The sequence below is a fragment of the Ambystoma mexicanum genome, chromosome 9 (genome assembly GCF_040938575.1).
Source record: "Ambystoma mexicanum isolate Mex_15411 chromosome 9, UKY_AmexF1_1, whole genome shotgun sequence".
In the NCBI taxonomy this organism is placed as follows: Eukaryota; Metazoa; Chordata; class Amphibia; order Caudata; family Ambystomatidae; genus Ambystoma; species Ambystoma mexicanum.
Window position 1 is genome coordinate 1298365042 of NC_090931.1, and position 1153433 is coordinate 1299518474.

Genomic DNA, 1153433 nt, shown 5'->3' on the forward strand with positions numbered 1-1153433 from the left:
GGTGGGTGCCTCTGCACTGCTGGGGGGTGGGGGGTGGTGGGAGACATGGGGGGGCTGGTGGAGGCTGCCCCTGCACTGCTGGGGGGTGGGGGTGGTGGGGAACATGGGTTGGACATGGGTGGGGGCCTGCTGGCAGATGCCCCACAGTGCTGGGGGGTGGGGGTGGTGGGGAACATGGGTTGGACATGGGTGGGGGCCTGCTGGCAGGTGCCCCACAGTGCTGGGGGGTGGGGGTGGTGGGAGACATGGGTGGGGGCCTGGTGGAGGCTGCCCCTGGTGGCTGGGGGATGGGGGTGGTGTGAGACATGGGTGGGGGCCTGGTGGAGGCTGCCCCTGGTGGCTGGGGGGTGGGGGTGGTGTGAGACATGGGTGGGGGCCTGGTGGAGGCTGCCCCTGGTGGCTAGGGGGTGGGGGTGGTGGGAGACATGGGTGGGGGCCTGGTGGTGGGTGCCCCTGCACTGCTGGAGGGGTGGGGGTGGTGTGAGACATGGGTGGGTGCCTGGTGGAGGCTGCCCCTGGTGGCTGGGGGGTGGGGTGGTGGGGAACATGAGTTGGACATGGGTGGGGGCCTGCTGGCAGGTGCCCCACAGTGCTGGTGGGTGGGGGTGGTGGGGAACATGAGATGGGCATGGGTGGGGGCCTGCTGGCAGGTGCCCCTGGTGACTGGGGGGTGGGGGTGGTGGGAGACATGGGTGGGGGCCTGGTGGAGGCTGCCCCTGGTGGCTGAGGGTGCAGGGGGACATGCGTTGGGGGGGGAGTAGTGCAAGTTGACATGTGGGTTGGCTGGTGGGCATGGGCATGGTGGGTGGGGTGCCTGCATGACATGTGCTGGGTAGGCCCCTGTGGTGTGAGCCACCTGCAGGGGCCATGGAGGGTGTAGAGGGAACACCTGGGAGGACCCACACGTGCAATTCACGTGTGCTGCTCCCCGCGCACCCCTGTAATACACATACCCTGTTGATATCGCACACACCTGTAATACACGTACCCTGATGGAATTGCGTGTGTAACTTCCCGCGCACCCCCGAAATACACGTACCCCGCTCAATCGCGTGTGTAACTTCCCGCGCACCCCCGAAATACACGTACCCCGCTCAATCGCGTGTGTCACTTCCCGCGCGCCCTCGAAATACGCGTAGCCCGCTCCCCCAGGCCCGATCACGTGTAAATGTTCACGCAAACCCCTGAAATACACGTAGCCCGCTCCCCCAGGCCCGATCGCGTGAAGAAGTTCACGCGAACCCCTGAAATACACGTAGCCCACTCCCCCAGGCCCGATCGCGTGTAGAAGTTCACGCAAACCCCTGTAATACACGTAGCCCGCTCCCCCAGGCCCGATCGCGTGAAAATGTTCACGCGAACCCCTGAAATACAAGTAGCCCGCTCCCCCAGGCCAGATCGCGTGTGTGACTTCCCACGAACCCCCGGAATACACGTACCCCGCTCAATCGCGTGTGTAACTTCCCGCGCAACCCCGAAATACACGTGCCCCGCTCGCACAATTGCGGTATGTTGCCACTTTTGTAATGCGCAGGGACGCTACCGCCTGCATTCGTGTGGCGGACGTGTATCGGCTTGTGCGTGTCTTTCGCTGTGCGTGGCTTTGCCCTATTCGATTCCATGAATACGTGTGGTTCGGGTGCGTGTGGGCGTTCCGTCTGCTTCCCTGCAGTACATCCCCAGTTACGCAGTTGTTTTCGCGAGTTGTTCCCCATTCCGCGCGTTACGCCCCATGTTCCGCCCACTTTCTAGTGTATGCGCCGAGGTTGTGCGCTTTCACTGTGCGCGTCGCGCACGTCTTTCGGGATGTTGCAGTGACGTGTGCGCCATGCACGGGTTTGGCGCACATCCCGAGGTAAACACGCGCAGGGACTTCCATTAATCGCACGCGTGCGCGTGCGCCTGTTTTTTTCCGCTTGCGCCTGCTTGCGCGAAGATTTTCGGCGCACGTTTGTTCCATGAATCGGCCCCTTAGTCACCTATGGTTACCCCTACATGTGGTTTCCGTTCGGGTCAGGTGTAACAGGTAGGATTGAACACATCAAGTCTGTCTGTGGACTGTCCTATAGGTGGTATAAAGTCATCCCTGTCGCCATGAAAGGATTCCCTCCCACTATGGCCACTTTCCTTTGTCTCTGTGTGGGAGTCTGCATTGCGGTGTCTGCATGTCTCATGGCTACAGCGTTCTTCTGTGCGGGTTCTTGTGATACTGCTTGTGATGGCTGTGTGTACACCCAAGCCTGCAATTTATAGGTCATAGGTTGTTGTGGCTGGGCCAGTGCATGCTTTGCTAGTGCCATTTGTGGCCCATATGTCAGTGTCTGCATGTGATCTTGGGCATAGTAGATGGGTTGCTCAGTATTGTGTGCTGGCGGGTATGTCGCCTCCCCACCCTGCTGGATTCCCTCTCTGTTTCTACACACTAGGGATAATTGGCCTATCTTCCTGCATGTCCAACACTGTGGTGAACCTCCAATGGGTCTGGACTGTCCCCCGTTAAACCTGACTCATCACTGCTGCACTGGGTGCCCTGCTACTGTCCCACTGGGCATGCCTCCTTTTCCCCGTGGCCAATAGTTAGTGTTCCCCCTTCCTGTAAAGCTTCCCCCTGCCATTGGCTGCTGATACTGAGTGTACTGGGTAGCCACTCAGTCTCCGCTTGTCAACATCGCCAATTCCATTGTATAGTTTGAACGTTTTTTCTGAACTAACTTTCCTTCTTCCTGTTTTCTTTCCTCACGTTTCTTTCTCGTGTTCTCCTTCATTAGTCGACAATAATGTACTATAGTCAACTGAATTTCTGACCATGGGTTTGCCTCCATCCCCACTAATTCTTTACAATTGCTTCTGTATCTGTTCTGGTAATCCTTGGCTTAGTATGTGGTAAAATAAACCCACAGTATTGTCCCACGGGTCACGCGTCTCAAGATGCCAACGTTCTTGTATCTCCTGAATTTATTGGAACGGGTCTTCATCCTCACGCATTATGCATGCCATGATTGTGCTTATGTCAGATGTGTCTGGGTACTGTAAGGAACTCACAGTGGAATCAGTAAAGACAGATGCAAGTGATCACAGTTCAAGGGTGTTTATTAAACTGTACAAATGGGTGAGAAAAATGCCTAACCTAAATCTAAGATGGGAGCAAGCTACAACCATAAAATAAAAACAAGGCAGTCCTAGAGGAGTCTTGTCAAAATAAAAGGGCCTATACTAAAAAACCTATTGCCAATCCTTACCGCTGTTATAAAACAGTTTGGGATAGTGTTCATAAGAAAAGAAAGAAGTGTTCACAAAATCATAAATCAGGATGTTATGGAATGGGGTCTCCCTTCCCCACGTTTTCTAGCACAGGACAAAGGCGGGACTCTCAAACACAGCACACTCCTGGGTTTCTTCTGTACGAGGTTACAGTTCCTTTTTAACAGTACCAGGGACCTCCTGTGTCCAAGACTCTTTCAAGCAAAGTCTCTTACTTCAGAGGGCCTGATGTATCAAAAACACCAAAACAAATGTTCCTTCAGTTTCTCTTCACGTTGGGCGATTACTCTTTTTCCTTGGATGCCCCTCAGCAGGGCTCTGATCTGTTTCTCAGGGTTAGTCTCCCTCAGTCGGTCTCAAACCAACCAATTGCATTGTGGACATCCTTCAGTCGAGTTCACGTTTGTCCCTTTTATTCAATGGGGAATTCACTTCCCTTAGCTTTTCCAGTCCCCAGTCAGGCTTTCTCTTAGCACCCAGTCAGGCTTCACGCAGTTCACACAGCATTTCCCTCACCTGGGTGCAAGCGTCTATTACACAATTCTTTGTATTTTAACAATGGGCCAAGGACTTTTGATTGTACAAGGGATTTGGCTGGAACCTTCTATGACCACCTTGACACCTCCCGTCGGCCTTCCCTATGGCCTCTTGGTAGTCGTAGTTTTAATCTTTTTTCTTGTTGCCACTGCAACTTTAAACTTAACACAGTCCGGCGCTTATCAGGTTCCCTCCCGACTCACCGGCTGTGCTGAACGGTATTTTTTTTGACCCTGGAGTGAAGAATGCTACCATGATGGTAACCTCCTCTCCCCGCCCCTGGCTATGAGTGAAGTGTGGTTCCATGTACTATTAACATCCATCACACCATCTGCCAGCTGAGATTCCCGGTCTTACGTTTCTTTGTTTAGAGGTTTTGCAGGTCTGGGTTGAAAAGTGCAAGGGCAATTCCCTCCTTGATGCCCTTTCAGAATGCACGGCCTTTCTCCTCCGTTTGAACTGCCATCCTGAAATCACTGCTTCCTCGTACATTCCGCCTTGCTCAGAGTGTGCTACTGTGTTCTGCCTTTTATCCCTATGGGTAAGGGAAAGGGAAGTCAGGTGTGTGAAATAAGTGGCAATTGCCTGACTCTGCCTGACCCTTGAATTGGAACATGTCAGGTGCACAGCTCTGGTGTTAGTCTGTTGTCTTTCAGGGTAATCAGTCTGTGAGAAAGTGTTTGTGTTAGGAAAGGGGGTTTGAGGTTTTAAGTATCCTACGGAGTAGGATGGGGAAAAGGGTTTTGTAAAGAAGGGGATACTGCATCACACTCGTCGGTGTCCCACTTCCACTTCCTGAGGACCCCCCAGCCAGAAGATCCTCCCGCACTGCTTCACACCCAGGAAATGGATCCAATGGCAATGGCCGTGTCCTGGTCACCTGGATGACAGATCCCCAGGGACTAGTCAGTGAGACACCTTCAGGTTTCTCACATACCTTCCTCCATGTGATGTAGCCGCATTTGTGTCACAGGGGAACCAGGAAAGGAAATCTACATTTCCCTGATCTTTCCCTTTTCGGTGTTCCACAGTGAAATAATAGGGTTGTAGGTCTAGAAACCGTTGCATGACCCAAGGGTTGGAGTCTTTGTATTGGCTAATCCAAACTAGCAGCGAGTGGTCTGTAATGAGTGTAACTTTTCTTCCTAATAGTAGTACCTAAAATGGATAATGGCCCACTTGAGGGCCAAGGCTTCTAGTTCCACCAGAGTATTTTTTTCATGTAGGAAAAGTTTGCAACTAGCAAATAAGATGGGGTGTTCTAATCCAATGCATTTCGGGGACAGGACTGCTCCTAACCCTGTAAGGGAGGCATCCGTCTGTAATATGAACTCTTTAGAGAAGTCGACTACCCTCAGGATTGGGTTTTGGCACAGTCTGTTTTAAGGTTTTATAGCATATATCATTCTCGTCATTCCAATGAAATTTCTGTGGTTCGGCATTCTTAAGTTTATCTGTTAGCCTAGCATTTTTGTCCGAAAAGTTGGGGATAAACCTACGGTAGTATCCTATTAACCTATGAAAAGTTTTAAGATCTCTTTCGACTTTAGGGGTTGGTGTATCCAAGATGGTTTTCATTTTCTCATGTTGAGGCTGTACATTCCAATTCCCTATAACGAAGCCGAGGTATTTTACGGCTGACTGGGCCAGCTGCATTTAGCTGGGTTAGCAGTTAGGCCAGCCCCTCTGAGGACTTTCATGGTGGTATAAAGATGGAAGAGATGGTCCTTTCAGGTTTTACTATAAATGCCGATATTGTGAATGTATGCTTGACAGAAATCGGAATAGTGTTGCAAGATTTTATCCATGATACGCTGGAAAGTGGCTGGCGTGCTGTGTAAGTCAAAAGGGGGGACTTTGAATTGGAATAGTCTTAGCAGCATTGAAAATGTGTTTTTTTTCTTATCTGGCCCATATACGGCAACTTGCCAGTACCCTTTTGTTAAGTCTAGGGTGGCTAGAAAGGCAGCTGCTCTGAGTTTATCCATTAGGTCATCGATGTGTGGCATGAGATAGGCATCGAAGTCCAAAATAGCATTAACTTGTTGGAAGTCTATGCAGAATCTCCAGGAATGGCCCGGTTTAGTGACCAACATGATAGGAGAGGACCATGGACTTGAAGAAGGCTCAATGATATTAGCTTTGAACATTTTGTTGACTTCCTTGATCACTATCTGTTTACAGGCTTCTGGGAGTCCATATGGTTTTAAATGAACCACTTTACCCGTAGGTGTTCTAATATAGTGGTATGTGCCTATAACTCTTCCTAGTTCTTTTGAAAAAACATCTGGAAATGAGGTAACTACACCTTTTAGATCATCTTGTTGTTGGGTAGATTGCTCCGGAGGAATTAATGAATTAATATCTATCTCTCCTGGAACTAGACCGGCTAATACTTGGGATGGGTGGCTGATGGGCTCTTTCCATTCTTTCAAGAGATTTATGTGATACAATTGGACTTTCCGTTTTCTGTCCGGTTGGGCTACTTTATAAGTAGAGGCTCCCATTAGTTTTACTATCTCATAGGATCTGTGCCACTTGGATACAAGTTTGTTTTCTGAGGTGGGTCATAGGACCAGAACTTTCAGTCCTATGGACCATGATCTTAAGCTCACTTTTGTGTCGTCAGTAGATTTCTGTTGGCATGGGCCTTTTTCAAATAAGTACAAACTAGATCTCAAACCAATTTCATATGTTCTTGCATTCTGAGGCCGTTTGCGAGATGGAAATGGGTGCCTCTTCTCGTTCTTCCCAGGTTTACCAGGGCATGTCCAGGACATTTCTAGGCTCTCTGCCATAGAGCAGTTCAAAAGGAGAAAAACCTGTGTAGGCCTGAGGGTTTTTATTGACTGCAAGTAGTGCCCACAGGATCATTCGATCCGAGTTTTTAGCGTCCTGATCTACCAATTTCCGTAAAATGAACTTCAGAGTTTTATTGAATCTTTCTAGCAAGCCATTGGTTTGCAGATTTTACACAGGAGTTTGCAGTGTGGTAATGTGGAGTAGCTCTTTGACTTCTGCCATATGCTTTCTCATAAAGTTTGAAACCCTGGTCTGTAAGTATTTCCTTGGGAAAGCCAACCCTGGAGAAATATGGTCGAAGATATTTAAGGATCTGCTGTGTCGTATTATTTCGCATTTGGAATGCTTCAGGATATGGGGGTCACATAATCCACCATTACAAGGACATATTTGTTGCCTAGCCTGAATGTTTGTAGTGGTCCAACTATGGCCATTTGGATTCTTGAAAAAGAGACTTGATCGGTAATGTGTTCACAGGGGCAGGTAATGGGATGTGTGTGCTGTTCTTTTGACATATTTCGCACGTTTGGATAAAGGTCTTTATATCGGCGTGGAGACCTGGCAAGTAAAACTTCCCACTAATGTGTGCCTGGGTTTTAGATTGCCCTAAGTGCCCCCCCCGCCCCAGTAAAATGGGAATGCACAATCTCCAGCACAACCTTTCAATGGCTTTTGGGTATTACCAATTGTGTTTCTACTAAGCCTTCCATAGATGTCTCTCATCTATAAAGTGAACCTTGTTTTAAGATGAAAAAAGCGCTCCCTTTCTCAAAGCCTTCTCCCTCCGGAATAGCTTGTAGAAAAGCTTCAGCAAGAGCTGGATCATTTAGTTTGGCGAAGGCTAGGTCAGGGTAGATGGTAACACTTCTCCCTTCCTTTCTTCAATCTTAAAAGGTTTATCAGCTCCCCCAAAGCCTGAGGTACCTCTTTCTGTTTCATTTGCTTTCTGTAAACTGGGGAAATAGAACCCTTTCCAAAATTCCCTGGAATGTTTCCCCCTGACGTATTTCAAAAGGAATCTCACCATGATTCTGTAAGAGAACTTTCACATCTCGCCATAAATCGGGATAGATGACACCTGATTAAACGTCTATCCCGAATTACCATGCTAGGCCAGATTTTGGGGCTGTTCTTATATAGCACCCTAGCGGGGATATAATGACCAGATCTGTAAGAAACATTCTTCTTTTCCAAGATGGAATAATAGCTTCCCTAATGCTACAGATATAAAAACCTATTGATTCCTTGGTGGCCACAGAGGGGTTGGAAGCTCTCTGACTAGGTTTTTGAAATTGTAGTGTTCCCCAATTAGTTTCAATTGAGTCACATCCCAATCCTGACACCACATGTAAGGAACTCATGGTGGCAAAAGTAAAGACAGACACAAGTGATCACAGTTCAAGTGTGTTTTTTAAACTGTATAAATGGGTGAGAAAAATGCCTAACCTAAACCTAAATCTAAGATGGGAGCAAGCTAAAACCATAAAATAAAAATAAGGCAAATTCTAGTGGCGTCTTGTGAAAATAGAAGGGCCTATACTAAAAAAAATGATTGCCACTCCTTACCGCTAATTTATAAAACAGTGTGGGATAGTGTTCATGAGAAAAGAAAGAAGTGTTCACAAAATGATAAGTCAGAATGTTCTGGCCGGGGTCTCCCTTCACTACATTTTCTAGCATTGGACAAAGGCAGGACTCTCAAACACAGCACCCTCCTGGACTTCTCCTGTATGAGGTTTCAGTTCCTTTTTAACAGTATCTGAGATCTTCTGTTTCCAAGACTGTCTCAAGCAAGTCTCTTACTTCAGAGGGCCTGGTGTAACAAACAATGACAAAATAAAAGTTCCTTCAGTTTCTCTTCATGTTGGGCGATTACTCTTCCCCCGTGGATCCCCCTCAGCCAGGCTCTGATCCGTCAATGTTAGTCTCCCTCAGTCAGACTCAGTCCAACCAATAGCATTGCGGACATCCCTCAGTTGGGTTCATGTTTGTCCCTTTTTCACAATGGGGAATTTACTTCCCTTAGCTTTTCCAACCCCCCAGTCAGGCTTTCGCTTAGCCACCAGTCAGGCTTTCTCTTAGGCCCCAGTCAGGCTTCACGCAGTTCACACAGTGTTCCCCTCAGCCGGGTGCAAGCGCCTATTTCACAATTCTTTGTATTTTAACAATGGGCCAAGGACTTTCGATTGTACAAGGGATTTGGCTGGACCATTGTATGACCACCTTGACAACTCCCGTTGGCCTTCCCTATGGCCTCTTGGTAGTCATAGTTTTAATCTTCTTTCTTGTTGCCACTGCAACTTTAAACTTAACACAGTCCGGCGCTTATCAATTTCCCTCCCGGCTCACCGGCTGTGCTGAACGGCGTTGCTTTTGCCGCTGGAGTGAAGGATGATACCACGATGAAAACGTCATCTCCCCACCCTGGCTATCAGTGCAGTATGGTTCCATGTCCTATTGACATCCATCACACCATCTGCCAGCTGAGATTCCCGGTTTTACGTTTCTTTGTTTAGAGGTTTTGCAGGTCTGGGTTGAAAAGGGCAAAGGCAATTCTCTCCTTGACATCCTTTCAGATTGCATCGCCTTTCTCCTCTGTTTGAACTGCCATCCTGGAATCACTGCTTCCTCATACGTTCCGCCTTGCACACAGTGTGCTCCAGTTCTCTGCCTTTTATTCCTATGGGAAAGGGAAAGGGCAATCAGGTGTGAGAAATTAGTGGCAATTGTCTGACTCTGCCTGACCCTTGCGTTGAGATATTTCAGGTACATGTCTCTGGTATTAGTCCATTGTCTTTCAGGGTAATCCGTCTGTAAGAAAGTGTTTGTGTTAGGAAAGGGGGCGGGGGTTACAGTTTTCAGTATCCTATGGAGTTGGATGGGGAAAAGGTATTGTAAAGAAGGGGATACCGCTTCTCACCCATCGGTGTCCCACTTCCACTTTCCGCTTTCTGGGTCTTCCCCTTCGCCTCTCCCGCTCTAGACTTCCTCCCTCTAAGGGGCATTGTAGCCTCTTCTCTTCGTCACCATCAATCTCCCCTAGTTCTTCGTCTGACCCCATTGTCCCTAAGCTATCATCACTGCCTTCGCCTACATTGTCCTCAAAATTGAGCCTTCTCAACATGTTCTTCTCTTGTCGTCTCCCCACTGCTCTGTTCAGTGAGTCACTTCCCCCAGCCCCTCTGTGGGGATAACGCAATGCTTCTGCTTGCCTTAGGGGCAGGATCGCTATCTCCTCTGCTCCTATACAATATCCCAATTCTCCTCCTTATTCCCTCTTCCTCATCGTCATTACATGTTTAGGTCCTGTCACTATGTACTCTACCTCTTTGAGGCGTCTCTCTCTACTTTTCTTTCTTTCCCACTCCTGTCTTCTGTCTCTCTCCTCTTCCTCTCTATGTTGCTGTTCTTTAACAAGTCTTTCAATTGCCATTTTCCTTTTTTGCCTTCTTAATTGCTTCTGCCTTCTTTTCTCCTCTTCCGCCTTTCTTTTCACCTTCTCTAGTTCTTTTTTCTTCTGCTCTTTTCTCTTTCCTCTCTCTCTCTTTCCCTTCTACTTTCTCTGCCTCCTTTCTCAGCTGTTCCTGTTCCTTCCTCTTCTTTCTTTCTCCTCTGCTCCTTTCCTCCATTCTCTCTCCTCTTCCTCTTTTTCCCTTTGTTTCCTAGCTTCCTCCTCAATGTCTCTGGGCTTTGTTACACTCCTTCCGTCCAGTTTAAACAATATCTGTCCACCCACCGACTTCTTTGGTGGAATTGTCGCCTCTTGGTCCCCGTTGTGTCCCTTAGTCACCTCATCGTGCCCAGTCAACTACACTTTCAGATCGCTGCGCTCCTTGCATTCACCAATCATAGTGCCTATTTTCTTATTCGCCAGCTTAGCGCCACTAAATGAGTCTTCGCTACTATATGCAGGAGGTGCATACATGGGGTTAGTGTATCCTGCCACTGCTTTTAGCTCCTTCAGGGGGTAAAATCCCTGGCCTCGTTTGAAAGGGTCAATGGTTTGAGGAGGAGGAGCCGTGGGCGCTTTGCCCCCTGTGTCATGCTGGCTAAGCAACCAATCCCTCTTGGGTGGGTCCACTTCCTTGTCTTCAAACATCTTCCATAGCTCCTATATTGCTAATCTGCTGCTTAAATTCTTTCCCTTATACGCAGCATGTAGATACATGGTCATTTGTTGCAGCACAGATTTTGAAAGAGAGCCTTACCTTGGCCATGGCTTTGCCATTTTGCCCTCAGTATTGCGAGTCCATTCCGTGCTATATTTGCATATTTTGTCCTGATACCACGGAAGGGACTTGCACAAGTGTTTAAGGGTTGTATCCCCCATTATGTTGCATCACTCTCGGATTGCCGATGCTTACTTGACTTCAACAATGCCAAATTCAGTGTCGCAATTATTGTCAACAATTTATCAATTTCTCCACAACACAGCCTCCAATTTGTTCCACCAACCCCTCCGGCTCACTGACTACCAGCAAAGGTGTGTTCCGCACACTGACCACACTCTACTCTCTGCCATCAAAGGCCAAGCCACTGTTCTTCCATTCACTTCTCAAGCCACATGGTACTATGATTCTCTAGGTTTCTGAAGCTTCAACACCACCTCTTCCAGTTATAAACCACTAGCTTTTTCATGTTTTTTTTTCCAACAGTTCAGTGTCCTACTGAGGGCCTTCACTCATGCGTCAATGCTTTATGACATCACCAGCCCTTATGCAAAAGCAATACTTCGAGTGCACTCTCAAACCCCACAATACACCAAGACACCACAATACAAATACCCCACGGCTGTCATCCTGCTTTTTAAAATCACAGGGGAAACCATCTCTCGAAAATGCGTGGCCCATCTTCTAAACCACGGCATAGGATTACATCCATACAGATTCACTAAAGTGACACCTTTCCGTGACCTAAGCTAGCACCTAGACACAGGGATCCATCTCGTCATCTGTAAGCTAAGCTAACTGCCTAGAAACAGGTATACATCTTATCATCTGTAAACTAAGCTAGCGCTTAGAAACAGGTATACTTCTCTTCATCCGTAAACTAAGCTAACACCTGTAAAAACAGGTATCCATACATAATTCATCCGTAACCTAGCTAATAACTGGAAACAGGTGTACTCTCATAAATAAAACAAAAATAAATCACAAGACACCAATTTCCCTCCCCAATATTTGTTAAATTGTTGGATTTATACTCACACTCTGTGGATACGCTGAAGCCATCAGACACCTTTACTTCCACAACTGCCACTCTACCTTCCGGTCTGCTTGGCATTCCATTGGGAGCGGGCAGGAAATTTACCAGGGAAGCTTCTAACGACCTTCTCAGTTTCCAAGTGTGCTCATTAGTCCAGTCCTTGTGCATTGCGACGCATGGAAAAAACGTTATTTGCTCGGGGTCTTAGCGACAGTTCACTACTACCACCTGAATTAAGGTGAGGGATTTGTTAATCTCCCTGATCACAAGCAAGAGGAACTGGGTCAAGGAAATACCCCGCACTCAAAAAACGGAAGAGTCCAACAATGTGACAAAGGTTTACTGTTTATTCAAAAGCCTTCATAACAGCAATCAAGACATGGACAATGGTGCATTCTCCAATACTTTCTCATCGATCTCAGGCCTGTCATCCTGTTTTAAGATGTGTGATGTCACAAAATAACTATACATTGCCAAAAACCTAAGGTGGAATGGGATTGGCTAATAAATTAGACTACATAAAATGTAGGGATAAGTACATGAATTGGTTCAACCATATCTGGTGGCTCCTCCTGTGACCACCTCCTAAATGTTGCAATTACAACTATTTGAAGGAGTGTGCTGTGATTGGGTTGTGCAACAAAATGTGAGCTTAGTGTGGAAGGTGGATAGGGATTGGTCAAAGAGGGTCTTCTTAGCCTTGGGGCTTTGGAAAGATTCCAGGCCAAGTGCAACCATTCAAGGTGGTGAGAAAGGACCAAACGTGCTGCTTGTCCTCAGCATCCTCTTTTCCTTGAGACAGAATATTAAACATGATATTACTTTTATATCATCCTGTTTCCAGTTGGATGGGAACAACTACCTAAGCCTTGCTAGAATGAACAGGCTTTGTTTCCCAGGTTCAGATCATTCATGTGCAGGGACCACAAACTTGATTTTTCCTGCTTGCATTTGTGAGGATTTTGAGCTTTTACACACGCAGCTGTCCTATCTCATCTTGCTAATATGAAACTTTCTCCCTCTGTGTCCTTGGCGTGAGTATGCACAGGGATCATGCTATGGTGGTGGGAGCACTCACAAATGCCCACCTACACTATTGTAATAGCCAATTGGTGCGCGTGCAGAATGCAGGGGTCAGGTTGGTTTGTGGGTTAAATAAAACTTCCCATGTATCACCTTCACGCCGTTTGCTCCACTGGTTATCGGTTGAGGACTGCATTAATTTAAAATAGCTTGTCTCGTATTCAAGTGTCTGAATAACTTAGCACCGGGGTACTTGAAGGACAAAATTGAGCAGTATCAACCGTCCAGATGTCTACATTCAAGGGACCAGGCTCTCTTAGTTATCCCCTCATCTACATTTGTGTCGAGAGGGGATTAGAAGATTTTCAGTGTTTGGACCTAGACTCTGGAACAGCCTACCCAGGGAAATTAGAGCTCTGGATTCTCTGTGTCAATTTCGTAAAGCCCTGAAAACGTTCCTGTTAAAATAAAGTTTAACTAGTTCTGTCACAAGTTTTATGCTCTTGGATGCAATTGTGCTACACCTATGGATGGAACGTGATACTACTAAAATTCTGGATATCTGCTTCAGCAAAAGTCATCTGCACCACTATACGGTTTCTTCTGTCCTGAACGCGTTATACATTCTCAAAATCAAAATCAATCAATGTAGCTGTGGCTTCCATCTTGATTTACATGGCTGCCCATGTTAGTTGTGTTTAGCATCAGCAAGCAGTTAATTTGTATTCTTGTGCAACTTGCAGTTACTGTATAGCAAGAGTGTATCCGGTTCTATATAAGTGGGTAACAAGCATGTTCTTTGTGTCTACAAGCAATTTAATCTAAGTGTCTGTGTAGCTTCATGCACAGATGTATATGTGCTTCATGTCTAATGCAACCATGTCATAGTCTCAGTCATGCCGTAATCAGCTTCTGCATGGTCGCAGTCAGTCTGCCTGCTCCATTGACTGCAAACTTATATCTTCATTGACGTCATCAGGATAGGGTCTAAATGGCTGTCTGGGTGAATAACGTTTCTCACACCTGCAGTACATTGACGATTGAGATAAGGGACCCAGGAACAATGTACACCTTTAATTTCTCTACCGCCGGAACGGGAGTGGGATCAGGAGAACGAGGACCACATTTAGGTATCCCTCTTCACATCGATATCCAGTAGCATCCAGCTTCGCTGACCTCCACACATAAGTCAGGGGTTAATGTCTGTCCTCACCATGAAAGCTGCTTTGTAGAGGTAATGCTTGAACCTCTGTTACAGCCCACCTCAATGCCTGAATTCCAACTTGTGGACTGGGTAGTTATTTTCGAGAACCAGTCTCATCTCACTATTGGACTCCCTCTAAAAGATTGCTCCCAATCCCTAGGAAAGGCGCCTTTGTGCAATATCTACAGCAACTGCATATTTGAGTAGTACAGCACTGGTGCTGTGGTAAAGGTTGGCTTGAGCTCTTTGAAGGCCTGCTGGCAACAGTCAGTCCACCTCTCATCTAAGGGCTCCCGTGGATGGTACAGGTGTGCCTGTCTTCGGCTCCTCCGGGCAGGTGTATCCTTTGGTGAAATCCACAAGTGGTTGGGCGATAATGCCATGTCCCGTAACAAGCCGGCAGGAGTAGTTGCAGAATTCAAGGAAACTCTGCAACTCCTTAAGGGTCTGACGTCATGGCTAGGTGAGGAGGGAGTCCATCTTTTCCAGATCAAGGGTGATGCCATCTGCAGAAACGATGTGTCCGATGAATTTGACACTCGTCTGGCAAAAACTGCCCCTGGTCCACATTGACTAGATAAGAGTTTTTGCAGATTGCTGAATAAGAAATTGACACATTTTCCAAATGTTCAGAATGTTTATAAGAGCGCCGAGGCAGTGGAAGTGATGAATTGTGGCAGTCAGAGGTTTCTATCAAACCCAAAGGTTCCAGGTCTTGGGTGAGGGAGTCAAAAGGACAAGCTGGAAGGAGATAAAAGATAGAAGGGGAGGTATGGCATTAGAATCCAAAAGAAAGATGAACTCAGAATGAATTCAGCATGAGGGAAGGAGATAGAAGTTAGAAGCGGAGGTATGGCATTAGAAGCCAAAAGAAAGATTAATTCAGCATGAGGCAGTGGAGAGTCAACTAGTGACGGATTGCAGTGAGACAGTTGGTCATCTGTTCTGAGATGGCTGAAGTTAAGGAGGGAAAGGAGAAAAAGATTTGAGTGTAATCAGTAAAGAGGTGATAGTGAGAGCCAAAGGATGAGAGATGTCTTTCTAGGGCAGCCGTATATTGGGTTAAGAGCAGTGGTATAATGACTGGTCCTTAAGAGATGCCAATGGGAGAGGATGGGGTTAGAGGTTTGCAAGTTCCAAGAGATTTTAACGGAGCGACCATCCAGGTAGGTGACAATCCAGGCTAGAGGACATTTTTAAAACCCAAGGTTCTGAAGAGTGAGGGGGATAGAGGAATGATCAGCAGTGTTGCAAGAGATAGAGTGGTGCAAAATGATAAGTATAGAAATGAGTTTGGAGTGGTTTGCATCAGTGGAAAGATACATGAGTGCAGTTACAGTGGAGTGTTTACTATGGAAGCCATATTGAAGATTATCCCACAGAGTGATACTCAATTTATCGATCTCGAAAGGATGAAAGGCTGAATTCACCCTGCCAGGATTCAAACCTGCCACAGCAGGATGCACACAGATATCAGGGGCGAGTGCTTAGCTCGCTATGCTATCTGACCGGAATGCCATAGATTCCCCATCTTAGATTCTTCATAGGCAGTGGCAGCTGGCACCAGAAAATGTTTTACTAGCAGGGGGGCAAGTGTGCCTATTCATTGACCGTCTTAGATCATTCACTTGATGGCCCATAATGATGGCGTCCAGTTCATGTACAGGAAATGCCTCCTCTCTTCTGCACGCTCAGGACAATGCACCGGGAGGACTCTTGTCAGTGGTTTTCACATTCATTGGAAAATAAAACATGCTTGTTTAGCTCATGCCTCAGTATTTTAGTGTTGCAGGGACTACAAATCTTAGATATGCGTAACTGTTGCCCATGCCATTGGTATATGCTATTTGGGGGCCAACCACGACCTCTCAGACTGCCGGTTCTGCCAAGCCACAAATTCAAAGGTGATCAGTTAGCATACACTGAAAGTGGCTCTACACCACCAAGCTGCAAATTCATAGGAAACCCCCTCCAAAAGTGTTCATCATGGAAGAGGGAAGTGCATCAGAACAAGCCATGCCTAAGAAAGAGGGAGGGCTAAAAACAAAACTATAAAAAGCACTGCTAGAGGTCTTACTCACAGAGTGACTTACCACTCATCTAACCTCTTGATGAACAAACACAAGATGAACCATTGGTCATGTCGGGATTAGGATGAGGAAAATGTAACCGACTCATCAGACAAAAATGGGAAGTGCCCCATGGCCTATTCTTCAGTGGAGAAGGGAAAATCCTTCCGGCAGGAAATGTTAGAAATATTCTCCCAGGCATCGGCATTGATGGCTTCGGCCTTGGCAATGGTCAAAACGGAAGGTTTCACTGTGCCATCAAAAGCCAGCAGGGTTCCATCAAAATTAGTTTTCCATACCCCAGAAGGCTTGCATCTGGTGTTGAAGAAAAAAGCAAGATTTGGCACTCTTCAACACCGAAGTTGAGTACTTTGCCCTCAAATTCTGCACTTCTGGCAACCTCAACACAGCACAGTGGGAATGTCCTCCCACTCACTGAAAGATGCCAATTTGTATGCTCCTGCCTTGAGGGAATGTTATTTTGGGACTATACAGGAGGTGTACAATGCAGAAGCGGACACCATCCCTTTTGGATTGGAGTCCTTGCAACCAGTTCAGGAGCAAAGCCCCAAGGAGCTGATTACGCAAGAAGCTGACCTTACAGATCTGGCAGCTGATCTTAAGGTCTCCAGTGGTCTCGACACCTCCCCGGACTTGGACATAATGGAGGCTTCCTCTTATACCCACTCAATCATAGTCTTCTGTCACACAAAAGAAAAGGTGGTGAAGGAGATGGGTCTGGTAGACTCATCAGCCTCATCCGGCAATATGAGCTAACAGACATTCTTGACAAAAGACCACAAAAGGAGCCACTTCTATCTTTTAATCATATGGCCACTGATCCAGTGCTGGAGTTGTGGCAAACTCCTTGTTCTACTGCCAGGGTTGACAAGGAGCTGGCTAGGAATTACTGCAGCCTCTCCAAACTAGCCATATTTTTTGAAGCACATCACACCATGAGAGTGGTCAAGATCTCTATGCAGGGTATGAAATCTATGACCTTCCCCTCAGTCCTTCACGTCTAAGCATAAAACACCTGATGCCTTTGGGAAAAAGATTTTATGCGGAGGGTGAGTAATACTCAAGGCAGTTAACACAGCTTGTGCTTTATCAAAATATATGCACGCCCTCTGGAAGTCATCTGTGAGGCAGCCCGAGAAGTTTCTAGAGGGAGAGGTGAGAGAACGATTCAACGCCATCATGAAGAATGGCAAACAGGATGCATGCCAGGTGCTCTAAGTGGCACTGGATGTGGTTGACTGCATGGCCAGAGCTATGGGGACTGAGTCCATTGTCGGGATGCACTCATGGATGCACACATCAGGTTTTTCACCTGATGTGCAAGCAAAACCTTTACATATGCCCTTGTATTGCATCCAGTGGGACTAAGAAGGTGAGTTCTTTGAGATAGCTGCAATACAATCACTAGCAGTCCAACAGACTTCGATATCCTAAATTGCAACTTCTTTGGTGGGCTTTGTAGAGGGAAGAGCCGTTTTGCAGCTATGAAACATACCCAGTGACGTTCCATCTGACTGGGTAGAGAGCAGCACCATGGGAATTGTACTGCAGTTCATTTATTTTTCTGGGTGGCTAGCTCTCTGTTATGTCACCCACCCTTGGAATCCTGCCTCCATAATCCTGCACAACAAAATACAGTTAAATGTCCTACGGGGAAAGGGTTTCAGTGTTTTGAGGGTGTAGGTGGGTGGGGGTGGGTGGGTAATGCAGAGGCCCTGGAGCACAGAAAATTAAAATACAGGGTTCCTCATTGCCCTATCAGAGGCCACATAAAAAAACGCTTTAAAGTTTCCTCGGCACACTCGACACCAGTAGGAGGAAATATTCAGCATTCTTCAGTGAGTGGGATGTCACAACCACATACACACAAGTTTTACAAGTAGCTGTCCAGTGATATCGCCTTCCATTCATCAAGCATCCCCCAAGACGATCCCCTATCTCGGGGAGTATCTCCTCCATATCCCCTCCTGTGAGATAAAATGTGTGCCTGCTTACTGAAAGAAGCCATTGAATCAGTTCCTGCAGAGGAGCAGTGAGGGAATTGGTATTCTCCTTAATTTTGGGTGACCAAAGAAGAGAGACTGCTCACGCTATCTTGGACCTGCCAATACAAAACAGGTTCAAGATGGTGATCCTTGCCCAGATATTTCAGGCTCTTGAATTCCAGGATTGGCTGGTGTCATTGGACCTTCGGGACACTTATTTGAAAGCCCCTATCCATCCAAAGCACAGGAATTACCTGAGGTTCATGATAGGCAGCGAACATCACCAATTTTGTGTGTTGCCTTTCAGATGGACCATGACCCCAAAACTGATATTGGCAGTAGCAGCTTGCCCCAGTAGGGAAAAGATTCAAGTCTTTCCCTAACTGGACAATGGACACATCAGTAGAGACAATCCAAATGTGTGGGGCAAAATTGTCTGCAGCAAATGCAGATTTACTTTCAGCATAGACTTTCAAAGTTCTCCACAGATTTTAGAAATCATCTGTACTTTCTGAAATGTTTGGACAGTTCAAGCAGATATCCCTCTCTCTAAATATGGAATTTCCAACACCCCAGAAATATGACAAATATTTCTGCAGCTTTTCACAAAGTTTTCCATAGAGTTGTACGGTCTTTATGCATCAGAGATGCCTCTATTTTCTCCTCTCCCTTCTTTGCCACACTTGCCACCTACAGCAAAGTCTGGGCTTCTCCTTAAACTTCAAGAAGTCACAAGTGACACCTTCTTGTGAACTCCAGTGCATTGGACGAGTCCTGGAAACTCACTCAGGAAAATCCTTCCCGCTCAAGGGCAGAATCACAAACATTTCTCAGATGGTCGAAAGGTTGCAGAGCTCCAACTTTGTTAGCTTTTGCTTCTATTCTCCTCCTGGGTCTCATGGCATTCTGCATTTTTCTGGTGCCAGAAACCCAGCTGAGGATGAGGACACTCTAATGGCATCTTTTTTCTTAGTGGTCCTCATTATTGGGCAACATGTCAGATCTACTTTGGGTCTTCGTTAGGCAGGATCGGTTGTGGTGGGACCAACAAGACAATCTAAAGGCAGGGAAACCATTCTGGCAACCTCGACTGAATGCTACCATAGTCAGAGATTGCTGAAAGGAGCACCCATCTGGAGGATTCCAGTGTGAGTGAGATTTGGTGCTTGACAGAGACTATGTTGCATATCAATCATTTAGAGATGTTTTGGCATTGAGCTTGCCCTGAAAGCCTTCCTTCGATTTGGGGAGAAGTGTCCTGTTCTAAAGACAGCACAGTGGCCATGCATTACCACAACCAGTGAGGGGGTGTGGGATCACTGCCTCTGCACCTGGAAGCAATGCAACTTGGCTCTGAGATTACATTTGTTCCATCTACCTGGGAAGGATAATTTGATGTCAGAGTCCCTGAGCAGTTAGGGCTCAGTCTCTCATGCACGGGAGATAATCCAGGACAGGAGGTTCTTGTAGAAATCTTTGACCTTTGGGAAAACTTGTTGGGTGGATCTGTGCACTTGCAGTATCAACAGGAAATGCAAGCTGGAATGTCCCCTGATGGGAGGACTGGGAGATGGAATTCTGGTGGATTGCGATTTTTAGCTTGTCTATGTCTTCGCATCAATCCTCATCATTCTGCAGATTCTCAGGAGGTTAGGGAGCTTTGGGACCACAAATATCCTTATTGTCCTGGATTGTGCTTTGAGAACAAGGTACCATATCTCCTCGATATGACAAACTGTCCTCCATGCTTCAGAGGGTGAAGAACTTCTCTTCCTTTTGGCAGAGCAAGTCCTCCATCCCAGCCTCTGCACTCTGAATTTGCAAGTACTTCAAATGTTGCATGCCTGGTTACTGAGAGGCTGAGTTAAATGGGTTGCTACTTGTCAAACATAGTCCTGGAGGTTCTCATCTCTGCACATTGACTGGCTTCCATGGCCATCTACAACTGCTATTGGAAGATGTTTTGTATTTGGTGTGGGGAGCAGAATCTGGATCCTCACACTTCTTCTGTGGTCCTCCAATTTCGTATGTCCCTAGCCAGGGTGAGACAGCAAATCGGCACAGCGAAGAGTTACTTGGCTGCAATTTCTGTATTTGAGAGGATACCAGACGAGTGGTCCTACTTTGGCATACCTACTGTGGTCCAGTTTTTGAGCAGATTGGTGCACATGTTTCCCACAAAACAATTTGTGGTCCCTTCCTAGATCTTTACTTAGCCCTTCTCTTTCTCATGCCACTGCAGTCTTGTTTGTTTGGAGGCTATTACATCGGCCAGAAGAATGAGTAAATATCAGGTGTTATCGGTGAAGCCATCTTATCTGATTTTTTCCAGTGAGACACTTACACTGTAGGTGCAACCCTTGCGTTTGCCCAAGATGGTGTCCAAATATCTCCAGAGTGAAAATATAAATTTGACAGTGTTTTACCCACCTCCTCATCCTTCAAAAAAAGAGGAGAAATGTCATTTACTGAAGCCTAATAGAGCGTAATCTTTTATGTGGTCAGTTATAAGGATTGAAGGAAATACATCTAACTCTTCGTGGTCTTTGTGGAACCCAGACCGGGTTCTGTTGTCACCAAACAATCCATCTCCCAATGCATCGTTCTCTGCATTTACAAACGCAACACATGCTACAAATTAGTAGGAGAGGCTACACCACCAGGCATCCAAGTCCACACTGCCAGCGGTCTTGTGATCACTTCAGAGTTGCAACAGGGAGTTCTGGTTTCATACATCTGTCAAGCGGCAATGTCGGCATCGCTCTAAACATTTTCAAAACATTAATGCCTCGGCTCCACTGTGGCAGAGTGATCCAATAAAATGTGTTATTTTTCTTTGATTTTTAAATTTGCTTTCAGGGTTTGTTAGGAAGTGAGAAAGGCCCTAAACGGTCTGATTATAAATCTTCTTAAGCACCGTACTATCAAGTTCAAAGAAGCGATTCATTTATCCTTCATTGATAATGAGCTAGCCTTCGATAGTGTAGATCGCGGTCGGCTGTGGGGTAAGCTCAGAAGAAGGAATAACCCAACGTACTGCTTGAACATCATTATGGAATTGTATAGCAACACCTCGCTAAAGTTCGGCTCAATCAGCAAGGAGACTTGTCTAGAAAGATCTTAATTTATCAGGGACTTAAGCAATGGTTTAGACCCGCTCCTTTGCTATTTAATGTGTTTATTCTTGACCTGGGAATGAAGTTGAAGCAGGTAAACACCTTTCCACCGCTTTTTAGGGGTTCCCCAGTCGGATGGCTGTTATACTCTGATGATTTGGTCCTTTTGGACCAAACACCTATAGGTCTTCAAAGGCAAATGACTAATCTCCAAGAGTATGCCAAAGAAAACGGCCTAAAAATACATTTTCCAAAATCCAATATCTTAATAATGAAGGCGGGAAAGCTAGGGAAGGCAAACTTGGCTAGGTGGAAATTGTATGAGTCTAATTTGTCCGTAGTCAATGTTTATCGTTACCTTGGCTTTCATGTAAATAGTTACCCTAAAAGTGCACCTAAGGAAGCGGTTTTGAGATTAAAAGTTGAGGCATTAGCTACTCAAGCATTAGCCTTGAATTATGAATTTGGGCATTTCACCATCTTACCAATAGTGCACTTTTATGAAACTTAAGTTGTCTTGATCCTGACGTATGGGGCAGAGGTCTCCCTTTGTAACGTGAGAGTGTTCTGGAATCAGCTAGAAGGTACATTTTGGGAGCGAGTTCTGGTGCTGCCAGTTTGTGTCCCGATACAGGATCTGACTTGAATTGGGCCTGCTGTTGCTAGACGCTTTAGTGGACCGGAAAATGCTTTTGTTGCCATGTTGGAATAAAGAATAGAATTCAGTCTTTCTTTGAACTTCAGAATTAGGCACATGCGACCACTCCTTGATATAGTTTTCACAAGTTAAAGATTGTAACTCTTTTATTGCTAAAGTCAGGTATCCGGTAATGGTCCTAGCAGCGATCACTCCTCTTAATTGAGGACACGAGACCACTACTTAAGTAATAACAGTATTGTAATTGTAAAACAATGGATTTCGTCACGTTAGCTTCTCACGCGAATAAAAGAGTTTTACCGTTACATGCGAGTGATACATTTCCATTGTTCAGAGTATTTTAGATGCAACAAACAACTTCTACTCGCTAAAAGGATTATGCGAGTTAAAAGGGATCTGGATATTGGATATTATTAACCGGAAAAGGCTTGCGCAATGTGTTAGCATGCCATGCTTCACTCACTGGCTTCTTAGACACTTGCTCTGAGGGTTGCACTGATTTCCGACTTCAGCCATAACTTCAAATGCTTCTGTCTCACTGGGGACGCACACCCTTCTCTTGAAAGGTGTCTCCAGTCCGGCCACACATTTTGGGAGTTCCTTTCACTCCCGGAACCCGCGGCTTGATAATTATTTCTTGCCTCGGTCTCCTGCACGTCCGCAGCTCGGCAGCCATGGCAATCAGGCTCACATGGGGAAATACCTCTCTCCTGCATGTACTCCGCTGCGCAGCCTCTGCAATTCAGAGTTTGGGGGAACAGGACCCTCTCAGAACACGCAGAATCTGCTGTCTCCACATTCCTCTTGTCCTCCTACTTCTGCTTAGTTTGCCAGCCTTGTGCCTTCTTCCTTCGGCTACTACTGCTACAGCTTGCCTCCCAGTCACAGTTCCAGCTCCTTCCACTCTTTCTAACTGCCTGCACCTCAGGGGCCTTTGTATGCCTCCCAGGTTCCTTCAGGTGTGGGCTGTTAGGCTTGATTACCTGCCTACTACAACTGCATGCCTCTTCATCCCTCTTCCTCGTCCCAGTACTTCTGAGATTATGGGATGTGTAGTCAGTCTCCTGCAACAAAGTTAGTTTTCTTTCCACAATTGAGCTTTTGTTAAGGGTAGCTTTATTCCCCTTCAATTCAGTATAAGATGGACTTTTAGGATTGGGTGTTAAAGAGGAGTAAATTATATTTACGGCATTTTCTCTAGATCCTATTAGATTATACCTTAGGGATTAAGGAGTATATTTATTCTTGAAAGATCTTTCTATTAATAAGGGTGACTCAGATTTGACAGAGTTCGTACCCCAGGCCATAGATCTTGTATGTGGATCATAGACATTATAATGGCAATATGCCATTACCTGTTTTTGCAACCCAGAAAGGCACCTCTTTTCAGAGGACAAATACCATGTCTCATCTCATGGGATTTCCTCAATACCTCAGGCCATTTCTCCACCCAGGTGATCCTCCCGCAGTACACCACCCCCAAGATCAGGATCGGGATGCATCTGCCTTTCCCTGTCCACCTGGGAGGAGACTCTAGGCAGGGTTTTAGTGGGGGATCTGTAGGATCTTCACATTACACTGTTGAAAAATCCTATGAGACCAAAAGAGAAAATATGGGCCATGGACTAGAAAAATACCCAGCAGAAATGGGCCAGGTATAGAGTATTTGAGTACATACAAATAATGTCTAAGGCTTTCAACCAGATGCCAAATTACCTCAGTAGATTTTAAAATGTTAAGATAAGGAATATCTTTTTAAGACTACGTTTGAATTTACTCCCTACGAATGAGGAATTAATATGTTGGAATTTGATATGCATAGAGGATGGTGGTTGCAGATTGGGCTGTTCCCAGGGCATCTTTGAGACTGTAAAGCACCTGTTGTTGGAATGCCCCAAATTAGCCGAGTAAAGAGAGAGGCATTTAGGCAAATTCTTAATGTAGTTTAGAGCAATTTCAGTGGAGGAATCGTGGGCTATTTTAATATGAGGCTACCCAATTAGTTTCGTGTTTTCAGTAGTTAGAAATATTAATTATACTTTTTATGACTTAAGTCGACCTATTCAAGAATAATATTTTAGAATCTATGGTGCTAAAAATTGACAACCTATTACTACTTGAATGAATTGTGAATTTTATTGTGTGAGGATGTTTGACTCGTGAGATGAGTCTTGTTAGGAATACAGTTTTACCCTTTTTTATGTGTTTAAGAGTGTATAAAATGAAGACTATTGAATCATGATTGCGGTATATTATACATGTTGTGTATACCAAAAGGTTTGTAATTTCAAGCCAATGCTTAATACATAAAATAATAAACAATATACTTGCTTTCTCCCTACTTCTGGATCTAACTTACTGCTGTATGAGAATATCTAAGATGGGAAATCTGTAGGCGGATGCAATTCATTAGAAGAGCAAATTACATACCCCTGCTAATGTTCTTTCGGATTGAATATCCTCCCACAAATTTCTCATCACCCTCCCAATCTACCCCTCTTAAAGAGAAAGATTAGAAGACAAATCAATAGAAAGAGCATGTCTTGTGTTTTATCATGTTAGTCAAGTTGCCTCAGCCGGTAAATCGGTGAGGATACTAAAGAGTTTCTGAAGACTCTAAAGTACGCCATAGTATCTTCTCCTACTTATATCCATTATTTTTCTGATTCAAGGTCCATACATTCGTGTTCTGAAGAATTTGAAGAAAGCATTAAGTTAACACGCTTCATGAGGAACCTGCATGTGGAAAATGTTGAAAGATATTATCGTTGTGCCCACATAAACAAACTTGAAAATGCATTTGATGGCACACTCCACCTGGTAGCAATAGGTATAGCATGTGTTGGGTATGTAAAGATTAATCCAGCTGTTCGAAAACAACTATTTATTTTAATAATGGAAGAGATTTAAAATGATGTGTACAAAAAGTAGGTTTTCCTTCCAAATGCTGAGACGTGAAAAGGCACATTGGTGTGACATGGTTCCTGAGCGCCCATGTGACACATGTTCACCAGAACCTGCACTCTCTTTCCCCCATTCTCCCAAAGCACTGGGGTTATTCTGAACCCTATGTACTACGATATAAATAATGTAACATTATGCCAGGTGTAGGGCAGACCACCAGACAACCAGAATCAAAACAATCCTCTAAGGAAAAAGGCTAGGTGCACCTCTTACAAGGATTACAACGTTTTTATTCCTCATACAGAAGGGAAAGGCGACTGTCATCGAGCGTATTGGTTTGCTCAAAGCAATACAATACTTTTAAAAGGATATTTTCGTCACCTCCGACGAGAACAGTATACAGTACTGGCTCCCCATTCTCATTGGCTGTCCCCTATGTACATAGCACCCACTCCCTATGGGATACTGGAGGATTGGTTGCGGTTTCTGTGTGCCAATCCCCTTCTATGTGGTCTTTGGCCTCGCCACCTTAGGTTCTAGAGACTTGATTGGCGGTCCGCTTGGGACTGTTACTCTCCCAGAAAAACCTCACGTGATGTGCACCTGTTAATTTGACATGAGCTCAGTGGATACTCTCGAGGTCAAATTGTCCCTCTGAAATGAGAGGCACTTCTTTGGATGCCAGACATGCAGGCACCCCCGCCATGCCTCCCTGGCACTGACCTAGATTAGTTAGCCTCACCCTGTGTACCTTGTAATACAAATCACAAGACATCCGTCTCTGCCCTTGACGACTGCCCCCTCCCAGGACCCTCACCTGGGCTCCTCCAAGACCGCACTCATCAGTTGAATATTGAAGGATTTAAGAGTTTTAGTGTTGGGCATGTGGCAGTTCAAATAGAGTGACCATTGTCTTGGATTGCGCTAGTGCCTTAAATCTGGGTTGTGCTGTTTTGGCAGCTTAGAACCTCTCCCTGGCTCCCAGGAAATCACTGTTCCTGGACAGGCGCAGCCCAACCTACGCTTGGCAATTCGCATTCCTTTCTGATTGCATAGGCCTTGAACGTGAGACAACGGATGGTTGGATATGCTTGGTATGAAAGCCTTTTCGTCTGATGCCTGATCCGGGAATGCGGATGGGATAAGTGTATTGATGCTGAACGCCAAGATCTGCTAATGCTGGTACCGGGGCATGGCCTTCCTAGAACTCAATTTTAATATGGCGGCAGTTCAGTGCTGTCTGCCGCGAGATGGGGTGGCTGTTATATGGTTCTTACTGCTATATTTCCTCACCCCACAGGTACACCCCCCTTCCCTCGGCCTTCTCAGACACCTAACACACTACTCCTTAGCCCCCTCCCCATCCGTGTCACCTACTGTTCCCCCTACAGCTGTATTTCTTGGTTTCTTTATACTCTTAATATATCTCCCCCAAGTGGAATCGTTTGGAGGGTGGCGGCAGGGGGCTTGGACATGCATCCCAACACAGGGTACACGTTTGCAGCATAAATGGAAAAATCACAAGTAAGCGAATAAAATATACTTCCTCCTCTTTAATCTGCAAGAATTCCTATATGTTGAATAATCTCGCTTTCTCTAACGTTTGTAACTGTTCTTTCTCTATAATTGTCATTTTCTTTCTGCATAATTGTCATTGGAGGAGAAATTACGGAATACTGGCAGCGGACAATAAATGCTAGATATATTATGTAACAGTTTCCAATTAAACACATCTTTAAACATCCATCTTCTTACTAGCACCCTACACATTCACATGGAGATCCTTGTCATGCACACAACGCTTTAGAAAGATATTCTGTATTAAAATGTTTAGATTGTACATATCTGAATGTTGTTGAATTTATAGATCAGACTCACAAAAGACGATGTAATACACAATTTAGATAAGATAAGAAAGGTACATCCTATACAAAACCATATAACAAAATAAAGCATAGATAAGATGCAGAACAGAGACATGAGACAAAGTGCTCTAACTTTTAGGACCAATATGTGAAGAACATTGAAAGCAAAAAAGTGCAGAAATACATCCTGGGTAGCAGCCTGATGAACAAGATGCCTGGAAGATAGAAACAAGAGAGGAGGGAAATGGCTAGAGCTAAACCATGACAACAAAAAAGAATTTGCAGATACGCAAATGCAAGCACATTTCATGTGGACTTGCTTGACTCCGAAAACTATGCTATGTGGCACGTACAAGTTATCTACTCCATCCACTTGATCTCTATTTTCACTCATTTGCTTGAGTGCGGAGGACAGCAGCCAATCTACAACTGACTCATTATCCAATTGGTAATTGATTGGCGATTTTACTTTAGGAATGATGAATGCAGGGAACAAGACTTCCATAGGACAATGGCAGTAGAATAATGCTGGTAGTGCTTTTGAAGTAGGGTTAAAGCATTACAGCATGAAAGGTTCCCTTAGCACTCACTTCTCTCCCATAAAATGGATTTTTGAAAATCAATATAAATGTGGGTAATATAATATCAAATCTGTTTTATTGAAATAACTAGACTGCCTTTACAATAAGTTGTAACCATTTTTTTTTCACATTCAACACAGCGTGTGCACCTGACTGTACAGCGGAAAAGTCAAAGGAATGTGTCCTCATTGAAGACAAAAAACACAAAAAAGGCCTTGTTCCAGACTGTCAATGCATGGCCGGCTTCACATTTGACAAAGAAGAAATTAATTGTGTGGCGTAAGTATCGGCATTTCAACTTGGGCTTACAGTTATAATATTGATGGGAGAAGAAATGATAAATGTTTTTTTTTAAGTCGCAAGCAAAACTCCTTTCTCTTGAATTACTTCATGAATTAGATGATAGGTTATTTGATAATGTGACTGTGGCTGATAAAACGCACAGCCATGTGTGCATTCGCCTAATACTCTGTCCAGGTCCCCTTAAAGAAGTAGCAAACTCGGGTAAAGTACAGTAGTTATGATGCCTCCCTTGCATGAGTGGGTAAGACAGAAAGGATGGGGTTTTCAGCAAAAAGAATGTATGAAATGACATGCTCCCATTTCATCTAGTCCAGACACACTCAGTTATGCCGGTTACTTTGAACAAAATATGTTTAGCCTGGCCCTCACCAGTAATCTGAGTGTGCAATCAGAACCGTCCATATTCAGGTCTATGGAATGGAGGTATGGGGGGGAAATCTGTCACTTTCCACCAAAAATCAGCGGATTTACAATCCAGTAATTCCACCGGTGGTAAATGCACCAAAACTAGCTAAGGAGTGCTATGGACTCCAAACATGGGGAATTGTACTGCCCCTAAAACCATTTGTTATCCTGTGATAATTCCACCGGACCAAGCGTCAGTAACAGTAATCGAGTTTGGCGGTGATTCAGTGGATTTACTGCCGAATTTCCGTCAAACTCGTCATTAGTAACCTAGAATTTGCAGTGCAGGAAAAACAGTGGTAATTCCATTACCACCAAAAAAAAGTGGCAGGAACAGAACGACTGCCATTTTTTCCTGTACTGCCAAACTTCTTAAGAGGCCACAAAAATCAATTACTATATCCCCGACTTGGTCCCGCTGACATACGCGAGATTACAAGTGGTGGCATGGCGGTGCCAGTTCCCATTTTCGGCGTCCATAGGACTCCATGGGGATTTTGGAGGAACTGAAATGTGGTGGTAGGGTGGCAGATTTACCTCCAGCTTTTTGCTGTTCGTAAATCCTACACCCACCGCCACACCCGTAGTATGGAGGGGCGGGAATGCGGCAGTAACGGAATTACCGCCACATAGCCACTGTTGTTGCCTGCACCGCCAGGCTCGTAATGAGGCCCACTATAAAATCGATCAGACCAGAGAAACAACTGTAATGTTCTCCATCAATGGATCAATGGCTATAAGAACTATCTACGGGGAACACTGATAGCAAGCTCATCAGTGATGACCTCAGTCTACAATAATGAAACCAGGTGGGTCTCTGCTTGAACTCCCTCCCTAGCACCAGCTCTCTACAGAATTGGCAGCAGTTGCTTACTGTACTCCTGCATTCTCCTTAACCTACTTCACTACATCTCAGATGTACATGGAGAGAGCAATACGAGGTGCCTGGTGTTTCTTACAGTACATTAGGGTGATGCTGATCTTAATGAAAAGGTGTGCATCTTTTACTAGAAAGCTGGATCAAAGGACATGTGTGTTCGTCAAAACTTACAAATCCGTTCCCTGGCTTCCAGTTAGGGTGCTGCAATGTGCTTGGTGCACATGGTACAAAGAGTCGACGTCCACTCTCGACACGCAGGGCAGATAAGACGGACCAATCCTACAGATGTGGGAATTTACTTCTGGGGCTGTGCAATGGATAAAGGCAGGCATGTGATTCTTCTAAATGCTACAAGGAGTGATGTATCGGTTCCCGTGTTTATAGCTAGGAGAGAGATGACACGAGGAGGGGCACAGAGCATGTGGGCGCGTGTTGGCTATTTACCTACCCATTGCTGCCCATGGCCATGCTAATACCTTTGGCTATTCCCATCCATTTCCTGCCCATCCGTTCACAAAGCACATCCTCTTGGGATCTCGGTGAGGTAGCTTTATCAAGAAGTAGCATTACACTTTAGCCTGCCAGTGTTATTTCTAAGTGCAATTCTGAAAACTACTTGCTTAATTGCAGCATTAAATGTGCCACTGGTATACAAAAAAAGTCCTAATCAAGTGTGCCTTCACTTGTTTTATAAATGTTTCCTGAACTGAAGTCCTGTTAAAACAAGCACTGACAAAATCAACAGTGTTGGTTTCTGTATAGATATTCGATATTAAATAGGCATTTGCCAGGCATTGCTACTGTATTCCAGGTATTCACACCTTTTTCTGTTTTCATCTTTTGGGCAGGTACTGCCATACTGGCAGTGCTTGATAAATGCCTAGCCCATGCCTACACAAAAGCCCAAAATCACTTAGCTTATGTGGAGATTGTATCGAGGTTAAAGTGAACAGTGAGACAGAGGTTGAACATCAGCGTCCAGAGCCTTTAGTTAGAGCTGTATTTTCTCAGTGGCAGAAAGAGGAATTATGTTTAAACCCCTGTTATAAGTGATTAGTACATATTATGTTTATTTTCTTCATTACACATTGAGATGATGTGTGTGCTGGATTCATAAAACTCCTTTTCTACTCAATCCACTCACTTTGTCCAATATTTGCTGGACTGGCTTTCTAGTTACCATTTATTTGATGTAAAAAGCACATTTTCACACCTGTCACCTATAATGCGTGAAATGGGCAGTGCAGAAAGGAGTGCACTTGGACGGGTGATATAATGAGGCGTCCTTTGCTACGCCAGGTGTGTGATATTATGTTATGTTATTTGGTATTTATATAGCACTCTATATATCATTGGTATGACCTCAAAGCGCTGGTAGGTTGAACGCCCTCGGGAACCATAGTCCAGGTCAGTTGAGAGATTAAGGTGTCATAAGGTGCTTGGGTGCACCAATTATGTGGGCAGCCGAAGCAATTGCCTGATGGTAGCTGCATCCTAGCATTAGGTGTGGTGGTATTTGATATCAGTTGAATGTGTGCAGTCTGGCGGGTGGACACCAAGACTGGGTTCTGGCTGCGTTAGGCCTGTAGGACGCGTATGTGTCCAGCTATGCCGGTTTTCGTGGGGTGTAGCTGCATTTTATTAGAATGATGAGGTGTTTATGGAGTAATGTTTGTATGTCAGCAGCTAGGCCGAATTGATCGAGGGGTGTAGCTACGTTCTAACTGTGTGTTGGTGTAGAATAGAGAGTAAGCATAGTGATATGGTAGTGTTTGGGTGGAGATATGATCTAAGGCACTCGCTATTCCGGATTTCAAGCGGGCGTATGCTTTATAGTGACTTATTAAGCGTATTCAGTGGCGTCATTGCTTGGGATCTCATTGAGCATTTGTCATTGGGTTGCAAGGTCTTATACCCCTCAGATGGTCGTAGTCGCCATTAAGGAAAGAGCCACGTTTTAAGACCTTTGTCGAAAGTCATATAGTCTTGGGTATGTCGAATATGTGGGGAGAGTGAGTTCCACTGAGTAGGGGCCAAGGTTGAGAAGGCGTATCCTCTGATCCTGACAGAGTTAGAGGTTGGAATCACTAGAAAGAAGGCAGTGCTTGATCTTAGGGTGTGAGATGGGAGGTAGGGATTTATCTTCTCTTGCAGGTACGTTGGGCCGGTCTTGTGCACTGCTCGGTGAGTGATGCATAGGGTCTTGAAGGTGGCCCTTCGTCCGACTGGGAGCCAGTGGAGGGTTCGGAGAGTGGGTGAGATGTGCTCTCTGTGTCCCAGCGCGAGGAGCAGTTTTGCACCATTGTTTTGGGCTCTTTGGAGTTTGTTGAGTTGGTAGGTCAGTGCTACAAGGTATATGGAGTTGGCACAGGCCAGTCTCGACATCACAATAGACATAACTGTGGCAAGTCTGTTACGGTAGGAGAGGTTGGGAAAAATGCATCAGAGAAGTTTGAGGTGGTAGTGACAGCATTTTGACATGTTGTTGATCTGACGGGAGAGGGTTAGGCCTGAGTCCATAGTGCAGTCTAGGTTTTTGACTATATTGGAGGGGGAATCTGAGGGAGGAGGGCCATGGGAGCGGATGTGGGAGAAGGGCAGTATTGCCGCACGCCATGATCTGAGCTTTATCAGGGTTCAAAAGGAGGTGGTTATTTGTCATCCATCGGTCAATATCACAGAGACATGCTTCAAGGTCGGGACAAGGGTTGGTGTCTGTCCTGGGGAGAGGTTGTGCGTGCGGATGATCCCTGGAAGAGTGGTCAGATAGAGGTTGAACAGGAGAGCAGATAGGCATGCGCCTTGGGGTACTCCAGTGTTCACTGAGGGAGCAGTTGAGACAAAAGGGGAGAGGAAGGTTATTTGTTTCCTTTTGCTGAGGAAGGAGGCAATCCATTTGAGAGCAGTGCCTCAGATTCCTAGGGAGTGGAGGTGGTCGAGGAGTATTGAATGGTTAACCATGTCAAAGGCTGCAGAGAGATCAGCGCTACACAGCCCTCAGAGTCTGCAGTGACTTAGGGAGAATTCTCAAAATGTGCTAATTCCTCTCTACCTTAGTGACCCCCAGCTCTTTTGCTAAACTTTGGGACTCTGTACTTTTTCATTTTGTTTGTTTTATGTGTTTATTTTCTTTAGTTATGGAGTTTTAACCAACTCCATAGGCATCATCTTTTTTATTTGTGTCACAAAGCACCCTCAGTACAGTGACACAGGGATGTCTTTTAGACTTCCCCAAGGTTTAAATACCTTCACTGGGATACACTACTGTTTCCCACAGAATGTAAAGTGAAATTGACTTTATTAGTCTTTTTAAATTCATAGAACCAGGACACACTATCTTCCTATAGAGTGCTGGAGGGGTTACTTAGTATCCCCTAGGTCTAAACGCTCTTGTAGCTGTCAAAAGCGATCCTTTCCTATTGAAATGGCTGGTGGCAGTGGTTTTATAATGAACTACCATGATTTTTCCCGACTACGAACACCGGCAGCTAAAAATCGGGGACGCCATGTTTTTCAAAATGGCGCCCCAGACCCCTCTGTAAAAACAGACTCTGGTCATCTTTTTTCATTGTTTATTTGTGGAAAGGTCCTTCTGGTGTTTAACTCTGCGCGCCAAACCATGTTTCGTCTCTTTGCTCGTGAGCCTTTGGTGGGCTTCAGGACTGAGGTCCGCTCTTGGCGTCTGAGTATCTGGGGTGGGCAGGAAGTGAGGGAGGTGCCCGAAACTCCCTGTGCTCTGTCTCCTAGGAGACCCAAATGCACCCTGGCGTGATTGGCTGGCTGACTGTCCGGCAAGGACAGCCACCCTGCTGGGTGAGTGGCAGCTAGGCTGGAATGAATCGGAGAAAACTGTTTAAAATGCGAGTCTCCAGGACTGGAAGGCAGAGTCGACCACTGGAACAAAAGAAGCGAAGACGAGCTTCAAGAGGATGGCTGCTGCAACCACTGGACCGTTGGTTTGCCCGGTGAAGCCCTGCTGCAAATCCGAATTGCCAGAACTCCATTCGACAGAGAAGCTCCTTCAAGGACGGCTTCTTCCTTTGAGTTGGTGGGACCAATCAGCTCAGAAGACAGCTGGATACCATTCTCAATGCTGGTTAAGGTTTAGCCAGGGAGAGGGAAACCAGTTTGTGTCTTGAAGCAACGGCTACTTGAACCAAAGTGACTGAATTTTGTTCTCTCCGACGACGATCCCATGCAGTTTAGGAGTCCCCGAAGTTCTCCCTCTTGTCCCCACGACTGAGGCTCAGGAATAGCCAGATCTGCAGAAACTGCCAGGAAACAACCTCTTCAGCTGCATCTTTTTGCTTCACATTAAGGTACTGTGCCATCCGGTTGAGAGAACCTCACTTTCGCAGTGAAAGTTTGTGAAACTTTCGCAACTTGCAGGCCTAATCAGCTTGTGACCCAGCATATCATTCTTTTTTGTCTAAACTATTTCTGAGAACTTTTACAAAGACTGTTCTGTTTGTTACCAGAACTGATCCGTCCTATCCAAGAACACTAGACGATTGACTTTGGCCTGGCCTATTGAATTGAACCGACCCTCCTGGTACACTGAACCTTTGCATTGCCTAACAGAAGTGTTTTCTATCCCCTTGTACATACTTATATCTTTCTATTCCCCTTGAAAGTAATTGACGTGTCGTTTGGCTCCTTTTTCAGGGGAGCACAAACTGTCCCTACAACTTAGGGCCTCATTACCGGGTAGGAGGTAGCCATGGTGCTATTAGCACCATGGCTACTCCCTTACCGCATTCCGGGTCCTGGTTCCCGAAATAGGGACTCACCGGGTCATTCCAACCTTGGAGGACCCGGTAAGTCTCCATTCCGGGAACCATTCCCCATTCCCATTCGAGTCCCCATAGGGCTCAATGGGAATGGGGATGGAGCTAATAATGGTACCGCAATTTTCGGTACCGTTATTAGCTCTGAAGTCCCTTAACGGGTCCCTTCGATAACGCCTGGTAAAACCAGGCGTTAAGGAAGGGACCCGCTAAGGAACCTCGGAATAGGGTGGTACGGGATTACCGGCACCGGTGTCCTTACCGGTGCCGGTAATCCCTTACCACCTACCTCGTAATGAGGCCCTTAGAGTTTGTTACTGTAGTGTATTGGTGTTTCATATTAAGTTGATTTCTACTAGTGAATGTTTTCTAAATGAATGTGTAAATAAATGTATAAGTATTTTTTACCAAGAAACCTTGAGTGTAAGTGTCTACTTGAACCACTGTGATTGTGATACTTCTCTGTAACTTCAACTGCTGCTCACATTCCCTCTTGGGATAAGCATGGCTGCTCAGCTCGCTACCAAAAAGTGTGTGGTACAGACTTATACCAAAGGCTGTTTTTTTCTTACACCTGTAGTCCTAATTGTATGTGGTGTTCCCAGTGGGTACTGCATGCAATTCTGCCTAACAGTGACCTTGAGATCATCCCAGATCGAGATCAGAGTGGTTTCAGTTCCATGTCGCGGTCTGAAGCCTTATTATGCGGGGTTGAGGAGATTGTTGGATTCAACACAGGAGTTGAGCTGGTAGTATGCAGTTCAGTTAATGAGTTTTGCGAGAAGTCTGATGTTGGAGATTGGCCTTTAATTCTTGGGGTCAAGCGGGTAAAGGGATACCTTTTTTTAGTAGTTGCTTGACATGCACTATTTTGAAGGCTTCTGGGAAGATGCCAGAGGTGAGGGAGTAGTTTAGTATTGCTCTTGCATGTTCTCCTACACAGGTAGAGGAGAATATTTATTTCAGGAAAGAGGCGGGGCAGGAGTCGAGGAGCGACCCGAAGGGTTTGCTGGCTGATTGTAGGTCAAGGAACTGGTCTCTGGAGATGGGTTTGAAGGAGTCGAAAGTAGGTAAGCTGTGCATTGGGACAATGGGAGCAGGAGGGGTTGGAGCAAGGACAGTTTGGTGTTACGGGTTGCCATCCTGTCAAGTGCAGTATTGTAGAAATGTAGGGAGAGGGAGTAGCAGAGTGATTATGTGGGGGTGGATTCGGCAGAGGTGCATGTAGGTTTAATACATTCTGATATGATCATGTGGAGTTCTTTGCTGCGGTTGCCACAGTTGAGAATTTGTTTATTGTAATACGCTTTTTTGGCCTTTCAATTTTCGGATTTGTAATTACGTTGGTGCAGGGCGAACATGGATATGCTGAGATCGGTTTTAGATGTTCGCCATTTGCGTTCAAGAGAGTTATTATGTGTTTTGGTATTCCTCAGGTGGGGCGGGAACCATTTGGGAGACGGTCCTTTGTGTGAGGGTGCGGGGCGCAAGGGGTTGAAAGGAATAAGGGAGTCATTATGCCAGGAGGCGAAGCAATCAATGGTTAAGGGTCTATCGTGGGGCTGTGTTGCAGGGGGTGGAGAAGTAGGGCTTTGGCTAAGTCGCAGAGGACCTTGACTTTGTTCCAGAATTTGAGATCAGAGGTGTGGGGGCAGGGGGAGCTGTAAGAGGAGGGGCAGGTGTGTGGATAGAGAAAGGGATGGCAAAGTGGTCAGTCTAGATGAGTGGTTTGGGACTGGATATATAAACCAGGTCATGGAAGCTGAAAATTGCATCAAGGGTGTGCCCACCTGATTGGGTTTGACCAGTGGTATGATGGGAGAGGTTGAGTGCATCAAGATTGTCAACCAGCGGATGAGTCATGGGATTGTTGGGCATATCAAACCAGATATTTAAATCTCACAGGAGTGTAAGGGAAGGAAGGGTGATTTACCTGAATGGTAGCTATTGAGTCACAGAGTTGTTGGCAAAAATGTCTGTCGTATCCAGGGGGTCTGTAGAAGAGTAGGAAGCTGTGGGTGAAAGTTGATGGCAGCGAGAGTTTTAACAGAAGGGATTCACAGGAGGCATTGCATGTCATGGATTCGACGAGTGAGACAGAGAAATGGGCTATGAAGACGATTGCCACTCCGCCACCTCTGGAGGGTCTACTGTGGGCGATAAGCGAGTAGCCAAGGGGAAGACTTTGGCCCTCATTACGACCCTGGCGTTGGACCATGGTGCCAATAGCACCATGGTCCATGCCGGTAACTTACCGACTCCGCCATGGCGGAATGGGGAATTACCGCCCCATTCCGAGGTTGGCGGGGCGGTAATTCCCCATGCCGCCATGGCCCTTCCCCATTCCCATTTTTGCCCCGTAGGGCTCAATGGGAATGGGGAAGGCGCTAAGTGCGGACCCTTTGCAGGTTGGATTTTTAACGCCTGCAAAAACCAGGCGTTAAAATCGCCAACCCGCAAAGGGACCTCGTAATCAGGTGTTAAGGGGTTAACGGCGCCGCCACCTTTTACGGCGCCGTTAACCCCTTAACCCCAGGGTTGTAATGAGGGCCTTTGTGTGCTACTGGGGCAAAGTTTTCGGAGAACCAGGTTTCGGTGATAAAAACGAGGTCAGGATTGTCAGAGGATAGGAAGTCAAAAATGCTGTGTCTGTTTTTAGCTAGGAAGCGTGTATTAAAACGGATGTATGAGACTTTGTGAGGGGAGGTGGTTTTGATGATGTAAGTGGCAGGAGGAGCTCGGCGGACATGGGAGCCGGATGGGGAGGTGGGTGTGGTAGGATCATTCAGGGTGGTTGAGACCGGTTGAGGTGGGTTAGGCGGGGGCTGGATGCATGTGGACTTTGAGTGTTGGGAGGGAGGGTTACCTTGATGGGGGGTGGGAAGAGTAGGCGGGCGGGGTAGGAATGTGAGAGACGAAGGGTGGGTCAGCGGGTGATGGGGGATGGTGGCTGGATAAATCGAGGGGTGAGGGTTTAGGCGGGATGTTTTTGGATTGAGTCTGGAGGGTGCTGTGGGTACTGGGTGAGAAGCCAAGAGCAAGGGGGTGGAAACTGGGAGAGGGGAGTGTCTGAGGGTAGGGGGGGAAAAGGCAGGGAGGTTGGACTGAAGCAGAAGTGGTGAGATGTGGACGGTCAAGGGAGAGGACCATGCACTTTTCCAGCATGTTGTGGGTTTTGGTGCCATAGGAGTGTGAGAGAGGGTGGGAAGGTCATAGGGGGGGAGATGAGGCTACTGTTCTAGCAAGGGCAAGAGGAGCTACTTTCAGAGAAGGGAATGGATAAGAAGGGGGGTCTGTCGGCGGGTGTCGAGTAGGGGTTAATGGGGTGGGAGAGGGCGGCATGGGAGGAAGGTTGAGAGGGTGGGGAGTTCCTCATTGGGCACAAGGATGGTGTGGTAGTGGAGCTGAATTTGCACTATTTGGAGCTCCATAGAGCTCCTCTGGCTTGTGAGTTCGATAGAGGGTGAGGTGTATGGGTGGGGAGTATGATGTTGTTCTCAATACATGTCAGAGGGAAAGTGGACGTTGATGTGTTTGGGCGGTACGAAGTGGGGGATGAGCATTTGAGAAGGCAGGTGTTAGGCATGCCAGAGTGCTCCTCTGATCTTACAGTTGGAAGAGGGATGATGGTAGGAGGGTGGTCGGGTGGCGTCCGGGTGTATTGTTGTACGGGGAGGGGTCGTGGTTTGCGACCCGATGGGGGATAAAGGGAGGGGTCGTGAAGTTGGGTGAGTGCAGGATATGCGCTGCAGGGTGCGAGCGATAGGGGGGAGTACAGTGCAGGTAGGCTGGGGTTCAGGATGCGTCGGAGAGGAGGTCTCTGCTGAGCTCGGATCTCCATATTGGAGGGGGGGGCTCAAGGGCAACACCCAGAGACTGATGCACTTGAAACAGTAGATGCAGTAGCCTTAGATGTAGAACCTGCATCTAGATTCTGGACACCAGGACAGTGGGAGAGGGCCAAGAGGGGCAGCAGTAGAATGGAAGTCTAGATGCAGCAGCACTACATTTTAAGTGGGCGGCACGAGCATATGAAGCAGACTGCTATCTCAGTGGGAACCCTCTAGGTGTGAATCAATGCGGCACGAGCAGTTTCCAAGTGTGCAGCGCATGCAAATAAATCACAGTACTATCACAGTGGGCGCTTTCTAGATGAGAATAAAGCTAATAAGAACTTTCTAGATGAGAATCAATGTACCAAGAACAAATTCTAAGAGAGCAGCACAGGCAAGTAAGTCACAGTAATATCTCATTGGGCACTTTCTATATGTGAATCAATGCAGCACAAGCAGTTTCAAAGTCTGCGGCGCAGGCAAATAAATCACAGTAATATCACAATGGGTATCCTCTAGATGGGAATCAATGCAACAAGAACAGTCCTAAGTGTGCGGCTCAGGCAAATAAATCACAGTACTATCTCAGTGGGCGCTTTCTAGATGAGAATCAGGCTAACAAGAACTTTCTAGATGTGAATCAATGTACCAAGAACAAATACTAAGTGAGCGGCAAAGGCAAGTAAGTCACAGTAATATCTCAGTGGGCACTTTCTAGATGTGAATCAATGCAACAACAACACATTCTAAGTGAGCGGCACAAGCAAGTAAGTCACAGTAATATCTCAGTGGGCACTTTCTAGATGTGAATCAATGTGACAAGAACAATTTCTAAGTGAGCGGCCCAGGCAAATAAGTCACAGTAATATCTCAGTGGGCACTTTCTAGATGTGAATCAATGCAACAACAACAAATTCTAAGTGAGCGGCACAAGCAAGTAAGTCACAGTAATATCTCAGTGGATCTTTCTAGATGTGAATCAATGTGACAAGAACAATTTCTAAGTGAGCGTCACAGGCAAGTAAGTCACAGTAATATCTCAGTGGGCACTTTCTAGATGTGAATCAATGCAACAACAACAAATTCTAAGTGAGCGGCACAAGCAAGTAAGTCACAGTAATATCTCAGTGGGACTTTCTAGATGTGAATCAATGTGACAAGAACAATTTCTAAGTGAGCGTCACAGGCAAGTAAGTCACAGTAATATCTCAGTGGGACTTTCTAGATGTGAATCAATGCAACAAGAACAGTCCTAAGTGTGCGGCACAAGCAAGTAAGTCACAGTAATATCTCAGTGGGTGCTTTCTAGATGAGAATCAGGCTAACAAGAACTTTCTAGATGTGAATCAATGTACCAAGAACAAAACTAAGTGAGCGGCAAAGGCAAGTAAGTCACAGTAATATCTCATTGGGTTCTTTCTAGATGTAAATCAATGTGACAAGAACAATTTCGAGGTGTGCAGCACAGGCAAGTAAATCACACTAATATCTCAGTGAAACTTCTATATGTGAATCAATGTAGCAGGAGCAGTTTCTAAGTGTGCGGCATAGGCAAGTAAATTACTGTACTATCTCAATGGGTGCATTCTAGATGTGAATCAATCTAACAAGAACAATTTCTGAGTGTGCGGCGCAGTTCTAGATGTGAATCAAGGGAGTACTAACATTACTTTGATGTTGTGGCGCTAGTGTGTTCAGAAGGTAGGTAGAGTGGCCGGGCTTCAGAGTAGAGTGATTGCTCTGCTCCCCGCCCAGGCCACAAAGAAGTGATGACTCTTTCATAGCAAATACAGAGCACATCTGGTGCTTAACTGAACAGAACATATATTTTCAGATCTTGGATGAGTGGGTAAGTGCTCTTACCATAACATGTGGTCCCGCCTGCACTTCAAAGGAAACAGAAGACGCTGGTAGTGTTAGTTCACATTTGGTAATAGAAAATGCAGGTGTTGATGAGTACCTCGGGTGCATTGCACTATTTGAAGCTCAATGTTGACAAATTGATATACCAAAAGATATTCAAAATCAAATCTGTAAATTAACACCCGACTCAGCGTCAGATTCAAAAATGAACACGTGTTTTAGCCAGTCAGATAGCACAGCGAGCAGAGCGCTGGGTTTGACATCCATGCAGAGCATGCTGACGCAGTTTGGAAACCTGGCAGGCCAAACTCAGCCTTTCATCCTTCGGGGTCGATAAATGAGCCCCACACACTGTGGGTAATAATAAGCAGCGCTCAGATGCCTGAGGGTTCGTAGTGCTATATAATTGCAAATTATTATTATAAAGCACCTTCAAGTGCATAGTATCTCTGCATGCGAAAAATGGCTTTCAGAACAGATCAAAAACGGTTAAAGCACAATGGGCCTGATTCATGGAATTTTTTGCGGGGAGAATCGGGACATTGCAGGGCATTCTGCGTGCAACCCCCCCCTCGTCGATTCATCGAATGAACTTTGCAGGATTTCGTTTGTACACCTATGCGAGCGGTCGAACGCCGTGGGCGAGATTCCTTGAAGAGTCTGAGTTGGGCCTATGCAGAGATCTAAATAGGAGGCGGAACATGCTGAATGAGGAATAACAAAGGAAAAAGTGGGCGTATCAAGGGATGTCCTGTGCGAGGAAAGCACACACAGACAACTGCACACAACCAAGCCTATTAATGGATCAGATCACGCAACGTCACGCCAGGGATATCAGCACGCAAAGCATGCCATCTCACTGCCACCTGAAAGCATGCATAAAGTCCCATTCACATAGGAATCCCTGCTCAAAGGTAAGGTCTGTTTAGGAATTTAGGGGTGCATTCACGCAGTAGAGATGTGCATGTTGTCAGGGTGCTGTTTACAGTTACGGGAGACCCCATGTAGTGTTGCAAGGGTGCTGGCTTGCTTGCGACGGTCCCTACGCGGATTACTGGGGTGCATGTGTTTGCGGCCGATGAGCCCGCAAAAGGTAGGTGTTTGTGGCTGGGATCGCTTTGCATGGGTGCGTGTCGTGGGCGTTCTGGCTGCTACTTTTACTTTGCGGGAAACATTCCAACATTCCAAAACATTTGCGGAGTGCGCAAAACATCCTACGCGCACAGGGACGCGCAGAGCAGTTCTTTGCCTGGGCACTTTGTGGGATCTATGTACACTTTTCCAATATGTTGCCATGTTATCTCAACTTTACAAGGGCTTTATTGTCTAGACTGAATTAGATTGCAAAACAGCACTAGGGTGCAGACACAAACCAACCAGAACTAACAGATTCAACAGTTATTTGTTCTTTTTTGAAGAGATAGGTCTTTTTCCAGACACAGCCATATTGTTGCTACCTTCACTTAAAATGACAACAGTTGGAAGTGGTGTGATTACTTGGTAAAAGGATAGCAGTGCCTCAACAAAACCTATCTAACAACTATACAAAAGCCCAAACTGTTGGCTTTGTCAATGTTTGCTTTTAACAGGACTTCATTCAAGGAAAGCTAAAAATCAAGAGGCCAAAGGCATACTTGGTAGATATGTGTACTATTACCAGTAACGCATTTACAGATGCAATTAAACAATTTATTCTCAGCACACTGCTTAGAAATAGCACTGGTTGGCCAAAGTTTCATGTTACCGATTGATAGAGCTAGCTCAATGAGATGCCATGAGGAAGTATTTTAGACGGGGAGGGGCAGATAGTGTGTTGGAATTGGAATAGGGTTTAGCATGGTCAGGGCACTGGTAGGTAAATAACCAAGCAACACCCCTAAACTGTCTACCCCTCTTAATATATAATTTCCATCCTATCTCTACTCCAATACAATAGTTTCGGCCTATAGAGAGCCTGGAGCCCTACCTAATAGCCAAAATCAAAAATGTATCCCTACTGGTGATATCCCCACACCACTAGTCCTGAAACAAAAGTGGGTCCTTGATGGAAAGCAGGAAATGTCTTGATGCTTGCTGATCGGATGGTGGGACCACACTTGTTGAAAGTGAGAACTTCACACTGATGAGCAGGTGGAGAAAGAGGCACAAGTGCGTGGAAGACCTGTGGGCTGACAAAGGGGGTGACGGGAAAGCACCAGAGCTTTGGAACGCTGTGGCATAGCGGAAAAGAAGGACACACCTGTGAGAAACCAAAGGGTGTCTCACCCGCTAGTCCTCGGGGACTTCCAGGTGGCCAGGACACAGCCATTGCTTTTGGATCCAGTTCCTGGGGGTGGAGCAGTGTGTGAGGATCACCTGGGTGAGGGGTCTTCGACTAGTGGGGATGAGGCAGCTGATGGTGAGACGCAGTATTCCAGATCCCAACTTCCCACCCCTTTTTACACAAACACTGGGTGGTGGAAGTGGGTGACTGAGAGTAACAAGACTAACTCTCATACATCGTACTGGACATGTCCCGTTAATCGGGTCAGGCGAAGTCAGACGAAGTCAGGCGAAGTCAGGCACTTAACTTCAAGTGCATACACCTGATATACCTGATACCAATTAGCTCTCCTCACACGGATAAAAGGCAGCACCTAAAGATACACTCTGAGAAAGGCGGAACACGAGTGCGAGCAGGACTTCCTGGCTAAAGGCAAACCAAGGGGCGAGAGTAGCGGGTCAGAAACCACAAGAGTTCCCTACTGGAGATTGTTGCCTCCATCAGGCCTCGAAAGACACGTGGAGGAGGCCAGATCCTGCAAGTGAAACCTGCATTGTGTTTCAAGGACACCAGTGACCCTTCTGGGTGAACGGCAGAGTTGGGGAGGTGAGGCCACGCCTGTAGTTCTAACGCTAAATCATAAAACCAACAGAGAAATGCACACAGCCAGTGCATTGGCAAGCGACCTGAGAGACCGGTGTGTGTTAAAGAAAGTTTGAATTGGCAACATTGTATTGCAAGTGAAGGCTGCACACGTGTGGACGGGATGCGAAGAAAGGCAGATCTGTGAATGAACTTTTGAAGTAAGGATAGCTGTAAAATCAGCGATACTGAGTAACTGAGTGGTATGGCGAAAGGAAGTAGCACACTCGAAAGTTTCCATGAAAGGTGCATTGGTTGCAGCAATAAAAGTGAATGAACTGCAAAAGCGAAATAAGGAAAATTAACCCTGCGAGAGTGGGAAAGTAAAAATCAGAAAAGTGAACTTTGAGTTGAAGGGTCCTGTGGAGGTCTGTAAAGAAAGGTGCGCACATTTGAAAGTCTTCGACATCCAAAAGCAATCTGAGCCTGATTGAGGGAGACCCAAAGTGTAAAAGCGTGGGGAAGGGAGCAGCCCATGCCAGTTTTGTTGAACTTTGTTGTGAAAGGTCTGAGCCAGACAGAGGGGGACCTATGTGAACTGTATTTGTGAAAGGTCTGAGCCCACAGAGGGGGGATCTACATGAATTGTGTTTGTAAAAGGTCTGAGTCTGATAGAAGGGATCCTACGTAACTGTGCATTTGAAAGGTCTGAGCCCGACAGAGGGGGGCCCATGTGAGCTGTGTTATGAAGAGGTCGGAGCCCGACAGAGGGGGACCTATGTGAACGTTTTGTTCAAACATTATATGGGAGTGGAAAGAGAGACTTGAAAGTCGAAGGCCAGGCAGGCCTTGATCCATGTTTTGGAACTGTTTATGGTACTGAGAACCTGAGTCAGAGTGTGTCATCCTGTCTACAAGGACCGCCTTACTCTGTGTTGTCTAACGTAGGGAGGAGAGCTGATGCTACCTTAATTATTTTGAACACTGATTCTTCCTTTGCATACGTTTCCCTTCATACACTTTTTTGTACAAGAGATAGGGCAGGCATTAGGTTTTGTTAGCATAGACCATTTTTATTTGACAAATTCTACTAGGACTATTTTGTTTATCGTTTTATGGTCGAGACTACTCCTATCTTAGTTGTAGGACAAAATAGGAGTTTTCAACCCCAGAAACTTCAGTAAAGGTTTTTACAAATTGTACCTATAGTGTCAGTGTCATACTGGTGATGCCATGTCTTCCCTACACACCCCAATGACTGCTGATTGACTGGCTGCACCAATCTATCCAAGAGTTATGCACCCCTTATGCAGGCTTTCTTCAATTGTATCAGATATCAGTTTTCATAATATTATTTCTGCCTGTGGGAGATTTGGTGCAATTCCAGCCTTTACACTGCCAAAGCGGCGTGGAGGAGCAAAATGGTGGAATATGTTGTATGATGATTACATACTCAAATATGATGACCAGAGGCACTGGCAGGGCTACTACATATTCAGAAGAAGGGTTTGGCGGTAACCCGCCAGTGCTACTGGCTGGTTACCTCCAAACTCGTAACACTGTTCTGCTGCTTGATATCCCGGTGCCACCCGGACATAAGTCCCGGAAGCCCGGGATATCAGGCGGCGGAAAGTGTAAGTCCCTATTCCCATGGAGTCCAATAGGACTCCATGGGAATGGGGACATGTCCGCAATGGCACCATTACTAAGGGTGCCAGTGCTTCCGTGACAACTCCGCCTACCGGGGACACTGCGCCCAGCAGGTCAGACCTGCTGGGCGCCATGACCCAGGAAGGCAGAGTTGGAGTGTGGCGGCCCAGAAAGGGTGCTGGTACGGTACGACCAGCAACCTTATTTCCAGACCACCACACTCAGAATGAGGCACAATGTGTTACATATTGGAGGAGCCGGCAGAAAGAGTACAGATGCCAGTGACTGCTACCTGCATGATTTCCATAAGAGCAAGCTTCAAACCACAGCACTTGAAACAAGAATGATATTGAGAGAACTCCACTATGAACAATACACGGCGGTTTCAGTAGTAATCAATATTTAAATCGCATTTGATTGCTAATATAATGTAACTCACGGGTAGAGGGACAGGGTCAGCGGCACTGTGGTTAGAACTCAAACTTTGATGATCATTTACATATTAAATATGTCAGCATGACAACCTCTGCCAGCAACAAATTGCTATGCACTAGGTATGCTGTGCTGTTGTAGGGCACTCCGATGACTGCGAAAGAAATAGTTATGATGTCTTGCTTATCTAGGGCCCATACCAACATAAATTATTACTGGGGGCTCAAGGGGATCCAGAGGCGACCGCCTCGACAATGTGGAAGGGGGGAGGTGGTAAAGGCAGGGGAATGGTAGGGATCAGGTAAATACATAGAAGGAAGGCATGGCATTTGGGACACGCAAGATGAAAAGTCAAGTCTTCGGCACTTCCATTGACTGGCGCTGGGAAGGTGCTTGTTAAATTCAGACTGGAAGAATGTCTGGTGTTTTAGGCAAAAGCTTGAACCATCAACCTCTGCCAATGGATCTTATGTTGCAGGCAGCATCTCAAAACCTTTGCTCACTGCTGCCAGTGTACGTGACAAAAGGATATTGAGAAGCGTCTAGCCAGCAGAACCTAGGACATTTATTTAAAAGCTTACATCCTAATTCAGAAGTTACATTGCAGAAGTGTGCCATTTTATTTGTGTATATATTTGTTGGGGGTGTGCAGAAAGTTCATGCAGACCATGAGAGGTCTCGGAGCACAAGTCCAATGGAAAGTTGGTGATTAGAGAAAGTCCTGGAAGGCAACAGTACTAGGGTTAGGGAGCGTGAATGTGAGCGAATTAGGCTAGGAGGACAGAGAGAAAAGCGAGATATGGACCCTACTCGTTGGAATGAATGAAAGTGAGTCCAGAATGAGCGGTTTCAGGATTAGTAGTAAAGCATGATACCTTTAATCATCAAACTAGGCTTGACAGGTTTCCACGCCGCTTTGGACTGGATATCTGGCCCCTATAACGTCTCTTCCGGCCCGTGGCCTCATAGGGGGTGCCCCGGAAGTTCCGCCTGGGTGAAAATCCCAACCTGGAAGTGATGCAGGTGTGTTTAACAAGAACTTGGTGCCTACCAGGGGTGTCCCACTGGATGTGACATCATGGGGGCGAGCGAGAAGGTCCCCCAAAGCCTGGAGTTTATTCTATTGGGTGGGGGTTTGTACTGCTTTGGTATAAGATATCTCAGAAGAGCAGTTGAAACTTACATTTTGCTTTATTCTTTGCTTTCTAGGTGTTCGATTGGGTATTCAGGGGAAAACTGTGAAGACAGTAAGTAGAACTTTTACTTGCATGTATCTTAATAGGCATGGAACCTGGAGGTGTGAAAACCCTCATCAAGCTCCTTGTCAAAGGCTGATAAACAGAGGGGGTGTCCATTGTGGGGTGATTTGTTTGACGATGGGGTGCTAGGGTAACGTCTGGATGTGAATACCACACTATGATGATGTCACCGTTTCTCACCTATGCAGGATTAACAGACAAAGGCCAGGATATCCTAACAAACCCACCAAGACCAGCCCACTCATGATCCCATACATGCAATGTGATATTCCTTAAGCGAAGAGGAGAATTAATCTCCACTTCATATTTGCAGTTGTGTTGCTGGGTGTCATGCACACGAAGGACACTAGTGCTAGAGAGCTATGGGGTGATGATTTAGATCAAGTAGGGCATCATGTTCAGCACACCAGGGTGTGCTTCCATGTTAAAATGGTTTCAGATTGCCAGGTTCAAATTAATTCCATGGGCCTCATTACAAGTATGGCAGTAAGTGTTAAAATTGGCAGTAACTGCATTACTGTCAATTTCATCACTTTGCCGAATTTTGAGCTCGGGCGTGGAGTGGGGGATTTACCTCCAGGAAAATCCTGGAGGAATAGTCTGCCATTCACTGCTGAAAAATCTGCAGAATCATCACAATTACTGCAGCGGAAATGATTCTGTCAAAAAAGCCCCATTGAATCCAACAGACTGAAAAAAATGGGGAATTACACCACCACCGCCACTTGTAATCCAACGGTAATTCCGCCGGACCAATTGGCAGTAATGGTAATTCAAATGGGCGGCATTCTGGCGGATTTACCCCCGGGATACCGCCCAACTCATAATGAGGCCCAATGTCCTGCATAGTACATATGCTTCATGCGGTTGGGACTGCACAAGATTAAACATGCTATACTGGTGTATTCCTTTCTATTAATTTTTTATATTGCGTCACATACCCGAAGGCCTCAGAGCACTCTCAAAAACTCACAGACACATAATACAAAAAGGAGACGAAATGGACTGAGACACACTTTTGTCAGCACTGTTACCCCAAGAGCTACCGTTAAGCATATGCTGGGGGATGCGTCCTCTAAAAGCATAGCCCTGTACCTGATGCGCAAATCTGAGAAAGAGACTAACAGATTTATAGGGCCTTATTACGACTTTGGAGGTAGCGATGGCACAATTAGCGTCATGGCTGCCTCCAAAATCGTGTCCGGGTCCGGTCTGGTGGAGTGGGGACTTACCGGGACATTCTGCCTTAGTCCCCATTCCAAATGCCATTCCCCATTCCCATTTGAGGCCCCATAGGGCTCAATGAGAATGGGGAAGTAGCTAATAACGGTACCGCAATTTGCGGTACCGTTATTAGCGCCCTGGTCCCTTAGCGGGATCCAAAAAGGACATGTAGTCAGGCCACATGTTCTTTGAGGCTCCCGCTAAGGGACCTAGGAATTGGGCGGTAAGGGATTACCGGCACCGGTCTCCTTACCGGTGTCCGGTATCCCTTACCGCCCAACTTGTAATGTCCCCCATAGACTTGTCTTAGGTGCTGGCAAAGTGCAGCATAGGCATGGTATCCAAGAGGCCTGTCTGGCCCACTGATCTCCAAAAGGTTGGTTGATCTGTGGCGGTGGGCAGGGCCTGTATGGAGTGTGAGGGTTATCTCGCTAAATGACTCCAGGATGGAAGTGTGATGGTGAACAGACTGCTCTAACTCTCCGAGGGCAGACCTCTCTGTCGGGTTAGATAAACAATGCATGCAATACCGTGCAGCATATGTTGGACACCCTCATGCCCCAGATAGAGTCCACCACTAGACTAATTTGTCCTCCATATTGGTGCCCAGCTATTGCTTGGCAGTCTGACCTGTGTTCTGCAAGGGAGCCATTAAACTGGTCAAACGGTTTGGTTGTGGTTGAGCTGGGAGATTAAGGGACAGGAAATGTAGTTGCAGAGTGATGCTTTGAAGACGGGCCTTGTGGTGGTTATTGGGTTGAAGATGGGTTTTGACTGAAATGCATTGCATGCCATGCTCAGTTCCCTTTTTGCGTGGATGGACATCATCGAGGACCTTTGATAACGTCCTCGTCAGATAAGCTAATGAAAATATTTTAACAAAAGGAACAGCTTTACTTGATGACGATGGCCATTATTATAGAGTATGTGTTAATGGTAAGACAGGCGGTACACGTGAAGACTGTGGCCCTCATTAGGACCCTGGCGGATTTTTTCCGCCGTCGGCGGACTTTTCCGCCATGGCGCAAAGTCCCTTTACGCCATGGCGGATGGCGGACTTACCGCCCCATTCCGAGGTCGGCGGGGCGGTAAGTCCCCATTGACCCATTTACCCTTCCCCATTCCCATTTCGGCCCCATAGGGCTCAATGGGAGTGGGGAAGGTGTTAATTACGCCACCGTACACTACGGTGGCGTAATTAACACCGAGGTCCCATAGCGCCATGGATTTTTACGCCCGCAAAAAGCGGGCGGAAAAATGACCATGGCGCTATGGGAACTCGTAGTTGGCGGTAAGGGGTCGGCGCAGCTAACGCTGGCGCAAACCCCTTACCGCCAGGGTCCTAATGAGGGCCTGTATGTTTTACTGCTATGCCTGATTATAGGGTTAGTAACGATTACATGAAAACTCTCCTGAATTTACAAGAAGGTAATAGCGCCATGAAAAGTGAGGGTAACAGATCAGGCAGAATAAATGCATGCATCTATTGTATCAAGGGCCGGGAGGATAGTTCAGGGGCAACGCACTGGCCTTGGAAGCAAGATGACACAGACCAACACAGGTTCGATCCCTGGGTCCGAGTTATAAATGTACAATTACCTATCCCCAATTGATGCACGTGGGTCTCCATAATGGGGAATAAGTGAAACCCTAATAGTGTTGGTGCCTCACTGTTACTGCAAGAAATCCCTGAATTTTAGTTTTGGGGTATCAGGACTGCTAATATTGTCAAACCTGTAATGAGGCACTTTTCATTTTCCCAAAAATTAATCTACATATGTAATCACCCACTCTGTAAGATTGTGTAGATCAGGTGAGCACGGTTTTCTTACTTCTACCTGTAGCTTGTTCAACTTTCACCAATACCCTCACTGCATAAAAGTTAGTTAATAAGGATAGCAGTTGATTTTAAAGCTCTGTTTCAGAATTAATTACCATTTTAAACATTCAGATCAGTATTTACTTTAGATGAAATTGAATTAGTATTAGTCACTTCCAAATCTGCCAAACTAAATGCTGCAGGTTCAAATGCATAAAGCAGTAAGATATGACATAAGGTGCAATTAGGCATCAAAAATAAATCACAAAGGATGAAGGCTTATTCTTAATGCGCTCACTCTCACTGCAGCCTCTCACACTGACAAAGTCATTGCAAGAAAGTTGACAGTTAAATCACGTCCATCAAAGCCGAAAAATTAAACCATATTTTCTTTAACATCCAGCTAGAGAAACAGGCAGGTAGATAGATAGATAGATAGATAGATAGATAGATAGATAGATAGATAGATAGATAGATAGATAGATAGATAGATAGGCAAGATAGATAGATAGATAAGCAAACTCATTCATATCCAGGTATGGGGGAAGAGTGGATGAATGGAGGCATGGTGGTATGAAGGAATACATGTAGAGAGGGATGCATACAAGGAAAGGCATAAACACAGACAAATATATATGTGTGTAATATTTGGGAAGATTTCGATGGAAAGCTTTAAAAGACACACAATGCAGCAGCTTTACAAAAGCGGGTTACGTACCTCACCTCATTAACGATACACATGTTACATGACAATTCTGTTTCCCTGGGCATCATATCAGGAGGTTGAGTAATCCTTACAGAACTGCCACATCTGTGCTAGAAAGTGAGTGGAGCGTTAAAGCGCAGGAGGGGGAAACATAGAAGGAGATAAGAGTATGGAGCAGTGACGGAGATAGAGTGAGAGTGCATGGATAGCCAGTGACAGGGCTTTTTCCATTTCTTGGGGTCGCTAAACCGTGAGACTATGCAATGACCAGCCAGAATTTCTGGGGAGAGTCGTCCAAGAGAGACATGTTGTGGCTGAGCCTCTAGAAGGATTTGGGCATCCACCAGCAGCCACAAAGTAAGAGCAGACTGAGGTCTGAAGGCAGCCTGAGAAAGCTCCTCTATTGTGAGCCATTTTCATAGGTGATGGTGGCACTAAATATACCAACTAATTTTTCTGTTGCAGGCGGAGTTACAAGGGCGGTCCCGGGGAAGGAGGCACGCTGTGGTCTGGGCCGTGAGCAACAACCACTGGCTGCTTCAGGCAGGATGGGTTGACACAAGCACTGATTCCACTATGATATGGCATTTATAACGCGCCTATACACAAGTGTTTCAAGGTGCGATGAGGCAAGGGAGGGGAAACAGAGGGAAGACAGAAACAACAATCCTACTAAGCCAGGTGACAATGAGATTGCGCAAGTGCAGGGGAAGGAGGGAGGGGAGAATTGCAGGTGGAAGTGGGAGCGGGCAGTGCAGTAGATAGGATAACAGAAAGATAAATAAGACAATAATGACAATAAATAAGGACAATAATAAAAGTGCAGCCAGCTGGTGGCAAGTACAAGGGTAGGTGCAGACATCAGGTGTCAAGTGCTGGTTGGGACTGTAGGGATACAGAAATAGTCTGAGTGCAAAGGTTGCAAGGGGGCAGTGCAGTTATGCAACTGGTGGGGAGCGGACCTGGGCTCGAGATCATAAGGTAGCCAGGTATCCAGTGCAGCTTCAGAAACAGCCAGGAGATCAGCAGGGGAGAGGAGGAGAGAAAGCAGAAGTAAAGAGGAAGGTTTTGAGCTGCTTGCAGAACCGGAGATGGTTCTCCTTAAGTTTCAGAGAGGCAGGGAAGCTGTTCCAGAGGGAGGCCCCAGCAGAAGAAAGAGATCTACCACCAACTCGCTGCCTGGAGAAGCGACTAACCCTGAGGGAGTTGGAGCTGGATGAGCGAAGAGCTCGAGAAGGAAGATATTTAGGAAGAGAGAGTTGAAGGTATTGAGGTGCCAGGCCCCAAAAGGCCTTGTGGACAATGTAGAGGGTTTCAAACGTAATCCTTGCCGCCACTGGGAGGCAGTGCAGAGATTTCAGTCCTGGAGAGCAATGATCCCTGGGCTTGAGACCAAGGACAAGTCTCGCAGACCTGTTTTGGATGAGGGGCAGAGAGTAGAGGCAGGCAGATTTAGAAAGAGGCAGTAATGGTGCATAATGATGGATAGAAGAAAATAGGCAAGCGAGGACAATGAAGAAAGGATGCAGGCCAAGAGAGAAAGCGGGTAGGTGGGTGAGCGGTAAGGGAATAGGTGGATTGATGGCTGAAAATAAGCAGGTGTAAGTGCTGAGTTTGGCTAGAATGAGGCTATAAGTAGCCACAACTCAGTTCATAGCCCAAAACAGGAATCTCCCTCAGTCCTGTGAGGTAACAAACTCTGAGGTGAAGGTATAGTGATTGGATGAAAGGATCACCATACATGGAAGCAGGAGTCAGGTAAAGGGTGAGCTCAGAGAAGTCTAGGATTCAGGAGCTGTTTCGGCCCAACGCCTTTTCCAGCCCCAGCAGGCCCAAACAGGGGGTTACACTTTCCTGCTTTTGTCTTTTGGCTACAAACACCCAGGCCGGATGCCCAGAGGAGACTGAATAAGGGCTGTCAAGTGACACATTACCATCTGAGAACCAATCACAGTGTTTCAGGTCGCTTCCATACTGGCCTAAAAAAACGATTGGAAACAAACCTCCAGGCAGTTCTATGACCCTCTAGGAGCCACCCCCTGTGTTCCAAATGGTTTCCAAACTTTTAGAAAATGTCCTGGTTGTTGTAGGCGCAGGCAGATTCGTTTTGCAGGCAGGACCGTCAGATGGTGCACAGGGTCCTCTAACAAAGCAGGATGTCCGGCGCTGTTGTTACCTCGCCGCAACATTCTGAGTATGCTCGCGAGTGCCGCTCTGGAATGCCTGGTCAGACCAGGCGTGCAGAGCGGCACCCGCAAGCAGTACCGGGTGGCAGCAATGGCCCCGTTATTAACAGGGCAGCTGTTGCCATCCTCTCCATTCCCATTGAGCCCTATGGGGCTCAATGGGAATGGGGACGTACCGGGTCCACGTCCCGCGAAAGGGAATTCGCGGGGCCTCCAAGGTCGGAATTGCCCGGTAAGTTCCCTTTTGCGGGACCCGTACCCGGACCCGAGTTTGGGGGTAGCCATGCCCTTATTAAGGACATGGCTGCCCCCAAACTCTCAATGAGGCCCATAGGCATAATGTGACATTCTCATTCAAGCGTTCAAGTACAGGAATGCTCAGAGCTTGCAAAGATTGCTTATGTAATTTCGGATGAACATGCACCCTGTTAGCCCATTCGAAGAAAGACAACAAGCTCTCCGAAAATATCAGCAGTTCCAGATTGTTGTTGCACCACTGTGAATTCAAAACTCTGATGAAGTTGTGATGTTTTGAGGGTAATGGATTGGCTAATACCAAGCAATGCAAATTTCAGAGTGATATGTGGTCTAATGTCAATATATAACGATACTGTAGAGTAGGAACGGGACAGCGTGTGCGCGCATCTAAAATCACCCCACCTCTACCTGACTTTACTGGGAGTCAAAGCAGAGGGAGAGTTTTAACAAATGAGAAGATTATTTGATACTGATTTTCAGATGTTAATCAACTGCCCTCCTCCCACAGAGGTTCTCATCCATGAATCATTAATATGCTATGTTTCTTGTTCCAGATTTCCTGTTTATCCTCATCATCGTGGGCTCGATCAGTGGTGCTCTTGTCCTGGCATTACTGGGCGGAGTCATTGGACTTTCATTGAAGTATGTTGTCCTTCAGAGCTGAAATGATCTTGTGTTTATGTGGAGTGATTGCAATTAGCCAGGAGTCTTCCCTGGTCTTATAAACAGGGTGAACCCATTTAGCATCCAAGACTTAAATTACATGTTTTAACTTGATGTACTGACATGCATCATGTTTTAAAAGGGTCAGCTATATCCCAGTAAAAACACTCTTCATTATTTGAGAAGCTTGTGGCAGGCAAAGATGGCTACATGAAAGTTGGGACAGGCAACAATGGCTATACGTGCACTGGCTATTTGCAAACACTGGTTTGCATTTAAATGCAGAATGCAATATGTCTGATTATCTGTGGTGTAATTATCTCGATATCCTTCATACCGGTGACAATGCGAGAGCAGTGAAACAGATATTCCAAGTCAGCTGCCATAACCTCTTACGTGATTATTTAGCATCTCTGATATATAAATCGCATATTACAAAAAGTAATTATATTGTACTTACCGTGGGGAACGCCAACGCCATATCGGCTCTGATACAGCCAGATGTAATGACATCACAGATTATATAAAAGAAGCTCATTATCATCCAGGATGCTCATTAATTACACAATTACACGGTACATTAAATTGCACCCACTGGAATTCATGGAACAATAAGAAACTGATCAACATTGAAACCATCAAATGGAAACAAGAAGGAAATATTCTTGTGGAAACCGATGCGCAACATAAGGTAACCTGTTACACAGAACAAGTCTCATCAAGACACACCCCATGCAAGAGACAAGAGACAAGATACTTTTGAGGCCTAGAAAAAGACATGGGGGGTTCAAACATGTTTTTGGCTGTTGTTTGATATCATTTCTGCCAAGGAAGATTTTAACCAAACATGTCTATATCAAACTTCCTTACTCAGTATTAGAGTAAGGTGGTCTTTTTGCTTATACACAATATAATTTACTGAATGAGCGGGACAGTGCCAGGTCAAATGTGTAACATATTGTACATTTTTACAGTGCCTACTATGTGATGAACTGTCTACAGGCTACCAAATCTTATTGTTTTTCTGTCTATGGTCCACACCTGTGGAACACTATTCCATTCTCCTAGAAAAAGTACACCTTTCATCCCATTTAGGAAAGCTCTTAAAACACATCTGTTTAATGAATCACTTGCATTTGCACCCCTATCCCAAGTATATTGTAGCTTGCTTGGTCTTCCACACATTTGCAACATCTGTGCCTAGATGCAGATTGTTCTTCCCAAAGCGCATTATAAGTTCCTCAAATCAATCTTCACTAAGTGGCTCTTCTATTTGTCCTCTCGCCAGTTTTTGACAGCAGGGCAAGTTCTCAACATCATCCTAATCTTGAGGAAGCAGGTTCCGGCAATCTGCTTACCAGATGGTTGGAACTACAACAACCATGGCCCATAACCATTCACTGTGCTGATTAGGGCTAATGGGAGTTATAGGAGTACCAAAGGTTGCAGACTAGTGCTCTAGACGTCCACCTACACATTGGGTCTCATTATAAATTTGGCGGTAAGGTAACAGCCGTGCTGGTAGTGCTACCGGCACCGTTGCTACTGTACCGCCATAATACGAGCTGTGCTCGCGGGTGCCTGTCACGCCCGCCAGGTCTGACCTGGCGGGCAGAGGGGCACCCGCGAGCACAGCAGGTTGGATGCACCGGCACCTTTGTAAACGGTGCCGGTGCATCCGACGTCCCCATTCCCTTTGAGCCCTATGGAGCTCAAATGGGAATGGGGATGTACCAGCTCTGGCGCCCCTCGAAAGGGCAATTATCGGGTCTGGCAGGTCCAGAATATCCCGGTAATTGCCCATTCGTGGGTGCCGGATCCGGATGCGAGTTTGGGGGTAGCCTTGTGGATTTTACCGGCAAGGCAACCTCTAGCCTCGTAATGATGTCCATTCACAACACATTTTTCAACAGTTGCATGTAACGACACAGCTTTACCTCTACGTGCAGTCTTTTTTGAGAACGTCTAAAGAGTTGTTAGGCAGAGGGGCACCCGCGAGCACAGCAGGTTGGATGCACCGGCACCTTTGTAAACGGTGCCGGTGCATCCGACGTCCCCATTCCCTTTGAGCCCTATGGAGCTCAAATGGGAATGGGGATGTACCAGCTCTGGCGCCCCTCGAAAGGGCAATTATCGGGTCTGGCAGGTCCGGAATATCCCGGTAATTGCCCATTCGTGGGTGCCGGATCCGGATGCGAGTTTGGGGGTAGCCTTGTGGATTTTACCGGCAAGGCAACCTCTAGCCTCGTAATGATGTCCATTCACAACACATTTTTCAACAGTTGCATGTAACGACACAGCTTTACCTCTACGTGCAGTCTTTTTTGAGAACGTCTAAAGAGTTGTTAGTTGGCCTCTACAATTCATATTGTACATTTTCTGACCTAGACACCTAACCCACACCATTATATTCCAGTTCCCACATATATGCAGAACACTTAAATCTAAAGCTGTCCAGCAGTGACCTTTCTCTCAATAATACAAGCCTGAGCATAGATCTCCACCTGGTTCCATATTATGCAAATGAACGATCTATTGAAACAAAAGCAATCAGGGTTCTTTTACCTAATACCTGTATAATTAACCACCACCAACAACAATGAATACAGAAGGTGCCTTTGATGCCTGGTTGGGTATTGTGACCAATTCTGGACAATCCCTGTATTGGGGCTAGATAGTGAACAGGAATACAGTGCTTCTGGCTCTCTTTCGTCATACCTATATCAACCGCAATTGTCAACAAATTCAGAATGATACTTTGTTTGATGATGGCTGATTGCTACTGTGACATATGGCCTCATTACACGGATGGCGGTAAGGATTTACCAGTACCGGTAAAATACTGGTACCGGTAAATCCTTACCGCCTTACTACGAGGTCCCTTTGCGGGTTGGGGGATTTAACGCCTGCTTTTTGCAGGCGTTAAAAACCAACCCGCAAAGGGACCCAGGGAGCTAATTACGGTACCGTAATTAGCGCCTTCCCCATTCCCATTGAGCCCTATGGGGAAGGGCAATGGTGGAAGGGGGAATTACCGCCCCGCCAACCTTGGAATGGGACGGTAATTCCCCTTTCCGCCAAGGCGGTGCCAGTATTTTACCGGCATGAACCATGGCGCTAATAGCGCCATGGTTCTCCGCCATCCGTGTAATGAGGCCCATAATATGCTAAATAGTGCCTGACATTTTGCCCTTGTTAGTCTGCACCTCACAGGGGACCAATGCACCCAGGTGGACCATGGTCAAAGTTCTCCAACTAACTCAAACGAAGGATTATGGTTCCTTGCATCTGATCCCATGTTAAATGAAGCAGATTTAACACAGAACGTCTCAGAGCTTGCTTGTCTGAAGATATCCTCCAGTTTGCAGCTATCTGTCATTTTGTGTGTAGCGCATGCTGACAGCATGCTATTTGTCTAAAATGACTCATCTAGCGGATGAGATGACTTCTTTGTAGCAGTGATATGATATGGTATTTATAACCCGCCTATACACAAGTGTTTCAAGGAGTGACAAGGCAAGGGATGGGAAACAGAGGGAAGACAGAGACAACGGTCCTACTAGGCCAGGTGACATTGAGATTGCGCAAGTGCAGGGGAGGGGGAAGGGGAAATGTGCAGGGGGGAAAGGGGAGGTGAAAGTGCAGTACATAGGATAACAGTAAGTAAATAAAGACAAATAAAAGTGTGGGCAGCTGGTGGCCAGTGCAAGGGTAAGTGCAGACATCAGGTGTCAAGTGCTAGATGGGGCTGCAGGGATACAGAAACAGTCCCCGAGTGCAGGGATTGACAGGGGGGCAAAGCAGGTGTGCAACTGGCAAGGAGAGGACTGGGGCCCGAGATCAGAGGGTAGCCAGGTAACCAGTGCAAGTTCAGATTCAGCCAGGAGATCAGCAGGGGAGGGGAGGAGAGAAAGCAGAAGCAAAGAGGAAGGTTTTGAGGTTCTTCCGGAACCAAAGATGGTTCTCCTCAAGTTTCAGAGAGGCAGGGAGGCTGTTCCAGAGGGAGGCCCCAGCAGAAGAAAGAGATCTACCACCAACTCGCTGTTTGGAGAAGAGACTAACCCTGAGGGAGTTGGAGCTGGATGAGCGAAGAGCTCGAGAAGGAAGATATTTAGGAAGAGAGAGTTGAAGGTATTGAGGTCCCAGGCCCCAGAAGGCTCCGTGGACAATGCAGAGGGTTTTGAACTTAATCCTCGCCGCCACCGGGAGCCAGTGCAGATATTTCAGTCCTGGAGAGATACGATTCCTGGGCTTGAGGGCAAGGACAAGTCTCACAGTCCTGTTTTTGATAAGTTGCAGAGGGCAGAAAGTAGAGGCAGGAAGATTTAGAAAGAGGCTGTTGCAGTAGTCCAGCCTAGAGAGAACCAGAGCTCTGGAGACAGTGAGCTTCTGGGGGAAGGAGAGGAAGGGAAGAATACCTCTGAGGAGGTGCAGCTGGAGGAGGTGCAATGGTGTGATGGAGCAGAGCACATTTTGCCCACATGAACTGCCCCTAGTCAGTCCACCTGCCACTGTTTTCCTTCATGCTCTCCCTCACAATGCTGGACAATCCCTGGACCTCCAATGCCTCAACATACATTGTTATTCCTAGTCCACTCCCAGCTCTTACCCACAAGGATCTGCTATGTTTCAAAGCCAGGGAAATTCCTCTGATGAAACCACACCCAAACCTTAGAATCTGTCATATTGGGAAGTCGATAATCAGTCACATGGGGAAGTCGAGAATCTGACCATCTTCCAACTCCAACCAATGGCTCTTTTCTAGTCACCTTTTCTCACTAAGCATGCACATTGTTACACATCACCAAATCTTCATTCATTCATTCATTTATTCATTCAACTTTCATTCATTCTACTGCATCACTCGTCACAACACTCTGTACTCACCTACTCGCTTATAAAGTCCACAACTCTGAGGTCCATTCATTGACAGGTCCTGTAATTTTCTTCCCCTCCAACATTATCCACTCTGCAACTGTGGTCAGCTCACTTTGTCAAATCGTTGATCCACCCCATCATGCCTTCATTGATGCTGTACCTCAGCTATATGAGGCCTGACTAGACCTTTCCCATCTTTGGATCCTCGTTGTGAGAAACCTGAAGGTCTCTCACCCGCTAGTCCCCAGGGATCTGTCATCCCAGTGGCCAGGACACAGCCATCTCTTTTGGATCCAGTTCCTGGGGGTGGACCTGTGTGGGAGCTCTCCTGGACGAGGGGTCTTTGGGGAGCGGAAGTGGGATGCTGGAAGATAGGACACAGTGTGCCCTTCCTTGTAACACGTTTTCCCCATCCTGCCAGGTAGGATAACTAGAAACTCAAACTCCCCCCCCCCTTTGCCGACACAAACACTTTCACATGGACAGTTCACCGTGAGTGACAACAGACTAACACCAGAGTCGTATACCTGACATGAGTCAACACCATGGTCAGGCAAGGTCAGGCAATTACAGATCATTACACACACTTTACTTACCATCACACTTCCCCACATGGATAAAAGGAGGAGCAAGAAAGCACACTCTGAGTGAGGCCAAACACCCGAGGAAACAGCAGTTCCAAGATGGTAGTTTTTTGTTTTGTTTTTTTAAATGTTTTTTATTTTATTCGGTTTAAATTAAACCTTTACCAATTTATATTTAAAAAAAAACAAATAAAATTAACAAATTACAATATCCAAGAACATGCTACAAACAAATTATGAAAAAAACATCAAGCCTTCATATGGTTAGGTACAAAATCACAAACGCTCAAATAAAATGTACAATCCATTATTTTGCCTTGAGTCTTTTCCAGAGATTGAGCATTCAGAGGAATTAAAACTTAGACAATGCTTTATCAAACAAAATAAATATCTTTATTCCAATAAAACTGTTCACCAGGTAAGTCATCTAAAAAAAAAGAAAAATAATAACAGATGAGTGCTCCATCAGCTTTTCAAAATAGCGAGGCCAAACACACGAGGAAACAGCAGCTCCAAGATGGCAGTTTTAAAAAAAAATGTTTTATTGTATTCGGTTTAAATTAAACCTTTTCAAATTTATATTAAAAACCCCCACATAAAATTAACAAATTACAGTAAACAAGAACATGCTACAAACAAATTACGAAAAAAAAACGTCAAGCCTTCAGACGGTTAAGTACAAAATCACAAACTCTCAAATAAAATGTACAATATATCATTTGACCTTGAGTCTTTTCCAGAGATTGAGCATTCAGAGGAATTAAAATTTAGACAATGATTTAGCAAACTAAATAAATATCTTTATTCCAGTAAAACTGTTCAACCGGTTAGTCATCTCAAGATAAAAAGAAAAATAATAACATATGAGTGCTCCATCAGCTTTTCAAAATGTTAAGGCTTTTAATAAAGCCTGATAAAGCCCAGCCCTCATGTGCGTTTTGAATATTAATGCATCATTTCCATATAGTGTCTTCACTGCAACCTGCACAGTAATTTAACAGAGGCAATATGTATTTTATCCTCAGTTCAGTTAATGTATCACACTCAAGGATTAGATGTTTTATTGTTTCCAATTTAAGATTGCAAAATCTACATCTGACCTCCTCGTCTGCTATTTGTCTTCTCCTGAGCAGTATTTCCTTTGTCTGAAGTAGGTTCCAACGTAACCTGAGTAGCAGCCCTCAATAGTATCGATTTGGGAATTGAATCAGAACAGCAGAAAGAATTCCTCAGCGTTTGTGCTCATGGCACAGATGGCACATGGATTCATAGGAGTGGAATGCATCCATTGTTAGTGTCCAATCAAAATCAAACAGAGACCTTTTGGTTTTCAAGGGATTCATAATTAAGGTCTCCAGATCCGAACCAATACTAGACAAGATCGCTTCACATCTTGTCCTAAAGTCGATCAGAGCAATACAAGAATTCACATTATCACCTAACATCTGGTATAGAGAGTCAGATGTAGGAGCCATAAGCTTGGCAAATAGTGACAGAAGACACCACTTCACCCGGGCCCATAGTGAAATTGCCCGAGTTCATACCTAATAGCTGCCAATGGTAATGCATTTGGGATGCCAAGGATCCTTCTCCACAGCCTGCTTTCAATTCTATGCAATATCTTTGATATTATATCGCTCTGCAGGTCAAGGCCATATATTATTTTAGGGATAATTTTCCCTTCAAAGAACAAAATAGCCGGCTTAAGTGAATATCTGCCGGATTTACGGTCAATTTTTAGCATCTCCGATTGTAACTGTACTGCCTTTTGTATCAGGGCATCAAAATGCCCTGGTTTTAAAAATGAGTACGCCCCAAAATAGAATCCCAGGTATACAACGCCCAAGATGTTCTTAACAGACGTCCCTTCAATATTGCACATTGTGTGTTTGCTCTTCTTGCCTGACCTTTTAGGATTGATAATAAGTCTGTTATCTTTAGCATATCCAGCTAAAATATTTGTTAGCCTCTGCAATCCGACCCTTCTTGATCGAAGATCAAAAAGTCATCTACAAAGGCCAACCATGCAATTTTCGACTGACCAATCTTGGGGGAGATCAACCCTCCCTTGGCCAGATGGATCACAATGTCAGACAAGTATTGATTAAAGAACCAGGGAGCTAGCACACATCACTGTCTGATCCCCCGGTATGAGCAAATTCTTTGGGTGATATCACCTTTTTAACTTAGTCGTACCTGGATATGACAGTTTTGATATAACCCATTGATAAGCCTCAGCAGACCAGCCAGCATTCCCCATGAAGCCAATTTGGCATAGTCTACACAATCAAATGCGGCCAATAGATCAATTGTGGCCATATAGGTGCAGCCTTTGGACATCCTCCATGAGTATTCCTGAATACACTTGACCACAAGCCAATTGATGTTAGTGGAGTGGCCCTTCCAAAAGCCTATCTGCAGTTTGTTTAGGGGATGTACTGTTGAGGCTCGATGTTCCAGATTAATAAGTAGGAAGGCCGAAAAGATCTTGCTGTCGGCATCTATTAAGGAGATAGGCCAATAGTTCTTAGGATCGGATCTACTTCCACACTTAAAAATCCACCAAATGAGCCGTACGACAGGAGGATGGTGTAATTCCTGTCTAAATAATGTCTTTGAATTCAAAATACAATAAGTTGGCCCAAGTAGTTAGATAAGCCCTGAAAGTGTTGTTAGTTAGGCTGTTAGGGCCAGGGGCATGGGACTTTTTGCATATTTTTAGCAAAGTATGGATAGTAGAGTTCTCTAGATCAGGTTTCCATTTAGTGTTGTCCATGATCCCAATAGTAACCTGTTCCATCATGGGATCCTTCGCAGGAGAACCAAATCTACATTGGAAGAAAGAGGTCCACTCCGACTCTGGGATCACATTTAGTTGGATAACAGCATTATTAGGGTCCTGACCATTAACTAGTGACCAGAAGGCACTCACTCAGGAATTGATTAATAACCCTAGTATGGTCTCATCGTCCCACTGCAACAAACTGTTCTTTATTGATTTGCAGTCGTTTTTAAACTTCTGCTTAATTTTTTTAATAAGATCAAGGAAGGTGACATCATCTAAGTTCAAGCCCAGAATATGTCTAGTCTCCCTCCTCATTCTTGTTTTTTTAGTAGCTAAATCACTGTGATAACAGTGTCCGTGTCTAGCTGGTCTACTCCCTTTAATTCCCAGCCTGGAGCGCACCCCAGAAATTAAATTGCCAATAAGCCTCTGGATCTCAATTACATTAATATATATTAAAGCTGTTGATTGTCCACTCTAAGGTGGTTGTATTCATAATTGACCTTAGATTTGGATTCAAGATGTTGATATTTGAGTCAGACCAGCGAATTATGTTACCTGCCGCATTAGTAGTTACATGTGGCTGGCATCTATATTCTCTATTAATTAGAACCATGTTGAAGACTGCTATCAGTATGCAGTGGTCGCTCCATGCGTTCTTCAATACAGAAAAAGAAAGACAACACTTTGTCATATAGTCATCAGCATATATGTAATCTAATAAGGAGGAGCTATTCCCTCCATGCCAGGTATGCCAGTCTGATTCGTTAGGTTGAGTACTCTGGCTCCCCACCAAAGGCTGTAACCCGAGCACCCCTGATCCCAAGTACCACGTTCTTCCAGCTTGGCATTTGGAGGTAACATTTATATTCTCAATAGGCGAGTCACACAATTCCCATGCAGTATTTTTAAATCGACAATCGGCATTCAGATCTCCCACAAGTATTATTCTGTCATTTGGATGTCTGGCTGACCATTCATCAATAGAATCACACACTTTCTCAACAAAACAATTAATATCGGATATACCCTTGTGTCAATAGATGTTAACAATCAAAATCTTCAAGATGCCATCTGGGGAGGATAAATCCACCCCCATGGCACTAAAAGGTAGATTTTCAAGGGCAGACCCAATAAGACCCAAGGCATTTTCCACCGCAATGAGCAAACCCCCTGATGGCCTCCCTCCAGCACTTGCTTTAACCAATTGGAAAAACATTTGAAAACCATCCAAAATGGGTACAGAGGTCAGCCAAGTCTCTTGCAAACATATGCAATTTGCCTCTCTTAAATTAGCCAGACAGTTAGGATTGGTAAAGAGATGACTACTCCAACAAGTATTCCAAGATTTGAGACCCAGGGATATCGCTCTCTGCTCCTTGCCTACAAATTTTACTTGGTTAAGGGACTGGTTTCTGCCACAAAGAGAAGCTTGCCCACAAAGTTGACGTAACGGCAGCCCAAGCTATTTTGGTTTCATACATTTGGTCATCCTCCGTTCCCACTGTTTCACTCACATTTTCCCCTGGTCGAACCACAATTCTCAAGTTTTCTCTTTGGCCCAATGAACCCCCCTCCTCTATATTCTCTTCTTTGCTGAGAGAGGATGAGCTCTTTTACTAGACAAGAGTTAAGATAGATAATGCTGTTATCTGGTTGATTCTTATCAAGAAATGATTATTAGATGGTTTCAATTGTTTCCCTTGGTTTAGCTTATTAGGGGGTGGCTCAACAGAAACCTCTATAGGAGCTGACAAAGCATCCCCCAGAATAGGAGAAGTTTGCCCGAGTACACACTAATCATTCGTCAAGTCAATTCTTGAAGTGTTGCTGACATTGCCTTTCATGGGTGAGCTGGCTGGTACAGACCCCTGCTTCATCCTGGGTAGTACACAATTAGTTACATTTTGGTCTATTCCCACAGGTATATTAGATTTGGAGATTTCAATTATTTCCATAAGGTCTTCAACAACAGCAGATTTCGTCTGTAGCCCCCTAAAAGTGGCCACCAAATCGGTTGAGCCGGGGCCTATTGGGCAAAAGCGCAGCTCAGAACCAATACAATCAAGTTTGTTGTTCACATCGGCCATCACTGAGTTTGTTGACTTTAGTTCAGCCCAGATATTATCATAGAGCGAGACAAACGAGCGCAGGACCATATTAAGAGCAGAAATTGCTGGATGGATTAGGCAGATTCTTTCATTAATTTCCCTAAGGGTATGATGCATCGCAGGAGTATCGTGCTGTTCATCAGATTCTGCAGTGCAGTCTGATTGTACCTGAACATGCCCCTCTGGGTTGTTGCTAATTGCATACCTGTTGATTATATTAGTAAGATCAGATGGGGAGCCATGAAACAAAGCATTGCATGTTTGTTGGACCACGCTGTCAGCATTATCAAAAACCGTTGATCTAGATTGATATCCTGATACAGCCTGGTCGGCAAATTCTATGATGCTGATATCTGTAAGATCTTTAAGACACCAACATTTTCCTGCACCGACATCACAGAATGGTCCAGCATAGCTTTGTCTCTTGCCGCTGGGAGTGATTTCATTTCAGTACTTGTTGTAGCTGACTTAACAAAATAATGGTCCATAAAGCATTGGCCAGAGATAGGCGGCGGCAAAGAATTAGATTGCTGCATTTTGAACAAAGCAGAAGGATTGTTAAATGAAGTCAAGACAGATACTTTCCGAGCAATCGCTGGGAGAGCGGAGTTCAAAGTAGATATGGTAGGTAGCGTTTCCGGGTTAAACTGATCATCCATGTTTAATGTCAGTTGAGGACTAAGGGAGCATCATTATTATCAACAGCAACTGCCAAACAAGGCATCTCCCCCCTACAATTTGGAGGGGAGAACCTGAAAAGGGAAGTAGATACAAGCGGGAGAGCCGGGTTATTACTGCCCCGCACCGGAATGCCCTCAATCATATCTGCTGGTTTGAGAGTGTTTGCAGATCCCGGTTGGAGTTCTTGGCCAGTTTGACTGCGTAGGCCTGATGGCATGCTTGCTGTGAGATCTTATGAGGTCTTCTCAGTATAGCTGACATGACTGGCCCAAGAGAACAAAGTCGCAACTTCCTATCATCAAGAGTAGCTTTAAAGCCCAGCAAGTACAGTTTGAAGTTGGAGCAATAAGAAATACGGCAAACGAAAGTCCAAGATCCTGATAGTTAAGTTCAACTATGTTGCCTTAAACGATCCAGGAGGAATCAGCAGTCAGGAATCAGCAACGAACCCAAAGCAGGGGCCCAATACAAATAGGAAAAGGTTTCCCCACCGTCTCCCGAAGTACGCTGAACATATACAAAGGAAACTGCAGAGGGTCAGACACAGTGTGCTTGACTCGATCCACGAAGAATCAGCAATTAGCCCAAAGTGGCAAGGCCGTGAGGATAAGTAGGAGTATCCCAGTCATCTCCGAAAGTGCACTAAGGCTGGCAAAGAGCACTGGGAAGGGCCAGCCACAGTGTGTTTAACATTTCGTAGTTCAGGACACATGCCAGAAAGAAAAAGCCCCAATTCCAGATCAAAGGGAAAACTAGTAACTAGTAACCCTGCAGTCTCTGGGAAAACGGGTTTTCACAGATCTTCACAGATCTGCAGAGTTGGTTAATGAAAGTTCACATCACCGATAGGAAAGCAACCAGGCAGGCGTGATTTAAAGTGATGCTGCCATTTTCCATTTTAACACAGACACCCGACCCATGCTAAATAGGTTGTAGAGCGTGTCTGAGTAACAAGTAATGGCTACGCCTCGGCCTTCATACTCCCGCTTTTCAGGAGAAGGTAGTTTTTTAAAGCTGGTTGTTGGTAACGCCTTCCACCAGTAGAAAGTAGAGAAACACTGCACAATTCAGTATCCTCTGCAAACACCGCAGACTGCCACGTATTTTCTCCACTTTGGAGCCCACTTCATGGCAGAAGGTAGTTTTGTAAAGTTGGTTGTTCGTAACGCCTTCCACCAGTAGAGAGCAAAGAAACACTGAACAATTCGGTATTCTGCCACTTAGCTTCTCCACTTTGCGGAGTGCCAAGTTGGCAGTTTAATACAAGGTGAAAGACGGCGAGGCCAGAAAAGGTCCTGAGGACGGAAGCCCCCTTGACCTGCAAAGACAGTTACTTTTGGAAGCCATTGATAACCAAGGCGGGGAGGAGCGATTGCTGCTGTGGCACTGTCCTTGGCTCCTACAACAAAGCAGCACCAGAAAACAAAGTACAGCCAGAACGTCGCAAAGACTGATACTAAACCAGCTTGTGTTTTGAACCAAGGTTGCAAGCGGCAACATTGTATAAAGAGAACAGTATGTGAAGCATCTGGGATGAGCGACTCAAATATAATTGGAAGCCAAAGAAAGTAGTTGAACTTTATAATTGAACTTTGGGAGGCCGAGAAAAGATACCACAGACAGAGTTGTCCGGTGCCACGTCGGTGCTCATTCGAAACTCTCTGTTAAGTATCCAACTGATGCTGAGTGTGAAAGAAAGAAATATGGAGATCGAAGTGGTCATGCAATGGGTCAAGCTAAACCCTATGCACATTTGAAAATCTTTGTTCATTTAATGTAGATCCCAATTGGTCTGAGCCCGGCTGAGGGAGACTAATTGAACACAAGAAAGGGATCTGAGCATTGAAGAGGGGGATCCAGCTTGAACCGTGAGTCACTCAAAAAATAATTATATGAGCATAGTTGGAAAGGGGGGATCCAACGTTGAACTTTGTTTTTGAAAAGGGTCTGAGCCCGGCTTAGGGGGATCCAGGTTGAACACCCAAATTGAATACTGGAAAAGGAAAAGAATGTTTTCGTTGTTTTTGTATACCAGGCCCTCTGAGTCAAGAGACTTGCAAGAAGTAAAGAGGCTTGGACGCAGAAGGTCCTGAACTATGAAAATGGAACTGTATCCTCCTCCCGTAGAAGCCAGAGTGTGTGCTTTGCTCGAGGAACTGCCTTGTGCCGTGCTGAAAATTTGGGGAAGGGAGGCCAACGGCCCGGATATCCCGACTGCTCATTTTGTGAATACTTCTTTCTTTTCCATGAACATTACCCCACATTATTTGTAAATTAGTGGTAAGGATTGGCAAATGTTTTCTTTTAGTATAGGCCCTTTTTATTTGACAAGACTGCACTAGGACTGCATTATTATTATTTGATGGTTGTAGCTTGCTCCCATCTGTAGATTTAGGTTTAAATAGGAATTTATCACACCCTTGTGCAAGTTCAATAAACACCCTTGCACTGTGGTTGCTTGTCTGTCTTACTGTTGATACCATGGCCCTCATTACGACCCTGGTGGTAGAGTGATAACGGTGCCAGTAGTGCTGCCGGCACCGTTAACAGTCTACTGCCACATTACGAGTTCTGCTCGTGGGGCCACTCTGTACGCCTGGTCAGAACAGACGTGCAGAACGGGACCCACTAGCAGAACCGGATGGTAGCAGCGGTCCCGTCATTAACGGTTCGTTGTTACCATCCTCCCCATTCCCATTGAGCCCTATGTGGGCTTAAATGGGAATTGGGGTGTACCGGGTCCCGCGAATGGGAATTACCTGGCCCGCAAAGGTCGGAATGGCCCGGCAATTCCCATTTTTCGGGACCCAGGTTTGGGGATAGCCATGCCGGTAAAAACGGCATGGCTACCTCCAAACTCATAATGAGGCCCATGCCTTCCTTGCATCGTTCATTGTCTTTGAATAATTTCTCGAAAATCAAAATGCCTACCTACTGTTGTGTTCACCCTTCAGCCCAAACTCGTGATTCAACACAACCGCATCCCCACCCTGTGTAAGACTTAACAGTAAGCATGCCAATGGCCGCAGCATCATATCAGGTGAACTGTGTGTGTCATTGAAATCATATCCTTATTATTCAGGATTTGAAAGCTGGACTCCATCCTCCAAATATCTCTGGATGACAATATAGTTTGCAACATATTATTTTCTTAACGTTCACAGTATTCTTTCATAAATAACGTTACAGTGCTTTGTCTCAAACTAGGTGGACAGGAGAAGATATCCAGTGCTTCAACAGTAATCACAGTATTAGTAATCATAAATGAACTAATAATTATTGCTGACTAAAATGCAATATTTTCTCATAGGTAAAAAGTGCATTCTGTTTATTTATCTTAGAGCAAAGAAGAACAAGAAGTTCCCGGACCGGGAGAAATTGCTACAGCATGGAGAGAATCCTGTTTTTTCTACTGCTGCGTCAACGAATGACTCCCACTTTCCTAGAGTCCAAGTCAAGCCTACTGTGAATACGAATAATGCAACATCGTATCCGTACATTGCTAATAAACCGTTTCCGAGAACTTTGCCCAGCCGAGACTATGATGATGATAACGTAAGTTTCTATATTGCACAACTTTATGAAAGGATGCACACAACTCTAAAAGTGGAGTAACACTTTATTGTAACTGTTTAGGAGTGGGCAGCATTCAACAGCATATGTTGGTATTGAATATACAATCACCACATTATTTTCGGAGACGACAATATATATTTTTTTAAAACAACATTTCCAGTTATTATCCTCGAAAACATCATTGCCAGCCGATGAGCGGGTACTTACATCAATCCCAAAGATAATGCCTGTTTGCATTAAAGTGTCAGGTTACATCATGCACAGTCAGCAGTGGCCAGATTCCATTATGCCAAGTAACAACAGCAGTGCTTGAATTAATTATGCCCATTTAGGAATGCAGTGTCAGTGTCCATCATGGCCAGGTCACAAGCCCTCACAAGATCCCAAAATGCCCAATTATACCTGGTTCTATTATGGCCAGCACAGTAGAGGCAGATTTCCAAAAAACACAGCATACACAATATCCACAGCAGTGCAAAATTCCATTGTCCCATGTGAGAAAAGCAATGGCAGATTTAAGTATGCCCCTTTACAGTAGCACAACAGTGGCAGGTTACATTATAGCCAAAATCTGAGTGAATGTGGTTAAAGGAATGGTTCGGTCAAAAGTTTTTATTGCCCCTACGGGTCGGCCATGTGTTTTTAAGCCTAAATCGCTCGATTTTAGAAAAATTTCCTATGGACCTTACCCGAGTTTTCGTCCATTAAATGCAGGCGAAAACAGGCATCAGGGAGCTGCCATTTTGTGATAATCCTATCATTTCCCCCATCGCCCTGGCTGACCTGCTTTTGCGGCACTAAATCATATCCCCTGCCCCTGAGCCTGACATTATCAAAACATTCATATTCCCCGCCTCTCTCCGTGACGTTTCTGTGCTGCGTAGGCAAACGCGCCGAGTCGTCTTCTATGCGACTTCACACAGAACCTGGAAACCAACACAGATCAACTCACAACACAGCGTGCCACAATTCGGAATATGAAACTGTACTTTAAAAATCAAACAGCAACACGGTACATTTGGTAAAGTACATTTATTTGACATTAAATGTTTATAGAATATTCAGCAATTGCCATATGAACTCCGAAAGCCATTTATTTTCTTTTATCTCTATCCGCAAATCCGTAAAAGTTTATCGTGAGTCACACGCTGTTCCTTTATGGTACGCAGGGTGTTGGTTTTCGTTAAAAGAAGCACTTTTGTCGCATGTTGAACCGCAAGGCTGTTCCATCAAGCAGGCACTAGGCCAGCGTAAAGGTTGATATGTTGCTTCTAGCCGCTAGTACCAGGTAAGGGCATATGGGCCCTTGGCGATCGTCCCATAAAATCATCAGAATTGTGCAGTTGTTTACATTAAACTGCAGCTGGCGGTTAAAAAAACCATCTGCCGGTGTCTGAAACTGGTGGCAGTAGCAAAAGGGAAGGATATACCTGTTTTGAAAACATAAAATGTATAATTAGTCTCGCCAGCCGATCTTTATTAATATTATTCATTTTATTTATTACGGCCGAGCTGAAACTATTTGCTTTCAAGTATAGTGCAATGGAGTATGTTCGGCTCTAAAATCAATGCGAAAAGTAACGAAATAAATCGAGGTTAGTACACAATGAGAAACGACTTTTTGTCTACATGCGTGTGGAATGTGGACCTGCACGCCCATGTGCCCGCTACAAGGACGATCCAACAAACGTTTTCCAAGCTCTTCATTCATTCATTTATTCATGCATCCATTCATTAATTCTTCATTCCAGTATAAAAGCGTCTAAAGAGTTACTTACATTATATTTGCAATTTCCATTGTGTCTCTGCGTAATGCAGTCCGTAAATCCCACTGTGCTCTTGACAATGATTTTTCGTATACTGAACTAACATGAAACTCGGTCTAGTTTCAGAATGTTCTGCCTTATCGTCTCTTACGTTATTGCATCCCCTACGCCCCTTCAAATGAAGTTCTTTCGGCATGGTCCCTGTCTCTCAAGGTCAAAAAACAATAGAACCTTATACTGCCAGTGCGAGTTGTGGGCCTCTTCAGGACGCGAGCTGAAAATCAAAGCCACTGACCTTCACTAGAAATGAGCATACATTCTTTCTTTGCAACATCCCGTAGTAAAGCCATCTGTGAGAACTTGAAGTTTCGAATCCATCTATGTACTGCGCCTCAATGTGCAAATGCGAACTGGCTTCTCTCCCATCTGCAACAGCTCGCTTGGCGTGTTCTAACGCCCCCAATTTTGTCCTCGTTGTCTGCGAGCTTTGAAGCCCCAAAGAACCATAACTATTGAGACTTTTAATTTTTTGGGGAAGGTCAGAGAAAGTATAAAGTACCTGAGGAGTTGATTTGAAAGTGAGATTTATTGTTTGTTTGTTTTATTATTTGCAATACACAAGCCTCCCCTCGGTTAACAGTGCGCAGCATTTACAAGAGATTGCGAAAATTAGTTACATCAACAAAAGAATGTACATACACATAGAGACAAGGTCAGCAATATGAGGTGAATAGAGAGAGAATTCAAAGATGACACCCAGGTTGTTCGGCACCCAGGATGGTGAAGGTAGGGGTTAGGGTTAGCGTACTTTGTATGCACACTGTACAATAACATTTATTTACAAAAAGACAATCGTATTACAATAATTTAAACCGGGATTTGTACTTCACAACCAGCTCTCCTTTGCGTGGACATGGCACAGTGGCAATGTTGGGTGGTAATGAATCAGTGCTCTGCAAAGAAACGTTCAAAATTCCATATCTGTGCTTCTCTAATACAGCAACAATAAGGCTTTTGACAAAGTCGAACTCCATTTCCTCATAGACTGGTTTGATCACCCATTGCTTACTTCTTTTTGAAAAGGCCTTAGTGTAGCGAGGCATCCTTACATTACCCGTAGTCGTAGATTGTTCACGGCCGAGATTCTCGTTATGGGCCAAGACCGCTAGTAGAGTCCTATGTCTCATGCCCTGTATGCTGAAATGCAAGCGCTTTGGCCTGTACTTTAGGCACATATTGTGGAACACCTCCAAACCTCCTGTGTGACAGAATTCTGTCAGTCCCCTCAAATCTCTTGATAGAGTTTTATCGAAAACAATCTTCTCAATGGCTTTGTGTGTCGGTGAAGATGAATTCAACCACTTCTTCTTCCGTGCCTCCACTGGGGACAAAGGGCCATGTTCACATTGGTGGAAATGTAGGTTTTCTGACCAGCGGTGCATGTTGGTACAGTGGTGCATCAGTGACCGCCATTTTTCAAGTAGTATTTCCACTGACCCTTCACAAGTTTTGGAGCTCCACCAAAGATGGTTGCTGATAGACTGGGACCACTCTGAAATACTTTCCAAACCATTTTTTTCCCTGCAGCCGAGATTTTCTTATTGATTGATTTAGCAAGATGCCATACGTCAAATTGATGTTTAATATGTGGGAACTGCTCTCTCATTGTCTTGGCAATTGAAACGTGTCTGTCCGTGGCTATGAGGTCGATGTGCATTCCCCTCGATTGCAGATATTCCACTGATTATATAAATCCTAGTTTCTCCATGGCCACTGAGGATGTACATTGTGTTACCTGCACGACCACCGAACTCACAATTTTCTTACTATCCATGTCCTGAAAGTGGTAGGTGCAGTACTTGGCAGAAAATCCAGGGCTGTCGCACTGTCCATCGCCGGCTAGCCTGAATCGTTTGCCTTCGAATGTACTTGCTAGAGAAAATTGTTCCATTTTCCAAGCATCACTAATGGCTGGAAACAGATAATCACGTTGGTATTTGTAGTACTGCATTTTTTAAATGAAATGGAGTCCCACAAACTGAAAGAAAGACTCTAACTTTCTAAAACTGGAGCCACTAAAATGTAATGCAGCTGCACACAGTAGATAGCCTGCTGGCAGTTTCCCCAGCATCGGTTGTGCAGACCATGAGAACGTATGATTTAATCTACAGGCGGCATGTATTGTGACGTTACTGCCTTGTTTTTGACGAGTCACATGAATCAATGGCTTCCCACAGTCTTTCCCTCTGACGGAATGCCCACATTTCAGCATACTTATAATATCCATCAAACAACTGTCGAATACTATGTATTTGCCCTCTTTCATTAGACTGTCATCGTGCATCAAAGTTGTTTCGGCCTGTGACGTTGAGGACATATCACCACATCTGAAAGAAATATCGCTGCTATCAAGTTCTGATGCGTCGGTGAATGCTGCTACTGGTTCATTCTCTGTCATTTCAACATCTGCTACTTCAACATTGATGGGAGAACACAACTATGTCGGCAGCTTTTTTGGTGGCAATTTTTTGGTGGGTGTAGATTGTGTGAATTGATCTGCGACTACTTCAGAGCTATCTTCAATACATCCAGTATCATGTTGTTGCGGTGGTGCGGTCGTACTGTAGCAATGGTCCAATACAACTTTGCTGGATTCTCCGGACACATTAATTTCATTTTCTGTCCATTGGACATGAGCATCCCGAGTCTCAAAACGCCGCGTCTGAATTAATAGTTCCTCCATAGCCTCCATAGTGTAAATGGTCTGGCAAGCAACATCTCTCATTCGCTTCACTGTCTGTGTATGTATAGTACGTAGACCCATGGGTAACTAGAGGACAGATTGGAAAAGGGATGTTCAGTTTAAACACAAGATAAAGTATAGTACAATTGACTGGAAAAAAACATAAAATAGTCCCCAGCACAAAAAAAATTCTAAAGTTATGAACTGTTTGTAACTGACCTTATTTTTGTTTCTTTTCTTTGCAACTTTTTTGACTCGACCTTCAACATCTGCACGCTGTCGCTCTGATTCGTATCCGCATGTCTCCCCTTCCTCTTGCGCTGCAACAACTATATTTTCTGTATCCGCATAGACAGTACGGAATGAGGCTCCATCGACTCCCTGAAACATAGTATTTTCATTACTGTGTATCAAAATATTGTTAGCATAAAACACACGTGAGGACGAACACACATGTACATCTCAAAAGCCAAACACGATTTATACATTGTGTGGAACATTCAAACGACAAGTATTCGAGCTCTGATGACCTAGTTCGGTGGAGCTGTCAGTATCCATACCTCTGGCTCTGCATGGACTGCTATGAATGATTGTATTGAAGAGGAGGCATCAGAAACTCCCTGAAACACAGTACTTGCCTTAGTATGGTTTTCAATATTGTAAACATAACACACACTTGGGGTCGACGGCACAGGTACATATAAAGAGATAACCACAAATGTTGCATTGTCTAAAAGAATCAAGGAATATTTAAGTATGATCAGATTTAATCGACTTATTTCTCCGATTTCTTTACATCTGCATCATCTAAATGGGATCTTGTGATTGTAGTGGAAGCTCCCTCGTCTCCCTGAAACACAGTAGTTGCGTTAATAGGGAAGAAAGTATAGCAAATGGGATCACGTTATATGATCACGCTCGATGGAGCTGTCAGTATCCATACCTCGTGCTGCTGAAGAATATCTAGGGCTGTTGTCAATGTGGTGCGCACTTCCGAAAGCTGTTGCGCCGATTCGTATCCGCATGGTCCCGCTTCCCCTGGAATTACTTGAATGTCAGGCTCCGCATCAAGTGCGTGGGTTGACGCTTCAACAACTGCCTGAAACATAGTATTTGCATTAGTAAGGATTACAATATTGAAAACACAACACACACTTGGGGTCGACCGCACAGGTACATATCAATGGCTAACCACAAATGAAACATGATGTAGAACAATCAAACGACAAGTGTTCCAGTCCTGATGATCACGGTCGATGGAGCTGTCAGTATCCATACCTCTTGCTGCTGAAGAACATCTAGGGCTGTTGTCAATGTGGTGGACGCTTCAGCATCTCCCTGAAAGACAGTACTTGCATTAGTATGAATAACACTAATTATAACTGAAAACAAACACCAGGGGACGACAACTAAGGTGTATATCAATTGCACTAACCAAACAATTGGTAAAATAATCACCCGATACATAAAAACTATTACTTGACATGCATAAAACAAGTCTGTAGCGGAATAGCCAAGTATGATTACCTGATACGCGCTAGAAGTGGTCGATAACTGCGAGCACATCACGGAAGTAGAATGTTCTTGCTTCAGATTCAAGGGATAGTCAAGAAGTTGTAAAGGTAAATTATTGTTTGATAATGAAATGCCAATATTTAAAATTGCCATGTGAGGAGACAGAATACTTGAGTAATGCGCAATATAGCACAGTTCCCTGTGCCCATATATAGATTTCGTTTGTGGGTTATGAAATCTAAAAATAATATATACCGATAAATGTCATTATTCAAAAAGCTACACACTCATATCAATGGCGAAGGTATTACAAACTGGAAACAACACCTAAAATATCAATGAATCCATTCAGCTACCTAGACACTACCACAAGGCCTAAAGCTAAAAACGGACACTTGACTCACCAGTGGCGGAATGTGGACGAATAGAGTGGGAATAGCGTTTGCGAGCAATTTTCGTGTCGATCGCCGTTTATTCTTCTTTGTTACCCAAGATGTGGTGTACATGTTCGAGGGAAAGTGCTGGCTGCAGATGCGGTATCGATCACCCCTCTTGTCCTCAAAGACTTGTTGGACTCTACTTTCCAGCTCATCCAGTGGATATCCGCAATGTCTGACCCATTCTCTTATTCGATCAACAGTTTTCGGGAATACATGCATTGTAGTGCCTTCAGATTTAGCATGGGTCTTCGAAGGGCAACCGCTAATCGAACAGGCAGGCATTGTTGAAAATTCTGAAAAGTAAATATCAAGATTATTATAAAACCTTGATGAATAAAAATGTCATAAAAAAGTAAATGAACCATACCATGCTCAATGCAAAGTTTATTTTGGTCGCCGGAACTATACCAGTTTATCATGTGCGGCTTAGTATTTGCATAAATTACAGAAATGTTTTTAATTATGTGTCTAAACTCTGAACACGTGACTCATCCTTTGGATGTTCTGTCTTGCACGAAAAGGAAACATGCTTATATTATAGACTGGACCTCCGAAGGATGCAATTCGATGACAATTGACGCAGATGAAAATAAATAGATCTATTGATAGCATAACTATTGAAACTCAAGTCAATAGCAATGAGACCAATGACCATAGCTCTATTGGGTACCGTAATCGCAAATAGATAGAAATGTAAAATTGACCGAAATATGACTAGGATACATGGCCTTACCTTGACCAACAAACAGTTGGATTCAGCAGGCCGAGCAGTATGTTTCAGGAGAACAGGTAGATGGCCACAGGTAGCACACTGACGAGTTTGCTCGAAGCGGTCACAGATAGCACGACGATGAGCAGATTAGCATAGATGTCAGTGCTTCTCAGGTAGAAGGTTCAGGAGTTGACTTGCAAAGCACAAAGATGTTCTCATGAGACATATCAAGTGGTTTATAAAGTATTAGAAACAGGGGTGTGTTTGTGAATGAATGACGTGTGTATGTCGTGGTATTATGTGGTTTGCAGGGGGGCGGCCTGCCTCAGGGGAGGCCTGCCTGGAGACACGGGGTCTGAGGAGGCCATGTGAGCGATGGCCCCTGGGCATGGGATACCTTTTGAAGTGTACATGCTGTTTGGCACCTTGGCCGTTTGCGCCCGTGACAGCCCCCCATGCCAGCGCTCATCCCCTGGTGCGAACCGCCTTTGATAGAGGGGGTGGGATGGATGGGCCTGGGGCATACAGGAAGACTGCTGAATGGAGACACACTTATGTGGATTGCAGGGGGGCGGCCTGCCTGGAGACACAGGGTCTAAGGAGGCCATGTGAGGGATGGCCCCTGGGCGTGGGATACCTTTTGAAGTGTACATGCTGTTTGGCACCTTGGCCGTTTGCGCCCATGACAGCCTCCCGTGCCAGCGCTTATCCCCGGGTGTGAACCGCCTTTGATAGAGGGGAGTGGGATGGATGGGCCTGGGGCGTGCAGGCAAGTGTGTGGGAGCGAGGGGCCATCAGGCCCCTCTCATCCTTTACTTCTCAGTAGAAACTCGTACCAAGTGCCTCCAGTAGTGGGTTCGCCCCTTGCCCTTATGTGATGTTAACTTTGGATGACATTCACATAGATGGGACCACTGAGCAGGACACGGGGCATCCATTTTTGTACCCCCTTTCCACTCCATCTTGGTGACCAGGCCTCACTGCGCAGAGCACATGGCCCCCACCCTCATTCCCACTCTGACTGGAAAACTCCAGAGGTATTTGCAACAGCTAATAAATGTAACACATCACTCTTCCTCTGAGATCACGATCCTGCATGTGAACCAGCCTGAACTAAGCACATAGCTCGTTCATCTCCACAAACGTGTCCTTGCCCACGCACCCTTGCCAGTGGAAATTTACGGCCATTCTGACCCTGTGTCCCTGCAAGGTATTCTCTTCATGTGCCAGACCACTGACCACGCCATGATGCCCACCTAGCAGATCCCAAACTAACATTAGACCCCTACTGCAGTATATCGTTGTCTATCAATAACAAATGCCACATACCGGAGATTCTTGTGAGCACAGACCCACACTTCAAACAGTGTATTATAGTGGTCAAGACCCTTAACCTAAGGCCTGTATAATCTAATGTTAATTGATAGTATAGATATATGTGTGACTTTTATAGAGATATAACCGACTGAAAGACTTTGAACAAGTGTTATTTAGTGCATGCGTTATTGAGAATATATTATGTTAGCTTAGATAGTGACCACCCTGCTTCACAGCGACCTGACCTTCACCCATTCCGAGCACAGATGTCTGACGTCCATCCTTGAATGGAAACACACTTGATTCATTTAAAAAATCGAAACAACCGTTGTTAAAATATATGTGGTGTTTTATTTTGTATCTTATTTTGATGAAACAAAAATACAAGACTTTAAACATTGTACAGGTCAGGTTGCAGCACAGCGAGAGAAAATCCCTTGTACTGACCGCTGTCACTCGGGAACGTTTCTCTTATGGCACGAATGGCACAGGCGGTTATCACTCTTCGAACGCGGTGTCCAAGCCTCCTGTGAAGCCACCATGTAAAGGAACGATAGGTCACCAGCCTGTACCACCTGTGAAAAGGAATGAAACAAACTGTTTTTAAATGACCAAGATAAGTTTAATAAACGTTTGTTGTCAATGACAATTCTTGTAACTAATGGCATTCTGCTCGGACAAATGCTATCTAGACACTGCACACTATTGAACGACTTTCATGCATCACAATGATATGTATATGTAATTTTGGATATAGTAGAAGACCATGAAATAGGAGTGGCATGACAAGCAGAGTATACTTACTCGTTACTCGGATTACGAGGATGAACAGTTGCGCGAAGTTCGTGCATAAGCACCATCATTATCCTCAACACGGACCGTGTGAGGCAGGCTGCCCTGATGTCTGGCAGCTCGGTGATGCATTCCGGTCATGGCTCGCCTTCCGAAATGTAGGCCACGCAGCCCGAGTTTTCACAGCATCAGCAGTTCTAGTCCTTGGTTGGCATTAGCTCGCACCGATTGCATGTGCACGAGGTGGAAACACCGTCCATGCGACTAGGTCCAGGCTCTTCAGCTGTTGAATCGTCCTCCCAACTGCCGTCTGAAGACCCATCGTTTTCGCGTGTTTCCCTTTCCAGAAGTTCCTCCTCGGTATACTCGGGCTTGTACATGTAGGGCATTATTGTAGCCATTGTGTGTTAAACAAACTAAAATAATTTATAGCGGTGGTACTGGTATCTGTTCACACGGGCTACAAGCACCGAAGGCAGCTAACCAGAGCACAGAAACGAGCCACAGAATACTCAAAGTAACACAGAGAGAGGAATGGAATCGAAAATCTACTGCTGTGTGTTGTGAAACGGTCTGTTAATACTTATTGAGGAAAGAGGCATCCTGCCATTTCCATGGCGACACATCATTAGCTGAAGCGCAGCGAAGGTTGACGGGAGACATGCTTTGGCGTTGTGAAACGGGCGGTACGCGTCTGCTGATGACAGGCTCAGGGGTGGGGGATATGATTTAGTGCCGCAAAAGCAGGTCAGCCAGGGCGACGGGGGAAATGATAGGAGTATCACAAAATGGCAGCTCCCTGATGCCTGTTTTCGCGTGCGTTTAATGGACGAAAACTCAGGCAAGGTCCATAGGAAATATTTCTAAAATTGAGTGACTTAGGCTTAAAAACACATGGCCAACCCGTAGGGGCAATAAAAAATGTTTTGACCAAACCATTCCTTTAAATCCAGATAGCACTGCAGGGCCATATTCCATTATGTCACTTAGCAAAATAAAGGTAGATTCCATTGCTCCCATTTAGTACAGTAAAACCACTTGCTAGTATGCCCATTCAACACAGTGTTGATAAATTCTACCATGACCAGTTAGCATACTTCAGTAAGACTGGACTACATTATGCCCACTTGCATAGTGAAGACAGGAACTGGCAGCAGAAGGGAAAATACATTTGTGTGCACTTCCTGTGGCCTCACTGCTGTAATTGACATTGTGAGTGTGGGGTGGATGTAAAAATGTAAGATACATGGAGGGTGGTGTCCTTGTGCTTCTCTAGGCACCTACAGCTCCCAAGCTACACAACATCATGGGTTTCCAGCGACGGTGTAGCATTCTGTTTGTGTGTTCTACGTGCCCAACTCATTTCCCCACCTCTGCAGCCTTCCATCAGGTGATAACAGGGATCCTGTGCCCTTCTGCAAATGTGTTCAATGGGAGAAGGCACGGCATGGATCTCCTGCTCTCTCCCTGACTGGTTGTGTTTGCCTACTTTTTTTTTAACTTTAACTTTATTATGCAAAATTGGTTAATTAAAACCTTATACACACAGTTTATTACAACAGTTAAGAAAATAAACATATTGACATAAATTAATCAAAAAAACAATCATCAAGCAGTATTACATAACATTTTCTTCCATATATAAAAGGCAGCACCAATGTATAGCTGAGATGTAGCAGCATAGATTGCAGCCTAAAATTGGTCGGAGGTTATCGAGGCCATGTCAATTACTAATTCCGTATAACCCCTTGAATAGAAACTAAATTGTAAACAGCCCGTGAGTAAGTGCCTCGCTGTTTCTACTTCGTTTCCACAAAAACAGCATTTCTTAAACTCATACGGAACTGAATTCCACCCAATCCGTATATTCTTCACAAGGGAGTATGTTAAAACATAATAACATTATAAGTCTTTTAAAATCATGTTTACCATATTTCAATAAATAGCCGCACAGTTTACCATTTTTAAAACCTTGCAAAATGTAATAGGCATATCTCTTTTTGGTACTAAGATGCTCCAAAGATTTGATCATATCCCATTCTATAGCCTTCTTCCTCAATAATGAATTAAACAGGGATCCTCAATGCCATGTTCAATATTATTAAGATTGATACCAAGGAGAAAATAATTCAGATACAATTTTAACATGTTAAAATAAGTGTTAATGTTTCCAGATCTAGCAGTTTTAGATATGAGACCAAAAAGGCTAGCTTGTTCTTCAGGTCTCATGACCTTATTTTATAGTTTAACACATCAAATTTTCCTCAACGTAGAAAGAGAAACAATGCCAGGCTCACATCTATTGGCTTTAATTGGAACAGCACCATGAAGCCTAAGCACAGGTTTCCAAATCCAACCCTGTAATGTGTCTAACCATAAGACACATTTTTCATCAAGTGCCTCTAATCCATACAGAACTCCAGGAACAATACTACCTTTATAGATTCTATAAACCCCTAAATCGAATACCCACCATTTGCTCACAATTATTTCCTCATGACATTCCACCAATTAATCATCCTACTTGACAAAAATGTTTCAAAATTTGAGATCAAGGGGTTACTAACAAAGGGTGTTCCTAGATATGAATAAACATCCACAATCTCCATTGCTTCATTATTCATTTTCCAAACAGAAGATCTTTTTTTCTTTTTCTTAAATTGGGCTCCAATTATCATTACTTTCGAGTTAAGAGTATTAATAACAAGGTCATTATCACTGGCTTACACACCCACTGCATCCAACCATCTGTGGAGGCCAATTGCAGTCTTATCCACAGTATCGTCCACATAATATAACCATATTATGCCAACTTCCCCTATTTTAGGAGGGGAAAAGTTAAGACCTGACAAACTGAGATCCATGTCTGCGACGTACCAATTGTACAATTCTGGCGACATCACACATCCCTGTTTTAAGCCCTTATTGGTCTCAATCTTTCATGAATACCAGGTATGTAGTTGGGGCAAGCTGGGTGAAGGCTTGGCAGGCCTGGCATAGACACACAAACACTCATAGCTGGTAGAGTTCAGGCTGGGATTGTACACGCACAAACACCCCTAGTTGGTAAACTTCCTCTAGTTAGCTTAGCATGGTTATTTACTGTTATTTTCAGTCACTTCCTATTCATTGTTACCACTTTCTGTTGCCAAAAAGGAAGTGTATGGGAATTCATGTGCTCTCTAGTGTTTGGGCGTGGCTGGCTATATAAGCCACGCCCCAGGTTCCTCCAGTGCTTTGTGTTGCTTTCTGTAAGCTGCATCAGCAACACACTCACCGTGCTCCTGATCTGGCCGCGTGCTTCAGCTTCTGGCTCACCTGCTCTGGAACTTCCACCGTGCATTCGTCGAGCAGCAATCTTCGTCCGGACACAGGGTTACACCTGCATCGGCATCTGCAAAGAAAGAGAGAATATTATTTAGAGCTCAAACCAGCAATTCTGCGCATACTCACTGGACCTTCGAGGTTCATCCCGCTGCGCATGCATCCCAGCTCGTAGCGCGAGCATCCATCAGCCTGCTCCTGCAAAAGAAAGGAAGAACATTATGCGGTGCACATAAACCAGTAACGCTGCGCACACTCTCCGGACCTTCAAACCAGCAATGCTGCGCATACTCACCGGATCTTCAAAGGTCATCCCGCTGCACATACTTGCCTAAGGTACCTTTGGTATTTCTACGCTTGGCAGCATCTGAAAGACAAATGAGAACAGAATCATAACCTGTGCTATCTCGAATCCTAGCGCTACGTCACCTGCAAGGCACACTTACCTGAGTCCGTTTGGAAACTCCCTGCTAGTGAAGCAACTGGCACTTTGAACTGTACAGTACTCGCTGTGAAGCCAAAAAAGCGTGGCATCTGAACGTTGGCAAAACAGACATTGGCCATCGAACCTACGTGAGTAGGACTACGGATTCCTCCCAATAGAACCGCGCCCCTGCGGAGAGCAGGATGGAGTGTGCACCCAACTAAACTCTAAGGTGAGCCTTTTGGGGAACATCTCAGCACATTCCTAGGGAGAAGGGATGGAGCTCAAGAGGTCATGTTAACCCAGATCTTAGTGTGTATCTCTTTATTTGACAGGCATCTTTTCCAGGCTGAATCAAGGGAAGTGAGTACACAGGGTCAAGGGGGGTGTACCATCGCTCCTGCAGAGACACAGGTGAGTGTGCCACAATTAGAGTGTGCGGGAACCTCTTCCATCCATGCAAACAGTCACCATTGTGGAAGTATTCATTGCCCTAACAAAGTGCAAAACTATCAGGCAAATACCTCATATCCATAACTTTAGGCAGAGTCTTTCAAGATTAACACAATCAAATGCCCCACTGTGATCTATGAAGCACACATTAAGACTACTCTCAGGGCATTTTAAAATATCAGAAATTAGGTAGATGAGTGTAAATATGTTATTTAGAGTACTATGCCCCTTCCTAAAACCAGTTTTCTGGTAGTGGATAATGTTCTTCTGATCCTCTATCCATTTGTTAATAATCTTCAGTAGTAAGGTGCTTAAGATTTTACAGCAGGTATCTGACATGGGTTCTATAATTGGATAGCATATATCTAGAACCCTTTTTGAAAATAGGGATCAGGATCGACTTCCTCCAACTTTTAGGTATTTCACCTGTTTCCCAAATTAATGTAAATAATTTAAGTAGCAGAGTAGCCCGTTCCTGAGCATTGCGTTTAATTACGACATTTGCAAGACCATCAGGCCCTGGAGCCCTATATGCTTTAAATTTCATGATGACTGTGACAATATCATCCCTATCAAAAGAAAAAGATCCAACATCTCGCTACCACTAATGAGTGTATAATTTCAGTACGGTCATCAAAATAGTAACTATTTACATATCCAATCTATTCATCAATGCTCAAAGCATTCACTTCTTTATGGATATCTTCTGCTAAATAATACCTATACAGATAGCAAAACCGTTTGGAGTCATTAGTGTGCAATATTCAAAAAATCATTTTCCAATTGGAGTTTCTAATATCGCTTTAAAAAAAATGCAACCAGTTCTGAAATGGTGTGCCTAACTTACTCTTCACATTCTTTTTGTCCAAATTGCTCATAATTTGGTTTGGATTTACTTTATGAATGTGTGCCTTCAATAATGTTTTCCTTTCATAAATCACGCGGCCATTCTTAGTCTTATTTTTTTTCACCAAGTGTAAGACATTCTGGTTTTTATATAAAAATGAGGAGATCTCACAAATCCTTTCCAAACATGCCCCTATGAAAGATTAAACTGTCAGAGACCTACCTAACCGCCACACATGGTTTTCTCCAGCTTTGGCTGAGCTTAGGACCAGTAAAAGTCAGGCTGAACATATTTGGTGCAAGGACAACTCCACAATGAACTTGTTGGCCTAGAAATCTAAAGAGAAGGAGTATAAGATTAAGATCATTGAGGCAAACAAAACCTTCTATAATGATCAAATTAGCTTGGCCGGGGGCCAGACGAAAGGACTTTTTCGTCTTTTTAGATCATGGGAAAAACCTATTGTTTCTAGCCCCTCAATTAGCCCTACAGTCGAAGACTGCAATGGAGTACCGAAGGCAGTTGCGGATAAATTACCAAAAGCACATGAAAAAATTAACAATGAAGCCTTGGCATTCAAACCACCAATCCTGACATCTAATCAAAACCCAATTCAGACAAGAAATCTGTGCCAATTCACTAAAAACCCAAATAAATCAGAAATCTGAAACTGTAACCTTACCAGATCTGCCCACAGGATTCAGATTTAAGGAATCTACTACTGCCAAAATGCTTAGTATACTTAAAACTATGCACCCTACAAATTGTCCGGGAGAATTGCTTGCGTCAAAATATATATTAGAATACAAGGATTTTTCTGCACCCTTCCTTTGAAGATTTGCAAATTCCTCCTTTCGGACTAGTGTCATCCCCAGTCAATAAAGAGTGTAACAGTCACACCATTGCTAAATAAAAAGTGGGACTGGAACCCGCTGATGCAGCTATTCTAAAACCCATTACTAACAACTTATGTTTTCTTAAGCTTATTGATAGAGGAGCCACTATACAGTTGCAGTCTTATGTCCAGACTGCTGTCATATTACATGCAAAACAGTCAGGGTTCAGGAGCCATCATGACACTGAGAGTGCACCTCTGGACCTACAGACGCACATGCTCTCGAGGTTGGAGCATAGAAAGCCAGGGCTACTGTTGTTGTTAGATTTATCGGCAGCCTTTGACTTGTTAGATCATAAAATACTACTTGATCAGATGCAAACTGTCGAGGGCCTCTCTCTGGATGCTATTATTTGACTGAGATCTTTTCTGGAGAGTCGCCAGTCACAAGTGCATTGGGATGACAGTGCTTCTGAGTTACAAACCATAACATGTGGAGTGCCCCAGGGGGCATGTCTTTCCCCCTTGCTGTTTAATATTGACATCTTCCCCCTTTGTGGTGACCTAGATTTACTCCAGTAATTCTTTTTTAATTATGTCGATGATTTCCAGTTGGTCCTAGATATTACTGATGATCATGAGAAAGATCAACGTATGCTGGACGCGGTATACCATATGATAAAATGCTGGATGTCTACAAATTGGCTGTGTCTAAATGCAGCTAAGACTGAACTTATGCTATTTGGCCCTCGGCAAGCCCAAATCAAACTAGGTCAGGAGTATACTAGCTTCATTATAGACGGTAGCCAATTCAATGTAGTACAGAAGGTAAAGACACTAGGTACATACATAGATTGTGAAGCCCATGTAACAGCCATTACCACCAGTACTAATTATCACCTAAAAGTACTCAGGCAAGTAGCAGCATTGGTCTCAATAGAAAATCGCACTAAACTCGTGAGAGCAGTGATCCTCCCACGTGTAGATAATTGTAATGCACTTCTAGGAGGTGCTAATAAGGCTGATGTCCAACAACTGCAGAAAATCCAGAATACAGCCATATGCATCATCTTTCAGATGAAGCGCTTGAAGCCAACAACTGCAGCAAGAAAAAAGCTACAATGGCTCCCAGTAGGAGCAAGAATCCAGTTTAAATTGTTATCCATATGCCATAAGTGCATTTTTGGTAACACTCCAGCCTACTTGAAGGACAAAGTAAATATCTATCAACCTAAGAGAAATCTGAGATCAGCAGAAGGCTCCCTACTGGTACGACATCGGGTAAAACAAACCCGTGGTTTTGGCTGGGCTTTCCATGTTCAGGGAGACAAGGTATGGAATGCCTTACGCTTACAGTTGCGTAAAATAGAAAACCATCTTGATTTTCGGAAGCAGTTGAAAACGTTTCTCTTTAACTAGTATGAACACCCTATGAGTAGTCCCTTTTTTGACCTATCTGTCTCTCAGCGCCTGGATGCCTACGGGCTTTGGCACAGTATAAGCATAATAACATAACATAACATAACATAACATATAGGGACTCAATGATGGACTGCAACATCCTATCAATGTCAATACTGGTCAATGTACCAAGACACTGAAACTCTGTGTCCCATGTTTAAGGAACTCATGGTGTCAGCAAGTAAGACGGACACAAGTGATCATAGTTCAAGGGTGTTTATTGAACAATGAATGCTATATGCAGGTTGGAAAAAACGCCTAATCTAAACCTAAATCTAAGATGGGAACGAGCGTCAACCATCAAATGAAAAATAGGGCAGTCCTAGTGGCGTTGTGTCAAATAATATGGGTCTATACTAAGAAACCCATTGCCAAACCTTGCTCTAATACAAAAAGTGTGTGGTATAGCTCTCAGGAAAAGAAAGAGGTGTTCACAAATTATGTCAGGATTGCAGTAGCATGCGTCTCCCTTCCCCACGTTTTGATCATGGGGTAAAGTGGGATCTTGAAGCATAGCACACAAACAAGTTCTCCCCAGCATGAGTTGACAGTTCCGCTCTAGTTTATCAGGTGTCTCGAAGTCTCTTGTGCAAAAAGTCTCTTGTCTTCACTGGCTTTCTCTCAGCAGTGTGTACATCAAAGACTTTCGATTGTACAGAGATTTTGCTTGACCCTTAGTATGACCACTCTGACGTATTTTTGTGGCCCTCCTTTAGCCTTCTGGTATCTGCCGTTTCTATCTGATGGGGACGACCAGAGTCCCTTCCATTAGCACCCACGTGGTGCCGGTTTCCCTCTTTAGCTGGTATTCCCATAACACTTTTTACAGATCTTTCAAAGTTCATTGAACATGGCTCAAACTTGCCACTTTGCGATTCTCACTCAACACAGCCGGGTTCTTATCGGTTCTCCCCTCGACTCAGCGGCTGTGATTAACCGATTGGCTTTTCTCTCTTTGGTATCAAGGTTGGTAACACGGGCGTAGGAGCTTCCCTCGCTCCTGCTTATTGACGTAGGCTTGCCCCGTGTACTGTTGACATCTGCTGCAAGACACCTGTGCTATTGTTCACAGTCTTAGGCTCTCTTCCATGAAGTTTCCGTGGGGCTGGGATGAAAAGGGCAAGTTTGTTTCTCACCTTGCCACTCTCTTGATTCCTGCCGCCTTTCTATTTCTCTTGAACTGCCACGCCTGACTAGCCATCTCATCATGCTGTCTGCCGTGCTCGCCTTGATTCTCTGGTGCTCTCTTACTCCACCCTTTATCCCTGTGGGGAAAAGGAAGGGCCATTAGGTGTGTGTAATTTAAGTCAATTGGCTGACTTTGCCTGACCCTTGTGTCAGGACATATCAGGTAAACAGTCTTATTATAAGTCTGTTGTTTTCTACATCGGGTAAAAGTGTTGGTGTCGGAAAAGGGGAAAGGTAGAGTTTCTATATGTTCTGCATGGTAGGATAGGGATAAGGTGTTATTGGAAATTATAGTTTTCGTCTTGGAAAGGGGAGGGTTAGGAGGGTCAGAGTATCCTACAGAATTGAATAGGGAAGATCTGTGAAATGAACCCAAATGTCCGGATGGAGAACAGAACATAGAGGATTGTGGGAATAGTAGTTTTCTGGTATAGTAGATTGAGTGTTCGGGACAAAATACCGAGAGGAATGCAGAAAAGAATGTCCGTTAAGGGAGATTCAATGGGTGAAAGTGATGATGATGGGGAATAGCTTATAAAAGCTTCAGGGAGTTCACCATCCTCTCTTTGGTGGTACTGCGTCTCACGTGGGGTAGGCCCCCAACAATAACACTGGGTTCCCTTACCCAGGTGATCATCCCCCACTGGTCAACCACCAGGAATTGTATCAAACAGTGATGGCCATGTCCTGGCCACCTGAATAAGATATTCTCGAGGTCTTAATGGCAGAGTACGCTCAGGTTTCCTACACACATCAGAAATTCTCAAAATGACAAATATTGAGTTCTGACCAGACAATCCTATTACCATCGGCATTCATTTGAAAGGCCATATTCTTATGTCTTAGAGGAAGTCCTAAGCTACCATTCAAGTGGAATTTCAGTATAACATGGGAACTCAGGCAAGTATACACATGGTCCATACTAATTCAGTCAGATCCTTACAAAAATATAATCCACTCTTGATGAAACCAAGCCATTTGTCCATGTCTCCAAGTTGTCCCCCTCATTAGGTGTATCTGGGTTAACCAATGCTAACCCAATCTCATTAAAAGCCTCCAACCACTTCATACCATTCTTTAATTGGGTCGAGTATTTATGGTTTTTGGTAACCGCCATATGGCACATAAACCATACGGTTAGCAAGCTTCACCCCACTCATCCAACACTGTCTTAGCCATATTACAATAGGAGTTAAAATCACCCATCACAATCAGTTGGGATTTGGAGAACACCTCAGTCAATCCGTCCATTATAATACTAACTAGTTGTAAAATGGATTTAACCTGCATGTCTCCAAGGGGTGAAAACACGTTGATTAGAAGGCAATCCCCAAGTACGCCCAACCCTGAGATAACTTCACAGAGGCCGAAAGGGGAACTAGCATATTTACAGAATTCACTAATTGTCAGCTTATTAGAAACTGGAATACATAAACCTTCAGAGGGCCGCCCTACCCCGGTATAAGTAGCAGGCTTAGCCAATACACTAAAATCATCCAGTATTATATTTCCACGAACCCAAGTTTCCTGGAGGGCAAAAATATCACAATTAAAAATTGCTCGGCATACCTCGGGGCTCAGGAAAGAGCAATAACCTCTTGTATTCCATGACAACAAGGAGATCATATTCTTTACCAATACATTTCAATGAGCTCCATAATACAAGCATTCTGTGTGCCAGGATAGAGTTTTATTGTTTTCACCAGATACTAATTGCTGACTAGACTGCACTCTCAGTTGGCCCATTTTATCTGATGAGTGATGCCAATTCGCAACAGAAGGTTAAGTCAAGGGTTGGGGCAAGTAACCTAAGTTAGCATTCAGATATTGTTTGCAAATAATAACTTCAAATCTCTACACAGTAATTGGGTCACATAATGCCTTATCTTTTTGACAATTATTGAAGAGACCAATTGTATGATGCCCCAATTGTCACAGCAATACAAGTCATGTAGGACAATGCACCCCATATCGCTCAAATTGATCATAGATAATTTAGGAATTGATTGAAAGAAACCTAGTACTTTAATTCCGATTAAGAAATGGACTATCAGCCAAAGACAAAATCTCAACCAATTTTATGGAATTACCCAATAAATAATTACCATCTACATTCCAAGAACTATACCCATTGGGAGAGTGACTATTATCAACCTCTTTACAATCACCCATATCACTGTTATCTTCCATGTATGTATACATTTCCTTTGCAACCCTCCTGTCCTCCAGAGCAGACACCTTACAATCTAATGGTAGAGAGGTGGAATACATAGTCTCACCTTCTCTGCCTACAGTAGGCTCAACAATGGTTAACTCAGGAGTGTCCCGAGTCCTTATAATCCATATGTCCATTGGTCTTGTAGCCTTCACCCCTGTGGTAATCTTTTTAGCAGGGTTACCATTAAGTGAGATCACATCATATGAATTATTACTTCTGATGCACGCAGCATTATTGGTACCACTATGGGCCAATGAGATGCAATTCTGTTTGGGGCAATTTACAGGCAATAACTTACAGTTACCTTTATTAGTTTTAGCCTTCTTTTTATGGTTCTTATGTCGTGACCACCTTCTTTATCCCAACTTGTGGGATACCATACCTGCTTCATCATTCCGATCTGGTGAAGTAGGCGCAACCTCCTCATTCCAATGAATGAGTATTTCATCACCTCCATCTCCTCCAACAAACAAACCCTCCTCAATAACAACACACAAGACTTCAATCATCTTCCGTGATTTAACCTCCTGACCCACGTTAGACCCCTCATCAGAGGTACAGTTGTTGTTATTCAATATGAAACTACAATCTTAGCCACTATGTAGTTGCAATTCCAATGATCCTTCATTATTATGGAGCATAGGCCAAAAACCGCCTGTATTGTTGCTACAATCTCATCCAACCTTTTAGAGGGGCAAACAGAAGCATCATTGTCATATTGAATAGAGGCATGTACCAAATCTTGAGACAAAATTGCACTATCAAGCGATACACTTCTTTCAGAAGCGAGGGAGCTAAACGATTCAGCAAAGCTTGTTAAATTGGGACTTGCCGACAAGTTAGTACCTATAATGTTGTCACATGGTTCCCCCGAACTCGGGAGAATATTAAAACCAATGACATTTTGACTTCCATCCATACTGTATGTTGTATCGTATTCCCTCCAGGCACAGGGGGAGCCCTCAGGGATTGGCATTTCAAATCATAAGCTAATTTGAGTTAGGAGTTATCATCAACCACGAAATTCGATGAATTATCAGTTAATGATATAGGGTCAAGTAGTTCCAAGTCATTAATTATGATCCTGGGTTCCAAAGGCATAACACTTGGCATTAAGAATTCCGCGATTTTGGACTGGTCCATAGGGGGATTCCCCTTGACATTCTTGCCATCGATTACCAATTTGGGTACCTGTTGACCTTTAGCCATTTTTGTAGTCCGGACATCGACAATGGAAGAATGAAAGTCTCTGGTAGCATGACTGTAAGAGCGATTAGTGCCTTGCAACTTATATGATCGAAGTTTAATGGTATTTTATGAAACTGCCTCAGGCCTGCCCATATGCACACCCGCTGTGAGGAAAATATTTAAATTCTAAGGGGCCTTAGGCTGGCTGAGCCCTCGGCGCCCAAGCCCAACAAAGTGAGAAAATAAAAGTAGTCTATAGGTCACTCGCCACCATACTGCAGAGAGAGGGAAATCAGAGGCTAATCAACCGGAGTTATTAACCATGTGGATGTCAACTCACCACCACGTTACACCAGCCTCTCCCTCCCCCCCCCAGACCTTCTCTTAAAAAACACCAGAAGAGAGGCTAAACCAAACCGCACGCCCCTGCCCAAGAAAGCATCCTCAGTGCAGCTAATCCAACCTCTCCAGACTACAAAACGGGGCACACATAGGACACTTCCCTTCACTGGGCAAGACTTCCTAACCTCCAGGGCATTAAGAGGAGTACATTAATAAGGACAATGACCAGTTTCTGGCTCACACAGCACAGACCACAGGGAGCATGTCCTTTTGCTCCCGTATTGTGCAGTAATAAGTAGATATACCACACTCCCTTTTGCTGCGCCAACACTTCACAGCCCTCTTTCACTCCCACTCCCACGTGGTTGAAAGGGAAACAATCCCCCGCAGAAACTACAGTTTGGTAGTATAATGAGGAACAGGGGAGTGGGGAGTGAGGGAAGTACTTGATGGTAGACTAGAGGGTTGTACTTCTCGACATGCTCTCAGCCGATCATCAAGGTGCGCTGTGCTGACACTCGCACCTCACTCACTAGCGGCCGCTTCCGACCATCCGTTGAAACAACCACAAACCCCTACTCTCCTCCCATCCCTCACCTTGCTGCTTGTGAGTTCAAGGCCACGGAAGCTAGCTGGGCACAAAAAGCCCCAAAAGGCTGCGTATACATGCTGTTTCGAGCGTGAATGTGCTTGGCATTCATAAGCTTCAGCTGCTCTCTTGTTTACCTTTGACAGCAAGGATGCGGGTGAGGCTAGAACTGTAGGGAGGAGTACTGACTGTGCATCTCTCATGCTGCCTTTAGTGGGAGAGGGGAGTATCTTCCCTGCTCTCCCTCTCCAAACTGCTAATACCAAAGCAACTCTAAAGGAAGCAGCCACAGAGTTCAAACTATTTGGTAGTAGCCAGACGAAGTTGACAGGACGACAGGTAATTGGATGAATGCATAAAGATACTTGGATTAATGATACAATAGACAGAAGCAAACAAGTGAGAGAAGTGATAGAGTGGGCACCGCTAAGTACACGCAACTTAAATTCTCAATGTATGGTGAATGCTTATATAGTTTCAAATAATTCTTTGGTCCTGTTGCCAGACAAACTCCACTTGCACAATGCAGTGCAAATTGTAGCTAGGAATGTTGTCTGGGTTGGGTGTCACAGTCAAAACCATGCTCTTGTGAAATACTTTATGTACAATTATAAAGTGATGAAGCACGAATTATCTATGTAACTTGATATACCACTAATACATCTTAATATGTATATGTAAGAAACAAGTGATTTTGTCACACAGGTCCTTCCAGACGTCTGGGACACCCAACACAGACAACATTCCTAGAAACAATAGAAAGAAGCAGCAACACAAATTACTGTATCCTTACACAAATATTTTGACAGTTCTCACCCAAATCTAATAAATGGAAAAACAACCCACAGCTTACGCAGTGAGTCTTGGTGGGAGTTAATTTAAATCGACTAGTAGAAGCCCAGGCATTTGTGGAAATATGTGCACACATGTATGCACCGTGCAAATGGACTCATTTGTGATTCCCAGAAGGCCTTGCTCCCGGCTTCTGCAGATTCACTAGCCTTCCCGGGCCATATGGTGCATGAATGGTGGCTTCTGGAGACAATAGGCACACTTCCCTGGAGCTTATAAAGGGGCTATGCATTGTTATGGTCATATGTACTTTCTTCTTTAATAGGGACACATACATGTAAGAGCGACAGGTTGAAGATGGTGATGAGATAGGAAGGAACTGACTAAAAGCGGGTTAAGTATGGTGCAATTGTGAGCAAATATTACGGCAGCACCAAATCCAGCAGGTTAGCAATGTGCTTTTATTCAGGTACAACAGGCAGTGTTGTAATGTACGTTAAGTACAGAGGTACAGAATACCACACAACCGATGAGAGGAAGGCAATTATGGGGCGCAGCATTACTCATTCCACTCAAGCCTAAGCAACTGTTTTAACAGTATGAAACTATGTACACGATGCACTGGCACCGACAATTGCCACACATCGTCCCCCTTAATCCACACAGCAAACAGGAAGATGATGCAGGAATTAAGCAATATTACCCGAGCAAGGGGTGGGCATTACCGGGCCAGGTGGAAGCCCAACCAAAGCGATGGATTTACTGTTAGCCTGGGGCATTACCAGACCTGCTAATGTCACCCCCTCCCCTGTGAGGGTAGTATTGTTATTAGTATCCGACACGATTTACCGGATACTAATCGTTTTTTTTTTTGTTAAGTTGAGAAAGGATGCAGTCGTTTCTCAACTTGAAAGAAAAAAAAAGAAAAAAAAAGAAAGATGGTCGCCATGGATCCAGAGAAGGGACTATATAGTCCCTTCTCCCTTTCCATGATGTTCATTTGCAGGGACGCGCCTGAAACACTACACTTCCCGTCATCGACATCTGCGAAGGACCAAGCAGCACAAGGTAAGTGGGGTGAGGATACAAAGGGGGAAATATACAGAAAAAGGGGGTGGGGGAGAATGGGACGCAGGGCATCACTTACCTGAGCACCTGTTGGGGGAAGAGGGCGACCGCGATGGGGATGCTCAGACAGCGGCATTAACCATGTGGTAATGCCACCATTTTGAGCCTCATAATTGGCTGGGAGGTTGACACACCCCTCACTGGGTACTAATGAGAAATTGCACATCTAGGGCACAGTGCAAATCTCAAGTAAAGCTGCAAAAGGGTGCACAGCGCTGGAGAAGTATGTGAAAGAGTTCATAGTCAGTTGCTGAAACACTGCATTGGAATTTCAACAGCAGGAAGGCGCCAAGACACTCAATCACCCAACCCTCTGGATATCTTCACATGTCTATACTTATTCCACAGCTGCCCATTCTCCATTTCCAAGGGCGTAGTTTCTATCCCTAGCAACTGTAACATGTCAGAGCACAAAAGGTGTGCCATAGCAACACAAACAGGATTGTTCAATCTTATCATATCACACTTGCAATATCTCACCGTGGGAGATCAGACACACAATTTTTGTGATATACTCTCACACAGAGTCGTTTTTGGCCCATCCTCACAGGTGTGCATCATCGCAAGCATGCTGGGCACATGTTCTTTATGGCTTTCCTGCACCATAGTAGCTTGAAGGGTACTTTCCCTGTAGTCGCATGTGGACAGAATTGCACATGAACTGCAGCCTTACTCTCTAAATGCTTTAGTATTTGTGTTGCTTCGGAGGTTATGACCCTTGGAACATGCATCTGTTGCTGGATGGGAATACACCAGAATAGAGTCAAAATAACCGGAGAAACTCAAAGAGGTGGAAAGTTACTGTTTTATTAACAATTATCTAAAACAGGGAGGTTACAACGAACATCAAGGGATGTAGGCTGAGTCTCTCAATGATTTCCACAAAAAATACAATTTATATACTTCATTATGCATCAGTGTGACGTCATACTATGTGGCAATAGTGAAAAACCTATCAAGGGACGGGATTGGTTAAAGGAGACATCTAAATATACAATCGTACAGGAGATAGGATTGTTATTGGCTGTCCTTTCTCAGGTGAACAACTTATGCCTACGTCTTCATACGTGTCATTTTAAGACAAACTAGTTACACCATGTTTCATTGATCTTCTAAGCTATAAGGTCCTTTGTTATATGGACTAATACAAGTGGTTGGCATATTTGGTTCATTTAGCAGCATGTAAGCCAAGACCCAGGTGCAGGGAGATAGGATATGAAGCTACCTTACCATCCAATTAGCCCAGCATCTCTCATCACCCATGCCTTCTGCCATGAAGATTGTCTTTGTACTTGGCCTTGCAGAGTATTCTCGCCCTGAGAATACACAGGAGTGAGGGCACTCGGTATCGTATCTGGAACTCCAAGTTCAAACTGTTTTTCCATCCCTAACTCGTGTGACCAGAGACCACGATTTGGTTCTTTCTGCAGCTTTTAAATGCTTTAAAATGATAAAAACTTGGCATCCTTCGTGTTCTTTCTTACACCTTAACCTGAGGGTATTCATCCTCCACACACTTGTCCTTTTTCAGAGTAGATAGCTGACCTCGATTTCTAGAATCTTGACTTCAGGCCAGACAGCCTCATCACGTAGCTTCAGAAACCTGATATTCTGCTGTGACGCAGCTTTTAATTCCCCTTTCATGGTTTTGGCTTATTTATTTCATGATACCAATGTCCTGTTTCTATACAATGGTGGCTTTGCCTGCATTCTACCCACTACTTATAGCTAGCCTATACGGGGACTTGTTCTATGTTGTGTTTCAGCATCTGTACATTCATGAAACTTCTGTTTTCTGCCGTACGTTTTATTGTGCAATCTTCTTCGTTTACACTTGAGAAATTACTTGATTCTTTACTTCCAGTGGCAGCGAGGATTAAGTTCAAAACCCTCTGCATTGTCCACAAGGCCTTCTGGGGCCTGGGAGCTCAATACCTTCAACTCTCTCTTGCTAAATATCTTCCTTCGCGATCTCTTCGCTCATCCGCCTCCAACTGCCTCAGGGTCAGTCGCTTCTCCAAGCAGCGAGTTGGTGGAAGATCTCTTTCTTCTGCGGGGGCCTCCCTCTGGAACAGTCTCCCTGCCTCTCTGAAACTTGAGGAGAACCATCTCTGGTTCCGGAAGCACCTCAAGACCTTCCCCTTTGTTTCTGCTTTCTCTCTTCCTCTCCCCTGCTGAACTCCTGGCTGAACCTGAATTGTCACTGGTTACCTGGATACCCTCTGATCTCAGGCCCAGATCCCCTCCCCACCAGTTGCACACCTGCACTGCCCCCTGGCAACCCTTGCACTTGGGACTGTTTCTGTATCTCTTCAGCCCCTACCAGCACTGACCCCTGAAGTCCGCTCTTACCCCTGCACTTGCCACCAGCTGGCCGCGCTTTTATTTATTGTCTTTATTTATTTTACTGTTATCCTATGTACTGTACTGCCCCCTACCTTTTCCCCCTGCTCTTTTCCCCTTTCTCCTTCCCCTGCACTTGCGCAATCTCAATGTCACCTGGCCTAGTAGGATCTCTGTCTGTCTTCCCTGTTCATTCAGTATCTCGGGATGTCGTACACACTTTCTTGTGACATCATCAGCCTGTCTCCTTTGTTCGTTCTCATATTTCGTCAGGGATCTCTTCCTGCAGGCCGTCATCAACTCGAGGGTACATTCAATACAGTTTTCTCAAAGGATATCTCCTTCCAAATACTCGCTGCAGTATTGGTACGATAGCTGGTGTCAAACAAGGCACGGTCTCATGTCTCCAATACCTGCGGATGTATACATCTACTCCTCTACACTTCAGTTATGGACTTATTTGCCCTCTTAATGCACCATTTGACTCAGGACAATAAACAGAAATGTGTTTGTGTAATTCCAGACCTTTCCCAGGATTATTGCAATATTAGCTACAGAACTGCAGACCGGTGTCAGTTGTGAGAAATCTGGGGGGACCCACTTTATCCAATGCAGCTTCCAAAACCTTCATTAGAAGTAGTTGCCTCACTCACATTTTTCTATTCTACAATTTTGAGACGTTTGGTAGTGTCAGTGGTAGACTTGTTCACTCCACCCCACAGTTTTGTCTCTTGCTTGGAGTGTCACTAACAGTGATTTTGTTCTAGTGTTGACCACTATTATTGCGCCAGTAGATGTGGGCAGGGCTATTTTAGATCTAAGCCTCTTCACGCAGAGCGCTGCGTGATTCACCCAGTGCCTCCGCACCCCGCCGGGCACCCTCGGTTGGCAGATGAGTCCTCTGTGTTTGATGGGTCTTCGGAGCCTCCCTCTATGCGCTCCATGGCCTAATATGTTGCACATTGAGTTTACAGGCGGCGCCTCCTTGATACGCTTGTTCTCGAGAGTCACGCTTCAGTCTGCGGCCATCTTGGCGTTCCTACCTCAATTTCTTCCATGGGTTGTATCTTGCTGGCGGATCTGATATTTTATTCAGTTTTTTGCCCAACTGTTCTCCACTTGTTTGACGCTCCACAGCGACGGTTTCCCCTTCAGAGTTTGCAAGAATAGCAGGCTATTTTACAGTATGTTTGTCGGCGGTTGAGAGAGCTCGGAGACTCACGTCTTCATCTCTCTGCTGCTAGCCACAACCCTCCCATTCAGACAATACTTGAGTGAAGCTGATGGACAGCATTCGCTGCGTGTGAGTACGCCTTTCCTAGTCCTTGGCATCTGCCCTCATTTACATTTTGAAGGTATCGCTAGCCGCACTCCCACGGGAGCAGCGACTCCCTTCCCATTAACACTCTGCATATTCTACCTGGATATCTCCTCACAACCGGGACGTTGCCGGTCTCTCATTGCCTGCCAAACTACAGACACATGGATGCGTTATAGCTGCTCATGACACTTTCTCTTGCTACCGCATGCTCGTTGTGTTTGTTCTTAACTCTGCACTTGTCTACGTAATGCTGGCACTGCGTGTCCCTCCCTCCCTATGATACTCTAACTACATACATGACTGCTTATTGTCCCTGTTACTGGTTATTGTCCTGCAGTACCTATGTGCTCACATATCACTGCATGCTTACGGATTTAGCACTTGGCATTATCACCATTTTACGCAGCCTCTGATCCATAACCCAACTGCAAAGCACACTGCCTCGCAATGCCACAGCATGTGGCCATGCCATACCATGGCGTTTACTATCTGCTCAAAAGGTAATCAGCCTCATATCTGCCTCTACAGCATGAGACTGATAGCTTAGCAAAACTGAATCAGATTATGCCCACTCATCCTCGTCACGCTTATTACCCCTTAGTAAAAAGAGTGCTGCCATCTGCATGTACTTCAGCTTATTGTTAGCAAAATCGAACTAGTTTATGATAGCAGACTGTGTTGTTTCACCCCTTGGGTTGCAAATTCGAACTAGCCTATGAGAGCAGACTGTGTTGTTTCACCCGATTGGTGGCAAATTCGAGCTAGCCTATGAGAGCAGACTGTGTTGTTTCATCCCTTGGGTTGCAAATTCGAACTAGCCTATGATAGCAGACTGTGTTGTTTCACCCCATTTGTGGCAAATTCGAACTAGCTTATGATGGTAGACTGCGTTGTTTCACCCCATTGGTGGAAAATTCGAACTAGCATATGATAGACTGTTGTTTCACCCCATTGGTGGCAAATTCGTACTAGTCTACTAGCACAGACAGCTAGGATTACCATTGCCTGTTTAATCAGATCTGTATTGTTTACCCAGTACCCCACCCACAACGAAATGAGCCTGTCCTCTCCTGCTTTTCACCCACTGCCAGCAAATTTGATCTGCCTCCTGCACCCACACCTCCACCATACTACGCCTGGTACGTCTATACTACATATGTCACCTACCTCTCACCAGTACACACTGCCTGCCTGTAAATAACCTACAGCATCTGACTTCAAGTGCATTATGTTTGCGACTGGCATATACACAGTCCTGCTGCGAGCCATACTAGCACTGAGATCAGTGACCAGCATCATAGGCCCATACACCCTCTCTGCACCTAACCTAACATCAAGAGTCAATCCATCAGTACTCATGGATGCCCCACCGACCTTTCTGGCACCAAGCAACCAGAATCCAAGTCCAACTGCTAACTCTTGACGTTTGCACTCTGGGTCTACCCAAAACTAACAGACCATAGAGCACCCCCTTTAGAAACTACCGACTCCGCTCTAGACTTCTGAAACTATTCGAACCTCTCGCCAGGTCGATGACCAATACGAATACCAGGATAAAATGCCCACTAATCAAACAAACCAACATAAATATAGACACTAACTATCTCACACCTTCATCACCATTGAAGGAGAATTACCAACAGAATAAACCTTTGTTACTTGATGACGAATCAAAGAACCAGACGCCACCTAAACCACTGACAGGTAATAATGCTCTGCCCCTCAAGGAGGCTTTAATAAATGCCCGATCATTAGTGGCTCATGCCACAGAGATAGCTGATCTTATACAGGCAGGAAGGCTTGACTTTCTAGATATTACTGAATCCTGGTTGCATACTGCAGCCGGCTCCGCCCTCATGCTTGCAGTTCCTGACGAGTACACTATACTCGGAGCAGACAGAACTGAGGCTCGCGGAGGAGGCATAGCTCTCATAGCTAAAGCCAACCTCGCCATGAGACTAGCCCTGTCACCCTATGTTAAATCATGCAAATCCCTGACTGCTAAATTACCTATAGCTGGATCCCAAATGCTATCAATTTAATATATAGACCATCAGGCCCCATCGGCTAATTTGAGGAGGACTTAACCACCATTCTATCCGATAACCTAAAAAAACTCCTAACAAGTACTCCTGCTAGGGGTCTTCAACATGGGGTTTAAAGACTGAAAAGACCAGCAAGCAGCAATAATCGTTGACGCTCTCACTGAACTTGGCTTTACATAACAAAGGAAGAACTCTTGATTGGGTGGCTGATTATAATTGCAGTGCTTCCATCACGTCTATTACCACTCAGTTATGGACAGACCACCACCTCCTAGCATTCTCATTAGCAGCAAAAACGCTCACAATTAAAAACAACTCTGCGGCCCCCTCCATTGCTACTAGGAACAAAAAAACATCACAGTAGATAAACTACTACCTCTAGCACTACCAACACTCAACTCTCTGCCAGAGTCTACTGATCCCACCAACCTAGTCAATGAATACAACAAAATAATGACCAAAGCTTTAGACTCCATTGCCCCACTAAAAACGAGAAACAGCAAACCCAAATTGCATCTGAATACCTTGTTCACCCCACACCTCAAAACCCTGAGAAAGGAAAAAAGAAAATGGGAACCTACATGGAGGCAACTACCCTCAGATGACAACAGATCTAACGTTAGTAAGGTATCGGCCCGCTAGAAGAAAGAAATACTTCTTGCCAAACAAGATACCTACAACAAGAGAATCCTGCAGGCTAATTCAAGCATAGAGGAAATCTTTGTAATCCTAAAGGAACTCAAAACACTGATCCCTGTGCCAGATAACTGTACGAAGGATAAGAATTGGTATACCAACATACAAAAAGCTCTATCAAAAAAAGTAGTATCTCTCCAGGATAAGATTGCTAATAAAAAAGCAAACCTCCCCAATACGATCCCACACCCCAGCAATCCCACGCCCTCACACAAACCTTCACACCACTTTAGCTTCTCTAAAGTTTCAATCCTCGACGTTGAGAAAATCATCCTCACCCTCAAACCCTCAAACTGCCAGAGCGACAATTGCCCACCCCAAATCATTAAAGATGCCGCCAGAGACCTCTCACCATTCATATCAAAGCTAATTATCGCTTCCTTTTCCACTGGCACCATCCCCAGTAATCTAAAGGAGTCCTGGGTACTCCCTCTGTTTAAAAAACAATCACTAGATCCAACAATACCTACCAACTACATGCCGATTAGCACAGTACCATTCCTGCTCAAAATCTTAGCTAGGGAAGCATACCTCCAAATACAGGAGTACTTAGAACAGAACCAACTAGTAGGAGTCCGCCAATCAGGCTTTAGGTCCCAACACAGGATTGAAACAGTGCTGATAGACCTTAAGGCCCAAATCGACGCACTTTACGACAATGGAAAAACTGCATTGCTACTTCTACTTGATCTCTCGGCTGCGTTCAATTTGGTGGACCACAACGTCCTCTGCAACCACTTTTACTCAGCTGCGCACTTCTTTCAAGAGGCCATAGGCTGGATACAGTCCTTCTTGAATAATAGGACTATGCGAGTCTTCTCACTGTCATTATCTGCCGATCCCATTCCAATCACTTTTGGGGTGCCACAGGGCTCCTGTGTCTCACCCACAATGTATAACATATTCACTAAGCCCCTTTTCGAAGATCTGGACTGTCTTGGTATCACCTACACTAATTATGCCGATGATACCCAGACCGTCATACACCTTACGGGAGATTATGACAAGGATTTGGCCTTAGTGAATAGAGTTTACATCATCATCCAGGCATGGATGGCTGCCCACGGTCTATGCCTGAATGATGATAAAACTGAGCTCATCATCCTTGGCACCACCCCAATTCTAAATAAACTTGGACACAAAAACGCCACCTTTAACATCGATTGCAACACCATCAAAGTTGCCAAAGAGGTTAAAACATTGGGTTTTACGCCTCCCTCACCTTTACCAAACAGGTAAACTCTATGGCCTCAGCTACTGTTTACACTTGTAAGCTTAGTAGAGCTGCTTAGCCATTCCTTTCCACAGACAGTTGCATCATTTTGGTCAGAGCTCTAATTCTATCCAAATTGGAGTATTGCAACTCACTATACCTGGGGTTCAATAAGTATATCATTAACAAAATTCAGATCCTCCAAAACAATGCCCTTAGAGCAGCGTTGGGTATGACAAAAAAAGAACATATCTCAGAGATAAAGAATAACTGGCTCACCACAAATTATAAAATCCTGCTAAAGACTGCCTCATTAACACATAAGTGCCTAAACAACGCCGCTCCACGCTACCTTTCAGAAAGGTTCAACAGAAAATCATCCATTCGGCCAACAAGAACGGCCCACTCCAATTTCCTGATGGTTCCAAGGTTCAAACTCTCCAAAGTGGGAGGGTGCAGCTTCCCAGTTAAAGCTGCACAGCTCTGGAACTCCCCACCCCACCCTCCCTGAGGGCAGACCAAACATACCTGCACTTCAGACACAATATCGTCAATTGGATTAAAGAAAATGACCGCTAAACGCGCAGGGCGTCTGACCGCCTGTTCACCCCAATACCCTGCATTGTATATAGCTCTGCGCTTTGCAATTTCTTGTTGTTTGCCTGCCCTTAATCTCCCTGTATATAATACCTAAGTTTTTTGTACCACTCGTTTGTATAGAATATGTTTACTGTATCCTGTTGTGTATATATATCTTGCTGTGTATATAGCTGTACATTTCTGTAACCCAAGCCAAAAATGTTCCTATTTCTTCTGTGCCCTGATATCCTCGGGTCTGGTGCGCATTACAAATAATAAAACAAACAAACAAACAGCACTGGTTCTCCTAATATTGCTAACACATAAATGTAACTGCTGTAATTAAACTGCGCAAGTACTTGACCACAAAATGTTTTTAGGAAACTGCTGTGCTTTATACACGAGCATTGAATAAAGTGTTAACATTTTGCTTAGCCTTTACCAGTTTACGATCAGTAAAACGTGTATATTGAGACCCCCATAGAAATGTGCACAAATTGACCCAGAAACAGGAAAGAGCTTCCTTTTCTATTGCTGAATATATTGTCTCTGGCCCTGTGAAGCAGGCGCTACAGTGACAATTGTCCTAACATGTTCTTGTAATCACTGGTATCTGTTGTTAGGAACGTAGGCACTCTAGTTTTCAATGTGTTTGGACATATCAATTTCTGAAAATTCCTTTTGGCACTCTTCAGGTCACACAAAACAAACTATACCTTTTCTTTTGAATAGTTCACACATTCTTTAAATCTTTCTTACGAAATTGGGTACAGATTTCTGGTCGTGTTCTACCATTCCGAGAAAAGAGCTCATGTTGTCATATTTTGAGGGCATAAACAAAACTACTTCTTTACTGTTTTGTAATGTGCCATCTGTGAATGCAGTCACTTTGTAGCTCCCTCGGTGCAGAAGGGTAAAAGGGAGGGTGCGGAGTAACTCAACCATAAAAAAGCTTTGGAACAACAAAGAGCAGTTACGTGCAAGGGATGTGGTGTGGACTAGTGCAACAACAAGAGTGTGAAGTGCAAGTGCAATTAAACGATGTGCAACAATGTAGTTATTTCATGAATAGCATCCTCAGATACTCCATGAGTGTTGGTCTCAGTGGATCCATTGGCCCAACAACCAATGATCAAGTGTCAAAGAAGAGTTTGAAGAGATGGGTTTCCCTAAACCTCTTTTTCCTAAAGTGAGCTACACTAAGGAAGTAGGTGTCGGCCAACCTCACGGATCTCGGTGGGCAGTGTTTGGTGATTAAAAATACCATGGTCCTGCTCGCCATCTGGCAAAATGCATGGCACAAAAGGAAGCCAATGCAGGGAACAAAGAACTGGTATGATGTGCTCTCTAGGGTTCAGGCTACGAATTAGCCTTGCCCAGAGACGTTGCTAAAGGCTTGGGGGCTAAAGGGTATTTTGGTTATAGCCCTAGATAGAAGCTCAGGGGCTACAACCAAAAGGCTAGCTAGCCCCAAGTCATGACAGTCCCGACATTTGCATAGCCCCAGATCTTTTCTAGACCTGGCAACATGCCTGGCCTTGCCACTTCGTTGTGGAAGGTTTGTCATTCATCCACCAAGCCTTTGGAGACCCACATGATGGATATGCAATGCGTGAGTGGACCCAGGCCCATAACACCTCCATTTCGTATGCCATATTCATCAGTGCAAGATGTGTTTCAGCACCTGGAGGAGAAGTGTGATTTCCTTGTGATGTCCTGTATGTGGGGTACTAAGGAAAGTGAGAATCAAAGGTCATGGCCAAGTATTTTGTAGGTGATACAAGAGTGGGGGCAAATCTGAGAGGAGTTAGCGAAGCAAAGGGCACAACAGTAAGGATGTGGGAAGCACAGTAGATAATCTCTGTTTTATATGGGTTGCAGCAGAGGAAATTGTCATTAATCCAGTCTGTATTGCTTGTGAGTCATGCATCCATAGAAGCAGTTTGATCTATGTGGTTGCACAGAACAAATGCAGTCTGGGTATTGTCTGCATATGTATGGAAGGCTGACCAGCAGGGAACAGCAATTTCTTCCAGTGGATTAAGGTAAAAACGAACAAGCCCCCTAGTGCACACCACAGGTCATGGTGGTTGATTTCGAGAGGAAAGGACAGGATTCTACTAGTGATTCCCTATCCTGAAAGTAGGAAGTAATTTCAGGCTAGAGCATGACCTGGGATGACACAAGAATCTTTGAGGCATCTCAGTGAGGTGGTGTGATTTACAGAATCAAATGCAGTGGACAATTCAAGGAGGATGAGGATAGCCACAGTGCTATTTTCCATGCTGTGCACCAGCTCATTTTGATTGACGTATAGGCCAGATGCAGTTCTCTTTGCTAGCCGGAACCCTGATTGATGATCATGCAGTAGGTGTTAGGGAGAATTCTCTCTTTAGGCTGAATTTCCTAACCTAGTGAGTACCCCAGCAGCTTTGCTGGATTTCTGGAGTTTGTTTTTTTCCTCCTGCCAAGAAGGAGACTCTTTTTCTCCCACTCTTGGACATGATTTATGGTGTTCCTTTGACTGGTAATGTGTTTTATGGGTTATGGGGTCCTTTACTCTATAGGGTCTCATGTGTTTTTACTATGTGTGTTACACAGCACCCTCCGTGCAGTAACACAGGGGTGTCATAGTGACACCCCATCATAGACTCCATACCCTGGGACTGACTACTGTCTCCCAGGGCATGTAAAGTCACCATTGGCTTTACTAGTCCCAAATTATTAACCGAAACCACCATAAACCATCATATTGTGGACGTACTGGTTGGGGCAATTCAAATGCCCCGGGGTCTGTTAGTCGAGGAGGCACGTCTCCGTCCCCCCTGATCGAGTTTTGGCTGGTGGCAGTGGAAACTACTTTTTATATTCGACCGCAAATATTTTCCTATGGGATTTTCCCATTGTTCGGGGCTACCAACTTTAATTATTTAATTCTCATAGCCTCGAACATACCGCTGGTTTATTTAATTAATATTAATTCGCCGGTTGGTATTTTTTGCCAGGACTCGATTCTAAAATGGCGTTTGTTTTCTCTTCTGTGACTCCAACCCAAGTCGAGCCCTTTGTTCCACTTTTTGGCGGGCTTCTCCACAGAAGCCTCCAAAAGTGGTGCCACGCTGTCTGGGTACCACAGAGGGTGTGGGAGGGGGTTTAGGCACCCTGGACTGAGTTACCTTGGTAACTCAAGTCGCACTCTTGTGTGATTGGCCCAAGTGGTGAGCCGGCCGGCTCACCACTTAGCATGTTTGAGTGACAGCTAGGCTGAGTGAATGGGGGTATGCTGCATAAAAGCAGGGCTTTGGGGACTGGAACTTCAGAAGTCGCCACAGGACCTGAGAATCCGATGAGGGAGAAGCTGAGCCGACCTACCACGACAACACCACCGGTGGAGCCCTGCGGAACCGACTCACCACTTCCCGACGACAGAGAAGATCTCCCGGCTGGAGAGGCTTCTTCCCCTGACTGGTGGGCACAACCAGTTTTACCTTCCTTCTTCGCACCCCAGACCGGTTTGTGGTCGAACTGCCCGTGCCAAGCACCCCGGCGGCCGGATAGCCACTCACCACTGAACCGCGAATCAACGGACCGCTCCTTGTACCTGAGAAACTCCGCGGCTCGTTTCTTCCCTGGCAGTGCAACGGACTCCTGTCTTCCTCCACGACGAGATCCTCTCTTCCCCCGGACGAAGCACCAACTTGCATCCGCTGCCAGGAACAACTGCCCCCGCTGGAGTGATCTCACCACTTTAAGGTACCGCGTCCACCAGGCCTCCCTTCCTAAAGATTGCTACAAGGTAATAATAACCCCTTAACCTTCTGGACTGGGCTGGCCGCCTTGACCCTCTAAATGGTCCCTTTGGTCCAACTCCTTTTTGAACCGTTACAAGACTTTTGTGCACTGCAACCGTGTGACCTTGGATACATTTCGTTTGATCCTCTTAAAGTGAATCCGGCCTATTGAACTCTGCCTTCACGGTTTTACTTTGCCTTCCTCTCTTGTTATGTTCTTGTAAAAGTGTTGGGATCTGTTTCAACTTGTTCTCTGCTTTTCTCTCCCTTTTAAAAACAAACTTTTAGAGTGCCATCTACGTTAAGCACTCACCGCTGTCTGAAAATAAGTGGGGCTTTACTTAAGACTTGTCTAATATTTTTTTAAGGGAATGTATATCTTTTAGTGACCGTGTTTTTGAATTGCTTACTATTAGTGCCTGTGTGTTTTTCTATATGTTGTTTTAAAATAAATAATTATATCTCTTTTACACCAAGCCCTGGTCAGCGTTTACTTGTTCTATTGTGTTCTCTTGACCTATTGTGAATACTCTGTATACTGCCTAACTCTTCTTGAGGGAAGTCTGACTGCTCAGCCACAGCTACCAAGTGAATCTGTGTGGTACAGACTGCTACCAAGTGGGTTTACTGCCAAACACCTGTAGTCTTAAATCTTTTGCAGTGGTCCCAGAGGGAACTGCACATGTTTCTGCCTAACAGTAGGTTATTTGCCTCTGTGTAACATAATACTTCTTTGGTGGATAATTTCTGAACAATATATCCCCCAGAGAAGGGATTTTGGTGATTGGTCTGTAGTTGGAGTGTTTTAGAGTCATATCTGATGGTTTCTTCAGCAGTAGGGTGATGAAGGTTTTCTTGAGGGCATTGGGGAATCAGAAGGAGCGGTTGACTAGCAAAGTCAAGCGAGACACCAAGATTTCAATAATTTTGAGAGTAGTTACTGAACATGGGAGGAGGTGTTCAGATCAGGCCCTCATTCTTTCCATTAATTTGATGGTGTCAGTAGGTGAGACAAATTCAAATCTGGCGAAAGGTGCATCTGGGGGGTCAGTGAAGTTGTGCTGACTTGTATGGCCAATACAGCCTCCAGGAATATGATGGATAAGTTATTGGCCAGATTTTGTGATGAAAGAGCATTTAGGACGGTGAGTCAATTCTTTACATAGTTTAAACAGTTCTGCCAGCTGACTGGAAGTCTGCAAGATTTATTTTCTTCTTCCTTCTAATGGGATTATGGTAGCCTCTGTAAAATCTTAAGTAGTGTAATGTGCCTCCTAGAACCAGGTTTTCTTCCAGGTCTACATAATTCTCCTCAGGAGTACTAGTTCTGGGTTCAACCAATTGCTCATTTTGTAAAGAGGATTTTTAGATCAACTCAGCCTTTCATCAGTACCCCTTTGTGGGATGATAATGACTTCTGTTATTTTCAGCACTCTGAGACCTATGGGTGTGTAGCGCTATATATGAATACATGTTTTTTATTATTTTTTTCTTATGGGTCAAGGGTCCCAGGAGGTCCAGGGTCCTGGTTTTCTTATGGAGCCAGGTCAATACCTCATCTGGGTTGTCGGAGAGAGCAACTTCAAAGGGGTCAGTGAAGAGAGTGGTAATCACACATACCATAGGTCTAACTTGGATAAAATACTTGCCTGGAATTAGTTAGGGGCTTTCCCCACTGTTGTGAACTTTGTGGTGAAAAGTTGGAGGTCAGACTAAAGCAGTGGGGTGATGCAGATGTTTTCCAGTGGATGATGCCCCCCAAGTGAGAAACGCATGCAGGGTATGCCCACCTGAATATGTTAGGGCAGCACACAAAATGTAGATGTTCCTGCAGTCTAATGCTTGATATTTGATGCCCCAAATAATGTATTTGTGCCATGCCAAACTTGCACTCGTCTTAATGAGCTGCCAGTCCCCATCGCAGATCACACTGAACATATACTACAAACTGTCATTGTGTTGTTTCATAGACGAGTCCGTGATCCATATGTCATGTTGAAAGCATGACCGTTTTTTGTCAGCAAACAACTTGCACGTGTTATTATGATACACTGATGACATTGACAGGCTTGTACTGGCCCGTAGGGCAATAGGCAAATGCCCAAAGGACTGGCCCAACTTTCTGGTCAGAGACAATTTTTGCGGGCCCATTTTCCTTTAGCCAAATTAAGCCAGTTTACTGCACTAGGTTTATAAAACGTTAATAATCAAATGTGTCTTAAAAGGCACTATTTGCATGACCTTTTATCACAAACTCCCCATTGACCAGTACTCAAACCATCTTCCAGAAAAGTAATGAATTCCAGTGTGGGATTGTGGCTCAATTTGTCATTGGTGTCCTAGACAGTTTTACATCCCAGTCTGACCTTGAAGATTGACTAATCCAAAAGACGTGCTTAAAATGAAAAACACCATCATGTGTTATAAACACTATAAGATTCCTGGAGGTCAAGTGATGGAAAAACTGGTGGATGATATGCTGAGTTCAAGCCAAGCCTTATGAAAATCATACTGTCCCCTATAACACATATTCAACAATATAGTCCCTGTAGTCTTTGAGATAGTGAACTTTGACCTTCTTTTGGGGCAATTTCCTTTGGCCTTTTAAGGAGGGGCATGTCCCACTTATTCTCAAAAGACCGACCCTGGATTTGAGAGACCCTGGTATCTTGAGGCATTTAGCATGTTTGCTATACCTGGCTTCACACATTAAGAAAGCTTTTACTAGTCATGTCCAGGGCTTGATCAAGGCTTTATGGTTTCTTGATGGACAGCAGGTGGTGTTTCACCTGGGGAGAGGTAGAGAGTCCATCCAATCCCATCTCTGTACTTGATGATTTGTGGCTGGAGACTTTTGACACAGTCAAACATGAATTGCTGCATCCAGGGGCTTTGACAGAGTCGGAATTCATGGTTTGGCCTATACTGGAGGTGGTCTGTTCTTTTCTGTTGGCTGGAATCTGTACTGCTCTCCCCACTAACAAATAATTCCCATTACACGATCCACCATGTCGCATTTTCTTTTCAACATTTATGTTCAGCAACTTTCTAGGCATTGGGTTCTTTTTCTACTTGGGTGGCATTCAGATTGTCATTTGATTAGCTCATCAATATAACATACCAATATCAGACAATGGATAGTGCAGTTCTCATTCTCTCAGGATGACAGTGCTCCCATTTCCCACCAATCCCCAAAACATTGGCATAGTTGGGAGCAAAATTGGTGCCCATAGCAGTTCCTTCTTTATGTGAAAAAGATCAACTATCCTTGTACTAGCTCACCCAACTCAACGACCTGCTCTATGGACATCCTAATTCGCTTTTGAATAGTGGCTGAGATGAGAGTATTGGAAACAAAAATCAAAGCATTTCATTTACCTTAAGTGCCATTCCCTACAACATAAAGTTCTACCTGAAGATCGCCTCCAGCATCACAAAACTCATGATACCATCCATCTACAAGTACAACTGTTGACTTGCATATAATATTTTATAACTTTGCATCTACCTGCTAAAAAACACAACGTTTTTCATCCAGATGATAGGAAATCACCATCCCATCTCTTAACTCACGTATCATAAGAAAACCTTAAAAACCAAACTATTTTGGGACTGTGGAGTAAATGGAAATGGATAATCAACTGTGCAAGCCTCAATCAGGTTTTCTATCGACACAGGTTTTATGTTTTAAAATCAGTCCAGTTTCATATAGATGAAGACAGGGGGGAACAGGAAGGTTTAGGAAGGCTTTGATATACTTCATGCATGTCATTGTCAGAACTTAAGCCATATAAGCACTTTAAGGACAAAGGATGCCCACCGGCCACCAGACCCATTCAGCTCATTAATGAGCACATCCCATATGGAAATGCAGCATTAAATGGCAAACGTGGGCTCAGGCGCTGCTGCGTGGTCTTTTTTTTAAACAACTTTATTTTCAATTTTTACTGAAACAATAACTGGTCATTGGTTACAACTTGCATTATGAAACATTACTACCCTCATTATACCCCTGTTCACTGTGCTTAAATCCTTTTGCATTATCTCCAGTGATTGTCTTCTTTAACTTTCCCTTATCTTATTTTCTTTATCATCCCCTTGCCCCCTCTCCCACCCTACCCACCCTCCCTTGTTGTCTTTACCAAAAGACCTTGGTTCATGACCAGTTCAGTTCCGTGAGCCAAACCACATGCTGTAGTCCCTTCTGTCTTTTTATCTGATATGAATGTTTCTGAGTATACGTGGTTTGAAATAGAGAGCCTCTCTTTCTCCCACTTAGTCCTGGAGGGGTTCCTATGTAACCAGGAATTTCAGATAGCTCCCCGATTTCGTGGCACAGATCTTTTCCATTGCCATGACTCCCCACACTTTGACCCACCACCACGGTGCCTGCGTGCTCTTTTAGCTCATCTGCTCACTGGGCAAAGTGGGACATCTACATGTTTGCATCATAATGATCCAAATGCCCCTTTGTGATTGCTTCCTTCTCTCTGCATCATTTTCCAGTTGCTTGTGTACCAGTGTCCATGTAAATGGAAGCATCTGCTCCGTGACTTGCTCGCATTCTTTTTTCATTTATTGCAGTGATGCACGTCTACTTGTCTACATCAAATTGAAAATATGCTTCTCTGATAGTATTTTTGAGTTCAATCAAAAAGAGGAAAATTGCCTGCGAGAGGAACACATTAAGAAATAAAAGTTACTTACTTTTGGCAGTAGAGGATCCAGCATCCATTATCATTAAATTAACTTTGTGTTGGGTAACATTGGCACATTGGAATTGAGACAAACACTACTTCGGACAGCTGTATACAGAGAAAGAAGTTGCTAATGCCAAGCAGGATGGTTGATTGAGCTCATAGGTGCCATGGACATTCCATAATCAAGATTGCTTTCAAGCATTTGTTATATATGAACTAATGAGAATACATTCCCAAAACAGGGCAGTTGTTGTTCAGACATTTAACAAACAGGAAAGGCCAAGAAGTACACCTGTATTCTTACATATTTGTATTATTCTCTCTTCAAGGATTCCTGGTTTGCGATGTCTCAAAAGCAGAATAGACTTGGAAATAATTCCAAATACTGAGACACAAAGAGCAAGAGTTTTCTGTACGCGCCTGGTATCGAAAACATGGAAATCTGGTTGAAAATCATTGGAGGATTTCAAATTCAGGAAACAACGTTTGTTGCAGACAAAAGAATGAAGATTCCATATTTCCTTGATTGAAACTGTAAATGTTTGATGGAAGAATAATGTGGCGATCTTGTGTCATGTGCTTTGCTTTGACGAGTGCCTCTAGACTTGATCCTTGAGCAACCTCTTTGGTCAGACAATGCTGCAATAGCACTTTTAATCACAGTTTGATTACAGTCAGTGCCTTAAGTGGCACTACAAATCGAGCCGGGGCTCATCGAGGGGGCGTGGCCTAACAGTGGGGGTTTTCATGGCCCGTTAGGCCACGCCCCCTTGACTAGCCCCGGCTCAATGGGCTACTGGCACCCCTGCCAGGCAGCCTTTTGTAGAGATTAGCACCCTCTCCCCATTGGGGGAGAGGGTGCTGATCTCTGCATTTATTTTGTATAGGCTTGCCTGGCAGGGGACAGCGCCTCGCCTATTCAGCCTTAATGGTGGTGCTGCCCCTCGCCAGCTGGGGAGGAGCAGCGTCACCATTATGGCTGAAAGGGTGAGGCCACTGGAAGCAGAGGCCTTTTTCCTAAAGACTGAAACTCCCGCGAATCCGCGGGAGCTTCAGTATTTAGAAAGCAAAGCCTCTGCTTCCAGCGGCCTCACGTTTTCTCCATAATGGTGGCGCCGGCCCACCTGCATCACTTGATTAAAGGGTGCGGCGCCACCATTATGGCTAAAAGGCATTTTTTTCTGAAGCCTGAAGCTATCGCTCACGAGCGAGAGCTTTAGGCTGTAGAAAACAATGCCTTTTCGTGTAGTGGCCGGGGCTGCCAGGGGAGATTAGTGGGCCCCGGCAGGGCCCCGCCTCAAAACGAAATTTCAGAGCCTGCCGGGGCCCAGCCCCGGCAGGCCCCGGCCCACTTAAAGCCAGTGTGTCTTCAAAGAAGCGTCTGCAAAACATCAGGCTGATCAAAGATCACTTAAGAGACATGCTTTGATTTGTTGTTTCTTGTAAGATTTGATATTCCTGTATTTATGGGCTAATACACCTGTAACCAAACTGCTGATGCTCTTTTACTGTATCATTTGAGTTGGAAATTGTACAAATTGGAAATCTGAATTCTGCAAAATGATTGCTTTACAGATTAAATTATGTATATGCATTGGTATACGTTAAGTAGGGTAAACACTTAATCTACACAAAGTTGGCATGTGTAGTATAATAGTGTGTAGTATAAATCATGCAATGCTGGGCTGGAAGAGCCATTCTGAAATGTCAAGTTCAACTGATCGATTGCTCAGTAAGAATGCACTCCCTGCACCTGCAATCCATAAAATGTGTTTGCAGGCATCACACTGTGGTGTATGTGTGCTCTTTCTGGCATTTGTAGCCCTAATTTATTGAGTTGCTATTTCCCACACTAACTTAGCATTATTGCCTTGACCTGGAAACAGTATGGGATATTATGAGCCCAGATGCTCAACGTATGGGTCCCAGCGAAGCCAGGACTTTTAAGGAGGGCTAGGGGAACTTAAGATCCTGTGGTGTCTGCATTTATAAGGAATAATGGTTTTAGTTCCCGGCAGGGGGCAAGTCCTAAAAAAAAGTTGCGGGACACATTAACATACCAATTGAATGTGGTGTCACCAGAAATTAGCATATCAAGGTGCCCTCTGAAAAAAAGTGGGGGGACTTCTGAAAAAAGTGGGGGACTCTGTCCACCTGTGTGTACCCTCGACTTGAGCCTTAGTAGCCGGCCCCAGTCCCAGATGCATGCTGACAACCCGCGATTTCAGCGTTAAAAGCAAATAATACTTCAGATGCAATGTGGCTGCCAAGCACAGGATGCTCGGCGACTCTAGCGGGAGACTTCCATTCTTGATTATAGGAGTGCTCACAAGACGGGCACAGCAGAGTGTGGCCTTTGGGAACTGGGGTAGTTGTGGAACAGGAGGCAGGGGCAGAGAGAGGCCGTGTCAGGAAACGCAAGCAAGCAGCAGTAACGATTGGTGGCCTGTAGAGACTGTGTGAGACACAAGAGGTGAGGGTGGAGACAGGCAGTGACAGCATGAATATGGAGGTTGCAGGTACAAGGAGAATGACTGAATTGGGAAACAGGCCTAATGGAGGCCATGACAGGCAAAGAGTTAAAGTCGCAGGTAGAAGCGGGACAGAAGGAGGATGTGGCAATTAAACAAGACAAGTAGTAGAGAACCCGAGTAGTACATAGAATCCTGTGAGCCATCAGGATACATGACCATACCACAAACCACACTGTCTTCATCCTGATTGGTTGATAGCATTCTAAAGTTATACTCTGGATATCAGCTGTTTGAAAACAATTATGTTAACTGATTATGGTGCACTGCTGGCAGGGGACAGGCCAGCACACATTTGCATGTTCTCAAGCCTTTGGCCCCAGGCAGCCAGCTTTAAAAGCATCTTAATATAAACGTCTTGAAACATTTACTTGCATCAAGTTGGCCTTCTCCATCCATGCAGCAGTGATCTCAGTTGTGTTCATTGCTGCGCACAAAACATATCTTTCCTCAGAGTGTATCATCAAATATTGAAGGAGGGAGGGCATGAGGGTGTCCATGTATTTATCAGAAAAAATAAAGTACCTCTAAATCATATGCAAAAAGACCCCCCTTCCCACAGTGTTGCATAACCTTAGAAAGGAACTATGCTCATTTTAATTAAGACAGTCCCCTTTGGTAATATGTAACCCCATTATTGAAGGGTCTCGGTCACTTTATCCATCCTTGGAAATGTATTTTCCACCATATCAGTGGCAGGAATATTACAGCTGATTGAGGTTTGGGACTAGATTTACATTTGGTGATGTAGTCAAATAAAAAGCTGAAGGAACTTAACTGTCGCCTTAAACATGAAAGCTTACTTGAAGCCTTTAAGTGGGCTTGTTTTTAAATCGATCAGTCCCTCCAGAGAGCCAGCGGCTCAAGAATAGGACTTTTACATTTTGATTGGTTCATCGCTGCTGCGTTTAAATTGTCCAAGAGGTAGAACAATAGAAACATCAATGATTTGTTTATGAAAAATGTGTTTACAAAAAAATCAAATTTTTGAAAAATTAAGTAAAATGTGATGAAAAAAATAAACAAATTGTAACTTTTATATTATTTTTAAAAATATTTGTGTGATACCGTTAACCTCTATTGCATTCAAACTGTCCAAAATGTAGAACAATAGAAACATGCATTCTTAATGTTTTTTAAAATCAGTTTGCAAAATAATAATGAGTTGGAAAATTCAATCAAAATTTGATACACAAATTAAGATTATTTAACAAATTGCACTTTTTATATAAATGTGTGTGTTCTATTTGTAACATAAATTACCTGATTTTTGATAAAATATGTATTGACATTTTTGTCCAGGAAGAACATTTACATTCAATAAAAATGTTTATTATTTATGTTCTGAATGTCATTGCATTGTGTAGCAAATTTTCTTTTGATTAGGACCATCATGCACACCTGGCATGTCCTCTTGTATAACAGAAGGTCATTTCCTGTGAAATCACTGCTTGGTTGGAAAGCTTCACAGGGTCAATTCAATAAGGAATTTGGGAGCAGAATGTGAGGAGCTACTTCAGGGACAACGGATCTGTCCCTCCATCCATTATTAACACCTAGGTTAGATCCCTGCATGGGTGGGGATCTGGGTAGTGGTGACTGGTGAATTCTTGAACTGGTGGGTAAATGTTTGTACCTTATATGCCTGAGAGACAGAGCACAGCAAGTGTGCCCAAACTAAACCAGGAGTTTGGGGAGGTTATAGAACCTTGATTGGATATTCCCTTTGTTTTGTACTGTGTTGTTTGGGTCACTATGGGTTCACATTCACATCCCCCTTAAGAGCATAGCTTTCCCTCAGCCCACATTACCACAAAAGGTGAAGGAGGTATATCTCTTAATTGTGACTGTTTTAGCCTTTTGATTTGGATCATTCTTGGTTTGTAGCAGTTTGAGGGGGGAGTATGCACTACTCGCCCTTTTACACCAGCAGGGCAGAAGTCATGTTGTCAAACTCATCTTTGCAATATCATATGCTACACCAGGTACAGGAATGAAATCAATGGTAATGACCTCTATTGCAGACCTCTCACCACCATTAGCAAGTCACCATGCCTAGCCCTGTCCACGCTGTCACCTCAGAAAATGTTGCTGCTCTTGTTCCATAGCTTTAGTGGCTAACTGCAGTGGGGCTCATTGGCTAGTTATAGATGCCATTAGTGTTTGTGCTACTACTGTTATGTTCTGGAGTCCTTCTTCTGTTATTCTACAACCACACTAATACATAAAGAGCCACTTATCAACAATATACAGAGTAGTACCTCAGGCAATTGTTTTAATTTCCCCTTGTGATTTGAGAGCTGCAAAACTGAGCAGTGTTTTTCCTCCATTCCTGGTAGTCATGAGAGGACATCAACCAGAAACAGATGATCCAATCATCAACTGTAATAGTTTTCATTTGTGTATTTTTATATTCTACAAACGGCATTTGCTGATTTCATGAGATTTTCTAAAAATACGAACATTTAAACAGTTGCTAAACACATCATCAGCCCCAGGCCATCATGTCAACCGATGGCATATTTGCAGAAGTAAACAATTATGATGTTCAAGAAAACGTATGAGCCTGTCTAACTAGTGAGTTATGTAATATCACCTGACATCCTCTTTAAAGTCTTAAAGTTTTGGCTTCTAGATTATTCTGATGCAGTAATACATTAAATTCAGTGTGGCTTTGGTGTTTTCCATATTTCTCCACCATGTTAAATATCCAATATCCTTTCTTCCATCAAGGACAGAAGATTGAATAACCAAGGGGCTCATTCCTAACTGACTATTTTTTACTTGCTGCAGATAATAAAGTCACATATGTACAGCACGAGCCGGTGGAACATGCTTTGTTGGATTTTGGCCATCTGAGAATTTTGCGGCAGTCAGAAATTTAAGTTTGCAGATCCCAATCATTTGGGCCAACCTTTGGTCCTTTAAGTGTATTCCACACGAGATTAGCTCCTTTTACACCAATTTACTCCTTGACATCTTTCTCAACTTTCCTCTCTGCCTTTCAACTCTGCAGTCAGAGGCGCAACAATGAAACTTTGCAACTCAAAGTAACCATCTTGCACACTTGGCGAGGCACTCCAGCAGTGTTTCAGGACTACACTCCTGCCTCTTCAGACAATCACTCCATCTACCCTTTCTTTGCCCTCTATTCCGATGCCCACCCAATCACCTGCAAAACGGTAGTGTGGTGCTGGTGCACGTTCCACTCCAGAGCGTCCACCACTGCCAGGTAGTACAACAACCCATGACTGATGCTAATCTGGCAATAAAGGCAGTGTGTACCAGTGTGACCCATCATTCAGTCTCTTTCTGCCTGCTGAAAAGGTGGTGCAACCATTGGACTAATGACAACAAACAACTGTGGTGGTGATAGCAAGTTTCCAGAGATGGATGGTGCCACTGGTGCAGTATGAAAGGAAGGCCTTAGTGCTTGGGTAGCTTGTGAAATATGGGGTGGCTGAGGGAAACTTGTACCAGTGTGTCTGGGACTGGTGGGACTGGTGATGGGCAATTATTACCTCCTATGAGAATGCTCCCTCGTTGCCGTCCCCACAGCTAGAGAGTGTGGTGGAAGAGGGGACACATGAAGTGGACCGCCAAGCATTAGGACTTGTGGTAAGTCATTGTGGTTTGTAACATAACTGTTTTATTGAAGTGCCAAAACCCTACACTAACCCTATCATTCTGGTACCTATGCTAAAAGAAGGAAAATAGTTCAGAAGGGTGCACATCAGGATGTCATACAAAATATTCTGTCTGCCGTCTAGAATCCTATCCTAGCCCGATTCCTGTCCCTACCACTAAAAAGGAAAAGAGTCTAATTTGAACACAAATATATCCTAAGGACTGTCTACACAAATTATATATTCATGGAAGAGGGAAGGGTATACCCTCAAGAGGGGTGAGAATGTGATTCAGTAGCAACCCTAACAGCAATAGTACATAGCTGATGGAAAATCTCCTTAAGATGGCCCATTCCAGAGGAGACTGAATGCATATGCCTGACCCAAGACAGACCTCGATTGCACATATATATATATATATATATAACATATTATTGGTTATTTATAACGCGCTTAATAACCAGAGGATTCTTAGCGCATACCCGGGGATCGAACGTGTGCTGCTCCACATCATCTTGCTTCCAAGGCGAGCGCATTGCCCCTGAGCTATCCTCTCGAGACGCATTCGATAGATTTTGGGAGCAGGTGGACAGACTGAAAGGAAGAGCCTATTCTGCTGCTTACAATGCGGTAGTGCATCTTCCTCACTTCAATATTTGTTCTCAGTTCCCCGTTGAGGAACGCTGCCTTTTGAAAGTAAGTGCTAAACTCAAACATCAGAGTCACCTCTGGAGTTTTTCAAAAAAATAAGAATATCAAGAAATTAGGTTACACAATGAGCATCTTAACACAGTATTAGACATTAAGGAACAAAATATATGGGAAAATGAGTTTCATATTCGATCACAGGCGCTCAGAAAGGTTTTAAACTAGACCGGTACAAGAATCTATATTTAGTGCACCGCTAAATGGCCATTGAATTCTTACCATTATCAGGAGAACAGATTGCAATATAAATGATCACTGTGAAAAGAAAATGTAATAGATTCCTTCTGGATGGTTCAATGTGATTTTAGTATTACTTTTTCGTTGATCACATTGGCCGAGCTCCAGAAACCATTTTTCTCAGAGGCTAACACTTGTCCTCAACTCATATGCCCTTCCCCTCCGTCCCATTCTACCCCTTTCCGGCCAATCAGCCACACCTTCCTAATTTTCAATTCCGGACTTAAAAAATTGTCAAGTGTGGGTTGAGTGTCTGGTGCTGGTGTGCTGAAGACTCTTGCCATAACGTTTTTTGGCTTGCTGCCTGTACTGCTATTACTACTTTCCCGGCTGCATTGAAGCACTCTGTGCTTCACAGACTTGCTGATCTGTGAAGTCTGTCTACTTGATTCACTGTCTGGACACTCGTCCCCTAGCTTCACTCTCCCTCAAAACCAAACAGTGGAGCGGAGCGGGGCGGAGTGTGGGTTGAGTTTCTGGTGTTTAGCGTCCCGGAGTACCGATGGGCAAAAGCAGGATTTTGCACAGCTCTAAATCTCATAAGGACAGGAGGTGCCTAGCCCAGTTGTGAAACCAAAGAACATGGCAACCGAGATTTGGATAGCCTTCTTCAGCCTGCAAAATGTCACGGAAACTCCTACTACACTAACAAACGTGGAAACTTCCCCGCCAGGGAAGGGGCCAGTACACGGATTAAAAGAAACTGTGCCCTCATTCAAACTTGGCAAACAAACCTCAAGTCGCTGCCCAAAAAAGTTTCCTAATGACAAACATTCTGAAGAACAACACCCAAAAACTACAACAAAACTGCGTGTATATCACAAAATCACTACAAAAGCACCCCGACCGCATCCCCTTATACCATCTATTTTTGTAGCAAAACAAACCATCGAGAGCAAGTCTTTAAATAGGGACCCCACGGATGCCGAACTGCTGGAGTTTGTAGAGCCTTGTGGAAAGCAAGGAAAGACAAGTTTGGAAAATCAAAAGACCAAATCAATCACTTCTTACAACTTTGTGCCTTTTATAACATCACCTCATCCCTCAAACTCGCTATTCACAAACAAGACTCTTCATACGAGTCCGAAAAACCACCCATCAACATTAAGATATATGACATTTGGATGCACCAATCAAAATCAAGAAGAAACCTTAAAAGTAGTGACTGATACCTCTGCCTCCCCTCAAGCTGGTATCGGGGGAAGTAAACCCCCTGTTACCTCATGGAACAAAAAACCAAATGAAATACGTCACAAGGACTCAGGCGAGAGGATTTTATTATCTATGGCGGCAGCCTCTCCAGAAACCCCACTCCCCTCATCAGATCTCATCTTGGAACAAGGGCGAGAGGGGCCCACTTCTCATTTACCAGAAAAAACTTCCGGAGCAGTCACGTTTCCCACCAGGTAAATCAAAAACCACTACAAGTCAAAGAACTTCCAGGAACAGCCTTGATTATACGCTCTTAAATTACACACGAAATGAACAGCCTCTTGCTTCACCGAAACCTGGACTGCAAAATAGGCGAGACAAACCAGATCTTTTTACTATAATGTCCACCATGACAATTGCCCTCGCTCCGTTCATGAAGCTTTATGAACATCTAAACAACTTGCTAAAAGACCACACAACACTTTTAGCTATGCTACACACCAAACTGATTTTTTGGCAGGGGTTTGTCACAGCAAAAATAACAGTTTCCAGAAAACATAAACTTGACTGATAAGGCGCGGGAGGCTCGCGGTTTAGACAGTCCTGCAAATGGGGTAGCAAAATCAAACCAAACAACAATTTGTCGCATATGGCTGGGGTAAAAACAACTCAGCCCGAGTCACGTAAAAACTATGTATCAAACTCAACTCAAACCTCTTACGATGATAAAAAATGTAACCAGGCAACAAGCAGAGGAAGAAATCCTTGAAGAAGACCAAACAACTCCGCTAAACCCAGCCTATGCAATCTTTGCTCAAAAAAGTGAAGGTGCAAATGGTGGTCAGGGGGCAAAAAGAAATACAAAGTAGTTCATCCCCTGAAACAAGGTCTCTTGGAACTGAACAAATGAACGATCAGTTAAAAAAGAGACCAGCGCCTAAACCAGCACCTAGGTGGGCAAAGGGGACTACAAACATGTCCCAGTGCGTACCCTCTCATGGAACTTTATCAGAAGTGGAAAAAACATCCTCACTCCAGGAGGGTGGAAAAAGGGGGGGGGGGGGACGTCTTTTGAATCTCTAATGAATCTGTCGATATACTCAACAGATGAAGTTGGCACAAATCCCCCAAATGAAAGCAGAACATCGATTGTACTACAGCCTTCAGCTCAGGAAGGTGCCTTTGACTGCAGGAGGAGCTCTACCTACTCGCTCCCCTTCCTAACAATGGCTGAAAAAAGGAAAGAATTCAACGATCCTCACAATGCGAAAGTGTCCATAGGCCTAACAACCTAAACAAATTCAATACATGAAAAGGACAACGTTTGTGGGAAAACGACTGATCATCCTGAGGGACTACATCAAGGTGAGCAAATGTTCTCACCATACTGACAACACGATTTAAAATCTCAGCGCCATGAGAAACCTGGTACGCGACCGAAGGATGATTTCGTCCATTCAAACCACACAAGTGGAAGAATTCCGGTCGGCAAATTCAGCGGTCGACAAACACCAGGGACGAAACCGAATTCGCAAAACCGGTCAATTAAAAATGAAAGAATTTTTGACAAAGACGATAAACTGATCCTAAATCGCCGAACATTGATGGATCTGCTCTTTTGCATGCCAACATTAAGGCATTTGACAACAGAGGATTTCCAAATAATCGAATTTGAGAGTGAAAAAAGGATGGATAAAATGTTCCTTCACATCGCTTCGCTTGTGATCAAAACCATGCTACTAGACGAAGCCAAAAAGTTCCAGATGTTGGGTTTTGATTTGACAGCTGTGTCACATGCGCGTTTCAAATCAACACAAACATTGTCATCTTCAAATACAAAGGAAACTCTTAAACCCTTGAAAGCTCAGGATAGTAAAACAGCAACACAATTATCATATGGTTCAACCAGCTATCTGGATCCTCAAGAAGTGGGTAGGAAGCCAGTGGGACCGGGACTAAATCACAGGATTATTAGTAAACCTGGATCCTTCCACCGACACATCAGCAACTCGACTACCCTCTCAAGAATAAATGAGAAAGATATTGAGGCACAAGACTGGTCTTGGATGCCAAGAGCTCTGGCCTCCCAGAATAAACTGTAGCCAACCCCTCGACAAACCGATGAGTTAAACAAACCTCCATAGGGGAAAGTTTTAAACCATGCCTCGACCAGTCTGATACTAACCACTTGGAATACTAGAGGTTTTAACCATCTCACAAAACCCAGTGATGTCAACCTGGGAGCTTTTGACTTGGGCAGGCTTGCAAGAGACATGGCTGAGGCAGACTCCTATTATGGACGGTTTCAAAATGTTGGCCAGTCTGGCCCCAAAGAAGGACGTCCTTATGCCGGCCTTTTACCAGCAGTAAAATCTGGAGGCCCTCTAACTATGCAAAAAACTAGAAACATTGCATAACTCAGTACAGTCAACGACACAATGTAATATATAGTTTTCCTCCCACAATAGAAAACATTGACTGAAATAATATAAATTTTCTCCGTAAACTTCAAGTAAAATAGAATTAGGCAATGAAAATGGCCGCTACGTAGCACGTAATTGGCGTAAAGATGACATCACGCTCACGGAAACGTGTACGCGATGAGGTCATACACTAAAATAGACGTATAAAAACGAGCATGATCAGAAAACAGATCGCGCCAAAACAAGGAGCCAGGGAAAACCACCCGGATTGCTTAGAAAACCACAAGGTAAGCGCTTCAACCCCTGATTCCCTGATTATTGTAGCTTCAATCTCTGCAATTAATAGCAGAACATAGCGAAGAGTAACCATTATCAAATGGTAACTCTGCCAAATTCTGTCTATTCTAGACAGGGTAACCACTAGAAAAGATATCCGTATAGCAGTTACAAAGAAATGGAGTGAAACAGAAAAATCTTAATGACAAAACACTAAAATCGAATTAACGTAACTTGGTGAGTGTCATTTTAAAATGCTAATGTAATAAAAAATCAACTTATGAAATGTTCTTGAAATAGATCCCATTAACAAACAATTCATGCCTTTGTTGCACGATCCCATACAATGTATGGTTGTGAATATTTTTCTTTCTTTTTCTCTCTTTCTTGTTTTTTCTAAAAAAAGTATGACAATACTCTCCTGAAGATCCCCTATGGGTTGAAACATGTGTAGAGAGTGATGAGAATGACAATAATAGTATGAATTTGCATTAATAAAATGAAGATCATTTAAAAGTGACTGTCAAGACCTTCTCTTCTTTACACAACTAGAATTGGCACATACTAAAATTGACACTGGATTGTCGCAAGTGGAAATGTAAATAATTGAATATCTATGCAAAAAACTATTTTGTCTAGTCCTCTGTTCCAGGAGATTTTTATTGGTTGGGGCAAGGACACTAAAAATGTTGTAACCAAATCTCCATTTAGGATTGTACTGATAAATGTATACTGGAACACAGCGCTCATCACTGACAACATCTTTATCAACCAAATAACCTCACTAATCGATGACGCCTACATGAACCATCAAACACAAAATGTCGTGCTATGTGGCAATCTTAACATTCCAGGCCTGGTTGATCACTCTTCTGACTCAAGAAATCTAAACCAGAATGCTGGCTATACCAGAGGACAACTGTAGAATATACTGATGGACGAGAAAGATAATCACATGCTAAACGTAAACACACCTGGCGATATTCCATCATCTCCAACGTGGGAAAACATGGGTCGCTCGTCAACAATTGACTACATTTTCATATCAAAGGACATTTTACCTTTGGTTGACACCTTCAAGGTTATTAGAACACTAAATAGTGATCACCATTTGCTACTCCTGGAATGTTTGCTTCATACACCTCAGACCCGTCTGACAATGCAGGAAACATTGGACGTCTGCAATGGTTGATCACGGTTTAAAATCCGAAATAACAACATAAAGAACTTACGACGAGAATTTGAACGAGGAGTGAAACTAGTTGACTATACCCCATTGCTAGAGCCATATCGAAGCAACATCAAAAAGTTTGAAACGTTCTCAAAAAAACATAATCATACGTTTAACAAAGAACTCGTTCTCAAAAGAAGAGTGGTCAGAAAACTTCAACGACAGGCTAAGAAAACTTCCTCAATCGAAGTAAATGAACTTCTAAGTGTAGAGAAATTAAAATATAAAAACTGGTTACACTCTGAAAGACACCTAATGTATCAGGTAGACTCTGAAGTTATGCTCAAGTCACTTATATTGAAAGAAAACAGAAGCTGCCGGTCCCTGATTAAATCAATTGGCTCAGACCATACAATCGATCAAACAAATCCGGTGGGTGAGGAGGATTGGATAAATCACTTCAAGAAGCTGTCGCCAAGCCTGATGCCACCAAAAGTACCATGTGTACAAAATGTCTAGAGCCCTGGGCCTAGGGAAATGAAATTGAGGATATCAAAAGACGCATCTTGAGACTAAATGGTTCTCGAGCACCTGGCCCAGACGGCTTCACAAATTTGATGCTGAAAGAAGGCATTGTTGAGTGGGCAAGTTTTATCCACGAATTACTAACCGAGGTGCTTTATCCCATCAATTACCTGGATCATGGAGGAGGGCAATATTTGTCCCGATCTTCATAAAGGGAGATTGACAGGAGCCAAAAAACTATCGACCTATCGCCCTCCTCGATGTGATTGGTAAACTTCATGGTACAATACTCCTAGACCACCTGAGAAAATGGAGTGCAGCAAAGAGATGTGATGACCCACTGCAGATGGGTTTTGTAAAAGGTCTAGGAACATGAGTAAATATTCTTTTACTGAACACCCTAAAGACCCGAACACAAACCAGCAACACTAAGATTTTTTTGGTGTTCGTGGACTTGGCCCAAGCCTTTCACCGTATAGATCGCCAAAAACTTTGGACAAAACTAGAGGCCAAAAACTGCCCAGCATCCATACTAGAACCCATCAAGGAAATGCATCAGGAAACTACACTAAGAGTGAGGCTAAACAAAGCCAGTTTGCTGTCTGAGGTAATCATTACAAAGAACAGAGTAAAGCAGGGTTGCCCGATGACACCTGCACTATTCTGCTTTTTCCTTGCAGACATGGTCGAAATGGAAGATCTCACTAGAACTTTTCCACCAAAAGTAGGGGGGGTATTCTCACACATCTCCTGTACGGAGACAACATGGTTTTGATTGATCAGACCCCGGTGGGCCTTCAACGTTAACTCGACACATTAAGTATATACATCAAAACAAATGGTTTGGAGATAAATAAGACAAAGACAAAAATCCTAAATATGGGAAATTCAAATCGAGGGAAAAACAGTTTCTCATGGTTCCTCGACAGTGAGCGCGTTGACCAAGTTTCATCCTTTAAATATCTGGGTGTTCGGCACAGTGACAGAAAAACAGAGGCACCAATGATGACAGAACTGCGAATAAAAGCCAAAAATGTGCCCACTCAGGCCTGTGCAGTAAATCGGAAAATACTGCAGTTTTTCAATATAACCAAGAGTTCCGTTTTACAAAGCGAAGGTTACACCGGCCCTTACATATGGAGCAGAGGGAATGCAGAATAATCCTACAAACACCTGGGCACAGCTGGAGGGATTTTTTGGAGGGAGGTGCTGTGTCTCCCTCCTTCAACACCAATTCCTGTTGTACGTCGAGAATTGGGGCTAAATTCTCTGAAATCAACTGAAGAACGGAACAGCATGGCTCTATATAGGAAAATGTTTCTTCAAATATGTCCCAAACCTTTAGAAATGCTGATAAAGGAAACTCTGCTAGCGAAAAATCTTTTGCTGACTAACTGGCATCTGAAGATATCCTCACGACTAGAAGAGATCGGTGCATCCTTGGATTTGCTGTTGGAAAATCCTACCAGGGTGAAAAAAAAATTAAGAGAGTGGGATTGGATTGTTACTTTGGAAGCAGCAGTGGGATACAAACTTACTGCACATTTGCCTGCAGTTTTGTGGAAATTGGACACTGTTTGCAAATACTTTAATCAATTCCCTGATAGGAGCTACAGGAACCTCTTCCTGCAGATTCACCTAAACATTCTTCCCACAACTGAAGTCAGAGAAATCGGTGGAGTATCAGACTCAAACAAATGCTGATAATGCAAGGATAACAAAACGGATGAAACATTAAAACATCTGATTATGCTGTGCCTAGCACTATCGGAGAAACGCACAGCCCATTTTTGTTCACTGCAAGGTGTCCCCAGTTTATCGCATGCAGAACTATGGTGGGAACAGCAGATTAAAGGAAGGAGGACAGGTTTTGTTATTTTGGTTGTAAAATTCTGTGTCATACTTTTTGACGATTTTTAACAGATAATTGTTATTGTTATTGTTATTTTGCTTGTACCGCGCCAAAGCCCGTAGGCATCCAGGCGCCGTGAGACAGAAACAGTGACAGAAAGCTACCTGCAGGAGTTCATACTAATTGAAAAGGTGCGTTTTCAATTGTTTCCAGAACGCAAGAAGGTCCTTTGTCTTACGCAGAGGTGCAGGCAGAGCATTCCACGCCTTGGCTCCTACAGTGTGAAAGGCCCTGCCGAGCCCACAAGATCGTTTCACCCGGTGCTGTACCAGTAATGAGTCTTCAGCTGACCTAAGATTTCTTTTGGGCTTGTAGATTCTAACAACGTCCTTCACGTAAGCTGGTACATTCCCAAAGATGCATTTATGGCAGATAGCAAATTCTGGCTTCCAGCCAATGTAGTTTTTTTTCTAACTGCGGTAGTAGGTTCTAAACACTTTATATGAAAGATGATGCGGATGGCTTTATTCTGTATTTTCTGTAGTTCTTGGATATCAGCTTTGCTTGCCCCACCTACGAGTGCATTACAGTAATCCCACGTGGCATAATAACGGCTCTAACGAGTTTAGTACGATTTTCGACTGAGACAAATGGAGCAACCTGCCTAAGCACTTTGAGATGATAGTTAGTGCTCATAGTGATGACTGCAACATGGGCTTCACAATATAGGGTGTTTTCCATAAATGTGCCCAAGGTTTTTACTTTCTGCACAACCTTGATATAGCTGCCATCTATCCTGAAGCCTGAATACTCCTGGCCAAGCTTAGTTTGTGCCTGACGGGGCCAAATAGCATAAGTTCAGTCTTTGAGGCATTCAGGCATAGCCAATTTGTGGACATCCACTGCTTTATCAGTTGGTACACCGTTTCCAATATGCGTTGGTCAGCATCGTGATCACCAGTGATATCGAGAACCAGCTGAAAATCATCAGCGCAGTTACAAAAAAATGGTCTGAAAGAGTTCTCATTCGTTTCAGAGAGGGAGAATGTAAATGTTAAATAATAGTGGGGAAAGACATGCTCCCTGGGGTACTTCACAGGTTATAATTTGTGATTTAGAGGCACTATCCCCCCAATGCACCTGTGCCCGTCGACCCTCGTAGAACGATCTCAACCAGGCTATGGCATTGACGGAGAGGCGCCAACAGTCTGCATTCTATCAAGTAGAATTTTGTGATCAAGCAAGTCGAATGCTGCTAATAAGTCCAACAGCATCAGCAGCCCTGACTTACTTTCTTCTAATTTAGAGAACATAAATGTCTGCAGGTCCAGAAGAGCACTCTCTGTTCCATGGTGACTTCTGAACCCCGACTGTTTGGCGTGTAGTATGCCAGCCATCTGTACATGAGCCTGTAGTTGGATAGTTGCTACCTTATCTATGAGTTTAAGAAAGAACAGGGTATTGGTAATAGGTCTTAAATTAGCTGCATCGGTAGGATCTAGTCCTGCTTTTATTAGTAGGGGCGAGACTGCAACATTCTTTATCGACTGGGGGATAACACCTGTCCGAAAAGAGGCATTTGCGAATCTACAGAGGAAGGGCGCAAAATAAGTTTGGATGGGAGCAGTTCACCAGGGCAATAAGTAGGATGCATCAATTTAAGAATATTCATAATTTCGGCTGCAGTAGATTCCTTATATATATAAAGCCTGTTGCTAATCCAGATGTGGCAGCAATTTCAGATATAAAATCTGGCTGAATATTAGACAGATTTATGCCTATATGAGATGTCTCAGTAAGCACTGAAGTGGATGTTACTATGGGCAATGAGGATGCCGATGCTTCTTGCTTGATTTTATCTTGAGCTTTTGATAATTTGTCTGCGAAAGCCTTCTGTACCCGATCACAGTCTTCGGCTGTGGGTTTTATGGGAGGACTGCAAGCAGTGGGTAGAGGAGTAGTTTTCTGATTGAACTGAACTGACAAATCAGCATCTGGACCACTGTTGGCAAATTTTGTGTTTGATTGCATCTTCTGTTTGTTTTTGTTTGTTTGTCTTTTTCTTATTTTTGCTAAAAAAAATGTTTTTTCAATTGCTTGCAAGTAAAATAAATTTTAAAAAAAATACAAAAAATAAAAAATTGTCAACTCAGCTTTTGCTGGTTGATATTTTTGGGCGTCCGATTTCAAGGCCAAGCTATGTCCCAGTTTAAGCTTTCAGGGAAATTAAGTAATCTCTTCTTCCATGGATTCGGGGCGTCTACATGATATTTACCTGGAGGGCCACTAGATGTCCTGAACTACTGATACAGTATTGTTCCAGCAGTTATTGTGGGCGAGGAAAGAGAAGGACACAGGTTCATAAAGCTCTCTTGCTTTTAAAATGTTTTTATTTATTGGGGGTTGTGAGCGTTTAGAGACACTTTCATCCATTTTTGTTCAGGATAGTTAGAAGCAGAATAGTCTACTTTTCATTTCTTCTCGCATGCCTATGTTGTGTCATCTCCCGACACAGCATTTATGTCTGGGGGAGACCGCACACGTGAGCACCAGTGGGGAGACCATGCTAGTTTAGCCTTCCGCCTGCATTTTACTCTTTTTACTTTATTTACATTTTTGGATTTGAATACTTTGTCAAGTGAATTGCTTTGCACTACAATATAGAACGTTTTACTTTCTTGGGGGATGCAAGTGTTTAGAGACCCTCTCCTTAATTTTGCCTTTGGATAGTTAGAAGCAGAATAGTGTGCTTTTCATTTCTACTCACACCCCTACAGCGCATCATCTCCCGAAACAGCATTTATGTGCCGGGGAGAGCACCCGTGCAGTGCCCATCCGGGATGTGGATGGGCCCTGGGCTTCGGCGGCTCGGCAATGGATAGGCTGTAGCTCCCTACAAGTACAAAAATCAAATGTGCGTAAAAGAATGCATTATGCTCGGGCAGATCTGCTGGCCCTTGGTCTCGATGGGACTAGGTTGACGGCAGGCTTTGAGTTTGAGAAGGTTTTACCTGTAGTAATAGGCTCAGTAGGAGAAAGAAATAAACAGGTGCAATGATTTTTACTCAGGTAATACTAGGAACACTCAGATATCTACCCTTACAGGCTTCTTAATTAATACCAGGTCAGGAGTTGCCCACATGGATGATATATTCTCACTCTTAGAGGAGTTCTCTCCTGATTGCTGTTCATAACTGAGACTTGGGTCACCTCTTTTCTGAACCTGATATTGTCCAGATGCTTCCTTTGAAGTGTAAAATACTTTGCTCTGATAGAGCCCCCCCAACCCCGCGGTTAGGTGGTGGCTTAGCCTTGATTAATTTAGCATCCTTAACATGTACTTCACTAGTTTTGAATCTTAATCTTCCATGTAAACTTCTGTTAACTCGGCTTCAACGGTCACCCAACACGTCTGTTCAAATTGTGGTGGTTTACAGGCCTCCTTCCTTATCTTTGGTTAATTTTGCTTATAAATTTGCACTATTTGTTCCTGATCTGGCTTTGTCTCATCCAAATCTACTCATTATGGGTGACTTCAATGTTAAACTGAATAATCCTTCTGATGTTCATGCTAAAAATCGGATTAGTACACTGGCCGACATGGGTCACGATTTGTGTAATCATCTTCCCATGCACAGAAGGGGAAATGTACTTAATTTAATTTTTTTTTAAAAAGATCAACTAGCAGTATTCGATCCACTGCCAGTGCTCTGGTCTGATCCCTTTGTCCTTCCTTATTTTATTTCCTACCCGGTGCATACTCGTCATTTGCCTAACACTTGTCTACAACGGCGGCATTGGGATAAGGTCTCTTCGGTTGCAGTAGCTAAATACCTTGTGACCAGCACAAATCATTTTATTGCTAAGGGGAAGCAAGACCCTTGTAATGCCTTGCTAAAGGCCATGACAGAGGCAGTAAATGCTTTTGCATCAAGTAAGGCTAGTAAAATCTGGGCTAAGCCATCGGCTCCTTGGTTTAATGCTGAGTTAAGGACTCACAAGCTAGTGTGTCGCCAATTTTAGTTTAAATTTAGACTTGAATGTGATTTGTCCTCTAAATTTATTTACAAAACAGTCTGTTGTTCGCTATCAGAAGGCTACTAGGGTGGTTAAGTCTCAGCATTTTGTGAGCTGGTTTTATCAGCCTCCTGCTCAGCACAGGAACTCTTTAAAGTAGCAAAGGAGCTTTTAACTCTTACTCCTCCGATTGATCCACTGTGTTCACAAGTTCAGCGTAATCTAATCAGCACCTTCTTCGATGAAGATCCAGAACATTCTCAAATCCATCTCTGGCAACGGGATTGGGTGCTGTGAGAAATCTGACGGTGTTCTCCCACCTTCTCCCCCAGGATCCTCCAGTCAGGTGGTCAGGGAAAGGCCATCGCTTTTGGATCCCGGCCTTGGGGGGTGGACAAGCAAGGGAGGATCACCTGAGTGCAGGGACATGGGGGATTGGGAAGAGAGCACCCAAGGGTCAGACATGGTATTCCACCTCTCCCCATTGACCATCAGCCTTTATGGGATATTTCCATTCCCATTCCATATTCCCCTCCCGATTTTCAACAAATACTGGGATGAAGAAGAGGCAACCGGGAGTAGTGAGGATTACCTATGGAAAAACCATTGAGAAACAGGAGAAAGACTACTACCAACTACCATTGAATTGTCCCACTAATAGAGTCAGACACTCTACTATAATCATTTACACCCGACTCCACCTGACTCCACTGAGGACTATAAAAGGTGTGGTTCTGGACAGGGGAAAGAGCAAGCTGGAGTGGCTGACGGGACAAGAAAACCCAGGAGCAGGGAGCTGCAGTAGGCAAAGCCTGGAGAGACTGGAGGAGAGTGGCATGCAGAGACGCTGGCCTGCCGTGTTTGAGACGTTGCAGCGTGGCTAGGGAGCCTTGTTTTCAGAGAGCCTGGGTGAGGCAGACTGCGACCTGCTGGCCGAGTCCAGAGAGATGCTTGTTCCCTTGAGATGTGTTGCGGTCCAAAGTGTGTTTGAGGGGCAGATGGTGAGGCCCTGACCTCGACCCAGTGTATTCTGAGGAGGCAACTCACCAGTGCCGCGCTACCCGGTGAGTTTCAATAAAGTGAAGAGAGAAACTCAGGAGTGTGTGGGTGGCTGGAGCAGGAGTGGAAACAGACAAGATTTACAAGCAATAGAAAGGTAAAGAAAGCAGAAAGCAAAAGAGAAAGTAAAGAGAGAGGAAAGCAAGAGAGAAAGCATAAAGAAAGATAGCGTTGTGGAAGTAAAGAGAGATAAGAGGAAAGTGAACTTTAAAGAATATGAGGAAAAGGAAAGAGTGCAAGGTACCCGAAAGCAAGAGAGGGTTCGAGGGACCCAAAAGCAAGAAAGGGGTGCAAGCAACTCAAAAGCAAAACGGGAAAGGTGCAAGTGTGCACGACAGTGAGAAGTGTGCAAAATGCGCAACCAGAAGAAAGCAAAGCAAGAGGAAGGTGCAAGTGTGCACGAGAAAAGAGAAAGAGTGTAAAAGAAATACAGATGAAGTAAAAGCAGTGCAAGCGGCACCTGCAAGGAGGAGCTAAGAGGAAGACAAGTCCAGGAAAGAAGGGGAGGGGTTGAGGGATCAGAGTGGTCGCGCCTCAGAGGAGCAAACAACCTGGCATTTTTGAAAGTCTTTGATTCTGCCCCATGAAAGAACTATATGTAAGAGAAAGGCACATTCTTACAAATTAAACATTTATTGGAAACTGGAGAGGCCTAAGCTTTGGGGAAGGGATCCGTGAGTAACCTAAAAGGAACTGTGTTATATTTTGTTTTGTTTGAAAATTGAAAGGGATTGAAATTTGGAACTCTCTCCCAGATTATCTCCGGAATGTGAACGATTATCTGGGCTTCCAGAAAGCCTTGACGACGCATCTTTTTTAGTTTTATTTCTGTTCTTCTGTTTTTAGAGTGGTTCTCTCTTATGTGCCGTTTCTAGCACCTAGATGCCTTGGGGCCATAGTCTTGTGCTTTATAAATATGAATGCATTACATTACTTTATAAGATTGTGCCCATAATATTCTCATAGAAATATTCCAGTACTGAAGCTGGGAGTACTCAAATGTTCTGCTCATGGGCAGATCACCTACAATACCCAGGAATTCCTCTCATAGCAAAATGTGGTGTATTTTGCATTCTTCTAATTGTCAGAGAGGCTGCCTAGCAGTAGTGGAAAGTTTGGTTATCCAAAATCCATAAATTGTTTTGGCATATCTAGTTGGCAAAATACAAACAATCTGAAAAGAAATCATGAGATAGAACATCACAGGACACAATCCCACACTTTGCACATGTAATGGTGTGTCAACCCGCCACATACAAAATAGACAAAAAAGTCCACGGCTCCTGGATTCCAATACGTTACTTCGTCTGATGTTCTGGGTGGTAAAATACACCTTACAGCTCCAACAATGTGTTATTTCGGCCACAGAAACAGGAAACTAGAGACGGATCTCACCAGTCATGTTACACGGCTCTGAAGCACTTCCTGCTACGTCATTTCTGCTACCATGGCTTCAGCAGGTGGATGGGGAGCAGCAGGTAGCATTCAACCCATTTCAATTCTCAGGTTACAATGGGACAGTGATACAATGGTGCTCTCTTGGGCATAAGAGTTACAAGGGAGGCCCCATCTAACGGCCTAATGGTCAAATATTAACTTAAAACAGACTCTAGTGCATTTATGATGTCATTACATTGTCGCCCCTGTATTATCTAATTGAATACCTAATAAGTGACATGTATACTTTTTTGTAAGAACAGGGGAAATAGGTCACATATTTGGTGGCCTTGTCCAGTGATCCAAGTATTCTGGAAAAACATCGTGGCTCAAATAAAAGGATTACTAGGACGGACGGACCTTCCTACCAACCCTCTTATAATGCCTATGTGTGATGCAGACAAGGGTGTTAGCTACGTTTTTGGCTACCCAAGACGTACGCCCATTACCCATCTTTTGGTGGATCTGAGACAGCTTGGGGTCCAGTTTTAGATGTCTTCAGAACTTCAACATATCATAGCTTGGTGGGCCATTAAATGACAAGCAATTTCAAAACATTAAATGTTACATCAATGCTTGATAGGCACTGTGACGGATAACACGCTTTTGTCCATCCGACCCCAAATGTTGAGTGTGAGTTTGTTTGGGTGATGTGAGAGGCTAGCAATGCTTATCACCTATCGATAATTGACTGCTGTCCTGTATGTAGTCTTGACAAAATGGCTCATTAAACAAAATGGCTCTTATATAGAATCAATGCACTTGTGTATACATGTGAACCTGTGAACTAATCTATTTGTATGTGTATCTGTAATATTTAACTTGCTGAACAATCCTGAATGCCATCTTGTATGGTGCCTCCTTGTAACATTTTGGACCTACCTCCAGTGTCACGGTTAGCAGAGCAACATATGCCCGCTTGTCAACACCGTAGAGCTCCTTCTATGCTCCACCTAGCTAATGACCCCTACTTTTCGGATGTAGGACACAATCCATTATATATTACTCCTAACAAACATCTAAATGACGACTGTGACGCTTCCCCTAGTGTTGTCACCAATCAAGTTGTAGAACATGTTGATGCTATGAAGCCCCCTGCTGACAATTTCACTGTCACTTCCATCATAACAGGCACATCAGGTGAGGCAGTTGCCCCACAGGATGCTTGTTTAGGCAGTAGCACCAATAATCCATCATCTGTAAAAGGTGCTATTGACAGCTATACTAATAAAATCTCTATTTTGAATACTAGGTCCTTGAATAAGCATACTATCGATATCCACGATTATGTTGTAGAAAATAGCATAGACATTCTAAGTCTAGTAAAAACTTGGCTTAAGGACTCTAGTGGACCTTTAATTGATCTTTAGGCTATGATTTTGTTTGCAGAACCGGGTGCATGGGAATGGAGGGGGGTTCGCCATTATAGCAAGGATGGAACTGCACCTTTTTGAAGTGCCCTGCCCTTGTAGTGGCTTTGAAATTTTACATCTTAAATTAAACCCCAACCATAACATCTGCATAAATCTCATTCTTCTTTATGGTCCCCCAGAGGACATGCCCAGTTTTAATGATGACATCATTCAGTTACTATGTGTATTAAATAAACCCAGTTGTGCAACCGTATTCCAGGGAGATTTACATCGATGGCAAGGAGATATTGTTGACAAGGAACAAGGAAGCATCGTCCCTGGAATTAAACTTAAATACATTGAGTTTACAGTCCACAATAACAAACCTAGTCATGTTAAAGGTAATATCTTGGACTGGGTAGCATCACGCAATCGCAGCATTAATATTACCAATACCAAATCATGTATCTGGTCTGATCACTCTTTTGTGGAATTCTATATTAAGCTTCCAGAGACACCTACGTGGAAAAAGAATGTATCTAAAAATAATTCTCAGCAGGAATTATAAGAAAATCTAAATATGTGATCTTTCAGGGCGTATCAATGACATCATGAAGTCCACCTTGGACTCAGACCCTCTGTGCACTCTTGCTGTGTCATATAGAAGCACTATGACTTATATGTTGGACCGTGCAGCTCCCATGTGGATGAGTAAGAGACGGCCCCCGATCATAACAACCGGGTTACCCCAGATTTAGAAGAGCTTAACAAGAAAAAGAAACATGCTGAACATTCTTGGTAGAAATCTAAAACAGATGCACACAAAGTAATATGGAAAACCCATGGCAAAATGTACAAGTCAGTTATTTATAAAACCAAGAAACATTACGTTAATGAACAGATACACATTGCAGAGAATGATACCAAAACACGTTTTAACATACTAAAAATTTTAGAAAGCCCTAATGCTCAAGCGCATCCATTTCTCTCCTCTGCTATGCACTGTATTAAAACACAACAGGTCTTTTCTAATAAAAATACCATCGCTCGTTAACCTTAGACAAATTATCAGTTCACACTTTCTACTAAACGTTGTAGACAAGATAGCACAGTTCCAGGAGCATCAGGACTCTGCCTCTATCCTGCATATAAATCAATCGGTTTTCCGTCCTCATCAAGGCACGGAGAGACCTGATGGCGTACTCACATCTACTTCCCTTGGGTTCTCTTCTCAGGTGGTCAGGGAAAGACCATCGCTGTTAGATCCTGACCCTGGGTAGGGGGTCTTTGGGGATTGGGGATGAGATGTCCTCAGGTGAGAGGCAGAATTCTGCATTTCCATTTCAAGATCCCGGAGGCAGTTATGGTGTATTGCAACCCGTTGTCTCATTGACCAAGAAAATGCCTGTAAATATTACCAATCTAGAAGTACTAGAAAGAGGGTAAAGAAGAGATGGTCTAAGGGTAGCACAGATGAAACACGGTATCCCCCTTTTACAATTAAAAACCAATGTAACCCTCTCCCGGCCTGTATAGGCTAATATAAAACATCTCCCTTCATTTTCCCATATTTTATCTAGGACAGTACTGGGACGAGGAAGAGATGGCTAGGAGTAGTGAACACCAGTAAATCATTTCACCAATCTAGCACTGGGATGAGGAAGATGCCTGCAGAGTCCAGTTAAGGTCAGGCTTGTCCCTCTGATGACAGTCAGGCAATTAAACCTACTGACACCTATGGACCTTTAACACTCCTAGAGAGTATAAAAGGTGGGGCTGAACACTATGGAGGAGAGCAAGGGAACTGAACAGACTGGAGAGAAGGATGTCGGAGAAACCAGGATTGGGATTTGTGAGAGTCCGGAGAATGAGAGACACTGCCCAGCTGAGTGTGGGCCACGAGAGGGTCTAACGGTCTGGCTGAGCTCAGGTTTCCACCAACCACAGCGGGAAGCTGTGCTCTTCCCCAAGGCCGCAGCTGCCATGGCAAGTGGGAGAGCAAGGGAAGCTCTCAGTGGCAGCCACAAGAGAGGCAAAGCTCGAGCATCCAGGAGGATTTAACAGAAACCGCCAAAGAAGTAGAGATCGGTCGCGCACAACCGGTGAGCGTAATCCAGGGAACACGTTGTTCGAGGCGCTCCACTAAAACTGGCAAGTATCTGATAATGCCGAAAGAACAGAAATAAGGAATATGGGAATGGCGAGAGATCTGAAAGTAATTGGACAAAGTCCTAAATACAAGCAAATAATGAATACTAAATGGAATGTGAAGGAAATATTGAATACTGAATTAATTAAAACTTTGTGGGCCAAGCTATGAGCTGATGAAAAATGTAAAGTGAAAGTGCCCATTTGAAAGCAGACATACAAAATAAGAGTGCATGTGTAAAAGAACATGACAGAAAGGGGGAGAATAAATAAGGCCATTACAAAGTGAACTTTCTGATTGAATACAGTGTGGAAATACCAAGCACTGGCATATGATATGTGACCCATTGTGGCAGGAAAAAGCCAGGAGAGTGTGAATCTGCACAAAAAGCCAGAGGCTGGCAAGGTGACGCTCAGTGAAAATGATTCTATACACAGGAGCAAATAGAGAAGAACCTTTGTGGGCTGAAGAGCCTAGGGTTCCTGGTTGCTCAACCTGTGATGGGTGGCCCGTTTCGTCAGACAACTGCGCCTAGACCAGGGAAGCCTTCATTGTGAATGCCAAAGCATTGTGAAACAAACCAAGAAGGAGCACTTTAAGTGAACTGTTAATGCAATCCAGAAGGAGCTGACCTGGAGTTATGTTGGTATACCGTCGTTTCATCGACAGTTGTTTTTATGACTGTTTTTTTTTTTACGAGTAAATTTTGCTGAAAAAAATTACCTACATTTTTGGGGGGTGGGAAAGGGCAGATAAGGGGTTGGAGTGTCAGGAATTGTTAAAAATAGGTCGGGGAGGAGGGGTTTGGGAAGAACCCCTTCTAAAATAAAAAGTAAAAATGTTTTTTTGGCAAAATCTCTTCATCAAAACAACAGTCGTAAAACTAACTGTCATGACATACCACCGTTGTGTTGAACACTGGAAACTTGAAACCAGGTGTATGTTGATACATTGGAGTCTTGGGGAAGGTAACCCTGAGGCTTGAGGAACTGCAATGCTGTCTTGAGGATGGAGCCCTCAAGACCCCTTTTCTTTGGAAGTATATTGCCTTGACTTGAACTTGGGGTAGGGAACCCAGAGGATTGTGTGGAACTATGTGGCCTTGAACTTGGGGAAGCGAACTTCAAGGATGTGTTTAATTGTTTGAACCTGGGAAAGGTAATCTCAATACTTTTTTGGGAACTTTCTTGAACTTGGGGGAGGGGAGCTGAAAAGGAAGCTTAGAGCTGGAAGAAGCTCAGAACTGTGTTTTGATCACCATTTCCGGTATTGTTGGCATCCCTGTTAAGATGGATTTCTGAACTCTGTCCTGGAGGGGCAGAGGTTCAGAAGGCCAGCCTAGTTTCTTGGAACAGGGTAACCTCTGGACAAGCCAGACCAATCAAGGTAGCGATCGCGGCGGTCAAGACTAGGTCTCAAGAGGGGTGAGGGTGACTGAAAGTCCGCAATGAGCACACAGAGCAAGGACGCTTACAAATTACTCCAAGCAGGTGTTATACTAAAAATATAGACACATTTATTACAAGGCCTTTGTAATATTGACCATAGCAAAGAATCCCGATAAAACTCAAGTAAACCAACACATCACAATCAAATACAATATATATACAATTACCGAAGGGTCTAAAGAGGTAGAAGCACGAAATATGCAGACCACCTAGATGGGGAGGAAAACAGGCAGTGCAAGTAATCGTTTAGACCCAGTTCGCCTTCAGAGGCCACCTAACTAGAAGGAAGTTCAGGCCCTACGAAGAGTGGAGCCTTGTGCTCAAAAGTACCTGCACACGCTAGTGCCAAGGGGAGTCTCTTCAAGGAAGTCAGGCAGTTCGGAGTGGTGAACAAAGGAGGGCGAACAGATCTCCGCTACTCAAGTGCAGCCTCCACTTGTGGGCAGAAGCAGAGCGCGAGTGCGAAAAAGGTGTGCTGTTTAACACAGGGAGGAAAAGCTACGGGCTACTGCAGGAGGGCGACCAGTTCCTAGCGTTGCTACTCACCGGTCCCCGATGCAGGCAGACCCAGGCTTCTCCGTGTCAGTTTCAGTGCTGGCAGGTTCAGATACGAGCAGGGGACGTCTCGGCGTCATGTAGATTCTGCGGCAGCAGAAGTTAGAGTTGAGGATGTCCCAAATGCAGTGAACCCGCACAGTTTGTTACCACAGCAGGGCAACGGAGCGGCCGTGAGTATTTCAGCCCAATGTACACTTCTCACTTCAGACCAGGGAATGCCAAGTGTACGAATCGTGTGAGAGTGCTAAGGGCGCGGAATACAACAAAACCTGACGGCGGTAACAGAGCAAGACTCCTCTGTAGGCTGGTCAGTCCACTGGATGGCCCAGAGACGCTTCCGAAGGCTTACGTGAAGGAGATGATGAAGATGCCGAGAATAGTTGTTCCCACTATTCCAAAGGGTCAAAGTACCAGTACAGGCCTTCTCGTTCGATCAGAGGCAGAATGGTTTCACAGAGCGACAGCAGTGCAGAGGAGCAGTCCTTCAGCGGGTCACCAGCGATTCCTCAGTTCAGCCTCGTAGTTGCAGGATACTTGGCTCCTGCATCTGTCGTTCGTGAGAACTCAGGAGATCGACATGGTAGTGGTGTTTCCAGCCTCCTCTTATCCAGAGTTCCCTTTGCGCCAAAACGGAGGGGACCCAATGGGAGATCTGCTCACAAAACACTCACACCATACGTGGACCTATCACGGACCACAGTGGTCCCAGGCATTCAAGACACACTAGAATCTCTGGCACCCAGGATGTGTATTGGGACCAGACATCCCAGCCCACATCCTGGAGACACACACAAGGCCTGTAGAAGCCTGCGAAAAGTCTGTGTTTCGCGGGAAAGTACATGCCCAAATAGGGAAGGCCCCGGGTCGGCTTGACCTGGCGAAGGTGAAGGGGGCAAGATGGTCAGCGGGCAGGACAAAGAGCCTCGTGGTCTGGCCATTTTGGAAGCCAGGCCACCATTTTGGGCTAAGCGCGAGAAACGCGCTTAAACAGCCAAAAGGAGCTCAAAACACAAAGAAACGATCGCTGCCACCAGTCCCGTCCGTGATTCACTTGCACCATTCATTAACAATCCAAAGAGAGTGTCTAGGGCCTGTAGAGTGACTAGAGACCCAAGAGAGCAGTAACTTAGCTCACAGTGCCCTCTTGTGTCATGTTGCGCGAAAGCTGCAACATGATAAAAGAACTACGGAAAACAACGTTTCCCGGTACTGACTGTCTTAAGGGCATGTCAGTTTCCCCGTAAGAATGGAGCGAAAGCCCAGAGGAGTGCGGCAGAAGGCTGCACTTCTCTGGCAAAGTCTAGATCATGGTGAAAAACAACAGCAAAAAGTTTAGGGGTTGCCACATGGAAGGAAAATTACCTACAATTAAGAAATTTTTCCTAACAATCCCTACAAATTGTTTAGCTTTAATTGTGGGGGCAAGGATAGGTTTTGGACAAATACAGACTATTAAGTTTAACTTTCTGACTCAGACTTTTCTTAGTTTCGTTCAGGTAGGGAAATCCCACTGTATAGGGCAAGTTAGGCCTGTCTGTCTCCGGCGCCATTTAATATTTACATCAAGCCGCTCTGCTGCTTACTTTCTAGCATGGTTGTGCATTTTACAAACTACGCTGACACACAACTCTTGTTTGAACTGGATGGTACTTGCCAGATGGATGCAGACAAACTGAGTTAACTTTACCAGACCATCAAGCAATGGATGTCTTCTCATTGAACGTGTCTCAACAGTTCCGAAACTGAGTTACTGATCTCCTCAATCCAGGATCAAACTTCACTCTAGGTACTCAACCTTCACTACTGAGGATTGTACCATATTGGTCCTGAATAAAGTGAAGACGCTTTGTGTTTTTTCTGGAAGCATCATTGGGTGCAGATGCCCACGTTAATAATGAAGAGGAACAGGCTCATGCCTCTCCACCTGTATGTTGGAGGCTTGAGATTGTGCCATACTTGACACCAGCAGTTGTGACCATTCTGCAGCAAATCTTTGAGAAAAGTTATCCACCAAGAAAACCCTAACAGATGTACTCCCGAATAGATGACAATCTCATGGAGGAAATCTCTGAAGGAATATGAAAAAGAGCAAGAAGAGAAGCTGGTGACGTCACAAGAAATGAGTGTGACGCACTGAGAAGACTGGCTGAAGAAGATGCATGAGCCATATAGAAACTAATGACGAAATAAAGACTCAAGTAAACTTTCATATGCGAAAGAAGATTGCACGTGTGAAGAGCACTGCATAAAAAACAAGTCGATCAATAACTGTACAGATGCTGTAATGCAAGTTGATCAAGTAATCTTAGAAGATGGCAATGAGTAGTGAATAGGCTGCAGGCGAAGCCGCCATTGTATAGAAACTGGATATCGATAGCTTTAACTGGAGAAAAGAGCCCAGAGCTGTGTCGCAGCAAAGAATTAGACGAGATCATGGAGGAGTCTGGAGGGCTGTCTGGCCTGGTGTCAAGGCTGAAACAGCCAACACTGGTTATCTATTCTTGAAGGCAGTAAAAGTGAGATGCTGAATCATCCCTTGTCAAGGTGGAAAGAAAGAATGTGGAATCAGAAAAATACAATATTAAGGCTTTTACACCATGCAAAAGGAAAATACACCGACACAGGCTTGTAAAGATTCCCAGAATCTTTATTACAAAACTGAACAGTTACAAAACAAAGTACACAAATAGCTATTTGGCCATCAGTACATCACAGAGACCACCAGCAGGGTTCGATGTGAGCAGTGAACAGGATTTGCTAGCTGGACATCGGCGTATTTATAAATTTTCGTTATAACGATGTCCAGCCTCTTTCAAGTTAATCATGTACTGGGCTAGGGTCACGCCAGGTTCGTTCCTAATTTACATATCTCGTGCATGCAGTTTACTTTTTAATACATTTACTAACAGACATTATTATTCTCTAAGTTTAAAGTTACACTCTTTATACATTGCTTTAATACAGATCAAACAAATGTTTTGCATGTCGTATTTGGATAGCGTTATTGTTCTTGTATACTTGTAGGTTAACATCGCTGATTCAAGTAATCCCCTGATCCCGAGGTCAACAAAGGACAAGGTCTACATGACCCTAACATGTAGACTGAAGGCAGGTTGGACATTAACTCTCCTCCAGAGGTTGAAGAGGTTAAAGCAAGAACAAGAGAACACGAGACGGCCATTTTAGGCCACATGGTGACTTTGTACAATAAACTAAAATGGCGGCTCTAACCTAAAATGGAGGCTTGATTCACTTAAGGTCACGACCATGTAATACGAATTTCCTCGCAAAGCAACTGGGCATAGGCCAACATATACAATGAGGACCAAACAATATTATATCAGTTCTAACAAGAACACCATGGGTGCCAGGTTCAATTCATTTAAGACAATTAAATACTGTAAAATAGACCACATTGTGGTCTCCTGTCAAGTAAAGCAAGGATGGAAAAAGAAGCAGGTGAGGAGTTTGAGAACAACAATAGTGCATGCTTGCACCCCCATATATTCCCATAGACAAGTATACACTGCAAGGCCAAGTTCAAAGACAATCTTCATGGCAGAAGGCATGAGTGGTGAGAGATGTTGGGCTAATTGGGTGAGAAGGTACAGTGAAGTCCACCGCCTGGCAAATGGGGTTTGAGCTTATGTGCTGCTAGTGAGTCGAATGCTCCAGACTGGCAAGAGCATGTCAACCAATTGTAGAGGGCCGTATAATGAAGGGCCTTATAGTTTGAGAGCAAATCATGTACCGTGTACATAATAATGATGAAGATGACTTGCACTAGAGGTAGGCACAAGATGTCCACCTGACAGTAAAGACCCAATCACAACCCAACCTGTTATAGAAAGCATACTTAGATGTTCCCCTTGAGCGTATCACAATCTCCCGTAGGTTTGTCTTATTTGCCACGCAGTATTAATGTCCCGTAGGACACATTTTTACTGTATGCCGAGAGCTTGTGCAATGTCCGTTGTAACTCCCTGTTTTAGACAATTGATCTTAAGACAGAAACCTTTGCCTTACGTTCATGTGGTAGCAGTGTCGGATGGTTTAAAGATCCAAACAATTTCAGCTCCTGAGTTTGGGATAATCGGGCATCCTCTGCCATTAAGTTGGAAGATTGCAGGGTTTCCTGTGGAGAGCGGCCGAATAGACATCTTTCAAAAAGAACTGAGATGGTGGGCAGGTCCCCTTTGATGAAATCCCTGCCCAGTTTCTGCTGCGGGCACTCTGCGGACGAAAGGTGAAGTAGTTGGTTGGAGGAGGAGACGATACCAAAGGCCTTGAGTCGATTAATGAATGAATGGTGAGTAGACTAAGGGGATTGGCAAATTGAGGGGACAGGGTTGTGATACATTTTGAGTAACTGGAATTATTGTGTGAAGATAGTGCCTAGAGCAGGGGTCTCCAACCTTTACATTAGCTAGAGCTGCTTGTAGTGGAGGCCAACAGTGGAGAGCTACTAGTGGGCGATATCGGGGTGGGGATGTCTATAAACCTCAGAATTTTTACCAATATTTTTTGGGCCCGGTTATTTCCCCTCTATAAATAGATGCCTTCACGATTCTATTAAGAACTTCAAAAACCTCTTTCTTGCATTATTATTTATTATTAGCAGTCTCATAAAAGGACAGATATTTGTTGGACTACCACACAAATATCCTGTAATTTATGTGCCCCTTATGCAGGCTCTCTGCATGATGGGCACAATATGGTTTTCCCAATGTGCATTTCATACTTCCATAAAAAAACAAAAGTAATTTCCAAACTGAAAAATGCTGCTTGCGTTCACTAGTTTTCTCCTAAATGTTTTTTTTTTGTCAGACACCACACATACTCTTTTGTGTGCCCCTCTGTGTTTCAGCACAGGTTATATTTATAAAGATTTTATATGCTTGTCAAACTGGTTAATCACAAATAAATACTACTTTTTTAAAAAAAATGTTTTATAGTTCATTACAAACTTTTAAAATATTGCATACTCTATGTAAAGCACTTGAAAAGTCAAGAGAAAAACATCTACATGTTATTAGAATTCTAAAACAATTCATCATGGGGTCACAGTTGTGGATAATAACATTTCATCTTCATCATTTCTGCACTTCCATCATGATATTAGTCAATGGTATTTTTAAACCAAAATATACTAGGTCATTATTCAGTCCACCATAATACTTTCTAATTTCTCTAAAAAGAAAGTTAATGCAAAAATGTATTTGAAATCAGGGCCTTCTGAAATTATGTTCCACCAATCTTCACCTTGTCAGTACGGTCTCTTTAAAAGTTCTGGTCCCAAATGTACCGTTCTTAGGTGCCTTAATTTTTTGCAGTATAACACTAGATGTTTTAGCGTTTCTTTCTTTTCTTTTACAGAATCTGCAGTCCTCAGCTAGATCTTTCACTTTACTTCTTATCTTCATGGTTGTATTGGTTTTGAACAGGTTCATCCGAAATTTAAGATAGATATTTCTCTTTTTAATACATGGGAAGGTTTGGGGATATTTAGGCAGTGTGTTGAATGCTCGTGCTTCGGTAGCATTTTCTTCCATACATCTGTGCGCAGATCTTTGGTCTTGATTTTCGCACCAATCCAGTTCCCATAATTTTTTCTTTACAGCATTCGGATTCTGTAACAGTAACACAGGATCTGTTTGTAATTGTTTTAGGGTGTTCATACAAGTTTGTTTCCACATTCGCAGTACTGATGCTTGGGAATTGTTATCCTCATTCCAGTGAATCCGATATTGGGGCAGATCGTCGGCTCCCTAAACTTTCCTGTATACTGACAGCATGTTCCACATCACCTTTGCATTAATTGGGGTCAATCCAAGCTCGTATTGAATACAGGCAGTTGGAGTCCCTCTGGGCAATGATAGAACTTTTCCCCAGAATGTGTTTTCGCACCAAGACCATGTCCCAGCCGGACAGCCAAACATAGCCTCAGCACCGAAAATCATTGCTGGGATGACCTTCTCTTTGTAGATTTCGATGGTCAGTTTTAAGCTGAATTTACCATACTTTTTTATTCAAGACGACACCTTGAGCTGCTAAGGCTTTACATTTCCGATGAATTTTCGCCACCATATTTAATGGAGTTTATTATTACTCCTAAGTACTGGGTTTCCATCGTAAGACGTATTGCTTTGTTCTCTAGTTTACAATTCAATTTATGCTGGTTGTTTGCTCCAACTAAGTTTTGAAGTATTAATATCTCAGTTTTTGCTGGATTAATCACAAGTTCATTAGCATCTGTATATTCATTTAAAGCTGTTAATTTTATTTGTAATCCAATTGGAGTTACGTCCCTTAGTACGATGTTGTCAGCATAAAGTATATAGTCAATTCGATTTCTGTTTATTTTAGGAGCAAAGGATCTAGTTGTTTCAAATGCTCTTTCTATGTCAGAAATAAAGGCACTAAACAGGGTGGCTCCTAAGGGGCACCCCTGTTTAACACCTCTTGATGATTCAATAGGAGCTGAGAGGGTTTTTTGCAAATCCAGTCTTACTTTTATGGTGGTGCCAGAATAAAGTTGTTTGATCGCAGCAAGCAAGCTCCTTGGGCAGCCCTCTTTATCAAGTTTGGTCCACAAAAGCTCACGGTCGATACTATCGAATGCGTGAGCCAAGTCCATGAAGGCTAATTAAACTTTTGATTTTGTCCTTATGGCGTCCATTTTCACTAGATTAATAAGCATAAGGTTTAGTCCGCATCCAACACCTTTTACAAAACCAGTTTGGCGATGGTCAGCCATGCCTGCCTCTCTAATCCACTTTGTCAGTTGTATTAACAGTTGGGTTGCAAAGATTTTTCCCACAACATCCAGAAGGGCAATTGGTCTATAATTTTTTGGGTCTGTTCTTAATCCCTTCTTGAACACTGGCACGATTATGGCGCTTTTCCATGAATTTGGAATTCTTTTTTCATCAATGATGTTTTTAAATAGGACAAAACAAAAGTCGGCCCATGCCTCAGGGTGTAATTTCAATGTCTGGTTTGTTAGGCCGTCCGGACCAGGTGCTCGAGACGAACTAAGCCTTTTAATGTTTTCCAGGATGTCTAGCTTATCAATGGTAATATCCCAAGTTACAACTGAATTTTCTTCGCTGTAGCTGCTGTCAGTTTTTTTGGTAAATAAGTTCTCAAAGTGCTCAGTCCATATCGTTTCCGTCACCATAGTGGTTTGAACCACCTGTTGAGGTGCTGCCAAGTTGTTTATCACTTCCCAGAACTGGCGCCCATTTTTTGATGATAGAATTCACAGCATTTTTTCCGCATCATTTGGACCATCATGTTCTTATGCATCTGCAACCAGTTTTTGCACTTCTTTTTTATGTTTCAGGTAATCCTTGCTGGGATTTTTTTTGCAGGCTCCTAATTATTTATCTCAGGTCATGTTTTTTGGAGACTACCTCACTATCATAAACATGGATTTTCTTAAAATTATTTTGGTCATTGCTTTGGAAGGTTTCGGTATAAGCTTGTAATAATACAGGAAATTCTATTTGATCCATCTTGTGTTTTAGTTTCTCTCCTGTTATCAGATTTGTCATTGATATAATGTGTTGCTCTTTTAATTTTAGTTGATTTCTTCCTGGAGTACTGGTGACGTCATGGTTCCATTTTTGCTGGTTATTTGTTTTTGGACCTTGTATGGTAATTTTTATCAGATCATGGTCACTATTTTGCATGCTAATTACATTTAGGACTTCAATATCTGATATTAGATTATCTGAGACATAGAAATAATCGAGGATAGATTGTGAATTGTTATTTTTCCACGTAGCTTTGGGGGGGATATCCCCTTTCGTACATCTGTTTAACATCATGATTCCCCGCACCTCCATCTCTTCTTCCCAGGCAACGAGCAACCGTTTTTTTCATATTTTTTTAATTTGTCTTTGGTGAGTCTGTTCCTTTTTCTAATTTAAGACATTCCATATTGAGGTCGCCACAGAGTATAATTTTAGCGTTCTTCTCGTTTAACAATATAAGGTCAATTACTTCTCCTATTGCATCAAGATAAACCCATTCATCCGTGGCGTTGTGCTGCCAATATAGATTGATTATATGAATTTTCACTTTGTCCTCCTCTTTCTCATTCTTTATTGCAACAGTCACATATTGAATGTATGGGGTCACGTTAACAGAATTTATTATTCTTAATCCATGATTTAGTTTTACCAGTGTCAATAACCATCCACCAGAGGCTGATTGATAAGCCAAGTGTCTTGGAGACAAATAATATGTAAAGGTTCAATGCCTCCAAGACTATCGTTGAAAAGGAGCATGAAGCCTCTTGTGTTCCATGCACCAATCTGTAAGGCCATTGATGTTTTTTTCGGTTGGCATTATTTGCTTTCTTGACGGTTTAATGATCTTACGACCCAATTCCAACGTGTTTCATGATCATTTTTCTCTTGTTTATTATTGGTCATTCTTTGCGACAGGGCTTCTTCCTCATTACAGGCATATGTGATTTTGATTAGTTTTTTTGGTTCACTTCTATCTCTTGCACGAGGAGACGTGTCTCCATCTTCCTCTGGGTTCTTCAGACCTCTTTCGAACGTGACTTTTTGATGCAAGTTTTTTTTTGTTGTGAATTTTACACTTCAGCTCTTTTTGAGTGTTCTTTTTGCGGGATCTTTATTTTTGTATGAGGGGCATCACCCCATGGTTCTGATATTCCAAAACCCAAATCCTCAAAGTCAGCAGTATGTTCGACAATTATGTCTCTAATAGCTCGAGAGTAGATGTGAAGCAATACACGATGAGTTGTTTTGTTGTGTATAAATTCAACTGTTTTTATGTCATTCGTTGTAATTGAACACAACTGTGAGAGATGGTTCAAAAGTTTCAACACATTATACCTATTCAGAATCAGGCCATCGTTTGATGAAACGTTTCTTTCTAAAAGAAGGCAGAAGTTGGACATTATGGTCTGCTGTTTTTTAGTCGACATCTTTTGTCTGTCGAATGGTAATCTTTTGTCATCTCCGCAGTCTTCTTTAACCTTGCCATTTATTGTCGTGTCTCTTTCTTTATTATTTAGGGCCGTTTTTCCTCCCATTGCTTCTCCATGTCTCTCTTCTCTGAGCTTAAATTCATTTTGGGATTTATTCTGAGTGCATTTGAGGTTCTCAGTAGATTTAAAGTTATTGGGTGCCCATCTTTCATCAAGTGTCAGGCATCTTTTTAGGATTTTTGTGTTTTCTTCTGGTACTTGAAATTGAATACTCCTTTTTTTTTTTCCTGGTGTAACTTCAATTGTACAGATTCTCAACCGGTGTGCTTTCTCATTTTGCCTTATCATCAATTCACTGCTACTGTGTGAGTTTGACATCAGATTTTGATCATTTTCTTCTTCTTCATCCATTATTATATCTTCATCATTTCAATCATACGTGGATAGGTATGCTAGTTCCTCTATCATAAGCTTGTCATCTTCATCATCACTTTCATGTGCAGTCACTTGCTTTTCCTCATCTGCCCCTGGAGTCTCTACTTTTTCAGTCCGTATTTCCGACTCTTTTGCATGAGAACTTGGTGTTGTCTTGTTCGGAGCAGTTTGAATCGTAACATTTAATGATTCAATGTTTCTTAGGAACTTAAAAGAATTTTAGTTGTTTGCTTTCTTTTTATTTGGCATATTTTTTGTTTTCTTTATTTGTTTCGTTGGTATTTTGTTTATGGCTCCTTCTTTGATTGCACTTTCTCTTTTGTTTTTATCAAAAATTGCAAACGTTTCATTTTTACTGTTTTTTTCCAGAGTTTGTTGTAAGTTGGGTTCCAGATTACTTGTCTCAAGGCCAATTTGACCCTCAGCGGTTACCAAGGTTGACGGCCGGCTAACTTCAATCTCATCGTCAATAATTTCCAGGACCTTTCCCCTGTGTCTCAACAAGTTTGTGTCAGACACACCATCTTTGTGATTCCTGTGTGAGTTTTCCAGTGTGCTTGTTACAACACCCATGGACGTTGGCGAATCCCCAATTATTATTTCAGGATTTTTTTTTTGTTTCACCAACTATCTCAGAGCTATTCAGAGTTTTGTCCTGTCTTCTTTGCTCTTTATCAATCACTTTCTCAACTCTTGTACCACAGGGGAAAACAGCCGCAGCTGCTATCCATTGGGGTTGATTTTCATCATTAATCGTTTGCTGTTTTTTAAGGATCCTTAATGCTTCTCGTGCAACCTCGGCTAAGAGTCTTTTGTCCTCTGCATTATTTTTTAGTTGATCCTTTATTTGTGCAACAAAGGCTTCATTATTTCTCAAGTTGTTAACTATTTGGTTTCCCATTTTTTGTTAATCATGCTCCACGTTTATTAATTTAGCATTTACTGAAGCCATGAGAGTAATTTGATCTTTGAGGCTCTCAATCAGATGTTCATATAGTTTTATCAATGGGGCTACTGTTATCGTCAGCGCAGAGATGATATTGGGTCTCAGCTAGTTTATAACTTGTTCTACTAGTTCGTAGCAGTCAGTTTGTGGCCCCCTCCAACCATACATGTTGTCCAATTTTCTCTTGTAGGTTTGATGCATCGCTTTAGTAGAACCTCTAAAGGTTCTAGCATCTTCTGAGTCAGATAAACTATCTACGCTTGTATCAGTACAGTCAGAAACGAGGTGTCTCCTTTCAATGTTCTCTTGCTTTTTTTACCTCTTTCGCTTTGGTGTATGCAGGATTTTGTATCTTTTGTGTGGAGTTACTGCGTCTTTTCCGGGTTTGTGAGCAAGATATGGTCACAGGACTGCAACTCGACGCAATTCGTCTTCTCTTATTGGGGCGGTATGGATTCTGTTGTAGTCATTGATGATCCGCACTTTTTTCCATTTGATTTCTATTTGTGGGTGCGTTTGTTTCATTTGCATGCTCAGGAGATTTTTTGCTTTTCTCGTTTTCAGCGATTATTGCTTTGTTATGCAGTATTGGCGAGAGGGTGAACTTTGCGTTAATGTTTTTAAGATCTTCATTTAACTTTCATTCAGTGGTTTACTCTTGGAATTCGATCCTGCACTCAGTCGGTCAGTGTCCTGAAATGTGTGTTCAATTGGTGCTGCAAAGGCTTCTACCTCTGGTGTTAGAGTGTGGTTTCCATATCCATCTATTATTGTCTCCAGTCTTGTATAGTCGGTTTCATCACTAGTTAGGCATACTTCGTCAAAGTTAGTGAAATTATCTTTTTTTTGAAGTTTTTGATTTTTTTTCCTTAACTATTTGTTCCACCTTTCCGTTATTTTCAGAGTTGTGTGCTTCATTAGACTCTTGGGTTACTTGCCATGCAAGTACTCTCAAAGCTGGGGGGTGGGGGGCTGTTAAAGGGCCAGTCTCGAGTGAACCCATTTGCTGTTCCATATCAACATTTGAATTTGGGGATGTATTTGATTGTGTTTGCCTAGTTGTCTGGACATTCACCTCCCAGACATGCTCCGGGTAGGCCCCATGGATCAACTGTACGCCGTCAACCTGCACTCTCACTCCCCCTCCCCCGCCTCCCTCCTCCGGGGATCTCACTGCGTCGGCAGACACAGCTGAGCCACCCGGCTCGCAGCCCGAATGACCGGCGGCGCACGCGCATGCGCCCCCAGCAACAGCTCCTCCCTCCCCCAGGCAGCCCACTGCCACCACGGCCCGGACACCAGCCACCCCCAAAACAAAACGGCAGCTTCCAGGTGCGCCGCGATCGCGGTAAGTTCAGGGGAGGGTTGGGGGGGCTGCCTTGTGTTTCGGCGTTCCGATACTGCTGTGTCAACATCGGGTGCACAATCCGCTTGAGCTTGTGTAAAGGGGGAGGTATTTTGCCCTAATACCACCGACAAATGTGTGCTAGCAAGCACAGCCGGTCTAGTACCGGAGAATTGATCAGACTTTTTCCACCCCTTTAATCCACATACCGTTTGATCCTTTGATGTTGATGTCGTGGTGCAGTAGGTTTTTGCAGGGGCAGAGTGCAGACGCCGTAACCTTGCCCGTAGCAGTGGTGTCCGAGGTAGAGGACAGAGAGTGAGCGGAGTGGTAAAATCCATTGTCTAGTACCCACCACTGCACACTCCCAAACACTCCGCGATGCTCCCCCTGAGTAGGGAGGTTTTATCAGGTTACTCCTCCTTCCACTAGTAGAGGTATTCCACACACCACAGCAGTCCAGCAGGGTTCCAGCCACAAAGAACACTCCCAAACACTACGCTTCTTTTGTGCTGACAGCAGTTTTTAGGAAATTAAACTGTGAGTTCATGAGCGCCAACATTTTTTCACTACAGGGGCAGAAATATCTCTACCTCCGCCCTGAATATAAGCAAGCAACCAGCCCAACCCATCGCCTGGCCAACCACCACTGGCCATTTGCCCTTAATGTGTTCAAAAAAGTGAATAATGGGGGGGGGAGATGAGTCATAGTTGTGTTTAGGAGATAGTGGAGGCAGCGGGATGCCTGGTATGTAGCAAAGTTTGGGAGGCACGATGAAATGTTATCTTTATTTTATACTTAATGAATGCAAATGTAATACATTTCTATATATCAAAGTGCAGAAAAAACTTCACAAAAAAAGATAGTGTGCAGGCAGAAATGTCCTTTTCTTTTGCCACATCATTCTCAAATCCATGCTGCAATATCCTGCCAGTTCTGGTTCAGGTTCAGGCTATGATCGCTCTCCCTAAATGAGCTACAGTGGGGAGAGTAATTACTGAGATGCTATTCACCAGGGCTGCTTGTAATTGGAAGACTAGTTACCACTCAAAATAATTCTGCCAGAAAAGAGGCCCTGGTTTCGATTGGCTTTGCACTGCAGAAATGACACAATTTAAACTTCCATTGCTATTTCAATTACGTGATATCTTGTTTCCTCACCAAAGAAGGGTGTGAGGCAAGACCAATAGTGCGATGTATGCGTAATGGGGTCTCCCTCACAATCTTCGCAAGTGTAAGAATAATATCTTGAATAGCATGTACACTACAAGCAATGGTGCCAAAAATTAAGTCTCTTTTTATGAAAATGCCTTTGCTTTGTGATGTCCTATTATTTAAATGTATTGAACGGGTAATAAAGGTATGAAGGAACAAGGGAAGATACATGAAATGAACTGATGAGGAGTGAAGGATTGGGTTGGACAAGAAGCCTAACAGTCATGCACTTTTTCAAAAGCGTATATAAGGAAAAGATAGCGTAGGAGTTATCTACACAAATATAGCGATCAATACAAATCGGAGAATTGATTGTGGTGAGAGAAGTTATGTAGCTAGCAATCCCAGCTAGCAATCCTCAAAGGTCAAAAGACTTCAGGGGGCAATGAAAAGTATGCAAAGATGACAACGTGCTTGAACGAGGTACGGGAGGACTATTCTCAACATCAGCAGTAACTATGGGTGAAATGGTGTTCAGAGCCGCACCAAAGGCAGTAACAGTGTCATCTGCACAAAATAGATGACTGACATGCTAATGAGCTTCCCTCCGCTCACCATAACCTCGTGGACTGCAGTGATTTGCAGTCCCTCTGCCGTGCAAGCAAAAAAGCAATGTTTACAGTGTTTGTTTGCCAGCAGGCTTTCTGATTCCTGGCTGTGTCGTGGGGGCGCACAAAGCCATCTGTGGTACTACAGGTGGCCACAGAAGCAGAATGTGATACTGACATCAGTCCGTGTATTTACAAGCAGCTCCACGTGGCACAGCAGCCAAGACCAGGGTTCTCGGATCCTGATCACGAAGTAGCAGCAAAACACACCAGTAAATAATTTCACCTCAGAAAGTGTTTCTTTTTCAGTAATTCCAGGGCGGTCTACTGAAGAGGCTCAGGTGAGCTGCTGGTAGCTCGCGATCGACCTTTTGGTGACCTCTGGCCTAGAGAGTAATGGCTCAAGAGAGCTTCAGAAGGAGACATTGCAAACTCCAACAGGAGTAGAGAAGAAATATATATCGTGCAAACAGGTTTGCATAAGGTGATGTCTCAAACCCTGTATAGGGTATTTAAATAAAGGCGAGAGGGAAAAAGGTGATCACGGGGTGTTTTTATTTTATGTGTAAAGTCAACTAGTCTGTATATTGTGTATTGAGTAAAGGTGTCCAAGAGGGATAAAAGTTGTGAAGGAATTGAGACGAATTCAAGGAGCTATAGTGACTATCTAGTGAAGTGGTTGGTACCAATACAGAGGTAGACATAGCAAATTGAAAAAGTAGAGGCTTGAGCGGCGATTGTTGGTGCGCTCTCATATTTGTTTTAAAAGTAGTGAAAACGTGTTGAGAGTATTTTATAAATTCTGGTAAGTATTGACAGTCGATGAGACTTGTCACCATGGGAGATACTGCACTGATGCACCTATGCAAGACACTGCAAAAACACATGCCCAAGCTGAAACAGTATAGTGCGGAGTGGGTAAAAGGCATGGCAGATAGGATGTTCATGCCATGGCCACAAGGGGGATCACTGTCAAATGTGGTATTTCAAAACATGACCACATACTTGCACGCTGCGTACACGGTGAAGAAATTAGAGAAAAGACTAGCGATGCTAGAGCGCTGGAAAATGTACCAGGAAGAGAGGGAAGATCCACGACCTGACGAGTGGATGCTTAGTCAGTGTAAGGAGGAAAGTGTTGAGCCTTCAGCTCCCCTTACCTCGCCTGAAGTGAAAGACACTAGTGCAGAAGAAGTAGGGTTGTATCCTTTAAAGGAACTGAAAGCGGCGACTGGGTATAGTAATCCGATATATGAACTGCCCGCTTATAGTAGCGATGAAGCCCTGAGGAAAAGAGGAGATCTTGAAGATCATACAAGACAAAGAAGAGAAGAGTGAGCGATTGAATGTATCAGCAGAAATAGAAAGAGAGATTAAGAGATGGAAGTGAGAAAAGGATAAAGCTGACGAGGTAACGCTTGTGCAGAACGAATGGATGGGAAGACAGATATTAATCAAGCTAGATGAGAAAAGCATCGAGGAAGTTAGGCAAAGGGAAGACAAGGATGAACAGGATAGAAAATATCGGGAGCGAGAAAAGAGATTGAAGATAGATGAGCATTGAAGAAAGAGCAGGGAGCGACGAGAACAGATGCATCAGGAAGAGCAAGAGTAAAAAAGAGGAGTGGGCAGAAGAGCAAAGAAAGTATGACAATAGGCAGAGAGCAATAGAAGAGAGGGATACAAGAGAAAGGAAGAGAGAGGAGGAGGAGGAAACAGAAATGAAGGGACAAAAGAATACTTAGGCAAAGAGAGGAGGAAGAAGGAGGACAAGAGTAAGGCGAGAAGAACAAAGCAAGACATAGGCAGAATTAGAAGGGAGGCAAGAAAATAAAGGGAATTGAATGAAGAGCTAAAACAAAGAAGGAGACAGCAGGATCTTGATATTAGCCTTAGTCATAAGGAGCCAGTGGTGCCAAGCCCAGGAATACGATGGGATAGAACAGAAGAGTTCCTTCCTATAAAGGAAGCAACATCAGGGGCATCTAGAATAGTATTAGAAGAAGAAAACTTTGATGTAGGTAGCATCAATAAGGCCTATCAAGAATTAAAGGCAGGTAGCAACTCCCAGAATTCCAATCACCAAGCAAAGAAGAAAATCTGTTCAGTCTCGAGCATAGAGCCTTGTCCTTAAGCAGACTGAACTAAGACAAGAGTGAAGGGGATGATAGTCACACTTTGAGGGGATCAGAAATGTCAGACAAAGAAAGAGAATCCTTCCTTGGGGAAGAGGGAGGAAGTGCATGTGCCCCCGAAGGTAGCCTGCAGATAGACAAGGAAGTAAGATGGTCTGACCTAGAACAATCTAAGGATAGGACGCCGGATCCCATAGCTTATCCAGAATGTCCCCCATGTTGATCGTATAGTGAAAAGGGAGAATCGCGGCCATATGTGAGCAGATTAAGGTCGCTACCATCAAAGATTGGAAAAATGGGGAGCAAGGCCACAGTATATTCCATGGCCGCGGAGGGATACAGGCAATTTAAGGTGCAAGCTCCCGAGCTTGACTTTGGGTACTGGGAAATGGATATACAAGTTAGAGAAAATGACAGTAGGAAACACATTGGCCATAGGGGACATAAAGGGTCTCCTGGCAGCTATTCTTGGAGAAAGGGCTGATGACATATGGAGGAGAGCAGGGTATTCAAGTGTGACAGCACAAAACGCAGCACCTGTTGAAGCGCCATTTAATAATTGCAAAGCCGATTTATGGAGGGCTCTTAGGGTACAGTATCCCGATACATCAGATATGGGTGAAATCATGACATGTAAGGTGTGTTAAGGATTTCAATCAGGTGACACACACCTTGGTCTCGGCCTAGTATGCAGCACACGACTGAAATGCTTATCATTTTATGTTAGATTCAATATTGAGATGGTACACCACTCATATCACACCTCCTTTTCAAATACCCCGGGTCAAAATGGACCATGTACCAGGCTGGTTGATAAAATGTAATATTTATTTATTTATTTGAAAATTAAAAGAAATCCTACAATGTTTAATATGGGGCAGCGATAACCAATCGAGTGATAACAATCGGAATGTAAGCAATGCGCTTAGTTTAACCTTCTATTGACACATCTACAAAACAACAGGAAATAGGATCACTTCTTGATTTCAGGACAGATAGCACTCAAGTTTCCCTCAAACAACAAATAATCAATTCTGAGTGGATAAACAGAAGCAGCAGGTAAACAGGAATGACAAATAGGAAACAGAATTGAAATCTGACCTTCCCTCCCCAAATAAGAGAGAAAAACGGATTTCAAACCCCTTGGCAATGTTGTAAAATGACACTCGGAAATGGACAATTAAATAATGAATGTGTGTGAAAAACCTTGAAGCAAATATAATTCTTCAGTAAAGCAACAATGTGAATGTGCAAACAATCACAAGCACTGGATTAGCAAGAGCATACAGTTCCAAAAATGAGTGGAAGATTTAAAACAGTTTTCAATCAAAATGACACGTTGGAAACTTTGCAACCTTTGCAATTCCAACCAGAAATTTACCCAAACGGTTTTTAGCTGGTAAATTGAATGAGTTATGCAAGATCTTGAAAGGTGCGTTTTGAGAAAGGAAGCAGTGAAAAAGGAAAGGAAATCAGTTTTGACAAGAACAGTTTTACTCTACACTAGAGCATTCAGGCTAGGCTACCAAAGAGGGACACAGTAAGCTCCAGGGTTGATTTGTGAGTTCAACCCTAGCACCTCAGCGCCCAACCCTAGCGGAACCAGTCGGGATCACTCGAAATATGACTAAGGGCTTAGGATTTACACAAGGCAGAATTACTAAAGAGATGGTGCGAGCACTATAAATCAAAGGCAGGGTTGCAAGAATGATTCTGACGGTATTACAAGTTATCAGGGTAAGGATAGGATGACTTAGAGAGGGGAACTATGGACACGGCAAGGCAAGGTATACTCTGGTTTTCTTTGGTTCTTATTGATACTCATAGTCCACTTTAGTTTAGGATTTTGGGACAGTCAGCATTCTGGTCACCACACGGATCTGGTCTAACAAAGGACAGCCGGACAAAATCAGCGGGACATGATCAGCTGGGCAGGGACTGGATACCAAAGGATAGTTCTGGTCACCGGATGGCACAGGTACCTCTGGATGCAGTTATTGGGCAGCAATTGGTGGGCCACAAGCCAGGCTGGTGTCAGGAGGCTTCCCACAAAAATAACACTGCTTCTTCCCTTTAAGTATTGGGATTTTAAAATTGAGGTCTTGCTGGAATGGTCAGCAATGCTTGGCCTGGTAGTTGGATCTGGAATCTGGATCAGTGCAAGATGAAGGAAACAGGAACAGGACACAGCGCAGGAAATCAGGAAGAGAGTGCGTATCTGGAGTCCTGTCAGGGACCCTTGATATAGAACATAGTGACATCATTGACTATATTGCTGCGCCGGCTTAGCTAAGCACGCCTTTAAACAACTGGATTGGACAATCAATGTTGGTTGCCTCCCCTGGGTTGTACCCAGTTTATGAGGTTGCATTTTATGATGGAAAAATACTTCCCACAGACCTCTTTGCCAAAAATCTGTCATATCAATATTTACACTTTTGTACAATGGTGGCACCTTAAAAATTGCATAATAAGGTCATATATTTTTATTTAAAGGACAGCCGTCCAATCCTGCAATCTGTGAGACATTATTTTGGATGGCTACTACTTTTTGATCATTTTAAGCATGAAAAGTTTGGCCTGAAATTCCATAACTTTATACATATGTGGCGTTGATCATAAGGTATGTAAGTATAAAAATTTAGATTTGGGACATGTATACTTTTCTGGTAATCTGCAATATTTTGTTACTTTTGTTCCCTATGCAGCAATGAAACCTATGACGTCTTAAAAGAAAGCCATAAAATTACTTCTAAGCAGTGAAATATTTACATTTTTCCAAAGTCCTGCTGCAGAGATAAAAAGTCTTTAAAGTTTATTCCTGAAATAGTGTTTGTGAACAAATGGCAGTTCCTTTGTTGGGGCATTTTTTTTTCTTTAACTTCAACTGCTGCCAACTGTCATTTCCTTCAGCATGGTGGGGGTTTCTCAGCTTAATTAAAGGTTTTATTGACCCTTCACACTTCACAGGTTAGTGTCCCAGGACTTCTATTGTCCCAACCTGGAGCACAGACGAATGTCGACGAGCGTGTGAACTTTCCTTGTCCTGGCCCATTCAAAGTTTTTCAAGCTGGCAATTATCACTTTTGTGTCCTGGAAGTTTATCGTGTGCCTCCCTTCCTAGGGGGAAGTTTCAGGGTTGGCACTTGAATAACTGTTTTTTTTGGAACTTGCAAACTCAGCCCATGTGTCTTTATCTGTCATGGTCATGAAGTCAGGGGCACAGGCATGCAGGGGCCGCATACACATGAGACCTGGGTGGACTCTGTCCTGACACCTTTGGCGCCAGGCATATTGAACAAAAGTAAACAAGAACATCCATTTAACACCAAAAAGCTTTTTTTATGGACATAGCACTTCAGATGCATTAACCTTGAACATTCCATCCATTAAGCAGGATGCATTAACCTTGAACATTCCATCCATTAAGCAGTCCCATGTGTATTCTTGGGTGTGACTGCTAATGGAATGCCTTTGCACATGCTCACTCTATAGGAGTGGCAGGGTGTGGCTGGTAAGCCGGCCCTAATGGGCGTGCCCACGATCTCAGCTATATAAGCTGCCCCGATCCTCAAGACAGACGCTTCGCGTTATTCTGCACTTGGAAGCACCGTGACGCTCACCGTCGCCTGAGGTCAGACTTAACTTTGAAGATCGTGCTTCCTGGAAATCCTGCTTCCTGCCAGCATACTTACCAACTGGGGGAAGCTGTTCTTACCTGTACATCTCTTTGGCGAACCAAGTATTCATCTTTACACTTTCTGGAATGCCGAAATCTTCATCTTGGCACCGCAGCACGACATGCTCCATCGTCGACAGCAGCACCTGCGAGGAAAAACAGAAGACAAGGTTAGACATCGAAAAAACAATCAGTTTAAGGTTGCGCTTCTCCATGCTTCGGGATTATCGTTAAACCATCACTTACCTGCTATCGAACATTGCGGTAGCATCCATCTTCCATCCGGCCGCATCCCGCATCTCACAGCTGCATTGAGGCCGCATTTCCATCTAAGGGAAGAAAACAGAAGAGAGACATTATTGCGGGCATGAATAGGAGCAACATATAAAGACATTAAACAGAACAAACAGCATCACAAGAGCTCAAGAAAGACTTACCAATCATAAGGAGAAGCATAATCGCAGCTGGACTGGACTAATCCTTATCAGGGATCAGTGAAGGAACTAGATCCCATTCAATGCGCCCCTACCAGAAGTAGCAGGACGGAGAGCTTATCTTCCATAATTCACAGGTGAGCTTTATGGGTCGGTGTATGCTCACAGAAACCGTACTTTGGGGTGAAGGGTTCGAGAGGTACAACAATCAAAGATTGGCGCACTCACACACTCTTATGTCCACGCAGGAGTAGTATCACCACGCACCACCGCTCACAGCTTTTCTACTGAGGGAGAGGCCTGAAGGGGGTGATTCAAGTTCAGGGAGGGCTGCAACCGTGCCCCAGTGCCTCCGCAGAGACCAGGTAAGCGTAACAATCTTTATTTTCTTATTTTGAGTCTTGAATTAAAACAAACCTGTGGAATAAAAATCGCCTATGTGTGTATTATCACCAGCCACAAACCCCTTGACATTGCTAGGTAATCGCAGGCTTTCCTTCAACAGTTTACTTTTTAAATAGGCTATTTTTTTTCTTCAGTCAGCAAAGCCCATTTTTACACATGTTGAAAACTGCTTGCATTTCTTCCTTTAAATTCGGTTTGGCGTCTGTCTTTCCAATATGGTTTACACAACAGTCTGTCACTAAAAGGCACAGGTGTTGTATCTTGACTGTCGTGTAGTCAAGAGAGTCCTCTGTCCACAAGTGCCACACAGGGAGGAACAAAATACACTCCCTGTGCAACCCTTGAGGCCACAGGTGGGAGATCTTCTTCCTCCGGAACCGCAGACCCTCCGAACCCCGGACCATTGCAAAGAAAGCACCGGTTAAGTTATGTGCCTAACAACAACCACTAGCCAAACACAAACAACTGGAACGGTCTTACCCACTGGAGCGGTGAGGTACTCCTTTATACCTATGGGGGTTTTTGGGATTCTCCAAGGGCCCTCCTTACTCCAAGGGAAGTGCCGGAAGGCCAGATGTGGGTTTAATGGGCCGGGCCCACCCGTTGTCAGAGTCCTGAACAAGAACCAAGTAAACGTAGTGCCAAGGGATAGAGCAAGCGGGAGTCCAAGAAGCAGTCCGTGATCCGTGATAGGCAATGAAGAAGACAAAAAACCAGGGAGATCCAAAACCAGTCCGTGAGGCAGTCCAAGGTCGATATCCAGATGATCAAGAAATCAGGTACGTAGCGCCAAACAGTGTACAAAATTAAACAGCTGTGAAGCATCGGTTGGACCGATGCGGCCGTTTAAATACTGGCACTTCTCTTCCCTTTCGGACATGTGATCCGCAGGTTCCTGTCACGTGTTCTGCGGGTACAGCACATGTGCGTATCTTTTGGGTCACGTGAACCGCAGCCATGTTATGAGAGCGGGAAGCATTCCTGGTATGCGGAAGTGCAACGGCACGAAGCCGATCCTTCAATCGCCATGGGAGTCGCCACCGAAATGGGCGTTGCAGCGAGCGGGTAGCAGCACGCTGGAGTCCATGTGATGGCAAAGTAAGCGAGAAGAGCACTGGTGAATCCTGGAACCGGGCATGGGGTCGGGAGGGACTATAAACAATGGCGGGGGAACTGGGGGGACAGGGAACCTTGCTAGCCATCGTGACAGAGCCCCCACCAAAGGCCCACGACCCCGTGGGCAAGAAGGATTGTCCCGGTGGAACCGAGCCACCAGACGGTGGCGTGGACGTCCACGGCGGGAACCCAAGACCGCTCCTCGGGCCCATAGCCCGACCAGTCCACCAGATACTGCAGGGCACCCCTAAAAACCCGGGAGCCCAGGACCGCAGAGACCTTGAACACATCAGGGGAGACCAGGGACACCCGGGGCCGCAGGGGTACGAAGCCGTGTAGGACCAGGACAGGGTTTGGCCAGTGAGACGTGGAACACGGGTGGATCCGCCAAGACCCCGGGAGAGCCAGCTTATAGGCCATGGGATTGACAACCCTGGACACCAGATAGGGACCAACAAACCGAGGCAAGAGTTTCTTACCCCCCACCAGTCGCAGATGCCTAGTAGACAACCGGACGCGAGACCCCACGGCATACGATGGGGCCAACACCCGCCATCTGTCGGCCTGCGCCTTCATGGATGCCTGACCCTCGAGGAGGTGGGTCGAGGTCTGAGCATGGATGGAGGCCAGATCCCTAACACAGGCAGCCGCGGCCGGATTGACAGTGGAGGACAGATCAGGGATCGGCAACACACGGGGATGCTGCCCGTACAGGACATAGAAGGGGGAGAACCCAGTGGAAGAGTGGACAGCATTGTTATACACAAATTCAGCAAGATGCACCACTCGCAACCACGATGCTTGTTGTTGCATGGTCAGACAGCACAGGTACTGCTCTGGGGTTTGGTTAAGCCTCTCGGTCTGACCGTCCGTCTCAGGGTGGTATGCCGACGAGAAACGGACGTCTATACCGAGCAGTCTGGTCAACGCACGCCAAAAGCGTGACGTGAACTGTGAACCCCTATCCGAGATGATGACTGAAGGGAGCCCTTAGAGACAGAAGATATGTACAAAAAAGAGCTTGGCCATGGCAGGAGCGGTAAGTATACCTTTACAGGGAATAAAGCGGGCCATTTTTGAAAACGAATCGACAACCACCCACAGGGTGTCAAAGCCCTGGACTTGCGGTAGCTCAGTGACGAAGTCCATGGTTACGGTGTCCCAGGATCTGGGGGGAACAGGCAAGGGGAGAAGGAGACCCACAGAGCGATCCCTACGGTGTTTTCATCGTGCGCAAATGGCGCAGGTGTTAACGTAACACTCCACGTCTTTTCTCATGGAAGGCCACCAGCACCATCGTTTCAGTAACGCCAAGGTACGTGATTGACCGGGATGTCCGTGTACAGGGGCGTCATGGGACCATTCGAGAGCCATGTTGCGAGTATCCGTAGTGGGTTAGAACAATCTGTCTGATACAAAGGGTAGGCCGTCACGGTACATGGGATCCCATTCGGATAGCTGATCGTGGTGTATGGCAACCCTCTTCCGTATTGCTTCGAGCAAAGGCAGGGACGGGGTGCACAGACAAAAAACCTTGCCACAGTCTAGTAGAGTGTCAGGGTACACCGGCAAGGCCACACCCCCAGGGGATCAAGACAGGGCGTTGGCTTTTCCGTGGGCTGAGCCTGAACGATGCTTGATGACAAATTCAAAAGCAACAAAAAACAAATGCCACCGGACCTGCCTGCTGTTGATACATTTCAAGGAGGCCAAGTCTTGCAGGTTCTGGTGGTCGGAGTACACAGTGACCCGGTGTTTTGCTCCCAAAAGATGATGCCGCTAAACATGAAATGCGTCCATGACTGCTAACAATTCTTTTTCAGTCACAGCATAGTCTGATTCGGCGTCAGTGAATTTGCGAGAGTGAAAAGCCACAGGGTAAAGACGGCCAGTGGTGGGGCATATCTGTGACAACACCGCGCCCAAAGCAAAGGAGGAGGCATCGGCCTCCACGACGAAGGGTAGTTTCGGGTCCGGGTGTTGCAGGACGGGTGTGGTAGTAAATGCTAGTTTCAGGGCCTCAAAGGCCTGTTGTTGTGTATCCGTCCACAAGAAAGAACTACGAGGGCTGGTCAGGGAAGTGAGCGGTGCCACCAGGGAAGAGAACCCAGAGATAAAGCGTCTGTAAAAGTTAGAGAAGCCGAGGAAAGATTGCAGAGCCTTCAGGGTCTTGGGAACAGGGCAGTCTAATACAGCCCGTACCTTGGAAGCGTTCATGGCCAGCCCCCCAGGAGTGATAGAAAAACCAAGAAACTCCACAGAATCAGCATGGAACAGACACTTCTCTGGCTTGGCGAATAGGGAGTGTAACTGCAAATGGGAAAGCACTTCGCGTACGTGTTGTACGTGCTCATTTAGGTTTCGGGAGAAGATCAGTATGTCATCCAGATATACCACAACGAACACGTCCAGGATATCGGAGAAGATGTCGTTCATGAATCTCTGGAACGTGGCCGGAGCGTTGCATAAACCGAAGGGCATTACTGTATACTCATACAGCCCGTAGCGAGTGCAAAAAGCAGTTTTCCATTCATTGCCAGGGCGTACATGAACCAGATTGTAAGCCCCGCGCAGGTCCAATTTAGTGAAGATGGAGGCATGAGAGAGACGGTCGAGTAGGGGCGTAATCAAGGGAATGGGGTACCGGTTCTTTACTATGATAGCATTGATCCAGCGGTAATCTACGCATGGGCGCAGGTCACCTTCTTTTTTGGGGACAAAGAAAATGGGACTAGCCACTGAAGAAGTGGAAGGGCGGATGTGGCCTAAGCGGAGGGACTTCTGGATATACTCCTTCAGAACCAGGTCTTCAGCTGGGGAAAGGGAATAGACCCGACCGGTGGGAATGATACTGTCGGGTAGTAAGTCTATCGGGCAGTCGTATGGGCGGTGTGGTGGAAGCGGTTCTGACGAACCCTGATCAAACACCCCTGCGTAATCCGGGTATTGGGCCGGTACGTGCATGGAGACCAAGCCCACTGTATGGTGTTCTATCGGGGAACTCGGAGCAGTGGTGTCCCTGATGGTCAGATGTGCAATGGATCCCAAAGCCTGAGCAGGCGTGGTGTCCCTGGTGTTTGCGGGAAGGCAGTAGTGTTGGCAAAGGTCATACTCGAAGTGTACGGAACCGGCCTTCCAGTCTATCAACGGGTTATGCTCCTGGAGCCAGGGGATTTCTAATATGAGGCCGAACTGGGGCATAGCAATGAGGTCAAAGCTCAGGGTTTCGGTGTGAGTTGACTGGATTGTCAAGAGCATCGGGCCGTTTGCTGTTTAATAGGCCCGGATATCAGCGAAGTGCCATCAACCGCGTGTACTGGTTCGGGCAAGGTCTTGGTCAAAAAGGGGTAGGTTCGGGGACTGTGCAAGTGTGATGTCGATGTAATTACCCGTAGCCCTGGAGTCTATGATGATCGTAACCTGGTGTGTGATTCCGGGCGTGGGCTGGATAACTGCTTGCACATGGATCGGCCTGATGCGACCAAAAGCGGGTATGGGATTCGGGGTAAGACAAGAGGTGCTCGACCCACTCCCCGTTTCTAGGGTCGAGCAGTCCGAAAACACTGAGATCTTGTGTTTCGGCCTGCGGGGGCATTCTTTGACATAATGACCTGTTAATCCGCAATAGAAGCAAGCGTTGTCCGTTCTCCTACGCTCGCACTCTACTGGCGTGATAGGACTTCGTATGCCCCCGATCTGCATAGGTTCATGAGCGGAGTCAGGGGTAGCCGAAGCACCAGGCAGCGTTGGAAAACCAGGCTCAGCCCTGCGTTCCGAACGCCGGGCGTCTACCTGCAATGCTAGGTCTACTATGTCTTGGAATGTGGTTGGCAAAGAGGGAACAACGGCAAGGACATCATTCATGGCATTGCTTAGGCCCCTGCAGAACACGACAGACCTCTTGCTTTCAGGCCAAGACGTCTCTGCTATCAGCTGATTGAATCTGGTAATGTACTTGATCAAAGAACCCTTCCCTTGCCCTAGGTCCAGGAGTTCTAAATCACGGGACTGTACTTTATGGCGTGTATCGAATACCTGTGACATTTCTGCAACTAGCAGATCGAAGTCATAAAGGGCAGGGTTGTCGTTCTCCAGGAGGGGATTGACCCAAGCGGCTGCTGTACCAGCTAGATGGGAGAGTGTAAAGACTGCCTTAGTGGTAGAGTCTGGAAAAGCTCGGGGCCTGCACAAGAAATGCAATTTACACTTGTTCAAGAAGGTCCTGAATTTACTGGGGTCCCCATGGTATCTCTCGGGGCCAGCCAATGGGAAGGGGGATGGAAGTATCACCAGTATGGGACCCTGGGGGGTTGGTACAGGAGGCGGAGTGGGCTAGGAACCTGATGGGGTATCCCCGAATTCGGCATCGGGAGGCAAGGGATGTCTAGTGCTTTGGATGTTGTCCAAGCGTTGATGTAAGGCAGTGTTAGCTGCGGCTATATCAGCATGAAACACGGTTATGGCTTGTACCATAGCAGCCAAGGGTTCATCTGCGGCCCCGTCCATGACTACACGACAGGTTGGCTTCACAGTCTGTTGTATCTTGACTGTCGTGTAGTCAGGAGAGTCCTCTGTCCACAAGTGCCACACAGGGAGGAACAAAATACACTCCCTGTGCAACCCTTGAGGCCACAGGTGGGAGATCTTCCTTCGGAACCGCAGACCCTCCGAACCCCGGACCACTGCAAAGAAAGCACCGGTTAAGTTATGTGCCTAACAACAACCACTAGCCAAACACAAACAACTGGAACGGTCTTACCCACTGGAGCGGTGAGGTACTCCTGTATACCTATGGGGGTTTCCGGGATTCTCCAAGGGCCCTCCTTACTCCGAGGGAAGTGCCGGAAGGCCAGATGTGGGTTTAATGGGCCGGGCCCACCCGTTGTCAGGGTCCTGAACAAGAACCAAGTAAACGTAGTGCCAAGGGATAAAGCAAGCTGGAGTCCAAGAAGCAGTCCGTGATCCATGATAGGCAATGCAGAAGATAAAAAACCAGGGAGATCCAAAACCAGTCCGTGAGGCAGTCCAAGGTCGATATCCAGATGATCAAGAAATCAGGTACGTAGCGCTGAACAGTGTCCAAAATTAAACAGCTGTGAAGCATCGGTTGGACCGACGCGGCCGTTTAAATACTGGCGCTTCTCTTCCCTTTCGGACACGTGATCCGCAGGTTCCAGTCACGTGATCTGCGGGTACAGCACATGTGCGTATCTTTTGGGTCACGTGAACCGCAGCCATGTTATGAGAGCGGGAAGCATTCCTGGTATGCGGAAGTGCGACGGCACGAAGCCGATCCTTCAATCGCCATGGGAGTCGCCACCAAAACGGGAGTTGCAGCGAGCGGGTAGCAGCACGCTGGAGTCCAGGTGATGGCAAAGTAAGCGAGGAGGGCACAGGTGAATCCCGGAACCAGGCATGGGGTCGGGAAGGACTAGAAACAATGGCGGGGGAACTGGGGGACAGGGAACCTTGCTAGCTAGCCGTCGTGACAACAGGAGACCCCACTCTCTAGATCGGGGTATTACAGTAATAATTCATCTCAGAAAGAAAATCCAGAGGAAACAATTTGCACAAAAAAAAACGTATTAAGGATTTTATTGTACCTAATACATTTTTCTCTGTGAATTTAATCACGAATGAATCTGCACTCTAGCGATTTTTTATTTTACATAGCAGGAATATTTTAAAAAACATCAAAATTTGATAAAAATCATCCTATTAAATCATTCATACATTTATCCGCATCCATACAACATCCATCAAAATACTCATAAAACTCATCAATAAGTACAAGATAAAAACATATAACAAATATAACAATTCATCCACAATTTCATAGTTATACAAAAAGTTTTTTGTGCAAAACAACACACAATGCATGGCCACAGTAGATTTTAGAAGAGGTGGTCAGCAATCGGGATAGGCCAAAAAGAGACTTCACAAGTGGCCTTGTCCTAGGTTTCTCTCTACCGGTTTCGACGTGTAAACGATGGTTTGGTACGTCTTCATCAGGAGATTAAAGGTAGTTGTCTACAAGCAAAACAAATATATGGGCCCATCATGGTCCCTATCCATAACTAAGATCAAGTGAAAAAGAGAGGCCAAGTGAAGGGAGGGGAGAAGAAAGTGCAAGTACATGACTTCACAAAGCTAAATTGCAGGCATAAAATGTTCTGCTGTTGTCCTGCTAGAAATCCCCCAATATCTACATATATTGGGGTTAAACTCAGGGCGTCATGCAAGGAGTGCTACCATAAGGAATCAGTGTCCCTAGACCAGGCTGGTGCAGATCATAAATGTGGCAAAGAGTGATGGAAAAATTAGATACACACCAAATAGAAAGAAATCAGAGCCCACATGCAATTGTTTAGAAAAACCTTTTGAAGGGACAACTTGCAAACCAACCTTGGCAAACTGTAACAGGAATCAATCCGTTGTATAAATTTTGTATGAAACAGAAAACACTGTCATGCAAATTGGCAATGTTCTGGTTAACGATCCTGCATGGCAGATGGTTGAATTTTAGGCTCCAATCTGTGAGGGTTTCAAAAGAAATTATATCAGAAACCCTAGCCAGAATTATGTCAAGGTGACTCGTACCGTATTGGTACATAGATGTCTTTTACAATGTCCATATGACAGAAGAGGTCTGAGCCTCTACACAATACCCAGAAGTAAAAATCGAAAGTAGATTTCCACGGGAGACTAAAACCTAAATGGCATGGGTAAAGGTCATTATGTGCAAGGGTTTTCTAATTATTTGACAATTAGAGAAATCTAATTTAAATTAATATTGGTCACTATCTGAGGTGTCTAGTCTTAAATGAAAGAATAGAAAGAATCTCGTTATAAAGACCCAAACGCTTCATTTGACAAGGACGGGCAAAATGCCTTATAAATTATTTTGTAGTTGGCTCCAAAGAGCTACTTACCTGCGGATAGCATCCCACTAAGATCGTAGCCGCTGCTAGAACGGGAACTAAAGTTCACGGGATCAGCTGCTTGCTCCGGTCATCTACGACTTGTTCGAATGTGTGGGAGACGCGCATCTAAACTACGTCTACTTACCCACGCGTTAAGAGCAACTGGCTACCTATCACGTGGTTCCAGTATGCCGCGTTGATAGGATAATACATGACCTGAAGGGACACGTGATTGTTGGTCCACGTAGCGCGTGCATCCGTCAATCGTAAATACTGAATGACGTATTCACATTGAGCCGCGTAAATGGAAAAAATGATCAGCTAGAAATGACACGTGATCGTTGGTCCACGTAGCGCGTGCAACAGTCAACCGTAAATACTAGGTAATGTAACTTACGCGCAAACACCAAACGTTACCACGGCAACCATATGCTCGAACTGAATTGAGTAGTTTATCTTAAAATGCCAAGACACAGGCCAGACCCAGGTAAATGTGCATTTTTTAGCATTCAGATGGACCCTCCCCGCAACTACGTGATGCCTGCACACATGGCCCACATGATTATCGTGGAACAGCAGTTCGCAGCAACACAAGTTGCCATGACAACAAAACAGCTCTAGTGTGTACCGGCATCTGACTCAATGTATGAGTACAAAATAAATTTAGGAGTGGATCAATAAGGAATGCTATGTGCCTACATGCCTACATGCCAGGGTTCCAAAGTATTTAACCCCTGGGACCCAGGGTAACGTTTGGTGTTTGTGCGTAAGTTACGTTACCTAGTATTTACGGATGACTGTTGCACGCGCTCACAGATTGGAGCCTAAAATTCAACCATCTGCCATGCAGGATCGTTAACCAGAACATTGCCAATTTGCATGAGAGTGTTTTCTGTTTCATACAAAATTTATACAACGGATTGATTCCTGATTTCTTTCTATTTGGTGTGTATCTCATTTTTCCATCAGTCTTTGCCACATTTATGATCTGCACCAGCCTGGTCTAGGGACACTGATTCCTTATGGTAGCACTCGAATGCATGACGCCCGCTTCCCTTCACTTGGCCTCTCTTTTTCACTTGATCTTAGTTTTGGATAGGGAACCGATGGGCCCATATATTTGTTTTGCTTGTAGACAACTACCCTTAATCTCCTGATGAAGACGTACCAAACCATCGTTTACACGTCGAAAGCGGTAGAGAGAAACCTAGGACAAGGCCACTTGTGAAGTCTCTTTTTGGCCTATCCCGATTGCTGACCACCTCTTCTAAAATCTACTGTGGCCATGCATTGTGTATTGTTGTTGCTGATCACTTAAAAAACCTATTGTGGCCCTGCACTATGTGTTGTTTTGCACAAAAAACTTTTTGTATAACTATGAAATTGTGGATGAATTGTTATATTTGTTATATGTTTTTATCTTGTACTTATTGATGAGTTGTATGAGTATTTTGATGGATGTTGTATGGATGTGGATAAATGTATGAATGATTTAATAGGATGATTTTTATCAAATTTTGATGTTTTTTAAAATATTCCTGCTATGTAAAATAAAAAATCGCTAGAGTGCAGATTAATTTGTGATTAAATTCACAGAGAAAAATGTATTAGGTACAATAAAATCCTTAATACGCTTTTTTTTGTGCAAATTGTTTCCTCTGGATTTTCTTTCTGAGATGAATTACACAACAGTCTGGACAAGGCAAATGTCTCCATAAAATTGACATGTGTACATACAGCTCTGATTCCTTTTCAAACAGTGATTTTGACACTTTTTAGCAAACGTTAAGCGCTTTTCCGTGTTTGATGCAGTACAGCTTTTGTTGGTTTTCAGGTTTTGGCTGGCACAGCCTGCCATTCTGGAATAAGGCTTGGTTTTGCTGAGGGACAGTGGGGATGTGCATGGGCATGGTAGGGCCTTATTAATCACAGTGGTTGGAGGAAGAACAGATGTAAATAGTGTCAAAGCAGCATTTTTAAACGTGAAAAAGGGTTTCTTTTCAATGGATATTTTGGCTTTTGCAGCAAATCAACACTGCTTTTCCACTTTCTTCCTTTTGTTTATGTGGGAACCCACTGGCAATCTCCTTTACTGTGCCCCCTGGTGCCACCCTGCCTGATGTGTGGTTGGCAGGATGGTGCAGCCATTTTTGTTGTTGTTGCAAAACACGGTTTTGAGCCATGGTGCTCACAGGAGCCAGCGCAACCCTTTTGTGGTTGTTTCTGTGCAAATGCAGCTTAGTGATGTGGGGCAATGTAATTGAGTGGGTCAATATATCCCACAGGTGAAGGAAGATGAAGACCCTATTGCTTACATTCAGGATATTCAAGAGCAATATCAAATTGAAACGTGCAAGCCGTCGGAAGAAACAGTGGCATTATTTTACCACATTTTATGTTAGGGATTGCCTGAGCCAGTACAGAGGCAAATGAAGAAACAAGTGGGAATGGAAGCAAAACCATGGGATGAGATACAACTGCCAATAGTGCATCACTGTCGGTTGTTGCAAGAGAAAAATAGGAAGAAAGATGAGAATAGGAAAATGGAGGAAGCCAAGATTGTTCGGAAGAAATTGTCAAAGTTTGCCATGGAGGGGGCGGTATTGTCAAGCGGAGAAGGACTGGGAATGCAGGAAGCAGTGGGTACATCAAAGGCAAATAATCAGCGCAGGATGGACCAAGGAGGGTAGGGGTTTGTACGAGGAGGTAGAGGTCCGGGCTATAGAGGAAGGGGTTGATTCCAAAATAATCAAGGTGGGTTTCAGAATGCACAGAATGAGAATCAGAATACCCAGGGAGGATTTAACCAAGGGGGACTTGTCAGACAAGAACCCCTAGTATGTTGGACCTGCGGGATGACAGAGCACATTGCGCGTATATGTGGGATCCAAGGAAATGTACAGAATGGCCAATTCACAAGAGGGGGAACAGCTTATCCTCCACCATAAAGCACAGAGATGAGAGAAGGGTTTGCCCAAGATGAGACATTGTATCAGACACAAGTGCAGCGAGTGCAGCAGGTACAGCAACCAAAGGAAGTGCAAATGCATCCACTGCAAGGCCAGTCACAACAGGCCTCCACCCAGACACAGCAGTATGCAAACACAAGACAAGTGTGGACACCCAGAATAGGAGGTGTCACTGTGGTAGGAGGAAATCCTTTCATAGGAACAGGGATGAGCCTGTGCCCACAATAGGACAGAACACAGGGTGACTTGATGTGTTCAGTATTATCAGTGACACCAGACCCCCAAGAGGAACCAAGGGTCGATGTGATGATAGGAGGCCAATCTTTTTTTTTCTAGTAGACACTAGGGCTACTCGTTCATGTATACGAGAGAGAAAATATCCAATATCGGGAATTGCCATGAATGCTCAAGGGTTATCTGGAGCTACAAGTCCAGTTCCTTTTACTGATGAATTACCAGTCTCTATAGGAGAGTGTGACATGTATATTGCTTTGTTGTATTCATGGCAGAAACCAGTTAACATTTTGGGAAGAGATTTAATGACAAAACTAAACATGACGATTTAGCGATCAAGGGATATTGTGTTCCACTCCAGGAATACACTATTTAAACATGGGCAAATGTATTCTGCCATTCACAGGGCAAGTGGTTCTGCAAGGCGTCCCAGAAGAGCCAGAGGTTTTCCTATATGGGGTGAGCATTCTATTGACATGGCTACCTGGCTTAGTGGGAAAAATTGGGAGGATACCTGATGAGTTTCTTTTTAGACCAAAGATACCTATGACCGAAGAGGGGGCGACAGACGATACCTAATGGATTGGAAGCACCCATAGAATGAAGGGACAAGGTGATGTTCAAATGAATGGATGATTAGGGAGACCTTGGAGGACAGTAATAGCTCTTAAAGATGGATATAGATTGACTGATATAACTGATGATGACATGTTCAGGGAAGACCAAACAGAGGATGAAGAGTGGTTCATGAGCATCACATAATGGATAAGAATAGAGAAGAGGGAAGTCCCACAGCAAATGGCAATAATGCAGCAGCATCGAGCATTTTTTTAGGAAGACTTAGAGAAGGTGCCCAGCATCCTTTGGTCTACAGGCCCTTATGACGTAGGGTTGTTTCTCGAGAGGCTGATGAGTGCATATTTAAGACCATTTCAGCACTGATGGGTATTCTGGTGCCATTGGAATCATCATGCAATACTGCGGTGTATCCAATCAAAAAATCAGAAGAAGGGTCGTGGAGATATATACAAGATATGAGATTGATTAACCAGATTGTAGAGGCAGAATTTCCTTTAGTTCATAATCCGGTGACAATACTATGCAGTATCCCAGTAGAAGCTTGTTATTTCTTGACTTGACTTCATTTACGATTCGCCAAACTCGACTGAAACATACTCATTTGCCCCAGAGGTACTGTGAGTCTCCACATGCATGACCCTTATTGAAACTGATGAAATAAAGAATTGAGTAAACTTTCATATGTGAAAAAATATTGCACATGTGAATAGCACTGCAGAAAATGCAAGCCATTCAATATCTGTACAGATGCTGTAATGCAAGTAGGTCAAATAATCTTAGAAGATGGCTATGAGTAGTGAATAGAATGCAGGCGAAGCCGCCATTGTATAGAAACTGGACATTGCTGTCATAACTTTAGTAAGCTTAAGCCCATGGAGAGAAGAGCGGGAAGCTGTGTTGCAGCAAAGAATTAGCCGAGATCATGGAGAAGTCTGGAAGGCCTGTCTGGCCTGGTATCAAGGTTGAAGAAGCCAAGAGTGGTATCTATTCTTGAAGGCAGTGAATGTGAGATGCTGAATCATCGCTTGTTAAGGTGCAAAGAAAGAACACCATGGGTGCCAAGTTTTATTCATTTAAGACAATTAAAGACTGAAAAATAGACCAGAATTCGGTCTCCTGTCACGTGAACCAAGTGTACAGGAGGGCGGAGTGACCTCTGACGGGCCCATGAGATCAGAGCTCACCTTCAAATACTTTAAGACGAGATAGCTGCACCTTGAGGAGGATGGGGTGCAGGATTCTCTTACTCCAACACCAATCAATAAGGACAAGTCAATGGTTTGGCAAAGGGAAGTCCGTTTAATGACAAGTACAAAAAACGGGTAAACAAATGGAAATCAACAGTGATGCGATCGCCCGTCTCGCTTCAACTTCCAATTTCTTCATTCAGACAGCAACAGTTATAGCATATTTTCGTCATCATTGACGTGTAACACTCAAAAGTTTGTCATGCAATTCTATTGGTCGGAAAAGGTAACTTAAGTATAGGTGCTATATCTGTATATGGTAACAGAGTGTGGGGATTGGATAATTCTTATCGGGTGGGCGTCCACGCCCATCCCTCTACATCACTCGTGATAGACATCACTACAAGTACGACGTCTCATTGGTTCTACTAGCTATAGGACCCTAGATTATTTGGTCCATTTTGATTGGGTAGGTTACACCCCTAGACATAAATCTCCACTTTAATTAGCAGCATGCAGGATGGACACCCAGATGCGGAGTGCCCCAAGATTCACCCTGCCTCCCTTACATCAATCAGTACTTTAGGGCTATGTGTCAATTAGTTGGCTGAGGATGGCCTCGAAACTGTAGCTTTTTATCAGGAAAGGTTATGGCTTCCTCGGGTTCTGGGTGACATCAGACGTTGGTACTTCTTCGCGCTTGGCTGGTCACGTGTTAGTTCACCGTGAATCTGCTTCATTTTCCTTCTTTTTGTGTATTTGATTCCCCTTCAGCCTTGCCACCTGCCTGGGCCTCCTTATCCCGACCTTCATGGGGCTGGCTGCTACGCTCTTAAGTTTCGATTCATTCGAAGTTGCCGCTCTCCTCCCTTCCTGGAGTTGACCTCGAATTCCCAGGCCTGAGCTGCCTCTGCTAAGTTTCGATTTCACCGTTTCTTCTAGTATGGCTGGGGTATGAATCTTGGCCTGTTTGATCCCTACCATCCTAGGCTTAATTCTGCTTTTGTAAAAAATGGAGTCACACTTGTATAATGTGCTTCTTTGAGATAGATATGTAGTTGGCGCTTGACGCTCTATTCTTCTACTAAGCATTGCAAGCCGTACCGTTTTCTTAGCTTCTTGCGTTCCAAGCCTATTTACAGGCATTTAGCCAGTTGCATATTTCAATCCTGCTTTGTGGTTACGTCTCTTTACATTTCAATATTGTCTCTTCTTCTATGTCCATTACATCATTATTCGTAACATTTTGTCTTTGTTTATCACCTTTTTGGTTGTCGTTTCTTTCATCTGTGAGTCTGTCCGGGCATTTGTGTCGTCACCCTTCGCCTTCGATTAGGGTCTTTTGGGTCTCTTCAGGGACCGTTTGTAAGTAGTCGTCATTTTGCGACAGCTGCTAGTACGGTTGTCTCAATGGGTACCGTGCAGCCCATGGTTGTATGGTTATTGGCGCTTCAATAGGTATTTATTTTTTTTTTTATTTATTTTGGTAGCAAAAATTAATCTACACCTTTACAAATATTACATCATAAAATCGAGTATACAAATGTTAAAAGAGATCAGTGTTATCTGGATTTACCACAAAACAACCATATTCACACATACAAAACACATGAGAGCCTGAAAAAGACTCAACAGCAGTCAAAATCACCTCCAACTCTAAGGGGTAACAGAAAATACTAACAAGGTAATTCAGAGGATCCACCAGGGGGCGCAGAGATGGACTGACGCATCTCGGCTCGTCTCCCCAGCAGGGCACTGATCGAGGGACCTGAGCCCCCCCCCCGACACCCCCGGAGTGAAGAGCCGACACCACCCCCGCCAGTACGAAGGTGCCGGGCACCCCTGGTTCAAATTTGAGCCTCCGACGTGGTGCGGAGCCAGAGATCGGAACCCTCGAGTTTCGAAGGATAGAATCCCCTCCCCCCTGCGGCCCCGCGGCTCCGCGGAGATCTAAGGCGAGCCCGGGCCCGAGTGAGGCCTGTAGAGGGCCCTGGCGACCCCCGGCCGGCAGTTCCCACCCCGGCCCTGAACCACCTGGCGGCGGCGGCGCGACCCTGGGGGCAGACGCGGGTGACCCGGGTGCGGGAGGTGGACGCACCGGAAAAGCGGAGGACCTCGCTAAAAAAAAAGAAAGGAGAAAGGAGCGAGCGGATCCCGGCGAGCCCGTGAAGGGTGAATATAAGATCCAGGCGGCGGCGCAGGAGACAGGCGGTGCCTCTCGCAGGCCAGAACGTGCCACATGCGAACTCCCACAGGGAGGTAAGGAGGTCCGGTCCGGGGCTAGGCAACCTCCGGGAGAGTGAGACTACCAAAGGGGGAAGCAGGAGAAAGGCGGGGGTGAGTCCCCGGCGTGCAGGCGAACCCCGAAGGGGCCTGGGGCAACGAGGCTTCCCCCGTGCAGCACACTCCCCAGCCGTGCTCAAGGGGCATACGAGGCCCGGCTGAAAGAGAGCACCCCCAGTAGGCCACGCGAAAGGACAGGCTAAGGACCCTGAGACTTCTCCTTCACGCGAACACCCCCGGGGGCAACAAACACTGTCACGGCTTCGAAGGGAGGGAAGTCGAACCATTTGAGGATCGAGAGGTGTGGGGGGATCCCTGTGGAGACGAAACTTCCGGGGCTGCGTCCCTGCCCTTTTGCCCCAAGGCAGACAGGGCCCCCCCCCCACGAGGGTGATAAGCAGGCCGCATCGCCCACAAACATCTGGGGGTAGCCCCCGGGGAACAGAGGAACCCAGGGAGAGCCTATGACCTGGAGAGAATCCTTACAGAAGTTTCGCCGCCCGCCTCCCGAGCCCCTGACAGCCCCTGAAATGGCGGCCCAAACGCAACAGGAATCCGCGGATGCAAGCACGGTCACCAGGGGTATGGCGGCCCTATTGGAGGAAATCAGAGGCTTCAGGGCAGATATTACCCTAAGACTGGACACCCTAGACAAAAAGGTGGACAATATCGATGACAGGGTCCAGGCATTGGAGAACACTACAGCCTCGAGCGACATCTTCGAGACACAATTTGACATGCGCCTGTCCGAGCTCGAGAGAAGAGAAGAGAAATGTTCCTTAAAAAATGACGACTTGGAGAATAGGGAACGCCGCTGGTACTTGCGCTTCCTAGGCTTCCCGGAACACGACAGTGAAACGCAAGCAGACATTATCAAGGCCGTTAACGAGGTAATAAGAGTGCTATTTGAGGGGGCCAACACCAACGAACCTACCATCGACAGGGCCCACAGAGCGGGGGCATCCTCCAGAGGCCCCAGATCTGTCTTAGTCCGCTTTCACTACTTCTCTGAAAAAAGCAGGATCCTCGAACTGGCTCGCAAAAAGGGCCCAGTGGAATGGGAAGGGGCCCAGATCTCGGTGTATCAAGACCTGTCGGCCTTCACCCTTGCAAGACGTCGCCTTTGCTCCCCGCTGACAAAAATGCTCCAATCCAAGGGAGTCCGATACAGGTGGGGGTACCCATTTTCGCTCTCTTTCGAGTTCGAGGGCTATAAATACGCCTTGATCACTGAAGGTGATGTTTCAATTCATGAATCGCATTGACCCTGGGGGTGGGGGGGGGGGCTCGAGTTGTTGTTTATGTAGAGTTAATGAGCCCGGAGGGGGGAGACATTGGTGGCCTGGTCGGGGTTTCTGGACGATGCCACGACACAACCAGGCGATTAGGGGGAAGGGGCGAGGGGGGGCGGAGGAGAGGGAGTTAGGTTGTTGGGGGAACAGTTATGGTGCGCCAAGTTTTAGGGATTCTCTTGCACCCCAGGGGCTGTCTCGAGCCGTCTATGGGTTGCTAAAGCATTGGGGGAGTAATAACGCTTGCTGTGTTGAAAATGGAGGTATGAGCCTCGATCCGCATTTTAATGGATGATTCACTCCAATCCTTGACAGTGGGGACACTGAATGTCCGTGGACTTAACTCGCCTACAAAGAGGTCATTACTTATAAGGGAATTTGTGAGGATGAGGCTACACTTCCTCTTCGTGCAGGAGACTCATTGGGTTCGGGGGAAGGAGCCTAAGCTCAAGGCTAAAACAATAGATCAGGTGTATATGGCTTCTACCCAGGCAAAGAAAAGAGGAGTACCTCTACTGGTGTCCCCCGGGGCCCATTTTGTGTTTAAAGCCTCAAAGACAGACCCTGAGGGGCGGTATCTCATGGTAAAGGGAGATGTACGAGGCCGTTTGTTCACCTTGGTTTGCATGTACGCCCCAAATGAAGCGCAGGACACCTTCTGGGAGAGTATGAAAGGGAAAATAATGGCATTCGCTGAGGGTACCCTTCTGGTGGGGGGGGGATTTCAATATGGTGCTTTGTCCCGAGAGGGATAGGAAATCCGTGAATCCTTGCCCTAACATCTGTCACTACAAAAAGCTGGCGCTGACCTTTCTGGAAGTGAATGGGGAACTGGGTTTATGTGATACTTGTACACCTAAGAAAGGTCGGCACCCTGGTTACACATTCTATTCAAAGCCACATGCTGTTTTTTCACGTATAGACTACATCCTGGTAGATTCCTCGCTGCAGGGAGAGGTCTCGAGCTCAGGAGTAGAGACCGTCCCTTGGACGGACCATGATATGGTAAAGATTAGGATTGGCCTTCCCCCTCCCCCGGCAGCCGGATCCAGGTGGAGCTGTAACGACCTTCTCCTACAGGACAGGGAGATACGCCAAACCCTCCTAACAGCCATAGAAGACTACTTTACCCTTAACGACAACGGGGAGGTTGGCACCATGGGAGTATGGGAGGCATTTAAGGCAACTATTAGAGGCACCCTTATAGGCATTGGGGCGGGGAGAAAGAGGGAGAGGGACCGCGAAGAGAAGGTGCTTTAGGACAAGATAGAGGCTATTCAACCGGGAGGGAAGTTGAAAACACAGATGTTTCCTGGGCAGTGGGAGGAATTGCAGGGGCTGCGAGACAGGTTGGCCGACCTTCAGGTGGGACCAATGGAAAGGAAGCTCTCATTTTTGAAACAAAAGTACATGGAAAAGGGGGAAAAGGCCGATAAGATATTGGCCTGGAGACTCCGTGAACTTAGGAAAAGCAGGAGGGTGAATTCAATCCACACCCCGGAAGGGGACTCAACCGCGAGGGACTCCAAAATAGCAGAACAATTCAGGCTATATTATGAAAAACTATATTGCACAGAATATTCGGGGGATGGGAGGGACATTGACAGATTCTTGGATTCCCTCCCGGTACCGGGCCTCCTCCCCGACAAAGCCGAGGCGCTAGAAATACCCATTTCCCCTGAAGAAGTAATAGATACTATAACTTCTTTAAAGAGCGGCACTGCCCCGGGAGATGATGGCTTCACAGTCAAGTTTTACAAGACCTATAGGTCTACACTTGCCCCATTCTTGGCTAAGATGTTCAATGCTGCACTGGACCAAGGTACTCTCCCACCCACGATGATGACAGCTTTAATTGTAGTCCTACCTAAAGAGGGCAAGGATCCCACTTATTGCCAATCGTATCGCCCCATATCACTCCTTAATACCGACGTTAAAATACTGGCCAAACTCCTGGCGAATAGACTAGCAAAGCACCTCCCAACCCTAGTACATGGGGATCAAGTGGGCTTCATCCCGGTGCGCCAGGGGTCAGATAATATAAGGAAAACCCTCGACCTTATGCACGAGGCATCTAGACAGGGAGTGGAGGGGTACCTCCTCTCGCTAGACTCAGAAAAGGCCTTCGACCGTGTCGAGTGGCCTTACATGGGCAAGGTTCTCCGGAAGATGGGTCTGGGAGAAAACTTTTGTGGGTGGGTCGCGACACTATACAACTCGCCCTCGGCGAGAGTGTTGGTTAACGGGGGTACCTCAGAGCCCTTTTCCCTTTCCAGAGGCACCCGGCAAGGCTGTCCCCTGTCACCTCTATTGTATGCCCTGGCAATGGAGCCCCTGGCCATAGCGGTCAGGAACGACTCGGAAATCACGGGAATACAGTGCGGTGAGTGTGACTTTAAACTTTCCCTATTTGCAGACGACATACTGAGTTATTTAACCAATATTCCAAAATCCCTACCGCGGTTGTTTGATCTCATACATTATTTTGGCTCCTTCTCTGGGCTGAGAATAAACACATCTAAATCAAGTATCATGCCTATGGGCGCGGGGGACCAAGACATCGGGAGCAAAGAGGATATTCTGGGGGTCAAAACTGAACGAAAATCCACTAGATACCTGGGCACCACCATCCCCAGAGATTTATCACAACTATACCAGTGCAACTTCCCGGGGATCCTCGCCCAGGTCAGTAGCGATCTTAAAAGATGGGCACCCCTCACGCTTTCTTGGCTGGGGCGCATTGTCACGGTGAAGATGAATATCCTGCCACGCCTACTCTATCTTTTCAAAGCTCTTCCCGCTGTGATACCCGAGACCTTTTTCGAGGTGCTCCAATCCCGTATCCTCCATTTTATTTGGAACGGTAAAAGGCCAAGGGTTAAAACATCCACCCTGACCCTCCCAAAGACTCATGGTGGCTTTGGACTCCCCGACTTCAGGATATATTACAAAGCAGCGCAGCTCAGGGTGATGTTGGAGCATATGCGGGACGACATGCGAACGTATTGGACATATGTCGAAGACATTCACGCTCACCCGAGAAAGGTTAGGGATTTTTTTTGGACCGCTCCTAGGGCTATCCCCTTACAGCTCAGAAGGCATCCTACCCTATCAGCCCTGTGGGCGCTATGGAAACCCAGTAAAGCTAATAAACTATTGTCTACTTGGCCTTCGCCGCTTTCTTCGCTCTGGGGCCCTCCCATTGACCTGGGCACAAAGGGTTTCCGTGACACTCAGGCCTGGTCTGATATGGGGTTGGAAAGAGTCTCCCAACTCTCACGTGAAGAGGGCTTCAAAGAGTACGACAACTTGGCCGAGGCTCTGGTGGATAGGCCCCCCACGGTCTTCGAATACTTGCGGTTGAAAGGGATTTTGTCCCAACCCCGGTGGACCGAACAGCTTAGTCGCCCCCTCACCCCATTTGAACTCATAATGGCTAAAAGTACATCTCGAAAGGGCTCGCTGTCCAAGCTTTATAGTGTACTGATAACATAAGATCTAGAGGGTAGACAACCCTTCAAACGGATATGGGAAGAGAGGTTGGGGATGACACTGGATGATCACACTTGGAGGGCGGTTTTTAAATGCATCTTTACGGGTTCCCTGTACACGGCTGTCATGGAACACAGCTTTAAAATCCTCCACTCTTGGCATCGCCCCCCGGCCCTGTTGTCCAGGATGTTTCGGGATGTGTCCCCCTTCTGCCCTAGGGGATGTCACCAAAGGGGAACCTGGTTTCATATGTGGTGGAGCTGCCCGGTTATACAGGTTTACTGGACGGAATTACTTAGCTGGATCAAAGATATTGAGGGGTTTGGTCCGTCTCTGCACCCGCTGGAAAGCCTACTGGGCATCCCCATGCCGGTGTCGGAAGTAAATGTTTACCCCAAGGTCATCGGTGCCATGCTGCGAGCAGGGAGGTTGGCGCTAGCCCAAAAATGGAAGAGTGTCTCGGCCCCCTCCAAAGAGGAATGGCTCTGCAAACTCAGGGTGATTTTTACATATGAAAAACTCACTGCAATAGCAAATGATACCATGTCTGATTTTGCACAAGAATGGACTGCAGTTCTACTGCATGAGGACTGTGTTTCCATGCGCCTGTAAATGGGAGATTGAACGGGAGAGAACATGGCACATTCCTTCATACCCCTCAAAGTCCCGGTCTGGACCTTGCCCAACGGTTTCCCGGTTGTACCCCACTGTTTCAAGGAATGCTCTTAACAACCATGTGGTACGCAAGCGTCCTCCCCTATGTTATAACTATTAGCAACACCTCTAAACTTGGCATGTTAATCGTTTAGGGGGGTGGGACGGGAGGGGGGAAATGGGGAAGGGAGTTAAGGTAATGAAAAAGAAAATGTTACTGACAATGTGGTTCATTTTGCTGTTTTTGCCGGTTGGGTCGGCCGTTAGGCCCAACCTAATTTGTCAATTGTCAATAAAAACAAATTAAAAAAAAAAAAACAAGGTAATTCATGAAAATACGCACAAAAGTGTCGCACGCGGCTGGCGCACAGCGTGCCCGTGCGAATGTCTGCGCCAGCCGCGTGCGATAAAATCAATTTCCGCGCACAGCGTATTCATGGATTCTCGCCTCCAAAAGCAGACGTGGCGCAGCGACCCTGCAGCAGCGCCAGTTACGCCCCCAAGAACGCCCTTGCGCAAGGAAAAGCCATCAAGATCGCAAAACCATCGTAAAGGGCTGCGCCAACCCTGTACCAGTTTACCGGACTGGCAAACAGCAAACGCAAAGCGGGGAATTCGTATTACGGGTTTCGGGAACACGCGTGCGTGAGAAGTTTCACACGCGATCTGGCCTGGGGGAGCGTGTGCGTGTATTTCAGGGGTGCGTGAGAAGTCTCACACGCGATCGGGCCTGGGGGAGCGTGTGCGTGTATTTCAGGGGTGCGCGAGAAGTTTTACACGCGAATGGCCTGGGTGCGTGTATTTCAGGGGTGCGCGAGAAGTTCCACACGCGAATGGCCTGGGCGCGTGTATTTCAGGGGTGCGCGAGAAGTTCTACACGCGATCGTGCTGGGCGTGTGTATTTCAGGGGTGCGCGTGAAGTTCCACATGCGATCTGGCCTGGGGGAGCGTGTGCGTGTATTTCAGGGGTGCGCGAGAAGTCTCACACACGATCGGGCCTGGGGGAGCGTGTGCGTGTATTTCAGGGGTGCACGAGAAGTTCCACACACGATTGGCCTGGGCGCGTGTATTCCAGGGGTGCGCGAGAAGTTCTACACGCGATCGTGCTGGGCGCGTGTATTTTGGGGGTGCGCGTGAAGTTCCACACGCGATCTGGCCCGGGGGAGCGTGTGCGTGTATTTCAGGGGTGCGTGAGAAGTCTCACACACGATCGGGCCTGGGGGAGCGTGTGCGTGTATTTCAGAGGTGCGCTAGAAGTTTCACACGCGAACGGGCTGGGTGCGTGTATTTCAGGGGTGCGCGAGAAATTTCACGCGCGATCGTGCTGGGCGCGTGTATTTCGGGGGTGCGCATGAAGTTCCACACGCGATCTGGCCTGGGGGAGCGTGTGCGTGTATTTCAGGGGTGCGCGAGAAGTCTCACACGGGATCTGGCCTGGGGGAGCGTGTGCGTGTATTTCAGGGGTGCGTGAGAAGTCTCACACGCGATCGGGCCTGGGGGAGCGTGTGCGTGTATTTCAGAGGTGCGCGGGAAGTTTCACACGCGATTGGGCTAGGCGCGTGTATTTCAGGGGTGCGCGAGAAGTCTCACATGCGATCTGGCCTGGGGGAGCGTGTGCGTGTATTTCAGGGGTGCGCGAGAAGTCTCACACGCGATCGGGCCTGGGGGAGCGTGTGCGTGTATTTCAGAGGTGCGTGGGAAGTTTCACACGTGATTGGGCTCGGTGCGGGTATTTCAGGGGTGCGCGGGAAGTCTCACACGCGATTGGGCTGGGCGTGTGTATTTCAGGGGTGCGCGTGAAGTTCCACACGCGATTTCAGCAGGGTACGTGTATTTCAGGGGTGCGCGAGAATTTTCACACGCGATTTCAGCAGGGTACGTGTATTTCAGGGGTGCGCGAGAAGTTCCACACGCGATTGGGCTGGGCGCGTGTATTTCAGGGGTGCGTGAGAATTTTCACACGCGATTTCAGCAGGGTACGTGTATTTCAGGGGTGCGCGAGAAGTTTCACACGCGATTTCAGCAGGGTACGTGTTTTTCAGGGGTGCGCAAGAAGTTTCACACGCGATTTCAGCAGGGTATGTGTATTTCAGGGGTGCGCGAGAAGTTTCACACGCGATTTCAGCAGGGTATGTGTATTTCAGGGGTGCGCGAGAAGTTTCACACGCGATTTCAGCAGGGTACGTGTATTTCAGGGGTGCCGGGAGTCCTACATGTGATTTGGCAGTGTGGGTCCTCTCAGGTGTTCCCTGTACACCCTCCACGGCCCCTGCAGGCAGCCCACACCACAGGGGACTACCCTGCATCCCTGGTCATGTCCCGCAGGCAGCCCACCCAACATGGGCATGCCCCCCAGCAAAGGCACATGTCTCCTTGCACTACTGATCACCAACTCATGTCCCCTTGCACCCCCACCCCCAGCATTGCGGGGCACCAGCCAGCAGGCCCCCACTCATGTCCCACTCATGTCCCCCTGCACCCCCACCCCCCAGCATTGCGGGGCACCTGCCAGCAGGCCCCCACTCATGTCCCACTCATGTCCCCCTGCACCCCCACCCCCCAGCATTGCGGGGCACCTGCCAGCAGGCCCCCACTCATGTCCCACTCATGTCCCCCTGCACCCTCACCCCCCAGCATTGCGGGGCACCTGCCAGCAGGCCCCCACTCATGTCCCACTCATGTCCCCCTGCACCCCCACCCCCCAGCATTGCGGGGCACCTGCCAGCAGGCCCCCACACATGTCCCCCAGCCAACATGTCATCACAATCTAGATCTCTGGCCCTTATGGTCAGCCTCAAAATGCCAAACACCCACCCGAGTATTGCATCCACCCACTTAGAAAAGGCAATGACAGGATAGAGCCCCAATTGCAAGTTTGGAAATTAACACATGTCCCTCACATACACCCAATGGGTGTCAGTGAATCTCAAAACCCATATCATGATATGCATGATACCAATGAGATGATACTACATATTGAAGATTGATGAACAAAATGTATTAAAAACAGCATAAATGGAATTAAAAATAAACAAATGACAATGCGAATCAAAAACCAAAAGCAGCATGTCCGTGAAATAATGAAAAACGACAAATCATAATCCAAAGGAAAGGTGTCCAAAGTCACAGTTCAAGAAAGTAAATCCAAGGTAAAAACAAAACCGAAAACCATTGCTCCATGGGTAAATCCAAAAAAAAAACTAAAATCCAACAGTCAACTATATACAGATAAACAATCCAGGGTCCATGATCCCAACTGAAGAAATGAAACCTATATAAAAATACTACCTAATAAAAAAAACTATATACAAAAATGTGATCCATTGTCCAAAAGGTCCAAAATAAATAAAAAAGCAAAGGAAACCTAACACCAACTACATAACTATTTACAAGGGCAGCGGGCTAGTCCGACGGCTCACTGGTTGTTGTCATGGACCAGGGCAGATGGAGGATGTGACGGCATCATCGGGCAGGGCACGTGCACGACGGCGTCGGTGGATTCCATCAGCCTGGATGCCGTCGTGCTGGCACAGGCAGTTGCGTCGGAGGCAGCGGCAGGCTCGACGTGGGAGGCATCATGGCTCGGGACCATCAACATCAGGGGTGCAGGCATCGGCCGGAGGGCAGGAGAACCCTGGAATGGGAGTGGCTTCCGTGTGGGAGCTGTTGGGCCAGCAGATAGGTGCGTAGTGGCAGCGGGCAGAGGAGGAACGGCTCACAATGGTCAGGGCGGAGAACTCCATGCGGAGGGCGCTGAGGCGGGCTGAGTGCCTCGAGGGTCTTCGCAGGGAGTTGGAGCTGGACACTGCATTATCCCTGCGAGACCTCGGGGCCAGGGAACATGCCCGCCTCCAAGCCATTGAACAGGAGTTCGATGATGCCCTGGTCCATGACAACAACCAGTGACGGCATCCAGGCTGGTGTGTCCACCCCTGCTGGACCTCCGACTCCCGACTGTGGCAGGGATGGGATCCCCACCAAGGTGGCTGCATTGGTCGGGGCAGGTCCACAGGGGGCCCTGGTGGCATCTGGGCCGGAAGACGGCATGGAGTACGACTGGCGCATAGCCTCCACAGAGGAGGAGAGGGTCACCAGAGTGCCCGACACATGTACGAGACCCCCGACCATGACCGCTCCCAACTGGGCCACGTTGGCACGGTGCTCTTCGTGATGACGTGCGTCCTCCCCCCCGGGAAGCACGCACCTCATCACGAATGACAGCCGTGCGCAGCGCGACACCAATCAGGACCTTCTCCATACGGCCAGGGGTCCCCTCGTCCGCAGGTGGAGGGGAGTCAGATGACATGGACATCCCCCCTACCTGCGGATGGGCCTGGGATGGGGCATCCCTGCTGGTGCATGGTGGTGCAGTCACAGTGTCAGGGACAGTGACATGCAAAGGCACCTCCACAGTGAACTGTGCTGCCTCCTGCCCCTGTCCCTGGACTGCACCACTTGCACCAGCAGGGATGCCCCCACCAGGCCCCATGTGCGGCTCAGTAGCGGCCTCCTCCTCCTCTGTGGAAACCACCAACCTGGATGGCTCCACACCGTCTTCCGCCATTGCAAGCCCCTGTGGGGGCTCACCCACCCCTTCCGCTGCAGCCGTGGGGGCATCCCTGCCGCTTAGCTCCACAGCGCCGTCTCCGCCCTCTTCTTCACTTTGCGCTGTGTAGAGGGAGACATAGAACACAAGCATCAGGGTACTGTACAATGGTCCCCTAGACAGGAAGCAATAGCAGATGAGTGGCACTGTCAACGATCACTTCCATCATGTCCCTCCACAACACATGGGTCAGTGCAGGCAAAACACATGCGGTAACAGGCATGGTGCATGCTATGGACATAAGCAAACATGTCCAAGGGACTCTTGAAGCATACAATGTTGTTTTTGGACTCACATGCATCATGGGTCATGCCTATCACATGCACACACTTCAACGTACTTTCATCCATCTGGACTCGTACACCCCAGACACAGTGGATGCAAGGATAACTAGGCTGCATCAGTGATTCTGAACATTGTCACAGACATGTGTCAAGCATCCATGGCATTCACAAGTCACAGACACGCAGGTCAGAAACACAGACATGGACACCATACATGTACATGGCATCAGCACCCATACCTCACCCCCACCCATGTCCAGGAACAGACACTGGCATGCTCTCATGTGTCCATTCCGCATAGGGCTCCCCATGTTGCATTTAAACACATACATCAACCGTGTGCTTCACACATTACTGGTCTCACATGCATGACCATGATGTCCCTGCACACACACACGTGTACATGGCCTATGTCACACATACAGGCAAGTATCAGACAACCAGCACACTGCAACATGCCCTGTCTCACACAGCAATGCTTGGCCTCTTACCGCTCGACTCCAGACGGGTCTGCCTCTCAAGGATCTGGGCATGGAGCGCTGGGCGTACGTGTTCCACGACCCTCAGCTGGATGGTACTCATGCTGCCCTGGCTCCCCTCCACGAGGCGCCGGGCCTTTATGAGGGTCCTGGACCTGAGTCCTCCCAGCGCTTCTTGACTTGCTTGATGTTGTGGGTTGCCACCCCCTCCGCGTTGATGGCAACCACAAAGTCGTCCCAGATCCTGTCCCGTCCTTCCTTGTCGGCGCGTGGTGATCCAAAGAGGGCATCATAATGCCCCAGGACAAGCTCCACCAGGACACCAACTTCCTTCTGACTGAAGCTGGTGGCCCTCTGCCCCTCTGGCCAGTGGTCTCGGATGGTGTTTGCCCCGACATGGCGACCTCCGAGGCAGGCGTGGGTGGGCAACTGGGTCCTGGGGTTGGGCTGTGGAGCGATGGTATCCCAGTCGGGAGTGTTCTGTTCCAGCAGGGGTGGACACAGCAACTGGACCCCTGCAGATGGCTGATGTGCAGGCACCAAATGGCAGGGCACAGTGGCAGCAGGCAGGCAGCAGCAGATGGCTCGTGGGAGGCTGCTCGGGGCTCTGGGGGGCAGTAATTCGGCCTTTTGGGCAGGAGCGTGGTCTTCCGTGTGCTTACGCGTGGCCAGCTTGATACGGAGTGATTTGGCACGTGAACATTCTGCACGTCAGCGTGTAATTCGAGGAAAGGCACTTAGCGCGTAAGCGCACCAGCACACATACGCGATTCCATTGGACCAAAGGCCCTTAGCGCGTATGCGCGTCTGTGACCTATCGCGCATGGGCGTTGCTTTTCGTGGGGTGCGGTGCGTGTGTTTTGCAGGCGTTGGGGTTCACACGCTATTACTTCACAGCGGGTGGGTGTTGGCTACGCGTTCTTCTACATGCAAGACAGACGGTGAGTGGTACCCTGCTCCCCCAGGCCCGATTGCCTGTAAAACCACCCGCGAGACCCTGAAATACACGTACCCCGCTCGCCCAGGCCCGATCGCGTGTAAAACCACCCGCGAGCCCCTGAAATACACGTACCCCGCTCCCCCAGGCCCGATCGCGTGTGAAACTTCTCGCGCACCCCTGAAATACACGCACACGCTCCCCCAGGCCCGATCGCGTGTGGAACTTCTCGCGCACCTCTGAAATACACGCGCTCAGGCCAATCGCGTGTGCAACTTCTTGCGCACCCCTGAAATACACGCGCCCAGGACAATCGCGTGTGGAACTTCTCGCGCACCCCTGAAATACACGCACACAGGCCAATCGCGTGTGAACCTTCTCGCGCACCTCTGAAATACACGCGCCCAGGCCAATCGTGTGTGGAACTTCTCGCGCACCCCTGAAATAAACACACCCAGGCCAATCGCATGTGGAACTTCTCGCGCACCTCTGAAATACACCCGCCCAGGCCAATCGCATGTGGAACTTCTCGCGCACCCCTGAAATACACGCACCCAGGCCATTCGCGTGTGAAACTTCTCGCGCACCTCTGAAATACACGCACACGCTCCCCCAGGCCCGATCGCGTGTGGAACTTCTCGCGCGTGTAGAACTTTGGCGCACATTTTTTGCCTGCGCAGGGACGCTACCGCCTGCTTTCGTGTGGCGGACATGTATGGGCCTGTGCGCGTCTTTGGCCGTGCGCTGTTTTTCCCTATTCCATTCCATGAATACGTGTTTTAGGCGAGCGTGTGGGCATTCCGCGCACTTGCCTCCTGTACTTCCCCCGTGACGCCCACATTTTCACGAGTTGTTCCCCATTCTGCGTGTAACACCCCGTGTTACGCCTACTTTTGTTATGTGCGCCGCGCTGTGTGCGAATTCGCTGTGGCCTTATCGCACGGCGTTCGATGACCTGTGCGCCAGCGTGCGCCGCGCACTTTTTCAGCGTACATCCAATATTTTTCTTGCGCACAGACTTCCATGAATCGATGTGCGCTGGTTTCCCTGCGATTTTCGCACTTGCACTGCGATTTTCGCTCTTTCACTGCGAATCGCACGTTTTCGCACGCTTGCACCGAACTTTTCGGCGCACATTAATTCCATGAATCGGCCTGTAAGTTTAAAAATTTACACAATCACATAATCAAACCCATGAGAACCATTTAGAGTCCTTTTAACCAAAAAGAAAACAAACACCAAGCATCTTGCAGCTTTCTTTGTTCCTACATGAAGTGAGAGAGCATTTTACACTTAAAACTTTGTAGAACAGCTTCTTAAATGGACACCTCTTCTAAGAAGAACAAAATGATAACGATCACACCAGCACCTACTGTTGAAAAACATTTGGCTATTTCATAAATGCTACACAAAAACTTGGCCAGAATCCAGGCAACTCCTCAGAATCCTACCCACTCCGTAAGGCCAAGTTACGTTGTAGCAGCTGTTCTTCAATGATCAGAACAAGTCTGACTGTTGCTAGTATAATTGAGGTGGTATTACCCTGCATGCAACAAAGCCAAACTAAATGACGTTCAAAGGTGGAGTACGAATTCAAAAAGGCACCCAAACAACGACGCCTATGAATATCAAAGAAGTTACAATACATAAAAAGATGTTCCAGGGTTTCGCTCTCGGCATGCTTAAGACAGAATCTACACACTTCCCACTGTACCTGGGCCTTATAAACGGACCAATTCCTGATCCGATAGGCCGTATGGATTAGGTCTAAGCGGAAGCGCATGTAGGTTCTTCTTGCCGCTTTGTCAGGGCAGCATAATAAATATGGTAGTCTAGGGGAAACCGCCTGCCTAAATGTGGCATAGGTAGAAAAAGAGGGATATCCCCCAATCAGGTCAGAGTTGTGGGCCCATTAATTAAAAAAAAAATGCTTTTTGACCTTATGCGGATGATCTGTTAGGTCTTGCTGCGACATGTTCAATGAGTTTAAAATGGCCTGTATTCGGACGTTAAACTCACACATAGAAGTTGGATATTTCTGAACTAACATTGTCTGAAAATCCTCAATTTGGAAACGGTATGAGCATTTTACAAAAGGTATTTACCATACGCCACTGATATTTGTCTGCTAAAGGGTAAAGGCCCAATTCATGTAGAATGATAGAATTGGGAAGGTAACCTGGCAAACCCAGGATAGTTTTCCACAGCTTACCTTGGAGCAAATTTAATATAGGCCCCAAGTTCACAAGACATACATCAATTGCATAGAGCAGAATAGGTTCTACCTACAGGGTATAGTATTGGAACAAGGGGCTAAGGGAAAATCTACAGTATCTTCGAAAAATAATTCTCATTTGGGCCAGCAAGGGAGCCAGCTTAGAATTCAACACTGTGCGCCAGGCACCGACAGACATTCCATTCGACAGGTGATAACCTAAGTAAGTTATCTCTTCTTTTTTCGTAATAGGAAGATCATTGATCACAAAGGAAAATTTTGGTATTTTTTTTTGGCTGTAAAAACCATTATATGAGATTTTGCTGAATTGATGGTCATATTGTTTAAAGTACAATACTCATAGAAGATATTTAATTTATTTTGGAGACCAAATGGGACCCTGTCGAATAGGATTACATCGTCGGCGAAAGCCAACCAGTGTAGCAGAAGTTTACCCAAAGCTACCGGAAAGGAATTGGTACCTAGCCATATCTGCTCGATTTCAGCCAGATAGAGATTAAATAAAACCGCGGCCAATTTACACCCCTGTTTCACACCTATACGCGTAGGGATGATATCCGACAGAAGCCCCTCAGAATTAATGCGGACCCTGTAGGACGTGTTTTGAAGTAATGCTGCAATTATTGGTACTAATGCAGCAGGAATACCATATGCTAGCATCTTCTGCCAGAGACGATTTCGTAAAACGTTGTCAAAGGCAGCTGAGAGGTCTAATGCTGCCATATAAATGGTAGCATTAGTCTTGGAGTGCGCAGCGTGAAGAAGATGGGCAAGAGTCAAGGCATTTAACTGGGTGCCCATTTCTTTCCGAAAGCCGACTTGACCTTTTGCCAGAATGGGAGAGGCACAAAGACAGGATTCCAACTCGCAGAGAACCAGCTTTGCAAAATTTTTTGCTGATGTGTCGATTAAGGCGATAGGTCTAAAATTTGTCGGGTTGCTTAAGGCACCCTTTTTGTGAATAGGAATCACTGTAGCCATTAACCATGATTTGGGAATTCTGCCGGATTCATAAACTAGCTGGAAGCGTGGCAACAAGTACCTGGGCCAAAAATTCGGATCGTCCTTGAACACGCAAGGAGGTAGCCCATCAGGCCCAGCCGCTTTCGAAAATTTCAGTTGGCCAATTTCCCATATGATATCTTTGAGAACCCACGGACAGACACGTGGGAAGGGCAGATGCATTGTCAGAGATTTCGACGAGAGGTGTATTTCAGGCACTGCATATTTTTGACGAAAGAATTGCTCCCATTCCATGCCTGTGATGGAAGCATCCATTCGCGTGTCCACTTTTCCCGCTGGATTTCTTAAGATAGCACATACATCGCGAGTTGTTTTTTTTGCATAGCAACTCAATCATATTTTGGTTGGCTAGAGTGAAAGCAGCCTGTCGAAGAGATTTTAATTGCATTTTAAATCGAGCAACAATGAAGTTCTTTTCTCTGTTATAGCTGGAAATGTGCAACGGCATCTGTTTTAACTTGTGCAGCTCGCTGTTTTTTTGCCTTTTTAGTAATGCAACTGCGTCGACATTAACGTGGAAGTCTCGCAAGTTGCTTTTTTCACGCAAGTCTTTCACAAGATTGGCTAGGTGCCCCTGAATCATTGATAAATTTATCTCATTGATTTTTTCCGTGTTACCAACAGAGAGAAAATCATCATGGGACACCAACAGGTCCCTGTTGACCAGGAACACCAGTTTCCGGCACACCGACGGGTGCCAATTTACAGAGATAGTGGCCTATTGCCTTTGACCAGACAAACCGGGGCAGAAATCTCATAGGCCACACTCTCAATATGTAGGCGCGAAGTCAACATATGGTGATCGCTCAGACCCACATCCCGAATAAGGATAGGGTCGAGCAGCCCAGTGCACGCACTTGAGGCCAGCAAATAGTCAATGAGAGATGCAGCTTGGCTACGCCTCCAAGAAGATCTACTTGAGTGATTCGCAAGTTGTATAGGATAGATCCCCCTTTCCTTAAAAAAAAGTGCCAAGTTGTCACCTCTACAGCGGGCTTGTTGGGCATAAGCGGAAGAGGTGGCAGTGGGCAATGCAAGATTGTCAAGGGGCAGATAAGAATTCAAATCACCTCCAATGACAATTTCGTGGTTGGGACACGTGACCGCAGCATGACCCAACATACGATCCAAATCTTCTAAAAGCAAATTCAACGATACCACCTTTGGATTCCAATACATTGACAAAAGAAAGAGTTGAGATAGAACAGTGCTCAAACGAGGCCTTAACCAATAGACATGAGTCAGAAGTATCCATAAGGGCTAACACTGCCTTCAAGCCATTATTAATTAATACAGCAATTCCCCCTGCAGGGCGGCCTAATTGTTGTCGACAGGCAGGGACCGAGAAGCAAGTGTAGCCATCCAGGCAGAGTTCGCACATGGCCATTGTTTCCTGCAGAAATAAAATATCAGGTTTTTGATCAGGCCCAACCCGTCTATGCCAAGCCCCGAGATTGCTTAAAACACAGCAATTCCACAAGGCGACAGAAAGACTATGCAGTTATGATTCAGAAGAAGGCCCTTTTATGACTGCAGCCACTTTTAACAAGGGCTCCAACCACGATAGCCCACTAAGTGTTTGGTTAAGCGAGGCCAGTTGGACAGCTAGTTGGTTAGCATGAGCTTCAAAAAGGACCGCAGCGGGTTCCGCGGGGCATTCTTTTGGCGGCGCAGGTACCCAATCGAGAAAGTCCCAGGCACTCTCCATATCCAAAAACAGACGCGGAACAAGCCCAATTAAATAAAAATCATCTGCGAACTCCAAGAGCATTTTGGATATAATCTGGGATTGCACTCTGCAGAGCACTCTATGGTTGTTATGGGTCGCCAGTTTAACCCAATCCAGGTCCTTGGCTGATAGGTTTCTTAAAGCTGGAATCTGAAAGAAAGAATTCATCAGGAAGGACCTATTGATCCGAGCAGGGCCATTAATCTCAGGGTTACTAGACCACCCAATGATTAATTTCATGTCCTTGGGCGTTTGTGCAAAGGACAAAGCCTCGTTGACGGACTCTGCTGCCAGGGCTGGGCACTTCTGCAGCTTCCCAACTACACCATGCCGGATCAAATCCGACGGCAACTGGGCAGACTTGGGATGCTGAGCCGAGTCTTCTTGTGCTTCCCTATCAGTGGCAGCCTCTGCCAGAATTGCATCGTCAACCTCATGACCTCCAGCTGATAGTTTCGGAGGCACATCGAGACATGCTAAGCTTGCCGCAGCAGATGCTGGCAGGACAACCGAGTCACTCGCCTGAACACCACGAGGAGGTTCGGTGGGCCCTAGGGCAGATACGGGGCTTGCAACCGGAGGCACCATGGTGCCAGCTGGCTGTCTAGTGAGGAATTTTCTCGATTCGATATTTGGAAAGAAACAGTGCAGCAGCGGTTGCGTTTTTGCCGTTGGTGTTTTAGGAGCAGCACCAGCGGCGATCTGCACATTCCCGCTTTTTAGGGCTGCAATCTGCAGGTGTTTCCTGCTTTCCTCGTTAAGGTCACCCAAGTCTAAACCCAAATCGTCGTTATTGCTCAGATTGTTCACAATGGTTAGTAAGCAGGGCTCAAGGGGCACCTGCACTTTCCTACCTGGGGGTGCATTGAGGGCTACTTTTCTCTGCATGGCCTTTGTCTGATTGAGGCGTTTTTGGGCTCGTAAAAAAGACTACCTTGCCTTGCGAAAGATGAAATGCCTTCCTTCATGTTCCACCGGCCCCTCTTCGACTTCCAGCGTCACAATAGGTACGGCAATAGAGTTTGTGACCTGGGGATCAATAAGCGCCGTCAACACCGAAGGACTGTCCGGAGGAACGACACTCTCCTCCACAACTTCAGGACTCGCGCTTAAAGAAGCGAGACCGTCCTGGAGAGGTGGGGTCCCATCCATCTTGTACAGGAGTTGTTCCACCTGCAGTAGCCGATCATGCTGTAATTTGGCTAGTTCAAAAAGGTCAATAGCCTCAGAGTCCCCATAATCCAAGGTGACTCTCTTGTCGCCCTGCACTACTTGTGAGTAAGATCTTTGAGGCATGAAAGCAAGATGAATTCCAAAGTCAGTTTGGGAACCTTGTGAGCAAGTCGAAATATGATCTCGGGAGGGTCGCAAGGTGGAATTAACATTTGCCAGAATCTTTTCGAATTGGGCCAGATAGAATGCTTTGGATTGGTTGTCTGCTAAGATATAGCCTTCCAATTTTGACATCTTGTCTTTCATGGATCCTAGCGAACCCTGCATCTCCCTTATTGAACAATGGGTGAGCTCATGCCCCTTGTCCAACAAGTTAAGTATGCGGGAGATGACGGGAAAATTGAAAGATTCATGTCGAGGGGTAATGGAAGAAGAATCTTCCGGAGTAGAGGCCGATCTAGCTTCCACTTTTGGAGCAGACAGGTCAACATCCTCATTTCCAAGAGAAAAAGGGTTGATTCTAGATGGATGAAACATCCCTGTTGGCAAGCCCTCATCAACCTGAAAGTTGTCATAATGAGGCACAGGCAACCCTTGCATACCTTTTGCCATCGTCATTGCAGACTCGTCTCTATGCTTGCCACCTTTATCTATGCTTCTTTCGGTTGGAAGGTGGAAATGGACTTGTTCCCGGAACGGGAACGAGCACGAGGCTGGAGAAGAGGGGCCAAGAGAGAGGCGCACTCTTTTTACTAATTCACTAATGACAGTAGGTGCCATCATTGAGGTGTCTAAATTGTAAGGGAGACCTCCTTGTTCATGGGTCAGGGCACAGTTTGGGTCCTGTGAAAACACATCTACATCACCCACCACCCCATCCATGTCATTAGCATCCTGGACAGTGAATGCTGGCTGAGCCAGGGAATTGGGAAGCCCAGGGGAAGGAATAGAATTATCTAACAAAGGAACTACAACATTACAAACTGAAACTTCGTCCGGAACCACCCTAGCAGTACTCTCCACTTGAGAGTTGGACATTTTTGCAGAGGATTTTTTAGTACCAGTTGGCGAAGGGCCGGAATTACTAAGGGTTCTATTCCCCGCGTTATTCTTGTTAGTCTTCGCAGTGGAACCTGTTTTGCAACCACTTCTAAGAATTGGGCTCATACTAGAAAGCTAGACGCACCTCAGGTACAAATAGTAGCACCCCACCCGTTTGTATATACACCGTATAAACTGAGGGGTCAACAAAACAACACCTTCCTCAGTAGTGACAGGAAATACTTAGGTTAACGGCACTAGCCAATACAACAACTACGAGCAAAAAGAAGTGGTATACAGCGCTAGATCGAGTGTCAAACTTTACTCTGCACCGTATAGCAGGAGAATCGTCCCTATTTGGTGCTATCGGGACAACAAAATTGCATGTGACATCAAGCGGCAACCATGCGTAAACAGGATGCACGTAACTGTGCACTTAAAGCAGTAAACACACAATACTTCAAAATGATAGTGCGTACACCCCTAACCCACAGGATCAAAGGCTTATAGCCCACAGTCTCCTGACAGCAGGGAGGAACCAAGGAACGTAGGGGAAGTATAAAGTGACCCCTCAGTGCTTCTACTCTAGACAAACACTTTCCCTGGTGACACACAAATGAGCATTTCAAAACTACTAGTACGATTTACTGGCGTACCTCAAAAAGCCCCTTAGCGAGGTTCGCCCTCAGCCCTTCATAAGGTGCGACAAGCACAGCACCTCAGCCTCAAAGCGCCCCGCGACCCGCGAACAGCCAACAGTACTTTGCAAGTACTTTGCGGTGCGCGGCGCGGGTGCGCCAGAGGCTGCTTGATAAAGAGGCTCGGAGGGGAGGGGGACTTCACAGGGGGTGGGCCCACCTCCAACAGGAACTCCTTCAAGAGAAAAAAAAAAAAAGAGAAGAAAACAGGCTGATTAGGGGTCTATGGCAGGATGCTCAGATCCGTGGGACCACCCACAAGAACACGACTACCAATGGCGACACACCACCAGTAAGACCACCCAACCCAGGAAGTGTAGGAGGGCACACAGCCCGTTAGGCCACCCAACCCAGCAAGTGTAAGTGGGCACACAGACCGTTAGGCACACCACGTGATAATTGCTCCAGGTTGAAGTTTCAAGTTTATGGGCAAACAGTCACCTTGGGTCAGACACTCTGGTGCAACCAAAAAAGACGTCATCCGGTCGAGGGCTCGATGTGTGGGAATCCAGCCGTGCTCCAAGTGGTGAGTCAAGGCAAAGTCCCAAGTTCCAAATCCATGCAAGGTCCACACTGCAGGGCAAAGCGACGACACGGCCGGCAGCCAACAGTACTTTGCAAGTACTTCGCGGTGCGAGACGCGGGTGCGCCAGAGGCTGCTTGATAAAGAGGCTCAGAGGGGAGGGGGACTTCATAGGGGGTGGGCCTGCCTCCAACAGGAACTCCTTGGGTCAGGCGCTCTGGTGCAACCAAAAAAGACGTCATCCGGTCGAGGGCTCGATGTGTGGGAATCCAGCCGTGCTCCAAGTGGTGAGTCAAGGCAAAGTCCCAAGTCCCAAATCCATGCAAGGTCCACACTGCAGGGCAAAGCGACGACGCAGCCGGCAGCCAACAGTACTTTGCAAGTACTTCGCGGTGTTGGTATTGCTCTTCTGAGGGGCACTAGGAAGAGCCCTAGCACTGCTCTCTGTTGGTTTATTTGCTCCTCATACATCACATATTTTGGCAAGTATATTCCTGGTATCTCCAAATGGGTGCCTGGAGTGCAGGCCATATCTGGGACCTCCTCTACACTCCCCCCTCTGGTCGGTTCATCGACTACTTTTGCTTCCTCATTTGGATTAGTCCTACTTGGTTCTTCTGAATCCACTTCTTAATCTTCTGGGTTTGTACATGATGGTGTGAACGTGTGTTTCTTTGGAGTGTAATTTTTTATCACTCCTTTCAGACTTCCTGCTGTTTTTACATGTTCATCTTTGTTCGAGGTCATAAGCTGACACTGTCCATTTGGGCTGCAATAGATCCATTTTCCTTCATACTTTCTTCGTTTTCTGGGATACACAAACTTTGTTCCTTCTTGCGCAAATTTGCTAGCCTTCACAAAGTTTCTTATTTCTTCATCGGTCAGGTCTCTGGGCTTCCATCCTGGTTTGACATTGATCATGATCTTCATCCCAATGGCTTTCTTCGCCGTTTTTTGGCATTGTGTAATGATTATCTTGATAACACAAAATCCTAGTAGTATCATCAATAGCAGGGCTCCCAGAAACTTGAATATGCCTGCCATCCATTGTGGGACCCATAAGAATAGAGTTCCGAACCAGCTGTCATGCTCCACTTCATCAGTTTCATCGATCATCTGGTTCTGTAGGTTTGTCAGCATACTTATGACTTCTGTTAAAGTTCCATTTTCCTCGTCATGTGATGGTATAAATGTGCAACATGATTCTCCGATTTTTGCGCAAACACCTCCATCCATCTCTGTGATCATGTCAAGTACATATCTGTTCTGTAGAGTCATCAATCGGATTGCTCTTAGTTCCTCTTTAATTGCGTTGAATCCTTTTATGGTGGTTTTGATGGTCTGTAATAATTCCCATCTGGTTATTTGCAACCATTTAATGTTTGCTCCAACCTGGAATCTTGGCATGATGATTGTTGTGAATACTGATGAGGTGAGGCTGAACAGCCTGTGTTCATATGGGATTGCATTGAATGCTTCCTCAGATTTGGCAGAAAAGTAATTTTCTCTCTTCATTCGGGATACCAGCTCCACTGATCTCCTTTTCCTCAGGTGGGCATCTGCTTTCGGGAAACTGTCAATTTTCAGGTCATTTCTCGGGATCACCAGCGCAGGAAAGTGGACATTCACTATTGTGCATATGCCTCCCCAGTTTCTCAGCAGTCTTATGTATGCTTTGGATCCACACGCCGAGTAGTGATCCATAATTACTGCAGTTCCATGAGTCATTCCTGGGTCTTCGAAGATTCGTCCGCAGTTCTGATTTTCTCCCATCTTCCTCGTGCCATTGTTCCTCAAGCACAATTTTGACCTTTCCAGTGGCACCATCTGCAAGGGTCCTCCTCTGTCTTTGACCCATGTTAGTAACTTTACCAACTTCGGCCATAGAGATTTGCACAACCTCTGTGAGTTTTCTATTGCTTCCTTGCAGGCTCCGAGGACCATCCAGGCTTGGCATATCGCTACTCCTTCTTCCCAATCCGTCTGGCGAAAGCACTGTTCCCCAAATCTGCAGTTGGCCTCTGTTCTTCCAAATTTGGGATTCGTCTTGAGTTTTTACTTGGACGTTCAGTCTCGGGTTAATTTCCCATCTTGTTCCTGCTCCTTTGACTTCTGACTTTTCATACCTGATCACATGATTCCTAGTATGAGCTCTGTTTCTTGTCTTAATGTCCTGGACATAATCATCTTCATCGGGATATTCTGTTTCAGTTGCCCTTATCAGTGAGGCATCCTTTCCCATAAACTGTCCTCTGGTGTTGCACATTGCTACGTGTGACAAACAGTGTGCTGTCGGGACGTCGATTTTTAAAGCCATGAAGATTTTGGATTTTCCCATGCGGTACGGTAGGAGTGCACAGACGAAGCAGTCTCCTTCTGATTTCCTTCTCCCAACTTCTTTCATGTGTTGGTACCAAATGTTGTTTCCTAGATGTGCTTTGCTGTCCAGGTAATCGTTTAGTTCATTGTTATCTTCATGTGGGCTTCTCTTGATTCTTAGTGTCTTTCTGTAGTTAGCTATGACTACATCTTTAAACGCATCTGTGTGACTTTTCCTTGCTGGGGTTCTCTCGGGCATGCTGGTCAGTGGAGCAGGTTTCTTTATCTGCATTGATGTGATAGGTGGTGGTTTTCCAAATCTCTTCCTCTCCTCTTGCATTCTTTTCCTGCCCTCTATAAGTGCCTTTACCCACCACCAGCCTGTCATCGGCCCAGAGTATGGCTGCATCGTGGGCCTGGTACTTGTTCCTCATGTTGGAACTTTTGTGCTTGTCCATACAGTCTCTGCGGGTTTATTTTCCAGTTCCTCATGTAGTTTCTTCGCTATAGCTTTGTACGGGAATAAATGATCTATTAACATTTGTGTCCTTGCAGTGAATTTTCTCGTAGCCGCTTCTGTCTTCTCGAGGGCCTTTGCTATGTTTGCATTAGTAAACCTCTAACTTGATTCCTTTTGGTCTCTCTCATTGTTTTCTGGGACTGATTGTTTGGTAGGCAGTCTCACACTCTCTGTTGTCTTTGCTTGAGGTTCCGTGGCAATTGACACATGCCCTAGTTCGTGTGCTTTCAGTGTGTGGGTGCGTGTAGTGGTCAGTGCTACATTTTCATTCATTCCATGCTGACCCGGTCTCCAGCTTTTCTCTTCATTCGTTAGCTCAAGTGTGTATGTATCACTGCTAATTACATTCATTTTTAGTTCATTTACCTTACCATCAGATTTTCTCAGGACTGGAATAACTATATAGGGTCTGGGTGCTTTTGTGAGACCTATGTGTACATCATCCGGTGGGTGCACGGAAATTGGAACGCTTCGTGCACTAATAAAGAATGCAGTTCTGATTGTTAGTGACAGAAAGACAATGATAATCACTATGCATATACACCTGCGGTACGAAAGGTGGCAGCATTTCCTTCCAGAGAAGTGGGGGCGCCCCTCTGCTTGTGGGAGGACCAGGTTACTGTCCTGGGCCCCTATCTTAATCATAACAAATGTCACTGTTTTATTCTTTTCACTTACTCCATCATTGTTTCTCAGAAAGTTTGTATCATAAAGTGTCTGGTGTTTGGCAAGTGTCCCCTCTCTTGCGGGTGACGATAGTCTCTGGATACGGGCTACAGTTCCCTTGCTAGACTATGGAAAATAGATTAGACTAACACCTTTGGTGAGTCATATTCATTGTGCATATTCATAATAGGTGAGTTCCCAGTCCACCCCCCCAATCTGCTTCAGTCCTGAGGACATGCTGGAACCTGTATAATGTGAAAAATGGAAAAAATGGCAATTAATCAAAATAAAACATTGAAAATGTGAAGTTCTTGTCTCTGCTCCCTTGATCTGTCCCTCGGCGGAAAGTTTCATTGGAATCTCCTCATATAATCTCTCTGAAAGTTGGACAGCTCCGCTTGCAGCATTATTCCATGGAGGAGCGTTCCCATACGAGCAACATTAGCTGGATCTCTGATGAAGGTGATGACGTCAACCTCGATAGGTCTCCCCACCATTCCTGGAAAGTCAGTGACTAGGTGAAACGGGACGTTATGCGCCAGTCGGCTATCCTCGGGTGACAGGGACATTTGTCCTGCCTTGTTGGGTTCTGGATCACAAGCCCTTCCCTTGGCATGAACAGTCTTTGCACTTTCCTGCTGCGTGGATTGCCACTAAGTAGCTTAGTTTAGTCCACAGCTGGCTCAAATGTTCAGAGTTTGCTGGATCTCTAATAAAAGTGAGAGTGTCAGTGGTTCTCCCAACGATTGCTGGGCACTCCTCTATGATGCGAAAGAAAAGCGTATTGGTGAGTTCATCTACTATCGCCTGTGGTGGAAGCATTTGTGTCCTTATCGCTGTATTCTGGTAACACAATGAAGGGTTCCGCGATGACAGTAAGCAGTTGCCGGATTACTTTCTTGTTGGCAGGATCTTGGATAAAGTCTGTGACACTGGTGACTCTACCTACAAGTGATGGATATGAAAGTAGTACTAGCTGGAAGTAGGTTAGCACATCCCTTGTGATATTTCTGCTGGAGACACCATAAATGCTGTAAAGCGACGTCTTGATCTTTGATGATTCAGAATGCTGTGTTTAGCTCCTTCGGGCAAAAGTCCTTGATCACAGTCTATTTGAGTCTTGTTTCTCGACAACGCTTTAGTTTGATTTGACCTACAGGTTCGTGTCAACAGACATGTTGTGGCTTAGATACGCAATTTTCTTCTTCACCCTGCAACTGGGATGCACAGACTGTCTGTTATGTCCTTATCCCCTTTTTTGCTTAGAGGAAATGTCCAGTTTAAGCCACAACTTGTAACCGGGTTCTTTTGTCTTGGCGTTGCTGCTCATGCATCCTTCTTCCTTGTCATGGATCTCATCTGCACGTGCTGAGGTTCTTCCCTGTTGTCTGTAATTTCTTCATGGTGGGGTGCAGCTTGTGGGCTTTCTCCAATATACGGCTTAATGTCATTGAGAAAGAGCCATGCTCTTCTGCCTTGCAGTCTGACAGCTGAAGGGGTGCAATCCTCCACGATGAAGGGACCATTGAATCTTGGCTCGTCCCACCTTTTTCTCGTGTGGTTTTTCACCAACAGAGCGTCTCCAGGGAAGATGGGTGGAACACATAGACTTTGAACTGCGTCTGTTTCAGCGTCTCCTGCTGTGTTTTGTGCTGCGCTGCCCCCTTTTTGTCGTCGCTGTAGTTGGTCTGAAATTACAGTAAGGCTGGATGTCATGCAGTTCATGCAGTTCAGATATTCTTGTAACTCAGTTCCCAGGACCTCTCGGGTTAAGTGGGCTTCACATCTAGCTCTGTCTCAGGGGATAAGGGGGGTACTCATTCTTCTTCCTGTGACTATCTCGTGCGTAGTAAGATGATGGTCGGAGCCTGGTTGGTTCTGAAGAGCATACAATGCCAGTGGAAGGCAGCGCAACTATCCCCTCTTTAGAGTAAGCTTCAACTTGGCTATCCTTTCCTTTAACAAGCCGTTGAGCCTCTCACAGATACCATTACCTTCCGGATGATATGCCGACGTGAACTTGTGCTTTATACCAAGCAGCAAGCTGATCTGCTCAAAGACTGAGTTAACAAAATGAGCTCCGTTGTCTCATCACCTCACACACCCCCATCTAGGGAACACTTCCCTCACCAGGAGTGTGTACAAGGACCTGCTTCTATCCATCTAGAGAATGGAAACACCACTACAATTAAGTACCTGTACCCGTTACACACTTGAATCATGTTGACGTAGTCGATATGTAAGTGCTGAAAAGGCCCATTTGGCTGAAGGGATGATTCCTCTCACTACTTTTACTGTGTGCCCAGCGGTGAATTTCTGGCAGATTATGCAGTTCACCATAAAGAATGCAACATGCTCTGCTAAATTCGGTATAAACCAGTCTTCTGCGAGCATTGCTGCTAGATTGTCTTTCAACATGTGAAATGGGTAATGCAATTGCTCCAATGCTATCTTCAATAGGGCTATAGGCAATACTGGTTTACCAGGGCTGTCTTGCTGCCACAATCCGTCAGAGGGGTTTAAGGAAAACCCTCAACGTTTCCAAAGGTTATTTTCGTCCTGTGGTGCCTCCCCTTGAAGCTCCATCAGTTGTGTCTGTCCCATATTGCTATAGGCTTCTGGTGTGGCTCGTGCTATCATCATCCGTTCATGGGTGCATGCCACTTCTACTTCCATGACCGGTTTACCTTTGGATGCCATACGCTTGGCTTCCGTGTCTGCTGCATGGTTTCCGTGTGACACGAAATCTGTCCTTTTGGGATGGGCAGCACATTTCACGACTGCTATGCCCACTGGGAGCTGTAGTGCCTTGATCAGCCTGTCCAATAAGGCTGCATGTTGCACTGGCGTGCCGTCTGCTCGGAGGTAGCCCCTCCTTTTCCAGCGTGCTAGGCCTGTGTGCACTGTAGATGTCACATAGGCGGAGTCACTGTAAACTGTAACTTCCTGGTCTGCATGATTCTCAATGGCGAGTATCAACGCCAATAATTCTGCAGCCTGTGCCGAATAATGATATGGTATTTGTGCACTGACGAGTACTTGAAATTCTCTGTTTGCTATGCGTTTCATTATGGCAACGCCTGTATATCTTTGTCCATCTTCTTGGTCGATTCTCAAAGAACCGTCAATTAAAATGATTTCTCCTACCGCCAGGGCATTTTCTTTCACCCTGGGGATTTCATCATATAATTCTTCATAGTTTGCACAGTCATGTATTGGCTCTCCTTCAGTGACTGGCTCAGCTATGAACATAGCTGGGTTTACTGTTTTACATCGAACTATTTTGATCGATGGATTAGATATGATCACTTCATAGGCGGAAGCTCTTTGAGATGTCAACGTACCCTTTGGTTTCTCTAAGATGTCAAACAATGAGTGCTCGACATATAACGTCATGGAACATCCCATTACAATGGTTTTCGCCTTCTCTATGGCGAACGCTGCAGCAGCTAAGCTTTGTTCGCATGGGAAGTGCCCTCTCATGACTGGGTCCAGGCTCCCACTGTAATACGCCAGGGGCTTGTACCCAACGAGGTTCTTTGAGCGAGCACTGCCGTCATAACGCTGCCATCTGTGTGTGAAAATAGGTAGAATTCCTCTGCATAATTATGAATCCTGAGAACTGGAGCCGTACAAATCGCTCTCTTGAGTTCTGTAAACCCCTTTTCCATTGCCTCGGTCCATTCAATCTTTTCCTTTGTCACCTGGACCTTCTTTAACACTTGGAGCAATGGCTTGGTATACAAGCTGTAATCGAAGACCCATGCTCTAACATAATTGCACAGGCCTAAAAAGCTCTGCATTTGCTTTATCGTGAGTGGCTTTACCGTGTTCATGATAGCTTCAGCCCTTTCTGGGGTCACCTTTTTTCCCTCATGCAAGATGAGCTGGCCTATGTACAGCACTTCCTCTTGACAATACTGTAGCTTTTCCTTGTCAACCTTATATCCTTTCTCAGCCAATATAGTGAGTAACTTAACAGAATTGCGCCTGCATTGCTCTTCAGTGGTGCTGCAGATTAGGATGTCATCCACATACTGCAAGTGACACTATCTAATGCAATATTGCTTAGGTCCATCTGTAGAACTCTGTCAAATATGAACGGGAACTCACAGTACCTCTGTGGCAACCTTTTGCTTTTCAGACGCATTTGTCTGACTGTAAATGACGTCAGATCTTGAGAGTCAAGGTGCAATGGGATTGAGAAAAAGGCCTTTTTCAGGTCAATCACCGTGAAATATTTTGGCTCAATGGGTATGTTACATAGGATTGTGGATGGATTAGGGACTAGAGGGAAATCGGCTTCAACAATATCGTTTAATGCTCTTAAATCTTGGATTAAACGCCAAGGCCCTCCTTTTGATTTCTTGATGGGATAGATCACCGTATTACAGGGTGACTCTGACGTCACTAGGATGCCCTGATCCATCATGGCGGAAATTGCCTTCGCAATCCGATCATCCGCCTCTCTGGACATGGGATATTGTCGCTCTCTTGGTAAAATTGCTCCTGGTTTCAGTTTAATTTTCACTTCTCCCACCCCCTTCAGGAGGCCTACGTCATAGGGTCCTGTAGTCCATACTGAGACAGGCGCCTGGGCCATGTCGTCATCAAAGTATTCCGGACGCACCAGTGCCAACATCATTCTCTGAGGTACTTCTCTTTTAATCATCTTTACCAAAAATATGAGACTCACTTCCACCCTTGTCTCTTCTGAGTCTGGTTGCTCTTCTAGCAGATCATCATCGGTGATGTCAGTCATCCGATACCCTTCTTTAATGGCGATAATCGCACACGATTGCCTGCCGTCATCATCGTATCCTTCGACCAATGCTACTTTCCCTCGTACTGCTGCAGCATGTATCATCAAGGGAAATACTTGTCCGTCCTCTTCATGCATAGGTATTCTAGCTCTGAATAGAAACTCATCAGGGGTTCTCATAGTTCTATCTGTGAGGCCTAGCAGTCCTGCCATAAGCACACGCATGCCATATGCGAACATTTCTAGTTCTAATGGTATAGCTCTCATGGCTATGGCCCTCATTACGACCCTGGCGGAATTCGAAAAACGATGGCGGAAATGGAATACCGCCATCGAATACCGCCCGTTGCGATTATGACCCGTCACCGTAAAGTACGATGCCATCAGCGACACCGTAGTGAACGCCAACGCTAACTGCACCAAGTACGCGCACGCGCGCCCTGCAAAACCGTAAATTCCGCCATGGCGCAACGGTACGCGAATGCCGACCCCAGCGGACATCCACATAACGCCATCAAGCATGGCGGAAAGTACCATTCCGCCATGGCGAGAACTACGGCATCGCGAACCAACCGTAAATGGCCCTACTGAGTGCCTGTACTCCACTACCTGGCCACATAGCACAACTCCCCGTAGGCGCAATGTAGTCACACCATGCAACCAGTGGAATGAACAAGTCCCCCATCGCATGCCACCAGTGTAAATCATCATGCAAAGCAGTAACCTGAGGGAGACCGCACCAGCCCTGTACACATGCCAGTTGCCAAACCAACCATCAGCACAAGCACGTACCACACAACTGTACCCAGAAGCCGGAACCCAATGCAGATCACCTCACAATACATCGCGCCACAAATCGGGATATGCCACATTACCAGCAAAGAATAACGCCACACGGGCAATATCTGAATAAAAATTTAATGCACATCAAAATCACCAAGCCCATACAGCCATACGAACATAAACTCCCAACTGATTATCATTACTGTGGGCTGCATCCGCAATAAATGACCAGCTGCCCCTTGTGTGACGCCCTGTACCCTCATGGCACACAGGGGCTACATCAACGTCCAAAAAGGCAACATGGAAGCGGCCAGGACCGCAGGGCCGTCCCATGAAGTAGGCACTAGTCCAGCTGGAAGGTAGGTATGCTGCTCCTAGCCACTAGTACTGCGTAAGGACATGTGGCCCATTGGCGATCGTCCCATAAGACCGTAATGGAGCTCCACTGATTAACCCGAAGCTGCAGGTGTCGACTGAAGAAGCCATCTGCAGGAGTGGCGTACAGATGGCAGCGGCAGAAGGGGAGGAGATACCTGTCACCCGAATGAAAAAGAAAATGGCATGGGCATCCGAACTCCCTACGAATGACTCACTACATGCAACACACTAAACATACAACCATATGCATGCTAGCCCACCCAAACGGACCAATTCCACCCGAAAATCACTTGCGAAATACAACGACATTAATCGAGGTGAATACACTATCACAAACGAGTGTCTGTGTGCATGCGCCTGTCAGAACAGGATCCATCAGATGGGATTATCAACGTGCACAGACACAAGTGATTGAAGGCGCGTCGAGACAGGGAGGGTTCAACAAGGGCAGACAGACGATGGTCCCACTATGGCAGCTTTGCATCACATAGCGCAGGGGAAGGGGACAGATTCCAAATAGCCATGTACATGGCAGACTCCCAATTAAATCATCTGTCCATGCATCCATCCATGCATCATTCCCTCATCCCGGTATGAAAACGCCAGAATATCCACTCACATGACATTAGAAATTTCCATTGAGTCTGTGCGTAATGCAGCCTGCAAAATCCACTGTGCTCCTGCCCGGATTCCCAGTGTAGTGAAGTTACATGTATTTGGGAACGACCTGCCTAATCGTCCACTACGCTATTGCGCATCCCACAAAATTCATATCAATCATTGCATACCCGTCATGGGCCCTGTCCCAAGGACATTCAACAATAGAACGTTATATTTCCAGTCAGACCTGTGGGCGTCTCCACGCCGCTAGTTGAGACCCGAAAGCGCCGTCCTTCGAATTCCTAATTTGCAACATCACGTCGATAAGGCACCTGTGTACGCTTAAATTCACAAATTCATCTATGCAGTGCGGCTGTGTGTGAAAATGGCAACTGGCCTCAATCAGTAATGGTACTCCCCTCCCGTCGGTGCACGTCGGTACAGTGCTGCATGAGGGTCCACCGTTGATCGAGTACTACATTCCACTGACCCTTCACAAGTCTGCTCGCGAATGCTAATATAGTATGTGGAACAATGGGACCATAGCAGAATCAACAAATAAACCAATATGCCACTGCCATCCGGATTGAAAACATGAATGTAAATGCAAGATGCCATGCGTCGGATTGCAGCGTTGTGTGCGGGACGTGCTCGCACGAAAGGCATCGCAGCTGACACAGGTGGAATGAATCACCACAGGTGAAGGCTATACAGCCTGAACACACATAAGTTGCACACCCAACCCCCTCCCCCAACCACACCCACTCCAGAATGCTACCGGCAGGACTAGCGATGTTGGGCCTGGGGGACCTGATTGCACTGCAAGTACTCCAACTGCAGGAAGAAGACGAACGCCAACTACTCCAACAACCGGCCGCACAGAGGAGACGCAGGAGGAGGAGGAGGCGGAGGAGGGCAAGGCAGGGCCAGCAAGCCCCACCAGCACCACGCAGGCAGCCCGCAATCCCACGCCTCCGAGCTAATCCGTTCAACCTCACAGCTGAGCAGATCCACACCCTCTACCGCTTGGACCGGGACACCATAGCCGCCATTGTCAACATGACACACGCCGACCTTGTCAGCATGATAGATAGCCCAACCGCCATCCCACCCCTACTGAAGGTGGTGTCTGTACTCCACTTCCTGGCCACAGGCACCTACCAGCACACAGTCGGACAGTTGCATGGCATCTCACAGCCACTATTTTCACGGACACTATTCCAAGTGCTTGATGCCCTCCTGAAGCACTCAGACGACTACATCACTTTACCACGCTCGGAGCAGGAGATTACAAACGCCAAAGTGGGATTCCATGCACTTGGCGGCATACCGGGTTGCATTGGTGCCATCGACTGCACCCATGTGGAATTGGTTGTCCCACATGCCATGGAGGTCCAGTACCGCAACCGGAAACAATATCATTCTATCAATGTACAAATGGTGTGTGACTCCAACAGGATCTTTACACATTGTTGTGCACGATTTCCAGGATCAACCCATGATTCTATGATCTTGCGGAACTCTAGGATACCACGCTACATGGAGCGACACGCAGGGCACCGATCCTGGCTACTCGGTGAGTCTCATTTCATGCATGAGTATGTGGGGTAGGTGATGCGTGAAGACCTGGCAGGAAGGGGGGGGGATGCGTACGTAGCAATGACATTCCACAAACATCCTTTGTTGTCCACATACAGGTGATGCCGGGTATCCACTGAAGAGATGGCTCCTTACACCAGTCCGGAACCCACAGAACCAGCATGAGGAGGACTACAACCATGCCCACTCACGTACCCGTGTGGTCATAGAACAGGCATTCGGCCTACTGAAGGCTTGTTTCCGCTGCCTCAGCAGGTCTGGCGGGGCACTCCTGTACCGCCATGAGAAGGTTGCAAAGATGGTCATGGCATGTGTCATGCTACACAACATGTGCGTACGTAGGAATGTGGCCATGCCCCCCGACGCAGAACTGCAAGCACCTGAAGATGGTCATGATGAGGGCGGGGATGTGGCAGCACCTCAAGGAGGCCGCGAGGCACAGGAGGCCCGTGAGATTCATCAGAGTATCATAGATGCATGATTCTAGCACTCACGCCTGGTGGCTGTTACATGGACACGGGACCTGTGGCACTGTGTGTGTCTGGGACATGCACATTGTGGACTGTACGCATAGATAGGCCTCGTACACAAAGATCAATGTCCACACATCTCATTGGATGATTGTGAAGGATTGTATTGCATTTGTGAAATGACATTACACACCCAATCGACCCGCCACCCAATGAAGCCCAACACACCCCCTACACCCTCCCACCTCCCCCCCGAACACCAGTGTCCAGAGATGCTCATTGTCAGTGGGCAGATGCTATTGCAAGCCCCCTCTCCGGGTATCAGGGGCACCCCTGCCTGTAGAGCGCCGGGTCCTCCCAGATCTACGTTGGGGGCTGCCCTGGACGGAACTTGCAACGGATGATGTCTCTGCCTGCTCACGTCCATGCATGTCCCTAAGGGTTTGTGAGAGCTCAGTGAGCACACGGCGCACAGCGGCAAGTTCACCACATACGTCTTTGGACGTCGCATGCAGTTCCCCCCTCAGGCTCTCGGTGCTTCTCTCCATCTGTTCCCTCAGGCTCTCGGTGCTTCTCTCCATCTGTCCCCTCAGGCTCTCGGTGCTTCTCTCCATCTGTTCCCTCAGGCTCTCGGTGCTTCTCTCCATCTGTTCCCTCAGGCCCTCGGTACTTCGCTCCATTTCTGCCCTGAGTGTCTCAGTAGATGTTTCAATGGCTGCCTTAGAACCCCCACATTCAGCAGCATGCTCCTTGAGGAGCGTGGCCAGTTGCTGCTGTTGCACGATCATGTGCTCGAGGGACTGTTGCCTCTGCTGGGCCATGCCCATTTGCGGTGGTGTCACAGAGGGGCTGGACGCCTCATGTTGCCTTGCCACAGGACTTGGGGGGGTTGGCCAGTCGTCGTCTTGTGGGTGCCCCTGCGTGGTTTCCTCATGGTGTACGGGATCATACAAACAGGGGGATTGTGACAGGTCATGGATGGGTCCTACGTCGACAGCACCGTTTTCTGTGTCGGAGCATGCTGGCATGACTGCAGTGTCACCCATGGTGCTGCTGCCACCAGAGGCAGTGCCTTCTGTGGCATCCGTTGGGGGGACCTGTGGTGCTGCTGTTGTGGACATGCTGGCTGCTGGGGTGCCTGTTGGAGTCCCCTCCAGTGTGCTGCCACTTGATTTGTGCTGCTGCCGTGTCTTGATCCGTGCAGCTGAGGTGGAGGGTCTTTGGCCGTTGGTCTTGGCCCTCTTTGCAGGTGTGCTGGTAGGGGTATCCTGGAGCTCGTCGTTTGAATCGGACCCTGTGGTGGAGTAGAGGAGGGCGAGCGTTATTCATGGGTCTGTGGTAATTGTAATGGCATTGTATCACATGCATTGGGGTGGTACCTGAGGGTGATTTGGGTCAGGGCCTTGGAGGTGGTCTCATTTTAGTGTGGATTGGGGATGCAGTTATTTTGCAGCCTGCAGTTAGGGTGTGCATGCTGCACATGTAGGGTGTGTTTTTGGGGTTTTTAATTATTTATGTATTTATTCTGACTTTTAAAGGGCGCTGTCATGGCGATGTATGTGGTCGTTCTCCTGGACATGTGTTCCTATTGCACTATGGGGACACAGGTACTTCACATGGTTGGTAATTGTGGATTTAGCATAGTTTTAATTGGGCCACCTACCTGATTCTTCGGATGTCTGCACTCCTTTCTCCATCCCTCCGACTCCCTCTATGCTCTCCATTCCAATGGTGGAGGCACAGATTTCTTCCCAGGGGGTCAACTTGATGGGTGATTCCGATCCTCCCCCGGTGGCTGTGGCAATGTTCCGGTTGGCAGAGAGTATGCTCCGGACGCGTATCCGCAAGTCGTCCCATCGCTTTCTGCATTGCTGTGGGTTGCGGGGTGCGGTCCCCACCGCACTTACCCGCTGTGCCACCAGGGCCCATATGGCCTTCTTGTTCGCAAGGGCCGTCCTCGTCATTTGCGTCGAGAAGACGACGGCAGCATGCTCCTGGAGGGTCTCCGTGAGCACGGTGAGTTCCTCATGGGAGAAGTGGACCTGCCGCTTGCGGTCGCACGCTTTTTTAGCTACTTTTCCCATATTTGTTTTTTAATCTGGGCTGGCTGACGGGTTGGGATGTGTCTCGGGGTCGGAGTTTTAATGGTTGTGTGGGGGTTCTGTTTTATGGGTGTACGGTGTGCTGTTTCCCGTTCCGGCCCCATGTATTTGCTTCCGTTTCCGTATATTTACGGTGACCGTAGTTTGCGCCGGCCGCTCATTCCGGTGACCGCTGAGATGGGTGGCGGTATTGCACCTAGGGCGGCGTACGACGGCGGTAAGGGGCGTTTTGGGGTCATTTCCGCCGTCGCGGAATTTGCACTTCCGCCATGGCGTAATGCTCGTGCCCGATGGGTCGGAATCAGCCGCACTTTACTCCTTCGTGCAGTGGCGGAAACGCTGTTTGCGCTATGGCGGTCATGTCAGTTACTTTCCGCCAGGGTCGTAATGAGGGCCTATGTGTCCTGAGTATGCCCTGATCATATCGCACACGTTCGAGTAATGCATTCCTGGAGTGGAGCATACTATGCCTTCCTCCGTGAACAAAATCGTCATGTTCAATTTCGTCATTAAGACTCGGCCCAAAATGTTTACTGGGGTCTGATGTGAATATAACAAAGGTGCATTCATCTCGCACTCCCCTACGGAGACTGGAAGTGCGTCTGTAAATGGTACTCAACTGTGAGCTCCTGTAAACTCTATGGCCTCGCCGGACAAGGAAAACTTGCCTTCTCGTATGCACGAGCGTGTTGCACCTGTATCAACTAAGAAGGAATAATCTTTACCCCCTAGGACGACATTCACCCTTGGTTCCCTGTTAGGGTCTGGTGTCACTGATAGGATAGAGCACATCAGGGTTCCCAGTGAGCTGTCCTAGTTCATATATAAGGTGGGCACTATATACTTGTGGATTCTCTCCATTTCCAGGGTTGCCTCCCCTTCCGGAGTTTGTGCCCTGAGAAGTTTGCGGTGGTGCCTGTTGGAATTGCCCTTGCGGCAGGTTCCCCACGTTAGGGGGTTGAACCCCTTGTTGCAAACCTTGCTGCATGCCTGGTGCTCGCGGCTGCACTGTGTGATTCTGTGCACCGCCCTGTTGGGAGATTGCAGGTGGATTCACCATGCCTGCTCCCATTCCTTGGCCATTTTGCCACGTGCCTTGGCTTCTACACGAGCATGCCAGATGCCCTGTCAATCCACACAGCCAACACACTGGCGGTGGTCGGGCTATTTGTCCATTTGATATATCTGGACTGCCCATCTGCATGTTTTGAAAGCCTCCTTGATTACTCTGGAAACCTCCCTGATTACTCTGCCAACCTCGTCCTCTAAATCCCCTTCCCCTCGTGTACAATCCTACGTTACCCTGGTTGTTCTGCTGTGGGTTACCCACCTGTTGTACGTTCTGTTCAGCTGGGCTAGTCAGCATGGCTCCTTCAAGAGCATACTTTGATAATTTCTTTTGCACCAGCTTCGCTTCCTCACCCTTTCGAGTTGTCTCCTTTTTTTGATTCTTTTCTTGCAACAAATTACAGTAATGTGCAATAGTCAACTGTATTTCGGCCCAAGGTTTAGCCTCAACTCCTACAAATTTCTTAAGCTATTTTTGTACTGGCTCTGGTAACCCCTGGCACAATATGTGATAAAATACAGGTATCGATTTCGTCTAAGATTCATGCATTTCGAGCAGCCACACGTCTTGGAAATTCTGTATATAAATCAACGGATCTTCTGCCTCCTTCATTTTTTGAGTCATTATAGCTCCCATATCTGAAGTGTCTGGGTAAAGCACTCGCAGCGCTTTCCATACTGCTGCTCTGCAATTATTAAATGGCGCTCTGTCCTGTGTAGTGTTAATAATCGTTACACCAGGGTACCCTGCCCTTTTCCACACATCGTCTGCTCTCTCACCAAGTATGGCGATCAGGAGACCTTTAAAGTCCCCTATAGCTAATGTGACAGCCCCTGTCATTTTTTCTAACTCGTGTATCCACTTCCCGGCTCCCGATGTCAGCATTGGAAGCTTGTTTTTCAGGTTTTCCCAATCCATGTGTGGCCATGGAATATATTGCGGTCTTGCTCCCCCTTTTCTAGCAGTGGAAATTGGAATGCGCAGCCTTCTTTCTCATTCCCCATAGCTCTTCTGTCTATCGCCGGGGTAACATTCCTGCATCGCCGTCTTCCTGGCAATGTCCTCAACCTGTTTACATAGGCGGGTTCTGACACCCCCCTCTGACCATGGGGTGTTCCTTCATGCTGGGCAGACTGCGTGACAGACTCTGATGCCCTCGGTGCAGACTCGCTAGCATCTGACCATCGTACCCCTTTGTCCCTTGGGAGCCGCTTTTTGAGCCGTCTCCCTTCTTCATTTGTCTCTCACTCCGTCTCCTCCCCGGAGTCGGACATTGATTGTTCCAAATTCACGCAACTCCTTGCGTCATCGTTGTTCTTACTGATTTCTAGCCTACCCAGGGACAGTTTTCTGCTCCCACTACTTCGGGTGACATCCTCAGTGTCATACAGCTGGGTGCTTTCCAAGCGCTTGTCTTCCCCATGGGATATTGGTTCTAGCCCCATTTCATCATATATTTTATCGATCGTTTCCCCGATGCTTCTAGTGTTGAAGTCATCTTCAATATTTGCCCCACTCGTGCCTGGTTCTGAGTCGTACGCAGGAAAGAATTCTTCAATGTCTTCCCATTCTACAACAGGATCGGGTTTTTTAACTTCCCGCTCCAGATATTCGAGATTGCGTGCCCTATGTCTACGCTTACGTTCAATATCATCATCAAATTCCTTGCGCTTCCTCGCTTCTTCTCTGACCTTATCTTCTTCCCTTCTCCTTTCATTTCTACGTTCATTTTCCCTTCGAACTTCCTCATCTTCTCGTCTCTTTATTCTTTTTTCACATACTCTTTGCTCTTATTCCAACTTTAGTTGTTTCTGTCTGTACTGGCTTTCTGTTTGCGATCGAGCAGCTTTTCTTGCTCGCCTCAGCCTATCTTTCCTTCTTATCCTTTCATCCCTTACCTCCCTTTCCTTCTCCTTCTCCCTTCTCTCTGCCTCATCAGACTTCTCTCTCGGTCTCACATCATCACTTCCTTTTCCATCGAGTTTCAACAATATCTGTCCTCCCATCCATTCCTCTTTTTTGCGAATGCTATCTCATCAGTCCTGTCTTCACTTCCTTTCCATTTCTTTCCCTCTCTCTCTTTATCGAGAGGTACACTTGTCTGTGCCTGATCCTTCCTCTCATCATCGCGTCTCTCCTTGTCCCTCGGGACTGCGGAGGTAAGATTATTATCCTGATCCTTCCCCTTATTGTCATCACTACTTTACGTAGGTGACTCATATGCGGGGTTGCTGTACCCCGTAGCTGTCTTAAACTCTCTTAATGGGTAGAGTCCCTCTGACTTACTTCCCTTGGTTTCTGTTTCAGGCGGGGCAGGTGGTGCAGTAGGCTTCTCACCCCTCTCTGTGCATACTTTTAATATCCAGTCAGCAGGTGGCTCTTCTTCCTTCGACTGTTCGAACATTTTCCAAAGTTCTAGAACAGCGAGGCATTTCTCTAGCTTCTCGCCTGTATATGTGGCATGCAAGTAAGTCATCCTGTGTTGTAAGACGGCTTTAGATAGGGACCCATTCTGTGGCCACGGCATAAACATCTTGTGGGTGGTACCCTTAACCCACTCAGTACTGTATTTCTTAAGCCTGGGTGCATGTATAGGCAGTTGTTTACATAAGTGTGCTAATGGAGTAATGTCTTCCATGCTTAACCCTGTTTCTAACAATACTTTCTGTAACTTCACCACTCCCAATAGTATGAGCGAACACCAATACCGCAAGCTCCAATCCAATCTTTTCCCGCCAAATTTATTTTTTATATCACCAATTTACTCAAGAACATCAGTTCATGTGCGATTCCCTCTCAACTATAGAATCGCGTAAAACCCCTAATCAATTTCAAACAACAAGGAGACAAATTTCCTTACGTGTGACATCAACAGAACATGTACGACAAACATTAAACAGACTAGAAAGACACCAGCTGGACACAGATATCTCTGCCTTCTAATCAATACCCCGACATGGAGTTTAAACAAACTCCTTTTACGACGTCTTTAATCGTTGTAGTATCCTAGTCTTTCCCTATTATGTGGGACTATGAGTTCACGTTTCTTCTGACCGCTATATTAAAGTGCAGGAAAAAGGCGTATCCTCTCTCTTCTCGGGTGTCTACCCCGTTATTCTCTTTCCTTATCTCAGGTGTCCACCCCGGTATCCTCTCTCTTCTCGGGTGTCCACCCCGGTATTCACTATTTATTCAGTTACTCTTGAGTCATTATCCCCTTATATTTATACAGTCTTCTCTACTTCTGACTATTTTGTTTTTCTCCACCTCCCTCCGTTACCTTTTCCCTTACTTGTTCTATTGCCTAAAGACATTTGCCAAAGCATCAATTTTTTGTTTCACTCACCGCTCGCATCGTTCCTCTCTGGACCCTCGTGATCACTGCTTCCTTTACCGCCTCCTTTAGTCTTTCGCCTGATCCACTGCCCATAGGAAAGGAAGGTTTTATATTTGTAAAACGGGTCCCTTCAAAAACACTGCAGTATTTTGGACAAGTTTAAGCTATCATTGTCCACGAGAAGCTTCACAGTCTACACGGCCAAATGGTGAAGGACTCGTGATATTGCCGAAGACCTAGAGTTACTTCATGTCGACGGTCAATAGGTGTCTAATCAATAATCAATATTCAGTAGTTGTGAACGCTCACTTGGTATCCACAGGGACGTCACTCAGCTGGTCCTGGCCTCTTACGACCTCAAACCCTTCCCTGGAGGCTATTCGACTGGCGCCTGTGCCTGAAACACAGGATTGGTAGAGTTTAACTCCCTATTGTCTCTGTGTGCTTGAACCCCTTCCTCCCCGGCGTCCAACCCTTGCCTTTGATCCACAGCTCACCTTGTTTTCTTGGATGGTGTGCTCTCCGTCCTGCTTTCAACGAAGGGGCGCGTTGATTGATGCGGGCTCATTGATGCCTAGTTACTTCACTGGCAAGAGTCTGACTGGTAAGTATAATGAGTCTTTGAACAGTTCTCTAACTTCGTTCCTTTCCTTCTTAGATGATGGCCGGCGTCAGAGGATGCCAGCGTGCTGCCGAGATGAGTGGCACTGAAGGTGAGTGAGAGCGCGATGCACCCTTTTCGTATTTGTATTGAACTGAGTGCTTTTTCTATGTCTTTTAGGTGCTGCGACGTTGTCAGTGTGGATGCCGGTTATGAAGAACAAATGCGGTGAGTAAGCGCGGTATGTGGCGCCTCTAGATGTTTCCACGCTAACCTGGAGTGTCTTTTTCCCCATCGCAGATGGATGAGAAGTTCCGGAGACACAGTTCCCACAGAGCTGCTGGGATTCAGGTAAGCGTTTGAAGCTCGTACTGTATTTGAAAAGAAATAAGCAAAGAGCTGTAAAATGCTTACTAATGCCTTTTCTCTGTTCTTTTCCTCTTCATTAGGAAGCGGCGTGCCGGGATGGGAATGACACCGCCGAAGATGCCCGCAGAACAGAAGGAGCGTTGAATGATGGGCAGAAGGGCTGCAAGGTAAGGCTGTTCCTAACGGTGTTCTTGTTCTTGCAGGAGCTGAGCGAAGAAGAAAGATGCAGGCCCACTGGAGACCGATCCAAACACAGTGAGTGTCACGCTGCAGGTGCAGAAAATGCAAAGCATGCTTTTCAGCCTGGGTGTGGCTTAAATAGTCTCTGGGTATCCAGGTGCCTCTGGGCTGAACCACACCCAAAAGACTAGACCGCACATGCAGTTCTGGGAACCGAAATATGTGGGGGCATCCATCTTGTCCCCATCAATGCTTTACAAGTCCAATCCCCAATGTTATGCGCCAAGTCTGACTCCAAGTGAGTCTTTGGAGGGCTGGGGACAAGAGGGGCAGGAATCATGACAGTTGATGGTCAAAACCATCCTCTCCGCTACCAAGTGTACAGGAGGGCGGAGCGACCTCTGATGGGCCCATGGGATCAGAGCTCACCCTCAAGTACTTTAAGACGAGATAGCTGTACCTTGAGGAAGATGGGGTGCAGGATTCTCTTACTCCAACACCAATCAATAAGGACAAGTCAATGGTTTGGCAAAGGGAAGTCTGTTTATTGACAAGTACAAAAAACGGGGAAACAAATGGAAATCAACAGTGATGCAATCGCCCGTCTCGCTTCAACTTTCAATTTCTTCATTCAGACAGCAACAGTTATAGCAGATTTTCGTCATCATTGACGTGTAACCCTCAAAAGTTTGTCATGCAATTCTATTGGTAGGAAAAGGTAACTTAAGTATAGGTGCTATATCTGTATATGGTAACAGAGTGTGGGGATTGGATAATTCTTATCGGGTGGGCATCTACGCCCATCCCTCTACATCACTCATGATAGACGTCACTAAAAGTACGACGTCTCATTGGTTCTACTAGCTATAGGACCCTAGATTATTTGGTCCATTGTGATTGGGTAGGTTACACCCCTAGACATAAATCTCCACTTTAATTAGCAGCATGCAGAATGGACACCCAGTTGCGGAGTGCCCCAATATTCACCCTGCCTCCTTTCCATCAATCAGTACTTTAGGGCTATGTGTCAATTAGTTGGCTGAGGATGGCCTCGAAACTGTAGCTTCTTATCAGGAAAAGTTATGGCATCCTCGGTTTCTGGGAGACATCAGACGTTGGTACCTCTTTGCGCTTGGCTGGTCACGTGTTAGTTCACAGTGAATCTGCTCCATTTTCCTTCTTTCTGTGTATTTGATTCCCCTTCGGCCTTGCCACCTGCCTGGGCCTCCTTATCTCGACCTTCACGGGGCAGGCTGCTACGTTCTTAGGTTTCGAATCTTCGAAGTTGCCGCTCTCCTCCCTTCCTGGAGTTGACCTTGAATTCCCAGGCCTGAGCTGCCTCTGCTAAGTTTCGATTTTGCTGTTTCTTCTAGTCTTTCTGGGGTATGAATCTTGGCCTGTTTGGTCCCTACCATCCTGGGCTTAATTCTGCTTTTGTAAAAAATTGAGTCGCACTTGTATAATGTGTTTCTTTGAGGTAGATATGTAGTTGGCGCTTGTCGCTCTATTCTTGTACTAAGCATTGCAAGCCGTACCGTTTTCTTAGCTTCTTGCATTCCAACCCTATTTACAGGCATTTAGCCAGTTGCATATTTCAATCCTGCTTTGTGGTTACGTCTCTTTACATTTCAATATGTCTCTTCTTCTATGTCCATTACATCATTATTCGTAACATTTCGTCTTTGTTTATCACCTTTTTGGTTGTCGTTTCTTTCATCTGTGAGTCTGTCCAGGCCTTTGTGTCGTCGCCATTCGCCTTCTAATAGGATCTTTTGGGTCTCTTCAGGGACCGGTTGTAAGTAGTCATCATTTTGTGATAGCTCATGGTACGGTTGTCTCAATGGGTACCATGCAGCCCATGGTTGTATGGTTATTGGCACTTCAATAGGTATTGCTCTTCTGAGGGGCACTGGGCAGAGCCCTAGCGCTGCTCTCTGTTGGTTTATTTGCTCCTCATAAGTCACATATCTTGGTGATTATATTCCTGGTATCTCCAAATGGGTGCCTGGAGTGCAGGCCATATCTGGGACCTCCTCTACACAAGCATGGAAATAGAAGTGATTGAGAAGTTCCAGAACAACGATAGTGCATGCTTGCACTCCCTTATATCCCAGTGACAAGAATACACTGCAAGGCCAAGTTCAAAGACAATCTTCATGGCAGAAGGCATAGGTGATGAGAGATGTTGGGCTAATTGGGTGTGGAGGTATAGTCAAGTTCACCTCCTGGCACCTGGAGTTTGAGCTTACATACTGCTAGTGAGCTGAATGTTCCAGACTGGCACGAGCATGCCAACCAATTGTAGAGGGCCGTATAAAGAAGGGCCTTATAGTTAGAGAGCCAATTATGTACCGTGCACATAATAATGATGAAGATGACTTGCACTAGAGGTAGGCACAAGATGTCCACCTGACAGTAGAGAACCAATCACAACCCAATCCCTTATAGAAAGTATACTTGGATGTTCCCCTTGAGCGTATCACAATCCCCCATAGGTTTCTCTTATTTACCACGTAGTATAACGTCACGTATGACAAATATTTACTATATAACTGTGATTTTTTGTAGGACGAGTCGAGAGCTTGTGCGATGTCTGTTGATGTCCATTATTAACTCCCTGTTTTAGACAATTGATATTAAAAAAAATAAACCGTTGCCATCTTCCTGAGTTGGTTCCGTTACTCTGCTTCCCATCCACTGCATAACACACTACACAAAGGGCCTTACGTTCAATAACATCATAAAACAATTCTCAATGTCATTGAAGACTTCTCAGGCAGATTAAGCCATTCCTCACTGGGCACAACTGTGTTGCACTAGCTCAGGCCACTACACTCAAGAATTAAGTAGTGCAATTCCCTGTTGGGGAGTGCTAATAAAGGCTGTATCCAGAAGATGCAAGTAGTTCAAAACAATGCAATTTGCACAGCGAAAGGTCTCTTCTGAAAAGCCCATACATCAGAAATCAGGAAAGGGCTATACTGGCTAATCATGGCTGCCAGAGTGCAGTTTAAGATAATCATCCTGACACATAAATGTGTTCATGGTAATGGTCCCGTATACCTTAGGGATAGAATAACTAGATAGGAGTCCTAAAGCTTACCATTACCAGCCTCCTTTTTTGTCCCAGAATTAGACTGGTCAATGAAAATGGCAGATATTTCCCAGTACTGGCCACTTCTGCCTGGAACTCTTTGGCCTTGAACCTCTGCCAGGAAAGCAATTTGTTTTCATTTCAGAAGCTTTTGAAAATGTATTTGTTCAAATAATTATTTTGATTTAAGCAGTCTTCTCTATGGGCACTGTGTGGTACATTTATCAGCCCAGCACAACTTCCCCTACATCACCAAACTGCATTTTCAGGAGTTACAAGAAGAATGGCTGCCCTGGCTCTGTGGAGCACTAATCCCTTTCATTAAAACTGCGCTTTGTAGTTTCAAATATAATGGCTGCGCTAGCTCTGTCGAGCACATATGGGGCGAGATGGAACCTGGAACACCCTGAGAATGGCTGCAAGTGATTTCTTCATGTGCACCAAAGAAAAGAATTCAAAATCAGCACTGCTATGCTGCCAGATCAAAACCTCCCACTGAAAAAGAAAATATTCTGTGTTTACAATTAACTGCACATTGATGCCATTTTCATTTTTTTTCCACATTATACAGTTTGGTTCCAGTAAGACAAATCTATGTTCATCCATTATCAGGTTGTACACCAGCAAAGGAGGGCAGTCCTTCTTGAAAGGCATTATGTGTCAAGTAAAATCTGGCAAAGAAAGTCACTTCAGGCCATATGGCAAGCGTTTTCCTTTTTGCAACAGAATAACACAGGCAAACTCTTCACAAGAAGTTCTCTCTCTCTCTCTCTCTCTCTGCTTATGTCAGTTTCAAAGACCCCTTGTGTTGAACAGATTCCTGTGTATTAGAAATTGACTAGGGCTATGGAAATGTTCAGAATAAATATGCGAGGAAGAACCGCATTTGTAAAGTGACATCCAAGAAAAATTTATCCACGTCTAAAATGGTGCTTTTGCCAAGCAGGAAAATGCCTTTTGAATGTGAAATATTAAAATGATGCCCTGTGCTTGCACAGAAATGTGATGAAAGATGGGGGTTTGCTCTAAAATATACATGATGTGTACTCCCAAATAGACTTGGTTTCTGTTTAAAGAAAAAAAAAAGAAATTACTTTGAGACCAGCAGAACAGGTTTGGCAGGCACTGGATTCAAAGGGCCCTGCCTCCCTTGGGAACAGAATAAACTTCCCCAAGAGGACCAGCCCCTGGGCACATGAAAGGGGCCAAGGTGTGGGATGTGGCAACCTCGTCAGACTTCCTGGCATTTCTCCAGCCAAGAACAATGGATCAGGGGAACTGGCCTTGTCACGGGCAAGTGTAAATTCCTGGAGACACCTCTCTTCAGCTGCATCTCCCAGAATGAAAGGTTGCTTTGGTAGCCCTGCTGCCCAGAGCTGACAGAGGTGGGGTAGGATGACTGGGGAAATCTTAAGGGCCGCCCTCCAGTGACAGATGCCATCCATTTGATTTAAAGGATCTTTTGATATGAAAGTATTTATTTCAGTAACCTAAAGAAACAGTATTGTGAAATTATGACTGTTTAAATGTCATTTTTGCGCCATGAAAATAAGACATTGTGTATTGTCCTAGCATTTGGGGGATGCGAACGGCATTAAAGTGTCATTTCTGGGACCAGCGCACATGTTACAGTTCTAAAACGTAAATGCAAATATGCCCAACGCTTTTAGGCTCATGTATATCGATTTGTAAGATGTTTAATGAAGTATTTTGCATAGAAATCACAAATGAATGCCAGAACAAAGCCATATCGCACAAACTTGGCGTTTGGATGGAAATGTTCCTTGCGAAATATGGTATTTGCCAATCTAATTTTTATAAGAGAGTGTTTTGTCCCATAACTGAAGTAACTTTGGTAGAACAAAGCACATTGTAAAAAACACACACACAAAAAATTGAGTCACTTCCTTCACTCCAATCTGCTGACAGGGAGGAAGCAACGTCGACAGGCTGACCTATTCAATTCTTAGAGGTAGTTGTAGCTTAGTTCTGCCCACATCGTAAAAATCCTCTGATGTCTTCCGGCCTTTATAAGGAGGAAGCTTAGTGAGAGTCAGGACAGTCAAAAATCCAAGATTCAAGAAAATCCAGCATTCATAAATCAACTTCCAGGGATTCAGACATTCCACATTCACCCTGCAAGATTCCAAATTCCATTGCCAGCCCAGGGGTAGCTGAGAGCAGATCCCGGCAGAACCTCGTACCCAGGCTGAACCTCTGATCCAGAATTAAACCCTACAAAGATCCCAATAATTCAGGGAAAAGGGGGAAAGGCAGTGGAACCCTTTTTGGGATTGTCCAGTGACCAGACCGGCTTTTGCCCCGCTACCTGTTTTGCCCAGTTGATGCACCTCGCTGTTTACAGTGACCAGACTAGGCCCAGCTGTCCCCTCCAGGAGAGTCTGCTGCTGCGCAGGACCAGATCTCGGCTCACTGTCCAGAAACCTGGTAACCAAAAAGCTGCATCCCTTGCTCTGTTACCTTGCCATTTGTCAAAACCCTATAAGAAATCCCATAAATACCCTAGTAAATTCTTAAATTGTTAGAATCCTCTGTGTATCCTGTCTTTAGGAAAATCTGTGTTGTTCTCCATGTGTTAGCGCCATTCTTTCCTAATCATTTCAGTCCATTGTATAAGTCCCTAGTACTATTTTGAATAATGTAATTAATTCCCATATAGAGCTGAATGCAGCATGGATAGGATGCCATTGCAAGTAACCTCCTCACATACCGTGTCTTTCTTTAACAATCTAGTCACTAAAATATAGTTTCAGTAAAAGAAAATCACATTACTAACAATACCGAGTTGTCCCGTGAAATTGTTCCCGTTTAAAAAACAAGTTTCCTTTCCCTTTTAGAATTCCATACTGTCATCCATCCAGAGTTATCCTTTCTCTTTCATATTATTTCTGTTATGTGCCTTTGTACTTTAGCATTAAAACCGCATTCCGATTTTGTCTGCTTAGCTCATTTTCCAAGCCATTTTGCTATTTAAACCTGTGAAACGTAGAACTTGCTATTTTGCCATGTGTGATTCTTTCTGCACTCTCTTTCATTCCAAAGTCGATTTTCTAAACTGTATGCTGGTAATACATTGCCTTGTAACTTGTGAATTCTCTTGCCTCATTAGTACAGCCACACACATTCTTGCCTCATTCATTGAACCGCACATTTAAAACAACTGTTTAGTAATTCCGAGTGCCATTTTACTCATTTTTCAATTTTTCAATTCAGGGGTGGTAGGTCGGATTTTCTATCTGATGTTTGCATAGTATACCTGACTCCTTGCTACTCCTCTCCACCCACACAAAATATGGTTAACAGAGGTCTGAGGGGTTGTTGCAGGGGGAATGCTTACCTGTGATGCCATTTAAAAGAACTACCCCAAAATTAATTTTGCTTTCTTTCAATTGTGCATTGTGTCTCCTGTTCTGGAAGGTTAAACTAAGCGTATTCTATAATTTTCCTGTGTAATTATCACCACACTGGTGATTGCTGCCCTATATTGAATGTGTTTGATTTTTATTCAAAATTAAAATAAATAAATATTTCATTATTACACCCCGGCCTGGTTCATGGTCCATTGCGACACGGGGTGTACGTTAAGGGGGGGTGTGAGACGGGTTCGCTGCCTTCTCAAAGCTGAATCCAAATTCATAAATGTAAAAGCATTTTGATTGTGTGCTGCATCCCTGGCCAGTATAAAGAGCCCTGGTCTGGAGTATGACGCCTCGTTAAAAACCTTAACACAGTGGGGACTTGTTGCCGGGATTGAGATAAGTGTTTCCACACATGACAGTTTAACACAGCAGGCTAACAGTAGAGGTAGTGATACCATTGTGGTTAGAAAACTATGTTACACTGTAAAAGCGCGTTCTCAAAACTTAGACCCTAGGTATCAGGCCTGTGTGTAAAAATAAAGTCAAATCAACCCAGAACTAGACAAAAAGCAACAGAATACAGGTTTACCATTATATAAATAATTTAATAGAGAAATACCACTCTTCATAATGACCACAGTGGAGATGAACATGGCTAGGCAGCACCTTATGCACAAATTATTTGTCAGAGGGGAATGGGCACAACAAGATGCGGAGGCCTGGCTAGGAGAAATGATGCAACAGGTCACCGCCATGAACATGGATGTGTGGCAAGACGGTGGCCTGTTACATCAAGCCTTGAGCAAGTTGTATATGACTCCGAAAATTAAAGAAGAGCAGATTAAAATGGTCAGAATCGCACCCTACATATATCTCCACATGGGAGTTAAGGAGGAAAAATATGAAGAAAATAGAACCCTTGCGCAAAACCAGTCTGAGCTCTTAACCCAAATCCAGACTGAACTAAAACTAGTAGGAGAGAAATTGCAAGAGAGGCAAGATTCTGAGGTAGGATTGGTAAATGACATTAAACAGCTAAAACAGGACTTGGCTCTACAACTACAAAATAATTCAGAGGAAGAGGCCAAATTAGATAAATTAAAAGTGGAGTGTCAGGAAAAGATTGACTCTCTGAAAAAGAGTCAACGAAAACAGAATCAACAACTAAAAATAACAGGGCCTGCTCAGAACAAATAATCATGTTACAAAATCAGATCAAAGTGCTGGAAGAGGAAAATAATAAATTTATCAGTAAAGAATTCCACCTCCAGACAGAATTTAACCAAGAACGCCAGACATTATATATGATCAAACAACAGCGGGATGACCTGGCTGAACAGAAGGGCACCCTGTATCAAGAAAAAGATGCCCTATATCTGGAAGTGTTCCAATTAAAAACCGATCTGGAGAGAAGGGAGTCAGACCTGACTGACATAAAAGAAGAATACGAAAAATTAATGAGACAAAGGGAACTTGATTTAGAGCATGCCGTAGAGGCTCAAAATATGCAGAGAAAGGAGGTTCACCTCCTGCAACAGAAATTGTCTCACTGTTCCCAGGCCATACAGGCAGCACAAAAAGATAATGAGGCCCTCTGTGAGGAGACCAATGTACTCCACACGCAGGTGGCAGCTCAAAAGCAGGTAACAGGGGCCAGTCAAGCCCTGATAGCAGAGCAAAAGGCTCAGACCTTTGCCTACTATCAAGAGGTAGGGGCTGAGAAGGAGAAACTAGGGAGGTTAGTAAAAGAGTGTGCTAGATTAAATCAAAACTCGAGGGACCCCAAACAAGTAGAGAGGGACAGGGCCACACCTGATACCCTCTGTACTAAGGGCTTCAAACCCATTGACCCCCTTGTATACTCAAGACACTGCTCACTTCACATTTACAGGTTCATATTGTTAAGAATTTCAATCAGGCACACACCAGGGTCTCGCCTAGCATGTGATGCACAGATGAAATACTTATTTATTATGTCTATAGGTTCAATATTCTGAGTGATATACCACTCATATCACACCCGTCTCAAAATACCCCCCCCCCTCAGGTCACAGTGGACCAGGAATCAGGCTGGTTGGTAAAGGTAAATATTTATTTATTTATTTAAAATTCAAGTCAACACAAATTTTAATCAAGAGGAAAACTGCCATCAAAGATGGAACAGTTTAGCCCGCACTCCAGACCATGAAATAAAAAACCAGAGAGGCCCGTTCATTTAAACAAGTGAGCCAAAACTCAAAGTAGGAATACTTAAAAGTTTATTGTATACAAAAATATGTATAGTTTAAAAGCCACCATTAACAGAAACAACGGAGGTAGGACACCAAAAGAACAGTCCACGATGGACACGTTTCCCACAGCGCTTGCTCACCAATGGGGGGGAGTGGTTAAACATGGTATAAATAGCAATATAAGTCCCTTGATAGTGTCTATGACCCAGTAGAGGTATATGTCTAAAGGTAAGGCTGATGGCAGACATCTTGTAAAGTAAAACCACATACCTGCATCATGCTGAAAACCTAACATGCATCAGAAAATGCAGCATAGAGCAGCCAGAGTTAATTCAGAAAAGGGGCAATAAAATAAGCCACAATATTAATCATGAAAAAAACAGCATGTCCGTCCATATAGACCAATAAAAATATGAATGACAGTCTGAATGCTGATGCTAGATAGCAACATTAGGGCATGCATGGTGCAATGGATGAAAATACAACATAATAAAAGATGTAACAATGAGCCAGCGTTTCCATCCAATTGCAACAGTTGCGGTGTTAACATCACAAATTCAAAGCAAAATGCAGGATTTTTAAGAAACAGTAAAATATTGGCAAAGTGCAAAGGCATTATTTAATAGCATAATAGTCGCAATAAAGTGCAAGTGCATATCAATGACTGAGTGAAAATACATTAGTCAAATATTGAGGAATAGCTAGATATTGGCAAAGTGCAAAGATATTGTGTAGCAGTTTTTAAAATCAGAATAAAGTGCAAGTGCACATGACTGAGTAAAAATACATCAGAAGAACTAGCAGCAAAATAGCAGCACAATGCAGATACTGAAATACAAAGCTAAAACACAATATAAAGATGGGTAAAAATACACGACTAATAAAAACATCTGAAGCGCTCCAAAAGTGCAAATGCGAGTACAACACGACTAAACAGATTGTGGCAAAGGATGATAACAATGATGCCCAATGGTAGAATACTAACATTTACCAGCCAACATAATAACTAAACATTATGTTGAGACAGACCAGAGGAAGAACACTGAATGCTTAAAACAAGAAAGCATAACAATGAAAATACACCATGAAAGACCCCCATTGAGCCAAAGAAAGTAAAAAAGCAGCAACCAATGTAAAAAAAACAAAGGTATGTATGAGGAAAACTAAACCCTCATACTAGCAGTATTGAGATCTAGACCAACTGCCTGAACAATGTGAGCATAAAACATAGAAAAAAATATATATGTAACATTCCAAGTACATGAAAAAAATCAAAGAAGCATAGAAATGAATTGAGGCAAGAAAAACATAAAAAAAGAAGGATCCCGTATAACAGACAATCTAGACTCCGAAAAAGGTATACAGCTCCTCGTCAATGTGGTGGCCGTTGGGTATCTTAGTGTCAAAATCTAGAATGTACTTGGTTTCAAGCTGTCGTAATTTTAAGACTCGGTCGCCACCTCTGGGTTCTCACTCACATGTGCCACTGCAAAGAAGCTGAGCAAGCCATAGGTCATTATCATGTTTGTCCTTAAAATGCTTAGCCATAGGGTACGCTGGGTTCAAATTTTTTATCGCCCTCAGATGTTGCAATGCTCTAAGCTTCAATTTTCATGTGGTGCTACCCACATACCATTTCTGGCAGGGGCAGCACAAGACAAACCACAAATGCAGTCTCACAGGTCATAAGAGGCTTAATGTCGTGATGAATGGAAGTCACAGGATGAATGAAAAATTTCTGTATAACAGCATGTGTGCAAACTTTACATTTAGAACATTTTGTGAACCCCAGAGCAGGAGTAGCAAGCCAATTGGCAGCCTTAGAAACATTAGGTAAAGGAGACAAAATGCTGGATACAAGGTTTTCTTTAAGAGACAAAGCTCTTTTGTATCTTAGAGTAGGTTGTGTAGGTAGTACAGAAAGAAGGTCCTTGTCCAGCCGTAAAAACCGGCAATGATTTTGAATGATTTTCCTAACATGAACAGATGAATTGTCATAGGTGATAAATAAGGCGTGGATCGTCATTGGAGGCAGACTTAATGGGTCTATTACCATGGAGCAATGTATCCCTAGACAGGGCACGTGCCTTGTTGTAGGCAGTTTCAATGACAGTTTTGGCATATCCCTGTTTAAAATAATCTACCGCTGCTAACTCACAAAAATGATCAAATTGCCCCACCTCAGTGCAGTTCCGACGGTAGCGGATGAACACCCCATATGGGATACTTTTCTTGCAGCTTGGTGGATGGCTGCTACTGGCATGAAAGGGTAAACCGGTGTTAGAAGATTTTTTATAAAGGGAAGTGTGAATACCAGAGATGTCTAGACTGACCTTGACATCTAGGTACACAATTTCAGTCACACTGTGTGCTTCAGTAAAAATCAAATTCACCTGATTAATATTAATGTGTCTAACAAATGATAACCAGTCATGTTCAGTGCCCTTCCAAATAACAAAAACATTGTCGATATACCTCCACCATGCAATAATCTATGTGGGGAAGTGAGCAAAAATCAAATCAGACAGTGATGTGGCCTCCCACCATCCCATCATGAGATTGGCATACAGGGGCGCAAATGTGCTGCCCATCGCAGTGCCTCTCATCTGATGGAAAAAAGAACCCTCAAACAAAAAAACATTATTGGTCACACAGAAAAATAACATTTCCAAAATCATAGTACTCAATAAGTTTAAAGAACGTGAATCCAAGAAATGCTTGCAGGCCCTCAACCCTATGTCATGATCGATGGAGGTATATAATGAAACAACATCTAAAGTGGCTTAAATAAGACCCTCTTCCCATGGAATGTCACTAATATGTTGCAAAAAATCCTTGGTATCATGTAAATAAGATGGTAAAACTGAAACAAACAAAATCATATATATATATGGGGCAACAATCACCAATTGTCATGATCTCTGCTTCCAAAAGGTCAGGGTTTTCCCAACTCCCTTGGAAGCAGATCCATAACCCAGGTTCCGAGTGCCAACCAGTCCCAATTGGGACCTTTTGGACCCAGTCCTGGCGCCAGTGGCACCAGGCTCATAAATATGCCCAGTCCCAGCGCTGGAAGCGCCGGGCTCATAATGCTTGGGTGGACTTACCTACAGCAGACCATGCTGCTTACTTGCCTGCCAGTTGAGTCTCTGATCCTCTTCTGTTTGGAACTACTTTTCCTGTTGGGTGGGGCAGGAGCCACTCCCTAGATTCAGAACACTGGAACTCTTCTGGAAAGCAGGAACTCTTTTCTTAGGCGTGGCTGTGGAAGGAGACACCTAAGCACTACAGGAGGCTATTTAAACCACACCCGATGGATGAATCTTGCTTTGCGTTATTCTGCATCCTCAGCAGCAGAACGCTCATCGTGTCTTCTGCATCTGATCCTGGGCCTAAGGAAAAAGGCTTACCAGTCTGAATCCAGTCTTCAGCAACACCTATAAAGACAAGAAAGAACAGGTTAGCATTACGGTCTTCAGTGACAGCTCTTCACTTACCTGGTCCATCGGCTGTCACCAACGCCTCACGCTGCATTCCGGCATCTGAAAGACAAAGGCTTACCAACTCTTCGCACGCTCCGGAGGCCTTCGGCGCTGCATCCCGCATCTGAAAGACAAAACAAGGTGCGCTTAAAGACATTGGGGAACTTTAATACTCACGTGCCATTACTCCTTTCCACATCTAACCCAGTGGGTATTCCGGCACCCTGCAGCCGCCCCGAACTTGTACCTGCAAAATAAAAAGACAGTGAGAGCGCATCGTGAAGCAGGCAACAAGCGCTTCCAGACGCTTCTATTCATCACACGGGCTCCATCTTCAACTCCATCTTCAACTCACTTCAGCCCGCCATCCGCCATCGCCGGAACCCTGCAAAACAAGAGACATCATTACTAAAGACTTTAAAGACATTAGAATTACTCGAAACTTACCGTTCGTGCAGTAAACGACGGACAGCAGTCCTCTGAAGTCAAGAGGCCTGCTCCCCTTATCCAGTGAAGAAACTGGTTACAGCACCCTGCCTCGAGGCAGATGGAGAGCACGGCGTTCACTTACCTAAGGTGAGAGCGTTAACCTTTGGGGTTCTACAGGAGAAGAGAAAGGGAAGAAGAGAGAGACATTCAATAACCCAGTTCATTAATCCCACATTTTCTATCTGCAGACATCTTACCCTTGAGCCAGACATACAGTGCACAGAGGTCCAGCCCAAAGAGCCAGCTGTGTGTTACACATCACCTTTGAAAATACGGTATACGCCCAGTCAAGACCGGCGCCTCTACGGGAATCAGGTGAGCGTTACAGAACGCAAAGCCTACCACAAAACTCCCGTCCAGGCGCTATGGAAACCTCGGATACCGACCAGCTAGCCCAGTTACTTGGGGAACTAAGGGCAGAAGTGCATGCAGCCCGTCAGGAAACGAACGCTCTAAGAAGGGAACTGATTATTTCCAAGGAGCGAACAGATGATCTCGCTAGACAATTGCTACAGTCACAAGCCGGACAGACCCCGTTACCCGCATCTGGGGGAAATCTTCCTTCTACATCCTCTATGAATCCAGTGCAGATCAACCTACCTGGGAATGTACCTCTGGCTCCGCCCGAACGATTTTCTGGTGACCCAAAGAGGTTTGCAGTATTTATCAATCAGTGCCGGTTGCATTTCTTATGCCGGCCAGCAGCCTTTCCAAATGATGAAGCTAAAGTAGCTTTCGTGCTTTCGTACCTTAGTGGCAATGCGGCAGACTGGTCGATCCCTCTAGTAAATCAAGATGATCCGGTCCTCCATGATTTTCAAGCTTTTCAGCTCAGTATGGAAAAACTGTTCGCAAGACATTCACAGGGGCAGGCCTTGGACAATGAGCTTCTTTCGTTGCGACAAGGTAATCAAGACCTTTTGGCTTATATTGCGTCTTTCAACAGACTGATAGTGGAAACTCACTGGCCTGAGGACAAAAGGATTACGCTGTTTCATAGAGGTCTACGCGGAGAGCTCAAAGATGTTTTAGCCCAAGTAGTGAATCCCCCACAAGATTGTTCGGACTATATAGACTTAGTCGTTCAAATAGATCACAGACTGCAGAACAGGAAGGCCGATCGTTCCAAGTTTGATGCTCGAGTATTTTCCAAACCGCCAACTCCTTCCAAAGGAGTAGACTCCGGGGAACCCATGCAAAAAGGGGGTCTGAAAGGTCCTCTAACACAAAAGGAGCGGGAAAGGAGAAAACAGTTGCAATTATGCCTCTATTGCGGAAACTCAGGGCACTTTCTTCGAGACTGTCCGGTGAAACCTGCCAAGAAGGCAGTAGGAGCTGCAGTTACCAAAGTTACAAACTCTGAGCAGGGAAACGACCTTGCCCGACAAGAATAGAGGTCCTCTTGCCGAGCGTGAAAACCAGTTCCGTGACCTCGCATTTCGTGATACCTATGGTCCTCATTAGCCCTGATAATCCGGATCGATTACATGCAATTGAAGCTTATGTCGACAGCGGTGCCATCGGCAATTATGTGGATCATGAAATGGTTTTGAGGATGAATCTAACTCTTTGTCCCAAGGCTGTAAAGGACGTCATTACTACGGTGGATGGAACGGAGATAGCCTACGGACCAGTAACGCATACCACTCAAGAAGTGACGCTAGTAAGTCAAGATGGACACCATGAGAAGATCGTGTTCGATGTGATCAAGGCTCCTCAGTTTCAGATTATTCTAGGAATACCTTGGTTAGAGAAACACAATCCTCTGATCGATTGGCGAGCAAGAACGGTCCAGTTTCCAGAATGTGTCTCTACTTGTCACCCTCCACCTGGTGTTGCACTGGCAGCAATTTCTTCAGAGACTCCCCAGTTACCTCCCGAATACCTAGAATACCAAGATGTTTTCCGGAAGGATCAGGCTAACTCTCTACCTCCTCATAGGTCTTATGACTGCCAGATCGACCTGATACCTGGATCTACTCCTCCTTGTAGTAGAATTTATGCCCTCACCGAGCCTGAGAACCTTCACCTTCGACAATACCTGGATCAATACCTGGCAAATGGGTTTATTCGTCCTTCCAAGTCCCCTGCTTCTTCAGCTTTGTTCTTCGTTCCAAAAAAGGAAGGAGACCTTAGAACTTGTATAGATTATCGCTCCCTGAACCAGATCACCGTTAAGAATAGATATCCGTTACCTTTGATCCCTGAACTCCTGGACCAAGTCAGAAAAGCATGCATATATAAAAAGCTGGATCTTAGAGGAGCTTACCACTTGGTACGAGTAAAAGAGGGCGATGAATGGAAGACGGCCTTCCGCACCAAGTATGGGCTATTTGAATATCAGGTCATGCCATTCGGACTTTGTAAAGCCCCGGCCGCCTTTCAATATTTTATGAACGATGTCCTCAGAGAGCTCATAGATGTGTGTGTTGTTGTTTACATTGACGACATCCTCGTTTATTCTTCATCGGAATCTGAACATCGGAAACACGTGAAAATGGTCCTCGAAAGATTGCGTCAACACAAACTTTTCGCTAAGTTGGAAAAATGTGTTTTCAACGTGACTGAAGTTGAATTCTTGGGATTCATATTATCACCTGGCGGAGTGCGTATGGATTCAAAGAAGGTCGATGCAGTTCTCAAATGGCCATCACCATCCTCCGTAAAAGGTGTGCAAAGCATGTTAGGCTTCACTAACTTTTACCGCAGGTTTATCCCCGAATTCTCTCGAATAGTCCAGCCCATCACTGCCTTGTTAAAGAAAAACAAACGTTTTGAATGGTCTACCGAGGCGGAACAAGCTTTCCAGGATTTGAAGACTAAATTTATCTCTGCACCAATCTTAAAACACCCTCGCCCCGAACTCCCCTACATCGTGGAAACTGATGCTTCAAGCCTTGCCATGGGGGCAGTTCTATCACAAAAGGACCCGGTAACCAATCAGTTGCATCCCGTGGCATTTTGGTCCCGCAAATTCTCGCCTCCTGAAATCAATTACACGATTACTGACAAGGAACTTCTGGCTATCAAGTCTGCCTTTAAGGCTTGGCGGCATTATCTGCTGGGGGCCCGACACACCGTTACTGTGATTACGGATCACCGAAACCTGCAATATTTGAAAACCGCAAAAGCCCAATCCTCTAGACAACTCCGTTGGGCATTATTCTTTGCCGAGTTTGACTTCATAATTACCTATCGACCTGGTACAAAAAACGGTAAAGCTGATGCCCTTTCTCGGATGGGAGTGGAAGAACACTTGATCAACCCTAAACCTGTACCAATCATTCCCGAACAAAGAATTCTGGGTGTAATCGCCACAGAATCCATAGAGGAAGTTAAGGATAAAGCCAGGCAACTTGCAACTCCAGCAGACATACAGAATTGGCATCTGCAGGGAAAGGACTTTGCAGTAAAGGACAACTTATTGTATTTCCAAGAACGATTATACCTACCCAGCACAGATTTACAGAAAAAAGTAATCTCTTGTTATCACGATTCTTTAATGGAAGGACATCCCGGTATAGCCAAGACCTCAGAAAAGATCAAGCGCTACTTCTGGTGGCCGTCTTGGAAAAAAGATATCAGAGACTTTATAATGTCCTGTGGAGTATGCGCCCAAAACAAGAGTCAAAAGGAAAGACCAGCAGGCCTCTTACGCCCTATTGACATCCCACCTCGCCCTTGGCATACGCTTTCTATGGACTTCATCACCGATCTACCTCCATGCTCCGGATACAATACGATTCTAGTAATCGTGGACTTATTCTCCAAGATGGCTCATTTCATTCCGCTCAAAGGCTTGCCAACAGCAGCAACTCTGGCCCGAGAATTTCTCGAAAACATCGTCCGACTGTACGGTTTTCCTTCAGTTCTAATTTCGGATCGAGGTAGTCAATTTATTTCTCATTTTTGGCGAAGTTGCTGTCGGTCGGCTCAAATTGATGTGAGACTATCGACCAGTCACCACCCTCAGACCGACGGACAAACCGAGAGGACCAATCAAACTCTGGAACAGTATTTACGCTGCATGCTGCAACAAACTGAAAAAACTTGGAAAGACATCCTTTGGATAGCCGAATATGCCTACAATAACTCTGTCCATTCGGGAACTGGGAAAACCCCGTTTTTTCTTTTGTACGGCAGTCACCCTCGAACCTCGGAGTTGGATCCCCTCCAAGATCTTGAAACACCAGCAGTAGACTACCTGCATTCTACAATCACCCAAGCCTTTAAGGAAGCTGTTTCTCACCTTCAAAGGGCTAAAGAACAATACAAGAAAGGAGCATATCAACATCGGAAGGAAGCCCCTCAATATCAAGTAGGGGATCAAGTCTGGTTATCCACCAAATATCTACCTCTAAAAGGGCCACGCACATTCAACCCAAGATACCTTGGTCCCTATTCCATCACTACCATAGTAAACCCAGTAGCGGTCAAGTTGGACTTGCCCCCGCACATGAAGATACATCCGGTCTTCCACGTCTCTCTATTAAAACCCGTGCAACCTCAAATCCGACTAACCAAATCTCCAAAACCTATCCTAGTTGATGGAGAACTCGAGTTTGAAGTCAAAAGCATTCTGGACTCCAAGATCTCCAAATCTAAACTATTCTACCTAATTGACTGGAAAGGCTACGGCCCCCAAGAGAGATCCTGGGAACCTGCTGAATATGTCCACGCTCCTCGCCTAATCAAAAGATTTCACCGAACATTTCCTGACAAGCCAAAACCCCCGGAGAAGCCCGGTTTGGGAGGTGCCTTGAGGGGGGGTACTGTCATGATCTCTGCTTCCAAAAGGTCAGGGTTTTCCCAACTCCCTTGGAAGCAGATCCATAACCCAGGTTCCGAGTGCCAACCAGTCCCAATTGGGACCTTTTGGACCCAGTCCTGGCGCCAGTGGCACCAGGCTCATAAATATGCCCAGTCCCAGCGCTGGAAGCGCCGGGCTCATAATGCTTGGGTGGACTTACCTGCAGCAGACCATGCTGCTTACTTGCCTGCCAGTTGAGTCTCTGATCCTCTTCTGTTTGGAACTACTTTTCCTGTTGGGTGGGGCAGGAGCCACTCCCTAGATTCAGAACACTGGAACTCTTCTGGAAAGCAGGAACTCTTTTCTTAGGCGTGGCTGTGGAAGGAGACACCTAAGCACTACAGGAGGCTATTTAAACCACACCCGATGGATGAATCTTGCTTTGCGTTATTCTGCATCCTCAGCAGCAGAACGCTCATCGTGTCTTCTGCATCTTATCCTGGGCCTAAGGAAAAAGGCTTACCATTCTGAATCCAGTCTTCAGCAACACCTATAAAGACAAGAAAGAACAGGTTAGCATTACGGTCTTCAGTGACAGCTCTTCACTTACCTGGTCCATCGGCTGTCACCAACGCCTCGCGCTGCATTCCGGCATCTGAAAGACAAAGGCTTACCTACTCTTTGTGCGCTCCGGAGGTCTTCACACTGCATTCCGGCATCTGAAAGACAAAAGCTTACCAACTCTTCGCACGCTCCGGAGGCCTTCGGCGCTGCATCCCGCATCTGAAAGACAAAACAAGGTGCGTTTAAAGACATTGGGGAACTTTAATACTCACGTGCCATTACTCCTTTCCACATCTAACCCAGTGGGTATTCCGGCACCCTGCAGCCGCCCCGAACTTGTACCTGCAAAATAAAAAGACAGTGAGAGCACATCGTGAAGCAGGCAACAAGCGCTTACTTACGTGCTTCCAGACGCTTCTATTCATCACACGGGCTCCATCTTCAACTCACTTCAGCACGCCATCCGCCATCGCCGGAACCCTGCAAAACAAGAGACATCATTACTAAAGACTTTAAAGACATTAGAATTACTCGAAACTTACCGTTCGTGCAGTAAACGACGGACAGCAGTCCTCTGAAGTCAAGAGGCCTGCTCCCCTTATCCAGTGAAGAAACTGGTTACAGCACCCTGCCTCGAGGCAGATGGAGAGCACAGCGTTCACTTACCTAAGGTGAGAGCGTTAACCTTTGGGGTTCTACAGGAGAAGAGAAAGGGAAGAAGAGAGAGACATTCAATAACCCAGTTCATTAATCCCACATTTTCTATCTGCAGACATCTTACCCTTGAGCCAGACATACAGTGCACAGAGGTCCAGCCCAAAGAGCCAGCCGTGTGTTACACATCACCTTTGAAGATACGGTATACGCCCAGTCAAGACCGGCGCCTCTACGGGAATCAGGTGAGCGTTACACCAATGTTGTGACAAAACAATTCAGAAAGTAAGTAAAGCAATTGAATTCACTTATAGTAATACAGAAGATAAAACACAGGAAAAAGAACAGTTTTGGTTGGTAAAAGATAGTGTTTAAGTTAAGATTTCCCCCTGTAAAGTTCTCAATTCACAAATGAGCAATTCTACACAGATGTAAGTAAGTAGCAGGTATTTAGGAATAAAAGAATAGAGTGCACTGTTTGAATGCAGTCTTCCCTCCCCAAACAAGAGAGAAAAGCGCTTTTGGAAAATTTACACTTTTTAAAATGACAGTTGAAAATGGCCTTGTGAAACGAGGAAAAGTGTGCAAAAATCCTTAAATTGATAGAAGTTCCTATGGGAGCAACACTGAACAGGTTCTAACCAACATAAGCTACAATATCATCAACAGTACACTTTAGATCAGAATGGAAATTAAGAAACACCTTGAATGGGAAAAGACAAGTGTAAAACTTTGCAAAAATGTGAATTTGCGTCTAAATTTCACTATGCTATTTTTATTTTGGTTGTGGATGTAGCTACAGGTCTTACGTTTCTAGCTATAAAACTGAGGAAGTTATGTAAGTTTTAATGAGAGGCATTTTTGAAAAAATAGAACAGAGAAAAGCAGAAATTCAGTTTTAAAAATGACAGATTGGTTTGATTTAAACTATATTAACGACTAAGAACAATAGAATGCTGCCCGGGAACATCCACAGTTATGCACGGCCGCTTGTAACTCTTCACGTGGCGGATGCTACGTTTTCTGTATGGGAATTACTTTATTTAATCCAAATCATTAATGGTGTATGCTCTAATGAAACAAAGGAGAAAATCAGCGCTACGCTATGGATTACAAACAAAGTTGCAAGAATAGTTCTGACAATATTGGAGGTTCTGAAGTTAAAGATGGGATAGGTTGAGATTGGGATAGGACAAGGCAAATATACTATGGGTTACTATGATTCCTGTTTATACTCATAGTCCACTATAAATTCAGATTGGACCGTCAAGTTCTGCTCATCACAGGTCAGGTCTACCGGCAGCAGGTCACCTCCGGCAGGATGGTCAGCTGGGTGGTTCTGGTCAATTGTACTGCACCTCAGATTAGATTGGATTGGCCCTTCTAGTCACTGGACACTGTAGATTAGCGGGAGGGCACGTTTTAGCAGGCAAGCCTTAATGGTAGCAAGCCAAACTGGATCAGAATTAATTTCCCTTAAGTTTGGGATGGTTCAAGATTTGGGGCTAGCTGAAAAGAGTTGAGCCAATGCTGAGGACTGGGTTTTGCAAAGAAATCTGGAACAGGAACAAGATGAAGAATTCTGGAACAAAGTGCTGCGTGGAAATCAGGATGAAGTCAGGAATCAGTGTGTCTGTGTGTGGTGAAGTTCCTATATTTATCATGCCAAGTGACATCACAAAGTTTATGGTAGGGGCAGAATTTCAAAACAAACCCCCATGGCTGTGATAGGTCAAAGGCACTTGCCTTTTTCTGGTTGGAAGTCAGAAAGAGCTGTCATCTTTTATGACGTGATTTGGGAACTCCCACATTGATTTGAACCACAATTTAACTTTCCCACAAATGCACATTTCTATAATTATGCCCTCTAATAAAATCGGACACATGCATTACATATTTGATGGGTTATTTTTACATTCAATTCCCATCTCAGTGAGAGCTGTATTTTCTTAATTTTAATCATAAAGGTTTGGCCTAACAATTCCTAATTCAGTACATATCTGTGCAATCCCCACTAGAATATGGGTATACAATATTAGACTTGTAGCATTAATAGTTTTGCCACAATTTAACTTTTAGTGTAACTTTGGTTTCTTATGCAGTACAGGGTTCACTCACATCTTCAAAGAAAGGGCATACAATTAGATTTACAACAATAAACATTTAAACACCAAAAGTTCTTGCCAGTTTTTTTTACTTTCATTCAACTGGCAACAGCTGTGAAATTCCTTTGATCAGGGCGGGGTGTCCTCTTCCTTGAGAGGGAAGCTCCCGGCCCCTCCCCTGTAGGGATCAGTAGGCAGCCTGCCATTGTCCTTGTCTGGGCCCCAGATGAATGTCTAATCAGTTCATAGTTGTCAATATGTGAGAACCTACCAGCAGCAATTAAGCCTTCCTGTAGCAGCAAGGTGTTACCTATTCTCAGGCTGCAGCTGTCAGCTCAGAATTAAATATTTGATTAACTCAAGCCTGGGTTTGGACTTTAAAGAATTACCCACAGCTTTCATTGCAACATATAACTTGAACACAGTTTATAGGTAGATTTTGACATTCAAAGAATTAGGCCTTTCCACAAAAACATACTTTTAAAGCAGGCGATTTTGCACTTTCTTCAGGGAAAAACACCTTTAAACTGAGTCTTTTACATCCAATTTTCTTATGCAGCACACACACATTTAACTCAGCATTATTCTGTCCTTGAGTGCTGGGATTTGTCTGCAATCTGGATGTACGTATCCAGCCTTTGCTTGGAGTACTCTCTGCACATCTGAATTTATTACATGTTGCCATTTTTAGCTGCATTTTCCCTGTGGAACTGAAAGAAATGTTGCTGGTCTGCCTTTTTCTTGAGATACATTTCTTAGCTGCTGTCAGTCAATGAGGCCTGGCTTCTCTGGCCACACTGGATGATCTGTAATTCTTTTGCTCTCAATGATTCACTGAAAAATGAATGGATCTAGCGCCACAACAGCACTTTGAAGGTTGCAAAGCTTCATTTTTAAAAGGGCATTTCCATTTTTTAGCCCAATTCTGTGGGCTTGCTCATGTGAAATGTAACAACACCCACTGGCATTCTCCTGCAGTGAGAAGTCTGTTGTCACCCCCACTTTGACTGTGTGTCAGGGGTGTGCAGCCTTTGGCGAGTGTGACCCATGCCCAGTTTTGCAGCTTTATGGGTGCACAGGGGTTCGCGCATCCATTTTTGGCTGTTTCTTTCCCCATTTGTAAATTGAGGCAGTGGGGCACATTTGGATGGATTAAAATATCCCACAAAAGGAGCCAGAAACCGTGAGGCAGTCAGAATTAAATAGGCCTAGCATGACTGAACAGGCAGGCCACCGGCCATCAGAGATTGATGGACGGGCATCCCTGTACCGATTCAAATATATTATGGCTGCTGTCTCTGACCAGGAAGCCTCCTATGAGGAGAAACTCAGGGAGTTAGACCTGCAGAAGCATCATCTCCAAAGGGTGCATTTGGTTCACTTTGAAGAACAAAAAGAGCGTGAATTGAGGCCTCAAAAGAGCATTTTAAAAACCTCCACCCAATCAGACCCTCCACTAATCCTGGAAGCAGAGAGGAGTCAGAAGACTACTCTCAAGTGCGCCACAGGGGAGAAGAAACTCGGCCCCACCATTCTGAGAGCTACTTACCAGCTCAAAAAATCAGGAAGTGCCTAGAAGATAACGAGGGGACCTCAACGAGTAGCAGCTGTGAGTCTGAGGGAGAATGGACTCAGGTGAGGCGGCAAAAGAAGGTCAATAAACAAAAGAGAGCTCTAGTGAAAGATCCCATTAGGCAGATCAAGGCTATTAGGAATTTCATGACCCTATACCATAAAAATTCAAAATATTCTGTCTGGGAGCATATGGAGCTATATGAGCAGATGAACTCTTAACATTAAAAAAATAGCCAGAATTGCATAGACCATGCCAAATGGATGTTCTCTCCGGAGTACTCCAGCTTCTTCGCTGGACTGGAAGACCAAAACCATTCAACGTGGTCCACCTATAAGGCGACCATCTTGAAGCCCTTTTGCGCTCACAGAAACCCCCAGGAGGCTCGCAAAGCAGCCTACAATCTGCAGTGAGCAGACGATCAGGCCCCAAGAGAATTTGTGCAGGAGCTAAAACGCGCCTTTGTGCAAACTACCAGGCGGTTGCGCATGAATAGTAGAGAATTTATAACCACCTATTTTCATGCCCTGCCACCTGGACTGGGTAGTAGAGCAGGCTACCCGAATCTATGAGGTCCAAAAACCTGCAGAAAGTAAAAATCAAACAAAATAACCCAAACAAACCAACACTCCCGATGCTGCTAAAATGGCAGAGGTGAAAGTCCAACCAGGTGAGTACTGCCCCAGGAAACTTCCATCCCAGCTTCCCTCAGGAGGGCAGTAATCCTCCAAATCCTGGGTTAAGTTTCTTTCCCCGGAACCTTCTTGCCCGGAACCTTCCAAACCACAACCTGCAGGACAACCTTCCTTTCTTTGCCCACTATCAGGAGTCCAGAGCACCCAATCATGGAGAGGGGAGGCCAAAGGTGGAGGGTTACCAAGGGAATCCCCATTACCCAGGGTACTCCGGGAGAAGGGATAGTTACCCTTCCTGAGAACAACCTAGGTTTGAGCAAAGTCCCCCGTACCAGCCGGAGCGGGTGTCCCAACTGGAGCGTCAGGTCCAGAACCTCACTCAGGATCTGGGTCGCATGTTGAGCAGAACCCTCAGATGAACATGGCAGCTCAGAACCCCTCAAACCAAGGGTCTGACACCCCAGAACAATGACGGGAAGAGAACCCTGACAACCCACCAGTTCCAGAGAAGGCAGTTCTGGAGGAAGGGGGGGTGCAAAGCCCTAGAGGAAGCTTCTTCTTCACCCGTAAAAAAAGGCCCCTGGACACCCTGGAACTAAAATCTCTTACCCCCGAAAATCTGCAACCCAGGGAACAAAGGGGGGGTAGGAGAAACCAAGAAATTAAAAGACCCATTTGTGGAGGAAGTCATTGCCCTCCAGTTTGAAGGGGAAGAATCCTTGGAGGAATCTGGCAAGAACATCTTCTCCTTCAGGGAGGAGGGAATTCCTCCCAAAGAAAAATGGGTCCCGAGAGACCAGAACTTGGACTGGGTAGGAGTGGGGACAGATTCAGAATCGCCCATTCCTGAAACCCAGAATTGTCATCCAGAAAACAAAATATTGATGGAGGGAACCTCCCCACAAACTGGTTCTAGTGACTGCCACCAGGTAAGAGAGGGACAGCACAGAGCTAAGGGTAAACAGGGATTCCACATATTTCAGGATGCCAAATTTTTGTTACAGATTCCCAGAGTCCGGCACAGAATATTGTCCAAAACTCCACTGTGTCGGAGTCCAAAATAAAGAAATTAACCACCCGGCTTGCCCAAAATGCCCATTACCTTCTATGCCCCGTCCGAGTCCAAGGGCAATGTGCATTTTCAGAACTGGTGACACTGGATCCCAAGCCACTCTTCTGCCAAAAAGGGCCTTTGAGCAGCTAAATTCAGGAAGGGGGAGAGATACCATATCCCTCTCACCCCTCTTCCTGGACAACTCTAGAACTTCAACGGGAATGAAATTCCCATTGAGGGGACTGCGGATCTGGAAATTAAAATTGGGCGACATAAGGTAAAGCACCCAGTCATAGTCGTACCTCCAGAGGGGACACCATGTCTATTAGGTAATGACCTCCTCCAGAGGTTGTCTCCCCTGATAGACTGTGTAAATAAGGTCCTCTGCACTAGGACTAACCGAGCAATAAAATTAAAACAAAGCGTCAACCATGTTAGTTTAAATGGCACATGCCACATGGTTGAACAAAAATCTGATCAAATTGAGTTTTATTTCCAAAATAATCTAATACCTGACATCATAGCAATTGCTGTAGGTCAATAAACTGGTGATGGGAACTCCTCTGCATTCTTGAAAATGAACCTTCCTTACAGTTTCAAGTGGAATTCCACACTGGAAGGAAATACCTTGAAATTTTATACCAATTCCCAATATGAAAATCCAAAATCTAGTCAAAAGTGATGAAAAACCAGCTCAAAGCTTAGCTGACATTCAGAAAATAAGACAACAGATGTTCTTCCCTATTCAATTAAATGAGGGGAAGGAGTCTGTTCTCGTCCGAGTGTGCTTGAACAACGGAAAGAGCTTCATCAGCGAAGCCATGTTCAGAAAAACTCCCAAAAGATCCAACCATTCCCACATTTAAATTGATTGATAAGTGGGAAATGGGCCCAGAAACTCCCAATTCCAAACATCTCCTGCCTAGCAGGTGTCTGCTAAAATTTTCTATAGGCGACAAAAGCATAGTGCATAATTGTTGGGTCATGCGAGATGTCCCTGCTGCATTCTATTTAGGCAGTGACGTTCTCAATCGTTTTGCAATTAATGTGGACCTCATGAATTAAAAGGCGTGGTCCCGACTGGGGGGCAATCCCATGGGCTTTGATGATTCAGAAAAGGCATTTCGGTCAGCTCAGTTGCTGCCGTATGCGGTTGAAGTTCAAATTGGAGAGGAGGTCCCCATCCTGGGACGGACCTGACAATTCCCACTTGACTTAAAAATTAAAAGAGGACAGAAACTACAAAATCCAGACGCATATGTACACCTCAATGCCCATCTCCAACAGCAGGGTTTGGGGTTAAACCCAACACCATTAGTCAATGTAGAACACAACCCCATTCCAATAGTGGTGGATAACAGCGAACTCAGGAGTATCACTCTGAGCGCAGGCAGCATTATTGGAATGGCAGCTGATGACCATGGATCTAGGAAATGAACTGATAGGACCAATCACCAATGACTGCTATGACAATGACGATGACATACCACCAGAAAGAATTTTCACCCGGCAAGGGGGGAATTTCCTGGTGTACTCTTCTTGCCCTTATGGAGGAGTAGAGGTGACCTGTGACATCAGGAAGGATGAGGTGATCTTCCAGGTCAACACCGACTGCCTTTCCTACCTGAAACCCTCTGTCCAAGTCAACACTTTAACCAGAGACCTCGCAACCCTTCTGGAGGAGGCCGCTGAGATCGCGAAACCCAAATCTTTCCAGGCTTCAGGCAAATGGTTGAAGAGCGGGTCAACCTCGCTGATGCCTGTGAGGCTGAGGAGCATAAGCAAAAGTTGAAACAGGTGTTCTTAGATTTCCAAGATATCTTTGCTGTGGACTCGTATGACTGTGGTCGCACCGAGATACATCTTACCTCAATTCTCACGGACCCTGGAATGCCTCTCGAATCTATGGAGTCCCTGATGGAAATAATCAAAAACCTAGAGTCCCGTGGGATAATTCGTCCAGTCCACAGCACCTTTAATAATCCTGTGCTGGGGAATTTAAAACCAAATGGCCAATGGAGACTTTGCGCAGACCTTAGGGAGCTGAACAAACGGGTCCACATGTCCCGATGGCCTATTCCCTACATTGACCAGGGGCTGGCCCAGATCCAGGGGTCAAAGGTGTACACCGCCATTGACCTGACCAATGGATACTGGACCATGCCTGTCCGTAGGGAGGAACAGTACAAGCTGGCCTTTGCCTTCAGGGGGCAGCAGTGCACATGGACCCGCACTCCATTCGGATACATAAACTCCGGCAACAAGTTCAACATCTTTTTACACAAGGCCATGCCCGACTTGTTTGAAATGGGTAACCTGGTCTATGTGGATGATGCCCTGATTAAAAGCTCAACTGTGGAGGAACACATAGGGCCTCATTACGTCCCTGGCGCTAATGGGTTAACAGTGCCGTAAAAGGCTGCAGCGCCGTTAACCCATTAGCGCCTGATTACGAGGTTCCTTTGCGGGACCCGACCTTAACAGCTGGTCTACACCAGCCGTTAAAGTAGGGACCCGCTAAGGGACCTTGGTGCTAAGTACGGTACCGCAATTTGCGGTACCGTACTTAGCGCCTTCCCCATTCCCATTGAGCCCTATGGGGCGAAAATGGGAATGGGGAAGGGCCATGGTTCAATGGAGAATTACCGCCCTGCCAACCTTGGAATGGGGTGGTAATTCCCCATTGAACCCTGGCGGACCCGTTACAACACCGGCACCAACCATGGTGCCAATAGCGCCATGGTTTAGCGCCGGTGTTGTAATGAGGACAATAGCTATGTTCTCACCCAGTTGAGGGTTGTCGGAGCAACACTGTCCTTCCAGAAGGCACAGTGGTGCAGGAACTGTGTCAACTACTTGGAGACAGGGTTCTCGAATACATGCTTGAGAGCAGTATTACACCAAAAGCATTACTTTATCATTTGTGGAGGAAAAAAATCAACAATTGTGAGAAGGTACTCCTGGCAACAGTGTGGGCATGGAAAAATGATTGCCCATTTATCCAGGAGAGCACATCATACTGGAGACTCAACACCAGCCTTTGCAAGACTTCCAAAGGGACAGAATCCATGCAGGAAATGTAAGTAATTCTCGAATTACCTCCTGGATTCTGTCCATGCAAGGCTTTCCTGTGGAGGTCGGATATGGCCAAAACAAGAAGAGTCCCCTCGCGCAAGGTCTGGCTGACTTGCATGATTGTGCCAGACAAAACTGTCTCGAGGACGAAATCAGGACAACATGGAGGCGTACCTGAATTCCCAACACAAAATCTATGAAGAAGACAAGTGCAAGGGGATGCCCACAGTTTATGTGGACAGGTGCTTCTACCATGTTGACAACAGGGAAAAGGAACTGGTGGCCGGCGTTGGGAATGCCTGTGTGAATGAGGCCCCGGAACCCTCAGCTGGGTACAAAATCGGTCCCCGAAGCAGTCAGGTGGTGGAGTTGATGGCAGTCCATCAGGCCATCCTCACTGCCATGCAACACTGACTCTACGAACTGGTCATAATCACGGATTCAAATTATGTCCAGAACGGGTTCGTGGAGCACCTGATCAATTAGAGAACCAGAGGCATGCTGTTTGCTAATAACAAACCACTTACACATGGCAAGCTCATACAAAATATTGATGATCTGGTCACCTCTAATGGGATAACCATCTATTGGAAGAAGATTAAGGGTCATTCCAGAATAGAGGGGCCAGTCAAAACTGGAAACAAGCTTGCTGATCAGCTGGCCAAAAGGGGATCCATCCAGGGGGATCTCCTTGAGATCAAGTCCCTGTTGGGGGAAATCCAGGTCCCAGACAAATGGTCATAATGAACTCTCGACTGCCCAGTGGAGTAAGGAGACCCAAGATGCTGATTTAATCACAGCACAAAAAGGGGATTTGATTATTGGGAAATTGTACCAACACATTGAGTACCCTGAGAACTTTCCTCTGACGAAAACAGATTACATTGGGAAAGAAGACCTCAGGGTGTTGATGAAGTGCCCCAAAATGTTCTGAATCCAAGACGGTTTGTTGGTAAGGAGATCCATCTATGCATGCGACCAGTGGGTGGTTCCTACCTCATTCCGAAGAATGATGCTAAATCACACCCATGATGCGGCCACAGCTGGTCATCAGTGGTTTCATACTACTCTGGAAATCTTGCGGGTGGTTGCATACTGGCCACACATTGTGCAGGACTTTGACCAATATTTGAAGGAGTGTCTTGTGTATGCACCATTTCAGCCAAGTTCACTCACACACCAAGCTCCCCTCCAGAAGAGCGGTATGACCCTGCCTTGGTCAGATTTACAAGTAGATTTCATCAGGCCCGTGATCCGCTCCTCTAGGGGTAGCAAGTACATGTTAACAGTAACATGCTTGTTCACCAAATGGGTGGAATGTCTCCCGGCCCCCAAATTGCAAGGCAGAAACATCAGCTGCCCTGATGATCAACCACATATTCTTGCGTTTTGGCCTACCCCAAAGGATCGAGTCAGGCCGGGAAAGTCACTTTACCAGCAAAGTGATGAAAAAGATGTGGGAGATACTTGGGGTAAAAAGGACGCTTCATATTGCACACCACCCATCCTGTAGTGGGGGGATTGAGAGGTACAATAAAACCATTGTGAGCATTCTAAACTTGTTTGTGGCAGATTCTGGGCCAAGTTGGGACATCTGATTACTGCTTGTCCTGATGGCCATCAGATCTACCCCATCTTCATGCGATTAAAATTTCTCCATTTGAGCTAATGACTGGACGAAACATTGTGCTACTTCAGCATCTGCTCTATAGAACACAAGAGAAGAAACTGATAAACGTCTCCACAACTCATGAATATTTTGAGAATCTAAGAAAATATCTCCAGCATGCTTTTGCGTACGCTCAGCAGAATCTGGAGAAATCGGCAGAAGGGATGAAAACTCAATATGATTTAAAAACAACCAAAAAGGAATACCAAGTAGGAGACAGGGTCTACTTGTACAATTTATTTTCAGAGGAAACAGACTAAGCAGAGAAAATGTCTCCCCTCCTGGCGCGGTCCCTTTGAAATTGTAGACAAAATATCACCCGTCACCTACAGAATCCGTATCCCCAAAGGAGAGCTGTCAGAAGAGAAATGGGTCCACGTTAAGCAGTTAAAAAGTTGTCACCGCAGACACACTTTGCAGCTGATGGAGGAGCCCAAGGAAAGTCAAATAGAGGAGACACCTGGAGAATAAGAAGAAAGAAGAAGAAAAAGCAGAAGTGCATAGGTAGGTCCATAGGTACATCTATGTAACAGGGAGTACTTTTCATTATTGTTATTGATCATGAAACTATGGTGTAAAAGTTCAATCATGTCTTTGCATTGTTATGTAATTTGTTTGCTGATATTATTCATTTACTTTAGGAAATGTAAATATATGTTTTGTTCCACTGATATCAACCTTCCAGGAACACTGTCAGTGAAAGATTCTAAAACCTGTTTTATCTATCTCCTATTATAGTGCTGATTCCATTCCCTCTTAGATCGATGAGGACCTCCCCGGGGCCTGCAAAGGGAAGGAAGGAAATGGGGTGTCGCTCCACACTCTCCAACAAAAGACCAAAGGAAGATCTGGGCATGTCGCTCACAGATGAAAAAGAACTCCACTAGATGAACCCCACTTTGCCCTACTCTCCCTCAACAAGAAGTCTCGGGAAAGCAGGGGGGAATATGTGGGGTACATGTACCATCCCAGCAGAACTTCCCCCTACACCACCAAACTGCATTTTCAGCAATTACAAGAAGAATGGCTGTGCTGGGTCTGTAGTGCACTATTCCCTTGCATTAAAACTGTGCTTTGCAGTTACAAAAATAATGGCTGTGCTGGCTCCGTTGCGCACATATGGGGTGAGATGGAACCTGGAACACCCCGAGAATGGCTGAAAGTGTTTTCTTCATGTGCACCAAGAAAATAATTCAAAGGCAGTGCTGCGATGCTACCAGCTCAAAACTTCCCACTGAAAAAGAAAACATTCTGTGTTTAAAATGACTGCGCACTGATGCCATTTCCATTTTTTTCAACATTACACAGTTTGGTTCCAGTAAGACACATCTATGTTCATCCATATTCAGGTTATACACCAGCAAAGGAGGGCAGTCCTCCCTGAAAGGCATTATGTGTCAAGTAAAATCTGGGAAATAGCAGAAAAAGTCACTTCAGGCCGTATGCCAAGCGTTTTCCTTTTTGCAACAAAATGACACGGGCAAACTCTTCACAAGAAGCTCTCTCTCTCTCTCTCTTTACTTATGTGAGTTTCAAAGAACCCTTGTGTTGAACAGATGCCTGTGTATTAGAAATTGACTAGTGCTATGGAAATATTCAGAATAAAGATGTGAGGAAGAACAGCATTTGCAAAGTGACATCCAAGAAAAATTAACCCACATGTAAAATGGTGCTTTGCCAAGCAGGAAAATGCCTTTTGAAATTGAAATGTTAAAATGATGCCCTGTTTTTTGCGCCATAAAAATAAGACATTATGGATTGTCCTAGCATTTGGGGGACACAAACAGCATTAAAGTGTCATTTCTGGGGGAAGCACACATGCTACAGTTATAAAACTTAAATGCAAATATGCCCACCACTGTGAGGCTCATGTATCTCAATTTGTAGGATGTTTGATAAAGTATTTTTCATAGAAATCACGAAAAATGCCAGGAGAACAAAGCCATATTGCACAAACTTGGCGTTTGGACAGAAATGTTCCTTGCAAAATATGGTATTTGCCCATCTAATTTTTATAAGGGTGACGTTTATAAAAATGAGTGTATTGCTCCATAACTCATTTTGGCAAAAGTAACATTGGTAGAACAAAGCACATTATAAAAAACGCATACAATAAAAATGTAGTCACTTCCTGCAGTCCAATCTGCTGACAGGGAGGCAGCGACATCCACAGGCTGACCTATCTGATTCTTAGAGGTAGGTTTAGCTTAGTTCTGCCCACATCGTGAAAATCCTCTGATGTCATCCGGCCTTTATAAGGAGGAAGTCTAGGGGGAGTCGGGACATTCAAAAATTCAAAGTTCAAGAAAATCCAGCATTCATAAATTAACATCCAGGGATCCAGACATTCCACATTCACCCTGCAAGATTCCAGATTCCAGTGCCAGCCCAGGGGTAGCTGAGAGCAGATCCAGGCAGACCCTCTTACCCAGGCTGAATCTCTAATGCAGAATTAAACCCTACAAAAACCCCAATAATTCGGGGAGAAAGGGGGAAAGGCGGTGGAACCCTTTTTGGGATTATCTAGTGACCAGACCGGCTTTTGCCCTGCTACCTGTTTTTCCCAGCTGATGCACCTCGCTGTCTACAGGGACCAGACTAGGCCCAGCTGTCCCCACCAGAAGAGCCTGCTGCTGTGCAGGACCAGATCTTGCCTCGCTCCAGAAACCTGGTTCGCTGTCTAAACTACCCCAATCAAGGCTCTTTGTAAGTATTTCCCTTCCCCAGTAACCAAAAGGCTGCATCCCTTGCTCTGTTAGCTTGCCATTTGTCAAACTCTATAAGAAACGTTATAAGAAATCCCATAAATACCCTAGTAAATTCTTAAATTGTCAGAATCCTCTGTGTATCCTGTCCGTAGGAAATTCTGTGTTGATCGCCATGTGTTAGCGCCATTCTTTCCTAATCATTTCAGGCCGTTGTATAAGTCCCTAGTACTATTTTGGTGTGGATAGGTTACCATTGCAAATAACCTCCTCACATACCGTGTCTTTCTTTAACAATCTAGTCACAATCTCGTCACTAAAATATTGTTTCAGTAAAAGAAATCACATTACTAACAAAACCGAGTTGTCCCGTGAAATTGTTCCCGTTTAAAAAACGAGTTCCTTTCCCTTTAAGAATTCCATACCGTCATCCATCCAGAGTTATCCTTTCTCTTTCATATCATATCTGTTTTGTGCCTTTGTACCTTAGCATTAAAACCGCATTCAGATTTTGTCCGCTTAGCTCATTTTCCAAGGCGTTTTGCTCTTAAAGCCTGTGAAACGTAGACATTGCAATTTTGCCAGATGTGATCCTTGCAGCACTGTCTTTCATTCCAAAGTTGATTTTCTAAACTGTATGCCTCTTGTTAGTACATTGCCTTGTAGCTTGTGAATTTTCTTGCCTCGTTAGTGCAGCCACACACATTCTTGCCTCATTCATTCAACCGCACATGTAAAAACAACTGTTTAGTAATGCAGAGTGCCATTTTACTCATTTTTCAAGGGATCTCAATCTGATTTTTGCCACTCATTCAAGGGTGGTATGTCGGATTTTCAATCCGATTTTTTATAGTATACCCGACTCCTTGCTACGCCTCTCCACACACACACAATTTGGTTAACAGGGATTTGAGGGGGGTGTTGCCGGGGGAATGCTTAACTGTGGTGCCATTTAAAAGCACTACACCAAAAGTAATTTTGCTTTCTTTCAATTGTGCATCGTGCCTCCTGTGCTAGAAGGTTAAACTAAGTACATTCTATCATTTTCCTGTGTAATTCTCACCACTGGTGATTTCTGCCCTATATTGAATGTGTTTGATTTTCATTCAAAATTAAAATAAATAAATATTTCATTATTACACACCGGCCTGGTTCATGGTTCTATGCGTCATGGGGCGTATGTTAAGGGGGTGTGAGACGGGTTGGCTGCCTTCTCAAAGCTGAATCCAAATTCATACATTTAAAAGCATTTTGATTGTGCTGTGCATCCCTGTCCAGTATAAAGAGTCCTGGTCTGGAGTGTGACGACCCTTTAAAATCCTCCCATCTTTGGTGTTTTGTCTCAAGTGTTTTTGTTCACCCTGATGCCTGCTGGTTTTTGCCGCCTAACAAATAAATAAAAATAAAATAAATGCACAGTACCAAGACTATGTGCTGCTTAATAACTGTGTATTGAAAGATGTGTTGACATTATACATTTGTATTAATAAAAATATACTTAAAAAAGGAAATCACCACAGTAGATTCAGAAACATTAAAGCACATAATTATATCCTCCCTTGGTTATCCAGTCAAAATATCTGAAACATAACAGAGTGCTACATTTCAGAATGGACAAAAACGCTGAAAAACACAGTGACCATTAATTAAATAAAAGGTAGTGGGGTAAAGGGGTTAAAATGGGTCGGGATGGGGTTGCATTTTAAGGGTTAAAATGGGGGTTGAGGGAAGACCTCCCCCCAAAATTAAAAAAACCCAAAGAAAATCTGTACTTTTTCCATGATGAAATGTACCACACTGCAATTGTGGTCAGCAAGATCACATATAACCCCCACTTGAGTCATTTTGATGAGCAGCATGTCCCAACGCCTGTAGAAGTAGACCTCAAAGCCATATTTTTCCCCCAGCTCCTGCGTAAATGAACACAAGGATCGACCATATCATAGTCGGGATAATATAGGGTTTGATGATGGAAAAACTGAACAAACCTTTTCTTGATTCGCTGGGCTGCACATTCCAGTATCAATGAGGTATTGCTTGTTGGGCCTGTTCGAGGCCAGCGCTTACTCCGCCTCTCCCCTTGCCACTTCCGATTTTCCCCTTGGGATTGATACTGCCTAAACGAATGATTGAATGGCATGGAAGGAGTCTGGGGGCCCCCCTTCTGAGATGCTGGCTGTGTGATCTTAGTAAATGTGTCAAAACCGAGAGGAATTTTGGGGATAAGATGGGTGGGGGAGACCCAGCAGCAGAACGCCATTGTGCTCGGCATGAGGTACCGGACCTTTCACGCAAATTCGGACTATTGTGGAGCAGTGATTCTCATGAGAAAGGGGGAATGAGGTTTTAGTTGCTTATTGCCATAAAGTGTGGGGAGGGGGGATGGGGAAATGAGCTGAGCTCTGCTCTGCAGATCAGGAATGACAATGAGAGGAACACTGCCAAATGTGATATGGCTATCAAGCTGTTGCTGATTCCATACTTGTGAATTCAATATGTGGGATATTGTGTCCGTTTACCACTTGGAAATCAATAAGAATAAGTTCACAATAACATACACCAATGTATATTCAGGAGACCCTTATTAAAACGGGCATGTGCAAAATCCTTGATGCCCAAGCCTGACCTTTTTTCAACTTTGCTTTTCATGATCGAATGGGCAGAAGTACAAGTTTCTAGTTATGAACAGTATAATGGTTTCTGGTTGTGCTTGCAATATCTTCTGGAGGGGGGTTTACTTATTTTGTCCCTGGTGTTTTGTAAAGAAATAAAATCACTAACCATGCATAGGCACTTCAGAGTACGTTGAAAGAAACTGGCACATGGGTAGGGGAAATAGAAAAAGCAAAAAGAGAGAAAGAGAGAGTAAAAGAGAAAAATAGAGATAGAAAGAAAGAAACAAAGAAAAAGAGGAAGACATAAGAGAAAGCGAGAATGAGGGAGAGAATGAAAGAACGGGGAATCATTCTCAATCATGGCAACATGGGTTCCAGGACCTATGTGCCATAGAAGCACCAAAAGCTAAAAACAATTAAAATTGTGGCATCTCAATTAACAAGCATTGGCAAAGCCAATAGTTTTGCCTTTTACTGCTGTTCTTTGCATTTCGCATTTATAGGCACCGGCGTGCAAGAAGGAGAGTGCAAAGTTTCAAGTGAGTATGTGATAAAGGGCACAGGTGTGCAAGAGAATGAGAAGGAAGAAAACGACAGAAAGGGTGCCATCAATGATGAGCAAGAGAAAATATGAGCAAGAAAGGTTTAAAGTGAGAGCATAAGAAAGAAAAAAAGGGAGTGTGTGAGAGGACAGATGAGAGGGGTAGAGAGAGCAGGGTAGGGTGGGTGCTGTAGAGAGACTAGAGAGCTAGAGAGGGTTAGGGTGGGTGGGGTAAAGAGAGCAGGGTTAGTGTGGAGGTAGCATGGGCCGAGATAGAGAGGCTGGGGTAGAATGGGTGGGTGGCAGTCGACAGGCTGGGAAGGGTAGAGAGAGGATTGGGTGGGCGGGGCTAGCAACAAAGGGGGTAAGGTGAGAGGGTTGGGGGAAGGGTGGGTGGGGTTATAGAGAGTGGAAGTAGGGTGGTGGGTGATGACAGTTGGTTGAGGGCAAAATACAAAGAACAAAGCAGCCTCGGGAGGGCTTGTCAAAAGTAGCCCAAAATAGCCCAAAAAAAACACAACCAGCACATGCAATTGGGGTGGGCAGGGTGGAGGGAGAGAGAGTGGGTGTCTGGTGGCTGTGGGTAGTGAAAGTGATGTTAGGGGATAGAGAGTGTGGGCATTTGTATAAATGCAGCCTCAGGAGGACAAAAACAGATTGCTGTTAAAAATAACCCAAAAATAGCCATGTTTTTCTGTAAAAAAAAGAGGCCAAAAGGGGGCGTGGCCAGCGCGTGGACGATGCGGACGTGAGCTGAGTGAGCTCCCGCTGGCGCCAAAATAATCCTGCATTTTCATCCTGATTCCTGGGGATTTTGTGCGAACTAAACACTGCGACCGAGCCCATAAAGCTGCGGGCTCGGATTGACGGAGGTGGTGGCACCTGCCTGCCCAGACGACGGAGATAAACCCACATTTTGCCGAGGCCTGGCAGCGGAGCTACGCGACCAAGATGGCCGCCGGTGTCTGGGGACAGACTTCTCCCGCCTGATCGAGAGGCCCGAGACGACCTGACACGGCGGGGCACGAGACAGAGCGTGAGGCGGACACCCGGGACCTCTCTTCCTCCACCGCCGAACCCGAGATTATTCACCGGCTGAGCCTCGCTGACACCCAGAGGATGCCCGAATGGATCTGTCCGCGAGAGAGGTGCGGGGGAAAATGGCGGCCCTTCTGAGGTCCCGTTGGTGTGCGGCTCCTGCCTCCTGACTCATATCTACCTTGGGACACCACGCCGCGACTGCAGCCGCGTCAGAAGTAAGTGACCGGGCCCGCTGAGGACTGTACCGTACCAGCGAAGGGGGGACCGGCACCCGCTTGCAGGTCCATGCGTATTATGGAGGCCCACTAAAGGGCGCTGGGCCTTAGAGTACTCTCGTCACATAAGCCCCAGGCCCTGGTGGAGAAGGCTTTTGGAACTCATACCCCCTCACTTGACTCGCTGCTCGGCCACCATCCCATATATCGGGGGGGTACGACCACTCCAACGACGTTCATACAATAATTCCAGCACCGTCGTAGCAGACACCCTACTACTCCTGAGAACATGGGGAAGGACAGGCAGAAGAAACCATCTACACAGAGCAGCATGGACCAGTTTGCCGTTGCTACCACCCCGGCCCCGGCGGACCCTGCAACGTGACCAAACTCCCCCACGGGAGATAAATCCCTCTCCTTACGGGACATAATGGCGGCCATCGCCAACTCTCGCTCCTCCATGGAGACTAAAATAGACAGCATGGCGGCGGATGTCTCCTTCCTACGCCACGATCTGCAGAAGCTGACTTCCAGAACAGGAATCGTGGAACACTGCATGTCCGAAGCGGAGGACAGCATCGGCGGGATCAACCGTCAGCTGCCCCAAGCCTTAAACCGCCTGAAAGCCTTGGAGGTGAGAGTGGATGATGGAGAGGGAAGGTCCCGCCGCAACAACGTTCGCATCCTGGGCCTGCCGGAGGGGGAAGAGGGACAATGCACGGAATTGTTCCTGGAGCAGTGGCTCGTGGACATCTTCGAACCCCAATCCTTCTCAAAATTCTTTTCAGTGGAGAGGGCTCATAGAATACCTTCGGGCAAACCGCTCCCGGGCGCTCCGCCCCGGACTATCATCGCTCGCTTGCTCAACTACCGCGACAGGGATGCCCTTCTGCAATTTTCACGCTCGCAGGGGACGATCACCCATAACGGCTCCCGAATCGCCTTCTTCCCGGACTATACCCGAGAAGTGCAGAGGGCACGACAATCCTTTGAACCACTCAAGAAACAACTTGCTCAGATGAACGTGAAATACGGCCTGCTCTTCCCAGCCCAATTTAAGATCTATCATAAAGGCACTACTGTCCACTTCACCGACCCACAAGACGCCTGGAAGTGGGCAGAGGCTGACATAGAGGGCGATTGGACTGCCAGACCAAGGAGACCGAGAGGACGACCCCGACCCGGGCTGAGGCGGGCCTCCCCGAGGAGACACCCAGAACGGGGAGGACAGGAGATCCCGGAGCCACAGGCACAACAAGAAGAGGAATGAACTAACTATAGTCCCCTATGAGGACCTTAGAACACTGCTGGGACACACGAGGGTGTACCGACCGTGCCTCAGATACCGACGCGCAATTTACCCACCATGGAAGAAGGCGACGATGGGCGCAAGGTGGGAACTCTGGGGAAAGGTCTGCACTCTCCCCTGGTTGGACCTCTCACAACCCCCCCTCTCTTTTTCTTGTTGGTTTCGACCCTATCTAAGGGTCTGGTTTTTGAGCTGACACCTTAAGTTGAAGGATCAGCATGTTTGGGCGACAGGAACTTCGTGTTGGGGTGGAGTATGGGGTCGGGGTGTGTTGGGAAAGTTTTAAAATTGTTTGTTGGTTTCTTCAGGACTGCCACTTGCTCATGGGCCGAACTACTCACTGTCCCCTGTTAGGGGCGTCTTGCACTGCTCCACGAAGCAACCCTGCTTCCTTAGTACAGGCGAAGATAACACCGCCATCTCTTATGAATCGCTATATCCCAAATATCCCCATCATACGTAGTAAATATCCTCTACGCAAACTCACATACCCTCATGCAGCACACTAAGTCCTTGAAACTCCTTACTTGGAATGTGAATGGGATGGGGTCAGGAATTAAACGGCGCCTTATCATGCAATTCCTAAATAGACATTCCCCTGATGTGGCCCTCCTTACGGAAACCCACTTGGCTGGGGTAAACTGTGCCTTCTTCCAAAGAACTAACTATCGCCTTGCCCTTCATGCGGGATACACAATGGGCTCCAGGGGCACCCTTATTCTGATACACAAACGTATACCATTTATTCAGCATACCGTAGAACAAGACCCCAGGGGCCGATACGTGTTCATTCTGGGAACGATTTGGGGTCAAAAGGTGGCAATTGTCTTGATCTATTCTCCACCGGGTCTGGGACAGGAATTACTGGATGACCTCACCACCCTTATAGGTAAACATCACCCTGATATATACATCCTAGGGGGGGATTTCAATGACACCATGAACAACAACACTGACCGCTCCCACCTCCGAAATCGTAACCCAGATACCCCTACCAAATTAGCCAACTTTACATCTGCCCTTGGGTTCCGGGATGTTTGGAGGGAGCTACACCCCGATGTTAGGGAATATTCATTCCACTCTGGTGCCCACGGTTCTATGTCCAGACTGGATTATTTTCTTCTATCGCACACTGACCTCTATAGGGCAATGTCCGCAGAACTGCTCCCTCGGGGCATCTCGGACCATTCACTGCTTTCGATGGAAATATGTATGCAGGGCGCCCTCCCCCCCAGAACATGGAGACTTAATAGCTACTACCTGGGGTTCCCGGAGCTGATAGATCGCCTAGAGGAAATATCCACCGAATACTTCGAAATTAATGAAGGATCGGTAGATAACCCCGTGACTGTATGGGAGGCATACAAAGCAGTGCTTAGGGGCGAAATCCTCTCCTGGAAGACACATAAAAGGAACACCCGGCTCCAAAAGATACTAGAGGCCGAGAAGGAAGTGAGCGACAGGGAGGCTAAACATATTTCCGACCCCACGCCTGACACCCATCGTTCCCTCCAACGCGCCCAAGAGCGTCTTCGGAACAGAGCGATGGATGACGCTAAGCAGGCCCACTGGCAGGCTAAAGCGAGAATATACGAACTAGGGGACAAAGCGGGCAAAATGCTCGCCTGGCTGCAGAAGAGAGACGAAGGACAACGCCATGTCCGGGAAATAGTCACACCACAGGGCGACAGCTATCACTCTGACGCTGAGATTGCTGAGGCCTTCTCGATGTTCTACACAGACTTGTACCGAGCCCCGGCCTCTCCACTAGACCCAGCCCTCTTAGCCGAGCTATCGTTGCCAACGCTCTCCGTGCAGCAGAGGGAGCATCTGGACTCCGCCGTATCAGAGGCCGAGATTTCAGAGGCACTATCTCAGCTCCAGTCGGGGAAAACACCGGGCCCGAACGGATTCCCCGTTGAAACCTGGCAAAAGCTAGGAGCAGACAAGATGGCGGCCCCCCTGCGCAGAATGTTCCTTGCCGCCCGGGAACAAGGGACCCTCCCACCAGACCTATGTAGAGCGACCATCGTGGTCATACCCAAACCTGACAAACCCCCACACAAATGTGCTTCCTACAGACCTATATCATTGATTAATGGAGAGGCCAAGTGCCTCGCAAAACTCCTGGCGAACCGGTTACAACTGGTTACATCCACCCTGATTCACCCAAACCAATGTGGATTTCTGCCCCACAAATCGACCCGGATGAATCTACGCCGTCTCCATTTGGCAATGGAGAGATCTCCGATCATAATCGGACCTTTGGCCCTGCTGGCAATTGGTTTTGAAAAAGCGTTCGATTCAATTCGATGGGATAGCCTTTGGGAGATTATGCACCGTATGGGATTCGGGGAAGTCTTTATAGGATGGGTACAATTACTTTATACTAACATCCAAGCGGAGGTAAAGGTAAATGGATGGTCCTCTCGATCCTTCCCCTTGGGCCGAGGTACGCGGCAAGGATAACCGCTCTCCCCCCTTCTGTTTGCCCTTGCAATCGAACCACTCGCTATTTGGCTTCGCCAAAACACAGCCTGGACGGGGTTTAGTTGGCCAGAGGGCTATGAGGACCGTACATCTCTTTACGCAGACGACCTCCTTATATACCTGGGAGACCTGCCTCGATCCTGTCCCATCGTAACACAGCTGCTCATCCGCTTTGGTAAATTTTGCAGACTCAGAATCAATTGGGATAAATTAGTTTTCTTCCCTGTGAAGGGTGGAGAGCAGGCCATCGCCCAGGAATGCCCGTATCGAGTTGAACGACAAGGCTTTCGATACCTGGAAATCTGGATATCCGGGGACCTGACAAGCTATGTAGAACACAATCTCCAACCGATCACAGACCGGTTCATTATCGATGTCCAACACTGGAAACTTCTCCCCCTGACCCTTATGGGTAGAGCGGCACTCTTTAAAATGATGACCCTTCCCAGATACCTCTATGTCCTTCAAAATGCCCCACACAGAATTCCAGACTCAGAGTTTCACCTAGCAGAGACACTTCTTAGGGACCTTATATGGGGGGGAGGTCAACCACGAATAGCGTTAACCACTCTTCAGAGATCGATCTGGGAGGGGGGAGTGGGAGTCCCCCGTCTCCAAACCTACTATTGAGCATCACAATTGGCTGTGGTTAACGATCTGCTTCACGGGAATCGGGACCTACCTCACATACGCGCTGAGATGGCCACTATACAGAATGCAGACCCGCTGGCCATCCTTTATCAACCCCTCCCGAGAACCCCCCCACCCACAACTACAACGCACCTCACTATGGTCTGGAGACAGACACACCGGTTAGTTGGGTGGGATAATAAAGTCACCATCGCACAACCTCTCTGGCAAAATAATAATCTAGTTGCGTCCCGTGAACTAGAGCCATGGCCCAACTGGATAAAAGCAGGGGTCACGCGAGTGGGGGATATGCTCACAAGTGGGAAACTGGCCTCATTTGAAGATCTACAGGCACACTTCCAGATCCCAAATACGGAACGGTATCACTACATACAACTAGCCCACGCTTTAAGAACTCACTTAACAGCTGACACAAGGCTACCGGACTACACCCCCATAGAACGTAACATCCTACCAGCGTATATCCCCACCAAATGCACTTCCATCTTATATAACGCCATATCCTCCTTTGCTACCCCCGAACTGAATGAGCTCAAGGCGAAATGGGAAGCGGATGTGGGAGAGATAGATCCGGAGGACTGGATACAAGTCCTCATGCACCCTCGTGAAATTGCTATCTCCTCTAAGCTCCGACTGGTGCAGTTGAAGATACTGCACCGGGTATACTACCCTAGGACTCGACTATACGGCTGGAAAAGGGCCCCAAACCCAAACTGTCTCCGCTGCGGGGAGGAGGAGGGAACCTTCTTTCACATCTTGTGGGCATGTCCCCGAATACAAGCCTTTTGGAATGCATGCTGTGGGGAGCTCTCCAGGGTCCTGGGCCAGACCATACCACTGGACCCAAAAGCCCTACTCCTGGGAATACCTAATGAAATCGAAGCTAACAAGTGGGAGAGATTGCTCTTACACACGGCAGTGGGGCTGATCAAGCGTAATATAGCGCAGAAATGGGGAGCCCCTGACGCCCCGACGATGGATCAATGGAAACTGGATATGGACGTGTGCGCCATGATGGAGCATAGGATCTATTTGGCAAGGGGTTGTCCCAACAAAGCCTCGAAAATTTGGGATAGGTGGGAAGAAGAAGCGATCTAAGACTCCCTCCTGCATGCTGGGGAGCGTGCAATGGGTATTATGTACTACACGCCGATATATGTACTAAGGAAGACTCTTAACCACAGCTGATATGTGTACTGCCCTTGTTGATTGAGACTGACCATAATAGTCCTTATGTTGATTTGTTTTAGATTTTTGTGATTGTTGTAATACTATGATAATAATAAAATACTTTATTAAAAAAAAAAAAAAAAGAGGCCAAAATAACCCAATATTATCGGAGCAAATATTTTTAGAGAACTTCTCATTGGTTAGTACAGCAGAGGATTATGGAAAAATATTTTAGTGAGTTGCCAGTTTCATCCCACGACATTGCCCGTTACTATGCCAAATAGATATTCTCGGTTCAGAACCCCCATTACCCTCTCTCTCTCTCTCTCTCTCTCTCTCTCTTCCAGAACAATGGTTTCGGCAAATTTGCTTGCGCCAAAGAAATCCATCAAAACCAAACATTTGAAGGGTCTGAACACTTCGGGATCATCAAAAAGTCAAGGTATTAAAATATGTGAGGTCGAATTAATAAATGCAAGATGTTTGTGTCTTCAAAACCCAGCCAATAGGACAAGGCGCAGTTGCACTTGTTCTTCTGAATCAAGGTTGTTGCGGTGTTCCTTGCCTGGTTAGAATGCATTTTCACAATAACCTGACAATAGCAAAAGATGATGTGCTATCACACTTTTGTCAAGCTGTAGAGCTGTACATGCCAGGTGTTGCTATTCTCAAATGTAACATTACTGAATGGAAAGACCATGAGTGTGCCCTGCCAGGATTCCACCGTGTGATGTGCTCAGTGTACAGAGATTCCAGAAGCGATCATGGCATACCTGAGCTGGACAACAGGAAATATTGAAAATCTTTGAGAAGATGATCAGGATAAGGGGAGCCAGTGCAAGGATGTATGTTCTCTAAAGTGGAGTAACACGTTGGTGCCCCCCTAGCTTGAAACCAGATTAACTTGACCAGTTAATGGTGTACTGGTGTCTTGGTGTCATCGTGCAGGGTCTACTGAGGGAGACTCTGGCGGGCGGCCACGCTCTGCTGTCGAAACCTGACCTGGGGCTGTCTCTGAGTGGCAAGTGCTGCTCCAGGTCTGTCAACCTTACACTCAGAGCTTTGTGTACGTAAGACGGGCTGTACTTTTGCTCATCATTTACTGCTTATTGTGAATGTCTCGTTTCACCATTAACACTGACGATGCCCATGCGTCGCGCACCAACTGCTGCTACCGCTGTTACTCCTAAACATGCAGCATTCAAAAGGCGCCAACCAGTGTCTAATCTTTCACAGTCCACCAACCTGTTTCAAGACCTAATACTGGAGGGGGAGCTCCATATGCAAGGTACACTCAAGTTGCCTTTTGCTTCCCTCACTAAAGACAATCTCACTATGTCATCTATGGAAGTTCCGTTCATTAAGAAGTGTGTGAACAAAACACCATGCGGTTCCCGCAGAAGACGGTGATGCTTGGTGAACCAACGGGAGAAAATAAGTTGGTTAAGAATATGACCGACTTCTATCCGGTACAGGGCAATGTGAATAGGCACTTGATCTTTGCACTGATCTAGCGGGTGAGCTTAGGGTTTCTGTGCCTTGCTTAGGAACTAAGACTATCAAAATAGTTATTCAGGCACTTATTACACCTAATGTGTCCCGATACGCAGAGGTAATCTCTAGCTCGCCACTACTCAGCATGCCACCAATGCATTTTGCATCTAGCCCACTGACCACTGGGCGAGAGGGATATCCTACAATGTATGCTTTGGATCGACCACACGCATGGAGATACGTCTCTCTTGGAGGGCAATGTTGATAGCACAGACAACTTGTTTTCTAATGCAATTATTCAGGCCGGACATGTCTACTGTGGTTGGAGACCTAGCAGATAGAACAGAGCTACTGCACACAGGATCTTGAGGGCAGTAGTTCTTCAGTGGCCATGTTCTCTATTCTCGAAACCCTGCTCATACAATTGTTGACTAAAAGCAACGCTGCTCCTGCCAAACTGGAAGTCTTAAGTAGCAATTTTGACAAGCCCACCCACTTATTGAGCTCTTGAAGGCTTATTATCCGCTGGCTAGAGGCATGGACTCAATCAGTAAAAAAGTTGGAGTGCCATCTCTGTCCCACTATAATCTGAGTCTCAAAGGTATGATGCGCAAAAAGCTCGCATGTCTCGAACTGGAGCTAAGGCGGTCTCAGCTTATGACTCTACCAGTTGGTACTGACGGAAAAAAAGAGGGCTATGAGACGGGTGGTTATGTACAAAGATCTGTGGGGGGAAAAAAGGAAAACAAAGAAGGCACTGAAAGACAGGTCTACACAGTGTCACAAGTGCAGTTCCTATTGAGCTGGTTTTCCTGAAGGGGGCAAGCAAGACACAAGCACATGTAAGCCTGAACTCCTGTCGAATTGTGCAATGGCAATATCACTGGAGGGTGAGAGTATAGGGTAAAAAGTACTCGGCGGAGCTAAAGTTCTGAGTGAGCCAGACAGCCCATCCAAGGCCCAGAACAAATCGTCCTCTGAAAACGATAATGGTACTCAGGTGATAAGCCAAGGGACGAACTTGATTTCTTCGGCATACTGTGGCATCACAGGGACTGACGCTGTAGCAGTCTAACTCTCTAGCTCTACCTACATCCAAAATGGTTATGGACCAAAAAGAAGATCATTGTTATATCAATCCTGTTTCGACTCAGGTGGCTTTGGGCTGAACTGACCTTAATACCTTTGCTGTGAGCCCTGCCAATGTGTCTACAATAGCAGCTCGCACTGTTAAGGTTCTGTGAAGGCAATAGCCTCCATCTAAACCGCTCTTGCCTTTTGGATTTACTATATGCAGTAGTCCCGCTGCATCATATCAACAGCAGGGATATTAGGATAGTAGATATATGTGAGAATACCTATCAAGCCACCTTTATCATTCATTTTCATTCTGTGATATTCTTAATTATATCTTGGAACATTGCAAGCAATCTATAAACTGGGATATGAATGCTCTATGATTGAATTGGCAAACGTCAATGGACATAAATCCCCAGGCTCTGCCGGGAGGTGGGGGGGGCAGCAAACTTGTAACATTGTCCAGAGAGGAAGACAAGGGCACCCAACACTCTGGAGCACACAAGCCCACCAGACCTGTGAATGCTGTAACAGGCGAGGGGTCCCAGAGAGACGAGCCACACTGGGAATGGTTGGCGCACCTGGTTGAGATGAGGGGGGCTCGTCATCCCCAACCATGGTCCCACTTCACCATTTTTGACATCGAGTTGGAACACAAGGTGGCATGCTCATTTGTTTCACCAGGAGGGCCTAGTTGACTATGTTGACGGGTTCAACATTGTCATGTTCCAGGAAACTTGGCTAATGGACCCCTTGATTGTTGACAGATGGAACTTCATAACGGATGAGGCGGAGAAGGGTCCTAGAGGTCACCCCAAGGTGGATCGCACACTAGGGGTATGGAACTTGGTGGGACTTGCGGAGGTCTTCACTTCCTCTAGGAACATTGTAATGAACATAATATCTCTTCATCCACAATCTGCCTCAACTTGCCCTCGGGAGTTACTCCTCATTGATATTCACATTCCCCCGTATGAAGAGCGTTTCCACTTTGTTCAAGGAAATGGGGGGCATACTGAGCGATTTGAACTATGAGGGCCCGATCATTCTCTGTGGGGACTTTAATGTTATGATACCATTATATGGCAACTCATTGGAGGATGAAATCTTTGGCACACGGTTGTTAATGTTCAGTGGGGTTACTTTCGAGAGCTCATCGATGGGGGCCGAGATCGGCTTGTTTGTTGTCCAGGCATGGCTTTTCAATGATTATTGGTGCTTGTCACTCTGATATCCCGCCTAATTTCACCCGGGTGGGCAATGGAAAGAAAAGGATTTTGGATTACATGTTTGTCGCCAACTCACCTTCCATTGTGGTGGACATGTGTGTGTACCACTGCTCGGAGAGTGACCACTTTCCTATTATTATGCATTTAGATCTGCAGGTAATGGTTCAGGGTTTGAGGCCTACTGACCATTTAAGTATTAATTCTGGCATGAATCGCACTTCTAGGAGTGATCAGAATATGGCCAAGGCACTGTCAAGGCAAATTATGTTTTTTGATATGCAGATGAGGAAAATAAAAACTCAGTTGGGTGATAGATGGGAATACGTTAGAGGTGGCGCCCTCTTACAAGTACTTGGGCATGCATCTAGATAGTAAATTAAGTAGTACAACTCAATTGGACCAAATTAGACTAACGGCTATAGTGACCCTGAGAGGTATTCGTTCTTTAAACCAGAAGGGTGGGGGATTCTCGACTGGCATAGTGGTCCGGCTGTATCAGGCCCTCACTCTTTATTTTAGATGAGATGGCCAAGTTAGAAAGATGCTTGTTGAAGAGCGTCTTGCATCCTCCTCAACGCACTGCAATTAAGATGGCATTACTGGAGTACAACGTGGTGCACATTCAATGCAGAATTATTTTGAGCAGCCTAACTTCACCGTGGAAGCCGACTAATGCTCCAGCAGGCTCCCTTCAGGCCTTGATACTTGATGCCTATAAGTGCAGGTCCACTCTGATGCCGTCCAGTAATGTGCCGGAACTCTGCACTACTGCTAACAGATGGCTAACATTGGCCATGGGGAATTTGCTAGGTACTCCTCTTCCTTACTTTAAGAAAACCATGAAAGCTATTATGGTTAGTTATGACCAAAAGAACAGTCCGTAGTGAATCCCAGTACAAAACACTCTGCTACAGAGTTTGTGGCCTACATTTTGGCAAGGAGAGATATTCCCACATAGGATAATCTAAAACTAAAATGTAACACCACCAGAACAAGGGAAATCGAGTGGGCCTGGTACCAGGTACAAAGAGTCAGAAGGGAATGTCGTTTTTGTGGTGAGGGGGAACTGGAGCCCGTAAGCCACCTGCTATGTGAATGTGCCTCTGTGTCATCCTTAAGGGTGGGTGCATTACGTTCAGCGGTGCTTATGGTAACTTTACCTGGGACCTCGCTGTGAAAGGAGTTTATGAGCGGGAATAATCATGCTTGTATTATCTTTCTTACTCTTCTATGGAGGGAAATTGTCAATATTTTTTACATTTTAACCTGAGGGGATTGAACTGTGAGATAGCTGTGTCGGGAACTATGAGTCCAACCCCTATCCATTTTTACTATGTTTATTTATCTTATCTTGAAAGATTTTATTGTCATTTTGTATGTGAAAAGTTTAATAAAATATAACACAATAAAACATTTTTTTTTTAAAACTGGTGGGTCAATTGCTCTTCTTTTGATGGTGCCCTAGGCCTCATCGGGCTTTAGAACAAGTAATATGTGCAACCCTTTTTGGAGAATTAGTATTTAATTTAATCTTTAAAGGCATAAAGTCCTTTTCCCTAAAAGGAATCTAAAGAATTAGTGGAAGGTGTGGTACTCAGTATAGAGTGAATGGGAGAAATACAGGTAGCTCATTTATAAATAGCAGGCAGAAAAAACTACGATTCCATTATGAATAAAACAAGGGGGTGGAATGCAGTCCTGGCAGTGATGGGCAGGACATGGAGGCGTTAATAAAAGGTTTCCATCTTTTCATTGATTGCTGCCAGGATAGCATGTATCTTGGGGGTTTTCATGCTGCAGGTGCAGAGGATGCATGCAATCTAAGTTAAGCACTGTCTTTGGGAAAAATAAAAGAGACCATGGATCAGTTGGAGAGGTTTTTGGTTGTTGGCTTTAATTACTTAATGAAATTGGCAACTTACAAGGGGACGGGCCCGCGAGCCACGGCTGTACCGACCAATAGTATGCCTCAAATCCTAGGGAATACTGTGAATTGCAATACATTTTTAGCAAAGATAAAACATCAATTATTACGTTTTTGATTGTAAAATAGACTTTCAACAATACACATATAAACACTGTTAAATGAATAAAAGGTTTCATTTTCTTTTTTATTAAAAAAATGCAAAAAAATCATGTATCCTAATCGTACACAAAATATCTGCGACCATCTTTCCCGAAGCAAATAAATTCCCAATGCCCATGAAAGAGCCGCTTTGCCCCCCGAGTTCTTCCCCTGTACCGCCTCTACCATGATAAGTCAAAAGCTGTTGCAAGGTGCTTTGTCAATCACTTTTAAGTCTTTAGATGCTTGCGATAGACAGGCAGAAGATTAGGTACGCCGTGTCGTCCTTCGCCCAACATACCCACCGCCGCCATTTTCAGTAAGCGCAGGCATGGGAAGGTCGTCAGCATGGCTGCAATTCCAAGAGCCGCAGAGCAAGCGCTGCAGGGAAAACGTTCTCTACTGTGCAAATAGGAGAGCCCAGGTTCCGCTCAATGCTCGCTTGAGGTTATCCTCAATGGAAGAGTCCTTGCCTTCCGCAATTCAGGAGCAGTCATACAATCAAGTATTTCTCAGAAGGATTCCACTCTTCCGCGTGGCCACCGTCAGTCTATGGCCCCGTTGTAAGTCTTGTTGAGCATGTTATAGACCATGTCCACGTTATGTGTCGATATGGGTTGCCTGTAGAGTGGGTTGGTTGCCTGAAAAAAATTAAATGCAAAAGTATTGTTAAAAAGCAAGAAACTGAATTTGTTATAATTTCTCGATGTTTGCTTTATTACCACGAAACAGTGGACAGTGCATAAGAAATATTGATCGTGAATGGAGTGAGCAAAGGACATGCCTGAATTCTCAACAACATCGACCAATAGGCCTCTTAGTCACATTGGAGGGTCAATCGTCTTTTGGGGAAATTGTTTTTTAGTTTTTGTTTTCATCTAAAACTTGGTGAGATGAGGCTACGTTAAATCACCAGTATCTAAACCAATGTCTTATCGTGTCCTGATGGAAAGTAAGAGCTTGGACTAAACTGTTGTCAAGACAAGGCCCTTGAACAAGGAGCTTGCTAGCATCTAGCATCTGACCTAGAAATACTCAAAGACCATGCAACATTTAATAGGTGACAGTGAGTTTAGCAGCGCAGAAAACACTGGTGGGGCATAGAAGCTGCATGCTGCCCTGTCTGCGCATCAGCGTGCCACGTCCAGTGCGGCTCATTCCTGGATCCTTCTCAAGCAGCCAATATCCTGCGGTCCATGGTTTGGGGAATGAGGTTTGGAGTAGCCACAGTGGTGGTTGCTTGGCCCAGTGTGATGGCCACCATGGCCTGCCCCTACTTCAAGCTCGTTCATGGCCGTTCCCTCCTGTGAATCATCTGCTCTGAGGCTGCAGCAGCATTTCACCACAAACTTCTACAGCCTCTTAGCCACCTCTCCAGTCCTAGCCTGTGATTGGGGTTGGCCCAATCTGGACCTGGTGACAGATGAGTTCTTCCGATGCTGCAACCTTGAAAACTAGTGGCCATTGGTGTTGAGTTGCGTAGGCAATGAGCGGTCTTCAATTCACCTGTAAGTTCTACATTTACAGTAGTTTTTACGCATTTGTGCACAGAGCTGCTTGCGAGGGGCATGTTGGCCCTTCAAACCTTGGCGTTTTGTGCTCTGGCACCACAGTCATCCAAGGCATGTGTGCCCCTGGCACTGTGAGCACTTGTGTTGCACCTGTGATGAGGTTGCATGATCCCAGACACCTTGCACGTTTGCTCTGGTGGCAGAAGGTCTGGGGACCGGTGTGTGGGTACATGAATTTAGGCTCATTAGAACTTATTTTCATGCTACTTGTGGCAGCCTCTATCATGGCCTGTCTGGGTACCATGTGATTAGCTGGCACTATAACTTTGGGCTCTGGTTGCATTGCTTTGTAGTGCCACCTATTTATCTGTTGGTTTTCTTGGCTCCTCTTGGTTTTCCATCTGGTCCCTTGCAAGGGGAACTTCCAGACTGGTTATATGATATGATGGGATATATTTTATTAATATCGCGCCCATACACAAGTGTTTCAGAGCGCAACAAGGCAAGGGAGAGGTACAAGGGAGGACAAAACAACGATCTTACTAGGCCCAGTGACATTGAAAATGCGCAAGCGCAGGCGAGAGGGAAGGGGTAAAGGGCAAGGGGGAGGGGAGGAGTGGAAAGTGCTGAACAAGGGATCAAAACCACTACAGATAGTGCGGCCAGCGGTTCCCACTATCGTTTGGTTCTTGCTAGCAATGGCCACTTCTAGCAGCTACATTTGCTGGTTCCCACTATCGTTTGGTTCTTGCTAGCAATGGCCACTTCTAGCAGCTACATTTGCTGGTTCCCACTATCGTTTGGTTCTTGCTAGCAATGGCCACTTCTAGCAGCTACATTTGCTGGTTCCCACTATCGTTTGGTTCTTGCTAGCAATGGCCACTTCTAGCAGCTACATTTGCTGGTTCCCACTATCGTTTGGTTCTTGCTAGCAATGGCCACTTCTAGCAGCTACATTTGCTGGTTCCCACTATCGTTTGGTTCTTGCTAGCAATGGCCACTTCTAGCAGCTACATTTGCTGGTTCCCACTATCGTTTGGTTCTTGCTAGCAATGGCCACTTCTAGCAGCTACATTTGCTTTACCAACAACATTTGTGTCACCCTCTATTCGAGAGCCCTCCTGACTCCCTGCTTCACTCTCTTTTACCATCTAGTGCTCTTACTGTCTAGACCCCCTGGACACCCCTCCACCCCCAATCTTTGCCACTCAGCCTTTGGACTATGACCCCTCTACATGCCCGATGAACACTCTTAGCATGAATTCTTCTTCCAAAAGAGTTGCCTTTCCTGGGATGATGGCGGAGGGTAAGGGCAGTCCCATACATGTCTGTGTGTTAGGACTCCTCTTCCTGGTAAAGGACATTGCCACATTCTCATTTCTTTTTCCCAGTTTTCCTCATTAAAGCTATTTCCATAGTAGTCCCCCTGTGATATGTTCCCTTACTTTGCATGCTGCTTTAATCACTATGCTGTGAATGCAACCGCAGGATACAGCAACCTTCTGTCTCCCGTGTGATTTTCGCAATGGTACACGGGTAACAGAAACTGCAAGGGACCTACCACTGGAGTCTTCCGCCCTAGATGTGCAAAGGATGGCATGTTTTAAAAAATGTCTCCCGAATATAAATTGGGCAGCCAAAGAGTTTTTGGAAAAGGTGTCTATGTGCCAATTTACCGTCAGTAGGGATTGCTGTGGCCGGATTGTTGAATTCCTTGCCCCACTCGATACTAAGGAGAGTGTCGCGTGACAGATCCATTTTAAATCCTCCCTCTTTTTACTGAGCTTTGCATGATATTTGATTCTGGATGTTTTGTATATTTATATTAATGAGTATTAATTGAAGGACAGATTTTGAAGATGGTATTAATGCGATGTAAGATACGATCACATTTATGTAATTGTTTATTCTTAATGATGTGCATATATTTTATTTGTATTCCTTGTGATGGGTAATTTGATGAATTGTAAACATTTTAAAAAAACATAAATAAACAATAAAAATAAAAAAGTCTTGCCATTTTAGACTTTTCCCTATGGAAATGGCCTAATGTGAGGCACTTGTGGCTCCGCCTGGCAGGCAGATGGAGGTTTATGGGACCTGGGGAGTGGGGAAACCAGTGGATCGTCTCTAGAGCACCGGGAGACTCGGAGATTGAGGACATGCCTGAAGGTGAGAATCGGGGCGAAAAACATGAATGGAGGAAGGGTTCCAACAGTCAGTTATTTGGATTAGGAGGGATAACCCAAATAACTTGGGTAGACCGAGCCCTCACTTTATCCAGACTCATGTCATAACACAAGGATAGGACAGCTGCAACTAAATGATCTTACCCCCGCCAAGAGGCTATGATGGTATGGCCCTTAGAGAATAGTGAGTGCACCCTCTCCCTCTCCCAGCTTTCCTTTTCTGTGCTCAGCATTCACCTCTCACACAGCCTGTGCACCTCTGATAAATGGCCAGAGAGGCACTTCCTGGCTCCATCATACACCCATGCCTCACTCATTTCAAAAACACTTCTCTCCAAAGGTTCAGAAAACAGCCTTCATGGGAAAATACTTTTTCTCTACGAGGAATTCACATTTTATTTTTCCCTCGAGACTATATTTCCAACACAAAGCACATACATATGCATATAATGGTACTACCTCCTAAGCCATTCCCATCGTGCTCATCCCGTTGTGTTGCAATGTATGTTGCTCCATCATCATTCCCATTTCCATTGTTTTATCTTTTCTACTCTTCCTTACTCTAGGCTAAGGCCTGGGGCAGTATAAGAGACACCCAACATAACGTTGGCTAACAGATTCCAGCTTGTCTCATATCTCTTTTTGAGTCTCCGGGTTGTTCTTATTTCACAAATGTCTCAAATCTACTGTGACTGCCTCAATTCCTATTCTTTGTGGTTCTTCTTTCACCACACGCCCTTCATTGTCATAGTCAAAATCCCACACCCTTATCACTTCCCTCATTGCTTGCCCTTGCTGTCTCTTACGCTCTGTGGCAGGTGTGTTACTCTGATCCTTTCATGGCTTGAATTTTCAGTTTCTCTTGCAGTAACCGGATCTCCTTTCCAGTACTCCTTCCCTTGCTGCCCAGACTTCTTCTATTTCTCCATTTTATCCTGCTCCTCTTTCTTTTTCATTCCTCTTCCTTTCATGTACCTCTTATCTCTTTCCTATTTTTTCTGTTGAACACTATTTTGTTTCCTTGTTTAAGCCCTATCAGCTTTCTTTTCTTAATGTTCATGAAGCTGCCGGGCCTTGCGCTTCTTTCTATGAGGATATTGACTCCCTTGAGTCCTTTCTTCTTCCTTTGACTTTCTATCTTCTTGGTTATTTTAATCTGCACCTCTTGCCTTTTCATTCTTTTTCGCTCTATTGTTGACTTGTTTAATTCGTGGCATTTATGTACCCATCCTTCTCACATCGCTTTTTCCTCTCTTGATCTAGCTATAACTACTCACACTATTTGCGCTTCCATTTCTGCATTTTATTCTTTTTTTTGCTGCCCATATCGGTCTCTCCTTTACTTACACTCATATCTCCTCAATGTCCTCTTCCTGCTCTTACACTTCTTTTCTGTACCGCGGTCATTACTTTGGTGCTTCTTTCTTTTCTTCTCTTACTTATGTTTCTTGCCTTCATCCCGAGTCTGCCTCTTCTATCCTCATAGATGCAATATCTTCCACATTGTACTCTTTTACTCTTTTTTTATCCATCGTCTTCTTTTGTTCCTTCCCAAAATATTCCCCAAGCAAGGTTATCTTTACAATCCACCTGGAGACATTTACGTAAACTGGAACAGTCCTGGAAAAACTAAATCACCCCCTTTTCATCTTGCTGACCTGTCCTTCCTTCCTCCTTATTTGACTTGAATGCATTTCTTGCTAAATGTCCTTACTATAAATCTCTTATTTCTACTCTCTCTCCTCACTCTTATCTATTTTCCTTTTGAATGCTCTTCTGTCCTTGCATTCTCTTGATCCTTTGCTGAACTCTCCTCTTGCTGCTAAGGGCTGTCTCTCATTTTACCTCAGAAATGAACAATCTTTGCTCTTTTTTACCTTTATTCTCATTGTTTCCTTCTACTGTTTTATGTTCACTTTATACTCCTATTTCTGATAACTCATTCACCCTCTTGTTTTAGCGGGCTAACCATACTGTTGCTCCATTGAATTATATTTCTTCGGCTCTGGGTTGTGTTTGGGAGAATTCTCCAGAATGGCTAATTTCCCTTACCTGTTGAGTGTTTCTAGGATACATTGTTACACCTGGTAAGAGTGTGAGCCGTTTTTTCCCACTCTTACATGTGTTTTGCTGCGTGTTGTAAATGTTTATGTTCATGGATATGGAGTCTCACCAACTCCATAGGCATCATCTTTTTACTCTGCGTCACACAGCACCTTTAGTACAGTGACACAGGGTTGTCTTTTCAGACTTCCCACTCTAAACTCCATTTTCTGGGACCGACTACTGTCTCCCAGAACATGTAAAGTTGCCATTGGCTTTACTAGTCTTTTTAAATTTACAGACCCAGTACAACCTATCTTCCAATAGAGTACTGGAGGGGTTCATAGTTGTCCCCTTGTGTCTGATTCTCATGGAACATTAGTTTGTTCCTCTTTCTCTAAGATTTGGCAGTGGTATCTACCCTTTTTATTCTACCCCGAGCTATGAAAATAGCCTCGGTACTGTTAGAGGCTATGGTGGTAGCCTAAAACTCTAACCCGCTGGACCCATTTTATTTTTATATAGTTCTGGTCGGGTTTATTCACCATTTCTTTTTGTAAAGGTCTTTCTCGTGTTTTACTCTGCGTGCCAAACCAGGTTTGGTTCCTTTGCTCGCCGTCCTTTGGTGGGCTTCTGCACAGAAGCCCCCCTTAGGCGCCTGAGTGTCTGGGTGGGCAGGATGTGAGGGAGGGGTTTTAGGCCCCCTGCACAGGGTTGCACTCTAGTTTGATTGGCTAGGTGGCTGTCCTGCCAGGACAGCCACCCTGCTGTGTGACAGCCAGGCTGTGTGAATGGGGGATTTGGTGCATAAAAACCCAGTCTCTGGGACTGGAAGGCAGAGTCTCCACTGAATCGAGAGAACCGAAGAGAAGCTGAAGGAAGATGACTGCTGCAACTACTGGACATCCCGGTGAAGCCCTGCTGCAGGTCCGAATCGCCCGACACTTCAACGACAGAAGATCTGCAAGGAATCTTCTTCCCTTGAGCTTGGTGGGACCAACCAGCTCGCCAAACACCAAACGCCAGCCTCCCTCTCCTGGTCGAATTTGCTGTGTATCGCTGCAGTGAACCAGATAGCCAGGGAGAACGAGGCCTGTTTGGGTTTTAAGTAGCGCACCTTTTATTCGACATTTTTCTCCGCTGCTTGCTTCTTCCCTGGGCAGTGCAGGACCCTCCAGATGTCCTCCTTCTGGTCATCTTGACTGAAGCTTCAGGAACCGTGAACCTGCAGGAACTGCCAGGAACAACTGCCTCAGCTACAGCATTCTTCTCCATTTAAGGTACTGTGCAAATCTGGTTGTTCGTTCCGTCTGACCGCGGTGAAAGTGTTTGAAATCCTTCGCCTCTCCAAAGGTTTGTCCTTCTCTTCTCCTTTGAATAACTTTTCCTCTTACCAACTTCGTTTTGAACTCTTGGCAAAGACTTAACCGCAAACTACATTGAACTGTGCGATCGTCTGCAAAGACTCTGAACCATTAACATTGGTCGAGGCCTATTGATTTGAATCCTAGTTGTAGTAAGCCTTTTCTAGATTGCCCTGCCTATAACTTGTTGGTATTGTTGATTTTGAATAACCTTGTCTTTCCTCTCCTTTAAATTGCTGGAGTGCCATTTCGCTCACACTTCATTTTGAGCTTAACTTGTCCAGAATTGATTGAGGGTTGTTGAAGTGTATTAAGATTGTGATTTTCTGCTGCTTTATGATAGTGAACTGTTTTACACTGATGTTGTAAATAAATGTATATTCTTTTACTCAGAAACCTAGAATCAGTGTTTGTTTGAACCATAGTCATTTTTGTCCTTTGTGTAACTTCTTGTACTGCTCACTTTACTCTTGAGATAAGTCTGGCTGCTCAGCCATCACTACCACTTTACTGTGTAGTACAGGCGTGTACCAAAGGTGAAATAACACTGACACTTGTAGTCTTAATTGTGTGTGGTGTTCCCAAAGGGTGCGGCATATGATTCTGCCTAACAGGTTGACCTTTTATTTTGCCTTTCTTCACTTCTCTTTGCAATTCCTCTCTTTTTTTTCTGATATTATTACCCTTTTCCTCGAAACATGGCACTATTATTCCGGTTCTCAAAAACATCCTTGGTACAGCCAACCCCTAATTTGTCAATTCATATTTTATTGATATATCAGGCACGTTCTCAAGGGCTAGCTAATTTTGTAAATTATTTTTGGCAGTTTACTACGGGCCAAGCCCTCATTCATCCTAATATGGTTCTTATTGAGGATTTCAACATCCAACCCAATGAACCTCAGATTTGCATGCAAACAACCTGGTGGCTTGCTTGCAGGCTCCTGCCTGGATTTACGCAATCATCTTCCCACATACTGTAACGGATAATACGCTTCATTTAGTCTTTTCTTAAAAAACGCTCACCACCACTTTCAGCGCCTTCCAGTGCTATGGTCGGATAATTTTTGTTATCGTTCATCATCACCCTATCAATTTGCCACATTAAGCACTCTGCCTTCAAACAGGTCTTTTTCTGGAGCAAGGTGGACCACTGACATTGGCAGATCGTTTGGTGGCCACCACCAACTATTTTGTGGTGGGTGACGGTCAAGGGCTGTGTGCCGCCTTACTTAGCGCTCTGACAGAAGTACGCTCCAGTGTAAACGCGGTTTGGACAGTCTAAACTGTCCGCACGCTGGGTCACCACCAGTCTGTGAACCTGTAAACAAGTTTGTCATCGCCTACAGTGTAGGTGGCATGTAAATTACGACCAGGAAGCTTGAACAGTGTATAAACAAGCTGTGACACACTATCATAAGATGACTGGTGAGGCAAAATCATGGCTCTATGCTAACCGCATTACTGGTGCAGCATGCTCCACGCGGGAACTTTTTAAAGTTGCTGAATAATTGTCCTCTCTCCCTCCAGTGAAAGACAATAATTCCCGGTTCTCAGAAGCAATTAACGCTATTCCTATTTTCTTTTCTGAGCAGATTCACTTGATTCGCCAAGCTGTTGCTGATGAGAGTCCGATTTTAGCTGAGGATGATCAGAAGACAGGGCCCCCTCTCGTACCAGTCAAATAACTTCGACTGGGGCTATTTCAATTTGAACCAGTTGGTGACACAATTGGGCCCGATTCACGGAACCTTTTCTTATGGGATTGCACCATTATAAAACACTTCCATGAATCAGACCCAATTGTGTCTGGGGCTCTGAGCCAACTTGAATCAGCACCTCCGATGGACTCTGTTCCATTGTACATTCTTCAGGCACTTCCTTAGAAAGCTATTTCTGTGTTCACTTCATTACTCCATTTGATCAGGAGCGATTCCTGCCCTTTTTAAGCACGCAGTGGTTACTCCACTCCTGAAAAAGCCTCAACTTGATTCTTCCCTAGTGGGTAACTACCAGCCTAAATCTTTGTTGATGGTTTTAATAAAACCTATGGGAGGTCATAAATCCTCAAATATTAGGGAATACGCCTGCTCTTTTCCTGTTTTCTGGAAAGCAATACTTCTCTACATCTCTACCAATCGGGATTCAGGCCTTTGATTGGTACAGAATCTGTCATGATATCACTTTTAGATGATCTAGCCATGGACGGGGTCAGAGTGTTGATCCTTCTTGATCTCTCTGCGGCCTTTGATACAGTGGATCATGACAGTCTTCTGGGCTGCCTGGAGCAGGCAGGGATCTCTGGTGTCCCACTGGCGTGATTTGCTTCTTTCTTTGCAGAATGCACACACATTGTCTCCTTTCAGGCCTGTCACTCCGCCTCTTCCTCTATTCCTTGTGCCCCAAGGATCGGCTCTGTCGCCACTTAAGCAATACAACCCAAGGAGGGGAGCATTACCGATCTGGTAATGCCCTGCTTGAGTAATGCCCTGGGGCATCCGTTACAAGCCAGAGCAAAGCAAGGGCTTTACTGTACAACCCGAGGCATTACCAGCCAGCAATCCCCCCTTCTGTGGGTTCTATTGCTATTAGTACTCTGGCACATCGTACCGGGTACTTTTTGTCGATCAGAAAAAAACGGCATCAAAACCGTTCCTCGAGAAAAAATTTAAAATAAAAAAAATGGCTGCCAGGGATCAATCGGGCTGAAGGGACTACATGTAGTCCCTTCTCCCTTTCCATGGCGGCTAATCACGTGGTGGAGATGCGCCGGGAACAGTCCTGTTACTGGTGCCAGCGAGCGACAAAACTGCAGCAGGTAAATGAGGGCCCTAAATATGTGGAAAAGTGGGGTGGCGGTGGGGGAAAGGGGCCTGGGAGCGCACTTACCTGATTCCCGGCGAGGGGAGATGACAACCTCTCACTCTGAGGAGGCTTGGAGTGGGATCTTACTCTGTGTGGTAAAGGCCCTGTTCCAAGCCTCCTCGTTGGCCGGGAGGTGTCACACAATCCCCCCCCCCCAAAGGGGTGCTAATTCTATTTAATCTTTACTTGCATCTGCTGGCAGACCGCATCTCAGATTCTGGAGTTTCCTTTTATACATACACTGATGGCACACAACTTCTGTTCCATCTCGACTCCCTTACAACAGAGCCTCCATGTAAATTGAGAGACTGTTTGTCAACAATAGGGCGCTGGATGTCATCTAATTGGTTGAAGCACAATGGGGGAAAAACAGAAGTCCTTGTGTCTGGTTCCCAGATGGCGAATGCCGCCAGGAGCCCAACCCAAGCACTTATGCAAAATGTTTGGGCATAAGGCTTCTCCCCACTGGCTCCAGAGAAGCTCGGATATCGGCAGTCTGCAACACTGGTTTTGCAATATTAAAAGTGCTGAGAAAGATTCTTCCTTTTTTACCTGCCTGCTGTCATACAAAGGTAGTCACCTCAGCGATCATGGGATCGCTGGACTACTGTAATGGGGTCTACCTGGGACAGCCACAGTACCAGTTGCAGCGGCTGCCAGTGCTTCCAAAGTCTGCTGCACAGTTGGCTTTAGATGCCCCAAATCTCACTGCTTCTGTGGGTTTTCTGCAGCAACTTCACTCACTGTCTGCCTGTGAAAACCTGAGTTGAGTTTAAAGTTCCTATGCATCTCCCACCGGGCTGTTCATAATACTGGGGCAGCCTATTTGAACACTAAACTGGAGAGATATCAGCCCACTAGGTGCCTTGGTTCAGCTTCACAAGCGCTAGTAAAGGTTCTGCACTACCTGAGAGACAGGTTGGGGGGGGACTGCTCCTTTTCTGTCCTTGCCCCCTCCTTGTGGATCAAGCTACCTGCTCCGATGTGTGAAATGGGAGATTATCTTCAGTTTTGTAAGGTACTGAAGACTCGTCTTTTGTAACACTCACCATAACGTTGTAGCACACCTGGACTGTCCGTCTTTCTGAGCGCCTAGATGCCTTCGGGCATTACTCTGCGCTCTACATGTACGGCACACTACATTACATCCTCATGACCCATTTCTCTGTGCCAACTATCACCCTATTCTTCTCCTTCATGTTTCCATCTAAACTTCTGGAAAGAGTTGTTTGCCCTCAGTTTTCACTATACTCTGAACCCAGCTCCCATCTTCCTTTTCAACAATCATGCTTTTCCCCCGCTAACTCGACTGAAACAGCTCTGTTGCATGCAACTAATTTTCTTACTATAACAAGCAATCACCTCTTCTTATTTTTCTTGAATTATCACCCGTCTCCTTGGTATATCTGGTACTATCCTCTCCAGAGTCTCTATTTTACTTTCTAATGGCATATATTCAGTTTCCTGGGCTGGGATAGCTTGTTCTCCCTCTTTATGCTTTGTGGTTTTGCAAGTTCTGGTCCGCAGCCCCCGACTCTTCACTGTACACTGTTCCTCTCTTCCATTATTCATTCTTTTGGTTGGTTTTTCTATTTCTATGTTCAAGATTCTCAGATCTTCCTTAATTTTCATCTTTTTCCGACTCTTTCCACTCTTTCCTCTCTGTGTTTTGGCAGTCATTATCTGGATGCCTTCTCTAACTAAGATTCTATTTGCTTCCTGCCTCTTTTTCTTACGACTGTCCTGCCCAATCTTCTATCCTTTTCCCTCTGAATATCTGACCCTTTATCCATCTGCTTGCAATGTAAATCTCTCTTTCATATTTCTAGTTGTGTCCAATATGTTCACTATTAGCTCTACAATAGTCCTAAAATCCACCCTTTTCTTACTTTTCTGCAGCAACATCTCTATATCTGTTTTTTTTGTATCTTAATTATAGTGTAGCCCTTTCTGTGTGTTGACCTGCCTACTCCCTTACCCAGATTCAGTCAGGCTATCGCTTTCCTGTATCTGCTTTTCGCTTGCTCTGCTTACTTCTTCTGCACTTCCATCTTTCTCTGCACCTGGGCTCACTTCAATGGCTCGGTTCTGCATGTCTCCACTTTCATTTCCACTCTATTATTTTTCAACACATCCAAGATCTTGCCCCTTAATTGTCCTCTCTGCTTTCACTCTACGTACCCCCTCGTGCCCACCGCTCTTCATCTTTCATTCTACTGACTGTTCCTCCACTGCCTTGCGCTCAATCTCACTTTTGTTTCTTAACACTTCTGTCTCAAATATTGTGGAACGCCCTACCTTCTTCCATTCGCTCGGCTACCACTCATCTTTTTGCGCTTCCCTTAAAGCTCACCTTCTGCCGTCATCGTGAATGGAAGTTGCTCCTTATGGTGCCATTCTTGTACATCGCCATATTTCTGTATATGCTTATTTAATTATGTAACGAGCGTTCATCCAAATAAATGAATAAGTAAATAGAAGATACAGCAGCATCTTGAGCTTTGTCTCCTCTTGTGAATACCCCAACACCTACAATAATCACCTATTTGTGATTCTTTCTTCTTGGAACCAAAGAACAGTCCTAGGCGCTACTAATACTGCAGCACCATGACAGTCAAGTAGGTCTAGACCTGGGCCTACCTGTGTAAATTATATTTATCACTTAATCTGTACATGCAAACATTATATTCTGACCCGTTGGTTTCCCCTCCTTCGTGTTTGTTTTTACTTCCTTTCCTTTATCTGAAACCTTGAGCACCATTAAAGTGAGTTTTGTTTTTTCATGTCTGGTGCATTCTAGATCACCAATAAAAAAATACACATTAGTTAAGATCAATTGTACCTTGAATCACTGACATAAGAAAGGCATACTAAAAATGTTGACGGTATTGGGGACAAAAAAAAACAAATAGATGAAAAGCTTTCCACCAAAATAAAATTCGGCACCAGGAAAGAAAGCAGGCCCAGCCTGTTGGAATCGGAGCAATTTCTGACCACCCCCTATGTACACCGGCACAAGGCATGATCACCTGGCGCTCAGTGCCTGCATGCAGTAAAAGGCATGATAAGGCAGGGCACATTTTGGCTTTCCATGTTTTTCATCACACATGTGTAGTGATCCATCTCCCCAAAGTGTGAGGATGGATCAGAATTGCTGGGAAGTGGTGCTCTTACCATTGAAACGAATTGGTTGATGGAAATATGTCATTGTGTGTTCATAACATAGCCATGCTTTGCTCCAGCAGCACAGGACGGGCAGTGGGGAAAAGCCCTTCTTTGTTGCCTTGGCAGTATGATGGTATTCAATTATTGGCATCCCTCACCATGAGCATGGACAGTATGCAGTGCTCTCCATCCATGCCCTGCGCAGTACACTGGCTGGATTAATTTTCCAATACGAGGCCTGGGTATTAAACTGATAGCATGATGAATGCATCACCTCCATTCTTCATGAACGGCACAGCCATTAGACCATCTGTATCTTAGTTCCTTGGCGCATACTCACCATTTCATATCGGGCCCGTGTGCGCTCGTTCTGGAATCTTGCAAACTCCCGCCTGTCATGAATAGTGACCAGCAGCTTCCAGACAGCGAGGAGAGCCAGCCCAATCAATAGAATGCTGCCAACCACGGCCAACAAGACAATCAGTGCATCTGGGGCTGTGGCACATTCTGCAGGGAGAGAAAGAACGAGGCAAGTCACCAACCACAAACCGGCGCCTTCCAGCAGTGCAGCATGTCTGTCTGATTTACCTTCCATCAGTGACCCGGAGCAAGTCAAGCAGCCAACCACCACTCAACGACTTTGCTCTGTGTAATAATAATAATGACTCATGATGTGGCTCACCACAGTTAAATGTGATTTTAACACTGACGTTATATCTAAATCCATACATAACGAAAACTTAATTTACAAAACAATAATGGCATACCTTTTACATTGCGCATAACATATAAATGCAGTCTGTGACTGCCATCTAAGGGACTTTTTAATTATTCGTATCCTGGTTTTGTGGATATTAAAATGTATTTTCACAAACTAACATATTATTACTTTCCACCTACTTTTGCCTTGCAAATACCCTTTACACATTTACACCCCTACCCATACCCCCTTGATCACTTATACCTGTGTACCCTCTATTTCGTTGTCGCTTTTATACTAATTTTTACTGAAGTCTAATTGGACTTTTTTTGCCCACCTAAACTCAAAACTGCAACACTATATTATTGCCTATATTTCATTATTTTTTCATCCTGTCATTAGTTACCCTCTATTATTGTAATTTGTTAATTTTAGTTTATTGTCTCTATTTTTTCCTGCAATGTAATCACTGGTTACCTACCGCTCACCACCACATGGCACACCGGGTATGCCTATGCAGGAGCACCCACTACACAGGGTGCTTCATTAATGAGTGAGGAATAGGTGGCAGTGGCACAGCACGAAGAAGAAATCTGCTTGGTCCTTGACGTTAGCAACTGGCCCCACAGTGAACATCAGACAGGTTTGCTGTGTCTTACACAATAGGGTTATGGGCATTGTTATTACTTCTTGGAGTTATATTTAACCACTAAACCATATCTCCTGATAATTAAACACATGCACAGAGTCAGCAGCTGCGAGGCGATGCCGTTTGCATCTTAGAAACATGGCGTCAGACTTCCATAGATTGCCCTGTGTTTCAAATACCACTTCCATTTAATGAGATGCAGAAATACTGTTAAACATGATGCTGGTACCTGGATCTTCTGTTGCTGTGCTGCATCCACCCCTACAGCCAGTTTGCGACTTTTGCAGATCCAATTTCCACTTTACCTTCCATTTAGTTCCTAGACTTTAAAGACGGGAGACAGGAAAATTCTCCTTGTCTGAAAACCCAAGTATTGACGTCTACTTCATGTGTCATGGAGGTCACTTGCTCTGTACACTTAAGCAATGGAGGTTTCTGACTTGCAAAACACTGCATTGAGTGCCAAATAAACGTGAGTTACGACGGTATCTGAATGAGGAAGGACACACCGACAAAAGTCTAATTTTTATGATTGTGAGTGCGTTATATTTGTAAATGTGAAAGGTTAAAATTCTCAAAGCAAATCGCAATAAAAAAAAGTTATTTAAAGTGTGTACACAAAACTTCATCTTTTGTAAGAATATTAGTGACGTTTCAGATGAATGTTTAGGTGTTGGGAGCAAAAGTGCATGAAAGTGTACATACATGGGTCGGGTATGTGACTAAGTAGTGATATGTGGAGGAACAATATTTCAAAGTGAGCAAAAACAATTTAAAATATGTTTTTTATTTGCCTCCTTTTAGACATGTAGTAAGTTACAAAGGAACAAAGACCACCCATGTTTAATGTAAGTCAGACTTTTTTTTAGACTTATAGGTGTCAAATAACTACTGTTGGAAGTTACACTTGATTATTTTGGGCATACCATTCACAGGTGCAAGTTATGCCCAGATGTATGAGTAATGTTTTTAGATTTGTGAGTAATCTGTTACTGAACTCAATGTTTTCTACTTCTCAATGAAAAAATGCACTTTAGCTGTTATTGTTCCCTGGTATACAGACTTGATACTAAAGCTCGGTAAGCCATGGTGAGGCTTGGGCTGGCCCAAGCCTCACCTAGGGCTCTGGCTTGACCCCTCCACCTGTCAGTGCCTGCCTAAAGCAGGGGCCAGCCATGAACCCCACTTGATATTAGAGCTGGGCAAGCCTGATGGGGCTCGGGCCGGCCTGACCCTCCCTGTCTGTTCCTGCCCAAAGCAAGCAATGACCACGAGCCCCGCCGGGTGCCCATCCACTCCTCAGCTTTTTAAAATAAAAAAATTTAAAAGTTGTGCTCCTGGTGTGCCGACGGCACTTACAGGAGCACATCTGCCTGTCTTCCGGTCACGACCACCTGACTGATGCCTCTCCCCAGCCACTCAATGATTGGCTGGGACAGGACAGGAAGTCAAGCGGCCAGGACAGGAAGTCAGGCAGACGTGCTCCTGTAAGTGTTGAAGTGTTGCTGGCACACCAGGAGCACATGTTTTCTTTTGTCCCGCCCCAGCCACTCATTGATTGGCTGAGGCGGGAGTAGAACACTTCCTGATGGTTCTGTGAAGCAGCGACAAATTTGAAAAAGGTAAGTGAGCCCCTTTGTTGACCACTAGCTCCTTTTCTTGCCCCTCACAGTACTTTATAGTTATATTCCCATTTCTAATAATTCATTCACCCTTTTGTTTCACCGGGCTAACCATACTGTGGCTCCTTTGGATTATATTTCTTCGGCTCTGGGTTAACCTTTCATTTTGCCTTTCTTGACTTGTCTTTAAATTCCTCTCTTTTTTTCTAATATTATTTCCCTTTCCCTTTTCCTTTTCTTCTTCCTCTCAAAAGCATCCTCATGCCCCATTTCTCTGTGCTAACTGTCATCTTATTGTTTGGTCTTCAGTGTCCATTTAAACCTCTGGAAAGAGTTGACTTCCCTCAGTATTCAGGATACTCCGAGCCCAGCTCCCTACTTCCTTTTCAACAATCAGGCTTGTGTCCTGCTCAGGCGACTGAAACTACTATGTTGCATGTAACACATTTTCTTACTATGCGAAGCAATCTTTTCTTCTTATTTTTCCTGAATTATCACGCTTATGTTGCCCCAACCCCTTTCAGCTGCCCCATATGCATATTGCCCCTTTTCCTGACCCCCAGTCCAATTTAGCCCCTTTTGTTTCCCCTTCACCCTTTTAGCTGCCTCAGACTCATTTAGCCCCTGTTCTTGCCCCTTTTTACCCTTTTTATTGCTCCCAGCCCCTTAAGCCCCTTTTGATGACCCTGTATTTGTTAAACTCTTTTGTTGCCCCTATTCCCCTTTAACCTATTTTGTTGCCCCTAACACCTTAAACCCCTTTTGTTGTCCCAGCACCATTTCGCCCCTTTTCTTTCCACGAGCCCCCTTTAGGGCCCTTGTTGCCCCTCAACCCATTTCCCTGCACCTTTAGCCCATTTGTTGCCCCCAAACCCCTGACACACACCCCCAACCCCCTACCGTTTTCGTGTGGCAATGCCCCTGGCTCAGCTCCTATTTGGCCCTTAAAAGCCAGGCCAGACCCACCTGGCTTGGTCTTCCTATGAATTCCCTGGCTGTCCCAGGCCTACTATATTATAACACTGATGCTCTCTATGCATTTCGTGCAGCAAAGAGTGTGAAGCTAAAAGGTAGATTCGTGGGAGACTGCAGCATTCTAAAAGGCCTCTAGATGGCAGTGCTGTATCAAACATCTAATTATTATTGTACATGAAGAGACTTGTAGATTGTTGCAGGCTGCACATCTTAAAAGCCTGTTCAAAAAGTCCCTGGTGTGCATTATGGTTAAGACTTCCGGATTTATGGTATTTATTTGTTCACTATTTCGGTCTGAATTTATCGATATATTTTGGAGATTTTGTATAAAATAAGCTGTAGCCAGCATGTTTCCACATTTATGTACATGAAAAACACATTAGCACTGTTGCTTTGCGCACCCATTGACCTGCAATCCATGATTAACAACTAGAGACCTGCATTTCCGTTTTGTTTTTTTACTTTTTTTTTTTTTACAAAAAAGTACTAAAAGAAGACACTGATTTCTATCTGTATTCATGTGTAAACATCAGTAAAAACAGAAATGAGGGAGCCTTCATTGCAAGCACTTTCCATGATGTCATGGTGCCAACTGCTAGTTGTCAAAAGGTCCATTCGCGGAATCACATCTGCCTTTATCAAATCCTGGATTTTTTTCCAACAGCACTTTGCATTCTGGAACTTGTAGGCCGATAATTACAATGGGAAAAGCCTTCTATGAAGCTACAACACCACATGACCCAGAGTATGATACTTTTACGTTAGCATGGTTTGGTGCCACCCACCTGGTTCCTTCAGCGCAGTGAGCACCGACTTCCCGCTGGCGTCCTCGGAGTAGGTGAACCTCATGACGCAGTCTTTCTCGGTCTTGTAAACGCACTGGACGGCCTCCTGGTCATCGGTGTCTGCAAAGAGACGAGAACATTCCTGAGGCCCCGCTTCTGCAGTGTAATCGCGGGCAGACCACGACCCCTGATCAGAGGCCGCGCGCCCCACAGGGACAGCGTAATGCAAAACATTAAGACATTGCATTTTCGCACAATGACATCACTTTCTGGCTTGTTTCATTACTGCTCAGCTGTTTTTGACAGGGGGCGGGTACACCTTAATTGGAAAAGACATGGCATTTGAGCTGGGTATTTTCTGGAACTTTGCCCGCTGGGGAGTTAAAATTCCTGAAAATGCGCGAGGTTTTCCTGTCGGTGCACATGGAGCACATTAGCGAAGGGCTTGAATGTCTCAAATGGCAGAAAACATGAACATTAAACAACAGCTCGAAGCCAAGTCCCCTTTGCCCACCCTCCTCAAACATTTGGGAGGGAAGGAAATGTCTGCTTGTTTAGGCTCCCTAATGCCGGAGTGGGATGACCGCCTCTCTTTGGGCCAGAGCCCACTCTAAACCTTCTGTGATTTTATGCGCGTCTGCTTAAGTTTGTGGCAGGTTCCCGGAGCCCTGAACCTCGGAAAACAACCACAGGAGGCCTGCGAAGCTTGAAAACCCACACAGAAGTAGAGGGGGATGTTTCACATCTGCCAAAGAACATGGCTGATGTAATGCGTACACAAATAAGTGAAAAAGCACCACAGAGCAGTCCCAATGCACAACAAACTCTAATAATTAGATACAATAACATGATGTACAAACAATCACATTAAACAGATGCAATATTTTTCGGACTATAAATAATACACAAGCATTGGCAATGCCAACAGTCTGGGCTTTTGTGTAGGCATGGGAAAGGCACTTTCCAGGCACTGCTCTACTGGTATTAACTGGCCAATGATGGTAGCAAGTGCAAAATGTTATGAGTACCTGGGCAGCTAATAGCAGTACCTAGCAAATGGCTAATACATCTACAAAAGCCAAAACTGTTGGCTTTGCCAATGTTTGTTTGTAAGAGTACTTCAGTGAACGGCACACATAGTGTTTATAAATCGCGTGGCTTAAGGCAGACTTGGTTAAGACTTTTTTATTACACCAGTAGCAGGTTTATAGCTCAAATTAAGTCATTAAATCTTATTTTAATTTTATTTTTAACATTTGTAAAGCGCACTACAGCCCAAAGGCATTGAGGCGCTGTTTTCATGAAAGTGTAAGTAGACATGAGTACATTTAGGACATGCTGTTACTTGGTTACAACATAGGTGCTAGGTTACAGAGTACGAGTACAGCTGGTCATATGAGATGGTTTAAGAAAGTACAAAGTAAAAACAAGGACTGACATTTCATACAAATAGGCTGGTTTTGATGGCTTTGCGGAAGGCCAGGTGGGAGTCGATTACCCTAATGTGTGAGGGTAGTGCGTTCCAGTGGGTGGCAGCGATAGCTGGGAAGCTGGAGCCCCCTGCATGCACTCTGCAGGTTTTGGGCTTGGTGATCATGTTGGTGTAGGCTAGCCTAGAAGGTCTTGTAGAGGTGGGCAAGGCGATACGCTGGGCGAGGTAGGGGGGTGCCAGATCATGGAGGCATTTATGAGTGATGGAAAGGATTTTAAAGATGATTCTCTGTTTAACGGGAAGCCAGTGAACCTGTCTCCATAGGTCCCATATGCGGTCCTTTTTAGGGAACCCAGTGGCAGCCCTAATGGTATTGTTCTGGACAAGTTGGAGTTTGGCAATGCTTTTGTTGGACGTTCCTCCGAGGAGAGCATTACAGTAGTCCAGTCTTGAGCCGATGGTGGCTCTAGCGATGGTAAGGCAGTTCTGTGTGGTTAAGAAGGGTCTTACTGCGTTAAGCAGTTTTAAGTAGTATGCCGAAGAGGAGGCAATGGCGTTAACCTGTCTATTCATGGTGAGATTAGAGTCTAGGTAGACTCCCAGAGTTTTAACTGTATGGGACACAGCGATGGGTATATTGTCGATGGTAAAGGAGCGATAGTTCTTGTCGAGGTTGCCCAGGATGGTTGGTGACCCAATGAGCAGAAGCTCGATTTTGTCACTGTTTAGGCACAGTCAATTTTCAGCCATCCAGGCTTGGAGGGTGCAGTAGATGGAGTTAAGGGTAATCCTATCTGCCTCATAGTCACCTGTGAGGGGGATAAGCACCTGGGTGTCGTCAGCGTAGTTGGTATATGAGATACCCAGGGCGTCAAGAAGGTTGAAGAGGGGCCTAGTAAATAGGTTATAGAGGGTGGGCGCAATGCAGGAGCCCTGAGGCACCCCACATTTGATGTGACTAGGGGAGGATCATGCTGAGTTGGAGAAGACTTTCATGGCCCTATCATGTGGAAATGTGGTGATCCTTGCACAAGCTTTAGGGGAGAAGTTGGCTGCGATGGAGAGGTGGTGCCAGAGAGTATTGTGGTCCACGAGTTCAAACGTGGCCGACAGATCAAGGAGCAGAAGGAGCACTGGTTTGCCGGTGTCTCTGATGTTGTCCATTTGATTTTTTAAGTCGAGGAGGGCCGTTTCAGTGCCATGCCGTGGCCTGAAGCCAGACTGCCGAAGGCCCAGAAGGTGGTGCTCCTCCAGGAATTTCTGGACTTGCAGGTAAACTGCTTTGTCCAGAATTTTAAGCAGGAAGGGGATAGTGGTAATAGGCCTATAGTTCCCTGGTGCCACCGGGTCAAGGGAGGGCTTCTTGAGGAGTGGTCGAACCCAAGCCTCCTTGAGGTCAGATGGGACATGGCCAGACTGGGAGGAGGCATTGATGAATGCTGTCAGAAAGGGAGCAAGTGTCGCGCCACAGTCCTTAAATCTTAGAAGACTCCTTCGAAAAACACACTGGCAGGCACTTCAAGTGCAAGGTTTGATAGCAAGACTTGCTTAAAGATAGCTCACAGAGTTCCCATGAGGAGGTGTTCTAGGCGGGGGAACAGGAACTGTATCAAAATGGTCATCGGGAATAGCATGGCCGTGGGCAGTCAATGGGTGGGCAAATAACCAAACCACCTACAAGCTGTGTGTCCCTCCACATATGCCATTTCTCCCTACCTGTACTCAAATGCAATAGTTTTGTCTGATAGGTGGCACAAGAGCCACTTAATGGGCAAACTAAAAACTCTTTAAATTGGAGCAGTCCATTTTCTTCATTTTAGATATTCATATAGTGCTAACCTAACTTCAAAGCTCGCTTTACAGATATCAATTGTTGCAGAAACACCTGCAACAAGGGACAGTGGAATCCAAAAGAATGCTTTCCTTGAGTGACGTGTGGGGTCGGGTTTTGACCCAGGTTTACTCAATGGTGTGACAGATTTACAAAAACAAGCATTGGCAATGCCAACAGTTTTGCTTTTGTGTAGGCATGGGACAGACATTTGCCAGGCACTGCCATTAACTATACTACCTGATGAAACAGTTGGCTTTGTCAATGCTTGTTTTGAACAGGAATTCAGTGCAAGGAAGAGCTGTGGATGATGGTGCACATAGTTAAGTACACCAGTAGTGCATTTGCAGCTGCAGGTAAGCATTTAGCTCTCAGAAAACAACTTGGAACTAGCGCAAAGACCTACCAGGAGGATGTGTGCTGGGCGGGGAGGGGAGGAGCAATCTGTGCTGTGCCCTTCACCAAGTCCCCTCCTTTACTAAATAAGTACATCTCAGGAACTCCTTGCAGACCGTCTGAGTGCTGCGCACTGACACACTTTATTACATCGGTCACTAGATCACAGAACCTGGTGGGGAGCGCAAAAGGGACGGTGTAGCATGTCTCTGCAACAGTATGAGATGACACGCAGTACACATATTTACAAGTTGTGGTACATAGAAAGTGAAGTCCCCAGCTACCAAAACTCCAAAGTCAGCAACTAGACCACCGGACCATACAACACTAATTCTGCTCGAACACTCCTTTTTCTTTATTTTCTGTATTTCAACTCAAAAGAGTCTGTGAGGGGGCAGGGTGAACTTGCCTTTAAAACATGCTTCAAGGCCCCATTTGCAATATGCCATGTTTTCTAACTTACCCATCCCAATCTGCACTAGAAACAGAAACAAGCATTGGCAATGGCATAGTTTGGGCTTTTGTGTAAGCATGGGAAAGGCATTCTGCAGACACTGCCATAATGGTATTACCGGGATTCTAGAACTGGGGGTTGAAGTAATTGCAGCTTGAGGACTTCGCTCCTTCCCTGAAGATCCTGTTGATATAATATGGCAGATTCAGTCAACATGATGCCCCGCCCCGCATCTTCAAGAAGATCCAGATTGGGGGAGGAGATTGAAACTATGGAGGCCTTTGAAGGAGATGCTCAGCCATCTTAGGGAGTCAGAGAAGAAGAATTGGTTACCTCGTGTGCTGAGGGGCAATCTGCTGAGGACTATTTAACTGAAATTATGGATGGAGTTGTGCTATCTATTGGGAAGATCAAACAGACGGTACTGGAGATGAAAAAGGACCAGGCGCTGGTTAAGAAGTGCATTGAAGAGCTGGAAACTAGGGTCTCTAGTTCAGAAGATCAACTTCAAACCCTGGAGGAAAATGTGTCTCTCGGACGCTATTTCTGGAGCCTGCCCATAAAAAAATCTGAGCAGGAAAACTACTCTAGGTGATCTAATGTTATGATTACTGGTTTCCTGAAGGGAATAGAAAATGGTCGTCCATAAGACTTCCTGCAAAAAGTTCTGCCTAAACTGTTGGATCCCCTCACCCCCCCAAGAAAACTGCTGGAGTTTGAGAGACTTGTGAGAAACCTGGTGGTGTCTCCCTGGCTACTGCCCAGGGATCTGTCATCCAGGCGGCCAGGACCCAGCCATCGCTATTGGATCCAGTTTCTGGCGGTGGACTAGTGAGGGAGGATCACCTGGATGGGGGATCCTCGGGGATTAGGAGTGGGACACTGACGTGTGAGACACGTTATTCACCTTTTTTCAACAACTTTTCCCCATCCTACCACGTAGGACATTCCAAAACACTGCCTCCCCCCTTTTCCCCTCATGAACACTTTCGCACAACACAAAAGATAGACTAACACCAGAGCCATTTACCAGACATGTCCCAATACAAGAGTGAGGCAAAGTCAGGCAATTGACCAGAATCACACACACCCAATGGCCCTTTCCCTTCCCCACAGGGATTTGATTTCACGCCATGAAACACTTATGTATAGGCACGTTATAAATGCCATATCATATCATAAAAGATGGAGCACAAGAAGAGCAAGGTAGACCGCACAATGTGAGAGCTAACTCAGCACAACAGTTCAAGAGGAGGCAAAAGACGTTGAATACTGAGAAGGTGACAAGTAGAGAAGTGACCTTGCCCTTTCCGACCCAGGCCCATGAAACCTCTGCAGATGGAAAAATAAGACAGCAAACAAAGGCCAACGTATGTTGCAGCAGATGTCGATGGTATCCAAGACCCTCCTCCGCAGATAACCAAGCTGGGGAAGATTGCTGGTCTCGGTGGTACCAACCTTGGCTCCAAGGATAAGGAAAGGCAAGCGCTTCAGCATAGCTGGTGAGTCGAGGGAGAATCAATAAGAAATTGAACTATGTAGAAGGAAAAGTAGTCAACTGCTAATTTGAACTTTGAAAGGCTTAAAGATACGATTGAGGAAAGAGGGGGAAAACCAGCAACAGAGGAGGCTGGCATCACGTGGGTGCTCGGTCAGGAAACTCTGGGTGATTACCCAATGGTAGAAACTACCAGAACCAGAAGCCCATGGGAAGAGGTGAAAAGTGGTCAAAGTGGTCATATAAGGGTCTTGTAAAATCCTCTGCACCGTTGAAAGTGTTTGATCTACAGATGATTGTGAAGATAAGGGAAATTATTCCCACTTGGTGAAATGAGCGTATGAACAGTGTGTTAAAGTTGGCAAGAGTGAACCCACCGGATGGATGCTAACGAAAAGGGGCAAAGTCTAAAAGTCCCATGGTGAACTGTTTTGTAAAAGTTGGCCAGAGGGATGATAACGAAAAAGGGCGAGAACTGAAGTCCCTATGAACAGTGTGTTGACAGAAGTAAACCCAACCGAGCGGTGTCCACAGTGTACTGTCTGTAAAAGTTGGCCAGAGTGAACCCGGCAGAGAGAAGCTGACAAAAAGGGGCAAAGCCCGAAGAACTGTTTAAAAAGACATTAAGACTTGTGAAAGTAAGAGGTACTGGAAGACCAGCGGAAGTGAATTGTCCCTTGTCAAGTGGGTCCGAGCCCAGTCGAGGGAGATCCAGGGGTGAAAACCCATCACCAAATGTTCATTGAGAAAGGAACTGTTCAATTGATTGGTTAAATACAATACGTGAGGGGACGGTGCCCAGAAGAGGGGGACCCAGGGGTGAAGCCATCACCCAACGTGAACTGTGGAAAATAACTTTTTGCTTGTGTTTGTTTGTTGGATACATCAGGCCTCGAAGGCAAGAGACTTTTTAGTGAAAAGAGACTTTACCATCAAAGAACCCGATAGTTGAAACTGAACTGTCGGCTCATGCTGAGAAAGCTCGAGTGTGTGCTGTGCCCCAAGGTGCCACCTTGTCCCGTACTGAAAACGTGGTGAAGGGAGTCCACCGGCTATCACATCCAAATATTAAGTCAGGAACACTTCTTTTCTTTATTGAAACCCTATCCCACACTCTTTCTATAATTAGTTGTAAGGAATTGGCAATAGGTTTTTCTTTAGTATTGGCCTTTTTTATTTTGACACAATGCCACTAATAGTTCAATAAACACCCTTGAACTGTGATCACTTGTGTCTGTCTTTACTTTTGCCACCATTAGCTCCTTACGGAGCCTATCGCACACTAGCCCCAGAACTTATTGCTGGTCAAACTCTCCCTCTTCCCGTACCTTCTTAGTGAAGCTTTTGAGGTTCCCGGTGAAGGACTTAGTGAAGAGGAAAGCTAGAGATCTTGGTGAGCTGAAATGGGGTGGTAATTGCAAAATTGTGCTTTTTAATGATTACAGCAGAGAGTTAGTTGCACAAAGGAAACTATTTTCAGACATAAAAACGACTAGCGAGAGAAAATCATCTTTCCCACTGTATAGTTTATGCTGCAATACTTAAGATTGTTGTGGATATGGGATCACACACTTCTTCACAGATCATCTAAAAGCTCATTCAGTTTTGGAAGACTTACAATCTGCAGGCACAAACGATCCAAGCACTGAACTGTAACGTCTTGTAGTGATTTTGACCCACTTCCCTCCTAAGATTTTTTTCTCTTGGTATCTGTTTTTAATATTCCATTTTTATGTTTGTGAAATGTTTCTCAGGTAACCTTTAAAAGGAAAGAAAATGGAAGTGATTCTTTTTGAAGGTCTGTTTCCATTGCATTCATTCCGTTGCTTTAAGACACGTAGCGTATCATAACAAGAACTGAGTTTGGTGGATCTCCTTTTCTAATTCGGACTGATTCTATCTTCCCTCGTCACCGGACCGAAGATGGCATTGATGGAGAAGGAAGAAGATGGCGCCGTAGACTGGGCTGCGGACGTGCAGTCTTACGCTTTGAACGGGTGCAAGTCGTCACTTGTACACTCTTTGATAAGTCGACACTGGTAATATCTATATCTTCATTGCGCAAGCAGCCTGAAAGTTGTGTTTTGAAAAATGCTATCCTTCACTGTGGACTGCTGGGATGCTTGCTCTCTTGCGTTGGACTAGAGGACCATGTAGGAGAGATAAGCATGGATTAAGCCTGTGTTTAGGTTTACCCCCTACTTTCTGCCATCTGCGGCCACCTCGCTGTCTATGTTTATAACAATGCACAGATATACAGTTTGTTTATTTACGTTTTAATACTTTATTGCGGTAGTCTTACACACTGTCGAAGATGTGCCTTTGACTGGTTTGGGCCTTGTATGGTCTGGATTAGGTTGGGGTAGAGGAAGGTATATCCATCGATTTCCAGTTCTTTTTAAGTTTAGTACAGGCTACTTAATGGTGACCTTGATCTTCCCTACAGATGCTCCCCTTTTTTCCTTCAATGGCCTGTTGTCTCTTCATTCGGTCAAGGATACTTTAGTTATAGGGCCGCTGTTATTTCCTCTCTTATCATTCTTATACAATGTTCCATCTTGTGCTTTATTTTTATTGTACTTTTTTTTTTACTATTTGTTTTGTGATTCTTGGCTTTTGCGCAAAGTTATTAAGTGTAGTCTTTTTTTGTATTTTGTTTGTTGTTTTTAGGTCAACTATCCTCAGTGATGTGGGTGCTGCAATGGAAGGGCTCTATGCTTATGTATAACAACTGCTTGCCTTTAAGGGTTGTATGTTGATTGCTCTGTGTACTTTGGGTGATAATGTATTTGCTTCAGAATATTCATGATGACTAATTGCTTGCATCTTTTGAGTGGAAATGTGAAGGGCATTAACAGTCCTATCACAAGGACAAAAATACATTTTGAATAGATATAAAGCTAGGCATAGTCTTTCTGGAGAAAACTCACTGCAATTAGAACAGGGGGGTTATATATTAAATACAAACATATGTGAAAGAGTTTTCTAGTACTTTTGCTAGCAACTCCAGAGGTGTTCATTTTACTCAAGAAGGATTTAAGATGTACGGTAGACAGAGGGGAAGTGGATTCCGAAGGCAGATCCATTGCGAGTAAACGGCATGTGGAGAATAGGTGTCTAGCGCTTTGGAAAATCTATGCACCCAATGGGCCACAAAAAGATTTTTTTCTAAAAATAGACGAAGTGTGGAAAAATATGGGGGATTCAGAAATCATAATTGAGAGTGGCTAACTACACTGGATGTAGCAGTAGATCATTCAAGTAATTTAATTCCGATGTAGAAAAGGTCTTGTATAGCTTATGCATACGTGGGATCTAAATGGCTGGCGTGATTTAGCAGAAAAGTAGACATTATACTTTTCATTCAATTCCTCATGGGACTTCCTCACAAACTGATCTTTTTCAGGGGTATTTGGGGCGATGCATGTAGTGCTAGTATAGGCAACGTTGTAATCTCTGATTATGCTAGTATTGAACTGACTATAGACAGATTGGTGGGGGCCTGAAAGGGAGAAAGCAGTGGAGATTAAATGCACATTTATTGTTAGATTCAGACTTTGTTAAACATATTGAGAGCAAAAACTCGTTGTATTTGCAAGACAATCAAGGGTCGGTCAATCTAACTACTGTTTGGGATGCTTTAAAAGCTACCATACGAGGTAAAGTGATTACCTTTGCATCTTATCAGAGAAAGCAATGAGAGGAGGGACTCGTTGGGCTTGAGCATGCATGTAAAATAGTTGAGTAACAATATACCTCTTCCCCTTCTGTTATCAAAATGTCTTCTATGCTGGGTGCTAAGCGCTCTCTTCATTGCGAGTTGCATTCAAGAGTGGAAATGGATTTGTTTTCCACTAGACAGACTTTTTGGGACCAGGGTGAGAAATCAGGTATGAAAATTAAGGAGAAAGGGAGACAAGTGCTTTTTATTGTAAACTAGCTGGGGTACCGGGCGTTGCCCGTGTACTGATGAAGTAATGTCTCATATGCATATGCCCTGGAGGATGTGGCTCTTGTCCTCATGTCAGCAAGTATTTCTTCAGTTTGCTCTCTAGTCGGCAAGACATGCTGCTGCTGTTGGTTGTTGTGTTTCAGAAGCTCTTGCTATTGATTTTCGCTTTGCATCAGATAGAGCTTTTCCAAGTGATGTTCGTTTTTTGTGTGGCATGTTGCAGTCCCTTAATGGCTTTAGCACATTTGAGAAAATGTCCAAGAAAGATTGATTGATTGTGCTCTCTTCTCGTGAATGAAGTACACTGTAACCTTGCCATTTTCCATATTTGGAATGGTGTGATTAAAATAATATATATATATATATATATATAACTTTTTTTTTATTATTCCCTTTTAAAGAAATGCTTTTATAAACACGTTCGAACTGTATACAGTAGTAGTACATTTTAAAGGAATAACCAACATATTGAACATTTGGCTTTAAAATTTTTCAAAATGTTGCCTCCTTCTAGTGCCTACTGTAGTGAATCCGGGCGAGCGTCAGTAAATGAGGGTGTATACGGAGTACATTTTTTGCATCCAAACATAGACTACAATGTTGCCCCAGACAAATGAGGAATCCATGCAAAATTTGGTAGGAGTGGGTTCAACAGTGTGGATTTGTATAGCCAGACAAACATATACACAAACATATACACAAACACACACATAAATATATGTGTTCAGCTTTATATATAAAGATGAGGGGGAATCGATCTTGAGGAGAATTTAAGAAATGTGTGATACTTTTCAGAGATTTTATGCCTTTTTGTATAGTGATGATGGACTTATTAATGAACCATAAGTGTGTGAGTACTTGCATCACGTTGATGTTCCTAGCTTGGGTGAGCAAGACAAACCATCTTGATGTGGAAATATCCTCCCCAGAAGTTGTTGACTCTTTGGAGGTGATGTCTGGAAAATGCTTGGGACCAGATGGGTTCCCGATTGAATTCTATAAAACCTTTAGACACATTCCTGCCCCTTTCTTAGCGCAATTGTACACGGAAATGTTCAGAAATGAAGCAGTTACTGATTATATGCAATCCGCATTGATTACAGTAATTCCTAAGCTGGGGAAGGATCATTCTGATTGTAATAGCTTTCACCCGATATCGTTATTGAATGCGAATGTTAAGCTTTTAGTAAACCTTTATGCTAGGAGACTCAACGGTCTGCTGCCAAAACTGGTCCACAAAAATCAAACTGGGTTTGTGAACGGTAGAAATAGTTATGATAATTAAGAGAGCTGTTGAAAGTCGTTCACATTAAGAAATACTCTGTAGATGTTTGTGCGACTGTTCGCATTGATGCAGAAAAGATTTTTGATAGGGTTAAATGGGTGTACCTGCCTCAAGTTATGCTTAATGTGAACTATGGTCCATGATTCTTGCAGCTTTTCGGAGCTTTATGTAATGGTGCAAAGGCCGAAGTGTCTGTTAATGGCTACACATCAGAATCCTTTGTCATTCAAAGGGGAATGCATCTGGGTTGTCCTCTATGCCTTTGTTTGAATTATTTATAGAACCACTAGCTGTTGTGATTAGAACACATCCAGATATAAAAGGCATCTTGTTTGGTAATTGAACTTCAAAAGGTACTTCAAAGCATTCCTTTCGGGAGTTGATGTTGTCGTTGCAATTGTTTGGCGGAGTCTCTGAATACAAGATTAATGTCTCTAAAACATGTATCTTTCCAATCTGGTTTTCATGTCATAGGGGATTATTTGATGTGGAGCGTGAAGTATAGGCTGATGAAGGATTCCGATATTTGTTACTAGGGATGTTGACTTGCTTCTTGCTAGCAACATCAGGCTTAAACTTCTAGAAATAGATGGGCTGTGCTGCAAGTAGGAACAATTGAATTTAACACTCTAGGGTAAAATTAGGGCGATTAAAATGACTCTGCTCCCCAAATTGTTATATGTATTTAACATGCTCCCCCTTCTGCTTTCGGGTAAACTAGTATTGGAGATAAATAAATTGTTCAACAGATTTTTAGGGGTTAGGGTGAGAAATCAAAAATTGCAAAGGATATTCTCCTGAGACCATTACACTTGGGAGGTTTTAGTTGCCCTAGAAGAAGAAAGTATCACACTGCTTTCACACTGCGTAAATTACATCAGTAATGGATCATGTGATGGTCCGAATTGGATCCGAATTGAAAAAGTATCAGTCTTTCCGACTCCACTTAAAGGTTTACTCTGCATGGAAAAAAGGCTTCAGATTAACTTGACTCCACTGCCTGTAAAACACATCATAAAGGAAAGGAGAAAGAGCAATGAGGTGCGTGGAGAGAAGTATTTGCTCAGCGTGGATTCATATCTGTGGCAGAACCCGGCTGTGCAAATTGATAATTGCACTCTTTCTTGGATCGCATGGCAAAAAGCAGGCATTTGGAAACTGGGTCAAGTCCATGCTTGTGAATGTATGCTCTACTTTGAATCCTTGCATTTCAAGTACAATCTGTGGTTGACTGCGATCCGTCGCTACCTTGATTTGAGGAATCTTTTTCATACATACATATGTTGTGTCATACATTTAAAACCTTTACATGACCAATTAATACAACAACAATATCAAATCCATTACAGACAAGGAATAATAAACCAGAAAAATGTATTAAAATACATTTCAAATTTCCAAAATTAAAACAATGTATCACTATTTCTCCTATAAAGTTATTACCTTTACTCTAAATAAAAACTGAATCAGTGCACTGGATAAAGCGATCAAAGTGGATGCTACCAGGTGTCCCCATAATGACTCACATCGTGGTAGTTGCAGATCAACCACAATTTTCTCAAAATAAATTAAGGGAAGAGTCCTTCATCTTTTACAACTTAACAAAAGGTGTCTTAAGGTTTCTGTTTCAATAGAGCAAAAGCAGCTTAAGGGACTCTCACACCCTTGGAATTTCAAAAGATACAATTAGCTCTCGTATTAAGAAAGTTTAAACGAAACCTCATAATTGACCCTGCAAACCACCTAGAAAGGTATTTATCTAGGTGGGTTGCCAGATTTCCCAATTTCCTATGAGTTTGTGCAAGATCCTTTTACCTCTCATATACTCTCTCAAGGAGGCATATGTACCACACCAATCATGCTGCCATAAGTACTTTTTATTCACAATTAAGTCTGTTAAAAACTCTTTCAGTTCAAATCCCTGTTTCCTTAATTGAACTTCAAAATCGGCTACAAACGAATTTGTGATTCTAGCTTTCTCCGGGTTAAAACATCTGTATAATGGGCACGGGTGGAGGGTGGCTAGCAAAATGTTATACAAATGTGTAGGTGCCTATACAATGCTCGTACGTTTAATGAAACAATGCCTAATTCAAACCGAATTGCAGTCATAGAAGTTGTTTGAGGTAGGGCAAGAGTCCCTCTCCAAAGCCGGCCTTCAATAAATTCTAAATCAAGATCAATCAATTGATGGTATATTTAAAGTCCATCAATAATTGTTGGAATCATTTTCCCCTCATTAAACTTTAAGATAGGTGCCAATGAAAATGCTGTGGAGTACCTTTGAAAGTGCATCATTTGTGAGAGTGGGTATCTGGCTTTCTCTTTTAAAAGATGTATTAAAAATGTGTACCCTCGGTGTGTATATAGAAACCCAATTACTTAAGCTAATTTATGACGGTCAATTTCTGCCCCAAAACCCACCAATCCTGCTTCCCTGTCCTCTTGTATGCCTCAAATATCAGCACTTTCGTCTTTGCTGTATTTATACTAAGATCATTTGCCTTTGTGTAATCATCAAAGGCATTTAACAATCACGGCAAACCTACCCTGGGCCCTGTGAGTGGATTTGTTTTTCATTTTATTGTTGGTAACTTGATTCGCGCTCCGAGCGCGTTGTGAGCCTGCTCCTGCTGCCCCCCTCCCACTTCCTGGTCCTCCCCGCCCTCCCGCCTCCCTGCCCGCCCACCCCCCCTCTGATTGGTTGCCTGACTGTCCCCTTCTGGCCTACTCGACGGCCGTTCCCCCCGCCCGCTTTCTTAGCTCTGTGGTGCGTGGGAGAGCGGTCGCCGGTAGCCCAGAGGGAACAGCAGGCTAGGTAGCCCTGCCTGGGCCTTGTGAGTGGATTTGTTTTTAATTTTATTGTTGGTAACTTGATTTGCGCTCCGAGCGCGTTGTGAGCCTGCTCCTGCTGCCCCCCTCCCACTTCCTGGTCCTCCTCTCCCTCCCGCCTCCCTGCCCGCCCACCCCCCCTCTGATTGGTTGCCTGACTGTCCCCTTCTGGCCTACTCGACGGCCGTTCCCCCCGCCCGCTTTCTTAGCTCTGCGGTGCGTGGGAGAGCGGTCACCGGTAGCCCAGAGGGAACAGCAGGCTAGGGAGCCCTGCCTGGGCCCTGTGAGTGGATTTGTTTTTAATTTTATTGTTGGTAACTTGATTCGCGCTCCGAGCACGTTGTGAGCCTGCTCCTGCTGCCCCCCTCCCACTTCCTGGTCCTCCTCTCCCTCCCGCCTCCCTGCCCGCCCACACCCCCCCCTCCCCTTCCTCTCCCTCTGCCTATAACCTCCCCCCCTCCTGGGCAGCCCTCTGCCCGGCAGCCCCCTGCGGCTAAGGGCCCTAGGCCAAGGGCGACTCCTCAGCTGCGGCTCCCTGTGTGTCTGCAGGTGTCCGCAGGGGACGCCAGGCGCCAGCTCCTCTGCTCTCCGGCCCACCCCTCCTCACCTTGCCCACCTCATCCGCATGATGCCTCGCCCCCCTTTTCCAATTTACTGTTAAACTTGGATGCTTTTTTCTCCCCTCGCAGGATTCTCAAACTTAGGTTGCCCTGACCTACTACGCATTACTGTTTGCTCTGCATTGTGTTAAACTAGGGTGCTTTTTCTCCCCTCGCAGGATTCTCAAACTTAGGTGGCCCTGACCTACTACGCATTACTGTTTGCTCTGCATTGTGTTAAACTAGGGTGCTTTTTCTCCCCTCGCAAGATTCTCAAACTTAGGTTGCCCTGACCTACTACGCATTACTGTTTGCTCTGCATTGTGTTAAACTAGGGTGCTCTTTCTCCCCTCGCAAGATTCTCAAACTTAGGTGGCCCTGACCTACTACGCATTACTGTTTGCTCTGTATCGTGTTAAACTAGTGCCCTCCACTCAATTCCTGTCTGCATACTCGTGTCGTCCGCCTCCCCTCCTACTCCATGGTGCTCTCCATCTCGCCTATCTACTCTAACTGCTTCTCTATTGACTATCCTGCTCTCCTCACTAAATCCGGTAGGAAAAAGTTTAAAAAGGACATCTTGGTCTCCAACCCAGGCCTCCCTATCGCTGACACCTACACGAGCGCCTGCTCCAAGGAAACTCTCACTGACATTCTCTTTTTCATGCCTTCACCTGACCTATGGACCCTTCACATGGTCTCTGTGCTCTCTCCTTTCTCCTCCTCTCCCATTAATGGTGGCACCCGTTGGGATGTCCTCTTGGCCCCTTTCCACTCCTCTAAGGCCATCATTAATGTCTATGCTAACGGGACCGTCTTGGTCCAAGGCCCTCAGGCCAACCTTCACCTCTTTGATAGACGCCTCCCACGCCTCATCAACTTCCTCTCCGCTCCCGCTGTCCCCCTTCCTCTGTCCTCGGCTACCTTGCCTCTCCCCTCCCCCCCTGCCCCTTCTCTTGCTCCCTCTTCAACTCCTTCTCTAACACCTCCGCAGGGCATACCTCTGATCTGTACCCCTCCCCGGAAGTTTTTCAAAGGTGGCAACCTTCTCCACATTGCCACTCTAAATGCTCGCTCTGCCATCAAGCACTCCTCTGATATCTGTCGCCTTCTTGAGGAACTGGACCTCGACGTCCTCAGTCTCACTGAGACATGGTTCACAGCCAGCTCTGCCACCAGCTTCGACACACTCCTACCTGACGGTTACAAGATCCTCTCCGTGCCCAGGCCCAACCGTTCAGGGGGTGGTGTTGCCCTTATCTTCCCTGAGTGGATTCCTGCCTCTGTCACTCCTACGCAGACCTACTCCTCCTTTGAATGCCTTGTCTGCCGACTCTCTCTCTCTCCTAGCCATTCCCTTACCGTGGCTACTATCTATCGGCCACCTGGTCAAATTTCCTCCTTCCTCTCTGAATGGGCTAACCTCTCCTCCTCACTCCTGTCCTCAACCACCCAACTCCTCTTTCTCGGTGACTTCAACATCCACCTCGATGCCTCCTGTCCCCCCACTGGTCTCTTTCGCGAACTCTGTAACTCTCTCTCACTCTCTATTCTCCCGTCTGGACCTACTCACTCTGCAGGGCACACTCTTGATGCTCTGATCTCTTCTGACCTTCCCCTCTCCCTTCCTCTCTCCACTCCTCTCTCCTGGAGCGATCACTTTCTCCTATCCTCCCACCTCTCCCTCCCTACCCCACAGGCAAAGCCACCCTCTTCACTGCCACCCACCTTCTCGGTCATCCGACCCATGAAGCGCGTGTCAGTTGAGGCTTTCGCTGCTACCTTCTCACCCCCTCCTCCCCCCTCAGCTGACTCCCACCCTGACACAGCCCTCTCCATGCTCTATTCCTCTATATCTGATACTCTCGATATCCTTGCCCCCGTCATGCGAATCCGCCTGAAGCCCAAAGCCAAATGTAACTCCTGGTATGACTCGGATCTCATCACCCTAAAATGCAAGTGTAGGGTGGCAGAGAGGAAATGGCGTGGTTCATGTTCATCCTCTGACAAACTGGCCTGTCGCATGCTCCAAAGGCAATACCGGCTCTCCGTTCACACCAAGAAGAGAGCCCTTATCCAAGCCCGCATCTCTGAGGCATCTAACAACTCGGCCGAACTCTTTAAAATCTGCAAGGAGCTGGCCAACCCTGCTGCAGTCTCTACCTCTCCTGTCCCCTCCCAGGCCCTCTGCACTGCACTGGCCTCGCACTTCATCTCAAAAACTCAGGACATCCTGTCCTCGCTCTCCTCCTCTCTCCTCCCTCCCTCTCTTCCCGGCTCTTCCTCTTGCTCTCCTGCAGCCGCCCCTCCACCCTCCTTCTCTGCTTTTCCACCTTTTTCTGCTGATGAGGTTTCCAGACAAGTCCGATCTATGAAATCCTCGTCTAAACAGGTTCACCCCTGTTCCTCCAAAACCATCAAGGACCACATCGACTCCCTGGCTCCTGCCCTGGCTGACTTTTGCAACCACTCATTCGCCTCTGGAGTCTTCCCATCCCCCCCTCAAGCACTCCCTTGTGCACCCCCTCCTCAAGAAACCCTCTGCCGACCCCTCCTGCCCGGCCAATTATCGCCCAATCTCCATTACTCCCTTCCTGGGTAAGCTCCTGGAGAAACTGGCCATCTCCCAGCTTAACCTCCATGCTGAATCTGTTGGTAATCTTCATGACCATCAATCCGGCTTCAGAGCGGCCAGAAGCACGGAAACTGCTCTCCTGAACATCCATGAGGACCTGCTCCTGAACCTCGATTCCAACACTCCCTGTGTTCTCATTCTGCTCGATCTCTCCTCTGCCTTTGACACTGTCAACCATGCCATCCTGCTCAACTGTCTCCGTGATAACCTGGGTATCACTGGTCAGGCTCTGGCCTGGCTGACTTCTTTCCTCTCCGGTCGACCCTCCCAGGTCCAAATGGGCTCCTTCCTCTCTGACATCTTTTTCTCCACCTGTGGTGTCCCCCAGGGATCCAACCTCTCTCCCTGGCTTTTCAACCAGTATCTGGCACTCCTTGCTCACCGCATCGCCGCTCTCTGCCCCTACTTCCAGTGCTATGCAGACGATACCCAGCTCATTTTCAGGCTACCCTCGGCCTCCTCCTCTCCTTCCCTCATCTCCGACTGTCTGTCTGCTATCCAGGAATGGTGTGCCGCCAATGACCTCTGCCTCAACGCCAGTAAGACTGAGATTCTACTCATCGGCACACCCACTCCCTCCTTCCCTGCAGCTCTCTGGCCGGCCTCCCTTGGCCCCCTTCCTGCCCCTACCTGCAAGGCTAAAAACCTCGGGGTCATCTTCGACTCCACACTCTCCTTCTCTCCTCATATATCTGACGTCTCTAAGAAGTCACACTACCAGCTGCACCTCCTCAGAGGTATTCTTCCCTTCCTCTCCTTCCCCCAGAAGCTCACTGTCTCCCGAGCCCTGGTTCTCTCAAGGCTGGACTACTGTAACAGCCTCTATCTTAATCTGCCTGCCTCCACTCTCCGCCCTCTGTAACTTATTCAGAACAGAACTGCGAGACTTGTCCTTGGCCTCAAGCCCAGGGACCGTATCTCTCCAGGACTGAAATCTCTTCACTGGCTCCCAGTGGCTGCGAGGATTAAGTTCAAAACCCTCTGCATTGTCCACAAGGCCTTCTGGGGCCTGGGACCTAAATACCTTCAACTCTCTCTTCCTAAATATCTTCCTTCACGAGCCCTTCGCTCATCCGTCTCCAACTCCCTCATGGTCAGCCGCTTCTCGAAGCAACGAGCTGGGGGTAGATCTCTCTCCGCAGCAGGGGCCTCCCTCTGGAACAGCCTTCCTGCCTCCCTGAAACTTGAGGAGAACCATCTCCGGTTCCGGAAGCACCTCAAAACCTTCCTCTTCGCTTCTGCCTTCTCTCTCCCTCTCCCCTGCTAATCCTGCTTAACTCCCCACTGAATTCAGCACTAAACCTGCATCTGGGCCACTCTCAGCAACCTCGGTCCAGGGCCCAGCCACTCTCCACTTGCACTGCCTCCCTGGCTCCCCCTGCACTGTGGGACTGTCACTGTATCCCTACAGCCCCCTTCCCAGCACTTGCTCTGCACTTACCTCGCACTTGCCACCAGCTGGCCCTTTTTATTTATTATTTATTATTTTTGACGCTACTTACCTTGTACTGCACTTCCCCCCGACCTCCTCCCCCTGCACTTCCTCCTTTTCCCCTTACCTCTGCACTTGCGCGATCTGAATGACACCTGGCCTAGTAGGATCGTTTGTCTGTCTTCCCCTCGTTTCCCTCCCTCCCTGCCTCGTCGCGCCTTGAAACACTTGTGTATAGGCGCGTTACAAATACCATATCATATCATATCATACCCCGGTGCGGTCAAAAAGCATCATATAATCAGCGTACGTAATCCATGACAACTTTAGACCATATAACACTTTCACCAAGACCTCATCCACATCGTCAACATAGTAGTTGAAAAGAAAGGGCACCAAACTGACACAATCCATTAAAAGTATGGACCCCCTGAATGGTATTACCAAACAGATTAAGCCTCACTCTCAATACGTTATTTGGCATATGCAAGTGAAGAATATTTAGGAGATGACTCAAAATTCCCCACTTCCTTAGCTTCATCCATGAAATATTCCTGTTCACCCTGTCAAAATCTAAAGAGAGATCTATGCTTACTACATAGATCGTAGCTATCCATGTTTGCCAAGTTAACCTCTTCCCCTTGTTCAAAACCAAACCAGGCAGAGAGCTGCCCAGCCCAGCATGGAAATCTGTCTGATTCGGTTTGAGGATCACTTTTGCTGCCACCCATTGCTTTAATTCATGTAGAACCAAAGAAGCAAACACATTGTAATCAGCGTCTCTTAGAGATATAGGCCTATAGTTTAAGGGGTCACATGTACTCCCTTTTTGACAATATAGGCAGAGGTTCAAGGGGCTGGCATTGTTTTCCCTTTAAAATAAATCCCTCAATTGTTATCGAATAAAAAGCCCAATAGTTTCAGATCACCCTTAAATACCATGTTGCAGAGACTATTCGGGTCATCGTGACATATTACTTTCCTTGATTAAAATCTCTATGTCACCAGAGTAAAATTGTAAAGACCACATTCCCCCTGATTCATTACAAATATCCATATTCTTTGGAATAGCATACCAATTTTTAAAATGCTTTTCAAACTGATTCAGCTATGGGATTTTCCTGAAAATATAGCTGTAGATTTCTTACCGTATTAACTAATTTCCAATAGTTCAGATCGGATTTACTTGTAATGTACCTCAACATCTCTTCCCCTTCTTTTGGATACATAAGCGAGTGCTACGATGTGTCTTCATTCTTATACCTCTGCTTTTCCTTTTGAATTAACTCCTTCTTGCCAATCCAATCTTGGTAGTACTTATTTAACCTCCTAATATTAAATCCAGGCTCCCCTCTTGAGGTTCTGTATCACCTGAATGAATCTCCAGGGGCGCGTACGGTTATTATAGGGGGCAACATTTTAACAAATGAGAGAATTTTTTATGAAAACCAGGAAGGTTGCCGGGGCAAATATTTTCCATCGGTGATCTACACATATAGGACCTAGTAGATCCCTTACTTTGGTGTTGAAGCTAAGTACATTGGGGGTCCAAATAAGCCCGTTACTCCTGGTGACATTCACGGCTGGCAGCAAGCTCCCTTGAGCTGGGTTATCATATCCCACAAAGTGGGCAGTTAAAATATGGTGCTCGCTCAGGGCACCACAAACTTATCAAATGACGGATTTTTTTTAAAAAACAAAATCAATCCTTGACTGCTGTGTGCCTCTATGCCAAGTATGAATTCCATCCTGATCTCCTTCCACATTACCATTTAATGCTTTTAAATTCTGTTTTCTTTAAAACGTTGTCAAGCCAGATTCCATTCTCAGTGCGGCCGTTATCCTAGCTTCACTCCCACTCCACAAGCACTCACTATTGAAATCCCCTGCTATGATAATAGTTAAAACATTTCCTAGTTTCGCAAAAAACATTTCTTTACAGGATTCAAAGTAATTACAATAAACATCAATCACCAACAGTTCCACAGTCTCTACTTTTGTTCACACTGGTACAGCCAACAGGCAGGGAACAGAATCATCCAGAAACTTAACACCCCAAGCCCAAGTGGTGTCTACCACCACCAAGAAACCACCTATTGGTCTCCCCTTCAAACCCCTTGTTGCCCTTTAATTTAAAAGAAAACGTCCAAGGACAGCACGCAAGAATAAGGTTTCTTGCAACATAATAATCTCTGATTTACATAATTTTGCACAAAAATCTAGGGCCCTGTAAGAGGTGGGAAAAACCTCGAGAATTCCTAACAGCTGGACGTTTCACCATACCCTGGTGATCTGCTGCCGTTAACAATCCATCCACCCATGACCAATCTTCCGAGACAGAACACTGTTTCAGGACCGATTCCACCATTGTAACTTTCCGAGTTGGATGGAGCCCACGGTACATGAAATAATCAACGAAAGTGGTGATTTAAAACCTAAGTTCCTATGCTTTTGAGGAATTTGATCAGTTGATTGGCAAAGGTCAAAATCTCTTAGTGTTAGTTCATCTGTTGCTGCGAGAATGAAATTTTGTACTAATTGAGAAGGAATGGGAATGGCCATAATGTCAGTTCTCATACTCATATAAGTGTTAACTCCATCTAGGATGGGAACGGGAGATAAAATGGATGCAAAACACAAGAGGAAATGGTTCCCATCAGGCATTACTTCAAAGTCATTGGTTTAGTCAACTCTGCTGGGAAGAAGTAATAAATAAATCTTCACGTTACAAAATGAAAAACTAACAATGAAATAATATCAAAAATAGAGCTTAATTAACAAATGTTCAACGTTATTTTCTTTAGAACAGAGCTGCCTATACAAAAAATCAAAACACATGACCAAAGAAATAAAATAAGCCAAAAAGTGCAAGTGCAAGTCATAATAATTGTACATACAATCACAAAACACAAGATCAATTAATTGACCAAGTAAAACAATACATAAATGGTGGAAAAACATCCAGATGAGAAATATTGGATGTCTAAAGTCACCAATAAACTTAGATCCCTCCCCTAGTCACCTAAAGAGGCTGTTACTAATAGCTTGAGGGCATGGGCCACCTGATCTATTGCTATTTAGTGATGAGGGGAAAGAAAGGCAAATTCACATCAAAGGTCTACGTTCACTCATGTACCTTAACATCACATGGACAACTGGCTGTGAGGCATAATGGCGGGAAACAATAGTTTACAATCCACCCATAATAATGCATATACACAAAAAATCAAATAAGAGGTGCATTTTAATGTTTCGGCGGTTTTACTTATTTTCCGCCTTCATCAGGAACAGGAAAGTAGAGGACCCTGTAGATGTGAAGATCAAAATAAAAACAATTAAAATAACCTAAGTACCCAGCATTGGATGCAGGTTGCAACATCATAACCATCACCAGACATATGTCTCCATATGTGCACACCATAACCCAGGGGAATGCCAAGTCCCTTCACATTAGATACATGTCACCACTGATGAAAAAAAAAGAAATTACAGGTGGCTATATATTTATATAGGCACCAAGTTCTCAAACCATAAATAAAACCAGATAAAGACTGGAAGAGAACTAAAGTAAAAGTGGTACAAACTCACCAGGACAAATTTGCCTGGATACTTGGCAAATAGGTGAAAGGAGTCTGAAACTATCTTCAATGGATAGCTAGAAGGCCCCACTGCAATTCACCCAGGCGGGGGCCCATAGAGCAAAATTAGGTATGCTTTTTCCAACTTTGTTTGTTTGTTTGTTTGTTTATTTATTTACAGCGCGCGCCAGACCTGAGGGTATCCGGGCGCGTGTTCAAGAATACTTTAAGCTTACATGTTACAGTTACACATTTCAGGATGGTTACAGGGTGCATTAACAGTAAATGATGACAATATACATGGTTACATACACAGGTGATTGTACACAGGGGTGTATACCCAGTATACATTGAATGTTAAGGAGCAAGGTGGGTTAAGCGGGGGTGATGAGCGAGGTATGAGTTTTAGCTGCAGATTAACAGGTGGGTCAGACGTGAGTAGTCCTAGTCAGTTGTAAGTCATTTTCTTTGAGCCATTTAATGCAATTAGGTCTGAAATGTGGGTAAGATTGGTCAGACCTTAAGGATGATGGGAGGGAGTTCCATAGCTGGGCCACTTTGACAGGGAAGTTGGTGCCTCCGGCTGTGCACAATTTGAATGGGGGCACAGCTAGTTGGTTGGTGTACGCTTCTCTGGTAGGTCTGTTAGAGGTTCTTCTTTTGAATCTTTCTGTTAGGTATTTGGGGGCTAGGTCGTTAATACTTTTGAAAGTCAATGATACTGTTTTGAGTTTAATTTTGTCAGCTGTGGATAGCCAGTTAGATTGTCTTCTGGCGTCTGAGATATGCTCTCTTCTTGGGATTCCTAGGGTGGCTCGAAGGGCGTTGTTCTGCAGGGTTTGGATTTTTTGCAGTGTGTGTTTATTGGACCCTATGTATAGTGCATTGCAATAGTCCAATTTGGATAATACCAGGGCTCTTGATAGGGTGAGGCAGCTGGCGGTGGATAGATATGGTTTAGCTGCTCTAATCAGCTTACAGGTGTAAGCGGTGCTGGAGGCCATCGCATTTACCTGCTTTGTTAGAGAGAGGCATGAGTCGAGGTAAAAACCTAGTGTTTTTACTTCTTTCGCTACTTTAATGGTGTTGCCATCTATGATAAATGAAGAGTAGTCATAGTTCAGTTTTTTGATATTTTGTGTGTTCCCCAGTATGATGAGTTCCGTTTTGTCATCATTCAGGCATAGACCGTGACGGGCCATACATGCCTGGATGATGAGGTATATCCTGTTCACCAAGGCCAAATCCTGTTCATAATCCCCCGAAAGTGGGATGAGAATCTGAGTGTCATCTGCATAGTTTGTGTAGGTGACGCCCAGAAGGTCCAGATCATCGAACAGGGGCTTCGTGAAGATGTTATACATAGTCGGAGAGACACAGAATCCCTGGGGGACTCCACATGTGATAGGTACTGGGTCAGCCGCTGCGGAGGTGGAGAAAACCCTCATGGTTCTGCCGCTTAGGAACGACCTGATCCATGCAATGGCATGTGTGGAAAAGTGGGCCGCGGTTTCCAAGTGGGTACAGAGCACATCATGATCCACCAAGTCAAATGCCGCCGAGAGGTCCAGAAGGAGGAGTAGGGCGGTTTTCCCAAGATCTCTAAGCTCATCGACTTGGGTTTTGAGATCGATAAGCGCAGTTTCGGTACCATGTTGAGGCCTGAAGCCTGACTGTCTGGTGCCTAATAGTTGGTGCATTTCCAAATATTTTTGGATCTGTATGTAGGCCACTCTGTCTAGGATTTTTAACAGAAATGGTACCGTAGTGATTGGTCTGTAGTTAGTCGGGATGGCGGGGTCCAGGGTTTGCTTTTTAGGAGGGGGAGGACCCAGGATTGTTTAAGATTGTCTGGTATAGTGCCTGATGCAAAGGAAGCATTAATAAGTTTGGAGATAAATGGGGATAGGTCTCTGGCTGCGTCTTTTATCAGTTGGGCTGGGCATATGTCGCCTCGACAGTTGGTTGGTTTGAGTGAGAGTATTATTTTTTCAATCTCTAGGATGGTTACTTTGGTGAAGTTGAATTTGTGTTCTGGCTTGGTAGTGGTAGATGGTTTACCACTTTGATTGGATGAGGTGGGTATATGTTGTTTCTTTTTCTCAATTTTGGTTTGGAGTGTGGCAGTTTTGTTGTTTAGAGATTTTTGGATGTTGGAGCACCATGTTTTATTTTTGTCGCAGTTGTCTGGAGCAGGGATAGGGTTTTCCAGTTCCTTTAGTATAAGAAATAGCTCTTTGGTTCCAGATTTAGCCTGTGATATTCTGTTGTTAAAGTCTTCTTTTTTGGCCCTCCTTATTTCGTTTTTGTAGATCTTAGAGGCACTGATGAGAGCTACTTTGTTGGTCTCTGATGGAGTTAGTCGCCAGGCGGATTCGCAATTGCGTTTTTCAATTCTTAGGGATTTGAGGTGAGGGGTGAACCAAGTGTTTAAGTGCGCTCTGGGCTTGCTTTTCTCATTTTCAATGGGGCGATAGTGTCCAGGGCTGTGGCCATGGTTGAGTTGAATTCGTTCACTAGGGCTGTTGGGTTTAGTGATTCAGATAGGGAATTTAGAGTTGGGAGGATAAGTGGTAGCAGTTTGTCTGCAGTTATGTTTTTTTTTATTTCTGGTTGGTAGGGGGGGTGGGCAATACATTTACCTTGGGTTGGGTGGTGTTTTCATCTATGAGGAAGGTTATTAGTGCGTGATCTGTCCAGATTTGTGGGCAGACATCGGTGATTGTTACATTACAGTTGTGGTTTGCTACCCAGTGGAGTGTTCGACCTTTTTCGTGGGTGGGTTGTGAGATTCTTTGGGTAAATCCCAGTTCTGTGATGACATTGGCGATGTTAGTCGCTTACAAGTCTTTGTGGTCGTTGAAACCTAAGTTCATGTCTCCCAGGAGGATGGCTTGCGATGAGTTTTTTAGATTGTTTGAGAGGATCATAGAGATGTCCTCCTCAAATGTTCCAATGGGAGCTGGGGGCCTATAGATGAGGTGTATATTGATAGATTGAGAACGTGATGTTGAGAGTTTGGCGGTTAAGGATTCACAAGATTTGGTGATTGAGGGCGTTTCTATTTTTATGGTGAGGTTGTTTTTAGCGATGATGGCTAGGCCGCCTCCTCGAGAGTTGGTTCTGTCCTCTCTGAGAATGTTGTAGTTAGGGGGCAGGGCAAGCATCAAAGCGGGTCCTGCTGCTTGGTGAAGCCAGGTTTCCGTTATGGCTAGAAGGTCATAATCGTCTATTTGGATGAGATCGGCAATTTCGATGGCATGTGCTATTAATGATCTAGCGTTGATGAGGGCACCCTTCAGCGGTATGTTTGGTTTGGGTGTCGCAGGGGTGACATGGCTTTTCTTTTTGGTGGGTCTGTTGCTTGATTTGCGGTGGTTGTTAATGGGACTGTTAGCGTGGGAATCTCTTTTGGTGGGCGAGGTGAGTAGTTTGGAGGCATTGCGTTGGTGGTCTCTTGTATTGCTAGGTTTGGTGGCTAGTCTGGCTGGGGGTTCATAGATTTTGAAGACTAGAAGTAAGACTAAAAACCAAAAAAGTGGAAAAAGGCGCAATGTATTAATCCGACATAGAAGGAAAGAGAAGGGGGTTTGTGGGGTGCGTAGGAAAGCCAAGAATGGCCTGCCACGTGAAGAGGTAACTTACAAATAGGTACCTTGGTTCCCAATAAATGTAGAACCTGCGTCCAAACCAAATGGTCACCCAAATGTGGCGAAGAGGAAATTGCACGTGCATCCCAATGTTGCTGCAAAATATAAAGAAGTAGAAATAAATCCATGTGGAGAGGACTCTGAACAAAGCACTGACTCTAGGCTAGACTGGAATCCCCCTACCCCCCAATGATGTAAATGTGCACTGTAGCCGTAAGTAATGGAAGTTCAAAAATCAGTAGCAGAGGGATGTGTATGGTAGCACGGTCCACCCAGTTTTGCTGGCCGAATTATATAGAGCGAGGCGTAAAAGGTCCTACGTGTACTCGTTACGTTACTTCATCTAGAACTGGGCTCATTGTGAACATCGCGTATCGGGTTACCGCCAAGCTAATCAAGCAGTAAGTTTAACACTGGACAGAAGGATAGAGTTTGTCTGATGCATGATACTGTGGTAGAGCGTTAAAATACAATATAGAAAAAGATGCATCATCCCGAAAGAACGCTTACCTAAACCAAACTGTGTGTGCTCTTACCAACATCAGAGACAGAATGTCAACAGCCTCAGGGGAGGGGCCCCTGTGCCTTATGCTAAACTAGATAGAATCACGTGACGTGGATCATGTGAGAATAGTCCTCATTTCACCAGATATGTGGCTTATTGCCTTTTGGATATGCAATGTGAATGCCCTTGAGTAGTCAAATTGATCTGGCTTCAGGCCCCGGCTGAGCTTGGTCGGTTCTGACCCTCCCTGCTATCTAGCAATTACAAGCGACTGCGGGTTCCCTAGCACTAATGAGCATACTTCTCCATATTCAGACACGTTGAAAGAACTAATGACCACTGGGAACTACCTTGGGACCATTGTCCCACATTGTGCATGCAATTCCAAAATACCTTGCATATATGAGGGCGCACATTGGGTAAGGCCTCATATACAAATATACACCAGAAATGGGGTCAATCAATACATTTTTAGTAACAGGAATGTGTTGTTCGACATGCCTCTTGCAAAATTATGATAATATGCCAAAGCAGAATTGTAACAAGCAGCTTTTTATCATTTTTTTAAATCATTGTAATAGAATCTGTAAACACTTTCCATTTTTAACATAGTTCGGAGTTTGCAACTTGATGGTCTGTTTATTTCCACAACCATTATAGAGTCTTTCAGCACTTCATTTCAACGTTGAGCATAGTGAGCATACAAGATACCAAAATGTGTAGAATTCTAATATAGATAAATGCAGTCAATGTTTAACGAAGAGGAATCATTGAAAACTCTAGGCGACTCTTGGAAACTAAATTTAAAATAAAAAAGGAAAAGAATTATACTTAATAAATCATGGATCACAATATATCTGGCGAGCCAGAATACACATAGTCACTACCATTTAATTGTCTGACTCCTGCATCAGATTTTATACTCATACCCCTATGTGAATGACCAAATATGTAAGCCTGCGGCACTCCAGGAAGGGCTTTCTCTCATCTTACGCGCAGAGTATTTTCTCAATTGATTGTTTCAGTGCAAAGTTTATGGTACAGCAGATTTGGTTACTTCTGAGTGGGAAACTATAATTCTGCATATCCAAGCAGCACGCAGTCCCATGGGGGTGTGTATTACAGGATATGTGATTCAAAGTATTTTATGGGGATCTGGCTTTGGGCTGCGGAGGGCACAGTCTGGTTCACCCAAAATATTATGTAAAATGCATTATTTTAACAATGAAGTCTTTGCAAATTCCAGCACACGGAACTATGATGACACTAACTGTACAAGCTATGATGTTGCAACATTGAGAAGCATCTTGTTTTAATGAGAAGTTTGGCATTTACAGCCATGCCAAAACTAATCGTTAAATAACAATAGGGATAAGAACACGGACCCAAAGGTTCCCCTTTGTCCTAATATGAATTCTTTCTTTTCTTTACTGAATGTTGCTGTTGCATACATGGAATTCATGGAACTCTAACCAATGTTTTATTTATCTTTTGTCCCCCAGCCCCCTACCCACATATTTCCTTTTTTTTTTACTGATTGGCGTAATGTATCAATTATTTTTTAATGTTTATTATGTAATTCAATTGGTCTAATTGACTGTTTTTGCTAAACAATCTGTCATGATCCAATGTTTTGGTTAAATCAGACGAGCACCTTATCAAACTGCCTTGATAAAGACCACAAAGGTTGAAACATGTGTCAGCAAGGCAACAAAGGGAAAGACAATGTAGAATAAATTGTCAAATTAATTGCTTCACCGTTACTTTCTTGATTTCAGAATTGTTACAATTTAAGGAATTGCATCCTTTCAAGCGCATTGATCCTGGCACACCCACATTGCTTTCGCTAGGCAGGGGTTAGCCTAGCTGTGCCATCATCTTCAGCTGTCACGCACTTGCATAAGGGTGTCAACCCCTTACCCCCCCAACTGAGTACAGATAACATGATAGGCAGATCAATGATTCTATTATTGTAGAAATCAAGGTTATAGCTTCTTTATTTAAAGGTAAAAAGAGCATTAAAATGACCCAGGAAGTGAAGGGTGCTTTAAATATCACACATATATCATGAACATATAAAAATATATTATGAAAAAGAGAAACAAAGTGATAAATGCTTAAATAAATAATAACTAATGGCTCACGGAATGGTAGCACAGTGGCAGATATAGATATTTCAAAATGGTGTCTAGTGTGAAAGCCCCGACTCATGCTGATAAGCAACAGAGTCTTTGGCAGCATTACACAGTGAGATCATTGAGTCTGGAAGGTTGCATTTGAACTTGGCAGAAAAAGCAGACAAGATTCATGATGAGAAGACATAATGTGTTGATGCCAAATATGACTAATGTGAGCTTGGTGTGTATCAGATAAATCATCCAATCATAGGAAAGGGAGGGGTTTTTATCTGGCTAAAAGGACCTATTAGATATATGCTCCAACAAAGCAGCCATTTGCATGAGGGTGTTGCAATCAGGTTGAAGGCAAAATGTTGCAATGTGCTTTTCCAGAGTGTCTTGTGAACTCATCTAATAAAGACTGCTATGAAAACCACCGAGGGGCCTGTTCTTTTGTTCCTGTCCTTACCTCAAGGTGGATTCACAGATGCCAGAAAGCTTGATGAGCAGAAGACCCCTGTTCACACTGGTTTAAGGACAGTCTCTATCTAACTCTTGAGCCACAGCGCCCATACATGCCTGGTATACCCAGTTTCCTTCATATCAGACATATGACACATCACACGTTTGCTGAACCACCCTATCCAAGTTGTAACCCTCATTATGAATATGCTGATTCTCACATTAGTGCAGAATCAGCATATTCCATAATGCTTACATCGTTCAAATAGTTCATTTGGGAGTGGTCAATCGTAGCAATTCATCCAATAAGGACAATTGATCGTATCTCAGTAATAGTTCAATTTTTCTTTAGAAAAAAAAGTCCGCGATCTTCAGACCCGTATATGGGATGAAATTGCATGCACTTTTGATTTACTACAAGGAATTGGCCATTTGGAGAAGACTTTCCTTCCCCCTTTTAAAGGGGAATCACTTGATAAATTTACCAGATCCCAGTCAGATTTGGAAGACTCATCCAAGTCTTCAGTACAACTGGCTGTGTGAGGCCTGACACCCCCTAAATTATGCATTAGAACAGCTTCAATTTCTGCCTCTTGTCTTATAGAACCACGGTTTTTATCAACATTTGTAGTCGGGCAGGAACAATCTCTGCAGGTTGGTAATGCTCAGTTGCCTTGTGTCACAATTCTGAACTGGCTTCTTAGTTCTGAACGTGATGCCATAGTTAGCCCAATAAAAGGCATCATCGACTTGCTAAACGGCAGTTAAGCGGTCTGTGCCAGATGTAAACGGCTTTAATGACTTCAGTCGATGCCCGACTATAGTTCAGCTCAAGTTGATGGAATACTGCTGGCTCCCCAAAATGATTTACTCACCCAACTGTTGTGGCAAATTGTAGATCAAAGGGATAAAACCCTGTTGGGAAGGAGAGAGGGCCTTAGAAAAAGACCTAAATGTTAATTGAGCACATCCAAGGAGCAGGGGGGAGAGAGGTACACATAGAGGAGGGTGCGCCATCACCTTATTGCATGCATTACAAGCCATATGGCAGTTGTAGATGTGAATGGCATCTTGGTGAACAGCAGCCATGTTAGAATTTAGGCCCAAGCACAGAAAACAGCATTGTGTGTGTTAATATTCGGTTCCTTTGATGAGCGTGAACACCACCCCACCCCTGCCAAGTCTCACAGAGTCTAAAATATCCTCCATTGTCAAAGAGGTTACAGGCCCTCGCACCCTGGGAAGAATGTGCCCTGCAAGGTCATGTGAAGAGAGCAGAGTGCCTCTTGGCAGTACCATCCCACAAAACATATAGCAAGGCCCTCCTGCCCCCAATGATTCCCCACAAGAAATACAGCTTTGCAATACTTTCATCCTGAGACCCCTGCATGCCACAGGACAATCTAAATCCAATCCACCGACCATAAAGTTTTACACCACTTAATCGAACACTAAAACCAGAAGGCAAGGCTATCGCGCCTTCATAAATGGGTCATGTGATCTGTGCAGCGAGGTGCAGGGTGGAAACCAATTATAGCTAAAAACAAAAGGTGGAGGACCTTGGGAGTTGCTGAGCTGTCTGAGAGTGAGTGAAGCATGTGAGTTAGTGCGACATCGGGTCTCCCCACGAAACCATCCCTGTGTCTTCCAGGTGCTTGTTACAATGATAAAATTTCATTGTTTGTGTTAGTAGACAATTAAATGTTAGGCCAACTTCACCTCAGATGACGAGCCCAGCAGTGCCCACGTGGAAAGAGATGGACAGATGAAGATGGACCAATGGCCTGGTATCCCATATGGAGCAGGCCCTACACGTGTAGGCCCCCTCCAATCCGTATTGTAGAATTGTACTACATGTCATGACGTCATTAGTGACATATTTTGTGCTTATATCGTACTACACGGTCCTACGGAATGCAGAATGTTTGGCGGCAGCAGAATTCTTTGCTGATGCATTTCTATTTTGTAGAAATAAATACTTCTTATCCTTGCAAGCGTGCCTTGGGCCTTTTTCCCTAGCGGACTGTATTTTTTCTGGTGTGAGCGTGCAGGGGCATGCCTTCAACCCCACATTAGCTACAATAATGCCTAAGATGCACTGTAGAAGTTCGTGAAATAAGATGAGAAAAAAGACTCCACGTTGTAAAAACTGGGCTGTAGTAGCTTAGCAGGAATAAAGTAGAGTTAAATGGAGCCAGTGATATGGAAGGGGGGCTAGGAGGAGTACTCCAAGATTTCAGCGTTAGCAGGGGAGGCTAAAAATATCAAACAGCTTACATTGGAAGAACAAGCAACTTCCTGAGTATTTAATACTCGCAGCTCTTTCACAGATTCTCAAGGCTGAGCGGCTTCACCTCTCCCAGCCAAGCTCTTGCCCAAGAATCCCTTGATTCCCCCAGAGTTTTATTTTCGTTGAAATCTGCTGCTGATTCTGGACTCCCGGACTGCATACTTGTCTGCACACTTTGCGTCTGCTTCGTGGTATGACCCGGTAATGAGTAGCAGCTGAAAATAGTTCCGGGTTCCAGTTGGCAGAGAAAACTGACCAACAGAACAGCGCTGCAGACTGCACACTTGGCACTTTAAGTGTTCACTTGCAGGGGCACTGCTTCAAAGCACTGATGTTACATATGTAGAAAGAACAGGAATCATGGTCTGAGGTTACACATCCAAGTAGCCTGCTTACTTAGTCAGTATTCAATACTGGAGTTGACCACTGGGGTACGTAGCGTTGGCGACCCTTTTGCTAAGGCACTATTGGCTATGGGCATTCTTCTACTTGAACGCTATTCATATTACAAGCAACATAAAACTGCTGTGGCTGGTGCCTTTTTAGTTCTTGAGGCAGTGGAAATTGTCAGGAAAATTGCAATTGGGGTTTGAGACGCTTCACACTCACGCCAGGTATTATACTGATGGTGAGAGCATGTTCTCCCTACTAATGAATAAGAAGGTCATTGGTTTAAGGGTGCAAAAAGTGTTTAATTGTGTAGCCTGTGGAAATTTTCTGTGCGTGCTGCTGAAACTCTTCTGAGCTGCATAGAGCGGGAAGCAGGTCAAGCGCACGTGTGCATAGCTTAGAGGCAACATTGGGAAGGACCCCAATTCATGGAAACCCCATACTTAGCACAGAAAGAAAAGTAGGATTCCTTACTTCTACCTGCTACTGAGACAACCCTCTCCCCCACCTTTCACCATACATTTGCCATTATCAATCCACTGACACTCCATATCCCAAGTATAAACTGAAGTTCCTTATTACCATACCGGTCCCAGTCACCCTCTATGAATGCGGCTTAGAAAATGTAGAGAACTGCCCTACAGAACAGACATTTCATCAGAGCGTAGCCCACTAACATAACCAAACTTACTATCAATCTCAACAACAGGGGATTAGTCCTTTTCCAGGTTAACTACGGTAACATTGTTTAAAGATATTTTATTACATTCTCTCATCTCAAAAAAAAAATCAACCAGGATGTCCAGGTCCCAACTTCTGAGAGAACCCCATGTGATAGAACAGTGAGGAAAAACCCTCAAAGGAAACCAGCCAGAAAAAGCCTCCACCAATTACCAATGCTAATGATACTAGCAAACCCCTCAAACTGCGAGTCATCAATCGTAGAACCGCAAACAAGAAAGCAACTAATATTCATTACACGGGACAGGAAAGTACACTTGACCTACTGAGAGGTCACTGAGACACGATTCACCAACAACATTAACACACTATTAGACACTAATGCCAGCATGGTTTGGAAATCCTAGCCCACAACGGGGCAAATGAAAACCAGGGGCACACTAACTCTGGCAGCAATCTTGGGTGGAAGAAATATGCATGGAAACAGTTGAAACTAAACTCATATTTCCAGTAGGTAGGTGGTCAGGTTCGGCTTTCTGGGAAGTTCTGCCCAAACTCCCAGCAGGAAGGGGTTGGTGCATTGAATGCCTTTCTAGGATTGTGCAGGGGATCTGGGCTCACTAGCCTCACATTCAGCAGGAGTTCCGTGCAGGTATGTCTCACTTTGTGCTGGGATTCTGCCCAGCAGGCAATACTTTCCTTACCCCCTGATCTGCTCTGGGAGCCCGGATATAGTAGGAAGTGGTTTTGCAGCCTATCTGTGCTCCCCTCTCTCTGGGGACTTGGTGTCAGTGTCTGAATGGGCAGGGCATTGCATTCTTAGCATGTCCTTCAGTTCAGTGCAGTCTTGGACTCAGCATTCCAACCTGCAATGATTTCTCTGCGTTCTTTCTTTGCTTCGGTCTGGGATTGTAGAATCGTTGCACCAACATGCAGCGGTTTCCCAGCCCTTACTTTCTCCAGTTCGGTCAGAGAACTTAGACTCACTGTCCCGTTATGAAACTGTACCAGGGCACAGTTTCTCCGATTCACTCTGGGATCTTGGACTCCGTGTACCAGACTGCTGCGATATCTGAGGATGTGGTTTCTCCAGTTCTTTACACTTGGACTCAGTCTTCCCCTATATGATGGGCTCTTGGTGTATAGTTCCTTCAATTCACTTTTAGGATATTGAACTCAGTGTGTCATTGTGTAACTGGTTCTTAGTGTGTGTGTGTGCCATCTTCCCTTCTCTATGGACACATTGACTCACTGTCCCAGTAGGTGGTATATTATTCGTGTGAGATGTCTTCAGTTTTGCTCTGGACAGTGGGATTCTTGTCTCAGTATGCAAGACCTGTTGGCTTTGGCAATCTGTTATTGGGCGTTGCCATTAAAGAGAATGACCAATGCTTCCACTTTGCGTCTGCTTATTTTCCCAGCTCCACGGTTGCTATGGAGCCTTACTAGTTTTAATTTCTCAGACTAGCAATAACAGGGATGCTTCTGAAATCAGTGACATCTCATTTGCATACCCATGAATCCCTATTATTTGGATTCGAAACTATGGCATTCCTCCTGTAAATAATGTAAAGTATTTGCAAAGCATGAATTGGAAAGCGTGGGGTGGATAGAGCCGAGGGAATGGACAAGGGTGCAACGGTCACCCTAACCTTGGCTTCTTTTTGAAATACTGTTTTATGCACACTAGTCATGCTACTTTGTAAACACTTTCTCAATATAATACATTGACGCAAATGATGACATCCTGCTTGAATGAAAATATATAAAACGCTGCCTCCCCCAGGAGCATTTCGTAAAACATCATAGAAGCCATTTTTGCTCAAACCCCATCTGCAGGTGAAAATGTACACCTCAAAGCTGCCAAGCACAGGGGAAATGCACACACTGAACATGTTTGGGAGATATAATGGCAACGAATCATTCAATAATATGTATTGTTACAACCTGCAGCAGAAAGTTGTCACATGCAAGAAAAACTCACGCAAAATAAAACATTATTACAAAACTGACACTGACACACACACGTAAACAAGAACGTGATGTGTTTTCACAAGTGAAAGTGCTGCTTTAAGTAAGATGTGATGGTCCAAATAAAGGGATTTTATTTGTCACAGAAGATCTGATTTAGTGGGATTTTTTTACATTCTTTAAGCACATTTCAAATGTGCATAATGATGGGGGAAAATCCCTCAATGTACCAAGCAGCATAGAAGCAAAAAAAAGCTCTTAAAAACAATATTCCAATTTCTTGCTCAACAACAACGTGCATAGTTGTGCTAACATCTAACACATCAATATACTATACCAGAGCTTTCATTATGATACACTCTTTCTGCATGACGGAGCAGCTCATAGACTCTGGGGCTCCTCTATATACTACAGCAGGCGCTCTGCCAGAGCGCTAAACCTCTCTCCAGTCAAACAGAACCACAGTGCATTTCCAGTGCTCGTCGACCCGCTGATAGAAGAAGAATTGCTATGTGAGTTGCACAGGTCATGCACCAGATGAGGAAGCTAAAAAGTGGATATAATGTGTCAGTCCAGTGCCACACAAAAAAAAAAAATCAAATAGAAAAGCACCCATACTGACATGGAAGCAACATGCATGCATCTTTTGCATCAAGTTATCAATGTTTGCTGTTCCTAGGCAGTAGGAAGGGGAGGGGCTGAAGGGCTGAATGCAAGAGTCATGGCCAGTGGAGAAGGAAGCTATCACTAAAGAACCCAGACACTTGGTCGTCCTGGATACGTGGCAGTGATCATTAGATTGGCATTGATCAACTAAAATACCGCGCCTTGAAACACTTGTCCCGGGAGGATAGCTCAGCGACACAAAGCAACACAGGTTCGATCCCTGGGTCCGAGCTTAGAAACCTCTGGGTGTTTAAGCGCATTATAAATACACAACTGAGACAAAACAATTACGCAACTAAAGAACAAACAATTCCTGTAACAGCGCCTCGATGCCTGCGGGCTGTGTGAGCGCTTCAAAAATGCAAAAAAATAAATAGGTGTGTTATAAATGCCATATCATATCATATCAAGATGTTGACCTGTGCAGTAGAATAAGACTGCCAGCTTGTGTTTCACTTTCAATTGGAGCCAGGTAGAATCACCTGCACGGAACTAACTCCATCTTCTTAACTCCCGCCGAGTGAACAGGGACAAGGGAAATAGTACAGAGATGCTCTGAGGTCCTCTGCTTCAAAACCATCCAATAGAGACATTATTATGCCTCAATTATCTTTTTCGAATTGATACGAGTGTAAGGCAGGGTCACATGTGCCTATGAACATGCTGAACACAGACTAGAGTTGAGGATACAATTAAGTGCACAAGGTTCGCTAGTGAACGACAACTTCACAATCACGCGGAAGGGAGATACGCTGGAGAAGGTCAACAACGAACAAGTATGAGCCTGGAAAGAGGCCTAATCTTAATTCAGTTTCATGATGAATAAGGATCAACAACCATTGGACAAGTGAAATGGGGCCTATGAAGAAAACTGCAATCGTGGTCAGGGAAAAAAGAAGCAAGTCTCAATAAAGTTAAGAAAGGGAGAGGGAGATTTAAAGGAATTCCCTGGCTACATCCTGGAGGCATTTGTCAATTAAGGGTATAACTCCTGGAACACAAAAAAGGTAGATGAAGCTACAGGGCTGAATGAGGTTCAAAGCTCCTAAAGTTTCCGTTAACAGGGGCAATGCTTGCCCGTGATGTGTTGTGATGAGAGTAATAATCTAGTTATCACAATTACGACCATAGCCTAGAAATGCATACTGGGGCTCATATGATAAACTTTGTAATTCATTGTACATCGTATAGAATCTTTTCATTCAAAAAACAAAGGCTAGAATTGGTGACCATCTGCTAAATCTGGAAGGAGAATTGATTATTCACTGTCATAATAACTAATGTTGTACAATGAGAATGGCTTCACTTTATAGTAGTCTTCTGTACGGAGGTAGGACTTGCAATATCAGTCAGAATCCTTGAATCCTAGTGCCGAAGAGTGCTGATAGAGTCACCAGACTGATGGTCACTATGTTTCGATATAAACATTACGATGGGCTGATATATCGGAACTTCCAGGTGGAATGTTGTGTTCTGCGTCAGTAGATTCCAATGTACTGTAGCCTCCATGTAGTTGGGTTGCGGGGGAAGTGGGGAGCTGGATAGTTTGGTAAAGGGCGGTGGCAGAGGGATCAGACAGGAGAGACATGCAGTAAGTTCACAATATACTAGGGTTTTGTAGCGGATTATGTTCTGCTGGGACTTCATGATCTAGATGTTCGCATTTGCCAATAAGGATGGGACATGATGCTACTTCTGGGAGCGTGGCTGGGATATAAGTGTCTCGAAGGGGGAGGAATATGAGCACAGGATAATGTGTCTTTTAACTTATTATAATATGTGTATTCCATTGTCAAGATCTCAGGCCACCAAGCGGACATCTTGATAGGGCCAAGTAGAACCGGGAGTGAAGATCATCAAGGGGGATAGAACATAGCGAGTCAGTCAGAACGGAGGATCTGGCACCCCATATCCATTGGTGGAGCAGAAGAAGTGGTTCTTCTGTGCCCTTCTAAACTTCAGATAATCTGTTTCGAAGTGGAGCAGGAGGAGTAACAGAGTGAGGCGCATACATTTGAGCTGGGTATTGACCAGCAGGTGTGTCACTAAACCTGCATTGTGTAGCTATGGCTGGGACATCTGGGTCTAGTGCTATGATGGGCCCTTTATGGAGTAGGATTGCATTCTACATCTCAAGGATCTATACTGGGGGTAGGCCTGACACAATGGAGAGGACATTTCTCTGACCTCTATGTTCTGCATCCTAATATCACTAAGAGTGCTTTTTGGGCAGCAAATCAATCACACTGAGTCCCGCCAACAGGTCCATCAGGCTGGGGAAATCCTTGAGAAGTTAATACTGATATTTGGGAGATGGGTAGAACAGGACAACTACAAAAGCCAGTAATAGTTCAGCTCATAATCACTGAAAATAGATTTGTTTTGAAATCAGGGGTTCCAAAGCAGCCAGCAAGGGTTGCTACTTGTATCAAAAGGGTACCAGCTTCCACCACTTACTACCACAAAATGATGCTCATGTGTTTGGATACAAGATAAGATGTTCACATGTCTGCTTGGGTATACGCTACCAAGAACCGATTATCCACACATCCTTTTAAGGTTTAAAAGCAAATGTTTTCCTTATGAAAGGCTCCTTTGATCTGCCGTCTACACCCACACAATTTGAGGTATTGTCTTTAGTATTAAGCAGTGTAGTATTCAGACTCTGCCCTTTTGGTCATAATGGGTCCCTTAGAGCGGTACTCACCAAGGACTTCCACTGTCACAATCTCATCCTTGCAGAGCTTCTGGCAGGTGTGGTTGTCGGCCAGTCTCCCGGAGCTGAAGAGCCGGCACTCAATGCAGTCCCTAGAAGCCAGGAAAAGGCAGAATATATATACATGCCTAAGTCCATTACAGTTTACATAGAAGAGACACACCAAGAGCAATCGTCACCAGCAGTCTCTTGTTGTTGGTACCGGTCATCACTTTACATGGATAGGTCTGTCAGGGTGCACAACAATATAGCACAATGCCATGAATCCCATAATTGTGTGGCCTGCACTAGAAAGGGTTAAACCAACACCGTGGTCTGGGCAAACATCCACAAAAGTGACCCGCAAATATTCCTGGTCAAGCCTGCCATCCCTTGTAGGGCACTCGTTCTTATGTGTTTCACATGAATCTCCACAAATGTCAGAAATGGCTATAGTAACAAATAAACACCCCAAGATCCGATGATTCAGCAAGCCACCAAACCTGTTCCCCCAGAACTACTCGATCCACCTCCTCTGCACCATCACTGCGTGAGGACTCACACCCTGACCAATCACATTAAGGAGACTTACAAGTGCAGAAATGACAGCCCAATTTTAAGAGATAATCGATTTCACATTAGGACAAGAAATACAGAACAGGATTTCCAAACATGTAATCCTACCGTTCTTGATTTAGCAAGTACCTCATGGTATATCCCTCAGAACCTTGAGGGAGTAGGGTCGTTGCCTTATCCCAAATCAGTACATGGCAGTATAGCCATGAAATTCCCCGCTCCCTGAATGTTGCTACCATGGCATCTGCACCACAGCATGGCACTCGTCATCGCAGGAGCGCACCTGTGAGCACCGCTGCTGGCACCACACACCCATCTTCACCTGGGCTGCTCCTGACAGACATGCCTGGGACTACAATCATGACCTGTGCCGCCCTTTCACCCACGCTCTTCTGGCGGAAGTATATGAATGAACGTATCCTTCTGCCAGTGGTAAATACACAGGCATGGGGACACTGCTGCCACACCTGTGCATGGAAGAAAGTAGGCAGATATAGGGAGGAAGCCTGACCACCTATCTGCCTTCACGAGATCGAGAGCCCATGTCTTACCATATATGTACATGTCTTCACCAGTACATGTTTAATTTTCCAGTGCATTATTTTACTATTAAGTGTCTTGTGCAATTACAAAACATAATAAAGATGAAATGAAAATGAAATAATGTTGTTGTCTCAGCATAGCAAAAGTAAAGATGAACAGAAACGCGTATCCATTTTCCCAAAACATCTAAAAACAATTCTTGCATTGTAGAGCGTCTCACGAGTCAACACTTAGTCGCAGATCAACAGGGCGTTTTAGAAACGCACAACACGCATACCGTTTGGTGCCACAGGCATCAGGGCAAGTGGGGCACTTTTCGCAGGTCTCCCCAAAAGCTCCGGGCTCCACACATTGGCATTTTCCGCAGACGCAGTTCCCCCTGTCACTGCACATCTGCCCATCGATTGATACACAGCTGTCCGTTTCTGTTGTGCAGTTGCAGTTGTCACCAATATAGCCCACGTGGCACTTGCACTCGCCACAGTGGCAATCGCCATGACCTAGAGACGGGAACACAAAATGCAGTGTCAGCAAAATACCAGCACAGTGCATGAAACAGTACTGACGCAAAATCATTGCTCTGCATAGCGTGGGTATTCAATGCGAGTACGTATTTCATATGCCAAGTTATTTTCTGAGATTTTTTTATATCTACATAATTTGGAGTTAGGGTGCTTAAGAAAAATGAATTACTAAAGCAGGGTGACTAACTTGGAACAATAAACTGAAAAAGACATGTGGTACGTAAATGTTAGATGTTAAAGGTATTTGTACCGCGCACCATCACCAATGGAATTGGACCCCAAGCGCTCAGGTGGATCTGTAAACGAGAAGGCGGGCGGGCTAGTAAGGTGAAGAGGGAGTAGGATAGTGAGATAGAAGTGGTGTCCTGTTGGCAGCTTCAGTTCGGTTTTTACCGTGCGCTGAGCTTTGGTGTGAGTATTGGACCGTTGCGAGACCTTGTGCTGTTGGTGCGGTTTATGTGGTGTGTGTGCGGTTTGCTGGGCGAGAAGTGGTTGTGTGTCTTTTCGAGGCGGATTAGGTATGCAGAGATTTGAGCTTGGGTTAGCAGATTATATATACCAGTCCTTGCAGATCTTGTTGTATATATAACTAGCATTCCTGTAGGTAAGCCCTACGTCTGTGGGGTTTGTTTGCTACTGTAAATGTAATTACTTTAATTACTCGGAATAACAGTACCACTTCCGTGGCGATCCTCTGCAAGCCTTCCATGCAGTAAGAGGACATGGAAGTCAGTTCTATGTGATTTCATCGAGTTGAATTTGCCGAATACGAATTCAACAACATTTTGTTATCTTTAAATCCGTTTTCTCGTCTATATATGTGGCAGGAGACCCTCTGCCCCCCTTCTACGCACCACCTTTTTTATAACCCTTACCCACCCCTCTCCATATTTTGGCGATATTCGATTAAAATTCTTCGACGGATTCGTATTCGATGAACTCCCTTGAGTAGCAAACTCCCTATCCCATGGAAGACCCCATCCGAAGCAATTCTGCTTTAATTGAGGCTGCAGCAACACTTCTTCTGTTGTGGCCATACAATTCGGAAAGTCACAGTAACATTAAATTAATTTACCGTTCACCGCTGACCAGTATGCAAGTTGACAAGGATCCTGAAGCCAGCGTAGGACTCGTATCTGTGGAGTTAGACCGACAGCCCATTCTGGTAGCATTTAGCACCCTGGGTCTAACAATGATCACAGGTGGTTGAACAACTTGTGAAAAATGAATGACCTTCAGAGTTCGCACCACAGTTGGGCAACGCAACTCTGTTATGCTATGTTATTGTAATTTATACCACGCACCGCTGCCATTTTCATGGTCTCCCAGCACTCAATGTTTAGTCCCATCATATACTTGACGGATGGGGCTAAATGTCCTGAACATCTGTGCAATGATCATTAACATTGCATGTCAACAGTTCCATGGCAATTACTAGCCACGCCTTGGCATACTTTAGGTCCGCGAAACCAGAGTTTTCGACCAGAACCACCTTTGATCAGGAGGGGCATATATGGAAACGGGTATCCCTCACTTCTTTTTGTGTTTGAGCACTCTCTCTTTCTTTATCACACTCTCTCACTCGCGGTCTCCGTTGATGCAACACTACAATAACACCCTCCTGAAGTTATAGTAAAAAAAAAAAATCAGACTCCCAATTGAAGTTCATACCTATGATCACTTCATTCCTGTGGTATATCCTTACAAATTGGGACAACGCAAAAGCATGCGCATCAAACACACAGCGACACTGCCGGCAGCCTGCACCACCTCTAGCATAGATACGATCCACCTCATGATGCCTACTTGGGGCTCAGGTTACATCGCAGGAGCAACTCATCATGAGCACCATCCAGATGTGCCGATGTAGAGAGTGAAGGCATCTACTACCAGGTCATGTCCCATTAGGAATCAACCCTGGCCCCTTTCCCATTGCACTGTGCATGGCCACCTTACCAGACGGGAGGAGAAATCCAGGGGAATCATGCATGAGCAGTGATTTGACCCTCAGATTTAAGCAAAAGGGGTCACGTGCTTCACAGCTGCCCTTTTGAACACTGGCTCTAGGACACAGAGTCTAAAATGGAGATGTTGTAACTCATCATTCAGGAATAAGGAGGAAATGCCATGTGAAGAATTTCAAATGTTGTTTAACCACCCCGAAAAAAGTTCCCTATCTGAAGTTGATCCATCTTGGGTTTCAAAAAGCCAACTCTTTGTTGGTCTAAATAAGTATTGTGAATTTGAGAGTCCCCTGGTGAACTGATTGATTTAGGGCTGAGATCTATGCAACAGTCTATTATACTAGACTCGTGGTGAGACCCTACTGGAATTCTGGGTTGCCTGCACCGCCAAGCAGTTATGCAAGTCCCTCAGTCCTCATGCACAAGAACATAAGCAGTGATCAACCTCAGATGAGGCCCACCAGATGTGTTGGCCTACAATTTCCATCTACACTAGCCAACAGGGCCAATGGTGAAGAATTGTGGGATTTGTAGGCCAAAACATCTGAAGGTCTGTGGCTTGCCCAACACAGGCATATTACCGGTTGGAAGGGGTACAAGTCTGTGCATTTGATGGTGGGTACTTCCAGGTTGACTGTCTGGGATGTGCTAATTCCTGTAAGCCAGTGGACATGGATGTGAAAGTTTCTCAGCTTATCATGTGACCTATGATTAATGTGAGTGTGGATTGGGTATGGGTCTGTTTAGTCAGGGATGCAGGAACCGCCTCAAGAGGAGAGACTGCAGTCAATGGATGAAAACGCTAAGTACAGCATGAAGGAGCACCTGAAGAACAGAAGTGGAAGGAGGAGTGGCGTGGTGAGGATATAGGTTGAGCATGCATAAGATCCCTTCAACTATAAAGAAATCATGTCTCAGAAGTGAAGCACCCTTCACCCCCTACCTGAAGTGATTGACCTAGGTAAGGTGTGCAGCTGACTAAGAATCACAGGTCGCTGTAGCTCTCGTTCATGAACATGAGCCCAGACAAGAGAAATCGAGAATGTCACTATCCCCAGGACAACCCGAGTAGCGATCGGTTGCGCTTTACTCCTCCTGAGTACAGAGGGTGGGATGATAGATAACCTCCTGTGAATTAACACACTTTAAGGAGGGGTCTTTTCAGTGAGTCGTTTCCCGCTAGTGTGAGGGCAAGTCTAGACCTGGACTTTGAGGGGTCCCATTCCCCTGAAGACCCTTTTTGGAAGTACTTCCCCCCGTACTTTTTGAGCTGCCATATCATCAGTCCTGCTCAATTTGTATCTGCAGCCCATGACAAAAAACTGCTAAACTGCTATGGTATGCAGTTTTACACAGACGCGGATACCCACATTTTATTACACCTACGTCGTGCATCAAATACGAACAATGCCAATTTTTCCCTCGGCGTGTCCACAGTTACAGCCTGGATGGGTAAGAATGGACTAAAGTTTAATGCACACAAAAAAAAATTCTTTATGTGCTACCCCTCCCCCCAGAGGCCTGTAACCCCCTTTATCGGCCCTTTTAAACGCTTTCCCCTACCTGTGCCAGTTAAAGCAACTAACTCTTTCATCCCAAATAAAGAAACTAGTGGGATGCTTCTTTAATCCACATAAGCGGTTGTGAAAACTATCACATCTGCTATCTTCAAGGCATCCGGGTAAAATAGTGAATGCTTTTATATCATTTAGGTTGGGCTATTAAAACTAGCATCTAGGTCTACCAAAAGTTCAAATTCCACAGCTGCAAAGAGTCCAAAATGCACCAGATTGAACATTGTTAAAACGATCCCGATTTGCTCACACATCCTCTGCACTTGAGCAGTCACACTCGACGGGTCCAATTTAAATGACTGTTCATGGCACACAAAAGTGGACTACCTTCAAGGCCCTTTCTTCATTTCTTCTAAATCTATTAAGTATGTGCCTGCCAGGTCTCTTCGATAGGCCAACTAATTTTTTTGGCGTCCCCAAATATTGCCTCAACATTTGGGGCTAGTGTGCTTCGGTATCCAGTAATATTAACAAATACAAAATAACAAATAACATTTTTAACCGAAACCGTAATACCGAAAATCACTGAATTGTTTACTAAATATTTATATGAAGGTGGGGTAAGGGATTAAAAAGGTTGGGGAGCGCATTGGGGTTGGGTTATAATCATTGCAAAACAGGGGGCTTGGGAGGGGACCCCCCCCAAACCAAAAAACAAAAGGACCCCCCCCCCCAAACCAAAAAACAAAAGGAATTCGATATTTGAAGTTTTTGGTACACATTTTGTCGTTATTACATTTTTCGTTATCACGTGGAATCGCGTGCTTCCTTATCTCAAGGAGGCCTTTTCCGGAACTCTTTGCCTGCACCTCTCAGACAAGAAATCCATCATCAAAAATGTATTACACTACTAAAGCCCTACACCTCTTCCCAGGTTAATCTTTATAACCCCAAACAATATATATTTTGTTTTCCCAATGGAGTGCAAGATGCCTTTTTAGGACATCAGTTGAGCTTTATAAGATTAAAAAAAACGGAACTGTAAAGTACCTTTTTCAGAGGCCTAAATATTCCAGCTTAGCAACAAAAAACCAACAGAGCAAACTTATCATTATACCCTCATATCTGGGGAAATCAGGTCACAAGGTCCGCCATCAGGTACATTGTGCCACTCATCCTTGGGCAGAATACATTTTGTTCCAGAATCGGCCATCACTTCAAAGGCCTTTAATGTTCAAAGCGATTGTGGCAAATAGACTATTGCAGTCAGATCCTACACCCGATCCAACACTCAAAGCAATAACATCTTGTTCCCATCACTGCCTGAATCCCTAACATTGGAGATTGACTTTGAATTTGTAAAAAGGATTGCACCTCCCACATCTAAAATAAGCTCTGATTTTTCTTTTGCCTTTCTCTTGCCGGGTATCCTTATTCCCATACAGGGGTGAACTGGTAACCAAAAGTGGCACTGGAAATCATTTTCAAAGTGGGCCCATTTTCCAAATTTAGAGCAAACCCAAGCTTTTTCCTATAGGAAAATGTAGAAATAAAATAGGTTAACACACAAAAGAGGCCCAGAGTGCAGAGGCCTACTAGTTCCCTATAGGCCAGTCAACTCCTGTTCCCATATACTACTTTAAACATCCAATATGACCCATCCCCATTGACACTTTATAAGATCAACATAATTGGATGTGTCTCCTCTTGCGCTTTAAGCCAAACCAGAACAGCAAGAACACATTGAGACAAATCAACTTCCGGGGCACCAGTGGTCCAGGGATCAATATCGGTTTCTAAACCATGAATCCGCCACACACCTCTAGTACACCAGAAGGGATTCGAACAGATTGGAACACAAGTAAATTATAAACCTCCATGTCCAATTTCGGTAACGTGGACAGAACGGCAGGCTTATCTCCGCAAGGTCGTCGATCGTTGGTTAGTTGCAACACCACAAAAATACAATTATTACCCAACTATAAAAAGGGACTGTCCCATCAAGGTTGTATACAAATATCTATTTTATTATTATTACAACAGACAGTTCTAGCACACTACAAAATACAACACACGCTGTAAAGCTGTGGTACACAACATACGGCCATGGGCCATTTGCGGCCAACGGTATTGTACTTTGCGGCCCCCTAACGACAGGACTTTCATTATGAAGTACAGCCTACTTCAAGCAACAGAAAAGAAAGCGGCTGCGCTTCATTACGAAAGTCTTTGAATCTCGAGACATTGCTGGCATAGGCTCTCTAGAAGGGGGTAATTGCCCCCCTGATTGATGGCCTGCACCTCCCCCAGCAAAGAACTCTTTGCAGGGGACCTAAAGCTTCTTCTTTGCCTCACCCATCATTCACTCGTTAGCAGGTTCTATTTGCACAGCCTGTGTTCTTTCTTCTGGCCTGAAAGGGACACCACAGGAAGCAATGGGCCATGAATATCACTGGGGGCCTTCAGTGATTAAAGCAGGCTATCTACATGGTGGGCACACTTGTGTTTTCCCAATGTACAGCTTCCACCTGTCAAAAAAAAAAAAATAAAGATATTTCGAAACTGAAACATGCTTCTTGAACTTACATTGATTCGTTTTCTTTGAAGTAGATTTTTTTTTGTCAGACTGCCACACAAATACCCTGTGATTTGTTTTGTCCCTTCTTTTGTGTTTTTTCACAGGATACATTTCTAAAGCTGTTATATGCTTGCCAAACTGCTTAACCACAAATAAATGCTTTTATTGCACGGACAGCAGTTGTCAGGAAATTAAACTGTGGGTACATGGGTGCCAACCTTTGATTTTCATTATTTCGGCAGTAATTCCCCCATAGATTCCCCCACAGTAATATAAGCAAGCTACCAGTTCAACACAGTCCCTGGCCAAACAGATTTTATAGCACTTGTTTCTATAAGAAATTGCAAAAAGTTATAGGATTTGCAGCCACGTTTTAAATATATAGCATCTTAGCAACAGTCACTCAACCTGCTGAGCTATCCTGGTAGCTTTCTTCTGTAGGGCATGTCTATGAGTCCATTAATGTGTTCAAAATCACTGTATTACCAACAGTGCGGTTTGTGTACATGACTTCCCAGTCAACAGTATCTCCAGCCACACGCGCCCTGTGCATACATTCTTTGAAGGACCAGTGGCGCTTCTCCATAATGGGCAAGGTTGCACCGACACAGGGGCACCGTTGCCCATAATGGAGGAGCCAGCCCATTGTAAAGCACTCACTCAGTTGCTTTATGCGACTGAGGAATCCCTCCCCGTCTGGCTTGAACTGTCAAAGGGAAACACGGTTTACATTTAACAGTTCTGTTTCTCAGTGTCACATATTTATTTATTTATTGTGCATTTGTAAGGAACTAACACATCAAGTAAATTGTTTTTCAAAGCACCCGCAGGGCAAAGAGGGGGGAACACGGGAATGAAAGGCAAATAATAACATTGAAGAGAAAGAGAGGCGGTCCTACTGGGCCTTGTAAGCATTCAGAAAGTGCAAGTGCAGAAAGAGAGAAGGGATGAGCAAGGGGGTGAGTGCTAAGAGTTCCACGGAGTGAAGTGATAGGGAGTGAGTTGGAAGCAGCTGTTAAGTGCCTGCCAGAGATCACTTGGTAAGAGTGGTCAATTGCAAATAATAATTGCATGCCTGTGAGACAATACAGGCCAGTGGGTGCCCAAAGGCAAGTGCTGGGAGTGGGTGCAGGCTAAAGGCGATTGGGGGGGGTGGAAGGGCCAGGACACAGAAGGACACAAGGGCCCTGGTCACCAATCTCAGCGCTGTGGGGTTTAGCAGGAGAGGGAGAGGGGGAAGGAGGAGGTGAAAAGGGAAATCTTGAGGAGCTTCTGGAATTTGAGGAGATCCGGCTCAAGACGAAGAGAGGAATGGGGAGGCTGTTCCAGAAGAGGGAGCCAGCCGAGGAAAGAGATTGGCCACCATCTTGCTGTTTAGATAAGCATTCGACACACAGAGAGTTGGTGTCGGAGGAGCGTAGAGATCTGGAGGCAGAGTATTTGGTGAGAGCCAGTTGTAGATAGCGTGATCCCCGACCCCAGACAGCCTTATAGATGATGCATAGGGATTTGAATTTGATCATTGTAGCAACCGGGAGCCAGTGGAGAGATTTTAGGGATGGTGAGATGTGGTTCCTGGGCTTAAGGCCAATGATAAGTCTTGCAGCTCATTGGATTTTATCCAATGAGCCATGTAATGCCAGGGGCGTTTTGCTTCCTCAACCTTGCCTGGCCCATTAGGGATGCTGCCTGAGGAACTGCCTATTTGTAGGTGCAAGGGAGCGGCTCCTGTGCCTCCTACCACATACAAAAAGGAGCAGGGCTCTTCATCATCAGCGCTCGGGCACTTGCATGCATGTGCACGAACCAGGAAGTGCTCTTTGCTTCCTTTCCATGCTACGCAGGAGCTGTAGCACTGGGAGGAAACGTCAGGACAAGGGCAGAAGGTACTTTAATTTAAATATGTGTATGTCGGTGTGTATGCTTGCGTTTTAAAAACGTTCTTGGGAGGTGGGGAAGAAGCCCCCAACACCCCTTGATTGGTTCGGACTCCCTTGCTATGCTTTATTATAATGGCTTATTTGGGGGACATTTTTAAACCCCTCCAATTTAGTACACAATTATACCAACACCAGTGCTGTTAGCCATGGTAATAAGCAGTATAAGCAGTATAAAAAACAACCTATATCGATTATATTTTCTTTCCATGGCCTGTACACACCACCTTTGCATGATGCTTCAGAGCAAAGAATTGACAGTGGGTATTGAAGTGTTTTGTGACAGTACTTCCGAATGCAGAGGTGTTTGTGGTGGTGTGTGGAGGATGCAAATGTAAAGGTTTTTCTTTAAATGTGATGGTGTCCTACGATGCTGGTGGCCTCCCAGTCAGTTCATACTGCAATTTTCCAGAGGCAAAGCTTCCTCGTGTAGCCATTAATGTTGGAAGATCACTCGTTAGTCACATCTGCACATCTCTCTTTCACCTGTAGGACAGCTAGTATTTTTAGGTTATTGCTGCTGGAGGTGCAGGGATGATTTTGTTCTCACACTATTGATAACATGTTGAAGCCTGGGGAAAATCCGATTTTCTTCTGGCTTGCTAATAATGTGTACTGCAGAATTGAAAGCACAAATAGCAAAAAAGACAAGAAGTACACCTCAAAATGCCCGTTTGTTAGCCCACATGCTCCACCCGGCTACCCCACACAAACAATCCGGGCCCATCTAGACCCTAGTTGTGCAACGATAAACTAACACAAAGGACAGACAGTTTCGTGAAGAAAAGGGGTGCACTCTGGATAGTGACAGGAAGGTAGTAGGTAAAGCAATCAGTCTTAACTGTTCATGGTTATTTGGTTTCGGCACCAAGGGAGCAAGGGGTCGTAAATGTCACTTACGGGCCTTCAAAGAAGGACCAGGGGGACAGAACCACAATGTACCTGGTGATTGAGATGATCTTGATGCTCGTCAGCGTCGAGTCGGTTACAGGACGCTTTGCAGCTCATGCAACAGAGTGCAAGATGGCAGACAGGTGAGGTATCAGGCGGCAGGCAGTTCCGCAAGCAAGGCTGGATGGACGGCTGCAGGCTGGCCTACACAATGGCTAACGGTCAAGAATCATAGTCTCTTTGCTGGTTGGCAGATCTGGAACGCTGGTCGAGGCATCTCGGGCAGCTTTGATGACTGCAGCATGACAAAAGTCAGTGGTGCAGCCAGTCACGATTCGAGGGCTTGACTGCCTCAAAAAGGTCCTTAGAAAATGTACATTGGTTGATGTTTGTTGCTGCACTCCTCCTAGATGCTTTGCAGGGCTTGTGTGATCCTTTAAGGGGGACAGCTCAAAGCTGAGGAAAGTATTTGAATACAGTATTTCCCTCTGTTCACTGGGAGATTTTTAGGGTGAGGGATCTTGCTTCCCTTTTGGAAAATCTGGCCTTCCTTCACTGGCAGAAGCTGTAAGGCAGACTGTACCTTCAGCCAGGATCCAAATGAGTCCTCTTTCTCCTTTCAGAGTTGTCAGATGATCTGCTTAGTGAGGGGCTCAGGCCTCTTTTAAAGCCAAAGGGGCCCCAGTAATTGGTGCAGGGTAAGCCTACCTTAAGGAACCAATCATGGGTCCTTTGAGAAACCTGAAGGTGTCTCCCTAACTAGCCCCCGGGGATCTGTCATCCAGGTTGGCAGGACACATCCATCAATATTGGATCCAGTTCCTGGGGGTGGACTAGTGTGGGAGGATCACCTGGATGGGGGGCCCTTGAGGAGTGGGATCTGGAGTGGGACACAGAAGGGTAAAACGCGGTATCCCCCTTCTTTCAACACCTTTTCCCCATCTTACCACACAGGATATTTCAAAACACTGCACCCCTTCCCATGCGAACACTTTCACACAACACGAAAGGCAATAAACTAACACCAGAGCTGTTTACCTAACATGTCCCAACACAAGGATCAGGCAAAGTCAGGCAATTGACCAGAATCACACACACCTGACAGCCCTTTCCCTCCCCTACAGGGATAAAAGGTGGAGCACACAAGCACAAGACGAGCAAGGCAGACCGCACGACATAAGAGCTAACTCAGCACAGCAGTTCAAGAGGAGGAGAAAGACGACACAGACCAAGAGGGTGACAAGGAGAGAAGCGCACTTGCCCTTTCCGGCTAAGGCCCATGAAGCCTCTGCAGAAGGAAACATAAGTCTGCGAACAATAGCCAGCGTGTATTGCCACAGATGTCAATGGTACGCAGACCCTCCTCTGCTGATTATCAAGCCGGGGAGAGACCCTTGTCTCAGTGGTACCAACCTTGACTTCAGGGAGAAAGAAAGCAAAGTAGCTCATCACAGCTGATGAGTCAAGGGGCATATCGATAAGAAACCGAAAAGTGTTAAACTAAAGTAGCCAGCAGCTAATTTGAACTTTGAAAAGCAAAAGATACTGTTGGGAGACGAGGGGGAAACCAGCAACAGAGGAATCCGGCACCATGTGGGTGCTCACGTAGGAAACTCTGGGCGTTACCCGATGGTAGAGACTACCGTAACCAGAGGTTCTCGGGAAAAGGCGAGAAGAGGTCAAAGTTGTCATACAGGGGTCTTGTAAAATCATCTATCCCGTCGAAAGTCTGACCGACAGATGATGGAGAACCTAAGGGAAATGAATCCTGCTTAGTGATCGGTTTCATAAAGTTTGGCAAGAGTGAACCTGGTGGAGGGTTGCTAATAAGAAGGGGCAAAGTCTAAAGTCCCATGGAGAACTGTTTCATAAAGGTTGTCAAGAGTGAACCCGGCGGAGGGATGCTAACGAGAAGGGGGATACTAACGAGAAGGGGCGCAATCTAAAGTCCTATAAAGAACTGTTTTGTAAAGGCAGGCAGAGTAAACCCGGAAGAGGCAGGCCGACAAACTGGGGTGAACCCTGATGAACTGTTTAAAAAGACATTAAGATTTGTGAAAATAGGAAGTGTTGTGAGACAAAGAGCAGTGAATTGTCCCCCTTGTTGTATGGGATCTGAGCCCACTGAGGGAGATCCAGGGGTGAAAAGTAATCTCCCAAAGTGCATTGAGAAAGGAACTTTTTAATTGATTGTTGAATATGACTTGTGAGGGTCGACGTCCAGAAGAGAGGGACCCAGCGGTGAAGTCATCACCCAAAGAATTAATACTGTTTAATTGATTGTTGAATATGACTTGTGAGGGGTCGGCACCCAGAAGAGGGGAACACAGGGGTGAAGTCATCACCCAAATTATTTGTGGAACAAGAACAATTATGTTTGTTGAAAGCATCAGGCCCTCAAAGGCAAGAGAATTTTATTAAAAGAATCTGAACCATCGAAGTACCTGATAGCAGGCGCAGATCTGTTGGCATGCGCTGAGAAAGCTTGAGTGTTTGTTATGCTCAGGAATCCACCTTGTCCCGTGCTCAAAACATGGGGAAGGGACAACCCTGGCAATCACATCCCGAATTATTATTTGTGAACACTTTGTTCTTTTTTTTCTTTTTTCAAAACCCTATCCCACACTCTTTCTGTACAACAGTTGTAAGGATTTGGAAATAGGTTTTTCTTAGTATAGGCCTTTTATTTTGACAAGACGCCACAGGGACTGCCTTATTTTTCATTTGATGGTCGACGCTTACTCCCATCTTAGAATTAGGTTTAGCTTAGGCATTTTTCCACCTTGCATTTACAGTGTAATAAACACCCTTGAACTGTGATCTCTTGTGACTGTCTTTACTGTTGCCACCATGAGTCCCGTACAGTCCCCACCAACAATCTTCTGTTATGTGTGAGGTCAGGAACAGAGTGCTTTGCAACAGGAAAGGTAAGGGGTGAAAACATGTACTTCTAAGTCCCACCCATCTTCCTGTCTGTTTCAAAGTGTCTCTCTGGTTAACTGAGCCCTCTGTGACTCTTGATCAAAGCGCAGGTCTCCCTTTAAGTTTGTGGCGAGAGCAGACTTCCTGTCTTCCTTAAATCACATACTTCTTCCCTCTGAAAGAGGTCCTCTCTGAAGGGGTTGCCTGCGGTAAATAGTGAAAACCAGACATGCCATTCCCTGCCTTTAATACAAAGGGGTGGGAGCTAGCTTCAAGTTGACACATGGCATATCCAAGAGGTGTTATCCTGCCTCCCTTTTGTCTGTTCAAGGAACTCTTATCAGTACGCGCTGCCACCAGCAGATTTAGACAATAGAGAGACAGCTCCATGGAGCCATTAATATTTTATTTAGGCTGGCCATGGCCGGAGGAACGTGTCGCCTTCCCCCTCTGAGATGCTTTTGATGTACCCGTGGCTGTCACATTCCAGCTGAACATGACAGGGGAGGAAGGCATCTGTAGGTTGTGTCCTCCTTGAGTACACGCGACTATTGCTTTGTTGTGCGGTGAGCAGGGAGAATGTGTGTGGAATGACTCCACACATTTTCGAAAGGTTGATCTCCCACTATTAATTTTCATTTCCAAAATTCAAAAAAGCCCAGGCAAGCGCTCACTCCCTGTGCGGACGGTCGAATTCCTCACACACATCTTCATTCTTCATCTCTCGCCACCTTACACGACTCATACAATCAACCCCTGCGGAGAGCAGAAACTGTATGCAAGCACACCATACTAACTAAGCAACACCACCATTCATTTCTATACACCTAATACCAGCGGCTAAGTAGGCACTCACAGCGTTGACTCCAACTGATCGATCTTGGGCTCTCCCTTCTGGATGCAACTCAGCCAACCTTCTCTTGTCCACGACCCATCTAGATTCACACTGACACTTCGGGGTTGTGAACTTCTTGCCTGCTATAGGATTTGCATCTGCCTCTCCCTTTATCCTATGTGCAATCTCCACTGCCTCTATTCTTGCAGGGTCATGCAGAACCAGGCCACCAAAGTCGAAGGCATGTACAAGACGTGGCTGCTAACATTACATCAATTGCTGCAACAGATTATTCTTTATTTAAAAACGTCAGGATTAACCGGTCCACAGAGATGAATGCACCCGCCTCTGCCCCCCCCCCAGCGACACCAAGCTGGCCCAAACTGCCAGTCCAACATTATCATATGAACACTGAAAGCAGGAAAGTCATGGAAGCCTTAAGCATTGCATATTTAAAAAGCATGCTATGCATGCATGCGTCCCTACCAAGAAGCATGTGTACTAATACCATGCCAAAAAGAAAAATCACAATTTGCAATGGTACTTGCATTATTAACCCAGAATCTAAATTCAAGCCTCTTGGCAACTTTGATTACATCCTTACAATCCACATGCATTCCTGTTCGGTCATGGAAATAGGCGCTTCTGCAAAGTTGGGCTACTCTACCACTTTCTTAACTGTGCACACAAAAGGTTACACATAGGACCCACCAATAATGGCAGAGATTTGACATGGATGTTAGTGTAAAGGAAGTTCAAGATGCTCACATTGGGGTACACAGATTCGACACAATGGTAAACCTACATGGAAACATTCGGCCATACTCCTGGGTAGGCCACTTTCTGCTCATACGGCAATGAACCACATTTCTTCTTCACAGGCTTATAATGCGCCATAAACCAGCTCCTCCTTTTGGCTGGACCCACTGTTGTGGAACAGCCTCCTCTTTATGTGACAATTTGGTGGTCCCATTTGAAACCCAGGCAGGACGTAACTGCAATGAGATATTGTTAAATTCCACAGTAAGTGCTATATGATCAAAGCATGCGCCGGAACACAGAATACATTTAAGAGAATTACCTATGTAGAATACACATGTGACTCAAAGACTCACATGGAGCATATTCCATTCACCTTTAAATTACAATGGACTATATGGACTCTGACCTTGATATTTGATCGATGCTACAGTCATTTGTTTAATTTTGAGGTGTTTGAAAGTGTTTAGTTTATTACCCTAGGCACTAGTATACATGGATCCCTGGGCCCGAGCCCCACCAATAATTTTCCGTGGCTCCAGGCTGGGGCAACAAGCCTTGAAGCCTTTGTGGCATCACTTACTATAGGGATTTAAGTGTACAGTGGCTAGCCGTAGCCAAGCAAAAATCTTGTTCTGAGGTGGGGCCCTGCCGGGGCGCACTTATCTCCCCTGGCAGCGCCGCCTGCAACAGGACAAGGCTTTTTTTCAAAAGCTTGAATGTCTCACTCGTGTGAGAAAGCTTCAAGCTTCAGAAAAAAATGCATTTAAACCATAATGTTGGTGCCGTACACCCGCAAAGAATCCCTTCAAGCAAGAGATGCCAGTGGGCCGGTGCCGCCATTATCATTGTGGCAATCATACAAAAAGCGCTGCTGGATAAAACAGCGCTTCTTGAAGCCAAACTTGAAAGAAAAAAACGGAGTCTTGCATCTGACTCACACATACATGAAGACCAGAACTCTACTTCAAAACCCTGTAACCTATTCAAGTTCTCCCCTCTCACTATTAAGGAAGTAGAGGGTATAATAACTAGCCTTAAACCATCAAGATGCCAGGGGGACATCTGCCCGGCAACTATTATCAAAGAGACAGCAAGGGATCTCGCGCCCTTCATCACCACACTTATTATCTCATCCTTAGAATCTAGCACAGTCCCAACCAAATTAAAAGATACTTGGGTCCACCCAATATAAAATAAACCCTGCATTGACCCTAACATTCCCATGAACTGCAGCCTGAAAATGACACTACTATTCCTATTAAAAATCTTAGACAGGGCAGCATACCTACAGATACAGAAACATCTTGAAACCAATAATCTTCTCGGCCTGTGACAATCTGGCTTCAGACCGAGACATGGCACTGAAACAGCCTTGTTAGACTTAAAAACCCAGATGGACGATATAAAATATAAAGGTAATCTAGCCCTTGTTTTACTGGACCTACCGGCCACATTCGATTGAATCATAAAGTCTTATGCAAAAACCTTTCAACAGCAGTCAACTTTTCAGCCAAAGACGTTGCATGAATACAATCCTTCCTGGACAATAGAACCATGAGGGTTTTTGCACCGACTGCAGCGGCCGAACCCACTCCGTTCACGTGTGGAGTACCTCAGGGCTCATGCGTATCCCCAACGCTTTTCAACATATTTACAAAGCCCCTTTTTGATAACCTTGACTATTTGGGTGTCACCTACACAAACTATGCAGATGACACCCAAATCCTTATCACCATCACTGGGGACTATGACACTGACACGAAACTGCTCAACAAAATGTACTTAATCATTCAAGAATGGATGTGTCTTAATGATGACAAGACTGAGCTACTTCTCATTGGATCCCAATCTAGACTAAACAAACTAGACAGCCCGTTCAAAGCTCTTAACATAGATGGCATCATTATAAATGTTTCCAAGGAAGAAAAAACACTCTGAATCTATCTGGACTCCTCACTAACTCTGACTAGACAAGTCAATGCAACAGCCTCCGCCACAGCCTATACGTGCAAGCTAATCAACGCTTGCAGACCTTTGTCAACAGCCAGTTGCATGTCCTTGGCAAGGGCGCTCATTCTATCTAAACTAGATTATTGCAATGCCTTATATCTAGGAATAAACAAACAAAAATACAAATACTTCAAAATAACGCATTAAGAACTGCGTTTAACATCCCAAAAACTCATCACATCTCGGCGGCGAGACATCAGTCAAAGATAGAATCGCATTCAAAACCTTAGCACTCACCCACAAATGTCTTTCCAATTCAGCTCCTAAATATTTGGCTTCCAAATTTACAAGAAACTCATCTGACCGACCCAATCGGTCCTCACAACCACAATGCCCCAAGGTTCCTAGATTTAAGCTTGAAAAAGCAGGGGGCAGCAGCTTCCCTGTACTAGCAGAAAAATCGCATTACTTGCTGCCTGCAGCCTTTAGAGCAGAACCCTCCTACTACTACTTCAGGAACATTTTTCAAACTCGGCTCCTCTCTCGGGGCGCACTTTAAATGTCCACTCTCTTCACTTGCACGTGTAGATTTCTCCTTGTATTGTTATTTTATCTGTATGCTATGTAACAAAATGTTGTAACTTACGTAATGCACCGAGATACTGGAGTGTTAGGCGTGCTATATAAATAGATAAATAAAAATGATGGAAGAAAGGTGAGGCCGCTGGAATCAGAGGCCCTTTTCTCTAAATCCAGAAGCTGTGAGGTTTTGCTCGGCACCATAAACCGACATAGGACATATCACGCGGGAGCCGGGGTAACGGTAACCTGCTTTATTTTTAACATGGCAGTAACTGCCAGAACCCCGCAACCCCCCTCCCTCATCCCGCGTCACTTCCCTTGCTGCTGGAAGAAAGGACCGCAACGGCGGTCCACCCACACAACGATGTGGGCAGGCTGTAAGCCCGTGGGGGACGACCTGACATCTCCCCCCTTTTTAACGTGCAGGGTCTTTGCCTCTTCTCACTCCATCTCCTCTATGAGTCTGAGGTTTTATACGGCTTCTCTGTGACCTGCCTGAATTTCTCGGCCTCCGCCCCAACTCTTCATGTTGCATTAGGTTGTCTTCACTGTCAGAGGCCTCGCTGTCTCCTAGATAGGGGCCGTCCCGACTTCTGTCGTCGTCACTGTCCTCGACTCTATCCTGAGCATTTTGTGGGTGTGTCGTCCAGGGCTTGAAGTGCGATATGTTCCGAGTCACTGAGGATTGATCCGTTCTTTGTGCCGTGACCATTGTCCCTTTTCTCTGCATGACTGTCAGAGGTTCTTTTGCGAACGTGGCGTCCTCCTTTCTTTGCTTCGGTTGCCGCATCCACACTTGGTCCCCTGGTTCGATGTTCGACTCTTGTGCTCTCCTTTTGTGATCAGTTGTCTCTTCCATCCTAGCCTTTGCTGTGTCATCTTTGGCTCGGGCCTCCTGTTCTAACTGTGTGGCTTCTGCTGAGCAAGTGTCTTCCAGTAGCCTTGTTTGGATTGGCCTTCTGAACATCAGGTCAGCCGGGCATACTCCCGTCGTGCTATGAGGTGTGTGCCAATAGTCTCTGAGGAATTTGTAAAGTGCTTGTTCAAAAGGTTTATTGAGTATGGCTGCTATTTGTAGTGTTCTTTTAATGTTGGCCATGAATCTTTCAACCATTCCATTCGCCAGAGGCCACCTCGGTGACATTCTTCGGTGTTGGAACCCCATGTATTTTGAGAAGTTCTCAAAGTGCTGACTCATGAATGGCGCTCCGTTGTCCGACTTTATGATCTTGGGTATTCCATAAGTGGACAACATGTGGTCTAGTGCTGGGATGACGCTAGAGGCAGCGGTGCTGTCGATGATTTTAGCCTCTGGGAACCTTGAGTGTTCGTCTATTAGTATCAGTACATAAGAGCCGTCTCTCAGAGGTCCAAAGAAATCCACCGCTAATTCCTCCCACACGTGTCCTGGTAGGGGAGACATATGTAGTGGGTTTGGGTGTGGGGGTGGTGCTACTTGAGCACACGTCGGGCAGTTGCCCACTATGTCTTCCACCATTGCATCCAGCCTGGGGAACCACACTTTCTGCATTAGTAGCCGCTTGGTGGCGACCACCCCTCGGTGACTTTCATGCGCTCCTTGTATCGTCCTAGTGCGTAGCGATTTCGGGAGAAGTACTTTACAACCTTTTAGAACGACATGTTCATCAACTATCGAGAGTTCGTCTCTGACTTGGTCTATGTATTTGACATCTTCTTGAACGTCCTCAGATTCCTGTCTCACTTGTTGTCGCATGTGCGCTCTCCTCTCATTTTGTATGCAGTGACCTATGATCCGTAGCGCCTGGTCCTGTTCTGATTGCATGACTGTGTCTGCCCATCCTACAGGCAGGGGTTGCAAGTGATGGACAACATAGTTGAGATATTCATCTGCAATGGAGGGTTGAGGGCTTGCGGGTCCAGTTGGGTGGCGAGACAGATAGTCTGCCGGGTTGTCTTCTTTGCCTGGGTAGTGTTTGATGATACATTTATAGTCTTGTAGATGCAGGCCCCATCTGGCTATTCTTGGGGCATTCTTGATTTTGGATCCCCGTAGATTGTGAGTAGGGCTTGATTATCCGTTATTATGGTGAATTCCTTACAATATAGGAACAGGTGGAAGTACTCACATGCCCATACAACGGGCAGACTTTCCTTTTCCGCTTGGGAGTACGCCTGTTCTGTGGGGGTTAGGCTCCTGCTGGTGTATGCTACTATGTATACACTCGTGGGCACCTGAGGGTCTATTTGGGTTAATATGGCACCTAAGCCAACGGAACTGGCGTTGACAATTACTTCCGTGTATCGTTTGGCGTCAAAGTAGGCCATATCTTCCGCTTTTGCTATGGCGTCACGTATTGCTTCGAATGCCTTCTGATAGTCTGTGGACCATGTGTAGGGTTGGTCTTTGCGTGTTATTAGGCGTAGGGGGTTGCTAATTGTAGCATAGTCATTTGGGTATCTGGAGCAATAGCTGGCCAGTCCTAGGAACGACCTGAGCTCTGTCGCGGTTGTTGGGGGTGCGGCTGAGTTGAGGGCGGCCACTTTGTCTGGGTCTGGCCGCATTCCTTTGCTGGAGAATATGTGACCGAAAAACCGTAACGAGCCTTTGCCAAATTCACATTTGGCTTTATTTAGTGTTAATCCAGCCGCTTCCAGCGCTTCGCACACTCTGTGAAGAGCGGTGTTGTGCTCCTCCTTCGTCTTCCCGAAGACCAGAACATCATCCGAATAGTTTAGGCAGTTCGGCACATGTCTGATGACTCTGTGTATTTCTTCTTGAAAAATTTCGGCAGCAGAAGATATCCCAAAACTAAGTCTTTTGTATTGGAATAAGCCCAGGTGTGTGACGAATGTTGTTATGTACCTGGACTCGGGTGCAATCTCGATCTGGTGGTACCCTTTTTTGAGGTCCAATTTGGAGAAGACTTGTGCCCCATGAAGGAGGTGGATCATGTCAGTGATCCGGAGTGCTTGATGTCTCTCCCTTTCAATTGCTGCGTTGGCCCTCCTCGTGTCTACGCACATGCGTATTGATCCATCAGGTGACTTTTTGGGGACAGGGACGATGGGGGATACTTATGTAGTAAAACCCGAGACTGGTTCGATGACATTGAGTTTGATGAGCTTGTCTAGTTTTTGTTCAACTTGATGTTGTATGTTGACGGGTATCCAGCGATAGTGTTGGACAACTGGTGGTATGTCCGGGTTTATATGCAGCTGTACCTTCCTGTGTTTCAGCTTGCCCATACCTTTGAATAGGTTTGGGAACGTTTGTTCTATCGCATCGGGTCTGGTGAAGTATATGTGGGCCATGAGTTGATACAGAATGTGCACCAAACCCATTTCTACGGCCGTCTTGAAGCTGAGGATACACCCGCTGTTGGCTTCAGTTTTTAAAATGTGTAATGGAATCTTTGCAGCGTGTGATTTGTGCACGCACCATGCTGAGATAGTCCCTTTGCAGGGTAGTGGGGTGGTGGTGCTATACGGATAGCTGTCCACCATTGCTTTCTGGATTTGGCTGGTGAGCGAGTTGTATGCTTGTTCACTTATGATGTTGACTGTTGCCCCTGTATCAATAAGGAATTCGAGCGGGGTGTTGTTACCTTGTAATGTGAGCGTGGGACTGTGTTGGGTGGCCATGGTATTGTTGAGCGCCCACACGTACCCCTTCTTTCATTGGTCATCCTCTGACAACTGGGATTCACTGCCAGATGGAGATCGCATTTCGATGTAGCGGACAAACCTCCTCCTCTGAGACCGTCTGGATCTGTCTGATGACTTTCTGTCTTCCCTTGCGTATGCACTCCTCTGGGTCCTGTCCTCTCGTCTAGGTCCCGTCAGTTCATCTTCCCATCTCCCTGCGGGCGGGCTGAGCCGCAAGCTTCTCCTTCTTTCGTGTTGTCTCGGTCTGCTGGGTACTGGTCCCAGAGCGTTCTTGCATGCGGCTCTGTAGTGGTCCATTCCACCGCAGGCGGCGCATTTTTGTCCAATGGCCGGGCACTCACCCACGTGCGGATATTCGTAACCACATCGGTAGCATATGGCGTCTGTACGTTTTCTGCTTTGTGAGGGGGCTGCATAGAGTTTGTTGATGGTGTCCGAGTTGGATGACGGTTGTTGTAAAGTGACCTTGCCTAGATTGTCCAGCTGCGACTCCACTGCGGCTTCCATTCTGGCTAAGGCGAGGATTTCCTCAAGGGATCTTTGTTTTTGGACCAATTGTTTTCTGAATGGTTGTGATATGCAGCCAGCTATCACCTGGGATCTCAATGCTTCTTCGTTGGAATATTTGTGAAATTCACAGTATTTCAGCTTGATGCGCAAGCGCATCACAAAGTTGTCCAGCGATTCTCCTTTTTCCTGTCTAGTGATGTGGAACACGTGTCGCTCATAGTCAATATTGGTGTGGGGAGCGAAATATTCAGATAGCTTCCAATGAAGTTCTCCATAGGTGACAGTGTCTACATTCATCAGTTCCCCTGCTATGTCCATGACCGCTGGGCCTACTGTCATGAATAAGGTGTCTTGCGTCATCAATTAGGCCGATTGCCCCCACATAGAACTTAAAATCCCTTAGCCATATGACCCACCTGGGTCCCAGATTGGAAGTGTCTCTGACATCAAATGGACCGGGTATAGGCAGGTTTTGAGAGGTGTTACCTGATCCTTGGGCCTGCTGTGGATCATCCACCGTAGTTCCTGCTCCTCCTGATGAAGATGCCACTGGGCTTGCAGGGGATGACATGGTTCTGGGGGCTTATTTGGTTCACTCCAGTGACTGTGTGTTATTCAGGGCCCACCTCTGCTCTGCTGTGCCTTGTAGTACTGCTAGGCTGTGACCTAGATGTACGTGTTGCTTCTTCATAGAGCACGTGACCTTCACAAACCACGTGTAGTGTGAGGCTGTGATGTGTGTGCCTCCGTGTTGGTGTCCATGAAAGACTTTCCCCCTTCTTTGCGGGACTTCACGCTGTCCCCCTGTTCATTAACGCATGTTGCGGCGTGTGGTGGATGGGGGTGGGGTTGCCTCCTTCAACGTGCTCCGCGTGTGCTGGGGCCTCCTCGTGGCCTGCTGAGCACTCCCGTGCTGCGTGTTGGTTGTGGCCTGCATCTGCTTTACCTGCAGTGCTGATGGAGCCCCTCAGCAGGGGCCTCTGCCACAAGAGGAGCGCCCATGCACCTCGTCGCTCGACCGCGGTACTCTGCGTGCCTTCCAGGGCCTCCGGGCCTCAGGATTGGAGGTGCGCCGACGCGCTGTAAACTGCTCCACTGCGGGACTCCCTGGCACGGGTCGTCGCCAGATGTGAGGGTTTGCACGGCACCTCAAACCGACATAGGACATATCACGCGGGAGCCGGGGTAACGGTAACCTGCTTTACTCTTAACATGGCAGTAACTGCCAGAACCCCGGAACCCCCCTCCCTCATCCCGCGTCACTTCCCTTGCTGCCGGAAGAAAGGACCGCAACGGCGGTCCACCCACACAACGATGTGGGCAGGCTGTAAGCCCGTGGGGGACGACCTGACAGAAGCTCCCGCTCATTTGCGGGAGTTTCAGGTTTTAGGAAAATAGGCCTCGGCTTACAACGGCCTCACCTTTTCAGCCTTAATGGCGATGATGTTCCTCCCCTGCCTGGCGAGGGGCAGGGCCACCATTAAGGCTCTAGAGGAGAGGCCCTGTCCCTGCCAGGCAAGTCTTTAACAAATAAATGCAGACATCACCACTCTCCCCTCACGGGGGGTGAGGGTGCTGGTCTCTCCAAAAGGCTGCCTGGCAGGGTCCCTGTAGCCTATTGAGCGGGGGTCAAGGTTGCATGGCCGAATCAGCTGGCAGCCTACCCCCTCCCCACCCTCTGCCATTAGGATTAAGCCCCAGCCACTGATGAGCCCTGGCTCATTTTCCAGTGCCACTTAAGGCACAGGAAGGCAGCCACGTCACTGATAATACGGAAAAGGGTGCTTTTTTTATAGTGTAAATCAGAGAAGTTTGAATGCGGGGTTGCTGTTTTTGTTTGTGCCAAGGAGAAGGCGCTGATCAAGGGCTTTGGCAAAACGTTAAGGCAATGTAGAGGCAGACCTGCCCAGCATGTAGCTGCTCAACCCCCCCACCCCCCACACCCCACCAAACCCCGGCCCTGGGGGCCTGAGTCAGAGGTATGTGTCATAATGGAAAAGTGCGGTGTCTGAGTTCACAGGCACTTTTCCATGAAGACACGTATTCTGAAGTAATACGGAAGTGGTGGCAATAAACAAAGTCCGCCACTCCTGCAAAGTCATGATTTACGGCATGACAACAGCCTTGCCAACCACCTCACATGAGGGGCTGGTAAGGACTGTATTCAGAGACCAGAACAACCTTCTTGCACCAGCCAGAAGTGGCATTCATTAACAGTACCCTGAGAGGGGCCGTTAAACTACACAGCAGACTTATTCCTTTTTTAAGCATGGCATGTCTCAGATTGCAACATCACTTTTCTAGTTTAATGAAAGTTTATGTAAACTTTCAAGGGGCAGCCTTCTGGGAAATGCTCGCAATGCCACTCACTGCAGCACATATTTTTCCCACAACGTGTGATTTTAGCAGCTTTTGCTGCTGTAACGCTGCAATATTTCCACCCACCTAATGACGGTGCTGGAAACGGGAGGGGGGAATGTCGGCTTTCCACACTATAATTAGCACAAGCTCTGAATCAGGCGCCTGTAATATCTGAAGAGTGGACCTCCTCACGCATCCGCTCAGCCACCCTCATGCATACAAGGATACGCCGACACAGGAGCTGGGGTGCAACACCTCTTTACTTAGGGGATATCTATCTCGAACTGCCCTGTGGGCGGTAGCCCCGCCCTCATGCACACGTGGGTCGCAGCCCACTGATTATTAAACACAGAGGACTCATCCTCTAAACATGTAAATAGTGACGACACCACAGCGCCCAGTCTTGGTTTCTTTTAAACATCCCATTAGCATGGCTTTTATTTCAGGATGTGGGTGGAAGTGTGAAATGGCGAGTGGAAGCAGTGCACTCCGCTCTCGAGTTACAGCTCTTTAGGATGGGCCTATTAGCGTTTTAAAGACCAGCAATCTGCACCTACTCAAGGTAAATAGCTTTGCGCCATGAACCTTAGTTGTACAATTACCCAAGGAGACTGAGCTGTGTCTACCTGGGGGACGTGAAAACAATGTGTTCACCATTTCTCCAGAATTGCACATTTTATTCACATCCTGCAAAACTAGGAGGATAGCTCAGGGGGTATGCGCTCATTTAAGGAATAGGACAGATGCCGTGCAACATGAGTTCTAGTGCTTAGAAGAAGGAGGAATCTGGCACAAAGTGCTATGCAAATAATATGCGTGCCAGTGTGAAACAATGACTCAATGACACCTGTGTTGTCTAATGTCAGGTTGGAGACAGACAGCCTTGTCTGTCAGACTCGCATCATTTGCATTCTGCTACTAACTATGACTATGTAATGTGGAAAACTACAAATGTACAGGAATACTAAATGACAAACTACAAAAGAGAAAAAGGGCAGTCAGACTGAAATAATCATCATGGCTGAGAAAAGCGTCCTGTAGTTTCTCTGCATTACTAGCTTTATTGGGCTTTAGTATTTGTTTTAAAATACCGACGGACACCTCTTGGTGTCTTTTTTAGTCCCCCCCCCCGGGAGTAGCTCATGGCCAGAGCTTGCGGTGCAGCGAGAGTGGGAGATGGCCAGGGAAGCCAGGCAAACGGCTTAGTTTCCACTAAAAGGAATTGGCATACATGAATGTTTCCTTTGTAAGACCAAACAGAGACTACCGGGTGGCAACTTGCATTTTCAAACATTTGGGTATTGGAATGGACTTTATCGACTCCTTGGTTTTGCATATAAACTTTGTGCATGCAGGGAGTACAATGAGTAGAGAACAAGGAAAGAGTGCTTCCTACACAGCTACAAGGGGCCACTTGAGTGGCACCTCACCCCATCAGTCTGCTCCTTGTCCTTGCTGGAGTCATGCCCCCTTCCAAACACTGAATTGAGCAACACAAATCATGGAAGCATGGTGGTCTACAGAAAATGCATCAGGATTGCAGCTCTGGGGAGATCACCAAGGACAGCTGCCAACCTCTTCCATCCCCAAGCCTAAACTTTACCAGGCCTCAATGCACAGCTATTTGTCCTGCCTGCTGGCTTTGATTCAGATATGGATGAAATAAAGCTACACTCCATCTACTTTTGTTGAATATATTTCTAGAATGATTTATGTTTTGACAGGTTGATGTATTGTGTGATTAGTATTATTTTAAATATAGCCGTAGGATGCTAAACATGAACACATGTCAGTACCACCTAGAGATGGTTAGATATGTGGCCAAATGCCTAAATTGCAGGCTCCGATTAAATACCAGCTTCACCACAGTTTGGTGGCCTAGGACATTTTTTAATCACAATGGGCCTCATTAAACGTTTGGCGATACTTCAGCGATAAATCTTCTAAAATATCCCGAAACGGAATTAGAATTACTGCCAATTGATCCCGTGGATTTACTGCAGGATTACAAGTGATGGTAGGGCGGTGTAAGTCCCCATTGTTGGAGTCTATAGGACTCCATGGGGAGTTCAGCAGTAATTCCACTGATTACATTTCTGGCAGTAGGGTGGAGGATTTACTTCCAGCTTTTGAATGAAGGATTCTCCTCCACCTTACCATCAAATCTATAGAACAGCAATGTGGTAATGAGGTGGTAACGGAATTACCACCTGTTACCGTAATGTCTTACCTCACCTCCGTATAAGTAATGAGGCCCAAATTTGGCAGTTTGGTTTACAGTGTGCACTATTTAAAAAACAAAACTCACTCGTGGTTTATTAGACTATAGAGCAGCTTTGGCTAAGACAAAAATGATGGCTTGTTAAGAGAAAAAATAAGTTATTTCCTAGAACGTATTCACCATAGAAAGGATTATTTGTTGATTACAAACATGTGGGTCGCCCTGAGGATCTTGTTTACAGTTGCTGTGAGGAGATTCAGTAATTTAAAAATGAGGCGATGGGTTCTAAATATACTTTCAAATAATATCAAAACGACAGAAAAAATAGATAACACAACATCAATAAAGTCTGGCATCTGAAAAATCAAGAACGGAATTTAGACAATAATAATAATGTATTTCTTATATAGCACTACACACGCAGAGGTCTCAGAGTGCTCAAATAACAGAAGGCACTATTATCCCACAGAGTGGTTCTCATTTTATCGACCACAGAAGGATGAGGGGATTTGAACCTGCCACAGCCGGCAGCAAGCAGATATCAGGGGCGAGCACTTAGCCTACTGTGCTATCTGATTGGCTGTATGTGCACATACACATGAGATAATGAGAGTTCTTTTTTGCAACATTGTTTACTTTGCTATTACTACATATTACTGTGAAGTACTTTCATTAGTAATGTATAAAAACAGCTTCTTTGTATATTGCAGTAATTGTATATTTTGGGGCAGGTTGCAATGCTGCGTATAGGGTATAAATTGCATTCTAGAGTTTCACCATTGGTGCTCGAATTTTTAGAACTTGTCTGGAAGAAGGGTATTGTATGTTGAGGGCTTTACTGGAATGTAATGGTCCCCAACCCAAGTTATTAGCGTTATGGCTTTTAACGCCTCAAGGCAAACGCCAGGGGTGCCAACATTGGGCAACTTAGGTAAAACGCAGGCCGTTACAAGCTTGCGACCTGTCGATTCTGTTTATATGAATAAAGGCAACAGGGCCACCATTCACCTTGGATCCGGAATGGATCCCCCCCTCCCATTCCCATGGCATAGGCATCGAGGTTCTGGCAGATGCAAGACACATAAAGATGGGACCTGCAGAATGGGGCATGAGGTATTTGTAAGGTTGAGCTGGAACGGCATGGGAAGGGTTGGCGAGGTCTGAGGGCAGGCCGACAAATAGGGCACCAGCAGATGAGGTAGCAACCAGCAGCTCCGAACTGTGGTTTTACTTAGCCGACTGGCTGGCATGTGTTCCCGGTTACTTTTAACACATGACATCTCCTGACACTTACGTCCATTTTGATGATTTAAAGTCACTGCCTGGGCCCCACCAATACATTTGTAAAGTTGGCACCCATGTTCATTTCTACCCTGGCTGCTCTCTTGCCATCTTCCAATTCCAGGGGGCTAATATAGTTGTGCGATTTTTGGGGTCATCAGTGCGCAGTTGTAAGAACCCCCACGAGATGAAATAAAGCAAGGATCACAAGCATTGGAGATAGTAAGCAAGGGGCTTATTGGGTGTGGCGGCTCAGGACTGCCTTCAGGAGCAAGATCGTCATTCAATCGACTCAGACTTGTAAATATGTTAAGTGAGCCCTTCCATTTGATTAAAAGACCCTTTGCCTGCCACAAAGGCTGGGCTTGTATCGACAACTAAAGCAAAAGAAACAAGGTCTAGGAGCATTAAAGACAACTTTGAAAGCAGGAGAGCAGGGTTCTGACCCTAGCTTCACCACTTCAATAGACCGTGTGATCCTGGGCAAATTATCTCCTTGGGCCGCTGTCTCATTTTAAGCCAAAATGGGAGACATTATAAAGAGCGTAATTTCCAAGATTAATAGCTATGTCATTGATTGGCCATGACAAGTCTATCCCTGAATCCATAACTTCATGGGGATTCAGGAACATTCACCCACAATAAACTGTGCTTCAGATCTACACTTCGAGACTCGCCCTTGGGTTATCCCTGACGTCTGCATTTTAATCAACAGGAACCGGGCCTGCAGAAGCGCTGACTCATCAACTTGAGGGACAGAGCGTGCTCCCGCTGACCTAACATTAAACGAATGGCTTAAGGCAAATGTTAAACGATGGAAAAATAGCTCACATTGGCGATCAGGCAGAATATTGCGAAATCATTAAATGCTTTCTTCCTGGGAAAGGAAAGAAAAATAACATTTCGTGGCGGTGTCATCCGGAAGAGGGAGGAAAAGGGGTGGGGGGGAATATCATCTTAAAACGCTGATTGTGCAATTCTGCAAAGCAGCAGCTACCTCCGCGCGAGGGTGCAAGATGGCGGGATAAGGAACATCAACATTCCCGATTCAGAACAGATGGCAGGATGCAGCCTGATACCAGAGGCCGAGGCGAGCCTGGAATGCGGGAGCAGGAGTCATCCTTCAAAGGGGCGTGGTTCCCATTCCTGTATAGGGAGAGCAGACCTAAGGGCAGAGGTGCGCGCGGGAGGCATCCTGTGGCCACATGTGTGGCTCACCGAGACCTCTGCATCCACTGCAGTCCAGCATCCTGGCTGTACATGCCGATTATGAATGAGAGGCAAAAAAGAAGCCAGTTGGTGCAGAAGTGGTTACAGGCAGCTGTGCAGCAGTATCAACCATTGCATACGTTTAGTGCACTTTGTAAGAAGATTCAATTCAACACTACAGCTAAGTCAATGCCTAGTCTGGGATACTGAATGGAAACCCCTATTGATATATCTGTATGTCCAGTTCATGAGTTCTGGATGACTAGCCCTATATTACACCCCCCCTGACCCCACTGAGCCAAGAAGTAGTTCTGTTTTGCAAGTTTAAAGGTTTATTTGAGAATTTAAACAATATATATATATCACACTTTATAATAAATTAATATCTGATAGTACACTTAGACATATGATGTTGATCAACAGTGGGTAATCTGGCACTAGCACACTTCTTTACAATCAATGAGGAGTTAGTATAGGATGGATAAAGTAGCAAAACTACTTTTATGATTTCAAGGGAAAAGCAATGAGGAATAAATGCAGTACAGAAATACTTGAGATGATTTTAGCAAAAGATAATATAATCACTTTTTCTCTGGCAATTCACCCCCCTCCCTTATGCAATGTAAGACATGGAAGTAGCTGGAAAGAGGAGCACACAGTTCTCAGGAATGCAATCAAATACAACTCGAAATTCAGTTCCCCCCAGAAAGCTTAGAGAAAACCGGTATGAGTTTTAAAACACAGGCCCAAGTGCTTTGAATATGGTGGCAATGAAGTGAGAAATATGCTGAAAATGCTTTTAATTCCCTTTAGGGTGAGTGAGAGATACTTGGGATGAGCTCAGGCTCACTTTAGCAATGATTCAGGGATGGTTATTAAGAGGCAAACAAATTTTTAGCAGAGAAAGAAATGACTGCTGATGGTTACACGTGGCTGGATTTTTAACCAAATCGCAAATCGCGGTAAAATTCGTGAGTGCGTGAATCATGATTACGGCAAAAGTATAAGGAGTAGCAAGTCGGCAGAATTGACAAGTGACAGTGGTGCAGCTTTACAAATGACAGGTGACAGTTAGGAGGCAGTTCTACTTAGGTTAAATAGATTGAATTATATTACTTTAAACTAAGAGATTTGGTTTTTGCCCCGTCCTAGCTGTACTCACAATATATTTGGAAGGACTGGGTCTCGTCACGGATCTGATCAATCAGGCTAGCGGCACTTCACAGCGATCTGGTCTCTGGGTCTGCGGTTCTGCACGGTCTGTCTGGTCTGGTCTGGCACTGGTCTGGTCTGTCCGGATACAGCGGTCTCTGCACGGCTCCTGGATCTCTGCACTGGTCCTGGCAAAAGTTCTTGGCACGGGATTCAAGCAGCTCGCCCGGCTGTGAGTAGCTTGCAATGATTTGAGGCCTGCTGCAGAGAACTCAGCTTGTGGTTTTAGGCCCCTGATTTAGGTTCTAAAGTATAAGTTCTAGGTTCTGGAGTATGTAGCTGGAGTCAGTCTGGAACTGGTATCTTCTGGATGTTGTATGGTCTGGCAAAACGCTCCGCAGCAACTGGATTTGAATGTCTCTACCTGTCCCAGCAGTCTCTTTTTTTGTGTTTTGAAAATGGGTGTGTGCCTGGGCCTAGCTAAGCCTGCCCCTCTCTACTTGTCATTGGCCCAATTCTCCCCTCTCCCATGATTGGGGAAGGAAATGTGAGTCAGAGTGATGCTGTACGTTTTATGGGTCAGAGGATCCTCCCCTGGTCAGTTTGCCCACAAATCTATATTTGATTCAATACATATTGCACAGCTACACAGTTGTTTAAAATTACATGCACCCATCACATATCACATGAGGTATACTCTGTTCAAACTCTGCTCTTCCTGGGGGCTTGCATTCAGAAATGGCAACATTTTGCGCTTTTTAACTGGTTTTGCAATATCGGACATTTACCCAAATTTACACACATATGCGCAAGGAAAATGGACATTAATTGATGAAGTGTCAGATTTTTAACATGCAGACATTTGGAGTGAGACCCTATTTTCCGCTAGCAACCCCCCAGAATACACCACAGGGTCCTAACGCATCTCAAAATGTTCACAGAAAAATCACAAGAATTATGGTATCATTTAGATAATTTTGACAAGTCCTTCCCAGGTCACATGGTGGAGAAACCAGTCTGTCCACTTTCTTTAAGCTCAGCCTGTCCTCAGAGGGGCTGCCCCTCCCTGTTTCTGCCAAGAGGAAGCCACTTTTACGACGCCCCCAATATAACATTTGCCTGAGTCCAGGACAGGCCTTTGTTCAACTCCCTGTAGCTGCTCCACCCCTAATCTAATCAGAGAGGTGACAACTCCTTTTGGCAAGGGGAAGATTGGCTGAGCAGGTTTTAACTCCTGTGGGGGTAGATGTCAGGCAGAATTGGAATCTCTTTCAGCCAGTTTTTTAGCTACATGTCAATTTTTTGTTCCCAGTTTAAATCACTTACGATTTTTACATACACATTAAATAATTACTACCTTCAAGTCATTTCAGAATATAGTTTTACATTGTATCCACCTCTTAGCAAGTCTTTCCTTGGTCTGGTTTTGTTTCATTTCTTCAGTTTTACACAAAAGTCTGGTGGTTTTAAAACACCGGCTTTCTGATAGTGGTGAGTACTGGTAATGCAACCATTTTTGGGATTTAAGAAAATGAATTCCCCACAGTTCTAGATTGCTTTTAGCAATCAGCATTGCCATTCCCACTGGTTTAAGGCTACTGTGTGGGTAGCCCAATGGTGGTTTTAGGCAGTGCCCTCCTGTGCTCTCAACATAGGCAAAAATGGGTGGCAGCCTATTCTTCATGCATTTCCCTGTGCATTTTCTGGGAAGTTCTGGCCATCATGATGTTTTCCATGCCAGTACTGCACAGTTTTCCTATTCTGGCGTACATGTGGGCTTTTTGGCCATCTTGGATTTTCTAAGCCCACAGCACCAAATGTTGCAGCAGGATAGCTCAAACGTGGGTCAGGACACCCAACAAAGCCCCCCCACGTGACTGCACTTTGAATTTGAGTCGATGGGGAGTCGGGTGCACAGAAGGTTTTGACCCACGCACTGGTATGTCCGCATAATCTTCTTCCAATTCTGCAAATGGCACAGTTCAGCATCTTTTCCTCCATCCGGTACTGATCGATCGGTTCTCCTCGCCGGTCCTGATGGGAATATTGGGTGGTACCCTGGGCCACTTGGGTCTCTGCTCCCGGTCTCCAGATCGTCCTCCTTGGCCAGTCTCCAGGTTTTCTTTCTCCTAGGACGACAAAGGAAAAGCGGCAATACCTATTCATGGACATTTCTCCCCCACCATTGATATAGTGGGGTGGCATATATATTTTAGAACTCAACAGATATGAACATGCACATTTTTTTTAAATTAAGAGACAGGAACACATAAACTTGAGAAACACAGAATTTGATAGGCTATATGTAGGATATTTTAGGGTTGGAATTGAATTACTCTGGAGCGGTACCCTCTGGGATTGCAGAGGACTCCTCTGTTGCTGCAAAGTGTGCCTGGGATGGCAACACTTCAACTGGTTTATGTGGACCCACTTGTCTTCCCCCTCTGCCAAACCGCCTTTGGGGATGCTGATCTTGTAGGCCACAGGGGAGATCTTGTCTATAATCTCAAAGGGTCCCTTCCATGTAGGCAAAAAGTTTTGCTGTCTTGCCTGGTTTCTTTGGAAGTTGTATAAATAGACCCGGTCCCCCACCTGATATTCCTTCCTGGAAGTTTTCAGGTCATAGTGGGTCTTCATACTCTCAGCTGATCTTTCTAGATTCCGCTGAGCATAGGCAAAAGCATGTTGAAGGTGTTTCCTTAAATTCTCCACATACTCATGAGTTGTGGAGGCATTTATCAGTGTCTGCTCATGGGTTCTGTACAGCAAATGCTGGGGAAGCACCATCTTGCGTCCCATCATCAACTCAAATGGCGACATTTTGGTTGCAGATGAAGGGGTAGATCTGATGGCCATTAGGACCAGAGGTAATCGGATATCCCAACTTGGCCCAGAATCTGCCACAAACTTTTTTAAGATGCTCACAATGGTTCGGTTGTATCTCTCTACTGCCCCAGAAGAAGCTGGCCGGTAAGCAATATGTAGCTTTCTTTTGACCCCCAGTATCTCCCACATCTTTGTCATTACTTCACTGGTGAAGTGGCTACCTCTGTCTGACTCAATCCTTTGAGGTAGACCAAACGGGAAAAGATGTGGTTAATCATCGGGGCAGCTGCTGTTTCTGCCTTGCAGTTTGGGGCTGGGAGACATTCCACCCACTTGGCAAACAAGCATGTAACGGTCAACATGTACTTGTTTCCTCTAGACGAGCGAATCACAGGGCCTACAAAGTCGATTTGCAAATCTGACCATGGCAGTGTGATCCCCCTCTTTTGGAGAGGCGCACGGTGTGTGAGGGATGATGGCTGAAATTGTGCACACACAAGACACCCCTTCAAGTATTGGTCGAGGTGCTGCCCCATGTGTGGCCAGTATGCAACCTCTCTTAAGATTTCCAATGTTGTGTGAAAGCCCCTATGACCGGCGGTGGCCGCATCATGGGCGTGACTTAACATCAGGCTTCGGAATGAGGTAGGAACCACCCACTGATCGTGGCCAGCTTTGGATTTCCTTACCAGAAAACCGTCTTGGATTCGGAAGATTTTTGGACATTTCATCAACACTCTTAGGTCCTCTTTCCCAATGTAATCGGTATCCGTCAGGGGAAAGTTCTCAGGGTCCTCAAGGTGTTGTTAAAACTTACCAATAATTGGATCCCCCTTCTGAGCGGTAATTAAATCAGCATCAGGGGTCTCCTTACTCCATTGTGCAGTTGAAAGATCATTGTGAGCACTTGTCTGGGACCTAGTGATAGCAGTGACCTTGATTTCCCCCAGCAGGGACTCTATTTCGATTAGATCCCCCTGGTTTTGGCCAGCTGATCAGCTAAGTCATTTCCAGTTTTGTCTGGTCCCTCTACTTTGGAATGACCCTTGATCTTTTTACAGTAGATGGTCATCCCATTCGATGTGACCAGATCATCAATGTTTTGGATTAACTTCCCATGTTTCAAGGGTTTGTTATTAGCACATAACATGCCTCTGGTTTTCCAATTAACCAGGTGCTCCACGAACCCGTTCCGTACATAATACGAATCTGTGATTATGACCAGTTCGTGGAGTTGATGCTGGACAGCAGTGAGGATGGCCTGATGCACAGCCATCAATTCTGCCACCTGACTACTTCGGGGACCAATTTTGTATCCAGCGGAGGGTTCTGGAAACTCCTTCACCCAGGCATTCCCTACGCCGGCCACCAGTTCTTTCTCCCCGTCGTTGTCAGCATGGTACGAGCATCCATCCACATAGACAGTGGGCATTCCCTCACACTTGTCCTCTTCAAAGACTTTGTGTGGGGAATTAAGGTATGCCTCCATGTTGTCCTTGATTTTTAGACTTTTGTCCTCGAGACAGTTTTCTCTGGCACAATCATGCAAGTCAGCCAGACCTTGCGCGAGGGGTCTCTTCTTGTTTTGGCCATATCTGACCTCCACAGGAAAGCCTTGCATTGACGGAATCCAGGAAGTAATTCGGGAATTACTCACATTTCCGGCCCGGATTCTGTCACTTTGGAGATATTGCAGAGGCTGGTGTGGAGTCTCCACTATGATGTGTTCCCCATGGATAAACGGGCGGTAATTCTTCAATGCCCACACCGTTGCCAGGAGTGCCTTCTCACAATCGTTGAATTTTTCCTCCACAGAGGATAAAGTTTTGCTCGCATAGGAGATTACTTTATTGACCTTGTCATGCTTTTGGTATAATACTGCCGTCAAGCACGTATTAGAGAACCCCGTCTCCAGGAGGAACTCCTTGTTTCTGACAGGGTAAGCTAGACAAGGCGCTTGTGAGAGGCTTCTTTTGAGTTGTCTTACCGCCTCGGCTTGATCTGGACCCCATTTCCACTTGACCCCCCGCTTTAGGAGATGAATCTCTACGTAGCCCTCAATAAACTTTCTGCTGTAATTAGTCAGTCCAAGGAGGCTCCTTAGATCCCGCAGAGTTGTGGGGTCTTTCAGTTTCTGAAGTGCTTCCACTTTCTTTTCCTGGGGACAGAGACCCTGAGGAGTAATCTCATGCCCCAAGAAATTAACACGGGTTCTACACCACTGTGCTTTCTGAAAGGAAAGTTTTGCTCCGGCGGCCCTCAACTGGGTCAGAACATAACGGATCTCCGCTATGTGTTCCTCCACAGATGAACTTTTGATGAGGACATCATCTACATAAGACAGGTTACCCCTTGCACCCAGGTCGGGCATGACCTTGTGTAGGAAAATGTTGAATTCATTGCCGGAGTTGAGGTATCCGAAGGGAGTCCGGGTCCATGTGTACTGCTGGCCCCCAAAGGTAAAAGCCAGCTTGTATTGGTCCTCCCTACTGACAGGCACAGTCCAGTATCCATTGGTCAGGTCTATTGCAGTGAATACCTGTGACCGCTGGATCTGGGCCAGCCCTTGGTCAATGTAGGGCAGAGGCCATCGGGAAGTATGGACCCGTTTGTTGAGCTCCCTGAGGTCGGCGCAGAGTCTCCACTGGCCGTTTGGCTTCAATATTCCCAGCACCGGATTATTGAAGGTGCTGTGTATTGGACAAATTATTCCCCGGGACTCAAGGTTCTTAATTATTTCAGTAAGGGCTCCATGGATGCGAGAGGCAAACGATATTGCTTCACAAACACTGGAGTCATTCCAGGGTCCGTGGGAATTGTTGTGGTGTGGATGTCGGTGCGACCACAGACATATGAGTCTACCGCAAAGAGATCTTGGAAATCCAAGAAAACTTGTTTCAACTTTTGCTTTTGTTCCAGATTCACACAGGCATCAGCTAGGTTGACTCTCTCCTTCCACCATCTGCCTGAAGCCTGGAAAGACTTCTGGTTTGGCTACCTCAGCGGCCTCCTCCAGCTGGGCAGAGAAGTCCCTGGTCAGAGTGCTGATTTGGACTGGAGGCCTCAGGTGGGAAAGGCAACCCTCATGGACCTGGAAAATCACCTCATCCCTCCTGAAGTCACAAGTCACATCTTCCTTACCATAGGGGCAGGAAGTGTACACCAGGAAGTACCCCCCATGCCGGGTAAAAATCCTGTCTGGTGTTGTATTGTCATCACTGTCACTGTCAAAGCAGTCCTTGGGGATTGGTCCTAACAGTTCATTTCCTAAATCGATGGAAAAATGTCGGTCATCAACCGCCATTCCAATAATGGTGCCTGCGGCTAGAGTAATACTCTTTAAGACGCTGTTATCCACCTCTATTGCAATGTTGTCATGTTCTATGTTGACTAATGGAGTTGGGTTTACCCCCAACCCTTGCTGTTGGAGAGAAGCGTTTAGATGTATGTAAGCATCAGGGTTTTTCAAATGTTGTCCTCTTTTAACTTTCACTTCTAGGGAGAATTGTCGGGTCCTTTCTGGGATGGTGACTTCCTCTTTAATCTGAATTTCAACTGCATAAGGTAGCAATTGAGCTGACCTAAATGCTTTTTTTGGATCATCAAAGCCCATGGGATTATCCGCTAATCGGGACCAAGCTTTGAAGTTTATTAGGTCCAAACTAATGGCAAAGCGATTGAGAATGTCACTGCCTAAGTAAAAGGCGGCAGTGACGTCTCGCACGACCCAACAATTATGGACTATGCTCTTGTTGCCAATGGAGATTTTGAGCATACACCTGCTTGGCAGGAGCTGTTTGGAATTAGGTGCTTCTAGGTCCCTTTCCCATTTGTCTATCAGTTTGAATGTGGGAATGGCTGGATCTTTTGGGAGTTGGCGGAACATAGCTTCGCTGATGAAGCTCTTACCGTTGTTCACGCACACTCGAGCGAGAACAGAGTCCTTCCCATCATTTAACTGAACAGGGATGAAAAACTGCTCTCCAATTTGCTGAATATCAGCCAGGCTCTGAGCTGATTTCACATCTTTCTGGACTATAGGAGTGGGAGTTTCTGATTGTGGATTAGTAAAGAATTTCAGGGTGTTTCCTTCCAGTGTGGAATACCACCGTAAACTGGAAGGAAGGTTGATTTTCAGAAATAGAGAGGACCCCCCATCACCAGTCTGTTGTCCTACTGCTATTACTGTCACGTCTGAAGTTTGGTTGTTCCGGAAGTGAAATTCTACTTGGTCAGATTTTTATTCAACCATGTGGCAGGTGCCGTTTAAACTAACATGGTTGACACCCTGTTTTAATTTTATTGGTCGGCTAGTCTGGGTCCAGAGGACCTTGTTTACACAATCTATTAGGGGTGACAACCTTCTCAGGAGGTCATTCCCTATTAAACAAAGGGTGCCCTCTGGAATCACTACTATGACCGGGTGTTTCACCTTGTGTCGCCCAATTGTGATGTCCAAATCTGCAGTCCCCACGACAGGAATTTCCTTCCCGTCAAAGTTCTGCAGTTGTCCAGGAAGAGAGGTGAGAGGAATTCGGTAATTCTCCCCCCTTCCTGCATTTAGTTCCTCAAAGGCCCTTTTGGACAGAAGGGTAGCTTGGGATCCAGTGTCCACCAGTGCCAAAATTGTACTCTGGCCCTATACTTATACCGGGGCATAGTATCTTCCCTCCTTCTCCTCAAGGGGGCACAGATAATGCACATTTTTGGACAACTGGTGGGCTAACTTTCTGGTTTTGGACATTGCTAGAGAAGAGATTTGGGCAGAATTCTGTGGAGAACCTTGGGAATCTGAAAGAAAAAGTTGGCAACTGGAGATCAGACCCATTGTGGGTTCCCCTGGTTCCGGTTCTGGGCCGCCCCCCCTTTTTGGAGGCAGTCACCAGGATGGGTTTGAACCAGGGGATTTTGGTATTGTCAGTTCTGGGATGAGATGATGGGCGGCGGTAGCTCAGTCTCCACATCTCCTCAGTCTGAATTGGCATCCCTTGGGAACAATTTTTCCTTGGGAGGAGTTCCCCCATCTCTAAAGGAGAAGATCCTTTCCCCAGGATCCTCTGAGGATCCCTCTCCCTCAAATTGGAAGACCTGTACCTCCTCCACAAAGTGGGTCTGTTTGGGTCCTTTGTTTCTCCTACCCCCCTCTGCTCCTTGGGAGGCAGGCTTTCAGGGGTAGGAGATTTTGTTTCCGGTTCCTGGTTTTCCAGGGGCTGTTTACAATTTGGGAAGGAAGCTTCCTCCCAGGCTTTACACCCCTTCCCCTTGTGCCTCCTCCCTGGGAACCGGTGTGTTATCGGGGTGCTGCCCCAGTCATTGTTCTGGAGCACCAGGTCCAGAGTTTGGGGCATTCTGTGGTGGCATGCTCATCTGAGGGTTCTGTTGAGCCCTCAGTATATGACCCAGATCCCGTGCCATATTTTGGACCTGGCGCTCTAACTGGGAAACCCGCTCAGGCTGATACGGGGCTCTATTGTCTCCCCTGGGCTGATCCCGGGAAGGGTAGCTATCCCTTCTCTGGTAGTACCCCTGGTTGGGAAGATTTTGGTACCCCTACACCCTTGGCCTCCCCTCTCCCGGATTAGGTTGTCTGGGCTCAGGGAATTGGGGAAAGAAGGATGGATGATTTTGGGGCGGGAAATTGGGTGGATACCTGGGGAAAAAGTTCTGTCCAGGATTTGGAGAATGTCTGCCCTCCTGTGGGAAGTTGGGAGGGAAGTTCCCTGGGTTAGGTGCTTGGCTGGATCCCCCCCCTTGGGCTGGAGGAGTCCACACATAACCCAGGATTGGTCGGTTTCCCTTATAGCGGGGACTTACATAGTCAGGGGAGCGGGGGACCCCATTTGTGGGACTACCTCCTCGACTCCCTGTCTGTGAGTGGCTCGAGGGCCTTCTGGGCTGTGAATTATTTGGTGCAGGCAGGTTTTTAGGCCCCCCATCTCCAAATCTAAAACGGGGGCAACCTTTACCTCTGCCACCTTGGCAACAGCAGGGGTGCTGTTGGTTTTGGGGTTTTTCGGCGCGTTATTTTTATTTTCGATAGGCTTCTGCAACTCATAGATCCGGGTAGCCTGTTCAATGACCCAGTCTAAAGATCTTTTGTCATGAAAATCTCTCACGAGCTGGGTCATTATGTATTTGGGTAAGGCATGGTAAAACGTATTGATACATTCTCTGCTATCCGTGCGCACCCTTATGGTGGTCTGCGCAAAAGCACGTTTTAATTCTTGCACAAACTCTTGTGGGGCCTGATCCTCCCCACATTGCAAATTGTAGGCTGCCTTGCGAGCCTCTTGAGGATTTCTGTGAACAGAAAAATGTTTCAAGATGGCTGCCTATAGGTGGACCATCTTAAATGATTTTGGTCCTCCAGCCCCGCAAAGAAACTGGAGTATTCTGGGGAGAATGTCCATTTGACGTACTGGATGCAGCTACTGCTGTCCTTCAAATGGAAAGTCTCCATCATTTGCTCATAGAGCTCCAAGTGTTCCCAAACGGAATACTTGGCGTTCTTATGATAAGGCGTGATGACACTCCTCATTGCCTTTATTTGCTTCAATGGGTCCTTAAGCAAGGCCCTTTTTGCCTTATTGGCCTTTTTGGTTCGGGTAACCCTGGTCCATTCATCCTCTGACTCAGAGGCACTGCTCCCAGAGGTTCCTGTCTGCTCTTCCAGGTTTTCCCGGATTCTGCGAGCCTGGGAATGGCTGGCAGAATGTGGGAACCTGATTTCCTGTGTCCTGCGCCGTTCAGAGGAGTCTTCAGATTCCTCCTTGCTGCCAGGATTTGATGGGTACCCGCCCACTGACCTAACTGGGCAGACGTTTTCAGGATGCCCTTAATGGGCCTACTCTCCTGGGGTTCCCCACTAAATTGCACTGTGCTTGGGTGCCCATACCCGGATGCCCGCCCCTCCATTCCTGGGAGGCCTATGAGCCACATACTTCTAGCTGGATAGTAATCTGCCAACCCCGTGGCCCTGGGCTCATGTGCACGAGGGGACATGGGGGTGGCAGAGTCCAGGGACTGAGATATGAAGGCCTCTGGAACTAGGGCTCCTGAGGTTATGCTCAGGAGTCTCCCTCTCCCAGCGAACCTGGTCTCTATCCGCCCCTGCTCCCTGATGCAATGCAAGAGCCTGCGCTTTCAGTTCTTCAGTTAAGGCCTTACTAGACTCGATCAGTCTCTCCTGCATCGCTACCTGTTGTTGGAGCCTATCATTATGCTGACAGAGAGCCTCATTTTCTCTCTGTGCCTCCTGATTGGTCCTGGAGTACTGGGCCAGTCTTTGCTGCAGGAGGGTTACCTCCTGAGTCCCTTCCCTACTGGCCTGCTCCTTTCTTGCCAGAGCCTCCTCCACCCTCCTGGCGTGCTCTAACAAGTTCTGGTGTTCTTTTTGGAGGTCACCCAGTCCCTGGAGGGCCAGGTGATTTTCTTCCATTTTCCTTTTTAAATGGCAGACTTCCTGGCCTAAGGTGTCACTTTCCTGACTAAGTCTGCATCTCTGCCGCCAGGTCGTCCCTTTGCCTTTGGAAGGCACCAGCTCTCTGGTGCTCCTGATCAAACTCTGCCTGGGTATCCAGGTCTTTCAGAATCAATGTATTGCTTTCTGCCTTTTCCCTATCTAGGTGGCTTTGCAGGGTGACTACCTGCTCAGCACATACCCTATTGAAATCTAATTGTTGCTCCAGCTTTTTCTGGCTCTGTAGTAGAGAGTCCAAACCTTCTTGGTACTCCTTTTGCAAGGCCAGAAATCTGGTATCCTGGTCAGCCTTTTCCTGTTGCAGGATGTCCATATCCTCTTTTATTTTAATGATATACTGCCTACTATCATTTTCTAACTCCTGGCTCCTCTGCAGCCTCTGCTCAGAAGAGACCAGGTCAGATTGGACCTTCTCTAACGCCATCTGTCGCCTATTTGCCAGATCTTGGCTTTCAGTACATTTATCCTGCATGTCTCCCATATATAGGTACAGGTATGCCGCTATCCTGGCAATCTTATAGTGTTCATCTTGGGCTTTAGGAGCCATATATAGTTCACTCATGGCCACATGTAATGGACCCTGATTTCTCCATATGTCTGACCCTGTTTCAGTGACCTGTTGCGCGATGGCCTGCAACCAGACCGTTTGGTCCTGGTGAGTCCACTCACCTCTCACAAATATCTTATGTAAGAGGTGCTCCCTCGCTATTTTCTTCTAGAGATTGATCTCTGTCCTGACTTACAGAAATTAGTATTTTATTTTTGCAAAACAGACCTTTTCCTTAGAGTGTCCCTTTGAAGAGTGCTTTACAGCATAAAACAGCGTGGTGATCCGACGGGATGTATGTATCCCGTCAGTTAGCACACTGTATTAAGCTGCACAAGTGATAGATCTAACCCTTCCCGGACGAGCCCCCAATTTGTAAGAAGATTCAATTCAACACTACAGCTAAGTCAATGCCTAGTCTGGGATACTGAATGGAAACCCTTATTGATATATCTTTATGTCCAGTTCATGAGTTCTGGATGACTAGCCCTATATAACACCCCTCTCTTCGAATCCCCCTGACCCCACTGAGCCAAGAAGTAGTTCTGTTTTGCAAGTTTAAAAGGTTTATTTGAGAATTTAAACAATATATATATATCACACTTTATAATAAATTAATATCTGATAGTACACTTAGACATATGATGTTGATCAACAATGGGTAATCTGGCACTAGCACACTTCTTTACAATCAATGAGGAGCTAGTATAGGATGGATAAAGTAGCAAAACTACTTTTATGAATTCAAGGGAAAAGCAATGAGGAATAAATGCAGTACAGAAATACTTGAGATGATTTTAGCAAAAGATAATATAATCACTTTTTCTCTGGCAATTCACCCCCCTCCCCTATGCAATGTAAGACATGGAAGTAGATGGAAAGAGGAGCACACAGTTCTCAGGAATGCAATCAAATACAAATTCAGTTCCCCCCCAGCAAGCTTAGAGAAAACCGGTATGAGTTTTAAAACACAGGCCCAAGTGCTTTGAATGTGGTGGCAATGAAGTGAGAAATATGCTGAAAATGATTTTAATTACCTTTAGGAGGTTCAGGGTGAGTGAGAGATACTTGGGATGAGCTCAGGCTCACTTTAGAAATGATTCAGGGATGGTTATTAAGAGGCAAACACATTTTTAGCAGAGAAAGAAATGTCTGCTGATGGTTACACGTGGCTGGATTTTTAACCAAATCGCAAATCGCGGTAAAATTTGCGAGTGCGTGAATCGTGATTACGGCAAAAGTATAAGGAGTAGTTGGTTCTAGGTTAATTGGAAGGCTGCGGTTCTAAGCTTTCAGAGGAAAGTTAAACCAAGTTCCTAGCCCAAACGGTTCAAGAGATACGGACGATTTAATAAAGGTAGATTTTCGGATTTAAAGTAAAACTCAAAATGACAGGTGACAGCTTTGCAGCTGCAGAATTGACAAGTGACAGTGGTGCAGCTTTACAAATGACAGGTGACAGTTAGGAGGCAGTTCTACTTAGGTTAAATAGATTGAATAATATTACTTTAAACTAAGAAATTTGGTTTTTGCCCCGTCCTAGCTGTACTCACAATATATTTGGAAGGACTGGGTCTCGTCACGGATCTGATCAATCAGGCTAGCGGCACTTCACAGCGATCTGGTCTCTGGGTCTGCGGTTCTGCACGGTCTGGTCTGGTCTGGCACTGGTCTGGTCTGTCCGGATACAGCGGTCTCTGCACGGCTCCTGGATCTCTGCACTGGTCCTGGCAAAAGTTCTTCGCAAGGGATTCAAGCAGCTAGCCTGGCTGTGAGTAGCTTGCAATGATTTGAGGCCTGCTGCAGAGAACTCAGCTTGTGGTTTTGGGCCTCTGATTTAGGTTCTAAAGTATAAGTTCTAGGTTCTGGAGTATGTAGCTGGAGTCAGTCTGGAACAGGTATCTTCTGGATGTTGTGTGGTCCGGCAAAACGCTCCGCAGCAACTGGATTTGAATGTCTCTACCTGTCCCAGCAGTCTCTTTTTATGTGTTTTGAAAATGGGTGTGTGCCTGGGCCTAGCTAAGCCTGCCCCTCTCTACTTGTCATTGGCCCAATTCTCCCCTCTCCCTTGATTGGGGAAGGAAATGTGAGTCAGAGTGATGCTGTAGGTTTTATGGGTCAGAGGATCCTCCCCTGGTCAGTTTGCCCACAAATCTATATTTGATTCAAATACATATTGCACAGCTACACAGTTGTTTAAAATTACATGCACCCATCACATATAACATGAGGTATACTCTGTTCAAACTCTGCTCTTCCTGGGGGTTTGCATTCAGAAATGGCAACATTTTGCGCTTTTTAACTGGTTTTGCAATATCGGACATTTACCCAAATTTACAAACATGTGCGCAAGGAGTATGGACATTAATTGATGAAGTGTCAGAATTTAAACATGCAGACATTTGGAGTGAGACCCTATTTTCCGCTAGCAACCCCCCAGAATACACCACAGAGTCCTAACGCATCTCAAAATGTTCACAGAAAAATCACAAGAATTATGGTATTATTTAGATAATTTTGACAAGTCCGCACCATGAGTTATACATCTTTCTTAAAATCATATTCTGGCCAACAGGGGTGTGTCTTCCCAGGTCACATGGTGGAGAAACCAGTCTATCCACTTTCTTTAAGCTCAGCCTGTCCTCAGAGGGGCTGCCCCTCCCCGTTTCTGCCAAGAGGAAGCCACTTTTACAATTCCCCCAATATAACATTTGCCTGAGTCCAGGACAGGCCTTTGTTCAACTCCCTGTAGCTGCTCCACCCCTAATCTAATCAGAGAGGTGACAACTCCTGTTGACAAGGGGAAGAGTGGCTGAGCAGGTTTTAACTCCTGTGGGGGTAGATGTCAGGCAGACTTGGAATCTCTTTAAGCCCGTTTTTTAGCTACATGTCAATTTTTTTGTTCCCAGTTTAAATCACTTACGATTTTTACATACACATTAAATAATTACTTCCTTCAAGTCATTTCAGAATATAGTTTTACATTGTGTCCACCTCTTAGCAAGTCTTTCCTTGGTCTGGTTTTGTTTCATTTGTTCAGTTTTACACAAAAGTCTGGTGGTTTTAAAACGCCGGCTTTCTGATAGTGGTGAGTACTGGTAATGCAACCATTTTTGGGATTTAAGAAAATGAATTCCCCACAGTTCTAGGTTGCTTTTGGCAATCAGCATTGCCATTCCCAATGGTTTCAGGCTACTCTGTGGGTAGCCCAATGGTGGTTTTAGGCAGTGCCCTCCTGTGCTCACAACATAGGCAAAAATGGGTGGCAGCCTATTCTTCATGCATTTCCCTGTGCATTTTCTGGGAAGTTCTGGCCATCATGATGTTTTCCATGCCAGTACTGCACAGTTTTCCTATTCTGGCGTACATGTGGGCTTTTTGGCCATCTTGGATTTTCTAAGCCCACTGCACCAAATGTTGCAGCATGATAGCTCAAACGTGGGTCAGGACACCAACAACTTGTTAATACATCATATAGTATATGTAGAAATGTTAACAATTTTAATTACATTTAATGAGCAGACTCCACAAACTGAGTTGCCACTGTGAGAAACTTGAAGGTATTCTCCCAAGTGGAGCCCAGGGATCCCTTATCCAGGTGGCCAGGACACGGCCATCGCTGTTGGATCCAGTTCCTGGGGGTGGACCAGTGGGGGAGGATCACCTGGGTAGGGGAGACCGGGGTTATGCTTGGGAGTATATCAAAGGGGAGGCGCTGTACTGTACCGATGGGAAAGAAGAGGACCAGATCCCTGATGCCTTCATAGGTTACAATGCAACTGCCTCCCCCCATTAAATCTCGCCTATCCAGATCCAATAAACCCTCTGTGCAAGACCCATCCTCTAAGATCTCTAACCCGCTTGCATCTCACCCAAACAACCCTGGACATTCCTTTCCACATTACTCTAGTTATTCTGTCCCGAACACCCAACCTACTAGGACAGAGCACTACTATTCCCACAATCCCCTATGTTCTGTTTTCCATCCCGGTCATTCTCGTCCATTTCAAAAACCTTCCCTATCCCATCCCGTAGGATACACTGATGCTCCAAACCCTCCCCTTTCCAATACGAAGAGTATAATTCCAGATAACACCTTATCCCCATTCTACCACGCAGAACATGTAGAAACTCTACCGCTCCCCTTTTCCGACGCCAACATGTTTGCCTGATGTAGAAAACAACAGACTTGTAATAAGACTCTTTACCTGGCATGTACCGACACGAGGGTCAGGCAAAGTCAGGCAATTGACTTAAATCACACACACCTCACTTCCCTTTCCTTGACCCACAGGAATAAAAGGTGGAGCAAGAGAGCAAGGCCAGCACAGCCGACAACATGACAAGACGGCTAAGCAGGCACAGCAGTTCAAGAGACGGAGAAAGGCAGCAGGAATAAAGAGGGTGGTGAGGAAAGAAGTGATCTTGCCCTTTTCATCCAGGCCCACAGAACCTTCGTGGAAAAAAGCTAAGACCACGAACAATAGCACAAGTGTCTTGCAACAGATGTCAATGGTACACGGGGCAAGCCTACGCTGATAAGCAGGAGCGAGGGAAGCTTACGTGAACATGGTATTGGCTTTGTCTCCAATGAAGCCGAAAGCCAAGCAATTCAGCACAGCCATTGAGTCGAGAGGAGAACCGATAAGAACCGGGCTGTGTTGAATGAGAAGTGCAAAGTGGCAAGTTTGAACCAAGTTTAATGAACTGTGAAAAGAACTATAAAAAGTGTTATCGGAAGACCAGCTGCAGAGGGGAACTGGCACCACGTGGGTGCTAACTCAAGAGAATCTGGTCAATCCTCATCTGAGTGACAATACAGGTACCAGAAGGCCGAAGGAGAGTCACCAAAAGAGGTCAAAGTGGTCATACAGGAGGTCTAGTAAAATCCCCATACAATCGAAATACTTTGATCTACAAATTGTGTGAAAGCAAGGGAATTAAACTCCAGCAAATTCATGTGAATGTGAAGTTGGCAAGAGTGAGCCTGACCGAGGGAGGCTGACGAGAGGGGCAAAGTCTAAAGTCCTGAGAAACAGTGGGTTGACAGAGATGAACCCGTCCAAGGGATGTCCACTATGAACTGTTTGAAAAGACATTAAGAAACCAAGGGAAGTGAAACCTGCTAAAGAGAAGAGAAGGGTCCGAGCCCGAGCAAGGGCGATCCGGCTGAGATTGAGAAGGGTCAGTGGCCCAGAAGAGGGGGAACCCACTATCAGCCTATGTGAAACTATGGTAATTTATTTAGAAGGGTCAGCGCCCAGAAGAGGGGGACCCAGGGGTGAAACCATCTACCCTACATGAAACTGTGGTGAGCAAGTGAGAAGGGTCTGCTCCCAGAAGAGGGGGATCCAGAGGTGAATCCATCACCCAACGAACATTAGAAACAAACTTTTATTTGTTAAAGGAATTAAAGGAACTTTATATTGGAACTTGGGAGGCCTTTGAAAGTGAAAGAACATAGCTATCTCAGCTCTTGATATCATTAAGGAACCTATAGGGACCTGCGCCCAGAAGAGGGGAATCCCAAGGTGAAAGACTGAATACGTCAGGTCCTCAAAGGAAAGAGACCTGGCCATTGACGGTCCTGAGGGCTGCCATTAGAACTGTTGTCTCGTGCTGGAGAAGCCAGAGACTGTACTGTGCTCCAAGATCCCACCTTAGCCCGTGTTCAAAACATGGGGAAGGGGGACCCAGGCTACTGCATCCGGACATATGATTTGAGAACACTTCTTTATTTTCTTGGAAACCATCCTACACCCTTTTTGTATAGTTGTAAGGTTTGGCAATAGGTTTCTTAGTATAGGCCCTTTTTATTTGACACAATGCCACTAGGACTGCCTTCTTTTCATTTGATGGTTGACATTTGCTCCCATCTTAGATTTAGGTTTAGATTAAGCATTTGTCTAACCTGCATATAGCATTCATTGTTCAATAAACACCCTTGAACTGTGACTACTTGTGTCTGTCTTACTTGTTGCCACCATGAGTTCCTTACACCACTATGTGCTGATAACTGGCACTATAACCCAACTCAATAGTACACATATGTATTGACCTCTGAGGGGTAGGGTTTGAGTGCACCCACCTGGTTTAAAACCTGTGACCTTAAGGTAGCAAAGACATCTCTCAAGTGCATGCGTTAGACCAGTGAGATACTATACTGATGTTACCCCCTCCCCCTTTTTGGGGAAAAAAAGAAAAATGATCCACAGTGCAGCTGCTCGCGCTAGGGATCTTGTCAAACAACGAGCAACTTAGAGTAAAGGACACCTATGCACTGCGGGTGCCGGGGATCCTTTACTCTAAAAAGAAAGAAAAAAACGTCCTCAGCGAGAGTGTTGCGCCGTGAGATATAATAGTTTCAATCCTCACTGAAGAGGGTTGAACGGCACTCTGGTCATTGCTGCTGTCCCGGCTCTTGCCATGGTGGCACTCCCCAGACAAGCAGCTCTTCCTGGCACCGGCTCTGGGCCACGTTCTTCATAAACTGGGGAGCAAATATGGCAACTAAACATGTACAACCGCAACCACCCTGGCGGTGTTGCACTAATGAATGGCTGAGACTCTGGTTAGTGTTGGCAATAAAAGGCACTGCATTTTATTGCACGATACATTAGTAAATCATAAAACATGTTTGTAATTTTATTCATAAAATGTACTCATGTATAACAAAGTCTCATATCTGTTGTACCTTTAGGCACATGGGCCAGTTGTTGGCCCCTAGCCCGTGCCGCCATCCTCTTCCCACGACTGTGTGACAACGTGCCGTGTCTTGTCTTCTTCCCGTTGTATGATTATTTCTTCCTTAGTGGTGGGTAGGATCGGGTGAAGAAAAACAGTCTCCTGCGTTCACAGTATGACTTTGCTTACACTCCGTTCGGAGTGCTGATCCGGCTGGAGAGCAGCTCCCCTTGGCCCTACTTATATTCGCAACACATGGCCTGAGGCCATGCATATTGCCATAGCTTGGGAGACCATGCCAGCCGGCCGGCCGGCCGGCGCTGACAGTTATTCACACTCTATGTTTTTCCTTTTGCATCTTTTGCATCCCTTTCTTCTTTCGTTTGTTCTGATCTCCTTTTCCTTCCGGCCTGTTGTTAACTGCTAATCCCCCACTGCTCTGTGTTACCGCCCTTCCCACTTCCACTCTGGTGTGAACACTCTATTCTGGTCTGGGTGTTATGTTGCTGTCTGCTCTGTCTTCACACTATGTGAGCAGAGGTGGGCGATGGAAGGGAGAGGATTCCCTACCCCTTGCTTCCCTTGATTCTATGTCAAGACGGAGGCAAGCATTATGCTTCATCTTCTTATTTATTTGCTCTCCAGCAGTTTCAACACATCAAACAAAATGTCCATCTTTCCGATGGCCCAAACATTTTTTTTTTTTTTTTTTCAAAAACTTCATTTCCCATCAGCCTAGGCCCTGAACCCAGTGTCCTGGTCATGTGACCTAGTCCTTCCTCTTCCTGTAAAACCTCCTCTTCTTTTCCTGCTCTCCAAGAGATAAGTACCCTTCACTTAGCTGCGCATTTCTGTCAGCTTTTTGTATTGGGTTACCGGTTGTAGTGATATTTGATAGCGTTTCTCATGACCAGTCATTAGGACAGCGCGCAGGGATCGCGCAGCGTAGGGAGGATTTGACAATCCATTACTTTAATTTGTTTTAGCCAGAGCCCCATGCTGCAGTATCAGCACTTCAGGGGCCGGCCCGAGGCCGGGGCACCGCACTCGCGTCGACAGCGAGGGAGCGAGGCCCCCACCCTCGTGAAGGAGGAGCGAGAGACAGAGTTAGCGCCCAAACGCGATCGACGCTAGGGGGAGATACGCTTCTTTTCCCAGCCCCCACCCTCGCGGGGGCGGGGCTTAGCCGAAGAACTCGGCGCAAAGAGCGAGGGAGCGCGAGGCCCCCCTCCCTTGGGAAGGAGGGGCTAACCGCTGCGCGGGCATTGCGACCCGATCTCCCGGCAGAGTCAGATCAATATTCTTTACCGGAGACCGCTCATACGAGCGAATTGTGGACTCAGTGCCTACACTGAGGGATAAAGAAGCTGCTTGGCAGCCAGGTGCAGCCTCAAGAAAGAGGAGTGAGAAGTGGACGTGCCCTTACACCTGTTCAGGTACTATCAGGCACCTACCAGCACATAGCATGGCCGATTTTGAGTGGAGTGAGGAGGAGCAAGAAGCTACGCAATTGGAAGATCTGGCTCAGAGCTTCAAAGACGTGCTGGGTAATTCACTCAGAGGCAGTGGCTCTAGGAGTCAGACCCCTGCAGGACCACCTGCTAACAATTGAGACTTTCCTAAACCAAAAGGACAGAAGCACCGTACCGACGACAAGCACGTCCACCAGGGCCACGCCAGAGAGCCCTCAGGGGTGTATGAAGGCCCGGAAGAGCGCGAACTCTTCTGACCCCCCGGGCCAATTTGAAGGGGCGAATCCAAAGGCCCCGGAGGCATTCGACGCTTTCAATAGGCTCAGAGAAGCATTTATGGCCAAGTCGGAGGTGCCGAGCCTCATGACCCCCTACCCAGGGGAAGAGAATATGGGAGACACCGGAGAGGAGGTCCCTCAAGAGGAGGAACCCGTAGAATCTCCAACATCCTCGCAGGAGGATGAAGATAAGGACGGAGACGAAGGGAGTTTACCGCCTCCGAAAAAGAGACTGAGAAAACTGAACCATTTAGAGGAGGAAACCTCAGATATGTTCCAGCCCGAGGAGATTAGGAACCCAAGATCGTCAGAATGGGTGCCTTCCCCGAGAGTGGCACGATACATGACGCAGAGGCTGCGCAAGGCCTTAGAAAAGGAAGTGAGGCAAAGAATGAGGGCGGAATGCCCCAGGCCGGAACTCCCAGGAAAGGTAGCAGAAGTGCCAGAATTGGACCCTAAAATGTTGGCGTTCGTGGCGAAATCGAATAGAGACCCTAGGAAAGGGATCGATCGCTCCTGGAGGAGTTGCCAGGAGAAGGTCCTGGATCTGGCAGGTCCCCTGGCCAAGATCATGGACCTGGCAGAACGAGCGAAAGATACAGGAGAAGAAATTGACCCGGACGCATTAGCGAACTGGGCCCAAAGAGCCGTATGCCTGTTAGGTAACGTGAACTGCGCCATATCCTCAGAGCGCAGAAGAGGACTGCTATTGAAGATAGATCAAAAGCTAGGAGACCTGTCCTCCTACGAAGCAGGAGAGGCCGAGCAAGGATTGCTGTTCGGCGAGACTTTCGGAAAGGAGATGGGGAGGCTCGTAGGGACCTACACCTCTTTGGAGAAAGCGCAAGCCTCCATTAGGAAAATCTTCCCCAGAAGGGTTTTTGGAGGGACCGGTCGCTTCAGAGGCCGAGCGACCGGTCGCTATCAGGCAGCCAGAAGGCCTCAATCGAACAGAGCGCAATACTGGGAGGATAAGAAGCCAGACACCTTCTTCCAACCCAGAGGCCGTTTCCCCAGGGGAAAACGAGGCAGAGGACAGGGAAGAGGATAATACGTTCCCACAGGTGAGGCCATCTGCTTATCCTGCGGTAGGGGGGAGGACTGCGATGTACTGGGAGAACTGGCGCGCGCTTTCCTGCGACGCTTGGGTGCTTCAGTCAGTCAGGGGCCTACACATACAATTTACGCAGACCCCAATCCAGTACAAAACCCCCAGGTTGATAGTAACAGCGCGAGCAGAAGCAGACTTGTTGCGAACAGAACTGCAGAGTTTAGCGGAGAAACGGGCCATCGAGCCTTGCGTAGCTCCAAAATTTATAAGCAATATGTTCCTGGTGCACAGGAAAGAGAAAGTGAGGCCAGTGATAAATCTGAAAGGCCTGAACGAGTGGGTAGTCTACAACCACTTCAAGATGGAAGGGACTCACCAACTCAGAGATACGCTCAGGCAGGGCGACTGGCTCACAAGAATAGACCTGAAGGACGCGTATCTTACGATCCCAGTAGACCAGGAATACCGACCCTTCCTGGCTTTCAACTGGGACGGGCGATTATGGCAGTTTGCCACGATGCCGTTCGGACTAGCGTCCGCTCCCTGGGCATTCACGAAGATGATGAGACCAGTAGCAGCAGCAATCAGAGAGAAAGGTATTCGAATCATCATCTACCTAGACGATATCCTAATAATGGCGAGCAGCGAAGAGGCGCTGCGATATCAGACCAGATGGGTTGCGAACCTGCTGACCTCTCTGGGATTCCTAGTGAACAAAGAGAAATCGGAAACGGTACCAGTCAGGAGGATAGAATTCCTAGGTTTCATTATAGATACCAGGTCTGCGACCCTGGAGCTGCCGAACAGGAAGATCCGGGATATTCGAAGGGAAATAAGGACCTGCCTCGCCAGTCCGACCGCATCGCTGCGAACAATCGCAAGAATTGTGGGTCTGCTCGCAGCGTCAATTCAAGCGATATTCCCAGGGCCCCTACATTACCGAGCGCTCCAGAAGTTGAAAATCAGACACCTTCAGCAAGGGCTCGGCTATCACCAGCTAGTGCAGCTAGACCAAGAAGCCCGAACGGAGCTAGAGTGGTGGCTCCAGAACATGGAGGCATGGAACGGCAGAGCCATTTTCGGCGACCGCCCAGACATGGTAATAGAATCGGACGCCAGCAGAGCGGGCTGGGGTGCCCGATGCGGAGAACTCCAAACGGGAGGCAGATGGAGCTCGGAGGAGCTCAGGCTACATATAAACTGCCTGGAGCTCCTGGCCGGCTCTTTTGCTATCAAGGCCTTCACCAAGGACAAAGTGAACTCATGTATACTGCTGAAGATGGACAACATCTCAGCAGTCAAATACATAAATCATTTAGGTGGGACGAAGTCCAGATTGTTAGCGGAGATAGCCAAGGACTTCTGGCACTCTTGTCTGGAGTCGGGAACAGCAGTGACGGCAGAATATCTACCAGGCGCCCAGAACGTAGTGGCAGACTGGAACTCCAGACATCTCACAGACTCCAACGACTGGAAGCTGCACAGAGCGACCTTTCAGCGGATAGAGAAGCTCTGGGGACCGTTTCACGCAGATCTATTTGCGTCCAGACTGAACGCTCAAATGAGCAGGTTTTTCAGTTGGAGACTGGACCCAGCAGCAGCAGGGACAGATGCTTTTCTGCAAGATTGGAGAGGTCAGACGCTATATGCTTTTCCTCCTTTTATAATGATAAGCAGAGTGCTAACGAAAGTCCGCAAGGAGGCAGTGAATCTGATCATAGTAGTGCCGATATGGAAGTCCCAAGTCTGGTTTCCAGCATTGATGGAACTGTTGGCGGACTATCCACGAGTGTTGCCGCAAGAGAAAGGCCTCCTCACGGACCCAGTTGGGTCGTATCACCCTCTGAGAGTGAAGGGGACGATGCCGCTAATGGCGTGCAAGATAGCAGGAGACGTTGGAATCTCCCGGGAATTTCGCCACAAGCTGCGAGCCTCATCGCAGAATCATGGGCCCCCTCGACTAGAAGGAGCTACGATGCAGCTTGGAACAGATGGGCTAGATGGTGCAAGACAAGAGGTTTTCATCCCGTTTCTGCCCCTTTAGTAGAGATCGTGAACTTCCTACCGGAACTTCTGCAGCACGGTAAAACCTACCGCACGATAGGGGTATATAGATCCGCAATATCGACAGGCCATATGCCTATTGATGGAGTACCAGTGGTGAGAACGTGGCAGTAATTAGACTCCTGAAAGGGATAAGATGCAGGAAGCCACCGCAGCCGAGGTATAAATCTCTATGGGACGTGACAGTCGTGCTTCGACTATTAGCCGACTGGCCCAGTAATAGGTACCTATCGCTAGGAAGACTGTCGGAGAAATTAGCAATGCTTCTATGCATGATCTCATGCAGGAGAGTAGCAGACGTCAGAGCATTGGAGGTAGACAGAATGATATACGGGCCAGACGGAGTGACTTTTCATCTGGCCAGGAGAACAAAGACAGACTCCTCATCAATAATGTATCCATATATGCAAGATCATCCTAAATGGTGCGTAGCCGCATGCATTAGAGAATATATAAATAAGACGGCTGAGCTGAGACCGTCGGGGACGACGCAATTGCTGATAGCGCGCAGGAAACCGCATAAGGGCGTAGCAACAGCCACTATAGCGAGATGGGTTAGAGAAGTCATGAGCCTGGCAGGGATTGACATGGCGAAGTTTGGAGCACACTCCGTGCGAGGAGCAGGGGCATCCAAGGCACTCCGCCAAGGGGCGACATTGCAAGATATTCTGAAAGCAGCCGATTGGGCGAGTGATAGCACGTTTAGAATGTTTTATTTTAAGCCAATTAATACACTGGCAGAAGCTATGGTAAGAAGCTTTGAACAAGCATAATGCTCGCCTCCGCCTTGACATAGAATGAAGATTCCCCCTGCTAATAGCGCAGGGAGTTCTTGATTCTATTAAAGACAAGGAGGCGAGCATTAATTTCCCACCCGAGATACACGAGAAAATGATAAGAGATGACGTGATAATGTGCAGATATGTACGGAGTGAATAACAAGTTCGTTCTTTCCCAAGGATAGGGTGTGTATCCGCCGCCCTAACATGTACTGTTGTTTCCGTCTTAGGAGAAGATCAGAAGAACGGCTGAGTGAGCACGAGAGAGGATCTGAAAGCATGGATCGAGATCGCAAGTTTGGATGCGAGAGATCGTTCTCACAGTTCCACGGTGCAGAGACCTCCCGGATCGAGTTGTCAGTTCAGGAGATGTTTACGATAGCAGTTGTAATGCAATCAAAGAAGAGGAGGTTTTACAGGAAGAGGAAGGACTAGGTCACATGACCAGGACACTGGGTTCAGGGCCTAGGCTGATGGGAAATGAAGTTTTTGAAGAAAAAAAAAAAAAAGTTTGGGCCATCGGAAAGATGGACATTTTGTTTGATGTGTTGAAACTGCTGGAGAGCAAATAAATAAGAAGATGAAGCATAATGCTCGCCTCCTTGTCTTTAATAGAATATAGAGCTCCCTGCGCTATTAGCAGGGGGAATCTTCATTATATTCTATTTGACATGTACTGTGTTTGCCCCTTTTGCACCAGTTTATGGGCCCGTGACCTTGAGCTGCATTGAGTTCCCCATTCTGCAGCACTGGTCATAATTGCTGGTGCTCCCCCCCAGTGGGCATCCAACGGCACTGCCTCCCAGGCCATGCATAAAGACAAGAAGGGTCTGCCCCTGCCAGGCAGCCAAGAAGACTCCCCATGCCGATGCTGGCAATTGCGTCTGGTTGAGTGATGTTTGTGTGCCTCCCCACCCCCCACTGCTGCAGTCCATGCTGGACTGCATCTTGAATACGCAGCCTGACCAAAAACTTTAAAGGAACTCCTCCACACTGCGGGTGGCTGCTGTGCGGCCAAGCATAAGAGGCCCAGCCAAAAAATAATATTGGGGCTCCTACCCATGTGTTGCTGCTGCTGATCTGCCTGCAAAGCACCACCTGGAATAAACAACATCAAGAACTGCAGCAACAAGCACCTTGAGACAGCTCTGGCACACCTTGAGACAGCCCAGGCACACCGTGAGACAGCCCTGGCACACCTTGAGACAGCCCAGGCACACCTTGAGGCAGCCCAGGCACACCTTGAGGCAGCCCAGGCACACCTTGAGGCAGCCCTGGCAAGGCTGTCTCCCAAGTAAAGTGTTTATAAATAGTTTGTACAGTGCACTGTACAGAGACCTTTTGTATATATTTTCGAAGACGTTTCATTTTATTTTTAAAGAATTCTATATAGTTTTATATTTTTTAAATGCTTATTAGTTACGCAGCTGCTTAGTTTTATGCTGTAAATAGTGTCTTGTGATACCCACCTTTTAAACAAAACATCTAAAACCTTACTGGTGTACCGGAAGAAAGTATAAGTAGTCGTCAGAAGACGTCAAGACACCGGAAGCATGCATGCTGGGTCATTATCAGAAAAACGTGAAAGATAAACCAATGTACAAACTCAAAGAGTTGATGTATATAGTGACTAAGCGTAGCATAGTCATGGGATGGAAGGATACAAGAGAACCGAGTGTGATCAGATGGCGGAAAGAATTGGAAAAGTGGTGCACAGTGGAAACAGGGGTGTGGGAGAAGGCACTTAAGAGTGCAACATGCCGAGACTGGAATAGACATACAAAGATTGATATAGCTAATGGTAACACTGTTCGCTGACGTGGGAGAGAGGGGATGCGTGCAGCAAATAGAGGGTTTGGATGCAAGAAAGTAACGGAGTGATTAGTTAACACATAGTTAACACCCCCCATGCTGGGGGTGTTATATAGCAGGAACTGATGGGAATATATGTTTAAGTAAATGATGCATATTACATTAAGAGCCTGCTGCTCTTTGTGGTTGTTTATTGTTATGACTTATTCTCAATAAAGATTTTTTTTTCTGTAAGAACTAAAGGGACCATACATCAGCATTTTGTTGTCCGCCTTTCCTTTTGTGCACCACGTTATTGTAACACAGTGTTTTCTTCTGGAGGGCTTTTGGGAAATTCATCACATCCTAACCTTTGCCTTTCCATCCCTTGTCAACTTCCAAGCGAGGCCCACCATGTTGATCTTGAGCACAGGTAAGGGTATTACCCAAAATGTTCGTTTACAATTGTTCGAATGAACAATTGACTGATTTTAAAGGGTCACAATTGACCTTTTCACAATTGACTGTATATAAATAAGGGGTTTTGGGGGGTTTGTGCTGGGTCGGGACGTTGGGGTTTTCCCCCCGCATATATGTTACAATTGACCTTCACAATTCGGTCAATTGTGAAAAGGTCAATTGTAATTCGAACAATTGTAAAAAGAACAATTTGTATACATCCCAGGTAAGGGGGATGGAGACAGATAAGTGGCGGGTTCAAGAATTAATGTAAGTGATATACAAGTATATTGTTGTGCCCGCATACACTAGTCTCCCAATAAGTGTGTGGAACGATCCCCCTGCTACAATGAAGTGAAGTGACTTCTGCAAGAACGAGAACGAATAAATAAATCAGGAGGAAGAAATAAATCAGGAGTCTGTTTTCCTTATTCAGAATCAGCTGACCCAGGCTGTGTCAATGCTGCTTAGAAGACAGACTGCAGTACCAGTGAGTGGGCAATCTTGATGCAGCTGCACTGCGAGATGAAAGATCAGACCAGGGGCCGGAGGTAGCGGTCCCGCTAGTGTTGTAGACAGAGGAAGCAGTGAGGACGAGACAAGCACAGTAAGGAGGATTCGGAGGAGCAGACGCTGCAGCCAAGCACGAAGAGCAAGAAGGGACACTGGGAGCTGCAGTGACCAAGAGTGACACAGCAATGAAGGCAAGCAAGGTGGTGAACGCAACAAAGAGAGAAAGGGTTGAAGAGCAGCCACAAGAGGTAGAAAGAACCAGCAAGGAGGCCACAGGAAGGCGATGAGAGGCCCGTTGGGGCTGCATGCCAGATTGAGAATGCCTGAAAAGTGAGCCAGTGAGTATGCCATTTGTGAAAGGGATTACATACGTAGAACAGGGAGGCCAAGTTCCTAGAGCAATTTGTGAAAGGTAATAAAGAGAAGTGCTGGTGGCTGAAACCTTGAGACAAAGATCCTAGAGCAATTAGTGAAGAGCAATAAAAAGGGAAAAACTGCTGGCTAAAATCTGTAGTCGAAATTCAGAGATTTATTGAGAAACCGACTGAAAGGTGAACCACTATATGTTGGAATTTGAATGCAACATTCTTAGACCAATGGAAAGGAGAAATAATTCAGAATGGAACTTGAAGGCAAAGTTCCTAGAGCCAATTGAGAAACTATTTGAAGGGGAAAACATTGCATGGAAGAACTTGATTTCAGGATACTTAGACGAATGGTGGTGATTGGAAAGAGAAATGTTGCTTGCTGGAACTTGTAGTCAAAGTTCCTTCCTGTGTTTGATTTAGAGACAGAGTGAAAACACTGAATTCCTGAACTTGCAAAGCTCCTAAATGCTTTTGAATAAGGGACTAAAGAAAACCATGGAAACTTGGAACTTTGATTCAAGCTTCCACAGTAAAATTGGTAAGGAGACAAAGGAAAGCCAGTGAACCCTAGAATGTGTACACCAGGTTCCTATTGTTTGCCGAGATAAGGGTTAATAAGACTTAGGGAATGGCGAGACATGAAACCCAATCCTTGACGAGACTGAGGGGTGAAAGAAATAACTCTGGCTATTCATGAGCAAGACCGATTTCCCGACCACCTGACATGCCATATAACATGGGTCTGCAACCTATGGCACTCCAGATGTGTTGGACTGACTACCATTATCCGACAGTATTTTTTTTTTTTTATTAGCATGTTTATAGTTTACATTTAAACTTTTTTTATGCTATTTACTAAAACAAAACAAACTTTCATAAAATTGCTGACAGAGAAGAAAGAGAAAAAAAAAAGGAAACAAAAGTTGTGTAAAATCTCGTTAAAACAGAGGAATAGAAAAAAAAATAATAAATAACTTAATAGTGAAAGGGAGCGCCAGTTCCCATCCCAAAAGTCTAATATCGCTCCATAATCACCATTTTTTTTCCTCTCGTCTCAGTGAAGCTCTTTCCCCGTCTTCTTCTATCCTCAGTCTCTCAAAGATGTTTTTAACATAGGCCATCAGGGCTAAAATCTCTGTATTTCTTCTCCCTTGACACAAGCTGACCCAAAGTGAATTCGGAAGTGATGTTGTTGGCTTCTGAAGCAAATGTCCCAAATATGTTGTTCTTAAATCCTTCAGTGACTCGCTTTGAGTTATTAAATGTTCTAGGGTTTCGAGCGATCCCTTGAAGAGCCGGCACGTGTAGTTTCTGATTGAGGCTACTTTGCGTCTCTCGAGAACTTCTTTTGTAGGGAACAGGTTAAAGCGGAACCTCGTGAACTCCTGTCTGATAGTGGGAGAGGGAAACTTTGTCAGGTATATTGGAACTTGACCACATTTCCTAGCGTCTTTCGTTATCCCTCCACCACTTGTCATGCTCTGAATCTGTTCACCTATGTCTATCCAGTCCTGGTCGTAAAGTTTCTTCTTGACGTGGTCAGGATTTTTCAGTAAAATCTCTTCCCTCAGTGCAAGACTATGTAGTATCTCCACACATGTAGATCTCCATTCAGTTAGAGGCTTCTCCCTGTTTAAGGAGATGGCTTTTTGTAGGACTTTGTACCCTCCTTCACCTGGTGGTTGTAAACATTTCCTCCGTCAGTATTGACTATGCTGTGTACGGCTGATGGTAGTTGTAGTTCAAAACATCTATACATCCAAAGGCTGTAGACCCCCCTGCCTTACAAGATAATATTTCTGAATTATACTCTTATTTACCGCTTACATTTTCAGAAAATGCTGCACCAGCTAGGATCTATTATTTTGCACTCACAACCTGTTAAGGATCTTAAATAACTGGAAAATAATGACCACATATTTTCCATACAATTAAACCAGATTTAAGCAAAACTGTATGCCATTTCTATTCTTTCGCATATGTGTGGCTCATTTTGGAGAAATCTATTTAGGATTTAACATTGACATGATTCTGCTCAACTAACCTCACTTTTATAAAAACAAGAATGAAAGATGGAGGGATGGTTTTGGATCTGCTACTGTGTGAAAATAAATGTTTTAGGAAGGCCTCTCAGATGTGGACTTTAGATGAAAATGAACAATCTGTCTAGGCCATGGAACTCCTATGCATCCCCTCTGCTTCTGGTCTTGGAAGCGAGGCCTCGTGACGGCCATAATGGATATGGGCGCACTGTGTAATGTGGAAAGATGGGGCATTGTGAATGAGCATGGGGAAGACTATGTGTGTGGCACCATGGGGATTCTTAGAGTAGGAATAACCTCTTCAATGCTGAAAGATGGTCCCACCCAATCAGAGGACTCAACACTTGGATGAACATGAGTGGGAAGCCAGGCCTGGTCCAGTGCAGATCCTGGGTGTAGCACTCAAGGGACAGGAGCTTGAAGTATGGAAGTCAAAAACCACATAACTATCAGGGGGTCAGCTACTTAGATGGGAATGTTTCAAAGCGGTTACTTAAACGGAAGCATTAGGCACACAATAGTACTTTCTTAATCCGCACCAGTGACAGTGGTTGTGGGTGTGAGGCAGTGTAAGGTTGGAGGTGTCACGGGCTGTATATCAAGGTCTTTCTAACCAGTTCCCCCAAGTTTCCAAAGTGACCTCAGAATACCTCCCTACAGGCAACCCTGGCTTTGCATACAAGTCCGACTTTTCTTCTGCTGCATCTCAGCCGTCCTGGTGACATCTCTGGCGTTCCTGGCTAAACAGTCGCCATCCCCAGCAGCAGCTGCACCACCGGAGGTCAAGCAGTTGCTAGAATGGAAATTGGCAGTTGCAGACAAAAAAAACACACAGTGCCACTTCTCTTGGGTCTATGCCTAACACACACCTCTGCAGAGCAGGCTCACCCCCACCTTCTCCATGTCAGAGGGCTCCCAGGCCCACCGGTTCAAGGTAGCTCACTGAAGACTTTGCACAGGCCACCTTCACTATGCAGCTACTCCCCACTTTCCAGACTGTCCCCCTACTAAGCTCAATGTTCTCCTTTTTTCCATATGAAATTCTATGTTCCCTCCCACACACTTCAATATTCGTGCATGCTGACTCACCCCTTGCACCTTCACCCAAGTAAACACTCTTAATCACTCTTGCCCTCTATGTGCAGCACTATCCTGCCTCTTGAAGCAACATATATGATTTTAAAATAGATACACCAAATAAATACAAGGAATCTGCACTGCCCATCAAAAGAGAGTGGAGTAGGAGTCTTCTCTGAAGTAAAGATATTCCTTACTGCTATGTGTCTGCAGAGGACTACATTAAATGAGGGTTGGATATGTCCTGCAAGGTGACTGCAGCATCCTTCCTCTGAGCATGTCCACAGCCCTCTTGTGCACAACACTCTACCATCACTTCACCAAAAGGGCCCATACCCGTGTCTCCAACTTCCCCACCATTGCTCATCGCACCAAACTCTCCTCTATCCTCATCCTCCTTGGCCTCCAATCAGCCTTTGGTTCAGCTGATCACCCATCTCTCCTCTCTACCCTCTCCAGCCTTGGGGGTTCAGACCCAACACTCACTTTGATTGCCTTCTGTCATGCAGACTTGCCCTTTTCAATCTCTTGCAACAAGCAGCCCGTTGGCCCTCCCGCTCCAGCAACGGCTGGCTCCACCTTGCCCCATCCTTCACTTTGTACTCCTCCTTCTTAGGCAAGCCATTCTCCTCTTATGTGTTCTCCCATCACCTCGTTGACAACAACACCCTGACCTTATTCTCCTTTCCCTACTACACCCCCGAGTTGTCTAAAAGGGTATGTGACTCCCTCTAAGGCGTCCAACACTAGAATGCTCTTTACTGAGTCAGGATCAACTCATACAAGACAGAAGTAATCTGTTTCCTTACTCGCCATGATCTGCCCTTTGCCCTCAGCTACATCCTTCTCCCAGGACTTTTCCTTCCCCTTCCTTGACGCTGTAGCCTTGATATCCTCTGATGCCAACACTTCCAAAACCAAGTACACTGCAGCCAGACTCAACCTGTTGTACATCATAAAGTACCACCCACTCTGCACTATTTCCCAACTACAACTCACATCACTACTCTTGTACTCAATTCAACTGGACTACTCAAACCACCTACGAGGCCTCTGGCTCCACCACTCTTCTGCTCCATTTTACAAAATCCTCTGTTTTTCTATCCACAGTCTTTACAACCTTCTTTGCTCCTTCCTTCCCTCACCATCTTCATGCTGACTGGCTCTTCAGGCAAAACCACTATCTTCAAATTCCTACTTCTAACCTTTAAATCTATCTGTTGGCTAGACCCCCCTGTCCCATCAACTTCTATCCCTCGCTACTCCTCTACCCAAAACGTTTGCTCTAACAACTTCTCTGTTCCTTGCTCATAATGTGCAGCCTTCCACTTCCCATCCTTTAGCCTACCTGCCCTTTCATCACTGGACCGCACCGCCCCTGGTATAAAAAATATCACCGTCATCCAAACATTAAAATCTGCACTTGTACGTCATCACCTTCTCCTCGAAGAAGCACGCTTCCTCTCCCTCTCTACTTAACATTGCCTCAATTACTATTTACATCTTTGGCAGGGGAGGAATTAGGCTGGAACAAAATGTTTCTTGTCCGACTGCCAAGTTCCAAATCCCCTCCATGTTGTTGAGGCTCTCTGATCCTGACGGTCATTTCTCAAATGCGCAGTTCTCAGCCTCATGGGTAGGAAATATTCAAATGATTTACAAGCTACAATGACATCTTCACTTTGCTTACCAGAACTGCTGAAGAACACATGCTTAAGTGGTCCATGGGGGTATATATGGCTCGTGGTTTGCACACATTTTACTATTAGGGTGAGTATTGTGACTTATTAAAAGTGCACTACTCTGCCCGTGTGCATTACATGCGCATTACATGCTCAGAGCGATTGCCTGCGTGAATTACTATCCCAGACATATTTGACAAATAAGCGGTCAGTGTTATGTTCCCAAAATGCACTTTGATTTTATGGAAAGCAGCCAGCATGCGATGGTCACCTAACTCCACCCCTCAGCCTTACCCACATCACTGAGCAAAGCTCCCACTTATCCTCCATCCCCCTCCCACCAGCAAAGGGGTGATGGGTGCGTTCTTACAGTACATTCTGTCCATTTCCAGCACCAAACTTTGGTACGTGTTGTTGTCCGATGCACGTTGTTGCCAAATGAATAAATACACATAAAATAAATGCCTTGGTGTTGAGTTAAATAAAGACGAGTTCCAATAGACCAAACCATTATTGGAAACTCAAGTCGCTTTGTTAGACGTTCAGAGACTGATTTCACAAAGGGCGCACTCAGGTATGTTTTGATGTGGTACAATCCATCTGCAGCATGCTGGCTTCCCGGCTATTAAATCAAAAGGAAAGCTGAATGCCTGCCTGGGGGCGACACTCCCAGCTTCGCTTCCTCAGAGGCCGAATCTGCTTCAAGTGATGGCGCCCCACCCAGAGGCGCGAGCAGCTCGAAAGAAAATCGCCCTGTGCCTCCAGAAAACGGAGTCCTTCCGTGACCCACGCGGCTAAAAATGGCGCATCAACAAGTCGTGTATTTGTTTAAACCTGTGCCGCCAGCTTTTACATCACTACATCCTACCGAGAACTGCGCCAGGCCGCACCTAACAGAGAAACTCTTAGTGGCCAGCTTTCTCCCCGAATGCCCCTCCAAGTCGCCCACAGGGACGCATACAGGGCATGCGTGCATCTAATTTGAAGAGGAGATACGAATGCTCCTTAGAAAGAAAAAGACGACGTTCATTTATTGGTAGGGCGGGGCACCGTGCTCATCTTGGAAGCAAGACGACAGGAGCAACAAAGGTTGGGTCCGCACTCAGAAGCCTCTGGGTATTAAGCGCATTATAAATAACCAATCATATCATCATTTAGAGGACTATGAATTAGATTTTAAGGTGGTGGAGGAAAACACTGCAGATAAATGCAAACAATAGTGCAGTACCGAGTGTGCATGGGGTGTGAATGTTCCAGGGTTGTACAACCCGCGGCTCTGCGGATGCTTTGGACTGCAACTACCATCAGTCCTAGACAGCATAGTCAATGGTGAGGGATCATGGGAGACATCGTCCAAAACATCGTCCAAAACAATTTCCAAAACATCTGGAGAGCAGCAGGTTGCACATAACTTGCAGCCTCTTAATAGGACCTTTCAGGGGGTTCTAGGTATTGGTTAGTGGTCTTATCCAGCTGCTGATTGGTGCAGGGGAGGAAGCAAAGACTATTGTGGCGACTGAGATAGACCGCTCCACGCTCCCTGGTGCTGCCAATGCCTAAACCATATGTCTTCAAACTAGGGGTGCAGCCTGATGCTCGGCGGGGCTGGGCAGAGAGCACTTTGAGTGTTTGAATCTAGTCGAGGAATGGGGGGAGCGGGCCGGAGGTGACCTGATTATTGGATTCTTTCTGGAGCAGGGGATGGGGGGATGGGATTGTTTTTGGAGTGGTTGGAAGAGCACTGGGACTGTTTGTGGAGTGGGTGGGGCGCTGAGATTGTTTTTGGAGGGGGCCCTGGAATTATTTGGGGAGCGGAGTGGAGGAAGCCCTGAGAGTGTGTGGGGAGTGGGTCACTGGTAGACCTAGGTCTTTGTGGGGTGCAGGGGTTTTGGCACGAAACACAGACATTTCAGGGTTTGCAACAGTTAGGCTTCACATCAAAGCAGGTCTGGGTATATAGGAACATTATGTGCAAGACCACAGGCTACATCAGAGTTGCAGGTAAGCATAATACACACGTTAGGTATAGTGCAGGGCTGCAGAGTTAAAGCAGGTAGATTTAGACAAGTTAGGTAACAGTCCAGTAACAATGCAAGGCAGAATATTGGGCCCGTGGGAAGCATTGGTGGGCAAAACAGATAAGGTGGTATCAGCAGACTTACAACCTGGTGATGCACCTGATCCAACAACAGCACAGGGCATGGGACTGGAGGGGAGTGAAGCAGTATAGGGTAGCTCAGGTAACCTACAGATAACATCATTACAGTGCTCTGATACGAGCGGATCGGTAGCATTGCAAGGTAGGGCATTAGAAGCATGCAAGACCGCGATGGGCAGATCATGTGAGACACACACCAACAACAGCATTACAGTAAGCCGAAGCGCGTACTTCAATAACCTAGCACGGGAGGGTGTGTAGGGCCCGAGGAGCTGCTGTGAGCACGGCATACGGAAGGTAGGGCATTAGAAGCATGCAAGACCGCGATGGGCAGATCATGTGAGACACACACCAACAACAGCATTACAGTAAGCCGAAGCGCGTACTTCAATAACCTAGCACGGGAGGGCGTGTAGGGCCCGAGGAGCTGCTGTGAGCACGGCATACGGAATGCAGTCAGCAATAATACATGACACTGCAAAGTTTTGAGCAACATATGTCAAAGCTGCCGATGTCGTGTACAGGCAAATAAGGAGAGCTTGCATTGATGTATAGACAGTATAAATGTCCGAAATATGAAGCGGCGCCATAGCCCGTGGTGATCATCCACTCGGGGTGTGTAGCAGGCACGGGTAGCCTGTTAGTGGCGGTAGACGACATGAAGTGATGGGATGGACGTGCGGCAGACAGGGCAAGAGCACCAGACAGGGGCTGCCGCCTTGGGCCCAGGCCTTGGACTCCCGGCTCTGTCGAGCAACATAATAAACTGAGGACATTACCCAATCAGATCGTTGGATGCAGCCGAGGGCTTCTGCTGCTGTTTGCATGCTGGCAGGGTGGAGAGGCACAGCGGTGGCCATCTTGGAAGTGGGTCTCGATCCACTTGTAGTAAATTCAGGTCTTCATGCACAAGTGGGAGCTTTGATGTTCTCAGGCACATCTTGTGTCGATGTTGCACAGTGCACAGGGAAAGACGGCGGCGGCTCTGGAATGAGTGCAAGCATGGTTGAGGAGGAAAAGAGCAGGTAGAGGTAGACATGCCAGGGTATGGATGTTGCTCCGAAAGCTAGGTAAACAGTTGGGTGAGGGAGTGATAGGTAGTGCCAGTGTGATGTTTGGGTTGGAGGTGGCAGGGAAGGGGAGAGAGGTATGGTCGTTCAATACATTATAAGGGTCGACTACCTGGGGTGGACGAGATGACAGTGAATGTGTGTGACCCTGCACTGTCATTTTGGTCATAATTTTACAGAGCTGTATAATTCATGGCGCTTCCGACTTGCACGCCATTTGGCACTTGGAGGGAAGAGGGGTTCCCAGCCTGTCAAAAATGTGCTCCGGTGGGGGGGACTCGGTGTCAAAAATTCTGAAGACCACTGGCCTAAGCCGACAGGTTTGGTTAAGAATCAGATGCAAAACAGAATGCATCCTAAGGGTTTCCCTTGATCTTCTGTGGGGTGAGTGGCAGCTACAGTGTAATAGGTGGACCTTGGGACTTCTCATTAGGTGGAAAAAGAGAGCGAAATTAGTATTTTCATTTTCCAGTGTTTAATTTGATGTCACACAAACCATCCACTGTTAACCATGGAATTGCATTTGGCAAAGGCTGCCTGACCGGTACCAACCACAGAATGCTTCCTTGCTTCCACTTGCCAGACTATGGGTGGCCACAGCATGCCCAGAGCCCAAAGTATATTCCATGGGTATATTCCATGGGCAGATGCCAAGCTAGAGGCAATGCAGAGTTCTGTTAAATATCCGGGACCAAAGAGATCCAGAGGCCACTGTGGAGTCCCAAGTTCTCCTGTCGATGCTGGTCTTTAAGGAAAGATTCAATGTGTGCCAGGGGAAGGCCATTGCGTCCACGGATGCCAGTTACCAAAATAACATTGCATGGTCCAGGGAACCAGATAAAGAGAGCAAATATGAAAGGCAGTTACCCCACTATTGATTCAGCTTGTTGGCTAGTGCGCCATCTACTGCCTGAATACTTCACAAATTCTGTAAGCAGGTCATCTCCAAACTGCTCTGTGTCATTCAAAATAAGAGCATATTTTATTCAGCAATTAAACATATAGAAAAAATATATAATCTTAAAAAACATCATGGAATTTCTACATTACAGATGTTACACAATATGAAATAGACACACATTCATATACATCAGTATTGTCTATGAAGTGGGGCTAGTATGTGATCATGTGCTGTGTCCACCAAAGTGATTTCCTATTTTAGAGATTGCGGAACAGCTACATACATGTTCATGACTTTTCAATGGATTATATACAGTTCTGTTGTTGCACAGTCACGTAGTTTGTTATTACAGAGATCAACTATTATAGTCTCTGTTAGTCAGGCTGGAGTCTTTTAGCAGTCTTTGTTGCAATATGATTCTCCACTAAACAACTCCTTGTCATTAGAATGTTTCTGATTCGTTTTTATTTGTTTCTGTATTTTAGAGGGTGCTTAACTGTTGCTCAAAAGAAGGGGTATGTGACTGAAGCACAACATTAGAAAAGAAATGCTTTTGTCCTGAAGAGGACTATAATCCCGCAAAAGGCACTAGGGATAGTGCCTCATTAAAGGTATCACAGCCGAAACATATGTCGCCCATCTTGCAGGCCTAAAAGATTCCAGCCTGACTAACGGAGACTATACTTGTTGATCTCTGTAATAACAAACTATGTTACTGTGCAACAACAGAACTGTATATAATCCATTGAAAAGTCATGAACATGTATTTCGCTGTTCCGCAATCTCTAAAATAAAAAATCACTTTGGTGGACAAAGCACATGGTCACATACTAGCCCCACTTCTTAGACAATACTGATGTATATGAATTTGTGTCTATTTTTTATTATATAACATCTGTAATATAGCAATTCCATGATGTTTTTTAAGATTATATATTTTTCTATGAGTTTAATGGCTGAATAAAATATGCTCTTATTTTGAATGACACTGAGTAGTTTGGAGATGACCTGCTTACAGAATTTGTGAAGTATTCAGGCAGTAGATGGCGCACTAACCAACAAGCTGAATCGATAGTGGGGTAACTGCCTTTCATATTTGCTCTCTAACATTTCAGATAGTGCAAGTGCTAAGGAAGTGAGGGGGAGAGTGGGAAGGAAATGGAAACAGACAGGCGACTACCGTAATAGGCCTGACTATATTTCTGGTAGAGCCGGAGAAAAACAAAAGGTGAGGGAGAGGGGTGCAGAAAGGTAGGGGAGGAAAATAACAAGTGAATGACGACATTTCAGATAGTGCTGGGGGGCGGAACAACTAAGGAGAGGGGGGAGGAGACAGACAATGTTGCTATCATACTAGGTTCAGGGACAATTCTGATAGAGTAAGTGCATAGAAGAAAGTAAGAGGAGAAGGGGAGGAGAAAGGATAAAGGGAGAGGAGAGAACAGAGAGTAAGCAGTCAAAGAGTGGAGAAGTAAGAGCGAATACAATTGCAGAAGTTGGTAGTAACACAATGTTGCAAGCCAGGATACAAGATGAAGATGGGAACAGCATGATTCAGGGCTACCATGATTACAAGATGCAAAGGAAGTGCAGCATGAGAGTTGAGAAAGGGTGACGCACCGTGAAACAATGAAGTCCATAAAGGTCAAGTCCAGCATTGGCCACAAGACGGTGATGGTCAAACCAGAATGTATCAGGACAGACTAAGTAGGCTGGAGGGGGATGGAGGGGGAGCAGGGTAGTAGAATCAAGCAAAACAGGCAACACCTGTGTGCGGAAAGGGTGAGGGGCACAATAGAACATCATGGGGGGACCAGAGAGGGTGGGGATGGCCTGTGGGGACAAAGGGAGTAAACACATGTTGGTGCATGCTTACCTGCTGTCTGAGCAGGGGTGAGATAGGAATGGCGTACTCGCCATTAGGTTGTGGCAGCCTTAGACCCTTAAATGAAAGAACTCCTTCTGATGGTCAAAAAAGTTGGACTTTCTGTTCATCATGGGACTATACTATTGTGGTTTTGTGAACATTTGGCCCCGTGATGAGATAGTTGGTGGGCGAGTGATCCCACAACTAAAAAGCAATCAAGACCCTCTGATCATCCTCGTCAGAAGATTTGCAAATGATTTTCCGTAGTGCATGAGGACTTCCCATTAGAGGTAGAAGGGGCAAATAGTGCTTAAGAAAACATATGGGGTGCATTGCTGAGGAATAAGGGTTTTCCTGTGCTCTACGAAAGGACCATTCAATACCTAATATATACCTAGAGCTTATGATTCTTTCGTAACTGTCATGTACCCGTGTTTTTGGAGGCCAGAAGCGTTGAGGAAGTCGGTGCTTCTCCTCAACTCTGCAAGAGATAAGTCACTCATGCTTTGAGATTTTGAGATCAGGACTGTCAGGAGACCAATAGGAATCTCCTCAAAAATATAATTATAAAAAGCAGTTGTTTGCCTGGCATGGCAGGATCCACGGGAAGCTTTTTCCAAAAAAGATTAAAAAGCCTTCAGTGAACTATAGAATGGGGGCATTAAGGGTGTGCGACCTATAATGGCCCACATTGATTAAGCCAGCTGTGTGGGAAGAACACTTCAGAGGGTTGCATGCCTCGTCGAATGGGCCATTGGATGCACTGGAAAGTGGGAGCAAACTTTAATTGATTCTAGTAGGTCCAGGCCAGTCTTTCCTGGTAGGGGAAGCTATTGCGACATCAATTACCGCGTGGGCAGTGATTCAATTCATTTAGAGCTCTTTGCTTCTGACCTGGATATTTGCTATCCGGTTCTTTTGAAAGTCATGGAGGAGTTTCTTGCAGATAACTCTCTCCTGCATCATGGTGGGCTGGGCAGAGTGTGTCCCAGTCTGTTAAAAGGTGATGCCAACTCCCCCGCGAATTATAGACTGGCATTTCAGTTCAATTATATGGGAATTTTGATCCTAGTACGGTGCAAGGTTGGATGTGCAGCCAGGAGATTATTTGCCACTTTCAAGCAGTATTTAGGGAGGGGATCAGCAAAATTGAGCATTGTCTCCTTTCGACCTTGTTAAAATTAAATATGTGGACCTGAAGTGTATGGGGGACACCTGGTTGTTGTCTTCATTGATCTGAAGAAGGCATTGACATCAGTATCTAGCTGCCTGTTGTGGGATTGTTTGGTTCAACGCAGGATGCCGTTGACCCTTTGAAGTCTATCTGGTTGTTGCATGGACTATGCCACCATACTATAGCGCATGCAGAATTTCCCAGTGAAAGTGAGTGTCAGGGAAGGTTGTGGTGTTATGCAAGTAATCTTTTCCCTGTTATTGAACGACTTAGATGGTCGTTTGCAAGCTGCAGGTGCCAATATCCCTCAGAATTTTGGGACTTTCATCACAATATTGCTTTTTGCAGTCAATGCTATACTACTTTCCAAAAAACAAATTGCCCTTGGCTCTTGTCTGGCAGCCTTCAGGAAGTAGTGTAAGGAAACATGGGTGATAATGAATGTAGACTAGTGAGAAAATAGAGCAAAGTATGGGGTTGTGGGGTGAGAAGCTGGAGAGGGTCCCCATTTAGACTGTTTGGGAGCCAGATTTTGGTCTCACAGCTTTTGGACGATCACTTACCTAGGTGATCCCTTATATTTGCCCAGGCAGGGAGATGCAGCTTGAGATGTAATTTATGTTTCCCCTCCAGATCATTAGAGGCCCCGCCAGGAGTGTATTATGCAAAAGTGCTTTCTGCAGCGTTTTTACCGGGCTGAGCCGTGGGTTTTATTAGGTCACTTTTGCAAGTCAGTGGTGGCAGAGAGCACGTTTTTGAGACATTTGTTGCACTTGGGTCCTGGTTTCCCTATGCCATGCCATAGTCTGGAATTCGGTCACTAGAGGTCAATGGGCTTAAACGTTCAACACATTTGGTGAGGCTATGGGTGACTTGTTTGGTGCAAGCTTGCTTGAAGACTATGGTTGAACTCATATGTGAAGTTTCCCAGGAGCATGACACCGAGTGTAAAGCCCTACCTAGGGGCTAGAGACCTTCTCTGGTTTCGGCACCTGAGGGAGTGGTTTCCTCCCTTAGATGTGTCCTATACCTGGGAATACCCACAGGAGATTGGTACAAAGGAAGCCGTCTGTCACTACTGTCTAGGCCCGCACTTGGAGCATGCATCTGCCTCTGACATGGGCTTGGCCTATACTCTAAGAAAAACTGTCCTGGGAATGGAGTATTTGCACCTGGGTTTACAATTCCAGTTGAGGCGGTTGGACCTACAGTTAAGGCTGTGCTGTTCACAGATGTCCTCAGTAACATTTAAATGAGAAAGAAATAGTCAATCCAGTTCAGCTTGTTTTTGTGCATGTCTCTTGGGAGGCAGTGGCTTTAATCTCATGTGAGACAGCGGTGCATGTGTTTCTACTTTGCTTCTCTTATAAGGATTTACTTCAAGTCATTCTGAGGCCCGTTTTAATGGAGGAGTTCACACAGTCAAGGGGTCATTGCAGATAAACTTTTTGCCCACCTCTCAAGTCAAACTGCTGATAAATTACTTCCTGTGGAAACCAAAACTTAGAGGCAGGGCGTTAGGCAGCCCATAACGCAAAAAAAACCACAAGTGCCCCCTCTGTCTCAGATAACTGTAATAGAAACTCAGTTCGAGGACTTAACCAGTCCAAACTCTGGCTGTATCGTAAACCTGTCAAATTCGCCTAATTTATATCCGGATTCTCCTAACACATCATCTATTAAATCACCAACTTTGCCAATGTGCTATACAAAACCATTACCGCATCCATCGTTTGGTATTCCACAACAACCCCAATGTTTCTTGACTCAACGTTAATGGCAATCAATAATGGTTTATTTGCCTTGACGAAAGTCCATGAAATATTTGGAGAAAAAATCTAAAACAATTAATGTATGCTTAACTGATTAATGACAAAAACTGACCTCATAGCCACAACTCTACAAACATTTTAATGGAGTGTACGACTGCCGACAGAGTTTCCATAATGCCGAAAACTAAAACCATTGGTAACTGAAGTGGTGAGCTAAATGGAGCAATTATTCAACCTAATACACCACAATGTGAATTCGAGATTACTGAAGGCCTGATATGGAAAACCAACAAAGAAATGAACAAGAATCCCACACTGCGGTAATGATCTCTGAAGAGCAAACCATAAAATCCGACTCAATGAAAAACCATTGTTTGAACTTTTTAAAACTAAAAAGATAAAAAGAAGGGGAAGCAAAAAAAAGACAAGAAATGTTTCCATCAAAAAAACTAAAAACCAAGCCTTAAAAAAACAACAAAATAGGAGTAAAGTGAAGCAATTTATTAAAGTGATCTCAATGTCAGAGAAATATTTCTGAAACAAGGAAAAAGCAGGTACCTCGGAATGAGACTCAAAGGGAATCAGACATGGATGTATCAACGAGATATTCTTCTCGACCTTTCAACCTATTCAACCACTGCAACTAAAGAAAATAAAATCACATAATGAGAACGAGGACCTGCTAGAGGAAGCAATAGTGTTGGCACTGCATTTGCAGAACAAATGTAACGAATCACAATTTTTATCGAACAATTCAACAAAAAAGAGATTTTTTGACTAAACAACATTAGGTAACAAACATTAAAACGTTAGCAAGCACAAAATTCAAAAAGCCCCATGGAAAACATCAGAAGGGTTAGAGAATTCAGTAAAGAGATGAAACGAAAATCTGACCAAACTGCAACCCGATATCAATAGAGAAAAGAACAGAAATGGAGATACAATTCCGAAATAATGAAAAAACAGCAAAATTCAAATAATCAGACTCACTTAAACTATGAGGTTACAATTAAATTTGCATGGAGGAAAGAACAAGAAATGATCCTTATCCGAATAGGAACACTTAACTAACCATCATGGGACTCCTCCCAAATATGGCAAGAATACAATCAAGTGACATACCGGGAGTTCTCATGAATCGCTCGAGAAACATGAATGAAGCAAATGTTCTAATCAATTCACAAATGATCAAAGAAATGATATGATCTGAAAAATCAACCTTTGCTGAATTTGGATTAACCCTATCCTTAACCACTCCACATTACAAATTGAACATCAATCCGAACGATGCAACCCAAAAAGTATGAATGTACAGAGATCTGCATCCAAGGAAATATCTACAGTATTAAGCCCTGTAGAACCAGTGATTGTAAATTGTGTAGCCGTCGGAGACACCATCACTAGAAATGTCTATAGGGATAAACAAACAGCTTTAAATGCAAAACCATCGTGGTCCTGGTTAAAACAAGCAGTGATCCCAAGATCCTATGAAAAACAGAAGAGCCAGAGGAACACATTTCAACAAACCGTGAAAATAGCCATATTGAACACTAGAGGCCTTATACACCTAATGGATACAAAGTCGAGTAAACATCTGATGGCATATGACATGATACTTTTACAAGAAACTTGGTTAACACAGACTTCTATTTGGCCTTTTTACCAAACAATAAATATACCAGCAATTAATCAAACAAAAGGCCATCCAATGGCAGGGTTACTGATCGCGGCAAAACTAAATATGAAAGCCAAACTAACTACATGGGCAAACCCTCACCCATGTATACCATTAATAAAGTTGGAATTAAGGAGTAACATCTGCAAACAAAAAACGAATATGGCTATAAACAACCTCTACTGGAATTCAAGTTTAATCACTGATGAACAGTTTTTCAAATATATCACAAAAATGCTGGATTTAATTGCAATACAAACTAAACCTTACACAATATTAATTACAGTAAATCTAAATGTATCATGTTTTAAAGTGAATTTATTTATTTATTTTTATTTATTTTGCATTTTTAAAGTGCTCACACAGCCCGCGGCCATCGAGGCGCTGTTACAGGAATAGTTTTTATATTTTATTTTTTTTAGTCGTAATCGTTTTTTTTTCTTAGTTGTATATTTATAACGCGCTTAAATACCCAGAGGTTTCCAAGTGTGGACCCAGGGATCGAACCTGTGTTGCTTCATGTCATCTTGCTTCCAAGGTGAACACGTTGCCGCTGAGCTATTCTCCCGGGACCCTATCCAATCAAAAGCAATAAAATGGCTCAAGCTGATAAAACAACAAAATTTAACAATGTTAAATGTATCTTATGAATCTGATAATCCTCCAAAATCGACCTGGAAAAGAAGCAAAAGCTCATCAATTATTGATTATGCCTTTATATCAATATGCAACGTAATACGAATAAAAGATTTTAGCATTTCTTATAACAATCTGAGTGATCATAACATAATGACAATTGAATATCAACACATTAACCAACCTAACAACCAATTTTATATCTCACATTGTTCACTCACTGAATAATGCAATAGAATAAAATGTTCAGATTTTAAAATAAGTAAACTCTTCGAAAATGTCCATCAAACAAATAAGCAACATACACCTGTGCGAATATAATGTTGAAAGAAAGTAACACAATATAGTAAACCAATTTATAATAAACCGAAGCAGTTTGATTTGATAATCAAAGCTGCTAAGAACAAGATGAGGATCGAGATAAGGAAATTAAAGAAATCTTGAAGATCAAGAAACAAGGGATATACTTGCAAACAATCGAACCAGATATACCAACTTCGCAAAACATCACAAAGTGGCAAAAGAACAATCAAATAATAAACAAATGTTACAAGCTTTATTTTATAAATTGACTCACCAAATATGAAAGTTGTTAGACCATGCCAGAGACACAGGAGCGGCCACACTATTGTTAAATCCTATTTTGGAATCAGTGTGGCAAAAATATGTAACAAATGCACAATTTAACAAGTCTAATACGCAATTCAAGAAGCCCATTAGCAATCTGAATCTAGAACTGGCTGATAACACTGTCTTTAACAACTTAAAATGTGACTTTCTTGATATCTTGATGCTGATTAAAAAACGAAGTAATTCAAGAGCTCTGAGCCCTGATGGCCTGAGCAATTTAACTCTTAAAAGCACATCCAGAAAAATGGGCCCAAATCATAAGTGTTTTTATAGACTTTCCTCTAGCTTTTGATTCCTTAGCAAGAGAATTACTCTGGGAAGAACTAAAAGGAGACGACTGTCCAACGCATAGCCTGGCAGCAATATACCAACTTTATACATAACTGTGCAGGTGAGACTGACTGAAGACGGCCTGTTAACTAAACCCATAGTGACAGTGCATGGATTAAAGCATGACAGTGTACTTACCGCAACTATTTTCAACTATTACATCCGGAAATTGAACATCTCAATCTATGCAACAAGATCTTTTCCACCCAAGTTGAATCGCCAACCAATATCCCATTTATTATATGCGGATGATCTTGTGCTGATTGACAAGACCCCAATCGGGCTTCAAAGACAACTAACTGCTTTACGTCAGTTTGCAGAGGATAATCATCTGGGTATCAATATAAAAAAATCAAATATCTTACAGATTCACTCAGCACGAATAACAACAAAGAAGTCACAGCGATTTGAATGGCGGATTCACAGAGAAGTTGCACAAATAACAAAAGAATATAAATACTTGGGAATTAACATAAATAACCACAAAACCGAACAACCTTTTAAAATAATGGTAGAGGATAGAATGCAATCGCTTATTTCTCAAGCAAAAGCTATCCAAAATAAATATGGCAGATATACTTACTTACCACTCATAAAATATTACAAGCAGAAAGTGATCCCAACACTAACCTATAGAGCACAGACCAAAACATCAGAAGACCAGCCCGAGTGGAATCTAATTGAGGGAAGATTTTGGAACACGGTTCTCCCTGTACCAAAAAAACTTTCCAATTGCTATAATACGTTATGAATTATGACTAATTCTGATGGAAACAACAGTTAAGTGGAACAGCACAGCACTGTATGCTAAATGTACTAACCAAGAGGCAAGCATGGACACTATGATACCAGTTCTAGCGAAACTTCTTCAGTCAAAAATTCTAACCCCATTAACAACTTGGGAACAAAATTGAGTCAGGTTAATGAAAGAAATTGATATTGACCTAAATCTACTATGGATTTACTCCCCTAGAGCCAAATTGAAGTGCTGGCAGACTGCCTGGATAAAGAACTGGGAGGAATGTCAACAATATAAAACATTTTATAACAGACATTTTCAGAGGAAACAAATGAATACCTTACCAGAATATCTAAAGAAATGTCTTAGTAAGGAATACTGGGATAAACTAATGAGGCTAAGATTTAATCTTTGGCCTAGAAACTCATTGCTGGCTTCGAGACCAAAAGGATTGTGGAACAATGGTTGTAGATTCTGCAAACTACCAGAAGAGGTAGAAACCTTGGAACATCAACTAACACAATGTACAAATCTACAGTTATTACGGAAAGATCGATTTCAATTCTTTTTTGGAGGTGTACAGGTGTATAGATCAAAAGCAATTGTGGTCATTGATATTTAATGCCTCTAAAATATCAATAAACCCGTCAACAATAAGGTTTCCAACTGATTTGAAAATAGAATCCACAAGACCAACTGCCCCTGCGATAACCAAAAAGCAAAAAATAAAAGGCAAAACTCTTGAAAAGACCACAAAAGCTGATGAGAACTAAACAGAACGCAAACTACTGGACTAGGGGGGTGAGAAAATCTGATTAAATGAACCGGAAAAAAGTTAAACTTAAATCTCTTAATGAACTTTATTTAAGATAGATGCTTTTTCTTCTCAGTGGACATGTGAGAAATACATAATGTTTTAACCACTGTATTCTGAAAATGATATGTATAAGCCAAATGTCAATGATTTGATAACAGTAGCTGCAAGGTGTAAATATTTGCAATGATTTGGAAAGTGGTTTATCAACTAAAACAAAACTTTTTAATAAAAATAAATAACAATTTACTTCCTGTGGAAACCAAAACTTAGAGAGAGAGGCAGACAAAGAATGGGCTTTGATGAAGAACATGTATTCCCTCTGTTTGCTCTCCGTCAAGAGTAGTGCAAGAGGTTCTAGTATGTTCGGCCTGGCTAGTGTACCCATATACGTTGACGGGTCAATCGCCAGGGAGATGGGAATGGCTTTCAATTATGTCACTTGGGGTTGCAGACCCCTGGCCTGGCCTTTGATACTGCTACCATATTGCAAAAAACGGATGTAAATACGGAAGCTCAAAGCTTTAGTTTTTGTCTCCGATTTTTTCAATATAGGTGGCTTTCTGCCTGCACTGCTGCGGCGGATGCCACTGGGTCTCCTGCGTTCAAGAGATCTGTAATTGTTCTGTGGTTGCTTAGCAATAAAAAAATGTTAGAGGTCTTGAAATAACGGGGTGGGCAGGGCAAACATGTTACTATGATGCGCTGGCAGGCACAGGCCCACTGGATGCCCTGGAGCGTCATCCTTGGAGAAAGGAGGAACCTTAAACATCCCGGAATTTTGCATCCTGCAGATCGGACAATTGGTCTGGGATCAGCCTATAGTTTTGGTAGAGGGTAGCTCCCCCTTCTCTGCACCGGCCACTCCCTGTCTATCACATCCAAAGCCAGGGCAGTCTCCTGGATGATAGTGCGCGGGGCTCCCACCCCCTCCTCTGTTCCTTGTGTGTTGTTGTCCCTATGCCTGCCTTTTTGGAGGAGTGCCGGCAGCAGCCTACAGCCCAGCCCTGGGAGCTGGAACCTGACCGCAGTCTGTTGGTTAAGGAAATGGGGATCTGATAAGGGGGTGCTGGAATTTCACCCGATAAAGCTGCCCAGCGACCTTCACCTGCACGCCAGCACCAGGACCTGCTTCTGCTGGCCACACATTTCTGATGGGAATTGATATTGATATTTTATTTCTATCGCGCTCGTACACAGGTGTTTCAGAGTGCTCCAGGGAACCCTGGAGTGCCTGGCCCCCGGAGTTGCCCGTGCTTCGGCCATGCCGCAATGCTAATACTGTGGATTTTGGCACTTGGGCTGGTGGATCCCGGCTGGCAGGAGGTGGCTGCTTCTTCTCTTTGGACCAAGGGGAGACAGAGGGCTGCGAGGGCACCCTCTGCCAGGGGCTGTGATGCAACCCCCGGTTGTGTAGGGATGGCAGACGTTGCAGGGAGTGTGGAGCCCTGGGGGGGCGCCCCGAGGCGCAGGAAACTCTATTGTGCCACCGAGTATCCCCTGCAGATCCACCTCAATGGGAAGATCAATGGGAGCCTGCAGAAGAAAACCGTCTTCCCTGAGTACCTGGGACCTGCCCGGTGGCGGCTGTAACCATGTGTTACTTGTAGCGTGATGGGGGTTTAAGATAGTCCAATAGGTTAAATCATTGTTGCTCAGATCGACGGGCCCATTATAAAACTGATTGACGAGCCATCTACTTTTGACAAACCCCCAATTTTGTGGACCCTGTCTAGATCAGAACAATGTTTTAACAGCATAGCTATTAGCAGTACATCCTACTAGACACAGGTTCGAAGGAGCCGTTTACTCAGCCTTTCATCAGACTGAGATTGCTAATACGAGTGTTACCAACGTGGGTGAAAACGCATACTTTTCAGGACACTTCGAAGCAGTGAGCGCTATATGCAGAACCCTACATATGCAGGCAGGAGTGTGCACTCTATCTGACCCACCACAAAAAGCCTGGGTGCAACGAGTAGTGCATAAAGCACTTTGAAACAAATTGTTTTAATTCCATCTGATCATCTATATTCAATCACGCTAGTAACATATGGTGTACAGACTGTACATCTTGTCGGCTTGCCTTTGTAGAAATGACAGTGATACACTTAGTAGGAAACACGTATTTCTTTAGTAACTTGTGTTCTTGGTTATGAAAAGCAAAATGCAGAACAATCAGCAACCATATGTAAGGGTCAGGTGCATTGTCTAAAACATGACATGTCACACAGAGCGCTTATATGTCCTGCATTTGTGCGTGATTTATAGTAGACGAGCCAGCGCCCTACCAAAGACTGCAGCACGGCTTTAAACACCGACTGGCGCAGGTCTATCTCCCTTCTAACAAAATAAATCGGTGGGTTACTTACCCAGTAAGCAAAACAGAAAGGTGACGGTTGGAAGGTTTCAAATTATTCATAACCACTGGCACTACTCAGGGAAACCCTCCAGACCATTGTTTGCCTGGTTGGACTTGTGGTGGTCAGTTGCTGTTTCCAGCCTGTGGCCAGGCACTTGGCAGGCACTGGATGTCTGCGCTTTGGGGTTTAGGCCTCTTTGAGATGCTCTGTCTGTTTACAGTTTAGTCCGAGTGATGCAAAATAGTCCCGGTTGTTGCGTTGGACTCCTGCTTACAGTCACAGACAGTAATGTGGTAATGTGGGCCTATACACACTGATGTTAAAACTACATATGATCCATTCTTGTATGAAATGTATGTCACAATACAGTGATAGTGTAACCATATTTTTCTTAGTGTAGAGGAACAATGATATGTGATGCCACTTCCCGTTTTGTCAAGGGGTGAAAAGTTGTGTGCCACCACTTCCTGTGATGTCACTTCAGTCGGGGGTCAAATTATATCGCTTCCTGTGATGTCATCAGAGGTTAAGGGTTGCGTGATGCTTCTTCCGCTACCCCTGGCAATTTGGTGAACTGACGTCCCTGCCTGGTCTATTGGTGGAATCCTTTGGGAATTTAGAAGCGGGAGCGAGGCGATATCTACTCGGTGTTAACCCTGTTGAGTCTGTTTTGGAATGGGTTCTGCTAGCCTCTATACTGTCTTTATTATTATAATTTGTACCATTAACTATAGAGGAAACCAGTGGTCGATATAAGGCAGAGGTTTTAAAATGTAAATAGTAGTATTTATACATGTGTTTAAGCAATATCACTGATGGTGAAGTTCTTTTTGTGTCACATAAAGTCCAACTTTTGGAATTGTTGATGCCTTTTATTGGACTAACTGAAAATACTGTGCTACGATGGGTAGGCTTTAGTTTGGCAATTTTAGGTGGAAATATTTATTGGTTGGAAATCATTGAAGATTAGCTATAAAATAAAATGGAAATGCAACGTTTTGTATAGCACTTTTATGGAAATCTTTTTTATTTGCGAAATAAAGTTTAATTGACTGAAATTCCCTTTGTGGATGACTGTGCTGCGTTCCTCTGCATACTGCTGCTTGTGAGTTTGGGCGTAAGCCAGAGAGGGGTTTGTTAATTAAATTCAGCTGTGTTTTTTTTTTATATGTGCACAAATCACCACTGTCCTTCCTGCTGGGGAAGGTGCCTCGATTATTATAGGCTGTGTGGAAATGTTGCCCGAGTACTGAAGTGTTTTCAACTGTATTTTCCTCATCCAGTCTTCATTTTGTGATGTGGTGCAGACCTGCCCCAATATTATGGGGGCCAGGTGACTTCAGTCGTCGTGGAAAGAGAAGAGGGGTCATTTGACCATTAGCTGTGTGTGGATGTGTGGGCGAGCAGCTGGTGTACTGAGATATGTTTATTTTGTGAAACAGGAAATTATATGAACGTTAAGAAAATATCTCCCACTTTATTTAAAATTAACTCCAGGCAGCATGCCAAAACCTTTCAAACTCTTTCCCTTTCATGGCCTTAAGACCAGACCTCTTTACAGGGCTGAGGTCTTTGGGTATGACAGATGAAGGCCGGGGGGGGGGGCTCCACGGGGGCGGCTGGTGAACCAATAAGTGACAACGGAAGTAAAATTGTACATGTTCAATAATTTCAGGCCCTGTCAAATATTGAAAAGGGGAAATTAAAACAAAACCATTTTAGAAAATAAGGGAACAATATCTAAATACCGCGGCTGCTCATCTATGATACCTGCTACCTATTCTGGATGAGCTATTTCCCTTTGACAGTTAATGCTCCCCATTGTGTTTGCCCAATGGCCATGCAACGCCGCTGTCATTTTGCTTCCTCTGCTTTGCATGACCCATTGCCAGCTGCTCTGGGCATTCAATTCAGAGCACTCCAGCTCCACTGTGCATGATCAGAAACCAGGAATCTCTCAATCCTTCCTGTTGCATGAGAACCAGAGGACCTCAATGCCAGATGGTGCGACAACCGATGGGCAGAATCCGGACCAGGGCTTAAGGTAAGAAATCAAAAACTATGAATGTACGTGTGTATGCCTCTGTTTGTTTCTGTAATTGAATGTATGAATGAGAGATTAAATGGTGTATGAGTGGATGCAAAAGTGATTGAGTGAATTCATGCTGTATAAATTAATGTGCGTCTGGGGGGCACAGGTTTGGAGGGGAAGACTCATTTTGAAGCCAATTTGGCTACATTTTCGTACTGTGGCATGGCATTTATTACAGGGCATCAATGGTAAATCAAACATAAGTGTTATTACATGGCTAGACCGGCCTACTTTGTTCAGCTAGTCAGGCTGGATTTTCTTACTGTGTGTAATGGCATTTTTACTGGCATCAAGGATCAAATAAAAATGTGTAATTACATGGCTAGACCATCCTACTTTAGTGCAGCCAGTCTGGCTCAATTCTCTTCCAGTGGCATGACATTTTTTACAGGGTAACAAGTTAAAGCAAACATGGTACATGTTATTACATAGCTAGACTGGCCTACTTCGGTGCAGCCAGTTTGGCCAGACTTTCCTACTGTGACATGGCATTGTTTACTGGACACCAAGGGCAAAGAGTATGTTTTCATGTGGGGATACTGGCATATATTGGCAGAGACAGCATGGACATGTATTCTTACAGTATCATTATGAGCATTGTGCACAAAGCAAACACAAGTATGCTCTTATATCAGAATACTGGCATATATATGTGCAGACAGCATGGACATGTATGTACACAATCAGCATGACAATGTTTTAATAATGGCATATATTGAGGCAAAGGGCATCATAAATGTGTTGATAAATGCTCCTGTGCACTGTTTGTGACTTGCACGTATTTCATTTTTTTCCATGAGGTACCCTACACAACCATTTGCAAACTGTGGTCTTTAACCAACTTTTTACAGAAACTGTGCTATAAAATGCACCATTTTATCCTATTATTGAACAAGTTTCTCAGGGTACATGTTGCACCTTCCTTGGTTGGTTCAGGTGCCATTGCTACGCTCGGCCGCTCCTGCCTATTTGTGGGAACCATTTATGCCCCTCCAATTCACAAGCCAGAACTGTACAAAGATAAAGCTACAGATAAAAACACTTTCATATGCAGGTTTATAGCACTTTAAATATTAGGAACACTTTAAAATAGTTGAGAAACTTAGAAGGAACTTTGACTTGGTTGCCAAAAACTTCAAAGACGTGTATATGAGAGTAGAGTTCAAATGATGACAAAAAAAATACCCCAGGTTTAGAAAATAAACAGTTGAAGGTTGATCAACAGGAATGTGGGAAGAGTTTTGTCCATAGTCTAGCACAGACCATAGACTAGCCGTGTTATATAAGATGTAGTAACCAGGTCAAAGAATCACTGGGTATCCGCTTGGCATATGAAAACGTTTTAGGTCAACAGAAATTTAAAAAAAAGAACGTACCCCATTGTGACCAGACTATATAAAGGTAATCTCCTCTGGGCAGTTCCTCGATACCAAGATGAAAGCCTTTAACATAGGCTGTCAGCTAATGCTACTGGCTTCTTTATAACATGGGGACATTTGGGGCCCAGCTGTCCAGTGGGAAAAAAACGTTTTAAAATATCAGACCGCTGAACCGATGTAGAAATTTAGACACACATGTCACTATGTGAGACCAACTGGACATTAGTGGCACAGAGATGTACAGTTCAACACCTTTATTGGTCAGGGTCAAAGCTATTGGGTTGGATAAGCAACTCTGGTTCTGGGTTTATAGTTTCTGCAAACAGAACAGGGTGGCCTAACCAGCTTGCTGATGTTATAATTTAAGGAAGGGGCTAGACAGAAAAGTGCGGCGGTTACTGGTATACCTGGCTTTCAGCAGCCTTTTAAAGATCAATGTTCAGCCTTCTAGATATTTCTCCATTCTGTTCTATGGGGCCGATTTCTTGGGATGGGTGCACAGCATAAAAGGCCTATTTTTTTATAATAATTAAAATGGGGATCACTTTTACAAGGGGTGTTATCATCGAGTAAAAAACAAGCACAAGCACCTACTCCGAAAGATTGAATGTTCTCGATTCAGGATCCGTACTCTGATACACACAGTCGCAGGAATAGTACACACAGCACTCTCCGTGGCTCTCCATCCCAGGGACAGTGCACACAACACACTACCTGGCTGTCTCGGTCTCAGGGATAGAGCGCACAGCACACTTCTTGGCTCACCTAGTCTTATGGATAGATCACACAGCATCTCTCCTAGTATCACACCCCACAGCATGCTTCATGGGGTCACTTGGATTTCCTCTTGGCCCAGCTATAATTAATCTCTGACCCCATGTCATCATCTGAGGCTCCTTGGTGTAGAAAACACTTGCCAGCACGTACTTCTTAACCTCGCTTTTTGACAGATCATCTTACTGGCAAGAGCTTTGCCCCGCTACGCTATGTGTGTGCTTACTAATGCTAGCATAGCTCTTCCCCATTGCTAGGGTTGTTGTCAGACAGAATCTATTATCATCCACCAGCCAGGAGTTGCCCTCCTACGAGCTCTGGCTTTCTCCTTCTGGTCTCTGGCTCCTCGCAGGGAGGGACTGAGATAGAGACCTCATTAGGCTATTAGAAAGCTGTTCTCCTGCTTTCTGATCTTTGTCGGGGCAGAGATATAGTCCTCAGCAGAATCATGGTTTTCCTACTTCTGTGGGTGTTGGTTCTCCCGGGAAGCTGAGCGGCAGCCCTCAGCAGGCTCTGCTTTCTTCCCTCTGGCTCTCAGGTGTGGGTCGGGAACCAAAAGAGGTCCTGAAAATAAAAGTGGCTCCACATTCCACATTCTCAGCAAGCCGAACCATTTTCCTATGAGAACGTTTGGAAATAAAATAGGTTACCACACAAAAGCGGCCCATGGTGCAGAGGCCTCCGGGAAATCTCCAGAGTTCCCTACAGGCCAGTCCATCCCTGTCGTCACTGGTCGCCATCATGATTATCCAAAGTCCTGCACTATTCTGCTCATATCCATAGGTTGGTGATCTACTTGGATTGCGCAATAAACCCCAGGGATTGGGTCACTATTTTCTTTGTTGGTCCTGACCCGGTTTCCCCTCCACCCTCTCAGCTATTTTACTTCAATAAATAGTTACAGGTGTTGTCAATTTCCTTTAAACTTCTTCTAATTGTCCAGATGATTAGATGGCAAGACAGAGACCAGGGGCTGAGAGCTTCAGTCAGCCATTTTGGGGTTACGCACGAGTGGACTCTAGTGCTGTGCAGCTTTGTGTTCTGTTGCTGCCATTGGGAATGTTCTTGATTGCATGGATGACCACCTCCAAACTATAAACATGTGTAGGAATGCCTACGAGACCCAGGGACGCCCCGATAAAAGTTCTTCTGCAGCGCTACAACTGTGATTGACCATCTGTTTACAAATTCACCATGTACACCTGCTCGGATCCAGTGCCAGCGGGTAGCGGGGAAGACTGGGAAGTATTTATTCTCCATTTCAGAACTGCTCCACTTCTAAATGACAGGCGTTTGCTTTATAGGGTATAAAATCAGTCTCTATTCCTATCAGCAACTATGTGGGACATTATCTGCCAGAGGAAAGTCAGCAGGGAAGGCATCTCCTCCGGGTAGCTCTTCAGGGCGCTAGTGAGCATCTCTGGCCCCAGAGGTCCACTATCCTCCCTGGATGGCCCTTCAGAGGGGACTTCATCACACAGACGGCGCTACTGATGAAACTCAGACGTCCAGTATGAATCCCAATGCAGAGCAGCACCTCGCACACGCACATTCCGGAGCACAGTCACAGTTATCGAGGGCTGGGCCAGCCACGGCCAAAAGGCATCCCATAGGGCGTGGGCACCTGCCAAGTTATCAGGGGGCATGCAGACCCACGCCCCTTACCTAGGGCCTATTAGCAGGGGCGGGAAAGGGATTTGGGGCGATAGGCCCAGTACTAAAGGTTATAGAGAACCCAAAAGGATGCAGATATTGTTGTACTAGTCACAAGGACAAATCAAGAATAACCGTTTATCACTTATTATGCCGGCATGGTGGATCATTTCTTGAATGTAATTAGTTGGTTTTGGTGTGATTTGGTTGCAATGATCATGTAGGTTTTAACCTTTCCCACAATTAGTACCCGAGGGAAAAGTGTCAGCCAATCAGGTGGCTGGGAGTGGCCATGCTGGCTTCTGTCCCTCAGTCTTCCATCACAGTTACTCTGTTACAGCCTCAGCCCTGGCCTCTGGTGCCACCTGCCCACACACACCATCACCCTCACCCCACCTGCTCTCGTCCACCTCACTCCCCCTACCCTGCTTGTACTTCCCTCTTCTCATAGTCCTTCGTGATGGCCCACCATCTCTGCCAATGGAGCCAAGGCCATGGAACTGTGCATGGTGGACATCTTAGTTTCTAGATATAAAAAAAAAGAAGGAAATTCGGTACACACGATTTGTGCAATGCCGAATTCACTTTTTTAAAAATTCTATGAGCACCCTGGCTCGCTAGCAATATACACCTCAGGGCAGGTTAGAAAGGCCCCAAGGGTTGCATTAAGGCCCTCGGTTTGCTCACTCCTCTAACTTAGACCCAAGGGCACTTACCAGCCGGTAATGACCCCCTCCAGAGGCTATATTCCTGAAATATAGCATCGTTAAATAGAGAAGGAATGCATTGCTGCTAGTAAGTTACTAAACTTACAGAATTTAATCACGAACATTATACAATAAATAACGATTCTAAACTATTGGCTCATCGACACGAACGACAGAGGGCATGTATTTAGAAGTGCACACAGTTTGCACACACTCCAACGTGTATTCAGACACCACGAGCTGTTGCAATTAGACAGAGATGAAAGGACCACACGCTTACACATTGGCAAAGGCGTGCATACACTCACACCCAAAGGCAGAGGCCTCTAATTATGCGGCAGGAGGAAAACAACAGCTTAAGCCACAAAAACATCAATGGGAGAGCGGCAGAGACCACACCAGGGAAGTGATACAATTAAGCAGTGCGGATAAATGCAGCCTCTCGTGGAAAGGTAATTAAAGTGTATGCTGTCTTTTCACTGGTATACATGCTGCTAGATCCAGCAGGTCTGCTGCTAGCTGTGAACCTGCACCATGCCAACCCAAAACATGTGTGTGATCCAGGATTCTGAACTAGATCCAGCAGGTCTGCTGCTATCTGTGAACCTGCACCATGCCAAACCAAAACATGTGTGTGATCCAGGATTCTGAACTAGATCCAGCAGGTCTGCTGCTAGCTGTGAACCTGCACCATGCCAACCCAAAACAAGTGTGGGACCCAGGATTCTGAACCGCTGTGTCAACACAAAGCACTGAGCAAGCACAACAATGGGGCTTTGAACACTTAGCCCCTTAAGTGCCAAGGACGAGTATGCTCGTCCTTTTTGCATAGACTCGCATAATAGCCTGGCAGTTAGGTTCAGTCCTGCATGCGAGTGTGTTTTTACAAGTTTGAGTTTGGCAAGAGTGATGTTCCTGGTGCTAGCCTTAGAAAAGAGGGGCAAATGTGATTGAGCAGGCACTCTGCCCCTCCCTTAAGCTTCTAAATGAGCAGACAACTCTCTGGTGGACAGTGTGAATACTTCTCAGGAGAGTTGTAACACATTTAAAGGGTTAAAACAAGCAGCGTCCTGCTATACTTTTAATAGGAAAGTGCCAGAACATCATTGCAGGGTGCTCGTGTATATTGGGATAGTGTCAGCACTTCTTCAAACCTCCACTGGTGCAGTAGCACTTCTCTGCCAGAGGACTATACTTGTTAATGGGAAAGGGGCCACTTTCCCAGCAAGGCTTAAATGGAACAGTGCAGACACTTTCCCTTAAGGTCTCTACCCTTGCAATGGGCGTGTGCTGGAGCTTTCCAGAAAGGGAGCTATTCTTTTAATAGTTCCCTTGTGTCCACGTCTTGGCAGTTCATGGAAAGAAGCCCGGAGCATGCGCTCGCCTTTTACACATCTCAGTAGGTGTGAGGCCCCCAGCACATGCCATGAACTTTCCAAGTCCCTCCATTAGGACTGCCTCTGCCCCAGCCACACCGACCTTCAGACATATCCTTTAGGGAGAAGGTACGGCCATGCAGAATAATGCACCCCCATACACCTCAAATCATGCTGCAAAATAAATACACAACACATGTACACACACTCTGAGGCAAAGAAATACACAAGCTAGCTATGAGGGCTCCACAGGGCCTTGATCAGGTAGAAAGGAGTCCATGGACCAGAAGACGACCAGCAAAGGCACGGGCAGCAAAGGCACGGGCAGCAAAGGCACAGGCACTCGGAATTATGGGCTGCAGAGGCTACATTCATCTCGCCCCACTCCCCCCACCCCCCACCTGCCACTGAGGTTATCAACATGGAGACGTTTTGCGAGCGGTGGGTGACTGCGAGGAAGGGTAAGAGGAGCAGAGCACCAGGGCAACCACGCAGTATAGCCACATGGGGTTGGGGTCCCTGCAGGCCAGTCCACCCTGTAGGCCAGTCCACCCCCGAGCAACATCGGAATCACAAGAAGCTAACACACCTGTTTAAAGAAGTCTCTTCCAGGATACACTACGCGTGCAGATGGTTAACCCTTGATCACAGTGGGCCATGGGGGGTGTGTTCATTTTTTGTAATTTGTTTGAAGACCCCCTTGTAACACAGCAGTAGATAATAGAATAGGGGTCAGATTGGTAGCCTTGCTTTAAATAAATAAAGCCTACAGGTGTCCGACCGATTTGAAACCGCATCTTTCCGCACAAGGATAGACGGTTTAGTGCTAACCAAGCTCAGAAAAGGCACTGCCTTGAAGTAATTGGCAGAGGTATAACTGCGGCACAACTCGAGGCTGGCTGCCCATTATTTAATCAAAAGCAAGTCCTCGCAGGTGCGTTCGATTAAGTCCTTTCAAAGAGACGTAACTGGCTCCGAGAGAGCAGGTGCAAGTTGCTCTCAGATTCAGCCTGGCCATACTAGAGGGCGGACTACCTTCACACGGCAGCTTTTCTACATACATGAAGAAGGCGTGAAGACAATCAGGCTCTTTGCGCAAGTTATTTCCCTGTACTCTCCTTTGGTTATCTAGGCTGTAGGGCAGGTGTCTGCAACCTATGTCTCCCAGATGTTTTGGACTACAAGCCCCATGACCACTTACCATTTACTATACTAGCTAGGGCTGACGGGAGTTGTAGTCCAAAACATCTGGCGGGCCAAAGGTTGCAGGCTCCCCCCCACTCCCCCTTGAAGGTTATTAGCATCCCAAGCCACATGACACTGCTTTTTTCAATGCTTTTCAGCATGCTGCAGCCATTTACTGATCTGAGAGGCAGGGATTTTAGTCAATAGCATCATACAATGAATTTCGCTCCAAAGAATACATTTTGAAGCTATATATCGTTCTTTTATTTAAATTAGGAAATGGTACTCCGTGATTCGTGCCTGACTTTAGCAGCATCGTGGCACTGTGATCCTGGGCTCGTGCCTATTTGTATACCCTGTATGAATGGAGGCGTGCAGGAGGTCCACCTACACTATGCACCCTCCTAATTAAATAACACCCCACGTGCTTTTCACAGCTTAGCTTTGGAAAAGTCACTAAATAACTCGGTGAGCTTTTCAATAATGGGAAAATAATGCATGTATGGTGCACTCCGATCAGAGGTAGCCATTACAATTACACGTACCATGACTGCTCGACAGTGATTTCTCCACTGTGAATGCACCTGCCCTACAAAGGAGAGAACCTCGGAATCTGGGGAGACTCCCGTGTTGCTCATCCAGATGAGATCGGAGGCGTGAATTACAGACTGAATTGACCACAGACCAGCCAACTGCTTCTATACATCTGATCAAATAGGGGGTTTCTCCAATTTTAAATACATGAATTTATGAACACAGGTTTTTACAGGCTTCTAAAAAAATTGTTCGATTAATTCCACCAGTAAAAAAAAATGATGCCATACTATATTGTGGTTCATATTGAGAAGGTTTCTCTTAATAGCCGTGATATCGGCAGTGGCCCCTTGTATACAGAAGGGTGGAATGCAGTGGCGTAACACAAAATGTGGGGGCCCCCCTGCGAGCCATGCTGAGGGGGCCCCTGTTACGCCAGTGGTAGAATGCAGTGCTTAGTGACAACTATACAATCATTTCACATGAAATCCTTCGGGAATGACCTGTGTATATATAATGAACCTTCAAAAGATGCGTTTTAATACGTGATTTAAATATAATAAACCCATAACAATGGAATCAAATCAGACCAGGTCAATCCAGAGAGTATGATTCATGTGCATTAATGCATTTATTAAATAATTCTAATGTCATGAGTTAAATATATGTTGTAAAAAATAAAACGATGCACTGTATGTTCCCTCCAGAATGTTACAAAACAAATTTCCCTACAAATGCCTGAATTCGACGAGGTGGTTCCAGTGACGGTGACATCTATACGTGAAGAGCAGCATTTAACTTATCTGTTCATTGAACATTAAAACACGCAAATGAGGGCGCCACGGCAGAGCCGTGCAAATGGAAGCATCCATGTGTCACTTGTTTACTGTGGGTTTTCATTTTACCAAGGTATTGCGTGACTTTCATGTTTCCCAAATGTATTTTTCACCTTGCGCTGAATATGACTGTATATTCACTGCACTGTTTATGCTCGTTTATTCCCGTCAAGTGCTTGCATGTCCCCCTGTGTTTGTATTTTGTTTCTGGCACACTGGACATCGCCCATCATTGACATTGTGTCTTGTATGTGTCTCGTGTGTGTGTGTCTCGTGTGTGTGCGTGTGCGCTCTACTTTACCACCAGCAGAGCTCCTGGCCTCTCTGCCTTGCCCCCCTGTCTCTCTCTGGGTGCCTCTGTCCCAGTCATGGTCTCCCTGTGTCTCTGTGTCTGTCTCTCCCTGTGTCTGTCCCTCTAGCCCCGATTGTGTGTGTGTCTCTCTCTCCCAGTGTCTGTCTCTCTCTCTCCCTGTACCTCTGTTGCTCTCCCTGTATCTCTGTGACTGTTTCCCTCACCCTGTGTCTGTGCCCGTCGCCCTCTTCCTGCGTCTCTTTCTCCCTGTATCTGGGTATGTCTCCCTGTGTCTGTCTCTCTCTTCCTTTCTCTCTCTATCTCTCTCCCTTCCTTTTGCTCTTTTCCCCCTCACTGTCTCTGCCAGCCCCCTGCTCCAACTCCTTCTCCAATCCTTCTCTTTCTCCCTTGGGGTATGCCCGCCCCCTGCAGGCATGGGTACTTCCCAGGCCACGGGTTCTATGCCAGTGGGTGTGCCTAGCTAGTATGCCTGCCATCAATGCCCCACCTTGTGCCCGTTGCCCCAGCACATGCAATCACCTGTGTCCAGTGTGTCTAATGTCTCCTGCTGCCAATTAATTTACTCCTCTTCCTGCAATACATCTGATCCTAGTTTCTAAAAAGACTTTGATGCCTTCATTGTGTTCCCACTTTTCAGTGCAGCCTGCCTGTTACCAGAGGGGGGAACCCGTTCATCTGCATACACAAAGCACCCTCACCGGTCTGTTGACTCCCTAGCCCAAAACTGTGGCCCTGCCTGGGGTCTACATACAGCCTCCCCCATTTTGGCGTGCCTCCCACTTCCACAGAACCCTGGCTCACGAGCAATTTTAGGATATTGCCAGGGCTCAGCCCCTGTTAGCCCTGGCCAGCCTAAAGGCTGGCATATACATCTACACTCACCCCCCATTAGCTACACCTTCTGAGAGCCCTCTGATCTTTCTTGAACCACAGCACCCAGAGTCCCTTCATTGATTTTATGTTCTTTGCTGTGATGTGCTCCATGCCACAAGATGGCCAATCTGGATAATTATCACATGGACAAAATGGAGAATGAATGCACAGTGAAATAGAAGATTATGCTCAGTGATGATACCTAAAAACCCATAACCAACCTTCCGAGTGGTCTACTGCCTCTAGGTGTTGCCAGAGGGTATGAACCAGGGGGTGAGTAACAATCAAGAGACATGTGGCTCCTGAACGTCCCACATGCCATTCATTCAGGGCAATTCAAACCCATAAAGTAACGATGGCAGCAGGAGGCACCTTCAAAGCAATCAGATTCGTTGTCATTAAGGTAGGGAGGCTGCTTGGTCTTTCGGGGCCACTTTAGAAATCTTGGTGTATTTGGTTATTTTCTCCAGTGCATGTATTGTAGGTATGTATTGGGTTTATATAGCGCAAACTGAGCTGGGACTCAATGGATTGCTGTACAACAAGGGGATGTGGTAGTATTGGAAGGATAGACTATTATGAGTAAAGTCAGAAGTATATGGCGAGCGGGACACAGAGTTTCAATCGGGGGATAAAGGAAGCGAGGGAAACGTGGGCCCAGTCTGGGTCGGGACTTACCAAAGCTCTGTACTCGCTGAAGTTCTACTTCTGTGAGTTTGCAACAATTTCACCTTCATGACACTAAAGGTTTCTAGGTCTGCGCCAGCCATTCCTACCATTGCCGCCTTCTGCTGTGCCTACAGAACAACGATTTCAAAACATCAAAATGGCTGCACGATTTTGAAGTAAATTGCCAGAGGGCGTTTCATAAAGAACACATGTTCCTCGTGAAAAAAATGCAATCATTTTGCACAGCTCTGTGTTTCATGTCTCGTTTTCTGGTGGCTGTCATTTTCATTTAAGCAAACATATTCAATCCTGCATGCAGGCTGCAATAGGTAACAGTCCATCAGCCTGAGTTCACTTGGGACTTTCACAAGGGCTCGAGAGACATTACCAATCAGTACATGTTGCAGCCAAAAGTGTTACTGTGATTCGTACTTGCTGCAAAAAACTACTTTTTTGTATTGTTGCTAAAACAAATGGGTCTGAGTGTGTCTTCATAAATGAAACACAAAAACCCCACCAAAAATGGCCACTGAGAGAAGTAGAAAGGGAGCTCAAAAGAAAGAGCCCCTTTTCTATGTCCATGACTATCCTGGAGTGACACAGCAGCAGCAAGAAAACATAGGAAAGGTACACTTTTTTTTTTTTAATTCATTTGGTTTACAGCAGGGGCGAAGGAACAGGTGGGACCAGCCAAGGACTTGTATGGAAAGCAAGCTTATATCCGCAAAGGCTGCCCACGTTCCAAGCAAACTGAATCGCGAAGGCGCAGCACCCGGGTACTCATTTTTAATTACGCTCTGCATTATTGGATTGATATTTAGTCAAACATAGTACAGGGGACACTCAGCCCTTCTCTTAATTCATTGGTTGCCCTGTAAAGTATCTTCTTAGCACTAAACTAGGCTGCGTCACACAAGGAGGGGCAGCTATGCGAGAAGAGGCTAATACCAGGGTATTATAACTCTGTGCACCAACCGTGGTGCAGTGCCTACTGGAATGATGTGTGTATGAAAAAGCGTATCCATGTTGCTTCTTTGGTCAGTGACCCAAATAAAAGATGGCAGCCATGTCATGGACTTGGGAAGTCAGAAATTGCAGCACAAACCTAGACATATGAGGCATATACGACATATGCACTTCTCAGACAAAAAACATGGAAACCGAGAAAACAGGAAACGGCCTCTGGCCTCCCAATAAGCCTAGTGTTTATGCTTCGAAATGAGGAATGCAAAAAATGCATAGAAGATTAAGAAGATACTGTCTTGGGTGGCTTTCAAAATAAAGAAGCCTTTATGTAAACTGATCTGCTGTCAGCATAAACATTTGCGAGCCATGTGAGGATGGCGGCCTCCGATTACCTTGGCATTCAATTGTGTGTTTTCCCACTGAGCGCTCTATGGCGTGAACAACGCAGTGCTCCACACTCAGGGCTGTGGCTGCCGTCAAAGTGCACTTTTAAATTACTTCGCACGCAGTCATGTAACAAAGGGCGAATTATCAGCCAGGCTTGGTAACTAGTTAACTTAATTTAAAAAAAGTGTCCATTGTAAAGTGTATTCCGTGTACGGTGTGTTCAAATAGGTTTTCATCTCTGTGCGCCATTTCATGACATTCACAGTTCTCGGGGCTTGTTTCCACAGCCATCACATAATGCTCGGTTTCTCTTCATTATAATAATAAGTGTTCTTATGTAGCACTGCATTCCGAACTCTCCCCCCTTCTAAGCGCCTGTAACAACAGGCATTATTAGCACATGAAAGTTATTATTGACCTCCTCTCAAATAATGTGAATGTTGGAATGCAGTCTAATGGTGGGTGAATATTAATGCCAGGACTGATGGACGGGTGAGAGCGAGGGAGTTCATGTGAATGAATAATTATGAGAACAGTTGAACAGGTAAGGTACGGTGCTGGAGGCCGTGGGCACACATTTGATTTGCTACCTACTGGCCAGCCATCAAAACATCACTCGCCACCACCATGTTATTCATAAAAAACAGCACGCCATGTCTTACTCGCCAAGGGTCAAATATCACTGGCAAATATGCACCCTGCAAGAGCGATAAATGAAAGATTTTGATGTAGGGTTCGTGAAATTTTAAGGGCATATGATAGTGTGAGGATTTATGGACAGATAGCTACATACGTGTGATATGAATGAATGGATTGTTGAATAAGCATGTAGGGCTGGATACATGAGAAAACGGGTAAATCGATGGGAATGTGAGATTAAGTGAATGTGAGAACAGCAGTGCAAAGCCAACAACAAGGTCACATCAAGTGAGCACGCTGTTTACTGTGTAGCTGCAGGGAAGTGCCCACATGTGTAGCACAGTGTACCAGAGTACAAGAGGCATGGCACATGCGCTAACTGAACAAAAGCCGGCACCAGGGAAAGATACACAAAGGTCTTTTAGCAGCAGTCTGACATCCCCGTTTCTACAGTTTGAATGCGGGGGGAGGGTGAAGGGTGTGTTTGAACTCCTTAGCCTACCAGCCACCCTGCCCTAGGATACATGCCGTTGCCATGGTCGTGGCCTAATCACACACAGGTGGAGGCAACTTGTGGTGCCGGGTGAAGGGTGGCTTCTGAGGGGACTCTGGCATTCGTATTGGTTCATGCTCATTGGCAGCCAGTGTACATTTTCAGTGGTGGAACATTACTATTGCCCCTAAATTAGTGTGAGGTATAGAGTGTAGTTAGTGAGCCATGAACAATGTATGGGAGGTTTGGGGTGAGGGGTACTCGTCACCGAGAAACTTTTAGAAATAATTGGTTCAAATTGTATATTTTACAGAACCATTTCTGGTGAAAATGGGGCAACAAGCCATACACTTTACAAATAGTAAAGTAGGGTACAACATGAAAATATCCAATAGGCCCCTGGTCAAAAGCAACACCAAGGAGCATTTTACAACACTTTCATGATGCTGCACCCACAATATAGTCCAGTATTGATAATGTTAATCAGTAATAATGCTATGCCCACAGTACATGCCAGTTGCAAAACTTCCATGATGCTGTGCCCACAATATATTCCAGCATTCCCACTCTTTAATAATGTCCATGCCAACAAGATGCATCACCAGTAACACTAAAACGTACATGATGCTGCAGCGCAGCCCGCAATAGAAGTCAGACATGTTCTTACTGTACAGAAGGAAAGCACACACTTTCCCCTTCAGCACACATAACATACTGTGGTTTTAGGTGCATTCGAATAGGGCGAGGAAGCAGGCACCTTTGATGCCCACCCTCTCAACAACTTCCACATGGGATACATAGTCAGAATATACCCGTTTGTGCATTGAAAAATATACAGTAGTGGTATGGACCACTTCTATGCACGTTCCATTATCGCATGAATGTGAGGGTGGCAAAAATGATAGCAAGTGTTATTCCATGAATAATGATAGTGGTATTCCAGAAATACCACTACGGTTGCCACTGGGTCGGTGATATTGCTGCAATTTGGCAGATGTTTTTAAATACCTCTGGTGGTGCTGGTCCATGGTGCTGGCAGTATTTCACCCATGAAATCTACACAGACTGCAATAAGGCCCTAATAAAACATACATGAAGAAAGAGCGACTTTTTTCTGAATCCAAAGTGAATGTGCAGAATATTTTCTTTACAAAAAGTTAGTACTTTTTATCACTAAAACAATTACATAGGAATTACACGTCCAGTCCTCTCAAAGTGTCCCACAGCAGGTGTGGGTAGCCAATCCGTTCCCGTTTCTCTATTTGGATACTGGAACAATTATAAATAAAGCACTTCACAAAACCTATTCAATGCAAAAGCAAGAATTGAATGGGTCCATTCCTTTGACATGGAACAGTTTGAGAACACAGGAAATGCACAATACTCTGAAAGGAAGCAGTTAAGTCTAGAATCATGTTAATGTTCACAGTGCTGTATTCTGCTTGTGAAGAATTGCACATTCAAGCACGAAACCAGGAGAGCAACCCAAAAGCTTGCTGAGACCTGTACCTCAAACTGGGAGAGACCACAACAGGAAGAGCACGCTGTGGTCTATAGCCCTACAGTTGTTAGCAGAAGAAGTATGGTGCTGGCCCAGGAGAGGGTACCCTTGGCTGGGTGGTGGGAAGATCACAGCCTGAAAAAGCTCTTGGCAAGCTGAGGGGTTTACTTGCTGGTAGGGTGGGATAAAAGATAGTTCTCGTGGCCCAGGACGGCTGCCCATGGCTAAGGTGTGAGTTATCTAGACCTGCCATGTACCCTTAACAAGGGACTAGAAGTAATTGCAGGCCGGAGGAGATCGAATGAACAAAGAAGCAAGCAGAGCACTAAATCCCTAGAACCAAGACTGTAAATAACTGAGGGAGGCACTACATAAAGCTAGGACAGAGACTGCCAAGTTGTGGATGGGTGCTACATCCCTGAGATTGTGAGTGAGACGCACGCTGGGTGCTATATCCCTGGGATTATGATTGAGAAGCACCCTGGGTGCTATGGGTGCTATATCCCTGAGATTGTGAGTAAGACGCATGCTGCTTGCTATATTCCTGAGATTGTTATCTGGAGGTATGGCTCAATGACAACGATGTCTTTGGCATGTTTGATATAACTGCATTGTACGCTAATACCCCTATTATGACGGTCTTCCAGCACTAGCTAAACCTCTCAATTAATGACACCGTGCGCCAAAGTTCTTAACGACCTGGTATAACACATCCTTACGTGTTAAACTTCAGTGGAAAAACACAAAATGTCTAGGGTTGCGGGGGGAAAAGCCATGGCACTTCCATCAAACCAGGTTATGCCAGGGATGATCACAGATCATTAATCTGTCACCTCACTGAATTAATAGCCAGCAGAGCATTTAAAGATAAAACCTTTAGATCCAGTCTTCCCGGGGGAAATAGCATATCGAATACATTACACTAATACACCAGTTGTGTGGCTCAGATACTTTGATGAGATCTTCATGGTTTGGAAGGCAGGGAGAAAAACACTGGTAGAATGTACAACTTTTACCAAGAACATCCATCCTATTGAAGTGGGAGGTCCATGGACCCCGAGATCCCCCCTGTGCACTACGAAGTTCATGATGAGACGAAAGTTCAGAAACACCAGCAGCCACCCATCTTATTTTGGACAGATCCTGAGTGCACCAATGACTGACAAATAAACTGAAAGGTATCCTCTCAGCCAGCCATACAGACCGAATACAATGCAAATCTTTCCATGTGTGGGGATAGAACCTGTGATCGTGGACAGGGAAGCCTATATGGACAGCCTCGACTGAGCACCAAGAAGCCATGGTGCTGACGTCATTGGTGACAACATGACATAGCAGCGTTAGACATGAAGCACATGTGCAGTCTGCTCTGCACCACATAATCACACTTGTATACATGAGGAACATGAGCTCACAGTTCTATAGCTAGAGGACAGATGCATACTGTCAGGGCTTTTATTATTTTGTCATTAAGCCAAATGCAGTAAAGCAGAACCACAAGGCACAAGAGATCCTGACCAAGTTTACTGATGCTTAAGGCCAATAGTCGTGTGGACATACAGGAGTATATATGGAACCTGATCGACCCACGTATAGCTAAACCAAAGGGAACGTAGTATAACATGGACAGTGTAAAAACCGTATTAAAGGTTTCGGAAAATTACAGCTGGCCTCAAGCCACTGAGAATGAGACGCGCGGAGTGGATTCAGACTGCACAGAGAGCAAGACGCGTGAGACAGGCCCACAGCCAAGGTCAGAGATACGAAGACACATTCCAATCCCCAGATGACAAGGGAACCAGCTGCAGAGAAACTGAATTAATCCCCATAAATGTGAGCTGCAGAGCTCTAATTCATGGTCTCTAAACACATGATGCAGCCAGACGAGACAATGGACAGTCATTCACAGTGAGGAAGAGGAGGTGATCCAAGCAAATTAGATGGAGACCGCAACAAGTGTTGCAACAAAAGGAGAATATTCTCATAGGCAAAGATGGTGTACACAAGTTACAATACAGACACATAATCGTTCACATCACCTTAAAAGGTGCACAGCCAGCTGAAAACTTGATCGAGTCGCAGTCCTGGAGGGGTCATCTCTGACCAATCACAGTTTAGTATTCCAGGGGTGGATGCCAAAGGGCAAGAACCAATGGTAAGCCCACTACTCTGCAACAATGTAATAGTTATTGGGGTTGAGACAGGCCAGACAGCTAACATGCAAGGTACAGTAGAATAACACCTATAGGGTCCACTATAGGTAGTGGAGACTCTCGGTAGCCAATCCCTCATGGCGATAGGTTTTTATGGGAAAGGCCCAAGGGATGATCCAAGAATGAAACAAAACCTGCCTGTGTGCCATGGTGACTCGAGCTGTACCTAAATCTTGCTGTGCTCATTAACTGATCCCTTTTGGTTTTATTTGGAATAAACGACAGTTTGTACTTGACGTCTGACTGAGTCCTCTGTGTATTCTAGGGAGGGAGTTAGGCCCTCCGAGTCCGCCAACCCCCAGCATCGCTCTGGCATACCTGGGAGTCCTACCCAACACTATCATCAAATTCACCAGCAGCAATGCCACGGAAAACTCCCACGTGCCATTCCTGGATGCGTTAGTGTGAATTTATGAACACAAAATACTGATAGCTCTTCGCACTAAACAAACAGATGTTCACCGGTCTTTAAACTGGCCACCCTGCCCTCCACATCATACAAGACTCATCACTGCATAGTCACGCTCTCATAGTAACACATCTTCCTTCCTCTTCGCTTCAGCCTTTGCCCGTCTTCTCGCCTGCTGATCCGTTTTCTCTTGTGGCACCGTGCACCTGGACCCCTCTGACCTTTGAGTCCAGGTACCTGCTCATCCATCCTCCCTCCTGCACTGCCTCGGGGCCACCCCTTGCACTGGGATCTGTATCTGTACCCATACAGTCTCCCACTTTTCTTCTGCACTTATCAGATAAATCCTATCAGACTAATCATGCACTTGCCACCTGCACTACCACTTTTCATTGCCTGTATTTATTTATTTATTTCACTTATTATTATTATTTATTCTGCTCTCTCGTCTGTTCCGCACTTTCCACTTCTCCCCCTTCCTCGCACTTTCCCCCGTTTTCCCTTTTCCATGCACTTGCACGTTCTTAATGTCACTGGGCCTAGTAAGATGGTTGTTTTTGTTTCTCCCTTGTTCCCCTCCCTTTGCTTGGTGGCGCTCTGAAACACTTGTGTACGAGCGCGATATAAATAAAATATCATATCTACAGCAATTAAGACACTTGCAAAACACCCAGACAGGGGCGGGCTAACATCTTCCAATTGCATGGCTACCCCTTGCACATTACAAAGTAGCAGATTCAAAAATATTTTGAATTTCCATGCGAAGCACTTACTTGGGGCACCAAGAGCCTAGGCAAACGTGGCAGAATCCCATCTGTGGTGGCTCATCAGCCAGCAGCCACCAAAAACCAGCTGTTGGGAAACATCTTTGACATGAGCCAATTCAGAAATATTGCCATCAGCTTTTCTTCAAAGCACAGGTCAAATCCTGTCGCCGATGTCTGCATTCATATAAACAGGTCTGCTATAGTTGCATTGCAACAAATGGTAACAAAGACGGGAGTGGTGTGTTGTGATTACAAAAGATGCATCACTTGTGATTGTCTTGTATAACCTTCCATAGTCACCAGCTTTACTCTTGGAAGAACTCCATCCTACATGATGATCATTCAATGGAAGTGTATGTGATGCGGGTTCAATGCAAGGACTGTAAAGCAGCATGTAGGCCAAACCACCAATACTTGCTTCCATGCAAGGACTGTAAAGCAGCATGTAGGCCAAACCACCAATACTTGCTTCCATGCAAGGACTGTAAAGCAGCATGTAGGCCAAACCACCAATACTTGCTTCAGAAATCACAGCAAATGAGGCGCATTTGAAAGAGATGTTTTAAATTGATTTGTGAAGCTCTGAAGCTGTGTTTGCATTCTAGGTGCCCACCCAACTCACCATAGCAGTTTCATCGCATTTGATACAAGGGCATTATAATGCATTTATTGCAGTAGTTTTAAGGGGCTGGGGTAAGGGGATAGCTTTAAGGGCATTTTAAGGTTGGGATGTGGGGGGAGCATAAAAGGGGTTTATCGCGGCTTGCTCCCAATAAAGGTGCCTAAAATCTGTGCTGAGCTAGCCCTTGTGGTGAATTCTCCCTGATCTGTATTCTCAAAGAGAGAGAGGGAGGCTTTTCCAAATGTGTGCTCATCGAACCACACGTCTTGCCACAGGTTGGGTTAAGGTTGAACCTATGGGCTACCTAAAGGTGGGCATTCGCTGACCTCAGATAAACTCAAGCGCCCAGATGCCTGGGGGTTAGGTGCGCGATACAAATGCAATAAATAAATAAATATTATTAGACAGACCTGTGTGAGGGAGTGAAGCAATGTTGATGTCACTTCTTGCCTGCATTGTAAGCCAATGTCAGCTAAGTGCAATATGTTTAATTTATTTTTACATTTGTTATTATTTTATTGTTTAAAGTGCTGTCTTAGCTCGAGAGCAAAGAGCACTGTACAGAGTGTGGACAGCCAGCAGAGTTATTCCCCATTTTTTGAGAGTCCATTGGACTACGTGAGGCTTTTTTGTCAGAATTACCTCTGGCAGAAATACTGTTGCAGTAATTCCACCAATTTTACCGATTTTGGGGGAGAAAGTGAGAGGATTTACCACCATGCATGTTGCTGGAGATAAATCCCCCACTCCGGGGCCATATTCGTAGTATGGCAGTGCGGGAAAAGTGGCAGTAATTCCGTTACAGACAATTGTTTACCACACCGCCATACTTGGAATGTCTTATGCCCATAGAATCATTTTTTTTTTATCTGACTAGAAATGGATAACTGTTAGGCAGTGTACAGTGCAAAGCTAAAGGTGCATTTATTTCAGTCAACTCGGTCTGAAAGGTATTTGTTAGTTGAAGAAAAGTAACAAAATGTGACCCTTGAGCCTCTTTTCTGTTGTGCGCACGTTGCTCTCCTGATAACACCCTCTATTCTAATCTTCCCATCTTATCCTGAAAATATATTGGAACTTCCGTTTCACCTCCCACCTTTGCACTTTTGAACCTTGGAAATGCACTCCAAGACCTTGTGGGTAGGGCCAGCGCTTAACAGAAGTTCAAATAAAATAAAAGATGTGTTTGAAAGAAAAGCATCAAGTGGCGTCCTGCCTTGGCTTCTTGCAGTAAATACTTGCCTTTGCAGGATGAACTGCGTGTGTGCGTGAGCATGCGCCGCAAGAACCGCAGAAGGCGGCTTCTCGCGCGCTGCCAAGGAGACCTCTCGGGGCATGCTGACAGCCCCATGCAGAGGGGCACTACAGCCCTTTATTCGGTCATGTGTTGTTTACGGTCCATGCAACGTCCACACTGAGAACTGGGTCACCTCCTCATTCATCAAAACATATGCCAAGTTCAAAGTTCACACTCAGGGTCTCCGCCGCTGACCCGTTCGGCGCATCTTGGGGATAAGTTAAAGAGCGGCGGGTGCAGCAGGGTCTGAAATTAAACCCAGGCGAAGCTTGGAGCCCCGCGACCTGTCCTTGGCAGCAGACTCTGTCGCCTGTCCAAGAGAGCGAGAGCTGCGAGTTGGGCTGGACATGGCGCACGACGGCACAAGCAAACAACCCAGTATGTGTAGCTGGCCTCTGGTAGCTGCTGCACGGAAATAATAATAACAATGACAGCCAAGTGTTTGTCGTGTCTTAGATGAGGCGACCGCGTCCGTCGCACCACTGGTTCTCCCGTGGCACTTGACTTCCTCAGCAGGGCCTTCTCGCGTGCTCCAAAACACATGCTGGCTTTGTAAACATCTCTTCAGATACCAACATTATTTTAACGTCTAGACTTTTGTTTTAATGAGGCGAGAGCTATTTTGAGAGACGAAATCCACCCAGAAGGCAGTGGGCTGCCCAGACACAAGGTTATGTGTCTTAGACCCGACTGTTTATGCTCTTTGAATCACCCCTCCCCCCACCCAACACAAGGAAAGGCAGTTATGCCCTGAGAACTGGGCTTATGCCAGACTCTTGCCTTTGTATATTTAAAAAAAAAAACGAAAAAAACTAATAAGGACATACCCTGTAGCAATTTAAGTTAGACAAACATCATGTCACCGTTGTTTAAAAAAATTGAAAACATTTATTAAATCATTACACACAAAAATCCTTACAAAACACTATTCTTAAGAAAGAGGGCCTCATTACAACTCTGGCGGTAGCCGTGCCCTTATTAAGGGCACGGCTGCCGCCGGAGTTGCATTTTTTCCGGCACCCGCGAATGGGCAAGAACCGGTTAATGCCGAGCTCGGTGGATCCGGTATTTGCCCATTTTCAGGAGCCAGAATCAAGGGCGTCCCGATCCCCACTCTGCCCCATGGGGCTGAATGGGGATGGGGAAGTCGGATGCACCGGCACATTCGGAGTTGTGCCGGTGCATCCAACGTGCTCTGCTCACGGGTGTCGTTACACCCGCCAGGAAAAACCTGGTGGGTGAAACGGCACCCGCGAGCAGAGCACATAGTATGGCGGTCCGGGAACTATGGTACCGGCATGCTTACCCGTACCGTAGTTCCCAGACCGCCATGGTTGTAATGAGGCCCAGAGTCTCACAAAATCTTAAACGAAAACAATTGAGTCAGTTCAGCCATTCCTCTCCACACACACAGTGGACGTCATACCATTCATACACACCACACAACAAAAATAAACAGAACAATTAAATCACTTGTAACAATTTACTGGCGCTATTTTACAATAAACCCAAGATCATAAGTCTCTAATCTCTGGGTCCAAATTTAAATGTCTCTATTCTTTGCTCCCTGTAGTGTGCATCAAAAACACTGACACATAAAGATCAATGAATGTCAATCATCGGCTCCTTCAGCACACAGACACTGATGGAAGATTGTCTGTGTGGTTCTGATCGTTGACTCGAGTTTCGGCTAATGTGGTCTGCTGTAAACCAGCACGACCAGCCTCATCAGGACGAAAAAGCCAAGGTGGAATGGGGAGGGCCTCTGGACGCTGTGATGTAGAAAATGGAAAACTAAGCCCCCACACACTCGGGGTAAGGTACTGAGTACATCATAGTGCTCAATGACATGCTGACGTATGCAGTGTTTATACTGGGGTTACTAGAAAGCAAGGGTTACTAATGGGGAACAAGATACAGTGAGGATCCCCCCCACCAGGTCAGGTGGCCGCCGAGGTGTCAAATGGATAACAGAGGGGGAAGCCATCAGAAAGTGAAACACACACTTGGTAAATTAACATGCTGGCTGTGGGTAGCCCAAAGAAGGCGTTCCGCCAGGTCTCTAGTGCACTACCCGAGGCGAAAAGCAAGGTGCCGTGAGGCAGTGCTCATAGAGTCGCACGCAAATTAAGGAAGGAGGAGGGGGTGGCAAAACGTGTCCCCACACACTCCTACCTGGAGTGACAATCCTTGGTAGAGGAAGAAAACCTCAAGGGATGGCTGTAGCAGAGTGGCTGGAATCGAGGATGCCACAGTGAATGCAAGCCCTTTGGCGTTGTGCCGCCATGACAAAACGCACCTTTCTTTGGTACGAAGAGGAGAGGCAAAAAGCACAGCGAACAGAGAAGGAAACACTGTTAATGCTGCTGAACAGCCTCAAGGAGTCCCTCCGAGAACGGAGGAGGTGCAGGCCAGGTGTGCTGTGAAGAAAACACTAACACTGGTGTCAGCAAATGCCAATGCGACCCCTGGCAAGGGTGTTCCGACTAGGCACTCGTCCGGGCAGGGCAGGCAAGTCAATCAGATTCCGGTTCAGTGGCTGACGCAACCCAGCTAATCGATTGCGGCTGAAAAGCAGAAAAGCGATGGAAATAGAAAGGGGACTGAACCCCTAACATGCCGTGGAGGCTAGAGAGAGATAGAGCCTGGCTAAAGAGAAATTGATATGAGCAGCATCCATGTTCAATGAACCAACCCAAAGGGACTAGCTATCATTATTCCAGCAATGAGGCCCATTGTAATTCCTCATTAAGGCCATTCTTGTAGGTCTGTAGACGATGGATCCAGGTCTGCTCTTATTTGTGTAGTCTACCAACAATTGAAAAATTAAATCAATCTCCCCTATTTTGATCGATGATGATCCATTTGAAATCATCTGGGCTACGTCCCGCCTCTATATAGTGCTGGACAAGGGGTGCTGTCATGGTGTCCGTGTGTATGAGTGATCGGTGCTCATTAATGCGTTTTGCCACTTTCCTTGTGATCATCCCAATATATAATAATAAGTCACACTTTTGGTTTACTGTTTTAATGAGGCGAGAGCTATTTTGAGAGACGAAATCCACCCAGAAGGCAGTGGGCTGCCAAGACACAAAGTTATGCGTCTTAGACCCGACTGTTTAGGCTCTTTGAATCACCCCTCCCCCCTCCCCCCACCCAGCATGAGGAAAAACAGTTATGCCTTGAAAACTGGGTTTATGCCAGACTGGTGCCTTTGTATATTTATGCAGAGCACCACCTTCCCACACCACTAAAACAAAAGTGACATTGTGGTGTTATCTGCAGCCACATGTTTCTGTTAGTACCACACAAAAAGAGCAATAGTTAGGTAGAGGAAGACTTTCAATTAATGTACTATGGTAATGGCATGTGAGCCATCAGCAAAAACAAAGAGGTTATATTATGTTAAGCATATTTGTAGCATGCACGTTCGCCAGTGACATCTTGGTGTAAGGATGGAGCATAATAAGTCAACAGCCGATGGAGTTTAGAAAAGGATGGCCTTGAGAAGGCGACGAAAATGAAAGTTGTCACTAATACATCTCAAGCTAGCAGGAAGGGAGTTCCACAATTTGCCAGTCGTCACAGAAAAGGCCCAATCGCCAACCCTGCTTTGGCAAAATTTGGGAACGGTGACCAAGCAGTCGTTCCAAGACCAGAGATCCCTACCGGGGACCTAAGGTACACACTTGAAAGACAGCCCCATTCTTACAATAGGCCCGATAGACAATACAAAGAGATTTAAAAGATATTCTCTTCTCAACAGGAAGCCAGTGAAGTGATCTCAAAACTGGCCTGAAGTCAGAGCCATACTGGGTAGCCATAGCTACCCGAGCAGCCGGGTTCTGAAGTAACTGAAGACAATGAATGAGGCCTCTAGTTTGGGCTAGATACAAGGCATTGCAGTAGGCTAGCCGACTATTTACAAGAGAAGAGACAACAACAGGGTGAAGGTTGGTGGGTAAAAACAGCAAAACTCTACAGAGCACTTTTAGTATAAAGTTACCAGATTTTCATACTGCACTAACTTGTGGAACCATGGAGAGGGAGGAGGAAAAATACACCCCCAGGTTTTTAACATTGTAAGCGATATTCAATCAACACTACAGCTAAGTCAATGCCTAGTCTGGGATGCTGAGGAAAACCCTTATTGATGTATTTTTATATCCAGTTCAGTACTCTGGATGACAACCCTTGTATAACACCCCCCTCTTAGAATCCCCCTGGCCCCACTGAGCCAAGAAGTAGGTTTGTTTTGCAAATTAAAAAGGTTTATTTGGACAATTCAACAATATATATCTATCACACTTTTATAATGTATTAATATCTGATAGTACACTGAGACATATGGTGTGGATCCACAATGGGTAATGTTACAGTGGTACACTTGATTACTTATAGAGTAGTATAGAGGATGAGGTAGCTGAAAATGCTTTATGGTTTCAAGGAAATGCAATGAGGAATAAAATGCAGTACAGAAATACTTGATATGATTTTAGCAAAAGATAAGATAATCACTTTTTCTCTGGCAATTCACCCCCCTCCCCTATGCAATGTAAGAAATGGAAGGAGATGGAAAGAGGAGCACACAGTTCTCAGGAATGCAATAAAAAACAATACGAAATTCAGTTCCCCCCCAGCAAGCTTAGAGGAAACCGGTAGGAGTTTGAAACACAGGCCCAAAATGCTTTTTAAATGTGATGGCAGTGGATGGGAAAATGTGCCAACTGATTTTAATTCCCTCTAGAGATTCAGGGTGAGTGGGAGATGCGTGTTGGTATTAGTTCAGGCTCACTTTAGCAATGCTCTATGAGTTATTACCAAGTTGCAAACGGATTTTAACAAAAGAAAGAATGGAGCTGCTATTTTGACAAGTGGAGAAATTGAGCCAAAATCGCAAATCGCAGTAAATTTCGCGAGTGCGTAAATCGTGATTGCGGACAAAGTATGAGGAGTAGGCGGTTCCAGGTTCGTTGGAAAGCCTAGAATCACAGCTTTAAAATGAAAGTTAAACCACGTTCCTAGCCCAAACGGTTCGAGAGATACGGACGATTTAATAAAGGTAGATTTTCGGATTTAAAGTAAAACTCAAAATGACAGGTGACGGCTTGCAGCTGCAGAATTGACAGGTGACAGTTGTGCAGATTTAAAAATGACAGATGACACGATTTCTAGGAGGCTGTTCTACTTAGGTTAAAATAGTTTGGATTAGATTATTTTAACTAAGAGATTGGTTCTGCACAGTTCTGCTAGCCACTCACAATATCAATTTGAAATAGGCCTCGTCACGGATCTGGTCAGATTTTGGACTGGACTCCGGTTCTGATCTCGGCACTTCACAGCGATCTGGGTCAGCCCTCTGGATACAGTGGGTCAATCAGGCACCGGTTCTGCTCAAAATGGTCTGGTTTTTGGTTCTCTCGGGTTCCGGATACAGCACTGCTTTCTGGATACTGCTACAGGTTCTTGCAAAATTTCAGGGCTAAAATTCAAACAGCTCGCCCAGCTGTTGAATAGTTTGGTTGGTTTTGAGGCCTGCTGAAGAGGATTCAGCTGGTGGATTCAGGCCTCTCTGCTACAAATTCTGGAGTTAATTTCTGCTACAGGTTCTGGAGATTGATGGATTTGAAGTCTGGATCTCTGGATGTGAAGTCGTCGGTCAGCATGCTCCGCAGCAAATGAAATTGAATGTCTCTACCTGTCCCAGCAGTCTCTTTTTATGTGTTTTGAAAATGGGTGTGTGCCTGGGTCTAGCTAAGCCTGCCCCTCTCTACTTGTCATTGGCCCAATTCTCCCCTCTCCCATGATTGGGGGAAGGAAATGGATTGTCATCATGATGAGGTCTGTTTATGGGTCAGAGGATCCTCCCCTGTCAATTTGCACACAAATCTATTTCTGACCCAAATTCATATTTATCTATGTACTATTTTTCTCATATTATAGGTCCAGTTAACATATTTTCTGCAGCACCAAACCATCCGATCCCTGTCTTTGTACGATGTTGTGTCCACTGATGACAGAATTCTCCCCTTTTCATCCAGATAACGACCTCTAAACCTTTCCAGATTTTACACAAATGTGCACCAGGGATATGGTTTCAGATGATAAAGTGTCAGATTTTTAACATGCAGACATTTGGAGTAAGACCCTATTTTCCGCTAGCAGCCCCCCAGAATACACCACAGGGTCCTAACGCCTCTTAAAACGTGCACAGAAAAATCACAAGAACAATGATATTAATTATATAATTTTGACCAGTCCGCACTATGCGTTATCTATCTTTTTAAAATTATGCTCTGGTCAAAAAGGGGTGTGGCTTCCCACATCAAAGGGTGGAATAACTGGTTTATCCACTTCCCCCATGCTCAGCTGCTAGCATAGGCACTGCCCCTCCCAGTTTCCCGCAAGAGGGAGCCACTTTATGGCCCCCCAATATAACATTTGCCGGAGTCCAGGACAAGGCTTTGTTCAACCTCCTGCAGTCTGCAGGTCCCCTCCCTTAATTCAATCAGGGAGGTGTGAGCTCCTTTTGGCAGGGGCAACAGGATGCAGCCAGGCCTGGGAAGAGTGGCTGAGCAGGTTTCTCCTGTCGGGGGTAGTTGTCAGGCAGAATTCAGCTAAATGTCACTTTAGTTCCCAGTTTAAATCAAACTTACACTTTTTACATATACATTAAATAATTACTTCCTTCAAGTCATTTCAGAATATAGTTTTACATTGTATCCACCTCTTAGCAAGTCCTTGGCCTGGTTTCGGTTCATTTGTTCAGTTTTACACAAAAGTCTTGTGGTTTTAAAACGCCGGCTTTCTGATAGTGGTGAGTACAGGTATTGCAACCATTTTTGGGATTAAGAAAATGAATTCCCCACAGTTCTGAGTTGCTTTTTGGCAATCAGCATTGCCATTCCCAATGGTTTCAGGCTACTGTGTGTGTAGCCCAATGGTGGTTTTAGGCAGTGCCCTCCTGTGCTCACAACATAGGCAAAAATGGGTGGCAGCCTTCTTCATGTTTTCCCTGGGCACTCTCTGGGGAGTTCTGGCCATCATGATGTTTTCCATGCCAGTACTGCACCGTTTTATGGTAGGGCTTGGATGCATGGGTAAAACATCCCACAACATCCATCAATGGAACAGGGAGAGCATCTAGTGAGGAAGACCAAAAAGAAGAAGACCAAATATCAGAGCCCAAGGTAGGAGAAGAAGCACCCACCACATGGACCTCTGTCTTATCCCCATTAAATTTCAGCAAGTTTCCGCTCATCCAATCTCTCAAGGCAGCTGAGGCAGCCACATAGACAAGCCGACATCTCAGTCCGGTCGAGATCTAACCACACCAGGATCTGGGTGTCATCAGCGTATGAGTAGCACCTGACGCTGTGAGAGCAGATGAGCTCAACAGGGGGATGTCGAATAACTTAGGGCACAAGGTCGATCCCCGTGGAACACCACAAGAAAGAGGTAAACTAGGCAAGCAGGTTACTGGATAGGCCGGTGGAAGCAAAGCAGTTGAGGAGAATAGAGTGGTCCATGGTGTCAAAGGCGGCTGACGGATGTAACAGTATCAGGGCCCCAACACTGCCTCCATCGACCAGCCTTGCTAGATCATACCACTCTCTCAGTGCCCCTGCCAGGCCTAAAACCTGGCTGGAAGGGATCCAGCAGAGAAGAAGACTTAAGAAAAGAAGAAAGAAGAGGAGACAACAAAGCTTTAAGATGTTTCATAAAAAAAACAGAAGTAAAGAAATATGGCAGGAATTAAATAAGTCAGTTTAGTTCAGTGGGGGCTTTTTTATCAAAGAGATCACAATGCTCTGCTTGAGCATCTCAGGAATATAGCCTGATTGACAAGAAGAGTTGACCGCCTGAGTAAACAGCAGCATTAGCTCTGGCAAAAGGTCCTTGAGGAACTTGAGTGGCACTGGGTCGGAGGGAGCTGCTGACTATAGTATTTCAGCTGCTAAGAGGACCATGTCATCAGAAAAGATAGGAAAGTCAGACCAGCTGGTAGCAGAAGGTTGCCTCAATCGGCCAGCAAAATGTTACGACGAATATCCTCAATCTCAGTGCAAAAACAATTAGCCAGAGCATCACAGCGTAGCTGGGAAGGAGCTATGGTGGGTAGAAAGCGTGATGTGGAAAAGAAGGATTTGACCACCAAAAAAGCTCCTTGGAGCAGTTAAAGGCCATCATAACCTTGTGGGTGAAGAAGTTCTGTTTAGCTTGTCGAATTCTCACATGAAATTTCCTAGTTAGATTGGTATAAATAAGTATCACTAGTGTCATAGGATACACACCATTTCCGTTCGGCTTGCCGAAGTTCTGATCTTGCAAGTCCAAGTTCTTCTGAGAACCAGGGCTGAGGTGGGGGTTGACGCACTCGGGAAAACCTAAGCAGTGCCAGCTTATTATCTGGCACTAAATAAAGCATGCGATAGGACCTCAAATCAACGGGGACATCAGCAGGGCAATTAGATTTAACAACAGACGTCAAGTGGGCTGGGTCAACCGATCTCCAGTTCCTCATTAGTAGCATGCTCGGGTGCGAGGTGTCTATACTAGGAGCGCCAGTTAGTAAAAAAGAGACAAGATAGATAGTGGTCAGACCAAGGAACCTGCTGACCAAGGCACAGCACTGAAATATGAGGATCGGAAAAAAAGAGCAGATCCAAAATGCCTCCTTGCTGGTGCGTGGCTTCAACAACCAGTTGAGTAAGGCCAAAATCCAAGCAAGTATCAAAGAAGGAACGTAACAAAGGAGCAAGTGCAGGGTTAAACCTGATATTTAGATCACCAGTGACTATAAAATTACTGTATTTAACCTGGAGAGAGGCAACAAGCTCAAAATAAGGGGGCCAGAACGCAGTGTGGGAACCCGTAGGACGATGCATTTTAATAAAATAGATAGAATGGGAAGCGGAGGCCATCAAACGTACAAGAATAGCCTCCATTGTTAGTTCATGGACTAATCGTAGTCGAGAAAAATTAAGAGTGGATTTGAAAATTACCGCTATGCCCCCCACATGGTGCACCGAATTCCTGTCCTGATGGATAAATCTTATAACCATCCGGCAGGAGATGAGAAAATAGGGGGGGGGCGGCTAGAGGTCTCCCCTAGCCACGGTGAGGCATAGAAAATCAGTGCATTACTCTTACAGTTTGTGAATCTGTTCGGGAATGGTTTACCGCTGATCCAGTATTGAGTAAGCAGGCCCACAACATAGTAGAAGGAGAATCCACAAACCAGCACCCTATTCAGACAAGCACTCTCCAACGTTACTTTGAACTATAATCACAAGCCTTGCACATCCACTGTTGTAAAACCTGTTTTCACTGAATGCGTAGCCTTTGCTGAAATAAAGCACAGTGCAAGGTGCTGCAGCTCACTGATCAGGTAGCTTTGCTTTAAGAGCCATTCGAACATCCTCTACGGCTATGCCTGGTGAATATTCGCCCAGAAAGTTTGCATTTTCCCAGAGATACAGGACACGCTGCTGGAGGGAGAACCTTGGGCTCCTGCCAGAGTAGGACCGAGCGAAGAGGAGCAGGGCGAGAAGGCTGGAACTGAACTTCCTCACGGAAAGTCTCCTTCCGCGAAACCAGAGTCTAGCGCAGGCCTGAGCTAATTATTCCCTCTCTTGAGTCATCCTGCTCTGGGCGGCTGCCAAACGCCTGAGTCAGCAGAAGTGAAGCCTGCGAGCTCAAAGAAACAGGGCACACCCAGAAATCACCTGATGAGACATCACGTCAGGTGTGATTGGGAGGCCATTAATCCATCTGTGTATATCTAACGTGCCATGCCCACAAAGGTTACTTCGTGCAGTCAGAGTAAAACTAAAGTACACCAAAGTAAAATAAAAAGAATGGGGGAGGTGTGGGTGGAGGGGAGTCGAGCAAGGACCTCTACCCACCAGAGGCTGTATTACAGAAACGTCTAGACTAGCGCGAGTTCAATGTTGCACAGTCAGGCCCCAGTGCAACACAAGTATTGGTTCGATGCATTTTTGCGATAGCGCAAAGTTTGCAATAGTGCTAAAACGGTAGCGGTGTGAGCACTAAGGAAACCATTGCTCTGGTGCAAAAAACAATAAAAAGAATATTGGTCTCCCCGAGGGCAATGGCTGCCATAGTGGCAATGCCATGCAAATTCCACTTCCGCTGGGGCACAGTTTATATACCAAGCCACAGATATTCCACGACTGAGCAGGAACTGACTGAGCAGGCGTTGCTATGCATCAGCGTCTCGATAGTGTGGCGCGTCAGCGGCGAAGGCTATCCAGGGCGGTGCTCCCCGACACTCTGAAGGAGTATCCCCGTTCTTCCCAAACTGGGCTTCCCATTGCTTTTTCAATTAATTCATTGACATATTTTTTAATAACCTTCATACGCACCCAGCAAGTCAATCTACTGTGTTTTCTACCTGCTCAAGTGAACACGCACATATTTTCTTTAGACTATCTTAGTGTTTGACACGGTGCATATTGTCGGTAACAAATGTAATCATTTGTAACCACTGCGGCCCATTGCTGCATCAGTGTTTCCATCTTCACAGGTGCTCCATCATAACAATACATAGGGGTTGGCATTTACAGAGGACCCCCCCCCCAGGCTCAAGCTGAGTGTCTCTGTTGGATACTCTGGCCTTGGCATCCTCAGGAAGGGCCTGTGACTCCCATCTATTGTTGAACAATGCGCTGGGTGACTTGTGTTAGAAATGTTCCACCTGCCAACAGTGTTGGCCGGGCATGTTCTGTAATTTTCTGAATTACCAGATATTTGTGTTTTTTGTTTCTGCAAACTTTTAGAACATTTCTGAAGATTCATGCGGGAAAGATGGGGGCCACCAAGGGTTAACAATTAGATCCCTGCAAGAGAGGGCAGGCTCGCGTCACCTCAAAAAGTATCTCATAGTATTCCCCAAGTATGCCCCAGGGGCCTAATGGGGATGTTGAACGTTTTTTATTATTTTTTATTTTTTATTTCAAACGCTATAAGCTGTAAATAGGAAACAAAATATGATTTGGGTGCTGGGGTGGTGATGGAGGCTCTGGGGGACAGTAGATGGTCTTCTTCCAGAAAGGGACACTTTTAGGGGGTGCAGGAGGGCTGGCTTGCAACCCACAAGTGTCTTGTCTTCCAGCCTTATTAGCCAGTAACCGGTTCAAAGTTTTCTTTGAACGGATCCCAAATGTCCCAAATAGTTTTTTTATAAAATCCTGCTCCCTTTGACCAATGTTATGGGTCAAATGTGTCTAAATGCGCATGGGTGCAACCCCCAGCACCCCATTTCAAAATAACTCAATTGCTTAAAAGATCTTGTTTGCATACATTTGTTGATGTTCACTCATAGAAGCAGGGGCCAAGTCCTAAAATAAAGTGGGGGGATTTATTAACATACGCGATGGGATATGGTTGGTTATTTATAACACGCTTGATACCCAGAGGTTTCTAAGTGCTGACCTGGGGATCGAACCTGTGTTGCTCAGCGTCGTCCTGCTTCCAAGCTAAGCATGTTGCCCCTAAGCTATCCTCCCGAGACAAATCCTCCCAATGGGATGTCACCAGAAATGAGCACATCAAGGTGAATTGTGCAAATTTCATTCAATTAGCTTTGCATGACAATACAAACTGCACAGGAAAAAATTAGCATTTGCCTTTCATAAAAATCAACATACACAAAAATACCAAGAGGACATTTTCTTCTAATAGGGTTTCAAAATGTAAAAAAGTGGGCACGTTTTAAACCGCAAGAATCATTGGTAATGTTTCCCCTGGAGAGTGCAGTCCTGTAATGTGACATTTCAACTTTAGTGGTTTGCTCTTCTTCACCAGGTTATATGGTGTAGTGCACAACCTGGCGACCGCGGTTCGAATCCCCAGGTCGTGCTTAACATCATAATTTCGAAAAAGACAGTCATCGTGTCTTTTGTTATACACCCCTTTAAAATTCCCTGGAGGGCGGGTTCCGCCCTCTGAAAAAAGTGGGGAGGGGGGTCACCGTTCACCCGTGCGTACCCTTGATTTGAGCCCTGCATGGAAGGCTGAAGCTTTTTCTTCCTATGTTTTACACCATCACTGTGGCCATCGGCTCCACTCAAGAACTGTGCCGCAAAGCCCTTGAGAAAGGAAGCGAGTACCCCTGCAGCAGGGGACCCCACTTTCATGACCGAAGACCCAGCGATAACAAAAGATCCTGGCCAAGAGAATGAAGGGACGGAGGAGTGAGCAAGCTGCTGAGGTTGAAAGTAGGTCAGATGTTTTTCAGCATCACTGCTCCCACAGAATACTTTGACCTATTTGGAAGAGTAAACGACTACTAGTATCCAATGAGAACGAACAGCTTGGCGGCATCAGAGCGGCGAGAGCGCAGGACCCCAAGCGGGAGTGTGAGAAGCATCTCCCGCTCAGAGCCTGGAGGAACACTCCGCATTGATGGAAGGCTGATGGTCATTGCAGCCCAGCCAGTCACCCATAAGAGTTCACCACAAGGACATGAACATCTTCACAATAGGAGTTCACGGCTGAGCCTATGGCAGGAATGTATGCTGCTGGCTTTGGCCAATCATAAAGCATGTTCTTGGTACAATGTTGAGCAGCGCCCCACCTTAGAAAGCCATGTTTATAGGGCTCTGATTCGTACGGAATGTGTTCAGTAGCATAGGGAATCAATATATGAGATTAGGCGTGCGTTATATGGAGAATGTCAGATCATTTCAGTGTGTGCAACCCAGTGACCTCTGGTTCCCAGGCAGCAATCGGGTGAATAAACTCATTAGAATCGGATTGCAAGAAGTGTTTTGCATTGTGGCTCCATCGATGTGCGAGGGCCGAGTCCCGAAGGAGGGGCCTATTGTAGAGTCTGCCCCACACACGCCGCCATTTGAAGGCACACACATGAGCGATACAGCCCACTTTTAAACATAATCATTAGCAGTGCTCTGCATCAGATGTGCAAATAGCGCACATCTCGTCTACATGTCTAGTTGGGTCTGCTTATACGTCTTCTGGTTGTCCTGGTTCCCATTCAATGGTACCATTATTTTACCAACCCCTGCTGGATCTCACCTGACTTGGCCACCAGCCAAGCATTTTGCAAAGCATCCTTTATAACCGGGGTAGGCTCTGAACACTTATTTGCTTATGTGCTCTTCCAGTTACACATGAAATGCAAATGTACAAATAATACAAAAAAAAGATTTTTGTTTTCACTGGAGTTCATAAGCCGCCTTCCCCACAAGGCTGTGATTCGAAATATACTAAAGCAATAAAACAAGCTCAAAGTCTATTATCATCCCATTTCAAATGACAATGACACGTGATTCCTGGAAACAGAGGCGTCACTAGGGAGGGACCTGGGAGGGGCTATTACCCCCCCCCCCCGTCTATTAGTTGTAGCGCTGGATAGAAGCTGAGGGGCTACAACCAAAAGGCTAGCTAGCCCCCCGAGTCGTGACAGTCCTAGCATCAGCGCCGGATACTTTCCAGACCTAGCAACACCCCACCTGGAAATGTGGGCACATGGGCTTACTGAGAAAGAAGTGGAGACTCACTGGGTAGTTTAAGACTCTCCTGAACTCTGCTTCTAGCTGCAAAGGGTGCTCGTGGCTTCAGGGCACCATGCGAAGGGGGCTGGCCAGTCTGGGAAGCAAGCACTCATTTCTCGCTGTACACATAGTTACATACCAATGGCACTGCATGCAACGAATCCCCAGAATCCAATTGGATTCACATTTAACTGGCCACCAGATTCTGCATAATGAACACACGTGTAGTCCCCGTCTTCTTCAGTTGAGGGACACAACAGACAGATCACTTACTGATTGCAGAGGTATCTCCGGATCTCCAGTTGTTTGCATGTGCAACAAGGAATCAGAATCCTCACAGATTCCATATTGTACCAGATTCCTGACTTTACGTTTACCTTGTGTGACCGGTGCGGCATCAACAGAGCACCTGAGACACATGAATTGAAATCCAACACCTTTACTTAACACCAAATTCAGTCGGATGAAACCCTGCGAGGTTTCAACCAAACTCAAAAGTGATCCATGCATTCATTCAACAGTGTCGGGATGGTGGTGGGACAGAGACCATGTTCCAGGGCTTGCTGATGTCCAGGAGTAGTTCCCTTATGTACTATGCCCAGTTCTAGCGATGTAGCTCCACACTTGCTTCTGTCAATCACTCACAGTCGCGGCTTCTTTGCTTTTACGGGCTCTGGACTATAGCACCCATCATGCTTTGGGGCTGGTCTTCTCCGATTGCTCCCTGGCAGAGATGCCTTCAAGGCCTCCTATTAACCCCCCTTAGGTGGTATTAACCCCCCTTAGGTGGTACCTTCCCAGCCATTATTTCTCCCACCTTGCTCAGGCTACTGTTAGACTTTCTGCATTATTAACCTAAGCAATGCCCTTCTGAGCTTGAGCCCATAACCAGATCTGGATCGCCTTTTCTGGAGTCGGACTTCTGCAGAGGACTGAGATAAAGGCCCCAGTGGGTGCTCTTCCGGCTCTTCTTCCATGTTTTTGTTTCTGCCAGCGCCCGGCTTATAGTCCCCAGCAGTCTCTGTGCAGCGGGTTGCCCTCATGCACCAGCTTGGATCAGGGACCGAGCTGTACTTCTCAGCAAGCTGTGCCTTCTCTTTTTCCTACTCCCTCTGCGAATGCACCTTCTCTCTGGATCGCTGTCCCTCCCCTGAAAATCTGTTCCCTCTTCCACCCTTTTATAGGGCTTACACTGCTTCAATGAGCTAAGACTGTGGGGATTAGCTGAACAATAGGCTACCTGATTGGTCAGGTTTCCACTTCCTCTCAACCCAGTAAATACCTAATTGTTCTGACAGGGTTCAAGGGTTCACCATTTTGGGGTACAGGCAGAAATGTTATGGTGCCCGAGTCCTCATCTATCTGGGCCCCAACTGTGGCAGTGAGTGATTTCTAGACGCACTCCAGGGGAAGGGTGGGGGGGCAGAATCACGGGCCAAGCCGAGTACTAGCTTTACTAGACACTGACTGCCCCAAGAGAAGTGGGGCAGCGGAGAGCAATGCTGTGATATGATAGGTTATTCATAACGCGCTTAATACCCAGAGGCTTCTAAGCGTGGACCGTACCTGTGTTGCTCCGCGTCATCTTGCTTCCAAGGCAAGCACCTTGCAACCGAGCTATCCTCCCGCAAAGCAAAGTAAAGGGATATGGGAGGGCAAGCAGGAAGAGCCTGAATTGGAGCGGTATGTAAAGCGGGGGTGGGCATTGGGGGAGTGGATGCAAGGGGGTGAGGTAAGGATCCAGAAAACAGTGGTGGTGAAGGCTAGAGGAATCTGTACGCACTGTGAGGAAAAGGCACGGCAGCAGGGGCCAGCACTAATCGAGAAGCCCGGTCTGGCTAGGGGCCCTGTGTGTTGCAAGGGCCTTCATTTGTAAAATTGGCATTGGAGAGATGGAGTCCCAGGGTTTAAACATCACAGAATGGGCCAGAATGGCAGAACGCACAGCTCCCTTCTTAGCTCGGCACAGGGCATGAATGCATGCCTTAGTATAGCATATACGATTCCTACTACTTGTCCACACGTTTAGAAATAAAAATAATAAAAAAGAAAAAAATTCTAGAATGGCCCTTTACGCCCGGACAGCGATCCGTATTTTAAACGAAAAAGGACATTCTGCACCTTATGCCCTGTACAACAAAATGCAACCAGCAACCAGGCCCCAAATGACTTAAGAAATACCGGTCTCTGATCGCTCCATCAAGACAAAACCATTATTATTACTATCACTAAGAATGATATGATATATGATATGGCATTTGTAACGTGCCTATACACAAGGGTTTCAAGTGTTTCAAGGCGTGACGAGGCAGGGAGGGGGGAACAGGGGAAGACAGACAGCGATCCTACTGGGCCCGGTGTCATTCAGATCGCGCAGGGGTAGGGGGAAGGGAGAAAGTGCAAGGGGAGGGGAAGTGCAGTACAAGGTAAGTAGAATAAAATAAACAGGGCCAGTTGGTGGCTAGTGCAAGGTAAGTGCAGACAAGTGCTGGGAATGGGGGCTGTAGGGATACAGAGACAGTCCCGCAGTGCAGGGGTTGCCAGGGAGGCAGTGCAAGTGGAGAGTGGCTGGGCCCAGGACCGAGGTCGGCGAGAGTGGCCCAGTTGCAGATTCGGTGCAGATTCAGCGAAGAATTAGCAGGGGAGAGGGAGAGAGAAAGCAGAAGCAAAGAGGAAGGTTTTGAGGTGCTTCCGGAACCGTAGATGGTTCTCAAGTTTCAGGGAGGCAGGAAGGCTGTTCCAGAGGGAGGCCCCTGCCGCAGAGAGAGATCTACCCACAGCTCGTTGCTTCGAGAAGCGGCTGACCCTGAGGGAGTTGGAGACGGATGAGCGAAGGGCTCGGGAAGGAAGATATTTAGGAAGAGAGAGTTGAAGGTATTTAGGCCCCCGGCCCCAGAAGGCCTTGTGGACAATGCAGAGGGTTTTGAATAAGAACGATGATAAGACTATACCTTCCCTATAGAACCTAACGTACCCCTCGGGATTAAACGGGTCACAGAAATAGGAAACAAATTAAGTCATAAAGCTCAAATAACTTCTAACTGAGCTCTCCTTGCGCTTCTGCCAATGCAGAGATTCGGTAAATGTGAATGGCATTAGTACAAGGGCACACATGGCCCAAGTGCAAATATGTATTCTTGCAATAGATGTTTGCACCAGGATAAGGTTTTCCCTAGTGCCAATACCATGCCCTAACAGCACTTACTTGCACTGGTGCAGAAATGCAATGAAAGAACGCAGTGGGTGGGGATTGCCACCCAGAGGATCCCAGAATTTGATAAAGGGGGAAAGGGTGAAGGTAGAGGCAGGGAATCATCTTAAAAGCAGACAGGAGGGCTGGGGGGTGGGAGGAGGGGCTGCCATTAGATGGCAGACCCCATTCCTCTGGCTCACTATCCCCCAAAGCAACAACACTGCAATGCAACTAAACATTGCCTTTGGCCACCAAGTGAAGAGTTCTGGACTGCAAGCCGGAACCGCTCAGTGGTTGAATGCCCAGACCACAGAGATCCACGTGCGAGCTGCAGCTTGCAGACGCCATCCGCAGCGCGTGACTCATTATTCCCAAGCCAATAAAGCAGTAACCACCAAGATGAGCAACAGAAATATCTGTCAATTATAAAACTTTTAAAGTGAAAGAATGTTGATGCGTGTTTTGTGTCCAACAGGCGAGAACTATCATGTAGTTTGGAATCTCGTTAAACCTCGTTGACTTCAAGTCAAATGTCATTGAGAACATCCACAATAGTTCTCCAGTTAGCATGCATTCAAACACGGTTTAAATCTGGGGACCAAGATTTGAGCATTTCCATTTGGGCGGGAGAGTGACGTTTGACTCACAAATTCAAGACCTGTGATGTCACACTGTGCTTTGGCGTGTTAACCTTAGATCAGGAAAGTATTTCCAAGAGGAAACTACTATGGGATGCATAGAACCAACCTTGCACAATGTATTCTCCCTAGCATGCATCTGTGCGCGGTTCAAGTCCTACGTGAAATTAGACTATCATTGTCAATACCCCATTCATGTCAGAAGACGTAGGTGGCCATTTTGTCAATTTCAGGCGTGTTGGTGGTGACAGGATCCCCTTTACGGACACGTGTGCTACTCGTTTCCCTTTCAAGGAGGGGGGGAGGATTCCACTCCAGGACCAGGGAGGCTACAGGCCAACCAACATTATGTGGCCCTGTGCAAAGGGTCGTTTTGGTACCTCCCACCCCTTGAAATGAGGGTGTTTCAGGGCCAATATGGCACCCCTTCTGTTGCAACCGTGCTTGCTGCGTTCTAGTCAAGTGTTTCGAATTCCCGTAGCAAATGGCCCTGGTGCCGTGTGAAAGCAGGGAGAATTGCATGTCAACCAAAAAAAAAAAGCGTTGCACAAAAGGAAAATTAAAACAAAATACTCAAGTGCCTATTCCCGAAAACACAACCAAAAATGTCATAAGAAGTCATATTTTCAGCCTTTCACAATGTAAAATAGGGAAATGAGGCAGCCAACGGGTCTGGGTTTTTGGCCACGTGCTGGAATGTCATCGGTATTCACTACCAGTCTACCACTGTTCAAAATGTGGAACACAACATTTTTTGTTTCATCATCAGTTCAGTGACCACAGCTCTACCAATAAACTGTGCATGTCGTCAATTCTCAACTGCATGGGCTGTGTGGTCAACATAAAAGGGGGTGATGTTCAGGTAAGCAGTGTACCAGCTTCCTATGCTCCCTAAAACATACAAATGCTCCCAACATAAAACAGGAAACACATGTCAAATGGGATCCTGACCATTGAGGTTTCAGGAACAGTGTTGCCACCTTGGGGGCTGCGCCCTAATCAAATGCTTAGAATTCCCACGTTGTACCAATGGCCCTGGTTCCCTGTGAAAGTGGGTAGGATTGGGATGTCAAGCAAAAAAAACTGGCCCACAAAAAGAAAAACACTGAAGCAACTATTCTTGAAAACACTGGCTGAAATTTCATGAGTATTCAGATTTGTACTCTTTGGCAATGTAAAATAGGGAAATAAGGCAGACAGCATGCCTGGGTTTTCCCATCGGATAGATTTTCTTCATAGGATTTTCTCCATGGTCTCAGGAGGATAGTTCAGGGGCAACATGCTCGCCTTGGAGCAAGACGACACCGTGCACCACAGGTTCGATCCCCGGGTCTGCGCTTAGAAACCTCTGGCTATTAAGCGCGTTATAAATAACCTATCATATTATATCATAGTGAAGAGCTTTTGGCTAATGAACAAAATTGTTTATTATTCCCCGTCCTGAAACTGAGATAGTACAGTCCCAGTCTCACCAAGGAGGCCTACGTCAGGCATGCCCAACACCGACGACTTGCAAAGGGGGGCCTTTGGTTATTTAAAAGCCATTTGGGCCTGTTGGTTCTAGCGGAACGGGTTTGCAATCAGTCTTAGTACATTTGTATATCAGGAGTGCTGTTAATTCTGAAAAGCTAGGGATGAATGTTTGGTAGATCCTACTAGCCCTCGAAATACTTTGCTTGTAGATTGGGGAAAATTCTGTACGGCCTCCACCTTACTGTGATATGGTAACACCAACCCATTTCCAACCTGGAATACAAGATATTTTACAGGAGGATTGAGCCAAATGACACGTCACCGGGTTGGCCGTAGGGTAGGCTTTTCTCAGTTGATCAGAGACCGCTGCCAGGTCTCTTAGGTGATCCTCCCAAGTCTTACTTTACACCATGATGTGGTCTAGATATGCCACAATGAAGGTTTGACAGGAGGTCAGGAATGCGATCTAGAAGGCGCTGAACTGTAGAGGGAGACCGATGGAGGCCAAACCACAGGAACGTAAATTGGAAGAGTCATTCATGTGTTCAAAAGGCAGTCTTCCTAATACCTTTGTCTAGGGGCGCCTGCCAATACTCTGAGTTTGAGGGTTAAAATAAAGTGGGTGTCTTCCAGGCTTTCCACCAGTTAATCTATTCTGGGCATGGGGTAGCCATCAAACGACAGTCGATACAAAAATCACCAGCTATTAACAGGTTTCAGAACCAATACAATAGGGGAGGGCCACTTGCTGTAGGTCCAACATTTCCTTTAGCTCTTCCCCGATTTTCTTTGTTGCCTCAGGTAGACAGTATGGTTTCAATCCAATCAATCTTCCAGCCAGAGGGTGTCTGGATCTTGAGGACCACTCCTTGTACTGTACCTGGGTTTGGGGACAAGACATCAGGATAACTCTTTAGCATTGTTTCCAGTTCTTTGTGGCTGGATGTAGAAAGACCTATAGAGAAAGTGACTCCATGGTGTTTGGTTGACAAGGGAGTCTCTTGATTATTGCCAGGGGGTGTAGATTTCTTTCCTCGCACCATGCTTTCAACGTATTGATGTGGTAAAGCAAGAATGGGTTCCTTCGATCAGGCTGTTGCACTTAATATGTGAGGCAGGACACAACCTCTGCAATTACATATGGCACGTGGCTTCTCGACAATTTGGTCCAGGTGGCGGGGAGTGTCCCATTATTGTCTTCTACATGAAAAGTGCATAGCTTCTTTATTGTAAGTTTTCTCTGGATGGGCCTGGGCTGTTTGTAAATGTGTTTTTCCCAACTTCATACCTTCTACATGAATCCCAGGTATTTTGTCCCATGAAAAGATCAATGGTATGTCGACTCTCAGCCGACATACCAGTGCATCCCGGTCATCCACCAGCTCAACGTGGATGATTGCAGTGTATTCCTGACAGCAAACAGCGATTATGGGGTTAAATCATACCAGTTCTTTCCATTCTCAAAACCAGATTTTTTAAGGTGTGATTCAGTGTTTGCTTAGCAAAAAGGCCATCTGTTTGAGAACAATATACTGGCGTTCTAAGGGTCTCGATCCTCATATGAACCTTCAGCTCACCCATCAGCTTGGACATGAAACTGCTGCCTTGGTGTCTGCGGATTTCTGTTGGAATGCAGACTTCGGTGAAGAAGGGAATGAGCACCTGGAGTATATCTTTGGTATTGTTGCTACTCAGGGAAACAGCCTTTGGATTCCTGGTAGCGTAGTCTAGTATTATGAGGATGTACTCGTTCCCTCCTCTGTAGGGATCTAGATGCCCCACGATATTCATGCCAATTCAATCAAATGAAATATCTGCAATAGGTAATGTTTTGACGGGTTCTGGGCACCTCAAAGGGCGAGGTCTTCTGGCAGATTGGGCATGCAGCTTGGAACTATTTATTCTGGGAATACAAGCCAGGTCAGTATGCTCTTTTGCATTTTCTCTAGGCCCAGGTGTCCAGCTGCCACATTTAAATTCACTAATTCAATCACTGCCTTCTGGAATTGTTTCAGTGCCAAGCGCTGGTAATAGTTGGTGCCTTCCCCCCTTGGGTATACATCCACCTGATACAGAAGCCCCCTCCTGTCAAGGTGGTGGTCTTCAGGGTTTGTCCCTTGGTTTTGTAGAGCAAGGTCTTATGAGCCTGTTTCAGACGAGGATCCATTTTCTGGGCTTCTGTAAACTTAATGTATGTGGGACCTGGGCCTCCTAGAAATTGGGAGTCTTCTCTCTGAGCGTCTGCCATTTCCCCAAACCTGGCTTTGGCCCTTTCACCATCCTCAAGAGCTTCTACTTCTTTGATCCTGGAAATCAGTATCCTTTCACAGACCAGTTGGGCTATAGGCTAGCTTGATTTTATGACATAGTTAACATTTCACAGGTTAAAGAGGACTATCCTGGCCTTCCCTTAGTAGTCTCCATCAATGACTGCAGCTCAAATATACAGGGAATGATTATGGGCCAATTCAGTAAGAAGAAATCAAAGATGATAAGTAACCAGATGATTAATAAGTGTATATATGCACAAACACAAGGTAGATGAAACATACAGAAGCTTGCTGCAGTAGAAAACATAACATGGATAGAGCTGCCATGTTGGAAAAATGGACGCCGGCTCTCAATGATGGTAAGCGACGAGCTTGAAGGAGAGAGACCAGAGCTGCAGACCAGACAGAAGCTGGAAATACAAATGTGTGCATGAACAAAGAATAGCTGCTGGCCAGAGATCAAGGATGACACAGTGAGCTACTGACGGGTACAAAGGGAGTTACCAAGGATAAGCAATGTATGCATGACATATTTCTCTTAGATTAAGTAAATGAGCAAACATTTGCGGATGCCAAGTATTACCAATTAAAGATGAGGAAAAGCCTAAGTGAGACAGAACAACCAAGTCTCCAGAGGCTGAAGAGGCTAATGACACCTGAAATAACCAAATCAAATAGCACTAAGTAAAAGGCAAAATTGACAAAATTGTGGTCTCTTCACAAGTGGTGCAAGACCAGAAAACAAGGCCTATTCATAAGCCCTGGCTGAAGAGAACGATGTACCTTAACTCCCTTTAAAGTTCCCAAGAAGAGAACATCCAGCAAGGTCAAGAACAAAGGAAAATCCTTGGCTGAAGGCCTGGCTGATCGAGGGATGGTAGACTAATTGGACAAGTGGGCAGTGGTCTGACGTTGTTCTCTGCACCTACGTTTTGTTTTGCTTACGTACTGCTAGTGAACCGAGTGTCCAAAGTTGAAAGAGTGTGCCAACCTATCATGAGGGCCTATGTGACGATGAGTATACAATGTTGCATGGGCCAATCTGCTGTTATGCTGCTATAATCCGTATTGTACGTAGTTAGAGGGAAGTGTAAGGTTTGTCCCGCAAAACAAGGGGCAGCGACTAAAGTCACTAACACTTATAGCTTCCATAAGTACACATGTTCCCTTAACCGATCCCCTTGCCCGATAGGTTTTATTATTTGCCAAATAGTATGACGTCGTAGCCGACACACATTGGGTTATAAAACCTTTGTGTACATTTAATGTAACTGAGTGCCTGACCTACAATTCACTGTTTGCCAGATTGCCCTACTTTATTGAAGTGATAATAAAGTAGAACGTTGCCATATTCTTTGTCCAGGTATTGGGTCCAAGATTGTTTATTATGGTAATTCCATTATGCGCATAGATACTCCCAAAAAGTGCTACTGCACAGTCTCCTGGACTTCCCCTAAAGGAGGTTGCCCAGGAAATTCTGCCCAGATAAGACCGTTCCTCAAGAGGAGGGCCGGTGGAGCACATGGCGTGCAGTGCATGGAAGTGGAACAGGGGGGGTTGTGGGGATTGGGTGGTAGGATGTGGGACTGGGGTGTGGTGGTGGCAGCAACGTAGTCTGTAGGCTTCTGCAGGGTCAGAGAGGATGGCAAAGAGTCAAGGATCCCCAGAAGCGGCAACGTGGATGGTTGGGGTGCCGATAAGGGGGGAAAAGGGGGCTCAGTTGGTGGACTCCCCAATGGAGTCATAATCCCTCTCATTGGCGGCCTACAATGGGTGGGCAAATGATATAGAATCTTAAGTATGACCATAGCCCACTTATCTGCATAGCAAACAGATCAGGAGTGAATCCATCGGTTCGCATTTTTTCCAGGAATGCGGATTCCATGCTTGTGATTCTGTTTGTATTTTGCCCCTTACAACTCACCATTTAGAAAAAGTCAAAGCATTTCAGCAAAACGCCCCACCTTCAAAGCGAATCTGCTTCCCCGTGTATGTCTCTTGTCAGGCGCAGATCTACACGCTCTGATAGCGCTCATTATCCAGAGACAATCTGCGCAAACCTAATAATTAGCCCTGCAAGTCCTTACCGGCAGATTCATTTGTATTGGAAGCAGCTGCACCTAAAATCAATGCAGTAAAAATGCAGCGTGTCACGTGCTTGCCTCCTTCATGTTCACATAACACTGCCTTGGAATGGTGCATTCAAAACCTGGTATGCGCTTTCTCGGCCCCGATTACAATGTCTGGTTCCCACCAGGCCTCTCATTGGGGCCAAAAGATAAGACCCCTGGGGGAGGGGGGGGGTGATCACTATTCAGTGCTCTTCTGACCCACGCCTTGACCCCAGCGGCTCCAGCTCTGCACGTTACACATGTGGTAATATTAGTGTGTCTGGAAGAGACATGACGCACAGCCTTCGGGCGGGGGGGTGGGGGGGGGGATTGGCGTGTGGAGACAGTGACTGATGCTGCCCTGAGCACCCCCAACGTGGCACCGCGGAACAAAACACAACCAATGTGTTTCTCATTTCAGAATAATAGTTTTAAAAAAGAATGTGAAACGCCAGAAAAAGTGCTGTGCCCTCCTCAATGTATGAAGTTCAGCCATTTGAGAATCCTGCATCATTAAAACCCAAACCCCATGGCGGTCACGTGGCCACCTAGCAAGCCACTTTCACAAAGTACAAAGTATTGGTTTTTTAGTCAATGCCACTTGGTATAATATGGTTTTTAGACCCTTGTATGAGCATGTGCACGCATCGTGGGAACAGCAGAGTTGAAAGTCTTAGCTTGCAAAGTGCTGTTCCCCCAGTAGCAGAAGTGGGAGAATGGAACATGACACGTGGCCACTTTGACCAACATTTGCAAGTTCATAGCTCTCGAAAACTGCAGTTCCAGCTGTTCTGTGGGTCACACCCAATGGCCCTAATGCACGTGGCCCAACGATCACCACACGCTGTGCATAGCACGTGGATCATTGGGTTCACCACTTTCACCAGGGGCCTCGGGAGATGCCACATGATACCAATGACAAGTCACCAGAGGGACCTTCTGCTCAACCTCTTCACACGGCCACTATACCCCAAACTTAACGCTTTTCCCTGCCACAGGGCCCCTTTTCCTGGCACCCCCCTGTCACCACCATGGCCTCTCAGGGAAATCACCTGAGCTGCCGGAATTCCTCCACAACACGCATGTTCTGGCCAACTCTTGCCCCAAATAGGATCCCTTACTATGCTATTGTTACCTCGTGTATCAGTCAAGCGCACTGAAGCAGCCCGGCAATCCATATGGCACTATAGAGCCTAGATAATAAATATGATATTATTACTATTATTATTATTAATAATAATAAAAGCAACAGTACTGGTATTCATAAAAACCAACACGATCAAAGGCAAGAGCTCTGGCTTTGGCAAATAGAACGTCTTGAGCCGTACAGGCCTCCCCAAGATCCCAGAGAGGCGCTTAACCCACACAAGGAGCACAGTTAGAGGAGTCAGTGTCCAGGGGTGGACTGGGAACCAAAAAGAGGCCCTGGAAATAATTTTTAAATTGGTCCCATATTACACATTTTCAGCAAGCGCAACACTTATCCTATGGGAACTGTTGGAAATTAAATGCAAAAGAGGCCCCGGGTGCAGAGTTCCCTGCAGGCCAGCCCTCCCATGTCGGTGTCCTTTGTCTCCTGGTGCTCCGCCTACCGCCCCAGTGGCTTTTGGATATGCGCAGTCTGCAGCATTCCACGTCCACGTCTTTTTACCTGGCTGGTGACCACGTGGTTGGTCACCAGGCTCGAACAAGTGGCAGCATTTTCACCTGAAGCTTCCCGGTGGGTAGCCTCCTTTCTACTGAATCGGGTTAGTTGCGTTTGCTCGGATAGTGCCGAAGCAGCAACGGTTCCGATTGAATACGGTGTCCCTCAGGGAGCAAGCCTTTCGCCTGGCTTTTACAACATCTTCACTGTCCCCTTCTTTACGATGCTGGAGCAAGAAGACATCTGGTTTACTAATTTTGCGGATGATACGAATGCATCATCCCCTTGACTGGTGACCACACACAAGATGAAGACTGTATCAACAAAGCTTGTACATGCATTGAAAACTGGATGTTCCAGAATGGACTAGCAATGAACAGATCTAAAACCGAGCTTATGATTGTGGGGTCACCTAGCGAGATTTCCAAGCTAGGCTCTCGGTACAGCAATTTCCAGCTCGGTGAAGTCAAGATCGACACCCTTAAGAAGGTTAAGTCCCTTGGGGTGATTCTTGACCAGCACCTCTCTATGAAGGCCCATGTGGGGAGTGTGGTCTCTGGCGCGGCCTACCATTTAAAACTCTTTGCACACCTTCAACCTATGATCTGTCAGATTAACGCAGAAATGCTGGCAAGAGCCATTGTATTTATTTTTATTTTTTATTATTTATTTTTGCATTTTTAAAGCGCTCACAGCCCGGGGGCACTGAGGCGCTGTTACAGGAATATGACTTAGTTGGGTTTTATAACACGCTTAATACCCAGAGGTTTCTAAGCACAGACCCAGGGATCGAACCAGTGTTGCTCCGCCTTGTCTTGCTTCCAAGGCGAGCACGTTGCTGCTGAGCTATCCTCCCAGGACGTTGTGGGTTCTAAAATGGATTATTGCTGCAGTCTGCTGACTGGCATCAGCAAAACGGAGTTAAACCGACTCCAGGTTATTCAAAATGGAGCAGTGAGGGTGGTCACAGGTCTAGCTAGACAGGACCACGTTACGCCAGCCAGAAGATCCTTGCACTGGCTCCACGTAGAGGTGAGAATTTGCCATCGCCTCCTCTTGATTACCTTCAAGAGTCTTCTGGGCATTATGCCTCGTTACTTGAACAAACTTATGCTCAAGAACATCCCTCGATCACTTAGATCAAATGAGACAAAAATGTTCATGATCCCGAGAAGCAAATCCAAAAAAGCTGAAAAAGGAACTTTTGGTACAGCTGCTCCAGCGGCTTGGAATTGCCTGCCGCTGGACCTTAGGCTGGAAACCAAACTAGAGCCCTTCAAGAAAAAGCTCAAAACCTGGCTGTTTGATTAATTTTCCTGCCTCAGCTCATGGCTTCTCGCCGATTATTCTCAGATCTGTTTTTGTATTTTGTCCTGTCTGCACCATCATGCCCATGGGTCCATTGGTGCACATTATAAGTAAAGTAAATAACATCCTTGGCTCCCACCATTTGGAGCTAGAGGGACACCTAAAAAGCTGTGTCACGGAGGAGTGAACACTAACTGAGCCTTTGGGAGCCAAATGTTTTCAGTCTGACTGGCCGGTGACGACATCCACAAATGGGGGCATGAAGCCCACCAATGAGCCCAATCTATGAAGTCCCATTAGCACCAAATTGCCACATAAGCTAAAAACGAATGGTGGCGCTCAAGTGCCACCTATGAGCCCAAACTGTGGGCTGTGCTGAAGGGCCACCTTTAAGCTAAAACCAATATTAGCACTAAAGCCAACTCTGAACCACAACTAAATGGTACAAGGTAAGCGCCAAATGTGCCCAAATGAACAGTGGCAGCACAGTGTCACCTATGACGTAAAACTAATAGTGGCACTTGAGTGCCACCTATGAGCCACAAGCAATAGTGGTGGCAAAGGGCACCTATAAACCAAAACTACTAGTGTTGCCAACGCCCCATCTGAGCCAGAACTAGGCAGTTTAACATCACCTAGAAACGCGTGTGCTTCGACAATGCAATGTCTCCCATTACACTCCAGACCAATGTATCTCCATCATTAGCAAGAACTAAAACAACACAATAATTATAATAGGAAACATGTCAACAGAAATGCGAAATCATACTTGTAACTACACGTTTTTGATTTGTTTATGTTGACATAGTTCTAACAGGGTGGATTGTAATGCATACATCAAAGGGGACAGACTAAGCACGGGAGGAAGAGGAAACAAGATCATAGAACCACTGACCATGAATTCTCCAGCACCAGCTGTTCTGAGGGTTAAAGGGCAACGGTCTGATGGACGATGAGAGGGCTTTTAATGTAGCCGGGGAAGCAGCGGACCTTTGGCTCTCTCATTGGTAACTCCTCTCAGATCCACTTCCGTTCGCAGAGATCAGAGGAAACGCTCACCATCTGGAATCTCACTGAACATGGAGATCACTCCAAACAGAGTAAAAGGACCAAGGCAGGTCTTTGGAAGACAGAGAAAATGTTGTCACCCCTGGGCAGCTGAGAGCATTAATGGAACTATCTCAAACGACGAGGAGTGTCCTTTCTAAGCAGGCTGTTGTCTTCATGCAGAAGACATTGGCTATTGTGCTTCTGGGCCCTCGGGAGCCTGTGTGCAGCAGAAGATGAGCATGTGATGGTAGTAAGGGTCCTGACCACTTCCCAAAAAAGCAGGCCTATAAGCGTCCTCGGGCCAGAGAGCCACCAGCTACCTGGAGGCAGCAGAGGGTTGGATTCACAACGTTTCCATCCAAGTCCATGCCCCCTCAACGAGCCTGGGCAAACAGCCCCTCAAGACACTGGTAATACAGTGGCCCTGATCCCCCTTTGCCAAGTCCAGTGCCCCAGCTGTCCTGGGGGTCAGTGTCAGGGACCCCATTTCATGGAAAGGTAATCAGGCTGTAAGCACTCGCGACACTTGCAACCATGAAACCAGGGCCCCGCTACACAAACACAGAAGCCAGTCAAACTTTCACTACCCAGTGTCTACCTGCAATGAGTGGCCACGTCAGGCCAGCAGGGACCCTCGTGGAGAATCGCCCACTGAGTCTAGACCTCACAATGCCAACAAGGAAGAACACAGAGTGCCAACCTGTGCCAGGAGGGCCTATATGCCAGCTCGAAGCCAAGTGGAAGTGTGCTGAGTGGGCTGGGAGAGCCAGAGGTACTGGAGATGCAGAGGCGGAGTGAGCAGCTGGAGCTGGAAAGTTGCAAGGAGCCAGAGCGCGGCTCAGTGCGGGAAAGCAAGGTCCACCTGATCTCAAGATGGCCCCAGGGTTCATGAAGAGATGGAGAGCCACTGACAAAACGTGGGTGAGTTCAGTAAGGTGAGGAAGTGTTTGAACCTATCAAAGCAAACGTTATGTAACAGAACAGAGAACCAACCAACCTATCAAAGCAAACGTTATGTAACAGAAAGAGAACCAACCAATCAATTCCAGGCCTTTAAACACAGGCTGCCAGTGGAAAAGGCTGATAGACCCCCTGGGGAGATATGTTTGAAAGCAGAAGGCACTCGGGAGGATGAGGGAAGATCCGGGTAGAGAGCACTCAGAACAGGAGTCACATCCAGAGATGGGAATGCAACTTGGTCAAAACTGACTGGGTTACCTGAGGGACTGAGGGAGCTTGCCACCAAAGATCTGAGGGGCCAGAAAACCTTAGAATGCTACCAAGTGATCTGGGCACTATATCCCAGCTAGACGTGAGCTGGGTGCTATGTCCTTGAAAGAAGGGAGATGGCACGAGAACCCCAAAGAAGTGAGCTGAACTCTACTTGAGAGTCGAAGTAGTAAGCTGCCCACTTTTTCCAGGATCATTTACTGCCATATCCTTTATGCAGGTTCTCGTGTCGTGTAGCCTCTGACAACTGCTCCTTACAAAGACGAGATCACCGCCGTTTGCTCAGGAAGCGGCTTTGTGGTTTGCCTCTGAAAGCCATAACTCAATTCAAGATAGGTTGCCCGATGTATATTTAAAAGCCCTTATTGGGACCACTCCTTTGCAGGGAGGAAATAAAACATCGCTCTGCACTCACTTGCTCGCTCGGTTCAACTTCTAGTGGTCCCACGTTCTGCTCGAAAACAGAGTCACTGTGGGTTCCAGGTTCAGATCCCCCTCCTACCGAGCAATCCTCGGGTAACCCTCAGGGAAGAAACTAGTTTTACCGCGCTCTGAAACACCTGCGTGCGAGCGCAATATAAATAAAATATCATATCATACCGTAAAAAGCGGAAGGAGCCTTTGTTTGGCTCAGGCCCGACCCAGTGTTCTCTGGTTTCAGAGTTCGATTGAAATCTCAAGATGGCTCGTACCATAGGAGACAGCCTTAAATGTCTTCATTCAGTAATTCATTCATTTTATAAATAATGTATTATTTCTTCACTAGGGCCCCCTGAACACCTCTCAAGTCCATCACGCAACCAATCACCAACATCCTCTAGTACCATGCTTTGGAAGGTCTACAGTCTGCCTTCACAGTAAATATCTGCTTGAAACTGAGTCAGTTGACCCCTCCTCTCATGAATATGGATAACCAATCTCAGTAATGATTCATGCATCCCTACTTACTATCACAACCATATCACACACACCCTATTTCTAATTTTTCCTTCACATCCATTGTGTATTGTACTCTGCTTCATTCCTATCACCTCTCCTTCAGCTTTACCTTCTCCCATCAACTCCTTACCCAACCCTACTCCTCCATATCACAGGCTTCGGTCTGGCAACACCCATGCGGGTTTAACTTTCAGGCAGGCGCAGTATGAATAGTGGATAATAAAACATAATAGGTAGAATAATAACTATTGATATTAAATGTCTTATCCTCAAGAAACCCATTTGTCTTACCTTTGTAGATCTCGAAGCTACATTTGACACAGCTTCTCTCCGATGTTTGTGACGACTGGAGAATCTAGCTATACCCATCCCCTCATACATACCAACCGGCTACTGTATTACAATAATCATGCCTGGATAAGGGGCAATAAGGTCATGGGTCCCAGTGAAACCTTCAACATTAATATTGGGGGCAGTCAATGCTATGTTTTAGCACCCCTCCTTTTTTCACTGTTTATTAATGATCTTCTAAGCCAAAAAAGTGATGGGTGGAAGGTTTTGAATTAATCTGAACCACTGGCATTGCTCTGGGCAACCTTCCACACCACTGTTTTATAGCCCGTCTGTGCCATTGTAAAAGGGGTCCAGCCATATGCAAATCAGTCAGGTACTGCCACCAATGGTAGCAGCCCAGTCGAACTGCTAGGCCAGGTCCCCTCTGCACGGAAACATAAGCAACCCCAGACATGTTTCGGCCTTGTTGGGTCTCTGCAGCTTGGTTCCCTATGGCGCAGCGAGCAAGGGACCCACATCTGGGCGTACCCTCTCTCACATAGGGAGACAAACTAAACCAAAAAAGTGATGGGTGGAAGGTTTTCAATTAATCTAAACCACTGCCTGTTCCCCTTTTGTAATGGTGCAGACAGGCAAAATAAACGGCGGTGTGGAAGGTTGCCTAGAGCAGTGTCAGTGGTTCAGAATGATTCAAAACCTTTCACCCAGAACTTTTTTTGCTTCTATTAATAACTCTTAACAGCAGTTCTGGAGCTGCCGGCGAATGCCTCCAGATGAAAGAGCAATACAGCAATACATTGTGACACTCTTTACGCCAATGAGTCGATGCCTGAATTGGTAACCTTGCATGGGCATCTTGAGGACAAGGGGTTAAAACGTGACATATCCAAGACGACAAAATTCTGGCTTGTTACCGCCCCCCCCCCCCTTCCCCCCAAGATACAGAAAACACTCAAGTCTGACATTCAGTGTGGCTGGGAAAATAGATGGAGTCTGTGGAATGTCTGGATTGCTTTGGCATAAGGGTAGATACCACCCTGGCATAGAACCATCAGACAAGAAGAGTCAGTGGGACCTTGAGCCACAGAGGTGAAGTGGTGCTAACATTGTGGAAATGCGAGGACAGATTCATCTCGGTTGCCCTTCAAGGTTACTCAGCAAGCCTTTTCGGCTGCAATGTATGGAGCCATGGTTTGGAACCACATTGATACAAACCAAATACAAATCATTGAGAACAAAGTTGTTAAAAGGTGACTTTCACTGGCATTAAATACACCATCGGAATCCGACATTATTTGAGTTGGGCCTGAGGGCATCTTCTAAAGCCATTGACGTACTGGGTAAAGATCTGGACGCGCGATACTCTCAGGGACCATTTGTCGACTTTAATTACTCTCCTAGAGTCCCTAGGCGCCTGCATACTACCATGGTTCAAATATGTGAAAGGCATGCTATTCAAACTTCACCTTACAGATTAGTGGTCCAACCCCAACTGGCTGGGGCATCACTCTAAAACACCGTTTATTACGAGATTTGCGGTTGTTCGGCAAATAGAAGTTTGGCCTTGGGTTATCTACGCAAGAAAGAATAGAATGGGTTTGAGCCGTATTTAGATGCTAGGAGTCGACTATTCCTATTAAAATTATTTTTTGGTAAAGGATGTTGCAGGCATTCAGTACTTATCGGGGCGACACCCCCATCTATATTGTAAACCTGTCGCTTGTCATACAATTACTGCTCTTGAGTCTGGCGAAGAGTTAAGAGAATAGTACTGGAGATTCTACGGGTTGGCCATTTTGGTTCTAGATGGGGTCCCCGTGTACCAAAGAACTGCCCCTCTTGCAAAGCAACCGATGTGGCACTTCCTCTTCTGCCCTGTACACAAAGCTTAACAGTCTCGATGGTTGAAGCTGCTTTTGTTGCAATAAGTTGTAAGGAATGTGGGCAGTGCACTGGTCCTCTAAACAATCAAATGGCCACTGAAAGAGAGTTTCATGCTTACGTGAGATGTGCCTGCAAAAAGTGATCAACATTTTTAATGTCAAATATGTAATACATTTGTATTCATATCAAGCAGGTGTTTTATCTGTCTTGTAGGATGTAATTGTTGTTTTCCTGAATCAGATGCAATTGGGATGAATTAACTCTTTTATTATGAATGTGCAGCATATTGCAGAATTGTGTTAACGACTGTCGTCAGTTGTTACTGTGATTATGTGTGTTCACTTTTTTTTTACTCTTGATGTATACTTTTGTGCTTTTTATAGCGAAATAAAGTGAAAGAAGAAAATCATGTTAATAAGAATATTGATTATGATGATGGATATTGGTATTAGTAGTCGCAGTAGCATTGCATCTCAGTTGAAAGGTTAAGGGCCTCATTACACGGACGGCGGTGGACCAAGGTGCTATTAGCACCTTGGTCCATGCTGGTAAAGTACCGGCACCGCCTTGGTGGAAAGGGGAATTACCGCCCTATTCCAAGGTTGGTGGGGCGGTAATTCCCCCTTCCCCCATTGCCCTTCCCCATTCTCGCCCCATAGCGCATAATGGGAATGGGGAAGGTGCCAATTACGGCACTGCAAATTGCGGTACCGTAATTAGCTCCCTGGTCCCTTTGCGGGTTGGTTTTTAACGCCTGCAAAAAGCAGGCGTTAAAGTCTCCAACCCGCAAAGGGACCTCGTAGTAAGGCGGTAAGGGTTAACGGTCACCGGTACCATTAACCACCGTCCGTGTAATGAGGCCCACGTGTGTGGCTACTGTATGTGTGTGGAAGGATGGCAGCAAGTGCACATGGCACAGATGCATCATTTACCCCGGATGTAAGCAAGTCACGCTCAAGGCTGCCCAGTGACCCATCTTAGTGTTTGAGGAAAACTGGTGCCTGTGCCAAGTATACAGAGAGAGCCTACCGCACCCAGAAAGGCCATGCACCTTCAGTGCACCATCTGATCCTTCCACCAATGACACTCTATGCTTTAGACAGACATGTTGATTCCCCTTTGCACCTTTAACATACAAGTGTTCAATTCTTTGCACAGATGATGCAAAGCTGCTCCTTACAACGCATATGATGATTTTGCCCAGTAAAACCAGTAATACTACTGGAAATACTACACCCTGATAAAACCTTTGCTCATTAAGTCCAGCACCGCTTTGGTAAGTAACCACTCCTGATAACTTTGTCTAATAAGGCAACTGAAGCTACTGCAAATACACCCGTTTTTCTGATATTATTACATATATAGTTTAGGTGGCAATTTCCCTAGAGCAATAAGGAATTTTTCAACCTGTCCACCCACCGGATGAGCAGCTTGCAGTGCAGAATGCAGCAGCGTTCAGAAGCATGACCATATTTTGAGTGCATTCCAGGACCTGCACTGGTTGGTGGTTTCAGATTGCGTCCATTTCAAATCTATCTTCATGGTCCTCTACAAGGGCGGGGGACCGCAGTTCATGGTCCTCTACAGGGGCGGGGGACCGCAGTTCATGGTCCTCTACAAGGGCGGGGGACCGCAGTTCATGGTCCTCTACAAGGGCGGGGTACCGCAGTTCATGGTCCTCTACAGGGCCGGGGGACTGCAGTTCATGGTCCTCTACAGGGGCGGGGGACCGCAGTTCATCAGTGACAGTATCCATTACTATCTCCCAGGTCTCTGTCTGCAATCAGGCACCGGGTTTAAAGAAATGCAGAATGGGAGGTAGCGCCCCCTCTACGATGGCGGCCAGAATGCGGAACAAGCTTCCTCTTACGTTTAGAACAGAGATGACCACAGACAATTTAGGAAGCTGCTAAAAATTGACCTCTTTCCGCGCTAATTGTCTTTCTATCGAATTACTACCCAGATTTACTTTGAACCACCTAGAATTCTTCAGTGCCATGTTGCCACCTCGGTTGTCGCAGTCACGCTTTACAAGAACTGCAATATTCTAGGATACAAACAGAAGCTAAATATCTCCCAGAACTTGGGATCATCTATGCATCATTCATTGAATTACCTCATACATATGCACAGCACTTATCTCTCCTCTCGGGACAATGTTCCAAGGGAATAATGATGCAGTCATACGCTTGTAAATAAGCACATAATGATGTTTTTTTTTACTGGATCCAGTTATAATGGAACGTGTTTAAGATATAATCTGAACGACAATAGAAACACTTGCGGTGGAATTGTGGAAAGGATAAATGTCTATTGTTTCAGTTGGGGCTGGGTTACAGGGCCAGTACATTTCCCCATATTCTTCAGGTTGAACGTCCAAGTGCCCAATCTGCAACCAGTAGAAGTAACTTATAACTGGTGATCCTGAATTTACACCATGCCCAGAGCCTCTGAACCTCACTCCGGTTTACGGTTTACTATGGCAATGCTGATATGGCAGCCGTCTGCTGGGCTCCATGGCTATCTATCTACTCTGATTTGATAGCTCCGCTATTTAGGTCAAGGAGCAAAGGTCACGACCCTTCAGCAACTTCGAGACATCACTGTGGGCAAGCTTTGGTGTATGTGATCTAACCAATGGAATGGCCCCAAGTGGATTGCAAAGGTACACGAGCCGTGGTGGATTAGAAACCAAAAGAGGCCCTGGAAAACATGTTCAAAGTGGCCCCACATTAGACATTTTCAGCAAGCCCAACCCTTTTCCTATGGGAACATATGGAAACGCCCCACAAGAGTTCCCTATAGGCCAGTCCACCCCTGTAAACACGACGAGAGAACCGTGAAAATGCAAAGAAACTTCCCAGTATCCGCTAGAATAATCTTCACTATGCGACATAACTCCCTCTGGCCAATAGAAGCACACGAGTATACTTCAATTATAAATAAACCTACTAAGTGACCCTATAAGCAGCCCAAGAAAAAGCCCGCCAATGCCGATAAACTGTATTTCGGATGCGGGCAGGTGGTTGTGTGATGGGGATGAAGAATAAACATGTATAACAACAACAACAATACCGTTGATTCCATGTATTGATTAATTTAGTGTTCGAGCCTGGGGTGCTTACAAAAACAGTTCATAAGTGCTGCAATCCAAGTTACCAACCACCCTGTGGCAATGTCATACGGGTTAAGGGCGGTTAAATCCTAGAACTTCTGCCAGCGCAGCAGGGTCGCCTCGTCCATGTGGGCAAAAGGGTGCCTACCTGCTGTACATTATGAAGGGGCCCTCAAAAGCAAGGAACACGGGTTCCATTTAGATTTTCAGTTCCCCGGTGTGCTTGCCCAATGAGCTATGCAGAGTGTTTTGCTTCCCCCAACCTTGCACGGCCCAGTGGGAAGCAGGCTGCAGAACTGCAAGCCCAAATGTGAGTAGAGGGCACTTCTGCACCTCCCCGGCAGGTCTCCTGGAGCGGTGAGATGGAGGTGCGCTGGCTCCGGTGAGCATGGCAGCTTCTCCCTGCATCCTGGTTCCTGCTGCCTGGAGAGCACCTGAGAAGGCAGTATTGAGTATGGATGGAGCGAAGCAGGCAAGAAAAAAAGAACGCTTTTCTTTGTGCAAGGATGTGCATGTAGGTGTGGGGGTGTTTGTCTGTGTAAGTGAGCAAATGAATCAGGGTGCAGTGTGAATGGTGTGAATGAGAACGCAGTGTACATGTTCTGGGTGAATGTACGAATGTTTGAAAGAGAATGTGCGTGACTTCCTGTGTAAATGTCTGTGTGTGTCACTGTGCATGTGTATGTGAAGCTAGAGGGACATTGGTATAGGCTGCATGAGTGTTTTGGCACAGTCATTATGACAAAGCCAACTTGAGTGTTATTACATGGGGTAGGTGGCAGGGTGGAGGAAGGGAACTATTTTGCTGGTAGCCTCATGTTTTACTAGCATAATAATTATGGGAAAAGCAAACATGATCAGTGTTATTACATGGCTATACAGGCCTAAATTGGTGCAACCCGTCTAGACATATTTTCTACTGTGACATGCCATTTTTACTGACAGCAAGGGTAAACCGACATAATGAGCGCTCTTAGGAGGACATATTGGTCTATATAGTTGCAGTCAGTATTGACATGCTTTCTTACAGTCGCATGGTATTTTTTATTGGCATAATGGGCAAAGCAAATATGACTATTGTTCTTATGTGGGAGTTGGTGGGTGTATTGGGGTAGGCAGTATGGACGTGTTTTATTACAGTGCCATGACATTTATTACAGGCATCATGGATAAAACCATCTTGAGTGTTCTTACTTGGCCATTCTGGCGTACATTGGTGTATCCAGTCTGAACATGTTGTTTTACTCTGGCATGGCATTATGTTACTGGCATCAAGGGTAAAGCCAACATGAAGAGAGTTCTAACGCAGACATACTTCACAACAGTATGGTCCTGTTTTCTTAATGTGGCATGGCACATTTTACTGCCATTGAGGGTAAAGTCAATGTGGTAATTATTCTTATATGGCAAAACTGGACGGAAATGGTGCAGAGTGTCTGGGCATGTTTTCCTTTAGTGGTATGGCTTTACTTGTGAAGCCAACAGGATTTTACATAGGAGTACTGGCATATATTGGCAGAGTCACCAATGACACGTTCTCTAGTAGTGTCATTTCAGGCATTATGGGCAAAGAAAACATCAGTATGTTCTTATGGCATATATTAGTGCAGCCAGCATGAACATGTATGAGCTGAACCAGCAAGAAGCAAGAACATGTTTTTATATTGGCATATATTGTGTAGGTGACTTGGTAGCTATTGGATTTTATATGTGTTAACCTACAACACCGATAGCAAACTCTGGCTTTTTTTCCCCAATATTTCACAGAAAGTGCACTGTAAAATGCACCATTTAATACATTATTTTAACATTTTAAGCTAATTCCAAAGGATGTCTTAAAGGTCTTTATATTCTCAAGACAAAAGTATGGTTTTCTCTGGATTCTCACAGGGCAGCAAATAGTTCACAAAGGTAGTCCCTCTCTCTCTCTCAACCTCACATCAGGTCCCTTTACCCTAGCCCAGGCTTCCCTAATCCCAGAATGTATCTTTTAAGACTAATGATGAGCAAACCCTACTGTCAACAATATAGTCCACGTTTTAGTGAGGGCCTAAACGTTGTGGCCGTCTTTCACTGACTCCCTCAAGGACTTTCTAGAAACCTCCTGAAGATGATTTACAAAAGGGTGTTATATTGTGCCCACTCCAACCGCAGTGTTCCTTTCCATTTTGCACTCACTCCATTGTGTTCCTCTTCCAAATCTTCCTAATCCTGGCTCTCCCTCCTACCCTAGTTCTATACTCCCTCAATTCTCCACTCCATTGTTCCTATCCTCGCTCCTTTATCCTTCTCACCTCTCCTCTCCCATCCTCACTCTCCCAGACCCTATAATGTTCACTCTTGCCATCATTATTCCACTCATAGCTTCCCTCCTCTTAACTTGTTCCAACTCTCTCTCACAATCAAAACCTCACCTACAATAATGTCCAGCAACACCAAAACTCATCAACACTCCACTGCACCTTCCATCCTCCAGTTGGATTCTGGACCTCCTTCAACACCTTCTGACCTCACCTCCAATATCTTTCTCCATGCTGTGCTTCTGCAGATCTTTTAAACACACCTTTTGCTATTCTTCCGTCCCCCCGCTTCCATTGGTTCTACCCATCATCTTACTCTGGGGCATATAGCCTTTCCCTCTAGGTTGGGTTATCACATGGGGAATAATTAAAACCCCTGTTTATACCAGCCCCTTCCCACACCCAGAATTTTAATAAGTCACTGTTGCAGGCAGATGGTGCTTGCTTGGATTGCTGCTCGTCTGCTTTAGCTGTGGTGGGTGATATTTGTTTGGTAAGATGACAGAACTTTTGAGTGCGGGTGCTTCCCTGGTTGAATCTGAACCCTCCGTTTCTTTGTTGGTTTGTTTTGTGCTCACATGGCTGCAAAGCATTATGGCCCTTGGAGTTCTGAAAAGACAAACAATTCTGGCCAGCAAATTTGTTGGGAGGCACTGTGTGATTGAAAATGGTACAGAGGACTAATCAGACGCCACATGTGGAGGTCTCCCTACTCACTCACCCGACTCTGGGACAGGACTGGCTCTGGCATATGCCCCGGTACCCCTTATAACCAATTGAGGGAATGTGTCCCTTCTCACTCAAGGGGGAACCCCCCCTGTGACATTAGTGAGCCCACTCTGCAACACCCTCCGGAGGGGTCGAGGCAAGTGGGACCTCACCGTGGGAGAGACTCCTTCTTTGGGGACAAGGACTCCTGTTCCTGTGAGGAACTCCGTACACCAGAAAACATGATGGCATATATCGGACTGTCAAACCATAACATCTATCAAAACTGGGACGAAGAAGAAGCGAAAAGGCTCTATTATTTGGAAGGATAAGAAACTGTCTCTTTAAGCCAATCTACTATGACAAATGGATTGAAATATGAAGGCTCACCACACAGGAAGGGAGAAGAGGGATGAGAAGCGAGAGAAGATGTTGCCAAGCAGGGGAGGTCCCCCAGTTACGTGACGACGAGAGGATGCAGCTGAGCTCTGCAACGGGACACGGTGCCCGTGAGATGGAAACTTGCTGGGAGGCAGAAACGAGGGCACTGAGAAACCAGAGTAGCCGCAAGGCTGAGAAGGAACACGTCAAGTGGGGCTTATGAAGTTCAGAGCTTGAGAAGGTGCAAGCCGAGGGGGGCTTGAGACGAGGTGGTGATGTGACCACAGGAGAATTGTTGTGGGCAGCAGGCCCATACAACAGCGCTGATACTGCCGCTGGGAAGCCAGAGCAAGCTGCGCAGCTTACCATTACCATACAGAGTCACCAAGTGAACGAGCAAGGAGTTTAAGTGAGAGACGCAGAGGAAGCAGAGTGGCCGTGTGGTGGAGAAGCACAGCTGACATGAAGCCTGTAAGAAGCTCAGAGAGGTTTACTGATAAAGAGGAAGGTAACAGGAAACTGGGGAAGCACCGGAAGGTCCTGATTGAACATTATTTAAACTGGCTAATTGTTCTCAGTGATACCGAGAAAGCCGTGAGAGGAAGTTTATTGAAATTGAACTTCAACAGTCTGAGAAAGAAAATGACAATTCCCTGAAAGCGGGGTTAAGGGAAATGTGAATTCCTTGATAAACCTGAACTGTACTAATGTAAGGAAATGTGTGATAATGTATCCTGGAAAAGAGGAAACTGAAAGTGAGAAAAGCATAACATCAATATTCATGAATTGGAATAATCTGAATAAAAGCCAGAGATATAGAGACACTTGAGGGACTGAGTCATGGGAGTATGATAAGTCAGGGATGGGAGTAAGATAAGTGAGGGAAGCACCCAGCAGGAGGAGGTAGTCATTCCCCTGGCCTTTTGTTGAATTAGTGATGGGGTCAGATAGGTAGAGTCTGGACGGTGGACATATTCTTTTGGCCATTGCATTGAGATAGACGACTGACTAGTGCTTTACTTATTCCTTTAGGTAGGAATTCCCCCATAGCTATAGAGATAACTAGGACTTTACATTTACTATTTAATAAAACCTGAAGTAACAATGCCCTTAAAGAGTCTGCATCCTTCTTCTGATCCTTCACAGCCTGCTACCCCAGGCTGGGAGAGATCACTGTTCCTCCCCCGACACGGTCAAGCCCCCGACGCGGTCACACAGGGTTATTCTTCATGTGGGGATAATAGTCTCCCCCAGGTTCTCGACACACAACAATATCATGGACAAAGTTCCTTGTCACTTCTTGCTTCAGAATTGCAGTCATGGGAAGGATTGGGATAAATGTCAGTAGGGATTAGAGGTTTATCTACAACAGAACAGAACCGGTCTGAGTAACTTTCAGGATGTGGTAAATTATAATGCCAGGAATTCATGTCTCTTGGCAGGGATACTGGTCTCCCACAGGTTCTCTAAACACAACATGTGCTCACTGATGTAGCGTTCAACGATTCGATGATAGATGGTCACGGGTTGGGTTAATCAAATCCACTTTCCCAGCAGGTCTTTTTACCAATTGTGACCCTCTGTCATGGTCATTCACTGCTTCCCCAATCATTCCTCTTCTGTAGTGATTGTCAAGGGTTTTGACCCATGTTGAATCCTTAGACTGGGTAGATGTGGGGATGAGCTGTCGCCGCCCATTATTCTATCCCAGAACAAACTAAATCAATAGACTGGGTGGATGTGGGGATGAGCTGTCGGTGCCCACATTCACGCCAGAATCCAGGAGAACTGCGCAGTTGGCACAAGACCACTCCAAAGATACAACCTTCTTGTGGGGGGTTCCACATCACCACTCTACTGTAATGATGCCATCAAAACAATGTTAAGCAAGGGTCCTATACTATCAAGCAAAAGACCACTCTATTGAAATGCAGTAATTCAAGACAGATCCCAAAAATGGATTCAGCACCGACAAATTCCCCATGGCGGCGCTAGCGGTCTAAACTCTGACAGGGAAACTGTATTTAGGAGTTGCAAGAGGGGCAGGGACTTCAAAGCTTGTTGGTTAATTGAAAATCTTAGCCACATGCTGTTCCCAGAGGCCAAGAGGCTGAGAACTCTTAACACCCCAGAGACTCACAACAGGAGGCAGGATATCACATGGCCCTTCTGAGTGAGAGGGAGGGGGTTTCCCCTTCAGCCTGGAGGAGAGAAACAATAGCCCCTTTCAGTTGAATGGGGTATGTTAATTTTGAGTGTTTCCTGTCAACAGCCCTCTGCCTGCAAGGAGAGACATGTGATCACTGACCCACCCAGACTTCTAGAGGCGGACCCAAACACTTTGGGGAGTTGAATTGCAACAAATATGTATTTTATAGAAACAGTGATAACTTATTGTAACCAAATGACAGGAATGTACAACTTTGAGAGTCTTAGTATGGAAAATGCCCTCACGATTTGAGTCCAAACTCCGATTTGTACCATGTTCTGGGGCAAAAGCCCGCTAATTATGAATATTGTAGACACTGTATTTAAGCTAGAGACATGGAAAGTTACTGGGATATATGTGGAAGGGAAATGTACCTTTGTATAATTTTTGATGAAAAACCAATGTTGGAAAACCCACTAAAATCGAAAATAAGTTGCCATTTTTGAATGCAAGCTCCTAGAAACACCAGAGTCGGGACAGGGACTATCTTTAGTAATATCTGATGTGTGTATGTGATGTCAAACAACTGTGTACCTGGGAAATATGTATTTGGATCAGGAATAGAATTGTGTGCACATTGACCAGGGGAGTGTCATTTCTGCAGGTCATAAAAATGACATCACTTTGACACACTATCCCTTCCCAAATCAGGGACCAAAGAATCTATTGACCTATCAAATCAAGAGAGGGGCAGGCTTAGTGATGCTAGCCTCTCCACCCACTTTTGAAAACACATAAAAAGAGACTGCTGGGACAGGTAGAGACATTCAATTCCATTTGCTGCGGAGCGTGCTGACCGACGACTTCACATCCAGAGATCCAACACTAGACTTCCAAGCCAAACAGAGACTACAGAACTTTGAACCAAGAAGGCCCTCTGCAAGCAAAAGTATTTGTCAGCAGGCCTCAAAATCTTTTGCAAACTATTACACAGTCGGGCGAGCTGTCTGAATTCTTTGCCATGAACTTTTGCCAGTACCCAGAGAAAGCAGAACCCGATCCAGAGAACTTTGGCGAGTACCAGAGACCAGACCAGAGATCCAGAGAACCACAGGCCGCTGTATCCAGAGAGCTGACCCAGATCGCTGTGAAGTGCCGAGACCAGAACCGGAGTCCAGTCCAAAACCTGACCAGATCCGTGACGAGGCCCATTCATTTCAAAATTAGGAGTGAGTATCCGCCAGAACTGTGCAGAACCCAATCTCTTAGTTAAAATAATCTAATCCAAACTATTTTAACCTAAGTAGAACTGCCTCCTAGTAATCCTGTCATCTGTCATTCTAAAGCTGCGAGCTGTCATCTGTCATTCTAAAGCTGCAAACTGTCACCTGTCATTTTGAGTTTTACTTTAAATCTGAAAATCTACATTTATTAAATCGTCCGTATCTCTTGAACCGTTTGGGCTAGGAACGAAATTTAACTTTCATCTTAAAGCTGGGATTCTAGGCTTTCCAACGGACCTAGAAATGACTTGTACTCTACTCTTGATAGTGCCTCCGTAATCGCGAGACACGCACTTGCGAAATTTACCGCGATTTGCGATTTGGCCTGATTTCGTCATCTGTAAAAAGATAGCACCTTTTGCCTGAACTGCTAAAATTCGTTTGCAACCTAATAACCATCCCTGAACCATTGTTAGGGCTGACCTGAACTGATTTAAAGTGTCTACCACTCACTCTGAACCTCCTATAGGGAATTAAAAGCAATTTTAGCATTTTTCACTTCCTTGCCACCACATTACAAAGCACTCTTGCCCGTGTTTTAAAAAGCATACCTGTTGTCGAAGCTTGCTGGGGGGGGGGACTGAATTCCGTATTGTATTTGATTGTATTCCTGAAGACTGTGTGTGTTACTTCCATCTCCTTGCATTGCATATAAGGGGGGGTGAATTGCCACCAGGGGAAAAGTGAACATATTATCTCTTGTGAAACCATATCAGTTTATTTTCTGTACTGCATTTATTGCACCTTGCATTTCCTTGAAACCATAAAGCATTTCAGCTACCTCATCTTCTATACTACTTCTAAGTAACCAAATCAGTTTACCAGTAGAACATTATCCATTGTTGAGCACCGTCATATTTTAAGTGTGATATCCAATATTAATTTATTATAAAAGTGTGATAGATATATATTGTTATATTTCTCAAATAAACCTTTTAAATTTGCAAAACAGACCTACTTCTTGGCTCAGTGGGGCCAGGGGGATTCTAAGAGAGGGGTGTTATATAAGGGTTGTCATCCAGAGTACATGAACTGGACCTAAAAATATATCAATAAGGGTTTCCCTCAGCATCCCAGACTAGGCATTGACTTAGCTCTAGTGTTGAAGTGAAGCTGCTTAACAAAGTGGGGGCTCGTAGCCGGAGATTCTGGGTTAGATCTATCACTTGTGCAGATTAATACAGTGTGCTAACCGACAGGAGACATACATCCGGTCGGATCACCACGCTGTGTTACGCTGTAAAGTACTCCTCAAAGGAACGCTCTAAGAAAACGGTCTGTTTTGCAAAAATAAAATACAAACTTCTGTAAGTCAGGAAGGAACTCAAATTCCAGAATGACGACACTGGTAGACATCAAAATAGCCAGAGAGCACTTCTTACATAAGCTATTTGTGAGAGGTGAGTGCACTCATCAGGACCAAACGGTCTGGTTGCAGGCAATCGCGCAACAGGTCACTGAAACAGGGTCAGATATATGGAGAGATCAGGGTCCCCTACATGTGGCCCTGAGTGAACTATATATGGCCCCCAAAGCCAAAGATGAACATAATAAGATTGCCAGGATAGCGGCATATTTGTACCTATATATGGGAGCCATGCAGGACAAATGTACTGAAGGCCAAGATCTGGCAAATAGGCAACAGATGGCGTTAGAGAAGGCCCAATCTGATCTGGACTCTTCTGAGCAGAGGCGGCTCAGGAGCCAGGAGTCAGAAAAGGACAGCAGACAGTACATCACTAAAATAAAGGAGGATATGCATGTGCTGCAACAGGAAAAGGCGGACCAGGATACCAGATTTCTGGCCTTGCAGAAGAAGTACCAAGAAGGTTTGGACTCCCTACTGCAGAGCCAGAAAAAGCTGGAGCAACAGTTAGACTTCAATAGGGCATGTGCTGAGCAGGTAGTCACCCTGCAAAGCCACCTAGATAGGGAGAAGGCAGAGAGCAATAAACTGATTTTGAAAGACCTGGATACCCAGGCAGAGTTTGACCAGGAGCACCAGAAAGCTGGTACCTTCCAAAGGCAAAGGGACGACCTGGCGGCACAGATGCAGGCTCTTAGTCAGGAAAGGGATACCTTAGGCCAGGAAGTCTGCCACTTAAAAAGGAAAATGGAAGAAAATCACCTGGCCCTCCAGGGACTGGGTGACCTCCAAAAAGAACACCAGAACTTGTTAGAGCACACCAGGAGAGTGGAGGATGCTCTGGCAAGAAAGGAGCAGGCCAATAGGGACACAGCTCAGGAGGTAACCCTCCTGCAGCAAAGACTGACCCAGTACTCCAGGACCAATCAGGAGGCACAGAGAGCTAATGAGGCTCTCTGCCAGCACAATGATAGGCTCCAGCAACAGGTAGCGATGCAGGAGAGACTGATAGAGTCTAGTAGGGCCTTAACTGAGGAACTGAAAGCGCAGGCTCTTGCATTGCAACAGGGAACAGGGGCGGATAGAGATGAGGTTCGCTGGGAAAGAGAAACTCCTGAGCATAACCTCAGGAGCCCTAGTACCAGAGGCCTTCATCTCTCCCAGTCCCTGGACTCTGCCACCCCCATGTCCCCTCGTGCACATGAGCCCAGGGCCACGGGGATGGCAGATTACTATCCAGCTAGAAGTATGGGGCTCATAGGCCAGTACCTCCCAGGAATGGATGGGCGGGAATCCGGGTATGGGCACCCAAGCACAGTGCAATTTAGTGGGGAACCCCAGGAGAGTAGGCCCATTAAGGGCATCCTGAAAACCTCTGCCCAGTTAGGTCAGTGGGGGGGTACCCATCAAATCCTGGCAGCAAGGAGGGATCTGAAGACTCCTCTGAGCATTACAGGACACAGGAAACCAGGTCCCTACATTCTGCTAGCCATTCCAAGGCTCGCAGAATCCGGGTAAACCTGGAAGATCAGACGGGCACCTCTGGGAGCAGTGCTTCTGAGTCAGAGGATGAATGGATCAGGGTTACCCGAACCAAAAAGGCCAATAAGGCAAAAAAGGGCCTTGCTTAAGAACCCATTGAAACAAATAAAGGCAATAAGGAGTGTCATCACTCCTTATCATAAGAACGCCAAGTATTCTGTTTGGGAACACTTGGAGCTCTATGAGCAAATGATGGAGACTTTCCATTTGAAGGACAGCAGTAGCTGCATCCAGTACGTCAAATGGACATTCTCCCCAGAATACTCCAGTTTCTTTGCAGGGCTGGAGGACCAAAACCATTCAAGATGGTCCACATATAGGGCGGCCATATTGAAACATTTTTCTGTTCATAGAAATCCTCAAGAGGCTCCCAAGGCAGCCTACAGTTTGCAATGTGGGGAGGATCAGGCCCCACAAGAGTTTGTGCAAGAATTAAAGCGTGCTTTTGCGCAGACCACCAGAAGGGTGCGCACGGATAACAGAGAATTTATCAATACGTTTTTCCATGCCTTACCCAAATACATAATGACCCAGCTCGTGAGAGATTTTCATGAGAAAAGATCTTTAGACTGGGTCATTGAACAGGCTACCCGGATCTATGAGGTGCAGAAGCCCATCGAAAATAAAAATAATGCGCAGAAAAACCCCAAATCCAACAGCACCCCTGCTGCTGCCAAGGTGGCAGAGGTAAAGGTCACCCCCATTTTGGATTTGGAGATGGGGGGGCCTAAAAACCTACCTGCAACTAATAATGCCAAGCCCAGAAGGCCCTCGGGCCAGTCACAGACAGGGAGCCAAGGAGGTAGTCCCACAAATGGGGTCACTCACTCCCCTGATTATGTCAGTCCCCGCTACAAGGGAAACCGACCCATCCTGGGTTATGTGTGGACTCCTCCAGCCCAAGGGGGGGATCCAGCCAAGCGCCTAACCAGGGGAACTTCCCTCCTAACTTCCCCCAGGAGGGCAGAAACTCACCAAATCCTGGGCAGAACTTTTTCCCCAGGTATCCACCCAATTTCCAACCCCAAAACCATCCATCCTTCTTTCCCCAATTCCCTGAGCCCAGACCCCCTAATCCGGGAGAGGGGAGGCCAAAGGTGGAGGGGTACCCAAATCTTCCCAACCAGGGGTACTACCAGAGAAGGGATAGCTACCCTTCCCGGGATCAGCCCAGGGGAGAAAATAGAGCCCCGTATCAGCCTGAGCGGGTTTCACAACTTGAGCGCCAGGTCCAAAATATAGCACGGGATGTGGGTCACATACTGAGGGCTCAACAGAACCCTCAGATGAGCATGCCACCGCAGAATGCCCCAAACTCTGGACCTGGTGCTCCAGAACCATGACGGGGGCAGCATCCCGATAACCCACCGGTTCCCAGGGAGGAGACACAAGGGGAAGGGGGGTGTAAAGCCTTGGAGGAAGCTTCCTTCCCAACTTGTAAACAGCCCCTGGAAAACCAGGAACCGGAAACAAAATCTCCTGCCCCTGAAAGCCTGCCTCCCAAGGAACAGAAGGGGGGGGTAGGAGAAACAAAGGACTCAAACAGACCCACTTTGTGGAGGAGGTACAGGTCTTCCAATTTGAGGGAGAGGGATCCTCAGAAGATCCTGGGAAAAGGATCTTCTCCTTCAGAGATGGGGGAACTCCTCCCAAGGAAAAATGGGTCCCAAGGGATGCCAATTCAGACTGGGGAGATGTGGAGACTGAGCTACCGCCGCCCATCATCTCATGCCAGAACCGACAATACCAAAATCCCATGGGTCAAACCCATCCTGATGACTGCCTCCAAAAAGGGGGGGTGGCCAAGAACCCGAAACCATTTCCAGTTGCCAAATTTTCCTTTCAGATTCCCCAGGCTCTCCCCAGAATTCTGCCCAAATCTCTTCGCTAGCAATGTCCAAAACCAGAAAGTTAGCCCACCAGTTGTCCAAAAATGTGCATGATCTGTGCCCCCTTGAGGAGAAGGAGGTAAGATATTATGCCCCAGTACAAGTACAGGGGCAGGGTACAATTTTGGCACTGGTGGACACAGGATCCCAAGCTACCCTTCTGTCCAAAAAGGCCTTTGATGAACTAAATGCAGGAAGGGGGGAGAATTACCGTATTCCTCTCACCTCTCTTCCTGGACAACTGCAGAACCTTGACGGGAAGGAAATTCCTGTCGAGGGGACTGCAGACTTGGACATCAAAATTGGGCGACACAAGGTGAAACACCCGGTCATAGTAGTGACTCCAGAGGGCACCCCTTGTTTACTAGGGAATGACCTCCTGAGAAGGTTGTCACCCCTAATAGGTTGTGTAAACAAGGTCCTCTGGACCCAGACTAGCCGACCAATAAAATTAAAACAGAGTGTCAACCATGTTAGTTTAAACGGCACCTGCCACATGGTTGAACAAAAATCTGACCAAGTAGGATTTCACTTCCAGAACAACCAAATTCGAGACGTGACAGTAATAGCAGTAGGACAACAGACTGGTGATGGGGGGTCCTCTCTATTTCTGAAAATCAACCTTCCTTCCAGTTTAAGGTGGTATTCCACACTGGAAGGAAACACCCTGTAATTCTTTACTAATCCACAATCAGAAACTTCCACTCCTATAGTCCAGAAAGATGTGAAATCAGCTCAGAGCCTGGTTGATATTCAGCAAATTGGAGAGCAGTTGTTCATCCCTGTTCAGTTAAATGATGGGAAGGACTCTATTCTCGCCCGAATGTGTGTGAACAACGGTAAGAGCTTCATCAGCGAAGCCATGTTCCGCCAACTCTCAAAAGATTCAGCCATTCCAACATTCAAACTGATAGACAAATGGGAAATGGATCTGGAAACACCCAATTCCAAACATCTCCTGCCAAGCAGGTGTATGCTCAAAATCTCCATTGGCAACAAGAGCATAGTCCATAATTGTTGGGTCGTGCGAGACGTCACTGCCGCCTTTTACTTAGGCAGTGACATTCTCAATCGCTTTGGCATTAGTTTGGACCTAATAAACTTCAAAGCTTGGTCCCGATTAGCGGATAATCCCATGGGCTTTGATGATCCAGAAAAAGCATTTAGGTCAGCACAATTGCTGCCTTATGCAGTTGAAATTCAGATTAAAGAGGAAGTCCCCATCCCAGAAAGGACCCGACAATTCTCCCTGGAAGTGAAAGTTAAAAGAGGACAAAAATTGAAAAACCCTGATGCTTATATTCATCTAAATGCTTCTCTCCAACAGCAAGGGTTAGGGGTAAACCCAACACCATTAGTCAACATAGAACATGACACCATTCCAATAGAGGTGGATAACAGCGACTTACAGAGTATTACTCTAGCCGCAGTCACCATTATTGGAATGGCGGTTGATGACCGACATTTCTCCATTGATCTAGGAAATGAACTGTTAGGACCGATCCCCAAGGACTGTTTTGACAGTGACAGTGAGGACAATACAACCCCAGACAGGATTTTCACCTGGCATGGGGGGGGGACTTCCTGGTGTACACTTCTTGCCCTTATGGTAAGTAAGATGTGACTTGTGACTTCAGGAGGGATGAGGTGATTTTCCAGGTCCATGAGGGCTGCCCTTCCCACCTGAAGGCTCCAGTCCAAATCAGCACTCTGACCAGGGACTTCTCCACCCAGCTGGAGGAGGCCGCTGAGATAGCCAAACCAGAAGTCTTTCCCGGCTTCAGGCAGATGGTGGAAGAGAGAGTCAACCTAGCTGATGCCTGTGTGACTCTGGAACAGAAGCAAAAGTTGAAACAAGTTTTCTTGGATTTCCAAGATCTCTTTGCGGTAGACTCATATGACTGTGGTCGCACCGACATCCACACAACAACAATTCCCACGGACCCTGGCATGACTCCAGTGTTTGTGAAGCAATATCGTTTGCCTCTCGCATCCATGGAGACCCTTACAGAAATAATTAAGAACCTGGAGTCCCGGGGAATAATCCGTCCAGTCCCCAGCACTTTCAATAATCCGGTGCTAGGAATATTGAAGCCAAACGGCCAGTGGAGACTCTGCGCCGACCTTAGGGAGCTCAACAAACGGGTCCATACTTCCCGATGGCCTCTGCCCTACATTGACCAAGGGCTGGCCCAGATCCAGGGGTCACAGGTATTCACAGCAATAGACCTGACCAATGGATACTGGACCGTGCCTGTCAGTAGGGAGGACCAATACAAACTGGCTTTTACCTTTGGGGGCCAGCAGTACACATGGACCCGGACTCCCTTCGGATACCTAAACTCCGGCAATTAATTCAACATTTTCCTACATAAGGCCATGCCCGACCTGGGTGCGAGGGGTAACCTGGCTTATGTAGATGATGTCCTCATCAAAAGCTCATCTGTGGAGAAACACATAGCGGAGATCCATTATGTTCTGACACAGTTGAGGGCCGCCGGAGCAAAACTTTCCTTTCAGAAAGCACAGTAGAACCCGTGTTAATTTCTTGGGCCATGAGATTACTCCTCAGGGTCTCTGTCCCCAGGAAAAGAAAGTGGAAGCCCTCCAGAAACTGAAAGACCCCACAACTCTGCCGGAACTAAGGAGCCTCCTTGGACTGACTAATTACAGCAGAAAGTTCATTGAGGGCTACGGAGAGATCACCAGACCCCTGATTCATCTCTTGAAGGGGGGGTCAAGTGGGAATGGGGTCCAGAACAATCCGAGGCAGTAAGACAACTCAAAAGAAGCCTCTCACAAGCGCCTTGCCTAGCTTACCCTGTCAGAACAAGGAGTTCTTCCTGGAGACAGGGTTCTCTAATACGTGCTTGACGGCAGTATTATACCAAAAGCATGACAAGGTCAATAAAGTAATCTCCTATGCAAGCAAAACTTTATCCACTGTGGAGGAAGAATTCAACGATTGTTAGAAGGCACTCCTGGCAACGGTGTGGGCATTGAAGAATTACCGCCCGTTCATCCAGGGGGAACACATCATAGTGGAGACTCCACACCAGCCTCTGCAATATCTCCAAAGTGACAGAATCCGGGCCGGAAATGTGAGTAATTCCCGAATTACTTCCTGGATTCTGTCAATGCAAGGCTTTCCTGTGGAGGTCAGATATGGCCAAAACAGGAAGAGTCCCCTCGCGCAAGGTCTAGTTGACTTGCATGATTGTGCCAGAGAAAACAGTCTCGAGGACGAAAGTCTAAAAATCAAGGACAACATGGAGGCATACCTTAATTCCCCACACAAAGTCTTTGAAGAAGACAAGTGTGAGGGAATGCCCACTGTCTATGTGGATGGATGCTCTTACGATGTTGACAACAACGGGGAAAAAGAACTCGTGGCCGGCGTAGGGAACGCATGGGTGAAGGAGTTTCCAGAACCCTCCGCTGGATACAAAATTGGTCCCCGAAGTAGTCAGGTGGCAGAGTTGATGGCTGTGCATCAGGCCATCCTCACTGCTGTCCAACATCAACTTCACGAACTGGTCATAATCACAGATTCGGATTATGTACGGAACGGGTTTGTGGAGCACCTGGTTAATTGGATAACCAGAGGCATGTTATGTGCTAATAACAAACCCCTGAAACATGGGAAGTTAATCCAAAATATTGATGATCTGGTCACATCGAATGGGATGACCATCTACTGGAAAAAGATCAAGGGGCATTCCAAAGTAGATGGACCAGACAAAACTGGAAACCGGGGCCATCCAAGGGGATCTAATCGAAATAGAGTCCCTGTTGGGGGAAATCCAGGTCACTGCTATCACTAGGTCCCAGACAAATGCTCACAATGATCTTTCAACTGCACAATGGAGTAAGGAGACCCCTGATGCTGATTTAATTACAGCTCAGAAGGGGGATCCAATTATTGGTAAGTTTTACCAACACCTTGAGGACCCTGAGAACTTTCCCCTGACGGATACCGATTACATTGGGAAAGAGGACCTAAGAGTGTTGATGAAATGTCCAAAAATGTTCTGAATCCAAGACAGTTTGCTGGTAAGGAAATCCAAAGCTGGCCACGATCAGTGGGTGGTTCCTACCTCATTCCGAAGCCTGATGTTAAGTCACGCCCATGATGCGGCCACCGCCGGTCATAGGGGGTTTCACACAACACTGGAAATCTTGAGAGGTTGCATACTGGCCACACATGGGGCAGGACCTCGACCAATACTTGAAGGGGTGTCTTGTGTGTGCACAGTTTCAGCCGTCATCCCTCACACACCGTGCGCCTCTTCAAAAGAGGGGGATGACACTGCCATGGTCAGATTTGCAAATCGACTTTGTAGGCCCTGTAATTTGCTCGTCTAGAGGAAACAAGTACATGTTGACCGTTACATGCTTGTTTAACAAGTGGGTGGAATGTCTCCCAGCCCCAAACTGCAAGGCAGAAACAGCAGCTGCCCTGATGATTAACCACATCTTTTCCTGTTTTGGTCTACCTCAAAGGATTGAGTCAGACAGAGGTAGCCACTTCACCAGTGAAGTAATGACAAAGATGTGGGAGATACTGGGGGTTAAAAGGAAGCTACACATTGCTTACAGGCCAGCTTCTTCTGGAGCAGTGGAGAGATACAACCGAACCATTGTGAGCATATTAAAAAAGTTTGTGGCAGATTCTGGGCCAAGTTGGGATATCCGATTACCTCTGGTCCTAATGGCCATCAGATCTACCCCTTCATCTGCAACTAAAATGTCACCATTTGAGTTGATGACCGGAAGCAAGATGGTGCTTCCCCAGCATCTGCTCTACAGGACCCAAGAGCAGACACTGATAAATGCCTCCACAACTCATGAGTATGTGGAGAATTTAAGGAAACACCTTCAGCATGCTTTTGCCTATGCTCAGCGGAATCTAGAAAGATCAGCTGATAGCATGAAAACCCAATACGACCTGAAGACCACCAGGAAGGAATATACTGTGGGGGACCGTGTCTATCTAAACAAATTCCAAAGGAACCAGGCCAAACAGCGAAAATGTTTGCCTACATGGAAGGCACCGTTTGAAATTATAGACAAGATCTCCCCTGTAGCGTACAATATCCGCATCCCCAAAAGCAGTTCGGCAGAGGGAGAAGACAAGTGGGTACATATAAATCAGCTAAAGTAGTGCCATCCCAGGCACACCCTGCAGCAACTGGAGGAGTCCTCTGCAATACCAGAGGGGGCCGCTCCAGAGTAAGTCAGTTCAAACTCTAAAATATTCCACATATCAAAAATATAGTAACGTAATGCAAATGTTCCCTGTTATATATTGTTTTTAAAATCAGACTGCAAAATGCATTCGGATGTATAAAATGTACATGTTCGCCACACCATTAATAGTGGTGGAAAAATGTCTAGGAATGTGTATTGCCGCTTTTGCTTTATCATCCTAGGAGAGAGGAAACCATGGAGACTGACCAAGGAGGACGACCGGGGACCGGGAGCAGAGACCCGAGGGGCCCGGGGTAGCGCCCAATATTCCCATCAGGACCGGCGAGGAGAACCGATCGATCCAACTGGGTGGAGGAAAAGATGCTGAACTGTGCCATCTACAGAATTGGAAGAAGATAATGCGGACATACCAGCACAGGGCTCAAAGCATCCGTGGCAGCCGACTTCCCCTCGACTCGAATCAAAGCGCAGTCGGGCGGGGGGGGGGGTTTTGTCAAGGGTTTTGACCCATGTTGAATCCTTAGACTGGGTAGATGTGGGGATGAGCTGTCGCCGCCCATTATTCTATCCCAGAACAAACTAAATCAATAGACTGGGTGGATGTGGGGATGAGCTGTCGCCGCCCACATTCACGCCAGAATCCAGGAGAACTGCGCAGTTGGCACAAGACCACTCCAAAGATACAACCTTCTTGTGGGGGGTTCCACATCACCACTCTACTGTAAGGATGCCATCAAAACAATGTTAAGCAAGGGTCCTATACTATCAAGCAAAAGACCACTCTATTGAAATGCAGTAATTCAAGACAGAGCCCAAAAATGGATGTAGTACTGACAAATTCCCCAAGGCGGCGCTAGCGGTCTAAACTCTGACAGGGAAACTGTATTTAGGAGTTGTAAGAGGGGCAGGGAATTCACAGCTTGTTGGTTAATTGAAAATCTTAGCCACCTGCTGTTCCCAGAGGCCAAGAGGCTGAGAACTCTTAACACCCCAGAGACTCACAACAGGAGGCAGGATATCACATGGCCCTTCTGAGTGAGAGGGAGGGGGTTTCCCCTTCAGCCTGGAGGAGAGAGACAATAGCCCCTTTCAGTTGAATGGGGTATGTTAATTTTCGAGCGTTTCCTGTCAACAGCCCTCTGCCAGCAAGGAGAGACACGTGATCACTGACCCACCCAGACTTCTGGAGGCGGACCCAAACACTTTGGGGAGTTGAATTGCAACAAATATATATTTTATAGAAACTGTGATAACTTATTGTAACCAAATGACAGGAATGTACAACTTTGAGAGTCTTAGTATGGAAAATGCCCTCACGATTTGAGTCCAAACTCCGATTTGTACCATGTTCTGGGGCAAAAGCCCACTAATTATGAATATTGTAGACACTGTATTTAAGCTAGAGACATGGAAAGTTACTGGGATATATGTGGAAGGGAAATGTACCTTTGTATAATTTTTGATGAAAAACCAATGTTGCAAAAACCCACTCAAATCGAAAATAAGTTGCCATTTTTTAATGCAAGCTCCTAGAAACACCAGAGTCGGGACAGGGACTATCTTTAGTAATATACAATGTGTCTATGTGATGTCAAACAACTGTGTACCTGGGAAATATGTATTTGGATCAGGAATAGATTTGTGTGCACATTGACCAGGGGAGTGTCATTTCTGCAGGTCATAAAAATGACATCACTCTGACACACTCTGACACACTATCAAGGACCAAAGAATCTATTGACCTATCAAATCAAGAGAGGGGCAGGCTTAGTGATGCTAGCCTCTCCACCCACTTTTGAAAACACATAAAAAGAGACTGCTGGGACAGGTAGAGACATTCAATTCCATTTGCTGCGGAGCGTGCTGACCGACGACTTCACATCCAGAGATCCAACACTTAGACTTCCAAGCTAAACAGAGATTACAGAACTTTGAACCAAGAAGGCCCTCTGCAAGCAAAAGTATTTGTCAGCAGGCCTCAAAATCTTTTGTAAACTATTCCACAGCCGGGCGAGCTGTCTGAATTCTTTGCCAAGAACTTTTGCCAGTACCCAGAGAAAGCAGAACCCGATCCAGAGAACTTTGGCGAGTACCAGAGACCTGACCAGAGATCCAGAGAACCACAGGCCGCTGTATCCAGAGAGCTGACCCAGATCGCTGTGAAGTGCCGAGACCAGAACCGGAGTCCAGTCCAAAACCTGACCAGATCTGTGACGAGGCCCATTCATTTCAAAATTAGGAGTGAGTATCCGCTTAATACCCAGAGGTTTCTAAGTGCGGACCCGGGGATCGATCCTGTGTTGCTCCGCGTCGTCTTGCTTCCAAGGCGAGCGCATTGCCGCTGAGCTACCCTCCAGAGACAACAGGCTTCAATATGATGGGTGGATGCCTTTATCACCTGAGTTACCACTGTTGCCGAAGTACATAGCTCTATAGCTGAAGTCTATATTTCTTTGCATCTGCATACAACTACTGAGGAGTGGGTGTTGACCACATAATGTAGGGATAGCTTTGTCATATAAACCAGGCCATAACCCCGAAGATAGAATGGCTCAGTGCTGCAACCACTTTGCTTGGACTCCAGTAGCTCATGGTTGTGCCAATATTGCCCTGGCAGCCAGCTTTCCTGGGCTGCAGAGACTCCCCACGGGCCTTGGGATAAGGTTAGAGGCTGAACTTTGATACACACCATTGAGTTGTCTCCATTAAAGATGATGGCCAAACTATATCCGACATTATGAGTGAGCCCTCTAGCTGGTTGCATGAAGTGCATATATTTAAGGTTGTTAACAAGTATTTGGGCAGGCAGACAGTCAATATTCTCCTTTCAAATATTGAAGTCTCCTAAAATCTCTGTTTGTATAAACCAGTGGTAATTGGGAAGCATCTACGGTCGATATAACAGAAGAAAATGTGTGTTTTGTTTGTCTGGGGGTGGAGGGGCGTTTATGGAATTCAGCGCATGCTTCCAGTGGGGGCTCTGTTCACAAGATGTTAGCTTGGCTAGCAGTTGATTTGAGTTTATCACAGCAAGGCAACCGCATCTTCCGGTTTCTCTGTTAGTTGTAAGTATTTTGAAGCAGGGAGTCATTAAGTCATGGGCGAGAGGGCCACAGTCCTTTACTCTCCATGGCTCAGTGATACGTGCAGCACTAATGTGTTGATGAGATTTCACTGTGACCTTTGAGCGCTTAATGCAGGATATCGAATGCACGCTTCATAACAGATCTACCGCTTCCATCTGTCCCAAAAAAGCTGTGCAGATGTGGCTCCTTTTGGACTGATATGGGACAGGCTGTTGATAGTTTAACTGGGATCTGTTTGAGCAGGATTTCTAATGTCAATGGGCCTCATTCCAAGTCCAGCGGTCCGCCGCCTGACATCCCAAGTCCCGCCGGCCCTGCATATTAGGTGACGGAAAATGTTAAGAACAGTGCCGGTGCTTCTGTAACAACTGTGCCTACAGGGATCAATGCGCCCAGAAGGTCAGACCTGCCGGGCGCATCTGCTCCGGCAGGGAGACTTGAAGTCTGCCGATCTGGAACGGGAGCCGGTACGTTGCTACCAGCACCCTTTTTTCCAGACCGTCACACTCGTAATGAGGCCTAATTACTTCAAATGCTAAAGTGTGCACAGCACTGGGCTCCACACTTTCTGCAACTGACCCCCTGAGAAACGTGTTGCATTTGGGATTGGCAGCATTTTTGTCACCCTGAACCTACTGGTGGAAGCTATGGCAATGTCCCTGCCTGACCCTTGGGTTGTGTCGGGGTGACCATGCAGGGCCTTGTCCCACTCGCTGCTGCATGATGCAATGCCTGTGGTTGATACAGGGAGGACCCCATTGTCATCACCCCAACACCCGGGTCAGGGGACAGGGCCTCATCACATGGACCATAGTAAAGCAGCCAGCCATTTAAATCAGATAACAAATAACATGAAATACACAGCAGGTGACATCAGTGACACAGGTCCTTTATCGCAGGCCCCATGAAGAAAAAACCCATGTGTGCAGTGCCAGAGACATTCATTGCTCAGCAACGGTAACTCTGTGAACCAGCACAATGCAAGGAAGTATATGGCTCTATGGGCAGGCGACTCCTCTGCAGGAGCACAACCAGCTCAGCTGGACTGGTGCAAAGCTCCGGCATCCCTGTGCATTCACTGAAGACAAACGGAAAATGATGGTATGCACTACCTTCGATCCGGTGAATGAGGGAGACCTACATTCATCCATCAACAGCACCCAAACTAAAACACGTTTTCATATGTATCCACTTCCGCGTATTTAAAAGACGGTTCTATGTTGTGCGGAGGTCTGCGCTACTTGGAACCTGTGGGCATATGCCTACAGAGACCCTGCACTCAAACCGTAACCAGTGAAAGAAGAAGAGCCTTGAGAATACAGACCCGGACCGAGTGATGTTCAGAGAGACCTTTTCTTTGGCAGTCCGCGCTCTGTACACGTCTTGAAGGTACTTGCCATTCTGACCCAAAGCACTTCCGGTCTGAACACACGCCATTCCTGTCTCGTGAGGTTTGCTTCATGTAAATCACTTCGTAAAATTAAGATCATAGACATGCTGGCACTATTTTATGTTATTTCCCAAAATAAACCCTCGTTTAATCACGATACATGACTTTGTGAAAAACACTGCGCTTCGTGACATGGCACAGTTGAGCTGGCAAATTTAGCACTCCACTGGTGCACCAAGCAATCCCCCTGGACTCATTAAATAAGTCACTGAGAGCTGCTAAGGCAATGACCCCACAGTAACAAGAAAAGAAGTTCCATGAAATGACACGGATACACAAACGTGCCCTAGAATCCCTCCCAATCCTGGTAATGTAATGACTAGGAGAAGCAAATTCAATTCCTTAGGTAAATATGAAATCTGATCATCACATTTCATGCAGTGGGACCTGCGTTCTTACTCACCAGTCATTCAGCCCAGTGTGATGCCAAGAGACCAGTCAAGTGCAGCCTGATACGCAGGGTATCTGCATACCAACAGCTTCCAGGAGCTACTTTCGACCACCCGAGCCAATTGGTGCCATAGAAACCAATCTATGTGACATTTACACGGTCTGTGTTGGAATGTGGCTAAGGAAGCATTGGGAAATCGCTAATGGGCTTTTAAAGCATAGTGTGTGTTAGGCAGAAACCTGTGCAGTTCCCTCTGGGACCACTGCAAAAGATTTAAGACTACAGGTGTTTGGCAGTAAACCCACTTGGTAGCAGTCTGTACCACACAGATTCACTTGGTAGCTGTGGCTGAGCAGTCAGACTTCCCTCAAGAAGATTTAGGCAGTATACAGAGTATTCACAATAGGTCAAGAGAACACAGTAGGACAAGTAAACACTGACCAGGGCTTGGTGTAAAAGAGTTATAATTATTTATTTAAAACCACATCTAGAAAAACACACAGGCACTAATAGTAAGCAATTCAAAAACACGGTCACTAAAAGATATACACTCCCTTAGAAGAATATTAGACACGTCTTAAGTAAAGCCCCACTTATTTTCAGACAGCGGTGAGCGCTTAACGGAGATGGCACTCTAATAATTTGTTTTAAAAGGGTGAGAAAAGCAGAGAATAAATTGCAACAGATCCCAACACTTTTACAAGAACACAACAAGAGAGGAAGGCAAAGTAAAACCGTGAAGTTAGAGTTCAATAGGCCAGATCCACTTTAAGAGGATCAAACGGAATGTGTCCAAGGTCACACGGTTGCAGTGCACAAGAATCTTGCAAAGGTTCAAAAAAAGAGTTGGACCAAAAGAAAGGGACCAGTTAGAAGGTCAAGGCGGCCATCCCAGTCCAGAAGGTTAAGGGGTTATTATTAGCTTGTAGCAATCTTTAGAAAGGGAGGCTTGGCGGACACGGTACCTTAAAGTGGTGAGAACACTCCAGCGGGGGCAGTTGTTCCTGCCAGGGAAGAAACCAGCCGCGGAGTTCTCAGGTAAAAGGAGCGGTCCTTTAGTTCGCGGTCCAGTGGTAAGTGGCTGTCCAGTTGCCGGGGTGCTTGGCACGGGCAATTCGACCACAAGCCGGGCTGGGGTGCGAAGAGAAGAAGGTAAACTGTTTGTGCCCACCAGTCAGGGGAAGAAGCCTCTCCAGCCGGGATATCTTCTCTGTCGTAGGGAAGTGGTGAGTCGGTTCCGCAGGGCTCCACCGGCGGTGTCGTCGTGGTAGGTCGGCTCAGCTTCTCCCTCGTCGGATTCTCAGGTCCTGTGGCGACTTCTGAAGTTCCAGTCCCCAAAGCCCTCCTTTTATGCAGCATACCCCCATTCACTCAGCCTAGCTGTCAATCAAACATGCTAAGTGGTGAGCCGACCGGCTCACCACTTGGGCCAATCACACAAGAGTGCGACTTGAGTTACCAGGGTAACTCAGTCCAGGGTGCCTAAACCCCCTCCCAAACTCCCTGTGGTACCCAGACAGAGTGGCACCACCTTTGGAGGCTTCTGTGGAGAAGCCCCCCAAAGGTGGAACAAAGGGCTCGACTTGGGTTGGAGTCACAGAAGAGAACACAAATGCCATTTTAGAATCGAGTCCTGGCAAAAAATACCAACCGGCGAATTAATATTAATTCAATAAACCGGCGGTATGTTCGAGGCTATGATAATTAAATAATTAAAGTTGGTAGCCTCGAACAATGGGAAAATCCCATAGGGATATATTCACGATCAAATATAAAAAGTAGTATCCACTGCCACCAGCCAAAACTCGATCAGGGGGGACGGAGACGTGCCCCCTCGACTAACAGACCCCGGGGCAATCAAATTGCCCTGACCAGTACGTCCACAATATGATGGTTTGTACTGGTTTCTGTTAATAATTTGAGACTAGTAAAGCCAATGGTGACTTTACATGCCCTGGGAGACAGTAATCAGTCCCAGGGTATGGAGTGTATGAGGGTGCTGTGTAACACACATAGTAAAAACACATGAGACCCTATGGAGTAAAGGACCCAATAACCCATAAAACACATTAACAGTCAAAGCAACACCATAAATCATGTCCAAGAGTGGGAGAAAAAGAGTCTCACCTTTGGCAGGAGAAAAAAACAAACTCCAGAAATCCAGCAAAGCTGCTGGGGGACTCACTAGGTTAGGAAATTCAGCCTAAAGAGAGAATTCCCCCTAACAGTGTGCAAAATAGGTATGCAGCAGACTGTGCAATAGCACTCAATTCCCCAGAGGTAGATCCTCCGTATTGGGCGATGCCTGACCCCAAGGAGCAACTTGCAACTACTATTTCAAACCATGCAATTTTGCTTGTTTTTTGGAGAAATGCTCCTGTTTTTTGGGCGAAACATGTAATGCTTAATTGTGCTTGAATGTTAATTCCATCAAGATATTGCCTAACGGGCGAAGGTATAACCAAAACTAAAAATGTCTAATTGGAATGAAATCTTGCGATCATACACTTGAATTTGTAAGTGATCATATCCATGGACAGCTAGAAGAGCGCCCAATGGATGGAAAATGCATTAGTGAAATGGGGAGGAGGGGAGGAGTTCATAAGGGCCAGATGTGGTTCGCTTAGCTTCTCACGGTACTCCTACCCACAAGATATGGCCACGCCGTCCTTCGCCACTTCATCGACCCAGAGTAAAATAGCAGGGAGCCAAGTGCAAAAGGAAACTCTCTGCACTGTTGTCAGGGCACCATATAATGCAGGCTTGGTCACTGATGAGGACTGTACCTTCACAGGTGCCAGTGCCAGGAAGAGTAAACCTGCCAATGACAACAGGGAGCAGTCTGGCTGAAGTAACATCAGCCACAAGAAACATGGAGGGAACAAGGAAAATGCAGAAAAGGGAAGAGTAAAAAGCAAAGAAACAAAAACAGGAGGAACTGGAAAAAAGGAACACAGAATACCAGGGCTCTTAAAGATGGACCCAAAGTGTTGTGACGCGTAGAGTTATGAAATTGCTTGGCATTTGTAGCCCTCCTTGACCCGTATTCTGTATTCTGTAAACACTACAATACAAGAATTGCACGTTTGCCATCTTGGATTGGCTTGTGTATTTGAGTCAAAGTTACAGAAAGGGCCATATTGGCACAAGAGACAAACAAATGTTGGAGGAACCGACTTCAGAGTGCAAGAAGAGACCTCGGCCCAAGTCACCAAAGACATCAGGAGCCAAAGTGTGAACTTGCAACCTCACTACATAAGGGATGTGTGCAAACTAGGAACAGTAGAGGCCAAGAGATGTGGGCTAAGGAGACCCAGAACGGAACAGAGACAGAACGTAATGAGAGCGGGATATTAACAGAATTAGGACATGAGAAGCCGTACAACGCTATATATTGTAGGGGAGAGCAAGAGAAAACATTGAGTGGCAGTGGTTGGGAGAGTAAATTGAGTAACAACTATGGATTTGGCTGGTGTGCATGACACTGAAGGATGACGTTAATAGAATTGGGTTACGTTACCAGGGAGAAGGTATGAATATGGAGACCACAAGATGGACACAGTACGTCAGAAGGTGTAGTTAATATTAGAGTAACTGGAATCTTGTGCAACATGATGGTGTCCCGGAGAGGCCAAACACGGTTACAAGACAGAGCAAAGCACACAATTCTAGACAACTTAAAGGGTAAAGGACATAGTTGGGTCTGTAACCGTGTGGCTCAGGGCCTCTCTCAGGCGTTAATAGAACTTGACGTATCTAACATCTTTGCTATCGTTAAATGTTAAATCCCCCTTGTGTTTGAATAAATGTGCATCAGAGTGTTCTCAGAAGTACTGGAATGGGACCAGCAGTTTGACACGAAAGGACATCTTCGGATAGTCTGGGATAGAGACCTGCACTACCTACTCTCCCAGAAACGAAATCCTTTTAGATTTTTGTCTTCCCAAATTAACTTTTATAAATCCGGTGCCTAAGCCAAACTACTAGATTGCTGGCATTTTCTCAGTGTAACTATTCAAATAACGTTATATTGAACGCCCCTTCTTTATCCCGCCAACCTTTCCTTCTTCTCACCCAAAGGGTCTTATTTATGGTCATCTCACAATTTTTTTCAAAATCTCCCTGGGGTGTCCCTTTCCTTTCATTAGTCTTGGAATGATTCAGAAGGCAAAGAAGTGAGGAAAACATGTATTTTGTATGATTTTGAGCAAGTGGCTTGTTCTGGGAATGTCATGGTCAGACGCAGCCTTTACCCGCACTGGCGGCACAGCACTTACCATGGCTGTGGCATCCACCGGTTTCTCAACGACTGAACGTGCTGAAGCAAGGTGCCCACCCCAATATGGCACCCATGGTTTCTGGATACCGTCTTCTGGTTCGGCTCTCCATTTCCGGGTCATTGTGCCTTAGCGCCGTCAGCCAACATAAAAGCTTCTCGTTAGGATGATCCCTTGCGCCTTATTGTGTTTCTCCTGCCCCTCCTTGCTACCTCTCCTTGCCTTCACTCTTGGTCTTCCATTCCTTTGTTCTCAGTTCCCCGCTTCCTTGCTTTGGCTCCTGTTCCTGCTGATAGCCAGTTAATCCTTGGACTGGTTTCTTACCTGTCTACCTTCTGTATCCTGTGGACCTGCGTTGCAGTCTCCAGCTGCTCCATCAGCGTTTTTTCCCTGTGTCTGGTCCTTGCCTCTGGGGGTCTCCTGTCTGTTCTATTAGACAGCGTGGCTTCCTCAGACGGAAGACCTATATTCGCCAAATCAAAGTGCCAGTCAGCCCGGGACAGGGAAGCAACAGAATGTGCTACATTGGTTGGGTTGACCGGCATGCATTCGATGGTTGCAGGGGTGAACATTCCTCACAACATTTGTAGCACTTTCCAAGATTAGAATGAAATAACCTACTATAACATGTAACTGGCATTCGCATTGCATTTTTTACTGGTATGAAGGGTAAAGCTAGCATTATGAGTGTTATTACATTGCTAGACCGCCTTCTATCGGTGTAGGCAGTCGGTATCTACTTTCTTACTGTGACATGGCATTTTTTACTGGTATGAAGGGTAAAGCTAGAATTATGAGTGTTATTTCATTGCGAGACCGCCTTCTATCGGTGTAGTCAGTTGGCATCTACTTTCGTACTGTGACATGGCATTTGTTCCTGGGTATCAATGGTAAAGCAAAAAAGTGTTATTGCATGGCTAGACTGCCCTACATTAGTGCAGCCGGTCTGCACATGTTTTCTTAGTGGGCTTGTCATTTTTTACTGGCAAAGTCAACACTAGTAGGTTCTTGCAAAACAGGGGGGGGTCTGGGAAACTCTTTACCAGCACAAACACAGCCCATTGACTTGTTCTTGGGTGGATGGCCCCTGGGAGAGTCTCAACCAAGTGTTTAGCTCACTGTTCTTTTCACAGAGAAGAAATTTCCCCACATATCAGTCTTTGTCCTGCCCAGGGGCAGTCCTGCACCGGAATGCTAGTCAATTCTCCTCTGAACAAGAGTACCACAGCAACTAGTAAGTTCTTATATGGTAATATTGGCATATACTGGTGCATTCTGCATGGACATGTGTGGGCTCTGCTGGCAAAGGCATCATGAAAATGTGTTAGAAAATGCTCCTGTGCACTGTTGGTGACTTGCATCTGTTAACTATTTTCATGCGCTGCCATACAAAACCGACTGAAAAATGTGTGGCTTTTTACCAATTTTTCCACAGAAAGTGTCCTACAAAATGCACCATTTGAAAGACTTTCTCGGGGAGAATTCCCTTGAAACTCCCTGAGTTGGTTCGAGTTCCCTCGCTACGCTCGGTCTGTTCACGCATATTTGCAGGCAAACTTTTACACCCCTACACTTAAAGGAATTCACCAGCCGCTACTGATATTTGCATGGAAAACAATGCGTTCAGTGTGTGCAAAAGCAATGGCATAAACGCATATTAAAGCTTACAATTTCCTTATGATACAAACACCCTGCCATACGCTGCCACAAACATTAAATATTCTTCAACAACACCAACAGTTTTCACCAACAGTTTTAGCAATAAAGCCCCGAGTATGGAAGCTGACCTTCAAAAGTTGAAGGTCAGAACAGCTACCCACGAAGCAATCAACAACACAGCAGAGAGAGAGGCAGACTTGGCAGACATCTTAGCACGGAAATGCTGGCCTGTGTCCCAGACGAGGGAGTAAAGGTCGCTCTGCCTTCACTCACTTGGAACCCAATTCCTGCACTATATGCAGCATTCAGCCATTGCCAATTCTGTCAATGTATGCCATAGAACAGAATAAACACGAAGAAATTAGCTTTTATGACCTGCCCTGAGTTGGTATGTGTCCGTCAGTGGCTGTAAAGAGAAAAGAAAGACTAACACTCCCCTACAAATATTCACTAGATAATTGGGCGCAAGCGCTTGCGTTTCTCTGGAAGGGAATGGGGAAGGAGGAGTATAGGGTGTATGGTCAGACCGCACTTACTGTACAAGCAGAGGGTGTACTTTGAAAACTAGGAGCCGGTTACTGCAAAATGTACATTCACTACTTCTGACAAGCAAGATCACAGACATTGCTGGTATGGATAATCCATGTATTGATTTATTGACTAGGTTTTATAATGCACCCTGTGACAATAGCAACTCAGTCTGCACCAGAGAATAAGGTATGATATGATATGGAGCACGTTGCCCCCGAGTTATCCTCCAAAGCGGTATGGGGTTCAAGGTATGGGAAAGAGGGGCTAAGCCTGGAATACCAACCACTCGATGTAAACAAAGTTACATTCCTGGAACCCTTAATAATCGCATTTAGTATGCTAGTAAAGAAATATGTCATTCTGAGAGCTTTGCTGAGTGGTATTTTACAGCTGCCAAGTTAATAGGCCAGAGTAAGAGCATTAGCACATTGTTCACCCTGAAAAACGGGTAACATGGCGCAAACTCCCGGGGTGCTCAGTGCCAGTGTTTGGTGCAAAATAATGGTCTGCAGTGAGCGCACAGCCCATTTTATGTAAAAAAAAAGGCTCTTAAAATGGCTGCCATGGAAATAGAGACCAAGACATTACCCGAACCCCTCTTCAATGTCCATGGCATTAGAGTGTCTGGACAGCAAGATGGAGCAGGGCTGCCCAGGAAAGGGTGTCAGTGGTGAAGTGGAGGTAAGGGCAGGGTCAAGGGATCCAGAGCCGGAGAAGTTCAATGTGGGAGGAAAGGGGACTGTGGAGTCCAGCAGCATGACAAGCAAAATGCGTCAGAGGCCGAGGGTGTGTGAACAGGCAACAGATTGCTCAGAATGCAGGCTTTGATCAAGAGGTAAAGCCTGCGATTTGAGCAACTTGATTGGTTGCCACCCCTGCCCAGGATGACAACTATTTAATAATCCCAGGTTCTAAGGGTGTTCCAGGTGGCAACAGTCTGCAGCCCAAATGAATAGGCCAGAAAATAGCAAGGACCAATAACGAGGGATCTGGACCATTTTCACAGAGTTCAGCCCTTAGATCTCAGTATTACTTCTTATAGAAAAAAGGGTATACGCCCAGGGCGAGGAGGGATTTTTCAAATAAATATTCCATAGGCCTTAGCTAGCATGTGACCTGTGGACTCGTTTAAAAAATGGCTGCCATGGAAATCAAAGACAGGTCTCCACGTGGAGCCCCTCTTCCATTTCCATTGCATTTCTGATCATGGCAGCACTCAGAGGGTCTATGTCTACACAAAACAATAAAATAACATTTTTGTCAAAAAAGGAATGCAGCACATTTTTTATGTAGTTTGTAATATAAACAAATATGTAATTACTTTTATACACCAGCAAATTGAAGTATTGGTAAGAACCCCCTTTAAATCGTTTCTCTTGATGGAGAGGCAGGTATTGGAGTAAGGAGGCTACCCGTCTAAACTGGCTGGCGTTGGTTATTTTATGAGTTTAGGTTTCATATACTGAAGGTTTCTTTTCTTTTTTGAACTTATTGTTGATTTATTTTGTGAAAAATATATATACAAAATACATATGATTGTGTACAATAAAACACTTGTGATTTATCATTTTTTCTTTATTTTTAAAAACATTTGCTGAAAAACATTTTCACATTTAATTTGTATTGACATTTTTCAAGTCTAAAAATACTTTCCCTCGTTTCTGTTAGGAATAAAATTCCAAAACAGGGATTTGGGACATTTGTATTTAATCATATTGATTGTTTTTGAAGAATATAAAATAAGAAAACATATTTTGTATTAAGTAATCCCAGGGTAATGTATTTCTTGTTTTTTTGTTTAATGCTCCCCAAATTACCTTGGATTACAGCCACCCCCTATATAGAGTTTTGTAAAAATATATGCAAAGAGAAATCTGGGAAATGGATCTGCCAAGAAACATTAGGGAGTGGTCACCAACACAAAAACATGAACAGCTGTCCTTTCAGTAAACAAGTTGCCATGCCGGGTGCAAAATAAGAGGTGCCCCCGTTGGAATACAATACGATGGATGCCTGCATAGCGCAGTGCCAATCTTTGATATCAATGGTGTTATATAACACTATCCCATAGGCTTTGTTTTCCTTTCGCGGTCACTCTTCGTGATTTGAACCTTCACCTGGTTGTGTTCAGTTCCCCGGGACACCCTCAGGCTGTTCCTGATTTTTGTCAGCTCCTAGTTTTCTTCCGAATTCTGAAGCTTATACTGTGTTGTGTGGATTTCCTGTTTCCTTGCATTTCCAGTGTGAACAGACTATCAGATGCCAGTAAATTCTAATCCATAGGTCTGTCTTTATAGCGCTTCCAGAGACCATTTCAAGTTTATGTCCCTCAATTCCATTCCTATTCTTGGCTCTGTAGAACCTCTCATTCCAGACCCCGATTTTGGGAGAGATGTCCTGCTTCAGTCAAATAATGAATTATTTTTTATTTTTTTTGCCCCCCCGCCCCCAAGCTCGCCGTTTCCCTCGGTTTATAACCGCACCCAAAACCCTCCCCACCCGTTTTAACTCCTTACCCCTCCCCCAAATATTTTAAAATATTCGGTATTATTTTGGTAATAACGATTCGTTAAACATGTTTTTCGTTATTACCTATTGGGTAATATCACTGGATACCACAGAGAATGTCATACACAGTTGCCACTCATCGGAATTGGGTATATCCATGAGGTGATTGGCCTCCAAGCTGTGGGAGGCAGACATTCAGAGCAGCCTAGGGGGTGGTTTTCGGAATCTGGGCTCTTAAGAACAAGCACATTCATGCCAGTTCCTGACCCCAAGATCCATCGTAGCCCGCAGAACCTTATCAATGTGCATTGGGACCGCGCTCACACACAGAAAGAAGAGTGATAACACAGAGCCGGTGCCATCACCCCACTACAGCTGGGAGTGGACAGCAGCTAATTTACGGACACGGTCAAAGTATTGTGGAGGGATAGGAAACCAGAAGGACAGTCTTGAAGATGTCAATTCGTAAACGGAATTCATAGATTTGGAAGCTGAAAATAAGCTCAAACAGTACATTGTCGGGATGTTAAAGCACCACTGATGTGATGTGTCAACAATTGCCACGTAACCAAGGATTAGGGTACGGTCACCCAAAAATACTTGAAAGAAAACAATACTCGAAGTTACTTTGATGAAAGGCATGATGCAATCCTAACAGTCTGCAGAACATTTCATGTCACCCCAAGTTACAGATCCATTTATTCACCTGAACCTGGACATGGCCAATGTCGAAATGAGCTTCAACCGATGCCTTAGGCAATCCTTGCCTGGCTTTCCTAATTGGAAACACTGAGGGTTTAATTATTTAATTATTGCATGTGTTGATGAAAGCATCCTTTGTAGAAGGTGTAGAATGTCAACGTCTCAAAGACTTGTGAGTTATGCCACCCCCTCAATAAATGAATGTAAGCATAGTCCGTACCCTAGTTGTTCCCACACAATCACCACCTTACCCTTACCGTTGTTCATTATGATCCCGGAAATGGCTCTAACAGAATAACCTCCTAGCAGACCTTAGAATCAGACATTCTAGGTTCCCCACAGTCATGCGTCAACCCGGGCCACAGCTACAAGAGAGCTATTTACATTATGATTTACATTACCCCCCAGCAGCAGGAGGGGGCTGCATCACTTTTTATGACAAGTCAATACAATGATACAAAGTTCCTATGCAGTGCCATGCGTGCCTTGACTACATCTGTAGCTCACATTAGCATGCGCCTTCCCCTGGGTCTCTTGGTCTCTTCTTTTGTAATGCACTTTCTCGACTAGAGGGGGTGGCTCTTCTATATGAAAGAGGCTGTAGGACTGGGACTGCAAGAGCCTCTGTGTTCCAGCCCTATGCTCTATATCCCCAAGACTGATTGGACAAATTCAAGAAAACGAAGACCAGGCAAAGAAGCGCCTAAAATACATACAGGAGCTTAAACCAACACATTTTCTTGGCATGGCTCTAGCATGGCCTTACCAAATACACTATCTACCCCAATGCATGGTTTTGCAAAAAAGCGTGGGGCAACACTCAGGAGTCCAATTGACAGTATCAATGAGAGACAAGCTTTAGAAGCATGTGTCTTTTAAAAACCAGTAAAGTTGCCTTGGCCTTACATGTGGCAGCGTGGAGGGGGGGCGTTGGGGAGAAGAGTTGCATTCCTAGGAATACTTTCCTCAGTAGCACATCAAAATACAAGAGACAAACGAATAGGAGACCAAGTTTCTGGAAGCTTGTTATTGTTGGATAACACCAATGGTCAAAATTAAAATAATGTTTGCAAGGGCTCTGTTGGGTAACGCGTACAATTTACAGCCCTCATAACAAATACATTATGAAGGGTTCCATCAACATCCTAAAATGGATCTGGGTAAAAGAAAGCAGGAAGATTGATTCATTTAGAAGGCTGAAAAGGATCTTTTATTAGATCTAGAGACGAGTCACCATAAAAACATAATCAGTATGAAGAATGCTATTCTTCAGAGGAAAGACCTGATAACCTGTTGTCGTTTTTAACAATAATTAGAAAGTCTGTCTACCGGGTCATCAGTGATATACCACTAGATTAATCACCTTCTTTACTTCATAAGGTACAACACTGAGTAATTTGATTTGGTACTCAGACACGGTGGATTGCTTTCTGGTTATTGATATGGTGTCATGTTGTAAGAATAATTAGTGTCTCCTGGGATTAGTGACTTTTGACGAGTCAATCTAAAAAGCGATACAAGTAAATTCATTGCACTTCAAACAAGCTACCACCATTCTCATGATCTTGGGGAAAACATCCGGTACAGAACTCTGGGAACACTCTGTGATGATAGTGTTCAAAAACCCAGGCCTCTCACCCGACCATCAACCTATGGTACTTTCTCCAAGGTTCCCTCAAGTGCATCTCTTTAAAGTCTATCACAGAGCCAGTCCTCTCTTGAATGGAGCACGGGATATGTGCCACAGTCTTCATCATAAGGAAATTGAAGAGCCAGGCAGCCAATATAGTATTTAGGCTTCCTTTCCTCGGTCCACTGCATGGGGCCGGGTATGGAACCCTTGAATCCTCTCTACAAGGTGCATCTTCTCTATGCTCACAAGATCTTCGATCTTCCACGCTCCTAGCGGCAACTCCAGTAAGAATGGGTTTTGGGGAAGGGATGGGGAGATGGAGGAATCAGGGAGATGTAGAGCATGAATTGGTGCCTGATCACAGACAGAATTATGTATCCTTTCAGATACACTCACTGAAGGGAATGGGCCAATAATCCTTGATATTTACAAATGTTTGGTCTAGGGAGGAAGTGTTCCTGAAAGAGATACAGATTTAGTTACGCTACAAAGGTTTTAGCCTGGACACATATGTTCACATGGCACTCTTTCTGTTGCCTGCATAGGCAAGCATTTATATACCTGCGCTTAATTTAATCAAACAGAAGCAATTGCGCCACTCACCCGAACAGAGAATGCCCTTGTATCTTGCACAGGAGAAGTCATCACATTCACAAAATGGGCCGTAGATCTTTCCAAACTCGCTCTCGAAGCATAGACACTGGTTGCAGCTGCACTCCCCGCGGCCACTGCATATGGTTTTGCCTTCAGCTTCGCGGCACATGTTCTGGTACATGTTGCCATTTTCTCCTTCTCGACACTCACATTTGGCTCCCAAATGGCCAGCATTGCACCCACAGAGGCCACACTGGTAAGTCCCATTGCCGCTGCACTTCTCACTGTCTGACTCGATCTCCCTTGTACAGCCGCAGCTACAGTTATACGAGACCGCCACCTCCAAAGTGTCCCGGAATCCAACCGGTTTGATGGTGAAAGTGTGTCTTGTGTCGTCAGAAAGACAGTTTCTGGCCTCAACAGAAACATCAAATGAAACCTAGATGGAAATATCAACATATTAGAGCAAAACAATGGTTACAATCTTAAATACGTATAGAGTACTAGCCAGATAACTGAAAGCTTGCACTATTTTCAATTCTGTCCTACAGCACTTAGATGTGTTTTGGGGGAAGAGAACATGAAAAAGAGCCAAAACTGACCAATCATGAAAATTGATTTGTAATGGGAACTTTGACAACGCCTCTCTACCCAAAGGTTACATGGGTTTTGGGGGTAAGAGTGGGTGGGGGGGACTGAAGAAGGGCGCTGTAGGAGAAAGCACCATATAGACAAAAGGGAGGACTTTTAAAAGAATGATAAAAACAGAATTGTAAAAAATGTGAATCACAGGTTATTTTTTCATAGAACCACCCCCAGTGGCAAGAAAAGCAAAACGCAATGGATAGGATATGATATGACATGGCATTTGTAACGTGCCTATACACAAGTGTTTCAAGGCACGACGAAGCAAGGGAGGGGAGCAGAGGGAGGAAGGACACAACGATCTTACTAGGCCAAGTGACAATGAGATCGCGCAAGTGCTGGGGAGGCAGGAGGGGAAAAGTGCAGTGTGAAGGGGAGATGGCAGTGCAGTACATGGGATCAAAACAATAACAAGAAGTGCGGCCAGCAGGTGGCAGGTGCAAAGGTAAGTGCAGACAGCGGGTGTCCAAAAGTGCAGGCAAGGGAATTGTAGGGTTACAGATACAGACCCAAGTGCAAGGGTTGACGGGAGGCAATGCGGGTGTGCAACTGGGCGGGCAGGGACCTGGGCCCGAAATCAGAGGGTAGCCAGGTAATCAGTGCAGTATCAGACAGGAAATCAGCAGGGTAGAGGAAGGGAGAAGGCAGAAACAAAGAGAAAAGTCTTGAGGGGCTTCCGGAACCGGAGATGGTTCTCCTCAAGTTCAGAGAGGCAGGGAGGCTGTTCCAGAGGGAGGCCCCAGCCGAGAAAAGAGATCTACCACCAACTCGTTGCTTGGAGAAGCGACTGACCCTGAGGGTGTTGGAGGTGGAGAAGCAATGAGCTCGAGCAGGAAGGTATTTACGCAGAGAGAGTTGGAGGTATTGAGGACCCAGGCCGCAGAAGGCCTTGTGGACAATGCAGAGGGTCTAGAACTTAATCCTCGCAGCCACTGGGAGCCAGTGCAGAGATTTCAGTGCTGGAGAGATCTCAGATGCAAACAATTACCTGTTAAAAAAAATAATAAACATTATCTATCTTAAACTACTCTCCAAGTCCCTTGCCCAAATACGCCAATTAAAGAGAAGTCGGGTCCACTTGAATTATCCCACTGAATCAAACTACTAACTGTTAAATCATCTTAGCATAAAACATACGATATCCTTTCCCGAAATCGCCTGACGTACAGGAGTTACCCAAACGTCGACCTCCGCTTTGGCATACCAACCAAGTAGGTGCTCTTAGTATAAAGGTGAACCAAAGACACGTGCATCTTAGAAATGCAACCTGCTAGATGATTATGGAAAGCGTAGGATGCCAACATCTGGAGGCACTGGTGTACAGAAAGACCTGCTCTTTTGCGAGTTTACAGGCACCTATAGTGTCGAGCAAAGACAATGCTGGAGACAATGCAGCTAATGCGCCCTTTGTCTTTGATGGTTTTGCGATTTGGGGCATTCACTGAAATGTGACCATTCGAGTTGAAGTCAATATCAGCATGAAACGCGTGTGCCCCGTCACAATGCAGCTCGTTACAAAACCCCAATAAAAGGATGTAAAAATATATGTAGTGAGTGAGCATTATTAATGAACTGCGGACCTGGTCTAAGTAAACGTTCAAATAACATTGGTGGCTGCATAAGCCCTGCAGGAAGGTGTTCTTTTACTGGTGCATTTCATGCACTTATGCAACACATGGGCAGTTTGCACTCACATTCGCAGTAGCCAATGTTACTTTTCAAAGGCAGGCCCAGAACCCATTGGGCTGCATTTTGTACTCTACTCAAAAAGTCACACAATGGCGATTATTGGTAAGCAATCTAGGCACTGGGGTTGGCAACCCTTGTGATAGGCATTGCAACTGGGGCTTTCTGGTCCATTGCCCAACAGCTATGGTCCTCCGGCAAAACGATTTCCTTTTTATATCAGTGCTGGAAAGGGCAAATATTTACTCTGGGATCCTGGCTGCCAGCCAGGTGTCGTGGTGGGAGATTGGCCTTACCCTCCCTTTAGAAAAAAAAAAAAAACATTTGCCTTTCAGAATATTAATCGTGAAAGTATAAAAGGTACACACCTTTGAAATCTAAAAAGCTGTACTTAAATATGTTCTGCAGAGCACAATACCAACAAGCGATTTCAACGGGACCCGGACCAGAGGTCAGTTGGTCCTGTGAGGGGCTAGACCCGGATCCTAACAACGCGGGCTTGGCTTCGGCAACATTTAAACCAGTTCAAATCACAAAAACTGGAGGTAAAAATCAATTTTCCGCATCTGGTGAGACATTTCTGGCCGGATCCGGGAAAATCTGGCCCAATGCCCAGCGGTATTTTACATCAAGTGTCAACACTATGCATAACATTAATATAACACACTATCCTTGTTATTATAGTGTTTCTTCCGAAACGCCACAATATGAAAATAAAAATGGCAAATATTAAAGTTCAAAAGTACACCTTTCTGCATTATTTGCATTGCTACGGCTCTACATTTGATGCACTTGTTAATGTCGTGTTTGAAGTGATTTTCCGTTCACTCCCCACTGATATTTCCCTGTTCCGTGTTACCTCATAATATCTGCGCGCCTTCCCCCCCCCATGACTCTTTCCCAGAAACTTCTCCTTCCCTTTTTAACAACGCTCCCCTTTAAATACAAAAATTAGCTGACATCAACTGGCTCCTCCAGCCCCCACCACCGTAAAGCGCACCATTGCTTCCTGAAGTTAGGTGCGTAAACAACAAATTCCCTAATACCAATATATATATATTAAAAAATACTCAGCCCAGGGCACAGTTGGGAGTATTTTGTATATTTCCTACAGTTGAAAAACACAATGCAGAGACACGGGCGTTGGGTTACTGTACTCTCTGGGGTGTTAGAAGCCACATTAATGCATATATGATCATCTTTTGAACTGCACCCATCACAACCATTACAGCGCCATGGCCTATCCGGATAGTGGTGTGCTGTGCCCCAGTCGAGGGTAACTGGACCAAGGTGTGTGTGGGGGGGTCAGGAGTGGGCAAAGATGCCAGAGGATAGGTGTAGTGGGAGACCGGTGTGCAACCAATTGTTCTACTGTGAGTTTAATTCAAAAGCCTTGCTCCTTCCAGTGCCTGAAACTCATGGCTCTTAGCTCACATGTCAGCAGCAACAGTGTACACAATTCAACAACACCGATTGTGGTCACCTCGTTCTAGCGTCACTGGTCTTTCCTGCTTCCAGTACTCGCCCTGACCACTAACCACTGAATGTGATGATCAATACCACAGGTCACTTCAACGAAATGAGACCACAGAACACACAGGAAATAGGGGTTCACCCACACTCCAACTACTGGTTTGGAGGCAATTTGTTTATTTGTTTTAATTGCCACTCTTGTTTGTGTGGAAAGGAAGGCTGTGTTTTAACCCATTTTGGGTTCCGCTTTCTTCGAAATAAATTCCTCAAAAACGACCACAGAGGTATTGGTCTTCTCGGATGCAGAAGTTAAATGTAGACCTTTGAAAAATAGTGTCAATAAACAGAGCCATTGGTTTACAGTCATTAAGATGTCCACAGACCTTCTGAAGGGAAAGTGAGTACGAAGCCACAGCTATTTGGGGGTTCTCAATGGACGATCATGATTTGGTATAGGAGTGATGCTAGAACCCTGCAGGGGGTTCTTCACGCTGAAACAAGGAGCAGGACAGACAGAAGTTGGAGCGTGGTGGATCCCTCTAAATGTGCAGCACCTTGGCCTAAAAAGAGGGGAAGGGGGAATACAGAAGCCGCAGGATGGTGAAGAGCAGTATGTTGGCCATGACAGAAGGGGGTTTGGATGGGGGAGGGGGGGGATAGGATGAACTTTGTGGTAACAATGCAATTTAGAGTTTGCACTCTCTCCTGCTTCTTGCTATGTTAGGGTCTCAGGGAACATCCCTTACAAAAGTGGGTGCCAAACCTAACGATGGAACCAGGGCAAAAGCAGCACTGCTTTATTCATCAGATAGATTTTAAGGGCTGTACTTCCAAAGTGAGGAGGGGCAGGTAGGGATACCTACAAGGTGTGTGCTGTTTTCCACAGAGTCTCTCCTGGTCCAGGGGTAGGTACCACATCACGCACTAATAACTGTTTAGACTACAAAAGATATAGATATACATCATGGTATGCTAAGATAATTGCCTCAAAGTATTAGTCTATATGCCGCTGCCTATCAGCCTGACTGTCTATTGCATGCATTGAAGGTGAAGCATCTGATCACTGTACCCAAATCTATCAAACGGCCAGCACACTGTCTCAAATTGCCCCAATTGCTTTGCACATTATATCATTTGCCCTCAAAGTACTAGCCACTGTGCTGTTCATCCACAGCCTGCCTGACCCGTACCACTATGGCCACATTCCACAGAGTTACTCTTGCCATGGCCTCCTTCCTACCACTATTCCACTCCATCTCCCCTACTAATTTCCTACTACCAATCCAACCCAGTAATAAAAACATCTTAACAGATGGCTCCCTCACTAGGACTGTAGCCAGTCCTTTGCTCAGCCCTCTTGAACGGATACAGCGCTTCACAGCACCTCCCACTCCACTTATCCCATGTCCCATCCACATCAGAAACATGAGATTAGGCTCTCCCTTCCCTAACCACAAAGTTACTCTTAGGATGAGCACACAACGCACCCTGCCCACTCCAGAAAAGCAGATCCCAACCACCTGTTCAGCAGCAGCGCCCAAGCCCCTAATACCACCTACCCCCTCTACCATCACTACAATTCCACCACCTACTACTGACCCACCTTCCCCGACAAACCAGAGCACAGGAGGACCTATAGCCGCTCCTCTGCCACCCACCACCAAAGGAGCACTCATCAATTCTCGCTCACTAGTAGCTCACGCCAACAATATTGCCATCCTTATCACAGCTAACCGCCTGGACTTCTTGGCCATCACTGAAACTTGGCTCCACCAGGCAGCAGGCCCAGCAATCTCATTAGCCCTACCAGAGGGATATACTATCATCCGGTCTGACAGAAATTCGGGCAGAGGAGGAGGAGTGGCCTTCATTACAAAAACCCACCTGGGCCTCACAGTGACCTCTCAGACCAGCCTTCCTTCTGCTGAACTCCTCTCAGTTAAACTCGCACTCTCACCCACCCAAACTATACTTATGCACCTCATCTATCGCCCCCCTGGCCCAATCTCTTCCTTTGATGAAGATATTACTAACCTCCTATCCTCCAACACCAAGCTTGGATCCCAAACCATCCTCCTGGGGAACCTTAACCTAGGTCTACAGGACCCAAATGACTCACATGCCTTGGCTTTGGAAAATTCCATTGCCCAATTGGGTTTTAAACATAGAATCACAGAACCTCCACACAAAGGACTAATTCTGGACTGGGTGTCCGACCTTAAGTGCTCCATCACAATTCTCCAGAATTAACCAGTTGCCTGGTCTGACCACCATTTAATTTCGTTCTCAATCCAAGGATTCACATCCCTCAAGCACCCACCATCGCCCCCCCGACCCTATCCAGAAATTGCCATAACATCACAATCTCTAGTCTCGGGCCGCTTATCAATAACATCCTGGACGACTCCAAGTACAAGAATCTTGACCCGAATAAACTAGTCGACCTATATAATGCTACACTTGAGACAGCCTTAAACATCGTTGCACCTCTCAAACAAAGAAAAGCAAAACCAATCGCCCATCTCAACAAGTGGTTCATGCCGGAGTTAAAAATCCTAAGGCATTCCAAAAGGATGGCGTAAATCACCCACAAGTCATAACAAAATCTTGTTCACCACATCAGCTGCAACCTACAAAGTGGCCATCCTATTCACTAAAAAGAGGCATACAACACCAGAATCCACTACGCCAAATTAAGTTCCAAAGAGCTCTTTAGTACCTTTAAAGAAACTTGAATCCCCAGCACCTCCAACACAGGACTGCACTAAGGATGCAGCCGGGTGCCACAAAATCCAGCAAGCCTTAGCTGACAAAAATCGTCTTATTACAAAATAAGATGGAATCTAAAAAGAATAACCTCTCGAGCTGCCATCGCCCTAAACCCGCGCCAGAGAAAAAACTCCCGCAATGCACACCCTTCGCGTTTTCTCATGCAACACCTAAGGAAGTGGAAGACATTATTAAAAGTCTGAAACCTTCTCATTGTCAAGGCGACTATCTGTCCAGCATCCATTATCAAGGAAGGAGCTAAAGATTTGTCCCCCTTCATTGCCACACTGATAAACTCATCCTTTAAATCTAACTGAGTCCCTAACAATCTCAAGGAGGCCTCGGTCATGCCTCTTCTAAAAAAAAAAAAAATACAACCTAGACCCGAACACCCCAACCAATTACAGGCCCATCACCACTGTCCCTTCCTTTTAAAAATTCTGGATAGAGTTGCATATCTGCAAATTGAGAAGCACCTGAGGAAAACGACTTATGAGGCCTTAGAAAATCCGGCTTCAGTCCGAGACATGGAAAAGAGACGGCTTTCCTAGATCTGAAAATTCAAATGGACGAGGCGAAGGATAATGGCAAGCTAGCGATCCTTCTGCTCCTAGACTTGTCAGCGGCCTTTGACCTTGTCGACCACCAAATCCTAACTAGGCACCTCACCACAGCAGTAGCCTTCTCCACCAATGTGTGTGTCTGGGTCAACTCCTTTCTTTCCAATCGGACCACCAGATTTTTTCACCCTCAGCTTCAGAAGACCCGAGCCCTACACTTTGTGGAGTCCCCCACAGATTGTGCGTGTCACCCACGTTATATAACATTTTCATGAACCTCCTCTTCTATCGCCTGGACAACTTGGGTGTCATCTACACTAACTATGCAGATGACACCCAAGTCCTCATCCCGCTCACTGGTCGCAATGATGAGGACTCTAAGCTACTGAACGACATCTACCTAGAAAAGCAGGCCTGGATGGCCACCAACAGCTTGTGCCTTAACGATGATGACACCGATCTCCTGATTGTCGGCACGCTTGAATAAACTTGACCAAAGGTACACTTCCTTCAACATTGACAGGAACGTGATTAAAGTCGCCAAGGAAATAAAAACATTGGGGGTCTATCTTGACTCAACACTGTCCCTAAAAAAACAAGTCAGCTCTGTGGCGGCCTCCACAGCCTACACCAATAAGCTAATATACAGTTGTAAACCCTACCTATCTACCAGCATCTGCCGAACGCTCGCCATAGCATTAGCACTATCAAAAATTGATTATTGCAACACATTTTTCCTAGGCTCCTCTGAACTCAACCTAAACAGGCTTCTGGTCCTCCAAAATAATTTGCTGAGAGCGGCACTTAACCTACCTAGATCTTGCCACATTTCAACTCTTCGACGCAATGCCAATTGGCTGTCAGTTCGTGATAGAATCACTCTCCGCACCCTGGCAATCTGCAGAAACGCCTCACGAACACAGCCCCCAAATACTTGTCAGATAAATTCTGCAAGCACCATTCATCTCGTACCACCAGATCTGCACTATCCCACAGCCTTGCAGTACCTAGGTTCAACGTAAAAACTGCGGGAGGAGCCAGCTTCCCTGTCCAAGCAGCCAAACGCTGGAACACTATTCCTCTCCCCTACAGTCGTGAACCTTACATACTGACCTTCAAATCCGGAATAAAAAACTGGTTGAGCAACAAGCCTCTCCATTGAGGCGAGGCTCCCTTCGGCTATCTTCTGCTGCCGCCCTGATCATATGTCTTCCTAATTTGTTTGCGCTTCTTTATAAATGCTTCTTGACTTCAGACCTATCTGTAACCATTGGTCTTCCCCACTGTTATTGTACTTTTTCTCTATGTATGTAATTCTTAGGTTCTCGAGAGCCCAGTTACCTCAGGGTTCGGTGCGCAATACAAATAATAAAAAAATACAAAATACTGACCGTTTTTTTTTTTATACATGGCTTACTTTCCATAGTTCTGTTTACTAGCGCTGTAAATGGTATGTAGTACTAGTATTACCACATTTCACAGTACTTAATTGAACAACCTCAAATACAAAAGGCTTATTCAGCACTAATGGGATTTTAACCTTTGACCTGCAGATCCCAAAAAGAAAATGGGAAAGCATATCAAGAGTGGGAGAGAATTCCCCCATTTCCCCCATACAATGGAACCTTTTTCCCCAAAGCACTTTTTTTCCTCAAATTCTTTCCCAAATCGCAGCAATACATGTGTCTATCAAACTTGGAGCCAAAGGGGAATCCTTTCTGAGCGTGGAGCAATGACGTGGTTTCAGATTCTTGATTTAAGCCACCGTCAGATTTGAATTTAGCCTACAAGGCACTGATCCTATCTCGCCTGCATTTAAAGCACATCATTGTCTCCTGATTAAAGAGGGACTACAATTCAAGACCCTATGTCTTGTGCACAAGAACCTGCACGGACAAAATGCTTCCTGTCCTGTGCAAGTCTCCCAGCTATACCAGCAAACCTAAAGACTAAGGTCAACCTCAACATATACTTTTTGTAGCCAGGCTAAATGGATACAAGTGCTTGCATAGCTGAGCGCCTCATATGCAGGTTACATAACATTGGCACAGCCCTCCTACCATACATCTGACATCAACCAAACTTCCTAAAATTTCCAGAAACTAAACGCAATAGTCTGTTACCTCTGGCTCTCCAGATGGTTTGCACTGCACCTCCAATTAGACCTAGGTAGCATAGTATGGGCTTGGAGGATAGGTCAGGGGCAATGCGTTTGTCTTGGAAGCAAGAAAACGCAGAGAAAAACATGTTTCAAACCCGGTCTTGTGCTTAGAGACTAGTGCCCGGTATTAAACCAGTTATTAAAAAAATATATATATATTAATTGTCAATGATGAGGGATCATTGGAGTTGCAGTTCACAAGATCTCGAGAACAGCAGGATACAGACTCGGCTCTAAAAGAGTCTCCTTTCCCCCATTGCTTTTGAATAAGAAGTGACATAATCCAAAATCCACCAACTTTATCACTCCAAGTCTTACCAGCGGGCCAAATGAGTAACCTAGCCTCACTATCGGTGAAGTTCTTTTCTCATCTCTGCTAGACTTGTCCGTATAGACCCTCAACTGTGGTGCAAGGTCCTAGTGTAGGGTCACAAAATGCAGAGGGCTGTTTTCCCTGAAATCAATATGATTTATTGATAATGTTCTTGATTGTATGATCTTTAACCCCTCTACTGTGCCATCCCCCATGGCAGGTAGACAAGCACGATTGGCAGCATATAGGACCCTGCACAAATTCTGAAATGAACAAATTCCCTTCCACGCCCAGAGAATTTAGACAAACAATAGAATGGCTGCCGGCACATCTTTTGCTGCCCGCTGAAGCGATTGAGACCATATGTACCACAGTGGGAGTACGGACACTTTCATGCCAACTGTGAAACATGGACTGCTTCCGGGACCCTGATCTTGACACTTTAAACTCATGGTGTTATAGAGCAGGAAATGCAGATTGTAGTTGAATAAGACTAGTTTTACATTATCAAGTCCACAAAGCATCTCCCCCTCCCTAGCTGTTCTTCTGGAGAGCACACATTCCCACACTATGCCAACTCAACCCATTGTTGGTTGTTATAGCAATATCCAATCTAAGCCAATGCCAGTGGCTCAATCATCAACGGTGATGGTTTAAGTTTAATGCAGGGATCACTTTACAGGCACCGTCACATTCCTGTGAAAGAAACCTGGAAGGGACCTCATGGAATGATGTCATCCAGATGGGGAAAATGTGTCCTGTCAACAAAGTTTAACCCATCAACAATCACACAATGCTTCATTCAACACCTTACATTAGGGGAGTACTTAAATATGCACGTCATCACTCTTGCTTAGAAATCATCATCCAGTGTTATTCGGTAACCTTTTCCTGAGAAAGATGGCTATCACTAATCCACATGTTAGTAGTGATAAAACATATCATCAATTATGTTGTAGGAATAAGTACATGCCTTGGCAGTGGGTGAACTGTGCATGTCTTGCCAGTCCTTCCCTGAAGAAGGCATGTATCATGTATCCAAACAAAAGTCCAAGCTGCAACACAGGTCAACATAACCATAACTATGTGGAGCTTCTATATTCAAAGTAGCATTTTAACAGCTAAATTGTAATTCTTTCCAAATGTATTTTGGGATGTTCTGTTCATAGAGTGCGTGCATCAGAACATGCAGTGTGGCTTATGCCGTTCTATAGGGCCGGGAGGATAGCTCAGGAGCAACACGCTCGCTGTGGAAGCAAGATGACACAGAGCAACACAGTTTTGATCCCCGGGTCCGCGCTTTGAAACCTCTGGGTACTAAGCGCGTTATCAATACCCAATTACAATTTAAGGATCTTTAACTGGCTATTTATTATATTTACATGTCAACGCCCCTTCATTTCTTGCACTACCCTTTGGCATTTTGAACACATGCATGCATCAGAATTTAACATGTTTATAAAAAATATAATATTCATTAATAACAAGTTTCTTTTTTTTGTGGGGGGGCCAGTCAGATTCATGGGATTTTGTCCACTTCATAGCCGTTTCTAATATATAGATTTTGTATTATTAGTATCTATGTTTTATACTAAACCTTTAAACACATTTACATATTATCAATCCATCCGTATTTATAGTATCAAAATGATCACATGTATAGAAATATTATGATTACAAACCCTGATGAAAAGACTAAGGGAAGGCGTTTCACTCCTGCAACAGGATATGAAGTGCAGGAGCAGCCACAAGAAATGGCCCTTATTGACGATTTGAAGGAAAAACAATGAACTATATGGAGATCAAAAAGAATAAGGCAATGTGTGACATTATGATTATTAAGAAATCATTCTCATTTTTTCTTAGAATACTTGAAGGTAAGACGTGTGGGGGCTATTCACTGACATGTGCACAGCATTTTCATGTGGCTTGGAATGTGGGGTGAAATCCCCCACAGAGGGCTCCAGAGAGGCCATGTGTAGATTATCATGGAGAGTGTGTTGTTTACCAAACACATTACACAGGAAGCCGCATAGAGTTTGGGGTCATCTGTCTCGCAGCTGCTGGTAGTCATTCCTGAAAGTGCTATCTTGAAGCTGTGGAAAAGCAACATTTAAAGCCAAAAGCGCAAATCTCGACAGTTTCCATGATGCATTTTACTGCCAGAAAAAAACGGTAGAATCTAGGGGGACATTTTATCTCTTGCAATGAGGTCTTTTTAGGGATATATAGACAAACAGCATTTAAGTGTGTGGGAACTTCCTCATACTAAAAGGGAATTGAACTTTACAAAAAGTATACTTTTTTTGTTATTTCCAGCAATCCCTTATCTACACTATGTCAGTTATTCATGGTGCCTCCTTTACTGTCACCATAGATGCAGCAACAACTGAGCTCCCCAGCTCCCTCCGCTGCACTGGCCTGGCGGGGCCTGCAGCACCATTGAGCCCTTCCAGCCCCATCCTCGCACTTAGCATGTGGACCTTCCTTCCCCTGCTCTTCTGCATTCCCCTGGCACCAGTGCCGGCTGGTGACTTTGAAAGGTGGTGGGGCGTAAATTCCTGGGGTCCGAATTAGGGAGCGAGCGCACCCAACCCACACCAAGGGAGGTGCAGGGGTGGGGGGTTTCTCCCCCCTCTAGAAATTCTTTGGAAAATGGATTCCAAAACGTGCAATTTACGTTCCAAACCTACAGAAATATTACATAAAAAAGCATTAGGTTTTACATTCTTACGTGTGCAAGTGTGATGCTGTATTTTACAGTGGCTAGTATTTGAGAATAGCTGTATGATACAACATAGTACCAGCTATTCTCAAATACAAGCTTGTATGCATAAAGAAATTGATTATATAGATATCCAGCAAGAAAGGAAAAATATAATTTTGTCATGCTGTAACTGTTATTCATATGCGTTCATCCTCTTATTAAGGTGGGATTTTAGGCATTATCTGAAAGGGGAGAAACTAAGCTAAAGAATTTACTTGTTTATCACTTAATGAATGCAACATTTGTCCTACCTCTAATGGCTGTCTGCCTCGCAGAGTCGTTACTGATTCAGTTGCTCAAAGTTGAAACACGTGGAATGCACAGGTCACAGAAATAGCACATGGAGAAAAATAGAACAGAAATAGTTTACTAAGTTTATTATTTTCAGTGGGAAAATGAGAGGCTTGCGAGGAGTGGCATATGGGAGCTGGGTGGCTAGAGGCATGTAGAGTTCTAGGGAGAGATAGAAGCCTCAAGAAGCAAGAGTTTAGGGGTGCACTGTGTAGGGCGAGAGCAAGAGGAAGATGGATGCAGACTAGCAGCATTAGGTGTCTAAGCTTATATGATCACCACACATCACATAAGGTACCATGTGGAGGTAGGAGTCAGAAAAAGCACGTGGTGGGTGGTTAATGCGGCATGGCAGAGGAAACAACAGTGCCCACTGCCCAAGTATGCATCTCAGCGGTGGGATGGTGGCAGAAGTACTGCAGGAGTCCATTTTAAAAGGTGCATATAGATCATGGAGGCGCCATCCCAAAAATCACAACATGGGGAGCATGGATTTGGAGGCTAATTTCACACTTGTAAAAATAAAGACCACCTTTTCCAAAGGTTTGGCTAGTGGCAGATACCCTCGTCTCTCACAAATTAACCAACACCAGATAGACATTTATATGCCTAACTGAGCATTCCACATAAGAAGTCTCCCAAGTGACTGCCCTGGACTCCACGCCAGTCTCAGTAAAAAGCGTCGCTTTTACTGACGCTGGTCTGGTGAGCAAGCCCCCATCTGTTGGCCAGAGCTAATGCAGCTGTTGATTAACAACACATAATCCATCCCTCCCTTCAAATTCCATCTTAACATTGTGTTGCTGATCTCAAATGATGTCAACATTATTGATGTTGGCAATAGCCGGTCAAGTGGCACAGTGAGTAGAGCGCTCGCTTTGACATCCGTGCAGAGCCTGCTAACGCAGGTTCGAATCCCGGCAGGGCCAAACTCAGCCTTTCATCCTTCCTAGGTCGATAAATGAGCACCACACCCCGTGGGTAATAATAAGCAGCACTCAGATACCCGAGGGTTCGTAGCGCTATATAAATGCTAAATTATTATTATTAATGGCATCCGTCGAGAACAGTGAGGCTGTTAACAGCACTGCTGCTCTCCGTTATGCTTCCCTACTAGGCTAGGAGTGGCCAGGACAGAAGTTGTTAAACAGGACTCCTCCTGGCCCACCCCCCTCGATGTCTGACTCACACGGACCAGGCCCTTGATTATCTACTGTTGAGTGCCCGCCTTCGCATTTGTTATTTGCTATAACCATCGGCAGAATCTCGCCTTCCTTACTTGTTTTTCAAAATCATAAGCCAGAAAATCCCTAACAAGTCACAGGTTCGAATCCCAGCAAGGACAACTCAGAATTTTATTCGTCCAATGTCGATAAATGAGTACCAAAGTCTGTTGGGCTGACGATAATATATGTAAATACGTTATGTGCACAGCGCTTAGGCATAAGCCTATATAAATAACTGATATCGAATTAAAAACTAAGTGTGTGCCAGAGGTCAAATACATGCAAAATGACATGTCGACCATTTTCTGTCCCTGCCTCGAGACAGGTATGTCAACCGTGTGTCAGGTAGACACTTAGGTGCAGCAGCAAAAAACATATTGCCAACCACTCTCAGTGCCTGCTAAAAACCTACAATATTCTAAAGGCTCAAAGTTTGGTGAATTGCCCAGAGTATGCAAAACCGTTACCGTGGATGTTGCAAGAATGGCAATGTAGAGCCACATGGAATCATGCACTGATCACATGGATCAGGTGTTTCATCTTGTGGATTGAGATGCCAATAACAGAAAAGAGCCATTTTGCACAGCGTGTCTATGCCATTTCACTCTTTCAACTGGCTGATTTGGAATCTGGCTACACAATAATTTCAGCCGAAATACGTGACTCCTTGCGGGCACTAGCAGCAGGGGCGTTGCTAGGGGGGAGGCTGAGGGGGCTACAGCCCCTGATCTTTTGGTTGTAGCCCCGGATAGAATCTCAGGAGCTACAGCCAAAAGACTAGCTAGCCCCCAGTCCCAACAGTTCCGACATCAGCCTAGCCCCGGGTCTTTTCCAGACCTAGCAACTCCCCTGACTAGCAGTCTGACTGCCTACGGTGGCCTAAAGTAGCTGATATGTAAAGCGCGGTATAAGAGCTACTTTACTCAGTCAAAGTGAAGTGTGATAAGTGTCAGGGCGTTAAGTGTTCACTTGTTCACCTTCATCACAGTGTCGAAAACTGTGTCACGGCCGGTGGGATTTGGAAATATGTAGTGAAGTAACTTGTTTTCATGACCGTCAATACACATTTGTTCATTAATACAAAATAATATAAAGTGAAAAACATAAATATTTAAGAAATCCTGTTCACGTTAGATGAAGGCATTGCAAAGTGGGAACAACCATATATGTGGATGAACATGCATCACGTAACAGTGCCTGCCTGCAGAGAGGCCAAGAAATGAATGGGCAGGTCTGCCTGCAAGGGTCACACAGTGTTGTCATTCCTTCCTGCTCATGCATTCACTCATAGCATTATTATGGAAAGTAACTCCAACACAACCCCTCACATCCCCCCCCCCGCCCCTCCCAAGGGAGAAAGCGAAGCCTGCCCTGCATTCATAGCCACAGGATGAGCAGGAAAGGACAAACGGATCTCACTTTTTAAAAGGTTAGTTAACTGCAATCGAAAAAAAAAAAAAGGAGAGCCGTTTAATTCCTGCAGAAAACACATGATTAGAAAAAGGGTAGGCTCTACATCGCCGCAGACAACTAGGCCCTGCATTCCCCAGGGCAGGGCTCCAGGAGGATGGTCCTGCCGGAGCACTGTCCTGGGGAATGAAGGACCAGGGAAGTCACAAAGAAGTTAGTTTAATTTCACTTGCCTGGCAGAGTTGCTAGAAAGGTAGGCCATGCACGTGGTGGGCATGTTCTCTGGGCAGCTCATTGCAGTCCACACTCAGCAGCACCGTCCACGAAGTGAGAAGGTGGCACGCACCGTCACTACACATAAGTTGAATGCCCATCATCATCACCCACCCACACTCAAGCAGCCAATGACATTCAGTAAATATTTGTTGCTATGGGCCTAACTATATATCGCTCTGATCAGATCTGGTGTGCTGTTTGCGCACAGAGATTAATAATGGCAGGGCCACCCCTCTAGCGCCGCGCCAGCAGTCCAGATTGTGATGGGTTACGTAAAGTGCGTGGAGCTACGTTCTCCACGCACTTTACAGTAACAAAAGCTTCGTCAAATGGGACGCGCCCCTCTGTGGCAGCCGGCCCCGGGCCCAGCCACGAAGATACAGATCGGGAAGCTGAGAATTATTTTATTATAGTGAATACAATGCCACCACACCACGTAGCAGCTCACAATGATGCAGAATAGAACAGATTCAGGACTTCTGAATTTGTTCTGCAGAAGGGAACTTGTTCAACAATAATCTTGCACACTGGGGTAGAGATGGGGGGGTGGTGCCCCTACACCCTATGAAAGCAGCCGCCACTGCCTGGCACTTGTCCACCTGGCTTCCCCTTAGCACTCGCCTAGCCAAGGGGCCACCCTCCCATTCCTGACCCCTCATTCCTGACCCCTCTCTTGTCTTCTTGCTCCTTCAAACACCTTTTGCTTTATAGGTGCATTATAAATACCCAATAAATAAGTAAAAATAAACCAGAATCATATGGGCCATCACAGAAGAACCATTCTTTTTTGTATCTATTGAACATATATTGTGAAGCCACGAACCAGCCAAAACACCCTCACATGTCCTACTGTTTGGGGGCGTGGCTTGCCGCAGAGGAAGATGGACGCCAAGACGCGCAGCTCCGACCCACCAACTGTATATTCTACCTGTAATGCGCCCTTCAAAATATTCTCTGCATTTTTTGCACTCCATTGAGGTCTTGTTGGAGCCTGCCCGTTTCTCCTTTTGGAGTGATGTTCTAGCCACCGGGGCTGGGACCTCGGCGTCGCCTGGAACCCACTGCGGCTGCCCTCTCCGTGTCAATCCGCCTCTCATGTGGAGGCATCCGGCGACGTCTGTGAAGCAACCTGCAGGATTGGGCCTGCTCAGGCCTCTTCGCTTACACTCACCGCCACCTTGTGGCTATTTAATATATCAGCCAAAATCAAAGAAAAGGTAAGAATTGCCTACAAAGAAAAAGACACAAACATTCTGGTAACATTTTTATCAACCTTTATATATCAGGTCTAACCAAGAGCCTCCTCCTGGATATAGCTATTATCCGCTGTCTTGCCCTCATAATAATTGCTCAGCATGGCCTAAGGTAAATATAGCCAAAACTCTTTAACAGCTTCCAAGGATTTACAATCTCCTTTGGCCACACCTAAAAGATTTGAAAGTGAATCGGATCCGCTGCTACCCTCCACTGACCTTTTACTGAAACTACCAACAAAAAATTACAGCAGTTTGACGAACAATGGAATGTCTTTGAATACAGAATGAGTGAAATGGAAAGTAGAATAAGCTCTGCTGAAGATGTCTCATCAAGAATTACTCAGTTGGAAAAAGCAGTGAAGGACCTTCAAAAACATTACGAGGAGTTAGAGAACAGAAGTAGGTGCAATAACCTACGCATCTCTGGCTTACCAGAGAGCTGTGAGGGGAATGATTCTATTCTGTTCTCGCAAAATATGCTTTCGGCCTTGCTCCATATTCCAAAGGAAATCTCTCTCAACGTTCAATGTGCTCATCGCATCGGCCCCATGAGAGGCTCTCATATGTCATAACCTCCACAGCGTACTTTGATTTTCTACTTATTGGAGTACACCCAACTGTTGCTCATCAAGTCCAAGGCCAAAGAGAAGACTACCCTTGTCTGGCAGGGCTGCAGGATTCATGTTTCCCAGGATGTAGCAAAGAGGACCAGCCAACGCAGAAAGGAATTTCATCCTGTCCTGAAAAAACTTATCAGGTATGGTTTTCATCCATGTTCTTTTTAAGTGACATATGAAGGACGAACATCGAACTTTGATGATCTCTTGGATCTTAAAACTTTCATTCGGTCTATCAAGACTGAGAATATGGATGCGTCACTCCCCTCCAATTCTGTTGCTTCAGGCTCCTGACTCTCTGCCTCATAATGAGCATACCTCACCTACTCAGCACGTTACAGTCTTAAAAAAAGGATCCTCTCAATAATGGTGGGCTGGGTGCCATTTTGGTACTCCTCTTTATCCCGGACTGATTTCTTTTCTTCCTTTTTTGACCCGGCTGGTGTCATCTGCTCCTAGTTCTTACTTCCTTTTTTCTCCTACCTTTAGCTTGACCCTCTTCTCTTTCCAATTCTTCAATGTTATTTCATACCTTGTGCTATGACACTTTATTTTTCCACTTCCTAGTGCGTAGAATCTGATCAAGTTCCACCCTTCTCTCCCATTGTTCCTTCCCCTCGTATTCTCCCTTGGTTTTATGGGTACGTTTTCCACATCAATATGTTCCTACGCATTGTGATCTACTTTCTAAATATGTTTATAGTATTATATGCCATTGCCCTTCCCTGGTATTTTTATATTGTTTCTATTTGCTTTGCCTTACTGGTACAATGGTTTTTAAATGCATAACCTGGAACATTAAGGGTTGTAAGAGCTCTATCAAAATGTATAAAGTAATTTCCCATCTCAAAAACCTGCATCTGTCGGTTTCCTTTATTCAAGAACCCATCTCTCTCGCAGAAGCCATGACACTAAAATCCCTCTGGGTCAAGGATGTTATAGCTAGTACGGCAGCAGGTAAATAAAAGAAAACGGGATAGCCATATTAATCAGAAGAAAACTATCATACAAGATCCTCAGCCAAGATGTGGATACCAATGAGAGATGGGCATGTGTCGAACTGCTTATCAGTTCTGACACTGTCACTGTAATGAACATCTATGGTCCTACATTGCCTGGCCCATAATTCTGAAATTCCACTAAATAAATTATTCTTAAATCAAATTTCTCAAATGTAATTCTGTGTGGCGATGTTAACCATGTCTTCGATCCCTTTCTGGACAGGAAATCCAGGTGTATTTTCAAAAGTTCCAGGTCCGATAAAGCTTTTACCCATTGGTGACTGAAGCGGGGTTTCGCGAAACATGGAGACTCGCCCATGCGTTTGACTTGGAATACACATTCCATTCTCATCCCCATAACACACTCTCCCACCTTGATTATATCTTCACAACTAAATCCCTCACTAGCACTATCATTGACTCTACCGTTTCCAATATCATTTCAGATCACGCCCCGCCGTTACCACCTTTGATCTGTCCGATATTAAGAAGCCGTCTTCAGGATGGAATTTTAATAATAGTTTACTTCATGATCAAAAATGTATTCAGTCCTTCCAACAAAGTTTCTTTTCTGAAAATGTAGGTGGAGATACCTCAGTGGTCACTAATTGGGACGCATTTAAAGCCACCCTAAGAGGACACAATCTCATATTCTAGCATAAAAAAAGCAGCAATACAAAAAGGACCTTGATTCCCTATACCATCTGCTCGCTTTCCATGAGAAGCAATACCATCAATCGCTGCCAGATCTGAATCTTCATAATACTTTGTCCCTGCGTTTCCATATAAAAAAACTCACTGAACAAGTCACTGGTGCCATTTTAAAATATAAATTCAAGATATATCAAACATCTAACAAAGCCGGCAAATCCTTGGCTTCCTATCTTAAAGCCAAAAAAGAAAGAACACTTAACCCTCATATTAAAGATTCCTCTGGCCCTGTTATAGCGGAAACCTCTGGGATCTTGAAGGTCTTTAAGAACTTTTATAGCGATCTATATACCCCGGAGACTACTGTTCCGGAAGCTAGTCTTAAATCCTTTTTTGATAAATTAGCAGACGCTCTTACCCCACTTTAGATCTCAATTGCTTGGAATGAGACATCACCCAGGACATTACACTTGCCATACAAGGGCTAGGTAAAGGCAAGGTTCTGGGCCCAGATGGATTATCTACTGAGTTTCTCAATCAGTTCTCTGACCCCTTAACTTCAAGACTAAAGACTCTATACTCCTTTGTTTCCAGGGGATCCTCGTCTGGATCCTTCTCCAAAGCGCTCATCATTCTATTTCCTAAAGCTGAAAAAGATCCAGAGCTCCCCAAAAATTATAGACCAGTCTCCACTCTAGACCATAAATGTTGATAGCAAGATCTTTGCTAAACTGCTAGCCAACATAATGAAATCTTGCCTTCCCAAGTTAATAAAGTCAGACCAAGTGGGCTATGTCAAGGGCAGGAACATTGTGTCCAATGCTAGGCTCCTTTTAGATGCTCTCCATGTTATCTCAAAGGGCAAACATGAAAAAGTGGGTTATACTGCTATTGCATTGGACACCAAGAAACCCTTTGATCGGGTCAACTGGGATTAAATGTTTCAAGTCCTGCACTGGCATGGGTGTGGCGAGGGCTTTATATCCCTGATCAAACTCCTATACTCTGATCCTAAATCTTTGATCTGCATTAATGGCCGATCTTCACCCTTTTTTTCGCTTCAAAGGGGTACTAGACAGGATGCCCCTTGTCACCAATCCTTTATGTCTTGTCCCTAGAACCGCTACTAGGATACATAAGATATGATGGTAACAACCCACAGATTCCATGTGGCAATTTTGAAAGCAAAGTTGCTGCATATGCGGACGATATCCTCCTTTTGTTAAAAAAATCCCAAACAGAATATTCCATATTTATTAGCTAAACGAAAACATTTTCGTCTGTATCTGAGAATAAACATAATAAAGATAAATCAGAGCTATTACCACTCAAGTAATTCAGTTATAAACACGAATTAGATGTTTTTGGTTTGCAGTGGTTTGTTAACTCATTCAAATATTTCTGCTCACATTTTGGCTCTACGATAAGCGGCACCATCAAACTTAATGATATGATATGATATGGTATTTATAACGCGCCTATACACAAGTGTTTCAAGGCGTGGCACGGCAAGGGAGGGGTAAACAGAGGGAAGACAGAGAAATGATCCTACTAGGCCAAGTGTCATACAGATCGCGCAAGTGCAGAGGAAGGCGGAAGACGAAAAGTGTGAAATGGGAGGTAGGTGGGGACAGTGCAGCACATGGGGTAAAGCATAAATAAAACCATGAGAGATGTAGGGCCAGCTGGCGGCAAGTGCAAGGGTAAGTGCAGATCAGATGTCAAGTGCTGGTGGGGGACTGTAGGGATACAGAGAACAGTCCCCAAGTGCAGGGGTTGCCAGGGAGGCAGTGCAGGTGTGTAACTTGTGGGGAACCTGGGCCTGAGATCAGAGGGTGGCCAGGTAACCAGTACAGTTTCAGCCAGGAGGTCAGCAGAGGAGAGGAGGAGAAAAAGCAAAAGCAAAGAGGAAGGTTTTGAGGTGCTTCCAGAACTGCAGATGGTTCTCCTCATGTTTCAGGGAAGCTGTTCCAGAGGGAGGCCCCACCCGAAGAAAGAGATCTACCACCAACTCATTGCTTGGAGAAGCAACGGACTCTGAGGGAGTTGGACGCAGCTGAGCGAAGAACTCGAGAAGGAAGATATTTAGGAAGAGCCCCAGAAGGCCTTGTGAACAATGCAGAGGGTTTTGAACTTAATCCTTGCAGCCACTGGGAGCCAGTGCAGAGATTTCAGTCCCGGAGAGATACGATCCTTGGGCTTGAGGCCAAGGACAAGTTTCGCAGTAGAAGCAGGCACATTTAGAAAGAGGCTGTTGCAATAGTCCAGCCTAGAGACAACCCGAGCTCTGGAGACAGTGAGCTTCTGGGTGAAGGAGAGGAAAAGTGCTGGTGGGGCACTATAGCCTTTAAGACGAGGTAACAGTATCTGAGATGGATGGGGATGCAGATCTTATTCATACATCAATAATCAGAGCGATTCAGGAAGCTTTGCAAAAACACGACTGTTTTAATAATATTAGTTAAAACGGAGTACAATGGGCATCAATGGACACCGTACAGCATTCTCTCTCAAGAGGTCTCAAAGCATTTCATGAAAAAACACAACTTTATACAAAAATGTTGTCATAAGTGACGTCATACTATGTGGCAAAATAAGAAAACTTATGGGGGTTTATGATAGGCTTAAAGAGGACATCCAAGTATACTTTCTATAAGAGCGGGGATCGTGATTTGATCTATAAGGTCAGTCTGACAACTAAGCCCACCCTAAGTGCAAGTCATCTTCTGTGTCATGAAAATACACAACGTTCTATTGGCTTCTCAAACTATGGGGCTCCTTGCTATGTGGCTCTCTCTCATTGGTTGGTATGCTTGTACCCTTCTGGAATATTCAAGACTTTAGCAGCATGCAAGCTGGTACTCCAGGTGCTGGGGGGTTGGCCTGGTCATGTCTCCCACCCAATTAGCCCAACACCCATCACTCCTGTGGTCTGCCATTCAATTACTGTGTTTGAACTCGGCCTTGCAGGGCTCACTGTGCCTGAGAATATAAGGGAGTGAAGGCATGGCCTTATCTTCTGGCCTCAGTGTAACTCGCCCCAATGTCTATTTTCATCTGACAATGTGAATTGAGTCCACGTTTTGAGCTCCTTTTTTGTATTTAATACTATTAAATGAAGAAAATCTGGCAATTCCAATGTGTTTCCATTACACCTCAATCAGGAGCTCGGCCCGCTTCTCACGTTCATTGTATCACCTTGAATAGATAACCAGGCTCTTGGCGCCCCGACTCTTGACACTGGACCAGGCAAGACTTCTCGAATCTTCCTCCTCCATCAGCTGTTCTTATTCTGCTGTGCCACACTTCCAACCCTTTCATTGATGGGGTCCAAGTTTGATAAAAATGCGTTGTGGAACATCCAGATTTTCAAATCCATTTACTCAATCTTACTCAACTTACTTTGGGGGAATGGTAAAAGCAAGAGAATTACACTCAATAAGCTTAAGGCCCCCTTCGAGAAAGGAGGAGTCAAATATCCAGACTTCACAAATTATCATAATGCTTTCCTGCTTAAACAAACAAAATGTTGGCTTGCTCATTCTGGTTCTGCTAACATCCCTCCTGGTTTGTTCTTGAAAAACAACTAGTATTCCCGTGTAATATTGTTGACTTGTTATATATATTTGGCCACTCTTTTGCCTCAGTTTCCAACCCAGTAAATTGCTCTAGATCTGCCTTTAGAACCTTTCTCTTCCAATTAAACAATCCCCCTCCCGAGAGCTCACCCCCTATTTGTGGCATAATAGATCAATTATCAATGGCAGAGTCTTATGTCGCAAGTCCTGGCTAAACAAAGGCACCAGGTTCATCCAACAAATTGTCCAAAGGAACACCCTTCCTTCTTTTCAAGACCTCAGAAGCTCCATTTTCCTGAATATATCAAACTTTACTTTCTATAAAAATTTAGTTAACGCCTGTCTAGATGGACTTCAGATATATGCTAACAATATACTTATGCCTGATGCCTCTAGGCTGCTGCTTCTAGCCATGGCTAACGATATTAATGCTGCCAAGTTTTACAAAATATTGACCACTGATAACTCTTCTACCATCAGGTGGCTGGTTCAATCTCACTGACAGACTGATTGTGGTCTTATATTTGATGATGATATATGAACTCTACTTTGAGCTAGGATCAGGTGTGCCTCCACTAATGTTACACAACATGTTGTTTTCCTTCATGCACAGAGCTTTTATAACCCCCTTGAAATTGATGAAATCCAAGAATGGATCAGATGGGAAATGTTGGTTGTGTGGAGGCACCCCTGGATCTTATAACTATGACTGCCCATTTATATATACGTTTTGGTAACAGGTGTGGAAATATCAAAAAGCTATTTTTAAAAAGGGATATCCCTCTTTCCTTCACCAATGTCTTCTTGGGGAGCATTACCACTAGTGCAGCTAAATTAAGTTCCTCCTCCATCTTGTATGATCTGTTCACCACCATCTCCATCAAACTTATCACTGCCAACTGGAAGCATTTCCAAAATATTACTATTAAAGGCTGGAGGAACAGCATTTGCTATACACACCAGATTGACCATTGCATGGCTACGTATTGTGATTTGATATCCAAGTACAACATCAAATGGGCTTCTATCATAACATGTCTACACACGGTACAAGATTTGCCTCTCCTTTTACATCCTATTTCAACATGTTCACTGATGGAAAAATATACCATGTGCTTTTAATGCTGTTGATCCATGACAAAGCTTCTTTAATGTGCATCCTTCCCTATAGTGTCTTGTCTGTCCCCATGTATGACCCCTGTGAGTCAAGTACTCGTTCATTCTCCTCTCTTCTATCGATTATATTACATTGAGCGTTCATCTTATACATTTACAGTACTATTAGACTTATTGTATACATTTACAGTACTATTATACTTATTGTATACATTTACAGTACTATTAGAGTTATTGTACTCTTCTGTTCCTATTAAATTAGCTATACACCTATTTCAGTTTGTTACTATCATATTTGCTGTATACATTGTCTGTATTTTGTTCCCTGAATTTACATTGTTGTTATCTTTATAGGCTTTTGCTCTAATGCTTCACTGTTATAGGTAAACCATAATAAAAACATTATTAAACTAAAAATAAAAAAAATATTATTTTTAATACATTAAACCAATGACTTCATCGGATTTCATAAAAACAGGAAATCACCACAAGAGTGTGCACTAACGATGATAGCTACTTCCTTCAGCTTAAAAACCTTCTCATGTGAAATCTGTACTCCTGACCTCATTGCATGGACTTCCAGCTCGCCCTATGGAACGTGTTATTCCTTTCATGTACTTCGAAGAGTCAGGTGCTCCACCAAAACCTACACTCGAAGTTAAGATTCTCCTACACACAACCATTCCCCATGCGCGAACCTGTCTGAATAAAGTTGCTTCCTCTAGGGAAGGTGTGCACCCTTCCACCCCTTTCCTGTATCTACAAAGGTTGCTACACATGTTGTTGGTCATGTGGGACATCGTCCATTTCTCTAAACGCAGAGCAATGGCAGGAGTTCGTCTCAATGTGCTGTTGCTTTCCCAATACATTTGCAGAACCTCACCCCATGTACCGTTATGAATAAAATGGATTCCAAACAGCCTCCATTTTGAAGGTCGCATGCGGAAGTGCAGTGTTATTTTACCTTTCTCAGTTCTTTTTTCAATGTTCCTCCTTAATTCTACTGGCCTGATGATTTCCACCAGCCTTCAGGCACCGTTTCCCTCACGCACAAACACATCTCTGGTTTTCTGCCACACTGTGCAACATGCGCCAGTCAACCACACTTCGATACCGCAGCTCCTTTGGTGGTATTGCACTCTATCCACACAGAAGCTGTCTAGTGAACAGGGGCAGAAGGGCAAATCCAGGAATGAGTGCAGAGGATATTTTTCCCGTGGCGCTTCCTTTGTGTGCAATGCTGAAGAGTGCAGCCCGCGTTATGAATGGCCATTTGTTTAGAAATATAACACATGAAAGTTCGATGAGTACTGACTGCTTTTAGTTCAGTTCCACGTAAGCATTTTGTACGATACTCTCACTATACAAATAAAATGTGTTATTTTGAGTCACATTCGTGCTCCAACAGATATGCATATCAGAGGGCACTTTTAAAATGGTGTTAGTCACACCTGTTATTACAAAAAACATATCTCAAATATTCTGGCAGTCCTGATTTCAAGGCGAGGGTTGTCGCGGCTGAAGGATCATCAGACACCTGAGTACAGAGTATAACGTTTAAAAGGAGTTTATTTTACAAGGAATATGTTCCATGGGCCTAGGGGTGACTGAATAGGATTATGCAGAGTCAACGAGAATAGTGAGCAATTTCATCTTGCTTAAGAACCAGTCTGTCAGTCCATCTCTTCCTTCCCTTTGGCAGGTCCAGCGTGTGGTCAAGCAAAGTAACTGGCGATCTTTGGAGTTTGAACTGCCCGGCACTTCTTTCTCGTCTTTGGTTGCGCTTGTCAAGAAGTCTCCTTTCTTGGTAGCAGGTTCAATGACACTGGGGTGCATGGGTCATGGGCCAAGTCTCCAGACTTTGGATCAGACCATTCTGGGCCCGGGAATGGCAAAGCTGGACACTGTGGTGCCTGGTTCCACTGGCAGACTGACACGTTATATGCCAGCGGTGGGATGGGAGGCGTCCTACCAATCGGGTGTCCCAGGTCTTAATTTCCTCCTTCACTTGACCTCCCTTGCTCTTCCGCCTTTCCCTCGATCCACCTCAACACACATCATTCAGGCTCTGCTCACCAGCCCTCTTTGCTTTCTGATCGTCCGCATGGACCCGTTTTTATCCTTCATTCTTTTGTATTGCCTCCTTCCTCCACTCCAAGTACCTGTTCTCCTCTACCTCCCCTGGTAGTCTTCTTTTCACACCATCCATTCGCTTTTTCTACTCCAGCACCTACTTCTCCTCTTCCTGATGTTTTTTTCCACCAGCTCCTGGTCTTCTCCAACCACCTCTGTTCTCTTTCTCACCTCTTGCACCCCCTCCAAAAGTGAACATCAAAGTAGTGTTCATTTTCCAGATAATCGATGCATTGTTTAAAATAGTGGTTTACCCCTTCGTGATGTACCACAGCCAGAGGTTGGAGGCCTAAGCTGCTGTGAGAGGGCATAAATAAGACATGTGGACACTGCTGTGAATTCTGCTGCGCAATGTCCGCTTTCCGGCGTACGCGCCTTTTTTTTTCCCTTCAACTCCACGCCCTCCTCTTCCCGTCACGTGGGGTTTGGCTCCCCCTGCTCACACGTGGCCTGGAGAGTCAGGCACAACATCACATTCCTCCCAAACTTGCATTTTGAAAATAATGACAGGCTGTTTTTCACTATGGGCGCAACAGCACCAATATCACAACTTCTCCAGGTAGAGTGGATCATTGTATTTTTTTACGGTGGGACACCTTGGTGATGGTATACACCATCCAGTACGTAACCTCTCAGTCGGGATCAGGGTTGTGGTCGTTCTCTCAGTGTGTACTGTGTCCCTCTGGTTCTCTCTGCCACTCCTGCTGAGCTTGCCTCGCCACCGGAACGTTCTCGCGGGCTTCCTCAGTGGCAGCTACTCCCCTTGCACCTTCAGGGGTTTCACTTTATCTTTCGACCTCCACTGCCTGGGATATCTCTGTCCTGTTTTCCTCTGATGATTCTGCTGTCTTTGCCTTCCACATCTGTGGTGGCACTTTGTAGAGTGGGATATGTTGCAGATAAAGGTCTCTGTTGCCCTTGTTGCTGTCACCATACTATGGTTGGTTTTGACCACTGTCCACTGGCTTGTGTGGTAGGGTATTGTCATTTTCTTGAGGAGCGTTCTGTTTCTTACGAGCACATTGTCTCCGGATAGGAGCTCTCTGTGTTGGGCCCACTGGGCACGACTCTCTTTCTCATTGATTGTATAGTTGATGACTCTGTTCCACTTGTTCACCATCCACTTCAGGTGGTATCCAGTTGGGTTGTATTGGAAGTTCTGTCTGGATGAGCACTCCGAATCTTAGCGCTGCAGGCCTTACTTGCGTTGTCATGTGGGGGGTTTGGCGGTGCAACCGCAGAAACCAATATCCTGCTGGGAGCCATGGTTGCTACTGGTCTTTGGCGATCCATATTGTCTTCTTAAGGGACACCATTCACTTTTCTGTCTCTCCGTTGGCTTGATACCAACACAGGGTGATTCTTCGGTGATGCAGGTTTAGGTTCTCCAGTACGTTTAGCAGTTCTCTGCTTGTAAAAGGGGGCCTGTTGTCGCTTTTGAGACTTCTTGGAAGTCCATGAGTGGTGAAGATTTTCTTTAGGGTTGTTATATTTGAGCTTGTGTCATGGATCTGACGTGCTCTACCTCGGGGTATCTGCTGAAGTCGTCTATGACAACTAGGAGGTGCCCCTTGTTCGTGATGGTGCAGAAGTCCACACTCACAGACTCCCAACTCTGTTGGCTCCTTGGGGCACTGGCAATAGGTTCTGGTGCTGACTGACGCACCATGTTGAGTACTTTCTGTTGTATGCAGGGCATCCAGACTTGCCACTTCAGGTAGGCCTGAGTTTTCACCACACCCTTGTGTCCCTCATGAGCGAGTCGCAGACCTTGTTCTTCCAACGTAGCCGGCAGGACAATTTGGTGGCCTTTTAGAAGGATTCTGTTGTATATTGGTTATGTATAAATGTTTTGCTTGTTGCTGTGGTAACTGCTGCAGCCCATGTCAGTGCTTACATATGCCAGGAATGCTACTGTGTTATTCCAGAATGGATCTCTCTTACAGCATAAGTTCTGGAATGCTATTTCATCACTGTGTTGTTGCTTATCTTTTGTCAGTTAGATACTGGATGTTGCCTGGGTTGGGGGTCTCTTGGTATGTTACTTGTGATAATACAATAAAGCTGTATTCAACATACCTTATATCGTGACTTTCTTTACAATGGCGACGAGGATGGGATAAGTGTCTCAAAGCAGTTATATAATCTTCAACAGATTCTCCTTCATGTTGGCATCTCATGCCAAAATGGTATCGTTCTAACACCGTACTGGTTTTAGCTTCGAAATGCTTATCAAGTTTGATCAAAGCAAGGTCAAAATCATTAGCTCCCTCTTCCATATCCAATTCAGCAACATCAGGGAGTGTGTCATATATCCTCTGACCTTCATAACCCAGAAAGTGCATCAACATGGCCACTTTACGCTCTACAGACATCCCATTTCCACATGTGGCCTTAACATAATGTAGAAAACCCTTTTTCCAAGAGGCCCATTTAATTCTTGGTGGACCTGGTGAGGGCATGAACACTTGTGGACCGGGAACTCCAGACAGAGCCATGTTTCCTGTCCCAGATGTGGGTCTGGGCAACAATAATAACCTTCACCAGAAATAGGAATGCAGTACAAAAACAGTAGGCGATTGTGTCCACAGCTTGGGGTTGCCGTACTGTCAGGTCGCTTGTGTGACCTAGTAAGTTACTCCCAAATCGCAATAAATGTTTCTGTGAACTAACTGAAATATACTCCCACCGATTTATTACTAAAAAAAAAAAAAACAGTAAATCCGATCCAAAATCATCAAACCACGTGTCCTGGGTAAGGCTGTAACAGCACACTTCCTCACCTGTGATGCTCAATACCCACACTTGTCAAAGTTTGCCTTCCCGCAGGGGCCCTGGGCAAATCGTCGATTCGCTACTGCAAGTCAAAGTAGAATAACCATCCTGTGGAATGCAACGTGGCGCCACAGCTGGATTCAGGTCGCTGCGGGTCCTGAACTTGTTCGTTGCATAAACGAAAACAATTTCACATGACGTGTCATGTGATAAAGAGCCACAGCGCGTCGCGTGCACAACCTAAATGTCAGCCAGTCAGCTGTGGGCTTACCCTTTCCGCCGCCGCTCGACAACAAGATCGCCTCCAAGCGTCTCCCACTGGCGGACAGCTAGCGGCACTGTCTTCACTGCGGTAGCACTCCAGACCCAACCGGCAACCGTCTGCTTGGCTTGCAGAGGCAGACCCGCATGGAGGCGGCCCACAGCGCTCGACTCCAGACGCGCTGCAGACTCAACCTGCAACCTCCTGCGTGACCTGCGACACCAGTCCTGCTTCCAGGCAGCCCCCACCGCTCAATGCCGGTCGCGTTGCGATCCCCCTCACTGCAGCGCCGCCGAAATAAAAAGTGCACCAGCTCCGACGACGGCCAAATGCTGCGGGGTCACGGCTAAGCAACTCCCAACGGGGCTGCCTCCTGGATGTTCGATCCTTGGCCCACGAAGCACGATCTCCTGGCGCAGCGCGGTGGTCGGGGGTCTCGGTTCAACGTTGCTTTCATCGGGGATCACAAAGGCATCCCATCCTCGTCGCCATAGTAAACCGGCAATGTTCAATCCTTGTCCCAAAAAGGAGAGTTGTTGTACCGATTGGACAAGTTGGTAGTTCCAGGGTGTTTGAGAGGAAAACTAATAGGTTGTGCCCACCAAGGACATATAGGTGTATGTAAGACAAAAGAAGTAATTAAGGCTGATTACTGGTGGCCAGAGAGGGATCGGGAAATTGAGAACGCAGTGGGTGTGTGCGCTGACTGTATCAAGTCAGGGAAAAACCTGATTGCTGTGTCCCAACCAATGGGTAAAACTAACACCCCAGCGGGAGTGTGGCAAGACTTATCAATGGATGTTTTGGGACAACTTGACATGGGTGTAGGTAGAGGAAGGTTCATTCTCATACTGGTTGATACTTTTTCAAGATGGACTGAATTTAAGATCTTGAGGGAAGTTACGTGTCGATGCATAATAGAATTCCTGGAAAATGTGTTTGAGAGAAGGGGGTTAACCCAGGAGTATCCTCACTGATAATGGTCCACAATTCTTGGGGAAAATGTTTTTAGAGTAGCTTGATAAATGTGGAATTAAACATAAAAAAGAACGCCTTTATATTATCCCCAAGCAAATGGTATAGTCAAAAGGGTGAATCGATGCATTATGGAGGCTATTCGTGGAGCGAATGCGTGTGGTCTTGACAGAAGAGTGGCTGTGAGAGACAGGTTGTATGCATTGCGGATGGCCCCACGAATTGAGACAGGAATTAGTGCTTTCGAACTAATGAGAGGACGAAAAGCAAACACTTGTGTGGCACCAGCCTGGTTGGGCAGGGCAAGAGCAACAGATGTAGTTGTGGATGCTGTGAAGAGAAAGATGGATGCCCGCAAAGATAAGTGGGTGGAAAGTGTCAATGAAAAACATCCAAGAAGAAAAACAGTTGTTGAGGTTGGAGATTGGGTGCGAATAAGGAGAGCGGTTGTCTCCAGGGAAGGAGAGCCACTCTTCACAGAACCAGTTAGGGTTGCACGAATCTACAAAAATGCTGTTTGTGTGGAAAGTGGTCAAATCTGGAATTTATCCAGAGTTGCAAAGGTAAAAAGATAGACTTATACTTTCTAATGTGTTTATATCTGATAATAAAGACATTATTTTTTTTTAGGGGAGGGAGGTGTGTTGTATATTGGTTATGTATAAAGGTTTTGCTTGTTGCTGTGGTAACTGCTGCAGCCCATGTCAGTGCTTACATATGCCAGGAATGCTACTGTGTTATTCCAGAATGGATCTCTCTTACAGCATAAGTTCTGGAATGCTATTTCATCACTGTGTTGTTGCTTAACTTTTGTCAGTTAGATCCTGGATGTTGCCTGGGTTGGGGTCTCTTGGTATGTTACTAGTGATAATACAATAAAGCTGTATTCAACATACCTTATATCGTGACTTTCTTTACAGATTCCTTCTTGGCCGATGGTTAGTCTGGTGCAAATTCCAAATAGGGCCTGAAGTTTCTCCTTGGCTGCTGCTGTTCAACCCGCTACTGCCATCCGGAAATCTTTCCAGCTCCCTGATTGTATGGTCGCCTTCACTCGTTAAAGGAATGGGTCTAGTCTTGTTTTGTTAGTTATCTCTTCTTTCGTCATTTCCATTGGTCACGCCCATGCTACTACTTGGCATACATGCTCTTTAGTCTCCTTTGCGTGTTCTTCCTCTTGATGTTTCGCTGGGCACGGATATTGCGACAAGTAAAAAGTCAGATTGTCGGCTCCCTCCCTGTAGATGGCATCTATGTTGAATGGTTGTAGTTGCAGTATCCATTTTTCCAGCCGGGCTGGCGAGTGGGGCGCTGATCCTCGGAAGATGGGCACTAGTGGTTTATGTCCTGTAAACACTTTGCTGGGTTGGTCGAGGAGGTAGACTTGCTAATGGCAGCATCCCCATAGAATCTCTAAGTCCTCCTTCTCAATGGTGGGTGTAATTTTGTTCAGCCTTTGTGAGTGATCTGCTAGCGGAAGCAATGGGATTTGTGTTTCTGTTTGCGTCAACTTGGGTAGGTACCGCTGCATGGCCGACTGGACTGGGGTCAACTAGAAGTTTGGTGCTCCGCTTGACATCGAAGAATGCCATTTTTGCTTCTTTGGTGAGTGAATGTTTGATTTGTTGGAATGCTTCTTGTTTTTCACTCCATTCGTAGTGGGCACGAAATCACACCCTTCTTCCAGAAATTCCATGGAATTCTACACTGTAGTAATTTCTGTTTTTATTACGCAGTTTGACAGTCCTCGATGTATCGCCCCCAGAAGAATGAGTGCTAGGCCATGAGGGTTCAAACTTGTGAGTGCAGGCTGGCCGCATGCCAGAGGCATTGGCTTTACTCATGAGCCATCTAGGCGGATACATAATGCTTTGTGAGATGCCATGAAACAGAGAAATGTGGTAAACAGGAAGACGGGGAATAGATCCTGCAGCCTGCAAGCAGTGCTCCTGCACCTTGCGCTCATGAAGGTGAGTGTGAGACACTGCTCAGGGACGATAGTCGTAAAGGGACTATTTTCTCCATTAGGACTCTTTGGTCCAGACTTCATGGCTCACACACAACTCACATCTTACCTTTGAGTTGCTAGAATGTCTTGCTGGTTTTTTTGCTTTTTCCTCTGGGACCGCACCAATCTCTAGTTGTGCTCAGTTCATGCCGCACCTTAGCAGGCACCCTATAAAAGAAGCTCACCACCACTCAGACCAAGGGTCTCCTTCACCGCAGGGTGATGGATCACATACACGTGACAGCCAGCATTCATGTTCTGTTTTTATATGCCATTTGATATAATGGTCTAAGACTATAAAGATGCCAAGATGGTTCTGGCTATGAAGAGCTCTACCATCGTCCACCGCCTCCAGCCTTGAAAATATGGCCGTATAGGTTAGATCTCGCCCGCTTACACTTTAAATCCAACTCCTTTGCTGCACTCTAGTTTAGAGTCAAGTAACTGTAGGCAGAAGAGTACGTGGAAGGAACAACACACTGCATACAAATTGGCTGGGTTAGAACTCAGGCCATGACTCCTCTAATCCCACTGATCGAACTGCTGCACCACACCTACTGACTATTTAAAACCACTGCCAGCTCCACTGGTGCGGCTGGAGAATGCGTGGCCCACGCCCCAGCTGTTGCAATACATCACAAATATGCTCATATCCATTAGTGCAGATGTTTGACATGTGGATGGGTCACAGATGTCTGGCCCCAATTTAGGCAATATGGCAACGCCAACACAATCATTCTTTTGCACAGCAGACGCCGAGCCCTCAAGTCAGCATCTCTATGTAAGCGGCTCTTCCAGGCCTTGCTTTATTTTTAGTTTTTTGGTACCGGGAGTTTTACTTTTCCAATTGTAAATGCAGGCCTAGAAGTCACAGACTGCAAAGAAACCAAACAGGAATGGATGAGCTACTCCCCCGGTCACAGAGCTACCCGGGAGCGCAGTCAAAACCGCATTCATCTGTGGACAACTGGCAAATGTGTGGTCCTTGCCTGAGGTCAAAGGTCTGTACGTGGGTCCAGTAACATTCCTGTATTCACAAAGGGGCAAATATATCGAAAAAAGGAACATGGAGTCAAAGGCTACCCTTGCCAGTGACACTAAGGTGGTCTGTCTTAAAAGGTGCAGTGGAGCTTTGGATACCGTATATCAGTATGCTCTTCCAGAAAAAGTGGAGACAGTTAAGTTCTGCAATTTATTAGTTCACATCCGATAAAAGAGTATTTAAAATAATTACATATGCCGTCCTGGGCACAAAAAGGTATTGTATTTAGATCACAATACTTTGTACATATTTCAGTGGGTTAGTACGATTCAAGTGACTGTGATTTTATGTATTGCTAATAATAAGGCAGTACACAAGCATGGTCGACACACAAACAATTGAGGTGTTTCTGGTGCGGTGGATAGGTGGAGAAGGCCAGCGGTTGGAGTGGTCGTGACCTGCTGGTAATGGCACCGCACTGTCGTCAGGACTGAGGGAAATTGGAGCACAAAGGTGTCGTAAGGAGAATGACGTGCGCCTAAGGTAGTTCAAGTGTCATGACTGTTTGTTGTTGAAGGTGCCGGCGGTTGAGTGCATGGACTGTTGATTGTAGTCCGCAAAGTGGATAGGCGATCTCTGTGATTGCTTGCAGGATCGATCTTGAGTTCACGACCACTCCAACCGCTGGTCCTCTCCACCTATCCACCGCACCAGAAAAACCTCAATTGTTTGTGTGTCGACCATGCTTGTGTACTGCCTTATTATTAGCAATACATAAAATCACAGTCACTTGAATTGTACTAACCCACTGAAATATGTACAAAGTATTGTGATCTATATACAATACCTTTTTGTTCCCAGGGCGGCATATGTAATTATTTTAAATACTCTTTTATCGGATGTAAACTAATAAATTTCAGAACTTAACTGTCTCCACTTTTTCTGGAAGACCATACTGATATACGGTATCCAAAGCTCCACTGCACCTTTTAAGACAAACCACCTTAGCGTCACTGACAAGGGTAGCCTTTGACTCCATGTTCCTTTTTTCGATATATTTGCCTAAACCCTCCGGAGTCAGGCCCCCATCAAAAAGAGGGTTCTTTTGGCCTTAATGCATACTTTCACAAAGGGGCAAACAGCACTTCACAACGCAAGCACGTCAATAAGTGAGCTGCACTATTATAGCGGGTACTCTGCCACCTGGAGTGGGATCTCAGTCCCTTTTAGACCAGGATTCTTAGCAAATGAATCATAAAAGAGAGCACAATAGGGGTTCCTCCAATATATACAATTCATCACATAAACTGTGTAACATATACCCTATACCCAAGGTTGTGGATCACGCTTGGTGTCATTGTTTGACTAACTTTTCGAAAGGCTCCCTTGTATAAAGAATTTGCAGTGATATCCAACACGAGAGGCTGCAAGTATCAGAAGTGAGAAAAAGAAACATGGAAAAGGTCTTTGTTCATTGTGGAAGGGGAGACTAGAGATATTGACCTATGTAAATATTCACAAAATAACAAAGGAAGTTGTCCCGCCAGGAATAGTTTATAAAGCACGATGGCTAAACTTCACAATTGTTTTAAACATTCATTAGTGTGTGGCAAAAAATCTCTGCATTGATCCGGGATAACAGCAATGATATCTACTTAATCAGCCTAAAGTCTCTCCCAAAATCATGGAGGATACTAATAAAAAGAAAAATGAGCGAACTAAACCCCAAATTGTTAAACATACCAGCATTACTCAAACAGATTTTAATTCAAACTCAACCATGCAATCAACTCATCCGAATGGAAACAAAAGCAGAAATATTACACAAACATTCCCATTTTCCACAAACACAGTAACATCACATAAACATACAACCGGTGGCAGCATAGACCAGCAGGTCCCCCAACTGAGCCCCAACTGTGCTAACAGAGGGTAGCTCTAGCTTCTCTATGGGGACCTTTGGGTAGCTCTAGCTTTTCTATGGGGACCTTTGGGTAGCTCTAACTTCTCCATGGGGACCCTTTGGGTAGTTCTAGCTTCTCCATGGGAACCCTTTGGGTAGCTCTAGCTTCTCCATGGGGACCCTTTGGGTAGCTCTAGCTTCTCCCTGGGGACCTTTGGGTAGCTCTAGCTTCTCCCTGGGGACCTCTGGGTAGCTCTAGCTTCTCCCTGGGGACCCTTGGGTAGCTCTGGCTTCTCCATGGGGACCCTCTGGGTAGCTCTAGCTTCTCCATGGGGACCCTTTGGGTAGTTCTAGCTTCTCTATGGGGATCTTTGAATCCAGCTCTTCAATCAGCCTTTTCGCCTTTGTATCTAACTCGCTGGGAAACGCTCTAAAGTTCTTAGAAGTGACACCCAACTCCCTCCAATGTGAACCTCCGGATAGCACTTACTAAAGGCTCCCTCACCTGGCTTGCTGCCAGCTCTAAAGGCTGATGTTCTGCCATGAGGCCTTTGCATCACAGCCCTCAATCTCCCTCTGACTCATACATCAGTGACAGGAATGGCAAAATCCTCAACGTCGTCGGCCCTGACAGACCAAGAGTTTCAGTCATGAGCTAGAAAACGAGCACTGGTGTCCAAATACAGCTGGACGCAATCGCTGCATACTGTAAAAAGAACTATCTTACAGTCAACCATAATACGCCAGATGTGTTGACTATGGGATAAAGGAAAGCAACACAGACACTAGAAAGTGATGTCACATTAAAATAGTGAAAACTACATTTGACCTGATTCATCTTTGACACACAGCCATACTATTGAAGTCCCTTTTCTGTGTTGATTAATTATATCACAATAATCAACAAAATAACTGAGCTCCTTAGAGCAGAGCAATATCAGGAAAGTTTTGTTTTTATTTGAAAACAGCTAGGCTGGTGTTTGTGGTTTCTAATGGCAATAGCACAATGGTAAGTGTACCGACCCTGCAGGTAATGGCATGGCCACCTGTGTTAAGGTAATGCGGGTGGCTGGGAGATAGCAACAGAATCCACCTGCTCAGCGGTCTATTATCGCCTCAATACTATTGTGCAGTATTTAGTTCCAGTTAGATTTGCATTTACTTTAATACCTTAATCTACTTGTTAGAACCGATATAATATTGTTTCGTCCTCATTGTATATGTTGGCCTATGCCCAGTCGCTTTGTGAGGAAATTCGTATTACAAGGTCGTGACCTCAAGTGAATCAAGCCTCCATTTTAGGTTAGAGCCGCCATTTTAGTTTATTGTACAAAGTCACCCTGTAGTCTAAAATAGCCGTCTCGTGTGCTCTTGTTCTTGCCTTAACCTCTTCAACCTCTGTAGGAGAGTTAATGTCCAACCTGCCTTCAGGCTACATGTTAGGGTCATGTAGACCTTGTCCTTTGTTGACCTCGGGATCAGGGGATTACTTGAATCAGCGAGTTTAACCTACAAGTATACAAGAACAATAACGCTATCCAAATACGACATGCGAAACACTTGTTTGATCTGTATTAAAGTAATGTGTAAAGAGTGTAACGTTAGACTAGAGGATAATAATGTGTGTTAGTGAATGTATTAAAAAAGTAAACCGCATGCACGAGGTATGTAAATTAGGAACAAACCTGGCCTGATCCTAGCCCAGTACATGATTAACTTGAAAGAGACTGGACATCGTTATAACGAAAATGTATAAATACGCCGATGTCCAGCTAGCAAATCCTGCTCACTGCTCACATTGAACCCTGCTGGTGGTCTCTGATGTATTGACGGCCAAATAACTGTTTGTGTACTTTGTTTTATAACTGTTCAGTTTTGTAATAAAGATTCTGGGAATCTTTACAAGTCTATGTCGGTGTATTTTCCTTTGCATGGTGTAAAAGCCTTAATATTGTATTTTTCTGATTCCACAGATGGCGCCCGAATAGGGACCCTCAAGATTGACTTTGTCTCGTTGAAGGTTGGCTCGGCTATCGGACCGGGATCGGACGGTGCCAACAGAAACGGCCACTCTGGACGAGAAGTAAAGTCTTCGACAGAACTGCACGATCCGATCCCTGAACGGTGAGCTGTAGCACGAGACGACGTCTTGACGAGGGTCCATATATCGAGGTGGGTACATTTGCCGAAAATCACCAGACACGTGGGTCCTTAGCATTGTTCTTAGTAACCCGATCGGGCTTCCCAGTCCTTTGGTCAGGTGAATCGTGACCCGATTCTTAATTTAACCCTGTCAATTAGAATTTGGCGCATTGTACTCGCGAGCACAATTACTTGACCAGGTAACACCAGAACTTTGATATGCCTGGGAAATTGTCTGCCTGCTTTAGGGCATTATTCCGCAGCGACAGACAATCTTTGGAAGATAGCCGTCCCGCACCACAGGAGGGGTCGCCGGCATGTACTATGTACTGTAAGAAAGGCTTTGGTAGTATAGCATTTAATGACATTTGGCACAGACAGACCAGACATAATTCTAATCTTCGGTGGCCAACCAATGGTAGTTTTGAAATCCCTCGTATAGAATATCTAGAGTCTGTATTAGTAAAGAAAAAGGCTAGACCTGCAGCATTTGACGCATTGCATAGTTGGAAAACAGAAGCTTTGCAGCAACAAAAGAGTAGAGAGAAACATATGCGTAGACATATGACAAGTGTCGAAAAGGCACGGTTATATGATCAAAATAAACAATTGGAGTCAGTTAGGAACACGGACAGGGCGTTTCAATCAGGCATTCCGAAAATGTACCCTTCAAAAGATTTTCATAAGTCAGATGAATTGATTAATAAACTTTTGCATGAACGAAGGCCCGGTGCCTCCGCGCCACCTCCGTACGTCCCTCCTCTTGGTGCTTTGCCCCTTCCCGTTGTTATTCCCCCTCCTATAGTTCCTCTGGTCCTCCCTGTTCTTCCTGTTGTTCTTCCAGCCGTCGCTCCTTTGCCTGCCCCCTTGCTTCCACCTGTTGATATTCAGAATGTGCCTACTCTTCCTCTTCCAAGTGATTCTGCATCGCTTCTAGTAGACCAGGGAGCGAGACCAAGGGTTGTGACTCGTAATACTGTGTCCCCAGAGAAAACGAATGAATTGATCTCTTGGGCTAAACATTGTATGGAGAAGGGTGAACAAGCTGACATTTTTTCCACACTCGAAAATTTAAAAGATATTCCTGAGAAAAATGTTTTTATTGAAGGATTAGGGACTCATTTGAGTATAATGTGGAATAGATTAAACGATGTAGATTTCCCACAAGGGTTACGGGATTTGAACACCTCAGCGTTGTCCAGAGATACTGCGGAGAAGGTATATGAGCATGTTGAGAGGATTTTTGAGTATAGGAAGGAGTTGGAAGGGTTACAGAATAAGGAAGTAGATGGTGGTAGTTTAGGTATTTTGTACTTACAGAAACGGTTTTCTCCTCGCCGTGAATTAAAAGGTGAGGAAGCGCGAATTTGTACAAAGGATGCGATAAGGTGGATTTCAGATATGTCGACAACTCCAGATGAAGCATATGACACGTATAGTCAGTATACGTTAGAAATGCAAAAGAAGGTGATACAGGTGATGGTAGAATACCTGCAGAATGAGTGTGTAAAAAGAAAGATTTGTTGTCCCACAGAATTGTTGAGTGTTTATAAGAGAGCCTTTTCGATTGATTCTTCGACTGCCTTAGCACTTGATTTCGCTCTGTTGCTCAGTAAGCGTTAGAAGCTACCTACTTCTCAGTTCCCTATGAGAGAGGTCCCTCCGACATTTGTCCCGAAAGTTGAGATTGCGGCCGATGCTGCGCGAGGAATACTCGCGGGGGAAATTGCTGCACATTACGTATCACAGTTTGTTCACGTCCCGTTTTCAAGACAGGAAGTGAACACCATAAAGCAATCTATTGCCGATGTAAGAAAGAATCCGACCAGGTTCTATAAGGAAATAGAGTCGGTCTTACAGTCGTCGGTATTCACCTTAAGTGATATTGATTTATTATTTCCCGTACTCCTGCCAGTTGATTTATGGAAACAGATTAGGACTGTAGATGATGTACCTGGGTTAGGAGATACATGGGATAACATGGTTAGGCTAGATAGAGAAAGACCAGCTGGCGAGCGACCGCCTCAAGTGATATTAACTTTGCCTGATAGGATTATTGTAAAATTGAAAACCATAGTTCCTGAAAAAAGAATCATTTGGGACAAGCTTACGGCCTGTGTTCAAGGAAAGTCTGAGGGTGCTACCGATTTCTTCAATCGGTTTGAACAGGTATTTTCAGATTTCAGTGGACAAGACTTAGGCACAGAGTCAGGGAAAAGGCTGTTTGTCGACAAATTTGTACGTGGATTGCTGCCTGACATCCAGTTACAGATTATGTCTTCCGAAAGCGCTTGGCAGGCGAAGTCTCAATCAGAAGTACTGCATATGGCTCAGTACTATGAAAATCGTGTAAATAATGAAAAGGAAAAACTTGAGAAAAAAAAGGGTGACCTGAAAACAAAAGTCCTATTACAACAGATTGTTAGAAACCCTAGAGGGGGTAATCAATTTAGAGGTCAGTACTTTCCACAGGGAAGTACGCCCCTGGCTCTGGTAACCATTAACCAGTGTGCCTATTGTCGACAGGAAGGCCACTGGCGCGCACAATGTCCGACCTTGCAGCAAAGGTCATTTGGGAACATGGGTAGACGATCCAGAGGTCGCCCAGGTGCAGGGGGCCCTGGCAGAGGTCAGTTTGCACCAGAATCACAGCAACCTCCTTCGCAAGATAAGCAAGTTTCGAATGTGGATATAAGAAACATTTTTTATCACCCTTCTGCTGCGTACCTCTCTGAAGAGCTTCCTTTTGATAATATTCTGTTTCGCTAGGATTGCCCGATGCCAGATTTGGAACCGACACCTATTCCCGTTCATCAGAAAGGCCCCTACGTTGAGATGGCGGTGGGAAATAGGAAGCATCTATTTTTAGTAGATACGGGAGCACAGAAATGTTCCATTGACCATTCACGGGTTCCAAATATTCCCCTGTCAGGGCAGTCCAACGTTTCCGTAGGGTTTTCAGGCACACCTGTAGTTTGTCCGGTCTCTTTGCCGGTACCGATAACACTGGGTCCTTTCACGGAACAGTGTCCATTTCTACTTACCACAAACTGTGGGGAGAACTTGCTGGGGTTAAATTTGTTGAAGACATTGCATGCAGTAATACATTGTTCTCCGGACGGAGTTCGGTTAACAATTTCACCTCAGCAATCACTCGCCTCTCAGTTTTTGACTCGACCTTTACCGCCAGAATTCAGTAATGTTCCGGAATCCTTATGGGCAATTGATGATAATGATGTGGACATTCTTCAAATTTAACCTGTTAAAATTATTCTGAAACATGGAGTAAAATTGCCTCGCATCCCGCAATATAACATCTCAGTTGAAGGCGAGCAGGCTTTGAAATGTATAGTTTCTGATTTTGTACATCGTGGAGTAATTGAGGAAATTACGGGTAGCCTATGTAACAGCCCCATTTTGCCAGTATACAAAAAAGGTGATAATGCGATTCCCTTTCGGTTTATAATTGATTTACGCGCTATTAACAAAATTGTGGCCCCTCAATTTTCTATTGTACCTGATGTTACAACGATACTAACCATGATTCCGGCTTCTGCCACTCATTTTAGCGTTGTTGATCTTAAAAACGCGTTTTTCAGTATTCCTATACACAAGGATAGCAGGTATTTGTTCGCGTTTACCCTAGGTGGACGCTCGTTCACATTCACTCGTGCACCACAAGAGTACACTGAGAGTCCAAGTATTTATAGTAGGGCATTAAAAGAGCAGCTCGATACTCTCGAGTTGCCTACTACTTGTACATTACTACAGTATGTAGATGATCTCCTCTTGGCTGCTGATTCTGAGAGCGTCTGTAAAGAAGGCACCGTGTTGTTGCTTTGTCATCTAGCAAAACATGGCCACAAAGCTTCACTAAAAGAATTCCAATATTGTTGTCAGGAGGTCGCCTATTTAGGCTATCTCCTGTCAAAGGAGGGAAGACGGTTGACACCTGAACAAATAAAGACTATTTCTGGCATGTCTGTCCCAAATACGCAGAAGGAAGTTAGAGCCCCGATAGGTATGGCTTCTTACTGTAGATTGTGGATCCCTAACTTTTCGTTAACGATTAAACCAATGCTGGCTTTGACAAGGAAGGGCATTTATTTGCCATTGCCATGGACTTTGGAACACCAGACAGCATTTGATTTGCTGAAATCCGCGCTGTGTTCAGCGCCGGTTTTAGGAACTCTAAATTAGGACAAGGCCTTTGTGTTGTATGTGCATGAACGTGATGGATGTGCTTTGGCTGTGTTAACGCAGGAACATGGAGGGAAGAATAGGCCGTGCAGCTATTTCTCATCCGCCCTTGATCCTGTTGCATGCGCTTTGCCGAGATGTTTGAGAGCTGTTGCTGCTGCGTCTGTAAAACAGAGTGAGGAGGTGGTTCTGGGTCATTTATTTATATTTATTTATTTTGCATTTGTAGAGCGCGCTACAGCCCACGGGCATAGAGGCGCTGTCAAGGATACTTAAGAAGGCTTGCTTGAGGGTTACAATAAGCGACCCAAAAAGTATATAACGTTGGCTTTGGTTGGTACAGTTACAGAACAGTATTATACAGTGTATTATTCAATGCAGGAGCATATGACAGGGATCATACAAAGGGAAGCCCTCTAGACAAAAAGCCTAGTTTTTAGTGCCTTGCAGAAGGCAGCATGGGATTCAATTGATCTGATCTCATTTGGTAGGTTATTCCAGAGAGAGGCTGCCATAGTTGGGAAGCTCGAACCCCCAGCACGCACTCTACGCGTGTGAGGAGTCAGGATGCGATTGGCATAGGCGGCTCTGGAGGGTCTAGACGCTGTTTGTTTGTGAATCCTTTGTTCAAGATAGGGAGGAGCGAGTCCATGAAGACATTTATGAGTTAGGGCAAGGGTTTTGAAGATAACCCTTTCTTTGATGGGTAGCCAGTGTGCCTCTCTCCTGACCAAAGAGATGTGTTCTCTACGTGAAATGCCTGTTGCGGCCCTTAAGGCATTGTTCTGGACAATCTGGAGTTTGGCCAGGTTTCTTTGGGAGGTACCGACGAAGAGGGCATTGCAATAGTCAAGCCTGGAGCCAATGATAGCTCTGGCTATGGTAATGCAGTTCTGTTGAGTGAGGAATGGCCTAATAGCATTGATCAGTTTGGAATGGTATGCTGCTGAGGAAGCTATAGCATTGACCTGCCTATCCATGGTCATGCTAGGTTCTAGGTATACGCCTAGAGTCTTAATGGTTTGTGATACTGCGATGGGGGTGTTGTCTATATTAAAGGCCTGATACTCTTTGTCAAGTTTGCTCAGTGTAACAGGGGACCCGATCAGCAGGAGTTCGGTTTTTTCACTGTTTAGACAGAGCCAGTTAGCCGCCATCCAGGATTGAATGGTGGAGTAGATGATGTTGAGGGTATCTGTATCAGTGCGATAGTCTCCCGATAGGGGTATGAGCACCTGGGTGTCATCCGCGTAATTGGTATATGAGATGCCCAGTGAGTCCAGAATACGGAACAGGGGTCTGGTGTAGAGGTCATAAAGAGTGGGGGCAATGCAGGAGCCCTGGGGGACTCCACATTTGATCAGACTGGGTGTGGCGTTGGAGGATTCTGAGAAAACCTTCATGACTCTCTCCTGAAGGAATGAATTGATCCATGCACAAGCCTTTGGGGAGAAGTTCATAGTGGTTGCGAGGTGATGGCATAGGGTTTTGTGCTCCACCAAGTCGAAGGCCGCAGAGAGGTCTAGGAGCAGGAGCGCTGGTTTGCCTGAGTCTCTGATGTCGTCTATTTGATTTTTTAGGTCAAGTAACGCAGTTTCAGTGCCATGACGAGGGCGAAATCCAGATTGGCGCAGGTCAAGAAGGTGGTTATCCTCAATGAATTTCTGAACTTGCAGATAAGCTGCTTTGTCCAAGATCTTTAAGAGGAAGGGGAGCGTAGTAATGGGTCTGTAGTTGGCAGGTATCAGTGGGTCGAGAGATTTTTTTTTAGTAGAGGTCGGACCCAGGCTTCTTTGAGGGAGCTGGGTACAGTGGAAGATTGGAAGGAGGAGTTAATGAAGGCCGTCCCAAAGGGGGCGATGACTGGCGCACAATCTTTAATGATGTGGGCTGGGCAGGCGTCTCCCTTACAGTTAGAGGGCTTAACAGACTTAATGAGGGCAATGACTTCCGATTCGCTCATGGGAGTGAAATCAAATGTAGGTGCCTGGTTAAGTGTGTCCAGTGTAGGGTGAGCCGTTTGGGCTGCTAGTAATGAGGAGATGGCCTTTTGGTGGGCTAGGATTTTGGTGTGAAGGGAGTCAAGTTTGTCGAGCATAGCTTTTTGAATTTGGTTACACCAGGCCTCGTCTTTGACAATGCTGGGTGGTGGGGTCGAGGGGGATTCAAGTTCCCTGAAAATAGCAAAGATTTCTTTAGTCCCGGACTCTGCATTATTAATTCTAGTGTTGTAGGATTCAGCTTTGGCCTGCGTAATAGCAATGTTGTCATGCGTTAACCCTAATGGTACCTCACTCTGTAGATATTTTATTGAATAGAACTCAAACACAACACCTCACTTCTGCGCGATTGACAAGATATGAACTAATCTTGTTTGCCCCCCACATTCAAATTCAGAGGTGTTGTGTATTAAATCCGGCTGAACTTTTACCTGTCCCATAAGATACTGTTGAAAGTGACGAAACGTCACACGATTGCCTTTATGCGACAGAACAAGAGACTAAAGGTAGAATCGATCTGAAAGACACGCCTTTGAATAGCCCACAAGGAGAGCTATTTTGTGATGGCTCTTGTTTTAAACTTCTGAATGGTACATCCACGGCTGCTTATGCCGTTACTACTTTAAGCACGATTGTGGAAACCAAAAGAATTATGCATAATTCCGCGCAGGCCGCAGAAATTATAGCGTTAACTCGAGCTTGTGAACTTTCTCAAGGGCTTACAGTAAATATATATACCGGTAGTCAGTATGCTTTTGGGGTGGTCCACAACTTCAGTAGACTTTGGAAAGAACAGGTTTCTTGACCTCGCATGGCACGAAAATTCAGCATGGCACTTTAATAGTGCGATTACTTTCGGCACTCGTACTCCCTGTTCAGCTAGCTATCATAAAATGTGCAGCACATCAAAAGGTTACAGATGATGTAGGAAAAGGGAATGCTTTCTCTGATCAGATAGCTAAACAAACTGCCACTGATTTTAGTTCAGAAATGTATGCTGTAAGCGACACTGTAAATATTTGCACTTTGGGTGAAAGTAGCGATTCTGTAAAAGACATTCAAGCAGATGCTACCATAGAGGAAACTAAGAGATGGGTCGAGGGTGCAGGGAGACTGGATGATGATGGGTGTTGGGTGGACAATGTTGAAGGGAAATGGTTACTCCCTGACACCAACATTACAATGATGGCTATTATGGCTCATGGTCCGACACATGTTTGTGCGCGTAAATTGACTAAAATGCTACACAGTGTATGGGCGAATGATAAGATTTTCAAAACTGCGGAGCGCTTTGTCCAAGGGTGCATGGTCTGCTTGCAGCATAATGTAGGAAAAGGTACCTCGACTCCTAGAGGAAGTTTCGCTCCACGTTCTGTTCCGTTTGAGGTTATTCACTTTGATTTTATTGAAATGGAACGTTGCAACAATCTTAAATATGTGTTTGTTGTCATTTGTGCATTTAGTAAGTGGGTTGAGGCCTTCCCGGTTAGAGATGCAACGGCCATAACCACGGCAAAAACTCTGTTGAAAGAGTTTTTTCCTAGGTTCGGGCTGCCGAGAGTCATCTGGTCGGATAATGGGCCACACTATCACTGATGTAATCCTACAAATATGCAAAGGATTACAGATTGATAAACGGTTCCATTCGGCCAGACATGCCCAAAGTGCCTGATTAGTGGAAAGGCATAACGGCATTATAAAGAACAAGCTCGCTAAGACGTGTGCTGGCACCAAGTTAAAAGGCCGGACGCCTTACCGATCGTGTTGCTGTCGATGAGGGTTTATGGTCATAAAACCGAAATTAGAAATCTCGAAGAAAAAAAATCACGAAAAAAAAGGCCGAAAAAAAAAAATATTGAATTTTTTATAATGACGTTTTTTTTTTAATGGGGGGGTTCCCCCCCAGCCCCCCTTTTTTTCTATTTTTTTTTATTTTAAACCCTTTTTTTTACTTACCTGACACAAAAAATACATATATATAAAAAAATAATAAATTCGATCTTTCTTTTTGTGGCCTTTTTTTTCGAGATTTTTGTTATTCAGGATTTTTTTTCGGCCTTTTGACCGACCACTGTCGATGAGAACAACCCCTCAAACTAAACTAAGACTGGGCTCTCTCCCTTTGAGGTGGTAATGGGGAGACCTGCTAATATTTGGGGTTTGCCAAAGAGCAGTTCGTTGCGGGATATAGAAAATGTGCTTCTTTCAGATTACTGTAACCAGTTTACTAAAAATCTGTTTTCAATTTATCACCAGGTGCGAGAGGCATTACCTGTACGATACGAGGGTCCTGGTCACAGTCTACGACCGGGGGACTGGATCCTCACGAAAGTTTTTGAGAGGTCGTCTTGCCTTGTACCTCGGTGGAGGGGTCCCTACCAAGTCCTTCTAGTCACTCTGACTGCTGTGCGGGTAGCGGGTCGTAAGAACTGGATCCATGCGACGCACACCAAACGGATCCCGCAGCCCGTGCCATAAAATACAGAAGACACAGAATCCCTTCCCACTGCTGTAACTAATGTGCCTGAAACAGCAACAACCGACAAGAGAGTATCGGAGACCGTTCCAGAATTCGCAAGGCCAGACCAAACGGCCATCTTGTCTCCGCACTCTCCAACAGTGGAACTTCCGGATCAATCCTTTTCTGATCCCATTTCCGTTCACTCGCCACCTCCAGGAGGAAGTGACAAAACTTTGTTCTCACCAGAAACTGTGAAATTTAATTTACGTCCAAGGAAATAGACGTACAGCACGGTCTGACTGTGCGATTGAGGAAAAATCATTTGAGAGCTTGCCTTTTGGCCCGACTGGACGGGAGGATTCTGTTGGCTAAGGGTTGTGGGAAAGACATTAAGAAGACGCGCAACTGGAGTGGCCAGCAAACGAACAATTGGTGTTTTTTGATTGAAGACTACAATGCCTGCACCCGCTACCGCTCGTACCGAACTTTTAGATAAATATGTGACTAGCAGAGACAATGATCAAGCATGCAATGGGACCCCCAAAGTGTATTGTTGCCTTTTTGTAATAATAACCGGGTTTTTAGTAACTGTTAGTTTTGGGTTATGGTATCTGGAGGAAGCATATCCGTTAGAGGACTTTTTACCTATTGAAAATGTATCGGTTATCCCCACTCCTTCCGTGCAATTGCATACTTTATCGCCTAGAGATTCTTCGCATAGATGGAACTATCAGAATAATACCCTTTTGTTAATCATGAATGACACTCATGCAATTTTAAATAGAACCAATTGCTGGATCTGTTCACATCTACCGCAACATGGGGATAAGGGGCTAGGTTGGTATATTCATCCCCTACCTTTGACAACTGCCTGTTACGCTTCTCTTAAAGCACTATTCTTTGGCCGATGGAATGACAGAATCTCAAGGAACTTTGATGGTACAAATTTGAATAGTTTTGAAAAACGTGTTTTGATGCCCCTGGGATGCTCGCTGTTTGCAAATAGGAGTAAACCCAACATTGCTTCTGTTAAACCCTCTGATAGATTGTCTCGTCCTTTTCAGTCTTTGATCTCTTTCAAAATGGCTCCTATAGGCAATCTTATTCTGTTAATCATAGCCCCAATTCAGTATCCTTCTGCATACAGAGGAATGGAACACGGTCAATGGGTAAGTTTAGAAAGTGCGCCAACGTTGCAAATTTGACTAGTGAGAACAGACCTCTGTACGTAGGCGAACCTGTCTATTTTGTTTGTGGTAATGTGGCATTTCCATGGTTGCCCAGGGATTGGCAAGGAACCTGTTATTTAGGGATTCTATTACCTGGGGTATTTATTGCCAGTACTGCAGAAATTCCGAAAACTCGTCCACGACGAGGTGTGAAAGGGGATACTCCAGCGCAAACTCTAGGGGACATTATGAAATCCTTTGTGCCATTTTTTGGACAAATTACGAATTCAGAAGATATCAGGGGACTAGCGAGAGTACTGGAGAGAACCATCAACCGGACCACTGACATACTCTATAATATGACGTTAGAACAGAAGGTGATAAGATTAGTGGCTCTTCAGAACCGGATGGCATTAGATGTCATTCTGGCTGAGCGTGGAGGAGTATGTAAATTAGTGGGGTACGCTTGCTGCGTTTACATACCAGACTCCTCTCCAACGATCTTTAGGGCTATCCAAAATCTACATGTTCTTAGTTCAGAAGTGCATGTTTCTGAGGCAAACCGGGAACTTAGTGCATGGTTTTGGGACCTACTACGGTCGTGGGGATGGAAGTTGTTTTCAGCCCTGTTGATTATCTTGGGAAGTTTTCTATTCCTTTGTTGTTGTATACAGTGTCTCCCTGGTATATGTTCAGTATTGGGGAGGTGTTGCGCGCAACCAACAAGTGTATTAGGGCATAGAATATACGCCCCAGATAAGGTTTCCAAAGAGTATGTGTTGAAAGAAACTCTAGTGTTTGATTTAATGGCAATAGACGTTGAAATGTGGAGTTAATCACAAAATAATTGAAGGTAGGTTAGCGCTTGGCATAGGCCAAAAGGAGGGTTTGTTTGAACTGATATAATATTGGTTCGTCCTCATTGTATATGTTGGCCTATGCCCAGTCGCTTTGTGGGGAAATTCGTATTACAAGGTCGTGACAGCAAGTGAATCAAGCCTCCATTTTAGATTAGAGCTGCCATTTTAGTTTATTGTACAAAGTCACCCTGTAGTCTAAAATGGCCGTCTTGTGTGCTCTTGTTCTTGCCTTAACCTTTTCAACCTCTGTAGGAGAGTTAATGTCCAACCTGCCTTCAGGCTACATGTTAGGGTCATGTAGACCTTTTCCTTTGTTGACCTTGGGATCAGGGGATTACTTGAATCAGCGATGTTAACCTACAAGTATACAAGAACAATAACGCTATCCAAATACGACATGCGAAACACTTGTTTGATCTGTATTAAAGTAATGTGTAAAGAGTGTAACATTAAACTAGAGGATAATAATGTTTGTTAGTGAATGTATTAAAAAAGTAAACCGCATGCACGAGATATGTAAATTAGGAACGAACCTGGCGTGACCCTAGCCCAGTACATGATTAACTTGAAAGAGGCTGGACATCGTTATAACGAAAATGTATAAATACGCCGATGTCCAGCTAGCAAAACCTGCTCACATTGAACCCTGCTGGTGGTCTCTGAGATGTATTGACGGCCAAATAGCTATTTGTGTACTTTGTTTTATAACTGTTCAGTTTTGTAATAAAGATTCTGGGAATCTTTACAAGCCTGTGTTGGTGTATTTTCCTTTGCATGGTGTAAAAGCCTTAATATTGTATTTTTCTGATTCCACATACTAATCTTATGATTTGAAGAGACAACTCCAGACCGTGTAGGCCTGTGGTAGTCTGTGGCGTTGTAACCATCAACCAGCAGCGAATGACGAGGTAGGTGTGGTCTGGACAGGGGGGCCAGCAATTACTGCTCCCCATTGAACTTTCCAACCCATCTACATTACCCTTTTATCAAATTGTTGGGTCTAACTGTATCTACATAGTGCCCAATAGCCATATCTTGCAATTAGATAGACTGTGTTGAACTAGCCATATCTTCCATCTAGATGCACTGTGTTAAACTAGCCATATCTTGCATCTAGGTAGATTGTGCCTCTTAGCCATATCTTGCATCTAGATAGACTGTGTTAAGCTAGCCAAAAAAAGGAAAAAACCTGGTAACCCAATTCTAAAACCTCAACTTTCTGCATACACCTCTGCTACAGAAGCTCACACAACCACTTCTCTGCACAGCAATCTGCATGTACTTTACCACATTGCAACAACAGACTAACCACACATAACCTGCCACAACAGCATATGGGAATTCACATCGACCCGAAAAAAGCACTTAAGCTCAGCAAACAGTGCAAACCGAACTGAAGCTGCCAACAGGACATCACAACTCTCACTTTCCTATTCCCACTCCACCATCCTACCCCCACCCAATGCCACCCCCCCCTTTTTTTCTCTTCACACCCTCCTTTTCAGATCCAACAGAGCGCCAGGGGACCATTCTGGCAGCGACGGTGCGCGGCACAATTACCTTTAACATTAACATATGTTTTTGGAATATGAGAAAAGTATCATGTATTCCGCTCCCATCTCTAGCCTGTTGAAAGTTTCTCCTCTAAGATCACACATCGCAGGGATGGTGTAAGCACCAGAGTTGAATGTTGATGATGTTAAAGAAGCCTGATTGACCGAAAGTGACATTTTTCATCATGGACTGTTGTCACAAGTGGCCCCCTGACACTGACCCAGAGGAGAAGGCTAAACTACTCCCATTCTCCAAAGGTCTCTTGAACCAGTAAGACTTTACATTTCCTTTGAAACATTCCAATGGTGGGACTTGGGTAAAGATGAAAAGGGAGGGTGTTAAACATGGAAGGTGCCAACCTAGAGAAAGCTTGCCTGCCCCTGCCAAGATCCACGCACCGTGAAACGAGACCTGTTAGAAGATCGCTGAGGACGATCTTGTGAGTACTTCCTTGGCCTTGCCGAGTGAAAGTAGGGCCAGGATTTTGCAGGGATCTATGGTTCATGCAACAGTGTCTTGAATATGATGCACTGTTTTACCGGAAGCCCAGGTAGCATGGCCAGGTACAGGGAGATGAGAGATGAGCGGCTAAGGTCAAAGAGGAGATGAGCAGCAACATTCTAGAAAATGTGTAGCGGGACTCATCTGACACTCCGATAATCCCAAGTACAGGGAGTAAGCATAGTGACAGTGAGACCACCCCAAGGACACAGAAGTGCAAGCTGACAGAAAGAAATGGGGAAAGCCCTGACATAGCAGATGAAGCTAGACAAAGCCCCAGGCAACCATTGAATTACCTTGCGGCATCACAGAAAGTCTTACCAAATATGCCCCCACATTTTTCACTACTTTTGCAGGTGTCGGACGTGGACCTGTGGGAATAAGCCAGACGTTCTGCAGGTGTCGCGTCATCACTGCGGAAACACGTTTGCACACAGAAACCAAACGGAAATGGGAAAGGATGACTGTGAAAGCATGGTGTACATATATGCGGAAATGGAGTGAGTTACGCAATCAAGGCTTGGTGGAGGATAAAAGGTCCTCGGCCTCCCAGGAAGAGGTGCAGTTTGTGATGTTCAGGGGTAAGGAGTGGTTGAGGTATTGTGGTACATTTGGCAGCTGAAGCAATGGTGTACCTGAAGAAGGGAGGTGGTTCAGTGGGGTATCCCCCCCCAATAAAGGCAGCAAAAAGGAAGAAAGGTGGTGCATAAGGTGGAGTGAAAGAGTTGAGTCGGGGGTGGGGGGTCCTGTGGTGATGGTGAGGTGGTCCTGAGGGGAGGGCCCACTGAATAAATAGACAGGCAGAGGGAAATAGCAAGGCATGAAGAAAGCCGTTAAATTGTTGGGGAGATAAGCATGGGTTCCAACTTTTGATATTCGCTATGCAGCAGAACTAAATTTTGATTTTTCGCTACGGGGCAAAAATTCCCAGACCAAGCGAAGCAATGGAGCTGTACCCATCCCCAGGTCGAAACAAAATAATTTACAGCACACTAAGCAGCAGGAATTGGACAAAAAGCCATAGGATTTACTGCGGGATTCTACATTAGGAGTCCCTACTTCTGCCACGCCAGGAAACAGCTTTTGGCTTGCTTTTCCCCCACCCAACCCTCTCCCAATGCATGCTGAGCTGATAATGAGGCGGCCTTCCCACTTTGACGCGAGCAGCACACGCTAATATAGCAAGATGCACGCTAACCGGTCGCAAATGGGAGAGGCAGAAGCCCTGCTGTGCCCAGTGATTTAGAAGAGCAGGACACTCAATCCAGATTTTGTTTGTGGTGGTTTTTGATTGCAGAATCCCCACTGGACAAATTGACCATACTGACTCTGTTGTCAAGGAGAACGAGGGGGGCGGGGCAACATCCCCTTCATCCCCATGTTCCTGGCACCCTTGGTGCTAGGCCCTTCTGCACAGTGCCAGGCAAGGGAAGAGAGAGAGAGAGAGTAGGTTTAAAACCCTCGGCGTGCACCACATTTGGGATTCACAGTGAGAGAGGCCCAATGGAAACCATGGAAGATGAGCACGCAGGACCGTTCTACAAGGACTCTGTACCCCCACAGACCATCACTTCACTTTGCTCTGAATTAAGACAGCTGCAAGTTCAGCCAAGCAGGCTTGGAACCATAAAGCTGGATCTCCCAGTCCCATCCAAGCGGATAAGGAGAGAAGTATTATCGGCTGAGGTATAATCAGAGAACCTACAAGAACCTGTAAACAAAGGTTGTGCATACAGGTTGGAAAACATTCTGAGAAAGAGTGGAGCCCTCAGGTACCCCACATTTACACAGGCAGGGTTGAAGATGTGCTTTTTCAGAAAGCAACACTTCCTGGTTGGGAAAAGCATTGCGCTAAAATGTATAAAGAGCTCAAAAGAGGGACGTAGAGGGACATATCTGCTTGCAGGTCCTCTTCCCCAACAGAATTCTATAAATCCTACCATACTGGGGTTCAGACTGTGCACTGCTGCAATGCGCGTTGTTTCCAGGCGCTCTGGCAGCTTGAAAAGAGAGGACGCGGGTTAGGATAGTGGGGAGCGGGGTGAACATGCAAGATGGCTTTGCTGCTGTTTTGACGCATGAAGTTTGGAATGCAAGAACACTGTGTGTGGGTCTGTTTGTAGGTGGTCTGTGTTGAGGGCATGGAGCCATTTGTGTGGGGGAGCCTTGGCTGGGGCAGTGGTAGTAAGTTGGTTGTAGAGTTCTGCCATTTAATGTCTCTATGAAGGGTTTTTCAATTGTGGTGCGAGTGGCACTCGCACCACATTGTCTGCATCCAGCATGTCTGGGTGTGAAGAAGAGACTTAATGGAGAGACTAACCATGCATATACTATCTGCAGAAAAATACAGCGAGCAGCAATTCAACGAAACCAAACAATTAATATAGCGGTGCGACTTAAAGGTAGTGTAAGCAATACAGTAGGCAACAGTTAATCTAGAAGGTGTGCAAATGTGTGAGTGAACCAAAAATGTGCAGGTGGCAAAATGAGGAGGTATGTTGATTGAGTTTGGAATTGAGAGCTACTGTGATTGCATCGGGTGGTCAATAGTGTTTGGGTCTAGAGGGATATATGGTTGAGGCTGGGGCTGAGGAGCCATGTCAGTCGGATGGACAGCGATTGGGAGTTGGGTGTTCTGGTGACTGGGTGGGAGGACTCTGTGATTGCATCGGGTGGTCAATAGTGTTTGGGTCTAGAGGGATATATGGTTGAGGCTGGGGCTGAGGAGCCATGTCAGTCGGATGGACAGCGATTGGGAGTTGGGTGTTCTGGTGACTGGGTGGGAGGACTCTGTGATTGCATCGGGTGGTCAATAGTGTTTGGGTCTAGAGGGATATATGGTTGAGGCTGGGGCTGAGGAGCCATGTCAGTCGGATGGACAGCGATTGGGAGTTGGGTGTTCTGGTGACTGGGTGGGAGGACTCTGTGATTGCATCGGGTGGTCAATAGTGTTTGGGTCTAGAGGGATATATGGTTGAGGCTGGGGCTGAGGAGCCATGTCAGTCGGATGGACAGCGATTGAGAGTTGGGTGTTCTGGTGACTGGGTGCGAGGACTCTGTGATTGCATCGGGTGGTCAATAGTGTTTGGGTCTAGAGGGATATATGGTTGAGGCTGGGGCTGAGGAGCCATGTCAGTCGGATGGACAGCGATTGGGAGTTGGGTGTTCTGGTGACTGGGTGGGAGGACTCTGTGATTGCATCGGGTGGTCAATAGTGTTTGGGTCTAGAGGGATATATGGTTGAGGCTGGGGCTGAGGAGCCATGTCAGTCGGATGGACAGCGATTGGGAGTTGGGTGTTCTGGTGACTGGGTGGGAGGACTCTGTGATTGCATCGGGTGGTCAATAGTGTTTGGGTCTAGAGGGATATATGGTTGAGGCTGGGGCTGAGGAGCCATGTCAGTCGGATGGACAGCGATTGAGAGTTGGGTGTTCTGGTGACTGGGTGCGAGGACTCTGTGATTGCATCGGGTGGTCAATAGTGTTTGGGTCTAGAGGGATATATGGTTGAGGCTGGGGCTGAGGAGCCATGTCAGTCGTATGGACAGCGATTGGGAATTGGGTGTTCTGGTGACGGGGTGCGAGGGCTCTGTGATGGGGTCTGGGAGTTCGGGAGCCTCTGGGCATTCAGTCTGGGGTCTACGGGGAATGGGCTATTGTGATTTCATTGGGGAGGGTTGGAGATATTCTGATTGGGTCTTGGAGGGTGTCATGCTGTGGACAGGGATCAAAAGACCAGACCAGAGCAGAAACCCACATCCAAGGTGGGTTGACCAAAAAACCTGCCCAATTTTCCATACAAATGTTTTCCCTTTTCAGAGCTTCTTCAGAAATAAGGGAAGGAAAGACTATGCAAATCCACCATGCTTTTCCCACATGCAAGCATTGACCGTAAAAACAATGTTCCTCTATTGAGAGGGGCTTTCAGAAGCGGCCTTTGTGGACCTGGTCTGTGCGGCCTCCGTGTGCCCGACTGTGCCAACGGTGGCAGCCAGTCATGACCGCTTCATGGAACAAGTGGATCTGCTTGACTGACACACGGACGCCCGCCTGACCCCGGTCTATTTCGCATAGGCACCAAGTCCGTGAATGGAAACAAAACCACTTCGCAGCCCCGACACATGCTTTAGACTGTGAGAGGAGGGGCCGGTTCTCACACGCTGTTTTGGGGTGCAATCAACAGGCGCCCACTCGCGCGCCTGCCCATTCGCACGAAAAGGATACAATGAGACATGGACAGTTGCGGTGCGCGCTCATTTGCAAATCGGAGCTACTGTTATAACACCTGCGGCTGACCCACATGTTGGAACAGGACTCCTATTGTAGGATTGCCCCTCCCCCCATATGCACGGTGGCCTATTCCACGGCCAGCATCCACGAGGCCAGTAGGCTGTTTAATCCTTTCTATGCACAAAATGAATGATGTACATTCTGCAAGGTGCTGTTCATCACTTTGGGGCCATTGTGCGCAACATGGCAGAGAAACATGACTTCCAGCTGTGGAGAACATGCATGAATGGAAACCAAACATCTGAAAGGCGCTCGCATTCCCCCCAGGAGTCGCCGTGCCCGCCCCCCACCCCCACCGCCAGGAGTCGATTTTCCATATTACACCAGGGGGGGGGGGGGGCAATGTCAAGAACGAGCGTGCCGTGGCAGTGGCTAGGCATTGAAATGTGGGCCTTCCTTCGTTGGCATGGCATGGGGCCGGATTTACAAAGTGCAAACCTAGCTTGGAATCAACGAACCACTCTGGAGACCACGCTTATGGTACCAGTGCTTGGTATAAGACAACTTAACATAAGATAGTGTGACACACTCAAGGGGGTTTCAGGGAGAGTGCCGTGGCATCAAAGGAGCGCAGCCCATCCATTTCAATAAATACATACAAACATGTTCATACAATTTGTTTTTTTAAAACTATTGTTACAATCAACGGCCAGTGAAATATTTCCATTTCCAGCACTGGTCAGGAGGACTTTTTAACATGAGCTTGTGAGAGAAGAGAACGGTTTTGTCATCCCTGCTTTAATTTTTCCTACAGACACAGATGCTGAGCAAGCAATGGACGAAAAACGGCCTCCCTTAACGTGAGAGAAGGCGGCAGGAAGCCCTACTTCCCCATCCAGCAGCTCGCCCCTTCCCCGCCTCCCCCCTGGAGCTGCAATTCTCAGCCGAAGCTCCTGTGGGCTGCACGTGAGGGTTTTTACTTCCTGTCACTGCCTGGCAGTAGGTTCCAGCATCCGGTGAGCTGGCCATCTTGCAGAGGGTTAGCCAGGGTTCAAAGGGGACCATGCACCCAGTGATGCACTGTGCAGTGGGCTGAGCAAGACATGCCCTCGGTGCGGTGGAGGGACACGTTCAGCTAGGTCATTCCAGAAATGTTTTTGTGCATGTTTTTGTTTAAAGAGCTGTTTTTCTCTTCAAAAAGCATGTGCACAGGTTTGCACTGATGCGCAGACTTTTTTCATTTGCACGCACAACTGAACCCAAACTTTTCAGCTCGATGGAGGACTGATTCCCAAGAGTGAATCTGACTGCCTAGTTGGCTTTGCAAAGCAAGACTTTGTTTCTTGATACCCCACCTGCAGAATGCGGGCAGTAGGGGTCCCGAGGGTATGGCTGCGATACTTCAAAGTGCATTCGGATTCCCAAATGGGGTCTGCTGGAACGTGTTCCTACGTGCTTGGTCTAGACGGAAGTTAGGCACAGAGGAAGCAAAATGCAGGCCAGACTTAGTTTGCACACATCCCTGCCTACACTTCATGCCTGGCCTGCCACCTGCTCCAAAGGCAATACAGATGTTCTGTCCTCTCCATGAAGAGGGTCCACATCCAAGTCTGCATCTGTGCGGCCTCTAACAACACAGCCAAACTCTTAAAAATCTGCAAACAGCTGGCCAATCCTACTGCAGTCTCCCCCTCTCCTGTTCCCTCCCAGGCCCTTTGTACGGCACTGGCCTCTCATTTCTCCACTAAAACTCAGGACATCCTGTCCTCACTTTCCTGTTCCTCTCCCTCTACCTCTCTCAGGCCCCCTTCAGCCACATCTCCTTCTCCTCTTGCTTTTTCCTCCTTTGCTCTGACAACACCTGGCGATGTCCCTAGACAAGTCTGATCTATGAAAGTGTTGTCCAAACAGGGGCTCCTCTGCTCCTCCAGAAGCATCAAGGACCACATTGACACCCTCGCTCCAGCCTTGGCCGATTTCTGCAATCACTCTTTTGCCACCGGATTTTTCCCTGCTCTCCTAAGCACTCCTTTGTGCAGCCCCTCCTCAAAAAGCCCTTTGCCGATCTTACATGTCCAGCAAACTATCACCCAATTTCTACCACTCTTTACCTGGCCAAATTCCTGGAAAGGCCCAGTTTACCCTCCACACTGAATCTGTTGGCTGCCTCCATGACGAACAGTCTGGCTTCAGAGCAGCCAGAGGCACGGAAACTCCTCTCCTGAACACCCGTGAAGATCTGCTCTCTAACCTTGACTCCAGGTTTCCCTCTGTCCTCATCCTCCTTGAGCTTTTCTCTGCTTTCGGCACAGTCAATCACGCCACCCTGATCAACCGACTCCGTGGGAACCTGGGCATCATAGATCAGACAGTGGCGTGGCTGACCTTCCTCCTAGACCGTCCCTCCCAAGTCCAATTTGGGTCCTTTCTCTCCACCGCCTCTCGCTCCACATGTGGTGTACCCCAGGGCTCTATCATCTCACCCTGGATTTTCAATGACTATCTGGCCCCTTTGTCCCACTTGATCTACACACCTTCTCTTCTAACTTTCAGTGTAATGCAGATGACACTCAGCTCTCCAAGCTTCCCGCAGCCATGTCTCCTCCTTCGCTCATTCCTGAGTGTCTATCGGCGATTCAGGATTGGTGCGCTGTCAACTATCTTTGCCTTACTGCCAGCCAGTAAGACAGAGATCCTTCTCATTGGGAAACCTGCTCCCGCTTTCCCTCGCTCACTCTGGCCGCCCTCTTTGGGCCCTATACACTCGTGTTTCTGTGAGGCAAAAAACCTTGGTGTCATTTTTGACTTTGCTCTCCTCACATCACAGACCTTGCCAAAAAGGCCTACTTCCAGCTGCACCTCCTCAGAGGTATTCTACCTTTCCTCACTTTCCCCCAAAAGCTTATTGTCTCCAGAGACATGGTTCTCTCCAGGCTGGACTACTGCAACAGCCTCTTTTTCAACTCTGCCTACCTCGACTCTTTGCCCCCTGGAACTAATCCAAAACAAGACTCTGAGGCGTGTCCTTGGCCTCAAGCCCATGGACCATATCTCTCCAGCCCTGGAATCTCTTCACTGCCTCCTGGTGGCTGCAAGGATCAAGCTAAAGACCCACAAGGCTGCATCAGCCACAAGCTTTCTGGGGCCGGGGCCTGCACTACATCCAACTCTCCCAAAATACCTTCCTTCTACAGCCCTTCGCTCAGCTACCTCCAACTCTCTGAGGGTCAGGCGGTTCTCCCGGCAGAGAGTGGGGGGTAGATCTCTCTCCTTTGCAGGTGCCTCCCTCTGGAACAGTCTCCCTGCCCCTCTCAGAATTGAGCCGGATCACCTGAAGTTATGGAAGCAGCTCAAGACCCTCCTTTTCTCCTCTGCATTCTCTCTTTCGCTCCCTTGCTAACTTACCTATCTGCTGCACCAACCGGTTGCTTGGTTCCCTCAGTCTCACTGGGTAGCAGGCTCCTCCACGAGGAGTGTTCCTTTGCACTGCCTCTTGGCCTACCGCGCACCTAGGGGCTGTAACTGTAACCCCTGCAGCCCCCCTGCCTCCTGGCACTTCCCAGAGTTGCGCTGCCCTGGCTGCACTTACTCAGAGCCATGCTGCCCTGAACGCATTTCCCCCTCTCCTCTCCCTTGCACTTCCCCCTCTCTTTCCCCTTGCACTTCTATTGTGGCACTTGCACGATCCGAATGACACAAGGCCTAGTAGGATAGTTTGTCTTGTCCCCCCTATGTCTTCCCACCCTGGTCTTGTGGCGCCTAGAAACACTTGTGTACAGGCGCGTTATAAATGCCATATCATATTATGACCGTTTCCTTACTGTGTGGACCTTACTGTGGCAAAAAGCAATGAACAGATGGTGTCCTAACCTTAAAGTAACGTAACATGAGAGAAGGGCACCAGTCTGTCACTGCATACCGAAGGACAGACATCTGCCCCTTTTCTCACTTCCTGCACTGTTTGGTCGCACAGCAACCTCTGCTTTTTAGTTAGTCTAATGAACACATTATGCATAGAGAACATAGGCTATATTTTCCCACTATGGAAGGACCAGTGTTTCCTAAGTAAGGCATTGCCCATCTCACAGTGAAGGAAAATAACCTCTGGTATGACATGCCATTGAACAAACTCTCAATAGAACCTCTTTCAGGGTGCCAGGCCTTTTTCATGCAACCACTCCGTTACCAACAGCCTTCAACTATATACACAGTCTATCCTGGACCATGCCACTTTTGGTGCATACTTGGCAGTTACAGTGTTGATATTCTGAAGTTTGACCTGGGGGATAATGTGTGGAGCGTCCAGTATTCCCTAGCGCACGCTCGAGTCCATCAGACATCACACAGCGTGTACTAAATGCTCCAACTCTGCCTTGTAAACGCAACCCAATCATCAGAACACATCTGTCTCCTGCTTTCTGTAGAACCATGGTCAATCTAACAGGACAGACACGCCCCCATGCTATTGCAAAACTACAAGGAGGTGACTTATGCAGTATAAAAGCTTATTAGCATAACATCGCAACATTGTGTGAAAGTGGCTGTGGCTCTAAGCATGTTAGACACAAAAGGAACGTCTGGTCACCATGAAGTCATTACAATCTAAAAAAGAAAAAAAAGAAAAATGCCCACTCCATGAAGACTTCGCCTACGATCTTTGTGTATGGATTCCCTGTTTCCATGACAACTGGAACCCATCCTGCAAGGTTTCTTTCGTTTGATTGCTCCCGAACCGGATGGGAGTGTGTGCACATCGTTCAGTGTGACTTGTGAAGTCAAGTATTGGAATCCATACACATTGCGCACACTGCGCCCTGGACGCCATCGGATATCTCTGCATTATCGGAAATCTCTGCATACTGTAGTTCTATTTTCTGTTTGGCACGTGGGGAGGGTAATGATCGAGTTAGAGACTGCGAATTGCGTCCGCTTTAATAGGGTGGCCAACTGTCCCATATTTTGCCAGATTGTCCCGTAATTGGGGACTCTGTCCCGCAGTTTGCAGAGTGGCTGTGCGGGACGCAGGTTGTACAGAGTTGCTTTGTTCCCTGGAGTGTGACTCTCGGGAGACAGCAAGTCCGGACAACCTGCCTCCAGCACAACCACTCTGCAAACTGTAGTGGCCATTTACAGAAAGCATGGCACTGCTGCCTGCTGTTTTCTTTCTCTGGGCGGCTCCACGGGCCTGGCTCTTTTTAAGCCTGCAGGTCTAGCTGTAACGCTCTGACACCTGTCGTCATTCCAATGCTAAAGCTTTGCTCATGGGGTCGTGATGGTCATGTTTGCAGTTAAAAAACACGACCATCACCTCCCAAGGACAAACCATTTAATTGCAATTAAGCCAGGTTTTAAGAGCCATTAACAAATTTAAATTACAAATGGGGAGGGCCAAACGTGAATGATGCTGTGACATCACCGACTTGTGGGAAAGTGTCCCGCAAAAGGATATCAAAAAGTTGGCCACCCTACGCTTTAACCCTAAAGATGCTAACTGAAGGCGGCTACTCAGAGCACCTGCTGGTGGCTGCTCCTCTGCTTTACACATATGTGCGGAAGCAGTTCCGAATCAGGCGTTTCTCCCGTTTGCCCAGCAGCGTTGGTATCTCTGCAGGAAACGCGCTCTGATGTCTGCTACTCCAGCCTGCGTGATTTAGGCGCATTCCATGGCCTATCGGGAGAGGAAGTCTGGGGCTCCATGGACACCGTGATTCAGCACAAAACATCTCCTCAAGTCTGACATTTCTGTTCCCCGCCCCACACCTTCATTTTGGCCACTGCCTGTTACGCCAATTAAGTGAGGAAAACAAACTATTTTTAGACGCCGCGTTATGCTCGTGGATTAAATTCAATGTGGTGCCATTTTTAGATGAGAAAATAAACGTCCCGACCTTCAATGGGCGGGTGACTGGGTGGGGGAGGGGTGCCTGTTTACAGCTGTGGATCAGGAGGGCAGACTCATCTCTGATCATTGCAGTAATGTCTTGAGAGCGTCGGTGCTCTGTGTTGGTTTTTTAGAATTATTCATTTGTAGGCCTTCTGCATGACACACACTCATCGGCTGTCGAAATCAATGGAATAACTTTAAAATGGAACATGAGGTGGTGCGTGCATCCAAAAGGTAGGAAATAAATAAATATGTTATGCACAAAAGATATAGTCCTAACAGAGATTATATATCACACACACAACACCAAGAAAGTTAGAAGTTATGGTGGGTTTAAAAAGGTTCGGAAAAAAAAACGTTCACCTGAAATGTGACAATAGGAAAGTCCGTTAGAGCCAACGCTGGAAGTTCACCTCCAGTTCTGAGCCACAACAGCAAGGCATGGTGGGTATGGAAATTAGCTCAAATGCAAACCTTTTTCTGCAGGAAATTGGCTACTAGGTGGCGTAGTTTCTATTACAACTTTTCTTTTAGAGTCAAACTATTTAGGTAGCGCTGGGTCCAGAGGCTTTTTTGTGATCACAATTTACAGAATAATGTATTACAATTTTAAAGATCTTTTGTATTCCTGAAGTTCCTACGGGGCTTTATATGTAACACGTGAGTGAATGGAGTTTTATGAAAATGTCTAGGATTTATATACGTTTTTGCTTATCTGCTCCAAAATATACATTTCATTGCATCCTACAAATGCTGCTATGCATGCACGTATCTTTTGTGTATTTGTATACTCATGTACATGAAACCGCTTTATTACAATTACTGCTATGTATATTTGTGCGCTTAGTCTCTTGCTTCAAACCTAGCTATTTATCTACGGATGAGATCGTTTTAGATTCACGATTATTTGTAATTGTTTTGAGTTTTCTGTAGAATCATCGCCCAATGTTTGGGTTTCATTTTAGATTCACGATTATTTGTAATTGTTTTGAGTTTTCTGTAGAATCATCGCCCAATGTTTGGGTTTCAATGTTCTGCTTTCATGGATGGTTTACTCCACATAAAGCGGATTGGCCGAGTCAGAATGCACACGAAATGGAGTCAGGTTAAGTTTCGGGAAAACCTTCTAATCATGGAGGAGTAGGAAGCGTTCCTTGATGTGGTGACGGGGAAAGTGGTCTGTGACTACATTACTGTTCATACTGGCAAGGAAACCCAAAGGTGAAGGATTTTGCCATTCGGTTTGCAGATCAATAAGATGGAAGCCATTCCGTGGCTTCCACCGCTTCAATAAGGTGATCACTCACCAATGTGCTGAGTAGCTCGGAAAGTTCTCGTCTTGGAGCAAGGGGAGCAGGGCATTACCTGTGTGTGACGGGTAGGGCCCCTGGATGTAACATGACATCGTTTCAAAGGGTTCTGGGATGTCAATGGAAGACAGATGTGTATTGCGTCAATAAATCATTGATGGTGGAGGGGTGACGAATAGCACATACTCCTGTGCACGGGGCTCACCAATGCTTTACCTGCCACACATCACTCATTGACTCGGGCTTTCCTGCTTCCTGCATTCACTGTTGGGAATGCTCAATGGTTTTAGCAGCTGTGATTGTGTTCGTATGCGTCCGCAGTGCTTCCTGCAGCTTGGAGTCACAACTTTGCAGCACCAACCAACCAGTCTCTAAAGAGCTGGTCAGTCTTGGTGGCAAAAGTGCACCAGCTGGAAATGGTTACATGTCTTTATAGCTAAACATTTTATGAAGAATGCACTTATAACGAAACTTTTATAACAAAAAATAGAATTATTTGTGTATTTATTTAAGGGGGCCCAAACCCCCTTTTCCCACCCCTACAAATCCACCCCAACCGTTTCCCCACAAGATTTAACCTTTTACCCCGTCCCTAAGTGCATTCTTCATAAAATGTTTCATTATAAAAGATTCTATATATGTTCCTACTTTATTACATGTTTCGTTATAAAGACTGCATACCGCTGGAAATGTCATCAAAGGCTTCAGTCGAAGATTGCAGTCTGGTATATAATCGATTCTGTTCTAGTATAATGTGACTGTTTCCCAAAGCCTTTTCTAGACATGCCAGGGCCTTGTAGAACATAAGCAGAGGAACAGCCTAGAGCATGGGCAGCACCATTTTAAACAGCCTCTGCGCTTGGACGTAGGGTGAGTTGAGGAGTAGAGCTTGTAGGTGATGTGACAAGACAATTACTGTTGCCTTGTCAAGAGGGGATGAGAACCCTTATACGCGTGTGGGGTGGGGGGGCCTACCAGGGTGAAATCCAGAGCCAGTCCTTGACCAGGGGGGTGGCAGTGACAGTTGAGAAGGCCCATTTCATGTCCCTTCCCCCCTTGTGCCAGCCTGTTTATCTTCAGTACCCCTGTGTCTCATACCATACCTTCAAAACAAGATGCTTGCCGAATTCCATTACTCCTAGAGTCCACATTCAGGATGTGGGCAACAACCAGCTGAGAGAGAGCAGGCCCCCAGCGCTACCTACTACCTGCGGAGTGCATGTGAAGTACTTGTGTGAGTGAAAGAAGGGTGTTTGAGCAGAATGGTGGGAGGTTTAGTAGTGGTAGTGCAGAGGAGAGAGCGGTAGTGCAGATGAGCGAGTGGTAGTGCAGAGGAGCGTGTGGTAGAGCAATGCAGAGGAGCGAGGTGTAGTGCAGAGGAGCGAGGTGTAGGGCCGAGCAGGGAGTGGTGACATCGAAGGGTGGAGGTGAGGATTAGAAAGAGTGAGAGACATCAGAGGGATAGAGGAGGAAGACACCGGGAATAGGAGGGGGAAAAGGAGGGTTGAGTTAGAAGGGGAGAGTAGCGAGTGGAGAGCACCAGAATGTGAAAAGGGGAGCAGTACAAGGGCATGATTTAAAGGAGACTGAGTGTGGTAGAGTGTCTGTAATCCCATTCCCTATTAGACTAAGAACCTCTGCACAGAGTAGGGACAGTTAGGAAGTCCCTGAGGGAGTTCAGATAGAGAAGGCATTCCGCCTTTAGGTCTTCACTCCTAGCATTAGGAGCTGCTACACTGCCAAAAGCCAGCTCCAAAAGAAGCAAGTTCGAAACATGTCTCTGTAGGAGGCCTCTTTTTCCAAGGATCTTGAAGCTAATCTGATCAATCTTTGAAAACGAGAACAGTTTTTCCACATCGAGGCACAGAACTCAAAGATCCATATCCCTGCTTGACCAAGTTAGTAATGAAGGGAAAACACGTAACCTTGAACAAATGTGCTGACCATCACGATCCAAAGTAGATCTGGCGAAGAAATCAGAAACCACAAGAACATTTTACAAATAATGTAACATAAGTCAGATTGGCCATAGGATCATTTAACTTTTGATGTTCCCTGTCAATGGTCCCTCCACAGCTTATTGTCCAGGTTTGGCAAGCTGGAAAAGAGAAGGTGCCTTGACCCATCTCTCATATATTTATCAGAAAGTGGAACAGTAGTGAAACAATGCACCAGGGGTCTAACTCTTTAAGGGGGTGGAGGACAGATCAAGAGCATCCTGAGTTCAGCCATTCTCTTATTTTTGCCAATGCCAAAACAGTATTTTACATGGTGCATAGCTACCATTGGTTTGGCATCGCAGCTGTGTATCCGTGTTTCAAGGTGCACAAGCTGCAGTAGCGATAAACGAACACAGTGATGGCAAACGCCTAGGACTTCTGAGGCAGGGATTTAAGCCAGGACTTTTTCAATTTCTCAAGACTTTGGAAACACAGACATACAACATAGAATTGATGAATTTAATTTGTTTTTTTGGTTTGAAGATTAGCCCTGATCTGAGAAAGGCGCTGTGGTCGCCGAAACACGTGTCATCACATAGGCCCACTTTAAGAATGAAAATGGCCACTGAATAAAAACTTGAGTGGGTTTCACGTGAATTATTGTGTGGCATCGTTACTTTTTTGTGGTGCATGAATAAATATGAAACAACATTGCACTACATTCAAACCATGTGTGGCGGACAGAGAAACCTGTGCAAAACGTGACAGCTAATTGGAGTCGCCCTAATGTTAGCATACATGATCAAAAAGTAGATACAGGTGTATGTTGAGCCCAACTAGTGAACAGTCACGGAGCAATATCATGCAATGGGTGGGCCAGGATCTGTGGGCATGCCCTGAGCCAACCAATGACCAAGAAGTCACTATAATGTGATAGACCTTTCCCTTCTCATTACCAGAACAACTATACCACACTGCCAGTGCTCGAACGATCACACCCATTCACAGTGCTGGGATCCCATATTTCCATAAGAGGTCTTGCTCTCAACTTTGACTTGGCTGATTTATTCCAGTTCATGCAACAGTGACATCTTTGCTGGCACTTTCTGTTAGGTTATGTTGTGCTGGTTGTGTGTATAGTGACTTACACGGTTGTAGAGCCGCGGGAGAGTGAAGAGCAAAGGAGGCGTGGTGGGGCACTGTGGATGGCAAGGTATGAACCAGTGCAACAAATGTACTTCAGTGTGGAGTTTGGGTCTCAGTCCCTGCAGGGCCCCATTCCTCTTGATTGACAGTGTCTGCACAATGGTTCAGTAGTGATAACGGAGGATAGCGGCTGTAGATAGGTAGGTGGGTGGGTGGGTGCCCTGCTGTGAACACAGTCCAGTCTGCTGCCGCAGAAGTTATTGGGTCCTACCAGCAACCTCTGAGATGTTTCCAGATCAGTGTAGGTCAGCCACTAGGATGCCGTTTCTGGGCTTCTCTAGAATAATGCACATTCAGACCACAAGGTCCGTCCCAACCTCGCTCCCGGTGTGACAATGTTCTTCTAATGCCAACACATGGCCGGGCAGTGACACCCAGAACACATAGGTTAACAGCTCAGTTTACTGTGCTACCTGCTCAATTTACAAAACTCAAACTGCAAGGACAAGCAAGCAATATCAAATAGGGAAGTCTGCACCCCAGTTTCCATGTGTGTTTGCAGGGTGTGGGTGTAGTGGGGAAAAGGGAGATGCACTTTATAATGTGCTGCATGGCCTACTAGCAAGGTACAGCACTATGAAGTGAGAATTCCAGGCAAATCAGGCCAAATCAGTAGAGAAAGTGTGTGTGTATGTGGGTGCGTGTAGGTGTGTGGGTGCGTGTGCGCGTGCGTGTGTTTGTACCTGTGTGTGTAGGTGCGTTTTCCCCTGATGCGTATGGGGGTATTGCGGTGGGAGCTACTAATATGCAAGAGGGGTGGTGACTCTTTTTGATTCATTTTTAGCTAAGGTGAGACTCGGTAGTAGGTCCAAAATAGCAAGAGCAGAACCATATTCTTCCCAGTGCGCTAAAATAGTGCAATGGGCCACAAGCAGGCAATACCCGCAGCGCGTCTCCAGCAACAGAAGATGCCGCAGTTCATCGCTCTGACGTCGCCATGGTGATGCTCTGATGGTTCTTCTGTCACCTGCTGGCAAAGTGTGGGCAGAAAGAAGAGCCAAGATGTACTAAGGTCCGGTGGATCTCTGGGTGGGGGCACAGTTCATCCTAAAGCGCAGCCGAGGGGAGCCACTTTGAGACCACTGGGGTGGTGATTCGTGCAGTACTGAAGCACAATATTTCATATACTGCCAACATGGTTCTCTTCAGTTTAGCATGCAGCCTGAAGAAGTGTAAACCACCAATCTGGGACTTTTGAAAGATCTATGCGATTGCTGCGAGTAAAAAATGCTGTTTTTTCCTTCGATTCGAGCAATTTCATGCGGGGGAGACCGCCAGCAGCCCTCCCCATACCCTACTACATAATTAATTACCATTACCCACCCCCCACATATAATTGCGGCGAACGTCGGGGATTTTTGCATTGGCAGTAAATGAGTGATAACCTTTTGATTCCGGTTGAATGTGTCCATAGTGGAAGCACAACTACTCATGGTTCTATGTTTTTTTCACAAAAATTAATGACTTCGTGGTTATTCACTTCGACGCATTAACTTTGTTTTTTTCTCCTTTTTTTCAATGATAGGGTGGCTCCCACCATACCCATCTCTCACCCACCCTTAGCCTCTCCACCCCACCCTTGTACCCTCTACCCCCAAAATACCAAGCCCTCCCCTTAATTTACTATCAATGTGTGACAAATACACTTTCAGCCTGCCGTTGCAAGAATGGGGGGCATGGTTATCATGCCCATTCTGTAAATGCCCTACTCAGTGGTGCAACACAAAATGCCCCCCCCCCGCGAGTCATGCAGAAGGCCCCTCCCTCTACCCCCTCAAGCTCGGCAGCAAAGCACGGGTCTCGCCACACACTGCCGGCCTGGACTAGCACGCATGTGCAACCAGCGTAATGATCATGCTGCTGCAGTGGCACGCTGCGCACTGTACTAGGTAAAAGATGGAAGTATGGGTTTTAAGTGCATGCACTCCGACTTCAGAAATAAATAATCCGAATTCAGAAAGAAACTATTTATTTCTGAAGCTTGATGGCTCCCTCCTGGACATGGAGCGGCAGAGCCGCCCACTACGCTAGAGGCCCTTCCTGAGCAGAGACCAAGGAGGGATCCACTCGGTGTTAGCACCGCTGACTCTGGGTCAAGAGGGGATCATCTTCAAAATACAATGCCACACCTTCAAACCCATTTCCCTATATCTACAAAACAATCTCAGACAGTTCCCTCCCTATGGCCAACCACTGCCAACTTACAGTGTCCCCACCAGAATCACACCAAAAAACCTACTACCTTCTCATTCCGGGATACCCTCAAAACCCAGATATTCTCTGCAGCCACACCTCATTAACAATATATCGTGGGCTTTGCCACCTAGGCCTAACCACTGACCTCCACCACTGTCCAAACCTTCTGCAGACAGCCTGATCATGGGGCTGGTAAAGTGACCTATCGCGTAACATTTTATGCAAGCAACACAAATTAACATGTGACTTTTTTTGCAAAACCTACAACGTAACAGGCACCCCTTCCTCTATGTATACCAATGAGCAAATACTCCAATTTTCAGAACCATGAAACTCTTTTGTTTGTTGTATGTGCTACACCAATACTACACATAAATATGAAGGTGATATTTAAGTGGCCACCTCTCCGTGCCACCGAGTTCTGCACTAAGACCACCACTTCATGTGACCCAAGTCACTAAACAAGTCACAAGATCAGAATATCCTTCGGACACTACAAGCATTGAGCAAGTGTTGGAAGGGTTTTCTATTAGGAGCTGTTAGCATCAAAATGGAAGAAAAAATAACAGATATAATCGCTGCATGTATTTAAGTCAAGGCTTATTCTTCAACTCACAGTGTCTCCAATTTTGAGATCCCCGCATTTCCGCAATCCCGGGTGTGAGAGTCCATCTTGGCAGGTGGCTGTGAACCCCAGGTTGATGCCATCTGGACTGTCCCCAACAGTTAGTTCCACTTTTGAACGAATGTTCTGCAAAATATGGGAAAGGGATCAAATGAAAGATGGAAGCCAAAAGCTGATTTCACAGGAGGCGTACACATTTCCACAGTAACTCTCAGTCCACTGTAGGCTTCTTGTGTTCCCACTCTTATGGCTGTACCCTCCCTTGTCACATATTGAAATCGTCCCTACTTAAATGTTACCCTCAATGACATGTACAGGGCTCCATTGCCACCCAGCCAGGTTCAGACTATAGAAAACCTCAAATACAAATATTGGGCCAGCATTTCGGTGCTCCAACCTTGTGAACAATAAAACCAAAGTGTCCCGGCCACACAGATTCAATTTGCAAGAAAAGGCTTAAAAGAGGCAATAACATATTCACAAAACATGGCCTCCAGGAGGACGGAACCCTCGCCACCTGAAGGGCAGGGAGAGTCAGTCCTACACAGTCATTCTTTAAAAGGTACCTGATCCTTTGATTAATTAACAGCATGTGTCCACCTGTCGCCCGGCCTCCTCCATGTTGAGAAACATTGGCATTACAGTAGGTTTTTATATTCATTATATTAAAACACTTGTTCTGCACTGTACATCATCACTGGCAATTCCTTTTTAGGTTAGCAAGGAGGGTGCAAACCCTTTTTTTCAAGGACTCGTCACGAATCAGATAATTATGTTTTTATTTGTGTGGTTTTAAATATTTAGACATTAAAAACTTCGTACAACTATGTATATGTTTCAGACTTGAAGATGATGATGATATATGGATGTAGGTACCCCTTACTATATGTCCTGTCAAAGAGTAAGTTAGAGACATTCCATTAACAAATGGAGGAAGGGGGATGAAGGTAGACTTTCTTTATAAGATCATAGAACTCCAAAGTGACTTGCAAGATCTTTTTATTGTATGGTAGGAGATGTATCTGAATTCCCTTAATACTTTGCATCTTGATTGCTCTGGTACAAACACGCACAGTCTGGATTCTTCGAATAAACGCACCCAAATAAATATTTTTTGCAGTTCAATAAAAACGATTTGAAAGCCAGTATTGTAGTTTAAAATAAGTGCTAGAGTGTCGATAGATCCCTACTTTTGTATATTAGTTTCAGCAGCGTACTAAATATTATTGAATGTCTCCTTAGCCAATAATGGCAATTGTCAGAGAAATAAATCTCAGAAGAAAAGTATACGAAAAGCCAGTTATGCCTTTACTGGTGTAAGTGTCATATGCTTTGAGAACTCCTTTTCACACACTTTGGTGGTTCTTTCAACAGGTATTGTGATATCACAATTCAAGTACAATTAAGCATTAGCGCCTGCAGAGGAGAGACACCAACCAATCATGTGGCCAGGACGTTGAGCTAAACCTGGCAACACAAGCCTGTAATCTCTGCAAGCCACCAGTGCCTTTGCCACGGGTTGCCATCTTATTTTTGGCCATCTGCACCTCAACACAACCCCTGGATTCTTGAGTCAAGTCCCACAAATATCACTTATCCCTCCTTGCTTTGTCCACTCCCTCTACAATGACAATCTTCCCATGCAGTGGCTGCAAAGCAATAGTAAAAGACTATAAGACTACTCAGCAACCCTGTACTATTTGCAGGGTGGCCATCTTGGTTTGTATTTTAAGGGAAATAGTTGCGTGTGATATGTGCAAATCCTATTTCCATTAAAAAGCCGTCAACACCCCTAGTTTTTGCCTGGCATGCTAAACGAGCGAATGGCTGGGGCGCTTAAGGGATTATCCAGCTAGTAATGGCTCTGTAACATCTGAACTTAAAAAATGTAATGCTTTCCATTGAAAAATGTGAATTCAGAAAAGCTGTGCATTGAAATATGATTAATGCCAAACAGATAATACAAAATGACAAGAACACACCCAATATTGCCAGCTTTAATGAAAAAGAAAATGTGATTTCTAATGTGCTTTTGTATGTGTGCTGCCATTTTGTTTTGAGAACCTGATAAACTATCCAACTTGTCTTTTAGTATTCTACAAGTTACTGATAGACAGTATGTGTATTACAAATCATCTGATAGATCAATTTATCTGTTAATAGGCCTACATTTTATTAGCTTGCCATTATCAGTAAAATGAGAGAATTATTCTTTTACATGCATAAGCCCTTACTTTCATCAAGTCATTAAAAAGTATAATGGCAAAGCTGTGCTTACCCAGGACAAAGACCGGTCTACAAAATGTCGAACTATAAGTCAAAATTAATTCCCAAATCAGGGTTTCCAAGGGCCTATTTTTGGTAAGCTTAACTGGAAGTCCACCCAGTAAAACATGGATGAATGCATTATCCATTATTGTGACTTCAAATAATCAGATGTCTACACAAACCCTAACCTCCGACCTGGCAGAGCCCAATGAATAATTTGTGTCTGTTCCATTGAGCAGCCTATTAAAATGGCCCTTTGTTTTCAAGCAAATGCTGCTTGATACAAAGGGCAAGACAGTATGTAATGGAAATACAAGTTAGTAAAAAAAGCCTATTTAAAAATGGGTTGCACAAAATGAAGCATATAGAGGACGTCAAACTGATGTTTTCGATTAGAAACAGAAATGGATCTTAATTCAGCAGAACAGAACCAATCACTTGCGTATAAAAGGATATATTAAAATCTGTGAAGAATGCATACTTTTGCATATTTTAAGAACTCTGTTAAGCACACAGTTACAAAAACCTAACATGTCTTCAGATTGTGATTATTCTTGCAAACTGGATATATAATTCTTATTAACATCATATGTCTATACAGTAGAATTATAAGGGAAAAAGCATTACAGTTTAATTTTGATTTCACATTTTCTGAGGAGATCGCTACCTCTTAGCGAACTCATACCCTGATGACCCAGAAGTTCAATGGGCTAATGGAAGCAAGGAAGACAACCCTGTGGGTACTATTACAGGTTCTGTCCAATCCAAAAATGCTATTTCAAACTATGCTGTATGGGTGGTGTATGCTGGATACTTAAGCTCAAACATGTAGGAAGAGGAGAGAGATTCAGTAAAGCAGAAACAGAAGAGTCTATTTGACAAGAGAAAATTGGATTGGGACTGCAACTGATGGAAATTATCATTAAAAGGGCATTTTCCAGATGGGATCAATGGTGAAGTCTTTCCCTAGACAGAAATATACTACTCAAGAGGAGTTTTGGCAGCAAGTGGTCAGGAAGATGGGCACTACTGTCTAGCATTCCAAAGACAAAATGAATTCCTGAACCCAAGCCTTTTAATAATTCTAACCAAGTCAACCCCACAAAAACATTTTTGTGTCTATGCCCAAGCTACAAAAATAGTGTCCCAGATAGTGTCCAACACTGCATGAAAACGATAGTTTACCAATGTTCTCAGATTGGTAAACCATTGCGTAACCTCAACAGTTTACACAGCTATTGGAAACATTTTGCAAACATAATGTCTACTTGCAGTTTACACAAAATTTGAATGAGTGTACACTACTTTTGCAAACATTTTACAACAATGTAAACTATGTGCAAAACCGTGTGTTTACAATGGTTTGCTTGTTTGTAAACCATACCCAACCTACGGTTTGAAAGGTTTACAAATGTTCTGTAAACCATTAACACAAGATTTACATAGTTTACAACAATGTTGCATACCTTTTGTTTTAATGGCACATGAAAATGTGTAAACCTTTCAAACAATAATTTTGGTTAGGTTTACAAAAGAGCAAACATTGTCAGGGTAATTCATAGAAATTCGCACAAAAGTGGCGCTCGCGACTGGTGCACAGCGTGCCCGTGTGAATGTCTGCGCCAGCCGCGTGCGCTAAAATCGATTTCCGCGCACAGCGTATTCATGGATTTTCGCATCCAAAACCAGCCGTGGCGCAGCGTGGCGCAGCGACCCTGCAGCGCCAGTTACGCCCCCAAGAACGCCCTTGCGCAAGGAAAAGCCTTCAAAATCCCCAAATAATCTCAAAGGGCTGTGCTAACCCTGGACCAGTTCACAGGGCTGGCAAACAGCAAACGCCAAGCGGGGAACGTGTATTTCAGTGGTTCGTGGGAAGTTCCACACGCGATTGTCCTGTGTACGTGTGCATCAGGGGTGCGCGGGAAGTATCACACGCAAAATCAGCAGGGTACGTGTATTTCAGGGGTGCATGGGAAGTATCACGTGCGATTTCAGCAGGGTACGTGTATTTCAGGGGTGCGCGGGAAGTATCACACGCGATTCCAGCAGGGTATGTCTATTACAGGGGTGCGCGGGAAGTTCCACACGCGATTTCAGCAGGGTATGTGTATTTCAGGGGTGCGCGGGAAGTTCCACACGCGATTGGCCCCGTGCGAGCAGGGTACGTGTATTTCAGGGGTGCGCGGGAAGTTCCACACGCGATTTCAGCAGGGTACGTGTATTTCAGGGGTGCGCGGGAAGTTTCACACGCGATGTCAGCAGGGTACGTGTATTTCAGGGGTGCGCGGGAAGTTCCACACGCGATTCCAGCAGGGTACGTGTATTACAGGGGTGTGTGGGAAGTTCCACACGCGATTGGCCCCGTGCGAGCAGGGTATGTGTATTTCAGGGGTGCGCGGGAAGTTCCACATGCAATTTCAGCAGGATACGTGTATTTCAGGGGTGCGTGGGAAGTTCCACACGCGATTTCAGCAGGGTACGTGCATTTCAGGGGTGCGCGGGAAGTTCCACACGCGATTTCAGCATGGTACGTGTATTTCAGGGGTGCGCGGGAAGTTCCACACGCGATATCAGCAGGGTACGTGTATTTCAGGGGTGCGCAGGAAGTTCCACACGCGATTTCAGCAGGGTACGTGTATTTCAGGGGTTCTGGGGAGTACTACACGTGAATTGGCCGTGTGGGTCCTCCCAGGTGTTCGCTCTACAACCTCCACGGCCCCTGCAGGCAGCCCACACCACGGGGGACTACCCTGCACCCCTGCTCATGTCCCACCGGCAGCCCAACCACCATGGGCATGCCCCCCAGCCAACCCACATGTCACCTTGCATTACTGATCAACAATGCATGTCTCCCAGCACCCCCACCCCCCAGCAGTCAGGGGCACCCTCCAGCAGGCCCCCACTCATGTCCCCTATTACCCCCACCCCCCAGCAGTGCAGGGGCAGCCTCCACCAGGCCCCCACTCATATCTCCCACCACCCAGCAGTGCAGGGGCAGCCTCCACCAGGCCCCCACTCATGCCCCTATTACCCCCACCCCTCAGCAGTGCAGGGGCAGCCTCCACCAGGCCCCCACTCATGTCTCCCACCACCCCCACCCCCCAGCAGTGCAGGGGCAGCCTCCAACAGGCCCCCACCCATGTCCAACTCATGTTCCCCTGCACCCCCACCCCCCAGCACTGTGGGGCACCTGCCAGCAGGCCCCCACTCATGTCCAACTCATGTTCCCCTGCACCCCCACCCCCCAGCACTGTGGGGCACCTGCCAGCAGGCCCCCACTCATGTCCAACTCATGTTCCCCTGCACCCCCACCCCCCAGCACTGTGGGGCACCTGCCAGCAGGCCCCCACTCATGTTCCCCTGCACCCCCACCCCCCATCACTGTGGGGCACCTGCCAGCAGGCCCCCACACATGTCCAACTCATGTTCCCCAGCCAACATGTCATCACAATCTAGATCCCCGGTCCATATGGTCAGCCTCCAAATGCAAAACACCCACCGAGTATTGCATCCACCCACTCAGAAATGGAAATAACATGATAGAACTGCAATTGCAAGTTTGGAAACGAACACATGCCCCTCACATACACCCAATGGGTGTCAGTGAATCTCAAAACCCATATCATGATATGCATGAAACCAATGAGATGATACTACACATTGAAGTTTGATCAAAAACAGAAATGGGAATGTAAAAAAAGTAAAAAGCAGCATGTCCATGAAAAAATGCAAAACCAAAAATCAGAATCCAAAGGAATGGTGTCCAAAGTCACAGTCCAGAAAAGAAAATCCAATGGGAAATTATAATTGAAAGCCATTGCTCCATGGGTAAATTGTAAAAAGAAAAGAAAATCCAACAGTGAACTATGTACAGGAGAACAAGCCAGGGTCCATGATCCCAACTAAAGAAATGAAACCTATCTAACAACACTACCTAATAAAAAATAACTATATACAAAAATGTGGCCCATTGTCCAAAAGGTCCAAAGAAAATGCAAAAACAAAGGAAACCTAACACTAACTACATAACTATTTACATGGGCAGCGGGCTAGTCCAACGGCTCACTGGGTGTTGTCATGGGCCAGGGCATCATCGAACTCCTGTTCAATGGCTTGGAGGCGGGCATGTTCCCTGTCCCCGAGGTCTCGCAGAGATAAAGCAGTGTCCAGCTCCAACTCCCTGCGAAGACCCTCGAGGCACTCAGCCCGCCTCAGCGCCCTCCGTCCTGACCATTGTGAGCCATTCCTCCTCTGCCCGCTGCCGCTCTGCACCTATCTGCTGGCCCAAACGCTCCCACACGGAAGCCACTCCCATTCCAGGGTTCTCCTGCCCTCCGTCGAGCCTGCAGCTGCCTCCGACGCAACTGCCTGTGCCAGCACGACGGCATCCAGGCTGATGGTATCCACCGACGCCATCGTGCACGTGCCCTGCCCGATGATGCCGTCACATCCTCCATCTGCTGGGGTCCAGTTGTTGGTGTGTCCACCCCTGCTGGACCTCCGACTCCCGACTGTGGCAGGGATGGGATCCCCACCGAGCCGGCTGCATTGGTCGGGGCAGGTCCACAGGGGGCCTGGTGGCATCTGGGCCAGAAGACGGCATGGAGAACGACTGGTGCATAGTCTCCACAGAGAAGGAGAGGGCCGCCAGATTGGCCGACACATGTAGGAAACCCCCGACCATGGCCGTTCCCAACTGGGCCACGTCGGCACGGTGCTCTCCGTGATGACGTGCATGCTCCTCCCGGGAAGCACACACCTCATCACGAATTGCACCTGTGCGCAACGCGACACCAATCAGGACCTTCTCCATACGGCCAGGGGTCCCCTCGTACGCAGGTGGAGGGGAGTCAGATGACATGGACATCCCCCCTACCTGCGGATGGGCCTGGGATGGGGCATCCCTGCTGGTGCATGGTGGTGCAGTCACAGTGTCAGGGCCAGTGACATGCACAGGCCCCTCCACGGCGACCTGTGCTGCCTCCTGCCCCTGCCCCTGGACTGCAACACTTGCACCAGCAGGGATGCCCCCACCAGGCCCCATGTGCGCCTCAGTAGCGGCCTCCTCCTCTGTGGAAACCACCAACCTGGATGGCTATACCCCGTCTTCCGCCGCTGCCATGAGGGCATCACCGCCGCTTTGCTCCACAGAGCCGTCTTCGCCCTCTTCTTCACGTGGCGCTGTGTAGAGGGAGACATAGAACACAAGCATCAGGGTACTGTACAATGGTCCCCTAGACAGGAAGCAATAGCAGATGAGTGGCACTGTCAAAAATCACTTCCATCATGTCCCTCCACAACACATGGCTCAGTGCAGGTAAAACACATGCGGTAACAGGCATGGCGCATGCTATGGACATTAGCATACATGTCCGAGTGATTCTTGAAACATACACTGTTGTTTTGGAACTCACATGCATCATGTGCCATGCCTATCACATGCACACACTTCACCCTAGTTTCATCCATCTGGCCTCGTACACCACAGACACAGTGGATACAAGGATGACTAGGCTGCATCAGTGAACCTGAACATTGCGACAGACATGTGTCATGCATCCCTGGCATTCACAAGTCACAGACAAGCAGGTCAGACACACAGACATGGACAGCATACATGTACATGGCATCAGCACCCATCCCTCACCCATGTCCAGGAACAGAGACTGGCATGCTTTCATGTGGCCATTCCGCATAGGGCAACCCATGTTGCATTTGAACACATGCACCAACAGTGTGGTTCGCACATTACTGGTCTCACATGCATGACGTCCCTGCACACACACATGCATACATGGCCTATGTCACACATACAGGCAAGTATCAGACAACCAGCACACTGCGACATGCCCTGTCTCACACAGCAATGCTTGGCCACTTAACGCTCAACTCCAGACAGGTCTGCCTCTCAAGGATCTGGGCGTGGAGCGCTGGGCCTATGCGTTCCAGGACCCTCATCTGGATGGTACTCATGCGGCCCCGGCCCCCCTCCACGAGGCGCCGGGCCTTCAAGAGGGTCCTGGACCTGCAGTCATCCCAGCGCTTCTTGACATGTTGGTAGTCGCGGACTGCCACCCCCTCCGAGTTGATGGCAATCATGATGTCCGTCCAGATCCGAGTCCGTCCTTCCTTGTTGGCGCGCTTACTTTCGAAGACGGCATCAAACTGCCCCAGGACTTGCTCCACCAGGACACCAACTTCGGTGGCAGTGAAGCTGATGCCCCTCTGCCTCTCTGGCTGGGGGTTGCCAGTGGTGCCAGATGTTGCAGTGCCCGACATGGCAACCCCAGAGGCAGGAGTGGGTGGGCAACTGGTTCCTGGGGCTGGGCTGTGGAGCGATGGTATCCCAGTTGGGAGTCTTCTGTTCCAGCAGAGGTGGACACAGCAAATGGACCCCTGCAGATGGCTGATGTGTAGGCACCAAATGGCAGAGCACGGTGGCAGCAGGCAGGCAGACAGGCAGCAGCAGATGGCTCATGGGAGGCTGCTCGGGGGTCTGGGGGGCAGTAATTCGGCCTTTTGGGCAGGAGCGTGGTCTTCCGTGTGCTTATGCGTGGCCAGCTTGATACGGAGTGATTTGGCACGTGAAAATCCTGCACGTCTGCGTGTAAATCGAGGAAAGGCCCTTAGCGCGTATGCACGTCAGCACGCATATGCGATTTCATTGGACCAAAGGCCCTTAGCGCGTGAGCGCGTCTGTGACGTGAGGCGCGCGGGTGTTTCCCTCATTACACGTGATGACAGAGCACACATGGATTTCCACCAATCGCGTGTGGAACTTCCTGCGCACCCCAGAAATACACGTACCCAGGCCAATCGAGTGTGGAACTTCCCGCGCACCCCGTAGTACACGTACCCAGGCTAATCGCGTGTGGAACTTCCCGCACACCCCGAGGTACACGTACCCAGGCAAATCGCACGGCTGGGGGGTGAGGGTGGTGGGAGACATGAGTGGGGGCCTGGTGGAGGCTGCCCCTGACTGCTGGGGGGTAGGGGGTGCAGGGGGACATGAGTGGGGGCCTGCTGGAGGCTGCCCCTGGTGGCTGGGGGGTGGGGGTGGTGGGAGACATGAGTGGGGGCCTGGTGGAGGCTGCCCCCGGTGGCTGGGGGGTGGGGGTGGTGGGAGACATGAGTGGGGGCCTGGTGGAGGCTGCCCCTGGTGGCTGGGGGGTGAGGGTGGTGGGAGACATGAGTTGGACATGAGTGGGGGCCTGGTGGAGGGTGTCCCTGGTGGCTGGGGGGTGGGGGTGGTGGGAGACATGAGTGGGGGTCTGGTGGAGGCTGCCCCTGGTGGCTGGGGGGTGGGGGTGGTGGTAGACATGAGTGGGGGCATGGTGGAGGCTGCCCCTGCACTGCTGGGGGGTGGGGGTAATAGGGGACATGAGTGGGGGCCTGGTGGAGGCTGCCCCTGGTGGCTGGGGGGAGGGGTGGTGGGAGACATGAGTGGGGGTCTGGTGGAGGCTGCCCCTGCACTTCTGGGGGGTGGGGGTGGTGGGAGACATGAGTGGGGGCCTGGTGGAGGCTGCCCCTGGTGGCTGGGTGGGGGGGTGGTGGGAGACGTGTGGGGGCCTGGTGGAGGCTTCCCCTGCACTGCTGGGGGGTGGGGGTGGTGGGAGACATGAGTGGGGGCCTGGTGGAGGCTGCCCCTGGTGGCTGGGGGGTGAGGGTGGTGGGAGACATGAGTTGGACATGAGTGGGGGCCTGGTGGAGGCTGCCCCTGCACTGCTGGGGGGGTGGGGGTGGTGGGAGACATGAGTGGGGGCCTGGTGGAGGCTGCCCCTGCACTGCTGGGGGGTGGGGGTAATAGGGGACATGAGTGGGGTCCTGGTGGAGGCTGCCCCTGGTGGCTGGGGGGTGGGGGTGGTGGGAGACATGTGTTGGTGATCAGTAGTGCAAGGTGACATGTGGGTTGGCTGGTGGGCATGGCCATGGTGGATGGATTGCCTGTGGGACATGAGCAGGGGTGCAGGGTAGTACCCTGTGGTGTGGGCTGCCTGCAGGGGCCGTGGAGGGTGTAGAGGGAACACCTGGGGGGACCCACATGGCCAAATCACATGTAGCATTCCCCGGCACCACCGAAATACACGTACCCTGCAGAAATCGCGTGTGAATCTTCCGCGCACCCCGAAGTACACGTACCCAGGCCAATCGCGTGTGGAACTTCCCGCGCACCCCCACCTAGCCAGGCCAATCGCGTGTGGAACTTCCCGCGCACCCCGTAGTACACGTACCCAGGCCAATCGCATGTGGTACTTCCCACGCACCCCCACCTACCCAGGACAATCGCGTGTGGAACTTCCCGCGCACCCCGTAGTACACGTACCCAGGCTAATTGCGTGTGGAACTTCCCGCGCACCCCGAAGTACACGTACCCAGGCTAATCGCGTGTGGAACTTCCCACGCACCCAGGAACACGCGCACACGCTATTTTTCACACAGCGGGTGTCCGTGTTTGTCGGTGCCCCTTTGCACCTCATTAGTCCTAGAGGGCCACTGTATGGGCCATTCATCATGGCTGTATATGGGTGCTTTTTGTTAGCGCACATTTTGGCGCACATTTTTTTCAGTCGCAGGGGCGCTACCGCCTGCTTTCTTGTGGCGTACTTGTTTGGCCCTGTGCGCGTCTTTGACCGTGCGCTGGTTTGCCCTATTCGATTCCATGAATACGGGTTGTAGGCGAGCGTGTGGGCGTTCTGCGCACTTGCCTCCTGTACTTCCCCTGTGACGCCCATATTTTCACGCGTTGTTCCCCATTCCGAGTGTTACGCCCCGTGTTCCGCCTACTTTTGTGATGTGCGCTGCGCTATGTGCGATTTCGCAGTGGCCGTGGCACACGTTGTTGGATGACCTGTGCGCCGGCGTGCGCGGCGCACATTTTTAGTGCACATCCAATGTTTTTCTCGCGCACGGACTTGAATGAATCGCTGTGCGCTGGTTTTCCTGCGATTTTCGCACTTGCACTGCGATTTTCGCACTTGCACTGCGATTCGCACGTTTTGGCACCTCTGCGCGGGAATTTTCGGCGCACATTAATTCCATGAATCGACCCCTGTAAATGTAAGGTTTTGCATGCAGTTCACACTTTTGTAAAACATTGGCAAACAAGGAGCATACTCATTTAAATATTGTGCAAACTAAAGTAAACAGGTTTAAAGGAGCTTTGAAAACAGTTGCAAAACTGAGATTATTCAATGGTTTACAAATCTGACAACAATGGCAATCTGTAATTTTTATTGGAACACAATGTCCTGTTTTTAGTTTTAACTTAAATCAACTCTTAGAGAGTGCCATCATGCACATGCTAGCAATATGCTGAAGTGTCTGGTGGCAGTTCTCTCATTCCTGTACTTTGCAGTACTCATAAGCATTAAAAAAGCATAGAAGGAATTCTATTGATATGGGGGTAAAGTGCTGAATACAAAGGTTTTGTGTTTAAGGGGTTGCAGCATTCTCAGGTGTTACCAGATGTGTTGATTCCCAGGATCTCATCACTTCTCCCCAGAGGGGAGACCTTCTCTGTGAGGCTAGGCAGTGTGAGCCCGCTACACAATATTCTGCTAGCAGTGGCATTAAGTGGGACCTCACAGGGAGAGACACCCCTGATTAAGCCTTCACTAACTTCAACACTGCTCTTCAGGCTCCTCGCTGTGCTCATTTCCCTCTATGCCCTTTCAGCCCTAAACCCTCCCTGCCATGACCATGGATCACACCTCCAACACGCAGTCTGAAAACAGCAATGCGAAAAAACCTTTGACCAGGCAAAATTCTAGACTCAACAGTGATCTCCAAATCTAGCTCTCTGCTATTTGAATCTACTCCTTGGTTCTTGACACTGCCAAACGTGAATTCTACCACGTATTTCCTCTCAATCCTAACAACCTAGATGCCTCCAAAAATCTCTAAACTCTATTCTCTCTCCCTGTAAATCCTCCTCCATCTCTTCCACTCTCTCTGTTAATGATCTTGCCGTCTACTTTGCTTCTAAAATATCTACCATTTGAGATACCCTCAAAAATGACCTCTTCCCTATCCTCCACTCTCGCCATCATGTTCACCTTCAACCCCACTGACACTGAAGAAATGTATGCACTTCTCCATGCAGCAAACCCTTCTTGTTCCCCCATTGACCCTCTCTTCCCTCAACTAGTGAAACTTCTAGCACTCACTGTTTTTCTGTACCATACGTCCCTCTTCAATGCCTCCCTTGACGTGTCCACTTTACCACCATCCAACGAATTGGCCAGTTTCATCCCCATTATAAAACCCAGCCTTGACCCTAACAATCCTGTCCCTTTTCATCCTGTCTCCCTTCTACCTCATTACTCCAAAATCCTGGTAAGAATTGTATTTAACCAATTCCCTAAATTTCTGGATACACACAACCTTACGGATCCACTGCAATCTGGCTTCAGATCCCTCCAATCTACTAAAACAGCCCTTCTCAAAGTAAACAACATAAATTTCTCCACTTAGTGAGCCAACCTCTCGTCTATCATTCTTCTTGACCTCTCCGTCACCTTTGCTACTGTCGAACATTCTGACCTCCTAGCCACACTGTCTATCCTTGGCACAAAAGATAAAGCCCTTGGCTGGTTATCCTTCTACCTTGCCCCCAGACACTTTCAAGGCTCTGGAACAACCTCTCCTCCACACCCACCCCTATTGCTGTTGAGGTTTCCCACGGGTCAGTCCTAGGTCCTCTTCCCTTTACACTCTATCCCTCTGCTCTCTGTGCCCTCATCTCTTCCTACGGCTTCTCATATCAGTGTTTTGCTGATGACACCGAGATATCCTTTGATTTTCCCTCTCTATCTGACAAACTGAGAGACAACACCTCTCACTGTCTCACCACCATACAGTATTGGATGGCATTTCACTCATGCTCAGCTCCACCAAAATACACGATCCCCAACACACCTCCTATTTTTCTCCCCTTACTCTCCTTCTGCTTGCAACCTTGGTGTTGTATTTGTCCCACCTCACCATTTTTCGTTCTTTATCTTGAAATCTTCTATGGCCGACCAGACAAAACCTCTTGAATATCTGAAAAATACACCATCTCCTTTCTTTCAGTACTACCAAATAGCTAATAATCACTGTAGTCCTCTCTAAAACAGATAAATGTGCTTGTCTTTTTTACGTCCTTCCCAACTATGCATTCTCTCCACTGGGCAAAGTCCAAAACCTTGCTGTCCACATACTTTTGAACCTTCCTTGATTTACATCTACTTCCTTGGCCCGCCACTAAATTGGTTGGTGAAACTTAGAGTTAAATACAAACTTCTTCTCATCATCTTCAAAACGATATATGTCTGTGCCCCTACTTACCCAACTGCCCACCTCACCCTCTACTCTCCCGCTTGCACTTGAAAATCATCCGCAGCCCACCTTCTGGGCACTTCTCGAGCCCCATGTGCTCCTTGTCATTTCTGAATCCTCTCTCTTCTCGCTCCCCTGCTCAGGAATGATCTTCCTCTCCCGCTGTGCTCAATTCTTTCTCTACCACTATTTAAGAAGAGTCACAGTTCTAACACCTCTTCACCTATCCTGCCTCTCTCCTGACGTATCTACGCAGTGCCCGTTGTACTTTCCCCTGTCCCCTAAACCCCATAAGGGTTCACTTTGTCCGCTCTCCCTTTTCTGAATTTGATGTATTATGAGACAGGCATGGTATCAAGAGAGACACAGACTCAAGGTTGTTAATTTTAAAACCTTTATTTACCAAGGTTCCTGGGTTGGTGTAATGTCCGTCTGGTCCTAACTCTAAAGGGATGGTTCCCTTAACTGATGCTTCCAATGGCCATCGCTGTCTAATAGTCCAAAATAAAAGTCTATGTCTAAACCTATGCTTGCCCTCACTTTTTACAAAAATGTGATAGGATGTCTTCTTGAAAAGGGAAAATAGTGATTCAACAAAAAGTGGGAAAGCAAGATTGGTTTCAGGTGGCCTTCTCAACAGGTGCAGTTTGGTAAATGTCACAAAAATGTGTTTAATCAACAGAGCTATTCATAATACCTTCTCCACAGGGCCCTTGCTTTGATTTCAAATACCTTCAGTATCTCTGAGTTCTTTGGGGTGCCCTTCCCAAACTTCAACTTATTCATGTTCCAAACACCAGAAAAGAAATGTACCACAGTTCTTTTGAATATTCTCGGGGTTCCCTTCCCATGCTTCACTCCTTTCAACCATGAAAAGACACCCAATAAGTCTCACCCTTGGTTGGCCTCTCAGGGTACCCGTCCCCAATCTCAGGCCCTTCCAGCTTTCAAACACAAAATCAGTTCTTATCAGGATGCACTTTGATTTTGTTGGTAGGCCTCTTAGGGTTCCCTTCACCCAAACTCAGGCCTCTTCCAGCATTCAACACAAAACAAAATGTATCACAGTTCAATTGTTTATCAAAATGCACTTTGCTCTCTGTGATAGGCTCCTCAGGGTTCCCTTGCCCAATCTTGGACCCCTTCCAACTTGCAACACAAAGCCAGTTTTATCGGGATGTACCCTGCTTTCTTCAATAGGCCTCTCAGGTTCCCTTCCCCAAGCTCAGGCCCCTTTCCAGCTTCAAACACAAGTACAATACCTCAGTTCAATTTGTCAGGATGACCCTTGCCTTTTCCATGCAGTCCTTTACCAATCTCATTCTCTTATGTGGTGAAGCCAGATACTTTTGAAAACGCCAGGGTATAGGTTCCTCCTCAGAGCGATCACTCCAACCTATGACTCCTCTGTATATTTATTTCTTCCATTTCTGTCTTCTTCATGCACCTCCTGCACCCCGTTACTTTTTCTTTCCTCTCTGTGCACACTTGCCCTGTCGCCTTCCTTTTTATCGTACCATTGGTACATTTCCATTACTCTTCTCGTGCTACCTTGTACCCTTTTTTCTGTTACGGGTCACTCACACCCTTGTGCACACTTGCACTGTTGCCTTCCTTTTATCGTGCCCTCTCACTTTTCCTTTACTCTTATCGTGCTGCCTTGCACCCTCTTTTCTGTTATGGGTCACTTGCACCTTTATGCGCACTTGCACTGTGGCTTTTCTTTACTTTCACTCACTTTCTGCTCCAATGTTTTTTTGCTGGCTTTCTGCTCCGATCTGCCTTTTGATTTACATTCTGCTCTGTTCGGTCAACTTTGCACTTTCTGCTTTGCTATTGCTTTCAGCTGCGCTTTCACCTTTTCTATACTTTTCTTTCCTTTCAATTATGTGCTGTTTTTACTGTTTGTCCCTTTCTCCTGCTCCACTCTCATCCAAATGCAGGCCCCCGAGTTTCTCTCTTATTCTTCACAAAACTCACCGGGCAGCATCGCATTGAGAGGAGGTCCCTCCAGAATATATGCAGAGTTGAGATCAGGGTCTCACCAAGTGCCCCTTAGATACACTTGGGGTTGGCACAGGCCCCTAGGGCACGAGCACTCTCCTGAACCTGGCCGGCAGAGTGCAGGCTCCGTTTCTCTGGCTCCCTGGAGGCACGGCTCCCTCGCCACGCTGCCGCCCTTAATCCACACTGGGCCAGCGTCTCTACACACCATCCTCCTATAGCCCGCAGCTTCTGCTTTGCTCTGCTCCTGGGCTCCTCCGGTCTGTCCTGTATCCCCAGCTTGCACATCCATCTGTGCAAGACCACTCCTTTCATAGTGAACCAACCAGTCAAGTAGAATAATGTGTGAATGGTAACAATTAAATGCCTGACCCTGTCTGACTCTATTAGTGGGATAGTGATTTTCTCTAAAGCAGGTTTCCCTTACTTTCCCCATGTTATTCCTAGGGGCAATCATTATTGCTCCTAGACGCCTCTTCTTCGTCCCACTCATGCCTTCTTGTTTCTCACAGTATCCATCCATCCATACATAAAGCTATACTCATCCACTGATCCATCAACCAAGACATCCATGCAACCATACTTATTCATCCATCCAAACAAACATACCCATCCATCCACTGATCAGCCATCTATCCAGCTGTCTAATCATTCATATACTGTTCCATCCCTCCATCCAAACATTCTTCCATCCAACCATCCATCTACTCATCTATCCATCAACTCATCCATCTACTCATACAGACATCAATTCAGCCATACATTACCCATAGACCCATCCATCGATGCATCCACTGGTCCATCCAACCACCTACCATTCTATTCATGTATCCACTGATCCATCTATCTATCCATACATCTACTGATGCATCCATCGGTCTCTCCATTCCTCCATCGATCAATCCATCCCTCCATTTGTCCATCCACTGACCCATACATCAATCCATTTGTCCCTCGACTTATCCATCCATTCATTCATTCGTCAGTCAATCCGTCCACTGATCTGCCCGTCCATCTTTGTCTATCCACTGATCCACCCACCCACCCATCCATCCATCCATCCATCCATCCATCCATCCATCCGTCAGTCCATCCATCCGTCAGTCCATCCGTCAGTCCATCCACTGATCCATACATCTGTCCATCCATTTGTCCATGCATTTGTCCATTGGAATACAGAACCATACATCCATCTGTACATGCATCTGTCCTTCCACTGATCATTCATCAATCCATCCATCAGTCCATCCATCCACTGATCCATCCATATGTTCGTTCAACCATTCATTGATTGATCCATCCATTCATTGATTCATCCATCTATCCGTCCACTATTCCATCTGTACTTCCATCCATCCATCTATGGATCAATCTGTCCATCCCTCCAGCAGTCCACCTATCCACTGATCCATTTGACAACCTGTCAGTTCATCAATCCACTAATCTATCCATCCACTGGTCCATCCATCCGTACATCTACTGGCTCATACTTTCATGTATTGTCCTATCTACTCATCCGACCATCTATCCATATAGCTAAATTCATCCATTGATGCATCCAACATCCACTGACCCATCCATATAACCATACTCACCCACAAGTTTGCCCATGCGCCCAACCATCTTTTTATCCACTGATCCATCACAACACCCACCGATCCATCCAGGCATCCACTGATATGTTCATCCATATATGCATTCACTGATCCATCCATTCATCTACTGATCTAACATTCCATCTATCCATCCATTCACTGATCCATCAAACCCTCTGTATGTTCATCCATTGATCCTGCCATCCGTCTTTACATCTGTGCTCCATCCATCCATCTGTAAGTCCAGCCACTGATCAATCTATCTATCCATTCGTTCATCCACTGAATCATACGTCTGCCCATCAATCCATCATTCCGTCCATCCATCAATCGATTCCTCCATTTGTACATCTATCTATCCATCCACTCGTCCGTCCATCCATCTGTCTGTCCATCCACTGATCCACCCACTCGTCTAGCCATATGTCTGTCCATCCATTGATCCATCCATGTATCCCACTATGATCCATCCCTTCATCGGTCAGTCCATCCATCCATTGGTCCATCCGTCTGTCCATCCATGCATCTGTATCTCCATCCATCCATCCATCCATTCATTCATCCATCCATCTGTCCATCTGTCCACATATCCATCCATGCATCTGTCTGTCTATCCACAAATCCATCCATCTGTTCATCTAAACACTGATCCATCCATCCATCCATCCATCCATCCATCCATCCATCCATCCACTGATCCATCCATCAAGCCATCCATCCACTGATTGGTCCCTCCATCCATCCATCCATCCATTCATCCATCCATTGATTTGTCTGTCCGTCTTTCCATCAATCCATCCATCCATTCATCCAACAATTGATCTATCCATCCATCGGTCCATCCATCCCGTGATCTGTCTATCTGCCCGTCCTTCTATCCATTCACTGATCCATCCATATATCCATCCATCCATCATGATATCCACTAATCCATCTGTCTATCAGTCCATCTATCATCTGTCTGTCCATGCACTAATCCTTCCTTCCTTCCTTCCTTCTTTCCCCGATCCCTTCCTTCCCGTTCTCCTTTTTTCCAAGCAAGGATTTAGTTGTCTTGGGTTGGATGATTTATTTAGGATTTTTTCTCAGTAAAAACAATCCAGTAAGACTAATTGCCAGGCACACATTTGTACTGGATTTAAATGTGGAAAAATAACGTCAACCTTGTTTGAATGATTTGGTTGCAGCTAATTAGGATTTTAATGTGGTACAACATTTCACAGATTAGGTTTTATTTATTTTGGATATTATTGGTGAAATAAATTTTCAACTGCACTTAACTATTTCTTTAGCAAATAATGTCTGTGATTTCTTTAGCAAGTAATGCCCAGTCGCTAAGCTTTATCTTCGGGGTATACCAATTTGCAGAAATAGGAATGTCACTCTATCCATTGTCTTCAGCGGCTTTGCCAATGCTTGTTTTAAGCAGGACTTCACACAGGTGATGTAGGCCAATCCTTGAAGGGATCATCATGGTTTAGGTTGATTCTCCTGCAGGCAGTCTCTTCTTACAGGACCTGGTCTTTACTGGGGAACATAAAATGGCTTCTGTGTGTTAAAGAAGACCCAAAACATAGCCTAACAAGGTTTGGCAAATGCTTTCACTCATTCTCCTGTGGGGCAGTACTTTGGATGGTGCATGCCACTTTGGTGACTGGCAGCAAAAGAGGAAGGACATGAATGTTGGCGCTGCTGAATCCAGTTCTCTATACTAGAAGAAATTACATTATTTGCTCAGGCTCATACACTTGTTTAAACAGTGGTGCTGGGATTTTTACCCACTCTACACATTGGGCACTTGAGCTAATAAAAACCCCTTCTGTACATTTTTGCTCTTAAGAAGCACTTTATTCTATTTTCGTTTAATCCGTACATGTTTTGCAGTAGCTTGAAGTGCTCTTCATTTAATTATTTCCAAAAAATGTACCCCAGTGTGCATATGCACTCTTTACATTTGTCTGGTAATCTAGTAGAATTGATTGCAGTATGATATAGGTGTAAAGACTGGAGGGGGTGTCTGTGATACTACCCACTATATGGTATCCACTCGGGAGGGTAGCTCAGGGGCAATGTGCTCACCTTGGAAGCAAGATGACACGGAGCACCACAGGTTCGATCCCCGGGTCCATGCTTGGAAACCTCTGGGTATTAAGCATGTTATAAATAACCTATCATATCATATCATGGTTGGGGAAGAGGCGCAGAGGCACCATGGTCGAGGTTCTCTAATGGTATCAATGGACGAGCAACCAAGGCTGAGACTCAAGGGCGGTGATGCAGGCTGGTTCTTAAGTACAGTGAATCCCCAAACTCCCACAAAGGAATGTCTACACGCTGTTATGTGCTAACACAGCTCTTTTATTAGGTAAAATGAGGCTTAGGTGAATAGATACAAATAAATAAGAAACACCTTGGATTCAGAACACTCTACTGCAATAGTTAAAACAATGTATATAGTACTATGTGGTACCACAGTTATCCTTAGCTTAAGCAAAAGGCATACATGCGCATATGTCATATGTCATAAAATGCACTAAAATTATTAAGCACGGTTTGACTTCAAACCACAAATGTAGAAATGTAGGCAATTACTTTAGAACACTGGCAGAATGTTTTTTACAATAAAAAGGCAATACTGTGTGGACCCCAACCTGCAATAAAAGGTAAGTCATTTATTTATTGATTTTATTTATCGTGCATTTGTAAGGTGCTTATACATCAAAGGAATTGTGTTTAAAAGCTCCCACAGGGCAACGGGGAGGGAACATGGGAATGAAAGGCAAATATAACAACGAAAGAGCGAGGTCCTACTAGGCCTTGTGAGCACTCAGAGCGTGCAAGTGCAGAGAGAGAGAGAGATGGGGGTGGCAAGTGCTAGGAGTAACAAGGAGGGAAGTGCTAGGGAGTAAATTGCAAGCTGTTAAATGACTGGCAGAGATCATTTGGTGAGTGGCTGACTGCCAATAGATAAGTGCAGGCATGTGATATCACAGGCCAGAAGGGCACCTAAAGCAAGTGCTGGGAGTGGGCAGAGCCTGAAAGTGATTGGGGATGAGACCAGGACCCAGGTGGACACAAAAAGGCCCTGGTCACCAATCACAGCGACTGTGGGATTTAGCAAAGGAGGGAGGGGGGAGGAGGAAGAGGTGAAAAGGAAAGTCTTGAGGAGCTTATGGAATTTGAGGAGATCCAGCTCAAGACAAAGAGGAAGGATGAGGCTGTTCCATAAGAGGGAGCCAGCCGAGAAAAGAGATTGTCCGCCAGCTCACTGTCTTTCGAATCGCTTGACATGCAGAGAGTTGGTGCCGGAGGAATGTAAAGATCTGGAGAGAGTGTACTTAGTGACAGAGTGGGGTGCAGAGATATTAAAACACACCAAGATTTGTTATACTTTGCTTTTGTATTAGAGCCCAGTCTTTATATGTTCAGTAATTGTCTGTTCTTGCTTCTACAGGTCCCACCACCACAAAGTATCTGGGAAGCAGCCAGAGGGCCAGGCCCAGGACAAATCCAGGACCCTTGTGTTACCCCTGCAGGTTGAAGTCCCTTTTCCTTGTGACAGTACCTTGGGTGCCTTGGAAGGTGAAGTCGAGGAGTCTATCAGCTTTACTCGATGATACCCATCGAGGATGGACCCCCTCTAGAAGAAAAAGTTGCTGGGTTGTCGTTATTGTTGAGCAGGGGAAGGGAAATAAGCAGTGTCGGAATGGCAGCAGTGATGGTTCATCGTGGTGGTCTCCTTGGTGGAGTTGCTACGCTGGCTGTTGCCTGAGTGTGACTGAATGGGCGTGACTGAGTTACTGGGCATGACTGACTGTGTGACTGAGTAGTGTGCCTGAACGAGCATGACTGACTATATGGTTTAATCAGTGATTTAGTGTAACAAATTATGAATATTACAGAGGCTGTCAGCCTCAGGCCGTCCACTCCCTCAGGCCTTGCAGTATCCAGCAGCATTCCTTTCAGCTTGTTGCCTTTCTACTCTGGTTTCGACTACACTAGCAACTTGCTAACAAAGAGTTTATTAGCTTTTTGTAAGTGTACATTTAGTGTTTAAGCTCTTCGCTGGCTGCCTATCTTTGTTTCGCCATGCCGATGCCAATAAACGTCTCCTATGATGAGCTGCAGGTATTCACCTTGCACTCTTTTGGTTTATCTAAGATTTTTCTACAGAATAAAATCACAGGGAGGGATTGATGGTTGGACCATATCTCCATTATAATGTATTGACCCCACAAGCGCCTCCGCTGGGTTTTCCCATCTTTAGTCAAGGGAGCCCCAAACATCATCTTGAAATGGCCTGCCACAAGCCCCCATGCATCTTAAGCTGGTTCTGCTTTGTACTCAATCACGTATCCAGGGAAGCTAGTGGATCCAAGCCCCCCCCCCGCCCAGACTGTGTACAATATGTGCTCTGGGGAAGTGAGAGATTAATTAGGTCAACTGCCTTTGCATAAGTTGCCTGATTGTCCCTTAAGGGCACATTTCAAGGGGACCCCCTTGATTTCTAATTCGACATCACACATTACATCAATATCACAACAACATTATATCCTCATCAAAACCACACCCACATCACAACCGTCACAACCGCCACACTCTTCATTACTCCTAGTCCTGTTCTTGCTCGTCACAGTACTTATAACCCACTGTGTACAGCCCAGTGGAGATGTCTGGATCCATATGATTATGATGTATGGAACTACAGGCTTATGGGCGGGCACAATAATGTACGTGATGACAGAGGTGCAACAACAAAAAAGATGGAAGAAGGGTCCTTCTAATGGAGGCGGGACCTCTATTAGTAAGTATTGTGACGAGGAAGAACATGACTAGGAATAATGAAGATTATGAGTATGCAATTCTCACATTCACAGCCAAATCATCACTGTTCGAATCCAGGCCCAGTTGTGGAGATGGACATTATTTACTGTGGGGTTCCACAGTGAAATGGGAGTTGTGAGGGGGTTTAAGGATGATGTATATTGGGAGTGTAGTCCTACTTTTAGGTTTGTGGCCAGTATTTTTTTTTTAAACCAGTCACCATAGGTGGTGCGGTTATGTGTTTGAGATATTGGGTGAGTTTGGGTGGTAAGAGGGTATTGGGTTGAGCTGCTTGTGAGATGCTGGGTGGAAATTGTTGGGTGGTGAAGGTGCTAGCAAGTTAGATCTCCCTGGAGCGTTTCGGAAAGATAACTTGCCAAGTTTGTAAAAAAAGAATTAATAATTATTGTAAGCTACATCTTACAAAATATTTCAATATGGAAAAGAGGAATACTATTTATACGTATTTCAAAAATATGAGAGATCTACTAACGTCACAACCTACCGAGGTGTCTTTTCCGCTTTTTGTCTCGGGCTCCCTAAACTTTAAAAGATTGATTATATGAAGAACGCAAGTATTGGAGAAGCATAGGGATCCGAGAAGTGTGTGAGAAATGTATTTTTTTACCATCATCCTTCTTTTTTGTGTGGAATGCAGCTAATCAATGGAACTCTCAATATGTTTTGAGGCCGTGTATTTCATGGTCACTCATGTCGCTCGCTTCAAGCGGTCTGCCACTCATTGCTAATGGTTAGCCTACTTTCTTACAATCTGCCATGGAGGAGGCGCTCGCTATAAACTGTCTGCCACTCATTGCTAATGGTTAGCCTACTTTCTTACAATCTGCCATGGAGGAGGCGCTCGCTATAAGCTGTCTGCCACTCTGTGCTAATGATTAGCCTACTTTCTTACAATCTGCCATGGAGGAGGCGCTCGCTTCAAGCGGTCTGCCACTCATTGCTAATGGTTAGCCTACTTTCTTACAATCTGCCATGGAGGAGGCGCTCGCTATAAGCTGTCTGCCACTCATTGCTAATGGTTAGCCTACTTTCTTACAATCTGCCATGGAGGAGGCGCTCGCTATAAGCTGTCTGCCACTCTGTGCTAATGGTTAGCCTACTTTCTTACAATCTGCCATGGAGGAGGCGCTCGCTATAAGCTGTCTGCCACTCTGTGCTAATGGTTAGCCTACTTTCTTACAATCTGCCATGGAGGAGGCGCTCGCTATAAGCTGTCTGCCACTCTGTGCTAATGGTTAGCCTACTTTCTTACAATCTGCCATGGAGGAGGCGCTCGCTTCAAGCGGTCTGCCACTCATTGCTAATGGTTAGCCTACTTTCTTACAATCTGCCATGGAGGAGGCGCTCGCTATAAGCTGTCTGCCACTCTGTGCTAATGGTTAGCCTACTTTCTTACAATCTGCCATGGAGGAGGCGCTCGCTATAAGCTGTCTGCCACTCTGTGCTAATGGTTAGCCTACTTTCTTACAATCTGCCATGGAGGAGGCGCTCGCTATAAGCTGTCTGCCACTCATTGCTAATGGTTAGCCTACTTTCTTACAATCTGCCATGGAGGAGGCGCTCGCTATAAGCTGTCTGCCACTCATTGCTAATGGTTAGCCTACTTTCTTACAATCTGCCATGGAGGAGGCGCTCGCTATAAGCGGTCTGCCCCTCATTGCTAATGGTTAGCCTACTTTCTTGCAATCTGCCATGGAGGAGGCGCTCGCTATAAGCTGTCTGCCACTCATTGCTAATGGTTAGCCTACTTTCTTACAATCTGCCATGGAGGAGGCGCTCGCTATAAGCTGTCTGCCACTCATTGCTAATGGTTAGCCTACTTTCTTACAATCTGCCATGGAGGAGGCGCTCGCTATAAGCTGTCTGCCACTCTGTGCTAATGGTTAGCCTACTTTCTTACAATCTGCCATGGAGGAGGCGCTCGCTATAAGCTGTCTGCCACTCTGTGCTAATGGTTGTCTTTCGTTCTGCTTTTTACTTTCTCTTTTTCACTTCCTTTTTGTTATAAGCAGTAAGTCATAATTAGCTAATAGTCCTCGTTTAGCATTTTTAGAATTTGAGTTATGCATGTGTATGTGGTCATTCACACCATGCTAAGTTCATACCCACGTTCACAAGGGGGATGCATGGGTTCACAAAGTGGCTAAGGGAAACATAGTTCCATGATGAGGGCACAGAGAAGTAAGACCTTCATAATGGGGAGTTCAAACTTTACAAAGTGGCTATGGGAAACACATTGTTGTGGACGCCTTGTTCTGAAGGAGTATGTGACATGCCTCAATAAACTGGAGAATTAGCAGACTTTATTTTTTTTTAAGTCCCCTACTTGACAAAACTCTGATCTTTTAAGCCACAAATGATGTTGCTTTCCAACAGGAAATATTCTTCTGAAAAACTATCGAATACGCTCGCCACTTTAAGACTCAAGTTGGAATGTTTAGCTTTTTTTTGCTTTGTAAGTATTATTTTCTGAACTCTGTCAAGTAATCAGTGGCACATGTAGAAGCTAAGATGTTCATATTGTTGCTGCATCAGGGATTGGCAGAGCAGATGTGTCTAACTGCCCAATTGGTTTGTTTCTATATTTCTACTGACTGCATTCAACATGCCCCAATACCCGGAAGCTATTGTAATTGCCATGATTCTGCTTTGAATGCATGAACCTTGGAAGTTGCTTGGATTTTAGTTAGATTTCCCTTCTCTAATCAAAGGATGTGAAAACATGTTGGATACTGTCTTGGATTAGAATTGTGATTTTCATGAAACCTCTGGGAGGTGAGAGCTGGTGCTCTGCATCGAAGCAAGGTTGATGTACACACCAGTACTTTAGCAGGCTAGGAGAAGCATAAGCTGGACTTGCCTAAATATAGGACATTGTTTTTCAAAATGCTTTTATTGTGGGTTTTCCAATATAGAATACATTAGCTTCCCCTATAGTTCGCTTCTATGTGCAGTAGGACCTCATCTGGCTTAATCAGTGTTTTTTTATTTTTTATTTTTTTTATTACATTTGCCAATGGCTGCTATATGCCTAATGGTCAGCATACAACAGTTTGTTTAACTTTTAAACCCACTAACCTATTGGCTTCACATGGCTGCAAACATGATTTGTAACTGTTGTTTACATTCATTTGCCCTGTGAAAGTTATTTTTGGTACTCTGCCACACTGAGGACATTTATGACATTTGAGTGACTGGTGAATTTAGATTAAAAAAGAAAATTAAAGAGCCATAACTGGAGGATTAACCAACAATTCATACGACATGTAGGTGTGGTGTAGCAAGTCTAGCATCCTAGAGAAAATTGGTGGTTACAATTGAAGGAGGTGAAATTAGGATTTCTTGACCAGGAGCAAAATTCAGCTCCTGTGTATCGGGCATCACCAATTAGGCTGGAGCTATGCTGGGGAAACCAGAATCTAGTGCATAGTGCACAGCAAATGTAACCTTTGCATAAAACACAAACCCTAACTTATTGTCCATTTATATTTTATCCAATATGATTTAAATGTCTGTTAAGTGTGTCCATGCTTCTATTTTATACACATACCAAAACCTAACCAGTTAATATTACATAACCGTGTTCGTATAGCACCAGTTGCCTCGGGTGTCAGAAGTAGCTCCTGGTAGCTCTTGGTTTCGAGTTAACCAGGCTCTCCTTGGCTATAACCAGGAGATAAATAACTCCTAGCAAATTAGATTCTGCTATTGTTTTGCATGTTTTTGTATGGAACTACATATTATGTGATGTCTGCATGGTAATGTTGGCATGCAATCACATGGTTGAGAGGCATTAAATATTTGTATAACCTTTTCTTAGGTATGCTGCCATTGATGCACAATGAAGTTGTTTTCTTTCTGAGTCACTGCAGAGAGGGGTAAACAGCTACTGCACTAGATTCCAGGTCTGTATTTATGAGGTTGTGTTTTAAGGGCTATACAACATTACTTTAGTATTTTATCAAGTAAAAGGGTACTTAAAAGACTGAACTGAAATGTATTTGCAAAGGTTTACAAATATTGTAAATTCTGTAAACCAGATGTTTAATAAGGATAACAGTTTTGAGGTATACATTAGGTTTACAAACAATAGTAAATGGTGTAAACCAAATTTTTACAATATTTACAAATTTCAGGTGTACACTAGGTTTGCAAAGGTCTACAAATAAGTTTTCTTTGTAAATTAAAATGTTCAATTGTGCATGAAACATTAAGTGTACATTAGGTTTACAAAGTATTCAAGATGTGTAAACCATGGCAAACATAGGGTTTACAATTCTCTGGAACATTAAGTCCAAATGGACTTGCATAACTACACGGTTTACTTATGTGTAAACACGATGTAAACCAAAGGTTTACAAAAATGTTTCAAACACTCGTAAACCTTTGTAAACTTATAGTTTGTATAGATTTGCATGCAGTTTCACAAATTTGTAAACCATGATTTTCATGCAGTGCAACATTTTAGATTTCGATCAATCCTAGAGCAAGCGAACATATGTTGAGCCTTTATTTTTCTCTGATGCCAACACTTTTTGATGGTTCAGAGAAAACTAAGCAAATTATTTTGTTTCAAACTTGGTTCAAAGAACTTATCTTTTTTGCATCAAACAACCAATGTTAATTTTTATGTCTACATTGTGAAGTATTTTATTGTCTAGAGTAGTCATTCATATTTGTGTTTGTATGTCTGGAGGTTTGTACAAATCAGAATGAAAGTGTTAGAAAGACAATAGCAGGCATGTTGCATTTTATTTTGTAGACAAGCTTCCTGTAGTCAAGTGGAATATTGTGGGCGACTTTCCCAGTATTGAAAGTTAGGGGACAACATTTAATTTCTTGATTTATTATCTTAAGTGGAATAGAATATATTCAGACGAAAAACAGCTGTTTTCTTCGTCCACATTTTGGGGAGGGATTGTCATGATGGGGGTATTAGGTCAGGGATATTTCTCTGCAAAACAAATCTCTAGAAAAGTAAATATATTCCTTAGACAAAGGTCATTGCAGGCCCAAGCCTTTACTTTCAGGGTAGTGGGCCATTAAAAGCCTTGTAAGTTCTACCCCTGGTCATTCATGAAATAATGTTTAACTCTGAGAGTGTTACTGGGTAGTTACAGCCCTAGGTTAATTTAATGGGCTGGACGAAAATTTAACGTGCACTGAGGGATGTTACCATTGGGTCAAGTCCCAAGGAAGGGTGTGTTATTGCAAGGAGTACATTTGAAATGTGAAAATGGCAATAATGGAGAAGAAAAATGTACTTGGTGGGGGAGGCAGATAGCACGATCAGGGCAGGAGTTCAGTGAAAACGTAGGGGAAAAGGTTCATGTGTGAGGCTGGCATGGAGACATTGTGATGGGGGGCGAAGGCACAACACATACAGATAGGGCATCTATCGCGAATGTAGATTCAAGGGGTGAATGCACAGTGAAGATCAAATCCTAGCACACCGCAGGAATAAACAGGAGCAGGTGTGTAGCATGCATCTGTGGAGGGGGGAAATGCTGAAAACATAGCAACAAAAGGGGACAATGCACAGTGAGCAAAGATGATGGTATGCAAAGGTGTGGTGCAGATGGGGAAAATGTCAAAAGGGTGGGCTGCTGCCATATCGGGAGAGTATAATCCACAGGACTCAACACAAAAGGAGGAAACTGTGCAAAATGGCAGTGAGTTTGGTAGGTGGTAAGAAAAGACTGCATGGAGGAGGCAAAGCAGAAGGGAGCTGGTGAGGTAAACATCGGTCATGGCTGCATGAGTAAGAGGGTATGGAGATGGGAGTCATGGTCCGTCGGCTAGGGCCAGTGATGTGGACATGACAGATCTAGGTAGGGAGCCATATCCAAGTCAATACATCCTGCATCCCTTGCACTTTGATTGGATGCTGGCAGTCTACAGAGTGCCAATAAATGAATAAAGTGGAATACTAGTGTAATTATCCTACTGTATATTACCAGTGACTTCATATCTAGACTATTTTTAGACAATTATGTGCAAGTTGTTATACTGATATTACAGGTGTGCATGTATTACAATGCTAGATTACATAGCAGAGACAGGATTGAACTTATGAAATCAATATATGGCATGGGACAGAAGTAATTTGAATATGGAAAAATACTTTTGTAGGCAATGTTAGGCCTGAAAAGCTGAAATAACACACTCCATGTTTATTTTCTCAGAATACTGTATGCTTACGACAGGTCAATGAAGACTCCCATGTTGAACTCAGGTCATCAAGTAAGAGAAGGTAGCATATGCAAGTGTATGCAGAATGTAGACAACCATGGGAAAGTCTTGGCTATACTCCCAGGATGGGTTGAGCTAAGAGATGGACTGGTGGTACAAGGTTAAAATAGAGCGAGACTGGCAGGAGTAGAAAGGAGTACAACTGGAGCAGATAGTGGAGGCAAGTGCAAAATGAAAAAGCTGAAGTAATGAATGAATGAATGAATTGGAGGTAGTACATAACAGACAAACCACCACTGAGAAAATGATCAACATGTCCTGCTGCCTGGTGTGAGATCAGTAGGATCAGTGCATTCATCTACTCTTACAGACATATCCAACCTCTGTATGGGAAATAAAGTATTCTATGTATGGGAGGCACTATACAGCAGCTGGCACAGTCCGTGGAATAACTCAGCGACCCTGGAATGATCTAACAGGAACCATGGTAGTGGACTATCTAAAGGCCCCTGGAATGGACACACACACTTACCCATAAACACTCACTCCAGAGGTAGAGGGAGGCAGGAAAGAAAAGAATACAGAAAATAACTAAAGAAACGACCTGGACAGACTCACAGAGCTCGCCCTACGACACAATGGTTGGAAAACGAGGACTGGTCAATCATTGCAAAGGAGGCTGACCAAGGCAACAGGGCTATTCCTCACAAAGGGACAGACTAAGACAAAGGGACAGACTAAGACCAAGGGACAGACTAAGTAAAGACTAATGAGCCAGGAACATAACCAAAGAGCACAGAGCAGGACTATCTGTGGAAACTGAGGAGGTATGGGGTCAGAAACAGGAATTAGAACTAACTGGCATAAGATAGGGAAGCCATCTTAGATTTACAAAGGGGAAGCCACACTCTGGACATAAGAGGAAACACGGGCGCAGCACCACACTGATCAAGCCACAGAAGTCAGAAGAAAGCTACAGGCGGAGTAGAACAGGTTATTGGTAGCAAGATGAGCTGAGTTTAAGTCCCTTTGAATACAAATTAGGCCTTCTGCTTCTGCACACAGAGCCCACAATTGTTAACAGAAGGGGCCGGTTCACGGCCATTTCAGCCCACAATTCAGAACATGGAAAACACTTGCTGGAACAATTTCAAATTCTTCAAGCAATTTGGCGCATCTTAGCTGGGGCTGCCTAGTATTGCCTTCCAGTCGCATTAAGACTCTTGGAGTTCTCAATCCTTTCTGACTCTTAACAGTATGAAAGAACCGAAAACAATACGAATCGTTTTGGGATGGTACCTTCTGGAAACCTATGCTTGCACAGTACGACTCCTTCCCATTCACATGAAGGTGGTAAGTTACCGCTACCAGTGAAGAAGGTCTCTGAATTCTATTTTTAACGTTGATAACAGTGGCACAATCAACACAGAATTACTTCAGTAGTGGAGAGTTACGTTGCAAATACTAAATGTTAGTTGGCATGAAACTTTCAGGCGTGCTTATTCCAAGCATTATGACATCAACAGCAGCGCTATATTGGCATTGCATACTCCAATGTATTGGACTATGAAGTGCCAATAGCCTTAAGGACCTTGTGAGGGGTCATTATTACTTGGGATAACGCCTTTCTCAATTTCGGATTTGCCTCCAATAATAACCTTTGGCCAGGCATTATCCCATGATAATAACCCCTTCCTCAGCCTATAAGGCTTAATGACTACATCACTTAGCAGGAGTCCAGAAAATATAATTATGTACAAAATGTGATATATACTCTGTGACGGACTCCATAATTCTTTATGGGAGGACCAGATATCGGCTTGAAGCCAAACCAGGTACATATCTTAAATATCAATCTACACTCCAATTTGCCCTAAGGCTGACCACAAACAGTAATCCATTGGATGGCAATTTCTGGGCCATGGCCACAGTTTTGGCAACGAATACCATCCGAACTACCAATGAATTCTCAGGGTTACCTGAACAGGATAAATCATCAGGTCATGAAGGTTCTAAGGAATGCATTGCCTGCAAAGGGGAGCTCCCCATTTTTCTTAGCACAGAGGAGATCCTGTCTTTAGATTGCCAGAGATTTCTGTAAACAAAACTCTTTCCTAAGGGTGAGTAAGAAAAGGTAACAAGTGCATGAGACACAGAGGAAATTAAGATCTCCACCATGTACTTGTTCTGCTTGTGGAGAGAGTGCTTTTGCTCAGAGAACTGATTGTGTATGTTGAAAGAGGGTGCAAGCACTTGTGCAATTTAGACAGTAATATAGGACTCCAAAAAGGAATACACTCACTAACATTGTAGCACAGAGTAGAGAAAAGGATCTCTGTGTTTGCCATCCATCAATAAAGAAATGAATTCCAGTTGAACATTATCTTAATTTAACAAAATATGGTGGCCAGATCAGGTCCTTTAACTTCTCTATAGACTGACTACATCCTATTTCCTCCACTGAACAGAATTTGGTTACAACATTCACAAATCATCAGAAGTGAGGGAGGGCAGGATGTTGAGAAAATGTTCCCCTGACAAGCAGATTATTAAATCCATAACATTCTCTACAACTCCGGTCCTCAAGAGCCAGATTCACTCCATGATTTCAGGATATCCCTACTAAACAAATTTCAATACAATGAATCTAAATATGATTTATTTCAAAAGTCTGTGGATATCCTGAAAACCTGCCATGATTACTGCTCTCGAGGACTGGAAAACTCCTGGTCTTCTGTGATTGGTATGCTTTTTCAGGCAGGTGACTTCTTGGAATACAAGGGATCAAACACGTAGCTCGGAAGTCACAGCTGCTCAGACAGCCCCATCGTAAAATGTCTGGAGACATTTCTGAAAGAGGATAGTGCGAGAATCTCCTACATCAACCAGACCTCCACTCCATCCACCCCTCAACTTAGGAATTCTTCACAGACACTGCACATATTTTCAGTACTGAAGACGAGAGACTGCACTTGGAGACTGCAGGAGGCGGATGCTTACACAGCTCTTTGGCTTAAGGCGCTATATTAATCTCAAATAACATACGAAAAGAAATACACTGAATGCCATGGCAAGGTCTAGAGCCAAACAGAGTCTCCCTGATCATGATCAGTGATGCGTGTGCTGGAAGTGCTACACGTGCTGACTCTGCATTTCAAGCATGTGTCGTAGCTCTCCACGTTTGGATCCGAGTGTGCCCACGATCATGGATCTGGTCGACCCCTGTCTCAGTAGCCTGTAACCGTAACCTCATCATAGAATGTTTCCCGCCAATTAGTTTCCTTCCATCTAACCTCTGGCAATCCATCTTAGGAGACTGTGCCTGCTCATGAGTGCACTTCTGATTGATAATGAGAAATTGAATTTTCCACCTGTAGCCTGGCCAGATCCTCCTCTTTGTTGCAATACTCACCATGAAGAGGTGAAGCTGTCATGTGGGATTCGGCAGTACTTATCAAGAACAGGGGAAGTGTCAAATGGGGTTCCACAATATTTATCGAGAAGTAAAGCTGCCACAGTGGGTTCTGCAATGCCGATCATGTAGTCAGGCTAAAATGAGATACATATCAAGAAGAGGTAAAGCAGTGATATGAAAATCTGCACTCCCCATCAAGAAGAGGTTAAGAAGCGATATGGAATCAGCAGTACTCATCAAGAAGAGAAAGCAGAGATATGGGAATCTGCACTACCCATCAAGAAGAGTTTAAGAAGCGCTATAGAAATCTGCAGTACTCATCAAGAAGAGAAAGCAGAGATATGGGAATCTGCACTACCCATCAAGAAGAGTTTAAGAAGCGATATAGGAATCTGCAGTACTCATCAAGAAGAGAAAACAGAGATATGGGAATCTGCACTACCCATCAAGAAGAGTTTAAGAAGCGATATAGGAATCTGCAGTACTCATCAAGAAGAGAAAGCAGAGATATGGGAATCTGCACTACCCATCAAGAAGAGTTTAAGAAGCGATATGGGAATCTGCAGTACTCATCAAAAAGAGAAAGCAGCGATATGGGAATCTGCACTACCCATCAAGAAGAGTTTAAGAAGCGATATGGGAATCTGCAGTACTCATCAAGAAGAGAAAGCAGAGATATGGGAATCTGCACTACCCAACAAGAAGTGTTTAAGCAGCGATATGGGAATCAGCAGTACTCATCAAGAAGAGAAAGCAGAGAAATGGGAATCTGCACTACCCATCAAGAAGAGTTTAAGAAGCGATATAGGAATCTGCAGTACTCATCAAGAAGAGAAAGCAGAGATATGGGAATCTGCACTACCCATCAAGAAGAGTTTAAGAAGCGATATAGGAATCTGCAGTACTCATCAAGAAGAGAAAGCAGAGATATGGGAATCTGCACTACCCATCAAGAAGAGTTTAAGAAGCGATATAGGAATCTGCAGTACTCATCAAGAAGAGAAAGCAGAGATATGGGAATCTGCACTACCCATCAAGAAGAGAAAGCAGAGATATGGGAATCTGCACTACCCATCAAGAAGAGTTTAAGAAGTGATATGGGAATCTGCACTACTCATCAAGAAGAGGTGAAGTGTCAAATGGGGATCTGCAAAGTGTGTTGAGAAGTGGACTTGGCGGACTCTGCAACACTTATCAAGGAGTCAAGCTGTAACATGGGATTCTGCGATGCATATCTTTCCTTCCTACAGAGCCGTCTTTTGGGGTCACTGCTGCTATTGATTCTGGGAACCAGGGGTTCGTGCAGTGAAGTCCGGGGATGGCTGGACCCCATGGTTAGATATTTTGGGGAGTTTGGGGGGATTTGAAGTTGTTCACAGCGTGCTTCTGGGACAGTGTCACACAAAACTCCCCCTCACAGATAGGTCATGGAAGCTTGGTGCTTGAGGATGGATTCTCACTGCGTTTTCTCTTTTCTCTCTCTTTGACTCTGTTTCCCAGCTGTGGCATTCTCCTTTTCACACAGTCATCCCTTCTAACAGAAGGTTAGGCAGTTTCAAACCATCTCCAAGCCATTCAGAGGTGCTGGCCTTCTCGCTTCCAGGGTTGCCCAAGCACAACTTGAGGCCATCATGCAACCATGCTGTCACACATTCTGCCACTGCCTCTAGTGGACAATGCCTGCTAACCAGGGATGTGCCATTTGGTTCTGATCCATCGCATATGATAACACTTGCACCCCATCTCACACAATTATACTTTCTCTAACTCAAACCTCTCAGCCACATAATTGGTTTGCCCTGTTCATCCCCAATCCTGATGCTGCTCCAACCATCCGGCCTTTACCTTGTTCTTTTCTCTGGAATGACTACTGTACTGTACTACCCCTCCTGTCTTCAAAAGGTATTGGCGCCGTAAAACCACTATGGTGACGATTGGCCCAGTATAACATATCAATAGGAGGGAGAATTGCTCTATTGGATTCTGCACTATTGCCCATGCAACGTGTGTACTATATCTCATCTGTCACCATGCGTCATCACAACTATTGCAAGCCAAAGCAGAGACGTGTCCACAAAATGCCATGCCCAGAATAAATAAATAAAGCCGGCAGCACAAACCCGATGCAGAGCATCCTGCGAAGAGGAAAGACTGCTGCTGAAGCAGGATTCTGTAACGCCATTCTCTGGCCTATGACCCTCCCAGGTTACAGACTAAGACTGAGCAAGATGCCTGTATGCTGAACAAGACTAACCAAACAAGCATTGGCAGTGCCAACAGTTATGGCTTTTGTGAAGGCATGCGATTGACATTTGCAGGCATTGATATACTGGCCATTAATTGTATTGGTTGCAAAAGGGTGACATTACCTGTGCATGTAATTACAGTGCCTGGCAAATGCATATCCAATACCTATACATGAGGCAAAACCACTGGCTTTGATAATGCTGTTTTTAACAGGATCTCAGTGAAGGACATGCATACTCCTTATAAATCAAGTAGCTGAGGCACACATAGTTAAGGCGTTTATATTACACTAGTAGCGCCTTTATAGCTCAAAGTAAGTCATTGGCCCTCATTACGAGTCCGGCGGTAGCCGTGCTGGTAAAAAAGGCAGGCTGCTGCCGGACCCATAGTGAATTACCGGCGCCGGACATGCAGGATTTACCGGGGCATTACAGCCCCGGTGGTCTGGTAAATCCGGCACCAGCAATTCGGTTAATCCCCATTCCGGTGGAGTCCCATAGCACTCCATTGGAATGGGGACCGCAGAAACACCGGCACCATAGTGGTGCAGGTGTTTCCGCATCCGTCTTTGGGCGGGTGCAGTTCCGCCTGCCAAGTCTGGACGGCTCCTGCCCGCAGAACTCATAGTTTGCCGGTCCGGAAAACAGTGCTGGTACAGTTTTACCGGCACCGTTAATTCCGGATCAGCAAACTTGTAATGAGGGGCATTAACTCTCATTGGACTGCTTGGTGTTTGATGTTCCTGCGTGATAAAAGTAGCTCAACGAGATGCCATGAGGATTTTAGGAATTGTAAAGTGCTCTGTTGCTTCCCGAAGAGAGGTCTGTGCTCCATGAATACCATATTAATAATACATTTAATAATGTGTTTAGGGAGGGAATATATGGGAAGTGGTTGCCATTGGCCTTAGGTATTAACGTGGCCATGGGCAGTCAAATGGGTGCGTAAATGGACCAAGCACCTGCGAGCTTTGCGTCCCTCGTCATATCGCACCTCGATCCAAGCTGTACGTCATGCAATATTTTCAGCCTACAGGTGGTGCTTCAGTGTCACGTACCAGTCAAAAGTAAAAAAAAAACAAATGCCAATGCTGTGGCTTTCAAATGAGATTGCCATGACAGCACAGATGCCTATGGGCCGGTGTGCTTTATAAATGAACAAACAAACAAACAAACAGTGTCAGACAGTAGAGTAGGCAGTTGCTAGACAAGCAAAGGTGGATGAGGGGTGGGTGGAGGTGGTGGGGGGGGGGAGAGGCTGAACAGTCCTCCATAATAAGGCCACAGTGAGCAAAGCTCCTGCCCCTGTATGGCATCTTCAGCCCATCACTCTCAGGACCCCCCCCCCCCCCGAAGGAAGCCCAGACTGCACCAAGAAAGTGCACTTTTTCCAACCTCCACACTTTCAGGCAGTGGCACAGTTTATTTAACTCTGTGCCAATGCCCTGACCTCCAATTCAGCCCCATTAAATGTAATGGTCACCCCTCAAGGAGGCCCACTTTGGAAACCATTCCAATCAGCCCCACGTTAGCAGTCAGCACACAGAGTGTGAATGCACACGGGGGGAAAACATCCTTTGTGCGCAGCGATTTTCTGCCAAATTAATTAGGAATGCAGGGCAGGGCCCGCTATGAGCCGAACAGATCGAAACAATGCGCGCCCAGCGGGAGAAAGAATGGTCAAAAGACAGGCAGCGGCCCCCTCCCCTCTGGAGTCTGGCCTCCGGGGCTGGCTAATGAGTTCGGAGCACAGGCGGCCAGTGGGTTCATTTGCTTTACATGCTCCATGGCAGAGGAGGTGCACGCAGCTCCACACACTGCTGCCATTCTCAAGCACAACGCGAGGCGGAGCCGAGCGCTGCACCAGCATACTAAGCACGTGGGCGGGGGAGGGGGAGAAGTGCTCCTCACGGGGCACCTTCAATACCATTTCACAACATTGCCGGCAGCCAGGGTATGGGCCACCAGAACTAGCAACCCCTCCCACCCCCCCCTGTCCCCAAGCTCCGCCACTGATCGGGCTGCAATCTACACACTCCTGCCAATAGCAATCAGGCACAGAATCCTCTAGATCCGGGATCTGCAAACTTTGGCCTTGCAGGTGTTTTGTACTACAACTCCCATCACCACTAGCCAGTACAGTCCACGTTGAGGTGTCATGGGAAAGCAACTGCTTGCATATTCCTTCTCTAGATTGTAAGGACTCTGAAGCCTGCTAATGGACAGACATGTTTCCGACATCCAGTGCGGTGTCATGTATTTACCATTCATGTATTTTCAGTGGCTGTTAGGCTTGGACTGGCCTACAGGGCATGCCCGAAGTGCAGGGCCCAACGTGCTAGTGTGGGTCAATTGTTTGGGCCAAAGCGTATTGTCCAGATAAAAAAAAGAAAAACCTAGACGGGCCATCAAAATAGAAGTAGGACTGAAGCAAGTACACAACATGATTTATAAAAAAAAAAAAAAAACTCCCGGGACATCGGGTGATTTCCCTGGACTGTCACGGGAAAACCTGGACCTCTGGTCACCCTACCAAAGTGGCCAGTTTGTTGAGTTTTAACTGTACTGCTAGAAGTCTATGATAGTTTTTGATATGACAGTACAATGTTTTTCAAACCTCTTCAAGGCAAGGGAGGGAACAAGGGAAAATACAATGACATTCTTACAGGTCATGAACAGCAAGGATGTGAAATGACCCTTCGTACTCGGCTTGACGACATTTCAGATAGTGCAAGAGCTAAGACATACCTAAGGAAGGGAGGGTGGGAGTGGCAAGGAAATGGAAACAGACAGGTGACTACTGTACTAGGCCGGACAACATTTCTGGTAGAGCCGGAGAAAACAAAAGGTGAAGGAGAGGGGTGCAGAAAGGCAGGGGAGGAACAAAACAAGCAACTATCATACTAGGCCTGATGACATTTCAGATAGTGCTGGCGGGGCGGTGGGGGGGACAAGTAAGAGGGTGGAGGAGACAGACGAGGTGCTATCATACTAGGTCCAGGGACAATTCTGATAGAGTAAGTGCATAGAAGAAAGTGAGGGGAGAAGATAGGTGGGCGGGGCTTAGGCCAGGTGACCAAGATCCACTGCACCTGCTCCTGCTCCCCATCTGCAAAGGAACAGAGACTGAAGGCTCCTTAAGTAGGGAAATGAACACCAGTGTTAATGAACACATTTAAAAAAAAAATGCTGTTTTCAACACATTTTACCCCATTACTCCCTCTTGTGCACAACTCCAGTAGCCTGCCACAAAAGGGACGAACTGCCATTCACAACTGAGGGTCACTTTCTAATTTGTGTACGAGACAATTGTATGCCTAGTCGGACCGTGTGCTTAGGCAGGAGAGAGTAGATGCACTTCGCTCTGCCTGGGAGAAGAGGGATGACGTTTAAACTACATTTTCAATTCAAGTTACTTACAGATGTTCCATTCAGGGTCTGGTAACAGCTTCAGGAATAATTCTGAACATAGTAATGTTTAACCAGGGAGGCATTGTTCAATATTCCTTTCACTGTGCCATAAAAGGGTTAAATAAGGAGGCAAGAGAAGCCAGGTTTGCGCTGGCCTATAGAGCAATAGGACAATGGCCTAAGCGGGACCCAACATGCTAGTGTGAGTCAGTTTGATTGGTCAAAAAGCGCCAGTTTAAAGATTTATTTCACTGTGCAGCTAGTAGGTTTCACCGGTGAAACTGAACACATGTTCTTTAAAATGCACGACGTGCAACACCTTTTGCCAAAATCTCCTCCTTGGCTATTACTCAGTCTGTCACAAAAGGAATGCATGGCCATTTTTGACTGCAGCCACTCTTTATGTGGTGCTTAAGTCAATTGTATGCCCCAAACCGACCATGGTTGCTAAATATTTTGGCAAAAATCCATTTGGTAAAGTTGCCATTAGGCAAAGTGAGGAACAGCGGTGAGACAGCCATTGAACATTTGCCAGCTGAGTTTGGGCTGGTTCAGAAAGATGTTACCATGTGTGAGTTGGAGGTAAATCGGAGTCCCTCCTGGTAACTTCTTTGTGAATCGAACAGCTCTTACATAGAGTAACTCAAGGGCACGCTGGAGTTACTGCCGCTCACAGCGTCTCCAGGTTGAAGTCAAGGCTGACCAATTGTTAAGTAACTTGTTTGCGAGTTGGCCCTATTGTCTTGGGCTATCGTTGTGAAGCACGCACTTGAGTTTGTAGACTTTAGTGTGCAGGAAGGGCACTAGCAACTGGGGAATAGACTATGCAGGACCACGGCATGGTCACAGGCCAGTGACTGTCTTTCAGTCATTACTGACCTGGATTGGTCTTCGGGTTAGATGGAAGGCTCATCCGAGCCTGTTGACACACAGGCTTTCCAGATTTTCTCATGATGCCAAAAGAACCCAACCAGAAGATGAAGATGTCGTGTCTTTTCCCAGGATTTCACTAATTGAAAATATAAAGTCGAGTACATGTCAGGGTTTGCAGAGCATGTCATTCTTGACATAAAGAATGGTGAGCAGGCTTTGCCTGCAGGTGACAAGACATCACAGAGGGATCGTTTAATCTCCGGCACCGGAGACATCGGTCTGCAAGGAAGGATGATGGAGGGAGCAGGGAGTCTGCAAGGAAGGATGATGGAGGGAGCAGGGAACCCAAAACATGGGCGCGGCTCACGTGTTTATACCCAACGGAGGAGAAAATAACTTACATTGTACGCGTTAATGATCAGCTGAAGAATATTTTTGGAGGCTTGATCAAGAATTTCCACTGTCGTTCCAGGTATGAGGGCTGTAAAATTCTGAAACAAAACGAGATTACATGATTTATTTTAAAAATAAATGAATAAAGAAAATTCAAAATGGTTTTAATAGCACACTGAAACCAGTTATCAGACAAAAAGTAGAAGGAACTAAGTTATACTTTGAAGCAGAACCATATATCGATCAAGGAATACTTGAATTCTCCAGCTGTGTGAGGACTGTTGCAAATAAAGAAACCAGACTTGTTTTCTCTCTCCACATTACACACATCCGAGTGTGGCAACAACATGGGAAAATAAATAAATAAAAGAACAGAGCCAGACACTGCTGGCAGGACTCCATGTCAGGCCCACAGCATTTTCAGACTACAACGTCTCCATTTAAGAAAGCTAATTCTTTGGAGAGATGCAGCATTGGTTACATTCAATTGACGACATGGTATTTAAGCGCTTGACACCAGCATTGTGTCTCGGACTAGAACTGGACAAAAAAGCGTTCCCTGACAGGGAAGTATTCGATCCCCCAACAAGGCACTTGGAACAATTTACCATCTTCAAAAACATCCCATTTTGGTATTGGTGACACCAAACGCCATGGACATCAAGGGGGGACGTGGTAACCATTTACATGAATGAGGTTTTGAAAATAAAGGTGGGCCAGAAGGCACGGCGTGCAGATACTTGAAGGTTGGAAAGCATACTAGGAAATGGTTTGTGTTGAAACTTGAGTTCTGAGCAAAATGTCTAAAATAACGTACTGTAGTGCACAAACTGAGAGATGAACCTTGGTGCGGCTTGCGTCACAGCCTTGTGGTTCTGACCCGGGCTGTGGGATTCCTTGCCTTCCACTTTTGTCTGCCCGCCGGTATGGGGTGTGGTTGATGCATTGGGGATGTGTTCAGCTGGTAATGCCAGGCAGGGCTGGCCTTACGACAGTGCTGCCCAGGTGACCGTCGGGGGCGCTTGTGACCCCTCGCCACGCCAGCTGACGGGAGTCTTTCAAGGTCTCCCATGAGTTGGTGTGGTGGGAGAAGGTGTGGCAGGCGTCCAATTGAAATTAAATGCGCCCGCTCTCGACTGCGGGGAGCATTTAATAATAGGGTGCTGCAGCACCTATTGAAAAATATGGCACCCTCCTGCCCCCCCCATGACCACGGTTGCATGGGAGGGAGAGGTAGAACTGATGGAACTGGTCCTAAGCCCGACCCGGCACCATCCACTGTAGAGGAGGGCCTGGTGCTGGCCCCAGTGGGTGGTTCCATCCCCCAGGTGGCGTTTAGCTGGCTGCCACTTTCCTTACCCATTTAACGCCAAAGCACCTCCTTACATTCCATATCCACCCCCCTCCCTCAGATCTACACTCATGCCCACCTCTGCTCCCCTACTTAACTACTAACAGTCACTGCAATATTAATACTTATAAATCAATATAAGGATAACGGTAAATCTACACGCACATATATAAATATACCTTTATATACATTACACACAAATGTATATGTGTCACGCAACATAGGGATGGCTGCTGCAGTCAGCCACCCCTTTTCAGTATCTGTGGTGGCGTCCTTCTGGATGGGGGTCTGCTCTGCCCCAGCTGTAATATGGGATGCCTAACACCATTCATAGTTGTGGTGGTGGTGCCACCTCCGCCACACGGGGCACCACACGCCTCGGTAGACACGCCTGCTGTATCTTCTGATGCATTGGGGATGTGTTCAGCTGGTAATGCCAGGCATGGGGCTGCCACAAAGATAATGTCTTGGTGACATTATCTTTGTGGCAGCCCCATGCCCCATCTGATGCCAACACACGCACACTGCCACATCCTGCAGCGCCCTTCACGGCAGCCGCATGGAAGCCTCCACACTCACTGCCGCACCTGTGGCACTCTCGAGCTCCTTTTTCCTGGGGCCATGCCCACATCACCACCATGCCCTGGGGGATTGTGTTTTTCTGGTGGCATCCATGTTGCCATAGGAATGCCATATCCGTTCACAGTCACACCCATAGCGCTTCATGTCTTTTGGCCATCTTCTCTGCACCAGCGTGGTACAGGAGGGTAGGCTGTGTACTCCCCAGGGCTCTGCATCACACGGGCTGCCCGGACACAGGAGACTTCGTCTCTCCTCCTCTTCACCTCCACGCCTGGCATACATGGTCCAGGAGAACTTATCTTCTGGGCCCACCCTGCCTGATCCCAGGGTGGGCAGACAAGGGATATTTCCGGGTCACCAAGTTTGGGCAGCCCTGCACAATTGGATCAGGCTGGGCGGCTCTTTCTACACCGAGACAGCTCCGCCCATGCAGTCTGGGGCTTCAGTGTGGGGCCTGCCCAGTCTGGCCATTAGCTCCCGATGCCCTGTGACTGCCCAGACCCGCAGAACATGCTGGGCCACTCAGCACATGCGGCCAGGTTTCAATAAGTCTTTCGACTCTGGGAGCCCTCTCGAGGCCAAGCCCACTGTCCCCCTACCGCTCCCCACCCCCAGAGCCAAGGTGTGCCTTCTCTATTCGTTCTCTTTCTTCCCAATGCTTTTTTTTCTTTCAAAAGTCTTTTTGTAAGAATGTCCACTCACCCCTGCCCACTCTTGGGCGGGGCATCTCAGTCCTTTGTTCTTTTTTTCCATTTTTTTTTCACATCCCATCCAGCCATCCATCCCCCTGGTGGGCTGGATGGTTCAGTCCAGGTAAATCCACATATTAATAAGACACATATACATTACATAACATGGTTTCCCTATGCCCTTTTTTCTGTGTTTATTTTTTTCCCTCAGAGGACAACTATGCAGCCTTGCCTAGCCGGCCACAATTTGGACCAAGGGCTACAGATTCATTCTCAATCCTTTCATTGCAGGAATCCAGCAATCCTTGCCTAGCCTTCTATGTCTACTTTCCTTTCTGCTATTGCCCTTTGGAATGTGTATTCCTTGTTTAATGAAGACGTGTCCACTGAACCTTTTTCTTCGACTCAAATTACACTTTGTGTAGAACCAAGACCTGAAATTTGTCTTAACACTTCTATGCCTTCAGGTTTCACTACTTCTCAAACTACTCTGCCTCATTCTCCTTCGACGTCTACTACCTGTGAGGCACAGCCATCATCCGTCACATCTCTTGGACTTTTCTTCATCCTCCACCTTCTCTTCCTGTTTTTTCTTCCTTTGAGTATTGTGATGAATCGCAGGATATTGTCACTTCTTCAATGGGGGAGGCCCCTTTTCATGAGGCCAGGGAGGTGAGGCCGCTATCCAATAGTCCCCCTGGGGGTGATACTCAGCGGGTGGATCTCATGGGAGGGGCAACCCTTCATGTGATTGGTGACAATGGTCCTGGGAGAACGCAGTATTCATTCACCCATTTGGTGTCCCCACCTTCCTTAACTCCCACTCAAGTCCATCCGATCCCCCACACCACTATTTGTTATGGTTTAGCAGAGGGCATCCATAATAAGAGTGTGACGAAGAAGAGGGAGACTCACCCAAGCCTGATGCAAAATGTCACTGTGAGGAGGAAGATTAAGCAAGGAGGCGAAAGCCCACTGCTGAACCAACACACGTGATGCAGATGCCCAAAGGCTAGCCTGATGGTAAAAAGGGACGAACTAATTCCCACGTCGAGAAGCCAGCACTGGAGGAACAGGGAGAGAGAGACACTGGTCCCATACTGAAGAGTCCAGAGATTAGAGACCGGGACCTGAACAGTCACAGGTAACTGAGAGGTCCTAACGAGGCGCACCTAACCAGTGGCAGAGACGCAGTAAGCCAGACTGGCGACAACCGACCAGGAACAAAGACGTGGGCAGCTGAAGACAAGAGAGACACTGAAGCTGCAGAGCTGCGTTAGGAGAACCCTGAACGTGGCAGGAATGGAGAAGCTTTGTTCTACCTCCAGAGGAGACCGGAGACTATCCCAAGACTTCCCAAAAGTAGAGAAAGGGCTAGGCCGGACAGGGGGGCATTGACGGTGCAGAGAAACCACATGATAACATCCTGAAAAGATTACGAGGGGATGAAAAAGGAAGCATACTAATGGATACAAACTTTATGAACCTAATAAGAACATCCTGAAGGTGGTGAGAAAGAATATACAATATCATTCAAACTGTGTGAAGCAGATAAATACGCCCAGAGGGGCACAAGGAAATAACAGAAGAAGCATACAGTCAGATACGAACATTGAGAGTACACCTAGGTGGGACAGTACCTAGCAGAGGAGTATACCGTGTCTGTCCAAATGGACGCTATGTAACAAAGGGACAAGGATCTTGTCAAGACAAAGGAACAGGGTCTGGGACCCAGATGAAAACGGGCAAAGCCCACCAGTGGTAAGTATAAGGGTCGAAGACCCACCACAATACAGTAGGAATGGGCTGGAGCCCAAAATACAAATATCTTTGGAACTGAAAGTTTTGGAAATGAAGTATGGCAGGCGAGTAAACCAGACATAGTGTATCATTGGAAAGGTGTATGGTGAGGTCTAGGAGGTTAGTGAACCAGACGTGACAAGTGACGGAAAAAGATCATTTTGGTACTATGTACTGGGGAAGAGGAATTCCCAGGAAGAGGAATTTTGAGGAACTTTGTTTTGTAGATAAGTGGAACCAGGAACCCAGGAAGAGGTTCTGCCCACGAGAGTGGGGAACTGAGTTTTCTTTAAGTTTGGCTGAACATTTGCATCAGCACTGCGCCTTGGGCATCAGGATACAGAATGGGAGAGACCTCCTTCTGGAATTAAGAAGACATCCACTTTTTCTTTAGTTAGGTTGAAAGTGTAAGGGATGGAAATAGGTTTAGACACAGGACGGTGGACATTTTTGTTTGACGGACATCCTGACTGAGTCCTTGGTGTTCTTTTTGTTGAGACAGGGCAATCCCTCGTAGTAAATCAGGCAAGATAGGCTTTTATTTTCATTCCCTTGATGTAAATAAAAGTCTATGCTAATCACTTTTACCACAACTTTGCCAAGACTCTTGCTTTTGCACCCTTACAGTATTCACAATCTCTTGCCATATGCCCTATAATCTCTCAAACATATAGTTTACCATCTCCCTAGCTCCCTTAGCTGTTTATGTGATGATGTTGATTCCATGTTGACATTAATTCTTCCTCTTGAAAATTCTTTTTCCTTCTTGAAGACTTCAATATTCGTCTATGGACTAACTCTTGTCCCTTTCTTCTATTTCACTTGACTCAGCTGGCCACTGTAATATCTCCCTCACGTCTCTGGTTCTTCTCCCAACTTAATATTTTCAAATTCTCACTCCAATTCACTGATATTTGATATTCCTTTCTCATTTGTCATTGTCCTTTTCCGATAGTTTCCCTGCTTCCCTCTGCTTCTTCTAGTTTCACTTATTATCACTTCAGTGTGTCATCATTTATTGCTGAGGTTCGCTTCATTCTTCGTGTTGATTTTTCTCTTCTTCACTCCGACTCTTCCTCTGGTATTTTGTCCTCCATTTCGACATCTCTTGACTCTCACCATCCCCTTTTACTTTTTGCTTCTTCACGCATGCCTCCCCAACCTTGTTTAGCATCTCTCCCGCAGACCACTCCTAATTCCCTTCTTAAACTTGAACAAAGTTAGCAGAAATGTCCATCTTCAGTCTACCTTGCTGTTCTTTCTTCTCTTCAATCTTCTTATGATTTTGACTTATTTCAAGCTAAACAACAATGCCATCAATCTCTCATCACTTCACTTTCTCCTCCATCTTGTCATTTATTATCTCTTCATAACAAACTGCTGGTAACCGATATTAATCTGAATTCTTCGTTCTCAGTTTCTGACTTTTCATCATGCATTACCTCTAAAATTGAGAGCCGGTGCTCCCCATTCTCTCTCTTTTAGGCCCTTCCTCCTTTAGTCAACTCTATTGCCCCTCTTTCTGAGGATTCATTTAACCTCTTGATCCAAAGAGCCCACTCGAATGCTGCTTCTTTTGATCCTCTGCGTGTCTTTTGCACTCCCTTTTAAGCACCATCTTGCCAATTATTTTTGATCGCTCTCTTCCCTAGAACTAACACCCTATCTCCCGTCTTCCCATTTGCTCTAAACTTTTCGGGGGGCTGTCGATTATCAACCAAGGCTCTATCGTATTTATTTATATAGCTCATCAAACCCAAAGGTATCTATGCGCTTATGCTGAACAAATTGGTTACAGTGCTTATGGTTGCAGGCCAGAATGAACAAGAAGTAATTACATCATGAAGTGCAATGAAGTGAAGATACTTACTGGTATTAGGTTACAGGCAGGAACAAAATGGTATGCAATTACAAGAATGCAATAGAGTTCAGGTAGGCACAATGGATTAGCCCAGCCCCATGTTACAAGGCGGCTATGTCACAGGGTGCAGTAAGGTCCAAGTGGGCACATTCGTGGATCCTAACCTCATGTTGCAGGGCGGCTGCGACACAAAGATGCATAAAGTCAAAACAAGTGGGCACATTCGAGGAGCCTAACCCCATGTTGCAGGACAGCTGTGATACAAAGATGCAGAAAGCCAATCAAGTGGGCACATTCGAGGAGCCTAACCCCATGTTGCAGGGCGGCTGCGACACAAGGATGCAGAAAGCCAATCAAGTGGGCACATTCGAGGAGCCTAACCCCATGCTGCAGGGCGGCTGTGACACAAAGATGCATAAAGTCAAACAGATAGGCACATTCAAGGAGCCTAACCCCATGTTGCAAGGTGGCTGTGACACAAAGATGCATAAAGTCAAACAGATGGGCACATTCAAGGAGCCTAACCCCATGTTCCTGGGTGGCTGCGACACAAAAGTGCAGCGAAGACAAGTGGCTACAGGCGGAAAATCTGGATACAGAGTTCAGTCACACAGGTACATATATACAGCGGGGGGCAGCTAGATACGGAGTACAGTCACACAGGCACATACATACATACAACAGGGGGGCAGCTAAATACAGAGTAAAGTCACACAGGAACATACATACAACAGGGGGGCATCTAGATACTGAGTACAGTCACACAGGCACATACATACAACAGGGGGGCAACTAGATACATACAGAATTACACCCATTAGCATTCAGACAGCGGACAGGGAGCAGACAGGGCCTTAGAAGGTGGGCCTTTGGTGAGGGGGCCAGCTAAAGCCTGCTGGTATCCGATAGGCCCAAAAAGGTAGTCACATGGGCCAATGGTGGTGCAGAGGATGAGTGGAGGAGGGCTCAGAGCCTTCTCGTAGGAAGTCTTTTCCTATGGGGCCATGTTGGAATAGCCACAAGGCAACCAGAACAAAAGGGCACACATGCAGCAGTCACCCCACAGGCACCATGCACGCTGCCCCAGGATGTTAGATGGCCAGCAGATGGAGCGCGGAGGTCGCCAAACACAGGAGGCACTCAAAAATGAATTTAAATTTTGTACAACAAAAATAACTAAAACAAAAACAAGGCAGCCCAACCTCACAGGAGAAGGGTGAAGCAGATGCGGCTCATGGCATCCTGACTCCAACTCTCTTCTTCACCCACTTCAATATGGATTCAGTCCAGCACACTCTACATTCAGCCACACAGCGCATTTTCTCACTTGCAATCGTTACTCTAAGCAGTCATGTTTTCTTTTAAGTTTAGACTTCTCTGTGGGTATTGTCACAGTGGATCATTATTCTCTGCTCTGCCCTCTCTTCTCTGGATGCCCACAGTTCTGCACTTCTGTGATTTTCTGTCTACCTTTCTAATTGCTATTACCCTGTCTGGGCTACTGAATATTCATTCTTAGGTTTTGGTAATATGAGATTCAGTTACTGGACCACTACCCTTTGCTCTCTATACTCTCCACCTTTCTAAAAATGCTCATTCTTTTCACTTAACTTGTTACATCTATGCAGATGGCTCAAATCATGTTCTCCTTCTTTTCCTTCAATGATCAACTTCATACTTCTATATAACTGTCTTTGAACTATAAGTCCTGGATGCTTGACCATCCACTCTTTATTAACTCATCTAAGTCAGAAATGCTCTTGTTTCCTATTCCTTCCCCACACACCTGTACCCCTTCTCCTCTCATTAATTTCTCTCCCAGCATTCTATCGTTTTCATCATCTGCACAGAATGTTGGCATTACTTTTGGACCCTAACTTTCTTTTTCCTTTCACTTCCCCTACTGGATCCTGATGTTATCAACTTTGCAACATCTGCAAGACTCAACAATGTCTTATGTTTTATGCCATCAAGATTCTTGTTCCAACTGTACATTTCTCCTAACTTCACTATTGCTCGTCCCTTCTTCTTGGCCTCCCACTCTATGCTCTTTCTCCAATTTGGCATTCATGTTCTACTTCGGCTCCCACCCCAGTCTCCAATTTCGCTTTCCACAGCCACTATTGGATTACTGCATTTGTCCTGCTGTCTCCAATTGTAAAACCTCTGTATCGTTTTTAATGTAATCATGGTCTTGTGCCTGCTTATCTTTCTTTCTGATCTTGGTTTATTTTCCCCCTCTGCCTCTCAGATCATCTTTTCCCTTCTAATTGGCTATCTCCATATAACGTTGCTAAAGGGACGTTATGGTTACAAGTAAAACTGAAAAACACAAGATTTTCACCAGTTATGGTAATCTAAGCAACTGTAACTCGCGACACCACCTCGCACTGCTAAGACTAACACCCAGGACATCAAAGATGACATCACAAATGTAATTGATGACATCACATATGTAGGCCACTTGTTTCTGTTCACTGACATGTCTAGGCCTTGTGGATTTGTTCACTGACAGTCATAATATGAACATTGAAAAGTGCAGCTATATATATAGACGCTAACCTTCTCATATGTTCTTAAAGTACTTTCCTTAGGGGTGGGCTCAGCTCATCGTGCACATGTATGGGGAAATAAGCAGGCCTCAAACACAGAATTCATTTGTACAAATGATTATTAACTTTAATGCTATTGACATTTTCTGGTGATGTCGTTTCTTTCTTCCTTACGTTAGTTTCCCTGTATGTGTCTCTGATTTCTATGCATTGTGAGTCTTCATATGTATTGTTTGTACTAGCACACGTATGTAGTAAGTTTTGAATTATTAGCTATTTATTCCATGTTTAACATTACTGAAAACTCTGATAAGGCAACATTGATTATTTTACTAGCCAAAACTACCAGATTAAAAATGTTGTACGATTATGGTGAATGCTGCAGCCATTGCCTTTTTGTATGTCTGATTACCTTCCCGTTTTAACAACAACACTCCAATATAATGTGTTGTTTAGACGAGTACTTGCCCAAAGAGGAAATGAGTGATGATGACATCTTTAATGGTAAACCGTACATCTTTCAATATAAACAAATAATGCAATTTATGCACAGCTCATTGAAATAATAATGTCTTCTTTTCTTATAGTACATACTTTACTTGAAGAAACTACACCTCATATTAATTATGGAGAATCCCAACAATCAGAAAGACAATCCCAATCTGGAAGTGTACATAATGAAATCATGATCTTGTCTGCAAAAGTGGATGAATTTAGCAACAACCTTAAAGAACTTCTAAATTATGTTGAACATCATATTAGAAATGTTGATTATCACTGTCCTACTGCACATGCCCCCCTTCCCACAGCAATCACTCTGATCAAATTCACAAAATATAAATGAAAGCCGATTTGATGAAACTTCTCTCCCTCCCTACCAAATGGTGACTTTCTAGAAATTCCAAATTATCGCATGTATGTTTCCCATTCCGATACTCCACCCTTTCATAAATACATGTATTGTTTATACTATAAATATCTTGTATATTATTCTGTGATACATTCCTTTTTTTAAAACCAAAAAAACAATTAACAGTCTGTGGACTATACGACTGTTCGGGGTGTCTGTTTACGAAAGGGCTTCCGACGACATCCGGACAGGTGTGGTCTCGTGGTCTCGCATGACACACTTTTAATTAGTCTGCAGACAGCACACCCGATTGCAGACATCCATGTACATGCGCCCGGCGTCTCCTGCTCAACAGGGTACGCGGACACCCGCCGCCATGGTCGTCCCCGGACATCATCACGTGACTGCACCTGTGCGCCGTAACGACGTCCCGGAAAATGTCTGTCACCGCGGACAGTTTGAAACTGCATTTTTGGCCAATCTAGGATGTTTCAAGTTGAAAGTTTGCCCTTCCAGAGCTCCTAGACCCATTCTCAACTTTTTACAACTTTCCAAGGCCTACTTTTGATGCAATAGACCACAGACAGTCGCCCGGTCTGCGGACGGTTCCTCTGAAGGGACCCACCATTTACTTTTATTCATTCTCAATCTGGCTAACCAAGAGAGTGCATCAGGAGTCACACCTGCTTTGCAGACCAGCTTTATTTGCACCACTAGCATCTGTCATGGCCATCCCTCCTTCTCAGGGGCCACCACCACCAGTTGGAAGACCAGGGCAGGGGAACAGGCACAGTGATGCAGAGGAGGGTGATGAGGAACAGGAAGAAACCGAGTGGGATGGGTGTGCCCAGACGTGGGTCCCGTGCCTGCTGGGCCTAGAGACCCAAGCTACTCCTCACTGATGAGCCCCAACAAGGGCAAAACAGGTTTGGGGATGCTTGTGGTCTCGTGCAGAAGGGATGTGGCCTAGCAGTTCGGGCTGGACTGCCCCTTTTGGGGTGGGGCCAAGCCTGATTTGCATATGGTCTTTCCCCTTCTGTAATGGCTTGGCAGGCGAAGAACGATGGTCTGGAGGGTTGGCCAGAGCATTGCCAGTGGTTAAGATTCATTCTAAACCTTCCAGCCATCACCTCTTTGTTTTTGCTTTGTCACCCCGAGTGGGACGGGTATGCCCAGACGTGGGTCCCGTGCCTGCTGGGCCTAGAGACCCAAGCTACTCCTCACTGATGAGCCCCAACAAGGGCAAAACATGTTTGGGGATGCTTGTGGTCTCGTGCAGAAGGGATGTGGCCTAGCAGTCCGGGCTGGGGCCAAGCCTGATTTGCATATGGTCTTTCCCCTTCTGTAATGGCTTGGCAGGCAAAGAACGGTGGTCTGGAGGGTTGCCCAGAGCATTGCCAGTGGTTAAGATTCATTCTAAACCTTCCAGCAATCACCTCTTTGTTTCCACATTTGTCTTTGAGCTAGCCGAGGAAAAACAATCTTCAAATGTGGAAACAGTTCCATTAACTTTCCAAATGTATCCTTCATAGCAATTTGAAAATGAAGGTTAGTTGATTATAGAACACAGCATCAATTAGTTTTCAAATATTGATTAGCAGAATTTTCTAATTAAAATGTTCTTGATTAGCAAACACACTCATTTGATTAGTAATTTTGTACTGACATATTAAATCTCACCAGAAGTTATTTGTACCCAAGACATAACATTAGCAAGAATACAGCATTTCAGTGTCTGGTCAAAGGATCGAATCCAAAGGGTCGAAATGGTCAAAGGATCGACATCAAAGGATCAAAAACCAAAGGATCACATTTTTTTTTAAATTATATATTTTTTGGGGGGTTTTCGTTTAGTGAAAAAAAGTGTTTTTTACCACAAAAACAGGGGTTGGGGGGGACCCCCACCCAAAAAAAAGAAAGGAATATGTAAAAATATTTTTAAAAAATTCGATCCTTTGGTTTTCGGTCCTTTGGTGTCGATCCTTTGACCATTCGACCCTTTGGTTGTCGATCCTTTGACCTACAACCCAGCTTTTTTATATGCCTCTGAAGTAATACATTAGTGTGATAAGTGTCTGTAAAATGTAAAGGTTAGCTAATTGAATGGACAAAATAAATAGATATGGTAAAAAGGCTCTGAAAACATTTTTCAGTGCAAGGCTCTGTGTGGCTGAGTGCAGTCAGTGTTGCTCGCGGCATTGTCCTTCAAATTGTATGTTTGACCCTTCATTTCCTGTGTAAAGAGAAGTTCAGAAGTTTCATAAAACCAAAAAGTTCACAATGTCAAAGGAAAGTCATAGCCTGCGAAGTAGTATGGTTTTGAGGCAGGGAGGGTAATTGTCAACTTCAGGTGGACAAGATGACCCCTGCCTGTCATTGATGAACTGTTTTCAATATAGAGTTAATTACCACTTTCAGGGGGCGAGCAGGGCTGCTAACGGTCCTCCAGCCAGAGTCAGGTAAGCACAAGAGTAGCATTCCAGCCCTACATATCCATGAAAGTGGTATTTATCGCTATTAGCACTTGGAGCAGTAGATCTATAGCTGTACATACTGGATGGAACTATTGATTTACTTTGCATAAGGTTCTAGTTAGCTTTGTGTATTCATTATGTAAGAGGAAATAAAGTAAGCAACTAAGCAGAATGTATGGGGTAGCAGGCATAGATCTGGGTAAACTAGGTGAACATTGTAGTTTTGCGGCCATCTCACTTTCAGGAGAGCTGGTATAAAGCAACAGGGTGAAATTATAGGATGGCAAGTAATTTGAGATCAGATCATAGGTGAGCAACAGTTGCACATATTATGCAACCAGCAAGCCACAGAACGAGGTTTGCCATCAAAAACATTTGGCCATGTGATCATGTACATTATCAAAAGTGGTCACTTATTATGTTGCACTTTTCCCAACTAAATGAAATATACTTGACCCTGTGAGCTTTAGATACAATTACTTAAACTTTACTGTAAAACATCTAGACAATGCAGTGTTGCAATACTGTAATTATGCATTATTTAACAATTTACATTTTTAGGAAGGGAATTACAGGACTGTTTAAAAAAAAAAAGCACACATACTGGTCTTTGCCAGACAGGATATAGTTGGCTTAATAAAAGTATAATACGGATAACTTTTGGTTTGCAATTACTTGAGAATGTATGTTTCTTGCCTAGCACTCCCACGCAGGACTTTGGCAATTGTAATAGGGCAGCAGAAGTCATCTCCACTATCTCCCATTAGCCTCTTTGCACTTGCAGTGAGCAGATAAAAGAGGGTGGCCAGAGCCCTGAGGACCAGAAAGGGATGCCGGGTGAGCTATGCTTTCAATGAACAAGGAAGTTTAAATAGCTAGCTGTGCTATGCAAGTACCAACTTAATTAGCAAACCTACAGGATTGCAGGGCAAATTGCTATGCAACACTGCTTATTTTATGCCTTACAAAATACTCTGAAGATCCCAACCAATTGTATAGAATTGTCAACAAACATTGGCACATCCTTAGGCTGAATGATGACCTTGAGAATACATTGAAGACAAACCCTTGTTTATTTATACTCGGGCTTCCCCCGCTAGAAACATCATAAGCCGTTCTTTTCTCAAACCAGTTTAAAGTCAGTTATTCAGATCAGGTACCTGGTTGAAATCTCGCACAGAAGGCTTTTACAAATGTGGCAACTGTACTGTGTGTAGAAATGCACACGTGGATACCACTCAATATATACAACCTGATGGTATACTAATCCAAACCAAAGATTTGATCAATTGTAGATCCAAATTTGTAATATATGCTATTATTTGTGTATGAAAACACATTTATATTGGTAGCACTATCCGAGAATTGTGCATCCGGATCCGTGAACATCTATCAAGTCTAAATTTCCAAGACAATAGACTGCCCTTGGCGGTCCACTGGCAAAGTAAACATCAAATGGACAATAAAGACGAGATTCTCTTCATAGGCTTATCCAAAGTCCAAACTGGGATCAGAGAGGGTGATCAGAAACAGATGCTAAGAAAGGCAGAATAAAAAATTATCTGCAAATTACGCTGTTTGAAATATGAATTGAATTCCGTGCATGCAATGAATGTCTTTCTTTAATCTAAATCATTAGCATAACTGAAGGAGAATGGGAAACAATGGTTTGTCAATTTAGACGGTGCAATTCAAATATCACAGTTAATCTTAGGAAGATTGGCTCACCCCGATTGGGATATTCAAATTTTTGTGCCAGCCCGATATGTAAATCAGATTATGAACATTTGAATCATATCTCCACTTCCAGTTCCACCGTGCGTTATAATGTTATGACAACACAGAGCAATCATAACTTACATGAATAAAGCATGGTTAGGCATCAACCAACCCTGAGACAAATTAATCGACACCTCAGGAATACCTTTTCCAATAATTGATCAAAACGGACATTCATTTCTATTAATAATCAACGTCATTAACCAGTGGGGATGTTTTGAGATTATTATTGTTCTCTCCAATATTCTAATGAAGACTATTTATACAACACATCTCACTAAGCATGAACAAGTGAGCGACCAGCAATCAACATCTCATATAAATCATCATACTTCCTGGATCTTGGTTTCACTTATGAATAAGCTTCATTCATTCTGCCGTGCACAAGTTTAACAAACTACTCAGGAAAAAAGACTATCACATACACGCGTCACAATGCTATTGCATCACATGTAAACATTGTTACATTTATAAAATGGCGATCGCGAATCCGCCACACCGAATGCTGCGGCCCCATCCAGGATTACACTTTGGACAGGGAAAATACTGAGAGACTACGGTAAATCTTTCAACCGGATTAAACAACTTCCGTTTAGAACGCATCCACTTTACCAAATGGATAGATTAAGCCCATCAATTATCGCTCATTTACAGATGCTGATATTACATCGGTACACAAGCCATTCCAAAGAACGGACAATACCGCCATGTCATTTTGGCATAATGAACACAGGGTAAGTAATTTTAATACCCTGACTTACAATTACTTCTCTTCGGAACGCATCAGTTTTACTAACATAGAACATCCATATATTTCCTAGACTAAGCCCATCACCTATTGCTTATTTGCAGATGCTGATAACACTTTGTCATCCCAAAGAACAGATATTACTGCCTTGTTACTGAGACCGAATGATTACAGGGTAAGACATCTCCAACACCCCGATTTGAACACCGATATTGCAGAATAGTCTGACAACATGCTACAATTAACCTTTTGCAACATATTTGTCAAGAACCACCAATAGCAACTGTGCTATATATATATATCACTGCAGCAAAGATTGATCTTTAATATACAGCTGTGGTAACACTGTTACAGTTAAAAATATTGCAGCACGCCACTCACTATTGTGGTGACAACTAATAACGGCTCAAGAATCAACTAGTACTGCACACCTACTCAATTCCTTAACTAGCATGCCGTTTTTGTATCCCTCAGGGTTCAACAGAGCTCTCTGTGCTTTTAATCACAATATATCACCAAGAACATGCATCAGAGGGATCCATCCTCCTCAGGTTTTACTAAAAATTCAGATTTAAATAGGTAATGCAATGTTGGGACTATTTGTCAGATAAACCTATGCAAGCCACTTCTCTTACACTACTCTGTGTATTTCAAAAGTTATGGTAGTTTGCATGGTATTGATGCACCCTTGAAACATATCACTAACCCTATGTAACAAGTTCTGTTTCTGTATACGTTATTTTTGCTTTTGACAATTTTCTAATTTTATTTTATATATATATATATATATATATATATATATATATATTATTTCATCATCCTTCCTCAAATTGTTCTGACAAAATTTGAATCAACTGTTCTGGACAATGGTAATGTTGACCGAATATGCATTGCATATTGTTAATGGAATCTAATTTGAATATGCATTGTATATTTTCAATTGATGTATGCTTCTTTTATTTTTACTTTGTATATTGACCTACTGTACATAGCCACACCTTGAAAACGACCAAAGGTCGAAACACGTGTCGGCAAAGGCAAACGAGAAAATGTTCAAATAAAATATTCGGACATTGAATTAAAAATTAAATTTATATTTACACCTTCTACTAGTTGTTATATTTATTCTAGATAAGTGCACACAGTAGGAAGCTATTCTTTTATGTTCTTAACTTGCAGAGATTCCAGGGCTAATATCATCTTCCGCCTAGTTGTGTAGCTGTCTCGCACACTAGATACATAAGTGCAGCCACTGGTGTTCTCCTCCTACCGGTTTCTGTGCTCTTCACATCCTCAGGGAGGCAGTCTTAACTTGCAGCTCACAGAAAGTGCAGATGTTAACAAGCAATGATGATTCTGCTGCAAGGACTTCTGGTAGCTGTAGTCTTCAGGTTTGCAAGGAACAAGCTCACACCCAATCCCAGCTTGTTCCTTGCAAACCTGATGACTACAGCTACCAGAAGTCCTTGCAGCAGAATCATCACGACGATGTGAAGAGCACAGAAACCGGTAGGAGGAGAACACCAGTGGCTGAGGAGGTTAACTGTGCAGGGAACTGGAGTGCGCTACTCTACTCTTTTTCATCACATTTCCTGGATTTTCGAAGGGTGGAATCTTCAAAATCTAAAAGGGGCTGCACTGGGATGACACTTGCCCTGCTTTGGAGTGCCTCACTGTGGGCTACTACCCCCACCCCCTTTTCCCCACTGTGGGATTTGGTGTGAGCTTGTTCCTTGCAAACCTGATACCAGAAGTCCTTGCAGCAGAATCATCATTGATTGTTAACACATACACTTGCTGTGAGCTGCAAGCGAAGACTGCCTCCCTGACGATATGAAGAGCAAAGAAACCGGTAGGAGGAGAACACCAGTGGCTGAGGAGGTTAACTGTGCAGGAGTTGCACTAATAAAAAACCTATGAAATTCAATGAAAAAACCTAGTTAAGGGGACGTTATGGTTAAGTTGCACTAATGCATGTCCCTCACTTTCTCTCTCCCTCTATCTCATCATTTTATCATTTTATTTTTAAATGAATGATTTGAAGTGCCCTTCCGAAATCATCTGCTAAAGCATTCATGGCACAGTTGGCATGTTTTAGCGGCTATGCCCATGAATCCTAGTAAATGCCCTAACTTCCTTTAAAATGTAATATTATAATACCCTGGTGGTTTAGTGGGCTCAGCTCCTGCAGCCCAGCCTCCCGCTGGAAGGTCCTCTGAGGGTGGGCGAAGCCATGCGGGCCAAATGCCACAAAAAACAGCGTCGCCGCCTCCACGGCACATCTATGGGGAAAGGCCTGGCCCCCTGGGATGTTCCCTTCCTGCCATCCTGCGAGGCCGCTCTACCTCTCCTGCACCCCCCTACTGCGCAGGCTCTCCCGGCTGCCCTGCCGGCCACGCCGCTATTGGCTCCTGCCCCCTGGCTGGGGCCTGCAAATCCCGGTAAGAAGGGGTTGGGAGGGGGCCTGCAATCCGGCACCCTGTCATTCAGAGCTGCAGTAGGGGTCGGGTCCCCCTCCCTCCACCCGAAAGGCCCTGGAAACAGGCCCTGCCACTCCAATACAGAGAACGAGAACAGAAGACATAAGTCAATTAAGCAGAGATGGTCACATTGATATATATCTACATATACATATGGGTAAACAATAGGTAACTATAGTGATCTCAAAACGTGTTATTCGCTTGTCGATAATCGAGCTGAATGAAAAAGTAACATTTTTGTAAGGGGGGAGAAAAGGGTATTGCCATTGGTGCGGAGTGGAATGTCAATAAGCAGTAAGTGTAGAGAACAGAGTGTACCTACAGTCCAAGTGTGAAATCTTAAAAGGTTTAGTATTATCAGAACTGTCCATGGAAAGGGATACCCAGGGCCTAGCTGCCACAAACCTAAGTGCCTTGAACTTATCCAGGCTGGTGCCTCGTGGTGAACACCCTAGTTGTGCGTTGCTTGCTATGTGCCTGATGCATGTTAGTGCAGTCACTGACTCGGCTCATTCTTTGACTCTTGAAGCCACGCCAGCACGTTTGGATGGCCCCCAACTCTGCTTTCATTGAGAAATTCTTGGCTTGCCACTCCCTATAAACTGTCCCATGTCTCTTCCCCTCCTGAACCCTGGCCAGCAGGTTTCTCTCATGCACCATCTCCTGCCCTGTAGCAGCCGCGTCTCATTTACTTCCACTAACCCCGAGGGCAAGACACCCCCCCCAAACTCCCACTAGCACATTCCAAACCCACCTCACACTGATCACAGAGCAAGCCAGAAATGCACAGTGCATACAAAATATTCACATTTCAAAAACATAAAACATCCAGTCGATCAGTTGTATTTCGCATGCTCTATATTGTCACAGATTCAAACCAAGTGGTCCCCATGAGGGTTCCAATCACAGAACTCCTCTTGGAAGATGCCAGTCACTTTCTTACTTGCCACACATGCGTGTTAGACAGGCATTGCACATGCTATTGAGGACTGCCTTTCACAGATTCTCATCCCACAGGGATCCACATCACACACATCCTGAATCACATAGCACACCAATCATGAAAGAGAGCACCCTCCACCTTGTAATCTCGGCCACATCTATTAGGGCCATACACCCCGATGATTACCGCAAGGTCACTTAATCACAAAACACAACTCTAACATGCAATCTATATTGTTGTGAATGTGAACTTTGGGAAGGGGCAGAAGACTGCAGGGAGAGAACCCAAAGAAAAAAAAAGAAATTCTGGGGCCTCGCAATCTTCAGGAAAGGTACATTTAACAACCATGAACAGATTGGGCTCGTGTTTTGGGCAAAACATATTTAAGAGACTGAGCAACTAGATCCATTTGCATTGCAGGCCAGCGTCACTCATGAATAGCACTTATTGTATGAAGCTTGCGTAGTGCCATGCCTGCAGAAGAACCCCTATGAAAAGTCTGACAGCGTCACACATGCATTGTGACATTATCACGTCAATATGGAATCGCAAGTAGGAGACATCAGTTCTTTGAGTGAATTTGGCTTTCACCCCCACTGTGGGGGGCAGACATGGCCTTGAACGGCCTGTCACCACGTGCCTAGCTAGGCCAGTGCGAAGCGAGGTTCTCCCCCTTGGCTCCCCTTAGCACTTCCCTCCCAGGCTCTCCTCCAGCACGTCTCCACTCCTCTGCTCCTCCTTCCATCCCCATCCCCTGCACTTCTCCTCAATGCACTTGCACGTCCGAATGCCACAAGGCCTAGAAGGACACCAAACACACATTTACCGTTTTTGCCATTGTTATAATTTCCCCTGTTCCCTTCCCATTTATCCTTGTGGCGCTTTGAAACAATTCTGTTGCATAAAGTGCCTTCAAATGCTCAATAAAATGCCAACGATTTGAGAGGTTGATTCGATGGTCTCTCGGATTTAGTCTATTTTGTCAATAACAAATGTTGTGATTCCATTGCATTTTTCCTGAGTTACTGGTACCTCAGAGCCGGGTGAGGATTTGGTGCAATGTTTTTCTACTTCAAAGAGGGCTTTGCTCCTGTTGGAGGATGCCACAATGGTGGTGCAGTAGTCGGCAGCTTTGGCCTAGATGGTGACCATGTCTGAAAAGCTTTGAAAACTTTAAACAGACTTGCAAAGGTTTTGGTGCAGAGTAATGACCAGTTTCTAAGGAAAGAGAAATGCCATTGGATTCCAGTTGAAAGTGTTTACTGGTGTCCATTGTCTTCATAGGCTCCAGTTGGTATTGTTGTTACCCCTCTACAAGGGGTCACATCCCCCTCCCATAGAAACAAAGTCACTTGGGAAACTGGAATGTCCACTTGGGTCAAGCTGCAACAGCAACCAAGATTGTTTCATCCACAGCTTAGTGGCATTTGCTTTTAATCCTTGGAATCAGGCCAACCATAGGCCCAACAAAGAAACGTTGTTGATGACAGGTACACAGGCATCAGCCTCTTAATGCCACCTACACTGCTCAGGTGACTTATTTGAACAAGTGACTCGAGCAGCACCTTCCACAAAGAGGACTTCTGCCAAGTTGGTCCATACAATAATAATTTGGTTTTTATATGGCACTTTGAATAAAAGCGCTTTACATAGGACATATTTACTTAGATTACTATTATTACCCAATCGAAATTGGTTCTCATTTATCATCCTCAGAAGGATGAAAGGCTGAGTTGGCCTTGCCGGGATTTGAAGCTGCAGATCAAACACACGTTTAACCGCTGAGCAATCTTACCGGCTAAAAATAATATAATCAAAATATTCAATTATATTTGCTAGCTAAAAGAAACATATCTATTGTCTATATTTTTACTTAACAAAAAAATTATCCAGTCGAGAATTTGAAAGAAGTGTTGACTTCATAAAAATCTGTCTACTCTCCACTTCCAAAATACTGAGGAAAATATTCCGACCTTAAACTCTCATCTGGGGGTTGGTGCCCTTGGTGGTATAAAGGCCCTTTAACATTGCGGCATTTCCCGCTTTGAGAAAAGAGCCACAGCACACACAAGTCGACCTTGTGTTCCCACACACCGAGAAGTCGTTTGACCCTTGCAGGCGTATGTTGCTCGTAAACCCTCACTAGAACAAAGAGGAGACTGAGGGGAGTTTAACAACCTACAGGAATAATCCCCCGTCATAACACAAGCACAATAGTATTCCAAAGGTTGTGTATTGTAGAGCAAAAAGGTAAAACAGGCCAACTCCAGACTCTTTACTTCATCTGGCTAGGTGTATATATCTTCGTTACATCATCATACGCTGTTATCGCAACATACACATTTTTGCATTCATTATTATAAAAATATTTATAAAAACATATTTACATTCTTAACACATTCGACTTTTCATTGTGTTGTGGAACTTTCACCAATAGTGTTTAACAAAGATAGCTAACTACTCTATCATTTCGTTTTATCTAAAAATAAACTCTTAACTCACATCCTACTATGATTGCACTCAGTCACTCCATTTCTACTTTCATAACCCAACATGTTTCACTCCTTCATTCTCACTATTTAAGAACATCTATTCTGGAATTTTTTCAGGGGTACACTATTGTGTAAAAATACAAATTCTCATAGTTTTTACTATGAGATGCCTTTTCTATGTATCCTAACTTTCGGACAACCGTATGTCATTATCCATGTAGCTCAACTGCTGGCTTCCATGTCCTATTTCACTCTCAACCTTCAGGTTCAAGTTTCAACTTTCGAAGTATGAGCGCTGTCACCACCTGTGTCATATCTTTCAAATATTTTCTCACCCTCCTCTTAAGGGTGGCTGCAGAGGAGGCGAGGTCCTAAAGGTTTTATTACTCCGTCATGTGTCTTCTTAACGGAGTATAGTTCCGGTTTCGCCAGCTGATTGTTTATGCATTCATAAGACGTTGCCCTCCCCTTGAAGGTGGCTGTTAGCGAAACAGATTCCTTCGCGTTCTCTCTGGCTATTTTACGCGCCAGTGGAGCCCTCTGATTCTGTGTGCCCTGGCATCTCGTGTGCGCGTTCTAGTGGTTCACTGTCCTAGGTTTAAGACTTCATGTTTCTTTTCACTCGCTCAGCATTGCATACATGGCTCCCCGTAAACCCTCAACACAACAGCACAGGGTCAGGTTGAACATTAAACAAAAGGCAGGACCAAGGAGCAGTCCAGCACTGCCCCTTTATGTATTTTTTTGTTTTGCCTCACAAGCTTCAGCTGAGTCTGCATAAAGAAAGAACGGTTCCATGTGTTAATAGCCCCACAAAAATATCGCCATATTTTTGCGGCGATATTGACCCATGGACCCTGCGGGAGACACCCCTGCAACTCCTGCATTATTTTAAAATATGCGGGGGATACCCCCGTAACCCCCGGTCCCTCAAATTATCCCCCCCCAGAAATATCGCCTATGGTGAGACAAACGGCATATGTACGGTGATATTTTTGGTGGGGATATTTTATAGGGATACCGAAAGAACGCGAATGCATTGCAAAGTATTTCAGTGGTGGGACAAGGAGGCTCAGTAGGAGTTCTCATGTCTGGGAAAAATGGCAGTAAAAATACCAGTAATTCTGGCACCAGCATGTTTACCGGACCCGGGAAACAAAGGTTTACTGGTGGGGCACAGATCTACCAGCAGCCAGCAAATAAATGCCAGAATCACCGGCACCAGTGATACTGGTGCCAGTAATTTTGGCAATCCCATCCCATGCAGTTCAATGAGAATCCATGGAATAGGAACTTACCGGCGTCTCTGCCTCCCCTAATATTCCGGTAATACCAAGAGATCAGGCGGCAGAGATGGTAGAGGCACTTTCCAGGGATCCCACCAGAATAACCGGCAGGATACTGGGAAACATGCAATGAGCCTCAAGGCCTTATTGATAAGTGTTACTCATTTAAGCAGTCTCAGATCTTGCCCTTGATCACCATAATGCTCTTTCATAGTGTTGTCTCTCACTCAGTAAGGAGACGTCAGTGGACGAAATTCCATAGAACAGAGAGAAGGCACCTGGATGAATATAGCAAGCACAACAAAGAGGTACAGGGAACAAATTTGCTGGGACATGGGATCAATTTGGCTCCCGCTTTTAACCTCGACCAACCTGGTTAGCGTGACACCAAGACACCAGGAGCAATATCCAGCTGCACAGACCAACTGGTATCAGGCAAATATGCTTATGTGACCTAATCACTGTCTGGTATTTTCTACAATGTTGCATATGAAACCTCAGGGACAGTGGCCTACCACTTTTGCCCCTCCAGACGTTTTAGACTATAACTCCCATCAGGCTTAGCCAGCAAGCTCAGAGGTGAGGGTGCAACAGAGATGTTGTCCGAAGCAACTGGAGAGCCGCAGGTTGCAAACCCCTACTCTAGAAGACATTTAAGGAATAATGGGGCATAGGTAGTGGAAGCAAAGTTATGGATTGCATCCCATATGGTTGCTAGATTTGTGGGATGACCTATATAGATCTTGGCTCCCAGAAGTAGCTCCTGCTTCCTGAGTAATGCTCGATACACAGGAGCTGCAGTTTGCTAAAGCTCAACAAGACTTCATTTTGAATACTGAGATACATGCAGTGGACAAAAAGCACCAGAAGGGAGTGAGTAGGAAATGCAAATAGCTTGTAGGGCAGTAATTACCTTATAGAGCATGTAATGGTTTTTGGTGACTGCAAAAATGAGATGAATGTTGTTCTCAGACAGTTTCTCTCCAAGTAGTGCCAGGGATGGATAATCCTAAAAAACAGAGAGGCCTGGTTAGGCAAAGTAAGATCCAAAAGAGGGATGGATAGGCAAGGTAAAATCCAAAAGAGGGATGGCTAGGCATGTTAAGGGTCCAAAAGAGGGATGGATAGGCAAGTTAAGATCCAAAGAGGGATGATAGGCAAGGTAAAACCCAAAAGGGGAATGGTTAGGCAGGGCAAGCATCCAAAAGAGGGATGTTTAGGCAAGGTAAGCATCCAAAAGAGGGATGGTTAGGCAAGATAAGCATCCATAAGAGGGATGGTTAGTCAAGGTTAGCATCCATAAGAGGGATGGTTAGGCAAGGTTAGCATCCATAAGAGGGATGGTTAGGCAAGGCAATCATCCAAAAGAGGGATGGTTAAGCAAGGCAAGCATCCAAAAGAGGAATGGTTAGGCAAGGCAAGCATCCAAAAGAGGGATGGTTAGGCAAGGCAAGCATCCAAAAGAGGGATGGTTAGGTAAGGTAAGTTGCCAAAAGAGGGATGGTTAGGCAAAGTAAGCATCCAAAAGAGGGATGTTTATGCAAGATAAGATCCAAAAGAGGGATGGTTAGGCAAGAATCCACAAGAGGGATGGTTAGGCAAGAATCCACAAGAGGGATGGTTAGGCAAGAATCCACAAGAGGGATGGTTAGGCAAGGCAAGCATCCAAAAGAGGGATGGTTGGGCAAGGCAAGCATCCAAAAGAGGGATGGTTGGGCAAGGCAAGCATCCAAAAGAAGGAAGGTTAGGCAAGATAAGCATCCAAAAGAGGGATGTTTACGCAAGATAAGATCCAAAAGAGGGATGGTTAGGCAAGGCAAGAATCCACAAGTGGGATGGTTAGGCAAGGCAAGAATCCACAAGAGGGATGGTTAGGCAAGGTAAGCATCCACAAGAGGGATGTTTAGGCAGGTTAAGTTCCAAAAGTGGGATGGTTAGGCAAGGTAAGCATCCAAAAGAGGGATGGTTGGGCAAGGCAAGCATCCAAAAGAGGGATGGTTGGGCAAGGCAAGCATCCAAAAGAAGGATGGTTATGCAAGGTAAGCATTCAAAAGAGGAATGGTTAGGCAAGTCAAGCATCCAAAGGAGGGATGGTTAGGCAAGGAAAGCATCCAAAGGAGGGATGGTTAGGCAAGGAAAGCATCCAAAGGAGGGATGGTTAGGCAAGGAAAGCATGTTAAAAGAAGGACTGGCAAGTTATCACTTAAGTTTCAGTAAAGAAAACAGATCATTTGTTAAATACAAAGATGTCCACTACACCCCCCACAAATGAGAACAAGACAAGCATAAGCCAAAATCTAGAAGTACATTCCTCAGAAAACAAGTGTACCATCCCCTCTTTTGCTCAGCACTTAATTTATGCTTTAAAGATCTTTACAACTACATGTTTTCTTGAACAATCATTTGCATATGCATGACAGGTTAAGATGGTTCTTCAACCCTAGAAATGCTTGAATATGTCGCAATTTTATTTCAGAAGACACAAGAATGTATTTCAACTGCAGCCAGCCCTGTGGCTGGAACGAGCATCCTAACATGTATGCCCATGGCAGCATTGCCTTTGTTTTCTTCGTTTTTATAAAAGGTTTGGTATAGCCCCCGACCCCCCGCTTCCAACACCCTTTCTCCACCAACTGCTGCCAGATTTTTGCCCATTGCTTTTAATCACTAGTAAAGTGACCAAATATGAACCCAACATAATTGTCCACAAACAGCATAGACGTCTCTTTCAACCAAGGACCAATGTCTCCCCACCATTACTGATTGGCATTTGAAATTAAAATAATCGGTTGTATACAAATTGTTTGTTTTTCAATTGGTCGAATTACAATTGACCTTTTCACATTTGACCGAATTGTGAAGGTCAATTGTAACATATATGCAGGGGGAAACCCCCGCAACTCCCCAACCAACGCAAACCCCCCCCAAAACCCCTTATATATATATATATATATATATATAAAACCAAACCGATATATATATATATATATATATATAGTCAATTGTGAAATGGCCAATTGTGGCCCTTTAAAATCGGTCAATTGTTCATTCGAACAATTGTAAACGAACAATTTGGGCAATACCAAATAATCATTAGGACATTCAGGCCCAGGCGTGGACTGGGTACCAAAAAGTGGCCCTGGAAATAATTTTCAAAGTGGCCCCACATTACACACTTTCAGCAAGCCCAACCCTTTTCCTATGAGAACATTTGGAAATAAAATAGGTTATCAAACAAGAGGGCCAGGATGCAGAGTTCCCTGTAGGCCAGTCCACCCCTGTTTGGGCCATTGCAAGCAGTGAGGGCAGCAGAGGGCTTTAAACATGGTTAGAATGCCTGCTTCTCTCCAAACATTCTGCATGAATATCCAAAGTCTCCCTTGGCCAACATTTCACCTGGACGATGCTCACTCTAATGTTCCGTGCATATCTTCCAACTGTTTTTTGTTGTTATTAACCCATTTTAGTGATTTTTCCAAAAGTATTCCAGAAACAAATAACTGCATTGCACATTCTATGCATACAAAATGCTTCACATTGTTTTAACGTGATACGTTTGTCTCCCTTTGCCCCTTTCTATTTACCAACACTAGGAAATGTATCTGCATGTTTTCTTTGCTGTTCTGGTCATGTCTCCTTGCTCTAAGGCTGTCTCTCAGGAAACGGACAATGCACACAACGATCAGGCAAACATATTTCACTCTTCTCATAGGGCAGGGGGTCTGCAACCTGTGGCTTTCAGGATGTTTTAGACTACAATTTCCATGATCCCTCATAATTGACTATACTGGTTAGGGCTGATGGGAATTGTAGTCAAAAACAACATCTGGAGAACCAAAGGTTGCAGTCCCCTGCATTAAGGGATGCCACAAACAATTATCAGCAGTAACGCCTGGGTGTTTTTCAGAATGAGGTTAATCTCACACACCACAGCCCAGCTACGAGTGGCCTCATGGGTTTGAGCCCGCCGCAGGCACTGATTGGTTTCGTTCTGCCCCTCTGGCTCCTACCAGCCTCTGGGCTTCAGTCTCCAGCAGGTTTTTGATCAGCCCTTTTTGCCATTAAGATTTTCTGGCCCTTGCCTGGATGTGGTGTATAGCGCCTGGTGGGCTCTTGGAAGTATGCTTCGAAGACCGAGTTGCACTGCTCAGCAATCGGCTTACCTTGCTTTAGCTCTCGCTTGCTCTCCAAATCTCCACCCAAATGATACATTAGCCGTGTATTGTTTTAGCCATTTACAATGATCTAATAAGGTTTGGGACTGGCGGCATCATTTTCTGATGTGCCCCTGTTCATAAGATTGGTCATGCTCCCCGGTTTTAACATGTCTACAGATGAGTTTCCTTCTTCTTCCTCAGTGTTGCCAGGTGGAATGACCTTTTCTGCATTTCCGGTAATTACCTTATTGCACCGAGGACCCTGGCCATAGGGTTTAAAGGGTGCTGCCTCGATTTTGAGGCCAGGTGCTGTCATGGTGCCCCCATGGCGTTAATTCTGTTTTCCTTTAATGTGAATTGTCCCTCAAAGTAACAGTGCTTGTGTGGCTCACACACTGCCTGATCTCTATCCAGTCTGCAGTCTGTGGTGAGCACGTAAATAGAAGTTTAAGTGGTGTTAGGCAAGATTGTATGTAGTAAACCTGTGGGAGACTACACCAGCCTTGTCCTCTTGGCAATAGGGAACCCAACCTTTGGTATAGGTCTGTACTACATAAGTTGGTAGAGTGACTGAGCAGCCAGACATATCTCAAGTGTGGTCAATGTGAGCTGTAGAGGTGCAACATAGAGATTCACAGTGACAAGCATCCAAATAACACTCATATTCAAGGTTTCTCATTAAAATTATTATTTATTAATTTGTCAGTTTTAAAATAAGCCTTCTTTAGAAAGGCCAATATGCAACAATAACATACACTTCAAAAATACACTCCTTCAGTTTCAGTTAATTAAGTAGATACCCTTTTGGGATGTCACACACACCCTTCCTACACCCTGAGGTGACTTCAATAGCTAGGACACTGTGGACATCGATATATCACTTTAACACTTAAATGCAATACTGAGATGGTGGAAAAAGGAAACGGTTAGGGAAGGAAACAAAGGTGAACAAGTTCTCTGAACAGGGAAGTACTTTACAATCCCCCAATGAAGTATATGTTAACCCTTTCCCAGCTATAGAAGTAACTTGTGTATGACTTTTTGGAGGGCAGATAAACACAGGACAACCAATGTGAATTGAACACAGTCTAGGGGAGATGAGGCACTTCTTGAAGATAGCACAGAAGTCTTGCACCATGTTATATAGAGAGTTTGGTTTGTTGAAAAAGAATCACTGTTGGGCCACAAGCTGGGAGGCTTACGAAAAGAACAGCAAATGCAAGTCTCCAGTGAGTGCACTCAAGCTACACAAAACAAGAGGCAAGTACCCCTAGTTAGACAGTACCTTGGGTCTGAAGAAAAGGGTCCAACTGGCTTCTGTTCCTGTCACAGTTCTGCAGATCCTGTGTTCCTGGGACTCAGTCATGGGGACAAGAGGGAGGATGTCTGGGGACTCCTGCACTGTGGTTTGAAGGTCGGCAGCAGCAATGGGCTTACTCCAGATCAGCAGCACTTCACGGTTTCAGCTACCGGCAAATAGCACCACTGCGGTTCTATCGGCTCCCGTTGCTTCTGGGGTTCAGCTCTCTGTTGAGGTGGCTCAGGCTTCAGTCACCCCGCTTCGGGAGGGTCCTTAGGATATTCCTGGAGCTCGGGTCCGGCTTAAAGACAATGCACTCGTTCCTGGTATTCCTGGCCCTTGGCACTCTGTTCCAGCAGCAAAGAAGTACAGCCAGCAGGGAGAGGGGTTCCAGTCAAGTTTGTCTTGGGGTCAGCTGGTCCCACCAACCCAAGGGAAGAAGTCGTCTGTTCCGGGCTTCTCTAGTTAATACAAAGATTGGAGCTTCAGCATTGCAGTAGGGCTTCACTGGGCAAACCAACGGTCCAGGAGGATACAGCAAGCTTCTCTTCCAGTTTCTTCTTCGGTTCCTTCGTCCAATGGTCCAGTGGTCAACTCTGCTTTTCTTGCAAAAGCGCAACACCTAGCATCCACAGCCACAGGAGAAGACCTTCTGAATCTCAAAAAGAGATGCTTCAGAACAGAAGTCCACGGGCATGTTCTCAGAGAGTATCTCAGAGTCAACATGGTCTCCCTTGGGCTTACAGTACACAATGAACCAGCACTTTTTTCTAGATGACCAAGAATATCAGAAGGGTTCAGTAAGATAGCCACTAAATGCAGTCGCGATCTAATGGCCCTGACCATCACCACGGCACAGAGGATCCACTCACATATCCTTAAAGATCTCAAAACAGAGGAAACTAAATTTCTCAACAACGACACATTAACCAACGCTCGTGGCAAACTTAAAGAGATTGACAAAACTATGGACACATTTATGGCCACCACTTTTGAAAAAAAACACAAAAAGCTTGCAAAAGATATAAAAAACTTTAAAATAAAACACGTCTATCCCTACCTTGCTGCCGACTACAAGGAAACCAAGGACAAAGAAAGGGTGGCCAGGCAAGGGGGTACATCAAGAAATAGGTGTAGAGGCGTCTCCTTTTCAGACACCACCAGTTCTGACTCTTCAACAGATGATGAACTTCAACTCAGAGGCCGACAAACTAACTTTGGACAATTCCAATCATTTCAACAACCACCCATGGTGCCTTTTTTAGGCTATGGGGGGCCCAGAGGAGGTTACTGGCCCCCCTACCTACACAGCTCCAATTCCCATTCTTCAACTACCCCCAGTGGAGACAGCCAAACAGATGATGCAGAAACAACTGGAGGCATTAGAGATGACCCCTATCTTCAACCTATCAGGGACTCCACTCACAAAGGATGAGACATCATTATTGGCCAAGGGACTATCAATCGTTCCAACTAACCATACAGATTGGTTTCAACTGGACCTCGAACTGTCCACCTTCTTCCATACGATCAGAAGGAAGGCCTTCTTCCTTGATAAAGACCTCTTACCACCTCCAGAAGACACAGGTCTCAGACCAAAATCTGACTTCAACCCATGGGACACTGAAACACCGGCCTCCATTTTATCTTTTGAAAAATGTATCCGGCAAGAGCTCCTGAAACTTCAGTCTACACCTGAACAGCTCAGACAGAATTTGACAACAGGGGAAAGGAAAGCCCTCAAAACCCTTGGCAATAACAAATCTCTGGTGATCAAAGCAGCCGATAAAGGCAGAGGCATTGTGGTACAAAACGCTACACAATACCACGAAATGATGATGACCCTGATTAACGAAGAGGGTAACTACAACATTTTTTAAAAGATCCCACATCGGAGATCAAAACCAAGATCCAAGAAGCCACCAGATATGCTTTAGAACAGGACTGGATTACTGACAAAGAGGAGGCATTTCTGAACTCTTCAGAAGGAAGGACATCTGCATTTTATGCACACCCTAAAATACATGAGAACAGTACTCTACCCCCTGGGAGACCCATAGTCTCGGGGTGTGGCTCCATTCTGGAACCCATAGGAAAATGTATAGATCATTTCCTGAAACCACTGAGTCAACGTACACCCACCTACCTCAGAGATACCATGGACACGATTTCCAAATTTGAAAACCAGCCATTAAATCAATCGCAAGATCTGTTAGTCACACTTGATACCAATAGCTTATACACCAGCATCCCTCAACATAATGCAGTGGAATGTATAAAAAGCCACCTTGCCCTGCACATGAAACAAAGAAGGGTGCCAATCAACTTCATAGTCGAGTTGCTTGAATTAGCACTCACTAATACCTTTTTTATATTTAATGACATCTTATACTTGCAAACATGTGGCACAGCAATGGGGGCTGTCTTCGCACCCAGTATGGCTATCATTTTCATGGCTGAGTACAAACTGGCACATGCACTGGACATTTGTAATCCGTTCCTTGAATGCGTCACATTATGGTTCAGATACATTGATGACATTATTTTCATTTGGAAAGGAGACAATAGCACCCTCGACCATTTCTTTGAATGGCTCAATACATTTACACAGGAGATCCAATTCACCATCAGCAAAAGCAATCAGAAAATTAATTTCCTGGATCTAACCATTTCACCCAAGGACAATAAATTAGAATGCTCCATTTATAATAAAACTACAGACAGGAATACGGTGCTACATTACAGCAGTCACCATCTGAAAATGTTTACGGGATAACCTCCCCTACGGACAGTATCTCAGAATACGCTGCAACTGTTCCCAGCTCGAAGAATTCCAGAAACACTCCAGTACCCTGCAGCTCAAACTGACTTCCAGGGGATACCCCAAAAAAAGTATCAAAAATACACAGAGTAGAGCACGCTTCATGCCCAGTGAAACACTCTTTGTACCCAAAGAACATAATAACACGGCTGACAACATAATGGCCTGTGTCTCTACATTTGGCCCAACCACCTCCAAACTTAAGGCACTCAGTAGGAAGTTTTGGCCATTATTCCAATAGAGCCTGCCCGCCGAACCCAGGCCAAGGATAGCACTCAATAGGTCCAAAAAGCTCAAAGATCTCTTGACCAATGCTAGAACCAGCAGAAACACCACACGCTCCACTCTATGGAATATGAGGGAGATCCGCGGCCACCATCCATGCGGTGCATGCACCGCGTGCAGGCAGACACGCAACCTCAACTCCTTCCCCATTGATGGCAAAGATTGGCAACCTAGGCACTTTTCAAATTGCAAATCAGCCAATGTGATTTACGTGATTCAATGTCCCTGTGGCCTACGGTACGTAGGTCAAACCTCCAGACCTATTCATAAACGCATAGGAGAACACAGATCAAGAATACGATGTAAAAACCATTACCGCTCCCATGGTCAACCATTTCATTGAGTTCCAACATGGTCCCGACTCCTTTTTGTGGTGGGTTGTCGATAAAGTGCAAGACAAGTTCAACACTGCAAATGCACTGAATTTTAAAGAAGCATGGTGGATGTTTAAACTCAAATCTACCACCAAAGGCCTCAACGAGGCACAACCAGGACACTTCATTACATAATGGGCCCTTTAGACTTCAGGGTCGGTATTCCTTCCAATCCACTTCTCTAGCTAAAAGTACAAGGTTGCCCTGGGCCGTACGGGTTGCTGCTATGTGGATAACACACCCACAGGTGCCCCCCCTTTTTTCCCTGACTGCACTCCTTCTTTTCCACCATCTCTACTAGGCTCTCAGCGCAGAGTGCCACCATTTTGACTATGACCCAGCTCTGGGATGGGCACACTGGGGAATCGCTCCTATTGAGCATGACCTCTAACCAGTCAGGGTCCACAGTATATGTATTGGATGCAGAAACAAAAATCATTGGGGCACCAATGCACTCACTTAACTGACCACACTGACTGTATCCACATGACCCAGGCACCATCTTGATGTATATCTAGACTAACCATCCACTTAGTGGGAGCTTTAAGTAATGCTGTAATGAAGACCATATGTTAGCTCGCTCAGTGAGTTGCTTCGTTGTCACCATTGCATGAGTCTGTTTGGACTCATGTACACTTTCTGCCATTTTATCTTCTTTCCAGTAAGTAGTTCTGTTTTGACTGCTACCCAGATTCCATGTAGTTGTCGCCATAACTGTTGATAATACTATTGCCATGTACTGTCACATTCATTTACACATGCTAATTACATGAGCAGCTCATTTACACATGCTAATTACAGAAGCAGTGCGTGTCTCCCTACCCCAATGACCACACGCCTCACTCTGGATTGACACGTCCTCCATACTCAGCTGTTCCCGTTCTGTCCCAGACCCCCATGTGCGCATGCGCATTACACACAGACACTACCCCCAGGTGCAAGCGCACCACTTCTATTTAGACTGCTCGCTCGGAGCCCCTCGGCAGAGCCAGCACAGGTTCCTGCAGAGGACTACAGCCTCCGCGCACTACGCCCGAACTCCGAAGGTAACTCGGATGCCCCACAACCCACCCGTTCCCTTCACCACGGGTATGCGGTTGCCTAAAAGACTGACCTGCCCTTCTATTTGCCTACAGGTCGCGCCCGCACTGCTGCTTACCTCCATTCTGCCTGCTCAACCGCATGGATCCTCCTTGTTCAGGATCCGGACTTCTGCCTTTCGCCAAACGTACTTGCATCTTAAGGTATTCCTTTTGCTATGTCCACCCATGCCTCACTACCTCCCCAAAATACAAAATAACACCCCTCTTCGACCCAGGGCTCAGCATTTATTGTAATTCATATTTTACACAGGTTGCCTCATCCTGTTTCCACATTGTGACAATCCCGAGGACATCCGCCCCCACAGGGATCCCCCCCTACACCAGGCGGTGACTTCATCACAGCCTGGAGTCCGCATCCGGACTTCGACTATTACCCGCTGCGCTGCCACCTTGGTTGAGCCAGCAGCGCGTGGAGCTCCCAGTTTAGGTGAGTCCCTTTGGTTTCTGGAATATCACAGGCCTTGTTGCTTATTGGATATGCTTACCTTCTAGCCTTTGAATCACTTCGCGCCTTTTTAACACACGCTCACTCTTATTTGTCTCTCACACAGAGAGACCGGACTTTCATGGCCCTAGAAGAAGGCTCCCCCCCATCGTTGAGCCAAAACGTCTGCAGCACCCCTACTCATCACTCTGGGTTCGACCAAGTCTGCACCTACATCTCTAACATAAAACCTAGATGTAGACCTATCATGAGGTCATACTTCTGCCGGGCATAAGTGAACCTCGACCGAGGTTTCCCCATCAGAGTATTCACTTAGACTTTGGGACCATTGCAACTGTCTATATGGTTCTCTCACCACTTGTCATTCAACTAATGTGAACTCATTGATGTTTTGTGTACCACAGTTGTATGTTCCTTTTCAATGCTTAAGAATCTTTGTGTGTCAGCATCACATTTTGGGCACAATTGTTTATATGACATGTTGCTTCAAATAAGCCAAACAAACAGCTAAATAATAAAAATCTGTGTGAATACAACAGAACGTTCATGTGTATTGCCAGGTTGCTTTCCAATGGGACAAATGTTACAGTGCCCCATTGATGTGTTTCCTCACAAGGGTTTGAATATTCCTGCATTCAATTATCGCTTAGATTTGAATTCTAGAGGGTAGGACAACCACCCTGTTCCAGTGTTCTCTCAGCCCCTTTGTCCTTCCCGATCCAGGGCTGTCCCTTTTTGTTTACCAGTGCCTTGCAAAAGACCTCACCTTTTATGCAGGTTTCTCCCATTCATTCGCAACCAAGCTGTCACTCACACAGGAGGGTGCCTGTCCTCTGAAGACAGCCAGCCAGCCAATCACCTTTGGGTGCATTCCTGAAACCAAAGAGACTAAGCACAGGGAGTTTCAGGAACCTCCCTCGCTTCCTACCCTGCCAGACACTCTGGAGCCAGAGGAGGGCTTCACCCGTGAATCCCGCCGAAGACAAAATGAACAAAGGGACCAAACCTGGTTTGGCGTGCAGAGTAAAACCAAAGAAGGACCTCACAAACAAGAAATGGCAAAAAAAAGAGCAGGGTCATTTTGATAAAATTGGCACCCATTTGTGCAATACTGCAGCTGAGGATTCAGCCTGCGGTAAAAACACACAATGGTAGGAAAGTTAAACCACTGCCACCAGCCATTAATTGTAGTGAGGGTAACATAAAAATGTTACATGAGAAAGAAGATCAAGGGGATACTAAGTAACCCTCCAGCACTCCACAGAAGATGGGGTGTGCTAAATCCACAAAGACAAAAAGGTAAGTAAAGTCAATTTCACTTTAATACTCTTGGAAACAGAAGTTTATCAAAGGCAAGGTATTTAAACCTTAAGAGAAATCCAAAGACCTTCTCTGTGACAAATCAGAGAAAAATACTTCAGTGAGTGATAAAAGATCTCACGCACTCCAGGATAAAAATTAAAAAGTCCTAAAGTCCAGCAAAAGAGCTGAGGGTCTCTAAGGTAGAAGGGAATTAGCACAGAAATGAGAATTCTCCCTAACAAGCGAGGTTGCAAGCTGTTGCCCACTCTGCAGTCTGCTTCCTTGCATAGAATCATGGAAACGGGTGTTCTGGCTGCTATGTTCCTTGACCCACTCTCCGTCTGCAGGGACATGCTCCTTTGAACTCCACATCTGATATGTTACCTCTACTACAGAGCCTTCACACATTAGTGGGGGGAGGGAAGCTCTAGAGGATGAACCATAAACCACCTCCAGGAGGTTTCCATGTGTAGACGGCATCTTCTGCTGGCTCACAGGGCCTTCTGGTCACCGCTCAAACTGTACTTCAGCAGTGATTTCATCACATAATTATAAATATAATTGGTTATTTATAACACGCTTAATACCAAGAGGTTTCTAAGCATGGACCCGGGGATCGAACCTGTGTTGCTCTGCCTCGTCTTACTTCCAAGGCGAGCGTGTTGCCCCTGAGTTAGTGACAGAATAAATCCCTCCCCACCCCCGTCAGGCAGGCCCCTAACTTTTCTCTGGAGGAAAGTGGAGGTTTACTTAGGAAGTCACTGCCAACGGCCATCAATAAATTTGCCAAAAATCCCCCTGGAGCGCTATGGATTCCAAAAAAGGGGAATTAATATCACCCTACCACTATAATTCCATGTTAAACCCATGGGACGAAGTGGCAGTAGCGGTAAGCGAGTTTGCTGGTAATTCGGCAAATCTACCTCGGAATTACCACCAAACTTGTAATGAGGCCCAGTTGTATCCCCCAAGAAATCCCATGACCCCTGGGTTACTGCCTTGGCTATGGGCCAACCACATGAGAGCGGCATGATCTGTAATCAGGCATAATTATTTTAGGGAATGCACAGCCGTTAAATACATAGGCATTTCAAATCGATGATTGAACTTCTCTGTTCCTAAGGCAATAATGTTCAACTAATATAAAAGATTGAGTTGCTCTATGCCCTGTCTCTCTTGCAATAACATCACCCCTTAACCTATGGTTGATGCATCCATCTGTAGCAGGAAGGGCCGCAAGAATTCATGCATAATTAGCATTGGTTACAGCGGGCCAAATCCAGAGTCCATGTTAGGCGCTCGGGGTAGTTAATTATAGTTTGATTATAAGGAGTCCTGGAATGCAGAAGAAGTTGGGGGGCTGGAAATCTGGTAACAAACACCCATCCCCAGAGATTCCTCCTAAGTGCATGGAAGGGATCTTTTGGACAGCCTCTACCTTCCACATTTGGGGTCCACATTTAAGGTGTACAGAAGCTACTCCCCAAATGGATGCCTGCCAATTTTAGCTTGAGATGTGCAGGATGGTATTTTGCATGATTGGCAATTAGCCCAACCTGGAATAGGATCTGTCCAACTAAGTAGACGTCATGCAAGTGTTCCTCCCATGGTTGACTATAGATCACAATATTGTCAATGTATGCAAGCACCTGAGAATTCCCAATGTGCCCTTAAGATTAAATGCATTACCCTCTGAAAAGGGACAAAAGCCCTGTCTTAGAGAGAAGAGAACCATGAACCAAAGTGATCCTCCAAAGGCGGAAAAGGCAGACTTCTCGTTTTGTCCAGGTACCAGCGAGAACTGCCAATATTCCTTTGTAAAGTCATGGGTAGATATGATGGTGGCGGTTTAATTTTCTATACCAACTCTCCAACCCCAAGCATTGGGGAATGTATCAAATTGGTAGTTCTCGTTCACTTTTCTGTGATTGATACAGAATCATCTACTTCCATCAGACTTCATCACCATACAACTGGCAATGACTATTGACTATGGAATGTCTCCATACATTGCGTCTAGCATTTTCATCATCTCATTGGAATGGTAATCCATAGGTCCTGAGAACTATGGATTTTACCAGGGGGTATGAATGTGAAGAAAAATACTTTGTACTCATTCGGGCAGATCAAAGGAAACATCCATGAAGTGGCTAAAACCGTTTTGTAAATCATTTTAATAGACAGGGGTCAGTTCCTAAGGCACCAATGGAGTAACCAGAGAAATGTCGGAACATCCTTCATGAGAGTGGCATAATTGCAGTTCTGATTCCATGGCTTAAATTGGTTAGTTTAATATGTCTGCTCCCTTTTATACTGGTCAAGTTGTTGAACCTTATAGTTCAGATAATCTGCAACTTCTATGACAAACAACGCCCCCCCGCCAGTGGTTGAGGATTTAGGGTGAGGACGTTGGTGCCTGTGATGGGTAACAAAGACCATCACCGGATCCTCGATCTGAACAATTCTCATTCAGGTATTTTGGTAATGCAATCTCTCCTGCCTATCCTAATCTTTCTTCATGTTTACCAGCTCCCTGTCCAGAGTTACCCTATCTCTTGTTGTTTGTTGAAATTTGGCAGTAGAAATGGCCTGGTCCTCCTGCTGTACCCAACCTTCTTCAGTATGCCTGTGACATCCCGGTGCCCTAAACTCAAAGAGCCAAAGCCTGCCTAATCCTGCAGGATTTTCCACACAGCAAATAAAGCACAGGCGAGCAGGTCATCCCAGTTCTTCCTATTGCGGTCTCTTAACTTCCTTTAAAAGTGTTTCAGGGTCTAGTTAAACCTTCCAGCTCATCTTTGAACTTAAATTCTTTACACAGGTGCATGGAGGATATATATGCAGTGCAGGTCGACACAAAACTAGACCTTTGATCTGCAGGAATTTTCTCTGGTCACCCGACCCTGGTGAAGGGACCGAGAGTTTCATAATTTGTGGTGTTGTATTTGGCCAGAAGGAAAAGGCTTTGGGGTAGTGGGTGAGTGGTTTCGTCAACTATAACACCACTATATCAGATTGCCCTCATTTAAAACCCAATCGCCAATGAGAACATATTTGGGGTGCTACTTCTACATGCCAATATTTTGCATTCAGTCTTCTCTTAAACATCTACACAGGTCATGTATCTGACTTTCTACTCACCCTCAATTGTAATATAGTCGTATCGTGGGGCCTCTGATAAAAATTAAGCAAAGATATGAATGAAATCATCTTTAGAGAAAAAGATATTTAGTAAAAAATATGTCAAAACTGGTGCAGCTGAAGCAACACTAATATAAATGTGCATCACAAGGATATAAAAAAGATTTTTTTATAAAGCTTTAAAGAAAGGCGGTTTATACAATCCCCCCAAAAGCCCTACCATCTCACTGGATGCGCTGTATTCATTGGCTTGGTTCAGGTGACAGTGGCCATCGTGCGGCTTCACAAGACCCCCGAGCTTGCCGTCCAGTGCAAGGTGCTGCACGTCGTCGGTTGTGAACACCAGCAAGTGCAAGGCCTCCTTCCGCCAACCAATTATTTTCTGGAAGGAAATGAGAAAATCGTTATTTGGATGATTTGCCAATCCAAGGGTTCGCATCTCAGGGGTTCTGACGGCGTCAGGGCATTTTGGAAAAGAAGCCAAGATCGCATGTGGCTTATTTATACATATGAGCACTCTGTGATGGCTGTCAAGTGCCTTAAACATTATATTCAAAACTGTGCATAAAGGGAAGGTGGAACAGGTAGGAATTTGTGAGCATACATTTTGTAATTCATCTTTTTTTAATATTTGCTATAATACATTTGAATATATTGAAACAGATACAAACATCATTTTCACTCTAATCTTGCGTGAACACCTGAAAAAAACATCACTTTAGTCATTTCAAATGTACAGAGATATAATGTATATAAACCAATAGACTGGACTTATTTTTAGGGTTCAATAAAAACATACAGAAAAACGTACATTTTACACTAAATAAGATACAATCCACTGCTGGTGTATTTCGTCTGTCCCTAAAAAAACAGCAAGGGCAGTATAGAAGAGCAGAGTTTTTTTCTTAAAGCAATTAAAACTTAAAATAGGCAATAAATCGATTTTTATTAAAACCAGCTATTTTTTATTCTACTGTATATAAACATGTGTGTCCATGTTAATAGTTTTAATTGCTAGACAATGACAACAACCCCCATGACACAGTAAAATCAAAATAAGGCCATCCTGCAAAGGTAGCAGATTCCAGCCACACAATGTTGTACCATGCACAATATACATTCAAATTAAATAATCACGTTAGTCTAAATTGGAGGGTCAACCGTCTGATATTAGAGGGGCATGGATCATGTCAATACCATTGCACTACATTGAAATTCAATCTGACAGTAAGCATTAATGGACCATAGACATTTCTGTTCAATTACATTATCAGCAATGCAACATCTTTGTTCTTCTAAATCCTAACTATAGTTCTCTCAAAACCGTTTACCAATGAAGTGGGGACAGTTACTCTTTATAAACTAGAAGCATAGAGAATGTTTACCTTTGACCATACAGGTCCACAGAGAAACAGTAATGAAATCCAAGATGGCAGCCTGAGCTTGTATCACTTACCCTCCATGGTCATGTGACTAGAGATCGGCGGCTCAGAATGCTTGGGAGAGAGGAGGGGTGGAGGGCAAATGGGCCAGTGAAACCAGTAAGGAGCAGGTCGTGAAAATCACAATCAATGGAGTGAAAGCTCAAAGGGTCTGAGATGGGAAAGAGACACAGCAGAGTTGGAGAAGCCTCGAGGAGAGTGTACCCAAAAAGTGCTGTGACTAGGACGAGTGCAATCTTTACTGGGGTTCGATTCAGGTGACAGACCTTACATGAGAACACGAGGTGCTCTGAGGCCTGGGTACTGCACCAGAGGAATGGAAACAATCCATGTGAGAGCAGCGCCTGATGAGTACGTGTAGCTGGAGGCAATGGTGGGAGCGGTGAGAGGTAATGTTATTATTTCAAATCTCAGTACCCCAACTCAAAGCTGCAAAAATAAGGGAGAGGTGAGCACGACAAAGACAACGAGCATGGCACTTCACAGGTTCCCAAAATAGACAATCACTGGCAAAACCAACAGTTTTGGCTTTGTATAGGCTTTGGTTATACATTTTCCAGGCATAACCATAATTTTACATGGACGTAAGATGGCAATAGCTGGCAAATGATGTTAGTACCTGGGCATATTATGGCAATGCCTAGCAAACGCCTAATATCTATAAAGAAGCCAAAACTGTTGGCTTTGCCAGTGCTTGCTTCAACAGGAATTATGTACAAAGAACAGATGCAAGAACACACATATTTCTTATGAAATCAAGCTGGAGGCATATTTTTTAATTGTAAATAAGTAATGGACTGCATTATCTAAATAGATTAAGGGGGTCATTATGACCCAGGCGGTAACCATGGCGCTAGTAGCGCCATGGTTGCCGCCGGTATTTTACCGATTGCGCCATTGGTGAATGGCGGAATTACAGCCCCATTCCAAGGTTGGCGGGGCGGTAATTCCCCATTGGCCTTTCCCCATTCCCATTTTTGCCCCCATAGGGCTCAATGGAAATGGGGAAGGCGGTAGTTGCGGTACCGTAAATACCTCCAAGGTCCCTTTGCGGGTCCAATCCTTAACGGCTGGTAAAAACCAGCCGTTAAGGTCGGGACCCATAAAGGGACCTAGCAATTAGGCAGTAAGGGGTTAACAGCGCCGCCACCTTTTACGACGCTGTTAACCCCTTACCGCCTGGGTCGTAATGAGGCCCTAAGTCCGTGTTTTTTTCAGCTTCTTGTTAGAAATGTGTGTTGAAAACCTTACACCAAAGATACCAATTATGTGGAGGGAACCCTTGCAGTTTATGTGTTAGAAGACATAAAAAGACCACAACTACCCCTGATGAAAGTCCAGGGTATTGTGTATCCGTAAAAGGACAGACACGTGTGCATGTCGGGATGAGTGAGTCTGCATTATACAGACTCCTTAAGGCCTTTTGTGATTTTGCTCAATAGTGAAAGTGAGTTTCATTGCATGATGCGGATGAGCGTTATGAAGTAAATGTTTATCGTATATTTGTATTAAGGATTTGAAATAATTTACAACTCTTTCGAAATGTTTTTTCTTTAAATTACTATATCACTATTTTTGCAAAAGATGGTTACTTTTGTGAATACATATTTTTCTATGTTTTGACATATATGGATGTGTTGCTTGTTAAAATCCTCTATGGTATTTATTTCCGCATAGAAGCTGAAATGAACACTGGCAGACTTCAATATTGTTATGATTAAGACATGCTCATTACACCATACAGCAGGAGCTGGTTTACAGGTGAAATTAAGCCAATATCTTTCAAAGGTCTACTTAGAAATAACATTTGCTGCTCTGTTAAAGGCTAGAGCTAGTAGAAATCAATCTCCGGGGGCAGGGTGTATTAGCTGTGGAGTAGGCAGAGGTCAAAGCGGGCGGGATCGGTCGGTAGCGGTGCTCCCATACTTTTTATTTTTAAGTTTCACTGTTCCTATACTTTTATTTTAAAAATGAACCGTTCTGGAATGGTTTCGTTTTAAAATAAAAGTGTAGGAAGAAGTAGAAGCTTGCACTTCAGTGCACTGCACTGCACATTCCCATAAATAGCAGGTGTGTTTGTTTGGGGGTTTGGATTGTGTCTGGGAGAGGGCGCAGGGATGGGGTTTGTGAGGAGCGGGACAGACCAGCAGAGAACACACTTCCACTACTTCTTTTCGTACACTTCGACCACTAGGAGTAGGCCGGAGGTTAGACGGCCCATAAGGACTGGCAAAGCCAAGGGTGATCAATCGATTGCTAAAATACCCAACAGCCACAGGCTGTGTGTGCCCCTCCTCACATCCCTTCTACCTCCTACTATCCTGTACAGGAAACACTCAAACACATGTTGCCTCAGCATGCGAATGAACACATATGTAACGATATAACTGCAGAACATTACAGAACATCCCCAACGCCACTTCATTGTGGAGGACGCGCAGTGCATGGCCTAGCACCATTCGCCAATAATGCATTTCCGCACTGTATCAAGACATTCTGGCGCAGGTGACACGTTAGCAAAAATCATCCAAAATACGCATATGTAATATAAAATAATATATGTACATATATATGTGAATATGCATTCGTGCTTGTATATGCAATCATTTGGGGGGGGCAGCATTATCCCTCATTCATCAAGAATGCATTCGTTATGGATAGGCTTCCTGCTCATTTCAACAGCAAAATGCTCTTTTGTGACCCGCTTGTGAAAAGACCTTATGTACACCTATTTTGTTAAAAAACCAAGACTCTCCGAATGCTTTGGACCACAACTCCCATTCATTTCAGAAAAAACTCCCATTAGTTTTAGACACAATAGTCAGTGAATCCTGGTCCAGAACACGTGGAGAGCCATCGGTTGCAGCCCCCTATCCTCAACAAGGAACAGCCTCAGGTGTTGCTAGGTCTGGAAAAGGTCAGGGGCTATGCTAATGTCGGGACAGGCGGGACTCGGGGCTAGCCTTTTGGCTCTAGTCCCTGAGCTTCTATGCGGGGCTACAACCAAAAGACCCGGGGCTATAGCCCCCTCGCTCCCAAGCAACGCCTAGTTCCAGCTGACGGGCCCCTCTGTTGGGCGATCTAGTTTGCTTTCAACATTTGTTGTTCCGGGGAGAAGTCTCCTGTCTCAGTGCGAATAAAGGCAGCAGTGGCGAAATGAGCTTTGCTGCCATAGGAACCCGGCTGTTAGGACTTGCTAGACAGGCTGCATTGCATTGCATGTGTTGGAATCCCCTCAGTTGGTCAGGTTGGGTTTGCTAGCCTTGAGCCATCAGTTGTCTTGGCGCTTTACAGTGTTGTCATTTTCTCCCGCATCTCTGCCCCATCCCATCTAGGAGTTTCGATTATGGTACCCTCTCAGTGCTTGTCCTTGTCACAGCCCACTGGCCATGGTGCTTCTTCACACCCTATGCCCCCCTAACACATACTTGCCAACCCTACAGATTTAGGAAGCAGCCCTACCGTCTACAGATTTCAGTGACAGATCCTACTGCTTTTTACAGTGGCAAGTCAATTATGTGATTCTAAGGCAGGCTGCAGGACAGAGCATGCTACACATTAATTAGTCTGTCTGTACAGTGGGCTGGTAGGTGATTACTTTGATTGCACTCAGACCAATCCACTGACCTGACAGCAACATGACTCTGTCCTGCACTCTTGCCGGAACAACCCTTAGGTGAACCACCAGTGAAAGCAAGTGGCAGGGTGTACCACCATCACACAGCATCTGCTGACAACGTGGTGTTGGCATTAAGAATTATACATTTTTAACATTTCAACATCTTTCCATGTTGTGCTGTTTGTATGTTTTGTATTTTCCTGTGATGTCATTGTTATGGGAATGATTATTTTTCAAACTTGAAAAATCCTACATCTTTTTGGTCACAGAATGTTGGCAAGTATGCTAACATTAGATATGTAAATGACAATCCTTGGACTGTCTATAGATCCATTACCGCTAACCCACAAACACTATGCTCTATAGACATGAACACCCGTTTGCTCATAATTATACCATGCAGGGTAATTCCCATGACTGAACATACCAAATAACCTTAGGTTGGAGACAACCGAGAAAGAGTTTCAGTGGTTGGTTCTTCAACGGTGGGTTATCTTTGCGGCCAAGCTAGACATTCTTCTCAAGACTATCAGTCTCTGCATTGACTATACCATGTTGATGTAAGTACCACCATTACAAGCTGCACAGATTGTGACCAGCACATGACTACAGGGAACTGAAGAAGCACAACTCATAAGTATGGTTGCTTTTTTGGTGTTTCTTCTCTCCATCAATTTTAAGGCAGTTGTGATGCAAGACACATGCCGTCATCAACCTACATTCGAACATTACTGACCAATTAGGGCCCTCGATGTGGAGCAATGATAAAAGTTGTTTCAAACTCAATGTCCAGCCGCTTTCAATAGGAGAAAACAAGAGGAGTAGGGGGGGGCCTGGGAGTCCGTCTGTCAGACATTATTCCGGTTACGAGATCCTTACCCAGAGTCCTTAGCTCACTATTTTTCAGAGAGGAGAAATATCCAAAACATATCAGTCTTTGCCCTCCCTTGGGGCAGTCCAGCACCGAAATGCTAGGCAATTCTCCTCTGAACAGAGTACCAACAGCAACCTCAGACACGTGTTTTGGCCTGGCTGGGCCTCATCAGTAGGGTGGGCTGTGCCTCTCTAGGAGTCCAAGCAAAAACAGAGAGGTGATGGCTGGAAGGTTTAGAGTGAATCTTAACCACTGGCGTTGCTCTGGGCAACCTTCCAGACCATCGTTCTTCGCCTGCCAAGCCATTACAGAAGGGGAAAAACCATATGCAAATCAGGCTTGGTCCCACCCCAAAAGGGGCAGTCCAGCCCGAACTGCTAGGTCACATCCCTTCTGCACGACACCACAAGCATCCCCAAACATGTTTCAGCCTTGTTGGGCCTCATCAGTGAGGAGTAGCTTGGGTCTCTAGGCCCAGCAGGCACGGGACCCAAGTCTGGGCATACCCGTCACACTCGGGGTGACAAAGCAAAAACAAAGAGGTGATTGCTGGAAGGTTTAAACTGAATCTTAACCACTGGCGTTGCCCTGGGCAACCTTCCAGACCATCGTTCTTCGCCTGCCAAGCCGTTACACAAGGGGAAAAACCATATGCAAATCAGGCTTGGTCCCACTCTCTAGGAGTCCAGGCATAGAGGTATCAAGCTCATAGAATCTGGAGCTCACACGCAAAAAAGAACGTCCACCTTCTATTAAGGAAACGTGACGTTTCTTTTTTAAATTGATAAATGTTATTGTAGGCCCTTTTCCAGCTATCCAAAGTGATTTACAACTGAAATATTATGGAATTGCAAAGAGTAAAATGCTTACTTGAAAGCATGGACTAATATTGTCACAAATGCAACCTACATTCTGGCAAGATTTGATGCCTTATTCAAACCAGTATCCTGCCAGAGAAAGCACATGTGGCCCAGCGGCCAAGAATTCCAGTAGACCTCGGAAGCCAAAAAAAGACTTATTGTAGCCTAAGCTTCAAGAGAAAGCCATAAGGTCTGGCCCCAACAGTACACCGCCGTTCTCAATCTGCAGAAGAGCTGTGTTCAGTATATTAGCTAAGGATCTGGACAGATATCAGCTATAGGTACAGTGGCTCCTATGGTTGGTACCAAGGAGATGAATCGTCGAAACGTAACTACATAATTTACTTTCATTTTCCTGTAAAGCGGTAATGCCACAGGTTGGTGGCTTATGATCGCCGACAGGTTAAAGCAGCGGGTGAGAACCTGAAGTCAGTCAGGGTCTATAGACAGACAAGGGCAGATGAGTTCTCCAATGAGCTTCTGAAATTCTGGATTCCTAGTGGAGGGACATCAGCAGGATGGGTTTAGAGAGAGGCTTATGATGAGGTGTGGTTCTGGACCCTTCTACAGTTTGTGTAGGAATTTTGGTTGGATAGTTTTTGTATTTCTGTATTGGAGCGGATATCTTCAGCAGATGGTGCAGAGCTCGTATATCAATCTGAAGCCCGTTCATTTCCATTATAATCTTGCAGTTAGAAATCATGCTTATATTGGCTTCTCTACATTCAATCCTTCACAGGGGACAAGTCCTAGAAAGTCACACACTGTCAATCGTTACGCCACTTCCATCGAAACTGAAGTCTGAACCCTGGAGATGTACATCAACTTCTCTGGTGCGTACCTCTCAGGTTCTGTTTGTACTGTCCCCAGATCACTAGCCCACTCCTCATCTGAGGTTTCTGTATGGAATTCCGAGTCGTCCAATGAGATGTCCCTTCTCCTTTCTCTCGAGGCACTCGTGGTCTTCTTCTTTACTGTATTGCTTTTCTTTGTGAAGAAATAGGGACGGGCTCCCCCGGAGACCACTTTGCCTATAAGACGATATGCCCGGGAGCAGGGACTCTAGGGAGCCCACCCCAAACCAGGGAAAAAGCTTGGCTGAAAAAACCCTGGATGACGAAATGGCAGGCTTGTGTTGAGATTGAACTTGCAGGCTTTGTAGATGTAGGTTCTACTACAGGTACCAGAATGCTGAGGGGCACCAGGAGAGTCCACGTGACTTACGTAGCTTGGTAGTATGCTACCGATAAGGATTAAGGAACGGTAGCTAGCGCTGGCGATGATTGCACAGAACCAGTCACGAAACTGCGATAGCACAAACAACGAAGGCAAAGTTCCGAACGCGGCGGCAATGAGACAGAAGGGAAGCCACGATGGAACAATCCTTCATGGCTGAGGGTCAGAGCAGGGCGCAGACAAAAGCGCGGAGGAAAGTGGCCAGAGAATGGGAAAAAAGGGAAAACGGAAGCAGGAGCAAATTGACAGGAAGGTAAGGAGGAGTAACGGGGAAAGCACACGAAACAGGAGCGCTGTTTCTAAACCAACGAGTATTAGTGCATTGAGTTGCAATGCACCGTAATGCTCACCTGGTGTGTAATTCCAGCGAGGCTGATCCTGGAAGACTAGAGCGCTACCACACGCTCACTGCTGAACGTGAAGGAGCACCCGGCGCTTTCCTCAATCAGTCCTGGGAAGCTAGAGCGCTACTACACGCTCACTGCTGAACGTGAAGGAACGCTTAGTACTTCCTCATTCTGTCCCATACCCTCCATGGGTGAATCGTGACAGTACCTCTCTGGGGTATTCATTCAAGAGAGTAGTCCTTCCCGTGCTGTAATTGTTGCTGTGGATTTAGAATAGCACAGCTAACATAAGTTGGCTGCGGGCAAACCAGCGAGTGAATCACTGGGAGTCACCATTTTATCTTAAAAGGTGAAAATAGTAGGCAATTTAAAATGCGAGTGTTGATAAATCTGCACACTGTGTGACACAATGAATATATTCCTTTTCTGTCACAGTGTTTCTTTCCACAGACGATATTTTTTTAAGCGTACATGAATATGCAGGCCAATAAATCTCGGCTTGCTTTCATTCAGGATGGGTGAAATAAAGCTAAAATCATACTCTTTCTGTTGGACAGTATTGTCAGGTTGGTTTATTATGTCCAAAATGTCTGGGAGCCCCTCTAACGAGAATGAACAGGGCCAAATAACCTGTTCTGTGGGTAGGTTACCACTCAGGAGGGTCTACAACCACGTTTTAGCTCACTGTACCTTTCACAGAAGAACAATATCTATTTGCATATCAGTCTGGTCCCACCAGCTTGGGCAGTCCAGCACCGAAATGCTAGGTAATTCGCCTCAATACGTAGCATTTTTAGAACTCCCTGCATCACCAACAAGTCTGTGCACTTGACCACACCTAAATACTTGGTGGAGAAACTCATCATCTCAGATGGCTGTAGAGCCATTGGTAGCAAGATGACCTATCACTAGAAACCACAAGTTTCAAAGGAAACAAACTATCTCAGTCCTTCTCTGACTGTGCACCAAGAACTTGCAACCATTTCCCATGGAGCAGGGACCGGCTCTCTCTCAAAAATAACTTCCTTTTTATTTGTACCTTTCCGTTGAGTTCCTCGTTACTTCTTGGAGTATTTCCTTCATCAATCTTTTATTGATGGACTACATAATTTTAACTTCCATTGCTTTCTTACCATGTGATTTTGATTCACAAAGATGTTGATATTATTTGCTTTAAAACCTGTCTCTTGTACATAAACCTGCCTGTTAAGTGCTCAGATGTGCTTTAGGACGTGTTCAATGGTGGATAAAACCTGAAAATAAAAAAATAAATGAACAGAGACTAAGCGAATGCCACACTTCACTGCACTTTATACCAATAGGCTCCCTAACGCAAGAAATCAACCCTGTCTGCACTGGCGCATCAGGGGCCACGCTCGGACTGGCCTATAGGGCAATAGGCCTATGGCCGAACCAAAAACACAAAATGCTAGTCTGGGCCAGTTCATTTGGTCAAATTGGGCCACTTTCATGGACAATTTGGGCCAGTTTGATGAATTAATTCACTCTGCGGTGAGTAGTTTTGACCAGTGTTGCGGAATAAAAAGAAATGAATACCCATTTACAACTATGGGCCACTTTTTCATTGGTGCCCGAGACAATTTTATGGCTCAGTCCGAACCTGGCAGGGGCCCCTGCAGTCCCCATGGTGCAGGGGCTCCCGCACATGTCCTGCAAGGGGGCCCTCAGACAAAAAAAATGTTCTTAAATTTAAAAAACGGAAAAAATAAAAAACATTTATAAGTCACTCTGGCTTCATAAATAAATAATTTCTGTTACAGGGTAACAGAAATCATTTCTTTATGAAGGCAGAGTGACTAGAAAAATATACTATTTCTTTATGAAGTGCGAGGGTTCCCCCACCCCATGACATGGAAGCCTACAAGCTGGAGGCCTCCAAGTCATGGGGTGGGGGGAGCCCTATGACTTCAAAAATAGTTTCCATTTGAAGTCCCTCTGACTTCTGTAGAGGAACATCTGTGTGCCTCTGCTGGAGATCCTGCCCCCTACCTCCCATGTATTAGAGACTTGAAATCGTGCTGTGCCTAACACCTGCCATAATACCAATACCGCAGAAAGAAGATACACATTGAAATAACCCTACCGAATGTACCCTCGATGTTATGGTACACTGCAGGAGTAAAAACCTGAAGAAGTGTGAAAAGAAGCTAACCAATGAAGTAATGACGTCATAAGAAGTGTGCACGGCGTTTCAAGATGCTGGCTAAAGATGATGTGTAGATCCTGAAGAAATTAATGACAAAGTAAAGGATTGAGTGAGCTCCCTAATATAGAAAAGGAAGATTACACGTGCACAAAGTGCTGCAGAAAAACAACCGCTTAGTAAATGTACAGTTGCTGAAACTCAAGATAGATTAAATCATCATAGAAGCTGGCTATGAGTAGTGAATAGAATGCAGGTGAAGCCGCCATTGTATGAAAAATGGACATTGGTATCATGAATTTAGTAGGCCAGAACCCATGAAGATGGAATAGAAAACTGTTGCAGCAAGAATAATTGGCTTGTGAAGCTGAAGGGCAAGGCTGCCTGGCCTAGAGTCAAGATTCAAGAAGCAAGGTCAGCTATCTGTTCCAAAGAAGGACAAGCATGCAGAGGATGAAGCTTCTCACATTAGGTGCAAGACAGAAAACACATGATGTCAACCTTTAATTCATTTAGAGTATTTAAAAGTTGTAAAATGGACCAAAATCATTGTCTCCCATCACATGAGCCAAGGATGGAAATAAAACTTGAACTTGAAGTCCCAGACACAATAGCGAGTGCCCTGACTCCTGTGCATTCCCATAGACAAGGATATTCTACAAGGCCATGTACAAAGACAATTATTTCATGGCAGAAGGCATGGGCGATGGGAGTTGGTGGGTTAATTGGGTGGTGAGGTAGCTACATGACCCACCTCCCTGCACCAGGGTAGTGGCTTACATGCTGCTAACGGAACTGAATGTTCCAGACATGGCACAAGTGTGCCAACCAATTATATTAGTCCATATAACAAAGGACCTTATAGTTTGAAGACCAATGGGAAACTGTGTATCTAATGTTTCCGAAATGACATGTTTTTTTTTTTTTTAGAGGTAGGCATAAGTTGTCCACCTGATAACGGGCATCCAATAACAATCTTAGCTCCTATAGAAAACTGTACTTAGATATTTCTCTTGACCAATCCCAACCCTCGATAGGTTTTTTGTTATTGCCACGTAGTATGATGTCACTCCGACACATTATTGTTCTAAAAAGTATGTTTTTTGCTGAGATCGTTGAGAGACTCAGCATACATCCGTTGATGTTCGTTGTAACCTCCCTGTTTTAGATAATTGTTAATAAAACAGTGCTTTGCCATCTTCCTGAGTTTGTTACGTTATTTGGATTCAGAATTAGTCTGGTGTGAACCCATCCATTACATATTCACGTTCCTAAAGGGCCATAAGCTCACTTCATGAATACATTATTTCTGTTTCGGTTCGGTCCTTTAACAGAAATAATTTCTTTATGATTAAAGGTAAGAACATTTATTTTCTTAAAATGTGTGTGCGTGCATGTACGTGTGTGTATTTATATGTATATAATGTAATGTGTATTAATGAGTGAGTGCCTGATGTGGCCTGGGTATGCCTGTGTGAGTGTATGGTGAAAGGGTGCACACTTAAATGTATGGGTGGCTGGGTGTGTATGTGTAAGGTGAATGGTGTGTGCACTTCTACTCAGGGGCTTAACAAAACCTACATTTCGTGGGGGCTAACCCTTCAAATGTTGGCAGAGGCGCTAACTTCAAGGGTGATGGGGAGGGGTAAACATATATGTGTGGGGGTATCTAACTTCTTTACACATTCTAATTAGACTATTGTAGTGCAGTTCAATGTTACAAGCAGTTAACTCTCTCCTTAAGTCTGAAACAACCACTTATGGACTGCTGCGAGAATGAGAGTTCTCCTGTCCCCTCTCTGCCCTGCCAATCACTCCCCTGGCATGCAAGTACTAAACCCACATCACCATTTCAACTGCCTATTAACGAACAGTGAAATGCTTTACGTTTGTAATTGCTGGGCCTTTGTTAACGGCGAAACGCAAGTGCCGTTTAACATCTGTATCCTTTTCTGTCCAGCAACATTTTTTTAGGTCAGGCAGATTGAGTCAACACAGCCCAAAATCTCAGGGGGTTGGAGAGAGGACTGAAGCCCAGTCAGATCAATGGTATTGTGCCACTGCTTGTGTTTAATGACATGATTACTTATTGGTAATCTTCATTACTCGTAGCCTCATTCTTTCTCATCCCAGTACTTGTGTATGAGGAAATTTTCCTCATAGACAAGTACTGGGATGAGGTAGCGGGACATGGAGGCAATGCCTGGCTTAGTTACCAGTAATCTTCATTACCCCTAGCTCAACTCTTCCTTGTCCTAGTAGTTACCTATGAGGCAAGGTGCCTCATACATAAGCACTGGGACCAGGAAGAGGGACGTGGAGGTAATTATGGGCTGAGGTGCTGATTTTGGGGGTTGGCCCAGAGGTTTGGATGGAGAGGGGCTGTGTGGTGGGGTAGGGATTGTGCGATAAAGCTCAGCAGGCAGGATATGTGGTATTAGTGGCTAGAGGGGCATTTTGGTGCAGCCCATCTAGTCATTTATTAGTTTGGCTTGACTTTCTTAACTGGGCATCTCTGATAAAGCAGTCCTGCCAAGTGTAATTACTAAGCTAGACTGGCATTTGTGTGCTGCCAGTCTAGCCGTTTCTTACTGTGGCATTGTATATTTTTCTGGGCATCTATGATAAAATAACCATGATAAGTGCTATTGCTTTGACTGCCATTTTAGTGCAAGCAGTCTAGGCATGTCTAAATAATGCCTGCATGCTTTACTGAAGTATGTTATTACTTGTCTAGACTGGTCTATAATGTGAAGCCAGTTGGACATGTTTTGAATGTGGCATGACATTTGTAATAGCAAAGCTTTAATTAAAGTATTAATGTTATATATCATATCATATCATATTAACGTACCTTTGCACTGTTGGGGACTTGGATGTATTGGATGTTTTGGCTGGTTTTACCCTACAAAACAATTGCACACACTGGCTTTTTAGCCAATTATTCTCTGAAAGTGTGCTTTATAATGCATTAACACACACATATATATATCTTTCCTAATACAGTGTGCGGCGTACCGCTGCAGCAGCACGTTCATGCATATTGCGCAAGAGTGGTAATCTAGTCCGCCCTAGAGTGTGGCGCGACCCGTGATTTGTTGCATAGCTGAGGGGGGGGGGGGCCTCAGCATGGCTCACAGAGAGGTGGCCAGATGTTGTGCTACGCCACTTTCTGTCTGCATATTTAGTTTATCATGTGTTCGCTCTCCGTCATGCCCACAGTCAAAAGGGGGAGGTGTTTTATGTAAATATTTGTATGACTTAATAAGCAAGATAGTTCCATTGTGGACCGTTTTCCTGCGTTTAGAGGTGGACATTTTCAAGTTCTAAATAGCAACAATTACAAAGGAAGAGCTATATTTGCTATTTACGGGGGTCTCATGTGTACTTACATAAAAATAAACTAGCAGTGTATAAATACCTTCTTTTGTCTAACATTAGTAACACAATTAAGCCATAACATTATGTTTTGTATGTTTATTCTGCAGTTCGCATTTCCTCTCAAAGCTCTAGATAACAAATCATAACAACCTATATAAACATGCTCTATGTACAGCGGATTGTCAAAAGCACTATACAAAGAGCAAATTATTATTATAACTATTCTTATTACTATCCTGGCCTTCCAACGCTCAGAAACCTACTTCCGGGCCCTCTGCTAACTTGCCTCTTAAGTATCCTTCTCTCACAGGGCAATTGAAACAGACATTGCCTACTCTAGCAAGGCGGGACCCGTCACAGGATAACTCCCTTTCTGGCAGGTCCGCCCCTATAAGGATGTTCTACCAACCATCAGAAACACAAATACTTGCAGAAACGACTGGCGAAATGGGCAACGGAGGAAAACCTATTGATGTAAGACAAACGGGCTTCACCAGTGGTGTGGGTATTGAATTAAACCTTACACTACTTAATTTGTTGAAGCTAGAAGCACTGATGATCAATATATCTCTTTTTTTGGCCTTCGTTGACCTACGTCAGGCCTTTGAGAGGGTAAATCAGCCACTCTTGTGAAATGGCATTGTCCTGCTGAATTATTACAGATGATAATCCAACTACATACAGACACCTCGATTAAAGTCCAATTGAATGTTAAGGTGAATTGTCTGACGGCATTCCGATGGAAAGAGGTGTTAAACAAGGCTGCCCGTTGCCGGCCTTAATTTTCAAATTATACTTTGCTGGCATGCCTGATGCTCTGACTAACAGTAACTCATTTCCGCCACGAATTAACGGACATCCGATCAGCTGAGTTACCTACGCTGATGATGTGGTATTAATTGACTCCACACAAATTGGGCTGCAACGTTTATTATCAATCTTACACACGTATCTTCAGTCCATCAGTATGGACATTAACATTGCTAAATCCGTGATCATTGGATTTGGGCCCCAAATTGGTACTAGATGGAGAAACTTTAAATGGTTAGTAGATGGCCAATCAATTGAAAGAACAGAAAATATCAGATACCTTGGGGTCCCATTCAATAAATCAATCAGAGAATGGGAATAGACTGAAGACCTGAAGTCAAAAATGACCAATCTCGCCCTCCAAAGTGCAAAATGACACAGAGAATTTAGTAAATTCACATGTATGCCTGTGATTCTGTTCTATCGCCAAAATGTGATTGCAACAATCACGTTCGGCAGCGAATTAGGACTTAATATAGACACTTCTTATAGAAGAAGCTTGAAGCGCAGTTTTGGAGAAAAGTGTTATCTCTGCAGAATAATGTTTCAATTGTCTCAATTCGCTATGAGTTGGGTCTACAATCGCTTGAAACTTCAATATTATGGAAATCTTTTGCGCTTTTGAGAAAGATGATGATTGATACCAACATCTGCAGCTCCCTATGTGATTCTGAAGGAAACTGACGACAAACCTTACAAAGGCCTCCTTAAGGAATGGACTGTAAAAGCTCTAAAGAATCCTGAACATGTGGGGGCTTCTGTCGAATTATTTTGCAATAATCCTTGTGCAGTGAAGAAAAAGGTGAGCAATTGCGAATGGATCATGACTCTCGATAATCAATCGAAACTGAAATCAAGCCTAATACAAAGCAGTGAAGTACGGCTAGTAAATTGGGTTCCAAAATACCTCCAATTCTTTCAATCAAAATACCATCGCGATAAATTTCTGCAGATGAGTCTGAATCAGTTGCCTACAAAGGAAATGCTGTATTTGCAATTGCTGCCGATTTTGCCATAAGCAAGTGAGTCATTGCAACATTTAGTTCCGCTTGCCCAGCTTTAATCTCAGAAAGAACAACGGCTCTGTGGAAGCTTTCCCCCATAACTGACAATATGGATACTTGGTGGTCTACTTTATTAGCTGGTCATAACAATATGTTGATTTGTGCAACCATTGACTATTTGGGCAGAGTGCTGGCCCAAGAGGGCGAAGTGTAGTTGTATGAAAACTTAATGGTAACTGTGCAGGCTGTGATGGTGTTGATTCATAGTCAGACTTAAGTTAACTAAAACAGGTGTCTAAATTAGGATGTTGTGAAATATTTTTATTTTTTTATACTTGTTGGTTTAACTGTATTTTACCCGTTTTTACAAGTGAGGTTAAAATCGTTGAGGCGTTCTTTTCTTCTTTCTCTATATGTTTGTTTATTTGTTTGAGTCCTTTCGGATTTGCACATACCATCTCAATCATGATTTTGTTTTTATTCTAATTGGGGCAAATTCCTGAAGATCATTTATGGTCCAGATCAAGACTCTCCAGGAAGTTGCCAACTGCAATTACTGGTTTCCTATTAGCACCGTTCATTAAATAGGTCCACCAGTATTCCTCATCCATACTACAATAGTCTGTAAACAAGTGGCCCAAATAGGTCCTTCTGTTTGAGGACAGGCCCTTGCATATGAGAAGCAAATGTCTTAGTGTTTCAGTTACTTTCGTCCGTTCACGAAATCTGCACGCGTTTACTTCTTTGTTTCTGATCGCTAGGATTTCGTTTGTTTTTAAGATGTTAAACCGGGCTCTCATAAAGGTCGAACGCAACCTTTTGTTCGGGAACTTGAACAAATAACTGATGTATATATTGGAGTTGTGAAAGGTTTTTGTAAAATGTTTGCTAAGAAACCAACACAATAAAAAAATTAAAAATAAGGAGGTCCTAACAGCACCCCCTACTCTCTGTGAATGTGCGCCACATTTTGCCAGCCCATGCAGGACGCACATGAAGCCGGCACCCACAATGGCACACCACGTTCGTTTTGAACGCCATCGCCGGTTCAGTTTTTTCCAACATGGCGGCAGCCACTTTCTTCATAGTCAAACCGTGATGCTCGCGCTGTGCATTGCAACCAATTGCAACCATGCGCTCACTCTCTTTGGGGCAAGACGCTGTTTTCTTGCTTGCTTTTCAGCCATCTATCCGACATTCTTCCGACATTTTCGCCCCTTGATCTTGCCGCTCTCTACTGCCTCCTGCTCCATTCCTCTTCTCCGTGTTATCCTCTTAGCCTTTTCATCCTGCCTCATGCATTCCCAGTTTCCTGACTTTTCTTCCTTGCTGTGTCTCGCTTGGTCTCCCTACCTAAAGCGGTCTCAGGAGGATAGCTCAGCAGCAACGTGCTAGCCTTGGAAGCAAGACGACACGCAGCAACACAGGTTTGTTCCCCGGGTCTGCACTTAGAAACCTCTGGGTATTAAGCGCGTTATAAATTACCTATCATATATCTTATCAAAGCTGGCTTTGCTACCATGGTTTATTATTGCATCTCAGTGCCCTATCATCTCCCAACTGGATCATACTCTTTCCTGGGATTGCTCCGACTGTTTGATCAAGGAGGATTTACTTTGGATTCAAGTATTTTTTGGCACCTTTTGGCTTTTTCCCTTCAACTGGTCTTTTCGGGAAGGGATCTCATGCCGTTGCTGGGTGGACCGCTGGCATAGTGGCTTCTCCCCGAGAATGTGAGGAAGACTCTTCCAGACTTGACACACACTGGGAAGAAGCACCAATGTTGGCCATCTCCCATTTTCAAGAAATAAACAGAACTGTTCCTGTGCCAGCCACTGTAGGGCTCAATGGGAATGGGGAGGTTGGATGCACCAGCACCATTCAGAATGGTGCCGCAGCATCCGACATGCTCTGCTCGCGGGTGCCAGTACGCCCGCCAGGTCAGACTTGGCAGGCAGGAAAGCACCCGTGAGCAGAACTCATAGTTTGCTGGTCCAGTAACAGCGGTACTGGCAAGCTTACCGGTACCATTGTTACCAGACCAGCAAACCTATGAGGCCCAGGGTTCTTACTACATCCTGTACTTCCTCCCATTTTGTCAGTATTCGGCTCTTCTGGCCACCTGCCCCAATCGCCCTCTCCTCCCCAGAGTCTCTCCTCGAGTCTTGCCCACACAAATACTTGCCCTCTATTATTTGTCTTCTTGGGTGTACCCTTTTTTGTCTTAGTGTCAACCGCCTCCGCTTTAAATATTCTTTGATTGCTGCTTCGCCCTCTCCTGGTTCTTTAAACAGTCCCCGCCTTCACCTTTCTGGTGTCTGGTGCTACCACTCCCTTCACCTCCTGATAATATGCTACGTCTATCGAGAGGGACATTCTTATCTTCCTCAGATACTAATTCAAAGATAATGGGGCGTGGCCCAGACTTCTGCTGGAGTGGAACCTGTCAACTTATCCGTCCACCCTTCTGGCTCCATGTGTCCCAGTCCGTAGATGTATCAATAGCTGCTTTGGCATTACATGAAGTTATCTCAAGTGCGATTATAGGCCCAATAGGTTGAATTGCTGCCACTCGGAATCTGCTTCTCAGAAGGGCAGGCAGCCGAGCCCTTGATCATGGGTGGCTTTGGGAAAGGCCTTCCCTTCTTCTCTATGGGTGCAGCTCGGTGCCTGAATAGTCGTTATTTGGGATCGGGTACAATGGGAGCTTTTCCACTTTCCTCGATTCTAACATTCCCTCTGACCTCATCCTACTTGATTTCTCCCCTGCTTTTGAACCATAACACCCTGCTCAATCGTCTCTGTGACAACCTTAGTATCACTGATCAGGCTCTGCTCTGGCTGACCTCTTTTCTCTCTGACTGACCCTCCCAGGTACAACTTGGGTCCTTCCTATCATCTATCTTCCTCTCTACATGTGGTGTCCCCCAGGGGTCTAACATCGCACCCTAGCTTTTCAACCAATACATGGCAACTCTCGCCTACTGCATCTCCATTTCCTGCTCATCTTTCCAGTGATTTGCTGATGACACAACTCATTTTCAGGCTTCCTTCAGACTCGTCCTCTCCTTCCCTCATCTGATTGAATGTTCTATGTCTAAATGCCAACAAGACTGGGATCCTCCTTATTGGTACACCATCTCCATCCTTTCCTCTCACTCTCTGGCCAGCCTCCCTTGGCCCTCCTACTACCCCCACCTGCACGGCTAAGAACTTCGGGGTCATCTTTGACTCTACACTTTCCTTCTCCGCACACATCTCTGAGGTCTCCAAAAAGTCAAACTTTTTACTGTACCTCCTTGGAGATACTTTGCCTTTCCTCTCCTTCTCTCAAAAGCTCACTGTCCCCCAAGCTCTGGTTCTCGCCAGACAGGATTACTGTAACAGCCTTTTTCCAAATCTACCTGCCTCCACTTTACACTCCACTCCCTTTACAACTAATCCAGAACAGGACTGTGAGACTTGTCCTTGGCCTCAAGCCCTGGGATCATATCTCTCCAGCCCTGAAATCCCTTCATTGGCTCTCAGTGGATGCAAGGTTTAAATTTAAAACCCTCTGCATTGTCCACAAGGCTTTCTGGGGCCTGGGTCCAAAATACCTTAAACCATCCATCCGTAAATACCTCCCCTCTCGAGCCCTTTGCTCCTCTATATTTAACTCCCTCAGGGTTAGTCGTTTTTCTAAGAAACGAGCTGGGGTAGATCTCGGTCTTCGGCTGGGGCCTCCCTCTAGAACAGCCTCCCCACCCGCTTGATAATTGAGGAGAACCATCTCTGGTTCCGGAAGCATCTCAAGACCTTCCTCTTTGCCTCTGCCTTTGCCCACCTTCTCCCCTGTTGATCTGTTTCTTCTCTTGGCATTGTGCACCTGGCTTCCCTCTGTCATTCGGGCCCAGGTACCTGCTCACTCTGTCACCCTCCTGCACTGCCTTCAAGACACCCTCTGCATTAGGGTTCTGTATCTGTACCCATTTAGTCCCCCTCCCACATTTCTTCTGCACTTATCAGATATACCCTATCTGACTAACTTTCCCTTGCCACTTGCTGGCTGCACTACCATGGTTTATCACCCTTATTTATTTCTTTTTTATTTAATATTTATTCTGTTTTTCTCTCCTCTGCTCCACACTTTTCCACTCCCCTCCTCCCTTCCATGCACTGTCCCCCTTTTCCATGCACTTGCGCTTTCTTAAATATCACCAGGCCTAGTAAGATCACTATTTTCTTTGTTGTTTCTCCCTTGGTCTCCTCCCTTTTTGCCTGGCCGCGCTGTGAAACACTTGTGTACGAGCGCAATATAAATAAAATATCATTTCATTTCATTTCCTCAGCTGCTGAAAAAGAAGGCTATAAGGAATTGATGCATGGAAACCGGTATGACTTCCTCTCTCCGACCCACCTCTAATCTTCCCGTTTTCATGGATTCCTCTCTCAATCTTCTTCATCTTAAGTTTTTCCTTTCTCTGCTGCAGCCTCTATTGCTCTTCTCCTTCCTTTCTTTCTTCCCCATCTATTTATTTGTTCTCACCTCTTCCCTTTCTCTCATCACGCCTCCGTCCTGTGTTTCTCTTTCAGCTCATATCCTTTCTTCCTATCCTATCTCCTTTGTTGATCTCTCTTTCACTCAATGCCTTTACTTTTCTTACTTCTTTTATCAGTGCTTTTCCTTCTCATCTCCTTTCTTGTTCTTCTATCCACTACCTACCCCTCATCTTTCTTTCTTCATCCCAATCCCATACTTTTTTCCTTTCTCTCAGATATAATATTTTTTACACTGATATGCCCAACAGTTTCTCATTTCATTTTTTACAATATATCTTTAGGTGGGTTGCAGTAAATGAATAGCAATTTATGGAACTCCATATCATAATTGAAAAATATATTATTTATTGGTATCTTTTTCTTTACTTTTCACTATTTCCGGTTCTCATTTTCTTCTTTTATAACCTTTCTTTGCATTCTATGCACATTGTTTACAATCGATTATATTTCTGCAAGTATGCAATGCATAAAGTCTATCTATATGACATCACGCTGAACACAATCCAGAACATATTCCTCACTATCACCCTGTGATTCCTCTAAGCACCTAAGTTTCAACATACACAGTTTGCACACAGCAGAATGTCTAAACCTCTAGCCGCCTATACATAACATGTGTGTAACAGACGAGGAGCAAAAGGGAGAGTAACTCAATCAATTACACGCGGGGGTGGGGAGGGTGAGAAGAGAGAGGTTAGTGGATTTAAGAGGATCATTGCTGGCTACATAAAGCTTTGAATGAAAGTTGGGCCTCACTAGTGAACTTCAGGAGCCTGCCATCGATAGTAAGACTAAGAACGTCCTGACTCTTAAATTGAGGAAGAATTGTATTTCCTGTCAAATGCAGCTGTGGGTTTAGGATTTCTGATCAACCAGCTTTAATTCAGTTTTCAATACATTATTTGTATGGCTTTAGAGAACACAGTATTGTTAGGTCTACTCATATAGGCAGTTAGGTAGTGCCATTTTAAAGGGACCAGGCCATCTTCACGAGGAAGCAAGGAGAAGCACAGTGCATTTTAGGCAGATTACCATTATTTCAAGAGACTTAACCCAGCTGAAGGGTTTTGTGGAACAAGTGCCAGCTATGTAAATAAAAACATTAAATTGAGCTCAAAATCAATCTGAAACAACTGTGCATCAGCAACAGTTTGGATCAAGCTCAACATTAATCAAGGGTGACTATGAAATTGATATTGAATTCTAAGTAAATAAAGGATTTTCTCAATCTGGCATGGCACAGTTGAAAGGTTATTTGTCTTACTTGTCTATTTTCCTACCACCAAGAAGTCATTTACTACAGATGTTGTGCTCCACAAGCTGACTTGACATATTTATATAACAACACAATGTTATAGACTATGCTGAAGTCTTTCCAGCATCATCAGAACCCCCCATGAGCCATAGACACACAGATTGGTATAGCATCTCACACAAAAGGGTGCCTGACTTTCACTGTATACAGAAGGGAAGACCTAGGGCTCATCCCTCTCTACTCTCCCCTCTTTGTCGCACATCCACATTCACCTTTTACAGTCTACTGAACGCAGCCTGGATAGGGAGTTCACGGTACAGGGTCTATTTTCTAACCCACATTTAGCATGCGTTACAATAATCCGATAGCCTACTCCCAAAAAAGCCACTACACTTTCTTGCATCATCCAACACTGATCAGTCAATCTCATCCTTCATCATGTTGCCAGGCAGGTAGGCTCTTGGAGGTTCGATGTACCCCCTGTTTTCCCCTTCAATAGTCTCCGTTTGTGTTCCCCACTTTCAGTTGTCATGGCCAACACCTAGTTCTGCCAATTCAGCCAGGCAGCATGGCTCCACTATATTTATCATCCGAGTGGGTCGAGAGGGGTTTATACACATCTATATCTGATGTTTTTGCCTCCACAGTGCAAGGGCACACTTGAGCACAATTTGAGTCCATGACACAGCCATGCACTGACTAATTCTAGTACCACCACAAAAGAAAAATCTCTGCACTAGAACGTACCCGCATGGAACATTTCGTGAATCACAAGCAGGTTTGACTCCCCTTCTTCCAATAAATACTAGTTTCATCCTCTACCCATGATTACATATGCACCTGCACTACTGCAAGCATGCACCCTCCCCTCCAAGACTTCTGTATCTTCCATTCGTTAGTCTGTCTCATTTCTGCTGTACTCCGGATACTCGTATCTTCTCCTCCTCGCCAAGCCCCCATTTCCTTTCCAGCACAGACAACGGATCTGGTTTTACCATAAGCGGGGGCACAATACGCCACAAGAACACTATGGTTGGGATGGGTGCAGTATAAAATCTTTTTAACTTAACATAGCATAACATATGCGGTCCCACGAAACAGATGTGCTGTTATCTATTGGCACGCTTCCGCGGAAAAACACTGCAGAAAAAAAACTCAAAACCCATATTTTTAAGGCTATCTAAGCCTGTTCTCCTACTTCCTGCCAACTGCACCTGTCTTGGACCTCTTGTCCCCTGCTGCTCGTTGTCTGTCTGTTTTATGTGCGCCTAGAGGCCTACGGGCGATGTGGCGTATCATTCAAGAATTGACATAAATAAATATATAAATAGATAAAATCTATTCTGTTCTACTGAGAAGCAATTCAGCAGCAGTCACGCTATGCCAGCAGTGACACCTCATTTAAGAGTAGTTTTGCATACCCCCAATAGCGTTTCCTTTCCTCTGAACAGCTTGCAAAACAGCTTCCTTTCCTCTGAACAGCTTGCAAACAATGCTGAAAACATTAACTTCTTTTAACTTCTTTTTCAACTCCCACCTTTGCAACCTTTGAACCATGTAAGGCTCTCCAAGACACTCTGGATAGGGCCAGCGCTAAACAAACATTCAAATAAAGAAGAAGCTCAATGTATAATATTTTCTCGGGTGTGAACAGAATGCATTGCCTATTCCACAGTGGTACGCCACAATAGTTTTGAAATGCTATGTTCATTCATTACCTCTTCTCGCCCTTTCTCCACTTTGCACGCTAGTAGATAGGGTTTAACACCGTTCCCCCTTGATTTGCTCCACACGGATTATATACTCTTGGCGACCTGAGCCCCCCGTTCCATTCATTCATGGGTCAGTATACTCTCTAATAAAAACTCAGGTTAATTTTGTGTCCAGATGTAACGCGAGAGACACAAGCAGACAGGATGGAATACCAAGCTCAAGAGACATAATATTTACCAGTAGAACGAGACACATGTTGGCTACATCAATAAAATATTAAATTGAGTTCACAATAAATCAAAAGTGACCATATGTCAATAAAACCTTGATTCAAGGTAAATAAATCAAAAGGATATTGGGATGAATACATTGTTAATAGAGGATGATTTCATCCTGTTGGATTTGTGTGTAGAACAGTACAGTTGTTATAACAAGGGCCTGGGAGTAGTCCTGTCTCAAACACTTGTAGAGAAGCAGATGAATGCATCATTCATAGCGTCGGCCCCTCCTCTGCATCTATATCAAAGGTACAAAAGGAGTGCATCGTCTATGGTGCCAACCCCTTCTCCGCCTCCATACCGCAAGTACGAAAGATGATATTCACTAAGGAAACCCTACCGACCTTATCCAGGAGCGATCGAAGCAGAGATGAATTTGCAAGCGCTAGCAGAAATTAACATGTTGTAACCAAAGGTGACGAGAACAAATGATATTACTACCGAATCTGACAAACGTAGACGCACTAGACACAGAGCAGATATGCACTCACCATGAAGAATGTTACCTGAACCAATAGACATTAGAAAACCTATCACAACCAATGCATAAAATGAAACTCAAGGCAAATGAGATTAACACAAAGCTTGCTTAATACAGAAATGCAACAGTAACAAGTAGCTATTTTGGATAAAATGTAAGGCGCAGACACGTTCAAGTGAATGGGAAGCATCGAAGAAGCCTCAAAGCTGTTGGAAGATTAGACTCGCTGAATTAGCTGAAAATACAGACCAACGCAGACCAGACAATAGCTGCACAACTCCTGACAAGGTTACTGTGGAAGGGGAAGTTTGGACTAGCACTGAGGAGAACAGAAGATAATTCCCAAGCGTAAGACACATTTCTCTTAGATTAAGTAAACAAACAAACAGCCCTTGAAAGCCAGGTGCTCACTAATTAAGGTTTAATATTGGAAGAAAGGTAGCTTGAACAAGTCTCCAGTGGCCACAAAGGATAAGAACACCCATATCAATAAGGGTTAAAATCCTAGTAAAAGTTGAGCAGAATAATTCAAAGGGTGGTCTCCTCACACGCGACTTATAGTTGGAGAACAGTGACTATTCATTAACTTCAAGAATGGAGAGGCTTAGGCCTTCACTCCCCAAGTTCTCAGAACAAAGATACCAGACAAAGCCAGGTTCAAAGATAAAGTCCTGGCTTGTGGCCTACGAAATCGGAGATGGTGTGTTATTAATTGGGAAATTATTTGTGTTATTAATTGGTTATTAAGCTATACAATCCTCTTGCTGCTTTTGCGCCCTGCTACCTTTGGGTTAGGGCGCATTACAAATAATTAAAAAAAAAAAAATGTATTCGGAAAAGCAGCACCTCCATGCCGCTCCCCCTGCCCCTATTGTTGCTCATGTGCTGATGACCTGCCAAGTAGTTACGGTTGGTAAGGCTAATGCCAACCAATCACCGGTCTGAAATGATGCCGTCTTGTAACTGTTGCAATAGCCAAGAGTTTGTTGTTGTGATGATATCTTTTTACCTGTAATCTATTTAGAGGTGGTCCGAGGTGTGGACAGTAGATAAGTAGCGACCACTGAAATAACTAACACCTATCCATACTATACATAGACGATTCCCTTAACCAATCCCACCTTCCTGTAGGTGTTTGTAACCAAGATTGTAATGAGACCTCAGTTGTGACGTATTATCTATTCTTAAACAGTTGTCAAGCTCCAAAAGGATGAGAGCATGGAGACCTTTGGTGTTCACTTTATCTGGATTATCAATAAAACAGGCCTTTGTCAATTACCTTCAATCTTCCGTTTTTATGTGTGGGATTTCCCAGCATATCTGTTCCGCTCAGGACAGGGGATTTCCAGTCCTCCATTATACACTCACACCCACAATCACTAGACAAGTTGAGGAGCAAAGGAGATGTTTCACAATCAGGCGGATTGTTGCGCCAATTCAGCAAGACATCTCACCTTAATGATTAGACCGGCTGTCCGATTCTGGACACTTTTCCATGGGGTAGTTGACAAAATTGGACTGGGGCATAAAATTCGACCGGGCACCAATGAAATAATGGGCCACCGTTGCAAATAGTAATTCATCCCTTTTGTGACTTCCTGTTTAAGAAGTACCCAAGTGGGAGTTTAGGGGTCAAATGTGATGGCTATTCTGTATTTTATGTGCTACATGTTCAGTAAGACTGTTCAAAATGACTAGCTGCATTGTGAATGTACTAGCCGCATAGTGAGTTTACTATCTGCATAGTGAATTAACTAAGTAAAGTGGCCCACTTTGGTCAAACAGCAGGCCCGTTTTGACCCCCGAGAAAAAGTCTGAGCCTGGTAGCTGAGATCCTACTATGGCAGTTCTAGGACAAGAGAACATTCTTACGCACACTGATCACAGTGTGGCCATAGTATGCAGAGCGGGGAAAATGTCACCTCACACGTTTTGCCTCAGACAGCAAGGTAATTCGCTTGACCCCATGCCAAGTGAGTGACTTGGCATCTGCCTTGCCCTTGACCCATATTTCAAGACATCTAGGAAAAAAACGAGCGGGGGTGGGCGAAAGCTCTAGAAACATTCGCCTTTGACCTATGCGGAGTGTGAAAACAAGGTGTTAGTTTGCCATATTTTACAAAGGCTTGGATCAAACCCTTGGTGGAATTTGCACTTGCAGTGTAACAACGAGGCACAGGGCGGAATGTTGAAAATATAACGAGAGGAAGAATAACGCGTTGCTATTTCCAACAAAAGTGTCTTTGCTCTCTCACAATGCACCATTGTGTGTCTTGGGCACATACAGTAACAGGCATGAGAAGTGAAACAAAAGACAGACTTCATTTTCCAGTAACATCTATGAAAACATAGTTAGTGTTGAGATTCTCGTTGTCAAGACTGACTGAGCAGAGCCAGCATAAACAGATGTACATCTGGACACAAAATGTAACGGCATGTTTCCGAGGGAGGTGGAGGGAGGGATTCATGATTCGATGGCAGAGGCCAGCACAGAAATGTACTGAAGCGAGTCAGCCAATTGGAGGAAGAGACTATGTGTGTATATATTAGTGGGCGGGGGTGGCCTGGAGGTCACACACAAAATGCAAGGAGGTAATGAATTAATTTAGCTTTTCAAAATGCTCGTTGCTAGTCACTCCTCAGCAAGCAATGCATTCCGTTTAAACCCAGGGAAATATTGGAAACGAGACAACGAATAGCAACACAGGTTCGAATCCCGGTCTCGCGCAAACGCCACTGGGTGACCACTATGGCATGGATTCTGCATGCCGGCAAAGTTGGACGGGCAACCGCTGTGCTTCTCTGCCTAACTGAACAGCTTATCTGTAGAACTGTGGGTTAGGAATGTATAAACTGGAGTCTAGTCTTCAGGTGGACACTGGTCCGTGGGCCAATACTTTACGGGCCGGCCCAGCATGCCGGGTTGAGTGGGTCAATTTGGGCCAGTTTAATGACTTAGTTTGCTGTTACGTTTTGTTAAAGGAATATTACTGGCCCTTAGTGTTTAAAATTGATCCAATGCACGCGATTATGTTCCCCCAACTAGACTGCAAAAGCTCACAAACTGCAAATGGTGAACGTGGGACACTTTCTTTGGAGGTAGAACCTCATTTTCTGTTCCAGCCCAACTCTATCAATCGTGTACATTTTGCTGCTACAAAAACCTGTTAAAGATTGTGAAATGCACTTATGGTCCCTTATGAAATGAACGGAGACATCCAATCCCTATTTTTATAGTTGTACTTATGTTTATATAATGAAATATACTCAGTCTTCCATCATTATGTGCTATGCACTGAAAGAAATAGCAAAACTAAGCATGTTTCCAGTGGTCAACACTCTTCTTCAGGGCAAAATAGTAAATGTGAAAACCTTTGTCACTAAGACATACTGATTGCTATACTAGTTCATTAGTTCTCAGGCAGAGAGAAAACAGATTTAAAATGTTCTATCTTGCAAAAACTGCAACATATGTATGTATACGTGTACCTTAAAATGTACTGTATTAGTGCCAAAGCACATACAGTTGGTTTCAATGATCTAAGCGATGAGCGCTCTCCCCCTGGAAGGGTATATTTTGTACATTAGGAGGGGCAGGAGGAACCCTACATGGACAAAGACTTAAGTCAGGCCCGTGCACGCCTACTGTGTCCTTTCTGCTCCAATTAGAGGGGAACATTCACAACAAACTCGGCTTTGTGATCCCAATGCAGAAGAATCGCAATCATTTCTTGGCATCACCCGGAAGGTCCCAAGTCACACGCTGGCAGTAATTGCTCCTAAGGGCATGAGCTGGTCAGGAAACATTTGCTTGCAAGGCCAAATAAGACATATGAGACACTGAGTCAATTGAAAGCGTATTCGGAGTTTACCAGGCATTTGCTTGCTGTCGGACACAGGTGTGGCTAGTTTTCCGGCGTTTCACAGTTAATATGGTAGACTGACTGCGATATGAGTACAGAACAGGCCCGTCACACTGCAAAGTGTCAACATGTAAGACGGGGACACCTAATGTTAGGGGCGGAAAGGACTCACACTTGGGAACGTTTTCCTACGCAGGCAGAACTATGCAAGTGTGTTGTTGGGAATTGTATGTGGCAATATTGGTTCTGTAAACATGGTTTAGTTGGGTTGCCCACGGGAACAGCACTTTTTGAGAGGCCAATAACGTTGGCATCATTCAAAGAAACTGCCAGAAACTTTACAATAAAAATACACACCCGAGTCAACATTGTGGAAAGGTTTTGCGAAGTTCTTTGAAAGGGGAGCAAAATGGTATTGCCAAAATATGGTTTTCCCATTCAAATTTCCATTGGGAATGATTGCTCTCACCTACGGTAAATAATAGCTGGCAGGATTAATGCCGAAATTGATTGGGACAAATCGGTCTGCACCAACATGCGATCTTCACTTGATTTTCTGAAAGTCTACACATCAGTTTAGAAAATAAAATGAAAAAATGTGTCAAAACGATGTAGAGATGTTTAACGACCCGGGCCTAATCTGCAGACTCACATACCATATTATTTGATTGGTTAAAATGGGTCTGTGAACCCAAATAGACCCAATGCAGAATGGGACTGGGTAAGGACAGGGAACATTCCTGAGTGGGTACAATTTGTCTGAACATTTTTGAGCCGACTGCCATACTGGACTGTAAAACCAATGGGGGGAACATTGGAGTCTACATGGATTGGTTTTTCAAAAATGGCACATAGCAGCCCCATGAGTCATAAAGCTCCTCCTCTCCCCTCCCTCCACTCCCTGCTCTTCCTCTGGCCCTTCTTCGGCCAACTCTCCTCCCTCCTTCTCTGCCTTTCCCCTGTTCTCCCCAGACAAGGTTTCTAGACCGATCTATGAAACTCTCGTCAAAACAGGTTCATCCCTGTGCTTCCAAAACCATTAAGGACCACATTGACTCCCTGGCTCCTGCTCTGGCTGACTTCTGAAATCACTCCTTCACCACTGGAGTCTCCCCCCCCCCCCCCTGATGGACTCCCTTGTGCACCCTCTTCTTAAGAAACCCTCTGCCGACACATCCTACCTGGTTCACTATCGCCCAATCGCCATCACTCCTTTACCTGGGCAAACTCTTGGAAAAGCTGGCCATCTCCCTGCTCAATCTTCACACTGAATCTGTTGGTTGTCTCTATGATCATCGGTCTGGCTTCAGAGCTGACAGAAGCACAGAAACTGCTCTCCTGAACATCCGTGAACAGCTGCTCTCCAACCTTGATTCCAACTCCCCCTGTGTCCTCATGTTACTTGATCTCTCTTCTGCCTTTGACACATTCAGCCATGCCATCCTGCTCAACCGTCTCTGCGATAACCTGGGTATCACCGGTCAGGCCTTGGCATGGCTGACTTCTCTCCTCTCTGATCGACCCTCCCAGGTTCAACTTGGGTCCTTCCTCTCTTCTATCTCCACCTCTACCTGTGGTGTTCCCCAGGGGTCTAACCACTCTCCCTGGCTGTTCAACCAATACCTGTCACTTCTTGCACACCGCATTGCCACGCTCTGCCCCAACTTTCAGTGCTATGCAGATGACACTCAGCTCATTTTCAGGTTACCTTCAGCCACCTATTATTCTCCCTCTCTCATCTCTGACTGTCTGTCCGACATCCATGAGTGGTGTGCCGCCAATGATCTCTGCCTTAATGCCAGTAAGACCGAGCAGGATTCTCCTGCTCCCACCTGTGAGGATAAAAACCTCAGGGTTATCTTCCACTGCACACTCTCCTTCCCTCCTCACATCTCTGATGTCTCCAAGAAGTCACACTACCAGCTGCACCTTCTCAGAGGTATTCTTCATTTCCTCTCCTTCCTCCAGAAGCTCACTGTCTCCAGAGCTCTGGTTCTCACTAGGCTGGGCTTCTGCAACAGCCTCTTTCTAAATCTCCCTGCTTCTACTCTCTGCGACTCATCCAGAACAGGACTGCGAGACTTGTCCTTGGCCTCAAGCCCAGGGATCGTATCTCTCCAGGACTGAAATCTCTCCATTGGCTCCCAGTGGCTGCGAGGATTAAGTTCAAAACTCTCTGCATTGTCCACAAGGCCTTCTGGGGCCTGGGGCCTCAATACCTTCAACTCTCTCTTGCTAAATATCTTCCTTCTCGAGCTCTTCGCTCATCCGCCTCCAACTCCCTCAGGGTCAGACGGTTCTCCAAGCAACACATTGATGGTAGATCTCTTTCTTCGGCTGGGGCCTCCCTCTGGAGCAGCCTCCCTGTCTCCCTGAAACTTGAGGAAAATCATCTTTGGTTCCGGAAGCACCTCAAAACCTTTCTCCTTGCTTCTGTTTTTTCTCCTCATCTCCCCTGCTGACTTCCTGGCTGAATTTGAAACTGCACTGGTTACCTGGCTACCTTCTGATCTCGGGCCCAGGTCCCCTCCCCCGCCAGTCACACACCTGCACTGCCTTCCTGGCAACCTCTGCACTTGGGGACTGTTTCTGTATCCCTACAGTCCCACTACCAGCACTTGACACCTGATGTCTGCACTTACCCTTGCACTTGCCACCTGCCTGCGTAAGTTTTACTTATTGTTTATTTATTCTATTATCCCATGTACTGCACTGTCCCCTCCCCTTTCCCCCCGCACTTTCCCACATCCCCCTTCCCATGCACTTGCATGATCTGAATGACACCTGGCCTATTAGGATTGTTGTCAGTCTTCCCTCTGTTCCCCCTCCCTTGCCTCATTGCGCCTTAAAACACTTTTGTATATGCGCGTTATAAATGCCTTATCGTATCCTATCAGTCACTTTAGGTGTCGAATGTATTTGGCCATTATTGAACTTTTAAAAGTTTGATTTTCCTAATAAATCGGCAGACTCAGTCAAGTACCTGAATCCACACACTCTGTACTGATATTGAGAGTGAAGCTCATACAGGAATAATGGGCACTAATGGGCGTGTTCAGCCATTCAAAGGCATAGAGGGCACTAAGGGTTAATTCACTGTCTCCAAGGCACATGCAAAGACCAAGCGCCTATACACTGGGCATGGATGATGACGATGCACATTGCGCAATGTGCATATATATGCTGTAGATAGGTCTACTTTGCCGGGGACACTGGGCACAGTCTTCACTGGTTGGTAATGTGGAGATAAAGGTCATGCCCCAGGCACGGAACCCAATGGGTAGGTCCACTGCCCATGCCTAAAGACCTATGTGGTAGGTTTGCTGTGTCCAAGGACATGGACACAGTGTACATTGGACATGGCCACACAGCTTGTTTTGTGGTTTTGCTAGCTGTGCCTGGGACCTGTCGGTACAGAGTCCAATGAAATCTGGCAAATGCCATGCCCATTGGGCATTGTGCATGGGTTCAAGGAAAAGCCCCAGCCACACGGGTCACTGGTTATGGCCAGCTTCCATGCCCTCTGCGTACGATACATTTGCTGTGCCCAGGGCCCGGGGTACAGTGTCCCCTAGGCATAGCCAAACACAATACCCAGGGAACACGGATTGTTTCTGCAATGCCAAAAGGTATGGCCTAGGGTCATTCCTTAGGCATGACCAATGGCACTGTTATGTTTTTTGTGCCAGGGGCCTAGCCACGTCCAGTGGGCGTTGTGAGTGTTACCTGAAGTTCTAAGGTGTCAGTAATAGGTTTGCCATATTGTCCCTTCAAATAAAGCTTTTCCAATGAATCCCAAAAGTCTTTATTACAAAAGGTTGCCTATAACTGCACATAAAAGTGTTTTCAATTAATTTGTTTGATGTTTTCTTTTTTTAAACATTTTGTTTACATTTTCAAGAATAGATAATAAACAAATAAACAGTAATACAGTCAATGCAATTTTCTAAAATATCACAAAACTCACATTGGAAACGACAAATCGTCAAGTCAGATATATTAATAGAATCTCACCCCAACAAACAAGGAAAAAAGAAAACAAACAAAACATAATTCGGGCCAGTCATGCACAAACATGTGGCCAAGAACCATAACTCAATCAACCATCAGATTCACCACATAATTCATTAAAGGCTGTCCAAATGTTAAATCAAGTCAACAGCGAGCATATTATTATCCAGATAATATTGGCCAATCCAAATCTACCCTCTAGATCTATATCAACCTACTCAACCACTAAATTCAATCCCTTCTGGAATACAATACATACACCCCACAATCTAATTGTATTGCAGCTCACCAACACTTGGTTATATTTCCAATTTAGTAACATCTTCTAATCACATTCTAATATATGTGACTCTTTCAGAAAAGCAATGTCCACTCTCATTCTCCATAACATGTTGTAGATTTTGTTTTTCTTTGAGGCACAATTAATTCCCTCCACATTCCGAGTTAACAAGAACTCTCACCTCTCAGAACTGCATCTCCAGTAGCTAGACTATGATTTACTTGTCTGTTTTAACTAGTGTATCTGTATTATTTCGATGCCTATTGCTATGACCATTTTGTAACTTGGTATTCACAATGTCCTTGCGTTTCTTATGCTGCAATATTATTGTAACTGTCTTCACAAATCTTCACTATTCATCCTGTGTACTGTATCTGTAACATATGTTCCATGTTTAAAGCACCCAGATACCTCAGGGTTAGGTTGCGCTATACAAAGAATAAACTAAACAAAGTGAAGTTACTCATAACTAATGGGAGTGGAGAAAAATAAAATAATAAGATTAAAAAAAGAATATTCTTTGTGTTAAAGAATCTGTATTCAATAAGCCAGCCCTTGCGCAAGTGGTGACACGTAGTATTACATTTAAACAAACCACTCTCCTATTCCATATACAATTCTACACAACAGAATTATAGTTGTCACAACTAAAAAATAAAAAACAACAAAAACAAAAAAGAAACACACAAAACATGCAATTAATTTCAACACATATAATCCCGCTATTAGCATAATTCCAAAAAATCCCATTATTTACAAATGTATAAATAGAGTCCAGAGTCATACATCCTAAGGCGCCCCAACTAACAATACTAACTAAATTCCCACCCAATGACTACAATTCCCCATCCTTAACCCGCTCTCCACTAATCAACTATTATGAGAGCTCAATCTATGTGTAAATCTATATAGTGTACCAGGTGGCATAGATGCCCAATAGAAAAGCGGAAACATTTAAAAGTGTCCACAACGCAAGAAAATTAGGGTCTGCCACCTTAGACCAAGCAGGAGTGGTGCAATTGCTCACGTTAACCGTACATTTCCCGAAATTATTTGCTTTTTTGTCATCTACAATATAAAATAATTGAATCCTTGACTCAACTGCCTTAAATAAGTGCACTGCACAAATAAAAACTAATGTGTGACGTTATCATAGCATGTCTTCCTTCAATCAACAAAATACATATAATTCGGATTTGCTCTCGATATATGCAAATGGACATAAACAAAGTTCTGCCACTATCCTTTCGTTTAGACCCTCCGCTCGTGTAGTCGGAAGTCTCTGGAATATACTTGTGTGCTTGCGGCCACGTGGAAGAGCCATAGTCGCGTCATGCAGACCTCCTCTTTCAGCTCATCTTCCTGCATTCTGGCAGGTGTGGCAGGTGTGGCCTTACCGTATGCAACAAGACCTCTTCACATTTGGCTCAGCACCAGAGAATCCATAGCTCATTCACAGGCAATAAAATGTAATCTCGAAAATGTAGACTCCGTTCCTCCACGCGGCTTTTTCACTCACAGATCAGGCAGCGATGCAGCATGGATACATTACAAGGCAGGGAATGTGATTTATCCCCCATTCATCCTGGCCTTCCCGGAAGCTCGGACAAGTGTAAGCGTGACATTATGCACACGCAACAAGGCCCTTTGCTCTGCGCACCGCTGTCCCCAAGAGGCCGAAGAATCCATATCTCGTCACAGCCACACAATACCTCGCAGCCACTAACTCGCTCCATAGTTTTTGTTAAAAAAATAAACGGGCAACTGATCCATACAAGTCACTAGTATCCAACAGCAAAAAAAAATAAAAAATGTCTGCAATATAATATAAAAACATATAGTATTATGTACGCAAATTTGGTCTTTTACCTCTACTGGCAGAGGGTTCCTTAACGGAGAGTGTGGCATCCATTAACTCCGTTCCAAGCTCATTAAAGTCCGTCAAAAACGCCTCTGCTCTGACATGGTCACTAAAAGAGTGAATTTGACCTTAAAACAACACGCAAGATTGCAGGATAAATCATGTAATATTTCAATGTCTTTTCTCTTGCCTTTTCCTCTGGCAAGGCCAACAGTTTCCTCTTCTTCACCACATCTTTGTCAAGGTCTACAAAGACCATCATTTTATGGCCACCCCAGGACAGGTCACGCTCTTGCATGCTTAAGTATCAGATCCTTCATGGGAAATTGCAAGACTTTCACAATGAAGTGCCATGGTCGCTGTCCCAATGAAGGTTTTGGACGCAAAGACCTATGAGCCCTCAATATCCACAAATTGTCTGGGGTCCAAATCCAACATCTTAGAAAGTCTCTTCCGTATACATTCTGTAGGATTTTCACGCTCCACATTTTCAGGATAGCTAGCTACACGTATGTTGTTCCTCCTAGATCAATTTTCCTGTTCAGAAATCTTTTGACTGGCCTTTCATTTTGTAGCTGCAGTTCTCAGACAGTATCCTCCATTTTCACAACCCTCATGTCCAGATCATTATTCCTGGTCTCCAATCCATCAATTCTCATCCACAGCTCCTGACATCTTTCCTCCCAGTTACAAGCTTAGCTTTGATTTCAGCAATGAAAACTGTCATCTTAAGCAGTATATCCAAGATCTGTGTATCTCTTTCCACTTTACGAAGACCTCCTTTTCATCAAAGACCTCCTTTTCATCAACTTTGCATCGCTTAGCAGGTTATGAGGGCTCAAGATTTTCAATTTCAGCCATGTTTTTTTTAATTTCTTCAGTTGGGGCAGGAGATTTGCTTTCAGGCTACCCTCCTTGAAGCTGACAATTCTAGAATTGCTTGATTTTTTAAAGCTATACTCTAGCAATATTTGTCCCCATCGAATGAATGGTCACTCTGCCTGATGCATAGCCTCCTAGTACTGCAAACATTGCTGTTATGCCCAGTAGACATTCGAGTTGCTGCCCCCTGGCCATGGTTTGTGGCCATGCCCATGCACACTTCACCAGATCATGCCCTGGGAAATGTAAACACACGCACAGTGCCCACTGGGTACGACCACAGGTATGTAGCGACTATAGGTATGCTTGTGAGACCCAGGGCTTTACTAAAGGTCATATCCCCAGCATAGAGAACCCTGAGCATAGAAACATCCTGCTACAGTATATCCTTGAAAAACAAAAAAAAATGAGATACTTTATATGTTGTACTTGATGTTTTCTCTGATTTTATTGGTGATGTCATCTGTGAGGCCATCGTGGTGCACAAGGGCTGCACAGTGGGGGGACTACGGGTTAAGGTGATTTTGCTTTCAATATTTGATGAATTTCAATGGTTTTGTTGCAATTAACTGTTTCAGGTTAATTGCCCCTTAACGAAATTAACCCAAGAACAGTACCTTTCTCTAGAAAAGGTGAAATTTAAATGTTATTCCCTCACCCTGCCCAAATTCTCCAACTCACCAATTGGTCTGGTTTCCTCCCTCCCTCCCTCACCCGCCCACATCACCCTCCCCACCTCCTAATATCATTTTAACTGCATTTCTTTTTTGTTCTCACAGGAGTCCTCGCAAGAATGGCTAGCATCTGAAAGCAAATTGGTGTTTTATTATTGCTGATAAGCATCACTTGCTGGGAAATATATGAAAGATATTGGTGCTGGGGACACCTCATATTTCACCCCTGTGTTCTAAGACATCCTTACATTTGCTTGCGTGATGAGGACATCATCTCAATGACAGTAGCCTCTTTTGTCCCCTGCAAACATGAAAGGTTTAAAATTATTCCTAGAAAGGGAGACGTTTTCGGTTACTGGCTCTATTCTTGAGACTAAATTGCTGACCCTCTGAACATAAAATTCGAGGTGAGGGAGTTGTTTGGTACCTCTACTTTTTTGAACGATTTTTAATGTGCTTACAAGGCCTCTATAATGTTTGGCCTGCCCCTCAGACACTTCCCACACTTGATCTATGCAGAAAAACTTGATACATGCCGAGGTATGTACTTTATTACTCTGTTCATTCCTGTTTTATTAAATGTCTACGAATATCCTCGCCACATCCTAACACTATACCATGTATGCAGTCCCCTAGATTTGACCCTCAACTCATGAATATTTAACGAAGAGCATTGTTCCTTTAAGAGATTGTCAGCCACAATGTTGGACTGGTGAGCATTTGACAATCGCCTTCTTGGTAGAGATGGTGACCTCACTATATTAGCCCTATCTGAGAATTGTTCTGAATGTTTTATACACATGGTCCTCTGAACTATCAGCCGGTCCTGAGGAAGGCACTTCAACAATAGACACCGAAACGTCTAGGACGTCAGCCGTGTACATCTGAATAATTGGTTCTCTAAATACGGTTGCTCGTTAGGAAATACCCTCTCCTTACTATATAGTTCCTACAATTTACAATCTGAATGAGTTACAAAATTTTGTTGACTAAGATGTCATGTACTCAGTCCACTTACATTTTTATCATATCGATGCTCTAAGAGAGGTCATGAACTCACAACATTTGCATGACTCACAGACTGTGGTCTGGTTGAAAGTTGTAATACTCATACTTTTTTGTCGAATCACTTGGATTGTTTTATTGAATTTCACTTGTTGTTTCCTGAATATATACACACTATACTATTCTGTATGTCAATGTGGGGAACTCTATGTTACACAATACTGTATATATGTTTCACCTCTATATATGTATGGAATATATTTCATTTTGACTTTATGAAATCAAAATATATTGATGACAAAACAGACTGAGTTGAGGCATATGTATTTGTGTGCTTACACATTTGTGTGTTTCGCGCCTTGAAACACTTGTGTATAGGCACGTGACAAATGCCATATCATATCATACATTAAACGCTTATATTTCATGCTGAAGAAAATGAATATACTCCATTACTAAAATAACCAATAATTTTGAATCCAACCGGAACAAACCTCTGTATGCACACTAATTCCCCAGTTCCCGGTTCAGCAGGGATAACATGCCCTCATATTATTGCACTTACTTGGCACACAGCAGCTTGTAGGATGGCATCAAAGCCACCTTCAGGAGCATCTCGGTTGCGGGACACCTTCTGCTTTGGAACCTCTTCATTGAAGCGGTCTACTTTATCGGTCAGGGACAGCAGATGGCGGAATCCAAAAGAGGGGACGCAATTTGGGAAGAGCTTGTACCTGAACAACAGAAAAACAGAGACAGAGACTAAAATAAATTTAATCGAAAAATACAGTCATGGATTTGCTGTACAAAACATGCCTCTTACACATTTGGAGAGATGTTGCTTTCAAGGTCAGGAGGAATGATGTTTTAGATGTTCTGTTCACGCAAACAACAATCTGTAGTTCATGTTGTTACAAGGCAGATGAAGACATTACCCATAGCTGCTGCTGCCCCTCCCCTGGCCCAATACCACACAAGTGAGAAACGTTACTCAGACAGCTGTACCACACTTATCCCAGGCAGGTCAACAGGACATAGAGACAATTTAAACGGAAGATGTCAAAAGTAGATAAACTAACGTTATAATCTTACATGTGCATGCATCAGACACTAAGCAAATGTGCACTCAACATGAAGAACACGCACAATAGATAATATATGCATTTATTCATGAATACCAACATAGCACCCAGTAGACATGAAGAACACCAACATTACTGATGTATAAACTGAATGCAACATGAAAGAAACGTGAGTACTGCTCACTAACATGGAAGACAGGTATGATGGGACAGCCATTGTCTCCAAAATGGAAGCTGTAGCATGTTTCTAAATAAAAGAAGGCCCTGAGACGTCTAGAAAACCCAAAATGCTAAATGCACAGAAATACAGATCCATGCAGACCTCAGACAGTAGCTAACAACCCGAGCCAGGGCTACAGTGGAATAAGGGAGGATAGGAACAGAAGAGAGAAGGTACAAGTTAGCAATACCCAGGACGCATGCAGTATACTCCCAGATTAAAGTTTATAAAAAGTACAACCGACATTTGTTAGGCAGTTGCAGACAAACTATGAGCCAAAAGACTCCATGAAGAAAAACTCAAGAGGGTCTCCAGTGGCAACAGAAAACATGACACTTACATTAATATTAGCCACGTTCTCAAGAAATACAAAATAAATCTATTGCCTGCACGGACCTATCACATGTGACCCATAATTGGAGAACACTGTCTATTCATTGTAAGTGAATACAGATAGGACGCCTGGCATACTCCCTACACATACACACAGGCACAAGATGTTGCACAAGGCCAAGTACAAAGAGATCACGCTGTCTCGTGGCCTAGGAATAAAGGATGGTAACTTTTTTTAATTGGAAGAAAAGCTATCTGTGGTTCTCTCTCCCTGTTTGGCTCATATCTTGATGACCTGTCAATCATCCAAGGTTGGTTAGCAGAAAGCCAACCTATCAGAGTCCCTGGTGTTATGCCTCCCATCAAGTTATGTGCCAACCAACCCCTTGTCGTAGAAATTACATAGTTTAACCTTTATCAATATTGGGGTGGTCTCCGGAGGAGCCATCAGACAAGTATAACACAATTAGATGTGTGATCCCTATACAGTGCATGTGTAGCCACCACCACTAACCAATCCTCGTAGGTTTTTGTAAAATGATAAAATATGATGACATTATTTATGACGACGTTGTACTACTTAAATAATTGTTTGAAATAGATGCTCTGAGAGTGGTGAGATTTTAATGCTTGTATACTGTCCCTGCTTTATTTGACTGATAGTAAAATTGGATTTTGCCTAGCACTTGGTCTACTTCGTCTGAGTCTGGTTTGGATTGTCTCCAGGTCCTCTGGGTTATTAGGGAATTTTTTGGGCAGTCTTAAGAGATGGTAGAAGAGGTAGGTCGGCTAAGTGTTGTTGAATTGTCGAGGAGTCAGCGATATGTCTCCGAAGACTACAGAGGCAACCTCTGGAGAGCGGGATTACACAAAACAAAGAGGTCGACAGGAGCCACGTTTGGATAAAAGTGCTGTCCAAACCCCGCAGGGAGCCTAGTAGGGCGTAGGGCAGCAGGCTTATATGGGAGACAACACCAAAGACCTTCAGCAGATCTGCAGATGCAAGTATGACATAGGCGTGCAAACATTAAAAAAAGACCTTTTCGTATATTGTGGGTTTGTGAAGAAGTATAAGATTGAGAAAGTTATCTTCCGACAATGGTTGGAAAAGATCATGTGGTAAGTCTTGTTACAGGGCAGTAATGAAAAGACTGTTAAATCAACCGGAACCTGGGAAGACCGCTTTAGTTTATTTATTTGTGTAGTAATTGCTGGCGCCAGCCTTATGTTGTTAGATAGTTTAGGTTTATGGAAGTGTTTCATTGCATCTTTTGAGGAGGACGTAAAGTGGTGGGGTAGACAGAGGAGTGTGGTCCGGTGTGAGCAAGGTGGGGCTGCTCGGAGAGAGTGGCATTTTTAGGCTGCTCAGAAGGATTGAGAGGAACACCGGGTTAGGGCTGTTCAGATTGAATGACGCAGGAGGTGTGGTCTCATTGAGAGATGCAAAGGTGTTGAGTCGTGGGGAAATATTGTTGGAGATGGGCAAGTGAAGAGGAAAAGGTGAGCGAGAATGCCAATTGTATCATGGGAGACACTCTGATAATTCACCTGTGCAAATCAATGCCCTGATATAAGGACAACATTACAAAATATCACGCGGAGTGGGTGAAAGGCACTGCAGGCAAAATATTTAAGTCCTGGCCACAGGATGGCACTAATTCGAGGACAGAACTGCAACACATGTGCACCTATTTGCATGCCACTTATAAGGGAAAACAATTACAGAAAAGACTCAGCATGTTGGAACCATGAAAAATGTTCGAGGAACAGGAGGCAGAGAACATTTCCAAAGAATGGATCCTTAATCAGCATGACAGAGTGTATGACACCCATGGATACTTAGAGCACTGATCCATCCTCCGCCATAGAAGGGTTACACACATTAAAAGCAGCAGCAGGGTATACTAATCCATCATACGCACCCCCGCGTGTAATAGTGAAACTGAAGAGAGGGTCCCTGGAATGCCCCTCTTGATAAGCATGACAGTCCGAAATGCAAGATGGCAGTCACTGTTTGGCCAGCCTCCAGGAGTGCCAGTGACATCTACATATGCAAACAGATATTCTCTCAGACAACCATTCAAACATTATCCAGATGAGGTCTAGGTGCTCAACACTGATCATCGATGCAGGTGCCTCACTGGACCTGATCAACTAATGACAAATATCCGGCTGTGCTGAAGTCATTACAGACACCACAACATAGTAACATAGCCACGAAGCAAACTCGCATCCCTGCACAAAGTTACACATACGAAGAACATGCTTACACAGTTCTGTAGATGGAGGACAGATACATATACATACTGTCGAAAGCCTTTATTATTTTCTCTCATTAGCCAAACGCAGAAACACAAAAAAGCAAGAGATGCAGAGCAAGCTTGCAGCAACTTATTGCAACTAACCATATGAGCTACAGGATTGTATAAGGAACCTGGAAGGACCAAGTACCACTAACCCATAAGGAAACTAGTACAATACAGATATATAGAAATCATAGCATAGCCATAGTAGAATTACATGATGCCACAGGCCTCAGAATATGGGACGGAGGAAAACAGGTTGTGCAGCACACTGCCCAGGGCTGCTGCTCGCAGCCGAGGTCAGAGACGATCAGAACATTCCTAGGCACCAGAGACAGGGAGCCACCTGCAAAAAAGCAGAATAAATTCTCACTAATTGCAGACCATAAAGCTTAATTTTGCGGTCTTCACCTCTGTGGTGCGGCCGAGCCGAACAATAGCCATTCACCCGTGGTGGGAACAGGAGCAGTTCCCAGCAAAGCGGATACGAAGTGATACATGTGTTGTTTTTCAACGTTGCAACCTGCAGGCTCTCTCTCCAAGGCAAAGTGGTTATCCCAGTAGCAACAATGGGGACACAGTCTTTCTCATCACCTTGAGAAGGTACACAGAGCGCTGAGAACAGAGCTGGGTCCCAGGCCTGGGAAGACCCGCTCCAGCCAATCAGGGAACACAAATCCAGGGGTGGATGGCAAAGGGCAAGGGTCAATGGTAATCCTGTGACCCTGCAACAATTTAATAGATAGTTTGTGGGGAATTCTGCCACTATACCAAGGTGATAAGACACCTGCAAGGAATATGATCTAAAATGCTCGCTATAGGCACTATCACCCCAACCACCCAATCATGTCAGCTCTTAGGTTTTTAGGGAAGAGCCCCGACTTGTGATGCTACACCGCAACAAAGGCCCCTGACACTGGTTCAGGAGAAGAAATTGCTGGAGATGTTGCTATTTCCTATATGATCCCTGTATGTTGTGGAAAATAAAGGACAGTTCTAATTTGCCCATGGCAGAGTCCTCTGTCTGTATACCGAGGGAGGGTTTTCTTGGGCCCCGGGTGCTCTGAACGGTGAATATGTAGTGTAAACCCCAGAGCTCTGGTATACCTAAACAAAGGCATTATAAATGGGGAGAAAACAAGCAACCAATGTCCGCGCACGTAGAATAACAAGCATCACAGCTTACAAGTGAAGCTCTCAGAAGCCAAGGAAGAGGTTCAGAGAGACAGGCAGAGCAACAGGGATGAGACAGCGATTGTATCATATGAATGGATGGGAGGACAAAATGCTTAAATTACACGGAAAGGGCATTTAAGATTCTTAAGAAAGGAAAGGGGAAGTTAAAGAAAGAAGAAGACAAAAGAGTGTGGGAGGAGAGAGAAAGAGGGTGAAGAATAGAGGTGAGAGAGAAGTAAAGAAGGGATGAAGAAGAAAGGGAGAGGGAAAGGAAATGAGAGGCAGAAAAAGAAAAGGAGGAGAGATGAGAAGAAGAAGGGAGAAACAAAGATGTAGAAAGGGAAAGAGAAAGGAAAAAGGAGGAGGAAAGGGACACAGAGACAACGAGATGTGGAAAGAAGTAGAGAGGGGCACCGAAAGGAGGTTGATAAGATTCTTAAAAAGAATACACTTCTAGACAGGGAGGAGGAAGGAGCTATAAGAAGGAGGATTGATAATCTGTACAAAAACAGGAGTGATGGCTCCAGCATAAAGGGGAGTAGAAGAGGGTCTGTTCAAGATGAAGTAAGGAAAATATTGGAAAATGTAATGAGTGAAACATATAGGACGAGTCCCCTTGGAAGACTAGTGCTTCAGGATAGCGAGAACAAAGAAGATACAATGTTTGAAGATGGAGATGAAGAGGGCAGTGAAGAGGAAGCTGCAAGGGCCCCATCCACAAGTATGGAAATAGGGAGAGAGATAGTGTGGTTAAATCAGGAAGAACCAGCGAAGAGGCCAGTACCCGTTGAATATCCAAAGCACCTAAAGGTGCGCTCAAAGAATGCTGTATATGAACAGACTGGGGAGTTTGCCAGGATGAATGAAAGTTAGCATGACAGACGCAGTGACGAAGACAAAGGGTGTGGCCACATTAAGATGGGGCACTGGGCTAGCACAATTCCCCTTATTGGAGAAGGAGCGACCACAATATATCCCGTGGGCATAAATGGACATTTAATTTGGAAATTGCCAGTACTCACATCAGGGGCAGGGACATGGATATATGAATTAGCGAAACTGACGGCTGGCATAATCTTAGCAGTAGGCAACATAAAAAGCCTGTTTGCTGCTATAGTAGGAGAGCAATCAGATGAATTTAGGAAACGAGCAGGGTATCCTGGGGTGACAGCACAGAATACAAACCATGACAAGCTGCCTTTTAAAAATTGGCGAACTGATGTATGGACAGCACTTAGGGTACAATACCCAGACTTGTCAGACATGAGCGCAATTATGACTCGTAGAATGAGAGCAGGTGAAGATCTGAATGCTTATATACAGGTAATTCCCAAAGAAATGCAAAGACATTTGAGAAAGATTGTGGGAATGGAAGAAAAGCCATGGACTGAGATACAATTGACTATTGTTCGCAATTGCTGATTAAAACAAGAGAAAGACAGAAAGGAAGTTGAGAATAGAAAGATTAAAGGAACTGGGTTCAGATTACACTGTCAAAACTGTCATCGGAAGGAGCAGTATTGACAAGTGGGGGAGAAAGTTACCACAGCAGGTGCATCCAAGGATATACAGAGGTTTTACATGAAGAGGAGAGTATAATTATTTTCCTCGAGGACAAGGCTTTGCACCCCGAGGCAGAGGGTTTGGGTTTAATGGAGGACAACCGAGATTTGAAAGACCACCACAACAGTGTTGCGTGTGTGAGAAGATGGGACACATTTCACGGGTATGCAGAAGCAGGGGGGAGATGCAACAGAACTGGTTGAGGGTTTCATAAGGTATGTATGGCTGAGTCACCACGCAGCTCAACCCACTGCATGGGTACATCCCTCTTCCTCTGCTGATGTGCAGATATCCTTGCATTGCTTGGGGCAGTAGGAAGTTGGAGTAGAGAGAGAGAGACACACCTTTTCACACTTCCCATGCTCAAACTGCTCCTGTGTAAACCTGAAAGCTGTAGGTAGGCTGGAAGGGCACATCCAGCCAAGCCCAATACAGATCCACATACCTTCCCAGGGCATGTGAATAAAGTGATAGAGAGCTCCCATATTCATGGCTTCCCAGAAGAGCAACCATGGTATTGGTGGAGGCAGATGGCGCTAGCAGGGTTGGGGAGGAACTGCCATCTGCATGTAGGCCCAGAGCCAAGAGCACCGTCTATATAAGTAAATACAGCCCTTCAGCCCTACTACCTCTTTGGACCAGGTAAGCATACAAACATTCAATGATTTTTGTGGCATGCTGTTCAAGCTGCTGTTTTGCAAGCCTTGTCTTGTGAATAATGGGCAATGAAGCTAACACATCTGGGGTTGTATGTGATCTCGTGCACACTGGATGGAGACTAGCAGTTTAGGCCGGACTTCCCTTTTTGAGTAGGACCACACGGAATTGCTTGAGTTTTTTTCCCCCACCAGTAATGGCTCGACAGAATGAAAAACAGTGGCATGGGGAGTTACCTACAGCAGTGCCAGTGGTTATCATAAAGGCTCTTCGTTTTCAATTTTTACTGAATTGTAAAGATAAATACCAATGGAAATCAATTGGTTTCCTGTATGTATTTCTTTGTAGAATTTCAGGTAATAAAAAGGGAAAAGGTAGTGTTGACTCCCCATGCGGTCAGTCATGCCATGTAAGCAAATGGCTGTGAATACTCCCAACATGGAGAGTGTAACCAAAGCCTGTGATTTCTTTATGAATCTTTTTGATGAGCTGTACAGAGAGAGAGAGAAAGAGAGAGAGAGAGAAAGAGAGAGCGACAACAATAGAAATGGGTTTGATCTGTTGCAGTCTAGATCCATGTGTCCCTTGTTTAAGTTTGCAAATGTAAAGGAAAATGGATGAAAAAGCTGCTATTGGCCGTAAAAGATAATAAATGGTGCTGCACTTGAAGTGCAGATGCCCAGCCGGACGTATATGCGTTTATCAGCCAACAGTTCATTCCCCCATTTACCCCAGCACCTCAACTGAATGCAGAACTTGGCTTGATCTGCAGTGCCCTCTCTCGCTCAATGGAATGTTTTTTTTCCTTGCTCTTCTCAGTACTTCACCGAGTATCAATCTAGTCCGACCCTGTGGGTAATTGCAGTGGCATATTGGGCACATAAGTACATCATTACATAGGCACTCGTGCTTACTTATCTTTCAAACGACAAACTCCCTCTCTTTCAAAGATACTAACTTTGAGAATAACGAAAACAAACAGGGTCTGACCTGTTCCTCCAACGCAGAAAAACAGACCGCTGCCTCTTATCTTCCAGTCCTGTCCAGCTGCCTGCCTCCATCCAGCTTGGGAGCTATTGCAGGCCAGACGGCGCCCTGATTTGCTCATCTGGACATGACACTCCACAGGGGGCATCATTTGTTGGAAAATTCAGCAAAGCTCTGACGTGAGCCCTATAAAGTCTGGGCCCTTCCAGGAATTACTAGATGTCTGTGTCCACCCCTTCCTCAAGAGACAGGACCCCTACCTCAAATTCCAGTTATACTCACCTGCTTGACCCTATCCTGCTTGGGAGCCATTGCAGCCCAGGTGGCAGCCAGATTGTCTCATCTGTTCTTGTGCCATCTACACACGACCTGTCTACGCTAAAATGAAGGTCTGGGTGTACGAGTTAGTGCTTGGTAGGCCCCGAGGCCTCTCTTTCAGCTCACTCCCTCCTCCTCCTCCATCAATCTCATACCATCCTACCACATTGTAAATGTTTATCCTCAACGCCTATGCATCATTCTCTAGACCTGCTCTAATGTCCGTTGTGGGTTTCACCTAGGTAACATCACTGCGCTATGCTCCTTAATTGCATTTGTTCACCTAAGAATGTGCAATTTAAAATTGTACTTTTCACTATGCATCTTTGGTCACTCAAGACCATGTGTAAAGGAGCGGCAGGGGCACTCGTAGAAGCTACCCCGATTACCAGCAAGAGGGTACTTGGGCCCCACCAAAATCTCTGCTGCAGGAATGGAAGTCTCAACCATGGGACAAAGTTTACTGTCTTTATTATCAATCAAAATGACAGGGATCGCAATTGAACAGCATATCGTCTCCAAAAGCGCTCACCCTTCAAACGTGTGTCACACCATTTAAACTGCATGTGATGTCACAAAAACAAGTTGCATCCCACAAAACCTATCTGAGAAGGGAATTGGTCATTTCAGGAAAACTATATATGTAATACATAGGGCTTAGTATAATTATATCTGGTGGCTCCACCTAGGACCACTTCTAAATGTAACAAATACAATGTTGCAGGTTAGTAGGGAAGTGATTAGCCACTGCCACTGCAACATAGTGTGCTTAATGTGAAAAGAAGGTAAGGATTGGACAGAACGGGTCAATCCCAGTATTGAGACCCTGGACAGCTACCATGCTGAGTGAAACTGTTCAAGGCAATGTGTAGCATTTGTATCTTTCCACCTCTGGTTTGATAAGAACAGCTTTCCTTCAACCGCCTCGGGTGAAAAGGCATTGTCCCATTGTTCCAGGTCACGTGTGTAGGGCCCACTAAATGAAGCTCTCTTGCTTGTATTTATGTGCATTTTAGATCATATTCCTTCCAGGTGTCTTATCACTTGGGTAGACTGGCAACGTTCCGTCTTTGCTCGTCCTTGGCAAGGCTCTGCCCCGTGCACAGCGTCTGCTTTAGTTTAATCAGGCTGTCTGCCTTTCCCTGTATTCTGAAGTTCGTCTCGCTTCCCCATTCACTTCAATGCACCCATGGCTTCCAGCTTTGTTCTTACGGCCGTTCTTGTTAGTCACAATTAAGCATGGGCAAGCTAATTGTACGTATTCTTAGCCATCTTGCTGTTTCCGCATAGCTTAAAGATTTACTGGTGCAAGTCTGTCGGTGAGTCATAAGCATTTGTTTAGTGTCTATCAGCAATAAACTGAAGTGTTTGTGTATCTTTCAGTCGGCTAAGGCCCTATGATTTAAATGTGTAGTTTGCGACTTGAAAATTGTGGTCAAATAGGCCTTTTTAAAAAAAAATATTTGCATTTTTAAAGCGCTCACACAGCCCGCGGGCATCGAGGCGCTGTTACAGGAATTGTTTGTTTTTTCTTTCTTAGCTGTGTAATTGTTTTTGTATTTTTTTGTTGTCTTAATGCGCTTAAATACCCAGAGGTTTCTAAGCGCGGACCCAGGGTCGAACCTGTGTTGCTTTGTGTCGTCTTGCTTCCAAGGCGAACACGTTGCCACTGAGCTATCCTCCCGGGACATTGTGCATACTTGAATTGCTTTAGTAAACTCCTACACTCTTTCCTGGCCATTCACTACCCCGTCTCCACTTGTGTCCACTATTGACTCACTCCACTCTTCTCTCTACTCACTCTGGCATCTAACTTCCATGCTTTTCTCTTTTTCCTTTCTTATTTAAAATTCTAGCGCACGTTGTATACTCAAGTAATATCCTACCTTGGCCTTAATTGTCTCCTTCCACAGTCTCAATCTGGCTTTCGTCCACTCCATTCTACAGAAAGCACCCTTCTCAATGTTCTATCTCACTTCTGTCTGCTCGACACTCTTGCATCTCTCTCATCCTCCTCCTTCTTGATCTTTCTGTAGCATTCGACATTGTCGACAACACATCTCTTGTCCCGACACTTGCGTCTCTGGGATTCCCTGGTTCAGTCCTTCAGTGGATCCGAACATTTCTGTGTTATCGATCCTGCTCTATTTCCTACCTTTCCTTTTTTGCACAGTGGCCTCGCTCCTGGAACCTCTCCTTTTGTCCCTCTGTACCTTTCCCCTTCTTCTATTATTTCTTCCTTTGAGCTATTTTCTCACTTTTCACTGGCGATTCTCACATTTATGCTTCATTCTCTTCCTTCTCCAACTCCATTTCTTACATCTTGAGGCATAAAAACACAGAGATCATTTTCTGCCCTGCCTCCTCTGTACCTGCCCCTTTCCCCCACCCTCCATTTTATTCCCTCCCACTGTTCTTCCTTCTATCAACTTATGGTCACAGTCTGGCTGTTTTCTTTGGCTCTACTCTCTCCTTTTCTTTCACATTGCCAACACTGATCGGTCCTGACATTTTCAAATTTACAATATATGTAACGCTCACTCTTTTCTCGCCTTCCATGCCCCGAAACTACTTATCACTACAGTAATCTATTCGCGACTTGATTACTGCTCTTCACTTCTTATTGGTTTACCTGCTTACCAACTTGCCCCCTACTATCTGCCTTTAACTCTCCTATTCGCAAACTCGTCTGTCTTTCTCGCCATACCTCATTTTTCCCCCCAACTGCGGTCCCTTTTCTGGCCAACTTTGACAGATTTTTAGCTTTATAAAGCCTTAAAAGCAGTCAATTTCATTAAATCAAATACATAGCAAAAATATACAATCACAATAAGATACCGGCAAATAGAAACATATAGCACAAGATGCATATAAAGATGTAAAAAAATAAATGCAGCTGCTCAAACGCTACAGGTTAGATAAAAACTTCCATCTAGCTAGCCATGCCTTTGTTAAAAAAGATAAAATAGCTTGCAATACATGATCTGAGTGGTTCTTTAGAAATCATAGCAGCAAGAGTGCAAGTGTAGAGGGAGAAGGGAAGGGGACCCAGGATAGAGCCGTGTGGAACACTGTGATGAAGACGAAAGGTTGTTTTGGTTTTTGTGTGGCCAGGAGGGGATGTAGATGACTTGTCTCTGCCCCAACAGGTCCTAAATCACAGTAAAGAGATAATACAAAGGAGCAGTTTGACGTAGAAGGTAGAGGTCATTTCTCCTGTATTGGATCCAAACATTATAATAAGGCCTAGCATCGGTGTTAACAGTAGCTACTTCGAGGAAAGAGTATGTTGGGCAGAGGAGTCTAATTGGCTCTTCAAGACCCAATCATTGTACGCGGGGATCAGAATTGACTTACATTTTTTGCCAAAATTGCATATCTCGTCCCATAAATTGCGCAGGCTCAACATTGTTCGTGTATTTAAACCACTTGAGGCTTGCAGCGCCGTGGGACTTTCCAACACCACATAACGCATTACATCAGGGGACTACAACCGTTGGCTCTCCACTTGTTTTGGACTACAACTCTGATCGACCCTAGTCAGCATAGTCATCAGTGATGGATCACGGGAGCTGTAGCCCAAAGCATTTGGAGAGCCAGCCACAGTTTGCAGACCCCTGCGCCACAGAATACTTTTAGTTCAGGGTTTTTCCATAGCTTGAACCAATGCACGAGGGGTTTTAATATAAATGTATAATTCATAGCCAACGCTAATATAGCATACAGATGGCCATACATAGTCCGAATTATATGGAGAGGAGCCATGAAATCCAACGGAGTCCTCCACAGGTGAGGACATGGAACCAAGTTAAAAGTAGTTTTCAAGTCCATGAATGCCTTTCAGGCATGCACATTTTTTGTATGATTAAATATATCCTAAACAATTGGTCATTAATCGGCAATACATTTCTAAAACCTGCTTGAGCATCAGATATTATGTGATTCACCTCACACCATGCCTCCAATCTTGTCAAATGATTTTTGCAATGAAACGATTTATTTTAATGTATTTAATTTAATTGTTTTTTTAATAACGCCCCTAGTACCATACCTGAGTTCGGTTTCTAAGCACGGATCCAGGATTCAAACCTCTGTTGCTCTGCATGGTCTTTCTTCCAAGACCAGCTCGTTGCCCCTGTGCTATCCTCCGTTCACTGGCTGCAGGGTATTATTCATATCCATGCACAGCGGCTGCAATCTTAGGCTGCTGTAATCCCATGTTCAAAATAGCAATGGCAAAGCTAGGAGTTTGGTCTTCTGTGCAGGCATGTAATTGGCATGTTCCATGCAGTGCAGTAATGGCACTACCTGGTCATAAGATGGCAACAGGTGGCAAAATGTGTTCGTACCGAGCCATATTATGGCAGTGCCTGGCAAATGCCCATTTCATTCCATTGCAAGAGTCAAAACTGTTGGCTTTACCAATGCTTGTTTCTTGGGCGAAATGAAACTAAAAGCTGTTCCGCATGCGCACCACACACGGACCAGCGTTTAATTTCATAAAACGCTCAACTGTCACATCCAGCTTTTCGCTTTATATAAGAAAAAGATTCTTCACCAGATGGATACTTCATATCACGTTCTGCTACACAAAGCTCTTTCAGCAATCCTCCTGATGAGCCACGAGATAGTGGCGAAACACGTGTCCAGGTCTCAATTCAATAGAATTGAAATGAAGAAGCTAAAGAAAATCTTTAATAAACGTAACGTTACTGGAGAATCAGAATTCTTTAATTAATGAGATCCTCATCAGAATATGTGCATGTTTAAGTCTTTTTGGAAATATAGAATCTCACTGACTGTAACGCAAGCCAACCTAGACGCAATTGTCAACCACCTACAACCGTTTCAAGGCTCTTGTATTGAGCAGACACAATCTATTTTGGGCTGACACGCGACAGGACTAAAATAATAGTACAGGGCTATCGCGGGTATGTCTGCAAGTTACTTGCATATCTATGATTGACAACTATGCCAAGTGGACACTGTGCCCATGGCTCCAATGCAGGCATGGATTGTGGTCATGCCCAGTAGATATTTTGTCTGCGGCATAAATAGACGCCTCCTAGCCACATTTTGTGATCACTGTGCATGGTCTTCGGCCACTTCAGTTGGCTTGGTACAAGTGTCTGGCTGTGGCCAGGTCAGCTGCTTGCCATAAATGGTAAGTTTTCACAGAGGTGGTAAAAAGTTTACAGAGAAAACCACGTTCTCATTCCTCTGTTTAAACTGTCATGTAGACAGAACTTTTGGGCTGCTATTGTGGCAGTATTCATTAATTAATCTTTTATTACACGCCTAATACCAGAGACCAGTCTCTAAGCGTGGGACCGGGATTCCAACCTGTGTTGGTTCCAAATGCGTTGCCCCTGAGCTATCCTCCCGGCCCAGTATGTTAAATATCTACAGGTAAGAAACTACAGAAATTCAATTGACACAATAAAATTGTAGTCCTCCATAGCATTTCAAGAGATGTATGAAAGCCCATGGCGCAACAACTGGATCGATCCAGTAAAATTCAATCAAGATTCCTACGCCTTAAATAAATAGAAACAACACACCATTGATACATATTTTTGGTGGAGAACCCGTCTTCATTGATTTTGTTCTGCCATATGACCCCTTAATTGGCATTGTTCTGTCAAAAAGTGAATGGCATGAATGTGATCTTCAAGGATGCACCAAATACAAATCACACTTCATAGTGGCAGATTTCAGATTCGAATGTTGATTTACCAAGGTTTCCCTTTGAGGGAACTGATCAAACCTGGATGTCATATTCTGGAGATGCGTAGGGATCACCGTGTTTCTAGTCACTAACCCAATCTGCACCAGCGTCTTGCCCTCTTATGCACAGCAAGGAGATAGGACTATCTCCCTTAACAAGACCAAGGCTTAATTTCTTGCATAGAGCTAGGGTGATGTCTTGCTCTTTATCCAGATGTTGTTATCACTAGAAAGGGCAACAAAGTAAACCACCTACAGAGAAGCAAAGAAAAGGCAGGTGTGTTCACCATTATTCAGCCGAATGAACTTGCCCATGTCCCGAATATACATCCCGGTCACACGACAGCCATCATTTCTCTAAGAGATGCCTCGCACTTCTTCAATCTGAATGACAGAATGAACTAGCCACTGGCATGTACTGTTGGGACGTGAGGCACCAGTGCCAGAGAGACATGCCTGTGGACGGGGTGCGCAAATGGCCAGATGCATCCATCCGACAATGGTACCCTCCCACCTTCCTACTCATGGCATTTCATTCCTCGTTGCTTACATCCACTCTAGGTGCCGCTTTGTGACACCTGTGTGCCAAAACATAACAGGAGAAACGTACAAAAAAATATTATAATAAACTTGCAACACATGGCATTCCCAAACTATACCCTCAAAAGATTATCCCCCCCACCACCTCTACATACCATACCCACACATGGTGGCGCTTTCTTGTCGTAGATGCCTACAGAGGCCAGTTACCACGAATCTGCCAAAGCCTGACCTATTTTCATGTCTTAACACCACCCATACCACCCTGCCATCACATCCTGATTGCTATATAGTGCCAACCAGACCCCACACACTGCACTGTTCTCTGAACAGCACCTCGAGATGCTTCCTCTGCGTTCCATGTGTTTTTACCGCACATTTTTAACCAATATTTCCACACGTGGGTTGCTGAATTTTTTCTGCAAAATGTGGGTGTAGCACGCCCCCCAATCGCCCCACCCATCCTCCTCCCTATCTCCATCCCATATTGCCTCACTCCAATCACCCCCTTTATTTTGCTGCAACGTTTCGGTAAAACACAAAAAAGGTGCTGTAAAAGGTTCTGCGGTAACTTCTAGTGGATAAATAAGGCGGGATAATGTTGCGCTGCAATCACCGTTTCCTCTGAAGTGCTCTGCTGCGCCTTGGAGCTATATGATCAGAAGGATACTTAGGAGAGCAGCGTTACGACGAAAAGAACCGCGGCCACAGCACTAACCTAAATCAAGTCAATCCTCCCAGGCCCTGTACACAGGGCTGTGCTTGCCAACTTGCTCAGCATCAACATCTATTCAGGTTTTCAAGATATCACCCAAGAAGTAGGTTGGAGAAAATGTACAGGTTATGAATTTTATTGGAGTGCATTTGTAAACGTGAGATCATTCTGGTGGCAGGCCCGGAATGTACTGATGTGATAATCCTCTGTGCATGCGCAGTAATGCCCAGTTAAAGGCCAGAGAGCAGCGGGTACCTTTAACAAGCATGGTCAGCGCCATTGCCTGCTGGCAGGGACACAATTTCACCAAAATGCCAGGGGTAGCGGAAGTGACATCACACGACCCTTGGCCTCACAGGAAGGGATGTCATTTGAACCCACGCCGTAGTGACATCACAGGAGCGATGAAACACAACCTTTCACCCCTTGACAAAAGTGGCATCACATAGCATTGTTTCTAGGTACAATACGAAAAATATGGCTCGGATATAACTATAAAGTGATATATATTCCATACAAGAATGGATCACCATATGTATCGTTAGTATCAGCGCGTATAGGCCCATATTATCAAATGAGTATGAATGCAATCAGATGTTGAAGGCCAAATGATAATGATGTGGTATTATATATCACTTAGGTTTAACACACACACACACACACACACACACCCCGCCGCCCCCCCTCCCTCCCTCCCTCTCCCTTCCCACCTCCCCTCCCTTCCCCCCTCCCACCCCCCTGTGCTGGTACTCATTTATCAACCTCAGCAGGATGAAAAGCTGAGTTGACCTTGCCGGAAGTCGAACCTGCAGATCACACACACATTGCAGCAGCAAGCACTCAACCCAGTGGGCTATCGTACCCACTATAGCCATCAAAAAACCAGCCACTGCAGATACAAATAGCCACATGCTGCTGGCCACAGTCCAGGAGCCTCAATTAAAAGAAAAAAATAAAAATAGAAAACATTTTGTTTATCGTTTAATTTTTTAGGGGTAGCAATAAACTCTACAATAAATATATAAATGAAGCCGCTGAACAAGTGATTTTCACCATAAGCGCCTACATGTGTCAGTGAGAAACATGATTGCAACTGTGACACAAAGCAGAACAAAAAAATAAGTATGGGGAGCCACTGCAGAGAAAAAAGGAAACGGAAAAGGGGCCATTTTCAGAGGTGTGGGTGGGCAGCAAACGCAAAAACAAGATTTACTGCTATAGGAGCATGACTTAAAGGGAATTTTTTAAAATAAATAAACCAGTGGCTGCAGAGTGGTTAGAAGGTGAGGCTTGGGAGCGTGCATCCTTCCAAATGGCTCGAACAGTTGTTCCCCATCTGATACACAACTGTTTGACGTGCCTAGGGTGTAGTCCAAGGCATGGATGGTGGGCGCAGCAGTAAGGGATACATGCTGGGTGATGCTTTGGGACTGACCCGAGTGAGCCAGGCATCTCCTTTTATTTTACAGGGTGATGTAGGACACACTCCTTGGTGCAGGGGGTGGGGGCGTCCTACATCACACCATCCACATAGTTTTAAAAAACCTTTAACAATTTCCAATAAACATCGCCCACAACAGGATACTTAACATACACCGTTATTCTTCATTGTAGTCCCTGAAACAGTCAGGTAGCCTGCTGTTCACCCAACAGGGATGCCTAGTGTCCTATTAGAGGATGGTGGTTTCCTGCCTTGGCGGCCCTTGATTATTTCCCAGGGCACCACCAGGGTAATCCTCATTTGGCTGTAGCACCAAGGTGCTTTCATGACAATGATCATGGTCACTGTCACCCAGCGGGTTCAGCAGAGTAATCAAGTCATTGAACCTGTGAAACCAGCTGTGGTTGCACGTTATGGAGGAGGCTCTCATTTCCGCCTTCACAATCAACAATTTTTCCCCTATTACCGTCCGCCAGGTTGTTTCAAATGGCCGACACAATTGTGCTGGAGATAACAGGTGTAGACAAGCATGAGTCTCCTGGGTCTATGAACGTATACCTTAGGAGTCGCTTCAACCTCCCTTTCTGGTTGGCAGTCACCTGCGCCTCACGTATTCAGCCCGGGTCAGGCCTTCTGAATTCTCTTGTGTGGCCTTTGATCAGTAACTCGACCTTCCAACCTAAGAAGGCTTTGGCCAGGGAGTTCTCCCTAGTGGAGTCTGGTGTCATGCCGTATGCCATGGGAAACGTCTGTGCGGGTTCTAGAGGTTGACCCTTATTAAACTCCATTTGGAATGCTTTGATGAGCATCCCCAGAAAGTACTCCACAGCCTTGTTGACTCAGAGCCAGCAGAGAGTGGTGTGACTGTGGGCGATTCCATAAAACTTTAGGCAGTCTACAAATTCCTTCATTTGAAATGGGGGCCCATTGTCAGACCTGATGGATTCTGACGATGCTGTGCACCGTGAATAACTCTTCAAGAATCGTGATAATGGTCTCGGCTGTCATGGAGGGCACTAACCCCAACACTAGATATCTTGAATATTCTCTAGTACCACAAGAAAGTGCTGTACTGAAGTCTATGGCTGGTCAGGTTTCGCCTCCCCGTGGAGGTGTTTAGAAGGTTGGAGATAAGCCAAGGTGCCTGCAGCTTGGCACCATATGCAGTGGCACATCACCACCTTAACCTTCGACTGCACATCAGGAAACAACACTTTCACGCAGACGGGCTTTCGTCTTGTTTGAGCCCCAATGTCCATCATAGCTCGCTGTATGGTCTGGGCTTGCACGTCCGGTGGTATGCTCTGCCGTGAGTCTCTTTGCCACACCCCTTTTGTACCTACAGATTGTTCAGTTTGTACTTTCTACAGGCCATGGAAGAATGCCTGCACCTCTGATGTTCGGTTCCAATTCTCAGCCAAAAAAGTGTCGCCACTGGCTTGTTTGTAGATGGGCGATTAGATCCTTCAGCATTTCATTTCACTCTGTGGCATCGACTGTGTACTGTAGACATGTCCTCGCCATCAGAGTCAGCCTCTCCAGGATGACAAGAGAGATCATCTACAGGGTTGTCAACGCCAGGCCTTAATATGAGTGTTACCCCATAGTCTTATAGCTACAAGAGCCATCTCTCCAACCAGATCGGAGGACATAGTGCTAACCCCTTCATTATGGGGATCAAGGGCTTGTGTTCCGTGAATATGGTCCCTGTGCGATTGAAGATGTAGAAGTGGAAATGGTTACAACCCCACAAGACTGAGGGCTTCACCTTCAATTTTAAGAATATCTTCTTTAAATGGGGGTGAGAGTATTGCTGGCATAAGCAACCTGCCTCAGTCACCCCTGACATCCGCCTGAGTGAGCACACCGTCCGTCCCGACTGTGCTGACATCGACCACCAGCTCTGTGGGTCTCAAGGTTTCTAAGAATCCATCACAGTGTCGTCGATGAGAGCCGACTTGGTTTTATTTAATGCAGTTTGTTCACATGCACCCTAGGACGGTTCAATGTCATTTCATCGCAGGATGTTTTTTCGCAGGGTTTTTTACTGCAGATTTGTTTATGAAAAACTCTGGAATTTTTGTTTGTTATTTTGCAGGGGAAGATACCCCCCAAACTCCCATCCCATTTAATTTTTTATATATTCCCGAACACCCACACCCAATGCAAATATTTTTCTAACCCCCCAAAAAAAATTGCGGTAAAAAACCCTGCGAAAAAACATCCCGCGATGAAAAGACGTCATACCCCTAGGACCAGTTGCAGTCCTCCTTTGTCAGTGGTGTGGCAGATCAGGGGATTCAGTAACTTCTCCCCAGCGGGAGCCTTTCCCTGTGAGGTTAGGGAGGTGAGCCTGCTACGTGATACCCTCCCTAGGGATAGAGGCAAGCGGGACGTCACCAGGCGAGAGACTGCCTCCTTGGGGACAAGGACTCCTGTTTCAGTGAGGAACTCCCTACCCATTCCGCCTGTAAACCTGGATTGATGAACCCTACTGAAAGAAGAAGAATCAGTGGATATTTGTTATTGTCATGTTGAACAGTTGACAAAAACTGAAGAGAGCTACTGATATGGTACTGCAACGGAGAAAACCACTAAGTAATGCTGAATACAAGTGAAACACAGAAGAAGGACGTTGACGCTATGCCAGGGAGGTCCCAGCGTAGAGTCAAAAATCTTGGAGGAGCGAGAAAGGGAGAGAATCCCACAGGGAAGCCTGGCTTTCAATGCTGGAAGGAAGCTTGTGTGTCGGAGTGCCCGAGTTGCACTCCAGAAGAGATAGGCTGACGGAAGCCAAAACTGAATAAACAGGGAAGTTTCTTACCGACAGCAAAACCACTTGCAGAAAGGCACCGCGCAGCATACTAGAAGGAGTCACATGCGAAGATGCCGTCCTGATGAGAAGAAAAACAAACCACAGAGAAACTGCAGACCCGTGATCCCGTAATTTAGAAGGTAAAGGGGAGATCTGGAGACCCGGGAGGGCACCGCATATAACGATTGGAGTACTCATACTCACCCCAGTGAGATATGAGTTGACAAGAAAAGTGAGAATCATCACTGGGTAACTCATACCCATCCCAGTGAGGCACAAGTTGACAAGAAGAGTAAGAATAATCAGTGGGTAACTCATGCTTGTCCCAGTGAGATACAAGTTTATCAGAAGAGAGATAATCATTTTAAGAATCCTTTTCTAGCGGAACTTGCTGACAAAGCAGCCCACAAGGGAGTTGGCTTAGTTGTTTTGTTAGTGGTAGGGTCAGGTTATAACAGCTTTTGGACAGTAGACAGACTATTCGTTGAGACTCACTGATGGCTGACTAGCACCCTAGTTAGTCTGGATAGGTAGCGAAATACAAAACCTAGGGAAAGTCAGGCCTTTTCTATTTTTATTTGAATAAACATCAGTTCTAAATGGAAGTTCTGAGTCTGTCTCCTGCTGACCTGCCACAGTGGTCTCGGGGCTTTGGTGATGTTGGCGAGATTAGGGATAAGTCTTTTGTACAAATCCACCTTCCTGAGTAAGCAGAGTACCTCCAACAGTAGTGTAGGGAGCTTGGCCGATTTAATATCTTCCACTTTCTGTGGGTTGGTGATAGACCATACTCCTAAAGGAGAAACTCAAAGAAGTCCATTTGGGTTGTAAGACTCGACACTTATTGTTGTTTGAGTTGATTGAATACTGCTGTCAACCTACAAATGTGTTCCACTTCCGACACAGCAAATAGGAGTACATTGCTGCTCATGTTTTAGACTCCTAGATGGCCTGCTTCTGATGGTGTGCTGAAACATCTCTGCTGCGGAAGGCAACCCCAAATTTTGTCACTTATATTGAAAAAGCATCATGTGGGATGAAAACGTGGCGATGGCTGGAGTCAACATGGAGGGTAATCTGATTGTACCCATCATTCGGTCGATGGTTTAAAAGACCATCGAGCACTGTAGGTCGACCATGATGTTGTCCAGGGAAGGGGGTTACGGTGTCTCTCCTGCTGAATTGCCCCTTAAGGAAGCTGAGTGTCCATGCAGATCTGTGCTACATCTGCACATCATCTGGCAGCTTGTGTTTGCATGCGACTACAATCAGCAAGATCCAAGGAGTTCGGCCCTCAACCCTTTCGATGATGTTGGCCTTATTCAAGCTTGAGGAGTCCTGCCTTACACTTTCTTTCAACGATGAAACAGGATTCTCTTGTGCTACAAAGCCGGTCGAACGGTGGCTTGATATGGAGCCATGCCTCTTGATCTTCCAGGCATCCTATGCCCTCAAACAGCTCTTGATACACCTCCAGCAATATTTCTACCTCTTCTTGGTGCACCCGGCAACTAGACACAAGTGTTGCGCTGTATTGCAGCTACTTAAGCTGTACCTTTCTACAGGCTTCAGATAAAATGTGGCCGGCATAGACAAGTGTTCATGGAGAATTTGTGTGTCGAAAACTCCATCCAGGGGAAGGGGCTACAACTCTCCACAACTGCTCCACACCTAGGTCCCAGCATGGCCCTAAGGTGGCCAGGGCACCTACAATGTCAAACTGTGATCAGGTTTCCTGTCAGCATTCTAGTGTTGTGTGTGCCAGGAGTGATGGGCAGACTACTTCACGGGCAAGGACATTGAGTTAACAGTGCTCCAGATGAAGGAAATGCTTCACCCTCTTCTTCCAGCATGTCCATTTTGGGGATTGGGTCTTCGGACCGGGTGGGACACAAATTACCCAGCTGATGTGGCAGGGTGTAGGAGCTGCACGGGCACCTGTCCACGGGCTGCTAGCCACCCTACTCTGCTGCATTGGGAAGTGCCTTTCCAGGTGTAAGGATAGGCACAGAAGCACAGTTGATCACCTGTCCGGTTTGGGTGTTTTATTTTATTTATTTTCTTTCTTTGAAGAAAATCAAACTAGTGAAGTTTGACGGTTTAGAGTTCAGCCTGTCCACAAATGCTGTGATGTTGTGGCTGTGCTGGAACTGCGCACCGAGAGTATGCGGGAAGGCTTGAGGCCCTTCCTCCCACCTTCGTTACCAGTCGTTTGGTGCCCCTCGGCTCTAGGCCGAGGCACGCACGGGGCCCGGATGCTGGCGCACAGTAATGAGGGATACATGTTGGGTGATGCTTCTCCCATTGCATTTCACACAGTCAACCACTCCATCCTCATAAAACAGCTCCACAATAACCTAGCCATCTCGGAGCGGGCACCGGATTCCATTTGTCCCTGCCCTTTAAAGCTGGATTTGTCCATGTGGGAATCCTGGAAACCAGTAAGATCCCAACTATTCTTTAAAACAAGTGAGGGCGTTTACCGAAAATAAAGATGGTACATAATGGCGAAAACTATAGTAGACAGACTCCTCACTTTGCCTCTAAAGCAGCCACACAGGAGTGGCCGGTTTGCACGCCATGCTCCCATTACTAAAAACGTGTTTACAGTCCTGTAAACCAGAGTTCATTTCAGAGGTCAAGTCAATAAGCCTCCCACAGTTTTAGACGTAGGAAGGTTTGCAGTTATTAACCGTGTGATTGGCAAGGAGCGGAACAGTGTGTGTGAGCTGGGCCCTTCCTGCAGACTGCGAAATGACAGAGCTCAAGCTTCCCCGCTGTGCACCAGAAGAAGCGCTGCCACAGAAGCCATCTTATGAAGGCGCGCCTTCATGCTCTCCGAGGTGATGCTTAAATTGCCTTTTGCAGCGGACCACAGCGGAGGCTCCTCTTCCGCGTCGCCTGCCGGCAAAGCAGACAAAGGTAACCCTGATCAAAGCTTCAACACATCACAGCCGCAGCGCGGTGCCTTGAGCGGCTCTTTCTGTGTTTAGGGTAATGAACAGCAAACATCACTTTATGGGGGCTCGCCGCATCTCACCTGCACAGCAGGAAGTACGCCAGAAAGGGGAGGGCGCGCGTGTGCTCTGCGTGAACTCATACTTTTGTTAATTGAAACAAGTCTAGCCTTGAAGTAGCCTGACAGAGGCACGTCGCCTAGTCACAGAAACTGCTAAAGTGCCATTTAACTAAAGTAACATTAAGGCATGGAAGAAATGAATCTGGCAATTGCTACCTAAAAAAACAACATGTTATACAAACCAAATAGTTATTAAAACAATAAGCTTGTTTTGATATATGCCTACTACTACAGTCCTAACACTAAATACCAGCTAAAGGTATTTTCCAACTGGATGGCACTCTTTGTATTGACCTTGCAATGATAAAAGTCTGAGTCAAGCGGTGGTTGCACATCCGACTGCAGTATACGCACAGACCTACGGTATTATCTTCTCTACAGCAGAAGTCATTTGGGTGACACAGAAACTTAGGTTTGCAACTAGTAGTAGGAGACTGGCCTTGGCAATGAAGACTGTCCCATCACCCATGAGAGAATCCTGCCCGCATGCACAGGTCCTGAAATGGGCGACTACGAGATCATTAGCAGCACTCCAAAGCTCAAATACCATGATGGAATCCAGGGCAGAGATTGCCACACAAGAAGATTGGCTTTCCTCCAGTCGAAAAGCAAACCACTGGACCAAGGTCCTTTGCCTCACCATGTACGCATCCCCGGTAAAATCCCCCAAAAACCTCAGCAGTCCAATAAAACATTGCGCCACTGAATGTGGTCTCCACCAATCACTCCTAGAGGCACCTACCTACCTCAACATGGAAATGCAACATGGAAATGAAAACGGGGCTCTCCCAAGAGCTGAACATGGAAATGAAAACAGCGCTCTCCCGAGAGCTCACCATGGTAATGAAAACAGGCCTCTCTCCAGAGCTCAGCATGGACATGAAAACAGGCCTCTTCCGAGAGCTCAATATGGAAATGAAAACAGGTCTCTTCCGAGAGATCAACATGGAAATGAAAACAGGCCTCTCTCGAGAGAGAGCTCAACATGGAAATGAGAACAGGCCTCCTCCGAGAGCTCAACATGGAAATGAAAACAGGCCCCTTCCCAGAACTCCACATGGGAATGAGAACAGGCCTCTTCCAAGAGCCCCACTTTCAATTTCCTTGATGCCCATCCTGACAGTTATTTTTATTACCTCACAAAAAAAAGAGACGCATCTCGGGCTGGCCAACTTGGGTGGCAGGCTGTTGCCACAATGTACGGCCCACCATATCAGTCATGATTGCCCGAGTACTGTCCGGGTTTGTATGTTAAATTGTTACATGCAAATTCGTGCTAGTGATGCAACTACCGCCAGCCATCCTGGTGCAATCCCTGATTGAAAGTCAGGATGCCCTCCGATAAGTATTCCCTGGCTGTAGGGCATGCCAAAAATCCCCTAGCTCGGACCTGGCATTGGGTGCAGGACTTGTATTGCAGCTACCTGCATGAGGCAGATACATAATCTGTGGACGATGCTGTTGGGGTGTGTAACTTTCTTATGTATTGGGGTCATTCCAGGTCTTTAAGTGGTCCAGGGCTAGCTTGGACGCAGCGCTTTTGAGGCCTCGCCTGGGCCTCGGGCACCTGCCTGAAAGAAGACACGGGAGCCTGGACAACGTGCAACCTTCTTTATTCTTACACAGGCCACAACTGCCGAACCCTGGTCCCGCCCCCTCCCTAACCCCTACGTAACATCCTGTCTGTTCAGCTTGAGCCACACCGATGGCCCACCCACACAACGATGTGGGACGTGCTGACATCTCCCTCTTTTTAACATGCCAGTCCCTTGACTCTACTCTACCCCATTTCTTCAATGAGGTGGAGAGGTTTCATGCAGCTTCTCTGCGGTCGCCGTAAGTTACAGGGGGGTCACCCATGCCGCTGCCTGAGGCACGGCATTTTGCTCACCTTCAGACTCTTCTCCATCCCCTTGGTATGGCTCATCTCGTTGCCTTTCTTCCTCGCTGTCACCGTTCCTTTCCCAGGCCTCACCCAGGTTGGAGGTCACGCGTTTGAAGTGCGATACGTTTCACGTCACTGATGAGCAATCGTCTCTCTGTGCAGTAACCATCGTACCTTTCTTGTGTGTCATGATGAGTGGGGTCGGTGCGAACATGGCATCTTCCTTTCTACTCTTTGATTGGCGTAACCATACTTCGTCTCCCGGTTGCATGGTTGTGTCTCATGCTCGTCTCTTGTGATCCGTGGTTTCCTTCATCTTTGTCTTTCCAGCTTCATCTTTGTCCTTTGCTTCTTGTTCCAGTGCCGTCGGCTCCCGGGGCCTGGGAGCTTCTGGTAGCCTCGTCTTGGTCGGTCTCCGGAACATCAGGTCCTTGGGACATATCCCTGTTGTGCTGTGGGGCGTGTATCTGTATTCCCTTAACAGTTGGTTGAGGGCTTGCTCGAAAGGCTTGTTTTGAATGTTGGCGATTTGGAGTGTCCTCTTGATGTTGGCCATGAACCTCTCGACCATGCCGTTCATGTGCGGCCAGCGAGGGGTTACCTTATGGTGTTGGAAACCCATATATTTGGCAAAGTTCTTAAAATCTTGGCTTATGAACGTTGGGCCATTATCCGACTTTATGATCTTGGGAATCCTGTATGCAGACAGCATTCGATCGAGGACTGGGATGACGCTGGATGCTGATGTGCTTTCCACTATTTGTGCTTCTGGGAAGCGTGATTGTTCGTCCATGAGCACTACTACATGCGTGCCATCTCTCAGTGGCCCGCAGAGTTCTACCGCCAATTCCTCCCACACCTGCTTCGGCAGGGGCGACATTTGCAACGGGTTTAGGTGCGGAGGTGGTGCTACTTGCGCGCAGAAGTGGCACCCCCCCCACAATGTTTTCCACTAAACCGTCGAGCTTTGGGAACCACACTTTCTGCCTGACGAGGCGCTTTGTTGCCACAACTCATCTGTGTCCCTCATGGGCCAGACGTACTATCTTCTCGCGAAGCACTTTCGGAATGATCACTTTGCAGCCTTTTAGCAGTATGTGTTCGTCCACTATGGATAGTTCGTCTCGGACTTGGTCTAGCCACTTGACGTCTTCTCATACGGTTTCGGACTCTGGTCTTGCTTGCTGCCTCATGTGTGCTTTCCTGTTCATTTGCATGCAGTGTATGATGATCCAGAAGGCCGGGTCTAGTTCTGATTGTGTGGTTAAGTCCGTCCATTCTACAGGCAGCGGTTGAAGATGGTGTATCACATAGTTTATGTACGCATCTGCGATGGACGGTTGTGATTCTGCTGATTCTGTGGGATGATGGGACAAATAGTCCGCCGGATTGTCTTCTTTGCCCGGGCGGTGCTTAACTGTGAACTTGACGCAGTCCCCACCTAGCTATCCTCGGGGGCATTCTTGCTTTGGGGTTGCCGTATATGGTTAACAGCGCCTGATGGTCCGTTATTATCGTGAACTCCTTTGCATATAAGAATAAATGGAAATACTTGCACGCCCACTGCCAGACTTTCTTTTTCCGCATGGGAGTACACTTGCTCTGTGGCGGTAAGACTCCTGCTGGCGTATGCTACTATGTAGACACTGGATGGCTCCTCTGAGTCTTTCTGTGTGAGGATGGCACCGAGTCCCATTGGACTAGCATCGACGATCACTTCAGTGTCACGTCGCACATCGAAGTAAGCCATATCGTCTGCTTTCGAGATGGTGTTGCGGATCACCTCAAATGCTTTTTAGCATTCTTCCAACCAAATGAACGATTGGTCTTTGCACGTGAGCAGGCGCAGAGGATTGCTTATGGTGGCGTAGTCCTTCAAGTATCTCGAGCAGTAGCTGGCTAGCCCTAGAAAGGAACGCAGGTTGGTCGTGATGGGCGTTGCTGAGTTGAGGGCTTTGACTTTGTTGGGGTCTGGTCACATCCCTTTGTCCGAGAAAATATGGCCGAAGAATCTTAGTGAGCTTTAGCAAATTCACATTTGGCCTTGTTTAATGCGAGTCCTGCTTCGTCCAGAGCCGTGCATACCCGGTGTAGCACCGGGTCATGCTCCTCTTGTGTTTTCCCAAATGCCAGTACATCGTTTGAATAATTCAAACAGTTTGGGACATGTCGAATTACACAATGTATTTCTTCTTGAAAAAGTTCTGTGGCCAATGAGATGCCGAAACTGAGTCTTTTATATTGAAAAAGGCTGAGGTGTGTCACGAAAGTGGTGATGTATTTGGATTCAGGGGCTATCTCAATTTGGTCGTATCCTTTGGTTAGATCTAATTTTGAGAAGACTTTCACCCCGTGAAGGAGGTGAATCATGTCTGTGATTCTGGGTGCTTGGTGTCTCTCTCTCTCTCTCGAAGGCGACATTTGCCCTGCGCATATCGACACAAACGTATGGATCTGTCCGGGGATTCTTGGGGATGGGGACCATGGGTGATACCCATGACGTTGGACCAGAGACGGGTTCAATTACGTTCATCTTGATGAGTTTGTCTAGTTCTTCCTCCACTTGTCTTTGAATGTTGACAGGTATGCCCCGATAGTGTTGGGCTACTATTGGAACGTGTGGGTTTATGTGGAGTTGTACTTTCCTGTTTTTCAGCTTCCCGAGGCCTTTGAAGAGCTTGGGGAAGGTTTGTTTTACCGCCTCTGGCTTGGCGAAGTATTTGAGCGCCATAAATTGGTACAGTATGTGCACTAACCCATGTCCACTGCCGTTCTAAAACTCAGGATTCAGCCGCTGGTGGCCTTCGTCTTCAATATGTGTAGGGGAATTTTTGCTGCGTGCGCTTTGTGGGTGCACCATGCCGTGATCGTTCCTTTGCTGGGTAACAGGGTCATCGCCCATACGGGTATATGTCCACCGTGGCCTTCCTGATCTTTGGTGGCGGTGTGAGCAAGTTGTATGCTTGCTCGCTGATGATGTTGACGGTTGCCCCTGTATCAATCAGGAATTCCAGAGGGGTGTCGTTTGCTTGCAGCGTGAGGACCGGGCTGTGTTGGGTGGCGGTGGTGTTGTTGAGTGCGCATACATATCCCTTTTTCCTCTGGTGGGGGAATCGCATTTCGATGTACCTGACGAAATGCCTTCTTTGAGAGCGCCTTGCCCCATCGGGCGGTCGCCTGTCATCTCGTGGGTAGGAGCTTCTTCGGTCTTTGTCCTCCCTCATGGGAGTTGCGTGCTCTCCTCTCCTCTGTTGTTTGGTGGGCTTTGGCGGGTGTTTCTGCGCCTTTCTTGGGTTCGCTGTCTGCCTATAGGGGGTCCTGGTGTATTCTTGCACAGACCTGTAGTGGTCCATTCCACCGCACGCAGCACATTGCTGTCCTACTGCGGGGCATTCATATCCACACTTGTAACACGTGGCATCGGGGCGCTTACCTCCTTGATTGGGTGTTGTGTACAGTTTGTTAATGATGTCTGGGTTGCCTGCGTGCTGTTGTATGGTGACTTTGCCCAGGCTGTCGAGTTGTGACTCTACCGCTGCTTCCATGTGGGCCAGTGCTAAAATGTCTTCTAGTGTCCTGTTTTTGCAGTAGTTTTCGAAACAGTTGTGAGAGGCATCCAGCGATTACTTGTGATCTGAGTGCTTCTTCGTTCGAGTATTTGTGAAACGCACAATATTTCAGTTTGATGCAAAGGCGCATGATGAAGTTGTCTATGGATTCGCCCTTCTCTTGCCTGGTGGTATGGAATATGTGGCACTCGTAATCGATGTTAGTGTGAGGGGCGAAGTATTCCGATAGCTTGCCATGAAGTTCTCCGTATGTCACTGTGTCAACATTTAGTAGTTCACCCGCAATGTCTCTGACCGCCGGCCCTACTGCCATGAAGAGCGTGTTCTTGAGCCTTGCATCGCCTGTCCTGCATAGAACTTAAAGTCCCGGAGCCATATGACCCAGCGAGGCCCTAGATTTGCGGTGTCTCGTATTTCAAACAGGCCTGGCATGTGCATGATTTGTGACGTTCCACTGGCTGCTTGTGCTGGTTGGTCATTCCCTTGCGCATTGTCTGCACCTCCTGATGATGACGCAGTTGCAACTGCTGGATCCAACATGTTTGTGCGAGGGGGGAGGGCTTGCGGCCAGGGTTTGTTGTTTTAGAAGACTTTGGTGCTAGTGTGTACTTTATTGTCACTCTCCGTGTGTTTCTTCTGCTTCCTGTTGATATGGGTGTTCTAACTTTGCCCCCCAACTCCTTGGCCTGCCACAGCACGTGTAGACTGTGCCGCCTTGGCTTGCGCATATGGGGCCGCCCGTGGGTCTGTGACTGGGCTTGGCTAGTGCTTACCAGATTTATTCGCTCTTTTCAGCGAGTTTGCTCATGTGCGTTGGCTGGGCTGCTCCTCCGTCTTCTCCACGTGGAACGCGGCATGTGGGGCTGCAGCTGGGCGTGGCTGGTGTGCGTTGGCGTCCGTCCGCTTCTATCTGCGGTTGCGCTCACCTTTGGCTGCTCGGCTTCCCTTCCCCCTGTGCGACCGTGGTGTATTTGTCACACGCGGCTTTGTGCTGGCGTGAGGCGGGCACGGCGCGTTCCACCAGCTGTCCGTGCATGAGGTGCGCCGATGTGCTATACTACCCGACAGCAGACCTCACTGTGGCACCGGTGGGTCACTCGACCCCTTGTCACCATTGTTGAGGCCTTGCCTGGGCCTCGGGACACCTGCCTGAAAGAAGACAAGGGAGCCTGGACAACGTGCAACCTTCTTTATTCTTACACAGTCAACAATTGCCGAACCCTGGTCCCCACCCCCTCCCTAACCCCCACCTACTTCCTGTCTGTTGAGCTTGGGCCGCAACCACGGCCCACCCACACAATGATGTGGGACGTGCTGACAAGCGCCGGCAGTCTTTAAAAGCTGCTCTCAAACCAGGGCTCCCATTAATGCCCCACTATCCCTGGTGAGTTACAAAGCGGGGCCTAAAGTCTCCCCTACACGCAAAGTGCTTCAACAGGCAACGTAAACAAAAGACTTGGTTTTGCTTGTAGTTGATAGGGGAGGGGCAGAAATGCACATGAGCACTTTTTGTGAAAAGACTGCCTGGTAGTGGTCAGCACCACCTTAACAGAAAAAAAGGAGAGGCAGCATACCTTTCAGAAAACCTGCCCGTAAATATATGAGAATGGCTGCTGGTTGCAGCAGCGATAGACCGCCATTAATTCGGGCTCATGCCATGTGTTTCGATGTGAACGCGAATCTGCAGAGTGTAACCGTGTTTTTGAAACTGGATTTTAGGGTGATTTATGGAGCACGGAAATGCAAACTGAACTGCTGGCAGCAGTATTTTATCATCATGTCCCGAAAGCTCAAACAGTGGATTTTATTTTTTTAATGTATTTTTATAGTCATTTTATATAAACAGAATACAATGATCTAGGCATGCCATCACAAAAGAATTCCCTGTACCAACCCCCTTCCCCATCTCCCCACCACCCCTCCTGTGCCCCCTCCCTTCTATCCCCTCCGTAATCCTCATTATCATCATGACCCGCCTTCTGGTCGAACAGGGATACATTGACCCACAAAGACCTCTTTCACAAGACCCGGGCATATTTCTCAAAGAAAGGGAGCCACCACACTTCGATGTTCTCCCTGGACTCGTCCATAAGGCATGCAAGATATTCCATGGTGTTGATTGTTACATGCGCGTCACTTCACCACACACAGCGAGACGTGACTCGGCAATAAAGTACCCGGAAAGCCAGAAAGTCAGCAGTTCGGGGATGCGAGAGCAACTGGTGTGATGCGTCTCATTTAGCGCTGCGCTAGTTGACCTGTGGCCTACATTGATGACGCACCACATACCCCGGGGCAACTTCACGAAGGCGAACGAGGCCCTGACCTCGTATGTTGACCAGTCAGACGTGGACGAGACGCCCTCTAGTCCGGAGGGTGAGCCGGAAGAGGAAGAGTCTGCAGAGACCAGGCCCCACCATCGCTGCAGTGGGTATGACCTGAAGGTGGCCCTGCGGGCCCCAGTAAAGCTAAGAGACTATGTATGTCAATGAGGACTTTTTTGTTTGATGTTGGTATTCGAAAACACAAGCATGACGCATTTGGTTTATAGTTTGTATTGAAGTGGGAAAATGGGAGAACACTTCCCGCATTCTCATCCAGACCCTGGCCTAGAGGATCACGGCCCAAGCACCCCACGCAAGAGGAGTTTGACCTGCTCACCTCCTTAACAGACGACAAGGTACCATGTGTTCGTGGCCCACATGCACGAGGAGCATGCCCACTACCATGCCCTGGCCAAGCCGACGCCTGCGATATGGACCAGATCGACTAAAACAACAGCTACAAAGCATCAACATCGTTAGAGATGCCATGACGACATAGCCAACAGACAAGAACACACGTGCCACCATGCACACTGGTCACTCACACACCAACCTACACGAAGAACATACTCAGTGCTATGACGTAGCGGACTGACACACTCACGGACATGCATTGTTGTTATTTTTCACATAGGCCTCCTACAGCACCGCAGAAAGGCAAGATGCCTGAAGAGCTTGTGTATACGCTTACAGACGCTTCATGCTACCCTACCCCATAGAGATGCCATTATATATATATATATATATATCAGTTAGCCAATCACCAAGGGTCCCCATGTAACCAATTTATTGTAGCAAGTGTTAGGGACAACCCAAGTGTGCCACCTGACCTGTCCTTATCCACTAACATTTCTCCATATAAGAATCTATACTAACCCTACCACTCGGGGAGCCAACCCGAAGTGGCAATAGGTTTTGTGATGGTTTTTCCCAGGTTACGCGAGTAGAGCGTCATACTACGGTAAAAAGAGCCAGCGAGCCCCACTAAGAACGAGAGCGTCTCCCTGGATGCATACGGGCGGAGAACGATCCCTGCCGTTACTATAATAAACAGTAGTAATTACTTTGCTCTTGTGTGTGCCTTATACTCCTTTTGGGACGGCAATAGAGGTGTGAGGTGTAACGGGACAGCCACGAGGACCCTCCCCTACAGCGTGACGAAGTGCATTGGGTGGGGCCTCAGGCACCCACGTGTGATTGTTAGAGAGCGCGGATTGGTTAGAGATCGCGGACACATGTGTAAGAGGGGGGTGTGGCTTTCCTATGAGTTGATGTTGTAGATCAATGAATAGATGAGGTTCACCGCGACACACCTCGCATCCCATCTCGCATCCATCCAGGGGTGGCCGGGGACAGAGGGTGCAAGAAGGTAGGGGCAAAGGGGGAGAGGCGGCCGCGCATGGAGAACGCCAGCCGCGCTCAGACGGGGAAGGGCCACGGGGGGAGAGGCGGCCGCACACGGAGAACGCCGGCTGTGCTCAACAAGGGTTTGTGGAAGTAGAGGGTGTGGTTTGAGGGGAGAGAGCGGAAAAGGGGAGGAGGAGGAGTTATGTTGAAGGTGTGACAAGTACAGAAGGAAGAGGAAGGTAGGGCAGCCCAGAGGCACACCGCACAGGGAACATCGCCGCAGGGGGCTTTGTGTGCCACGGTTGAAGGGTGCCGTAGTTATAAGTAATAACTGTGTAATACAAAGATTGCTTTCCTTTTCAGCGGACAGTCGAAGTCCCCAACTTACGGGGCCAGGTAAAAGGTTGACATTTGGAAAAGTAGTTGTGACATGGCCCTGTACTATGGATCGGAGGCAGGAGCGGGATGGAGGAACATGGGAAGCGCGTTAATAACTCCACTTCACACATATGTACGACATTGACACCACACAGGGAAAAAATAATTAAGTACAGCATTGAGTGGACACAAGGAACGGACAACAAAGTAAGAGTACCGTGGCCGCCAGCAGCAGCTTCCATACGTATACACAACATAGTTTGTTAACATACATTCACAATACCTACAAGGGGAACAAATTAGCAAACCACTTAGAAGTTTTTGACCTCTGGAAGATGCTCCAGGGAACTAGACCTGGAGATACAGGTATGTACACAGTGCAGGGGGTAAAAGAGGAGACGGGATAAGGGAGGGAAATGAGGTAAAGGAAGAGAAAAGGAAAGGAGGGGGCAGGGACAAGATAAACAAAAATGTGCCCAGCACTGAAGAAAGTGAAGAAGAGGCGGAAGGATCATTTGCGATAGGAGAGGCGAAGGTCAAACAAGAAGGAGCAGAAGGAGCGCAAGTGGCGAAGATAGTGAAGAAGGAGGAAGGGGGTTTGTACCCACTAAGAGAACTTAGAGAAGCGGCTAGACAGCAATTAACGGCTGCTGAAGGATACTCCAACCCCGCATACAGCCCCCCGTCATACGCACCCCCGAATGATTGTAAAATGAGGACGGGGGAGGTAGGTACGGTAGATTCAACAACTACACAGGTAAGGAAGGGGAATGATAGTAGGCCATTGGGGAGGTTTGCAGACGTAGGGCCAGAGGAATGGATAGCAGCGCAGGTGCTTTTGAAGCTCCGAGGAACATTAACAAAGGAAGAGGAAGACACAGTCAAAAAGGTAAATAAGGAAGAGAAGGAAAACACACAGACAGGGTCGGAGGTAAGTGAAGAAAGAGAAGGGCGACTATCACAAGAGGAGGAAGAGATATTGGAGGAAAGGTTGGCGGAATTGAGGAGCGTGCGAAGCACCCTGCTCAAGCAGTTCGAGGAAGTGACACGGAGGAGGCAGAATGAAAAGAAAGCACATAAGGAAGAGATGGCGAGAATTAAGTTGAAGGAGGAAGAGCGTAAAAAGGAAGGAGAGTGCATTAGGGCGATAGCAGAAAGAATGGCGCGCGCAGAACAAAGGGAGATGAGAAGGAAGGAGGAGGAGAGAGAAGAGAACGATAGGGAAATGGGAATGTGGAAAAAGAGGATTATAGCTGAAAGCAAACGGAAGTATGAAGAAGGGAAGGTAATAGAAAGCATACTAAGAAGGGAAGGGGGAATAAAGGGGAGAAAAGAGGATGAAGAAAGGATACTAGCAAAGGTAAGTGAAGAAATATTGGAAGAAATAAAAAGGAAAAGAGAGGAGATAGGTGGTGAAGTAGTGGAAAAGAGGGAAAGGGAGGGAAGAGATAGGAGGATGGAAATGGAGCAAGGAAATACACACGCCATGATAAGGAAATAGCATCAACTTCAGCACAGGTAGCTGAGGGTAGAGGAGGTGAGTACACAGATGCAGATTTAATAGATTTAAAAACAGTGACAGTAGGGGGAAAACACAGAGAGTGGGGATTGACATTAGCTGATGGGTTTTGCAGCGAAGAAGAGGGAGGTTCGAGCATCAATGGAAGAGATGGAAGTAGGGAGAGTTTAGACAAACTATACATAACGCGCACTAATTGCGAGCCACCATGGGCATGCGAGAGAAGGGGAGGATCAAATGCAGGAGAACAAAAAAACAGGGACACAATAGGGAAAATGCCACGCCTACTAACACCAACACCACGTCCCTCACCAGGCCCACTGACACCAACCCCTGTGCACACCCCATATGTTGGCAGACTTAGGGATCTCCCAGGACGCAGGCAGGAAGAGAGAGCAAGCACACCAATGGTAGGACCAGAAGGACACAAAAAGGGGAGGAGGGATATAGGAAGTGAAAGGGTAAACACCTGTAACATCGACAGCATTGAAAAGCTACCAGACATGGAGGAAAATGATGAATATAATGACATAACCACACATAGGAGGATGAAGGAAGAGGAGAGGGGGTACAATTTAATGCCACTACTGGAGAGGGGAGGAACGAGACCACAATACATCCCCTGGAAGCATGCAGACAAGGAAAATATAAAATGTAGACTCCCATCATTGAGTGCAGGAGCTGGGAAGTGGATATATGAGATGGAAAAACACACTGCGGGGCAAACATTAGCGGTGGGAGACGTGAAGGGCCTCCTAATTTCCATACTGGGGGATGCTGCTGATGACATATGGAAAAGGGCGGCATTCCCCGGGGTGACAATAAATGACACAGCACATGATGGAGCACCATTTGCCAATTGCAGACATGCGCTTTAGCAAGCATTGAGAGTACAATTCCCAGACACTTTAGACATAGGAGCAATTACATCACGGAAGATGCGTGAGAATGAAGATCCTGTTGAATACATCCAGGAGATTCAGGAGAAGTGGCGCTTGGAAACATGGGAACCGTGGGACAAAACACTAGCAATTTTTTACCCCATACTAGTACAAGGGCTCCCGGAGCAAGTACAGAGACAGTTAAAGAAGTTAGTGGGGATGGAAGCTAAAGGATGGCCAGAAATACAACTGACAATAGTACACTATTGTAGGATGTGGCAGGAAAAACTGAAACAAAAAGGAGGACAGGAAGGCTGAGGAAGCAAAATTGGTTCAGAAGAAGCTATCAAAATATGCCATGGAGGGAGCACTGATAACAGCCCCCACACAACCACAGGCAACGGTGACACAAGACACAACACAACTACAGGTAGCACCACCACAACAAGCATAAGTAACGACACAGCAAATGCTTCCTCCCCCAACATAGATACAACAAATGGGGGGAGGTTATATGCAAATGGAAAACGGGTACTCAAACTACTACAGAGGGAGGGGTGGGCAAATGAGAGGGAGAGGATATGGCCCACCCATCCACCAGCAAGGGGGAGGGTTCCGAGGTTACAATCAACAGGGTCAGCAGGGGTATCAGGACTACATGGGGGGACTTCAATGACAAACACGGGAACCACCGACATGTTGGATATGTGGAATAGTAGGACACATGTTGCGCACATGTAGGATGAGACCAGCACAGGAGGCCTGGGGGAGCAGGGACAGCAAGGGCCTATGGGGGAACAACAGGTTTACCAACAGCAGGGGATACAGCAACAACTACCACCACAACAAACACAAATGCCACAACAACAAACATTGCAACCACAACATCAACAACAACCGCACATACAAGCACACGCACAACCGCAGCAACAGCCAAGTATACAGCAGCAACAGCAGGTCCAAACTGGCCAACAATTATATGTTTTGTTATTTAGAGAAAATGAATGTTATATGCGGGTCACATCACCGTGCACAGTGCAACGTGACATAGCAATAAAGTACCCGGAAAGCCAGAAATGGGTCCGTTCGGGCCGCGAGAGCAACTGGTGTGAAACGTCTCATTTAGCACTGCGCTAGCTGGCCTGTGGCCTACATCCATGGCGCACCACTACTATCCACACTGCAGGGAAGCCCTGCAGTAGAACATAACATATATGGTTTTCGCTTTTTGGACCCATCCCTTTGCGACGGGCCACAGAACTCTTCCAACATCGGACCAAACATCTCCTTGCAGTTTTCAATAGAGAGCGGGATATGTGATTAGCACAGGCATCCCTTTCCTCCTCTTCCTCTACCCCATAGGAGGACAAACAATGGTGAAAATTCCCTGTGTATCCCATCCAGTTCATCCAACCATCCCATAGCTCTCCTCCAGAAATCTTGTATCACTACACACTGCCACCCCATATGCAAAGTCAGCCCCCTTTTTCCCACATTTTCAGCATTTCGAGCTGACTCCTGAGTACATCTTGGCCAGCTGTGCTGGTGAATAGTGGCACCCATGTAACATCTTGATTGCCTGCCAGCGATATTGGAGGGAGATCGTGACCTGCGACACCTTCCTATGCATGTGAGATCATAGGGAATCGGTAATGACCATTTGGAGAGCCCAGCACCACCACAGCCCAGCCTGGAGCTCACCTATGGACGCGTCCTGCCTTAGTACCCTGTCGAATCTGGCGATAAGGCCCTTTAACTTCTGGAGATGAGAAGCTTCTCAAAGTCTGTAAGACCTCGATGCAAGTTATGCCCATTTAAAAGGCTTTGTGCCTTGAAATAATACATTCTCCCATCAGAAGACGCTTGCTTAGAGAATGCTTACAAAAAGACCAGTCTATGGAAGCAAGCACAAACCTGCATTTCACAGCACTTGTACTGCTCCAAAGCCATTACTCAGTGAAATAAGGAAACAAGTGGCTTGCACTTGGTGAAGGCTTACCCAGGCCAACCTCGCCAGCCTCTGCCAAACTGCAAAGCATCTGCACATTCTCTTTTGAGTGCAATCCAAATTCAAAGTCAAGAGGCATATCTCATAAATGGGAACGATAAGAGGGTGTGCGAAAAAGAAATGTATAGATGAAAGGTTGTTTCCTGATCTATTACAAGTAAATAACATCTTTCTGAATGAAAGTGTCATTACTTTGTTGCAAGAGCAGTCTTTTTAAAAGAAACATTTAAAGTGCTCCCACCCCCCTTTTCCTTTAAGGTGGAAACTCCTGTACAATACACATAAATGGGTCACTGCAATCATTTGGGTGCAAGCCATTAGAAATGACTCCATTATTCCCTGGCTGGGTTATATATTATATGGGTTGGGCAGCTGACCCTTGCCCAAGCTGTTGTCCCCTTCTTAGGCCATGCCCTGCACTCTATAGATCACACCAACACGTTTTAGGCCACATCCCTCATTACAGCCCCCCATCGATGTCTCAAACCACTTAAAGCACCTGGTCATTCTATATCACCTGCATGTCCTGGGTGCAGCTGTGTTGTTGCTGAGTGACTGCCTATTTGTGCAATAGCTTTTTGTGCTGACTTGTGATAGGAGTGGCACGTGAGCATGTGTAATTAGAACTGGTCTTTGACCATGTGCTATATAGATTATGCATGCCAATTCTGCTTTCATTTGTCACACTAAGGGCGTGGCGTGCACACATGCAGATTGTCTTTCAGGTTTTTATTTTTGGGTGTGTTTCCAATATGCCGGCACACCCTATCCATCAGTTATTGTCTTGCAAGTTTCCATTTGTTTGTTTGTTTGTTTGTTTATTTGGTATAGCGCAGAACCAAACCCGAAGGGGTAGCTGGGCGCAAGCAGTACAAGATTACTTGAGAACTTAGTTACAGAAGACATACAGTTTATACAGTTCACATTGGATACAGTTTATACAGTTCACCTAGGTCAGAGGTAAGTGTACAGGGAAAGCAAGAAAAGAAAGGAAAAGTGCAGAGCTGTAGTTCAGTCTAGTTGATCGAATGTCGTTCACCTAGTTACAGACGTCTAGTGTCTATGTAGGAGGGGGAAGTCGAGCTAAAAGTCATTGGCACGAATCCAAGTAAAGACTTTACACCTGAAGCTAGAGTAGGATTGGTCCTTTCTGAGATCCAAAGGGAGTTTGTTCCAAGTTTGCGCAGCTATGACTGGGAAACTAGAGCCGCCAGCTGTACTCTTTTTGTATCTAGACATCACTAAGGTAAAGGCATTGGTCGATCTAGTGGGGCGGTTTGAAGTTCTCTTGTGGATTCTGTTAGCCAGATAGGGGGGGGCTATGTTGTTAAGACATTTGGATGTGAGGGAGAGTATTTTGAGGGTGATCCTGTCTTTGATTTTTAGCCAGTGGATTTTTTTCCTAAAGGTGGAGATGTGAGCTCTATTAGGAGTATTTAAAGCTACTCTGATAGCGTTGTTTTGGAGAGTTTGTAATTTGTCAAGAATATACTTGTTAGATCCTGCATAGAGGGCATTGCAGTAATCCAGCTTGGATATGATGAGGGCATTAGCTAATGTGATGCAGCTAGTCTCTGTTAGAAATGGTCTGCATGCTCGGATCAATTTGCAAGTATATGCAGTGGAGGATGCTAGAGAGTTCGTTTGTTTTTTGAAGGTGAGCGCTGAGTCGAGATAGACCCCGAGGGTTTTGATTGCAGGCATCACTTTGATGACGTTATTGTCGATGTTAAATGCAGCATAGATAGGGTCAAGTTTTTTGATGGCCAGCGCTGAGCCAAGGATCAATAGCTCCGTCTTGTCGTCGTTCAAGCAGAGGCCATGGGATGCCATCCAGGCCTGAATGAGGAGATATATCTTATTTACTAAGGCCGTGTCTTCCAAGAAGTTACCCGAAAGGGGGATTAGAATCTGAGTGTCATCTGCGTAGTTAGTGTAGACAACACCCAGTCTGTCCAACTTATCAAACAAGGGCTTAGTAAAGATGTTATACATCGTTGGAGAAATACATGATCCTTGGGGAACACCGCATGAAGCTTGTATGGGATCAGCGGCTGCTAGGGGGGAGAAGACTCTCATTGTCCGGTTTGCAAGGAAGGATTGATGCGGTTGTGTATTCTGCTGGGAAGGAGATGAACCTATCCAACCCCGCTAGGCACTAGAGTAAGGCGAATCCCATACATACACTTGTGATGTGCCAGATGGAGAGGGGCATATTAAGAGACCCTGCCTGAACACAATACCATGTGAAATGTAGTAGCTTAGACTTAGTGTGTGCATATAAACAGGTGCCATTTTGTAGTTATGGTAGAAACATTCGGGCCTGTATGGCTGCACGGTAGACACAGGCCACAAGCCTAACGAAGAAACTTGAAACGGCCCATTCGCTGATGATAAAGAGGCCCACGCTGTTAGCCTCCATAGAAACTTTCCTTTGTTCCACAACTGTTGCTAAATACGTGTTATCCCATGAAGGAATTTGCCCTGCAAGGCCGCGAGACAGTTCCAGACGCCTCACAGTGCACGTTTATCGCAGCCAGGCCAAAGCAGGCCTTACACCCCCCACCCAGTCCACCATGAGTTATGACACCCACAACTGTCCCAGTCCAAGACCCCTGAATTCCACGATAGTAGACGACCCCAGACCACAAACCATAAACCCACTGACCACAAAAAATCTAAACAAACACGGCCATTCCACCTTATTTCATAAATGACATCATTTTTAATGCGAGGTACATGGTGGAATAAATTATAGTCCAAAGTGAGGTTGGAAGCCTCGGGTGCGGATAGCGCAATACTGAATGAGTGAAGAATGTGCGGGTCAGCCTGATCTTAAGCCTCCCCCTGTGGCAGTCCCTGGTCGTCCCTGGTGCACGGCATAATGATAGTGTAGCATTGTCTTCCATAGGTACTAATTGCAAACTCAACCTTGATTCCTTGGAGATGATGAGCCCGGCAAACCCTCCGTGATAGAAGATGGACAAACAGGGGCTGGGACCAATGGCCTGGAATCTCCTATGGAGCAGGCTGACCATGTATAGGGTCTCACCAACCACCCACGCAGGTTTTTACTTTATATGTTTTCGTCACTGATGAAAATCTGTTTCCTTAGAACATTCTGCTTGTAGCACTTTTCAGTCGAACATTCTTGAGCAGCAGAGTTCTTTGCTGGCATACCTATTTTTTTGTGCGATTAAAACTTATTATGCTTGCAAGAATCTCTTGGCCTTCTTTCCCTAGCAGGTTGTTTTTTTCCTGACGTGAGCGTTTGTTGTCGTGCCTTCAATTCCTTTTGCTGTAGTTTGTGGTTACTCCATTTACTGGCATCTGGGTTTTATTTTCCTTGTTTGATGATAGATGTTGGGAGTGTCTTAAGTGATCTAGCTTCATTGCGTATTTGTTCCAGGCTCTTCTTCTGTCCCTTTTGCAAATGCTTTTTGGAACGAACCATGCATTTATTTGCACTAAACTGTATAACAGCTGCACCTTCTCACCCTGCTACATGAGCACTTTCTAAACCTTGAAGGCTTTTTTTCCTTTGGGTATGTTTTTTGCATATTGCAGACTACTGAGGCCGTATTAAGAACCAGCATCAGGGCCTTTCCCCCTTTTCACTTTTCATTTGAGAGGGGCCTAGGGCCCAGCCACTGCCGGTTTGTTAGTCTTACTACAACTTTCCTTCTGCTGGCTCTTCTACATGAATTGCAAAGCGAAGCACAAAGGCAAAAGAAAAACTGCAGTCGACCTTGCAATGCAGGGTCTGACCGACTCGGATGTAGCATCTGTGCTACTGGGCAACAGCTAGGGGGCCTCCCACTATCAGGCTGGGGGCCCCTTTACAGAATGTCTAGCTTTGGAATGACTCGTGGCTGGTTTTCTTAATCGAATTGGGGGCTGTTTACAGCCTCTGCTGAATTAAAAGGACTTGATCTCCTGGAAGGCCTCCGAGTGATTGACAGACACTAGCATGTGATTGTGCGGGTCACAGGTACTATGTTAGGCGTATCACTGATTAAAGGAAATACTGCGGGCATTTGATGGAACACGCTTTTTGCAGTTGTCATTAATTTACCCTTTTAAGATTTGTTTTTAATTATATGTACGATGCATGTGTGAAGAATTAGGCATTAGGCATTTATTTTATGTATTTGTGCATTTGTATGGTCGCTTATAGATCAAGTAAATTGTATTATGCTGCATAGTGGTGGTCAGTTGGGCAAGGGAAGCGCTGCCCCACAGTCCCTTCTTCTGTGTCTGTTCTCCCCTTTGTCTCATATTTAGGTTTCTAAAAATGGCAGACAGGGCGGCTTGTGTGAGAAGCTTGCCCCAAGGTTGCTTACCAACAGGGTTGGATTGGCCCCTCAGCCGTGGGGGCCAATCCCAAAAAATTTTTTTTTTTTCAAAAAGCCTTTCATCCTTCTTAGGTTGATACATGAGTACCAACACAGGTTGGGTGATATTGTATGCATATTTGTTGTAAAAAAAAGATCTTAAGCGTAAGTGCTATAAATAACATATTATCATTTGGCCTTGGACTTCTGCTTAGATTCACAGTAATTTAGTGTACTTAGGAACAATGCTATTTGATGCCACTTCCTGTTTTGTCAAGGGGTGAAAGGTCGTGTTTCATGGCTTCCGGGATGTCACTTCGGGGTGGGGTCAAATGACATCACTTCCGGTGATGTCATCAGAGGTCAAGGGTCGTGAGGCGAGGGGTTGGCCACTTTTTTGAGGCGAGGGTTGGGCCACTTTTTTTTTTGGGTGGCCGGGCCTATTTCTGGTCCCAGTCCGACCCTGCTTACCAATCACGCTGATAAGCGGCGTTGGGACGGTGCGCTCTGAGTGTTCTAGTAGTTCCAGGGTGTGCCAGTGCTCTGTTCCTGATGTGTTCCCACCCGTGCCCTATGCATCTACCTGAAGAGATAAGATTAAATGCAGAGAAGACCTAGGGTAATTTTGTGTTATGGTATTTCATTGTGTTCATGTCATGGTGTGTGTGTGTGTAAGAAATGCTGAGCGAGTCTGTAGATGGGCGTGTATGTATGTGTATGGTAGTGTAAGAGTGTGTGTGCATGTGTGTCTGACTGTGTGGGTGTCCGAGCATTAATGTGAGCATTCGTGAATGCAATACGTCCATGTTTTGAATTTTGAGAGGTAGCGCTGGTCAAGGGGCCGGCTCTTGCTGGAATCAGATCGCGGACCAGACTGCCTCAGCCCTGACTAGGCTTTACCGAGCCCCCAGCTTCGCCAAGGGAAGCTGGGGGCTCGGTGATATAATCTGCTCTGTGTTCCTTTCCCCAGCCCATTCCGTGTTTGCATGCTCTATTTGCCTAGCCTGTTTTATTTCTTCTTGCCTGAAAATCAATGGGTCATGCCTGTCACTTGCGTGGGGGCATCACTGTTAAAAGCAGGCTTTCCAAATGCTGTGCACTCTACTTTTTTCCAAATGTGCATCATACACTTTCATAGAAAAAAAATGTCATTCCAAAAACTCAAAAATGCTGCTTAAATTTGCATTCAGTAGAAATGTGTTTTTTATTTAAGGACTACCACACAAATACCCTGTCATTTTTGTGCTCCTTCCATTGTTTTTTATCACAGGTTCAGGGTCGGATTGGCCCCCAGGGGGCTGGGGGCCAGTTTCTGGCCATGCCTGGGCCGGGTTGGAAGAAAAAAAGCCTTTCATCCTTCTTAGGTTGATAAATGAGTACCAACGCAGGTTAGGTGATATTGTATGCATATTTGTTCTATAAACAAGAGCTTAAGCGTAAGTGCGATATAATACCATATTATCATGTGGCCTTGGAGGTCTGCTTGTATTCACAGTAATTTAATGTACTTAGGAACAATGCTATTTGATGCCACTTCCTGTTTTGTCAAGGGGTGAAAGGTCGTGTTTCATTGCTTCCCGGGATGTCACTTTGTAGTGGGATCAAATGACATCACTTCCGGTGATGTCATGAGAGGTCAAGGGTCGTGAGGCGAGGGGTGGGCCACTTTATTTTGGGTGACGGGGCCTATTTCTTGTCCCAGTCCAACCCTGCACAGGTTATATTAATAATTTGCTTATCAAACTGCTTAATTACAAATAAATCCTTCTGGTATGCTGCCAGCAGTTAAGAAATTAAACTGTGGATTCATGGGTGCCAACATTTGATTTTCACTAAAGGGGCCGTAATACCCCCACCTCCACCCTGAACATAAGCAAGCGACCAGCCCAACCCATGCCCTGGCTAAGCACATTTTATAGTACATGTTTTTTTTATAAAGAATTGCAAAAAGACATATGATTAACTACAAGTTTTTAATATATAACATCTCAGCAACTGCCTCTATACATGCTGAGCTACCCTGGTAACCTTCTACTGTAGAACGTGTCTATGGACTCCTTAATGTACTAAAAAGCACTGCATTACCAATAGTATCTTGGGTGCACCACTGCCATGGAAGTGATTTAAAGTGTGAAGTTTGGAAAAAAGCAGCATAAAAGAAATTGCACCATTTTTAAACTATTATTTTCAACATTTCCTTTGTGCAGAGTTCAACTGCCAGCTCTGCCACCTTGGAACTCCACCCTCTCCTCCAAATCTGCCCCCACACCAGCCATTGTGGGATCCCCTTTAGATTTTTTCCATTTGCACCACTGGTGGGGGGGTCAGAGCACTGCTGAGTGTTTGGCCGAGTGTGGCCATGAACGCACGTTGCTGCAAGGAGTCTGCAAGGACTCTTTTTACCCTGCAAGGAGTCTGTTTACCTTGTTTTTTTTTTCCTGGAGGAGGAGCCATCTGAACAAAACACTCACCACTAGCGGAGCGTGGCAGAGTGTTTGGCCGAGTGTTCGACTCGAGTGGAGCTTGTGGAGCCCCCATCAGAGTTATGCACACGTGTGATACAGAAAACATGGAAATTATGTCGGATTCCCCCCCGACGGATCCAACAGAACCAACGTCGGAGGCTTCTTCTATAGCCAGTGATATGGACGCTACGAGTGAGGCATTTAAGGTGAGCGATATATGCAATACAAAATCAAGACTGTCCGTATGTCCGCTGAACAATTTGCATATTATTATTGCGGCTCAAACTACTTCACCACACATGACCGCGCTACCGACAGTGCCTTCCCAACCTTGCAGGTCCCCCAATTGTACAAATGAAACACTTACATATCCACTAACTAATCCGGCTTCACGCCCCGGCCATAATGAAATTAATTCAAGAAACAAGAGCGCTGTGCAAATCACACCAACTGTTCGCTCTGCTGCGCGAGTTTCAGTGACCTCAGTGCATATGCAATCAAAAAAGATGGCTGAAAACACTGACGGTACAGATGGCAATGACAGCGAAAACAGCTAACATAGATCTTGGCAACATGGGCCACAAACGAATACACCGTTAATAGTGCCCTTAGACTTTCCGGCAATTGCACTGCAGCTTAATGACTTATGTAAGGCAACTGAAAGTATGTCAGCACACAATCAAAACTCAGTTACGACACAAAATGATGCATTGCCGGCTATTGCAGAACACATCAGAGTTGAACATAATGCTTCTAAAACTGAAACGAATCTGCCTCTTCCTTAACCAGCCAAGGGGCAGAGAATGTGTTTATCTTCAACGTTTGAAAGAGTGACTGACCTCAATACTGCCACACCCGCTCTCTTTGCTGTTTCTGGTGAAAATCATCGATCGTTTGACTTTGATATAATGCCGCAGCAATTAGAAGGTCAAGCCCAAAGATGCCTTAATGATCCATTGCTAGGAGGCGGAAAGTCAAAACATCGAGTTCTCATGCCCAGGAAACAGCTGTCCATGCCTTACCATCTTCCTGAAAAATGTATATGGCATACAGGACGACGTGAACAAGGGCACCCGCCGTACCAGGAGAGGCCACCACAAAGTAAACACTTCTACACTACTTGTTTGCACGCCTCACCATTATGTGACCCAGAAGTCTCGGACCAACAACTGCTAGACTCGGCTTCAAAATTGGAGGCCTTAGAAAGCCGTTTGAAAAATAAACCAGTGGGCGCTACATATTCAACGCATCCACAGAGTTCAAGCATCTTTGGCCTCAATTCAAAACCACGTAAGGCACCTGCTTACGCAACAGTAACCTCGCAAGAGAGTTTTCTGGGGAAACCAATCACCTTACTAAGGGATGCCTCGAGTCAGGCCTCAATTGAGGTATCAGAACTCAAAAGAAATTTACAAGACAATGCTACACAAACTGCATGTGCATTGGGAAATGATACTCATGATAACTCCCCTTCAAAAGTATCTACGGAAAACAACTTTTCTATAATAGCAACTATGTCTGCTGTCATGGTGCCATTTATGAAGTTACACGAACAATTGGCAGATCAATTGAAAGATCAGACGACGGTGGTAGCCATGATGACCTCAAAAATCATATTCGTTGAAGCCTTCATTACAGCCATACAAAAGGACCTTGACATGAGCCAAGCGAAAGTGGCAACTCTGCTTTATACTATCCTTGATCCCATCATCAAAGATAAAGAAAACCGCCGGTTATCAAGACGTTTTGAATCAATTAATGCTCATTCAAGCATTCACAAAACTAGTCAACAGCTAACGGATCCATTTGAAATTTCAGAGCAAATTCCAACAGGGACTATGTCACACCACAAACCCAAGGATCCCGCGATTAATGCCATGCCACCTCCTTCTGAAATTAATGACATGCCTGAGATCGACACGTTGCATAGCAAGGAAGTTATAATGGGATCAGTTGCAGCACCTGGCATAGGCCTGGCACAAACTTCGAGTGACAATTTGTCTACACAAATATGTCCCATTTTTGTTAAAGGAGCAAAGTCAATCAATTTAAAACCGACAACCAAAAAAGCCAGAAGCAGGGCAAATGTTAAAATAAAAGCCCCAGATGCAAAGAAAGTGCTTACCATTCAAAATCCAAAGGCACAAGTATCAAGTATCACTCTGCCACAGACTAATTTAATACACTTGCAAAAGCAAAATAAACAAAAGAGTGACACCCATTAGTTTTCTGGAAAAATGATGCAGTCAATTCCAAAGAAAATAACAGCACCGAAAGTAATTGATGTCGGATCCTCACACAACAAGCATGATAACTGTATCAAACAAAACCGATTTGAAATGCAGACACAACCAATTAACATCCAAAAACGTTATGAAATAGAGGAAATCAGTGACGACATACAATCATCTAAGGACACAAATGGAAAACAACGGAGTTCACAAGACATGCCTCGCCAATTCGTTGATATGGAAAACATAAGTTTGCTGGAAGAAACTGTCAATGAATCTGATGATTCAACATCTGACATGATGAACTTGTCAACTTATTCTGTAGATGACTGTACATCGTTGAGTGATGATCTTGAAGACGAAGAGGAAGGCAATGTGAACGCCCCTACAAACCAACTAAATATAGATGATTGTCAATCGAACCCACAAAACAATTCTGATCAAACAAGAGCTCCAAAAGGACCATTTCGATTACACATGGAACAGTCCTTGTCAAACCCCACACCTATCGAGGCACGTGACCTATGTGAGGAGTTAAATACTTCAATTCAAAAGACTTTGAAAATAAGTAAACCAGTTCCTAATATACAAAAAGACAAAGTATCAGATAAGGGGCAAAAAAATTCTGCACCAAACGAAGCAGTTTTGAATCCTGCCCCCAGCAAACACAACAATATGCACAATGACTCTGAGGCTGATCTTACCGAGGACTGCTACCAAATCTCGCCTCTAAAATTACCATCCCGCTCAACAAAGCAAGCGGTACACAAATCACGAAGTCTTGGATTAAACTCCAACTACCTCAAAGATGGACTGCTATTTGAAAGGATGAACACAGAAGAAGATGGGCTGATCATGAATCGAGCCAATGTCATTAGACTATTGCACCATATCCCATCCCTTCGGCCATTAACATCTAATGACATAGCGAGAGTTGAATTTCCGGAAGAAAACACATTGGACCGAGTGCTTATTTACCCAATGACTCCTCTAATTACACAAACCTTAAAACAGTAAATATCCCAACTAAGATCACTAGGCTTTGACCTAACTGAGTCAAAAATAGCACATGGTCCACCGAAAAACATCCATTCCTCTACAGAACTGAATCCAAATTCTGAACAAAAAACCGCTTATGGCCGTTCAAACAAATGGCCAGCCAGAAATCATTGAAGGAGGGATAGCACAAGTGACACCTATGACCGACGATACTACAACAACGATCGGCATCGAAATTCATCTCATCATGCAGACCGTTATAAGTCGGACAGATCTAACACACACCAGCGGAGAAACTCCTACAAACGTAGAAGATCACCATCGCTACATCCGAGGCCTGGCCACAGCCAAGAAAGAGCTTCTAATAAACACGAAACAAGGCTCCCAGTGGTTGGCACAGAAGAGAACTGGAAATGGCTTATGGGGCTGGTGGCTGATAAAATCAAGATGCCATAGGATGAACTCTCACCAACACTGTCACCCCTAACTATAGCATCATGGAATACAAGGGGTTTCAGTCATTTGTTTCAGGAAGGATCGGAAATCATTACATTTTCTGCTTCCAAGAAACATGGATGCGCATCCCACCGATAGTCGAAGGCTATTCAAGCCACCTTAATCCAGCAATTAAAGGGGCTATTGGCAGACCAATGTCAGGTTTACTTATTCTCATTAACAATTAGCTTGACTTTACAGTAATCACAGAAATTATGCCATCCTCCTTAATTCAAATCATAGTTGGATCCATTCAAACTGCGGCACAACAAATGAGGAAAACACTCATAATCCTGAATGTGTATTGGAATCCTGCCTCTGTTGCAAGCATACATTTTCCAGACCAGATTGAAAAAGGGCTAGTGCATTGTAAACAAAAATGGATAGATCCATGGTTCATTATTTGTGGTGATTTGAACTCGAAATGCTGGGATGAATCTAGAGGCCTCATAATACTCAATAGATTTTCATTAACACCACCAGAGAAGAGAGGCTATCAGTGGAACATTGTCATGAATGCAAACAAATTGAACCTACTGAATGGCAATACTACCGGAGACATTCCAGCTAATTTCACCAGAAAACAAGGAGCCGGTGGGCACGTCATCGATTACATTTACATCTCAGCCGAACTGATCGCCGCAGAAAACAAAATGGTGGTCATACGAATGGATAACAGTGATCTCAATTTACTATCAGCATAATTATAACCAACTCAGAATAACATAACTTTCACAAACATGAAGTTGGTAGAACTCAACATGTGAAAAAATCAAATTAAAGTCCCGTCCACTCGGCTCCCTCTATTGACTGAAGATTCCTCCATTCTTGTAAACCACCTGATTTCAACCGGTGCCAAAGAACCTCTGAACTACCTTGGACTGTTCAGAATATATGAGAAAAAATCAAAATCTTCCCATTTGAGTTCCATTACACACCGGCAAGCCTTTGACCATCAAGTGATCCTTCGAAAAAAAGCATTGAGGAAAGGCTAAATGGTAATAAATCAGTTTTAGCCTCAAGTAAAAAAAAACAATTACGACAGCAATATCGGAATTGGTTGCGGCTTTATAAAAAGACACTAGACCGCAATGATGCGGAGAAAATGTTATATACCATCAGATCATCTAATACCACAGACATGTGGAGATTGATAAACCAATTACAGGTAGATCAAAATTCCCTGACGTCAACACCAATTCTTCCAGGAGCCTGGATCTCTTATTTCAAGGCAATCTTCTATCAAGAACAGGATGACATACCAATGTCACAAAAAAATAAGAAATGGCACCTAATAGATACTTCAACAGACACCATCGAGAATGTCATGAAGAAACTGTCCAAATCAAATGCATATGGGCCATATGGGATAAGCAATGCTGTTTTCAAAGAAAATCCACAGGAATGGGCCAAACTTCTATCAATTCTATTCAATTACATCACATCGACCCAAAAGATACCAACTTCATGGAAATAATCGATAATTATACATATTCACAAAAAGGGCAATCGTCAAATTCCAGCTAACTATCGCCCTATAGCATTGTTAGATTCCATGGGAAAAGTATTTGGCAACTTGGTTCTTAAAGCATTACAAAATTGGGCAACATCATCCGGCCATTTTGACCCATGGCAATCAGGCTTTGTTCAAGGTATTGGGAGAGCGCTCAATATATTCATCTTAAACCTGTTGAAAAGCCGCACGGAGATCAGTAAAGGTTCAAAAATATACATAGCTTTTATTGATTTAACTCAGGCGTTTGACAGCATCTCGCGCCCTAAATTATGGACTAAACTAGAACAATGGGGCTGTCCTGCTTCCATCACAGATCCCATTCAAGAATTTCAGCATCATACCACCGTAAGAGTCCAGCTGAATAAAACAGGCTTACTAACTGAGCCAATTCCAACCAATAAAGGCGTCAAACAAGGCTGCCCGATGGCCTCTGAAATATTTAACATCTTCATCTCCAACATCGACTCTGCAGCTAATAACATAAGATGCTTTCCACCATCTATAGCAAACATCCAAGTTAGCCGCTTAGTCTATGCAGATGATGTGGTTCTTATAGACCAGACCCCAATTGGTCTTCAAAGACAATTGAATGCTTTACAACTGTACGTCGAAACCAATGGACTTATAATCAATCCACACAAATCTGCCATCTTACCCTTTGGGGTTCAAAAGAGCCAGCTGCGAACAAAAACGATGCGTTGGTCGCTACTGGGAACAGAAATCCATGTAGTACAATCCTTCCTATATCTAGGAGTTTGTATCAACACAAGTAAGATCGACGCTCCACGACTGGAAACACTAAGAAAGAAAGTGATGAACCTCACAGGTTTAGGAAAAATCATTTTGAAGCGCTATTGTGGCTTTAGTCTAATTCCATTGATTACATTTTATAAAGCCAAGGTGATTCCGATTCTCACCTACGGTGCTGAAACTTCCTGCAATTTCAAAGTTAAAAACTGGGCAATTCTCGAAGGTCATTTTTGGAAAAACACCCTGAGCCTTCCGAAAGGCACGCCAATACAGGCAATCCATAGAGAACTGGGTTTAACCTCTTTGCTAGCCATTGTAGAGTGGAAAACATTGTCCTTTTACAGAAAATGCATTGAGGAAAACCCAAAAGGGGGTTTAAAATGTAAAAAAAAAGCCCTTTTGGAAGACCATGACCCACTTCTGGCTGCATGGAAAGCCGAATGTCAGACTCTTCTTAACATCACAGGAGAGCAAGTGGACATTCCCATCAGTAACCCAGACAGAGTAAAAAAGAAATCTATATTCCTGTGACTGGTTCAGGACTGAGAATGAATGGCTAACCTGCAAAACTTATGGGAAACCATGGGAAGACAGTAAAAAACCAAATTCCCTACCTAACTACCTGAAATTGTTTCCCCATTGGTATTTCAGAGATCAATTTCTCCGATTTTGACTTAACCTGATCAAAACAAGAGAAACTACATGGACACGAAATCATGCTGCGCCCCTGAATTGTAGACTATGTCAGGATCCAGAGTCAATGGAAAATCTGTATCATTTGATGATGATCTGTCCAACTTTATCATTGCAAAGGAACACCCTCATGATCCCGATCATCACAAAGTAGGGATACAAATCAAGGGTGCTATGGTGGAAAATGTTACAATCTGGGGAAAAAACATCAATATCCTTGGCCGTAGTCAAACTCTCTATTGCCATCCAGAAGCAGCTATCAACACTTGAAGATCTGTAGCCTCGATTCTGGACGTTAATTGAAACTATGTCAATAGAACTGTTTTTTTTTTCTTTTTTGTGGACTATACTTGATAAAAGGTTGTCAATTGCATACCCAAATATCAAATAAATAAATAAATAAAAAACTGCTGATTTCTGCTGTGTTTTATGATCAGATTCACACAAGTGATTTACAGTGGCCATCACAGGTAGGTTGTTGTGGTCGTAGCACCATTGCTGCATGCCGGCTGTGAAATACAACGGAGCTCATGTTCCAATGAGCCGTAGCATAAATGCAAAGCGTAAAATCCTTGAGTAAGGCTTTAATGCCTTCCATTCATGCCACGGCTCATTTTCAATAATTTGTATGGCAGTGGAGGGGCAGAACACAACTTGAATTTACACTGCCACCTTTCTTCTCCACCATACAAATGCTCCACCATTTGCACCGGCATGGATTATGAAGCCGGTGCAAATGTTGGAGATCCCTGTGAAGTCTGCTTGCTTTAATTACCAGCATAAAGCAGGCAGACCACATAGGGATCCATTGTGCACGCTGCCTGCCATAACCTCATTGCAGGCAGCATGTACAATTACAATTAACCATTGCCAGACATGCACACATGTCGGGAAGTGTTTATTTGTAATTGTGAACACTGCTTACCATGTCTGCATGGTAAGCAGTGATCACAATGAAATTTAAATGTGACTCGATATGCAAGCATGTCGGGCAATGTTTGTCACAATTAAGAGTAAATGGTGCGAGTATGGCAGGCAGTATTTACTCACTTTGCACAGTGGAGTGTGTGTACGCCACCTTTTGCCCTGCACCTTTGCACTCTGCCATGCAAATTACGAAAATTCGGCGGCGGGGAGACACCAACATGTATGACAGTACTGCTTTGGTGGTCAGGAAAGGTCCCCAGGATGAAGGGTTCATGTTGCACGCACCATATTTGTGACAGGGGTGCAGCGAACAGGGCATGATGTTGCAATTCCATTTGTATCCAGTGTAGTTAAATGTGAATGGGATATTGGTTAAAGTTGATGCATATTAGATTGCACGCATGTAGAAAGTTAAAATGCTGAAACCACAAAATGAAATATAAATATGATTCAGACATAGGGTCTCATTCCGAGATTGGTGGTAGTCATGGCGCTATTTGTGCCATGACTGCCACCAATAATGGGTCAGGCACTGGTCTAGTTCAATGGGGACTTACCAGTGTAGTCCGACCTTTGCGGGACCGGTAAGTCCCCATTGAAAATGCCATTCCCCATTCCCATTTGAGCCCATATAGGGCTCAATGGGAATGGGGAGGGCGCAAATAACAGGCTCGCGTATGTCAAGTCCATTATTTGCGCCCTGGTGCCTTAACGGGTCCCGTCCATAACGCCTGGTCAGACCAGGCGTTACTGGAGGGACCCGCTAAGGGACCTTGTAGTAGGGCGGTAAGGGATTACCGGCACCGGTCTCCTTACCGGTGCCCGGTATCCCTTAACGCCCACCTTATAAGGACCCCCATAATGTGCTATGGAGTGCCCAGGAGCAGGGATTGAGGAGTTTTCATAATGTGCAAGCAAGAAAGGGGGCCTGTCCTGAATAACCCACTGTAAACAATAAATCATATTTATTAAACATGCATGCACACTGAGAAAACATATAAGGGGGATGTATGAATCTACATGTTGTGAGCTTTTTTATAAATAGATTAAAACACAGCAGTCAGGGTTTGACTTTGAGAGCCTGGTTCGCAGTGTTTCAGTATTAAAGTATATATATTTGTATAGAACCTTGATTGGACTTTCCCTTTATTTTGGACTGTATTACTTCTCTGTTGGGTCACTACTGGATCACATTCACGCCCCTCATAAGAGCATAGACTTGCCTCAGACCACCTTACCACAAAAGGCGAAGGAGGTATCTCTCTTAACTGTTTCTGTTTTACCGTTATGATTACGTTTGCTCTTCGTTTATAGAAGTGTGAGGGCTCAGAGCGCATTTTCACCCTTATCAGAGGCCAGAGGATAGGTAAATAAGTAACTATGATCTTAGCAATGGTCAGCTCAGCTAAAGGAGCAGTCCATGGTATTGCAGAAAGCAGATGTAATCTCTTAAATGCATCAGAGCTTGACAAAGGGTTTTCAGCTATTTGTTTTTGATCATCAATAAAACGTGGGGTAAAGCAATGCTCGAGGCTAAAGTAATCGAAACCCAGGAGTTTCAATTGTATTCTCGAGATGTGCCGTGTGTGATGAAATGGCAGTTAGTTAGAATAGAATGTTCCAAAGGAGCCAGTGAGATAGCTATCGCTAGTTCAAAGAGAACCTGTTTACTCAGCATTCTTCATATCGCTTGAAGTATCTATGCAAACCATGTGCAATTAGGGTTAAGGTTAAAGGGTTCAGGCCAGTTATTAGTAATGAATTAAGTTTGCACACAAATGTTTAACTGTTTGATGGTGTCATGACCTACCATGGACAAATTCTAAAACGAGGTCTGTTTTACACATGAGCTGAAGATGGTAGTTAAAATAACGGCTACCAATGAGAATGTAGAAATTCTTTGAAGAGGTTTCGTCCAATGACATGTGGGGGATGGATTGTAATAAAATATATGGGAGTGTTTTAACTGTTGCAAAATTGTATATAATGTGTCAATTTACATGGTTCAGTGAGACTTGGGTTAGTTTGGATCAATAGAGTTATCTAACTTCCCCCCAGATGATTGTACAATAAACTTGCTTTACCAACAAAACATGCATGTGCTCCTCACGTCATGGGCACGCTTGGGTTAAGGTGATTAAGGAGCCCGTCCCCACAAATTGTAATGGCTCCCCACCGCCAAATTACACATTGGGGCAACATGAGCTCCAATGTACATTTTCTCTGCACAAAACTGTGAAGGATGACCATTCATGATGATGAACTATATGTCACTGTTGACCTCTGAACAAATTATAAATTACATAATGGAATGTTGAATGTGCGTAGTTTGGGGAGTAAGATTGTGAATGTTTTATTTAAGAATTTAAAGAAAGGAATCATAAAAACCTCATTAAGCAAATTCTAAATCTTAGCGTGCCTTTTCTTGTTTTTTAATCTTGTGGGAGCAGGGTACCTTTCCAGAAGATAAAAAGTAATTGAAATACCTGTCAATTATTTCAAACTGTTGTGAGCTGTCACAACTTGTGTGCATGTTTTAAATTTACTTATGATGCATTTAGTGAATTATTGAACTAACAGGGAAATTAGCTGGTATTTAATTCTCAATAGCACACATGGAACAACCCCCAGCGAATCAGGTGAATGTGAGCTGTGTAAGGAAGGCATGGTATCAAATCGTGATGACCAACACAAGCAATTACAGTTCAAGGGTGGTTATTCAACTTCAATTGGGTGTGAAAAATGCCTATCTAATCCTAAATCTAAAGATGGGAGCAAGCTACGACCATCAAAAAATAATAACACAGTCCTAGTAGAGTCTGGCCAAAATAAAAGGGCCTGCAGTAATAAACCTATGGCCAATCCTTACTTCTAAATTCAAAAGGTGTGGGAAACAATGTTATACAAAAGACAAGTGTTCAAGAAATGATATGCCAGGATACTTGAGCCATTAGATTCCCTTCCCCACATTTTCAGCACGGGACAAGGCGGCACACTCAAGCTTAGCACATACTCTAGCTTTTCTCCTCAGGATTCTCATATACACAACTTCTCTGGTGATTCACTGTTCACCACAGGCCCCCCTCCACCGGGTTCAGTCCCTCTTTAAAACAAAACCTTCAATTTGTCTCCCTCCACTTGGCTCGAACCAAATTTCTCTAATTTTCCAAACGTTCTTTACTATATCAAAACCGAAGACTTTCGACTGTGCACAGGATTTTGCTTGAGCCATCAAAGGACCACTTCAAGTCATAAGTCTTTGTTAGTTTTTTAATATAACTCTTTAACTTTCACTTCTGCCACTTCTCAAATGGATACCTTACAGAGACCTTTGATTGAGCACCCACATGGTGCGGGACCACTCTGTCAAAGGTATCATATCAAAGTCTCCTCAGAGCTCAAACACTAATCAACAGTTCAACTTTACTTGTGTCTTATCACACGCGTTTTAACAATGTTCGTTCCAGCGCTCGCCATACAATGTTGCTGTTTGCAACCTTGGCTTCAGAGACCGGTCTTGTATCGGTCTCCCCAACTCACCGGCTGTGTTGATTTCAACAATGATGCTGCTTTGTTCTTGGAGCCAAGGATGGTACCACGGCAGCTGCAGCTTCACCCCACCTTGATTAGTGACAAGAGAGGGCCCCGGGTATCTCTGACGCACAATACAGGATTCTTCAGCCTGGTTTCCTGGTCGTATGCTTTCTAATCTATAGGGCTCTTGAAAGTAACAGTTTCTTGTTGGAAAGGCAAAGGGAATTTCCCTCCTTGCGATCGCCTCCTGTTTTGCCGTCTTTCTTCTCTCGTTCAGCTGCCGTCTCGAAACTGATGTTTCCTCGTGTGCTTTGCCTCGCTCCGAGTGTGCTTTTGTGCTCTGCCTTTTATCAGTGTGGGGAAGCTTAATGGAAGTCAGGTGTGAGTGATGGTCAGTAATTACCTGACCATTGTTTTGGGATATGTCAGGTATACTGCTCAGGTGTTAGCAGGGGTCAAGTCCTAAAAATTAAACTGGGGGACTCATCGACAAACGCAATGTGATGAGACGTCAACACAAATTAGCATATCATGGTGAAATATCCACATTTAATTAAATTGGCTTTGCATAACCACCCAAAATGCACAAAACAAATGGCACTTTCATAAAATCAACACACAAAATCAAGAGAGGAATTTGTCTTTTAATAGTGTTTTTGAAAACGTTAAAAAGGTGTGCATGTTTTAAATTCCAAGAACCAATACAAATGTTTTCCCTGGAACATGCTGTACCGAAAATGGACATTTCACCTTTAGTTTATTATTTTTCATCAGGTTATATAGTGCAGTGGTGAAGTGTACTGCCTGCAAACCTGACAATCCAGTCCCCGAGATCAGCTTTAGTTCATAAATTCAAAGAGAACATTCAATGTTTCTCATTTTAGCTGGGGAGACTGAATCCACCCTCTGAATACACTGGGTGGCTCTGTCGACCCGCGTGTACCTGCGACTTGAGCCCTGGGTGTTAGTCTGTTTTCTCCCAGAGTGGGCTGTCCATGTGAAAGTGTTTGTGTTGGAAGGGGGGGAGGGGGGGCAGAGTTCCCACGTATCCTATCTGATAGGATGGGATAAAGTTGTTACAGCAAAGGGGATAATATGTCTCGCCATCTGGCATCCCACTCCCCGAAGACACCTCACCCAGGTGATCCTCCTGCAGTGGTCCACCCACCCCTAGGAACTGGATCCAAAAGTGATGGCTCTGTCTTGGCCACCTGGATGACAGATCCCAGAGGACTAGTGGTTGAGACACCTTCTGGTTTCTCACAGCTGTATCCAGCAGTATAAGGCTGTGCTCCACCTTGGCCACCAGGGCCTCTCCCGTAAGGGGCCATTTTGTACCTTAGCCAGTGCAACATGCCCCACAAACCTCTCTGAATCCCACACATTAAACCCACCCAGCCCTGAACACCCAATTATTGCTGTTAGAAATTGTATGTTTTCTATTTACAACACTGGTCAGGCACCTCCTTGTAAAGCATTGCAATTGATAAAGCAGAAGCCACTAGAAATAGTATTGTGGGCCTTATGCTAGAATAAGTAAAACTACCATTCCCAGCATTGGCAGCCCTTCCCTAGAAATAGTACTTCTATTACTTGCCTTGGTGTGGATGACCCCCAGGGGCTCCCACATCCCATGGTAATATGTAGTGGGAATCAGAATCCCAAAGTTGCCCACAAATGCTCGGTTGTCACCTGAATTTGACCTGTGGAGATCTGAAAATAATCAAGAGCCACTTCTCAGAAAGGTCCTACCGCACTGATTAACGAATCCCCGAACACATGCCCACTGCTTTTGTCTCCTTCATGCCCCTACTCTGCATTCCTGCTCTCAACTCAGAAAGGTGCAGAATGTAGTCAGAATAGGTAGCTGATGCCCGCATTTGCTGACCCAATCATAGCATTCTGCAGATGGTACGGATTGCAGAATATTGTGCCGATGATACAAAACGAGACGTCTCTATGAAGTTTACACACTGGACTTGATTTAATATAGCCAGTGTTTAATTTGTCTGGGTGTTTGCCAGGGTTCAGTCCCGGGACTTATTTCTGAAACCCAGCGCTTATTTTCTCAGACTCAGTCTAATTATGATGTTGCGTTTTGGCAATCTTATTATTAGATCTCATTCAGCTGTTCTCACACAACAAACAACAGTGTGCACTTGCCAATTCTCTTCATCATGTGCCGGCGCATGGTTATTCATGAGCTAAATGACCCCCGTAGACAGCAGAGTGGTAGTTATCCATTTTCTTTGATAACAAAGGGTGGGAAGGTGACATTGCTGGGTGCTTGTGCTGGCCAAGCCCACACACTTCTCCAGTCCTCCTGCATAACACTGGAGCTCCTCCACTACTGCAATACGCCGCAACACTACACTATTAGTGTGGGTTGGGATCAAAATGACAGTCAGTAGCCAGCAGCGCCAACACAGAGGAAAGGCCAGGGAAAAAGTCACTGCCTAAGAGGATTGTCTTTCATGAAAGTCAACCTATACGCAAAGGTTTTACTGCAATGTTTGACTGACATGTTTAACATTTCAGTAATCATTCCATTCTTTCTGAATTTGTCAATCAATTACACTTAGTAGGAAAGCAGGTTTGCTCATTTTTCTGTGGATAGATGGTCAATATGTTCCAATTGCCACCTACACAATTCGAGCAAAATGTTATCGCTAATGATGTGTTTACAGAAGCACTTAAACATTTGTCTTAAACTAGTTTGTTACGTTATTTAATGTTGTTTGGCATCTGTAAATTGCACATTTGCCATGCCAAGTGCATCCATCACCCAAAATAGCCAATGGGAGTTGCAGTGTTAACCCTTAATATGCACGCACTGTGGGGGAACAAGTATGCGTGTTGGCAGAAGTGGTCCGGGGGAGTTGCCCGCCTGATGTGTTATGCTAGAAAATATTTGAGCCCTGGCACTTATTACGTTTACAAACTAAGCACGGAGTACAGCATGCATTTGCCATTTCTAGTCCCTTGCCACTCAAGTCTTTCTTTGGTTACTCTACTGGGTATCCAGTCACTTTTTCGAAAGCAGTTTCGAAAAAAATGCATCGAAAAAAAATTTTTGTATGTAAAGTTTTTTGGGGTTTTTTTTTAACTAAAATGGGTGTTAAGGGGTAAAAAAACAGTGGTTGGGGGGACCCACCATAATTTTTTTTTTTTTAAATGCATTTTTTCGAAGCATTTTGATTCGAAACTATGGCATTCGAAAATATCACTAGGAACCACTCTGCTGAGGCTGGTCAGTCTCAGGGGTAGGGGTAGGGCATGCCAGCATTGAGACGGAACACTTCCTATCTCACCACCGCTCCTGCACCTGAAATGCCCCAAGCAGAAATAAGCACATTTCGAGGTCCAGTTAGTAACATTATTAGAACACCCCTCACCTTGTACGCCAGACCCAGCATTTGAAATTAAATTCTTTAGTCACAGTAAGCGCCTGTGGAATGCAGACGCGGAGAAATAACCTTTCTCCAATGAGTCAAAGTGCAGAGCATGACAGATGCGTTTTGGCACACCAGGAGGTGACTGTGGTTTGGAGTGTGACCGACTTAGTGTTCGGAAAATACTTCATTTGGACTGTGTTTGTACCTTAATGTTGGCAACCAGGCGTGTAGACTTCACTTTTTTGTACTTAGTAAATGTAACTCTTTGTATACATAGCAAAAACAAAGAGGTGATGGCTGGAAGGTTTAGACTTAATCTTAACCACTGGCAATGCTCTGGGCAACCCTCCAGACCACCGTTCTTCGCCTGCCAAGCCATTACAGAAGGGAAAGACCATATGCAAATCAGGCTTGGCCCCACCCCAAAAGGGGCAGTCCAGCCCGAACTGCTAGGCCACATCCCTTCTGCACGAGACCACAAGCATCCCCAAACATGTTTTGCCCTTGTTGGGGCTCATCAGTGAGGAGTAGCTTGGGTCTCTAGGCCCAGCAGGCACGGGACCCACGTCTGGGCATACCCGTCCCACTCGGGGTGACATAGCAAAAACAAAGAGGTGATGGCTGGAAGGTTTAGACTTAATCTTAACCACTGGCAATGCTCTGGGCAACCCTCCAGACCACCGTTCTTCACCTGCCAAGCCATTACAGAAGGGAAAGACCATATGCAAATCAGGCTTGGCCCTACCCCAAAAGGGGCAGTCCAGCCCGAACTGCTAGGCCACATCCCTTCTGCACGAGACCACAAGCATCCCCAAACATGTTTCGCCCTTGTTGGGGCTCATCAGTGAGGAGTAGCTTGGGTCTCTAGGCCCAGCAGGCACGGGACCCACGTCTGGGCATACCCGTCCCACTCGGGGTGACATAGCAAAAACAAAGAGGTGATGGCTGGAAGGTTTAGACTTAATCTTAACCACTGGCAATGCTCTGGGCAACCCTCCAGACCACCGTTCTTCGCCTGCCAAGCCATTACAGAAGGGAAAGACCATATGCAAATCAGGCTTGGCCCCACCCCAAAAGGGGCAGTCCAGCCCGAACTGCTAGGCCACATCCCTTCTGCACGAGACCACAAGCATCCCCAAACATGTTTCGCCCTTGTTGGGGCTCATCAGTGAGGAGTAGCTTGGGTCTCTAGGCCCAGCAGGCACGGGACCCACGTCTGGGCATACCCGTCCCACTCGGGGTGACATAGCAAAAACAAAGAGGTGATGGCTGGAAGGTTTAGACTTAATCTTAACCACTGGCAATGCTCTGGGCAACCCTCCAGACCACCGTTCTTCGCCTGCCAAGCCATTACAGGAGGGAAAGACCATATGCAAATCAGGCTTGGCCCCACCCCAAAAGGGGCAGTCCAGCCCGAACTGCTAGGCCACATCCGTTCTGCACGAGACTACAAGCATCCCCAAACATGTTTCGCCCTTGTTGGGGCTCATCAGTGAGGAGAAACGATGGTCTGGAGGGTTGCCCAGAGCTTTGCCCGTGGTTATGATTTATTCAAAACCTTCCAGCCATCACCTTTTCGTTTTGTTAAAGTCACCCCGAGTGGGACGGGTATGCCCAGACATGGGTCCCGAGTCTGCCGGGCCGAGAGACCCAAGCTACTCCTCACTGATGACGCCCAACAAGGCTGAAACATGTCTGGGGATGCTTGTGGTCTCGTGCAGAAGGGATGTGACCTAGCAGTTCGGGCTGGACTGCCCCTTTTGGGGTAGGACCATGCCTGATTTGCATATGGTTTTTCCCCTTCTGTAATGGCTTGGCAGACTGAAAAACGATGGTCTGGAGGGTTGCCCAGAGCTTTGCCCGTGGTTATGATTTATTCAAAACCTTCCAGCCATCACCTTTTCGTTTTGTTAAAGTCACCCCGAGTGGGACGGGTATGCCCAGACGTGGGTCCCGAGTCTGCCGGGCCTAGAGACCCAAGCTACTCCTCACTGATGACGCCCAACAAGGCTGAAACATGTCTGGGGATGCTTGTGGTCTCGTGCAGAAGGGATGTGACCTAGCAGTTCGGGATGGACTGCCCCTTTTGGGGTAGGACCATGCCTGATTTGCATATGGTTTTTCCCCTTCTGTAATGGCTTGGCAGACTGAAAAACGATGGTCTGGAGGGTTGCCCAGAGCTTTGCCCGTGGTTATGATTTATTCAAAACCTTCCAGCCATCACCTTTTCGTTTTGTTAAACTCTTTGTATACATGTTTTGCATTTTATTTCCACAGATTTCATATTCTCTTTTTTTAGCTTTGTCTGTTTCAGTGTGTGTGTGTATGTTTCCTAATATTTTTAGTAAGTGTCTTTAGAGAGTGGGAGGGGAAGAGAGAGAGAGGGATAGGGACAGAGGAACATGGAGTGTCACTGGTCACGCACATTCAAAGCACACTGTATGTGAAGTTGGTGGCTGCATGGGGCTGTTGGAGGATTTCTTTCCATGTTCATTCAGAGCATACTGTTTAAGCTATGCCTATTTCGGGCATATTGTGTACACTTGGTTCCATTCTGAGTGTACTGTACCTGTGCATTGTGAGCGCTTGTTTTCTGAGACTATGCAATGTGTGCATGCATAGTTCAAGTGCATTCCTGAGTGGAGTGTGAACCTATGTGAAGGCTGGGGTGGATAATTAGTGGACCTGTATTCTGCATGCTTACTTAAAATCTTGAGAACATAGGGGGTCATTACAAGGTTGGCGGTAAGGGGTTAACGGTGCCGGTAAAGGTGCCGGTGCCGTTAACCCCTTACCTCCGCATTACGAGGTCCTTTAGCGGGTCCTGCTAAGGGCGGCTGGTTTTACCAGGCGCCCTTAATGGTAGCCGCTAAAGGACCAGCATGCTAACAACGGGCCCGTTATCAATGGGCCCGTTGTTAGCATGGTCCCCATTCCCATTGAGCCCTATGGGGGCTCGAATGGGGATGGGTTCCCTGAATGGGGAAATACCGGATCCTCCAAGGTGTAATTCCCCATTCATGGAACCCGGACCTGGTATGCGGTAAGGGGTAGCCATGGCGCTAATAGCACCATGGCTAACTCCAACCTTGTAATGACCCCCATAGTCTATGAAATGTGTGCTTCCTTCTTTTCGGAGTGTGCAGTATGTGCTAATTTCAAGAGTATTGTTGGACGTCCCTGTGTGTGTGAATGCGTATGCACAATCCGCCGAATCTTTGCACACCAGACCTTCCGTGCAGTTCAGAATTACATTGGTAGTGGAATGTCTCGAGTTCGGCTTATCCGATCTCCTAAATGTTAACCGTAGGCACCAGGTCCCAGTGAGGGCCGAATGTATGCAGAGCATCTCCACCAGACCATTGTCAGATATTCAGTTTCAAAGCAGCCTTTTTGGGTCTATGGGAAACGCAGAGTAAAAAGAGACATTTTCTAGCACACTGATTTAAAAAAAATCTATATATAACAATAGCATGAAGGTCCCCAAAAAGTGCTATGTGTTCGGATGCGGCCAACCGATTTCTTTTTTGCAAGACTGGTGAACTTTCATTATGCAGGTTAAAAATGATATAAGAAAACATTTTCTCTTTTTCCTTTGTACAGTATCATGGAACCTACTGTAGCATAATACAAATATACTCACACAAACGCACAAAGCGGCGTTAAAAGACCTCAATAAAGACTAAACTAAAACCAATGCATCTTGTTCTAGGAGCCCAGGCCCACTCACAGAGGCCTCAATCAGGCTGGAGCTCAAAGAAGAAAATACATTTGTATTATTCGTCTGACCCACCAGAAAGGGCAGTACAGCACTGAAATACTTGCTAACCACCTCTAAACAAGAGTATAACCAGTAACCAGAGACATGCATGTTTGCCCTGTTGGCCATAGTCAGTGAGGCACAGTGCCGGTGAGGGCAAAGGGACTGCGAGCAATGCTATTTAGCTTTTATTAATTCTTGGTTGAGGGTTTCTTAGAGTATACTGCTTGCACCTCCACCCTGCATTTAATAAGGTAATCCACACGAGCAGCCCTTGATCTCTGTGCTGAGAGTTAATGACACCTGCTAAGGCAGAAGCAGCCTCATGGGGTTGCTGTTTGTACTCTTGTTCAGTGGGGATTGGCCATTATTGGTCGACAACAGCGCATATACTGTAACTGTCCGCTATTACAAATGGAGCCTCACCACAGTGCCCACGCGTGGATGTTATTATTTTAGGGTAATAAATGCATGCATGCATGGAATTTATAAAGTGCAAATCTAGCACGAAAGCAACAGAGGTCTCTGCAAAGCGGATGCATCCAGGGGTTAACAATAGGACAGAGGGGTAGCAGAAGATCTGGAATGGGCAGGGGAAGCATGGGTGGGGGAACGCCAGGGAGTGAGAAAGGGTTAATTGGAGTGATAGGAGATGTTCCTTAATTAGTAGAGTCATCAGGTATTTCCAAAAGTGCAGAATGGAGGGCACCAGTCCCGCCTGCATTCATTAGTACCATGTTCAGGAGACAGTGTGCAGATCAGGACAGGGCCAGTTTCTTGTTTTCCCTCTTGCAGTTCTTTCCAGCCTGACAATGTTGTGGCTTTTGTTGCCTGGAGATGGGGATTCTCATGGCCAAGTAGAGTGGTGTTTTGGTTGTGACTGTATTGTAGGTGATGCCGGAAGTATTCAACGTGATGCATGCTTGAAGAGGTAGCCAGTGCAGTCCCTAAGAGGATGGGGGTGATCTGGTCAAATTTCTTAGTCCTTTTATGAGGTGTGCTGGATGACTTTCAGAGGGGCCAAGGGGGTCTGGAACTTCTGTGAGTAGGGTGTAGCCACCGTCCAGATGGGAAACGACCAGGGTTTGGACACCAGGGGGCAGGGATGAAATGCTTGACTTTCAGGAGAAGTGCAAGTTGGTTCCATGCTGGTTGAGTCTTCTGGGCAATGTTGATTTTGAGTTAGAAGTCAGCACATATGCGACTAATTCGATTCTGCTCTGCAGGTGTACAGGGATGATTAGGGCGAAAATGCCCACTCAGCCCTCACACTTCTATAAATCAAGAGCCAACGCAACCATTACAGTAAGACAAACTGTTAAGTGATATACCGCCTTTGTCTTTTGTGGTAACTTGGTCCGGGGTAAGTCCATGCTCTTAAGAGAGGTGTGAATGTGATCTAGTTGTGACCCAACAGTGAAGTAATACAGTCCAAAATAAAGGCAATGTCCAATCAAGGTTCTGTAAAAATATGTATACTTAAATCAAACACACCATCTGCAATAGAACTATCTAGGAAAACACTGTACAAAACCCTCTGCTGTGGAAAGACAGAGGAAATGCAACAAATTGAAGAATGGAGCACTGAGCGTGAATACAGGGGTGATAGGAAAATTACCAACCACATACAATTATGTCTTTGGGTGCAAGAAGGTGCAGTAGTGACTTAACCAGTCTCTACGGCTCAAGTAGACCAAGGGGGCAGTAAGTGGTCAACAGTACCTTGGTTTCGGTTCTTTGATGGGTTGACTGTGTCAAACCCGGTTTCGAACATTGATGTGAGCGGATCAAGCTCAATTCAGTTACCGGGGATAGTGTGAACCCAAGCAGCAAGTAGGCATCAAGCAGGGTGATTGCGATGCAGGTTGAGGCATTCTTTGAGGTGAGGCTGGGTCGAGTCAGGTTGTACACATTGTGAAGGGTCAACGAGTAATGCTCCAGGGGTGCGAGTTGGTGGGTGACGGTCATCAAATTGGCGATCAGTTTGCTGCGATGTGCGGGTCGGTGAAGTGGCTGTTCGAGGGATAGTCGGGCCTGGACTTCGAACAGTTGATTTGAGGGTAACAGGTGACAGGCTCAGCAAGGGCACAATGGTGCAGAGTGACAGGTCCTGGTCCGCAGCAAAGTTCAACCCCAATGTGCCCTCGGAGTGGGTAAGGGGCAGAGCTTTCCTCTGCCTTGTACGGCGCCTTTTTTGCCTCAGGCTGGAGGCTTTGAAAAGTACAGCTCTCCAAAAAGAGATCCAGTGAATCCTTATCAGGTGTTGTTGCAGAGTGAGACCCCTTCTTTTAAAGGTTAAAGTGCATAGGTAAAGCTAGCCTGCTTTAGTGGTCCAATCCCTATTCTTGAAAGAGGTGAACTTTGCCCTTCTAACATCACAATGGGGTGAACCGGAAGGAAAGAGATAAAAGTCTCATTCCACTGAAGAGAGGCCTCCTGACTACTCTAATTCCACCCCGTCCCTTCTCACTAGGATAAAAGGCCTTTTGAAATGCAGTACTCTGGAGTGAGGCTACTCTCAATGAATGGGCGTGCTCCTTTGATGCCTCGGCCCAGGACAGCTGCCTGCTGTTTGGTTGCATCTGGAGGGTGTTACCTGCCATCACAAAGATCAAGGAAGAGGCATGGCTCTCCAGGTTCCTGCCCTGCCCTGCCCTGCCCTGCCCTGCCCTGCCCTGCCCTGTCCTGCCCTGTCCTGCCCTGTCCTGTCAGGCTCAACCCCTCCGGCCAGAATAAGCATCACCTTCCACAGCTGAGCTTGGCTAACAGGAGTGAACACATGTGTGATATCAAATTAGATGTGGCTGCTATCGTCATAAGTAGTGCCGTGCACTTTGCCTTATCTCAGGCATAGCTTTAGTCTTAGTGTTTAGCCTGCCACCATCATGGGGTACTTATGATCTTCATAGGTTTTGGTACAGGGGGTCATATCTTAAATCCAGCCCCTGTGCTGCAGAGACTTGGCTGTCACTGCAGCTGTCGAATGGGCAATTGTGACCTCTGAACCATCTCTGTGCCACTGATAGAGCAGGTGCTGCAAATCAGGGTGCTAATTCAACAGGGCACAGATACACACTATGCTTTTGGCATGGAGTTAATGAAAGGGTAATCTGATCAACAGATTACCCTTTCAGAGATGGAATTACCTGCATCATTTTATTATTTTAATACGCATTTTTTTAAAAGTCAGAGATTTCACACCATTACCAGATGGCAATTCATCACAACATACAAGAGGGAGATTCAGACAGCAAAATTCAGAAGATTGATCGAGGCTACTCCCCACTTTCTCAATGCAGGAATAACTTACATACATCCTTTGACCAAGGCAAGTCAATTGTTGATTCTTAACAAAATTAAATCTAGTTACTGGCCTTGCCCAAAGGAGCTAGACTACCACCTGCTGCTCCTTGCTAAACATCCAGTAACTTCCACGACCATTTTGAAGTTTACAGCCACTATGTAACTTTTCAATCATAATAGAGCCCAAATGCCAATTCCTTTGTTATTTACATTGTTTATATTTCCGGCAGATACACCAAACGCTTTCTCAAAGTGTATTACATTAAAACATGAAACCCTTCCCCATTATGTGTATTATTGATCCATTGCCTAAAACAATTCTTTCAGCATATAAAGGTCACTTCCCCCACACACATCCTGCTGCCTGTGTTCTTCTTTATCATCTCCAATCTCAATGTCGAAAAAGGCATTACAAATACTGTACAAGGCCTTTCATAACAAGGCATTGTGAGTTTTTTTTTCCCAGATCCGACATGATAATCACTTCATAGCCTCACAGTCACAGTATGGCAGACATTTTCTGATGCTTAGTGACAGAGCAACTAAGATGGCAGACAGAGTTATCGTCTGCAGGATGCCTTTAAAATTTACTACCAGCTCCTTTGCATCCTGCATGGTTACTGATGGTGTAACCCTCCAGATGGCTTGGACTACAACTCCATTGACTGACTGTTCACCACTGGCCATGCAGAATAGGGTTCATGGAATTGAACAGCTGGAGGGGCACATTATGAGTAGTTCATCACCTGTAAATTGTGAAAGGCTCTGAAAGCTTGCCTGTTGTCCAAGTGCCTTATCATGTGCATGCTCTATGAGGGTTCATGAAATCATTTGCGTCACTCGTTACACTGCAAACACCCATAATTCATCAATTAGAGACACAAAAGTTACCACTCACCCAATGCACGGGTTGTTTTGATATCTTGGTGCCGCATAGGAGAACGGGGAGATGTTCTTGTCCACAAAAGATCCAAAACCCAGGCGGAAGTTACTGGTGAGCTTTTTCATTTCTTCTGTGAGTCTGGTTCCTAGATTACGAATATTGTGTAGGTCGTCCTTCATGGAGAGGGAGAGATCCATAAGGTAATATAGATCCACGGGGTAATCCTCCACCTGCCGGACCTGCACCTGGAAGGACGCTTGAGCACCTTTAAAGAAAAAGAAAAAGAAAACAATACGATCAAGACATTGTTGTTTTTATTTTTAATACGATCTTTCCACTTCTGGACAGAATTCATTGGATACAACACTTTATGCTACCATGGTATTATGCATGACATGTTTTAAAGTGAAACTGATGCCACGGTATAGATTACTTAACAATATCCACACGGAAAATGCTTGCAGGATCTATGAATCGGATTGAAGGCAAGTGGGCTAATTGCCAAGTTTCAGTTCTTTAAACCCAAAACCCAGATTCTAATGCAAGCTCCTGCAGATGCCTTAAAACGCTTGTATAAGTCAATTCATTTCCTTGCACCTAATGTAAAAATAAGTGTAAGGTAAATTCCAACTGTCCCATGTGATGTACCACATTGTCCCACTATAGCTTGAGCACCACCGACATATGGCAATACCGGACACAGACTGGCAACATGTGAACACCAACTGCCACATTGTGCAGTTAGATAAAAGATGCAATGAACAGACAAGTGGTTGGAATGACTTGACATTTGATGGCAGTATGGTGTGGAAATGGCAGTTTCTATGTCCCTTTTTATTTGCAATGTCGCACATGACTCAATTTCCCCACTGTATTCAATGTATTGCACAACTCCATTTTCCAAATTATTGCGTGACTGATTTTTCCCAAATATATTTTCCTCTGTGTCCCCCTGCACTGTGTGGGGGAAAGGGGTGTTGTGGTCCCAAGACATGATCCCTCCAAGAGCCAGTTCTACCTGTTGCTCAGCTGCAGCCTGGAACCCCTTGCAACTCTTCCTCCCTCTCACCCCAGCCGCTAGTTAATCTCCCCTTTGTCTTGGCATGAAGCTTTTCTGAACGCTGCAACAAAACGAGTTCCACTCTTTGTGTCCATCATGAGCTGGGGGCTCTGGAATGTTACTTTTCCCACACTATGTAACTATCCCAAGTCACCAAGCTTGCACCCTTTCTGGGAACCTCCTACATTCCACAGTCCTGCAATTAATCTCACCTTTGGGACAAGCTGCCCTGCACTCACACAATCTAGCTTCCCCTATTGTGGGAATGGGTGGAGGTGGGTTCTAGAAGTACTCCACCTTGTAATTACCCTGAAAATGTGTGCCCATCTCCCCTCCACTGGAAACCACACAAACGTATCCCTGGTCACCACATGTTGTGTTCCTGGGTGGGAGCGACAGCCTTATATAAGACCTGTGGAGAGAGAGCAGGAGGCTCGATCTTTTAGACTGCTGGCGGTGTGTGCTGACCGTGGGGGTTGAGGGCAGATAGTCCTCCTATCGAACGTACCCTTGTCCCCAGTCTACCCTTCATTTTCTCCCATTCCCTAAACAGTTCTATTTCTCCTCTCTGCCCTGCTTCCCCCGGTCTGTGTCTGTGTCTCTGTGCCTGTCCCCCTCTACCTGTGTCTCTGTCTCCCTGTGCCCCTGTCTCTCCCTGTGTGTCTCTCTTTGTGCCTCTTTGAGCCTGTCACTTTCTCTCTGTTTCCCGCCCACTCCAACCCCCTCTCCAAGCCTTTCCTTTCTCCCTTGGTGTCTCTCCCATGCATCCAAGGGTACTGCCCAGGCCCCGGGATCCATGCCAGTGGGTGTGCCTAGCTAGTCCAGTGTGTCTAGTTTATCCTACTGGCAATGGGTTTACTCCTCTTCCTGTAGTACATCTGTTCTTGGTTTCTACAAAGACTGTGATGCCTTCATTGTGTTCCCACTCATCAGTGCAGCCTGCCTGTTATTACCAGAGGAGGACCCAGTTGTCTGCATATACAACACACCCCCACTGGCTCTGTTGACTCCCTGGTGCAAAACTGTGGCCCTGTCTGGAGTCTCCCTCATGGCCTCCCCAATTCTGGCCTGCCTCCCACTTCCACAATGGGCATGCAAGGGGGCACCTAGTTTCCATGCAACTCCTGAATTTGCGTCAGGCACATTTCTTTCATTCCAGATCAATCAAGGACATTTCTCACAGTAACAGAGCCAAGGGTAAGTGAGACTGTTTTTGCTGCAAAACCTGCTCTTTCTTCAGGATGTGAAGTCCATTGAAAGGGAAAACATTCTTCGCTCTGCCTCTCATTGGGTTATTCCGACTTTTTTCCACCTTTAAACCCCTCTCATCATTCCCATATGTACCCCGTCCCTTGTTTCTCCTTCATGTACACAAATAGTTTAAGGTGCTCATCTGGCATGATTTGATTTGAAGCCAAACACTACAAAAGAGACCTGCTGTGTCAAAGTGAATGGCAGTGATAATACGGTTTCTTGATGTGGGGACCAAATCCCGTTGAGTGGAAAATTCTAAGAGAAGCACAGGTTCCAGGATTCCACCAAGGAGGGTACCGGGTTACCTCCATATTACATTTCAGCAAATGATAATAATTGGAAGTACAGTATAGCAAGCATATTGATGGCCTGAGCAGTCCGATTGCTGGGTGCTTTATTTAGTCATGATAAAGTAGTTAATATATTAAAGGTGGTGGTGGTGTGAACGAGATGGAAACAGTAAATAGGGGCAGCAAAAGAGTAATTCAACACATCTTATATATATATATATATATATATATATATATATATATATATATATATATATATATATACACGCATACAATCCAGTGGCAATAGTGATTGGAGACCAAATGCAGTTTAAAGCATCCCATGATACTCCTTCTCCTTGATTTTCAGACTCTCCGTCTCTTTCACGCTCTCTCTTTATCTCGCTCCCTTTTGTCCCAGAGTTCTCATTCAACAAGTAGAGAAGGCGTGCACTCTCTAAGTTCTCCTCAAATGTTTTCCAAAGACTTCGGGGCACCTCCTCATAAGTCACAGTACCTAGAGTTATCTGTCCAACAGTCCTCCCTCCGGCTACTTTCCCGTTGATATTGCGATGTTCTTATAGATTCTATAGACATCACTGAGTCTCTGCCACGAACTGCAGATACAGGTGGGTGGAATCTCTCCCTCACTTGATAGCAGAGCCAAATGGGTCCCTTACCCATGGTCCCAACGTCTACCATCCGCACCACCACTCCTTCTCTAGGGATCTATGCGATCACTGCGACGGCCGAAAATGCAGACTTTTTTTTAACCCGTTACACCACATATATATGCGGGGGGAGACCCCACACAGACCCACCCCGAATTTAATATTATACACTTAACCCCCCCCACATATTTAAATGGTGTAAGGAAGGGGTTAAAAAGAAGGAATAAAAGTCAGCATCTTCGGCCGTCGCAGTTCCTGGGTCGGCATTTTTGTATGATTCCCTTCTCTGTCCTGATCCTTCTCGATGCCACACCACATGCTTGTTCCTCCACACACCATGGTTGTGAACTCTTCTGATCATGGTCTCACCACTACCCCCTGTCTTTGGCTATAGGTGCAGTTTCGTTATTTCCTGTTCTCATTAGCAACTACCTTGTTAGCCCTTTGTGCTTTCTCCTAGTACCAATTATCCTACTGATGTCTTCATCCTGTCACCTGCTGATGTCCACCTCCATCCCGCCCCATCCAGATGGCTTCCCCCCGATCTCAGTAAAGGGCCAATGGTATTTTTAGCTGGCATGCAACTGTCCCATACCTAATACTCGGGAATATGTGAGGGAGACTACGGGGTCTGTCATTCACTGGCTATGGGAGGTCCCTGGTCCCTGGCATTACTGGTCACCTCGCTTGAGGCCCCCGCAGTAAGGCAGGGGACTTAGTCACAGTAGCAACACACAGAAAGGCACAGAGGGGTGGTGCTTAATGGGACCAACGGGGGTAGATTAGGAGGGAGCAGGTATTTTGTCACCTTGTCCTAACAGGCTCTAACAGGACTACCCCTTTGATGCCTTTTGCCCTTTTCAACAAAGGGATGATCTGGACTTACTAGAAGAAATGATTAAGTAGGGAGGGAGTAGGTCACATGACCCATCAACTCGACCTTTCCCATTCTACTTTTTCTTATGATGAGAGATTTGGAAATATATTCTGATAAAGATCAATTTACAATGTAAATAGTTTCCTTAACCACAGCAGGACAGGTCTTTACTGCAGCAAGTGAAAATATCTGTATTGTTTTAATCTTTTATAATTAGTAATGTAATGAATTAGGAATTGTATTTTAAGATGTCTTTTAAAAATTGTGATAAGTGTTTTGTGAAAGGTTTGATATGTAACCAAATAATTAAAAAAAAAAGATTCCATCTGTGTGGCATGCTTCTCACATCAAGGGTCTTGTTGTGACACACCTCTTTGTGTTATTATACTTCTTTCTGTCCATGATGTATTGTAGCCAGACATCACCCTGATCAACTGTTCCCTTGTATTGGGGTCTGTGCAACAAGCGTGTACACTATTGTCACAGCATGGCCCGCACTAGGGCATGAAAAGCTAAGAGGGGGAAAGCGCGGGGAGGTTTAAACGCCAAGGACAGCGCGTTCGGGCTGCCAACCGTTCAGGCAGTGGCACACAGACAAGCAGAGCAACCTCCTGAGAAGGCCACGCTTTTACAGAGCCCGGGTGGCGCCAGTGCTCTCGACTGACTGCAGCTTCATGCGCATGCGCAAGCCTGATAAGCAAACACCCTCATATTGGATGCAGTGTTAGGTACTCAAAAACGCATTGACCAAGTCAGTAGCTTTTATATACAGATGTACAGACTTTTCCCAGGCTGTTGCTTTTGTCATCATATGTGCCAGTATGAGCATCATTGGTCAGGTGTTGTAAAGCGGAGGGGGGGGGGGGGTGTAAGGGGGAGGCGAATGCCTTCCCAACTGCATCATGCCACCACTTTTCGTACTGAAAAGGTCGCACCCTGGTGTTTCCCCGATTCACAGGGGATGGATGGACTCATGCCGTGCGTGTCTTTTTGCAATGGGCCTCTTGCCCAGCATCGAATATACAGGTGTTCGATGTATATCAGTATGCAATATGTTTATTGGAAGAAACGATTCTCTTTTTTTGTTGTTTTGATACTGTTTTGTGTAAGGTTGAGTATAAGCAACCCGAATCACAAATAAAAAAAGATATACACAAGTTGTGAAATGTGGCGTTTAGTCCTGTTGATCTACTCCGCCCTTTATCATGTACATGATGCGTCTCTGTCATTTCATCAATGGGAGTTTTTTCAGTCTTTTTTTCAAAGAAATTACTTAGAAAAAACTCATAGATTTCGATTTTTATTTTTCTATTTGGGCTCTCTCCCCCAATTCCCTTTACCTTTATTATTAACCCTACCCCAAATCCTCCCGACCCCTTTTAACCCCAATATATTATGAAGAGTTTTTTCAAAGTAATTTCTTTGAAAAAAATGATTTAAAAAAATCGTCCATTGATGAAAGGATACGCGGCTATGTGACCAATCAGCCAAAACTAAAAAGGGCAACAGCCGAAAGGTAGGTCCCACTTGGGCTCAGCATAGCAGTTCTTTAACACAGGTAGACTTTCATCCTCAACCCCACCATAAACTGACCCATTGACTGGGTCTTAAACACTTATGCCAGAGTGAAGGTTCAGATACCGCGAACACGATCGTTCAACTTGACAGTTAAGTGAAATCGAGTCACGAAAAATAGATAAAACATTCATTCTGTTATCACGTGTCTGATGTCGCCCCCATTCACTCATGATTAGATTATTATAATCGTTTTTTTTTTTATGACGCGCTTAATACCGAAGAAGTTTCTAAGCGTGGACTTGGGATTCGAACCTGTGTTGCTCTGCGTCATCGTGCTTCCGAGACGAGTGCGTCGCCCGTGAGCTATCCTCCTGGCACACCTCTAGGGAGTACCCTAAAATCCTTTGGTGTCTGCGGACCTAGAGAACGCTGCCGTTAAACTTTTAACCCCACGCAAGAGAGCATTCTAGCCAGTTTCGTACAAATGTTCAATGACCCCAGGTTAAACCCCAGTCCAGAGTTGCCAATACCATGATCACAGTGCAACCATTGGTTCATCCAACTGGCACGTGCGTGCATATGCAGGTCCAAACATTGCACCCATCGCCTGACTATATACATTCAGCCACCCTTATCAGTTCCTCATTGCAGTTCACTCTGCTTCTAACCCGCTATGAGAGGACTCGCACACCATCCCGTGGCAAATTCTTCAATTTGGAAAAGCCTCTAGACCATGGCAGATAATCCACACATGGCCCTACACCACAAGCAGGTCCTGGCCTATTTTAATAACAGGCCTTTCTGGTGTGCAGTTCTATTCTCGCTTTGAACGCAGCTACTACCTTGCAGTCGGCGCCACTTTGGAGCTGGTTTACTATGCTGGGGCTCGGGCTCTGCTCATAGTGAATGGCACCCTTTAGAAAGGTCATATTAAAATGTCCCTTTGTAGTGCAAAGGTGTAATTTAACGCAAACACACGATTCTTTGAAAATCAACCCGTCGTGGTTGTTCTGGCACTGTTGTCTCAGTAGACAACCATTTTGTTCTGCTTATACGTGCTCAGCCAAGGTTCACAAGCTTTAGCTTCCCTACAACATTTGACATTGACTGTCAGAACCCATGTGTGCACCCAAACGGTTTGTTTGCTTTGTTTTTACCCTAAAACAGGGGTATGCAACCCTAGTCTATCCAGATATTTTGGACTACGACTCCTATGATACCTCACTGTTTACTATCCTGGCTGGGGCTGATGGGAGTCGTAGTCCAACGCATCTGGGGAACTAAAATCTGTAGCCGTGAAGGTTACACAAGTGATTCAATATCAAGGCTTTATCATCACTACTACTTTCTCACCGTCACTCACTCCCTGTGTCTGGAAACAGATCAAGTAATTGGACTGATCGCATTTCTGGATCTCAAATGCCAAGAGTCCAAGGAACCTAAGAGTCTGCTTGTGAAATCTACATGGAGAGTCCAGCCTTAGTCCTCTTGGATTGCTGACCTAGTGCTCAGTTGGACCTGCTACACTTCCTGAGCAATGGAAACATCTGTGTAGCCGAACTTAAACATGATCTTGTTAATTCTCTTGCTGGAGTTGGAAAATAAGAAATTGCCCATGTACAAAGAATAAACGCAGGTAAACTGGTCACGTGCTTGATGGCCAATGAATGAGGTCTTCTGTGTCTTGGCTAAACCAACACGCTGGCAGATCATATATGAAGATGAAAAGACACGAGGAGACACCTTTTCAATTTCCGGCGGGTTGCCCGTGGCCAGATTTGAGGGAAGTTCCATTGCAAGTATAGGAACATGTCACTCAGATTGCTTTCCCCGGGAGGTCCCAGGGCCCCGTAGCACCAGCGTCTACGGCGCCCCTGTTTAAGACCAGTAAGAGGCCTTGCACGAATTATTGAACGGCTACAGCTGTCCACAGTTTGCCGTTTGTGACATAAGCAACCAGTTGGGATTAGGATCCGAAAATTCCTGCCCACGTGAAAGGCAGCGGAGGAAAAGCTGCACTGCGCTGCAGTGCAGGGATAACATGACCGAGCAGGCCATCAATCGAGCGACTTCCAGGTGGAAGACCAGGAGAGCTCAATCCACTTTGCCAACAGACTGCACTGCAGTGCAGGGATAACATGCCTGAGCAGGCCATCAATCGAGCGACTTCCAGGAGGAAGACCAGGAGAGCTCAATCCACTTTGCCAACAGACTGCACTGCAGTGCAGGGATAACATGACCGAGCAGGCCATCAATCGAGCGACTCCCAGGAGGAAGACCAGGAGAGCTCAATCCACTTTGCCAACAGACTGCACTGCAGTGCAGGGATAACATGCCTGAGCAGGCCATCAATCGAGCGACTTCCAGGAGGAAGACCAGGAGAGCTCAATCCACTTTGCCAACAGACTGCACTGCAGTGCAGGGATAACATGCCTGAGCAGGCCATCAATCGAGCGACTTCCAGGAGGAAAACCAGGAGAGCTCAATCCACTTTGCCAACAGACTGCACTGCAGTGCAGGGAGAACATGCCTGAGCAGGTCATCAATCGAGCGACTTCCAGGAGGAAGACCAGGAGAGCTCAATCCACTTTGCCAACAGACTGCACTGCAGTGCAGGGATAACATGCCTGAGCAGGCCATCAATCGAGCGACTTCCAGGAGGAAGACCAGGAGAGCTCAATCCACTTTGCCAACAGACTGCACTGCAGTGCAGGGATAACATGACCGAGCAGGCCATCAATCGAGCAACTTCCAGGAGGAAGACCAGGAGAGCTCAATCCACTTTGCCAACAGACTGCACTGCAGTGCAGGGAGAACATGCCTGAGCAGGTCATCAATCGAGCGACTTCCAGGAGGAAGACCAGGAGAGCTCAATCCACTTTGCCAACAGACTGCACTGCAGTGCAGGGATAACATGCCTGAGCAGGCCATCAATCGAGCGACTTCCAGGAGGAAGACCAGGAGAGCTCAATCCACTTTGCCAACAGACTGCACTGCAGTGCAGGGATAACATGACCGAGCAGGCCATCAATCGAGCGACTTCCAGGAGGAAGACTAGCACAGCTCAATCCACTTTGCCAACAGAACTCATGCCAGAAATAGGGCAGCTTCGTGGCAGCCCCATGTCTCACCGAGCTTGCATTTTTTATTTGTAAAACGCAAATAAGGGGATCGCTTTCACTGCTTCGTTAAAAGTGCTATTTAGCACATCTTTTTATAATGGATTAACCCACTCCAGATGGCAAAACTTTTGCCCATCCTTAATTGAAGGCAGTGCTAATTTTGCTCTGTAAGTGCTCTTATTTTGCCCAGGTTTACAGAAAAGCTAGTGGAAGGTGGGGGGAATGTTTTAACATTCTGCGAATAGGGTCTTTTCATTTTGAAAACTGTACACAATTAGTACAGCGCGTGCTTTACACCGGGCCTGCGCCAGTGCATCCATTTCACTGCCATCCCAATCCAATATCTTCATTTCTGCAGAACCGCCATAAAAGATGAATACAACACAAGATACAATAGTACAAACAGACATAAAACAGCTACAATGATGACAGTAACACCTACAATATAACCACCATCACATTTCTTCCCTCTTTACAGCACTGCTTTTTTCTCCCTTTCTTTTCGTCTAATTTTCTCCCCACCTAACCTCCTCATCTTTCCTCCGCTCCTTTTATCTCATTTTCTCCTTTGTTGTTTCTTCGAGGTTGAAAGATGGGAAGAGAGAGGCACATTGAAAGAAAGGGAAAGGCAGGCACAGGCTCTGTGTTAGGGGATAGGTAAACACAGTGCCCTCTCCCCCTCTGCTACTTTGTGCCCTGGGTTCCAGTGCTGGGGTCACTGGACGGCGTTCATGCATTTAATGTACACTGCGCAAAAGTACATCAGTGCAAAGTAAGTGCTGGAAAGAACACAAGTTCTGTGGTGCAGTGATCAATATACGGAGAGGGAAACCCAAATAGACCCCCGTAGTAGAAACACTGCCTTATTTTGGGAAAGCAGAACTCAAGTAATCAAGAAGGCAGTTAGAACCTATCAACAGTCACACCGACATACACAGTCATAAATATTCCCTACAGCACAATATCAATTTGTTCAAAAAATCTATATCTCTAGACTTCAAAAACAACAGAACCATCTGTTGTCACACAAAATATCTATGTTCTGTGATGCAGTGCAAAATGTGCACTCACTCCACTACCAAACAGAAAAAATAGCGCCACGAAAAATAGTTTATATTACCGAGCCGAAACCCTGCGAGGATCACAATCCGGGAAATGGCCAATTTGAAAGAGCTCTGTGATCAAAGGCCCAAATTATTAAATATTGGGCCTCATTACAAGTCAGGCGGTCCGGAAATAACGGTGGCGTTAAACCCGTCGCCACCATTGTTTCCGGACCGCCTGATCCCGACTCCTGCAGGCGGGAGGTGATGTTCCCGCCAGGTTTGACCAGGTTTGAAGCATTACAAGATGCTGCCGGTGTTTCCATGATCCCCATTCCCATCGAGTCCCATAGGACTCGATGGGAATGGGGATTAACACCATTCCGCCTCCGTGATTCCCAGAAAACCGGGGTTGTAATGCCTCGGTAATTCCGGGAATCACGGAGGCGGAATGGTAATACGAGTCTGGCGGTAACCAGGCGGTTTTACCGCCGCGGTTACCGCCGGACTCGTAATGGGGCCCATTGTCTGCAATGGCGTCTACCCTGCATTGTGAGTCATTAAAGCCTGTCTGCCTGCGTGCATGCAGATTCACTGCTCTGAAGCAGTGCACATACAGACTGTCTCGGGAGGATAGCTCAGGGGCAACGTGCTCACCTTGGAAGCAAGAAGACACGGAGCAACACAGGTTCGATCCCCGGGTCTGCTGTGGTTAGGGGGACATGTCGGAGAGGGCCTGGCAGAGCAGCTACCGCATTCCTGACCCCCAGAGGGATGCGCTTTAACAAGGGCAATCTCTGTGCTCATTCCCCGATCCCTGGTAGGAACAAGATGCAGGGGAACTGCCCCACGGCAGCTGCCCCTGTATACGCGTTCCTAATATCCACCTACACAACAGAGCTGGAAATGATGTCATTTGGAGTGATGCGCTCTTTCAGGACCACCCCCCCCCACCCGACTGCAAAAATATACGTTCACCGTTCAAACTTGGTTGGGGGGGGGGTGGAGCTGACACTAGACTCCTATCGATGTGCTGTCAGTCAGCCAATACATACCTAGGTGTTGGGGCCATGCCTAGCACTTTGGTATCAATGGAGGAAGTGCCCGCCTGTACCATGCGCCTGCAACTAGTGCCGCCACCCTGCATGCACCTTTGTCCAGTGAATCAGGGATTTGCATGCAGGAAACTGTTGGTGAAGAATGCCTGGCATCCTGTTCCCCAGGGGTGTTTTTTGAATTGACCCCAAAGTATTTTTTCTTATTGGAGGAGAACAATACCCAAACTCAAGGATGCCCAAACATGTGCTAAATGGCTGCCAAGAATGACAGAGAATTCCGGTGGATTACCGGCAAAGCCCACCTTCCATTACCGGTGCCCGACGTCCCGGTATTACCAGGATATTATGGGTGCCAGCAACGGCAGTAAGTTCCCATTTCATGGAGTCCCATAGCATTCCATGGAATAGGTGTGCTGCAATCACCAGTGCCGGGGATTGCAGCAATTATTCTCTGGTAGGGGCCTGAACTACCGGCAGGTCAGGCCTGCTGGTGCATCAGCACCACTGTGCCGGGCGAGTAAAAAGGCTAGAGCCAGCATTACTGGCATTTTGCTTCCGGACCGTCACACTCGTAATGAGCCCCTAAGAGTCAATTCCCTGATTCGGTTTCTCTTTTTCTTAACTTCTGCCTCCTCACACACGCCAGCTGCAACATTTTCTCCAAATGTGTTTTCTTTCTGAAATGTTTCTAAAATCTTCTGTCTGGGCAAGTTTCAAAACGACTGCTCAATCAAAGCCACTTCTATAGCTGTAGAATGCGCACTCCTCCAGAACAATCTAGAACATTTAGAAGAATAAGTTCCATGTCCGTGATTTGGTTTGAATTTGTTTTCAGATAGCTCAGTGAATTAAGCGCTGGCTAATAGCATTACGAACTGCTGCAGCAAAAGCTTGAAAATAATAAAGGTAACTTTGTGACACTGGAACCTTGGCTGTTCTGTTCTACTGTGCTCAAGGGTATGTGGAGAGGGAGTAAAGGACTGATAACTCACACTTCTGTCTCGCATCCAACAGTCCAACCTGTGTTCCTTGCTGCCCGACGGCTCCTTCCAAGGGCCATGGAGATGTTGGACTTGCTGCGCACGTGGGGTTGTGGCGCCACGTGACATAGGGCAGGAAATCAGGGAAAGAAGTGGTGGATGTGGCGAGGCAAGCAGTGCTTGTGACTGCTGCATCTATGTCCTCAGTAACAGGTCAACTTACTGTGGCAAAGATTCTGTGACATACCTCTCAACGGTGTCCCGTGATGAAGTCGCTTGGGAAATGGCCACCTGGGGGCAACATTTCCCAAAAAAAGGACCCTCATGAAAATCAAACACTTTCCCCAAATATTCCACAATGGGAGTTTATAATATAAAATTACACCCCTCCTTAGAATATTTGGGGAAAATTTTGTATGGGTCAGGAAAGAAAGGTTGCCTACCTGGCAACTTTTTACAGGTGACATTACCACATGGAACCCCTCTCAAATCGCAGGCTTTTGCCAGGTGGCACCTGGCATGTAATCACCTCACTGCCCTCCCAAGACCCTTACACACCCAAACACTTCAATGGACACTCACCAGCTACAAACACAAATCGTCTGTTTTCACCTGGCCTGAGGACACAAAAGGTTGAGAGCTATTTTCTATGCCACCATTCCAACATCTCAACAGCACAGTGCAGCATGCAGTTCACCTGACAGGGGATTAACGGGACCACAGCAGAGGCAGTCCCAGACACCCCGAAAGCGCACCAAGTATGTGCACAGGGGTAAGGGAAAGGTTTAATTTCCGGACAAGATACTGGCCGGCCAGCTGCCTTGGAAAATCCAAATGAATTAAAGGGGAATAAGGTGATGGAAAAAAAAAGAGTTTAGTGTGATCGCTGCCATGTCTAGGCAGGCAGAGAAGGGGGGAGGAGGAAATGGGTAAAAAAAAAGGAAGGGAATCCTTCCGCCCCCATGAAGTAATCACTCAATTGGCTAGCCTACTACACAAGAAAGAGCAGGCACAAAATAGAAACACTAAAAAAGAAGGTGGCATGCGCAAAGGAACACTGAGAAGGAAATGTGGCGTGGCCCCATTAAAATAAATATATCGCCCATTTAAGAATATGAGTCCTGACTCGTCATGACTGCAGTTAATAAAAAGGGCCTCTGCTTGCATGTGCGGCAGTGCAGCAGCCGACTCCCAGAAGTGTCAATTTGGTATCCGTGCTTTATTTGGCCCAAGTGACCACAGCCTCTGTACTGCTACTGACCCTGGCCTGCGTGCCCACAGAGCCAGGGATTTTTTGTGTTGGGTGACGCCAACACTGGTCGGTTGCTCCTGTTGGCAGTGGGTTGGCTGCGGGGGTGTAGCTGGTGAAGTGAGGAGACCTTGCTCCGCAATGGAGTGTGTCTCGGTCATCAGGTGGTGAAGTTACAGTCGGCTCTGGGATTGGAACTTCACGAGTGGCGGTAGGTGTTGCACGGCCCTCCACGTTTGTGCCTGGTGAGGAACCAGCACGTCAACTGTGCTATCAGAGGCTCCCTGTGATTAGGTTCAGAGCATTAAAAAAAAAAATAATAAAAAAGGACCACCTCTGCTGTGTTGTCTGCTCTGGGGTGGGAGGTTTTGTCAGTGGGTGCCTGCCAATATCATCAGCTGACTCAGGCCGGGCAGGAGTGACATTTTGAGCTCTCTGGATCAGACCTGCAGTGTACTGATGGAGGTGATTTTATGGTTCTTTAGCAAAGTGCATGCAATGGATGGGGTTCAAAGAATACCTCTGAGTCCAAATAATTGATCCAACTCAGGAAGATGGCAAAGTTGCTGTTTTATTAACAATTATCTAAAACAGGGAGGTTACCATGGACATCAATGAACGTTTTTGGTCAGCTCTCGACAAATTTCTCATTAAACATACACTTTATACTAAAAATATAATCGGTTATAGGTTTTTCTCATTTTGCCACGTAGTAAGGCAAAACTACGTGGCAAAATAAGAAAAACCTAAAACCGATTATAATTGGTTCAAGGGGACCATCTAAGTATACTTTCTATAAGGACTGGGATTGTGATTGGCTGACTACTGTCAGGCGGACAACTTATGCCTGCCTCTAAAACATGTCATCATCAATACTGTTAAGTACATGGTTTATTATTGGCTCTCAAACTCCCTTCATTATCTGGTCCTCTGCAATTGGTTGGCATGCTTGTGCCATGTCTGGAACATTCGGTTTACGTTGCAGCACATAAGCTCATAGCTAGGTGCCAGGAGGTGGACTTGACTTTACCTCGGCACCTAATTAGCCCAATATCTCTCATCACCCATGCCTTCTGCCATGCAGATTGTCTTTGAACCTGGCCTTGCAAAGTATCCTCGTCTGTGGGCATATATGGGAGCACAGGCTCTCACTATCGTTGTTCTAGGACTCCAAGCTCAACTCTATTTCCATCCTCCGGTCACATGACAGTAGACCATTCTGGTCCATTCTGCAGCATTTACATTTCTTACATGAATAAAACTTGGCACTCTTGGTGTTCTTTCTTTGACCCTTAATAAGGGATGATTCATCCTTTGTACATTCACTGCTTTCAAGAATAGATAACCAACCTTGGCTATTTCTGTTTTGATGCCAAGCCAGACAGCCTCACCAGGCACTTCCACGATCTCAGTTTATTCTTGCTGCAACACAGTTGTCTGCCTTTCCTCTCCATGGGTCCAAGCTATTCATGACACCGATGTCCAGTTCCTATTCAATGGCGGCTTCGCCTGCAGTCTATTCACTATGTATAGCCAGCTTCCTACGTTTCTGCGTCTGTACAGTTATTGAATGGTTGCATTTCTGTAGCACTTTGCATACGTGCAATCTTCTTTTCTGGATATAAAAGTTTACTCGATTCAAAATCTTCATCATCAGTTTACATAAAATCCATGCATTCTCTTCAGCCAGTATTCTGAGTGTGTCACGCTCGTCTCTTGTGACGTCACTAACTTCTCGTTTACTCCTTTTCATATTCCTTCAGGGAGTTCCTCCCTCAAATTGTGGTCTCACTATGAATGGTTCAGAATGAGATCTGCAAGACAGGAGGAAGGAGAGAGTTTGGATGCATTTCATGGCAGGTTACGGCACATTGCGCTATCCTACGCATTGGGCAACTATGAGGATGACGAGATTAGGGCACAAATCATATTTGCCTGCAGTTTGGTCAAATTGAGAAAGAAGGTCCTCAGAGAGCCTGGTATAACCTTGAAGAGAATCCTGGAACTGGGCCAGTCCCAGGAGCTGGCATAGGTATGAGCATCTGCCATGGACGTGTCCAGGTAGCAGTTAAAGCTGGAATGCCCCATGCAGCAGGTGAAGCTGGAGTAGGTGTGCGCCGTTGGAAAATGGCAAAGTCAGTGAGAAAAAGGGAGTGGCCGCGGAAGGAGGCGGGCACAGTGTTATGCCCACAGGGTGAATGGGGCCTGCCACATGCACATGAATGGTCAGCCAAAGGACGCACATGCAGTAGGTGCGTAAATGAAGACCCTTTTGCAAGGGCCTGCCCAGCCCCATCGCTGGCCGGCCCAATTGCACCAGTAGTAGTGATGGCCTCAAAGAAGACACTCGACAAACAACGGGAAGGAGACCGCCCAGATCCTCCATAGTTCAGCTGGAGTTACCAGAGGGAGGACACCCAGTTTGTGAAGACGATGAGGACGAGGGTGCGTTTTTCCTGCTGTGCACCCAAGGAAGTGCCTAGGGGCGTCTCCAGCAAATGTGGGAGGACTGGAGCGAGGTTCCCCGGGGTGAAGATTTTGATCCATGAATCTAGGATTGCCAGGTGCCGAAAGGACCACCTGCCTCCAATAATGCAATGGGTGTGCGGACTGGAATGCACCCAATGTTGTTGTGCCCAGTTATGTGGTTAATGTTAAAGGAATTTATATAGCGCACCGTCACCAATGGAGTTGGCCTCCAGGCGCTTTAATGTTGTTGTTTGGTTAGGAGGAGTGTGGTGTGGCCCCTTTAAAAAAAATGTGTCGCCCGTTTAAGAATTTGAGTCATGACAGCAGTTAATAAAAGGGGCCTCTGCTCGCACGTGCGGCAGTGCAGCAACCAAATCCGAGAAGTGTCAAACTGGTGTCCATGCTTTATTTGGTTTGGGCCTGCCGTCTGACCACGGCCTCCGTACTGACCCTGGCCTGCGTGCCCATGGAGCCACGGATTGTCATGTTGGGTGACCCCAACACCGGTGCTCGATCGGGTGCTCCCGATCGCAGACAGGGTGCCCCATGTCTCATAAGGGCTCTGTGATCGTGGCCTAAGAGGTCTTACTGGGTGCTTCCCTGTAGCCGAGTGTCTGGTTCGGGGGCATAACAGGAAACACCCACGCGAAGGTCTTTCCTGAGGACTTTGTTTAATTTCTGTTTCCACGTTCAGTAGGCCATATTTACTGGTTTACCTTTCGTTCCCTGTTAAAATCTGGCTACAGCCCGCAACGGTGGTCTCTAAAGGGTGGTATGGGTCCCTTCCGCACTTTAATAGGGGCCGGGCTAATACCACTAGTTACAGGCCACCTACATAGGCTACAATCTTGGCGGAGAAGAACAGGTAGGATTTTCATGAGCAGTGCAGGAATGTTCTCCAATGGTGCGTGCAGCACTGATATATAAGCAACACCTTTCAATGACATTCGAGAGAGATATTGGTTGGAGCTTTTGCAATTTGCAGAGAATCCTTCTGTTGGCATTTGTCATCTGGCATCTACACGCAACCCCACCCCCTTCCGAGCCCCCTCCAACCCCCCATGCCATTTGCAAGGCCTGGGGAGTGCATCATTGTTCTGTTAATCTTTCAGCGAGCATCGCGAGGAATGCTGGACCGACCAGTGCCAAAAGGATTCTGGCCATCGGAGCAAATGCCCCAGGCCCCGGCCCGCATGAAATGCGGGCCGATGGAGGGCCTGGGAGTTTAGGCGCGGGGTGGGGGGAAACAGCGCGAAAGCAGTAGGGAGGGGTGTCCGAACGGCGCCACAAGAAACAAAAGCCCAGGAAAAGGCAGGAAACAGCACCTGGGGAAGGTGCGAAATATAACAGCAAGGGGCCGGGGGAAACCCGGCCCCAAGAAGGAAAAAAAGGTCTGGGGTGTATAAGTAAGCCAGGAAAAGGAGACGCGGCCTCACCTCTCTCGGGTAGGCTCTTAGTGCCTGGATAAAGGGGAAGGAAAAACGTTTGCTCTTGCGGGCTCACTGCTTTAAGTCCCCGCTTAACATACAGGAAAAAACGTTTGCTCTTGCGGGCTCACTGTTTGTTCCTCGCTTGAACATGCAGGCGTTTTACCTACCGTGTCGGAGAGCGGGCACGACCAGCTTGGCGGGGCCGCGAGAAGAAGACCACTGGCGCAGCAAGTATCATGAGGAGGCGGGAAGCAGCAAAGTTAAAGGAAGATCATGTTTTCAAGGAAGTCTTCGAGGAGGTCAGCCCTGCAGAAAGAAGGAAGTCAGACAAGAAGGAGTGCGGAAGAAATGGCAAGAAGGGCCCAGGATTTCAATGAACGGGCAACCAGGCAAGACACTCACCTTGTTCAGGTAAGTGTTTTGGGACCTGGACAAGGGAAAAGGAACCGGTTTGGAAACACCAGCTGAGGAAGGAAGCATAACCCGGATAGGTGTCGCCCAACGCAGAAGAAAGCATCGAGTGCATTTTCTTCTTTCGGGTCCTCCCTGGGTGACGGTTCCCGAGCAAGAAGATGTGCTACAACTGAAGAGGTAGGGTTCCGGTTGTCTCGGGGTTCCAGCACAGAGGCAATATGGTGGCAGGCAGTCAGGTAAAGGAGCAGAGTAATGCGAGGGATGAAAGTGGGAGTTCAGCGCTGGGGGCCGCGGTAGCCTCTTGTAAAGGGAGTAGGGGAGCATGTTGGGGATTTAATTCACGCCACTGGCCCTGGGTAACACCCACCCTCCCTCCCTCTGCTTGCCTCGCCTGGGGGGTTGCATGGGGGATCTCATAGTCGCGTGCGCAAGGACCACTGTAGGGTCACAGCTAGGAGGGAGGAAAGCGGGGCTTCAGCGCTGGGGGCCGCGGTAGCCTCGTGTAAAGGGAAATGTCGAGCAGTAGGTGAGCACTTTGGGGATATAATTCACACCACTGGTCCTGGATAACACCCACCCTCCCTCTGCTTGCCTCGCCTGGGGGGTTGCATGGGGGATTTCATAGTCGGTGCGCAAGGACCACTGTAGGGTCGCAGCTACTAACTACAAAGGGGGTGTGGAGATATGCTCTCTAGCGGCTGCGCAGCAAAGAAGTTAATGCTTGTATGGGCGGCTATGCGGCAGACGTAGTAGAAAAGCACACGGCATTGGTAGTTTCCAATGTTGAAGTAAAATGTAAACCTGCTCTTACTAGGAGCGCCTGGAGTTTCTCTAATCTCTGGTGATCAGAAAAGCGTGTGCGTATATTGCCAGTCTGGGCGCACTAGGGGGATTCTTTGCTGAGCATTTTGCGTGCGTGGGGGTGTAATCATTCTTTGTCAGTCAAAAAAAACTGTGAACACCTCACCAGAGATTTTAGAACCAGTATTGTTAAATGATAGCATGTGGGCCAGCGGGGTGAACAAGGGTGCCCACGGTGACCACCCTCTGGAAACACGGCTTGGTTCGTTGCATCAGGGGTGCCGCTCTGCGCGCAGTGATGTGGAAATAAGCGAGGCAAGGCAAAAAAAAAATGGCTGAGGTAAGAACAAAGAGGGCAAAAGGAGGGCAGCAGTTGGGCCGAGAAAGCAGAAAAAGTGTCTGGTAGCCGAAACTGGGCGTCCTACGGAAGGAGGACAGGGCAAAGGAAAATGTCGCCTTTGCTGAGTGAGGAGCCCGGCGGCAGGAGAGGGGGCACTATCAACAGGACAGAAGAAAAATTGGAAGTAAATTGTAAAGAGATTATGTTCACCCAGAACCAGGGACAGGAAGAGGAGAAAGCTGAATGAATACAAGGAGGAAGGGGCTTCCACAATCGAGGGAGAGAGCAGCGAGGAGGAAGAGAGGGACCCCTTGGAAGCATGGATAAAATGGGAAGGGTTACTAGGTAAGGAGAGAGAGAAGGGCTCTGGTATAAAAGGGATAGACAAGAGTGCAGGGGTAGGTCCAATTCCACAAACCAAGGTAGAGAGCAGGAAGGAGGAACAGTGGGACTCCTTGGAAGCATGGGTAAAATGGTAAGGAGTAATAGGTAAGGAGAGTGAGAAGGGCTCTGGCATAGAAGGGGGCAAGCAAGAGTGCAGGGGCAGGTCCTTTTCCACTAGGTGACCCAGGGGACCTGGGACACAGCCCACAAGGGGCACCGACAATATTACAAAAATACCCAGAGGATGGAGTGGCATTGTTAACTTGGCAACAAGGGGTCTTGAAGGTATACAAAGCATTGGGGGGGATGCATGAAAGGAATACGCAAAGACAGGTACAACAACAGGGGAGACGATAATAACGACAAGGAATCGCTTAAGGTCAGGGGAACGGAACCTTTGGGGCAATCAATAGGGGACACAGAGAGGACGGAAGAGTAGCAAAGTAACATACCACCAACGGCTCAAGGGGGTGGCACGGGAGATATCGGGAAAACATAGCTGGGAGCATGGAGCATAAGCAGAAGGGCAGAAAAGGGGGAATTCCAAAGTGGTCAATAAGAGCAGTTATATGGCAGTCGCATATCAACCACGAGGAAAAGATGGCTCGGGGGGAATAGTTGGCAACTGTAGGGCAGAGAACGGCCACACCGGAAAAGGCATGGGTTCCACGAATAATCACCGGAAATAATGAAAAGGTTAGCCATAAGGCTGGAATAGAAAAGGAAAAATATGGCCACGTGTATGGCAGGAAAATAATGCCCATACCGGAAAAGGCATGGGTTCCATGAATAATCACCGGAAATAATGAAAAGGTTAGCCATAAGGCTGAATAGAAAAGGAAATATATGGCCACGTGTATGGCAGGAAAATAATGCCCATACCGGAAAAGGCATGGGTTCCACGAATAAGCACCGGAAATAAAGAAAAAGAAAAATATGGCCACGTGTATGGCAGGTAAATAACGCCATACCGGGAAAGGCAGGGTTTCCAAGAATAAGCATCAGAAGTTCGACTGGAAAGGAAAGAATGGTTGGCTACAAGGTCGACTCAAAAGAAGTGGGAAAAAACACGGAGAACGGAATGGGTCATTGACAAACTGACCAGGAACGCCCTAACGTGCCAAACGGGTAAGCAGTACGAAAGGCATGTAAAAGATGTGTTGGTGGAAACAGGTGTGCAAGAAGTGGAAACAAATTTCAACTGAAAAAATGTGTGAATTTCTGGAAGGGGCATTTGCCAAAGGGAGAAAGAAAAGCTGGGCGGCAGCACAGCTAGCAGCGGTGGCATTTATCACAAAAGTGGCGGGCATACCGGGTCCAACCGACAGCGCTAGAATAAAATATGCTATGAGAGGATGGGCTAAATTAGAGGGGTAGAAACCAGATAGCAGAAGGCCGGGGAACTTGGGGAAGTTAATAATCCTGTTAAAAGTGTTACGAGATACATGCAGCAGCACGTACGAAACTGCGCTGTTGAGGGCAGCATTCGCGCTGGCATATTACGGGGCTTTCAGAGTAGGGGAGCTGGTGGCCAGTAATACGGTGGCAGAAAACGGCTTGGCAAGGAGGGATATTAATATGGGAAACAAGGGGATGTCTATAATGTTAAAGGAATCTAAAACAGACCAAACGGGGAAGAGGAGAGCAATAGACCTCAATTGCATCAGAGAGAAGGACCATTGTCCCAGATGCATCACCCAGGAATTCCTGGATCTCCGACCAGAGTTCGACGGGCAGCTACTAATACATAGGGACGGCAGCGCACTCAGCAGGTACCAGTTTCAGGCGGCATTAAAACAGGCGGTGGCCAAAGCAGGATGGGATCCAGCTGAGTTCGGAACACACTCCTTCAGGATAGGGGCGGCAACCTCTGCATGGGCGGGGGGGCCTGGGAGCAAAGGGAGTGAAAAGGATTGGGGGGTGGAAGTCGCAATGTTTTAAAAAATACATAAGGGTGGAACTGATATAAACGCTTATCTCCCTCATTTCCATAGGGGCTGGACCCTACAAGTCGGCATGGATAGTGGGGCACTCTTTCATGACCCGGGCAGGCAGGTGGCCGGAGGAAGTGAAGCAAGGACCACATTTCAAAAACACAATCACATCCTGGTGGGGCCTCCTGGGGATGCACTGGGAGGACATTCGCGACAGGCTGGCGGACCTGATAGGGTTCAGGGACCCCCCCCTCTTCCCCCCAGAGTACCTGGTTATACACCTCGGGGGGAACGATCTGGTGAGCACAAATAGGGGTAAGTTACAGAGGAACATTTGCGAGTAACTACATAGCATAGCCCACAGTTGGTGGAAAACCAAGATTTTCATGTCAGAAATAATACCAAGAAGGGTCTGGTATGGGGCACAGAGGAGGCACGCAATCGAAATAGCCAGACAGAAACTAAATAAATCAGTAGAAAAGTACTGCAAGAGCACAGGGTTACACTTCATAAAACATGGACTACACCGGAACAATCCGGACATGTTGCACCAGGATGGGGTACACCTATCAAGCAAGGGGATGGGGGCTTTTTCCGACAAAATTTTTTAGGGCACTCCAAGAACGGGGTTGTAGGTAGGGTGCTTTTGGGGGGGGGCCTGAACGGGCGCAAACAGCACCCGCTCAGGTGTGGCGGCATGTGCCCAGGAACAAAGGCCCAGGGATAACAAGGACTCAGGAGGAGCCTTGGGCAACTTCGAGACTGGACACAAGGTGCCCAAAAGCATATGGCAGTGTATTGATTTTTGTTGTTTTGTATTTTCTGTAAGAAAATAAAATGCCTACAACTTTTCCATAAACATAATTGGCCTGTGATTTATTATTTAGGTAGGGATCTGGTAAGAAGAGCAAAGCGAGCCCACACTACTCAGCCTATGCCCCAGGCCCCGGGCCGCATGAAATGTGGGACGTTGGAGGGCCTGGGAGTTTAGGCGCGGGGTGGGGGGAAACGGAGAGAAAGCAGTAGGGAGGGACGTCTGAATGGCGCCACAAGAAACAAAAGCCCAGGAAAGGGCAGGAAACAGCACCTGGGGAAGGTGCGAAATATAACAGCAAGGGGCCAGGGGAAAACCCGGCCCCCAAGAAGGAACAAAAGGCCTGGGGTGTATAAGCAAGCCAGGAAAAGGAGAGGCGGCACAAACCAGGTAAAGAGCTCACCTCTCTCGGGTAGGCTCTTAGTTCCTGGATAAAGGGGAAGGAAAAACGTTTGCCACCCAACCCACCCTACAAGAATAACGGAAGAAGAAGGGGGCAGGCAGGAGCCGGAACGCCGAGTACTCTTTCGGTACACGGTCCAAAGCATGTCATAGCCGGCATGTGCCCTGGAACGAAGGCCCAAGGGTAACAAGGACTCGGAAGGAGCCTTGGGCAACTTCGAGACTGGACACAAGGTGCCCAAAAGCATATGGCAGTGTATTGATTTTTGTTGTTTTGTATTTTCTGTAAGAAAATAAAGTGCTTACAACTTTTCCATAAACATAATTTGTCTGTGATTTATTATTTAGGTAGGGATCTGGTAATAAGAGCAAAGCGAGCCCACACTACTCAGCCTAACAGTGACCGGAACCCAGCGGACTCTGCTGGTCACGGTGCGCGGCTTCCCTCCTAGGCCAGGGAGAAGCACCCAACTGCACGGGCAGCCCTAGCATCAGGTCGTAAAAATGTCAGCGGATGGGAACAGAGGACATGTGAGCATGCCAGCCTCACTGCTGGTATCAGCGAGTCACCCACGCTGGGAATGCCATCAAGCCCTGACAGCAGATGCCAGCTTAGAAGCAGGTATGCGAGGCCCGCACCTTTGATCTCACACCCTGCGTTTGAGAACGTAAGCACCACACAACATGTCCATAAACGGAGCCAGGCATTCTGCACAGACAGACTCCCGCTGCAACATGACATGGACGCCAGGTGCAACACCGGTGCATCTCACATGCTACATGCTTCTATGGCGGCATCATGGCTCTCTCTTCAGTTACAGGCCCTTTGTGGCTCATTTGGTAATGTGTGTAAATTGAATGCATGTTACCACCAACCTGTGCACTACATTCCACACCCTGTAATGTTTCCTGTTTGCATTATGAAGAGAAATAAATCCTGGTCAGACCAGGGTTTCCATTCATTACTTGCTATTTTAGTGCAAAAATAGTGTAAAAGCCTTCAGTCATGTACTCATGGCGGGAGGAATTTACAATGAATTTCAATGGCATCTGCCAGCATTTAGCAAGTGCAGTCGAACATCTGTCAGATTCCATTGGAATCTAATGCTTTTTTCACTAGCAACATAAGGCAGGACTAATGCGAGGCGATTCCTATTATCTACTGCAGTCCTGTTCTACACAGGAGGACCTTAACGCCACAGCCCTTTGTATCTCACCCCTTTAGGATTTTTCTAGGGGAATCCCTACTCAGAAGGTGTCAGAAAACATGATTTTTTTCTTTCTCACACAAGCTCCCTCTTCCCTTTCCCTACTCTTTCCCCTTTTGTACCTTCTTTCTATTCCTCTGCCTACAATCCTCTTTTTTAGCTCTCTGTTCTCCCCTCTTCATCCTATTCTCCTCCTTTCCCCTCTGTCCTTCTCTATGCCTCCCGTCTCGCTCTCTCTGTCCTATTACACCCTGCCGTCTCGCTCCACCTTTCTGTCCCTCTGATCTTTCACACTCTCCTCTCTTCTCCCTCTGCTGCTACTCCCTCCCATCCTACAACCTCCCCATCTGCACCAGTCTAGGACTTGCATATTCTTAAAAATCCCACTAGCCCTCAGGGCGAGTTTCTTAGTTTACATACTCGACCCAAGAGAAATGCACTCGCCCCATGGTGACTGGCGACAACATATTTACCAGTACGTTATATAAAACGGGGCATGTCATCATAAGCACACTTCATGTTTGGTGCAATGCTGCCACCCAAAGGCCAGTAATGACAATTACTGCCATGCTTGCTTGCAGTAAATGTTAAATAAAAGTTGCAAACATCCCCATACTCGCCAGAATGTTGTGTATCAGGCAAATGTTATAGACTCGCCAATGTGGTTGGGCCAGTAGATTTTGCGAGCCATACAGTCTCCTTGCTTTATTTCACTCTCTCTTTCCACCGGTCTGGCTTCTAAACACCCTCTACTCTCATCTCTCATCTCCCACATCCTCTTTCTCTCTCTGCTATCACCCGTCCTAATACCCACTCTCACAAGAATCAATCCACACTATCACACTTGCCACCACTCACACAATATCTTACCTTCCTGCTCTCTTTTCCACAATCTCAAACCAATAGTTAGCCCTCTGCTTCAATGTCCATCCTCTGCCAGGTCTCTCAGTAACCAAGCATCTGCCGGACCTCACCCCAAGCCCTGCATCTCCGCCTGTGAACGCGAACCTTTTATATCAATGCACTCCTTCCTTCCTGCTTCCTCCCCTTCCTATTGTCCTCTGCTCTCACCGGAGTATTGTGGCCAATGTATTTCTATGCTTTCCCTGGTGTCTGGGTTATATTGGCAAAACGTTTGAAAACCCCCACGTGGCCCTGCCCCTTTTCTGCTTGCTGCCATTCGTGGGGCTTCTGTGGCCCGGTCTAATTGTAGTCCGCATTCTGCTTCTCCTTCCTGCAGCCTCAGGAAACTGGTGTTCCTAGTCTGGGGGTCACCTGGGGAGTGCGAATCGAGTTCTGCACCCTGGCCTTCTCTCACGTGGTTCTCTGCCACGGTAGGCATGGACACGGAACCTCTGAACCTGCAAGTAGAAGAAAAGAACTGTGGCCGGAAGGCATGGCGCGACAGGCAGTGGGACCAAGGCACGTTCAGTGGGTTCAGGGATTACCACCTCAGCCCTTTCAACTCCTGCACGCCACCTCTCGGATAGGACCAACTCTGGCATATGCCCTGGTAGGCCATTAAAGCACTCATCTCTGAGAAATGGCTGAAAGAAAAATGCTGGTGTGATAGCCACAACGCCTCCCCCTAAGCCTTTGCACAACAGACGCAGGTGGATGACCCTCAATGATGCACATTTAAAAGCACCTTCCATTTGTGAATTCAAGAAGCGCATTTAAATGTGCAGAAACCCCCTTATTTGTGCAAAGCGGCATTTTCATTGCACTTTCTTCACCCGGGTGGGGCACATAGCGTAAGCTGCACTCCGCCTCTTAGCCCAGCTCCGTTTAGAAAGTAAGCCTTCATCTCTGCCCACATCACACTTTGATGCTGGTGGAGAGGCAGAAATCCCTGTGCATTACAGCACCTGTTTACACCTGCAAACAATTTAAAATGATGATCAATTGAAGTGATGCAGCAAAACCTTGGCAGCAATCAGTTATTCATGCTTATGAAGGGACCGGAGAGGAAGGGAATGAGGAGAAGGGAAGGAGAACTTAAGAGAAGTGGCGGCACTGGATGGGTAAGAGCTGATCAAGAATTGGTTTAAAAATGGCTGATGGGGAAGGGATACTCAGTTTCTTTAGCTCGCCCCTCAAAAACCTGCGACAGTGTTAATGTTGATCCACTTCAGACTTTGCCAGGTAGCCCAGGAAAAGCAGCAGAAAGTCAGAAGGAAAACACAACCCACTTTACTTTGATTGGTCACAGCCAGACTCCCATGACTCATCGTATAGGAGTCTGGTTGGGGTTCAGGCAGCAGCCCAGATACCTTGTGGATTGGTGCCGCATAAGTAGAAGGCTCAGACAGTCCTCATGAGCTATCTTTAAGCCTTAGATTGTGGGTAGCGGTGCTGCACTCCACCCACCTCACCCTGTAAGGACCTGCATCAATGTAGAAAACCCTGGTGCCCGGGAGGTCGAGGATGGTCACAGGGACTTCACGAGCAGCAAAGTGGTATGAACATTAGCAGGTGCTGTGTCTAAGCAACAGTGGTTACCTCGCTCAGGTGGATTGGCCACGTCAGAACCCTCCCAATCCCTTCTTTTACCGATGCACCGGCTCTCATCCTGGGCCCAGGTGGCATTTGTCCCTTTTCCTTCCCCCTTCCCCCAAGTCAATCCACCTGAGCAACGTAACCACTGTTGCTCAGACAGAGCACCGGCTAATGTTCAAACCACTTGGTTCTATGTGATCTAGTCAAAAGATTTTATTGAATATTTTTATATTATTTGTATTGATTTTGCTGCAAATATATGTGGGGGGAGACCCCCGCAGGCCCCCTCCCATGACCCCCCCCCAACATTATTAACCTAAACCCACACTCCACATTTGCGGCAAAAATCGTTAAAAAGAACCCCAAACTAAACAAAATGAATAAATAAATAAATAAATAAATAAATAAATAAATAAATAAGCACAAAACAATGAATTCTCCCTCGACCAATGCTGCTGCGGCCAAACCTGCTGCCCTGGACGCGTTACACCCGGGAAGCTCGCACCGCTGTTGAATAGGTTGGACCGACTGGGAGGGATGTCTGTAGAGCTGCTTCCTGTGATGTAGCTGCACAGCTACGGCATATGCTGAACCTTGTGCATGGGGAGCTGCACTGATGCTGCCTGTGATGTACACTTTCTGTGGAAGGAAGCTTCCATTGCTGCTGCCTGCACCGGGCCTCTTCTTGCGAAACCCTGCGTTGCCGGGCCCTGTTCTGTGAAGGAGCAGAGTTTGTGCTACTGCAATCTATGTAATGCCGGTTCAGCGACTGTGAAGGAAGTCTGAACTACCCCTGTTTTGTGGCAATTTATGAAGGGCAATGTGGAAACGTGCATACCAGTGTGAGTCTCTTGGCAATGCAGGGCATTGCAATCAATGTGAGACTGCCGAAAATGAAAAAATAAAGACATTTCTGGGATACGAGCGTGCATGTGGTCACATGAAGCTCTACATCTGAGGTTGTAGGTGTGTGTGAAAAATGCGGAGCCATGAAATATTGACTTTTCGTGGTATATGAGTAGGCAGACAAGGGAGGCCGCACCTGGACCTCTGACTCTTTCCTGGCATACAGTGGCACAGTATGGCTATATGAGGAAATGCGTGTGTACAGTCTTTATTCCTGGCCTTAGAGTGTGGAGCATTAGATATGCCTGAAAGTGTGTAACCGGGCCTACATTGGTGTACACGGGCATGCCAGTCATAGTTCGGCATACGAAGGTGTTCCTGGAACACAATGGCATTGCACTGGAATTAATGCAGCACCTGGGCCTATGAAGCTGTTCATGGCAGAGGCAGACTGGGCATGCAAGAAGGCTGGGGTGCGGCATATAAAGAGGTCCCAGGCATATATACTGAAAAATATGGTGAGGGCGATAGCTCAGGGGCAACGAGTTTGTCTTGGAAGCAAGACAACGCAGTGCAACACAGGTTCGTTAGAAACTGGACTCTGGTATTAAGCGCATTATAAAAGAACAGTTATAAAAATGGGAATATGGGGCATTTGAGTACCTAATGAAAATCTATAATGTCTATAGACTCTCAGAAGGGGTGCTCGGAAACCGCCCTCGAAAGACCTGCTTCACCCCTGTTGTCAATCGAGAAAACAGAGCATAGCATATAGAGCTGGGGTCTGTAACCTGCAGCTATCCGGGCGGGTGTTTTGTATTACAACTCCCGTGATCTTGCACCGTTGACTATGCTGAACGGGGCTGTTGGGAGTTGTATGATTAATAGTGCCAAGGTGTACGTGCACTCAAGAAACCAACACAATATACATTCAAACAATGTCCACCGATCTTAAAAGAGAGCCAACAAATCTCGCAGTGATGGTCACAGGAGGAATTCAAACATGTTTTAAGTATGTCCTGATGTAAGCATGAAAACGCCATATAAAAATAGTAGCACATTGCTTAATAGAAACGCTCCATTAAAAAAAATGAAATGTCCAAATTAAGGGAGACTGATACACATGCAATTGGAGAAAAAGACTTAGCAGCATAGAAACATTTTCAGATTGCCATGCTCGTCATGGAAATAAAATGGCGTCCATTTTGTAGTTGGTATTTTAATTGTAGCCCTTTTAATTTTGCAGACTTGATGTGCTCGAAAGATTATGCCTGTGGTGTGCGAGCAACAGCACCCATAACAACACCTTTACAAGTGGGCGAGGTAGACGTGACCAGCCTGCTGATCAATTTGCCATAACCAATCGGGATGGAGATGATTTGCAAATAAAACTGGTTTATTGTTGTTTTGCCTACTTTAGGATCACCAATGGTCAGCTTTCCATTCCTGAACTGAAGACACCTAGAGTATGTCTGTCATTGATGGTGGGTTCGTGATGGGAGTCCCACCTGTTTTAACACACATGTTCACTGATAACGTTTATGGAAATTGTTGTGTCATGCTTGTGCTACCCCTTTGTACAGCACTGTGTCGCTTCCCAGCTAGGTTTGCAGTTTATACATTCCCGAAATCCATGCATGCTCAGTACCAATACAATGTTTCTAATCATGTTATTTCCAGGGTTTCACCTAATGCTATACACTTAGAAGAGTCATCAATTTTATTTGCTCAAAATAAGTGTCATTTTCATTAGGAGAAAAATTAAAAGCAGAGTATGACATTATACATCATTGTGTACTGTCAAATCTTAAGGTTTGTGTTTTTGATCTAGTATTATTGTCTTGATGAAGACGTGGCCAAAAATGTTTGAGACTACTTTGGAAACTAGTCCGCCATTGCAAAATATGGAGGGTAAATTTGTTATACATGAACACATAGGTCTGGAAAAGATCCCGGGCAGCACTAATGTCGGGACTGTCGATACTCGGGGCTAGCTGGTCTTTTGGTTGTAGCTCCTGAGCTTCTATCCTGGGCTACAACCAAAACACCCGGGGCTATACCCTCTCTGCCCCCCCCTGCAACCGTCGGCAACGCCTCTGGTTATGTGTAAACACTACTATTGGTTTACAAAGCCTACATTATATTACGATTAATTTATCACTTCCTGCAGCCATCTTGGATCAGCCCTATCACCTGCTGAAGGCCACAAGAGGCTCCTCTGGGAAGAACAATCAGGAAGAATTTGCCTCAACCCAGCAACACCGGGGACAATATCAGATAGAGCAACCGCTGATGGAGTAAGCGATCAGGTGACAAGAGCATGCGTCATCCTTTCTGAACATCATATGGGCATCCAATTTAAGGGCAGAACTGTGAAGGAAGAAGACCAGCTGTTTAACAGCTTCTTTGCCCCTTAGCCTATGCTTTGATGTGTCCTGCTGCTTGTCTGTATGTACCAATCATTGCTTGTTCTCATCTTCACCCTCACCATGTACTTCTCATTCTATCTCTTCAATTCCCTTCTACTTCTCTCTTCATTCAGACCCATCTCAACTCTCTCACCATTACTAGCATCTCTTCTCGACCCCACCCCTCTCCTTGCTCCACAATCCTTTCTATTCACATAACCTACTCCAACCCCAACTTCCATTACACATCTACCCAAACCTCTCAGACTCAAGGTCGCTATGCTTCTACATCTCATTCTCTTTCTATTGCTCTTTGGAATGCACACTGTCTGCAATAAAACCTCCTTTACCTCTGACCTCTTCCTTTCTCATTCTCCGTCTCTTGACCTCATGACCCTTACTGTAACCTCAATTTCTCCCTCTGACTCTGTAACGCTTGCTGCCCTTCATGACCCTGCCCCATCCTCCAAACTTTCCATTTCTTCTACTCCTCTATGTCCTCAACTCTCGAACGCGGATAGATCCGCTTGGCTTTCTCAATTCCTCCTCCTTCCCCACTCTCTCCATCTACTGCAACTATTACTAAGTGCAAGTTTCCCTCCTCCATACTCCCAGACGACCTCTCTAATTTACACCACTCTCCTCCGATGCTGAACTCCCCTTTCCATCCACTGAAGAAGCCTTCAGTAACTTTAACAGCTCTTTATGCTCCCTTTTCCTCTCACTACACTCTTAATACACTCACTTATAAATCCTTCCATGCATGGCCCTGGATAACACTTCTCAACCGCACCCTGAAAACAACAATGTGGGAAAAACTTTGCACTTGGCAAAGGTCAAGACACTGCTCTGATGGCCAACTCCATCTCACTGCTCTTTAAAACTATTCCTCTACTCTTGACTCTTCCAAACGTAACTTCTATCTCTCTCTCATTTTGTGTCAATCCACCCAGCATAGGTGGCCTCCAAAAATCTCTCAACTCAATTATCTCACCCCTGAACCCACCTCCATCTCCTCTTTACACAAACTATCTTGCTCTCTACTTTGCATCTAAAATGTCTCCCATTAACAATACCCTTGCTAATTACATTCTATGCCCCTGCTCCTGCTCACCTTTCTTCACCACTCCTACCCCTCACTCCTGCTACCAAGTCTTCCTCCCCCCCCCCAATCCTGATGAGATTATTGCCCTACTCCTCAAGGCTAACCTTCCCGTGCCCCCACTAACTCACTGTCCTTGTGCATTGTGAAGCACACAGCTCCCAGTGTTTTTCCACATTGTGCTTCCCTCTTCGACTCCTCTCTTAAAAATGCCACTTAGCCCTCATCCTATAAAAACAGCTACTGTCATCCCTCTTTTCCTTAAAAAATCTGGTGTAAATGCTAAGTGTCCTGCCAACGTTCTCCCAGTCTCTTCTACCAGACTATTCCAAAATCTTACAGCAAGTAGTATTCAATCGACTAACTGAGTTCATCGATACTCACAACCTCTGGGACTTGCTTCCATCTGGCTTTCGACCTCAATTCTACTGAGACAGCTCTCCTAAATTTCAGAAAATTCATCTCTTCCTCTTGGCAAGCAAGCCTTTCATCTGTTCTTATACCTTTCAACCTATTTGCTGCCGTCGATAATGTCGACCATTCGGACCGCTCTACATTCTCGCTTCTTGGCATCAAAGATAAGGCCCTCACTTGGTTTGCTTCAAACCTTGCCCCCAGGCACTTTCAGGTGTCCTGCAACAGCCTTACCTCCCCACTACCCACCCCTTACTGTTGGAGTTCCCCAAGGGTCAGCCCTTGGTCCACTTCTTTTCACTCTCTATACTTCAGCTTTTGGCACCGTGACAAATGTAGGGATTTTGTCCATTCTCCCAGAGGGGAAGCCTCCCACTTTGAGGCAAGGGAGTTGACATCCAATTGGCTGATGAGCAGGCTGGAAATAGAGGCTCTGCAGAACAAGGAGGAATGAGACAGGCGTGTATGCCAGCAGGGGAGGCCAACTGGAAACGTAATGGAGGCAGAGCCGAGCAGAGTTGCTCAGCCTGCGAAGGGAGAGGGGGAGAGAGGGAGAGAGAGGGAGAAGAAGAGGGAGAGAGAGAGGGAGAGATGGAGAGGGAGAGGGAGAGAGGGAGGGAGAGAGAGGGAGAGAGAGAGGGAGAGAGAGAGGGAGAGAGAGAGGGAGAGAGAGGGAGAGAGAGGGAGAGAGAGGGAGAGAGAGGGAGAGAGAGGGAGAGAGAGGAGAGAGAGAGGGAAGAGAGGGAAGTACAACTGGTTTAACGTTATCATGGGAAGAGGGGATGGGACACAGCTAGGCAAGAAAGTCCGAGTATAGCCTATGTGAGAGAAAATACTATGACATAAAGGCAAGAGAAGCCTATGAGGTAAGAGAAATAGAAAAGGTATATCCCCAAACAGCCTGGAGCCAAGAACAGACCAAAGTCCAAGAAAGGACTTATGGAGGACAGTACATCAAGATAGAGGAAAAAACAAATATATTGTGAGAGAATGACAACACTTGGTATGGAAGGTAACCAGAGACTATTTAAAGATTGGATATTGAGAGTAACTCTGAAAGTTAAAGAAAACCATTACATCCTCAGGAGAATGGAGTCATTCTCCTGACTTTAGTTATTTTGGATATTTCCTCAGGACTGACGAGCACCTTAGTTATTAATATGGGTAGGGAATATCCACTAGTGTTAGGGACAGATGGGACTTATTCCTATTATTTAATAAACATATATTGGAAATGTCATCAGAGTGTCCGTTTCATCCATCTGATCCATCACAGCTCCCTGATCTGCTCTTATGGTTTTTCAGATCAACTCTTTGCTAATGACATGCAGATCTTCTCCTTTCACTCCTTATCCGATGAGCTGTTGTCAAAAATGTTGAACTGTGTCTCTGGCAAAAAAGAATGGATGGTGTCTCACCTACTCATGCTCCACTAAGATTGGAGTTATCTACTTCCCAGTCAAACAAGACATCTCTTCCTCTCCTCCTCTACTTCTCTTCTCTCCTGACTACCTTCCTTAGTCTGCTTCCGCTCATAACTTTGGTGTCATCTTCGACCCTTCACACAACTTCTTGCTCTTGATCTCCAAATCTGCCACTGCAGCCAGACTCAACCTCCTCAATATCAGAAAAATGTCATCTTCCTTCCAATACTTTTAAACAGGGATTTTCCTCCTCAGTCCTTTCTAGATCAGACTCCTCTATGGCCTTGACAACTATGGCTTTTCACCTCTGCACAAAGTCCTCAACTTTGCGGTCTGCACACTTTTCAAAATGTCTCGTTTTACCTCTACCTTCTCTGCCCACGGCCAGATTGGCTGGATATCTATGAAACAAAGGGCCAAGTACAAACATCTCATCATCTTCAAAACTATCCATTGACTCACCCCACCCTACCCATCTGCTCATCTCACCCCCTGCTCTCCTCGACGCTCATTAAGATCATCCTCAGCTCATCCCCTTGCCACCACTCAAGCCCCCTGTGCTCCCTCTCGTTTCCACTCTCTCTTTTCTCGCTCCCCTACTCTGGAATGCTCTTCCTCTCCCTACTTATCAAACTCTACCCCCATTTATATCCAACCTCAAAGCTCTCCTTTTTTCTGTAGTACCTGTTTCCTAGCGCTCTACGCTACTGCATCACCAGTTTTCCTCTCTCCCTACCCTTCATGGAAAACCTTTACAGCACTTTTCCGTCACCCCGCAATCCTTAATTCAGGACTTTCTCCACTGTCCCGTTCCTATGTCATTCTGTCCTGTCCTCATCTGTTGCTTAAGTTTCCACCTTCCCCCGTCTCATCTCATTTGCAAGTCACATTCTCTCACCCCACTGTAAAGGACAAATGTCCTCTGCTGTTTTCAATGATAAATTCTGTACACACGTTGTGCCAAAAATGCATTGCTTTCCCTGTGATTGGTATTAATAAAGATTAAAATTGGTTATTGTGATGTATATTTTTTAATTCAATCCTACTTTGCTGCATTACATTTTGCATATAACATTTGTGACACATTTGAGTGCCCTCTGCTTTAATGTGGTTCATTCTTTCATGCAATTATGTGGTTTGTGGTTTACAATTATTTATCTCATGCAGAAAATATTGCTGTACTGATTGTCTCTTTTTTCAGTGCGAGTAAGTGGGATTCCTCAATCATATGCGATACTGGAACACTCACGAACAAAGCGTTTTCCTTGACATTATGATACGAGCTAATAAGTATGGCATGATTAGAATGTTACTCATGAGCTCAGGCATTTCGGCTGGCTGACATCTGTCTTCTATTTCCACTCTTATGTTCAATTACAAAGCAAATAGAAGACAGATGTCAGCCAGTCAAAATCAAGTTCATTCCGATAAAAATCCATTCGTTTTAACAGACATAAGCTGAAAATAATCAATGGATCACAACACACCGCAGGAGAAAACATTTTTAAAACCATCAAAATTAAATTTGCAAAATGTGTTTTAAGGCTGTACATTGCTCAATGTTATGTAGCATAAATGGCAGGCCCCATACACAAGCTGAGCAACAGCAAATGGTCCAAGTTCGCCATTCGCCATTCTCCATATTTGATTAGCGTCTGTGGCAGACCGGATGCCTTTTTATTAGCCTCACAGATTTCAACCACTGGTACCTCAAATAAGTATAGAACAGCCAAAAAAATAAAAGCTCCACAGTGGTTTTGATTTGCCTGTGGCACAAAGGCACAAAGTATTATCCAATTTGTGCCACCCCTTAAGTGCTAAGGCCGTCTCTGGTCTCCCTCAATTCCCCCCCAGGTCGACACTATAAATACAAGCATACTAGTTATTTTGGCACCTTATGATCTAAATAATACCGTCTCCCCTAGTAGGTCTTGTTTTGTATGTATTGAGCATCTATCATATTTTGACATTGGGCAACATTTTGTCACCAATCAAAGCGCATCCGATAGATTTCCGTGATACTTGCATCATTTTGTTTAAGTGCTAGCAGGGTTTCAAATATGTTGCCAATCACATTTTAGAACACGTATTTCCTACACTTTTCAGAGTTGTATTCGAATGTGTTAATTTAGACAGTTCTGCTAGTGCCAGCCAACACCCATCACCCATTTTCTAATCAATAACTGGTTGCATGCCCATTCTTAACTGCAAACCTGGAACTCCATTCTAATCAAAGGCAAGGGGGTCCACTTTCGCAGGTTGAGTAGAGCCTAATAGAAGACCACTCCCACAGAGTCTAAAGAGTCAATATTTCTATGACCCCCTACATCTTATCCTCATTTACTGCAGCGAAGATCACCCTTACGCAATATACTTTGCAAACAGAAAAAATTGCTAGCCCTAAAAGGTTTTGTTACTGTTAAATCAGACTAATTGTGGTTTTAACAAACTGTTATCAAGAAATGGTCACACACATAAATAATGAAGAAAGGGACCTCCCCCCCCCACTCTAGAACTGCCCGGGCTATCACGGGCTTCTGCTTCACTGGCTTATAATATCTTACTCAAGGCATAACTTTATGCATATAAAGGTGTCTTACCTGAAAACATGAGTACAGAAGAATTAGTATTTCATATTCAGAGTGCTTACATTTCCCATTGTGAAGGATTGCCATCTGGCAAGGGTGCAGAAGCCCTGGCGTTTTTGATTTTTCTAAAATATGAAATTATGTGGGTATTTCTCTGACCAGACCGTCCTCTCCACAACCTCTGTGCCAAAAGCATTGTGTACACTTGTGCCCCTAATGAATTAGTATCCTGGTCTGTCCCACCTGCTCCCCTGTGGCACAGAGCAGGTCTGGTGAGCGCAGGTTCCCACTGACAGCCAAGCCGTTTCAGTGCAGGAGCTGCATTTAGGATACACACTTGTGTTGCCACAACCACATAAGTATGACAGTTGCTATCCTGGTGGCAGTAGTACACTTTAAATATAAGCCATACCCGGGTTAGGGTATATTGGCTAGCACCTCTCATACGTATTACAGACAAATCAATTTGATATCATATTTGTCAGCACTGCGAGCCCAGCACAGCTGTGGAAGGGTTATGTGTATTGTGATCAGACAGCCTGGGCCTGCCAAGTGACAGGGAAGGACACTGTATGGCAACGCCTCTCCTTTTGATGAGAGGTCAAGTAACAACTAAGCACACACCAGGCTCATACCAGAAGCTTTATTAAATATTCGCTTCCGGGCTAGCTCTGAAATTGAGCCCACAAATATTGGTGCATTCTTGGGATGCTGAATTTCCACGAATACATTAATCCAGTGCAACAATTGCCCAGGTTCTTCCCGTTTTGAAAGGGCCGAGTGGATCTGTGTTGTTAGACCACATGATCACATCCAGCCCGTAGAACCACAGCTCTTGGCAATTTTTGTATTTAGCATGTATTTTTCTTTTTAACTTCAACATGTGTATACTGCTGGTGCATTAAAATATGGACTGCCTAAGAAAGGTGATTTTAAAAATAGAAATTGCATGCATTAGCGATACCTAGAATGGTACATTTCCTAATTTATGAGGAAGTGCAGTGATGCCACACACAGGAATTAAAGGGCACACCCATCTCAAAAGCACTAGCCTCACACCAGGGTGCTGCATACCAAAAGGGATATTGATGCTAATAAGGGAACGGATGTGTACCTGCTTAGTGTAGACAGGGGGGAGCTCAGGCCAGCTGAGAAGATTCAACCATCTTGTTTTTTCTCCATCACTCTTCCTTCCTGCCCCCACCACTTCCTTTAACACAAAGCACTTTGTGGATGTCAGAAGGCAAAGTCCACTTGTTACAGGGCCATGGATTGGACCCCTAAAGCAGGCTTACTTTAGTCCAATCACATCGAGAACTGCCTTTAGAAGAAGGGGTCTCCCACTACTTCTTTTATTCATTTTGGAACAAAATCATGAGAAAGAGGTCATTGGGCCTCTCCTGGGAGAGATGATTTTCCAAAGCCCTTCACCAGCAAGTTGAAGACTGAGTATCCAAGGCAGAGGCAAGTACTGTTCCCCAATCTGTCCCTGGGGATGGGTAGAATGTTCCCTACCCATCCCCAGGGACAGATTGGAAGTGACCTGCTGCTGGAACAAGACCTGCATCTCTGCCAACCACACTGTTGCACAGGACCTCATTGTGGTGAAGGACTCCTGAATGTGTGGGCCAGCCTACCTTGCTTCGGAGCCTGAGAATAAGGTCTGGACTTGTCCCTGAGAAACCAGAGTGTTCGAACTTCCTTCAAATCAGTTTCACCTCATTTCGAACTTCAGGACCTGCTGGTGCTGCTTTTCACATTTAATCGAACCTTTGAACCTACGTGCTTGCAACTTTGAACCAGCTTGATGCTGCACCATATCCTTGCAGAGCCCATCACCTGCTTGGCGCGAATCAACCGCTCATCTCCGGAACTGGCTCTAACCACTGGAGGGTCAATCCAACTCGAACCAGCAGTTGCCAAACAATTTATCCCGGCTTGACCTTCAATCATCACGTTGTTGAACCACACACCAGAATATCAGGATCACTGCTTCAAATCATCAGCAACTATCGACTCAACACTCTGGAGTGTCACCCATCGACCCTACCCAGCAGTTACCACACATCCCAAACGGGCTCGACTCTGAACCGATCCTGGTGAGCACTCTGAGCTGCATTGCCGAACGTCACCTTCAAACCAACTCTATGCCAGTTTGCCAGCTTGCTGCTGTGTCAACACGACTTTTCGCAACTGAAATCGTTTTGCACAACAGCTCGAAGCCTGGTTGGACACTGCCAAACTACCAAAATGGTACTATTGACCAATAAATACCGACACCCCCCTCAACCCCCTGGTCCTTTATGGGTCCTAGAGAATGGTTAGGACACTTGTGCACATTTCCCCTCAAAGACAAATCCTTTTTACAGAACAGTGTGATTGTTGAATTGCCTTTCACTGCTATCTTCTACCCAGAGTTCTCCATTTCTCTTTCTTTGCATAGTCTTGGTTCTTTCACAGGGATGTTTTTTTATAGTGGTTTACTAGCTAGATATTCTTGCAGATGGTGTGATTAATTTAAGTACATTTGTATAGAAGCTTGATTGGACATTGCCTTTATTTTGGACTGTTATACTTTGCTGTTTGAGTTGCCACTGAATCACATTCACCCCCTGTTGAGAGTATAGCATCTCTCAGTCCACATTACCATAAAAGGCAAAGGCAGCTGTGTCTCGTTTGTTTCACCTTTATGGATTGGGATCCCTGTTATTGTATAGCTGAATGAGGGCTTAGTAAGTGGTTCCACTGCTACCCAGCCTTGTACTCCTGCGAAGCAGAAGTCATTTCATTACTCCTGTGACCATACATGAGAAGGCCAACTATTCCGTTTGGCTTGGCTTTCTGGCACTTTTAGATTTCCTAAATTGCACATGGGAAGAAAGGAAAGAAAACAAAATACAAGTCCCAGAATCCAAAGGTAGAAAGCGGGACTGGATTACCTTCTCATGCATGGTCACGTGAAACCCGAGAGCTCTGCAAGCTAAAAACAGATGTACTGGGTGAGTAAGTAAAAACAAATTAGTGTTGTAATGGAATCATTCTGTAGAAAATCCACTTAGTCAGAAGTATAGGTGTGTACACTTGAGCAAATAAAAAACTGATATGCAGAAGTGGTTTGTTCAAAATAAAACTGCATGCTTGAATGAGTGTGAAAATGATGCACTGTGATGTGGCGCAGGGCGTTAAATTAAATATTGGCTTATGGAGTAAGTTTGAAATTAAGGTTGAAATTTGGTACATTCTTGTAATGCCACATTACCAGCACGACAGAACTCAAGTTCAACAACCGTTCAGGTTCTTCCCACTTTGAAAGCACTGAGCGGATCTGTGTTGTTGTTAGATCACATGGTCACACCAGCCTATAGAACAGCGCCTAGGAATTATTTTATTTAGCGTGTTTTTTTTTTTAGCTTAAACATGTGTATAGTGTAGGTGCATTAGGACACGGACTGCCTAATAAAAGAGGTCTTAAAAATAGAAAGTGCAGAGAAAATGCATAAACGATCCCCGGAACATTACATTTGCTAATGTGTACGTTAGTGTTGCAGTGCCATGAAGACCATGTTGTGGGACACCGCAAACGTAGACTCATACTCATTTTAACAATGCAAGATCACTGGCTGATTCTTGTATCCTACGGGGTGGCAGTCGGCGAGCTTAATGTGCAGCGTGGGGTGAGATGTAGCGCGACAGTTCGACTCCAGCAATGCTCATTTTGCTGGGGTTCCCATCCCAATAAACAGAGCCCACAGGGTGCTTGTGATCCCCCGACAAAACAATGAGGCCAAGGAAGCCTCAGTGAAACAGTTCTTGTAATCCGGCACACCCAAGAGGCCAGGGAAGCCTCTATGTCACAGATGGTACAAGAACCACAATACCCCACCTTCTCAAGAAATCGCTGCCACACTCTGCTGCTGCTCCTGCCTTGCTGTGCCTCTGGTATCTTGGTCTGCCACCTCCTCCTTCTCTGACCTCACCCTAAAAATGCATAACTTCCTGCTTCCTATCCTTCGGGTTATGCTCCCCCTCTTGTTTCAATTAGCCCACTTTCCCTGGCCAATGTGGCCCCATCTTCCCCACCCTGGAGTGTTTACATACAGCAAAGATGTATATTAACAAGATTTTTCCTGCCTCCTATCCCAGTGGGGGCACTCATTAGAATAGCAATGGCGGCCCAAACAGTGCAGTGTCCATGTTCATGCTAGGGTTTCTTATTCCAGGTCCGACTAAGATAAGGAGAGTCTGTGTGTGGGTCTGTGGCCCCTTATTCAGTCCATGGCAGTCTAGGATGTTGTCCACAGCCCAAGGCTGTTTGTAGTTCTTGCCATGGTTCTCATTGCAGGCGGTCTAGACGTTGTGCACATTTGTACTCCTGTGGCCTCTCGACCCCCTTACTCTCTGCATCGGCCGCTGGGTGACGGGCAGTGAGCAACTCTGCGGGGTTGTTCATACGTGGCTGGGTTTTGATCTCTGGCTGCCTCGCGTGGGTAGAATGTGGCTCTATGCAACTACACTCTCGGTTGGTTCCTGTTGCCTCCTTGGACCGGTATGTTGTTCCTATGAGATATAGAAAGACTCTGGCAAAAATGTTGTTTGCAAGACTATAGGCACTCTCTGAACTGCTACCGGCCTCCTCAATCTTCAGGGGTGTTGGGACAGACTCTGGATTTCTCCCTGGTAGGCCTCACACGACCTGGCCCCATCTCCTCTTGATAAGGCCAGGGGATTAGCCTTGCCACACCTGTGAAACAGTTTTTCTATCATGATAAATCCAAGAGACTTCAGGAACTCGAGTAAGTTCTATCCTGATAAAGCCGAGAGGCATCAGAAACTTCTGTGGCTCTTTCAATATCGTGACAAGCCAATGGACCAGGTAAGCTTCTGCGAAACAGTTCATGTATTTGGATAAAGCCTAATGAGCTGGAGAAGATTCGGTAACATGCTTTTGATATTCTATTAGTACCAAAAGTCGGAGAAAGCCTTTGAGAGACTGCCATTGCCATTTCCGGCCATGAAGTACAGACAATGATGCCAACCCTGTTGGAAATGAAATGTCTATTGTGACAATAAGTACACAGGATGATGCCAAGTCTCTGGGAAATTAAATCAAAACGTTTCTCATATTACAAATAAATTAAGAAAAAACTTTCATAAATCCAGGTGTATATTCGTTTTTTTACTTCAATTAGTGACAGTGTGATGCATAATTTAATATACAGTGAATGTTGCATGTTACAAATTGTGTACAATGCCTGATCTAGTGTGCAGAAGCAAAACATCTAGACATGTGAATGAAGCAGTCACTTCCTCTTCCCTATGCTGGGTATCACATGAAGTCGATATACAGACTCACCCGGCCGTAGACTCAGAGCAATCTTCTGTGGTATGATCTGGGTCACATCCGAGTGAGTGGAGCCAGAGCCCTTGCTGCTGAGGGATACGTTCTTCACTATGGTTACGCTGCTAGCTGGATTCTCAACATACTCCTTGGCGCAACCCTTTTTGATCAGATTTTCAACATAGTCACATCTTGATGAGATGGTTCTTGCACTTCCCAGGACCTAAGAGAAGGAAAATAAACAGGCAATTCAAGTACTGATATCTATTTTTCATATTATGACAATCACACTTAGATATGAATATCGAATGTGATTTGAGGATTTCAGAGAGCTCCCTTTAGCGTCCTGTGCTGAAACATATTTTTCTATCTGTGTAATATCTGTATAGTTGGCACTATATTTCTTTACGCCCTACTCACTATTTCAATCATCACCTATGCAGCCAGGACTTTAATCCCATTTTAGGCATAAGATTTGGAAAATAAATGTAGCTGGATATCCACTAAACTAGGCACTTGATACAAAGTCACATTGTGTGGGCTGTCATTAGGACACCGGCGGTTTGGAGTTTAAAGAGCAGCCCAGCATGACCAGAGGTAAGGTCAGGTTAGGCCTTATTGTGAAATACATTGGCTAATGGAACAAGACACACTGAAATATGCATGCCAGCCCAAACCTTAACACAGCGAAAGGCCTGGTGAGTGAACATGTGTATTGCTGAAATGACGCAATGAACAGTGTATCATGGAACATATGGGTCTTGCTGAAAATAGCACCATGCTTTTCAACACAGAAAATGACATAATTTGAAATGCAAATGCCATGGTGAATGACAAACGAACAACAGTGCTTCACTTTCAGATCCCACGTGAAAAATAAATACGGTGTGCAAATCAAGTGACTGAAACTGCAGTCTCCAGAAGTGTGTGTATGTTACGACTGTAAAAGATCACATGGAGAAAAGTGTTCAGTCGCCAAAATGAACATATTATAAGGAAGGCCTGAACAGTGTAGCAAAATGCAGGACTATAAGGCTAGACATTGAAAATATATGCCCCCAATTTAAAAGTGTATTTTCATTCAGATGCAACATGTGAATCTCTGAGCCCAAGACAGACAAAGGCTTCTGGTTACTGGGCAGAATTCGCTAGTGCCTTCTCCCGTGGCAGATCCGGTGGGCTCCTTCTCTGGAAGGGAGATCTCTTTGATGCTCCTACATGCTAGGTTGCTAGGCAGCCATATCAACACAAACCCAGCCCTGGGGGAGTGAAAATGTTTAAAATAAAATACACTGAGATCTGAATTGTGGTAAACGCAAGATGACAAGAAAACAATGGCGGGGCCAGCAGGGCTTCATGATCTCAGAAGGCAGACACAGGCTGTATAATGCAGAATAAGAATCTCCTCAGCCCATCAACTCTCAAAAAACAAAAGGCTAATGGCATTCACTCCAGCCTTAAATCAACATTCAGGCAAAGACTGCAGAAGCAGAGAACCACATGGTTTCAAGGAAATGGAGAAGTGAAAGTACAGTTTATCCATGTAAGATATATGGTAATTGCCTTAAATTACAAACGCTTTTTTAGTGCATACATTTGAGACCTTGATAGAGACAGACTTGGGACTGATCTAATTTAAAAGTTTTTGTCAAGGTGAGGGTGTTGATGTTATTGGTATCAGAATTCAATTTTTATAATCCTGTGACAACTTAAATTTCTAGCTTCCCCAAAAATGCCCTAAATCTGAAAGTTTGGGAGCTAATGGTTGGTCGAATTAGCTATGTAATTATGAAGTTTCATATTCCCAACTATGTTAGTTTCAGAATAAGGGACAAAAAAAACCATAGCGCGCTTGTGCTATAGCGTGCCGAAATTAAAGTGACCCTTACCAGTTCTTCATGAGTAGGGAAATATTAATATTATATTATATTAATTTAGTACATTATTATGGTATTTATCAGTAAGTTACTAAAATATGCCATGAAGAGACTGTTGAGTGGAAAAGCTGCCAGCTAGAAAAATGTAAATGATAGAAGGTGGTTCCCAGTCAATTGGTCGAAAACATTTGGTCGACAGGACAACTGGTCGACACCATTTGGTCGAATGCCAAATGGTCGAATTTTGTTTTTTTTTACCCCTTTTTTGTTTTTTTTTGGGGGGTCCCCCCCCCCCCCAACCCCCTTTTTTTTCTTTTTTTTTCTTTTTTTTTTCCCCACACGAAAACCCACAAAACACATATATATAAAAAAAAAAAAAAATTCGACCATTTGGCATTTGACCAAATGGTGTCGACCAAATTGCAGTCGACCAGTTTGCTGTCGACCAATTGACTGGACACCGATAGAAGGTGTGTACCACTTCACTTCAATCATAGAACTCCCCAGGTCTATCGGCAGCCAGGGGTGGAACCGTGGAGGGGGCGAAAACTGCAGAGGTCCAATGAAATTTGAGGCTAATAAATGGACTCCTCCAGATCTTAATATTTTGTGGGAGGAACTTAACATTAAAAAGCAAATGTTCTATGAGAAAAGGGACAGAAGGAAAGGGACAGAAGAGAAAAGAAAGAGAAGGCGAAAAGGGAGAGCTGCTAAACATCTTGGAGGACGTGCCCTTAATCCACCTGGGGGTGAATCCCGAGACAGCTGCCTAAAACCATCTTGGGTGAAGAGGCCTTAACATTAAGAGGCCTAAACTTTGCCTGCGAGGGAGAAACTGAGAAAGTCAACAGCTCACTAGGCCCCGATTCATAATGAAAGACATATGAGGAAAGAAAGCTAGTGATGATATCTGACTGAAGTGACCAGACTCTGAGCTGATCCCAGAGGAGCCTGGCTGTCTTCCCCAAGTACCATGTAAGTAGAATTGAATTGATCCATTGGAAACCATGTGTGCGGGGGGGGTCTGCCTGCCTTAATATCTTTGTCTTCATATTTGGTAGGTGGGCAAATTGTGCAGACCCTTAGCATATTTGACTGAATAGTAATGAATTCCCAAATAGAATGACGCAGGGGCAGCTTGGAAGAGTTTGAAACTTCCACCCTCTTTCCAATACGTAAGTGAAGTTATAGCCACATAGTAATTGGGGTTTCCTGGCCACAAAAACTAAATTGATAATGGTCACCATTCCCAAACCTTGCCTTTGAAGCAGAAAGGTCCTTGCCCCTAAAGTGAAATTCCCAACTGATTCCCCTTCCCAAAACTTGCTGTTCAACAAAAGGCATACTTGTCCTAAAACAAAAATCTCAATTGTCACCACTCCTTAAACCTAGTATTTACACAAAGGGGTGCCCTTGTCCCCAAATGAAATTCCCAAGCTGTCACCACCATCTAGACCTGGCCTTTAAATAGAGGGGTGCTGCATATCACTGATGCCCAGGCTTTTGGTTCTGGAGAAGTGTGTTGCAATGAGAAACTAGTTTAATTTCCACTGAACAATATACACTCTCCTGGAAGTGAGTGACTCGTAGCAGAGCGATTTTGCATTGCTTTTGGGTGAAAACGAAACCGGGTGCTATTTGCCACATGCATGTTTACAAATCTGTGTTATTTTTTAAACAGCAAGCATTTTCCAGTGTGCAGGGAAACCCCAGGTATCAAGCACTGTACATTTCAACGTGTCACTGGTTTTAAAATCAAACTGTGCTTTGTGTTCAATCTAAATTGTATAAAGTAATATTTGCCCCTTTATAATAAAAAGGAATCCGTATGTTATGTTGAAGCTTTGTTAGTGCCCAAAAGAAGGTGGCGTGTATAAATCATTAAAGATTAATTATCATTAAACATAAGTTATAAATAAATATGTATTCTGCCTATAGCCCTTGCCTGGTTCTCGGATCATTGTTGGCACAGTGGGAGGCATCTACGTGCCCTATATCTCTTAAGTGCGGGGGGAGCAACTCCCTATGTGAAGTGTGATCTCCCAATATAATGTTACACTGGGTACTGGGAATCAGGACTGCCCACCCACTATGTGACGTTCTCCCTGGAGGATGTGTTCAGGGGATTACCCAGACCCCCACGTCTTTTGAGAACAGGGGCTAATTGCACCCCAACTTCAGAATAAGGTTAATAAGAAGCTTAAGGAAAGTTCCCACCATCCTGTTGCTGCAAGAACTTCCTCTCGCCTCCCCGCCAAGTACTTCACACACTCACCTCCCAAATTAGCACTAATGCAACCCCAGTGATGCAGCGCCACTGTAGCACCTTATTTGGATTACACTGGGAGGCGACACCAAGTATCACGTGCTGCATTAGTACTTCAGAGGAGATCCCAGATCTTGATCTGGGTGCACGGCTCATACAATGCTCGGGGACCCCTATGCAGTGGGCCATATATGAGGGTAAAGATGATTATTGAACAGATGCACAGTGTAGAGACCCTGCTTCAGCCAAAACCTCATTAATTCTCTCCACTATCATATGGGCATGCACAACATTCATGACAAGCCCGTGAGAGAGCTCTCAGGAGCACCAAGAGGCCATCTGAACACACAAGCAAGGTGTTCGTGGCTGCAGCAGAGCCACAATGTCTTCTACAGGACTTCAAAATGACAGCACAACTAGTAATGCCTCGGCTGCCAATGCACAACCGGTAATCCCACATGAATATGAACAGGGGGCAGCGAATCAAACATCTGGGCTTTCACTCGGGGGATCCAGGTAAGCACCTGTTGGAGGGGATTAGGAAGTGGGAATGAACAATAAGGAAAGGAGGTTTGAGAGAGAAGATGAAAACCCATTAGGAAATAGATTGGATAATCAAGTTAATCAGCCATACCAGAAAAGAGCAACCGGCTATGATGTTTGTGTCACAAACCAGGATACCGTTGAGAAACAGGAGACACAAGGACAGAGGGAAGGGGGTAGGAAGAGAGGCAGGCCCTGGTAAAGAACAGATGAAACATCTAGGGATGTGCAGACTATATCTCACACCGTAGCAGCGTCCGGAGACTGAACTAGAGATGCTGCTGAGGCCACTTCCTCCGACCCTGGTAATGACCAGACACAGAGAAATGCTGCCAAAGGCTTGCTGCGAGCTACATCCCAGGCCCTGCAAGAGGCCAGAGACAAAAGAAAGAAAGTCCAGAGCCTGCTGATGGCCATTTCACAGGCACTGTCAGAGACCAGAGGAAGGACCATCAAAGTGAAGAATAAGGCAGCTGAGGGTTACACCATTGATAAAGGGAGAGGTGAGACCAAAAGAAGAATAGATTGCCACACACCTACTCATGGCTATATGTCAGACCTTGGCAGAGGCCAGAGACAGAAGAGAAAAGAAAACCGCAAGGCCTGCTGACTGATAAAGCTCAGACAATGGGAGAGAGACACAGAGAAACAACCAATACACCTTCGGAGGGCTATCTGTATCCCAGAGGTTGGGAAGATACTAGACACAGAGAAAACAAATTATCCTATGAAAGAACAGAAGAGATTGCAGCCCCACTGGATGACCTATAGCGGGTTGTTTACAATACCACAGCCTGCCAAACACGCCAAGTTAGGTAGAAGAAGTACTTGCTGGCAGGAGTGTGCGAGAGACATCAGCATAATTCTCAGCACAGTTGGCCAACCCATGGCTGGAGGTTGAGAAGATCCATGCCATAAACCTATCCTAAAACCAGGGCGGGGAGAAGTGCTTGCTGATATGCCAAATCAAGAAGTGTGCTGGGTGCTCGATCCCAGTGGCTGTCAAGTCAAATGCATTCTGGGTGCAATATCCCTGAGACTCAGAATTAGGGCCCTGGCCACCTGAGTTACCCCATCTTGACACCTTAAATCCTGGTATTCCTTATCGTCTCTGCCTCGATTCAATAGTCTCTGTTGAAGAAAGGTTTTGAACGGACTGATTCCTGAGTGTTCTGTTGATCTGTCTTTGCGCACAGATTTGTCCAAATCAGAGAACATGTTTGAAAACAAATGAACTATTGCAAAGCAGTCATTCAAAAAGAAGATCTCAAAGAACTGTACAGTATCCATGCAAATGCCAGAGCAGAGAGAATAGAAAAATAGTGCATTGGAAGTGTTCTTTACTGTTTGGCGATTCATTATACGCCTAATGAGGGCTTCTTCGGCTCTAAGAACTGGAATATTGTGAAAGCGACCACAACAAAACTATAGCTAAAGAAAAGGAATAAGGTACTTAAATCATGGGTAGTAGTTCTAAACAAATGCATTGCAATATTAAAACATCCTAATATATTCATTAATTGAGGTTTTAAAACCATTTAAAAGGAAACATATGGAGTAAATTAAATGTTGAGCGTTTTACAAACTACAAATAATTGGAAATTACAGAGGACGCAGCCAAAACATTCAAGCCCCCATTATCAAAACTGAGTGAAGGAAAGAAAATGTATTATTTTGGCCACATGATATTTTTATTTTACACATTGGTTAAATAAGGTTCTGGATTTTTTTAATAAAAATATATAGAAAAATAATCATTTTCATCTGCCTGGCATTCCTGATTTTGATTTCTTCATTTGCAGGCAAAGTTGTTAGGGGGAATTCTCACACAAGTGCTAAATTCCCTCTACCTTAGAGCCCTCCAGCTCTTTTGCTATATTTTGAGGCTTTGAAATTTTAATTTTCAATATGTTTTACTTTTGTGTTCTTTGGTTATGGAGTTTTAAAGCAACTCCATAGGCATCATCTTTTTCTGTGTGTCACACAGCACCTTCAGTGCAGTGGCACCGGGATGTCTTTCAGACTTCCCAAGGTTTAAATACCTTCTCTGGGACTGACTAATGTCTCCCAGAGCATGTAAAGTTAAATTGACTTTACTAGTCTCTTTAAATGTACTGACCCAGCACACACTATCTCCCTATAGAATGCTGGTGGGATTGCCTAGCTTCCCCTGAGTCAAAACACTCATGTAACAGTCAAATGTTACCCTTTCTTACTTTAAATGGCTGGTGGCAGTGGTTTAGATCAAACTACCATGATTTTTTACCAACCGCGAACAACGGTAGCTAAAAATCGGCTCAGCCATGTTTTTCAATATGGCGCCCCAGACCTATCTGTAAAAACAGACTCCAGCAACTTTTTTCGACATTTCTTTTAGGAAAAGTCCTTCTTGTGTTTGTCTCTGCGTGCCAAACCAGGTTTGGTCCCTTTGTTCGTTGGTCTTTGGTGGGTTTCCGTGCTGAAGACCTCCTCTGGCGCCTGAGTGTCTGGGGTAGACAGGACGTGAGGGAGGTGCCCAAAACTCCCTGTGCTTAGTCTCCTAGGAGACCTGAATGCACTCTGGCGTGATTGACTGGCTGGCTGTCCGGCAAGGACAGCAATCCTGCTGTGTGAGACAGCCAAGCTGGAATGAATGGGGAAAACTGTTTAAAAGCAGGTATCTGGGACTTGGAAAGCAGAGTCGACCACTGGAAAAGAAAGAACCGAAGATGAGCTGAAGGCAGAGGACTGCTGCAACTCCTGGACGACCAGTGAAGCCCTGCTGCAGGTCCGATTTGCCTGAAACTCCATCGACACAGAAGTCCTTCAAGGTTAATTTCTTCCCTGGAGTTTGGTGGGAACAACCAACTTGCAAGCAATCTGGACACCGTCCCCATCTGGTCGGATTTTCAGAGTGCTGTTGAAAACCAGAGAGCCAGAGGGAAGGAAACCAGCTTGTGGACTTTAAGGCACTCACACCTTAAACCGACGTCTTGCTAAAGCTTTTGGCCTCATCCCTGGGCAGTGCAGGAACCTCCCAACATCCTCCTCGTCCCCACGACTGAAGCTCAGGAACAGCGAGATCTGCTCGAACTGCCAGGAACAACTGCTTCAGCTACACCTCTGCTTCAATACAAAAGGTACTGTGCAAACGCAGTCCGGAAATTTTTTCGGCCATCGTGAACGTTTGTGGAAACTTTCTCAACTTCAAAGGCTTGTCCTTCCCTAAACAATCGTCCAAACTTTTCGCCTAGCCAAATTCTTCTAAACTCTGTGGCAAAGACTTAACCGTTTACTACCAGAACTGTGCTATCCTATACAAAGTCTCTGAACAATTGACTTTGGCTCATGCCTATGAACTGAATTGCAGATTGTAGTTTACTGAAACCTTTTGCCCTGCCTATGCATGTATTTGTGCTGTCTATTCTTATAACCTTGCCTTTTTAAAGTATCTGAAGTGCCATTTTGCTCCCACTTCAGGGGAGCTGAACTTGTTCATTTACTTACCGGTTGTGTAATTGTGGTTTATTCATGTGTGATATTGAGCTGCTCTTGCTAGTGTAATGTTTTCAAACTTACTAAGTAAACAAACGTATGTTCTTTTACCAAGAAACCTTGAGTAAGTGTTTGTTTGAATCACTGTAATTTTTGGTCCTTTGTGTAACTTGTTCTAATGCTCACTTTACTCTTGAGATAAGTCTGGCTGCTCAGCCATCGCTACCACTTTACTGTGTAGTACAGGCCTGTACCAAAGGTGAAATACTACTTACACTTGTAGTTTTAATTGTGTGTAGTGTTCCCAAAGGGTACTGCACATGATTCTGCCTAACAAAAGTCAGCAACTATGTTTTCTTCATGGTGGATTATTAAATCATGAATAATAGTCAGTTTAATCCACGTTTGCCGAACTGCTCCAATATTTAAAGCAGTGTAGACGGATCAAACCAATTGGACAATAAAGAGCTCAGTGTAAATCTTAAACAAGAAATCCACCTCCTTGTCAGAAATAGGCCCAGTAGTCAGGAAGATTTGTTTTTGAAGTATCATACTTTCTCAGGTAGGTCATCTCAGACCAGGAAACAGGCAGGAGCCAGGAGGTAGAACAGAAACTTAGGTTATTAACAGGGTATAGTATAGGTGAGGAAGAGGAGACCAGTAGGACAACGTCCACACAGGTCTAGCTCCCATACTGAAACTACCATCAAACCTAGAACCTACTGGTTCCGTGCCTCACGCAACATTCCGGTAGATAATAAATGCAGTAAGCATACTACACATTTCTTAACTGGACAGTCCACGAATATCGTATGTTGCAAGTATGTTATTTGTTTATAATCTGCCGAATTACAGTAATTTCAGAATGCCCAAGCAGGTACGTGATGTGATCATTGTGCCCCCACACAGCTGACAATAAGAGTACAGCGATGGCATGATACATTCGTTACCAGACCAGCTGTGAAGAGCTTGACATAAACGGAGGTCCACTCCAGCAGAGGGGAAAGCCAGGACGGCAATGAGATGTGGGGCAGTAAACATCTCTATGCTCAGGTGGTCGCACTTTTTCTCCAAACAAATATAGCTGTTATTATTCTGGGGAGTTTATTCAACTGCATACATCATGCTCAATCGATAAAATAATGAACGGGGTATCAGAAAACCTATACAAGACTACTAGATATCATGGCAATTGCCATCTTATGACTGCACCCCAGTCCAGCATGGACCTCCCACCTCAGGTTGCCAGAGGATTGTCATGCACCTTTCAGAACTTTGCCTAAATACATTGGCAACAGGCAGCAAAGATGGTGGCCGGCATGATGTCCCTTCCCTCAAAGACTCTGCCCCCTATGGTTGTGATCCTCATCTTGGCTTCTGGCTTCCTAGATGGATTTGGGGTAAGGACGAGGGTCTACAAATGTGAAGAATAGCCATTAGCCTAGCAAATACTCCAGCCTCGATTTGGATATCTGGTAGGCAAGGTATCTTGCGGGTGAAGACTACGTGGTCTATTTCAGACACAATCGTTGTAGGGTTAGGTGGATTCCGGGCGAGAGGAGAGCATTATTCAAAGCCTCCTGTGCTTTTTGATTTCACAACGCAGTGATATTTAGTATTTATTTTAGTAATTATTTTATTTATATTGCGCATCCTGCCCGTGGGCATCAGGGCGCATGTTTGGAAGGGTTACAGTGAAAGTTACAGAAGGCAGTTCCAAATTACATAATATATATATAAATAGAGCAAGGATATATACATACATTTACAAGGTAGTCAGTAGTCACAATATAGACAGAGGTGGTTGCAGGCGCATAGCAAGCAATAGATGTTACCAAGGGGTAGCCGAAGCTTCATCTTGCTCATGGAGCCATTGTTTTACTCTGTTTTTGAAGGATTGAGGAGAATGGACATTCCTGAGATCATTGGGTAGGGAATTCCAGAGCTTCGCTGCCAGGACTGGGAAGCTTGAACCTCTGGCAGTCTGTAGCTTGAAGCTAGGGATGATGAGTGTGTGTGCTTGTGCAGAACTTAGAGGTCTGGAGGCTGTGTGTTGAGGGAAGTGTGCTGTCAAGTAGGCAGGTGCTGCATTATTCTGCGCTTTGTGGCTTAGAACAAGTGTTTTGAGAGCGATACGCCGTGAAATGGGAAGCCAACGTATGTTGCGTCTAGTGGAGGAGATGTGTGTGCGCCTGGGTATGTTGAGAGCAGCCCTGATGGCATTATTCTGAGTTACCTGAAGTCTGTCAATGTTTCTTTGACTCGTTCCCAAGTAGAGGGCATTACAGTAGTCGATTTTGGATAGGATGAGGGTTCTAGCAAGGATGAGGCAATTGTCCATAGTTAAAAAGGGACGGCAAGCAGTGATTAGTTTGCACGTATATGCAGATGCAGAGACTACTGAGTTGGTTTGTCTGGTGAGAGAGAGGGTGGAATCTAGGTAAATTTCAAGGGTTTTGGTGACATTAGTGACCTTGATGATGTTACCATCATTGTTGAAGGAGTCATATTTGCTGTCAAGTTTTGAAAGTTTGGACTGAGAGCTTAGGATGAGTAACTCAGTTTTCTCATCGTTTAGGCAGAGACCGTGGTGGGCCATCCACTCCTGGATAACGGTGTAGACTGCATTTAGAGCTTCAACATCAGTTACATAATCACCAGTGATAGGGATGAGTATCTGGGTGTCATCTGCATAATTTGTGTAGGTGACACCCAGATGGTGAAGAATATCAAAGAGTGGTTTAGTAAAAATGTTATAGAGCGTGGGTGATACACACGAGCCTTGTGGGACACCGCAGGGGACGTGCGCTGGGTCAGCAGCGGCAAGAGGTGAGAAGACTCATGGATCTATTGGCAAGGAATGAGCTGATCCAGGAGGTAGCTGCCTCGGAGAAGTGGGCGGCTGTTTTGAGATGCTGGCAGAGGATTTGATGGTCCACCAGATCGAAGGCGGTGGATAGGTCTAAAAGGAGTAGGAGCGCTTGTTTGCCCTGGTCTTTCAGGTCCTCAATTTGAGTTTTTAGATCTATTAGGGCTGTCTCTGTGCCGTGTCTCGGTCGGAAACCGGATTGCCTAAGTCCTAATAGGTTGTTTTTATCAAGATAATCTTGAATTTGGAGATATGCGGCACGGTCCAGGATTTTTAGGAGGTAAGGTACTGTGGCGATAGGCCTATAGTTGGTGGGGTTGCTAGGGTCTAAGTTAGGTTTTTTGATTAAGGGGATTACCCAGGCATCCTTAAGGTTATTTGGTACTGTGCCTGATTTAAAGGAGGAGTTGATGAAGGAAGTGATGAAGGGAGCCAGCTCGGGTGCAGCTTCCTTTACAATTGGTGCTGGGCAGGCGTCACCTTGACAGTTGGATGGTTTTAGCTTCTTGATGATATTTTCCACTTCTCTGATGGTGAGAGGAGAGAAGCTAAAAGGTTTGAACAAATGATTAGGGGATGGGATGTTGTAGGAATGGGGGCTACTTGCAGAATCGAGGAGATTATTTTTTTTGGTGTTGATTTTAGTTTGCAGTGTAGTGATCTTGTTTAGAAGAGCTACTTGAATGTTAGTGCACCATTCAGTGTCAGGGGTGCACGTGTCCAGTGGGGCAGCTGGTGACTAATTCCTTAAGAATTTTAAAGAGTTCCTTCGTATTGGATTGAGCTTGTATGATCCCGTTGTTGTAGACTTCTTTTTTGGCAGCTAGTATGGCTTCTTTGTAGGAGAGGGTGATGGAAAGGAGGTTGATTTTGTTTGCTGGCATAGGTGACTGTCTCCAAAGAGACTCAGCTTTACGTTTATCTTTACGAAGTTCTCGTAAGTGGGGGGAGAACCAGGAATTCAGGTGATTGCGTGGTTTTTCTTTGCGCTGTTTAAGTGGGGCAATGGAATCCAAGGCTTTTAGCATGGCTCGATTGTAGGTGTCTACCAAGACGGTAGGGTCAGCACATGTAGTGGAGACCGAGTTTAGTAGTGGAAGGATGAGAGGAAGTAGTTTCTCAGTTGTGATATCCTTCTTGTTGCGCGTGTGTGTAGGTGGCGCAGTGCAGGGTTTATCCGCGGGAGGGCAAGAGTTGATGGAGAATGTTATTTTATGATGGTCAGACAATGCGCATGGTAAGACTGAGATTAGGTTTAATGCGCAATTCATGTCTGAGACCCAGTCCAGTGTGCGTCCCTTGATATGGGTGGGTACATGGACATGCTGGGTAAGGCCAAAGTCGGATAGGACACTGGCTAGGTCACAGGCTTTAGTGTCATTCGAGTCCAGATAGCCTAGATTAAGATCACCAAGTAAGATAATTTGGGATTTAGGCTTGGTGCTGGATGCTAGGATGGAAGAAATATCTTCTACGAATGTGGAGGTGGGACCAGGTGGCCGATAGATAAGGTACACTCAGGCGGTGTGATTTGGTGAGATAGGGAGTTTAATCGAGAGTAGTTCAGCAGAGGGCAGCTGAAGGTTGTTGGCGACTCCTAGGTTAAGAGAACTCTTGAATATGAATGCTAATCCACCCCCCTTAATTTGATTGGTGTCCCTGTCACACCTAATGATGGAGTAGCTATCTGGAATGGCGAGGGTCAGGGCAGGGCCTGACGCCGCATGTAACCAGGTTTCTGTGATTGCCAGAAAGTCAAGATTTTCAGTCACAATGAAGTCGGCGATGTCTAACGCGTGAGCGGAGACAGAGAGGGCGTTAATGAGCGCCCCTTTGAGTTTGGCTTGGGAGTTATGGATGTTGGCTGGATTGTATCTTATGCACATACAGGAGTGTCCAGAAGAACTTCAAGGTACTGCCCTACAACGCACGTGCTGAAGTCGTCACAAGATTTGAGGAGCAATGTTCATTCTCGTTATTCAAGGTGTTCCAACTCGCCCATGTTGCAAATTACTTCGCTCACCCAGAGTTTTTATACGAGTATCATTTATTGCGCAATTACTCACTGCTCTTATCATGCAGCGTAACAAATACAGAGACTCCCATCGAGCCGAAGATGTTGATTACACTGGGAATATTTCCTTGGACAAAGGTCATACTGCTAATGCTTTCCAAATTGGCACATCGTTTTCTGTCATGGTCACGAGGTGGTAGCGCTGTATACAGTAAATACACTTATTATCAAATCTGTCCACAACATGCCCATTGCTCCTATGGTGACAATCTAATCTAGATGCTACACTCTATGGTTAGGACAAATTCTTTGGGGAAGAAGTTGTCAGCTCTTTTTCACTCCTGGCTTACAACATATTAAATCGGGGGTAATTGAATGTCCCTCATTAAGAAGAAGCCAAGGGTGAGTCAGAGTCACTCTCAGTGAGGTATGTGTGAACTACTCAGAGTAACTTTCTTTGTGTAACGCATGGCCCTCTCCAGGAGCATGTCAGAGTTACTCAGAGCAACTTCTTTGTGATTGGACACCTTTGTCTTGAGCTTGATTGACAGTTGTTTCCACGCAAGAATGACACTTCAACAGCTTTATATAATCCACCTAGTGATTGGCTTCAGATATTGGAATTGCAGTCCGCAGCCTGCTTTTTTGAGTTTGGTTTCACAATAACGTTGGAAAAACCTGTGGGGTTTTTAACCTGCAATATGTCCTTATGTTAAGCTTCTTTCTATATCTTGCTTTCTCTGTGGGGACAGTGACTAAATAACATTTTCCCTCAATCCTGGATTTCAGGCAAAACACAGATCATCCATCCCCCTATTGTTCGGAGTACCTATTTGCAAAGGCAAGACGTCGGTGCTAGCATTCCACAGAGAGACAGACTGTCTGGGATCGGATGAATGAAACCCAGACCTTCGGTCGCAGGAGGGGTCTCTGCGGTCAAGACCAGCCCCCTCTGGGGGACCGTGCAGCGCTGCAAAGGAAACACCTGGTGACCAGGGGCCGTTCTCAAAGCTCTGGGAAATGTTCCCCGTGTGCAGAGGGAGCATTCCAAGCTGGTCTCGGCTCGGATGCTCATTGGACCGTTCTCGCCTAACAGGAGGCTTGAGAAAGATGTACACACAAGCACGTGATCCAAGTACATGGCACTTCTGTCCATGAGCTTATGTAGCCACGCATTGAGAAAAACACTGCAAATCGACCACTTTTTGACATCATCTAGTCATCGTTTTGTGTTTAACTTAATATTTCTTCAACATAAGAGTTTTTTATATTTATTTGTACACCACTTACTACAAACATATTCGACAAAGCAGGCTGAATTGTTAAACTTCCCACCACATTTCCACTGATTTAAGCCAGGGCCTCTCTCGGCGTCTTTTGGGTGCAGGTAAAAATTGAGCAAATTCAATCCAGCAGGCTTGATCGCCAGTAAATAGGCTACTACTTTGAGGGTGTGCCCTATGTTTTCCTTGCACGCCGCTGGCCCTGCGCGCATCATCCCACGCCCCTATTGTAATTGATCCATAGCGATCTCATGCTTAACTTGCGCTTCTTTCGCTTTTGTGAATCAAGCACACCTTTGCACATGCACAAATAACGCTGTGCTCCTGGTGCAAGCCCTGGTTTGTGATCTTTGGCCCCGTCTCCCGGTGGCATCCCACTTCTCTATGGTAGTCCTGGAGGTGGAAGAATGGAGAGTCATAGATGTAATCATTCCAGGGAACCAGGAATGGGGAAGAAGACACTAGCAAAAGGAAGGACCCCAAGGGGCCAGGCTTTGTCTGGCTGCAGTGGCCAGATTCCGTCCCTCTCATTCATCTAGCAGCCAGAAGTGCAATCAAGCAGGAGGCGGAACACGTGCGCTAATACACTATGTGACTGGTGGGCTGGCGCAGTCTCATCAATACCATTAAGATTCCATTCCTATATGGGAGGTTTTTATAGAGGGCAACATAACTGAAGCCCAAAAGGGGCCAGCTAGGCCTGCCTGAGAGAGTTGGATCAGACCCCAGTAAAGCACCAGGTCCTGTAGCTCACGTGACAGGGCCGCCCAGCATTCATTCAAACTCTAAATTGATCTAGAGGCGAGGGGTGGGCGAAAAAGCTGAAATTTGCTCTGCAGAGACATTGACAATTCTGCGCAAAACCCACCATCTTCGCCAATTTTTCCTATGGAGCTAAATTGACCCTTTGGGCTGTTTTAAAACCGAAATTTCACTTTTTCCATGCTAGCCTGACATTTTGGCTAATTAAGCACCAGTGACAAGTTTTGGCCCTTGAATAGACGGACATTTCCGAATAAAGCGACAGTGAGGTTATGAGCTATCCAGGCATATTTCTCAGCTTTGGCTTCACCAGGTGTAATTTTATGGAATTACACCAGCGCCATTAGCATGATACGGCTGCATGTTGCTATTTGAGGCCAATAAAACATATACGGTGACATGCCCAATGCAACCGATTAGATGAAGTCAATATGTGTACTTCTTTCAGCTACTACGTATGCATCATTAGGTTTCAGGGGAATGACACCCCATCATGACTTTGTCGCATGTCTTTACATGTGTGCAAGCCTGCCGATATACTATGTTGTCTATAATTCAGAAGGTAACTTTTAAAATTTCGTTTTTTGTTTTGTTTTTATTATTTTCTATTATTGTATATGGTTTTAACAAACCTTTACAACATCAAATAACATCATAAAAATTACTCTAGGCATACATTTATGGAAACTAGTTTAAAAAAAGCGAAAAATACAACAAAAAGGCAGTCAGAAAAGATGGTATTCATAATTAAAAATAAAAAGGGCTAAACAAAAAAGTTTGAAAAAGAGCAATGGAGTACAAAGAAAATGGGATTCAGGGTGCATCACCTCGTTTTGTAAAACCAGATGAAAATGATACTTTTAATACATCACGTTGTTACTGATGCAAAGATCACCAGACGTTTAGGCAACAAGGCAAAAAGACGCGATACAATGTACAACAATACAACACTGATTTTAAAGAGCACAGAGGAAAACAAAAAAACACAGTAACAACCACCCATTCATGAGCAGTTAGTTTAATTAAATCAAGCACACAAGGAAATGAAAGGTAGACAATTAGGACACAAAAGGTTATCCTTGTTGGCAGCCGCTTTATCTAAATCAGGGCAATGGCAAGGGCATATTTTCTGTGCACCAGAGATGATACAATCCGTCTCCGTTTTGTCCTTCCTACTAATTAAAATGACGTCATAGATGAAACAAATGTAGAGGTTGGAATGTCATGAATACAATGTTAATGAGACAAGCAGGGCAGGTTGTCACGAGTAGCAGGACTGCCTTACCGGGGTGGCTTTTAATAATAATATGAATTCTTTATCAGTGGCCAAGCGTGTTGAACGAAACCTTGCACCCAGCAGCCAGCCCGTGACACTGTGTAGCCAGGATCATTTGGGGAGAATAGTTTATAGCACGGGAGAGTTGCCCTTTACGATGTCCACTGGGACCCTCACAGTTCGGATTGTCAGAGGTGCTGTCCTTCTGCCCAGGATCACCAGTCTGGTGACTCCTGGAGCAAGGGGCTCCGAGGGACAGAGTTGTCTGACCTTTTACCCTGTGTGCAGAGCATTGGTCAGCCCCCAGTCCATAGACCATGCAGGATTTATTGGACCGAGTCCTTTCCTGGTGCAGTGATGCAGGTTATGGCTGATCTCTTTGTGGATTTAGGCTGTCCCGCCAATTTACAGATACACACATCTGATTGCTGCACACATCTAAGGCTCTTATCATGTGTTGTTTGTTTGATTAATGTACTCCCTAATACTGGTAACATTTACGCACATGTCATAGGCTCCATGTCACATGCAAGGTTTCCCAATAATGTCTTATTCCCTGACTTGGGTGGAGACTCTACTTTTACTCTCTCCCAGCGTTCCGCTTCTCAGATGCTTTTACTCTGTCACAGCGTTCTGCTTCTCAGATGCTTTTACTCTGTCACAGCGTTCTGCTTCTCAGATGCTCTTACTCTGTCACAGCGTTCTGCTTCTCAGATGCTCTTGCTCTGTCACAGCTTTCTGCTTCTCAGATGCTTTTGCTCTGTCACAGCGTTCTGCTTCTCAGATGCTCTTGCTCTGTCACAGCGTTCTGCTTCTCAGATGCTTTTACTCTGTCACAGCGTTCTGCCTCAGATGCTTTTGCTCTGTCACAGCGTTCTGCTTCTCAGATGCTCTTGCTCTGTCACAGCGTTCTGCTTCTCAGATGCTCTTGCTCTGTCACAGCGTTCTGCTTCTCAGATGCTTTTACTCTGTCACAGCGTTCTGCTTCTCAGATGCTTTTACTCTGTCACAGCATTCTGCTTCTCAGATGCTTTTACTTTTACTCTGTCCCAGCGTTCTGCTTCTCAGATGCTCTTGCTCTGTCACAGCGTTCTGCTTCTCAGATGCTCTTGCTCTGTCACAGCGTTCTGCTTCTCAGATGCTTTTACTCTGTCCCAGCGTTCTGCTTCTCAGATGCTCTGACCCCTCCTCTATTGCAACATTACTGAAACTATGTACTCCTTGGAGGGAAAGGGGCTGCAGATGCAAAGTCACATACTTTGTGAAAGTCCTCCTCAGATAGTGGGCAGGGATTTTTCCCATATGTTCATACTTGCCAACATTCTGTGACCAAAAACCTGTAGAATTATTTAAGTTCCAAAAATTGTAATTAACATAATGATAATTCATGGGAAATGGTATCACTTGAACTGATAACATCTCAGGAAATACCCTCTCATATGGACCTGCACCGCAAGGTTCTACGCATAACAGATGGAAATAAATAGCATAGGTATAGCGCTCGCCTTACAAGCGGTGTTTGCTGGAACCCTTCACTTTCCTTGGGGTATACAATTGTTATCACCTTGTTGCCTTTAACACCAGGACCTCTGCATCGCCCACAAAGAAGGATATGTAGCTTTTTAGTGGGCATTTATTGTTTCAGCTCCCTGCTGGCTAGCAATCTTGTGATAATTTGTGTCAATAAGACCCCAGCCCCTTGTATTTCTCTGTTTCCAACCAAATGTATACACCCAATCGGTGCCTCAGACTTTTGTCTGCTCCAAGCCAGCTCCGCCCCAAAGATCATGTTGAAATGGGCCCCCACACATCTTTAGCCAGGCCCGTCCAAGTCCGCCGCCCCTGAAGTACACTCAACCCATGGTATCGCCAAATCTGCACTGCAGGCTGTAGCCTTTTTGCATGTTCCATCAAAAATGCCCCCATGTGCTCTGTGTAACTCCACTCTAACCCAACTGCAATATCACATAATGTGGTTGGGGGCACTACTACGTTACTCGACGGCTACCAGCCCAGCACACCAACTGTCATCATTGCAGGTATTCCTTGATTTCATTATTGTTCCATACCCTCCCTACGTGTGTTCTCTGTTCTGCACACATGATCTAAACTCTGGACATGTTCAACATACTGCCTCAGACCCTTCTGAGTTCGCTTGTGTGCTGCTTGCTTCTGCACTCATGGACTTGTGCTTTGCGTACTCAGATCTGCTGTACTTCTGAATTCCCCATAGTCCTACGCTTGCTCAGCTTCCTGTGCCCCCAGGCCTGTAACTTCGCTTCACATTCCTTGCCTAAACCCAGAACTCTGCATTCACACTGCTACTACTCGTACGCCAATGATACCCAGATACTTGTCCGTCTGGACCTGACTAAACCTGAAACAGCTAACAGCCTTAAAAAATGTCTGGAAGAGCTGGGTACATGGATGATGCTGAACTGGCTTAAGCTGAACGGTACTAAGATCAAGGTCCTGGTTGTGGGCACATCTACACCTCAAGTGTTCTGGACAGCCGACTTCTGGCCTTCTTCGCTGGACCCTCTCCCTATTCCTGTTCTATCTGTTAGGAACCTGGGAGTACAGTTCTCTGTCACTCCGACTATGGATGAGCAGGTCGGAGCGGTCTGTAAATCAGGCCATTTTAAACTTAGAGTTCTCCGGAAAGTCCTCCCTTTTATTCCCACCGCCAGCCAGGCACCAGTGGTGGGAGCCCTGGTCCTCAGCGTGCTGGACTACTGTAACTCATATCTAGCCCAACCCAGCTACCTCATTTGGCGTCTGCAGCTACTCCAGAACGCTGCTGCCCGTTCTATTATCCGTCCAGCTTTTGGAGCCCATATGACCCCCTTGTTGAGACAACTGCACTGGCTCCCTGTTGCCCAGCGGATTCTGTTCAAGTCCATGTGTATAGTACACCGGGCCTTCTATGGATTGGGAGCAGAAGATTTGCAAATAAAGTTCACTCCCTACCAACCCACTCGCACTCTTCGCTCTCAAGCCACCCAGCAGGTGGCAGTGCTGTGATGCTGGAAATGCATCGGAGGGACAGGGCCTCCGTATCCTTGTCCTTTACTGCTTTTTATCGTGTGTTCTGTCGTGTTTTCCGCGCAGGCGTTCATGTGGGACTCCTGGCGGTGCAGCTCTCTTTCTTTTGGTTTGATGAACGGGCCCGTGGGATACCCTTATGGCACCCATGGGTGGGGATACAACCCTGTGCTCCTAGTGTATGTTTTTGGGCACCTGTGGGTGGCCCACAGAGCAGGGTATGGGCTGGTGGCAGCTCCATGCTGAATTTGACAGGTGCGCGGAGTATCCTCCATTTTGGGATACCCCGGCCCTGCCATTGGGATCAGTTGATTCCTGATGGAAAACAAGATGGCCCCGGTGGCCTCTTGCTTTCTATTACCCATAACCTTGTTTTCCCAAAGTCCTGGGAAGCCCTGACTCTGTCCCTTCCCCCTGACTGGCTGTTGGATGGAAGTGCCATATATGGTGTTGTTGTGAAGGCCCAGTCAGACTAGCTGGAGCCTTCCCGGTGATGTATGTTGTGGGTACCTCCTGTGGGTGGGACCTGGGTGAATAGAGTGTGTGACGAATATGCATTCTGTGTTGTGGGTGTCTAGTATCTGGTGGTTGACACAATGACTGAGACAACCCTGCCCGAAACCGGTATGAATACAGCTTGGAGTGTTGAATGGCTCGTTACTTGTCCCAATACACATAACGTGTTGTGAGTGTCTGGAGAGAAGGGAATGGCCTGAATACCTCGTGTGCCTGATTGGCTGCCTGCCTGCATGAATGCCCGTAGTCGTGATTGGATGCTTGAGTGTGACCCAGCGGAATGAATGGGAGATCAACAGTATATCTGGGGACCTCTCACTGCTAGGAATCGTGTTCAGAAGCTGAAGTCCACTACGACGAGTAACTGGATTAACTGTCGCTTGACCTTGAAGCTCTGCTGGACGAGAAGAATTGCTGTTGCTCTCCTTCACAATCTGAAAGCTGCTGTGCCTCCAAGGACTGACCCAGAGAGGACCTGGTAAGGGGCCCTCTTCCCGAGCTACGAGGGACCATCGTGCAGAGCTGATCTTTGCCAACGCTCCCTGGTAGACAGACCTTCGACAGGCTGCCGACCTGATACGGGGACTGCTGCGGAACTCCAAGGAGAAGCACCCGGACTGTTGTCCGCCACTGTTGACGACTGCCGTCACCGACCGGAGCCGCCATGCTCCCGTTTGCCTAAGAACTTCAATTGATCATCGGACGCTCTCATCTGCATCGTCACCCACTTGTCTCCCGCTGGAGAAGGCCCGACAGTCGACGCGCCGAAGAGCATCCACCATTGGGTTTCCCGCCACCTAAAGACCGCAGAGACGCCGACGACTCGACGCCCTTGCTGGGCCACAGTTCTTCATCATCTCTTTGCGGTCCAGAACTATTGTCACCGAGGTGCGCCGCACGCCTCTTCCTTGCAGAACACCAACGTTCTGTCGTCGACGAGCACCGCTCGGAACAAAGCTGTCACTTCCTTGCCGTAGTTCACCCTGTTCACCGCCGGACGTTCGACGACCCGTGACTCCCGCCTTAAAGGGAGGGCACTCAAGAAGGGCCGTCGATTCCCCGACACCGAACGCCAAGTTCCCCGACACCTCTCGACGATCCGTGGCTCCCGCTTGAAAGGGAGGCACTCAAGAAGGATCGGTTGACGCATCGTCGGAGAACTCTACTCCACCAGGTACATTGGGGGGGGTAAAACCTTAATAGGAAGAGGTAAGACTATCGGACAATATATGGACTGGGCTTGTGCTATATATCTTTATTTACAGGTTGCCCAGGTGGGGGGATCTCCACACAGAACTGTGCCTAGAGGTAGGGGCCAGTGTTCTGCCTATTGTTTCAACCATCTTGCGTTCCTTCCTATCTCTATTGCTGGTTTACTCGTTATTGATCTGTGTGACATTTTAACCGTACAGTTGATGCACTTTAATGAGATTTGATAACATTAGTGGCACCACTCTAGACGTGTATATATTTATCATTATTGACTTCCAAGTACAAAGTGCGTTATTGTGATCGTGTAGATACCTTTGAATATTAATTATTTAAAGACTGTTTTCAGTAATACAGTGTGTGGACATTCCTTTGTGGGGGTTCGGGGACTGCACTGTACTTAAGAACCAGCCCGCACCACCTCCTGAGAACCTAGGCCTTGATTGCTCGTCCATTGCTACCATAATAGAGAATCTTGGCTGGGGTCTGCTGTGCCTCTCCTCTACCATATAGAGAGCGGAAGTACAGACACCCCCTACCGGTCTTTACAAGTGCCTCGCTTAAAGCTGGCCCGCAAGGGTGGCCGTGCTTTCTCAGTCGCCGCTGCAAGGGCGTGGAACGACCTTCCCATTCCCTTGCGCGACACCTCTAATAATCTTGCCTTCCGTCGAAGTTTAAAAACCCTGCTTTTCTAATTTCTGTGCTGCGGAATCACACATTGCCTCCTCAGCGCCAAGATGCCCTTGGGTGTACGTGCGCGCATACAAATATCTCTATCATAACACTGTACAACACGATTCTTCCTACTGCACTCCCATTGGCCATTAACCTCCCATAGCTGAGGGTGATCTGAAAACAACAAGGTGTGGCGTTTAAAAACAAAACCATCAAAGTCATTCCTCTGGAAGAATAATTTGGAAAGTCATAACAGCACAATGCAAATGTGTTCCTCTCCCAGACCTGTGCTTTGCTCAGAGCTCCTACCTGGAAATGAGAGATGACAGCTGACTGTCAGACTCCTGCAGCCTTGCCTCCCCGGCAGCCTCCCTCAAAGAATGGGTATGATTCAAGAACCAGTAAAAAGATAGCATGTGAGGGCAGACAACGACTGCCCTGTTCTCCCAATGTGCTCACACTTGATACTCATGGTCCCCAGCTTTACCCTCCGTTCACCAGAAATATTGTTCCTCCGTTTCTGGCTAGAGCCATTTTGAACCCATGTACTGCGTTTGGCAGCCCTCCACCCCAAAAAACACCGCCACTCACAGTTTTGCTGGCAAGCTGCTGGTTACATGCATTCTCTGCTCTTTCTAGTATCAAACGCTTTCCGGTTTCAATTCAGGGCCTGGTATTGTTATCAACCTATCACTGCATCCTCTATTTTTATTTCCACTGTCTACTTGAAAGGAGGGGCTCTTGTGCGGAGTTCCTGGTGGTGAGCCTTAGAGAGAATGTTGGTGCTCATGTGCGTCCAATGAACCAAGGAAAAGAAAAGGCCCAGTAATTCCAATTCAAGGAGGCCTTACTGTGTGAATGTGTATGCAGTGGCACCTAAGCACCCCCAACAAGCCAAAAACATTGCAATGGAGTATAGTTGACATGTGCAGTTGGGCACAAAGCTTGTGGATGTTGTTTGGTGATTTACCCAACCAATGACTGTCCCAACCCATGCTAATCCTTATGGCCATTCCCAAACAGTATCTGCCCATCGCAGCCCAAAGCACATCCTCTTAGGATCGCTTTGAGCTAGTTCTATCAAGCAGTAAGATCAAACGTTGGCCTGTGAATGTTACTTTGAAGCAGCCTGCTGAGATGTAATGGCGTAACTGCAGCTGCAACACACTCCTGGTGTAATGAAAACTTATTAACCAAGTGTGCCTTCAGTCACTTGATTCATATACGTTCCTTGTACTGGAGTCCTGCTAGAGACAAGCATTGACAAAGCTTACAGTTCTGGCTTGTGCACAGGTATTAGATGGGTATTTGTCAGGCACTGCTATCAAATGCCCAGGTAATCACACCTTTTTGCAGCAGGTGCCATCTTCTGGCCAAGTAGTACATTTATGGCCATGCCTGGCAAATGGCTATCCCATGCCTACACTGAAAAATAAACAGTTGGCTCGCCAATGGTGGTTTGTTTGGGAGCGGCCCCGGCCGGATCTCGGGTCGGTCATGAAGCATGGCAGCTGCTAACCTGAGCCATAAGCCCAGTTGGCAATTAAATTACCACAACCTTTTCTGTTCCATTATTGAGGTCCGCAGAAGCGTGGGTATCTGATTATTTGGCATTCACATGAATGTTAAAGTAAAGCCCTATGTAAAACTTTGCAAAGCCACCCTATCCATTAACAAGACCTCTGTGTATGCTTTGACCAGCGATTGCGAGGCAGATGCAGGAGTGGGGCTGAGACTGCAGCAAAAGTTATACCTCTTTGACAAGAAAGACTGCAATGGGAGACTAATATCAAGGGAAATATAATCCAGTAGAAATAGTACCTGCAAGGGGAAGTAGAAGCCTTTGGCTACATCTGGTAATTGCTTCTAGGAAAAGAGACTTTCTGGGGGGGACATATAACGCAGAGAGGAAAGATGGTACAGACTGCATGACGGGCAGGTGCAGGGGCCTATGCTGAGCTGCTTTGGGGGCAACGTGAAGCATCAGTCAACAACTTGCCAATGCCCTGTCTTCCCATGTAATTGGTGGTTATTGTTATATATGGAAAGGTGGTTCTGTACAAAACGAGCACCACCTGGGTACTAGTATGGACCACAAGGGGCACTTCCGGCTTGTATTTGTTCCCGTGAAGACACACAAGAACATAGTTCCATCTTAAGTACGAAAACCTCATATGCTCCTGTGGCACCCTACCTGCCACATGTCCTGTAACCATTTCTGGAGATGGTTTCCATTCGAATAAAACACCATCTCTGTGTTTAGAGAGGATATGAACGAAAATCCAAAATCTTGAGTTCAACTGCGCAAGTTCATCCTAGTCTGCACACACGCTGAGGTGTAATGTCCCCCTGACGGCCTGACACCCCTCTGAACACGAGCGCTCAGAGTTACGTCAGGTCAGTCACAGTTGATCATGTCAATCAAATAAATGACTTCACTCCCACCCACCAGACCAAATCCCACAAGGACTAACAATTCTTTCATTCTGCGGCTGAGCTCTGAGCTCTGCAGCTACTGGCTGTGTCCACATCTCACTCCCAGGCATCAACGCCTGGGGAGCCATAATGCAATTAGCCCATTTCCTAAATTGGTAGGGTTGGCAAGTATGTAGTTTGGTCTTTCTGAGCTCTCTCTTGTGATAAATCAGGTGTGATTACCACTGGAACCATTCGCATGTGGCCAGGGAAAGGCAGATGATTCTTGAACCCGACCCTGGGGGTGCTGTTCTGCTGGAGGATCACATGAGAGGGGAACCAGGTCAGGAGAATTGGGAGAACCCCTCTAATAACTTCCCTTGAGAAAATCCAGTTGTAATATCTTACTGGATAACTGAGGTCTTTAATGACAAAGATGATCAGAACATTGAGGACTTCAAGTCCTACAATGCCCTAGTTACTGGGATGAAGAGGAGCTCAGAGGCCAAAAACTGCAAAGCGTAGTCTAGTGGTTATAATGACCCACATCTGAGCGGGACCTTTGAATATATTAAGCTTCCTCAGGTGCAGGTCGTTAGAACAGGAGGATGGAGGAATTTCAAGTCGAAGTTGTAGTTGCAGAAGCTGAGGACAGAAGACGCCAGAACCACTGCTGTTACCAATGCGTGGTCCAGCAGAGGGTAGCTGTACCATGAGAGAAAGAAGCTCTCTTTATATGGTTCCTGATCCCGGTGGCTCACGAGCACCAGAGCAGGAGAAGCAAGGCAGGCTCCTTTTCCAAGCGGCGCAGGCCATGGGATTGTGACCAAGGCTGTCTGATGTTCTGAAGAGCACAGACGAGACAGCCGCAGCAGCTCAGGCGCTATAACAAGGGGGGTTGTCCTACCCTCTATGGATCTTGGGGGTGCACGGATTAAATTCCGTGCACACTGGTTTTAGTCCCTAATGGGTGCCCGTGCAGTTTGGGCAACTGTTAAAGGAGGCAGTATCGTTGCTGCTGTCAAACAGATATCTCTAATGTACTATTGATGTACAAAATTCCAATTCTTTTATACACAATTGCAGCTTTTTATTAATTAGCTGATACTTATTTTCTTTGTGCGAAGCATTTTAGTACATTTTTTACATATAACAATCTATAACGTACGTTGTGGAACACAGAAGCATAGTTCGACATTCACTATGACATCAATGTGGAAATAAATGGTCAAAGTAAAAGGCATGGCAACTAAAACATTCATTTATATAATTTAACTAACAGTTTGTTTGTGAAGATGTTTCCTGCCACTGAGTGTTCAGAACACAGGGTAAAAGTTCAGATGTAGGAGACGTTGGAGATCAGTCTCCTATTCCCGGCTATAGTCTGACCTCATATTTGGTCTACGTCTGGGTTTGATGTTAGGAGATGGAATTTGCAGCACAGGTTGGGAACCCGAAACTATTTTCGGAAAAAAGTGCTGATGACGTTTCGGCAGAATAGATGGTAGCCTTCTTCTGGGGCCAAAGAGAGTCAGGAAACTCTGTGTTTAGAGAAACAGAAAAGGTAGAAAAAAGTGCATAAGAGAATACAGTTAAAACAGCTGCTAGTAGCTAGTCAGGGTCAATATGTAGCATAAAATGCTAAAAGACAAATCCTAAAAAAGGAGTTCCAGTGACAAAATCCACTCACCACTGGTCGTGCATCCAGTTGGAGCAGATGAACCCAAAGGGTTACATCGTGGGGTGGTTGGAAGGGCAGAGGTCACCTGTGTGGGCGTAGGTAGTGTGGATCGCTGGGGTGCCGGCAGGCGGTTGGTAGGTTAATCTTGCCGGACACTCAGGGAGAGTAGCGGAGTCGGTGATAGGTCCGTAAGGATAGAACCTGTGAGGCACGCAAAAGGAAAAGAGAAAAAACAGGGGAAAAAACAAGGGAGGGAGTGGGGGGGAGAAGAGGAGGGAAAAGAGTGGCATGAGACAATAGAAGTGGATATAAGTGCAGAACAAGCAGGTTCAGAAATGCATGGAGGTGCATTGGGGAGTGGGAAAAGGTGAGGGTGGCAAAATAGTACCTGAGGCTGGTAGGTGGGGTCCCACTTGGATAAGGCGGGGGACTGTCTCAGGAGCAATCCAGAGGTGAAGGCATCATAGCTGGATGGCACTGGGGAGAAGAAGCGTATGGAGCGCCCTGTGGGATGGATGGGAACGAAAAAATAAGGATCATGTAAGTATCCATAGGAGGGCTAATAGAGTCAAGGGGGGTAGGCACTCTCATGGCGAGAGTGCGGCGAGTGGCTGATTTAGCCAAGTCCGGGTGTGGAAGGCCATACCTGCAGACAGTCAGGGCGGGCAGCACAATGACCGGCGTCTCCGAATGGCGCCTGTGCTGTCTCTGCAATGGAGAGCTGCAAATAAGCGTTCACAAGCGCGAAGTCACTGCGCATGCGCACGGGAGAACTGTCTCGTGTTCTCAGTGCCGTTAATGCGCAGAATCCCGCGGGTAGTGACTCTGACTTGTTTCCCTGCTGCGGGAACAGTACAGAATGCTACGAGAATCTGGTTCGTGGCATAGCGGAAGGGCTGCCCCTTTGATTAAGTGATCTGTGTGTGAAGAAAAGATGGGGGAGATAGAAGAAGGAGAAAGAAGTGAGCCAAGTGAGTGCTGGGCGCGAGGGGCTGGGTGTAGGAGGGAAGAGTGGGTGGGAAAAAGAAGAAAGACCGGCGTGGGTAGGGAAGTAGGAGTGAGAATCATCCCGCACTCATGTTGGGGAAAAAAAGGATCTCTGCTTTAAAATCAGTACCAAAACTGAGGTCGCTCTAAGGTATGCATGTTTAGTAACCTGCGTCAGGAGATAAGAGCAAAGTGCACAGGGTACATTGTAAAAATACAGAGTTTTAACACAGGTCATGCATGTACTGCACAGATACACCATACAAAATACAGAATTGTACTGCAAGTCAAGCCTCATAGATGAACATTGGTGATAAATGGCACCATTGATATGCACATAAATACAGGCACACACGGACGTGTAACAATGTCTGAAAATATGGTAGACAATAATACCTGTTGCCTATAAGTGCATGGATTGAGGCAGAGGGCGGAGCAGAACCTGAGCTCATAATGTAGTCATAAGGAAAGGAATTTCAGCTGTTGAATGGTCCTGGTATGGCCTCATTGAGGCCGGTGGTAGTGGATTTAAGTTTGTGCATCCACCATGCCTCTTTGAAATTGAGGGTATTGGCGATGTTGGTTTTGTTTTGAACTTTATCTACCACCCACCAAGAAAAAGAGTCGCAATTATGCTGTAATTCAACAAAATGGTGGACCAAGGGAGCAGTCTGAGATTTACATCGTATTCTTGATCTGTGTTCGCAAGTACGTTTGTGAACGGGTCTTGAGGTTTGGCCTACGTACCGTAATGCACAGGGGCATTGGATTACATATATAACATTGGTGGACTTGCAATTCGAAAAGTGTCTAATTTTCCACTCTTTCCCCTCAATCATGAACGAATTGAGTTTCTTGGTTTGTTTACAAGCCGTGCATTGACCGCACGGGTGATGTCCAGTGATTTCTCTCATGTGCCACAAAGTGGAGCGAGCTGGAGTTTTGTTGGATTTGGAACTGGTAAGGAATTCTTTGAGATTTCTGGACCTCTTGAGAGCCATACGTGGTTTAGGTGCATCTGGAAGGTTAAGTTGAACAAGTGGCCAGAATTTTTTGATGAGGGATTTAAGTTTGGAAGTAGTTGGGCTGAAGGTGGTGACGCAGGTCAAGATATTCTCAGAGTTGGCAGTTCGGTCTTTGGGTGTCAGGAGGGCATCTCTCGGTGTGTATCTTGCTCTCTTCTGGGTGTTTTTTATAAGTTTCTTAGGGTAACCTCTAGACAACAGCTTTGTCTAAAGGTCACTTTAATGTTACTGAAAATCGTCCATTTGCGTGCAGTTGTGACGAATCCTCAAGAACTGTCCATACGGGAGATTCTCTCGTAGGCTCTTTGGGTGATGGCTATTGTAATGTAGGACCGTGTTGAGGTCTGTGGTTTTTTAAAAAATAGAACACTCAAGTTTATTGTCTTTTGGTGCAATGGTGAGGTCCAGGAAGTTAATCTTCTGGTTACTCCTGTTAATGGTGAATTGAATGGAAGTGGTACGCAAGTTAAGCCATTGAAAAAATTCCATCAGGGTGGTGTCTTCTCCTTTCCAAAGAAAGAGAATATCATCAATGTATCGAGACCATAAGGTAACCGAGTCAAGATATGGGTTAGTCATGTTGAGGACATGACATGTGTCAGCAGCTCAGGCGGACACGTGTGGAAAAGCCGGTGCGTTTGTCTAAGATATTAAACCCCAGAATGCTCCGTAGTTGAACGCTGCCCGCTGAATACTATTTTGAGTACCGAACTAATGTAAGAAAGTTACCTGAATAATATACGCAATTGAAAAGTAAGCCAGAAAATAAATGTTACAACTTTCATTGCCTAGATAAAGAGACAGTAATTGTGAAAGTATTTAAAGACAACCATTGCCAAAGCAAAGAGGGGGCAATTTCAAAGGAAAGGTAGAACATAGATTGCGAAAGTAAAGAGGAGGCAATATTTAATCTTTATATTAATGAGCATTGCCAAAGCCAAGGAAGAGCAATTGTGGTAAAGAGAAATTATAAATAGTTGTTTGATGTGGAATTAAGAAATAAAGAATGGCAGGAGAGAAACCGTCCATGTAAGAAGTATCAAGTAGGAGAGGAACATAACCTGCATTGCCGGTTGCAAATACCTCAGTGGAACAAACAGCACCAATGTGCATCGTGTCCTTACAGAAGACATTGTGAATCTTAATGTTGTTTAAAGTCAAGAACTGTAAGAGTGTTGAAGGAAGCCTTACCACAAAATACTGGTAGTAAGTAGTGTTAGGAGTTTTTAGTCCTGGCAAGGAAGTATTCCAGGTCAGGGATTGTTAGTGGTAGTCCTGGCAGGTTAGTGTACTAGGAAGAAGACTTTAAAAGTACCATAGTGTGGTTAAACGTTACAAAAGAATGAAAGTGTCAAGACCACTGTGGAGTTGGATGAAATGTGGCAAAAACCATTTGGATACAAATGTTGATGTGAAGTCAGAAGAATTGTGAAAGTATTTTGTTGTCTAAGAAGAAAGCCATTCCGAAAAATCTTTATTATAAATCAAGAAGAAGTGACAATTAAATATTGCAACTTAAAGATAAAGACTTTTCTTTCCCTTTGTGAGAACGTTGTTAAATGCCAAGTGAAAGATGTTTGTAGTACAGAGAACTTTGTGAATAGAACTTGGCTATCTAAGAGGAACTTTTCTCTTTGGAAGTATTGCTGTAAATCCTACTTTGAACCTGGGGAAGTAAACCTGACCCAAGGATATATTGGTATCAGGTTCATGTTGATTACAATTGTTATTTACGTTGAACTTGAAAAGCCATATCTAACCTGTATGAGTTAATGTATGTATAAGTGTTAGGGACAGATTCCTTTGATCAGAGTGTTTTCCTTTAGTTTCCTTTTGATAAGGAGGTTAATCCTCTTTAGGTTAGGGATATCGAGGCATTTGTCATATCCTTTTAAGTAGATAAAATGACTGATTGTGAAAACCCTCTACCCTTGGCCGCCTCACATTTCTGACCCCTCGCACTCTCTGGTGAATTGGTCCGGTGACTGTGCAAGGGTGGAATGGGATTAAAACAGAGGCAGAGGGACATGTCAATCTATGTGCTGCTCGGTGTCTCTGGTGTTATTTATTTTGTTAAAACATATAGGAGGATGTAATGTTTCAGAAGAGTTTGTGAACATTAATCTTAATTTCCCTTCTAGTCAGTACTTCTTGGAGCACCTTCTGTTATAAGGGACGACGTGCGCCCCCCTTTCTGATGCATCATCAGATGCAGTTTTCCTTATTTGCAACCTGCATATATTTTTCTAGTGCTTTGTCTTTATTTCCTTGCGTGTTTCAGCTCCTTTTTTCACGATTGCCTCTCCTTTCCTGGTTGCTTGTAGATCTCTTGAATCCAAATGTTCTCGCCTACCCTTTCCCCCTTTGTGATCTCCCCCCGGCTTCCCTCACGGTCTACTTTCCCCTATAACTTGTAAAGTGCGGAGTCGATTCCTGAAGCTAGGTCTGCACTCAATAAATACCCTAATAGTAATGATAATAACACCAATCCATCTCATTTGTCACATTTATTCCATAAGTGTCTGCATTAATGCCCTTCTTTTGTCTTCATACTATTACATGCAATGAGATAATGTTGTATTGTTTATTAGTACCCCAGTGGTGGTTCGGGGGGTGTTGTCCTTCCAGCCAATGAGAAGACTCGGAATGGGGGCTTTTCCGCATGGTAAAACCCCCACTCCGTGCCTCCTTGGAGCGGGAGGCCACCATCTTCCCATGCTGGGAATCAAGTAAGTGTGCTCTCCACCACATCCCCTTCCCCACCCCCCTTTTACTCATCTCCAATCCCCCCACACTCCCGCCCCATTTACCTTGCCCTGCCTGGTCCCTCGCTGGCACGGGGGAACACTTCCCGGTGAATGCCTGACGCTGCAATGGCCGCCATGGAAAGGGAGAAGGGATTATGTGCATTTGCCTTCTCCTGAATCCATAGTGGCCATCTTGTTTGTTTTTTTTTTTTTTTTTTAAGTTGAGAAACAGCATGTTTGCCCTTTTTCAATGTAAAAAAACGCTATTAGTGTCCCATTACAATGTCCCGAGACACTAAGGGTAATATAACCCTTACAGGGGGCATTTCCGGGGTAGGTAATTCCCCAGGCTATCGTTCAAGCCTGTGCGAACTGGCCCAGGGCATTACCTGGCCCGGTAATGCCCCCCGCCCCCGCTTGGGCTATATTGCTTAAATACCTTCATCACTATGTGCATTTTCCTTCATCATAGCATCCAGTTTTTTTCTACATGATGTTGAGTCCTGCATGGGTTGTGCACCATTAAAAAAAATTCAATTACTTCTTGGTAATTTACTTTGTTGCAATTACTTCGAATTTGTTGTTTGCTAAAAATTAAATTGGGAGGTGTACACCCGCATCACCCCAACCCGTCACCACCCACCTTTACCACCTAGCCCTTAAATACATCTACACAATTACTTCCCCACAAAGTAATTCAAAGTAATTACTGTGAAGTAGAGTCCCTCAAAGTAATTTACCTCAAAAAAACAATGGCATTGGCCGGTAAATTCATGGGCTATTCAATATTACTCCATGTTTCATATGCAATTTCAAATTCCCAATAGTTTTGTCCGAAAAGACAGATGGGAAATTACATCTCTGTGTGGTTTTATGCATCATGATGAAGTGGTTACAGGAATCTAGGTCCCAAAAGCTACAAAACTGGTTCTTTTGACAAGCTTTTCCTATTGCAATATGAAGAGTTTAAATGTATCTATGGCATATTCTTCCTTTTTCCAACATTTTGTAATTTAAAGCTCCTCTGGATCCGGGCAGCTATTTTTTGATATTATTTAATTTTGTTGATTTGTGGAGGAGACCGCACGGCTCCATTTCATAGTTACACAGACTCTATAAATGTGGTTACATGGAACGTAAATGGATTAAATAGCCCAATAAAAAGGAAAAAAATACTTTCACACTTGAAGCATTTGAAGGCAGATATTACTATGCTCCAAGAAACTCACTTGGTTGACAAAGAGGAAGACAATATGTGTATGGGATGGGTAGGACAGGTGATCCACTCCTCATATTCCACGAGTTCAAGAGGAGTTTTGATTTTACTCAGGAAACATTTTCCATGAACAGTTTTGACTTCTAATAGAGACAAAGAGGGACGGCTAGTATCAGTCTACGTGCGATTACAGTACTTGGTAGTGACAATTTGTAATATGAATGCACCAGTTGTGAAGAGCGGTGTTTTCTTAGGTAGTGTAGGATGACATTTGCTCGATACCAAAAGGGAAAAATATTTTATTAGGTGGAGATTTTAATGTGCTTCTGGACCCTTTCCTGGATAGGAGTAGTCAAGGAGTTAGAGATGGGAGGGAGAAAGACAGGAAGGCGTTGGGTTTACGCATGCAAGACCGTCGTCTTTTAGATTTATGGAGACTAGAGCATCCAACAGGCCGGGAATATAACTTTCCATTCCAGGGCACATGACATTTACTCAAGGATAGACAACATATTGACTTTGGTCTGGTAAAAATGTCAAAAGCTGTGAAATTGATAATATTGTGGTTTCGGATCATGCCCCATGCCCCCATTAAAATGTGTCTAGCTTTAGATTATTCATCATGTATATCACACACATGGAGGATGAATACTGCAATATTGTATTTGTATTTGTTTATTTATAACGCGCAGACCATCAGGCCCGGGGGCATTGAAGGGTGATTCATTGAGGGAGATATTGGTGAAAGAGGAGGAAAGACTACAAAGCATGTAACATGAACGGAGAAGTGGAGGTAGACAGTGTGGGAAAGTTTCAAATGGGTGATGAGAGGAGTGCTTACGAGGTTTCCGGGAATAAAAAGGGAAGGAGAAAGACAAATAAATAATCGCATTGAGTGAATCTGTTGAACTGGAGAAAGATGTGATGAGTTTACCAGATGAACGTAAAAGGTTTAAAGCTTATACAATTAAAATATAAATTAAATAAGAACCTGAGTGAAAGGCTGAGCAAGCACTTTTTAGAGCGAGATGCAACTATGATGAAGGTGGGCAGAAGTGTAGCCAATTGTTGGCTTATCGTTTGCGAGTAGCAGCTAAGAGCAAAGTGGTTTGTGTGTTTGGAAAGAGTGGAGGTCGCGTAACTTATGTTACTCAGGAAATTAACAATGAATTTAGAGACTTTTATAGGAAGCTTTATAGTGACAGACAGATGATTCAGCTCCGATTGATGAATTCTTAAGTCAACCTTTGAATGTTTATCTGAAGAAGAAAAGTTGATTTTAGAGAAAGAAATAATTGATTTGAATATTGAGAAGTGTCCAGGTCCAGATGGTTTACCCGCAGAATTTTATAGGTCAATGCCACAGGGAGTTAGACTTACTCAAGAATACCTTCACAAACTGCAGGGATAAAGGGTAGGCTCCCACTCTCACTTAGGCATGGCACAATATCAATTTTATTGAAACCAGGGAGGGCTCCTCTGGATCTCGCAGCTACAGTCCTATAAATCTGATCAATTCTGACTGGAAAATCCTTTCAAAAGTCCTGGAGGGCAGGTTGGAGAAGGTCTTACGAAAATTGGTATGCCTAAATCAGGCCGGCTTCGTAAAAGGAAAGGTTTCGGCAACATATATGCAAAACATTTTATTAATAAAGTCGGAATCGAGCAAGTGGAAGGTGGGATCAACTGTTCTGCCACTAGGCATGGAGAAAGCCTTTGACAGAGTTAGTTAGAACTTTCTATTCAGAACTCTAGAGATAATTAATTTTGGACAGGGCTTTAGTATTAACAAATGGCATGATTAAAGTTTGAATTGCATCAAGGAACACACCAGGGTTGTCCAGTGTCTCCAATGCTCTCTGTTCTTTCTTTAGAGCCACTGGCGGTGGCCATCATATCTGAGAGTGGAATAGTGGGGGTTCACTTGCATGGAGTTAAACAGAAACTATGTCTCTATGCAGGAGATATTGTTTTGCAAGATTTTACAACATCTATCTCAATATTGATGGATCTTATTGAAAGTTTTGGCACAATCTCAAACTATAAAATCAATTGGTCAAAGTCAGAGGCCCTGCCTTGTTCACAGATGTGCAATGGATCAGAGTTACATAGTCTAGGCTTCAGGTGATGCCCTTTGAGGATGGAATATCTTGGGATTTGGCTCAAAAGAGATATAGAAGACATGGTGAATGTGAACAAGAAATTGATAATGGACAAGGTAGCAGCAGACTTTGAATACTGATACTTAAGTTATCACTAGGTGGAAAAGTAAATGCGGTACAAATGACAGCAGCGCCAAAGATACCTTCGTTAATGAGCATGATCCCCACTTCCACCTAGGAAATATCTGTTGAAACAACTTGATGGTATGATCCAATCATTTTTATGGGAGAATAAGAAGCCAAAGTTAAAATTGTAAAAGCTACAACTCCAGGGTGAACAAGGAGGATAAATGTTCTGAACGTTGCCACTTATCAAGTATTCATGGCTAGGCACTTCCTACCATTCATAACGCAGCCTTTTGATGAATGGTCTATTGCTGAGTTTGGTAGGTCTTACTTTCAACCCCAAGCAAGGGTTGGAGTGAGAACTCTGCATTGACTCAATTTCTGAGGTCTACCTGGAAAGATATAGCCACGTCTCAAGGTATGTACCCAGGGCTAATGGGTTCCTCATCTATTTGACTGAATCCTGCTGTTAAAATCAACAATAATACCATATTTTGGCCGAATTGGTTTCTGGAGGGAGTTTGGATGATTGGTGACCTATTGGAGGGTGGATCTTGGCTCTCATTTCATGCTTTAAAAGCAAAATATGGTTTGACAGATTGTACATATGGAGAGTATCGTATGCTAAGAGGAACTGTTCTATTGCCGGCTCTTGGAGATACAGATCTAATGGTGTCTATTAAATGCATGGGGGGGCCAGAATCATTTGGCGTCAGGGGTATACAAATTTCTGAGTAGAAAGTCGAGTGGGAACGATAAACGTTTGGATTCTGGGTCGGAGCACCTTCAAGAGGAAATGACTTTGTCCCGTTGGGATGCATTGTGTAGAAATATCCCACGAATGTCCTTGAACATTGGTGAAAGAGCAAGGCAGGTGAAGTTGCTAAATAGAGTCTTTTGGACACCAGAATGTATGTACACACAAGGTCTGAGTTGGACTGATGCTTGCTGGGGATGCAGACATTCAAGAGGTTCACTCAAGAATATGCTATGGGCCTGCTACAGAGTGAAAACGTTTTGGAGCGGGATTACAGCTGTGATGAATAAAGCTCTGGGTGAAGACAGGGATTATGACTTTGGATCCCTGATTTTGGGTGAAGTCACTGAGCTGGAAGATCTGTCGTATCATCAAGTGACTTGGATCTTGAAGGCATCAATGGTTGCGAAAATGATAATCCTTCGTAATTGGAAAATGGCAATAATTCCTTCAAAAGACACTTGGCTAGAAGAAATGCATATGATTTGTAATATTGAAAGAGTTGTTATGAACTTGCAGAAGAAGGAAAAAATGTTTGATAAAATATGGAGCAGATTTCTGAGTTCGATACAAGATTAACTGATACAGGGGATGAAGATATGGAGGAGTCTGAACATTAAGATACATTTGTTTCAGTGATTTGTTGAATTGCGCCATTAAATGGTTTTGGTTTGTAAAACATTTTTTGATTATCAAGGGGGTTGCTAAGAGGTGAGGGGGCTAATTGCTTAAATTCACTGTTTAGATATGTTTATAGGAAAAGGTTTTTGTTGATTAGTTATGTTTAAGTAATTACTTGTATTGCTAAAAACGGAATAAAATAGTTTAATAAGAAAAAATAAATACGTTTAAAAAAAAAAGATTGAGAGTGCAAATAAGCGTGAGAGAAAGTGAGGGACGAGAAGAGGGTTCAGGAGAGGGAAGTGTTAGGGAGCATACGATTGGGACAATACCAGATAGCGCACAGTACCGCTAGAGTTGACATTATCACATTACACAGATTTACAGTTTGAGGCAGTGAGGACCAATTGACTTGCTCAGAGTCATGCTATTTTTAGCAAAGTGCTGGAGGTGGGATTAAAAATGAGTTCTTCACTGGACTAAATCCACACCCAGCAACAACAAAACGCAGCCCAACTGTCACATTAGAAGGTTATTGCTGCTGCTGATTTCGCATTCTTTCTGAGAGCTGCCACTCTGGAACCTTCGCCCGCGTGCACTCAGTGACCAGTGGAAATCGGCGATAAACTGAGGCGACTGTTTCCATGCCTAACAGCCATACACAGTAAAGTTTTTGTGATGAAAGAAACCGGTCATGAATTTCTTGGATGTTTTTAAAAAGAAAGCGACATTTTTATAAATCACAAGGGTCCTATTTAACACTGCTCTGTTTTAAAAGTAAAGCTGTTATCGTTCTCAGAATAATTTAACGTTCAACATTGAATCACTCTTTGTAATATACCAAAGCTGCACAGCTAAAAATAGAAGCTGCAAGCGTGAGAGGGGTTGTGCACGTCATAGTTTCATTGTTTTGGCGGAAGCCAAGGATTTTTCATATGTCTTGATTTTCCAGGGAAGGCCTTATGAGAACCACTTCCTGTTTTACCAGGAACTGAAACACCCGCCAGCATCATGGCTTATCAATTATAAGCTTCAAGACTTAGTCATAACATATGTACAAAAGAAAAGACAAAAGAGGACTGCAAAGCCTACTGATCTTTCCATTTGTATGGCAGGAGAAGACTCTTAACAGCCTTTGGGTAGTTAGTCCTCTTTCTTTATCCTTGGAGATTGCTGGATGTTTTTCGCGTTACATTCTTCCATTTACATCGGTGGAAATTAATTAATGTTTTATTATACGCTTAATACCGGAGACCGACAGACCAACAGGGATGTCTTGCGTCCAGGACAAACGTGTTGCCTCTGAGCTATCCTTCCATTTGCTTGCAAGCCCCTACCACCAGTGCTTTTATGCGACATTGTACTTCAGTGCAATCTAGCTATGCTAATAATTCTTCCAGTTCCAGGTGTGATGGCACATGGATGCTTCCCAAGCTGGCCCGTTATAGCTACACATTGGATGAAGCCCAGGAATGGCAATGTCTGCCACTGAAGGTACCCAATGAGTACTGCTGAAATGATCTGTTTGGCCTTGTGCTGTGTGCAAGAGACAAACATACACTTTCTGTGCCATGGTCTCCTACCATAATCTGGGATTCTATTCTTTCTTCTACTTCTTTGAGGTTGGAGAAGCTAGCTGTTGGTGATGGTTGCCTTGGCTGTATTCCAAAATAGCCAGGTATAACTATTAGTTGCTGCTGTTGTAGTGCCTTATTTTCAAAGCTGTTGGGAGTCGTCTTTGATCCTTCCCTGCTAGCTCTGTTTTGGTGGTTTTTGGCCACTCCAATTTGCAATATTTCCATTCATGAACAGGGGTTCTTGTGGCCTGTGCCTTTATTTGGTTCTACGAGAAAGTGTTAGCAGGAACATGTAGTCATGTGAAAATGTCATCAGCAAAAAGTAGTTTTCAAAATGTTGTCATTTTTTACCAGTAATGCAAAATGTAAAAATGTTGTCAGCCACATGGTTCCCAAATATTACTATTCCTTTAAACACACACGTGCATGGCTATAGTTGTAATCCCGGCTCAAACCCCTACTAAAACCAAGCAATCACCAACCCACGACAATGACCCTAATGCTATTCCTAACTCAAACTCTTACCACGGTTATTCTGTCCCTTACACTTAGACTTTACCCAACCCTAACTGCTTATCATTCTGAAGCATCTTGTTTGCATGTGGTGAAATAACCTTGGAAGCAACACAGGTTCGATCCATGGGTGTGTTCGTTCTCTCGTTTGTTTTTTGTTTTTTTTTCTCTCTCTCTCTCTCTCTCTCTCTCTCTCTCTCTCTCTCTCTCTCTCTCATAAAATGCACATGGAAAAAAGGATGTGCTTTTTCTTTTGTGCTCATTTTAGAAATGCACCAATTCCCTTATACACAAAGACGACCTTTGTTTTTTGGGCGGGAGGTGGCTGTGCAATTGATGCATGGGTCATCCCCTTTGCATAAATTAGTGTAGGGAGTTGTGCTGAACACTAATATATGACATGCTCCAAGTACCCATGTGGGTGATGGTACTGCACTCATTGTGAGATGCTAAAATTCTATCCGTGTTTCAGGGATAGAAATGCAAGTAGACAGCATCATTTTATACCACTGCTGTTCCATTGAAAATAAAATGCAAGACATGATCAGCTATGACCGGGTCATGTATTGCACATCACCTTGCGCCTATTAGAAATAAGGGGAAGCTGACTATTTTCTAAGAATTTCAAAGAACATTCTGGTTGGGAATTTGGGATGCAATTTGAAATGCACAGAAACACCCCCTTGTTCAAATTTACATAGGGTTTGAAAAAGGACACCTGAATGTGTATCTGTGATGCACACATTCAGACGCCCTTTGAGAATATGGCATATGTTCTTTTGGTTAAAGTGACAAGATTCGTAAGTGCATCTCATCAGTTGCACAAAATACAAAGATCACCTCAACCACAAATGTGACCTGCACATTTCAGCAGGGGGACTGTGCAGCATCACAAATGATGAGCTGCTCAAACACCCTCTCGGATACTAATGCATGACAGGCTCCCACTAGTTTGAGTTAAAAAAGAAAAGGTATTTCTATCCCTGTTTGAGGGACAGAAATGCAAGTGGGACAGCAGCTGCTCTGGTCGCTGCTGTTCTATTTGAAAGAAAATACATGACAGGGATGCCCCATAACCCTTTCATGCACTGCACATACCCTTGAGCCTATTCAAAATAGGCGAAGAGGAATGTGATTATTTTCTGCACACTTCAAAGAGCATTCTGTTTGTGGATGTAGCTCTGAAATGCAAAGGAACACCTGATTGGTGTAAATGCACAAATGGGAACACGCCATCTGAATGAGGGCATCCATGATGCGCACATCACTCTTTGAGAATGGGGCTGTGGTTTCTTTTAGCGAGCGATGAGATGCGTACATCTCATCACTTGCACCAAAAAAGGTTTTGAGAAACTCCGGTCAGGATTAATAAAATGTTCCCTCAATCCTCGAAGTACTGCTGGAGGGAGTGTGGGCACATTGGCATATGGGCTCATATATGGTGGGAATGTCCAAAATTAAACCACTACTGGGGGAGATTTGGCAAGCCACGGCCCAGGTCATGGGGTTTACCGGTGGGGGGGGACGAACAGAGGGCTGGAAATGATAGGCCTGAACGGGGCCCTAGCTGGCATCTCCACTAAGTCAAGCCGAAAAGTATATGTTATTATGATTATCTCCGCAGCAATGGTGCTAGCACGCAAGTGGAAATCTAAAGACCCTCCCCGAGATCATGAGTGGATCGCTAAAATATGGTCGCTGGTTGCCATGGAATGGCTCACGTACTCAATACAAGGTGAACACATGCGATCCGTTACAGACTGGGCCAGCCTCCTGAGATACCTAAAGAAGGGGGCCCGCAGAGCATGGTGCCCTAGATCTATGATCTTGTTAGAAATCATAGACCCTCAAGAGGAGACCGATCTATAAGGAGGAAAAAAAGAGGAGGTAACTGTAGAACTCTGCCGTGGAAAAAGGTCATACAAATCTTCACAGCTGCAACTGGACATCCGAAGAGTGGAAGAGCTCTAAAGGGAACTCCTGTACAATGGGGGAGAGGACAGATGGGGAGGGAGAGGGTGAGGAGGGGATGGGGGGAAAACCAACTCTTGAACGTTGTACCAAAAATGTTAACAAAAACAATTTGAAAAACAAAAAATGAAATACAAAAGGTTTTGAGAATCTTCCCCTTCTTTTCTTAAAATGCACATGGATTTTAAAAGTTTTTCACCAATTTGAGCTGCAGTGACATATGGCGTGAATTGGGTTGAACCGTTTCAAGCCGAATCAGACATTTACCAACTCTGCTCGATTCAATTCACAATCCATCTTTATCGAGGCTCCAATGTCTTGAGCCAATTCAAATGCTTTCTTCAAAGGTTTAAACTGGCTTTCGAGTTGAGCACTTTAAGGCTTGCTCATCTCTAAAAATGCACCATTTTAACCCATTATAAAAAATAAATTGGGTTCTTATATCACGCTCCATGCCGGAGTACAGCCTATAAGCGTGGGACCGGGATTCAAACCCATACTCAATCCAAGACAAGAGCATTGACCCTATGTTCCCAGGGGAGAACAGCATCCCCTCCACACTCCCAACCTTACCTTGGTTGGTTGGGGCTCCTTTGCCACACTCGCACACATTCAAGTTAAATGCTCACACCCATCCAATTACAAACAATTTCACCATCCACTACTGACAGAATGTGCAGGTCCAACCATGACTGTATTGCCGCAGTCAATGACTAAAATCTCCAATGACTGCGGGGCAAGACAGACGTTTGCACGTGGTGAAAAGGGATCATTTGAGCCCTAGGTGAGCACATGCAAATGTGCTGTGTTCAATGGCTGTTTCATGTGATGCTTTATGGTAAGCTCAAAGTCCAAAGCTAAGCGCAGGGAGTTGGCACATGAGATCTGGATGGAAACGCTCAATTTTATCATCCAGAGTTCTATCAGCAATTTCAATTGTTCCTTCAAGATCAAGAATAACTTGTAGTGCTATTAAGATTCATGAAATGTTTTGCCATCCATAACTCGATCTGGGTCAAATAGCAATGTTTTTTTTGTAATTTTCCAAACACAACAGCTGCAAATAATGGCATTGGTGGACAGAGATGCCCATCGCAGATAGTTCTTGCAGTGAACTCCTTGCATTGATTAAACAATATGTGTGAGCAAATCGTACCTTAAGTCGCTCCAAATTGCAAGGGGAGTGAGGCCGACCCAAGGGCCTGCACCCCCGTGTTGACACATTGAAAACGTCAAGACAGATAGAAGAGAACTAATTGAGCACATCTGGCTTTGTAGATCTGGGAAATGTTGCCTGACAACTACATGTTCAAAGGTTATTCTCCTTACGGTTACACATAGTTACTAAGTACTTGAGGACAGTCTTACTGTTCCCCTCTGTGTTAGTAACAGGTGAGATGCTTTCATACTGCCGCTACATCACCCGATCCATCTTTGCCCTCATTAGATATTCTCTGCTTGCGGTACTCGCATAACTGTTGATCACTATAACATTTCATACAGCTAAAGTCACAGGCTTTCACTCCACAGAGAAGGAATAGTTCCCCATCTTTTCCCTCGCTTCTTTCCTCTGGTGACCTTCACACTCAGCCATCACACAGTCTATTCTTTTCTTGGCCATACTTGGCCTCTAGGCTTCATGGTCCCTGCATTGCTATCCTGGGGTTAGTTTAATCAGATGCATTAACTGTGTTCCATGAGAAGAAAACCCCTTCCTTCTTCAAAGGCTTCACTGGAGCACATCCCAAGTCCATCACAGAGCCACACACTACAATCACTTAATTTATTTTATTTATTGTGCAAAACCTATGTATCTCGTGTTTCTTAAAGCTGCCTTCAAGTGATCCTAGAGGCGGCTTTGAATGTACCCTCTGCGTTTTCTGCACTCTGTTTCCACAATCCAAGTTTGCTGGATCAGCATGCACCCAAACTATGATAAATTCCCTCCCTCTCACATGGACCTGCCTCTTCTTGGATTTGTATTGCATTTATTGCTTTAGAATGCCTACACTTTCCCCCAAAGAGGCCTCTTGTTGAGGCCTCATTACGACCATGCCGGTCCGGTAACAACGGTGCCGGTAAGCCTACCGACACCGTTGTTACCGGACCCACATAGTATGACTCTGCAGGAGGGTACCATCCCGCCCGCCAGGGTCAGTCCTGGAGGACGGAACAGCACCTGCCCGCATAGTTTCACCGAAGCACCAGCACCGTTATTAACGGTGCCAGTGTTTCAGTGGTCCCCATTCCCATTGGGTCCCATGGGAATGGGGATTAACATTTACCAGCGCCCAACTTCCCGAAATGCTGGGGTCGTAATCCCCCAGTGTTTCCTGCAAGCCAGGCGCCGGTAAATATTGCAAGTCTGGCGGCAACCCACCGGTAACACTGGCATGGTGACCGCCGGACTGGTAATGAGGCCCTTGGTCTTTTAAATGTCTGCTCAGTCTGCAATAAATCACACTCTATTCTTGAGTTATTTCTTCGCTCGAATTTTCACTTTCTTTGTCTAACTGAAACCTCGAACACACCTGATAACTATGTTACCCCAGCCTCCCTTCATACTGCCTCCACTTCAAATAAATAAAATAAAATGAATTTATAGAGCGCACTAGCAGCTCAAAGGCATCAAGACGCTGGTCCAAGAGAAAAATAACAGTTACACAGTGCAGCTACTGGTTACATGAGGGCGTAGCTTTGGGGTGAGTACATCACAAAACAGTGTTAGCAGCAAAATACAAGAGTTATGTAAAATAAGGTAGGAAAACAGAGGGGTCTGGGGGCGAGTGGAGTAGCAGTTTCAAGTGAAAAGCAGGGTCTTAATTGCTTTACGGAAGGCTAAGTGTGAAGTTCTCTCATACTCCCTGCCCACACAGTTGCGGTGTGTGGGGGGCATGGGAATTCTTTTAAATTCCTCCTGTACTCTTCTACCTCCCCACCCTAATCTCCCAAGCTTCCCTTCCTTTGAATATCACTTTTCTTCTTTTTCTAATCCTTTTCCGGTCTCTCTTCTTGTCGTCTATCGTCCCCCTGGCCCATTTACTGATTTTCTCGAATATCTTGATCTCATATCCCACCTTCTCCCGTCCTCATGCCCTTTCTTTCTTCTTGGGGACTTTAATTTCCCTGCCGTTAACTCATTCTCCTTGCCGCTCTCATTTGCTGACTCTTACCACTTACACATATTTTCTTCTCCTCCTTCTCATCGGTTTGGGTCTTGCCTAGACTTAATCTTCTTTTCATTTCCCCCCCCTCTCCACTGCCTCCTCTTTCCCTTCCATGCCTCCGATCATCTGCTTCTTTCCTTCTCGGTTTCCCGTCCCATCCTCCTGGTCTCCTCTTCGACTATCTTTGCTCGTCGTAATCTTTCTTCTTTCGATCGTCCATCTTTTCTCTCGTCTTTGAACTCTTCTCTTCCTTCAATCTCGCTCTTGTCTTCCTTTACTCCTGATTCAGCTGCTAGGGTTCCATGTAATAAAATCTCCATGAAAATGGCTGTTTTAAAGAAAGTCATAGCAGAAAGGCTGGTGTGGCCCCCGCAATACATGTAATGGATGCAGGGGTCACCCCTGCAACCTCCTGACCCATTATACCGCACAAGGGGAGCGGGTATAATGGAAAAACATTTATTGTGTGGCACCACAAACTTTTTGCAGTGTTTCTTTGAAAAAACTGCCATTTTTCGATGACCATATACCACTGCTAACATGCTACATTCTTCTGTGCTATCCATCCTTAACTCAACTTTCCCTTTACACCCTTTCTCTCCGACTCACAAAACTTCACAGCCCTGGCTTTCCCTAGTGGCTATGGAAACATTCTCACTCCCCTCTTCATCTTGCTACGCTCTCTATGTTGCACTCTTTGGTTGACTCTGCTTTACTTATTGCTGGGAAATCCTATTTCTCAGACCTCACACCTTAATCTCACCACCTTTGTTGCCTCTATCAGCTCCTACATAACATTTTGTCTCCTAAAGTCCCTGATCCATCTTCCTTCTCGCCCCTCTTTTCCTCCAATTTTGCAAACTACTTTCCATCTAAAGCAGCTAATCTTCACTTCGGTTTGACCCCCCACCCCCACTACTGCTTCCCCTTATCAATCTCCTGCACCATCGCTACTTTGCTTTTCATCATTCTCTCCCCTTGCGGATTGTTCATCCTACTGCCTCCAATTTTGATCCGCTCCCCTCTTCTCTTACCCCACAAGTATATCTGTATCTTCCTCCTTACCTTACCTCTTATTAACTCCTCCTTTGTACTTTCTTTCTTTCCTGCTGCCTTTAAGCTTGTGCTTATTCTTCCTATACTGAAAAAACCTCTCTTGACTCTTCTACTCCTGCTAATTTCTACCCCTTTTTTTCTTCTACCAAGATTTCTAAAACTCTTGAACGGGCTGCCTATACCCAGGTAACACATTATCGGAATCTCCATTCTCACCTCCCTTCTCTGCGGTCTGGTTTTCGTCCGTCTCACAGACACTGCTCTCCTCTATGGCTCAAATGTTCTCCCCTTTCTGCCCTTATCTCTTCCTTCCATCTCTCTTTTCATTTGTATGCTGATGACACCCAGATTTTTCTCTCCTTTTCTTCCTTTGATTCTGCTCTTCACGCTACTGTTTCAAACTGTCTATCTGGATGTCCCAATTTCAAACATCTTAATGCCTCAAAAATTGAGGTTATTTTTTTCCCTGTGAACTGGATAGCCCAGCCCCTTTGATGAGTAGCAATACCCTGGAGATGGATGGGGATGCAGACTTTATTCATACATCAATAATAGAGACGACTCAGGAAGTAGGCAAAAAGAAGACTGTTTTATCAAGTATCTAAAACAGGGAGCATAACGAACATCAACAAAATTGCTCGATCCTCTTACTCAAACATTCTTAGTAAAAACTGAGATCTGATAAACAATACTATCATCAATAACATCTAACCTACGTGTTACCAACGACATCCTACGTGGCAAACTACAAAAACCTATGAGTATAGGTGATTGGCTCTGAGTAAATGTCAAAGTATACGATACTAGTCTAGAAAAGTGTGACTATGTGATTGGTCACCTAACATCAGGCGGGGCAACTAAGCCCTCCCCTAAAAATGACCACTGTGAACATCACTAAATACCCAACATCCCATTCGTCAAACTTCATGCTTCCATGTGACTGGAGAACATGGAATCAAGTTTTTTCCTGCATTTAATACTGATTTTTAATAAACCTCTATAAACTTCTGACGTCTTCCTTGTTATGTTCATGCCTTCTGAACAGGAGTTTTGTTCTTTCACACAATATTGTATCCAATGTTCGTTCACTCCAGTTCGATAAGACCTTGGCCCATCGGCTCGTCTTTATGGTTCATCCAGCCTCATCTGTTGAGATTCACTTTGTAATTCAATTTGCTTCTTAACTGCGACACACTAGAAATAAGGACTTCTTGCACTGTGTAGTATATTACCATTCTGATAGAAGCTGCCTGATCTCTGTGGGACATGCCTGATCACATCATGGTATGTAGAATCAGAACACTAAGAACTCAGGTCTCAACAGAGTTCTAGAAGAGAGGACTGCAATTGAACCATAACTGTCCAGCTCTCGTTGCTACAAGCAGTCTCCCTCCTCTTTCCTTCCTTGTAACTTATTTGCATTATTATATACTATCCATTAAATATACTTACTTTTACAACTGTCTCCTGCCGTTCCATATATTACCCTGTTACTGCCTACTGCACACTGCTATAATGCGTAGTGGAAACATCCATCTTTTTATATATATATATATATATATATATATATATATATATATATATATATATATTCAGTAAAAAAAACTTTGTTAATGGGACATTATGGTTAAGTTGTGCTACTAAAAACCTATGAAATTCAGTGAAAGAAACTTTGTTAAAGGGACGTTATGGTTCCAAGTAAAACCGAAAAACCCCTGAAATTCGCCAGTTATGGTAAGCTAAGCAGCCATAACTCGCGCCACCACCGTGCTCTGCTAAGCCTAACACCCAGGACATCAAAGATGACATCACAAATGTCATTGATGACATCACTGATGACATCACATGTCTGACTCCCCCTTTTTTCCTTTCCTGACATATCTAGGGCACATGATTTTCTTCAGTAACAGTCAGGAACTAAAAATTGTAAATTACTATATTCGTAGACTTATCCTTCAAGTATGTTCTTAGAATGATTCCCTTATGGTCCAGTCATATCATATGAAACATATACATAGGGGAAGACACAACCTTGAAAGACAGCAATCCTTTTTGTGCATTAAAATTATCAGTAGATTTATCAGCACTTTCTGATACTTTTGATGTTTTTTTATTACTGTACTTTCCCTGTATATGCTCATATTTTTATATGTTCTACTTGCACTATTTTCCTTAGGGTCCAGACACATCATGTGATATATGTAGATAGGGTAAGTAACAGCTTTGAAACAGAGCAATCATTTCTCTGCATAAAGGTAATCAGTTAGGTTATGAACACTTTCTGCTACTATTGCTGTTTTCTTTCTTACTTCAGTTCCCTTGTATATATTCATATGTGTATGTGGTGTTGTCTCTTTGTGATTTGTCTATAATAATGCAATTATGTAGTAAGTGGGTTTTATTACCCACTTATCACAAGTTTCACTGTACGCAAAACTCTAATATGAAAACAGTTATCATTTCACTATTCAACATGGCAAGCTTATGAATATTGCACCTCCAACATGTATGCTGCACACAATGCCTATGTTTCTACATGAGTACCTTAGTATACTGGATTGAAGTTAATAATAGAATGCTATTTATATCAATGCATAGCTTAATGCACTGATTAGCACTTGATATGTATTCCAATAATCTTTGACACTTTTTTTATTAACACTAAGAATCCCTTGTACAGACTTTTCATGAAAGGTAAATGCACATGTGATGTCATCAGTGATGTCATCAATGACATTTGTGATGTCATCTTTGATGTCCTGGGTGTTAGGCTTAGCAGTGCACGGTGGTTGCTTAGCTTACCATAACTGGCAAATTTCAGGGGTTTTTCGGTTTTACTTGGAACCATAACGTCCCTTTAACAAAGTTTTTTCACTGAATTTCATAGGTTTTTAGTTGCGCAACTTAACCATAAATTCCCTTTAACAAACTTTTTTCATTAGCACGCAGACAATGTACAAAGATGGAGTGTAAAAAGCAATTTCTCAGGGATGGCATTACACAGAATGTTGCAAAGTAAGAATTTATGCTTGTTCACAGTGAAGGTCAGCTGCTTCCATTTTTTGCTCACGGGCCGGAGTGGCCCACGACTCGCACTATAAGGTTCTATTGTTTTTTGACCTTGACAGACAGGGATCGTGCCAAAAGAATTCTTTTGAAGGAGGGGTGCAAAAGCATAAGAGACGATAAGGATGAAATTTCTGAAACGAAACCGTTTTTATATATTATATCACTATGAGAAAGATCGTTGGCACAGACGGAGTCGTATTTAGGGACTGCATTACGCGTAGACAATGGAAAATGCCAATGTAATGTAAGTAACCCTTTAGATTATTTATTTTATACCGGAATATAATAACAATAGCGTGGCGTAAAAGCCCGGTTAAGTTGTACTTGTTCGTTCAATGTGGCATATTGTTTTGTACAGCGCACTATCACCGCCGAAGTGGTCCCCTGGCGCTCAGACGTCTCTGAAAAAGGCAGAGGAGAGAGGGTGGGTTAGTGGGAATAAGTTAACATACTCCGTTGCACTATCCTCGCTAGCAAATAGTTTCACGCCCTAATAAATAAAATGAATATTTTTAATGAAGATCGGCTCGTGAGACTAATTTATGTTTTTAAAACAAGTACATCCTTCCCTACTGTCAATGCTACGATTTTCAGACCCCGGCCGACGGATTCTTTAACTGCCAGGTGCAGCTCCTAGTAAACAACTTCATGACCCTCACCATTTTATGGGACAATCGCCAAGGACCAATAAGCCCTTACGCGGTACTAGCGGCTAGAAGCAACATACCAACCGTTATGGTGGTCTAATGCCTCGTTGTTGGAACAGCCTTCCGATTATCAATGCGACCACAGTCCTTCTTTTATCATAAACCAACACCCTGTGTAGCGTAAAGGAACAGTGCGTGACTCAAGATGAACTTTTGCAGATTGACAGCAAAGACAAATGCAAATCGCTCAATATTCTCTAAACATTTGATGTCAAATAAATGTACTTTACGAAATGTACAATCTTGCTGTTTGCTTTTAAATCACAGTTTCATATTCCAAATTGTAGCGCGCTGTGTTGTGAGATGATCTGTGTTGTTTTCCGGATTCTGTATGAAGTCGCGTAGGAGCAGTGTTGGCAACTCCTTAGTAAGGAAATTAGCTATTGGCCGTCATAAAAATAGCTAGAAGTAGCTAAATGACGGCATAACCTAATTTGCATAATCCACCAGGTGTATGATGGGTGATTGCCGAGAGCATGGTTGTTATAGCCTCTCATTGAGCTCACCCCTTTTTTGTAATGAAAGTCGCGAATGCATAGATGCAAACTCATTACATCCATATGCATACATTCACATGCAAATGCAGTAGTATTTAAATAAACCCCACAATGATTAGGTTGTTCAGTTGTCGCTTCTTAAATGCGTACTGCCATTTTTAATATGCTAGTATTTTATAATCCATAATGCCTCGTTGTTGGAACAGCCTTCTGATTATCAGTGCTACCATAGTGCTTCTTTTATCATAAACCAACACCCTGTGTAGCGCAAAGGAACAGCGCATGACTCAAGATGAACTTTTGCAGATCGACAGCAAAGACAAATGCAAATCGCTGAATATTCTCTAAACATTTGATGTCAAATAAATGTACTTTATGAAATGTACAATGTTGCTGTTTGCCTTTAAATCACAGTTTCATATTCCGAATTGTGGCGCGCTGTGTTGTGAGATTTGTGTTGTTTTCCGGGTTCTGTGTAAAGTCGCGTAGGACTGGAGACGACTGGGCGTGTTTGGCTACGCACTCTGTAACGTCACAGAGAGAGACAGGGAATATGAATGCTTTGATAATGTCAGGCTTAGGGGCAGAAGATATGATTTAGTGTCGCAAAAACAGGTCAGCCAGGTCGATGGGGCAAGTGATAGGATTATCACATAATGTCGGCACACAGCAGCCTGATTTATCGTTTGTTTAGTGGACAAAAAGTTGGGTAAGGCCCATAGGAAATTGTAATGTCAGCGGACATAAGGAGGGTTCTTAGAACACTTTCAACCTGACAACGAACAATACAAACAGCGTTCTCAGAACACCCCCATTTTGTTTAATTGCGAACATTTCAGGACACTGCAAGTGTTCTTAGAACACATTCAACTTGCCAGAGTACAATACGGACAGCGTCCTCAGGACACCCCCATTTTGTTTATGTACCAACATTTAAGGACACCGTGAGTGTTCTTAGCTCAATTTTAGCTTGCTTGCGAACAAAACGGACACATACTCCGACCTCAGAACACCCCACCATTTAGTTTATATAGAAAATTTCAGAACAGCCGTGTTGTCCGCAGACAAACCGAACACAACAAAAGCGTCTAGCACATTAAAAAAACAGAACATTGAACCTATCTCATACTCCCCCCACCCTCCCCAAACACTCTTACACACCAATACACTCCACTAAATACAATTTTTAATCCAAGTACCACCGCGCTGTCCGCGGTCGTCAGCGAATGCAAGATGGTGGGCGCCACAAAAAGTCTGACGCGCTTCATGCACCACGCCGTCCAATCAGCGAACATGTCGCATGTCGGCGGACATCACGCAAGCCGTTTGGCCTATCGGGGCGCTGTCCGCTGAGCGAACAGGGAAGTCCATCCGCGGAGCGAACGGAGATATCACACATTTTTTTGCCTTACATTTTGGTCATTTAAAAAAAAAAAACTACTGGACGGATTTACACCAAATTTGCAAAAGCACACTTTCGGGACCAAGCCCCCACACCTGCAGCAAATTTGGTGTAAATCTGTCCAGCGGTTTGGGCTGTAGGCGTGCGAAAAGTTTTTTCCCATTATGTCTAAGGGAAAAAACAAAAGTTTTGGGACCCCCCCCTATAACTTTGCCCTCCCTGGACCAAACCTCTCCAAACTATGCGAAACAATTCAGAGTGGGCCATATACTTTTTTTGCAACATTTGGTGAGGATTCGTCCAGAGGGAGCGAAGTTATAAGCCACCCAATAAATGCTCTTCCTATGGAAACACCAACGTAACCATAACTACATGGACGCTATTGCGTCCATGTAATATATAGGCACTTGCTGCAATCTATACACTATAAAGCTTGCGTTTCTTTTGCATCTGTACACGTGTAAAATAACTCAATGGGGGTCATTACGAGATGGGTGATAGCCATGGTGCTATTAGCACCATGGCTGCCTCCCATACTGTGTCCGAGTCCGGTCTTGTTCAATGGGGACTTACCGGTCCATTCCGACCCTGGAGGGACCAGTAAGTCCCCATTGAACAAACCATTCCCCATTCCCATTTGAGCCCTCATGGGGCTCAATGGGAATGGGGAGGGCGCTAATAATGGGCTCGCGACTAGCAAGCCCGTTATTAGCACACTGGTCCCTTAGCGGGAACCGTAAACGACGTGTGGTCAGACAACACGTTCTTTGAGGCTCCCACTAAGGGACCTTGGAATTGGGCGGTAAGGGATTACCGGCACCGGTCTCCTTAACGGTGCCCGGTATCCCTTACCGCCCAACTCGGAATGACCCCCAATGTCTTCATCTGTTTCTGTGGCATAAGCTTCTTCACCTTGATCCCAAGATGTCACTTATCCTTGATACTTTCTTGATGCTTTATAGAATATCTGCATTCTCTGGTCTCTGCATCTCTTCTGAGTACGTCATCTCAACTCTGCGTGGCATATACTGGCCATGGTTAGTAACGTTACCATTCGTCCTTGCCGTTTATTGGCTCTGCTTCTTCCGGGATTTCATTCAAATGACCATCATATTTTCTTGTATGCAGGTATGGTTTTCTCAATGGGAATCATGCCTCCAGAAGTCTTTTTGTTTGCTGTATTTTCACTGGTACCGCACAAAGTCCATACTCTACCCTTCAACTGCTCTGTATATGTCACATACTCTGGTTTCCAGCATACAGGTAAAAGGGACGGGACGGTTGAGGTAGGAGTACTTGGCTCCTCCTCTACAGGACTAAGGGGCTGCAAGTGGGAGGAGAGGAGAGAGTGGTTGGACCAGGAGAGAGAGTTGGCGACCGGGTTATAGATAGGGATGTCTCCAGAGATTAAGGCATCCAGAGTGTGTCCAGATGAGTGGGTCGGACTGGAAGGAATAATAGTGAGAGAGGGAGTCACAGATGCACAGGAACTGTGAGGCTTGATTTAATTCATTTTTTAACAGATCAAAGCCTTATCCTGTACCTCGGTGCATTTTTCAATCTTTGGTGCATGTGGTCCCAAGGTAACAAAATGTACATATTGGGATGTGTGTGTGTACAAAAGTCTATTCAAGTAAACTAGCATAGAAAAATGATGCAACCAGCATATTGATCATTTTTCATTGTAGTACCATTGAACATTCTTAGATGCATAACTGGTTGCTATTTAAATTGATTTGTTTATTTCTATTTAATGAATAAATAGACATTGTGTGCATCTATGCATGTTTCTTGTCCCAAAATGGGAAGGAGGCTGTTGGGAATCATTATTATTAAATTGGAGGTCCCAGGTTCATAAAAATAACTTTTTTCAATGAATAGAAATTGTGCATGCCTGGTTTGGGGAGGGTGGAAAATTCCCCTGAATTTGATTCACCCGATTACAACATCTTCATCCTACAGACAGTAGACCGTGGATAGTCCACCAGCCGGGGGCAATGGGGAGGATCAATTCCACCCGTCCTGGCCTAAACCACACATCATGGTGTGAGGTCCTCGAGTTGCAACAGGAAAATCCTTTAGCAGCAACATTCAGCACCCAAGTTTCCCCACCCTCCAACAATAGACAACGGTGCTGCTGTCTGACAACACAAACAAGTGTGTATCATGCCACATGCCTCCCAATGTTGCCGCACCAAGCCACACACAGCTGCCATTCTAGGCAGAAGTGTTTGCTACTCCACATGTTTAAGATATTCAGGTGCACCCTAGATTTAATCCTGTCAAAAGCAGTAGAAAGATCCAAAAAGGAATGATCATTGCTTTTGTTTTTTAAGTTCTTATCCTCTAGCTGGTCTTTTTTATTTTATTGACTTAGCTACACAGTGCCAGCAATGCTAAATCTTGAAGACTTGGGCTACTTGTCCTTTCAGAAATCCGGTTCAGTCGACAGCACAAGCAGTACAGTGTCTGTTTTCCCTCTAGATGCAGGGTGACCAGTTAACACAGTTCCAATGTGACACACCAATACACCAGTTCCAACCCACCAATTAAAATTTAAAAAACAACGTATTGTGGTATTTGTAGTCTTTGTTAAAATCATTCAAACAAAGTTCTCATAAGCACATTATTTCAATGATTTGTGAAAGAAGACGCCAGGGGTATAAGAGTATGGTCCCAGTGACAAGGAATCATCAGGTCTTCATTTTTAAGTTTCCCATTGAGAAACTGTTGCTGTTTTATTATATGAGAGTGTCATATAGCTGATAAAATATCATAACTTCAATGAATCATATAGTGTATTTGGAACAAGTTACTTACCTGTAACTGTTGTTCTCCAGCATGAGTCTGGCATGGATTCACATGCTCATGAATATTCCCCGTCCTCAGGCTGGGAATACTCGGTAAAGAAAAATCAGTATCAGTTTAGTTTCTGATCTGACTTTCGTAGTAGTAACCAATCACTGATCTCTGAGTCATACTGACCACAGCCAATGACTGCCCTCTCCCTAAACCCCGCCTCTGGCAGCCATCTTCAGATTTGGTATCACGTGAAGTGGCAGTATGACCAAGTGAAGAGCCGCAGAGGGGTAGGCGGGAGGGTTCACATGTGAATCCATGCCAGACCCATGCTGGAGAACAACAGTTACAGGTAAGTGACTTGTTCCTTCTCCAGCATGGGGTCTGACATGGATTCACATGCTCATGAATAAAAGAATAAATAGCAGTACACACATGCACAACCACGGGAGGGGGCAACAGGCTCAACATTAAGCAATACAACAACTCAACATTAAGCATCTCTTACCTCCTCACCAGGCTCAACTTAGGCGAACAGGTTGCGCAGCACTGCTTGGCCGACCCTGGACTCCTCCCTGGAATCCCGGTCGACGCAGTAGAATTTCGTGAAAGTGTGCGTCGACCTCCACGTAGCAGCCCTGCAGATGTCCAGCAGGGGCACACCAGATAGGAACGCCGTGGTAGCTGCGATCGCTCTGGTGGAATGGGCTCTCGGACGGCCGGGCAGCAGTCGGTTTGCCAACCGATGACAGTACATGATACAGCCGGAGAGCCATCTGGAAATGGAAGCCTTTGAGAGAGCCTTCCCCTGATTGACAGGTCCAAAGTTCACAAAAAGTTGTGACGTCTTCCGAAAACTCTTTGTGCGGTCCACGTAGAACTTCAGCACTCTAGCCACATCCAGCGAGTGCAAAGTCCTTTCAGCCGGCGACGAAGGCGACGGGAAGAAAACAACACCAAGGGTTCGTTGAGGTGGAAGTCCGACGGCACCTTGGGCATGAAGGAGGGGTGTGTCCTGAGCACTACCCTCGTGTCGTGAAAAGTCAAGTACGGGGGCTTGCCGGAAAGGGCCTGGATCTCTCCCACTCGTCGTGCGGAGGTGATGGCCACAAGAAACGCTGTTTTCCACGACAAGAATTTCAACGAAGCTAAGTGCATACGCTCGAACGGAGGTCCCATGAGCTTGGTCAGCACCACGTTGAGCTCCCACACTGGGGCCGGAGCCTTTACCGGCGGGAACGATCTGAACAGTCCCTTCATGAATTCTTTCACCAGACGAGGAGACCACAAAGACGTCCGTCCCGTGGTTCTGGTGTATCGGGAGATCGCAGTAAGATGAATCTTGATGTAAGCATGCGCTAGTCCAGCCTTGGCCAGTGTCAGTAGGTACGGCAGTACTTGCGGAGCCGTAATCCGTAGAGGGTTCATCTTCTGTGCGTAGCACCAGACAGAGAACCTCTTCCATTTGTGTCCATAGCATTTAAGAGTTGAGGACGCCCTGGCCTTTGCAAGAACCTCTTTGCAGTCGGCCGGTATGTCGTAACCTCCAAACTCTAGCGCTGCAGGAGCCAGGCCTGCAAGTTCAGCGACTTCGGGTCATGATGGAGGATGGCGCCTCCTTCCCTGGAGAGAAGATCCGCGTCCACAGGCAGCTTGATCGACGGGGACGCTGACAAGTCCAGAAGGTCCGGGAACCATATCTGCCTCGGCCACGCAGGTGCGACGAGGATCATCCTGCACCGTGACCTCTTGAGCTGGTTGACGATCCGGATCAGCAACGGCAAAGGAGGGAACGCGTATAGAAACAGACCCTCCCAGGGGAACGAGAAAGCATCGCCCATGCTCCTCGGCTGGGGAAACCTGCTGGCGAACCTCCGGCACTTGGAGTTCGTCGCCGTCGCAAACAGATCGATCTGGGGTGTGCCCCACCATCGGAAGAGGCGGTCCACTAGATCCTGTCGTAGTTCCCACTCGTGGCACGAGGCAGCTCTCTGCTGAGCGAGTCAGCGATGGTGTTTTTTATTCCTGCCAGATGAAACGGCACCAGAAACATCCCTTGGGCGACGGCCCAATGCCACAGATCCTGCGCCTCCTTGGACAGGGCTGGGGATCTGGTACCGCCCTGCTACCTGATGTAGAACATGGTGGTGGTGTTGTCGGTGAAGATCCTCACCACCTTGCCCTTGAGGGATGGAAGAAAGGACCGGAGGGCCCAAAACACTGCACGGAGCTCCAGGACGTTGATATGGAGGGATTTCTCCGTCGGAAGCCAAAGGCCTCTTGCGTGCAGATTTTCGGTGTGTGCTCCCCACCCTTCCAGGGAGGCATCCGTGGTCACCGTCTTCTGGTGGCCCGGGGTCTGGAAGTCCATGCCTGCCGTCAGATGCGCGCGAGTGCCCCACCACCGGATCGCTTGTCGGAAACTCTTGTCGAGTGTGATCCTGTCCCCGAAGGTGCCCGTCGTCTGGATCCAGCGAGCGTCCAGGAACTCCTGCAACGGGCGCATCCGAAGCCTGTACAGGTGGATGAGATAAATGCACGAAGACATCATTCCTAGGAGGGATTTGATAGACCTCACCTTGGCCGCGTCCGCAACCAGCATCCGCTGCACCTTGCCCAAGATGGCCCTCGTCCTTTCCTCCGGCGGCGAGGCCAGAAGCGCCACTGTGTTGAGTTTCGCTCCCAGAAACAGTGCGTCTTGCGCGGGCACCAGGTGGGACTTGATGTAGTTTATGAAGAATCCCAGGTCCGTGAGTAGTTGGACGGTCCTGGCTGTGTGCTCCGCGGCGAGCTCCCTGGTCTTTGCTCGGATGAGCCAGTCGTTCAGGTAGGGGTAGACGTGGATCCCCTCCAGGCGCAGCCGCGCCGCCACCGGTGCGAGGCACTTGGTGAACACCCTGGGTGCCGACCTCAATCCGAAGGGGAGGGCTCTGAACTGGTAGTGCCGCCCTTGGACCACGAATCTGAGAAACTTTCGGTGTCCCTTTAGGATGGGGATATGGAAGTAGGCATCCTCCAAATCCAACGACGACAGGAAATCGCCCTCCTCCAGCTGACCCAGGACGTGTTGGAGGGTGACCATCCGGACCTTCTGTGCCTTGATGAATTTGTTCAGTCGTCGTAGGTCCAGGTGGGGACGCCACCCCCCTGTCTTCTTCTTCACGAGGAAGTATCTTGAGTAAACTCCAGAGCCCCAAAGCCTCTTTGGGACGAGCTCGATGGCACCTTTCTTGAGCATCGCCTTTACCTCAAGAGAAGTTGAGGGACGTGATGTTCCTTCCTGGCCACGGGGGGATGCGCGGGCACTTCTTTAGAAACTCGAGCGCGTGACCCTGGGCCAGGGCGTCCAGCACCCAACGGTCGGTGGAGATGGACTCCCACACGCCGACGAAGTTCGCCAGCCGGCCTCCCACTGGGGTGCTTCGGCGGGGGCCCGACCCCACGGCCGGTTCAGTCCTGCTTTGACGAGGCTTTGTCGCCTTGTCCTCCCTGGCGACGACGGCAGGGTCCGCTCGACTTGCCTCGTCCCCTGTAGGCTTCCTGTGACGACGAACGGGCCGCTTGACGGTAGGTGGAATATCCGCCGCCGGAACCTTTGGAGGCACCCTGCTTGCCTCCGGTGCTCCGAAAGGGTGGCCGTCGTTGCTGGAGAACACCAAGAGCCCGGGCCTTCTCCGTGTCCGCCTTGATGGCTTGCAGGGAATCGTCCACTGTTTTCCCAAACAGGTTGTTCCCGTCGAACGGCTTGTCCAAAACTCTCGTCTGCACGTCCTGTCGGAAGTCCGTTGCCTTGAGCCATCCACGCCGTCTAAGGCACACGCCGTTGCCCAACTGGCGAAAACCAGTATCAGCGATGTCCGTCGCTACCGTAATGGCGTGGTCTGACGCCACTTCTCCTTCTTGCAAGGTCTCTAGGACCTCTGCCATCTTGTCGTCTGGTAGGAAGTCCAGCAGGGGGGCGATCTTGTACCACAACTCCCTGTCGTAGTGGGCTACGATAGCCAAGGAGTTGGCAGCCTTAATCGTCGTCGCTGTTGATGAGATGACCCTGCATCCCATCGTGTCCAATTTCTTTCCCTCGCCGTCCGGGGGGGGAAGTTGACGTGGAGGCCGATGCCCCCCCGCTTTCTTCCCGGCCGCCGCAGAGACAACCGAGTCCGGGGTCCGCTGTGCCTGAAGGCACAAGGGGGCCGTGTCCGGGACCCGGTACTTCTTCTCGTACCGATCCCTTCTCGCAGGCGTTGTGGATGGGTTCTTGAGGAGGGCAAGACCCTCATCCCAGGTATCGTCCAGTAGAGGTACAGCGAGGACCGTCTTCCTCTTGGCCTCATGCCGTTGATAAAGGAAGCCTTCCTTCTTCTCTTCCGGGCAGAGCTGGAAAAGCTCGGATGCCCTGGCGATCATGGCATGAAACGATCCAATCTCGTCGGGCGGGGAAGCCCGGGGAGGAGGTGACGACGGAAGATCCTCGCCGTAAACTTCGTTGTCTGTACCCGTCGCGGCCATGTCCGTCCCCGTGTCATCCCCCTGGGTCGTGGACGGGGAGGAGGGCTGAGAAGGGCGCGATGGTTGAAAAGGAGGTGGAGGATGAATCCTTCTTCTCTTAGGAGGAGGGCTCCCAGAAGGGCCTGGCTCCGGGTCCCCCATCGGGAGCAGTTCCTCCGTTGGTGGTAACAGCAATCTCGTCCTTATCTCCGAGCGTAAGGACTGTATAGCCAACAAAATGGCCGCCAAGTTGTCTTGCGGCACTGGTTGAGGGGGTTCCGACGGGCGGACTGGAACCTCGTCGGTACCCTCAACGTTCTCGTCGTCTCCCTCGTCGGGGTCCCTCCCGACGGGCTGGCCTTCCTCCACGCCAATGCCGTGGCTTAAGAGTTCGATCAGCTCCTCTTCAGAGGTTGAGGCCGAATCCACAATGGCTTCCTGCCCCCCCTTTTTCTTCTCTGTCGGAGGTTTCACGGGGTCCTGTCGATGGGCTTGAAAGAGGACTCCCTATGCGGTGGCAGGGAGACTCTGGGCCCCGAGGTCACCTCCACTGGTGGAGCCTCCACAGGCTGAGCCAGGGCCATTGCGACTGCCTCGATAGAGGCCTTGGCAGGGTGGATCAAGGCTTTCGCCACCTTAGGTGCGCTCCCCGCCTTCTCCTTGGGGGGGGTCACCACCTCGCTCCCCCTCCGATGGGGCCTTCGAGCTTGACCGGGGTCTCTCCAGAAGCTTTGCCGGGTGCTCGGACTTCCTCTTACCCGAGCCAGAGCGTTGGCTCGTGGGAGCTCGATGGCGCCGGGGAGGTTGTGCCCTGCCTGGCAACCGAAGAGCCCGACCATTCGGCGCTCCCGGTGCCCGCGGACTCGTGGTGCTTGGCCTTCTGTCGGGCCCCCGTCGCCGGGGCGCCCTCAAAGGTCTTAGAAGACCGCTCAGACGACTTCTTTTTCTCGCCTGACGAGCTCTTCCCTTCCAGCCAGTTGGCGAGACGCAGATGGCAGACCTTCAGGGTCGGCTCCGACATGTTCCCGCAAAACGCACAGTCCTTCTCCACGTGCGTCTTGTCCTCATGCAAGCAGTAGAGGCAAAGTGAGTGTTCGTCCTCCTTGAAGACATTCTGAAGCTGGCATGTAGGGCAGACCCTGAACAGCTTTCCGGGCGTCGAGCTTCCCTTCTCCTGGGCCAAGTCCGAGATGGGCCTGAGAAACTTCTAGAGTCCTCCAAAAGCGTGGCTCGACAAAATCTTCACCCTTGAGGGCCATAGAGAATCCGACACGGGTCCCCGTTGATCGGATGTAGAAACGGTGGAGCTTGAGGCTCTTTTGACCGAAAAAAGAGAATTTTCCTATGAAAAAGCGCGAAAACGCACTAAAGCTCGAGAGCAATAGCACGAGGATCCCAACACTTGAACGTGCGGTAAAAATCTGAAGATGGCTGCCAGAGGCGGGGCTTAGGGAGAGGGCAGTCATTGGCTGTGGTCAGTATGACTCAGATGAGTGATTGGTTACTACTACGAAAGTCAGATCAGAAACGAAACTGATACTGATTTTTCTTTACCGAGGATTCCCAGCCTGAGGACGGGGAATATTCATGAGCATGTGAATCCATGCCAGACCCCATGCTGGAGAATAGATGATTTTCTCTTTTAAGTTGTAAAACCATTTTACTCAATCTATTGTACTGAAACGAATGTATATTCTTTATATGTTTTTCCTTTTGAAAGGTTGAAATTTGATCAACCAATTAAAAAAATAATAATAATAATAGGTTTCCCATTGAATGACTTCCAGAGTAGAGCGGGCACCTTGTTGCAAGTAATTCCCCAAGACAAAATGTAAAGTATGTTAATATTACAACCTGTGAAAGACTCAGCCCAGCAATCTGAAAAGCAGAGTCACCATTCAACCGAGCAATCAGTTAAAAGCATGGGACTTGGTTAATACATTTCTGTCTGGGGCACACATTCTTCAGTGCAGCTTCCCTAAATAGTGCAGAATGGGCCATGGCCAGCTCTAACTCCTCAAGCATCCAAACAGAACCTGAACATAGGCAATACACAGCCCATCTCAATAGGTGGATAATACATTATCCTTAATATCTAAGCAATAAGCGCTGAGCTGGGGCTGAGAGGGGGGATGGGGGGGATTACCTGACGAGGTAATGCCCACCGAGTGAGGGCCTTATTGCTATTACTATCCTGGGTGCACTTGCTGGGTAACCAATAATGTGGGCGAGGGAAGCGGAATGGTAACAAGAGAGTTTATCTTCAGTGATGAAGCAACGGCCCAGAGGTTCGAGTTCACTTGTAGGGACTACACTGGTGCCATTGTTAGAGGTCCAGCTAGTTAACAGCGGCCATGTTGGGTGAGTGGCCACTGTATGTAATTGTATGGAGGTAGTAATTAAAAATTTGATCATGAACAATAAAGGTGCAGCAGAAATTTTAAAAAAGCGTATTCAGTGAATGGTTAATAGTGTGCATTCATTTTAGCAGGTAAAAAAACATAGCTTTACAAAAGTAGTGAATTTAGAGTTTAGAGTTTCAAGAATTTACTAGCCACTGCGTGGCAAAAATGGAGTCGGCTGGAGTGGCAAACGAATCGCCGAAAGCGGAAGAGGAAAGAACATTGCGGGATGCGGCGCGTGAAGCCGGACGAGGTAACTGATTCTCGGGCTCGTAACGCCTGCATTATATCCAATCACCGGCGTTCTTACAAACAGAAAACGTCTTGTGGGGTACTAATAATTTTAATCTGTTTGATCACTTCTGATATTACTATTGCTTACAGTAAGGAATACTCTGCCTGAATGCATAATGCAATGCTCATTCTGGCTGTTCACCTCTTGAAGGCTATACCAATGGCAGTTGTGCTTTACAAAGTCTACATAACCTGTCACAGAACCACTCCCATTCATCCCGTTATATTTGTCAGCAAGCGCAATGATATGTTGTTTGGAATCCTACAAACGGGTTTGCATGGGCTAGGTGCTTCCTCTCAGCTTGGGTACCGCAGGGTAGCCTCGGAGAGAGTTTGGCAGAGGGCTTTCTGGCGATTTGTAAAGTGTGTGGCACATGGTTCATCTGCTTCAGTTGCATCTCATTTCTATTTATTAAGAAATCTGGCCTGGTATTTCACATGCATTCTGAAAACAACCAATCATATCCCAAGCTTGGTAGTGGCTCAGGGGATGGCAGGGCCAGAGAGTACCAGCTGAGAAGCCAGGACTGAATAATTAACAACCTACTCTGCCTTAGTTCTAGGAAGTTGGAAGCCCTGTTACCAGGCTCCAGCTCCAGATCGAGGTCTGGCTCCTTCAGTTCACCCAATGATTGGGTCTTGCCACTCCCCTGGCGAGATTGTTCACAAGCTCGATATCCTCCTTCGATTCCACCTTGAATTCTGAACAGGAGGTCAATGCAATGGCAAAAGGTGTGCATTATCATCTTTGCCACAATCGGCACGTTTTGGAAACCTCACCATTCATCATCACCCAGGTTCTGGCACGCTCTAGACGCCAGTATTTCAATGGAGCGGACCCTGGTCTCCAAAGTTAGTCATTAGACAAAACTCAAACTTGCTCAGAATAGAGCCATATGCTTCATCTGTAATATACAAAGCTCGTCATATTATGCCTTGCAGGCTAATACTCTGTTAGGTCACTGTGGCATTGAAAGCTGCAGTCTTCGGTGGAGATGCTGGACACTTAATTTTCGCCAAACCCGAGTGTATTTGCTTAGTGACAGTTCTATGCACAGTAAATGTCCTGAGTGACCACCCACCAGTTCTTCACCACCCTGCCAACACAAACTCTAGCTCTCAGGCCAAAGTTCTCATGAACCCGGAGGCAGTCTATGCAGCAGCATTCAAGCAAGTCGGAGTGCTCATTAAAACACCTCTCCATCCATGGACATTCAAAACAATGAGCACCAATAGCACAGACAAGCAGAAAAAACACGCAAATAGAAAACAAATCGGTCCTCTCAACACTACCATTCTCTCGGCCACCACAACTCCATAGACACAAGCTTCAAATACCATCAACTGCCACTAGTCTCCGGTACCACTCAAGCCATACCATGGAATTATTATCCCGTGACCGAAAAGATTCCAACTTAACTTGACGGACCAGTGCCAAGAACAAGTTTGTGAAACAGAAGCAGGCCAGCAAGCCTTATGATAGTCTAGAGCTGGACCCCAGTGTAGAAAATGGAACCTTGTGGAAAGGAGGGCGAATGACAGAGCCCAAAGGAAAGTCCATGAGATATAGAGGCAGCACATGGTCTATGGCTGTGGGCAGAGATGCACTGCAGTCGTGATAGTTAGCCGCACCGCTCCTCCATCCAGCATACGCGTACCCCTAAGCGCCCAGCCTCAATCTCCAGACCAACATTGAGATAGTCCACTTTTTCTCAAAGGAGCTCATCCAATTCAGTTAATCCTTTTACCTGCCAAGAAACACAAGGAGCGGGAACGGCTCAGTGTGCAACGCAACGGGCCTGATCTTGGAAATCAAATTCTACCAGAGTGTTTTGATACTCAACTCGCTGCATAAACCATGACCTAAGACTTGAAATGACAAGGAACGTTGATAGTTGATACACTATCTACATGACAAACACAACCCATGGACGACCTTAGCAGTAAACAACGGCAGAACCATGACCTCGGACAATTCAACTACCAGCAAAAGAGAAAAAACAAATGCAAGAGGTTGCACCTTCAGGCACCCCAGCTGCAGATCGGATTTGAAAATAAATATCTTTCTTTGTTGTTGAAATTCTATGATTATTTCTTTATCTTTACAAGGTACGCCTTGAGCGATCACCCTGACACTCGGTAATGTTATTTACGACAATGAGAGGATGTGGTGTAGAGCAAACCGTCATTGGACGCAGGTGCACAGCTTGAAAAGAAGAAACCCAGCAATAACACTAATGAAGGCATGTCATTTCAGCACACAGCTCTTAAGCTCTTAAACTGAATAGCGCTGAGCCGCATTTCAGAAGCCTCACCAAGCAAGTAAGAATAGGTGGGTCTGTGAGGCAGCACGGCAGGAAGGGCGACCCCTATGCATTAAGTTGGAGAATAAAAGATCTTTCTGGAAGCCAATAATGATCTTCTGCATCCGAGGGCGGGCCTCTGTTTCAGCACAACACAAAGCACGTATTGTGTGTGTGCCGTGGATGTGTAGGCTGAGTCAGCACGGGCAGCTTGCCAAAGGCGAGCGTGCTGAACAAGCATTCCAGCCCCATAAATCTGTAGAAGATGTACAGCCCCCAGCAAGGCAATAAAGGGCAGTTCACTGCACAGACTCCATTAGGCGGCAAAAGCCAGAGACGGAAGTGGTGACGCTTCACCATCGTTCCTTCTCTGCATCCCAGAAGAACTATCTTTTTTTTCATAACACTTTATTTCATGCACTCCAGGAGCAATGCTGGTTTTTCATCATTCGGATACTATTGTGAACGTTGCACTTAAAACCTAGACACAACGTAACCGCTGCTAATGCACAACACTTGGCCACGGCATCAGTGTGCACGGGTTAACTAGAAACGAGTAAGATTGTGTGGTTTCATTTTCAAATAGCATATTCTGTAACCGGGCCAAGAGGCTACTAATCTTGCCTTCCCAATTTACATAGCTTAGCACAGTGTGATCCTGGGCAAGTTGCTTCTTCAGCCAGTGCCTGCATCTTGGCCGGAATTAAGAGAGCCAAGCAGTGCACTTAATGATATTATAAAACGCTATAGCAATAACACTGCAAGTAGTAACACAGTCATTGACCTTAATGGAAAGTAGTCCAGTTAGCTGGAGATGAATGTAACCCCTTCAATTGTTTTCACCACTGTTCATAGAAGGAATCCGAAGGGAATAGTGGGCGAATGAAATGAGGATGTGGCATTAAATATCTCGCTGCTCATGTGATAAAGGTTGCATTAAACATGGTATAACTTCAAACCAATCCCGATAAAAGCCCCCGAGTACTAAACTGCCCAAATAACGCATCTTTTCGGAGCCATGTCCCGTCACCGAAGGAGCATGAATCAAGTGCCATAGAACTATATACTGACCCACCAATAATCAAATCCTCAAATCTAAGATCAATACCACACATGGATGACTCCACACATACAGAACAGAGACAAGGGCCTAGTAAAGGCGGAGTTACAAGGGAAAACGAGAGAACGCTCCCCCACGCCAACACCTGTATCACAAGATCAACAGCTATGCATGCATGTCATCGCATGCGCGCCACATTTCACCACAGGCAACTCATTGACATATCAGAGAGGATCGGTGTTGCAGTTCTACTCACTGCTGGGCCCAGAATGCGATCCTACTACACAGAAGTGTATAGGTGAGCAGGAATGTTGGGCGGGTCTGGCCTTCTTAGAAGTACTCCGACGATTCGGGCAAAACAGTAACCTCAACATCTTGCTATGCATCTCATTGTCCTTCTAGACCAGCGAGAAGATTGCTATGATTATTCTGCCCAGAAACACTTGTGTACAGGCACGTTATAAATGACTTATATCATATGTTGCATAACCAAATAGCTAACAATGAGGAAGGTATTGTGATCCACAAAATGACCCCACCAAGCAAGAGATGCCAACCCGATCTCCAGGGATTACCGCAGTGTTTACACATATCACTCAATACATTGCAGCGTGTGGTGGTGCTTATCATATTCAGATGAACATGGATGAAAGGACCACAGGCAGTCCTTGGCTCTGACTGCATGTCCATGAATAGCATCTGGAGAGAAAGAACCCGAAATGAGCAAGACTTCAATATACAGGAAAAGACGCATTGAGGAATAGTAGCCTTGTGGAGACATTTGTAGAGCCAGTCCAAATCTGTGGGGCACATTTTTCCAGCCGAAAATACAGATTTCTCATATGAGCACAGACTTTCGAAATTGTCAGCAGACTTAAGAAATCACCTGCCCATTTCAAAACGTTTAGACAGTTCCAGCAGATTTCCGCCCTGCAACTGTGGACTCGGCAGAGAGTTGAAAAATACTTCTGCAGGTTTTCACAAAGGTTTTCATACGTTAGGAGTGCTTTTGTGAAAGCCCTGTTCAGGTTCGGCAGGACTTTGTTCAATTGTGGTAGAATTCCAGTGCCCAAAATCCCTTCTGACCTTTTGAATGCGGTGCAACAACTCAGCATCGGTAGAAAGCCTGGAAGAAATGTTTTCTGTAGCTATGCAAGACTCAAAAGGACTTCAAGTAATAATGAATGATATGTTCTGGGAATAATGTTGAGCCATTTATTTAATGTACAAGAGATCACAGCATGCAACCATCTATTAAAGCATGCAGTGATCGAACGAAAGGCATCCAATTTTCCTCATCTTTCCTCCAAAACGGGTCCAATCAGGTGACGCTTGGTACCTTTTTTCCTCAAAAACCTATAGTTTTGCAGCAGGCATAGAAACTGATCAGTTCTCGCTAGTGTGTGTGTTTAGATGAGGTGGATCTCTCTGCGACTTGGAAACAGTAAGTTAGTGTAGGATTGCGTTCAAGATCAAGTGTCTTGTCGCATTGCGTGCGGGCTCTGAGTAGACTCACTACTCTTTTTAATATAAGAACAAAGTAATTGCCACCACACAAATTGCACCAGTTAAGGTCACTTAATCATAAGCGTGTCCTCCCGGATTAACACGTGTTTCTCCGAATCACCTTTTTCAAAGCCGGCATTAACTATTACAGAAACAAATTATGCAAATAAACCAAAACATCCGCACATCAGTTTACTTAAATGCTATGTTTATGATCGAATGATCTTAATTTCAACGTTAAAATGACACAAATTTGTTGCCAACACTTTTTTATATATTTTAGGATACAATAATAACTTATATTATATTTTTTCATTCTCTCATCCCCTAATAAAGCGCTTCCGCCTACAACCCCCATCTTCACTTGCACACAAAAAACCTTGTTTTGGTTTATTTGTATAAATTGTTTCTGTAATAGTTAACGTCCAGTTTTGAAAAAGGTGATTCGCCAAAACAGGTGTTAACCAGAGGACACACCAGAGAAATTGATCAGATGCTTCTCAGCCATTGCATTAACATTAAAAATATACATTGATTCCATTACACGTATCCAGTTTAGTTGGCATTACCTTCGTATATTCATCCCGTGTTTAGCAATCATTGTTCAATTCCTTCGTCATGTTTTGGTCAATCTAAGGATTATCCCATGATTAGTACAAGTGATTGCCCTAAAGCCTTTTGAGTAATTTTTTTTTTTTTTGTTTTAAACTTGTAAAGGAAAAGTCATAGTTTTGTTCACGTTTCCAGGCTCAAGAGCAGAAAAAAAACAAAAAAGTGCGTCCCTTATTTGAAGGAAAACCTTTAATCTGAATGAAACTTGGAAAATTCGAGATTTCTTTTATTACAAACAATGTAGATGTCACATTTCAAGTGGATTGGTACGTTTTTCTAACATGTACATGCATTGAAGTATGCATGTCCTCCACCAATGCAAAGTTTTTAGAATCAAATATGATATTGCTTAAGAGGTATGAAATGGCAGGTCTCATATTTTACCTAGAACTACATGCAGGGTGTAACATGGTTCACAATGAAAACATAAATCCGGAAAATAATTAAATCAACAACTTTTGGAAATGACAAGGAAGAAATTGGACAAAAATAGCATAGCCTAATAACATCCATTTTCAAACAATTCAATATACAAGTAACAGAGGCACTAATGAAAGTTAATAGTGCATTGTATCCCAAACACATGTGAATTTTGTTTACCAGTTTATGCAAATCTGGGGCCCAAAATAGATCATTATGGTGCAGAGGTAGCAGGTGGGATAGTAGATATAGCTAATAAAGATATTCTCGATGATGCCACAGGTTGGGATTGGTTTAGAAAGGTGCTGGTCCGCCAATTGGTTGAGTCAAAATGACTTTTAAAGTTTGCTAGTTAGAATACAAGGTAGGTTTTCCCCATTTCTTAGACCCAAAAAGATCACTGGCTCTACTATCTGCATTTGATGTCTTTTTTATGCAAGAAACATGGCTTTGTTCAAAGATCCAAGTAGAAGGCTACACATTGGTTCAACATTTTGCAAAGCAAGGTATTCATGGTCGTCTGTTTGCTGGCTTGCCATTGGAGTGAAACACATTGGGCCTGATTACAACTGTGCCGGTCCGCCGACAAAGGTGCCGGTAAGCCTAGTGGCACTGATTTTACCGAACCGGCACAGTACGACTCTGCGGGCAGGTGCCGTCCCGCCAGCAGAGTTTCACAGAAGCACCGGCACCGTTATAAATAGTGCTGGTGCTTCCTTAGTCCCCATTCCCATTGAGTCCTATGGCACTCAAATGGGAATGGGGATTTACCATTTACCAGCACATGACTTCCCAGAATGGGGTTGTAATCCGCCGATGTTACCGGCAAGCCAGTCGCCAGTAAATATTGCAAGTACGGCGGCAACCCGCCATTAGCACTGGCAGGGTTACCGCCAGACTTGTAATGAGGCCCATTGTCCCGCTAGTTAATATGAATACAATTATAAGCTCAGACAACATCCTTGCTATAGAAATGTTAGCAAACAATGAAAGTTGTATGATATGATATGATACTTTATTTGTATTGCGCTCATACACAAGTGTTTCAGAGCGCAACAAGGCAAGAGAGGGGAACAAGGGAGGACAACACAACGATCTTACTAGGCCCAGTGACATGGAGTACAAGCAAGTGCAGGGGAGAGGGAAGGGGCAAAGTGCAAGGGAGAGGGGAAAAGTGGAAAGTGCTGAGCAAGGGATACAAACAAGTGGTAGTGCAGCCAGCAAGGTGGCAGGTGCAAGGTTAAAGGAGCAGACAAGAGGTTTCTGATAGTGCAGGTAAGGGGACTGTAGAGTTACAGACACAGACCCAAAGGCAAGGGTTGCCAGGAGGCATTGCAGGTGTGTAGCTGGGTGGGCAGGTTCCTGGGCCCGAAATCAGACGGTAACCAGGTGCACGGTGCCGAAGCAGAAAGATCAGCAGGGGAGAGGAAGTGTGAAGGCAGAAGGTCTTGAGGTGCTTCCAGAACCGGAGATGGTTCTCCTCAAGTTTCAGAGGGGCAGGGAGGCTGTTCCAGAGGGAGGCCCCAGCCGAGGAAAGATCTACCCCCAACTTGTTGCTTGGAGAAGCGACTGACCCTGAGGGAGTTGGAGGTGGAGGAGCGAAGAGCTAGAGTGGGAAGGTATTTCTGGAGGGAGAGTTGAAGGTATTTTGGCCCCAGGCCCCAGAAAGCCTTGTGGACAATGCCAAGGGTCTTGAATTTAATCCTTGCAGCCACTGGGAGCCAATGAAGAGATTTCAGGGCTGTAGAGATAGGATCCCAGGGCTTTAGGCCAAGGACAAGTCTCACAGTCCTGTTCTGGATGATTTGTGGAGAGTAGAAGCAGGAAGATTTAGAAAGAGGTTGTTGCAGTAGTCCAGCCTAGAGAGAACCACAGCTCTAGAGGCAGTTAGCATCTGGGGGAAGGAGAGGAAAGGAATAATACCCCTGAGGAGTTGCAGTTGGTAGTTTGACTTCTTAGACATTTCAGAGATGTGAGGAGGAAAGGAGAGTGTGGAGTCGAAGATGACCCGAGGCTCTTAGCCTCACAGTTGGGAGCAGGAAGAGGGCCAAGGGAGGCCGGCCTGAGAGTGACAGGAAAGGAAGGTGCAGGTGTGCCGAAGAAGAGAATCTCTGTCTTACTGGCATTAAGGCAGAGATCATTGGTGGCACACCACTCCTGGATAGCAGACAGACAGTCCGATATGAGAGGAGAAGAGGTGGCAGAGGGAAGCCTGAAAACAAGCTGAGTGTCATCCACATAGCACTGAAAGTTGGAGCAGAGAGCGGCAATGCTGTGGGAAAGGGGTGCCAGGTATTGGTTGAACAGCCTGGTAGAGAGGTTAGACCCCTGGGGAACACCACGGGTAGAGAGTGAGATAGCGGAAAGGAAGGACCCAATTTGGACCTTGGAGGGCTGATCAGAGAGGAAAGAGGTCAGCCGAGTCAGGGACTGATCGGTGATACCCAGGTTATCACGGAGACAGTTGAGCGGGATGGCAAGATTGACCATATCAAAGGCATAACAGAGATCGAGTACGATGAGGAAAGACGGGATGTTAGGTTGGAAAGCAGGTCTCCACGGAGGTTCAGGAGAGCAGTTTCCATGTTTCTGGCTGCTCTATAGCCAGACTGATGATCATGGAGAAAACCAACAGAATCGACGTGAAGATTAAGCTGGGAGATGGACAGCTTTTCCAGGATTTTGACCAGGAAAGGAGTGATGCAGATCGGGCAATAGTTAACCGGGCATGAGGGCTCGGCTGTGGGTTTCTTGAGAAGAGGGTGCACAAGAGAGTTCTTCAGAGGAGAGGGGAAGGATCCAGAGGTGAAGGAGAGGTTGCAGACATTGGCCAGAGCAGGAGAAAAGGTGTCGATGTGTTCCTTGATGGTTTTAGACAAACATGGAAGAACCTGTTTTGAAGAGCCTTTCATAGATCAGACTTGTCTAGAAACCTCGTCAGGGTTGAACAGAGGAAAGGAAGAGACAGAGGGAGGGGGTCGGTTTCAGTAGGGCCACAGTTAGCAGATAGAGAAGGGGGAAGAGGATGAGAGGGTGGACAGGATGATTCCGATGTTGCTTATCAAAGTGCATGTCTCTCCTGAAGTGGATAGCCTAGATGAAATACTAGAGACAATCGATAAGATTTGGTCAACATGGTTGTTCACTCAAAATCACGAATTTGCTTTGTTAGGTGGTGATCTCAATGCAGCATGTAGAGACCATGTCCTTGGCCCGAAGTATGAAAATGCTAGGGCAAAGAGTATTATGGGAAAACCAAGAGGCAACCAAAAAGGTAAGATGCGGATTGACACCTTGAGAGAGTGGGGGTACAATGGATGCACTTCTGGAGACTAGCGCAGTAAGTGTACATGGTCTGCCGGTACCCGTTCTTCAACCTTAGATTATTTTTTTGGTTCCAACTACTGCTCAGAATGAGTTGTACAGATGAAATCCTGAGATAGTATTTTAGCAACCATAATATCTTCATTCTTACCCTAAACTTGTATACTGAATATGAAAAAATTACAGCTCCTGTTGATGTCAAAGTCAATAATGGGGGAAACAGGATATGCTGGTCAGCTAAAAATCTTAGTAAGGCCACTATCAATATTAATGCGTTCATCTTAGATGAAGCGGATTATTGGGTTAGGTGTAATGTACAATATATTATGAGTCAATTGGAAACACTTGCACATGAAACGGGGGAAGTAGGTAACCAACAATTTACAATCAGTGACCGTAAACATAAACATGCCTTTGACATCGAAGTACGCAATGCAAAGCGACTAATGCGCCACCAAATTAGGTTTGTATGGACGAAACTGGAGTGTAAATGGATGTGTGAAGTGTAAAACATTTTATTTTTTTTAAAAGATTTTAAGAACTGGCTGAGAAGGAGAAGATATTCTGTCCCTAATGGACAGTGGCAATCTATGTTCTTGTTACTTTGTAGTGGGAACACTAGATCTATTTGGCAAATGTTAGCCAGAGCTAAAGGTGACTCAATGTACAATGGTGAATTCAATTCCAGAGAATAGGTGAAAGGATTATGTCCTTAAATTCAAAAAGAAGAGTTAGATGGGCGGGGGAGGGGCCTGATGACCAACCAGGACAGTTCCGCAGCAATCACAAGGTCTGGCCATGAGCCCAAACATGATTCCACGAGGAACGGAAGAATCCATGCAGGCTTCAAATGATTACAATTCACAGAGAGCAGTGGCAAGAACTGCCAATGACTGGGAAATGGATATGCTTTCCAAACCACAACGCTTGGAGGTTCTCGGGACCTGCTCCTCTCACCAAGCACTTGCCATAGAATGAACACACGCGTCTCCCGTCACCCTACCATTGGTGTTCTGCCTCCTAGAACTGCTTTTAGGTTCCACTTTCTAAAACACATTTTGTTTGTGCATTGCTAGATGAAAGCCTAGCTGCTGTCACTCATGTGGAATTCACATTCTGCTTTTGTTGTTGGTAGCGCTAGCATCAATTTGCCCGTCCAGTTAACAGTTCCCCCTCCTCCCGCCACCAGCCATCCTCCTTGTTCCTGCTCCTTGTGCTGTGCTCCCGTCTCCTCCAGCTTCTACCCAATTCACTTCACATTCCTCTCCCCTTTGTCTGCTATCTTTGGTCCCCAAAATAAAACAGTTTTTCATCCACCATGTTTTCTTTTCTCTTAGTTGAATAATGTGCCCTCTGGTTCTGGGAGTGCCCTCTCTTCATTCTGTCCTATGCAACAGCAGGCTGTTTGTTCCATAGTTTACATCCTCTCCAGGTCCTGACTCCATACTGCTAGTCTCCACTGCAACAGATTGCTTGTTTATCCAACTACAGTCTCCTGCCGCAATGTACCTTCTCTCCAATCCCTTCCAACAGTTTCATTTGTCTCTAGGCTTTGTATAACTCTAGACACTGCCCTGCCTTTACTCAGTTCCAACACTATGCATAGTTTTCTTTGATCCAAGTCCCTCGCCTGCTCCAGAAAACCTCTTCTACCGTTTTAACACCTTGTGTTATCACTTTTCTCAGTTGCCTGCCTTGTATTCCTCTTCACTTTTAATATATTGTAAGTGTGCTAACTTACCCATGCCTCTTTGTACTCCTTTCTAAAGTGGTTGCCTCAGACCCTTCTGCAGGGACGTCCTTTGGGGCTCACCAGGGGTCGCAGCTGCAACCCCTGTGTTCTCCCTTGATACCCCAGCAATCTCCCTTGACACCCCTGTAAAAATAAAAACATATTCATCTTTTTATTTGAAGCTCCTGGAGTAGCAGGCGCCTCACCACACCAGATCTGGGGGTGCCCCGGCACAGACTTCACCTATCAGGTTGAAGGCTGAGCCGGGGCTTGCAGCGCGAGAAGGAAGCGCTCAGTAGGGGTTGGAGCTTACCGTGACATTTCAACGTCAGCAACATACATTAAAACCTCTAGAAACAAAGAGACGGACTTTAGAGAGCTTATGACCTTCTCATGACCCAACACCAGCCTAACTATGTCTTTAGTGTGTGCCTATGTGCAACAGCATAAACAAGCACTGCATGTGCAAGTTGAAACACAATAATCGGTAATAGGTATGCATGACCAACCGCACATGTGCATTTTTTGGCAATGAACTTCAATTAGCATCATGTTTGATGCAGGCACAGCATCCAGCAGGCACTTTTGAGAAGCGCTAGCGGAAAATGTCATCTAATTCCACACAAAGAGTTGTCCTTTTGTGGTATAAATTGCAGTGCCTCGTAAGTGATCGATTTTAGGCACCAGTAACACATTTAACAGTGTGCGGAGGATGAAGTTATACTATTGTGTTAGTGCTCACACTATACTGAAACTGTAAGACAACACATGATGTGTGTTGACCTGGAGCACTGTAGTGCTCGGCCAATTTTTTGAGGATTACTTTGCACCCCAGGAATGTAGCTTGGCCTTGGCATTCCCAGATGGCTGTGTTTAGCTCATTGTTTGAGAACTAGGCGAGGCTATGTTTAAGACATACTTCCATAGTCCTAATGGTTTGTGGTTTTGCGAATCATGCACAGTGCTATAATCAAAGCGCCTCAATGCCCGTGGGCTGTAGTGCGCTATACAAATGTAAAAAATAAATAAAATATCTATGTCTGCCTAATGTACTTCCAACTGACCGCCTTATGATGTAACTAAGTAATCGCATGTTCCAAAGTCGTATTCTTGCCTACTTACACCGTCTTGAAAAAGCACCTCAATGCCCGTGGGCTGTAGTGTGCTATACAAATGTAAAAAATAAATAAATAAAAATAAAATAAAATCCTAATCGGTCATAAACAGCCACTAAGTAAGTAGCGGAGATGCCCTGTGTTCTACCACCAGCCATGGGGGTCAGGAGGCGGCAAATAAACCTACTTTGCTGATGAAGAAATATGTTCCTCTAGTGGAGCACTTACAAATACATGCTTTCTTAGAAAAAAGGGAGGAGACCTGGCACCCAAACAACAAACTTGACAATTTTTTTTTTTTAAACTACATAAATCACATAGCACTTTGCGCGACACATTCAGCACACTATACGATTAATCCATAACCACAAAAGACTTGTGGTGGACAAGGAGTCCAATAAATTATGCCAAAACCACTTGGCAAGCGGAGGCGCAGAACCGAGCGGTATTAGAAATACTGAAATGCTGTGTGACCACCCTAGACGATGGCACAAGAGAAGAGACATTGCAGCAACACGAGAGGTCGCACTGGCAAAGGAGAGAACAAACCCTGAGCAAGTAGAAGCCATGGTGATGTTACCCCTAAGCGCACAAACAGGGCAAACTGGAGATCCGGGAGGGGAACAGAGAATTATTATGGGAACAATCATACTCATCCCAGTTAAAGTAAAGAGAACAAGGGTGCTGGTAAGTTCACCGGCAACCTTGTTTCTGGACCGGCAAACTAGGAATCTGCCTTCCCGGAGCCGCTGTGCCCGACAGGTCTGACCCTGCCGGGCACAACGGCACCGGAGGTAGACCAGTCACGGATGGGGTGGCACCGTTAACAATGGTGCTGACACTTCCGAGTCCCTACTCCCATATAGTCCTATCGGACTCCATGGGAATGGGGACTTGCATTTTACCAGCGCCTTACTTCCTGGGCCGCCGGTCTAGTAATCTCCCGGTGGCACAGGGCACCGGGAAGTCAGGCGCCGGTAAAATTTTACAAGTCCGGCGGAAACCCACCGGTAGCACCGGCAGGGTTACCGCAGGACTCGTAATGAGGCCCCATGATACTAAAACCCAGTAGAGTGAATGAGAATCATTATGGGAGTAATCTTACTCGTCCCAGTTGAAGTAAATAGACAGTTAAACATTGGATAGGTTTACCATGGGAAAAGCACAGAACAATTCTCTATAGAGAGCATCAAGAGGAGAAGAAGAAAACCATAAAAAGTAACCACCAAAACCCAGAGGAGAGAATGAGAATCATTATGGAACCAATCATACTGGTCCCAGTCAAAGTAAAAAGACTGATATTTAAACCCAAAGGCGAGAATGAGAATCATTGTGGGATCAATCATACTCGTTTCAGTCATCAAAGTAAAGAGATTTTAAAGCATTGGATAACTTTACCATGTGAAGAGCACAGAACAACTCACTGTAGAGAAGATCAAGAGAAGAACAACAAAACCATAAAAAGAAACCATCAACTAGAGAGGAGACCAAAACACAGTATGACCTGATCAAATTAGTCACCAGAGATTATCTGAAGATCAGTTACTAAAATAAAACTTTGCAAGAAGCAAAAACTCCAGGAGAAGGCAGTCATTCGTCTGTCTTTAGTCGTTATACTGGTAGGGTCAGTTAGGCTTAGTTTGGACAGAAGACCGATTCTGTTATGACATTCACTGATGACGGACGAGCACCTTAGCTATATTTGTTAGGTAGTAAAACCTTACTGCAAAGGGAAAGATAGGTCTTTAATAAACCTCTTAGTGAATTGTCTGATCAGATTCTGCGTCTTCCTTCTGAACCGCCACACTGCACTTAAAAATGTCTAATCTTGGTGGTCCTTAATCTATGTATATCCACACATGTATTGTGCACGGTGACTGTTCCATTTACTCACCCCCCCCACACAACCAGGTCAGAATGTCACTCGAACTCACCCCATTGCAAGAAGCTCACAGATTACTGTCAAATCTGATTTCTTATCTATTGTATGTTCTTTTGCGATCAAAAGAGCATTTTTTCTCCCTATGTTTATTTATTTGACATTTGTAGAGCGCGCCAAACCCAAGGGCATCTGGGCGCTAATAAATAAATATTACTGTAAAGTACTCCAATGCAGAATACATTTACCAGTACTAAATGTGTTAACAAGAACAGAGTCCCTGAAGTAACACACCCTTTGTGCAATTAATTTAAAAAAAAAGCAGTGTGAAACATGTTCCATTAGTAGTAGTCATTTCAAATCTCCATCTCAGTCAAATAAGGTATTACTAAAATGCAATAACTTATTTCATCCTCTTTCATCTCAGGTCACGGACACATAGTGCACAGCTGCGTATTCATCTCGGGTCACAGGGATATAGTGCACAGCTGCTTCTTCATCTCGGGTCACAGGGATATAGGGCACAGCTGCTTCTTCATCTCAGGTCACAGGGATATAGTGTGCAGCTGCTTCTTCATCTCAGGTCACGGGGATATAGGGCACAGCTGCTTCTTCATCTCGGGTGACAGGGATATAGGGCACAGCTGCTTCTTCGTCTCGGGTCACGGGATATAGGGCAGAGCTGCTTCTTCATCTCGGGTCACAGGGATAGAGGGCACAGCTGCTTCTTCATCTCAGGTCACGGGGATATAGTGTGCAGCTGCTTCTTCATCTCAGGTCACGGGGATATAGGGCACAGCTGCTTCTTCATCTCGGGTCACGGGGATATAGGGCAGAGAAGCTTCTTCATCTCGGGTCACAGGGATATAGGGCACAGCTGCTTCTTCATCTCAGGTCACAGGGATGTAGTGCCCAATTGCTTTTTCACTTCAGATCACATGGATCTAGTGCCCAGACGCTTCTCCACCTCAACAGATATACAGTGCCCAGATGCTTCTTTGCCTCAGGTCACAGGGATGTAGCACCCAGCTGCTTCTTCACCAATGGTCACAGGGATATAGTTCCAGCTGCTCCTTCACCCCAGGTCACACGGATATAGTGCCCAGCTGCTTCATCGCCTCAGGTCACAGGTATATAGTGCCCAGCTGCTTGTTCAACTAGGGTTACAGCGATAGGGTGCCCAGCTACTCCTTCACCTCAGGTCACAAGAAAATAGTGTCCACCTGCTTCTTCACCTTGTGTCACAGGGATATTTCCCTCTGGTGCTTCTTTACTTCAGGTCACAGGGATGTATGTCACAGCTGCTTCTTCACCTCAGGCCACAGGGATATAGCATCCAGCTGCTTCTTCACCTCAGGCCACAGGGATATAGCATCCAGCTGCTTCTTCACCTCGGGCCACAGGGATATAGCATCCAGCTGCTTCTTCACCTCAGGCCACAGGGATATAGCATCCAGCTGCTTCTTCACCTCAGGTCACAGGGCTACAGCGCACAGGTGCTTCTTCACCTCAGATCACTGGAATGTAGTGCACAGCTGCTTCTTCACCTCAGTTCACAGGGATATAGCATCCACCTGCTTCTTCACCTCAGGTCACAGGGCTATAGCACACAGCTGCTTCTTCACCTCAGGCCACAGGGCTATAGCGCACAGCTGCTTCTTTGCCGCTCGTCTTGACTGGTATTTAGCACCCAGCTCAGACTGTGTAATCCAGCCAGGAGGAGAGTGCTTGTCCCACTTCTTCCCGATACGGGTTATAATGCTCGCTGAGGGATGAGAATGGACTAGGTACAATTGTGGCTCATGCCGTACCATACGATCATCCCAATGAAAAGGGCTGAGAAGCTTTCCATCAATTGTACCATTATGACAGGGATGTGTGAGCACTTTCCTTCACATATGCAAAATGTTGAGACACCTTTTCAATGTTCACCTCCACGATTTTGATGGAGCAAAAACTTTGAAGAATTTTGTTATGAAGCTTTTCACCTCAATCATTTGACATTTATAGAGAGAGGAGTTATCCCAAAATACCACATGAGGTAAAATACCTCAGCCATTATTTGGCGGGCGGTAAAATCAGCCACTATTTTAAATACACCTGTTTTTTTACTATAACCACAAACTAATGAGGGTCTCCGATATCACCCTAAAACTGTAAGCTCCTAGAAGTCAGGTTGTTAAAGAAAGCACTACTTTTGTTCTCATCCTGCTTTTCCAATGCCCTGTTACTATCCAGATGTATCTGGTATGAAGAGCGATTTTGTACAATTTGTAAGTTTGCATAGATAGCCCCTGAATCAAAAACTCCAACACAGTTCATACATGTTTGCATGGTCACACTTTCAAGAACGGACTCATGTATGAAGTTCAAGGAAGCACATGTACGCGTCATGCTAACGACACGCAAAGGCATGCAAGTTCAAGCTGCTGAAATCTTATGTTTCTTTGACACCACATGGTAAGTGACTGCCATCTCCAAGGTCACATTTACCATTCAACGCCAAGACCAAAACAAAAAACTCTAAACCTCTGGCTAACAATACAAGCGTGCAACGATCGCAAGACCAGCAGAGCACCGCGAGAAGAATTCTCCGCTTAACTCTTGCCAGTGAGGCCCCACATCCGCTGGAATGTGAACCCCTGGGCCCCAGATGCTGCTGGGCCGCCGATGGCTTACTTTGGCTCTCGGCAGCCATTGGGGATGATGAGCTGCGCGCACGCTCTCCTCCGTTGCGCGGTGGAAGGAAAGTCAAGCAGTTCTAAGATACGCGCGGCGATGTGGGGGAAGAGGGCGCTGTGTGCAGGAGGTCAGCACTGCGCTGGCCTGTACACATGCCAGATTCTGTCCATATTGCCCAGGAGCCACATGGCAATAACTCCCAAGTGTAGGAACAGCACAATGTAAAGTAGTTCCTGCGACAGTAGGACTAGCCTCCACTCTCCCCCTCCCCCACCCTCACAGGCAAAGAGCACAGACTTCTCAAGCGCTCACCACGCCCACAATGAAAGTGAATGTGGACAGTAAAGCTTGCAAGCAAGGAATTACCTTGGGCATTATTTAATTCTTTATCGTAATATTTATTTTCAGGCGTTTTCAACAGATGAGATACAGAGCATAGGCGGGCAAAAAATGTTCGACTGTCCAAGCAGGAGGACAGGGCCTCATTAGTAATACCGGTTAATCAATAAGTGACAATCTAATAATAGGAGGTTTTTATATATTGCTTCATGCCACAGTCATACCTTTTCTAAGCTCTGTAACAACAACTGTTAGTATGGAGCGAGGGGGGTGTGGCGGCCTCCCACCAATGAGGAGGCTCAGAACGGGGTCTTTACCACACCAGGAAAGACCCCGCTCTAAGCCTCCTCAGAGTAGGAGGCTGCCATTTTCCCTCGCCGGGTTCTGCAGGTAAGCGTGCTTCTCTGCGTCCTATTCCCCACCCCCAATTTATACACAAGGCAGACCCACCACCGACCCACGTACCTAGTGCCTTCATGCCCGTTGTCTGCAATGGGAAGAGAAGTGTTCCCGGCACAGCTCCGATGTCAGCATGGCCGTCATGGAAAGGCAGAAGGGACAACTTACACAAATTACAAACTATTAGTATCCCAGTAGAATGGACTGGGATACTAATAGCAATAAGCCCCTCACTGGAGGGTTGGGGAGGGGATCATTGCTGCTTCAGGTAATGCCCCGGGTCCTGCATTAAGGCCCTCGTGTTGGGGCCACGCGGCAAGGTCCCCTCAGCTCGGGGCTTATTGCTTAATTCATATTATCCAACATTAATACCTCCCAATCTAGGAAGGATGAAGGGCTGAGTCCGGATTCGAAATCACACAGTGCAGGTTTGCCCCATGTCAGAGGCAAGTATTCAACCCAGGAGCGATCCACCATCACACACAATATTTTACTTAGAGATGGAATTAATATTCTAGAGAACACAATGGGAGGCATGAACCATATCCCGATACTTTGGAATGCACCGATCCATTTCTTCCCTAACGCGATGCTGCAGTCTTCCTTGCCCATTTTGTAAACGGTGATCGATTTGACTAATCACTGGGTAAATGAGCTAAGAGTTGAAACTAAACAGTCTACTAAACGGAGTGGTAGAACCCACAGTCTTGTCTATGCCATTGAAGGAGACCAAATGCTATTTCACGGACACCAGACACTGGCAACCTTCGTTCTCCACAGCCGGGCAAGCCTCAGGTACCAGAAAACAGCCCACGTCACTTTTCAACTCTCCCATCAAAACTAGAATTGCGTGGAAGATCACTCTTCCAGCTCACTTAGCGGTCTATCTCATCGCCATCAGTAAACGTCCCACTCTTACTTCGATATTGAACCGGAAGTAAACTCAAGCAAGTCTGCCTCCTGAAGTCTTAAAACATTTGCACCTCCCCACATCCATATAGAAAGGTCTTCCTTTCACCCTCAGAGATGAACCTTCCTTGGTCATTTTTTTAGGAACGATTTTAAAATGCGCTTTTTAAGGTAGCGTGTGTAAGTTTGTATCCATGGGTTGCTTTTGTATCCGCGTAAACCTAATTGTGAAGCAATGGATCACTGTACAACAAGGGGCTCCAATAAGAGGTTCACAATAGTAATATGAATAGAATAGGACACACATCAATCTGGGTTCTGTAGCAGACACCACAATGAGACCACTCTTGGTCATGTTTCAAGCATTCACACTACTGCTCACCGCTCCTTCCTCTCCTCTATGTCCGTTCCACTCGTCCCTCTGCCAACACTTTCGGAGGGGATTAGCCCGTTGCCTTCCAAACTCTTCCTCCTTGACATCAAGGACACTATACTCAAATGAAAGGCCTCATATCTCTCCGAATGGTCCTTCTCCATTTCATGAATCTCAACCACATCCTCCTGTACTCCCCTCATGGTGGGTGACCCACAAGGCTCAGTCTTGGGCTCACTCCTCTTTACTCTATACACCTCCTCTCTGGGCAAACTAATCTCATGTTTCAGCTTCTGATAGCACCGTTTTGCTCACGATACCGGGAGCGTCTTCTCCTTTCAATCCTTCACCCCTGTCCAAACCATCACAAAAACCGACCAGCCTCCAGTGCCAACCTAACTCCTCCATCCACTATCTCATTTCCTTCTAAAGACCTCACACCATCACCGAGGGCTGGAAAACTGCCTCTTCATCAGAGAACTCAAACTATGTCATTTCATCTCTAGCACTGCCACCGTGATCAGGACCAACCTTAAAAACAATAGGAACATCTGCCATAATCCACTGATAACTCTGCCAAAACTCTCATCTGTGCCCGGTTCTTAGTATACTGGTCTACTCTGTTAGTCAACTCACAGGCTTTCTGATCTACCACTTCACTCAACAAAATACTTACCTGTACCTTCTACAACCTAGCTCTATTTTCTCCCACCCGAGTGTGAAAATGCCGGGTGTATCCCCGTGCACAATCACTCAGTGTTCATGTTTCTGCTCCTTGTTTTTAAATCTACCCATTGCCTTACCTCACCCCACTCCCTACCGAAACCCTTTCCTTTCTACTTCCCCCCTGTGGCGCTCCACTCTCCAGTCCTCAACCTTGGCCCCTCATCCCATTGCACTGCCGCCCACTTGGTTCCTTTACCTCACTGGCCCTTCATTCACCCTTGGAATGCTATTCTGTCTGGCCTTAAGGCAATTCAGTTGGTGGAGGCATTAAAGTGAAGTTGATGTCACAGCTGCTTGTAGGAAAAAGTGCATCCCCCCCCACCCACCCCTCTCTGTCACTCCCCCTAAAACTCTGTCGTGTCCAAACCGGATGTAAACATTTAAGTATGTAATTTCTAGATGAATGTAGAACTTATTTATACATGTCCTTTGGTTTTCATTTGTGCCTTTTTCATACCCTACCCTTTAACACCCAGCCTATCACTTTCCACATATGTACATTAACTCTCGTAAGGCAGCCAAAGCTGGGAGTGCCTCCGCTGCGTGATTGTTCTATGTACATTGCTTCTGGTCAAAGCGTCAATCCCACCACTGAAATAAATACAAAATAAATGAGTACACATGGTCAATGGTGGGAATAGCAGTGTTATCATTTGTCACCACCAAATTTAGGGGCGGGGGGAGAAATTCTGGCAAAAATTCCATCGGTATAAGGCTTTTCGAAGGGTTCCACATCATTTCATAAACAGTAACTACTTTGAAAACAGAGGTCCAAGTGTGGCCCTCGTGACCTCCACCCGACTCACAGCCGCAGGCAGAGAAATGAGGTGCACATCACTCCTGGGCCCTTCATCACCATCAATGTATCACAGATCTGAGAAATGTTACTCACTCTGACAGCCATTCAAACCATACCGACTGACAACATGGAGGAGATAGAGTTGTCATCGATCAAACAAGTTGACTGATTATAACTTCAAAGTTGATGACATCATTGCTGACATCACAACATAGATGCATCTAGACATGACAAATATAGGCATCCATGCATGAAGCTACACAAACACTTTTCAGTTTATTGCAGGTAGACACAAAACACATGCTTATGACTCACGCAGATAGAGGACTGACACACACACACATATCCTTTGCTAAGCGTGTTAGGCAGAAACCTGTGCAGTTCCCTCTGGGACCACTGCAAAAGATTTAGGACTACAGGTGTTTGGCAGTAAACCCACTTGGTAGCAGTCTGTACCACACAGATTCACTTGGTAGCTGTGGCTGAGCAGTCAGACTTCCCTCAAGAAGAGTTAGGCAGTATACACAGTATTCACAATAGGTCAAGAGCACACAATAGAACAAGTAAACACTGACCAGGGCTTGGTGTAAAGGAGATATAATTATTTATTTAAAACCACATCTAGAAAAACACACAGGCACTAATAATAAGCAATTCAAAAACACGGTCACTAAAAGATATACACTCCCTTAAAAGAATATTAGACAAGTCTTAAGTAAAGCCCCACTTATTTTCAGACAGCGGTGAGCGCTTAACGTAGATGGCACTCTAATAGTTCGTTTTAAAAAGGGAGAGAAAAGCAGAGAACAAATTGAAACAGATCCCAACACTTTTTCAAGAACACAACAAGGGAGGAAGGCAAAGTAAAACCGTGAAGTTAGAGTTCAAGAGGCCAGATCCACCTTCAGAGGATCCAAACGAAATGTGTCCAAGGTCACACGGTTGCAGTGCACAAAGGTCTTGTAAAGGTTCAAAAAAAGAGTTGGACCACAGAAAGGGAGCAGTTAGAAGGTCAAGGCGGCCAGCCCAGTCCAGAAGGTTAAGGAGTTATTATTACCTTGTAGCAATCTTTAGAAAGGGAGGCCTGGCGGACACGGTACCTTAAAGTGGTGAGAACACTCCAGCGGGGGCAGTTGTTCCTGGCAGCGGGTGCAAGTCGGTGCTTCGTCGGGGGAAGAGAGGATCTCGTCGTGGAGGAAGACAGGAGTTCGTTGCACTGCCAGGGAAGAAACCAGCCGCAGAGTTTCTCAGGTACAAGGAGCGGTCCGGTGATTTGCGGTTCAGTGGTGAGTGGCTATCCGGCTGCCAGGGTGCTTGGCACGGGCAGTTCGACCACAAACTGGGGTGGGGTGCGAAGAAAGAAAGGAAAACTGGTTGTGCCCACCAGTCAGGGGAAGAAGCCTCTCCAGCCGGGAGATCTTCTCTGTCGTCGGGAAGTCGTGAGTCGGTTCTGCAGGGCTCCACCGGTGGTGTCGACGTGGTAGGTCGGCTCAGCTTCTCCCTCGTCGGATTCTCAGGTCCTGTGGCGATTTCTGAAGTTCCAGTCACCAAAGTCCTGCTTTTATGCAGAAAAACCCCCATTCACTCAGCCTAGCTGTCACTCAAACATGCCGGCCGGCTCACCACTTGGGCCAATCACACAAGAGTGCGACCTGAGTTACCAAGGTAACTCGATCCAGGGTGCCTAAACCCCCTCCCGCACCCCCTGTGGTACCCAGACAGAGTGGCACCACTTTTGGAGGCTTCTGTGGAGAAGCCCGCCAAAAAGTGGAAGAAAGGGCTCGACTTGGGTTGGAGTCACAGAAGAGAACACAAACGCCATTTTAGAATCGAGTCTTGGCAAAAAATAACAACCGGAGAATTAATATTAATTAAATAAACCGGCGGTATGTTTGAGGCTATGAGAATTAAATAATTAAAGTTGGTAGCCTCGAACAATGGGAAAATCCCATAGGAAAATATTTGCGGTCGAATATAAAAAGTAGTTTCCACTGCCACCAGCCAAAACTCGATCAGGAGGGACGGAGACGTGCCCCCTCGACTAACAGACCCCGGGGCAATCGAATTGCCCCGACCAGTACGTCCACAATATGATGGTTTGTACTGGTTTCTGTTAATAATTTGGGACTAGTAAAGCCAATGGTGACTTTACATGTCCTGGGAGACAGTAGTCAGTCCCAGGATATGGAGTCTATAGTGGGGTGTCACTGACACCCCTGTGCTACTGCACGGAGGGTGCTGTGTAACACACATAGGGAAAACACATGAGACCCTATGGAGTAAAGGACCCCATAGCCCATAAAACACATTACCAATCAAAGGAACACCATGAATCATGTCCAAGAGTGGGAGAAAAAGAGTCTCACTCTTGGCAGGAGGAAAACAAAAAAAACTCCAGAAATCCAGCAAAGCTGCTGGGGGACTCACTAGGTTAGGAAATTCAGCCTAAAGAGAGAATTCTCCCTAACAAAGCATAAACAGCAAGATGCCAAGAATACATATATTTAGCTTGCACATGCTTGCTGCAACTAACATGGACGGCCATATGAACAAAGATCGAAGCCATAGCTGTGTTGAAGTCAAAAGTAAGATGAATTTCAAATACATGGAGAGGCTGACAGCCTGATTCAACTAAGGACAGAAAGACAGAGCTTCCAGTACAGACAGTGTGCAGCCTTGCCAAGGAGGAGCAGAGATGGAAAACTTCCAGTTCACCAAGGCGCTAAAACACCAGCAAGGAATATAGCTTAAAATCCTCAGAATTACAGCAGGAGAGCTCCATTTTGTGGTCCATACACACGTGACCAGGAAAACTAGGATAGTGCCTATTCATTTGTGGTAGATGGAGGAAAGCTGTTCCCATCGAACCATAGGTGGAAAGAACCAATTACTACACAGGTTCAAAGCTGCATTTACGCTCCCTGGGTTTAGGTGATCAGAGATGGCAACAAGATGGGAACATACAGCACCTTTGAGATTTTTGACATTGCCTTGAATAGTTTCACTGAGCCTGGTAGCTGTCCAGGGTCCCAAGGCGGGGAAGACACGTTCTGTCCAATCCTCAGCTACCTTTCACGTTAAGGCGCACTATGCCGCAGTGGCCAGTAATTTCCCTATTAACCTGCCACTTTGTATTTGTTACATTTCGAGGTCGTCCTAGGAGGAGTCACCAGATATGGCGCTCCAATAACCAAAACTAACCCCTGTGTATTACATGTATATTTTTCCTAAACGGACCAATCCCCATCCCTGATAGTTTTTGGAAGGATGCGCCTTGTTCCTGTGATGTCATTTATGGTTAAAAGGTGTGACACACATTTGGAGAACGAGAACCTGTGGACTGCTATGCTGTTCTAGTGTGATCCATGTCATTTTTCATGGATAATAAAGACTGTAAACTTTGGCCTATGGTTGAGTTTTCTGTTCTTGCAGCAAGGCTTTTGTGGGGGCCCAAGTAGCCTCTTGCTGGTTAATGGTGTAGCTGCTAATAGCACCCCTGCGGCTCCTTTACAACTTTGTGGTAATTTACTACGAAGTAATTACTTCAAAATTTTACTGAATTTTTATTTTTGTATCCCCCCATGCCTCTCCTGTATTACTACCCCCCCAAAACGTTCCCCACTCCCTTTTTACCCCATAACCCTTAAATACCCATATGTATCAAAGTAATTAAGAAGTAATTACTTTGTAGTGCATTACCACAAAGTAATAACTGTTGATGAATGAATGGGATACCCGTCTAAGATCAGCCCTCATGGGAACGTTTAGACAGGGCACTGTAACAGAACTCCACTCAATTGCCCATTCTAATTGAATACTACAATACTCTGCAGCTTTTTATATCCCTGCTTTTCAACAATCTGTTTTTATAAAGTCCAGTGTCCCCCAGATGTATCTGAAAATGGTGCAAGGTTACTGGGTTTATCTGTGAATGACCCAGGCTTCCCTCCGGCCCCAGTCCCCTCACAGTCCCCTTTGTTCACCTCTCTATTTATTGAACTGAAATGCATTCTCTAGACTTTGCCGTTAAGGGCCCAAACCCACCCCACCCCCGACCATGCCCGCTCCATCATCACACCTTATTAGTGATCTCTCAAAGCCCTCCTTTGTCCCTCTTCTCCTTGTCTGGATCTAGAATGGATCTGGCACATTCATACTCACACCAAGCATTGGTGGTTTCAATGTAGTCCTTTACAAAAACTCCAATACATTAATAATGAATAAAGGAGTGTGTGTCATTCAACCCAATTGCACCCTAAATTGTAAGGGCGTGTCATTCAATCCAATTGAAAACCACTGTATTAAATGAGCTTTGTGGAGGGTAAAGTCAATGGGTTCTGCATCCGCCTCCTCATGTAGAGGAGGGCAAGATTCCAAGACGTTTCTTCATCAATATCAATTCAACTCTGTTAATTTCCTCAGGATCCACCTGGCCTTAATTAGAGCTTTCGCGCCATACTCCCTGGTGAATTTGCAAACACTGCTACTCACCTGTGGGCTTAGGATCACACTATTTTAAGCGCCCTTCTAAATAGCCAAAACACCAAACCGTGTTCAAGGCAACATTTACCCCATAAAATAATGTGATGGTCTGGAAAGGGCTATTCATCATTAGAACATGTGATGGAGAGGAGTGTCGGACACAGACCTCTTGTTCATGAAGTTGGGGGGCCAGTCATTTATTTGGGGGGTGGGGCGTCTCATGGGCCATTAAGGCTGTCATCAGCCTAACTAATATATGAATGTAACCTCCGCGCAGGGCTGGCCTTAGAAGCAACAAATCAAAAAATGTGGCTACCCCCACCCCCAGTCATGCGGCAAGTGCATCGGGGCATGGAGTGCCATATTTTTCAATAGACACGGCAGGCACTCTATTGTTATTAAATGCGCTTCGCTCCAAATAGGGCGCCTGCTGTGCCTTCTCCCACCATGCCAGTTCAGGGGAGACATTGAAAGACTCCCCCAAGTTGGCGTGGAGGGGGTCTAATGGCTGGCGCCCCGTGCAGTTGCCTGGTCCACCCTGTCCTAAGGCCGGCTCTGCCTACATGTCATTGTATGGTGTCAACTGTATCATCGTAAGTAATTTTTTCGACTCCATTCATATACAGATTACACAGCAACATTGCACAATCTTGACATGCCCAAACTCCGACCAAACTGATATACAATGTAGTAGTGGCTCCATCCGTCCCATGAAAGCTGTTGTGTTGGAATACAGTTGAGAAATAATGTACAACAAAGATTCACCCGTACCCAACTCGGCCAGTGTACACCATACCAAACGCAGCCATCATAGACCATAACAGTAGACTGTGGGCCTCATTACGAGGTTGGCGGTAACCCCGTAACACTGATTCTGCCACCTGATATCCCAGTGCCACCAGGATATTCCAAGTGACTGCAGAACAGTAAATCTCCATTCCCTGGAGTGCCAGTCCCTTGGAGTCCCATACGACGCCACAGGAATGGGGTCACTAAAGCACCGGCATTGCTGCTAGTGGTCAGTGGAGTAACGTTGGTGAAAATGTTGGGGGGACATGTTATCTGAAAAATAAATGCCCCATTCAAATGAATGGGGACAAAATCGTGTGCCGTGAAAGTTGGGGGGGACAAACACCCCCGTCCCCCCCTAAAATTACACCCATGCTAGTGGTGCCGGTTCTTCAGTGAGACCCATGCCAGTAGGGGACTGATTTCCTGTCAGGTCAGGCCTGCAAGTGGATCCATGCCCCTACCAGCATTTTCGTAGTATGGCGGTCTGGAAAAGGTGCTGGTACGTTGTACCGGAACATTTATTTCCAGACCGCTGTACTTACTATGAGGCCCCTTGTCGTGTTCTGGCTGCAACATTGCACAGCTGAAAGAAATCTAAGGCTCACCAATCCAATGGTGTCCTAGGACATGTCCTAGTGGTGGGCCAGAATATCTCTGCACACTCTCCCTCATGTTCCCAGTCTTGAACCAGATCCAGTTCAAAACCTTGTGCCAGATACTCAAGACCTTGTTCAACTACTGCTCTCTTTTGAAATTGATTTTTCTGGATACCAGCTAGGTTCTTGAGGTCCGTTTCTCGCCATATCAGCATTCCATAATGCCAGATGTGGCGTTAAGTGATTCTCGGTTCAGGATGGTCATTTATGTAACTCATCCCACTCCCAATTGAGGCAGAGCTGGGCGGATTCAGGTAAGCATTAAGATCTGTTTCTTTATTAGCACCCTGTGTGGGGTTGGGGGGGGGGGGCAACCAATGAGGAGGCTAGTAACGCAGGCTGAATCTCGCGATCTCAGCCCACGTTCCAAGCTGCCTGATGGCTCGTATGCCTGCCTGCTTGCAAGCCCGCCATCTATCCACCACCCTCCGTTCCCTTTTTTTTTAATTCCCCATCCCCACCTGCCCGATTAATATCACAGAAATCTGTCCGATATACCCAACATTCATAGTGCCTAGTTGCCTGTATGTTCACGGAATGTGGCGCTTTAGGAATACATTACGACACAACATGAACGCAAGCAATCCCGAAGTGTACCCACATACAAAATTGTTCAAAAGAAAGAACACAAAACTCGTTAACATTTCCGCTAGTAGTATTACATTTTAAAGTTTTTCATCGTGTGGTGCAGGCATGTTGTGGTAAATTAAGGGGGATTTGAAATGAGTCTGGCGAGCCTATGCACCCTGCAAATATGTTTGCGAATCATCGTTTTTAACAGCAATGGCAAGAATCTCCCTGCAAGCCGGATCCTCATGACGATTGCTGGGACTATCGGGACTGAAAAAAGAGGACCTTGACCCAACCATCCCAAGTATGATTTACGCTCTCAATCGAAGGCAATTCCTTATCAAAATCTGTAAAATGTGTCAATGGTGGTTCTTGGTGAGCGTGGGCAGGGGTGTTGCTAGGTCTGGAAAAGACCCGGGGCTACGCTGACGTCGGAACTGTCAGGACTGGGGGCTAGCTAGCCTTTTGGTTGTAGCTCCTGAGATTCTAGCCTGGGCTACAACCAAACGACCAGGGGCTATAGCCCCCTTAGCCCCCCCCCCTAGCAACGCCTCTGAGCGTGGGAACAGTATTGCACAGGCCAGCCACAAAAAACTGGACTGTGACAGAGGCCTGTGAACTGACTTCTCTTGGACCAACAACAGGCAAAGCAGAGATTAAAACCCTGTCAAATAGAGGAGAAAAAAATAACTCGTCACCTCAGAGGACCACACACCTCCCCCCAAAAACCTTAGCGGAGGGATGTCCAACTCCAGGCCTCGAGGGCCAGATCCACATCAGGTTTTCAGGATCCCCTCATTAAAATTCATGAGGTAAATTTGCATGCAATGATTCTAAATGTATGTACATTTTTCCTCATGAATATTCATGAGGGATATCCTGGAAACCAGTGTCTGTAGGGAGCCTGTTGCACAATGTAAAGTTCATTATTAAAGACTTGTTCTCCTTCAAGGTCGACTGAGCCAATGGAGCGGATACGTGCACTGGTTACACACCTGGAATTTTTGGGAGTGAATTGTAAATTTGGCAACGTTTCTAATATGTTTATCCAATGTTCCCGACACTGATCTCTAGATTCCAAACCAGGTGACTTACGTCATAAGGCTGCACATATTGTAAGGTTTTCCTTTGGCATACACCACTGGAGAACAATGGGGTGTTCCACTGTTCAGACAGAGGCTCTCATTACCAGTCTGGCGGTAACCCTGCTGGTGCTAACGGCAGGTTGCCACAGGACTCTTAAAACTTTACTGGCGCCTGATGTCCCAGTGCAACCGGGAGATTACAAGTCCAGCGGCCCGGGAAGTCAGGCGCCGGTAAATGCAAGTCCCCAGGAATCTATGGGAGAGGGGACTCGGAAGCGCCACACCGTTGTAAACGGTGCCGATGCTTCCGTGTACGGTCTGCCTACCATGGCTGCCGCACCCGGCAGGGTCAGTCCTGTCGTACACAGCAGTCACGGCCGGCAGACACATAATTTGCCGGTACCGAATCAAGGGTGCCGGTGCGCCTAACGGTACCCTTTTTTCTGGACCGGCATACTTGTATCGAGGCCGTAGAGTCTTACTTTTGGGCGAACTTCTGTATTTTGCTTTTGGTAGCAATGGCCTCCCTCGCTTGGATCATTGCGCCATTACAGCAGCGTTCACTTGCAGGCCGATGCTACATTGACGAACAACATCTATTTTCATAGCGCTTAGAGGCCGGATGAAGTTGCCGTTCAGCGGTTTACGCAAAACGATATTAGCATCACCGCACGGCTCCTTCTAACCATTCGTGGGTCCTAAAACGGGACCCCTTTCAACCACCACGAGTACGCGTAGGCCACAACTACAGCAAATCATAGGGCCAAATAAACATGCCATCTGGACACAGAAGAACATTTCATCTCCGAGAATGAGCTGGCATAGCCCAGCTCGTATTTTCCATGCTCCACGATCAATTAGCGCCAGATGTTGCATCTGGCAGACGAGGCTAGTTAATGTGCCCGCGAGTAACGTGGCGCGGATTACTGTCATTATAGGACATAAGCAATAGTTCATAACTCCCACTTTAGAATGTAGGTTTTTAAATATTGTTGGCTGATTGTAGGAGGGAGGGAGTGCCCGCTCCCAAAGCAAGGGGTAGAACTCGCCACGTTGTACGTCTGAAACAGCGGACCATCCCAGGGCGGCAGTAATAACACCATACTCGCGCCCCACAATATTATTCTCAATTCCTAAAGCGGTACTCGGGCCAGCACAGCTCCAAAGGGAGATTTGCAGCTGGTGGAATTGGTATTCGCGAATCGAAGCTGGAAGAGAAGGGAGAGCATCTGTCTGCAGCTGGAAGCAGGGCTCTGCAACACTGGGCGAAGGGCCACACTCACGGACGGAGGACCCGATGCTAGACAGATCGTGTAACGCTAGGCCCAGGCAGTGCTGGAAATGGGAACATCTGACTCTGGGATTCCGCCTGGGGGCGGGGCAAGCGGCGGAGCCATGGCACTCACGTGTAAAAAAAAAGATAGCATCCTATTGATTTATGTATACCACTGGGTTTTATAGAGAGGTAATGAAACGTGCTCAAATCCCATAATAAACCAACCCGACAATACATAAGGGAATTTAGTAACATCGCGAGAAAAAATGTGTACTATAGCAGCATTATTTTCCACATCCTGAAAAGAAGCCTGCACATAAATTGTTGTTAAAAAAAATAAAAACGTTGAACTGATGCTCAATTTGCTATCAGGAATGAAAGAAGCACAGTGCAAAGAAATACATGCATCAAGATGTATGCGCCACTCCTAGCCCTAATCACGCACTATCCCTGCCGCTGTGGTTGCAGACATCTCACGTTAATCACACTGTAATGTGCTCAGTGGTGAGACAGACAAACCACAGTAGAGCTCTTCTGTGCTCGGGGTTCATCTCTGGGCAGTGCGGGCAGCTGAACACGGCAGGGGTGGTATGTGGTGGCTCAGGCATGGGTTTATCAGTTCCTTGGATTTGTAATCTGGGTTTTCCAAATCCAGGGAAACCCAGCCCAAATCCAGTACCAGCCTGAACCATTGACCCATCCAAATATAGGCCAGGTGTGTAAAAAAGGAGGGGGGCAAACAAAAGAACATCTATGAACAACTGGGGCCCAGTGCATAGTGGAACTGGGGCCCGGCGCACTGGTGAGGGAACATCTAGTGTAAGTGGAATGGGGGATGACGCAAAGAGAGCCCAGACAGTGTTACTGGGAGGCGGGGAAAACACCACGGCTGAAAGACATATTACACGGTAAGCAGCAAGTATTGATGTGACCACAGCACCATCAACGTTTTCAGATAGTATTATTGTTACATGTACAGAGGCTGCACGCAAAGGCGCCTACTACAGTGTTCCAGTGGCGGCTGGTGACTAGGTGGTGGGGCATACATTTCTCTGGATGAATTTGGGAGCGAGCGAGTGCAGTGATGTAAGCTCAACCCAAATCATAGGGCCTCCCCGAGAAATATTTTGAAAAATGGCTTAAAAATGTGCAATTTACTGTCCAAACCCACATAAAAATGACATAAAAAGAATTAGGTTGTAACATACTAATGGTGGTAGATTATTCTTAGCTGTGCAAGTGTGATGATGTATTATACAGCAGCTTGTATTGAGAATAGCGGATACTATGGTGCACGCATAAAGAAATGCCTTCTATGGACATCCAGTTTTGATCTTTAATATCCAGTAAATGTCCTAATAAGTGCAATAGAAGCATTCCATTTTATTGAGAAATGGAATGAGCCAATACATTAAAAGTATGCCCTGGGATAAAATGATTAACAGGCGGGACACTAGAATTGCAGGACTGTTGTGGCGGTCATCCCACAAAAATAAGCAAGCACAGAATAAAGAAATCAATTGGTGCATTTAAGTTTAAGAAACGAGTTCCACTTGGGAAATGCCTTTTCATGGTTTCATATTAAACTGGAAGACGAGCCTTTAGCAAACAGTGCACCCAGCATGCCAGAAGCCAATTTTGAACAAACATATTCGGATCCCATATTTCCCCTGACCGATGGCTGGTCAGAGGAGTACCTTTAAGTCTGTTGAAAAGTGTCCTTTGCAGGGGGCGGGGGATAGACCACAAATCGTGGGTGACAATATTCCCCTTTCCTTTGCCCCACCCCTAGGGATATCTGTACAGGGACGAGGAAGAAGGGTGTCGGTTTTTAGTTCCGCCAGGTGAGGCTGGTGCATGGAGGTGCTTGTGTACCTAGACTTTGGTATGCTTCTGTGCATACACTGTTACCTCCCTAGTTCTCTTCCGCGCCCCGTGACGCACCAAAGGCAAAGTGCACTCAATAACAGCCTGCATAATACATCATCACGCTCTTTAAACAGAAGTCAGAAGTCAGCTGTACGACATGTACCCGAGATAAGAGCCAGAAAAGGAGAATAGAAGCACAGACACAGCCTGGATAAATCACTCACCAATGGTGTGTCAAGACATACTCAAAGAGTGCCTGAAGAGTACTGCTGTTACGATAGGAACCCATTAGCATAGCATTCAGAAAACCGACACACGGATAAACAGTGCACTTAACGATTTTACCCAAAATATTCTAGGAATGCTGCCAGGTATGGTAAATGAAACCCTACACACCACGATTCGCTTCAATTCGGGGAATGCATCTGATAAAATGTGCACACGTTTTATTGAACAGCAAACTCTACGCACATAACAGCACCTCTCTATAGGTCAGTGATCAGAGCGCTTTGATGCCTTTACATATGGTAGGAGGTGCTATACAAATATAAGATGACATAACATTGATACACGGCTATAGTCAGGGTCTTTCTAGTATTCCGAACCAGTACGAATTCTGGACGTTTCCAATTTTAAAATTCTTTTCAATTTTCCAGGAATTGCACTTTCTTTGCACTATTTGAATGGTTGAAAAGTATTCACACTTTCTGAACATTGCGTTACAGCAGTAGGTGTCACTGGCAATGTGTGCACATTTAGGGTAGACATGTGCACATAAAGTGTCCATAATGTCTCTTCTGCCTGCGGGGCCAGCTGAATGCTGGGGTCCACTAGTCGGTAGCTATCTCTGGTTTCATGCATGTGTGCTTGAGTGCACTACTGCACTGTACTTGCTTTGGGCCAGTGTCGAAGGCGTGTGCGTTCGGGATCTCTGCTTAGCATTTTAGCAGTGGCGGCGAATTGCAATAGCACCGTGGCAAGGTTATTAACATCTAGGCGCAGGTTAACGCACTCGCTCCACTGTTCATCGCAGTAGTAGAGCCTTTGAACACACTCATCTAAACTGATTTTGTTCAAAGGATCATTAGAAGAGAAATATACAGTGCTGCATTTCAACAGCAGCATCAGCACTTTTCACAGACCGTTAAATAATGCATCTCACTGTTGGACTGCCAGCGAGAGTCGTGAAGAGAGGGTCCTTGGAATGCCCCTCCTCACCCCCATGAACATGATGGCCCAAAGAGTCAAAAACGCATGAAGTCACTCACTATTCGGACAGCCACCAGAAGGACCAATGCCTGACACATATATGGAAATATTCTCTTAGAAAGCGTTTCAAACCTTATCCAATCAACGTCTTTATGGGTACAGGTGCTTCAACATTGGTCATGGACCCAAATGCCTTCGATGGAGGAAGTTGACCAATGCTGAGAAACCACTGTGCTGATGTCAATAGGGGCACCACGACATAGCAACGTTAGTCACAAAGCACACTCGCAGCCATGCACAAAGTTACACAAACACACATGTGAACACAGGAAGTACAAGCTTACACAGTTATGTAGATAGAGGACAGATACATAAACATACTGTCAAAAGCTTTTATTATTTTTATCATTAGCTATGTGCTGAAACGCTGAACGCAAGGCAACAAAGAGATGCAGCACAAGCTTGCAGATGCTTATGGCAACTAACCCTTTGGAACTACAGGATCACATAAGGAGCCTGGAAGGACCAAACACAACTAAGCTATGGGAAACATATTACAGTATAGATATGTACAAATCATAACGAGGATTCCATAAGGACACAAGCCGCAGGACGAGAGATGATGGAAAGCAGAGACAGGCTGCACAGAACAAGAAGGCCAGAGCTTGCAGCCAAGGTCAGAGACAAGCAACACATTCCAGACTTAAAACTACAAGAGGCCATCTGCAGAACACAGAATAAATCCTCAAATTACAGACCAGAAGAGCTCAATTTCGTGGTCCTCAACCATGTGATGCCGCCGAGCTAGACAATGGTCATTCACCCGCGGTGGGAAGACAGACGATTCTCAGCAACACAGACATGAAGTGACACATGGACTTGTTAACAACGTTGCAACGTTGAGGGCACTCTCATAAGCAAAAGTGTTACTGCTTACAGATACATTGGAAACACATAGTCATTCTCATCACCTTGAAGAGGTGCACAGAGCGCTGAGAACAGAGCTGGGTCCCAGGCCTGGGGAGACCAGTTCCAGCCAATCAGGGGACACACATCCAGGGGTGGATTCCAGATGGCAAAGGCCAAGTGGTCATCCTGTGACCCTGCAACAATGTAATAGATAATTTCTTGGGAAAGGTGCAGACCAGTAACCCGGCAGGCAAGGGCCTAACAACTAAGACCTATAAGGGTTATTCATAAGGGATACCACTACGATCACCCAACCAAAAAGAGTGAGTGATCGAGAAGGGCCCAGGTTGTGACACAAGAGGACCACAAAACGGCCCGACACGGGCTTGGGAAGTGTGATTCTGGGGATGCTCAAATGTCCTATATGTTTCCTGTCGGTTTTTGCAACGAACAACAGTTCTAACTTGCCCTTGGCTGAGTCCTCCGTTTGTTCCTGGGGGAGGGTTGTTGGGCCCTGGGAGCTGAACGGTGAAGCTCGTGGGAACCCCCAGACCTCTAGCATGCCATACCTAAGCCAACAGTCGATGCAGGGCCTATCCGGCCTGGCCTGGCCCTGTTGCTCCTGGCTCAGGAGCAGCAGAGCCAGGTCAAGCCAGGTTGGCCCTGCATCAAGGCACTTGCCAGGCTCAGCCATAGTGATATTAACTGGCCATTGATGGTAGCAGGTACAAAATGGCGCAAGTATCTGGGCATCTAATAGCAGTGCCTGGCAAAAGGCTCATACTTCTATGTTGGCTTTGCCAATGCTTGTTTTTAACATGATTTCAGTGAAGGACAGACAGGGTGCTTATAAATCGTGTGGGTGAATGCAGGCCTGGTTTTACTACACCAGTAGCAGGTTTACACCTGCAATTAAGTCATTAACTCTCAGAAGACAGCTTTGAAAAAACACTGGCAGGCACTTGAGTGCAACGTTTGCTGGTAAGGCTTGATTAAAACCAGCTCAAAGAGTTCCCATGAGGTGGTGGTAGGAGCGGGAACTGGGTGGGAATGTCCATACGGGATACGGGTTAGCAAGGGCAGTCAATGGGTAGGCAAATAACACCTACAGGTCGTGTGTCCCTCCTCATATGCCAATCCTTCCTCCCTAGCTCTATTCTTCTTGCAATATTTTCGGCTTATAGGTGTTGCAAGCGACACCCGATATCCCAAACTAAAAATCTAATCATGTGCGTGGGGGGGGGGGGGGTAGTGGCAGTTGAGGAGTGTGGGGGGCGGGGGGGAGTACAGATACTGAATTTTTGTGCAGATTATGTGCACGTGTTTTGGGTCAGACAGAACATCTGACTGCATTGTACTATACTTTGACAAGCCAACCCTGGATGACAACCCTATGCACTCAAACCCCCAGAGAGCAAACATGGCCATTTCCAAGCTTGTCAACTTTCATTTGGTGCCCGCAGAGTTACTTCTCTCTAAAGAGGGTAGGCACCAAGGCACACTGCATGGGCAGGAAACATAATACACCTAGATTGGGTATTTAAGAGAAGTGTGGCAGGAAGTGTAGAAGTGTAACAATCTAAGGTTGCTGCCCAAAAAAATAGAAATGGCCACGTTCCATGTGGACAGTGGTGGACAGGATGTGTCTTAACTCAAAGAAACATCCCTAAACAACAGTCTATTGGCTCCTGCTACAGTAGAATCCAAATACTTGAAAAGAAAAATAACGTTGTCCATGCATTCGTCCCTTTTGGCGCCCAAGTCCTCTGTAATGGCCTCCTCCCCTCGCCCACTGTGCAACCAACAGGATCTTCGCCTCCTGCAATAGTTGCTCAGTTCTGCAGTTGAAGCTTCTTTGAATCACGTGGTCCAGTTTATAGGGTCCCCAAAGCTAGTATGCAACCAGGCCAGAAAACACCTGCTGCTCTGCACTTTTGGGAGCCCCTTGGCATGCACTGGTGATACAACAGCCGCCAACTGCAAGACATTGGCAATATCAGCTCTTGGAACCCCTCCCAGTCGTTCTGATCCTGTCTAAACTGGTCTGTGCATCGTTGACCGACCACAGCACCACACTTGCCTGAATGTATCCGAGAAGCCATTTCACTGGCCACCGCATGGCCGCAAAGTGTCATGTTTTTGAGCTATGGAAAAGAGGAATACGCATAGCATGAAGACGCCTGATCAGAAACAGGAAGCCCACTGAGGAACTGAGTGCAGACGGATAGATCAGATGGGTCTCAAATCTCGCCACACTTATGTTTATTGAGTTTATATAGCGCTTCAATCCAAAGCGCTTTACAGTATAACAAGGTACAATAATGGAAGAAGCATATTTACAAACATGAAACAAACCAATGATACAGTATGCAGAACAATTTACTTAAAAGGAGGGAAGAGAGGGGGTAGGGGAGGGGTTAGGAGGTAGGACACCTCACCCCCTCCCGTAGCAAGCAACGAGGAAACACTTTACACACTTTGAAATATCTTTGGAGCTCTTATTTTGGCACGCCTGATTGACACGTTTTTACCACTCTAGAGTCCTTAACAATACCAACGTCATGCAGCATTAAATATACTGCACACTTGCATTAACCACATTGCACCTTTCCATCCATCCATCCATCCATCCATCCATCCATCCATCTATCCGAAGCTTGAAAGAAGGCAGGATAGCTCAACACCAGACCATGTGTTGAGGGTAAATTAAGTATTTAACAAGAAGTGACCTTTTCTGAATGGCATTCCTTTAAGGATTTAGGTTCTTTGAAATCTCTGGATTTAAAGGGCATTTTAACAGATGCTGGGTTATGAATCAAGATTAATCTGTCAGCTGACCACTCAGGGAGGCGTTGCACACATGCTCTGCTCACAAGGCACTTTGCAGCACGGCTTGGCAGTTTGGCACAGACATGGGGCCTCATTACACGGAAGGCGGTAAACCATGGTGCTATTAGCACTATGGTTGCCGCCGGTACCATACCGGTACCACCATGGAGAAAAGGGGAATTATCACCCCATTCCAAGGTTGGCGGGGCGGTAATTCTCCCTTTCTCCATGGCCCTTCCCCATTCCCATTTTTGCCCCATAGGGAAGGAGCTAATTACGGTACCGCAAATTGCGGTACCGTAATTAGCAACAAGGTCCCTTTGCGAGTCCCAACTTTAACGGCTGGTCTATACCGTTAAGGTCGGGTCCCGCAAAGGGACCTCGTAGTAAGGCGGTAAGGGTTTACCGGTACCAGTGCCCTTACCGGTAAACCCTATGGACTGTTCAGGTGGAAAATATATACTTTGCTTGGGACAGTGAATGCAATTGTCATTTTTTGTTTGGGCTGTTAAGTGACGCTTCATAATCAGAAACTATTGCATTAGAGTACAGCTGTTCCATGTCTTTATAACAACAACACAAATAACGAAAACTTTCAGTGAAATAAAAAAACAAAAAAAAAAATGTAAAATTATTTTCTCTTTTTTCCACAGCTTTTTTACCCACCTTCAAGTTCCCCAACCCTTTTTAATCCCTAAATCTTTTTCGTTAGTTAGGTTTCACTGAAAAAGCTTGGCGTTATTTTTATTTCATTATAAACACTGTATACAGAGTACAGCTAGGTAGGAGATGGCCTGTAAGGAGGGACACACAGCTGGCAGGTGTTGTTTGGTTATTTACCCACACATTGACTGCCCATGGCCGTACTAATCCCTATGGCCATTCACACACACTTCCTGTCCATCCCCACACAAAATACATCCTCCTGGAAACTCTAAGCACACTATCAGACAGGGAGATCAAATTTTAGCTTGCCAGCGTTATTTCTAAGCAGTCTGCAGACAGTTAATGGCTAAATGGAAGCAGTTCATGGCCAATCGAGCAATAAAAGCAAGTGTGCCTTCAGCCACTTGATTATTATCTGTTCCTTGCACTGGAGTCTTGTTAAAATCATGCAATGCCAAAGACAGCAGTTGGGGCGTATGCAGAGGTATTAAATAGGCATTTTCCAAGCACTGCTATGATATGTCCAGGTATTCGCGCCATTTGCCAGTGGCTAGCAAATGCCTGTGACAGACCTAAGCTAAAGTCCAAACGGTTGGCTTTGCCACAGCTTCTTTGTATTGCTTATTTTGGGGCAAATGTTGCAATCCTTACCCATACCCTTGCAAAATTACCCGGCACCAAGGAAAAATTACCCAGCGCCGGTGGAAAATTAGCCAATCTGCTCCTAGTGATTTAAGGCAACTCTTGTGGCTTTTGGAAATGACATTCATTAGTAATTACAATTAGAGGAATAAGAGGATATCTTTTTTATTTTTTTCAAAGAAAGAGAACTAATCTGTGCGCAAGAACAAATAAATTGACGCCGTGTGAGACAAGTGGTCGTGGGACTTTTCTCACCAATGATAGGAAATTGAGCACGGACATCTGCGCAGGTCATCATTTGAAACGTAGTTGTTGCACCGACGTGTTGGTGCAAATGTTGGTGGAAAATTCCCCATTATGAAAATAATTGTGCACCACCTGGCATGGGAGCCAGTTAAGTGATCCAGCCTCTTATCATTAGCGCTTGGGCATGGACTTAAATGAACTTCCCTATTCATTCATTGGCCTACTAGGCCAAATATGAAGGAATACAAATGAAAATATATCATCAAAGTGTTTATTGCCCCGGGAGGATAGCTCGCACACAGGTTCGATATACGGGTCGCACTCAGAAACCTCTGGGTGTTTAGGAGTGTTATAAATATGCAACTAAGACAAAAATAATTACTCAACCAAAAAACAAACAATTTCTGTAACAGTGTCTCGATGCCCGTGCGCTGTGTGAGCGCTTTAAAAATGTAAAATAAATAAATAGATATTGCATCAAAATAAAATTGATCTAGCAATTATACCAGAGTCCCAATTTCAACAGTAAAGCCCTATCATTAGTGAACGTCATATAAGCCTTTAAGAACCAATGAAATATATTTTGGAACAATAGCATACACTGAAAATACTAACTACCCAAAGCATTCAGAGGCAATTCAACAGCACTGTCGGCCTGCTCACAACATTTTCTTAAGGTATTTGATTTCGCTCCAAGAAGCAGCGAAGCGCTTCACAGAGATGATATCATAGTAACACCACAATCATTAGTTGTTGTAGAATGATGTGTGGGGTCAAGTAGGGGATGGGTTACAGGTACAAATAGAGGGTCCCAGGAACCAAGTAATATGGACCCTACCATAAAATAGTGTTGCGCTGTGTTTTAGTTATTTGCATTGCATGTCACATGTTTAGAATGTGGTCATAGGAAGAAAGAGGTGTTTTTCAATAAGATGAACTCATTTTGGCCAAGTGGCGATTAGAAAACAGATCTCTGAGCACCAAAGTAAACAATGTGTCTACTAGACCACATCTCCTCCTTCCATGTTCCCACAGACTTCCATCCAGTGCTGGCACAAGATGTGTTCTTACCCAAGGGGAAAAGAGCAATGTGCACCCCCCAAAAAGCCTCCAACCAACGCACCACACAGTAAGAGGCGTGTCTAGCAGAGACCATGCACCATAGCCTCAGTATAGACTTTGCGCCGGCATTTTCTGTGCATCTCCTTACCACGTTTACTTTCCATCCCGTGTTTCCCCATCTCACTTCACATCCTTCCATCCCATCATCCAGCTGAGCTCCTTTCCTATAAATTGTTACATTGAGCTACTGATCCATTGATCTAGCCAATCACCATATAACCAACCATCCCATCTCCATCGCCAAACCTAATTTGAATTCCAACTATCCGTTCATCCTTCGGATCTCCTTTCCATTCCATCCAATCACACATCTCTATTTGAATTCTCCCTTTAAGGTGCAGTTTCTCCATCCATGTTTTCACCCTTTAATCTATAATTATAATTGTTCTTTTATAACATGCTTAATACTGGAGACCAGTTTCTAAGCGCGAGACCGGGATTCAAACCTGTTGTTTTCCATTCAAGACAAACGCGTTGCCCTTGAGCTATCCTCACAGTTTTTATCATACCATCCATTCATTCATTCATTAATTCTTCCATTGATCTAGCCAATCACCTTCTATCTATCCTTCCTTGTCCTTTCAATCATCAATTATCCCTTTATTATCCGTAGATGTTTTCCTTTCCTGCCTTTCTTCTTCTCTCCCCTTTCCCTTACATTCTTTCTATGTCCCCTTTTTCTTTCTTCCTGCCACCCTTCTGATTTTTTCTCATCTATTATTCTACTTTTTTCCCCACTGTCTTTCTCCCATCTCACTTTGGCCTTTCCCACCATTTCCTTAATTGTTGGTTCACTTCCATCATTCTCTTTGTAATGCTGTCTCCCACACTTCTCTCTTGCACCTGTCTCTTTTCCGCCAACTCACTCAACTGCCAATCAGCAATATATGATCTTTAAACTCTATGCTACTGAGGTCAGACTTAAGGGCACCAAAACAAGACTGGAAGATTCATTAAAGTGGAGCTTTGGGGGTGTTTTCACTGCTTTAGGTTTGATTAGGTCATTCTGCCCTCCCCCAGCTTTGCTGCCCTAGGCACATGTCTGGGTGTGCAAGGTTAGATGGTCTGCCCAGCCGTGCTGCTCAGATAATCAACATGAACAAATGTACAGTGAACACTTACCTCCTGAGCACACCAAGCACACTGGGGGTTAATGAGCAGGCAGTCTTCACAGGAAGTAGCACTCCCACTCATGCAAATATTGAGACCTGCAACGAAAAACCAAAGGAGACGGGTCAACCAGCTGACAGAACTTTATAGTTCTTTGGATAGAGGTTACTTTGGTTGCAGGCTAGTAGAATTAGACACCGCACAGCCAAAAAAGTACAAAAGTGCATTCCTTGTCAAATAACCATGCAGTGTTTTAGATAAACATTCTTACCAGGTACACAAAACTGTTTTAAACACGTGCTCCTCCGGAGCCTCACAGGTCCCAGGCTCCCCCGCCAGTCTTTGCACTTGCCTCTGGGCCTCTGCACTTTGCTCAGCACTACTGCACTTCTGGTATTCGTTCCATGAGAGGGGTAACCTCTCTGCATTTAACGCAGGGCACTACTGGACTGGGCGCACTTGTTTCCCTCCCTCCCTCTCACACTTCCATCAGCGTATTTACTAGGCCTAGTAAAATCGTTTTGTCCTGACCTCCCTGTATGTTCTTCTCCCACCCATGTCCCCCTTTTTTTCTCTCCTCACTCTCTGTCATGCACTTGCAGTTTCTGAAATATTGTTAGGCCTAGTACGATAAGTTTACTGATTGTATGTTCTTTCCCCTCTTTTCCTCCCCTTCTGTCCCCCCTTCTTGGCATGCACTTGCACTAGTAGAAATGCAGTAAGGACTAGTATGCTAGCTATTTTTTGTGTTTGATCATTCGGAAACTTCAAGGCCTAAGACTGACTACTGTATTCCCTTATTCCCCTCCCGCTTTGAAGCACTTTGTGGGATACATTGACCCACTCAACAGTATTTCACCACATCACCAAGCTGCATTTGCACAAGAAACAGCAACCTGGCTGCGCTGGCTCCTGTGCGCACCAGGACCTCAAAACTGCATTTTGGCAGCAACAAAAAGATGGCGGCACCGTCCTGCCAAGCACAATTCAGGCAAATTGGAACAAGGGGACACACTGAAGGAGCGTGCCACTGTGTTCTGAAACAAATGGAATGAAGTGAAAAGGCAGCACTGCTTTGCTGAAAACCCCAAAATTCCACTTCAAAATGAAACTTTTCATCCTTTAAAAATGCTGCTTTGATGCTAATTCCATCTGTTCATTCTGAAACCACTGATTAAAAAGGCCCTATATGCCCAGGATATTTCCCTGTGCTTCACCAAAACCAGGCCTAATTCCTGAGTGACAGGCCCAGTCAAACCAACTCTGAGAGAAATCAATAAGCAAATTCACTTTCACTCACACGGGAACACGCGTTTATTTCTTTCCAAAGGTATCCAGGCTAAGCAGTTCAAAGAGACTAACCCTCTGAGCCAGGTCAGTGCCAATGTATCTATGCTTCAGATAAAACTCCTGCATTAAAGGAAATGACTATAGCTGCAAAGACAGTGTGGGAATCTGAGGAAGCTGCCAAACCGAATTTAAAGAAAGACATGCTGGTAATTTTCAACACATGTGGAAAAATGGGATTTTGTAAAACTAAAAGGAAAATAAATTGCCTTTTTAAAAATAAGCTGTTGAATGAAATCCTGCTTATTTAGCAATGTGAAGGGGTTTTGTTGCTGGTGAAAAGACATACATGGGGTATTTTCTTTCAGCGGTTTGTTTTAAACCCAAAATAAGAAAATAAAGAGTTTAAAACGCATGGGCTGAATTTGCAAGCTCTCAAAAACCAGTTATTCCAGTTGTCTGCCTTGAAACTCCCCCCCCCCCCGAGGAAGGTAGCCACACCATAAACTCTCAGAAGAGACTAACAACCCAGTGATAATTACAGGGTGGGAAAGAATCATGTCTACAGAAACCCACTGACAATGGGACTCCCAGGGCAAGGAGATTGGAAGTGTGAAGGGGCAATAAAACCTCCAATCAAGATGAGAAACCCCACCTTGCCTTGAAGAAAATGACAGTTGGTTGCAGTTGAAAGAAGAAAAAGAATGATCTAGTGACAATGGACTGTCTTTTGGTTCCAAAGACTGTTTCATAAATAAACTTTAAAGATGTTTATCTCAACAGCAGAACTTTGTAAAAATTTTCGCAGTGTAAAAGTGAATTTTTGGGCTTTCTTATAAGACTTGGTAGAATTCATTGACACCTTGGGGACGAAATGGGAAAATATGACAGATTACAAGAAAAACATCTATGTTGCAATGCAAATTTTTGTACATGCATCCCTGATGATCATCCACATCCATGTATAAAGTGATACAATCGTGAGTAGTATGAATCCCATTGAAAAGTGCGAAAAAACTGGTAGAAAGGCGAAACAAGGTCTCACGGATTGGAGGATTGGACTGCAATGTGTTGCACAAAATATGTAATCTGTGTATATAATTTGCTAAGAGATTGAAATTGTACAAATGTACGTTTTTTTGGCAAAATCGGATTTTGGCTAAAATAACTGTGGGAGGTTTTTGGACATTGTAAAACTCACACCATAACTCTGACATCATTTTTCTGAAATCCAACTGAGAGCGAGCTGGAGACTATCACCTTTGTCCAATCTTGTTGTTAGAGGTGGGTTTAGTTAAACCTGCCCAGTCATATACTGTGATGATGTCATTAGGCATTATAAATAAGAGTCCCTGACAAGACTCTAGACACACACACAGAGACACACACAGAGACACGCACTCTTCCTGATTTTCCTGCGCTGGCGTCCTGTCCTGTTCCATCCACCCAGAATCCAGATCCCAACTACAAGGCCAAAGCATTGCTGACCCTACCCCAGGGCCCACTGAAAAACCCAAGCATTGCTGATCATGCTCCAGCAAGGCCTACATTCTGAAAAGCACTAAAATTCCCAAATAACCAATGGGGAAAGCTGTGGTGTTTTTGGGAAGCATCCTGATCCCACTAACTGCATCCAGAGGTACTAATGCCCTCCAGCTGATCTGTAGAATCCAGTGACCAGAATTGCCAGTCTAGAAGTGCCACCCGGTAACCAGAACTGCCCAGCTGTTTGCCAGGCAACCTGCTGTGTAGTAACCAGAACCGTTGACTGTCCAAAATCCAAAAACTAAAAAGTGGACTGTGAGTATCAATTGCCACCCCATCTAAACCCACAGCCTATCTTGTCTTTGTCCTCATCCCACTCTCTAAGTCACCCTATCCTTATACTGATAACTTGTTCAAACTGTTACAATCATTCCTGCAATCCTGCCCTTGATTCCTAGTGTTAGCGCCATGTTTCTCTTCATTTCTGTCTTGCATAGATCCTAAGTCATTAGCGATATTGTGTTTAAGTAAATTAATTTTCCCTTAATCCCGCATTATTTTACCCGTTTTTATTAAAAATCGTTTGGGCAATTTCAGGTGGGAATTGCAAAGTTTGCAAAGTTTCCAACGTGTCATTTTGCTACAATCCGTTTCAACCCTGCTACTCATTTTCGAACTGTATGCTTTTTGTAATCCATTCTTTGTGATTGTTAGTGTATTTGCATTGTGGCTTCAGTGAGTAATTATATTTGCTTCAAGGTTTTTCACACACATTCATTATTTATTTGTCCATTTTGGAGTGTCATTTTATCACATTGCAAGGGGTTATCTCTTATTTGGGGATGGAAGGTCAGATTTGAATTCTGTTTCCTATTTGTCATTCCTGATTACCTGCTGCTTCTGTTTATCCACTCAGAATTGATTATGTGTGGGTTGAGGTAACCTTGCAGGGGGAAAATTCTACCTTAAGTGCTATTTTACCTAAACTAAAAATGGTCCTATTCTGTTGTGCTGTGTATATGCTCCACTAGTAAGTTAAACCCAGTGCATTGCTCACCTTCTCATTGTTATCACCCCATTGGTGATTGCTGCCCCATATTAAAAAGTGTATGATTTCTTTTAATTTTCAAATAAATAAATATTGTATTTTACCAACGAGCCTGGTTCATGGTCCATTGTGACCCTGGGCATTTGAAAAGGTGGTGCGATATGAGTGGGGTACCATCTCAATATTGAATCAAAATAAAAAGATAAGCATTTCAGTTGTGCGCTGCATACTAGGCCGAGACCAAGGTGTGTGTCGCCTAATTGAAATCCTTAACAACTTCACACTTGTGTATAAGTGCTTTACAAATAAACAATACAGTACATGATGTTACTGAATGCAAAGAAAGACAAAGCAGAATTAATACTTCATAGGACCAGTCCCCCACTTACTCGTGCAATAGTATTGAAATGGTAGGAGCAAAAAAAGAAAAAAGAAAAAAAAAAAAACAAACAAGCCACACAGGGCTATGCTTTCAACTTTTTCTCAGAGCTGAATAACCTAAGTTATTAAAAGTACCATGATGACTGAACACATGTGGAACGGAAGCAAACATGCCACTGCGTTGGTATTTTACAAGCGAAGAAGAGAGGCGGGCCTGGTGAAGGCACATTCCCCTTCTACTTGAATACACAAGCCCCTTTACACAAGGCTCCTCTTGAAGGTCTAACTGCATTTGCCCCAAATTTAAATCAACATCACAATAAGCAGATTTCACTCTTAATTGGGGATAAACAGAGGCCGCAGGTTAAAACTCAATAGATTAGCTTGTAATCCATATGGGATCCTGCCACACATACATTCTTATTACTTCAGGGTGAAAGATTTCACTTCCGTGGCAAACATTTAAATCATCCCCAGGTTAACATATCACCTCCAGTGGGTTCTTTCTGGGGCATTCTTTGCCAGTGGTTGTTGCGAACCTGGTTGGATGGCAGCTACTCTCAGCAGTTAAATAGTGGCTTATGCTTGGAGCACAGTTGCACCTACCGTGAAGCTCAAAATGAAGGCCAGATTCTGATATTCGCCATTTCCATAGTTGTAAACTGGTCAATTCTCACTTATGATCGCTCTCAATCTCTGTTGCAATACAGGAAGCAATTGGTTTTGATGTTGTGGCCATTGCTGCCACGGTGCCGGGTTATGCCCTCTTTGAGGGTGGCGAGACGACTTCTTACTGGAGAGAAGAGAATGATCTGGTATTGTACAATGCCTTTAAAATCCCTGGAGTCCCACCTGGGAGAGGTGCATGGGCTTGCAGTAAAGGATGTCATAGGGTGCGAGGGTTAGGGGGATCCCTCTTTGCAAGTGATAGAATGCGCATATCTGCTTTATTTAGGGTATTCTAGATTTGGTTGAGCCCCCCATTGCTCCTGCGGTGTCAAGGCACTCACTTCTGTGCATAAGAAGAGTGAACAGATGTGGTCAACGTGGTGCATAATGTTCACAGTCCCTGGAACCTATAAGAAGACTTCTTTGCCCACTAAATACTCCTCCTACTCAGTAACACAAATCTCTTCAGAGCAAATCGATAACTTGGCGTTCAAAGGTGGGGGAATCCACAGCATTGTTAGTAGAGTACTCAACAATATCTCATTACGTATTTCAGTGAAGAAGCAGGTAAGAAAGACATCCAGTAACCCCCATGAAAGTATGCCTATACGCTATCAGACCAGAACTGTTGGAATAAGGGTGAAATAATGCATGTAGTTGTCCTGACAGCCTTGCGAAATGTCTGTCTTGTGTTGATTATACTATGTATAAAGTAGCATTGCCCTCTAAGAGAAAGACAATTTCCTGGAGGAAAAGGTTTGCATTTGGGCTAATTTGCATACCCACAATTCCTTGCTGATGTGGCTCAGAACTGGAAGTGAACTTCAGCGATGACTAAAAGGTTGCGTTGTGGAATGTGTGACTTTGTTCAAATAGACTATCCTACTTTTACACTTCATGTGAAAGGTTTTTTTTTCAAGCGTATTTAAACCCACCATAACTTTAGTTAAGGTTGAGTTAAGTTGAGCAGATTTATCAGCAGATGTGGGCAGTCATCACCAGCTTAATTCGCCCCACCCCCGTTGCTGTCCCCTATAACGCCATTTTGTATGTCATTGTGAATCCCTTCTCTTATAATATGTATGTGTTCATGGGCTTTCCAACAGGAAAGGAAAGCTGGTCATGGCTTCCCACATCTGCTGAATTTCAAGGGTTTTGTCGGGTTAAATCTGCTCAATTTAACTGCACCTTAACTAAAGTTTTATCAGTGAATTTCAAAGCTTTTGTTATTTTTTGTTATTTTTATTTTATTTGGTTGGCTGATAAAATCAACCATACAAATATAAATACAACCAAAAACATTGTCATACACACATATACACTATACATTTAAAACAGATAGTTACACAAAAATTCATTAAAAACTTTTGTTGGGTTGTGTCAGAATTACTTCCCCAACAATACAATTTGCAGAAATTAAATATATTACTTTGGTATCAGAGGAAAAGTGGATTCCAAATATTGCGCTATCGCTATACGGACGGCTAATTTCGTATTTGTGAAAAGACAATACCAAATTTCATCTGGATCCATAAAACAATGAGACACAATAAGATTCTTAAAATATATTTCTCGCTTATCCTTTAGTGCAGGACATGTTACAATACAATATTGGAGTGTTTCTCTCACTGTTCGATTCTTGCAGAAGCGACAAAAATTTTGTTCAGGTGATATTATTTTTCTCCTAGCCCACATATCTTGCGTTGGCCAGAGGTTCAACCTGAATCGAAGAAATTTGGTTTGTATTTGGGGAGATGGACACTTAGCTAGATAATCGGCTGTAACACAGTATTTTATAGCCAAACAATGAGGTGTTGAAATCCTCATAGGTCAGACATCTAGCTCGATTCATAATCCAATCATGCTGATAGATTTTTATTTTGGCACAGATTGTCTAGTAATAGAGCCAAATCAACAGAAGCAACTGCCAAAGTGTTGTACTTAAGCCATGTTTTCGGGAGCATATGCTGCGATGTTAATAAGTATTGGGCTACTACACCCAGTGTATTCGAGGTATCGAGGCTCAACAAAGACTTTTTTAGGAAGGCTGACATTTTCCACAACACATATGCATGTAAAGATATCAGTCCAACTTCAAAACGAATCAATGGGAGTGGCGTACAATTAGGAAGGCATATCATTTGTTTCCAAAACCGAGATTCAGATTTATACCACCAATGTTGATATTTGGGGGCATTAGCTTCCACTCCATATAATAGAATGGGGGAAATCACCTTTTGTTGGTAGTATAACACTGTCCGTTTCAGTGAGAATTTGCCAAATTTCCGTGTTATTATTTTGGCTTGAGCAATTAGGGTCTGCAATTTACTTTTTAATTCTATTTTGTTCACCTCACTATTCAATGAGTCTGTCATTGTTATGCCCAAATATTTATATTGGGTGACATTTGTGAGTTCCACCTAATCCAGTTTCCACTTGTAAGGCCTCTGCTTAGTTCTAAAGTTTGGTCTACAGACCATAACTTGCGTGTTATCTGTGTTTATTACAAGGTTGTTTTGCTTTGCATAGGAATCAAGGGACTTTAACATATTTTGTAGACTTATTGGAGTTTGGGATAATAACACAAGATCATCGGCATATAATAAATAGCATATTTTGTGTTTGCCTATTCTTGGAGGATCACTTGCCACCTTTAGTAAAGAGTCAGCCATATCCAGTATAAACAAATTGAAAACAGTGGAGGCCAGAATGCAGCCCTGTTTAAGGCCACGATGTGTTGTAAATTCCGCTGTTAATTGTCCATCTAAAGTCAATCTGACTTGCATTGTAGTTTCAGTATGTAAGAGCATGATGAGTGTACAAAGTGACGGGGGACAATTGTACAAAACTCGTTTCTGATATAATCAAAGCCAATCAATGGAGTTGAAGGCGACTCGAAAATCAATAAACGCTTAATAAAGCAATTGATTTTGAGACGCCATGTCAGCTTTGATCATGTTTAGAGCCATGATATTCGGAATTGTGCCTAAGTCGGTAATAAAGCCAGCCTGGTAAGGGTCTCTTAATTGGGTTCTTTGAGACCACTCATTAAGGTCCCTTAATATTAATCGGGAAAATATTTTCCCAGCAGCATCCAGGAGTGCTATAGGTCTATAGCTCATTGGAAGCTGACGATCGCCCTTTTTATAAATGGGGACTATGATGAAATGCCTCCAAGAGGGTGGTAACAATTGTGTTTTATTTATGGCAGTGGAAATGCAGAACAGTATATAAGCCCAAATTTCTGGATTCCTTTTCAAAGTTTGATTTGAAAGGCCATCAGGCCCGCAAGCTCTAAGTTGCCTTTTTGATGTAAAGTTGTATATCGACCAAATCAAATTTGACAAAGAATTTACTCAATATCCAGGAGTCCAATCCCAAACAACCTTCTGGAGGTGAGTAGAGTCTTGAGAAATGCTCAATCCAACGTTGCTCTGCGACACCATTGGCTTGAATTACAAATTGAGGACCTTGTGAAGCCTGGTTTATTAGGGCCCAAGTTTTCGCAGGGTTTTTAGCCTGTAGCATTCTCAGCATTTTTGCTCCGACTTCCTGATATAGCTTGGCTCGTCTAAATTAGAGCCAGTTCTTAAACCTAGTTTGGAGTCGAGTTAGGATAGCTGCTCTCACCACTGTAGGTTGTTTTAGAGCTTCTCGCTTTTGAGCTCTAGACAAAGTTTTTTGCCTTTTCACCTCGTGATTATAGACATGAAATTTTGACACTTGACTAGACTTCGACGATTTATGTTGGAATAAGTGCATCACATCACAGTACATAACACTATGTATGTTGTCACCTGCATTTTTTGTTTTCAATTTCGATAGTTGGTTAAAATCCTCTAATGACTCATCCGTCCATCATAGTCTGTTTTGACCAGGATTTACTGAGAAGAAGCCCGGTTGAAGATGGTTCCTCTTGGTTTAGTTAGTACTAGGTATAGCCCATTTAGTTATTAATTGGTCATGATCACTCACATTTGATTCCACAATACAAACGTCCAGGATAAAAGGGAATAGATTCACATAAACATAATCAAATCGTGGATTGACTCACTCCCCTGCGCCGTGTAGGAGGTGGGGGAATGTCTGACTTAAATGCTCCATTTAGTCTGCACAAATTCTGTGATTTTATAAAGTAGTTCCATTTTAATAATCTGCTTTTATTGATTGCTGATTTCTCAGTTACACAATTGAGATTCAGGTCACCTCAAGTAATATATAGGAGACTGATGGATCAAAAGCAATCAGCAGAAACATTTTGGTCAAATCTTCTCAATAGTCCCACTGGGTTCCAATACAAATGGACAACCACACACTTGAATTAATTTGTGTATACCTTTACCAATTGCGTCTAACTTTTAGGCATGGCCCATTGCTCAGATTGTAGGCCAGAGTCTTGTTTTATTGCAATAAGTAGGCCAGATGTTGGTCTCCCTCGGTTTGTTTTGTGAGCAGCATTTAAATGAATATCATAATTGTCCCATATCGGAACCTCTGTGAGCCACATCTCTTGCAAAAGTAAAATATTAAAACCAGTCAAAGAGTTTATTATTATTTAACAAATGCTTGAATCCTCTGGAATTCCAACTAAGTAAGGAGATCCCCAAATCAGGAGTAATTACGTCTAGTTGCTTAGAGGCTTCAAGACATTTGCAGACACACCCATTTTGGCTGCCAGAGATCACATTTCTGTGAGAGGTGGACCGCAGATCTTGGCCCTTATTTACCATGTCAGGATTTGTACTATATGGAGCATTTATCAAAGGGGACCTCTATTGAGATTTCAAACCCCAGGGCAAATAACTGTTTTTTAGCCAACCATGTAGTGTTTTGGATGATTGGAGAGTTCATCCAGATTCAGATAAAATTTAGCCTGGAGACATTTGAGAATTCCACTAGAGCAATGTCAGTTGATACAATGTCTTCAAGTTGAGGAACATCCGAAAATATGGATAAAATGGATCGCCGATTTAAATCAAACTGCATACAAGGACTCAGTCTGCATACCAGATTTAGGTAATGTGCAGCAGGCCGTTTTGATGGATATAATGACTTATTGTCAATTTTCAGTTTCTGTTCCTTTTTCGAAGACCCCTCAATGGCAGGCTTGTTTACCTATTATTGACTAGCACAGATTGCATGAGCTGAATTATATCAGGTGCTAGATCAGCTAGAAGGGAATTTTTATTTCCTCATGCACTGCGGGCAATTTGGAGATCGGTGTGACTCCTTCCGACTCCAATGGGCCTGAACCTCTACTTAACTGAATGGCCTTTATGTTTTCATCGCCAGCATCAACTGTCCTTGCACAAGATCTCAGCGTTGGGGATTCATTACTCAACGGAGCATGTCTAACCGAATGTAAACCTGCCCAACATTCATAGGCAAGCTTTCGGGTATATTCGGTCTCCCTACTGTAGGAGTAAACGGTGTCCGACCATATAGGCATCCACCACTCTTCTGATCTCCCAGCGATGAAGGTCAGTAGGATCTGAAATGGGTGGTAGGCCAGAAATACTTTTGGTAGGCAAGGCCTTTCTAGCGACAGGAATTTCGTCCGGAACAATCTCAGACGGCTTCAACTTATTCATCCAACTGGGCATAGGAGATGATCTCCTTGGTCGCAACACCCAATTGATGACTGGCTCACGCTTGTGCTTGTAATTGGTATTTTTTCGAAACGGCACTGGAGACTATTACAGAGCTTTTATTTGGTAGTTTGATGGCTTTAAAGAATTGTTTTGTATTTGTTAGAGAATTTTTCTTCAGATCTCTGGTTTTTGGGCAATTTAATCTGGGCAGGCACACGAGATTTCTTTTTTGATGAATTGGCAAAAAACGTGTATGTATTTTTATTTTTAAATGCTACTGGGTCCACAAGTTGAGGGAGAGGTTGCGCATTTACTTCACCTCGTGGTTGCACCGGTAGATCATCAATAATATCAGCATGCACTGGAATCACAGAGCCTAATTTAGGATGGCCTAAGATTACTATTGCGTCGAGTACATTTGTTTGATTATCTACACAAAGTTGTTTGACAGGCAACCATAGCACACATAATGGTCACTGTCGGTTCGATCCAAGCTTCTCGACTTTCGCCACAACCAAAGCCCTGTTTCTTCCTGCCATGTCAAAATGTTGTCAATCTGAGCAGATTGCAATGTACATTTTTTGTCAAATGATTCATATAATTTACTTAGAGAAAGCATCGTCAAATTCATGGCATTTAGAGCTATTTCTATTAGTTTGGAGGCCGAATCCACTTGTGGCAGAATCGAAAGATCCAGTAATGGCACAATCGCTCTCCGTGGTGTTGGGGCATGAAAAGGAGGCCACTGACTCAGAGTTTGAACTTACATGTTCATCAAACAAGATGGGGGAGCCTGAGAGATTTTGTGAACGGTCATGTACCGAGAATCGAGAGACACTTGGGTCTAAATCAATTATTGCCACATCAGGCAGTGCATTGCCACTCGATATATCTTTTTGGCCCAGAGCCACAGTAGGTGCATTTTCCAAAATAGCACTGTCAGTTAAGGAGGAATAGGGGGCATTGCCTGTGCCAACAAACCCCTCCTTTTGGCCAGTAAAAGGCAATACAGGAACTTCTTCTGGTAATCTTTGTGGCAAGGCATTCACAGACTTATCAACAATTTGGCTTGGTGATTGACTTTTGTCCAAAATAATCGGCACCAGAAATTGTGGCAATACACTGGCAGTTGACAAGCTTACTGTATTTGTTCTTGTAGGCATTGCCAGTTGGACGTCCTTGCAAAATTGTTGGATGTCACGCGACAGTGTTTGATTGGCACCAAGCTTTGCAGCTTTGTAAGTATGTTTCTCGGTTGGCGTGGATGTCGAGTAATTTAAAGGTCGTTTCCGTGAGGAGAGTGACTGATATTTTTTTTGGCGCTTTTTCCAATGGGTTTGTTATGGGGCATACCTGTATTCAGTTTTGGTACTTTGTAGTGTAACATCTTGAGCACTGACAAAATAAGAAAGGGATAAGCACCTGACAATGGAACACTGGAATAGTATCTCTCCACCGCCCCAACGCGACTTTGCGGCGAAGAGGCAAAGAGGTACTTGCAGGTACTTTGCCTGGTGCGCACGTGCTGGTGCGCGCTCAGTCACACTTAACTCCTTAATGCCTGGAGGGGCGGGGCTTCAGATGTTTTGGCCGTACGATGGCACTTTTCACACTAAATAAAAGAAAATAAAGCTGTAAATGGATATAAAATATAATTATCAAAGTGTCAGGGGCTGGGTGATTGTCTGAAGTCACTGCAGATCCTTGTAGTGAAAATACTGTGATGAGATGAGGCAAGTCAAAGGCTGCAGCAGAAATCCACAAGGAACAGCGTGCAAGGCAAAGAGGTAGCTCCAGGTACTATAGTTTTGTTATACCATAGTTATACAATAGTTTATTTACGGGCCACTAGCCATGGCCTTCGGCCGTGTCCACTGTACATGTTCCCCCAATATGTTTCTATTGGCCATGGCCACCATACATGTCTTTCAGGCCCAGGTCATGCCCACTGTATATATTAAATCATTACCGGGCCACTGCACATGTTACCCCAATATGTTTCTTTTTGACCCACTCAGTATCCATGACTGCATGTTCATGGCCATGCCCACTGTTTATTTTAAAACACTACCAGGCCACTGGCCATGGCCGGTCCCTCAATATGTTTGTTTTGGGCCCAAAAGGTGACCACGGCATGTCTTTCGGGCACGCACACTAGCCAGGGCCTTCGGCTGTGCCCACTGTTTATTTAACAAAACTACTGGTCCACTAGCCATGGCCTTTGGCCGTGTCCACTATGCATGTTCCCCCAATGTTTCTTTTGGACCCAATCGGTAGCCATGACCTTTGACAGTGGCCACTATATGTCTTTTGGGACCACTAGTCAGGGCCTTTAGCCCTGGCCAGTGAGCATGGCATTTTGCTGTTCCCACTGTATATTTTAAAACCCTACTGTGCCACTAGCCAGAGCCTTCGTCTGTGACCACTGTACATGTTCCCCCACTGTATAGTTTAAAACAATTCTGACCCACTCGTCATGTCCACTTTCCATATTGCACCATTCGGTTCCTTAAAGTAACCCAGTAGCCATATCCTTCGGGCACACCCATTGCACCCTGCCCAAATCACTATTTGGTATGAATTTTGTTAACTCTTTTTTTGTAACTTTTACCCCATAACCGCCGTTATATTGGCAATGCATTAAAAATAACCACAGTTATCTGGAAGTGCCCGCAAATAACCACGGTTATCCATTAAAAAGTGCGGAAAATCCCAAATTCCTCCCTGTCCTCCCAGAGTGCCCCCTCCTCTTGGCATGCTCCCCACTCCCCTGAAGTCCCCTTTCCCTCCATAGCCCGCTCACATTCCCCCAACACTTGTCATTTCATGTGATGGATGCACTTTCATTCCCAATCACATTTTCTTTTATAACTGCAGTTAGCTAACTCTGAACTTGGTCCCCAGCCCTACCCGCGGCCCCCCCAGCCCAACTCCCAAATTTCAGTGTCCTCTTCCCCCACCCCACTTCTACCATGATACCATTGCATACCTTTTCCCCCTCCAAATGGCATTTTTTCCACTTTCATTTTCAGCTGACCCCGGTTATCTCTCAGATTATTTCTGAAAAGCCTCTCTCCTGCAAAGCACCATGGGAGATATAGCTATAACTGTGGGAGAAGGGGGCACCCCTTGCTATGAAATATTTTAAAAACTACTGGATGCAATAACCCCAGATCCCTCCCTGAAATGAAGTCAAAACTTTGTGCCAAGTTGTTTCGTACCTGGCCCAATTCCAAACAGCGGCTTCTGCTGTACGCTGTGTCGAAATCTTTACTTTTTAGCTTTGGGGAAATGAAGGAGACAAGAGTTTAACTTTAATAACTTTCATTTTTTAACAGGTATTTCCAAATATGTCCTATTGGGTGGTTGAAGGTGGTGGGGGCCTGTGACAGCCTTTTTGTTTGCAAAATTGAAACTAAATCTGTCACGCTAGTCAAAGGCAATTAGCAATTAATTTTATCGGGTTTCCTATGTATCTCAATACTCAACCTAACTATAGTGCAGGGACCGCCAGACTATAATATAAATATTGCTTTTCCAAAACATTTAACACTCTTGTAAGAATGTCAAAACATTAAAACAATATTAGTAAACAAAGGCAATATCAAATCAATTCCTCCTTAATTCACCCCAAGTTATAGGTTTTTAAATTAGCATACGATTTGATATCTCACTAAATTTACTCAACATATTTTGTGACCTGAAGTCAAGGGAAGGTAGGAGCCTGTAGGTAGGTAGGACCCCTGCGCTGATCTGCTTGGTGAGTAAAGGTTGTTGTTCTTCCTGCAGCCGTTCCTAGGGTTCCAGTGGCACAGAGCTCCTCAAGTCCCAATGTTAATGAGAAATGAAAAGCTGGGGTTGGAACCCTGGCTTTAGTGGCGCTGGATTTGACTTTTGTCATAAATTAGGGTAATGCCTGGGTGTAGGCTCACGCAATCACTGCTCGGCACAGTTAGGTTTCCATGTTGCTTATTTTATTGGTTGTTTAAGGGCAATAAAGTTGCCCTGGTCTGTAGACCTTGGCAACTTTACTGCCCTTAAACAACCAATAAAATAAGCAACATGGAAACCCAACTGTGCGGAGAAGTGATTGCGTGAGCCTACACCCAGGCATTACCCTAATTTATGACAACAGTCAAATCCAGCGCCACTACTTTTTGACCGGGCCTTGGCTTTTACTAAATACATTTTGTAGAGTGTACTGACCATTAGGTGCAGGCATGGAGGCAGCAGTCAATCAGGTTGCTCCAAACACAGTCTGGACTCTCCAGTAACTTTCTGCATTCAGAGCAAGCCGACAGCTGCACCCTCTCAATTGTCAACCTCTCTGCCTTTCTAGCACCCACCACTGGTAATAGGCCAGCATTTCCCCATTAATTTCCTCCCATTATTCCTCCGCATAACCTCAGATCCTCTTCGCCCCCTCCACCATATTGCACCTTCTGTCAGCTCCCTCAGCCACCACAGACATAGAAAGGGGATCCATTTTCTTTTACGGTGGCCAGCTTTGTTTCTATTTTTTTCTATGTGAATTTGGCATTCCCAAAGCCGTTTCCGCATGGCAAAAGAGGGCGATTGGGATCCCGTTTTTGGTCCGGGGTGCCAATAGAATTAATGGTAGGGAGTGAGGGTATACACAGCTTGTAAGCAGCCTAATGCCTTACACAGGCCCAAGCGCTTATGCGCTTCCATCTGGTGATTAACGCTAAGTTTCTGACCATGATGAAAGCAACCTCGATGACCAATGCACATTCAATACACCTGAAGCACTGCATTGGACAAACACCACATGCAATACAGTCCATCGGCTACCCTACATTGGATCTTCCCATATAGCCCTTCTTTCCATTCAACGCATTTTCAACAACTTGTTCCTTTCCTGAAAGTCGAGTGCATTGCTGACGTAGACAAACTGCTCTCTGACCTCCCACAGAAGGACAGAACACCTGCCCAACCAGCAGCTCATTACTTATCAGCCATTTGGGAATCACTTAAGAGGACCATTTTGAAAGCTTCTTTTCGAGGCTTTCTGAGAGAATGTGCTATGTGATGGGAAAGACTTTGCCAATAAACATTCTAACAGCCTGACCCGCTTGCTGCATCTTCTCAGCCCAAAACGTATGGAGCTGCTGCAGGTCTGGATATTCCCCACATATTCCCCCTTAAAAAACCCACCACTACAGTAACGCGCCTTCTCTACACGTGGGGATTGTCAGCATATCAGTGCAGGAAGTGGGCCCAAACACGGAGCGGCGCTCCAGTTAAAAAGGTCTTGCCAGAACCCTGCTCCGTCCTCCAGACTCTCGCAGACCACTTTCACATCCTGTGCTTCATCAAGCAGACCACTTTCAGAAGACTCGGGGTTCACGCCGAATCTACTGAAAGCAGTTTGCTCATTGTAGTGCTTCCTAACTCATTCCTCAAGGAGCCTTCAGAACACAGTGCCTGCCTACAGAAACTGCCTAAACCTCACATTCAGTTTTGTAACTCTTCCAGCTGGTCTATATGTCCGGCATTTTACAGACATCTCTTTATTAGGGTGGTTATTGTGACCAATCAAAACATAAGAGTAGATTACTCGCTTAAAAGGTTTTTAATGAATCACTTGAAGACATGTTTAACATTTAAAATTGTGAACGTTATGTTGTTCCCATAATGCTCTTTGCTTTTATGCAAATCGCCAGAATTCAGTTCTATATAGAGATAATGTGTTGCACAACCTAGCCCAGGTGCCACAAACCGCCCCCTACTTCCCAAATCCCTGCTCCTCCTATGAAGTGACGGTTCCCCCCAATAAATGTTTTACATTTGCATTCACTGAGCATAACCCATTTTAAACGCGTTGCACTTATTCAAGAGGCAGGGTTATTAATGGCAGCCAATTTCAAATGCTATGGCGTGTGAAAAAAAGTAGGGAAGAATAGTGTTTCTAGCAAGCAGTGGAAAACAAATACTCAATATTATTAAATTGAGCCAATCATTTTTCCTTATTTAGGGCCACATCACGAGTATGGCAGTAGTTCAGCAGCACATCTGCTGAATTACTGCCAAATCTATTATCGCTACCCCCACTTGGTCCCGCGGATTTAACACAGCATTACAAGTGGTGTCAGGGCGATGCAATTACCCATTTTTGTATTCCATAGGAATCCATGGGGATTTCGGCAGAATTAGAGCTGGTGATAATTTTGGTGCTGTAATTCCACTGATTTTTGGCCGTAAGGTGTAAGATTTCCCTCCAGCATTTTGCTAGTGAGGCACCTTCCACAATACCGCTAAACTCATAGTATGGCAGTGCGGTAATGGAATTACCACTGCATTACCACCGTTTTTTACCCAAACCATTGTACTTGCAGGCAGGACCTTACAACCTCACTGCACTCTGTACTGTGCTTGTCGATCTTCTGCAAATAGTTCATCACTAGAAAGTCACCTGTGCAATACATTGTGCTTGTATCAATTCTCATTTGGCAACAGGAACCACTGCAGAGAGCAGGGTGCAGGCTTGAGGTGTCCAAGACTAGTGACGACTTCTTGTGCTGCTTTGATGCCAGACTTTCTGCTAACTACTTGGGTGAATGTATCACGCCTGGATCTCTGCTGGAGCCAAATGAGGCATGCCAATTTCCGGACTTTAGACTATTTGTGGCCAATGGAAAGACCGCAGAATCATTGCTGGTCAAATTAGAATTGCAAATGAAAGCTATTTACACCAATAACCAGTTCCAAGATGCACCAGGAATCAGCTGGCGGTTTCTCCACAGCAGCTCAGTAATGTCCAAAACGCCACGCATTGCAAATTAATGCAATGGAAAAAATGTGTCATGGATCAACTGGAATTTCCGGCGGGGGTCGGGGGTCGGGGAGGGCGGTACGGGGGATGGGGGCGTGCACCAGAGAGTATTGTAATAGGGTGGCGTTGGCTAGTTGCGTCTTCCAATTTTCACCACTCTAGAATTTGAAAGAAGCATGAGTTATAGGGTTTAGAAACTTATATTGCTTCCGCTTGTTACACTTTATTACTATTTATTTTAATTTTATTGTTTGCTTATTAGGCGCTTATACAATAAGAAAATACTGTTTCAAAGCGCCCAAGGCAAGGCAGACTTCTATTTTGATAGGGTTACAGACCAGAATATTACGTGGAAGTGAAATAGTGCTGAACATCTAATATTTCAAAATACAGTCAGCAAAAGTCAAGCACTGCCCTTGATAGTGTTGTAGTGGTGAGAGAGGGGGCTGGGACGACAGAGCAAGCGGGAAGGGTTATGGGAGTCTTTTCCTAGTTTATGCCACAGCAGCTGAGCTATTTGGGGGGGAGGGGACATTGACCAAAATGTAAATACAATGACATGGATAGTGGGCTGATAATTCTATAGCAAGTGCAATGTATTTTACAGAAATTCAATAATATGACTTTATATACGAAGTTGATATTAGGCTGAAGTTTATTTTGCTTCAAGATATGACAAGCAGTCCAGAATTACTTCCAAAAACAACAGTATGTGTTAGACTTGCAGGACTGCTGATGCGTGGTGCAGTAGGAGAGCCATGATTGCTGTTACTGGTAGATGCCACCGAACAAAGGCAAGGAGGCACAAAATCCATCGACCCTGGTCATCTGAACAGAAATGGGTCACTTTAATCTGCCATCTCCAATTTAACATTAGACTGATTCCTCTTGCATTCCAAATAAGTGAACGCATGCCTAGGAGGGCCACCCGATACCTCAATATGTTCAGACTTCACAAATAATGTTTCTTGTAATGTACTCGAGAGTGACCATCACCTCTCGCCACTATTTGGACCCCAAAATATCTAGATTACAGCCGTACGAGTCTAGCTTTGTGCCACTAGGTGGCTAGTGGTCTCCTTGTCCTTCAACAGGGTTTGGACCATCTTGACTCTGTCTTGGGGAAGCGAGTAACCACGTGTCATTCTGTCCTTTTATTTTGTACATTTAAAAAAGGCATCTTGTTAGACAGTGGTGACATGGCTTTACGCAGCCTGAGCCAGTTAACTGACCAAATAAAAAAATAAACAAATCATGCATGTGATGTGTCATATTATGCAATGTGGGGTCCTAAAGTTCTATGTGTTGTGTTGCCAAATGCATCATGGTTGGAAATATCATGAAATTCAGTTTTTTTGATCTAGACCTTCCTTCTACATTGATTGGGGTATACCCCCATTCTTCCCTTGCATGCATACATCTACTGGACTTCCTCTTCTTTCCATCCTTGTGTATTATTTTAAATCTTCCTTCCAAATTTCAATTGAAGGTCATTTCTCATTTTTAAGGGTGTTTTGCAATTTCTTTCTGGTTATTCCCATTTGTTCATTTACCCTGCACCATCCATTTTTGGACATACTGGTGGCTTTTTACACTAGAACGTTATATCATCTCGGGAAATGTCATGCCATTCCAGGTCATGTTTTATTATGTTGTGTTTTCAATGCTCATGTTTCTTTGTACAAGGCTGACAAGGGCTTTGGAGTAGTTGAGAAGGCGACACGTATAACCCCACAAAGTAAATAATACAGATCAATGGCACTCGGTTCAGGAAAAGAGCCACAATCCCCAACGTAGATGTGCAAATTTAAGCTGGCAAGTTGACTTCACTCTTCTGAACCTAAGATTCCCCTATTGCCCCCCAATCACATGACAACGTAACTGCAGCCGAGTTTTAAAGAGCTAAACAAGGCTGGATTAATCAGATGAGCTCCCACAAGAGCCCAGACTCTGGCCAAGAGCCAGGTGTCCCACCTCCCGCACCACTGTTATCATTCCATAGGCTCCTGGCAGGCCTCAAGAATGGAGCTCGTTGGTTTAGTACCTTGCTCACGGATGAGGCACAGGTCAATAAACACCCCATAGTTCCGCCCATCTTTTTGGCAATACAACAATGTTGTTTGGGGCCTAGGGAATATACACAAGAGTGTGTGCCATTGTGTTCAATTGGGCATCGCCTGCACACCCCAATGTAGTGCAGGAAGGTTAAAAGCATATTTGTAAAGGGCCAGTTAGTCGCTGCATACATGCCTTCTAATGGACAGATGCCACCCTAGGGCGTTGACCCTTGACCCAGTGAGCCTGCCATGCATTATTTTACAACCTTATTTTTAGTGGCTTTCACAAATTAAGCAAAAAGCCCGAGCATTACAGGACACAGTAATGTCCCCCCAGCCAGGGACTTGCTGGTATTAGTACCCCGGCACGTTAGACCGGGGTACTAAAATCAACTTTCTTCATATGAGATGCTCCGGCTATTCGCAACTGAAAAAAATAATAAAAACCACCATGGAAGGGGAAACTATGTTCGTTCTGCCTTTCCATTGAAACGAGTTTTAAAATAGTGAACAAAGTTGTCCCTTCTCCGTTTCCATGGCGGCCATTAAAAAAAAAAAAACAGAAAAAAAGGCTAAGAAAATGGCCATCATGGAAAGGAGGGAAGGGACTACATGTAGATCCTTCTTCCTTTCCATGATGGCGTGTCGCACTTAGGGAGCGGACATGCCAGGGACAGAAGTGTACAGGTGAGTCTGCTCCCGAAAAGGAACAAAAAGCTGAAGGTAAGTGGGGGAGGAAGGAAATCTGTGGAAAAGAGGAGTGGGAGTGGCAGGGCACTTACCTTGTTCCCCGGCAGGGAAGATAGCGGCCTCCAGTACTGAGGAGGCTCACAGCGGCAGGATCACCACCTGGTAATGCTCCCGTTCTGAGCCTCCTCATTGGCTGGGAGGGCACCACATCCCCCTCGCCGGGTACTGTAATGCATGAAAGTGGCTTATTTTATAATTTGCTTTATAAAAGGGTGACACTCATTCTTCTCACCCAAAGACTAGTCTGGTATGGCCCGGAGATAGGGGGGTGGAGAGGTAATCCTCTGGCAAACTCTTTTTGCGTCTCCAAGCACTCATTCAGCACACCGCCAATTCCTGGCTCTGAAACCTATGTCAGTGGACTCTGCTTTATTATAACCCACTAGAGCTATCAGAAAGAGGGAATCCAATAGGATTATCTGGTTAGTAGCCCCCATAACTCCCGAGTAAATCATTAGGCGCTCACACATCCATGCGATGGACCCAACGTAATGTCACCACCACATTAATGACAATGTGTTAACGAGCAGTTATATAATTCTTCCTGTGTACTCTTACAGAGTATTTGTGTTTCTACTTGGCTTAATGCTGCTTGCCATTCCATGGAAAAATAGCTCTTATTTCCAAAAAATGGTTATAAGTTAACAGATGTGAATATTCATGTGCAAACGTGGCCTTAAGGTTATATCACAATCGGTCCTTTCAGTATTCTTTCAAGTATATGATTGAGTTATGCTGTTCAGTTATCAATTGGCTTTGGCACCCTCACTGTCACTACAGTTCCCCTGAAATTTCTGAATTCTTTCCCTCTAGGTGATTGTACTGGCCTCTGTCTCTGTTTTTTTGCATACTACCGCATTTTCTCTCTTCTAGGCAAGTTTTCATGGGTGTGCTTCACGTGCTATGCTACGTCCACTAGGCCCTTCTCCTCTTCTCTAGGATCCCCTCTTCTCCGTGGTTCACTACTGTTGCCCTCCAGGCCTTTCCTCCTCGCTAGGGTGTTCTGAGATGGCTTGCACCGCTGTTTCTCACTGCCTGCTGCAGCCTTCTTTACTTGTTCTCTGTTGTAGTCTTCTTTCCCCCTAGTTTCCACCACACCTCCGTAGCCTCTTCCTGTGCACCCTGTGTGGTGTAGCTCTGTGCAGTGTTCCTTTTGCTTCTCCCGCTCTCGCCTGCCCTCACCTTCTATCACAACCACAATGGTGCTCTTCATTTCCCCCCATCTTCTCTAACAGCCTCTCCTTCTATCATAACGACAATGGTGCTCTCCATTTCCCCCCCATCTTCTCTAACAGTTTTTCTATCTCCTATCCTACTCTTCTCCCCAAGACTGGTAGCAAGAAGCTTAAGAAGGACACCCTGGTCTCCAACCCAGGCCTTCCCATCGCTGACACCTATGTCAGTGCTTCCTCCAGAGAGACTCTCACCGACATTCACTTTGTCGTTCCTTCATCCGACCTATGGACCCTTCATATGGTTGTTGTACTCTCTCCCTGTTCCTCTTCACCATTTATGATGGCACCCGATGGGAGGTCCTCTTGGGCTCCTTTCAGTCCTCCAGAGTCATCATTAATGTCTATCTAAATGGTACAATCATGGTCCAGGGGCCCATTTGAAAGGTGCCTCCCTCGCCTCATCAACATCCTTCCCTCTCCTGCTATTCCTGCTACCACTTCTCTGGCTCCTCCTCCACCCCCTTCCTCTACCATTCCAGCTCCTCTGCCATCTGCCACCTCTCTGGCTCCCTCACCACCTCTATGGCCCCCGTGCCAGATGCCTCTCTTCTGGCTCCCTTGCCACCCTCGGCCTTCAACTCTGTGGCCCATCACCATCCACTACCTCTTTGACTCCTCTACTGCCTCCTCCCTTTACCGCTCAGGCTCCTCTGCCACTTCCGATGGGTACCTCTCTTCCCTGTACCCCTCCACAGAAGTCTTCCAAAAGTGGCAACATCTTCCACATTGCTACTTTCAACTCTCGTTCTATTATGAAACACTCCTCAGACATCTGCCACCACCTTCAATTCCTGGACCTAGATGTACTCGCTCTTACCGACATATGGTTTAAGGCCAGCTCTTTCACGAGTTTTGACACTCCTCCCTGAGGGCTACAAGATCCTCTCTGAGCCCAGGCCCAACAGGCCTGGAGGTGGAGTGGTCCTGATCTTTTCTGAGTGGATTCCTGCCTCCATCATCCCCACTCAAACCTAACTTCTCCTTTGTATGCCTGGTCTCTTGGCTCCCTCAATCTCTCCCGGCTTTTCTCTAATCTTGGTCACCTTCTACAGGCCACTTGGCCAGGTTACTCTCTTCCTCTCTGAATGGGCTGATCTCACTTCTTCTCTCCTTTCCTCTACCTCCCAGCTTCTCCTCCTTGGGGATCTCAACATCCATCCGACTCTCCAGACTCGTCTGGGCTCTTCTGCAACCTTTGCAACTCTCGGTCCCTTTCCATTCTACCCTCTGGTCTGACACTCAGCTGGGCACATCTTGTATGCTCTCACCTCTTCAGACATCCCCCTCTAAAATCCTCTCACTACTCTTCTGTCCTGGAGAGACTGCTCTCTTCTTTCTTCTCACTTGAAGCTTCCTGTCCCCTTGGCAAAGACTAACCCAGCACTGCCACCTTCCTTTGCGGTCATCCGACCTATGAACTGAGTGTCTGTGGCTGCCTTTGCCTCCACATTCTCTCCACCACCTACTCCTGCAGCTGACTCCCATACTGATACAGCCCTTTCCAACCTTCACTTTTCCATCTCTAACACTCTGGACATCCTTGCCCCAGTCATGAGGATCTGTATGACGCCTGCCAAAAAGTGCAATTCTTGGTACGACTCCGATCTGGCCGCTCTCAAACTCAAGTTTGGAGCATCTAAATGGAAATAGGGAGCGTCGGGTGTACCCTCTGACAAACTGGCCTGCCACCTTCTCCAAAGACAATACAGACTCTCCATCTTCTCTAAAGAGAGGGTCGCTATTCAAGCCAACATCTCTGCGGCCTCTAACACTGCCAAACTATTCAAAATCTGCAAGGAGCTGGCCAATCCTACTACAACCTCTTCCTCTTCTACATTTACCCAGGCCCTGGACTCTCATTTCACCACTAAAACTCAGAACATTGTGTCCGCACTCCCTGCCTCTTCTCCCCTCTCGCCCACCTCCTCTCTCAGGCCCCCTTGGCCACCCCACTCCTCTCCTCTCCTTTTCCTGTCACACTTGATGTTTCCAGACAAGTCTGGTCTAAAAAAGTCTCATCCAAACAGGTGACCCGCTGCCCCTCCAGAACCATTAAGGACAACATTGGTTCTCTCACTTCAGCCCTGGCCGATTTCTGCATTCACCCTTTCACCACTGGAGCTTTCCTCTCTCCTCTCAAGCACTTCCTTGTGCACCCCCTTCTAAGAAAGCCTTCTGCCGACCTCTCGCCCGATCTTGATCACTCCTTTCCTGGCAAACCCCTGGAGAAGTTGGCTATCTCCCAGCTAATCCTCCAAACCAAAGCTGTTAGTGTTCTACATGACCATCAGTCTGGCTTCAGAGCAGCCAAGGGCATCGACACTGCTCTCCTGAATGCCCATGAAGATCTGCTTTCTAACCTTGGCTCCATCTCATCCTCTGTCCTCATTCTCCTCGATCTATCCTCTGCTTTTGACACAGTGAACCACAACATCCTGATCACTTGTCTCCACGATACCCTGGGCATCACGGATCAGGCTTGGCATGGCTGTCCTCTTTCCTCTTGGAACGGCCTTCCCAGGTTCAACTTAGGTCCTTCCTCTCCACCACCTCACTCTCCACATGTGGTGTTCTCCAGGGCTCTTTTCTCTACCCAAGGCTTTTCAATGTCTATCTGGCCCCTTTGGCCTTCCCGATCTCTACCTTTTCCTCTAACTTTCATGGTTATGCGAATCACACTCCTTCAGACTATCCTCAGCCTCCTCCTCCTCCTCGGCCATCCCTGACTCTCTATCCACTATTCAGGCATGGTGCGCCTCCAATGCGCTCTGCCTTAATGCCAGTAAAACCGATATCATTCTCATTGGGACCCATGCTCCCACTTTTGCCCCCTCACTCTGACCGGCCTCCCTGGGCCCTCTGCCTCACATTCTTATGAGGCAAAAAACCTTGGCATCATCTTCAACTCTACTCTCTCCTTCTCTCCACACATCACAGACCTTAACAGAAAGGCCCCTTTATAGTTGCACCTCCTTAGAGGTATTCTCCCTTTTCTCACCTACTCCTAGAAGCTCACTGTCTTCAGTGCCCCGATTCCCTATAGGCTGGACTACTGCAACAGACTCTCTCAATCTGCCTAACTCTACCCTTCCTCAAGACCTTCCTTTTATTTCTCCCTTCCTCTCCCCTGCTAACCTCCCCTTCCTCCTGCACCGTTCTGCTGACTGGCTGCTTGGTGTTCCCCTGAATCTTACAGGGCACCAGGCACTCCCCCCTGTCGAGTCCCTCTGCACTTATCTGATGGCCTTCCTGCACTGCTGCCTGGCCTACAGTGCACTACTGGGGTGTGATTCCCCTTGGAGTCCCAGACCTCATTGTATTGAACTCTGGGTCCTGCTGCTCTGGGTGCACTGCGCACACTTGCATGAGCTAAACGATACTAGGCCTAGTAAGATTGTCTTGTCCTCCCTTGTTCCCCCTCCCTTGCCTGGTAGCGCCTTGAAACACTTATGTATAGGCGCATTATAAATAACATGGCGCATTATAAATAACATATCAATCAATCAATCGCGCAGTTTATGTGATTTTCTCAATGCTTTAATAAGTCAATTATCTTGTCATTTTTCAATTAAATTGTATTTTTCAAGATATCAGCATATTTTCATGATATTCAATCCTCTTCGCAACCCTTTTGTTAAATTGTTCATTTACGCCATTCTCATTTCCTTTTCTCAATCTTCCTCCAAATCCACAAAATACTCGTTTCATATAGTTCCTCTTGCCAATCGTAACTTTGCTTAGGGTTATTGAATACTCTTTGTGATCGTCATATCTTTATGAAATCTTCGGTTATCTTATCACCACCACACTAGTAACTGTCTCCATGAAAGTTCTGCTGGTCAATAAGGGAAACTCTCAACCCTTCTTTTGATTACATTTTCTTCTTGTCAAAACATTAATAACTATACACTCATCCCAATCATCGCCAACACTCACTTTTATATTTTCTTTTCCCTACGTGTTGCAAGTGAAGTAAGTACATTTTTCCTGCTCTCCTTGACCCGGTTTCCTTTTCAACCCACAGACCATGGTCTTGCTAACATCCCGAGCAGGGTCACAATTTGTGTTTTAAGGCCACGTTTGTGGTGATGTGAACACTATGGCATGGGTAGTATAGCCCAGTGGCAATGTTCACGTCTTGGAAGCAAGACGACTCCCGGGACTGCGCTTAGAAACCTCTTCAGTATCAAGCATATTATAAATAACCAATTATAAATATAAAAGACCAATGACACATAACCTAATGCTTTCCCAAGATAAAGCTGTATGTTACCAATGCACTCCTTTAATTTGCCCCTTCCCTTTGCTTTTATGCAGCCCTGCCTTTTCCTCCATCATAAAAATACTGGCAAGGATTATTGCTGGGCTCTACGATTAGCTCAAATAGAAACCTTCCCCCTAAACGATTGTGTTGTGTTCTGCACCAAAGCATCACCTTAGTACTATCAGAGAGCCTGGATTGTCTGGAGGTTGTGGTACTGTGTCCTTGCCCGGGGTATCCAGAAGGATTTCTTCTGGGGAAGAAGGAGTAGTGGTGGAAAAGCAGGTGAAAGCCAGACATAGAAGGGGAACATTTCAGGAGACCTTGTGTGCATGTGGCTCCATTAAGTGGACCACAGATCAGGATTGCAGAAATGAAGGTAGGTTCAAAACGTGTTTGGCATCAAAAGGATTGTCCATGTGAAGCATTTTAGAAGAGCAATATGTAATTAATAACAGAGTGTTTGGCTGTGTGATGGGCTCAAGTTGTGCTCCTGCATTCTAGTTAAATCGTGGTGGCCTTTGACGTCAGATTAGTTTTGACATTTTACACAAATAGTATTTAAGGACTGCCATGGTGGGAGGTATAACAAAACTGTGCAGCTACGTTTACCAGATGTATCGCAACAAAACCATTGACATTCAGCAGATGTGAGAAGTCATGACCAGCTTAACTCAGCGCGCTCCCGTTGCAAAGTCCAAGAGCACATTCATATTATAAGAAAAGGGATTCACAAAGTCATACACAATGGCATTATGGTGCACATGGCATTATGGGAGACATCAATGTGAGCCCACCAGTTAAGCTAGTCATGTCTTCCCACATCTGATGAATTTCAAGGGTTTCGTTTGTGTTAAATCTGGTCAACTTAACTGCACTCTAACTAAAGATTTTTCAGTGCATACTATTGCAAATGTCTGCTACAGATCAAGTGTGCCCATATTTCTGCATTTCAAAGTGTTCCCGTTTCATGCAGAGAACATAACTTGCACATAGATCTGTGTATTTGTCATCAGTCCACCTCCTAATCACCTCTATTTCAAACACAAATATAGGAGCCATACCCACGCTTCCCCTTTCTATAACATTTTAAAAATATACATTTCAATCTTCAGCCCGATTGCTCTAGTCTTTGAATCTTATCGTGGTACTTGAGAATTTTTAAATCGCTCCCTCCCCCCACCCATTTTCAATGCACAGACTATACCAATTTCATGGAGGCAAAGTTATCATTTCTGCATTTCACATAAAAGGGATATAGACAGTGGCCGAAGTGTAGAAAAAGAAGTAGTGAACTATGTTCCCTACTGGCCTGCCCCTGCTCCCCACAAAGCCCATCACCACACCCCCTCCCACGCACAATACAAACCCCCAAACAAACACACCTGCTTTTTAAAGGTAACGTTCAGCTCAGTGCACTGAAAGTACAAGTTTCAACTTCCTCCTACACTTTTATTTTAAAACGAAAACCATTCAGGAACAGTTTCTTTTCAAAATAAAAGAATAGGCACAGTACAAATTAATAAAAAGTAGAGGAGCACCGCTCCCGACCGTTCCCGCCCACTTTGATCACTGGATATAGAGTTGTAGCATCTCAGAAAGATCATCCTCAAATCCTGGATTTTGTTTAAGGTCTAAAAAAAAAAAAGAAAATGTGTTGAGGTTTGAATGCAACCTGGAAAACATAACTAAACAAATTGTGTCGAAAATCTTTAGCACTTCAGGAGTTAAACCGAATGCGCCCAAACGGCTGATTATCAGTGGATCAAAGCGATCCCTTTGACTCCATATCACCCCAAAAGTTGATAATCGAGGGGTCTATTTTCAGTTTCAGTTCAGCTTTCTGCTGATGACTTATATTGCAAGGAAAGATGCAGTGTGTCTCACTCCAACTGCACACATTTAGAACAACAGTAAATTCAACTTTAATAAATTCAGCACATCCTGGAGGATTTCCCATTCAGAAGGAAAAACCAAAGCACGTCATCTTTGCTTTTGCACCAGACATCACTCCCCTCTCCCCCAGAAGACAACGGTCGGATCCCCCGACGAGGGCACTGTATGCCCCTTCACAGGCAAGCCTAGGTGCTCATCAAAACTACAGTGGCGACATAGCAAATCAGGAAAGCATACTAACAGGTATACGCAAATAGCATGCAACAGGGACATGATGCAAATGCAGCCACCCGCCCTCCATGCAAGTGTTGGTCTGCTCTCCGCACTGTCGTTCTATTGCAGCCCCCGAGTGGCCCTCCACCCACGCGTGTTATGCCAATGTAATTTCAGAATACAACCGTCTCCATTTCGACCACAACAAGGCAGGCAATGCATTGAGCATTCCCCTGCACCTGGCTTCCCTCAGGGAAGAACAGACAAGGCCTCTCATTATAAGTGAGCCGGTCCAGGAATCAAGGTGCCGGTAAAACGTTACTGGCACCTTTTCCGGACCAGCTCACTTAAGAGTCCGCCGGTAGGGGGCACTGAATTACCGGCAGGCCTGACCTGCAGGGAGTTCAGGCCTCTACCGGCAGGCTTTTCATTGAAGCACCAGCACCGTTACCAACGGTTCCAGTGCTTCAGGGTTGCCATTCCCAGTCGTGGACTCCATGGGAAAGTGAAGTAGTGTGCCGACACCGCCTGCGATTTCCTAGTGCTACGGGATGTCAGGCGGCAGTAACGGCAATACGGGGTTGCTGGCAACCCCATAATGAGACCCAAGGTGCTGGTAAATGGTGCCCCAGAGGGAGACCATCCTGGACTGAATCCCGTCCTGGATTAAGACATGTGATCAAGGATGAAGTGCCTTTCATGCGACCAATAAGAGCCGTCAATACAACTTCTGAAATGACATAGAACTTCCCTGGAAAGCCACTCGAGTCAGTAGTTTCACTGTTCGAGTTCTGCTGCATGCAGAATGCAGCTTTTTCATAACATGTGTAGAGACAAGGCATACGGAAGTGAAAAGAATGTATGGTAGATGGAGACCCACGTGGAGGTGGTGAAGTAGTTTGGATTAGCTGCACCCACTCTAGGAGTTTGAACATCCAGTAAACCAGCTCAGTGGGTTGACTGATTGGTGCGTGAGATCTGTGCTCATCAGTCAATCACAAGTTTAACTCCCAGTCGAGACACCTCGGCTTTGTGTCTTCGAAGGTTCATGAAATAAGTACAGCTGACTAATAGTAAGACTTGTAATGTTACCACTAAAATGCATTAAACATGCTGTGTGCACTATACACAAGGGCAATATTATTAATTTGTTCAGTTTTATTGCATTCATATGGTGTTTATTAACCCTCGCAGATGATCGTAGCAAATATGTTTTCATGCACACCAACTTTTCTTTCTTATAATAAAAGCGACCAACAACACAGCAATTTAGGGTTATCCTGGTGTCATGGTGTCAGACTGCCAAATTCAAAAGCTGGACCCATCACCTTGTCACTTCTGTTTCGTTTCATCATGGGCGGGTCTTGTGTTGCTGTTTTGCTCTTTCGTTTCATCACAGCGTGTGTTGTTTTGCTGTGTTGCACTTTTGTTTCATCATTGCAGGTCTCGTGTTGCTGTTTTGCTCTTTCGTTTCATCATTGTGGGTCGTGTGTCTTGTGTTGCTATTTTTCTCTTTCGTTTCATCATTGTGGGTCCTGTGTTGCTGTTTTGATCTTTTGTTTCATCATGGCGGGTCTTGTGTTGCCGTTTTGCTCTTTCGTTTAATTATTGCTGGTCTCGTGTTGCTGTTTTGCTCTTTCGTTTCATCATTGTGGGTCGTGTGTCTTGTGTTGCTATTTTTCTCTTTCGTTTCATCATTGTGGGTCCTGTGTTGCTGTTTTGATCTTTTGTTTCATCATGGCGGGTCTTGTGTTGCCGTTTTGCTCTTTCGTTTAATTATTGCTGGTCTTGTGTTGCTGTTTTGCTCTTTCGTTTCATCGTCGTGGGTCTTGTGTTGCCGTTTTGTTCTTTCGTTTCAATGAATAAATAAAGGATAACTTAAGCACCAAGAGTCCATGAAAAGGGCAGCAGTGCACAATATAAAACCAAATGACAAAATGGGTATGAAATGACATAAGTTCTCATTACAAGTTTGGCGTGCCGAGAAAAAAGTGGCAGTAATTCTGTTACTGCCACCTTTCCAACACCACCACATAATCATTATGGGTGAATTTTCCACGTGATAAATCCACCGATTCTAGGAAGAAAAGTGGTGTAGTCACCTCCAGCATGTTGAAGGTGGTAAATCCTCCCCTTTCACTCTGAAAATTGCCGTATGTACCATGCAGTAATTCCGCTGGCGGTAAATCCGCCAAAAGTCCCTATGGAATCCTAAGGATTCCAACAATGGAAAATTACCATGGGACCAAGTAGCATTAATGGTAATTGAGTTTGGTGGGACTTCGGCAGATTTACTGGCGGAATAGCGTTGGAAAGACCCTATATAAATAATCTCTGCTGCAAAATGGCGGCATTTGAGATATTTTTAAACAGGATGCCACATTGGCAATTCGAAGAGGTGAGGGTTTTGGTTCTTTAACTGGAAAGTGTGATTCAAGGTGTGCCGACTGGTCGTGAAGGTGGTGGCGAATGTGACTATGCGTTGCACATTACCCGTTTGCACACGCGGATCACTAGCTTTACTTTTGATTCCACTGCACTGAACTTGTTTGTATACAATTTAATATCCATTTAGATGTCTTGACTGTTTCTATGTAGCTTCAAGACCCTCGGTCCTTTCTTTGCCAACACATACCAAAGGCCCAGTTGTTCTCTTTATTTTCATCATGGCGGGTCTTGTATTGCTATTTTGCTCTTTCGTTTCATCATCCAGAGTCTTGTGTTGGTGTTTCGCTCTTTTGTTTCATCGTCGCGGGTCGTGTGTTGCTGTTTTGCTCTTTCGTTTCATAATTGAAAGTCTTGTGTTGCTATTTTGCACTTTCTTTTCATCATTGTGGGTCGTGTGTCTTGTGTTGCTCTTTTATTTCATCATCGCAGGTTTTGTGTTGCTGTTTTGCTCTTTCATTTCATCATTGCAGGTCTTGTGTTGCTGTTGTGCGGTTAGTGTCTTGTAAATTGGAGATGCACTCCCATTGATCAGCACTAAGAGACTGGCAACTCTGTAGTCTGAGACTTACAGCAGACCCTTTTAAGGGATTTCAACCAGGCACACACCCAAGTCTCGCCTAGCATGTAGTGCGCAAATGAAACCCTTATTTTATTTTTGTCTATAAATTCAATATTCTGAATGATATACCACTCATATCACACCCTTCTCAAAATACCCACAGGTCACACTGAACCAGGAATCCGGCTAATTTGTAAAGGTAAAGATTGATTTATTTATTTAATATTCAATCACAAATAGTTTTACTCTAGATATAGATATGGGGCAGCAATCACCCAATGGGTGACAATACAATTCAGAAATAAGCAAAGCAATTGAATTTACTTATAAGGAGGCAAAATGGAAAACGCAGCGAAAAAGAACAGTTTGTTTTGCACACAGATAGCGTTTAGGTTAATATTCCCCCTGCAAAGTTTTGTTTAAATACAAATGAGCAGTCCTACACCAATGTGAGTAACCAGCAGGTTTTCAGGAATGAAATACAATGTCTAGAGTTATAGGCAATCATCCCTCCCACACAAGAGAGAAAACTTTATTTTGGCAATTGACACTTTGAAATGACAGGTGAAAATGGCTTGGTGAAATACTGCAAAAGGTTGCAAAACTGCTTAATTGGAGACAAGTTTTCAAGAAAGCAACACTCATCAGGTCCTAACATACATGATCCATAATATAAACAATAATACACACTTGAGATTAGGATGGGATGAAAAAGCACTTTGAAATGGGCAAAAGCCACGTGCACTTTGGCTGAAATTGCAAATTTGCAGCAAACTTTTACTTTTTACTAAACTTTTACTATGGGATATTGAAGAAAAGCGGGTCAAATACAGTTGTGGAGATAGCTAAGGATGTTAGGTATCAGTGAGAGTTGAAATTTGGTTTATCTCTAAAATTAAAGGGGTTATAGAGGTTTTAGTGAGAGGCATTTTTGCAAAATAGCCGCGAAAATGAAAACAGAAATGCACTTTTGAAAATGACAGATGGGTTTGATTACATTATATAATGACTATGAAAAAGAGAATGCCACAGATGGATCTTGCAGTCACGTGATCAGCGTACCCCGTCCTGTTGTGGATACTCTACTTCTTCCTGGAATTTACTTTAGCTATTCAAAATCACTAGGGAGTTATGGTTTTGGAACACAGGTGAGACAATCAGCGCAAGAATGATTCTAACAATACTCAAGTTCTGAACTAAATATGGGATGGGTTGAGATAGGGATGACAATGCAGATATACTATGGGTCACTGTTCTTCCTGTTAATACTTACAGAAGAAGTTATTAAATTGGACCTTCAGCTCTGCTTAATGAATTGGATCTGGTCTACCGGCAGCAGGGCAACTCTATCGAAATTGGATCAGCAAGGCGGTTCTGGTCAACAGGGCTGCACCTCAGCCTGGATTGGGAAGTGCCCCTTCTGGTTACTGGACACGGTAGATAGCCTGGATGCAAGTTTTCAGCAGGCAAGCCTTAGTGGTAGCAAGCCAAGCTGAATCAGAATTAAATCCCTTCAAGTTTGGGATGTTTGCAATTGGGTCAGGCTAGCAATAATTTTGCAATGCTAGTGTCTGGATTCTGCAAAGAAATCTGAATCTTTCAAAGAATTCTGGAGTCAGCTATAAATTGAAGAGTTCTGGAATAAGGTGCTGCGCGTACATCTGGATGGGTTCTGGAAGCAGTCCGTTCTGGAAGCAGCGTGTGTCTATGTGTAGTCAAACTCCTATATTAATCCATTATAAATGTTATGGCATGGGCAGAACTTCAAACACACCCCCATGGTTGTAAGTGGCTACCGGCATGTGCTTTGTTTTGGTTGGCAGCCTAATCAGGGCTGTCATTTTATGATAGGATTTAGGAACTCCCACCTGGATTTTTTTACCCAAAACATACTTTTGCACAAATGTACATTTCTACCATTAAATACCCCCATAACATTGGACACACATACTTTATATTCGAGTGTCTACATTTACATTCACTTCCCATCTTTGTGAGAGCTGTATTCATCATTTTATGGATTTTTATCAAATTTACCCATAACACTTTGGATTAATAATTTCTAATTTGATACATCTCTGGGTGCTTATCAGTGGATTGTGTACCTACAATTGTAAGTTTGTAACAATAATAGTTTTGCCACAATCAAACATTTTTCATAACTTTGGTTCCTTACATGGTGCGAGTTTCCTTAATGCCTTCAAACCACACGGCTGAAATTAGTTTAATGTCTACCAAGTTTCAGATTTCTCCCTCCGTAGGTTGTTCAGTTGAAGAGTTTTCAATTTTTAATCAAAATAAGAATTTCACAGCAAGGTCCTCCTGGGTAACCTCCCCCTTTCAGGCAGCATCTGTCCTGTCCTTTGAAGCTCACTGAGAAACCTCCTCCACGTCCTGTCCCTCCTTGCAGAGGACAATGCATCAGCCTGTCCTTTGGTCTTTGGTTAGCCAGCAAACAAATGTCTAATGTGGCCCCATTGTGTGGCTTGTTGGAATTATGCGGGCACCATTAAAAGCCATTAGCCTTCCTGTTCTCAAGGAAGTGTTAAGCAGAGATGTCAGTTTTCCCAGGCCAGGCTGTCAGATCAGAATTACATTGTGGATTGGTCACAGACTGGGCCCCTTGACATTAAAGTCTTTTCATTTCCCATATAAAATGTAAGCACAGTTTATAAAAGGATTAAAACATTTTAAAATAATTAGCCCTTCACAAACATGCTGGAAATAGACAATTTTGCAATTTTTCAGGCCAAAGAAAGTACCTTTAAGGTGGGTTTAACAGCCAATTTCTTTAGGCAGCTGTCAGGCAGTGATGCCTGGATTCCTCCGACTGCCTGGAGATTCCCTGGTTTCAGCACCCTTTTCCTTTCCATAATTCACTGGAAAGATGATAGAATTTAGCACCAAAACAGCACTTTCAAAGATGCCATTGATTAGAGAGCTGTGTTTAAGGGGATTTTCGGATTTTACCCCTTCTTTAGGTTGTTCCAAGTGACAGATGACAGCAGTGATTCCTGCTTTTACACCACTTTGTCTGTGCATTTGGCAGGGTATGCAGCTCTTTGGTGGTTATGTACCATGCACAATTTTGCAGATTCAGTGCACACAGGGGTTATTGCCTCCATTTTTGACAGTTTTCTTTCCCCATTGGCAAAGGGGTGCAGTGTGGTGCAGTGGTGTGGATAAAAATATTCCACACCCTACTCGGTCACTGACCCATTCATTTCCTAACTTCTATGCATCTGTAATTGGATAGCTGAACAACTTTGAGAGATGCCCATCATCAGCCAACAAAGCCATGCAAAGACACTCCTTTCGGATGATTTCACAATTCTGAACTTAAGCATATTTGTACTGCGCACCGAACCCTCGGGTAACTGGGCGCTTAAAGCTAATACAATGATTACAAAGTTATGAACACAGAAATGTACGATTAATGCATGTGATTTTACAGGAAATACAGATATGCATTAAGTATTGCAGGAGAAACAGGTGATTTAAGACGCTGATTTTACATAGCTGGAGTACAGAAACATAGATAACTGCAGGGTGACCAGAGGTTACAGCATGTGGTCGAGGAGGGGAGCAACAAGAAGCAGTGTCAGGGAGGGGGTTACATCAGGCAGGGTGGAGTAGTTGGGAACCTCTAAAACTGAGATAAGTGACCCCCTTCTCAGGCTTCCTCATAGTCCTACGTTCAATAATCCTGGCCTCCGGAGACAGACTACAAACTACCCTTCCAAAACTAACTTGGTGATAAAGTCTTCCCCATAAGTGTCTGCAACTGGATTCTTTGCCATTTTAAAAATTAAAAAAAATAAAAAGAAATCCCATGACCTACAAAGAGCCCTTCTATCCTTCCCTCTGCCGGTTTGTTTCTCGATCTGCTGGAAACGCAGGTCCTGGCTCTTCCAGCTCAGTCTGAATTGCACATGTATACCCTTAGGATGTTTAAATAAATCACTGTTCTTGCAAAAGGATTGTCTGATGAGCGCTGAGCTTGGAACATCCTCATATGTATGAACAGTGACAGGGAAGGCAGACGAGGGGGTCATTGCTTGCCTACCCTCCCGCTTCTCATAATTACAGCAAGTCATAGGGCCTCATTAGGAGTCTGGCGGTAGCCGTTCTGGTAAAAACGGCATGGCTGCCGCCGGTGTCATTTTTCCCGGCTCCCAGCAATGGGCAATTACTGGGGCATTACAGCCCCGGCAGACCCATAATTGCCCATTGCCGGGAGCCGGAATAAATTACTCCCTATTCCCATTGGACTCAATGGGAATGGGGAGGTCAGTAGCACCTGCACCATTCAGAATGGTGCTGGTGCTACCGTCAAGGTTGCGGGCGGGGTGCTTTTCCACCTGCCAGGTCAGACCTGGCGGGAGTGAGGGCACCCACCCGGGAGGGCACCCACCCGCAGAACTCTTAGTTTGCCGGTTCAGCAACAACGGTACTGGCAAGCTTACCAGTACCGTTGTTCCCGGACCGGCAAGCTTGTAATGAGGCCCATAGTCCCTTATCAGAGTGCTAATTTCTCCTCCGACCCTCCTCTGCCTTGAGCCAGATTGGTATTAAACAGGGATGGATTGGAGGGTTCATTCTGGATCATGTGATAAATCTTTTTTTTTATTTTTTATTAAAAGACCCAACAACAGGGAGAAGGGATTTATGGAATTAGGCGCCATCTCTTAGTTTGGGGACGGAAGTTTCAAGACTCTGGTCATCATTACAACTTGGCTTGTGCAGAATAAATGTGCTTGTATTAACGTATACCGGCACATTTCTGCACCGGCCAACTATGAGTTTGCCGGTGGGATGCCAGAATTTCCACCACCTTACTTGCAAAAAACGCCAGTATTAATGGCACCTGTAATACTGGCAAATCCCTCATGGAGTCCTATGGAAATCCAAGAGTTGGGATCAACACTGTCACCCGGCACTCGGAATCTGGCGGTGATAACGCCAGGCCAAGTGCCGGTGATGGTAACTCAGTTTTGTGGTATCCTGGTGGATTTACTACCAGGATACTGGCAAAGTTGTAATGAGGCTCTCTGTCTAGAAAGGCCTGACCTAGTACACAGGGATGAAGACTAGGACTTGGTGTAATGAAGATTACTGATAATTAAATCAGGCTGTTATTTAGTGAATATTTGCCTTCAAGGAGCTCCTCTTTGTACCTTTATTCAGGGGTGAACCCCCTTGGCCCCCAGTAATGCAATTAAGGGGAGTCTGTGGAGCCCAGTAGATTTTTAAAAGAATGTTTTGTAAATCATTACCGTGGATATCGTCCTCGTGATATTTCATATGGACCGGATCATGAAGCTTGCAATGCGACAGATGCAATTGAATGACACATGCACGTGTGTGCTAGAAGTATACAACATTGAACCGCACAATGAAAGATCCAAGGCCTGAAACGATGGAGCCTCCATGCATTGAATAGTCCAATATAGCATCTGTACACCACATGTGCTACCACACACCCCTTAATCTACTTCCTTGGCATGCCTTCAAACCCCACGCCCTGCCTCAAGTGCCGTGATCTAAAAAGCTTGGCCCCATCTTTTAGGTGAAGTAACTTTCAATCGTCTTCTTGGCCAGAAAAATAAGACTTTTAATCAAAGTATTCAATTTCCACAGTTGTTCATAGTTAACTTCTTTATTAAAAAAAGCGGTCTTGTTTGGAGATGTATTTCATCAACTCCTCCAATGCAGGCAAAATGTCTAGATCGGTGTGATCTACACATGCAAGACTTCATTCGTTATTAATATTTGGCCAAGGGTTTAAATCAATAGAGTCTATGGTTTTGTTCCATCAACGCAATCCTATTCCGCAATCATGCACACACCTGCCACCGCCCTTGGAGTGACACGGACCCTTGTTTTCATACTTAATGTTTTTGTGGGTCAGTCATTTTGCCGCCACACATACTAGGCAACCTGAAGGCAACTCAGTCCTACATTTTCAGGCTATTAGTCCCACATTAGGTCACTATGGGACTACCCAGCACTAAAGATGCTTTACCAAAGGCTGACAGTAGGATGGGGTTTAAAAGAAATATTTGATGAGCAGGGTCACCTGTGTTTTGGGTATTATTAAGCATGGTCTACTGGCAAAAGTTACCTGCCAAACATTGCGGGTCATGAGTCAAATGTTTGTTGACCCGCAAAGATTCTGTGGGCCACGTTTGGTAGAGCAAACCCACGCACCTGATGCTTACACTCCCTGGCCGCCAGCACCTCCCTGCATCCCACAGCACCCCAATAATGTTTTAAGCCTTTTTTCTGTTTCCAGATCAAGAGCACAAGAAATAAAATAAAGTATTTAACGTGCCCAGCACATCCAGTGGCCTGCCAGGCCCCAGTGGGCGAACTGGTGCTTCTTATGGGGTCCTGCAGGGCGCCGGTTGTTTATCCCCGGGTTATTTTAGACTCCCTCAGACAATCCTTTTCCTGGAGAGTTCAACAAGTTTGGGGAAGTTAGAAAAGTTAGTGAGACTCGAACAACCGAAAACTCGGGTGGTTGAAATTTAGCGCAAACCAGTCCGTCCACCACAGGGCAGGCATCACCAAGAAAGCAGGAGCAAACTTCAGCGTATGTGATGCGTGTCAAATCAAACTACCAGGCAAGTTGCAAACTATAACTTTGTGTCCGTTATTGAAGTCTCTTCACGCTTTTCATCTCTTTTATACAGACTCCCAAACACACAGAGATAATGTCACAGATATTCGGGTTTTGGCACCAGATGCTCTGGGGGTCAAAGGCAGCTCCTGGAAGCTGTTGATCTGAAGCCAATCAGGCCCTTCTGGGCTAAAAGAAGGCCCTAAATAACTCCCAGAAATATCGATCCCGCTTATGGTGCAGAAAGCAAGCAACATTGATTACCCTTCTGCTTCTGAATCACTTAAGGTCGCCTGCGTTGCTTTTTCACTGCATCCTAAAACCTTTCAACATTTGGATTGGGGGTTTTAGTGGTCCATACCCTTAACATATACCACAATCCATCGCTTCAGCTTTAAATGACAAACACAAAGTATTTTTAAGACAGAACTTGATATAATAGGTCCTGAAAAAGTTACTACTATTCCTGCAGCGCCCGAAATTCCAAAACATTAAAAGTAGCACTAAAGTAGCCTTCTTCCCAAACAAAGAAAAGCGCATACAACTTGGAGAAAGGCATTGTTGTGTAGTAGTGTGACCTCTGGCAGTAGACCGGAGACCGAGGGTCTTGAAGCTACATAGAAACAGTCAAAACATCTAAATGGATATTAAATCAAGTTCAGTGCAGTGGAATTAGCATAAAAGCTAGTGATCCGCGTGTGCAAACGGGTAATGTGCAATGCGAGCAGTAGCTGTTGCTAAGGGTTGCTTTAGTCTTGTACTTTTCAAGTGCAGGGCACAGTCTAGCATCAGCAGAGGCCCCGGAAAATGCTTCAAAGAGGCCCATAGTACAATTTCTGCAAGCCTCAAACCCCGTTCTTATGAAGAAATTTGGGAATAAAATAGGTTACCACACAAAAGAGGCCCAGGGTGCAGAGGGCTATCGGGAAATCTCCCGCGCTCCCTATAGGCCAGTCCAACCCACGAGCAGGAATCCCACAGATTTAAATTCTATGACAACTTGCGCCTGTCCGTTGGCAGAACATAAGGGGGTTCATCCGCAAATAATCCCGCATCTGGAGTGGGGTTCACATGTCATTAATTTACGCCTCCAACTGGTCTTAACCAACGACTGTGAATCCCGTTCACAAAGAAATCGAGTGTCACCAACTAAGGTCACAACATCAGTGCAAGTTGCATCAAATTCACAGAAATAGTCAAAAGGAGGCCTGATGGGGTTTCCCCAACGTGTCATACATAACCACAGAAATGATGTATTTTCTCACATGTTTATATAGTGCTTCATGCCAACTTCTAAAGCACTGCAATAATAGGCTCTGCAGCGAGAACAGATAGAGAAGGTCCCTCCCCTTTTACCGGAGAGCCAGGAGTTCAGCGTGGAAATGCAGTGTGGTGGAATGATGTTACCGTAGAGCTGTGGTGCAGTGGTGCATGAGAGCCCCGTGATTGGCTGAAAGTTCTTCATTTACAAATGAACGTGGGGCTTGTAATCCGTTATATAAAAGGTTTGGCATCGCAATCCTACAATCATTTGCAAAAGGCAGTCTCCTTTCTGGGGCACTGTTACTGCAGCATTGTGGAACTTAATCTGGGGACCATCTTGCAATTTTCAAAATGCGGCTGGCCCCTTGCTCCAGCAGCAAGGCCGATGCGACCTAGTCAAGGGGCGTTCATGGTCACCTCCATCACCACCCTAGGGACTCCACCACCTACTGCGGTCTACAGCACCCCAGCCATCATGCTTTCCCCTTACCTTAGCGATGGGCAAACAGCAGCATTTCAGCTGGGTGTGCGGCGTGCCAAGGATACAAAAGGGATTTAATAATCTCATTGCAAGCACTGCGCTTTGCTGAAATACTTGACGGCTGTCACCACCAGGACGGACAACCATACAAAATGCACGACAGTTTAGCTGCAGAAGCACCCAAGTTGCCCAATGCCTGGCATCCTGATTCCTCCCCAACCCTCCCACACATAACACAAAACCCACACCTGGTGGCCTGCGTCCCCACAACACAGAACCTCTACCTGGGGAACTGTCTACCCACAACTAAAAACACGTGCCCTGCATTCCAATTGTGACACAGTCATACGAAATAATGTGCCCACAATCAGACACTTTAAGAGATTAAGCCAGGATTTCAGCAGTCTTCACTTTCAACACTTGTTCTTATATCTGTGAGAGACAGATGAATAAGTTATTCATGTCGACTGCCCCTCCCCTACCCCAATACCGTAAAGGTGAGAGACACCATGCACTAATGCACTAAGGCAACCACATCAGCCTTATCTCGGACCAATACGAGAAGAAATTAACCTGAGCAAGTGACCTCACTGCTAACTGACACACACGAGTGTAATAGACACGACGCAGATATGCATACACCATGAAGAAACACGAACACTAGGTCAAACGTGCATTTAAACACGAAGAATATTGCTTGCACCATATAGACATGAAAAATATAACAACCAATGTATACGCTGAAATGCAACACAAACTATATACACACATATAGTTTGCAAAACGTAGAAATGCAACAGTAATGAGTGCCAATCTTGTATAAAATGGACGACTGAGCCGCATTACTGAATGGGAAGCCTTGGGCTGCAGGATGATTCAACGTGTTGAATTCACTGAAATACAGATACGTGCAGGACAGACAGTGGCTCTGCGTCCCTTCTCCAAGGTTACTGTAAAAAAGGGAGGTTTGGTTGGCTCAGAAGAGAACAGAAGATAATAATTCCTAAGTGTAAGACATTTATTTTAGATGAGATAAAAAACAAATGGCCTTTGAAGGCCAGGTGCCATTTTATTACTAGCTTAATACGCTACGAGGAACAAATCGACTAACTCTCCAATGGTCGGAGAGGGTAAACGCATTTGTATTAATATGAGCTAAAATCACAATAAAATCAGGATAAACTAATTCAAAACATGGTCTTCTCACACGTGTCCTATAATTGGAAGACACTCTCCATTCATTAGTTCCAGACACAGATATGCACCTGCCTCGATTCCCCACAAGTTCCCAGAACAGAGGCACCCGACAAGGCCAAGTACAAGCTAGATGGCCCGGCTCGTGGCCTAGGAAATAAGGGATGTGTCTTATTTAATTAGAAGAAGCAGTTCCTGAGTTTCTCTCCCCTTACCCCTATTTTTCCTCACATGCTGTTGACCTGCCTAGTGTTCAAGGTTGGTAAGACAGATGCCAACCAATCAAAATGCTCAATGTGATGCAGCTCAGTGAATGTTGCATTAGTCGATTAACTATTGCTAATATTATGCCTTTTTTACCCATATCAATCTAGGGAAGGTCTAAGGTGAGAACATCAGATAGTTATACCCAATGAAAAGACTAACCCATATACTTCATATAAAAGACTAACCCATATACTTCATATATGTATACAACTCCCCTAACCATCCCCCGACCCCGTAGGTTTTTACAACTAAGATTGTGGTATTACGTCAGCTATGAGGTGTTTTTCACTTATAATTCGTCATTCTGTATTGAAACGTTTGAGAGCTCGAGACTTGTGTGCTTACTACTGTCTCTGCTTTATGTGGATTGTTAATAATGTGGGCTTGCCATTTACATTGACTATTTCCGTTATTGGGTGCAGGATTTCTCGACTTTTCTGTTCCGCTTGCGTCGGGACTTCCTGGCACACCTTTACATATCTTTTAGCTGATACAAATGTGTTAGTGTCTGGCTTTAAAGAGCTAGAACAATACACTCTTAAAAAGAGAGAACTTGAAAAGTTTTATTTTTAAATTACATCATAAAGGAACCTCACAAATGTATAATTCTTTATATTAAGCAAAGAAAGAGGAGGAGTGTGATCATACTAAATGGTAGACCAAAAGTACTGTAATGCAATGATATTTCAGTCTAAAAATATGGTATAGGTTTTGCAACTGTACTCCCAAGGCATAAAAACACACCGCAACTAAATTGTGTAACAAACAGGACTCCAGAAAAGATTTTAAAGTGAGAATAATTGTCTCCCTATTTTTTTGAAGTTCGAAGTAAAGAAAAAATATATTTTTACTTGACTAATTCATACTTCTTTGCAACAGGTTTTTCATGCAAAATAAAAGACAAATGTTTGACTTTATTGTTCCTTTACAGATAAGTTAGTTATAAGTTAGTTATAATATTTGATCTTCCTCCAGGGGTCCTGTTCTGCTTTTACCACTGCTCCAACCATATCTGTAGGGCTGTGTCGGTGGAAGCAGGGGGGAGGCTGCAATATGTCAGTTGTCTCCTGTTATAGTTTGAATATTTTCACAATTTCCGGGGGTGTCATTTGCCCATCTTAAGTATGGAAAGGCTGGTATGCTGCTTGTCCATAGCTCTGATGAGAAGGACACCAGCCTGTAGTCATTGTTTCACACAGGCCTGCAGCTTGTTAAAATGTATGATGTGAAGAAAATGCGAAGTCCCATAAAAAAGCAAACCCATTTTGATCATGGTAAGGACGCAGATATTATGAAAATAAACCAGACATTTTAAAAAGGGAACTTTTACTTAGTGGCTCAGTTTAAATATTTTGAAAAAAAAGGCACAGCTCAGAAATCTAAATGAGCTGTGGGGCATGCAAGGGTGCAGGTGTAAGTGCAACCATGCAGTTCATATCACCTAATGAGCAGACATATCAGGAGAGATTGCCCCACAGACAATGACACATTCATCATTAGCCAGTGCGCTACATGCTCTGCCCTACCAATAAAGTGCATCAGGCACTTTTACTCCCTAAAATAGGAAAATACTCCCCCAAAAAAATAGGAAACAGACATACATGTGCCCCTGCTTTCATCCACACAGCTCCATGGATATGTTAGCCCCAGTAGTACGAGTAATGCCATGGGAGAAACACTGCTATTATTACTGCCAGATCTGAAGAGTTCTAATTGTATATTTTAATGTCTGAATAACTTATCGCAGAGAAATATTTGTTTTACATTTAAACATTGTAACTCGCTTATTAAATACTCCTATTGGGAATTACTTTTTTTACTCCCTAAAAAATCATTTTACTCCCAACTTAAAAAAAAAATAGCGATTAAAATATTCCAACTTCAAAAGCATATCCTGGGCACTTACACCTAAATAATGTGTTTGGGAGTCCAAGTGTGGATGTATCAAATTATGAAAAGGTATTTTTCTTTTATGTATTGTACCATGTATGTGGAGTGTTTAGTGGGTTTTATGTAGTTCTACAATGTTTTTTAATTAATTTTGTAATAAATTAAACTGTTTGTGTTTGTATTAGCAGACTTTGTTAGGTTTTAATAATTTGAGAGCATTTTGAGTCACCGTGATTGTGAGAGTGGCAAGATGAAGAAGGTTGCCAGCCTTAAAGGCCTTGCTGGGAGGGGTACAGATTGGTGGTACACCCTGCAGAGGAGAAGGAGCCATAGGTGGATTTTGTTGCCCAAAAGCTGCCTTAAAGTAAGAAAGGGGATTTCAAAGGGAAGTTGCCATATGTCTGTTCCAGACTCCTAAAACAATCCTTGGAGAGAGGTTGGATTTGGGAGGAGAGAGAAGGGTAACTGTCCAATCCTATTTGCGAGAACCCTTGCAGGGTACTTCCCAAGATTGTACATTTGATGGTGTCATCACTGCTACATAAAGTGGATGCACTTTGTGTGATGCTGGAAATGCATTGGAGGGACAAGGCCTCCCTGTCCTGGTCCTCTACTACTCCCTTATCATGGGTGTTGTGTTATTTTCAGCACAGGAGTCCAGTTGGGAACCCTGGCAGTGCAGCTCTTCCTCTTTTTGTTAGTGGTGAACAGAGACCCTTGGGATACCCTTATGACAACCATGGGTGGGGCTACAACCCTGTACCCCTAGTGTATGTTTTGCCCACAGAGCAGGGTATGGGATGGTGGCAGCTTCAGGCTGATGGAACAGGAGGTCCTAGTAGCCTCCATTTTGGGATACCCAGGCCCTGCCATAGATATCAGTGGATTCCTGATAGAAGGCAAGATAGCCCCTGGGGCCTCTTGGTTTCTATTGCCTGTTACCTTGTTTTCCCAAAGTCCTGGGAAGCCCCGACTCTGTCCCTTCCCCTGAATGGCTGTTGGGTGGAAGAAACATTTGGTGGGGAAGTCCAGGCAAGACTGGCTGGAGCCTTCCCAGTGACTATGTTGTGGCTAAACCCTTTGGGTGGGACCGGTGTGAATGGAGTGCATGACCAATATGCATTCCATGTTATGGGTGTCTAGTTTCTGTGTGTGTGACACAATGAATGAGACAGCCCTAACTGAAACTGACATTAATGCTGTGCAGTGTGCTGAAAGGCTGGGTGCTTGCCCCAATCCACATTCCTTGTTATAGGTGTCTGAGTGGAGTGAATTACCTGAATGCCTGAGAGCCTGATTGGATGTCTGACTGCATGAATGCCCTCCCATGTAATTGGCTGACTGAGCCTGCCTCAACCAGAGTGAATGAGGGACAGATGTGTATGTCTGGGGACCCCTCACTTACCAATTGGTGCAGAAGCTGAAGTTGAAACTTGAAGCTGATCCTTGAAGCCCAGCTGGAGGAGAAGATTGTAGCTGCATTTCCTTCAATGTAATTCAAAAGCTGTCGAGTCTGTCGAGGACTGATCCAAGAGTGGACCTGGCTAGGAGACCTCCCCCGGAGCTACCGGGGACCATTGTGCAAAAACTGCTGCTCTTCATCGAAGCACCCTGAAAGCCAATTCTGTGAGTCTGACATCCGGTAGAAGGGTCCCGCAGATAATCCTGAAGAGAGCGCCTGGACATCGAGGGTTGTCAAAGTCCATTGGCGTCGACCGGGGTTCGGAAGATTTCTGTGACCACTGGAAGCCAAGTTCAATCATGTTGTTCAGAAGCGTGACACCTTGACAATGTGTTTCTCTACGCCCAGAGCTGAGAAAGCTCCACCTTGCCTAAGAACATTTGAAAGAGGGCTCCCTTGCCATCACTGCCGACCACTTTGTCCCGCCGGAGAAAGTTAAAGGTCGCCGGCAGCCAAGGAAAGTCTGCTGGTGGGTTTCTTCCACCAGAAGCTGACAAAGACATCCCAAGGACAGCGATGAAGTGGAGATCCAAGGTTCAGCCCGTGGTCACTGAAGCTATCCCAAGGTACGTGCTACAGCTGCAGCACCGACAGGCCAGAGGACGCCGACCACACCACAGACATCCAACACCCGCTGCCGCTGCATCCATCACTGTCAAAGGTCTTTCAAGTCCACATGATCTTATTGGCAGCACTGAACATTTTGCATTGAGATCTGCCGCACGCCTCCTCTTCCCAGGACTTCCACCATCGAGGAAACCAACAATCGTCAAAGAGCATCGCAAAGGTCAAAGCTGCTGTATCGCCGCAAGTGTTCTACATTTCCTCGAGTTTCTCGGTGCCCAGTGTCTCCTTCTTCAAAGGGGGTCCATCCTCAAAGGATACCGTCGAAGAACCATCAAAGAAACTCTCCCAGTTCAGGTTCATTCCAGCGGTTGAACTTTTTAACCAGGAAGCAAGGATTATTGAGCATTTAAAGACTGTGCTTGTTAATTCTTTTATTACAGGTTGTCCAGGTGGGGGGGATCCTCATTCAGAATTGTGCATCTATATCCAACGAAAGCATTCTGCCATTGCTTAACCCTAACCTGCCTTCCTTCCCTATTGTCTATACTGATACACCTCACTGAATGATTTGTATGCTCTATTAAAACTGCCAGCAGTTGATTCATTTTAAAGGAATCTAAAGTCTAAGTGTGGTACCACGTAGAATTGTATCGATTTGTTATTATAGTATTACCAGAGTACAAAGTTTGTTATTGAACTGTGTATGTATACATCTGAACCTTAATTTTATATATAGAACTATGTTAGCACATAACAGTGTGTGGACATTCCTTTGAGGGGGTTGGGGACTCACTTTACTTAGGAACCAGCTTGCAACACCTCCTGAGAGCTTAAGCCTCGGTTGCTTGTCCATACATACCACATAGAGAACCTTGGCTGGAGTGCTCTGTGCCTCTAGCCTGCCATATAGAGGGCAGGAGTACAGATACCCCCTCCAGTCTTTACACTATGAGAAAAGGGGAAAAGGTAGATCTCCTAAAATTACCATCGGGAAGAGAGCTGCTAAAACTGACCATCTGACAGCCACAAGGAAACACCAAAAGGAGATTTTGAAGAGATTGTCTCTGAGTGGAACTGTCGATTGCTGGGAAGGTCTAAAAGTGGTCCTATGGTGGAGTGCTGTGGGCCATCCTTGAGAGTGGAGTGACCAGACCCCTGCCCTATCTTTACAGAGGGTCCTGAAATGATGCAGGCTTTCCTGGATTTTAAACAGAGAATTTCAATGTAAGCAGACTTGAGCCTTTTGTAACCAAAAGGTGGGGAAATCTGCTGGCCTTAAATTCTTTCCCTTTATAGTGGGCAGGTGGGGGCGTGGGGCAGAAAAACTGTAGATCCTTAACCTATTTAACGAAAATTATTAATTTAATTAATTCCCCTTGGCAGAACACCACAGGGTGATTTTTGTTACAGTTCAAAATTAACAAAGCTCATTCACAGTGTGCACTGTAAACTATAGACTGTAATTTTATTGGGTAATCCGATGTGTTCAGCTTCCCCAACACAGGCCTTTAAGTGAAGGGGGTCTTAAATCTTGAATTAATTAATCCACATTTTTGCTGTCCAGCTTCAACAAAGGCCTTTATGTGGAGGAGGGTCTGAAATCCAAAATTCTCTAATCATCCCAATTCGTTTTGTCAAGCTTCCCCAACACAGACCATAGTAAGGGGGGCTTGAAAAACCAAACTGCTAGCCTTTTAAGCATGCAGGAAAATCATCGAAATTGCACAGCACTACATGTGTATTTGATTTTGTTCACTGACCAGCGCCAATTATTTCTTGAATTGAAATTAAGATAAAGTACTGTGATTTGTGTTTTTCCAAATTGATTTGTGTGATTTATTTCTGTAACAAGTTAGTTGTGAGCCACAAAAAAGGAGGCAGGTGTAGTTTAGTGTGGTGTCTATTACCTATAATTCAAATAAACACAAATATATTTCCTGTACTCCGGCCTGGTTCTCATCTCATTGGTAGCTCAGGGGGAGGGATACAAAGGACATGATATGAGGCTGAAATAGGGCTGAATAAAAGAACTGACATTACCCGTTTATTGTGTGACACTTAGTTTGGGGAGGGAAGGAACTCTGTGTTGAGGGGGGCCTATCAATAAACCGTTACAAGGGCATCTTTGGTTTTATTCCTCTGCATTTGCTTTATTTACATCAATCAAAACTATTAAATTGCTTATGCTCGCGCGCCATTTCCCCTCCAGTGATGCCATTTCTCTGCATTCTCCCAATTATTTTACATAAAGCATCCAATCTGTGGCGGGTCTTGCACACATGGGTACCATGCCATTTTGAATCGCTCTCCTGCCCTTTTATCAACTAGATTTTAAATTTGTATCCAGTCCCAAAGACGCTGCTTCTTCCCTCGTTCGTTCTTTAGCCCAGAGCCGTGTCTTCTTTCTGTGTGACTGGATTTCCGTTCTCCTCATGCTGTAGAGCATGGAATACTCAGTCATTAAGAGTCCTTCCAAATGTTTTGGACTACAACACCTATAGCCCCCTCATCATTGGTTACGCTCGCTAGGGATAATGGGAGTTGGAGTCCAAACATTTGCAGGGCTCCAAAGAGTAACCATATCATGGAACCTGTCCCGTAGGTGCGACTCAGAAATGTGCGTTGGTCAGCAATTCCTCTTATTGTCCTCACGCTACTGCAGATTAAATGGAACTTGTGCACTTTTCATTGGTGGACATCTGTCAATCGGTACAAGCAATTAAGTAACGAAGGTCCATTTAAGTCATAGTATAAAGTTAACCTGCCCTTATTAGACAATTATTGGCATCATCACACTCTGTCGCTAATTGTCTGGATATTACTTTTGCTTATATAAAGTATATATGACCTGTTGGTGATGGACATGTGGGATATTAGCACATTGAAGTCAGTATTGACCTCCTTTCAGCCAATCAGAATACTTAGAATGCGGTTCATATCTACTGCTATTGACATTGGCACCCAGGGAAGAGGTGCTAAACAATCAGGTGCCATGAAACGAAGGCCATGAATCTCCATAATCGCCCACACTCTACTAAATCCTGCTGACGTATCTCCCCACGCTTCAGCTTTCAGGCTGTCAGCCGCTGTCCCCCCTTCCCCCTTGGCCCACAAACTCCCCCAACGTGGAAAGGACACTAATCCCCATTCACCCGACATACCTGCTTTCGGCTGCCTCCTTCGCCGGTTCCTTGTCAACCACCTCACCTCATGAAAATAGAAAATGGACAAGGTCTTTTTTTCTATTTTTTGCCACACTCATAACGCACTTACAGTTTTTTAATGGGGAATAGCCTTCCGTGCACAACACGAAACCAGTTCAACAAAAAAAATAAAAGTTGCTAATGGTGTTACCATCAGTGTTTGCGGGCAGGCTTGTCCATTAGCGGGCCACAGCCCTCAAAAGGCGGGTGGTTTATGGCCAAGCAAGCCTGCAAATGCATGGTGTTAAAATCACATTCTTCCATTCTGCAGCATATTCTCAATCGCCACTCCACTCCCAATGGGGGCGGGGGGGTCTTAGTGTCTTAGGGTATTTCTCTACTGCTAGTCGGTCCCTTTCTTTATCTGCAGCTAACGAGTTCAGCTGAAGGATTTCATATGCCCAACTTGTTGTCATATATTAACAACTAAGCCACCAAATGTCAGTAATTCAAAGTCATCGCCACATTGCGGACATGTGGTATCACATATCAGAAGTTGTTTTGTTTGTCTGTTGTAAGAGCACATCATTAAAAGAACAGCAGCCATTAATTTACACCAGCATGTTCCAAGAAAATAGTATCCTCACAACCAATGGCAGGTGCCCTCAAGCACACCAAAAATGGTTGTCTACATGTAGTGCCGCTAACGGTTCTATGTGATATGATCGAAAACAATCCATCAAATCTGTTTTCATTGAATTGTTTTTTTCCCCTTTTGGCGATTTTGATTGATATTTTATTTGTATTGCGCTTGTACACAAGTGTGCGAATATCGCAAGTATATGTGGGGGAAGACCCCCTTCATACTCCCATAACCCATCCACATTAGTTATTACCCCAAACCCGCCCACCCCCCGAAATATATTTGGGTCAAAATTTGTTGAAAACGAATTTGATGGGTTCGCCCACGATATGCGCAGATGGGCTAAAACACTGTGGTGTAGAAGGTTTTGCTTGTGTTTCCGTGCAGAGGGGACCTGGCCTAGCAGTTCGGGCTGGGCTGCTACCTTCGGTGGCGGCAGCTGCTGACTGATTTGCATATGCCTGGACCCCTTTTGCAAAGGCACAGATGGGCTAAAAAACGGTGGTGTGGAAGGTTGCCCAGAGCAATGCCAGTGATTCAGATTAATTCAAAACCTTCCACACATCACTTTTTTGGTTTCCGAGTGTCTCCTACAATAAAAACTCCCTATCCCGCTGAAATCCCTGCGAAAGAGTGCATGCACACTTTCAGCTATACAAAGGGACAATAAAGTACCAATGTATCACCAAACATAACATCTTGCCTTAGCAGGATAAAACAATATATGCAAATAGAATATACGTCTGAAACCAAACACAGAGTTCCATCTGTAAATATATTGTGATCAGTATTTTTTTAGAGTTTTATGAAGGTAGGATTCACAAAGCTAGGGAGTGCTTCTATGAAGGTAGGATTCACAAAGCTAGGGAGTGCTTCTATGAAGGTAGGATTCACAAAGCTAAGGAGTGCTTCTATGAAGGTAGGATTCACAAAGCTAAGGAGTGCTTCTATGAAGGTAGGATTCACAAAGCTAGGGAGTGCTTCTATGAAGGTAGGATTCACAAAGCTAAGGAGTGCTTCTATGAAGGTAGGATTCACAAAGCTAAGGAGTGCTTCTATGAAGGTAGGATTCACAAAGCTAGGGAGTGCTTCTATGAAGGTAGGATTCACAAAGCTAAGGAGTGCTTCTATGAAGGTAGGATTCACAAAGCTAAGGAGTGCTTCTATGAAGGTAGGATTCACAAACTGGAACCTAGCTAATAGGCCAATCACGCCAACAGCAAATATTGCACAGTTTACATTAGCAACACCGAGATCCATCCCATTGCAGAAGGACCAAGAAAGAAAGACTACATCTCCTTTCTTAAGCAAAGATTTAGTCCAATAAAAAAAAAAAAAAAAACTGCTTCTTGAGTATTGCGGGTGGGCGTAGCATTCGCCGCCACTATGAAAGAGCCAGGCTAAAGCTGCTTTCTGGAGAGCCCAAAGTTGTATCTCCACCCCCAGTGAAAGAACAAATAAATTGCCACCAAGATCCTGTGCCAGACACCAGCTCCACTATGATCCCAAATTCGTTAGGTGAACTAAATGGGTGGCAATTCTTCCCTTGCGCTGGGATCCCAATGATCTTTTGCGTATGGATGATTTTCTGCAGAGAGGATGCAAATTCAGGCAGACTTTTCAAGAAAGCGAAATGATGGAAGGGTGTTCTGGAACGAAGCAACTAAAATTAAAAATAGCGAGGTGAAACACACTTGGGGCACAGCCAATCAGAAAGCAGGCAAAGAGGTGTTGCTTTTTCAGCATTAGGCATTTTGAAAGTAACACATTCATGCAACACAGCCATAGGAGTGGGAATGTTGGGGTACACAGGGAGCGATATAACCAACAGGAAAGCAGGTGGTAGCATTCTACGCATCACAAGTAAGAGATTAGCTGTCGTATTAAATGGAGTTCTGGAAAAAGCCTAAATATTAGTCACAGGCTGGTTTTTGGGGCTACCCAAAAAGGGGCACTGTTAAACCAAATATCCGATAAACAGAGTAAATTAAACCCAACAACAGGTACACAATGTGGGATGGCAAAGTGATCAAAAGAGTTAAGAATATTTCTAAGAAAAAGATACATGGTTTCATGATGCCAGCAATGCTCCCCTACAACAAGAGGCCAGTATATGAGACGGGAGACGGGATGCTACACTAACAAATACCACATAAAACTCCTGTGGCACTTGGAAACAACTCCATGAAGATGTGGTGGAGACAAAATCAGTACATTGTTTTGAAAAACACCTAAAAACAAGCGAAGAAATAGTACTGAGGGAAGTGGAGGGCCTGTGGAGTCTTTACATGTATAACCGGCCTGCAAGTGGCCAGACAGGATGCCATGCACCCTTATCAATTTCCAAATTCTAGGTTTCTTATTCACAATATTGCTATTATTGGTCTCCAACAGAGCGGGTCTAGACACCCACATTTCCAAAAAAAAGCATTTAGCCCCCATAACCAGCATGTCCTCAAAAATGCATGAAACGCCATCTAACATACACTTCAACCTGCAGCACACACTGCTCCCACCTCCACACCATGCCTAACCCAGATGCACATCTGATGCCAACTCCTAACATGTGAACTCGTCAGTCGCCTTTCATGCTTTACAGTCCACTAGCCTCACTGGTAGATACCATTATGACAAAGAAAACCAAGAAATCACCAGAGGTGGTGTAGAATAGGCACGATGGCACAGAAGCAGAGAATGTCGGTGGCTGTGCAGTGTGTGTTACCTTGCCCACTACTGCATCAGCAGAACCTGATCTGTGATTTCATTTCATGTCCTAGGTTAGTTAATTCATTCCCTGATAAGCAGAGTGCATGTTCTCATCATGGGACAGGTGCCAACCTAAACTGCAAGCCAAGGGCGGAGAAACATGTAGACCACCCACAGTCATTTACATTCTGACTCCCCTCACCAGGAGGGCAGGAAGGGTCCTAAATATTCTTCCTGGGGTCACCTGGGAGGAGGTTGAGGAAGAATGCAGTTACCCACTTCTCACCCTTAGGCCAGGAGCCCTGTTCTCCAGCCACATGCAGGCCAAGGCTTCCTGGCACTCGACTAGGCATCGGGGTCAGTGGCATGCTGCATTCCTCTGCACCAGAATCTTTGCCACGCGCCCCAAAAGGTGTCTGCATCCAGAAACTCTCCCCACTTTATACACTTTGGGTGAAACCACCACATTGTGATCTGCACCGTAATCCACTTTGTAGCTGCTCTGCCCTTTCTCCCCCAGGCTTGAACTCATGCTGCACACCTGGGCAGGGGCTAGGAGAGCAGCCGTGAGGTCAGGGGAACCTCTGTGAGCTTTCCACAATTTACAGGGTGAGCCCATCTGGATAATATGGGACAGACAGAATGGTGCAACTGCACAGGGCAGAAGCAATCTAGCTCAGACCAGAGAAAACTCCACGAACAGCAACAGCTGTTACTTTGATGTAGTTAAAATATGATTTGCTCAATTGGAGTGACGGAATCATACGATAGCTCCGAACTATCATCGGGTATAAATGAAAGATCAGATGAAGCCAGCCATGTGGCCTGCACACCTCACCTCAGACCATAAATCTACTCTTCAAAGTCGGTCCTTATTCTACTGCAGCTTTATGCCCACGCTGACCTCACAATGATGGCATGTTCTTGTTACTGTACAATGTGACTTTATTAACTGTTAGAGATCTTTCATATCAATGAGCTTTTTATTGTCACTACTTTTAAAATGTTTTAATAAATCCACGTATAAAAGGAACATGTGACAGACTGTGCATCCGAGTGGTCCTCGTGTTGCTTTGGCAACGCCATCATGCTGCATGTTCTTGCAACGACATAGGCTCCTATCACAATGATGCTGTCCCTTCTTCTGCACTTTACAGGAGAAAATGAACTCCCCATGTGCCCAGGATCCAGGCGGTCTCTGTGCCACAGGTAAGAAGTCACAGCGATGAAGATTGTCATTTCTAAAGCATCAAATTCGGCTCAGCATCCATATAGTGAATGCTGGCACCAACACCAGAGAGTTAAAGAGAGCTCCCCTCACTGTGCATAGACGACTTTCATAGTCCAGGTGCATTAATGAGCACAGCTGTTACCCTTGTACAGGGGAGCCATTTTCAACACAGTCCCAGAGCATGCAGGTAAATAGACGGCCGATATATTTTATGTTCTGTATGCTTATATACATTTGTATTGATGTGTGTGGTGGGTATTTTATGCTGGGGAAGCGAAGAATTGCTGTATAGGGTTGAGCAAAATTGTGAAATTCTGTTCCGACGGCCGCAGAAGTGAAATCTGAAAGATTGTGAACTGTTCCGGCGAAATCCGCCATCCCTGCATATCGATAAAAGCGGCATGAAGTCTCTTGTGCCGTCTCGCGAACCTGTGCAAATTTTCCCATACCACTGAGCGGACCTAGCATGAATTGAAAAAAGCTGCGCAAAGTTTCTCCAACAGCTGCACGAACCTAGCACAGTTCGAAAAAACATGCAAAGTTTCTCGTGCCGCTGTGCAAAATCACTACAAATTGAACAAAAATGCTGTGCGAAGTCTCTCGTACCAGAGCACAAAACCACCACAGATTGAAAAAGACCCACCTGAAGTTTCTTGTGCCGCTGCACGAAACTAGTACGCATCGACAGAAAATCTGCCCAATGTTTCTCATGCCTCTGCACAAAACTAGTATGGATCGAAAAAATGCCTGCCCAAATTTTCTCATGCCGGGGACGAAACTAGCATGGTCGGAAAAAAAATACACGCAAATTTTCTCGTCTAACGACACGAACATGGGAACAAAACATCACGCACTGTGCATAACCGCACGACACCGGGTAGAATTTCGATAGTGGCAGAAAGGTAATGCCGATTCCGCAGATCGGGTGGAAGTGGAATCCAGTGCAGACGCCACAGTGTTCGCTTGGTCGGCAAAAAGTTCTCTCACCCCTAGTACTGTACAAGAGAATTATGTAATAGGACAGCAATAATATGGATACAATAGTCTATTTAGGGTCCCCGAAGGAAAGACATGGAAAAAGAGGATGTAGGTGTTTACACGCAGGGGATATAACTTGGGGAAGCCGACCTGGTCACAATACTGTAGCTTCAGGAATATTTCAGAGTACATTAAGTTTTAAGAAGAAATCCTTTAATTTTACATTCTAAAGCTTTAAAAATGACGAACCATAATGAAATAAACCCAGTACTACTAAATCTGCCACAAGGAGAGATGTTTCCGGTGTCATTACATCAACTGCATTTACATATTTATGCATCTATATGTACTGCATTTGCATCTAGTTTTTCAGACTACTGCTGGTCAGTAAACCTATTCCTTTTTTCTACCTGCCCTTACCATTTTTACATCGGTTTTGCTTGTTCCCTGAAAAGTGAGCAAAAACAATATAAATACAGTAGATGCAAATTCATAAATATGTAAAAATGTGTCACTACTTTTCTTTTTGAATGCAAATAATCAGTCATGTAGAAAAAGGAATCCTCTCAACACAACATTATAAAAAGGGCAATGAGGAAGATTACCAAAAAAATATCTAAATTCTGTGCTTCTTTGCGCTACCCCACTTGCCAAGAATTGGTTTCCGATTCCCATTTTATTAATTCCAGATTTTAATATGGTTCAGCATTGGTGCCAAGGAACAGCTCTGTGGCTGGCACAGCTGAGAACATTTACACTGGCGCCCTCACTTCCCCATGCTTCAGCGGAAGAGGGCGCAGACCATTGTACCAACGCCAACCATACGCGTAAGGCTTGGCTCGGAAAATAGATTTTAAACGATCTTTAAATTACAGGACATGGCTAGAGTACACCAAACCCACAGATCTTATGCAGTAAGCGCTTATAAAATTAGATGTGGTTTATACTGTAAGCGCATGCTTGAAATCACTTAAAATTGAAAAAAATGCCACTCTTTAGTCAACAGGGAGTAATGAGTTGTCCTACCATGGTGCTTAAATGCAAAGTGCTCAAGGCTACTGTTAGTGGGAGCCTTCATTAGAAGTAACTTTGTTTTTCCACTAAATATCACACTTTGTTCTCTACAGACTACTGAGGATGGGGAGTAAGGGTTTGGGCTGGGAAAGATGGTATTGCATAAGTATGACCAAGTGACATCAGAAACAAGTGCCAACCACAAGGCTACGGAAAGCTTGCCCGCACTCATGGGAAGTGCCTTCCCCACAGCACCACATCCTGGCCTCAGTGGAAAAAGGAGAATATCTTGGCTCTTTCAAAGAAATGACATCAGAACAGTGGCTTGCAATCCACAACAGACTCTCCGATCCAATTTTTTCTGGGTGCTTTCTGCTGCATAAAAAAAAAACAGAAGAGCAGCTGAAGCAGAAATAACAGCCAAGGGATGTAAAATGGAGGTGGCTGTGAAGGAAAATCTGTGGGTGAATTGTAGACGTAAGCACGCTAACTGTTCACGCCTCAGCGACTCCTTCAGTTTTGTAAAATGGGTTGAATCGGAAAAGCACACAAATCTGAAGACTCGGGGAATGGTTGAAATGGACTATACATTGATTTTGACTATTTCAATACTTTAAAGTTAGCCTGCCCGGGAATGGAGGTGGGGAAACCAGAGGTGAATGATGGCTAAATCAAGCCTAGGAGGTCAAGCTTATGCCCAGGCTAGTGAGCAAGTCTAGACAGAGGCAGTGCAGGAATTGGGCAGATTCACCCAGTGCAGAAACCGGTCAGAAATGCCTCCCTGGACCCAGGGAAACTTAAAGCCCTTGCCTGAGCCACCAATACAACACTTCACCTGCAGTAATTCGATTTTGACAGCACTGCAAGATTAGCTTCAGTGATGTCTTTTTTTTAAGTCAAGGTCATTGAAGCACGGTTAATGTTGGATGGCTGCAGACGCAACAGTGGGTGGGTAATTGGAAACAGCTAAGGTGTGTGGCGTGATATGTTATCTTCCATTTGTATAGCGCCTACTGCTCCCTTAAGGAGGTGTGGATGTCAGGTGATGATAAATGAGAGGGGATATAAAGCTGCATACTGTGTGAATCACTGGCAAAACTGGTCATGGAATCATGGGTTTTCAGTCTTGATAATACAGTTGTAAATCCCAGAGGCGATTGCCTTAAGCGCATATTACTTTGAATGCTTGATATTTTATGTTTCCAATCAGGATGGGCAAAATAAATAAAAAGCTATAATCATACTATTTTAATCATCATGTGTTGTGATTTAATCTCCGGTATCGTCCGAGAGCTCGCAAACGATACGGAAGGACTGTTAGAATTGGTGTATCTGAGCGTGGTGTGCGACCATGCCTGGGGCCTCCCTTCCACACTTTGTCCTCTGTCCGCGCCATTATTTATGACATTTTGGCAATGGGATCGTTAGCAGCAGGAGGCGCAGTTGTGATAGATGCCCCCGGGTGTTTGGAGCTGCAGGAGTGGGTGCCCGGCAGAGCGGGCCTGTGGGCTCTGCAGCAGTCTTCCAGCAGGCTTCGGAGCAGCTGCAGGCCAGTAGTGGGTCCCTCTCGACACATGGGTGCCAAGCTTGGGACCCGGCTCATGCTGCAGAGTATTCAGCTGGTGCTCACGCAACACCATTGCACGTTAGAGGAATGGACCCTTGAGTGTGCCGACTATGTGGCCATCTTGATTCCGTCTGTGCGTGCAGCCATCTTGATGGTGGTAGTGGGAGGCAGAAAAGTTTTTCATCGGGCGACTATCTTCCTGATCCTTGTACTTTTGGTGGCAAGTGCTGCAAGAAAAGGGGTTTGCATTGAATAAAAATCCTCCTTGTCCCAGTACTTGCGCCAGCAAGTGCCGAAGGTTGCATCAGGCACTCACCTTCCTCGTTCCGGGGTTTTGGTGGCAGGTGCTGGAGAAAGGGTTTGCATCGAACGCCGCCCATCCTCCTCATCCCAGCACTTGTGGCAGCTAGCGCAGAGGTTTTGCATCAGAAACTCATCTTCTTAACACAACAGTCGCAAAGTACTGGGACGAAGAGGAGGAAACCATGTAGAACATACCCTCCCCCCTTGTCTTTCCTCACAACACCAGGGGACCCTCTGATCCAGTGGGAGCAATTGTCAGATTCTTTCATGGTTTACTTCAGGGCCACCAGGGGAGCAAAATTGAATGATGACTTGAGTGAGGCCTCTCTCCTGAACTGCATAAGAGAGGAGGCATTACAGATATCACCACCCTGCCTGAATTGACCAATTTGGATGGTGCATCTAGTACGATCAAATGTATGAGGCATCTCTGGCAAAACTTGAGAAACATTTTGGAAAAAATACCAATGTTGTCTTACAAAAGGTATTATTTCTTCAGGAGGAAGCAGAAAAAGGAGTCAGTGGACAGCTATGTAGGACATTTGAGAGTTCTGATTGCCACTTGCAAGTTTACAGGAGTTGCCCATGTCTACCAAGAGGGATCACTGCTGACCCCACATCCAGCAAAGGTTATGGCAAGCGAAGGACCCTACGCTGGAGCAGAATATTGAAATAGTCAGGACAATGGGCCTCATTACGACCCGGGCGGTAAGGGATTATCGGTACCGGTAAGGGCACCGGTACCGGTAATCCCTTACCGCCCTATTCCGAGGTCCCTTTGCGGGTTCTCCCTTAACGCCTGGTTTTACCAGGCGTTAAGAACAGGACCCGCAAAGGGACTTTGGAGATAATAACAGTACCGCAATTAGCGGTACCGTTATTAGTGCCTTCCCCATTCCCATTGAGCCCGATAGGGGCTCAAATGGGAATGGGGAAGGGCCCTGGTGAATGGGGAATTACCGCCCCCGCCAACCTTGGAATGGAGCGGTAATAGCTCCATTCACCAGGGCGGAGTCGGTATGGGTTTGGAGGCAGCCATGGCGCTAATAGCGCCATGGTCAGCTCCAAACTCGTAATGACCCCCAATAGAATTAGGGAGCAAGTGTATGAAGGTAATTCAGCAGAAGTCCACTGCTCTGGAAGTGAAAATGATAGAGAATGAAGGAGACAACAGTGATGTCATCACTGTGGCCTTGGTCAAGAAAGGATTGGTGTCTGCACTATGGCAAAAATGTAACTCACATGATGAACTGAAAAAGAGCAGGCCCCCCCCATGGAGCAAGTGCTCAATGGGTTTGTACACAATGGAGATGTCATAAGTGTGGCCGCACCAGGCACCCGAATGGTGAGAGACTGTCCAGCCTCTACTGTAGAGAGTTTCCAGTGCGGCATGGTTGGACGCTATGGTAGAATGTGCAGGAGTGCTAAGAGGATGAACTATTATTAGAGCCCTTGAAGAAATAGGGGGCCCAGCAGCCTCCTCACGATCTCTGATGTTGACTCTGTCCACATTCTTACAGGTCACCTCTAAAGGTAAGAGAGGGCTCTGGTGCACATGGAAATAAATGGCATTCCGTTGGATGTAATGATGCATACTGGTTCACTGTACACAATAGTAGATCCCAGTGTGTTTAAACACGAATTGAAGGGACAGTTGCATGAGTTGAGATCCTCTCATGTAAGGGCCACAGGGTATGGCAAGAGCCCCATCATGATTCTTGGATATACATGGGTCAAACTCAAGTTCAGTGAGAGAGATGTTTTCTGTAAATTGTATGTGGCAGAGACTGGATCATTGGTAGTAGCATGGGAAGAACAGGCTGCTCTACAGATCAAGATATACCCTGGTGAAGAGAGACCATATTGTTCATCGCAACACACAATTTCTCATCCAAGGAGGGCCTTGTAAAGACATTTTTCCTTGTATTCAACAACAAGATAGGCATGCTAAAGCATTCAGGCATTGCATTGCGTTGAAGAGCGGAGCGAAGCCAGTAATACAGAAGGTCAGGAACATACCTCTCGGCACGAGAGATGCTTTAGAAAAGGAGCTAGGCAAGTTGTGTGAACACAAAATCATTTAACCTATTGCACCAACGTGGTTAGCTCCCATAGTGATTGTGAGAAAGAGTGACAACTCCTTAAAGGATGTGTGTAGACTTCGGAGATCCAAATTCCAACATCTGGGTTGATAGGCATCCACTGCCCAACACCAATGAGATGCTGACTGCTATGAGGCCTGAAAAATACTTCACAATTTAAGACCTATCTTCAGCCTACCACCAGGTTGTTCTCAACTAGGATTTTGCGACACCAGACATCATTCATCACACTCTTAGAAGCCTTTAGGTACAGCTGCATGCCCTTCCGATTAGCTTCTGTGGCTGCAGCCTTTCAGAGACTCATGCAGCAACTGTTTGGTGGCCTAACAGGGGTTTATTACTTTCAAGATGGCATTCTTACAGAGTCCATGAGGGAGGAAGACCATGAGGCAAAATGCCCGGGTATTTTACAGGTTATTCAAGAAAAAGTGCTCATCTTGAATATTGACAAGCGCAGGATTAAAGTGAGCGAAGTAACGTATTTGGGGCATTTGATAAACTGTGAAGGTTTTAAACCCAAGAAGGACCTAGTCGAGCCGATATTCAACATAAAATCTGTTGTGCTGCTTTTTGGGGATGGCAGAGTACTACTCCAAATTCATCCCACATTTGACAGACAAGACACTACACATGAGAGGTTTGATGAAGAAATGTGCAACGTTCAATCGGTCAGAAAACAGAGTCAAGGTGAGTTGGAAGATGTCAAGAGAGCCATCAATAAAGCGCCCACTCGGTATATTCAGCGCCACTGCCACCAGTGTCATCACGGTGGGTGCCAGCAATGTCGTCCTATGAGGAGTACTGCAACAGGTTTAAGAAGGTGCCGTGGTAACTCTTGCATTTGCCCCTTGTGTGTTAAGGGAACCAGAGTTAAATTGCTCAACCATTGAAAACGAGGCCTTAGGAGTAAGATGAATTTTAGAGCACTTCAGGACACTTATCTGGGGCCTGCCGGTTACTGTGAGGATGGACCATAAACCCCTGATACAAATTTTGAATTCCAAACATCCGCACTTGGCTTCCCCAAGGATACGAAGGTGGATGATAGACATTGTGGAGTATATTGCCAAGATTGTGCACACCCCAGGTGAAGAAAATGTGATAGCGGATTGTTTCTCTAGACTTCCATGGGCCAATGAGCATGAACCAGGTGACGGTGATTGGGTCAGAGCCTTAGCTGAAGACCCTGAGTAAGGATTAATATGCCGAGCTGTCTGATAGGGATGGAACAATATTGGAGATGGCCTTACAAAATATGCCCAGGTACAAGATGACACTGTGGGGAACTCACTGTGTATGAGGGAATTGCATCATTCCACCGGTGTGTTTGAAAGAGAGGATCCTGGATATTGCTCATGAAGGATGCTTAGGAATGAGCCTCACCAAGAAACGCTTGAGAGAGAGATGTACTGGTGGCCAGGGATTTTTAGTGATGTGGACGAACTTGTAAAAAGTGGTCATGTCTGTGCCGTCATTGACAAGTCCAAGAAGCCTAATGTAACACCTCTACAACCTATACAGGTCCCAGATTGACATTGCAGGCTCTTGGATTACACCTCCAAGTGGGTGGAATTGAATGTTGTGCAGAATTCTATGACGTCTCAAGAAATGGTCAAGTTCCTGGAAGCCATTTTTAGTAGAGAGGGAGATCCGAAGGAGATAATTACTGACAATGGTGCACAATTAATTGCTGAAGAGATGCATATGTTCTTGAAGGATCGAGGGATGCAGCATAAGTGCACCTCACATTATCACCCCATGACAAATGGTTTAGTGGAAGGTACGAATGGGTTCATGAAGGCTACGATACAGCTGGCTCATGCAAACTCATTACAATGGATAGACACCCTCAAGGAGTCACTGAATGCCTTTCAGATACCTCCGCATTCCACCAGTGGGTTTGACCGTTTGTTATGAGAGGAAGAGCTGTGTGCAGCCATTTGAGTACGGCCTGTCAATAAGGAATGTCAAATTTATAAATATGGAGGAGGTGCTGAAGAAAGTGAGACAGAAGCAGACTACATACAAAGAACATTGTGATCACACCAGAAGTGTTGGGAAGAGAATGTGGTGCTAGACTATGGAAAGAAGTGCTATTTTGATGACCTTTTTCACTGCTCCTCTAACATGAGAGATGTTTCAAGTGGTGACCTGTTTGATCGGAACCTGTCTTCTGATGAGACTGCTCCAAGTGGTTCTAGCTTTGGTGCCCATTTCATGGATGTGTCAGCCAGAGGAAGGAGGATCACCCGAATTTGAAAGATGATTTTGTTTATTACTGACCCAACCCATATCCCTCCTGTTTTGTCCTTTGATGGTTTGACACTGCATTCTTATGCCCACCCAGTTTCATTTTCATACTTTTCCTTTTTCACTCTCCACCCGCTTTCCAGTGTCTGCCCCGCCTGCATCCCTTACATTACTAATCTGTAGAATTTTACCTAGTTATAATTGTGTTTTGTTTTTCTCATACTTTGTAATTTTAGAATTTGGGGATAATCTTTCCTTTTAGCTAGTAGTCTAAGCTCTCATTTTAGCATTATTTTCCTTTTTACCACCAAACCATCATCTACATGGGCAGATGTCCGTCTCTCAAACAATGGTTTCCTAGAGGTGCTAGAGACTTTTTTAAGGATATCCTTTGAGAGACATGTACATTTTTCTACAAACTATTCCTATTTTTCCTCTCAAGACATGAGGAAAGTATTTCATAATTTATTTTCTTAATGATATGAGAGGACCACTTTATGCGATTTTGTGAGTTATTTAGTTCCACACAACATCCACCAATTTCACATTCAGGAACCAAGTATTAAAGAATCAATGATTAAGGCAGCCAGGGTCGCTCAGCTCTGACTGACATGTAGAGTGTGCAACCATAAACAAAGGGAGCCTGAACTGGACGTCACACACTATACTGCTATTTACTTTCAACATGTTCCATGCAGCCATAAGAGAAGAAGCCCAGCTACTCCCATGTGTACCTGTTAGGGAGAATTCTCAAAAATGTTCCAATTCCTCCCACTTTAGAGCCCTCCAGCTCTTTTGCTAAACTTTTCTATTCAATGTGTTTTCTGTGTTTGTTTCTTTTGGTTATGGAGTCTAACCAACTCCATAGGCATTATCTTTTATGACTGTATCACAAAGCATCTTCAGTGCAGTGCCACAGGGAAGTCTTCCAGATTTCCCAAGGTTTAAATACCTTCTCTGGGATCAACTACTGTTTCCCAGAGCAGTAAAGTGAAATTAGCTTTACTTAGTGTGTGCTGGGTCTAGAAGGTTACAATGCTATCTTACAAATAGAGTGTTGGAGGGGTTACTTAGTATTACATCCCCTTTGTCTAGCTTCTTATGTAGCATATTATAGGTTACCCTTTCCTCAATGGACTGGCTGGTGGCAGTGGTTTCATTTTAAACTACCTTAGTTCACATTTACCGTGACCGTTCGCGCCTCCGGTAAAGTAACCGCGGAGCCATCTTTTTCAAAATGGCGTGCAGACATCTTTGCTAAAATGGTTCCCGGTCTTTTTTCGCCAGGTCTTTGTGGGAAGGTCCTTCTAGAGAGTTCCCCTGTGCACCAAACCAGGTTTGGTCTCTTTGTTCATTTCGCCTTTGGCAGGGTTTCTGAGAGAGACCCGCCTCTGGCTCCAGAGTGTCTGAGGTAGGCAGGAAGTGAGGGAGGTGTCCGAAACTCCCTGTGCTTAGTCTCCTAGGAGACCCAAATGCACTCTGTGATGATTGGCTGGCTGACTGTCCAGCAAGGACAGCCACCCTGCTCGGTGAGTGACAGCTAGGCTGGATTTAATGGGAGAGAACTGAATAAAAGGTGAATCTTTTGGCTTGGAATGCAGAGTCGACCACTGGACAAAGGAACCGAAGAAGCTCTTGAAGAGGATGCCTGCTGCAACTCCTGGACCATTGGTTTGCCCGGTGAAGCCCTGCTGCAGTGCCAACTTGCCAGGTTCGTATCAACAGAGAAGCCCCTGCAAGGACGACTTCTCCCTTTGAGTTGGTGGGACCAATCAACTCCAAAGTAAGGCACCTGGACACCCATCTCGGAGCTGGCTGAATTTCCTCAGAGTTGATGCAGAAAACTGTATAGCCAGGGAGAGGGACACCAGATTGTGTGTGTTACGTTTAAGCTGGCCTGGAGATTTTGGAACATCCTCCGGACTCCCACGAAGCAGGACTGACCAAGCCTGAGCCCCCTCAGCAGAGTGTGGGACCCCAGAAGCAAGGACAGTCCACCTTGACAGCCAGGAACCGCGTTGTGCGATTTGCTGTAGCTAAAACGGGAAACAGCCACTGAAAGTGAAGTTTGCCGGTTGCAGGTTTTGACAGTCCCAGTGCATTGCAGGAGTCCCCCGACGTCCTCCCTCTTGTCCCCACGACTGAGGCCCAGGAACAGCGAGATCTGCAGAGCTGCACAGGAACAGAAGTCATCAGTTGCATCTTTTCTCCTTTACAAAGGTACTGTAAAGCAAGTCTAAGAGAACTTACCTCTTACTGTAGAAGTGCTTGTAACTTCCACAACTCACAAGTCTAATCAGCTTGTGGCCCTACATTTGATTCTTCTTTTCATCAAAGACTCCTAAGAACTTGTGCAAAGACTTTTCCATTTACTTACCAGAAGTGCTTTATCCTATCCAAGACATTTGCCCATTGACGTTGGCTTAGCCTATTGAATAACTCTTCTAGTGAACTCAAAGTATTTACCTGCTTAGGAATATGTGTGGTCTCGTGTGCTCTAATAACCTTAGCCTTTCACCAGTGTTTCGAATGCTAAAAGTAAGATATTAATGTCCCCCAGTAACCTCGTTACTGAAGTCACCTGTGGGTGTAGGTTGTGTCTGTGGGCCATCCCAAAAGGGTCTTGTCTGATTCAGAAACTCAAAGTGTACAGTATTAAAGTATATTTGTGTTACTATTCCATTGCTCCCTTCTTAAGAAGGCTTTATAACTAACTGATAAATGAATAATGGTTTATGCAAGAAACCTTGTGTAAGAGTTTATTTGAATACCTGTAACTGTGAATCTTTGTATAACTCCACTACAGCTCACATTTCACCTCTTGAGATAAGCCTGGCTGCTCAACACACTACAAAAACTGTGTCGTACAAGCATAAACCAAAGGTTGGGTTGCCTATACCTGTAGTCCTAGTGGTTTGTAGTGTTCCCAGAGGGTACGGCATTCAAACTTTGACTAACAGTACGAGGGTCAGCAATAGCATCTTTTTGCAAATGATTACCTCATTCGGGATGTGGGATGTATTGACCCACTCCGCTATGCTATGCTATGCTATGTTATGCGGCATCACCCTGCCAGTAATGGTGAAAGAAACTGCAACAATGGCGGCAAAACTCTTGTGCGTGCCAAAAACCTACAAAAACCTACAAAAACCGTGTGCTTCAGCACACAAAGAGAGGGATGCACAGCCTGTCACCCATGGTGCATGTGTGGTGGAATAGCGCACACCCTGCAGAAAATGTGCCAGTGGGCTCCATGACCAGCAAACAGAGGGCAGAGAGAGAAGCAGCACTTCACAAATGAAACTCCCAAAATGCGCCTATAAATGACATTTGCTAGGTTGCTAAAAACTCCAAAATGCCTGTAACACAACACTCCTCAACATCCAAAATCTTGCTTGGCGCTAAAATTCATGTAATCTTAGGAAGCATTGCGAACATACAAAGTCCTAATGTGAAGAGCGAAACATTTCATCAGACAAACTGGATTGTCTGTAAACTGACAGCCCTGTCAGAATCTGGGTGCAGTACCCTGACCTACCTGAATGACAGCTGTCAGATGAGTTACTGATGAAACTTTAAAGTGATCTAAACTAAAAAGTCTGCTGGATCAGCAAACCTAAAAAGGATTGTGGCTAAAAAGAATAGAGATCTCAGTTGCTTTTTATCCCACAGAGTTAAAGCTAAGAAAGTAATGTAGTAATGTATTTATGTTTGATGCAACAAATGTGGTTTTTCCTGAATCTTTAATTAAGAATAAATTAGCTTGGCTGAGCTGCAACCCTTTGGAAGTGGACAAACAGGTTTTTCCACCCAAGAAGAGGGCCTTCCTCTCAGCAGAAACTCGCAGAGAGGTGCTAATTGTGGGTTAGCCCAGACATGTATCTATAGAAAGAGAATGAACAATAGCAGGCCCTTCAGCCCAGGAAACATAGATGTGAGAGGGTCGTAAATGGCTCTTGGAAGGAACAAACAAGGAGAGGGATGCCCCTGGACTAAAGGGAGAGAAAAAGGGGCATACCATTTGCTGTTAAGCATGAACAAAGAGCAATTTTTAAAAGACTCATAACTTGTGATTCAAAATGGTGAAAAATATACCAAGGACATATTTGTTAGTCTACTTTTTGGCTGCACGTTTTAAGAGGTGACAGAACCGTGTAGCATGTTCTGGACAGGAATAGCAATATATGTGGTTTTATGTGAAATGTATGAATCCTAGAATTGTGAAAGATTACACACACATTCCTAAACTAAACACACACATTTGTGGAAATGTGCATAAAGTTTGGAAATTGTGTTCATAGCAAAACGGAAAAAAAATCTGTAGAAAGTTGAAACAAGATCCTACAGCTGCGAGATTTTGATGAACAGCTATTACATCAAATATGGCATCGTTGTGTGTGATTTTTGTAAAAAAGTGACCAATGTAGAAATGTGTATTTAGTAGAAAATTAGATTTTGAAACCAGTAGCTAAAGGGAGGTCTCTAATAACTGTAAAGCAAACCATAAAATGTGACATCATCCGGCCTTGATCCAATTACTTAAATGCAAGGCGGAGATTAAGTTTTTACCCAATCCCAGCTCACAGTGGTAAGCTTAGCTAAGCCGGCCCATGCACCCATTTTGTGATGTCATTTGAGAGCATAAATAGACACAGCTGACAACACATAGGGATTCACTGATCCATTCACTTTCCTGATTCGGGCGAAGCACTCTGATCCAGCATTCTACATCCAGCTCTATCATCCTTCCAGATCCAGATACCAAGACTCTTGCAAGCAGTACAGAACTATTGACTTTCTTCAAGGCCCAAACCCTCAAATCTATTCTCACCACCCAGGGAAGCGCTGTGGTGTGAGAAGGCCTTTTGAACCTGTATCCTGAAATTCTCTGGCTTGCCACCACTATGCTTGCCTGAGCAACTCGCTATCCAGCTGATTGAGATATCCACAAATAAGAAGGACAGATCCTGTGCAAAATTCGGTGACCGGCTTAGCCGACCCGATCCCGTGCCCGATGTGCTGTTCTTTCTAGACCAGATCCAATCCATGACCAGACTGACGGTCCAATTTAATAATTTATCCTGTGAGTATTAATAGGAAGAACTGTGACCCGTAGTATATTTGCATTGTCTTATCCCTATCTCAAACCCACCCCATTTGTAATTCAGAACCATAGTGTTGCTAGAACTATCTTTGCACTGACTCTTTTCTCATCTGAAGAAGTAGAGTATCAACAGCAGGCGGGTTACGCTGATCACGTGACTGTAAGATCCATCTGTGGCATTCGCTTCTTCATAGGCATAATCTATTGTAATTAAACCTATCTTTCATTTTCAAAGTGCATTTCTGTTTTCCATTCTCGCACCTATTTTACAAAAATGTCCTTTACTAAAACCTCCCGTTATCGCGAATATCGCACAAGGAAAAGTTTGCCACGAATTTACAATCTGAGAAATTTTACACGTGTGAAATAGCTGTAATTTCCGACTTGGACTTTGAGATTTCCACTGTTTTCTTTTGACTAAACCATTGCTTGTGATTGTGTGCAACTGTTCAAAGCGGCTCTCATAGGAAATTATAATAATTTGAGTATTTTTGACCATATTTGGTGTTTTTGCCCAGTCAATTCCAAAGACAATTTCAAAGCCATCCCGACAGCTGAAAAGTCAATTCCATTTTTCTCTTGTGTTTGAAAGGTGAAGGTGGGACTGAAATTCTGTTTGATTTGTGCTATTCCTGAATACCTGCTCTCTCCTCACATCTATGTAGGTGCCGATTGGTGGGTTGAGGGATGTTGCAAGGGGGAACCTCTAACCATAGTGCAATCTGTCCTCAACCAATACAAAAGTATTCTTTTCTGTGCTGCATTTGTTTTGTGCTCATGCCTTGATTCCTAGTGTATTAAAGATACTATTCAGTGTTCCGTCATCCCATTGGTTATTGTTGTTTACCTATTAAAATATATTGTGATTAAATTTTAAATACATAAATAAATATTTACCTTTGCAAACTAGCCTGAGTCCTGGTTCAGTGTGACCGGGGTGGTTCCAGGAGAAGGGTGTGATATGAGTGGTATAGCATTCAGAATATTGAACTTATAGATAAAAATAAATAAGGATTTCAACTGTGCACTACACGCTGGGCATGACTTGGGTGTATGCCGGATTGAAATCACTTACAGGGAGGAATATCAGGACAATAACAATTCAAGTCTCCTGTTAATGAAATAAAATCAGAATGCATAGTAGTGTACCAAAGATCTAATAAGGAGGACAATGCACAAAGAAACAGTCTCTGTCCATTATCGATGGGTTCCAATACACTGTTATACACAATATCTTAAAACGATGGCCCTAATAGTCCTTTTTCCAACATATATCCACATCCAAAAGATTATTAGAGGAAGTGTTGCATTCTTTTATAGCTTGAAAATAGACTTGTTCACCCCCAATTAATAATGCACCATAGGGGTAACCTACTGGCCCCTTTTGTGCTTTTAAAAAAAAAAAAATAATGAGGAGAATCAATCCTAACAGGGACGAGACTATAACCATGCCTCTTGTAACAGAAAAATAAAGTAAGGGGGAATGCATCATGTGATTTTAGAAAGCTCAGGTGATACCTAGAGTTCCATGAAAGAATTTCTGTGCATGAATTACTAAAGAGGAGTTGATCCCACACATGTATTCTTTACAGGGTTCAAATAACCAGGGACCTAAGACCAGTCATCATTGTTTTTCTTTAAGAGTACCCAAATTGGACACTTGAAAGGGAAACTTTCTATTTCCTGAGCATGGTACGGTACAACTCAAATGTCCTATTGTATGTTGTTCGTTTGTTGTTACTGGAATCATAGCACATGGGTGTGTGGACAACCCGGGCTCACGTGGCATAGTCAGTAAAGTAAAGATACATCAATACCTAAACTCAGGAACGACTCTCCTTCCTTTAGAATCGGGTTGACAGTCAATCTTGAATAAAAAACTAACTATGATCCACCGAACCACTTGTTCTCAATGGTGGAATCATCTGGAAGTGGGCCAGTAGGTAGGATCTATTCATGGGTACCTAGTCTTAAATCGCAAAATAGTGCTTCAAAACAAACACAAAGTGGCTCAATTGGTGTATGTGTTCTCCTGACCCCCAAACTTAGATGATTTGTTGATGTTAGTATGTTACATTAATTACATCATGAGTTTTGAACACTGGTCTGAAGCACAAAGGAGTCTCTCTCTCAAGGGCAGTGTACTCGAGTATGCTGCTCATTGGGAAGTTCAAGGTCTTCCATTAGTTCTGCAATTGAATCTACATCATTCTCTACCAATACGTGCACTTGAGGGTTTTGACAAGTTAAAAAGGGTGATAATGCTAGAATGGGTGGAGATTGTCAGGAGTTGGGATTCCGATCTGGTGATTTGATCCATCTCTACACATGCTTTGCTGTTTGGACTTTTTCTTTTTTGTTTCCCCCCCCCTCTAGGGTCGGCGTCATCCCTGAAAAAAAATCATAACAGGACTGGAAGTAATATTTTAAAAAAGAAAAGCTCCTCTCAGCACCCATGCACATGCCCAACTTTATAAGTTGCTTTCGACCAGAGCCTGGTCAGGCTGCTAAGCCTTGTTTGGCCAAATGCGCACACGCTGAACTTCGGTCCCCGAGGGTGTTCCCACCACCAGTGCATTGAGACTATAATAATGGTAAAAGGCGCAATATAAATGACTACAACAACACTTTTTGCCTCTTTTGGGAGAACAATGCGCAGATTGTAATGGGAGTTGGCAGAGAATTTCATATTCTCAGAGTATTTCCAATCCAAGAGGGAAAAAAAATCAGAATTGACTTTGGCTTAAAGCGCTCTATAAATTTAACAAATACAAAATACCAAAGGGTGTCTTCCTTCACCCCACCATCCCAGGTCTGCGGGACTGCACTTGCATGCAGCACTTCCGTGCTAAACACTGCTGCAGTCCGAGCATGTTTTTTTTATCCCCCACCCTCAAACGTGCAGCGGCCAAACAGGTCCTCACAGCACACTTTCCACAAGGCAAAGTTCCAGGCAGCAGGGAGAACTGCACTTAAACGTAGCACTTCCGTGTTCAAAAAAACTTTTCATTTGGCGAAGTGTCCTTCCTCGACTGCATGTTCCCTTTTTTAGGTCATAGGGAGCAAAGGATAATTCACAGTACATACAATAAGATGTTTACTGAGGCACGGATCCCTAAAAAATTCCAGCCCGTGACAAAACGAACATTTTATTAAAGCTCCTTGAATGAGGAGTGTTTTCATCAGCACTAGACAGTCTATAATAAATTGTGCACCTCCCACCACCGGTCGGCGTAAGGCACGTTCTTAGAATCAAGCAGGTACTTGTAGCTCTCCTCTGAAAAGAGTGACAGTGTGGTTCTTAATCCAACTTCAAAGCTGAGCTCAGGGACTAGTAGTGAATGAATCACAGGCTTGTTAAATCTTTTCGGATGGATTCACGGTCCACTGGCAGAAACATTGTGAGAAAAAATAAAATGTTGCCCATAAATGGTTGCACAGTGTGGTGCAGTGTACAAGCGTCTCACGCCAATGGCAATGCAGAGTTTTCACTACAGTAGAGAAAAGTTACTTTTCTTTAAGGTCAATAACCAAATAGCAACCTTCTGATTTTTCCTGCTCGTTTGCAAGTAAAAGAACGCCTATGCAAATGTTTTTTAATTCAGTGTCCAATATCTTAATATGACAGGAAGAAAAATGCATATACAGATCTTTGAAGCACGGACCTTTTTTAGGTTGATCGTGCCTTTCCACAAGAAAGCAATCCATCGGTACAATTCGGTGCATGTCAAGGTGAAAAATGGAGCACAATGCAATCAAACAAGTCAACACGCCTCCAATGTGTAAACGTGTCCACCTGGCACATACCATCTCTGCCTCGTCACTTTCAGTCACTGCCATTTCACCAATTCAGAAAAACCCAGCAGATTCTCTCCAACTTACACAAGTTCCTCCTCCTTTTACACATAACCTTTTCGTGAAAGCAGAGCAAAACCATTTCCACAACTCAATCATCCACCTTTGGACGGAAGCCATCCATCCATCCAGTGACCCATTAACAAATTCTGCCAACCCCCAGTCCAAACCACGAACCCCTTTATCCCTCATTGTAGTCACTGCTCTGACAGACATGGTAAGCAGTCTACATACCATGAGTTCAAGAGCTAATGCCAGTAACCACGGGCACAGTCATGGGACCAGAAAATCTAGTTAGTGGAATCGCTAGCGTTGTTTCATGCCCGGCAGTCACTATTTTCTCTGAATCAGCATTTGAACATAAGGCCGGGTGATCAGAACTTGTGTACAGAGTATGGTCCATGGAAGACCTAAAATTGTCACTCAGAATACCCTCGGCCTCCAATTGACCTAGTTCCCAGTCCAATTCCAGGCCCAATTTACTCTCCAAGTCTAGAATCTCTCAACCTTCTCGATCTCACTCAGTAAGTTAGAACGTGGTCTCTGACTTTGTCTCATGCAGGTCTAGAGCACTGCTCTGTAGCTTCCCCATGGATGTATTTAAATGGCTAAAATGCCGTTGACTAGAGTAGTCTTCAGGAGAGACAATTTCCTCTCCTCTGTTGCCTCCACCTTGCACTTAAACCATAAGAACGTACAGCTCTACATCCCTTCATTATGCAACACAACTGGTCGGCCAAGAGAATACTATGATGCACTGAGGAGAATCCAGAAAGCTTTTATGCAATTTATCTTAAAACAGCTTGTTTTTCCAGGTGGCTGAAGAAGACCAGAACTGGTGTGATAGATTTACATCTCCTCAACACCCTACACCAGATACGGAGTGCTACTTTGTAGACCTGAAAACGGTCCACATAGACAGCAATTCCTAAATCATCAATAATCATTGTAGAGCTCCAAGTCCAAAAATCCCAAAACACCCTAGCCTGCTTGTTCCTTGAAGGTCACCCAAGAGAACCCAGCCAACGTATTCCTCCACATAAAGAAAGTGAGGCAGCTTCTTGGAACTCAAGATAAGTAGCTTTGTGTGGACCTTCAGTGAGGTGCATCTAAATGTGTACAGTAACTCTGGTAGAAGGTACATTTTCATGTTGACTTTGCACCAAATACTGAAGTTTAATGATCCACCGTTCAAAATCCTAAATGCCTTTGATTTTCAAATCAAAAAGTTCAAAAGTAGCGTTGTTATTTATAGAAGGGTTGTTGAAACATTTCTCATTGGTACATGCAGTTGATTAAAGAGAATTAAAATGAGGTCATTAAAATACCATATACTAGGTAGCGATGGATTCAGGGGTGTTGCTGGGGGGGGGGGGCTAAACGGGCTATAGCCCCTGATCTTTTGGATGTAGCCCCGGATAGAATCTCAGGAGCTACAGCCAAAAGACTAGCTAGCCCCCAGTTCCAACAGTACCGACATCAGCTTAGCCCCGGGTCTTTTCCAGAACTAGCAACTCCCCTGGATGGATTTATTATAAAAAATATTTTTCAAATGTTTAAACAGGTCATGCCATGGTCAGAAAGAGGTCAATGTAGTATGGAAAATCTTTTCCTGATGTATTATGGTGTTGCCAACCGACAGTCTGGGCACACCGTTAGGATGATGTAATAGATTGTATTGCAAAGGAAGTGATCATTTTAGCTGGGTTCAGTTGCTTGCTGAATTTCCAGACAGATCAAGAATAGGGTGCATTTTTAGAGAACATGGGTTGGGCACTACGCAGGAAAAATAACTAATTCAATTGAAACAATCAATGGAGTTGATCTCAACCTTGTTTAAATCAGATGAGCAGCCATTGACAATTAGGGTTGAATGAACTGATTCGAGCCAATAACTCTTCACCTGACTTTTTGGGTGGCTCGAAACCAATGATATTTTACAACTTTTTGGTAGATTCGATATATGAGGTTTGACAAAATGTGTATATATTATTATAATGTTTATAGGGAATAAACAAATAAAATATTGTGAACATTTTTAGAAACGTATAAGTTGTTTAAAAAGAAATGTAAAACGGATAGCAGATATAAATAATTTTTATCTGTTTTTCAGTAGTTTAAAAGCTGCTAAAATTGTTTGGAAATATTGTAATATGTGCAACATGTTTATATGCATTGCATTTCTTCTTACAGTTTTAAAGAGATTTTCCTTGAAAATGATATCACGATTTTGCAGATTATTCTTTTTTTTTTATATAGGATGAAAGGTTCTAGGGTCTACACATTCTGTAAAATACATTATATGTTCAATATTCTTGCACAAATAAACTTATTTCGAATAAAAAGGTTTTACTTCAATTTGATTTCTATATTTTATATTTTTTTAAATAGTATAAAAGCTTCTAAAATATATTAAACAATATGTAATTATAAAAGATTCCTGTATATGTACATTTTTTTAGATTTTTTTTTAAATTGGATGTCACTTCAAGGTCAATATGTATTTCGGATCGTTGCATCCATAAAACCATTTCATAACTATGTAACACCCAATAAAACAAAAATTACATAAATACATTTTTATAAAATCAAGACAAATGCATCCTAAAAACAAGACGGCTATAAAAATGGAATAAAATAGATTGAAATGTTGACATACAGCAAGCATACCTTTCTTGTTCAGTGTGTGGGGTTCAGGGAGATCGACCCAAAGGAGACGAATCTCCCCGCTTCCTTGGAGGAGGCATTGTATTAAGGGGTGTAGAATCTTGGTTTGAGTAAAGACGTATAACCGGGTAAAGGCTTAAAGCAATGCATCATTGAAAAGCCATCTGACAGAGCAGGAACACGGTGCTCAGCAATCACAGTCCCGCCGCTTCCCAGGCATTACCAGATCTTAAGAGCCTGAGCTCAGTAACAGCAGTGCACTCTAATGAAAGAGCTATGTGGTTTAAGCTGCAACAGGAATAAGAACACCTTAAAAAGGCAACCATGCAACACTACTGCCTACATTTGGGAGCTAGGGCAGGATCCAGGAAGCAGTGCTGGTCTGGCTGCATGCAGGGAAGGCAACCAGCGCTACGTGCCTGTGGGTTGCAAGTCTGTTTGCAGTAACTTCATTTTGCAATCTTCATGGTTCAGGCTGCAGAGGGAATCAACTCGCCATACAATCCCTTCACCATCTTACTGCAAGCGACGGCCTTGCCCACAAATCCTTGCTGAGTCTGGGTGTATCCATTGATCTCCTACCCCTCGCACTGTCCATCTACCCACTGGCACAGTCTTCCAGCGTGAACATGATACGAATGAGGCCCACCAGCTGCAGGGGACCAAGACTAGGCAGCGGGAACCCCGCTGAGGCTCCAGTGTGGGAGCTCTGGAAAGGTGGCCTGGGAGCAGACCACACTGGAACTGGGGAGCAGTGTGCGTGAGGTGGATGGTGGTTTGCTTTGGCTTGAGAAGTCTGCAGGGTAAGGGGGCTCTCGCCAGCCCATGGAACCGAGGGGACCCATGCACTCCTTCAGGCAACACCTCACAGGAAGCTGAGCGGTGCACATGTAGCTTACATAGGACCGGGGAACAGGAACAGAGGAACAGCCGGGTCCTAAAATGGTGGATATGCAGTAATAGCAAATCACAATCAGTACTGCAGCCAAAACATGGCACACACATATTGTGATTCCCAATGCCCCGGGTCTTCGTCTCTCCTCTATGTAGCAGCGTTTCTGCCCCTAGGCAGCACTGGAGCTCGACCATTTGAGCCGACACCAAATATAGGGGTATGTCGGTTAGAGGGTGTCCACATGCAGCACATGCGATGCCTGAGGTGCATGTAGTTTGTGTGAGCAGGGGAGTAACAAAGTCACTGTGTCCACCCGATTAGTGACATGACCGCTGGAGACTGTAAATGGGGGGTCGCGGGAGCTGCCCCTTTTCACGCAATGCTAGCAAAAGAGGCATCTAGCAGAGACTTCATACCCGAGACGTGACACGTATAGAGACAGACACGCCGACCTGGATCACAGACCTGGCTCCAAAGTTAAACGTTTACAAGGGACATCAGTCAGGCACTCAAGCTGAGCGCACATTAGCAAACCACACCATTCAGTCACAGATGAGGGAGCAGAGCGACAACGTTAGCTCAGCGGCAACGGGCTCGCCTTGGAAACAAGATGACAGGAAGCAATACCGGTTCGATCTCCGGGTCCGCGCTTAGAAACCTCTGGGTATTAAGCGCGTTAATAGGTAACTAAGACATATTCCTGTAACAGCGCCTTGATGCCCCCAGGCTCTGTGAGCGAGCGCTTTAAAAAAATGCAAATAATTCAAATAAATTCAATAAACCAGGCAGGCAGGATGGCAGCATAGAACAGCGCCATATTAACCCTGCCTGATTCGAGCATGTCGGTCCAGTGCAAAGGGCCAAACTTCAACCGTTTGCAACTACCCTTGGGGCAAGCATCTAGGGGGGGGGGGGCGAGACACGCGTGGCCCAGCACCAATCAGAAGTACAGAAACCAGCGGGGGAAGCTAATCAGGGTCATTATTGCCACACTCATCTTATAAAACACAATACAAAGGGGACGAGCACTCCACTCGTTTTTTGGAGATATCTGAGGGGGAGGGGGTGTGGGGGAGGAGAGATTGTGAGGAGGATGAGGTGGAGGAAGAGGATTTGAAGGATTTAGATGAAGCGTGTCACCTGGGGTTAGAGCCAGTGACCAAGATAAACCACAGTGATTCAGAACCCAGGTGGAGAATACAGGCTAAAAACTGGAGGTCAGTTGAGAACATGGGGACAGCCGTTGGCAAGAGCCAGGTAGCGAGTGCTCAAAAGGTTTCTGAAGGGAGTCATGGGTGCTGCATCTCCCCCCCCCCACCAAGGTTGACAGAGCGAGTGGAAATGCTAGATCCCTAGGACAAGCACTACACGAGCAGACAGGCAGTGGCTCAGACTGGGGTGATAGGGAGCAGGCCCTGGCAGAGGGGGGTGGGGGCATAATTACATAACATTTTCCAAGGTGTGACAGCCAAGCCTAGAACACCCCTGAGCCAAGAAGGGGGTTCTACGCAACTGCCCACTCAAGGCTCCTGCGGATAAGAGAGGTTATACAATGGCCGCTGTCCCAGAAAGCACCAACATAGAACCGTGATCATCCGTCTGCGTGGACCAGACCGATCAAGAACACAAGAGGTGCCCAGCGAATTTAACGCTGTGCGCCCAAGCATCGTAGCGAGACACCGTGCTGAGGGACTCCAGCATCTTGCTTTCTAGAAGAGGACATACAGTGTATTGTTGGACCTATCCTGACACAGTGTATAATCTTGGAAGGACCATGTATTTTTACCTCGCCTGACAGACATTCCTCCTCTCCCCTTATCTTTAATTAAACAGTGAAACTCATATGTTTCTGTGTTTTCTGAGGACTCCTGAATAACAGGGTTTTACTTGGGCACAGAGGACATTGTGGGTGTGCCTGATCACACTTTTAGTCTGTGTGACTATGGTCAGGATTCCAATCCTGGCATACTCTCGACCCCTCCTGCTCATCTTCCAATCACACACAAGGGGTGTTTTAAGGTCCGGTCTATGGGGATCCCGCTGCGTGCATCTGCCTCCTTTAGAAAGCACTCGGGCAGATTTCCTGGGCAAGTGATCTGGGCCTTTGGTCTAGATCACGTTCAGTTCTTTGCATCGCATTTTGGTCACAATAGAGAAAGTGCCCTGGAGACTATGGTATGGGGCGGAAGACCTTCTTTTACCAGACGGCCCCCACCCAGAAACTGTGACTGCACAGCTCATCTACATGCACTACTGACTTCTGAACTTATATTCGCTCTCACCTCTTGCTGCTCCACTTTTTCACTGCTCACTCTCGGTTCTCTCCTCTTCTCCCTTTTCCTATCTCCTCCGCTTACTTTCTTCTATGCACTTACTCTATCAGAAATGTACTTGACCTAGTATGATAGCAACCCTGTTCGTCCCCTCCGCCTCCACTACTTGTTCCCCCCTTTCCCCTCCAGCACTATCTGAAATGTTGTTAGGCCTAGTACGATAGTCGCTTGTTTTGTTCCTCCCCTCCCTTTCTGCACCCCTCTCCCTCACCTTTTGTTAATCTCCGGCTCTACCATATATGTCGTCAGGCCTAGTACGGTAGTCACCTGTCTGTTTCCATTTCCTTCCCACTCTCCCCGTCCCTTCCTTATCTATGTCTTAGCACTTGCACTGAAATGTCATCAGACCGAGTATGATAGTAACTTCACATCCTTGCTGTTCATGGCCAGTAAGAATGCAATTGTATTCTCCCTTGTTCCCTCCCTTGCCTTGAAGCGCTATGAAACACATTGTGTATAGGCGCTATATAAATAAACTATCATATCAGATCATGCCTCCCTCCCACAGGCCTGTGCATCAGCAAGAATTCCTGACAGCATCCATCAGACGAACCACTGATGCTCCTATTTCACTTACATGAAAATACCTGGGAAAGTGGGAGATGGGGAATAAATGCCAGACCTCCTGATAAAACGACTTGCTTCACAGATTCAACACACCGGCCACAGCATCTCACATCCAGAGTCACAAATGATAGAATTCTCACAATGGCTGCCAAAAGTAGCAGAGGGCCCCAGCCTGATCACTGCGAGACATTGCAACCACTTGGAGAAGATTAAAAACACAAAAGGTCTGAGTAACAAAGTGTTGTGCTGGCCTTGGAGGGAGAGGGGGACCTTTTTTCTGTTAAAATCTAAAATACTTTTTATTATGTACATATTTTCACGATGTAGCCTGTGAAAGAACGTGTTGTTCCTAATCAATACATTGTGTGTGCTTGAGGGCACAGAGCAGGCTGCAGTTTCTTTATTTTTAAGAATCCCGCTGGATTAGCTTGCACTCAGACATTTTCCTTTAAAAAAACAAAATAGCATTTTATTTGGACATGGAGTCGGGGGCCATTCTTTTGGGGAAAGGGACAGAACAATAGGTCAAGTTTAAATGATGCTATATTCGGGATCCCGAGTTTGAGATATCCCCGCAGACAGTACTACAGACCGAACCCTGTGTTAGGCAAAGGGGGGCGATTTCAGGAATTACACAGGCAGTACAATTGTAAGGCATTTCCCTTTGCCACCCTATTGGTCACATTCCCTGCCATTGCTGTACTGCCATTATTTTGAATGTAATGTTTTAAAATGGATGCTTCTTCCTGTAGTGCCAGAAGCCCCTCTGTATTTTGGTCTAGAATTAATTGTAAAACTCCATATGTATTGGTTTATTAAAGGTTTGTTTTAAAAATTGTATCTAATTATTTTATCCTCTACACATAAAGAGAAAGCAACATTTTGAAAAATTGTTTAACATCTACCTAGTGTAAAATGATAACTTCTTGTAGAAGATAGAATATGACTTCTTTTAAAAGGACCATCTAGGTTTGACCTTTGAAACCATTTCCATCTAACATGGTCGCCCCGTGGTCTTTTATACATGCTACCAGGAATTAGAGAATATCCTTTAAAAAGCAGTAGTAAAATTAACTGGATATTTCTGTATGGCTTAAGTAAAGGTGGGACACCTACTTCCGCTAGCAATCAATTGGCCTCTACAGCTGTTCACTATTGCTGTAATGACCCAACCCTAAAGAATAGCTATTCTCGCTGCTGCCAAGAGTGGGCATGTGTCATCATGTAGCCGCGAGTACAGGCGAGTCAGATGGTTACTAGGTCAAGTCTCCGACCCAGGAAGGTGCCAACCATCCTCACTGAGCAGTGCCACGATGCTTATCTTGCCACATACAATGTTGCTATTGCTCCAACTTGTGGACAATACATTGTTAGCAAGAGGCGAGTTATGAGAAAGGGTGTTGAGAAGCAGAATATTTGGTTGGCAACAAAGTAGGAATGCTATCCACATCGATTGGCTACGACATATATTACTTTTGTGTCCTTCTGCTCATAATTCTTTCTTCCAGTCCTTCATCATAGCCCTTCTTCATCACAATGGTCTTTTATCTTAGTCCTTCTCCATCGCAGTTCATCTCCTTTGTCCTTGTACCTCTTTGTCGTCATAGTCCTGCTTCAAACTCCTTCATAGTTCGCTCTCTGAAGCACCAGTTAGTGCGGGAAAAGGTTCTTGGGATGTTTCCAAGAACAGAAAACAAGGTAATGAACTAACAGGCAATAGCAGTCAGAGGTACAATGCATGAGAGTTCCCTGGCATTAAAGAGCGGGCGACCTGGGAAGAAAAGCAGTCTCCCGGCCAATGGCAAAATGCCCTGCCGTGGGTAGGAAATCAATCCAGGTGTGAGGGAAGACAATACTGCAGCACACCTGGTCGAAGAAAAGGCCACCGGAAGTTGGAGAGATTCTCAACATTTAGAACAAAGAGGTTTTGAGAGTCCAGGGAAGAAAGGAGAAGGTGAGAGGCCGTGAATATACTGAGCAATCTCCCATAAGGACCGTAGGAGCATATTAATTGGAGGCAACCCAAGCGCTTTGAAGCAGCATGCCTGCTAGTTAGTGACTTATAAAACTAAAAAAATAGATATTGTATAAGTATATCAACATGTATTGACGGTCGCTATTTGCAGGGTGCACGGTTTCCCTTTGAAAATTGCAAGATTTTTGTGAAGTTACATTCGTCTTTTAAATTGTTAAATTATAGAATGCTTAATTAAACTGCTACATGTTGTTCATTTGTAATTGTTATTAAGAAATGATAGGAGGGATTAGGCTGGATCACAGGAAGAGAAACCCAAGAGACAGTAGGATAGGACAGGCTTGTGCAATAATGACTCGGAAATATTAAAGGATTCACATTGACGTCTTTGTGGCAGTTGTAATAGATTACACTAGCCAAATGAACCCACAAAACTGGCTTGGTTGAGCAACTCCATTTCTGAGAAATCATGGAAAACTCTGCTTGGAGGCTAATTCCATCTCCGAAGCTGCCTAGCCCGAGTGAAGCCACTGTGTTGCAGGTGGACCTGGAAAGTGGTCAAAAGAGAGCTTCTGCAAGTCTTTTATAGGTAACACAGATGACAGCGGGCGGATGCAGGACAACATGTGTGTACATGGATGGGTCCATTTTTTCCAGACAGCACACTTCAAGTTTGCCGGTGAGGGCCACGATCAACTAGCAGGCTTGATCTGCCAGGACTTCAGGCCCCTACCAGCAAATAAATGCCTGAATCACTGACAGCGCCGCCGATTCAGGTAATCCCTTCCCATGGAGTATTTTAAAACTCCATGGAAATGGGAACTTACCGGCTCTCGCCACCCATAATATCCTGGTAATACCGGGCAGCAGAGATGGTAAGGAAGGTTTGCCGGTATATCACCGGAATTATCAGCGGGATACCGGCAAACCTATAATGAGGGCCGTAGACTGTTAAAGATGGACCCACTACCATGCAGACTAAGGAAAAGTTGATGTTTCACACTGGGTTTCCAGCGGACCAACCTAGCGATTGTCGAGAAAAGTGTCAAGAAGTTCTGATACATGTAATTGAAAGGACCGGCCTGGGGAGAAATTAATGTATATGGGTCACCTGAATACCAGATTTTTTTTATATGTGCAGCCTTTTAAGTTATTGGTTATGGAGCCAGGCCTTACCTGCCTTTCCCCAGCTGGTTTGCTAATTTTCCTTCAGTTGCCAGTGCAAGAATGTTGGGAGGCCAGGGATCCCTATGGTGGTCTAGGGCCCTAATGGGAAGCAAGGCTACAACCAGCGGTGGGCGCATCCGGATAGTTTCTGCCAATCCCAGGCAGTGTCCGATTATGAAATGCTGGCTGGGTGGGGATAGGGGCGGGGGCTGAACTGCCAGAGAAGTGGCTAAATATGGCTTGGTTTAGCACCACTGGAAGTTCCAGCACAATTCAACTGTGCATCATTATGCTGCAAGATATGCGTTATGGACTTACCAAGTTGTCATTCAAGGCACACATACGGCCTTTGCATACTACCAATGTACTGTTTGACTCTTGTGGTTAAACAATTACAAAAAGAGGAGACCAAAGGAACATTTTCAGTGGTGAGGGTGAGAGACTCAGTCAGAGGAGTCCGACTCCTATCGAATGAGTCTGTCTCCTATGTTCACCGTTTTCTTTTGGCCTGATCCCCCATCGTGCCTCAGCAGAGAGCTTGCTTGCAGTGATAAGGAGCAGAGAGAAATGCTGCTACATTGGAATTCCAGGTAACAGCGACCATGTTTTTCATTGTTTTGCATATTTTCTCACAAGCATGTAAAATCTCTGTTTATCCATGTAACCGATATGAAAACGATCTGGACCACGAGGAAAGAACTTAATGTTGTGAAGCACGTGCCAACTCTGACCCTTCCAGTTGTTTACAATGGAATAAATCATTGGATGAAATGGCTCAGGGAATTTATTACAAAAAAAGGAAAATTGGAAACAGATGACGTAATTTTTATGAGCACGGGAACATGCTTGCGGAGAATGGTTCTGAGCAGCTGAACATGCAGTCATTGCCCAGCCATAAAGCTCTCTAAAGCCTTTTATTGTTCCCATGCTAAGAACAGAGTAAATCTGCTCTTTGCGCCGGCTCTACAACCAGCAATTCAAGGCTGCCACAAATGTAGTCTTGGATGCAAAGTTCTGGCAACCCTTGTATATCAGAAATGTTCTTCCTTGACATTTCATGGCAGATGATCAGCCATGTGGTAATCTGTCGTGTCCTGCATCCTTTTTAACACACATGAACACTTCTTGGGGTCCACTTTTTCAGCGTGGAGACCGATAGTTGTTCTGGTACCATTTAATGGGTGGCCTCAGAGAACAATTTTCACAGAAGATTCCTCATAATATATGTGAGCTTCTGTCCTTAGGGGTGGGATGTATGGATCTGCTACCCATTTAGGGGTTAGGGGTTTTGTGTTTCAGCAGGGCTCGGGCCACATTTCAGAGAGGAACTGTTTGCATGGGTCGTTAGACCTTTTTTCTTTTATTGACCTTCGTAAGAAGTGTGTGGTTCCCTGAGTCGTAAATCACTTGGTGATTGTTTTTTTAACAAAGATTTTTAAAAACAAGGAACTTCTTCCACAGCACAATGTTGTATGGTCTAATTCACAGGGTATCCCTGGTTGGTTATTGGGATATCCTTGGTTAAAAGGTGGTCGACTGGTTTCGATGATTGCTAGTTATCATCTTCTTCAGGACCGTGGTTTACATGCTTGTCCCGGTGAGATCAAGGGTTGAGGGGGGATCAGAGGGGGATCATCATCCCAACTACCTAAGCGAAAGAAAACCAAAAAGGGTTTTTGAATCTGGAGGTCACTGTAAGTCATTTACTCTATCTTATTCAAGGGTGGTTTCTAGTTATGTATAGAACAAACTTAGTTAACTAACATTACGAATATCTGAACAGTCTTTTTTTGGCCACTCGAGACTATTTTGTGGCATTCACTGCTTGATGTTACCTTATTGCAGCTCTGGCGTGTGGATGCTGCCAGCCGAGTATCTGAAGTGTACGGCTGTCGTAGTGCGTCTCCTAGATCCTGTAAGACACCAAGGTAAGGGATGTGTCAGGACATGCCCACTATGAGCTCTGTTATGTTGTATTCAAGGGCCGCTCTGAATAGTTCTGCCATAGGACGTGCGCGTACCGAGGAGAAACTAAGTTTGCGCACTCTCTTTTGTTAAAGATAGCAGCCCTGCAGAGGGTGGCCTGCAGTCGGAGCACTGGTGTGTGCCCGGCTGCCCATCCCGTAACTAGTGGGTTACTAAGAGTTGGCCGATAAGCCATGTGCCCAAGAAAAGACTGTTCAGATATTCTTAATGTTAATTTAACTAAGTTTGTTCTATAAATAACTAGAAACCACCCTTGAATAAGATAGAGTAAATGACTTACAGTGACCTCCAGATTCAAAACCCCTTTTTGGTTTTCTTTCTCTTAGGTAGATGGGATGATGGTCCCCCTGATCTCCCTCAACCCTTGATCTCACCGAGACAAGCATATAAACCACGGTCCTGAAGAAGATAACTAGCAATCATCGAAACCGGTCGACCACCTTTTAACCAAGGATATCCCAATAACCAACCAGGGATACCCTGTGAACTAGACCATACAACATTGTGCTGTGGAAGAAGTTCCTTGATTTTAAAAAATCTTTGTTTTTTTAACAATCACCAAGTGACTTACGACTCGGGGACCACACACTTCTTACAATGGTCAATAAAAGAAAAAAGGTCTAACGACCCATGCAAACAGTTCCTCTCTGAAATGTGGCCCGAGCACCTCTGAAACACAAAACCCCTAACCCCTAAATGGGTAGCAGATCCATACACCCCACGCCTAAGGACAGAAGCCCACATATATTATGAGGAGTCTTTTGTGAAAATTGTTCTCTGAGGCCACCCATTAAATGGTACCAGAACTATAAGTCTCCACGCTGAAAAAGTGGACCCCAAGAAGTGTTCATGTGTGTTAAAAACATTCCTTCAAATAACACTTCGGGTAAAACCATGAAGTAAAATTCATCGTCTCCCTGAATGTGATCCAGTGTCCTGCGTCCTACCATGATATCCCATGTCAGAATATGTCATGATGCATATGTCACAATACAGCTCATGTCACAAAGTCTCATGCTAAATCATGACAGGTTGTCAAATCAGGATATGTCATGTCATGACATTTTCCAGTATGTTCCTTGTAAACTACCAGTTTGACATTTCCGGTAATCTTGGCATTCCAAGTAAGTGCCCAGTTTACATGACTCCAGTATTGTCACGGTGCGATTCCCTAGAGTGCCGACGGGACTGCGCACAGGAAGTCCGGTTTCGCAGCAGCACGGGTTGCATGTGCCATCTGTACCCACGCCTGCACACAGACCGCACTTGTCTTCTGCTGCCAGCCCTGCCCGGCGACCTGCAGCCTCCCGCTTGTCGTGGCGCTTTTGGCTTCAACGGTTTTGGAGGCGACCATGGCAGTTTCGATCTCGATGTGGTCCTGCCCATTTCCCAGCCGCTCACGTGACCCCTCATGCGGTTAATCTTTACTCATGCAGCAGTTATGCACAGCGGTCACGTGACACTGGGCCGTAAGAAAGGGCGATCAAGTGACCAGGAAACAATGGTCACGTGATCAGGAAGTCATTGAATATAAAGGAGCACGATTCATTCGGTCAGTGCTTCTCAGCTGTTCAGACGGCGATTGGCGACTTCTGTCTTCTAAACCACGTTATCTCTTGATCCCTGGACTTGGACCTCGTTTTTTGGCTCTGGGCTATTCTTTGGATTTGCCCTCATCGGATCTGGTACCCGATTGGACTGCCTACCTGAACTGCTGTGATTTTAGAATTGCACACTGGATTGTTTTTGTTCTCTGTCCTTCTGCCTTGGCATTTCTTGGACCCAAGTATCAAGCACCAAACGCTTTGTCAAATTTTGTTCAAGCACTAGCTGCATCTGAAACATCACAGTGGACCCTGATTACATAGAGGTGTTTCACATCTTTTCCACATCTTCATCATCCTCAGGGGGAACAGTTAGGTTTAGAGTGGTAAACGGTCAACCCCACAGCCATCCGGGACCCAGTGTTTCCTGTTCCTACTACCTGTGGCCCCAATAACCGGTTAGCGAGTGATTTTATTCTTCTCTGACTGGTACTTGGGGACGGAGGTATTCTAATCCACGTGCACCTCAGATCTTGACAAGTATGCTGCACTGACAAATGTCATATCAGCCCCACATATCACAGAGTGCAGGCTGACACGATTTAATCCCTGCATTACAAGCCCAAATCGAAAAGACATGGCACGTGACTATGCCCCACCGAACACAGCTGCAGGCATCGGGATAAGGCACACGAGGCATCTCATACTGGGGCAAAGCTTCCCAAATTCTCAGGTTGTCAGAACCACTACGAGATCCTTATGGATGCAGTGCAAGAAGCATCCCACGTATTCTCAGAAGAAACCAAGATGGCACCTTTTTTGTTCCGTTCTTCGAACTCCAGCGCAGCGGTCTAGTTCTTTTCAAGATGGCGATCGCCATCTATCCGGAGCTACTTAGTTCCTTCTGCAGCTTTGGGTAGGTGCGTCGCTACTTGCTACTTTGCTTGCTCCTACGCTACGCTCCACTGATTACTTATTTTCTTACTTTGTCTCCTCCATTATATCATCCCCTTTCCTGCGCTCCCCTCTGTGCTCCCTGCTCTTCCCTCTCGGTGCTCTGGTACCGCGCTACTCCCGTTTCTCCTTTGCTGCCTTCCGCTTACCTTCTTGCGGTTCCAATTTGGAAGCTACCTTCCCCCTTCCTTGTTGCGGATCGCTGCCGCGGATTACGGAAAGGTATTCGGCTACTCTCCATTGCTGCCGGGGCTGCTACTGCTGAATCGAAATAACAGAAGTCTTACCTGCATATCCACAAAAGTCCTGGGACTCCGTGACGGCATCTCACAGATGGGTTTTTTTCCCCCCGGAGGGTTTCCCGTGGATGCCGCCCTCCGGTCTCTGTGAGTCCAATCATTGGCCTCATTAGAGACTTGAGGGAGACATGCCATCTTCTTCAAAAAAGGCAAACTTATCATCGGAAGTTACATGAGTACTTCAAACTATCTATTATTGTTTCACAGGTCAAAAGCAGTACTTAAAAATCCATTCCAGTGATAGCGGCTTTCTGCTGCTCCTACAGTAGTGTGCACAAGACTGGTGCGCCTTGTGATCAAGGGTCTGCTTCTTTTCTTGGGAAGAAAAATAACTGTTCTTTCTTCTCCTGTTGCCCCTTGCGGAGACATGTGCGCTAAGGTGGGGCCGTAGCAATTGCTCTGGTCTTTTTGAAGAGGTGGTCTGGAAGTCAAGGTCTGATTAGAGAGAGAGAGCAAGCTCCCGTCGAGGGCTATTGTAGAGGGCACCTGCTTTCAATCACTTGCTCAGTGAACTAGTTTATATATATATTTTTTTCTTTTTATTTTGACTTAGTCCGACCTTTTTTGCTTTGACCCCACCTCCCTCAACCCATTGGAACTCGACATTATGACAGTGTAGGTCCCAGACCAATGGAGTCTGGCCTGCAGAATACTCTCCCTCAGAAATGGAAAACTCCTAATTTAATTTGATGCCAATGAAAGGCTGTCCAAACTCTTGTTTTAGAATCCCCTTGATCCATGCAGCATGGCCGTCACCTAGTCCCATGTCACATTTGACGCTTTGAGCCAGTGCTGGTATTTAACTTTGCATGCTGGGACTTACAGGACCATACAATAGAAAACATAAAACTACAGGTCACAGCATGCAATGGGAAAAAAACAGGCCCGACACAAGGTGTCATTCATGACATGAGGCCAATTGGCAGCTGTGATGTGAACAAAGGGTGAGCGAAGGGACAGGTTAACATTAGAAGTCAGTGTACTGGCATGAGTGCTAAGGTTCAGGTGGGACCAGTGCTTTAAGTGAGGTGGTAAATTGGGTGGGGGGGTGTTTCATTAGGGGGCGTGGTCTAAGTAAGAGTACTTAGGCCACACCCCCAGGAGCCCCGCCACCAGCCCTTGCATTCAAAAGGCTGTGGTTATAGAAATGCCTACGGGGTTCGCTGATCCTCCCAGGCAACCCTTTGACCACACAGCTCCTTGAATGCAATGGGTTGCCTGCTGCATGATGTCTCTTTATTTTCGAAACAGGTGGAGGGCTGGGTTGGCCAGACTCTCCTTTTGTTTCTGAGTAAAGAGCTAAGACGCATTGAAAGCCCTTTAACAAAGCACAGTTAATGGACTTCCTGCTGCACGTTAGCTCTTTACTCAGAACCAAAAGCAGAGGCTATCCAACCCCGCCCTCCTCCTGTTTCAGAATAAAGAGACATCACGCAGAAGGTTTAGCTGAAGTGCTGCTCGGTTACACGGCTGCCTGCAGGTGTCAGCATTTCAGATTAGAAAAAAGAAAAGGCAATGCTCGGCTAAACAGCTGCCCGAGAGGTTGGCGTGGCTGGGGCTAGCTGGGATGAGCCCCGGCAGAGCTCCGGCTCGGAGCCCATCTCAGAAACTGCCATTGCTTGGCCCTGGCTAACCCCGGCACACTTAAAGCCCTGGGTGGCACAACAATCCTCTGCAATTTCCCATCTGCACGTGGTGTTCCCCAATCCCATGCATATGCTGCATGCAGAACACTTCTGCAATGGTCAAGGACAAACCCTTCCAAAAGGCATCCTATGCAGGACAATGGATTCTGCCACAGTTATCTTCCGTTTCCTGTTTTGGCCTCCCTCGCTTCCCTCCTGCGTGCTACTGCGTCTGGGTTTGGAGGATTCATGCGCGTGCCCGGCCTGGCAAAGGCGGTTATTCTTTTTTAGACATTATTCATGAAGCATAACTTGTGGCTTTTAAGACTGGAAACATAAGACCCCTGGAACCCAAAAGCGACCTTGAACACGAAAACATCCAAAAGAAACGTAGAGATGTGTCTCTCCGCCACACCACTGGAATCATAAAGTGATGCGCGTATCTGATGCAATGTTTCATCACCACTGAAAATGACATGGGCGTCAGCCCCTTTCCACTATTGGAGCAAAAGACATGACGAAAAGACTACATCAATGTCAGTTGCAAATTAGCAATGATCTTTGGAAGTCACTATATAGGAGTGGATGATTCCATATAGTCTGGAATGGTCACCAAGCAAGCAGTCCCTGGAATGTTCCAATCTGCAAGGAGAGCGAGAAGAAGCTCTAATTGGGCAGTGGGGGTGCAAGTGTGCTCCGATTTGGTGACAGGTTGGGGAGCCTTTGCCGGGAAAGGGGTAACTTGCACAGCCCAAAATAGAATAGAATAAGTCAATTATATTCAATTAAAGTTTCCCCAAGACTACAATCCTAGAATGCAACTGCTGGAAAAATTGACGCCCATAAAACTGGGGGGTGGTGCCCGGAACGATGTGAAGTAATCTACTAACCTTACTAATGTAGTGCTTAGATCAGGAGCCTGAAACCTGTGGCTCCTCAGAGGTTTGGACTGCAACTCCAATGATCACTCACCATTGACCATGATGTATAGGGGTGATGGGAATTGTAGTCTAAAACCTCTGGAGAGACAAAGGTTACAGACTGCTGCTTTAGATTCTCAGCTTTCTGCAGGAAACTGTTGTGTACTTTAATCTGTGGTCTTAAGTTTCGGGTTCACCCTCCAAAAAAAACAGAAGGATGTCTGCTTCTCTCCTGGTTCCAAAAAGTAGAACTGCAAAACAGGCTGCACAGATAAGATCAGGAAATCCTGTGCTGTGACGTCTCTTGGGTGGGATCAGGGGTGCACCAGCCTCCCCTAAAACATGTTGTGCCCCCAGTGTACCCCCACCTCCCCAAGAAGCAGGTGTAGGCATGGGTTGCTGTGCTTGCTGCCTCTCTGGAAGAGCCAGCATAGAGCAGAAGTCGAATGCACTTCCGGGCTGATGACTTGGGACCAACAGCAGCCAGGTATGGGGCTTCTGCTCTGGTTGTTGGAGGTCACGGGGCCAGGTATAGGGCTTGCAGTCTTGGTGGTAGGGAACAATATGCCAGTTATTGGGCTTGTTTTCTGAGTGGTGGGGGGGCAGGGTGCCAGGTATGGGGCTTGTTTTCTGAGTGGGGGGGTGCCAGGAATGGTGCTTGTTTTCTGAGTGGTGGGGTGCCAGGATGCCAGGTATAGGGGCTTGCAGTCTTGGTGGTAGGGGACAGTATGCCAGGTATGATATGATATATGATATGGCATTTATAACGCGCCTATACACAAGTGTTTCGAGGTATGGGGCTTGTGGTGTGGTTTGTGGGTTGGCAGGGTGCCAGGTATGGGGCTTATGCTCTTGGTGTAGAGAACAGGATGACAGGCATTGCCTTTGTGTTCTCGATGGTGGGGGGGCCAGGATGGCAGGTATGGGGCTCGTAGTGTGGTTGGTGGGTTGGCAGTGTGCCAGGTATGAGGCTTATGCTCTGGGTAGAGGGCTTGCAGAATTGGTGTGGAGAACAGGGTGACATGCATTGTCTGTGTGCTCTCGATGGTGGGTGGCCAGGATGCCAGGTATGGGGCTTGTTTTCTGAGTGGTGGGGGGCAGGATGCCAGGTATGGTGCTTGTTTTCTGAGTGGTGGGGGGGGCAGGATGCCAGGTATGGGGCTTGTTTTCTGAGTGGTGGGTGGCCAGGATGCCAGGTATGGGACTTGTTTTCTGAGTGGTGGGGGGAGGCAGGATGCCAGGTATGGTGCTTGTTTTCTGAGTGGTGGGGGCAGGATTTCAGGTATGGGGCTTGTTTTCTGAGTGGTGGGGGGGCAGGATGCCAGGTATTGTGCTTGTTTTCTGAGTGGTGGGGGGGGCAGGATGCCAGGTATGGGACTTCTGATCTGGAAGGTGTCGATGTTGGGTCATTTGAGTTTTGACTCTGGGGCTATACCTTACATATGGTGACACTGCCAACCATACATTTATGGATTGGGGCATTTGAACCTGCAGTTGTGTGGGATGTTTTTACCCATGCATCCAAGCCCTACCATAAAACTGTGCAGTACTGGCATGGAAAACATCTTGATGGCCAGCACTCCCCAGAGAGTGCACAGGGAAAACATGAAGAATAGGCTGCCACCCATTTTTGCCTATGTTGTGAGCACAGGAGGGCACTGCCTAAAACCACCATTGGGCAACACACACAGTAGCCTGAAACCATTGGGAATGGCAATGCTGATTGCCAAAAAGCAACTCAGAACTGTGGGGAATTCATTTTCTTAATCCCAAAAATGGTTGCAATACCGGTACTCACCACTATCAGAAAGCCGGCGTTTTAAAACCAACAGACTTTTGTGTAAAACTGAACAGAGGAACTCAAACCAGGCCAAGGAAAGACTTGCTAAGAGGTGGACACAATGTAAAACTATATTCTGAAATGACTTGAAGGAAGTAATTATTTAATGTATATGTAAAAATTGTAAGTTTGATTTAAACTGGGAACTAAAGTGACATTTAGGTGAATTCTGCCTGACAACTACCCCCGACAGGAGAAACCTGCTCAGCCACTCTTCCCAGGCCTAGCTGCATCCTGCTTCCCCACCAAAAGGAGTTGACACCTCTCTGATTAGATTAGGGGAGGGGCACTGCAGGAAACTGAACAATGGACTCAGGCAAATGTTATATTGGGGGGCCGTAAAGTGGCTTCCTCTTGGGAAAAGTGGGAGGAGAAGTGCCTGTGAGAGCCAGCTCAGCTTGGGGGAAGTATATAAACCAGTTCTTCCACCATGTGATGTGGGAAGCCACACCCCTTTTTGACCAGGGCATAAGTTAAAAAGATAGATAACTCATAGTGCGGACTGGTCAAAATTATATAAGTAATATCATTATTCTTGTGATTTTTCTGTGCACGTTTTAAGAGGCGTTAGGACCCTGTGGTGTATTCTGTGGGGTTGCTAGCGGAAAATAGGGTCTTACTCCAAATTTCTGCATGTTAAAAATCTGACACTTCATCAATTAATGTCCATACCCCTTGCGCACATGTGTGTAATTTTTGGTAAATGTCCGATATTGGTAAACCAGTCAAAAAGCGCAAAATGTTGTCATTTTTGAATGCAAGCCCCCAGGAAGATCAGAGGCGGACAAGCATGGACCATAAGGAATATATAATGTGTACATGTAATTTCAACAAATTGTGTATCTGGGAAATATGTATTTGAATCAAATATAGATTTGTGGGCAAATTGACCAGGGGAGGATCCTCTGACCCATAAACAGACCTCATCATGATGACAATCCATTTCCTTCCCCCAATCATGGGAGAGGGGAGAATTGGGCCAATGACAAGTAGAGAGGGGCAGGCTTAGCTAGGCCCAGGCACACACCCATTTTCAAAACACATAAAAAGAGACTGCTGGGACAGGTGGAGACATTCAATTCCATTTTCTGCGGGACGCTCTGCCGGGAGACTCCAGATTTCACATCCATCAATCTCCAAAGACCAGAACTTTACTTCAGAACTTAAAGCAAGGGCCTAAACCCACAAACTGAGAACTCTTCTCAGCAGGCCTCAGTATCCTTAAAATCATATGCAAACTATTCCACAGCCGGGCGAGCTGTTTGAATTATGTGCCAAGAACTTTTGCCAGTACCCAGAAAGCAGTGTTACATCCAGAATCCACTGGATCCGGAAAGCAGAGCAGTATCCAGAACCAGAGGCCACTGTATCCAGAGAGGCTAGACCAGCAGAGCAGAGCTGACCCAGACCGCTGTGAGCAGAACCAGAGATCCGGATCGCTGTGAGCAGAACCAGTGCCTGATTGACCCGCCGAGCAGACAGAACCGCCGCCGGACGTGTTGTCCAGATCCGTGACGAGGCCTAGTTCAAATTTATATTGTGAGTACCTAGCAGAACCAATCTCTTAGTTAAAATAATCTAATTCAAGCTATTTTAACCTAAGTAGAACTGCCTCCTAGAAATCATGTCATCTGTCATTTTTAAAGCTGCACAACTGTTGTCACCTGTCAATTCTGCGGCTGCAAGCCGTCACCTGTCATTTTGAGTTTTACTTTAAATCCGAAAATCTACCTTTATTAAATCGTCCGTAGCTCTGGAACCGACTTCATACTCCCTATACTTTTTCTGCAATCGCGATTTACGCACTCGCGACATTTACCGCGATTTGCGATTTGGCTCAATTTCTCCACTTGTCAAAATAGCAGCTCCATTCTTTCCTTTGTTAAAATCTGTTTGCAACCTGGTAATAACTCATAGAGCATTGATAAAGTGAGCCTGAACTAATACCAACAAGCATCTCTCACTCACCCTGAATCTCTAGAGGGAATTAAAATCAGTTAGCACATTTTCCCATCCATTGCCATCACATTTAAAACCATTTTGGGCCTGTGTTTCAAACGTCTACCTGTTTCCTCTAAGCTTGCTGGGGGGGAACTGAGTTCCGTATTGTATTTGATTGTATTCCTGAAGACTGGGTGTGTTACTTCCATCTCCTTGCATTGCATATAGGGGGGGTGAATTGCCACCAGGGGAAAAGTGAACATATTATCTCTTGTGAAACCATATCAAGTTTATTTGCTGTACTGCATTTATTCCACCTTGCATTTCCTTGAAACCATAAAGCATTTCAGCGTCCTCATCCTCTATACTACTCCTAAGTAATAAAGTGTACCACTGTAACATTACTCATTGTGTATCCACATCATATGTCTAAGTGTACTATCAGATATTAATTTGTTATAAAAGTGTGACATATATATTGTTTAATTTTTCAAATAAACCTTTTAATTTGCAAAACAAACTTACTTCTTGGCTCAGTGGGGTCAGGGGGATTCTAAGAGGGGGGTGTTATACAAGGGTTGTCATCCAGAGTACTGAACTGATTATAAAAATACATCAATAAGGGTTTTCCTCAGCATCCCAGACTAGGCATTGACTTAGCTGTAATGTTGATTGAATATCGCTTACAGTTGGCATATTGTTGCAGCACCTGCAAGACTACACATTACATATGGTGGCTCACCAGGCAAAAATGGCGATTTGACCCTGCACTTTCATCTGAACAAGATCATAAATGGGCTGGGTTGGCAAGGATGGCATGGCACTGTTGACTGATTAAGTAGAGTTGTTTGAAATGTGCAAGGCTATGCTTAACTGGCAGGTTGGCACATTGCAGTTTTTAGAAAAACCATGACATATTTAGCATTTCCCCAGCCAGGTTGGCACCTTTATTAGCAACTCTGTGTAACTGTGCAACATGGGTCGCCATGAATTGACAGCACCCTGCAGCATTTGAGCCACAATAAGGTAAACTTTGAAGGAACCTGGCATTTTGGTGGCAACGCATTGCAACTAATTCTGAAATATTCTGGCACTTCCAAACTCAATGCTGTGCCCTGCATGATATTCTGGCACAAATGTATACTGGCCTTGCTGCATAATTGGCATTGCTCTTACAGTTGACACCCTGGCATCAGAAGTAATACAATATGTGTATTTTACTAAAGTTGCATGTAAATGCCTTTTGATTCAACTTTCCCCAAACATTGTGCTGCAGAAATGCACCATTTTACCACCCCCAGGTTCACTTTGGACTACTTCGCCCATGTCAATTTGGGAAAAACCTTCACATCGGCCATTTGTAGCTCCCCCCACACACCCCCCCTCGCCATTTACCTGTGGCCCCTTCTCTGCCCCACACCCATACATTTCATTCCTGGAGACTCCACTGATCCTGTGACCAGGAAAGAGGGGTAAAAAGGAACACTCATAAAAATGTGGAAAAGTTGAGCATTTATAACGATCATTGGCCAAAATATAAATGGCTGCTCCAATTCCGAGTTAGACCTAACCCCCCCCCCCACCCCCCCCCCCCACAACAAAGATATAAAGCTTGTTTACTGGTTTCACACAAGGGCTACATTTAAGTGGCAGCGATTCTTAATTTATCCGCTAACAGTGCGTTTCATGCAGACACGTTTAGGTCAGAACAATACTAGAGTGTGGGGGGGGGTGAACTACAAGTCCCAGAATCCAAAACACTGCTCTGAAAAGCCAGCATGAGATGAAAGCGTCTAGGTGAGAGAGGCCCACTTTCCATATATGGGCAATTTAGCATGTTGATTTGCGGTTAAGTACTACCCCGGGGTAAGTACTACCCCACACATGCTCACACACCTAACCAGGGTTTTGGGGTGTGACCAGGCTTGATTTGCATGGTCTTTGCCATACTGCAGTGACACCGGAGGATGAAAAACTGCTCTGGAGACTTGCCAATGGCAATGCTAGTGGTTGTGATACACTGGAAACCTTCCAGCCATCGCTTCTCTGTTTTGCAAAGGTTTGGTAGGTCCTCATTATGAGGACATTTGTGATTGCAAGATATACGCACAGTTGATATGGGTGCGCTAGACGGCACTGCCAATTGGCCCACTGTCAACAAACCCGGCTTGATCCAGAAGTGTCTTTTTTTTTTTAATCTAACAGGGGATGTGCAGCCCTGACTCACACAAACAATTGAAAACACGAACCGGCAAGTCCCGGCACGCAAACTGCTGCGGGCTACAGCGCCAGGACTGGAAACTACTCTACGGAAATAGAGCAAGGTGACAAATGTCCGTTCTTAACTTTGTTTACACCGTGGACCGTGGCATTTGGGGCCAGTGGCTTACGTCAGTTCGTAACTCTGTTTACAACGTGGACCGTGGCTTTTGGGTGCTTACGTCCGTTCGTATCTCTGTTTACACCGTGGGCTGTGGCATTTGGGGCCCGTGGCTCGCTTACGTTTCCATCAATGTCTGTTTACTCGAAGACATTTAACGGGAACTCTGTGCCCAGCTCCGCTTCCCCGCTCAGTCCTCGGACCTACTCGAAAACAAACTTTAGCGCGTACCCTCTGGAACCAACTCCTTGCGTTTACGTCTGTTTGTTGAGGAGTTGCCGGCGCTACTCTGGCAGCTGCGTAGGGCAACTCCGATGGATGCAGGTGGCTGGTCTCGTGCCACACAAACAGGACCCTTTCCTGCTGGTTCCCATCACTGACGTCTCAGCTCCGCCCTGCAGCCCATGAAAAGCCAGGGCTGCTTTCAACGCGTGCAGGGCTGTCTCGGCATAAACAAAGCCTGGAGGCGGCCGGTTAGATAGCTCAGCGGGTGAACGCGTGTGCTCAAGGCATCTGGCGCAAAGGGAAGGTACCACAAGGGTAACCTCGGTTGCTATAATCCGCAAAACTGTTCGGCCTTTCGTGGGTCAGGCGGTAAAGCGAATTTCTAGCATGCTAGAATGAATTTGAAGAGACAGCAACACAATGCCGATTGTAATGGAATCGAGTGAACACTTCAGGCTCGTAACCAAGTCTGCTTTCTAGCAGTTGTCTCCGCTGTTTGGAGCTGAGAGAAAGTGTGGGAGGGGGGGCATTTACATCAGAATGCGGTCTCTTGTCCATCTGGGTCTCCCTCCCGATTGTTTTAGAAAGAAAGCCCCGCCCCCTGTCCTAATTCCATAACCCTATCTCAGCAGGGAGCGCCAATCCTTACCCATTGGCATCTAAATGAAGGACGCCCTGGCACATCTTCGCTCTTTAGCTCGCGGACAGTTTTAAAATGTCATTGGCGTTCAATGGCACCGAGGCTGAGCCTACCATTTCTCCGGGGGAAAACGTAGTCACTGTTTGGGTCGCTTCTTGGTCTGTGCTAATGTGATAACACCCAAGTGAGCGCATGTCCTGGTGGTTATATGATGTGTGGATTAAAGCCACTTCCGTTCTCGTCCCGTCCAGAGTCTCTCCCTGCTCCAGCTCCATATCTCCTGAACAGGTACTCGGCCCCTTAGGGACGCTGGCTCCAGAGCAAGAGCATCTTCTCCAGTGCGCCCTTCTTCCTGAAAGATGTGTTGCCACTGGATTTGTAAAGGATGTTGATGCCCTCTCTGGTGGCGAGGGTGTGCTGGTATTTTTTAAGTGAATGCTTGGTACCAGACAACACAGTTTATTAAAAAAAAAAAAAAAAAAAAAAAAAAAAAAAAAGGAGAACGGAGGCACCGTAATAACAGTGAAAGTCCACACAGCCCACCGCTGTACTCGGGATATGAGTGGTTTTTGCGCCGTCTTCTAAAACGTATGCAACTTCTTGGAGCTGCATCACTAAACTTGGACGGACGATATCCCAAATGTGCATTGACAAATAATTAGCAGTGCTTAAAATGGAAATACATAACTAAAGGCACACACGATCCCAAAGTGCCTGCTTACTGTTGACAAGTGCCAGTACGCTAACATTAAGGCCCTGATTCACAGAGCGTTTTCCAATGGGTGCTTGCCATTATAAAACGTTTCTGTGTATTAGGCCCTAATAAATGTATCGGGTCCATGTGAGAAGTACCGGTTCTATGTCATTCGAATAAAAAAAATTGCAGGTACTCAGTACCGACAAGTATCTGCCCACTTAAAGCCCTCCACTTAAAGCCCTGATAGTAAGCAAGCAATGGCCGATGTCTCGCTGCCTAAACGAATGTTAGTGTGTCAAACATTGTATTATGTATTTGGGGAGACGTCTGCAGCAGCGTTGGGTGTAGTGTGATAGCTGGAGTACTATAATACGCACGCACACACATATCCGATGCCCACCTACCTGTGGCAAGGTGCTGCAGGGCGAGTAGCAGGAAAGTGGCAAGGTGCCAGGCCAGATTGCTACCCCGCTGCATGGTGACCGGTTCGGGCTCAGTGATGTCCTAGCTCCGAGAAGGAGGCGGTGGTTTACGGCTGCATAGGCAGGGGGGTCCGGCCCCAGTCCTCGTCTCCACCGCTGAACCAGCGCAGGGCGAAATCACAAACGCCCGGGAGAGGAAGCTCCCGCGAGTTCCATGGAAACGGCAGCTTTAGCATCCCAGGGGGCAAGGGTCCGAGCGGGCGCTCCTTCCTGCCCAACCTCCGGAAGGCAGCAGGGGTCCGCCTACTCAGTCCCACCCATTCGGAGGCAGTAGGATTGCCAGAGCAGGCGCCCCGCTGTGCAGCGTGATCCTTCGTGGGGCAGTCCTGCAGCAAGGGGGCGAGGAGCGGGAGATTAAGTGAGGCGCAGCTCGTCCTGTCTGGTTCTGTGATGTCAGACCATCCAATGACAGGCAGCAGTGGTCCGGCAAAAGTCCTGCCCAGTCTTAGGTAGGCAGTTTCGCTCTACACTGCCCTATTCAGTCTTCAGCAGTGAAGGTGTCCGCAGCAGGGGGCAGTGGCCTCTTCTCTATCATCCAGTGGCACAGCAGTGGCAGACTAGCCAGTGCGAGTTTCCACGGCCCGGCCAGGTTCTAGAATCTCCGGTCACACAGCAGAATAGGGGCTGCACAGTCCCGGGTAAACATCCAGTGCACACAGTAGGGGCCCGGCTGCAGAATCCGCTCCCCCTCCCCCGCGTGTTCTCCTCCCCCGCGTGTTCTCCTCTGCAGAGCAGAGCTAGACTCCGGCTGCGCTGTCCCGTGTCATCACCCCCTCCCAGAGGAGGAGACCCTGGGGCTGGGATCCCAGGCCGGTCTGCCTGGGACCTGTGCAGCGTGCCCCACTCGGAGGTAGGAAACCGGGCTCCGACTGTACCGGCCCGTGCCACCGGTGGTTCCGTGGAGGGTGATCCTCGCTGGGGCAGGAATCCGGGCTCGTTCTGTCTGCGACCTGTGCAGCGTGCCCCACTCTGGGGTCGGAGGCAGGGACCGGGCTGCACGGTCCTACCCAGACCGTAGGAGCAGCTCCGCGAACTCTGTCTCTGTGGCTTTCTGGCTGACAGGTTAAGAGGATTAGAGTCCTGTCCGGGGATAGCTACCCAGCCTGCTTAAAGGAGGGACGGGGGGGTAGGGGGAGGGGCAGCGTCTGTTTGACCCTGGCATCAGTGCTCCCCCCAGTAAGCCGCTGCCCCCAAGTTCCCTATCCGTCCCGCGAGCTTCTGCAAGGAAACTTTCAGCTCCCATTAAGAAAGGCGCTGAGACTGGATGCGAATTCTCCGCCCACAGCTGCCAATCAGGGCCGCACGGCCATTAACTCTTCGTGTGCCGCAGCACAGCCTCGAACTAAATGGATGGGTTGGGGGGGGGGGAATTAAACCCACTCTTCCCCAATCACCACCATCTTGACACTATAGTAAAATAGGCGTTGAAGTTAAAAAAAATATGTGCGCACAGGAAGTGACGCCAGTGCACGGTTCTGTATCCCATGAAGAGCACCACCGAGTAACTCAAGTATTTGGGGACGGGTTCCCTGGAGTGTAACAGATAATTCATAGGTCAGGAACTTGCCTCCATGGAGTGCAGGGGGGTAACTCCGTATTTAGGGACTTGCTTTCGGGACCTGCTTTCCTGGAAAACAGCAGTGCAGTGCAAGAATAAAGGGACCTGATTTCCGGAAATCGTAGCGGGCAACTCAGAAATTAGGGACCAGCCTCTCAAGAGTTAGGGTCTGCTTCATTTGAGCACAGTGGATAACTCAGGGTTTAGGAGCCTGCATTCCCGGAGCGCAGCAGTGTACCTCAGGAGTAAAATACCTGCTTTCCTGAACCATGGTGGGTAACTCAAGAATTGGGGACCTGTCCCCAGAGTACTGCCAATAACTCAAGGATTTTGGTACCATTTCCATGGAGCCTCTCCCTGCCCCCCACTTCGACTGATCATGGCGGGTAACTCAAGAATGATGGACATGTCTCCCGGCAGTACTGCAGGTAACTCAGGGATTAGAGCTGTGCTGCCACGGATCACAGTGGGTAACTCAGGAATTAGGGAGCTGCCTCCCGGCAGTACTGCAGGTAACTCAAGGATTAGGGCTCACAGTGGGTAACTCGGGAATTTGGGAGCTTCCCCCTGCAGTACTGCAGGTAATTCAGGGATTAGAGCTTTGCTGCCATGGATCACAGTGGGTAACTCCGGAATTAGGGGGCTGCCTCCCGGCAGCACTCAGGTAACTCAGGGATTAGGGCCTGAGTACAGGGATCGCAGTGGGTAACTCCGGAATTAGGGAGCTGCCTCCTGGCAATACTGGAGGTAACTCAGGGATTAGAGCCGTGCTGCCACAGATCACAGTGGGTAACTCCGGAATTAGAGAGCTGCCCCCCGGCAATACTGGAGATAACTCAGGGATTAGGGCGCTGATTTCAGGGATCACAGTGGGTAACTCCGGAATTAGGGAACTGCCTCCCGGCAGTACTGGAGATAACTCAGGGATTAGATCTCTGCTGCTACGGATCACAGTGGGTAATTCAGGAATTAAGAACCTGCTTTCAATATAGTGCGGGGGTAACTCTGGGATTAGGGACCCGATTTCCTGGAGTACAGGGGTAATTTAGGGATTAGGGCCCGGCCTAAACCGAGAACCGTGGCTAATCCAGGTGTTGGGGACCTGATTCCCTGGTGTGAATGGGGTATCTCCGGTATAATGGATCACTTTCTCTTTGTTTACACCACCTGGTAAATCAGCGATCAGAAATGTGCTGTCATAAATACATCATGTCAGAGGCGTTGCTAGGGGCGGGGGTCTAAGGTGTCTATAGCCACTGGTCTTTTGGTTGTAGCCCCAGTTAGAATCTCAGGAGCTACAATCAAAAGGCTAGGTAGCCCCCAGTCCCGACAGTTCCGACATTAGCGTAGCCCCGGGTCTTTTCCAAACCTAGCAACACCCCTGCCATCATGCGACTCCGAGATTAGGACCTTCCTCCTTCGGAGGATAACAAGAGATACTTCAGGGATGAGGAACAGCTGGTGTACTTGCCTGGAGTGTGCGGGGTAACGCAGGGATCAGGCACGTGCTTCCCTTGGAGTACACCTCTGGGAAACCCAGGGGGTAGGAATCCGTTTTTCTGGAGTAGTCAGGGATCCTCAGGATTACGTGCTGCTTTCTCTTTTTGTTCAGCACTGGGCACATGCAAATGTAACACAGTTCTAGAGCACAGCATTAGCCCAGAGGCATCACGGTGGTAAAAGGGAGATTTTGATTGGACAGGGACCGCCGTGAAAGGGGAGCTAGATGATGGTTAGCCGTGTGTTCAACTATCTGTTAAAGATTCTATGGATTTTATAATGTGAAACGTGCAAAGGATATATGATTCTGGAATCCATAGAGAGCAGCAAGGAATTAAGATGCTGCATTCCTTGGATTACAGCAGGTAACTCAGTGGATTATAGTACCGCACCATCTGGAGTACAGGGGGTAACTCAGTGGATAATAATACTGCATCACTTGCAATATAGAAGGTAACGAAGTGCATTTGTGTCATTTGTACTGCAGCAATGAATGCAGAGGATTTGGGCAGAGAGGACTGCCAAACCCCTGCAAGGTCACCTGTGGAGTCTCTCAGTGAACGTCAATCATCCTATGTAATGTTCCCATGGCACCAGTTGAAGGGCTCTTCGCAGAGCAAAGGTTCACATACTATAACACAAGGCGCAGTGAAGCTCCACATAGATAATGGCATAACTCAGCCAGACTTCACCAGGTGTTCAGGCAAGTGAGCTCCTGGGCCACCAGGAACAGACTAAAGCGAGAAGCCATTAGGAAATGACCGCCACTCCTCTAGCGTCTTGGTTGCCTAGCAACTAGACCCGCTGGTAACGAACCACGATTGGTTGTTACTGTTATTTTCTGAGCAGCAGTGCGCTGGAAGGCAAGTGCCGGCACATCACCCAAGGAACCCTTAAATACAGCAGACCTGCTGTCGAGATGTGTAAGGTGTCACACTCCAAAATAAGGCACGGACGCGGAGTCTTCATCAACACATCCTTTATTATCTACTCGATACCCAGAAGTGCTTAACCCACGTCATATCCCGTCCCTCCCCTTCCTGCTGCCCCGTGTTCTTTCCCACGTGACTAGGGAGTTATGTGAAGACATCACACCCCCCCGATACTAAACATTAAGTTCGTTATCAGGGCATCTCCTCAATGAGACGCGGTGGTCGTCTTCGAGTTCTCTGAGGTCTCCAGCTATTTCTTTCGCTCGATTCCTGAGGTAGCCAACGGGGCTCATCAGTGTCGGAATCTTCTTGGTCTCCTTCATAGGGTGCATCCCGCACCAGAGTGTCCCTTGGCATGTGATGTTCGACTAGGGGTATGATCCCTGGCATTTTCTTGAAGTGAGAGCAGTTTCTTGTCATCGTATGCGTTGTTCCTTCAGCCGTGATGAGAGAGCCTTTCCTCTGTGTGATAGTGAGGGGTTCTTCATTGAACGATGTCATGTTTTTGCGATTTTGTGGCTGTCTCGCAACGACGATGTCTCCTGGCTCCAAATTATTCTCCTCGGCCCTCCTTTTCTTATCCGCTGTGGTTTTCATATTCATTTTCTGGGACGCGTCTTGTTGCCTCATTTCAGCGTCACCTTTGTACCGTTCTTCCTCTAGTTCTATGTGGGGTAGTCTAGTTCGCACATTTCTACCAAACATGACTTCTGATGGTGATTTGCCAGTGGTACTGTGTGGGGTATTGCGATAGTCTCTCATTAGCTTACACAGTAATTTCTCCACCGGTTCTCCAGTCAGGCGAGCTATCTGCGTGGTGCGTTTAATACTTCCCATGAATCGTTCAACTGTACCGTTCGCTTGAGGCCACAACGGTGTTACTTTTCTGTGATGGAAACCCATGTATTCTGCGAAGGTTTTGAAATCTTGTCCGGTAAATGGGGGTCCATTATCTGATTTCACTACTTTTGGAATTCCGTATATAGCAAACATTCTATCCAATGCAGGGATGGTGTGATATGCTGCTGTTGACGGTACCATTTGTACATATGGGAATCTTGAATACTCATCGATTGCCACAAGGACATATTCACCCCCTTCCAAAGGACCATAGTGATCTATGGCAATTTCTTCCCAGGTTCCGTTTGGCAATTCAGTCATTCTGAGCGGTTCAGGTCTAGTTTGAGGGTTAAGAACCACACACGTGGGACAGTTTTTGAGCAGTTCTTCCACTTGTGTGTCCATTTGAGGGAACCATACTCTTTGTCGCAACATCCTTTTTGTGGACATTATTCCCTGGTGTCCTTCATGCGCAAGCTCAAGGACCTTTTTTCTCAACGAACGAGGAATCACTAGTTTTGTCCCTTTCAGTAAGAGTCCTTCTGTTTCAGCGAGCTCTTCCTTTACTGTGAGCAGACAGGTGATGTCTTGTCTAGTTTCCTCTTCTGCACCTTCTTTGAGTTGCTTTGCCTGTTTCCAGTGCCCTGTCTCAAGACATCTCATAATGATCTGCATTGCATGGTCCGAGTTGGTTTCTCTGGCTATTTGTTCCATGTCCAAACCTTGTGGTGTACTTTCTTGGACCACATACATGATGTATTGATCTGCAATGGATGGATCGGAGTTGCAATCTTGACTGGGATGACGCGAAAGGAAGTCTGCTGGATTTTGTTCTTTTCCTGGTCGATGAATGATGTTGAATTGATAGTCTTGTAGCCTTAAAGCCCATCGAGCTATTCTGGGAGGCATTTTGGCTTGAGCATTGCCATAGATGAATAATAATGCCTGGTGGTCTGTGACTATAGTGAAAGGTTTCCCGTAAAGGAAAAGATGAAAATGCTCGCATGCCCACACAACAGCCAAACCTTCCCTCTCCGCTTGTGAATATGCTTGTTCAGTTTTTGAGAGGCTGCGACTGGCATAGGATACTATGTGTATGGACTGGCCATCTTTGTGATCAAGTTGAGTTAGAATGGCTCCTAGGCCAACTGGACTAGCATCCACTATTAATTCTGTGTGCTTCCGTGGGTCAAAATATGCCATATTTTTGGCATCCGCGATGCGATCTTTGATGATTTGGAACGCTTGTTGGCATTCATCCGTCCATCGGAAATCGGCGTTAAGTTTGGTGAGGGCTCTCAAGGGTGCAAAAGGGTGCCTGTGCCCGCATCGCTGCAGAATCACCTGACGCCTGGTGGGGCAGGAGCCCACTCCCTCTGCGACTACGACCATCCACTAAGTGCCGCGACAATCAGGGATCGGAGGTGCTGCTAATGTTTGTGTAAGCAGATCTGCTGCTTCTACCCTGCAACCCGAGCCTGACATCCACATCTGTTTGCCCGCCTGCATTTTATATTGGCCGCACACCCTCCTTTTACGAAGGCCCGACACGAGAAGCCATTAGGAAATGGCCGCCGCTCCTCTAGCGTCTTGGTTGCTTAGCAACTAGGCCAGCTGGTAATGAACCACGATTGGTTGTTACTGTTATTTCCCGAGCAGCAGTGCGCCGGAAGGCGATAGCCGGCACATCAACCTTAGGCACCATCCTGCCTGTGCCTGTCGGTGCCTGCAGAGCCAAGGGGCCAACCACGCTGTCCGTTTACAACTCCATCCAAGAAGGTAAACGTCTGCCAATTTGCTATACGGCAGCCACGCACCTAAAACTATCGATCTAAACACACGTGCAACTTCAACTCTGCTGGATGCTGTGTCGACATCCCTGATCCCTCCCACTTTTTACAACTTATCTCCACAGCCTGCACTACTGCAAACGGTATGGCACCAACACAGCCTTACATACCTAACTTTGACACGTACCGCTAACAGCACGGTACCCGATTGACAGCCATAATGATTTAGCATACTGCTGTATGAGTACCTAATCTAATTTAGCCTGTTATAACAAATGTATAACAAATTGCTTTATAGCCCTTTGTCAGCCTACAACTTAATACCATATTACTGTGAGAACACATAATTGTAACCAGCCTATTGTTGCTTACTGAATGCATAATCAAACTAGCCTATTGCAACATACTGAATGCATAATCAAACTAGCCTATTGTCATGATCTCTGCTTCCAAAAGGTCAGGACTTACCCAACTCCCTTGGAAGCAGACCCATAACCCAGGTTCTGAGTGCCAACCAGTCCCAATTGGGACCTTTTGGACCCTGTCCTGGCGCCAGTGGCACCAGGCTCATAAATATGCCCAGTCCCAGCGCTGGAAGCGCCGGGCTCATAATGCTTGGGTGGACTTACCTGCAGCAGACCATGCTGCTTTCTTACCTGCCAGTTGAGCCTCTAATCCTCTTCTGTTTGGGACTACTTTTCCTGTTGGGTGGGGCAGGAGCCACTCCCTAGGTTCAGAACACTGGAACTCTTCTGGAAAGCAGGAACTCTTTTCTTACCTAGGCGAGGCTGTGGAAGGAGACACCTAAGCACTACAGGAGGCTATTTAAACCACACCCGATGGATGAATCTTGCTTTGCGTTATTCTGCATCCTCTGCAGCAGAACGCTCATTGTGTCTTCTGCATCTGATCCTGGGCCTAAGGGAAAAAGGCTTACCATCCTGAATCCAGCCTTCAGCAACACCTAAAAAGACAAGAAAGAACAGGTTAGCATTACGGTCTTCAGTGACAGCGCTTCTCTTATCTGGTCCATCGGCTGTCACCAACGCCTCGCGCTGCATTCCGGCATCTGAAAGACAAAGGCTTACCTACTCTTCGCGTGCTCCGGAGGTCTTCGCATTGCATTCCGGCATCTGAAAGACAAAAGCTTACCAACGCTTCGCACGCTCCGGAGGCCTTCGGCGCTGCATCCCGCATCTGAAAGACAAAGAAGGTGCGTTTAAAGACATTGGGTAATTTTATTACTCACGTGCCATTACTCCTTCCCACGCCGAACCCAGTGGGTATTCCGGCACCCTTCAGCAGCTCCGAACTTGTACCTGCAAGATAAAAGGACAGTTAGTGCGCATCGTGAAGCAGGCAACAAGCGCTTACTTACGTGCTTCCAGGCGCTTCTATTCCTCACACGGGTTCCATCCTCAACTCACTTCAGCCCGTCATCCGCCATCGCCGGAACCCTGCAAAACAAGAGACATCATTACAAAAGACTTTTAAAGACATTTGAAATACTCGGAACTTACCGTTCGTGCAGTAAACGACAGACAGCAGTCCTCTGAGGTCAAGAGGCCTGCACCCTTATCCAGTGAAGAAACTGGTTACGGCACCCTGCCCCGAGGCAGATGGAGAGCTCGGCGTTCACTTACCTAAGGTGAGAGCGTTAACCTTTGGGGTTCTACAGGAGAAGAGAAGGGGAAGAAGAGAGAGACACCCAATAACCCCAGTTCATTAATCCCATATTTTCTATCTGCAGACATCTTACTCTTCGAGTCAGACATACAGTGCACAGAGGTCCAGCCCAAAGAGCCAACCGTGTGTTACACATCACCTTTGAAGATACGGTACTCGCCCAATCAAGACCGGCGCCTCTGCGGGAATCAGGTGAGCGTTACAGAACGCAAAGCCTACCGCAAAACTCCCGCCCGGGCGCTATGGAAACCTCGGATACTGACCAGCTAGCCCAGTTACTTGGGGAACTAAGAGCAGAAGTGCATGCAGCCCGTCAGGAAACGAACGCTCTAAGAAGGGAACTGATTATTTCCAAGGAGTGAACAGACGATCTCGCTAGACAATTGCTACAGTCACAAGCCGGACAGACCCCATTACCCGCATAAGGGGCAAATCTTCCTTCAACATCCTCTATGAATCCAGTGCAAATCAACCTACCTGGGAATGTACCTCTGGCTCCGCCCGAACGATTTTCTGGTGACCCAAGGAGGTTTGCAGTATTTATTAATCAGTGCCGGTTGCATTTCTTATGCCGGCCAGCAGCCTTTCCAACTGATCAAGCTAAAGTAGCTTTCGTGCTTTCGTACCTTAGTGGCAATGCGGCAGACTGGTCGATCCCTCTAGTTAATCAAGATTATCCGGTTCTCCATGATTTTCAAGCTTTTCAGCTCAGTATGGAAAAACTGTTCGCAAGACATTCACAGGGGCAGGCCTTGGACAATGAGCTTCTTTCGTTGCAACAGGGTAATCAAGACCTTTTGGCTTATATTGCGTCTTTCAACAGACTGATAGTGGAAACTCAATGGCCTGAGGACAAAAGGATTACGCTGTTTTATAGAGGTCTACGTGGAGAGCTCAAAGATGTGTTAGCCCAAGTAGTGAATCCCCCGCAAGACTGTTCGGACTATATAGACTTAGTCGTTCAAATAGATCACAGACTGCAGAACAGGAAGGCCGATCGTTCCAAGTTTGATGCTCGAGTATTTTCCAAACCACCAACTCCTTCCAAAGGAGTAGACTCCGGGGAACCCATGCAAATAGGGGGCCTGAAAGGACCACTAACACAAAAGAAGCGGGAAAGGAGAAAACAGTTGCAATTATGCCTCTATTGCGGAAACTCAGGGCACTTTCTTCGAGACTGTCCGGTGAAACCAGCCAAGAAGGCAGTAGGAGCTGCAGTTACCAAGTTCACAAACTCTGAGCAGGGAAACGACCTCGCCCGACAAGAATAGAGGTCCTCTTGCCGAGCGTTAAAACCAGTTCCGTGACCTCGCATTTCGTGCTATCTATGGTCCTCATTAGCCCTGATCATCCGGATCGATTACATGCGATTGAAGCTTACGTCGACAGCGGTGCCATTGGCAATTATGTGGATCATGAAATGGTTTTGAGGATGAATCTAACTCTTTGTCCCAAGGCTGTAAAGGACGTCATTACTACGGTGGATGGTACGGAGATAGCCTCCGGACCAGTAACGCATACCACTCAAGAAGTGACGCTAGTAAGTCAAGATGGACACCATGAGAAGATCGTGTTCGACGTGATCAAGGCCCCTCAGTTCCAGATTATTCTAGGAATACCTTGGTTAGAGAAACACAATCCTCAGATCGATTGGCGAGCAAGAACGGTTCAGTTTCCAGAATGTGTCTCTACTTGTCACCCTCCACCTGGCATTGCACTGACAGCAATTTCTTCGGAGACTCCCCAGTTACCTCCCGAATACCTAGAATTCCAAGATGTTTTCCGGAAGGATCAGGCTAACTCTCTACCTCCTCATAGGTCTTATGACTGCCAGATAGACCTGATACCTGGATCTACTCCTCCTTGTAGTAGAATTTATCCCCTCACCGAGCCTGAGAACCTTCACCTCCGACAATACCTGGATCAATACCTAGCGAATGGGTTTATTCGTCCTTCCAAGTCCCCTGCTTCTTCAGCTTTGTTCTTCGTTCCAAAAAAAGAAGGGGACCTTAGAACTTGTATAGATTATCGTGCCCTGAACCAGATCACCGTTAAGAATAGATATCCGTTACCTTTGATCCCTGAACTCCTGGACCAAGTCAGAAAAGCATGCATATATACAAAGCTGGATCTTAGAGGAGCCTACCACTTGGTACGAGTAAAAGAGGGCGATGAATGGAAGACGGCCTTCCGCACCAAGTATGGGCTATTTGAATATCAGGTCATGCCCTTCGGACTTTGCAATGCCCCGGCCGCCTTTCAATACTTTATGAACGATGTCCTCAGAGAGCTCATAGATGTGTGTGTTGTTGTTTACATTGACGACATCCCCGTTTATGCTTCATCGGAATCTGAACATCGGAAACACGTGAAAATGGTCCTCGAGAGATTGCGTCAACACAAACTTTTCGCCAAGTTGGAAAAATGTGTTTTCAACGTGACTGAAGTTGAGTTCTTGGGATTCATATTATCACCTAGCGGAGTGCGTATGGATTCAAAGAAGGTCGATGCAATTCTCAAATGGCCATCACCATCCTCCGTAAAAGGTGTTCAAAGCATGTTAGGCTTCGCTAACTTTTACCGCAGGTTTATCCCCGAATTCTCTCGAATAGTCCAGCCCATCACCGCCTTGTTAAAGAAAAACAAACGTTTTGAATGGTCTACCGAGGCAGAGCAAGCTTTCCAGAATTTGAAGACTAAATTTATCTCTGCACCAATTTTAAAACATCCTCGCCCCGAACTCCCCTACATTGTTGAAACTGATGCTTCGAGCCTTGCCATGGGAGCAGTTCTATCACAAAAGGACCCAGTAACCAATCAGTTGCATCCCGTGGCATTTTGGTCCCGCAAATTCTCGCCTCCTGAAATCAATTACACTATTACTGATAAGGAACTTCTGGCTATCAAGTCTGCCTTTAAGGCTTGGCGGCATTATCTTCTGGGGGCCCGACACACCGTTACTGTGATTACGGATCACTGAAACCTGCAATATTTGAAAACCGCAAAAGCCCAATCCTCTAGACAACTCCGCTGGGCACTATTCTTTGCCGAGTTTGACTTCATAATTACCTATCGACCTGGTACAAAAAACGGTAAAGCTGATGCCGTTTCTCGGATGGGAGTGGAAGAACACTTGATCAACCCTAAACCTGTACCTATCATTCCCGAACAAAGAATTCTGGGTATAATCGCCACACAATCCATAGAGGAAGTTAAGGATAAAGCCAGGCAACTTGTAACTCCAGCAGACATACAGAATTGGCATCTGCAGGGAAAGGACTTTGCAGTGAAGGACGACTTATTGTATTTCCAAGAACGATTATACCTGCCCAGCACAGATTTACAGAAAAAGGTAATCTCTTGTTATCATGATTCCTTAATGGAAGGGCATCCCGGTATGGCCAAAACCTCAGAAAAGATCAAGCGCTACTTCTGGTGGCCGTCTTGGAAAAAAGATATCAGAGACTTTATAATGTCCTGTGGAGTATGCGCCCAAAACAAGAGTCAAAAGGAAAAACCAGCCGGCCTCTTACGCCCTATTGACATCCCACCTCGCCCTTGGCATACGCTTTCTATGGACTTCATCACCGATCTACCTCCATGCTCCGGATACAATACGATCCTAGTAATCGTGGACTTATTCTCCAAGATGGCGCATTTCATTCCACTTAAAGGCTTGCCAACAGCAACAACTCTGGCCCGAGAATTTCTCGAAAACATCGTCCGACTGCACGGTTTTCCTTCAGTTCTAATTTCGGATCGAGGTAGTCAATTTATTTCTCATTTTTGGCGAAGTTGCTGTCGGTCGGCTCAAATTGATGTGAGGCTATCGACCAGTCACCACCCTCAAACCGACGGACAAACCGAGAGGACCAATCAAACTCTGGAACACTATTTACGCTGCATGCTGCAACAAACTGAAAAAACTTGGAAAGATATCCTTTGGATAGCCGAATATGCCTACAATAACTCTGTCCACTCGGGAACTGGGAAAACCCCGTTTTTTCTTCTATACGGCAGTCACCCTCGAACCTCAGAGTTGGATCCACTCCAAGATCTTGGAACACCAGCAGTAGACTACCTGCATTCTACAATCACCCAAGCCTTTAAGGAAGCCGTTTCTCACCTTCAAAGGGCTAAGGAACAATACAAGAAAGGAGCAGATCAACATCGGAAGGAAGCCCCCCAATATCAAGTAGGAGATCAAGTCTGGTTATCCACCAAATATCTACCTCTCAAAGGACCACGCACATTCAACCCAAGATACCTTGGTCCCTATTCCATCACTACCATAGTAAACCCAGTAGCGGTCAAGTTGGACTTGCCCCCTCACATGAAGATACATCCGGTCTTCCACGTCTCTCTATTAAAACCCGTGCAACCTCAAACCCGACTAACTAAATCAACCAAAACCTATCCTAGTTGATGGAGAACTCGAGTTTGAAGTCAAAAGCATCCTGGACTCCAAGATCTCCAAATCTAAACTATTTTACCTAATTGACTGGAAAGGCTACGGCCCCCAAGAAAGATCCTGGGAACCTGCAGAATATGTCCACGCTCCTCGTCTAATCAAAAGATTCAATCGAACATTTCCTGACAAGCCCAAACCCCCGGAGAAGCCCGGTTTGGGAGGGGCCTTGAGGGGGGGTGCTGTCATGATCTCTGCTTCCAAAAGGTCAGGACTTACCCAACTCCCTTGGAAGCAGACCCATAACCCAGGTTCTGAGTGCCAACCAGTCCCAATTGGGACCTTTTGGACCCTGTCCTGGCGCCAGTGGCACCAGGCTCATAAATACGCCCAGTCCCAGCGCTGGAAGCGCCGGGCTCATAATGCTTGGGTGGACTTACCTGCAGCAGACCATGCTGCTTTCTTACCTGCCAGTTGAGCCTCTAATCCTCTTCTGTTTGGGACTACTTTTCCTGTTGGGTGGGGCAGGAGCCACTCCCTAGGTTCAGAACACTGGAACTCTTCTGGAAAGCAGGAACTCTTTTCTTACCTAGGCGAGGCTGTGGAAGGAGACACCTAAGCACTACAGGAGGCTATTTAAACCACACCCGATGGATGAATCTTGCTTTGCGTTATTCTGCATCCTCTGCAGCAGAACGCTCATCGTGTCTTCTGCATCTGATCCTGGGCCTAAGGGAAAAAAGCTTACCATCCTGAATCCAGTCTTCAGCAACACCTAAAAAGACAAGAAAGAACAGGTTAGCATTACGGTCTTCAGTGACAGCGCTTCTCTTACCTGGTCCATCGGCTGTCACCAACGCCTCGCGCTGCATTCCGGCATCTGAAAGACAAAGGCTTACCTACTCTTCGCGTGCTCCGGAGGTCTTCGCATTGCATTCCGGCATCTGAAAGACAAAAGCTTACCAACGCTTTGCACGCTCCGGAGGCCTTCGGCGCTGCATCCCGCATCTGAAAGACAAAGAAGGTGCGTTTAAAGACATTGGGTAATTTTATTACTCACGTGCCATTACTCCTTCCCACGCCGAACCCAGTGGGTATTCCGGCACCCTTCAGCAGCTCCGAACTTGTACCTGCAAGATAAAAGGACAGTTAGTGCGCATCGTGAAGCAGGCAACAAGCGCTTACTTACGTGCTTCCAGGCGCTTCTATTCCTCACACGGGTTCCATCCTCAACTCACTTCAGCCCGTCATCCGCCATCGCCGGAACCCTGCAAAACAAGAGACATCATTACAAAAGACTTTTAAAGACATTTGAAATACTCGGAACTTACCGTTCGTGCAGTAAACGACGGACAGCAGTCCTCTGAGGTCAAGAGGCCTGCACCCTTATCCAGTGAAGAAACTGGTTACGGCACCCTGCCCCGAGGCAGATGGAGAGCTCGGCGTTCACTTACCTAAGGTGAGAGCGTTAACCTTTGGGGTTCTACAGGAGAAGAGAAGGGGAAGAAGAGAGAGACACCCAATAACCCCAGTTCATTAATCCCATATTTTCTATCTGCAGACATCTTACTCTTCGAGTCAGACATACAGTGCACAGAGGTCCAGCCCAAAGAGCCAACCGTGTGTTACACATCACCTTTGAAGATACGGTACTCGCCCAGTCAAGACCGGCGCCTCTGTGGGAATCAGGTGAGCGTTACACCTATTGCTACATACTGAATGTATAATTGAACTAGCCTATTGCTACACACTGAGTGCATAATCGAACTAGCCTATTGCCACATACTGAATGCATAATTGAACTAGCCTATTGCTGCATATTACACTGCACCCCACAGCTAACCTATTCGATTAGCCTAATGTTGCATAATTGCATAATCTGAACCAGTAGCCACCCGACCCTATGTACCTGTGCTATCTTATTGTATCTGCCCAGCCCACCTACCCTCTGACCTCCTACACTATACTATACCCAGCATACCTTATCTAGTCATCTAGCCTCCAAATAGGGCCTCACTAAGAAGAGTGACACTCACTATGGCCACCATTCTCCCTCTTTTCCACAACATATCACCCTCTAACCTCCCACCTAACACATGGGAAAAAAACTCTCCTTATTACACCCACTGGAGCATCACCCAAACCACAACCATTTTTGTCACCAGCAGAATGGATCTCCAAATGTACCACCCCACCTACACCTCTTATCCCATACCCCTCACATTTGAGAAACACAAGACTAGGCACTTGCACTAACACACCCAACATCACTAGTCTTGATATTGTATGCCCTTTACATCTGCAAAATGCTCGACTAAGTTCCCCCACTACCCTCAAGCCTATACCTTTGAGAACTCACACCTTACACTCAGGGGACATCAAATCACCACCCCCCAATCCGCCAGCATCCCATACTGACAAAATCAACGCCCACTGCCCTTCTATGTCTTGTGATCTCCCGCTTGTTGATTTAGTAACTCTTGCCACCACCACAATGAAGGGCGCCCTCATCAACGCACAATGATTAGTAGCTCATACTCTTGATATTGCAGATGTAATCACCTCCAACAACCTGGATTTCCTTGCAGTAACAAAAACTTGGTTACATCCCGCTGCCGGACAATCACTCACAATTGCCATCCCAGAGAACTACTCTATCATCCGAGCAGACAAAACCTCCGGGATAGGGGGTGGGGTAGCCGTCATTGCGAAATCCAACCTAAACATTAGAAAAGTCAACAATATAGACATATAATCTGCCAAACTCCTATCCTTCAAACTCCCACTATCTAACTCCCGAACTATACTTTTTCACCTCATATACAGACCCCCAGGCGCAATCACCTCCTTTGAGGAGGACATCTCCCACCTACTAACTTCCAATACAAAACCCTGGTTCCCTAATTACTCTAATGGGTGACTTTAACCTTGGCCTTCAGGACCCGAATGATGCAAATTCTTCCTTGATTAATGACACTATCACTCAACTAGGTCTGACACAACTTATTAACAAACCTACACATGCCAAAGGTAGAACATTAGACTGGCTAGCCGACGTCAACTGTGACATCTCCCTGACTGTCGTCACACCTTGCGCCTGGTCAGACCACCACCTCATCACCTTCACTATACCTAAAGCCACTCAAAAAAGTCTACCTGCCGCTGCTGCAGTGCAAACCCTAGCCAGTAACAAACGCAATATTACCATTGAGAATCTCAGACCTTTACTACATCCTATCACCATGGCCGATCACACTATTACCAACTCAAACCCTACATCCCTAGTCAAACTGTACAATGACACATTGGAACAAGCTCTGAACCAAATAGCACCACTCAAATTGAGAAAGACCAAACCAACTGACCATGTGAACAAATGGTTCTCGGCAGAATTAAAAGCACTTCGTAATCTCAAAAGAACAGCTGACATTAGAAAAATTCTCAGCGGCAGCATCCACTTACAAAGCTGCTATTAAAAACGCCAAAAAGATATTTTCAATACTAGAATCCACAATGCCAAATCGGCCACAAAAGAGTTATTCTCTATCCTCAGAGAATTGGAATCACCTGTGCCCCCCACTGATGACTGCGTCAAGGACAAAGTCTGGTGCAACAACATCCACCTAGTTCTCTCTAACAAAATAGCTCTCTTGCAAGCCAAGATAGAATCTAAAAAAATGAACCTCGCTGCCAAAGACCACCCCAGCCATACACATGGCTCTCCCCATCCCGACTACCCTCTCTTCCACTTCTCACCAGTCACAGAGGATGAAGTAATGAACATAATCGCTAGCCTCAAACCATCTAATTGCCTAGGTGACCTATGTCGTGCATCAGTTATCAAGGATGGGGCTAAAGACCTAGCTCCATTTATCACCACCTTGATCAACTACTCGTTCAAGAATTCCACAGTCCCAAACAACCTTAAAGAGGCATGGGTCCTACCTCTTCTCAAAAAACCTAACCTAGACCCTAACACCCAGATGAACTGTAGGCCCATCACAAATGTACCCTTTCTTCTAAAAATACTAGACAGAGTAGCATACCTCCGAAGACAACAACCTTCTAGGTCTGTGACAATCTGGCTTTAGACCCAGGCATGGGACTGGAACGGCCCTCCTGGACCTAAAAATACAAATGGATGAAGCCAAAGACAAGGGCAATCTGGCCATCCTGCTTTTGCTGGACCTGTTTGCAGCCTTCGACCTAGTCGACCACCAAATACTTACCAAACACCTCTCTTCGGCTGCTACATTCTCCCAGTGTTGGAGGATGGGTATGCAGAGTATTAGAGAGTTTTTTAGTAGGGTTAGTTAGCGGTCATAGGAGTCTTTTTCTGCAGATTGGGTTGATCCGTTGGCTTATTTCTTTGGTTGGCCCTGTTTGAGGGATTAGGATTTCCATTTTTATATTCTGTTGTGTTTGTGATTGACATTTGCAGAGGTTTCCGGCCTCATTACGGTTTGCTGGTACCCTGGTGGTAATAGCGCTGGAATACCTGAAAATGGTAATACCGTTATCGGCACTTGTCTGCCAGTAATACCGGCAGACTACAAGTGCTGGTATTCACAGTAAATCCCCATTACCATGGATTCCCAGAGGACTCCATGGGAGGATATTGCTGCATTTACTGGCAACGGTATTACCATGCCGGTAATACAGGCATTTTGTTGCCGGTAGGGGTCAGATTTACCTCCAGCTCTGAGCTGGAGGTAAATCCATCACCATTGCGAGCAAAGCTGTAGTTGGCAGGTCTGATAAAAGTGCCAGTAAACGTTATTACCAGCAATTATACTGTGTACTGACCAACTCTTAATGAGGGCCAAGCTTGCTAAGGTAAAAAGCCATGTATTTAACAGTGTCCTGAATTGTAAGTGATATTCTGTTGTTTGAATTTCTTTTGTGGGCGAGTTCCTGAGTCCCACTGATATGCAAGAGAATGCTGATCCCCCGAATGTGTGCTTTGTGTATTGTCAGTTTGAGGCGAATGTCGTTGCTGGACCTTAATGTTTGTTTTGGTTTGTAGATGGAGATTGTTCCCTGTATGAATTCCACTCCTTGACCGTGGATTGCTCTGTGTGTTCTGAAGAGTGTTTTAAAGTAAATTCGTTTTTTGACTGGCTGCCAATTTAGTGCTGTTAGTGCCATTGTGATGTGTTCTCACTTAGTGAGTTTGAGGAGCAGTCTTGCTGCTGAGTTCTGTATTCGTTGTAGTTTTTTTCATAAGGTAATCTGGCAATCCGAGATAGATGCTGTTGGTGTAGTCTATTCTTGACATGACGAGAGATGACGGAAAGTGTTCTGTGAGGGAAGGTGAAGAAGGGGAGTATCTCTTGAATGTCTGTAAGTGGAAGAAGCGTTTCTTAACTACGGCGCTGACTTGCGGTTCTAGTGTTCATTTGTTGTCCATTAATATTCTGAGATTTTTCATCACTATGGATGGTTCTGGTGGGTATCCCACTTTGGTAGGCCATGGAATGTGGTAATGGATCGACGGGTCATTGGGTAGGATCGTGATTTCTGTTTTGTCCAGGTTGAGTGTAAGGCCGTTGGCGCTCATTCAGTAGTTATTTCTGCGAGGCAGTTGGTAAGGGTTTGGCTTTGTTGTTCGCTGGGGTTGATTTTGTATATGATTTGAGTGTTGTCTGAATAGTTGTGTCATGTGAGGCCATGTTGTTTGATGAGGTTAATCAGGGGGGTCATGTAGATGTTGAAGAGCAGTGGTGACAGTGATGAGCCTTGTGGGACTCCACATGTTTTGTGAGCTGTTGATTCAAATGGTGTTATTGAAGTTATTTCCATTCTTTCTTTCATGAAGGATTTTAGCCAGCGCAGTGATGTGCTGCTGATTCCAAAATCATCAAGTGTTTTGATGAGTGTTTCATGGTGGACTGTGTCAAAGGCTGCTTAAAGATGGAGTAGTATTAGTGCTGATTTGACGTTGGAGTCTGCATTGGTTTTTAAGTCATCCCATATCGATAGTAATGCATTTTCCGTTGCTCTCATGGGTCTGAATCCTACTTGTGCTTGGACTAGTATTGGATTGTTTTCTATGTGTTCTAGGATTTGTTCGTAGACATAGCTTTCTAGTAGGTTCACAGGGTATAGGATGTTTGTAATTGGTCGGTATGTCGTGTTGAATCATAGGCCCAAACAAACAGAACTGAAGGGCCCACTGGAAAAATTACCTGCCAGCCTTCAAAAACCTGCACACTAACAATGGGCCCATTAAGGCAAACTATGTGGGTGCCTTTCTGCAGTTGAAATCCAGAGAAAGCTGAAGAAAAAAATGTAATCCGAGTGCAGATTGGAAAAGCACATCACATTGCTGACTGAGAGAGAAATGCAGCATTTTGACTGAAACTGCCACCCATCGAAAGGTGGTGCTCTGTGACAACTCATACCCACTGTTCAGCATAAAAATGTACAGCAGATAATTAAAAACATATTTTATTAATGACTGAAATAAACCACCCTGTACTTTCAGCTGTCCCATTAAAAAAAAAAAAAAACAATGCTGTGTGAAAAGAAAGAAGAAATCCACTGATGCAAAAGCAAAGTAAACCCTGATCAGTGAAATGTACAGTATTTAAAGAATAAACGCAGATGTTAGGAAATGTATTATGTGAGTTAATTTCAGCCAAGGACAATCAGTGGGTCTCTGGGCAGAATTTGCAAATGGCTTCCTCCACTGCAAGCCTGGCTCTTGCATCCCAAGTATGAAGATCTGCAGCCCACCCACTTCAAACAACAGGATGGCAAGTGGCTTAGCCAGTGTGTGACTGGAATGTGGGAGGAGCTGCAATCAAGGGAAGCTGAACTCTGAAAAAAATACTGGAAAATTGAAGGTTTTCAGATCAAACTGGTGGTCCACTTCAGATAACAGGACAGAATGCCAGATGTCAGCAAGGCCTCATGACCTCACAGCGCCCAGCTCATTATCTGTAGTGGGGGATCTCTGTAGCTCTTGCAACCCAAGTATTTACGACCTGCAGCCTACTACTTCAAACAACAAAGAGGCTAATAGAAACATAGTCCAAGAAGCTCTGGTCACATGCTGGCCAGGAATGGCAAATAGCCCGGAGGAAGGGGAGCACAGATTTACATATAATTAGTTGAAAAGGACTATCATAACGTATGCATTTCTCTAGCAACCACAAGTCATACTGCATTCATTTAGGTGTCATTTGTAAGCCACATTCCAGGTGACTTTGTTGAAATAACATTCATCCACCTGTGACTTAGGGAATTGTAATGGCAAGCTAAAATGTGTTCCTGGCTGCTCTGAACATGTCCCGAATTTAAGAGTTGGCAAACTGGTGGAAGGTAAAATTAGGTATTTGGAGAGTAAATTGCATGTTAATATCTATTATACTTTTTTGAATAAATGGCAGAAAATTGCCACATGCCCACACAATATGGTGCAGACCCGGCTGTCTTTATTGAATTCCCCATGATTAGCTGAAGCGCAATATATATATATATACATTATGGCAGTTACTAAATTATGAAGTTTTGTGATATAGCTACTTTTTGCAAAAAAGTTGACATGAAAAGAACAGGGGATTTCAAATGGGAGTTGCCATATTTCTGATCTAGTCTCCTAAACCAATCCTTAGAGAGAGGCCGGACTTGGGAGAGAGAATGGCAACTGTCCACTACTGGTTGCAAGAATTCTTGCAGGGCACTGCCCAATATCGAAATCCTGATGGTGTCATCACTGGTATATAAAGTGGATGCAATATGAGTGGAGGGGAGAACTGCTAAACATTACCAACTGACAACTGCAAGGAAACAGCAAAGGAGATTTGCTGAAATTGCATCTGGGTGGAGCTGTCTATTGCTGGGGAGGCCTAAAAGCTGACTGGGCCCTATGGCGCAGAGCTGGGGACCATCTTTGAGAGTGGTGTGACCAGGCCCCTGCCCTGTCCTCATAGAGGGTCTTGAAATGCAGCTGGCTTTCCTGAACTTTAAACCAAGGTTTTCAATGTAAGGACATTTGAGCCATTTGAAACCAGAAGGTGGGAGAATCTGTGTGCCTTAAATCCTTTCCCTTTATAATGGGGGGCGGGGGGGACAAAATTGTGTAGATCCTTAGTCTATGTAACTAAAAATATGAATTTAATTAATTCCCCTTGGCATAACCCCACAGGGTGATTTTTGTTAAAATTTGAAATTAACAGAGATCAATCCCAGTGTGTGCTGAAAACTATAGAATAATGTGATTGGGTAATCATATTTTTCCTGTTCACCCGACTTCTTTAGGGAAGAGAGGTGTCCTGGTCCATAACTAAAATCCAATTTGTCTGTCTGACTTCCCCAACACAGGCCTTTAAGTGGAGGGGGTCTGAAATCCAAAATTCCCAAAACATCCCAGTTTTTCTGTCCAGCTTCCCAACCACAGGCCTTTAAGAGGAGGGGCGGGGGAGGGGTCTGAAATCCAAAATTCCTAAATCATTCCAATTTTTCAGTCCAGCTTCCCCAGCACAGACCAGTAGGGGGGCGGTCTGAAAAAGAAACTGCTAAATCACCCTTTGTTTATTTTAAAGCAAAAGTGTGGGTGAAATATAAATGGCCATATGCATTTGTACAAATCTGTAAACCAAACTGCTAGCCTTTTAAGCGCGCAGGAAAATCGAAATTGCACAGCACTGCATATGTAAATTGATTTTGTTCATTGACCAGTGTTGATTATTCCTTGAAGTGAAATCTGTATAAAGTAAAGTATTGCGGTGTGTGTTTTCCAAACCAACTTGTGTGATTTATTTATGTAAAAAGAAGTTTAATTGCGTGTCACAAAGAAGGTGGTGTGTGTAGTTTCAGTGTGATCTCCATTACCTATCATTCAAATAAATATAAATAAATATATTTCCTATACACCGGAATGGTTCTTGGCTCATTGGTGGCATAGCCACAGGGGAAGGGATCCAAGGGGCATGAGATGAAGCTGAAAAATAGGACACCTTGATTGGGGGAGGGAAGTCACTCCCTGTGTGGCGAGTGGCCTCTAAATAAAATGTTACACATCAGGGACTCGGGCTGGGATTTGGCTGGCTGTTTTTGACTCATGACAAGTGCATTGTGACAGACTATTCATTATGATGTAATTGCATTAAGGTGGATGGAAAATCATCTTTGCTTTGCTTTTTTTTAAACTCTTTATTTCTATCTTTTAAATCAACGAAAATAAAATACATCAAATATAATAAAAGTTACATTTTAGATTACAATATCATTAAACACTATCCCTTCAAATAACAGAATTTAAGGAATATAATAAATAATAATCCTGTTACATTGATTTCATCATCAACAATTTCAATACGTACTAATCTAAAACATAACCATGAATAAGAATCCGACAACCACAACAAGCAGGACTACAACAAACAGACACAAACAAACACAACCTCCCCTCCCAAACCAACACACTTTTTAGTCATTAAAATAAACCCAAATTTACTATAATACAAACCAGGATCATCCATAAAGTTCAATGAAGTTTCCCCAGAGATCTTCATAAAGTTCCTCCTTGTGCTGTTTATAAAACATAGTTTTCTCATATTTCGACAGAACTTGCACATCTAAAATCCAATTTTCTGATAATGGTTTCTTCCTTGTCTTCCAGACCTTTAAGATATGTGTATTTGCCACCAACAAGACCTTACTAATCCAACACATTGTTACCCAATTAATATTATGCCCACCACCAAATAGTTGTAGAATAACTGCCAGGGGATTACGTGGGTATGCAATTTTCCAAACCTGATCGATTCTGTCCAGCACATCTCTCCAAAAATGAACCACTCTTTTACAGTTCCACAACATATGGAGCAAACTACCCCTCTCCTTCCCGCAACCCCAACAGGTATCATCATCCAACATTCCCAAAGTACACATACGCGCCGGGGTCCAATATATTCTACCTAATATTCTTTGGTCCATATAGCGTAACTGCAAATCTACCTTAGCCTTTACTGGAACTCTCCATACCTTTTCTCATTCCACCAGCGCTAGTTCTCTACCCAATTCCTCCGACCACAACGATCGTAACCTCCCCCATGAATCTAACCACCTCTCCTCTGGGTGTATAAGTTTCATAATGTGTGATACCTTCTGCGGACCACTATTCAACACAGTAAAAACTTCTGGTTTCTTTGAGAATGGAACATTCATCATATGCCTTCTTTCACAGATTAAGCGTACCAATTCATTGTACCTTCTCAACTCCCTATTATGTATATCAAATCTCTCTACCAGACTTTCAAACGGAACCGGTCCTCCATCATCCCAGACATCACCAATCAATAAAATGCCTTTACTGATCCAGCTCCTCCAGCTCAATTCCTTGTTATTAACTTGCAGTGCCGGATTATGCCAAAGAGATGCCTCTTCATACAAAAATAAACCTTGCCCACTATCTACTATCAAAGAAGTCAATGCATCCTTAGTCACCAACACCGTCTTTAAGCTCTGTAACTTCCCAGGAAGCTTCCCAAACGAATACAGATTCTTAATATAATACGGCAAGAACTTCTGCAATTCAATTTGTACCCACCATGTCATTCGATCACGTTCCCCGCCAATGTAGCTAGATACCTTTTTCAACAAAAAGCCCGTACAATAATTTTTGAAAATAGGATATCCAAATCCTCCATCTTTAACACTCCTGACCATAATATACCTTGGAATTCTAGCCCTCTTTCCTTCACCCCATAAGAAGTTTTGAAACAACCTATCTATACGGCCAATAGCTTTCTTAGTGAAGGGTAGGGGGTAACGATTGGATCATATACAAAACCTTCGGCAATAAAAGCATTTTAACTGCATTAACTTTAGCCCAAATGGTCAAAGGTATGCACCCCCATTTTCTAATATCCTTTTGTAGGGTCTCAATAATTCTATGCACATTATACTGATCTATTTTTCTAATATCCCGAACTAAATGAATACCTAAATACTTTACACACATGTTCTCCCATTTACAATTCCAGCCTAATAATTGTTCCCTTCCGGGTGAATACCGAACAGGAAATATTACCGATTTACCCCAATAACCAGATCATTTTCCTACTTCTTCAAAAATTCCTTTTAAGAGCTGACCTCCCTCCACAGGATTATTCAAAATGACCACTATATCGTCCGCATAAGCCAATGCTTTTACCTCACCATCTCCTATACAAAAACCCTGAATTCCCCTCTGCTGCCGAATGTAAGCCAAGAGAGGCTCCAACACCAAATTAAACAACAAGGAAGATAAGGGACAACCTTTCCGGGTACCCCATTATAACGGGAACGAAGTTGAAAACCCCCCATTCACCCACACTTTTGCCTTAATCTCTGTTTGATACGCCTTAATTGCATTAATAAACAAAGGCCCAAAATCCATTTTCGTCAATGTGTAATTCAAGGATTTCCAGTTAACCGTATCGAAGGCCTTTTCAGCATCTAAAAATGCATCCGAATCAGGCAGACTCAAAATATTCAACAGGGTTCTAATATTGTCATAACCGTATCTCTGTTTCATAAATCCAGTCTGAGAACGCTCTATCAACTCCCCCATATATTTTTCCAATATAATAGTTAAGATCTTGGTAAGAATTTTTATATCGACATTGAGTAAAGAGATTGGCCGATAATTACAGCACCTAGTTGTATCCTTTCCTGGTTTTGGAATCACAGTGATAATAGATTCATGCATTGAAGGGCATAACTTTCCTTCCCTTATAATGTGATTATTCAAACTACTCAATACCGGTGCCAGCCTCTCATTATACTCCTGATAAAACTCTACTGATAAGCCGTGAGGTCAACAGCTGAAAGTATTAGAAAGGATGGGCATGGGGACATTATCTTGTATCAACCATTTTTGCTACTGGTTTATTGCATTGTCATTCTGGGAAACGGCACACTGTTCCACAATCCTGGTAATGTGAATCATATGGTGGGCAAAGATTGTGTTCTTATGCCAGTCCTTTCTTCAAATTAATGTGATCATGTTTTTTAGAGAACAAAAACAGCTAAGCGTGCAGTGCTAACCTGTTCACTTGAAACGTACAACCCATTCAGAGAAACAGTTTAAGTGTAGATACCAAACGCAAAGACACATTCAAATGCTTGTTAGTTGCCATTCAGAGTCATAAAGAGCTGATACTAAGTCTAAATATTCATGATGCCTAATAATCTTTGCTGAGCAAAGGAAGGGACATCGTCACGCAGCAGCTTCTGCTCCTTCCCCAGCACAAAGCTACTTTGGCTGCCTTAAGATAAAGGAAGGGCCAACCGCGGCTACTAGCTGTTAGGGCTCTACCCTGTCTAGTGGCAGAGCCTTAGCATTCTCACGACTTTCATTGATATTTAATAATTTTCCAGAGTTTCTTGCTGGTTGTTCACATTAATAGCTGCCCAAAATATCAATTTATTCTATGGCTTTACCATTTAATGTTTATTTGGTCATTGTCTATATATGAAATTATTTAGGGTATTATTGTTAATCTTTGCCTTGTGAAGTATCAGATTTTAAATTCCCATTATTTTGGTAATTTCTTTGTTTTTATTGCATGTTCCTCATCTCTTGCACTTATCCTGCATTCCGCATTGCCCAGGAGCTGCTGGTCCATAATTGTCGACCCAGCCATTTTCTACAAGCAGCCAAGCCTGCCCAGTGAAAACACTAAGCGCTCCCTCCTCTGCAACAGGAGCACTCCTGGGGTTGTTTGAACTGTACAAGGGAAATGTGGTTTCCCTTTGACAGTTGGTACCTCAACCACATATGTCCAATGAACCATGAAAGGCCAGGGTCGTTTTGCTTCCCCAACAAGAGTATGTTCTTATGTGCAGGTACTGGCATACATTGGCAGCAGAGCCAGCTTGGACATGTTTTCCGATAGTATAATTACTGGCATTATGCACAAAGCAGACATGATTATGTTCTTATAAGGGAATACTTGCATGTAGAAGTGCAGCCAGCATGGAAATGTATGGACATATCCAGCGTGATAAAGTGTTTTATACTGCCCTATGTTGTGGGAAAAGGCATCAGGAAAATGCATTGGGAAATGCTCCTGGGCACTGTTGGCCTTCAGCAGTACACACACAGTGACATCCCTGCTCTCGGTGATTCTAAACCAGCCAGCAGTCAATACAAGAATCATGGAGTCCGATTGGCTGCTGGCCAGGCAGTACCAGCCAGGTGTATGCAGTTGGTGCAGTGTATCCCTGTGGAAGTACCTAATACGTATGTAAGACAGCAAAGCAAGGAAGGCTCTATTTCCTCTCTATACATGATAATCGGTATTGGTGTCCCTCTGGGAAGTTCTCATGAAGCTGTGTTGGCCCCTGGTCCTTCCGACAACCAAAGGTAAAGGTGCTGCTCTCAAATGAGATCTCAGGGAAGCTTATCTTTCTTCCCACAGGCTGTCAATAATGGCTTGTGTTACTGGAAATGTACAGCAGGTCGTGGGGCTGCAGTGTGACTACTCAGTAGCAGAAACAGCCAGAAATCCATCTATTGGTGGCCCCAGGTCACAATCGTGAACAGTATCTCTGTGCCATCTGAGCTCCTTTCTCCTCCTTGTATCCCATGGTAATCCCACCATTGCTGCTGCCAGGAGGAATGAAGAGGGCCTCGGCAGCTACTATTGGGTGCTTTCCAATTGCTGTGACAAAATCATCATAAAAGATCTAATTCCTAATAGCAATATTGTGTGAGGGAGTATTGACTGGCAGGTAGGTATTGAGCATGGTGGGGTAGGGCCTTTGGCTTTGCCTTGGAACCCTCAAACCTTCCCTCCCAAGTTGGGTATGCCCTTTCCCAATGTGTCATGCTACAAGATCCTCGTGGCAGCAGCTTGAATCCGAGGTGTCTTGGAGGCAGGGTCAGAGAGGTTTCATCTTCTGGGTTCAGGAAACAGCCCTGCTGCTGGTTTTCCCAGTCCATGGCATTTGGCTCTGAGGTAACAGATATATTTGGTGACTGAATGGATCACACTCCTGGCATCAAAGGTTTCCCTTTCCAAGATGTCTGCGGATGTTTATAGCATCATTTACATTTAGAGGGGTCGATATGAAGGATGCCAGGCCAACATGAATGGCGCTTCCTCCCTGTCAGTTTATACTTTATTATATTTTTACCTAGCCTGAGTGCTTGTTTTCCAAGGTTGCTTCGCATGGTATTTGCTGGTTCAGTCTTATGATTATGGGTCCATGCACTTCTGCAGATTGTTTTTTTATTCAACCTGCCAAAGTCGGGGGGGGGTGTGTGTGTGTGTGTGTGTGTGTGTGTGTGGCGAGTCTTAACAGGTGGGAGGTTAGTGATGAACAAGTTGGGTGAGGACCAAGTCCTGTGTTGCTCTACCCTCCAGGCTGAGGGGTGGTCCCTCAATCACCCTATCATATGATTGGGTGTTGGAAGTGCAGCACCTCTAATTTGAAGTATAATTTGAAAAGAAATAGATCCTCCCCCTCTCCGGTAATAGAAAGGTGGAATTGTCATTCAAGGGCACATGTTCCACCCCCTGTGTAATATTGTAAAAGTCAGAAGCATTGTTCAGTCAGGCAGCAGGGCTGCCCTTATTATAGGCAGGTACATTAGAAAATAGATGATACTACACACATTTTTTTATGACAAACATAAAACATATAAATATGCTTACATTGTGCACAACATAATTAACACAGAATATAGATTTCGGATATAGAATATAAGTCAGCAAAAGGCAGCCATTGCATTACAGATAGCTACAGGCCTCAAAGACCGATGGTGATTTAGAAGTGTTGAGCAAACAGAAAATATAGTGCTGTGTACAAACTCATGAAGGGAGTGCATTGGGAAGAAGACAATATTCAGTGATTCAGCAGTTTGAATAGCAGAGCAGATGGTTTTAACAGTGTTGCTTGCAAATGAAGCTGGCATAAAATCAGAGAAAACATAAGCAAGGGGGGATTAGCCAATAAGAAACTAGGCAGATAGTTTATGTCTTGGACACAGTGTGATAAGAAGTCTGAAGCAATGCACCATTTCCAAAACCTGCTTTTTCCAGTTTTAAGGTTGCGAATTATATCATGTGCTTTAGTGAAATTTGGAAAACACATAGTCATGATGATTACCATTAATTAGGTAATTATGACAGAAAATGATCTTGCTTGTGTTTCAGGAAGTGTTTATAGCCAATGGAAGCTAAGTGATGTATTTGACCTTTAAGTAAATTGGCCTATCAAAATAGAAGGTTCATATTAGCATAAAATGATTGTGTCATTTTTGCCACACTATAAGTGTTGTCTAAAATGTAAGAAAAGCTAAGATATTCTTTTGTCAGCCTGTAAGATGGGTGATTAAAGCAACATGCTCCCGGCTAGTTGTTATTTGAGTCTGTCTTTTGTACATCGTGGGTTCCCTCCCAGGGAGGCTGGCACCAAGAGATTATCCTAAGAACTAGACTCTTTAACAAACTGATCAGGGAAAAAGAGTTCAAGGACTGTATATTCAGCTGTGGCAGGTGGCTGCATGGCCTGTATTGTGTCAAGGCAATTCTAGGCAACAGCTAAGATTGCCCTGAGCACAAGGGGGGCTAGAGTGGCCATACAAATAGTATATATGGCCTCACTGCTGGGGGCAGGAGTGTTGACCAAAATGGCACTTTGAGAGCAACATAAATCCTTGCACTGGCCGTGGACAGTTGAGCGCATTGAGGCGAGCATGAAGAGGGTCCGTTGAATGTGAGTGAATCCTAAGAGGCCAAGGTTCTAAGGTCTAAGCTTCTAAAGGCATCATCCTCAGTCTGTGGTTACAGGAAGGGAACCTAGGAGCTGCACACGACGAATGGGTCTGGCATTCCCGTGAGCCAATAGCAGGTAAAGCCTGCCCACTCCAAAGTGTGAGAGAGATCCAGAGCGAAGGGGGGCATGCCCCTCACTGGGACACAATGGACACCCATGGAATCCTTGGTAAGTGGCACTGTGTACTACCGGGGTAGGGGGCCTTCTTAAGAGGACACCACCACTTGTGTGCTTTGGGCTTTGGGCTTGGGGCAGATGAAGACATGCTCTCATGTAGCAGTGGGTGAGGGTTATGGGTGTACCCAGAAAGGGTGCACACATTCTGCTAAGGTGGCAGCTATGCCCCCAATATGTCTGTCTTTCCAGATAGGCAAATCCATCATTACCTCAAAAGAGTACAAGACAAAGGGGGCTATCGTCTCATAGGCAGTCAATTCATTAATAGCACCTGGTCATTATCAGCCCAGTGGTTAGTTGCTCGCCCAAGAATTGCTGTTTTTCCACCTGTAATTATTAATATTGTACTTGTATTTCGTTGTTGCCTTTTTTATTCTTCTCGGTTTATTTGGACTGATTATTTGTGCTACATATTTATTCTACAATGTGCCCATTCATGCATCACTGTGATGCTCTACTTTAGACATTAATAAAGTTTCTAGGGTGGCAAAGTTGACAGCCTGGATTGTCTGTCTCGGGTAAACTTAAGCCAGCATTGAGCATCCAATTGGTTTGAGTACTAATTAGCCCAAGGGCATACCCTCGCTCCTAGCTGGATTCATTTAGGTCCCATATGTAGCGAAAACAGGATGTGACATCTCCTGCCAGGCACAGCCACACTTTTACATTGACAGTCACTCAAGTTAACATGTGGAGTTCTCCAGATCTTAGCGCTAGGACTCCTAGTGGCAGGCATGGAGAAATGCCACACTCTGCTATACTTGTATGACGTTTAGGGAGTTATATCTCACTTCATCCATTTACTTTGAGAGTTTATTTACTTATTCAATTATTTATATTGCGATTTGCACCATGCTACAAAAACACATACTTGGCAGCCTGAGAGTGGTACAGGTTAGGAAGGGACGTAGTGCACAGATCAAGGGTCTGCAAACTTTGGCACCCTACATGTTTCAGACTACAACTCCCATCAGCCCTATCTAGCATAGTCAAATCCAAAGGTTGCAGATCCTAAGGCCGAGAGAATGCTCAGTAAGTTGCTCATAGGCTGTGCCTGCTATGTTGTTCAAGCGTGCGATGGCACTGAGGAATTCACAGAGAGAATTGAGGCCCAGATAGGCCAATACAGGAATGGGACAGGGGGGATGGGGTATGCTAGAGTCGGCCACTTGCGTAATTCACCCAATACATAGCTTATAGAAGAACACATAATTAGTGCGGGTATTATTGTGTCTGGTCCACCTTCGGTGCTGGTACAGCACATGGTGGTGATAAGTTGTCTGCCCTGTCAGCTAGCCTTCAGGCACCAGTGGCACAGGAATGCTACTAGTTCAAACCTTTCACTTACTGCTGCCAAAGGACATCCTTAGAACAGTTAGGCATACTCCTTATGAACCCTGTCCTAAGCCTGGACTCAATATCACTATCGCAGCTGAAGAGTAGCCATCTTTAGTAGGGCTATATCAGAGTGCGATCACTATTACCAATGTCAATAACCCAGAGCTTACGCATAATCAAGAGAGGTCATCGCGTAGGAGGACTATATGGGTGTGCTGCCATTTGTTTGGGAAGAACTTGTGTTTTTTCTTTTCAAAGTTGTTTTTTTGTTTGTTTGTTTTTTCCATTTTGCTTTGTCAGGACTTCTATGTGCTCCACCATACGGTGTCGAAATCCTGGCATTTATTATAAAACTGGAATTTATACATTCAATAAATATTGCCAAACAACGTGTAACTTGTATGTTCTGACGAATCGGATTTTTGGTTTGAACCAGTTGATGATTTGCACCTACATGATATTTAAAATCCAGAGAAGCAAAGATGAAAATAATGTTTTATTTAAAGACTACCACTCCTCAGTAGTGCAGGGGTGATCCCTTTGCTTCCTTCTGCCCACCTACTTGCGAGCATTCTTTAACCCCCCTCTCATATTCCTGAAAACTCCCCTAGCAGGACTGTGGTTCAAGACCTTGCTGGCCACCAGAGCCCCACCGGGGCACCTGCGCTCATCTGTGGTGGAGATCCACCATCTTGTCCTGACCACGCGGCCTGACCCTAAAATGGCGGGCGCAGCGCGGCCCGAAAACGAGGCTGCATACGGCTGCTAAGCAACCTGGTCTCTCTTTGGCCAATCCCCGGCACCGATAGGCGGGAGCCGACACTTCGGGAGAAGGCCTGAGGGAAAAGGCCCTGTTCCTCCCCTGTTCGCCCCGGGTCGCAGCGGTGAGGCGTCGCCATCATACTCGACTCCCGCTGCCATATCCAGCCTGCACGTCCCTGCGGCACACCTCAGGTACTATCCTTCGGTTTACTTGCCATCCTGGCGACTGCACCCTGTCACCCTGCACATACTGTCATGAACAGCAGTACTGATCTCGGCGCCAGGAGACTTGCCTGGTCAATTCACCCGTAATTTCTGTCACTCACGCTTGTCTATACTGGTGTTGTGCCCTATGGTCGCTTTCAGACCACATTTGATTTGTGTTGTGCCCTATGGTCGCTTTCAGACCACATTTGATTTGTGTTGTGCCCTATGGTCGCTTTCAGACCACATTTGAATTGTGTCGTGCCAAATAGCCGCACACCTGCGATCAGGCCAGTGCCTCTTGCTGCGGCTAGCCACTCTGTTACCTCCTAGTACCTAGGCAGCTCACTCTGAACCTATCCATTCCTGCCCACCTCAGGCTAGGTCCACCCTATCCGACTGTGCCCTCCTCCTCACACAGCCCCGCCCAGCGTACAACCATGCCCATAGCGTCCTGCAAGCTCAACGTGGCCACCACCACGCTGCTCACTCTCCTCGCAACTCTCACTGCTCTCAAACTCTATATTTCCATCCATCCCCTCATACCCACACCACCAAGCCCACTCCCCTACCACAAGCATCTCGCTACCCCAGATACCACACGAACCATGCCACATCACACACCAGGTGTCGTAACTATGCACAGACTAGAAAGACTTAGGGCTCGCACACAGACCACAGAACTTAGCACACTACCCCTTCCCACAGAATACAGAAACTATAGACTGAGTTCTCGCACCACTTCCAAATGCTGCCCCCGCACGGGATACCCACTCCCCCACAGTCCACCACCCACTAACCTCGCCACACCTCACAATACCACCTCACATAACACTTCGGTCACGACCACCACTCGCACCTCCACAAACAAACCTCTCACACCTCACATCAAGTGTGCCCTCCTCAATGTCAGATCTCTCCCAGCTCATGCACCTGATATCCATGACCTCATAACCAACAATAACATTGACCTATTAGCTATCACTGAAACATGGTTACATGAAGCATCAGGCCCCGCCGTTGCACTTGCACTACCACCTGGCTTCACCATACTCAGACAAGATAGGCCAGATCGAATAGGAGGAGGAGTAGCCCTCATCTACAAGGAGAACCTTCAGCTCCGACCTGTCAGTCAAGCCTCGACGAACAACTCTGACCGCCTATCGGCCAAACTCACACTATCACCCAACAGCACCATCAACATTCACCTACTATACCGTCCCCCAGGCATCACCACAGACTCCCAGGAAAACATCATTCACATCCTCAGCAATAATATTAAAAGCTCCACCAAAACCCTACTATTAGGAGACATCAATCTTGGATTCAACGATCCAAAGGACAAACCTGCAGCCACTCTCACCAAGGAACTCAATGACTTGGGCTTCACCCAAAAAGTTGAAAGTCCTACTCACATCAAAGGCCGCATTCTTGACTGGATTGCAGACCATAACTGCCTCACCACTGTCACCTCTAACTCCTCACTGCCCTGGACTGACCACAACTGCATCGAGTTCTCTATTCCCATCACCAAAAACCACAAAATTCTGACCCCAGCCAGCGCTGCACAAGTCAGAAGCTCTAAAAAACTCATAGAGGAGAACCTGCGCCCATACCTCAATACCCCTGAGTTAGCTCCCCCATTCGCTAATGACCCCAATATCCTAGCAGACATCTACAAAGATGTCATCACCAAAGCTATCAATGAAATAGCACCACTTGTATGGAAAAAAGAGAAGAAATCCCTACACACCAACTCATGGTTTACTGAAGAACTGCACTCAATGCGATCCCACAAAAGAGCAGCACTAAAAAACTGGCAATCGGACCCCTGCACCAATACTAAGAACAAATTCAATTCAATCTCCCACCAATACAAGATAGCTATCACCAATGCCAAAGCCAACGCTTTCAACACGCGTATCTCCAATGCCAAATCACACTCCAAAGAGATCTTCGCCATCTTTAATGAGCTTATCTCCCCCCCTAATACACCGGACGAAATAATCAAATACGAAGCTTGGTGTACCAGCATTCAAACTGCCATGCTACACAAAATTGACCTTCTCCAAAAAAAAATCAAAGACCACTGCAAAGCACTTCCCCAACAGACTGAAACTAAACCCACCAGCACCACACCCACCTCGCCCAAGCCCACCATACCCGTCTTCTCCTTCAGAGACGTCACTGAATCAGAAGTTATTAACCTACTAAAAAATCTCAAACCCTCCCCCTGTAAAGGAGACATTTGCCCACCAAAACTCGTCAAAGACTGCGCAGACTGCTTTGCGCCGCTCTTCACGGCATTCATCAACACGTCTTTTAAAACAGGCATCATCCCAGCCAACCTCAAAGAGGCCTGGGTCCGGCCTCTTTTAAAAAAACCCACTCTCGACCCATTACAACCAAACAACTACAGACCCATAACCACGGTGCCATTTCTGCTGAAACTACTGGACAAAGCTGCACACTGCCAAATCCAACACTTTCTGGAAACCCATTCCATCCTCGGGACTAGGCAATCAGGCTTCCGGAAAGGACATGGCACGGAAACAGCCCTGGTAGATCTGAAGAATCAGATCACCCAAATCATGGACAAAGGCAAGCCTGCTCTTTTGCTCCTTTTATATCTCTCAGCCGCGTTTGATCTGGTTGATCACAAGACTCTCACTTCACACCTCACACACTCAGCCAACTTCTCCAAAGAAGCAGCCCTCTGGATCACTTCCTTCCTCGAGGGAAGAGCCATGAAAGTCTTCTCAGACATCGCCAACGCCACTCCCACGACAATCCACTGCGGGGTCCCTCAAGGATCTTGCACTGCACCCACACTCTACAACTTGTTCACCAAGCCCCTCTTTGACAAACTTGACTCATACGGCATCACATACACAAACTACGCGGACGACACACAAGTACTTCTACCCCTTTCAGGATCATACAACAAAGACGCCAAGGCACTCCACACAATCTACTCCGTCATCAAGGCCTGGATGGCTGTCAATGGCCTCTGCCTCAATGGTGACAAAACGGAAATCATGATATTAGGTCAACAGAGCACCCTGGACAAACTTGACAAACTGTACGCCAACTTCTCCATTGACAACTCCATCATCCCTGTTTCCACAGCCGTAAAGACTCTGGGAGTATACCTAGACTCCTCACTATCTATCCTCACAAGTCAGCGCAATCACCTCCTCATCTGTGCATAACACCAAACTCATAAACGCCATCAAGCCCTACCTCTCTAAACCAAATTGCCTCTCTATAGCAAGGGCAACCATTGGAGCCAAACTGGACTACTGCAATGCACTCCTAGCAGGCACATCAGCCAAAAACATAAACAGACTACAAATCACCCAGAACAATGCTCTCCGGGCCGCTCTTAGTATCCCAAGAAGAGAGCATATCACCCAGGCCAGGCACTCAGCCCAATGGCTCCCGGTCAAAGAACGGATCACTCTCAAAATCCTCACCCTCACTCACAAATGCCTCTCTCTCTCTCCGCCCCGTCCTATCTATCAGAAACCATCCTCAAACCCTCCTCCTCCCGTCCCACCAGGACGCAATACTCCAACCTAATCTGCATCCCACGCATCAAAAGAGCCAAAGCCGGAGGTCTAAGTTTCCCCTACATTGCAGCCAAGACCTGGAACGCTCTCCCTGCTGACATTAGAGCGGAAAACGCACTCCCCACTTTTCGCAGGAAACTGAAAACCTCATTCCTTGCGAAATATCCGTGAAACTCTCAGGAATCCATGTAAATATACTGCATTGCTAATGTATACATATCCACTGTAAATTCTGTATTTTATGTAATTACTGTATCCTATGTAACTAAGATATTGTCTGTAACAAGCGCCACGATGCCTCCGGGCTGACGTGCGCTCTATAAATCTGAATAAATAAATAAATAAATAAATAAATAAATAATGTGCTACCTCAAATTTGAGGTTACTTTGCATGTTTCACTCTCCCACTGTTTAGTTCTACGCTCAGCATTACAATGAAAACAGGCATTGGCAAAGCCAACAGTTTTGGCTTTTGTGTAGGTGCACTATATGCCAGGCACTGCATTGATGGTATCAACGGGACAACAATGCTAGCAGCTGCAAAATAGCGCGAGCCCCTCGGCATATAATATCGGGCATGGAAAATGCCCCTCATACTTATACAGAAGCCCATACTATTTGCTTTGCCAATTCTTGAGTTTAACATCGCTTCAGTGAAGCACATGAAGGTACACGTGATGAAGGCATTTTAATTAAACCAGTAGTGCATTTACACCTCCAGTTAAGCCATTACATCTCAGAAGACTGCTTTGAAATAACAATGGCAGGCAAGCGAGCACACAGTTTGATAGTACTACTTGATAAAGCTAGCTCAAAGAGATCCCATGAGGATGTGTTTTAGGCAGGAAGTGGGTGCGAATTGCCATGGGCAGTCACTGGATGAGTAAATAGACAAACAACACCTACAAGCTTTGTGTCCCTCTTCATATACCATCTCCCACCTAGCTGTACTCAAATGCAATAGTTTTGTTTTTAAAGGTGGCGCTTTAGCCCCACCTAATAACACAAACTAATACTTGTTATCACAGGGGAATATACCTACAGGAGAGACTGGGTGGCAAGACAGAATATCGATGTGAAATATGTAAGTGAATGACTAATTATCAGCAGAAGATCCTTCTAATCCCTGTTGACTGATCACCTGTCAGCTAACACTTGTTTTCCATTTCAATAAAACCCGCTTCCTCTTGCACTTTAAATGAACAATATGCAGCTTTGGTCTAGTGTGAGCAGCAAGCCACACTGGCACATCATGTGTAATTGTGCGGGTTGAGCCTGCATTCCCAGAGCTATGCATGCCTTCTGGCTTTCCAGCTAAAGAGAGTGAAACCCAAACACAGTGGCGGGAACTCACTGTCAGGTTGAGTAGCTAGGAATGTAAGCAAGGCCTTGTAAACTGTCTGGCCTGGCTTAGCAGGACAAGCAATGTCGGTGCTTCCAGTCCTGATGGATGCGGCCTTGGGTCTTCCAGGGACTGGTGGATAGGCTTCTATGCTGGAGAATGGAATGGATAACATCTGTTTTCCGAGAACATCTGCTCCCAGGCTTCAGGATGTGATATGAATGTATGGATGAATTAAGTATTGGTGAGGTGTAAATAAAAGCAATAGGTTAGGGCAGCTGTCTGCAACCTGAGGCTCTCCAGATGTTTTGGACTATGACTCACACGATGCTTCCCCAGTGATAATGCTGGATTGGACTGATGGGGGCTGTAGTCCAAAACATATGGGGAGCTAACTGACCCCTGGTAGGGCCACCGCTTGAGCTACACAATGTTAAGCTTTGTACTGGAGCAACAATGGAGCAAAGCTATTTTACATACTTTTTTATGACTGTCAGTGTCATAAAGAATTGGGCAAAACTGTGTTGCTAATTGATCATACTACATTAAGGTTTTGTGCCAGTGCAAAAAACCAGAAACTCATTGATTATGTACCATGTATTTGCGGATTGGCTGGAAGGTTAATAATACTGTTGAAGGTGACTAACACATCTGTGTGTCCTAAAAAAAATGTTTGTCAAACTTCTGGAATCAAAATTATTTAAATGCACGGAGGAATGAATGATTTTTGAGGTATGAAACACATACTAAAAAAATGCTATACTGGAGTTAAAACACTAGTCCGAATGATCTAATGTTTCCTACCAGTACAGCAATGGGGAGACTGCTTTGTGTGCCATTTTTGCTGAATGCGTAATGAAGAATGGAGCAGACTCGCTTTGATTTTGGCCTACAAACCTTAAGGTTTTGCACCGATGCAAGCATGGGGCAAACTGCTTATGTACTGTGGGCCGGAGACAGAAAGATGTTCACTCCAGCAAAGATTCCTGCTGCACCTGCACCTTCAAAACCTACAAATGGGCCAATCACAGAGATGTCTGAGGCATCTCGCGGATGACCTTGAGCACATTCTTGTGGATAGCATTTGCATAAGAGCATCTCAAAGGTGCGGCAGGGATCGGCAGGTGCAGCCCAGTTTATGCTTTGTGAAACCAAAGAAGTTCATGCCACCTCTTCCTTTGCTCCATTGCAAACCTTCGTGAACCAGACCCTTAAAATCCTCTTCATATAATAAGGAAGAGGCAGACTGATTTTTGCCATTAGCATTCACATCTCTTTCTAAGTTGATGAGGGCCTGCATCCCTGCAAAACATATTAGGTCGAACATGCCAAGGGCAACCCGACAGTGCATTATGGGAGCGTTCCACCTGCAGCCAAGAACATGGCGGCCAATGTCCTCTTCCCATACAAGGTACGGAGGTGGCAATCATCATACACAGTTTCCTGGCAACATTCTGCATGAGTACTAACCTTACACCTCAGTGTTAGGAAGCTGTGTATGTAAAAGCCTAGGATGGTCTGAGAGATGTATGACAATTGCACAGCTCCCACTTTCATGACACATACCCTTGCCATCATCACTCGAGTCTTCTTTGTGATTTTCTACAGGTGATTGTATGTAGAATTACATTTTATAGAGTTTACTGTCAGCACGTGGCACGGCTAAAATCATCCTGTGCTGGGTGATTAGTACAGTAATAGTAGGTGAAAAATAATTAGTACAGTCATAGTAGGCAAAAAATAATTATTCTCCCATGCACTTGCGCGTTCTCAATGTCACTGGGCCTAGTAAGATCGCTGTTTTGTTCTCCCCTGTTCCTCTCCCTTGCCTTGTCGCGCTCTGAAACACTTGTGTGCCAGCGCGATAGAAATAAAATATCAATATCAATTACAGTCATAGTAGGCAAAAAATATCCTTAAAAATAAGTCTAGAGCGCCTTTCTGAAATGTAAACAGTCCCCAGTGTTCCAAATCTCAGGGTGGAGCTTGTTCCAAAGCTTAGCAGCCACGATAGAGAAAACCCGGCCCCCGGCTCGCGATTTCTTAAATCTTGGAAGGAACTAATAGCGCAGCACCTCTTGTTGACATCAAGGAAAGCATGTCAGACCCATGCCTTTCTCTGGGGATGTTGGTGGGGTGGTCGCAATGGTCATGTGTGTCACCACCCAAGGTGTCATGGTGGGCGTGGCGGGAGTACACGGAAGGCCCCCTGGACCAGCCCGCTGAGCCCAATGAAAGAGGCAGAGTTATGTCACTGCTAGCCTAACATTCATAGCCCTGTGTCCCTTTAAGAGAGACCCAAGTCCACATAGTGTCACTGTGTTGTGCAATACCGCCCCGTGTACCCCTGGTTGTGGATGGCCCATGATGACAAAGGCATGCATAGAGTGGGGGACTCTGCCACAATGTGATAACAGTATCCATGTAGTGTGGACAGAGCCGTGGGGGCTCAGAGAGAGACTGCACACAGAAATCGCACAGTGATGTCCACACCAATTGCATAGTTAACAAAATGACATCCCTGCCTAAAGTAGGCTCTATCCGCATTGCAGCACAGTGCAGTGGTGCTACAATTGAATCAGGCAAAGATTATCTGGTGATGCGATGCTCCAATGCCAGCACACATTCAATTATGAGATGCAGCTGCACACACACCAGTGCAGGATGACTCCAGGGGCTGGGTTGGACCCCTATGTGACATAAAAGCTTTTTGATGAGGCTGCAGGTTTTAGGAGTGAGCGCAAGAGACACCGAGATTGAGGCAGAGTGGAATATGTGACAGAAAGACAGGGGGTGGAAGTTGGCTGGTGGCAGAAGTCTGGCTGGACACGGGGGTAAGAAAGAGGAAGGGATAACGGGGTGAAGGTTAGAGGGAACAACACGGAGGATGTTGGAAGGATTTCTAAGGAGGAGGTTGACAGATGGTTTAAGGAAAAGGAGATCAGTTTTTCTTACGGGTAGTAGAAAAATCATGGAATTGGAGGGGATCAGGAGTTGTGAGAAAGATGGTTGAAAGACCATTGGAGAAGTGGTGATGAGGAATTGTGAGAAGGGTGGCGGAAAGACTATTGGATAGGAGGTGGCCATGAGTAATGTGGAGGGTGGCAGATAGACCAGCAGAGAGGAGGTTGGATTGTGCCTAAGGAGGACATTGAAAGGAGTTTGGAGGAGGAATGAGGCAATACAACCAAGGATGAGTTTGGGTGGAAAATGAGGAGTACAACGGAGGAGATGGTAGTGAAGCACACTAGTAAAGTTAAAGAGGGAAGTGGTCAAGGAAAAACAGGAGTGGAGAGGAGGAAGTAGGAGAAGGCAGAGATGCCCCTCCAGGAACGAGATCATTGCAAATCATCAAGGTGGAGAAGGAGGTCTGAGTTTCATGGAAGAGAGCTAGGATCCTGTGTAGCCCCTCCTGGGGATAGAAATGAATAGAGAACAAAAAGAAAGAGTGAACTATCCCTTGGTTCGTGATGTCGCGTGAGGGACCCTTCATACAAGAGAAAAGGAATGTTGTTAAGGGCATGAGCAGAACTCAATTACAGGCAGTTGATGCAGGACTCCCATCACGGAAGGTCGAGCTGGCACATCGCTTAGTACCTCAGATAAAAAAAAAACATGACCTGGTTTATCCTGCCATTAGGGAACCTAGCCCCCCATTGGTAGGGCGGGTGCTGAGCTTTTCTTCTTCGCTGCAGCCCAGTCTTCCTCTATCTGTGGTGCACCATTGCCTGGAGGGGCCATTAGCGTAACAGGGGCCCCCATAGTCCCCGGTGTGCGGCCCCGCACTTTCCTGGTATGGAGCCCCTCAGACTAAAAAAAAATGTTAAAAACAAATTAAACAGAAAAAACAGTTTCTTTTTGAAGTCGCTCTGCCTTCATAAAGACATGATTTCTGTTACAGCGTTAACAGAAATAATTTGTTTATGAAGGCAGAGTGGCTAGAAAAAGATACTATTTCTTTATGAAGTCCGAGGGCTCCCCCACCCCATGACATGGAAGCCCTGAGGCTGGAGGCCTACATGTCATGGGGTGGGAGGAGCCCTATGACTTCAAAAATAAATAGTTTCTGTTTGAAGGCACTCTGCCTTCATAAAGAAATTATTTTTGTACCACTTCATTCTTTTAACACAAATAATTTCCTTATGAAGTCAGAGTGACTTCAAAAAGAAATCATTTCTTTTTCAAGTAATGGGGCTCCCCTACACCCAATGACACAGAGGCCTCCAGATCTTCTGCAGGTGATGGGAACAAGCGTTCCTGGCTGCTGCAGGGAGCTGAAGGTCTTGTTCCCTGGACCAACGGATTAAAGGTAAGATAATATATTGTCTTTAAATGGGTGTGCGAGCATGTATTTGTGTGTGTATATATGTATATTCAGTGAAACAACCTTGTTAAGGGGACGTTATGGTTAAGTTGCACTAATTAAAACCTATCAAATTCAGTAAAAAAACGTTGTTAAAGGGATGTTATGGTTAAGTTGCACTAATAAAAACCTATCAAATTTGGTGAAAAAACTTTGTTAAAGGGACGTTATGGTTAAATTGCACTAATAAACACCTATTGAATTCAGTGGAAAAACGTAAAAAGGGATATTATGGTTACAGGTAAAATCGAAAAACCCCAGAAATTTGCCAGTTATGGTAAGCTAAGCAATCATAACTCGCGCCACCACCGTGCACTGCTAAGACTAACACCCAGGACATCAAAGATGACATCCCAAATGTTATTGATGACATCACTGAGGACATCACATATCTGGGTCGCTTGTTTTTGTTCACTGACATATCTAGGCCAGGTGGTCTTGTTCACTGACAGTAAGAATATTAAAATTCAAAAGCTACTATATATCTAGATGTTACCCTTCTCATATGTTCTTACAGTACTTTCGTTTGGGTTTGTCTCCGCTCATAGGGCATATACGTGGGGCAATAAGCAGGCCTCAAACACACAAATCGTTTGTGTACATGAAGATATACTTTTATCTTATTAACAGTTTCTGCTGATGCTGCTTCTTTTTTGCTTACTTTGGTTTCCCTCTACGTACCTCTGATTTGTATGCATTGTGGTGTTTGTATGTATTGTTTGCAGTAGCACAAGTGTGTAGTAAGTGTTGAATTATTATCTAGTTATTACATATTTAACAGTACTCTAAACTCTGATGAGAAAGCATTCATTATTTTACTATCCAACATTGCAAGATTATAAATATTGGTATTTGTGAAAGACAAAGTAGCCTGCATTTTTCTGTCCCACAATGTACCCCTCCCACCAGTTCAAGATGGATTATTGCTGTTTGTTGCCGTCAGTGATCAGATGTTTTCCCCCTTCCAGTATCTGTGGCTTGAGATGCACCAGAAACACACACGAAATGAAGCAAAGATTCAGCCGATTCACAGAAGAGTGCATTTCTGAGATGCTCGCTCTAAAAAAAGGAGTGCTAATAAAGTGCAAAGGGCTTGATTCACAGAAGCGTTTTATAATGGCTCAATCCCGTAGGAAAATACTCTGTGAATCAGGCACAAAGTATGTGAAAAGTAGGCAGAAAGCATCCAAAAAAAATAAACTGGGCATAAAGTGAGTGGGATATTCTGCAAACGAAAATCCACAAAGACTGGGCACATCATTTGCTCCAAAATTTCCTTCAACACAGTGCAATCACAGAGAGGAGGAAGTACGATGAAAAGAGTGCTAGTGATTTGCCCACAGGAACAACTGATCTTGGCCACTCCACCCACACCACACAATACACTGTGCAAAGTGTATTTTTGCATTGCAAAGTCTGTGCGAAGTCTGTGCGTAGTCATTCTTGCAGTACAAAATGACTTTGCATGGACTTTGCACTGCAAAAATACACTTTGCACAGTTCCATGAATAAGGGTTTCTGTCGGCCATGCAAAGTCACTTTTCAGCAGTGCAAAGTCACTTTGAACTGTGCAACAAAATTCCATGAATCAGGCCCTTAATATGGCTGCCACATGGCTCCAAGAACACTTCTGCAAAATGGATGATCCACTGGGCAAACCTCTAAGGGTGTGTAAGTTCGTCCTGAATTCCCATAAGGAATCATTGTAGGCTCTGCCCACTCCTGCACTTTGCTACGATACCTGATGAGGACAGTGGTCGAAGTGTACGAAAAGAAGTAGTGGAACTATGTTCCCTGCTGGCCGGCACCCACTCCCCACAAACACCATCACCACGTCCCCTCCCACAAACAATGCACACACCCAAACACTTGTACCTGCTTTTTAAGGGAACGTTCAGTGCAGTGCACTGAAAGTGCAAGTTTCAACTTGTTCCTACACTTTTATTTTAAAACAAAATCATTCCGGAACGCTTTCTTTTTAAAATAAAAGTATAGGAGCTGTAAAAGGAAATTAAAAAAAGTATAGGAGCACCCCTCCCGACCGCTCCCGCTCACTTCGACCACTGGATGAGGAGGGAAAGCATATGTAGGAGAAGGTAACCCTGTTCAAGATAGCAAATGAAGAGGTCATACAGAGGTACCTGCTCCCACCACATGTTATCCTAGAGAAGTTAAGAGAATGGGAGGGGAGGTCTAATGTCACCCACAACGAAAGGAGTTGCCTTACCTCCATTGCCAAGCTACTTTCTGTCTTTATTATTTTCTTCACAGGGTCCTTTCAGAGGACCACTGGCATGACATCAGTGATTACCCAGTCCCATGGTTAAGGGCATTACACCAAGGTCCTCACTGTGATCTTTTCATCTGATAGACAATGCATAGCCATGCCCCATGATGCCCGCACAAGGGCAGCCATGGCAAGAGTATTTTGTGCAATTGCCGGTGACCCTGATGAAGTGTGGTGCCATAGATTACACCCACATTGCACTCTCACCACTGGCGTCCACAGAGCACCTGTACAGGGACAGAAGAGACTGGCATTCTGTGAATGTACAGCTAAATATGCTGACACTCTGCATCGCATGACAATGTGAAACTCTAAATTAAGGGGGCATCTGGTTGCTTGGTAAATCATAACACACAACCTCCCACACACATCCCTATCAAACATGGAATGACTCATCCCATGATTCTCCTCTCATCCTTAGGTGAGAGTGGGTACCACATGGAACACATCAACTCATCGCCAACATAGACCCAGTGATTAGAGGACAGCAATGGTACAACTGAGCACACATATGAACATGAAATACATTAGCATGTACTTTTGGCCTTTTCTAGTCACCCTTCAGATGCCTGGAACACTTGTGGTGAGTGCTACTTTATGACCCCCTAACCATCTGCAGCATAGTGCTAGCCTGTTTTGTTTTACACAGTGAACTGGATGGACCCCAGCCGGCCCATAAGACTGGGGGTCTCCAAACAGCCCTTTAAGATGAGCAGCAGAACCCTCCAGTTAGGTGGGGATGCAGATTCATACTCTTGCACCAAAAAATAATGACAACTCAATAGTTTGGCAAAGGGAGTCTGTTTAATGACAAGTACAAAAAACAGGGAGTTCAATGAACATCCGCAACCGCTCGATCTTCCTTCTCGCTTAAACTCCACTTAATTTCAGAAAAAACACAGTATTTATATCAAAAACTCATCATTGACGCAAAATCTTAAAAACCTAACATGCAATTTGATTGGTTATAGGAAGGTAACTTTAACATAGGTAATATAACTGTATGTGGCAGCAGGGAGAGGGGATTGGATAATCGATGTCATGTGGGGCAACTAAGCCCTTCCTTCAAAATGGCTACTGTAAACGTCACTCAAATTACGATGTCTCGTTGGTTGTACTTACTATAGGACCTTAGATTACATGGTCCACTATGATTGGGTTGGCATCAACCCCACTCATACTTTTCCACTCACGTCTAGCAGCATGCAGAACAACCAGACAGGTGCAGGGAGTTTGTCCGCACCCGAGCTTCCCTCCAATTATGTTACAATCAATCATCACCTCAGTGGTCATGTGTCAATTACTTCTTTGTCTTTTGGCCTCGAGTCTGCTTCTTGGTTTGAGAAAGTTAAGGAGTATGGGTCTGGCAGGGATCCATGCGTAGGTGTGAAAGTCTCATCCTTTCCCGCCTGCCTTGTCCCGTGATTAGGACACCGTGAAATCGACCTCTTCTTCATGCAATTTTGTGTATTTGATTTGATTCTGCCAGTCTTCTACCATCTGTGGCTTATCTTGACCTTTCTGAACAGGATACTCTGTTCTTTTTCTTTTAATTGTATCAACTGTTGGCCTTTTCCAGCCCGATACGACCTTGGCTTCTTGGCATGGTTACCTTCAGATGGGTTTCTCTCTGTCTTAATTCTCAATTTGTTTGCTGCAATACTCTCCTCTTGAGACCTTTAGTAACCTCTGTTCCATTCTGCTCATGTGCGTGTAGTGGATTTTCACTCATCTATAAAATGCTTTTTGAGGTATATATCTGTATAGTTGGCGCTTGTCGCAATCTTTTTTATTACTAAGCATAAGCAAGCTTCACAATTTCTTTGCTTCTTGCGGTTTCCTGCATCTGTACACATTTAAACTAACTGAATATCTTGATCGTGCATATGACATAAGTTTCTTCATCTTGACATCAACTGTTTCACCTTAGGCTCAAGATGTCACCTATCCATGGTATTTCATCTCTTGTCAGTATTATCAGGTCATTATATCTTCTATATGTGCGTCAGTCCGATTCCTCATGATGTCACCATTCGTCTTCCTTTAGTATCTTCTTGGCTTCTTCGGGTATTACATTCTGACAAACGTATTTTTGTCTTGCATGTAGATATGGTTTTCTCAATGGGTACCTTACTGTCCAGGTTCTCTTAGGTGTCGGTACTTCAATAGGTGCTGTTACTCTGATAGGTACTGTGCAGAGCCCAACTGAGGCTCTCTGCTAGTTTATCTGTTCTCCATACATCACACATTTTGGCGTGAACGTACCTGGTACTTCAAAGGGGGTGGCTGGAGTGTGGATGGTGCTTGGCACTTCCTCTTCACTCCCCCCTCTGGGCGATTGATCGACCACTCTCACTCTTTCTTTGCATCCACTTTTCTTTCATCCTCTGGATCTAGACATCTAGGTCTGCAAAATGTTCCTTTGGGGTCCATATCTTTATGACTCCATTCAAACATCCTGCTGTTTTACATGCTCATCTTTGTTCCATGTCATTAGTTGACATTTTCCACTTGGATTGCAATAGATCCACTTTCTCACATATTTTCAATGTTTCTTAGGATACCAACATTTTGTTCCTTCTGGTGCATAAATGCTGGCCTTCACAAAGACTCTTATTTCTTCGTCAGTCAAGTCTTTAGGCTTCCATCCTGACTCAACATCAATCATGATTTTCATCCCTGTGGCCTTTTTTGCAGTTTTCTGGAACTGAGAGTTTATTAGCTGATAACGCAGACTCCAAGCAATATCATCACCAAAAGGGCTCCTAGGAACTTGAATGCATCTGCCATCCATTGTGGAACCCATGAAAACAGTGATCCAAACCAACTCTCACCGTCAACTTTGTCAACTTCGTCAACTTCGTCTATCATCTAATTCTGTAGTTTTGTCAGCATACCTATGGCTTCTGTTAAAGTTCAATTTTTGTCACTGTGAGATGGTATAAATGTGCAACATGATTCTTCAATATTTGCACAAATACCTCCATCCATAGCTGTGATCATGTCAAGGACATATCTGTTCTGGAGCGTCATTAGTCGGATCGCTCTTAACTCTTCTTTAATTGCATTAAATCATTTTATAGGCATGTTGTTGGTCTGCAGTAACTCCCATCTGGTTATCTGCAACCATTTAGTATTTGCTCCAACCTGAACTCTTGGCATCAAGATCAAGGTGAATACTGAAGAAGTTTGACTGATCAGTCTATGCTTATATGGGATAGCATCGAAAGCTTCTATGGATTTTGCAGAGTAATCATTTTCCCTCTTTGTTCTCTTCATAAACTCCATAGATATTTTCTTTCTTAGGTGAGCAACTGCTTTTGGGAAACTGTCAATATTCAAATCACTTTTTGGAATCACCAACGCTGGAACATGGACATTCACCAATGTGCATATACCTCCCCAGTTCTTTGGCAATCTCGTGTATGCTTTGGATCCACATGCCCAATAATGATCCATGATCACTGCAGTAGCATGTACTATTCCTGGAGCGTCAAAGACTCAACCACAATTATTATTCTCTCCCATTTTTCTTGTGCCCTTATTTCTGAAGTAGAATTTTGGACTCTCCAAGGTATTATCTGCAAGGTTCCTCCTCTGTCCTCGACCCATGTCAATAGTTTAGCAAGCTTTGGCCATAAAGGCTTGCATCCATTTTGCACTATGTCAATGGTAGCCTGGTAACAACCAATCACTGCCCATGCTCTACAGATCACTACTCCTTTCTGCCATCCGTCTGGTGAAAGCACTGTTCCCCAGATTTGCATTTGACCTCTGTTCTTCTTTCTGCAACTTCTTCTGGAGTTTTTCCTGCAGTTTCCAATTTCTTGTTTACTTCTCTTCTGATCTCTGTTCCTTTTACTCCAGGTTTCTCATATCCGATCACAATGTTCTTTGTTTTGTCATTTTTTCTCGTCTTTATGTCTTGAACATAATCAACTTCATCTGAATCTGTTTTTTTCAGTTGCCCATTTGAGAGAAGCATCACTTCCCATGAACTGACCTCTGGTTTTGCACATTGCTATATGTGACAGACAGTGTGCTGTCTGTATATCTATTTCAACGGCTACAAATATTGTTGACTTCCCCATGCTGTAAGGTAGGAGTGCACAAGCAAAGCATACTTCCTCTGAAGTTCGTCTTCCAACTTCCTTCACGTGTTGGTACCATATGTTGTTTCTCAAGTGTGCTGTGCTGTCCAGGTAGTTGTTCAATTCGTTGTTGTCTTCTTGTGTGCGTCTTCCGATTCTCAAAGTCTTCCTGTAGTTTGCTATAACCACATCCTTGAAGACATCTGTATAGCTTCTTCTTGCTGGAGGAGTCTCAGGTATCTCCATCAATGATCTGGGCGTGTCCACATGTATCACTCTTGTAGGACAAGGTCCGGTAAGTCTTTCTTTATCTCTCTGCCTCTTTCTGGCAATTGCTATAAACGGCCATATTGATTCTGCTATCATTTCTGCACGTGATTGTCTTGTAGGCCTTGTGCTTGACCCTTTCATTACTGTATCAGGCGTGCTCCTCAGTGCCGTCTCTGTTCATTCATTCTCTAGAGTCTTTTGTCTCTTCAACAGTTCCTTTTCCATGTGTCTTGTATCACCCTTTGGTAAAAAGCTTGTTGTTGAGCTCTGTCCAAACTTCCCATTTTCTGGAATGTGATTCTGCAGTTGTTGACACTAGACCAGGTGTATATGTACTCATTATCTGTGTAAGTCTACCCTTCATCAACCCTTTCTTAGGTTTACTTTGCCGACCCTGTCTCCGGCTTTTCAAATTATCTGTTATCACAAGTGTCACGTGTGCATCATTGTTTATCACATCCATCTTAAATTCAGTCACTCTATCATTCCTTCTAGGAACTGGAATGACTATGTAAGGTCGGGGTACCTTCGTAGGTTTTCTTCATCATTAGGTGGGTGCACGGGAACCTAAACGCTTCGTGTACGAATGAAAAATGCAGTTCTAATCATCAATGACAGTAATATGATAATGAACACTATGCATGTGTAAATGATACATTTGTAAGTCAACTTACAGCATTTGTTCCTGTGCCAATATGAATGTCTCTCCTCCTGAGGGAGGACAACGTTACTGTTCTGGTTTCCCATCTCGATCATCTAAGGAAGCAACACTAACTTTTTAATACATGCTAAACATTGCCACTTTATCTGGATTCTGCTGTCTCTGTTTGAAGGTCACGAGTGCTGATCTGATTACCCTCTTTGTCCGACTAATAGACTGTCTCTTGGCTCTGGAAACTTTTTCTATTAACAAAAGTTCCAAATGAGGCAATAAGTTCAGTAATATTTTAATTTGCATTTTCCAAGTAAACCAATTCCCAGTCAATGCCTCTAATCTGTTTCACTCCAGACGACGATGTTGGTTTCTTATCAGTATAAACAAAAGTGAAGCCCTTGGCAACACCTTCACGATCTGTCCCTTGAAGGAAAGTATACTCTCTTCTCCTGTAATTCTGCTGCTGATCAGAAAGTTGGCACTCCTTTTCCTCTCTCATCATTTTTCTATCCACCACAGTGGTAATACTCCTGCATCGCCGTCTACCTGACAATGTCAGTAATCTGCTCACATAGGGTAGTGGAGACACCCCCCTATGACCGTATGATACTCCTTCATGCTGATTTAATCGAATGGCTAACTCTGATGCCTTAAGTGCAGATCCTCTAGAATCGGACCATCTTATTCCCTTTCCCCTGGAGAAGCGTCTTTCACGTCTCCTCTCATCTTCTCTTTCTTCACATTCTTCTCTTTCTGCATGCGATATTGTCTGTGCCCAACTCGTGCAACCTTCTCATCCTCCTCATTTTTATTGAGAGTCGCCTATCTAAGGACAGCTCTCTATTTCAGCTACTTTGGGAGGCGTCCTCAGTATCGTACAACTGAGTGCTCTCAAGATGCTCATCCTCTCCTTACCTTTGGGGTACCTTTTCTAGTCCCATCTCATCGTATATCTTATCGATCGTCTCTCTGATGCTTCTGGTGTCAAAGTCATCTTCTATATTTGCTCTAGATGTGCCTGGTACTGAATCATACTCAGGAAAGAATTCTTCTATATCTTCCCAGTCTACTACTGGATCGGGTTTCTTAACCTCTCTTTCCAGATATTCGAGATCCCGTGCTCTCGTTCTTCTCTTGCGTTCTATGTCATCATCAAACTCTCTACGCTTCCTCGCTTCCTCTCTGACCCTATATTCTTCTTGCTTCCTCGCATCTCTTCATTCATTTGCCCTTTGCATTTCTTCATCTTTTCTTCTTTTTATTCTCTACTCACAAATGTTTTGTTCTTCTTCTTCTATTCTCCTTTGTTCTATCCTGATCATCAGCTGTTCTCTGCTTATGATCGCATTTTCTTTGTTCCTCCACCTTTTCCTGTTTTCTCACCTGCTCATCACGATATAACTGCTCTCGTTTCTGCCTATCCTTTTCCTTATTCCCCAATCGTCTCTCAATCGGTTTTCCTTTTCCTTCTCTTTCCTTTCCAATTCATCTTGCTCTCCCCTTTGTCTCATATCCTCAATGCCTTTACCATCGAGTTTCAATAAAATCTGACCTCCCATCCATTCGTTTTATGTGAATACCATCTCATCAGTCCTATCCTCGTCTCCTTTCCATCTCTTTACCTCTCTTTCCATACCTCGAGATGTATTTGCGTGTGCTTGATCTCCTTTTTCTTTCCCACGTCCCTCCTTGTCCTTCAGGACTTTGGAGGTAATATCCATTTCTCTTTCTTTCTATGGACTTTCGTCACTACTTTGCGTAGGCGAGTTGCTATATCCTTTAAGGACGGTTTGCCATATCCTGTGGATGCTTTAAATTCCCTCAACGGATATAATCCTTCTTCTTGACTAGCTTCGCTTTTTTATCTCAGACGGGGCGGTTGGTGCAGAAGGCTCTTCACCCCCCTCTGTGCATATATTCAGTATCCAATCTAACAGCGGCTCCTCCTCTTTTTCTTGTTGGTACATTTTCCAAAGCTCTGCACTAGCTAGGTGTTTGTCTAACCTTTTGCCAGTATACGTGGCGTGAAAATATGTCATCATGTGCTGCAGGACCGCTTTAGATAGCGATCCGCCTTGGGGCCATGGCATAAACATTTTGTCTGCAGGCCCTTCAACCCATTCTGCACTGTACTGTTTAAGCTTAGGTGCATGCTTCGGCAGCTGTTTGCACATGTGTATCATTGGGGTAATGTCTTCCATGATTAACCTGTTTATCTTATCTTTGTATAACACTTTATTATGCTTTACGTTTCACAAACAAGACCAACAATATGAGCGAGCGCCAATTGTCGTAATCTCCAATTCCGTTATTCAGCAATAATTTCACTTTTACTTTTGTTAACTACAACCATCAATCCATGCCATGCAACATCATATCATTACAATCGTGCAATTTTCATGCTATTTAAAAAACGTTTTTTACCTTAGTATGTCATAGATCTATCTAAACACATAAAAGAGACAGACAGACTCCGGCCGGCCACACAAATATCATGCCATCTACTTCCTCAGATGCATTCTGATTCTAATTTGTATTCCGACATGGAATTTAAGCCCATTTCTTTCAGATCGTCTTTAATCGATTTGGTCGACTACGTCATCCTATCAGTTCATGACCTTAAATGACGGCTTCTTCTAGCACTCTTTAAAACCTAGGAAAATGGGCGTATACTCTTATCTCGTCGCTTCCGATATCTCTCTATATTGCTTGACCACCCTCAAGTCAATATTTTCCGCTTATATGTACATTATACTTTTACTCTGATGCTATTTTTGTCCCACCTCCCTCCGTTACCTTCCCTTTACTTGTTTTTAAGGCAATGCAACTTTTTGCCAAAGCATTCAGTCTTTTTCACTCACCGTTCGCATTTCTTTCCTCCCCAGACGCTCGGGATCACCGCCTTTGTCGCCGCTTTTCCATGCTGCTCGTCCGATCTGCTGCTTGTAGACGTTGGAAGGGTTTCTTGGGGGAAAGCAAAGGTCCCTTCACACCTACCCTGCATGATTTTTTATAAAACTAGCCACTATCTATGGGGAGCTTCTCGGTCTTTCAGCTGGATGGCAAAGGACTTGTGATATTTCTGAGGACCCGAAGTTACTTATGTCGACGGTCAATGGGTGTCTTATCTAATCTAACCATCTAATCTCTGCTACCAAGTGAACTGGATGGACCCCAGCCGGCCCATAAAACTGGGGGTCTCCAAACAGCCCTTTAGGATGAACAGCAGCACCCTCGAGATAGATGAGGATGCAGATTCATACTCTTGCACCAAATAATAATGACAACTGAATAGTTTGGCAGAGGGAGTCCGTTTAATGATAATTGCAAAAAACGGGGAGTTCAATGAACATCAGCAACCGCCCGATCTTCCGTCTCACTTAAACTCCACTTAATTTCAGAAACAACACAGTATTTATATCAAAAACTCGTCCTCACTGACGCAAAATCTTAAAAACCTAACATGCAACGTGATTGGTTATAGAAAGGAAACTTTAACATTGGTACTATAGCTTTATGTGGTAACGGGGAGAGGGGATTGGATAATCAATGTCAGATGGGGCAACTAAGCCCTTCCTTCAAAATGGCTACTGTGAACATCACTAAAAGTACAACATCTCATTGGTTCTACTTACTATAGGACCCTAGATTACATGGTTCACTATGATTGGGTTGGCATCAAACCCGCTCATACTTTTCCACTCACGTCTAGCAGCATGCAGCCAGGTGCAGGAAGTTTGTCTGCACCCCAGCTTCCCTACAATTATGTTACAATCAATCATCACCTCAGTGGTCATGTGTCAATTACTTCTTTGTATTGTGGCCTCAAGTCTGCTTCTTGGTCTGAGAAAGTTAAGGAGTATGGGTCTGGCAGGGATCCATGCGTAGGTGTGAAAGTCTTATCCCTTCCCGCCTGCCGTGTCACGTGATTAGGACACTGTGAAATCGACCTCTTCTTCATGCAATTTTGTGTATTTGATTCAATTCTGCCAGTCTTCTACCATCTGTGGCTTATCTTGACCTTTCTGAACAGGATACTCGGCTCTTTTTCTCTTAATTGTATCACTGTTGGCCTTCTCCAGCCCGATACGACCTTGGCTTCTTGGCATGGTTACCTTCAGCTGGGTTTCTCTCCGTCTTAATTCTCGATTTGTTTGCTGCAACACTCTCCTCTTGAGACTTTTAGTAACCTCTGTTCCATTCTGCTCATGTGCGTAGTGGATTTTCACTCATCTGTAAAGTGCTTTTTGAGGTATATATCTGTATAGTTGGCGCTTGCCGCAATCTATTTTATTACTAAGCATAAGCAAGCTTCACAATTTCTTTGCTTCTTGCGGTTTCCTGCATCTGTACACATTTAAACTAACTGAATATCTTCATCGTGCATATGGCATACATTTCTTCATCTTGACATCAACTGGTTCACCTTAAGATCAAGATGTCACGTATCCATGGTATTTCGTTTCTTGTCAGTATTCTCAGGTCATTATATCTTCATATGTGAGTCAGGCCGATTCCTCATGATGTCACCATTCGTCTTCCTTTAGTATCTTCTTGGCTTCTTCGGGTATTACATTTTGATAATCGTCTTTTTGTCTTGCCTGTAGATATAGTTTTCTCAATGGGTACCTTACTGTCCAGGTTTTCTTAGGTGTCGGTACTTCAATAGGTGCTGTTACTCTGATAGGCACTGGGCAGAGGCCACCTTCGGCTCTCTGCTGGTTTATCTGTTCTCCATACGTCGCATATTTTGGCGTGAATGTACCTGGTACTTCGAAGGGGGCGGCTGGAGTGTGGATGGTGCTTGGCACTTCCTCTTCAACAGCATATCATTCAGATGTAGCTTGCAAATTGAGATGTGCCTGAATGTGCAGTCAGCACCACTGGTCCCGCATGTCACAGGTGGTGGTCCTGTGGGCGAGGGGGCAGCCGTACAAGAGGAGGTAGTTGCTAGATTGTTCTCCTGAGCCTGCTTGTGTGGTGTATAAGCCCCATGTCAGAGATGCTTGTGCATGAATAAGGAAAGATCGTCATGCCAAAGGCCAGTAACTGTTTCTGACATGCACATGTTCTCATGATCGAGCAAAGCATGCGTCATGGCTATCCACAACATCTTCCCTTCAGTATGAAACTGGCACCTCAAAGTAGAAAAGTTATTGGAAAGGGACATCACCATCAAACTCTGCACCTGTGCATTACCCCAGCACCAACATGCACAACACTTGTGAGGCATACATGAAATTAATGGTCATTCAACACCCCCTTACATTGACAAGGCACAACCCTCTTCCACATGGGAGTGAGCCATCAGAGAAATGAGACACCACGCACAGCTGCAGCAACCACGTATGTTTTTGTCTTAAATCAGACATTAACAAAAATACATCAAGCAAACATGAACTATTAACTAAACCTGAGCCGTGGTCAAGGCCAACAAAATGGGGAACCCAGAAATACAATGGGCCTCATTACCAGGTTGGAGATAGCCTTGCCGGTAAATCTGGCAAAGCTACCTCCAAACTCGCATCCAGGTCTGGCACCCGCGAATGGGCAATTACCGGGCTATTCTGGCCCAGCCGGACCCAGTAATTGCCCTTTCGCGCGTGCCGGACAGGGTACATCCCCATTCCCATTGAGCCACATAGGGCTCAATGGGAATGGGGACGTCAGATGCACCGGCACCATTTACAACGGTGCCGGTGCATCTGACATGCGGTGCTCGCGGGTGCTGCACTGCCCGCCAGGTCAGCCGGTAGTGCTACCGGCACCGTTGTTGCCTTACCACCATACTTATAATGAGGCCCAATGTGTCCAAAATAAATACCAGCCACTTCTGGGTATGTAGCCTGCTTTATCTGAGGGTTCTGACCACCAACGGCACCTGCTCTCCACCTGCTGGCTCAGCTAATAGAGTACTGAGAGGCATAAAAGGGCATTTGGGATTCAGGTCAATTGCAGACATAGAGGAGCCGGTGTCCCGACTGGAGCCAGTCACCAGTGCAGCAACATAATCTTCAAGGTCAGCAATTATGCAACACCCATGACTTTCAGAATGGTGGCGCATTTGTAATGAACCTGCCTACAGGCTGTGTGCTGCATGCAGTTGCTCATTTCCACTGCATGCGGTTGTACATTTTCCCCAGCTCTTCCCTCTGACCTCCTCCCCGGGAGCCCTGTGCGCTTGTATGTCCACTCCCAACTCCTTCCTGCTTGCTTTGGTCTCCTGTACCTTGGCCAGCGTGCTGTAAGCTAGCTCCCTTGATAGACCTATGAGCCATTTACCTTTCATGCTGCTAATGGATGTCAGCTGTGTACACATAGTTAATGCATTCACACCTCTTCCTGTCATGATAAATATGGGCTTCTGGATTGGCCGCTGGTGTTGATCCTCCTCCCTCTAAGGCAGGGTGTCGCAGCTATGCAAGGCAGCGACTGTGGTTTCGTTTCCACATTATCATGGGTACTGCCATCCTGTGGAAGCGGTGGTGTTTCTGGCTCACCTGAGGTAGGAGCTGCTGCCACACCCTGGATCTGTGATGGGTCGATGCCCACCGCCACATCCTCGAGATAACCCTCAAGTGGCAGCATCACACTGCCCTGCCTTCTCTTCTGAAGTGGCGATCATGATACATTCCTTTACAACAGGGACATTTCATCACACAGTGGGAATGCTCATGGCATGTCCTGGCCCACATATTCTAGTGACGTGAGGCAGGTCTGTGAGGCCCTCCTGCCACATGCCCATAGGCACATCTTCCTCTGCATCACCCAGATTGAAATCAGCGTTGCCAAATCCAGTTGCTTTGGCACACCTCTGTAAGCATTGAAATGCACCTAGGTTGCCCTCGTCCCCGCCCTTTTAGGAAAGGAAGATTATACTTTACAATCGGAAGCAGTGGCATAGAAAGATTGCAGATATCATGTTATGCCAGTCCCTGTATCATCTACTACCCTGCAAGCTTACTGGGATCCACCCATGACTCCACGATCCAGCAAAGTGACATGCTATCCTGGGACATGGGGTCACACATGCCTGCATTGACCTGGATGCTAGGTTCATGGCAGGACCACATCCATTTCCTCCAACATGCCTTCTGACAATCCCCTCCTTGCTTGTAAATCCTCGCTCCCCACTTGTACACTCAAATGCAGAGCATGTTTGCCCCCCATACACATTATCTGCTGATTTGTTGCAGGTGACTCTGAATACCCACTCATGTCATGGATCATCACAGCCATCCGGTATTCCTGAAAAAGTGTGCACAAGGAACAAAACAAGGCAGCAGACATCCAGGCCTGTGGCAAAATAGAGCATGCATTTGGACTTCTGGAGGCCAGTTTTTGGTTGCTTGAGTCACATTGAAGTAGCACTGCAGTAGAGCCGTAGACATTTGTGAAAATCATAATGCCTGAAATGGACAATGTTGGCAAAGACATTGATCATGACGAAGGGGTGCTGCTCTTTCAATATTGCCACAGTGATGCTTGGGATGGATGATTCGCCCACGAGGATTTTATAAACAGTTTTTTCGGAAGGCATGCCTTAAATTTTCCTTAGTCTTTTTTCCCTTTTAGTATTTGCATTTTGTATTTTATTTAGAACTTTAAACTAAAGCGCTGTACAGATGATAAGACACAGTACAATAAAAATGTATAAACTATAAAATTCAGAAAACAATTCAGGGATGTTTGAATAAATGAGACCTCAGAGAACCACAGAATTAAGCAATAAACCCGAGCCGCGGGGGCATTACTGAGTCTGGTAAAGCCCCGGGGCCCATAGTTACATGCCCGAGCAAAGCAAGGGCCTTAAGGAAGGCCTTGGGGCTTTACCAAACTCGTAATGCCCCCACAGCGAGGGGCTTATTGCTATTAGTACCCCGGCCCGCAAGACCGGGGTATTAAAAGCATTGTTTTTCTCTTCCAAAACACTGCAGCATTTCGGAACAGAATTTTTTTTTTTTTAAAAAGGCAGGAGTCCGTTTTCCCTTTCAATGCCGGCCATTCAAAATCAATGTAAAAAAGTAAACAAACAAAATGGCCACCATGGAAAGGGAGAAGGGACTACACGTAGTCCCTTCTCCCTTTCCATGATGGCCTGTTACGGATCATAAGAGGACATGCTAGGAACTGAAGTGTTCCCAGCTCGTTCGCTCCCAAAAAAGGACCAAAAAGAAGGTAAATAGGGTTGGGAGGGCGATATTTTCATGAAAACATCCACATTCAAACTATTTAAATCATTAGCACTTTGCCATTTACTTTTTGTATTTATTTGAACATAATTGTGATGCATCAATGGACTAGTTCATTTCGACAACAACACTATTTGGCAATCATGGCTATTGCACTCTAATTGTATAGAGTTTAGATACATGTGAAGAAGGTCGCAACTGTGTGTTTTTGAATGGTGACAAAATGATTTATGAACGACTTTGTGTTCAGCCTTGAAAAAGACCCAATTGGGTTGAAACACATGTTGGCTGTACTTTCCTTTATTTAGTTTTCAGTTGTGTATATAAAATCAACGAATGGCTAAATCTCACTCTTGAGAAAAATTCTTTTGAATATATCATTGTGACCTTGGCGCTTTGGTAATTGGGATGTATTTGTTCTACTTTTAAGCTTCGTGGATCAGGGCAATTATCCACCACCTTTCCATATGCCCACAGACAGGTCCCTCAATCCTACAAAAGTAGACAGGGGCAGTGGATGGTTGCTGTCTCACGCCCATTCTTCCACTTACTAGAAAACATGGTTAACATGCCATTTGATATAAATGTGATCCAACTCACATCCACCAAACCAACACCATCAAACTTCTCATCCCACTCCTAACCCAACACATATATCTCATATCCCCCAACCCCTTACGAGCCAACACTCATCACACTCACACCACCCTTAATTGAACACCCATCAGCCACTCCTTTCTAACAATCGCTACACCGACCCCACCCGTCCCTGAAACAACAAACCTCACAAACACCCACACCCCTCTCTAAGAGAATATTCATCACTCACCCCAATCCGACACCCACCTCAGGCTGCAGCATCAGTTGCAGCGTAGTTGTTTCCCACAGCCAGAGCGAGCGGGGATGGCCTGGAGTCCAAGCAGATCACCTCCTTGAGAAGCTGGGAACTCAGGAATTCAGGGGGGTGATTGGGAATGATCTGGCTATAGACGAAGTCTCAACTTTGTGGTTTCAGCAGTATGGTGGTAGTGGTGGGTGGCCCAAATGGGGTCGTGGCTTGGGGGCATCAGGGTCACCACTAGTACTCTCATGTGGTGTTCCAGCAGCTGTTGAGCAGATAGTGAGTATACAGCCCCTGGACAGTAGCATACCAACCAGGGGGCAGAGGGTGGAAGCCAAGTGCAAGTGGCCTGGGGCTTTTACCCCAGCTGCTGCCCAGTGGAGTATTTTGCTGAAAATGTTGGGGAGGAGTGGGCATGACATCTAAATGAAAGGGGCCCCTGCCAAATGAGTGGGACAAAATGCTGTGCCACACCCTTGTTCCACCCTAAAATTAAGCCAATGGGGCTACCACCTCAGGAGTGCCCCGCCGCTGGGAGAAAGTGGCCCGGCTGCTCATTCAGCGGGTTTCCAGTATGGCACAAATGTCACACTTGTCCCTGTTCCTCACAGTGCCCTGCTGATGGACAGCACTTTCATTGAATGGCTGCGGCAACCCCCTTATCGTTTATGGCCCTGTTGAAGGGACCTGCTCACCTTAACAGCTACCTTAAGGGGGGAGCAAATGCACCTTAACAAAGGCCTTGCAATTACTGTCGGAAAACATTTCCTCTGTTAGCAGTTCCTTTCTTAGCCATGAGTGTTCAATCATTTGGCACCGTGATGGGACATTTCCAAATGAAAGACACCCCCCACACCTCTCCAGTTGCCTACCAAATCTGTGTCTGCTACCAAGACAATTAAAGTGAGAAGCATAATAAAGCACCTATTAAAGATGCATTTATATCCATGATGTCTGCCAGTTTAACATGCAAAAAGGGTTTCCTTTTATGTGGCTAGCAAATGTTTGTGTCTGTGGCAAACAAGCTTTGTACACAAGTGACCTTCCTATACAATTTATTTTAGTGTGTGTCTTAAACAGACCATCCCAGGCATAACAGTTGGGAGAAAGAATGTTTTGCATGGATATAATAAATAAAAGTGATCAACTCTGATGTTTACAAAGTGAAAAAGGTTGTCCTCTGTTATTGGGTTATTTGTTTGGCAAGACATGGTAACAATATCCACCTCATAATCGTTCTACTTTAACCATAACAGACAACACATTTTGTCACACAACTCCAGCCTGAAAAAACACCTGTTATAGAATGGAATATGCACCACTTCAAGACACATGTATACACGAAACTTCCCTGTACAGCACACTAACTCACAATAGATAGACCAGCACAACTTTACACGCTTCTTAAACATCACTCTGACAGACATCACAGGGAAGCACACAATTTGCATTAGCAATCTGGAGCGTGCATTAACCACTGCTCCAGAAAAACGGCCACATATCTAAAACGTATACACCACAGAAAGCCCTATCTTTTCAGATCTGCGTATATCAACATTGTAACAAAGCAAACATGCCCTGCTCCCCCTGCAAGAACCTGGGAAAAAGACAAAAGAGTTGTGATGAGAGACTAATTAACAGATCACAAAAGGGCAAATCAAAGAATTTCCCTCATTCTCCCGTGGGACAGTACTCCTGATGGTCCAATCTGCTTTGGTGATAGCCAGCAACAGGGGAAGAAATTAACATTAGCTCTGCCACAGTCTGTTCAGAAGAATAGCACAATTCTAGATGGCGGTATCAAAGGCCACTGACAGCAGAGCATGAGCATTTTGTCCCTAAAGTTATTCAATCTGACCCATTGTGAAAGAGTTTTTTTTTCTGAGTAGTGTGAGCTTAGTTTGTTTATTTGTATAGCGCAACCAAACCCTGGGGTAACTGGGCACATTAATCTTTTAGAACAACATGGTTACAGAGGGTTGCACAACAAGGCACGGTACAATAAAATAAATAGCATATGGGACCGGGTTACAGGTCTTTTGGGTGTGGTTCAGCCCAGAGACACCTGGGATACCCAGAGACTATTTAGCCACGCCCAGGCTGAGAAACATACTTTGTGTTTTCTGCACCTGCAGTGTGACACTCACCGTGTTCGGATCGGTCTCCAGTAGGCCTGCATCTTTCTTCTGCGCTCAGCTCCTGCAAGAACAAGAACACCGTTAGGAACAGCCTTACCTTGAGGCGTTCTGCCCATCATTCATCGCTCCTTCTGTTCTGCGGGCATCTTCGGCAGTGTCATTCCCATCCCGGCACGCTGCTTCCTAAGGAAAAGGGAAAAGAACAGAAAAAAGGCATTGGTAAGCATTCAGGAAATCTTTGCTTATTTTTAAAGACTGTACGAGCTTCAAACGCTTACCTGAATCCCAGCCGCTCTGGGGGAACTCTGTCTCCGGAACGTCTCATCCATCTGCAAGAGGGAAAAGAAACTCCAGGTTAGCGTGGAAACATCTAGAGGCGCCGCATACCGCGCTTACTCACCTCATTTCTTCTTCATAACCGGCATCCACGCTGAAAACATCGCGGCACCTAAAAGACACAGGAAAAGAACTCAGTTCAATACAAATACGAAAGGGTCGCATCGCACATCACGCTCTCACTCACCTTCAGCGCTACTCATCTCAGCAGCACGTCACCATCCCCGGACGCCGGCCATCAACTAAGGAAGGAAAGGAACGAAGTTAGAAAACTGTTCAAAAGACTCATTATACTTACCTGTCGGACTCTTGCCAGTGAAGTAATTAGGCAACAAGGTGAGCTGTGGATCAAAGGGAAGGGTTGGACCCCAGGGAAGAAGGGGTTCAAGCACACAGAGACAATAGGGAGTTAAACTCTACCAATCCTGTGTTTCAGGCCCAGTCTCCAGTCGAGTAGACTCCAGGGAAGGGTTTGAGGTTGTAAGAGGTCAGAACAGGCTGAGTAACGTCCCCGTGGATACCAGGTGAGGGTTACAGGTGGCAGCCTTCCAGTACAGGCTTCTAAGGCTTGGAATGCCCTTCCATTAACAATTAGAGCCTGTAACTCCCTGCTGGCATTCAAAAACGCAGTCAAAACTCACCTGTTTAACAGGCCATAATCAGGCTCTTATCCCCTTAAGTGTTTCTCCCTCTCGCCTCTGGGCCTGATCGTCATCAGTCTTGATACATGTCTGTCTGTCTTGCTTCGTTATTTGTGCGCCCTGAGGCCCATGGGCATGTGGCTAGTTACAAGAAATAAAATAAATAAATAAATAAACACTGGCAATGAGGAGAGAGGAAGATCAAGTGAGCAAGAGGGGCAAGATAGATGTTGAAGAGCCATGGGGACAGGAGAGAGCCCTGGGGGACGCTGCATGCAGAGAGTGAAGTGGTGGAGGAGAAAGGGCCCAGCTGCAGCTGGGAGGGGCAGTTAGTGAGCAAAGAGGTTAGCCAATCCAGTGCCCGGTCCGTGACATTGAGGTATCACTGAGCCATTTTATAAGGATGTAAGGGTTGACCCAGTCAAAGGGAGAGGAGAGATCGAGGAGAATGAGGACAGCAGGAGAGTTATAGTCAAGACGTTCAAGCATATCTTCACCGGTGTTCAGGAGAGCAGTTTCCATGCCTCTGGATGTCCAGAATCCAGATTCATTGTTATGAGGCAACCAGCGAGTTTGGTATGTAGGATCAATTGGGGGACAACCAATTTCTCCCAGAGTTTACCCAGGAAGGAAGTGGTGGAGATGGGGTGATAGTTAGCTGATCAGCAGACAGCTTTTTTTAGGAGAGGGTGCTCAAAGGAGTGCTTGAGGGATAAAGGGAAAGAGCAAGTGGCAAAGGAATGGTTATAGAAATCATCAAGTTGAGACCTGCATAGAGCGGACAACTTTAGCGACCTCATCAGGTGCTATGGGCAGGAGGGAGTAAAGTGCGGGGTTGGGTGGAGGGGACCCAGGGGAGGCAGGAGAGCTGGGGCCAGAGTGGAGGTGAAGGTGGTGGAGAGAGAGGACAGGATGTCCTGAGTTTTTGATGTGAAATGGGAGGCCAAAGTGGAGCAGAGAGCCTGGGAGGGAAGGGGTGAGATGGAGACTGCAGTTGTATTGGTGAGTTCAGCCATGTTGTTAGTTGCTCCAGAGATGCAGGCTTGAATGTGGGCCCTCTTCTTGGAGCAGTAAGATAAAGGATATTGGCTTTGGAGCAGGCAACAGATCAGTTTGTCAGAAGATGAACCCAAGGTCTGCCACTTCCATTCAGCAACTCTCTACTTACGTTTCAGAGATGCTAGATCATAGTCAAACCAGCTGTTACACTTGGAAGCAGGTTTCAGGTGGATCCTCATGACAGGGGCAAGGATGTCGAGGGTGTTAGAGATGGAGAGGTGCAGGTTAACAAGGACAGAGTCAGAGGGGGAGTCAGTAGCAGGGGTGGGAGGGAGGATGAAAGTGGAAGCAAAAGCAGCGACTGACACTCGGGTCATCGGTCAAACGACAGCAAGAAGGCTGGCAGTGCTGGGGGAGGGCTGAGGGGCACCAAGCGGGAGGAGAGGAAAGAGTGGGGGTGGTGAACGGTTTAGAGATAGGGATGTCTCCTTAGATTAAGACATCCAGGGTGTGTTCGGCTGAGTTGGTCGGACCGGAAGGAAGAATAGTAGGAGAGAGGGAGTCACCAAGGACATGGAACTGTGAGGTGGCTGATTCAGGCGAGTCAAGGTGGATATTGAAGTCACAGAGGAGGAGGAGTTTGAAAGAAGAGATCAAGCGGGAGGCGGCAATGTCAGCCCATTCAGAGAGGAAGAGAGTAATAGGGCTGAGAGGCCTGTAGATGGTAGCGAGGGTGATAGAGAGAGTAGGAGAGATCCCGAGCCTACAGATGAGGCATTCAAAGGCGGAGTAGGATTGAGTTGGTATGATAGTGTCACAATTGACACTTACACGTATGTTTACTTCGTTGTCTTCTGACCCACTTCCTCCCTCCGACTCCTCACTTGCAGAACTGGAGTCTGAATGGTAGTGCACGGGGCTCTCTCTATACGTCTGCAACTGTGATGACTGAGACCTGTCTCGATATGAAGCCACAGTGGCCACCGGTAAACGGTAGCACTGGGGCCCCCTCACCGAGGCAGGCGTGTGTTTGGGGAAAAAGCACTTAGCAGAAAAACACCCGGCTGGTGAAGATGTCCTGATGTCGGTGTAGCGGAGAGGACGTAGGAATGCTGATCTTGACTTGCATGTAAGCGTGGCCCCACCAGAGGAGCTGGAGCAGGGAGAGGAGCCAGAAGTAAACAGTAACCGAGAAGGCTCTGAAGGCAGAAGCTGCTGAGTAAGCTGGTGGAAAGGGACGCTGAATACGTAGCGGGGAAAATCAGGAAAGGAAGGAAGGGGGGAGGACCGGAGACAGAACACGAAGGGAGCCCGAGAAACAGGGACCCAAAGTAACAGTGTAACAACACAGGGGAGCATTGAACCCAGGTGCGGAGAGAAGCGAAAGCAAAAACTCTGACGTTGCAACACGCGGCTCACTGGGAGGAAGGCAGTGAAGTACCTCCCGGCGAGCTGAGCGCCAACAACCCAGAAGGAAAAAAGACTAGACCGTCACCATGAGTTACAGATAGCGTGGTGGAACATTCAATGGCCGCCCCAACGGAAGCGATTACACTGCTTCCAGGAGTTCGGGCGCATGACAGATAGAAGCAGGAACCCACTCCGGGAAAATCAGGGCCACTCCACCTTCGGACCTGTTGGGACCGGGTTTGGCGAGGATTATGTAGCCCTCAGGGAGGAGCATGTCAGGAGCAGTGACAGAGCTGGCATTGAATCACGTCTTGGTAAGGGCAAGGATGTCAAGTTCAAAGTCTTCAAGAAGGAGACAGATGTCAGAGGAGGGTTTGACAGCAGAACGAACATTCTTAGTAGCTAAGTGAAGCTGATTACCACAAGTTTTCCGAGGTGGGTACATGGGTATGGTACTCCCATCGGTGGTGGTGGTGGAGATGTTAGAGGAGAGGAGGAAGGAGTGGTAGCAGTAGAAGGGAGGAAGTTAATGAGAGAGGGCAGACGCCGGTCAAGGAGGAGGAGAGTAGGTTGAGAACCTTGGGCCATGATAGTGCCATTGTGGTAGACATTAATGATGCACCTAGAGGATGAGAAGTATGCCAAGAGTACTTCCCATCTAGTGTCACCATTAATGGGTGAAGAGGAGAAAAGGTAGAGAGTGGAGACCAGGTGGGAGTCCATAGGTCTGGAGAAGGGACAGAAACGAGGATGTTGGTAATAGTCTGCCTGGAATTAGCATTGACGTAGGTGTCAGCAAGGGGTAGGCCTGGATTAGAGTCCAGGTGAGCTTTTTAAAGCTTTTTTCTTCCAGGCTTTGTGGGAGAGTTAGGATAGGTGATAGAGTAGCAGTTTGAATGAATAGGGGAGATAGAGAGTGCCATGTACCAGGGGGAGGTGGAGGGAGAGCGACAGAGGGGCTGCACAGTACACGGATAACTCACCCGGCGGCCTAGCGGCCAAGCAGGCCTAGATGAAGGAGATGCTTTAAACACGATATGCACAGGGTGGCAGAGATTGGCTGAGTGGCTAAAATACAGCAGAAAACATACAATAGACAGGTTTAAACGCACATCTAGATTCAACTTTCGAAAACAATAAAATGCAGCTGAAAAAATACAATGCGCAGGTTTAAAGGCACATCTAGATTCAACTTTCAAGCTAAGCACTAAGATGCAGCAGAAAACAATCAGTGTGCAGATTGAGGCACATTAAGATTCAGGTTATAGGGGGTGCAGAGACTACAGAGGTAAGAAAGGGCTTCAGAGGTTGGTTCCAGAAAGGCAAGAAAAGTGCAGCAATTCAGCATGGGCAGAGAATAATTAAGAACAACTAGATTTGAAAGTCAAGCACAGATGTAGAAAGGCAGCATTTTAGCAGGGTAAGCAATGGTCACTCACGGGTAGCAGATGGACCTCATTACACAGGCTGGCCAATAGGAAGATGCAATTGAAGGGCACTTAAGAGTAGAGGAAGCAGCAATTGCAAGCAGAAGAAAAGTTAGGCAAGTGCAGCAAAGTTAGATAGGTGGGTGGCATCCATAAGAGTATGAAAGAGGATGGGAAGATTGTGACAAGGTGAGCATCAGCATAGAGCGAAAAGGAGAGGGTCAGACCAATCTGGGTGAACAGTGAGTAGTGCCGAGGTGAAGGAAATGCTGGCAGGGAACATTGAACCAGCAGCGCTTGGTATGAGTGGCCAGGTAATCCCTTGGAAGTAGTGGGGGGGGACAGCAGCCAATGGGTCCGGCAGCAACAGAGCAGAAAATTAGAGTGCTTACCTGGCACTGCAAAGCAAAGCCAATGCCCCAGGCCCCGTATCATACAAAGTACGCTGGGGGGTTAGGCGCGGGGTGGGGGAGACGAACGGCGGGAAACAAAGAGGGAGGGGCAGTCAAAGTGGCTCCCCCACCCTCGGTGTTTCCAAGGGAACGCGCCAAACAGGAAAGGCAAGGTGCGAAAGAAACAGCAGGGGGGCAGGAGGAAGCCCGGCCCCCAGCAACACAACAAAGGGGGTAGGGTGTATAAGTACCCCAGCAAAATCCAAGTGAGGCACAACCAGGTTCGGAGCTCACCTCACTCGGGTAAGCTCCCTGGGCCTGGAAAAGGGGGATAAGGAAACGTTTTGCCACCCAACCCACCCAGCAACAAGAAAAAGAAAGAACCAGGAACAGGAACGCCGAGTACTTTTCTTCGGTACACGGTAGAAGAAAAGTCGTAGGCAGCGGCACGTGTCCAGGAAGGGATGCCACAGGGTAACGAAAACTAGCCTAAGGGAAGGCTGGGCATCCATAACCCCTGGACACGAGGTGCCCAAAAGTGATTGTTATTTTTTGGCTGTTATGATTATTGTGTGGTGTTATTTTCTGTAGAAAATAAACAGGCCTACAGCCATAATTTTTTCCACAAAACAAAAATATGGTCTGCACTATCATTTCTTTAACCCAGGGACTAGGTTACCAGGTACAAGAGCAGGAGGGAACCCACACTACTCAGCCTAAGTCTGTTGCAGAAGAACATCCGGGATGTTGCAGGGGGCCCCCTAGGCCCTTGCAGGCCCAGACAGGGACAGACAGGAAGAGCCTCAGTCCTTAGATGAGGCCCTTGGAAGGGGCAGGCGATTGCCTGCTGGCTCCAGTGTTCTTCCTGTAATTCAAACAAATGCCCACTAATCAGACGGGCGGGTGGGCTTACAGCAGGAAGGCAGGATCAGCTGTATCTTCAACTGCACGGAGTGGCTATGTCGAATGGCCCTCGCTGGTCCTGTGGGCTGCGGCAAACACTGGTGTTGGTAAGCAGGTTGGCCAAGATGGAGTGGTGCCAGCCCTTGTAGTTGGACCCTTATGTAGTGCAACCCTAGAGAGAGGGGGCCATCGTCCGTCTGCAGGGTCTGGGATTCAAACAAAGGCCCAGCCAATCAGGCGGGCGGGTGGGTTTACAGCAGGAATCAGGATCAGCTGTATCTTCAACCACGAGGGGCGGCCATGTTGAAGGCCCACGCTGGTCCCGTGTGCCTTCCAACGGCACACAGTGGCGTTGGTAAGCGAGTTGGCCAAGATGGGAGTAGAGATTATTTGTCATAAACTTCCAGGTTAATGTTATGCATGATGTTAACAACATTGGTCTAGCCACATAAAAGCAACCCCCTTTTTGAATTCCGTGGATATAAAATGAATCTTTAAAAAGAGATTTGCATTACCTCCCTTTAGATTTGGTAGGTGGATGGAAGGGATCGGGTGGGGGGTATTTCTTTTGGAAATGCCCATCATTGTGCCAATTGAAAAGATGCTCATGTCTAAGAAAGGTGCTGCTAACAAAAGACATGTTTTTCAACTGCAACTGCCTGTTTTGTTCCTGTTCATGGCAGCTGTGAATGTGAGCAGGGCCCTTCAACAACGTAACAACATGGGAAGGGTTGGCTGCAGCCATTACATTAAACTACAGGCCACTAGCAGGGTAGTGCTTAAAACTAAGAGGAGTGAAGTCTGTGCCGATCAGAACGGCAGAGAATGAGGCTCCAGCCGCAGAGCCCTCACGAGAAGGCAGCAGCTGGGGGAAAAGTCCCAGACGGCTGTGAGATGTCCCAGTTCCTGTGCTGTGGAGCCCTACGGGTAGTGGTGGGGCCAGCTGCCACCGCTGCCCCTGTGGTCGATGCACTAATGATGCAAGTAATAGCCACTCTGTAAATGATCACTTTCAGGAAGCCACAAACGACACTGTACCGCATGGCCACTGTAAATTACTGCTGCGGCCACAATGTGCCCACACCAGTCACCTGGCACTTCCGCCCCACTATGCAAACACGCTTGCACACAATCCATGCCCTGCATTCACACCACGCACACACACCCAGCAGTCCTATAACCAAACACTCGGACTGACTCAGACACACACTTTGATGCTAACATACACACTACATACACCAGGGCCAAAGAATCACGCAGAACTCTGAAACGCGCGCACACGCGCGCACACACACACACACACACACACACACACACACACACACACACACACACACACACACACACACACACACACACACACACACACACACACACACACACACACACACACACACACACACACACACACACACACACACACACACACACACACACACACACACACACACACACACACACACACACACACACACACACACACACACACACACACACACACACACACACACACACACACACACACACACACACACACACACACACACACACACACACACACACACACACACACACACACACACACACACACACACACACACACACACACACACACACACACACACACACACCCCCCCCCCCCCCCCCCCCTTTAGTTGGGGCTACTTCACACGAACACCAGCATACGCTTCTTCAATCCAGGGCCTGCCTAACTTGTTGGGGCCAACTTTTATTAACACATTTTGAGGGGGACGGCACTGATATGGCTTGCATAGCCTTGGGGATACCCAAACATGTATGTCCCATAACAACATCCCTCCCCAAATTATGAGTAACTTTTTTTTTTAGAATGTTTTTATTGGTTTTGCATCTTAATAGTATAATCAACATTTTACCAAGACCCCCCCACACCCCTGCCTTCCTCCACACCCCCTCTTTGTTTACCCCATGAAGTCCCTGGATGGCGGGAACCGTCCATAAATTCTTTATTTTTTAGTCTTGCTACGATTAAAGAATGTTCAGGATACGGATCTTGTGTGGGCTCCATTGGAGCATGTACTCGCTCTGCAGATATGTCAGGATGGTGCCCCAGTTTGACTGGAGCTCTGCCGGCGTTCCTTGGAATTTGCATATCATCCATTCCATTGAGATGAATTTCCATACTTTCTGGAGCCATTGCAATTGTGTCTGAGGTTCTTTCTGCTTCCAATGTTGGCCTATTGTAAACCAAGCTGCTATGATCAGCATCATTATTCCTTTCTGCTGTTTTTTGGTGTGTGTTCTTTGAGCCGGGTCCCACATGCCCGCCAGCCAGATCCTTTCTCCTAGGCTATCTGCTCCATGTACCATTTTCCCCACTTGTTCTTTAATTTCTTTCCAAAAGTTTGTTATAGCTGGGCAGCCCCACCAGATGTGTTTCCAGTTGCCCAGTTGTTGGCAGTTCCCATTGGCAGTGAGGTAGATTGTGTGTAGTCTTTTGGGGTTAAGATGCCATTGGAGAAGGATTGTTTGCCACATTTCTCTCAATTGTATAGACCGTGCTAGTTTGGGAATTTTATACCAAACCTCTTTCCATTGGTTGCGCGATATCGGTTCTCCCAGCGTCTTCATATATAGCTCCATTGCACCTCTTCTCCTTGTTCATTCAAGAGATTTTACAGATTTGATATTAGTTTGCGAGAACCAGTGTCCGTTATCATGAACGTTTCCAATTTTGTTAGTTGCCTTGTGGCGGCCTCCCTGTTGGCCGGGGTCGATAGCAAGTGTGTTAAATGAATCTGTTGGTACTCGTCCGATGGTTCTATTCCCACCTCCTGGATGCATTCCTGGAAAGTTGTAATTGTCGACCCCTTGTACATATCTCGAATTTCGATGCATCCCTCTTGTTTCCAGCCAGCGTATGAATTGGGGTCCATCGCAGGCTGGAAGTCTGGATTCCCGAACATGGGAGTGAAAGGCGACGGATATGTCGTCAGATTTCCTTGCTTGACTGCTGCGTCCCATGCATCCAAGCCTGCCCCCATGGGTGTAATTTTAGGGGGGGCAAGGGTGTTTGTCCCGCAACTTTCGCAGCACACCATATTGTCCCATTCATTTGGCAGGGATCCCTCTCCTTTAGATGTCATGTCCCCCCCCCAACATTTTCAGGAAGGTTACTCCACTGCCTGCTCCCCTGATTTTGCAGATTTTGGTGATTGGGTGTCTATAGCTCTTGTTTCTCCATAGTAAGTTTGACAATGGGGTACAGGCCACAGCCTCATCTTATTTCACCCAGATGTGCAGAGGGGAATGCTCCACCCATTTTTTTATTACTTGTAATTGTGCTGCTTCGTAGTATTTCCTAAAGTGGGGAAGTGCTAGCCCACCTTCTTGTTTCTGTGCTGTCAGCGTCGTCATTGCTATTCTTGGTTTCTTGTGTTGCCACACATAGGCCGATATCATCCTGTTTAATGACCTGAAGAATGTTTTCGGGAGCTTTATCGGAAGCGTTTGGAAGTAGTAGAGGAGCTTTGGTAGGATGGTAATTTTGACCACCGCCATCCTGCCCCACCATGATGTGTTGAGGGGGTTCCATTTCTCTAGGTTCACTTTCAGCTGGGCTAGTAAGCTCAGGAAATTTACCGCACATAGTTGTGTTACCAATGGTGTAAGCTTGACTCCTAGATATGTTATGCTGTCTAGCCCACTTTTGATACTGTTTGTGTGGGACAGTTCTTCAAGCCCACCCGGGTCCACTGTCAGGTTTAGGATCTCTGATTTGTGTTTGTTTATTTTGAGACCGGAGATGGCCCTGAATATGTCTAATTCCTATTTCAGCACTGGTAGAGATTGGTGTGGCTGTGTCATGGCCAGGAGCATATCATCTGCAAAGGCCATTGTTTTATGTTCCTTCCCACCCATCTGGATACCCTTGATCTGTCGTTGCATCCGTATTTTTATTAGCAAGGGTTCCAGGAACAGAGCATAGAGAAGGGGCAGCAGCGGACAGCCATGTTTTGTACCTCTGGTTAGTGCAACATTGGGCGACAGGAGACCATTTATTGATATCCTCATCAAGGGTGTTTTGTAATTGGCTTTGACCATTTGCATGTATGATCGTCTGAAGCCCATGCGTTCCATTGTGGAGAAGAGTTGCGTCCATTCGACTCTGTCGAAGGCTTTTTCTGCTTCCAGCGCAACTAGAATTGCCTTAGTGTTCGTGTGCTCTGCCTTTTCTATAAGGTGACATACTCTTCTTGTGTTTTCCACCGTCTGTCTCCTCAGGATGAAACCCGCCTGCTCTGGGGCCACCAAAGTTGTTAAATGTCCGGAGAGTCTGTCCGCCAGTATCTTGGTGTAAAGTTTGGCATCCAAGTTGATTAGGGCAATTGAGCGGTATGACCCTGGTATGGTTGGGTCCTTTCCCGGTTTGGAAAATATCACTAGCTTTGCCTCATTCTTGGAGGGTGTTATGCTGCCTTGTTATTTGAAGCTATTGAATAGTTTGGTCAGTCTAGGTTCAAGTGAATCTTGGAATTTCATATAGAAAACCTTGGTGTAGCCGTCTGGACCCAGAGCTTTATTCTTTGGTAGCTTCCTGATTGCCTGGATTATTTCCTCCGGTTGGATGTCCCTCTCCAGGGATTGTTTGCTTCCTTCCAATATTTGGGGTAGTGTGATGTTGTTGAGGTATGCCTTCTGGGCATCCACCTTTTGGGTTCTCTGACCGGTATAGGTTCTGATAGTATGCCCTCATGATCCTCCCATTTCTTCGTTGGTTGTTTTGATGTCCCCTTGTGAATTTTTCAGCTTTAGTATTGTCATCTTTCGCCCCTTCTTGTGAAGTTGCCTTGCCAAGAGTTTGTCAGCCTTATTGGCATATACTTAATATCTCTGTTTGGTTCTCAGGAGGGCTAGCTCTGCGTTTCTTGTCTGGAGTAGCCCCAATTGGCCTTGGATGTGTTTCATGGCCAATTTCGTTTTTCTGTTGGGATTGTTCACTAGCTCTTTCCTTACTTCCACCAATTTCTCCTCTAGGTCTTCCTCCCATTGTGCAAGCTGCCTGTCTCTTCTTGCCTTCATAGAAATCCTTCCTCCCAGTAGTACTGCTTTAAATGCGTCCCATACCATCTCCTGGGGAGTTGTTCCCGTACCGTTCTCTGTGAAGTAGGTATTTATTTTCCCCTGGATCTCTTCCACTATTGTGTTGTTGTTCAGAATATTCAATGGGAATCTCCAGGACCACACTCGTCCTCTCGGGGTCCGTATGTTGAAAGAGGTTATTATCGGGGCATGGTCTGAGAGCGAGATCGAGCCAATGTCTATTTCTGTCACCTTCCCGACCAGGCCCGTTGATGCCCACATGTAGTCTATTCTCGATGTGGGAGTAATATGTGAAGCCTTGCCGTTCCCCTTTCTTTGCTTGGCAAAGGTCATGGAGGGACATTGTTTCAAACACCTTCTTCAATGTTTTTGAGGGTGCGTTTGTCTCTGAACGCATTTTGGTGCTTGTTTCCAGTTTGGGGTCCCACGCCATGTTCAGGTCCCCTCCCATGATAATGTCCCCTGTCGCGAACTCCTCAAGCGCCGCTAGGGTGCCTTTTAGAAATCCCTCTTGCCCCGTGTTTGGAGCATATATTGATGCCAAGGTTATGTGTTTCCTTCCAGAATCACATTCAGAAACAGATATATGCCTTCCTTGTCCGCTCTGTGGTTCTGTACTTGCGCTTTAAATCTATCTCGTATGGCTATGAGGACTTCTGCTCTCTTCACCTCTGTGTTGGACTGATACACGTGCGAGGTCCCTCTTATCTTTGTCTGGGTTTTCTCGCTACTTTTATATGCGTTTCTTGATACATAATGATATCTGCTCTCATTCTCCATGCTTGTCTCTCCAGCTTCGCTCTTTTTGTCAGTGTGTTCATTCCCATGACATTCCAAGATAGAATCTTTATCTCATTCATGTTCTTCTTATCCATAGTTGATCTGTTCCCTTGTTCCTTTTTGTTGCTCTCCTTTGATCCTTCCTGTTCTGTAATCTCGTTTCCCTACATCCATCCTGTTTGTCCCCCTCCCAAAACTCTTCCCTGTCTACCCTTTTCCCCTTAGGGCCGAGCTGGGATCCTACTTGCACTTGGACCAATTGCCTTGCACTCCAGACCCCCTCTCTACCTCATAATCCTGTTGTGGGGGGGTCCTAAACCCCACTATAGATTCCAATCCCGCCCTATTCTCCTCTCCCCGGGCCTGGAATTGTCTGTTCGGGAGAGTCTTCGTCCATCCTTGTTTTGTGTCCTGTCTGGTGCATGATGTGACCTCAATATTTAGCGGATTTTCCGAGTTCCGGTGGGCTTTATTTGTTCTTTCCCCCTCTGCCTTTTTTCATCACTGTCGTCCACCCTTCTGGTCTGTTTGGGGCCCTTAGTCTCCTTTGTGGAAGGTCTTGGGCATTTTCTGCTCCACTCTGCAATCCCAGGACTCGATCACCTTCCTCGCAAGTTGTTACCCTGTGTTGATTCCCCTCCCAGGTGAAAAAGAGGCCGAATAGGAACGTCCATGTGTTCTTCACTTGGTTAGCTGCCAAATGTTGGACAACTGGGCCCATCTTCTGTCTCTTCAGGAGGGTGGACTGAGCTAGGTCTTGATATAGGTGCACTCTTGGCCATTTATTCTCATTAGGATTGCGGTCCTTGCCTTACATAGTATCTGCTCCTTTTGGGTGTAGGACGCTATGGCTGTTAGGACGTCACATGGTCTGGTCCCTGGTTCTGCTGTCCTTTTGGGGCCTACCCTGTGGAGCCTGTCGATTTTCACCTGTGGTTCCGTGTCATCCACTAGGATTTCTGTGAATAGGTGTGTTATAGTTCCCAGTAGGTCTCTGTCCTTGATGGATTCGGGCAGGTTCTCACCCTTATGTTGGATCTTCTAGACCTGTTCTCCAAATTATCACATTGGAGTTCCAGGTAGGTGTATTCTTGGGCAAGTTGCTCCAGTGTTTCATCTGACTTTTCTGTATCCTCTTCCACCTGCTGGACTTTTCTTTCAAGTATATCCGCCCTTTCCTCTAGCTTCGCTAAGTCCAGTTTGACTTCCTAAAGTGATTGTTTCATGTCTTCCCGTAGTGTTTTGAATTGTTCTTGAATGGATATTAGTAGCTGGGACTGTAGTTCTTTGAAACAGCTCTGCATGTCCGTTTTGCTCATTGTGCCCTCCACCATGGTATGGTGGGGGGGGGGGTTGTGTGGGCCTGGAAGTGACTCCTCTGTTTTTGTGTTGGCTGTGTCTTGTGTGCTCCAGAGCTGTCTCAGGTTCCGGTTTTGCTTTCTCTGGGTGGGTGGGGGGCAGGAGCGGGAACTCCGCCTGATTTTTTGCCCTCAACTTGGACATCAATGCGTGTAGTGTTGACTGCCCATGGACCTCATCTGTCTTCGGGTGGTCTGTTTGTTATTTATTATTTATTGTCTTTTGTGGTACAGAGAGGCGTGTGTTCCTCTTGAGTGTCCAGCACCCCCTTCTCCCAGTTTACTTCAGGAGGGCCCGGATGCGGTGATCTCTTTTAGGTGCTCCCGTCTCGGTCCCCGGGCCGCCCGATTTATTGGTTATAGCCCTCTGTAAAGGCTAATCTGTGCCCTCCTGGCTTGTGGTCCTCACCTCTGCTCAATCTCTTCTCCCCCTCCTGTTGGTGACGGTGCCTACAATATGTGCAATATGGTGGCATTGTTACGCTCACCTGGTATCCACACGGGGACGCCACACAGCCCTGGTTGGATGATTTGCGCACTCAAACCCTCTCCCGGTCCCTTGGTAAGGCCTCTGGTTAAAGATGGGTCTGCAATATAGGAGAGCTGGATTCAATACCAGATTGTCTTAATTTTTTCCCACCTCCCTTGGCCTCAACTCCTTCCTCCCCCTTGGGCCCTCTCCTCACCTTAATATTGTAAAAGATGGATTCTCCATCCTGCTCCTCGTGGCAGGGGCGCGTAGATGTGAGGGGCGAGCAGCGACCAAGTTACTTCACTGGTGCAAGCCCCCCTTTGAGAATCCAGGCCTGCGGCGACTCCGTAGGTTTGCTGCATTACAGTCTTTATATGCAGTTCTTATGTTCCTCTTAGTTCGAATAATAATGTCTTGCTTCTTTCCTTTTAAGTATGGAAAGGTATTTTGGTGTTGTCATGCAGTATGAAGATGAGCATGGGCCGGTAGGCGAAAGCGCAGTGTGCACGATGCTGTCCGGTGAGTAATGCGCGATGTGCGGCGCTGTTTCGCCTTTTATATTGCTTACCTGTGTCTTTTCTCTCCTTGCAGGTTGCGATGTTCCTCGCCGAGCGCCGTAATGTTCCAGCAATGATACTGACCAGGAGATGACTAGCCAGGTAAGAATTGTGTGGCTTTCTTCATTCGGGAGTAAACATGAGTAAACGCTTACTAATGCTGTCTTTCTTTCTCCTCTTTCCAGGTTATGGTATTCCAGGATGCATGCGGTGCCGGATGATGGAGTTTGTACCTTCAGGTGAGTGGAACTGAAGTCAGCGATGGATTGAAGACAGGATACTGTTCCAGGTAAGTTTCGTAGTGTTCTTTCTCTCTCTGCAGGTCCTTGGTTTCAGGTAAACTGGCATAAAGAACTGGACACAGTGAGCGTTACGCTTCCCACAGCAGAATAATGCAAAGCATGTTCTGCTGTTTGGGTGCGGTTTAAATAGTCTCAGCTAAAGTAGTCCAGGTAAAATAGTCCCAGGCCTGCCACACACAAAGTAGTCCAGGTAAAGTAGTCCCAGGCCTGCCACACCCAAAAGACTAGACCGCATAGCTCAGTTCCTTGTAACTGAGCTATGTGTGCCTCCATGTTGGCTCAACCCCCCCAAGTTAAATAGTCCCAAGTAAATAGTCCCATTCTAATGTTGGTCTTCATGATGGTTATGAGCCTGGCGCCAAAGTACCGGGTTGTACCGGTTTCAGGAGTGATACGTGAAACACAGAATGAATCTGCATAGTGGGTCGTAGGGCTAATTTAACTGCCACTGGATTTATTATGGATTCAATAGATTAAGATCCCAGATATCGGGGGCGAAAGGTCTGAGTCCCTTTTATGGGCACATATCACATATTTTGATGCTAACCAGACCTTGTCTCCAATTTATTGGTCGGGGGCTTTACTACGATGTTGGTCAGCAAATTTCTTTTGTCTGTTCTTGGCTTGGAGTAAATGTTCTGCTGCTTCTTTGAAGGCCTGGGAAATAGTTGTATGTAGGGTTTTAACCGGTGGCATTTCCAAAGGGTTTGGGAGATCCAATTCTGAAGTACCTGGATGTCTATCATATATATAGTGTAGAAAGGGGTTTGTCCAGTGCTGGTGTGTAATGAATTATTATAGGCATATTCAGCTATCCATAACAAGTCCTTCCAATTTCTTTCCACTTGATGTAACATGCAACGTAAGTATTGCTCGAGGGTTTGGTTTGTTCTTTCTGTTTGGCCTTCTGTTCGAGGATGGTGACTTGTGGATAGTCGAATGTCAATTTGGGCCATTGAACAGCATTTCCACCAGAAGTTGGATACAACTGACTACCTCGATCTGAGATCAAGACTGATGGAAAGCCATGTAGCCGAACAATTTCCTCCAGGAATACTTTTACTAAATTGGATGCATTTGGTAGACCCCTAAAAGGAATAAAGTGTGCCATATTAGAGAACAAGTCTACAACTACTAAGATGGTATTGAATCCTTGACAGGAAGGTAGATCTGTAATGAAATCAAGGGACAGTGTGTGCTATGGTGCGGGAGGAATTTCCAATGGTTGGAGAAGTCCAACTGGTTTCTGCTTTTGGGACTTGTTTTGTGCGCACACACCGCAAGATTGAATAAATTGTATGATGTCTTTACGCCATGTGGGCCACTAATAGTTTTGTTTTACTTTAGCTAGAGTTTTGTCAATTCCAGGATGACCTTCAATCAGGGAGTCGTGATAACCCGAAATAACCTGCTCTTGTAAATCTTTACTTGGAAAGTATAGATGGTTCCTAAAATATGGTAACTGGTCTTTAATGGTGTAATGTTCTCCTTGAGTACACCACTCTTGTGAGAAAGTGGGATCCATTAAGAGTTGGATCTTGTTTTGAAGCTCACCCTGCATCAATGTTGTCATAAGACCCAGGAGTTTGTCTTCTGGAATGATGGCTACTGGATCTGGAGTTATGTATACCTTTTCATCAACACCCATGCGGGACAAGGCGTCAGCCTTTCCGTTTCGGACTCCTGGCCGGTAGGTGATCACATAGTCATATTCAGCGAAGAAAAGAGCCCACCGCAGTTGACGGGATTATTGAGCCTTAGCTGTTTTTAGGAATTGCAGCTTTTTCGATGATCAGTTATGACCGTGACAGTATGTCTAGTACCAAGGAGATAGTGTCACCATGCCTTGAAAGCTGATTTTATAGCCAAGAGTTCTTTGTGATAGCATAGCTGAGTTTGGGAGGTGACAATTTTCATGACCAGAAGGCCACATGGTGTAACTGGCCAGTTCCTGGGTCCCTTTGTGAGAGAACAGCTCCCATAGCCATGCTAGAGGCATCTGTTTCAACTATATAAGGGAGGTATGGGCGAGGATGCCGTAGAACTGGAGCAGAGTGAATTTTTTCTTAAGTTCTTGAAAGGCCTTCTCTGCTTCTTCGGTCCAATGGAACTTTTTATTGTTTTTTCTCAATAGCGATGTAATTGGATGCACTATTTGGGAAAAATCTGGGATGAATCGGCGGTAAAGGTTTGCAAAGCCCAACATACTCTGGATTCCTTTAAATGAAGTTGGTGACAGCCAGTTACGAATGGCATCTACGTTGTGCCTATCCATTCTGATACCTTTTGGTGTGAGGATAAAACCAAAGAACTCCACTTCGGTGACATGAAAAGAGCATTTTTCGAGTTTAGCATACAGTTTATGGTGGCGGAGTTTAGTAAGGACGGAGCAGACATGCCTGACATGGTCTTCTTTTGCAGCAGAATACAATAAGATGTCATCAATGTAAACCAGAGCGCAAACATCGATTAACTCCCGCAAAACATCATTCATAAAGTACTGGAATGCAGCAGGAACGTTGCAAAGTCCAAAAGGCATTACCTGGTATTCATACAAGCCATATTTGTTACGAAAGGCGGTTTTCCATTTGTCTCCTTTCTTCACTCGAACAAGATGGTACGCCCCCCTAAGGTCCAGTTTGGTATAGATTTGGGCGTCTTTGACTTGATCCAATAATTCAGGAATAAGGGGCAGTGGATAACGTTTTTTTACTGTGATCTGGTTTAATGAGTTATAGTCGATGCAAGTCCTCAAATCTCCTTCCTTCTTTGGTACAAAGAATAAGGGAATGGCTGCCAGTGATTTAGATGGGCGGATAAATCCATTTGCCAGGTACTGATCAAGATAAGATTTCAAATGGAGGTTTTCTGGTTCAGTAAGTGCATAGATTCAACCACAAGGAATTTGCGCACCAGGTATGAGGTCGATCTGACAATCGTAGGGTCTGTGCGGTTGTAGAATATTGGCTTGTTCTTTCTGGAACACGTCTTGAAAATCTTGGTATTCATTTAGTTGAGTACTAGTCACACCTAGTACAATCACCGCCTTACTGGGAGTAGCAGATGTACATAAGTCTGTTTTCCCCTTTTCTTGGTAATAGGTGCGAGCACAATCATCGGAAAAGGCCAACTTCTTGGCACGCCAATCTATTTGAAGGTTGTGAGCTACCAACCATGGCATCCCTAAAATTAGTTGAAACTGAGGAGCTTTGATGAGATTGAATGCAATAGATTCTATGTGTCCATCCTGGCACAGTAGGGTTAGTTCTGCTGTACATTAGGTTACTGGTCCGGAAGCTATTTCTGTCCCATCAACAGTAGTAACTTTTTCAGTAGTCGACTTAGAGCATAAAGGAAGCCCCATCTCTGCTGCCAGATCTTGGTCTACATAATTCCCAACTGCTCCGCTGTCTATGTATGCTTCGACAGCATACATCCGAGATGGCTGTTGGTGATTGATCAAAATTACTGGCAATGCAAAGTGTGAGGTCTGTGGCTCATCCTTCTCGCTCGACAAGCGGACCTCTACGCTTGCCGGGCTTGGTAGTTTTCCGACTCATTGTTATTATCTTCCTTCTCTGTGGCTCCAACAGTTCTGCTTGGTGGTTTCACTGGACATTCTTTGAGGAAGTGGCCTGATTTTATGCAACATAAACACAATTGCTGTTGCCTTCTCTTGTCTCTTTCAGTTTTAGTTAAAGAGGGCGTACAACTCTGATTTGCATGGGTTCTACCGTGTTTTCCAATGTACGTGGAACATTATGCTTTGACCGGACATACACACTTTGAGTGTCTAATCTTATCCGGTCCGCTTTTCCGTCTTGTAATATGTGATCTAATTGCACCACAAGGTTGATGAATTCTCCACAGTCTTTAGGTGGGTTAACCACTTGAGCAAGGACATCCTTTAGTTTCCCTCGTAGACACCGATGAAATAGTGTGGTCCTTTTTTCCTCAGGCCACCCAGCTTCAACGACTAGTCTGTTAAATGTTGCTATATATGTAAGCAAGTCTTGACTTCCTTGACGGAGTGACAAAAGTTCATTGTCTAATGCTTGGCCTTGGGTATGACGAGCAAAGAGTTTTTCCATTTCCATCTGGAAACCCCCAAAGTCATGTAAAAACGGGTTATCCTGATTTACCAATGGTACCGACCAATCCGCAGCACTGCCATTCAGATATGACAAGACAAAAGCAACCCGCACTTGGTCGTTAGGAAAAGCCCCAGGTCTGCAAAGCAAATGAAGATGACACTGTTTCATGAACGTTGCGTACTTCTTGGGGTCCCCTGTAAATCATTCAGGTGGAGCTAAAGGAACTGCCCCAGGAAGGGTTATTTGTACTGAATTGGTGGAAGAAGTTGGTACAGGTGCTGACGGAATGTTACCAGGAAATGGGGTCTCTCCTGCCTGTGATTGGAGCAATTGTCTACTTATTTCGTCGGTACGATCCTTAGTAACAATCAAATCCCTCCTAAGAGTGTTGGTTTCTTGCCTGGCTAAATGTACTTCAGCGCGTAATTGTCCAACAACTGAACTAACTGGTCAGTCTCTGAAGACTCCATGACGCCCAGGTGGATAATATTATTGAGGCTTTGCATTTGTTAGGCTCACCTGGTATCCACGGGGACGCACCCAGCCCTGGTTGGATGATTTGCACACTCGAACCCTCTCCCGGTCCCTTGGTAAGGCCTCTGGTTAAAGATGGGTCTGCAATATAGGAGAGCTGGATTCAATACCAGGTTGTCTTTATTTTTTCCCACCTCCCTTGGCCTCAACTCCTTCCTCCCCCTTAGGCCCTCTCCTCACCTTAATATTGTAAAAGGTGGATTCTCCGTCCTGCTCCTTGTGGCTGGGGCACGTAGATGTGGGGGGCGAGCAGCGACCAAGTTACTTCACTGCTGCAAGCTCCCCTTTGGGAATCCAGGCCTGCTGCGACTCTGTAGGTTTGCTGCGTTACAGTCTTTATATGCAGTTCTTATGTTCCTCTTAGTTCGAATAATAATGTCTTGCTTCTTTCCTTTTAGGTATGGAAAGGTATTTTGGTGTTGTCATGCAGTTTGAAGATGAGCATGGGCCGGTAGGCGAAAGCGTGGTGTGCGCAATGCTGTCCAGTGAGTATGCGCGATGCGCGGCGCTGTTTCGCCTTTTATATTGCTAACCTGTGTCTTTTCTCTCCTTGCAGGTTGAGATGTTTCTCGCCGAGCGCCGTAATGTTCCAGCAATGATACTGACCAGGAGATGACTACCCAGGTAAGAATTGTGTGGCTTTCTTCATTCGGGAGGAAACGTGAGTAAACGCTTACTAATGCTGTCTTTCTTTCTCCTCTTTCCAAGTTATGGTATTCCAGGATGCATGCGGTGCCAGATGATGGAGTTCGTACCTTAGGTGAGTGGAACTGAAGTCAGCGATGGATTGAAGACAGGATACTGTTCCAGGCAAGTTTCGTAGTGTTCTTTCTCTCTCTGCCAGTCCTTGGTTTCAGGTAAGCTGGCATCAAAGAATTGGACACAGTGAGCATTACGCTGCCCACATCAGAATAACGCAAAGCATGTTCTGCTGTTTGGGTGTGGTTTAAATAGTCTCAGGTAAAGTAGTCCAGGTAAAATAGTCCCAGGCCTGCCACACCCAGAGTAGTCCAGGTAAAGTAGTCCCAGGCCTGCCACACCCAAAAGACTAGACCGCATAGCTCAGTTCCTTGTAACTGAGCTATGTGTGTGCCTCCATGTTGGCTGAACCCCCCCCAAGTTAAATAGTCGCAAGTAAATAGTCCCATTCTAATGTTGGTCTTCATGATGGTTATGAGCCTGGTGCCAAAGGACTGACTCCAAGAGAGTCTTGGATGAGGTTTTAAGGCCTTTGACCTGGCCCTTACTGGAAGGCTGACTTGCCAGAGAGGTCCTGGGGCAAGGGTCATGACAGGCATCTAGGTGTGTCTGCTGTGGGAATCTGTGCTGGGCTGGTATGCACCGTATATTTTACTTTCTCCCCTTCTATAGAGCTTTGTGTTGCTCTGTACTCATCACCCTCCCTCTCGGTGATTCACCGCTCTGTCACTCCGTGGCTGCTTCTTGCACCACTTTGGGTCCTATCCAAGCATGCATTCAATAGTGAACTTGGGCATATTGTCCTGTGTGGCCCGCGTCTGTGGTCCTCCTCTTCGCACTCTCCCTGCAGGCTGCCCTTGTGGCAGCTGGGCGTCCTCAAGGTATGATACCGTGTCCTGCTGGATGAGGTGGCTGCTCTGTTTTCCCTCTTTTCTGCCGTTCTGGGGAGGTGGTGGGCCCTTCTGGCATGGGGTTGATGTTCAGGCTCCTCCTTGGTTTCCTGTCCCCTGCTGTTGCTTCGGTGTGAAGGCGCCTGCCCTCTCTGTGTTCCCTCAGGGACGTTGGTGGGTGTCGGCTGTTTCTCCGGCTCGGGTCCTGGGGTATCCGAAGTGCCCCGCTTTGGATATGGGGACGGCTGAGGCTTCCGGTGCCCTACGGAGTGTGTATGGGGCGCCAAAGGTATGTGTTGTCTCAGCTGGTGGGTTGGCAGACAGGCGGGCTCCTTCCTCGTGTGGACGTCCCTCTGTAACTGGGCTCACCGCTTGGTGTTCGTGGGCTCCTCGTCTTCCCCGCTGCTGGCAGACGAGGTCCCTGTTTGCGTTGTGGCAAAATCATCCCCCACTGCGGGTTGGCTCTTCCTCAGCGTGGCGGTCCAGTCCTCCGTTGCTCCCGTGGTTCGGTTCTCTTCACTCCTGGACTTCACGCGTGTGTATTTTATGATTATATGGGCTTGAACTTGCTCGAACTGCTAGTTTGTGGTGCTTGCTAATGCGGCCCGGCGGGGAGAGAACACAAGCACGTCCTTCTTTGCCGGCCGCCATCTTGGAATCCTGAATGACTTATTTTTAACTAAGATTTCAAACAGCTTTTTGGGAATAAGGTCGTGGCTTGTTTTATTACAAAATAATAGGTAATCATGGAGTCTTGGTGGGACCCTTCCTGTCCCGCTGATGGGGAACCAGCTTTCCACTGGGGTTATTCTTGATTCTTCTCCTCGTTTAGTCTCTTGGAGCCTGCAGTGGTGTTGTTCCAATGTCTAGCTGGCAACTAGTTCCTTAGGTACCATGGTCACCTCTTGGCACTTCCCCTTCTTCGGATGGTTCTTTCACTTCATTTTCTTAGTCTTCTTCCGGAGTTGTGTCCATACCTTGCATATTAGTTTCATTGCCGAGTTTGTGGAACCAGCTCATATGCCTTATGACATGGCTCATCCTATTACTTGCTGGGAGTGTAGACCATTTATTACTATCACTGTCCACGGGTGAGGTTCAATAGGAAGGCTCCTCTTGTGGTGTGGACTTTTGTTCTTTTCTAGGATCCAATCACCCATCTGATATTTTGGTTGACTTCTTTTCTCCTTGCACTTTATTTACTGTGTCCTTGTATTTCCTCTCTGCATACAGTCTCATAATCAATCCTTAGGGTCAACCTTGGGTGGTGCATCAGAATCATGATTCCTATCTTGCTCTTGCGGAATGCCCGTGGGAGCAAAGGGTGCAGGAGTTCAACTCTCACCTGGAAGTTCCGGAGGAGCATTAGTTCTGGGAGATTCCCCAACGCCAACAAAATCGCCAGCAGTCTCCCGCAAGCCAAAGCACGCAGGAGCAAAGGGTGCACAAGTGTTTGTAGGTTTAAAAACTACTTTTGACACTGTTCCCAGAGAACGGCTATGGGTGGTCCTTAGGAACTGTGTTATACTGGGTGCACGTCTGTCAACTATCCAAAGTCTTTACTCAGACCATACCGCAGTGTTGGGTGGGGAAATGATGGGAGTACCTCTGGTGGTATAGGTATTAAGAAGGGTGTCCGCCAAGGGTGTGTTCTGTTGCTGATAGAGTTCCGCCTCTTCAGCAATGGTGTCATAATGCAGCTCTTGAGTCCCCACACTGATGCCCCATCTCTGGCTGCTGAAAAGATCCTGGTCCTGCTGTTTGCGGATGATGCAGTCTTATTATCAATAACACCTTTGGGCGTCCGCAAACATCTGGAGATCTTTGTCTCCTTCTGCAGGGAAAATGGGCTATCACTTAGCATTAGTAAAACCAAGTTTATGATCTTTAATACGATGGCTAGAAGTAGACAGAAGGGTATTAGACTAGCACTGGACAATGGGAGAATTAAGCAGTTAGCCAGTTATGATTACCTAGGGTTGCGAGTCATGGAGTCGTGTGGGTGGGCAATTCATCTGGAGAAGGCAAAAAGAACCCTGGTGAGGTATAGTTGGGCCCTTGCCAGATTTACTAGCGAACATGGTAATTGGGCTGTACGTGTCTCTCTTGATGCATATAGAGCGCAAGGCAGCTTGCAGTGTACAGCACCGAACTGTGGGGCCAGATGAATTCCCATCCTCTAGCAAAGGTGGGGAATACATTTTTGAAAAATATATTGGGGCTCCCAGTTAGCGCACCAAATATCTCTGTCCTCTTAGAGACAGACATGCAAGGGACTGTTTGAATTTGTCAATTGCGACCAGTGCTTTATTGGGTCTGCTTGTGGACCAATGGAAATCTCTTGGTATTCAGAGAGGCACTATGAGATGTTCTGGCCCAACAAGGGGGAGGCTCATTGAGATGGTTCAAGCATGTCAAGACTCTGTTGGGGGATCTGAGACTAGAGGAATATTGGCGTAACCCTAGTGCTCTAACTTTTGCCTCTAGCGCTGTGGTAAAGAGTGCGGCGTTGGTTAAGGTGGAGCGTAATAATATCTTGAGTTCCCAAGAATCTGTAACCTTAGTTTGTTATCTAGCCATCAAAAACCTGGTTGGCTGTGAAGAATACCTAGATTATATTCTCTCTAAATTTGAAAGATCTCTGTATGTAAATTTTCATTTGGGGATTTTTTTTTCTCCAACGGCCGATCTGTTGCATAGGTGGGATAATGCTATTTCTTCATCGTGCTTGCTATGCAAGGATCCTAAAGAAGACGTACAACACTTGTTTTTGCTGTGCCCGGCCTCCATGGCCCTAAGGAAACCGATATTCCTGTTCTTTGGCTGTAGGTGAGTTGCTGAAACTATGGGTTTGTGCCTAAATGCAGCGGACACCCTTGCGGTCTTCGCAACCTTAAATGGGTATGGAAAGCTTACATAAAAAAGGGGAAAGGTGCATGATTAACTTGACTTTGAAAAGTATTTGTAATTTGAGCATTTTATATGGTATTGCTTCATATTGTTATACATTTTTATGAGATGATATGATGACCGTGGGTTTTATGAATGAATAATTTGATGTGTATATGATGTATCTATGAATTGCTGCTTTTATGACTTGTTCTGTCGAAATAAAGCCTGTGAATTGTTATAGAATGCTTCTGCCAGTGACACATTTGTTGATGTCTCTGGTGCTGTCCCATACGTCATTGGGAACTTGCGGTGCTGCGCAGGGTGTGGGCTCAGCTTGCTCGTCAGCTATTCTGACCACTTTTCTCAGTGTCCTCATAAACCTTTCCGCATCATCAACGGTCCTCTCCTAGCAGGGCGTGATGCTTTTGTGCCTAACATGGGGCGTGACAGGAATCTTTAAAGTTGGCACCTTGAAAAGGGAGTCAATTGTCTGAGTGCAGTGACTCCAGCAGCCCATGGGCTGCAAGCAGGCTCTGCTGTCCCAGGATAATGACATCCATTGCTATTGATGGGATGATCTCTCTCTATGGATATTGGGAAAATTCCTTCATGAGCACCATGAAATGTTGGCTACGCAAAACTCTGCCCAAATCCATACTGATTGAGTAGGGTGTCTCCTTTGGAGGTCACATAGAATTTAGCTTGAAGACTCTCCTTCATTGTAGACTTCTGTGACAGAGTCACCTTCCGAAGGTCAAGGTCCCAATCATCCACAGGTAAAATGTCTTGACCTTTGGTTCCACTGATAGTGGACATGGCCACCAAGTTATTACCCATTGTATTCACAGAAGCAGCAGTGTCTCTAGGAACAAGGCCTTCCATAGAATGCATTGTCACTCTGCATCATGGCTGCCTCTGCTTCCCTATGTGAGCATCAAAGACTGCTAAAATGACGAGCACCTCTACATCATCATCGTTGGGCATGTCCGACTTGGGGTCCACAGTGAGTTCCACCATTGACACTTTTGCAAACACGATAATCGCGTTTTGGGCTGCTCATGAATTGTGCCAGGTTGCCTCCACAATATTCCCATGGAGATTGCAGAACTAAATATCGATTTTATGACTTTTTCTGTTGTATACCTCTGACTCCAGGATTACTTCTTTGCATTGGGAATTCATGTACCACCCTCACCCCTTCCATGTCTGGCATCTTACGGGACTCCCCCATTAGGATCAGTCCTAGTGTTGGCAAATTCATGTGACCTTCCCAGATCTCAGACCCAGCATAGCAAAGATCCAGTGTTGCTGGTGAAGCCTGGATTGGTTGCATGTGTGCTTCGTCCTCCTTATCCCCCGGCATGCCGGGGAGGGCCAATCGCCCTAATTGTTCTTGATAAGCATCAAGTGACTCCTGCGATCCCTGCACAGCTGGAACCTCTCATAATCAGCATTAACGAGAGGACTGGAGTAGTTTTTGTGAGCCTGTTTTGCAGCAACATAGGAGCAATTACCAGCCTGGTGCATTTTAAACATCTTATGAACAGCATCACCAGCCATGAAAAGCGTATCGGTTCCTTGGCAACAGCCTCGGTTTCTCTGGTAGTGTGGAGGTATATTTCGTGCCGATTGAATTGCCCGTGGGGCAGGGTCGGACTGGGATAAGAAATAGGCCAGGTCACCCCAAAAAAAGTGGGCCACCCCTCGCCTCAAAAAAGTGGCCCACCCCTCGCCTCAAGACCCTTCACCTCTGATGACATCACCGAAAGTGATACAAAAAGAAAAATGAGCGGGCACCACTATGTAAAAAAGCTTCTTGTATTGGTTCAAAAGTAAAAAAAAAACTCCTTTAGATTCCAAAGAAAGATCAAAGGGAGCTAGCTGTGATAAGTCTGGAGACACCCTGACTCAAAATACAAATAGAGCTGAAGATCAAGTAACAATACTGGATCACACAGCCGCTCTCCGTTGGACCCAACGTGGGTAAAAAATCTTAAACTGCAGTAGGTTATGTCATAAATCCAACATGGTATTTATATTTACACGTAAAGTAAGAAGAGTCTGTTGTTACTTTTACAAAAATAATTTATCCAAAACAAAATAATGCTGTCACTAATCAATTCTTAGTGAGGAAGCAATTGACATGACTTGTTCGAAAATCAGACTTAGTATGCCAATGCATTTCGGAAAATGGTTTCCTTCTTCAGGACAAGTCTATTGAATAATGGGTAAGTATAGTCATACATTTCATCAAAGTAAATACAGTGCCAAAACATAAGAACATATAACATAAAACATGACATGTAAAAACGACACATACCATTTTGTTGAAACATTCATGGATGATGGGCCAAAAGGAAGAAAAAGAAAAGACACAATGAGTATGACGTGCATATTCGTGTCCCGAAGCTATGGAAGGTAAATGAGGCATCCATTACCTGTGTGTCTGGCATGGAGTGCTTTCGTTTGCGTGTGCCGTGAAAATAATGCAAATGTCAATGATCCTCTTGCTGTAATGTCGGATAAGAGCATAATTACTATTATATGTGTGTATAGAGTAATGACTCTATGAAAATTCAAAGCGGGTAAGCATCTTACCAAGAGCAGTGTGGAGCGGTGAAAAGCTGCAGAACGCGGTCGCGCAGAGTCTCCGACTAGCATTTACAGCCGTTGCCACGGTGACGGTTCCATTTATACATCACGTGACTGCCTGGCAATGTGAAAAGGCTGGCAGTCATGGGAAAACAGTGTAAATGAGGTCAATTACGCCTCGAAGAGAATAACCACGCAATTATGGGCTATGTTATACTACTAAGGAATATTATGTGGGAATAATAAACAAAAATAAAAAGATGGAGATAAAAGAAATACTATGAGGATAAGACCATCGATACCACGGTCGATCCAGTATAGCGTAAATTAAAGTGCACTGGGGGACCCATTAAGGGTAAACTGGGTAGACGTCAAAGCCCTTGAACAAATAATAAATAATAAATAAAAAATGTAGACAATAATGTCTTTTATTCGCAATACTAATCTCAATTCAGCTGTAGCCCGCCATTGGGTTGAAAATAACCATAACCTTACCCAGATAAGGTTCTTGATCTTGGAGGTTTTGATCAAGAACAATCCCCATGAAGACTTACTCGCCCTCCTCTTCTTTGTTTCCTTTGCCCACAGCTATGTAACAGGAGAAGCTGGGTGCACTCCCGGAGGATGAGAATGCCATTAACAGACTAGCGCCACCAAGCTTGAACAAACGTTTGCACTTGAAAAAACGAAATGCTCTGTACGTTTCGGAAAAAAGTGCCTTTAACAAGCCAGGGCACACTGCGGCTCCTGCAGTATTATTCCTCGTTCCAAAATCAGTGCCCTTGTGACATCTACTGCGCACCACATCCCTGTCCTCCCTAGAAGCACAAACCTGCCAATTCTGGGACATTTGCTAGACAATGTATGAAAACGTAACACAGAACAAGCCTGTGCATGGAAGAAAATCCCCGTACAGGGAACCGTACAGCACGTTAACTTACCAATCATTAGTCTGATGTGTTTTAAAAATAGTAAAATGCTACATCTCGGTCTTCTATTATTTATGCACATGTTGGTGTTTCTACTGTTAAATGGTTGCCTTTTAAAACGAAAAGCTCATTGGTGTGTTAACATATTGTGAAGTAATGATGACTGCTAGCAGAGTCTGTTCTGTGCCTGTGAGGAAACCTGTCCAGTAACACTCTGGTGACTTTCATGGTCACGTGCTCCCTTTTCTTAGAGACACAGTCATGCAGTGACTGATGAACTGGGGCTCACAGTGGAAATGTCTGCGTGATGCAGAGCAGGGGACCGCTTAAAAGGCTGTCAGGGGCCCGTTACTTCCCATGTGCCGCGTTCCATTCAACAGGTGGAAGCTAGTGCAGCCCTGGTTTGTGCTCTCTACGACTTGTCTTTCTGGACGCATAATGGGAATGTAGGACTACAAGTCCCATAATGCAAAGGGAAAACAGGACTGGTCAATGATACTTTACAGAGAACATCATGCCGTGCAACGCTGAATGTTTAAAGGCAAACTAAGCAGGAACACTAGGAAACATCATACAAACATGGCTATTTTTCAGTAGATACTAAAACATGCTATAAATGCACACATTTCTAAAGTTTCGATTGTTAAGTTTGATTGCAGGTCTTTAAGTGGGCCACGCCCCTTGAGGCCACTCCCCACACTCAGGCCACACCCCCTTGTTAGAGCGAGCCACCCGATAGCCCGTATCCCTTCATTGGAGTGTCCAGTAACCCCTTTTCGCTGCTCAAGCACACTTTTAATGGGAGGCAAGCCGGCACCAGCCAGGTATGGTGAGTGGAGGGGCCTCACTCCCACACAATTAGCATGATCTCCCTCCCCTTGGCCCCGTTACACCTGTCCTCAGCATCGAGTCAGAGGAGCACCCAGCAGGCCAAAGCGCTGGCAACACAGTAACTGTAATCTTCGTGGTGCATGGTTGCACCGGGCACCCTCAGAAGATAATGATAATGATAATGATGTGTTATTTATATAGCGCCTTAATCCAATGCGCTTTACAGAGCACATATTTACATACAATAAATAATAGATAAGATACCTGACACTTGCGCAGTACAGCATGCAGAGCCGGCCTTGGGGGGGCGAGCCGGGCGACCTTCCGGGGCGCCACGCCCCCAGGACGCCTTTTGCCACTGCCACGCCAGCTCGGGGGAGTCTTTCAAGGGCTCCCCCGAGCTGGCATTGTGGGATAAGGCGCAGCAGGCGGCCTTTTACTGTAAAAGGTCCTCGCTGCGGTGGGTGCATTTAAATGCGCCTCTCCGCCATGGACATTTTTCACAAGAAAAGGCGCCATTAGCCCCCCATCACGCCAGCTCCTGGGAGTCTTTCAAGCGCTCCCCCGAGCTGGCGTGGTGGTGGCAGAAGGCGTGGCAGGCGCCTCATTGTCATTGAATGAACCTGCGGCGGCGGGCTCATTCAATGACTATGGGGTGCTAACGGCACCTATTTAACCTCCTCACCAGAGCAAGGAGGTTAAAAAAATAATAATAAAGTTGCCCATCCTGGCCCTGCCCCCTTCCGCCCCGCCCCCTGTTAACAAGGGGGGCGCGTGGGTGAGGGGAGGGGGGGGCGCCAGTTCGCCCAGGTCGCTGCTGCTCTTAAGGCCGGCCCTGACAGCATGTGTGGATCACGCTCACTCTCAACGCCCCTTGTTATATAGTAGATAGTACGGCACAGTATCCTAGGCCCGAGGAGCTGAAGAAAAGTGGCAATTGTGTGTGAAATGCAAATTGAATGTAAGGGACTCCCACTGTTTACATTTACAAGATGTCGGTTCCCTTGCGTGCAATTTTAAACATTCCCACAGCAGAATGGAACATGGAAGAATATCCCCGGTGTAGTCCCTTTCACTCTTTGCTGTTCCTCACCATTTTATGAAAAAATAAACACGGGCATTAAAATATGCTTTGGCGGTGGCATTTATTAATGGATTCCTATGGAATCCGCCTGAAGATTAGCAATTGCTAAAGCAAGGCGGATTCCATAGGAATCTATTTGTTTCATGCCTGCGTGAAAATCACATGCTGGTGTAAAGGGAAGCACAAGGACAAGAAGGAGGTGGTCAGCATGGTGGAGATCTTATCTGTGCTCCGCCTGCCTCCTCTGCCTTGTTACCACAAGATAGTGGGGTACAGTGGGAAATGGAGGCCTAAAAGCATTGCACTTTGCTTTTCTGCTTTCATTACCCACCCCATGTAAAATGAGGCTGAACAAACACATGCAAATGTGTGGTGTGTCAAATGGAGGCCTAAAAGAACGCCATATTGCTTGTGTGCCTCCATTTAATACGTTTGCCCATTTTCAAGCAGTGAGGATGTAGAGGAGAGGCACACAGCCAAGATTAGATCCCCTCCATACACTCCTCCTCTGTCTAGTCAGTGCATGTGATTTACATATAGGTGTACAACGAGACAGAGGGGAAAATCAAAGAGCACAAACAAGTTGCTCTTGTTTTTACTCTTTCCTATACCTCTCTGCCTTCTGGAGGTTCAGAATTGCACACAGGCGACCCCACAGCAGCTAAGCTGAAGCTTGCAGACACTAGACAACACTTTGCAAATCTGCACCGCGTTATACTGCAGCCCACTCTTTCTGAACACAAAGTGCTTTAAGTGGGCCGGGGCTAGCCGGGGCCAGGCCCCGGTAGTCTTCAAAAGGTGGGGCTGAGCCGGGGCCCTGCCGAGGCCACCGGTCCCACCACAACATTGCCGTGATGGGAGATGCGGCCGACATTTTCGAGTAAGGTAAGCTGTCAGAAGGCACTTCTGTCAGTAACTGTGTTTCTCCTGTGACCCCTCGCACGAGGGGTCACAGGAGGAAGTTAGTGTTCTTTTGTTTCCTCCTCCCCAGGTCACTGAGGTGTCTTTGACCCTCGGCGAACTTGGGACTCTGTGATAATTTCTATATTTATAAAAGATAAAAGCAATTGCAGGCTAAATTAACTAATTCACTAATTCTTTTATCATAGCCTTTATTCCTGCTCACCCTATTCCAGCGCTCCTGCACATTTTTGTATCTCCTCCGTTATTGTATGGCTTCTTTGATACTAGTTAATTTCAGGAAATCTGGTATCATGACTGATCTTTCACTACCATTACCTTCAGAGTTAGGGGCTGCTAGGAACGGTAGCGGTATCTTGTATGAGCAACTGATTAAAATGGTGAATGCAGAGCAGCTGCAACATATAGAGGGAGTAACCCTGGCTGACCGATGCCACGCACCGACTAGATTGGGAATGCTCTCTGGGCCATATCTGAAGTAACGCACAAACACCTGCCTGCCCCACATACAAACAGGTGCCACGTAGGCGGCTGGTGCCCAACTTGGACAAGGTCATGAATGTTAGTGGATGCCAGGCGGGAAAGGGACTGCGAGTGTCGAATAATAAGACCAGTTCTGGACGGAGATGCAGAGATGCTCACACAATCCCACCTCAAGAGAATACGGAAGTTTAGAGCCTCGCTTCCAGACAGCGAGGCCAATTAACCAATCAGCCAACTCACTAACAAATTCCCTCCTCTGCATACACCTCACACTCTAAACAAACACAACCACAAGCCAACAACACAACAATCCGCACAAACTTAACTACACTGCAACAACAAAACAAACCACACATGGACCCACACAACAGCACACAACGGCTACCGACTGTAAAACACCCCAAGCCAAGCCAATGGACTTCCGGGCCGAAGCCGCCAACAGCACATCACTGCTCTCTTGCACTTTTCCAGTCTGTTCCCACTAACTCACCCCCACCCTTTCTCCCTTTTTCAGAGCCGCCAGAGCGCCAGGGGACCACTCCGGTGGTGATAGTGCACACCCTTTTGCATTCATCATTCCATTTCTACTCTTTTTGCTCATCTCTCTTGCTGCCTTTCTCTGATTTTCATTCCGATTCGTCATGTCTCCCTCGATATGGTCCGTAATGCCGCCTGTTGAGTGTGGCAGGGGTTCCTGTGCACTTGAAAGCCCTGCACTTTGCTTCAAGACATCCATTTGATAACGTGATTTGTCATATTGATATTGTGCTGCACATAAAATGAACAATATTGCATCTAACACTTAGGTTTTCACTTTGCAAAGTTTGCAATCTGTTTAGGTGCTCATCCTTGAGGGTTTCCATAATATGGACACATATAGACTCATTTCTGCAGGAGTGCCTGTGCTTCCAATCTACCTTCCCACATGTTATACAAATACTGGACACCAACAATATCATCATACATTTATTTTTTATTAAAGAAGAATCCATACACAAAATACTCATTTCATCATACAACATAATATTGTGTATGAAAATACAGACTACTCATTCAAAACAATCAATTTCGTATAACGGAGCCGAGTACATACAAGGAGTGCCAGTGCCAGTAGTTTTGTGCATTTTGAAGCAGTTTATTTTCAATGCAGTCCTTTGTTTCCCAAAATTTGGGGAATCCACAACAATAAATTAATGATTGCAAGTCGATAGCAGTCATTCCCGGTTGGCAGCGAAAGTCTTTGCTTTCCCAAATTGAATATATGGTTGATATTTATAAAAGCTTTAATGTTAGGGTGACTTGTTTTAAAAAACGAAAAGTTTGTCCAAACCCACGGTGCATTAGGTATTTAGTGATTCAGTCATACAACTCTTATATGACATATATACAGCCCTTTGGTCATTCTTGTGTTCCCAAAATGCTCTTCAATATGCAAAACAGCCATAACCTCATTGATTTTATTGGTGCAACTCCCTGTTATCACTGGAGTTCTTTCTAATCAGCACAGACCCCTATACGGTGTTAAACAATCACTTTTCTGTTCAAATACACACAACATGCATTTTTTTAAACCGTTGCCAAAATTACTGTTTTCCCTCCAGCAAAGTAAAGGTTAAAGACGATGTATCATTTGACGGTATTAAACGCATGCCTATCTTTAAGTCAAGCACAGAGTTCCCACAGGTGGGCTCTAAAATGATGTGCAGAAGCGAACACTACTGTCCCTCCGCGGTCCCTCATTTCGGAGGTCTGTGGCCGCCCAAAAGGTGCAGGCATACAGAGATTGCACAGAAGATAAAAGGGCCAAGAGTAAATATAAATGCGCAAGTGCATCAAGAAACCTGTGACAGGATACCCAAAGCTAAAGAAGGGTGCGCAAGAACAATAACTGTGTGCCAGAGGTAAACGCTGTTTCACAGCTGCCAAGAAGAAAGGTGTGTGGTGTCTCGTCAAAATATCCATTCAGCCATTTTTAGAGAAGCTGCCCAGCGCTAAGCAAGTAAATGGCATCACTGCTGGGTTTATCATTTGTCTTTGATGACATTCCGCTGCACGCTCAGCACTACCAGGAGAACCAACTGCAAAGTATGTCACACAGTGCATAACAATTACATGTATAAATAACTTTTGCGTGAATTCGATTTTAAATACAAGGTTGGAATTTTACTGTGAAATCTGTATCTATAACCCACACATCACAAAATGTTTCTATGTATTGTCCAGCCGACTCTATGGAGTTCACATTTGAAATGACCAGAAACGCAAGCTGGCAAGACCCTTAGACTAGACTAAGCCTACAAAGGCAATGTTGTGCTGGAATGCCCGACCTATTACTTGGGTTTACTCTTGGAATGTTGGGTATTTTGATCAGTGACACAAACAGCAATGATGTTAATAGTATGTAGCACTTCATTTGTTATAAAGGGTGTCTGCATTGTGCAGCTAGGAGGAATGCTGTTGCTTCCAACCCATGAATGTTGAAGGTCGTCCTTAGCCTTTACTCCACCATGGGAATGCGCAGACAAAGGTTCCAAGAACCTTCCCCAACTCTCTTTACTCTACTGAGGTGTTTATGCCCGGGCAGAGTAAAAAATGTGACTTGTGATTTTTCCATCTTTTAATGGTGTGTTAGGCCAAGGGATTGGAGGTACATGGGCCGCAGCAGGTGGTAACTTGCCTTCTTTCCATGATGCTCCCTGCTAACACCACAGCTGTACCGATGAGAAGGAGGTAGGGTTCTTTTTATTCAACATTGTTATAAGATGTGCCTGTGCCATATGTGAACTTTACCATTTGACAAGACCGCATGTAGCAAATTACTTATAAAGCTTGAAACATTGATCTTGCAGACCAGTCGAGATGCTTCTCATGGGGCGACAGCAGGCAACTCTCTCACTTGTGTGCAGTTAGCAGACAGTTTATGATCTGGTTACTTCCTCGAAAACATTGTTTTCTGACCTAACCGAAAGTAGACAATTGGCCTCAACAAGTACGTCTAGTGCAGTCAGCGCTAGAAGACGCGGCCTTGTCCCAATCTTGGGCAGCAGAGATCTGAAAACATTCGTTCAACTTACATAATGTAGAGGAGAGCAGGCTTGACCTAACAGAGTGGAAGCAATACCTGTTGAACCCCCTCAGTTCTTATGTTGTTATGGAGCCAAAAGGGGCAGAGTCAGGCAGAAGTGGAGAGAAGCTGGGGCGAGGGGTGCATGCATCTAGTTGGGCCTAGGGCAGCAGCAAGCCTTAAAAGGACCCAAACACTAGGTATAAAGTGCCATTGCTAATATCAGTGACAGTCAGCTTCAGTAATCCGTGTGAAGTGTCTGTTGGCATAACAACAATGTTCAGAGAACAGTACATATAAAATACAAATACCAGCAGCAACAAAAGCGCAGACATTCACACGTTCAGCAACTCAATGCCCTTCAATGGATGTACAAGATGCAGAAAAGATGTGAACATTAATACAGATCAAAAAAAATAATAATAATGTCAAGCATCGTATCCACTCGCCCGTTATAAAGGGCACCCCGAATGCGACTTTTTATTTTAGTTTATTTATTTATTATAGCACGCAACTCGTCCTCAGGCCTCTGTGCGCACAAAAAAACTAGACAAGACATCAGAAGATGCATCCAGTAGCAAAAAGAGATTCCACAGCTCTGGGGAAACCAAACAATGACAGAGGGATACAACTTCATCATGTCTACGATAGCCGTGGAATGCACGCTTTTGGAGACCCTTTTTTCCTTGTTTAACGTGCTACATAGACGCTCTCCACAAAAGTGAAGCATTAGAAGGCAATGTTGATTTAGTAATTGTGTTTCCACTAGAGGGCGCGCTCACCTTTTATTCTGAATAGACGAAGCACGGAGTGCTGCCTCGTGCACTCATGGCTCCCTTAAATATCTTAGTTGCAAAAATAAAGGACATGAAATTGCAAACTGCGGTGACCACTTTGATAGTCCCTTCATATTAATGACCATTGAAAGAAGAGGGTCCAGTGTACTCCCTAATTCAAACATGAGCGTGTCGTGATAGCGCCGCGGCCTCCTGTGAACCGAAGGAGACTGTGAAGAGAACGTTTTTGGAATTGCCAGAGTGCACGATCGTATCTGTAATGCAGTCACTGGGATATTCAACGCATTTGATCACTGCGATAGGGTCAGTAAATTGTTTCATGATGGGAAGTGGGACAGGAAAGAGAACACACAGCACATGTAATAGCCATGCGGCGTCAGTATTTAACCAGAGGCGAAGACCAACAGAATCTAAAGGGAAACTGGAAAAACCCTTTTCAGGTTCTGGCTCCCAGTGGAATACACTTCTGCCTTGACGTGTCATCGTTCCCTCGTTCTGCACGTTTTTGATCTGCTCAAATGTGGACATCCTGTGTGCGCCTTTCTTGCCGTTGGTTATTTCCGCTCTCAATAGAACAGAACGAGTCTGCGATGTCGGAGGCTTGTTGAAGGAGTGTTGGTTTTCCTCTACATTTTTGTTTGAAGTGTGTGCGTGTTTTCCCCTAATTACTGCAATGACTGTGATCACGTGTAATGCTGTGAACTCTATTGTTGTACTACATGGAATTAAGTTGATTTGCACATTTCAGCCGGAGCTTGACAGCCGAAACCAAGTCCCTTTGCCAGTGCTTGCTTTTTTCCTGCAAAAGCTTCCTGGAATATTGTCTTCACACGTGAGAAGAAAATAATGCTTGCTGTAATTGTGGAATCACTGTGTGTCTGTGCTGCAACACCATGTCAAGTCGCAGGCTGGAATGAGAAGAAGCCATTGCCTGCTGTAATTGTGGAATCACTGTGTGTCTGTGCTGCAACACCATGTCAAGTCGCAGGCTGGAATGAGAAGAAGCCATTGCCTGCTGTAATTGTGGAATCACTGTGTGTCTGTGCTGCAAAGCCCTGTAAAGTAGCAGACTGGAATGAGAAGAAACCAATGCTTGCTGTAATCGTGGAATCGCTTTGTGTCTGTGCTGCAACACCATGTCAAGTCGCAGGCTGGAATGAGAAGAAGCCATTGCCTGCTGTAATTGCGGAATTTCGGTGTGTCTGTGCTGCAAAGCCCTGTAAAATTGCAGGTTGTAATGAGAAGAAGCAATGCTTGCTGTCATTGTGGAATCGCTGTGTGCCTATGCGGCACAGCCCTGTAAAGTAGCAGGCTGGAATGAGATTTAGCCAATGTCTGCTGTAAGTGTGGAAACGCTGTGGGTCCGTATTGCAAAGCCCTGTAAAGTTGTAGGCTGGAATGAGAAGAAGCCAATGCTTGCTGTAATTGTGGAATCGCTGTGTGCCTATGTGGCACAGCCCTGTAAAGTAGCGGGCTGGAATGAGATGTAGCCAATGTCTGCTGTAAGTGTGGAATTGCTGTTTGCCTGTGCTGCAAAGCCATGCAAAGTAGGAGGCAGGAATGAGAAGAAGCCAATGCTTGCTGTAATTGTGGAATAGCTGTCTGCCTAGGCTGCAAAGCCCTGTAAAGTAGCAGATTGGAATGGAAAGAAGCCAATGCTTGCTGTAATCGCGGAATCGCTGTGTGCCTATGTGGCAAAGCCCTGTAAAGTAGCAAGCTGGAATGAGACGTAGCCAATGTCTGCTGTAATTGTGGAAATGCTGTGTGTCTGTGCTGCAAAGCCCTGTAAAGTAGCAGGCTGGAATGAGAAGAAGCCAATGCTTGCTGTCATTGTGGAATCGCTGTGTGCCTATGTGGCAAATCCCTGTAAAGTAGCAGATTGGAATGAGATGTAGCCAATGTCTGCTGTAAGTGTGGAATTGCTGTTTGCCTGTGCTGCAAAGCCATGCAAAGTAGGATGCAGGAATGAGAAGAAGCCAATGCTTGCTGTAATTGTGGAATAGCTGTCTGCCTAGGCTGCAAAGCCCTGTTAGGTAGCAGATTGGAATGGAAAGAAGCCAATGCTTGCTGTAATCACGGAATCGCTGTGTGCCTATGTGGCAAAGCCCTGTAAAGTAGCAAGCTGGAATGAGACGTAGCCAATGTCTGCTGTAATTGTGGAAATGCTGTGTGTCTGTGCTGCAAAGCCCTGTAAAGTAGCAGGCTGGAATGAGAAGAAACCAATATCTGCTGTAATTGTGGAATCACTGTGTTTCTGTGCTGCAAAGCCCAGTAAAGTAGCAGGCTGGAATGAGAAGAAGCCAATGCTTGCAGTAATTGGGGAATCGCTGTGTGCCTATGATGCAATGTCCTGTAAAGTTGCAGATTGGAATGGAAATAAGCCAATGCTTGCTGTAATTGCGGAATCGCTGCATGCATATGCTGCAAAACCCTGTAAAGTAGTTGGCTGCAATGAGAAGAAGCCAATGCTTGATGTAATTGTGGAATAGCTGTGTGCCTAGGCTGCAAAGCCCTATAAAGTAGCAGATTGGAATGGAAAGAATCCAATGCTTGCTGTAATTGCGGAATCACTGTGTGCCTACGCGGCACAGCGCTGTAAGGTAGCAGGCTGGAATGAGACGTAGCCAATGTCTGCTCTAATTGTGTAAATGCTGTGTGCCTGTGCTGCAAAGCCCTGTAAAGTAGCAGGTTGGAATGAGAAGAAACCAATGCTTGCTTTAATTGTGGAATCGCTGGCTGCATGTTCTGCAAAGCCCTGTAAAGTTGCAGGCTGGAATAAGAAGAAACCAATGCTTGCTGAAATTGTGTAATCACTGTGCGCCTATGCTGCAAAGCCCTGTAGTGTAGCAGGCTAGAATGAGAAGAAACAATTCTTGCTGTAATTGTGGAATCACTGTGTGCCTGTGCTGCAAAGCCCTGTTAAGTAGCAGGTAGGAATGAGAAGAAGCCAATGCTCTCTTTAATTGTGGAATCGCTGTGTGCCTATGCTGCAAAGCCCTGTAAAGTAGCAAACTGGAATGATAAGAAGCCAATGTCTGCTGTAATTGTGGAATCACTGTGTGTCTGTGCTGCAAAGGCCTTTAAAGTAGCAGGCTGGAATGAGAAGAAGCCAAAGCTTGCAGCAATTTTGGAATCGCTGTGCGCCTATGCTGCAAAGTCCTGTAAAGTAGCAGATTGGAATGGAAAGAAGCCAATGCTTGCTGTAATAGTGGAATCGCTGTGTCCCTTTGCGGCACAGCCCTGTCAAGTAGCAGGCTGGAATGAGACATAGCCAATGTCTGCTGTAATTGTGGAATCACTTTGTTCCTGTGCTGCAAAGTCCTGTAAAGTAGCAGGCTGGAATGAGAAGAAGCCAATGTTTGCAGTAATTGTGGAATCGCTTTGTTCCTGTGCTGCAAAGTCCTGTAAAGTAGCAGGATGTATTGAGAAGAAGCCAATGCTTGCTGTAATTGCTGAATCTCGGCGTGTCTGTGCTGCAAAGCCCTGTAAAGTTGCAGGTTGTAATTAGAAGAACCAATGCTTGCTGTAATTGCGGAATCGCTGAATGCATATGCTGCAAAACCCTGTAAAGTAGCAGGCTGGAATGAGAAGAAGCCAATACTTGCTGTAATTGTGGAATAGCTGTCTGCCTAGGCTGCAAATCCCTGTAAAGTAGCAGGCTGGAATGAGAAGAAGCCAATGCTTGCAGTAATTGTGGAATCGCTGTGCGCTTATGCTGCAAAGACCTGTAAAGTAGCAGGCTGGAATGAGAAGAAACCAATGCTTGCTGTAATCGTGGAATCGCTTTGTGCCTGTGCTGCAACACCATGTAGAGTAGCAGGCTGGAATGAGAAGAAAAATGCTTGCTGTAATTGTGGAATCGCTGCATGCATATGCTGCAAAACCCTGTAAAGTATCAGGCTGGAATTAGAAGAAGCCAATGCTTGCTATAATTGTGGAATAGCTGTCTGCCTAGGCTGCAAAGCCCTGTAAAGTAGAAGATTGGACTGGAAGGAAGCCAATGCTTGCTGTAATTGTGGAATCGATGTGTGCCTATGCGGCCAGCCCTGTAAAGTAGCAGGCTAGAATGAGAAAAAGCCAATGCTTGCTGTAATTGTGGTATCACTGCATCCATATGCTGCAAAGCCCTGCAAAGTAGCAGGCTGGAATGAGAAGAAGCCAATGCTTGCTGTAATTTCGGAATCTCGGTGTGTCTATGCTGCAAAGCCCTGTAAAGTTGTAGGCTGGAATGAGAAGAAACAGTGCTTGCTGTAATTGCTAAATCACTGCATGCATATGCTGCAAAGCCCTGTAAAGTAGCAGGCTGGAATGAGAAGAAGCCAATGCTTGCAGTAATTGTAGAAACGCTGTGCGCTTATGCTGCAAAGACCTGTAAAGTAGCAGATTGGAATGGAAAGAAGCCAATGCTTGCTGTAATTGTGGAATCGCGGTGTGCCTATGCGGCACAACCCTGTGAAGTAGCAGGCTGGAATGAGACGTAGCCAATGTCTGCTCTAATTGTGGAAATGCTGTGTGCCTGTGCTGAAAAGCCCTGTAAAGTAACAGGCTGGATTGAGAAGAAACCAATGCTTGCTGTAAATGTGGAATCGCTGTGCACCTGCAGGTTGGAATGAGAAGAAACCAATGCTTGCTGTAATTGCAGAATCGCTGTGTGCATGTGCTGCAAAGCCCTGTAGTGTAGCAGGCTAGAATTAGAAGAAGCCAATTCTTGCTGTAATTATGGAATTGTTGTGTGCCTGTGCTGCAAAGCCATGCAAAGTAGCAGGCAGGAATGAGAAGAAGCCAATGCTTGCTGTAATTGTGGAATAGCTGTCTGCCTATGCGGCACAGCCGTGCAAAGTAGCAGGATGGAATCAGAAGAAGCCAATGCTTGCTGTAATTGCTGAATCTTGGTTTGCCTGTGCTACAAAGCCCTGTAAAGTTGTAGGCTGGAATAAGAAGAAACAATGCTTGCTGTAATTGCTAAATCACTGCATGCATATGCTGCAAAGCCCTGTAAAGTAGCAGGCTGGAATGAGAAGGAGCCAATGCTTACTGTAATTAGTGAATCGCGGTGTGCCTATGCTGCAAAGCCCTGTAAAGTAGCCGTCTGGAATGAGAAGAAGCCAATGCTTGCTGTAATTGTGGAATCGCTGTGTGTCTATGCTGCAAAGCCATGCAAAGTAGCAGGCAGGAATGAGAAGAAGCCAATGCTTGCTGTAATTGCGGAATAGCTGTCTGCCTAGGCTGCAAGGCCCTGTAAAGTAGCAGATTGGAATGGAAAGAAGCCAATGCTTGCTGTAATTGCAGAATCACTGTGCGCCTATGCGGCACAGCCCTGTAAAGTATCAGGCTGGAATGAGACGTAGTCAATGTCTGCTGTAATTGTGGAATTGCTGTGTGTCTGTGCTGCAAAGCCATGCAAAGTAGCAAGCAGGAATGAGAAGAAGCCAATGCTTGCTGTAATTGTGGGATAGCTGTCTGCCTAGTCTGCAAAGCCCTGTAAAGTAGCAGATTGGAATGGAAAGAAGCCAATGCTTGCTGTGATTGCAGAATCACTGTGTGCCTATGCAGCTTAGCCCTGTAAAGTATCATGCTGGAATGAGACCTAGCCAATGTCTGCTGTAATTGTGGAAATGTTGTGTGTCTGTGCTGCAAAGCCCTGTAAAGTAGCAGGCTGAAATGAGAAGAAGCCAATGCTTGCAGTAATTGTGGAATCGCTGTGTGCCTGTGCTGCAAAGTCCTGTAAAGTAGCAGGATGGAATGAGAAGAAGCCAATGCTTGCTGTAGTTGAGGAATCTCGGTGTGTCTGTGCGGTAAAGCCCTGTAAAGTTGTAGGCTGGAATGAGAAGATATAATGCTTGCTGTAATTGCGGAATCGGTGTGTGCCTATGCTGCAAAGCCATGCAAAGTAGCAGGCTGGAATGAGAAGAAGCCAATGCTTGCTGTAATTGTGGAATCGCTGTGTGCCTCTGCTGCAAAGTCCTGTAAAGTAGCAGGCTGAAATGAGAAGAAGCCAATGCTTGCAGTAATTGTGCAATCGCTGTGTGCCTGTGCTTAAAAGTCCTGTAAAGTAGCAGGCTGGAATGAGAAGCCAATGCTTGCTGTAATTGAGGAATCTCGGTGTGTCTGTGCGGGAAAGCCCTGTAAAGTTGTAAGCTGGAATGAGAAGATATAATGCTTGCTGTAATTGCGGAATCGCTGTGTGCCTATGCTGCAAAGCCACGCAAAGTAGCAGGCAGGAATGAGAAGAAGCCAATGCTTGCTGTAATTGTGGAATAGTTGTCTGCCTAGGCTGCAAAACCCTGTAAAGTAGCAGATTGGAATGGAAAGAAGCCAATGCTTGCTGTAATTGCAGAATCACTGTGTGCCTATGCGGCACAGCCCTGTGAAGTAGCAGGCTTGAATGAGACGTAGCCAATGTCTGCTCTAATTGTGGAAATGCTGTGTGCCTGTGCTGAAAAGCCCTGTAAAGTAGCAGGCCGGAATGAGAAGAAACCAATGCTTGCTGTAAGTGTGGAATCGCTGTGCACCTGCAGGTTGGAATGAGAAGAAACCAATGCTTGCTGTAATTGCAGAATCGCTGTGTGCATGTGCTGCAAAGCCCTGTAGTGTAGCAGGCTAGAATGAGAAGAAGCCAATGCTTGCTGTAATTATGGAATTGTTGTGTGCCTGTGCTGCAAAGCCATGCAAAGTAGCAGGCAGGAATCAGAAGAAGCCATTGCTTGCTGTAATTGTGGAATAGCTGTCTGCCTAAGCTGCAAAGCCCTGTAAAGTAGCAGGTTGGAATGGAAAGAAGCCGATGCTTGCTGTAATTGCGGATTCGCTGTGTGCCTATGCAGCACAGCCCTGTAAAGTAGCAGGATGGAATCAGAAGAAGCCAATGCTTGCTGTAATTGCTGAATCTTGGTGTGTCTGTGCTGCAAAGCCCTGTAAAGTTGTAGGCTGGAATAAGAAGAAACAATGCTTGCTGTAATTGCTAAATCACTGCATGCATATGCTGCAAAGCCCTGTAAAGTAGCAGGCTGGAATGAGAAGGAGCCAATGCTTACTGTAATTAGTTAATTGCTGTGTGCCTATGCTGCAAAGCCATGCAAAGTAGCCGTCTGGAATGAGAAGAAGCCAATGCTTGCTGTAATTGTGGAATAGCTGTCTGCCTAGGCTGCAAAGCCCTGTAAAATAGCAGATTGGAATGGAAAGAAGCCAATGCTTGCTGTAATTGCAGAATCACTGTGTGCCTATGCGCCACAGCCCTGTAAAGTATCAGGCTAGAATGAGACGTAGCCAATGTCTGCTGTAAATGTGGAAATGCTGTGTGTCTGTGCTGCAAAGCCATGCAAAGTAGCAGACAGGAATGAGAAGAAGCCAATGCTTGCTGTAATTGTGGGATAGCTGTCTGCCTAGTCTGCAAAGCCCTGTAAAGTAGCAGATTGGAATGGAAAGAAGCCAATGCTTGCTGTAACTGCAGAATCACTGTGTGCCTATGCCGCTTAGCCCTGTAAAGTATCAGGCTGGAATGAGACCTAGCCAATGTCTGCTGTAATTGTGGAAATGCTGTGTGTCTGTGCTGCAAAGCCCTGTAAAGTAGCAGGCTGAAATGAGAAGAAGCCAATGCTTGCAGTAATTGTGGAATCGCTGTGTGCCTGTGCTGCAAAGTCCTGTAAAGTAGCAGGATGGAATGAGAAGAAGCCAATGCTTGCTGTAGTTGAGGAATCTCGGTGTGTCTGTGCGGTAAAGCCCTGTAAAGTTGTAGGCTGGAATGAGAAGATATAATGCTTGCTGTAATTGCGGAATCGGTGTGTGCCTATGCTGCACAGTCCTGTAAAGTAGCAGGCTGGAATGAGACGTAGCCAATGTCTGCTGTAATTGTGGAAATTCTGTGTGTCTGTGCTGCAAAGCCCTGTAAAGTAGCAGGCTGAAATGAGAAGAAGCCAATGCTTGCAGTAATGTGGAAATGCTGTGCACTTATGCTGCAAAGACCTGTAAAGTAGCAGGCTGGAATGAGAAGAAGCCAATGCTTGCAGTAATGTGGAAACGCTGTGCGCTTATGCTGCAAAGACCTGTAAAGTAGCAGGCTGGAATGAGAAGAAACCAATGTTTGCTGTAATTGTGGAATCACTGTGTGCCTCTGCTACAAAGCCCTGCAATACAGCACTACAAACACATCAAACTATCCTCACCAGTTTAAATGCATCCCCCTAATGAACAGTGTATGAAAAAAAAAATACCTACCTACACTATAAGACTAATGAATTATAGTCATCTCATAGACAATGTTAAAATACAATTTATTCTGGTCAATCAAAAAAAGCAAATAAAAATTCATCACAACTAAGCAGCCCAGGTACCACAATACATAAGGTGCAAACAGTGCTGTGCAAGACAATGCTGTGCAATAATGCAAATCAAGTAAGTCAATCACTTATTGAGCAATTACAACAGTGTTGCTCATATTACCACATCCTGAGATATATGGCAACTGGTGATAAAGACATTCAACAGTTTCGTAGTGTCCTATGTATATCGCTATTTCCTTTGGTAAATTGTCTTGGACCCAATGCTGCTGCCCTACTTATTTCGATCCCTCCTTGTGAGTGCAGGGGATGAAATCTTTAGCATGGTGAAAAGAACCCACAATGAGTGTACCGAAGCCTGTGCTATTACTGTCTGTTGTGCGTAACTGGGTATTCACTTTATAGATGTTGCAGGCATCATAAAAGGAGGGGAAACCCCCTCCAGTCAATACTAAATTGGCTTTACCTTGGGCCTCATTACACGGTATGCGGTAACCATGGCGCTGTTAGCGCCATGGTTGCTGCCGGTATTTTACTGTGTCCGCCTTGGTGGATGGCAGAATTACCGCCCTACTCCAAGGTGAGCGGGGGCAGTAATTCCCCATTTACCAAGGCACTTCCCCATTCCCATTTTTGCCCCCATTGGGCTCAATGGGAATGGGGAAGGAGCTAATTACGGTACTGCAAATTGCGGTACCGTAATTAGCACCGAGGTCCCTTTGCGGGCTCGTTCCTTAACGGCTGCTAAAACCAGCCGTTGAGGTCGGGTCCGGCAAAGGGACCTCGTAGTAGGGCGGTAAGGGTTTACCGGTACCGGTGCCCTTACCGGTACTGGTAAACCCTTACTGCGATCCGAGTAATGAGGCCCCTTGTCTTTAAGTCAACACAGGAGAGATGACTGCTATAGAGACGTTTGGCCGCTGCCAACTCGTGGTATGTCATAGGCAACCCCACGCAGGAGTGGACATTCTCCTTGCAGCGAGGCAACATCTTGTCAGTTTCTGTGGAATCGATCTTTTCCATCTATTTTACCTTCTTTTCCTGCACTTACAAAAACACTTACAATGGGCAGTAACCCATGGAGTAATGACAGTAGCCAGTTTTCCATTGCTGGTTGTGGGTGCTAAACTCTGCTTTGCATTTGTGTGTGCATGACTGAGGTTATTCCAGATTCACGCTGTGAATTTAGTGAAGGTGTAGAGGAGGGTCCCACCACCCCCACTCTCTGGGCCTTGGCATCTCTGAGGTCAGGAAGACACTCTGGAGCACATAAGCAGACTGAGGCAGAATTTTCAAGTAAGCAAGTTTATTTCTTCCAGCACGCAATACACAGGATACACATCAACAACATCTCTGGGACTCTGCTAAAGTCACTAGGCTCACCCTCCCTTATATACTCCAGGGAGGTGAGGCGATGGCCTGATCAAAAGTGCAGCCCCTTTCCTGCCTATGATCTGTTGCCTATAATGGCATGATTAATGTGTAGTCCCTCTTCCTACTTGTGATTCTCCGGCCTTTCTGCCACTCAGACCTAGTCTAGACTGGTTTTACTCACCCATTCCCCCCACCATTGTCCCCTGTTCAGTGAGGTTTAATGAGTTAGCACAAAATCAACCATTTTGCATGCTAAAGCAAGAATCCATTTTAGAATGCCTGACCCTGTCTTTAAACCCAAAATGGCTGTCCACATTACAAAATGCCTGACCAACCTATTTTTACGTAAAACTTGGTACCTGTTCCGATTTGAATCTAGTTTGATAATGAATCATAGCATGTAGTACCTGACACATTCTCTATTGCACATGACGTTTTAACTCTAAAAAATAGATCGTCCTTCAAGGCGCTTTCATGGAAGGCACTACTATTCTGATTTCTGTAACATTTAAAGTAATTGATCACCCCAACAAATGATCTACGTTCGGTTTGAGGGGGAGTGGGTCTATCTCTGTTACCTTCAGTTTGAAGGGTGGGCTATAACCACTTCTATACACTCTCCCCTCTGTATAATATTTAGTCATCTTCTCAATGCATACAACTACACCCATGTCCACCCTCCTCAATTTTCAATGTACCTAGACATTTCTGACCTAATCACCCTTTTCTATAATACATTTTATTTCAATCTGAGAGGTATCCTAACAGGTATCTAAACATGTATGTGTCCCTAAAAGCTACTTTTATTTACTTTTATCTGAGCCCTATCTCCATTACCCAATTTAACTTTAAACTAACTATATGCTTCAGATAATTTTAGAGCCACCATGATACTCAAGAAATTAGTCAAGCTTTGAGGTAACCTATTAGCCCATTGTCTGCACACATTAAAAACCTTTATAAGTGTCCTGTCAGAATTCTCCTGCTTTCTAAACAAAACTTTGTTTATTTTTTGCATATCCCTGCCTCCTTGAAAAAGCTATCAGACATTTTCGTTCTTTGTGTATCAAGGCGACTAATTCTCTCCCTTTTTGTGTATACATTCACATTTGTTCTTATTGTATATGGTCAGCCTGCTGCAACCTGATTTGTTTAAAATAAACATATTCAATATGTGTAATATTTGTAGGCAATAAATGCATTTGCCTGTCTCATTTTCACTGCCCTTATGACTTCTGGGCTTTCATTTTATATAAATAATTACTGTTCCTTCCGGGGACTTTTTCATTGTCCCTCTAGATCGACATTCTCAAATGTAGAGGTACTCAAAACATTAAAACAATACATTGTTACAATACAATAATTAAAAAGGTCAGTTGTCGTCTTCTCCATCTCCTAGGCGCATCCGTAGCAGACGAGGATGTTATTTGCAGGGATCCCTGTTGAAAATAGAAATAGAGACAAAAGTCATTTGGGTGCTGGCAAGTGGGTCAAGTTTCTTCCTGACCTAAATTCTTTCTCCTGGCTTCTAACAAAAAAATATTTTCTGGATTCACTTCTATCTTTTTTCAGCCCATTTAACTCACAGGCATTCTCTAACTTGTTGGTAGACAAAACAATAACACTTTTCACTAGCCCATTCAATTCTATGGTTAGTACTTAAGTCTCTTTCTCTGCTTTTCTGTAAATACTTCTCATTTAGCTGTAAATGTTTGCCGCTTAGCTGTAAATGCTTGACGCTTTAGTTGTAAATGCTTAATTATGCCTTTTTTCACCATCTTTCTCCCAATCACGTTGGACCATGGTCTTTTTTTCTGTGCTTTGTCTTTGTCCTGTTGAGACAAACTAAAACGTTTTGCTGCACATTATCTCCTCTTTACCCCACTACTCTTAATCTAGTCTACTCCTGTTTTTCGAGACTGGCACCAATTCTTACTATGTGCCTTCATATTATATCATATCATAAAACTACATTGTTTGCCTATTCTAAACATATATATATATATATATATATATATATATATATATCAAATATGTTTAAACTCTGCCCTTGTTGGCGTTCTGCCAATTATTGAAAAGTATAAAAGGTTTCCCACCTGTCATCTGACGTCTTCTATGTCCTGCGTTTTTCTGAAGTGGCCATGCTTGTATCTATATGCTGCTCTATTCACTATCTTGGGAAAAAATGGCTACATACTTGAAGACACTGTGTCTCTATATGCGTCTTTTTCTGTTACTCACCTGGGTCCTCTTACTTTTACCTATTTCTCCTTTTCTCCCTACCTAAGGCCATTAAGACATTCCATGATTTTCATCTGTAACATAAACCAACATCGTTAAAGGCACTCAAAAAATTGTAATTTACTTAACCTTGTATTTTCTTCTTAAATTGGCTCTGTTCAAATTTGTCCTTGTCTGGTTAACCCAATTTTGGTCAACCATACCCCTTTTCTGGTTCTGTTACTCCCTAATCATTTTTTATTGTTCTGCACAATTCTCTTCAATGTTGGCCTGTAACCCTCATTGATGCTGTTTTTTTGTTGTTGTAAACTTTGAAAAAGTTGTTTCTTTTATGCTGGGTTTTCTGTTCATTAATTCACTCATCCAATCATTTATTCATTCATCTTTCACTTTCAATCATTTTTTATTTATTTATTTAATTTATCCAAATGACATACATTTTTTGAACTGAACTCTTTACTTTATTCATTTTCATCTAATCCTAATCATTTTTTCAGGACCCATGCCAAAAGGCTCAAAGTCTACCTACCATTTTTGACACTCTCTCTAATTTTCTTTAATGTATACTGGATGCTGCTACATTATTGCCATATATACTGAAATGTTTCCTTTCCTTTCCTTTTAATGTGTGATGTCCCTAAAGAAAGCACCACTTCATACCTCATTAAGCCCGGTCTAGATATACCGCCATTCGTGACATTACTTAACCTAAACCTGTTTATGAGAACCATTACTGTCCTGCATGATCCATTTTTATTATTCATTTCTTGATCATTTGCCTTGTTTCCTTTCACTATGGCTGTTTTTAATTTTGCGAAGGTCATCTGTCCCCCCGATTTGTTTATAAATATCCGTGGTCTGAGACTGAATTCACCAAGTACTCTTGACATTTATCCACTAGGTCACACAGTTATCTCTAAAAACGTGCTTTTGTTACAACATTAACAACCTTTGGTCTCCACAAGAAACCTCTCAGGGCTCTCGCCATATTCAATTGGTACATTCTCAGAACAAAACAAAATACGCATTTCCTTGATCACCTAAACAACATCATCATGCTTAGTGTCCACTTCTTTCCTCAAAACGTTGGCAAGTGTCTGTTACACCTATACCAAAAATCTGTCACCACACACTCTCCTTAAAAGACTAATATTTCTTTACTTAAGCAAAAACCATCAGTTATAGTCTTCGATAAACACCCTCAATCTTCTCATATTCATCCACCACTATTTTGTCTCTGCTCCATGGACATACAGTCCCAATGTCTATCACTAGAACAAAAATTGTTCTCCCTGTGCCATATTAATTCTTGGCACCCTTAAAACATGGTGCCACTAACCATTCTGAATGCATCAAGGCTCTTCTGTGAAGCAGTCCCACTGTGAATGCATGCATTCCTCTTTTTTTGTAAAATCGTTTCTCCCTGTTAAACCCAACACTTTCACTCCTACATGTCATTGTTTATTTTGTGTTTGCACATTGCTGAGCCGGCATGTGGGCTCACTTGCTTGCCCTCTGCAGTAAATCTGTTTTTACCCTTTTCCTCAGCTGCTGTACCTACTGCACTCCCAGCGCTTATGCCTGATACAATGTATAATCCTGGGCAAAACCCTTCCTTGACTTGTGAGCTACATACTAGGGGGCGTGCTGTCCCCCTTCCTGAGAATTGCCCATTCTGCACGAATCCTTGGCTTCTACACATGTGTGCAAAGAGCTCTGACATACCGCATGTCCAATATACAGGAGGAGGTCTCCTAATCTGCCCAACCTGCATGCCTTGATTGTCAGTCTGCATAGTTTGAAACCCACCTTGTTTATTCTGGAAGCTTCCCTGATTATTCTGAAAGCCTCTTCCTCAAAATCCTCCCCTTCCTCGTGGAACAAATCCATCATTGCCTTGATCAATACTACCTTTGGTTATTCACCTTTAATTTGCTGTGAGCATGACCATTCCCCACTAGTCAACCTCTACCCTTCTATGGCGTATTTTGACAATTCTTTCTGCTTTAGTTTCACTTATTCACTTTCCTAACATCATTTTTCTTTCAATTCCTTCTTGCAGTAGTCTGCAATTAGATGTGATGGTCAGCTGTATCTCTGACCATGGGCCTCATTACAACCCAAGCGGTAAGGGGTTAATGGCGCCGTAAAAGGTGTCGGCGCCGTTAAACCCTTACCGCCTAATTATGAGGTCCCTTTGCGGGTCCCGACCTTAATGGCTGGTTTTACCAGCCGTTAAGGAAGGAACCCGCAAAGGGACTTTCGTGGTAATTAAGGTACCGCAATTTGCGGTACCGTAATTACTGCCTTCCCCATTCCCATTGAGCCCTATGGGGGCGAAAATGGGAATGGGGAAGGGCCAATGGTGAATGGGGAATTACCGCCCTACCAACCTTGGAATGGGGCTGTAATTCCGCCATTCACCATGGCGGAGTTGGTAAAATACCGGCGTCAACCATGGCGCTAATAGCTCATGGTTAACGCCAGGGTCGTAATGAGGCCCTATGACTCTGCTTCCAGGCCCACTAATTTCTTAAGATGCTTCTGCACATTTTCTGACAGCTTTTGGTCTTTTGATAGCTCTCCCATCTTGCGTGTCCTGATACAGCACGCTAAGCACTTTCCAGACTGCCGCCCTACAATTGTTTGAACAGCTCTACGTCATGAGCAGTAACACCTAAATATCTTGCCTTTGACTAAATGTCATCAGCTCCCTCTTCAAGGATGACAATCAGGAGACCCTTAATGTCCGCTAAAGCTAATGTATTTCCTCCTGTCATTTTCTCTAATTGATGTATCCATTTCCCAGCGCCAGAAGTCAAAACTCAGGAGCTTGCACCTTAAGTTATCCTTGCCCATCTGTGGTCAAGGTACATACTGTGGTCTGGCTCGCTCCCCCTTTCTCTAACAAGGAAAACTGTGAAACCCCAAACTCATTATTTTCTCCCATTGTCTGTTTTTTCAAGGTAGGGCCAATAGTTCTGCACTGTCTTTTACCTGGCAGTGACCTTAATCTGCTCAGATAAGGTGGCAATGCCCCCCTCTCACAATGGGGTTGCCCTTTAGGTCAGTCTTACTGCATCAATGATTCTGATGCCCAAAGTACAGATGCATCTAAATCTGACCATCTCACATCTTTATTCACTGAAAAGCACCCTTCAAGGCCACATTGTCACTTTTCTTTTCTCAACGGAAGGTTGCTCTGTCCTGGCCGGACAGATCTGGTCCCCAACAAATGTTGTGCTTATCATTCTAGTCTTTATTTTAAAATCAAACTGTCCACAGACAAGGCTCTATACCTGTGTACACTGTGTGCTCTGTCATTTCTGCATGGGTGCAAGCTGTTGAATCCAAAGCCTGCTTAAATATTTGCCCGCAATGTGCAATGCATTCCTAACTCTCTTTATCATGAGTCAATTTTAACTTTGGCAGACTTTTCCACAAGTCTGCTCGATCATGCAGTATTTGCTGCATTCCTCTGCTGTAATCTCAATACTACTCCCTCATGTTTTGAAACAGTCTTTGCCTACGACTGCAGTAGAATATAATTGCTGCCCTTTCTTCTTGCTTGTGTTCTGCAAAGAATCTCACTATTTCTAAATATAAATATGCAGATCTCTGTCCTTCCCAGGTTTTCCGCAAGGGACCAACTATTGTCTATGCCAGCTACCAATTTAACTGAAATATAAAACCATTCTGTGTACTTGTTAGTGTGTGCTTGCAAATGTGCGTGTGTGTGTATTTTTTTTCTCATGTCAGTGCATCTACTTAAATGCCTGTATTTGTCAGTTCAGCTTGCTAGCATTTCCTTCAATGCTTTTACTGCCTCTTTTTAAACTGCATTTTAATATTTTTCCAAATTTGTCATGTTAGCTCAAAAAACATTATCAAATAATATTTCTTCCCATGCATTACTGTAATTTCCCATAACGTATTTACTGTGCTTGGTCCAAGTACCATATTTGGACAGCTCATCTTGTCTATTTTTGGCAAATACAAGAATGAACCTCATAGATGTTGGATTTTGGTTTATATAAGAGTTTAAAGTGAACTACCATTTTCAACCTTTCCTTCATTTGTTTACCTTGATATCATTGTTATCAAAATGTAAACAACGCACCCCTATTTACTTTGGTCCATAGCTTATATTTATCTCATTTTGTTTCCATAATTGAACATTTAAGTTTTCTGGCTTGGTGCCCATTTTTTCTAAATCAATAAAAAATACATTTTCTTACTCCTAAATCATACACAAATGTATAGTGCACACATGTGACATAGAATACAACACATAAAACAAAACAGACAACAAACAACAACAAAAAACAGACTTGACGGGTCACATATATTCTTCTCTCTAGAGCCATTCTCTGGGACCTGTCTTACTCTCTTAAATACCCCTACAGGGTTAAAATTAACCTCTTTAGGTCTGTCTATTGCCAAACCCGTCTCCTACGTCATCCGCTATGGGATTCTAGGTGCACATTTCTTCTGATACATTCTTTAAATACTCAATACAAACAAATTGGAAGATTTCCAAAAAGGGACTTTGAAATAATTTTTCTTGGAAAACTGCCAAAATATTTCCCTTCACTCCCCAGGCGCCAAGGCCCTTCTATCATGCTAGCAGGCCTGAAACAGGTCCCTTCTCTTTTATGTGGTGGATGGGCAACTGTAGTTTGCCCCCCATCAACTCTCTCTCTTTTCCTCTCTTTCAGGCCCCATTGCGTGATTTACCTTATCTTCCAAGTTCAGTTCATAGTCCTGGAGACATCAGCTCAGGACTCCTGGTTTTGGCACGCCAAATGTAGAGGAGGGTCCCACCACCCTCAATCTCTGGACCTTGGCATCTCTGGGGTCAGGAAGACACTCTGGAGCACATCAGCAGACTGAGGCACAATTTTCAAGTCTGCAAGTTTATTTCTTTCAGCAGGCAAGACACAGGATACACATCAACGACATCTATGGGACTATGCTAAAATCACCAGGCTCCCCCTCCCTTATATACACTCCAGGGAGGTGAGGTGATGGCCTGATCACAAGTACATCTCCTTTGCTGCCTGTGATTCGTTGCCTATAATGGCATGATTAATGTGCAGTCCCTCTTCCTACTTGTGATTCGCCGGCCTTTCTGCCACTCAGACCTAGTCTAGACCGGTTTTACTCACTCATTCCCCAAACCATTGTCCCCTGGATGAACCTTTATAAAAAAGACTGTTCAGTGAGGTCATAATGAGTGAGCAAAAAATCGACCATTTTGTATGCTAAAGCAAGAATCCATTTTAGAGTGCCTGATCTTGGGTCTCATTACGAGGTGGGCGGAATGGGTTTAACGGCGTTGGTAATGATGCCGGTGCCGGTAAACCCATTCCGCCCTATTACAAGGTTCCCTTGCGGGACCCGCTCTGAACGTCTGGTCAGACCAGACGTCCTTTGCAGGTCCCGCAAGGGAACCAGGGAGCTAATAACAGCCCCATTATTAACAGGCCCCTTATTAGCTCCCTCCCCATTCCCATTGAGCCCTATGGGGGCTCAAATGGGGATGGGGATGGGTTTTTTGAATGAGGAATAACCGGGTCCTCCAAGGTTGGAATGGCCCGGTAATTCCTCATTCAAGGAACCCGGACCCGAGTTTGGAGGCAGCCATGCCTAAGTATTAAGGGCATGGCTGCCTCCAAACTCGTATTGAGGCCCCTTGTCTTTAAACACAAAATGGCTGTCCACATTGCAAAATGCCTGACCAACCTATTTTTAAGTAAAACTTGGTACCTTTTCCAATTTGAATCTAGTTTCTTTGATAATGTATCATAACATGTATTACCTGACACATTGGGCCTCATCACGAGTATGGAGGTAGCCATGCCGCTAAAAGCGGCATGGCTACCTCCATACTGGGTTCCAGGTCCGGGTCCCGCAAAAGGGGACTTACCGGGCCATTCCAACCTTGGAGGGCCCAGTAAATCCTTTTCGCGCGACCCAGACCCGGTATATCCCCATTCCCATTTGAGTCCCCATAGGGCTCAATGGGAATCGGGAGGATGCTAACAACGGGCCTGTTAATGACAGGCTAGTTGTTAGCATCCTGGACTGCTAGCGGGACCTGCTAAGGATGCCTGGTCTGACCAGGCGATCCTTAGCGGTTCCTGCAGCAGTCCTCGTAATAGGGCAGCCTGTAATGAACAATGACGGTCCCGTACCGGCACCGTTCATTACGTGGCCGTCTGCCTCATAATGAGGCCCATTCTGTACTGCAAATGACGTTTTGACTCTAAAAAATAGATCGTCCTTCAAAGCGCTTTCCTAGAAGGTACTACAATTCTGATTTCTGTAACATTTTAAGTCATTGATCACCCCAAAAAATGATCTATGTTTGGTTTGAGGGGGAGTGGGTCTATCTCCGTTACCTTCAGTTTAAGGGGGGGCTATAACCAATTCTACACAAAGGTCTTGAAAACACTGTCGAATTCCATGTTTCTGTGCCCATCACCACTCATCTTTGGTAATGCTCTGGTCTATATCCACTGGGAGGAGAGACAGAATGAAGGAAAAGGTGCCTGAACGAGGAATCCTGCAACCAGTGGGCCACTTTCCGGCATTGTGCTCCTTGCAACAGGCATGAGCTCCCCAGCCTCTGATAAGGATTCCTACCTTCAAGCTCCACAAATTACCCTCCTTCAATTAAGATCTCCTAGTAACATAGGGACGGGCGTCTGCTAGATTTTTGTATTTTTGCAAGGAACTTGGGATTGGTCACCCTAAGTGACCTGGGGGAACCCAGATGTGGACCCCTTGCTCACTGTGCTCAGAGAGGCACAGGTCCACCTCACTGATGAAACCTGACTAAGCCGAAACACATGTCTGGGGTTGTTGTTGGCACTATTGTTAAACGGAGATTTGCCAGGCATTTTGGTGTTGGACTGCCCTTGTGGGCGGGACAAAGACTGATATGCAAATGGATATTCCTCCTTTGTGAAAAGTACAGTGAGCAAAAAGCGATGGCTACGGACTCTCAAAGTGGGTAAAAACCACCAAACAGGTTATCATGCCATGTTCTTCTTAGAGAGGGGCGCCTGCTACCATTTTTGTATCTCCTAGTAGCATACCTATTCATTGTGAAAGACGCACATTCTTCATTTACGGCATTCCTTTCGTTGATGAGTCCAATGCAGAGACCCATAGCTCCCTAGACTAATGTGCCACGTGTACCATATTGAGCTCCGATTGCCTCTATCTCCAGCCTCAGAAAGGAAGAAATGAAGCCATTGTACTCTGGTGTGGCCTGCAGTTGCCCACAGCCCATCTGGGCGACTGGTGTACGGACTGTGAGGTGTTTGGGTCTCTAGTGAAACTATGTCCTGCATCCTGCTGCTTGCGCTATTTGCCACCATGACCACGCCTGCTCTTCTAATGAGAACACAGCCTACCACACTGGGATGGCAACACACACACCATGTACTGTGGTATCATGCTGCTCCACAACCTACCTACACATTTCTGGCACCAATCCCTGGACCAGGAGACATACAAGCACCCATAAATGACACATGTGTAGACCATACCATATACCATGTAGTTGCGTTCATGGTACTGCCATTCTGGCTGCTTATGATTGGTAAATCATACTTAATGTGTGGGTTTTCCCACTGTGTATACCAGATGAGGGTAATCAAAATGCCTATGATTACGCTTATAGGTAGCACACAGTTTGAGTATAAGTGTGCACTGCATCAATTCACATCAAATGTACGTTTCAGTTCTGGGTTGCAAACATACTAGTATTTTACAGACAACGGTGGGCCGATAATGGGAGCCTTGGAAAAAGCCAGCATTTATTGATCTCTGCCAGTCACTTAAAAGTTGCTTGCAATTTACTCCCTAGTACTTCCCTCTTTGTTACTCCTAACACCCCCATCCCTCTCTCTCTGCACTTGCACACTCTGAATGCTCACAGGGCCTAGTAGGACCGCCTTTCTGCTTCATTGTTATATTTGCCTTTCACTCCCATGTTCCCTCCCTGTTGTACATTTGGGCGCTTTGAAACACAATTTACTTGATGTACAAGCGCCTTACAAATGAACAATAAATACAAATAAATGAATAAATGTATCCTTTAGTGTAACCTGATTCAGTCCGTGATGATCAATGCATGGTCTTAGTTCCTTTGCCTCCTTCTTGGGGATAAATAATAAGGACGTCCCTGCAGGTGATCAGGATTCTGTTATTAAACCATTCCAGAGATTGGTCTGCAAATGATCTTGTAAGACCGCTTCTCTGGCCCCGAGAGAATATACATGGATCTGAATGGTAGTTGGGCTTGAAGTTTTAAATCAATACGACAGTCATCAATTCTATGTGGGGGTAGCTCTCTGAATTGTTCACCGAGTGATGGATCCCTAATCGTTGTCCCTCGATCATGGTAGAGAGTTTCCCGAACACTGAGGAGGAGCCACAGGACAATATGTTACCAAGTGCTATTTCTATGCACAGTTCATACATAATTCTTGTGTAGGCCTCTGGTTTCTCTCCTCAGGTGATAGAGGTCCTCGTGCAGCAGCTACATGCATAGGTTCAGCGTTCACTGTGGTTGTGGTTTTTGGAATCTGTTGAGTATGGTCTAATAAGGGTTGAGATTGTCTGTTTCGTTTCCTTTCACTTTGATGTTCTTGAATGCAGTAATCTAATTGCATGACTAGCACAATCAGTTCTGAAAAATGTGTTGGTTAGGGTACATGACCTACCTCATTCTTTAATTCATCCCTCAGACCCCATCCGAATATAGGCATTAGGGGATCATCTGGCAGGCAGTATCTGCTGCCATTTGTTTGAATTGGGTATTATAGGCCAAAATATCCAGTTTGCCCGGTTTGAAATACAAAATATTTTCTGTTTATTGATATGGTTAAATCAATTCATCCAAACATGGTTCTACTGCTATTCACAAATCCGTGATATGAATCCTGGACCCAATTATTGGTTGTAGCTGAGGGGGTGGCCTATGCCAAAGCACTTGCAGCGAGATCGGAAATGGGGTTTACCATCTAATGTATCCCCCGGAATGAGACCAGGGATATCTCTCGATGAAGATTCCCTTGGGTGACCAACTGTCGTAAAGTGGTGTTTTCTGCTTGAACCTCTGCAGTTAAAGCTTGTAACACATCTACAAGCTGTTGCATTTGGTCCATACATAGTAGTTTGTTGGCGTTGCCAACTGTTAAGAGCAGTAACGACCTGTATCAGATTCCCCCAATGGTATCGAACATGCAGTCACCTGGGTGCCACTTCAAGACAGCAGGACCCTGAAAGTCAGATGGAAGAGCACAGCTCAGGAGCGACTTATCCCGAACAGTCGTAAACTCAGCGGGCAAACTGGAATACCAGCAGATAGCATGTGGCAGAGGAATCTGGAAAACCAGGGAGGTAGAGTGGAGATGAAGGACAGCACATCAAAGGAGGAAAACAGGAGCTTCGAAGAGGCACAAAACAGGAAGAATAGCATGAACTACGGAAGCAAAGACCAGCATCAGGGCTCAAGGAGCAAAGTGACGCATACACCTTACCTGCTGCATTCCTTAAAAGCAGGTAGGCAAGGAGTTGCGTCCTTTCCCAGACATGTCGAAGCCAGCTGCCATCTTGAAAAGAACTAGACCGCTGCACACAATTAAAGAATAAACCTAGCAACCATCTTAGTGGTATAAGGTATGACTGAGAGTGTGGTGTTTACACCATCGTTTCCACAAGGACCAAGATCAGTTTAAATTCTTTACACTCCATTGCTTAAGAACTCGTTTTTTGGCATTGGTTGATCCAAAAAGGAGCCACTTCATCCTCCTAGCGTTTGAGTTCTACAAGTGAGTTGTTTTTTTGAGTTTCCATACTTCCATTTTCTATGGACACTCAATTTAAAATAATCCCATGTTTGTTATTGGTGCACAACATATTAAGCCCAGACATAGAATCGCCTCCCACCTCTTCTGCATTTTTACATTATAGGGTCTTCAGTGTGATTGTCTGGGAAATGATGTCATTATTTCTGTGCTTTCTATCAAGTGCCGATGGTTCCTTGTTACGAATATACAATCAATTGTCTTGTTTCTAAATTACGGTTCTCTCTCCCGTTCCATGACTATTCATCATTAGTAAACTGTTGGGACTGAATGTGTGCTGGAGTTTATAAGGCAATTCTCCTTACCATTGCCATTTTGCCCTCCAAGTTCTTTGAAATAAACAGATAATAGAATAATTCGTTTTTAGACCCTCCTCCTCTTTGACCATTGAAATTTCCTATGACCAAAAGGACAAATATTCATACTTTTTTAAAAATAAAGTTATTTGATTGAATTCTTATCGTCAGATGGGGGGGAAATCTTAGAAGAGAAACTGTTGGTTTCCCCAAAGTTGGGTTCCTTGAAAGTTGTGTGGATTATTCCTTGAAAGTTGTGTGGATTATTTGTTCCTATTGTTGACTTACAACGGCTTTCAGTGGCTTTCAAAGATTATGCACATTTGAATTGACTTGTAATTAAACCTGAGAAGACAAGGATTCTGCAATTCTCTAAAAAAGAAAAAGCTAGTTTACCCAAATGGGTGCTGGAAAAGGCTATTATAACTTGTGCCAGCAGTATAACATATTTGGGCTTCAACGTAACAGCAAATCAAGGTTTTTGAAATATTGGGATTATTTCAAAGCAGAAAATGGCTGCATTGACAAGTCAATTAATGAAAATGGATGGTAAGTTTGGCATCTTCTCATTGCAACCAGCCATTTCCTTTATGTATGACGATTATTCCAAAATTGGCTTACGGTTTGCAATAATGGATTGCAGAATCATTTGGGCTTCTCGATAAATTGGAGGTCTATATCAGGAGATGAATCTTGAAAATCCCCAACTGGATACCTGTCTCTGCAACCCGATTTGAACTAGGGCTTCAATATCTCAAGGTGCGTGTCCAGTGGAAAATCTTGATGTTATATCTGAGTCTTAATTCAGTGGCAAAGGAGTACCTCTATGCTGATCTAATGTTTTCTTTTTTTTTTTATTGTGCATTTGGTGAAATAAGAGAGTAAGTTGTGGAGATCCTCCTCGAATGTCCCTAGGGGACCAGGTGGTCTGTAGATGAGGTGGATAGTCAATGTTTGGGAGCTAGCTAGTGGAAGTTTAATAGTAAGCAATTCACATGAATCTGCTGCTATTGTAGGTGAGATTCTCATACCTAAGCTAGTCTTTGCGATGATGGCAATACCGCCACCGTGCATATTGGTTCTGTCTTGCCTGAGTATAGTAAAGTCTTCTGGGATAGCTAAGGAGAGTAGGGGTCCTGCTGCGTCGTGCAGCCAGGACTCTGTAATAGCGATGAAGTCCAAGTTATCGAGCACTATCAAATCACAGATGTCTGTGGCATGTGCTGTCAGGGATCTGGCATTTATTAATCCCCCTTTGAGGGGGGGTGGTTAACGGATGAGACGGTTCAATTTTGGTCTGGAAAGGAGGAAGTCTCCTGTTATTGAGATGGACGATATTAGCCTTCTGGGTATTAGATCTTTTGTTAGTAGGAGGTAAGGTTTTAGTCAGAGGCTAATGGAGTTTCGAGAGTCTAGCTCTGAGCCTGGAATTTCTACAGAGTAGACTGCATGGGTTGCTGGGAAACTCAGTTGAAGGACTCAGATCCGGGTGTTCCATACTGGTGTCGTTAGAGAGGATGGTCATGGTAGAATTATTTAGGGGTCTCATGAGCACTCTAGGGAAGCTACTGTCCTCTCTATGGGGGAGGATAATTAGAAGTAAGTACAATAGCAGGCTGCAAGGTGTGATACTCATGATGTAGAGCTAAATTCCAGTAAACGCAGTGGGCTGGATAGGCAGCTTCAGATGGGCAGAGGTAGCATAGACTCATTGGGCTACAATGACTAAGGTTCAAATAGCATGAGCGCAGTGAGCAGCATTAACTGAATTACACAAAGGCACAGTGGGCATAGATCAGCATAGGCAATGACTAAGTTACACAGAGGCCCAGTGGGTTGCAGTGACTAATATACACAAGGCACAGTGGGCATAGATCAGCATAGGCAATGACTAAGTTACACAGAGGCCCAGTGGGCTGCAGTGACTAATATACACAAGGCACAATGGGCATAGATCAGCAAAGGCAATGACTAAGTTGCACAAAGGCACAATGGGCATAGATCAGCATAGGCAATGACTAAGTTGCACAAAGGCACAGTGGGCATAGATCAGCATAGGCAATGACTAAGTTGCACAGAGGCACAGTGGGCAAAGATCAGCATAGGCAATGACTAAGTTACACAGAGGCCCAGTGGGCTGCAGTGACTAATATACACAAGGCACAGTGGGCATAGATCAGCAAAGGCAATGACTAAGTTGCACAAAGGCACAGTGGGCGTAGATCAGCATAGGCAATTAATATGTTGCACAAAGGCACAGTGGGCATAGATCAGAATAGGCAATGACTAAGTTGCACAAAGGCACTGTGGGAAAAGATCAGCATAGCCAATGACTAAGTTACACAGAGGCCCAGTGGACTGCAGTGACTAATATATACAAGGCACAGTGAGCATAGATCAGCAAAGGCAATGACTAAATTGCACAAAGGCACAGTGGGCATATATCAGCATAGGCAATGACTAAAATACACAAAGGCATAGTGGGCAATGTTCAGCATAGGCTTGCAGGTTACCCAAGACATTGGCTAGGCAAGGGGATAGCACGGTGTGGCTCCCAATTGTACTTTAGTGGGCAGACATAGGTAGCTTGTGTGGAGGCTAGTTTCTGCACAGGTGTGGAATATCTTAGTGAAGCAGAGCAGTCATTATGGCATGGCTAACCTCATGCAATAGAACTGTGTAAGCTGCAAGGTAGTGGGCAGGGGCTAATCAGCACATCTACCGAAGTGCAGCAAAGGTTGTGGAGTGGCCTTTTGTTAGTGAGTGGCAGATAAGTCTAATATTTCCAGTTTTCTGGTTTCCCTGCTAAAGTTGCAAGAAAAAGCCCCAAGGCTTACTGTGGTTATGTGGGTCCTTCATGGCAGAAGGCAAGGTTCCTTGCAAGATAGCTTTGGGAAGCAGGGACAAATGAGTAGGCCACGCTGCGCCTCCCATACACTGAACAGGGCGCAAAACAGGGCCTTTGTATGGCCTTCGGATGAGCCGGCGTATCTGCCTGCCGGCGGATGTAAGATTTCAGATGTTGCCGCGGTTAGCGAGGCTCAGCCTCGTTGTGGCGCCGCAATGCCCGGGTCAGGCACGGGGCAAATACAGGACAGGCAAGTCTTGCACCTTGTGCATCCGTAGCTCATGGGCAAAATTAAGGCTGAGATCTGGCTTCTGCGGAGGGGGAGAGGGCTCATGCCCTCTACCCTTGCCGTGGGGGTGCCGGAATGGGGGTCCAGGGCGCAAAACAGGGCCTTTGTATGGCCTTCGGATGAGCCGGCGTATCCGCCTGCCGGCGGATGTAAGATGTGTGCTTTTGCAAACAAGAAAAATATCTGTTTTAAAGGTGTAATGTTGAATAAGGCCCTGTCCTTGCCTAGAAATGTAAGGGGGGTTTGTTTAAAATCTAATATAATGTTTTATTCCTACGGCCTTGCCTTTTGGTCTCAGGAAGACTAAATAAACAAATAAATAAATAAAATGCGTTGGCTCTACTGGGCAACCAGCCAAACAGGTTTTTTATGCCCTGGTTTCAAAAGACATTGCATCCCCCCAAGGGGACCAGCATCTGGAAGCTCTGAATGGACCAAGCGGGAGAATGTAACTCGCTCATCCAGACTTTCTGTCTGGACTCTAGCTTGACACAATAGATTCTGGGACACTTACGTGTTACTTTTGGAAGTGACACCTCCCATCCACTCAAACTAAGGAGCTCCAAAGACAAACTTTCTGGCAACACTGGGCTAAACTGACATTTGGTGACAACGGCCAGCCCATTTGGCTCAAAAGACTATTTTAATGAATACATATTGAGACTGTTATTTCTACAACCGGACAACGCAATAATGTAAAAGTTTTACAATTTAAGTGTAATTTTTGTGGCTTTAAAACAAGATATCGTGGCTGTCCATAGCATGTATGGGACGGAAACGCCAGGAAAATATGAATCGTGGCAAAAGTACATATGGTGGAATGTTAAGAATTAATGGAAATATGCTTGGGTGAAGCGGTTCCCACAAAAAATTGTGAAAATTATTAGAAGGGTGAAACAATGTTGTACAGACCTGGGAGATGGAATACCATGCTCTGTATGAAATATGTCATCTGCCTATGTAATTTGCAAAAGCGTCACAATTGTTAAAAGGAGCGATTTATGTCATAATTGAGTTTGTGCAAAAAATTGACCGTGGGATGGCTTTGTACCTCATAAAACACAACCCCAGAAACCGAGTCCCCTCCTGGAGGAGGCAACCAACATAGGCTGACCTATCCGGTTCATAGGGGTAGGTCTAGCTTAGTTCTGCCCAACAATAAATCCTGTGAGGTCACCCGCTTTGTTAAAAAGGGGAAGCTCACAGAGAAAGGGACTCTCTTTTGAATTTTCCAGCGCCTGCATATCCAGATATTTCACATTCACTTTGCAAGATTCCAGACTATACTGCCAGGCTAGAGCATAGCTGACCCTATCCAGACAGAACCATTGATCCAGAAACCCCACTAAAAATCGCAATAACTAGGGGGAAAAGCTTTGGTACCCTTTTGGGAGTATCCTGTGACCAGACCGGCTTTCTGCCCCACTACCTGCATGCCACCTGTACCCTTGCTATGCAGTGACTAGACAGGCCCAGCTGTTTGCTGTTAGGAGAGCCGCCATGGTGTGACCAGAGCCTTTCAGTCCAGAAACCCGGTTGGCTGTCCCCAAATCCCAAACTCAAGTGCGGATTGTGAATATTTCCCCATCCCATAGCCACACATAGCCTACCCCATCTTGATATCTTGTCTTTGTTCCACTCTCTAAGTAATCCTATCCATACCCTGGTAACTTGCGTAAAACGGACAGAATTCTCTGTGCATCCTGTCCTTGATCTCCAAGCTTTAGCGGCATTCTTCTACTCATCTCTGTTGTGCATAGATGGTTAGTCATATTTTGAATAATTTAAGTAATTCCCACATAGAGCTCAACACGGGATGAAAAGGCTTAATTTGCAAATTAACCTTGGAGCGTACCATTTCTTTCTTTAACAATCTAGTCTTGATAATCTAGTTTAAGTAAAACTTGTCATTTCTTTCCAAACCAACTTCCTCTGCTAACTGTGTTTATTTTCACAAAACCGAATCTCCTTCCACATTGAAAATCTCAACCAGGTATTCAGCTAGAGCCACTCTTTCACTTCTATATTATCCCTGTGATGAGCATCTATCACCCAGCCTAACAAACACATTCCGATTCTGTCTATTTCACCCGTTTAAATAAATAAATGTTTCAACATTTAAACCTGCAAAAAGTGGAAATTGCAACTTTTCAACGTGTGATTTTGGCTGCACTGTGTTCTTATTTTCAAGTTGCTTTCTGAACTGCATGCCCCTTGTTGATACCTTGCCTTGTAGTTGCAAGTGATATTACATCCCTGATACAGTGATAAATCATATTTACCTCATTTATTCAACCGCATGTTTAAAGTAATTATTACCATTTCTGAGTGTCATTTTATGCAATTGCCTCTTACTTTGTGAGGGAAGGTCAGACTTTAATTCTGTTTGATGCCTAATATCCCTGACTCCTTGCTGCTCCTTTCTATCCACTCAAAATTGGATTAGTTGGGGTTTGAGGGAGCATTGCAGGGGGAAATCCTAACTCGGGTGCTGTCTACCCGAACAGTAAAATTGCTCCTATTCATCTGTGCTTTGGATATGTTATGACAGAAGGTCAAACTAAGTGCATTTCATCATTTATTCTGTAATGATCACCCCATTGGTGATTGCTGCCCAATCTTCAAACTGTGTGATTTTTCTTTGAATTTAAAATAAATAAATATTGTATTCCCACGTACAGGCCTGGTTCATGGTCCATTGTGACTCAGGGTATTTGTAAAAGGGGGTGTGAGACGGGTTGTGTGCCAGCTCAATCTGAATACATAGAAAATAAAGAAAAAGTATTCTAATTGAGCGCTACATCCTAGGCTAAGGGCAAGAGTCCTGGTCCGGTATGTGACACCCGATTGGAAACCTTTACAAGCCAGAGACGTGTAGGTTCCGATTTTGTTAAAGAATGCCACAATAATAAAACAGACTGAACAAGACGCGTCAGTATGACTGGATTTATATCTTCCATATCCCACAATCATCAGCACATGACCTGACCTTCATTCCATGGAGAGATGAGCCCAGCTGACCCACTTGGGAATCGACAGAAGGCTGAGAAATAAACCAATTGTAGGCTGGCATCCACCAATGGAGATCATGTATACTGTTTTACCGATCACCAGTGCGGATTCAGACCCTATATGTGATGTCATTACTGATGCTGTGGCCTCTCAAAAGGCAACAACATTCATTCTGGAGTCCGAACGTTCTCGAACAGCAAACACCCTTGCTGATATTTTTTGTATTCTGTACAATTAAACCTTCTTATCCCTGCAAGCTATCTCTTAACTTCTTTCCCTAGAGGGTTGTATTCATTCTGTTGTGAGCGTAACAGGGGACAGCCTTCAATTGCACACCGCCTACTATTCATACTCCCTTGCGCACCAGAGTCAGTCCCTCTACCTTCATGCGAGACAGGTGACATTGAGTGCCCATACCAAATAAGTTGCATTCATGCTCCAACTAGGCCTTGTGCCAATCGGCTGTGCGAGTGCAAAGGGTAAGCAAGGAGGAGCATTAGACAATTTTTCGGAGCTGTTCCCTAACTTTCTAATCCAGCCCTGAGAAGTGGGTAGCCTTGTACTCAACATTGCAGAATTGCATGAAAGCGCACAATCACTCCCGTGAAGCAAAAAGAGGTCATGAAGGCCGTAGCAAGTCAGGAAGGGGTCTGAGGCGATGAAGAATTAGTTCCCACTATTCGAGTAGGATGTGCCCTTGGGGGCAGATCAGTTTTTCAAAAGGTGAGAAAAGCTGGCGAGCGCAGGCTAACCCAGCCAACATCGAATACCTTTATGGGATATTCGTGCGTAAAAGGTATTGGTTGTGCCGGTCTGAAACTGTCAAGTGATGCAAGGGCTTGATCCATGTAGCCAACTGGAGCTATGGGATAGATTTCATGTCTGCAAGGACATGCTTTTTACCCCTTTCAATTACCCTTTCATCACACTTATTGTCGACGGGATGCACCTCCAGCTTGTACATTTATAAAACATGTACCTTATTGTAACAACTTATTGCATCTGCTACGGGGAGGTTGTTAGGACAGTTTTTCTGAAGTGCAAATAAGGGCTTAGTAAAAACATTCAACTGAGGCAGTCCAATACTCCAATATTAGTATAATGCTGTACCACCTGAGTTCTGGTTAGCGTAGACAGAGCAGCTAGGTTTTTCTTGGCAGGGAGATGGGGCTGTAGAATCAGTGCTAATGAAATTGCAATTCAAATGGTCCAAAGAAACACAGACACACTATGTAATGTAATAATAAATGGTCTATTTAAATAAGAGTAGGTCTGGTTAAGTTTTGGAGGAAAAAAGTACTATCGCATTATATATAACCACGTTTATAAAAACAACACTATGCTTGAAGGTATACAGACCAACGCATGTAACCTTATTCGGAACACCTAACAGCAGTTCTTGTGAATTACCGAGAACTTGGCAGAAATGTCTAAAATACGCAAGGAGCTGGCCAATTGTGCTGTAGTCTCTACCTCTCCTGTTCCCTCCCAGGCCCTATGCACGGCTCTGGCCTATAATTTCATCTCTAAAACCCAGGACACCCTGTCCACCCTCTCATCCTATACTCCTTCCCCCTTCATTCTCTCCTCTATCTCTTGCCCCCTGCGGCCACCTCTCCTCCCCCTTTCTCTTCCTTTCCTCTTTTCTCCCTTGATGAGATTTATAGACAAGTCTGATCTATGAAAGTCTCGTCAAAATAGGTTCTTTCATGCTCTTTCAAAACCATCAAGGACCACATTGACAACCTCACTCCTGCCTTGGATGACTTGTTCCTACTCTCCGCCCTCTGCAACTCATCCAGAACAGGATTGCAAGACTTGTCCTTGGCCGTAAGCCCAGGGATCGTATCTCTCAAGCCCTGAAATCTCTTCACCGGCTCCCAGTGGCTGGATCAAGTTGAAGACCCTCTGCATTGTCCACAAGGACTTCTGAGGCCAGGGTCCACTATATCTCCAACTTTCTCTTCAGAAACATCTTCTTACTTGAGCTCTTCGCTCCTCCACCCCCAACTCACTCAGGGTCAGTCGCTTCTCCAAGCAACGAGTTGGTGATTGATCTCATTTTTCGGCTGGGGCCTCCCTCTGGAACAGCCTCCCTGACTCTATCATATCATTTCGGTAATACCATGGATAGTAGACCCTATCCGTTGTACCGTGGCGCTCAGCAAGAAATCACATAGTCTAATGAAATGTACAACACATTTTTCTGACCTAGTGATACTCATATACTAGACACAGTGTAAACCTATGACTTTTATTCAGGATAACAGTCATTATAGGGGAGTTGGACCTTGGGGTGTAATATTCAATTACAGTTGCTTTTCGGTTTACAGACTAGGGGAAGCAATAACTCCAATTTAGTATAGGATAGCAAAGTTACACTCAAGGTAAGTAAAACCGATACTATAAGCAACTGAAAGGCAGGTGTAACCTACGACTCCTTTTGTGTCTGTCTAAAACAGACCATGCAAAGCAAAACCCAGCGTTACACTGTATGAATGACCCAAAGTTATTCCATGTAGGCAAAACATAAGGCAGACTTTATCTGGACAGACTAACAGCATGTTGGAGGAAGCAAAACCCATCTTGGGGGACACTTACACAATTACCCTTAAAGGAATAATAAAGTAAAACCAACAACATTACTTCTGTGGAAGAGGCACAACCAATTCAATTTACAGGTGAGCAAAATAACCTTATGTATACTTTCCAGAATAACAGAACATTTCTAAGGTAACTAAACTAAACTTGTATATACTTTGTAGAACGGTGTAAGGATGATTTCTTGTGATCTGAGGACAGTTTGAATCCTCTAGTGAAGTCTTGGTAGGCCTTTCACATCAGTTGAAGTGTTCAACTAAGTACTGCCACCTGCCATTAATGGTGGGTTTGTCCATGTAACTTAAATGTTACATTTATTAAAAATGAGAAAGAGGATATGAACTATCAGTAAAAGGGATCAAAAGATACTTTCTAACCTTTGGGAAATGTAGTTCTGTCAAGGTTAGCCAGAGAAAGTTAAAAGTAGAGCACCTAGGGCAACCTAGGAACAACAGGCATTTATTGCCAAAATCTTTCCAAAGAGGATACATTTGAAAAGACAATATGGACGCTATGGAGAGCTATGGTGAGCTAGGGAGAGCCCAAAAAATCACACCCATCAAAAAACTAAAATATTCTGTGAGTGTGTAAAAAGGTTCCCCCTCACAGAGGTATAAGAAAAGATAATACACCTGTAAACCAACAAGTTCTGGAAGTTATGGGATTGACACAGGTCAGGCGATTTATCGTTACTATGAAAATCTTACCTACATTTTACCTACAATAGGCCATCAATGCAAGTGCCATGCATTTCATGTGTGGATGTGGTTTGGGTCTCTAGCAGAGGGTTTGACATACACCAAGCCTCAGTGTACCTTTGACTGATGACAAATATCCATTTGCATATCAGTATTTCTGCATTCCAAATGGGCAGTGCAACACTGATGTGCTTGGGCAATTCTCTTCTGAAATACAGTACCAATAGCAACCACAGACATGTGTCTTCTCAATAGAGGATCAGTTTATAAATTAAGGAAAGGTAAAAGACATACATTAATGAATCATAAACCCGATTAAATCAGCACAATTAAAAACTTTGTAATACATTTTTTGCATGGAAATTGCGAGTATAATAGCATTCGATTGTTTCTGTACAATGTCCAAACATTGGAGAACATATTGAAAATGTTATTGTGAGCAGATTTTGAAGAAAGGTACAAATCATTTAAATCTGGAATTCAACCTTTCAACAAGTTCTGCTTTCGTCAGACAAAGTTTGTTCGCAATGTTTTGTGGCATTGCATGTGTCCTAGGAACAAAATCAGGATCGATTCCATGAGTATGCATGGCCAACAGAGTCAATATCAGATCTTTCACAAATTTGAATTCCATTTCCTGGTATATTGGCTTGGCCACCCATTGATTGCCTCATTTTGTAAAGGCCATGAGGTAACAAAGCAACCCGAATGTTCCTGCAGTTTTCGCTTGTTCCCTCCCAACATTCTCATTGTGTGCAAGTACAGCTAGTCTTGTTCTGCCCTTCATACCGTCTATGCTGAAATGCAACTCTTTGGGCCTGTACTTTAGGCACATATTATGGAACATCTCCAAATCTCTGGTATGACAGAATTACGTGAGTCCCTTCAGGTCTCTTGAAAGCGTTGTATCATACACGATCTTCTCATGTGCTTTGTGTAGAGGGGAACATGGCACCAACCACTTCTTCTTGCATTCCTGCTCCTTCGATAAATGTCCATGTGCACATTCGTGGAAATGTTGGTTTTCTGTCCATGAGTGTACGTTGGAACAATGGTGCATCAATGAACGCCATTTTTCAAGTAGAATTTATACAGATCCATCACAAGTTTTGGAGCTCCAGCAAAGATGGTTGCTGATAGACTGACACCACTTTGAAATATTTTCTGAACACTTTCTTTTGCCACCAGATGTATATTTTTTATTGATTGATTTGGCAACGTGCCATACACCAAATTGATGCTGAATGTATGGAAACTGCTCTCACATGGCCTTGGCTATTGAAAATGACCTGTCAGTGGCTATCGGGTGTATTTGCATTCCCCTGGATTCCAGTTGTTCGGTGGATTTGATGAAACCATATTTATCCATGGCCACAGACGATGTACATTCAGACACCTGCATGATCACCAAACTCACAATTTGTTTACTTTCCGTATGTGCAGTACTTTGTGGAAAATACTGGATGTCACGCTGTCTGTTTGATTTTCCAGGCTTGACTAATAGCAGGGAATAAGAATTCCCTTTTATATTTGTAGTACTGGGTTTTAGCGAGGAACTCAAGTCCCACAAGTTGACAAAAACTGGAAAGTCGACCTGTTGAAAAGTAAATCTGCTGAACATAGTAGATTTCCAGCAGGCACTTTGGCCAGCATCGGTTCAGAAGACCATGAAAATGTATTATGGAGGCGGACACAGCCTGCATGGATTTTCATGTTGGTGCCTTGTAATACGCGAGACACATTCACCAATGGCTCCCCGCCATGGTGAATGTGCCTCGCGTCTCGCATTATGTTCCCTCTTAATGTATGGACACATTTAAGCATTTGTACAATCTCTAGCAGGCAGCTGTCGAATACAGTGTATTTTTGCTCCTTTAATAGCCAATCGTCCAGCATGACTGTGTTTTGTGACTCGACGGTGGTGGACAATTCCCCCAAACGAGGCAAACTGAAGTTGAGATCTTAAGCAAATTCCTCCGTCAATTGCGCTGAAGCTTCAGCCTCTGTTAGTTCAGGCTGTGATATTTCCACATGAATTGGACAAACAGGTAACACTGAACTTTTCTTGGGTGGAACATTTTTAGAGGGTGTGCATTTTGCCAAGGGGTCTGCGGGCAATTGCACTGCATCTTCATTGTCTTCAGTTTCATCTTGTCGAGTTGGCACTTAGTAGCAATGGACCATGGAAACTTTGTACGGTTCTCAGGTGAGATTCTGTTCATTTTCTGGCCACTAGACATATGCATCACAAGTCTGATTGTTGACTGGACCACGCTGCGCCTCAAATAGTAGTGGCTGCATTGTGAAATCCGTTTGACAATCGACATCTTTGGTTTCATTTGTTGTCTAAGTCTTTATACTTCTCTTCCTTCTGGGCCTCTAACAGATGTATAGAAAGACATGCTCAATGTATAGTACACATACAGCAGATACCATTTTCAAACTAAAAACCTAATATTAATAAAACATCGGAGTAAAAACGTTTCCAAAGCCAACTTGTTTGTTCTTTACGCTTATTTTCTTAATTTGCTTTGAAATAGTGGCCATCTCCATGCCCACCATACCGTCAAGCTGAAAAAAAACAGCGTTTTTTGTAAGGTTTAAATAAAGCAAATTTAATTTCCAATGTGAACAAACATATGTACATATCTACAAACAGAACCAACTTGACGGACTTGAAAACATTACAACATTATAAAAATGTATTCCAAATGCAATGTGATGCCCAATTGCATTCAATATTAGGTTATGTATGCTTCTGGTCCATGTGCCTCCTCTTCTAATTCCACACCTTGAGTACATTCCTTGAATAGAATATTCTTTAAAAAACTAAATGTCAATCGTACAGGAAATTAAAATCTTTCATCGCACAGAGCACTTACACACTTTTCCCTTCAGTAATTCACACATTGGTTGTCACTCTTGTGACCAACATATTCTTTGCTAAAACTTCATATGTGGTACAGAGTATGTGATATACTTTTATTCCATTAGTGCCGACACGTGTTTCAACCTTTGAGGTCTTTCTTAAGGCAAATGTAGGGTTTGCGTGTTCCCGGATGGTTGGAATTGAAATTCTTATGTTCAGCATTGGTAGAGGGTGACACTTCTTACTCTCGGGTGAGTGTCCCTGTAGTCTCCTGGTCTCGCAGTGATCTGCTCTAGTGAGAGTGTCACCCTCAAAGGTTCAAACATGTGTCAGCACTAATGGAATACAAGTATATCACATACTCTGTACCACATATGAAGTTTTAGCAAAGAATATGTTGGTCACAAGAGTGACAACCAATGTGTGAATTACTGAAGGAAAACTAAATCAACAAATGTTCCAAACACCTAACGTGTGGAAATTGATACTCATTAGATACTAAGGAACCACTGTCCAGCGCCTAATTTCAAGTTTTTGGATCTCAGTAACCCAGAACAACCCTTGCAAACATTGGGACCTTAGGAGCTTGGTCCCTCTGAGATCCACCTGACAGGCAGCAGGCAATGTAATGAAGATAGCAATACACACACTAGCGCAAGACCCACAGTCCTAAAAAGCTCTCAAACCACTTTAACTTTCATATGAACATTCCCTCAAAAACAGTGTACTTGATTTGGTCATGATATACATTTCAGATTTCACCTGATAACCTTCTGAGATGACACATATACTTGATCTGAGATCACTGTGCAAAACATACTGATTGTAATGTCACCTTCAAAAGTAGTTTGCTTTGTAATCTATTCTGCATTAGGGAGGAAGTGTAACATTAGAACCAAAATCAGAAAAGTTTGAAACAGCGCAAGGTTACATGCATTTCATTCTCAAATGATATCCTTTGTAGGATTTACTTTCATTCTTGCAGGGGAACTGTAAGTATGAATACCTCATACTCTGGACCTTTTGCAAAGGAGGAAATGATTGTAGTCGAAGTTACAGCATCTCCCTATGACACAGTACTTGTTTTAGTACGGATGAAAACAGCTAAATGGAACTGAAACAATGAGATGCAGATGATGGTACATACAGAGAGACACCCATACATGCCACTTTGTGTAAATAGCCAATACTATACATTAAGATGTTTTGAAATTCCAAGCATAACACATTCTCATAAAGGACTAGTACAATATAATTGCTTGATAGACGAGTGAGCTTGATGTTGACTCCGGAAAAGTTATTGATGCAATATCTTGCTCCTTCATTTTCAGTACATTGTCAGAAAAGAGTACAAGGGAAAAGTTAAATTAGTATTAGATATGTGGGCAGATCCAATGCTCTAAAATATCACTTTGTGCATGTCGTTAAGGCTCACCATTGGGATACTAGACGTGTCGGTGGTTTCGTCACTTGTGAGGGTCTGTGCTTCCATTAGTGTGCTCTACGTAAAAAATGATATGACAACCAACATATTTCGAAAACATTATGTGACTTTTAAAGGGCAGTATGGCATTTTTTACTAAGGATCACAATTCACTGATTTATAAGAGGCTCTGGAAAGCGGGAACAGATGTAGTATAGTACAGTAAAACATTTTAAAAGTCAATAGAATCTGGTAACTATGGAAACTTGCGTAAGACAAATTTTAAGTAAATCTACACCAAAAACACTAACCCGTTCATGAAGTTACCTTTTAAATACACTACTTTAAATAAATCGAGAGATCATAAAGAATACTTATTTATGCATACAATCGTCCTACATGCCAACAAACATAACAAATTCATCATCCATTACTGACCTGAGCCCGCGTGTGCCAAAAATCAGTTGGAATTTCAGAAGCAATTTACGAAGAATTTTGAGTCAACGCTTTTTTGTGTACTTTGATTGTTTGTACATATCGTCGGCAAGGTGCAGGCTGCAGAGGCAGAATCGATTGGCCCTCACGTCATCCAAGACAGCCTTTGCTCTACTTTCAATCTCGTCCACTGGAAAACCGCAATTTGTAATCCATGTTCTTATTAAATCAATATCCTTCGGGAATGGATGCAGGACTGTGCCCTGAGTTTTGGCATGGCAAATAGAAAGGCAACCAATAATGATACATAAAAGGCATTGTTGAAAAGACTGTAAGATCCGTATAAAAAATATAAATAATTATAACAAATAATACTGTATGCATGTGATTGAAGGAATTATAACACAGCTTTGTCTGCAAAGTTTGTTTTACTTAAAGAAAGAAAACCTGTTTAACCTAGTCGAATGAACACAGCGATAACTTTCTTGCGGAATTGATTGATTTTACCGCAAATTGTAACGTGTTACTCATCCATTGAATGAACTTTCAAGCATCAAAAGAAAACAAGGTTGCAAACATGGACCACGAAAGATTCCATTCTATTACAATGCACAGTGATGCAATGTGCTATTTACCGAGATCAAAATACTTGAAACATTAGATAATGTGAAGTCTTTTAGATAAATGAACATTACAATACTGGATACATTAGGTGGAAATTGATATAAACTTTCATATCAGTGATCAATAGAGAAGTAAATTGGTGACCTACCCCTACCTGGATGAACAAATGAGCTGATTCAGCAATTAGGGGAGCAAGTAGCCGTGCACAGGTATCCCGGGAACAGGTAGCACAATGAGGAGATACCTTGTAGATCTCACAGATGTTCTCCTGGTAAATGTCAAGGTTTTCATAAAGGCTTAAAGTGGGTGTGTATTTATATAGCGCTTTGGATTGAAGCGGTATATACATTAAAATAAATACAAATACAAATACAAATATGTGAATGTGTGACATGTTTGTTGACATCCACTCATCATCAATGGCAATTTTTCACATCTGCCATACCCACCCACCCTGCGCCCTTGCGATCACACAGGAATAGGACTGCTCATGCAGCCTATAGGGCAATAGGGCCAGGGTTGAAACACAAATGCAAAATGCTTGTGTGCGTCTTTTTATGTTAATGAAAGTAGCCTACTTTTTTGGGCCATGTGTGCCAGTTTGATGAGTTACTTCAATAAGCGGCTAGTAGCAGTGAACACTGTTGATGAATATATATTATTTTAAATGCACAATTTGCATCACCTTTTCATCAAAATACTCACACCTTTTGGTTAATATTAAAATGGTGCCTGCAAAAAGGAATGAATAGTGACTTTGAACTGTGTGCCACATTTTCATCAGTGCCCGAGACAATCTTATGGCCCAGTATGACCCTGTTCATTGGTGCCAACTACCATTGATACTAGGGAGAAGGATGGATGGGAATGACTGGAGCGCAAAAGACCCAGAACACTGCTCAGCGGACAAAAACATATGCTGATTGTAGGGGCGGGGTCTTGAAGAGGGGAGTCTGGAGACATTGGGTCTGGGGAGGCCATGTGAACAATGGTTACCGTACAGAAGATCCCTTTGGAATGTACATGATGTTTGAAACCTGGAGCGTTCCCACCCTCCCAGCACCCTTGCGAGCGCATGGCCACAGGTGCGAACTGCCATTGATACTGGAGGGGTATGGATTGGCCTGAGGCGAGTGCAAAAGACCCTGAACACTGCTGAAAGGACACAAACTTATGTGGATTGCAGGGGCAGGGTCTTGAAGATGGGAGTTTAGAGACACTGGGTCTGGGGGAGGCCTGTGAACAATGGTCACCGTTCAGAAGATCCCTTTGAAGTGTACATTGTGTTTGGCACCTTGAGCGTTCCCATCCTCCCAGCCCCCTTGTGAGCGCATGGCCACAGGTGGGAACTGCCATTGATACTGGAGGGGGCATGGAGCAGCATAAGGCAAACGCAAAAAGGCCCAGAACACTGCTGAATGGATACAAACTTATGTTGATTGCTGGAGCTGGGTTTTGAAGAGGGAAGTTTGGAGGATCCCTTTGAGTTGTACATGGTATTTGGCACCTTGGCTGTTCCCACCCACTCAGTACCGGAGTGGAGTATAATGGCGGGTGGGTGGATTGTTGCAGACGATGTGAACGCAAAAGGACACCAACCATTCTTTCATGTCCCCCATAGACGATTGAGCGTGTTCTTGATTCAGTGAAAAATTGAAACAACTATTCGTATATTTGCTCATTTGTATTTTATTTAATTTGGTGATGTTGATAGCACAAACAAACTGCAAATTATATACTTGAGGTTGCAGCACATTGTGTGAAAACGCTGTCACTGGGGAATTTGGCGCAAATGCCTCCAACGACATAGGCGGATATTACTCGTCAAACGCATATTCCAAGCCTCCCATAAAGTCACCATGTAAACAAACGGTAGGTCACCATCCTGTACCACCTGTGGAAGAGAAACATGCATACTGTCATTGAATGAACTTGATGAGTGTACCACCCTTACCTGAAAATGCATCCTAAATTCTATGGCATAGTTGCCCTTAAAAAAGTAACTTCATGGAAAACTTGTGCTTTGAAGTCTCGACACAATACACAAGTGAACACCCATTCAATCCATAACAGTTTAGGACACAGAGAAATATTGTTTTTTAGTTGAAAGTGAAAGACATGTAAGCGATGAACATTCTGATTTCCAAAAAGCAAGAGAAATATATTCAATTTACAGGCTAAATTCATTTGTCAGTGATTGATCAAAGTTACGAAAATGTAGGAGACAAACATGGAATGGTAGTCATTTCAGTGGTCAAAATGACATCACATCTAAAGTATACTTACTCGTTACTTGGATTGCAAGGGCAAACTGTTGCACGAAGTTTGTGCATAAGCACCATCATAATCCTCAAAACAGACCTTGTGAGGCAGGCTGCCCTGAAGTCATGCAGCTCTGTAACGCATAGCGGTGGTGTGTCTTCTTCTGATATGTAGGCCAAGCATCCAGAGTTTCCTTGGCAGCAGCAGTTCTCAAACTCGGTTGTCATGACCTCGCAATGATTGCAGGTAAACCAGGTGGAAATGTCTTCTATGCGACTAGGCTCAGGCTCATGCTCCGGTGATCCATCTTCACAACTATCGTTTGATTCCCATCGTTTCTGCATCTTTCTCTTTCAATTACTTCCTCCTCGGAATACTCAGGCTTGTACTGGTAGGGCTGTATTGTTGCCATTATACAACACATTTTTAAATAAAACGCAAGTAACAATTGAAATCAGTTCTGCTAGTGTAAGTATCTGTTCGCAGGGGCTTCGGACTTGGAAGATAGCTGAACGGAGCAGAAACGAGTCACGAGCGATTCAAACAAAATACATTTAAACTATTGAAAATACAACTCTGATGTTGTCTGATAAGAAGGGGTCTGTTTTTACTTGTTGACGAAAGCAGCGTCCCGGCATTTCCATAGAGACACGTCAATAGTTTCACACAGAGAACATTGATACGAGACGTGCATTGACGTTGTGGAAAGGGCCGTATGCGTCTAGTGATGTCAGCTTCTGGGGCGGACGATCTGTATTCTTGCCGCAAGCGCACTTGAAATTAGTGCAATGACTCAACGGATAAGATTAGCTTAAGATGGCCGCACCCAACCCTTTGTTTTTGCATGTGTAAAAGTGAGGAAAACTAAGGTAAAAATGCATAGGAAAATATGTTAATATAGATTACAGTATGCTTTATAATAAATGCCCGAACGATCGGGACAATAACATTTTTGTGCAAACTTCCCCTTTAAGCATGTTATAAATGAACAAGAAAATTAAAAAAAAATTATTGATTTTGCATTGTAATCTATAATGGATTTATAATGTGTTGATTACTACTTGAACTATTTTTAATTTGTATAGTGTAAAGTTTTTTTTATGAATTGTGAGAAACCTGATGATATTCTCCCACCTACTCCACTGGGATCATCCATTCAAGTGGCCAGGGAAGGGCCATCGCTTTTGGATCCCAACCCTGGGGGTGAACAAGCGATGGAGGATCACCTGATTGGAGGGTCATGGGGGATTTGGAGGCGAATGCCAGAGGGTGATACATGGTATTCCCCCTTTCCCAGCTGTACACAAACCCACTCTCCCTCAGTCCTAATGGGGTATTTTCAATCACGCCCCATCTTCGCCTCCCCATTTCAATAAGTACTGGGAAGAGAAAGAGGTGATCGGGAGCAATGAGGATTACCCATAGAAACAACATAGGGATACAAAGTGAGACTTGCCATCTAACGCCTTTGAATTGTCCCACTAATAGAGTCACGCAAGGTCAGGCACATTTCCCCAACTGTGCACACCTGACTCCCAATTCACTCTCACCTACAATATGAAAAGGGTGGTTCTGCCAGAATCAGGGTGCGAGCTGGTGATGCTGACTGGACCAGAGGAACCAAAGAGCATTGAGCTGCAGTAAGAAAAGCCTGGAGGATCCGGAGGGGAACAGCGTGCCAAAATGCTGGCCCGGTTTTCGTGAGGGAATGCAGCGTGGCTAGGGAGCCGTGTCTCTAGGGAACCGGAGCGAGGCAGCCGGTATCCTGCTGGCGGTGTTCAGGGAAATGCTTGTTCCCCTTGGGACGTGTGCTGGTCCCAAGGGTGTCTGTGGGGCAGGTGGTGAGACACTAACCTCGATCCAAACCCATTTGACCTTCTCGCCAGAACCGTGCTACATTTGGTGAGTCTCATGAGGCAGAGAGAAACTCAGTAGCATGCGGGTGGCTGGAGTGGGAGCAGAAGCGTTGTTGAAAGAAGAGCCCGGTGAGCAAAAGTGGAATGAAAGCAAGCAAAAGCTGGAAAGCAGTGAAAAAAGCAAAGTGGAGCAAGAGAAATGTAAAAGCAAAGCAATGGAATCAAAAGTTGGAAAGAGGTGAAAGAAAGCGAAGCGGAATGACAGAAAAGGTGCGCTAGGAGTGCAGAAGTAATGATAGATAGTAAAGTGCACTAGCAGTTTGGAAACAGTGAAGTGTCGGTGCGAGAGAGACCCAAAACAGAGAGAGGATGCAAGAGACAGTGGGAAGGAAAATGGACAGTTAAGCGAGGGTGCAAGCAACCCAAAAGTGAAAAAGAGGGGGCAAGCGACCCGAACGAAATACAGAGAGCGCAAGGCTCACATTAGAGGGCAAATGAAGGTGGAAGAGAGCATGGTGAGAAACTAAAGGTGCAGGAGAACACAGTGAAAAGTAAGGAGAAGTGTGCAAGGGACACAGAAAGATGGCAAGAAGGTGCAAGTGTGAACTACAGACAAAGAAGGTGTTAAGGAAGCAGAGTAAAGTGAAAAACGACAGAGTGAAAGAGGCAAAGAAGAGAAAAAGGTGCCAGAGGATAAGGAGAGGGGTTAGAGGTCAGAGTGGTTTTGCCTGGGAAGAGCAAAGAGCCAAGTATTCTCAAAAGTCTCTCATAATAACCTCCACGAAAGAACTGTACATTAAAGAGTGCATCCTGACAAGAGGAACTTTTAGTTTGTTTAGGCTTGGGAATGGAACCCTAAGTGGCCCACTAAAGAACTTGGTGAAGAAAAGCCTAGACTTGGGGAAGGAAGCCCTGAGAGGCCAAACAGGAATTGTGTCTTTTTGTTCATCACTGGAAGGATCAAAGCTTGGGAAGGGAACCCCAGAAGACCCATAACAATGTTGACCTACGGCAAGAGCCCTCCATGGAAGGTTCCAAGGGCAATCCTTTTGAGTTGAACTATTTTTAACTGGCAGAACTACACCTATTGGTACAGACTACCTGAAACCAAAGCTGTTGTTTCTATTTTCTTTCTTTTTTTGAGACACCATTTTTCCTTTAAGAAAATCCCCTAAAACATGTGGTTTAAGAGTGAAGGCAAGCCTAGGTTTGGACACAGACAAACTTAGATTTTGGACTTACGGTCCTCAACGGACCTTAAAAGCATCAGTTGAGGGAATAATCCCCTTAGAATTAGGGCCAGGTAGGCATTACACCAACCCAAAAAAGTTTGATAATAAAGGTTTTTAAGCGGTTACTTTTGAGTCTGTGTCTCTCTTGATCCCATGCTTGTCTCACAGAACCATATACTATTAAATTTAAAACATTTAAAAAACTGAATAATTATTTGTTCCTGCCAGTACTTCAATCATTTTACTTAATTCCCCATTGGGCCCACCAAGGTTGACTGTGATTGTAGTTCATTTCAATTTGGGTTACAGGCAATTTTTAACTTAATATAGAATGTCAGCGTCCCTTTTGGAAGATCTGTAGCATCGATTTTTGTTGCATATCCCCCGAAGCCCATAAAGCTTGAAATTGAGATTGCAGTATATGGCCAGGTCTTTTGAAAAGATGGGATGCTAAACGTAAACAAAACCCATAAAATCACGACCGTTCATAAATCTAATCCTGACACATTCCAACAGCCCATCTGCTATTCTCAAACTGGGGCTCTATTACATGAAGTGAATCCTGCTCGATATCTTAAGATGCGTCCCTGTAGATGTTCTTACATGTACGAGAAAGAGTTTAAGGAGCCCTCCAATTTCTCTTTGGAACCACAGGTAGAATTTACAGACAATGAGCTTGCTGCATTTTCAAACCACGATGTGTCTCACTCCGTCTGTTTTTTTTTTTCAATTCCCATGTCATTGCCAGCTATGTTTGGGACCACTGAAATATTCTTTAACTTGCTTGTCTCTTTCGTTGTGGGTAACCCTGTACCGATGCATGTTCTTTCTTTCTCTGAGTTCAAATCCTGCATCACACACATAGGACATACAACATGTTCACTGTGTGCACTTAATACTTCACACCACATTGTCAGGTATGCAGGGGAATGAACCTTGGATTCTGATTCTTCAGGTTTGAAAGAAAACATTATTCGATAGGCTTGAGGTATCATGCAATATGTTGTCGGGCATTAGTGATCCTCCTTATTGATTGGCTGGGATATTCGTATTCATAGTGGCACTATTATGATGAATGTTGTTTCTTCTTATCTAAGAGATATCAGCATTTGCATATCTATAAATCCACCCTTGAAAAAAAAATACAAACTAAAGTTTGAAAACACTGGACATCCTTTAGCACTGATCATATTTCCAGTTTATCTTGAAAAGTGGCAATCCGCATATGCACTCAACTTAATGCTGCTGAGGTCACTTGCCTGCGCTTGCGGCCCATCAACTATCTGCAAGCAATCCTTGCTGTTCTAAGCAGCACTGGAAAAGTGGGTTTTAAGAGCTGCTTTCAGTTCCCCTGGAAAGTGGTGCACCTGTCTGATATATTCCCTAAAGTTAGGCAAGATCATCTGAAAAAACCAAGGATTTATCAATAATCTGGTGTGTTCCCCGTGTTGCCACCTGCACTGCTGTGTGGATGTGCTCATACCCGTGGCATCGGCAGCGGGATCTATGTTATCATTTAGAAAATAAAATTTCAAAGCACAAAATACCAATTTTTGTACCCCATTTTAACACATATTATATGCGGGGAGACCCCGTGCAGTCTCCTCCACCCCCGATACTACTCCACCTTTTTTATTAACTTAACCCATCCCCCACACATATATTTATATATATTCAATTAAAAAACGTTGTGAAAGGGACGTTATGGTTGCAAGTAAAACCAGAAAACCTCAAATATCCGCCAGTTATGGTAAGCTAAGCAAGCATAACTCGCGCCACTACCATGCACTGCTAAGACTAACACCCAGGACATCAAAGATGACATCACAAATGTCATTGATGACATCACTGATGCAAAGGTCAGCAAATCCAACATGACGGGTGTGTCAAGAAAATGGACGCATTTCACGCTTTTCTCCATCAAATCGGCGGGCACGCCCAGTGTCCATGGACTTCACGTCACCCAATAGGCCAATCAGATGACTGTCCACGGGCTGAACAGGGAAATGGGTCAGCGGATTGAACCCAGATATCACACATTTTTTTTACTTACCTTTAGCCTGTTTTAAAGAAAACTACTGGACGGATTTACACCAAATTTACAAAAGCACACTTTCGGGACCAAGCTGCCATTCCTGCCGCAAATTTATTGAAAATCTGTCCAGCAGTTTGGGCTGTAGGCGTGAGCAGCGTTTTATTCCATTATGTCTATGAAAGAAAATAAATGTTGGCACCACGCTATAATTTTGCCCCCCCTTGACGAAACCTCACCAAACTTGCCAAAGAAATACAGAGCGGGCGCATACTGTTCTTGCAAAGTTTGGTGAGGATTCGTCCAGGGGGGAGCGAATTATAAGCCGTGCAAAAAGTGTTCTTCCTATGGATTTATAACAAAGAAAAAAATCCAAACACTTTTTAACTGGCGCTCCAAAATGTTTTATTTGTCTTGTTATTGAAGAATGTCTATATTCCTGTGAACAATCAAAAAGAAAAATTGTTAATTTTTATGCTCTCTACACAGCCATAGTAAGTAGATCCCTTTTGTAGCCTCTTACCAGAAATTTGTCTTTTGCTGATTTCAGATGTTTATGCATTTCTTGATTTTCTGTGCAATTCCGTTTGATTCTCAAGAATTCCCCATATGGGATGTTGTTTTTGATATGGGGTGGATGGTAGCTTGCTGCATGCAGGATGCTGTTACCTGCTGTTGGTTTCGTATATAGAGTTGTGTTGATTTTATTGTTGCAAATATATAGTTCTAAATCCAAAAAATTGATTTTATTGACACTTTCTTCCATGGTTAGTTTTAAATTATATTGGTTGTTGTTTAGAAAATGGTGGTATTCACTCAATGATTGTTTGTCTCCTTTCCATATAACTAGGATATCGTCTATGAATGGACTCCAATAGACTATCTGAATGAGTTCACTGAAAGATCGATGTTGCCATGCATGATGCAGTTCAAAAGCACCCATGTATACATTTGCATAAGTTGGTGCACATGTTGCCCCCATAGCTGTTCCGCTTTTTTGCTTGTAGATGTCTCCATTAAATATTTTTTTTTATTGTTAAGGTGAAGTTCAGCATCTCTAGTATCATTTCATTTTGGTTTTTGTATGAAATAGATCTTGTATCTAGAAATTATTTTGTTGTTTCCATTCCTTTGTGATGAAGAATGCTGGTATAAAGACTAGTGACGTCAAAAGTTACTAATCTGAAATCTTGTTCCCATTCAATTAATTCCAATTGATTAATGACGTCTGTCGTGTCTTTGATGAAAGAGGCGAGGTTTGCTGCCAGAGGTTGTAAGTGTTTGTCAATATATGATGAAATGGGTTCTGTTAAGGAATCAATGCTGTTAATTATTGGTCTGTTGGATGGAAGATGATGATATTCTTTATGAATTATAGGTAAAGAATAGCTGCTTGCTAATATCGGATGTTGGTTGTTCATATAGTTGTATTCTTCTTCCGTTAAGAGTTGTTCTTCCAGATAATGTCTATTGAGTTGATGCCATTCCATGACAAGGTTTAAGAGTGGATTGTTGGTGAGTTTTTCCATAGGTTTGTTTATCACTTAGATGTTTGGCAGCCATTTTGATGTAATCTGCTGTGTTTAGCAGTACAATTTTCCCCCTTTGTCTGCTTGTTTTGTGATCACGGTTTCATCCTTTTGTAATTCAATTAGAGATTCTATTTCCTTAATTGTTAAGTTGTAGTGAGCGTTTCTGGATTTAGATGCTTTGAGGTACAATGATCTTAGGTTGTCTGATACTTCTTGTTCAAGTAGGTCTATCACGTTTTCACTGCATAGAAGCGGGTAGAAAGTTGATTTGGGTTTCAAATTTGTTGTTTCACTGAGGTCCATGGTGATGCCCAGATCATCCGTGAAAGTTTCTAAATTGAGAATGCTGTCTTCTTCCAGGAGATTTAGTAAATTAACTGTTTGTATTGAAAGGGCAATAGATAAATCTGAAGGGACAGGTACCTCTTCTGATCTGGTTTTTTGTGGTTTGAAGCTGGTAGCAGTGATTTCTTGAGTTTTAAGTTTCTACTAAACTTGAATAGGTCCACTCTTGTTTGGAAATAGTCCATTTTATGAGTGGGACAAAAGGATAGACCTTTCTTTAGAGCAGAGCATAGTGTTGCTGAACATGTTTTGTTGGATACATTTAAAATCAGTTCTTTTTCTTTTGTTCTTTGGATCTTGTTTTGACCCTGTTTGCTGATTCTTCTTCTAATGCTGCCTCTGCCTCGTCTACCTCTTTTGATGGGCCTCCATTTGTGAAAGGATGTATTTTGCTTGGAGGATAGTTGGTCTTCCATTGCTTGTGCTTGCAATATTCTGCTCCAAAATGTTTTATTTGTCTTGTTATTGAAGAATGTCTATATTCTTGTATATAATCAAAAAGAAAAATTGTAAATTTTTATGCCCTCTACACAGCCATAGTAAGTAGATCCCTTTTGTAGCCTCTTACCAGAAATTTGTCTTTTGCTGATTTCAGATGTTTATGTATTTCTTGATTTTCTGTGCAATTCCGTTTGATTTTCAAGAATTCCCCATATGGATGTTGTTTTTGATATGGGGTGGATGGTAGCTTGCTGCATGCAGGATGCTGTTACCTGCTGTTGGTTTGGTATATACAGTTGTGTTGATTTTATTGTTGCAAATATATAGTTCTAAATCCAAAAAATTGATTTTATTGATGCTTTCTTCCATGGTTAGTTTTAAATTATATTGGTTGTTGTTTAGAAAATGGAGGTATTCACTCAATGATTGTTTGTCTCCTTTCCATGTAACTAGGATATCGTCTATGAATAGACTCCAATAGACTATCTGAATGAGTTCACTGAAAGATTGATGTTGCCATGCATGATGCAGTTCAAAAGCACCCATGTATACATTTGCATAAGTTGGTGCACATGTTGCCCCCATAGCTGTTCCGCTTTTTTGCTTGTAGATGTCTCCATTAAATTTTTTTTTTATTGTTAAGGTGAAGTTCAGCATCTCTAGTATCATTTCATTTTGGTTTTTGTATGAAATAGATCTTGTATCTAGAAATTATTTTGTTGTTTCCATTCCTTTGTGATGAAGAATGCTGGTATAAAGACTAGTGACGTCAAAAGTTACTAATCTGAAATCTTGTTCCCATTCAATTCATTCCAATTGATTAATGACGTCTGTCGTGTCTTTGATGAAAGAGGCGAGGTTTGCTTGCAGAGGTTGTAAGTGTTTGTCAATATATGATGAAATGGGTTCTGTTAAGGAATCAATGCTGTTAATTATTGGTCTGTTGGATGGAAGATGATGATATTCTTTATGAATTATAGGTAAAGAATAGCTGCTTGCTAATATAGGATTTTGGTTGTTCATGTAGTTGTATTCTTCTTCTGTATTCCAGATAATGTCTATTGAGTTGATGCCATTCCATGATAAGGTTTGAGAGGGGGTTGTTCATGAGTTTTTCATAGGTTTGTTTATCACTTAGATGTTTGGCAGCCTTTTTGATGTAGTCTGCTGTGTTTAGCAGTACAATTGTTCCCCCTTTGTCTGCTTGTTTTGTGATCACGTTGTCATCCTTTTGTAATTCAATTAGAGATTCTCTTTCCTTAATTGTTAAATTGTAATGAGCGTTTTTGGATTTAGATGCTTTGAGGTACAATGATTGTTTGTCGTCTGATACTGCTTGTTCAAATAGGTCTATCACGTTTTCACTGTATAGATGCGGGTAGAAAGTTGATTTGGGTTTCAAATTTGTTGTTTCACTGAGATCCAAGGTGATGCACAGATCATCCGTGAAAGTTTCTAAAGTGTGAATGTTATCTTATTCCGGGAGATTTAGTAAATTAACTGTTTGTATTGAATGGGCAATAGATAAATCTGAAGGGACAGGTACCTCTTCTGATCTGTTTTTTTGTGGTTTGAAGCTGGTTGCAAAATATTTCTTGAGTTTTAAGTTTCTACTAAACTTGAATAGGTCCACTCTTGTTTGTAAATAGTCAATTTTATGAGTGGGACAAAAGGATAGACCTTTCTTTAGAGCAGAACATAGTGTTGCTGAACATGTTTTGTTGGATACATTTAAAATCAGTTCTTCTTTTTCCTTTGTTCTTTGGATCTTGTTTTGACCCTGTTTGATGATGATTCTTCTTCTAATGCTGCCTCTGCCTCATCTACCTCTTTTGATGGGCCTCCATTTGTGGAAGGATTTATTTTGCTTGGAGGATAGTTGGTTTTCCATTGCTTCTGCTTGCGATAGTCTTCTAAAAAAGAATATGGTGTAGTTTCTGATGTTTCTAGTTCACTGGATGTATTAGGCAGGTCCTGTTCTCCTTCTCTGCTCTGTTCTGTTTCCGAGGATTGTGATGACTGAGTATTTTTAGCTGTTTGTGGGTTGTTTTTTTGGCTGGGGAGTGAATCCTTTAGTTTTCCTATTGGTTTGTTTTTGAAACATGTAGACTCTTTTGAACTTATAGTCCATCTCATCCCGATGGAAGGTTTGTTGTTTTTTGAATTTTTATGTCTTGTTCAAATTTGTCTAGATATTCGTCAATAATTTGATAATTTTTAAAGGAAGCCTCTGGTTGATTGAGGTCTTTAATTTTGTTTTTGATATCCTCTATTTCCTGGGTTAATTTATCATGTGTTCTTTTGGTATTGTTGATAATTCTTATCATCATTTCTTTTGAAGTGTTTTTAAGAGGTTCTTCCCAATCTTTTAATTCATCCAAGTCTTCCTCATCGAAAGAGGGCAAAATGCAAATTCATAGTCCTCTTGGAATCCTTCCACTTGTAAATAATTTTCTAAAGTTGTAAATTCCCACCATTTGGAAAGTTCCTTTTTTGACAGATTTTCAAGTATTTCAAAAAGATGTTTTAATGATTTGCTCTCTGTATTTTGTTTGTTTTTTTGATGTTGAGTTGGTAGTCCAGAAAAGATTTGTTTTGCTTCTTGTTCACGAGCTTTATATTTGTCAGCCATTATCGTGGTAGTTGGGTTGATTTTTGTTAAATAGGTTTTAATCCAACTCAGCCTAATCTGGTCTCCTTTTTCCTTTCCCATAGCAATGCAAAGCCAGCCTTGATATGGAGTGGTTCAGGCGAGTAATTGTAAAATTCTGAAGTTAGTCGAATTCTTTATCTTGTTGGTGCTGCCTACATGCGTGTTTGGTTGCTCCCAAGCCTGCAGAGAGCTTAAAATGTAACAACAAAGAAAAAATCGAAACACTTTTTTGACTGGCGCTCCAAAATGTTTTATTTGTCTTGTTATTGAAGAATGTCTATATACTTGTATATAATCAAAAAGCAAAATTGTAAATTTGTATGCCCTCTACACAGCCATAGTAAGTAGATCCCTTTTGTAGCCTCTTACCAGAAATTTGTCTTTTGCTGATTTCAGATGTTTATGTATTTCTTGATTTTCTGTGCAATTCCGTTTGATTTTCAAGAATTCCCCATATGGATGTTGTTTTTGATATGGGGTGGATGGTAGCTTGCTGCATGCAGGATGCTGTTACCTGCTGTTGGTTTGGTATATACAGTTGTGTTGATTTTATTGTTGCAAATATATAGTTCTAAATCCAAAAAATTGATTTTATTGATGCTTTCTTCCATGGTTAGTTTTAAATTATATTGGTTGTTGTTTAGAAAATGGAGGTATTCACTCAATGATTGTTTGTCTCCTTTCCATGTAACTAGGATATCGTCTATGAATAGACTCCAATAGACTATCTGAATGAGTTCACTGAAAGATTGATGTTGCCATGCATGATGCAGTTCAAAAGCACCCATGTATACATTTGCATAAGTTGGTGCACATGTTGCCCCCATAGCTGTTCCGCTTTTTTGCTTGTAGATGTCTCCATTAAATTTTTTTTTTTATTGTTAAGGTGAAGTTCAGCATCTCTAGTATCATTTCATTTTGGTTTTTGTATGAAATAGATCTTGTATCTAGAAATTATTTTGTTGTTTCCATTCCTTTGTGATGAAGAATGCTGGTATAAAGACTAGTGACGTCAAAAGTTACTAATCTGAAATCTTGTTCCCATTCAATTAATTCCAATTGATTAATGACGTCTGTCGTGTCTTTGATGAAAGAGGCGATGTTTGCTTGCAGAGGTTGTAAGTGTTTGTCAATATATGATGAAATGGGTTCTGTTAAGGAATCAATGCTGTTAATTATTGGTCTGTTGGATGGAAGATGATGATATTCTTTATGAATTATAGGTAAAGAATAGCTGCTTTCTAATATAGGATTTTGGTTGTTCATGTAGTTGTATTCTTCTTCCGTTAAGATTTGTTCTTCCAGATAATGTCTATTGAGTTGATGCCATTCCATGATAAGGTTTGAGAGTGGGTTGTTCATGAGTTTTTCATAGGTTTGTTTATCACTTAGATGTTTGGCAGCCTTTTTGATGTAATCTGCTGTGTTTAGCAGTACAATTGTTCCCCCTTTGTCTGCTTGTTTTGTGATCACGTTGTCATCCTTTTGTAATTCAATTAGAGATTCTCTTTCCTTAATTGTTAAATTGTAATGAGCGTTTTTGGATTTAGATGCTTTGAGGTACAATGATTGTTTGTCGTCTGATACTGCTTGTTCAAATAGGTCTATCACGTTTTCACTGTATAGATGCGGGTAGAAAGTTGATTTGGGTTTCAAATTTGTTGTTTCACTGAGATCCAAGGTGATGCACAGATCATCCGTGAAAGTTTCTAAAGTGTGAATGTTATCTTATTCCGGGAGATTTAGTAAATTAACTGTTTGTATTGAATGGGCAATAGATAAATCTGAAGGGACAGGTACCTCTTCTGATCTGTTTTTTTGTGGTTTGAAGCTGGTTGCAAAATATTTCTTGAGTTTTAAGTTTCTACTAAACTTGAATAGGTCCACTCTTGTTTGTAAATAGTAAATTTTATGAGTGGGACAAAAGGATAGACCTTTCTTTAGAGCAGAACATAGTGTTGCTGAACATGTTTTGTTGGATACATTTAAAATCAGTTCTTCTTTTTCCTTTGTTCTTTGGATCTTGTTTTGACCCTGTTTGATGATGATTCTTCTTCTAATGCTGCCTCTGCCTCATCTACCTCTTTTGATGGGCCTCCATTTGTGGAAGGATTTATTTTGCTTGGAGGATAGTTGGTTTTCCATTGCTTCTGCTTGCGATAGTCTTCTAAAAAAGAATATGGTGTAGTTTCTGATGTTTCTGGTTCACTGGATGTATTAGGCAGGTCCTGTTCTCCTTCACTGCTCTGTTCTGTTTCCGAGGATTGTGATGACTGAGTATTTTTAGCTGTTTGTGGGTTGGTTTTGTTGGCTGGGGGAGTGAATCCTTTAGTTTTCCTATTGGTTTGTTTTTGAAACATGTAGACTCTTTTGAACTTATAGTCCATCTCATCCCGATGGAAGGTTTGTTGTTTTCGAAATGTTATGTCTTGCTCAAATTTGTCTAGATATTCGTCAAGAATTTGATAATTTTTAAAGGTAGCCTCTGGTTGATTGAGGTCTTTAATTTTGGTTTTGATATCCTCTATTTCCTGGGTAAATTTGTCATGTGTTCTTTTGGTATTGTTGATAATCCTTATCATCATTTATTTTGAAGTGTTTTTAAGAAGTTCTTCCCAATCTTTTAATTCATCCAAGTCTTCCTCATCGAAAGAGGGAAAAATGCAAATTCATAGTCCTGTTGGAATTCTTTCCACTTGTAAATAATGTTCTAAAGTTGTGAATTCCCACCATTTGGAAAGTTCCTTTTTTGATAGATTTTCAAGTATTTCAAAAAGATGTTTTAATGATTTGCTTTCTGTATTTTGTTTGTTTTTTTGATGTTGAGTTGGTAGTCCAGAAAAGATTTGTTTTGCTTCTTGTTCACGAGCTTTATATTTGTCAGCCATTATCGTGGTAGTTGGGTTGATTTTTGTTAAATAGGTTTTAATCCAACTCAGCCTAATCTGGTCTCCTTTTTCTTTTCCCGTAGCAATGCAAAGCCAGCCTTGATATGGAGTGGACTAGGCTATGGATTTAGCAACTTAACCATAACTACACAGCCGCTACCGCAGGCAGTGCAGCACAATAAAATGGGGTTCTTGAAATTCAGTATTTTGGGCGTTTCGGTGATGGGATGCAGTATTTTGGTGTCTATCTCAGCAACGCATGCCACACACAGGCGCTCTACTGTTATGCTATCTGTTCTGAAGTGGTCTTCAAAATCAAAAATACATCTTCTCATATATGGTAATTGCTGGGCATGATCTGGAGAAAGGACCCTAACAACAACACACTAGATGCCTACGAAAAATCCAGCCATGAATACAAGAAACTTATCACTAATGCCAAAGCCACACATTACAATAAAAGAATTATAAATGCCAAATCCAATGTTGGTGAACTGTTTAAAATCCTATCTGATTTTCAGGACCAGCCTCCACCTTCCAATAACCTAACTAAAGACTCCAAATGGTGTCAAGACATTCACAATGCTTTCCTTTCGAAAATTGACTCACATAAAGACAAAATCAATAAAGCCCTTAGCAACGTAACACAACCACTGCCCACAAAAAATGCCAAGCACCTCAATAACAATGAAGATAAAATACCCCAATTCTCCTTTTCCCACTATTCTGAAAAGGAAGTGCTCAAGGTCATACAAGATCTTAAATCTACTTCCTGCCCTGGTGACCACTGTCCCACGAACATTTTCAAAGAATCGACTGACTTGCTAGTACCCTGGATCACCAAGTTAATAAACCTATCTTTTGACAAAGGTGTGGTACCAGATGTGCTAAAATCAGCTTGGATAACAGACTTACTGAAAAAAGAAAATTTAGACCTCACCGACAAGGATAATTATAGGCCAATAACCAACGTGTCTTTTATACTGAAGATACTGGTCAAACTGGCCTACAAACAACTCCAGGCTCATGTTGAAGAACACAAGATCCTCAGCACTCGACAGTCAGGATATAGGGCTCGGCATGGTACTGAAACAGCCATGCTCGACCTTAAATCCACACTGGCGAGCATTGCTGACAAGAATCAAACCGCACTACTGATGCTTCTTGACCTCTCTGCAGCCTTTGATCTGGTAGATCACAGCTTACTAGTGACAAGGCTCGGAGAGGTCGCAAATTGTTCCTCGATGGCATCTAACTGGATTGCCTCCATTCTGGGCCCTCGCATGGTTAGGGTTTGTGTAGGGAGTCACCATTCCACTCCGATCTCTCAAACCTGTGGTGTCCCACAAGGCTCCTGCCTGTCGCCACTGCTTTTTAATTTGTACATTTGCCCTGTCCTGGACCTCTTAAACAAACTTGGTGTTCAGTATACCAACTACGCAGATGACACACAGGTGCTCATACAGCTTAGTGGTCAGTACAGAAATGATGTTGAGGCCATCAATAACATCTACAAAGCCATCCAGGACTGGATGTCTTGTAACTCTCTATCCTTAAACAACAATAAAACCGAACTTATAATAGTATCCTCCAAGAACACCCGGACCAAACTAGATACTGATTTCTCCAACTTCCTTATTGCAGGCAACATCATCACAGTCCAGAGGAAGGTAAAAACTCTGGGAGTTGTCTTAGACGACAAATTATCCATGAAGCCACATGTCTCTTACATCAGGTCTAGCTGCGGACTGATCAATAAGCGAATCAATTACATCCATCCATTTCTAACAGCCGAAAACTGTGCTCTTCTATCCATGGCGTTGATAAACTCCAGACTGGACTATTGCAATAGCCTATTGTCTGATACTACTGCCGCAAATATCCAATCCTTGCAAGTGGCCCAGAACAATTCTGTGTGGACCATCTTCACTCAATCTCGTCACTCCCATATCTCCATCTTCAGGAAGAAGCTTCATTGGCTACCAGTCAAACATCGCATTACACATAAAATGCTCACTACGACACATAAATGCCTCTCTTTCAGCAGCCCCATCTACTTGTCTGAACGCATTAACATCAAGAGCAATGGAAGAAATCTTCGGTCATCCCCTGCCACAGTCCTTGCTTCTCCCAGATTTACGATAGCAAAATTTGGAGCCACCACGCTTAACGTTCAGGGCCCTCTACTGTGGAATGCTCTGACGGCAGGGCTACGACAAATCAAAAACTACCTCCTATTTAAAAAAGCCATAAAAACCTACCTTTTTAACATGGAGTGATCCTTATGACCCCTTTCTGATCCTGCTTGCTCTCTCTTGTCCTGTCTATGTCTTTGTTTTTTGTGCGCCCTGAGGCCTACGAGCATGCGGCTCGTTGTAAGAATTAAAATAAATAAATAAATGATGAAAGTATATGTAACAAAAAAAATACCTGTTTTTTAATTATGCATTTTTACTTACCTAAAACATTCCCTAGTCATCAATGAGAACCACTTTTTTACTCCCTGCAAATTTCTTTTTTTCAGAGGAAGTGCTTTTCCAGGACTTCATAGATTGCACGGTGCGGACCTGCTACATTAGCACTTAAGCGCATAAGGTCACCTCTTTGCAATTTTCATCATTTACATTACGATGATCAAAAAAGTGTAAAAACAGTCAAAATTACTTTACACTTTGCTTTTTGCACTTCGTAGTACAAATAGTATAAGGGCCTGATTCACAGAAGTGTTTTATAATGGCGCAACCCCATAAGAAAACGTTTTTTGAATCAGGCCCTACATGTCTAAATGCTACCTGCCATTTGCGCGTGGCAGGAAACAATGGATTCCATGCAGTCCGCCTGCATTTAGCAGGTTTAAATAGCAGGCAGATTTCTTAGGAGTGCAAGGCATTACCGTCAGCATGTTATGAAATTATAGGTTATTTATAACATGCTTAATTCCCAGAGGTTTGTAAGCGCGGACCAGGGGATCGAACCTGTGCTTCCAAGGGGAGCACGTTGCCCCTGAACATCAGATTCTGTCTGTGATCCATGCGGAATGGATGGGGCAGGAGAATCAGTAATCCGACTCCCGACCCACACTCCGACATACAAATAAATGAAAATGTGGTGCAGTGCAAATAGTATGCATACCATATTTACATATGCATGTTACACGTGCTTTTTAAGTTAGTTACGCCATGATAAAAAAATAAAAAATGACCCTCCCAGATTCCAAAAGTAGGGAGTCAATTGCTTCTACCTCAGAATCGTATCTGGAACCATCGCTGCCATGCTTGTTATCGTAATACACAGTTTCCCAAAGTTAGCGCTAAAGCCTAAAGCAAGAGGAAAGATACCAAGAGATGATGTTTCTGTTCAACCTGTCTTGTCTTATTACTAAGCTACCAGGAATGCGCTGCTGGGTTCATTCGAGGCGTCCTTGAAACACGAATGTTTCGCATTGCCAAGGCATCCTAAGCTACAAAGTAAGCAATGCTTGTGTCAAAGCTGCACGCATTTCCCACACACAGCCAAAAGCAGCCATTATGAGGCCGATCTGTGCGAGCTCCCACTTCAGAACGCGCCAATCGCCGCTGAGGCCAGATTCTTGCAACAAAGGGGATTGGCGAGACAGATACAAGAGAAACCCACGTGACTCTGATTTGTTTGGCAAAAGTGACAGGGCCCTCAAAAGAAACCAAACCACTTCCAAGGATTTGCAGGGGTGAGCCTAGTTCACACAGGCTGCTATGGGTGAAATAAGCAGACGTACCCCGCTACACCTCCCCCCTCCAGAATGTTCTAGCCTTGAATCAGAGAGTGATCGGGCGGAAGAGATGTAAGAAATTGCTTGCAGGTGCATGATATCTGGTTCCATAAAGCTATCAAAGAGTTCTGTGACATTGCAGGAGATCATGTCCTATGTAACATCGCAGTCCACCAATAATGCACTCTGCTTTTGTGGCATCCTCTCCACTGAAAACAAACATGACTCCATTAACCTGTTGTATGGAATTCCTTCTACTCTGGTGGGTCTACAACCACGTTTTAGCTCACTGACCCTACACAGAGGAGAATACTATTTGCATATCAATCTGGTCCCACCCACAAGGGCAGTCCAGCACCGAAATGCTATGCAATTCTCCTCTGAACAAGAGTAGCACCAGCAACCCCAAACACGTGTTTCGGCCTTGTTGGGCCTCACCAGTGAGGTGAAGCTGTGCTTCTCTAAGCACAGTGATCAAGGAGTTACCCTGGGTATGTAGGGTGAATCCCAAGTCCCTAAGCATACATACAAATGTTGGGGTGCCCTTCTATCAAGAACGAACACGGTTAACTAACCTGTTCTATGGGAAGGTTCCCACTCAGGAGGGTCAACAACCATGTTATAGCTCATTGTACCTTTCACAGAGGAGAAATAACCCTTTGCATATTAGTCTGGTCCCACCCACCTGAGCAGTCCAGCACCTCAGCAATTCTCCTCTGAACTAGAGTAGCACCAGCAACTCCAGACACGTGTTTCGGCCTTGTTAGGCCTCCTCAGTGAGGTGAAGTTGAGCCTCTCTAAGGCACAGTGGGCAAAGGCTTCACGTCTGGATTACCGCTGGTAATTTAGGGTGAAACCCCAAGTTTTGCTAAATTAACAAGAGTGTGGGAGCCCCTATAAATGTTAGCTCCCACTTTAAATCACCCACACTGACTCAAACATATTCCATAGGGGCGGAAATAAGGAAATAGTGCAACTGCATTGCAATGTTGCTATTATAGCGCTCAGATTCCTTCTTAAGTTTCTCTTCGAGCCCCATTCTGGTCTCAACAAATGCAGGTACAAGACATGAAAAAGACATTCCCAATGTTCTTCCCACATCCATCCATGCTCAAGGGTTAAGGGAGTAGGCACTCCTTGTATTCACCACGTGCATGGCGACACGCCACAGGCAGGCATGCAGACTGGAGGTCCATAACTTTTGTGATCACCCGTAACTGATCCATCCAGAGATAGGACATGTCCACAGGAGGATACAGGGAAATGCAGAAAGGGGCGGGACCTGGACTCAATGACGGAAGCATCATAGCCTACAACCTTAGTGAATACTCATTACTGGCCGTATATTTTGTGTGTGTGATATTTGTATGTGATGTGTTGTAACGCATGTGTTCACGACCCCCAAACAATAGCAGCAATCTTCAAGCCACCACCCACCCCCAACTCCTTCCACGTGGCTCTAATTTATCTGGTACAGCACAAGTTTACAAAACACATCTTTCTGTTTAAAACACAAAACCTTTCACTACAAACAAAATCCAGGCACCCAAACACAAACACGTCTAACAATCCCTTAACCAATTCATCCATCCAACCCAAATGCAGCTAATGAATTGCCCAATTCTAGAAACATTTATCATTTTTGAGAAATACACCTTCATAGCAAACACAACTAGAGAGTACATCAAGTCAGTGTCATGCAACCAGTTCTGGGGGCTTCATCTGTAACGCTGCTTGCACTTGTGAGGGGACATCTAGAGTAGGGATCTGCAACCATTGGATCGCCAGATGTGTTGAACTACTACTCCAATAATCTTTAAACAGCAACCCCAAAGGTGAGGGATCATGGGAGTTATAGTCCCGAATACCCAGGGAACCATATGTTGCGGAACTCCTGATCAAGAGAAGTAATGGGGGTATTTGTATTCTATTAAGCACTGTATACAAAAATTAACAGTACAATTCATGTGATAAAAAAAGGGATAATAAAACACAGGTCGAATAGGTAGAACAGACAATGAGCATGGAGGAAGATCAGGGAAGAGAGAAAGTTAGAGATATGAGTTAAGAAAAAAGAGTTTAAGACGGAAGCGACAGAGATGAAGGGTAGGGGGTGATCGGATATCAAGGGAGTTCCAATGCTAAGGGAAAAGGAGAGCAATTAACAAAAGCGCGATTGGGCACAGGGTGGCTTCGGGACAGAGAGGAGAACCTGGGATTCATAACGTAGAGAACGTGAAGGAGTGCAGAAAGAAAGTAGAGAGGAAAGGTAGTGGGTGCCAGACGGTGGGGACCTGTGCAGACAAGGCAGAGGAAATGGAAGGGCAGACGATGGGCAGGACCATCTGAAATGATCACTCTCATTCTTGATAACAAGAGGGGTATGCATAATCTGTCACACCCATGGCATGTGCACAACCCATTTTCACCAATTTCACTTATACATCATTTGCATGGCCGCTGTACGTCAACCACGTATCACACCTATACTAACTATACTATCCCTTTTCACAAAACAAATGTTACACTCTGACGAAGTGCATACATCCATTTCTGACTAATCCCAGTGCACTACAGGGTTGTGGAAAAATACCCACAGACTATCCCGATGGATTGGTGAATGATTTTATTAGCATTAGCAAAGCCACAAGACAGCAACAAACCAACAGCAATGCAAAACTCGACGCATCAACCCTGAGCTCTTCCAGGCGTGTACTTTTATTCAACAGAGCACACAAGCCTTTCAATGGAGAGGGAGGCGTAGACATGACACGTTCTCATACAGAAACAATGTATCAAGTGGAAGCACAGTGTGCCAGTATACAAGTCTAAGGCAAAGGCTGCCTTGTCACGTTCTGCACAATGCAATCAGGAAGAAATGTAATGATACAGTACTTCATGCAAGGTAAGCTAACTCTACAGTTCTTACACGCTTCGAGTAGGCAAGCTTGATTACTATATGATAACTTCTGTGAACTATAGCCACCTTTCTAGGGAAAGCAGCAGCCTAAAACAGGCTTACTAATGCCAAAAGGGAAACACGTCAGGGATTAGCCATGCTTTACACTGGGCGATGGGCATGTTATGGTTAAGACATGCGCAATAGGACATAGGGGTCAACTTGCAGTGTCAGTAAGACACTTGTAAGCCATGGCAGTATGCATTAGCAACACAGCACTACAATGCAGTCAGTTCATTGACATTTTTCAAATTGAGACCACCAGGGGGTGTGGCAGAAGATGGACACCTAAACACATCGCTCCAGGGTCGATCCAAAAAAGACACTTGTCACAAGCCTCTGGTGCGACAATGAGCAAAGACCCCAGTGCCCCCCCTGCAGAAACTGAAGACCCCTTATGGATCGGGAAATGCACAAAGAGCGGCAGCAGGAAGGAAGAGGACTCGGCCGGTGGCATGGGACCTCCAGAAGTGGCCCAGCAGCACAAAACACCAGGAAATAGCAGAGTCAGGGCTGGGGAGCAGCAAAGTGCCAGGAGAGAAGATGTGCTTGGTCGCGGCATGCAGAAGAGCCGGGTTGAAGGAGAACCTAAGAGCTGCCCTCTCCTGAGTGACCGGTTATGGCCATACAGTGCAAGTCGGCCCGTGGGAGTGGAGGGTAGATCAGAGTCCCTGCGAGGAGGAACATTAACAATATGGCAGTGTAAGGGAAAGAGGACCCCCCTTGCCAGAGAGGACCTGGGCAGAGAACGAAGAGGGGAAGCCATTAGGCACACAGAGAGCAAGGCTGGGGACACCTGAGTACTATCTACAGGCTAGTGGCACAGAGAGATACAGTGCGTTCTAAGGGGACCCATGAAATAGCTGCAAAAAGCTTGTAGTTGGACGCCACCTCCAAAGGATAGAGCACTGAAGAACCTAGGCACAGCAAGGTGCGGGCTCAAGGAGAAGACTGGGGTACCAACAAGGGAGATAAGACTTGGCATCCTTTCCAACTGACTGTAACCCAGAGTAGGGCAGAACATACACCCGGCAAATATTCAGACAATGACAAGGCCCCAGAGTTAGGGCCTGGTCAGTGAGTACCAGAGAGCAGACTGAGCCCTCGGGATGGTGGGGAGCGGTGACACACTGCCACACAAATGGTTTCCCTTATGAGAGGAGATGAAACAGTAACATAGATGGGGGGGCCTAAAATTGGATGTCCAATCTATCTTGGTGGAGATAAAGGCAATGAGGTCGGAGGTCCAACTCTCCATGGTGGAAACAAAGAAATGAATGGATAAAATTGAGGAGAGGGTGGAAGTCTTGCAGCACAATTAGCTCTCGGCAGATATTATAGAGGCAAGGTTGGAAGCAAATATTAAGGAGCTGGATGAGTTGTGCAAGGACAAACGCAGGAAGGTGGATGACACTGAGAATAGGGAGCACAGATGCAACATTAGGGTCTGGGGCATTCCTCACCCAGACTGAGAGACCCAGGAAGGCTTGGAGGTCAGGGTGAAAAGGCTGGTCACAATATTTTTGCCAGGGGGCTACTACAGAGAAGTTCAATTCAACAGTGTCCATAGAGGGGCTGGTGTGGCAGAGAGCCCGAAATTGGTGGTGGCCAAGTGCCAATACTTTAAGGACAAAGACGCTATAATGGATAAAGCCAGGGCCAACTTGCATCTGGAATGGGAAGGTACCATGATACAAATATTTCAGGACCTTTCAGCCTACACCCTGAAGCAGCGTAGAGTGTGCAGGCCCCTCACCTCTTGGCTCAAAGAAGAAGGAACATGGTAGAGATGGAGATACCCTTTCTCTCTGGCATTTGTAGTTGGGAACGACCAGTACTTGGTGAGAGACACTGAACAGAGAATGAGAACCAGGGAGAGTAATGAAGTTAAGGAGGATGAGGGATTAGGGGCTCTACAGTAGCAGGATGAGGGGTGCCTGGAAGGCCCGGGTGGTGGCCTGGTATAATCTGGGCATCTCAGGGGCACTTGCTATTGTTGTCACTTGGTTTTTGGTTGTTGGGATTGGGGGTCAGAGGACAGGGGCTATGGGGGAGGACGGGGAAGCAGTGAAGCTGGCAGCCTGCCCAAACAAAGAAGTGCAGGTCCAGCACACAGTCAACAGTAGTTGGGAGGCCAATCCGAGAAAGAGAGACCAAATGCACGTGCCATGAGAACACCTGAGAACAGCATCAGGGTGAGAACACTTAATGTGAGGCGGAGAAACTCACCCTATGCAAGGTCTCTGCTAGCTAGGGAAAACATGAGGGAGAAACTGAAGGTGGGCTACGTCCAGGAGACACACTACCTTCAGGGGAAGGAAAGACACATTCCGGAAAGACACCTAGGAGCAGCTCATTGGGCCTCAAACGGGATGGCAAAGAAGGGGGGCAGAGCATTGTTGTCTCCAAGGCCATAAAGCTGACGCACCTACAGAAGAAAGCCAAAATGGATGGTAGGCTACTGATATTGAGGGAAAGGCTGTGAGAAACGGGAATCACATTGACAACCCTCTATGATCCGAACTCGGATCAGATAACCTTCCTGAGAGATGCACTACGAAGGGGGCGGGAATGGGCAGTGGGGACTACAGTAATGGAGGGATGATTTTAATTTGATTCTGGACCCCGCCACTGACTGGAAGTCCCTGTCAGGTACAGAACACAGAGGTAGTGATTGCAACAGTGTGCACCTGGGGCAATGCCTGGAAGATGGCCAATGGTGTGATGCAAGGAGACACCTACACCATACATTGGGGGCTACAGTTCTAGTCAGCATCACATATGACCACCACTAGAATTGGTTAATTACTGGTAGTACGACCTATTGTTCACTGCTTAAGGGATGTGTCAGTGGTGGGGATCGCTTGGTCAGACCACAACATGATAACTATGACCCTAGGGCGGGATCTCCAGACCGTAAGCTCTTCGAGATGGTGTTTCAATGACTCTTTGTTGGTGGATAAGCCATTCAGGGACCATGTACAGGAGCAAATTACACAAGTCATGTATATGAATGACACAGGGGAGGTGGCATTGAATTATGTGTGGGAGGCAGTGACAGCCACACTTTGTTTTCAATGGTATCAGGGATAGCGAAGGTCTTCCACCTTTGGTCTTGGATTCTCTAATTGTGATGCTGCCCAAGGAAGGGAAGGACCAGACGAAATGTTCATCCTACTGCCCTATTTCACTCTTAAACCGCAACACAAAAATCTTCACCAGGGTCCTGGCTTCTCGAATGGACACACTCCACCCAGGCTTGATCCATGGAGATCAGGTGGGCTTCATCAGGGATAGGCAAGGCTCAGGCAACTTAAGGAAAATATTGGACCTGATGGCCTCACCAGAGGTTAAAATGATGGGTATGGCGATGCTCTGTCTGGATTCTGATAAGGCCTTTAATCGCGTAAACTGGGCGTTTATAGAAAATTACTTTAAAAGAATGGGATTCGGAAGGTCCTGGAGGGAATGGGTCGGGCCCTATATTCCAGCCCTACAGTAAATGTCTGCCTTAATGGACATGGGTCACAGCCCTTTGTCTTGGAAAGGGGGACACGACAGGTGTTACCCCTAAACCCCCTTCTTTCTGCCCTAAAAATAGAGCCACTGGTCACGTATTTGGGCTAATGACTGGGTAAGGGGGGCTGGAGATAAAGGGTGGGTCTTGAAGCAGAGCCTCTTCACCGACAACATGTTACTCTATGTGACGTACCCACAGGAATCCATCCCCTATATAAAGGGAGAGCTTCAGACATATGGCAAACTATCTGGGTACAAGATCAACATTTCTAAATCCAAGCCTTCCTGATGAGAAACATGATGGTAGGAGACAGGGAGTACTTAGAGACCCTGACGTGACCCTGACGTTTATCACATGATGGGATGGATTCAAATATCTGGGAATTACAATCACAGGGCCCCCCTCAAAAGGGTTCAGGACAAACTACATACCTCTATGGGAACAGGTGCAACAGGACATAGGAAAATGGGATCAACTGACACTCTCGTGGATGGCAAGGCTGAACATAATTAAGATGATGATTACGCCCAAACTCCTATTTATATTCCAAATACTGGAAAAGCCCACAAAGAAGGAATGGCTACTGAAAGTGTGGGACATTTATGACATGGCACGGCTCACACAGATGTTGGATGAGTCAAAGAAAAACATAGCGTTCCTTTATTAGACATGAGAGACTTAGAATCAGAACAATGATTTTGAGCAGAATCTGACCTATGGATGCACTGAAGGGTCCCAGGATATCTAGAATCCAGGACCCAAATGACAACCTTTGTGGAGGAGACTTACGGTGTTGCAGATGTAAGTAATGATGTCTGAGATATTGTTGGCATAACTGCGTAGGAAAGTGCAGCATTCACTCTTCACAATTGCTCATATGACCCCCTGGCAATGCCATGCTGGTGTTGTGACGCAGGTATGGTTTCAGAAGGCAGACACAGACAAACATTAACAGGTTTGAAAACCTTTATTTGACTTTAAAGGGGGTTGGTGACTTCCTATTTAGCCCTATCTCTATAATGGGAGTAGTCTCAACCATCAACTTAAACTAAAGGATGTCAAAGTCACTCTGTCAAAATAATAAAGGTGTCTCTGTCAAACCTAATCTTGTCCTCACTTAGTTGTACAATAATAATGTGTACAGGTTTAGGTAAAAACAAAAGAGTGAGTCAAGTAAGATCAGCATGGCAGTGGACTTAAATAACACTCCCTTCCCCAAGCTTTTGTAATAACAGTTCATTAGGATATTGGGTGGCTAATTCACACAGTTCAATGAGGTACAGTTCTTCCAGGCTTCCCTTGCCTTGCTTTGAATTCACACAGTTCACCAGCATACAGTTCCCTCAAGTTTCCCCTCACCTGCTTTGGTGTCAATTCCTCAAAACACAGTTTTCTCAATGGGGGTTCACTTCCTCAACAGTTCAATACTGGTTTTACACTGGAGTTCCCTTCCCCAACAGTTAATCAATCCTTCAATGGTTTACCTGACAGAGACTTTTTTCGCAAAAACAGAGTATTCGCTTAACCCTGTGCGGGACCACTCTGTCAGTGAGGCTTTCACACAATCGTGCCCTTGGAAATTCTTTACTTCATAGTACAGTAACAGAGACTTTCGGAAACAGACAGTATCTTGCTTGGCCCCGTGAAGGACCACTCTATTCCTAAGGCCGTCTATACAGTTCAGGTTCCTTGAATTATATTTCACTTGGTCGTGTACCCGGTACTGTCTCTCACAATGTTCACTTAGTCGTGCCCTCTAGACTGTTTTTCCCAATCTTCTTGTTGCGGTTCCCAGACCCTCTTCTTAATTCTCATTACCGATCCCAGACACTCTTCTTAGTTCTCATTACGGGTCCAAGGCCCTCGTCTTAATTTCACAAACGTAACAGTTCTCATTTCACTTTCACTCGTGCGTCGAGCCCTCTGTAATTCACAATCTCAAAAAGTTTCTCTTTACTTGTGTAATCGTACACACGGCCTCGCTGTTACTCTATTTCTTAACACACTCTTTCAACAATGGGCAATTGAAGCTTTTATCTTCATTGCATCTCTCGCCATACACTTGTCCTTGCTTTGCAACATTGTATTTCACTCATGCTTCGTGTCTTTCACAAACCAGTCTTCCTTCTGCTTGGAACCCACCGGCTGTGTTTCTCTTTATCGCTTGCTGGGTGTCGAGGTCAGGGTCTCTCCCGCTGCCCCTCCGACACTCCCGGGCCTTCTCTCATGCCCAGAGGAATGTGAACCTGTACCAGGCTTTCCTTTTGGAGTCTGTTTCCTTGAGTGACTCCCTTCTGGCTCCTTGGCGACACGGATCCTTCGCCACACTTTCTGCAGTCTTTTCACCTCTCAGGCCCTCAGCATCTCGGTGCCTTGTTCTCCGCTGACCGATTTCAGTGTGACCCAGTTCACCTGCCTGCTCAACCTCCAACTAATGTGCCTTCTTGGGCTCCAATTCACTCCCTGTGTGATTCTATGCTCCACCTCTTATACTCTAGGTAGCCGTCCTGGCTCATTACCGGGACAGGACCATTGCATATTACTAGGGGTAATCTTCCTAATCTGAGACTTGCTCTTTCCTGTCACAGCAGTTGCGCTGACACAGAAAGGAGGAGAAATATGGGAGTTGTAGTGTACCATAAAGGTAGAGGGAATATGGAGTAAACAATTGTCGGAAAACGAGGGATACCATGTTTCACCTTCCAGTGTTTCTTCCCCACTCCCCAAGCACCTCCTACCCCAGTGATCCTCCCTCGCTTGTCCACCCCCAGGGTCCCGATCCAATAGCGATGGCCCTTCCCATGCCACCTGAATAAGGGATCCCCGGGATTGAGTAGTGAAACACCCACAGGTTATTCACATTGTTTAGTGTCATACGGTTCTCGAGTACCATGATGCGGATAGATGTCTGTTCCTGGGACAACAGTGTGAGCGAGGCTGAGGTGGCATTTGTGATATCTTTGACCAACCGAGACAGCTGAATCAGGTGGTCTTGGTTTACCTTGACCCCCAGGGCTTGTATTAGCTAGCCCATCCCGGCGATAATTCCCTGCCAAGTGGAGCGTTTTCTACTTATGGCCTAGTTGGGAAGGAGAGCACTGGCTGGCAGGACATATCCCTTGTAACAACCCCCACCCCAGTAGATGGGCAGCCAGGAGTAAGCCTTGTCCCCACATATGAAGTTGGTTCCAGAAAACGTGGCGTACCCATATTGGGTAAATGAGAAATTGGGATCAAAAGCAAAGGTAAAATCATTAATGATCACACCAGTGTTGGTAGACAAGTAGAATTGGCACCTGCTATTTCCTATGAATAGTGGATGCAAGTTGACATAGCACGCAATGCCAGTAGCCTCAGTGAAGGGATGGAGATGAAGGGAAACTGGCTTTTTGAGCACCTGGTTGGGAGTGCGGAAACTAGGGGGACCGATAGTTCCTAACTGGTTGGTGTGTGTCACTGCAGGGTCTGGTGCCAGGGCATCGGGTAACCAGCTTGAGGTCTAGACAATCGTTGCCCCATTGGAAGGTAATGGGGGCTATGGGAAACTTAGAGGACAAGTCATGAGGTAGGTGTGCACACACCCAACACTTGGCAACGTTGAAGATGCAGGCATACTGTGAGGTGAAGTGCAGGTTAGTCTTCTCACTGTGAACCCAGGGTTGAACAGAATGGGCCTCATTACAACCCAGGCGCTGGACCATGGTGCTGTTAGCACTATGGTCCATGCCGGAATCCGCCATGGTGAATGGCGGAATTACCGCCCCATTCCAAGGTTGGCGGGGCGGTAATTCCCCATTCACCATGGCCCCCTTCCCCATTCCCATTTTTGGCCCATAGGGCTCAATGGGAATGGGGAAGGCGCTAATTACGGCACCGTAAATTACGGTGCCGTAATTAGCTCCAAGGTCCCTTTGCGGGTTGGTTTTTAACGCCTGCTAAAAGCAGGCGTTAAAGTGCAACCCGCAAAGGGACCCTTGTAATCAGGCGTTAAGGGTTTAACGGCGCCGACGCCTTTTTCGGCGCCGTTAACCCCTTAACACCTGATTTGTAATGAGGCCCAATGACCATTGTTCACATGACAGGTGGTGCGAAAAGGAGCAGTCACAGTGAGATAGAAACAGACCAATGAACCAATTATATTATCAACAGTAGTTGCATGACCCAACATAATGGACACCAGGAGCTCAAGTTCGAGTGTGCAGTTCCAGAGAGCCTGGCTGATGTAACACCCCCTGCTTCTGCATAGAGGTTGATGAATAATGGTCAGTTCACAGAGCATTGGTGATATGTGACATACCCACAGCTAGGAGCTGGGCAATCTAAGAGTTCGTAGGCAGTAGATCTGTTGGGTGCACAAAAGTCAAAGCTCTAAAGTTCTCAGAGGGATCTGGCAGAGTTGAAAAGTTCACAGCTCGGGGTCAGGCGGTGGTGCTTTCTTTGCTAAAAGATCAAACTAAAAATATCCGCAGTACCAAAGCCACAGGGCGATGGTGGTCATCAGCGCAAAGAGGATTACCAATAGGTGATAGCCACATGGACCAAATCCAGCCGGCACTGGCATGTCAGTATGATATGATATCATATGGCATTTATAACGCGCCTATACACAAGTGTTTCAAGGCGCGACGAGGCAGGGGAGGGGGAGCAGAGGGAAGACAGACAACAATCCTACTAGGCCAGGTGTCATTCAGATTGCGCAAGTGCATAGAAGGGGTAAGGGGAAAGTGCGAGGGGAAGCGGGAAGGGACAGTGCAGTAAAGGATAATCGAATAAATAACAATAAGTAAAGTACAGCCAGTAGCTGGCGAGTGCAAGGGTAAGGGTAAGTGTAGGCATCGAGTGTCAAGTGCTGAGAAAGGGACTGTAGGAAAAAACAGTCCCCAAATGCGGGGTTGCAAGGAAGGCAGTGCAGGTGTGCAACTGGCGGGGGAGGGGACCTGGGCCCGAGATCAGAGGGTGACCAGGTAGCCAGTGCAATGTCAGTTTCACCAAGGAAATCAGCAGAGGAGAGGAGGAGAGAAAGCAGAAGCAAAGAGAAAGGTTTTGAGGTGCTTCCGGAACCGGAAATGGTTCTCCTCAAGTTTGAGTGGGGCAGGAAGGCTGTTCCAGAGGGAGGCCCCAGCCCAAGAAAGAGATCTACCACCAACTCGTTTCTTGGAGAAGCGACTGACCCTGAGGGAGTTGGAGGTGGAAGAGCGAAGAGCTTGAGAAGGAAGATATTTAGGAAGAGAGAGTTGAAGGTATTGAGGCCCCAGGCCCCAGAAGGCCTTGTGGACAATGCAGAGGGTTTTGAACTTAATCCTTGCAGCCACTGGGAGCCAGTGCAGAGATTTCAGTCCTGAAGAGATACAGTCCCTGGGCTTGAGGCCAAGGACAAGTCTTGCAGCCTGTTCTGTATGAGTTGCAGAGGGCGGAGTGTGGAAGCAGGCAGATTTAGAAAAAGGCTGTTGCAGTAGCCCAGCCTAGAGAGAACCAGAGCTCTGGAGACAGTGAGCTTCTGGGGGAAGGAGAGGAAAGGAAGAATACCCCTGAGGAGGTGCAGCTGGTAGTGTGATTTCTTAGAGACGTTGTAGATGTGAGGAGAGAAGGAGAGTGTAGAGTCGAAGGTGACCCCAAGGTTTTTTGCCTCACAGGTGGGAGGAGGAAGAGGGCCAAGAGAGGCCGGCCAGAGAGTGACAGGAAAGGACGGTGTGGGTGTGCCGATGAGGAGAATCTCGGTCTTACTGGCATTAAGGCAGAGATCATTGGCAGCACACCACTCCTGGATGGCGGAAAGACAGTCATATATGAGAGAGGGAGAAGAGGTGGCTGAGGGTATCCTGTAAATGAGCTGAGTGTCATCCGCATTGTGAAAACAAAATCAAAATATCGAGGCTGAGTACCCCAAAAGGAAATACACCGGACACGGGTTACAAAGGAACATACAAAGTACTTTAATTTATACTGGCCCTCATTACGACCCTGGCGGAAAGTAACTGACATGACCGCCATAGCGTAAATAGCGTTTCTGCCATTGCACGATGGAGCAAAGTGCGGCCAATCCCGACCCATCGGGCACGATCACCACGCCATGGCGGAAGTGCAAAGTCCGCGATGGCGGAAATGACCCCAAAAAGGCCCATACCGCCGTCGTACGGCGCCCTAGGTGCAATTCCGCCACCCATCTTAGCGGTCACCGTAATGAGCGGTCAGCGCAAATTACGGTCACCGTAAAAATACGGAAACGGAAGTAAAAACATGGGGCCGGAACGGGAAACAGGACGCCGTACACCTATAAAATCAGAATCCCAACACAACCATTAAAAACCGACCCTGAGACACATCCCAACCCGTTAGCCACCCCATAATAAAAAAGAAAAATGGGAAAAGTTTCTAAAAAAGCGTGCGATCGCAAGCGGCAGGTCCACTTCTCCCATTAGGAACTCACCGTGCTCACAGAGACCCTCCAGGAGAACGCTGCCGTCGTCTTCTCGACGCAAATGACCAGGACGGCACTTGCGAACAAGAAGGACATATGGGCCCTGGTGGCACAGCGGGTAAGTGCGGTGGGGACAGCACCCCGCAACCCACAGCAATGCAGGAAGCGATGAGACGACTTGCGGATACGCGTCCGGAGCATACTTTCAGCCAACCGCAACATTGCCACAGCTACCGGGGGAGGATCTGATTCACCCATCAAGTTGACCCCCTGGGAAGAAATCTGTGCCTCCACCATTGGAATGGAGAGCATAGAGGGAGTCGGAGGGATGGAGAAAGGAGTGCAGACATCCGAAGAATCAGGTAGGTGGGCCAAATTAAACAACGCTAAATCCACAAAGTCCAATCATGTGAAGCACCATGTGTCCCCATAGTGCAATAGAAACACATGTCCAGGAGAACGTCCACATACATTGCCATGATAGCGCCCTGTAAAAGTCAGATTAAATACATAAATAAGAAAAATCCTAAAAACACCCTCTGCATGTGCAGCATGCACACCCTAACTGCAGGCTGCAAAATAACTGCACCCTCAATCCACACGAAAATGAGACCTCCCCCAAGGCCCTGACCCAAATCACCCTCAGGTACCACCCCAATGCATGTGATACATTGCCATTCCAACTACAACAGACCCATAAATAACGCATGCCCTCCTTTACTCCACCACAGGGTCCGAATCAAACGACGAGCTTCAGGACACCCCTACCAGCACACCTGCAAAGAGGGCCAAGACCAACGGCCAAAGACCCTCCACCTCAGCTGCACGGATCAAGATACGTCAGCAGCACGAATCGAGTGGCAGCACACTGGAGGGGACATCAACAGGCACCCCAGCAGCCAGCATGTCCACAACAGCAGCACCACAGGTCCCCCCAATGGATGCCACAGAAGGCACTGCTTCTGGTGGCAGCAGCACCATAGGTGACACTGCTTTCATGCCAGCATGCTCCGACACAGAAAACGGTGCTGTAGATGTAGGATCCATCCATGACCTGTCCCAATCCCCCTGTATGTTTCATCCCGTACACCATGAGGAAACCACTCAGGGGCACCCACAAGACGACGACTGGCCAACCCCCACAAGGCCTGTGGCAAGGCAACATGAGGTGATCAGCCCCTCTGTGACACCACCGGAAATGGGCATGGCCCAGCAGAGGCAACAGTCCCTCGAGCAGATGATAGTGCAACAGCAGCAACTGGCCACGCTCCTCAAGGAGCATGCTGATGAATGTGGGGGTTCTAAGGCAGCCATTGAAACATCTACTGAGACACTTAGGGCAGAAATGGAGCGAAGTACAGAGACAATAAGGGCACAAATTGAGGGAAGCACCGAGAGCCTGAGGGGGGAACTGCATGCGACGTCCAAAGATGTATGTGGTGAACTTGCCGCTGTGCGCCGTGTGCTCACTGAGCTCTCACAAACCCTTAGGGACATGCATGGACGTGAGCAGGCAGAGACATCATCCGTTGCAAGTTCCGTCCAGGGCAGCCCCCAACGCAGATCTGGGAGGAACCTGCGCTCCACAGGCAGGGGTGCCCCTGACACCCGGAGAGGGGGCTTGCAATAGCGTCTGACCAATGACAATGAGCATCTCTGGACACTGGTGTTCTGGGGGAGGTAGGAGGGTGGAGGGGGTGTGTAGGGTTCTTCCGGGTGGCGGGTCGATTGTGTGTGTAATACCATTTCACATTTGCAATACATATATACACATTAATCCAATGAGATGTGTGGACATTGATCTTTGTGTACGAGGCCTTTCTTGGCGAACAGGCCACATTGTGCATGTTCCCGACACACACAGTGCTACAAGTCCCGTGTCCATGTAACAGCCACCAGGCGTGAGTACTAGAAGCATGCATCTATGATATTCTGACGAATCTCACGGGCCTCCTGTGCCTCGCGGACTCCTTGAGGTGCTGCCACATCCCCACCCTCATCATGACCATCTTCAGGTGCTTGCAGTTCTGCGTCAGGGGGCATGGGCACATTTCTACGTACGCACATGTTGTGTAGCATTACACATGCCATGACCATCTTTGCAACCTTCTCATGGCGGTACAGGAGTGCCCCGCCAGACCTGCTGAGGCAGCGGAAACGAGCCTTCAGTAGGCCGAATGCCTGTTCTATGACTACACGGGTACGTGAGTGGGCATGGTTGTAGTCCTCCTCATGCTGGTTCTGTGGGTTCCGGATTGGTGTAAGGAGCCATCTCTTCAGTGGATACCCGGCATCACCTGTATGTGGACAAAGAAGGATGTTTGTGGAATAACATTGCTACGTACGCATCCCCCCCCCTTCCTGCCACGTCATTGACGCATCACCTACCCCACATTCACATGCATTAAATGAGACTCACCGAGTAGCCAGGATCGGTGCCCTGCGTGTCGCTCCATGTAGCGTGGTACTGTAGAGTTCCTCAAGACCATAGAGTCATGGGTTGATCCTGGAAATCGGGCACAACAATGTGTAAAGATCCTGTTGGAGTCACACACCATTTGTACATTGATAGAATGATATTGTTTCCGGTTGCGGTACTGGACCTCCATGGCATGTGGGACAACCAATTCCACATGGGTGCAGTCGATGGCACCAATGCAACCCGGTATGCCGCCAAGTGCATGGAATCCCACTTTTGCGTTTGTGAGCTCCTGCTCCGAGCGTGGTAAAGAGATGTAGTCGTCTGCGTGCTTCAGGAGGGCATCAAGCACTTGGAATAGTGTCCGTGACAATAGTGGCTGTGAAATGCCATGCAACTGTCCGACTGTGTGCTGGTAGGTGCCTGTGGCCAGGAAGTGGAGTACAGACACCACCTTCAGTAGGGGTGGGATGGCGGTTGGGCTATCTATCATGCTGACAAGGTCAGCGTTTGTCATGTCGACAATGGCGGTTATGGTGTCCCGGTCCAAACGGTAGAGGGTGTGGATCTGCTCAGCAGTGAGGTTGAACGGATTGGCACGGAGGCGTGGGATTGCGGGCTGCCTGCGTGGTGGTAGTGGCTGTGCTGGTGGGCCTTGCTGCCCCTGCCTTGCCCTCCTCCTCCTCCTCCTCCTGCGTCTCCTCTGTGCGGCCGGTTGTTGCAGTCGTTGTTGTTCGTCTTCTTCTTGAAGCTGGAGTACTTGCAGTGCTATCAGGTCCCCCAGGCCCAACATCGCTAGTCCTGTCGGTAGCATTTGGGAGTGGGTGTGGTTGTGGGAGGGGTTTGGGTGTGCAATTTATGTGTTTTCAGGCTGTGTAGCCTCCACCTGTGGTGATTCATTTCACCTGTGCCAGCTGCAATTACTTTTGGGCGAGCACGTCCCGCACACAACGCTGCTATTAGACGCATGGCATCTTGCAATTACAATCATGTATATGATCCCGATGGCAGTGAAATATTGGTTAATATGTTGATTCTGCTATGGTCCCATTGTTTCACATACTATTTCTGCAGTCGCGGACAAACTTGTGAAGGGTCAGTGGAATGTAGTACTCGATCAACGGTGGACCCTCATGCAGCACTGTACCGACGTTCACCGACGGGCGGGGAGTCCCATTAGTGATTGAAGCCAGTTGCCATTTTCACACACAGCCGCACTACATAGATGTATTTGTGAATCCAAGCGTTCACAGATGCCTTTTCGACGTGATGTTGCAAATGAGGAATTCGAAGGACATCGCTTTTGCTTTTCAACAAGCGGCGAGGAGACGCCCACAGGTCTGACTGGAAATGTAACGTTCTATTGTTGAATGTCCTTGGGACAGGGCCCATGACGAGAATGCAATGTTTGATGTGAATTGAATGGGATGCGCAATAGCGTAGTGGACGATGAGGCAGGACGTCCCCAAATACATGTTACTTCACTACACTAGTGAACCGGGCAGGAGCACAGTGGATTTTGCAGACTGCATTACGCACAGACTCAATGGAAATTTCAAATGTAATGTGAGTAAATATTCAGGCGTTTCTATTCCGGGATGAGGGAATGATGAATGGATGCATGGACAGATGATTTAATTGAGAGTTTGTCATGTGCATGGCTTTTTGATATCTATCCCCTTCCCCTGCGCTATGTGATGCAAAGCTGCCATAGTGGGTCCATCATCTGTCTGCCCTTGTTGAACCCTCCCTGTCTCGACGCGCCTTCAAACACTTGTGTCTGTGCACGTTACTAATCACATCTAATGGATTCTGTTTTGACAGACGCATGCACACATACACTCGTTAGTAATAGTGTATTGAGCTCGATTTATGTCGTTATGATTCGCAAGTGATTTTTTGGTGGCATTAATCCTTTTGAGTTTGCTAGCATGCATATGGTTGTATATTTAGTGTGTTGAATGAACTGAGTAATTCATATGAAGTTCGGATGCCCATGCTATTATTTTTTTCTTTTGGGTGACAGGTATCTCCTCCCCTTTTGCCGCTGCCATCTGTACGCCACTCCTGCAGATGGATTTTACACTCGACACCTGCAGCTTCGAGTTAATCAGTGGAGCACCATTACGATCTTATGGGACGATCGCCAATGGGCCACATGCCCTTACGCAGTACTAGTGGCTAGGAGCAACATATGTACCTTTCAGCTGGACTAGTGCCTACTTCATGGGACTGCCCTGCGGTTCTAGGCGCTTCCGTGTTGCCTTTTTGGTCGTAAATGTAGGCCCTGTGTACCATGAAGGAACAGGGCGTCACACAAGTAGAAGCTGGTCATTCATTGCGGATGCAGCCCACAGTGATGGAAGTCATTTGGGAGTTAGTTTGCGAATAGCTGTATGGGCTTGGTGATTTGGATGTGCATTAAAATTATGTTCAGATATTGACCGTGTGGCCTTATTCTTTACTAGCGATGTAGCATATTCCGATTTGTGGTGCGATGTATTGTGAGATGATCTGCATTGGGTTCCGGCTTCTGAGTGGAGTTGTGTGGTACTGTACTGGCCGCGTTTGCCTACGTGGAGTTGTGCAATGTGGGCAGGGATTGGAGTACAGGCACTCAGTAGGGCCATGTACGGTTGGTTTGCGATGCCGTAGTTCTCACCATGGCGGAAAGGTACTTTCCGCCATGCTTGATGGCGTTGAGTACATGTCCGCTAGGGTCAGAATTCGCGTACCGTTGCGCCATGGCGGAAATTACGGTTTTGCAAGGCGCGCGTGCTTGGTGCAGTTAGCGTTGGCGTTCACTACGGTGTCGCTAATGGCATCGTACTTTACGGTGACGGGTCATGATCGCAACGAGCGGTATTCGATGGCGGTATTTCATTTCCGCCTTCGTTTTTGGAATTCCGCCAGGGTCGTAATGAGGCCCACTGAATTCAGTTACAAAGAACGGAACAAATTCAGATAGCTATCAGCCCTCAGTGCAACACAGCGAACTCCAGCGTGGTTCGGTGTATTCAGTGAGAGACGCTGGTCATTAGAATTCGTTGCTCTTTTATACTATTTGCGAACCCGATGTCCAACCCTACTTCGGGTTAATATTCCTCTAATACATTACTGATCTAGGATTCATCTAGGGTTCATGCCGAGTTCGCATATCCACATGTAACTGTTTTTTTTTTTATATACATATATCAACAAGCCTACACGGCAACTGTGTGTTCTGGGATTCTTCATACAAATCTTTTCAAACATTAATTCAATGTAGTTAAACAAGTGTTCTTAGTTCAGTATTTGAATACATTGTTCTTAACCTATGCTCGCGGATTAGTTTCATTGACGCAAGTAATCCTTTACACACAGGTCAGCGAAGGTCTCAGTTCATGACCTCAACAAGTGGCCCGCAGGCAAGTTACATATTAGCTACATGCAGAGGTCATGACGGCCATGTTGTATTTTAGAATGACATTGTCCACCATTTTAACTCACAGGATGACTTTACAAAGCAAACCTAAAATGGCAGATTGACCTAAAATGGCGGCTTACATTGATTCTAAGGTCAGGACCTTGCAACACAGATTTCTTCGCAAGTGACTTACGAGCAGCTTGGCGTAGGCCAATATACATATATTCATTGCAATAGGAGGCACGATATAATTTCTCATTTGACAGCATTGCACTGGAAGTTGGGGCAGAGCACGGCAATGCAGTAGTCAAGAAGTGCCAGGTATTGGTTGAACAGACAGGGAGAGAGGTTAGACCCCTGGGGGACACCACAGGTAGAGATAGAGATAGAGGAGAGGAAGGACCCAAGTTGAACCCAGAAGGGTCGATCAGAGAGAAAAGAAGTCAGCCATGCCAGAGCCTGACCGGTGATCCCCAGGTTATCACAGAGACGGTTGAGCAGGATGGCATGGTTGACCGTGTTGAAGGCAGAGGAGAGATCAAGTAAGATGAGTACACAAGGGGTGTTGGAATCACAGTTGGAGAGCAGGTCTTCATGGATGTTCAGGAGAGCAGTTTCCATGCTCCTGGCAGCTCTGAAGCCAGACTGATGATCATGGAGACAACCAACAGATTCAGTGTGAAGATTGAGCTGGGAGATGGCCTGCTTTTCCAAGAGTTAGTAGCGGCTTCAAACTTTTGGCACTGTACCACAAAATCCAGTGGATTTATCATCGTCAGGGGGACAGATCCAGGGGTGTGCTGGCTTACCAAGTGCCACTCAGGCCTTGGTCACTGGCATGGTGGTGGCCTCCTGTGAGATTGTAGAGCGCACCTTCCAGGGCCTGCGATCTGGGAGCCAGGAGAGTAGGCACCAGGAGTGGAATCTGGGGCCTCAACTTTTTGAAAAAGGTGCTTGATCTACAGTTCACCCAAGGACTGCACTACCTGAAACAAGTGGCAGAGTTGCGGTTCGTGGTCCAGCACCTTGATGTACTGTGGAAGTGAGAACAGCAGTCTCCGGCATCACTCGTGCAGGTCCTGCACTGCTGGAAGGGACCGGCACTGGCAGGCATGAGTGGTAGTTACTGCCAGAGGTTTCGGCAGTTGTGGTGGTGCCAGTGCCAGGCCACGGAAGATTGGGCACAGGAAAGGTGGTTTCTTCGGAGTGCAGGGACGTTGCAGCAGTGTTATGCATGGACCAAATAGGATATGAGTACCTTGGCTGCCACTATGCAGCTATCTGGGGAGTGCCGAAGGAGGTCAGCTTCAGGGGCTTGGTCTGGAATGCGACCAGACTGGTAAGGGAGGCAATCAGTGATTATGGGACTGCAACACAAACAAGAGTTTGATTAGGAACCAGAGGCCCATCTAAGGCAGATGAATGAGCTGCACAATACTATAGGGCATTCCTTAGGGCGTTGAAGTACTGAGAGGGATCGTGTCACTTGCATTTGACAATAGCTAGGGCAGCAGGGAGCAATAACACATGCAGTAGGGTGGACACATATTTTCCATTCAATATAGGGGGTGTCTGTGGCTACCAAAGGATCCTGAAATCATCTATGACACCATGAGCATACTGGGAGTCGGTGTAGATCGTGGCTGATCCAAGCTAGGGTACATGCCTGAGTGAGGCCCACGAGTTCGGCAACCTGGGCGGAGCTCGCTGTGGGCAGTCGGTACGTTTCAAGGGCTTCATGGGGTGTGCCTACAGAATACCCTGAGCCAAATTATCCAGTGCCTAGCACTCAGAGACATAACCCATCCCCAAACAGAATCAGATCGAGTCCTTTAAAGGGGTGTCAGATAAATCAGCATTGTGAGACATCAGTGTTTCGACTACAGTGAGACAATCATGCAGTTCCCGTCCTGCAGGGTAGGCAAGAGTAGGCAGCGTTCAAGAAAGGGCACAGGTTCAAATTTACACTGGCTTCTGAAATAAGATGTTTTTCATAGAATTGGACACATGCTGTGTTTTTCCTTTCAGCATCAGGGGCAACACAGCGTGTGGAACTGCAATTGTGACTGGGTGGCCTTGCATTAGGGAATCAGTCTGTTCTATCAGCACGGCAGCAGCAGCAATGCAGACAAGCTGGGATTCTGACTGCTACTGGGTCTAGGGCTGCACTGTGATATGAAATGGGCCGGTGCCTAGCACAGCACAACTGTGTCAATAATCCCTAGGCAAACCCGTCACATTCATTGGAGTACAGCACAAATGGCTTGCTGTAATCCTCCAGACCTAAAGCCAGTGTGGTTGCAAACGTTTGCTTTATGGTGACAAAGGCATCCTCTGCTTCCTGGGGCCATGGCAGTGGCTCAGGGGTTGAATCATCCAGGAGGCTGAGTAGGGGTTTAATTATGGTGGTATACCCTGAAGCCCACTGCTTGCAGTAACTGGCCATCCTGAGGAACCCTCTCATTTGCTTTGTGGTCCGGGGCTTGGGAATTTCCAGGATTTCTGTACTCTGATCTTGGGATAGGTGTCTTTCCTCAGCTGAAATCTCATGGCCCAGGTATCACACATAGGACAAACAGAACTGTAACTTGTCTTTAGATGCCTTGTGACCCTTTTAGACAAGCACTGTCAACAGTGTGAGGGAGTCTTGCTCGCAGGCTTCCAGGGAGAAGGAGGCTAGGAGCAAATCATCTACATACTGCACCAATGTAGACCCTCCTGGGAACACTACTAAGTCAAGATCCTTCTTTAGGATCTGAGAAAACAGGGTGGGGCTCTCGACATACCACATTGGAAGATGAGTGAACATGTACTGAGTGGATTTATGGGTAAATGCATACAGGTACTGCCTGTCGGGGTGGATGGGTATCGAGAAAAAGGCGGAACACTAATCACCCACAGTGAAATACATGGCTGTGCATGGAATGCAGGACAGAATAGTAGCTGGGTTGGGTACAACAGGAAATTCTGGCAACACAGCAACATTAACGGCACACAAATCCTGAATAAAACAATTTTCCAGACTTCTTTGTGGGCAAAATCAGGGTGTTGCACAGGCTCCGTATCGGTACAATAATAACTTGGTCGAAAAGGGACTCTAGTACCGGTCGGATGCCTCCTCGGCTGGCCTGGAAATGGGATACTCTGATGCACATGGCAGGGGTTGGGCTGGGTTCAGGGTGACCTTCACTTTCTCAGCATTGAGCATGTAGCCGCTTTCATTGGCATGAGTGGACCACCATTTTGTAGGGACCTGGTCCAACACTACCTCACGCATTAAAGGAGTGCTGACTTTGTCTCCCTGGAACAAATGGGTAATCTCCTGTGGCACAGCCCAAACCTCACTTTCCCTATGGGCAGGGATATCAAGGAATATACCACAAGGAGAACAGTAAATAGAACAACTCAGTTTAAATAACAGGGCTAATCCAAACATCTTCACAGGGGAGCACAGGCCTAATAAGAATGCATGGTGGTCTGAGACAGGACCTAACATGACAAAGAGCAGGGGAGACACAGCACAATATGCAGGAATTCAGAAGCTTTCAGCATGGAGCGTGACTCTCCTGTGTCATACAAATATCATACCTTTTAACCAACAATGATACAATCAACATAAGGGGCTGCAGGAATAAGCGGATTAAGTGGTGCAACAAGTTCGGGAGCCCCTTGGCAATCCTACTGATTGCTCTGTGGCGATGGCAGTGGAGCTTATGTGTACCTGTCTAGGTAACTGTCCCATTGTTGTTGGTGCACACGGCACCATTCTGCTCTAGCGCTTTGCGCAGGATTATTATTTTGTCTAAACTGAATATGCCTTCCTAAGGAAGGTGTCTATGTGTTGAATATATTCGTGCCATTTGTCCAGAAATGTACATGCTTTGAGCGAGTAGTTTGCAAGCAAGAAGTGAGATGGACTTCCTCTTGGAAGAGAGGCACTTCTTTAGACTGACCTGAACCCATTCTCTCAAGGGATATGACAAGGTATAACTTATTGCAGAACCAGGTCTGTGCCTAACTTTGCCTGCGCTGTGGCACTATATTGTGAGGGCACAGCTGGATCCGCTCATAGCAGACCACTCTGCCATGTCTATCCAGTGGCCTAGTTGAGGACACCAGGCCTCTGTTCCTTCCTGTTACAGAAATTTTAGGGACACAGCCGCAGGTGTCGGCCGAATTCAGATGACTGCCCTGTGCAGTCGGTGCCCTCCATTATGCTACCCTCAGCGCAGAGTGGTTTTCAGCTTTTTCAGACATGGGGAGGGCATGGTCAAAGACAAAACATATAAGCGGTGGAAATAAAGCCTGTCACAGCTCCTTTACTAGGATAGAAGAGAGTGTGAAATAAACAGCAGGGTTGCAACTGAGTTGCCCATTTAGGGGTTCAAGTATCAGGGTATGGGTTCAGACAGGACGATCACAGGGCTCTCATCCAAAATATGTTATTCACACTTGCATAGAATGCACTTTTTCTAGTTACTAATCCTTGCTACACTACTCTGACCGGCACAACGGTCTCATGTCATCTTAAGTTAGTATGGAGCATGGATGCACTACTTTCACATTACTCTTACCTGCGGGTGTGATCCACTTTTACTTTTCCTATTTGGATAAATAGTTCTGTCGGCAGGGTACCTTCCTCCTGTATCCTTGGATATTCAAAACAGTTATCAGATATCAGATGTCAGGCTTTTCCTTTTTAACTAGATACTCACATTCACTTGACCCGTTTCAGACAACAATACACAAAGCATAGCCATACAGTTATGCAATTACTTGTGTTCACCAACCCACGATTTCCGATTGGCTCCCTTCCGCATCTGCTATGCCCACTACCATGAATCTCTGGGTGCACCTGTCAGCTCTCTTCTCTGAAGAAATTGTCTCTCCTGGGCCCAAGGCGATCATTGGGAGTCATGTCCAGCGACCCTTGTACTTGGCCAGAGGGCAGCAGGAATCTGACGTAGCAAGCACCAATCTTTTCATGGAAAAATACCCGCAGACTGTTCCGATAGATTGGTGAATTATTTTATTAGCATTAGCAAAGCCATAGAAAAGCAACCAATCAGCCGCAATACAAAACTCAACACATCAACCCTGAGCTCCTGCAGGTGCAGGCATTGATTCAACAGAGCACACAAGCCTTTCAATAGAGAGGGAGGTGTAGATATGACAAGTTCTCTTACAGAAACAACGTGTCAAGTGGAAGAACTGTGTGCCAGCGTATGAGTGTAAGTCAAAGGCTGCATTCTCATCCTCAGCACAATAAAATCAAGAAGACATGTAATGCAGTAATTCATGCAAGGAAAGCTACCTCTTCAGTTCTTGCATGGTTTGAGTAGGAAAGCTTTCTTACTATATGATAACTTCTGTGTACTAAATACATTTTGCTAGGGAAAGCGGCAGCCTAAAACCTGCTTACCAATGCCAAAATGAAAACACGTTGCAGGCGAGCACTGCTACACACTAGGGGATGGGAATGTTAGGGTTAATACTTGCTCAATGGGACAAAGGGCTCACCTTGCAATGTGTGGAGAATCCTGTAGATCCCTCACTAAACCCCTGCCTCTAAAGTCTACACCCAGGGGTGCAGGAGAGGGCAGATGCTTCCTGATACCAATCCTGGGGGTGGCGTTCTGTGGGAGTATCACCTGGGTGGAGACAAGGCCCAGCGAGGTGGGGGGATTCCACAGGATGAGACACAGTAATTATCATGGGGGAAGAATTTGTTTATCCCAAACTTAGTATGTGGTTGAGATATATTAAAATGGCAATAAGCCAATTCCTCCTCTAAGGGTATAAAGGTAAAATCTAGAGAAGTACTTCAACCGAGTGTTGAACCCAAAGAGCCTAACTTTTATACCCCTAAAAATCCATATCTTCCACAAAGGTATACCAACAGGGATGGCAAACCTGTGACTTTTTCTGCCCCATCTGTCTCTAAAAAGGTTAAACATATTTACTCCTATTATAATAACATCAAGGGAAAGAAACCTTTACTTAATCCTTTTAAAGATGTAGAGAAATTGAAACTTTCTACAACGGACTGAATGTCCCAGAATCCCTCAGGTGCTGTGAAGAAGAAGAGGGCTAAAGAGACATGCAGGATCTCAGGTCAGGCACGCAAGTCTAATAGCTTTTGGCATGGTTGGTCATTTAGTTCTAAGGGCCTGTACCTGAAACCAATTCCCCCACCTAAAGGGCATAAACGACTGCTGCAGGGAGGAGCAGTAGAAAGAAGCTGGAGTGTGAGTCTGAAAGTCGGCAATAGCAGAAGTAGAAGGAGCAGAGCACGAGGCTGGCAGTTCACAAGGAAGTGTGACCACAGAAGGGACGCCGGAACAGAGGAAGGGCATATTTCACTTGCAGGCTCGGAGTTGGTCCTTTGCTCACAAACCCTGTTTGGCTGTGGCAGCATTGGAAGAGACTGGAAGAAACAGGCAGTCTTTCCAGGTGCGCCTAATTGCTGTGACTGCAGAGCTGAGGTTGTGTGTGCACACAAGGCCAGTGTGCACAAGCAACCCAAGGACAACTGGAGATGGGAAGTGTCTCCTTATATGAGGTCAGAACGTAGATACCCATACAGCAGAGGGGTGTGGGTCCCAATAGTGCCTGCAGCATTAGTAGTTGAAGAAACCAAGCCGGGATGTAGAAGCAGCCCACAGTCGCAGTGATTGTGGAGTCAGGAAAGTGAACCTCTGTACTCCAACCAAAATACCTTATCGGTAACAGTTGCCAGCTTTCTTAACACTTGCATGCAGATTTGAGTGAGATAAACTTGTTTGTAGAAGTGGGAAGTCATATTAACACGGGAAATGTAACACGCAATGAAATCATCAAAGCGGAAACATCCGCGTGTTGTAAATGCCTTTTCTATTCCCATTGTTAAATATAACTCGATGCCGAGCGGTCGCATAGCACTTGTTAACACAGAGAACGCTGCCGGTAAAGCTATTGAATCTTAATTGACTCTCCCAAAACGTTACAAGCACTGTTTTCACATCTTGAGAAGTCACGCATGAGACATTGTTTCCCAAGTAGCTTGGAGGCCAGAAGCTGACTGAAAGGTGAGAACGCGAAACTTTGAAGTGGCAGTTCAGTTCAAAGGTACAACAAAATGATGTGTGCTTAGTTTCATTTTTATTGGAAAACTGATCTCTTGTAACATACCGAACAATGAAGCAGAAGTTATAAAAGCAGTAGAAGCTGAGCAGAGAACAAGTACAGCCCAAGACAATAGCCCAAACCCTATTACAGCATATGCAGCTCATCTAAGAACTGAACAATATTGTTTAAAGTTGTTGAAGCTGTGTTACCTCACAAACAGTGTCATTTAAGCTGGGGAAGGGGATGAGATACGTGTTCAAAACAACTGTAGTTGGTAACGACAAGGCGGAAGGAAAGGCAAAGAGGCTGCCTTTTCTTGTGACATGCCAACCTGTAGAGGTTGAAGAAGTATTATCGAAGTTGCCTAACCTTAAACATTGCAGTAGCAGCAGAGCAGCAGAACTGTGGTTGTAAATACAATTGTCAGAACTGTACTAGTTGAATGTAGCAGCAGTCAAAAGTCAACTGCGGGGCCAGAGAGCCTGTGCTCACAGTTTCATCATGAAGTTTGCTGGAGACAGAAGCATCTTGACAAAACTGTATATAGCAGACGCCACAGACATTGCAAGCAGAAGAGTTGTTAAGCAGAAATGTTACTTTTGTCTTCAACTTTATCAATCTTTGCCTGGAGAGAGGCTATCCAGGAATCCCATTGGCACTGTTGTTTTCTTTGTGGAACTTGGAAAGGGAAATCTTTTCAGCAAGCAAAAAGGAATTGCTACCAGTGGATTTTTATTTGTGTGAACTTTTTTTTATTTGGAACATTTCAAGACTTGTCTTTTCCTTGTAAGAATATTGACTTTGGGACATTTCTGGGGGAACACGATCTGCCCAGAACAAGTAGAAGTCATCCAAGACACTGGTTGTTTGGTTACATTTAATTTATATTGTTTTCATGTTTATTTAAATGTTTATGTTATTTAGTGTGAGGGTTAGTATTGTGAATGCTAGGAGGTTTTCCCTTAGATCCTAGATTAGGTAGGGAATCCCCTGGTAGAGTAGGATTAGTTAGGGTATATTGTTTGTTTTGTTTTGGTTTAAAATAAAATGTTGACCCTTGAGAATACTAAACAAAGCTTTGAGTCTTGGATTGCTGACCTCTCACAAATGGCAGTAAGGCACGTGTTAGCTATGGCAGTATGCATTAGCAGCACAGCACTACAATGCAGTCTGGGTTAGTTCAGTACATTTTATTTAAATTACTGCCTTTCCCCCACAACAGACAGTCGTCATTCCCTTAATTGCACATACATCTTTTCCTTATTCAATTTAACATCAAGAAAATAAAAAAACGATTACTTTCACAGGTCCTCCTCATGCACCTCCCCCTATAAACCTCCAATCAGGGCACGGTCCACTCCATCAGTTCAGCCTGGTTCCCATGACCATCCTCTTTTCTCCAGCTGTGACATCTGTAAAAAACGTAATGGTAAGGATCAGCAATTGGCCCAGCTAGATATCAGCAGCCTCTGGACTGGTAGAAGAAAGTCTGTCCATTCTGGTACACTGAATCTAGTCATTAAAGTGTAAGGAAGGGTTATGGAGGGATAATACTGGCCTCTGTGCTATTAAAAGAATCACAACTGTCTGTCGTACACTATGAGTAATTGGAATTCTAAGGCATGTCATAGAGTCTTTTTTTGTGAACATTTCAACAGTTGCGAGAAAACCACAGCCACAGCATGCACAATAGGCTTGCAATAGAAAGTATAAAAGTTGATAAAGTGGCCCTGTCGGCTGTTTGCAAAATATACTCCAAGTGGCCCCCTAGACAGAAAGCTATAGAAGCCATAACACCCCCAACAGAGTGGGACTCAAACATGTCAGTATCAATCCTGGCCTGCCTCACAACACCTTTGACCCATCTGACTAATGTAGAGGAGGAAACTGAAGCAAATAGACAAAAGAAAAAGCGACAAGAGACATACACATGGAGGAGCATATTCTGACTGCTTCCACCAGTCCCTTTTCTTTGCCTGTTGATGAATGGCCCCACTCTATGTCCTTTCCTCAACCCCAGTACAGGGCATTCGCAACAGCACACAGCAGTGCCGCTGATCCTCCGCAGCGTGTCAGCGGCACGGAGCGTGTCAGCCAAGGTGAGGAAGGGAGAGGGAAGTGCTGGGACCGCTGAAGCAGACATCCGCTGCAGCAGGCACCTCCTAGCAGCCAGGGGCGGATTCCTAGAAGATCACTGAAGCTCATACACCAACCACATGACTAAGCCTGTCGCCACAAGGCAAAGCAAACACATGTCTAGAATCCTGCTCCTCTCCCTAGCCACGCGGACGCGGCACCCTTTGCCCCATATGCAAACACACATACAATCAGTAAAAAGGATATAAATTTAAATATATGCAATACTTAAGGCCTCATTACGAGGTAGGAGGTAAGGGATTACCGGCACCGGTAAGGGTGCCGGTGCCGGTAATCCCTTACCTCCATATTCCGAGGTCCCTTAGTGGGTCGCGCTATGGCCTCCTGGTTTTACCAGGCGCCCTTAGCGGGAGCCGCTAAGGGACCAGGGAGCTAATAACGGGCCCACAATTAGCGGGCCCGTTATTAGCTCCATCCCCATTCCCATTGAGCCCTATAGGGGCTCGAATGGGAATGGGGAATGGTTCTCGGAATGGGGATTTACCGGGTCCTCCAAGGTTGGAATGACCCGGTATGTCCCTATTTTGAGAACCTGGACCCGGAATGCGGTAAGGGGGTAGCCATGGTGCTCATAGCTCATAGCACCATGGCTACCTCCTACCTCGTAATGAGGCCCTTAGTGTTTTGTGTGGGAGCAGCGAGGAAAGATGGTGGACATGGGAACCAGGCTGACCTTATGGAGGGGACTTTGCCCTGATTTGTGAACTGGAGGGGGTGGTGCAAGAGGAGAATTTTGAATAAAGAAAAGACTTGTCTGCGTAATAGGAGCCTCCGTGCCATGCCATAGAAACAGATACACATTGTTATTGCAACTACACCTATCTTTTCACCAAAGAAACTGCATTCTCAAAGCAAGTGCATGACCTCTATTTGCAAACACAATCTTACAAATGTGCACAAAATATATTTTCTCGCTCATTACGCAAAAGGATTTAATCCAGAGCAAAGACAGAGCTATTGGCTTTGTCAGCTTTTATCTTTGTAGATCAGGTTAGTAACAAAGAGTTTCTCACTGGGATAATTAGGCAGTTTTGTGTTTATTTTTGTCCTAGTGCACATAGGTAACTAGCTAATCTAGGGTAATTTAAGGTCTGGGCAGCAACATTACTTCGACTACTCAGAAAACAGACACAGGCAAAAATGTGTCCCTGAGGCTGGACACCCTCGGCCCAGTTTGCTTCGGTTAACCTTTAGACGTTGTGCATGTGTCATCCACTGTGTGACCAATTAACCAAGAATAATAACAGCTGTTCACAGAATTGAGTTTCTAAAAATGACAAGGAGGCATCCAGACTGCCACTGTTTTGAATTATGGTTGGTCGTATTTTCAGCTAGAAAAACAAGTATCTTGGTCTGCGTTGCCATGAGAGAGCGTTCACTTCCGGGATGTTTGCACACTCTTTAATCATGAGCGGGCAAACTCATCCCAGCTGGAGTAATCGCCCGGGGTTGGCCCATTTTGTGGTTTGCCAGGATGCCTCATTTGGAGCGTTAGTATATGACACATACTGGCATCAGCTTGACAAAAACATTACATATCAACAGTCAGAACAAGGAAGACTGTGATAATGTGCTCTGAGAGATATATGTAAATACGGGCATTCCCTGAACTCACAACACAAGGTCCCCAGAATTGCAAAGAATTGTATGAAAGAAATAGTCCTTTATGATATGTTGTTAGCAAAACCAGAAGAACTTCCAGCACCCAAGAAGAGCATCACACACAGTAATTGATTAAATAGTCTTACTAGTGAAGGGCTGATTTTGGAAAAATTTGAAATTGCATGCAGAAGATTACCTAGGTGTGCCCTTGGAGTGCAATCTTTCTCACTCTCAAAGCAGAGAGAAAAAACTGAAGAATAGCATTAGCCACAACCACCTTGCTCTTTAATTTTACTCTCTGCTTTGAGAGATATAAAACATGGCCTGCAGATATGCTTTGCATGAAGCATTTTATAACGGATTAGCACCCTGGTTGGGGGGTGGGTGGGGCAGGAAACTGCCCAGCCAACCACCTTGAAGCGCCTTTTGTGCTAGATGAAATTACAAATAATGATCTCAGACCAAATAATTGGACAACTCAAGGATTACGGCAAAGTACTACTTTATTCTCATTTAATAAAGCAGGGAGAACTGACAGGCATCGGACTGATGCAGCATGCACACTCACAACTAACCTTGATTATTCAAAGGTCTTATAGCCCAATGTCCGTGATCAAAACCTATTGAGGGAAGGGATCAGTTAAGGGAACCTATCTATTTATGGAACATATAAGGATTAGTGCATCATTGACTATCCCTTATTGGTAGGCAAGACTTGAACTGCCTCTACATACGTATAGTACGGATTATAGCAGACAAAGTAGCAGTGGATTGGTCTATGCAACATCGAATGTTAGTTGTCCCTCAAACCCACTGATTGGTTGGCATACTATCCCATCCTTGGACTTTCGACTCTTTAGCATCACGTATGCGAAACAAAACTTAGGCGTTGGAATCCCGTCAGACTACTGCCCGTTTTCTGAATTAGTCTATGATCTCTCATCGGTCCACCATAATCCAAAGTCTTCCATTTGTAGTTGACCTTGTTGACTGCTCACTGTCCTGGAACATTTAAGGGCATGTGAGCACACCACTATCTTTATCTGAGGCTCTAATGAATAGCGATTGTTTTCAACTTTTAAGTGACATGTGAAGAGACCACGAATGTATCCATGTCAGCCTTCTATTTACTGCTATTTGATTTATGTATGCAGGGTGCTATTACTCCTCTTGGCCTCGAGAGATGTGCTCACTCTATCACATATGAACTTTGTACACTTTTAATTGATAACAGTTGGCTCCTGCAGATGTTTTCTTCTTATTCAATCTCTGAGGAATGTCCCGCATTCAGAGCTTATCCATGTAACTCCATTTGTGTTCTGCGCGTATTCCTTAAAATAACATCCTTAATTCTGGGCCAACCTTGACTCATCGTCGGCTCTGCACACTGAGCTGTTCTCCCACATCTCCTGATTCTACAGCCTTGGTCTGTCTCTGAGGTAGCTTGGTTGAATTCGACATGAGCCAGCATCAATTTTTCTATTGTGGCCATCCTAGCCACGTCACATATTCCTCTATAGCAAGCCTCTATATGGCTCCTTTCTACCTTGCGTTACTGCATATTTACAGTTATTGGCCAGTAAGTTACTTCATCATCTTTGTATTCACAATTACTTTTGCTTCAGTAGAACAAAGGGTGTTGGGGTGTGCCAGGTGAATAGCGCTTGAGCAATTTGATATAAAGAAGAAACAAGTCAATTAAACCTCGAAGATTGGGGTGCAGCACCCTGTGGAAAAAAGCGGGCACCTCAAACCCACTTAGCAAGACAAGAAAAACATTTGATATTCCCACATTATGGATGCGCTCCCACCAAAACCCTTCGAAAAGTGGATAATCCTCTGGCGAATTTCCTTAACAGTAAATGTTCTGAAATGCCACTAAAGTGAAGGTTTCAAGAATTTAATCTTCATAGCATGTGCGGTATCAGAGTAAAATGCCAGGCTTGTTGTTCTGCCTCGGAGAGGTTGTTGTAATATCGTAACCTATTCTTGGGGTGATCAATTAAAAGATGTAGATCTTGTAAAACAGCCTGGTGAAAAGTATCTATTACACTCTCATCTTGTGATGGTGGTACAAATTTGGAAGGTTTCTTATGTTCTAACATTTGCAGCGGTAACTGTTGTATACCTAATTCCTGTTCTAACTGACCTTGCTGCAGGTCAGGAGCCTCTGACAAGGACAACAGTAATGTCGTGTCCTCAATATCCGAAATCGTAATGGAACTGGGAGAACTCGGAATATTCCTAGGTGAGAATTGCTTTACCCTGGTATGAAAGAATTTTTTAAGCTTCAGCTTCCGTATAAACTTAAACAGATCTATTTGAAAATCAATGAGATCAGGTTGACAACTTGGTGCAAATGCGAGACCTTTATTCAAAAGTGATACTTCAGCCGTGGTTAGAACTCTAGAAGAGAGATTATGTACTAGATTTTCAGAATCGATTTGGCTTGTAAGTTCCTGAGACTGGCCCTGGTTTGGCGTTTGTTTGCACTGTGCTCTGTACCTTGCCCTGTACCTGGCCCTAGATCCTCTTCCTCTTCTTCCTCTGACGATGTGTTGGGTATTGAAGTAGCTCGCCCTAAAGGGACAGTAAATCTAACATGTTTGTTAGCAGACGCATTATAATTGGAAAAATTTCCTTTCTTGTACCTTTTAATTTCTGCCATAAACCCTCTCCTACAATGTGTAGAGGGGGTAGTTGTATTTTCTCCCACTGAACCTGCTGTAATGCCCACGGGTTCTTCCTCCGAGTCCACCTCTGAGGAAGTTGAACTACCAGTTGGTGTTTTAACTGATGGACCTATGTTGTCTTTATCATACTTAGCTTGGAACGTGTACACTCGATCATTCTTATAGTCTCTCTCATCCCTAAAGAATTTGCGGAATTTCCGAATTTTAATCTCATCCTGGTAGTCTTTCAGTATATTGTGCATAGTAGTATAGTTTTTCTCTTTAACTGCCTTGGGATTGCCCATTGCTTCAATTTCTTTATGTAAGACCTCAATTTGGATTGAGACTCTTTCATGTTCACGTTCAGCATGTGTGATCAACAGTTGCAACATTTTTTCTGAACTGAGCGTCAGATTTTCCTCCCATTCACGAGCTAAATCCTGATCAGCATCATTGGTAAAATCAGGAAAGATTAAAATTCTCAGTCCTCTTGGTATCATGCTATGCTCTAGATAATTAGCAAGTGAAACTTTTTCCCAATATTTATTTGTTTCTTTCTTAGCTAATCTTTCTAATTTTACAAATTTGTTCGCTAAGGTCTCTACCTGTGGATTGCTACCCGTGAAAGCATTACCTGGGGTCCCCTTGGGGGAGAACAATGCTGCCCTATCTCTTTCTCGATTAACTAGATATTCAGCCATCATACTATTAAGCAATTCGTAACACTCTATGTGGCTCAGTGCGCCCTCCCTGGTGTGTGAAAAGTAGAACAAAGGGTGTTGGGGTGTGCCAGGTGAATAGCGCTTGAGCAATTTGATATAAAGAAGAAACAAGTCAATTAAACCTCGAAGATTGGGGTGCAGCACCCTGTGGAAAAAAGCGGGCACCTCAAACCCACTTAGCAAGACAAGAAAAACATTTGATATTCCCACATTATGGATGCGCTCCCACCAAAACCCTTCGAAAAGTGGATAATCCTCTGGCGAATTTCCTTAACAGTAAATGTTCTGAAATGCCACTAAAGTGAAGGTTTCAAGAATTTAATCTTCATAGCATGTGCGGTATCAGAGTAAAATGCCAGGCTTGTTGTTCTGCCTCGGAGAGGTTGTTGTAATATCGTAACCTATTCTTGGGGTGATCAATTAAAAGATGTAGATCTTGTAAAACAGCCTGGTGAAAAGTATCTATTACACTCTCATCTTGTGATGGTGGTACAAATTTGGAAGGTTTCTTATGTTCTAACATTTGCAGCGGTAACTGTTGTATACCTAATTCCTGTTCTAACTGACCTTGCTGCAGGTCAGGAGCCTCTGACAAGGACAACAGTAATGTCGTGTCCTCAATATCCGAAATCGTAATGGAACTGGGAGAACTCGGAATATTCCTAGGTGAGAATTGCTTTACCCTGGTATGAAAGAATTTTTTAAGCTTCAGCTTCCGTATAAACTTAAACAGATCTATTTGAAAATCAATGAGATCAGGTTGACAACTTGGTGCAAATGCGAGACCTTTATTCAAAAGTGATACTTCAGCCGTGGTTAGAACTCTAGAAGAGAGATTATGTACTAGATTTTCAGAATCGATTTGGCTTGTAAGTTCCTGAGACTGGCCCTGGTTTGGCGTTTGTTTGCACTGTGCTCTGTACCTTGCCCTGTACCTGGCCCTAGATCCTCTTCCTCTTCTTCCTCTGACGATGTGTTGGGTATTGAAGTAGCTCGCCCTAAAGGGACAGTAAATCTAACATGTTTGTTAGCAGACGCATTATAATTGGAAAAATTTCCTTTCTTGTACCTTTTAATTTCTGCCATAAACCCTCTCCTACAATGTGTAGAGGGGGTAGTTGTATTTTCTCCCACTGAACCTGCTGTAATGCCCACGGGTTCTTCCTCCGAGTCCACCTCTGAGGAAGTTGAACTACCAGTTGGTGTTTTAACTGATGGACCTATGTTGTCTTTATCATACTTAGCTTGGAACGTGTACACTCGATCATTCTTATAGTCTCTCTCATCCCTAAAGAATTTGCGGAATTTCCGAATTTTAATCTCATCCTGGTAGTCTTTCAGTATATTGTGCATAGTAGTATAGTTTTTCTCTTTAACTGCCTTGGGATTGCCCATTGCTTCAATTTCTTTATGTAAGACCTCAATTTGGATTGAGACTCTTTCATGTTCACGTTCAGCATGTGTGATCAACAGTTGCAACATTTTTTCTGAACTGAGCGTCAGATTTTCCTCCCATTCACGAGCTAAATCCTGATCAGCATCATTGGTAAAATCAGGAAAGATTAAAATTCTCAGTCCTCTTGGTATCATGCTATGCTCTAGATAATTAGCAAGTGAAACTTTTTCCCAATATTTATTTGTTTCTTTCTTAGCTAATCTTTCTAATTTTACAAATTTGTTCGCTAAGGTCTCTACCTGTGGATTGCTACCCGTGAAAGCATTACCTGGGGTCCCCTTGGGGGAGAACAATGCTGCCCTATCTCTTTCTCGATTAACTAGATATTCAGCCATCATACTATTAAGCAATTCGTAACACTCTATGTGGCTCAGTGCGCCCTCCCTGGTGTGTGAAAAGTAGAACAAAGGGTGTTGGGGTGTGCCAGGTGAATAGCGCTTGAGCAATTTGATATAAAGAAGAAACAAGTCAATTAAACCTCGAAGATTGGGGTGCAGCACCCTGTGGAAAAAAGCGGGCACCTCAAACCCACTTAGCAAGACAAGAAAAACATTTGATATTCCCACATTATGGATGCGCTCCCACCAAAACCCTTCGAAAAGTGGATAATCCTCTGGCGAATTTCCTTAACAGTAAATGTTCTGAAATGCCACTAAAGTGAAGGTTTCAAGAATTTAATCTTCATAGCATGTGCGGTATCAGAGTAAAATGCCAGGCTTGTTGTTCTGCCTCGGAGAGGTTGTTGTAATATCGTAACCTATTCTTGGGGTGATCAATTAAAAGATGTAGATCTTGTAAAACAGCCTGGTGAAAAGTATCTATTACACTCTCATCTTGTGATGGTGGTACAAATTTGGAAGGTTTCTTATGTTCTAACATTTGCAGCGGTAACTGTTGTATACCTAATTCCTGTTCTAACTGACCTTGCTGCAGGTCAGGAGCCTCTGACAAGGACAACAGTAATGTCGTGTCCTCAATATCCGAAATCGTAATGGAACTGGGAGAACTCGGAATATTCCTAGGTGAGAATTGCTTTACCCTGGTATGAAAGAATTTTTTAAGCTTCAGCTTCCGTATAAACTTAAACAGATCTATTTGAAAATCAATGAGATCAGGTTGACAACTTGGTGCAAATGCGAGACCTTTATTCAAAAGTGATACTTCAGCCGTGGTTAGAACTCTAGAAGAGAGATTATGTACTAGATTTTCAGAATCGATTTGGCTTGTAAGTTCCTGAGACTGGCCCTGGTTTGGCGTTTGTTTGCACTGTGCTCTGTACCTTGCCCTGTACCTGGCCCTAGATCCTCTTCCTCTTCTTCCTCTGACGATGTGTTGGGTATTGAAGTAGCTCGCCCTAAAGGGACAGTAAATCTAACATGTTTGTTAGCAGACGCATTATAATTGGAAAAATTTCCTTTCTTGTACCTTTTAATTTCTGCCATAAACCCTCTCCTACAATGTGTAGAGGGGGTAGTTGTATTTTCTCCCACTGAACCTGCTGTAATGCCCACGGGTTCTTCCTCCGAGTCCACCTCTGAGGAAGTTGAACTACCAGTTGGTGTTTTAACTGATGGACCTATGTTGTCTTTATCATACTTAGCTTGGAACGTGTACACTCGATCATTCTTATAGTCTCTCTCATCCCTAAAGAATTTGCGGAATTTCCGAATTTTAATCTCATCCTGGTAGTCTTTCAGTATATTGTGCATAGTAGTATAGTTTTTCTCTTTAACTGCCTTGGGATTGCCCATTGCTTCAATTTCTTTATGTAAGACCTCAATTTGGATTGAGACTCTTTCATGTTCACGTTCAGCATGTGTGATCAACAGTTGCAACATTTTTTCTGAACTGAGCGTCAGATTTTCCTCCCATTCACGAGCTAAATCCTGATCAGCATCATTGGTAAAATCAGGAAAGATTAAAATTCTCAGTCCTCTTGGTATCATGCTATGCTCTAGATAATTAGCAAGTGAAACTTTTTCCCAATATTTATTTGTTTCTTTCTTAGCTAATCTTTCTAATTTTACAAATTTGTTCGCTAAGGTCTCTACCTGTGGATTGCTACCCGTGAAAGCATTACCTGGGGTCCCCTTGGGGGAGAACAATGCTGCCCTATCTCTTTCTCGATTAACTAGATATTCAGCCATCATACTATTAAGCAATTCGTAACACTCTATGTGGCTCAGTGCGCCCTCCCTGGTGTGTGAAAAGTAGAACAAAGGGTGTTGGGGTGTGCCAGGTGAATAGCGCTTGAGCAATTTGATATAAAGAAGAAACAAGTCAATTAAACCTCGAAGATTGGGGTGCAGCACCCTGTGGAAAAAAGCGGGCACCTCAAACCCACTTAGCAAGACAAGAAAAACATTTGATATTCCCACATTATGGATGCGCTCCCACCAAAACCCTTCGAAAAGTGGATAATCCTCTGGCGAATTTCCTTAACAGTAAATGTTCTGAAATGCCACTAAAGTGAAGGTTTCAAGAATTTAATCTTCATAGCATGTGCGGTATCAGAGTAAAATGCCAGGCTTGTTGTTCTGCCTCGGAGAGGTTGTTGTAATATCGTAACCTATTCTTGGGGTGATCAATTAAAAGATGTAGATCTTGTAAAACAGCCTGGTGAAAAGTATCTATTACACTCTCATCTTGTGATGGTGGTACAAATTTGGAAGGTTTCTTATGTTCTAACATTTGCAGCGGTAACTGTTGTATACCTAATTCCTGTTCTAACTGACCTTGCTGCAGGTCAGGAGCCTCTGACAAGGACAACAGTAATGTCGTGTCCTCAATATCCGAAATCGTAATGGAACTGGGAGAACTCGGAATATTCCTAGGTGAGAATTGCTTTACCCTGGTATGAAAGAATTTTTTAAGCTTCAGCTTCCGTATAAACTTAAACAGATCTATTTGAAAATCAATGAGATCAGGTTGACAACTTGGTGCAAATGCGAGACCTTTATTCAAAAGTGATACTTCAGCCGTGGTTAGAACTCTAGAAGAGAGATTATGTACTAGATTTTCAGAATCGATTTGGCTTGTAAGTTCCTGAGACTGGCCCTGGTTTGGCGTTTGTTTGCACTGTGCTCTGTACCTTGCCCTGTACCTGGCCCTAGATCCTCTTCCTCTTCTTCCTCTGACGATGTGTTGGGTATTGAAGTAGCTCGCCCTAAAGGGACAGTAAATCTAACATGTTTGTTAGCAGACGCATTATAATTGGAAAAATTTCCTTTCTTGTACCTTTTAATTTCTGCCATAAACCCTCTCCTACAATGTGTAGAGGGGGTAGTTGTATTTTCTCCCACTGAACCTGCTGTAATGCCCACGGGTTCTTCCTCCGAGTCCACCTCTGAGGAAGTTGAACTACCAGTTGGTGTTTTAACTGATGGACCTATGTTGTCTTTATCATACTTAGCTTGGAACGTGTACACTCGATCATTCTTATAGTCTCTCTCATCCCTAAAGAATTTGCCTTCTATTTACTGCTATTTGATTTATGTATGCAGGGTGCTATTACTCCTCTTGGCCTCTAGAGATGTGCTCACTCTATCACATATGAACTTTGTACACTTTTAATTGATAACAGTTGGCTCCTGCAGATGTTTTCTTCTTATTCAATCTCTGAGGAATGTCCCGCATTCAGAGCTTATCCATGTAACTCCATTTGTGTTCTGCGCGTATTCCTTAAAATAACATCCTTAATTCTGGGCCAACCTTGACTCATCGTCGGCTCTGCACACTGAGCTGTTCTCCCACATCTCCTGATTCTACAGCCTTGGTCTGTCTCTGAGGTAGCTTGGTTGAATTCGACATGAGCCAGCATCAATTTTTCTATTGTGGCCATCCTAGCCACGTCACATATTCCTCTATAGCAAGCCTCTATATGGCTCCTTTCTACCTTGCGTTACTGCATATTTACAGTTATTGGCCAGTAAGTTACTTCATCATCTTTGTATTCACAATTACTTTTGCTTCAGGTACATGTTTCTCTTAGTGCCTCAGTTACATTAGGCCTCATTACAGGTACGGCAGTCCGGAAATAAGGTTGCCGGTAGCAACGTACCAGCACCCTTTCCGGACCTCCATACTATGAGAATGCCAGCAGGGGCAAGGATCTCCCTGCAGGTCCGACTTGCCAGGAAAACCTGCCCCTACCGGCATGTCTCTCATCGAAGCACCAGCACCGTTAGCAACAGTGCCAGTGCTTCCATGTCCCCACTCCTGTGGAGTCCATTGGGACTCTGTGTTCGCAGCACTTCCTTTCAGGTCTGGTAATGTCCTGGGCTAACGTTAAGGCCCTCGCTTTGCTAATTCTTGTAACTCAGCCCTGTAATGCCCATGTCCGTCGAGGTTTATTCCTTCATTCCAATGGAATCAACCTGCTGTAAACCAGGTATGAAAGCAAGGCATATTCCATTGGAATCTTTGGGGTTAAGCCTGCATACAAATCTCATACAGGCTTAAAAACAAATGCTCTCCAGTCCAGCTCTTACTACAGTAAGGAATATAGGCCGTACGTCTGGAAGGCATGAGTCACCTAAAGTCAAGTCCACTATGCTATGGTGACCAAAATTAGTCTGGATTTTGGAGATTTTACCTCAGAAAAAAAGATTGTAAAGGGCTGCAACACGCCATTGAGGATTGAACGATTGATGCTTGAGTAAAAGGCTTTTCCAAACTGCCAAAACTTTAAAGAGCTCCATTAGAGAGTTGTTATCTGGTGCATTCTTTGGTGTATAGAAACTTTTCTTTGCCTCAGTAGTAGTCATTTTGTTAGACTTTCCCCCGGCTGCCTTCAATTCAAGGCTGTGAGTGTGATTTGGCTCCTCCCTGCATTTCCTGTCTGCTTTCCTGATAAGGAACTTCAGAGGCTTAGACACCATAGTGCACCAGTTATAAAATGTGATGCTTCTCTTCAACAGTTTGAACTTTGGCAGTGCTACCTCATCAATTGTTTTAGAGATTGACAAGTTATATATTTCTTAAATTAAATCTGCAGTGTTAGATTCCTCCACATGTGGTATCATTTTAGTGAAACAAGGATTGAGAAGTTGAGTCTTAAAATTCCTGACGCCAGTGATTTTCCAAATATTATGGTACTGCCTTGTGTACGCCCAAATACTCATATTTCCAAACTTTAGAGGAAAGCCTGGAGGTTGCATGTCAAGGAACCATTATTTTAGGTTCTTCAAAAAAAGCATTGATGACATACTTGAAGGTGAGACAATATCTGATGTAATTTCCTACAAGAGCATATGTGGCTCTATTTCTGAAAAGACTTTGGCGGTCATTACAAGATTGCTGGTATTCCACAGGTATTTCCGGTGGGATACCTACAAATGGACATACCGTTACCCGCGCTTGATATCAAAGAATTTTGGGGATTTTGGGGATTTTACAGGTGCTGGCAATGGCAGTCATTTCCCATTCCATGGAGTCCTAGAGGATTGCCTTATTACAGGCACGGGTAGTACCGGTGCCAGTAATACCAGCTGTTTTTTGCCGATGGGAGGCCTGATTTACCTCCAGCTCTTTGCTGGAGGTAAATCAGTCAACTCCCACCAGAAAACCTGGAGAAGTGCCGGAAAAGTGCTGGTATACGGAAATAGCAGCCCTTTTTTCTGGACAGGCAAGGTAATAAGGTCCCCCATTGTTGTCTACAGCAGCAATTCACCAATGATTTAGAATCTGCCACTAACTCATCAAACAATCTTTTTTTGAAAATCAAATTTTATTGGCATTTAGGTTGTAACAGCGTATGGTAACAGTCATACAATATCACCTATTCCCTAATATACAAATTTCTCCCTCCCCTGCCCCCCCCACCCCTAGCCATGGGTCATATATTTTTAACTTCATCAGGAACCAGGCGCAATTGTAACCTTTCTTCTCCAAGTTCAGGGTATCTCTGCTATGTACGCTAGAACGCTGGGCGTGCATGCACCCCTAACAAGTCGCTCATCACTGTCGGCGTGTCCTTTGGATACAATGTCCCCCTCCAAGAAATGATGCTACAAGGTCCCTTCTGTAGTCTTTCCCCAACCTTATAAAGCAGATCGTCCATATTTTTTGAAAAACGGGAGCCACATGACCTCAATGTTAGACCTGGATTCATCTGTGAGGTGCGTTAGATACTCCATGTCGTATATTGCACGGAACTTGATGATCCAGTCTTTCTCCACTGGCATTCACAGGCTTTTCCACCTCTGAACCAGGCAACACCTTGCCGCCACCAACATAACCTGAAACATGTGGCCTTGTTGTGAAAACAAAGAAATTGATATGAGGCTGTGAAGCCCAAAGGAAACACACCAACACAGGTTACAAAGGACATACAAAGTGCTTTATTTAAAAGCTACAGCAGTTACCAAAAAGTCAATTGACAAACGGATAGCTATTCGGCTCTCAGAGTAACGTAACGAACTTCAACGAAGGTTCGATGCATTAGTAGAGAGACCGTACATTGGAATACTTGTGCTTTTATACTCTTTATCCAGCTCTGGCCAACCCCCTCGCGGGTTAACCATTCTTAAGAACAGGCCTAGGGTTCCTTGCCAGGTCAATGCCATAATGTATGCATTTTGATCAGTTCCGCTGATACAGTTGTTCATTTAGGTCAGGGATAGGACAAGGTCTCAGTTCGCGACCCTGACAAGTGGCCTGCAGGCATAGTACTTATTCATGTGTGCGGAGGTCACAACGGCCAGAATCTCACTCGGAATGTCATTCGGCCTCCATTTTGATGTTCAGGGGGACTTCCACTTTACAAGAGAACCTAAGATGGCGGCTGAATCCAAGATGGCGACTTACACAGTTTTCGTTAAGGTCAAGACTTTGCCGCGGAATCTATTTACACAATATTTTAGACAACTTGGCGTAGGCCAACACACATTCTAAAACTGCGATAGGAGGCATAATATTATTTCAATTCCAACAGACCCTCCTTTTGGCCTATGCCAAGTGCTAACATTATTTCTAATACTTTTGAAAATAACTCCATGTGTTGTCATCCATAGATCCCGAATCATTGTCTGTAATATCTATAGCCATTAGGTCGTTCATCAAAACCTCTTGTAATACGAATTCTTTAGATGCTGCATCTGGGGCATATATTTTATGCCCTATTGTGCTTTACCTAACGAATTTTACCTTGTGTTTGGTGGTTTCGACAAATCTGCCCGCCTCAAAAATGGACCCTTGTCAAGATGCCGTGTCAGACCACACGACTATCGTCCAAGGATCGGATCGTGCAGCGCTGCCGAGGTATCGCGTCTCGATCGGTCGGGCCCACAGAATCACACCGTCCGATCCCGGTTCGATAGTCTGCGTCAACCTTCAATGATCTGGCATCAATCTTGAGGGTCCCTATTCGGGCGCCAACTGTGAAAACAAAGAAATTGATATGAGGCTGGGAAGCCCAAAGGAAACACACCAACACAGGTTACAAAGGACATACAAAGTGCTTTATTTAAAAGCTACAGCAGTTACCAAAAAGTCAATTGACAAACGGATAGCTATTCAGCTCTCAGAGTAACGTAACGAACTTCAACGAAGGTTCGATTCATTAGTAGAGAGAACGTACATTGGAATACTTGTGCTTTTATACTCTTTATCCAGCTCTGGCCAACCCCCTCGCGGGTTAACCATTCTTAAGACCAGGCCTAGGGTTCCTTGCCAGGTCAATCCCATAATGTATGCATTTTGATCAGTTCCGCTGATACAGTTGTTCATTTACACATAGGTCAGGGATAGGACAAGGTCTCAGTTCGCGACCCTGACAAGTGGCCTGCAGGCATATTACTTATTCATGTGTGCGGAGGTCACAACGGCCAGAATCTCACTCGGAATGTCATTCGGCTTCCATTTTGATGTTCAGGGTGACTTCCACTTTACAAGAGGACCTAAAATGGCGGCTAAATCCAAGATGGCGACTTACACAGTTTTCGTTAAGGTCAAGACTTTGCCGCGGAATCTATTTACACGATATTTTAGACAACTTGGCGTAGGCCAACACACATTCAAATACTGCGATAGGAGGCATAATATTATTTCAATTCCAACATTGTGCCTCACCATAGTCCCCATCCACCCCTTTTTTCCACGACAGGACTTCTCCCCAATATGTCTGTACCTTTCAACATTTCCACCGCATATGTCCATAATTCACCCTTTTCAGTATGACATTTCCAACAATGTGGGTCGTATCCCTCCCTCAACTGAGCTATCCTCTGTGGGGGGTAGTGCCATCTGTGCAGCAGTTTCAGGGCCTGGTGTCGGTACTGGAGCGGAGCAGTTGAACGGTTGGCCTGTCTGCACATATTGGCCCACCTCCTATCATCAATATCCTCACCTAGATCTTGCCCCCACTTCACATGTGTGCGGGGGGGGGTTCCCTGAGGGCAGCCAGGAGTAGCAGTTCATAGAGTCTGGATAGCACTCCCTTAGATCCCTTCTGCGAAATCAAGAACTTTTCAAAATCCGTTAACTCCCTCCTAAGGTCCTCCCCCCATCTGTCCTCGGTCAGAGCCCCCTTCATTTGTAAGTAGCGGAAGGGTGACAGGTTATTCAGGCCCAAGACCTCCTCCAGCTCCCTTAGTGACATGAAAGTTCCCCCCACCCATAGCTGTCCTGCCCTGCTGAGACCAGCTTCGTACCATTGTTGGAACGCAAGTGGTTCTCCAATCCCATGCCTGAGTGGGGGAGCCCAAATGCAACTCAAAGGTGAGGAGCATGTTCTAAGCCACCTGCAGTCGCCTCCTTCCTTCCACACGGACCACAAAACTCCCAGCACTGGGTGTTGGAGGATCCTCCACGGAATGCGGGTCTTGGGGACCCATAGCGATTCATCTAGCGTGACCAGGGCTAGCACGTCATTGTCCATTGCAACCCATTGTTTCCCAGTCCCTGGGGTAAAGTGATCTACCAAGATCCTCAGCTGAGATGCCCTATAATACAGCTCTAAATTGGGAAGTCCCACTCCCCCCTCGTCCTTTGGTCTCGTCAATATCTCGTAGGAGATCCTGTGTTTTTTTCCCGCCCAAAGAAAGCGCAACAGGGCTCGTCTCACTTCCAGTAGAAATTATCTGGGGACCGGTGTCAGGAGCATCTGAAACAAGAATAAGAAATTGGGGAGAATTACCATTTTCACTGAATTGAGGCATGCCACCCACGAGAATCCTAACCCTGCCCACCTCTCAATGTCCCGTTTCACTGCCGACCAAAGAGGGAGGAAGTTACTGGCGAAGAGGTCGCTTTTGCATCACCTGAATCCCGAGGCAGCTAAACCTGTCTCTCCGTACCTTAAAGGGTAGTCCCTCCATGTATTTCCCTTCGGTGTCCAATAAGTTTGATGCCATGAACGTCACTGATTTCCCAAAGGTTAACCTTGAAATCCGACATGTTTCCATAATGCTACAAACTCCGTAACACGTGTGGTATCAACTGGGACGGTTTGGTAACATAGAGTAACACTTCATCCGCGTCCCCCACCCTGACCCCGCTGCTCTCCCCATTGTGTTGGATAGATGCCGCCCATGGTTCCATCACTAATGCATATATGAGCGGGGATAGGGGGCAGTCCTGTTGCGTGCCCCTCCGCAAAGGGAACAACCCTGATTCATTTCCATTCACCACAACGCTTGCTGAGGGACCAGAATATAAGGCTGACATCCAACCCAGCCATCTCGGGCCCATCCCTAAAGCCGAGAAAACTTCCCCCATGAAGGCCCAGCTCACCCTGTCAAAAGCCTTTTTGGCATCTAAAGGCAACATTAGAGCCCCCTCCTCCCGCACAGCCCTTGAGTTGAGCACATGGAGGGTCTCCCACATGCTGTCAGCTCCCTACCTATTCAACACAAACCCCACCTGATCCGGGTGGACCAGTCGGGGGAGGCACCTCTCCAAACGCGATGCCAGGAGGCAGATGGGCCTATACGAGCCACGATCCGCCAGGTCATTCCCTGGTTTTGGTATCACGGCGATCAGAGCCTGAAGGAATGTCGGTGATATTGTGTCCTGCCCCCTGGTCCGGTTAAACAACTTGACCATTGGTTTCATCAGGATAGATTGGTATTGCTTAAAGAAGTCGGACGTGAAGCCGTCCCCCCAGGTTCTTCCCCATCTTCAGCCTTTTAAGAGCTCTCATCACCTCCTCCTCTGACATCTCCCCCTCCAGGGCCTCCCGTTCTGAGTCTGTAAGCTTGGGGAGGGTTTGCCCAGCCAAATAATTCCGGATGTCCTCTACCTTCTGCTTAGTGTACAGCTCTTTATAGAAATCTGTGAAGCATTCCTCCACCCGTTCCCCCCTTTACACATCTTGTCTCCCCGTTCGTAATACCTCTGCTACGTATACCTCATTTTCTTGACCACTTCCCAATTAGGACCGCATGTAGTGCTTGTCTTTTGTCCCTAATTTCCCCAAGAGAGCCTCTCTATAAATAACAATCTTAAATGCTGATTGCTTGCTTTTCATGTCTGGCTAAATATTTGAGGCCCAACATAGCAACTATCAGTCTACTTTATTAACCACTTGAGCTTAAACTTGGCATACACACTGTAATTACCTTGTTCCACTGACACCAATACACACATTTGTGATGCCTCTCTCCTTTCTTTTTTCAATGCTTTCCAACTCGGTGGTTGCACAATTAGGAGGTGCAATTCAACAGATTCAATGGAAGAGCAATTCCCAATAATGCTACGATTATCCGGATTGGTGAAAGATGCAAACGGAGTGAGGCAAACGTCACAATTGGCACTGGGGATGTTTTGGTTCTTAGAACTACTGCAGTAGCCCAATAAAAGATGTTCTAGGTGATGACTCTTAAATCAGAAATTTGGTATCCAGTGAAAAATGAAGTCAGTGAAAAAGTTGTGGTGAAAATATCTCTGCAGTGAAAAAGTCTCAAAGCAAAAAGGAGTCACAAGGTGAAAAACTACCCAAATATGCAGTGTGGCTAAGGTAACCACACATGAGGTGCCAACCCCCCCTCAACTGAATATAGATAACATGATAGGCAGATCAAATAAGTTCACTCTCCCATCCATTATTGCAGAAATCAGGATTAGAGTGCCTTTATTTAAGGTAAAAAGTGCCCATGGCACTGTGTATATTTGGGTTGGGATGGCCCAGGAAGTGAAGGGTACTTTTAATGTTACACACACTCCATAAGTGCACAAGGATACAAGGTGAGAGATGATTAATTAAATAAATAATAGCTCACTGAAGAATAAATACAGTGTCAGACAAACAAATATTTCAAAATGGATAACTCAAGTGCAAAATGGTTTACAGGTCTCAGCCAGGTGTGAGGGACTATGAATAATGCCAAGAGTTTTCAGACAACCAACAGAGACTGATACATTGGAGATAGTCTTTGGCAGCATCTCACAATGAGGTAATTAGGTCTGTTAGGTCAAAATTTGAATTTGGCAGGAAAGCCACACAGGATTGTGATGAAGCAGGATAAGTAAGGAAGGTTAGATACATATATCTATGGTTTTATTTGAAGAGGGCACAGCGTGTGTCATGTAGACTATTCTGAGAGACCAGCTGTATTATTTGGCACCATATAATAGAGTATATCTATTTCTCCAACAGTATAAGGCAATAACTAACTTGGCAGGACCTCGACAATCAGATAAGGCGTAGATATTGATGCAATGAAGGTGTTCTGGGCAGGATTTGAGCACTGTCATAGTTGTGTCCAGTCAAGTCTAAAATAGGTTTATCAGTTTTATGTGTCAGAGAACATGTTGCATCATCGAAATATATTATAAAAGAAGGTTAAAGAAAAAATATCCTTGAGTGTGTATTGTCATTACAGCCAATAAAGACTGCTGAAAACTCCCAGACGTCTGATTCTCTGTTTGCCTTCTGTCTGGATCAATGAAGTATTCATGGATGCCTGGGGCTC

The 1153433-nt window shown here is 45.3% G+C and overlaps 1 protein-coding gene across 1 annotated transcript; it reads right to left on the reverse strand.

The window, feature by feature from the left end:
* Positions 1-256950: 256950 nt before the first annotated feature.
* ITGB5 (integrin subunit beta 5) lies at positions 256951-959074 on the reverse strand. Its single transcript, XM_069616658.1, has 15 exons — positions 957958-959074; positions 863596-863681; positions 764533-764740; positions 724617-724866; positions 659015-659183; positions 622088-622249; positions 607853-607948; positions 585061-585150; positions 546483-546617; positions 479390-479819; positions 313539-313761; positions 312155-312255; positions 274792-274911; positions 270401-270567; positions 256951-257564 (listed from the first exon to the last, which is right to left on the reverse strand). The coding sequence occupies exons 1-15, from the start codon at positions 958028-958030 to the stop codon at positions 257469-257471; spliced, it is 2406 nt and encodes an 801-aa protein (XP_069472759.1). The 5' UTR covers positions 958031-959074; the 3' UTR covers positions 256951-257468.
* Between the last annotated feature and the right edge of the window lie 194359 nt (positions 959075-1153433).

What these genes read in the sequence shown, in the direction of transcription:
- ITGB5 (XM_069616658.1), bottom strand. Translation starts at nt 958,030, where the DNA reads ATGCAGCGGGGTAGCAATCTGGCCTGGCACCTTGCCACTTTCCTGCTA. An exon ending in CAAAACAACCCGTGCATTGG is followed by an intron (nt 659,184 to 724,616) that starts GTGAGTGGTAAC and finishes TCTGTTGTTCAG; the next exon opens with GTACAAGCTCTTCCCAAATT. An exon ending in ACCATTACATGCTCTATAAG is followed by an intron (nt 585,151 to 607,852) that starts GTAATTACTGCC and finishes GTTTTGTTTCAG; the next exon opens with AATTTTACAGCCCTCATACC.